At 39.5% G+C, this 1,153,433-nt stretch overlaps 8 protein-coding genes, 2 long non-coding RNA genes, 2 other non-coding genes and 4 pseudogenes across 47 annotated transcripts in view; 8 read left to right on the top strand and 8 right to left on the bottom strand.

Moving 5' to 3' along the window:
- Positions 1 to 388,816, bottom strand: part of LTBP1 (latent transforming growth factor beta binding protein 1) — a 458,896-nt gene extending 70,080 nt beyond the window's left edge. For 2 of the 15 annotated variants that reach the window (XM_064363976.1, XM_064363978.1), the window contains exons 1-24: positions 388,317 to 388,816; positions 387,169 to 387,239; positions 295,738 to 296,035; positions 204,563 to 204,732; positions 180,307 to 180,474; positions 134,458 to 134,682; positions 132,979 to 133,253; positions 108,918 to 109,020; positions 103,978 to 104,049; positions 83,873 to 83,995; positions 71,597 to 71,764; positions 68,330 to 68,557; positions 66,257 to 66,279; positions 62,145 to 62,244; positions 61,556 to 61,654; positions 52,245 to 52,370; positions 50,930 to 51,055; positions 50,428 to 50,550; positions 46,620 to 46,739; positions 34,913 to 35,035; positions 28,291 to 28,413; positions 26,716 to 26,838; positions 19,638 to 19,760; positions 13,923 to 14,048 (exon numbers count right to left, since the gene is read on the bottom strand). In XM_064363976.1, the coding sequence (XP_064220046.1) occupies positions 13,923 to 14,048; positions 19,638 to 19,760; positions 26,716 to 26,838; positions 28,291 to 28,413; positions 34,913 to 35,035; positions 46,620 to 46,739; positions 50,428 to 50,550; positions 50,930 to 51,055; positions 52,245 to 52,370; positions 61,556 to 61,654; positions 62,145 to 62,244; positions 66,257 to 66,279; positions 68,330 to 68,557; positions 71,597 to 71,764; positions 83,873 to 83,995; positions 103,978 to 104,049; positions 108,918 to 109,020; positions 132,979 to 133,253; positions 134,458 to 134,682; positions 180,307 to 180,474; positions 204,563 to 204,732; positions 295,738 to 296,035; positions 387,169 to 387,239; positions 388,317 to 388,816 (3,736 nt within the window). Of the gene's footprint in view, positions 1 to 13,922; positions 14,049 to 19,637; positions 19,761 to 26,715; positions 26,839 to 28,290; positions 28,414 to 34,912; positions 35,036 to 46,619; positions 46,740 to 50,427; positions 50,551 to 50,929; positions 51,056 to 52,244; positions 52,371 to 61,555; positions 61,655 to 62,144; positions 62,245 to 66,256; positions 66,280 to 68,329; positions 68,558 to 71,596; positions 71,765 to 83,872; positions 83,996 to 103,977; positions 104,050 to 108,917; positions 109,021 to 132,978; positions 133,254 to 134,457; positions 134,683 to 180,306; positions 180,716 to 204,562; positions 204,733 to 258,181; positions 258,339 to 275,117; positions 275,134 to 295,737; positions 296,036 to 387,168; positions 387,240 to 388,070; positions 388,117 to 388,316 lie in introns of those variants that run through there. The other 13 variants (XM_064363979.1, XM_064363981.1, XM_064363984.1 and 10 more) reach the window with 10 other exon arrangements.
- On the top strand, positions 200,811 to 210,422 carry LOC135269670 (uncharacterized). Its single transcript, XR_010337914.1, has 3 exons — positions 200,811 to 200,934; positions 206,001 to 207,107; positions 208,880 to 210,422. It is a non-coding gene; the product is annotated as an uncharacterized LOC135269670 (long non-coding RNA).
- Positions 354,451 to 357,204, top strand: LOC105733175 (coiled-coil domain-containing protein 66-like; annotated as a pseudogene).
- A 1,186-nt stretch (positions 388,817 to 390,002) lies between the features above and the next one.
- Positions 390,003 to 408,737, bottom strand: LOC105733116 (uncharacterized). Of its 4 annotated transcripts, none has more exons than XR_010337990.1 (4): positions 408,590 to 408,737; positions 407,700 to 407,794; positions 407,421 to 407,587; positions 390,003 to 390,919 (listed from the first exon to the last, which is right to left on the bottom strand). It is a non-coding gene; the product is annotated as an uncharacterized LOC105733116 (long non-coding RNA). The 4 variants fall into 4 exon arrangements; XR_001111186.2 differs by having other exon boundaries at positions 408,481 to 408,699; XR_010337989.1 differs by lacking the exon at positions 407,700 to 407,794 and having other exon boundaries at positions 408,164 to 408,737.
- Positions 408,738 to 516,014: 107,277 nt separating this feature from the next.
- TTC27 (tetratricopeptide repeat domain 27) lies at positions 516,015 to 707,194 on the bottom strand. Of its 3 annotated transcripts, none has more exons than XM_021674421.2 (20): positions 706,866 to 707,194; positions 705,260 to 705,437; positions 701,742 to 701,871; positions 697,695 to 697,835; positions 689,514 to 689,616; positions 676,654 to 676,818; positions 673,114 to 673,247; positions 669,102 to 669,214; positions 666,271 to 666,337; positions 637,511 to 637,624; positions 606,866 to 606,961; positions 603,722 to 603,844; positions 582,387 to 582,614; positions 564,758 to 564,856; positions 558,715 to 558,767; positions 554,220 to 554,385; positions 526,162 to 526,359; positions 524,776 to 524,887; positions 519,442 to 519,542; positions 516,015 to 516,250 (listed from the first exon to the last, which is right to left on the bottom strand). In XM_021674421.2, exons 1-20 carry the CDS (start codon positions 706,951 to 706,953, stop codon positions 516,128 to 516,130), a joined length of 2,532 nt encoding a protein of 843 aa, XP_021530096.2. In that variant the 5' UTR covers positions 706,954 to 707,194; the 3' UTR covers positions 516,015 to 516,127. The 3 variants fall into 3 exon arrangements, with proteins under 3 accessions (XP_021530096.2, XP_021530098.2, XP_021530097.2); XM_021674423.2 differs by having other exon boundaries at positions 707,069 to 707,128; XM_021674422.2 differs by lacking the exon at positions 603,722 to 603,844 and having other exon boundaries at positions 706,866 to 707,060.
- On the top strand, positions 575,158 to 577,093 carry LOC105733132 (single-strand selective monofunctional uracil DNA glycosylase-like; annotated as a pseudogene).
- Positions 625,970 to 626,682, top strand: LOC105733134 (adenylate kinase 2, mitochondrial-like). 2 transcript variants are annotated; one of them, XM_064364272.1, is made up of 2 exons: positions 625,970 to 626,298; positions 626,391 to 626,519. In XM_064364272.1, exons 1-2 carry the CDS (start codon positions 625,970 to 625,972, stop codon positions 626,428 to 626,430), a joined length of 369 nt encoding a protein of 122 aa, XP_064220342.1. In that variant the 3' UTR covers positions 626,431 to 626,519. The 2 variants fall into 2 exon arrangements, with proteins under 2 accessions (XP_064220342.1, XP_064220341.1); XM_064364271.1 differs by having other exon boundaries at positions 625,970 to 626,682.
- A 10,387-nt stretch (positions 707,195 to 717,581) lies between the features above and the next one.
- BIRC6 (baculoviral IAP repeat containing 6) lies at positions 717,582 to 977,436 on the bottom strand. 10 transcript variants are annotated; one of them, XM_012475391.2, is made up of 74 exons: positions 976,976 to 977,436; positions 948,048 to 948,229; positions 945,889 to 946,026; positions 936,001 to 936,194; positions 932,781 to 932,892; positions 929,705 to 929,787; positions 924,225 to 924,447; positions 923,988 to 924,148; positions 918,239 to 918,297; positions 913,063 to 914,457; positions 898,361 to 898,510; positions 896,495 to 896,720; positions 893,864 to 894,024; positions 892,043 to 892,132; positions 891,447 to 891,578; positions 888,352 to 888,530; positions 886,576 to 886,709; positions 885,808 to 885,969; positions 885,579 to 885,710; positions 884,565 to 884,662; positions 881,566 to 881,713; positions 880,557 to 880,690; positions 875,088 to 875,222; positions 864,851 to 865,038; positions 863,400 to 863,714; positions 863,014 to 863,113; positions 860,471 to 860,685; positions 860,090 to 860,298; positions 859,419 to 859,765; positions 858,617 to 858,836; positions 857,888 to 858,021; positions 857,066 to 857,176; positions 855,009 to 855,136; positions 851,706 to 851,837; positions 850,472 to 850,687; positions 849,566 to 849,749; positions 848,775 to 848,930; positions 846,628 to 846,761; positions 845,830 to 845,983; positions 841,563 to 841,679; positions 839,518 to 839,672; positions 838,616 to 838,742; positions 837,148 to 837,258; positions 835,763 to 835,896; positions 833,667 to 833,794; positions 826,882 to 827,444; positions 825,140 to 825,315; positions 824,154 to 824,250; positions 823,813 to 824,007; positions 822,235 to 822,435; positions 819,152 to 819,431; positions 818,012 to 818,268; positions 817,654 to 817,762; positions 815,128 to 815,349; positions 812,520 to 813,300; positions 810,061 to 810,204; positions 809,523 to 809,652; positions 802,914 to 803,045; positions 802,332 to 802,496; positions 798,150 to 798,323; positions 796,418 to 796,614; positions 791,257 to 791,557; positions 788,924 to 789,141; positions 786,144 to 786,308; positions 785,009 to 785,177; positions 766,262 to 766,472; positions 748,851 to 748,996; positions 747,798 to 747,908; positions 739,255 to 739,472; positions 736,535 to 736,696; positions 733,375 to 733,452; positions 728,824 to 729,012; positions 725,058 to 725,192; positions 717,582 to 718,730 (listed from the first exon to the last, which is right to left on the bottom strand). In XM_012475391.2, exons 1-74 carry the CDS (start codon positions 977,295 to 977,297, stop codon positions 718,551 to 718,553), a joined length of 14,571 nt encoding a protein of 4,856 aa, XP_012330814.2. In that variant the 5' UTR covers positions 977,298 to 977,436; the 3' UTR covers positions 717,582 to 718,550. The 10 variants fall into 10 exon arrangements, 9 of the variants coding, with proteins under 9 accessions (XP_012330814.2, XP_012330812.2, XP_012330813.2 ...); XM_012475389.3 differs by having other exon boundaries at positions 857,039 to 857,176; positions 875,076 to 875,222; positions 976,976 to 977,297; XM_012475390.3 differs by having other exon boundaries at positions 875,076 to 875,222; positions 976,976 to 977,297.
- A 7,388-nt stretch (positions 977,437 to 984,824) lies between these two features.
- On the top strand, positions 984,825 to 984,965 carry LOC135269871 (U4 spliceosomal RNA). The gene has a single exon (XR_010338110.1). It is a non-coding gene; the product is annotated as a U4 spliceosomal RNA (small nuclear RNA).
- A 36,710-nt stretch (positions 984,966 to 1,021,675) lies between these two features.
- On the bottom strand, positions 1,021,676 to 1,048,269 carry YIPF4 (Yip1 domain family member 4). Of its 2 annotated transcripts, XM_012475465.3 has the most exons (6): positions 1,048,186 to 1,048,269; positions 1,041,723 to 1,041,876; positions 1,039,741 to 1,039,912; positions 1,036,544 to 1,036,621; positions 1,031,917 to 1,032,030; positions 1,021,676 to 1,026,801 (listed from the first exon to the last, which is right to left on the bottom strand). In XM_012475465.3, the coding sequence occupies exons 1-6, from the start codon at positions 1,048,262 to 1,048,264 to the stop codon at positions 1,026,664 to 1,026,666; spliced, it is 735 nt and encodes a 244-aa protein (XP_012330888.2). In that variant the 5' UTR covers positions 1,048,265 to 1,048,269; the 3' UTR covers positions 1,021,676 to 1,026,663. The 2 variants fall into 2 exon arrangements, with proteins under 2 accessions (XP_012330888.2, XP_064220044.1); XM_064363974.1 differs by lacking the exon at positions 1,036,544 to 1,036,621.
- On the top strand, positions 1,034,888 to 1,035,877 carry LOC105733170 (ribosome biogenesis protein NSA2 homolog). Its single transcript, XM_012475464.2, has one exon. The coding sequence runs from the start codon at positions 1,034,974 to 1,034,976 to the stop codon at positions 1,035,751 to 1,035,753; it is 780 nt and encodes a 259-aa protein (XP_012330887.2). The 5' UTR covers positions 1,034,888 to 1,034,973; the 3' UTR covers positions 1,035,754 to 1,035,877.
- Positions 1,048,270 to 1,064,340: 16,071 nt separating the features above from the next.
- Positions 1,064,341 to 1,086,868, top strand: NLRC4 (NLR family CARD domain containing 4). The gene is given in 10 exon segments (XM_064363776.1): positions 1,064,341 to 1,064,362; positions 1,066,275 to 1,066,337; positions 1,066,340 to 1,066,363; positions 1,069,365 to 1,069,373; positions 1,069,376 to 1,069,473; positions 1,069,475 to 1,069,535; positions 1,070,689 to 1,070,781; positions 1,071,488 to 1,071,547; positions 1,071,550 to 1,071,654; positions 1,084,406 to 1,086,868. Coding segments are annotated over 10 exon segments (828 nt in total). The 3' UTR covers positions 1,084,699 to 1,086,868.
- On the bottom strand, positions 1,085,054 to 1,147,831 carry SLC30A6 (solute carrier family 30 member 6). Of its 6 annotated transcripts, none has more exons than XM_012475460.2 (14): positions 1,147,780 to 1,147,831; positions 1,140,766 to 1,140,852; positions 1,138,309 to 1,138,393; positions 1,136,869 to 1,136,911; positions 1,126,877 to 1,126,942; positions 1,117,802 to 1,117,882; positions 1,117,115 to 1,117,150; positions 1,116,082 to 1,116,176; positions 1,112,016 to 1,112,064; positions 1,111,507 to 1,111,626; positions 1,104,834 to 1,104,936; positions 1,102,874 to 1,102,921; positions 1,100,725 to 1,100,793; positions 1,085,054 to 1,089,252 (listed from the first exon to the last, which is right to left on the bottom strand). In XM_012475460.2, the coding sequence occupies exons 1-14, from the start codon at positions 1,147,780 to 1,147,782 to the stop codon at positions 1,088,752 to 1,088,754; spliced, it is 1,386 nt and encodes a 461-aa protein (XP_012330883.2). In that variant the 5' UTR covers positions 1,147,783 to 1,147,831; the 3' UTR covers positions 1,085,054 to 1,088,751. The 6 variants fall into 6 exon arrangements, with proteins under 6 accessions (XP_012330883.2, XP_012330884.2, XP_012330882.3 ...); XM_012475461.2 differs by lacking the exon at positions 1,147,780 to 1,147,831 and adding an exon at positions 1,147,366 to 1,147,760; XM_012475459.3 differs by lacking the exon at positions 1,147,780 to 1,147,831 and adding an exon at positions 1,144,573 to 1,144,590.
- On the top strand, positions 1,095,614 to 1,095,720 carry LOC135269758 (U6 spliceosomal RNA). The gene has a single exon (XR_010338021.1). It is a non-coding gene; the product is annotated as a U6 spliceosomal RNA (small nuclear RNA).
- On the bottom strand, positions 1,105,590 to 1,106,708 carry LOC135268089 (ATP-dependent RNA helicase DDX50-like; annotated as a pseudogene).
- Positions 1,106,947 to 1,111,437, bottom strand: LOC105733169 (ATP-dependent RNA helicase DDX50-like; annotated as a pseudogene).
- Positions 1,147,832 to 1,153,433: the final 5,602 nt, after the last annotated feature.

The following is a 1,153,433-nucleotide window of genomic DNA, read 5'->3' as shown; positions in this document are numbered from 1 at the left end:
ACATATATATATTCTATGACCCAGCAATTACACTTCTTAGTGATATCCAACTGAAACTAGTGATTATGCCCACTAAAAGACATGTTCAAGAATATTCACAGGAAGTTTATTCATAACAGCCTCAAATAGGAAGCAAGCCAAATGATCATCAATAGTAAAATGGATACATAATACAGTATACAATGAAATACTATGTAGCAATGAAAATAAATGGACTACTACCTATGACAAGACAGATGACACTTACAAATATAATGTTGAGTGAAAGAAGCCAGACACAAAGGTGTACATATTATGATTACATGTAGCTAATGTTCAAAACCAGGTGATATGGTTTGGCTGTGTCCCCATCCGAAAACATCACCTTGAATTGTAATCCCCATAATCCCCATGAGTCAAGATGGGGATGAGTCAATCCTCAGGTGGAGGCAAGTGCATCATGGGATTGATTTCCCCAATGCTGTTCTCATGATAGTGAGTCTCATGAGATCTGATGGTTTTATAAGTGCCTGGCATTTCCCCTGCTTGCACTCATTCCATCCTGCCACCCTGTGAAGAAGGTGACTGCTTCTCCTTTGCCTTCTACCATGATTGTAAGTTTCCTGAGGCCTCCCCAGCAATGAATTGTGAGTCAATTAAACCTTTTATATTTATAAATTACCCAGTCTTGGGTATTTCTTCATAGCAGTGTGAGAATGGATTAATACACCAGGCAGAATGAATCTACAGTAATGAAGTTAGGATAGTGGTAAGTATGAGTATTCCCCAATACTGAGGATAATGAGGGTGGAGAATAATCATGAGGAAGTTCAAGGGAGATTCAAGGAGCTGGTCACCAGGTATGCGCACTTTATAAATGCTTGTCAAGCAGTTACCTTACAATTTAGGCACTTTTCTACATGCATTTTAAACACCAACTTAAACATTTACTGAAAAAAAAAAAAAAGATAATCCACACTGCTGCATTTCCTGGTTAAAGACCGTCTTAGCATTTCAAAAGCTAATTTAGCTTCTCTATTTCCCATGGGTTAGAGGTATTGTGGCACATATATTAGACTGAAATATTAAGGCGCTCTGAGTAGTAATCTTGACCACCACTTCCTGTCTGCTGTAAGACATTCTAATACCTGGAACTTATTTTTTTCCAACTGCAAAATGAATAGGAATATAAGCAAAAATAAGAAACATATGTAATTTAATATATCTTTCCTTAAAAACTCAACTCCATTTGTACATGACAGAGAGTTATTTGAGTCTTCTGTCTCCAGTATTCTACTGTTCTTTAGTCTTGCAGAAGGTGATGGAGAATTATTATGGAATTTAAAAAATCATTTTCTTAGAATTATAACAGCATTGCTATGTATCCAGAACAGAATGAAATCCTAATAATAATTCTAAGATATCAGACTGTGGAATTATGAATGTTTTAAAAAATAATGAAAGATGGAAGTAGGACGTATTTCATGTACAAAAGATGGGCCATAGTTTACTGTAAAACATTCATAAGGAGACAATGGGTCTGGATCAGTCCAGGTCACCAGGTACCTCACTGAACTCATTCCTTCCCCAGAGTCTATCTGAACCACTGAGAGTGGGCTCCCAGGCCTGGTCCCTTTCCCTATTCCACATGCCCTTTCAAACACTTAAAAATAAACAGTGTTTTTTTTAATATAAGGGTAAAATATAAAATTCATTTTTAAACATTTTGATTTTTTTTTTGAACACCCAAGAGTCCTAAGAATTTTTAAAGTATTTAAATTATATCGGCCAGGTGCTATGGCTCACACCTGTAATCCCAGCACTTTAGGAGGCCAAGGTGGGCAGATCACCTGAAGTCAGGAGTTTGAGACCAGCCTAGACAACATGGTAAAGCCCTTCTTCATAAAAAAAAAATACAAAAATTAGCCAGGCATGGTAGCGCATGCTTGTAATTCCAGCTACTGGGGAGGCTGAGGCAAGAGAATTGAACACAGTGGGTGGAGGCAGCAATGAGCTGAGACTGCACCACTGCACTCCACCCTGAGTGACAGAGCGAGACTCCACCTCAAAATAAATAAATAAATAAATTACATCCCTCATTCTCATATCCAATAGGCCTTGAAGACAAAGAAGCAGGGTAAATGTATAGAAGGAGATTCTCTCTTTATTATCCTAAATAAGGTCAAGGATGAAAATCCTCATGATAGAATTCAGTTTAGATTAAGTGTTTTTTGTTAATCCAAGTATGCCAGCATTTACCTTTTGAACTATATTGACAAGCTCATTCAATGAATGACCAAGAAAATGGGGAAAGTGGTTTGTTCCAAACAGTTTTCTTCATTTAGGGAGCTCACAAAGCTCAGGTTTTGTATCTGGAAAGGGCATTAGTGTCATTAACAAGTTTGAAAACATGCGGTTTGTGCTGGGCATGCATCTTCCAACTCCATGAATGGAGAAAAGGGGTGGAGTTGAGGGGTGCTGTGTGAGGAAGCCATTGTGTGTGCCAGATGTTTGTTCAATTACAATACAACCTTGATATTATACATGAAAATTCAAAACTGGGTATCTGGGACATTTTAAAGCAATATTCTGAATTAGACTGAAAGTAGTATATATTTAACAAAACACACAACACATTTTTTTTTAACAAAAGCAAAAACCATAAACACTGTAAGTCATCTGTGATTCTTTACAGAAAAAGAGAATCAAAGTATATTTATAAATTTAAAGACATTTTATTCCTATTTCTTTCCACCATGGGCTGACAGTGTATAAAACAGAAAAAGTGTATGAGGAGGATCTGAATTTGTTATAGAAAAGAACCTCCTAAAATTTCTAAAAGAAAAAAAGAAGAAAGCCCCCAAAATCCACTTTTCTACTGCTGTAGGTAAAGAATTACAGTTTAGTATGATATAAGGAACTGTCCTAAAAAGTGGAGTGTTTTAACTCCATTATAAATAAATTCCATGATGTTCAGAAAATGTTCTTTAGATATTAAAATAAAATCTTAACTTCATTTGCAAATTTCTTCTAATTACTCACCAAAGATAAACGTGAAATATACATTTTATTTTACACTCATTCTAAGTTTTCAAAGTGCTCTATTACTTTGTCTTTACATAAATACATATAACCATTGTATTGCCTCTGAATTAACGTAATAGTTTTACATATCTATACCTGGGATTAAGAAAAATAAGTGTCTTCTAAATTTAGATCCACGCTGTGCACGTTCTCTTTTCATATAACTTTTCTCACACTAAGAGGTGCTGCCAGTGTGGACAGGGAGAAAGCCCGAAACACAGGCCAAATATATCAAACCCCAGATTCATCTTTTTGACACTTAGACCCCAGAGGCAACATAAAATCAGCCAAAAAATTCTCATTTTTTTTGCTATTCTAATTTTTCTCTTTCTATATTCAAATAGGAGGCCAAGAAACATCAGTTATAAAACCACAGAAAATAGACCATGTACCTCTAGAAATAACAGCTCCAATGCTCAAATGCAAACAAGCATCAGTGCTGGCTGTCAGCTTACTAGCACTTGATTACAGGGAATTGAAGCTGGAACTACTTCGTGGGTGAATGGGAAAGAGTCATATGAAACTCTTGAGGAAAACAAAGGGTGAAGAATTAAAGCAAATTTTGTATAAGTGAGTTACTATACTATGTTCTATGTGATTTAAAATAAATTTGGGGTTAAAAAATAGAATATGGTAATTCATCAATATCAGGACACGAACTTGGAAATATCATACAATTTCCTTCACAAATACTTATTTAATCTGCATGTCATATATATTGTAAGCACTGACAATATAAAAATAAAATAGTTGTTAAATGTTTCCCTCCTTTTAGTTGCTCACATAGTAAGGAAACCAATGACAATACACTCATTCCTTTTTATTCGTGGAGGATACATTCCAAAATCCCCAGTGCCTGGAACTGCAAATGGTACTGAACTATATATATATACTATCTTTATTTTTCCTATACATACATACATACATACCTATGATAAAGTTTAATGTATAAATTAGGCACAGGAAGAATTAATAGTAACAATAAAACAGGACAATTATAACAATATACTGTAATAAAAGTTATGTGATTGTGGTCTTTCTCAAAATACTGCAATATTTTTGGGCTGTGGTTGACCATGGGTAACTAAAGCCACATGAAGTAAAACTGCAGATAACGGAGGACTACTGTAACTAAGGTACTAGTACAAGAAGTGCTAAATAGTAACAATAGCTCACATTCATTGACTATGTTCTATGGGCTACTCCATTCTCAGCGAATACTTGCCAACACATATTGCAATTATTATTATACAGAGCGGGAACTGAATCACTCAAGGTTTAGTAACTTACCAAGTTCACACAGCTTGGAAGTGCTGGAATAGGAGTTCAAGCCCACGTAGCCAAACTCAACAGCCAAACTTCTTCACCACTATCACACCCAGTAGTTATGCAGGGTGTGCATTAGAGAATTAAGACTTTAAAATAGGGAAGGCTTCACGGAAGTGCACATCACGTTCAGTTTGGAGTAATCTTATTAAGAATGTTTCCTAGTAGTCCATGATGAGCTACAGACTCTCCCTTCCTTCCTTCATTCATTCACAATACTTACTGTGCCCCAACTAATTACAGATGGTCTCCAACTTAGGATAGTTCCACTTGGGATTTTTTGTTTGTTTGTTTGTTTTGAGATGGAGTCTTGCTCTATCACCCTGGCTGGAGTGCAGTAGTGTGACCTTGGCTCACTGTAACCTCGGCCTCCTGGGCTCATGTGATTCTCCTGACTCAGCTTCCCAAGTAGCTGGACTACAGGTGTGTGCCACCACATCTGGCTCTTTTTTTGTATTTTTAGTAGAGACGAGGTTTCACCATGTTGGTCAGGATGGTCTCGAACTCTTGACCTCAGGTGATCTGCCTGCCTCGGCCTCCCAAAGTGCTGGGATTACATGCGTGAGTCATTGTGCCTGGTCGATTTTTTTACTTTATGACAGTACAAGAGCAATACGCATTCAGTAGAAACTGTATTTCCGGTTCCCATACAACCATTCTGTTGTTCACTTTCAGTGCAATAAATTACATGAGATATTCAACACTTTATTATAAAATCAGTTTGTTTTGTACCAGATGATTTCCCCTAACTATAGGCTAGTGTTAAGTGTTCTGAGCACGTTTAAGCAGGGTAGGCTAAACTATAATGTTCGATAGGTTAGGTGTATTTGATGTATTTTTGACTTTCCACTTATGATAGGTTTATGAGGACATAACCCTTTCATAAATTGAGTAGCATCTGTATTCCCAAAGGCATACAGAACTGTAAAAAATACAGAAAACAAATTCCTGTTTCACTGGTCTTAAAGTCTAGCAGTGGAGTGTGACAAGGAATACTAAACAAGATAAAGAAGTAGAATAAGTTGGTAAAGAAAAAAAAGCAAAAAAGAGAACAGGAAGTGAATTCATTCATTCATTACAGGGTGAGTGAATCTGAGAAAAAGACAGAAACTGGTTTACTAAAGAAATAGCATTTAAATAGGGACCTATAGGAGCCAAGAGGTAACAATCTTGTACTATACTTCTCATTCGTATAATAAGTTTCCTCACTCTAAGATGTTTATTGCAGCCAAAATCGTACCAATTAATACTCAACCTACTTAAAGGTTTATTGTGAAGATTAAATGAGAAGACAGGTGCAATGCACTTAGCGTAGTGCCTGGCTTGTAATAAGAACTCAGTGAATGCTATTATACATGATTATTGCTACTGTTTTAATAAAATCATGCAATCAGATATACAGTGTATCTCCAGTCCACCAATACTGGGAGACCAAGATAGCCATTTAATATTTGATCAGATGTCTAAAAAGTAACTGTTTCTGGAATACATGTATGAAGCATTACAGTTTAGCTCTCATGTACAAGAACACTACTTATAATAACCTTCCATGATCTAAAAAGGACTGAGGTTGTTGTGACATCAAGGGAGTCACCAAAATAGATGCAGGACACTCAGTGCCCAGAGAATGAATGGGTGTCAGTATAAGGTACACAGGGTCAGCTAGCCTGGTCACAGACTTCAATTTTTGGCAGTCTTGTGCCTATTTTTTGGCTGCAAGGAAAGTGTTTACTTCTCCTTCTATGAACAGATGATTTCCATAGCTCTGGGGTTTGAAAAGGTTGGCAGTGATAAAAAAAAAAAAAAAAGGCTTAGGAAGAGCTCTCAAATTTTCTGCTACTGTTATGAATTTCTTTATACAAATGTTGATATATGGAAGACAATCAAGCAATGCATGGAAAATCTGCATTCCACGTCCAAAAGCAGCTCATTCCAGAAAAATTTCCTCAGCTCTCTCCCTAATGATTTAAACACCCATTTTCACTCACTTCTGCAGAAGTACATTCACAGGAAGAGTGAGTGTGAACAGTAGCCTTTATAGCTGGAAGCCACTTTCTTTCTTTACCTAGAATGTTGCATGATCCTTTTTCTTTTTACACATGGAAGAGAGTGGATGCTATTGTTATAATTCTCTCTACTAAGAAATATTAAAATCATAATCTCTTAGTAGATTTTTCAGTTTCAGACCTGCAAACTCCTAAAAACCTAAAAATCTTTGGGCTAAGCACACCAGATGTAATATATTACTGTTTCAGAATTCTTCAGTGTCCTGCTTGGCTAAATCATTTTCGAAAATATTTTCTCTTTGGTGATAGAAAGTTCTATACCCATGCCACAAAACCACCAACTGCCTTGGAGCACTATCAATCATGGCTTTATGCTTTCATTCTTCCTTGTTCGTAGAAAAAGTACCTAAAGTGTGAAAACAAACCTGCTCCCAATTTGTTACTTTTTTGATTTGACAATGTTGCCTTTATTGTGTTTTCTGGTTCCCAATGAATACAAAATTAGCCTGAGAGTTTGTATCTTCTCTCGGTTGTGATACACTATTCTCAGTATACTTCAACAAACTGGCAATTTTTACCAGTTTCCATTTCAGATGAATGTGTAAGCAAGGAGTGGTTTATAGTAAGTACCCGAGAGGGTTATGGGATTAGAGTCTCTATCGATGTTTAGCAATAGGACTTGACTCTTGAATACTTCGGGTAAAATACTGTGCAAGTCAAGAGTTCAGGCTAGATGTTACAAGAAGTCCCCTTCCAATCTTGCAGTGCTCAATTTTTCAATTAATAGTAGAATTGTTTTTGAAAACTAGGAGCAGAAGCTGCTGATCCCATACTCAGTCCAGGGTATTATTTTGAAAAGTGAGAAATAACATCACCATCATCATCCAAGAGAGGAAAATATAGGAGTGGAATACAGAATTATTAATAAAATGAAAGGTTTTCATTTTTCCTTTCCAATAAAAAAATGAGTAATGCCAAAAATATGTCTGAGTTTTAAAAAAGACTTTAGGAGCAGTTTTAGGTTCCCAACAAGATTACACAGAGAGTTTCCATTTATATCCTGTTTCCCTCACACCGGCCCCCAGCATTTCCCACTGTCAATCTCCTGCACCAGACAGTACGGTTGTTATGACTGACGAACCCTTACTTCATTATCATCCAAAGGCCACAGTTTACATTAAGTGTTTACAACTCTTGGTGTTGTACTTTGTCTAATTTTGTATTTTTGTCTGGACAACAGAAATCATGTTGACAGTTGGAAGAAAGTCCTCAGCTGCCATCTCGTGCCCTCTTACCTATCTATTGATGGGCTTTTATCACTTAGGCAGTAGAAGACCAGTCTGAACGTGACAAGCATTTAATATGGCTTCATTTCTTCACTGAGACAGAAATTTTTAGTATTTCTTTCACTTACAGCAGCAGAATAGCTGATTCTGACCACCCCAATTAGCATCAAAGCAGCTTCCCACTTCCTGCTCTACCCTTCAGCTCCTTCATATTGTGCTGTATCTTTTCCTTCTTTTTTTTCCCCACAGTTTAACACACTTTCTTTTTGAGATGGAGTCTTACTCTGTCACCCAGGCTGGAGTGCAGTGGCGCAATCTCGGCTCACTACAGCCTCCACCTCCCAGGTTCAAGCGATTCATGTGCCTCAGCCTCCTGAGTAGCTGGAATTACAGGCATGTACCATCACAACCAGATAATTTTTATATTTTTAGTAGAGACGGGGTTTTACCATGTTAAACAGGCTGGCCTCAAACTCCTGAACTCAAGTGATCTGCCTGCCTCAGCCTCCCAAAGTGCTGGGATACGGGGGTGAGCCACTGCGCCCGACCTTTATCACACTTTCTAACATCTTAGCTATCTATTAGTTTATTGCCTCCAAGTAAGTGGGGATCTTTCACTGTTCTTCACTGAGAAGACCCCAGTACTTAGAACAGTGGATGGCATACAGGTAGACACTTAATAAATATCCATCAAACGAAGGAATGAATGAGGATGCTTTTTCTAAAACACGTCAGGGAGTGATTTCGGCCACGGTTTGGAGGCCTACTTAGCCATGACTAACCAAGCCTGGCCAGCACTGGAGGGAAAGGTGCCCAGGTCCTATAAGCTGCTGGTGCTACCTCTGTGTGGCTGGGCTCCTTGGGATCCCTGCTAGATGAACATGGCCGCTCTATCATGTGAACTGGATGGAGTGCACAGGGAGCCTAGAGACGAGTGATATGCCGGATTCCACTGCAGTCACACAAGCCCTTGCTCAGCCTGAGCATGTGACTGGAAGAGCATGGTTGTTCCTGGCTGAGTGCAGCAAGGAAAGAGGCATGGAAAAGAAGTGACACAAAGTCAGAGACCAGGGGGTTTTTCTCCATGGGCCAGGAGACAGATGTGGTGACTCCATGGAATATGATTACCACAAGTTTCCCTAATTTTCTGCCATGGACATTCAGATGAAGAAACCAAATCTCAAGTCACTTTATGAATGCAATCATAAGGATTTTTTTTTTTAAGATGCAGTTTTACTCGTCACCCAGGCTGCAGCGCAGTGGCATGATCTCAGCTCATTGCAATCTGCTTCCTAGGTTCAAGCGATTCTCCTGCCTCAGCCTCCTGAGTAGCTGGAATTATAGGTGTCCTCCACCATGCCCAGTTAATTTTTGTATTTTTAGTAGAGATGGGGTTTCACCATGTTGGCCAGGCTGGTCTCCAACTCCTGACCTCAGGTGATCCACCTGACTTGGCTTCTCAAAGTGCTGGGATTACAGGTGTGAGCCACTGTGCCCAGCTGGATTTTTATTTTTATTTTTGGCTCTGGCTCTGTCAGCCAGGCTGGAGTGCAATGGCACAACCATAGCTCACTGTGGCCTTGAACTCCTTGGCAAGTGATCCTTCCTCCTCAGTCTCCTGAGTAGCTGGGACAACATGGCCACCATGTCCGGCTAATTTTTTTTTTTTTTTTGAGATGGAGTTTCGCTCTTGTTACCCAGGCTGGAGTGCAATGGCGCGATCTCGGCTCACTGCAACCTCTGCCTCCTGGGTTCAGGCAATTCTCCTGCCTCAGCCTCCCAAGTAGCTGGGATTACAGGCACGCGCCACCATGCCCAGCTAATTTTTTGTATTTTTAGTAGACATGGGGTTTCACCATGTTGACCAGGATGGTCTCGATCTCTTGACCTCGTGATCCACCCGCCTCGGCCTCCCAAAGTGACTTTTTTTTTTTTTTTGAGACAAAATCTCACTCTGTCACCCAGGCTGGAGTGCAGTGGTGTGATCTCTTGACTCACTGCAACCTCTGCCTTCTAGGTTCAAGTGATTCTCATGCCTCAGCCTCTCAAGTAGCTAGGAATACAGGCACCCACCACCATGCCCAGCTAATTTTGGTATTTTTAGTAGAGATGAGGTTTCACCATGCTGGCCAGGCTGGTCTCAAACTCCTGACCTCAGGTGATCCACCCACCTTGGCCTCCCAAAGTGCTGGGATTACAGGGATAAGCCACTGTGCCTGGCCCTAGCCAATTTTTTTAAAAAAATTTCGTAGAGACAGGGTCTTGCTATGTCATCCAGGCTTGATGATGAGTATTTTTCATGTGAATTAAAATTCCACAATAAAAAACGGCAAAAGTAAAAAGCCAAAAGAATTATGATTTTTTGTTAAAACAAATGGATATGGTCAAATGGAACATAAATCAATGAGCTGAGTGAAAGAAAATGTTTCCTTTGTTTTAATACACAAGATAAAAGCTTTGGCTATAGAGTGAAAAGAAGGTGGGAAGAGGAGATGAACTGTAACTGAGATAAAAGGGAAATGCAGCAGAAGACGTCAACCAAACGGGTCCTGCTCCCCTGCAATTTCCTGACATTCAAGTCTGGGATTTGAAAAACGTAACCTGTGTATTATATTATGTATGGCATGTTACATTCTGCACTTATTCATATCCATAAAGGGTAACTATGCTATGTTATAAACACTTAACGTATCCTATACATACTATTGGCTTATTTATCCCCAGTTCCCCTAGTGGAAAGTAGGCTTCATGTAGGCAAGAACTGTATGTTTTGCCCTCGGAAGAGGGCCTGGAACCAGATAGGAACTCAGTTAATATTGGTTATGTGAATGGATAAATGACAAAACAGCCGTTCACCTACCATCTACTTCTCACTTTACTTGAACTTCGAATTACACCATCTTTTATCTTACATGGGAGAACCACGGTGTTTCTCCTTCCTCCCCCAGGTATGTATTCCAGAGTACCATATGCAGATTGAGTATCCCTTACCCAAAATGCTTAGGGCTAGCAGTATTTCAGATGTGGGATTTTTTTTTTTTTTTTTTTGGTGGGGGTGGTGGTAATTTTGGAATGTGTGCATTATTCTTACCTGTTGAGCTTCCCTAATCCAAAAATCTAAAATCTGAAATGCTCAATGAGCATCTCCTTTGAGCATCACATCTGCACTCACAGCTGTAGAATTTGGAGTGCTTTAGACTTTGGATTTTCAGATTAGAAATACTCATCCTATACATGTAAGGGAAGGGAAGGAGCCAGTGGTGCCATTTTTATTTCTATAGAACCTGTCATGCTGCACTTAAGACAATTCATGTTTACAGAGTTTGCCTCTTCATTGTGGTTCATTAACTATGACCAGATGCTGACACTTCTCCAAGTCACGGGAAATCAGGGAAGGGCCCTCCTTCCTTCAGCTTCGTGGGGCTTATTTAGCCCTGCTTAGAGCAGGGCAGGTCAGCCCTAGAGTCAACACGGCTTCAGCTCCTCAAACAGGAGCTCAGAAAGAAGTCAGTAAATGGGCATAAGAGTGCCAGCCACTTCTCAGTGTTAATTCAAGTACTATGCAACACTGCTCCATTGCTAAACTTCAATAACACATCAGCCTCACTGCCGAACCCTGATCACATGAGCTGGCTTTGTCCGCAGCACAGCCAGAGGTAGAATCAGGACATAGCACGACTGCCATAAGTTTCAGACTAAGTCTAACAAAGGAAACTTTGGACCAATTTAGAATGTTGGATTAAGCCCATAAAAAATAAAATCCATGCAGAACTTATTTCAGAAAGAAAATAACATGCATAATAATTACGGAGATTTCTAGCTATACTACCATGTATAATACCAACATAATATTCTAACTTGGGTTTCATTACTTATAAAATTGTCCAGTTTCTGGAGTCAAGGAAGTATGGATCAAGTCTCAAAAAGGGTATACTCAATGAGTACAGTAATTTATAAAGCAATACAAGTTTTCTAAAATCACATTTTTAAATTCAAGTCTTTGCCAAGTAAATGACCAACACAATGAGAGCTGCAACTACATTACAGTGATTATGAAACTCTCAAGTTGCAGAAATCCATGTTAAAAAAGCACAGAATTCATTAAAAATGAGTAACTACAAAAGGCAAAATAAATGTGAACATATTTATAATTGGTATATTCTTTCGGAACAACAGCTTTGACTAGTGAGCACTTGAGGTCACTTTCATTTTTTTTTTCTGAATATAATTTTGCCTGGCACAACCATCAGCAGTTATACCAGGGACCATTTTTCAGTGGTGGCCTTTACCAGGCGTGATTTAGAGCTAAGCAACAAAGCGAATCTGCATCTTTCTGGAACTTGTGAATTCTGCAAATCTGTTTCTCAGTGACTTGGATGGGCCTGCACCTTATCCCTCAAGTGGAGGAATACTGTAATCTCTGCAGAAGAACGTATGCATTCATGGACTGTCTTTTCTAAAAGCTCTGGTCTCGAAGTTCTAAATATAAAATTAACATAAAACTTGAACCACTGAAGCATGGATTTCTTGTAAATCTCTCATCGCCCACATTATTATGATGCTTTCCTCCATTTCCCAACTTCCTATCCCTTCCAAACCCCTCAATCTGTTACGCTGAACTCACTCTCTCCCAATTCAAGTCAAATCTGGCATCCATGTTTCGTCTGCTCAGCAGGAGGGTAATTTCAACAATCTCCTCCTTTTTATAAGATCAGTTTATTCCTCCCAATATAATAATTAGTTTCAGATGAACCTGGTTGCTGGCACTCGGCTTGGTTCCATTGTGGTACTAGCAAGGAGCAGATACTTCCTGTTGCACTATTTTTTATAGCAAAGAATCTGGGCACTATCTTAGACCCAGAACAAAACTTTTGCAATTTACTTCTTTAAAATATAGCTGTGTTTCGATAACTAGATTCTCAAAAGAGATCAACTGAAATTATGCTGATGGGAATCTTTTCAGTTTACTTTAAAAATGGTTCAGTTAATTATTCCTCCATTTAGCAAGCTGTAATAGGTCATCGAGAACACAACTCTTATGAAAATACACCAGTGCTGTATCCTTGCAAACATACAGAGTTTTCGAGTAGGAAGCCAACAGCATTATCTTAACATCTTACAGCTTAATTAGCTTTTAGGAGATAATAAATATGGACAGTAAATAAATACACTGCTTTGGAAATAGGGATATTAGAGGAAGAATTCTAGAAGATCTGTTCACAGTGACACAGAAGAATCAAGTGAGACTTTTTTTTTTTGAAACAGAGTCTTGCTCTCGTCACCCAGGTTGAAGTGCAGCGGCGCGATCTCAGCTCACTGCAACCTCCGCCTCCCGGGTTCCAGTGATTCTCCTGTCTCAGCCTCCTGAGTAGTTGGGATTGTAGGCACCCGCCACCACACCCAGCTAATTTTTGTATATTTAGTAAAGACAGTTTCACCATGTTGGCCAGGCTGGTCTCGAACTCCTGGCCTCAAGTTATCCTGCTGCCTCAGCCTCCCCCAAAGTGCTAGGATTGAAGGTGTGAGCCACTGCTCCCGGCCACAAGACAGTTTTTTTTTTTTTTTTTTTGAGCAGAGTCTCACTCTGTTGCCAGGCTGGAGTGCAGTGGCATGATCTGAGCTCACTGCAACCTCTGCCTCCCAGGTTCAAGTGATTCTCCTGCCTCAGCCTCCCGAGTATCTGGGACTATAGGCACATGCCACTACGCCCTGCTAATTTTTGTATTTTTTAGTAGAGATGGGGTTTCACCATGTTGGCCAGGATAGTCTCCATCTCTTGAACTCGTGATCCGCCTGCCTCGGTCTCCCAAAGTGCTGGGATTACAGGTGTGAGCCACTGCACCTGGCCAAGACATTTTTTATAAACAGAATGATCAAGACAATCTACACGAAGCACAGTCAAAGCAGGGACAGTCTCAGGTGAAAGGGAAGTTGCCACAGTTTTCCTTCATGTCTCCCTCATGCCTCCTATCAGTCCCTGCACATTTGGACTCATTAATTTAGTACCAGTTGTGGAGCCATCTGTGAGTGTTTTTATCATCATAACCTTAGGTTATCATATTTATAAATCCCAGCAACCCCTGAGCTATGCTTTCGGGTGTGGGTTACTTTGATGCATATACATGCTTTGAGGCTGTGAATTATGGAGTACCTCTTAGTGTCTTCAAGTCTTTTTATAAGTTAAAGCAATCTCCTCTCTTCTTTATCACACAACAATATGATTTCCTATGGTTTATCTTACCTTGGCATGTACGGCCATCTGCAGAGATTGAGAAACCTTGCTGGCAGACACAGTGAAAAGAGCCCTCTGTGTTTAGGCACTCCCCTTGAGGACCACAGAGTCCTGGATGTTCGCATTCATTAATATCTGTAATTTAAAAGAGAGTCTTAAAAACCTGAAAAAAATTGGTTTTATTTTCATATACTATCAAACAGATTGTAAAGAAATTTATTATGACATGGCTGGACATTTATTTAGTGGCCCAACTATACCATTTGTCCATAGATCACAGGACAAGCTGAATTATGAGAGAGAAGCTACTTAGGTTGACCAAGGATAATAGCCAATGTTCAACCATTTTTAACCAGCAAAAAAAAGCAATTTCATAGGTTCAACCCAAAGCTACCCTTATTTTAGACATACGGGGGCTTGAGGAATATTCCATAACTCTGAGAGATGCTCTCCATTGGTGAGAACGCTGGGTCCTCCTCTGTCCTCCCCTGTCCTCCCCCATTGCCATGCACACAGCTGTTAGAGTCTGTAGTACCTTGCTACGTTCCTGCCTATTCATCCCTAGGATGTGGGCTTCTTAAGGGCAAGGCTAGACATGTCTTATTTATAGTATTTGGCTCATAAACAGCACTTTGCAAATGTCTGCTGAATATATAAATGAAATAGACTCCGACCTATAACTCACTGGAAATGGGTAATAGAAATAAAATACAAGTAAAAGAAGGCCTATTTATTTATTTTAGAGACAGGGTCTCACTGCTGCCCAGGTTGCAGTGCAGTGCATGATCCCAGCTCACCGCAGTCTCAAACTCCTGGGCACAAGTAATCCCCTCTCCTCAGCTTCTCAAGTAGCTGGGACTAAGGTATTGGTCCCATGCCTGGCTAATTTTTAAAATTTTTTTGCAGAGATCGGGTCTCACTGTGATGTCTAGGCTGGTCTCAACTCCTGGCCTCAAGTGATCCTCCTTGGCCTTCCAAAGTGCTGCAATTACAGAGATGAGCCACCATGCCTGGCCAAGAAGGCTGTTTAGACCATGGAAATTCATATTTGCATGGCTTTCCAATGATGAAATCAGCGAATGAGAGCTTAATGCAGTGCCTACCACACAACAAAGGGTCAACAAGCAGTGACTACTATTATGAAGGCTCACGAACAGATCATGCCATAAACTTGTGTTGTCCAATTTATGCTCAGCTTGTCCTCACTGTGAGTAATTGTGCTCCCCATGGCCAGGGTCATGGGGTACTTCCAAACTGATAACACATGGACTGTTTACTATAAGGAAAATGCTCTTTGAAACCAGTTCTAATTATATTGGCTAACAGTGCCCAAGATGACAATATAAGACACCTAGAGAAAGGTTCACCTATTCTCAATGGTTCTGATACGCAACTGCCTAATTGTTGGTTTACTCAGCTGTGTCCATCATGACACTGATGGCTCCCTGAGAAGCGATCTCAGTTAAAAAGCTCTGAGTTCCTGATGACTATTGAGTACATTGACAGGGTCATGTGAATGTTTGTCCCCCACAAAATTTCTCAATTATTTTCCTTCTCTACTAACTGAATGGTGACTGGTGAAGGTTCTTTTAGTTAATTAGGATCATAAAAATGATTACATGTCCTTAGCAGCAGCATTCAGGTGGCATAGCTCTACTAAAGTCCTTTTCATATCTTCCTGAAATCTCCTAGGCCCTCCCTTTACCTGTTACAAGAGAGGTCTTTCATACAAGAACCCACATGAATACTGCAAAGCTTAATAAGAACAGAGAAAAGGTACTGATGATATGTTCTTCTTATTGGCTGCTAGAACATGCTTGGCCACTGACCCAGTGGTCCTCAATAAAGTCATCTCTTTTCCTACAGCCAGAATCTCCTGAGGCTCTTCTTTTTGACTTGCTGATCTTCCTGTGCAACAGAAATTCTAACAATTATTGATTTAACCATCTTCCTTTATTAATCCTGAACTCTTTCCCCTTCTATCTGCCACATAATTCACATTATTTGGCCTGGCCATTGCTGAATCAAAATAAGAAACCAAGCAGTAATTACTCATACTTTCTTAACAATTCTCCTATTCTTGTTACTGTCACTAATTTTTAGATATTTCAAGGAAGGTCAATGAATCATTTTCTACTTACATATTTATCAATATGATTTTACTCTGTGAAATTCTTCTTTTATAAAATCTTTGATACTGTCTGTTTTCTACCTATTGATACTACCTTGGATTGGCCATCTTTTTTGAATTTTGACCTCCTTTTAGTCCTCAGATCCATTCTTTATTTCCAACCTGCTGCCCCATAAACCTCTATCTGAGGAAGAAGGCGGTATGAAGTTACACTAGCCTGGGGATCAAGCCTAGGACCTATATCCATCTTATTAAGCCCTAGCAGCTACCTGACACCCCTCTTCTTACCCTTCTTATTTTATCCTATGCCTCAGTGTGGTCCTTTAAATACTACATGCTTTGCTATTTTACCTACGGAATAATGTGCACAAAGTTTCTGCATCAATAAAGTCACTGATTAACAAATAATTGTCTAAAAAGTTTGATGACAGGAACTGAAGATGAATTGCCTGACTTTTTTTTTTCCAGGAAACTGCTAAGAAAGAACAACATGAATATTTGGAACTAGGGAAACATATGCATTCAATTTGGATTGTACTTATTGAGGCATTTCTGAACTATGCTGCTAGTAACTTCGAGCTGAAAGCCAGACTATATTTAAGTTGGGTTTCTTTCATGGGTCCGCGATTCCACAGAAATTCATAATTTGGCATGCGTAAATCAAAACATGAAACTGAACTGCATTTTGAATCTCAAATGTATCCTGCCACATTTCTAAAGAGACTATTAACATGGAATTTCCATATTGTCTGTATATAATCATTAGTTTTGTGTGGGAAAGAAAATCTTAAAAACGCTTTCAACTGAAAATGCCTTACTGAATACAGAAGTTATTTTCAGAACATTAGGTAAAGTTTAAAGTTTATCACACACTGTTATTCAAACATGTCCATGGTTATTAGCATTGCCATCAATTATATTTTCAGATTTTAAACAAACTCTGAAATCTACACCTCTCTACAGAATGCTGACATGATCAAGGGATTAGAGAAAAGTAGGCTACTAAATTCAGGCAGAGTGAAAGATCACAAAACTGCCTCTAGTGACAGAGTGAAAACAGATAATTCAAAATGACGTAAGTATATATGCCATCATATACAGCTTCTAACAGGAGGTGGTGGATGATAAAAAAGATTCACAGACACTATTCTTTAAACAGTACTAAGACCCACTTCAGAAATGCTTCTCATTTATTTAGATTTACATTTTTCAGACATATTAACTTATTCTGGGAAAGAGGAATAAATGTGACAAAGAATGAAGTCAATTTAATAATTATTGAGTCAACAAAACCCCATATGTTTGGAGTAATCATATATTTGAGAGGTGATATCAAACCACAGACACATATTTAATATACTGAGAGAATAGAATAGTGCAATTAATGAATCAGATAACTAAACTAGTTCCGTGTGATTTAACTCTAGAAGTTAAATTTATGCAATATGAAATCTCAGTCCATTTATATTAAAATTTGGTTTTGCCTGTATTTCGCCAAAAGAAATGTGATGAGAAGAATTAGAAAATATATTTTTAAGACAAAAAGCCTATAATAAAAACAAGATTCAGGGTTTGGTCTTTTCCATGTGTGTGTGTGTGTGTGTGTGTGTGTGTGTGTGTGTGTGTCTGTCTTGGCATTTTCATATAAATCAAGATTCATTTTGTTAAAAGGTAATAATCCCAAAATGGAAATATTCTCATATATATTTGTAATTCAAATGTTCCTTCTCCATTGCATTAAAGCTAAGCACATTTAATTTCTGCATTAAAAAAAATTGAAATTCACCTTATTGCATCAGGATGGTGAATAAATACATGATCTCAAATGAGAAATCTTGCAATTTTTAAAATATCTGTCATGGGTTCACATCAAGTACAGTAAGGTGTATGTTTAAATCTTGGAATCAGCAAAGGAATTGATTTTTAAAAACCTTTTGTTCAAAGGTTTATGTTTTTCCTATCTCTGACACACGGCTGGGTGTCACTGGTAATACAGATGTATAATATAATTCCAGTGCCATAACTTAGAGAGTAGACACCATCTTCTCCTACAAGAATACTGTTATTTGGCACATGTGAGAGGAGATATAATTTATGGCATTATAGAATTTTTAAAAAGCCATACATATTCAGTAATAGTGGATAAAAGGTAACTCTAACATTTTTTTTTACTTATTTGTGCTTTGGGATACACTACACAGTTCCATAATGGTAGAGAAACATTAAGAAAAAATAGTATTTGTCAGGTGTCAGAAATAAATAGATATAAAGGTAAATATAAGTGTGAATTTTCAGTGGAAAAATATAGATATGGGTTTACTAACACTAGTAAATATAGGAAAGCTTTTAGGGCAAGTCAATTTTGGGATACAGAATCTAGAGAATTTAATTTTCTTAGCCATGGTGTCGAAATGACTCAATGGGCTGCTTAACTTTACTGTCTTCTTTCTTTTGGCTATAAATGTAACAATTAAGTGGTATGGCAATGTAGAGAAGAGCAGTGGGAAAAGATCCTGAGTTCATCAACTTTACCACTCATTAGTGAGCAGCACACTCATTAACTTATTGGAGCCTCCGTTACTCATGCACAAAACGAATACAAGAAAAGCTACCTCTGAAGTTGCTGTAAGAATTCAAAGAGATACCAAGATGCCTGCGGTACTCAGCACACTGAAGAAACTCAGTTAAAGCTGTTGTGATTATTCTTGTTACTACTTGTGTCGTGTTGCTGTGTTTTTATTAGTACCCTGCGTCTACTGTACTATTTGGAAGATTAAATGTGACAGCACTTTGAAAAAATACAAAATCCCCTTCTTCATGATTTTGACCAAAGTGAGGCTTCTTAGGAAGAGAAAAAGCAATGGTGAGCGAGGCACAGTGGCTCACCTGTAATCCTAGCACATTGGGAGGCCAAAGCGGGTGGATCACAAGGTCAGGAGTTCTAGACCAGCCTGGCCAAGATGGTGAAAGCCCGTCTTTACTAAAAATACAAAAATTAACTGGGCGTGGTAGTGGGTACCTGTAATCCCAGCTACTTGGGAGGCTGAGGCAGGAGAATCACTTGAACCTGGGAGGTGAAGGTTGCAGTGAGCCGATACTAAGCCACTGCACTCCAGCCTGGGTGACAGAGCAAGACTCCATCTCAAAAAACAAACAAACAAAAACTAAAAACTAAAAAAGCAATGTGGGTACTGGATAAAAACAGAGAGTCAGAAAAAGACAGTTCAATATCACCTATGAGACAAAATAAAATATGTCCATAAAAGACATAAAAAAGCTGTAAGATAATTTTGAATCCAGTACCAAGGTTAGGGCACGGAAGGAACAGCAAAGTACAGGTGATCTCAGCATGGAAGTACTCAGAGTGAGGACATGGCTCTGACCTGTGTGAGTTTCAGCTGACACCCTGCTGGACAAAGCAACACCCTCCTGCACTTGATGCAGACCCAAGACAGGTATTTTAATAACAAAAATTGACATAGATCATTTACATATAAATCACGTGGCAAAACCACAGACTATCGTCAGGAAGCATGGCGGAATTGAAGAATTACGTAAATAATGACTGGGGATAAAAAGAAAGTGAGAAATACCTTGACATGCTTTATTGTCATCTAGCTGGAATCCATCCGGACAAGTACAATCATAGGACCCCGCAGTATTAATGCAGTCTCCTCTCTGGCAAACACTCTTGTCCTCCAAGCATTCGTTGATATCTAAAAACCAATGTAAAATTTTTAAAAGACTAAGTAAACCACATATCAGAAAGTTAGACATTTCTCTTACACGTAAAGGTGCACTACTTTACATCATTTATAATACATAATTTTAAGTACATGACAACTTTTTAAATTTTTTTAAAATAAAACATTTTGAAAGGCTTTGCACTTTGAGTAAGAAATGGAACTTTTTTTTTTTTGAGACAGAGTCTCACCCTGTCACCCACACTGGAGTGCAGTGGCACTATCTCAGGGCAATCTCTGCCTCCCTGATTCAAGCGATTCTCATGCATCAGCCTCCCAAGTAGCTGGGATTACAGGCACTCGCCACCACGTCCAGCTAATTTTTGTATTTTTAGTAGAGATATGGTTTCACCATGTTGGACAGTCTGGTCTTGAACTCCTGACCTCAGGTGATTCACCTACCTCGGCCTCCCAAAGTGTTGGGATTATAGGCGCAAGCCACTGTACCTGGCCAAGAAATGGAACTTTTAAACATCAAATGAAATTAAATGGAAGAGGAAAAGTCAAAATTCTGTAGCAAATAATAATTTACTTGATTATATTGTTGGTGATGATAAAGATTGAAAATACTTCAAAAATACTTATTAAGTATATCTTGAGCAACATTTGATCTATTTATACAAGCTCCTATATTATGCATTATAGAAAAAAATTTAAAAGATTTTAGCATGGTCTTTGCCCCCAAAGAGAAATGTTTGTTCAAAGAAACAAACTGTATTGTAAACATAAACTATTATATTGTTTTATAAGTCCAAACCAATGTAACATAAGAATTGTCACCAAATATAAGTATCTGACAAAATAATAGTATCAACTTTAGGGGTCATGTACATTTAGACAAAGAATATCATAAAGTTTAAAATAAAACTTGTGTGTAACAGAAGCATATTTGTAAATTTACTTATGGTAAATTTCACAATAGGGTAGAATATGGGGGAGTCAGAGGAAGAAGGACTTTTGAACAGAAGAACAGCAAGAGCAAAAACCTAGTTTAAATCACTTATTCAGCAGCTGTAACAAAGAGGTTTAAGGTAGCCTGGATTTTAAAAAATGTATATATTCATAGCGTATGTGCAACTAAAAGTGGTTTACATAACCAATAATGAGTTTTTAAAAAGTCTGTGAGAACGTAAGACAATTAATGACCCCCCTTCACCACATGAACGCAGGGCAGAGCTTTCTCGAGGGCTGCTGATTAACATGTTTACCCCTAGTCAAAGCTCATTATTCCTAATGCACTCCACGAGCCCCTCTTCTGCTGTGTCTGTGAGGATTGAAGTTATTAGCACTGAAGAAAGCAAAGGAACAAAACCTTCTTTGTTTTCTCAGAATTTGGCATTTTGTGGCATTTCTTGCAAATAATTATAATTGCTGCCAAAATATGAAAGATTCCAGGAAGAAGTGAATATGGAGACTGTGGCCATCTGTCTACACGCCCCGCTGTCTGGTTCAAGTACAGTGACACCACATTTCACTTTTCTCATAGAACTCAATCAACCAATTAACTGGCTTCTGTACTATTCACAGGGCAAACAAAAGAGAAATAAGAGAGTACCGTATCACTTCCTTCTATCAAATAAAAACAAGTTATTATAATGACCGTTCACCCAGAATTAAAATGTTTCTGGGGACTGACCCTAAAACACAAAACACCGGTGATGTGACTTTGCCTCAATTAAAGCAGGTTCTCACTTTTTCTTTAGTATGTTTTTCTAGCTTTACTGAAGTATAATGTCCATAAAATATATTCATCTATTTAAGAGTCAGCTCAATGAGTTTTGACAAACGTATCCACATCCTTGGGACCACCCCAGTCCAGGGATAGGCATTTCCATCCCCAGCTCCTTCCCTCTCATTCCTTTTGTGCTTGGCTTCTTCCTCTAGGCATAATAGTTTTGAGATTCACCCAAGTTGTTGTGTGTATCAGTAGTTTTCTCCTCTTTATTGCTGGGTAGGATTCCATTGGATGAATGCACCATACTTTGTTTACTCATTCTCCTTTTGATGAGCATTTTGGGGGATTTCCATTTGGGCCATTGTGAATAAGGTTTCTATAAACATCTCTATACTCAAGTCTTTGGATGAACATATGCTTTTACCTTTTTTGAGCAAATACGTAGGAAAAGGATGCCTGGGTCATGGAGTAGGGTTATATTTAACTTTTGAACAATTGTTTTCTAAAGTGACTGTAGCAATTACATTTCTACACGTAATGTAGGAGAGCTCTGATTGTTCCACATTTATTCTAATAGCTCCACAGCTATTCTAATGGGTGTAGACAATCAGTTTTTACATTAACCTTTCTTTCTATGCTTTGTAGGAAATAAAGATAATGAAGTGAGAAGAAGTATATTTGATCAGTGGCATTATATTAAAAACTCTTGATCTATTTATTCAAAAAAGATCATAGAGAAAGAATCCTAATATAAATTTCTGCAACAAGAAAAATGCTTTGTAACCTAGATGTTTCCCTCAGCAAAATGGAAGCATGTTGCTCTATTCATGCTACTGGTGTGTTTTTTTTTTTGAGACTAATTCTCAGTCTATCTCCCAGGCTGGAGTGCGGTGGTGCGATCTCGCTCACTGCAACCTTTGCCTCCCAAGTTCAAGCGATTTTCTTGCCTCAGCCTCCCCAGCAGCTGGGATTACAGGCACCTGCCACCACATCAGGTTAATTTTTGTATTTTTAGTAGAGATGGGGTTTCATCATGTTGGCCAGGCTGGTCTCAAACTCCTGACCTCAACTCCTGGCCTCCCGAAGTGCTGGGATTACAGGCGTGAGCCACCACACCCAGCCCTGTTCATGATACTTTAAAGTAATTCGATTTTCATTTATTTTCCAAAATCTAAGAAAAGTAATGAAAGTGAGGGAAAAGAGCATTATTTTAAGTGTTTATAAATAATTGTATACATTAGAAAACTGACCATATGCTAGGGTTAGGTTTAGTTTAATTTTTTTTTTTTTTTTTTGCAAGGCCTTTATCTGTCTTCAATGCAATAAAAAGTAGGTTGAACATTGAGAGAGCCCAGCATGGGATTGTTTTGTACCACCACCTGGGGTAGCGTGAAAACATCTATTTTCCTTAGAAGTTGAGTAACAGGTTTTAAGGGCAGGAACAGTGAATCGATGTCATCTTTCTACCAAGACTGAGCTTCTGAGGTCACCAACTACTTACAGCTTCCTAAAAATCCCACAGCTAACTTTTGGTCCTTCTGTTACCTCACAATAATATGACACAATTCGTCACTCCCTCCCTCCTTGAAACACTTTCTTCTCTTGGATTCTGGTTTTTCTCCTTCTTCACTTGTCACTTTTTCCTCAATCTCCTTTGCTGGTTCTTAGCCATTTCCTCACTCCTGAACATTGGAGGGACCAGGATCTCTCTCTTTTCTAACTATACTCATTCCCAATCAATTTCATGGCCTAGAACTCACCCCTAAATTCCAAATGCATAGGTCCAATTGCTTTTCAGATATCTTCCTTCGATTATTGATCTTTGGTACTGAAAATGGAAAGTACCCACTTGAAGCCCTTCATGTCTCCACACAGCCTGTTCCTCAGGCATCTACACCTGCTATTCCTTTGAAATTAATGCTCTACCCATGAATAATTACTTATTTATCATATTTTTTGTTTTCTCTCAGACTACAATGTAAGCTAAACAAGGGAAGGAATTTCTGTTTGGTTTATTGCTCTGTGCCTAGAACAGTGCCTGGCACAAGTTCCACACTAAATAAATATTTGAACGAATATGTAAGTTAATGTACGAAGGACTCTGATTTGGAAAGAAATACCATCCCACCTTTCTACTTTTTTAAAATGTTGTCCACAAATTAATGACAAAGAGCAAAGGGCCACAGAGAGTCAGTAATGAGTCATCTTCTCAGGCTTTGTAAGGGACTGCAGGGAGCAACCTTAGTGAGGGTTAGAGGAAGGTTAAGGTAGACAAGGGATTAAAGATTGTGCTTGGAGGGAACGAGTCACAGACAGAGCCTCTGAAAGCTGAGATGCTCAAGGCCCCTAAGAACCAGGACAATTGAGGCACCCTCATTATCACAGAATGAGTGGCTACCGAGCATGCTGGAGTCAGCAGCACACACAGGCAAGCACAACACTTGGGATTCTGACTCTACAAGGAGGCCAGCAGGATGACAGGACAATAGTGTAAGAAAACAGGATCTTTGCCAGAGCTATTAGGTGAAAATTACACATGTAAACATAAAAGCCAACAAGAAAGGTAGCTCTTTCTTGAACAGCTGTGAGAGGATGTGAACAGCTACAGCTTAGTTAATTATGGCTAAGTATCACTGGGGAGGGTCGGAAACATTGCTAGTTGGGAATTAGCAGGCTGAAGTGCTAACATAGTTTCAAAGGGAGCTCTGAATTAGTTAGATGGACTACAGTCCTATTTATAACCCAGTACACCAGGGAAACTAGTCCTGACTTTAAAAGAAAAGGGCCTGATTACATATTCCAAAAGAAGCTTTCTTATGGAACATAAGCATACCTTAGATACGTTAATAATGAAGAACAAGTTTGCTAAATGTTTTTGACTTTCCATGCAATGGATGTTTTTGGAATAAAAACCTTAGACTTCTATTAAGATGTTTACACATTAAAACAGACAAAGCAGAGGAACATGCCCTGGGATGAACATCCATTACTCAAGATTTAATCAATGGTGCAGTTCCTTCTTGGCTTGGCCAGGAATCAGGACAGAAGAGATGCTGATGGTCATTTAAGGTTTTCAGTGCCCTAGCACAGGGGTCTTCAGTCTCTGGGCCATGGACTGGTACAGGTCTGTGGCCTGTTAGGAACCTGGCCGCACTGCAGGAGGTGAGCAGCAGGGAGCAGCAGGGAGCAAGCATTACCGCCGAGCTCTGCCTCCTGACAGATCAGCAGCTGCATCAGATTCTCACAGGAGAGTGAACCCTCTTGTGAAGTGTGCATGTGAGGGATCTAGGTTGCATGCGCCTATGAGAATCTAACTAATGCCTCATGATCTGAGGTAGGACAGTTTCATCCTGAAACCATCTCCCCGAACACCATCCAGGGAAAAACTGTCTTCCATGAAACTGGTCCCTGGTACCAAAAAAGTTGGGACCTCTGCTGTAGCAAATCCCTTACCAGTTACTTAGTTCTAGAATAGATTCTTCCATGAATGGCTCCTTCCAACACGACCAACCCTCCCACCTTGGGATGCCACTACTTTGAATCATTACCACTTACCCATGTATTAGAAAGTTCCTAAAACACAACATTTTCATACACAGTCATATCTTATCACTTATCTGACCTATTTCTCAATAGGGGTGTGTGTGTGTGTGTGTGTGTGTGTGTGTGTGTGTGATTTTTTTTTTTGAGACAGTCTTGCTGTGTCACCCAGGCTGGTGCAGTGGTGCAATCTTGGCTCACTGCAACTTCCGCCTCCCAGGTTCAGGCCATTTTCCTGTATCAGCCTCCTGAGTCGCTGGGATTACAAGCACTAGCACCATGCCTGGCTAATTTTTGTTTTGTTTGTTTGTTTGAGATGGAGTCTTCTTGCTCTGTCACCCAGGCTGGAATACAGTGGCATGATCGCAGCTCACTACAACCTCTGCCTCCCAGATTCATGTGATTCTCCTGTCTCAGCCTCCCAAGTAGCTGGGAATATAGGTGTTTACCACCACACCCAGCTAATTTTTGTATTTTTTAGTAGAGACAGGGTTTCACCATGTTGGTGAGGCTAGTCTCAAACTCTTGACTTCAGGTGATCCGTCCACCTCAGCCTCCCAAAGAGCTGGTATTACAGGCGTAAGCCACTGCATCTGGCCTCAATGGGTATACTGATTATCACTTTTCGTAGGTGTAATTAACTCTTTGAGGAACATGATCACCTTAGGATAAAATCTTAGAAGGTGATTTACTGATAAGGCCTTTAAAACGCTGCCAAAATTGCCTTCCCAAGGGTTGTGTCATTTTACACTCCCAGCAGCAGCAGGATATGGGGACTCGCCACTTGTGACTGCTTGTGCCAAGTTCTCTGGTCAGAATTGTAGGATACTGTAAATGACAATGGATCTTTCCCAATCAACTGGACTGGGAGTGAAAAAGGATTTGGGGCTGCTGAAATGCGTGTCACGAAATCATTCACCAAAAGGCTCATCCACTTATCTCAAAGGTGCGGTTCAGACCCTCCTTCAAAAACTCTGATCCTAAATGGGAGATACAACACTGCCAAAACTGACGTTTCTGGTTTCACAACTGACAGGATGTAAATCAAATGAAGCCTCAGGTAGGCTGGGAAAAAGCTTGTTACTTAGGTGGACAATGAACAAGGTCACAAGTGACAGACTGGTAGTAAAAGTGAAAAAGAAGCCCACTGGGAGAAGACATTCCCCTCTCCATACGTAGATCTGGCTCAATCTTCCAATCACTTCAGAGAGATTCTTTGCCAAGCAAGTGGTGAAAGTGGTTAATGACTGCCTGATACTGTTACATGTGGGGTATCTTTCAGAAATGTTTTATGCAAAAAGCTAAAAACTGAATTGAAGTTTGGCTCTGAAAAACCCTCTAATTACCTGGAAAATTAAGTTGTACTTACTTATTTGGAACATTTGGAAGTTGATTCTGCATAAACAAGGTGTTACAGTTCAGAACTATGCACCCAGGATAAACCATCTATAGCTGGTAAAGTTAAACCGATTCTTTTATGCCTTTGGCTGGCGCAAGTCTAAAAGACAGCTCCAAGCAGTGCAAAGAAAATCTGGACTCTACTCCCTTATTTGAATTATTCGTGTGACCCCAGGGAAGACACTTTGCAGGGACCTAATGTACGTCTTCACTATGAAATCAAGAGATCAGGCTCAAAGACAGAGGCTGAGATGATGCCTAGATTTCCCTCTGATCAGGGCATTTTATGATTCTGAAATCAGGTGCAATTCTTACCTTCACAGTGGTCTCCAAGCCCAGAAGCTCTGTAACCCTGGTCACACACACACTGGAAAGAGCCCTCAGTGTTCCTGCACTGCCCATGAGCACAGAGATGACGGTGCTGGCATTCATCAATGTCTATGAGCAAGAGAATACAAAGAAACTGTAGAAGTGGTGTTTAAAAAACATTTTCAATCAGTTTCAACTGGATCAGTGTAAATTCTAGAAAGACAATGTTGACACAAGTAATGGCCATCATATATTTTCGCTTTTGTTAACACTATCTCAGACTTTTTTGCTTATTAAATATTCAGAGTATACATGAAGACATGGATATTGTTTCTTTTTTGTTTTTTTTTTAGACAGAGTCTTGCTCTGTCTCCCAGGCTGGAATGCAGTGGTACGTTCTCAGCTCCCTGCAACCTCTGCCTCTCATGTTCAAGCAATTCTCTGCCTCAGCCTCCTGAGTAGCTGGGATTACAGGCATCCACCACCATGCCTGGCAAATTTTTGTATTTTTAGTAGAGACAGGGTTTCACCATGTTGGCCAGGCTGGTCTTGAACTCCTGACCTCGTGATCCACTCGCCTCGGCCTCCCAAAGAACTGGGATTACAGGCTTGAGCCACTGTGCCTGACCGGATATTGTTTCTTTATCAAATAATTGACCTTATACAGTGTGGATTCTGTTCTTAAATAAGAAATGATGTTTGCTCTCAAGAACTCTGGGCACTTGTGGTTGACACAGGTGAGATAACAACATCTTCAAGTTCAGGAAGCACATACTTATTGGGAAGGGAACTATTTCTGTGTGAAATTCAATGAAATATTTCTTTAAAAAGTCTAAGGTCAATCCTAGCAAATCCAGAATCTTCACTATCACCTATAGGAACAGAACATATTTTGCAAACTTTGTCTCTAAGGGGGACATTATTACAGTGTTACTGAGAAGTTTTCTTTAGCGATTTTTTTTTTAATTCCATATATGATACTACCTATTCAATTTATTAAAAATTGTAATAAACATAATAATCAAACTAGTGCTCCAAACTTATGCTGTTCACATGGAAGACACCACAAAAGAAGACACAATATAGAGACTGCCTTGCAATAAGAAGTACAAATTCCTTCTATAGAGATGGAGAAATAAAAGGACAAATCTAGCGATTTTTTTAAAGGCAAAAATTTTTCAATGTTAAATACAAAATTAAGGTTATTAACATTCCACAGAATAAAGCAGCCCGATATAATGACTTTCTAATCACTGAAATTCAAGTACATAAAACCTTTAAATTAAGTGTTTCAATGGAAATTATCTTCTGTGGTAAAGAATTACACAGAGAGCAATAACTGTTCTTCTTAATACTAATGCCTAGTCATTGATTGCTAATGCCATAGGTTTTGAAATTAACTGTCTTCCATCTTGTTTTATTGACTTTCCTAACTGATGTTTAAATCCCTGACTTTCTGGCACTATAACACAATCATCTAGGTAATTTTTAAAAGGTACACTCACTTGATTGAATGTACATTTTTTTCAGACCAGGTGCTTTATGCCGAAGTTTCAGTAGTTCACATTACCACACTCTTACCTTCACACTGGTCTTTAGCTGCCGACAGCTGGTACCCCTGCCCACAGGTGCACCTGAAGGAGCCCTCGGTATTTTTGCACTGCCCATTTATGCAGAGATTCCCTTGCTGACATTCATCAATATCTGCAAACAAAACAATGGCATTTTTTCTGAAAAAGAGACTACCCAGGAGAATGCAGTGCTCCCTGCAATGCATTCTGGGGTTATTGCTACAAAAATAATAGTACTTCTTATGTCTGACACTACACACTTTAGTATGTATCCCTCCACCCATGCTGCTGTATGAACCCCAGTATACTGATCTAGAGAACAGAGATAACTACAAATAGACAATAAATCAATAAGCTACTTATAATAATCATACTCCTCACCATCATGTTGCAATCTCTTGAAATGCAACATGAAATATTTTAGAGTTGCGAACAGAAGGCAGAACCTGAAGCAAATACAATGGCACTCAGACAGTTTGTAGACCTGTTTAGTTGCATGAAAGAAGTTGGAAGCAAAACTCTACCAGGAATTTGAAAAACAAAACCAAAAACATATGCAGTTATGGAAGGAAACGGATAATTCTACTTTATTTAGAAGTTGAACTATAAGGCCAAACAGTTGTATAAAGAACTCTGGCTCATTTTCAAAGTAACAAAGAAAGCCAAGAGAAAAATGGCAGTATTAGGATGACTGCTGGAATACCGAAGGAGAAAGCGGTAAGTGAGGATTTTTAAATGTGCTTTGACTGAAGATAAAACCACTAACTGAGGAAGAATATAATTCTTAATAAGTGGCCTAGAAAATGTCATGTATACGAAGTTATACAACTGCAGTAAAGGACTGGCTTCATCAATAACTTAAATACTTCTGATAGGAGAGTTTTCCAGATGTTTTTGTTCGGCCATTATATTGGTCTGACCCAAGCAGATAATTCTGTCTTGCCTTGTCAGTGCAAATACAGCCTCAGAATGTTCTGCTGAATGGCTAGCCAACTTATAAGAATTTATGATTATTAAAACAAGGCGGATATAACTGATCTTCATCGCCTACATGACAGGTTTGTTGTAAAGATTACCAAAGGGAATAGATACAAAACTCATTAGCCCTATACTCAGAGGGGGAGAAAGGAGCCCTAATCTAAACAGAGTAATAAATAAAATAGGGGGATTTGCTTTTTAAAAACCATGTCCTATAGATCAATGTATGACTGTTGTTTTCTTCCAAAATCATCTCACTTAAAATGCATCTAAAAGTGTTTGCCAGGAAAACTTAATAAACTGTATAGGCCTTTCACTCAAGCATTGTTGACAATTACCTGTTTCCTCTGATCAAGTTTCATTTCTTAACCTCTAATGGGGCATTAATCTTTTAAATTTATTCAGATATAAGCAAGGTATCGGGTTATCCCTTCATGAAATAGTTGAAATTGCTATTGAAATATTGAAATGGTTTCCTGAATAGCTTATACAAAGTATTAATGTAATTAGAGTTCAAAAATTTCATATTTAATTTTTCATAGGAATTAATTTAGTTGATTAAAAACAGTGGTTTCACCAATTGTGTTACTAGTCTCTTTTATTTATAAATAATTTCTGGCTGCCAACTATTGCCTATTCATAGAGAAATTAAACAAGTTAAGTTTCATTTTAAAGATTATTTTATACCTTTCAAACACTCTAAGTCTCTTAGCTTTAGGAATGGTTGGCAGCAAAGATCAGCCTACATCACATTTTCTTTTAGCACATTCTATGAAATACTTGAGATGTCAGTTCACGAACCGAAGACCAGCAATAGCTCTTGTAGCTGGCTGGATCTCACAGAATGTCTGACAACATTTTTAGTGCTTTGGACTCTTTTTGACTTTCTCATAGATGACAACAAGTTAAGCATTCCCATGTGAAGATGTCTGCAGCAGAGATATACCCTCCATTCCAAGTACTGCCGGGGTATGCCAGACCTCTTATGTAACTTACTCATTTATGATGCTAAGAATGTCAGGAGTAATGCATGACAAGTAATCACATATACACTTGGAATAACTTGAGGCAATACAGTTATCTTGAACAAGGTGATCTTTGGGTCTTTAAAATGACCAAAGGGAACAAAGATAGATTAGAGATAAAAATATATTTTTTTCTAATGAGGGATAAAATTTCTGAGCTAAAAGAAAGCTTTCTAATAAAAGAGGCATGCCGGACAAATGTCTTCTTTCTTTTGTGCCAAGAATATCACACACACCTCACATGTGAAAGTATACCTGACATTATGTGATGACCAGAGCCTTTCACCTCTGTGTTCTTCTCCCCAAAAGCCCATGGCCCCAGTTTAATCATGAGAAAAACATCAGATGATCCAGACTGGGGACAAGTTACAGGATTCTGGGCTATACTCTTTAAGACAGATAAAGAGCTTGAAAACTAGGGAGAGATTCACTGGGGAGACAAGACAACTAAATGCAATGTCGTATCCTGGATTGGATCCTGGAACACAAAGAGGACGTGACTGGAAAAACTTGTGAAATCAAAGTAAAGTCTAGAGTTTAGTTTAAAAAGAAAGACAGTGTATCAGATCCTAGCTGTGACGTGTAGAAGCTGTGTGAGCTTTCTCATCTGCAAAAAAAGGGGAAAAATAATGCTTCCTACCAGAGCTGATATATGGATTGCATGAAATTATACAGGGACAGAGATCACATGGGAAGAGTTAATGCATCCCAGACTGTAATGGGGAGATGCCATTAGAATCAGAGTAGAGGGCAAGGTTAAATGCCAAGTGGAAGTAATAGCCCTTCTCACCTCTGAGCTTTGGCATGTGCTGTTTCCTCTGCCTGCCAAGTTTTACTCCCCTTTGTATTCAATACCTTAAGACCTAGTTCAAATAGTAACACCTTCGTGAAGCTTTTCCAGAAGCATACAAGCAGAGTTTGCCACACACTTCTTGCTTTAACAAACCTTTGTTTATGCCTGTAATTTAGCAAACACCACCGCATCATGCTCTGCCCCTGCGTTAACTCATTCTCTCCACATGATCTCTGTCCCTGTATTATTTCATGCAATCCTCATATCAGCTCTAGTAGGTACCATTATTGCTCCCTTTTATTTGCAGATGAGGAAAGTAAGGTTTACTAAAGTAAGATACCATAATTCATCCAAGCGCACACAGCTTCTACACATCAGGAATAGGATCTGATATACTGCCTTTTTTGTTTTTAATAAAAACACCTAAATACTAGACTTTAATAGATAATTTAATCCTAGATATTCTTAGTTGTCTTGGCTCCCCAATTAATCTTTCCTAGGCTCAGCTAGGATGGCAGTGGTCAAGGGCAAGACAATGGTAATGAGTCATTCATTCAACATGTGTCTACTTTGAGCATCCCGTTAGAGTCCAATCCCCTAATTTTAGGGATGACACAATGTCTGGAAACATGAGATTATTCACCCAAGGTCATATCATGAATCAGTGGAAGAGCCACATTAGGTAAGCAGCGAGGAAGAAGATGAATGTAAAAGGCAGGATAATCTTGAACAAGTACTGGGTCCAAATAAGCACAGAATCTTCACAGGGCAGTTGTGACACTGACTTGGAGGGGTCAGAGAATGCTAGCTGAAGAACGCAACTGTGACAAGTAAGTTTGGAATATGAAGGAGGGGGACAGATTGCAAGCGTTTTATCAACAAGCAGATGAAAAAAATTAGGCAGGTTAGGAAGAAAGAAGATAAAATGGCGGGATATGAAAATAAACTAGCAATCAAAGATTAGCAATGACTCCTAAGGCTTGAGATCCTCATCCACCACTGATCCAGTGTATGGGGAAGAAATAATACCTTTCAGATGCTTCTCATGTTTAATTTGGTCTGAGGAGATGGCTGGCTTAAGGAGTCAGTAGGAAACTGTGGATGTGGGCCAAAAGAGAAGGGACCAGGAGAAATGGAGGTGTGCCCACATTAGATGTTCCACTAGGAGTGGCCAAGACCCACTGTTGCTCTGTTATATTATGGGAGCAAGGCATCAAATTCAGATGCCTGCACATTCCCTACTGCCAGTGGAAGAAGCCTTAATTCTTACAGGATACCAGGGTATTCACTTACTACTTGCCTACCATAGTGAGAAATTGATTATCACTCTAGAGTCTTCACTTACATCAAGGCGCTTAAGAAAGAAGAAAATGTTTACTTATTTCCTCTTTTCCCCTTTGTTAGAACATACTTTTAGATGTAAAAGTAAGCAGAAAAGAAAAAATCCACAGATCTGACCATAAGAAAAAAATTAAAACTTAAAAAAAAATCTTAAAAAGAAAAATTAGGGAAGCCTAGGACAAATTATAACAATGTACTACCAAAAACTTATATGCAATGTATATACACATGTACATACATTTATTATTATTATTTTTTTTGAGACTCTATTTTGAGTCTTGCTCTGTCACTCAGGCAGGAATGCAGTGGCACCATCTTGGCTCACTGCAACTGCTTCTTGGGTTCAAGTGATTCTCATATCTCAGCCACCCAAGTAGCTAGGATTACAGGTGCACGCCACCAAACCAGCTAATTTTTGCATTTTTAGTAGAGACAGGGTTTCGCCATGTTGGCCAAGCTGGTCTCAAACTCCTGATCTCAGGCGATCCACCTGCCTCGGCCTCCCAAAGTGCTGTAACCCAGCCATGTGTACATACATTTATATATGTATTACATATATAAAGAGTTCATATACATTGACTTAAAAACTAAAAAACCTGATGAATGGAAAATGATATTAAGAGAAATTTTAGATATATATATATAAACATGTAATAAGTATATAAAATAAATGTTTAAAAATTAGAAGTGTTCAGAGAATCACTAAAGGGAATGAGCATATAAAATAAATATTAAACCTTTTTAGAATTAAAATAAATATACATGTGAAATGAGAATGTTCTCCTGTAAAAATAGTAAAAAGACCACGGTACAATGTATGTATCAAAACATCCCTATGTACCCCATAAACATGTACGATATCGACAACCGTACGTCAATTAAAAAAATAAAAACAAAACAAAATAGTAAAAAAAATTCAGAAAATTTTACCCAATATGAATCAGGAAGTAATTCTAAAGTTTAGACAAAAGTTTATTTTTAAAGGAGATCTGGCCAGGTGCAGTGGCTCACACCTGTAATCTCAGCACTTTGGGAGGCCGAGGTGAGTGGATCACCTGAGGTCAGGCGTTCAAGACCAGCCTACTCAACACAGTGAAACCCATCTCTACTAAAAATACAAAAATTAGCTAAATGTAGTGGCAAGTGCCTGTAATTCCAGCTACTCAGGAGGCTGAGGCAGGAGAATTGCTAGAACCCAGGAGGTGGAGGTTGCAGTGAGTTGAGATTGTGCCACCGCACTCCATCCAGCCTGGGAGAGAGAATAAGACTCTATCTCAAAAAAATCCCAAAAACTAGTTCGGTGTGGTGGTGTGCATCTGTAATCCCAGCTACTCAAGAGGTTGAGGCAGGAGAATCACTTTAACTCAGGATGTGGAGGTTGCAGTGAGCAGAGACCGCACCATTGCACTCCAGAGTGAAACCTCATCTCAAAAAAAAAAAAAAAAAAAAGAGAGAGAGACCTGCATTAGTTTTATTCACTAATGAGAAGTTGAAAATTTTTTGTTTGTTCAATACCTAAAGAAGAGCAAGAAAACTGTGATATGGCAATACACTGGAATATTATACAGCCTCTAAAAATAGCATTTGAGGCCGGGCACGGTGGCTGACGCCTGTAATCCCAGCACTTTGGGAGGCTGAGGCAGGCGGATCACAAGGTCAAGAGATCGAGACCATCCTGGCCAACATGGCGAAACCCCATCTCTACTAAAAAATACAAAAATTAGCTGGGCCGTGGTGGCACGCACCTGTAGTCCCAGCTACTTGGAAGGCTGAGGCAGGAGCACTGCTTGAACCCGGGAGGCAGAGGTTGCAGTGAGCTGAGCTCACACCACTGTACTCCAGCCTGGTGCCTGGTGACAGAGCAAGACTCTGTCTCAAAATTAAAAAAAAAAAAAATTGCATTTGAAAAAAGTTACAAATGGAATGTAAAACACTTATGGTGCTTATGATACACTATTAAGTCACAAAAAGCAAGATACAAACTTGCATATAGAATAACATCTTTATATACAATATCCATGAAATATGAATATTCATGAATGAGATTATGTGAGATTGTTACTTTTCTTTTTTATCTCTCTGCGTTTGCTAAATTTTCTAAAATGGGTGTATGTTGGTTTCTTTAATATCCATGTTACGCAGATATAATTCACATGCCATACAATTCTATTTAAAATGTACAATTCAATGGTTTTTAATATATTCACAGAGTTGTGCAACTGTGTGCTCCTTTTATAATGATAAAATATTTAAATGAATAGATGTGTGGTTTACAGACTCTCTAAAAATACACTGTTTCCCTTTATGTAAACAGATATGCTCTGTATTTAACCACAATGAGGAGCCACTTTCAGCCAAGCCAACCAATATGTGCTCTTAAGTAGCTCGGTCAAAATAAACACAGGTAGTGGGGTTCCCTTTTCTAAGGCTAATTGCTCTAATCTATGCTTAAGTGAAGTTTAAATAAAAATGGGAAACTTGATCGAAGTATTCACCTTTACAGTGCTTCTGGTCCGGAGTCCGGGTATAGCCTTTGTGGCATGAACACATGTAGGAGCCTTCAAGGTTGGAACAATCACCATTTGTGCAAACGTTTGGTTCCAGGCACTCGTCCACATCTTGAAGAATGTTGCGTAATGGAAAGAACAAAAAAAGAAGAAAAAGAAAACATGGATAAAGTTAAATTTGGTTAGAAATGGAAACAGTAGACCTTCAGAAGACCCGGCAGATTCTTCAAGATAAACTTTCAATTAGCCCGAAGGAGAAAAAGCAGCTTGTCGTGAACTGCATGGATGATGGTTCTATACTTTAACTTACCTTCTGAAAGTAACTCAGAACCAAATAAGCTCTATGAATAAATTCAAGAAATAAAGATGGCTTGTTGTAGCAGGGAGGAAGGAAGAGAGGGGAGATTTAGTGCAACATCTCTACAAGAAAGAATTTTCCAAAGAATCAAAGATGGGTAGAGGTCTATTTTGGAAATTGATGAATTCAGCAGGATGGGACAATTCACAAATGCAAAAGATATGACTCATGACCCAGAGAAATCACAGAGCAGTTTTAACAGACAGGTGAAAAAGAGTAATAAAAAACTCTAAGATGGCAGTGAATCCATGTGATGAAAACCAAGTAAGCTAGGGCACAAATACAAGCCTACTGGGCAGTTTGAAGGTAGGGTACAGGCTGCAGAAGTAGATGATGATAATAGCAGCACCTAATCTTTATCAAGCGCTTGCTACAGGTAGGCATTAAAGGCTTTACATACATCATCTCATTTAATCTGAACAAAATCCTTATAGGCCAACCATTTCATGGAGGAAGGAACTGAAACACAGAGAAGTTCGATAACCTGCCTCAAGGCCACACAGAAAATGCTGGTTCTGAGATTTGAACCCAAACCTACCCTTTTAACCTGACTGTAAGTTTCTGTCACAGGCAATGTTAAGTCTAGTGACAGAAACAGTTAAAGTGAGAGAGAATGTATGAGTTGATGTTTGTTTTTATTATTTGCTAACAGCATTTATACTGAAAATCATCTCAAATTTTATTTCATTCAAAAATACTTATTAAGTTCCTACTATATATTATTATTTTTCAAAAACAAAAATGTAAGTTCTGTGCCCCATCTGAATGGCCCTGCATAGGTCCACTGTATGTTGCAGTGACAGACACAGGTGAAGAATCAAGAAGCAAACACTTAAAGAAGAAAAGCTTAACTCCCAAAATGCTAGAACTATACATACAGCATCACAATTTAGGATTAATCTTAGCGGGTCTGTAACATAATCAAAGCATCTTAAGCATAAGGCAGACAAAAAAGGAGGAAAAGGCATGTTACAGCATTTGTTTCACTTTTCAATGCTCACTACAGCACGAAAGCAGTAAAGCTTTCTACCCTCTTAAGGCAGTCACAAGCACACTGACGATACAAATCTAATCTTCAGTAATCCAGGGTGTAGACTGCACGCATTTGCATTGTATTAAAACTGTATTCTTTCTTACAATGGAATGCAGAAGTAGAGTTATACTAAGACATGGCAAAAACGCACCTGTGAGTGTGCACATGGGTGTGTTCCCTGTGCATACTGAGAAGAGTCAAGGAAATGGCACCGCCTAGGTGCTCTGTGTTGCTTTCACAAAATATCACTAATTATGGTAAACTGACTCTAGTCCACGACAACAAAAATAGCACTTCCAGACTGAGTCATTAACCACCCTTTCTTTGGTTGTGGGAATCCACTTCTGTAAACATTGAAGGCAAACAACTTGAAAGAAGAAGCCAAGCATTGGAGCCAAAGTAAATAATGGGAATGAGCCGAGACACCAGGCATAGAAATTCCAGACAGCAACAGGAAAATGTCATGTTTAGTATCTGGTTTTGTTTCAAAAATGTTAACAAGTTCAGAAATGTATGGATTGCTCTCTTTAATTATTCATGCACCAGGGAAAATGATTTATAAGGCTGTAGAACGTAACAGCAAAATCAATCTCTAAGACCCTATTTTCTCTAGGTAAAGTAAATTAACAAGCATTACAGATTACCATTTAGGAGATACTTATACTTTTATTTTTCTAGGCTACTCATGACTGATGACGAAGCAGAATGCCTTGAAATATCTAGGGTAGCCTGATGTGTTTATTCTTTCTTTTACTTATTATAGACATAATTGCATGGAACCAGAATTCTGTCAAGCCAATCACTGTAGACAGAACAGTTTGAACTGAAAGTACATGGCTTAATGAGATTATGCTCCTGAGAAAATAGCAAGACAGTAAAACATAACTAAAGCATCTTTACAAAGAAGGAAGGTCTCCAGAGAGAAGCCACACATAAAAACACTTGGTGGATACAAATGGGGTAAAATTAATTCAGCATTGTATCGTTAGTCCAGATTTCTCTCCTAAACTGGAGAACCATGCATAAAGCTGGTCAGTCTACTGGATATCTCCTTGATGTCCCCCAGACACCTCTGAGTCTTTATGGCCAAAACTGACCCCTCCCTGTCTTTTCTTTATGTTATTTTCCATACCAATCTCTATTACCATTACCTACTGAAATGCCCAAGCCAGAAACCCGGGAGTTATACCTTCTAGAGTCCTTACTTTTATTCTCCCTCTTTCCTCACATTGTTGATTGCCCAGGCAAATCAATATGCCTTTCAAATCTCTCTTAATTCACCTACTTTCATTCTTTCTCACCTGAGTTACTGCCATAGTCTTTTAATTTGTTTTTCTAAGACTTGGCTTCTCTAATCCATTATCCAGCTTGCAGATAGAATAAACTTTTTTCTAAAATACAAATCTGATAAATGGTGTTGGCTGTTCTACTTCAAAAACCTTCAACGGTTTTCAGTGTTCTGCAGTTTAGTCAAGGACACAAACTTGTGGGGCCCTGGGTGGTAATGACAGCAGAAGGCGTGGCCCCACAGTTCAAGCTTCCAACCCTTGGGAGGATCACTCATCAATGCCATAAAAAGTGCTATGCTTTGAAAATGGTTTGTCCCAGCTAAAACTCATGTTGAGGCTTGGTTGTCAAGGTGGGAGTATGGGGAAGTGGTGCCTTGTGCCTTTAAGAGATGATTAGGTCATTAAGATGGGTTAATGTCTTTCTCTTGAGACTGGGTTAGTTCTCGTGGGAATGAAATTGTTCCCAAGAGAGTGGACTGTTATAAAGCGAGGTTGCCTCTGTGTTTGCATGCTCTCTTTGCATGTACTTGCTTTACCTCCCACTTCTCCAGCATATTAAAAAGAACACAAGGCCCTCACCATAAGTGGCCATCCGATCTTGAATCTGCCAGTCTCCAGAACCATGAGCTACATAAATAAACCTCTTTTCTTTATATATGACCTAGTCTCAAGGTGTTCTGTTACAGCAACACGAAATAGGTTATGAAGGAAGCAGGTGGTCCTCACCCACCCCACCACCCACCTGATGGCGGCCTTATCGCTATAGCAGAGGTAGATGATTATGGCTCTGGTTTTCATGGCGGAGCTTAAAATTTGTCTTACTCTAAGATATGGTCTTACAGAATATTCATATTACCCAAATTCTTCCAATGCATACACATAATGAGTTCAACAGGTCTTTGTGTTTTATCTCAGTTAGAAAACTTATCATAAAAAACAGTGTTGCTAGAAAAATTGGTTCTAGCCAGGTGTGGTGGCTCTTGCCTGTAATCCTAGCAACTCAGGAGGCTGAAGTGGGAGGAGTGCTTGAGAACAAGAGTTTGAGACCAACATAGCAGGACCCTGTCTCTACAAAAAAAAAAAAAAAAAATTTTTTAAATTAGCTAAGTGTGGTGATGCATGCCTGTTGTCCCAGCTACTTGGGAGGCTGAGGCAGGAGGATCACTGAAGCCCAGGTCAGAGGCTGCAGTGAGCTATGATCATGCCGCTGCACTCCAGCCTGGACGAGACCTTGGATTGTAAACCTCAAATAGTTTACCAATGGGCTTTTGAGACATAGCAATCTGGCATTTGCCACTCACTGAATTAATTAAACCTCCCAGAATAAGAAACTTGCCAGAGGTATCAGATCAGCCTTGGCAGGCAGATAATTCAAAGACTTATGCATCCATCTTAAAGCATGTGTCAGCCTGGGCAACAAGGGAGACCCCATTTCTTAAAAAACAACAAAAAAAAACGATTTAGCTGGGCATCGTGGTGAGTGCCTGTAGTTCAAGCTACTTAAGAGACTGAGGTGGGAAGATCACTTGAATCCAGGAGGTCAAGACTACACTGAGATGTGACTGCACCACTGTACTCCAGTCTGGGCAACAGAGCAAGACCCTGTCTCAAAAGTAAATATGTAAATAAAAGTAAAAATAAGCATTAAAAAAGATATATGCATCCATCTTACTAGCCTATCACACAGTCCAAATTGATCCTTCTCATCTACAGTGCCCAGAGAGACCGTAACAAATGCTTTGTTGAAAACTAGATGTGCCATGCCTACAGGATTTCCTGGTCTACTCATCTAATCACTGTATCAGAAAAGGCACTCAGGACAGTCTAGCATGATTTATCCTTGATGAATCCTGGCTGATTCTTATAATCATCACTTCCCTTTAAAAACGTTGCACCTCATCATTTGAATCATGCATTCTATCGTTCTTATTCAAGATTAACATGAAGTTCAGTGGTCACTAATTCCCAGACTCCACCTTCCTTGCTTTTTAGGGGGAAATGAGAATATTACTCTCTCCACATCCTCTGGTAACTGTCAGTTCTCCACAATTTCACAGAGATGATGCTCAGCTGGCCACTAATCCCACCGGCTCATTGTCTCATTGCCTCGGGGTGTAATTCATCTGGGTGAAGAACCTTTTTAAAATTTCCCTTTCTAATATCCTGGGAACATACCAGACTGTCTCAATCCCTCCCCAGTGGGCATAACCCACCATGTACAGAGGGTATTCAGTGGCTGATGTCACCCAGTCATGTTCTCCCAAGTCTGTGCTCTTTTACACTTCATGTAGCAACTGCTTGGGTTGGCTAGAATTTGTCCTGGAGCAATAATTTACCTGTATTACTTCTTGTACTTTCAATAAGATGAATATGTCAACATAGCCAATTATTTCTCTGAGGCTATCCAACCCCAATTTGTTACTTAATCACCAATATAGGCTTCAGTGAGTGAGTACCACTGAGACAGGGATAAAGCATCTGATTCTAGCACTATAGCTACATGAAAACACAGGATTACTCCCCATCCCAACTGTGTCATTACTTCAGTGATTCCTCAACTATTCTTCACACATAATCTTTTATACTAAAGAAGATGGGAGAACATACTTGGCAGAAAAGCAAGCATGGCAAAATGAGAGACAGATGCTGGTCAGGCCAGTGTGATGAAACTACCTCAATTGCACTCAGGGTATAGTAAATCCTCAGAATCTCACACCTCCTCTGTCAATTCTGATGAAGTTAAAGTATGTGGTAGCAGCAGCAGAGATGCTGACAAACATTTGTTACATAATCCTCAAAGAATCATCACTGCTTTTCACAACTGGAGAAGAACCAATGAATGCTGTGCACATCCTACATAAAGAGCCAAGGATGATCTCAGAAAAATCAAATCACTAATCCCGCCAAATTACTGGCTTCCTCCCTCACCTTTCCAAAGAAACATTTTATCTTTCAGCAAAACTCAACTGTCACTACCAGTGGTACAGACTTGCCATCTCAAACTCTACAATCCCCAAGCCATTGTTTTGTCTGTTTGTTTGTTTTGAGACAGAGTCTCACTCTGTCACCCAGGCTGGAGTGCAGTGGTGCAATCTCAGCTCACTGCAATCTCCGCCTCCTGGGTTCAAGGGATTCTCTTGCCTCAGCCTCCCAAGTAGCTGGGACTACAGGTGTTTGCCACCACACCTGGCTAATTTCTCGTATTTTTGGTAGAGACGGGATTTCACCATGTTAGCTAGGATAGTCTCCAACTCCTGACCTCATGATCTGCCTGTCTTGGCCTCCTAAAGTGCTGGATTACAGACATGAGCCACCATGCCTGGCCATCCCCGAACCAGTATTATTGCTGCTTGCAAGGGATGATTCCAGCCCATGTGGCTTTCTCCGTTCTATGCACTTTTATTTTCCTTATTGTCTTGATTATATTGTTTTGTTCTCTAGTTTTCTCATGTGTACATGAAGGGTACATGAGATACTGTACAGAACAAAACACTGGATTTAGAGAAAAAAAGATAGGGGGTCACATCCTAGTTCTGATATTCATTACCTATAGCCTTTAGTAAGCCCATTCACTTATTTGGGAATCAATTTCCACACTTGTACTACAGGGATAATTACTGTGGCGATCAAATGATACAATCATGTCAAAACCTTCATAAACTATATAATGAGAAACACTTTGTTATAATAATTAATGTTCCCACAAACCATACTCCCTGCTTTCAAACTTTTCAAAAGTTTGTTTTTATAATTGCAAATCTTCTCTGGTATATAGGAGATACATAGACAAGTGCTTAATAAATAGCTTAGTGATTGATTAGAAGCATCCTTTAGCATATAATCATTTAGGGATAACGCTAATGTCTATACATAAAAAAGGTACATGTTGTACTCAGTTGCAATCTTCTATAAAACAAATACCTGCTGTACCAAGTCTTCAATTTCAGATTCGTCTATGAATATTCATATAAGCCACTGAAGTTAATACTGAATCTTCAAATCTGAAAACAAATCCTAGTGTGAAAAGAACTTCTAGAACAATAAGCTCTCATGTTTTCTGTCCAAGTTTATTCTTCAAGTTCTCTGTGCCAGGTCTTGGTTAAGACAGTAGCTAATCAGTTGTCAAGTAGACTGAATGATACTAAATTCTTCAAACAACCAAGTCCTACACTCAGAGAGCTTAAATGGGAGTCAGAAAGTCATTCTCAACTTAATCAGAGACTAAAAAAGAAAGATTACTCTGAAAAAAATCTCAGAAATTTGTGTTACCAGATTACAAGGTCTATCAGGAACTGAACCTCAAAGCAAGACAATAAAGCAAACCCCCAAAAGGCTAGCTGCATATATCCAATGGGTGGCATATTCTGCCTTGTGAAGGTGAGCAAAGACAAGAAAGGAATGGAATGGAAACAACAGCATTATTATAGACACCTAAACATTTGTTAGGAATTACTAATGACCCTACAGAGAAGTATCATGGCTCCCAAGAAATACATTCCACCTAAGCAGAAACAATAAGAAGTTGGAAGGAGTCAATAGACAGATCATGCTGAACATGCACTATCTTGTCTGATCTTGGAAGCAAAGCAGGGTTGGGCCCGGTTAATATTTGGATGGGAGACATCGAATGGAAACCACAAAATTATTTAAATTCATAAAAGAATGCTCCAATGACATGGGAAGAATTAAAAAACTATACGACATGAGCTTCAAAAAGCCAAAGAGAATATAGTTATATAGAAGAATGTGATACACAATTTACTTTACCAAGTATCAGTTATTACTACCGCATTTCTTATGTTTGAGGACAAGAGCAGTAAAGAGGAGGGTAATAGTTGGAGGAAGAAGGGTTATAGCATGGACTGGGTCCCACCATGTGTCAGATGCCTACTAGGTGCTTCATATTGCTTATTTCATTCTGACAATAAACCTTATGCAGCAAGTATTTCAATTCCTATTTCACAGATAATAAAGCTAAGTTTCAGAGAGGTCATGCAGCCCAAACTCTGTCTAAATTCAGGGAACTAAGATCTCTACATTAGCAATATTAAATGTATCTTTAAATAATTAAATATTAGAGAGTTTCCTTGGGGGGCGGCTCTCATCGGGTTTGAATTGGGCCAGCTCTCCACAAGTCAAGAAGAACCTGTAAATTGGGTACCTGACAAGCTGGCCTCCCTTAAGAAAGGCCCTGGTTGAAAAAGCCATTTGGAACTGGCCAGAAACCAGAGTGACGAAATAGTCATTAAAGGCGGGGATGGAGAGGGCAACAACTCCAGGCTGAATGTCAGGTCCAAGGAATACAGTGCGGTATGATCAAAGTGACTCTCAAGAGAAGAATGAACTCCATGACTTGAAAGAAGAAGCCACATTAACAGAAGAGCCAACAAGAGTTGCCAAAAAGCATTAGGGATGATGTGTGTTAGGTAGAGTCTGAAATGATAGATATCGGAAGTGGATAAGAAACCATTGACGATGAGGGATTTTATGACCTGAACTAAACACCAGGGAAAAGATGTAGTCCCTCAGACAACACCTGCTAACATTTTGCCTATTTCTGCCCAAAACAATTTCTGCTCTAATTTATAAATCAAGGACAAGCATCAATCAGTACGATCCAGCTTACATGGCACGAATACAAATAGGCCATTAATGGTTTCACCGAGTTCATCATTTAGTCTGTGAAAGAGGCAGAAAGTGAAAGTGGTGTAAAATACCACTTTCAGAATATAGGGGTTGAATAGCAATGCTTAATGAAGTCATTCAACAGAAAAAGAGTCAAATTAACATGAAGATAGATGAGTTTAGAAAAAAACTATAAGCATAATGCCAAATGTAAGTAATGTTATATAAAACATTGTACATGTTTGATTATAACAATGTAAAAATATGTAGTCAGTGAGAGGAGAGTTGCAGGAAAAAAGATACTAAGATTTATGGAACAGAGCAGCCCTGTGAGATACACATTATCATCTCTACAGATGGCAACCAACAAATGCCAAATGTAGGATTTTTCACCAAAATGGTGTGGTTACAGGAAATTTTCAGTCTTTAATGTTATCACATACATTTTCAATTCAAAATTGGGGCACAAAACTCATCAATATATCCTAAGTTATCGGAACTAAAAGGATATAAAAAAAATCACAGGTAACTGTTTGTTAGAGACAAAACAAATGACTAGCAAGGAACAGCACGTTAATCACTTAGCATCTGACTATCCTGACCACCACGGGATCTCCAAAGACTCTGTATCTTCTTCTTTACCTTTCTTCATGTCATGCTTCTCATCTGACATCCCATATATTGTACTTGCTTATGCGTTTATTTGTAAGCACACTGTAAGCACTAGAGTATAACTACAATGAGAGGAGAAACTTTCTTTTATTCACTCCCTATCCCCAGTGTTCTGGAAAAATACCTGGCACATGGTAGACACTCGGTATTTGTTAAAAGAATGAATAGATGTCAAGTTATGTTAGTGATGAGCTCAACTCCAAACTAGGCTTAAGACAAGACCGCACCTTCTGAAAGGTATTTTAGGGTACCAGAAGTACAAAGATAGGGCTGGGCAGTCATTCACATGATCGGAGATTAGCAGAAAAATCCAACCCACCCATTGGTTCAATGTAAGCAGAAAGGCATGCTGCAATATCTGCTTTTTGTCACAGTCAACTTCTCGAGATTTGAAAGCTCTGCTACTATAAAAAATTAAGATGGAAAATCTATTTCAGTATAGCCTGCAAAGGCCCTCATGAGAAATTTAGAAGAGCTGCAAGTCCAATATGAACAATGGATGGAACTGCAATTAAATCTTGGGGGAGTGGCTTCATCTGTAGATTATGCAGAGCCTAAAATTTTACCCAAAGCAGAAAGATAAAGGACACTGCCTCCATTTAACAATAGGAAATACATGACCTCAGCAATGCAATAGCAAAACAAGGGGCTAAATGTGGGACTTTGGCTGAATTGAGAAACACAGTGATCTAATAATTCTGCTTATGATTCTACTCATCTGGTTGACAAAAGTAAAATTAGCTTTAAATGAGGTGCTGTGCTTCTGTCATTGAAGTTTATATATATATGCACATGTAGGTATAAGAATTCATTTAGTATTATTTATATTGAAGAGCAATCACTTGCCAATTTGGTCAGTCACATTCTACTATAAATTCATGAATCAGGGCTGTGTTTATAATACTATTATGAAAGGTAGAGCTCAGGCTCTGCTCCTGGATTATTTATCAGGAGCTGAAAATGAGAATACGCATGGAACCTTGATAGGCAACTATGAAATTTAGGCCAAATGGGCAAACTGAAAGCATATGTATTAATACTTTCTGACCAGCACCAATTACATAAACAATTGCTTATCAAATAAACAACTAATGAATAAAAATCTTTTCTTCTTTTCCGTCTAGATCTCCATCTCACAACTCCATCGGTAGAGACGCCTGGGCTGGGGATAGGCTTAGGGGCTCAGGACAGGGAGCTCCCTGCGCCAGCTACAGAGGCTGAGCTGATGCTGATTGGTGATGAGATTAAGGCTTTAAAAGTGAGAGTGCTGCAATCCTCATCAAAACACCTAGATGTCTTCCCAGAGCTATGAGAAAGAAGACCGCCAGTTTTAACAGGACTAAGAAGGCTTTAAATTATTCAGTGGTCTGTCCTCCCATCTTGCAGCAAAACTTCCCATGTTCTCTGGCCTTCAGCTACACTGGCCTTCAGCTTTCTTCTTCTTCCACAAGCCCCTGGCATATGCTGTTTACTGTGCCTGAAATGTTCTCCCTCCCACTCTCTCGCCAGTTGAACCTCAACTCGAGAATTTTCCTAAGGGCAGCCCGTTCTACCATATGCTCTCATAGTATCACAGAACCTCCTTTCTAGTGCTTGTCTCATCTGTGAGTCGGCACTGATCTGTGAGATGTTTGGGTACACGTCCGTCTCCCCCACCAGACAGTAAGTACCCAAAGGAAGGGGTCATATCAGTTTTCCCCCTCAATCTATCCCAGAACTTAGTACAACTCTGTGGATACACAGTAAGTTTTGCCTTTTGTTTCTTATTTTAGAGACAGTGTCTCACTGTCACCCAGGCTGGAGGGCAGTGGCACAATCACAGCTCACAGAAACCTCAAACTTGTGGACTCAAGCGATCCTTCCACCTCAGCCTCTCAAGTAGCTAAGATTACAGGCACACACCACCATGCCCAGCTATATTTTTAAATGTTTTGTAGAGATGGGGTCTTGCTATGCTACCCTGGCTGGTGTCAAACTCCTGGCCTCAAGTGATCCTCCTGCCTTGGCCTTCCAAAGTTCTGAGGTTACAGGCATGAGCCACCATGCATAGCCTATAGTAAATTCTTAAGCATTTGAGGAAGAAAAGAAAGAAGGAAGGAAGGAACGAAAAGTTTAACTCACATATTCAGAGTTCTGGTGTGGAATGGAAAAGAGTTCAAGTTTTAGGAAAAAAGATCACATGGTAGACACAAATGCAAACCATTAAGGGGGAGAGCTAATTACAGCACAGCTAATTAGAATCAAAGCAAATTTATCACTGTATCTTCCTCAGTGCCTAAGGCACTACTTTGCTACTCCTGTTGAAAATGTGTGTGTGTGTGTGTGTGCACGCGCGTGCAACTGTGTGTGTTTTACCTAATTCTACTTGTCTGTGGTAGATGCTTCTTATGCTGCTTCTCTCTTTTTAAGTGTTTTGCTCTTCACTTCTCTTCCTTCCTGAAGGTCTTACTATCTTACTTGGTTTTGGATATTTATCACGTTAAGAACAACAGTTTGTTTCAATCCTAATTATTTGCCCCACCTAGAATTTTACATCCTTCATGCTAAGTCATTTTCTTATTTTCTCAATGGTTAGAAGTTACTGGGAACTTTTCTTAGAATGATACAAGATTTCATTTTTTCATTTTGGAAGAGGGCTCCATTGGCATTACACCACTCTATCAGAAAATGGGGCATGCAGAAGAAACAAACCTTTGATAAGTCCACTATAGTACCTACCTAGGCACTGTCCATTCCAGCCTTGGAATCCTTCTGTGCAAGGAACACACTGGTAAGATCCAGGAGAATTCACACACTGCTCATCTGGACAAGTACTTGGATTCAAACATTCATCAATATCTGAAAAATCAAAAAGCTAGGTCGTGAACATTTTATCGTAATACCAAAGCAAAATCTTTTGTGATGAAGGGGGAGAAAAGCATGTTCTATCTACATTTCAGTGGGAAAAACAGCAACTGGGTAAGTGAGACATTGGGTCTATATTTAAATACATGGCAATAATGCATGCTCAAGCATACCTGAATTAAAATATTTGCACACATTCCAAGGAAGAACCTGGCCCCAGTTCTTCAACTAGCTGGATCTTGCTTCGCCACTCTGGGAGTTGGCAGCTCCTTTAGGGCCAATTTCTGGACATGAAACCTTTCAAGTAATAGCACAGCTTTCCAGAAAGAAATACAAGGGACTGGGATGAGGGTGAGGGAGCCATATATCCACCCAGCTAGAGGTTCTCTCTGCAGACATTGGATGCCCTAGGGAAATCCTTGCTTTGGTTTCATGGGCCCAAGAACAACCTAGGTTTAAATAATTTAAAACCTTTCATATGACAGGAATTCCTTGGAGGTGGAAAAAATACACTAGGAGCGAGTGAACTCATCACATACTTCCCAGCCTTTCCAGAAAACATGGTGATATGACCATATGGTAATATTTTCTGGTAAAAATACACCTTACTTTTCATATTCACAGCTAACTCAAGTTATTAATCATCATTCTTTCCAATTTGGGGAGAAAAAAAATCACCTAAAATATGGTTAAGTCTGTTGCAGAGATAACTACTACGACAGCTTTAGGCATTTTTAAGAATTGTTGAAACAATAAAATGAGGAAAAAGATACAGGAGAGAGTTCAACAGTTTAAAATTAGTGGTAACACTGTGGCTTCTAGCTGCATTTGAAATAAGTGTTTTGTGTGGAGGTGGATTTTGAATTTATATGAGTGGATTTAAGGTTTAAGTGGCCCAATACACAATGTATAGACAACCTTTAATTGTACTTAAAATACAAACAGATCTTCAGGACATAAACTAGAGAAAGAAAGAAACAAATATATAATGGGCCCACTAAATATCCATGGGTATTTGATGTCTACATTCTAGTAAATACTTAAAAATTATCTCCCATTGCATATCGTTAGACATGTGAAAAGATGCTTAAAGTGAAAAAGCTGAAGATGATATTAACAAAATAAGCACCAGGTCAGTGTTATAATTTTTTTTTCTATCAGTAAAAATTCTTGCCAGTAGCCAATGACACATAGTGGTTTTTTTAGGTCAGATGTTCTGGGACTTCTTGTTCTACAAAAAGATGATGCTTTCCAGTTTCGTTTTCCAAATAGCATCACATTCTCCTCTGGATGGGATATTTTCAAAAAACAGAAATACAACTGCTAAATCAGAGAATGCCATTGAGACAAGCTGGTCTAATAAATAAGGTGCAATGTTGAGCAATACAAGATAACATCCCTGAATTTCTAGCTGCTCTCACCTCTGCTTTGCCCTCTTATATAAATTAGGAACTACCTGCCTTGTAATATCTTAACAGAATAAAGTAAGGATGCATGAGATAATGTCTGTAAACTACAATAGACTCCTTGGAGACGGGTGCTATTTGAAAGCAACTTCGTTAGTGACAGCTGAGAAAATCTTCAGTGAGCCAGAAGCCTGGGGACGTTTGGTTCTAGTCCATGATGAAATTTGAAAACAGCCACGTTGCTTGGCTCCTTCTTTTCGAGCCTTTTCATGGGGATAGAATTATATATTATTTATCCTGGGAACCCCAGTTATCTTTCTGCTAAATAATTTTAATATATTGAATATTACCTAATATTCTCCTACAAGCTTTCAATTTAAATACGTAATTTTCCAATTTCTTCTCTATACCTCTTCATCCTATTACTTAAGTATCTTATCTTCCCATTCTTGATCTATCTAAGCACTTAAGAATCAGTGCTTGACTTCTTTGGTGGAGGCTGGAGGATACTGCTCTGCACATAAATGCTTGGCAAATAAACTTATCCCCTGTTTTTTTAAAGCCCTCCCCACAACTACAGAGGTACTGAGATCTATACAATCACAAAAGGAGTCAAGGATGGGTGAGATTTAAAGAAACTGTAACTTAACTAACAAAATAACAGCCATCATACAAGTTATAGCAACATGAAATTATTTCCATGAAAACCCAGAAAGTTAACTTCATGGCTCCCATTTTACAGGTGATGTACCAAGTTTCAAAGGGGCAAAGTAAGGGGCTGCGAGTCAGGCAGTTACTAAGTGTGGGGGTGGTGAGCTGATCCCACCATCCTCGCTCTTCCCCATCCCAGGCTGCCTCTCTACAGCAGAGAGTTCCCTGGAAGAGGAGAGTGGAGATAATCTATATCTGTGCTTGTTCTGAGCCTTTGATCCAAGCTGATCAGAGATCCAGCAACATAAAACACTCCCACTTATCTCTAGATTAGAACCCAAGGGGCCGAGGCAAGATGCCAGCAGGAGAGGCAAATGTAGGCTGCCAAAAAATGTCTAATTAGCTCTCCCTCCAGGCCTGGGTCATTACAGCACTGAAGAAAACCAACATGCAGATGCCAGGGGACAGCTGAGGGCTGGCTGTGCCAACCTAGTCCATCCCGCCCCAACTAATAGAGCCCAGCTCTATTAGGCTCTGCTGACTGGCAGACAGGGAACCCCAAGGAACCAGCACCATGCTCACGTGCCCTCAAAGACCCTCTCATATTTCCATGGCAGGTTTTCAGCAGAAGGTCATTATATTTCTTCACGAAAATTATTGCAAAAAAGTGCCATAGTGGGTTTTTTTGTTTTGTGTTTTGGAGACAAGGTTTTGCTCTGTCACCTAGACTGGAGTGCAGTGGCACAATCTCGGCTCGCTGCAACCTCTGCCTCCCAGGTTCAAGTGATTCTTGTTCCTCGGCCTCCCAAGTAGCTGGGATTATAGGTGTGTGCCACCACATCTGGCTAATTTTTGTATTTTTAGTAGAGAGGGAATTTCAGCATGTTGGCCAGGCTGGTCTCAAACTCCTGGCCTCAAGTGATCTGCCAGCTTCAACCTCGCAAAGCACTGGGATTACAGGCAGGAATCACAGTGCCTGGCCTTGCCACAGTGGTTTCAGAAAGAACCAAAGCAACTTTGACACAAACGTGAACAGAAATATGAAAAGGATAGTAACTGTGACCACGCTATAAATATTTTTATAACATTTCTATAATGAGAGAAAACTCATTGCTGTGCTCAATAATGAGGAAATTTTATCTAGCACAGTTGGAATCTGACCAAGAGTTGATCAGACCATGGTTCTTAGGGAGTCTGTGAGAAAGTCCCAGAACACATGTGAAAGAAAGCAGCGGAGACAAAGGAATGTAAGTAGGTGAAAAGGTCAAAACAAAAAATCAACACTGGTTACACCGGTACGATGTTCCCAGATGAATGGTCTGGACTCTGTCATTAAGTCTGGGTTTGTACTAAATATGATGCAATTAATTGTTCTACGGTGATTTTACTCCAAATACCAGAAAGGGAGATATTGAGGTGAAAAATAATGAGAGCATGAAGATGGAAAATAATCCCAACAGAGTCACCGGAAGGCGGAGGCAAAGAGACTGTGAATCCAGGAAGCAGAAAGAGCTTGGATAAACTGGCGTCATGCACTGAGTGTGGAAGGAAGCAAGAACCAGGCCAGGTGCCTACCAAGCCTACACATCATGGTCATGTGTGCTCAGCACTCTCAGCAGACTCACCCTCACAATGGCCTCTCCGGGTCATGCGGTACCCACTGTCGCAGTATTCGCACCGGAACGCCCCCACCGTATTGACACAGTGCCCTTCCCCACAGATGGCCGGCCTCAGGCACTCGTCAACATCTACGAGGAGCAGAAAGCATTGTTGAGTTTTGTTTTCCAAAATTGTTTCAAACCCTTCCCATCTCCCAGCTTAGCTCAAATATAGTAATGAAGTAACTGATTTCTACTTTCCTTTTGATTTGACACACATCAAAATCACCCAGTTTTGATTCATGCAGGGTGGTCCAAAAGTAACATTTAATGCATCTTGTCTGTGCACATATTTGACGCTCTTTCTTCAAAAATGTTAGGAAAAAAATCTATTTTTATATCACCCGGGATCTAGCAGAGTGCTGTCATGGTAAATGTTTAATAAAAATTTCTGGGTTGTCTGAATAAGCACTGAACAGATAGTCTTAGAGGATCTAAAATTTATAATCAGGAAGAACACTGCCATTACCTATGCAGTCAGTGCCCTCCTCACTGGCCATAAATCCTGCTGGGCAAATGCACAAGAAACTTCCCTCGGTGTTTTCACAGCGGCCCTGGGAGCAGAGGTGTTGGACCTGAGTACACTCATCAATATCTGTAACAAAAATACAAAAACACATATAAAAAAATTAGTTCTGTGTAGCAAGAACTTAGTTTCCCTGTTCCGTAAAATACCATTGTATTATGCCCTGGGTACCTACCACCCAACCTTTATAACTGAGGTCAATAGTAAAAGGAGACACAATCTTTCTCCTCAAATACCTGAAGGATTGTGACTGGAAGAGAGAAGCAGCCTACTGTGTATCGCTTCAAAGGCTAAAACTACAAAACCATGACACTGGTGTTTCAAAGAGACAGATTTCAGTTCAACACAGAAGGATGCTCCTGATAACAAGAGACATCTCAGCAACGGAATTTGCTGTCAGCAGGGAGTCAGAAATGCCACGAAAGAGACTATTCCTCCATGCACAATGGTAGAGTTGGATTAGGTCATCTCTGTTGACTTTTCAGCTTCATATTCTAGGTTCTAAATGTAATGCATACAATATACGCAAATGACAAGGAAATAGCCATATTACGGAGCAGGTGGCTGTCTCCTTCCCCCACCATGCACACAAACCAAACAGCAAAATTCATATTCTAAAGTAGCATTAATTAGACAGGTGCCTTTGTAATGCTTATATTGACCTTATAATTCAGTGCTGAATTTTTTTCTTAAAAAGAAGAAAAAAAATTAAATTTAGAGTTACATTAACATGATTTACTTCACTCTATTGTATATCTTTTTGAGACACATTTTTTTTTTCCCAAAAGAAGCATATATGAGATCCCTAACTTTCTAAATTGACTGACACCTTCAGGCCAGCATATATGGATTTTCAATTAAAAATCCCTTAAAAAAACCAAATCTTATGTGCGTAAATGAATGTAATTCTTCAATGCAGTATATATTAATGTTAATTTGTTTTTGCTAAATATGTGTTTTTACATAGCTGTTTCTGGAATTCATATTTTGTTTACTTTATCCAAAAAGCTTTTGGAAATTATTTCACCTTTATGTAAATGTATTACATTTGGTGAGGTAAACAAATGCTGAACAAAGAGGTAAGAGAATTCCAGTTTAGCAAACCTTTTTTTGAGCTCCCTTAGCTAAGCGATAAACATTTCAAAAAATTAAACCAGTAACATTTTCCCAAAATGGTTAAGTTGGTCTAAGAAAAAAGTGTTCTAAACGTACAAATGTTTGATATGTAATAATTTAGTTAATCAAAATTTTCTCTTACCAACACATTTCCTCTGTTGTTCACTGAACTTGTAACCCTCGTAGCATATACAGGTATATCTCACTGGTAGGTTAATGCAGTGTCCTGCTCCACAGATATCAGGGTTCACAGTACATTCATTGATTTCTTTAAAAGTAAGTAAAGTAATGTGAAAAAACCCACAGAAATGAACAGATTTCACTACTACTTGCAAAGCATTACTTTGTTTCCTGACCAACTAGCAAATTATTGCCAGCTCTGCACTTAGAAGACAAAGGTGACCTCTGACATCAAGCATAAATTCATATGATTACTTTATAATGGATTAGTTAGTCCCATCCAAGGTCATCAATAGTTCTTAGTGAAACCATTTTTAAGATGAACCAAAGTGAGTAGAAACTCAGAAAAAGGCCATATTGTAAATTGTAAGAAAATCAATTATTAATAAAACAGCTTCCAAAATGGCCTATTAATGATATTCTGTTCACCCTAGTTCATCTTAGATGATGGAGTTATAATCACCAATAGATAAGAGGGTTCTTATCTATTGATAAGAAACACATGGTAACTTTCCATTCTTTAGCAGGCCATATTTGCATTTCAACAAATACATCCAATCTCCTCCAAAATTTCTCATGAATCCCTGAAAAGACCTCCCACTTCTAAACGAAGAAAAATCACTAGGTGTATCTTACTCTTCATTTACCAATTTTGACATGATCATGTTTTATTTCTAGTAGTAAAGTAGCATCTTTTCCCAAATCTTTTCTGTTAAATTCCTCCCTTACTCCCCACTGACCCCTGTGTAAGACTGGCTTCTTCTATACAACCTGTGCAGATTAGTCCTGTTGAAGTCCCTAGTCTACTCACAGACACGCCCTACAGTGGAGGTAGGGTCTTAGGAGTCCATGGTTAGGTGGAGGCCATAAAAAAAAAAAAAACCCAAGGACTCAAAAGGGGCCTTCTGACCTTAATTACTCCCTTAAGATTTTCTACTTCCACTGACCTTTGTAAGGAGGTATAATGGCACAGTGGAGGTGGCACAGCTGGTGGTTAGAAGCACTGGCCTGGAGACAGCGCAGGCAGGCACAAATTCTGCTGCTCTTTATCTGCAGCATGGGACATGTGACCTCACCATTCTACAACTCACTTTTCTACATGTGTAAAATGGAAATAATCAAAGTTCCAACTTCAAAGTATGAGAAAGAAAGAGATAACCTAAATAATGCAAGGAGCCAATGCCTGGCACATTATATTTGCTCAGTAAAAATTACCCATTATTATTGTTCATATTAAAGTCATTTAAGAATATATTCAAAAACCAACACATTTATACCAATACTACCTTTGGCTATTATCTATCATCATATAGTAAACAAGGCTCAAAAGAGATGCAGGTGAATGAGGCCAAGGAACCCTCCAAGGTAAATAGATTGATGCCTCTGAGCCTGACAACTAAGAGCATGGCTTCGTTAGGTCTGTGGTTTGAATGAGAAGAAAAGCAGGTGGGCCATTCACGCTAATAACACACTGTCCATTCTGCCCCAAAAGGATATGGAAAACAGTGCTTTAACAAAGATTCGCTAAGGAAATGGCCTAAATTGGGGCTGAGATTGCTCTCCAAAAAGAAAACCACAAGCTTTATTTTTCATAAAGTATTCACTGTGCTGTGACTTTAAGACTACTCATGCAAGTTATCTGAAAAAGGAAGCATATGAGCTTCAGTATTTTGCACAAAGTCACCTGGTTATATGAGAAATGTATGGATACTCCACGTATTTACAAATTACTTATACCTTTTGTGAGCCTAATTATGTTAATTCACTTTCAGGAAAATAAATTTGTTTACAGTCACTATATTATCAAATTATAGGAAAAACAATTCAAAATGCTAAAAACATGGGTAATTAACATGACTGCCTAAACTTAAGTGACTGGCAATAATAACCCAAAACAATGAATTATACATACAGCATAGACTGTCATATAATCATTAACAAGATAGGAAAATGCTTATTTGTTAAAAAAAAACCAGTTGGGCACAAATTATAATATAGAATATGATCTCCATTATGCTACAATGCATACAGAAAAGAAGGCTGGAAGGAAGTAGGTCCAAGTTTTACAATTATTAAGATTAAAAATTTTCATTTTTTTGTACTTTTCAAAAATTTTACAATAAACATGTCCTGGCACTTTCACAATCTGAAAAGTCTTCCTTAAAAACATCATTTGTATGTAGCTAAAATCTGAAGGTAAAAGGACTTTCAGGTAAGAATTTTCTTCTGTTTACAAGATGTTTTTAGTGAAAAAGTATTAGATTCACAACTCTAACATCTACTCTGTATCATACGTAGAAGCTTCCTTTGCAAGTTATCCGTGTTCAGATTTCTTGGGGTTTCTGTGGTAAGCAGAAAGATATGTTGACCATATTTGCAAACAAAAAATCAGAAGGTGGATTAATATACTCAGGACAAGGGTTCAGAACAAATGAAGAGGCTGTCAATCTGGGGTTTTCATGAAAAGCCGGAGGAGTGTTCACTACCCCACTCCAACAGTACCAATTTGGTTATTACCAAGTATTTGTCATTTTGCAGGTACAGCCTTAGAATGGAACTTTTTACATAGGTGAACAAGTCTTCAAAAATATGTGATGCTTAAAATGTGATATATTCCTATGCCACATTTTGCCAACATAGTTAAAGTATTCTCAAATCAGCTCTGAGGTAGGAGAAATAGTGAAGAATTGTAACTCTTTAGTCTCAGGAATAAAATGAATAATAATGGCCTTCTGCCAATCCATTATCTTAGATAGACGCTATGAGGTTGGAATTTAATAAAAAATGTTTGTGGATTTTTAGCTGATTACCTCGTACGTAAGTATATAGCGATGTGGCTTGCAAACGCTGACTATCTATCTGGCAGGATCACGTTACATACAAGTAAATGTTAGGCTGACACCACTAGAGGGTACTAAGAGATACATCAAACGAAAGAGGGACACTTTCTGAAACATACTTGATTTCTACTTTGTCCCATTTTTACACAAGTGATTAATTAATGTAACTGTCATCAGTTTGATCTCAGAGATCCCTTCATCCTTTGCCAGACAGGATTCCATTCTTATAGGCAGACAGAAAACAGCAATCACACCTTTAAAATGCCTCTGTCTTCCTTCTATTCATTATTCATCAAAAAGTTGAACATCAGAGGCTGGGTGTGGTGGCTCAAGTCTGTAATCCCAGCACTTTGGGAGGCTGAGGAGGGAGGATCACTTGAGGTGAGGTCAGGACTTTGAGACCAGCCAGGCCAACATGGTGAAACCCTATCTTTACTAAAAACAGAAAAGATTAGCCAGGTGTGGTGGTGTATGCCTGTAGTCCCAGCTACTGGGGAGGCTGAGGCAGGAGAATCGCTTGAACCCTGAGTGACAGGATGAGACTCTGTCTCAAAAAAAAAAAGTTGAATATCAGGTAAAAAAATAAATTACTGGTACTTACACTTTAAAACATATAAAACACGTCTCCCTAGCATCTCCCCCTGTGTCTTCCCTCCTTTTCTATTAGATTTTCATGCCTAAGCACATAGACAGTACACAAGTCCTGTGAATGTTGTCTTAAGGAACAGGAATAGTTTTCTGCATTTTCTGTTTTTTCAGGGCAAAGACAAGATGCTTTATATTTTTCCTAAGTGGTCACTGACACATCAGCATGCAAACCTTTTCCCACTGAGTAGATCAGTTTATGTAGAAGCATATGATTTTTTGAGCAAACTGTGTCAATATAAACTCTGGAAACCGGGCTCTGACACACCAGAGTCAAGCCTCACACAGACAGCACTCATTTCTTGTGTCGGGGTATGCTGGTGAATGGAAATGTCTTGTCTTTTTAGCATGCTTGGCTTTCTTGGCTTTGCAGAGAGATCATCAAGGGAGTGCTCCCCACTGGATTCTCTCACACGTCCTTCATAATGCCACCTAGTTCACAGGACAGCTCTACTCTTCCCTGAAATGTGTGCTCCCTGAAAACCTCATCTTCACCAGGTCAGGGACCTTATTCTATTTCTTTTGCTGGAGTCTATCTAGAACATGGGAAAAGAGCCGTGACCGAAAGCCAGTAGAAAACCAAATACTCTATTTATACCAGCAACAAGGCCAATGGTAGATTTAACAGTGTGGTATCTTTACTCTATTTTCTAAAATTAAATGAAACAGAGAGCTTTTGGCAAAATATGAAAATGAGTGTGTTGACTTTAGCTTTTTTCTTTGTCATGTGATTCCCTGAATGAATGAATGAATGAATGAAGTCTGGAAATATTAAAGCATGATGATTTCACATGGAAATAAGAGTTCATTTTCCATCAGCATACATAGTTTATTGAGACTGTAACGACACTGGTAATATGCTTGAGGGACAAACATTTTTGGGTCAATTCTGAGTTCTGGAAAAGATCTGATGAGCAAATAGTTTTTTAAATGTCTGGGCCATGATAATTACAGAGGTTTCCACAAGGCAGTTAAGTCAGTCAAAGAATAATTTTTGGCCAGTCTGGCAGAGCCATGGAGAAAGCTTGGGAAGAGCCAGAGGAAGGCATCAAATGTTAACTCATGGAAAGGTTTACGAAAATGCCCTGGCTTCCTAACTGCCCCACAATGAGCATAGATTGTCCCACAACAATTGAAACAGATGTTTCCACTTTGTAAATATCTGCCAGAGAAATAAAGGTTTGATTTTTCCAACCTATCCTTTAGTTATTAAGACACTATGCTAAATCAAGAATTTATATGCTGAAACATACAATTCACTTGAAAACAGTATGCCAAAAATGTTGCAAGCCACCAAGTCAGCTGTTAAGAGTGGAAAATATCACACGTATTTCCTGCAAATATGTGGCTCACTTATTATCACATGTCAAAGTGTGTTTGGCTAAATCTGAAAAGGCTACTTCCAATTTCACCATCATAAAGATATAATCACTAAACAATGTGGAGCTGATGATATTTATTTTAGTCTCTTGTGTATTCTTCTATCCCTTTCTTCAACTATGGGAGAAACTAACAGGAACAAATAATGTTTACCTCCTCTGTGTTTTAGAGACAAAAGCATTATTATGCAATATTCCTGAGAGAAATGAGGAGATTGCTCCTTAAATTTGTGTTTGGGCCCCATGTGAAACCAACGGGAACATACACATTTTGATTTAAATTAAGTTTGATACAAAACAGTCTTCTTATGGCTAATACAGATCACTACGTATAGTGTAGCTCTAAAGCTGCAAACCATTTCAGTTCAAAGACTCGCTAACAGTCTCCCTATGGATTCTTTTAGAAATATTCTTTTACTACAGAAAGTGGAAGTACCTACAACTGTTGCATAAAAAAAAAAATCAGTGTCACTTGTTTCCTGGAAGGATATATTCATGCTACAAACATGTGACAGCAGATGTCAGTCCTGTATTCTGCCAAGCTCAAACTAAGCTTCTAACAAGTTGTCATTTAACAACTTCCTATAGCAAGGCTGCTTTCATTTTTTTTCAGCCAGCTCTGTAGTTCAGTTGAAGCTGAGTAACTTCAGTTTGTTACCCTTCACACAGCTGCATTTAAATGTTGAAACTGCGTTTATCTAGCTGAACTTAACCATTACAAAGCTAGTATGCAAGAGGTTTGTTCATTTAAGTCAGCCACGTCCTTTCAAAACTAGTTTTTCTTCACACTGAAAAATGGAAATGCAGTATTTCTAAAAAACTAGTGAATTACAGTGTGTCTTCCTGCATTTTTGTCTTTTTAACATTAAGATAAACAATTAGAAGATCCTTACTGTCCAAAATAGCGTATTACTTGCTTGTATGCTTTGCAGCTCAAAGCAGTCTCTTATAGGTGTGCTTAGTAAAAAGTAGATATCATACATGACCTCAGAATAGAGAATAACAATTTTAGCCATGGTCATTAAAAAAAATCACTATCATTTTTTCACAGGATCCTTGGAGTGTCACTTTGCCAGCCAGAAACCTCTGTGGCTAGTGGCGCCTTTGCCCAAGATTTGCTCCCATCTGCTGAGCTTCTTTCACCCACTCAGCCCGGTAGGCTGTGCTCAGGATCGCACACTTGCCAAGGGAAAGCCAGATGTGGAACAGTGAGGGGTGTGTGAGTGAGGGAGCATGGGGTCCAGCCACTACACATAGCCACCTTCTGTGGAAGGGTGGCAGCTCCAGGTGCTGGCTTTATGTGAGGCTCAGCTGGACCAGACACACTGCAAGTAATTTCTGCTGCAGGCACCAGCAGAAATGTTGGTGGTGCCCGAAAGCTCAGAAATGCCAGAAACCACACAGCCCCAAAGAGGCTGTTACAGCCCTGGCTTGGGGAGCCCTTTGGTTTGGGCTCCCCAGAGGGCTGCAGCTCTTCTCCCCTTCTTGTTACCCTCAAGATGGCAAGCAGGAGAGTATATTTCAGCCTCATTTGTGTTATAGCTCTTTCAGTCCCACCATTCAGTGGGTTCTGAGTTCTTGTCCCATATCCAGGAAGAATGAGGTACACAGATAACTGGAGAGTGAGCAAGGTGGAAAGGAGCTTCACTGACTGACATGACAGTTCTCAGGAGACCCATAGTGAGTAGCTTCTTTCTGTAGGCAGGTGGTCCTGAAAAGCTGAGGAGACCTGAAGTGGGTAGCTCCTTCTTGTAGCTGGTAGTCCTGACATCAGTGTGAGTCTGGCTGAGTCCAGGGTTTTTATGGGCTCACAACAGAGGAAGTGTATGCTGATTGATCCCTGGGTGGCCATGGTGGGCCTAGAAAAAGCACCATCTGACTGGCTGAATGGTCATCAATGAAGTCTTCACTCCAGGCCATGGACTTCACCTGGAACTGGCAGCCTGGTCCCCAGGCTTCAGGCCATTCCTGGCTGGAAGGTAGGGTTTCACTGGGGACCCACCCCTTTCCACCCAGGAACCTGTCTGTCTCCCTCCATCAACATGTTGTCCACATGCCCAGGCTGTTTAGGCCAAGGAGCACTTGCAAGCCCAACTCAAGCCCACACTTGAGTTGCCCATGCTCATTGGTGCCCAATGTCCAGAGGGGACCAAGGCAGCAGGGGGCTGGCACATCAGTGCCACCCCAAGCACATGCACACCTGGGTGGGTTGCAACAGCACTTGGGCTTGGCCACAACTTTGCTCCACTCTGGAGCAGGTGCTGGCAACAGGAAGGGGCCAAGGAGTGAGAGCAGGCACTTCTGAGCCTGCAGGGGAAGGGGAGCTTCCCAGAACCAAGAGATCAGGGATGCCCAGATGTGGAGCTGCAGCTAGGTGATTGCAGCTGTATCCTGAAGGACAAAGGTCCTGTCCTATTGACTCATTTAGTGGCCAAAAGCTTAACATATGAGAACATTTCTATTAGAAGGGAACCACAACATGTCTCTGAGGAGGAAATATTCTAAAGGAAGCTGCAAACTCTTCCATTTAGCTCCCACAACACACTGCCAACCTCATCCTGCAGTGGTATCATGAATTCAGTTAAAGTTGATGATGATGCCTCTTAGTGACATTTTTTTCTGACTCTAAAAATAACTGTTGAGTATATAAAATATGGAAAATAAGAAATATAAAGCAAAACACCAAAATCTCTCAGATTACACTACCAAAAATAACCACTGCTAATTTCTAATGTACTTCCTCCCAGCATTTTCTCAATGTATATATGTCTTTTAAAAAACCTGGTATAATACTCTATATCTTATTTTTATATCCTTCATCTTAAGTTTAGCAATATTGTGTGACCATTTCCTGCTAGATTTCAATAAAAGTTCTTCAAAAATACTATATGTGGTGGCAACACAATGTTCCAATGTATAGATGTAACATAATTATCTATTCCCTTGTAGTTCAATGTTCAGTTATTTCTATTTATTCTCTATTATACATTGTCTGTGACAGGTAACCACTTACATAAACTACTACCCACAGCCTTTGGGAACATTATTTCCTCAAACAAGATGTCTTAAAATGGAATCACTGAGTCAAAAGTCCTGAATAGTTTTAAAGTTTTTTATACATATTGCCAGTTTGTGCTTTCCAGTTTACACTCTGTGATGGTTAATTTAATGAGTCAACTGAACTGGGCTACGAGATGTCCAGACAGCTGATTACATATTTCTGGATGCGCCTGTGAGGGTGTTTCTGGAAGAAAGTAGCCTTTGAGTTGTTAGACTGTGTAAAGAAGATCACCCTCAGCAGCGTGGGTGGGTATCCTCCTATCTGCTGGGGGCTAAGCCCAAACACAACAAAAAGACTGAGGAAGGCAATTTGCTGGGACATCCATCTTCTCCTGCCCTCAGACACTGGCACACCAGGTATCCGGGCCTTCAGGCTCAGACTGGCACTTATGCCACCAACTTCCCTTATGCCACCAACTCCCCTTTCTCAGGCCTTTGGGTTTGCACTGGAACCACACCACCATCAATTTCCCAGGAAATTCTTAGCCTTCAGAATGGTGTGAGCCAATCCCTCACAATAAAGCTCTTTCTATCTATCTGCATTTATCCTGTTGGTAATGTCTCTCTGAAGAACCCCAACACATACTCCCTTCAGCAATGTGAGAGAGTCTCAATCTCACCCTAATAGAAGTAGTTCAGGTTTTACATACTAATTTGATAGAAATAAGGTATTACCCTATTTTAACTTGCCTTTCTTTGATTACCAGAAAATTTAAATTTTTCCATTATACATTTCTTGGTATTATTTTTTTTCCTACAAATTATCTGATTGTATTATTTTTCCATTTCTCAATTGTTAGTATTTTTCCTATTGATGTGTAAGAGCTCGATACACCTTAAGGATATGGACATTTAGAATTTTGCATTTGTTTCAAAATATAAAACATTTGTATACTATTTCACTCATGATTAAAATGTTTATAATAAAGAACTTTGAAAATAAAAGCATACTGAAGAACACAAATATTATCCATGATCCTGTATTAACTAGTTAGAACCGAACACTGATGCATTTTCTGTCTCTTTTTCTGTGTTTATAAAAATTTTAGAAGTAAAATTGTAATCATGACATTGTATTCTGCAGCTATTAACAAAGATTATGACATATTTCTTCATGACATTACTCTTTTAAAACATCACTTTAGTACTATGTGATATTCCGTAATTCGTAAGTACTATAATTTATTTACATACACTCTTTTCTAACAGTATTTAGATGATTTCCAAATATTTGCTATTACGACTAACGCTGCCATGAGCAAGCTTACACATTTGATACTGCATTGAAAATGAAGCTCTGCCCCACGTCTCCTCCGTGGGATATATAACATAACAAATACTGCACCAACCTGTCACTTGAGTAGGTGCAATCACTTGGCTGGCACTAGATGTGGAAGCTTCAGGAGCTACTTCAACGGGCACAGGAGGTGATGTTTTTTCAATCACTACTATATGAGGAAGTAGGGGATAAAAAGAAAATTAAAGCCTGTTCTGTGCACTGAGATCTCATTTCAAAATGCAAGCATAATTTAGTCTAGCAATATATCACAGCATTTCTTGGATATAAAGAACTGTTCTATGTCCTGAAAGCTCATGGTATTAATCTATAGCTCTGGGTTCAACATTTAGCAAGAATACCTGAGTGACGCAGAAGCCAAAAAAATGATTGTTTATCAAATGATAACCTTCAATAATGTTTGAATAGTATATACCACTCCTGATCACAGAAAACAGTAAAAAACAAACAAAACCACGTATCTTCCCTGCTTCAATACTTATAGTGCTGTAATTACACTAACAATGTATATTACTATGCTTAACACTGAACTTCGGTTATAAAGTCTAGTAATTTACTACACAAAATCAAAGACAAAAATTTCCCTTCTTACATTTGTATTCAGAAAACTCTGACAAACAGCACAGATCAACACAGGCTACCTGGAAGCTGTGGATTCAGATGAATCGTTGAAACGCCTGGAGACAGCTGGGGTTGACCAGGCTCAAGTTTGGTTTTCTCCTGATCCAGTGAAGATATTTCCTGGATGGTTGTATTTTAAAAGAGAACAAGAAAGAAAAAGACAATTGAAAGTGGAAATTATTTTTAGTTTCCCATGTATTACTATTTTTATTTAATATTGTTAGAAAGACAGGTATATGTCATAGGACCATACCTGTATGATTGCATGAAATCACAAAAACAATCACAAAAACATTGATGTGGTACTACTATGAGAAGCCCTAAATGCTTCCCAGCAGTGCTGATCCATGCACATACGCTCAGCCAGTTCCCTGAGGCCCGAAGTCTGACCTTGTAAGTAAATGCCTTGGCCCAGGGGTCCATATTTGGTCTGCAACAGGGCAAAACTAACCCCAAGAGATGACTAAACCTTCACTTCATTCACATGTGGCTCTGCCCCACTAAGATGATCAGCCACAGTTTGCAGATTAAATAATGGATATGGCAGATGTGCCATAACAAAGAACACATGGTAAGCTAAAATATTTTAAACCAGTCAGTCACTACGGCCTCCTTTAACCTCACGTCTGATAACTTTACAACTCCAGCTCTCTGAACAGTGGTAGTCAGGCAGAGCAACAGAAATCTGCTGGTTAGGAGAAGAATTTGGGGCTTCATCACACATCTTGATGCCCAGGCTTGTCCCATGGACCTCAAGCGGAGAAGCAGTCCAGCATTCATGGCTCAGCTTCCCATTGCAACTGTGCAGGATCACGCAGACTGAACAATTAGTCTAGTTAAGGATCTGTGACTTCACTCACACCAGAGTGGGACCAGAGAGCTCTTATCATCACTAAAGTATTCACCAAATTACTTGGTTACTCTCCTCTTCCAGAAAGCTTACTCCTCTGGCTTCTGTTAACACTCTTATCTTCTTCTCCTGCCTTCAAGTATCACCTCTCTTCTAAAATTGTCTGTCTGAGTATCTCATCACAAATCCAATTTTGTAAGTGTAAATGCTTACAGGGTAAGTCCATTTAGATATCCCACAGATACCTCAAGCCCACCCCTTCCAAAACCATCCAGGCTTTCATTCCAACTTCATTTCTGCCAATGCCACAGTCATTAATCTATCCCATCCAGGTTTAAAGTCATTTTTTAGCCCTCCCTCTTTCATTCTTCATTGCAAGTCCCGTCCATTGACACTTTTTCTTATAGCCGTTCACCCTTTTTCATATCCACAGACCCCACCACCCTAGGTTGGACTCACTCTCATTCTTGGTTTATTGTAATAACCTAACTGGCTTCCTTTTTCTTCTTGATGTGGGTAGTCCTACCAAAATTCATCTCCTACAAATATTGAGCACTTGTTAGTTTTTTCCACATTTCCTCTGTCTTCTTAAGAATATACACTAGCTTTTATTTATTTATTTATTTATTTATTTACTTATTTATTTATTTTGAGACAGAGTCTCACTCTGTTGCCACGCACCAGGCTGGAGTGCAGTGGCACAATCTCAGCTGACTGCAACCTCCACCTCCTAGGTTCAAGCAATTCTCCTGCCTCAGCCTCCCGAGTAGCAGGGACTACAGATGCACGCCACCACGCCCAGCTAATTTTTGTATTTTTAGTAGAGACGGGTTTCACCATGTTGGCCAGGATGGTGTCAATCTCTTGACCTCGTGATCTGCCTGCCTCGGCCTCCCAAAGTGCTGGGATTACAGGCGTGAGCCACCATGCCTGGCCTATATACTAGCTTTCTATTATTTACTAGAGATGACCTCAACCAGTCTCGACTGCACCCCATTCCCTGCAGCCATGGCCAATGCCAACAAGGAACAGACCACGATCAGGTGTTAATCCACTCCTACAGTTTACAGACAGAATTTCCCCCATCACTTTGAGGCAGCAGACTTCCTAATCTACACCACTTCTACATTTAATGAATAGGGTCCAGTCAAGAAGCAAAGTACTGCCGGGCACGGTGGCTCAAGCCTGTAATCCCAGCACTTTGGGAGGCCGAGGCGGGTGGATCACAAGGTCAAGAGATCGAGACCATCCTGGTCAACATGGTGAAACCCCGTCTCTACTAATACAAAAAATTAGCTGGGCATGGTGGCGTGTGCCTGTAATCCCAGCTACTCAGGAGGCTGAGGCAGGAGAATTGCCTGAACCCAGGAGGCGGAGGTTGCGGTGAGCCGAGATCGCGCCATTGCACTCCAGCCTGGGTAACAAGAGCGAAACTCCGCCTCAAAAAAAAAAAAAAAAAAAAAAAAAAAAAAAAAAAAGAAGCAAAGTACTGCTGTTGATTTCAACAGCAGTTTGGTACGCTAAGCCTTCCAAAGCAGTCCCTACTTCTGTTTCTGACCAAGTCCTTCATGACCTTTGCTGTCCCCTCCTCCACACCTTTGCACATCTCTGGGCTACCCTCTCTTTTCTTCATCCATCTCATAACATCATGAGACTTTTGTAAAGACCAAGACAGCAAAGACTATGATTGTATTTTTCATACTATCTCCTCCCCAAATAAAAGGCAGTAAAAGTATACAAGAAAACTTTTTAGGATCTCTTTTAGATGCTTAATAAGAGTTATTAAATTCAATCATAAAGAGAGAAGAACTGAGTTATGATGAGGCTGTCAGGCCACTGGCTGGTTCACCTACAAGCTGAATAATTCCTCCCATGTATCAATCAGAACTAAATTCAAATGCTAAGAGCTTCAAAAGTACACATAATGTATACATATCTGTTATACTTTTTGGGGGCTCAAAATACTCTTTCTGAATACATTCACTCTTCCTGAATGAATGCTATCACTCCAAAATCGTAAGTCTCTTTTTCTTGATTCTTTCAGCACTTATATTATGACATACATGTTACTCTATCCCATATTTATAAGCTAAAGATTTAGAACGCTATTTAAAATAATTTATGTATGTATTGTCTCATCTAAATTCTAATAATATATTCTTGTCAGCTAAAAGAATGATACATAAATGTATAAACATTTAATGATTACCTAATTTCCATGTAAGTATTATGGGGAAGTAGGAGATAAAAAGAAAATTAAAGGCTGTTCTGTGCATTGAGATCCCATTTTGAAATGCAAGCATAATTTAGTCTAGCAATATATCATAGTAGTTCTCGGACATAAGTTCATTCATTTAATGAAAATGAATGTTTTTATTAAATAAAGAAAGCAAGATTCAGAGAAGGAATAATATTACATAGATAGGACTTAGATCTAGAAAATGTTTACATTGCCTACTAAAATGTCTCACAATTCACAGACCCGTTTTATGCCCAAAAGCCAATAGACTGATTTTTTTAAAGAGCAACATTCTAGTATTTGATTGTAACTTTTAAGGGTAAGTTCTGTTCTAACTCAATTCAAACACATATGTTAAATTTTAGTCGAATTAAGAAGTACCTCACTAGCTATATATGTGCTTTAAGAATACATGAGTACAGGCCGAGGCGGGTGGATCATGAGGTCAAGAGATCGAGACCATCCTGGTCAATGTGGTGAAACCCCGTCTCTACTAAAAATACAAAAAATTAGCTGGGCATGGTGGCGCGTGCCTGTAATCCCAGCTACTCAGGAGGCTGAGGCAGGAGAATTGCCTGGACCCAGGAGGCGGAGGTTGCGGTGAGCCGAGATTGCGCCATTGCACTCCAGCCTGGGTAACAAGAGCGAAACTCCGTCTCCAAAAAAAAAGAATACATGAGTACCTAACCATGGCACAGCCTTTCTTTCACAGATGGTCTAGGCCATCAGGTGACACTGAATTCTGTTGATGTCCCTGATTCCCATTAGCTCACCATTTTCTTCTCACTAGAATTGAAGCTTCATGAAAGTAGAGAGTTGAGTCCTGTTTGTCCTCCATTGTTTTCCTAACACTGAGTATACTGCCAGTCTATAACAATGGCTCAATAAATTTTTTTGAATAACTGAATGCTATATTAACTTAAACCAAATGATGCATAATAGATATGTTCCTACATTTAAGTATAAAAAATCCATACATATTCTAATAGAAAACCATTTTGAAGGTTGAAAAGGAAAAGACTTGCAAATGATGAATAAATTACCTTTTCAGGGGGTGCAGTTGCCACTAAAAACAGAAAAGAAAAAGGGTATTAGTACGATTTAAGACAATTCAGTCTATTATAGTTCAATTTTTCAAAAGCAATGGAAGTCCAGTATCTCTGCAAAAGGATTAAGAACCAAACTTAAGCAAATGTAGAATTATGATCATCTGCCATTTTAGTGAATTTTACACATGACTAATAGAGAACTCTCAGCGCTGGTATTCCTCAGCTACAGGAGCACACAGAGATGTGAATAAGTCTTTCAAACCCTTCCAAAATTGAAATTAAACTAAAAAGCTAAAGAAGGCAATACTTTCCGGTACATCATCATTTTATGCCTTATCTCAATTATGTAAACTTTCCATATCTTAGAAAACAAACATTTTCATTAACTGGTGAAAGGGTTATCCTTATGGTGTATAATGCTTGAAATGCTTTCTGGTGTCAATGTTAAAAAAGAATGTCACTTATTTCAATAAGAGACATGAGAGTATGTGCTGCATCCTTTATGTATTCCAACCTTTAATGAAGCCCCGTGAATATTTTCAGAAAGATATGCTAACTAAATTATGAAAAAGAATCTTACAAGCCAGTAAGAGTCAATTTGAGATTAGTAGCAATATATTGAACAAATCATACATTACACAATCATAAGCATTATTGTGAGGGTGTTGGTGATGTCTTTGTATTTTTAAAGACTTGCTTTTCATTAATCAGTCCTTCGTGTTAGTTCTAAAGCCCTGGATCAACATTCACCAGGATTTTTCTCCGCAAACATTAGTTTACAGGTTGGGTAGATGCATTAACTCTTGAAAGCAATCAGGGTACCAGATAAATTAAAATCACTGCTGCAATATTCTTGGGGTTGGAGAAAGTCAATTAACCTTTTATTCTCCCTAACCCTCCACAAGGTCTTGAGGCAAAATCTGGAACTAGAGCCCATTTCCTCCTGCCTGTGCAAACAATGAACAGTTGCAAACATCTGGTCATGACACTAAGTGTCTAGGGGCAAACTGATGAATACTGTCAATTTCAGCTGAGGTTCTGCCTGTTCTGCCTAAGCAAGGAAGAAATGCAGAGAGTGAAAGTGTAGACTCAAATAAGCCAGAACACACAAACGTTCAGAGCCCAGAAAAATAGCCTGCCCTACCAAGAAGAAGGCTGTGCCAAGCTTCCAACTCAACACTAGCCTGAGCACTCTACCTCCTCAACAGCACCGAAAAATGGCCTCCTGAATTCCAACCTAAGAATCAACTGTGAAAAGCCAACAGGAGCTTTATTAAAGAAAATATGTTCATTCTATACAAATCTAAAATGTTTGTTCTTTCTGAGGTGAAAATTTTTGTAAGCAAGATATATGACATATCAGATACTGCTGGTTTATATAGAGATAGGGATGATCCTGCATCCTGAATGCCAGAGAGGGACTCAAATTCTATTGTCTTGACTCCCTCTCAAGTATAAGGCCTGAAACTATTTCCTTGGGAAAACGTGCTCCTTGGTCACAGGTCCCATTACATATTCTCTGGCAAGTCATGTCCCTTCTCTAGGTCTCAGGTTTCTCAGAGGGTAAATGGAAGAACCACACTAGGTGCTCACCAGATCTCTTCAACTGACAATCATTTAGCTTCCTTCATTTCACCCTCCATTATCCCTGACTGTCCATTAGACTTCCATGCTGTAACTTCTGGAAAGCCTGTAGATTCCACTTCATAAATATTTGTTAAATGGCCTTCTAGACAAGAAACGAATTAGGGCTATTCCCTGAAGGATCTAAATCATGTTCCAGGAACAAACGCCAAGATAAAGTAGCCCCCAAACAGCAAGAAGACATTCTGAAATTACTGTAGAATATTGTTATCTACTAGGTACGCACTATTCTAGAGCAGTGGTTAAACATATTACAATATACAGGGCAATTCCCAATCAAAGAATTCTCCACCCTAGAATATCAATAGTGCTGAGGCTGAAAAACTCTGTTCTGTTATAACCCTCTGAGGGTTATAAACAGGGAAATAAAAGCAAAGACATGCAGATAGATGTCTAGAGTCCATGATCCATCACCACTCTCACCTTCTGGCTCCGCCACTCCTGGCCCGTGTTCCCGGGAGAAGGTCAGGGCCTCCACTGGCTCTTCCTTGGCTGGGAGAGGTGGAGGATGAGTACTTTTAGCAACAGGTTGAGTGTTCTTTGGCTTGACAAATACAGGTCCTTTACCTACATGGTGATGGATTGGCCTGCGTCTATGAACGCCAGAAACCGTATAACCCATTCCACCAGGACAGATTTCCTTAAAAGCAGCTAGATTTGGGATGGGAAAATATTCCTTTTAAAAATCTAACAGTGCAAACTTATACAGAGGAAAATATCATGATGAATAGCTCTTAATAAATCATCACTAATATAGTTACATTTTAAAACTTCAAAAACAGGTGCAAAACGTAAGCAAATTGCTCAAATTTCTGATAAACTTGCATATTTACAGAAAAAAATCTGACCCTCTTTTTACTAAACATTTCTCCATCTGTTAATTCCTTATCCTACCCAATCAGAATATATATATATTATGTATAGCATATAATTAGCATATCTTTTATATATCACATTATATACATAGTCGTCCCTCAGTATCTATGAGGGATTAGTTCTAGGATACCCCCGTGGATACTAAAATCGGCAATGCTCAAGTCCCTTACAGTCCCTTACACAAAATTGCATAGTATGATCAGCCCTCCATATCTGGTTCTGCATCCATAGATTCAACCAACCAATTGGGTTGAATCCACTGATACGTAACCATGGTAACAGAGGGATTATTTTATATACATATATATATACACACATATATATATTTTTATACATATATATATATAATCAGCAACCACTTAGAAAATATTATTTATCATATTAGGTTATACATTAGGAGATATTTCATATATAGAAGACACTATATGTATTATATATATCTTATGTTGTGTGTATATGTGTTAGCAACAAAAATCAGGCTTTCTTTTTTTTCCTGCTTTGGTATAATTTCATTAGTTATTCACAAAGAGCTCAGTGACATTTATCTAAGATGAAGAGTCATAAGGTTACAAAAAAAAAATCACTATTCAGGGAAATGAGATGCTGAAATCCTCACAGTTTGTCTCTAGTTGAAGAACACAAAGGGCTCTGCCAAAATGCCATGTGTCAGCTGGTAAGATGATGTTGATTAAGGAGGACTGAAAAGGGGAAGGGTTTTTGAAGGGGAGAATCTTGGAATAGTGAGGAAGAGTCTAGAGAAGTGAGACATGCTGGAGATGATAGGTAAAAATCAAGAAAGAAGGGAAATGCCAAATCCAGATGTAGCTGTTTTCAAGTAAAGGAACAACAACTGGGAAAAGGCCTGGCCGTGACCAGCTCGTTTAATTACCCAGAGGCCAAGGAGATATTCTGTGCCCTGGAATCACTATCATTGCCAAAAAAAAGTGGTTTTGTATTCTTAAAAAAAAAAAAAAGTAGACTCAGCACATGTTATTTGCTAACCTCCACAGCATAATCCCCATGAATAAGTGAGGGGGAAAGGCAAGGGGGAGAAGCGGGTTAAAACAGTGTGTGGCCTTCAGAGGAAAAATCCACCTAATCCCTTTGGTGTTGGTGTTGGAGGCAAATTACCAAATGCAGACACCAAGGAGCTTATGGCTAACTTTTTTATTTCTACTTTTAAAATTGAAAGTAAAATAAGTCATTTCTCACTTTCACTGAACAAGAGATCTTCTATTGAATGTTTGGGACCTAAAATTAGTTCTCAATAAAAAGAAAACTAAAAATACTAAAATTATAGTATGCTACAATATTGTTTTTCTAAGGATCACACACTAAATGGTAGAACCACATTCTTATGTTTAACTACAAAATACAATTTTACTTCAAAAGATGTTTCCAGAAGAAAACATGATTTTAAAAACCAAGTTTAAAGAATCAATGAACTAAATATTTTTAATGAAAAACACCATATAACTAAAAATTAAGTGCAAAAATTTTATCTTGAATATTATTTTCAAATGTATTGACAGTATTGGAGAGGAGTATCCCTGAGCTACAGTCACCATTTCAATTTATGCTTCCGGAAAGGATTACAAAGCTATCAAAACTGAGCTTCTACTTGTACCGCTGGACTTAAAAGTTAAAAATTTAAAAACTTAAAAAAAATTAAAAACACATTATACACACGCAATAATATGCATAATAAATTCACAAACTAAAAGCTTAAAAAACTGAACTTCAAGAGACATGTGTCTATAAATTATAAACATTATTTACTTGATCATTAATTTTTAATAATGAGTGGATCAGATGGCATGAGAGGGTACTAGGACCTTTTGGAGGCCTTAAATTATCTAGTCTATCAATATACCACCAACGTTGTATTATCCTTTGCCTTAACACAGTTCTTTCTGGTTCTAACCATGAACAAAAGTGGATCATGACACTTATATTTAAATCTTGTCTGCTATCTTGTAAGTTACAGCTTTAAGACACTACATGGCCCTGTGAGAGTTAAGACACTTCCCTAAGTAGGAAGCATCTTATCAAACATGCAATTGAGTAGACTATTTTATGCCCATCCCAAGTAGTGAAATTGAGGTTATTCCTTGTTAATATCAGGTCCAATACTTTCATTTTACATTTCTTTCTCTTCCATGTAACTACTTGATCCTGCTTGAGAAATTGAGTGGTTCATTGGTAGAAGTAAGGTATTTAAAGAGATAAATTTGCCTTCTCAGGACATAGGGCAATTATGTACCAAACTGAAGGATAAAGAATAATCTACTTCTTAATACTCAACTCTCACAGTTTTTAGGAGTTTTGGCAAGATCTGCCCTTAAGTTATTAATCTTCACAGCATAAATTCAATCATGAATATAATTCCCTCCATTTCCAATTTAAGAAATTAAGCACGATACTCAATAAATGAATAAATGAGTCAACCTGCACGAAGTCTAGTTACTTTGAACTGATGAACAGCCAATCATTTGAAAAGCACATGGCCCAGCAGAGCCTTCTCAGACTCAGACAGGCTCAGAGTTTTGGAAGTTGAAGATAAAATATAATGGATTTTCTTAATATTCAAAAGAAAGTCTAATGTCACATAGAAATGGGAAAATCTCTTTGCACATAATTTTTCCAGCTGATTCAACCATGTATGTCTACAGTTTCTATAAAAGTGACAAAAATGTTTACACTGTATTATTAAAAAGTAAAGTCAGAAACCAAAAATGACCCAAGTTGCCAAAGTTGTCCTCTGTACTCATGTGGCTGGGAATGTATGTGCACATACAGCTGGGCGTGTCTTACCTGTGCCTGGAAGGGGACATTTCTCACAGTGTGGGCCCCAGGCCTTGCCCACACTACAACAGCAAAGCTGCTTGGTGAGGTGAACAGACAGAGGGTGCATACATTGTCTTCCAGAACTGACAAGTCTGAAACAGGGCCCTTTCTCTTCCGAGATCACAGGGGGATCAGCTGAAGCAGAGAGATAGAGTGTGACATTACATGAGAAACCAAAACTACATTGGCTTTCCAAATGACAGTAAAATTAATCCTAAGGTATGAATTAAAAACCATACTTCAGAATAAATCTGTCTAGATTTAGAGCATCACCTTTCTTGATGAAAAATCAGTTTACCATATGAGTCTTAGAGTCAGGGCACCAAAAGTCATGACAGTGGTTGTCCCTGTCCCTCTCTGGTCCCTTCTTCCATTTCAGCAAGCATGCAGTTAGGTATGTGTGCAAAAGTGAAGAAAAAATTTCAACAAAAATCCACCTACCCAAATAAACCTAGTCACGTGCTATCAAAATCACTACCTAGTTTTCTGTATTTAACCACAGTAGAGATAACTCTAGGCCAGCATTTAGTGAATAACCAGGCACTATGGAGAATGAGGAAGATGGTTGATGCTGCAAGCCAGCATCTGCTCTTCTCACCCCAGGGACGTGAGAACTTGCAGGGCCCATCAGGTCTCAGCCTAGGCCAGTGAACATGAATGGAAGGCAGAAAGTGGTTTCTGATTTGGAGTGCCACACACAAGGCCCCGGTTCTAGCCAGGCAGCACACCAGAAAAGGAAGAGATGATGTGATCAGTTCCTCAGAAAACATTGCAAAAGTGACTAGGCTACAGCTATCCAAAGCCTCAACTCTAATCCTAATCTTCTGCTATGCATTTAGTGGAGAAGAGTTCAAGAGTTCATCAACCTAACAGTTAGATAGTCTATTAGGCACATATGACAAATATGAAAATAAGTAAAACACAGCCCTGCCTTTAAGAAGTTCATCTTCTAATGCAAGTATGGATGGAACTGTGTTCTACAGAACCAGGTCCAGGTCAAGTCAAAGGTGCTGAATCAGACAGTTTGGTGTCTCCCTCTGCCCATTCCCCAAACCCAGCCAAAGCTCTTCTCTCTCATATCACTATCCAAATGAGGTTTTCTGACTCGCCTTTCCCTTACCCAATTCCTCTAGCATCTGGGACTACCAAAATACCTACCCTTCCTACCCTTCTTGCTCAGATACAAATGTTCATTCTTCCAACAGGACTAACATTTCCAGAATAGCTACAAGAAACAATCTGACTATATTAAGGCTTTGTGACACAGTAAAAAAGAGCAAGGGATTTAATAGCCTGGGTTCGAATTGTGGATCTACCACTTGCCAGTAGTACAGACTAGAGAAACTCAATTTAACTGATATAGTTCATTTTACATATCAACTTTGCTAGGCATTGATGTCCAAATATTTGGTCAGATACAGGTCTGGATGTTACTGTGAAGGGTTTTTTTAAAATATGAGATCAGTATTTAAATCATAAGACTTGGGTAAAGCAAATTATCCTCCATAGTGAGGGTGGACTTCATTACTATAGTACTGTAATGTATTTGAAGTCAGTCAATGAAGACCCAACAGAAAAAGTACTGATCTGTGCTGAGGAAGAGAGAATGTTGCCAGCAGACTGCCTTCAGATTCAAGCTGAAACATCAGCTCCTCCCTGGGTCTCCAGTCTGCCAGTGCACCCTGTAGATTTCAGACTTAGTATCCTTCACAACTGTGTGAGCCAAAGTGAAGAAAGTAAAAAACAGAATTAGGGAATGAGGAAAGGGGATTGCAGGGAGCACAGGAGACATTCCTGAAGCTTCAAAACTTATGCAGTATGTCTAGTAAGGGCATCCCTGCCAAGGGCCCCTAGAAAAGTGGTAAAATAGAGAAGTCTGAGTATTTTCTTCTCCCTCTCTTACTCATATTTTTAAGCCTGTGCAAGTGAGCTATAAATATCAAAAGTCACAGACCAAAAGAAAAAGAACATTTAAGAGCATGGTTATTATGCTCAAAAGGATAGTAAGTCCCTGGAATAATGGACATTCTTCAGTTATAGCATGTTGAGTGTGTCTGTAGGTTGAATAATCTTTAGAACACATACATATGTTCTAGCATAGCTCACATAGGATTTCCTGTAAAATTTCCTCTTCACATTGACCATTTGGAACTTACAACGCATATTTCTAGAGAAGCAGTATCAGGTCATCTCACAAGAACCTATCTTATGCATAGTGGGGCTTAATTATAGTATTAACTGCATCAATGCAAATTCTAAGTCCCAAGAACAAGAGATATTCAGGCCAGAACAGTTTCTTCAAATCTTTGACATTGGTGAATTGTGATGTGGGCTCCCTTAAACTTAAATCTCTATACCCACTTTCTTATATCCACACCTTAGGATATATCTAGAGTTATAGACACTATGCCTGTTATACTTACCCTGTTCCCCTACCTAAGTACTCTATTTTGAAACAATCTATCATGACTATCCTCATAATTAAACTAAGGCTCTAAATGAGCAAGTTAGTCTTTTAAAGGATTAATATGTGTGTGTGCTAATTACTGAAACAATTGCTTGTTAATTAAAGTGACTCTCTAGTTGCTGAATTCCCATGCATTGCACAAAGAAAAATATAAAATTTCAGGCATTTTATCATCTGAAGGATGAAACTATGTCTAGTGAGGCTGGGTGCAGTGGCTCACACCTGTAATCCCAGCACATTGGGAGTTCAAGCCAAGTGCATCACCTGAGGTCAGGAGTTTGAGACCAGCCTGACCAACATGGTGAAACCCTGTCTCTACTAAAAATATAAAATTAGCTGGGCATGGTGGCGGGTGCCTATAATCCCAGCTACTTCGGAGTCTGAGGCAGGAGAATCACTTGAACGCAGGAGAATAACTTGAACCCAGGAGGCAGAGGTTGCAATGAGCTGAGATCGCACATTGCACTCCAGCCTGGGCAACAAGAGTGAAAGTCCATCTCAAAGAAAAAAGAAAAAGATATGTCTAGTGAACTAATTCTTCCCAAACATCTTAGCCTAAAAGATCTTGGTTTTGTACACTTTTTTCCTCCTACTATTTCCTAACCCAAATATTCTCCATAAGTTCTGCAGTACTGGTGTTTTTTCTATGGCAGCTTCCAAAGCAGTCCAAATACAAGTCTTTAGGAATAGAAAGAGAATCACTGGCTTGCAGAGTCATTAATAAGTCAACTCTTAGCTTATCAGGGGGTGTCAGCTTATGTTCTAACTAAACATTTTGACCTGCCTGAAGTGTACATAAGAAAAAGCAACTAGCTAATAATAAATCAGCTTCTTCAAAGGTAGAAGGAGGGCAAGAAGGAAACCACTGAAAAAGTCTGGCTTACACACCTATTTTTTAAAAAATTGACATATAATTTGTACATATTTATGAGGTACATGTGATATTTTGTTACATGCATAGAATGCATGATAATCAAGTCAGGGTATTTAGGGCATCCACCACCTTGTGTATTTATCACTGCTATGTGTTGGGAACATTTCATGTCTTCACTTCTAGCTATTCTGAAACATACATTGTTGTTAACTATAGTCACCCTGTTCTGATACTGAACATCAGAACTCATTACTTTTAACTGTACGTTTGTACACACTAACCAGTCTCTCTTTACCCACGCCACCCTTAATCCACATACCCTTTCCATTTGTCATTCTGATCTCTACCTCCAAGGGATTAACTCTTTTAGCTCCCACATATGAGAACATGAGATACGTATCTTTCTGTGCCTGGGTTATTTCACTTAACAAAACGACCTTTGGTTTTATCCATGTTGCCCCAATATTATTTTTACAGCTGAGAAGTGCTCCATTTCATGTATATACCACATTTTCTTTATCCATTCATTGATGAAAACTTAGGTTGATTCCATATCTTTGCTATTGTGAAGAGTGCCACAATAAACATGGTGGTGCTGATATCTCTTTGACATGCTGATTTTTTTTCCTTTGGATAAATACCACACCCAGTAGAGGGATTGCTGGATCGTATGATAGTCCTATTTTTAATTTTTTGAGACATGGCCATATTGTTTTCTATAACAGCTATATTAATGTACATTCCTAACAATTTATAAGAATCTCCTTTTCTCTGTATCCTCCCCAGCACCTGTTTTTAAAAAAATTTTTAATAAACAATTCTAACTTGTGTAAGATGATATCTCATTATGGTTTTGATGGGCAGTTCCTTAATAATTAGTTATGTTGAGTATTTTTTCATTACCTGTTGGCTGTTTGTATGTCTTTTTTTGAGAAATGCCTGTTTATGTCCTCTGTCCATTTTTAATGAGATTATTTGATTTTTTTTCCTATTGAGTTCCTTTTATATTCTAGGTGTTAGTACCATGTCAGATTAATAACTTGCAAATATTTTTTTCCCATTCAACAGGTTGTTTCTTCGCTCTGTTGTTTGCTTTGCTGTACAGCAGCTTTTTCACTTAATACAGTCTTACCTGCCGATTTTTGTTTTTGTTGCCCCTTTGAGGTCTTAGTCATAAAATCTTTGCCTAGACCAATGCCCTAAAGTGTTTCCCCTGTCTTCTAGTATTTTACAGACTCTTCTATGTAAGTTTTTAATCTATCCTGAGTTTATTTTTTTTATACAGTGAGAGACAGAAGTTTATTTTCATTCTTCTGCATAGGGATATCCTGTTTTCTCAGTGCCATTTACCAAAAAGGGTATCTTCACCCCAATGTATATTATTGGTGTCTTTGTAAAAAATTAGTTGGCTATAAATACATGACTATATTTTGAGTTATCTAGCCTGTTCCATTGGTTTATGTGCCTGTTTTTATGCCAGGAGTATTCTGTTTTGGTTACTATCGCCTTGTAATATGTTTTGAAGTCAGGTAGTATGATGCCTCCAGATTTGTTCTTTTTGCTCAAGATTATTTTGGCTATTCTGGCTTTTTTGTGGTCCCAAACAAGTTGTGGCATTGTTTTTCTATTTCTATGAAAATCGATCTTGGTATTTTGATAGAAATTGCATTCAATCTATAGATTACTTTGGGTAGTATGGTTATTTCAATGATATTGACTCTTCTGATCCATGAACATGGGATGTCTTTCCATTCGCCTGTGTCCTCTTCAAATTTTTTCATCAGTATTTCATAGTTTTCCCTATAGAGGTAAATCTTCTTGGTTAAATTTATTCCTAGATATTTTATTTTTTTTGTGGCTATTGCAGATGGGACTGTCTTCCTGATTTCTTTCTCAGATTCTTCATTGTTGTTAAATACAAATTCTACTGATTTTTGTATGTTGCCTTTGCATCCTGCAAGTTTACTGAATGTATTTAGCAGATCTAAAAGCTTTTTTTGGAGGAGTATTTAGGTTCTTCTATATATAAGATCATGTCATCTGCAAAAATGAAAACAATTTGACTTCCTCTTTTCCAATTTAGATGCCTTTTTATTTTATTTTTTTTAACTTCTTTTGCCTGATTTCTATAGCTAGGATTTCCAGTACTAGGATGAATGTGAGTGGTGAAAGAAAGCATCCTTGTCTTGTTTCATTTCTTAGTTAGCTAAGCTTAGAAAGCTTTTAGCTTTTTCCTCATTCAGTATGATGTTAGCTGGTAGGTCTGTCATATATGACCTTTACTACATTCAGGTATGTTCCTTTTATGCCTAGTTTGTTGAGAGTCTTGTCACAAAGCAATGTTTAATTTTGTTAATTGCTTTTTCTGTGTCTACTGAGATGATCGTGTGGTTTTTGTCCTTCATTCTGTTGATGCAATGTCACATTTATTGATTTACGTATATTGAATCATCCTTGCATCCCTGGGATAAATCCCACTTGACCATGGGGTGTTAACTTTTTGCTGTGCTGTTGGATTCAGTTTGCCAGTATTTTTAGAGGATTTTTGTATCGATGTTCATCAGAAATATTGACCTATAGTTTTCTTTTTTTGTTGCACACTTGTCTAGTTTTGGTATTAGGGCAATGCTTGCTTTCGATGAGTTAGGAAGAATTTTCACCTATATAGTTTGAGGACAACTGGTGTTAATTCTTCTATGTAAGTTTGGTAGGATTTGGCACTGAAGCCATATGGTCCTGGGCATTTCTTTCTTGAGAGATGTTTCATTACTGATCCAATCTCATTACTCATTATTGGTCTGTCCAAGTTTTCCATTTCTTACTAATCCAATCTTTATAGGATGTATATGTCCAGGAATTTATCCATTTTTCTCTAGGCTTCCCAGTTTGTTAGTATATAGTTGTTCATAGTAGTCTCTGACGATATATGGTCTGTGTTATCAGTTGTGATGTCTCCACTTTCATTTTGTATTGTTTATTTAGGTCTTCTCTCTTTTCTTCTTAATTAGTCTAGCTAATAGTTGATTTATTTTGTCTTTTCAAAGGCCCAACTTTTCATTTCATTGATCCTTTGTATTTTTTCTAGTTTCTATTTCACTTAGTCCTGCTCTAACTTTTATAATTTCTTTCCTTCTACTAGTTTGGGGTTTGTTCTTATTTTTCTAGTTCCTTGAGGTACATCATTAGACTATTGTAAATTTTTCTAATTTTTAAAATGTAGCCATTTATTGCTATAAATTCCCCTCTTGGCACAGCTTTGGATGTATTCAATAGGTTTTTGGATGTTTTGTCTTGATTTTCATTTGTATAAAATTTTTTTTAATTACCCCCCACCTGCATGCTTTTTAAGAGACAGTGTCTCATTCTGTCACCCAAGCTGGAGTGCAGTGGTGTGATCAGAGCTCAACTCCTAGACTCAAGTGATCCTGCTTCAGCCTCTTGAGTAGCTATGACTCCTGGTTTACACGATCAAACTCAGCTAATTTTTTTTTGTAGAGATATGGCTCACTGTGCCCATTTTTCCCAGGCTGGTCTCAAACTCCTGGCCTCAAAGCAATTCTTCTGCTTTGGCCTCCCACAGCACCAGGATTACAGGCATGAATCACTACCCTGGCCAGATTTCCTCCTTAGTTTCTTCCTTGACCCAATGGTAATTCAGAAGTATATTGCTAATTTCCACATATTTCTACATTTTCCAAGTGCACAGTTTCCAAATTTCCTTTTGTTATCAATTTCCAGTTTATTCCATTGTAGTCTGAGAAGTCATATAATCTTGATTTTTAAAAATTTGTTGAGACTTTATTTATGAGACAGTCTCACTCTGTCACTGAGGCTGAAGTGCTGCGGCTCAATCTTGGTTGACTGCAACATCCACCTTTTTATTATTATTATACTTTAAGTTCTGGGGTACATGTGCAGAATGTGCAGGTTTCTTACACAGGTGTACACGTGCCATGGTGGTTTGCTGCACCCATCAATCCATCATCTACATTAAGTATGTCTCCTGATGCTATTACTCCCCTATCCCCTACCCCGACAGGCCCCGATGTGTGATGTTCCCCTCCCTGTGTCCATGTGTTCTCATTGTTTTACTCCCACCTATAAATGAGAACAGTGGTGTTTGGTTTTCTGTTCTTGTGTCAGTTTGCTGAGAATAATGGTTTCCAGCTACATTCATGTCCCTGAAAAAGACATGAAGGGTAATGGGTATATACCCTTTGGTTATATACCCAGTAATGGGATTGCAGGGTCAAATGGAATTTCTGGTTCTAGATCCTTAAGGAATAGCCACACTGTCTTCCACAATGGTTGAAATAATTTACACTCCCACCAACAATGTTAAAGCATTCCTATTTCCCCACATCCTCTCCAGCATCTGTTCTTTCCTGACTTTTTAATGATTGCCATTCTAACTGGTATGAGATAGTATCTCATTGTGGTTTTGATTTGCCTTTCTCTAATAACCAGTGATGATGAGCTTTTTTTCATGTTTGTTGGCTGCATGAATGTCTTCTTTTGAGAAGTGTCTGTTCATTTCGTTTGCCCACTTTCTGATGGGGTTGTTTTTTTCTCATAAATTTGTTTAAGTTCTTTGTAGATTCTGGATCTTAGCCCTTTGTCAGATGGATAGATTGCAAAATTTTTCTCCCATTCTGTAGGCTGCCTTTTCACAGTGATGATAGCTTCTTCTGCTGTGCAGAAGCTCTTCAGTTTAATTAGATCCCATCTGTGAATTTTGGCTTTTGTTGCCATTGCTTTTGGTGTTTTAGTCATGAAGTCTTTGCCCATGTCTATGTCCTGAATGGTATTGCCTAGGTTTTCTTCTAGGGTTTTTATGGTTTTAGGTCTTACATTTAAGTCTTTAATCCATCTTGAGTTAATTTTTGTATAAGGTGTAAGGAAGGGGTCCAGTTTCAGTTTTCTGCATATGGCTAGCCAGTTTTCTCAACAGCATTTATTAAATAGGGTATCCTTTCCCCATTGTTTGTTTTTGTCAGGTTTGTCAAAGATTGGATGGTTGTAGATGTCTGGTGTTATTTCTGAGGCCTCTGTTCTGTCCATTGGTCTATATGTCTGTTTTGGTACCAGTACTATGCTGTTTTGGTTACTGTAGCTTTGCAGTACAGTTTGAAGTTAGGTAGTGTGATCCTCCAGCTTCGTTCTTTTTGCTTAGAATTGTCTTGGCTATGTGGGCTCCTTTTTAGTTCCAAAGGAAATTTAAAGTAGTTTTTTCTAATTTTGTGAAGAAAGTCAATAGTAGCTTGATGGGGATAACACTGAATCTATAAACTACTTTGGGCAGTATGGCCATTTTCATGATATTGATTCTTCCTATCCATGAGCATGGAATGTTTTTCCATTTGTTTGTGTCCTCTCTTATTTCCTTGAGCAGTGGGTTGTGGTTCTCCTTGAAGAGGTCCTTCACATCCCTTGTAAGTTGTATTCCTAGGTATTTTATTCTCTTTGTAGCAATTGTGAATGAGAGTTCACTCATGATTTGGCTCTCTGTTTGTCTATTATTAGTGTTTAGGAATGCTTGTGATTTTTGCACATTGATTTTGTATCCTGAGACTCTGCTGAAGTTGCTTATCAGCTTAAGGAGATTTGGGGCTGAAATGATGGGGTTTTCTAAATATATAATCATGTAGTCTGCAAACAAAGACAATTTGACTTCCTCTTTTCCTAACTGAATACACTTTATTTCTTTCTCTTGCCTGACTGCCCTGGCCAGAACTTCAAATACTATATTGAATAGGAGTGCTGAGAGAGGGCATCCTTGTCTTGTGCCAGTTTTCAAAGGAAATGCTTTCAGATTTTGCCTATTCAGTATGATATTGGCCGTGGGGCTGTCATAAATAGCTCTTATTATTTTGAGATATGTTCCATCAGTACCTAGTTTATTTATACTTTTTAGCATGAAGGGCTGTTAAATTTTGTCGAAGGCCTTTTCTGCATCTATTGAGATAATCGTGTGGTTTTTGTCATTGGTTCTGTTTACGTGATAGATTACATCTATTGATTTGTGTATGTTGAACCAGCCCTGAATCCCAGGGATGAAGCTGACTTGATTGCAGTGGATAAGCTTTTTGATGTGCTGCTGGATTCGGTTCGCTGGTATTTTACAGAGAATTTTTGCATCAATGTTCATCAGGGATATTGGCCTGGAATTTTTTTTGTGTGTGTGTCTCTGCCAGGTTTTGGCATCAGGATGATACTGGCCTCATAGAATGAGTTAGGGAGGAGTCCCTCTTTTTCTGTTGTTTGTAATAGTTTCAGAAGGAATGGTACCAGCTCCTCTTTGTACCTCTGATAGAATTTGGCTGTGAATCCGTCTGGTCCTGGGCTTTTTTTCATTGGTAGGCTATTATTTACCACCTCAATTTCACATAATTCACCTGCAAATCAGACTGGATTGGTTTAAATCACAAATCCTAAAGGAACTCTGTATGTCTCTGTGATGTTACATGTGGTAAATTCAGAGGAAAGAGAAATAAATCTTCTCACTTAGCAATGGTAAAAAGCCCAAGTTTTTACTTCGAACTCTCAACTGGAACACTTAACTAGCAACAAATGTCTTTTAATACTTATCATTTCAGCTGTTGCAGCTGAACCACAAAATTGAATTATTTATTTTTCAAATAATAATGGATGGTTATTTAAGAAGTTCAGAATTATTTGGGCAATGAAAGGGAAAATAAATGCTAAGGAAATGTGCAAGTGTTTCAAAAATCTCATTGTCAGATTTCTACAATCTTATTAAAACCTGGATGTCTGCCCACAGTCATCAGATCTAGTCAAAGTTCCATAGAACATTTTGTGACTAGCTCTGCAAGTTTACCTAATATGTAAACTTCAATGTAAGAATTGTAACCAGACTACAAGCCAAATTATAAACGGAGGGGAAAAAGCATTCGTAACAAACTCTATATTCAAACTCTACAATCTTTATGCTTAAATGATGAAACGATTTAAAATATTCATTCATGTAATTCAAATCAGCCAAAAATGATCCCCTAAGTTATCTGGTATCATCAACAATGTGATTTTTGGCCTGAAATTTCCAAATCCTTGCATCAGTTTCAAAGGTATCTTGAGTGCAAATGTAATTTTATGGTCTAATTTTACTACCCCTTAAGAAAGCCTTATAATTAGGTGTCTGTCTGCTTCATAATCAGAACTCTCTGTAAAATAACACAGAAAAGAGAACTTACGTGTAAAACATCCTAATCTGCAGTTGACAGTTTTTAAAGGAAAAGAGTAGTAATTAGTAACAATATTTCAAAAGACTCAACAAACTCACCTAAAAGTAATAAATGAGACTGTCGTCCTTAACTTACTACATTTGTCTTTATTTTATCACCTCTACATATCTCACCTTAGGGCACAGAGTTAGAGAGATAAGCTTGGTTAAAAATGAATGACAGTATCCTCATGAAGAACATGTCAACCAAACGGGAAGTTTCAAACTAGGGACAAGAAAGATGCACCTCAGTACAGACCAAAGCTACATTAAAAAAAATAAATAAAAGTGGCGGGCACAGTGGCTCACACCTGTAATCCCAGAACTTTGGGAAGCTGAGGCAGGTGGATCACCTGAGGTCTGGAGTTTGAGACCAGCCTGACCAACATGGCGAAACCCTGTCTCTACTAATAATACAAAAATTAGCTGGGCATAGTGGCACATGCTAGTAATCCCAGCTACTTAGGAGGCTGAAGTAGGAGAACCACTTGAACCTGGGAGGCGGAGGTTGCAGTGAGTGCCATTGCACTCCAGCCTGGGCAACAAAAGTGAAACGCCATTTCAAAAATAAATAAATACATAGAAAAACCCTGCAGGAAATAAACTAATACACAATTCCTCTTAAAATTATCCTAATAGTTTTCTGCCATGCATCCATTTAAACTACATAGCCTTTAAAAATCTGCAGTGCTGCAACACCCATGATTATAGTCATGCTACTCAGCAGGCTGAAGAGAGATCACTTGAATTCAGGATGTGAGTCCAGATAGCAAGACCCCATCTCTTTAAAAAAAATCTTACAGTGCTCACCTACTTTTGTAATAATGGACATGATTACTTTAAAAATAAGGCAATCTTAAAATTAATTCTGCATTTGAGAACTTGACACCTAAAATGCATTCCTCTCTAATGGCATATGATCTGTAGTGATTACATGGATTAGTTTTCATGGAGGGAAAAATCATGGGTATCTGTTTGGTGAAACTATTTCAGAACCAATATTAGAACACGTGGTTTGATGAAGGATTTTTACCCTTATCAGAAACAAAGGAAAAGCTCAGAAACATTTTTAAGGCAAAACAGTAAAATTTAAGGTCATTTTGGTGGGTTTAAAGAACAAGACAATATCTGAAATTAGAACTGAATTAGAAAATCTAAAACAATAGGGCCTTGGTAACCGTTTTCCAGAATTTTACAACGGAGAAACTAGTGAAACTTCATTAAATCAGAGCCCAGTGACTCAGAATTTGGAATAATTAAAGGCAGATGCTAGGACACAGTTTAATTCAACCTAAAGAATGCTTAAAATACTGTATTTATGAAGGAAAAACCTACTATAATTTCTCAGGTACCAAAAAATGTTGGTATGTTCATGTTAATTCCTTCTTTTCATCAAAGTGTATTTCCTCAGCATGCTTAGTCTCTATTCTGAGTTTTAGCTATAATAATTTTATTACCACAATAAAAATGCATTTTAGAGGAGGTTCCCATATTATAGATTTATTTTACCATGTCAGGCAGGCCCCCTTCTTGTCATTTTAATTAATGAGGTTTTCCTGCATATTTACAAGAATTCAGTTGACCACTGAGTATTCCCATTCTTTTGGATAAACTCTAAAGACAATTAATCTAAAATAGGAATAAAAAGTGATTATTACTTACGAACACAACTTGAAAAGGTAGGATCCGGCCCAAATCCTATTTTGCAGGTACATCGATAGCTGCCCATGGTATTCAAACACTCACCATTAGGGCATACACCTTGTAGCTGACATTCATTAATATCTGCAGGAAAACACAATTCTTTAGAAGGAGCAGTCAAGCCCTGTTGAGCAGATTCTGGCTCCAAATTGCATTTACTTCCTCTTTCACTGTAATAATCTTTTAGTTACAGCGAAAAAAGGATGTAGCAGGTGTGAATAACCTTGAATCAAATCAATTAATATTTATTGAACATTCACATTTTATATAGCAAATACTTATTACACACCTACTATAAGCCACATGCTAAGCATTTACTAGTGAAAAAAATTGATAAAAATTCTGCCCATCACAGAGTTTTTTTAGCGTTAGTTTCTGTTAGGCAACAGGAGCATATAGGTAAGGCAAAGACTCTCACCCTGGAATCACTGACAGTCTAACTGCACATATGAATATCTGAAAAACTAAAGAAGTAAAAAGCAGTTCAAGTTATCACAAGGAAGAACTGTCATAAACTGTTAGATGTTGAATTATGAAATTGCCTATACAGTCAGTAAAAGCCACAGAAGGAAGCTGGAGGTGGGGCAGACTGTGGCACTGAGGAGGAGGTAAGACTTTAGAGTACTGATGTCTAGGCAGGAGCGGGATGGATGGGCGAGGAAGGGAAGGAATGACTTGTGTGGGAAACACTGGAGCTTGAGCACAGAGTGTGGCCCATGGAAGGAGGCTCAGGAAATGATGACTCAAACCACTGGCTGGAAAAGAAGATTCAGGAAGGTAAATAGCTGGAAACAGAGCTGGTAAAAGCCAGGCTGCATCTGGATTCAGTTTCATTGAGAATAGGGAGCTATACTAATGGTTTCTGGCTCAGGAGAAAGGCGGAGTCAAAGGTAGACTCTAGGAAGATTCACCTGGCCAACACATGGCTTGGTGAGAAAAGATTAAAAGTCTGATCACTTGGGCCAGGCAGGGTGGCTCACGCTTGTAACCCGAGCACTTTGAAGGCCGAGTTGGGCGGATTGCCTGAGCTCAGAGTTTGCGACCAACCTGGGCAACATGGTGAAACCCTGTCTCTATTAAAATACAAAATTAATCAGTGTGGTGGTGCCCGCCTGTAATCCCAGCTACTCAGGAGGCTGCGGGAGGAGAATCACTTGAACTTGGGAGGCAGAGGTTGCAGTAAGCCGAGATTGTGCCACTGCACTCCAGCCTGGGGAACAGAGCAAGACTCCATCTCAAAAAAAAAAAAAAAAAAAAAAAAAAAATCAACCAATCAATAAAAAAATAAAAATAAAAAAGGTCTGATCACTTGAAGGAGTTATGCAAGTATGAGGTTGGTAACAGCCAGGCTGGTGATAGTGAGAACAATCAGGAAGGTAAGGAATGGACAAATCTTCTCCATCTGCTTTTTTCTTTTTAATTGACAATGCATGGCACTTGATTGGACTACACACCATGAGAAAGTAAGAGAAGGGAGTCAAGGATGTCTGGGAGGCTTCGAATCCGATAAAAAAGGGAAAAAAAATCACTGCTGCTTTTGCGGAAGGAGTTCTAAGGAAGAAAGAGGGGCAGGTGAATGAAGAGTTCAGTTTTATAGTTCAAGGTCACATTGGGATACCCAAGTAGAAATACCCAGCAGCAGCAGAAGATTCAGAAATAGAGTGAAAGAGGAAATCATTGCTAGAAAGAGATGCTTAAGATACCCTGCATATGGAGATCCAGGCGAAAATCAAAGTGATTTGAAAGAGGAGGGATAAAAATGAGGTATTTTACAAAGAAAGATTATATAGTCACTTGGAAAGGTAATTAATTGAAAATCAAAAAAGAATGTGATAAGTTAAACATGAAAAATTGGCAGTCATTTGTATTTTATTCAGTGTAGCCTGTGAAGCTTAATAGTTAACAAACTGACTATTAGCACTTCCATTTCAAATAATATTTACTTCCTTCAATCATTAATTCTTCTACAAATTTTTATTGAGGGTCCCAAAATGTTAACTTTCTAAATTAAAGTTGGATACAATAGTAGCAAAACATTATTATCAGGATCATCACATTAAAAGAAAATATAGCTCTCAATCATTATTTAAGCAAATATTAACATTATTTGAACATGAATATTTCATATTCTAAGTAGACATCATGATCTATATGCACATATTTTACTCAGAACAGGCAATGTTTAAGTTAGTTTCAGTGACAAAATATGATACCTTCCATGACATTGAAATGATAAGTTAATGCATATTTGTTGTATAAATTCTATGGTGTTCCAACGTGCACATAGCTGGAAACTGGTACAGCTAGATGACATCTGGCATGGCACACAGTGTAGCACCTGACCATCTCATTCTTTATTGACGTGTGTGTTGCTCTGTAATGCACATTTATGTACAGCATGTCATTGAAAATATTCCCCCATAACTCATTCTTTTTAAGAAAACCACCATGAAGGACCAGGAAGAGTGCCAAGTCCAGTTGGAGCTTACATGGTACAAGTGAAGCCCTATTATATGTCCCAAGTAAAACCTCAAGTTCGGGTAACCAGCCAGTTGTGGTCAAGAATGCTGGACAAAATTTCCACTCTTCTGTTTCCTCTCACATCCTCACTAGGGTATGATTATTAGTATTCCTCTTCCCCTGAATGGCCTGTACTCCTATTCACTGGCTGCACTACTACACATTCCATGATAAGATCGAGGACCCAGAATTTTCCCTATAACAGCATCATCTCAGCCTTGTGGCTGGCTGCCAGGCTAAGATAGAGGATTCCCCCCAGACTCATAAATAACTGATTTACAACCAATGCCTAGTACCCTCTTCCAATGCCCCTTTGACTCTCCATACTGCTTGCTCACTGCTTTGACCAGGATGCCATGGGAATGGAGGCCAGGAATTCAGACTTAAAAAAAAAAAAAAAAAAAAAAAAGACCGAGCAAACCTAATGGGTATAGACAGGAAGAAACAGAAAAATCCACAAAGAAGAGGATTCATGTAAGACTCTTCCTGTTAAAACTGTTTTAATCAGCTTATGCCACCAGCACTGGGACCACCACTTCCCCTAATTTTGGCCCGAGGAACCCAGGAAGCATGGGCCTTCCTTTGTGACACATTCTCACAGCTTCTAGAAAAACTGTTTCCTTCAACTGCCTTGGTTCATCTGTTTGTTTGTTTTTAATATTTCCTGAACTACTACAAATTAGAGATTAGATTTAATTTATATACAACAGAGTATATCAATCTTAACTATACAACTAGGTGAATTTTTGCATATCCCCATGTGGTATAACCACCACCCAGATCGTGATTAAGAACATTTCCATCACCTCAGAAGGTTCTTTGTGCCCCTTCTCAGCCAACAAAAACTTATCCCCCATAATTTTAATGTAGGACTTCACAAATTAATAAATTAATATCTTTCTAATAAGAAACAGGAGCAACTGTCTAAGTGACTTTTTTAGACAGGGAGTCACAAGCTTTCTAAATTAAACTGAAGGATATCGGAGACTTGCAAACACGTTAAGAACAAAGCATTAGTTGAACTGAACGCACTGTATCTGGATGAGAGAAGAACATTTCAAGTGAAGACATTATCAGGCCAAAGTTTAACAAATGTATGGCATATGATGGGTGAATGGTGAACCATAATTTTATTTAGACTTAACAACTGTATAAAACATGGTGGGTGGATGGTAAGCCAATTCTATTTAGACTTCATTGCCTAAAGCTATCTTCTTTTTTTAATAGAATATAATATTTGTCATTTTACAAATAACCTATTTTTGAATAACATTAAATAACATAGCATTTCAGGAGTCTCATATTTTATTTTAATCTATTAATTTATTTGGGATGGAGTCTTACTCTTTCGTGCAGGATGGAGTGCAGTAGCATGATCTCAGGTCATTTCAATCTCCACCTCCTGGGTTCAAGTGATTCTCCTGCCTCAGCCTCCGGAGTAGCTGGGATTACCAGCACGTGCCAGCATTCTCAGCTAACTTTTTCTTTTTTTAGTAGAGACGGGGTTCACCATGTTGGCCAGGCTGGTCTTGAACTCCTGACCTCAAGTGATCTTCCCATCTTGGCCTCCCAAAGTACTCGGCCTCCCAAAGTGTGTGAGCCACTGTCTGGCTGAGTCTCATATCTTAAAGGGTCAACAAACCTTCCTTAATGGATTATGACTAAATCAAAAGTATTTTAATTATTTAGTTTGAAAAACACATGCATTTATTCCTTGTTCTCCCTCTACAGATCACCAAATTTCTCTGGAAGACTGTGGAAGTCTGCCTTTGAAGATGTGTATAAACAACTACTGCACATAGCACAACTTACTGAGTTAAAGAATGAAGGCCAAAATAAATGGCTGAAGGGGCTTGGCACCCACATACAGCCAGTCACCCATTCCCTATCCCCATCTGAGGTTTTGTGTTCAGGCAGGCAGTCTAGAAGTTTCTAGAAACAGCAACAAGGAAAGAAGTTCATACAGACCCAGGTGCTCCTCTAGAGTAGGCAAAATCCATGAAGCTACAGCTAACATGCAGAAGCTTTACATACTTTTCTACTTACTTAAAACAGTTACAAGTATCTCTGCCTGTATAGCCTACCACGTATTTCAGGCCACAGATGAAGTTCAAGAATACAAAACTGCTTTTCTTCTAAAACTGCTCTTCTTCTAAAATGGTCAAATATTGGCAATGTCCTATGGTTCAACCTAATACAACAGAAATAATTTTTCTATACCTGACATCTATTAACCAGGTATAGAAAAATACAGAGTAATCACGCCTACATGCGTAACAAGAGACTCCCTATGAACAAGCCAACATAAAACAGCCTAAGTATTTCAGTACAGAGGAAGGATACAATAAACTGACAATGAACTGAGGGCCTTCATCTTTCTTCTTCCTCATCACGATCCTTTATATTTGTATAGCATACCGTATCTCATTGAAACTTCACAACAATTCTCGATGGTGAGCAGTACAGGAATAATTATTCCATGTTATAGAGATAATTTTGTCCAAGGCCATATTCCTAAAAAGGATGAAGAGGACTGGGGAAAGTAATAGGAGGAATATTCCACTAAGACCTAGCTTTTGGTCCAACTAGGGTTTATGTTATGTTACCTAGGGCAGGTCTCTGAGTTTCTCTTGATCTCAGTGTCCTCTCCTGTAACACAGAGGGGCTGAACAATATAATCCCCAAGGTTACTTGTAGTTTAAATATTCTCCAACTTCAAAACAATCTGCCAGTTTCCAGGGCTGAAAATGCCAGGAAATAAATAAAGTATGACATTTGGTGCATAATAGATTATGAATAGCACAAGCGCCCTTATGGGAAACAAATATATTTTTATGCATCTATTCTCCTACAGGAAAGTACGTATGTTTAACAGAGTGAGTAAGAATTTACTGTCTTTTTAGTGACACAAGTTTATACAGGAAATGAGGCATGTCCAACAGGAGTCAGGACAAGGTAAGAACAGGACATGAGGATCTTTACACCACGTAAAAATATGAAGCTTTCTGGAGATTCATCTACATGGGTTCAACTTTCGCTAGTGAATAGAAATTCCATGATAGAATTATATTAGCAGTATGACTTCCACTTGAAAGCAGAAAAATACCTTGACACAAACACTTACCCCAGACAGACTATTAAATTATTTAATAAGGATCACTTACTTCAGGAAGAAGAGTTCACTCTTTAAGACAACGTATATATTTCTTAAACTTCCCAAGTACAACTTGCACTGGGTACACATACCAATGAAGGAGTATGAAGGTATTCTATAGGGTACACACAGGCTGGGATGCTTTTAAGGGAACTAATCTACAGATCTTCAGCCTTCAGATGTTGCTTTTTGAAGTGATCTGCCTAAGAATATATTTGCCAATCTTCCTTTCCTGTCTTCCCCTTTCCTCAGGGGACCAAGTCAAGGCATACCTCTTGCCCATCCAGAATCTTTCTAGGCTTTCTAAGTACAATGTCTTGAAAAGTAAAATTTTCACAGGCACAGAATAAATGACCAATTTACAAATATATCAATCCGAGGATCGAGTCATAGGAAAAGTAACGAGTCTGATTTGTTTCATCAGGAGATGTGGCTTTACCAATGAGGTTAAATGGCAGAGACTTTATCAATAGTATGAACCAACTCTGCAGCTCCAAAGTTTTGATGAAAATATTTAATATACACATACAATATAAATGTGCCAGAAATTAACCTATTGTATCCACTTGATTTTTTAATTAAAATGTAGATGTCAGCTTAAAGATACGTGAACACATAACTTTTTCAAAATTATTCTAGGAGATAACTGAACAAAAAAATACTTGAAAACCAATGTTCTAGAGCAGTTTTACCCAAGGTATTTTATACAAAACACAGACTATGTAAGACCTCTGCTAAAAGAGGGGTTCTGCAGACAAATATGTTTGAGAAATACTGCCTATTCTATACACAAGTGTATCTAAAACCTGAGGAGTCCTTTGGCAAAATCTCATTTTTCTGTGTTTAACTTGTTTTTCTGCACATTTGGCTGTGGGACCCTTTTTAACACGCAGTCTATTAACATCCCTCTGAACTGGTGGTCTCTGGAAACAGTTTGTGAAATGTTGCTCTCTGGGGCCAGCTTCAAAAACTATTGTATGAGTCTCTTCATGATTATATTTGATTCTACCTAGGCCCCACTGCTGCTAAAGACTATCCATGTCCCTGACACTGTCCCATGATTTTAAAACGATCATCCACAAGAGGATAGATTCAATCACTGAACTCACTGACAAAAGTCAAACCACTATGGGAGCAACTCCTTTCCTTCCAATTCTTCTGTCTTCGGGGTAACACGGTAAAGGAATTGTAAGAGCCCAGAGAACAGCTTGTATTTATTTCTTGATACATGTGTGCTACACATGGAAGATGCTGCCAGTAATACACACTTACTCCGTTGGTCTTGGACTCATGACTGTAGTCTACAGACACTACATTAACTTCTTGAAATATTCACAGTAACATGAATCCATCACGGGCTTTCTTCATCACTCATAATACTGTAGGCATCTTCCCATTCATTTTATAGCCACAGCGATTAAGGTCAAAGAGCTACTGAAAAATACAATGTGCTAATGACTCACTTCACCACTGTCTTTCCTGAGGAAGAGTGAATAAAATAAACAGACATTTCCTTTTTGAATCCTATCCCAGCATAGTAAGAGGACACACCAGAAATATAATTCTAAAATGCACAGGAATGGGTCCCAATTTGATTGCAAATGCCAAAATAGGATGCTCAGGTCCAGATCAAAAACTGTTTAAATTCTTACTGAAAATACTGTGCATATTTCAACTAGAAAGTGCAGCAGTAGTTCTAAGAGGACGTCCAGGACAGTTAACACTTTCAAAACAGTCAATTATCTATCAGTTCCCTCTGAGCCATTGACTATTGCAAAACATCATTTGACATCATACTAAGTACATGACAGTTTCTGAGATTAAATGAAAATACAATAGAAAATTATAATTAACCTCTGGTAGGCTAAACAAAACGAACATTAAACATTTCTAAGTGTTTTGAAGAACTGAATTGTCAAGTCCGGTTGACCACAGTCTTAGTTCTTACCTGTTGGTTTTCTACTATTATTTTCAAACCATATACCAAGAATAATAGATTCTAAGTTTCATCTTTTATTATATTAGTATACTTTTAAGTTCTGAAATACATGTACAGAACATGTAGGTTTATTACATAGGTATACACATGCCATGGTAGTTTGCTGCACCCATCAACCCATCATGTACATTAGGTATTTTTCCAAATGCTATACCTCCTCAAGTCACCCACCCCTGACAGGCCCCGGTGTGTGATGTTCCCCTCCCTATGTCCATATGATCTCATTGTTCAACTCCCACTTATGAGTGAGAACATATGGTATTTGGTTTTCTGTCCCTGTTGTTAGTTTGCTGAGAATGATGGTTTCCAGCTTCATCCATGTTCCTGCAAAGGACATAAATGCATCCTTTTTTATGGCTGCATAGTATTCCATGGTATATATGTGCCATGTTTCTTTTATCCAGTCTATGATTGATGAGCATTTGGAACAATGCCACAATAAACATACATGCACATGTGTCATTACAGTAGAATGATTTATAATCCTTTGGGTATATACCCAGTAATGGGATTGCAGGGTCAAATGGAATTTCTGGTTCTAGATCCTTGAGGAATCACCACACTGTCTTACACAATGGTTGAAATAATTTACACTTCCACCAACAATGTTAAAGCATTCCTATTTCCCCACATCCTCTCCTGCATCTGCTGTTTCCTGACTTTTTAATGATTGCCATTCTAACTGGCATGAGATAGTATCTCATTGTGGTTTTGATTTGCCTTTCTCTAATAACCAGTGATGATGAGCTTTTTTCATGTTTGTTGGCTGCATGAATGTCCTCTTTTGAGAAGTGTCTGTTCATATCGTTTGCCCACTTTTTGATGGGGTTGTTTTTTTCTTGTAAATTTGTTTAAGTTTTTTAAGATTCTGGATATTAGCCCTTTGTCAGATGGATAGATTGCAAAACTTCTCTCCCATTCTGTAGGCTGCCTTTTCACAGTGATGATAGCTTCTTCTGCTGTGCAGAAGCTCTTTAGTTTAATCAGATCCCATCTGTGAATTTTAGCTTTTGTTGCCATTGCTTTTGGTGTTTTAGTCATGAAGTCTTTGCCCATGTCTATGTCCTGAATGGTATTGCCTAGGTTTTCTTCTAGAGTTTTTATGGTTTTAGGTCTTAATTTAAGTCTTTAATCAATCTTGAGTTAATTTTTGTATAAGGTGTAAGAAAGGGGTCCAGTTTCAGTTTTCTGCATATGGCTAGCCAGTTTTCTCAACAGCATTTATTAAATAGGGAATTCTTTCCCCATTGCTTGTTTTTATCAGGTTTGGCAAAGATCAGTTGGTTGTAGATGTGTGGTGTACTTTCTGAGGCCTCTATTCTGTCCATTGATCTATATGTTGTTTTGGTACCAGTACCAAGCTGTTTTGGTTACTGTAGCCTTGTAGTGTAGTTTAAAGTCAGGTACTGTGATGCCTCCAGCTTTGTTCTTTTTTGCTTAGAATTGTCTTGGCTATACAGGCTCTTTTTTGGTTCCATATGAAATTTAAAGTAGTTTTTTCAAACTCTGTGAAGAAAGTTAATGGTAGCTTGATGGGGATAGTACTGAATCTATAAATTACTTTTATAGATAGGGCAGTATGGCCATTTTCATGATATTGATTCTTCCTATCCATGAGCGTGGAATGTTTTTCTACTTGTTTGTGTCCTCTCTTAACTCCCTCAGCAGTGGTTTATAGTTCTCCTTGAAGAGGTCCTTCACATCCCTTGTAAGTTGTACTCCTAGGTATTTTATTCTCTTTGTAGCAATTGAGAATGGGAGTTCACTCATGATTTGGCTCTCTGTTTGTCTAGTACTGGTGTATAGAAATGTTTGTGTCTATAGCCATACCACCCTGAATGCGCCCAATCTCATCTAAGTTTCATCTTTATGCTCACATCACCCTCTAATTTATTCCCAAAAACCTACTAGAAATAAATAAACATAGCAACTCACTTATGATAATGCAACTGAAGGGAACTTTAGAGACAAAGCTATAACTTTGGGGAATGGCACCTAAGCAAAGAAGTCAGAGAAGAACAAGATGGAAGAGGGGAAAAAGTATTTAAATAAAAACATCAATGGATAGTTTTACTTTAATGAGCCAGAACTCTGAATATTAAAATTGTACTGGCCATATACTATTGCATGAAGGAAGCCAGACACTAAAGAAAACATGTACTGGATGATTTGCAAGTTCATAAGATAAAATTGATCTGAAGTTAAAAGGGGAGTGATTACCTCTGGAAAAGAGAGGCCTACACACACATCCACACACAGACACACACACATCACCACTTATCTCACAAGGTTGTATCCAATGCACTTAATGTGATGGCTCCACTAAATAGCTATTCAATAAAAGTTAGCAAAATATATAAATAAATAGATTAAAAAGTTGTGTAAGGCAATCATGAACAAAAAGTAAATTTACTAATATTAGAAAAGGGAAAATTATCACATTCTTATACAAACAATATCATAAGAAAAGTTCCATGGGTCAGAAGCTACCATTACAATCAAGCTCTAGACCAACAGGCCTCAGAATCCAAGTGGAAATTTCCATAAAATTGACAGACAGAAAAAGGAAAAGGGTGGGAAGGATGAAAATAAACTTCTGATTCAAAGTGAGCTTATAAACCCAGTTAAAGATTTTAATGCTTGTTTGCTAAGAAACTAATTGACACCAATGATTTGAATATAAATATTGTCTAGATAAGAATATTTAATGAAATGGCCTCATAAAGATTCTTTAAAGATTTTTACCACGCCTTAAAACTTAAATGAATACTTAAAGAATATGAAACAAGAACAGGTAGCCATAACAATAATTTATTAGAAACCTTAGAAATGAAAAACATGTCTTAAAATTAAAAATGTAACAAATGGGATAAAGCCTAGATGGCATAGTAAAGCAGAAACTGGAAAACTGGAAAACAGAACTGAGATAACCATTCAAAATGCAGCAAAAAGGAGAATAAAAGGACAAAAATATTTTAAGAGCCATGAAAAACAGACTCCAACTTTTGTTTAATGAGAGTTTCAGCAGAAAAGTATGGTAGAAGGTGATATTTGAAGGCGTAATAGGTGAACACTTTTCAAATTTGAAGAAAGACATGAGTTTTCAGATTGACATTACACTCTGAGTAAAATAAAGATAAATCTAAATATAGACACATCATGATAAAACTACAGAAGATAAGGAATTAGGAAATTATCTCAAAGGAGAGAAAGACATCTACAAAGGAAGAGGCGTCAAAACACAGAAGTCAGAAGACATTGGTATAATGTAGTCAAGCACTATTAGAAAACAACTGTCAACCTGGAATTGTACACACTAATAGTCTCATTATAAAATGAGTGCAAAATAAAGATATTTTCAGACACACAAAGCATACACTTTAGTGACCCTCACTAAAGGATCTGTTAGAACATAACCTCAAAATACAGGTTAACCAGATAAAAATACAAGGTATCAGCGAAATTTGAATTTCAAATAAATAATTTGGGATATACTTACTTTAAAAAGTATTTATTGGCCGGGAGGCCAAGGTGGACGGATCATGAGGTCAAGAGATAGAGATCATCCTGGCCAACATGGTGAAATCCCATCTCTACTAAAAATACAAAAATTAGCTGGGCGTGGTGGCACATACCTGTAGTCCCAGCTACTTGGGAAACTGAGGTGGAAGGATCACTTGAACCCAAGAGGCTGAGGTTGCAATGAGCCAAGATTGCACCACTGTGCTCCAGCAGTTTTTTGAGACTCCATCTCAAAAAAAAAAAGTATTTATTGTTTATCTGAAATTCAAATTCAACTAGGTATTCTGGATTTTATTTGGCAAATCCCCCCAAAAGAAGAAACAAATGCAGAAAACAAGCACAGGATACAAGAAATACTAATATCAGTAAAATGACAGTAAATTCATTTAATTATTAGCTGTCTGGGGGAAAAAGTTATATTTCCATTAAGTACACCTTTGACAATACCTGTAAAATAATGACTCTAGTCTAAGCCACAAATCAATTTTCTTTCAAGTATCCAAGAGGTTGCCCTAATGACCTTTCAGTGTAGCACTGACAAAGATGCTCTCCTTGATCAAACTCTAGTCAGACTCCTCTGAACCCTCTTCTCAACTAGGGTCTGACTTCATGCATGTTTCTGTATTTGTCTCTTCATTGTCCAATTTTAGCTAGAATCATATTAAGTTAATTTAGCTCGAATCCCCCATGCTGGATATCTTATTGGGTTCCTCATCTTCCACCAAGCCCTAGGTAATATCTATTCAGGTCACCCTGATCTGCCTTCAGCAAGAATACCCTCCTAGGCCGGTTTAGCCAGAATCCCCCCTTGCTCCTGATATGTCCTCTTAGCAATTTTTCGTCCACTGATACCATACCTTCACCCCCACTCCTTGGTGATACATTTTTACTTTTCCTTATTTTCAGAGTTGAGCCCAATCTCTCTCCCCTACTCCAAAATCCCACTGCGGTAGTCCTTATACCTCTTGCAATAGTTACCTGAATAAAGTCTGCCTTACTGTTCTTTAACAAATGTTATGAATAATATCTTTTCTTTAACATCATGTTAAAAGCAGTAAAAATCCAGTAATTGTTTTCCCAGCACGTATCACAAAGCCCATAATTAATTGCGTGCAAATGGTGCACGTGATTAATTATAAGAGCTTTGCCTGAAAATTCTCCATCATTTCATCTCATCCTACGTGTCTGTTTTAATCTGGCACTAGGCTACAGGACACATTCTTTTCTCCAGCCAGGCAGGCTTTCTTGGAGGGTCTCACCTGAACTTGCCAGTCCTCATTTATCTTACGTTCTCAAAGCATTCAAAGACCAATCTTCCTTTACCCGTTCACAGTACTGCAGTTCACACTCGATATTTTTTTGGTAATCATTAAGGGGTCTGAAACTCAAGCTACAGTCCAGACAAGTGCTTTGTAACCAAAAAGTCCTTATGCAGAATATTGATCAAGACTATTGAGTTTCATTTAATAACAGATATGCCCCCTGAAAATAGGTACATTATCTTTTATTTTGTCCAAATAAAATGTGATTTCAGATGCACTCTGAGGAACTTTTTATCTAAAAGGAGTCTACAGTGAAAGTTTTGGTAATGAGTATTCTTGTGCCTCAATGTATTGGTTTCATAAATTTATTTTATTAAAGCAGAACAATGAGTATAATAAAATGATAAAGAAAGTTATGTGGCCAGCTCTTTCCTATTTCCTTTAACGGGCTCATACGGAGTCAGCTAAAATTCAGCTAGTTGGAAGAGTGCATAAAGCAAATTGCATCCTGCTGATTCAACCTGATTTCATTACACTAAATTCTAAGGGCAGGAACAACATTTTACCCATCATTCATCACATACCTTCAGTCTATAGCTAGGAGTGCCCCAACAATATTTGTGAAATACTGAGTCATTAAAAAGTCTTCGAGATGATCTATGAAGAAGGATTATACATACACCGAACTATAAAAGCGTAGATGTCTTTTAATTACATTTTAGCACGTACTGAGGTACTGTGGTATTGCCCACAATATGTGCTAAAAAATGTAGAAAATAATACTAAGTTGATTTTATCCTTGTAAACTGAAACTGGTAAGTCATTTTAGTATGTCAAAAGAGATATTTACTTTTAATAAAAGGTTTCGCTCAACAGACTGATTCCTCAAGTACTTTCAGAACCAAATTCTATTTCTGAAAGTTAGATTTATATCTAACTTTTTAAGGACTCACTTACAGCAAAATATGGAGAAGGGAGAGTACTCAGTACTTTTACTCAGGGAAAGACTGAGTATTAAAGAAAAGCAGCATAGAAGTAGGAGCTCTTAGTATCATTTCCACAAGGCATTATTTCATTTAATTCTAGTTCTACATCAAACCTTTATAGCACAATAATCAAATGACAAATGCTGCTCTAGATCCATCAGAGCATATAACTGTATTGTTTGTTATGATAAATGAAGCAAATTATAACAATTCCATAATGCTGAGGGTAGCAAGGCAGGTTTTGGAGCTCCATGTGTGTATACATAATAAATCATTCCTTTGAAAAGATAATTGCAGCACCAGTAGAGAGGAGGAAAAAAACCAACTATGAAGGTAATTATTTGAAAGCTCCTCAAATTAACGTGTACACAGTTGGTTCTTTGTTACTGAGCGCACATTAGCAAAAGTTGTTTCAGGACATTAGTTCACTTAGTTGAAGGAAATAATGTAATTCTAGTTATTAACCACTTTAATTTTAAAAGTGCTTTGTAAACTGAGAAGACATTAGACTGTAAGAACAATGTGGAAGCCACAAGCAATTAGATGCTAAATGGGCTCCTTTTGAAAAACTTTAGGAAAACAAAATCAAAAAGCTTCAAGGCTCTAGGAAAACTGAACGTACCTATGTAATATGAGCAAGTTTGATTTCATTTTACTGACCATCAGTATCACAAAGGGAGTGAATTAAGCCCTTTTCTCGATAACAATTTTAATAGATTATACCGAATGAAATCATACCATGAGTCAAACGCCTTTGTAATGTAATTTAGCAGTGCCTCCTTGAGGCCCCATGAAACAGAATTCTGTGTGTTACTTCACTCTAGAATCATTGCCAAAAAGTATAACACTGGTTTACAAATATCCTCCTGAGACCTAAGCCAGGATTTGGTGTTACTGATAGACAGACCATCAGTGAATTGACCAAGGCAGAACCATCTAATATGCTCAGTATGAACAAAGTTTGCTGAGGGTCCGTCAGCCATACCAACAGAGGAAAATGCAAAAAAACTCATGCAATTACTTGAATAATTCTCCATTCTAATTTGCAAAATAGATATCAAGTGATTAGTTGCAAATTTGCACTTCTACCACTTCTGAAGTGGTATTTTTATGAATATAAATTGTTCAAAACATTGAATCAGCCAGTAGAAGAAATATATTGTATAACTTTCTCTCTCTCCCTCCCTCCTTCCTTTCTTCTTACCTCACTTTCTTTCTTCTTTTTAGAGACAAAGTCTCACTTTGTTGCCCAGGCTTTAGTAGCAGTGGTACGATCATAGCTCACTGCAGCCTCGAACTCCTGGACTTAAGCAATCCTCCTGCCTCAGCTTCCCGAGTAGCTGGGATTACAGGTGTCACCACCACCCCCAGTAAATTTTTATTTTATTTTTTGTAGAGATAGGGTCTTGCCTTCTTGCCCAGGCTGGTCTTAAACTCCTGGTCTCAAGCAGTCCTTCTGCCTCAGCCTCCCAAAGTGCAGGGAATACCGGCATGAGCCACTGTACCTGGCTGATAACCATCATTTTAAATTAAATAAAACAAAATTAATATTAATTGCTCACAACAATTAATATTAATTGTTGTGAGACTTCTATTAAGTCTCACAACAGATGGCATATCTTCCAATTAGCTAGCATCTAAATTAGTGATACTTTTATATATATATATATACACATATACACACACACATACACAATTGGTAAAGGTGGCCATAGGTTGTATGAGAGTATAACCCTGCTTGGGCTTATTCATTTTCTGTGTAACCTTGGGAAAGTTATTTACTTTCTCTGTGTCTCAGTGTCTACTTGGGACTTATAATGCCCAAATCTCATAGGATTGTTTTGAAGATTAAACCAAATACACAGCATATGGACTAACCCATAGTAAATGATCAATAAATGTTAGTTGCCTTTCCCTAAAATAGAACATGATGGTTGACAGCATAAGTTCTGGCCTCAGTCTACTTTGGTTTCATTCCTACATGTAGCACTGATAAGCAATATGCTGTACAAATGACTTAACCTCTCTAGGTCTCAATTTCTCCCGTAAAATGGGGTATAATAGCAACTACTTTAAAAAGAAATTTTAAAGACTAATGGAGATAACTGATATAAAGTATTTATTAAACAAAGCATCTGGCACACAGTAAATTTAGTTACGAAAATCAAATTCGTTAAATTATTTAGCTATTTCCCTCTTTATAAGTTTATAACTACTGGGCTTACAAACATAGTTTATCACGAATCACTAAAAATATGTTGGTTTTATTTGTAAGTCATTGGTACTTGATCAACTAAAATGAAGCTATAATAAGCCTCTTATCTCATCAATAACAAAGGAACTCTTTCTTCATCCACATCAAATCTGTGTTTTTTTGTTTTTTTTTGAGATGGAATCTTGCTCTTCCCCCAGGCTGGAGTGCAGTGGCACTATCTTGGCTCACTGCAACCTCTGCTTCCCGGATTCAAGCGATTTCCCTGCCTTGGTCTCCTGAGTAGCTGGGACTACAGGCACACGCCATCACGCCTGACTAATTTTTTGTATTTTAGTAGAGACGGGTTTCACCATGGCCAGGATGGTCTCAATGTCCTGACCTCATGTTCTGCCCACCTCGGCCTCCCAAAATGCTGGGATTACAGGTGTGAGCCACCACGCCCGGCCCATCAAATCTATTTTTTAAAAATTGAACCTCTGGGTCCTTGATCTTTGAGGAATCATAGCGTGTCAGGAAAAGAGAAAGGTGAACAACAACATATAATGTGAATAATTCCAACACAGAGTAAGAGGAAATCCTACCACTGTCTGGAGGACTCTCACAGTGGTTTTCACTGGGGTATGGCATGGAACATTAAGTAGGAAACTGATCTTCAGGCCAAAAAGAGGTTTCTTTATTTTCTGTTTAGAGGTACTATGTTAACTTTAAATAGACTATGAGAAGTTAAACTGTTAGATTCCTGATTGCTCTAGGAATTATAATATAAATGGTCTATTAGTAACTACATATATTATAATTCCTAGAGCAATCCCTTTAAAATAATGCAACAAGGCCAGGTACAGTGGCTCATACCTGTGATCCCAGCACTTTCGGAGGCCAAGACGGGTGGATTGCTTGAGGCCAGCAATTCAAGATCAGCCTGGCCAACATGATGAAACCCCATCTCTACTAAAAATACAAAAATTAGTTGGGTGTGATGGTGTACACCTGTAATCCCAGCTACTCAGGAGGCTGAGGCAGGAGAATCATTTGAACCCAGGGGGCAGAGGTTGCAGTGAGCTGAGATCATGCCACTGCACTCCAGCCTGGGCAACAAACAAGACTCTGTCTCCAAAAAAAAAAAAGGTAAAATAATATAAAAAGGCTTTAGTAAAAACCCAATAGATAAATTAAAATGGAATTCTAAGGAAAGGGAAAGAAAAGAACAAAAATTTCCTGATCAGACAAAGATGTTTAGGTAGACCTAAATGTAACCATATCAGTAATTATAAGGTAGGAGATCAGCAGGACTTATTTTCTGAGCACTAATCATGACTCTGCTAATCAAAACAGGATGTAGCAGAAAAAAACGGCCAGAACCAGCTGATGGCCATGAAGGGAACCTCCAGTCGCCCTCACTGCTCATTAGCATAAAGACACTCCCACCAGCACTATGACAGCTTACAAATGCCATAACAGTGACACAGAAGTTATCTTACATGGTTCTGGGAACTCCCATATTTATTTTCTAGAATTTATTTAATTTATTAAGAGTAGGTATTAAATATAGCTAGCCAGCAATTTACAGGGACTGTAAATTTATTTAATTTCTTAAGAGTTGGTATTAAATATAGCTAACCAGGAATTTACAGGCACTGCTGCTCCAGATGGCTACTGTTGCTCTATGATGCTGCTGCTGCTACTACACTGGGCCACCCCACCTGTGGGATAGCCCTGATCTGTCTATGGAGCAGCCATTCTGCTGTACCTGCTACTCTAATAAACTTGCTTTTTTTCAGTGCTGGCTCAGCCTTGAATTCTTTCTTAAGTAAAGCCAAAAACCCTCTCAGGCTAGGCCCCAGTTTTGAGGTATGACTGAATCAATAACTTTAGATTATACTGCAATAAACACCCCTATTAAGAGGCAGAAATATCAGAAAGTAGAAAAGAAGCAAGACTCAACTACATGTTGTCTATAAGACACCCATTGTAAAGGTAAAAAAAAAAAATACAGACTGAAATTTGCCAGACATGAAAGAAAAAATCCATCCTATAATCATAGCAGACATTTTTAACACCTCTCTCAGCAAGTGATAGAACAAGAAAAATTTCACAAGTATTTGGATATCAAGCAATACATTTCTAAATAATCCATGGGTCAATAATAAAATCAGAATAATTTTTAAAAATTGAACTTATCGGCTGGGCGCGGTGGCTCAAGCCTGTAATCCCAGCACTTTGGGAGGCCGAGGCAGGTGGATCACGAGGTCAAGAGATCGAGACCATCCTGCTCAACATGGTGAAAACCCGTCTCTACTAAAACAAAAAATTAGCTGGGCACAGTGGCACGTGCCTGTAATCCCAGCTACTCAGGAGGCTGAGGCAGAAGAATTGCCTGAACCCAGGAGGCGGAGGTTGCAGTGAGCCAAGATCGTGCCATTGCACTCCAGCCTGGGTAACGAGCGAAACTCCGTCTCAAAAAAAAAAAAATTGACCTTATTACTGCAGCACCAGTCACAATAGTCAAGATACAGAATCAACCTAGGTGTCCAACAATAGATGAATGGATTTAAAAAATGTGTATATAAACAACAGAATACTGATCAGTCATAAAAAAGAATGCAATCCTGTCATTTGTGTAACATGGATGGAACTGGAAGACATTATGTTGAGTGAAATAAGCCAGGAACAGAAAGTTAAATACCACATATTCTCACTCATATGTGGAAGCTAAAAAAAGTAGATTTCATTGAAGTAAAAAGTAGAACAGAAGATAACTAGAGGCTGGGAAGAATAGAGGGAAGGTGAAGACAAAGAGAGATTTGTTAAAAAGATACAAAGTGACAGCTGATAGTTTGGCTGTATCCCCACCCAAACCTCATCTTGAATTCCACGTGTTGCAGGAGGGACCTGGTGGGAGGTAATGAATCATGGGGACAAGTCTTTCCCATGCTGTTCTTGTGATAGTGAATAAGTTTCACAAGATCCGATGGTTTTATAAAGAGGCGTTTCCCTGAACAAGTTCTCTTTTTCTGCCTGCTGGCATCCATGTAAGATGTGACTTGCTTCTCCTTGGCTTCCACCATGATTGTGAGACTTCCCCAGCCATGTGGAACTGTAAGTCCAATTAAACCTCTTTCTTTTTTAAAATGCCCAGTATCAGGTATGTCTATATCAGCATTGTGAAAACGGACTAATACAACAGCTAAATAGGAGGAGTAAGTTCTAGTGTTCCATAGCACTGTAGGATGACTACAGTTACCAGTAATATATTATACAGTTACCAGTAATATATTCTAGTGTTCCATAGCACTGTAGAATGACTACAGTTACCAGTAATATATTATACAATTACCAGTAATATATCCTAGTGTTCCATAGCACTGTAGGATGACTACAGTTACCAGTAATATATTATACAATTACCAGTAATATATCCTAGTGTACCCATAGCACTGTAGGATGACTACAGTTACCAGTAATATATTATACAATTAGCAGTAATATATTCTAGTGTTCCATAGCACTATAGGATGACTACAGTTACCAGTAATATATTACCAGTAATATATTATATAGTTTGAAATGGGTAGAAGGAAGATACACTGAATGCTCCAAGTATAAATGTTCAAGATGATGGATTTGCTAAATACCCTGATCTGATCACTATACATTTTATATATCAAAACATCACTACAAACTGCACAAATATGTATAATTATTATACGCTGATAAAAAAAATAAAAGGAAATAATTCTTTTACAACTTAAAGATAATAAGAATATGACACAAAATTAAGGGATGTTAAATTCAGAAATCTAGACAGATAGAAATTTACAGCCTTTTATTTATATTCCAGAAAAAGAAGAAAGGCTGACATCAACGACCTAAGTATGCATCTAAAGAAATTAGAAAACAGTAGCACTTGAACAAAAAGGTAGAGAAAAAGAAAACAAAGATCAAAAATTAGTGAAATAGACGAATGTTTTCAACAAAGCAAATAACTGACTTTTTGGAGGAAAAAACTGGTAACATTGATAAACTACTGGCAAGCCTAATCCAAGAAAAACAAATATGAAACAAACAGCAATGTAACTAAAAGGGATGGGGGTTGCTATAGAAATTAAAAAGAAAATAAGAGCATATTAGGAAAACACTTCATATTAATAAATTTGAAATTTTGGATAAAATGACACTTTCTAAGATAATACAGATTATTGAAACTGACACAAAGTAGTCAGTGGCAGTAAAGCAATTTCAATAACCATACTTTAAATTTATTTCCTTATATTTCCTTAGCCAAAAGGAGTGAACATGAGGTGGTTCACTGGGACAGGATGGGCAAATGAGCAAGTCATGGTAAACAACTCAAGTTTCGAAAAAGCCAAAACAATTATTGAGTCCACATCAATGAATTCATTAGTCTTACCTTGGCAGAAGGTGTTGTTAACCCGCTTATAACCCGGTAGGCATTCCATCATTTGGTTGTATCCATGATAAGCTGTAAGGGAAGAAATGCTTTGTTACACACGTAATTTAAATTCTTATATTTCAAGTTTCTCGGTTTCGACGTACGCTATTTCCAAGTTACTAATACTAACATCCTCATCCTTGATATACAAAGAGAACCCAGAAGCACTGTAAGTCTGTTGAGGCCTTATAAGTGATATCTAAAGTCTAAATGGAATTCAGATATTCATAGGCTTCAGATATCACTAGTAAGTCATCAGCAGACTTACTTATTCATTTATTATATAAAAAACCAATACCAATGTGTATCTCCATAATTTCTTTCCTATTCTGCTTATTTTGCAGGATATTTCTTATTTTGCAATAGATAAAGTCCCAAGAAGTTATCGGTAAATCTGTATTGTAACTGAAAGAATCCTAAGATTATTGTATATGTTCTTCCAATTAGTGATTACATATTTCTATTACAAAGGGTCTACTTCTCCCCAGTGAGGTGCTTCAGGTTTTGGATTTTCTTATCCATTGTAGGTAGGGTTACTACACGTCCTGGAAAATTCTGGGTGATGTCTGTTACTCCAACTAAGTTAATTAACAGTACTTTACTCCCCGAAGTCTCCCAGTTTAGACAATAAATTATACATTCATCCTAATTACTGGCTCAGGTATCCCAGTCATGAGATGATTCTTACTATTATGAACCTGAGAAGAATAGGCGGGTGATGAGAGGAAGTCAGGAAATTAAAAGGGCTGCACTCAGAATATGCAAACAATACAAATGTTGCGATCACCAACTTCTCAACAAAACCCTATTTCCTGAGATTCTGATACTCTAGTGTGAGACCTGAGAAGCCACCTGGCATAGTAGATGCAGCCAAAGTTTTGGGATGTGGCAGACGTGGGTTTCAAATCCTCTTCCTATCAATAGCTGTGACCTTGGGAAACAAGCCTCTTGGGTTTCACACAGAAATTCTATACAAGGAGGGCAATTCCCATCTACTGAGCAGGGAAGGGTGCTTCTGCAGTTTAGAGACAATTCATAAAAAATGTCTACCAGGACCTAAGAGTGATAAGCACTCCCAAAATGTCAAATGCCATTGCTATGTCCTGCAATAAGGAATTCTTCTATTAAGAGGAGACTGTGCAACAGAAAACAAGCTATAATCAAAATGGGATGAATGCATAGACCACTAACAAAGACTTGGAAGAGGAGTAAAAGGGGAAAGTAGAATAAAAAGGGAAACTTTCTTTTAAAAACTTAAATTATTTCAGCCTCCTTATATGCTCTACATCTGTTACCACTAAAGGAACAGGGTGAATATGTACTGGGATGTCCCTCTTCTCCTTCCATTCGTTTCTTTGCTGTTTTTCCCTCTCTTCAGATTCCCCTGAATGGCTAAAAAAGAAGATCGAAGTGAGGCATCTGGGAAAGACAAATTAAAAGAGGGGAGATGTTGGCATGTGGGAGTCTCCCATTCAGCCCCTTAGCCTCACGTCTATCTAGTTCCATAGACCTCTGGAACAGGCTTTCTGCAGAGATTGTGGGATCTCTGGCTGCAAATTCTTCAAAGACAAAAGAGATGATATTAACTTGTTTTAGAAGTTTCAACAGTCATCAACTTCAAGGCAGAGAGCCAGACCAGGCAATCTCTCACAGTCCTCAGCTTAGGATTTTACATTCATTTTCTTCTCAAAAGTTTTAAAGGACAAGTGATTTGTTCATGCTAAGCACATTTCTAATGGGTCACAAACTATTTAATGAAATCATTTGCAGATTTAAAATTAAGTTTTCACAGTAAAAATGAGCAAGAAGGAAAGGTCTTTCTGTATGTGGCTAAACAAAACCTTCAAATGCTAAATAAAAGCCACTTGAAAACTAAAGTTTGAACTAGTTTGAGTGAAAAAAAAAAAAAGAGGCGTGGAACACAAACCCATAGTGTAGAAAGCCAAGGAGAGTCTGCTTTCTTCCAAACTGAATATGATTTAGAGAGGAGTCCCAACCAAGGAGAGGAAAACTTTTTAAATGACAGAGGAAGAATGTGACCCTGAGTGTGTTTCTTGGGAGTGAGTCACTTAGGACGGCACAAACAGAATAAATGTCAAGATGTTAATAGTTTACTTCATTCATAGTCCACATTGCCCTTCCTGAAGCGAAAGCAGTCTCGTCAATTTTATACCTTAAAGGAGCCCATATATGGATTTATTTTCATCAACACTTAGTTAAAAGTGACAGCAACTTTGCACTTTCACATTCAACTAAGTCCTTATCAAGATTAAAATACGGAGCTCACAAACCATAGAAAGCAGTGAACTCATCCTAGATAAAAATGATGCAATTCTAGACAAAAATGACAAAAGGTCAAGAGTGGAAGTTAGGGATTTAAAAAAAAAGAAAGACAGTAGGAGTCTCTTTACCCTTAATGTCTATCACATTCCTGCTACTTTGGGGTTTGCACAAGAGAGAAAAGAGAAGCAGCTAAGCAGAAGACACACAAAGAATGGGGTAAATGAAAAAGAAAAACAAGAAAGACAGAAAAAGTATTTAATATTAGATAACATAAGCTTAGCCCCAAAACAAAGTTCTAAGAACCTAACTTCCCTCATCCTTAATCCTTAGGCCTAACAGTGAAAATATATCATCCTCCTCAATATTCCTATAGACAGACAGACATAGCAAATGAAGAAAAGGCAGGCTAAAAAAAATAAAGATGGTAATGCCTTTTCAATCTTTTAGGTATAGATTTCTGTTTAATGATCATATGACTCAAGAGCAAATGAAAGAGCTGGGAATTGAACTCAGGTCCACCTAACTTCAAACACTAAAATTTTTAAATCATACCTAATGTATCATAGATATCCCTTTGGTCAGTTTGCCAAAATAATTTTAAGCAAATGGATCTTCCAGTGAGAAAGAACCATCACACTCAACCTACTTCCTGGAAATCCACATTGCAAGTGATCATCGAATCAGCTTAGAATATCTACTTGGACCATTCTCTCAGTACTGAAATATCCTTATTTATGTGGCTTATTTTTGTAAATGAAGAATTCATTAATTATAAGGAACTTTAGTGATCGTTTCCACAAGTTAGTCTTCTAAAAAAAGATGAGTAGTATCAACGAAATAAATAAAATTAGCCTTTTTAGGCATTTAGAAAATCTGTATGTTTGTGAGGCAAAGAAGTCCAAATGAAAGACAATTATTTAAAATGAATTGTTACACTGGTAGAAGAACAAATAGTATTAGAAAGAGATATGGAACACTAATTTCCAGATGGCAAATTCTAGATTGAACAGAGAGGTTTAAAAGGCAGTTAAGAATATCAATCAAATCAACAGATATTTAAGAAGAGTAATCAAATATTATTCACTTAAAGCAAATGGGAAATTTCTTGCAGCATAAAGAATAAAAAACTATAGAAACTTCAATTATATGAGGTAAAGAAAGATGACTGACAAAAAATATCACTTGCTCTCTTGGAAAAAACATGATGAATAAGGGTCAGAAAGCTCAAATTAAACCAAGTAACCTCTGTCTCTAAAAAGTATTTATGGCCAGGCGCAGTAGCTCATGCCTGTAATCTAGGCATTTTGGGAGGCTGAGGCAGGTGGATCACCTGAGGTCAGGAGTTTGAGACCAGCCTGGTCAACATGGTGAAACCCTGCCTCTACTAAAAATACAAAAATTAGCTGGGCGTGTGGCAGACGCCCGTAATCCCAGCTACTTGGGAGTCTGAAGCAGAAGAATCACTTGAACCTGGGAGGCAGAGGTTGCAGTGAGTTGAGATTGTGCCATTGCACTCCAGTCTGGTCGACAAGAGTGAAACTGTATCTCAGAAAAAAAAAAAAGTATTTGGCTGGGCGAGGTGGCTCATGCCTGTAATTCCAGGACTTTGGAAGGCTGAGGCAGGTGGATCACGAGGTCAGGAGATCAACACTATCCTGGCCGACATGGTGAAAACCCGTCTCTATGAAAAATACAGAAATTAGCCAGGCGTGGCAGTGCACACCTGTAGTTCCAGCTACTCGGGAGGTTGAGGCAGGAGAATTGCCTGAACCCGGGAGGCGGAGGCTGCAGTGAGCTGAGATCATGCCACTGAACTCCACCCTGGGTAACAGAGTGAGACTGTCTTAAAAAAAAAAAAAGTATTTATTAGAAATCAGAAATCAGTTATTCAGAGTTAATACTATATTGAAAAACTAAAGATGCAAACTATTGCTGGGAAGAGAGTACTAGAAAGATGTAAACCTGATTTATTCAAATCAACATGTTCTGAAAAATACTTTAAAAACAAATCAAAGCCTGTGGGTGTTAATACAGATTAATGTTGCTGAGGTCCGTGACAGCTTAAAACCAGTGTTAGCAAAAAAAGGGAAAGGATTGTGTCCTAGTGATTATAAATTTCCCTTTCACAAACCAACAACCAATTATTTCTCCATTTTAGCTTTCCTTTTAATGAAATTTGAAAACCAATAACAAAAACTACAACGTAAGTTGTGGATATTAACAAAAATCTCATTTAAGGAATTTAAACCTAGGAAATAACAACTGCACTGACTTTTTATAGGGCTTGAAACATTTATTTACCATTTTAAAGGAGATCTTATTTTCTCTTCCCCTGAGACAAAACATCTATTTTAGCTCATTACCTCTTAAGACTTTTTTCCCCATAAGTAATTCAGCTAAAGAGGGTAATTAATCACTGTGCTGATTACAAAAGAATTGACATGAAAACTTTTTCAGACTTGCAAATTTTCTGGAAATACATATTATAGCACTACATTCTAGAATTCAGTCAGAGAGTTCTTTGAAAGTCTAATGTTGCCTCATCATTAAAGGAGTAATCATAAAGAACAGATATGCTACATTAACCTGCAAAGGAGTGAGGAAACATTACTTACATGGTTTCTTTGGGCATTTCTGGCATTTGTTAAAGCCCCAGGAGGTACCCACAGTTCCACAGCAGTCCTCTTGCTTTGAAAGGCCAGGGAGCGCTTTACCACACTGCAATGATTAGGTGTGAAATATGAAGGTTAACTGAGTGCAGGATGCCCAGCCCCAGAGCACTGCTGTACCTCACAGTCACACTATAAACCAGTTTCCTTGTTATCGACACAATTAGAAAGGAAAAAAACTATAAAACTTGGAAAGAAAATACCAGGACAGAAATCAATGCAACACGAAAATGAACAAGTACATTTCCAAATGAGAGCACCTCGGTGTTTCTAGTCCTAAGAAAATCTGTCACTGATCAAAGTACTTTATACAACTTACATTTCCAATGCCTTTTTTTCCTTAATAAGACCCTCGTAGTGTATAAGATCAATATACTTTTTAGATTTCAGTTGTAGCTGTCTGTTTAAATCTCTTGTGTGGATCATCAGCGAACAGAATTCTAAGGTTATGGCAGGTGTGTAAAATGTGAGAAGGTGGCACAAGTCCCACCTACATGAGCCTTCTGGTCTTCCTATAACCCCAAAGCCTGGGCATGGACAGGACAGAAGAAACAATTGCTGGCTGGGCCAGATCAGCTCTAGCAGAGATGAAGGCTCCAGGCAGCCAAGTGTTCTGACCCAGGGAGGTCAGCCAAGCTAGGAAAGTGCCAGCATGGTTAAGCAAGACCAGCTTGAGCAGGCAGCAAAGCAGGACTTAAAGGCTACTGGTACAATGCTGGTTGTCCAGTGTTAAGACCAGGTAAGACTCCTGGTCAATCACAGGAAGTGAGAAAAAGCTGAGAGGCAGAGCCCTGAAGTTAGACCACCTCAGTGGGGCCAAAGTGCCTAAGAAAACAGGTCCTGCTCTGTGGACCCATCCAGAAGCCAGTCTGAGAGAGGGGCACCTGACTCTCCACCCCTACTGGGCAGGCTAAGCCCACAGCCCACAGCCCACATTTTTGTCTTCTGTGCAAACGCAGAGCATCCAAAAGGCTTATTCTGCTTTCCTTGCCTCAAGCTCTACAAAAATCCTCCCAAGAGTTTCCAGAGTTGTCTTTCCAAAGACAAATCTGATCACATTACTCTATGATTAAAAACCTTCACTGGCTCTCAATGTCTGAAAACGGCACACTCTAGAATGACCTATAAGGCCCTTCCTACTCCCACCTGAAGCAATCTCTTATCCCCTTCCACCTCTATCCTTCAGACATATCAAAGGGCTCTTTATTTTCTCAACAAGCCACGTCCTTCCAAAAGGAGCATGTCTCCCTGGAACACACTCTCCTTTTTCTTTCCCAGGATAAACTTTATTCAACCCGTGAGATGTATTAATAGTGCTGAAGAACCATCCTCTATCTCCTTTATTCCAGTGAGTTCCTCCCTCCTCTTTACCCCGCAGCACTGTCTATATAGTCTACTGCCCCAGCGATGCATTTTAGTTATATACTTACGTGTCTTATGTTTATATTACAAGACACAGTACACGTTGCAAATGCTCAGGAAATGCTGAATGAATGCGTGAAGTAAGGAACAAACAATCTAGGGAACTAAGAAACAAGCTAGTTGTGGGCCATCCCAGGCGAGCAATGGCTATGTGAAAACCAATGGAAGTTTAGCATCCACACCCCTGGCTAGTGAGCAGTGTGGCGACAGAAGTTCCAAGCAAGTGGCGGTCCTCAGAAGGGTGGCAGGTCATAGACACCAGTCACCCTGGCAGGCCTTCAGGGGTAGCGTTTCCTTCCCGCCAGGTCCAAGCATGCAGCATTCTGACTGAGGCTCTAAGTGACTACATATCCAAATTATACAACAAGATCAAACCACAGAAGGCCCAGCTAAGTTTTAGTTACATCATAGCTTTGATGTTCTAAGGTTTTATTATTTTAATGATTTCAACAGGATGCTGTGTGCTCTCCAACAGCAGTATACCACAGTGATTAAAAATGTGACTCAGGAGTTAGAGAGGCCTGAGTATGAATTCCGGCTGTAGGACTTCCTACATGCATTATCTTAGTCATTTTCTTATCCATAACATAGAATACATAATAGTATCTTTCTCATAGGGTCATGAAACGTGAAAGAAAAAAGGCATGTGCAATGCTGAAGGTTATAGTTGAGCACTTACATGTCAGGTATCATTACCATTATCATTATTATTACAGATAAAGCTCCCTACTCCAGACATCCCATTTGAGACTCCTAATGTTGGATTCCCCAGGGAGTAGAAGGCGTATGAGTAGAGTAGATTGTAAATGGTCCTGTCAATCAAACAGGTTAGTCTAATTGCCCTCTTGAAAGTAGCAGATTCCCTAAGAAATGGCCCTCTGAGACAAAATGAATTTTCCTGATATAAAAGCTGGTGTTAAAGACATTCTGAGTTAAGCAAAAGTAGGTATACCAAAACAACTGCTCTTTTTTTAGATGAAACTGAAAAGACACATATTTCTGGGGAAGGCACTGTTAAAAGCCCTAGTGTTAAGTCAGTAAAGCCCAAGGCCACTGCATCTCATGAAATGGGGCAGTAACTCCTGCAGACACGTGGCACGCATTCCTTGAGAGAGATAAGGAAACACTCTCACAAAACCACCCAACTGGATAAACAATGAGTGACGCTGTGTGCCAGACACCAACGCACTGACTTGGGGAAGTCTGTTTGAAGACAGGGCTCTCAGCAAAGTGTTTTACCATGTGCAGTGAGGGAAAGGCCCCGAGGCTGGAACAGCGGCAGGGCCACAGATGAACAGTCTTAGACGTGGGGGAAGACAGGACCAAAAAAACGTGATAAAGAGGTAGGTGGGTAGGTAGTCAGAGAGACGGAGAAACAAACACGCACACGCATGTACACTCAAAGGCAGGAGAAGAGGGGGAGACAGATTCCACACGAGAACAAATGGGAAGCTGAGAGAAGACGGGCACATATTTGGGGCTGGAATCAGGTAGTTTCCATACTTCTTGAGCTTAATCACAAAAGGCGTAACCCTGAAATATGAAGGCTAGAAGGGAGGAAAGGGGAACAATGACCCAGGCCTAAGACTGGGAACAAATGATTCTGTAAAAACACAGAGGTCCCCACTGCTGCAACCTGGCTGCCAAAGCGTGCTTCGCATTTATTTCCAGTTTTATAAATCAGTTAGGTTTACGTAAGACACCAGTTCACATCATATGTAGATCATTCTTGTACCGGACCCTTTAGGTTCGTCTCCTAATCAAGCAAAACACTCAACACTTGCTGATTTTATATGCTCAAAATGTTAGTAGCAGTTAAAATCCAATTTTCACCTTGGATTCCTAGACTGTTTTATTTGGTAGGGCAAAAATAAATCATTTTTTCTCAACTGGGCTTCCAGAAAGGTACAAGGTTTTCATTACATGATTCAGGCCGCTTTATCCCATGGCTTTGTTTTTGCAGGTCCACAGCCAAAAGCAGCATAAGCCATCCAAATTGATTAAATAAATGGTAGTGTAGGTGGTACCACAACACTGTGTGTGTCTTAAAATTGGGTCTGCACAGTATAAGAATAAGCTACAAGAAATGAAGTCACAGTTATAACAAGGCTCAAAGTTCTACATATGCCCTTCAGGTATTTAACTATGAAGAGGCCAGAAACTCCATCTGAGAGATCTTTGTGGCCATACTCAGGGTTCTCACCCAAGAGACCACTGAATGCCACAGGGTCTCACCTGGATGTAGGAAATGGCTAGACAGAAAGAAGGTAGAGGAAAGATCTTCTCTCTCCCACACCAAAAGGCCGCACTGAAGAGAACCACATGGAATAGGATGAGATCAGCTTTCAGAAAATCCTTGTCTATGATTGCTAGATTTTGCTTTTTGGTGAGATGTAATCAATCACATGGACATAGACGCACGCTAACTATATTTTTATGCACAGATTGAGGTGATTTTTTACATAAAAACACAAATTGAATTCTTCCTTTGTCAATTATTCACTACATTTACATAGAAAGCCTTATCATTTCAGGATGTGTCTTACGAATTAGCAATCCTGGAGAAATGTGATAAATTTACAATCCGATATTTAGCTAAGTCAAGTCCAAAACAAAAATTCTATCTGGTCAAACAAGTTACAGTGCCTCAAAACACTCATGCAAACTTGAGCTGCAGATTAAGGGGCATTACAACCCTACAACCCCACTACGACCCTGGGCTGCGAGGATTCAGCCCATGCACAACCTAACTGAAGCCGTGCAAGCAGAGAAATGAAAGTTCTGGTGACCAGGTCTTGTGAGGATCAACTGAGGAAAGGAGGAATGGTGAGCCTGCGTGCAGACACGATGGCAGTGTTTGGATACACTGAGCAAGATGATGCCTGTTAGGTGATAAAGGTCCAGGGTGAGGATCTCTGATCCAAAATGCTTGGGACTACAGGTATTTTGGATTTCAGTTATTTTCAGATTTTAGAGTATTTGTAAATACTTACCTGTTGAGCATCCCGAATCCAAAAATGCAAAATCTACAATGTTTCAATGAGCATTTCCTTGGAGTGTCATGCTGATGCTCAAAACATTTTGGATTCTGGAGTGTTTTAGATTTCAGACTGTTGGATTTGGGATGCTTAACTTGTACTTGGGAGGACTAAAGGCTACAAATCATAGAAAGACAGGAGTCGACCTCATTAAGTAGATCTTTTCAACAAGTTAATGCTCCTAACAATGGAAGATGCTGACTTTACTAGAAGCTGACCACGGAATACCATCTCTCAAGGATGCCCAGGATGTGAAGTAGATGACCTTTACGATCTGCAAGGTCTGAGGTTCTGTGATCACTACATACTGATAGGTTACATTATTCCATCTAGGAAACACAAGTTACTACACACCACAGCAAAACTCAAGTGTTTCTACTGCTCTCACATCTGTAATAGGGCTGCACCTGGGCAGATGCCCTCCTAACCACCTCCTATTGTCTTATCTCCTCCTCTCTCATTTCCACATCTCCAGAGTTATTCACACTGCCTGGGCCTTTCACTACAGGACTTATACAAATAAGGCAAAAGAAAAATAAACAAACAAAGCTATTCCCAGTCCCAATTCACCAGTGCACTGGTCATGAATACTGAGTGCATGAAAATAACTTTTTGACCCTTCCTATGTCATATCTATATGAACACTGTGATTCAGATGGCAAAGCTATTCAAGAATCATTACGATTATTCCACAAATATCCATGTTACTGTATTTATAACACAAAATTATTGTAAGTAATAGTGAAAAAACCTTTAATTTTGAAGCCAGCTGTCAAAAATTTCAGATTGCAGGGAAATGTATGTATCTAAATCTTGGCTTGATTGGGAATACATACCTTTAGACTTCAATCTCATTTTTGAGGTAATACCATAGCACTTCCCTGATATTCAAAGTCGGGCTGTAATCACAGTCACTTTTACATCTGCCTGTCAATGTGAGAGGAAAAATAGTTCCAAACTTATCATTTGGTAAGCAAGGTTTACAATTTTTGTCAATTTAAAACTCACCACTGGAATTGCTTCAGAGATAAATGATGATTTGAAGAGACTGTGATAGATGTTGGAGTATGGTTTCATAAGGTTTTATAAGATTTAATTATCAGATATAAAAATTGCTGGTACCTATAGTGCCTACAATATACCCTCATTCCAAGAGTGTTTGCTGCACTGTGCAGAGTCCTGGGGAAGGAGGATCCAGCAGTGGGGGTAAGAAAAGAGTGCTAGACTGGAATCATTAGACTTGGATTAAAATCCCAGATACTTCTTACTAGCAGTGAGAAGTTTGGCAGATCATCCAACCTCTCTGAGCCAGTAATCCCAAACCCAAAGGATTGTGAGATTAAATGATGCTTGTCCAATCACAGATACTGTGACTCCATCAGTCCCTGTGTAGGGATTAGAAAAGGGAAGCTCTAGTATGTGACCTGCACCAGGACATAGAGTTTGATGAGCAGAGCATAGGCTGGACTCCAGGCCCCAATCATCCTCCTCAACTGGTGTCTGGTGTGGGTAAAACCTACAACCAGCATTCAAGTACTGGCCATTTGATAAACTCTCAGGACACATTCATTAAAAGATATTTAACTATGAAAAGGACCACTCCATAAAGACAGCTACGTGTCAGGGACCTATTACTTAATCTTACAATTTCAAACACTAAAAAAATGATAAACTGAAATACTCTTGTGAATGACCTACATCACATGTATATAACTCGTTTTATTATGCTATGAAGGACTATTATATAATGAGGTATAAAATATTTTAAGTTTGAGTCAAGAACATCTTTCAGAGCCAAAGGAGCAAATAAACAGAACTTGAAATGTTAAAGTGATACAGATTTCAAAAAATACTTGTAGAGATTGCACTGAGGGAAAGCATGAAATAAGATGGAAGTCTGATTCATTCTAACTCTTGCAAGAGTAAGTAGGACTGTGTTTAGGCAAGAACTGAAACAAGGAAGTGACTCAATGGCTCTACTGGGGAGAGAGATTCCAAAGAGATGGAACAGCTCTAGCTAAGCAAGAGACCAACCACCACCTGGGAGAGGAGCCAGTGGGCAATGGGGGAGGGTCAATATGAAGGACCAGGGAGTGAGTGTGCAGTCAGAGCAGAGGCAGAGCTAAACCATGGAGGGTTTTCCAAATTTCAGATTAGATGTATAGTTGGATATAAAAATCAACCAGGAAATAGGGGAAAGGAAGCATCATAGTTCCTTTTCTCAAAGCAAAAAAGTTTGTATTGTTTCCAATAAAAGAATTAGCGTCTTTGAAACAACGGTAAGTACAGAAAAGACCGATGAGGTGGAGGGAAAGGAGAAAGAGATCAGTGTTTTTAAAAAGGCAAAGTGTTCTATACCCAGTACTTCCCCTGAAATGTAAAAAAGAATTACCAGGATAAAGTATATCATTTACAGGGAGGAAAAGGAAGAAACTATATTGGAGATAAACATGATCAGGAATAATGAAAGGATGAAAAATTGAAATTAGTTGATTAGAGGCCCACTGGCTTTACTTCTTCTCAAACACACAGCAGAAAGGAGTGAAGCTTGGCATGAATAATCTCTTATCTCAATAAATGCTGTCCAGCCATAGTAAAAAGACTTCTAAACACAAAGCAAAGCCCCTGACATCTACTTGCCTTGTAGCATTAGCATATTATGAACAGAAAATGGACTTTTCTGCACAAGCACATTCCCCTTGAACTCAGTGAAAAGCAGTCTAAGGATGACCCATAACTGAGTAAATGGCAAGAGAACAGCTTCTGAAAATAGACATTCACATCCTCCCTTTATCAATTACCACCTCCATGACTATAGGCAAAACTCTCGACTTCTCTCTGCCTATTTCGTCCTCTATAAAACATAGAACTCTGGAGTGGATGGAGACAACACATGTGAGACAGACTCTACATGAGACAGCCACATAGCCAGGCCCCACTGGGCTCTCGATCAGTATTAGATCTTTTCCCTCAAGCTTCTCCTTTAAAAACCTGGGCTTAATTGACAAAAGAACGATTAATCTAATAGTTATTTGATATACAATATCCCAGATTCAACTTACAGAGATGTACAAAATAAACAAGTTAGATATAAAAATAAAAGAAAAAGATATTCTTAAGATCTTGCTAAAAATATTCAGGTTTTCTCAAAAGTGCTCTGCCTAATAAAGAAATACTCAGTGAATAAATGCTGTAGATGGCATGTAATTATGTGGATTTCATTTTAATTCTGCTCAAGAAGCACAACATGGTATCACGGAATTCTAATAATTCAACTTGTAAATATTGATGTTCAAGCGGCAGATGATTTCACTTTGGGGACATCAAGATCCTTCTTGTCATGGTGCCATGTTTTGGTGCCAGGGAACCAAGACCATGAAGCGACAGCAGTGGAGCTCACTATGCTCCCTTCCACCAAGCATTCATGGCCCAATCACAAAACACCACACAGCACACAACTCTCTAAGTCAGGTCCTAGAGAATATATCAGTCCTTTCAGGTTTAGATAGCCATGGGTTCTTGTGAATCCTCCATTCCTAGAAGAAATGGCCTAAGAGCCAGGGTGCAATAGTAGAAAGACTGGCCGGGTGCAGTGGCTCACACCTGTAATCCTAGCACTTTGGGAGACCCAGGTGGGGGGTAGCGGGGGTCACTTGAGGTCAGGAGTTTGAAACCAGCTTGGCCAACATGGTGAAACCCTGTCTCTACTAAAAATACAACTGGTAGCGGGCACTTGTAATCCCAGCTACTTGGGAGGCTGAGGCAGGATAATTGCTTGAACCTGGGAGGTGGAGGCTGCAGTGAGCTGAGATCGTGATACTGCACTCTAGCCTGGGAGAGAGAGCAAGACTCCATCTCAAAAAAAAAAAAAAAAGTAGAAACACTGGACTAGACACTAAAAAGCTTCAGTTTTAGTCCCCACCTTCCACAAACTCAACTGCAAACTGATTTACCTCTCTAGATGTTAGCTGCATCATCAATAAAATTGTAAGGACAGACTAACCGCTAACACTCATTTCAGTGTCCACATCCTATGATTTTATGAAAGCTCCAGGGCAGGGCTGAGGGCAGCCAGGGAGCTACAGCGGCAAGCTTTCCTGTGGCAGGGCAATCCTATGAAGGTCTGTGTTCCTCAGGTGCCCCCTGCCTGCCAGGTTCATACATTAGACTCCATGCTGCCACAGCCTGCCTGGTTCTATCTTCACACTCTGACCGGGACCAACCTTATCAAGGACAGCCATAATAATGGGCTGTCTTTTCCTGACCCTACCTCATGCCAGCCCTTTCCTGCTAACCTGTACACACAAAGAGCATCTCTATCTTCCTGAAAACAGTGATAGCTCTTAAATGGCTCAATTCTAGATTATAATGGGTCACCCTAATGAATTACATAATTATCAATAGGCAAGATCTCAGAAATTATTCAAGATGGTCACGGAAATGCAGATCTTGGGTGTACTGAGCTGTGACCAATACAAAGTCACATTAGAATCCATCAACCCACACTCCACAGGTATGTCCCATAAATTATTCCACCCATGCAGGTGCCATCCTCATCTCCATCCATATTCAGAAGCACACTGCTCTAACATTCAGGCACAAAGCCTTGGGGTATTCTAGTAAACAAAAGCTACACCATCAATACTATGAAGCTAGGTGAGGAACGTTAATCCTGTTTTTTTGTGAAATCTTGAACTTCTTTTCATAAGAATCAGAACGAAGTCCCCTATGGGAGAAGAACTGACTGTATGTAACAGGTTGGATCAATCCACACTTCATCTTTCCTCTTCTTTGTTCCTGTTAAACTGTCTTTTCACTATGATACAAACACATCTCCACTCTGGAAAGGTGACTCTTGCCAATGTTCTGAGCACAATGGTGTTCTTCTAGGCCCTGAATCAACTATGGGTCCAAATTAAACTAGAAAATCTCATCAACACTCTTAAGCGTCCCAGTACTAGATCATTAAATATGTTTATTTCTATGTATCAATAAGTAAAAAGTTGTAAATCTCTAACCCCTATCGCTAATGCAACTAGAGCGACATATTTGATCACCTTGTTCTAAGGGCCATTGTCATAAAGAGCACTGTACGATGCAGAACTGGCTGGGTAACAGCCATTGTCTCATAAGAAGAGGAAAATGCTTAAATACTTCCAGATTTTCTAAAAGAACTTATAAAAAAAATTTGCTTTGGCTTGAGCAGAACATTCTTTATAGGCAAGGTTTTTTTCCTTTCTTTTTTTTAAGTCCACTCAGCTTTCTTTCATTAGAGTAATTAAAACAATGTTAGGCATTTGGGGAATCTGATATAACCATAATCCTCTGATATTTCAGGCTATTGATTTTACAAAGTATCTACTGTGACTAGAGCATTAACTGCTAGAAATGTATCCACATCGATTTCTGACAGTGTATTTGTTTAAAACCTGTTGAAGCCAAACCATGGGCTTCAAGGAATTCCAGACAACTACTTTAGTTTATGAAACAGTATTTTAAAAGTTACACTAAGGCAAAAATAATTTTTAAAGTAACGTGAAGGAAAAAAAAACCTCTTAAGCATGAAACTTATGATTCTACTTGACATCTTTTCTAAAGGAGACATAGAATTTGAGCTGCCTATTTTCTCCACCTCTACAATGATGCGAACACTTCAACAGTCAAGTCTTCTTCCAGGCTGTGTGTTTTGCTCTTCTGAAGTTGCAAAAAGAACTGCAATTTCTTAAGTTGCAAATAGTATTGTCATGATTATATTCTGACATCATAATTCCTGTTAGCCTTTCCCTGGAGCAAAACAACACAAACCATCATAAATCCTAGGACTAAATGGTAGTAGATCGTATTTATTTTAAGTTTCATTACCAGGGTTGTGTCTAAAAAGAAAGACTCGTGTTGAGAAAGGGAATAAAGATGTGCATATAGGCGTGATTATTATGACCACAGCAACCTGATCATCCCCAAAATGATAACATAAATGCCTATCTTCTCCAATGCTTATTTCTACAACCATATTGAGAGCAATCTTCTATATTAAGCTTCATGTCTATAAAGAGACAATGAAAGGAACCAAAAACATTTCAAGCCTCATAGCACTATGTGAAATTGTAACGCATGCCTCATTTGGTTGAGCTTTCAGTTTTTTCTGTATCTCTTCCAAGTACACAGAACTCAAAACTAATAATTACCTGTGGTTTGGTTGCAAGTCATGTAGAAAAACTGAAAGCCACAAATAACACTAACAGGTTCATTTAGAGCCCTGGGTGCAGGGACCATGTCTGTCTTATCCACTGCCCTGACTCTTCTGGCAGAAACATCCGTTGTTCCCCAAAAAGCCACTTGTTTCCTCACATTTCCAAGCTTCAAATTATCTGTTGGACTGCCATAACAAAATACCATAGACTGGGTGGTTTAAACAATAGATTTTGTTTTGCTTTGTTTTGTTTTGTTTTGTTTTGTTGAGATGGAGTCTCGCTGTGTCACCAGGCTGGAGTGCAGTGGTGCGATCTCAGCTCACTGCAACCTCTGCCTCCTGGGTTCAAGCAATTCTCCAGCCTCAGCCTCCCAAATAGCTGGGATTATAGACATGTGCCACCCCACCCAGCTAATTTTTTTGTATTTTTAGTAGAGACAGGGTTTCACCATGTTGGCCAGGATGTTCTTAATTTCCTGACCTCATGATCTACCTGCATCAGCCTCCCAAAGTGCTGGGATTACGGGCGTGAGCCACTGCGCCTGGCCAACAATAGATTTTTTTTTTTTTTAATTTCCTCACAGTTCTGGAGGCTGGAAATCCAAGATTATGGTACCAACATGGCGAATTTTTGGTGAGGCCCTCTTCCTGGCTTGTAGGTGGCTGCCAGCTGGCTGTGTGCTCACGTGGCCTCTTCTTTGTGCAAGTATGTGGGGAAAGCAATAGAGAGATCAAGCTCACTGGTGTCGGTTCTAAAGACACTAATCCTATCTCAGCAGGGCCCTGCTCTTATGAACTCACTTAACCTTAGTTATCTCCTTTCAGACTGTGTTTCCAAATAGAGTCACACTGGGGGCTGGGGCTTCAACATACGAATTTGGGGGTGGGAGGCATAATTCCATCCATAGCACTAACGGGTATGGCCATGGGACTCATTCTGAACAGGGGGCACAGGGAAAGGTAACGAGTATCGTCCTTTGCAGAACCTCTCATTCCCTGCTGTAGGAATTAAGGAAGCCATATATTCTGGATAACATGGCAGTAACATGATGGAACCACTGTCAACCCAAGTCCCTGAAATATACAGAGCAGAGTCTTCTACTCATCTATTAGATATCTAATGCATGCAAAAAGTAAACTTATGTTAATCTGTTACTGGAGCACAACCTAGACTAATCTACTATATTTACCCACAATTCGTCTGTGCCTAGTTCTGAGATCAATTCATAAGTGAGCCTGCCTTTAGGTGATGGGGGGATGGAGGCAGCAAACTACTTTGCCATGTATGTACCTATGCAACAATCCTGCATGATCTGTACGTGTACCCCAGAACCTAAAGTACAATTTTAAAAAATGGGCAAAGGACTTGAATAAACTTGATATATGGCACTTGAAAAAAAAATAAATGCAACTGTATTGATTTCAGAAAAAAGCACAAGCTGGTGAGGAAGAGAAATAAGGCACAAAAGCAACAATAAAGATTTAAAGAACAGAGAGAAACATGGGTTGAAGAAGTACTAAAAAGCTTTTCAGAGAAACTGGTTAGAGAGGAGTCTTTCAAGTCAGCTGGATTGGAGAGACCAGTATAGTTATTCGTTCACGCTATTTGACATTGCTCTGTCCACTGGCCTGTGCATATAACAGCACCAGTGGTGTCTAAAGATTGCAGAAAACAAGAAAGATGCAGAAATCATCACAGAGGGTTGGAGGGCTAAAAGACACCTTTGTTTTTTTCTTAGCCAATCCAGTTATTTGAAAAATGAAGAAACTGAGGGCCTGAGACATGGTGAGTTTGCTAAAATGGAAAGAGAACTATCATCTTGGAAATACCACAAGCTAGTCCCAATCTCTGGGCCTCAAATTCCACATAAATAAATGGGAGACATATATATCTACTTTTCCTGTTTATCCTGATTGTTCTGAAGGTCAAATAAGCTATTGGTTTTATTAAAATGCACTGTCTTACTAAGAGGCTTGTCCCATGGCCAAGTGTGGTGGCACACACCTGTCGTCTTAGCTACCTGGGAGGCTGAGGCAGGAGGATCACTTGAGCCTGAGAGTTTGAGGTTGCAGCATGCTATGCTCCTACCACTGCACTCCAGTTTGGGTAACAGAGTGAGACTACGTCTCTCAAAAAAAAGAAAAAGAAAAAAAAAAAGAGGCCTACCTGGAAGTCACAGAACGTTAAGACCATATTCTTTAAAAACTGTGTTAGAGCTTGCACATTCAAAACCAGTCTTCTACAAAGTGGTCATCAAGGCATTGCTCTCTTTGTTTAAAATATTTAGAAATATTCAAAATATTTTGAATTTTATAATTGTCTTGAGGGCTAGAGACATACTTTAAATATTCTCAATGGTGGCAAGTCTTGTTCAGACATGTCCAAACTGTTTGCACAATGGCAGCGTCACTGGAGTAAATGCACAGTCTCAAAAAGTGACCTTGTTAAAATAGAACATTCAATTTTATATATAAACTATTTTATTTAAAAAAAAGACACAGAAGAGGAGAAAAATAATGGAAGGATGAGAAAGGAAAAAAAAGTACTATCATTGTCTTGGAGAAGGTTCAGGGCAGAACTTTGTCCTCTTCAATATACGGCAATGTTGCTTCTCTGACTACAACTTTATGGGGCAGATTTCAAATGACTGATTATTATTATTATTATTATTTTTAGTTAAACCAGTTGACTCCTCCTCATTTTAGCAAATCTCAATTCTGAGGGATAGCAGAGAGCCACATCAGACCATCAGAGTCTAGAAATACCAGCTATAAATCCTGAAACCATTTCTTATAATGTATGGCGCCAAAATCAACCATCAATTTAAGCCACTGTCTCTTAAAACTATTTCCAACATGCTCACAACTGTCATCTTCAAACACAGTGACAAAATCTTATCCCTTTGCCAATATCAGAAGTAGCTCAACATGCTTCACTCTGAGCTGCTCCATAATTATTTTCAATGCTTATTCCTATGTAGAAACAGGAGTGTAATTATTAATAGGTATATTATATTAATGAGCCCTAGAGGTATAAAATATGGTAATCTGATATTCCATGTCACGATATAGACATTTTTATTGCTAATAAAATGAAAAAAAAAGTCTGAGAGGAGGGGCTTGGGGAGAATCAATGAAGAAACACAGACTTGCTTCTCTTAAACAGGTCAGGGCAGGTGGACACTTAAAGCTGACAGCCTCTTTGGTTCCCAGAAGACATCCGTCTGGGTAAAGACTGGATATTACGCCGTAGGAAGGGTAACGTCTGGGTCACAACCCATTCTCTGAAGTTCTAAGAATCTATATTTTGATTATCCTAATGTCCTAGCCCTACATTCTCAATCCAAGTAAAACGAGCAGTTCTCCTCTCCACTGGCAGGATCCCAGTGACATGCAGACATGTTCTCTCTCACATGCGGTGTTTTTCCTCTTTGGATCTTACCCCTGTCTTTACTGATCTTTCTTGACTCCAGGCTCGAGAGCCCCTGCAGGAAAGTCAGTCTGGCAAAGGTTGCTGGAACGAGACCAGCGAACACATAGGAGTTCCAGCACCTATCACTGAGATGCATAGGACACCTTCGGTGATACCTTCAGCTGTTGACACAGGTAAGGTTTGGCAAGAATAGCCACAGACAGCAGCCATTTTAGAGCCACAAGAGACAACCAGACTCGCTAACACTCAATTAAGTATTTCTTAGATTATGCCAAAGGAGTACTTGAGTGGGACACTGAAGAAAAGCCCAGATGGCATAGGAAGTACTTGGTATTAATGACTTATTCCACCTCAAGGCAGCCAAACTTCAGTAAATGCAATCAGCATGCTCCAGCTGAGCTCTCTGCTCACCAAGAAGACAGATGTCTAGCAGCTCAGCCTCACTTTCCCCAGTCACTACCCAGCAGCTCCTCCAAAAGAAGGCAGGTCACTGCACTGGCCCAAGATCACCTGGGAGGGCCCCATCCATAAGAGCATGTGGTCTCAGGTGATAGATGGGGAGGAAGACAGGGCCACAATTCACCTCTGCCCTCTGTGGACCGAGCCTGGCTCAGTTCCCCCTCCACATAAAGGAGATGACATAAGTAAGATGTTTTATAACCATTTTTTTTCTTTAGACTTCTAATCTATTACATAGTTTATGCACTCAATTTAGGGACTAACCAGTGTGAATAGTGTTACAATAATTCTGGCATTACTTCTGTCAGGATAAAACTGGTTTATTTTTATTTTTTATCATAGATTTAGGCTTCATCCCAGTACTACTCGTGTTGCCAGGACAGGAGAGATACTGTGGAAATTCAAGGGTGGCTTTCTGAGCAGAACTCAATGTCCTAGCTCCCCTACATAAACACCATCCATTTCTCTCACCACTGAGAAAAGATTTCCAAAGTTCCCATCTCATCTGCATCTACCCAACCATCTACCCATCTTTTTTTCTGCCATGTGGAATTGGCAGGCATCACATCTATTTTCCCAACTTTTTATTGGCTTTTGCGCAGTGGAAACCAAAAAATATTTTTCTTTATTCAAAGACCTGTGACAAAAGAACTGAGACTCTTAAAAAAAAAAATGTAATTTCAGCCATGCAATTAGGATACTTTCCACCTCAATGAGCTCACATTTTCCTGTTAAAAAGAGAAGTTATGTTTTTTTTTAGACGAAAGCTAAGTATATCTATTTGGCCCTTTAGAATGGGTGTGTGTGTGTGTGTGTGTGTGTGTGTGTGTGTGTGTGTGTAAGCTTCAGAGTTTGAGGATGTTACTGAACCTATCTGCCAAAAGAGACCTATCTTCAATTAAATAATCTTTTCCTCCAATGGTCCATTCTGTTTCCATTTTTCCTGTCCAAAGAGAACTGCTGGAACAACTTCTGGCATCTCTAATAGAATCCCAAACAGTTCTTGTGTCACTTTAATCCAATTTTGCCCTAGGGCTTATTATTTATATGACCAATAATAAAAGGAAAAAGAGTTTTTCCAATGATATCAGGACTCCACATCAACTACTGGTCCTTTCCTTTCTTCCCAATCCACATAAAGTTTATTTTCTTCTGTAGAATATGTATTAAAGGCCTTAATCTTAAAGTTTGTTTCTTATGGTTTTTAAAATCTTCTCTAAGAGTTTTATAGTTGCAAACTACAAAAGTAGGTTCATGTGTTATTTGATCATCTTTATCTGTGTTGGAGTGCTGTACTCAAAACATACTCTGTTTAAATCAACTTCAGGTTTTCCATAGTCCTGGAAAACCTGCTTTTTAATTAACTCGGGTGTTTATACGTGAAAATTTCTGCTCTTTCAGCATTTTGAAATAGGAAAGTCTTGAAGCACTTGAATATGTTGTCTCCTTTTGTAACGCCTGTGTCTGATTATAAGGCAGGTTCCTGGGTTCAACAAACAGCACAGACTTATGCAACTAGGCAATGGGCAGGTTCAGCATGGACACTGGACCCTGAACTCTACATTGTGATTCTAAATGCTTCCCATACAAGGCCTTTTCATACCATCTAGCATAACTAGGTCACTAAATGTTTGTTTCCAGTAATTGGGCAATCAATAAAACATGTTTGAAACAATAAAAAAGTCAGATGCCAAATAAGCTTTGAATTAAGGTCACTGTTAAGAGAATCAATTTTAAAACAAAGGACACCCTTATACAATTGACTTTTATGTAAAAAAACACGAATACATTAAATGTCCCTATGATGCAAAAATAGATTGGAGGGGTATTTTCTGAAACTTGGCCCCTCCTCAGAGATGATAACTACATGGAAATGTTTGGGTGTTAAGCCTGTGAAAACATCAGATTATCCTCAAAGTGGCTGGTAATTGTCACCACTGGAGTTGTAATTCTAACAATCATTGAGTGAGCAAACTCTTGCACATGTTTTCAAAAACACGTAGACTACCACAATTTGCTCCAGGTAGCACAGAAACCTAACTCTGCCAAAATGAGGTCTTGCCAACAACTTCATACTTGATTTATGTTCAAGAAAACCATTCCTATCTGTCACCCTATATAGCTCTATTAGATTAATTTTTGTTCTGTGAATATAGCAGATTTAGTGATGCCTATAGAGACTGCCTGTAGAGACAGCCTGATTCACATAAAAATCAATGATTTATTTGATTGTTAAATATATTTTTGGAACTCTGAAATATTAAACATAACTTTTTAAAAAAACAAAACAACAGAAACCATTTTTTCCCCTACAAGTTGGCATTCTCTGTCAAGGTGAGAAAACATTACAGAAACTTTTAACCCCATTATTCCTACTCTTTTTTCATTATAATGCAATCCAAAGAAATGTCCTCTGTGGTCATGAATTTAACTGTCATCAGCAAATCTATTCACTGACCACTGAATTTTCTCCATTCATTCTCTATCATTGCATGTCTAAAACAGCTGGACTTTCTGACTGATAATTATCAGTAGAGTACACCCTTCTTAATATTAATCAAGGACGAGGCTGCTTATAACAAAGATGTAATTGCTCATCTTCTCACAATCCTCCCCACTATGGCTCAGGTAATCAATTCTAGTGAACATTTCTTTAGCTGATTTGTGAAGCAAGAAAATTCAGAATAGTCCATTTCTTCATGATCCTTGTCTTTACAACAGCCTGTAACGCAATCCTGATGCTTGATTCTCCACAAAATCCCCTAAGCTCTTTTATATTCAACTTTATTTCTTAGAATGGCCCTTGGTCATTTCACAAGGCCAATTTCTCTTCCCTGGCCTCCTCCTGTCACCTCACACCTACCCAGCATAGCTATTCAACAGTGAAAAACTTCACATTTGTTTCTAAAAAGTCTCTTTACATATGTTTCTAAAAAGTCTTTTAAAGCTTTTAAATTTAGCTTTAAAATATACTATTCTATATATAAGTCTAGGAAATTTTAATATTTTCCCCTTTCTTTCTAAAAAATTTTCAAATATACTGAGATGTTCAAAGGATAATACAATGATCACCTGCATATGAACCTCTCAAGAGTCAATAATTGTTAGAAGTTTGTGTTACTTATATGTAAAATACATCTGAAACTACAGACAATACCTCAGATATGTTGTGGGTTCAGGTCCTGACCACTGCAATAAAGTGAGTATCACAATAAAATGAGTCACATGAATTTTTTGGTTTCCCAGTGCAAATAAGTCATGCTTACACGATACTGTTATCTATTAAGTTTGCAGTAGTGCTATGCCTTAAAGTACATACTTTAATTTTAAAACACTTTATTGCTTTAAACCTGCTAATAATCATCTAAGCCTTCTGCGAGTCATAACCTTTTTGCTGGTGGAGGGTCTTGCCTTGATGTTGATGGCTGTCAACAAATCAGGATGGGGGTTCCTGAGGGCTGTGGCAACTTCCTAAAATAAGAAACTATGAGGTCTACAGCTTTGACTGACTCTTCCTTTTACTAAATATTTCTCTGTACCAAGTGATACTGTTTGATAGCATTTGAGCCACGGTACAACTTCTTTCAAAATGAGTCAGTCCTCTTAAACCCTGCTAATGTTTCATCAACCAAATTTATAGAGTATTCTAAATCCATTGCTGTCATTTCACAACGTCCACAGCACCTACGCCAGGAGAAGCTTTCATCTCATGAAACCACTTTCTTTGCTCATTGATAAGCAGCAGCTCCTCATCCATTCAAGTTTGAACATGAGACTGAAGCAGTTTGGTCATATCTTCGGATCTACTTCTAACTAGAGTTCTTTCACTGTTTCCACCATATCTGTAGTGACTTCCTCCACTGAAATCTTCTACCCCTCAAAGTCATCCATAAGGGTTGGATTTGACTTTTTCCAGTATATAATTTAATTATCTTTAATGTTGATATTTTGACCTCCTCCTATGTATCATGAATGTTCTTAATGGCATCTATAATGGCAAACCCTTTCCATTTTTATTTACTTCGCCCAGATCCATCAGAGGAATCATTATCTATGGCAGCGATAGCCTTAAGAATGTATTTCTTAAATAGTAAGACTTAAAAGTAAAAATGACTCCTTGACCCATGGTCTACAGAATGGATGCTGTGATTATGGGCATGAAAACAACATTCATCTTTTTGTACCTCTCCATCAGAGCTCTTGAGTGACCAGGTACATTGTCAATGAGCAGTAATATTTTGAAAGAAATCTTTTTTTTTCTGAGCAGCAGATCCCAACAGTGCCCTTAAAATCTTTAGTAAACCATGCTGCAAACACATGTCTTGGCTGTTCCCTTTATAGAGCAAAGGCAGAGTAGATTTAGCATAGTTCTTAAGGGCCCTAGAATTTTCAGAACAGCCTTCGAGCACTGGCTGCAACCTAAAGTCACCAACTGCATTAGTCCCTAACAAAAGAGCCAGCCTGTCCTCTGAAGCCAAGCATTGACTTCTCTCTAGCTATGAAAGTCCTAGATGGCATCTTCTTCCAATATAAGGCTGCTTAGTGTAGCCACCTTTATCAGTGATCTTCTGGACAACTTGCTGCGGCTTCTACATCAGTACTTACTGCTTCACCTTGTACTTTTATGGTCTGCAGATAGCTTCTTTCTTTAAACCTCATGAACCAACCACTACTTGTTAGGAGGATGGAACCTAATCAAAGGCTCCTCCCTCATGAATGGACTACTGTCATTATCTTGGGAGTGGGTTAGTTATCACCGGGGTGGGCTTGTTATAAAAGCAAGTTTAGGCCCGGCACAGTGGCTCATGCCTGTAATCCCAGCACTTTGGACAGCTGAGGTGGGTGGATCATGACGAGCTCAGGAGTTTAAGAACAGCCTGGCCAATATGGTGAAATCCTATCTCTACTAAAAATACAAAATTTAGCTGGGCATGGTGGTGCACGCCTTTAGTCCCAACTACTTGAAATCCTGAGGCAGAAGAATTGCTTGACCCCAGGAGACAGAGGTTTCAGTGAGCCGAGATCACGTCACTGCACTCCAGCCTGGGTGACAGAGAGACTCCATTTCAAAAAAAAAAAAGCAAGTTCAGCTCCCCTCACTCTCTTGTGTTTGCTTATCCTTCTGCTATGGGATGACATAGTAAGAAGGTCCTGGTCACATGCTGGCACCTTGATATTGAACTTCACAGTCTCTAAAACAGTGAGAAATAAATGTCTTTTCTTTACAGATCACCCAGTCTGTGGCATTCTGTTACAGTAACACAAAAATGAACTAAGACAGAGCTCATGTTCAAATTTCCCCAACTATTCCCAAAATATCTTTTAGATCTGGCTTTTGTTTTTTTAAATCAAGATTCAATGAAGGTGAATACATTAGACTTACTTTGTGTGTCTCTTTAGTCTCTTTCTACAAACATCATCTCACTTTCTTATTACTCTTTTTTTTTTTTTTTTTTTTTTATGAAATCAGGCAATAATGCCCTACACTGTAAATGTCTGATTGTTTTTTCTGTCTGGGTGTAATGTTTTTAACTTGTTTCTTTACCCTCAAGTATTTCCTATAAACTTGTGGTTAAGTGTAAAAATTTGATTCTATTCAGGTGAGATATTTTTGCCAAGTACACTTCAAGGGTAATTCTGCAAACTCTATACTGTCTCACAGCAGGAGGCACATAAAGTCAGACTGCTCCCACTATTAATGATGCTGAGGTTGATCACTTTGTCTAAGGGGCTTCTTGACACACTGACCTTGCCACCAAGTCATTTATACTGCACTGTGCTTCAGATTTAAGAGGCTTAATATTGATGCAATAGCCTGCCAAGAATCCCAAGCTATTTCACTTCTCTGATCTCATCTGACAACTCTTCCTTGTTCACTTTCTTGCACTGCTCTTTCCTCTGTTTAATTACTCTCCCTTTTTGCTCTGAGAGCTTGGTTTCCTCATCAATCATCCATTTTCCTCCACCATCCAAACAGTTCTGAAATTCTATTCTACAAAACTTTCCTGAATTTAAATGCATTGATCACAGTTCATCTTGGGTTTTCAATCCCAATTTTACTACCTAATTATTAGAATATGTCACAGAAACAAGGGCTATCTCTGTCAAATTTATTTTGCATATAACCTCTCACAGCAATATATAAACATAGATGTTTATTGGTAATGACTGCATTAAAAGTCTCAATGGCTGAAATTTGCAATTAATAAGAGGGCTCCACTGAGCAAAGTGATACTGAGCATTTACCCAGGGTTTTGTTTTTGTTTTTGATTTTTTGCCATTTAAAATCTACCTAGACCTCCTGGCTACAGCTACGTTTGCAAATCAACCAGAGTAAAAAGCACAAATGTTTGTGAACTCCTTTGTAGGATAGCAGAGCTTTTAAAAAAAAAACTACCGATTATTTGCCAGTAATCTATTTTTTAAATGCTCACCCTAATTGCACAAATTAATTGGGCAGTCATTGGCATCCAGCAACATTCCTCATGAACAGGAAGACCAATAATCATTCGCTGAGAATGTTTTGCAAAAAATAGGCCTTATTTTGAAGCTGTGTATTAGTGACTACACATGCAAAATGAATTAAGAATTGAGATCACTGTCTGCATCTTTTAGACCAAAAGTCAGAGATGTATGCAGATAAGACTAAAGTATTCCACTGAGTTTTAGTTACCTGGGTAACTCCATCAATTAGCCAATTCCTTTAAATTGTATACTCTAGTTTAGACTTACAAGTCAATAATTTCTTTTAATGTTTTCTTGTTAGCAATCACCTAATATTATACAAGAATAACAAGCTTGTTAGGCCTCATTTTCTTGCTTTTTATCATCTGTGTTCCAACTTGGAAATGGGGAGAAAGGTACTGGGCACACAATTTTAAAAAATCTGCTCTTCCTTTCTCCCTGACCAACCTAAGCTGGAATGACTAAACAATGCAAATGGCACCAAATTTGTCCTCCCTCTCCAAGACTAATTCAGTGCAAAGCTGTGAAGTGTATAAAGTTTATCTTCAGCCCCACTGTCATTATCAAAACCTGCCCTAGGCATAAACACTGTCTTTACTTTTAAGCTAAATTTAAATTGACAAAATGTTCCTTCTCTCAAAAGCATTTGCAAAACTGGGGAATGAAAAGTAACATTAGGTCCCCTGTAGTCACATTTCAGGTATCCACAGGCCAGTGAGGACTGCGTCTGCGAGATCAATGCTGACCCTATCTTACTGAAAGTACATGATATAAAAACGGTCATAGTAGATGGCTGCTTAAGTTTGACTCTATTTCGATAAATATTCTTTAAGCTAATATTTGCATACTTCTATAATATTTGCAAAGCAGGGCTCACATTATCTTGATTAATCTTAACAAAGTCTCATGAGCCCCACATCTCTCTACTTTGCAGATAAGGAAGCTGCTTCCCTCCTACGAAGTGCTGTACTCATGGCTCTAATCAAGGTCTTACAACTCCACATGGATGCTCTTTCCATTCTCACATCTGCCTTCCACTCAGGTCTACAATCTTCCCTCCTTCTCCTAAAAGAAAGGTGACAATCCTACCATGGACTTAGTACCTGAAAGTGTCTCCCAGTTTTCTAAAGCACTAACAATTAGCTCTATTACCTCCAAGTATTTCACATTTATACACACACACACTATATATATATATATATATTTTTAACATTCGAGAAATGGCACAGGAATAATAATAAATGTATCTCATCTAGTCTTCTCATGAGAGGTTTAAGCCATAACCAAGAGACAGGAGGGAAACCACAGAATGAAGCTTCCATCATTATCTCATTCTCTCAAAGCAAGCCGCAGCAAGTGGTTGAAGTGGAGGAACCAGCGCTTTTAGATTGTGTTCACTATGCACAATCAGTGACGAGTTTTAAAGAAAATTTTGCCATTCTCTCACTTCATGATAGAAATATAGGCCTAAAGTTACACTTCAAATAACTCATGCACTGTAACTTGCTAGTTATAAATTCCTTTTTTTTTTTTTTTGAGGCAGAGACTTGCTCTTGTCACCCAGGATGGAGTACAGTGGGTCAGCTCACTACAACCTCCGCCTCCCAGGCTGAAGTGATTCTCCTGCCTCCGCCTCCTGAGTAACTGGGATTACAGGCACCCACCACCATGCTTGGCTAATTTTTGTATTTTTAGTAGAGGTAGGGTTTTAACATGTTGGCCAGGCTGGTCTTGAACTCCTGACCTCAGGGGATCCACCTGCCTCAGCCTCCCAAAGTGCTGGGATTACAGGCATGAGCCAGTAATTACAGGCATGAGCCAGCCTGAATTTTTATAAGAAAATAAAAGAAGCGGGACATGGTGGCTCACACTTGTAATCCTAGCACTTAGGGAGGCCAAGGCAGGCAGATCACAAGGTCAGCAGATCGAGACCATCCTGGCCAACATGGTGAAACCTCGTCTCTACTAAAAATACAAAAAGAAATAGCTGGACATGGTGGTGCATGCCTGTAGTCCCAGCTACTCGGGAGGCTGAGGCAGAAGAATCACTTGAACCCAGGAGGCGGAGGTTGTAGTGAGCCAAGATTGCACCACTGTATTCCAGCCTGGTGATAGAGTGAGATTCCATCTCAAAAAAAGAAGAAAAGAAAAGATACCATGAAATATTATTTCTCGTCAAAGATGACATGAATTATTATTGCACAATGAATTCAAAACTCATGAACAAAACTACTGCAAAAGGCAAAAATATTTTCAAACATCTTAGCAGAATATACATTCTGTACCATATCTCATGCCTGACACATGTTTTACACACAGATCATCCTAACCAAAAAACAGAAACAGGTAATCATGGACTTCCAGAAACATTTCTGGAAGCCAGACACGGTAGCTCATGCCTATAATCCCAGCACTTTGTGACGACGAGGCGGGAGGATCACTTGAGGTCAGGACAAGCCTGGTCCACATGGTGAAACCCCATCTCTACTAAAATTACAAAAATTAGCCGGGTGTGGTGGTGCGTGCCTGTAATCCCAGCTACTCGGGAGGCCGAGGTAGGAGAATCACTTGAAACTGGGAGGCAGAGGTTGCAGTGAGCTGAGATCGTGCCACTGCACTCCAGCCTGGGCAGCAGAGTAAGGCTCCAAATCAATCAACCAACCAACCAACCAATGTATTCTGTACATCAGGGATTGGCAAGCTTTTTCCGTAAAAAGACACACAATAAATATTTTAGGTTCTGCAGACCATATGATCTCACTGGAACTATTTAATTCTACAGTCATAGCACGAAAATGGGCATAGATAATATGTAAATGAATGAGTGTGGCTATGAGTGTAGCAGTAAAACTTTATTTACAAAAATAGGGCCATGAGTCATAGTATGTCAAAGCCCTTTTTAAAAAAATCATTTTTATCAAGTCTGGCTTTCTTGTTAAAATGATCCCATATCTGTAACACATTACTAAAACAGGCTCAATGACCCAATGGTTCACTTACCTGTGACCCAACGGTTTCCTGGAAGCACCGGCCAAGCTGCGTCTTAGCAGCCACAGGGTAGACGTGAGGAATGACGTGCTGCTGGGAGTGTGTGGAATGTATGGTCTGGGTCTTCTGCGCAGGAAGCCCTTGGTGAGAGACTTGGGAATGGCCTGGTTGAGCTTCTTTTGTCTTCTGGCCTGTTGGGCCATCAATTCTGGAAACCTGATGTATCTGGACAGAAGCCTCAGGAGGATGTTTCACATGGATATTGACTATGTTAGGAGGAAATTTCACTAAAACAGATTGGGAGGAAAACTTGTTAGCCCTGAATAACTAACAGGCAAATCAAAAGTTTTAAAACATGAAAGTAAATTTTATCAACACACATGCAGACATATTTGTATCATGTGTAGCATTTCGCTGCATAGCCATCCAAATTCTTAAGGAAACATGCAAAATAAAAATTAAGCCCAAATTTATATTTTTTAAAAGTTGTATTATAGAGAGAAAGCAAAACTTTTAACAGTAACACATTCATGAGACTAAAATACTCTTTTCCAAAGTTATAAAGCTGTAAAATTCATGTTGCTTGTTCTAAGTAGGTAAATTTTATCCAGTGTTAATCAGAAAGACTAAGCATTTGATTATTTTTTAATTTCTCACAAAATTTCTATCATAAAAATTTTAGGATTTACATTTTTCTATTAAACGAGGAAACCCAATTTCACAAGGCACAATTCTCTTACTCTTAAAAAACACAGTACCTGTTATTTTTGTGCTTCTTGTGACACACACACACACACACACACACACACACAAAATACCAAAGTGCACTATTTTATATCTATAACAAGCTACTTTCTGTAGCTGTCAAACAAAATCTCATCTCCTAATGCAAGGATTCAGATTTTAAAGAATTAAAGCCAGTAACACTTCTATGACCCCGTTTAAAAAGTGTGCATTTATAAAAATGCCAAGTTTAAAAGAATGAATTCATCACAGAATTTTCGAGCTCCAAGTGACCTAGCTTACTTTCCTCTACAGATGAACAAATTGAAGTGCAGTGAGGATAAATGATTGTTTACAACTAAAATCAAGCATTCTTCAATTACGAAGTTCACCAGCAGTTACTGTGTGATCCACTAGCTTATTAATGCTGTAAGGAGCAGCACACTCTATCGCTCACCTTTCTATATCCCAAGCCCTGTCAGAACAGTGTCATACACATTTATTAGCTCTCGGTGGTAAGAGTCACTAGAGAAGAATGGGCTCCTTTTTATTTTCTTATTTCCTAGATACCAATTCTCTACGGCTTAAAAAGTACTGCAGCCACATATGTGGGCCCACATTCTGCCTCTACTGCCATTTCTCAGGACACAAATCATGTCCTACTTTCTGTTTCAATACCGGCCCCGGCCATCTGCAGATCCTTGACTTCTATGTGGGTTTGGCAAGTTAGTAGAGGTCTGGCAAATGGGCAGAATGAAAAAAGCTTACCTTTGACTCCTTGCTGGCTAGTCACGGTCAGAGGCAAGGTATGCGTAGAATGGATGACATGCGTCCCCAACGCCTTGCCTGGCTGCTGGGAATGCTGATAAAGTTTAGGCAAGCTGGCACCATGGACTGGGATCTGACAAAGCTTTCCTGTGAAATTTGGAGGGCACTGACATTTGTCCCTTGAACTGCACTGGCCACCATTCATACATGGAAGATGGCAAATAACTGAAAGGGAAAAGAGAAAACGTGGAGAGTTGGTTAGTCTCTCAGAGGGTAAGTAACAATCAACCAACAAAACCTGCAAAACACACAGCCCATGACCGGCATCACAGTCCCGTGAACTTTAGAAATGGCAAACAAAGGAGTAAACTCACTATCCCAAAAGTAGTCTCTGTTACTCACTACCTTTTTCTTTCCATCTTAAGTCATTCAACTCTTTAATAGCTTGTGATTATTCTCCCTCCAACAATGGAAAGGGAAGTTCATAGGAAAATAATGATTACTGTCTATCACAATGTCATTTTAAGTACCTTTTGCAATCTGTAATTATTTCATTAACTGACTCCCTAGATAATAAACTCCTCAAGAACAAGTGGTATGTATGGCCTGGTAGTATGTATGGCCTGGTAACCTTCATATCCTTGGCACCTAGAAAAATGTCTGGCATACAATGGACATTAAGTAAATATTTGCTCACCTCATACTCCATGATGTGATTATTATGCATTGCATGCCTGTATCAAAACATCCTAGGTACCCCATAAATATATATATCTACTATATACCCCCTAAAATTAAAAATTAAATATATTTGCTCAAAGGATAAACAAACAACAGTAATAAAAATAATATAGGTTGAAAATTTTCTCTATTTAAGACACTAAGCGCTACCCAGAACAAAAAAGTGGAATAGTTTGACTCATGCTTTACAGGAATTTGCAATCTCGTGTAACAAGATCTCGCTGAAGTCCAAAATTAGTTTCGAATTAACTTATTTAGAATACTGAAAGATAACAGGACACACTGGGCAAAGAATTTTAAGAGGAGTTATAACTCTGGCTATGTTAGCTTATGGTCAACCTCTTTATCACTAATGAATTCTTCCTAGCAGCCTTTAAACATCACAGATTTCCAGTAGCTTAAACAATACATAATAAAAGCCCCTGAGCTCCATTTCCTTTCAGCTTCTACCCTCTTGAAATCCTCTTCTCCATGACTAAACTTTCTAACATAACTGTTTGTTGACTTCTCAACACGCTACAATCTATCTTGGGCCAGTTCACATTTTCTCATCCCCTGCCCCTCCTCTACACAGAAACTATTCTTACTAGGGTCGTGAATGGTTTCCACATTGCTAAATCCAATGGATGGATTTAGGTCTTCCCTTGGTTTCCATGACACCTCACTCACCTATTTTGCTCCTTCCTCCTGCCTATTCCATCTTAACATTCTTTGCAGACTTGCTGTCTGTACTTCTTCTTTATATACTGATGTGTGTTAAGGTTTGGTCTTGAAGTCTTCTTCACTAACTCTACACACCCTTCCTTATGATTTCATACTATCATATGCTGATGTCATCCAAATTTTTATTTCCTGGTCAGAGCTTTCTTCTGCGCTTCAAACTGTCTGCAACTATATGTCACCATGTACATATTTCATAGGCCCCTCAAATTCAAAATGTCCAAAATTGAACTCATCATCTTCCCTCTAATACCTCCAGCCACAAGTGATCCTTAAGAAAAACCTAGGTGCTGCTCCCTCATTTTATCTACTCAAACATCTGGTCCTGGAAGTCATTCCTCCTAATCATTCACCAAAGGCATCGACTTCTTGCCCATTACAGGGATCTTCTGCAACCTCATCCTTTAGGAATCTTACTTCATTCTCTACAATACAGCTGCATAGAACTGAATTCAGTTCCTCAGTGTGCTCTCACCCTTCCAGAGCTTTATCCACACTAAGTCCTCTGCCTGGAACATTCTTTCCATTTGGCCCCCTTCAACTACCTGATTCCTACGTATCCTTCAGACTCTGCCTGAACCTTACTTCTAGAAGCATTCTCACTGCCCCTCATCTAGGCTTGACACTTATCTTCTTGCTTCCACGAATCTCATTCACTATCCGTCATTCCATGCATCTTACCGCATTACAATTGACTGACTACTTCTCTGTATGCCTCATTCAACTAGAGCTCTGTGAGGTTGGGAAGTTATTTTGTTATGCTTTACTGCTAGCACATAGCTCAATGTCTAGAAGAAGTGCTAAAAAAAAAAATACAAGAAAATGCTGAATGAGGGAAGGGACAGATTTATACCTATCACTCTGTTAAATGCCTTTCTTGGTGGTATAGAAAATTCAGTCCCTGCCCATCTAGGACTTAAATAATGCTAAACGGAGAAATTAAATAACACATAACCAAAAATACAGATCAGCAAATAAGCGATAACTGGAAAGTATGAAATATAAGTCCTTTGGAACTGCAGAGAGGAGAAAAGACATTAATAGGAAGTCAAAATAGACTTCACTGGAGAGATCATTTAGGAAAAGTTTTTGAAACTAAGCAAGATTTAGAAAACATCAACAAGTGCATTTTAGGAATCAGGTAGTTGAAGGAGGCCAAATGGAAAGAATGTTCCAGGCAGAGGACCCAGTGTGGATAAAGCTCTGGAAGGGTGAGAGCACCCTGAGGAACTGAATAAATAATGCATAGAAAGGAGTGGCGGCGGGCATATTTGGGAGATAATGAGTAAACCTATGTTGTTGAAACCCCAGGTTCTGGAGGGAAGGGAAGAGATCAGGTGATAAATTCGGAGAAGGAGGCTTGTGTTAGACAAAGTTATTACAGGCTCGATAAGGGCTTTGGATTTTATTCTGTTATCTGTAAGTTATTTTGGAGGCTTCAGCAGAGGATTAAGTAAAGCTGCAAGAGTGTTCCAGGAAGATTACTCCGGTGACGGCATGCGGGATTAGCTGGAAAGGAGAGAGTACGGTGGGAAAGTCAGTTAGGAAACTATTATAACAATTGCAATTCAAGTTGAAAAACATATAATTGGGATGACAGCAATAGAAACTGAAAGAAACATGCGGTAATATGAGGCTGGAGGGGAAATCAGTAGAACTTGATGACTGGACACAGGAGGAAAAGGACAGACCAAGGAGGAGGGGAGAAAGTAGAGGAGGAAGGAGAGAGTTGGAAAAATTACAAAGGTGACAACTCAGAAACTTTTTTCAGGGCATAGGCTGCAAATCAAGTTAAAACTCCCCATGCTGGATGGGGTCTGAAAAATACTTTCACTAGTGCCCAATCTACTCTGTGAGGTCTTGGGTAAGAGAAGAGAAAGTCAAAGCTAACTCCAAGGTTGAATCAATAACTTCAAAACTCTCAGTTCAATTCTGAATTGATTTTCTACACCACAGCTTGGCCTCACTGGATGAGCTCAATGTGTAACGGGTAAAGCAAAGGGAGCTAGGCCAAGCTTTAAATGTACTACAAATAATTTATAACTGGAATACAGGCACTCCTCACTTGGTATGGTTCCAATATGCATGAATTTCCGTTACCATAGTTTAGTTAATACCAGTTCCCCAACGATGTGGTTCAGACTTTAGTTACCACGGTATATTAGCTGAGTAACTGCATCAAATACAGACTTCACTGCTAGCACTTTGGTTCACAAATCATGATGTGAATAACAGATGTGTATCACAGCCAATGACCAATCATGTCACTTCTTTCAAAGCCTGTCTGTGATTGGTCCCTGCACATCTGGTATTCAGTTCAGGCACAAACAGCAAAGCAGGTAGTTCTGCTGTCTCCTCATCTCAGAGGGATAAAAATCACAGAACATTTTACAAAAGTGGATAATCAAAAGCCAGTACAAGTGAACAAAAAAGAAAGTACAGAAAGAAATACAAAGGGACAACACTGGACATGAAATTGGAAGGTGGGTGTAATGAACAGGATGAAGATTCCCAAAGGACTTAGCATTAGAGGAACTCTCAGATATTTCACAACTTTGGATCAGCTTCCAACATTTTGTCCAAACTCAAAAAGGAGTACGACGGTTCACAAAAGAAAAGAAATACTCTAATCCTAATTTATACAATGAAAAGCAAACGTTGAAATTATTCCCAAGTTGTACTCAAAGAAATAAAACATTTTAACTCTCAATGTTTCTAACATTTTAAATTATCAAGTACTAAATAAATATTAGCTGTACTATTTTTTTCTTCTTTCCCCATATATTGATAACCTACCTAAGTATTTTTAATGCTTTGGCAAAAATTTCTTAAGAACTCATCATTTTTTAATTGATTAAGAGGCAAAGTGAGGACTCTTTATAATCAATCTATACTAGAATATAATGGGTGTATATGCGTACACTTATACATACATACGTATATATATATAAAAAACACCATCTTTTTTTTTTAACAAAGAACCAGTAACCAATTGACTTTTACAAGATATTTACAGTATCAATAGTAGACTTTGAAATCTATCATGAACTTAATTGGTTTCATTTAAATCTACCTTTAAACCCCTGAGACAGCTTCCATACAGTTGTTTCAAGGACTGTACTAGCATGCATGGATACAGCAACAATCCCTAAACTCCAATAACACTGTGTCTCTATAGTAATAAAGGAAATGGTTTCTGCTTGACTTATTTCAACCAATAAAAGTTCAGTATTTATAACCCTTTATGAATAAGAAAAAAAATCTATTTTCCAGTTCCAGCAGTTCTAAAATCTAAATGACAATATAAAGCTCTTCGTCTCAGCTCAGTAAGTATGTGTGGAACCCTTTGTGGCAGGCAGTCTTTTCATTGTTGTTTCGAGATGCAGTTTTGCTCTTTCACCCAGGCTGGAGTGCAATGGCGTGATCTTGGCTCAGGCCAACCTCCTCCTTCCAGTTTCAAGCGATTCTCCTGCCTCAGCCTCCCAAATAGCTGGGATTACAGGTGCCTGCCATCACATCCAGCTAATTTTTGTTTTTTGGTAGAGATAGGGTTTCATCATGTTGGCCAGGCTGGTCTTGAACTCTTGACCTTGTGATCCACCTGCCTCAGCCTCCCAAAGTTCTGGGATTACAGGCATAAGCCACCTCGCCTGGCCCGGCAGGCAGTCTTTTTATACCTCTATAGTCTTTCATAACAAAGAAAACGAATTGAAAATAGACCTACAAAATTTAGAATTCAACTATGAACAGTTTCTCTTTCAAAAGTTCACGCCACTCTCAAAACATCATCTAGTGATGTATCATCTGTGCTGCTCAACTTCTATAAAACCTCAGAACATCAAGAGGAAAAGAGTAAGTTATCTTTAAGGTTGACTTGAGATGCTTGTGGTATGCTGGTTAAAAGGCTAGTTATGGCACATATACTTTAGAAAATATTACAAGAAGGTGAATATAGAATGCTGGCTGAGACATTCGATGACCTTGTTAGCTTGACATTTTGCTGGTCATCACCATAATTCACTATATCACACCATAGGGTCACCTGGGAACTACTGCAAATAAAAGAGGTATGTGGGCCTTCAGCCTGTTACTCCAGAAGGTGTAATTTTGGGACAATCATTCAAACTATCTCATGGTACAACTATAAAAGGTCAAAATGAGCAAAAGGATCCATGCTGGAAGAACAAGTTGGAAGTTTTAAATACATCAGGCGTTTCAGTTGAATTCCACCATTCACTCTGGTCTGTAAAACAACTTGCAGTACTCGAGTAACTGGGCTGACAGAATACTATTCACATTCTGTGCCACGAACTGGAACCTTGTTTAGATGAACAAATATTCATGACTTGTAGATAAATGTGGGCAAACTGAATTTTCTAAAAACTTACACCATAAAAAGGTAGCCCCTGCCTTTGTTTCCTGTTATCTTAGCTGACTATAAAAATACTTTGGCTGCTTGTTCCCAAAAGGCACTCTAAGAATGTTCTTGATGTTCCTGCAGCAGTGTCCTGGCCACTCTGCCCACTCCCTGGCTTTCTGTGCCAGCAGACAGACCATTTCAAGTTACTGTGGCAAAGGCAGAGCAGGGAAAACAAACCTCGACGTGACGGAAAACCTGTATCTGTCCTTTCGCAGAACAGACACACACGATTTTGATTTGACTTTCCCACTTGTCTCTGATTAGAATAATGTTCCCTTAAAGGCCTTCAGCATTTTTGCTGATATGCCTTGCAGGGCTGGTTGGTGATAGGGAGTAATATTTTTAGAAAGTTAAGTGACCACATTATTTCTCTCCTCATTCTGCTTTAGGATAACAAATATGTTATGTAATAATTAAATGCTGCAGCAAACCACTGCTCATTTTAAAAACCTATGCTACTTAGGTTGGGCACGGTGATGCACACTTGTAATCCCAGCACTTTGGGAGACCCAGGCAGGCAGCTCACTTGAGGCCAGGAATTCAAGACCAGCGAACAAGGCAAATCCCTGTTTCTACTTTAAAAAATACCAAAAATTAGCCAGGCATGATGGTATGCACCTGTAGTCCCAGCTACTTGGGAGGCTGAGACATGAGAATCACTTGAACCCAGGAAGAAGAGGTTGCAGTGAGCTGAGATTGCACCACTGCACTCGAGCCTAAGCAAGAGAGAGAGACCCTGTCAAAAAAGAAAAAAAGAAAGAAAAGAACCTATGCCACTCTACACAACACCAAATCTACATGCTTGCCTTTTCATTCAGTATGCGTCACCAAAGGGAAAATAAAAGGCTGGACTCCAAAAAGACAGCTACCTTCTTCTAAAGCTAGAACAGAGGAACGAGGAGCGCCTAGTCCTACACATGACCAAGAAAGAATATGGACTGGTTTCCTCCCTGCATAATACAGAGATTTACAGTTGTTGTGTTCTAAAACTGCCTATCATTAATTCTTGATTATGTGTCTGTTAACTTACACTGACTCAGACTCCATCAAAGAAAACAGTTAGGGTGGTCCAGAACAAGCTGTCCAAGGAAGTGAGATTTAAGCTGGACCTAAAGGGGGAAGAATACAGCAATGTGAAAAGTTGGCAGAAGAGTGTTCAGAGAAGAACACATAACATGAGTGAAGATCTTGAGGTGGTTTAGAGAGGCCCCAAAACTGAGAGGAAGCTGATGAGGCTGGAGTGTAGGAGACAGTGGGACAAGCTGGGTTTCAGATACAGACATGGGTCAGATTCCTGTTCCTTTCAGTAAGGATGTAAGGCAGTCTGTAAAAGTAGACAGAGTAAAACATAAAGAATATAAATGATAAAATAAGGACCCAGGCAGTTCTGAATCACAGGAGACAGAACCAGGGAAAAACAAGGACAGCTGCAGGATCTTCTATTGCATACGCATTCAATGTGCACTGTACACTTGGCTTTGAGTTCTTTAACCTTATTTTACATTTTTAGCCAGATTCCAGTTAAATTTCTTAAAGTTTTAATTTAAAACTCACTAAACACATAATCATTATGAAGGTACAGAGATTTTTTTACATGTGAGAGAAGAGACTAGTATTCTCCACAATACATGCAAAAGAGAAAACAGAGTTCCAAGGAGAAAATGCTTTTAAAAAGTTAAAGATGCATTCACCAATGAGTATCTCTTCGTTTTTTTTTTAAAGAATATATGCATTTACTTGACATCAGATGTAAAAATACATTATTGTTTCATTCTTTTATAATGAAGGTGTTTTCTATTTTATGTATCACAAGAACTAAAGGGCTTCACAAATATTCCTAGTAGCCATTAGTTTTAAACTCTAGATGAGGGGTGTCCAATCTTTGGCTTCCCTGAGCGACACTGGAAGAACTGTCTTGAGCCACACATTAAATACACTAACGCTCATGATAGCTGATGAAAGAAAATTGCAGAAAGATCTCATAATGTTTTAAGAAAGTTTGCAAATTTGTGTTGGGCTGCATTCAAAGCCATTCTGGGCCACATGCAGCCCATGGGCTGGGAGTTGGACAAGCTTGCTCTAGACAAAGAGCTGACTTATTTAAAAAAGCAAATAAAGGCATGCTGGAGGCCAGGCACAGTGGCTCACGCTTGAAATCCCAGCACTGCAGGAGGCCAAGGTGTGAGGATCACTTGAAGTCAGGAGTTTGAGACCAGCCTTGGCAACACAGTGAGACCCCATCACTAAAGAAGAAAAAGAAAAAAGGAAAACGAAGCATACCAGAAGATGTAGGAACATACTAATGAAAACCTACAAAAATGTTGGGGGTGGAGAGACATCATTACAAGGAAATTCCTCCAAAGGATCAACCCTCAGAACTCCAAGGCGATCATCGTCAACAAACAGCATGGTGGTGAGATCCCACATAAGCATCACTGACTTTAAAGACTATTTTAACCATTGGTTTAGCTCAGTCAAGCAAATAGGGCATGACTTTTTGTTACCTGCTTTGAAAATCAATAAGATCATTTTCATTCCATCCCCACCTATCGAATACTAGGTATACAGAGCTAATGTTAAAGCAAATGCACATTTCAACAAGTGCAAGATATCAACCTTAATGCAAACAACAATTTTAAAAATACCACGAATTTTTAATGCTGGCGGGCATTAGTAAATGCTTCAATACCATGTTCTGTTTATAACCCAGGAGATATGAAGCCCTATACACACACCAGATGGGATGAGGCCATTTATCATCTCAACTTTGTTTATAGCTTCCTGTACATTTATCATCAACCTCACCATTGCTGTGCGCTACTAATTTGATCTAGTTTTACACTTTGCATAACCTAAGGAGCTCCATACATTGGGCATGTCATAAAATTCAACTTCCCGTTCTTCATCATAGATGCCGTCACTGTGGCTCTCTCCTAATGATTCCTAAATCTCAAGCTCTGTCACCCTTGGGGAAAACGCAGCGACATTTGTTGGCTGTAGAAACACCAAACACCTTGAGATTGGGGCATCCTTTGGCAACAATCATCAAAAACTTCAAAGTCACTATGTAGACTACAGTGTCTCCATCTGCAAAATGAGGTGGCTGAGGGACACAATCCACAGCTTCTTCACCATCCTGTAATTCGGGGGGGCTGGGGAGCAGCCCTTGGGGATCATCAGAAACACTTGCAAGGGGTGCAGAGGGGCACAGGTAAGCAAGCAAGGGCTTTGGGCTAGCGTAATGTGATTTGATCATTACATTATCTATACCTACACATTTGCAAAGCCTAGAGCGATGTTCAGATTACAGTTTAATCACTACAGTTTACATTTGCATTCTTTTCTTACTATTTAGTCTTCATACTGGTATGTGCCATGTATTGCTACAGAGCCTTAATAATTGATTTTAGTAGCCCTGTATAATATTCCATTGGCAAATGGTAAATTATGTAGCCATTCCTCTATTGCGCTTAGCTTGTCTGCATTTCTTTCTTTCTCTTTTTTTGAGACAGGGTCTCGCTGTCACCCAGGCTGGAGCATAGTGGCGCGATCTTGGCTCACTGCAACCTCCGCCTCCCGAGTTCAAACGATTCTCCTGCCTCAGCCTCCCGAGTAGCTGGGATTACAGGCACCCACCACCACTCCCAGCAGATTTTTGTATTTTTAGTAGAGGCAGGGTTTCACCATGTTGGCCTGGCTGGTCTTGAACCCCTGACCTCAAGTTGTCTGTCCACCACAGTGCCCCCCAAAGTGCTGGGATTATAGGTGTGAGCCACCATGCCCAGCCTGGTCTGCATTTTTTTATCTGTTACAGATAGAGCTCCATAGAACATCCTCCACAAGCAAAAGGTGTTATTCTTGGTAATTATTTTCTCATGCATTCAATTAATATTTACAAATTGTTTAGTATGCAAGGCAATGTGCTAGGAGATACAGCGAACAAGAAAACATAACATGAGTGGATTACACTAATGTAAATGTCTCATCATGGGGAGAATACAGAGTATAGATATTAAGAGCAAGGGCCTGGAATCAGACCTCCAGGGGTTTGAATCTCAACTCCATTATTTCTTACTGGTAGGACCTTGGGTAAGTTAGTTAATGTTTTTCTGCTCACTTCTTCACCTGTAAAATGAGAAAAATAATTGTTTCCAGCTCATATGGCTGTTGTATGACTTGAATGAGTCCATATATTCAAAGCACACAGAACTCAGCGCATAGTAAGCACCCAACAAACATTAGCCATCTTCATCAATTTCCTAATTATTATGGCAGGGTGCAATGGGAACATATAAAAGGGAAAGCAAACCAACATATCAGCAACAAAAGGGATGTGCATATCCTTACAGCTGGTCAGGTCATGCACTATACTGTGTACATTATTTCATTCACACTTTCTCTAGAATTGAGTGCTGGGCTGTTGAATTTCTGAGTATAGCAACGGATGAATCTACCAAAAAGGATATGTCAATCAATAACATCAATAACACTATATTAATATATTAAATTAACATCTTGTCAAAATTGGACTTTATTTATTTATTTTTGAGTCGGAGTTTTGCTCTTGCTGCCCAGGCTGGAGTGCAATGGTGTGATCTCGGCTCACTGTAACCTCCGCCTCCCAGTTCTAGAGATTCTCCTGCTTCAGCCTCCCTAGTAACTGGAATTACAGGCACCCACCACCATGCCCAGCTAATTTTTTGTATTTTAGTAGAGATGGGGTTTCACTATGTTGGCCAGGCTGGTCTCCAACTCCTGACCTCAGGTGATCCACCCGCCTCAGCCTCCCAAAGTGCTGGGATTACAGGTGTGAGCTACCGCGCCTGGCTTGGATTTTATTTCTAAATATTTTCACCAATTTACTAGTTTCAAGATAACTTCTGAGATATGAACATTTTACCTGCTATCTGGTTATATTACCACAATGTTTACTTTTGCATGTCTTTACTAAAGATTTTGAACATTTCCCCACACATCTATTTACTGCTTTTATTTCTCCTTGAGCTATCTTTTTATCCACATATTTTATCTATCTCTTAGAATGTTGACGATTTTTAAATTACTCTCATGATGGTTTTTATGGATACTAAATTTTAAGATTCTATTTGTCCTACTGATGAAATATCTCTGTCAGTCTATTTCCTGTTTATTTTAATTTGTCTGGATTACATGTATTTTGTTTGCTGCTTTTCTATAATTAAGCTTATACGTGCTTTTCTCTATTATATGTTTTATGGTTTTAATTCTTAAAAAGCTATTGCCCCTCCAAGTATCTGATAAGTAATCTATTTCATGTTGGTATTTTATTTTCTTCTCTTGCTTAATTATTTAACTCATTCCATCTGGAGCTTTTACCCAGGGTATTAAGTACAGATTATAACAAATTTTACTTCAAATTGTAATCTAAATATTTTAGTATTAGTTATTCAATAAAAATTCTTTTCCTATTTTTGAAAGATAAGCAGTTATTTTGAACAGAAGGCTTCAAAGGGGGAAAAGAAAAATAAAATGTGGCAGTTTCGGGTGGAGTTAGGAATGGAAGAACAGAGGAAGAATGCAGGCTGAGGAAGGGCATGGAGACGTTCTAGGACTCACAAAAGCAGAGAAACGTTCCCCATGGGACATGAAAGAAGAAACACACTGGGCAATAAAATGAAATGGGGTCTATAAAATTCCAGCAGATGCCAAAAGGAATAAATTCTGGGTGGACAGTGTTTGGGAACCACTACTATAAACAAAAATCTGCGTGGCCTGACGACAACTCCTTTTTATTCCCACCCTCCATGGATCATTACTTTCTCATGGCTCCCCCCTAACTCTGCTGCCACAGCCAAGGCCTTTTTTCTATCCCAGTCTTTTCTTTCTTTTAAAGGGCAGGGATCCCTTTTAGTCCTCTCTTCTGAGTAGGAAACTGTCACTGACAGCATATAGGTAGGCAAGGCTGGATGCAGCACGAGGTGTCAAAATCACTACGACTTGGAAATTAACCATCCCAAAGGATCCACGATAGCCTGTGTAGCTGTGGGAGAGATGGACATTTAAGAAGCTCAGCGTCAAATCTTTCTAGATACCTCGACTGGAAAACCCTTAGGCAGGAAAACAGGCTCCTGATGTCTTTTTTTGTTTAACATGCTAAAAAGGCCAGGCGGATTGTGACCTTTAAATTGCAATGTAACACACAAACATCCAGGGAAAACTAGTTTTAGAAGCCTCCCAAGATTGGTGGATGCAAAATCCTAAATACTGATGGATTTCAAATGGCTCGTCGCGAATATCAAATACTAAAAATTGGTAAGACAACATCACAAGTTTCATTTTTATAATCTGGTAGATTAAAAATCCAGATTGCTTATTTTACACAACACCCATTTTCTTTCTCTTTTTTTTTTTTTTTTTGAGACAAAGACAGGGTCTCACTTTGTCACTTTGTCCCTCAGGCTAGAGTACAGTGGTGTCGTCACCACAGTTCACTGCAGCCTCAAACTCCTGAGCCCAAGTGATCCTCCTGCCTCAGCCTCCCGAGTAGCTAGGACTACAGACATGTGCCACTGAACCTGGCTAATTTTATTTTTTTATTTTTGTAGAGATGAGTCATGCTATGTTGCCCAGGCTGGTCTCAAATTCCTGGCCTCAAGTAATCCTCCCACCTCAGCTTCCCAAGGTGTTGAGATGGCAGGCATGAGCCACTGTGCTCAGCCTCCATTTTCTGCTCTTATGACTATGCAGAGAGTGATAGGAATGTCTAACAGGGGCTAGATGGTGACTGTTAGATATTATCATAAACTTGGACGGTAGCAAAGAGGTCCTCAAATAGTACCTTTTTTTTTTTTTTTTTTTTTTTGACAGAGTCTCACTCTATCACCAGGCTGGAGTGCAGTTGTGCAATCTCAACTCACTGCAACCTCCACCTTCTGGGTTCAACTGATTCTTCTGCCTCAGCCTCCACTACAGGCGCACGCCACCATGCCCAGCTAACTTATGTATTTGTAGTAGAGACAGGGTTTCACATGTTGGCCGGGATGGTCTTGATCTCTTGAGCTCATGATCTGCCTGCCCTGGCCTCCCAAAGTGCTGAAATTACAGGCGTGAGCCACCGCAGCTGGTCCTCAGATAGTTTCTAACTGGATCATTCCCTCTAAGATACAGATTCATTTGAGCTAATCGCGGCACCCATCAATTTCCTGCTTAACTAATTCAGAGATTCTCTATACCACCAGTGGAAGAAATCTAAACCAAGTCCTGGTAGAAGGGCTCTTCTTGATCTAGTTCTTGCAACCTCCCCAGCCTCATCTCTCCCTGCTGCTGTCATCATGTTCTTTTTAGTCTCAGTTGTCCTTAACACATGCACTCTTCTGACCACTCCACATTCCCTCACACACGTGGCTCTATACAGGCTCTTTCCTCTTCATCCCAACCCACCCCCAACCTTACTACTTCTACCCATACCTCTGCTTAAGCATGACCTCTTTTCTGAGACCATTCCTGAAAATGCCAGGGCAAAGCTGGAAGCTCCCACTCCCTGACACATGCTCTCAAAGCAAGAAAGTGCTCTGTGCAGTACAGACAGAATTCTAATTGTCTGGGTTCACATCTGACTCCTCCAAAAGCATATGAGTTACAGAAAGAAAGAAATCTTTTTTGGACCTTGCCTTTTACAGCTGCTCATCCCTAGACCTTAGCAAAATGCTTATTACATGGTAGGTACCTAATATATGTTTTTTTTTTTTTGAATGAACAAATGATCCTTTTATGAAACTTGTTTAAATTGGTAAGTCGTTTGAATGCCAAATTCTTGATTTTTATAATTTGCTTTCCAAAGTCTTAAAGCTGTCTTGCCTAACCCTAAATCAGCAGTCAGCATTGTATTAGCGATTCACTTTTATTGATTCTTTCCAAATTATTCCTCTTAATTTTCATAAAAATAATTCTTTTTTTGGCACTCATTTTTTAATCAGTTTACATAACATTTAATTACATAATGCAATTTCAGGCAGGGACAAAAGAACTGACTCTCAGTAGAAACACAACTCAGATCTGGGGGTGTCATGTGTGGGGTCAACCCAGGAGTAGCTATCAGCCAAGAGTATTCAGAACAGCATAGGCATCAGTCAGCATATTTTTAAAAGGGAGTAGAGGACATTGGTTAATTTGGAAAGTCAGTTACATGGAGGTAATTTTAGAGTTTCTACTGCACACTGCTTAAAATCACACAGCAGAGCTTTCCAGAGTCAAATGCTAAAGCTACTCAGAGGAGCGTGATTCATTACTGACTGATGAGACGAACCAAGATGTCTCCTTCCATTTAACTTAAATAACTTGATATGTCAAGTTCAAGTTTTTAAAATATGCCTATTCTTTCCTCAGGGCTCCATATATACTTCCTGAATCTGGAACATTCCATTAAATCAAGACAATATGTATCAAAACTGATTTCCTGAAGATAATTCTTTCTAATCCTCAGTATTGGCTCATGAGTATGTTTCTAATTAACTCTCTTGAGATGTAGCTCAGAATTAGACTAAGTCGACTTTTGAAACATCCATGTGTATAAGCTAATACTCAGTTACCACAATAAAACAATCGGAGGTCTAGATTCTGTACAGGATAAGAATCGGAGACATGGAAGAAAAGTCAATTAAAACTACCATCATTAATAAGGACTACAAAAATTTTCAAATCCTCCTGGCAATTATCCTAAATAAACCAAGTATCATCAGAGAAACTACTTGGGTATACAAAGAAGAATTTCAGCAACTTTTTCCTAATATTCCTCCCGTGTCTCTTTCTCCTCTCCTTTTATGGCTAGATACTGAAGTCAAGGCAACCCTATGAGGAGGTTTTAATTCAGAATTAAAATGTACCATACATTTTATATGTATCACGATTTTTTTACTGATATATAGTGAAATATTTTCACAAAATACAATCACTTATCTAATTCTTATAAATTAAAAAATTTACCAAATTGATTTTAACATAAAGTTGTGTAGTTTATAGCAGATTTGATTCAAATAAGGAAAAAAAAAACCCATACATTACTCATAGAGGGATGTGAATCTACTTTTAAAGTTAGGCCATTATGGAAGAGGTAATTTCCAAAACTGATTTAGAAACTTGAAAAGCTAATGCGGAAAGAAGGAGACATTTTACACCTTTAAGTCTACTAATAGGCTCGATACCATCAAAGCTAGGAACCTAGCAGCTTTAAAATCCGTATTTTCACAAGTCTTTTGGAGTAAAGCATTTCACCAGTTCACTTCTGAGAACTGAGAAGAGAAACTGTACTATTTCTCTTCATGGAATTGATGCATTTAAGCAAACTTTACTAGGTGATTCCATTATCTAAGTTTATTATGTTCATTAAAAGAGACTCTGCCTGCTAAAATAATGGTAATAATGATGATGATGATAAGTTCCTGGATGTAATAAAATCACCTTTTCCACAGAGAGTTTACTGTACAAGTTTAAAGTCTAGTGTATCAGAATATCCCCGTAGTGGGAGCCAAGCAATCTCAAGTCCAGTTGTAGGTCTGCGTTGCAAAGCTAAGTAACCTTGAGCAGTTCAGTTCGGCCTTCTGGAACTTGCTTTTCTAGCCAGTAAAATGAAAGGTCTAACTGATATATAATTGCTTTCTCAGTTCTAAGTTTTTATGGTCCTATAATCTATTAAATTTTAAAGAATATTCCTCATGAGTCATAAACATCGAAGCCTAGATTCTTCCTCTGTTCCGTAACTTGACGTCAATGACAGCTAAGTTCTACTGCTTCTCTCTCTTCACCGTCTCGCCTATTTCTTTCTCTCCATTCCTCAATGCCTTTGTCCAAGTTCAAGCTATTATGTCGCTCACAGACTACATCAGAGCTTTCTCAATAGTCTCTCTACCTGTTTTCCTAATCTCTCCAATATGCTCTCTTCATACCATAGCCAGGAGGAACATTCTGACATGAATACTCAGGCAATTAGTTCACTTCTCTATTGGACTTTTCTATGACTCTCCATTTAGACAATGAAACTAAATTATCTGTGATTCTGGAACATACCACACTCCCTATCTTGGATGCATACTAATGCGCATGCCATCCTTCTGGCTAGATTCTCAAAGAATTCCTCTTCCCAATCTTCCTTCTTTTGATTTTGAGATGTACCACCATTCTACACATACTTCCTTTAAGTACGTAGAATACTTTTGTACTGCTCCTTTTGACTGCTCCCTGAACGTTCAGGTGGACCTGCTTCTCAGGGCGCATTTGCACAAATATGCATCGTATGGAAATTATCTGTATGCAAACTTCAAGGGTATATATCTTCTCATCAATACCTAGAAAACTGCTGGGAATGCCCTTAGTAGATGACAAATGAATGCCAATCGTTTGCATGAAACTCAGTGGAATGAACTCTCCAGCCTCCTGACAGAGACCAAAAGACTCAAAGTTAAACTTTATCTGGGTTTATATATGGATCAATTAAGTAGAGTTCCAAGTAGAGTTCGTTGTGTCATTTTTTACTCCAAATGACATAAGTAATGATGCTTTTTTTCTGTAATCAGAAATATTTATTTGTAGATCTTGCATAACGTCAAAGCATAGACTAAAAGACTCTAAATAAGCATTAGCAAGATACACCCACATCCTAAATACATCTTAAGAAAATAATGTATACCCAACATCACTAATGCTCTTTTGGTTCCTGGTATGAGAACCAAACTTCGCATTTATTCAGTCTTCATAGTTGGGCCATTATTCTTAATCTTTTGTTTGTTTGTTTGTTTGTTTGTTTGCTTGAGAGGTCTTAAAATTAATCTGGACATAACATTAAACATGCTAAGACAATTGGAGACTGTGAAAAAGGTGGCAGAACTGTTCAATCTTTCGATAATTGCTATAATTGTCTCACTCTGACACCCAGGCTGCAATACAGTGGCACAATCTCAGCTCGCTGCAACCTCCACCTCCCAGGTTTAAGCAAATTCTTCGCCTCAGCCTCTGTAGTAGCTGGGATTACAGGTGTGCACCACCACACCCAGCCAATTTTTATATTTTTAGTAGAGATAGGGTTTCAACATGTTGGTCCAGCTAGTCTCGAACTCCTGACCTCGCGATCCGCCCACCTCAGCCTCCCAAAGTGCCAGAATTACAGGCATGAGCCACTGCACACAACCCATTATTCTTAATCTTAATGAACAAGTCAACTTAATAATCATTGCTCTTATAGTGAGTGTGTGTCCTGACTTTCTTAGACATATTGAGAGGAAAAAAAGAACAATCAATACACCTGTTTTCTCTGAGCATCTTTTCTGGACAGAGCACTCTGATAAAAAGCAGAGACATGAAATAAGCTTTTTTTCCTATAAACTTATGACTTAGTTAAGGAGATGGCCATTCTAGTTTATTTCTGAAACAATTTCTAGTCTTTACTAACTAGAAATCAATGATTTTCACATAGGTTAATTTATTTTCTTTTTCTCCCCTAAAGCTTTTATGTTTTATTTGAAAGTCCTAAAATCTAGGTGCTGCTTCTTTTATTTATACAAATGTATGAGTATATATAAAATTTTGTTACATATATATAACACACACTGATCAAGTCGACCTATTTAGGGTACCCAGCACCTAATTGTAATACATTTTTGTTAACTATAGTCACTCTACTCTATCATATATTCAGTTTATTCCTTCCACCTAGTCATTGCATGTTTGCATCCTTCAAGCCATTTTTCATCATCCTACCCCACTCACCCTTGCTTCCAGTGCTTTTTCTACCATAAGATCATGACAATTATCCAAAGATTGAACAGTTCTGCCACCTCAGTCACATTCTCCAACTGTCTTAGTACGTTTAATATTATATCCAGAATAATTTTAAGACCATATATCACACTCTTGCCATCATTTCTAGCATACTGGAATATTACCAATGTCAAGTGACAATTTAAAGCCTCTTAAGGGCCAGGTGTGGTAGCTCACACCTGTAATCCTGGCACTTTGGGAGGCCATGGCAAGCAGATCACTTGATGAGCCCAGGAGTTTGAGACCAGTCTAGGCAACATGGCAAAACCCTGTCTCTACAAATAATACAATTAGCCAGGCATGGTGGCATGCACCTGTAGTCCCAGCTACCTTGGAGGCTGATGTGAGAGGATCGCTTGAGCCCAGGGGGCAGAAGTTGCAGTAAGCTGATCAGGCCACTGCACTGTAGCCTGAGTGACAGAGTGAGGCCCTGTCTCAATCAATCAATCAATCCTCTTAAATATAGCTTCCTGTTTCTCAGATCTAAAAGGAACACTTTCTTACTCTCTTTCCCAAAGCCCTTTGCCTTTGCTTCTAACACACACCTGTGCAATGTCTGCTGGCCTGGGGTTTAATGACAATGGTTCCTATCTGTATCTAGCAGTTCTTTTCTGAACCCTTCCTACAAAATCCAATTAATTATTCACTTACACTGTTTAGTTTATTCCCTTTAACAAAAAGAACAAGAAACAACAAAAAATTATGTCATTAATCCCCTTCTTAAATATGAAGCTTCTACTATCACTGGATAAGAAAGGTTATACATGTGGATAAACTTACCAAATATTTATCATCTTCATGACTGATTTATGTTTAGAACTTCCAGCTGCTCATGAACTGATCAATAACCAGGCAGGTGAAAGACAGTGAATCTTACTTGCCAAGGATATGTGTAATCAACAGGAAAGCTTAAACTTGATTTGAGGACAAGAACAAAATTTCTGCTTTCACATTGGCATAAAAATGTTCAGAGTTTTTAGGATTAAAATGGAAAATTCTGGTTTTCATAGCCCAATACCCCATGCCCAGAGATTGAGAGGATTTCCTAAGTAATTATTAGATATACAGTCATGACATCCATTCAGAATTCCCAAAGAAACAAGAAAAATAATCATTAAGGAAGAACTAATTTTTATTTTATTTTAAATTTTATTTTCAAGTGTTGTTTGACCCCTGTGCTCATTTCTTATGTATAAACCTATTCACGTACATATGAACAAAGAAAAATCTATTAATAAACATGCAAAATTTTAAACCTTCACCCTTTATTCTGGTACCTTAAAATCAACACTTCAGCCACAAAAAGGTAGTTAAGATGATACAACTGTCTCCTTCCAAATTTACTCTTTTGAGAAAATTATTTACCTATGGCTGCCACTCAATTCTAAAACTGATGAGTGTCAGGGAAGTTCCTCAGCATGTGCTTCTCAAGCTCATGTGAAGCTATCATGAAATGCTAGTAAGCATGCCCACTTTTGGCAAGTCGCTCGGTTCCCACCTGAAAGTAACAATTCAAAAGCCATGGTGGATAAATACAGAGTTAAACGAAAACTGTATTTCTCATATATTTACTAACTAACCAAATGACTCATAATTTCTAAGACTGATCATCAATAAAAGCAATCATCTGAATGTTTAGTCCAAAATGCGGGTTCCTTAATATGCGCAACATAAACCTGTTGAAAAGTTTCCACTTTCTTTCTTTGTTAATAATTTAAAATATATTAATCATTTGCAGCTAATAATTTAGTACACAAAAGTGAAGGAAATAGCACATCTACTTTAAAATACTTTAATGCTAACATTAACAGTCGCCATTCATTCATGTGAAAACATTCTCATTTGTTTGCAGAAGGCAAACACAGCAAAGTCTCTATAAAGAAGCTTCCTATTTGACCTCCATGTAAGGGAAAGATACTAACAATAGTTGTATTTCTATTTTACAGGGTATTATAGTCATTATGTCATCTACTCCTTATAGCCAGCCTGTGAATGACATTACTTTACACCAAGTTACAGAAGAAAACTGAAATTCTAACTAACAAAAATTATTAACCTAACATAGCTCTTACTGGGCCTCAATGTTGTCTCTGAATTCTCAGCATTCTGTACCGGTCAGCAACAGATAGAGTTGGCACGTAAAATAAAATCTACCTTCCATGCCTGAGCTAAGCACCACAATGACCAGTAATAATGAGGCAGAAATAACTACAACTAATCACAAGCCCCAAATGCCTAGTTGAGAGTACTTGTCTATAATATCCAGTGACTCTCAACAGAGTTGAAAAAGCCTCTTTCTATAGTAGGTCAACCCACTGGTGCTGAATTTCTATAATGTTTAATTTATTACACTAGTCATTATTGGAAGAACAAAATAGAGAGAAGATGTGGTACCTCATCTGCAGAAGCTCAGAAGCTAGCCAGAGGAAACCAGACTTACACAGGCATTCAAGCTCCTGGAAGGGCCACCCAAGGATGCTGACACAATCAATCAAAACATTCCCTTGGAAGCAGCATTGCTCTAACCACATGAATGACCTGCTCAAAAGCGGTCCAAGGCACTTGGATTCCATTAAATTCAAGTTTTGCGATTCATCCACCAACAATCAAAAGGGGCAAGTCTCCTCAAGCCCTTAATAAATTTTCTCTGTGTGGCTACAGAAATGGAAATTGTCCATAATCATTATTTTTACAGTTGAATTCTTTCTCTGGATTGAGTATTTTATTTAAATTTGAGGCTGGGTGCAGTGGCTTACACCTGTAATCCCAGCACTTTGGGAGGCTGGGGTGGGTGGATCGCTTGAGGTTAGAAGTTCGAGACCAGCCTGGCCAACACGGTGAAACCCTGTCTCTACTAAACATACAGAAACTAGTCAGCTATGGTGGCACGTGCCTATAATCTCACCTCGTGAGGCTGAGGCAGGAAAATCACTTGAGCCCAGAAGGCAGAGGTTACAGTGAGCAGAGACTGTGCCACTGCACTCCAGCCTGGGTGACAGAGCAAGACTCTATTTCAAAAATAAATAAAATAAAATAAAAATAAATTTGATAGGCCTCAGATTTCTAATCAGTGTATGAAAATAATATACCCATTGTTCTCGGGATGAAGCAAAATAGCATGTGAACATGGCTAAAACTAAGTTGGGTACACAAAAGGTACTCAGTAAACTTTACTCTTCCTTTCCTTCCAGCTCCGAATCAAATCTTTCTTCATATTTTTAATTTCAGAATTCTTCTCTAATAATCCTAGGGATGATCACATAGGAAACTAAAGAAGCCTAAACCAGACCAGCCATAGATCTAAGTGGCAGAGTAAATAAGCAACTTCACTAGGTTTGGGGAGGGTGGAGTTTAGAAGCATAATCACCAGACTTTCTGGCTATGATTTAAAAGTATTATTTTAAGAGTTGAATAATGGCCAGCTGCGGTGGCTCACACCAGTAATCCTAGCACTTTGGGAGGCCAAGGTGGGTGGATCACCTGAGGTCGGGAGTTCGAGACCAGCCTGACCAACACAGTAAAGCCCTGTCTCTACTAAAAATACAAAAATTAGCTGGGCATGGTGGAAGTTGCCTATAATCCCAGCTATTCAGGAGACTGAGGCAGGAGAATTGCTTGATCCCGGGAGGAAGAGGTTACAGTGAGCCAAGACTGCACCACTGCACTCTAGCCTGAGCAACAAGATCAAAACTCCTCAAAAAAAAAAAAAGAGAGAGAGTTGACTCCTCAAAAAAAAAAAAAAAAAAAAAAGAGTTGAATGAATCATACACAAAGAATAAGAAATAGAAGAGATGAAGAACGGAAATTCTTTCCTGGAAGTGGAGGTAGTGATGTGTCCTTTAAAAGGTGCTGGACAGGAACAGAACTGTAGGAGGTGACAGCTTTTTGATAACTCAAACTCAAGAGCTCAGTGAAGTGGCTGCCGGACTGGCTGGGCCTTGACTTTATAAGCAAGCACTCAAGGTTCAAAGGGACTATTACTGTTAAGTCATCTGTATCACGAAGGACCCATATTTTTCATTATTTGTGATAGGACGCCCTTGAGTTGCAGAGCCACACCAGCAAGCATACTGCTCACCTAGGACAGGCAAGTAAGCAAAATGTAGCTGTCACCCACCCAGGCCACAGCTTGCTCAGCAAGTACTTTGTTCCCTCACTCACAGAAGCACACTCAGGGCTGAGATTAGGCAGCCCCCAGGGCCCCTGCATTCCCATCTCATTGTATCCTGCCTGCCCATGAGACACAGAATCATGATAGGTATTTTCATCTCACCTTAACTGAGTTCTCTGAAGAACTGTGTTTCCTATTGCATGATTATAATGTGCTAGACTGAGAATGTATCATCAGTATCACAGAAAAGAAAGAAGGTACACTCTGTGCATCACTTTGAAGGTTTTTTCATCACAGCTCCCTAACATTTATGTATACTACTATCAAGAATCAGGGTTAGGGGAAAAGGGAGAGGAGAGGAGGAGCCAGTGATGTGCAGTGTTTAAAAGTTATTGCCAAGAGACTTGAGTTTATATCTTAAATTCCAGGAAGTCGAAGTGTTCTGGGTAATACACATGAATCACTGGAAAGAAATCTTCCATTTTCTGGCTAGAAGGTGCCTCCTTCGACAACCACAATGTCAATGAATCATAGGTCCTTTATTACGCTACTTCCTTTGCATGATCCAAGAGCCTGTTATTCAGGACCCCCTCTAAGAATTAACCAGGGAAATATAAGTCACCCCTATTTGGATTCATCTGGAGTGCCCCGTCTCAATTCTTTCTCTGGATTAATTCCAAAAAGTGGCATAGAACTGTGATGTCCATCATCACCCAGGCGGTGCAGAAGCTCCGGTGGGCAGTAAGTAGCCTTCTGTGCCTGGGATGGAGGGCCTGTCAGAATATTTCTTCTACATCCCAGAATATTTCTTCTACATGACTGCTTGCATCTGAAATTCTTAATCCCTGGATATCTGGGTTTGATATTCTATCAATCTCTATCTGAAGTTTATGCAACACAATCTATTCATTCTTTTGTTGAACAAAGGTTTACAAAATAACTGAGGAATACTATGTTTTATGCATATATATTCTCATTCTCATTCTCTCTCTCTCTCTCTCTTTTGGAGATAGAGTTTTGCTCTTGTTGCCCAGGCTAGAGTGCAATGGCACGATCTTGGTTTACTGAAACCTCCGCCTCCCAGGTTCAAGCGATTCTCCTGCTTCAGCCTCCCAAGTAGCTGGGATTACAGGCGCATGCCACCATGCCTGGCTAATTTTTGTATTTTTAGTTGAGACAGGGTTTCGTCATGCTGGACTCAAACACCTGACCTCAGGTGATCTACCCACCTTGGCTTCCTAAACTCCTGGGATTACAGGCATGAGCCACTGCGCCTGGCCTATATTCTCTCTTGAGTATGGTCATTCTAGCTTTTCCCAGGAACCCAGTGATTCTCACCCTCACCTTATTTGGGTAGGAACAATTCAGTGAGAAAGAGATATTGGCATTTCAGCTGGGGCAGGATCCCTCTCCAGTGCTCCTCTCTTACACATGCAAACTGCATTAGAAATCTCCACACAGTAGCATCATCCTACAGATGGCCAATTTTAAAACACTCCAGATATAAAAATCTTACAAAAACCATCTCACTTGGAAATGCAACGGGCATTAGAAGCCTGGGTCTGCATCTGAGCATTGCTACCAACTATGACCTTGAAGTCACAGTTGTCTGGGCCTCAATTTTCTGATCTACAAAATGAAAAGAATGAATAAGATGCTCTCTAAGCTACTTTCAGCTCTAAAAGCTTCCCATTCACTTCTCAAAACCGTTCCCTCCCAATTTCTATAAAATGCTCACTCCTCCTGCACACATGATTCTTTGGTACAATTGTACACTCATCAGCTTTCAACTTTTCAGAAACACGCCAATGGCAGTCAATGAGCCACTGAGATGCCATTTTCCTTCCTTCACTGCTTGCAGCCTTCAAAGCGCTTCATCCCCACCCATGCATTAGCCACATTTCAATTCAATTTGACTAACAACATCTAAAATAATCAGAGACAGTAACAAGTCTCTAGGCTCTAAACACCTCTGATGTTTGACTTATATATTTTAAGATTAAAGTAGATACTAAATTTGCAAGGCCAAGACCTCTAGAAAGGGGGAAAATTATGTCGCTTCTCCTGCATGCCTGAAGTCCAAACAAAACCAAAACCTCTGCTCTTTAGTCACCGATGTAACAGCTGCCAACTGTGTCAAATCTGTCATTTGCAGACCTGTCAAACTGGTAAATTTCTTCATGAAAATCCCAAATGGTAAATCAAATGGAAATCAAAGTTCTTTGAATTCTTTTAGAATTCATTAAGTATATATATAGTAAGATAATCTGTTTGAATCGGATTTGAAATTAAAGCTAAATGACATAAAAATATTGAAGTACTAGGTAATGCTATCAATTTGTAATATTTTATAAGTTTAATTTTATATACACAAGAAGTTAAGTAGACACTGGTTACATGTGTTAATACCAATGTCTTATACTTTATAATATGTTAAAATATGTTCAATTGTTATAGTTTAACAAATTTGCATTTTGATGTACTCATATGTATGAAGTATGGTAAGCAAGCGATTAACAGTAACAATAATAATACCTAATATATGGACATTGTTCTGCAGATCATAAAGCCTTTTTGCACACCATGCTCTCATTTAACCCTCACAACATCCTAGGAAGCAGGTATAATCCTTCTTATTCTATAGACAAGGGGGAAATTATTCACACAGTACCATACAAAACTCAGACCAAGACCCAAGATTCAGTGAACAACCGGAATCAGACGCAATGGAAGACAGTACTCTGTGGGTCTGTCCACGTCAAAGAGAAATAAGATAGAACTCACAGCACGACAAATATGGTCTTTTCCCTGAGAATCCCCTTGAGGCTTAATGTCAACCCCAGCCCAGAGCTGGCTACGAGACAACATCATGTATAAGGTGAAAGCACAACCCTGGGATGCTGAAGGATCTGGGTTCAAAAACCCACTGTGCTAGTTGCTTGCTCTGTGGTCTTGGCCAAGTTACTTCACCTGTTCAGGCCTTAGTTTCCGTACCTATAAAATGATTATAACAGCCTGATCATGTGGGACTCTGTCTCAATGCTAAGATACAATATGTGCAAGGTAACTAACACAGTGCTGGGCATACGGAAGAGACCTGATAGTGGTGGTTGTCATTAATTTAAGATTTCTGATCCTCTCCAATCCATCTATGTGCCAGCAATCATCAACAAAATTCAGGGCTTACCCTGGTTTCCCTTGGTTTGTCATCTAGGACTGAAGGGAAGTATCACAGCTGATTAAAGGAAGAATTTGGTGCCTTTATTTTGATTAAGAAAAAATGTTATCAAAAATCCATTTGTGTATCAATTGTATGAAGTATATTGATAAATTGATAAATTGAGAAAAAGCATATTGATAAATGTGACTATATAAAAAAATATAAAATTTTTGTAGGGCCTAAAAAGAAATAAACAAGTAAACAGCAAAAACACCATAAGCAAAATTAAAACACCAAAAATGCCGTGGGAAAGAAAAACAGGCAAAGGAGAAAAACTTTTAGACCAGTGGCTCTCCATCAGGGGTGATTTTGTCTCCAGAGCTTCTTGGTCGTAGTGGGATGGGAGGCTGCTACTTGAATCAAGTGGGTAAAGGCCAAAGATGCTACAAACATCCTACGCTGTACAGGACAACCCCTCAAAACAAAGAATTATCCACCCAAATGTGAATAACACTGAGGTGGAGAAACTGTTTTAGACACATGAAAAGAAAGTTAATCTCATGCACAAGCAAAATGCAATTTAAATGCCAATCTATCAGAGAACCAGAGTTCAAAGTGTATAATAATCTGTATTAGAGGCTGGGCGTGTGGTTCATGCCTGTAATCTCAGCACTTTGGGAGGCCAAGGCGGGCAGATCATGAGGTCAGGAGTTCGAGAACAGCCTGGCCAATATGGTGAAACCCTATCTCTACTAAAAATACAAAAATTAGCCGGGCATGGTGACACATGCCTGTAGTCCCAGCTACTCGGGAGGCTGAGGCAGAAGAACCCTGGAGGCAGAGGTTGTAGTGAGCTGAGATCACACCACTGCACTCCAGCCTGGGTGACAGAGCAAGATTCCATCTCAAAAATAGTATTAATAATAATCTGAATTAGAAAGGGCATGGTGCTATAGACAATCTCATATATTGCTGGGAAAACAAATTAGTTCAACTTTTTTTTTTTTTGAGGTGGAGTCTCACTCTGTCACCCAGGCTGCAGTGCAATGGCACCATCTCGGCTCACTGCATCCTCCTCCTCCAAGGTTCAAGCGATTCTCCTGCCTCAGCCTTCCAAGTTGCTGGAATTATAGGCACCTACCACAACGCCCAGCTAACTTTTGTATTTTTAGTAGAGACAGGGTTTCCCTATGTTGGTCAGACTGGTTTCGAACTCCTGACATCAAATGATCCACCCGCCTAGGCCTCCCAAAGTGCTGGGATTATAGGCGTGAGCCACCACACCTGGCCTAGTTCAACTTATATAGTAGGCAATTTGCAAATATCTGTTTAAATTAAATAAGCACTTACTCTTTGATGCAGCAATTTTGTTTCTAAGAATTTATCCTAGATATTCACAAATGTATACTAAGACTTTCATTCTTCACTGTAGCTTGGATAACAGCAAAAGTAGCAAGGTCAACAGCCCAAGAATGTAGTCCAGTTAAATAAGTTATATTATATGTCAGGATGGAATATGCAGCCTTTAAAAAGAACAAAGCAGATTTATTTGTTCTGGTAAAGACTGCTAACTGAACAATGTATAGTACAATACAATTAAGAAAATATTCTAGCAGTTCAAGGCTATATATGCATATATGCCACGGTACATTCAGATTCTGGGAGAAGATAGAAATGGGAAAGAATATTTCTCACTAGAAAAGAGAAATAAGTGTTTAGAGTACAAAAATGGGAAGAAACCTGACTCTTCACTCTACAGTAGGTCCTCCTGTGCCTTTTAAATTTTGCACCATGTGTTACATATGCAAAAACCCAGTTACTTTTTTTAAAAGATGCCATACAAATCAACTTTTTAAAAAATCTACCTTCAGGTCTAGCTAATGTAATTTTAGTATGAGTCAAGGGATAGTCAGGAAAGAAAGGCACATTCAAGCGGGGCAAAATTTAAGACAGTTTAGTAAAGAGACTCTTGACGAAGGGACAGGCAGAGTTCTGGGAAACCCACAGCAAGAACCCTGGGGTTGCAAAAGCAAAGAACTGGCACAGAGAGGCGCCTCCTGACAGCGCCGCGGCCTGAGGTGGAGGAACATAAACCACCCCGCAGGGTTCCTGCAGAAGGGGGCTGGGGAAGTAAAACCCCAACTTCTCTCCTCCACCTTCTGGTCTCCTAAAGGAAAAGGGTGCCACTGATGCTGCCTCCGGCGACACAGAGCTGGGGGGATCCCTGGCACAAGTGCCACTCAAGGCTGTATTTTGACTGCTGAAGAATGCTCACATGTCTGGCCTTTTCTTTAATTACATGTGAAGAAAAAATTCAAGATGCTGTTAATCTAGGTAAATTCAGAATTTACTTAGAATTTACTGGGAATTGGCAAGAGATAAATGAATTAAAATATGTATTAGGAAAACTACCTCTTCATTTATTATAAAAATGATTTTCCTTAAGTTTAAAATTGGCTTTTGACTTTTTTCCCCACAGTGAGGCAATTTAAATCCTTCATGGCTCAGATTTTTAATGTGAATGATACATTTGTTATCATTTGTAGCAGGACCCCAGAACATTCTAAGGCTTGCACGCTCTCTTTTCAGTTTTCTTAAAAAAACACACACACACAACTAAACTAAACTAAAAACTTAGTCCTCGGCAACCTTATTGGCCCAACCGAACTCCATCCTCTCATCCTGCTCCAAACAAGCTGTGCTTCCTTCAGGCCACCATGGAGTCATTCTGTTTCCAGCCAAACTCTTCTAAGAACTTTGATTTTTAAAACTAAGCAAGAAAAATACAGAGCCATTTGTAAGTTTTTCAAATGTTTCAGGCCTTGAAACATTTTCTGATCAACCTTGTCAAGCTGATGACACATCACCACACAATGCATCACTGGAGTTGTACAAAATCATCCTTTGATTCAAAGTGGAAAACAGAGCCCAAAAAAGTACAAAGGGGAACATACTGTACATTCTTGGAAATCACAGTAAATATTTTCAGAGTAAAACAGCATAAAGATAGCCTCATCTCATTTACACTCTAGCATTCTCTGCATAGATAGGTTTTATATTCGGCAAAATGAGAGACTTTTAGGGCTGCAAAGGATCTTGAACTCCCTAACCTCCTCCTTTTACAGAGGAAGAAATTAAGACTTAAAAATGAGTCTTGTCCAAGTGGCAGCACCAGTATTAAAACTCAGGTCTCCCTAAGGATCCACAATCGATATCAGCTAGAGATAATGCTGTAGTTACATATTTAGCTTGCTAAGTGGAAATCTCAGGTTTTTCTTAAAAAATCAACTATGAGAAAACAATTCAAAATCGGACAAAGAACTTGAATATAGACATTTCTCCAAAGAAGATACTCAAATGGCTAATAATATTGCTCATGAAAAGGCCAACATCATCAATCACTAGAGGAATGCAAATCAAAACCATGAGACACCACTTCATCCCCACTAGTATGGCTACTACTTTATTAAAAAATGGGAAAATATCTTTTTTCGTATGATGACTTCTTTTCCTCTGGGTAGATACTCAGTAGTGGGATTGCTGGATTGAATGGTAGTTCTACTTTTAGTTCTTTAAGAAATCTCAGGCCGGGCGCGGTGGCTCATGCCTGTAATCCCAGCACTTTGGGAGGCCGAGGCGGGTGGGTCACGAGGTCAAGAGATCGAGACCATCCCGGTCAACACAGTGAAACCCCATCTCTACTAAAAATACAAAAAATTAGCTGGGCACGGTGGCGCGTGCCTGTAATCCCAGCTACTCAGGAGGCTGAGGCAGGAGAATTGCCTGAACCCAGGAGGCGGAGGTTGCGGTGAGCCGAGATCACGCCATTGCACTCCAGCCTGGGTAACAAGAGCGAAACTCCGTCTCAAAAAAAAAAAGAAGAAAAAAGAAATCACACTGTTTCCCATAGTGGCTGTACTAGTTTACATTCCCACCAGCAGTGTAGAAGTGTTCCTTGATCACCACATCTATGCCAACATCTACTGTTTTTTGATTTTTTTGATTATGACCATTCTTGCAGGAGTAAGGTGGTATTGCACTGTGGTTTTGATTTGCATTTCCCTGATCATTAGTGATGTTGAGCATTTCTTCATATGTTTGTTGGCCATTTGCATATCTTCTTTTGAGAATTGTCTACTCATGTCCTTAGCCCACTTTTTGATGGGATTGTTTGTTTTCTTCCTACTGATCTGTTTGAGTTCACTGTAGATTCTGGATATTAGTCTTTTGTCAGATGTATACACTGTGAAGATTTTTCTCCCACTCCGTGAGTTGTCTGTTTACTCTGCTGACTGTTCCTTTTGCTGTGCAAAACTTATTTAATTTAACTAAGTCCCAGCTATTTATCTTTGCTTTTATTGCATTTGCTTTTGGGTTCTTGGTCATGAAATCCTTGCCTAAGCTAATGCTTAGAAGGGCTCTTCCAACTTGCACACGCATGTTTATAGCAGCACAATTTACAACTGAAAAATTGTGGAACCAACCCAAATGCCCATCAATCAATGAATGGATAAAGAAACCGTGGTATACATATATACGATGGAAACTCCTCAGCCATTCAAAGGAATGAATTAACAATATTTGCAGCATGGATGAGACTGGAGACTCTTACCCTATGTGAAGTAACTCAGGAATGGAAAACCAAACATCGTATGTTCTCACTGATATGTGGGAGCTAAGCTGTGAGGACTCAAAAGGCATAAGAATAATACAATGGAATAATGCAAAGGTGGGAGTGGGGCAAAGGATAAAAGGGATAACCAAAAATGTTTGCTGGCATTGCCAGATGTCTCTCTTTGGGGACTTAGGCAGAAGGGTGGGAGTCGCAAGGGATAAAAGACTACAAATAAGATACAGTATATACTTCTCAGGTGATGGGTGCACCAAAATCTCACAAATCACCACTAAAGAACTTATGTAATCAAATATCATCTGTACCCCAATAACCTATGGGAAGAAATAATAAAATGAAATAAAATACAAAAAAAGGTAAACTGAAGTATAATTTTAAAAATGGGAAAATAAGCATTGTCAAAGATGTAGAGAAAGTGGAACCCTCACACGCTGCTGGTGGGAATGTAAAATGGCACAGCCTCTGTGGAAAACAGTTCGGCAGTTCCTCAAAAGGTTAAACATAGAATTACCACCTGACCCAGAAATTCCACTTCTAGGTATACGCACCAAAAAAATTCAAAGCAGGAACTCAAATACTCATATATCAGGGCTCATAGCAACATTATTTGCAATAGCAAAAAGATAGAAATAACCTAAATATATACATCAACAGATGAACGTATAAACAAATGGTAGTTTATGCAAATAACAGAACAGCATTCAGCCTTAAAAAGAAAACATGCTACAATATGGATGAACCTTAAAAACACAGTAAGTGAGGCCAGGTGTATGGCTCACGCCTGTAATCCCAGCACTTTGGGAGGCTGAGGCAGGCTGATCACTTGAGGTCAGGAGTTCGAGACCAGCCTGGCCGACATGGTGAAACCCCGTCTCTACTAAAAATATTTTTAAATATTTCTGATACTCAGGAGGCTGAGGCAAGAGAATCGCCTGAACCCAGGAGGCAGAGGCTGCAGTGAGCCGAGACCACAGGTCAGCCTGGGAAACAGAGGGAGATTACATCTCAAAAAAAAAAAAAAAAAAAAAAAGCTATTCACAAAAGGACAAAACTAAGTCTCTAAAATACTCAAATTCATAGAGACAGAAAGTAGAACAGGACTTACCAGAGGCTAGGGGAGAGAGGAATGGGGAATTTTTATTTAATGGGTATAGTTTCTATTAGGGATGATGAAAAGTTATTACATGGATAGTGATGATGACTACACAACATTGTGACTATACCCAGTATACCCAATGCCACTAAAACAGACACTGAAAATGGCTTAAATAATAAATTTTACATTATATATATTTTACAACTAAAAAAAGATGCAATTGGGGAAAAAATCAGTCATGTAAATTATGGGTTTGGGGTCTCAGGAAAATAAGCAATAAAATATAACCCCCCCACACACCGAGGGAATTAAGAACAGGATTTTCATTTAAGTAAAAAAAGCACAAAAGAAATAACTGTGAAAATTCCAAGTTTCCTGGGCAAGATGACCAAAACATAAGGGAAAACTGCTACATGAGTTTATATGCAGGTGAGGGCAATGTCTTTTACTTGCTCTCTAGGGCCATTTCTTGGTCCAAAAGTGAATGCTTTAAAAACATGATATACATCGTTGTCCAGCTGACCTAGAGTGTTTTGGCCACAAAGAGGTTTTTCTTTTTTCAACGAGTTAAATAGTATGTCAGACTTTTAATGTTTGAAATAGTTTTTTCCTTCAAACTTGGCAAAATGACCCTTCAAAATGCATGTGTAAAGATGTCTGGGTTAGAAATAACAAATCCATACCCTCCTAAGGTGTTATGTTTATTTGAACGTGTGATGATGCTCTCGTTCAAATAAACACACTCAGCATTCCCTCCTTTTCCAACAGCCATAGCTCAAACACATTGCAAATGAGCGTCCACAGTAGCAACGGTTAGTGTTGAAAAGCGGTTTCTGTTATACAGTCACCTCTGAGACGTGCAAAAAATGCCTCCTGTGCTAAATGGTTTCCCATTTGTCATTTCTTGTTTCAGTTTCTGGAGAATCTTCAGAATAAAGGCCAATTACAACCCAAACCATCTCAATCCTTGCACCCTTTGAAATCCAATGTGATCATCTCAAACAAATTATCAAATGTCAATCAAGCCTCTAGAAGCCTGGGTCCAGTTGACTGGGTTAACACGTGTACAAGGACAGCTGAAAGGCAAGCTATGGGTGTGCTCTGGCACCATCATCAAAGAAGGACATTTGTGACAAAAGGTTAGAGGTTTCATCTAGGGAAAAATCTTGAGATTAAGAGGGAGGGTTTCCCAAGGACCTGGACAAAACAGGAAAAAAGGTCTAAGATGCTGTCTGATAGGAAAGAATGGCAATGCTTAGAGCAGGGTTTCTCAACTTTGTTGCTATTGACATTTTGGGCCCAAATTATTATCTGCCATGGGAGTTCTCTTGTACATTGTAGGACATACAGCAGCATCCCTGGCCTCCATCCACTATATACCAGGAGCATCCCCTAAGTTTGGATAACCAAAAACATTTGCTGGCATTGCCAAATGTCTCTCTTAGGTGGGGTGTAAAACTGCTCCAGTTGAGAACTATTTGATAGACAGTTATCCCCCTTCACTTCTGCATTAAGAGCGTGAACCAGATATTTCAGAGTAACAGAGTAAGTTGAGTGAGCACCTAGCTAAGAATATGCCTGATGGGTACAAGTGAAGTAAGAGTACTGGAGACAGGGAATAAGAGAAAGAAACTAGGTATTAGTAGACCATGTGGGAAAGAGGAAGAGGCCAGAGTGAGGTGAAGGAAATGCAATGAGGTTTTGGTACACAGAAGGGAAAGTTGCAATTTTGTGATACCAGTGAATGAATTCATCTTCAGTCTATTTTATTTTCTATCAGTTCAACTCTGTGCTCAAAGTGCTCTCAAGTATCACGCTCATAAGTCAAAATCTGGACAATTCAGGTAGGCAAGTTCAGCATAGAGAACATATGTTATCAGAAGGGATGATGGCTGCATGAAAGGTTTAAACTAATCGGTATCATTCAATTAATTCAAGACAATTCTCTTGTCTCAAATTTAAAGATTGTATCCTCAAATATGGTCAAAACGCTTAACATCAATCGTAAGTAGGACTTGAATAAGGATGGATCTATGCAAATACATCTCCCCTTCCAACTCTCCTGGAAAGACAATGAAATATCCGTCCTATTACTAGGAAACCAAGAGTATCATCCTTGCGTATAAGACTACCACACTACTGGCAGCTAGAATGTTCTGTTGAGATACTGTGCAAACTATGGAATTGAACTTCTGTTACGGGATTTGGGCTACATCCCCAAGCTGAGGACGAAAGGCAGTATCCATTGTTTCACTTCCTGAGATGCTGGCTGCGCTGCAGAAGCCAAGTATGTTCCACTGGAGCAAAAAAGGTGAAAATTCTTTGGAAAGCTTGACCCATATCCCTTGAAATTTAGGGGACAGGAGAATGAAGACACTTTCTCACATCCCCTGAAAAATTTTGAAGATAGGAGACAGACTGGAGTTAGCTTAAATGGTAGGGTGAATTAAAAAGGCAGCCTGCCCTCCCAGCATTTAATATGGCAATGATGCATGGGTGTTCCACAGGCTTAGGCCGTCCTGGTAGGACTCTGCCTGAGAGGCTGCCTTGAAGGGTGAGGAAACCTCAGCTTTAACAGGGACAGGAACTGAAGTAGGAGATTTGAAAAACATTAACATATTTGCCGATATGGTTGAGTCTCTTTTGGCATTTATAAATCATTTCCTAATATAGTATCAGGCTCATTTAAGAGTTCGATAAATACATATAATTAATTCATGATAACATATCTTTGTGAAACCATTATTTATGGTGGATTAATAATAGTTTAGACCTTTGCAACTCACAAGGTGATCCACAGATGAGCAGCACAGCATCCTCTGAGCATGTGCTAGAAATCTAGAATCTCAGGCCCTACCCAGACCTACTGAACCAGAATCTGCATTTAACAAAATCCACAGTGACTCCTACGGACATTAAAGGATGATAAGCAGTGGTTTAGACTACTGGTTCTTCACCAAAGCTAAGTATAACATTTGCCTACATCATTTGTTTTCAAAATACACGTATCCAAAGCACATTGAGAAATCCTGACTTAGGGACCCTGGGGTGCAGGCCGGGCATCTGTACTTTTTGAGCAATCCTAGATTCTGTTGTATAATATTACCAGTACTGAGAATCTCTGATTTAGGGATTGAAGAAGGCAGGCATTTGAGGCCATGTTTCTGAGTTAGTAATTATATCCTACCCTATAAACATCTGTACACAGGTGAATCCACTTCTCCCTCCAGAGGCTTCACGAAGTCACTGATAACCTCCAGCAAATCGCACCATTAGCTACAACTTCATCTCTGTAATGATATGGTTTGGATTTGTGTTCCCACTCGAATCTCATATCAAATTATAATCCCCAGCGTTGGAGGAGGAGTCTGGTGGGAGGTGATTGGATCACGGGGGTGAACTTCTCCTTGCTGTTCTTGTGATAGTGAGTTCTCACAAGATCTGGTTGTTTAAAAGCACATGACACAACCGCCTTCACTCTCTCCTTCTGCAAACATGTAAGACATGCCTGCTTCCCCTTTGCCTCCCACCATGATCGTAAGTTTCCTGAGGCCTCCCCAGCCATGCTTCCTGTACAGCCTGCAGAACTATGATTTCATTAAACCCCTTTCCTTGTCCAGGTGCGGTGGCTCATGCCTGTAATCCCAGCACTTTGGGAGGCCGAGGCAAGCAGATCACTTGACGTCAGGAGTTCGAAACCAGCCTGACCAACATGGTCAAACCCCATCTCTACTAAAAATACAAAAATTAGCTGGGTGTGGTGGTAGGCACCTGTCATTCCAGTGACTTGGGAGGCTGAGGCAGGAGAATCACTTGAACCTGGGAGGTGGAGGATGCAATGAGCAGAGATCATGCCGTTGCACTCCAGCCTGGGTGACAGAGCAAGACTCCATCTCAAAAAACAAAACAAAACCCTTTTCTTTATAACTTACCCCATCTCAGGTAGTTATTTATAGCAAGGCAAAAACAGCCTAATACATGTGATCAATGGAATCCATTAAAAATGATTAAAAAGAATTAAAATGGCCTACGGAACAGAGACATGCAAAGCAAGACAGGTTGGAAAGACACTGGAGGCTTCCGCCCTCAACTCTGTCCATGTCCGCCTGGGCTATGTCAGCTTGACTCAATACTGACTTGTCATAGGGGCTTGTCATCTGTGAATGAAAATGAAAGGAAACATTCACAGGTCACCACCAAACTGTTAGGTTTTCATGTCTAGATTTTGTCTTGCTAGTAAGAAGAGCAGTGCCTGATTTAATCAAGCCCTAAGAACTCAGTGGCTGCTGCTGCTGCATCCACAAAGACTTAAAACTCAGCCACCACTGCAGGTCAAATTTCAAATAACCAGCCAAAATAGAGCTCAAACTCTACATCCCAACCCGATTTCTAGGATAGACTATTAGGCAAATTAGACACTATTAGTCCCCGGTGCTTTTAAGAGTTAATTTCCTTAAATGAGATCCTTCAGAAGTCTAAAATTTTCAAGTAACTGTCAGGTAAAAAGAAGAAATACTTCTTCTGGCACAAAATGGCCCATAATATGATAGACTTTGACAGAAGGGAAATGATAATTACTGTATGAACAGCAGAGTCAGTAGGCTTTTACCAAATAAGGTTATGATTTCTGCAGTGAGTTTATTTCAATAAAAGGATATTTTCAGTCTAAAGACTTTAGCTTCTTTTTGGAAAATGGTATAATACAAAGTAAATTTTGTTCAATACTAATTCATTTATTTACCAAGTATACAATTTTGGCATTAAGGTTATTCTTTTTTCTTTTCCACACAGTGTCATGGTTTTCTGGGCACACCATGGGATTCTCAGATGTTTCTAATTACCCTCTGTGTACACCCAGTAAAACAACTGGCTCAAGATGTTATTAATACCACAAGAAGATCCAGAGGACTCATAAATCACCCTTTCTTCAGAAAAGGACAATGCAGTGGCAAAAAGTGACATATTCTAATCTTGCTAAATAAGACTTTAGCTAAGAATGTTCTAGGATACTTCCTACCTTGCCAGGAAAAGGGCAGCACTCTGCTTTCCTCACTGCAGTAGACTTTAATGACAAGCTTCCCTTTTACCTCTTCTAGGGTGAATCTGATGAAAATTAGGCTGAATTTCTGCACTAGGAAAACTTATAAAGTCCCCACAATCCAGACCAGTTCTTGCTGAATCTGATGGGCATCTGAATGATGTTTGGTCTCAGAGTGAAGAAATCTCTCATTATTGCATAAAGTTTTTCTTCCCAACCAAATCTCAGGAAAAGCCAACACTCAGTCGTGCCAATTTTTCAGTAATTATTGCATGAGTCTAAATTCAAGATAATGAGGTTGAACAGTAAACCATTCCTTAGGCCCATACCCTTCAACTAAATAGAAAATCAAGTTTTAGTAAGTGTATCAATGACAGCATTGCATTAAATTGGCAATGGAAGGGCATCTGGCTCTTCTTATTATCTTTCTTTATGATATAAATTTGGAGAATGAATCTCAAACAAAATTGCTCACTTGCTTTATCCTTCTCCCTTTGGTAGTTATTTTATTTTCCTGGACTGCTCAGCATGAAGATAACTATGCAGCTGACCTCAAAAACATTTTCACATCATTTGTGATGTTAGTTTCAGGAGGCTTTTCCAACAATAGACAAATTCATTATTCTTTCTCCCCCTGGAAATATATATTTATACACACACATATACACACCTCTTAATAGTTAAAAGTTGGTACAAATATTTGACTTTTATACTACAGATGCAAAATTGAGCTCAATTCATATACCAATAAATGTTGCAGGTAGATACTGTATCATATAAATGTGATTACAAGTATCTATTTTAAGTCCAGCTTCTTAAATTGACTCTAACCTAGGAGCCCAGAGGTAAATTACACAACTGACAGCAAAGTGAATAGCACAAAGTGGATCAGATGTCATAATCATACACCGCTGGAGATGCCCCCATCTATTCAAGATGATTACTTTTCCTCCTGACCACAGCTTTTGGTTCCAAAATGTATTACACTGTTTAAATACTTCTTTTACCCTTGCCAGAAGGCTTGGCAACAAGCAAGAGCTTCCTGTGTAAGCAAGTGAACTCAAGAAGGAGTGTGATCCAGTGCAGAGGGGACATGGTGCTACAACGCTGTCTTGGCCATGTGATATTGAAGCCTGACATTATTTTGTGCAGGGCCTAACTTACCCACAGCAAGCTTAAATGTAAACAAGTACAGAGCCTTCTGTGCATTCCTACCAGAGTACTAAAGTCAAGAGGTAACACAAATGTCCTTCTACATTCTTCTCAATGCTATTGTGCTGTTAGGATCAGTAAATAAAGCAACCACTGTCTCTAGGGGACACAGGGAGCACCAAGCTCCAGGAGATGTAATCACACTCCCTCTCAATGCCTCCACCCCATAGCACAAGAGATGGAGTTTGAGAATTAGGAAAAGGACTTATCATCTTCAGAAAAAGAAAAAAGTCTTCCAATCAATCCAATAAGTCCATATGCGCCTTCAGTCTCTCATTCTTGTGAGCCTCAGAATAACCCTCCAAGGAAGGTTAGGATATTATATAATTTGTTCTACATGAAGGGGAGTCAAGAATGAGAGAGGTGAGATTACCAACCCGGGGTCTTGGAGACAGTCAGAAAACCTGAAGCTGGACAACCAAGTGTCAAATGACATAGTAATGACTAGAGGTATGATAGGAAAGAAACAAAAACAAAAACCAAACAGCACAGGCAGAACTGCTTGAAATGGAACTTCAGGTTCTTCCATAAAAGATTGCCAGTATTTACATGGATGCAGGAGCAGGGAGCAGGAACTCCGTGCAGCAGGAACAGCTGGACTAAAGGTATGGAAATCTAATTGCACTTTGCCCATGAGTAGAAAGTACATTGAAGTCAGTGTTAAAAACTGAAGACTCCATGCAAATTGCTACCAGGTTGTCCTCTTTCATGCATCTTGTGGTCAGTGGAATATCCTATTTCCTGTGCCCCTAAACTCTAACATAGTCTTCTCAGTTCACTGTTTTACTTCTGTGATTTTACTTGCCTGAGAACTAACGATGAAGCTGTATCAGGTGAAGTCTGAGCACACCTCACAACCTAGGCAGCCGCATATACAATTTATCGTCAACAAAAATGCATTCAGCATCTCCAAAGTGAGTTACTGTGCTGGCACTGGGGATGCCAAGATGAAGCAGACAAGTCTTTGTTCCCAATCAGTTTAGAGTGTACTGGAAGAAACAGCCATGTCCACAAATAAGGGAAATGAGGCTTTGTAGCAGGATCGTCACTTGGCTGAGTCTTGAAAAAGAAGTGAGGGATTGCCCAAGCAGACTGGGTGGGGAAATGTGCCCTCCAGGCAGAGAAAGCCGTGTGCACAGAGGCACAGGAGCACAAGACACCCCGGCGCACTTGGAGACCTTTGGTATCCCTGGAGGCTCAGTTTGGCAGAAGTAGAGGATTGGGGTGGGAGAAGGGGCACAGCCAAAATGAATGTCATGGAGCCAGGCGGCAGGACCCTGCACGTTACGCTAAGCAGTTTGGACTTGTCCAAAGATCACTCTGTATGCTCAAGCTGACAGCCTAGGAAGGAATACACACTTTGTGACATTGCGTTACAGATTCCAAGGAATTTTGAAAGGTTATTTATTCCAGGCTGGCCTAGCACAACCCCTTCAAGGAGCCCCATCCACTCCCACGATACAGGCCAGGCATGGCTTAAAAGGAGCAATCTATCACACGTGCCTTTCTCACAGGTCTGGCAAACCATGGAACCCTCTTTTAGCTAAGGTTAATTTTTTAAAAACTGTCCTGGCTACAGACATACGTTCTTATACAACCACTCTGCCCCCACCCGCTTCTCTGCCTCAGTCACCTTCCTCTTCAACCAAATAGGACCTTATTCTCTCCTGATTCTGGCCCATAGGGTCAACCTATTGCTCCTCTTGTTCCAGGTAACCCATGGAACCACCTTTCCACGCACCCCTTCCTCTCCCGAGGGTCCTCCTGCCCTCTTGCCCACTGCCACCATGCACCCCCTCATACCTCCACTCACAAGCAAAAACCAATTTTATTTCCCTTAATTAAACGCAAGCTCCATACCAAGCTCATATGATCTGCCCTCCATAAAAGAATGCTGAAGAAAGGTGAGGTGACACTGCTCTCTTGATAACTTTTTTTTTAATCTAAGACCTTCATTTTTTATTATAAATCACAAGACTCCTCCAAGGATTCCAGGACCATACCCTTTTTTTACCCAGAGAACAAGAGGTGGTTGCCTCTATCCTCTGTGTATAAGGCTCTTTATCTGCAGATATTAATTTGATTCCCTGACACAATGCAGATCGATGAAACCTAACCTAAGATAGCAGATAGGAAAAGTCTGGAAGAAAGAATGCTCCAAATGCCAGCCTTTTGGAGGTGCACCACGGTTTAAACAAAACAAAACAAAAAAACACATTGTATGTGATGTTCCCTCACAACACTCATCAAGGCTTCATCAGGCCCCTGCTCAAACGTTATCAGAGAGCCCCTCCTTCCCTGAGCTCTCTAAAATGGCAACCACGCCTTCCACCAACACTCCCCCTTGTCCATCCCCTTCTCTGCTTTGTTTTCCCTCAGAAGATCTATCACTTCCTGACATTAGTTCATATATCATGTTTCTTACAGTATATTTTTGGTAGTATCTATGTGACAGTAGTGTACACACATACTGTACTTTTAAAATTTATTTTTATAATTGTGGTAAAATACCTGCAACAGGTACCATCTTAAGTGTACAGTTCAGTAGCGCTTATTACATTCACATTATTGCGTATCCAATCTCCAGAACTTTTTCATTTTGCAAAACTGAAATTCTATACCCATTAAACAACTCCCCATTCCATCCCTATAATCCCTGGCAACCACCATTCTACTCTCTCTTTGAACTTGACTACTCTAGGCATCTCATATAAATGGAATCATACTGCATTTGTTTTTTGTGACCGGTTTATTTGACTTAGCACAACATCTTCGAGCTTCATACACGCCGTGGCCACACGATGTTTTTTTAACGCTAGAGGAGGGGAAGGGCTTTTATTTAGTTCACTGCTATTGCCTGAACCCACACCTGGCACATAGTATGTGCTCAATAAATGCATGTTAAATGAATGACTGTTCCTAGTACTAGCCTTTTAAAGGTGATCAATAGCTTAATTAAAATTAAAAAGAAAAGGCCAAGCGCAGTGACTCACACCTGTAATCCCAGCACTTTGGGAGGCTGAGGTGGATGGATCATCTGAAGTCAGGAGTTCGAGACTAGCCTGGCCAACATGGTAAAACTGCGTCTCTACTAAAAATAGGAAAATATTAGCCGGAATGGTGGCGGTCACCTGTAATCCCAGCTACTAGGAAGGCTGAGGCAGGAGACTCGCTTGAACCCAGGAGGCAGAGTCTGCAGTGAGCCAAGATCGTGCCACTGCACTACAGCCTGGGCAACAAGAGTGAAACTCCGTCTAAAAAAGGTAAATTAAATTAAATAATTAATAAAGTAAAAAAGAAAATGCTCTACATTATGACATTTATTCAGTATTAGAAAATAAAATTATTTGATATGACTATATGTGGAAGTAGTTTCTTTGACAAGTTCTTAGGCATTCTAAATTGCCTAAAGGAAAAGCAACCACTTTCTTAGAGTATTGTATTAAAATATCTTTTTTGTGTGTGAGATGGAGTCTTGCTTTGTTGCCAGGGTGGAGTGCCATGGCGCAATCTCGGCTCACTACAACCTCTGCCTCCCAGGTTCAAGCAATTCTCCTGCCTCAGCCTCCCCGCGTAGCTGGGACTACAGGTGCACACCACCATACCCAGCTAATTTTTGTATTTTTAGTAGAGACAGGGTTTCACCATGTTGGCCGGGCTGGTCTCAATCTCTTGACCTCGTGATCTGCCCACCTCAGCCTCCAAAATGCCGCAATTACAGGAGTGAGCCACCACTGTGCCTGGCCTGCATTGAAACACCTTTTAAAACCCAAGATATATCTGCACAATGCATTAAGGGGAAAATATATTCATCAGTTAATTAACAGGTGACACGATGAGTTCAAACAATGATGAATGGCAAAGGATGAAAAACTCAGTGACTGAACTGTTTCCAGAAAAAAATCTATATGCTTGCCCCTTTTGAGCAATTATGTCAGTTTATTTAACGCCTCAATGAGAGAAAATTTTCTTCCTTCCTTGTGAAGAGAACCTACACAGTCAGCTTAGCAGCATGAACTGCTTCTGTTCTTCATCCCAGTATCACAGTGTTAGGTTGGTTTTGTGAAATCTCCAGGTAGAACTTCAGCACAAAGCATCAGACAAGCTCCAGAACAGCTACAGGAGGCCAGAGGTTGTCATTCATTCAGAAACTTATTTAGCCTCTTAAAACACGGTTTTCCTAGCTAAAAAAAAATGAAAGCACTTCTCTCTTCTTCAAAATGACAAATATCAACTTCCTTCAGGGAACTTTAGTGAATTCTCAAAGAATAAAATCCAAATGTCTCAGCTTGAGATTCAAGGTGTGCCATAGCCTTGCACCAATCTACCTTCGCAGACCTATCATCTACCATTATGACTTTTCATGTGTCCCACATTTAAGTGAAACTATTCCCAACTCTCAGAAACCACCTCTGCCTTCCCATCTCCATGCCCAATTCTAGGGAGTAAATTCTTCCTTCCCTTGTCAACTTTGCTTCTCTCTTCCTTCTACTCCCCCATCCATCTTTATTCTGGAACATACCAACGTTTCAAGTTTCCCTTCACCCTTCAGTCCACAATCAGGGCCACGCTCATTTACCTACTCAGTCCTCACCATGAAACAACACACGTGCAGAACAGGGACAGCAAGTGAACAAAACATAAAAGCTGAATGCCATCTCTTTTCTCTCTAAGCATCCTCCCTCAGCTAGAAGTAATATTTCCCTTCTCTGGGGGCCCGCTAGCAGCTATCTACCTTAATTTAAGGTAATTTACATATGCCTTTCATCTCTTCCTCAAAGTATAAGCTCTTAGAAGGCAGCTTTATGATTTGCTTATCTTAGAGAATCTACTACCATGTTTTAGACATATCACTTAATATATGGTCATAGGAGGCAACATGGGAGAGCCAGAGGTATTGTGACTCTAGGATAAGAAAACCCGGCTTAAATAACCTTTAATCAAGCCAGCAAAACCTCAGTACTCATATTTGCAAATTATGGATACTATCATTTACCTAAGAGGCAGTTAGCATCAAATGAAATAATGTATGAGAACATGCTTTTTAAATGGTCAAATGTTTGTTGTAATTATTCAACTGGCGCTAATAGAATATGAGTCTTTTGTAACTCAGAGAAAGCAGAATCACATAAACCAAATGTGCTATTTTAACCATCATGACTACTTTTCAATGTCTCTACAAATAAGTTATACCAAGTGACAGCATTATTGCATTTGAAATATTCAAGTTGTGACAACACGAATTTATATGTTCTTCTTGTCAGAGGAACTTAAGATTTTATAACCAACTTAAAAATCCCAGAAGGTCATCTGCATTTTAGCCCTATAAAAGGTTAAGAATCCATTAAAACAACAGCAGTGAACCTGCTGGCCCACCCAACGAGGGATATGTTTCCATTTTTAAAAAGGCAGACAGGGATGCTGACCTCAAACTGCTGCAAAAAATAAAATAAAATAAAATAAAGTCATTATCATTACAAACCTGCTTCATAGGAAATACCATTTAAAGTAAATGTTCTGTTAAACTATACCAATATCACTATCCATAAAAACAAGCTCTTCTAGAATCTCAAAGTTCCCTTGGACACCATATTCATTTGGGCCTCACTTTTAGAGTCACATGAAGTGGAAGTTATACTTATTATTTCTCCCACTGAGTACTCAAGAACAGAGACTGCACGCACAATAGTCATGCGAAAATACCTGCTGCCTTTCACACCTGAAAAGCCCAGACTCACCCTCATCACAGACCAGAAGACCAACACAGAAGCAGCATGAAGGAAGGAAGGAATTATCCCAGGAAAGAGCCTGTTAAAGAACAACCTCTTCATATCTATTAGGACCCGCACTGTATGGAGGAGGTGAGCTGGGCTCAGAGAGCATACAGAGCCAATGTTATCCCAGGATTCAATCCAGGGTGTGCTGGACTCTCAGCTGCTTTCTCTCTCTGTTACCCCAGCCGGCCTTCCCACAAGACCCAACTCCATGAGGTCCTTCACCTTGTCCCCCCTATACATCATGGTCAGGCTCCAGGCAGGTAAGAAAACAGATGACACAAGGATATCTAGGTTCTAGGCATAGCTAACTGACTTGCCATGAAACTAAAGCAAGCTCACTTAATTAACACTCTGTATCTAAGTTTCCTTATTGAAAAAATGGTGATGATCATATCTGTTCTACATCCTCAAAACAAACAAACAAACAAACTGTACGTTACCGAGCAAATGCTGGAAATTATTGCTGTTGTTCTGATGATCAAAACTGATTAGCTAATTAAGGTGCCTCAACTATGAAGTCTATGTAACTTTCCCTGGATTATGTGGACTCCTTGGAGCAGGGGTCAGCAAACCATGGCACTCAAGCCAAATTCAGCCCAACAAATGTTTTTCTAACACGGCCACACCTATTCTTGTTCCTATTGTCTCTGGCTGCTTTCACACTACAATGGCAGAGTTGAGTAGCTGTAACAGAAACTGGATGGCTCACAAAGTCTAAAACCTATTTTATACTCTCTGGCCCTTTAAAAAAAACGTTTGCCAGCTCTCACCTTTAAGTACCCACAAATATTAAAGGGAGTAGCTGACAAGTGACAGGAAATTTTGAAATTTCCCCAAATGTTAAACTATTTTCCAAATATGTCTTTTTTGTCAAAAGATCTACTATACTATAAACAAATATAGAGAAGAAAAAAAAATCCGAAAATCACTTTCTGCAAATAATAAAATTGTATGAAACCAGTAAAGTCCCAAAAAGAAATATGCATATAAATTTTTAAAATTTTTCTGTATTTTCAAAGGATCACAATCTGTAAGTTCTACAAAATGACCATTCTTACACAAAGAAAGACCATAAAACTTGTCCCTCAAACTATCTAATATTTGAAATAAGATGTAGACAGGAGAGGGAAATAGCTCAGAATATAAATGAAATATAAAGCCCACAATTTCCAATGTGAAACTTTATTACTACGGACCCTTCTCACCCCCATCCTTTACTTCTTAAAAAATTAAACTGCTCTGCCAATCCGTTACGGAGAGTGGAGTTCTGCTTTTGAAATGCTTTTGTAAATAATTTTGTTTCACTTTGCATTTTGAATAGGCTATGTATATTCTGTTTCTAAACGTCTGGTGCAGTGCCAGAAAGGAAAGTGTGCGGCGTGTTTCAACAAGTACACTTCCTCTGTTTCTCAAAGCCTTCAAAATATTTAGTTTCAAAATGAATACACTGGAAGCCAAAAAATTCCCACCCATTTGATTATTTTGTAATTGCTACTGTAAAGATTTACAATAAACGCAAGGAGGGAAAGGAGCAGTGAGTAAGGAAGGCAACCGAGAAAGGCAAAGTGGGGAAAAGCCATCAGACTCATGATAATCTACTGGAACTGCCTTTTCCTTTCCCCTCCTTGTCTATACCCCTCCAAAAAAAAAAAAAAAAAAAAAAAAAAAAAAAAAAAACTCCAGAAAATAGTATTACTTATTGCTGATAAAAAGTCATAGGATCTTAGAGATGGACTAAATTTTACAGGTCATTAAATACAATCCCATTTATTTTACAAAATGAGAAAAACTGAGGCCCAGAAATATTAACTAGGATGTCCTATGGATTAGCTCGTTAGCGGCAGGACCAGGACCAGAATCCAGTTTCCTGATCATCAGTTCACTTCCCACTAGACTCGCCTCCCTGCCCAGCAAAGCATAATGTGCCATTTGGCACCTAAAAGCTAAATTCTTTTCAAAAATATGACCAGAGTACCCCTATCATAGCCAGGAAACTCATAATGCCCTTTTAAATCGTATCTATGGGCACATATTTTTTCCAAGTACTGACGATGAAAAACACTGCTTCGACCTCCTAAGGACTGGGAGTCACAATAAAGCAGCAGAATAATCAAAGAGATAATAAGAACTTCAAGCTGCCCCTTTATTTCGTCTTGATGTAAATCAGTTCGAAATAGACACCGCCTTCTCCTACCACCCCCCCAGACACACACTTCCAAGACTAAACAGCAATATTCCATAAAAAGACCAGATCTAGCCAGTGTTATTATCTGTCTGACATTTGGGTTATTCTTGTGAGTAACTCAGAAAGTAACATGGGTGTCTGCGATTATTTGAGTACACATGGCAAACCATAATTGGTCAAAAAATAATAAAAGACATTTTTCTGCAACAAAAATACCATACTGCGTGACAACATGGCAACATGACAGCATTCAGTGGACCGCAATACTTTCTCCACTTGCAAAAAAGTAAAAACCAAAAATTTAAAACACAGCAACAAGCCTTTCTTGCAGACAGCAACTACTAGTTCATATTTAAGTTAACTTAAAGGAGTGCTGAGAGTAATCTACTCATCTATCTTCCCCAAATCCACGTTATGTATCAATTCAGTCTTGTGAGACGGAGGAGAAACATGGCAAAAGATGCAACCTCTGTATCCCTTTCTCTAACCAAGTACAGGTTTTTGACAATTCTTAAGAGTTTTGTTTTAGGGCTTGGCTATTTTTGAAGTAAAAACTTCAAATTTCATCACCACTTTCCAAAGTTTATAACATAAGTCAAATCAAATGCAAATTCCACTTATCACTGGGCTGATAAAATTTGAAGTTGATCAGCACAACTCATGCCTCAGGGTCTAAATCTAAAACCTACTCTCTTCTCTTCTACTATATATATTCCCATCGCCACACGGCTGCATAAATGCTAAGCAATAAGGGAAAATATCCTAGTTGCCATTCCTCTGCGAAACCAAAAATCAGGTTAAAAATTATTCTGAAAGTAATTTAAAAGATCCCATGAAAGAAACATATTCGTACTCATAGACAGACACCCATTGAAGCAGAGAGCACTGTGAATGGAGGGGGTGTCTAAATGCTACAGTCTCATAAAACTCGACTCAGTAAGGACAGTTAGGGACCGTGGAGGAACTCACCCACTCGGAAGTTCGTGGCTGTCAGGGTGTCGGCAGCGTGACCATTCTCACTAATGAGAGTGGTGGTGTTCCCCTTCTCACAGCTGTTCTGACAGCTGCCCTTGGTGCAGGTCACTTTACAGATGCTCGGAGTAAAGACCACCTTGATGCGGCCAGTGTGGTTACTCACTAGGAGCAGAGGCAGGGAGAAAAAGAACAACAAACACAACAGCTTAGTATCCATGAACTTGCCTTGGAAGGTTTAAAAAAACAGAAAAAAAAGAAAAGAAAGGAGCAAGAGGGGGAAAGAGAGCCCACAACCCGACAGGTTTAAGGAAAGAGGGAAGGCTTCAGTGTTCGCTGCTCTGTATTCAGTGGTGTCTCTGAAACAGGAGTAGGAAGCTTAGCAAACAGAACTCTGGGATGCGCTCCAAAACCACATTTGAAGTCGAGTCACTGGAGTGGGATTACTAACCACAATGCTGCACTTTATTCACGGGCAGACAAAGAGCAATACCGAGGGCACGACAGATTAAAGAGCCAACCCTGACAAGCAGATGTAATGCAAAGGGCTTGGCCGTGCACCTAGCGGTGAATAAACGCTTGTGTCCTCAACTTGCATACTTTCCCTGTTTCTCCACTTATTAAGTCACTATTTGCAGCCCGACCCCTGGAAATGTTTTAGGCATGCGGCATGTCTGAAAACATCTGTCTCAAATCTCCTGGCACTCTCGGCTGAAGTGATCAAATCCTGTGACGCAGCTGCGGGAGCCCATGGCTTTTTCACAACTCCAGGGTGCTATTTCTCCAGAAGAATTTATGCAACGTATATTTTGTTTTCCTGTGAACAGGGCCCATCTTTAAAAAGGGTAAGCCAGGTCACAAGGATAAAGGGTTGCCTCCCTAAAAATAACACCCTCGGGTTCTCACTGTCTCTATTCATAGACCACCTGGAGCAGCCACTGGGGATGGAGCTTTCTTTCATTCACGTGGCCTTCTATCACCTGACCACACAGCCGAGGCGATATAGTATCACAAAATAAGCACTAGACTAAAAGTTCATCCTGGTTTGCAATCCCAGCTCAACCGCAGTGTGACTCTGGATATGTCATTTCACCTTTTTTCCAAAACACAAGAGAACTGAAGCTCATATTTTCTAGTCACCTTTAACTTTCAACTTCTCTATCAGCGGTCAGCAAGCTACAGTCCAGAGATCCGATCCAGCTCGCTGTATGCTTTTGTAAATAAGGTTTTACTGGAACACAGCCATCCTCATTTATTTCTGTACTGTCTATGGCTGTTTTTGTGCTATGATGGCAGAACTGCATAGAGACAGTATGGTCTCACCCAGACCTGCCCTTCACTGCCAGATCCCAACCTGAAGTCTCTGGCAAATTGCAAGACACAAACTGTTTGCATTGCTACATCTGCAATATGCCCCCAGACAGGTCCTTCCTCTATCTAGGACACTAGGCAGAAAGCAGAGATGGTAGCAGGAACTGAAGAGAGCCGGTCATCTGTGAGGCTTTAAGGCCGTCAAGAAGCGGTGCCCTTCTGACGCCTCTCCATGACTGGCGTGGTCAAAGGGGAGAGAGGCTCTGGGCCAGCCTTTCTGATACCATCTTTGCTTACCAAAAAAGCTCACCTCTCTTTATACTGCTGTGGTTTGGCTAATATTATATTTTCGGAAAATCATCCCAAGATGCCTCTATAAAACCCTCAACAAATTAAAATTGTAGTCATAATCTGAACCTGGAAATAAAGAACTTTAACCAAAGAAGCCATTCAAATTTCAAGGTTGGAATGGGGCCTCAGAGGTTTTCTAACACAACCATCTCTTATCTACTGTTTGCATTCCACGTACCAAGTGCTCATCTAACCTTTATTTGAAAATCTCTAATGATGGGGAGCTCATTACCCTCAAAAGCGCATGACAGTATGAGCAGTTCCCAGCAAGTACTATTTTTTCTTGAGCCAAAATCTGGCCTCACAGTAACTTGCACACACTGACTCGAATTTGGTTCCCCATGGCGTTACAATCTAATGCCTCTTCCACATGACAGTCCTTCAAATACTCAAAGATAACTGCCACATAATCAAGAGAAGCTACAATTAGAATGACTTGAAGCCATCAGCTGGGTTGGCCCTCTCACTTAGAAGAAGAAAAATGATTCCTCTGGAGGAGAAAGCCCTCCATTCTTTTCAAATGGTTTTCCAAGACAGTTTCTCCTTCACCAGTGGTTCTAATCCTGGAGGATCAAGACACATTGTCTGAGATGGAGAGATGTCCTAGTGGCCAAGAAGGCCTTCTAGCATCTTGCAAAATGATATCTAGTAGGAAGCTACTATTGATCAATACTTTAAATCAAGGGCCAGCAAACTTTTTCTACAAAGGGCCAAACTGTAACTATATTAGGATTGTAAGCCAAAAGGACTCTATTGCTATTCAACTCTGTGGACTCACTTAGCTGGAAAGCAGCCTGTCAAAAATAACATGCAAATGAGTGGGCATGGCTGTTTTCCAATAAAACTTAAAGAAACATGTCTGTAATCCCAGCACTTTGGGAGGCCGAGTTGGGTGCATCACCTGTGGTCAGAAGTTCAAGACCAGCCTGACCAACATGGAGAAACCCTGTCTCTACTAATTACAAAATTAGCCGGGTGTGGTGGTGCATGCCTGTAATCCTAGCTACGCAGGAGGCTGAGGCAGGAAAATCACTTGAACCCGGGAGGCGGAGGTTGCGGTGAGCCAAGATCGTGCCATTGCACTCCAGCCTGGGCAACAAAAGCAAAACTCCATCTAAAAAAAAAAAAAAAGAAAGAAAAGAAAAAAGAAAAAGAAACACTTCAGTGACTCCCTCCTTCAAGTGTTTACAGGACATCTCAAAGTTATCTGGGAGTCTACCTTAACTTAGAAATTCAAAAAAATGCAATGGAATCCTGATTCCACAATCAGACAAGATTCACCTAGTTTGATTTGTTTTTTTACAGTAGCACAAACAAATCAGCTTATAATCTAAGTTGTCAGACAACGCTTACAAATATCTTGAGGACACTTTGTGTGTTCAAGTGTGTGAAACCCAAGAAAAAAAGAGACAACATTTTCCCACTTCAAAAGAATATAAACTCCTATTTTTTCTGGCTCCTGGTACAATAATGAAATTAGAATCCATGTGCCAACTATTTTGTCTTCTCTGGCATTAACTCGTAGCGCCAGCAGCTGCCATGCAGATGCTCACATAGTCACCTAAATTATGCTCACTTAGGCAAACTGAGACATCCAAAGAAAGCAAGCACTTAAATCATTATTCCCATTTCACCTCCTAGCTACAGTAGTCACTTTATAGGCACTGGAGATTCTTCGGGCCTATTGTCTTTAAAAACTTCTCTATTTCTTTGCCAAAAAAAATTTTTTTTTGGCTTGGAATCATCTGGATTTTCAAAAGGCAGAGACAGTTTCATATGACTTAATTCTGATTTTTACAACGTACACATCTTCTTGGAAGCAGAAGCTATACTTTATTTCATATAAAAATAAAAATGTGTTTTATAAGCATTCTGCTATAAAGTAATCTAATTCTAAAATAGATACTTGTATTCTAAGCAGGTCCTCTCATCTCCATGAAGCACTTACTTTTTCATTATAATTAGCTTTAGGTTTTGATGCCAATCATCTCAAAATTGGTAGTGAAAATGCACTACTGCTTTTGACACTAGATTATCATCCAGAGCCCCAACAGGATCTCCATAAATACTGGATGGATTAGAAAACACCTTCTCCCATCTCTACTCCTTGAAAATCATTCCCACATATCTAGGGTATAGTGTAAAAAGTTAAAGTTTTAAAGTTCACAAAACAAAGATCCATGCTCTGAGCTTCAAATTTCTCATGTGGCACACTGAAGACAGTATCACGCATCTTTCAAGAATTTAGTAGGAAGTTTAGTGGACACAAACTCTCCCCCAAAGGCTGTTTGGTCTATCAGAGGCATCCTCTTTGAATGCCTTGAATAAGGTAACACTCAAGGACCCCGATGCCTTGCAGAGAATAGGCACCCAACAACTGTGGAATAAACAAAGTGACCCGAACACGTCCATGGGGCAAGGGTGACTGTAGAATCCCACAGAGATCCTAGACTCACAGGATGCTAGAGGTCATTTTGGTCCAAGGCCCCGTAGCACCAGTGAGAAGAAAAGCTCAGGGCTAAGCAGAGGGAGAAGACCATCCCGCCTGGCACCTACCGGCTGATGAGGAATTATATGTCTGAGAAGCAAAAGTTTAGGCCAGTCAGGAGTTAACAGGGAAACCGCTGGCACAGCTTCGGTGCTTGGTCTTTCAGAGGAAAAAAATGCAATTTTTAGATCCCTGTAGGTGAATCAGCCCCCAAAATCTTAAGCAAGTACTTTAAAACTTTGAGTTTTAGAGGCCTTGGCTAGAGGCACAGATTGCCTGGAGCCATGCAGCACCTCCATTGGGCCTCCTAGTCAGTCAAGACACTCAAGAGTCAACATCCTGTCTGCAGCGTCTGCCAGACCCTGTGCAAATTTATACCTCCAAGAAGAGGCACTGGCACTCGGTTTAAAACAAACCACAGATATTCAGAGTGAATGGTGAATGGGATGGAAGTGAAGCTGCTGCCCCTCCTCCAGTGATAGAAAGCTTTCATTTTTGCTTCAGGGTTGTTAACAATAGAGAAAAATACAAAAATCTGAAAATCGTTCTTGACCCACAGACTTAAGTCTAGAAAAGAGCACAGTTGCCCTTGTTCGGTCATTAGACTACGATGTGACCAAAAGCAAAGGCAGCCAAAGAAATAAATATAACAAGTTCAAGACTCACATCAGATGTCATGCACAAATACAGTCTCCTCAGCATTCATCCAGAATGCTGCGACAGCACATCAGCATGCATCCAACTTAAACAATGGGGACCAACCAGCGAAGGCAGTGTCCTCTGGGAAGAAGCAACCTCTCTGTGGTTTAAAGCCACCACCCAGTTGAAAGAAACCTACAGGCTGATTCAACACACAGGTCACGCATACACTCTTCTGGGTGTGAGAGAGACTGAGCTAACAGCTCATTCTCCCACTTGCAGTCCGTCGCTTGCCCAAAGGCCAAGAATTATTTGAAAGACAAGTCATAAAAATATTAAATAATGCTTAGAATAACAGAACTTTATTGTTCAGCTCTCCAGGCTTGCTTAACTCCTCCTGGACTATTAAAATAATGCCCATAGAGTGTTCTGTGTTCCTCAAGAAAGGTGCTATGTAAATACAAATTAATATCAAATCTATTACTTCACCAGGCTGCCCCAGTCCTGGAAAACCCTCCAAGGAGGAAACTCAGATGAGATCACTAGTACTGATGTGGGCAGTTCCACAGGTAAGAATCCAGAGTAACCTTTCAGCTCCATCTCTTGAGTTACTGAGGTAGGACTAACTAAAGAAAGAGGCAGACAGAGAAACAATTGGTACACCAGTGATAGAAATCTAAGTCTCAGATCAAGGAAAAGTATGTCATTATGGCTTGGAAACCTTGCCATCTTTACACAAGACATTCTTCCCCTAAAAAAATTACCCAAAAAATGGCCAATAACATTTTTTAAAAGTAAAACATTTTTTGATTAAATATGCTAAAAAGAATAACTGAATATGCAACAGAAAACAGCAATTTCTCAAGTGCTTTTGAAAAGAAAAACAGAAAACTATCTGCTACTAAAATTTCACAACATATTATGCAAGAATCATCTTGACACATGAGAACTTCTAACTGTGTAAAATCGGTGTAAGATATTTAACTTTTGAAAGAGACATCGTAGGACAGGCTGGTGTGGTTCTGGGGCCACTAGGACTGAGGCGTGTGCCCTGTTGCTGCCTCTGGTTAGTGGAGAACTTTCAGCAAGTGCTGTCACCTCTGTCCCTGGACTACAGACCTGAGCCTGTCCTGAACTTTTCTGGGTATTCCACATCCCTAAACCAAAGAAGTATGCCTGGACATCTGAATCCCTTCAGGGTCTGTGATGTTAAAGGAAAATATTTTACAGAAAAGGACAGATCATGAAGATGTCAAAAAGCCATGGGTTTGTTTTGCTTGTTCTCCACTTTTATTATTAACTGTTTTTTCTTTTCCCAATCACCGGCCCCAGAATCACACCAGGCTGTTCCATGGCGTCTCTTTCAAAACTACTTTTAAAACTCACTTGTCTAGATGTGTCTAGAACCCATCTGCAAATCCCTCCTCTGCTCCTAATTCTGAATATTAAGAGAACCTACCAGAGTTGCCCCATCCAGAAGGGATAGTAGTATTTGCAGTGCTGTGACTGAGAGTTGAAGAAACACATCCTCCAAGAAGAAAGGTCTTAAATCTGTTCATAAAAAGGAAGAAAGAAGAAAGAGGGGAGAGAGCTCGATGCACCTAATCTCTCAATTCCAAATTGAGAAGGTAAGCCACAGCCACAATCTAAAATCCTGACAGTCATGGGAGCCATACTTGGGGAGGGTTCAATGAGTCTGCCCTGGGTTTTTGGGAAATGGAGGGAGTGAAAGGCATCACGGTTCAAGATTGTTACTCTAAGAGTCTGTCTCCCAAGAAGGAAAGCCATTTAAAAGATAGATTTTTTTCAGAAATGAAAATTATTTACCTCCCTCAATGATTCTATGCCAGCCTTTGCACCAGCACAGCTTTAAATTCCACACGATGGCCATGTAGCTGAAGGACCCAGATGTGCAACCGACAAGAGGACGGGCTTCACTGTTCTCCGTGAAATAGAACAAGGAGCAGAGCAATCAACACTTACCTGTCTTCCATCTCTACTACGCACGCAATCTGCGTAGTTTGCATGGGCTCCTTACAACAACAGTGGGTTACATCTGCTTCACATGACTCAAATTTTCTGTCCGTTAATTTTGGAACACAGTTAGGTTTTATTTATCCCCACATTTGTTGTTTTTCAAAGAGCAAGTAAATGGAGGCATTTGACCATTTCTATAAATAACATCTATCTGTATGCAGAGAAGCAAGTTTGACTAAATGATAGATAACTACTAGGCTATTTGTTTACCAAGGAATACATTTGATGGCTTACTCATAAGCTAAACAGATGGCCATTCCTCTCAAGGGTCCCAAATTATCTCTACCACACACTTTGAATATTAGGCTCCTATATAATTGTTATGACAAATATTTCCAACAAAATCAAACTCCCTGAAAGGAAAGTAAGACCCTTTCCTACCTAGGTCCAACCTAGCCTCACCTGCCACCACATTGCCATTAGAGCCAGGACCTGAGCCAGGCCACACTGTTCACAGGTCCTCACTCATATACCTTACTCATGCACCTTCCTTTCTCTAGAAATCTTTTCCTCTTCTTCCCCACATTCCATCCTTTTGACTCAACTAAAATACTCCCTACCCCCAGGATTTTCACTGACCTCAGCACAGCCAAATGTTTCAACCCTCCATTTTCTCTTGACTCTTTGCAGAGACTTCTACGGATATTTCTCCACTTTTCCTACCTTCCTTTGGCCTCCATCAGGCCAAAGAAAATAGTCTGTATTCATATCCTCATTTTCTATCTATAACAAATGTCCCACATGGTGATTCTCTTTATGAATGGAAGAGAGAATGTGGTCAGAGGGGAGCATCATGGGAATGGAATTACAGGGTTGGAAATGAAGAAAAATGAGATGAACTGAGGCTGAGAATCCATGGGAAGACGGACAATGGGAAGGGAAAGCAACAGGAAGGGCAGACAACGGGAAGGGCAGAGAAATGACTTTTACTCAAACAGCTAATAGCTGGAAGCCACAAAACTTTAAAGGAGTTGAATGCCTCAGGCTTCCATCACCTTCATAAAGAAGGGTTGGGAATTTTCCTCTGACACCAAGGCAGACATAGAGAAGGAAATGACTTATTACACTTTGGGAAATTTAAATTCTGCTTAAATGAAAAAAACAAAAACAGTGAAAAGACAAGGCAGAGAAGAAAACCAAAACCTCCTGGGCCCTGTACACACATGCTGAGTCACTGGAGCTGCCAGGCCAGAAGTAGATGTCTTGATGTGCCTCTAAGGGATCCCAATTCGTTCATGCAGGCAATAAAAATCCAGAGCAAACAAAAATAAACTTATAACTTGAATGCATCATATTTTAAGAAGCACCAAGGAAGTCAAAGATATGAACATTTTTGCAAAGGCCAAAACAGCTCTCAAGTTTGATGGATTCAATTGAGACAAAATCTGTTGAAGCATTTAGTTATATAGAAAACTGGCATTTTAAAATCTCTAAATTAATTTAGAATAGAGCATCCAGGAATCCAAGCTTGCAGAATACTGATTCTGTCATTTACTTCATATTTTTTTTCCAGTACAAACTTCTCTCTGGCTCAGTTTTTAAATGACTGCATCCAATGGCCCCAACTACTCCCCACACGGGACAACTGCCAAACTCAATAGATCTCATCACTAGGAAAGATTTCAGCCTAAGCATCCTTTTCTCAAAATTATTGTGGCCGGGCACAGTGGCTCACGTCTGTAATCCCAGCACTTTGGGAGGCTGAGGCAGGCAGATCACCTGAGGTCGGGAGTTCGAGAGCAGCCTGACCAACATGGTAAAACCTCATCTCTACTAACAATACAAAATTAGCCAGGCGTGGTGGCACATGCCTGTAATCCCAATTACTGGAGAGGCTGAGGCCAGAGAATCACTTGAACCCAGGAGGCAAAGGTTGCAATGTGCCGAGATCACGCCATTGCACTCCAGCCTGGGCAACAAGAGCAAAATTCTGTCTCAACAACAACAACAAAAAAATCATCACACATATCTAGCTAAGCTCCAGTATAAAGAAAACTAAAAAACAATTAGTTTCCAATAAAAAAATTACTGATGTGTAATTATACACTATGTTTTCCAGCTGTCAGCTAATTCTTTTTAGGTTGCCCATTTTCAGCTTCCTCGTTTCCTTTGACTCTCATCAAGAGTGCCTCTTCTGTTGAACACTGTGATGGTTTTAAAATATGTCCACAAATTCCCTGATACTTTTCTAAGAGGTGAAATCTAAAAGTCTAATCTCCCCTTGAGCAGGGACTGGTTTTAGTGAATCTTGTCTAAGAACAAACCAGGTGTGGTGGCTCACTCCTATAATCTCTGCACTTTGGGAGGCTGAGGTGGGAGGATCGCTTGAGTTCAGGAGCTCGAGACTAACCATGGCAATATAGCAAGACCCTGTTTCAAATGAATGAAGGAATGAATGAATGAAAATGGAATGAATGAATGAAAATGGAATGGTGTTTGCATCTTCAGAGACTATATTGTAAAAGGCACCATGGCTGCTATCTTTGTCTGTCCTCTATTGGATCACTCACTCTGGGGGAAGCCAGCTCCCATGCTATGAGAACAGTCCAACAGTCTAAGGAGAGACTCACTCATGGGGCAAAGAACTAAAGTCTCCTGCCAACAGTCACATGAATGAACCATCTTGAAAGCATCTTCTAGACCCAGTCAAACCTTCAGATAACTAGAGCTCTTACTGATATCCTGTTTGCAATTTCATGAAAGAAGCTGAGCCAGAACCAACCAACTGAGGTACCTCTAAATTCCTGAACCACAGAAACTCTGAGGTAGTGTTTGTGGCTTTAAACCACTACAGTTTGGAGTAATTTTTATGCAACAACTGCTAACTAACATAAACACACACACAACATGTTCCTCTTCTGCTTTTCTTTTTGCCCAGATTCTGAGAACAACAGAAATTATGGACCTTTCTGAATGCACAACCCGATCTACATGAATGGCAGACTCGAGAAACAAGAAGTGAGTGCCTACTAGGCTACAGAGAGCAAACACACACGACAATCATGTCAGCTGCGATCATACCCATTTTGCCAACAAGGAAACCACAGAGATGTCCATCAGAAGCTTGACCATCGTCATTTGGTTAGCAAACAGTGAAGCTGGGATTTTAGTGCCAGCCCTTGTTCTTTCCTCAATATACCCCTGTGCCGCTCCTACACCTGCAATGAGCATTACCATGAAAAAATGACACTTAGGAATGTGAATGCTATATGCTTAGAAGGTTAGGACGAGGGAGAGAGAAACAAGCACAGATTGGGCCCTATGTGTTTCGCAGTATGCCAGATATCTTATATAGACTTCATCTCACTTCATTCTCACAAAAGTCCTACGGAACAAGTCTTAAGATTTTTATCTGGCAGACAAAGAAACTGGTAAGAAGTTCAAAAGGAATGAATACAATAAAACCACCCACAGGCTCTACCTTTAGGATGTTGAAATCCAGAGTGGATAAAAAGACACACAGAATAATGCCATCCAACTTATCTACCTACAAGACTGCAGCAGGGGCCATGTGAAATAACTTGTGTGGACGTCATTTATAGGCTGTAAATTTCTACACAAATGAAAGAAAAAATCCTTACATGTGGTCAGTTTTAACTGGAGCAACTGTTAGAAAAGCTCAAACCAGTAGTGACATTTCAACCATGATATACAAATCTGTAACCACTTCTGAACCTAGGAAAATTTTCATATTAGGATGTTTGCTTTCAGATCACAACTATTATTAAAGACTCTAGAATAAATCAAGATTTACTGGACTTTGATTCCACCATAATTTCCAGATACGACTTAATTGCTTGACTTTGTTTGATAGGTATCACAATGGACTTCAACCAGCTGTAGGAACCCACTGATTAGAAAGGCTTATTTTGGATTTGAATAATTTTTTTTCTGAGACTGAGTCTCGCTCTTTCACCCAGGCTGGTGTGCAGCGGCACGAGCTCAGCTCACTGCAACCTCTGCCTTCTGAGTTCAAGAGATTCTTCCGCCTCAGCCTCCCAAGTAGCTGGGATTACAGACATGCACCACCACACCCAGCTAATTTTTGTATTTTTAGCAGAGACGGGGTTTCACCATGTTGGCCAGGCTGGTCTCAAACTCCTAATCTCAAAGTGAGCTACCTGCCTCAGCCTCCCAAAGTGCTGGGATTACAGGCATGAGCTACCACACCCGGCTGCATCTGAGTAAGTTTTGTTAAGCTAAACAACTCTTGTTAGCAGCTTTATAGTCACATGACAAATTTTAAAAACATGTTACTGTGTTAAAAGTCTTACATGTAATAAAATTTTAAAATATCAGAGCTGGGTGCGCTGACTCACGCCTGTAATCCCAGCACTTTGGGAGGCTGAGGTGGACGGATCATGAGGTCAGGAGATCAAGACCATCCTGGCTAACACGGTGAAAACCCGTGTCTATTAAAAATACAAAAAATTAGCCGGGAGTGGTCGTGGGTGCCTGTAGTCCCAGCTACTTGGGAGGCTGAGACAGGAGAATCGCATGAACCCCGCCCGGGAGGCCGAGGTTGCAGTGAGACAAGATTGCACCACTGCACTCCAACCTGGGCGAAAAAGTAAGGCTCCGTCTTAAAAAAAAAAAATTTTAATATCTAAAATATAGTCAAATTTTGACTGTACTCGCCTAAAGATAACTTACACAAAGAGCTAAAGTGGCACTTTTTTCAATGAATAAGATTGATTTCTGTGATTTTTAACTCATTTTTGGTTACTAACTTAAGGAGTACATTTTAAGTAGTCAAGTAATATACAAGTATTACAACGTAACATATTTACTTGATGCATAGAAAGCGTTTAGTATGGTGTTTGGCATGCGCAGAGTGCTAAATAGAAGGAGGGTGGAACTTACCTTGTGCCTTTGTTGGGACAAAGGAGCCTATGTCCAAATTTCCTAACTACCTGATCTTCGATAACAAGAATACAACTTACAATACCTTCAGCATGCTTGTCTATATTTTCTTACTTAGAGTATATGTTCTTAAGGTATATTAAGGTGTGGTTTGGATACTGGGATCTCTGACAAGAATCACCATGAATCACTTTCTCCACTAACGGTCTTTGAAAAACCCTTTCAAAGAGAGGCATCTAATTTTGCTATATTTCCATGTTCAAGACATGGCAGAGCATGCCTGATATGTACTTACACACATACCGCACTGCGGTTGCCAGAAAACCCATCCCTCAAAAAAGATGAATGAACAGGAGGCATGATGGAATTTCAGGAATCTTACTGAAAAGGTTTCCCAATCCACACTCACTCACTGAAGCTGGACATTCTCCATTCCATGTGGGCAAGAATCCCCGAGGACTGAGAATGCTTCTGTTAAAAATTCAAATGGAAGCTTAAGTATGAATACAGCAATACCATCAAGGTCCTACTAACCCACAGCCAGGCAGAACAATTCTCCAAGTGCTGCAGGGGTCTCAGGGAACTGACGGAACTGACCTGTGCACTCCTCTTTCCATGTGTCAAGCTTGCTTAGAAGTGGGGAAATGTGGACAGGACTAAGAGCTACAAAGGGAGTGAAGAGAAGCTGAGCAGCTGGGTTTTCCCTCTCTAGAAGACAAGCTTTGGTGCTCTGCGTAATCAGGACGTGCAGCTGTTAGAGAGCAGGGTAGAAACAGAACTTGCATTAGCTCAGGTCTCTTGCCTACAAAACGACGAGAGGGTGCACATTATCTCAAGCCACAGGATGTTCAAGTACAGCTGAGTACAGCAATAAGGAGACAGAAGTCTCAAGAGAACCCAGAACCCAGAACCAGCTTGTAGCAACCCCATTATAGCTGCCCCATCCCCACCCCGCTTCAGAAATGCTGTTGAACTTCATTCTTGTACCCAACATTAATGTGGGAGAAAGCTTCTCTCTGGCTACTTCTGCTTCTTTTTGGTATTATACTTCCATTCCAGTTGCTTACTGTTCAATTCTAACTTACAAATTTCCTTAGGAGAGATTCTGAATAATCTAATCTCGTCAACATCACTCCTGTCTAGGAAAGCCCCTCTGCTAGGCCACCTTACAGGCAGCTGGCCAGACTCAGATTGGTTTTACTTGAGTCAAGTGCCTACCCGTTTTCCAGTCCACTGTGGCCAGAAGGTGTGGTCACCCATAATATTATTTTACCAAAAGGTAGTCGGTCTGATTACAATAGTTATCATCTGTTCTATTAAGACTAAGATTGTCCAGATTGTTTTAAAAAGTAAATCTGCCCTGCTGAAACGGTAATCTAGGAAAAAACAACAAATTTCAAGGGAGTTGGCATGTCAGACCATATGCATGCCTTTTTCATGGTAGAAGAAGGAAGAGAGGCAACATGCAATTCCTCTTGAAGCTCCCACTCAGAACACATAGACTCTTTCCATCCACACTCCATTGGTCAAAGCAAATCACATGGCCGAGCCCAAAGTCAAAGGGACTAGCAAAATCCACTATACCCAGAGAAAGCCATGGCAAGATGTGGGGCGGGGGTGAGGGGAGGGGAGAAAGAACTATGCATATATTATACAATCTACCATGTTTATTATTTACTCTCAGATGAATAAAATGTTACTGGAGAAAGTCAAATCGGTCAGAGAATCATTCTTAACAAAACTATATCCACCACCTTTTCTCCCTATAAAGACAAACTAAAGTGCATTTAAATATTTCTTCATTTTCATTAAATTTTTACAGTTACCAAAACAAAAACAAACTCTTTGGACCAGAAAGCACGTACCTAACTGAATCACAAAAGGTCGGTACAGTATTTTTGATTGATGAATAAAGGAAAAAATATAAATCAAAAGATTTTGTTTGGGGAAGGATTACGCTGTAACCCTCTAAAGTAAAGCAGATGCATGCTCCAGCCAGCTCCTCCATGGAATGTAAGCTGAAAGCGTGGGAGGAAGATCTCTGGTTTCTGCTGGATCTGAGTCAAGCGGTTGCACTCATAAGATGCACCTGTAGCCATTAAGGGGTGTTGGTTAAACAAGGAACCCAGCTGCCGGGTGCCTGTGCTTCCAGACCTCGTTAGGAAGAGCACTCAATCCCACACAAGAAGCCCAGAGGCCATCAACACAGGCAGGACCACCAGCCTCTCACCTGCTCTCCGGATGCTTTTCTTTCTCTCACCAAAGCTTTCTAAATCTGTTTATAGGATACAAGGACTTTTAACTAATTATGATGGTTTTCACAACCACTGCGTATTTAAAATTTTTCATTCAGTTAAAAACAAAAACAAACTAGAACCTTGGAAAAGCAAACTCGTGAAGCTTTTTTTGGAATTTATTTTTCCCCACTTGCATACCATGCTAAATATTTTAATAAAAGAAATTGCATGTAAGTCTGAGTAGTCAACCACGTACTAAAGAGGTTCTGTAGCCTTTTAACAGTATAGTACTTAATAAAAATGATGATGTTTAATTGCAAAAAATATTTACTTTAAAAAATACACATACAACACTGTTGGTGGGCATATAAATTAGTTCAGCCATTGTGGAAAGCAGTTTGGCAATTCCTCAAAGAGATAAAAGCAGAACTACCATTCTACCCAGCAGTCCCACTACTGGATATATACCCAGATGAATATAAATCATTCTACCTTAAAGACACACACACACGCAAATGAATGTTCAATGCAGCACTATTCACAATAGCAAAGACATGGAATCATCCTAAATGCTCAACAATAACAGACTGGGTAAAGAAAACGTACCATGAAATACTATGCAGCCATAGAAAAGAACGAGATCATGTCTTCTGCGGAAACATAGATAGGACTGGAGGCTATTATCCTTAGCAAACTATTTGGGAACAGAAAACCAAATACCACGTGTTCTCACTTCTAAGTGGGAGCTAAGTGACAAGAACTTATGATCACCAAGAAGAGAACAACAGGCCCTGGGGTCTACTTAAGGGGGGAGGGTAAAAGGAGAGAGAAGTGCAGAAAAGATAACTATTATACTGGGCTTAATACCTGGGTGATGAAATAATCTGTAAAACACAGCCCTGTGACACGTGTTTACCTATGTAACAAACTTCCACATGTACCCCAAACCTAAAAGTTAGAAGATATATATACTGATTGAATATACGTGTGTATTTATATACAACAGCCATCATACATATACACACGTACATATTTCTTGGTTTAAAGTTTGCTTGTCAGAAGAATTACTCTAACATAACCATATTGCAATTACCTCTTAGGAAAGAAAGTTGTTCCCCTCCAGTCATGTATTAACTTCTACCTTCTTTGCACAGGAACAAAAAGAAACTAGGGCAGCCAGGGCAGAGTTAATATTCAGGAGATATTAAAAAACAAACAATGCAGAACTAAAATCACAGAAAATAACACAAAACCCTTTTTAAGAAATGTCACATATAAAATATAAGAAAGGTATTCATGGATCCTACGTCAAAATGGGGACGGACTCACTCCAACACAGTCATTTTCAACATTAAGGGGACTCTTCTATAAGGAATCTAATTCATGAGAAAACAAAGCATTCTACTTAAAGTCCCTGGGAAACATCTCATGAGCAGCATTTTGTATGGGCCTATTTTATTTTGAATCAAAACTATCATTTCTATTCTAACAATGATTAATTCCCTCAAAACTCTTTCCCAATCCAGAAGTAAAATCAAGCAAAACCCTCAATTTCTGGCAAAGAAATCCTAAGGCTGAGGAGGCACCATCTCTTTTCTTTTTCTTTGCTTTACAGTTTCCCACATGCAAATAGTGAATTCATTTGTATGACTTTTCCCTAGGCAAAAAAAAAAAAAAAAAAAAAAAAACAGTTTGACTCTAGAATATTCTGGAGCCATACAGTATTGGTTTCTTAAAATCAGTCTCAACACCCAGAAATGTCCTTGAATTTGCTTGTTTGTTATGAACTCTTAGGCCCTTGGAATTAAAACCTTTCTCTGGCAGTGAAATCTGCTCATAGAGGAATTTAAACTACATAGTCCTTCACGCTAGAAGGTTTTTCTTCTTTGCTGTTTTCATACTGCTGGATGAGCTTCTTGGAAGTGTTTATAATCAATCCATATCTACTGTTTCACAGCTATCTTAAACTTTGTGTGGCCCATCAGAGGGCAGAGAATAATCATGTTTGTATGGCTTCCCTGAACTGGGATGTTATTGAATAGCTCTCAGATATACCATCTTCCCCTACACGCCCAACCAAGCACAACGTGCATGGCAAGACTGTTCATGAAGCTTTCTTTGCAATAGATCATATCCTGTCCTTGAATGAAATCTGGATTCCCAAGGATACCAGGTCTCCTGAGCTCTGGGGTCTACTTGAAGGGGGAGGGTAAAAGAAGGATCAAGTAGATCCCAAGGATACCAGCTCAGCAGAACACTGTTCATCTACATTCACCAGAATGCCTTCTCAGGTGTCAGTGTCTGTACATGGTTATATTGTTATTTTACTGGCTGGACTTTCTTTGTCTCTCTCTCTCTTTTTTTTTTTTTTTTTTTTTTTGAGACAGAGTCTCACTCTGTTGCCCAGGCTGTCGTACAATGGTGTGATCTCGGCTCACCGCAACCTCTGCCTCCCAGGTTCAAGCGATCCTCCTGCCTCACTCTCCTGCGTAGCTGGGATTACAGGTGCGTGCCACCACGTCCGGCTAATTTTTTTTTTTTTGCATTTTTAGTAGAGACAGGGTTTCACTATGTTGGTCAGGCTGGTCTCAAACTCCTGACTTCATGACCTGCCCGCCTCAGCTCCCCAAAGTGCTGGGATTACAGGCACGAGCCGCCATACCCAGTCACTGTCTGGGCAGTCAAACCAAAAAATTTGCCAGAAATCATTGAAAAGTAGATGACTTTCTTTCAGGGCATTTTTAGTACTAACATCCACACGGTCATACAGCTGGGGAACTGGCTCAAAGTCCCTGATTCCTACACAGAATTGTGCATGGGTGACCAAGCAGCCTAAAGAACTCATTGATTTTGCAAGGAAAAAAGGCATAAAGCTTTATCATTCCTTCTTTAAAGCAGTTTGTTTTCACACCTAACATTCCTTTTAAATGCTTAAGCAGTTTTCGTTGGTCTTCATCAGCTCTTGTAAGGTCATTTCTGGCTGGTCCAACTTCCACTGCCTTTTAGTACCCACTGGGTTAGTGGAAGCCAATCCCAAAGACATGCTTATTTGCACACAACAAGTTAAAGGTAGTCTTCACGCAGGGAAGACTTTCCATGCTGCAGGATTTATTCTCTGGAAGTCTTCTCTCCTCCAAGGACCCACCTGGTCCATCTGCAACGCTCTGCCCTAAAAGGCTCCCAATCAATCTATAAGGACCTGTCAGTGAGGATGGCTCAGAGGAGCAGAGTTGCCAACACACTAGATTTCTCCTGCTGCTGCTTCTGTCTTCACATGATGTGTGATACCATCCATATCCTAAACTTCAACATCCACATTAAGGCCACAAGGGTTCTCAGAACCAGATTCTTCCTCAATAGCAGTTTCAAATGGCTCCTCCTCTGAAGATCTCCGGATTACAATTCATCCCATGCGTAAGAATGTTGCTCCAATTCCCCTCACCTATATTTACTATATTTGCCTTTATCCAGTTGCCACCCCAAGGATTTGTCCCTCTTCTGTAGCATCTATCCCATCATGGATGCTCTCACTTATGCCAGGGACACCTCCCATGAGCATTCTGGTACTAGGAATCCAGAGCCTTTAAGCAGTGTACTTTTCCACCTCCCTGAAGTGGCTGGCATAAGCAGACCCGTCTATGTCAAACACTGCCTATCTCCTAACATTCAGCTTTGTTTTGCCAGAGCAAAAATCTTGAATGTGTCCTCTAAGTCTCTGCAAAACCACTCTGCTCTTTCACTCAGGGCAACCAGGAAGACACAGACAATCTTACTGGTAACCTCTTTGCAGTATCAGACCACAACCATAAAGAATCTTTGCCCCAGACACATGAACTTCCTTTTTCAAGGGGAGACATAACCATTTATCATCAAACCCTGAGATGTTTTCATACTTTCCATGCTTCTTGATGTCAGTCTGAACTGAAGCCTGAAGGCTAATGCCACAAGCAATACATTCAACCACAGTATTAACAAAAGTATAAAGAAGAGGCCTCATGTGTTCAAAGCGTCCATACTTTTCCTGGTGTAGAACTATTGACTGTGATCAGGCCAGAACTGGGATTCAGGAGTTCAGGCCACAAAGCTGCTACTATGAGATCAACAGACTCTGCATCTGTGTCAGACCAGAGCTCAGGAGACCTGGGGAGCTGTTCTATCTTCAAATGGAGGTGCCAGGTTTCAGTCAGCCCGTGATTGATGGCTGGGTGGGAGTCGAGCTGCCCCAGTCTGCTGCAAAGACTGGGAGAGGGCAGCACAGACCAGAACTCAGGGCTAAGATGTCTCCTGCGGTACCAGTGCAGGTGGGGATCACATTTTCTTCTGTCAGAAGTCACTTAATAGGGACCCTGTGCGTGCTTCTTCACCTCTACGGTTGCTTATTTCAGCAAAAAAAGGTTAGCTTTAACACTTTAAGTAAAATGTGGGCTTGTCCTCACTTTTCCTTTTCTTTTTTCTGTTTTTGCAATTTAATGGTACTATGTTTGCAAATGCCAGTCATTTCTCTTTCTCTACCTCATGTAAGCACGTCAGAAGACAACTAGGCAATTTTTTAAGAGCCTAAGTTATATCTGTTTAAAGACTTTTAAGAAGTTACTGTATAAAACATGGCATCTGCCTTTCCTGAAATTGTTTAACACTTTAAGTAAAAAGTGGGCATGTCCTCACTTTCCTTTTTCTTTTTTTTTTTTGCTATTTAACAATACTATGTTTTTGCAAATGCCAGGCATTTCTCTCTCTCTTTCTCCCCCATGTTAGCACATCAGGAGATAAATTCACAATTTTTTTAAGAGCCTGAGCTATATCTGTTTAAAGACCTTTAAGAAGTTACTGTATAAAACGTGACATCTGCCTTTCCTAAAATTTGAAATTTCTGCTTTGTGGAATTTAAAGAACTAAGACTTTAGATGACTTTGAAATATACGTAACCTATTTAAAATCTAAGCCCATCTTGAGAGAACAACAACTGGAATTAGCAATGAGAAATCCAATTTAGAGAAGTTCAAATTTCTAAATCATTCCAAATATTAAAGTTATGTAGTAGAAAAAGGGACTATGGAGGCAAATGCTTAAATTGGAGCTTCCCTAATCTTTTAGATCGTCTTTGCACAATCTGGAAACCAGTCGTCTAGGGAACCACGTCAGTCACACGACCCCTGCTGCTCATCCTAAAGATCTCCTTTAGAAGTAACTCTACATTATCTGAGTAAGTCCTTCGGTGTCTTATAACCCTGATGATAACCATGTCCTTCTACCATAGACTGTAATTAAAACATTATTTGCTGGCTTTAATATTATAAAGCATTCCATATCATTTTAACTACAATAGCAGCTAGTATGATGTAGACACTTATTATACCCTCAAGGACTTTTTCTAGCAGGTTGTATCAAACTAATCTCTTTTTGTGTGAGTTACTTGGGTTTGCTCCTGCACATGTGCTATTCTAATCTTGACTGAGCATTCTTATAAATGGTCTTCCAAATGTTATGTCATTTCCATTTTCTTCCTCTGGGTTAAAAAAAATACTAAACTAAACACAATAGAATTTGGTTTACATATTGAATTCTTTCCTACAAGTCACCAATGAAAACATGGTGGAAAGCAGACCCCACCCCTATCCCACACCATCCTTAGACTTCTGAGAGTTTATGAGCTCAGTTCCTTGGAGCTGATACTGAATCTCATAACCACCTACTTGGCAATAATTTTTCATAGATATTTGTTATTTTAAATTGAGATATGAGTCATATGCCACAGAATTCACCCTTAAGTGTGTAAGTCAGTTTTTTTTTTAGTATTTTCAGGTTGTGCAACCAGCATGACCACCTAATTCCACAACATTTTCATCACCCCAAAAGAAACCTCTTACCTATAAATACCTACTCCCCATTTCCACTCTCCCCAGTTCCCGGCAGCTGCTAATCTTCTTTCTGTGTCTGTGGATTTGCCTACTCTGGACATCTTATATAAAAGGACTCATCTAGCATGTAGTCTGGATTCTTTTGTGGCTGGATTCTTTCACTCAGCTTGTTTCAAAGTTCATTCGTGCTGTAGCATGTATCAATATCTTCAATATCTTACTCCTTTTTATGGCTGAGTAATACTCCCACATTGTACGGATATATATATAGCTCTCATTTTGTTTATCCATTCATCGGTGGATGGACATTTGGGGTTATTCTCACTCTCTTGGCTATTGTGAATAATGTTGCTATGAACATTCATGTACAAGTTTTTGTGTGAACACATGTTTTCAATTGTTTTGGATATATAGCTAGGTGTGGAATTGCTGGGTTATATGATAACTCTATATTTAACTTTTTTGAGGAACTCAAAAAGTTAAATATTCTTTTTCCCAGTTGCTGTGTGGCCTGTCATTCTAAAATGAAAAGAAACTGGACTTATCTAACACAAGTGGTTTCCTGGTAGTTCATGTTTTCCTGGGTGCCTTCAAATAAGTGAAAATGTATCTGAGAATTGTCATGCTGTGGAGGGGGGTTGATGGGGACACTGAGAATGAAGGACAGCTGCTATAGGCAGGGCCTCTTGGGCCACATTTGTCATGTTCCAGGCACCAATCAGTCGGGTCCAGTATCTAGATGTTTTCAGTGGATTGAGAGACTGTGAGTCTCTAGATCAAGAACTGGCAAACTACAGCCCATGAGCCAAACCCAGCCACCTGATCTTCTACAACCTGCAAGGTAAGAATGATATTTACACATTTAATTAGATACATTTAAAACAGCTATATAAATATCCCTAACATCCTCAATTTGCCTATTGGCTCCCGAAGTCTAAAGTATTCCCTAAAAGTTTGCCAATCCCTGCTCTAGAGGATACTGATGCAAATTCAATTCTTTTAAGGCCAACAAATAAAGCAAAGCACCAAGTTATTAATTTATCACTAGAGATATCCTTTACCAGCCGGGTACAGTGGATCACGCCTGTAACCCCAGCACTTTGGGAGGCCGAGGCAGGTGGATCACTTGAGATCAGGAGTTAGAGACCAGCCTGGCCAACATGGTGAAACCCTGTCTTTACTAAAAATACAAAAACTAACATGGCAGTAGTGGTGTGCACCTGTAATCCCAGCTACTTGGGAGGCTGAGGTAGGAGAAGTGCTTGAGCCCGGGAGGCAGAGGTTGCAGTGAGCCGAGATCATGCCACTGCACTCCATTATTTATAATAGCCAAGAGAGTGGGAACAACCCCAAATGTCATCAGCCGATGAATGGATAAATTAAATGAGATATAGATCGCTATACAATGTGGGAGTATTACTCAGCCATAAAAAGGAATAAGATACTGATACATGCTACAACATGGATGAACTCTGAAAACAAGCTAAGAAAAAAAAGATATCCTTTACTAATGACCATAAAACACCCAACACAGGATGTCATGTTACCTAGAAAGTGACTCAGAAGACTGGCAAATACACAGAATCAAATTAGAAAAATTAGTGTGTACACATTGGACAGGGATGGTAAATTGTTACAAAACTCTGGGAAAATCCCATAAAACACTCATCCCTCCCAAAAGAGAGCACCTCACTAGCAACTTGGTTAATTTCCCTCTATAATATTTTATCTGGAGAGTGTTACCTTTGACACATTAATGTATTTTACTTTACTAAATCCATCATCTCCATCCTCATCTCTTTCCTGCTTATTCAAAACAATTATTCTTGTTATCTTACCAAGTGTCCAGAGCAAATCCTTATTCCCTTGGGCTTAAACACTACTATCTCCTGCTATTATAAGCTAAAAGTCGCACGGTGCTTAGAGCTCAAGGTATGAGAGCTCTATTATTATTATTATTGCTCTTGTTATGTATCAATATTAAACATACTAACTGGTAATTACTGTAGACCCCCTTTTTAATTACTTTTAAAGGGAGAAGACAACACTTGTTATTGCCAACCTAAATGTCTTCTCTAGTTCTAATAGCTTCTCAAAAGCAACGGCAATGGACTATAATGACATACATCACTCCTTCAATTTCACTCCAAGATACGTCATGCTCAAATGATCTCAGTATCTTCTATTTTTCTGAAGAATCAGAATTATCAGCTTCTGTTTGACCTTCACATCTTTCAGCACAATAAGAAATTAATCGGTTTGCATTCAATCTCTTCTATAAAGATGAAAACGAAGATACTGAAAGCTTATGCTTTTCTTCAGACTTCTGTACTAACTCTTCCTTCCTTTCTGTTCCACGTAAGGCTTCCTCGGAGCCTCCTCTTTTACCTCCCACAGAACGGGAGTATGCGGAGACAGAATATGTTTAGGGCCTACCTACTACCTGTGCCTCCTTTCCAGTTTTATTCATCTTTTGTGGTTCTCACTCAATTTTGCTATTTCAGTATCCTTCATGGTCCTGCCAAATTACCTCTTTTAAAAACTTTCCAACTAACCCTCCAGCTCTTGGTAGAGCTCTGGTCTCAGCAAAAATAGCCACATCTCCCTTCTTGTCTTTCCTTAACTCAGTTTGGCATTTGCTTAACTCAGTTAATTCCTGAGCTTCTTTTTGAACAAGAGCCATCTTTGAGGGGGACGGGGTTGAGCCAAGAACACCATCACTGTGGTAATGTATTAATCTGCATTCTTCTATTAGCTCCCTACTATGTAGAAAATATGTTTAAACAGGATTAGTGGGAAAGTTATGGACAGAACAGATAAGAAACTTATCTTCACGTTCTTCTAAAATATAATTTAGAACATTATAATATAATAACAGAACACTGTTCAACCAAGATTTGAGAGTTCAAAATACATACATGCACACGATTGTGGGAATACACACGCAGTGGGAATTTTCATTCCAATAACAAATCATAGAAAACAAACCAAAACCACAGTCTAGTCTCTAGTCTTAATACCAGTGTTCTCAAACCATCTCTTCCTGATTCCTCCAGATAATTCACAATTCTCTTATCAGTATGATTATGAACTTTAAAAACTCTCTTACCATCACACTCTGATATGGGAGATCTTTTTAAAAAACCGTCATCTATATAAAACCCCAAGGAAATAAGAAGTACATCTTTTATTGAATTTTTAAAATTAGAATTAGAAAAATATTATACGTACACTCAAGAAATATTCACTTAAGAGAAACAGGCTCTTTAAGTGTCTATATTAAAGGATTTTTAAGAATCAAATAGATGCATTTATTATTTTGCAAATAACTTGGAAGTGATTTTTTCCTAATGATCTAAATGGTTTCTGTATTCTTCCCTAAGATCCCCAGGGCTCACTTTCCTCATCATCCCAATAAACCGTACCAAAACTATTGTTCTGGGGTCCAGCCACCAGTCACTGAGCAGGACCTTCTCAAAAGACAAAACGTGGATGTGCAAACCTACTGTTAGATACTCTTTTGGTTAAATGACCCATTCTGAGGGAAGAGTCAATCACTTTGGATTCAGTACAGAAATGGGAAGGTGCAGGGCTGTAGGGAACCAAAGCGACAACAAATATGGACTTCACAAGTGCCAAACAGTAGTGAAAGCTGTATCTCAACTCTTCGTACTATTCCCGGTGGTGAAAGATGGTCCTTTTCCACCTCACAACTGGCATTTTCTTTCATTACCTATGGTGCAGGCAATCAGTCAACATGTGACAGGGCAGGAAGCCGCTGCAACGAGAGCATGTGTCTAGCTCTCGCCTTTGGATGGTCTGCGCCTCACTCCAGAACGTTTTCTCCGGATGCTGCCAGCAGACACTCTGTAATACCTAAACCACAAATCATCACATTCCCCACCCTCTGAGCCAGGCCTTGTCCTTGAGCTTCTCACATAGCGAGATATTAACTAAACTGGCCACTGATACAATAGTGCTTTACAAATTCAGAGAAATCTGCCATGCCAGCTGCTTGATATACTAAAAACGAGGTGAGCCTTATAATATAAAAATATCCACCACAGGAGAACCTCAGAGAGTTATGCGGGACATTTCAGGCATTTCACGAGGCATGAGTCCTGGCTAGCTCACTAAAGAAAATATTTTATCAATGTAAACATGTCAGACATATGACTGGACCCAAAATTAGAGCAAATATGTCTTAGAAATGAAGCCATCTTGCAGAAACAGAATTACGGGCAGGTCACTTCAGATTTATTTCTAAAATCCAGGAAAAACTGCTTTTCCTCAGAAGAAGGAAACCATTCTAAATGTGTGCTGTCTGGTTGTTTTAGGAACCAATGTGGATTTTTTACTGACTCTTGAATTTTATCTACTGTGACACATTAAAGCCATCTACACTGAACAAAATGTTTCCAAACTCTGATACTGTAACTTAGGAAAATGGCTGATGAGATTATACTCACACTGAAAAGGTGTCGCAACTTGATCCTGCACGTATCTTAAAGGGAACGAAGGTTCGGTGGACTGCTCTCCTGAAATCCCCTTTTGGGCTGGAAAGTACTTGGGCTTCAGCACATATTCTTGGGTCTGGCCATGATGAATCATCATGCTCTGGGAGGAAAGGGGAGTAACTCTGGGAAGAAACAAAGTGAAGAGAAGGAATTAAATTATGGACTCTTCTTTTTGAGATGGAATCCTCCTCTTGTCGCCCAGGCTGGAGTGCAATGGCACCATCTCAGATCACTGCCGCCTCCGCTTCCCAGGTTCAAGCGATTCTTCTGACTCAACCTCCCGAGTAGCTGGGATTACAGGCACCTACTACCACAATACCACACCCGGCTAATTTTTGCATTTTTTAGTAGAGACTGGGTTTTGCCATGTTGGCCAGGCTGGTCTCGAACTCCTGACCTCATGATCCACCTGCCTTGGCCTCCCAAAGTGCTAGGATTACAGGCATGAGCCACCATGACTGGCCAAAATAATGGAATTTTAAAAGTCAACTAAGAAGGAAAGAATAAGAAATGAGTTAAATGTAGAAAGCAACATCAATTTCAAGCAAGGCTCATTTTTGTCCTTCAAATACTGTCACTGACCATTCATGACATACAAGAAGGTAAATGACAGCTTACTCTCAGAAGCATCCTTCATGAAAGGGATTCTGCCTGTCTAGTTAAGAAGCGTAATGATAAGTAGGATCATGGGTAACTTTTATCACAGGATTCAGAGCACAGCTGCCATAAGCCTTCACGCAAAAACATGGCATTTATATTTGAGAAAAAGATGGAGCCAGGCTTGATGGCGCATGACTGTAGTCCTAGCTACTCAGGAGGCTGAGATGGGAGGATCGCTTGAGCCCAGGAGTTTGAGGCTGGAATGAACTATGACTGCACCACTGCACTACAACCTGAACGACGAGAGTGAGACCCCATCTCTAAAAAGGGAAAAAAGACAAAGATGTATACACAAACAGGTAATACATATACATTAAGTGTGCAGCACTGGAAATGAGAAGGGGGGAAACAGGGAAGAAAGCACAGGAGGGGCATTATCCAAGAAATCCCCACCTTGATCGGTTAAGCAACACCGACCATGAATAATTAAAGCCTGTATGATACAGTGGGACCTTCCAACTCTGCCTAATACTAAAAGGTTAGCTGGTTAATCTCTGAGCCTCAGTTTTCTGATCTGTAGTGTAGAATCTCTGTGACACTGAGCTGAGAAAAAAATGACTGTAAAAATCTGAACAAATGTAAACTAAAAAAATAATTTTAGTTCCCTTTTGAAATATAAATTACGAGGCCACTTTAGGGAAACAATTTTTATGCTGTATCTCATAATGATATAAATTGTACTATTTGAGTTAAATGTTTTATAATTATACTCTCATTATCTTTTTAATAGCACAAGTCAAGACTTCTGGGAACTTCTGAACATGATTACTACGTTCTCACCCTCCTGGCCCAACCCTTGTTTTCTGTGAAGTTCTCTTCCACTGCATCTAATTCATATTTTAAAATAAGCCTCTGCCCAGATTCAGTTATTCCCTGAGGAACAGTAATGAAAAATGCAAAGAAGATATACCAACTAATTCCAGAATATGCAAAATGGCTACTGAAATTGTTAGAACAGTGCATTTTTGCAGCAAACTGGGCCTTTAAAAGTAAACATGCTCTCTAATGTAATCTGACCCAAAAGACTGACCCTGAGGAGGGACTATCTGAGCAAGGGGAAGAAATGATGCCATGGCAGTCAGTGCAATAGGCAAATTGCCAAGCCACCCAAAATACCACCATACAATGTCTCATACCAAAAGCAGTAAATGAAACTTGAATAGTCTCACTCTATTGGATTCATTCTCATCGGAGCTGGTGAATGAGCTATTCTGTGGGACAAGGCATTCATGAGAGATAAAGGAATAAAAGAGGCTAGAGTTAGGGTGCTTTCCTCTTAGTCAGTAATCTGGATCTACCCCCTTTAAACCTTGTGGCCTCAGGAAAGCCTAGAAAATCTATTTTGGGCCTGGATTTTCCCAGATGGATCTATCCCCTTTAAACCCTGTGGCCTCAGGAAAGACTGAAACATCTATTTTAGGGCTGGATTTTCCCAGATGCAATACCACGCAAGGGCACTCCCTTTGTCACCAGACTAATGACTAAATTACTAAAAGCCTAAGGTTTAACATTGTGAAGACTTGTTTTTGATGATGTGAGTGTTGTTTTAAACTTTAAGTGTGTTTGGTTGGGATAGAGCAGCAAGTGAAACAGCTGGACACATCTGGTAGTGACTGATAAGAACCACAAGTCTCTTCTATCAGCCTCTTGGAAAGAGGACTCCTCCGCATCTCAGAAACAACTTGCTCTCCAGCCATGCTGCTACCCTGTTGCCATGCTGCTCTGACCCACTGAGTGATGGACAGGCTAGCTCCTATTCAGGGAAGGGAAAACCCAGCCTTCTAGGAGACCTTGGGCTACTTGCATCTAATTCATGTACCCAACCACAGCCAGAAAGGTAAGAGTATGGGGTCTGCCTTTTAGTTGGGGTTGTCTCTGTCTCCCCTCTGAATCAAGGAAGCAGGGGACAACAAGATATTAGCTGAAAACATACATGTGCATGAGCCCTTCTTCCCTGAATGTAACAGAAAGGTAATAAACAAACAAGGTAAAACCAAGCTGTACTAGGTCTAGAACTTGAGTAACAGCTCTCAGCCATCACTACCTTAAGGAAATCAGTAGTTAAGTGCCACTACTCTCTACTTATTCCTCAGGTTACAAACACATTGCAAATATGGAGCGACACACAGCTGCCCCCACTTCCTTACCTTCTCCGGCTTCCCCCATGACAGGTGTGTGTGCACAGGTAACCCACAGGCTGATGCCCCTCTGCCCCACAGCGCCACAGAGTCAGAAGCAAGGCTATGGACAGGACCCCTGCTGGGGCAAGCAGAGGAAACTGTCCCATTACTCATCCTACAAACATCACGTGGAACCACCCCTCTATGCTCTCTTCTTCACTTCCTCCTTCACGGTTGGTGTCCACCTTTTCCTCTAATTTCATTATTCACAGTTATTTCCACTTCAGACCACCTTGCAGTGTTACAAATATATATCCTCTTTACTTCTTCTTCCTTTCCTTCTCTGAGTATTTCAGGAAACAGTCTCTCTCCATTTAAATTGGGATTTCCTCCTCCCTTCCCTCTTCTCAGAAAAAAAGGCTTTATTATCACCAGTGAACATCAAATTAATCATAGCAATGTAACTGTAACTTTTTTAAGTGGGGGACTTTGAAGGAGAAAATTAAAAACTACAGGGATTCGGGTTCAATGTCATTGGTGGAGGCACCCATATATTTTCCCTCCTCCAAAGATACCTTTAAAGTTACAGGTAAGACATTAAAAAGATATAAACCCAGGGTTGATATCTAGCTGTTATGCAATAGTACAGCCACACTAGTGGTTTAAAATATTTAAATACTCTGTATGGTGAAGAGCTACTGTCCTAATGCCCTAAGCTCCTCTCCACTCGTGGATCTTCCTATCCCATCCACTGGGCCCCCTAAGACATCTCCTTAATCCTATAAATAAAGAGTTAACATTTGACAGAACTGGAGAACTCAGGGTCTCTACTCCAGCATCTCTTCTGATTGATCCAGATCTGTTCTACACAGGTTAATAAATATGTTTCATATCATCCATTAAGAAACACACAAGAGACATTTCAACAAATCTGTAAGAGATTCAAAATGCACCGAGAAACACTGACTATTATAATAGGGTGGAGCAAGCTATGGCCTTAAAAAATCATTTTCTAACTTCTTTCACCTCAACCTACAGTAAAAAGTGCATTTTACATGGAGATCCAATATATATCTATAGATATGTCTGTGTTTTCGTATAACTAAAACAAATTTTACAAAACAGTGTTTACCCTTATGATGTGCAGGGCACCCTGATATTTTCTCTTCTAAGCTATTCTTTTAATATAGTCTTGAACCACTACATGTATTTCATGACTTCATGAGTTCCCTAATGGGTTATAACCCGGTAGTTCAAGTTCAATGGTCAGGAGTCACTCTGGAAGACTACAGACACAGAGGAAGCAGTAGTCACAGGGACCACAGAAAGGTTCAGAATACTTAAACCAAGTCAAGTAAAGGTTGACTTCATAGCTAGGGAGGAGAAGTCAATGCCTGACTTCAAAGCTTCAAAGGACAGGCTGACTTTTGTTGGCGGCTGATGACTTTAAGTTGAAGCCAGTGCTCATTTACCATTCCAAAAATCCTAGGACTCCTGAGAATTCTGCTAAACCTACTCTGCCTGTGCTCTACAAAGAAAACAGCAAAGCCTGGATAACAGCACATGTGTCTGCAGCATGATTTACTAAAGATTTTAACCCTACTGTTAAGACCTACTTCTCAGAAAAAAAAGATTTCCTTTCAAAATACTACTGCTCATTGACAATCTATCTGGTCACCCAAGAGCTCTGATTGAGATGTACAAAAAGGTTCATTTTTTTTTTTTTTGGTGCCTGCTAACACAACATCCATTCTGTAGCCCACGAATCAAGCAGTTATTTTGACTTTCAAGTCTTACTATTTAAGAAATGCATTACTTAAGGCTCCAGCTGCCAGACATAGTGATTCCTCTGATGGATCTGGGCAAAGTAAATTCAAAAATGTCTGGAAAGGATTCATCATTCTATACGCCATTAAGAACATTTGTGATTCATCAGAGGAGGTCCAAATATCAACATTAATAAGAATTTATAAGAAGTTGATTCCAACTCTCATGGATGACCCTAAGGTCAAAAGTTCAAGACTTCAGTAGAGGAAGTCACTGCAGATGTGGTGGAAATAGTAGGAGAAAGAAAGTTACAAGTGGAGCCTGAAGATGTGACTGAACAGCTATAATCTCATGATCAGACTTGGAGGAATGAAAAACTGCTTCTTATGGATGAGCAAAGAACATGGTTTCTTGAGATGGAATCTACTCCTGCTGAAGATGCTGTGAACATTGTTGAATGACAACCAGGGATTTACAAAATTACATAAACTTAGTTGATAAAGCAGCAGCAGGTTTTGAGAGGACTGACTTTCATTTTGGAAGCAATTTCACTGTGGGTGAAATGCTATCAAACAGCATCACATGCTACAGAGAAATCTTTCATAAAAGGAAGAGTCAGTTGACCTGATAAACTTCTTTGTTGTCTTATTTTCAAAACTGCCAAAGTCACCCCAACCTTCAGCACCCACCACCCTGATCAGTCAGCAGACACCAACATCAAGGCAAGACTCTCTACCAGCAGAAAGATTACAGGGCCAGGCATGGTGGTTCACATCTGTAATCCCAGCACTTTGGGAGGCTGAGGTGGGTGGATCACCTCAGGTCGGGAGTTCAAGATCAGCCTAGCCAACATGGTAACACCCTGTCTCTACTAAAAATACAAAAATTAGCCAGGTGTGATAGTGCACACCTGTAACCCCAGCTACTGAGGAGGCTGAGGCATGAGAATCACTTGAACCCAGGAGATGGAGGTTGCAGTGAGCCAACATCATGCCACTGCACTCCAGCCTGGGCAACAGAGACTGTCTCAAAAAAAAAAAAAAAACAACTTTCTACCAGCAAAGATCACATATGATTTGAAAGCTCATTTGATCATTAGCATTTTCGAGCATTAAAGCATTTTAAAATTTAATTTAAAAATTAATTTCCATTTTTAAACAATTAATGTAATTGTTTTTTGAACATAATGCTGTTGCACACTTAGTAGACAATGGTATATGGTAAACATAACTTTCACATGCATTAAAACCAAAACATTCACGTGACTTGCTTTATTGGGATACTCACTTTCTTGTGTTGGTCTGTATGTGAACCCCCAGCATCTCCCAGTGTACCTATAATGACTTTGGGAGGAAAGCTGGGGGACAGGGGGTGAAGTAAATAAGCTAGGTCTTCATCTACTAGAGCAAGACATTTTAGACAACAACTAAAGTGAATAAATCGAGAAGGGGCCATAGGGAGGTAACTGTAAGAAGAACTAATAGGACCTGAGGATCAAATGAGCAAAGGGGCAGGGACAGCGAGGGAAGGGGTACAGCAACACTCAGAGGTTTCAAGCCCACTGGAAGGATATTTCTGGTTCAAAGACAAGGGGAAAAGTAAGTGCAAAGAGGTGTGCCGAGTCACAGCTGCCAGAAGAAAGGGCTACTCTATCAGAGTGCAAGGATGATTACGTTCATTTAGAAACAGAAATGTGGGGTAGATCTCTAAGGAGAGGTTAGGGAAAGCCTCTGAGTTTAGGAATAGTGACATTCTGGGACAGGCCACCATCTTCAAATGCAAAAATGTTTCAGGAAAAACAACATAGAACCACACAGTCTTGGAGGATACTCACACTTAATGGCAGACACATAAAGAGAATATAGGAGGAAAGAAAAGTCAGAAGAGGAGAAAAACAAGAATCAAGTCAGTTCATAAATGGTAAGTGAAAGAAAGTTTCTAGGAGGAAGCAGGAGAGGATCACCTGCAAACTGCTGCAGGAAGCCAAAGGAATAAGAAATTAGGGGCTGGACACAGTGGCTCATGCCTGTAATCCCAGAACTCTTGAAGGCTGAGATGGGTGGATCATGGGGTCAAAAGATCGAGACCATCCTGGCCCACATGGTGAAACCCCGTCTCTACTAAAAATACAAAAATCAGCTGGGTGTGGTGGTGCACACCTGTAGTCCCAGCTACTTGGGAGGCTGAGGCAGGAGAATCACTTGAACCTGGGAGGCGGAGATTGCAATGAGCCGAGATCGCGCTATTACACTCCAGGCTGTCCACAGAGGGAGACTCTGTCTCAAAAAAGAAAAAGAAGTTAGGAAAGGCCGCTGGGTTTGGTTGAAGGTCACTATTCTAGACTAACAAGGGCCAGAGAAATCAACAGTGTGCTGTTAGGAATGGTGAGAGCCAAAATATGACTGCATATTATGTGACAGAGAGATACTAGTGACACACAGAAAAGAAAGGACAAGAGAAACAGGCCAGAGACTGGGGTATGGCTGGCCATCTGAAGACTTGAATATGCGGAAACCTCTGTATCTTTGTAAGCAGCAGGGAAACAATCGCATAAAACTGCTTTCCTTAAAAGAAAGAATTAGTCACACACTGTTTACACTGCTGCCTTCCTAGTGGCAATTTTTGGCGCATATACGGACTAAACTTTTCCATATTTCTACTAAATCCATTATTTGACCTGTGGAGAGGGTGGGAGGATCTGGCAGAACACAAGGCCTTTTCCAGTTAAGAAAAGGGCTTTGGACCTCACAGAAAGGAACCCCCAATAGGCCGTAAAAAGTTTCCCACAGAAGTCCAGTCCAACACAATCTAATCCATGCTCCCGTGTTGAGGGTCCTTAGTTTCATAATCAGGAGTAAGAAAAAGCAGAAGGGGAAACAGGGATGCAGGAGGAAGGTGCAGGTGTCACCTTCAGTCTCCCAGGGCCAGTTTTTCTCCACAAAATTCAAGTGATCGATGGCACCCTGCCTGCCTTCAAGTTGTTGAGAAGGATGTGTGAATGCTACTCAACAAGCAGGATGGGCATTCGAGTAAATTAAAGTGTCAGCTATGATTTGATGCAGAAAACCTCTTCCCCCTGGAGAGTACTCAAGGGCAATATGCACATAGGGAATGGCAAAGAATAAGCAAACCATTATGAAGATGTCACATGGCAGTATAAAACACACAGACACACACATACACACACACACACACACAAAGGGAGACAAGGATTTATGGTCCATGACCCCATCCATATGGAATTACCTACCAGACCAAAAAAGAATTAGGAGGTAACAGGCTGTTGATCAAGAGACTAAAGGCAAGCACATACAGACAATGCATACACAGTGCATACAACACAGAGACTGTGCATACAACATCCAGACTGCATCTACAACATAGAGACTGACAGTGCATATGGCATACAGCATACAGACAGTGCACACAGCATACAGACTGTGTATACAACATAGAGACTGTGCTTACAGACAGTGCACACAGAATACAGACTATGCATACAGACAGTGCATACAGCCTACAGACTATGCATACAGACGGTGCATACAGCATACAGACTGTGCATACAGACAGAGCATGCAGACTATGCATAAAGACAGTGAATACAGCATACAGACTGTGCATACAGACAGTGCATACAAACAGCATATACAGACTGCCAGTAATAGCATATGGGAGAACTACAAAACCATGAAAATGGAAGAAATGAAAATATTATACTGAAAATATACGAGAAAGACCAATAAAAATTGTCTTACACTAAATGAGATGAAAGAGACAAAAGGGATTGAGAAATTAAAATGAAAGAAGGTAGATATTTGAGGGAAAAAATGTAGAAAATAAGGTAATTTTAGTAATGGTCGTTCATAAACATTATCAACACAACCAAATCTTCCTTTACCAGTGGTTCTTAACCAGGGGCTGTATGTGCTTCTCAGAGACACTTGGCAATGTCTGGATACGTTTTTAAGTGTCAGGACTTGGAGATGGCAGACTGGCATCTAGTGGGGAAATGCCAGGGATGCCACTAAATATCCTTTAATGCACAGGACAGCCCCTACCCCTCAAAAAACTATCCAGCCCAATATGTCGATAGTGCCATGGTTAAAAAATCCTGCTCTAAGCGTGGGCCACTATCAGCAAACTATTATAACAGATATGAGTGAAGAGCCAATGGCCTGTGGCAGGTCTATAGAAATGACAGGGCCAGGCACACAGAAATTTCCACCCTGGAGAAGGAGGAGATCAAAACTGCACAACCTCTTAATATATCCTCTGGATGCCCCATTAGGCCAGAGAGGTGGCCCTATCCTCAAGCTGCCTGGACAGAGACATACCCTCTTCTCTTCTATGTTTAATTATCAAAGCTACATGCTAAAAAAGCAGATAACCTATCTGCAAAGGATGAGGTAACTCAAAAACTCTGAAAAACACAGTACACTGAAATCATCAAAACTTTGAACTAAGTTATTTAAATAAGTAGCCATTGAAAGAAATATTGTTAATAACTAAAGTCCTGAGTTCTTAAAAAAAAATGAGTTGCTACATTTGGTTACCCAGGAAAGCTTACCTAAAACCGAATTAAAAAGAAATTGCAGCCATATTCTATTTACCTAAACTAACAAGGGCCAGAGAAAACCTGACTACTATAATCCCAAAAAATTCAAAAAGGAAACAGTGTAATAATTAAGGTTCCTAGCCTATTGGGCAAATGCCAATCACACGACTTTAACTGAATTCTAAGAACCAAATCTGAGCTCTAACATTTATCATGGGAAGGAAGGGAAGAATTACCTCAACGTCCTCATAGTGACATAAGGGTAATGATACTGCCTCACAAAGTTAATGTGAAAACGATGAGAAAGTGTAATTTTTTAATGATGGGTGAAAATATCCAGCACAATACCTGATATTTGATTCTTTCACTCCTCTTCCAATAAGGACAAAAAGGAAAACAGAATTTCAACCCTCTAATGATACTAGATTTCTATTCAAAGACTAAGCATACAGTTAAGAAAAAGGCAAAGCTAACTTTTTAAAGTTTCATTAAATAAAAGCTTTACTTAAAAAATTTTTTTCAAGTTGTTTGTAAACAGTGAGTTCAGAATTTACAAAGTCCCATTCAGCAGTCCTAGGGTCAGCTGTTCACACTCTTAATACCTAATGAGTTTGTAAGAGTCAAGGAACCTAGCACTATAACCACCATGAAAAATCAGTTTGGCAGCTCTTGAAAAAGCCATTTAGCACAGAATTATCATAGCATTTGGCAATTCTTCTCCTAAGTACTGACAGCAGGGTCTCAAACATACTTATGTTCCAGTGTTCACTGTGGCGTTATTCAAAGCAGCCAAAAGGCCGAAACAACCCAATGTCCTGGGACAAATGAACAAACAAAATGTGGTTTGTCCATACAATGGAGGATTCTCTAATCCCAAAAAGAACTGAAACTCTAACACATGCTACAGCACAAATGAACCTTAAGCACATCATGCTAAGTGAAATAAGACAGACATAAAAAGACAAATATTGTGTGATTTCACTTATATGAGGTCCCTAAAAGAGGCAAATTTATAGACAGATAATAGAGTAGAAGTTATCACCAGGGGTTGGGGGAGAGAGAGAGAATTACTATTTAATAGGTACAGTTTCTTCTTGGGGTGATGAAAAGTTTTGGAAACAGAAAGTAGTGATAGTTGCATACCTGTGCAGGTATTGCCATGAACTATACATTGAAAATGGTTAAGATAGCAAGTTTTATGTTACATATACACTGACACACACACACACACACACACACACACACACGAGACAGAGAGAGAGAGAGAGAGAGAGAGAGAGGGGCAATTATACCCTAAATTCCTTTAAAAAAAAAAAAAGTCATGGACCACAGTGAATGAGAGAAAAGAAGGTGGGTTTCTTGCCCTCATGCCCTCATCTTTCATATTTCTGGATGACATAGTGTTAAGTCTTGTTCATCTCAGCCAATTTCAAACATGTCTTTATTCCCTTTTACACAACCAGTTGAGATGCCAATTCTGGAGTAGCAGCTAGGTATACACTTGTATCCCACATATTACCAACTTCATTTTTATTCCTTCTGCACTCTAGCACTCTTCACTCAGCTGTTCCACGAACCACAACATGAGATTTCAGTCTCAGTAACCGTCACACACTTTGCTCTCTTACAGCATTGTGAGGAATTAACGTCCAGTTTGCCAGATGTCGGACGTAATCTCTATCCACTTTCCTGGGAGGACTTTGCTGCCTAACTTTGCTCACTCCCCAGGTTCTTCCCCCACTGCATTGCTGTAGCTGCTGATTAACATGATTGTTTTATTCAACCCTCCACATCGATCCCTAATGGAAGCAAGAAGAGACAGCCATGGATTTTGGTTTCAGATGCTAATTTTATATATTCCCCCTTGTGACCTTTAAACCCAGAATAAAGGAAAGGGTAGTGGGAAGATGTCAGAGAAGTCGTTCTTTCACAATTTTCCCTCTTACTAGCCAGCACCTTCCTGACACTAAAGCACTATGAGAGGCACCCACAGAGTCAAGGCTGAATGCAGTGGGTAGGAGGACCCAAGCACCCACTTCTACAGGACAGGGCATCCACATGGCACATGGTGCTCAAGACAGAGGAAGAATAAACAACAGAACACTCAAATCATCCTTCTGCCCTGAATCTCTGTATGCCCCGACTCAAATGTTACCAAATTCCTCTAAGTCTCAGTCTCTTCATTTATAAAGTATAGGACGCTATGAGATATTTCCATAGTCCTCCAGCTTTCAGAGTTCAACCAGCACATCAAAAACTGTAGCTCCAAAACTGTTCTCCAGTCACATCAAAAAAATATTTCATGTGGGAAAAATTTTTAATGTAATATACATGTAGATATCTGTTCAAATTAGGAAGAGGATCTCTCAGGGTTTTATTTTCCTACCTTCAAGCTAAATAAACTAAATAAAAAGGGAAAATTCTTTCAATTTTTAAGGTGAATGCAATAAACTCTGTTTTTCCCAAATGGCCTTGTTTTTTTTCTATTACAATTGCTGCTAAACTAGGTCACCTAAGTAATAAATATTGAAAGCATTTAACCAAATTCAAACATCTGTTCCAATCCCCTTTCAGGGCTAGATCCAGCTGAAACAAAATATCTACTGCCCTACAAGACCTGCAAGAACCTCTAACACTGCTGAAAATGTTGGGAGGGTTTTTCTCCCCTAAAGCCAATATATCAGGAGAAAAAATATATATATATGGCTTATTTCAATATGTCTGGAGCACGAGTACAAAATTTATGAGAAGCTGCAAAATCTGAGCAAGTAAATCTTCTATTAGGACAGCAGGACTCACAGCCAAACTTCAGTTGGGTATGTACCCAATTTAAGCCCCAACTTGGTAAGTCTGTTCAGAGAACATGGTGAAGGTAGTGCCTCTACAGTTTCCATATGTACTAGGAGAGGCTTGCTCTGAGGCTAGTTGCCCTACTTTGCATTGGAATTTCTAAGCAAATAATTCAAGTTTGACTTTCGGAAAAATATGTTGACTTTATAAATTAAAAATCATTTGTGGGCCAGGCGCAGTGGCTCACACCTATGATCCCAGCACTTTGGGAGGCCAAGGTGGGCAGATCACCTGAGGTCAGGAGTTGGCCAGGCTAACCTGGCCAACATAGCGATGCCCCATCTCTACTAAAAATAAAAAAATACAAGATTAGCTGGGCATGGCAGCACACGCCTGTAGTCCAAGCTGCTCTGGAGGCTGAGGCAGAGGAATCACTAGAACCTGGGAGGCGGAGGCTGCAGTGAGCCAAGATCACACCACTGCACTCAAGCCTGGGTGACAGAGTAAGACTCCGTCTGAAAAAAAAAAAAATTGTGTTTAAAAAGACACCATAAAGTTAATAGCTAAATAATACATTTGAAAAAGATCTTCAATGCACACAAAAAATTAGGGCATAAGATACAGAAGTTTCCCACAAAGTAAAAACAAGACAAACTGGTGACTCAATGCAAATGAAACAAAACCCAGTAGGAAAACGGACAAAGGACATGAATAAGCAATTCACTAAATCAATCAAAACGACCATGATGTATGAAACAATGCCCACCCTCAACAGTACTGTGGAAAATGCAAACTTGAGATTACATTTGCACTCATCTTGCTAATTAATTAGCAAATAAAGTTTTTAAAAGAAATATTGCTGATGGGGATATAAAGTGGGGAGAAGTCTACTCTGGAATCCCTAGTAGAAACATGAATTGTAACAGACTTTGGAAACCAATCTATAAAAAGTTAAATTAAAAATTGACATACTCATTGACCAACTAATCACATTCTTTAAGAAATAATAGTCTAATATGTAAGGATATATATTTAACATGGTTATTGAATGACTGTTCATAACAGCAAAAAGAAAAATTACCAGAAATTAAATATTCATTAACAGAAGATTCATTCAATAAATCAGCACATTTACAAAATGAAGTACTATATAACCACTAAAAATGAATCTGGTCAATGCTATGGAGGAACTTCTATGCTGTATTCTAAGTAAGAAAATCAAGGTGTAGAAACATTAATGTACTATATCTTTCTTGTTTATTAAGCAATAAAAAAGTTAAAGATAATTATATAGATCAAAGGAAAAAAAAACAAAGATGAGTTTTTATCCCCACACTCTTAATATTAGTTATTTGTGAAGGAGAGTGGTACCATTATAAAGAGGGGAGGGAAAGCTAAAAATAAAATAAAATTGAATTTTAAAGACATCTATGATGTTTTTAAAAAGCGTATGATATTCCAATGGTGTAAAATGATACGTGTATTTCATAAGTAAATGCATAAACAGATAATCAGAAACAAAATAACTCCAATGCATCCCCCTTGTCACTGCAGTGGTCTTCAAACTAGGTGCCATACCCCAAGAGTACAAAATAAAACGCTGGGATACAAGAGAAAAATACTAGAACTTTACGTGTCAACTTTTATTTTATTGGTAGTTATGTTATTTCATCCACTTGAACTATTTTTAGGATGCTTTATAATATTAATCATGTATTGCCTCAAAAGATGCATATATAGGGTAATACTGAAACATTTTTGCTGACATACATATGCAATTTAAAAGTTTAGAGACCATGGTGGATACATTTAAGCAGAATAATTTTTAATATCAAGACTCCTTCAAGAATGTTTTGATTACCTAGTTGCCTACAGATTCTACAGAACCTATAGGCAAATATGATTCTATAGAATCTGTAGGCATATATGATTCTATAGAAACGAAGACTAGAGCCATTGCTTCTATCAGGATTGTATTTATCAGCATCTTCCTTTCCCTTTCATCCCCACTCCTTCTAACCTATCAGAGTCACCAACTTATGAGAGCAGGACTTCTCAGAGAGAAAACCACCACCACTACCATCTGCTATCACTTTCTCTTTTTTTTAAGTTTAGTTTTGTTTTAGAGAGATGAGGGCCTCACTATGTTGCCTAGGCTGGCCTTGAACTCCTGGCCTCCAGTGATCCTCCTGCCTCAGCCTCTGAGTAGCTAGAACTAAAATCATGCACCACTGTTCTCAGCTACTTTCTGTCACTCTCATATGTGATCCATCTACACCCCTTACCACCAATTCCTTTCCATTCTCTTACAATCAGATTTTCACATCATCTGCTAAATTATTTTCCCAAGTAATTCTATGAGAATGACTCTCAGAATGAACTAACATATGCTTTAAAAACTCTGAAAAATACAAAGCACCATGCAATTGCCACCAATGATCCTACTGTCATTCTTGTCAGGATAATAGGTTGACAGAACTCACAATTCTTGAGATAACAACAGCATTTGTTGTAAAATTCTTTCATTTTTACATGTATTACATCTACGTTTGTAATAAAACCCACTCCACTCTTTTACATTGAGTTCCCATCTGGTGTCATTTTCCTTAAGCCTAAAGAAATTCCTTCAGAAATTCTTGCTATAGAGATGTGCTACAACAAATTGTCTCCATTTTCATTTTTATGAAAATACCTTATTTCACCTTCATTTTTGGAGGATTTTTCTTTGGATACGGAATTCTGAGTACAGACAGCTTATTTTGTAGCACTTTAAAAATGTCATTCCACAATTTTATGACCTGCTTTGTACCTGCTGAGAAGTGATCATTTGTACTATTGTTCCAGTGTATGTAATATGTCTTATGACATACTACATACATATTTGCTGCTCTCAAATTTTGCTTTATCTTTGGTTTTCAGTTGTTTTATTATGCAGTGCCCAGGTGTGGTTTCCTTTTTATTAATCTTGCCTGGGGTTTGCTGAGCTTCTTTATCTCTAAATTTATGTTTTTCACCTAATCTGCAAGACTGTCTAATACTATCTCTTTAAACATTTTTCATGTTACATTTGCTGTCTTCTTGCCTTCTGAGACTACAGTTATATACACATTAAATTACATGACATAACTCCAACAGCACTGAGACTTTATTCATTTTTCTTTAATAATTTTTCTCTGTTTTCTAAATAATTAATATTGATCTATCTTCAAGGCCACTTACCCTTTCAAACTTCTACTTGTTTTTTAATGTTTTCTATTTTTCTATTAAAATTTCCTCCATCTTTTGTTTCATTCAGACCATATTTTAAGTCCTTGGGCATATTTATAATAGATGCTTTTAAAGTCCTTGTGTAATAATTCCAACATCATCAGTCACCTTAAGGTTATTTTCTACTGCCTGTTTTATCTCTTGACTACAAGTCAAATTGCCTTTTCTTCTCATGATTATTATTAGGTATAGGGTATTATGAACATTATGTTGTGGAGACTCTGTATCTTACTCTAAAGAATATTGAATATTTTGTTGCCCAGGCAGTTACTTGGCTAAATTCAAATTTCAAATTATCTTTCCTCTATAGTGTGCAGTAGCTGGAACTTAGTTCTTTTAACTTTCCAGCTGTTGCTTTTCACTAGTAACTTTGGAGTCTCCCCAGAATCAGCCAAGAAATTGTTTATATACAGATGTTTGGGGGCTTATACAGATGTTTGGGGGTTCCTTCTTTCTTTAGTCAACTCCCCTCCAATCTCAGTTTGCTTTTTATTTCTCTTGAATGCCTTCGAAAATAGTTCACTTTATATTTTGTTCAGAGTTTATAATTGTTATCTGTGGTGACATCAGTCTGGTAGGAAAAATTTGCCCCATCTATATTTTAAAAACACACTTCCTTTATTCAAGATCAGTATTGTTATACACTGATATATATTTTCTTTCTTTAAAAAAGCACAGAATAAAACCATTCTTTGTTAATTTTTAAGTAATTAGACTACCTAAGGGGCAGTAAAGCTCTTAGTTTTTTGTTTCATAACTACAATTTACTTACACTAGAAAAAATGTATAGCATATAAATTTGGAAATAATTCCATCTTACTATGCCTATTTATTTTTGGTGATGGAGTTATTTTTAAAGTGAGGAGAAATATGTTCTCTTTGAGGAACTGGTAAATGCAACTTTTTTTTCATTTGGAAGATGGCATTACCTTGCACATTACCTCAGAAGGCCAGTGGGTTTATAACCATGTGCAATGCAACTCATAGAAGCGGTGAGTGAACTCTTTGCCAAGGCCAAGGGGATTCATCATATTTCTGGCAACTGGGGAATCTGTAACCTCTAATACGCTGAACAATAAAATAGCATTATTATGTGGTACTCAGAGTACTGCAAGCCAATCATAATATATGGCTTTATGTAACTCCCCAGACCTTATCTGTAACTCATGTAATAATGGTCTGGCACTCTACGTTCTTCAAGGAGACCAGCTGAACTTCACTGATGAAAGTAGTGTTCAGACAGCTAAAAGGGACTTAGGATATCACCTCGTCTAATTACTTTGTTCTACAGGTGAGGAAACTGATGGCCAAAGAAATCAATAAGTAACTTATGCAACATCCAAAAATTAAATAAATGTCAACAATGGCAGAAACAAGTCTAGAGCCAACTGCTTGTTTCAATACCTTACATTAGGTCTCCTAAATGCAACAAAAAAAAAAATTAAAATTAAAAATATAAAGTGTCAAAGACAAAAGTCTTAAGGGAAGAAGAAAACTCAAACAGAAATCCCTAAATTGTTACTCTCTCACTACCTGGTATGATAGGGCATTTAACCTTCTTATGTCATTGAAGAAGAGATACAAAATTAATTTATTTCAAATGAGTTGTTTTGCAGAACTATTAATAAAAAGAATTATAGTTTGAAAATATAAAAAACTAAAAGCTTTATTGAAAGTTATATATTATTAACTTACATTACTAACTCACTACCTTATATTGCCAGAATCCATTCATCCTGTTAAAATCTTTTTCACATCTTTAAGTTTCACATTAAATTACTTATGTAGGACCCAGGAGATGCTAAGTTCTAAGTCCCATTTTGTTGAAATGTTAAAAAGAAAATAAAAAGAACTAGTGATGTCCACATTTCTAAAATATATTGCTGTCATGAGGTTTCTTATAAATGCCAAGGCAAGTTTTGAGATGATGATGATGACAGTCATCATCATTATTGTATATGACTAATAGTTCTCAGTGGAATTCAATTAGCTGGCTTCTGATAACTGTAGCTTCACAATTATGATTTCTCTTCACAAGAAACCACTGTATTTTTAAACCAAAGAAACAAAAGTACTTTCTCTTTATATATACACAAATATACAAATATACCCTTGTGTGTACATATATACATATGTTATATGCATTGCCTAGGGTCTTAAGAATGAAATCAAGAGAACAATTTGGAAACATTTACACTGGCAAATGCAGAGCCCATGAAGGTAAAACATTAAAAATGTTTTGAGCAGGCATATCCTAGCTGCCAAAAAAGAAAAAAAACAACTGCCAAGAGAATGTTTCAAAATCCTTGGATTGTTTCAACTGTGTAATTTTTTTTCAACTGTTTCTACCAGGCAGTAAATAAAATCCCATTAGAATCCTTGAACAACAGGCTATCTCACTGAATAGGAGGGAGAGCAGGGGAAACACAATATGGAGGGGAAAAGAGGGGCAAGCCAAAAACACTTGCATTTAACCATCTTAACCGCTGAAAATCAAATATTTTATTTTGCTCACTTATTTCCCTTTGAAAATACATGTAAGTGAAACAAAAGCTTGATTCAAATATACCAGGGACTGGTTAGAATGTTATGAATAAAATGCTAGTTTGTTGAAAGATATCTTTCACTTTAAAAAATGTCTGCTGGAGTTAGTGTGGGTGCCACACGGTCTTCTAATACAGTGGATGCTCTGTGGGGTGGTCTCTTACTCCCTGGGTTTCTTAACTTCTACCTGTGACAGAAATGAAAGAAATTTATGAAACTACAAGTGACTGAAAACTCCCCCTAAAAGGAAGGAGTGCAGGTCTAAGAATCAGTTCCTTGAGGACAGGTGGGATTTGTATAATAATGAACAAAATATACTGGCAGAAAATAGGTCCAGGTAGGTTGAGAGGGTGGGGAAGAGAGGTAGTGAGAAGAATTTGAGAATATAGGGTCATGGAAGGGGGGACTTTTTGGAGGCAGCGGCTGTACGCAGAGTTCGAAAGCAACGGGGAGAGAGGATTTCAAGTTCTGTGGGATCCAGGAGCTCCTCAAATACTCCTTCCATTTAAACTAAAACTGAAGATAAATTATTGATCTTTTCTCTAAGACTAAAATTCCACCTTTGAAACATCCTTCCAGTATTTATTCCTTCAAAGAGAAAACATTCATCCCATTGTCTGTATATAATTCAGATGATGAGAGCATGGGATTAAAAAGTCAGAAGGCAGGGAGTGAGGAAGAACCCAGAAGCCTTCCTGCTAGAGTTGTCAGCACCTATTTGATGGGAGGCTATATTGTAATTCTAAACCTTTCTTTTTTGCTTCAAAACCCAGGCTGAAAGGTTTGTGGGTTTTACAAGTTCTAACATAAGACGATGTTTTCAATAAACTTGGTATTTTAAAAAGAACTTCATCATGGCATGCCACAGACTGTCAAAGACAGACAGAACTCAAAAAAGAAGAGATTCTTCACATATGGGTAACTAGCAAATGGACAGGCTCTGAGTGAGCAGGGTTTCTGGGTCTCTTGAAATTCTGTGACAAAGTGTGTGGAGTGTGTGCACATGTGCGCATGTACATGTGTCTGTGTGCATGCACAGCACAAGGTGTGTTTTTGGCAGATTCCTGAAGGGGTCCATCCATTTTTATTTATATATACACATTGTTGCATTTTAGGTTCTGGGGTACATGTGAAGAATATGCAGTATTGTTACATAGGTACATACATGGCAATGTGCTTTGCTGCCTCCATCCCCATCACCTATATCTGGCATTTCTCCCCATGTTATTCCTCCCCAACTCCCTATCCCCGACTGTCCCTCCCCTAGTCCCCCACCACAGACCTCAGTGTGTGATGCTCCCCTCCCTGTGTCCATGTGTTCTCATTGTTCAACACTCGCCTGTGACTGAGAACACGCAGTGTTTAATTTTCTGTTCTTGTGTCGGTTTGCTGAGAATGATGGTTTCCAGGTTCATCCAGGTCCCTACAAAGGACATGAACTCATCATTTTTTATGGCTGCATATTATTCCATGCTGTATATGTGCCACATTTGCCTTGTCCAGTCTATCATCGATGGGCATTTGGGTTGGTTCCAGGTCTTTGCTATCGTAAATAGTACTGCAATGAACATACGTGTGCATATGTCCTTATAACAGAACAATTTATAATCCTTTGGATATATACTCAGTAATGGGATTGCTGGGTCAAATGGAATTTCAATTTCTAGGTCCTTGAGGAATCACCACACTGTCTTCCACAATGGTTGAACTAATTTACACTCCCACCAACAGTGTAAAGGTGTTCCTATTTCTCCACATCCTCTCCAGCATCTGTTGTCTCCAGATTTAATGATCGCCATTCTAACTGGCATTAGATAGTATCTCAATGTAGTTTTGATTTGCATTTCTCTAATCACCAGTGATGATGAACATTGTTTGTTTGCCTCATATATATCTTCTTTTGAAAAGTGACTGTTCATATCCCTTGCCCACTTTTGAATGGATTTGTTTTTTTCTTGTAAATTTGTTTTAGTTCTATGTAGATTTTGGATATAAGTCCTTTGTCAGATGGGTAGATTGCAATAATTTTTTCCCATTCTCTTAGTTGCTGGTTCACTGTTGTTTTGCTGTGCAGAAGTTCTGGAGTTTAATTAGATCCCATTTGTCTATTTTGGCTTTTGTTGCCAATGCTTTTGGTGTTTTAGTCATAAAGTCCTTGCCTATGCCTATGTTCTGAATGGTTTTGTCTAGGTTTTCTTCTATGGTTTTTATGGTGTTAGGTCTTATGTTTAAGTCTTTAATCCATCTGGAGTTAATTTTAGTGTAAGGTGTCAGGAATGGGTCCAGTTTCTGCTTTCTGCACATGGCTAGCCAGTTATCCCAACACCATTTATTAAACAGAGAATCCTTTCCCCATTGCTTGTTTTTGTCAGATTTGTCAAAGATCAGATGGTTGTAGATGTGTGGCGTTGCCTCTGAGGCCTCTGTTCTGTTCCATTGGTCTGTATCTCTGTTTTGGTACCAGTACCATGCTATTTTGATGACTGTAGCCTTGTAGTATAGTTTGAAGTCAGGTATTGTGATGCCTCCATCTTTTCTTTTTGCTTAGAATTGACCTGGCTATGCTGGCTCTCTTTTGGTTCCATATGAAGTTTAAGATGTTTTTTTTCCAGTTCTGTAAAGAAGGTCATTGGTAACTTGATGGGGATAGCACTGAATCTATAAATTACTTTGGGCAGTATGGCCATTTTCACAACATTGATTCTTCCTAACCATGAGCACAGAATGTTCCTCTGTCTGTTTGTGTCCTCTCTTATTTCCTTGAGCAGTGGTTTGTAGTTCTCCTTGAAGAGGTCCTTTACATCCTTTGTTAGTTGTATTCCTAGGTATTTTATGCTGTTTGTAGCAATTGTGAATGGCAGTTCATTCTTGATTTGGCTCTCTTTAAGTCTGTTATTGGTGTATAGGAATGCTTGTGATTTTTGCATGTCAATTTTGTATCCTGAGACTTTGCTGAAGTTGCTTATCAGTTTAAGGGGATTTTGGGCTGAGACGATGGGGTCTTGTAAATATACAATCATGTCATCTGCAAATAGAGACAATTTGACTTCCTCCTTTCCTAATTGAATACCCTTTATTTCTTTTTTTCTTGCCTGATTGCTCTGGCTAGAACTTCCAATACTATGTTGAATAGGAGTGGTGAGGGAGGGTATCCTTGTCTAGTGCCAGATTTCAAAGGGAATGCTTCCAGTTTTTGCCCATTCAGTATGATATTGGCTGTGGGTTTGTCATAAATAGCTTTTATTATTTTGAGATACATTCTGTCAATACCTACTTTATTGAGAGTTTTTAGCATAAAGGGCTGTTGAATTTTGTTGAAGGCCTTCTCTGCATCTATTGAGACAATCATGTGGCTTTTGTCTTTGGTTCTATTTACGTGGTGAATTACGTTTATAGACTTGCATATGTCATCCCCAAAATGAAGCCTACTTGACCGTGATGGAGAAGCTTTTTGATGTGCTGTTGCAATCGGTATGCCAGTATTTTATTGAAGATTTTTGCATCTATGTTCACCATGGATATTGGCCTGTAGTTTTCTCTTTTTGTTGAGTCTCTGCCGGGTTTTGGTATCAGGATGATGTTGGTCTCATAAAATGATTTGGGAAGGATTCCTTCTTTTTAGATTGTTTGGAATAGTTTCAGAAGGAGTGGTACCAGCTCCTCTTTGTATGTCTGGTAGAATTCAGCTGTGAACCCATCTGCACCTGGGCTTTTTTTTGATTGGTAGGCTATTAATTGCTGCCTCAACTTCAGCCCTTGTTATTGGTCTATTCAGGGTTTCGACTTCTTCCTGGTTTAGGTTTGGGAGGGTGCAAGTGTCCAGGAATTTATCCATTTCTTCCAGGTTTACTGGTTTATGTGCACAGAGTTGTTTATAGTAATCTCTGATGGTGGTTTGCATTTCTGTGGAATCTGTGGTGATATCCCCTTTATCATTTTTTATTGCATCTATTTGATTCTTCTCTCTTTTCTTTTTTATTAATCTGGCTAGCAGTCTGTCTATTTTGTTGATCTTTTCAAAGAACCAGCTCCTGGATTTATTGATTTTTTGAAGGGTTTTTTGTGTCTCTATCTCCTTCAGTTCTGCTCTGATCTTAGTTATTTCTTGTCTTCTGCTAGGTTTTGAGTTTTTTTGATCTTGCTCTTTCAATTTTGGCGATAGGGTGTCGATTTTAGATCCTTCCTCGCTTCTCATGTGGGCATTTATTGTTATAAATTTTCCTCTAGACACTGCTTTAAATGTGTCCCAGAGATTCTGGTACATTGTATCTTCGTTCTCATTGGTTTGGAAGAACATCTTTATTTCTGCCTTCATTTCATTGTTTATCCAGTCAACATTCCAGAGCCAGTTGTTCAGTTTCCATGAAGTTGTGTGGTTCTGAGTTAGTTTCTTAATCCTGAGTTCTCATTTGATTGCACTGTGGTCTGAGAGACTGTTATGATTTCCATTCTTTTGCATTTGCTGAGGAGTGATTTACTTCCAATTATGTGGTCAGTTTTAGAGTAGGTGTGATGTGGTGCTGAGAAGAATGTATATTCTGCTGATTTGGGGTGGAGAGTTCTGTAAATGTCTATTAGGTTTCCTTGGTCCAGGTCTGAGTTCAAGTCCTGGATATCCTTGTTAATTTTCTGTCTCATTGACAGTGGAGTGTTAAAGTATCCCACTATTATTGCATGGGAGTCTAAGTCTCTTTGCAGGTCATTAAGAACTTGCTTTAAGTATCTGCCTGCTCCTGTATTGGGTACGTATATATTTAGAATCATTAGCTTTTCTTGTTGTACTGATCCTTTTACCATTATGTAATGCCCTTCTTCGTCTCTTTTGATCTTTGTTTGTTTAAAGTTTATTTTATCAGAGACTAGGATTGCAACTCTTGCTTTTTTCTGCTCTCCATTTGCTTGGTAGATCTTCCTCCATCCCTTTATTTTGAGCCTATGTGTGTCCCTGCATGTGAGATGGGTTTCCTGCATACAGCACACCGATGGGTTTTGACTTTTTATCCAATTTGCCAATCTGTGTCTTTTAATTGGGGCATTTAGCCCATTTACATTTAAGGTTAATATTGTTATGTGTGAATTTGATCCTGCCATTTTGATGCTAGCTGGTTGTTTTGCCCATTAGTTGATGCAGATTCTTCATTATGTTGATGTTCTTTACCATTTAGTACATTTTTGGAGTGGCTGGTACTGGTTGTTCCTTTCTGTTTAGTGCTTCTTTCAAGAGCTCTTGTAAAGCAGGCCTGGTGGTGATGAAATCGTTGAGCAATTGCTTATTCATAAAGGGTTTTATTTCTCCTTTGCTTATGAAGCTTAGTTTGGCTGGATATGAAATTCTAGGTTGAAAGTTCTTTTCTTTAAGGATGTTGAATATTGGCCCCCACTCTCTTCTGGCTTGTAGGGTTTCTGCTCAGAGATCTGCTGTTGAATCCGATGGGCTTCCCTTTGTGGGTAACCTGACCTTTCTCTCTAGCTGCCCTTAGCATTTTTTTCCTTCATTTCAACCCTGGTGAATCTGACGATTATGTGCCTTGGGGTTACTCTTCTTGAGGAATATCTTTGTGGTATTCTCTGTATTTCCTGGACTTGAATGTTGGCCTGTCTTGCTAGGTTGGGGAAGTTCTCCTGGTTAATATTCTGAAGAGTTTTTTCCAGCTTGGATTCATTCCTCCGTCACATTCAGAAACACCTATCAAATGTAGATTAGGTCTTTTCACATAATCCCATATTTCTTGGAGGCTTTGTTCATTTCTTTTTACTCATTTTTCTCTAATCTTGTCTTCTCATTTTATTTCATTGAAGTGATCTTCAATCTCTGATATCCCTTCTTCTGCTTGGTCGATTTGGCTACTAAAACTTGTGTATGCTTTGCGAAGTTCTCGTGTTGTGTTTTTCAGCTCCATCAATTCATTTATATTCCTCTATAAGCTGTTTATTCTCGTTAGCATTTCATCAAACCTTTTTTCAAGGTTCTTAGTTGCTTTGCATTGGGTTAGAACATGATCTTTTAGCTCAGAGAAGTTTGTTATTACTCACCTTCCAAAGCCTGTTTCTGTCAATGCATCAGAATCATTCTCCAACCAGCCTTGTTCCCTTGCTGGTGAGGAGTTGTGATCCCTTGGAGGAGGAGAGGTGTTCTGGTTTTGGGTATTTTCACCCTTTTTGTGCTGGTTTCTTCCCATCTTTGTGGATTTATCTACCTGTGGTCTTTGTGGTTGGGACTTTCAGATGGGGTCTCTGAGTGGACATCCTTTTTGTTGCTGATAGAGTTGTTTCTTTCTGTTTCTTAGTTTTCCTTCTAACAGTCAGGCCCCTCTGCTGTAGGACTGCTGGAGGTCCACTCCAGACCCTGCTTGCCTGGGAATCACCTGCATTGGTTGTAGAAGAGTAACGGTTGCTGCCAGTTTCTTCTTCTGTTATCTCTGTCCCAGAAGAATACCCCCCAGATGTCAGCCTTAGCTCTCCTTTATGAGTTGTCTCTTTGGTTATATGGGGGTCGGGAGCTGCTTGAGGAGACAGTCTGTCCCTTATAGGATCTCAAGTGCTGAGCTGTGAGCTCTGTTGTTCTGTTCAGAGCTGCTGGGCAGATATGTTTAAGTCTGCTGCAGCAGAACTCATAACTGCCTTTTTTTCCGGGTGCTCTGTCCCAGGGAAGGTGGGGCTTTATTTATAAGTTCCGTCATTCTGCTGCCTTTTCTCAGAGATGCCCTGCCCAGTGAGAAGTTGCCTAGTCACAGTCTGCTAGCAGAGGTATTGCTGAGCTGCCATGGGCTCTGCCCAGCTGCTGTGTGAATTTCTATGCAGTTGTGTTTACAGGGGTATAGTTAGAACTGCCTTGGTAATGGCAGTCTGCCTCAGTAATGGCAGACTGTCTCTGTAATGGTGGACTGCCTCGGTAATGGCAGACTGCCTTGGTATTGGTGGACTGCCTCAGTAATGGTGGATGCCCTTCCCCCGACAGAGCTGGACTGTGCCACGTCCAGCTGTGCTTGCTGTGGAACTCTCAATCCAGAGCATTTCAGATTGCTGGTCTTTGTGGGGGTGGGACCAGCTAAGCCAGATCACCTGGCTCCCTGTTTTAGTCCCCTTTTTTTCAGTTGAACTGGCAACTCTGTCTCCCAGGCATTCCGGTCACCAATTGAAACAGCGCCTGGATTTGTGTGAGATTTTGTGCAGAGACGCGCTGTGCCAGCTGAAACAGCTGCACTGGAGACCTGTGGCGCTTTTCTGACCAGGAATCTCTTGGTCTGTGGGCAGTAAAAATTTGTTTGGAAATGCGGTGATCACTCACCCTCTGTGTTTTCGATGGGAACTGCAATCCAGAGCTGTTCCTATTCAGCCATCTTGGATCCTCCTCTCTCATAATTTTTTTTTAATGGCAAAGAACTATATAGAATGAGATTACCTACTACTACAAGTCCCTCACAATCTGTAAATGAAAAACTCAAGATATAAAAAGGGCACTCTCCACAGTCACACAGCTAGAGGTGCCCTATGCCTGGCCAGTGTTGTCTCTTGGAGCTGGGGGAAAGGAGAGGACCTCTCTCTCAGGGCAACAGGGGGAGGGCCCAATCAGGGAATGCCAGAATGAAAAATCATTCTGCAAGTGGAACTCCAAACAGCATCAAGAAAATTTCAGAAAGTTTTCCTGGAAGAGCTAAGGAGGCAGATTGGAAAACTGGACTAAAGACTGGGAAATCCGGACCCAAGAGACACAAATGGGACAGATGATCTGAAAACACAGAACCTCCTTCTGGTGATTAGTCAGAGTATTCGGCACCAAGTACAGGGGATTCTTGCCACCATCCTTGAGTATATTACAACTCTGCATTATACTCTGGTCAAAGCAATGCTTAATTTCCACCTGAAAGTGTTCACAAGCAGCATTCATTTAGCTAAGACTCATTGATTAATACCACGTGCCAAGGATGCAACGATATAAGAAAGAGCAGAGAGTAGTGAAGAGAGTACAGATGTTGACATTGGACAGTCCTGTGTAGGAACCTCAGCTCTTCTACTCATGGGCTGAGTATCCTCAGGCACTATTTACCCATCTTTGGCTTAGCTGCTTCATCATTAAAACAGAGAGAGCCTGGAACTCAAAGCATCTCTGTTACTACTAGTATTAACACAATATCTCTGCTTAAGCTGCTCACAGACCAGAGAAGACTAGGAACAATTAACTACTTACAGCCCCACAGGGCCAGAGACCACCAGAGCACTACCAGAAATACAGCAAGTGCCCATGGGAGGAGACTATACACTCCCCATTGCCACCAATGAGAGTCACTCAAACATACATTGCATGCACACACATACATACACACATGTGTAGACACATGTTAAGTATAGGACAAACCTCAATTCATACAGCTTTCTAGGCATGGACAGGGAAGCTCCACAAAAGTGCTGCTACCCAGAGGCATGGCAATTAGATGGTTGCTGAGTACAACTAGACCAGCCTGGGGCATGAAGAGGTCTGTGCACACTATAGAAGCCAAGCCTGACCCAAGCAGCATCCTCTGAGGTGACATGCATTATGCAAATCTGTATTTCCACATTCTGCCCCAACTGCTAGCCAAGGGGAGGGAAAACTGACTCCACAAGGTGATCCTTTTTAAACCCAACTCTACCAGCAAGTGCCTTCCCTCTCCTTGCAGAGCTATAAGAAATGGTGTTGAGTTATACTTCATTGGTATTTTATTATTGTTGGAATTTAGAGTTAAGGTCAGACTTCTCTCTGTGTGCTGTCTCACTCAAAGCACTCCCACCGCCTCAGCCCCTCGTTTGAAGACAGCAAAGATCATCAATAGGGTAACATGACTATTCTAGCCTCCATACCCCTTAGTTACACAACCATGGACAAATCACTTAACCTTTCCAAGCCTGCTTCCCTGTCTCTAAAACGGGAATCATAATAGTAGCTACCTCATGACATTGTGATGAGAATTAAATGGCTAATTCACGAATAGCATTTATACTCTGCCCAATATACACTCAGCGTTTGGTAAATGTCATCAATTTTCACCACAAGAAACTACAGTTGAGATAGCACTCAAGAGTTAAGAGCAATCTCACAAGCATGGAGGGAGATTCGGCATACCATACATCAGATCCCCATTACGAGAATATCAGTCTACCAAAGGCAACACCTGTGATCCCACCAAGTGAGTTACTGATGTGTCACGAAATGTCCAGGAAAAAGGGCCAACTTTCAAGCCAATGACAACAAACACAAAGAATATCTTCAAAGTCTCTCCCACTCCAGTTATTCAAATATGAAACATTTCACAATGTCTGAAAGACAGAGTAAATGAAACAACGGAATTACCCTAATTTTCCAACTCTCTTCTACTACAGAAATTCATTAATATTCTTAGAGGAAAAATAGAAACTCTTTTTAAATATAAAAATCTGGTAGATCTAGGTTAAGTGTATATGAAATACATAATGTCAACTAGGTTTCATTTCAATAAATATCAGCAAACTGATCAAATGTATTTTGATCAAACTATAGACAAGTTAATAGTTCCATTCTTGTGTGGCTGTTGTAACTTTATCAAGTAATAGTGCTTGCTAAGCTCAGCAATGATTCATTAGGTGTATGTTTACTGTACTGTTTGGAAAGCAAATATCTTTTTTTAAAATATATAAACATATTGATGAAAAGAGTCCCTGATATTTGCAGAAACCATCAGCTTTTTTTTTTTTTTTTGAGACGGAGTCTCACTCTGTAGCCCAGGCTGGAGTGCAATGGCGCAATCTTGGCTCACTGCAACCTCCGCCTCCCTGGTGCTGGTTCAAGCAATTCTCCTACCTCAGCCTCCCAAGTAGCTGGGATTACAGGCACGAGCCACCATGCCCAGCTAATTTTTGTATTTTTTAGTAGAGACGGGGTTTCACCATGTTGGCCAGTCTGGTCTTGAACTCCTGAGCTCGTGATCCGCCTGCCTCGGCCTCCCAAAGTGCTGGGATTACAGGCATGAGCCACTGTGCCCGGCCACCATCAGCTTTTAAAAACAAAAGTAATTTGGGTCAGGAATCAAAGCATAAAGAAATAAGAAAATTCACTTACGTGCTGCATATTAATAGACTTTCGTTAGTAATATCTGCTTCAATATGAGATATATACAATGACACACTTTTTATCTGGCTCAATATTTTAACATACCTTTGTGAGTGACTAAGACAGGGCTTCTCAACCTCAACACCATTGACACTTAGTGCCAGGTAATTCTGTTGTATGGGGCTACCTTGTGCATTGCAGGACACATTGGCAGCACTATTGCCTCTGCTCACTAGATGCCAGTAGGACCCTCCCCCAAGTCATGACAACTAACGATGTCTCCAGACATTGCCATATGTCACATGGAGGGCAAAATCACCCTATTCAAGAATCACTGACTTAAGATATGACCGCTTCCTTCTTAATTTCATCTAAAGGCACTAACGAGAACAGAAAATAAATGTTCTATATTTCTCTTATGTGACAAGGACTCTGCTAGGTATGCCATCTCCAATCTCATATTTTGTCCCCAGTATGAAAAAATCCAAGCTTTTTCCACTTGGTCATGCATTTTCTTTTTTCTTTTTCTTTTTCTTTTTTTTTTTTTGAAGACTGAGTTGTACTCTATCACCCAGGCCGTAGTGCAATGGTGCAATCTTGGCTCACTGTAACGTTTGCCACCCGGGTTCAAGTGATTCTCATGCCTCAGCCTCTTGAGTAGCTAGGATTACAGGCGCCCACCACCACTCCCAGCTGATTTTCACGTTTTTAGTAGAGATGGGGTTTCACCATGTTGGCGAGGCTGGTCTCAAACTATTGATCTCAAGTGATCAGCCCACCTCGGCTTCCCAAAATGCTGGGATCACAAGCGTCAACCATTGTGTGTGACCTGTCATGCATTTTCAACACACAATTATTTTTAAATGATATATTATTTTAAATGATATATTCTTGTCATCTTGATCATGATCAAATAGCATATAAGTCCCCAATTCTTGAATTTTAGTTTCACTCATTTGTCACTAACAAAGACCTACATTCATTTCTTGCTGCCTTTATGTACGTGTTCATTAATTCACTCAACAAAATATATTAAGTCTGCACACTGTTCTAAGCCAAGGGATCCAGTAATAAACAAGACTGACTGTTTATTACCGGTAATAAACATGACTGTTTATTACTGGTAATAAACATGACCTTACCATCATGCAGCTTATAGTCTAGGGAGACATTTCCAAACAGAATGGAACACATGCAGGCATCAGCATGCACAAATCCAGAACGTGCCCAAGCATTTTCTACTTTGAGACTCCGTCTCCAAGAATGCACTGTCCATATGTAACAAGAGACTTCTTTCTCATTATTCCATGCCATGAAAGCAATCACTTCAAATCCCTATTTGGAAAACTTTGTATTATAACATTCCATATGCCTGGTGCTTTCCAGGAATTTTACCAAAGTGAATGCCTAAAGACTGACGTTTACTATTTCAGCACCAAATTTTTAAAAATTCATTTTAACTTTATGTAACAGAATTGTTTCTATGTACCAGACAAAATCACTTCAAGTCCTAATCTTTACTCTTACACCATACACTGTATGTTTAAGTCATATCCAATTTTTGGAGGTCTTTAACTTCTTAAAATAGTAATCAGAACATTATGGTATGGCTCATTTCCATTTCTGAAAATTTGAGAAATGCACTTAACAAATAATTAAGGGAAAACAAATTCTGTTTGGATAAACTCCATTGGCACTTTATAAATGTGACTTATATTTGTGGTCAGCTTTCTGAAAGATGGTTTGAGACACAGCTATCATTCACATTTTTCCAAGCTTGAAGTTGGGGGCAGGGCAGAGGGTGGGGGTTGGTAAGTGAATTGAAATCAAGAAAATCAGAGATTTCTGGCCTTGGTCTAAGACTGATTTATTCTGTGCTACACAATAAATTCCCTCATCTTAAAGTAGAATATATAACCTGTTCCTTAAGTCTGCATGGAGAAGCATATGGAGAGGAAACCATTATTTTTGAGAGGACTTTGAAAATGGTCAAAGCGCAGGACAGGGATAAAGGTAAATAGAGCGTAAGTGAGGCCAGGCGCAGTGACTCGTGCCTGTAATCTCAACACTTTGGGAGGCAAAGGCGGAAGGGTTCCTTGAGGCCAGGAGTTCAAGATTAGCCTGGGAGACAGAGTGAGGGCCCATCTCTACAAGACATTTTTTTAAAGTATCCAGGCATTACTGTAGTCCCAGCTACACATGAGGCTGAGGTGGGAAGATCACTGGAGCCCAGGAGCCATGATGATGCCACTGCACTCCAGCCTGGGTGATGGAGAAAGACCCTGTCTCCAAGGAAAAAAAAGCATAAGTGGGACTCCCTGATGCTTTTGTGTCCAGAATCCAAAATGCTGGTAAAATTGAAGACCAAAGAAGCCTCTAAGAACAATCTCTGCGATCAGACGCCCAACCTGGGTGAATCTGTATTCAAAACCGTGGAAGCTAAAACACAATGCAAATATCCACAAGATGGGGATAGTCTTCCACCAAAAAATAATTAAATAAATAAAAAATTAAAAGACAATGTGTTAGTCTATTTTCCTTTGCCAAAAGTTAACAATACATGGCATGCGCCCCAACGAGACAAGGAAGTGAAAACGACTCTGCTGAACCAACAGAAATTACTTTAATGTTTCTTGTGAATTAAAACTTATCAATACTAAAGATAAAAATGAGTCAAAGGATTGTAACACTCAGCTTACAGCTTATAGAGAGCCTACCATGCGGTGCTGCCCAGCAGTCCTACAGCTGAACCCTGTGTTCACTAGTGGCAATGAAGAAATAAATGAGAACAAGACATGCTAGTATCAAGGACTTATTAACCGCAGGTTCAGGTCTCGTGTACGTCGTCATAACCATAAGGTCATAAGCCTGAGGAAGGCAATGGTAAGCCCCATTATTTCCTCTCCTGAGCCTGCTGCTGCTACACTCCTCAGAGCAGGCACCAAATGACTTCTGGACTTGGTGTAAGTCATGCCACGCTGACCTCTGATGAAGGGCCCCCGTTCTAGTAACTGAGCTTCTGTCTCTCTCTTGAGATGGATTCCCATCTTGCAACTCTATTAACTGGGTACCCACCTGGTAGCCTGAGCTGAGGTCTCTTTCTTGAACCTACCTGGTACCTCCATTTTCAGCCTTGTTCTTGCTGTCTCCTCACTCAGGAGCTGATCTGTACCTGAATGCCAAGCAGTTGCGCCCCATGACTCACGGCCCACACTAATGTAGTCCCTGCCTCACAGTGGGTGAATAAACATACAGCACTTAGAGCAATGCCTGACACATAGTAAGAGCTATTAATAACTGCAGCTTTGTGATTATCACTCATGTTCTAACTCCTGGATGTGCAGTCCACCTGCTGGGATCCCATTAGTCCAAGATGGACCATCCGCATGGTGCTATTTCACCAGACTCCCAACGCACTATGGATTGATTCCACATTCTACCCACCACGCTTCTTCCTGTAATTACAACTGAGTCTGTCACCTCCCAGAACCCACCACACCCAGTGGCCGGAACATGCCAAACCACGTCCATACAACACAAGACCAAAAAGTCTAGAACGTGTTTTATCTTCCCAATCCAGCATCATAGCTAAGAACACAGAGTTCGGAGTTAGAGGTTGGGTTGAATCCTGGCCCCCCTGCCTCTTATGTAAGCATATGATCTTATGCAGGTGACTTCAACACTCTAAATCTCAGTGTTCCATCCATAAAAAGAGGATAATAACAAATATGTCATAGGGTTGTTGTGAGATGAATAAGATAATGTAGGCACGGCCGGGCGCGGTGGCTCACACCTATAATCCTAGCACTTTGGGAGGCCAAGGCAGGCAGATCACCTGAGGTCAGGAGTTTGAGACCAGCCTGACCAACATGCAGAAACCCCGTCTCTACTAAAAATACAAACTTAGCCAGGCATTGTGGCGCATGCCTGTAATCCCAGCTACTCGGGAGGCTGAGACAGGAGACTTGATTGAACCTGGGAGGCAATGGTTGTAGTGAGCTGAGATCACGCCATTGCACTCCAGCCTGGGCAACAAGAGCGAAACTCTGTCTCAGAAAAAAAAATAAGATAATGTAGGCACAATGCTTGACACACAAAAAGCACTCAAAACACAGGAATTGCTACTGTTACCTGCCTTATTATTCCTAAGGCAAGGATGCATGTGATATGAAATACATCTGAGGAGGAAAATATTTCAGGACCTAGAACCAGAATTCTACTTCTGGAAGCCTGTACTGCAGGTAAACTTGAGCAGATGTGCACAGATGTGTCCAGAGAAGATATTCACTATTTTTCATAACAATAAGAGAAATGTTCATTAGACCAGAGTTAGGGCAATGTATTCATTTCCCAAGGCTGCTGTAACAAACTGTCATAAACTAGGCGGCTTAAAACAGCAGAAATGTATTCTCTCTCGGGTATGGAGACCAGAAGAAGTCTGAAATCCAGGTGCCAACAGAGCCACACTGCCCCCGGCAGCTCTAAAAGAGAATCATCCCTTGCCTCTTCCAGCTTCTAGGGGCTCCAGGCATTTCTTGGCTGTGGTTGTATTATTCCAGTCTCTGCCTCCATCCTCACAAGATCTCCCCTCCCTGTGTCTTCTCTTCTGTGTCTTACAAGGGCACTTGTCACTGGATTTAGAACCCACATGGTTACACTAGGAAGATCGCATCTTTAGATCCTTAAATTTCTAATAAGGTCTCTTTCACAGGTTTGAGGATTAAGATGTGGACATATCTTTTTGGGGAATGAGGGTTACCATTCAATCCCCCAAAGGCTGGAAACCAAAAAAAGCCCAGCCGTTTCTTATAGAAAACCAAACACTGCATGTTCTCACTCATAAGTGGGTGTTGAACAATGAGAACACATGGACACAGGGAGGGGAACATCATTCACCGGGGCCTGTTGAGGCGTGGGAGGGCTAGGGGAGGGATAGCAGGGGGTGGGGGAATTGGGGAGGGATAACATTAGAAGAAATACCTAATGTAGGTGATGGGGGGATGGAGGCAGCAAATCACCATGGCATGTATATACCTATGTAACAATCCTGGATGATATGACCATGTACCCCAGACTTAAAGTATAATTAAAAAAAAAAAAGAAAGAAAGAAAGAAACCTGGTGAAACAAACTGGATCATGGTGGGCTACCCCGCAGCTGTGGGAGGGACTGAGGGGACTGACCGTGGCAAAAGTGAACAGCAGAGTCAAGAGTGTCAGATGGTGCCATCTGAATAATGAGAACAAACAAATCACATGTGTTTAAAAGCAATGTGTGCCTGTTTGCACACAGAAGTTTTTTATAAGAATAAACAGGAAATTCTTGTCAATGGTGGTTTCCAGAGAGTGAGATGGGGAAAGGAGACGGACTGTCAGGGATGTGGCCTTGCTTTGTATGTTACACCCCTCTGAACAGTTTGATTTTTTGATCCACTTGCCGGCAGGCTATCCAACAGAGTTTCCTAAGGCCCAGGGATTGTTATCACCCAAGATTCCTAAGTGGTCCTCTGCTCGAACAGCGACAGAAGCAATGAGGATAAAGACAGAAGCCTCCAGGACGCCTCCCTCAGGCAGCGCCTTCCCAGCCCCCAGAAGTCTGTCCGCTTCATGCTCCCTTTCCCAACTTCAAAGCCTCCTTCCTCCTTGTCTCCCAGAGAAAGGGCCAATCTGAACTAATTAGGTAATCAGACGCGGCTGAAAATTTAAAAGCAAAAATGCCTATCTGGGCACACACAAAAAAATCTGATACATGTATGTGCTGTGAATGTGGACTCATCAAGTTTCACCAAGAAATTTTCCATGTTTCTTTATCCCACAAAAGCCTTCTTTGTCTGCTATTTTCTTAAGAGTCACAAAGAGAGCCTTAGAGATCTGCAGCTTACCCTTTAAATGGAATGAGAAAGTATTTCCAGACATCAGATTCCTCTACCTGTAATGCAAATTTAATTAACACTCGGCAAGATCTCCCCAAGTTAACAAACTATTACCAATGGGGGAGGCAACCTTATTAGAGTAGCTTCCTCTTTTAGAGTATCCAATGTCCTTTCAGGTCAAGAAACCCATTAGTAATTTTGGCTTCCTCAATTTGACAGTGCATCAGGTGGTCATGAAATGAAAGAATGCTCCCGCCATGAATAACCTTCTGTAACTTCCTTTTTCAGTCACTGATTGTTTCTTGACCTCTAGAGCTTCCCATTCAAATGGTGACATTCTGCAATGAGAACAGCTCTGCCTTACCGTAATATATAGATAGACAAGAGTTAGGTAATACGGTTTCCTGTTGAGAGTTCCATGAACTAAAGCCTTGGGTGAGGTCCACAGGGCACACACTGTACTAACCACTGTGCTCTGAGTTAAGGACTTGCTGGAGCAGAAGAAATCACCCCTGCAGGGACCACTCTAGGAGCCTCCCCTGGGGTCTCCCTGAATTCAGATTCTCCCCTCTCCTGTTTGCCTCCCATTGCCAGACAGGAGAAACACAACCCTCATCACATGTCACTCCCCAGCTCAGGGTCACTCAAGGCTTCCTGTTACCTTCCCAGTGACGTCTAGACTCCTCAATTTGATATCTAAGACCTGCCTCAACTGAGACCCATCCTGTGGGGGAGGAGGGGAGGACACGTTTTTTGAGAAATGATCCAACTTTTTTTCTCTTTCTGGTACATCCCCCTTCTTTCCTCCTCAATCAGGACAGGAACAGGTCCTTATGTTCATTGATCTTGTGAGAAGGATATGACCTGGAAGCAGCAAACTAGCCTACAAGGGATCCTGACTTATTCCCAAAACCTAAGCTCATAGATGGGAGGTGATTCTCACGTGTAGAGCAAGAAACCTAGTACCAGAACTACCAAGTTCTACCAGACTAGAAAGAGACCTGCAGCAGGCAAGAGGGAAAAGAGGTGGGTTTCTGGGTTCACAAGCAGAGCTGCTGGGGAAGGGAAAAGACCCCAACAAGGGAAGGGTGGTTTGTGGTGGAGCTTGGCAGGCAGCAGCCTCACAAAGCTTCCTACACAGCAGAGAGCCTGAGGGCCTGGAGGACTGGGAGGTTTTCTGTCTCAGCAGTACCTTACATGAGCCAATGATGAGGACCAGAAGCCTACCCAGTGACTGGCAAAGGCAAGATCCCAAACCAGGACACGAGGCACAGAGGAGAGGGACCTCAAAAGAATAAAGAGATGCTTCCCACAGCAATGGTCAGAAATGAGCCTGAAATAGAAACTGAGTTATGATTAAAAAGGAGTCATACTTTTTCCACAGCTAACTTTATGAACTGAGATTCATCCCCACTATGCTACCTGTCCTAGTCTGTTTGTGCTGCCCTGACAATATCACAGACTAGGTAATTTATCATAAGCAGAAATTGACTGGCTCACAATTCTAGAGGCTGAGAAGTCCAAGATCAAGGGGCTGACATGTGGTAAGGGCCATTTTGCTGCAACATCTCATGGCAGAAAAGCAAAGAGAGGGCAAGAGGAAGAAAAAGGGGGACTGAACTTGTCCTTCTATGAGGAACTCACTCCTGCAATAGCAGCATTAATCCATTCATGAGAACGAAGCCCTCATGGCCCAATCACCTCTTAAAGATCCCACCTCTTAAGACTGCTACAGTGGCAATTGTATTAGTCCGTTCTCGTGCTGCTAACAAAGACATACCCAAGACTGGATAATTTATAAAGGAGAAAAGTTTAATTGACTCACAGTTCCCACATGGCTGGGGAGGCCTCAGGAAACTTACAATCATGGCAGAAGGGGAAGCAAAAACATCCTTCTCCACATGGCAACAGGAAGAGAAGTGCCGAGCACAAAGGGGAAAAGCCCCTTATAAAACCTTCAGATCGCATGAGAACTCACTATCATGAGAACAGTATGAGGGTAACTGCTCCCATGATTCAATTACCTCCCACTGGGTCCCTCCCATGACACATGGGGACTATGGGAAATGCAATTCAAGGTGAGATTTGGGTCGGGACACAGCCAAACCACATCAGCAATTAAATTTCAACATGAGTTTGAGAGAAGACATTCAAATCATAGCACTACCTTTTCGGCCTTCTCTCTTACTACCCTTTTGTTTGGAACAAACTTGCTAACAAATCCAGGTCGTTTCAACATTACAAGACCTTCTACCACGATGGATTAAGCATGGAATTCCCTCCACAATCACTGTGCTTCTCACATTTCTACTCAATTACTCTGACCTATCCTTCAATTCCTAGATCAAATACCACTTTATACATGTGTGTGTGCATGTGTGTATGCTCAAGTGTGTGCCCATACATGTATACACATGTATGTATATGTATATCTGTGTATAGGTATTGATGGAGTTCAGGACATGCTACCCCAAAATATGGCACCTCAACATCTGAAAAAACAGCAGAAGCAGGAAGGTCATTCTCACCTTCCCTGGCCCTTCTCCCCTGAAGCAGGTCCTAAAATCTTCATTCTAGAGGCATCCTCCCTATACCCAGAGGAAAGAAACATCCTGATCCTCAAAGACACAGAGACACCAAGAAGAACTGAACAAAGGGGACTTACTAAGTCCCCCTAATATATTATTATTAGATCATAACCCCTTTGTCCAATCATACTTCCATACAAAAGTTCACTCTTCATCTAATCTAAGCATAAAAATATAAAGGTTTCTCTGTTTCTTTGGGTCTTCACTTCTGAAAGCTCCCATGTGACATGAAACTTATATTAAATAAATCTGTATGCTTTTCTCTTATTAACCTGTCTTTTATTATAGGTGCCTCAGCCATGAACCTTGTGATGGGTAAGGAAAATACATGACTTTTTCTCCTCTATAGTATGTGTATATATGTGCATGATAAATACTACACATTTATGTGTGTGTAGAGAGTGCATGAAGAAAGTGTATATGTGCATGCGACGAGTTTTATCCCAGGACAAAGTCTTTAAGTGCATCCAGTACAACTTTTTAAGCTGAGACCCCAGTACACAGTGCCTCAGTAACTATCAAGGAAACACATTTTTAAAAGTAAATACATGAACAAATTATAAAGAAAAAAACTGCTTTCAAAGATTAATTGCTATGTTAGTTATTTGAAATAGAACAGTCTTTTATAGAGATAGTGTTATCTATAAAATATATAATATAAATGCATACTTTTTTAAAGATTTGACACAAAAAATAGAAATATTAGATTCTCTTTATCTTGAACCAGATATTATAAAAAGAAGAACATTAGACTTAAGTAGGCAACAGAGAAACAGATAAAGACATGGAGGATTTTAGCAGGACTCCAGGGCCTTTTCAAGGGCTTAAAGAAATGGGGACATTGGTTCTACTTTAAAACATGTGGTCTGGGATGGACATGGTGGTGGCTCATGCCAAGGCGAGCACATCACTTGAGGTTAGGAGTTCAAGATCAGCCTGACCAACATGGTGAAACCCCATCTCTACTAAACATAGAAAAATTAGCTAGGCATGGTGACACACACCTGTAAGCCCAGCTACTCAGGAGGCTGAGGCAGGAGAATCACTTGAACCCAGGAGGCAGAGGTTACAGTGAGCCAGATCATACCACTGCACTACGACTTGGGTAACAGAGGGAGATTCTGTCTTAAAAAATAAAAAGTGGTCTCTGCCTTCTTAACACAATAATATCATTTATATTCTTTTCATTGCTGCTAGTCATAATGGAAGTTTTTTAGTCTACATTTGGAACCCAAAGAAAGAATAGCAAGTCAAAAAAAGAAGCATATGGATTAAAAAGAACATATGTACATACGAAAAAAAAAGGCAATCTGTTGTAGAATTAACTGTGTCACAAGTGTGTAAACAGAAGAAAACGAGACAGGTTTCCTAAGAAGCCAGAAAGGAGGTGACAGGATGACAGGCCCCAGGTGGCTCTATCAGTCCAGGACTGCCGGGTCACCTTTAGAGGGTGTAGGACCAGAACTGGGAGAAGTCTGCAGTCCCACAGAAAGCAGCGTGCAACTGGTTATTTAGAAATATGGGTCTTTCATAGAAGGAGAAATGGGTCCTTCTATTAATACCACAAGTTTCATAAGGTTCAGATCTTATCATATGGTAAAAATGGAAATCCCTGACCACCACTAATTTCACACACACCCTTTCTATTAACATTGGATTTCCTGATATAATATTAATTCTCCAAATTGCCTAATTTTTTAAGCTCTATGATCAGTTTGAATAAATGAATTGCTGTATCCCATCTGCTCGTGTTTTAGTGCAATCCAGCTAGAAACATTCTGAAAGCTTCCTCCTGATTATATAATATAGACTCCAGCTTAGAGATACGCTACTCTTAAAGTTCTACTTTTAAAAACAAATATGCATTCAAGAATTTCATTAAAATTAACTCAAGCTTACCTGTGGTTAAACTGTATCTATAAAATCTGATCAGATTATAAATACCACTACTGTATTATTTTTACTTGAATTAAAGATAATCATCCATATAAAGAGTGTTTATTGCTCCCCAAACTTTTTGCTGATAATTATTCCCATAATTATTCCTCTCACAGGTAATCAAGATAAGCTTGGCTTTAACATCAGTGCTTCTGGTCACATTGTTAGCATTATTAACAGCACGGCTAATTTTAGGTAAGGTCTAATTGCTCCAAAATTCACAGTTAGTTGGCACTGTGGACCTGTGCTAACTGTATGTGTGCTTCACTAAAATTCTGCCAACTCCACCCTCCAGAATATTTATTTGTGAGGTCAGAGACACGGCCTTTCTATTTCCTTAAGAGAAAATGTTGGTTGTGTTCCCAGCACTCACCATCACTTAATAATATTGGCTCTGTGATTAACACCAAGTTCATGCTCTTTCAACAGTGGTTATCACATTTCATGATTAACGAATGGTCTCCACCATCTCCAAAGGCATCCGTGACAAATAAACACCTCCAAAATGTACACATCTGGAAGTGACCTCCCAGACGTCATGCCTTTGCAACTGCATACTGTCATGTCTTCCTGAACGAACATGCTGTAAGCCACTCAACCTCGAAATCTGTTCACCCACTTCACCACTTCATTCCTGCTGGGTTCCCTCCTTCAGTGAACTGGTACCCAAGCTTCCCGCCTTTTGTTTGCCTAAACCTCAATGTTTATACCCACTATGATGTTGCAAAAGTAATCTTGTTCAAAGAAGAACACAATTTTTGTTATTATCTATACTGCAATTTCAACAGGATTATTCTTTAACAATATAATCTTCGAGAGTTTTTGGTTTTGTTTGTAAATAAAAGTAGAGTCGATGAAACCCCGACTCTACTAAAATGCAAAAATAAGCCAGGTATGGTGGCAGGCACCTGTAATCTCAGCTACTCAGTAGGCTGAGGCAGGAGAATCGCTTGAACCTGGGAGGCAGCGGTTGAGTGAGCCAAGACTGCACCACTGCACTCCAGCCTGGGTGACAGAGCAAGACTACGTCTCAAAATAAATAAATAAAATAAAATTCTAAGCACCTCACCTCACTGAACAGATGCCCTCTTGGCCAAGGGAACTCCACAGACCTCTTGGAAGTTGAATTCACAGCCATGAAGGGAAAGGAAAGAGGACATGCCTCACGACCCCTCCTCCCTCACTAACAGTCACTAGGTTTTTTTCCCTAAGGACTAAAGAGAAACCAACATTTTCAAAAGACTACTAGCTTATCTTCCCAGGTACAGAACAAAGACAAGATGAGATTAATCCTACCTTTACCTCTCCTTGAGACCTCTCCTTCCTCTTCCCTTCTCCTTCTACAAATGGTCACCTTCTCTCACATAAAATGTAAATCTAACTAGTGGCTCATGCCTGTAATCCTAGCACTTTGGGAGGCCGAGGCAGGCGGATTGCCTGAGCTCAGGAGTTCGCAACCAGCCTGGGTAACACGATGAAACCTCATCTCTACTTAAATACAAAAAATTAGCCTGGCATGGTGGCATGTGCCTGTAGCCCCAGCTACTTGGGAGGCTGAGGCAGGAGAATTGCTTGAACCTGGGAGGAAGAGGCTGCAGTGAGCCAAGATCGTGCCACTGCACTCCAGCCTGGGCAACAGAGCAAGACTCCGCCTCGAAAAAAAAAAAAGTAGATCTAACTAAAGTCTCACAAGTACGTAATCAATTGTCCCACTGCCGTACTCTACCTTCTTTTTTAAGGAAAATGTATAAATATTAAACCTCCTATGAACCTCTTTGGAAAAAACCAGTCACAGCTTCTTCTGTAAGTCATGTTTCTCCCGGGCGAGCTCTTGAGCCTGCTCAATAAACCTCAATGATTTGAGACTTATATCTCAACCACTCATTTTGGTTGTCACATACAACTCCAAACATATCCTAATATTCCTTTTTACTATTGCACATGAGCAATAATAATTTCAACAGCTCAAAGAGGCTTAATTTATTACTAAGAAATCAGAAAGTTTTAGTGTCTTCTCCTGCATGCAAATAATAGCTGAGCAACATGTATATCATAGCCTGAAAAAAGGACCTAACACCTAGAAAAATAAATAAGCACATTTACATTAATTAGGGAAAAAAACACCCTTAGAGGACTTTTTCCTGCTAAAGCATTTCACTTACAAGCACCTGGAAGTGACTTTTATCAGAATAGCATTGAGTGCTAAAAAGTGTGGATTATATCACTTGCTTAGAGTATTAAATTTAATAACACCCACTGACAAAAACATAACACCCAGTAAAGTAGGTAAATTGGTAACAGGCAGTTGGGTAACTTCAAAGTCAGATGTTGGTCCAAACACACATAAGGCCATTTTAACGGTTCAATTTTACAGCCCATCATTCTTGCATCTTGCCAAGAGAGTAGGAAGGAATTTTTTATAAACATAATTCCAGCATAACTCTCATAGCTGAATGTCAATTTCTTTGATAGGACCAACAAATAGATGTTTTTTGCCACTATCTCAAGATATTTTAAATTACAATAGGGGTAACTTTGTTGCATTTCAAAATTTGAAGTTTAAATATTGTAATGTCAAGTTAGTAATAAATCAAAATGTATACCTAAGGTTTACTTTTTAGAAAATGTTGCCCCCCCAAAAAAATATTTTAAAATCATGTATCAAATTTCAATTATCCACAGGTTACCAAAAACCTGCAATGTGAGGATCATTCACAATATTTGAATCAAAGCTAATTTTTCCTTGACATCTTAAGTCATTGTGTATAAGGTCAGCCTCCGGAAGAGATAGAATTATAGGTGTCTAAGAGAGGTTTTAGAGATGCTCAGAAGCTGGCTCTCTCCAGCCCCTGTCTATCTGTTATCTGAAATTTTACCACCACGACTTTTTTTTTCCACCCTTCTTGTTTTTGTTTGTATTTTGTTTTTGTTTAGTTTTTATTTTGTGAGATGGAGTTTCACTTTGTTGACCAGGCTGGAGTGCAGTGGTGTGATCTCAGCTCACTGCAACCTCCACCTCCCAGGTTCGAATGATTCTTCTGCCTCAACCTTCCAAGTAGCTGGGATTACAGGCACATGCCACCATGCCCAGCTAATTTTTGTATTTTTAGTAAAGATGGGGTTTTGCCATATTGGCCAGGCTGGTCTCGAACTCCTGACCTCAAGTGATCCACCTGCCTCAGCCTCCCGAAGTGCTGGGATTACAGGTGTGAGCCACGGCACCAGCCTTTTTTTGACCCTTTTTGAAGGCAGGTACTGCCAGCTCTTCCAAGATCTCCACCCTAGAACAGGGTCTAGAGAAAGCGACTGAGTCAACTGAAACTGCTAGAGGAAGGAGTGAAAAAGGCCATGACAAGAGATGGGCGACTGATGAGAAGAAAATGGTGGCAAAATAATCATCACTGCTGCACTTGGGCAGATGAGCCCAGGTCACAGCTACATCTATTCTCTATCCATTCCTAAATGTTAATGAAGTGCCAGCTTATATTTAGTTCAGGACAACATAAATATTAAGTCTACTTTTTAAAATTCTGTGAAGACAAACACAGAATAATCACATCTCAATTATCCAGTTTCAGATCATCTGCACCTCAACTTCAGACCATTAGCTCACAAAAGAAATAAAACTGCAGAATGTTACTACTTGGTCACCCAAAACTAATTGAAAAAGTGGCAAAATGACTTATCTGTATATTACCTTACAATTTGCCAAGTACTTTCACTATTCTGCTTGAATACTGAACTCAGCAAAAACTGGAAAACTTGCAGTAGGTCACATCTGCAATCCCAGCACTTTGGAAGGCCGAGGTGGGTGGGTCACCTGAGGTCAGGAGTTCTAGACCAGCCTGGCCAACATGGTGAAACCCTGTCTCTACTAAAACTACAAAAATTACCCAGGCATGGTGGCAGACACCTGTAATCCCAGCTGCTCTGGAGGCTGAGGCACAAGAATCTCTGGAACCCAGGAGGTGCAGTGCAGGTTGCAGTGAGCTGAGATTGTAACACTGCACTCCAGCTTGGGCAACAAAGCAGGACTCTGTACAAAACAAGAGGAAAGGGGAGTGGGGAGAGGGAAGGGAGACTGATGTTTCAGTGCAAATTTGGAGACGGAATAAAATTTAATAATTTCCAAACTTCCAAAACCACTTAATAGGGGAAGGAGAAAGAAAATTAAATGTATGGGAGGTTTTTTACAAAAAGTTTTGTAGTTCTCATTATACACTGACTTTGTTTGGCATAAGAGGAAAACTGTACAAAGGAGTGACTTCCTATTTAAATACAATATTGAAAGAGCACACAAGATAAACTCCCACTAGTCATTTCTGAAATTATTATGAAAGCATAGAGAGTCCTTTACAGTCAAAGAAAAATCTGTTGATATGTACATGATACATGATTAAAAAAAAAAAAAAAAACCCACTATGACACCATTCTATGATTAAATAAAAAAGAATGAGGAAAGACTGGTAATTCAAATTTCCTTCCTGCCTGATAAGAAATGTCTACAATTCTTTCCTCCCAGCTCTCCGCACCTCCTCATCTCCTATTCACTCCTCAAGCCACGCAATCAGGTTACACATCAGCTCTCTACAACTACTGAACTGGCCAAGATTAAGATTAACAATGACCACATGAGTGCCAACCCAAACACCATGGTCAGCAGTCACGTTGCCTGCTCTGTGACTGGCAGCACTACTGACTACTCCCCCCAGGGGCGTCACTGGTGCTGATCAAGTATCTCTAGTTTTCTACTCTTGGGATACATGATAGAAATATGTATCCTCACCCCCTTTAAAGTGGTGGCAGGCCATAGCTCATAATTTGGCCAATGAAATGTGAGTGGAAATAACATAGGCTGAAGTTTTAAGAGCTAATACATGCTTCTCTGTAACTTTTTCCCTTTGCCATGGCAACCAGCAATGTTTCAGACAGTACTTGCCTGATATTATGATGTATATATTAATATACTGGTTTTCATCCACAGTTCCTGGCTCTTAACTCCCAAGGTCCTTATCACCTCATGTTGGGGCACTTTCAGGCCTCAGAAAACAACTCTCTCTCTCACTGACCTTCTCCTGCCTTCCTTTCAGCTGCACCTTTTTCTCCCCAAGGAAGGCTTTAGAGACTAAAAACATACTCAAATCTCCCCCTGCCTTTCTGTCTTGAAACTGATCATGAAGAAATTCTAGGACCGGCCTTGTCTGATTGCAGGTCCTAAGGCCCCTATTTCAGGAGTGCTGCCCCAGACTCTGGAGGAAGGAATGCTGCACGGAGAGGCTGAGAAGAATCTGGACAGGCCTTGGTAGGTTTCCCCACTCCATGCTTCAATCATGCCTACCCAATGAAGTCTCCATAAAGGCCAAAGAGGACTGGGTTTAGAGAGTTTCAGATAGCTGAACCTGTGGAGGTAGGTGCCTGGAGGGTGGTGCACGCGGGAGGACATGGAAGGTCTGTGCCCATTCCCCATACCTCTCCCTAGGCACCTCTTCATCTGTATCCTTTGTAAATCCTTTATAAAAAACTGGTAAACCTGTGTTTCCATGAGTTCTGTGAGCCGCTCTAGCAAATTAATCAAACCCAAGCAGCAGATCATGGGAACCCCAACTTGAAGCTGCTTGGTCAGAAGTTCCAGAGGCTCAGACTCGCAAGTGGTATCTGCAATGGGGGGCAGTCTTGTGGGACTGGAGCCCTGACCCTGTGGGATCTGATGCTGTCTCCAGGTAGACAGTGTCAGAATCAAACTGGAGGATATTCAGTTGGTGCACACTGCAGAACTGACTGCTTGCTTGCTGGTGGGAAGAAATCCCCACACATCTGGTGTCAGATGTGCTTTGTGAGAGTACAGTGGGAGGGGCACAGTTGGAGTTTTTCCACATTCAAGCTGCTTTGTCAGCTTAGGTCCCACAGTGAAAATGACATAAAGAAGAATCCCCAAGTGACCTGTGATGAACATGTCCCACGTGTGATTATATGGCACAGAACTCATAACAACCTGTAATGAACATCTGCATGAGGAAGAAATAAATCTTTATTGTTTCAAGCCCCTCAGATTATGAGTTGTTGTTATGACATCATAACTTAGCCTATGCTTGAATTCTATCCTCCTTCCATTTGCTTGTGGACCACACCCTTCTGATGCCTTGCATGCCTTCCCCCTGTTCTGCTCCAAAATCCATTCTTCAGCCACCTCCTAAATGCTACACGAGGCAGCCTCTAAGGTGGCACCCAATGACCCCACCTCCTGGTATTCCAGATTCTTGCAGAATCCCATCCCCTTGAGCTTGAGGCAGATCAAGGAAACTGATTTCTAATGAACAGCATATGGCAAAAGTGATGGGACATCACTTTTTTCTGCTTTGCCCACATTCTCATTCATTGTGAGGAAGGCAAGATAGCTGCCCTGGAGAGGCCCAGGTAGTGAGGTATGAATGAAGCCTTCCGCCAAAAACCGTGAGGAACCAAGACCTACCCAAAACCACGTGAGTGAGCTTGGAAGTGAACTTAACTACTCACTCTTTGTTCCCATTGCTTATCTAGTCAGATGTTAAATTTACTCATAAAAGATAGGAGGGATTGCAAATAGTGGCCCTCAACCCTAGCCATAAAGAACCCTGGAAAAATCTTTACTCTGTAAGCTCCAGTCAGACTTGCTAAACCCACTACAGGGTTGTGGCTGGATCATGTGTAGTTAAAGAATAAAAAGTCCACAGGTACTTCTGATACATATCAAGAGTGAGAACCGTACTTTAGAGAATCACTCAGTCCAGCAATTGGATGATGAGGAAATGCCCCGAGAAATGAACTGACTAGGCCAAGATCTTATAGCTCGTGGCCAACATGGAGTTTTGACCCTATTCCTCTGACTACTAGACAGGTGTTACTCCCTGACACCACAGTGCCTTCTCTACTGGGGTCTCCTCTGAGCTGAACACTCTGGGAAAACATACAAGAAATGCACGGCCCTGCCTTCAAGGAGCTGCCTGCACAGAACCTACGAATTAGAAGGAAGGGAGCACATTAGAACATGCCTCTCCCCTAAGCTGGAAACAGCAGCCAAAGAATGGAATAGGGGCTCCAGTTCTTGTAACTTAGGTGTGGCCCTTAGGTTTCTGGGAAGTTTCCAATGTGGGCTGGCAAGTCCAGGCATTCTCTTGGCACAAAACCACTGAACAGTAAAGAGGTACCAACTTAGGTGAGTAACTGGGCGGACATCACTTAAGGAACTTAAAGGACTTCTTTAAGCAAATCCCAGCCACACTTGAAGTGAGGGCCTGTGGCCACCGGCCGTGGCTAGCCACCTACCACCTAACAACAGCCCAGAAGTTTCACCATCCCAGACAGGCATGCCGCCCCAGTTATTTTACCCTTCACTTAGGGCCACCGTCACCTTGCCATGGCCCTAAGCAAACTATCCTTGGCAAAGCAACAACAGCTCCAGATGGAGAAATGACACACTATTCCAACAAACTTTTCAAAGGAAAAAAAAAATAGATATTTCTGAGTTTGTTTTTGTAGGCAGCTGGAAAAGAAAATAAATCCACCAAATACCAACACCTCTCCAAAAAGTGTGTTGCCAGGACCATGATGACTGGCGTTAAGAATGCGCGTTTCCGGCAGAGAGAATGTGACACATCGCTGAGTCAAAGGCAGGCCCAGCCCTGGCTGAAAACCTTTGTCAGAACTGGGTTACGCTTTCACTGTAAGAAGTTTAAAAGGAGGGCAATGGTGAAGTCACATCCGTGAGTCACTTTCCCACATGCTAGGCTCACTTTTCAACAGGATCAACAGACCAAGTACCCACAGGGTCTCCCTCAGACTGTGAGCTGTTGAGAGCTCTTCGGAGAATAGCATCTTCCATTCTAAGTCATGAGCACTGTACCCACCCACTCCCTATAAATAACCCAGAGAAATTAAGATTGCACAGAATGGTAAAGGGAGTAAGCATCTGTGGATGAAAAGAAGGGAAGGGAGAACCCAGAGGCAAAAATCAAAACTGCATGATATCCAACTTTGTTTTGTAAGGAGACAACTGTTCTGGATGCAGATGTCTGTGTTTTATTATAAACTTCTTACCTAAGTCTATGAGGCTTGAGAATAATCTCGATCTACAACTTCCAGGCTGTGTTGCACACACACCAGGGGTTTCAAGGTCAGCAGGTAACAGTGACCTGCCCCCTGTTCACCCCAGAGATGCCTTAGCAAACAGCAAAAACTCTGGGGCAGGCAGCTCAGACTTGCTTGTTGCCTTCCTAGGAGACAACACTGTCTTCCAGATCAAACTGGATCACCAGTGGGAATAACAAGAATGGGTGCATCGTCTGCAGATGTTTGGGAACTGAGGGATGAGACATTTCCATGAACAGGAGGAAGAGGAGCAGACTAGATGGATAGGGCATGAGTATGAATGGAGTGGGGTGGGGAGGGAAGAATCAGTGCACAGAGCCAGGAGCATCTTCTTCCTCAGTCCAAGCTCTCCGAAATCTAGCTTTGAGTGGGGCCATCCTCTCAGGGTACCAGGGACACCTAACAAGTACAAAGGAAGGTCATGTATTATGCTCAACCCACTCCCAGACAACTTAACACAATTTCAGAACAAGAGTAAACTTGAAGTAAGCATAACTTCTAAGGCAAAATAACCTGAGCCCTAAATAAAATTTCCTTCACTACTTGAGGCACAAAAACATTCATTCCGTGATATAAATGGTTAGAATAATTAAACATTGATATAAATCCAGCATTAGCAAACTTTTTCAATAAAGAGCCATATCGTATATATTTTAGTTGTGGGCCCAAAGGCAATACTGAGGATATCATAGGAGGTACTTAATTATGAGAAAAAACAATTTCACACACGTTTCATTGACAAAATTCAAAACATGATATTAATAACAAAGTACAATTATTTGTATATAAGCCTCCTAATGTGAAGAATGATTCTTTAGGTGGAAGGATGATGATTTGTTTATTTGGGACTCAAAGTTAATATTCCTTATGATCAAAATCAACTGCAAATGTTATCAAAATAATAAAAAGATCAGTGGTTTCCAAGGATTAGGGGAGAAGGAGGAATGAATAATGGAGCATAGAGGATCTTTAGAGCAGTGAAAATACTGTGTAGCATGCTATATGGTGGATACTTGCCACTATTCATTTGTCCAAACCCATAGAATGTACATCAAGAGTGAGCAACATAAACTATGGACTCCAGATGATGATGATGTATCAATGTAGGTTCATCAACTATAACAAATTACCACTCTGGTGTGGGAGTGGCAACAGATAATGGAGGAAGCTGTGCACGTTTGGAAGCAGGGAATGTATGGGCTTTATATTTATTTCTCTTCATTTTGGCTATGAATCTAAAAAATGATGTTTATTTTAAAAAAAATGAAACATGCAACACATGACAGCAACTGCATTTCTGGGCATTTATTCAAGAGAAATAAAAACATATGTTTACACCCTCCTTCCCATCCCAAAACAAAGAATCACAAATTTTACTCTGTTAATGCTAATCTGTAATGAGATTTTACATATTTCATCTTTGAAAATGTCTTTTCACACACCTATTTGTGTGTGGAGAAAATATTGCTATCCAGGAGCATATGATTTTATTTAAGCATATTCATTATTTGAATGGCATTTAAGAAATTTTATTATATTATTCTCTTGATATTCTCCTTTTAGTATGTCGCTATATATCAGATTCTTCACTTGCAATTAAAGTTAAGTGGAAGCTCTTCAACTGCACAGTTAAACAGATTTTGAAATATAGAAATTTCCTTTCTACTTGCATTGTGGTCCAAAAGCACAGCTGGTACAGTTGTCCCCTAGTATCCGTGGGGGATTAGTTCCTGGACCTCTCTCAGATTCCAAAAACTGTGGCTATTCAAGTCCCTGATAAAAAATGTCATAATATTTGCTTATAATTTACATATCTTCTTGTATATTTTAAATAATCTCTAGATTACTCATAATACCTAATACAATGTAAATGCTATGCAAATAGTTGTTACACTGTATTGTTTAGAGAATAATGACCAAAAAATGTCTGTGCATGTTCAGTACAGATGCAATTTGTTTCTCCCTGATATGTTTGATTCAAGGTTGGTTAAAATCACAGATGTAGAACTCATGGATATGGAAGGTCAACCATACTTAGTTGAGCTAAGAAAATGTATCTGCTACAGACTGGTATGGAAACGAAGATCTTGTTTCTTATTTTAACTTTTGACAGCATAAGAAGTGTATAAAGCATCTTAAATATTACTAGTGAAGAAAACAATCTAAGGTGACATCTAAGTGACTTTGCTTCAATATTAAGATTCACATATAAGCACTGTTTTGCCTTATCGTTTTATGTTGAATTCGTTATCAACTCTGCAGCTAAGGCTAATTTCCAAAGCCATTTAGTGTTCACTGATAGTAGCTAAAGTCAGTTTATCCTGTTCAGAAAAAATTAAATCTTAGCCCTGAGATAGGGTCTCATTCTGTAGCCCAGGCTGGAGGACAGTGGCATGATCACAGCTCACTGCTGCCTCAACCTTCTAGGCTCAAGAAATACTCTGCCTCAGTCTCCAGAGCAGCTGGGACTACAGGCACATGTCACCATATCTGGCTATTTTCTTATTTTTTGTAGAAACAGGGTCTCTCTAGTTTTCCCAGGCTGGTCTCAAACTCCTGGACTCAAGCAATCCTCCCACCTCAGCCTCTCAAAGTGCTGGAATTACAGGTGTAAGTCACCATGCCCAGCCTAAGGCTAAGAAGAGTCTTAAATGATTTTGTTTTCTCTGAACACATTTCTTCGCTGCTGAAATCAAACATGGTTTAATTAACTCACCATCAATAAATGGCTTTCCTGGCTTGGATAACAAAGGAGTCACTTGGAAATTTCCTAAGCTCAAGGTTCCTCAACTGTGACACAAACCTACTACATGAGTAACATCTACCTGGGCTACTCTGCATTATGCCATGAAGCTTAGGGAGTGTGGAGACCCAAACTGAACATGAAGCTCATGCTGCCCGCTATGCCATGATTAATAAAGTTCTTTATCTCTTTTACCCAGTATTCTCCTGTCTTCTGTTAGCATCCATGAAACGGTGGGAGGCTAACTTGTTAGCTCGCAAGCAAGATAAAAATCTCAACGCTTTCACAGTTCTTGACAATATGAGTTTGAGGTTACCAGACTTAATGTGTAAATTTTGAAATTGTGCAGGCTGCAAGGTCACTAAATATAAATCAAATGTATTTCTATATATTAGCAGAAAACAAATGGAAAACTTGATTTAAAGTTTTATTACATTTATGTAAGCATAAAGAATATACAATACTTAGAGGCTGGGTGCAGTGGCTCACACCTGTAATCCCAGCACTTGGGGAGGCCAAGGCGAATGGATCATGAGGTCAGAAGTTCCAGACCAACCTGGCCAATATGGTGAAACCCCATCTCTACCAAAAATACAAAAATTAGCTGGACACAATGGTGGGCACCTGTAATCCCAGCTACTTGGGAGGCTGACGCAGGAGGATCACTTGAACCCGGGAGGCGGAGGTTGCAGTGAGCGGAAATCGTACCACTGCATTCTAGCCTGGGTGACAGAGTAAGACTCCATCTCAAAAAAAAAAGAATATACAATATTTAGAAATACATTTAATAAAATATGTTCAGAAATCTCTATATTGAAAATGATAAAACATAAATGTAGCGATATACCATGTTCATGGATTGAAAAATTAATATTGTTAAGGTGTCAATTTTCCAAAATTGAGCTATGGTAGCAGTTTTCAAACTCTTCATTCTTAGGACTCCTTGAAATGCTTAAAAACAACTGAGGATCCCAAAAAACTTTTAATATTTATGTGGTTAATATCTATCAAAGTTTACTAGAGAAGAAATTTAAGATTAAAACATGTTAAAATATTAACCCATTTAAAATTAACAAGCCTATTAAATGTTAAAATAATTTTTATTTTTCCTAAAATAAAATTTATTAAGCTTTGCATTGTTTTACACTTTTGCAAATATCTTTAATGTTTAGCACAAAAGAAAACAGCCAGATTTGCCTATTTGCTTCTGTATTCAATCTGCTGCAATATCACACATTATGTAGCCTCTAGAAAACACCACTGTATTCCTGAGACAATGCATGTGAAAGCAAATAATGCCTAAGTATTACTATGAAAACAGTTTTCACCAGGTGTTCCAGATTCGAGATAATGTAAACTGTAATCATATCAGGCTTAAAAAAAACTGACAAACTAATTCTATAATTTGTACAGAAATATGAAGGGCCTATAAATGTCTCAAAATGGTTTTGAAAGACCAGGCGCGGTGGCTCACGCCTGTAACCCCAGCACTTTGGGAGGTCGAGGCGGGTGGATCACGAGGTCAAAAGATCGAGACCGTCCTGGTCAACATGGTGAAACCCCATCTCTACTAAAAATATAAAAAATAGCCGGGCATGATGGCACGTGCCTGTGGTCCCAGCTACTCGGGAGGCTGAGGTGGAAGAATCACTTGAACCCAGGAGGTGGAGGTTGCAGTAAGCCGACATTGCACCACTGCACTCCAGCCTGGCAATAGAGCAAGATTCTGTCTCAAAAAAAAAAAAAAGGTCTTGAAAATACAGAACAAAATTGGAGGGCTTACACAACTGGATTTCTGGACTGACTTTTGAAGCTATAGTACTCAAGACAGTGTGAGACAGGAGTCCCCCCTTATCTGTGGTTTGCTTTCTGCTGTTTCAGTTACCCATGGTTTCAGTCTTATAATAGTAAATGGAAAATTCCAGAAATAAACAATTCAGAAGTTTAAAATTCTGGAAATAAACAATTCGCAAGTTTTAAATTCCAGAAGTAAAGAATTCAGGTTTTAAATTCTGAGTAGTGTAAAATCTGTCCTGCTGTGTCCCACCTGGGACATGAATCATGCCTTCTTCCAGCATATCCACAGTGTATATGCTACCCACACATTCGTCATGCAGTAGCTATCTTGGTGACCAGAAAGGAAAAACATACACATAGAGGATTTTGTCCTATCCACAGTTTCAGGCATCCACTGGGGGTCTTGGAACATATCCTCTCATGCATAAGGGGGGATTATTATACTAGCATAAGGATCAACAACAGATCAACAGAATAGTTGGAAACTATGAAGTAGACTCACACATACGGTCAATTGATTTTTGATAAAAGGTGCCAAAGCATTCCAATGGAGAAAAGAATCTCTTTCAAGAAATGATGCTGAACAACTGGATATCAGTATAAAGAAAGAAATGAACCATCCTGGATTCCCACCTTACACTACACACAAAAGTGAACTCAAGTTAATCCTAGACCTAAACATGGAAGCTAAAACAGAGCTCTAGAAGAAATCATAGGAAAATGTCTTTACAATTTGAGAGTAGGCAAAGATTTCTTGAGCAACACACAGAAAACAATAATCATATAAAAACAGATAAATTAGATTTCATCAAAAATAAAAACTGCTTACCAAAAGAAGCTGTTAAGAAAATTAATACATTAAAAGGAAAAAATGTGTGTGTGTGTGTGTGTGTGTGTGTGTGTGTGTGTGTGTGAGACAGAAGGATGAAAGATTGGTATCCAGGATATATATTAATAAAAAATTCCAACTCAGAAAAGAAAAAGCCAATTAATAAATGAGCAAAAGATTCAACAGACATTTCACAAGGGAGAATATACAGATGGTTAACGTGTACATTAAAAGCTATTCACTATCATTAGTCACCAGGGAAATGCAAATTAAAAACATAATGAGATACCACTACATACTCAGAAGAATGATTAACATTAAGAAGACTGACAATACTATACTGTAAGCCCAGATGTAGTGCAACCAGAACTTTCATCCACTCTTAGTAGAAAAGTAAAATGGTAAACCACTTTGGAAAAAACATCTGACAGTTTCTTATAAAACTAACCACATACCTACCTTATACATAGAAATTCTACTCCTGGGTACTTACCCAACAGAATTGAAAGCATATGTCCACAGAAAAGCTTTTACAAGAATGATCATGGTGGCTTTATTTATAAAGTCCCAAACTAGAAACAACCCAGGTATTCATCAACAGATGACTGGACAAACAAATTGCCATATATTTATACAATGGAATACTACCTAACAATAAAAAGGAATGAACCACTTATTCATATGACAGTATTAACAAATTCCAAAAATAGTATGGTAAGTAAAAAAAAGCCTTCTACAAAAGGGTACACATGGTATAATCTCACTTACATGAAGTTTCTAGAATAGTGAAAACTAATCTATGGTGAAAAAATCAAGAGTGGTTGTCTCTGGGGTAGGACTGAGAAAACTGATGAGATAACTTAGATACTGGCCAAGTCCTCTACCTTGATAGAGTTTTGGATTACACAAGTATACGTTTCTCAAAATTCAAAGGTTACATGTAAGATTTGTACATTTCGGTACACTATAAATTTTACCTTAAAAATAACACTACAAGCAAATACTGACCTCTAGTTAATGATATGCATGCTAAAGTGTTTATGGGTAAAAATATACTCATGATATATGCATCTTAGTCTGAAAGAAAATAGCATTAAGAAAACAGTGTGGATTAATGGATGGACCAGGATTATCAATCCATCTTGTAACCTGTATTTACAAGATTTTTAAAATCCACCACATTTGGTTAGAAAAATGAAGTCTTTCCTAAATATAGACTGAATTATCTTCCATAAACACTTCAATTGCCTTATCCATAATCATGTGTCAAAGTGAAAGGAATGTGTCCCACCAACTCCAGTTTCTACAATTCACTACCAGGCAAAACACCCTTGTTACTGGTCCATGATCTGATATAAATAAAGAACATGGCTACAATAAGTTTTCAGTTTTGATTTATACAATTGCTTGCAAAAGCTATTTCAGAAAAAAAGTTACGAAATATAATTTTTAATTTTCAAAAAGGCTGCCAAACAAGAAAATTTCAATCATTGTGAGTTTTTTAAAAATGTAAAACCGTGTACTTTTTTGGGTTTGAAAGCCAGTAGCCATTCTGATCCCCTCATTTTTGTTTGAATAAGAAAATAATTCATTCTCTGGTCACTTTGCTATTAAAGACCACAGTTAGCCATGATAAATGCATTTCTTTCCCCCCGACACACACAGATCTGAATTTAAAATTCAGTACAACTAATAGCATTTAAAAGTTTCCTCCCTCCCTCCCTTATCTCACCTACCCACATATATCACACACACACATCCCACACACAGACACACTCCAAGATGATTTAAGCAGAGCCCAAATTAAGATAAAAACCTAAGTGGCAAAATAATTGTACCATTTTACTTTGGGCTTAAATTGTCCTTCATAATAATCAAAAGCCACATGTTGCTAAAATCAAAAGAAACTTACCTTGAATGCAAATATTCCTACAGATAAGTCAATTATCTGTATGTATTCTAGGACTCTGGTGAGTTTTTTTAAAATAGGGGGAAATTAAAAGGAAAAGGATCCATATCACCACTGTCATCCAGCCTTTCCACATTTATTTCCTCTAAACCCACTTCTAACACAATTTTGGAATACTAAATTCTCAACCCAGCCTGCAACAGAGTGTAAACTAACTTAAATAATCCCTGGTTTTAGCACTTGAACAGTAGAGGGGTAAAATATGTGGGAGTGAAATAGAGTCTACAGTTTAAAAATAGGTCCATGTGCACAGTCCAAGGTCAGCCTGCAAGAGAGGAGCTATGAAAATATCTCTGACATTGCCTGAACCAACAACATGTAGAAGAACTTGGATCTCTTATCCAAACTTCTCTTGCCTATTTTCTTTAAGAACTGAGTAAAAGGCCAGTCTGCCTGCCAGAGGTCTAGAAACAGCCTTTCTTCCTATTTGCCATAGATGTATCTAAAGTCTAGAAGGCATTTCTCTGTTGTTTTAGGGATGTGTCTGGTTTTTTTCTCAGACATTCATGTCATTTCTCTTTGTCAGCTGAAAAGCTTTTATGCTCAAAATTTCACTTTCGAGTCAGTTTGAAAAGTCTATTATAATTATTTGCTAAATGGAAAAAAGTCTCCCTCTTAGTCATCTTATGATTCCCTCAAATGACATGTATTTTAATATTTGAATGTGTATGTATCTGTAACTGAATATACCCCCATATATTTCTACCTCTTTAGGCCCAGACTTCTTAAACATAAGCCTCTCAAATCCAAAGGCTAACACTGAGAGTGTCTGGCTCTGTTGTTTCAGTCCTATAGAGGGTCTCTGTTTTTTATCTAAATTTTTCAGATCAGCCCTTCCACCGGGCACCGTGGACATGGCAAGCCTAAACCAAAAAAGGAGTCTCTTCTTTAAGGTGTTTGAAATTAGATTCCTAGGCTCGCTTCAAGTTTCCATGTTCATTCTTTTGATTTACGGGTCTCATTACTGGGGAAGGCTGAAATATCTCTTCTTTTTCTCCCTTAGTGGCTTCAAAGCACTATACGCTTGATTACCCAAGTACATTAAAACTAATTTAAATCATCATCTTAAGCACTAGTGTGTTCAACAAACCAGAAAAAACCTTGGAATCCAAAATATATGGTCACATTTTATACTTAATAGGACACAAAGTAGCAAATCCATCAACATAATGGTATCGCTTTTTATGGGCACAGACAAAAAACACTTCTTGAATGTTGCATTGCCCAATGCTGCCTTTTAAAGGTGAAATTCACATCATCCTTTTCCTTCTGCTCCCGCAAGACAAACGTAGTTTAATGAGGATCATTTGTAAGGATAACTTCAAATGGCACTAAATGTGTATGGCCGTGAAAATAACAAGATAAATGCCCACATTTGTATAAACCCAAGCTAAAATTATAAGATAGCATCACACATTTTCCAGCCTCTCCTGCAGCACTGCCATTTCAATGCATCCATGTCATATCCAGCACTTTTTTAGCTTAAATAGCAATGCTTTTTCTCCTGCTATATTTACAGTAAGTTACCATTCTCAAAAGAAAAATAAAAGCATTGAATTAGTACCAGTGAAATAGAATTCCTGGAATCAAAAGCACAATCAAAAAACTTCAGAGAAATTGTTGATCTGTGCTGAAAGCTGTATCAAAATAGGAAATTAACCAAAGTATTTTTAACATGCTATTGACAGCAGCTATCAACTTAAAATGCAAATGTAAGAAAATAGGCAAAATTTATCTTCTTGCATATTTATGATTATATATTAGTGATTCCATATTTCAAAAATATTTCAGAATATTCATTCTTGAAAAGAAAGGTGATGGGAAAAGGCAAAACAGGAAGGCCCAACTGTTTGATTCAGTGGAATGTACTACACTTAGACATCATTAGATGAATTTTGGTCCTGGCTTCAATTAGGCAAATCACTTAAACATCGGCAGCTTTAGTTTCTCATTGTAAAACAAAGGGGGTGGGGTAGTAGACTCCTAATTTTCTTTTAGCCTATAGTCAATAGTCTTTTGCAAGAATTAGTTGAAAGAATAATGTAATTAGTAATTGAATTTTAATGCTAACATAATTCTATTAATGTTTATTACTTTTATAAATATTAATGAATTTCTATATGCTTCATTACAGATAGTTATTATTGGTCTACAAGAGTTTTAGAAGTACCATGAAATGCTTCTCATTAACTGTTAAATGGCCTGGAATGAACTGAGAAGTCCCAATTTATCCCAGGCCAAAGTAACCGGAAACCAGACAGAATCACTCCTACGTTTCTTACTTTTATGAATAGGTAGAGCACAGAGGATTTTTAGGACAGTGATAATACTTATTATAATACTATAATGATAGGTACATGTCACTATACATTTGTCCAAACCCACAGAATGCTCAAAACCCAGAGTGAACCCTAGGACTTTGGGGAATAATGATGTGTCAATGTAAGCTCATCATTTGTAGCAAATGTACCACTCAGTGGGGAAGCTGATAACGGGAGAAGCTATACCTATGGGACGGGGAGAGGGTTTGGACGGGCCCAGGGTATATAGGAAGTCTCTGTACCTTCCTCTCCAGTTTTGCTGTGAACCTAAAACTGCCCTTAAAAATTAAAGCCTTTTAGGCCAGGTGCGGTGGCTTACACCTGTAATCCCAGCACTTTGGGAGGCCAAGGTGAGCGGATCACTTGAGGTCAGGAGCTCAAGACCAGCCTGACCAACAGGGTGAAAGCCCATTTCTACTAAAAATGCAAAAATTAGCCAGGTGTGGTGGTATGTGTCTGTAATCCCAGCTACTCAGGAGGCTGAAGCAGAAGAATCACTTGAACCAGGAAGGCAGAGGTTGCAGTGAATCAAGATCATACCACTGCACTCCTGTCTCCAAAAAAAAAAAAAAGTCTTTTTTAAAAAGTATATTTTGATCATCCAGGAGTCAATCTGAAAGAGCTTCCAATGACTAAAGGTGGAACAATTTGAGCAAGAAAATAATAATATAACCTGAAGAATAAAACGAATGAGGCTAAGGTACTATAACTAAATGATTAAATAAATAAATGGGAGAAATCCCCCATACAGAAAAACTACAAATAGTATATGAAGATACATTCCCTTCCAGAGGTGGAGCTTAATTCTCCTCCAAGTGTGTGCTTAGTGACTTGCTTCCAAAGAAAGGAATATGGAAAGGAAAAACGGTAACTTGACAATGGAAAAAGCTGACCACCTTAACTATGTGGTCAAGATTAATATCACTAGTGATAAGTCATGTTGATATAATATAACCCCTGATACAATGTGATGAGAAGGGCACTCATTTTTGCAGTATTCCATCCCAAAACCCATAATCCCACTCTAATCATGAGAAAGCATCAATAAACCCAAATCGAAAGACAGTCTACAAGATACTTTCAAATGGTCAAGATCACGAAAAACAAGGAAAGACCCAGAAACTGTCACAAATTATAAGAGATGGGACAACTGAATGTGCAATGCTATCCTGGATTAGATTCTGGAACACAAAAAGGACATACTGGTGAAATCAAAATAAAATGTGTAGTTTAGTTAACAGCACTATGCCAACATTAATCTCTTAGTTTTGACAAATGTACATAATGATGCAAGAAGTTACCATCAGGAGCAACTAGGCAAAAAGTAAACAAGAACTCCCTGCATTATCTTTGCAACTTTTAATAAATCTAAGGTATTCAAATAACACTTATTAGTGTAATAACCAAATGATTTAAATATTTGATGTAAAATTTACATTGTGACTCTGAGACTGTATGTACTCATTTAAATAAAAGAGGCCAATAATCCAAGGAATTTTGACATATAAGTGACATGCACGTATTAAGGCACGGAATTTTATGTTACTGCAGCACAGCTTAGCCTATCCTAATTAAGACAGCTTGAGCTTTCTTGCTAGTGCACTGCCAAAGGTGGTTGCTCACAGATATCACCAATGGACATGTGTCTCTTACATATCCCTCCTGCCTGCCCAACCTCAAAAGATTGAAAGAGTTGAAAGAGTAGACTCCGTATCACTTCTCTCTTCCGTTCCCTCAAGCCCCAACTCTCACAGGTTACAGTTAAAAAGAAATAAGGATATTTTTCATCTGATACCAGATTGGAGTTTCAAAGGTGAAAGTCACCTGAAAAATCCTAGAATCTGACCAAGATACTGGGTTTTAAACAAAGCATGGTTATAAAACAGTGAATAGAAAAAAATAAACCTATTCTTATAAATGTCTCCTCAATAAACCAGTTCCCTCAGTATCACAATTTCTTCTTTACTTCAGTCTGTGTCTTGGCTCTACACATTCTCTGTTAGACAATAGTTTATTGCCAACAAAATACATAGTTGCCAAATAGTAAATCAAGTCCCTAGACTCATGCAACACTAGATTTTAATTATTTGAGTTTTTGTAAAAATCCATTTCTCCTAGCTCTCAATAGTGCTTTGGTTTGGTTTATATTTTCCCATTCACTAACAGGGACGATGTTTAAATATATTTAAGATATCTAATTCAATCTTAGGTATGAACAATATTAAAAGTGGTTTACCATTTTAAAAAGTAAACATTAGAGGATACCTCTTCAAAGAATCACTGCATCACTAAATATTTTTTCCAAATATCACACACCCAAGTATTTGGCAACTGGTATTTGCAAGAATTTTGGAATGAGAGAGCTAATGGGGTTTTCCCCATAGAAATGATCAAATGGCATGGCCCTCCACTGGACACCCAGAAAGCTGCCCTCATCCTGGCAAAAGTCTCACAGCTCTGGACAGGAGAGTCCATGGAAGTCCTTACCAGCCTGTCCACCCAAGGCACAGGTATGAGACCAGGCTGAACCCCTAAAAGTCAACGACTATAAAACCAGTCTGAGACATACAATGCTGACTCCCAGCTTTGCACACACATCTGTTTAAAATTCAAACGGCTTGTGCAAACCATGGGTTGGTATTCAAATAAAACTTTTAAAGAGATTGTATTCATTTAGGAAGGAAATGAAAAAATGTGCCTATGGTCTTTGGGTTCTACATTTCCTGGGGAGAGTTCACAGGCCTTCTAGGACTTAGATGGTGGTAAGCCTAGCAGATTGAGCAAGATGTGGGAGTAGACATAAAGTGGCTTTTGATGAGTCACCAACATCTCAGGGCCCTCTCCACAACACACATGAGGCCAGCTCTGCAAATACATAGCAGCTGTGCACACTTCACACAACTTGGCAACACTAGCACTGGGAACCCAAGAGCATCCTGGAGGGCAACTGAGCCATCAGAAACAAAATCCAGCTCTGAATGACACTCTGGGGCCATGCAAATATTTAACAGGCACATCTAGAGAATCCTCAATCTCAATTAGGAGAGGACCACCATAGTGAGAATGAAGGGGGCTGCCTAACTGCCTCTCAAGTCTCAGGCAATCCTCACTCAGTAATATTGCAGAAGACTATAGTTTTTTGTATTTTTTTTTCTTATTTTAGAAACAGGATCCCGATCTGAAACCCAGGTTGGAGTTACAGTGGCAAAATCATGGCTCACTGCAGCCTCAAACTCCTGGGCTCAAGTAATCCTCCCACCTCAGTCTCCCAAGCAGCTAGAACAACAGGCATACGCCACCACACCCAACTAATTTTTGTATGTTTTGTAGAAACTGGATCTGCCTATGTTGACCAGGCTGGTCTCAAATCCTTGGCTTCAAATGATTCTCTTCCTTCAGCCTCCTAAAGCACTGGGATCACAGGCACAAGCCACCACAGTGGGCGAGGACTATAGTGTTTACAGCACTTCCTTCTGCCCCAACTCAATGTAACTTCACAATCATGCTGTGAAGAATTACTATGCATGTTTTCTGGCTGAGGAAACCTCAACAAGAGTTTCAATAATTTGCCAGGATTATAAAGTCAGAATGGAATAAAGAAGAAACCTGAACCCAAATGTTCTGTTTCCAAGCCCAGGACTCTTAGACACTATTTGTAGTACATTCAGGTTACAATATGGGTTGAGATGTATCTACAGAACCAACGAGGAGAGGAACTTCTATTCTTTGAGTAGATGTCAAAAGGTGAAAAGTAGGATCTGAATCTTTCCCCATGTGGAGAAAATTCAGAGATTCCAAGAAAGAGTACACACTACTCACCTGCACATTAGACACCCAAAAAGTGCTCAAATTAATTAACTATTATGTACTCTTTAAAAACATACAGAACTCTACTTTAAAAAAAAAAAATGGGAGGAGAGGGATCCTTAAGTTTAAAGCAGAGTAATGTTTCTAAATCAACGAAGGTGACCTGGGCCAAATCACTTCATGTCTCTGGGCTTCATTTTCTCATTTGTAAAGTGAAGGAAGTGAATTCAATTTCAACTGTCTTGAAACGAAATCATTCAGAATAGTTTCTGGAAGCAACATCCTAGGGCAGGATACAGAACATATAAAGCGGAGAACGCAAAGTGGCTGGGTGGCAAGGGGCAGTCTGAAGTCCAGCCTGCTCTTCCTCCTGCACTGCTACCTGCCCCTGCATACAGAGTGCTACGGGGGCCGCACCCAGTGAAACTCTCAGGATTAGAGAATCTCTAAGACCCTTCTAGGTTTGCTGTAGCACTTCTAATGGAGTGATTTTCTGAAACTACTAATATGGTAGCCACTAGGCATAAGTGGCTAATGAGCACTGGAAACATGGCTAGTGTGATGTGTTTAAGCATAAACTACACACACTAGTTTTGAAGACTTATCAAGGAGAAATATATATATATACACACACACACACACACACACACACACACGCATAGATCTCTTAATTTTTTTTGTTGGTTATATGATGAAATAATATTTTGGATGTATAGGATTACATAAAATATATTAAACAATTCTACTTGTTTCTCTTTTTGTATTTTTGTTTTAGAGACAGAGTTTCACTCTGTCACCCAGACTGGAGTGCAGTGGCACGATCTCGGCTCACTGCAATCTCCACCTCCTGGGTTCAAGAGATTCTCCTGCTTCAGCCTCCCAAGTAGCTGGGATTACAGGCACATGTCACCATGCCTAGCTAATTTTTTGTATTTTTAGTAGAGATGGGGTTTCACCATGTTGGCCAGGCTGGTCTCGAACTCCTGTACTCAACTGATACACCCACCTCAGCCTCCCAAAATGCTGGGATTACAGGAGTATACGAGTCACTGCACCCGGCCTTGTTTCTCTTTTTACTGGTTTTTAACACAGCCACCAGAAAATATTACATACATGGCTCACATTATATTTCTACTAGACACCGCTGTTTAAAGACAGAATTCATGATCAAAACTGTTGCTACCAGAGATTGAAACCACGACAGGCCAGGCAGAGCCTCAGCAGCATTTCCTCCTTCCCTAATAGCTGCCGGCTTGCTGCCAGCAGGGCAATGGTCTGCATCCTTTAGTAAACACCCCTCTCCCATGACCCAGCCCAAGGCAATGCTACCCTCAATGCCCAGATGAGCAGGTCCACACCCAATCTACCCACACTGCCTTTTCTTCTGTCTTCATCACTGCTACTGCCATTCCAGTGTTGAAAAGCTGAAATCTTCCTCAAACCCTCAGAAACCAGGATGATTTTATTAAAAGGTTCTCAGCAGGTTTTTGTCCATAGACCAATGGACACCTATTTGGATTATCCACACCATACTGCGGGGGGAAAAAAAACTCTTATGCCTGTAATCCCAGCACTTTAGGAGGCCAAGGCAGGAAAATTGCTTGAGGCCAGGAGATCGAGACCAACCTAGTCAACAAAGCAAGATGCTGTCTCTACACAAAATTTATAAAAATTAGCTGGGCACAGTGGCCCACACCTGTAGTTCCAGCTACTCAGGAGGCTGAGGTGGGAAGATTGCTTGAGCCCAGGAGTCCCAGGCTGCGGCGAGCTGTGATCGCACCACTGCAATCCAGGCCTAGCACCAAAGTGAGACTGTCTCATTAAGGACGGGACGGGACAGGACGGGACGAGACGGGACTAGACGGAGACGGGACGAGACGGGACGAGACGGGACGAGACGGGACGAGACGGGACGGGACGGGACGGGACGAGAGAGGAAAGCCTAACCTCCAAAATACACATTTATTTACAAATTATATGCATGTTCTATATCAGGATTAGAGAATCCTAAGGTTCCTTCTAGCTTTGCTGTAATCCTTCTGATTGAATACACATTCTAAAACTACACTGTCTATATAATATGTACATCACAAAACATACTCAAAAATAGAAATCTGGAACACTGAGATAAAGATGAAATTTAAAAAATTTTAAATAGTTTTGCTTCATTAATCCTTTTTATCACTAAAAATATTGTTTAGTGACTGCAACATGATTGAATGGGGTTTCATTTTTTTTTAAAACACTTAGTGATATGGCAGTTCAGAGGTCTGATTTTAAGCCCAGTATATGTTAATATTTAGCTTTAGTGTCTGGCCTAGCTCAAAAGAGGTATGTGAAAAAGACACATTGATGCAAATGGAAGAAATGTACTTACAAAGTCATAATACTCATGTTTCAATCTCATACACTAACTACCCAAAAGCATTTCAGCTAAAATTAGTAACTTTCCATTTTCCCCAGTGTCATTTCATTGGTCTTACAAACTTATTGGAAAATGTTACATTTTGACAAATTTTTATTGGGTCTTAAACTCTCTGGAAGATTTTAGTTTGTTTCCAATATTTTTAAGTATGCAAATGAATTTTAACATGTAACACACACCTATTGTTTTTAGGAATGAAAATCATGTCACAACAGAACTATTTTCTATACGTTTATTTTACAAGTGCTCTTTCTGTAGCACCAGATCACCAGATTTTTTAAAAGGTTACTTTCTTATTCATTGTTAATGTATCACCTTTACTTTGAAAGGACAAATTATGTGTATTAACTTTTAAATTATCTTCAGGGCAACAAGACCACTCATAGCTAAAAAGCATGCAGAAGGCCAGCAATTTCAAAATGTTTGTCTTTTGTAAAAATTATTTCTATTTTTAGAAAGAAGTAATCATAAGTAAAACACCTATTCTTTTCTTCTTCTTGTAGCCTAGTGGAACATCTTATGCTCCTATGAGTGTGTGTACCTTGCTGTGGAAAGCACTGCTATTAGGCATCAATGTGCCTGGTCAACTCTAATAACCACTTCTAATCCAATCACCTGTTTTTCTCTACTATTAGAAGATAACAGGATTATTCCTCTCCAAGAGAAATTTGGAGGATTTTTACTGCACTCCCAGAATCTTCTGATGGTTCTAGTTGTCTTTCCTGCCAGTACTCAGCCAGTATTCTAAGGAATGGGTTCAGTTAAGTCACACAGCTCCTGGTACTAAGTAAGTGCTCTTCATCTCTTTCCATGAGGACCAGTCCCTGCCTGAAATCCTCCTTTGCGTCTGAATGTCTGTTTTTTTCTTATTCTTACAACAAGATCCCTGAATCAACCACTCTAAATGGTGTCAGGTAACAACACAATGCCCGCAACAACACTACGGCTCTTAATTTATTCAAGGTTCATCCCTTGTGGTTTAAAAAAAAAAAAAAAACTTCTCCATCTCACATGCAAAGAACACAGGCTCAAAATAAAGGTAGGGAGGAGGATTTACCAAGCAAATGGAATGCAAAAAAAAAAGCAGGGGTTGCAATCCTAGTCTCTGATAAAACAGACTTTAAACCAACAAAGATGATAAAAGACAAATAGGGTATTATATAATGGCAAAGGGACCAATGCAACAAGAAGAGCTAACTATCCTAAATATATATGCACCTAATACAGGAGCACCCAGATTCATAAAGCAAGTTCCTAGAGACCTACAAAGAAATTTAGACTCCGATACAATAATCTAGGGAGACTTTAATACCCTAGTGTCACTAGACAGATCAACGAGACAGAAAATTAACAAAGACATTCAGGACTTGAACTCGACTCTGGACCAAGCAGACCTAATAGACATCTACAGAACTCTCCACCCCAAATAAGCAGAATATACATTCTTCTCAGCACCACATTGCACTTACTCTAAAATTGACAACATAATTGGAAGTAAAACACTCCTCAGCAAATGCAAAAGAACAGAATTCCTAACAGTCTCTCAGGCCACAGTGCAATCAAATTAGAACTCAGGATTAAGAAACTCACTCAAAACAGCACAACCACAAGGAAACTGAACAACCTGCTCCTGAATGACTACTGGGTAAATAACGAAATTAAGGCAGAAATAAATAAGTTATTTGAACGCAAAAAGAACAAAGACACAATGTATCAGAATCTCTGGGACACAGCTAAAGTAGTGTTTAGAAGGAAATTTATCATACCAAATGTCCACAGGAGAAAGCAGGAAAGATCTCAAATCAACACCCTAACATCACAATTAAAAGAACTAGAGAAGCAAAAGCAAACAAATTCAAAAGTTAACAGAAGACAAGAAATAACTAAGATCAGAGCAGAAATGAAGGAGATAGAGACACAAAAAAAACCCTTCAAAAAAAAAATCAGTGACTCCAGGAGCTAGTTTTTTGAAAAGCTCAACAAAATACATAGACCACTAGCCACACTAATAAAGAAGAAAACAGAGAAGAATCAAATAGTCACAATGAAAAATGATAAAGGGGATAGGTATCACCACTGATTCCACAGAAATACAAACTACCATCAGAGAACACTATAAACACCTCTATGCAAATAAACTAGAAAATCTGTAACAAATCGATAAATTCCTGCACACATACACCCTCCCAAGACTGAATCAGGAAGAAGTCAAATCCCTGAATAGACCAATAACAAGTTCTGAAATAGAGGTAGTAATTAATAGCCTACCAACCAAAAAAAGCCCAGGACCAGATGGATTAACAGCCAAATTCTACCAGAGGTACAAAGAGGAGCTGGTATCATTCCTTCTGAAACTATTCCAAACAATAGAAAAAGAAGGACTCCTCCCTAACTCATTTTATGAGGCCAGCACCATCTTGATACCAAAACCTGGCAGAGACACAACAAAAAAAGAAAATTTCAGGCCAATATCCCTGATGAACAACAATGCGAAAATCCTCAATAAAATACTGGCAAACAAATCCAGCAGTACATCAAAAAGCTCATCCAACACAATCAGGTCAGTGTCATCCCTGGGATGCAAAGCTGGTTCAACATTCACAAATCAATAAACGTAATCCATCACATAAACAGAACCAATGACAAAAACCACACGATTATCTCAATACATGCAGAAAAGGCCTTCGATAAAATTCAACAGCCCTTCATGCTAAAAACTCTCAATAAACTACATATTGATGGAACGCACCTCAAAATAATAAGAGCTATTTATGACAAACCTACAGCCAGTCTCATAATGAATGGGCAAAAACTGGGAGCATTCGCTTTCAAAACCGGCACAAGACGATGATGCTCTCTCTCACCACTCCTACTCAACAAAATATTGGAAGTTCTGGACAGGGCAATCAGGCAAGCGACAGAAATAAAGGGAAGTCAAATAGTAAGAGAGGAAGTCAAATTTTATCTGATTCCAGATGACATGGCTGTACATTTAGAAGACCCCATCATCTCAGCCCAAAATCTCAAGCTGATAAGCAACTTCAGCAAAGTCTCAGGATACAAAATCAATGTGCAAAAATCACAAGCATTCCTATACACCAATAATAGACAAAGAGCCAAATCATGAGCGAACTCCCATTTACAACTGCCAAAAGGATAATAAAATACCTAGGAATACAACTTACAAGGGATGTGAAGGACTTCTTCAAGGAGAACTACAAACAACTGCTCAAGGAAATACCAGAGAACACAAACAAATGGAAAAATATTTCATGCTCATGGAGAGGAAGAAGCAATATCATGAAAATGTACATACTGCCCAAAGTAATTTATAGATTCGATGCTATTCCCATCAAGCTACCAGTGATTTTCTTCACAGAATTAGAAAAAAACTACCTTAAATTTCATATGGAACAAAAAAAGAGCCCATATAGCCAATAGAGTCCTAAGCAAAAAGAACAAAACTGGAGGCATCACACTAGACTTCAAACTATACTACAAGGCTACAGTAACCAAAACACCATGGTACTGGTACCAAAACAGAACTATAGACCAATTCAACAGAACAGAGGCCTCAGAAATAATGCCACACATCTACAACCATCTGATCTCTCACAAACCTGACAAAAACAAGCAATGGGGAAAGGATTCCCTATTTAATAAATGGTGTTGGGAAAACTGGCTAGCCATGTGCAGAAAACTGAAACTGGATCCCTTTCTTATAGAAAAAATAACTCAAGATGGATTAAAGACTTAAGTGTAAGACCTAAAACCATAAAAACTCTAGAAGACAACATAGGCAATACCATTCAGGACACAGGCATTGGCAAAGACTTCATAACTAAAACACCAAAGCAATGGCAACAAAAGCCAAAATTCACAATTGGCATCTAATTAAACCAAAGAGCTTCTGCACAGCAAAAGAAACTATCATCAGAGTGAACAGGCAACCTGCAGAATGGGAGAAAAATTGTGCAATCTATCTATCTGACAAAGGGCTAATATCCAGAATCTACAAAGAACTTAAATTTACAAGAAAAAAAAACAAAGAACCCCAGCAAAAAGTGGGTGAAGGATATGAACAGATACTTCTCAAAAAAAGATATTTATGCAGCCAACAAACAGATTTAAAAAAAAGGCTCATTATCACTGGTCATTAGAGAAATGCAAATCAAAACCACAATAAGATACCATCTCATGCCAGTTAGAATGGTGATCATTTGAAAGTCAGGAAACAACAGATGCTGGAGATAATGTGGAGAAACAGGAATGCTTTTACACTGTTTGTGGGAGTGTAAATTAGTTCAACCATTGTGGAAGACAGTGTGGCTACTCCTCAAGGATCTAGAACTAGAAATTCCATTTGACCCTGCAATCCCATTACTGGGTATATACCCAAAGGATTATAAATCATTCTACTATAAAGACACACACACATGTATGTTTACTGTGGCACTGTTCACAATAGCAAAGACTTGGAACCAACCCAAATGCCCATCAATGACGGACTGGATAAAGAAAATGTGGCATGTATATACCATTAAATACTATGCAGCCATAAAAAAGGATGAGTTCATGTCCTTTGCAGGGACATGGATGAAGCTGGAAACCATCATTCTCAGCAAACAAATAAGGAAACAGAAAACCAAATACCAAATGTTCTCACTCATAAGTGAGAGTTGAACAATGAGAACACATGGACAAAGGGAGAGAAACATCACACACTGGGGCCTGTCGGGGTATGAGGAGCTAGGGGAGGGACAGCATTAGGAGAAATACCTAATGCAGATGACGGGTTGATGGGTGCAGCAAACCACCATGGCACATGTATCCCTATGTAACAAACCTGCAGGTTCTGCACATGTATCCCAGAACTTAAAGTATGATAAAAACAAAAACCTTTTCCTTAACAACTGTATTCCATAAAAGGTCTAAATGCTTTCCTTTTGAACATTTTTAAAGCCTTAAAGAAAAAAAAATGAGCAGAAATCTATACTGTGAATATTATAGAGTCTAAGAGTCAGTGGAATCACCTGACCCTCAGCCTCCGTCTCCTTGCATAAGGCACAGCCTGCCTTCTCCACCCTCTACAAGGGCTATCCCAGCCATCCCTTTCTTTGTGCTTACACCCTCCCTCTTCATAGCTATATGACTGCATTAACTATTTAAACACTGTTTCTCATTTTAGTCTCTTCCCTTCTCTATACCTAGTCCTGCACCGCCTGGTCCTCCACCACCAGATAAATTTTCCAAAATATTATTTCACCTGTGTTGAATTCTCAACCTCACTTGTGGCTATTCTCCTGATAGGAATACTCCATGTAAAACACGCTCAGCCAAATTCCTTCTTCTATTTCCTCCTCCTCTGAGCGATTGCTTACAGATTTCCTCTCCCCTTGGTCTATCAAATACTACCTTTCCATCCACAGCTAACATTGGCCCATCCTAGCCTGAAACGCTCTCTCCCTCCACCACTCTCCTCTGGACTTCATGCTCTGTGCATGTGGTTCCTGTCTTCTCAAAAAGATCAGAGCTTACACTCTATTGTCTTCTCCAATATACAGCATGGCGAGGTGCATATATTAGACCCAGCCTATGAATTTTGATTTTTATTAAGCATAATAATATAGGGTTTTTTAATAATTACATACAGTTACATAATCAGGAACATATTATCTGAGGTAGTTCTTTTAATAAGCAAAAAAAAAAAAAAATCCTTGGCCAATTATTATAGATTCATTATGTTAGGAAGAGAATCAAAGCTGTTATACACAAGAGTTGAAAAGGCTCTGGGCTCAATCCCACAACTTTAATGTATATCTAATTTCATCTGACGCAGGACTTCCTGCCATAATGTTTTCAAGCTGAGACACGGAATATTTGCTGTGCCATCACTGTAGTGAATTTGCCAAGCTCACCCTCTAAAACAGTGGTTCATAGCCGTTTGGGGATTATAGGCCTCTGAGACTGAGAGGAGCTATGTAACCATTCCCCATAAAAATACCCATGTATACAAAGCTCTGTGGACAATGCTAGGGTACAGTTAGTCAGATGCCCAGAAGGCCTTGAACCATAGGCCTGGCTGTGTTTCCCAGTGGCACAGGGCCTGCAAGTCAGGAGACAGGAGGCAGGAAGTGTTTTAGCTTTATACAGACTCCCCAGAACAGTTTTTACATGACCAGCCAAATATTTTTTCTTTTAAGAAATACCAATTTATTAGCATAACAACATAAACATCAAAAATTACAGCCTATTGTAAATATCTAGGCATAGATCAAGGCATTCTTAACTTTCCTAAAAGTATTCAGTATCTGCTTAGATCAGTCTAGGATGACAAAATAATTGGACCTCATCTTCAGTGGTAGACACCTCCCACTGGTCTGGCCTCATCCAGTTTGGGGCTAAAAAGGATGGGCATTTTTAAGAGCCTTGCTGTGCTTCTTCTTGTTGTCATCCAATTGCTTTTCTCATCAGAGTAAACCATCCCTTTGCATGTCTAATCCTTCCAGCTTCTACTGGCAACCAAAAGAATCCCTGTTTTCCCTTTTAGACCGAAGATCAAAGTCCCTGCTGAGCTTTCTGGCTCTTATTTCTCTCCCTTTGCTCTGTCCTCCTGTTTCGAAACCACATTGAGGAAAAGCACACAAAAAACCTCATCCTCACCACTCTTGCCCCAGTCAGGATCAAAGTCCATTTTAGTTTTGCCTGGCAACCACTGCTAGAGCATCTTCTTTGAAGCATTTTATAAACTGTTTATATCAAATGCACTGGAAACCTAATTAATAAATTCCTGAAAAGAAAGTTCTGTTAAAAGTCAGTCATATCAACAAATAAGAAAATAAACAGACCAATTAAAAACATGGGCTAAAAGTCCACTTTAATAAAGATCTATGGATGGCAAGCGTGCATATGCAAAGATATTAAAAAACATGTGAAAAGACTGATCGCTAGAAAAATCCACATTAAAACCACAGTGAGCTGCCACTATACACCTATTAGAACGGCACAAAGGAAAAATTGACAATACCAAGTGCTGGTGAGGATATGGAGCAACTGGAACTCTCATATACTGCTGGTAAGAAAACAAAATGGTGTAGTCACTGTAGCCAACAGGTTGGTAGTATCCTGTAAAGGAGACACATACCATATCCCCCTCAGCTACCTCACCTCTTCAAATAAATGCAAATAGATGCATCTGGTACATATCTTTATCATTATAATTATACATGTGTGTGAGCAGGAGAGAGACAGAGGGAGAGACTGAGACTTCCAGTAAACTGTGGGTTCTTTAAGGGTGACTATCCTGCCTTTTTTATCTGTTTATGACCTGAAACAAAGCTTGGCACATAGTAGGTGTTCACTAAGAGTTTGCAGAATAAATAAAGGAATGAATGATATTTATCTTGTGCTCCATTCCAGATTAGGCACTGGGAATACAGAAAAGACACAATCTGTATTTTCAGATAGCCATCTAGCTAGAAAAAAAAAGAGGTCTAACCCAGACAAAACAGTGAGCAATACAAGACCCTACTCCATGTGAGACGTGGTATGGTGGTAAAGACCTCTTCATCATTATTTGAGGTCAGATAGACTTGTGTTCAAAGTCTAATTCTCACTTACTAGCTGTGCTTTTGACAGGTTACTTGACTTCTCTGAAACTAATTTTCCAGATCTATAAAAGGAAGGTATTAATGGTGGGGTGGTTGCGAGGCAGTCTGACAGTCAGCTCGTAGGTACCGGCACAGTGTCACCATTGTAAAACTGTCAAACCTCTTCCACAGCAAATGGTAAAGAGCTGCTCTCCTGAGTCCCTCAGGTGTCACCACCATCCCACCAAACCTTCCTCAGACCTCCCTGCCACGCAGCACAAGCACTAAGGGAATAACCTCCAGAAAAGCAGGTGACCCAGCACTGCAGCCGACTCTGTTCCAACTGCTCTATGCCTGTGCTGTCCAGTAAATACCTCAATCATTTGAATGTCTCTTCTGTTATAAATCATGCATGCAAAATACCTGACATGACAATTCAAGGGAGAATTTCACAGGCGGGAACACAAAGTGTGGAGCGGAAAAGGAGCATGAAGAGGGAGCAGCGAGGCGTGGATTGGAGAGCAGCGACATACATGGCTAAGCAGGCAGTAGATGGACGGGTATTACCAAGGGCTTTGAAATGAGTTTAGGTTCCATGGAGTAGGAAAAGGTACATCACTTTTCCTGGAACTCCCAGACTACCTGATGCAAAGCTTCTCTCGTTACCTTTGTTACAAAGAAATACTACTCCATGCATGTACACATATGCACAGAATGTAGGTATGTCTTTCACTGACCTGTGAGCTCCTTCACCACAGGGAGGAGTCTCTAATCATCATGTGTGTTGGCAGACAGTACTCTCGGGAGCTTGAGTTTCTGATACCCACTGCTCCAAGCATCTGGGTCCACACTCATCCTTGGATGCCCCGTGAATTCTCTCTGAGCAGCTCTTTCCTGCCTTCAGGCTCTCACTAACTACTGATTACTGCCTCCTATAATCAGGACCCACAATCTCAAACCCAATGTTTACCCTTCAAGTAACCCTTGCTCATTTTTCTTCCATGCCAAGGAATGAGATCTCTATGGGCCTCTGTGCCCTGCTCTATCCAGCCTTCCCCAACCACTCCCAGATTCCAAAACCTGTCCCATTCTCTCTCTTGTCTGGCCGCTCCGATTCCTCCCCTGCACTCCCAAGATTTTACACCCACTCACCTTCCTCATCTTGGTGCAGTCCCAATCTAAACCACACGTAAAACCAAGCTTCATCATCTAAAACCTCAACTTTAAGCAACTTTCAGCTTTCTCTTGCCCAGAACCTGCCTTTCCGAACCCATTATCACTCCAGTACTGACCCTGCTATAATAAACCGATGGTTATCAAATTCCAACTCAGATCCCAGAAAAAGAAATACAGGGTAAAAAAAAGTGTTTAATTTCATTCACTCCCTCAATTTAATTTAATTGCCTATGATTATGTTATCGTGCCCCCCCCCACAAACACAACATATAATTTCTCAATGATTTAGACAAGTCTGGAATTAGAACTGGTCAGCCAAAAATACAGCTGATTTTAATTTTGGTTAGAAAAGATATTTCACTTGGTCTCTCGATATATTTGGCAATGCTCTGCAGGTTACCAAGTTATAGGTGGTCACTGCAAGGCCTGAGTCTAAAGAACTGAAGATGTTAAATGTAGTACAAGAGGTAAGAAGCACACTCTAAATGGATACAATACTGTTTCCCCTTACAGCTCCCAAAGTTACCAAAATTCATTCAGGAGTATTTATAGTTTAAAAAATACATACAGGTGAGGCTTCTCTCTCTAACAACTCTCCTTTGTAAGAACAAGTATGGGTTTGTTTGTTTGTTTTTTCCTGTCAGATGCCACTGCAGTAAAAGCAACAAGTATGCATTTGCCCCTTTCCTACCCCTAAATTACTATCTCTTTCCTCTTCCCAGAATGATAATGAACAGAACTTCAATTTTCTCTCATCAAACCCTCAAAGAGTGGGATTATAACACTCAAAGCCCAATGTAACCTCTGAACACACTAATCAGTACTCCACAAGTACATGTTTGTGAGAGCTAGAGACTGCCCAAATGAAACTACTGAGCAAAATGAAGAATCAGGAGATGAGATATCAGGACTAGGCTGGAGACAAAAGGACCAAGGGCAGGAACTGGAGGCAGAGCCCTGAGCACAGGTGTCCCAGGCAGATGCAGGCATGGGAGAAGCAGCCCCAGATGATCCCACACATCTCCCAGGCTCACCGGCCACTGGTTAGACGAGGCTCTGGCAAAAAAAAAAAAAAAAAGACAGTTTTCCTAGGACTTCTCATGTCATAAATGACAAAGAAAAGAACGCCTGAATCTTTCGAAAGACTCAGAGTATAGTCATTCAACAGTGCTATGGGTCCCCTGTAGCACAAGAAACTTTATGGTCTAGCTTCCAAATATTTTCTGATTCTCAGAACTCAAACTCTTTAAAATAAATTAACTAGGATCCCTACTTGTGGCAAAACAGAGGATTAGATGTCCAGAGAAAATGTGCCAGGATAAAACAACAAAGATTGCTGGACAAAATATAAAATATGGCTGAGCTGGCAAGAAAGCAAGAGAAATCCTCAGAGGCCAGGAACAACCAGGGAGCACGAATCCAGGGAAATGAGTTGGCTCCAGAACAGGAATTTTCCCTGGAGGGGCATCTGCCATTTCTGGATGCCTAGATGACAGGTTTTAACATGCTTCGTGGGGCATGGGGAAAAAGCCTGGTGCTGCATAAGGTAAAAGATTAGATCAGAAACCCTCATGTTAAAACTTTCTGCAAGGGAACCTAAAAAACCAAAAAACCAAACCACTGCACCATGAGAGAACGTGAGGAGTCACACCTGTCTTAGTTTGGGCTTTGGGTAAACATGAAGACAAGCGACAACATAAATCTCAGGTAAGAATTCCTAACAGTAAGTTCACCTTTATGCTGGTTTGGCATTCGAATTAAAAAATATCTGAGTGTTCAAAACAATAACAATCCCAACATTTAATTAAAAGTGACCTGAATGGTAGTACCCCACTAGGGAACTTGTGAAAAGCAGACACAAGTGCCCTCCTCTGTAGGTACCCTCCTTAAAACAGGATCTTGGCCAGGCTCACGCCCTGAAATCCCAGCACCTTGGGAGGCCAAGGCAGGGGGACTGCTTGAGCTCAGGAGTTCAAGACCAACCTAGGCAACATAATGAGACCTTACCTCTATAAAAATTTTTTAAATTAGTTAGGTATGGTGGCACACACCCATAGTTCCAGCTACTTGGGTGGCTGAGATGGGAGGATTGTTTAAGCCCAGCAGGTCAAGGCTGCAGTGAGCTACAATCATGCCATAGCACTTCAGCCAGGCTGACAGAGTGAGGCCTTGTCTCAAAAAAATAAATAAAATAAAAACTGTATCTTAAGGAATTTTAGAAATAAAATTCCACTGAATACTTACAATCAGAAATCACAAAATGAACAAGGAAACAGCCAAAATCAGAGGAAAATAAAAGTGTCAAATCAGTCCAGCAATAACTGCAGATTATTAGACTGCAACTATAAGATATATAACATATATTTAATATGTATAAAGATGTCAAAAATATGACTAAGTAATAAGACAACATACTCTAGGGAAATTTGAAAAAAGAGTCAAATAGAACTTACCGATATTAAAAAATAACACTTGAAAAGATGACAGTGGGTATAACAGAACTAAATAGAGAATTAGTAAACTAGAAGAAATCAGCCAGAACCCAGCACAAGAGACACAGACGATTATTATACCTTCCAAGACTTACTACACAATTACAGCACTTTCGTAGCATGGCATTAACTTAAGACTACTCAAAAAAACAAACACATGGGATAGAGAATGGAGAAACAGACTTACACATATTTAGAAACTTGAATGAGACAAATATGATATGGTAGTTTTTGTAGTTTTTTTTTTTTGATCAGGAGTACGGGGGAGGATTAATCAACAAATAGTGCTAAGACAATAAGTTAGCCATATGGAAAAAAAAATCACAAATACTCAAAAATCATTTCCAGGTACATTACTGGAAATGTGAAAGGAAAAGCTTTTAGAAGAAAATATAGAAAAATATAACAATGAGATAGAAAAGGATCATCATTTAATAAAGAAAGCATGATCCATGTAACTACTCTGGACAAGAGGCTGTTAAGCTTTTTTTGACTAGAGTTCGCTATAAGAAAGGCATTTTACACAGCAGAGTGTGTTCCAAAAACAAAAATTACCCTTAATCTGAGGGAAGTATTTCGATTACATTCTCAAAAAAATTTTAAAGTATGCAACAGAAGACTTGTACAAAAATGCTCATCATGAGACCGGGCATGGTGTCTCACACCTGTAATCCCAGCACTTTCGGAGGATGAGGTGGGCAAATCACCTGAGGTCAGGAGTTTGAGACCAGCCTGGCCAACATGGTGAAATTCTGTCTCTACTAAAAATACAAAACTCAGCCAGGTATGGTGGTGCACACCTGTAATCCTAGCTACTTAGAAGGCTCATGCAGGACAATCACTTGAACCTGGGAGGTGGAGGTTGCACTGCGCACACTGCACACCAGCCTAGGCGACAAAGTGAGACTCCGTCTTAAATTTTAAAAATGTTCATCACAACACTGTTGTAACAGCAAAACACTAGAAACAACCCAGTGTTCATTATCAGCAGAAATGATAAATTGTGGTATATTGATATAATGGGATAAAAAGTAAAAGAATCCCCACCTGTAATCAGAGGTTCTCAAAGTGCAGTTCAGTCCGGCAGCGTTCAGCATTGGCATCGCTGCGAGTCTGTTAGCTACAAACTCTCCACCCCTCCCCAGACCCACCAAATCAGAAACTCTGAGATGGAGCCCGAGAAGCTGTGTTTTACTTAGCAAGCCCTCCACCGGTGATAGAGCCACTGTTACAGACGAGTGTCAAAAACACCTTGAGCAAGAAAAGCAAGTCTCAGAAGAATACAAACAATGTATTTGTTTAAAAGTCAAAAACTAAACAGCACAGTATCCAGAAATATCTAAAAACGTGGTAACACTAAAAAGAAAAGCAGGAAATAACTGATATCAATTATTTTCTGGGAAAAAGTGGTAAAGGAATTAAGAAGGACCATGTAAGAGCCTCTAAGATAATGACAGTGTTTTTATTTCTTCAGCCAGGTGATGGGTACAAGAGTTTGGGTTTTTTTATTACTATCATTTAAAATATGTGTGTTGTAAATTATAATTGTTATGAACGATCTCTTTTCTAAAAAGAAAAAATGCTGAACAGAAAAAAATGTTGAGAATGTAAAGTCATGAACATAGAATTATACCCTATGTGAACTCAATTCTAACAAAAAGCCTAGAAAAAATTGAGTACACAGCAGGTGTTAAATATTTATAGACTGTGAAATGTTCACAGTGATTGATATGTCTTTTCATTCTTCTCAATTCTTCAAAATTTCTTGCAATGCATAAAACAACCCAAAAAGAATTTTTTATATAGAAGGTATGAACAAAGGCCGGGCACGGTGGCTCATGCCTGTAATTCCAGCACTTAGGGAGGCCAAGGCAGGCAGATCATCTGAGGTGAGGAGTTTGAAACCAGCCTGGCCAACATGGTGAAACCCTGTCTCTAGTAAAAATACAAAAATTGGCCAGGTGTGGTGGCGTGTGCCTGTAGTCCCAGCTACTTGGGAGGCTGAGGCAGGAGAATCACTTGAACCCAGGATGTGGAGGTTGCAGTGAACCAATATCATGTCACTGCACTCCAGCCTGGGCAACAGAGTGAGACACTGTCTCAGAAAACAAAAATAGTATGAACAAATACAGCAGACTATAAAATAATTTGGTGTCCACCTCACCATCACTCCCATTTCAAGTTCAGCCTCTCTTCCAGATTTAAAATTCAAATCCTGACTAAATACAGTTTATCCTATGGAAAGATAACGGTCTTTCATTCTGGTCTCAAAATGTGTTATTCCTCTCTAATTTTTCAAAAGACTTTCATGAAACCCTATGCAGTTTTGCTTACTTCTCATCTCCATATCAAGGTATATAGCCAGTTAGAAGTAATTTTTTAAATTACAAGCAATATATGTGTCATTTAGAACTAAGTAAAACTACACAACAAAACCTCTTATAAATCGTACAAGGACTGCCTTAAGAAACTCATTTGTTTCTAATTTATTTTCTCCATTAGCAATGTGTTGCTAAAATCGCAAGAGAATGGAGCATTGCTCATATGAATTAATTCCTATCCATCGGCAACAAGGGGAACCAAGGGTCAACTACGGCATCCAAAGAAAGACAATTACGCACAATGAGCAAAGGAGGTGGTTTGAGGCTGTACTGCCAAGAAATGACATATTCCAGTGGACTCAAACCACCCTCTTCAAATTTTGGCATTCCGTGGTATAAAAATAAAACTGAAGAACATTGAAAAGCAAAGCTTGCCACCTGCTGCCCACTGGCATAATCGTAAATGTTCAAATTGCGTCCACATTTTTTTTTACTTAAACCCTTTTACTAATTGATTGGCATGGATGTTTCCATATTGCATATTTATTCATTTCCACCACAGTCTTTCTTTTGAGAGGAAATGTCAGCCCCCCCAATTTTTAACCAAATGCTATTTCAAACCCTATATATAATCAGCTATAACCAGTGCACCTCTAACCAGAAAGCAAACCCAACTTCCAAATGGTCATACATGTTGTGTACTGTATATAATAAATCCACCAAATGCAGTTGTGTTCATTATAGTATCCAGACCAGGGAAGAATTCCTTTGAAAATGTGCCAGCTCTGTCCTATGCTTCCAGGCCTGTCATCATTCTAGATGATATGGAATACAAAACCCATTTTCTGATCCTTATAGATTTTCATATCCAAACATTAATAGCTTAACTGCCTTCAGCTAGTTTATAAACAGTTTATATACATTCATACTGCAAAATTTTAAAAGTCCAGCTAAAACGACTCAAAGATCAGCTTTAAACATTTAAACTTAAATACTTTAATTATATTAATACTGACAAGTGTTTTCATGGGTTCTCAAAATGTTTTCAGTATTCTTTCTCATTTGAATTTATTCTAAAGAAGTCTGAGAAATGAATGCATTTCAGGCTTTTTTTTTTTAAGAGCAACAATCCTTCAAGATTTGTCTCATTCTTCTAACTCTGTAGATTTGTGTATCCAAGCCATCATTCCCTCAAAAACAATCCAGAACACTGTTAAGGAGAAAGTGAAACTTTGAATTAAAGAAGAAACCACCATCTGAGAGAAAGATGTCCTAACAGCCAATCGCAAACCCAATTAGGAGGGTGAATGATGCAAGGATGACTCCAGCTGCTCTCCCGTCCCCGGGTAGCTGGGGAGGGGGTTAGGGCCTCGGCCTTTTGAGAGGCTTATGGCAAACAGTCTCATCACATCACATTGATAACTCCTGAGGCCCTTTGAAACAACTTTAAAGGCTTCTGCCTGCTGAAATTGTCCATATGCAAAATAGCACCAAAGCTAGCTGAAGTTTTTTCGTTGTCTGGGAACTACTCTATAGCAGACAATAAAAAATAATTCATTTTCAAGACAGATGGCACCATAATGTTGCACTATTTTCTAGTGTGCATTTTTTCCTAAACACTAGAGGCAGCGTCTCCATACAAAACAAAGTCCATCCAGCTGCAGCCAGTTAGCTTGCAGATTGCTGTTCCTGTGGAATATCACACACATTTAAAAAGCCCCTTTTTCCCCTGTCATAGTCAGCTTAACCCTTTCTTCTAAAACTCTATAGGAGCTATTATTTCATGCATTATTATTGCTCGTGTTTCTGATGTCTTTCCCGCTTGCATCGGATTGTTCACATCTGAGAACACCTAGAAGAGGTTTGTACTCCTAAGGTTCAAGTTTAGTTAGATCTTCCCATGTGCTATGTCTGCAACTCAGAAGGGTACCTGGTGCACACAGGTAATGATACAGTAAGTTAATCCTTTAATCAACGGAATCCAGGTGCATTAACACCAGAACTGGGCTTTGACTGAACCGATAAAATATTGACTTAATATCAATAGAGGGAACAGCATTACACATTTTGTCCTATAAAAATATAGCTCTCTACTAAAAATATTTTTAAAAACACATACTAGAAATGATAGAAAAAGAAGGAAAAAATATATTCCAGTTATCAATTATTCATTGAAACTAAAAATAGTTTGGCTGCTAGCACAGTGCCTGGCACACAGTAAATATTCAATAAATGTATATGAAATTGAAAGTCCCAATCATTTCTTTTGGTTTCTTGTCAAAGACTTCCTAATGGAGCTTGATCAAATCTGGTTTTTATGAAAATCCTAAATTAGTTTGAGCATAAAGCTGAGCTTGATCAAATCCTTGTTTTTTGTGAACATCCTAAATTAATTTGAACATAAAGCTGATACGAATATGTAAGTTTTTTTAAAATAAGCATAGCATTTCCTCACTAGGTATGCAAAGCATTTCTGATTCTGTGAAAGACAATACTATTATTTTTATTAAGTAGCATGTTACTAGACTTCACAAAGCAAATCATAAAAACTTTCCTAGCAACTTTAGACCTTAATACCTATAAACAAAGTCTGAAACAAAAATTGCTTTATTTATTAATAGTATCACATAAATATGCATTTTTTGTGGCAGACTGTTACTTATTTTATATTATTTTAGTAACTAACAAGAATGCAGTCCAACTAGGAAGACATTTAGAGCCTAACAACCCATTGGTTATTATATACCTTTGTGTGATTACCCAAAGTTCCTTTCCAGTTCACTAATATAGGATAATCAGAGATGTAGGACTTCTGTCACCTAAAGGAGGAGGAATATAGGTGAATAGATCACTCCTAGTGTAGCAAGAAAAAACACTGAGAAGATACACAGAGGATAATATTGATAGGGGTAGAGATAACAAAAAGTAGTTATGGCAAAGCTATAAAGCCAACAAAGATAAAGAAAGGTAGAAAACTATTTGTTGAACATTTGAAACAGGAAAAAAAGACCTTGATTACTATACAGATCATGATATGTTAGTTTGAGCAACACAGAAGGACATCCAATCTGGTTTTGATTATGGGTGATGAATTTGAGTCTAGGGATAGAGTGGAATAAGAAACAGAAAGGCTTCAAAGACATCCCCTACTTTCCTGTTCCTAAAGAAGATAAGGTTGCATACCATTCCACTTAACATGGGTAGAGAGATAGATCAACATTAGACTACACATAATTCCTTAACCTGAATCCAAAGGAATTGTTTTCTTGACTGGTAGTGTGAATCCTTTCTGTTTTAAAGGGAATTAGATTCCCTCTCCTCTCAAGCCCCTGTGCAAGACAGGGGACTCTCTAATCTGCCCATCAGCCAGCCTCCCAGGCATTCCCTCACACTCTCTTAGCACCCACCTGACCTGGCTTTCCAGGGGTGAGCCTGACACTTCTTCAGTGACTATCAGAGCCATCTTTTTATTCCTCAGAGTCCCACACAGAGCTCCTCTGTCTGACTGTCAAGGCTTTCCACAATTGGACCTGCCCACCCAATCTCATTTCCTGCTATTCTTCAATCCCTGCAAAGACATCAATTCCCCAACAGGAGAATCAGTCCCACCCTATCATCCACCTGTTATTTATTTAAAGGCCAGACTCTCCTTCACTTTTCCAAGTCCTTCTAAATCTAGGCAATGTTCCTTTAGTCCAGTCCTCCAGCCTCTGCCAATCTCCCCCTTCCTTATTCACCATTAGAATTCATACTAGGCACCACACAGTTTAGCAGAATTTTAGGTATTATGCTATGTCAGTCACTATTTTTCAGACACATTAGCTTGATCCCTCCAACTGGAGTACCTAGAATAATACCTGGTATGCGGATGGCACTCAGTAAATATCTGCTGATGGAATGAATCAACTATTGAAAATTGGTGTTTTGGGAGCAAAGAAGATTGAGATTCTATCTTCACTATGGTGAACCAGAGATAAGGCAACCAGTTAGAAATGCACAGAGAACTATTTAGGCTTGGAAAGTTACAGACGGTTCAGTAGTATATTAAGATTTATGTCTCTGTAAGTCAATAAGCCTCTGAGAAGACCAAGGAATTCTGAAATAAATTACCCAGTCAATGAGTAACAGATTGTATTCTTGTCCTCATGGACAAGGGGGGATTTTTTACAATCCAATTTAAGAAGTTTCTTCCAAATTTGAGGATACAAACAAATTCAGAGTACTAATAATATTCTTTGCATAAAAGTACTTTCCTTTGGAGAATTCTTAAATGTTTGACCAAAAGAATCTTTAACATGAAAAGAACTCTCAGAAATTAAAAAATATATATAAGCACATGTAACAGAAAAGGGTGTGAAGATGTTAATAAATTATTCACATAAAAAATATGAATGACTTACAAAAATGTGGAAAATGTTCAACCTCATTAAATAAAAAATCTAAGAAACACAAAATTATTTCATAAGGTGATAAGATCACATTCCATAAGGCCACTAAAGCCACTGAGACTCCACAGACTGCAATTTGTTTGATTTGTCAAAGGCTTATTTGACAAAAACCACATTTAGTCTGCTTAAAATATTAAAGGGAAATAATCTAATAAACATAATGTCACAGACTAACATATTTACTTTCACATAAAAATCACTAGATTAAGACAAAACAACAGGGCAACAAAGAAATTAATCAAAGAGACTATGAAGTGTTTCAGCTTTATGTAAAGTATTCCAAACATGCACACTAAATTTTCCAACTGTTTAGACTCACAGGTCACCTTTCAAGACGTTAAGGCAATTAAGGTGTGAAATGCCTACCTCATTACATGGAAATGGGTTTTTTTGGAATTTTTTAAAACTCCTTCAAAAAGCTTCATTAAGGCAGAAGATAAATAGTAGCCACAGGAATGAAAGAGGGACAGGGAGAGAGAGAAAAGAGCTTCGCAAATGGGGCAGGAGAAAATGGTTGTTTATGCCCAGGAAATGAGGAATGGGAATTGGAGAGCGTTTCCTTTCAAATTTCTTTTCTCGGAATAAAGTGCATCCTAATCTCAAAATGTCTATGTCATCTTCCTGTCTGAGTTAAGAACATCCTTCCTAGAAATATAATTAGGAAGGATTAGCTGCTGCATAAAGAGGCTTTGAACAAATTAAGGAAGAATGATGCCTCACTTCGAATTCTGTCCATCAAATCTCCAAATACCAGCACTTGGCAAAACATCAACATCAGGCAGAGAAACAAAAGGCAGTGAGTGCTTTGAAAGCAATAAAGGTCATGCCCATGTCAAGAAAGCCGTAAAAGGAGAGGTTTTTAAAAATAAATTCTGCGTCTATGGTAGAGAGTCAAGCTAATTCTAAAGATTTCGGAACAGTTCTCTACATTGGTAACTGACCATAATGAATAGGTTGTCACATTTCCTCCACGAAACAGAAGTTTTGGGTGAATCTTTATTGTTTTGAAAATAAAGAATTTCTGGTCAAACAACAGTGATTTACTTGAGGATTCATAAAACAACTAAAATTTTTCACTCCTTTATGCCTTTTATTTGAATTTTGGGCTTCAAAAATACTGTGCGAAATATTTTTCCATTATTTTGTTAAGCAGAGTCAGACAATGACATGTAAACGATGCAACGAGAAGAACATGGAACAAAAGGTCAGGAAGCCTGGGTTCAAGGCATGGCCCTGCTACAGCCCTGCTGAGTGACTGTGAGCCAGGCATTCAGACAGACACTTGCAGTTATAAAACTTTATGGTTTATATTGGTTGAAAATTCTGGAAAGTTACCGAGGGAAGTTGTACCTAATTTTTGCTCTCTTTTTCATTATGCTCAAATAATAACTTTTGTTTGTTTGTTTTTGCTTTTTGAGATAGAGTCTCACTCTGTCGCCCATGCTGAAGTGGAATGGCACGATTTCTGCTCACCACAACCTCCACCTCCTGGGTTCAAGCGATTCTCCTGCCTCTGCTTCCAGAGTAGCTGGGAATACAAGCGCACATTACTACGCCCAACTAATTTTTGTATTTTTAGTAGAGACGGGGTTTCACCATGTTGGCCAGGCTGGTCTTGAACTCCTGACCTCAGGTGAACTGCCTGGCTTGGCCTCCCAAAGTGTTGGGATTACAGGCGTGAGCCACCGCACCCAGCCAAATAATAACTTTCAAAGAAGCAGGTGCCCAGGATAAATTCTATTCAAATATACTATTATTGATTAAATGTTTCTTCTGTGTTTTGGTGAGAACTAACTCCATTACTCACACTACTCTAGAACTGTATGACATCCAAGTGAAAAATAATTAAAGTTTGTCTGAATGTCCCTGTTTGCTTTCTACCAGCATTTGAGCCAAACTTGTGTTAAGGTTCATATCAATATTTAATTAATATTCATGAGTACTAAGAAATTTCAAGCCCATAAACTGGATTTATAGTACCAGTTCTAGTAATTTTCCCAAGAGACTGGCTGCCTGGGCTTTGCTGTCACCCTTTTCTTTATTAATATGCCTTATGTCTATCACAGGCATTCTAAGTGCAAGGAGCAAGAAGATGCAACACTGCAAGGTCAAGAACATAAGATGCAGAGAATTAAATATGCTCTGATCAATGATAAACCCTTATGACATCCACAGATATAAAAGAAGTGGGTCCTATCATTTGCTAGAAGTACCATTAAAGAATGGGATGCCATAACTGAACTACTTACAGGCCTGGGAAGGTGATTGGGATGATTAAGTAAAATTTTGCTAATTCCAATCAGTGATGTTTTGAATTGGTCTCCGGGGATACAGGGGACAGTCAGTGCCTCTCCACCCTACTCATGGGAAAGTCCACCTAACTACAATGGTTATAAACACATTCTCCAGTACACTATTTAATTCCACCTGGTCCTTCTGGTTCTTCTTGCTATGGTACATACACATATAAACATCCTGTCCAAAAATAGCAGTCCTGAAAAATGACAGACATTTTTTCCTGGATTAGCAAATCTAAGGTTTCGCTTCTTCAATAATGCTTAAGTACACATGCTTTCCACTTTAGAACTTCTTGCCTCTGAGACTATAGGATCAGCAATTTCTGCTAGATCCACTCTACTACTTTTGAGGAATAGATAAATAGGTTAAAACCTCGAGAACCTCAATGAAAACACACTAGCCCTTAGCACATTTACCATATAAGTTATTGAACTTTGCATTTTATTTCCTACCTACTATGTATTTTCTATAATTTGAGGTATACTTCTCACCTCCCTCATAGAACACTCACATCATTTAGGTTCTTTATTCTGATCCTGGGCAACACTGGGGCAGACAGCTACTATAAAAATGTAGTCTTCATATGTAGTCTACACTGTGCTCAAACATAAACAAATTACTACGCCAAGGGAAACAAGGAAAGAGGACTTAGTGCAACCCCAGAAGCACCTGTGGAGGGATTCGTGGCAATGTCTATGGAATACAAAGCATATTCAAATGTTAACATTTTATCTGAAAAAATTTTAAAGGCAATATAGTTTAGAGGTTAACTTTACAGACTGCCTACATTTGAATCTTGATACTACACTTAACAAGCTAAGTGAACTCAGGCAAATTACTTAAACCCTCTGCACCTGAGTTGCCTCTTCATGTAAAATGGGAATAACAGTATCTATCTGACACGGCTTTGAGAAGATTAAATGAGACAACACTCAAAAAGTACTCAGAGTTCTGTCTGGCACAGAATAAACAGTCAGGTACTATTAGCTATTATTATTACATAGAACCAAAACACTATCCTGATTTCTTGCAATTGTATTAGGGAGCAAACTCTATCCCAACACCTCCCCTTCTTAGATGCAAACTTTTGAGCTTCCACCAGATCCGGCAGTGTGAACAGACAGTGTGAGGCGGTGACCTCCTCTATTCTGTCCTTGTCTCTCCCACCTCCATGTCATGGTCTACTCTTCTTCCAAAGTCGGTCTCAGGAGGAAAAAATTAAGAGCTGCTTGCTTCTAGCTCAACACACTACCTCGCCTCACTATTTTCCCCACGTCTGCTTTTCTCAAACAACAAAATAGGTCTGACCAACAGCTAATGATACAATCAAACTTGACATGGTTTTCGTGGATTAGGAAGTCCTTCTCAAATTACCACACTGCTCTATCCAGTTTGGCTTGGTGACAATTTCATAAAAGGTCTTCTTCTAGAATTTTTTTTTTTTTTAAGACAAAGTCTCGCTCTGTCACCAGGCTGGAGTGCAGTGGCACAATCTCCACTCACTGCAACCTCCGCCTCCCTGGTTCAAGCAATTCTCCTGCCTCAGCCTCCTGAGTAGCTGGGATTACAGGCACATGCCACCATGCCCAGCTAATTTTTGTATTTTTAGTAGACATGGAGTTTCACCATGTTAGCCAGGATGGTCTTGATCTTTTGACCTCATGATCCACCCACCTCAGCCTCCCAAAGTGCTGGGATTACGTGAGCCAACACGCCGGGCCTTCTTGTAGAATTTTCACATATACAAACCTATACAGCAGTATTAAGAGCCAAAACATGGGCAAAGGGTACAAAATGTTAGTTATGCGGGATGAGTAAGTTACAGAGATCTAACGAAGAGCATAGTGACTGTAGTAATACTGTACTGTATACCGGTAATTCTCATCACAAACAAAAAATGGTAACCATGTGAGATGAGAGATATGTTAATTAGTTTGATTGTGGGAATCATTTTACAATGTGTACATATATTAAAATATCATGTATACTGTAAATACATTTTTTATTTGTCAATTATACCTTAATCGAGCTGGGATAAAAAGAGCCAAAAATGGGGAAAAAAATCCAAACATAGGTCAAGAGCAGAATAAATAATGAATTCTGGTATATTCATATGATGCAGTAATCATTGGTGGTATAATATAAATGAGCAAGCTATAGTCACACAACTGCATAGATGAATCTCAGGTATAATACTGAGTGAAAAAAACACACTGTATCATTTATATACAGTTCAAACACAGGCAGAACGGATCTCTGGCATTAAGTTGAGAGCCTCTCCCTCTGGTGAGGAGGAAGATGGCACAGTCTAAGTACAAGGGGCTTTGTGGTGCTAGAAATGTTCTATTTAATGTCGACGGCACTTACGTGAATATGATGTCACTTTGGGATCATCACTAGACTGTGCACTTTCGATCTTTGTACTTTTCTGTATGTAATTTCAATTTAACTTCCATTTTTTAAGTTTTGTCATGTATAACAAGATAAAATCAGTGATTGGTGGAAATTTTTAGTTCTCATCCCATCCCCAGGGTGTCATGAATTGAGCACCGAGCCCCTTGGAGTGAGTTCCTTTTGTTCAACTTTCTTTCACTGCCTTTTTTCCCCACATCATAAAGTCAAGATCAAAACCTTCACAGACTACCTCATAGACTTGCTGGGCAGACCAAATATCATAAGGAATGGAAAATACTCTGCAAAATGTTCAGGGCTTACAAAGGCAAATGCTATTATTCCAAGAGAGAAGGGTACCTCCTGTAATATAAGCATTCATGAAACAATCCACAGACAAGGATTTAGACATTATTAACACTTATTTTCTCCAGGCAAAACTCTAAATATATCTATATTAAGCAAACATTTACTGGAGCCTTTCTGTGTACCTCTGTGGACCAAGAGATGAAAGACTGTGTTGTGTCATGACAACGGTAAGTACAGGAAAGCACACGAGAGAAACCTGGGAGAGAGTTGGTGGGGTTGATGTGGGGGTTCAATATTGAGCAAGGTCCCCCCTACAGTCTGAGAGACTGTTTAAGGAAATTGTCCATTTGAGTACTGAACAATTCCTTGGATTCTTGAATAAGTTTGGACAAGGTCCCAGTAATAACTATCAGTACTGCAACAAGCTTGAACTCTCTCCCCAGTGTTTAACTATTGGCATAGCTTTATAATGGGACTTTTTTCCTTTACTCCAAATAAAGGGAATGAGCTTACATTTATTTTATTGTTACTGCTGTCAATTAGGAGGTGATATACTTCAAGGAATATCACAGAAGTTCTTTCATCCTTGGTGATATCACAGCATTAGGTTTTTGAAGACTCAGGACCATAGAAAACTTCATCTTTTTATTACTCTTTATTACAGAAAATTTCAAAAATATAAAAGGAAAGAATTTTGTAAGAAACCCCTATGTACCCATCAGCCAGCTTCAAAAATTACCACCTCAAACCAATCTTATTACCTCTATACCTCAACCCACTGGATTATTCTAAATAAAATCTCAGCTGGGCGCAGTGGCTCACACCTGTAATCCCAGCACTTTGGGTGGGATGAGGCGGGTGGATCACGAGGTCAAGAGATCGAGACCATCCTGGTCAACATGGTGAAACCCCGTCTCTACTAAAAATACAAAAAATTAGCTGGGCATGGTGGCACGTGCCTGTAATCCCAGCTACTCAGGAGGCTGAGGCAGGAGAATTGCCTGAACCCAGGAAGCGGAGGTTGCGGTGAGCCGAGATCACGCCATTGCACTCCAGCCTGGGTAACAAAAGCGAAACTCCGTCTCAAAAAAAATAAATAAAATAAAATAAAATAAAATCTCAGACATCACATCATTTCATGTTAATACTTTAATATGATTCTCATCCTTACAAACTCAACTACAGTGCCATCATCACAACTCCCAAAGTCAACAATTGTTCATTTAGATCATCAAATTTCCAATCCGTTAGCATGTTCATGATTGTTCTACAAATCATCATTGTTATCTTTTTCTTTTATTAGCAGTTTGTTTGAATCAGGATAGAAACATAGTCCAAATATTGTGATTGGTTAATGTGTTTCTTTAGCCTTTTTTAAATTACAAGTCCTCCCTCCATTACTTTTTTCTCTGTTTTATGTCTTTTTGGAATTGTTTTGTTGAAATCTTAGTCATTAGTTTGGTTTTCAAGCAACCTTTAGAGCTCTGTATTACTTTATATTACCATTAGTCTTCATCTTTATCAAGTTCTAATTAAATCATATCCTAAATATGGTCATTTTTAAATATGTCCACAAATTCCTTGATATTTCTCCATTTAAGTGGTGTAGCATACTTCTGCTCCCTCTGAGTGAGGACTAGACTTAGCAACTCAGTTCTTATGAGTAGAATAAGGTGAGCGTGAAGGTGTGACATCCTCCAAGACCACAACCATAAAGGCACTGTGGCTTTCTCCTTGTTCTCCCTCATCTAGGATCACTCACTCTGGGGGAAGCTTATCCCCATATTGTGAGGACACTCAGGCTGCTCTACAGAGAGGTCCACATGGGGAGGATGTGAAGCTTTCTGCCAACGGCCAGCGCCAGGGCTGAGACCTCCTGCCAACAGCCATGAAAGTGAGCCATCTTTGCAGTGGATTCCCCAGCCCCAGTCAAGCCTTCAGATGACTGCCGCCCCTGCTGACTGCTTGACTATAACCCCTTGATTCCTGACACAGTCAGTCAATAAATGCACGTCATTTTAGGCTGCTAAGTTTTGAGGTGATTTGTTACATAGCCAAAGAAAACTAATATGCCAAGCTACTTAGCCTCACATCATTGCCTCCCCTGGATACGCCGTTCTCCTCCAGTTGTACGCATCCGAATTCAACCATCTTTTCACAGACACCTTCTCTAAGGAGCCATCCCTGGACTCCACTGCACTAACACTCCAAAATCTGGAAACAACTGCTCTTTCCTTTGATTTCCTAAGGAACTTTATTTGTACTTGGTTCTAAGTCAAGTTGCCTAAAACCAGTTCAGCTAAAGGTAAAACCAATTCATCTAATACCCACCTGCCTAAAATGTGTGCTTTTAACACTATAATTTTACCAAACTAGCTGTTCCTCAAACACCCCAGGCACATTCCTGCCTCAAGGCCTCTGCCTCACCCTCAGGTATCTGCAGGGTTCATGCCCTCATCCAGGCCTTTGCTTAAATGCCTCTCAGCAGGGTCTTCCCTGGAAGCCTATTTAAAATCGCCACACCCCTCCCTCTTCCCCACCACACCCACCCAGCATGCCCTATCTACTACTACAGTTTTATTTTCTCCACAGCATTTATGAATATCTAATGTGTACTTTAATTATATCAATTATCAATTGTCTCCCCTTCTCTAAACTGTCAGTTCCAAGAAAACAGGCATTTTATTTAGTTGCTTAGTGTTATATATCCTTAGCTCTTAGAACAGTGCCCTCATACATAAAATATGCTCCATAAAAACCTGTTGAATAAATTATCAAAATGATAGCATTTCATGTGCCACACAATGAATGTGACACTAAACATTTTGGCATTTTAGAGGTATTTATGTCTATAGTTGAATACTTTAAGGAAGCTTAATCAATCTCCAACTTTACTGATTAAACACGAAACCTGAAACACCCTAAAATAGGTGATCTTAGAGCTAACTTAGAGATTGTAACATTTCTCAAAAGTAGACAAAATGGGCCTATCCTATGTGACTCCTTGGCCATCTGATTAGATACGACTCTGTGATTATGTAATAACCTAAATTAATTGAATGGCCAATTGTGACTTTTCTTTCATATAGCTCATTTGTCATTTCAAAATCTCCTTAAGAGCAGGACGGGGTCTTGTACATCTTAATCTTCTCTGCAGTGACCAGTGGGGTGATCTATATAGTTTATTAATACCAGGATTAATGGCACCCAAGGCCATCTATTTTCATCTCTTCTCTTTACTTAAAAGCACACCAGTAGGCACGCCCATATATACATGCCTGTAACAATGCTACCATAAAAAAGCATCTTCACTCAGCAGATGAAGTCTCCAAAGCAAACTGCCTAATGACTTTATTTTACCAAAGCGGAGTCACAGCTGAAACCTTAGCCTCCTCTTTGACTCACAACATTCTTGTCTAAATTACACTGTAGCTACCAAAAGGAAGGGGAAAAAAAATGGAGTGTTCCTTTATCTGACATCTGACATATGGTTCTTACTAACAATCCATATATACACACCATAGAGGGTCAAATTCTAACAGTGGATGGTGATATTCAAGATGAATAATGTTGCTTGTAAATTACTTTGCAGTTTATGTAAGTCATAATGCTAGAAAAAACTAATAGGCAATTCGCAGTAATCTGACTCTTGATCACCAAAGCGTAGTTCAACACAGAATTGTTTTTGTTTTTAAGATCCAAAACAATGCTGGAAGGGAGATGTCTAGCTATGATATAATCAAAGCTTTATATCATTCCAAGGGCACATAGCTATATTCATGTTCTGGCACACACACAAAAAGCACTACTATCCTTTAGAGAAAAAGTTAGCAAACTACAGCTCATGGGCCAAATCCAGTCCAGAACCTGCTTGCCCCATAAGTTAAGGATAATTTTTATGTGTGGTTTTTTTTTTTTTTTTTGAGATGGATTTTTGCTCTTGTTGCCCAGGCTGGAGTGCAGTGGCACAATCTTGGCTCACTACAACCTCTGCCTCCCAGGTTCAAGCAATTCTCCTGCCTCAGCCTCCCAAGTAGCTGGGATTACAGGCAGTGCACCACCATGCCCCGCTAAGTTTATATTTTTTAAGTAGAGACGGGGTTTCACCATGCTGGACAGGCTGGTTTCGAACTCCTGACCTCAAGTGATCCACCCGCCTCGGCCTCCCAAAGTGCTGGGATTACAGGCATGAGCCACCGCGCCCGGCCAATTTTTATGTTTTTTAATGGTTGAAAAAATTAAAAAAAGAATAATACTTCATAACCTGTGAAATTTATATGAAATTCAAATTTCAATATATATAAAATAAAGTTTTATTAGAACACAGTCACACTCATTAATTTGTACACTGTCTATGGCTATTTTTGTGCTACAATACAATGGCAGAACTGAGTAATGCAACAGAAACTGTATGTCCCACAAAGCTAAATATATTTAGTATCTGCCCCTTTACAGAAAATGTTTGCCAACTCCTTCCTTCAGGGCACAGATGCTGAAACTTCTGTTTAAATCCTAATTCTTTCACTTACTAACTGTGGGACCTTGAACAAATTACTGAACCACTCTGTACCTCAGACTTCTCATCTGTAAATGGGGTTAATAATGTTATCTTCCTTATAGGGTCCTTGTGAGTTGTAAGTGAGCAATACATATTAAGCATTTAAAAGAGTACCTGGCATACAGTAAGCCGTTACCAAGTATCAGCTATACCTACCATTACTTCTCATTGAGGGTTGCAGAATGTGTTTGCCAATAGCAAAGTAGCATTTTAAACTAGCCCTTAAATCTACTTACCATAATAGAACTGAAGTATAACGAGACAAGAAGAAATTAGAGAAAAATGAAGAAAAACAGAAAAAAAGAGGATTGAGGAGGGAGTAAGAGGAGAAAAGAAAAAGACCACACTCAGCAGAAACAGTAGGTGGCCTATTCGAAGGGGAAGTATAAATAAGGATAATTTCATCTATAGTAACAGAATGAATAACTTCTGTGGGCTGACTGGATACTAATTACCATGTGGAGGCTGTCCCTACGGAGGGAAGAAGCATTCTAAATTCCAAGCAAGTGACTTACAAATAAACTGCTGGGTCAAGCCCATTTTTAAGTTGGGAACTTCCTGTATTTTACATTCCTAGGCAAATGACAAGTGATAGTTGCAGTACATTCTGCATCTTATTATCCATATAGAATAGCTCATTAAGAGGAGACAATTTGTTTAAGGACCCGGTGCAGTTGAGTGGCTGCTTGAAATGCAACTCAGAGAACGGGAATGGGGTAATCTTTCTTCTGAGTTCTCATTTTGTTCAGAATAGCACTTACTTCCTAACACTAAGAAAAAAAACCTTGTTCCCATAAATAGAAAACAAGCTCATTCACCCAAAATGGAGCTGCATGGCAACTGGGAGATAAACATGGTGTTAACAGAAGGTACACTTAACCTGCTACTGAGGTTGAGAAACCCTCTCTCTGCAGGGACTCGCTTTCATTCAAGTAGCTTCTCTGTGCAAACCGCATTCTTACTTTTTCCAGATAACTTTAAAAATAACACTGTTTCCTTTTTTTTTAATCACTATTTCAAAACTCTATAAAGCAGCTCCCCACTCAAAAACAGAATGTTTAAACAACTTTATCACAAATAACTATCTTTATCATTCCTTTCCAATCTTGATTCCTGTAATCCTCATGGTTGCCATGGGTTGTACTTATGGTAAATTTTCCTGCAGAGGCTAAACACACATATGAAATATTTTTAAGAGACTCGATATGTAAGCCTAATGTGTAAAGCCTCAAGAAAGGAAAGAAAGTTATTATTATCCGAGTGATTTCTGCAAATTGTGCAGGAAAGGGACAGTGATTTAAAGCAATGCATCCGAGAGCGTAATTAAGGTGATCCTTAGCTAGACAGAAGTTCAAAACACTCACTGAGAATGTGTCTGCTGGGGGAGTCCTACTGAAGGCTTCGGCTTGAGGGTGAAGGTCATCTGGGCCACAGGGCTGACTCTTGGGAGAGTGTCTGCCTTCTTAGACGAAGTATGCTTTGCTGCTTGCTCAGGAGGGATCCAGGAGGAGGCATCCCCAGGACTCTGCCCTCCAAAGAGTGGTAATGAGGTGTCCTGGGCAGCTACTGTTTCACAGGCTTTGCCCTTGGTCCCCGGTTTACACACACAGAATTGAGGCCGGAGACATATCCCTCCATTCTGACATGGCGGAACACAGCTAGCTGCAGAAAGACAACAGAAGGCACAGCTTTGAAGAACAACATTGTGGACTTCCTAATTTTTCCAAAGGTTAACAGTAGCATCAGTTTGTTTGTTCTCCAATAAAAAAACCACACAAACAGTCTTGGGGGAGGAAGAGAAGGGGGAGGTGTTCGGCAGAGGAGGAGGAGAGCTAATATTCATGGCCTCCTATGTGACAGGCACTGTTCTAACATATATCGATAAATTTAATCCCCTAGCAACGTTTTTTGTAGATATTTTATTGTACCCACTTTACAGATGAAAAACAGACACAGAAATTAAGTAATTTGTAAAGATCACATAATTATTATGAAGTAGAAGAGCTGGGATTTGAACCCAAGTGAGCTAGCTCCAAAGCCATCATTCTTTACCACTTTACTCTGTCTGCCGCCCAGAAGTGCATCAGAAAATCCAAGAAAAATCTTAAGAAAATGCTCTGCCATTATTTTAAAGTTCTGTCCTGTGGCTTAAGTTTACATATACGTTTAACTTAAAATTTAAAAAATTTTAAGCCTAAATTTTTTGCCAAGACTGGGCGAAAAACAAAAGCCCTGTCCAATCACCACCCCCAAAAATTGCTCTCTTACGGACTTCATGTTGTTTAGGTTATCAGATCTTCGAGAGACTGTGTCAGGAATGTAGTCCAATCTACTCTTTGACATATGAGAAAACCAAGGGCCGAAAGCCTGAGTCACCCAAATACACCTGCTAGTTTGTATAAAAATCCGGTGTACTAGGTACCATCCCTAATTTAATAATGAAAGGCAACCAAAAAGAAACAACTTCTTCATCTCCTATTTGTGAGGATGTCTGTATCCTGAATCACCACACTCATGACCAAGCAGAGCTCTAAAGTTATCAGGCCAGGCACAGTGGCTCACACCTATAAGCCCATCACTTTGGGAAGTCACGGTGGGAGGATCACTTGAGCCCAGGAGTTTGAGATTAGCCTGGGCAGTAGTGACACCCTGTCTCTACCAAAAAAAAAAAAAAAACAACTAAGCTGGACATGCTGAGAAGGAAGGATCTCTTCAGCCCAGGAGGTCAAGGCTGCAGTGACCATGATCACGGCACTGCACTCCAGCCTGAGCAACAGAACAAAATCTAGTCTCGAAATTAAAAATTAAAAACAAAAACAAAAACCAACCAAACAAAAAAAAAAAACGTTCTCAGGCCTGTAATCCCAGCACTTTGGGAGGCTGAGGCGGGCAGATCACAAGGTCAGGAGATCAAGACCATCCTGACTAACACGGTAAAACCCTGTCTCTAGTAAAAATACAAAAAAATACAAAAAAAAAAAAAAAAACAATTAGCCAGGCATGGTGGCATGCACCTGTAGTCCCAGCTACTTGGGAGGCTGAGGCAGGAAAATCGCTTGAACCCAGGAGGTGGAGGTTGTAGTGAGCTGAGATCACGCCACTGCACTCCAGCCTGGGTGACAAAGCAAGACTCTGTCTCCAAAAAAAAAAGTTATCAGGGCTGTGGGTCACTGGTAAAGTAAGTAGGTTTTATGATAGGCAAGGTCCCTTAGAAGTTTAGATGCTACTGGCCCAGCACAGTGGCTCACATCTGTAATCCTAGAACTTTGGGATCACTTGAGGTCCGGAGTTCAAGATCAACCTGGTCACAATAGTGAACCCCATCTCGACTAAAAATACAAAAATTATCTGGGTGCGGTGGCAGGTGACTGTAATCCCAGCTACTCAGGAGGCTGAGGTAGGAGACTCGCTTGAACCCAGGAGATGGAGGTTGCAGTGAGCCGAGATGGTACCACACACTGCAGCCTGGAAAACAGGGGCAGACTCTCTCTCAAAAAAAAAAAAAAAAAAAAAAAGAAGTGTAGCTGCTACTGACTGAAGTTTTATTAGGTAATGTCATAGGCCATGGACATGATTCCTTCAGTCTCTTCTTTACTTGTTCAAATACATATATTATGCTGTCCTGTTGCTGTCAGCCCACCTTTTACATAAACTGTTGGTCCTAAGGCAGATCACACTATCAAGTCTCCCATAAAGTTCAATGCAAGCTTCAGTCCACAAAGCAATTACAAAATAGACAAGCAAAATGATCAACAGGAGGCTCAGTTATGAAGATCCAAAAGACCAAGACCGAAGAGCCCTGAAATCTATCAATTATCTGTAAATGAGAGAAGATACTTTTCCCATCTTTCTACAGTATGATTCCTATTCATTACAGCAAATAATGATTTTTCTAAAATGGCCCTTGAGTGTCAGAATACCAAGCTAACAAATTTTCCCAAAGGTGGGAAAGATTAAAAAAAAAAAAAATGGAGCCAGCTCCCTAGGTGACCTTGGAGTAAGTCACTTAACCTTGGCCTCTGCACCTGTGTGTGTTTGGAGGGTATGAGGAGGGCAGCAACGATTTGTTCTAAAATGGTCCCCACAAGATGAGAATAAAGGCTGTTCACATACCATGCTTCTAGAATTCTAACTCAAAAGCTTTATGTTTCTAGAATTCAGGATTCGAACGTATCAGAGTTTTCCTGACCAACTGCGCAAACTTTGTTGCTATATCTGAGATGCTGTCCTGGGTCCCTGCTCGGCCATGCTTATTTCTGGAATGTCACAGGAATGGGAAGGGGATCCACCCAAGAGAACAGAAGTGGCCACAGCAAGGACTGAGTTGCCCTTTCAAAGCTGTGCCTCGGCCTGAGCTCACCACCCAGGCGCCTTCATGTGTGCCCTCTCATCATGCTTTCAATTAGAAACAAGTCTGAGAATGATTTCCACTTCTCCTCCCTCCCGAGGTGCACTGCAAATATCTTTTCTACCAGGAAGGCTGTTTGGTGCAAAAGCTGGCACCTAGGTGGAGGCCGAGGACTGACATCCTCCAACGTACACCAAGAATGAGCTACAAGAATCTGTTTTAAGGAAGACATAGATGGTTAGCAATTTTTTTAACTCTTCAGATTTTTCAGGTGGTAGGGCAAGGGGGGTGGGGAGAGGGTCATAAAAGAAAAACAAATATTTTGAACTCACAAATATTTTCTACTGGAAGAAAAAGAAAGAACATGTTATATAATATTATGGCTATATATAATACCACCCTTTGTAGTAAATTATAAAAGGACAATAAAGAGAATGAAAAGACAATTTTCTCTTCTATCTGCTCTACCTAGACCCAGACAGGTGCCCCCCTACAGCATGCAGATGAGGAAGGGCTGGCTTGAACTGGAGGGGGACAGATTCCCTAACCGCCAAGAGAAGCCCCTCATCTGACATAAAAGGCAAAACTCACATCCTTCTACCACATTTTATCAAGCCCTTTTTCCTACAATATTAGGACCCATGCAGTAGTGGTTCTCATATGGCAGTAAGGATCAGTGGTTCTCGCAGTGCCCAGGCCAGCAGTATCACCCGGGAAAACTCTGAAACTACACATCCTCGGCTGCCTCGAGCCTGTTAAATCTGAAACTGGAGCCCAGCGATCAGTGACTGCTCTCCAAGTGATTTCGATGCACACTCAGGTTCGAGAATTACTGACACACAGCATTTGGAAACTGAGGTCTTCCAGCAGCAAGTTTTTGAGGACTTATGTTTTTATATTTGCAAGTTTAGTGTTTTCACGCTATCATTGCTTTTATCCTATTGAATTATCGGCTACAATAAAAGTGTTTGTCTTGCGTTTTTTATTGCAAAAAAAGGGACACATTTTCCATGTCTATACATTTCCAAAAGTCTACACATTTGTCCCCATCTACTTTATGGCCAATGCAAAAATTCATAGCATTTATGTGAAAACTTTTTTTTTTGAGTCAGAGTCTTTCTTTGTCACCCAGGCTGGAGTGCAATGGCATCATCGCTGCTCACTGCAAACTCCACCTCCTGGGTTCAAGCAATTCTCCTGTCTCAGCCTCTTGAGTAGCTAGGACTACGGGCACATGCCACCACACTCAGCTAATTTTTTTTATTTTAACAGAGATGGGTTTTCACCATGTTGCCGAGACTGGTCTCAAACTCCTGAGCTCAGGCAGTACACCCACCTCAGCCTCCCAAAGTGCTAGGATTACAGGCGTGAGCCACCACGCCCAGCCTGTGAAAACTGTTATTACAATTAAGGCATTGGACTATCTGGAATATTATAAATATTGCCACAGAAGTACTTTATATTTTATTTTACTTTATTTGAGATGGAGTCTTGCTCTGTTGCCCAGGCTGAAGTGCAATGGCACAATCTCAGCTCACTGCAACCTCCACTTCTTGGGTTCAAGCAATTCTCCTGCCTCAGCCTCCCGAGTAGCTGGGATTACAGGCATGCACGCCCAGCTAATTTTTGTATTTTTAGTAGAGACAGGGATATGCCATGTTGGTCAGGTTGGTCTCGAACTCCTGACCTCAGGTAATCTACCCTCTTAGGCCTTCCAAAGTGCTAGGATTGCAAAGCGTAAGCCACTGCCTCTGGCCGGCCAGAAGTACTTTTTAATTTTTTTTTCCCCACCAGTTGATTCTGCTTTTTCCTGGCTGGACCTTGCGCTGTGGTTCGGCTTGGTGGGTGGAGGCTACATCAAGATCTCATCAGTGAGTCAGGCAGTGGTTCTCAGCTCTGATGCACATTAGAATCACCTGGGGAGCTTTTAAATCTCCCAACACCCAGGCCTAACTCCAAACAGATTAAAGTCAGAATCTCCAGGAAAAAGGGCTCCAGGCTTCAGCACATTTTTAACCCCCCAGGTGAGTGAAATATACAGCCAAGTCTGAAAAGTAGTAGGTTAGGAGCAAAATCCTAATCCAGGCTTGTGGACAGACCAGTCTTCTAAAATGCTGCTCTTTGAATCATTTTTTTCTTTCATTCAAAAACTTTCCACACATTTTAGCTGACCATGGGAAAATGTTAAGGCAACTACATCTAACCCAAAGCCCCTTTTCCACCCCCACTTCTCACTGGCCCACCCCTGCAGAAGCTCACCTGTCCTCTGGGATTCCCACCTCTTTGTCTCTGCATAGAAGGAGCCCTATGAAGGAACACAGGCCCCTCAATGCAATGAGCACAACGAAAACCTCCAGTGCTTCAAGCCCACCCTTCCCTAAGAAGTCTCTCCCAAACGTTCACTGACGTAGTTTGGATAGGAGTCCTACCAAATCTCCCTTGAATTATAATCTCCAGGGCTGGAGGTGGGAACTGGTGGGAGGTGACTGGACCATGGGTGCAGTTCTCATGAATGGGTTAGCATCATCCCAACCATGCTGTTGTGATAGTGACTGAATGAGTGATTGTGAGATCTGGTTGTTCAAAAGTGTGTGGCACCTCACCCCTCCCCCCGCCCGCCCCCCCAACCTCCTCAGGTCATATGACGTGTTCCCCCTCTGCCTCCTGCATGATTGGAAGTTTCCTGGGGACTCCCCAGAAGCACAAGCTTCTATGCTTCCTGTACAACCTGCAGAACCATGAGCCAATTAAACCTCTTTTCTTTGTAAATTACCCAGTCTCAGGCATTTCTTTATAGCAGTGTGAGAAGTGACTAACGGATCACCCACCAAGCCCTACCATGGTCCTCGTACCATCTGGCTCTTGTTCCACTGTCATCATTCGCATTCCACATCCTACTCAACTTTTTAGAGTTCTTTCCTATTTGCCAACTAGATTATAAGCTGTAAGGTCAGTTAAAGGGCTTATGCAGAACTTTCTGTAGCCTGGGATAGGAGCCTAAACTTGGCTAACTGGCTGAAATAAACATAGAGCCACTACTTTCCAAATGATGCTGGGATTGAAGGACGTCTATAAAGGAAAGATGGCCAATGGTCTCTTAATTCATTACGTGATAACATCCACACTTCCAGACTTGGTTTGCAATTTATTCAATCAAGTAGTCTCCAATCCTTCAAAGCAGATGTTTTTCCATACAAACTAAATTCAAATAAACTCTGCAAATACACAAAATCTGTAGTGACATTTAACTTTGTTATAGTTACAGATAGAAACAGGTTCAGAAGCCAGATCCAATGTGTTGTAGAACTCTGAAGAATAGTGACAGTGAAACAAACTGGTCATGGTCAAAGAGAAGAGAACATCACAAGGGGCATAACATCTAGGAGGTTACCGTAGGCACGTAGGAGATTGAGTCCAGCCTGTGCAACATAGCAGGACCCCAACTCTAAAAAAAAAAAAAAAAAAAGTGGCCGAAACTACAACCAAGACAAAGATGAACTCAGTTTACACATACCCACACCGGGCTTGCAGGAAGCCCACTGACATCAAGATCTAGGTGAGCCGGTTAAGCAACAAAACTCTACTTCATCCTGGCTACCAGATTGGTCTTCTGAAAATATTTTCATCCTTTCAAACAGTCAAAATTGAGTTAATTCCCAATCTTTTCCCCCAATACTAAAGAGTCTCAGATGTCTTTCACATTTGAATCTACTCCAGTTTGACAAGCTGATCCTAGAGTTCTTTAAAAGACCAGTGATTGTATTTTTAGGAAGTAACCCATGCCCTGAAGCTCAGCTTCTACTACTTTTAATTCTAAAAAAGTAACCCTTAGTTATATTTAAAACTTGTCTCAGCCCACACAGTGCAAACGGTGTGACTCTCTGCCCCTTGCTTTCTCTCCAAACAAGTTGCAGCATGTCTACCGCATGTGTCCTGGAGAGAAATGTGAGTCTAACTGTGTCTTCTGTGATCAGAGACAGCAGGTGAGAATTGCTTTGCTGTGTGCGTCTTCACAGTAATTCCCAGCTGCCCTTTGAAGTTATTCAATAACACTAAGTGATATCAGATCACAAGAAATACAGCATGAGGTCACACATTTTAGTCTACTCTGCTTGCTCCTTGTACCAAACCCAAATAAATGCTGTCGTTTCGTTGTAAATGTCTCTGGGTCAGCCTCCTCCAAAATTCCTTAAGAGAAAAAAAATTAGCATAACATCCCAATGCCTTTTCTATCCAGTCTTCTGGAATAATGAAGAATTCCACGTAATGAAATTTTCTGAATACATGAACCATGCCCATCAATCACTAATACATTTAATAAATCTTTACAGGTCTTTCATCATTATGAAAATCGATTTGAAACATGTGAAGGATATGTGCTTTCATTGTTCTCTCTCCTCCCTCCGATCGGACTGTCAAGTCACACAAACATTCTTGCCACCCTATTTTCCTACCCTATTTTCCTTTCAAATCTTACAAGTAACAACTTCACCAACCAGATAGCTGAGCACAGCAAAAACTACATGGACTACAAGTCACAAAGTCTGGGTACAGAATCTCATGGTTACATTCAGGAGTTTAATGCCTTTATGTCGAGTGCACAACCCCAGAATGACCAGTTCCCCAAGAGCCATGTTCTGGAAACTTGTTCTCTAAACCTGAGCTCAGCAGGAGTGGCTGGTACCATGTGATGTTATTTAAAATAGGTGGCCAGCCAGGGCCAAACACACTCTTCCCAATGCTGTCAATAACTGTAAAAGCACTCACGGAATATAACATAATTAAATCACAATTCACGTAATACAAAACAACCGGCAGTTTTCCTGGATTCTGTTTCTGATCTTATTACTGCCATTGATGATTCTGTTAAATCACAGACATTCAATGAAAAAAAAGAAAAACTTAAAAGATCTACAGTTTAGCATACGTAAGCATTTAACATTAATTACAACAGCAAAAAAAGGGAAAAAGTCGCCCAGAAAAAAATATTTTCTGAAAATGATACTATGTAAAAAAAATTAATGAAAGTTGCCTTTAACAAAGGAAGACCAAAATCAATAAATGAAAGAACAGAAATAGACAGTTAAGACAAAGGGAAATGCAATTCGTAAATAAACCTGTAGAGTAATGTCCAAATTAACAAAGTCATCCAAAGAAATGTACACTAAGACAAGGAGATACATCATGGCTACTTAATTTTTTAGAAAATATAAATATTAGTACTAGGTGGTTGGAATATGGTGCAAGCCTTTTAGAAAGTAGTTTAACAATATGTTTCAAATATTTCAGTAGCTTCATTTTTAGAAATTTATTCTAATAATCAAAAAAGAAAATAACCTGTCATACATGTATGCAGGTATCCACAGCAGTGCTATCTGTGCCAACAAAAAATTTGAAAAAACATAAAGGTTGAATGGAATATGGTATTAACAGCCATTCAAAATTAAAACTATAAAGTGATACTACCAGCTTTTAAAGTGTTGATAATGTGAATTAAAACACAATGTTATTTCATTATTCACTGTCATTCATTCCTTAAGCACCTTCTCTAAAAATAAAATTTTACTTTGTATGCTCACGCTAATATGTATGATGAGTACACATTTTTGACAAATCTTGGGTTTTACAGACTGCAAACTATTACGCACATATATTGTTATAACTGATATCTTTAGAGTTCATTCGAAGAAAGATAAATTTCTAAATAATCTTTAAATTTGTTTTAATCCCATCCATATTATCTTTATTCATCCAATTGAGCCCCTTCTTAAATGTCAGCATTGTGCCAAGAACTGCAGATAAAAGATGGAGGCAAATTCCTTGCTCTCAAGGAGGTCAGAGTCCAACAGGAAAGACACAAGTATAGACAAAGAATCACCGTACAGCAAAGTGTCATAATAATGAAGGTGTAGAAGGAGGAACAAGTGGACCTTAATTGGACAGTCGGCAAATATTTGTGAGTTATGAAATTCAAAGAATTCTTAGAAATGATTTATTTCCTTGAGGAGCTACTACCCAGCTGAAGACAGAAAATCAAAAAAATGTGACTACGCACCTCCTTGCCCAAGCTCACCTACTGATGAGCAGCCAGGTATGAGAGGTGGCTATGCTCTGGGGTCACAGAGATTTGAGTTTGAAGGCCCCCGTCCCACCCCCGCTCTGTACCCTTGGGCAAGTTGCCAAGTTTGACCCATGCCCTATTCATTCAACAAAATACTGAGTGACAATGTTATGCTCAATTTTGCACCAGGCATACGCCCTGCGGCTAGAACTGGAAACAGGAAAACATCGTCTCTGTCCCGTGGTATTCACAACCCGGCCAGGGAGACTCCACAGGGAAGGTAATTGTAACTATTACCAGTCTTTCTGAAGAGAAGAGTAGTGTCTGACGGGGGTGATCACAGAGGGGGTCAGGGAGATAGGAAAGACCTCCCTGAGATCATGAATTTAACCAGGAGACCTGAAATCAGAGAGAAAATAATAGCACACGGACCAGGCCAAATGTCAGTGTTCAAATCTGCCACAGAGCAGCAAAAGGGAAATAGACCCCACTGATTCAGGATTTATGTTTCATAAGAGGTCAGGTTTGAGAGGATAAATTATAACATATTCTTAAATATATGTGTCTAGTGAGCAGGTCTAATGATTTAGTATAACCCAGAGACGACATCCTGTAAATCAGGAACAAAACACTGATGCCCACTGTACCAGCTTGCTAGGCTGCCATAACAAAGTACCATAGAGTCAGGGGCTTAAATAACAGACATTTATTCTTTCACAATTCTGGAAGCTAAAAGTCAAAGGTCAACACATCAGCAGAGCTGGCCTCACTCTTTGGCTTGTAGATGGCCGTCTTCTCCCTGTGACTTCACACGGTCTTCCCTCTGTCTGCCTCTGTGTCCAAATTGCCTCTTCTTATAAGAACATCAGTCATACTGGATTAAGGCCCACCCTAATGACTTCACTTTAACTTAATTACCTCTTTAAAGATTCTAATTCCAAATACAGTCACGTTCTGAGATACTGGGGATTAGGACTTCCATATAAGAATTTTGAGGAAGTAAAATTCAGCCCATAACCCCTACCATGACCTCTGTAACTTAATGCTCTTCTGGATGTTCTAGTCAATTCCATAATACATGGAGGAGAGCCGTGCAGTGAGACAAGCCCGCTCCTACAGGCCAAGGGGACTGTGCACTGGTACGGACTTTCTGTAAACGACTGGCCATACTTTTTATTAAGCCCTAAAACTAATCATCCTGTGGTGTCTTGTCATTCCTAATCTAGGAAATTTTATATGCAAATATGGCCACTGCAGTATGACAACCAATATAGTGGTAAAAGTTAGAAGCATCCCAACTGTAAAGCAAAAAGAATGGATTAAAATCATAGAATGTGACACAGTCATCAAAAACAATGTTCAAAAAAGTTTTTTTTAATTGATACATAATACTTGTATATATATACGGGGTTCATGTGACATCTTGGAGCCTTCAGAAAATGTGTGATGATCAAGTCAGTGTATTTAGGGCATCCAACACCCCGAGTATTTATCATTTCTATGCATTGGGAACATTTCAAGTCCTCTCTCCCAACCATTTTGAAATAAACAATATACATTGTTGTTAACTTTAGCCACCCTACTCTGCTACCAAACTCGGAATTTATTTCTTCTATCCCACTGTATGTTTGTGGTCATTAACCAATTCCTCTTCATCCCTCCCACACACCCATACACTCTTCCCAGCCCGTGGTTGAAAAAGATGTTTAATGACTTGGGATAATGCTTATAATGTAATGCCACTTCCTCCTGAACTCCCTTCAATCAGCCTTTTGCATCCACTTTTCCGCTTTTCCACTAAATTTGATCTTATCCAAGATATCAGTGGCCTCCAGGCTGCTACATCTGGTGGGGGTTCTTGGTCCTCTCCCTTCCTGACCAATAGCAGTGCTGGCCACAGAGGCCTGGACCCTCCTCCTCCTCCCCATTTCCTCCCATGGCTGCTGAGCCACCACTGCCTGCAAGCCTTCTCCCACTTCACTGCCATCCTCTGCTCCGTCTCCCGTCTCCTCCTTCTCTCCTCAACCTCCAAACATCAAAATTTCCCAGGGCCTGCTTGATCCTTGGACACTTCCCCTGGTGATCTCATTCGGTGCCCAATTTAGATGTCTGGCCTTGTCCTCTTATCTGAACTCCAGATTTCCACATGCCCAACGGCCTCATCGATGCCTCTGTGTGGGTATCTAATAGGCTTCTCAAACTAAGCATGTCTTGCGTCCCCTCCATCCACCCAGACTCCAAGACCTGCTCCTTCCTGGCATTCACTGCCTTAAAAGGGACTGCCATTCACGAGGTTGCTCACCAAGTGTACTGGTTTGCTAGGGCTGCCAAAACTAAGTGGCACAAAATGAATGACTTAACCAACAAAAACTTACCACCTCTCAGTTCTGGAAGCTGGAAGTCTGAAATCAGGGTTTCAGTAAGACTGATTCCTTCTGAGGACTGAAAGAGAACCTATTCCTCCATCTCTCCAAGATTCTAGCAGGCTCAGGCATTCTTTGGCTTAACAGATGTCCTTATTGCTAAATCTTCACATCTTCCCTCTCCATAGGCTTATGCTGAAATATCCCCTCTTCACAAAGGCATCAGTCCATTGGATTACACCACACATACACACTCTCTAGTATGGCCTCATCTTAATGATTACATCTGCAATGACCTTATGTCCAAAGAAGCTCACATTCTGAGGTACTGCGGGGGTTAGGACTTCAACACGTGAATAAGGGAAGGGTAATATGTCAACCCACAACACCAAGTTATCACCATATGTGACTCTTTCTCTTTTTCTCATTATACACATCCAGTCCATCTCCAAATCCTGTTGGCTCTACTTTAAAGACATCTTGAATCTGACCATTTTTCTCACCACTTCCCCCCAAACACCTCTCCCAGCCACCTTGTCCCCTGCAGTCTATTCTCAGCAGGGCAACCAGAAGTAACCCGTTAGAACCAAAGCAGATGACTTCACTCCTCCGGCCCGAACCCTCCAAAGGCTTCCACCTCACTCAATGAAATGCAAAGCCCTTATTTTCACAGCCTGCAAATCTCTGCCATCTCTCCCATGTCATTTCCCAGCTTGGGCGCCATCCTCAGTTGCTTACTGGTCCCCAGACACACCAAGCCTGCTTCCACCACAGGGCCTGGCACTGGCTGTGTCCCCACCTGTCATGTCCTTCCCCAGATAGTCACAGGCTCCCTTCCTCAAATTCCTCAGCCTTCTCTGGGGCTGCCCTTCCCAAAACGGCAGCCTCTGTGCCTCTGTTCTCCTACCCTGCCTTGTTTTTCTTCAAAGCACTTTTCCCCACCTGACATCACATTGCACATTTATCTAGTCATTGTCTGCTTCTCCCAATAAAGTACAAGCTCCACAGGGAGAAAGACTATTTTGGTTGCTACTTTTGCCCTTGTGCCTAGAAGATAATCAATAAATAATTGTGGAAGGAATAAACGCATGAATCAAGGCTGGAAGACAAATAGACTGAAATGCTAACATGAATCATCTACCTATAAGTGGTGAAAATTACACACATTGTTAATTTTTTGTTTATACCATATTATACTTTCCAGATTTTCTAAAACGGTCTGTTACTACTTTTATTGCATGGCAAAAATCAATATTTTTTTTAAAAAAAGGAACATTAATTCACTTAACGGCTAGTTTAAACATACTTAAATTTTTAAGGGCTGTAATTTCTACAATCTAAACAATATGTGAGACAGAGTACTATTCACTAGACTTTATGATAAATGTACTATGTTGGAACTTACATTATTTTTACTTTGAAACTTAACATACTATCATTGGTTCACATGACTAGCACTATTATCAACACGTATAATCTGTTTGAAAAGCTGACTTTTATTTTCATCAGCTAAAAATGTTAAACAAGAAAAGCTTTTTCGAAAACTGGGGCAATAAAAAATAAGCTTTATAAGACAGAAATGACTGCCAACTTACAAATCAAGATCTGAAACTTGGTTTAAAATAAAGGGAAAAAAAAAGACTAAGAAAACATAACTTATTTGATTAGCGAGTGTCATATAGTGGCTAAAAGCCAGAGTCCACTGAAGCCAGACAGTCAAAACCAAGCCCCAGCTCAACACTGACTAGCTGTGTGGCCTTGGGTATGTTTCTATTATCTTTTTGCATCTCAATTTTTTCACTTGTAAATGGAAATAATACAAACAGGGCCTATATGTAGATTAACTAACAAATGCAAAGCACTTAGGGACAGTTCCTGGTTCAGAGTAGCATGAGACAGATGTCAATTATTATTATCCTATGCACCAAATTCATCCCCCACACACTCCAAAATAACCTTCAAAGAAGCTCTTGAGAGGCAGGTCATATTTGTATGTGGGATAGAATTTTCCTCTACTATTGGAATTTTACATTAACCTAAGACAGCCTTTCTCACTGAATCAAGCACAATATGGTACCATTTCGTTCTTTATTTCTCACACTTAAGCATACAGCGTAAAACAGTGACAGCAGCAAAATGACCGCCAGCAGCATTAAGCTAAAATAAAATGCTACATGAGTGTTGTCATGCTCAAGACTCATACTTCCAAACTGTTCTTAACTGAGTAAAAGCTACATGAATGAGACAGTGTTTTTTTTTTTAGATGGACTTTTGCTCATTACCTAGGCTGAAGTGCAATGGCATGATCTCGGCTCACCGCAACCTCCACCTCCCAGGTTCAAGCCATTCTCCTGCGTTAGCCTCCTGAGTAGTGGGATTACAGGCACGTGCCACCACACCCAGCTATTTTTTTTGTATCTTTAGTAGAGACCAGGTTTCACCATGTGGGCCAGGATGGTCTCGATCTCCTGACCTTGTGATCCGCCCACCTTGGCCTTCCAAAGTTCTGGGATTACAGGCGTGAGCCACCGCACCCGGCTAGACATCACCATTTGATTTATTTTGACAGCATTCCTTCAGGTGAATTAGCAGCATTATGTTACTAGGGATGGAACTCCCTAAAAGAAAAGCAATCCAAGCCATGCCATAGATTTTCGATGCTAAAATAAAAACCCTTTCAAGGCTGGGCCCTGTAATCCCAGCACTTTGAGAGGCTGGGATGGGCAGATCACTTGAGGTCAGGAGTTCAAGACCAGCCTGGCCCACATGGTGAAACCCCGTCTCTACTAAAAATACAAAAATTAGCCAGGTGTGGTGGTTCACATATGTAATCCCAGCTGCTTGGGAGGCTAAGGCAGGAGAATCGCTTGAACCCAGAAGGTGGAGATTGCAGTGAGCCAAGATTGTGCCACTGCCCTCCAGTCTGGGTAACACAGTAAGACTCCATCTTAAAAAAAAAAAAAAAACCCTTTCAAATATCACTGATGCCCAATTATCTTCATAGAACACAAACATTCACAGGCTGTGGATACAGCCCCTGCAACAAAGACCACAATAATTAGACTTTGACATGCCAAAAGGAAGCAACAGTTGAAGCCTCAATGAAATCTAAGGCCATTCCTCTACACGGAAGGAAGCTGCATAGCAGATGATGCATTTGCAAACAAAACACACGATGCATCTGGCTACTAGCTCTCTCACTGTGAAAATGCGATATAACTATTTTCAGAAATTAAGCTGAAATAGAAATGTGGACTTTAAGGGTTCATCAGGGAATAGCTGAAAGGAACAAGCAAAGCTCTGTTCTCCAAGCAGTAACATATAAAATTTAAAAATTTTCAATAGGTTTTACCGGGCCAGGCATGGTGGCTCACACCTGTAATCCCAGCACTTTGGGAGGCCAAGACGGGCAGATCACTTGAAGTAAGGAGTGTGAGACCAGCTTGGCCAACACAGTGAAACCCCATCTCTACTAAAAATACAAAAATTAGCCGGGTATGGTGGCTGGATGCCTGTACTCCCAGCTACTTGGGAGGGTAAAGCAGGAGAATCACTTGAACCCAGGAGGTAGAGGCTGTAGCAAGCCAAGATTGTGCCACTGCACTCCAGCCTGGGTGATAGAGCAAGACTCTGTCTCAAAAAAAAAAAAAAAACCTTTCTTATTTCTGACATTCTGAATGGAGAAATTATTCCATTAAATAATGTGAAGCTTTCCATGTGCATTTAAACTTCTTAAATTGATCCATCTGTAAAATTCTTCCTCCTATAATCTCTGATCTGAGTGAGCTTCAGATGATGTCAGAAGTAATCAAATAATGTGTAATCACCAAACAAATATAAATTTAAATAATTACTAAGAGCAGGCCTGGTGCAGTGGCTCACACCTGTAATCCCAGCACTCTGGGAATCTAAGGCTGGCAGATTACCTGAGGTCGGGCGTTTGAGACCAAGCCATAATCTCCTAAATGTCATGTATTCCTAGCACTCATTTTAAAAATTTTTCTTAGATTTCTTCCCACTATTTGTCATCACTAGCTTACACAATGATTAGGGACAGGCTTCTGTGGAGTGAGAATGAGGAAGAAAGAGTAAAAAGACTGTTGCGGTTCTTCGTGGCAGCTAGTCTCTAAAGATGATCTCAAATGATTCCACCTCTCCCTACCACTTTATGCTGCTCCTCCCATCAAAAGGTAGAGCCGGCCGGGCACAGTAGCTCACACCTGTAATCCCAGCACTCTGGGAGGTTGAAGCAGGCAGATCACCTGAGGCCAGGAGTTCAAAACCAGCCTCGCCAACATGGTGAAACCCCATCTCTACTAAAAATACACAAATTAGCCAGGCATGTTGGCAAGCACCTGTAATTCCAGCTGTAAGGTTTGTTCTCGCCGAGTTTAAAATGAAGAAACTGAGGCCAGCACAAGAAGATCCAATGCAAAGGGTTTATTCAGGCTCCCGGGTGAGGTTCTGTGGTCCGACAGGAGGGGCCGGAGAAGTTGCACGGATTCCTCTCAGGCATGGGGTTTTATAGGGAGTGAAATAGCTCAATTGGTTTGGGAGAGCAGGGTGTGGGCAAAGAAGGACTACTATTGGGTATGGTTACAAGTCTTTGTTTGAAGGCCAGGCTGTTCGAGAAGGGGAGAAGGGAACATGCCTGAGCATGTCTGAGCTTGTCTGAGCTTGTCCGAGCTTTTGGAAAAGAGAAGCAGGGGTGGGGGGTGTGCGCCCGAGCTCCCGGTGAGGCAACCGGCCTTACACCAGCTACTCAGGAGGCTGAAGCACAAGAATTAATTGAGTCTGGGAAGCAGAGGTTGTAATGAGCTGAGATTGTGCCACTGCACTCCAGCCTGGGCGACAGAGAGGGACTGTCTCCAAAAAAAAAAAAAAAAAAGTAGAGCTTATATTCCCTCCCTGTTGAACCTTAGCTGGACTTGTCACTGTTCTGACAGTGAAATGCAGAAGCGGGCCATTCTAAGACCTGAGAGCCTATGCACTACAAAGGTCAAGCAGCAACACTTCTTCCTTCTTGGGACCTACCCATCATGTAATGGACAAGCCCAAGCAACCATGTGGAGAGGCACACCTGGAAGAAAACCGAGGTCCCCAGCCAACAATCCAGCTAAGCTCCCAACTGGCAGCCAGTGTGCCACCCGGCCAGCGACATGAGTGTCCTCCCTTGGAGGTAAATCCTCTGCCACACTGACACAGGGAGCAGAGACAAGCTGTCCCTTCTGAGCCCTGTCCAAATTGCAAAATCATGAGCAAATAAATGGTTGTGTTTGTTTTCAGGTATTTCATCATCTTGCAAGAGTAGATCACTGAATCTTCCTAAAGAGTCCCCACGCTTCATTCCAGGGCTTCTGCTAATTCCACCATGCTGAGCCTGCTGCATTCACACTCACAATTGCGGTTGTGTGAACAAGTCTACAGAATGAAAATCAGCACAGATACGGTTAATAACCTCATGAATCCTGTGATGCAGGGAGAAGACCCAGCATAGAGCTCCATATCTACACATTTTCAAGCACTAAATACAATCAAATGTAAAGCCAGCTTTCCAACGATTTCCTGGCCAAGTTACCAGGGACAGAAAAACACTCACCTCTGACAATACTAGCCACAATAAATACTATTTTACAAATTTTATTTTATATATATACAGAGAGAGACCGAGCCTTGCTCTGTTGCCCAGGATGAAGTACACTGGCATAATCCTGGCTGATTGCAACCTCCACCTCCCAGGTTCAAGTGATTCTCCTGCCTCAGCCTCCCAAGTAGCTGGGATTACAGTCACACACTATCACGCCTGGCTAATTTTTTATATTTTTAGTAGAGATGGGATTTCACCATCTCTCGACCTCAAGAGATCCGCCCACATCGGCCTCCCAAAGTGCTGAGATTACAGGCATGGCTTCGGCACCCGGCCAACGGTACCACAATTTTTAAAATAATATACAAAAACTTGAGTTATATAAGTTAAGGGAATTGTATATGTGGATTATATCTCAATAAAGCTGTTTTTTTTTTTAAAATCACCATGCCCATATAAGGGAGTGTATCAAACAGCTTATCACAAAGTCCACAGAAGTCTATGAAGACAAATACAAACAAACTGGCCAAAGTGTAGCCAAAGCTTAAGGCACAGACTGTCAGGACGGGCAGAGTCTCACTCTAGGATTAAACCTCACCTACGACCTCTCTGCACAAATCAAGTACCTCCAATAAGGATCTCTACCTGCAAACAGCCCAGTCAAGTTGGAATAGCTCCACCTTTAAAAGACTTTACCCTTGTCAAACCCAAACAACCAGAGAGGCAGACTCTCTGTTAAAAAAAAAAAAAAAAAGGTATTTGTTAAGGAATGGGCATTGCAGTGGGAATCCACATGCACGTATTCAGGGAGATAAAGGAAAACAAGTGCTTTTCAAGGAAAAATAAGGATGGCTATACAAGTTGTTTTGAGACAATTACCTTGGCTACGAGGATCAGTAACAAGGGTGGCAGCCACCCAAGGCTGGACAGACAGTTGCGGGGCAGATGTCCTTGCAGAAATATTTCTGTAAGACTGCTGTGGGCTTTGTGCAAGGTTGTGGTGACAGTTCTTATTATCAGGCATATGTACGAGAGAATCCTCTTCTAACGGCCTCTCCCAGCTCTATTTGTCATGGTTCAGACACAAGTGACATTCTGATTCTGACAACTTTCATGCTTTTTATCAAGTTAAAATGGATGCCCAGAGCTGACGTTCAGTGCCTCCCCATTCCACGATGGAAGCTCTACCACCCTGCCTGTGACTTCTTCTCTTCTGACTCAATATACCCATTCCTGCAGCTACTTCTCCTGTGAACAGTGTTTCCAGTTCTGCCATCACCCGGTTGTGTAGCTCTGAGTATACTAGAACATGCCCCAGCACTGGGACAAGCATAAGCTTTGGAGTCGGAATGTGCAGGTTTATAGATTTAAATCTGACTTCCATCATTAACCAGCTGCAAGACCTTTAGCAAGTTATTTAACCCTCTTAAGCCTCAATTGCAACATCTATAAACTGGGGGTGGTTGAAAGAAGCCTCATTTAGAGGTAGAGCAAGGCAGAGAGTGAAGTTAGTTCTTAAAACGAAAATCACTTACAGTCAAAATTACTCTTGCAAATCTACTCAGTGGGACCAACATATTGGCTCTCAAAATGTCCTTCTATATTTGAGCAGGTTGTTTTCTTTGTTTACACACAATCTCCTTACCTCTGCCAAGCATGTGTCATCATTCAAGCACATTCAATGCCTCTATGATACAACCCCATCTGAACAGCACACATCTCAATGTCAGGCAACTAGCACAAAGTCTGGAATGCGGGAAGCCTGCCAACATTGCTAGCTAGCTTTTATTATTCTATCTATTGTAAGGGAAGGACAAAATCAAATGTGGTGTTGCCGAAGTGGTCAGCCCAGGCTGGGCATGGTGGCTCACACCTGTAATCCCAGCATTTTTGGAGGCTGAGGCAGGCAGCCTGAGGTCAGGAATTCAAGACCAGCCTGGCCAGCATAATGAAACCCCATCTGCACTAAAAATATAAAAATTAGCCCGGCACGGTGGCATGCATCTGTAGTCCCAGCTACTTGGGAGGCTGAGGCAGGAGAATCGTTTGAACCAGGGAGGTGGAGGTTGCAGTGAGCCAAGATCACATCCCTGCCCTCCAGCCTGGGCGACAGAGAGAGACTGTCAAAAAGAAAGAGAGGAGGCGGATCCAAAATGGCTGAATAGGAACAGCTCTGGAGTGTAGGTCCCAATGAGAACAACACAGAGGGTGAGTGACCACCACATTTCCAATCGAGTTTTTACTGCCAACAGACCAGGAGAATCCCAGGCTGAAAAGAGCCACAAATTTCCAGCACGACTGTTTCAGCTGGCACAGCGGGTTTCCACAAAAAAACTCACACAAATTTGGGTAGCATTTAAACTGGCACCTGGAACACCTGGGAGACAGAGCTGCCCATTCAACTGAAAAAAAGGGGGCTGAAAGAGGAAGTCAAGTCATCTGACTCGGCGGGTCCCACCCCAACAAAGACCAGCAATCTGAAATGCTCTGGATTGAGAGTTTCACAACAAGTGAAGCTGGACCCAAGTCAGTCCATCCACCACCGAGTCAGTCCCATTACCGAGGCAGTCCGCCATTACCGAGGCAGTCCGCCATTACTGAGGCAGTCCGCCATTACCGAGGCACTCCGCCATTACCGAGGCAGGCCACCATTATGGAGGCAGTTCTGACTCTACCTCTATAAACAAAACTGCATGGAAGTTGAAACAGCAGCTGGGCAGAACCCACAGCAGCTCAGCAATGCCTCTACTGGCAGACTGTGACTAGGCTACCTCCTTACTCGGAAGGGCATCTCTAAAAAAAGGCAGCAGCATATCAGGAACTTATAAATAAAGCCACATCTTCCCAGGACAGAGCACCTGGGAAAAAAGGCAGTTATGAGTTCAACTGCAGCAGACTGAAACGTACCTGCCCAATAGCTCTGCATGGAACAATGGAGCTCCCAGCACAGCACTTGAGCTCCTACAAGAGACAGACTGTCTCCTCAAGCAACTCCCCAACCCCAATATACACAAAGAGACACTTTATAAAGGAGAGCTCAGGCCGACATCTGGCAGGTACCCTCCTGGGACGGGACAGCAGAGGAAGAAACCAGCGGCAACCCTTGCTGTTCTGCAGCCCCTTCAGCGATCCCTAGGCAAGTGGGGTCTAGAGTGGACCTCCAGCAGTGCTGTAGCAGAGAGGCCTCACTGTTAGAAGGAAAACTAAAAAGCAGAAAGAAATAGCTTCAAAATCAACAAAAAGGACATCCACTCAGAGACTCCATCCAAAAGTCACCAACTACAAAGACCACAGGTAGACAAATCCACAAAAATGAGAAGAAACCAGCGCAAAAAGGATGAAAACACCCAAAACCAGATCGCCTCTGCTCCTCCAAGGGATCACAACTTCTCACAAGCAAGGGAACAAAGCTGGATGGAGAACGAGACTGATGAATTGAAAGAAACAGGCTTCAGAAGGTGGGTAATAACAAAATTCTCTAAGCTAAAAGAACATGTTCTAACCCAAAGCCAAGAAACTAAGAAGATTGAAAAAAGGTTTGATGAAATGCTAACGAGAATAAACAGCTTAGAGAAGAATATAAATGAATTGATGGAGCTGAAAAACACAACACAAGAACTTGGCAAAGTATACACAAGTTTCAATAGCCGAATCGACCAAGCAGAAGAAGGGATATCAGAGATTGAAGATCAACTCAACAAAATGAAACAAGAAGGCAAGATTATAGAAAAAAGAGTGAAAAGGAATGAACAAAGCCTACAAGAAATATGGGATTATGTGAAAAGACCTAATCTACATTTGATAGGTGTACCTGAATGTCACGGAGAGAATGAATCCAAACTGGAAAACACACTTTAGGGTAATATTCAGGAGAGCTTCCCCAACCTAGCAAGGCAGGCCAATATTCAAGTCCAGGAAATACAGAGAACACCACAAAGATATTCCTCAAGAAGAGCAACCCCAAGGCACATAATCGTCAGATTCACCAGGGTTGAAATGAAGGAAAAAATGCTAAGGGCAGCCAGAGAGAAAGGCTGGGTTACCCACAAAGGAAAGTCCATCAGATTCACAGCAGATCTCTTAGTAGAAACCCTAGAAGCCAATATTGAACATCCTTAAAGAAAAGAACTTTCAACCTAGAATTTCATATCCAGCCAAACTAAGCTTCATAAGCAAAGGAGAAATAAAATCGTTTACAAAAAAGCAATTACTCAGAGATTTCATCACCACCAGGCCTGGCTTACAAGAGCTCCTGAAAGAAGCCCTAAACATAGAAAGTAACAACCACTACCAGGCACTCCAAAAACATACCAAATGGTAAAAAGCATCAACACATTGAAGAAACTGCATCACTAATGGGCAAAACAACCAGCTAGCATCAAAATGGCAGGATCAAATTCACACATAACAATATTAACCTTAAATGTAAATGGACTAAATGCTCCAATCAAAAGACACAGACTGGCAAATTGAATAAAAAGTCAAAACTCATCAGTGTGCTGTAGCCAGGAAACCCATCTCACATGCAAGGACGCACATAGGCTCAAAATAAAGGGACGGAGGAAGATTTACCAAGCAAATGGAGAGCAATAAAAAGCAGGAGTTGCAATCCTAGTCTCTGATAAAATAGACTTTAAACCAACAAAGATCAAAAGAGACAAAGAAGGGCATTACATAATGGTAAAAGGATCAAAGCAACAAGAAGACCTAACTATGCTGAATATATATGTACCCAATACAGGAGCACCCAGATACATAATGCAAGTTCTTAACGACCTACAAAGAAACTTAGACTCCCACACAATGATACTGGGAGACTTTAATACTCCACTTAGACAGATCAATGAGACAGAAAATTAACAAGGATATCCAGGACTTGAATGCAGACCTGGACCAAGTAAACCTAACAGACATCTACAGAACTCTCCACCCAAAATCAGCAGAATATACATTCTTCTCAGAACCACATCACACCTACTCTAAAATTGACCACAGAATTAGAAGTAAATCACTCCTCAGCAAATGCAAAAGAATGAAAATCATAACAAACAGTCTCTCAGATCACAGTGCAATCAAATGAGAACTCAGGATTAAGAAACTAACTCAGAACTGCACTTCATGGAAACTGAACAACTGGCTCTGGAATGTTGACTGGATAAACAATGAAATGAAGGCAAAAATAAAGCTGTTCTTCAAAACCATCGAGAATGAAGACACAACGTACCAGAATCTCTGGGACACATTTAAAGCAGTGTCTAGAGGGAAATTTATAGCAATAAATGCCCACATGAGAAGCAAGGAGAGATCTAAAATTGATACCCTATCATCAAAATTGAAAGAGCTAGGGAAGCAAGATCAAAAAAATGCAAAAGCTAACAGAATACAAGAAATAACTAAGATCAGAGCAGAACTGAAGGAGACAGAGACACAAAAAAACCTTCACAAAATCAATAAATCCAGGAGCTGATTCTCTGAAAAGATCAACAAAACAGAGAGACCACTAGCCAGGTTAATAAAAAAGAAAAAAGAGAAGAATCAAATAGATGCAATAAAAAACAATAAAGGGGATATCACCACCAACTCCACAGAAATACAAATTACCATCCGAGATTACTACAAACAACTCTATGCACATAAACCAGTAAACCTGGAAGAAATGGATAAATTCCTGGACACTTGAACTCTCCCAAGCCTAAATCTGGAAGAATTCAAAACCCTGAATAGACCAATAAGAAGGGCTGAAGTTGAGGCGGCAATTAATAGCCTACCAACTAAAAAACAGCGCAGGACCAGATGGATTCACAGCCAAATTCTACTAGACTTATAAGGAGGAGCTGGTTCCACTCCTTCTGAAACCATTCCAAACAATCCAAAAAGAAGGAATCCTTCCCAAATCATTTTATGAAACCAACATCATCCTGATACCAAAACCCGGCAGAGACTCAACAAAAAAAGAAAACTTCAGGCCAATATCCATAATGAACATAGATGCAAAAATCTTCAATAAAATACTGGCAAACCAACTGCAACAGCACATAAAAAGGCTTATCCATCACAATCAAATAGGCTTCATCCTGGGAATGCAAGGCTGGTTCAACATATGCAAGTCTATAAACGTAATCCACCACATAAACCGAACCAAAAACCACATGATCATCCCAACAGATGCAGAGAAGGCCTTCAATGAAATTCAACAGCCCTTTATGCTAAAAACTCTCAATAAACAAGGTATCGATGAAATGTATCTCAAAATAATAAAAGCTATTTACGACAAACCCACAGCCAATATCATACTGAATGGGCAAAAAGTGGAAGCATTCCCTTTGCAATCTCGCACTAGACAAGGATGCCCTCTCTCACCACTCCTATTCAACATAGTATTGAAAGTTCTAGTCAGAGCAATCAGGCAAGAAAAAGAAATAAAGGGTATTCAATCAGGAAAGGAGGAAGTCAAATTGTCTCTATTTGCAGATGACATGATTGTATATTTAGAAGACCCCATTGTCTCAACCCAAAATCTCCTTAAACTGATAAGCAACTTCAACAAAGTCTCAGGATACAAAATCAATGTGCAGAAATCACAAGCATTTCTATACACGAATAGCAGACATAAAGAGAGCCAAAACAAAAACGAACTGCCATTCACAATTGCTACAAACAGAATAAAATACCGAGGAATACAACTAACAAAGGATGTGAAGGACCTCTTCAATGAGAACTACAAACCACTCACTGCTCAACAAAATAAGAGAGGACACTAACAGATGGAAAAACATTCCATGCTCATGGTTAGGAAGAATCAATATTGTGAAAATGGCCATACTGCCCAAAGTAATTTTTTTTATTGCATTTTAGGTTTTGGGGTACATGTGAAGAACATGAAAGATTGTTGCATAGGTGCATATGCGGCAGTGTGATTTGCTGCCTTCCTCCTCTTCACCTATATGTGGCATTTCTCCCCATGCTATCTCTCCCCAACTCCCCAACCCCGCTGTCCCTCCCCTATTTCACCCCAACAGACCCCAGTGTGTAGTGTTCCCCTCCCTGTGTTCATGTGTTCTCACTGTTCAACACCCACCTATGAGTGAGAACATGCGGTGTGCCTATGAGTGAGAACATGCGGTGTTTGATTTTGTGTTCTTGTGTCAGTTTGCTGAGAATGATGGTTTCCAGGTTCATCCATGTCCCTACAAAGGACACAAACTCATCGTTTTTGATGGCTGCATAATATTCCATGGTGTATATGTGCCACATTTTCCCTGTCCAGTCTATCATCGATGGGCATTTGGGTTGGTTCCAGGTCTTTGCTATTGTAAACTGTGCTGCAATGAACATTCACGTGCATGTGTCCTTATAGTAGAACGATTTATAATCCTTTGAATATATACCCAGTAATGGGATTGCTGGGTCAAATGGAATTTCTATTTCTAGGTCCTTGAGGAATCGCCACACTGTCTTCCACAATGGTTGAACTAATTTACACTCCCACCAACAGTGTAAAAGTGTTCCTATTTCTCCATATCCTCTCCAGCATCTGTTGTCTCCAGATTTTTTAATGATCGCCATTCTAACTGGCGTGAGATGGTATCTCAATGTAGTTTTGATTTGCATTTCTCTAATGACCAGTGATGATGAGCATTTTTTCATATCCTCATGTATGTCTTCTTTTGTAAAGTATCTGTTCATATCCTTGGCCCACTTTTGAATGGGCTTGTTCGCTTTTTTCTTGTAAATCTGTTTTAGTTCTTTGTAAATTCTGGGTATCAGCCCTTTGTCAGATGGGTAAGCTGCAAAAATTTTTTCCCATTCTGTTGGTTGCTGATTCACTCTAATGACTGTTTCTTTTGCCATGCAGAAGCTGTGGAGTTTGATTAGGTCCCATTTGTCTATTTTGGCTTTTGTTGCCAATGCTTTTGGTGTTTTGGTCATGAAGTCCTTGCCTACGCCTATGTCCTGAATGGTTTTGCCTGGATTTTCTTCTATGGTTTTTATGGTCTTAGGTCTTATTTTTAAGTCTTTAATCCATCTGGAGTTAATTTTAGTGTAAGGTGTCAGGAAAGGGGCCAGTTTCTCCTTTCTGCATATGGCTAGCCAGTTTTCCCAACACCACTTATTAAACAGGGAATCCTTTCCCCATTGGTTGTTTTTGTCAGGGTTGTCAAAGATCGGATGGTTGTAGACATGTTGTGTTGCCTCCGAGGCCTCTGTTCTGTTCCATTGGTCTACATCTCTGTTTTGGTACCGGTACCATGCTGTTTTGATTACTGTAGCCTTGTAGTATAGTTCGATGTCCGGTAGTGTGATGCCTCCCGCTTTGTTCTTTTTGCTTAGAATTGACTTGGCTATGCGGGCTCTCTTTTGGTTCCATATGAAGTTTAAGGTGGTTTTTTCCAGTTCTGTGAAGAGAGTCATAGGTAGCTTGATGGGGATAGTGTTGAGTCTACAACCATCTGATCTTTGACAAACCAGACAAAAACAAGCAATGGGGAAGGATTCCCTATTTAATAAATAGTGTTGAGATAACTGGCTAGCCATGTGCAGAAAGCAGAAACTGGACCCCTTCCTGACACCTTACACTAAAATTAACTCCAGATGGATTAAAGATTTAAACATAAGACCTAACACCATAAAAACCCTAGAAGAAAGCCTAGGCAAAACCATTCAGGACATAGGCATAGGCAAGGACTTCATGACTAAAACACCAAAAGCACTGGCAACAAAAGCCAAAATAGACAAATGGGATCTAATTCAACTCCAGAGCTCCTGTACAGCAAAAGAAACAATCATTAGAGTGAATTGGCAACCAATAGAATGGGAAAAAATTTTTGCAGCTTACCCATCTGACAAAGGGCTGATACCCAGAATTTACAAAGAACTAAAACAGATTTACAAGAAAAAAGCGAACAAGCCCATTCAAAAGTGGGCCAAGGATATGAACAGATACTTTACAAAAGAAGACATACATGAGGATATGAAAAAATGCTCATCATCACTGGTCATTAGAGAAATGCAAATCAAAACTACATTGAGATACCATCTCACGCCAGTTAGAATGGCGATCATTAAAAAATCTGGAGACAACAGATGCTGGAGAGGATGTGGAGAAATAGGAACACTTTTACACTGTTGGTGGGAGTGTAAATTAGTTCAACCATTGTGGAAGACAGTATGGCACTTCCTCAAGGACCTAGAAATAGAAATTCCATTTGACCCAGCAATCCCATTACTGGGTATATATCCAAAGGATTACAAATCATTCTATTATAAGACACATGCACACATATGTTCACTGTGGCACTGTTTACAATAGCAAAGACCTGGAACCAACCCAAATGCCCATCGATGGCAGACTGGACAAGGAAAATGTGGCACATATACAGCATGGAATACTATGCAGCCATAAAAAAACGATGAGTTTGTGTCCTTTGTAGGGACATGGATGAATCTGTAAACCATCATTCTCAGCAATCTAACATAAGAACAGAAAATCAAACACTGCATGTTCTCACTCATAGGTGGGTGTTCAACAATGAGAACACATGGACACAGGGAGGGGAGCATCACACACTGGAGTCTGTAGAGGGGGGACTAGGGGAGGGACAGTGGGGGTAGGTAGGTTGGGGAGGGATAACATGGGGAGAAATGCCAAATATAGATGACAGGGGGATGGAGGCAGCAAACCACATTGCCATGTATTTACCTATGCAACAATCCTGCATGTTCTGCACATGTACCCCAGAACCTAAAGTGCAATGTATTAAAAATAAGAGAGACAAAAAGAAAGGAAGAAAGAGGATGGATGGATGGACAGATGGGATGGAGGGAGGGAAAAAGAAAGGATGAAAAAAAAAGTAGTCAGCCAAGTGCTAGGAACGTTTATTGAGGACATCACACCCAGGACCTCTTTTTAAGTTCTTGATTATCTGCTACTTCCTCCAGCAGGCAAAATAAAGAGAGCTGGAAAATTCACCCACAAGAGCACCATGGAGGAGACGCTGGGTCTGACCTTACAGGGTACTCCCAGACAGCGCCTTGCAGCATCTGTGCTCACACTCAGCTGGAAGTATTTACCCTAAAGCAGACAGCCAGCCTCATACACAGAAAAACAGAAGGTGGTTTTACCTGTCCTTACCCATCCAACATAACACACACATTTTCTTTCCACCATCTCACAGGTGCCCAGCCCATCACCTGCACAAATGTAGTCACCTTATTAGCTCGCCCCTTGCAGTTCAAGGGTAATTAGTAAAGTCACTCAGGAGTACTGTTGAAAACTGAAGTTAAATATTTTCCACCACAGAGCTGAACCATTACAGAGGTTAAAAAAACTCAAAGGCTATTTTTTTTAAATGTAACAGTAAGTATAGTCATTTGCCTGGTCAAAACATTCAACAACTCAGGGGATGCATCCAGGAGGACTTCCCAGCAGTGACTGGTGGTGTATCTGATCAAAGCTTTGAAGGCCTCTGAACCCAGACAGCAGTGACCACAAGCCTGTGTTTGCTGTTTGCTTGACCACTGACAGGACACCTCTCTGCCTTACCATCATGCCAGCTTTCTGTAAGGGACTTACTGCATGGGACTGAAAGGAGGAGAGTCTCTACAAAGATGGGAGTCTCTAAGACAATACTTTCTCCTCTTACTATTTGTTTCAGGGAAGACAAAAGATTTGCCTTTATGATAACCAATGTTGAGCAATGATTTGTCACATTCTGATCAAGCCCTGGCAATAAGAAGCTACTGTCAGATCCTTGTCACTGCTCCCCATGCTGGCAGGGACTATGTGATGGGCACCACGGGGACCATACTGTGCAATGCACTGTCCTGCAGAAACAATGTCATAAATGACTGTTAGCTGGGCAGGTGAGAGCAGCAAAACCTAATAATTGCAGGGCAGGACCGAGCCATAATCCTAGTTTACACTAATTTCTTCATTCTGGTTACTGTTGCCTCTTCAGGAAAGCCACTTCCTCTCCTCACATATTTTAATGCCAAAGGAAGGACTACCCAGTGAGAAAACATCTAACAGGATAATTGGACCCAAGCTGTATCCACCATTATTTAATCTCAAGGCAGTTGTTCAAGGTGTGGACATACAAGTTCTCGTGTCCTACCTCAGACCCATGCGAATCAGAAACTCTGGGGTTGGGGCTGAGCAATCTGTGCTTTGACAAGCTCTCCAGATGATTCTGGTCCAGGAAAATATTTGAAAGCCACAGTCATATTTGAGACTCACTGTCTTGAGGCAGTATGCTTTGTGCAAAGCACATTTCTGAGGTGACCAGCATTCTTTCAGTGATAAAGGAATTTGGTTCTTGGGGCAAAAGGCAGAGTCAGGCAATCCCATAAAGTGAATGGAGTCAGGGTCAATACCGTAATGCGAACAGAGTCAGGGTCAGGCAATCCCGTAATGCGAACGGAGTCGGGGTCAGGCAACCCCATAACGTGAACGGAGTCGGGGTCAGGCAACCCCGTAATGTGAAAGGAGTCGGGGTCAGGCAACCCCGTAACGTGAACGGAGTCGGGGTCAGGCAACCCCGTAATGTGAAAGGAGTCGGGGTCAGGCAACCCCCGTAACGCGAACGGAGTCGGGGTCAGGCAACCCCCGTAACGTGAACGGAGTCGGGGTCAGGTAACCCCGTAACGCGAACGGAGTCGGGGTCAGGCAACCCTGTAATGTGAACGGAGTAGGGGTCAGGCAATCCCGTAATGTGAATGGAGTCAGGGTCATTGCGGATGGTCAGCATAATAAGCCAGGCAGGAGGAAGCTCAGGGACTAAAGGTCAGTGTGTCAGGAAGGATGGATGGATGGTCACAAGGGCGAGAGGCTGTCCTGAACTGTAGCTCAAAAGGAGAACACTGCCAACTTTAAAGAGGCCCTGTACCAATGATCAGCTATGACTTGTTCGCAAAATTTGAAAAAAAAAAAATCCTCTTTTCAAATGCAATTTTACACGGAAGCTTAATATCTGAAGCAGATGAAGCTGGGGTGAGCGTTTGAGCCCCCTCCTATCAACAACCTTGGTTCTTCTCTTATCTCTCCCCCTTGGTGGCCTCCAATACACTTTGGTGGAATCCTAAGGGTTTCTGAGTACACAGTTTGAAAAACTCAGAGTACTTATTAAATATGTGACATGCTGAACCCCTATTAACCTCAGCAGAAGTGACAAGAAGAGATCTGGAGGCAGCAAATGAGGCATGAGGTTTTACTGGGGGCTTAAAGACAGGAGAGAGAGTCCAGTGGCGGCGGGCTGCACATGAGGACAGTCCAGTGAAAGGGGTTCAGCAAGATAACTGCAAGGCCCAGTGGCAGTGGGCTGGGCAGGAAACCCACGACTGCTTGCAAACAACATGCAGTTTTCATAGCATTTTCACTTAGCACCCTTCCCCCAACAATGTCCACCTCCATCTGGCAACCTTCATTCAACCCAAAACAAAAGCTCTCAATCCCATGCATGGCTTATGCTCCATGGGATGGGCCTGGGGCCCACATGTCCCTCACAGACCAGGAATGAATCCTGGATTCCGTAGTTCAGTACACACATTCAGGTGCATCTGCCATATAGGGTCATTCTAAAGGTAGGCTTAAGTTATTGCTTTCAGGTAAGTTTATGCTGCAACATTGATTCCTGGGCCAGTCCTACTGAATTAGAAGAGCTGGGACAAGGCCTGGAGCCCTGTACTTTTTAGTTTCTCCAAGTAATTCTGAGAATCAGTCAGATCACAGCCTTTGAGTAGTGTTTGTCTCAGAGGACGGCCCCGAACTTTTACATAAGAAGAATGTGAGGGACCAGGCACAGTGGCTCACACCTGTAATCCCAGCACTCTGGGAGGCCAAGGCAGGCAGATCACGAGGTCAGGAGATCGAGACCATCCTGGCTAACACGGTGAAACCTCGTCTCTACTAAAAAAATACAAAAAAAAAAAAATAGCCAGGCGTGGCAATTGCCTGTAGTCTCAACTACTCGGGAGGCTGAGGCAGGAGAATTGCTTGAACCTGAGAGGCAGAGGTTGCAGTGAGTCGAGACTGCACCACTGCACTCCAGCCTGGGCAACAGAGCAAGACCCTGTCTCAAAAAAAAAAAAGAAGAAGAAGAAGAATTTGAGAGAGCTTGTTAACAATGCAAATTCCTGGGTCCTTCCCAAGTCCTACTGATACTGGCTCTCTGGAGTAGAGCCCAGGAATCTGCATTGTGAAGGTGATTCTTACATACATCAGGTGTGAGAGGCACTGTGGCCTGGTGCCAGATCCTGCACTCCATCCCTCCAATACACACAACATTGCTGTCCATGCCTCCCTCTCTCTCACACACACACATACCCCTGAAAATACAAAGAGAACTTTTCCCTCTAGATCTTTTTGAGGTAGGGAGTTCTAAGCCTTCACTCCTGGAGCCTGGTTATGGGGTCACATTCTGGGATGGTGGAAGAGCAGAAAGGAGGAAGGAGAACGCAGTCTTGGGAGTCCTGACCCCTTTTCACAGTCTTATCCTTTAGGTGTGAAAACTGGGCTCCAATCTAGGCACCAACGCTTAGACCAGGGGTCCTGACACACCATTTCTAGGCCTCGCTCAACCTCACAGATTCTGCCTTAATCACCTTGGGTGGAGGTGGGGCCTGGTATCTTTTTAAGGCATCTCAGGTTAAAATGCACATCCAGGGAAGAAAACCACTATCTAGAGTGCAGCTCCTCCAACGTGCATATGTACAGATCTCACTAAAATGCAGATACTGATTCAGTCGGTTAAGGTGGGTCCAGGAACCCTGCATTTCCAACAAGCTCCCAGATGCTGCTAATAGTTATGATCCACAGCTCACTTTTCAATCACAAGGGTCTAGTGGTTCTCAAACTTTAGGAAGCAACAGTATCACAGGGAGGGCTTGTTAAAACTTTGCAGGACCCATCCCTACAGCTTCTAGTCTTCAGTAAGTCTGGGTGGGGCCTCGTAAGTTTTACTTCTAACAAGTTCTCAAGTGATGCTGATGGTCCCAGGACTACACTTTTAGAACCACTGGTCCAGACCACGGTCTTAGCCCAGGCTGCTGTAACAAAACACCATGAACTGGGTGGCTAATAAACAACAGAAATTTACTGTTCACAGATCTGGAGGCTGTGGGTGTGACAGCAGGGTGCCGGCGCAGTCAGGTTCTGGTGACGGATCTCTTCTGGGTTGCAAACTGCTAACATCTCTTTGTAACCTCACATGGGAGAGAACAGAGTGGGGAGGCAAGCTCTTGCATGACTCTCCATCAATTTCAGTCATGAGGGCTCCACCTGCAGTACCTCATCTAATGCTAATTACCTCCCAAAGGCCCACCTCCTAAAACCATCATGTGGGTAGGGTTTCAACATAGAAATTTTAAAGGGACACAAACATTCAGTTCATAACAACCATGGTTTTTTTTTTTTAAATGTTAGAGTACATTAAAATGGCTTGGGGAGCTTTCAAAGACAGATACCGCCAGGCCTGATCCATTTGATTACTAGGCCTGGGGAGGAGCCCAAGAGTTATAACTCAGTAAGCTTCTCAAGGGACTAGTATGGTCCACTAATCCAGGAACCATGCTCAAATCCAGAATTTATGTCCTGTAAATGCAATAAGCGTTTTTGGTACTGATAAGCATTACTGGAAACAGTCTGAATATCATAAACACACTTCATAAAGAAACCTAAGACACTGTCTCATAAACCACTACCAGGTCCAACATAAGGAGGAGAGAACAAGGACACCTGGAACCAGAAAAGTTCCCAGTAACTGCTGGGTTCCTGGAACGTGGTCTCTGAGGCTCCTGCTGTGGTTGAAATGTTTGTGTCCTCCACAAACTTCATTCGGGTAAAACTGGAGCAAAGCTAAGCTGGTCTGCACATCTTCTGTGTCCAGCTGTTTCCTGAGGGTGTGACAGCCTTGGGGTTTGTCCTGGCTTTTCAACCCCTGATACCCTCTGAGCACACCTGGTGACGGGGGGAATGAAGGCGCAGGATCCTGACCATCCCAAGGGCATTTAGCTTGGTTAGGCACCCCAGGGTAACCTGCTCCCCGTTTGATTCAGGAATAGCATGTGTGTGTGGTTTTGTTTTAGTTTTTAGAGACAGGGTCTCACTCTGTTGACCAGGCTGGAGTGGCACAATCATAGCTCACTATAGCCTCAAATTCTTGGGCTTAAGTGATCCTCCTGCCTCAGCCTCCTGAAAACCGGGATTACCGGTGTACCCCATCATGCCCTGCAAATTTTATTTTTTGTAGAGACATGGTCTTGTTATGTTGACCAGGCTGGTCTCAAACTCTTGACCTCAAGCAATCCTCCCACCTCAGCCTCCAAAGGCGCTGGGATTACAGGCATGAGCCACCACACCTGACCACATGAGTTTTTATTAGCATCAACATGGAGATTAAGTTCCATCCAGGCCAGGTGCAGTGGCGCGTGCCTGTAATGCCAGCACTTTGGGAGGCCAAGATGGGCAGATCACTTGAAATCAGGAGTTCAAGACCAGCCTGGGCAACAAGATGAAACCTTGTCCTACTACAAATACAAAAAGTAGCCAGGCATGGTGGTGTGCACCAGTAATTCTAGCTACTTGGGAGGCTGAGACATGAGAATCACTGAGGTGGACGCTACAGTGAGCCGAGATCATGCCACAGCACTCTAGCCTGGGTGACAGAGTGAGACTCTATCTCAAAAAAAAAAGTTCCACCCATACCACCCCTGTGCAGTGCGGGAGGCAGTGTGGCGTAGTAGGAACTGTTCTAGACTGGCCTGGGTGTACATTTCTGATCTGCCCCTTGCAAGTTAGACAGTCAACCTTGGAATACACATAAACTTCTGGAGCCTCAGCTTCCCGATCTGTATAATGTGGGTGATAATAACTCCTCACAGGTTTGTTGTGCAAGTTCCTTGAAAACTCCAAAGTGCCTTTCAGAGATTGTGAAGCTCCATGTGCCTCAAGTAGCCAAGCTGATGACAACAGTAACCACTCTTCTTTGTATACGGTAGACGTCTGCTCTTATCACCACTGAATCCCCAGCCTCTGGCACAGCTCTGAGTACACAGTAGGCATAGAAAACTATTTGTTAAATAAATGAACAGTGTTATGGGCTGAATGTTTGTGTCCACTCTCCCAAAATTCATATGTTGAAATCCTAACCCCCAATATGACAGTATTAGAAGGTGGAGCCTTTGAGTGTGATTAGACCAAAGGATGAAGCCCTTATGAACAGGGTTAGTGCCCTTCTAAAAGAGGTCCCAGAGAGACTCCTTGCCCCTTCCACCATGTGAAGTTACAAACAAAAAGACAGCCGTCTAGGAAGCAGGCCTTCACCAGACACTTTATCAGCCAGCACTTTGATCTTGGACTTCCCAGCCTCCAGAACTGTGAGAAATATTTCTTTTATATTTGCCCAGTTTATGGTAGTTTGTTATAGCATCCTGAGGTGACTAAGGGAGTTCCCAACATAATCCATGAAGTTAGAAAAGAAAGACAAGGCCATGTAAGATTTTCCTGGTAACTATATCTATATGTATGTGGGAAAGCAACATAGCACGGTGGTTAATCCCACAGGTGTAAGATGACAAAGACTCAGGTTAGGACTCGGGTTAAACTCAATAGAACTCGATTTCCTCATCTATAAAAGGGACAGTGATACTTCCTTTAGAGGCTGCTGAGAGGGCAAGAGATAATGTATGTAAGTAATGTTCTTAGGCTGACACACTGTAAAAATCATGTGTTCTTACAAGTATCATTAGAGCCACTAAATCTTGGAGTTGGATGCAACCACAATGATTAGCCTTTAACCAAGACAGAAGAGTCAAAGACCAGTAGCACAGCATCACCTGAACACTTGTGAGACATGCAGACTCTAAGCTCCACCGCAGGTTTTCTAGGTCGGAATGTGCACTTGACCCCCAGGAGATTCCCATGCACATTAGTTTAAGAAGCACTGCCCTACACCATCTCCACCAGCTGTAATGCACTTCGGTGGTTGTCAACCTTGCTATGAGTTACAATCATCTGAAGATCTGAAGGGCAATTTTTTTTTTTTTTTTTTTTTTTTTTTGGAGACAGGGTCTTACCGTGTTGGCAGGCTAGAGTGCAGTGGTATGATGACCATAGCTCACTGCAGCTTTAAACTTACCTCAAGTGACTGTCTCACCTTATCCTCCCAAGCAGCTGCGTACCACCACACCTAGTTAAGTATTTTTTAAAAGATGGGGTCTCTCTATGTTGTCCAGGTTGGTCTTGAACTCCTGACCTCAAGCAATCCTCCCCTTCCTTTTTTTTTTTGAGACGGAGTTTCGCTCTTGTTACCCAGGCTGGAGTGCAATGGCGTGATCTCGGCTCACCACAACCTCCACCTCCTGGGTTCAAGCAATTCTCCTACCTCAGCCTCCTGAGTAGCTGGGACTACAGGGCGCGCCACCATGCCCAGCTGATTTTTGTGTTTTTAGTAGAGACGGGGTTTCACCATGTTGACCAGGATGGTCTCGATCTCTTGACCTCGTGATCCACCTGCCTCGGCCTCCCAAAGTACTGGGATTATAGGCGTGAGCCACCGCACCCAGCTAGCCTTCCAAGTTACTGGGATTATAAGCATGAGCCACCAAGCCCAGGTGAAGAGCTTTAAAAAAAAATACCAACGCGAGATTTCCCCACCATGAGTTTAATTCAACTGGTTTAGGATGTAGCCTGAGAACTGTCTTTTTTTTTTTAATTTTCCCAAGAGATTCTTACATGAGGCAAGGTTAAGAACCAACGTGGCCAGGTGGGGTGGCTCACGTTTATAATTCCAGCACTTTGGGAGGCCAAGGTGAGTGGATCACCTGAAGTCAGGAGTTCAAGACCAGCCTGACCAACATGTGAAACCCGTCTCCATTAAAAATACAAAACTTAGATGGGCATGGTGGCACACCCTGTAGTCCCAGCTACTCGGGAGGCTGAGGTAGGAGAATTGCTTGAACCCAGGAGGTGGAGGTTGTGGTGAGCCGAGATCACGTCATTGCACTCCAGCCTGGGCAACAAGAATGAAATTCCACCTCAAAAGAAAAAAAAAAAAGACGACACACTAATGTTAGATAAACGTGCAGGCTCTGAGGTCAACAGATGGCATAATCTTGGTTCTACCATTTACTGGCTGTGTCGCCTTAGGCAGGTTACTTAATCCCTTGGTGCCTCAGTTTCCTGATCTGTAAAATTAGCATAATAATAGTAAGTACCTATCTCATAAAGACACTAAGAGGATGAAATGACACACATTCCCTAGAAAATACACTTGGTGCCAGGCACACACCATCAGTTCTCAGTGAATGTTAATTCTTGCTAACTTGAGTGGGTAGATATTTAGGTTCTACATAAAGACCTCTGATGACAAAGGTTTTCACCCTTCATGTCCTCTGTAGGACACTTGTTAGAAAGAACTGCTAATAAATTACAAGGGCACTACAATAATCACTCGGGTTTGACTACTCTTTCCCACAGTCAAGCTCTGTAATGAATGGTCCCTGAATAACCCCCAAAACACACACACACACACACACACACACACACACACACACACTCCTAACTGAAGTTCCCTCTTGTCTGGGCCATCCACTTGTGAATAAGCCCTGAGGTCCTGGCCTGGGAAGAAGAGGTCACTTCAAGTAGCAGGAGCGCCCAACAGCAAGCCACACGCTCTGCCTAGAATAAGCCATGTGACCCTGAGCTGGTTCCAATGGTCTGGGCCTCAGTTTCCTCATCTGTTACACAAGAGGGTCAGGCCAGGTGATCCCTGGCCCCCAGCGCTTCCCTTCTTGAGTTCCCTGGGGTCACAGTACTGGGAAAAGGCACTCACCAAAGACAGAGTCCTGTTTTCCTCACACAGCCTTCGGTAAAACAAAAGCCCACTCAATACAGCCGATGTGTGGGTTACATTTCTACAGTCTCCTAGTGACTACCCAGTAAACTAAAATTTAACAGTAGGCTTTCTCTAAAAATCTTCTAAATATAGACACAATCTCTGGGAGAGCAAGGATTTCCTGAGGGTTTTTCTGAGGAAACTAACAGGACCAAATAAGAGATGGTATTTAGATTGAAACTGTATATAGGAGAGAGAGAGGGAGTGCGTATGTGCGTGTGCGTGTGTGTGCGCATGTGCGTGTGCATGTGTGTGTATAAAAACAATGTGAAGATTGTTTTCAGTTTTTTCCAGAGAATTCTAAGATACCAGGAATCATCTGTCCGGCTGTCTTTACTAATTTTCTCTTTCCCATCCCATGTCTCTTGAATTCTTTCCTTCCTTTGCTTTTACACCAGCCCTGGTTGGGTGCTGGCTGCCTTCCTATGCACTCACGCTGGAGTGCAGGCTCCACGTGATTCAGGACCTCCCCCACTTGCTCAGGCCCCCATTCCCACACACCGCTTGGATGCTGACCCTCCTCATGCTGCGGTTTCCACCTCCCCGGCTACTCCTAAGGCCCAGCTTTGTCGCTGCCAGCGGCTGTGGGCTCTCTCTATCTGCAGGGCCCACCAGCACCTCAACACACCCTACATCAAACTCACCATTCTTGCCTAACCCTCCTTCCCCCACAAAAACTTGGGGTGACCTCTCCTCTTCCTCCTGCCCAGTACATTAAATCTGCTTCCAGTTCTGCTGACTCCAGCTTCCCCATCGATGCCAGCCCTGCTTCCCACTCCCCACCAGCAGTGCCACACACACCTTCCCTTCCCGCTGGAGGAGCATCTCTCCCAAGTCTTCCTCCAGGCACCACTCTGCACCTCTGCAGGATCTGCTCCTGCGGATCCCCTGCTTCTCTCAGCCTATCACATTGAGCGATAACAACTGCCACTGATCCCCTCTGCTGTGTACCAGGCAGGGTGCTGAATTCTTCTCTTACATGTCCTGGAATCCTTAGAATAGACACATATCTCCATTTTCAGACTAGAATCCTGAAGCTCTGGCATCCTACTTGGATCAATATTGATCCAGGTATTGGTGATCAAAGCATGGTGGCAATACTTGGATCAAAATCCAGGTCTGTCCTCCTGCAATGGAATCTTAGCACCAAAAGCCAAATAACTGAGGCAGAGGGATCACACCTGTCTGAGCTCTGGGATCAAACTAACATCTCATCCTTCACTTTCTCTGAAAGCAACCTATATGCTGAGCAAATAAAATAAGATAACCGACCCCCTTTTGGACAAAACTCATGTGTCCCATCCCTGGGCTTTGGTCCATACTGGTTTCTTCCTAGAATGTCCTTCTCCCTTGTCAACCTGCAAAAATATCCCACCTGCCTAACTCCCTTCCCTCTTGATGCTGAAGCTCTTCTAACACAGCTGAGTTTGATATCATCCCACCTCCTTTGAACCCCAATGGCACAGAGTTTCTCTCTCGTATCAATCTGTGTGCTTTTCCAACACATTTCACGTGGCAGCGTACACTTGGATGGCAGGAACCAACTCATCTTGTGTCCCTACCTCTCCCACCCAGGCACTGAGGACAGTGCCTTTCATGTAACTAATTCTCAATAAATAACTTGCTGAATTGAGAAGATATTGTAAGATCTGTCAGAGAGAAGCACACTCAGAAAACACAAATTCTGACAAAAGTCACAACTCATATGCAATAAAGAATTCCCAGCTGGGCACGGTGGCTCATTCCTGTAATCCCAGCACTTTGGGAGGCCGAGGCAAGTGGATCACGAGGTCAGGAGATCAAGACCATCCTGGCCAACATGGTGAAACCCCATCTCTACTAAAAATACAAAATTAGCCAGGCATGATGGTGTCTGCCTGTAGTCCCAGCTACTTGGGAGGCTGAGGCAGGAGAATCGCTTGAACCTGGGAGGCAGAGGTTACAGTGAGCTGAGATCAAACCACTGCACTCCAGCCTGGGCAACAGAGCAAGACTCCATCTCAAAAATAAGAATTCCTTATAAGCAGGAGGACTCTACTACAAGTAGAGACCAGTAATACTAGCAAATGAGCAGAAGTGTTAAGGAATCAATCACATTTAAGCTCAACAAAACCAGTTTTATTTTTAATAATTAAAGTTGTCTCTGAAAGAAAAGGATTGGTCATGAGGGAGTGAGTTTCTTGTCCCTGCAAAGGTTCAAGTGCAGGCTAAGCTGCCCGTGGCAGAGGTACCCAGAGGACTCCTGGGATGCAGCAGGACCGGAGGGGCTAGATTAGATGACTGACTTCCTAGGTCATTTCCAAATAGAATTCTAAAGCCATCTCTTTCTGTTTTGAGGACGCTCACTGAAGATGACTAGCATGTTCTATCACGTTACAGCAACTGAAAATATTTCACTGAAACCTTACCCATGTCACTTCACCAAGCATCAATGTACCACTTAACTCTGAAGTTTTACAAGTATACAAGTCAAAGAAGTCTATGAGTTCATCCTCTGATCTCAAACCCTGATTTTTATCATGAAAGCCTGCATGTGATTTTTAAAAACATTTTCCAAACCTGCCAAAAGCTAGCTTAATATTTAGATAGTTCAGACAGCAATTATTTTGCCAAATTTAGGAAAAAGTTAAACAACTATATTTCAAGAAAAAAATATTCAAGTTATTAGAATCATAAAAGTTTATTTACCAGTAAGAACAATAGTGTGTAATGAGCAAAAGAGTATGATTAATCCAATTCTGGACACCTAAGATCCACTTTTTAAATGTACTGGCTTGAACCCTCTGTAGTTGCAGGTATTCATGGGGGCAGATAGTTATTAAAAGAGAAAAATATGAGATCATATTTTCTGTTTAGTAACTTTTTGCAAAAAGTTATATGACGTGAGATAAAAAGCAAAATGAGCAAACGAACTCAAGCAAAGGAACACAGGCACTTTCTTCTCGAGTTATAATGTTGCCATCACACTTTCCAAAATTTGCTATAGCTCTCTCTATTAACTGTGTAATCCCACTTTGAGCCAGGAGGAGTAGCCATTATAATCTTTGAGAGTAAACTGTTTATCTGTGAGAGACGAACTGTCCACTGAGAGCCAATGTCACATACTTGTCCAGGGAAAAGACAGCATCCAACAGCCTACACAGTTAAAGAGCTGAGTAATTTCTTCATGGAAACCCTTTACATCCACCATGATGCGTCGCCACCCAAAAGCTGAGTTAATTTAAATTTTCTCCCACCAGGATGAAAATGCCGTGCAGACAGGTAGACTTATAATAACAACCTGAGTCATAAAAATTACTGATGACACATAGCTTTTCCCCACACAGCTGTTTTGCACTGCTGTGCTATGAGTCATACGAGGTAATTTGAAGATTGCTCCCCCATACACATACTCATTCATTTAACAGTTTATCAGACAGCCATCAGAAAGTGTATGAAAAGCATCCAAATTTATGAAAATGTGGTTAATCACCCAGGTAGAGGCATTCTCTGAAATTTTTCATGTAAACAACATAAGTGAATACTACAGAATAATATGACTCCAACCCAACAGTCTGGAGTTTTATGAAACTCACCCAGTGTGTTTCCAAATGCATTTTTACATGGAACTCCATTAGTACTTTGTAGAAAAGTTGATGGAACTAACATTACACTAAAAATAAATAAATAAATAAATGCCCTACGCTTTGCCTCCATGCAATTTGAGATAAACCTTCATCACTATGTTGACATTTGAAAATTAAATGTGAGCTCTAGAAGTGCTCCAGTCCTGCAGAATGCCCAGACATCATGATGATATCCAGTAGACAAGAGAGTTTATTAGCTTATTGGCCAGAGGCCCCTGTTAACTGCATATGCATAGAATATCGATAGAGTACAATAAGCAACAGATCAATAAAGCAGCTCCCAAAATGGTGAAATGCAAGACTTACACTTGGTTGCTGCTATCCTTTTTTTGTTAAAGACTGGGTCTTGCTGTCACCCAGGCTGGAGTGCAGTGGCATGACCATAGCCCACTGCAGCCTCAAACTCCTGGGCTCAAATGATCCTCCTGCCTCAGCCTCCCAAGTAACTGGAATTACAGGTGCTATTATTCTTGCTTGGAAATTAATAATAGCTAACAACTACCTAGTGCTAGGTAAATGACAGGTTCTGGTCTACTGCCTCACAGATATTACTTAGTTATCTACTACCTTTTGCCATAAGTATCATTATTATCCCCATATACCAATGAGGATACTAGGCTCAGAGAGGACATATAGGTAGTAAGCGGCAGACCCAGAATGTGAACCCAGGTTTGCTCCCTTAACCACTACACTGTTTGATCTTTCAAAAGCAAGCACACATTCCCTGATGACAGCATGTCTACAATGCAACTGGTTCCTCAGACTCTATACAACTAACAAGTAATCCCTGTACTGAGAGGAAAATGAGACTTGTTCCCCAGACACCTCTATGACAGGCACACTCCGTCCCGCGGTTTCTCCTTGTCCACATTACCATAGTGCTATTCCAAGTAGAATTTGATCCACAGGTCAGAGTAAAGCATATGCTGGAAAAACTGTAAAAGACTTTGAAACAGACTCATAAAAAGGTCTAACTCACCCTTCCAAGTCACCTCTGCCTTTCATTACCTTTGAGCAAGATACACCGTGTAAGATGTAGAAAACTGATAATTATGCAAATGATTTGACTATAAAATGCAAATTAATTGTATCTTTGGAATCCAATTTGGTTATTGCCCTGTGGGTAGACCCATTTTGTATCTATTCATAAATTCATTTCAGCATTGCTTTGAACGTGTTGAAACATCTCACTGGTTCCCACATTAATAAATAAGTTAAAATCTCACACATGTTCATTTTATATGTCTGAGTCATAATTATATCCTTATCTTAAAATTGTCTTCTAAAATGGATTTCTGAAAAGAAAATCAATCCAGAGTTCAATAAGGGACTCAGTTATAGCAATGTTCCAATGCTTTGTTGTCATCATTTCAAGGCCAAACACCACCTTTCTGGAATGATCTTATTGTCTGAATCTTGGTCCAAAATATGCTGTCATTGAAGTTTGATAGTGGCACAAAAATATTAAATTCTGTTCTGAGAAATAGAAAAACAAAGAAGTCTAAGCATTTAGGACAAATTATGCAAAACTACCCCCAAAACAAAGAGAGGATATAACTACTCAAGTGCCATTTTGCTTCTTCTTAATCCTATATGTATAATTATATTCCTATCAGGAAGGGCAGAACAATGTTAACATCACTAGAGCATTGAGTAAATTCTCAGATGAGGGTGTAGACCTCTGCTTAGTAGACCTCTGCAGCATGCGGGAGGTTGGACAGGCTGATCCTGAAGGGCGTGCACAGTTCTAAATACTCGGGAATTGAGGAAATAAGTCTCATGTTTGTTACTCATATTCAACCAAGAGTTTCCATGAACTGTGAACTATGAGAATAAATTATTGCTCTTCTAAAACTTAAAATCACCTGTGCCTCATTCAATCTAGAGGCTCCACGATGAAATACATCATCTCAGGCAGTAAATGCATCATTGGCTGATCATCTCTGAAATTAAAAAGCTGGCTCCATATAACCTGAATCCTAGGGTTCCTATGGCTCTTTAGGAGCTCAGTGTAGAAACGGCACAGACTACTGCTTGAAACAGTCTCACCTGACTCCCCAGAGTTTAAACCAGAAAACTTTAGCAGGTGCAACATCATGGTAAATAAGAGAACCAAAGCAAATAACAAAGGTCTACCTCAAAAGAGTGTACAATTTTCCTGCGGCTGTTTTAAGAAATTACGATAAACTGGTTGGCTTAAAACAACAGAGATTTATTCTCTCACAGTTCTAGAGGCTTAGAAGTCCAAAATCCATAATACTGGGATGAAATCCAGGTGCCAGCAGGGCTGCAATCCCTCTAAATATCCCTGGGGAAAAGCTGTTCCTTGCTTTTTCTAGGTACTCTACAGGTGTCTGCCAGCATTCTTTGGCTTGTGGCTGCAACACTCCAATCTTTGCCTCCATCTTTGCAATGCCTTTACCTCTATGCATGTGTCAAATCGCTATCTCTTATAAAGATGCCTTATAAAGCTACCCGGATAATCCAGGAAAATATCCCCATCTCAAGATCCTTAACTTAATCATATCTTCAAAGTATTTGTGTCATAAGGTATCATTCACAGGCTCCAGGCATTAGGATCTGGTATCTTTGAGGGAACCATTATTCTAGTTCTCCATTATAAATATGGCTAGAGGTATTCTGGAGGAGTATGTAATGTATGGATGTGGCACAGCAGTGACCTTCATTTCCTGAAAGCCCTGAAACCAGTATTAATAACAACAGTGTCCATTTCCTAAGCACCTACGTTAGACATTACACTAAGCACCTTACAAGTTCCCACTAACTATTTGGGAATTATAAGATTCTCACATTACAGATGACAAAACTGAAGCTTTGGGTAATATAATTAGCCCAATTAGTTTTGGGTAATATAATTAGCCCAAGATCACAAAGTGCGTGACAGAGAAATGACTCCAGAGCTCCTTCTACCTCCCAGAGGAAGGAAACCGAAGGAAAGCTTCCTGTGTCTCATCTCCTCACTACAAGAATTCCTAAAACCTGACCCAGGGTGACTCTAGGCTGGCCCTACTGATGGAACCCCCTCAATACATGAACAGCAAGCAAAGACAGCCACCCTAACCTACAGGCCAGAAGTTCCAAGGGTCTTCCTTTCCTTCCTCTCCATCTGCCCCCACCCTAACATATCCCCACTTCACTTTTCCTTTTTTTCTATACTCGTTCAACTATCTGCTGTCAGAAACCACATCTCCTGCAACTATACCCGCTGTCCAGTCATATACCCCCTTGCTCTCATCACAAGATGGGTGATGTGGGGCTACTTTTCTGTCTCCCACCTCCCCAGCTATAGCTGATACTGATCTAACTTTCTGTACATACAGCAAGCCTTCCTTAAGAGACCTTCCCCTCCCATTCCACAATGCACCCACACAGTCTGTAAAAGCTACATGGAGTTAGCCCTGCCTTCCCATCACACATACCCCCATCACCACAACCCTAGCCAATCAGAGCACTGCAAACCACTGGCCAGATGATTGGCTCAGGGACAGGAATATGATCCAAGCTTGGCCAATCACTCATCAGAGTTCTCTCTGGGACTTTCACTAAAGCTCTAAAGACAGGTTCAGTATTTTGCCCTACTCTGAGATCATTAGGTCTAAAGACAATAAAGGTTTGGAGTTGTTGGTGTCATTCTGATGTCACATGGAAAAAATCTGCCTGAGACTAAAAACGAATGGAGATCACCAGGGCTGAGACTTGTTCAGAGAGACAGGATCCCGATGAGGGCCAGTTTCATAAGCCTGCAATCTGTGCAGTCCCACAGGTGCTGTGCTTAGAAGGGCCCCATGCTTGATTTAACACATTGCTGTCACCATCTTGAAATTTGCTAGTTTATTTATTTATTTTTACAAGAGTTCCCACATCTTCCTTGTTCACTGAGCCCTGCAAATGATGTAGCCAGTTCAGGCTGTGGTTATCACCATTTGAACCACTGGAGCTCCAATCAGACTTAACGCCAGCATAAACCTTAGGATTCTCAGTTACCTGCCAATAAGTAAACTCTTTTCTTTAAGTCAGTGTGTGTATCATCCACTTACAACCAAAGGGTCTGTGCACCACTGCCTCTGAGTCCACTGCCTCTCCCACACATCCTGCAGACGCCATTCCCCTCGGCCCTGGGTGCCTCTGCATTCACCTCTAGTCTATCCATTTCCTCACCAACATCATCCTAGGAGTCCTGGACTGGTCCTCTGCCCTGGCTGCTGAGAGCCTGGATTTCCCAGGCTACAGATGAATCAAATGTAATCATCTATGTTTACAATACCCATCTAATTGATCCAACAGGGTCAGAAAACACAAGAGATTCATTTGTTTATTCATTCAAAAAATATTTATTGAGTAACTACCATGTACCAGGCACAGGAGAGATAAAAGAAACATTTTCGTACTTGCACTTGTTAAGGAAAAAAACCCCCTTAGAAAGCCTCAACTAAGTGATGTCCTTCCTTCAGAAACAGACAGGCACAGAAGCTTACAGGTGTGAGAAGGTAGGAAAGAAGCCAATCAGAAGCCAGATACAAAGAGGGTGAAAGAACACTCAGGTTTTCCCTGAGGTTTTTCAGAAGAAAAAGAAAGGGGTTAAAAAGGAGCAAATGTAAAACCAAGAAGTTTCCTGGAGGGTTACATAGGACCCCACCCATCACTGAGAGTGCCCACTGCCACCCCTCAACATCTTCATGTTGACATGTACCTAGTGCATGGTAGGTACTCAGTAAATATCATCTGAATGAATGAACAAATGAATCTCTCATGTCTTCCTGACCCTGTTGGATCAATTAGGTGAGTCTTGTAAAGACAAATGATTACATGTGGTTCATCAATAGTTTGGGAAATTCAGGCTCTCAGCAGCCAGGGCAGATGGCTCATTGTCCCTTGGAAACATCTCCAGACCTGGTAGCTGGGCTCCGAACTAGGGCAAGCACCATCTGTAGCCTTTGCACTGAGTTCCTCGAGGAGACAGAAGAGTACAGAGATGACGAGGAGCTGCTTTTAGGTCTGACTCCTGCTGTGAGAATTTATCCTCTCTAAACCTCAGTTTCCTCATCTATAAAATGAAGGTTACAATGATAGCGCGCCATGGGCTTGTTGTGGAGATTACCTGCAGTAATCCATGGAGAGCTGTCAGCCCAGGGCCTGGCACATCAAGAGCTCAGTAGACGGTACCATGTCACTCAGCAAAGGAAAACCGATGTTCCAACCCATCAATTTACAAAGATCTTATGGGACATCACTTGTTCAAAAGCAGGGGGTCCTCCTGTGTTCCAGGGGAAAACAGATTTGACCTTCTATGTTTTCAATACTAGTAGTTATACAAATCCTAGTTTAGCAATATTAAAATAAGATACCTTGGCCGGACGCAGTGGCTCATGCCTGTAACCCTAGCACTTTGGGAAGCTGAGGTGGGCATATCACCTGAAGCCAGGAGTTCAAGACCAGCTTGACCAACATGGTGAAATCCCTTCTCTACTAAAATACAAAAATTACCTGGGAGTGATGGTAGGTGCCTGTAATCCCAGCTACTCAAGAGGCTGAGATGGGAGAATTGCTTGAATCTGGGAGATGGTGGTTGCAGTGAGCAGGGATTGCACCCTTGCACTCCAGCATGAAGAATGAAACACTGTCTCACTCTTCTCACCCAGGCTGGAGTATAGTGGAGCAATCTTGGCTCACTGCAACTTCCGCCTCCCAGATTCAGGTGATTCTCCTGCCTCAGCCTCCCGAGTAGCTGGAATTATAGGTATGCACCATCATGCCCAGCTAATGTTTTTTGTATTTTTAGTAGAGAAGGGGTTTCACCATGTTGGCCAGGCTGGTCTTGAACTCCTGACCTCAGGTGATCTGCCCACCTCAGCCTCCCAAAGTGCTAGGATTACGGGTGTAAGCCATCACACCCGGCCCAGAATTGTTTTTAACTCTTTTTGTAGAAAAGGGCAATCACAGTCCACCAAAACTGGAAAGTTGCTTCTCTTCTTTTGAGCTTTACTTTTCTCCTCTATAAAATGGGAGGCTGACTTTTAGTTCTCTCGTCCTGACCCCACAGGTCCAGGTCAAGCTGCTGCTACAGGTGCAGCTGAGTTAAAACATGCCAGAGAGATTGCTCTCCTATTTTTGAAAAACTATCAGGAAAGGAGATTTCACAAGATCAGATGGCCCTTGAAAGCCATATGTTTATTACTAGCAAGCTGGGTGATGAGAACTATCAGAAGGAAAGATGAAAGGAGAACCTGAAATTGATTCAGATCAAAAAGAGAGACTTGGCCAAAACCACTTGTAGTATCAGGAGTAGAATGAGATGATCACTAGCAATAAAGTGGAAACAGACAGTCTTGTGCTTGTCCAAGTGGAACATATGGTGGAAGATACACACTGGTGCCTCTATTACACCTCAAACTCTAAGCCATGTGTGGAGTCACCCGACCCCTGACACCTTATCACATGGTAAGTAATTTCCAAAAAAGTCATTCTTAAAGAGGGTTCTGGGGGGACCTCCCTTGAGTGCTCCAAAAAGTTAAAAACATTACAAATATACAGTTGTCATCTTCATAATCTCAAATCCCTCTCAATGGCCAAAAAAAGGCCTTAAAACAAGTGCCTTAGATGAAAATTATGCAGTACAGTTTTAACAATCTGGTTTTATGTTCCAGTGATCTAACTTAAGACTTGAATAAAAGGGAAGGATTATCAGAGGATGCTTTAGAGAATGTATTAGTCCATTTTCATACTGCTATGAAGAAACATCCAAGACTGGGTCATTTATAAAGAGAAAGAGGTTTAATCAATTCACAGTTCCACATGGCTGGGGAGGTCTCACAATCATGGCAGAGGGCAAAGGAGGAGCAAAGGCACATCTTATATGGTGTCAGGCGTGAGAACGTGTGCAGAGGAACTGCCCTTTATAAAACCATCAGCTCTCCTGAGACTTACTCACTATCACGGGAAAAGCAAAGGAAAATCCTGCCCCTGTGATTCAATTATCTCCCACCAGGTCCCTCCTACAACACATAGGGATTATGGGAGTTATCATTCAAGATATGATTTGGGTGGGGACACAGACAAACCATATCATTCCACCCCGGCCCCTCCCAAATCTCATATCCTCACATTTCAAAAACAATCATGCCTTCCTAACAGACACCAAAGTCTTAACTCATTTCAGCATTAACTCAAAAGTCCACAGCATGAAGTTTCATCTGAGACAAGGCAAGTCCCTTCTACCTAAGAGCCTGTAAAATCAAAAGCAAATTAGTTACTTCCTAGATACAATGAGGGTACAGGCATTGGGTAACTACACCCATTTCAAATGGGAGAAATTAGCCCAAACAAAGGGGCTACAGGCTCCATGCAAGTCTGAAATCCAATAGGGTAGTCATTAAACCTTAAAGTTCCAAAAGGATCTCCTTTGACTCTATATTTCACTTCCAGGTCTCACTAAAGCAAGAGGTGCACTCCCACAGCCATGGTCAGCTCCACCCCTGTGGCTTTGCAGGATAGAGCCCCCCTTCTAGTTGCTTTCACGGGCTGGCATTGAGTGTCTGCAGCTTTTCCAGGCCCATGATGTAAGCTGTCAGTGGAGCTACCATTCTGGGGTCTGGAGGACAGTGGCCCTCTTCTCACAGCTCCACTAGGCAATGCCCCAGTCGGGACTCTGTGTGGGGGCTCCAACCCCACATTTCCCTTCTGCACTGTCCTAGCAGAGGTTCTCTATGAGGGCCCTGCCCCTGCAGCAAACTTCTTCCTGGACATCCAGGCATTTCCATATATCCTTTGAAATCTAGGCAGAGGTTCCCAAACCTAAATTCTTGACTTCTCTGCACCCACAGGCTCAACACCATGTGGAAGCTGCCAAGGTTTGGGGCTTGCACCCTCTGAAGCCATGGCCCAAGCTGTACCTTAGTCCCTTTTAGTAACGGCTGGAGCGGCTGGGGCTCAGGGTACCAAGCCCTTAGCCTGCATATGGCAGGGGAGTCCTGGATGTAGCCCAGGAAACCATTTTTCCCTCCAGGCCTGTGATGGAAGGGACTGCCCTGAGGTCTCCGACATGCCCTGGAGACATTTTCCCCACTGTCTTAGTGATTAACTTGGTGGTTAACTGTCTTGGTGATTACGCCCACTGTCTTGGGCTCCTTGATACTTACGCAAATTTCTGCAGCAGGCTTGAATTTCTCCCCCCTAGAATTGGTTTTTCTTTTCTATTTCATCAGTTGCAAATTTTCTAAACTTTTATGTTCTGCCTCCTCTTGAACACTTTGCCGCTTAGAAGATTCTTTCACCACATACCTCAAATTATCTCTCTCAAGTTGAAAAGTTCCACAGATCTCTAGGGCAAAAGCAAAATGCCACCAGTCTCATTGCTAAATAACAAGAATCACCTCTTCTGCAGTTTCCAACAAGTTCCTCATCTCCATCTGAGACCACCTCAGCCTGGACTTTATTGTCCTTATCACTATCAGCACTTTGGTCAAAGACATTCAACAAGTCTCTAAAAAGTCCCAAACTTTCCCACATCTTCCTGTCTTCTGAGCCCTCAAAGTCTCTAGGAAGTTCCAAACTTTCCCATTTTCCTGTCTTCTTCCGAGCCCTCCAAACTGTTCCAACATTTGCCTGCTACCCAATTCCAAAGTTGCTTCCACATTTTCAGGTATCTTTAGAGCAGCGCCCCACTCTACTGGTACCAATTTACTGTATTAGTTCATTTTCATACTGCTATGAAGAAATACTCAAGATTGGGTAATTTATAAAGAAAAAGAGGTTTAATGGACTCACAGTTCCAATGACTGGGGATGCAAAGGAGAAGCAAAAGAACGTCTTATATGGCATCAGGCATGAAAGCATGTGCAGGGGAACTGCCCTTTCTGAAAACATCAGATCTTGTGAGACTTATTTACTATCATGAGAACAGCACAGGAAAAATTCACCCCCATGATTCAACTACTTTCTACCAGGTCCCTTCCTAGACACATGAGAATTTGAGAGCTACAAGTCAAGATGAGATTTGGGAGGGGACACAGCCAAGCCATATCAGACAGCTTATGTTTGCAGTTTTACGGTTCTAAAAATAAAATTTGAACTTCTACTTTCCAGTCCTGCATGTAAGAAGCGTGAAAGTCATCATTCCATCTTAACAAGTAAAAAGCTGAACAAACTGAAAAATTATCAACTCTGCATAGATTCATCAGAAAAGTAAGATCACAATGCAAACTGCTGCCCCAAAATTGGACAGACAGGCAAATACAGAGAAACATAATTTACTCAAACAGAAACCCCTAAGCGGAAATCTCCATGCAAACCAATACCAAGTACAACACATATACAGCTATCAAGAAAAATTATGTTATACCAAAAGACAAAAATATCCAATTAAAGAATGAAGCACAGCTAAAAGATCTAGAAAACAGCCTCGATGGGGCAAACCTAAGAGCCACTGACCTTAAAGAGGAAGGAGAGAGAGAGACTGGGGTAGAAAGTTTACTCAAAGGAATAATAACAGAGAAATTTCCCAAACCTAGAGGAAAATATCAATATTCAAGTACAAGAAGGTTACAGAACACCAAGTAGATTTAACCCAAAGACGACCTCAAGGCATTGAATGATCAAACTCCCAAAGGTCAAGGATAAAGAAAGGATCCTAAAGCAGCAAGAGAAAAGAAACAAATAACATACAATGGAGCTCAACACATCTGGCAGCAAGCTTTTCACTGGAAACCTTACAGGCCAGGAGAGAGTGCCATGGACATATTTAAAGTGCTGAAAAAAATCACTATTACCCTAGAAGAAGTATATATGGTAAAAATATCCTTCAAACATGAAGGATAAATGAAGACTTTCCCAGAAAAACAAAAATTGATTTCATCATCACCAGACTGGTCCTACAAGAAGTGCTAAAAGAGAATTCTTCAATTTGAAAGAAAAGGACATTAGGAACAATATGAAATCATCTGAAGGGAAACTCATTAGTAATATTAAGTACATAGAATATTGTAACACTGTAATTGTGGTGTGTAAACTACTCATATTTTAAGAAGAAAAGATGAACCAGTCAAAAATAATAACTACAACTTTTCAAGACATAGCCAGTACAATCAGATATAAATAGAAACAACAAAAAGTTAAAAAGCAAGTAGATAAAATCAAAGTTACTAGTTTTCTTTTTACTTGTTTGTTGGTATAAGTTTGTTTATGCAATCAATGTTAGGTTGTCATCAGTTTAAAATAATGTTTATAAGACAGTATCTGCAAGCCTCACAGCTACCTCAAATCTAAAAACATGCAACAGATACACAAAAACTAAAAAGCAAGAAATTAAAACATACCAACAGAGAAACCAACAGAGAAAATTTCCTTCACTAAAAAGAAAACAGAAAGAAAGGAAAGAAGGAAGAGAAAGCCACAATACAACCAGAAATCAAATAACAAAATTATAAGAGTAAGTCCTTACTTAACAATAACAATACTGGATGTAAATGGACTAAACTCTCCATCAAAAGACAGTGTGGCTAAATGCATTAAAAAAAAAGATATTTTCCCTATAAGAAATACACTTCATCTATAAAGACACACACAGACTGAAAATAAAGCGATAGAAAAGATATTTCCTACCAATGGAAACAAAACAGAGCAGAAATAGTTATACTTATATAAGACAAAACAGATTTGAAGACAAATATTATAAAAAGAGAAAAGTCATTATATAATGATAAAGGAGTAAATTAAGCAACAGAATATAACAATTGTAAACATATATGCAACCAACATTGGAGCACCCAGATATATAAAGCAAGTATTAGTAGAGTTAAAGAGAGAGATATACCCTAACAAAATAATAGCTGAAAACTTCAACACCGCACTTTCAGCAACAAACACATCATCCAGACAGAAAATCAACAAAGAAATCATGGACCTTATCTACACAATAGACCAAGTGGACCTAAGAGATACTTATAGAACATTTCATCCAATGGCTGCAGAATATACCTTCTTCTTCTCAGCTCAAGGATCATTCTCAAGGATAGAGCATATCTTAGGCCACAAAACAACTTTTAAAACATTTCAAAAAACTGAAATTATATTAAGTATTTTCTCTGAACACAACAGAATAAAACTAGAAATCAATAAAAAGAGGAATTTTGAAAACTATACAAACAACTGGAAATTAAACATTAAGCTCTTAAATGATTAGAGGGTCAATAAATAAATTAAAATGTATTTTTTTATTATTGAAACAAATGATAATGGAAATACAACATACTATACCTATGAGATACAGCAAAAGCAGTACTAAAAGGAAAATTTATAGCTATGAGTACATCAAAAAAATAGAAAAACTTCAAATAAACAACCTAACGCTGCATCATAAAGAACTAGAAAAGCAAGGGCAAACTAAACCCAAAATTAGTAGAACAAAAGAAATAATAAAGATCACAGCAGAAACAAATGAAATTTAAATGAAATATATATAAAAGATCAATGAAATGAAAAGTTGATTCCTTGAAAAAATAAACAAAATCAGCAAATCTCTGGCCAAACTAAGAAAAAAAAAGAGAGGAGATCCAAATATATAAAATCAGAGATGGAAAAAAACACATTACAATTGATAGCACAAAAACCCAAAGGATTGGAGGCTAGTATGGGAAATTATATGCCAATAAATTAGAAAACCCAGGAGAAAGGGATCAACTCCCAGATAAATACAACCTACCAAGATTGAATCATGAAGAAATTCAAAACCTGAACAGACCAAGTAATGATATCAACACTGTAATAAAAAGTTTTCCAGGAAGGAAAAGCCCAGGACCCAATGGCTTCACTGCTGAATTTTACCAAACATTTAAAGAAGAACTAATACCAATCCTACTCCAATTATTCCAAAAGATAGAGGAGGAGGGAATACTTCTAAACTCATTCTACAAGGTTAGTATTACTATGATACCAAAACCAAAGATGTATCCAAAAAAAAAAACTACAGGCCAACATCCTTAATAAACATTGATGCAAAAATCCTAAACAAAATACTAGCAAACCGAATTCAATAACACACTGAAAAGATCATTCATCATAACCAAGTAGGACTTATCCCAGGGTTGCAAGGATAGTTCAACATATGCAAATCAATGTGATACATCCTATAACAGAATGAAGGACAAAAATCATGTGATCATTTCAATAGGTGCTGAAAAAACATTTGATAAAATTCAGCATCCCGTCATGAAAAAAAGCACTCAAGCAACTGGGTACAGATAAAATCTATACGTGAGTACCATAAAAGCCATGTATGAAAGACCCATACTAGTATCATACTGAATGGGGAAAGGATCTGGAGCAAGACAAGGAGACCCACTTTTATACTATTATACAATAGTACTGGGAGCCTTAGCTAGAGCAATTAGATAAGAGAGACAAATAAAGGACATCCAAACCGAAAAGGAAGAAGTCAAATTATCCTTGCTTGCAGATGATATGATCTTATTTTTGGAAAAACCTAAAAACTCTGCCAAAAAACTATTAGAACCAATAAAACAAATTCATTAAAGTTGCAGAATATAAAATCAACATACAGAAATCATCAACATTTCCATATGCCAATAGTGAACAATTTGAAAAAAATCAAGAAAGTAATCACTTACAATAGCTACAAATAAAATAAAATACCTAGCAATTAACCCAAGCAATCAGATATCTCTGCAATGAAAACTACAAAACACTGATGCAAGAATCTGAAGAGGGAGTCAAACTGAACACTGATCCTACAAGCTAATCACAAACTACACTGGGATCCATCAAGGCAGCAAGGGGACAACAGAGAGCAAAGAGGAGTGAAGCTGGGCAGGAGCCTATCTGGAGTCAACACAGAACCAGGAGAAGCTCCCCAACACGGGAGAGGTGATTAAGAGACCCTCAGGGAATTCACACTTTCCACAAGGACCCGTGCAGGCCTGGGAATGGGAGAATCCTTCTAGGCCTCTGCACACCCAACCATGCTTCTAAACTGAGGCACAGAGCCACCTGGAGGTTTTCCAGAGGCAACTCTCAAGTCCAAGAACACCTTTACAAGCCTTGGACCCCAGAACAAACTGGCACTGTTTTGCATCACATTGATTTGCATATGTTGAACTATCCTTGCCATAGCCCCCATAGAGGCCACAGTCAGAGTGCCTGGGAGCAGTCAAGATTGCTCCAGCCCCTCTCCCACCACTTGCTAGACAAGGCTCAGTGCCAACTTCCCACCCAGCGGTCCTGTTTCTGCCTGAACTCAGCCAGCAGCCACAGCCTCCTGCTGTACTGGGAAATACCCAGATGGGAGAGAAGGTAACTCCACTCTCCCACTCTGCTCATAGCCAGGCAGGCCACACCTGCTAGAGCTTCCAACCCAGTAAGTCCTTCTTCTACCTGAATTCTGCCAAGGGGCACAATATCCTGTTGCCCAGGACAACACCTGGACAGCAGGGCAGACATCTCCACCCACCTCTACCACCGGTAGGCAGATGGGCCATGCATGCTAGAGCTTCCAGCCGAGTGGTCCTGTTTCTATCTGAATTCTGCAGGCAGGCACAACCCCATGTTCCCTCAGGAAGCACCCAGACAGCAAATTAAGTGACCTCATCCACCCTCACAGCTCCTGGCCAAGCAGAGCTTGCTGGCTCGGTCAATACCCAAGCAGGGAGGAACCCTTACTCTCAGATCAGTGAGAGAAGTAAGATGCCAGGGTTCACAGGCTGGTAGAAGACTGGAGTGTGCCTCCCTCCACAGAATACAGCAAGAATTCGGCCTATGTGCCAACTGTGGGATCCTCATGAACCAGAATTCTTAACAAAAGAAATGCAAGCATATAGCCAGTGATTGGAGAGGCCTCCTCCAAGGCCCAAGAACAAACTAGTTAAGGGGGTCATCTCTCTAACTCCCAACACAGAGCACTCCTACCCACTGTGCCAAAACAAAAAAGCCTTGCAGCACAGTAACAGCTTATCTGCTGGCTAACATTCTTAAATGACGCCTACTGGATTGCAGCCCGAAATAAAACAGTAAAATATTTTGCCAGCATATAGTACCTATGAAAACTAATGCAAAGGCTCCTGCTGGTGCCCCACCCCAACCAACACATGTGCACCCTGCCGTGCCACTGCAGTTTCTGGCACACACAAGCCAGCATGAATCAGAGCTCGAAGACTGCTTCTCCAAATTAACCCCATCAGACAAAAATAAAGAAAAAGGAAACAGAGAATGAATGAAACCACCAAGAAATACGGGATTATGTAAAAGGACCAAATCTATGACTCATGGACATCCCTGAAAGAAAGAGTGGTTAAAAGCAAACACCTTGAAAAATACATTTAAGGATATCACTCACTTCACAAAAATTTCTCTAACCTCACTAGACAGACTAACATTCAAATTCAGGAAATACATAGAACCCCTGTGAGATTCTATATGAGACCATCATCCCCAAGATACACAGTCATCACATTCACCCATATCGACATGAAAGAAAAAACATTAAAGACAGCCAGAGAGAAGGGGCACGTCACCTACAAAGGGAACCCCACCAGACTAACAGCATACCTTTCAGTGAAAACTGTATCAGCCAGAACAGACTGGGAGTCAAAATATAGCATTCTTAAAGAAAAGAAACTCCAATCAAGAATTTATTATCCAGCCAAACTATACATCATCATAAGCAAAGAAGGAATAAGACCCTTTTTAGATAAGCAAATGCCAAGGGAATTTGTTACCACCAGACCAGCTTTACAAGAGGTCCTTAAGAGAGAACTAAATATAGAAATGAAAAACCATTACTGGTCACAATAAAAACACAGTTACGTACATAGACCATTGACACTATAAAGCAACTACAAAATCAAGTGTGCATAATGACCAGCTAACAACATGATGACAGGATCAAATCTGCACATGTCAATATTAACCTTGAATGTAAATGGGTTACATGTCTTAGCTAAAAGGCATAGAGTGGCAAGTTGGATAAAGAAGCAAGAACCAACTGTATACTGTCTTCAAGATATCCACCATTCACATGCAATGACATCCATAGGCTAAAAGTAAAGGGATAGAGAAAAATCTACAAAGCAAACGGAAAATAAAAAGAAGCAGAGATTGCTCTTCTAATTTTAAACAGAACAGACTTTAAACCAACAACAATCAGAAAACACAAAGAGCAATACCCTATCAGTATAGACAACCAAAGCAAAAATGGAAAAATGGGATCACATCACATTAAAAAGCTTCTACACACAAAGTAAACAATCAACAGTGAAGAGACAACCCACAGAATGGCAGAAAATATTTGTAAGCTACCCATCTGACAAGTGATTAATAACTGGACTATATAAGGAGCTCAAACAACTCTACAGAAAAAAAACTAATAATCTAATGAAAAATGGGCAAAAGACTTGAACAGACATTTCTCAAAAGTAGACATACAAATTCCAAACAGTCATATGAAAAGGTGCGCAACATCACTGATCATCAGAGAAATGCAAAACTACAATGAGATAGCATCTCACCCCAGTTAAAATGGTTTATATCCAAAAAACAGACAACAAATGCTGATAAGGATGTGGTGAAAAGGAAACCTTCATACACTGTTGATGAAATGTAAATCAGTACAACTACTATAGAGAACAGTTTGGAGGTTTCTCAAAAAACTGAAAATTGAGCTACCATATGATCCAGCAATCCCATTTCTGAGTATAAAACCAAAAGAAAGGAAATCAGTATACCAGAGAGATATCTGCACTCCTATTTTTGAAGCAGCACTATTTACAATAGCTAACATTTGGAAGAAACCTAACTGTCTATCAACAGATGAATAGATAAAGAAAATATGGTATGTATACACAATGGAGTACTATTCAGCCACAAAAAAAATTAAATCCCGTCATTTGCAACTACAAGGTTGGAACTGGAGGTCATTATGTTACATGAAATGAAATAAGCCAGGCACAAAAAGACAAATAGACACAAAAAGGCACAAAAAAGTGAGGACACTTACTTGTGGTGTCTAAAAATCAAAACAATTGAACTCATGAATATAGACAGTAGAAGGATGGTTGCCAGAGGCTGAGAAGGGTAGTGAGGGGCTGGAGGGGAAGTGGGGATGGTTCACGGGTACAAAAAAAAATAGAAAGAATAAATAAGACCCATTATTTGATAGCACAATAGGTGATTTTGGTCTATGATAACCTGCTTGTACATTTTAAAATGGCTTAAGGAGTGTAGTTAGATTGTTTGTAACTCAGATGAGGGAGTCCTTGTGGCAATATATGCCCCAATCTCCATGCTGTGCTTTCTTGCATGCGTATATCATGGATTTTAAGTGCCCTGGGAAGAGCATTACATACATAATGGACACAGAAGAGCATTACATACTGGTAAAGGGTTTAATTCAACAAGATTTAATTATACTAAGTATATATGCACCTAACGAAGGAGCACTCAGATTTCATAAAACTAGTTCTTGGAGACCTACCAAGAGACTTAGATAATGACACAATAATGGCAGGAAACTTCAACACCCACTGACAGCATTAGACAGATCCTCAGGGCAAAAAAAATAACAAAGACATTCAGAAGCTGAATATCTTTGTTACAGAAATACGTACACCTAATGTGTACCCACAAAAATTAAAAATAAAACATAAAAAGACAAGGAAGAGCATTTTCTAATGGACACAGAAGAGCATTACATACTGGTAAAGGATTTAAGCAAGACTTAATTATACTAAGTATATATGCACCTAACAAAGGAACACCCAGATTCATAAAACAAGTTCTTGGAGACCTACAAAGAGACTTAGATAACAACCCAAAAATAGCAGGAAACTTCAACATCCACTGACTATTAGACAGATCATCAGGGCAAAAAACTAACAAAGACATTCAGGAGCTGAACTCAACACTTGAACAAGCAGACCTAACAGGCATCTACAGAACTCTCAACAACAACAACAAAAAAAACAGAATACACATTCTTTTTATCTCTATATGGCACATAAACTCTAAAACTGACCAGACAATCAGTCATAAAACAATTCTCAACAAATTCAAAAAACCCAAAATAATAACAACCACTTTTGGACCCACAACACAATAAAAACAGAAATCAACACTAAGAAGATGACTGAAAACCATATGTATTAGTCTGTTCTCACACCACTATAAAGAGACTGGGTAATGTATAAACAAAGGAGGTTTCATTGACTCATAGTGGGTAGGCCTCAGGAAACTTACTAAAATTGTGGCAGAAGGTGAAGGGGAAGCAAAACACATTTTACATGGCAGCAGGAGAGAGAGTGTGCAGGGGAAAATGCCACTTTTAAAACCATTAGATCTCATGAGAACTCCCTCACTATCACAAGAACAGCATGGGAGACACCACCCCCATGATCCAGTCACCTCCCACCAGGTCCCTTCCTCTACATGTGGGATGAGATTTGGGTGACGACGCAGAGCCAAACCACATCACCATACAACTATATAAAAGTTAAATATTCTGCTCCTGAGTGACTTTTAGATAAACAATGAAATTAAGTCAAAAATCAAGAAATTATCTCAAACTAATAAAAATACGCATACAACATACCACAGTCTCTGGGGAATAGCTAAAGCAGTGTTAAGAGGAAAGTTTATAGCACTAACTGCCCACATCAAAAAATTAGAAAGATCTCAAATTAACAACCTAACATTACACCTAGAAGAACTAGAAAAACGAGAGCAAATCGACCCCAAAGCTAGCAGAATACAGGAAATAACCAAAATCAGAGCTGAACTGAATCTAACTGAGAAGCAAAAAGCATACAAAAGATCAATGAAAACAGAAGTTGGTTCTATAAAATAAATAAATTAAGATTGATAGACCACTAGCTAGACTAAGGAAAAAAAGAGAAGATCCTAATAAATACAATCAGAAATGACAAAGAAGATATTACCACTGAACCCAAAGAAATACAACAAAACCTCAGAGACTCTTACAAACACTTCTATGCACACAAACTAGAAAACCTACAATAAATAGATACATTTCTGGAAAGATACAACCTTTTAAGATTGAACTAGGAAGAAACTGGAACCCTGAACAGACGAAAAATGAGTTCTGATATTGAATCAATAATAAAAAGCCTAGAAACGAGAAAAAGTCCACAACCAGACAGATTCACACCAAATTCTACCAGACATATAAAGAAGAGGTTGTACCATTCCTACTGAAACTATTCCAACAAACTGAGAAGGAACTCCTCCCTAACTCATTCTATGAGGCCGGCATCATTCTGATCCCAATTGGCAGAGACACACACACAGAAACAAAAAAAGCTTTAGGCCAATATCCTTGATAAACACAGATATAGAAATCCTCAACAAAACACTAGCAAACTAAATTCAGCAGCACATCAAAAATCCAATCCACCATAATCAAGTAGGCTTTATCGCTGGGATGCAAGGCTGGTCTTACATTCACAAATCAATAAATGTGATATATCCATAAAAACAAAAACCACATGATTATCTCAATAGATGCAGAAAAGGCTTTTGATAACATTCAGCATCCTTCATGTTAGAAAAAAAAAACCCTCAAAAAACTAGGCATTGAATAACCTTCCTCAAAATAATAAAGGCCATCTATGACAAACCCACAGCCAACATTAATACTGAATGGGCAAGAAGTGGAAGCATATCCTTGAGAACTGGAACAACACAAGGATGCCCACTCTCTTCACTCTTATTCAATAGGTCTGGAAGTCTTAGCCAGAGAAATCAGGCAGGAGAAAAAAATAAAAGGCATTCCATAGGAAAAGGGGAAGTCAAACTATCTCTATTTGCAGACAATATGATTTCATATCTGGAACACCTCACAGTTTCTGCCTAAAAGCTCCTAGATCTAATAAATAACTTCAGCAAAGTTTCAGGACACAATATCGATGTATAACAATCAGTACCATTTCTATACACCAACAACATCCAAGCTGAGTGCCACATCGAGAATGCAATCCCATTTAAAATAGACACACATACACACACAAAATACCTAGGAATACAGCTAACCAGGGAGGAAAAGATCTCTACAACAAGAATTGAAAAACACTGCTGAAAGAAATCACAATTGACACAAACAAATGGAAAAAAAATTCCATGCTCATGGACAGGAAGAATCAATATTATTAAAATGATCATGGAGAGAGTGCGAGGTTGGGCCATGAACTTGGGAGATGGTTTAAAGCTTGAAACTGAATTACTGGATGGAAAAACCAAGCTAATATTGTCTCCATATGAACATAAATCAAAAATTTCTGTGAAGATGGGAACTAAGACCAAGATTGCAAAGTGTACTTTAAGAACAAAAACTGGACACATTCTAAAATCAACACAAGATACTTGCATTGGGAGTGCAAAACTTTTCCAAAAGAAGACAGTTGGTTCAGAAACATCACAGGCAAAAGAAAGATATTTCACCTGCAACCCCTAATATACAGAAGACTAGAAACACCGTAAATACATCTCTAGTAGCAAAACAAAAGCCTCACAAAAGACACACCACAGCTGAAAATATGAAGAGCAGTTTGGTGTGTCCAACACAAGACCAACTACAACAGATACTGAGATGACTGTAAACCAAGGAAATGGATCTCTTTCCCTGACTGAGAATGGAAAGGAGGCAAAAAGTCAATGTACCTACATTTAAACAGTATTTCTAATCAGCCAAAGGATGAGAACATTATGAGATTATTCACAAAAACCGAGATGGTTTCATCTGTCCCAGCTGAAAATATATCTATCTTAAATGAATATCAGGAGACATCTAAGCAGTAGAGAATGAATGGAAACCAGCTGATATATTCAGTACTCTGGGGAAAAGGGAATGTGATAGAAGTTTGTTGGAAGCAAAAAAAAAACCCAGTGGAGGAAAAAGCTGGTTTTTGTATATTTTTTTTAAAAAGGACATTATTTACAGATGAACAGGTTGCTTTAAAGAAGAAAGGAAAATAAGTGTCTGAAAAATGGAATGATCCTTAGAAAAAATCTGAAAGTGATGATATAGTATGGGGGAAACTTCAAATTCTTGACCAATCTAGGGAAACAGTACTGCTGGAGCACGTTTCAGTGCTGTGAAACAAGAACTACAGAGAAAATGGACTGAAGAGGTGAATAAGCAAATAGAAGGTGACGGTCAAAGAAAAATAGAGGAACGACATATATTCAAAGGGTGAGGAACATGACAGATGCGCAATGCACTTTGATTCATTAAAGAGTAATTCTGGTTCTCAATCCCAACTGTCCTCTCGGTCAACACACAAACAACCTGTGTACTTCTGTGTCTCTCCTGACACTCGGGAGCTGGCTGATGTCAGCAGTGTTTGTACACCTACAACCAGAAGCCAGGTTGAACCATCAGAGGAGCAGCATATAGCAAAACCTATTAGGGATGTGGTTCTTGGACACAGCTCAGATTGAGGAACAAGACAGACGATGACAAAAACAGTTAGAGCACCATAAAGCCATCACTGCCCAGGTAGAAGAGAAGCACAAGAAGAAGCAACTTGAAAAAGAGCAAAGAAGGAAGAACAAGAAGAGGAGCTTCGCTTAGCACGGGAACGTGAAGAGATGCAGAAACAGTATGAAGAAGACATACCTAAGCAAAAATGAAAGGAAGAAATGACTCTCAAGACAAATGAGCTGTTTCAGACAATGCAGCCAGTGCAGGAACTGGCACAGAGACTAAACAAGAACAGAGAATCCGAGAATTGGTGCAAAAGGGACACGACACTTCTAGATTGATTAAAAATCTTGGTGTTGATACAATACAAATGGAATATAATGCATCTACTAACATTTCCAGTTCAGGACATGATTCTGATGAAGTCAGTGGTAAAATGAATACATGTATGAATTCTAGGATGTCTCCTAAGAAGGATACTGGTGTGCAGACAGATAATGTAAATATAGGAATATTCACCAATGCAGAATCACACTGTGGATCGTTAACAGAGAAGGACAACACAAATTATTCATCTCCTGAGATATCGGCGGAATTTACTGGACAGCTTAGCACTAAGAAAAACAAGCAAGAACTAACTCAAGATAAAGAAGCCAACTTAGAAAAAGAAAACAATCGGTATAATGACCAGTGCAATCAGTTCACAAGAATAGAGAAAAATAAACAAAACACATGAAGAAATATCTTAAAAGGCCTGATTGGAATATAAATAAGCCCTACCTAAAAGGTATATTCCAGCATCAGAAAAGTACCCTAATCAGCTTCAAAAGCAGAGAGAAGAAAAAAAAGTGAGGCGGCAGATGGAATTGCTTCATTTGGTAGAAAAAAATAATCCTGGGCACCTCTATCAAAACAGAGGCATTTCACCAGAAATTCTTCATTCATCTCATCAAGAAACTGAGTCAAAGTTCAGGTGACATCTAGTCAAAAAGGAAGAAGAGTCTCTGAAAATTAACTCATTCAGCAAGGAAAGGTCTCAATCACCACCAGTTCCAGCAGTGAAAAAGAGAAGCCAACAAACTCAGAATACATTATACCTACCACTAAAAAACAGTAGCTATGAGAGAGAGAATTTGATCTCGGGAGGTAATCAAACAGAATTATCATCTGGGATTTCTGAATCGTCCCATTTTATTCCCTACATTCGAACAAATGAGATCTATTATCTTGATCCAGATGCACCATTGTCTAGACCTCCAACCCAGGACTCTCAGTATCAGCATTCACAAAACTGTGGCCAAGAACAACAGCTATTTGATTCTGACTGTGTCAGGGATCCACTTCTTAATTCTAACTTGGTAAAAAACAGGGATTGACAGCAAGCAATCCTTAAGGGACTTTCAGAACTGAGGGCCTTCTCCAGAAACAAAAGGAGTTGGAAAGTAATCTCCTGCCTTTAGCTGAAAACCAAGAAGAGAACTTTGGTTCTTCATTTTAAATGTAGAAAATCAAATCCTGCACATTTGATTTGTGTCTTCCAAATTATAAAATGTGCTCACTGGCTAACAGTATTTTTCAAAAATAAAATAAAATGACCATACTGCCCAAAGCAATTACAGATTCAATGCTATTCTTATCATCCATCAAGGACACTCTTCACAAAATTAGAAAAAACTATGTTAAAGTTCATATGGAACCAAAAAAAGAGCTGAAACAACCAAGGCAATCCTAATCAAAAAGAACAAAGCTGAAGGTATCATGTTACCTGACTTGAAACTATACTACAAGGCTACAGTAACCAAAACAGCATGGTACTTGTATAAAAAGACACATAGGCCAATGGACCAGAATAGAGAACCTGGACATAAGGTTGCACACCTACAACCATCTTATCTTCAACTAAGTCAACAAAAATAAGCAATGGAGAAAAGACTTCTTATTCAATAAATGGTGCTGAGGTAACTAGCTAGCCACATGCAGAAAAGTGAAACCGAACGCCTTCCTTATACCGTATACAAAAAAATCAACTCGATTCACAAGAGAGAGATCCAAGATGGCCGGATAGGAGGAGCTCAGGATTGCAGGTCCGAGTGAAAGCACAGAGGGTGAGTGGACGCCGCATTTCCAGATGGATTTTTACTGCCCACAGACCAGGAGATTCACAGGCGGAGGAGCCCCACAGGTCGCCAGCACGGCTGTTTTAGCTGGCGTGGCTGTTTGGCCTGTGCCCTGGCACAGGGGTTCCCAGTGCAGAGTAAACTAGACTGTGTCCCCTCTTAGCCAGCAAGGGGAGTTGAAACGGGGAGCCAGGCCAGGAGATTCCCAGGCAAAAAAGCGCCACGAATCTCAGAGCTGCAGTTTCAGCTGGCGCAGCGGCTCCCGGTGCAGAGTAAACGAAGCTGTGTCCCCTCTTAGCCAGCAAGGGGAGCTGAAACAGGGAGCCAGGCCAGGAGATTCCAGGGCAAAAAAGCGCCATGAATCTCAGAGCCACAGTTTCAGCCGGCGCAGCAGCTCCCGGGGCAGAGTAAACAAGACTGTGTCCCCTCTTAGCCAGCAAGGGGAGCTGAAGCAGGGAGCCAGGCCAGGAGATTCCTGGGCAAAAAAAAGCGCCATGAATCTCAGAGCCGTGGTTTCAGCCGGCGCAGCAGGTCGCGGCACGGGAAACCACACAGATCCCGGCGCCTATTCAACAGGCAACCAGGTCACCTGGTAGAGAGCCGACTGTTCAACTAAAAAACAAAAGGCTCTGAGGCAGGGAGCCAGGTGACCAGGCCCGGCTGGTCCCACCCCCACAAAAACAAAAGCAAAAACAAAAAAACAGCAATTGGAAATGCTCTGGATTGAGACTTCCATGGCAAACACAACTGAACCCAGGACGATCCAGCTCTGTGGAGGAGGGGCGTCCGCCATTACGGAGGCACCCTGCAGTTTCCGAGGCAACCTGCCGTCGCCAAGGCAACCCACCATTACAGAGAGAGTCCGTCACTACAGAGGCGGGCTAACATAGCGGAAGCAGTTCTAACTACACCCATATAAACAGGACTGCAGGGAAGTTCACACGGCAGCTGGGCAGAGCCCACAGCAGCTCAGCGAAGCCTCTGCAGGCTGAGAGTGACTAGGCTGCCTCCTTATGGACAGAGAAAATGGCAGCAGCACAGCTGAAACTCATAAAGCCCTAACTCCCTGGGACAGAACACCTGGGGGGAAAAAAAGGGGGTTTATGAGTTCTGCTGCTGCAGACTTAAACTTACCAAAATCAGAAAGTCAACAACTACAAAGTCAACAGGTGGATAAATCCACAAAGATGGGAAGAAACCAGCGCAAAAAGGATGAAAACACCCGAAACCAGAACACCTCTCCTCCTACAAGGGATCACAACTCCTCACCAGCAAGGGAACAAGACTGGATGGAGAATGAGTGTGATGAAATGACAGAATCAGCCTTCAGAAAGTGGATAATAAGAAACGTCCGTGAGCTAAAAGAACATGTTCTAATCCAATGCAAAGAAACTAAGAACCTTGAAAAAAGACTTGACAAAATGCTAATGAGAGTGGTCAACTTAGAGAGGAATATGAGTGAATTGATGGAATTGAAAAACACAACACGAGAACTTCACAAAGCATGCACAAGTTTCAACAGCCGAATTGACCAAGCAGAAGAAAGGATATCAGAGGTCGAAGATCAATCCAATGAAATAAAACGAGAAGGCAAGATTAGAGAAAACAGGGTAAAAAGGAATGAACAAAGTCAACAAGAAATATGGGACTATGTGAAAAGACCTAATCTGCGTTTGATAGGTGTACCTGAATGTGACGAACAGAATGCATCCAAGCTGGAAAATACTCTTCAGGATATTATCCAGGAAAACTTCCCCAACCTAGCAAGGCAGGCCAATATTCAAGTCCAGGAAATACAGAGAACACCACAAAGATATTCCTCTAGAAGAGCAACCCCAAGGCACATAATCATCAGATTCACCAGGGTTAAAATGAAGGAGAAAATACTAAGGGCAGCCAGAGAGAAAGGTCGGGTTACCCACAAAGGGAAGCCCATCAGAATCACAGCAGATCTCTCAGCAGAAACCCTACAAGCCAGAAGAGAGTGGGGGCTGATATTCAACATCCTTAAAGAAAAGAACTTTCAACCCAGAATTTCAAATCCAGCCAAACTAAGTTTCATAAGTGAAGGAAAAATAAAATCCTTTGTGACCAAGCAAGTACTCAAGAGATTTCATCACCACCAGACCGGCTTTACAAGAGCTCCTGAAAGAGGCACTACACATAGAAAAGAACAACCAGTACCAGCCACTCCAAAAACACACCAAATGGTAAAGAGCATCAACACAATGAAGAATCTGCATCAACCAACGGGCAAAACAGACGGCTAGCATCAAAATGGCAGGATCAAATTCACACATAACAATATTAACCCTAAACGTAAATGGACTAAATGCCCCAATCAAAAGACACAGACTGGTAAATTGGATAAAAAGCCAAAACCCATCAGTGTGCTGTATCCAGGAAACCCATCTCACATGCAAGGATACGCAAAGGCTCAAAATAAAGGGATGGAGGAAGATTTACCAAGCAAATGGAGAGCAAAAAATAGCAGGAGTTGCAATTCTCATCTCTGATAAAATAGACTTTAAAGCAACAAAGATCAAAAGAGACAAAGAAGGACATTACATAATGGTAAAAGGAACAATGCAACAAGAAGAGCTAACGATCCTAAATATATATGCACCTAATACAGGAGCACCCAGATACATAAGGCAAGTTTTCTTAAAGACTTACAAAGAGACTTAGACTCCCACACAATAATACTGGGAGACTTCAACACACCATTGTCAATATTAGACAGATCAACGAGACAGAAAATTAACAAGGATATCCAGGACTTGAACTCAGACCTGGAACAAGCAAACCTAATAGACATTTACAGAACTCTCCACCCCAAATCCACAGAATATACATTCTTCTCAGCACCACATCACACCTACTCTAAAATTGACCACATAATTGGAAGTAAATCACTCCTCAGCAAATGCAAAAGAACGGAAACCGTAACAGTCTCTCAGACCACAGTGCAATCAAGTTAGAACTCAGAATTCAGAAACCAACCCAGAACCGCACAGCTTCGTGGAAACTGAACAATTTTCTCCTGAATGTTGACTGGATAAACAATGAAATGAAGGCAGAAATAAAGATGTTCTTTGAAACCAACGAGAATGAAGACACCACATAACAGAATCTCTGGGACACATTTAAAGCAGTCTCTAGAGGAAAATATATAGCAATAAGTGCCCACATGAGAAGAAAGGAGAGATCTAAAATTGACACCCTATTGTCAAAATTGAAAGAGCTAGAGGAGCAAGATCAAAAAAACTCAAAACCTAGCAGAAGACAAGATATAAATAAGATCAAAGCAGAATTGAAGAGATAGAGACATGAAAAACCCTTCAAAAAATCAATAAATCCAGGAGCTGGTTTTTTGAAAAGATCAACAAAATAGACAGACCACTAGCCAGATTAATAAAAAAGAAAAGAGAGAATAACCAAATAGATGCAATAAAAAATGATAAAGGGGATACCACCACAGATTCCATGGAAATTCAAACCATAATCAGAGATTATTACAAACAACTCTATGCACATAAACTAGAAAACCTGGAAGAAATGGATAAATTCCTGGACAGTTGCCTCCTCCCAAGCCTAAACCAGGAAGAAGTCAAAACCCTGAATAGACCAATAACAAGGTCTGAAGGCAAGGCAGCAATTAAGAGCCTACCACCCAAAAAAAGCCCAGGCCCAGATGGTCTCACAGCCGAATTCTACCAGACATACAAAGAGGAACTGGCACCATTTCTTCTGAAACTATTCCAAATAATCCAAAAAGAGGGAATCCTTCCCAAATCATTTTAGGAGACCAACATCATCCTGATACCAAAACCCGGCAGAGACTCAACAAGAAAAGAAAACTACAGGCCAACATCCATGATGAACATAGATGCAAAAATCTTCAATAAAATACTGGCAAGCCGATTACAACAGCACATCAAAAAGCTTATCCACCATGATCAAGTAGGATTCATCCCGGGGATGCAAGGCTGGTTCAATATACTCAAGTCTATAAATGTAATTCACCACATAAACAGAACCAAAGACAAAAACCACAAGATTATCTCAATTGATGCAGAGAAGGCCTTCAACAAAATTCAACAGCCCTTTATGCTAAAAACCCTCAATAAACTAGGTATCGATGGAACGTATCTCAAAATAATAAAAGCTATTTATGACAAACCCACAGCCAATATCATACTGAATGGGCAAAAACTGGAAGCATTCCCTTTGAAATCTGGCACTAGACAAGGATGCCCTCTCTCACCACTCCTATTCAATATAGTACTGGAAGTTCTAGCCAGAGCAATCAGGCAAGAAAAAGAAATAAAGGGTATTCAACTAGGAAAGGAGGAAGTCAAATTGTCTCTATTTGGAGATGACATGATTGTATATCTAGAAGACCCCATCATCTCAGCCCAAAATCTCCTGAAACTGATAAGCAACTTCAGCAAAGTCTCAGGATACAAAATCAATGTGCAGAAATCACAAGCATTCCTATACACCAATAACAGACTTAAAGAGAGCCAAATCAAGAATGAACTGCCATTCACAATTGCTACAAAGACAATTAAAATACCTAGGAATACAACTAGCAAGGAACATAAAGGACCTCTTCAAGGAGAACTACAAACCACTGCTCAATGAAATAAGAGAGGACACAAACAGATGGAGAAACATTCCATGTTCACGGTTAGGAAGAATCAAGATCGTGAAAATGGCCATACTGCCCAAAGTAATTTACAGATTCTACGCTATCCCCATCAAGCTACCAATGACCTTCTTCACAGAACTGGAAAAAACCACCTTAAACTTCATATGGAACCAAAAGAGAGCCCGCATAGCCAAGTCACTTCTAAGCAAAAAGAACAAAGCGGGAGGCATCACACTACTGGACATCAAACTATACTACAAGGCTACAGTAATCAAAACAGCATGGTACTGGTACCAAAACAGAGATATAAACCAATGGAACAGAACAGAGGCCTCAGACGCAACACAACATATCTACGACCATCCGACCTTTGATAAACCTGATAAAAACAAGCAATGGGGAAAGGATTCCCTGTTTAATAAGTGGTGTTGGGAAAACTGGCTAGCCATATGCACAAAGCAGAAACTGGACCCCTTCCTGACACCTTACACTAAAATTAACTCCAGATGGATTAAAGACTTAAACATAAGACCTAACACCATAAAAACCCTAGAAGAAAACCTAGGCAAAACCATTCAGGACATAGGTGTAGGCAAGGACTTCATGACCAAAACACCAAAAGCATTGGCAACAAAAGCCAAAATAGACAAATGGGACTTAATCAAACTCCACAGCTTCTGCACGGCAAAAGAAACAGTCAATAGAGTGAATCGGCAACCAACAGAATGGGAAAAAATTTTTGCAGCCTACCCATCTGACAAAGGGCTGATATCCAGAATTTACAACGAACTAAAACAGATTTACAAGAAAAATCAAACAAGCCCATTCAAAAATGGGTGAAGGATATGAACAGATACTTTACAAAAGAAGACATACATGAGGCCAACAAGCATATGAAAAAATGCTCATCATCACTGGTCATTAGAGAAATACAAATCAAAACTACATTGAGATACCATCTCACGCCAGTTAGAAGGGCGATCATTAAAAAATCTGGAGACAACAGATGCTGGAGAGGATGTGGAGAAATAGGAACACTTTTACACTGTTGGTGGGAGTGTAAATTAGTCCAACCATTGTGGAAGACAGTGTGGCGATTCCTCAAGGACCTAGAAATAGAAATTCCATTTGACCCAGCAATCCCATTACTGGGTATATATCCAAAGGATTATAAATCATTCTACTATAAGGACACATGCACACGAATGTTCATTGCAGCACAGTTTACAATAGCAAAGACCTGGAACCAACCCAAACGCCCATCGATGATAGACTGGACAGGAAAAATGTGGCACATATACACCATGGAATATCATGCAGCCATCAAAAACGATGAGTTTGCATCCTTTGTAGGGACATGGATGAACCTGGAAACCATCATTCTCAGCAAACTGACACAAGAACATAAAATCAAACATCACATGTTCTCACTCATAGACGGGTGTTGAACAATGGGAACACATGGACACAGGGAGGGGAGCACTATACACTGGGGTCTATGGGGGGAGAGTGGGGGGGACAGTGTGGGGTGGGGAGTTGGGGAGAGATAGCATGGGGAGAAATGCCAGATATAGTTGAAGGGGAGGAAGGCAGCAAATCACACAGCCACATATGCACCTATGCAACAATCTTGCATGTTTTTCACATGTACCCCAAAACCTAAAATGCAATTAAAAAATTAATTAATTAATTAATTAAAAAAAATCAACTCAAGATAGATTAAAGACTTAAATGTAAAACCTCAAACAGTAAGAACCCTGGAAAATAACACAGACCCTGGGAAAGACTTCATGACAAAGATGCCAAAGATAAATGCAACAAACTAGATCCCTGTCTCTCATCATATATAAAAACCAAATCAAAATGGATTTTGAGGCTTAAATCTAAAACCTCAAACTATGAACTTACTATGAGAAAACTTTGGGGAAACTCCAGGACTTTGGACTGGGCAAAAATTGGTTGATTAATATCCTACAAGAAAACAAGAAAAAATAGACAAATAGGATCACATCAAGTTAAAAAGCCTCTATACAGCAAAGGAAACAATCAGCAAAGTGAAGAGACAACCAAGAGAGTAAGAGAAAATATTTGCAAATTATCCATCTGACAAGGGATTGATAACCAGAATATATCAGGAGCACAAACAACTGTACAGGAGGAGAAACTTGAATAACCCAATTAATAAATGAGCAAAAGATCTGAATAGAGATTTCGCAAAAGACATACAAATAGCAAACAAGTATATGAAAAGGTTTTCAATATCATTTATCATTAAAGAAATGCAAATCAAACCACAATGAGATATCATCTCACCCCAGTTAAAATGCCTTTCATGCAAAAGACAGGAAATAACAAATCCTGGCAGGGAACCCTCATACACCATTGATGGAATGTAAATTAGTACAACTGCTATGGAGAACAGTTTGGAGGTTCCTCAAAAAACTAAAAATTAGCTACCATCCAACCCAGTAATCCTACTCCTATATATACCTCAAAGAAAGGAAATCAGTATATCAAAGAAATATCTGCACTCTTATGTTTATCGAAGCATGATTCACAGTAGCCAAGATTTGAATAAAGAAAATGTGGTACACATACACGATTGAGTACTATTCAACCATAAAGAATAATGAAATTGGCTGGGTGTGGTGGCTCACGTCTGTAATCCTAGCACTTTGGGAAGCTGACACAGGTGGATCACGAGGTCAGGAGTTCAAGACCAGCCTGGTCAATATGGTGAAACTCCATCTCTATTAAAAGTACAAAAAAATTAGCTGGGTGTGGTAGCATGCGCCTGCACTATCGTCCAGCCTCAGCAACAGAGCGAGACTCCATCTCAAAAAAAAAAAAAGAAGAATGAAATCCTGTCACTTTCAACAACATGGACAGAACTGGAGGTCATTATGTGAAGTGAAATAAGGCAGGCACAGAAAGACAAACTTCTCATGTTCTCATATTTATGGAAGGCAAAATTAAAATAATTGAACTCATGGAAATAGAGAGCAGAATGATAGTTAGAGGAGCTGGGAAGGGTAGTGTGACTGTGGCGATGTGGGGATGGTTAAAGGATACAAAAATATATTTAGACAGAATAAATATGTTCTGTGTATTTGACAGCCCAACAGGGTGACTATGGTCAACACTTATTGTACATTTTAAAACAACTAAAAGAGTATAACTGGATTGTTTGTAACATAAAGGATAAATGCTTGAAATAATGGATACTCCATTTACTCTCATGTGATTATTATACATTTATATACCTGTATTAAAATATCTCATGTACCCCATAAATACATACACCTATTACGTACCCACAAAAATTAAAAATTAAAAAGTGAAAGAGAAATAAAGATGTTCTCAGACAAACAAAAGTCAAGAAAATTCGTTGCTGGTAGACCTACCTTGCAACAAATGTTAAGAGAAGTTTTCCAGAAAGAAAACAATCAATATAGGACAGATACTCAGATCTACACAAAGAAAGGAAGAGCATCAGAGAAAGAACAGTGAAGGCAAAATAAAAAACTTTAATTTTTCTAATTCTTGATTTATAAGTTTGCTCAAAATAATAATGGCAACAATATATTCAATTGTGTGTGTGTGCTTACATATAAGTGAAATGAGTGACAGCAATGATGTAAGAATTGGGAGAGAGGTATCAAGATTATTTTGTTATTATAAGATATTCACACTATCAGTGAAGTGGTATAGTGTTACTTGAAAGTGGGCTTGAATTAGTTGTAAACATATATTGCAAACTCTAGGGCAACCACTAAAAAAGCTTTTTTAAAAAAGCATTAACTGATATGCTAAGAAAGGAGAAAAACAGAATCATATAAAATGCTCAATCAAAACCATAAAAGAGGCCAGGCATGGTGGCCCATGCAATACCAGCACTTTGGGCAACCAAGGCATATGGATCACTTGAGCCCAGGAGTTGAAGCCCAGCCTGGGCAATGTAGCAAAACCTCATCTCTACAAAAAAACACATACACAAGTCTGGGCACAGTGGCTCACACCTGTAATCCCAACACTTTGGGAGGCTGAGGAAGGCAGATCATTTGAGGTCAGGAGTTCAAGACCAGCCTGGCCAACATGGCAAAACCCCGTCTCTATTAAAAATACAAAAATGAGCTGAATATGGTGGCAGGCACCTATATTCCCAGCTACTTGGGAGGCTGAGACAGGAGAATTGCTTGAGCCCGGAAGGCGGAAGTTGCAGTGAGCCAAGATTGCCCACTGCATTCCAGCCTGGGTGACAGAGCAAGACTCCACCTCAAAAAAAAAAAAAGAAAAATATACACACACACAATTAGCCAGGTATGGTGGCACACACCTATAGTCCCAGCTACTTGGGAAGCTGAGATGGAAAATCACTTGAGTTCAGGAGGTGGAGGATACAGTGAAGTCAGATTGCACCACTGCGTTCCAGCCTGGGCAACAGAGCAAGACCCTGTCTTTTAAAAAAAAAAAAAAAAAAAAAAAAGGCAGAGAAAAAGAGTAGAAGACAAAAAGAGGAACAAACAAGGGCAATGAATAGAAAACAGTAACAAATATAGTAGCTATTAATCCAACTATGTCAATAATCACTTTAAACATCAATGGTCTAAATACACCAATTAAAAGGCAGAGACTGTCAGAGTGGATCAAAAAACAAAACCCAATGATATGCTGTCTTCCAAAAGCTACTTTCAATATAAAGATCAATATAAATAAAAAGCAAAGGGATGAAAAAATATACACCGTGTTAACACCAATCAAAAGAAATAGCTACATTAATTTCACAGAGAGCTGGCTTCAGAGCAAGGAAAGTTACCAGGCATAAAGTGGAGCATTACATAATAATAGTGTAAATTCTCCAAGAACACATACCAATCCTTAATGTGTATGCACTTAACAACAGCGCACCAAATACATAAGGCAAAAACTGATAGATGGCCAGGCATGGAGACTCACGCCTGCAATCCCCACACTTTGGGAGGCCAAGGTAGGTGGATCACCTGATAAGGAGTTCAAGATCAGCCTGGTCAACATGGTTAAACCCTGTCTCTACCAAAAAATACAAAAATTAGCCAGGCATGGTGGCAGCTACTCAGTAGTTCCAGCTACTCAGAAGGCTGAGGCACAAGAATCGCTTGAACCCAGGAGGCAAAGGTTTCAGTGAGTAGAGATCGCACCACTGCACTCCAGGCCTGGGTGACAGAGTAAAACACTGTCTCAAACAAACAAAAACTGACACAAATGCAAGGAGTAATAGATGAATCCATAATTACAGTTGGAGACTTCAATACTCCTTTATCACAAAATGAACAAATCCAGCATGCAGAAAATCAGTAAGGACATAGTTGGAATTCAACGTGACCATCAACTAGTTGAATATAACTTACAACTATTTACTACTTCATCCAGCAACAGCAGAATATACATTTTACTCAAGTTTACGTAGAACATTCACCAAAACAAACCACATTCTGGGTCATAAAACACATCTTAACAAATTTAAAAGAGTAAAAATCATACAATACCCATTCTCAGGTCATAATAGAATTAAACTAGAAATTATAACAATACCTGGAAAAATCCCAAAATACTTGGAGATATGGCAACATAATTCTAAATAAACCATGGGTCAAAGAAGAAATCTCAAGAGAAATTTTAAAATATTTTAGACCTAAATGAAAATTAAAATACAACTTAATGAAATTTGCAGGATGCAGTGAAAGCAGTGTTTAGAGGGAAATTCACAACAATAAATGCATATATTAAAAAGTAAGAAAGATCAAAAACTAATAATCTAAGCTTCCACCATGGGAAACTAGAAAAAGAGCAGTATATTAAATCCAAAGTAAGCAGTGGAAAAGAAATAATGAAAATTAGGGCAGAAATCAATGAAATTGAAAATAGAAAGTAAACCAAGGAAATAAATGAGACCAAAAGATGGCTCTTGGAAATTATCAGTATAACTGATAAGCCTCTAGCCAGGCTAAGAAAAAAAGAAAGAAGACACAAGCTACTAATGTCAGAAATGAAAGCAGGGACAACATTATAGATCCTATGAATATTAAAGGAATAGTAAAGGAATGTTATGAATTATATGTCTACAAATTCAATAATCTAAATGAAATGGATCAATTCCTTGAAAGACACAATCTGCCAAAACTCGAGAAACTGAATCAGTAATAAATAACCTTTCAAAACAGAAAACAGATGAATTTACTGGTCAATTCTAGGAAACATTTCAGGAAGAAAGCATATTAATTCTCTACAATCTCTCTCAGAAGATAGAAGAAGAGGAAACACTTCCTAACTCATTCTGAGGCCAGCATAACCCTGATAACAAAATCGGACAAAGACATTATAGGAACAGAAAACTACAGACAAATGTCTCTCATGAACACAGATACAAAAATCCTCAACAAAATATTGGCAAATTTGAATGCGACAATGTGTAAAAACAATTATACATAACACCCAAGTGGGATTTATCCCAGGTATGCAAGATTGGTCCAGCATTCAAATATCGACATAATCCATCACATCAACAATCTAAAGGAGAAAAATCACATGATAGTATCAATAGATGCAGAAAAAACATTCAACAAAATCCAACACCTACTTATGATAAGAACTCTTAGCGAACCAGGAATAGAAGGGAATTTCCTTAACTTAATAAAGAACATCTACAAAAAACATACAGCTAACATCATACTTAATAGTGAGCAACTAGCTTTTCTGCTAAGATCAGGAACACCACAAGAATATTCTCTCTCATCACTCCTTTTCAGTAGTACTAGAAGTCCTAGCTAATACAATAAAACAAGAGATAACACCAAAGGCACAGTCCATGAAAAAAATAATTGATAAGCTGGACTTCATTAAAATAAAAAATTTCTGTTCTGAAAAAGACACTGTGAGAAGAATGAAAAGACACAGAGTGGAAGAAAATATTTTCAAGAGACATGTCTGATAAAGGACCATTATCCAAAATACGCAAAGAAGCTTACTCAACAATAAGAAAACAAACAACTTGATTTAAAAAAGGGCGAAAGACCTGAACAAGTACCTTACCAAAAAAGACATACAGATGAAAAATGGGCTTATAAAAAGATGTTCAACATCATATGTCATTAGGGAATTTCAAATTAAAACAACAAGATTAAAACTATTACATACCTATTAGAATGGACAAAATCCAAAACACTGGTAACAACAAATGCTGACGAGGAAGTGAAGCAACAGGAACTCTCATTTGTTGCTGGTGGGATTGCAAAATGGTATAGCCATTGTGGAAGACAGTTTCAGTTTCCACTTCTTACCATACTAAACATACTCTTACTATATAGTCCAGGAATCACACTCCTTGGTATTTAACATAAGTTGAAAACTTACGTCCACACAAAAACATGTACAAAAATGTTATAGCAGCTCTTTTCATAATTGCCAAAACTTGGAAGTGAAAAAGATGTCCTTCAGTAGATGATACATAAACAAACTATGGTACATCCAGACAATGGAATATTATTCAGCACTAAAAAGATATGAGCTATCAAGCCATGAAAAGACATGGAGGAACTTTAAGATCAGTTTACTAAGTGAAAAAAGCCAATCTAAAAAAAATATCTACAGCATGATCTCAATCATTTGACATTCTGGAAGAGGCAAAACTATGGAGACAGTAAAAGGATCAGTGGTTTGTCAGAGGTTAGACAGGAAGGAGGGATGAGTAGGCAGGGCCAGAGGATTTTTAGGGCAGTGAAATTATACTGTATGATACTATAATGGTAGATGTATGTCATTATATATTTGCCAAAACCCAAAAAATAGACAACACCAAGAGTAAACCCTAATACAAACTGTGGATATTGGGTGATAATACAGGGGTTCATCAATTGTAACAAATGTACCACTCAGGGACAGGATTTTGATGGTGGAAGAGGTTGTGTGTATGTGGGGGCAGAAGGTATATAGGAATTTTGTACTTTCTGTTCAATTTTGCTCTGAACCTAAAACTTCTCTAAAAAGTGTATTTAAATACACTATTTAATAACTCCACCATCCACTTTGGCCATGGAGCTATTGCTTTAATCTGTAACTTTGTCTTCATTATTCTCCAGTTTTCCCAACTGAAACTGAAGTAGTAAAGACTTTAGTTTTTACTCCTTCAGTTTCAGTTGGGAAAAAATTCAAAAATATTTTTTCGCATTAAAAATATATTTTTGACATAAATACTTTTTAATGTGAAAAATACTTTTTAATGTACTTAGTATTTTAGGTAATTCCTCAAATTTGAATCTTTTCAAAATTTTAACAGCATTTCCTAGGACTATGGCCTTTGTCTGATATTGAAACATTTGGATGCTTTGTCCAAAGTAACACGCAGGTATTTGGAAATAGCTACGTGCTACTAGCACTGGGAAGAAAAAACAAACTATTTACTTTAAACGAGGCATAGCTATTACAACAATAACTGATGATTTTCATAAGTTTCCAAATGCCTTTCTACTTGGAGAGAAACAAATATTTTTAAAGGTCGTCTTATTTTTATAGCATATTCAAGTGACATGTCTTTGCATTAATTTATTTCGTGGAAAGAAAAGAAAAGATGCATAATGGAGAAAACAGTCCCTATTTCAGAGGACAAGCTCCTTCTTCAGCTCCTTCTACAAAGGGTCCTAGTCTTATATTAGGCATTCCTTTCTTAAATACACATCTAATAAAAAACTGTGTCATTGCTGAAATTCTCAACTGGGCTGTTTCCAAACATATGATGCATTCCTCCAGCAACTTCCAGGATTCAGTCAGCATGACCCCAAGCAACAACTAAGCAGTACAGCCCCGGCCCCTCTGCATCTGAACTTCCTGATCTTGATATGAGGAAGCACAATCCCCGCAAATGCCAAGAGCAGGCTCTAGACAAGACCTTGTTCTTCATTTCACTTTTAAATTATTTTAGAAACAAGTAATGGCACCTACTTCTAAAATAAAATGTTGCTCCTTCATTGCTTTTATTAATTTTGCAACACCTTTCTCATCACTCTCTGCTTTTGATATCTTGTATTCCAGCATAATGTGCTTTAAACTCAGGGCCCCCAAGCTTCAGTGTGGATCAGTCAGATGGGTGTTTATGAAAATGCGGACCAAGGGGTCTGCTCCCAGGGGTTCTAATTTGGTAGATCTGTGAGAAGGCCCCACAACCAGCATGTGTTACACATCCCACAGGGGTTCTGTTATAGGAGGTCCTAGAACCACACCTTGATAAATATGGCTTTGAAGAATATGAAGAAGTGTGCTTTAGACAACTTTTACATTAAGGAACAGAATTGGGAAGACCTAAAGGTACAAAACCCATTTATATGTGCAGTCACTGGATGAAAACTGGTTTCTTTGGGCCTCCTCAGTGAGCATACAGTATAGAATGTGTATTAATGTGCATGATGGCCAGGTGCAGTGGCTCACACCTGCAATCCCAGCACTTTGGGAGGCCAAGGTTGGAGGATCACTTGAGGCCAGGAGTTCAAGACCAGCCTAGGCAACACAGCGAGACCCCATCTCTACAAAAAAGTTTTTTAAAAAACAGGTGGGCATGGTGGCATACACCTGTAGTCCTAGCTACTCGGGAGGCTGAGGCAGGAGGATCATTTGAGTTCAGGAATGCAAGATTACAATAAGCTATGATCATGCCACTACACTCCAGCCTGGGTTACAGAGTGAGATTCTGTGTCTAAATAACAATTAATAATAATAATAACATACACAGATACATCTGCTCCGATTCCAAGGTTCCCATCTGAGACTAGGGAAAATGATCTGTTCCACTGGGCTTTACACCATACAAACTCATCCTTGAGCAGAAATGAAGGGGAAAGGAGAAAAGAAGGCTGTATTCCCCAAGGCCTGGAGCCCAAAAGAGCTGATTTCCCTGTCCCCCTCATCACCCGACAAGTGATCACAGTAGGGAGGGGGGATGCGGAAAAGGAGGAGGAGACGGGTTCTGCTAAAGCAATGGTTTTCAGGCCACAGCTGTATCAGGATCCCCAGGAGGCCTGGTTAAAACACAGATGGCTGGCCCCATCCCAGAGTTCCTGGTTTAACAGCGCTGGAGAGTTGGCATTTCTAACAAGTTCCCAGAAAGAGCTGACGCCCCTATTCCCGGGTCTATACTTTGAGAGCCACTAGGCTAAGTATCTGTGAAGTGCCATTCAAACACTGTATTAAAGGAAGAAATGGGGAAATTTTGCCAGAGAAAAGAGGCTCTAACACTCGAAACAGAGCATTCCAAACTTACACAGGGACATTTGTTGTAATATTCATTCTCTTAAAACAAAAAGAACCATTTAATAACATAATCTCAGTATTCATTGATTTAAATGGATTTCAGCTGGTCTTCCACTCAGAAACAAATGTGACTTGCAATGCTTATTAATCAAGAAACCGTACTGAGGGTCTATTGTATACAGAGAACCGCTGTGCAGGCCAATCTCCCAATGGATGAAAAAGTAAAACAAAAACAGAGTCTCTGCCTTTAATTTACTATTGTCTGTAATATTTCACCTCCAATTACGATGAAATTTTGGACTAACTTAACATAACCATTTCATTATCACAAAATAAAAGAAACAGGCTCTCTTGAAAGAATTCTTGTCTTTGCACAAACTCTACTTTTAGGAAGATAAAATAAATCCCAGGGAAGGTAGAATTAAAGTGGAGATGTAGATATTTATGCTTATTTTCAAACCAACTCCCAGGAGGTGTACCAGAGGCACTGTAGGTAAACTTGATGGTCAATATAAAGATCGGAGACACCAATTCTTTACCGAAAACTCATTGAAAACAGGTACATTTTAAGCACTGAATTTTTCAAGACAAGAAATGCACCAACACATTATTTTAAAAAAGTATACAAAATGGTCATAAAAACCTTATTAATAATGTCACCTTATGTTTATATGGCCCTTCTGTGAAACACTGAAGCATTTTCTATTTTTTTTTTTTTTGAGATGGAGTTTCATTCTTATTGCCCAGGCCAGAGTGCAATGGTGCAATCTTGGCTCACTGCAACCTCCACCTCCCAGTTCAAGTGATTCCCCTGCCTTAGCCTCCCAAGTAGCTGGGTTTACAGGTACCCACTACCACGCCTAATTTTTGTATTTTTAGTAGAGACAGGGTTTCACCATGTTGGCCAGTCTGGTCTCAAACTCCTAACCTCAGGTGATCTGCCCACCTCAGCCTCCCACAGTTCTGGGATTATACAAGCATGAGCCATTCACCTGGACCGTTTGTCAAGCATTTGATGAGCCTCATTTGACTTCATCTTTACCACAAAATGGGAGGCGGAGTCAATAACTCACCCAACTGGTAAATTAGATGTTGGGGGAGGGGTGAACAAAAGCTCAGAACAGCATTCAAATATTTCTTTTTTTTTTTTTTGAGACAGAGTTTCACTCTTGTTACCCAGGCTGGAGTGCAATGGCGCGATCTCGGCTCACCACAACCTCCGCCTCCTGGGTTCAGGCAATTCTCCTGCCTCAGCCTCCTGAGTAGCTGGGATTATAGGCATGCGCCACCATGCCCAGCTAATTTTTTGTATTTTTAGTAGAGACGGGGTTTCACCATGTTGACCAGATGGTCTTGATCTCTTGACCTCGTGATCTACCCGCCTTGGCCTCCCAAAGTGCTGGGATTACAGGTGTGAGCCACTGCGCCTGGCCCCAGCATTCAAATATTTCAAAATATTTAGCTCTCACTTTAACATATCCTATCAGCTCTCTGTAGATTTTCTATGATCATCAAAATAAAATTATTTTATCATTAGTTTATAAAGGGTTGAACATTTTTTAAATTTAGTACCATGTGAAGATCCCCATTTATTTGACTTTTTTTTTTTTTTTTTTTGAGACAAAGTCTCGCTTTGTCACCCAGGCTGCAGCACAGTGGCACGATCTCAGCTCACTGCAACCTCAGTCTCCCAGGTGCAAGCGATTCTCCTGCCTCAGTCTCCCAAGTGGCTGGGACTACAGGCACGCACCACCACGCCTGGCTAATTTTTGTATTTTTAGTAGAGACAGGGTTTCACCATACTGGCCAGGCTGGTCTTGAACTCCTGACCTCGTGATCCACCCACCTCAGCCTCCCAAAGTGCTGGTATTACAGGCATCAGCCACCACACCCAGTCTAATTTGACTTTTAACATAATAGTAACCAGAGACTTTGCTTTCTTCACCCTCACACTTTCATCCTAAACTGCAGCCTCGAAGCTCCCTTTCCACCAGACCTGAGCAGAGGCCCGGGGGTCCAATCAGCAAGGGGCTGGTCTGGCACTCTGGGCACCAGGCAGGTGGTCAGGCACAACAATAATTTGTGTGTGGACTTGGGTACCTCACTGTTCCATGTACACTTTTTCTCATCAATAAAAAATAGCAATCAAAGTGATCTAATGACTTTTCTACTTCAGATATGTTTCCATGCCTAAAAAATACCAAATCCTTTATTTTCTTCAATTTCTTAGTAATAAAATCCACTTGCATGTACTCGTGTTGTACAGCACTTGTGTTGATTGTGCTTGTGTTGTACAGTCCCCTTGTTAGCTCGTCCATGGCCTCACACAGTCTACAAGACCGGACTTGGGATCCAACCCTATCTTACCATATCGCCTATTACGGCAGCCCTCACTGACAACCCAACAATAAAGGCCTGTGTTCCTACCACAAGCCAGACCTGTCCCCACTCCAGGGCCTTGGTGCTAGCTCTGCTCTTGGCCTAAAATACTCTTCTCTCAGACCCTTTCATATCACACAGGCCTCACATGTCACTTCCTACAGAGACCTCCTTTCACCCCTCTCCCCACCTCCAATTCCAGCCCCTGTCACTCTCTGGCCTCTGACCCTGTTTCAGTTTTTTCAAGTACATGGTACTTGGGGATCTAAAATTAGATGGAAAAATCATACAACATTCATTTTACTTAGTCCCAAATCCCTATCAGAGATGATATTGAGCAGAAAGATTCTAAAATGGCAGGGAGAAAGGAAAAGTCATCTTAACACTTTCTGGGTACCAGAACCTAGTATATAGGAGCTTGGTGAAAGTATATCAAATGAATCCATTCGTTCATTCCATAAAGGCGTACATGCTTACCAGGTACTAAAGATAAAAACATGGTTATAGTATACTACCCTCATAAAGCTCACATTCAAGCAGGAATGCCAGACAATACATAAACGCCCACAATGCAATGTGACAAGCATTCAGAGCAAAGAAGATTTGTGTGCCTGATATTCACAACAATGACATGAATGAAGTTGTGTGATGAGGGTACTCTCCCCATTTGAAGGTTGAGAAAAGTCTCAGAGGAGTTCATTAATCTGCTTGAAGTTTCACAGCCAATCAAGAGGCAGAAGTCTCCTCACCCTGGAATCACTGTAGAAAATATTTTATGAAGGTGAAGCAGTAAGTCTTGGCTAATTTAAACAGCTCTTACAAAATCACATTTTGAAGATGCTAAGTGTTAAATGTCTACTTGCTATGGTGTGAACATGAAATGCATATGGAAGGATGGAGACTCTACATTTCATTTAAAAACAGCAATATGGCCGGGCGAGGTGGCTCACACCTGTAATCCCAGCACTTTGGGAGGCCAAGGAGGGTGGATCACAAGATCAGAAGATCGAGACCATCCTGGTCAACATGGTGAAATCTTGTCTCTACTAAAAATATAAAAATTAGCCAGGCGTGGTGGCACGTGCCTGTAATCCCAGATACTCGGGAGACTGAAGCAGGAGAATTGCTTGAACCTGGGAGGCGGAGGTTGCAGTAAGCCGAGATCGCGCCACTGCACTCCAGCCTGGTGACAAAGTGAGACTCTGTCTCAAAAAAAAAAAAAAAAAGTAGCAATAATAGGCTGGGTGCCAGTGGCTCATACCTATAATCCCAGCATTCTGAGAGGCTGAGGCAGGCAAATCACCTGAAGTCAGGAGTTTACAACCAGCCTCGCCAATGTGATGAAACCCCATCTCTATTAAAAATATAAGAATTAGCGGGTGTAGTGGCAGGTGACTGTAATCCTAGCTACTCAAGAAGCTAAGAAAGAAGAATCGCTTGAACCTAGGAGGCAGAGGCTGCAGTGAGCCAAGATCACATCACTGCACTCCAGCCTGGGCGACAGAGCAAGACTCCATCTCAAAAAAAAAAAGAAAAAAAAAAAAATATATATATATATACACACACACACACACACACATATATAGCAATAATAAAATGAGGTTCAGGCAAGATTATAGAAGTCACATTGGAATTGTCTGATAATCCTATAAAGAAATAAAAGGAGTGTTTAAGTTTACAAAGACAAAAGACCCTTACCTTTCTATTTTCCTAACTTTATCTTACTGGTAGCATGCTGTCTCCTCTGTAAGGATTCCCTCTAACTGCATTATCCAAATCCCTCTGAAGAGTCCCCTCCAGTCACTTGGTTTTCACCCCAAATAACTGATGACATCAGTTCAATAAAGTTGGCCACATCTACTTCGGATAGCAACACCTTCCTGCAATTCAGCTTCCCATCCACTGACCAAATTCATCTTTCCTTTGGCCCAGAAGAACCAAGAGCATGTATTAAAAAACCAGCCCATCCATCTCCTCGTTTACAAAACACGACATTTTCAAACTGTTTACTTATGTCCATGCCAACAATATTACTCAAATGTGGTGGAGTAAAAAAGCCACAGGGAATAGCAGAGTTGGCCAAGAGCAGTATTTGGAGATCTAAAATTACAGGGAAAATCATATAACATTCATTTTACTTAGTCCCAAATCTCTATCAGATGATGATGTTGAACAGAAAGATTCTAAAATTGGCAGGGAGAAAGGAAAAGTCATCTCAAAGTTTGGGCCATGCCAGAGCAGCCTTACAGAGCAAAGGCAGGAACAGAATAAGGTGCTGTGTGCCCTGGAAAGAGCTGTCATAATCAGCAGTGTCTGCTGGGCAAGGGTAAGTACAGAGAGGAAAAAAAAGTTGAAATTATTGCCAAAAGGTGAGAGTAAACAAAGATTTTAGAAAGAAGAACTCTTTGTTTAGAGGGCAGCATTGGCAACACAGCAAAATCAGAGATGCTAGTTCAACTCAGTTCTATTCTATTCCTAGGTAGTATTTGTACTGTGGCACTTGTACTGTGGCAAAGCAAGGGACCTGCTTCCCAGGAGCTCAACACTGATGAGGGGAAAGATGCCTCTTCCACGTGGCTCAGCCATACCCAGAGCCAAGTAAGAGTGAAATCAGAGTGCTTGGGGAGCACCGAACAGGATCAGCCCCTGAGGATCTTAGAAGAGGAGCACGGAAGGGGCCATGGTACCCAGGAGGAAGTGGTCCTGAGCAAACAGATGAAAGGTACTGAGAGCTCATTTCTGTCAAGTACTGTGAAGGGGCCCTGCTCTCTATGCGCTTTTAATATACTATCTAATGCAGCCCCCCAGCAAGCCCCCAGATGATGACAGAGACCATCACTATTCCTATTTTGTGAATGGAGTTAACTTGGCCCTGCTCCAGGTCTCAAGCTTGACTCCCAAGGTCACACAGTGAGGAAGTATTAAGGTCAATTAGGAGCTCCGTATTCTAATTCCAAAGACTGAAGTTCCAGACACTGAGCCATACTGCCTCTCATTCAGGCAAGCCAAACTGAGACCAAGTAAGGGGAGGAAGAGGAGAAAGGCAACAAAAGCAGGTAAGGCAGAAGGGAGAGGAGGGAGTAAGCAGTGGCAATTCCTTCTTATAACCACACAGTCTTGGGTCTTGATGGCAATGTATGCACAGAATTTCACTATCCAATGGACTGTCTACATGATGTGCTAAATCCACAATAGGCAGGGAAAATTAATAGACACACATAAGTATATACATATAAAGGCATATCTCTTTTTTTTTTTTTTTTTTTTTTTTGCTTTGCTTTACTGAACTTTACAAATACTGTGTTTCCTACCAATGGAAGGTTTGTGACAACCTTGCATGCCACAAGTCTATTGGCACCATTTTTCCAACAGCGAAATGCTCACTTTCTGTCTCTGTGTCACATTCTGGAAATCCTCAAAATACGTCAAATTTTTTCATTACTAATGTATCTGTTACGGTCATATGTGACCAGTGATCTTTGATATTACTATTGCAATTGTTTTGGAGCACCACAAATCATACCCAATATAAGACAGAAAACTTAACTGAGAAATGTGTGCGTTCCGACTGCTCCAATGACCAGCTGTTCCCTCATCTCTCTCCCTTTCCCTGGGCTTCCCTATTCCCTGAGACACAACAATATTAAAATCAGGCTAACTAATAACCCTACAATGGCCTCTGAGGGCTCAAGTGAAAGCAAGACTCACAAATCTCTCACTTAAATCAAAAGCTAAGTGAGGAAGGCAAGTAGAAAGCTAAGATAGGCCAAGAGCTAGACCTCTTACATCAATTAGCCAAGCTGTGAATGCAAAGGAAAAGTTCTTGAAAAAAACTGAGGAGGAGTCAATGTCTGGTCTCAACGTTTCAAAGGATGGGCTGACACTCCTTGTAGGGGCTAACGCAGCTGGTGACTTTAAGTTGAAGCCAGTGCTAATTTACCATTCTAAAAATCTCAGGGCCCTTAAGAATTATGCTAAATCTACTTTGCCTGTGCTCTGTAAATAGAACAATGAAGACGGGATGACAGTACCTGTGTTTACAGCATGGTTTACTGAATGCCTGAACCCCACTGTTGAGACCTATTGTTCAGAAAAGGTTCCTTTCAAAATACTGCTGACTATGCACCTGGCCACCTATAAGCTGTGATGGAGATGTACACAAAGATTAATGTTATTTTCAGGCCTACTAAAACACCATCCATTCTGTAGTCCATGGGTCAAAAGTAATTTCAACATTCAAGTCTTCTTATTTGATAAATACATTTCATAAGGCTGTAGCTGTCATAGACAGTGATTCCTCTGATGGATTTACACAAAGTAAATTGAAAACCTTCTGGAAAGGATTCACCATGCTAGATGCCAGCAGTAAGAATATTCATGATTTACGGGAGGAGATGAACGTATCCACATTAACAGGAGTTTGGAAGAAGCTGATTCCAACCCTCATGGATGACCTGGAGGAGTTCAAGACTTCAATGGAGGAAGTCAATGCAGAGGTAGGGGAAATAGCAAGAGAATTAGAAGTGGAGCCTGAAGATGTAACTGAATTGCTGCAATCTCACGCTCGAACTTGAACAGATGAGGAACTGCTTCTTACGAATGAGCAAAGAAAGTGGTTTCTTGAGATGGAATCTACTCCTGCTGAAGATGCTATGAACATTGTTGAACTGACGACAAATAATTTATAATTTTATATAAACTTGGATGATAAAGCAACAGCACAGTTTGAGAAGATTGACTTCAATTTTGAAAGAAGTTCTACAGTGGTCAAATGCTATGAAACAGCACTGTATGCTACAGAGAAATCTTTCATCAAAGGATGAGTCAATTCATGCAGCAAACTTCATTACTGTCTTAAACAAAGTGCCACAGCCACCCCAACTTTCAGCAACCACTCATATTGAGGCAAGACTTTCCACTAGCAAAAAAGATGATGACTCACTCAATGCTCACATGAGCATTCAATTTTTTAGCAATAAAATATTTTCATTACAGTATACACGTCTTTTTAGACATAATGCTATTATTGCACATTTAATAGTCCACAACATAGTAAAAATATGACTTTTACATGCACTGGAAAACCAAAACATTTGTGTGACTCACTTAATTGAGATACTTTCTGCAACTGAACCCTCCATATCTGAGGTATGCTTCAAATACAGCCCTGATGTATTTTTCCATAAGTACCAAAACAACCAATTGTGTCATACCAACAAATTATGTAATATTTTCTCTCCACTAAGAAAGCAGGAAACCATTAGTAAAACATGCAGTTAGAGAAAGATAAGACCATAGTTCCTCCTTTACGTATAAATCACTGTACTTAACTACCACATCAGGGAGCTTTTAAAAACATGACCCTGATGGGCAGCTGTTAGATAAATTATTTTCTATGTTTCTGTGTACTTTAAAAATTTTGTAATTAAAAAAACATTAAGTGGAAAAAAACACCCAAGTGTTCCAAAGTGTTTAAATCTTTTTTAAAAGGCATTCTATGTAATCACTGATGCTGCAACAATTTTGCAAATTTCCAGCTCTTGAAAAAAAAAAAAATATATATATATATATATATCAAACATTCAACTAACTAAAGAAAAACTGGATGTAAAAACTGCATATGCAGCAACCTTTGACTGTATGTACATTCTTCAAATCCAAGCTATCCCAATGTTTAGAGGGCTCCTGCCTTGAGAGTTTTCTCTAAATTGTTAAGCATTGCCATTGGCCTTTAAATTTCCACATAAAGGGTCATAAATATTGCCCAGGATTGAGTTCCTTCTGGATTAGTTTCTCAAACCGTGGGCTACCTCCATCAGCATAACCTGGGATGCTTATTAAAAACCCCATAGATTTTAATTCAATTTGTTGAATTGAACAAATTTTAACATTTTAACAAACCCTTCCAGTGGTCCCACTGGACATTCAAGTGTAAGAAAAACCAATCTAGAATCTCTTTAAAAAAGGCCCAGTAAAAATGGCCAGAGGCATCACCAAAATTACCTGTGGCTCCTAACACGCCCTGGAGCAGCCAGAGCTGATGCATTAGAAAAGTAACCAAATTAGATCCACAATCACAGACTGTGTGGAAGAGGCCCAGTCAAAGCCCTGCCTATCCATCCTTGGGTCAGTTGATAAGAGTTCCCAGATGCCCCAGGAAGGAGCCAACTCTGAATAGCCCATCTCTCCAGCCTATGTGCAAGGCATTCATGGGCTTGCATCACAAGTTGAAATGTACTCCCACCACAAAAAACAAAAAGAAAAAAAATGTGTTGAAGTCCTAACCCCAAGTACCTCAGCACGTGACCACCTTTGGAGATAGGTTCTTTACAGAGGTAATCAAGTTAAAAAGAGATCAATAGGGGGGCCCTAATCCAATAGGATTGATGTCCTTGGACACAGAGACAGACACACACACAAGAGAAAGCACAAAGACACAGGGAAGAGACAGCCATCTACAGGACAAGGAGAAAGGCCTAGAACAGCCTTCGGAAGGAAGCAATCCCATCAACACCTTGACATTGGACTTCTGGACTGCAGAACTATGAGACAATACATTTCTATTGTTCTAAGTCACCCAGCTTGTGGAATGTGTTAGAGAAGCCTGAGAAAACTCACATAGCTTGGAAAATCATGATGTGAAGTCAGGCAGTGGAAGCCAATCCAGATGACTGAGGGCTGTCAGGACAGTTTTCAGACCAAGCCTCAAGAGAGAATGTCATAGCACTGGATGTCCAGGAAGCCCAGGGCAGTAGGAAGAGCCACAAGGCCTGCAGTGGCATCTGAGTGCTGCCCCACTGTTTGGAAAAGGGGCAATAAATCAATGACCCCCACAGGGTGTGAAGATCAAGAAAATGGTCTCTGTAAGCTCCACAGCACCACACAAGTTACCCCCATCCCATCACCCACTCCTCTCTGCTGGACCTGATCTCCGTCCGTATTAAAAGGGTGGTGACATAGCCCTCGCACTCCGAGTTGCCCCTGTTCATTGCTAGGAAGGACTGGAAAGCAACATCTGCATTTTAGGAAAATCTAATTTGAGCTCTCGAACATGTTTGAGTATGTCTGAAATATCCAAGACAACAAATAACAGGGTCACAAACAGCAAAACCCTGTGGTCGTCAAAGGTTCTTTCAACAAGTCAGGCTTCCTAAGGGCCAAGGGTTCACTGGGCAGCAAAAACTTTGATCAAGCGGAGCAAGCAGGGGGCAGGCGGCGTGCTCAGTTGGCCCATGGGCTGGAGGAGGGCTTCACCATGAAGGTTTAAGTACCATCACAAGGTAGAATTTACGGTTTCCAAATGTTTAACTAGTCTTGAGAACACATATTTGACCCAGTGTGAACTTGACCTCTGGGTTCCTCTCCCTTCGCCGAGGTTATCTGTGCCACATGACAAGATTTTCCAGCCGATCCTCCCAGCAGTTGCCATGGTAAACCTCCCTGCAGATCTATTGGCAAAGCAGCTGTCAATGGCCATAGCAGGCATACAAAAAAAATGTATAAGCACTCTGGGCTCGACTCCCAAGTTTGGCAAGCATGATGCCAAGCCAAAAGGGATGGGGGACAGCCTGAGAGAGTCCTCTAGGTCACCTGAACACCAGGCACATCACACCCTCCTAGATGATGCCATCCACGGATGTCTCCTTTGCATATAATTTAAGAAAAATTTCTAGAGTTGAGTTTTTTCCCCCAAAGTAGCATGGGCTGAATGCCAATGGAAAAGCCATGGAATATCGATTTTCTGTTTCTTTTTAAGGAGAGAACAAGTCATTTGATGTGCCATGAGTTAAGTGAGTAAAAACAGACCTGCACTCCCTACAGCTGGCTGTGTTTCTCCTCTATTCATAGAACCTGGCACATGGTAAAAGCTAAACAGTAAATTAAAGAACCAGCCATGCGTGTATGAAGGGCCCGCAATGTGCCAGGCACCCGCTTTGGATTCGACCTGCCATCTTTCTCTTCCCTCTCCCCATAACCCTGCCAGCCCAGCCTCACTCTCCTCTCTTTCATTCTTTTGTATTGCCTATTCCCATGTCTAATATTCTTATTAAAGCTGAGCCTACCGGCAATGTCTCTGGCCTGCACTTACCCTGAGAGGGGGGCAGAAAGATTGGAAGAACCAATGCAGGGCAAGGGAGAAGGTTCAGTTTGGACGCAGCAAAAAAAAAAAAAAAAAAAAAACCTGCAAAAATGATGGGAGGCAAAAACATAACACATCAGGGGTTTAATGCCCCACTTGGAAGACAAAGTCTCTAAGTCACAAAACCTTCCTGGAAACGTAAATTCCTTGGAAACAGCACAAATGTGGTAGATCTCTTTTGTCCAAAACAGGTAATGCTATCAATAGTCATCCAATATTAACTAAAATGACACATCCCACACTATGATTTCAACTCCTAAAGATCCACACACACAGAGTGTCTGGAAAAGCAACATTAACACGCACCCGGGCATCTCCACAGACTGACTGGGCAGCTAGATCCTGGAGGACCACTTTGGTGAACGCACATACCCACTCTTTGCCCCCGTGTGGGTCTGCCATTACTCGTTCACGTCTCCCTGATTTGCAATTTAAGGTTCACTAAATCTGTAGTCTTCAGAAGCATTTGCTCATGGCCCATTTAAATGAGGTTTCAATCGACTAAAAACAATCCAGCGTTGCTCAAAGGGATACCTTATCTTCTTCACTGGATAAGGCAAATACTGAACATGAACACCTCCAATCTCTTGCACAGAAATGTTTTTTTGCATCAACTGGACATGACCAATATAAACTCAAATTCTTCATTATCTTCAAAATATGATGACAATTTAAAGACATCCTGGTTATACATTTAAATGTACGTGTACATTTTATGATGACTAATATAAGGGGGAGCTTGATGTAAACGTATCATTGGTTTTTGTATTCTTATGTGTACTAAACCATACCCAAGTGTCACTGTTCAATCTCAACATAATAAGGAAGTGAGAGAAGAAGGAGACCACAAAGAGAAAGAAGAAAACCAAGTCATCGACAAAGGAGACTGGATTTACTTGACTTGATCCAATACTAATCTCTAATATTAACCTTTCTGGTTTCCTCAAGGCTTTCATACTCATTCCCTTTCATCTTAATACCTGCAACCATCCTACAAAGAAGGCAAGGTTTTAGCACAGTCATTTCTGAACCAGAAAACAGAGGTCCAGACAGGTCAAGTGAACCCCCTAAGGCCACACAGCTAGTGAGGGCTTCAGCATTTGAATCCAGGTCTTCTGACCCCAAAGCCAGGAGTCTTTCCCAGCATCACACTACTCAGCCATGGACAGAAGAGGTTTACAGCATCAGCGGGAATCCCAGTGGTCCCATCTGAAGGTAGAGGCTCTCTCAGCTCTCTGGATCTCCCAGACACACACAAAATAAGTCCCCTATTTTAAATATCCACCTCAGAGATACATTATTTTGGATTACACACTGACCTAACCCAGCATGCCTTTTTAAAATACAATTATTTCTGAAGAGAGCTGTGAATTAAGTTTCTAGCATTTGTACCTGAATTCATTTGTTAAACTGGGAAGGACAGGAAGGCTAATCTTCTGAATGCTAAAAAACACAGAAAAGGAAAATGATGCCACACTGCTTAGATCCTGGTGTTGTCTGAGGGCTACCTCCTAGAAGCCGGTAGGAAAACTTAAGACAAATGCTAGAAGCATTGGTTGTAGGTACCGCAAGATTCAACCAATATACCACTTTGCTCTAGAGCTCTGTAAGTAACTTCAACACTCATTTTTCTGACCAGCAGTCTTCTGTGGTCTCTCTCTCTCTCTCTCTCTCTCTCTCTCTCTCTGGATCACCAGGGGGCAAACCCAGCTCAACCTAGGCACACAAGTCTTTGCCTCTCTTGCCTGGAGAAGCAGGAAGCCATGACGTGATTCCTCAAAATCTGGAGCATCTGGGATTTTCTAGAACATCTCTAGATCCCCAGATCTCCAAGCAACCTGAAAATGGGGGCCTATCTTCTTTTCAGAGAGGGCACTCAATTGCATCATTTGCCAAGCAAACTTATTAAAGCCTTAGAGCATTCTCTCTAAGGCATCAAGGAGCATCTGCCCATCTATAAAATCCTGCTCTGAAGTTTTTGCTTTTTTTGAGACAGAGTCTCTCTGCATCTCCCAGCACAATCTCTGCTCGCTGCAATCTCCCGCTCCCAGGTACAAGCGATTCTCTTGCCTCGGACTCGTGAGTAGCTAAAATTACAGGCATGGGCCACCATGCCCGGCTAATTTTTTTTTTTTTTTTTTTCTTTTTAAGACAGAGTCATTGTCGCCCAGGCTGGAGTGCAGCGGCGCAATCTCAGATCACTGCAACCTTCACCTCCTGGTGTCAAGTGGTTCTCCTGCCTCAGTCTCCCCAGTAGCTAGGATTACAGGCACACGCCGCCACACTCAAATAATTTTTTTGTAATTTTAGTAGAGATGGGGTTTCACCATGTTGCCCAGGCTGGTCTCGAACTCCTGGCCTCAAGTGATCCACCCACCTTGGCGTCCCAAAGTGCTGGGATTAGAGGCGTGAGCCACCATGCCCAGTCTACTGGCTAATTTTTTAGTGGAGACAGGGTTTCACCATGTTGGCCAAGCTGGTCTCCAACTCCTGACCTCAAGTGATCTGCCTGCCTTGGCCTCCCAAAGTGCTGGGATTACAGGCATGAGCCACCGTGCCCAGCCCTATTCTGTATTTTTAACCTTTACACAGCAATATCCCATTGTAATGGTGCTGTGATAGATGAGTTATCTCCATGTTACAGGCAAACAATATCATAGCAGGTTATGGACAAGAATGAGTTACTGTGGGGAGGGAAGGGCATGTCATTTGGCCTGAGCAATGCTAAATTCTAAATAAATGCTAACACATTTCTGACAAGTATAATTTAAGAAGTTAAAAAATGAAAAATTACAATTTAATCTAAAATGCATAGAACACTGAGCATTTCTGATCTAATGGTTTCAGTTCAATAGTCAGAAGGCTATTCATGTCTGCCATTACCCCTTAATCAGAAGACATCATAAAACATGTGGACATTCCTTTTTACAAAAATAAGGCCATTATGCCAGAGCCCTTCTGTTTCCTTCAGGATTGAAGATATTTTTCAACAAACAAGGTCACTCAATTGACTGTATCTGAAATTTTTTTAATTCACCCACCTGTATTTTAAAATCCAAGGAGCAGAAATTTCGAACAATTCCAGTCCACATGGGAATGCCTCAATCTCTATGCAAAAAACAACTAAAAATGCTTCACTTTTTCTGAGGGGGAAGTAAGACTCCTTTATTTCCAGTGAGCACCCGATAGCATCAATTTGTCAAGAAGAGCCTCAAAATACATCTTAACTTGATCCTTAACTTCACAATGCATAGGAGAAAAAAATCTCCAGTGTTCTCAAATCTATATGCATCATTAACATATTTTTCTAAAACACTTCTGGGCGTGCATGTGAACTGGAGAAGCACTGCAGAGAACCTCACCCATCAGTTCTGAAGAGCATAGAGAAGCGCATTCTAGAAAACCATCATGCCTCAAGGATGAAAGGTTCTGGTTGCTGATTTCAGGAAGCTATAAAAACTATTGATGTTTCACTCCACAATAGGGCCCTCTACTCCCCAATCCCCTCCTGCCATCACCATAAAGAATGTCTTTAATTTGTTGGTATCATGTTTAACTTAATTATATTGGTTCTGCCATATGGCATATCCTTAAATGGAAATTTTTTTCCTAGCTCCTGATTCACAGATGTGCCAGAGTGATGCGTATCTCCACTGAGTTCAGAGAAATCTTGGCTGCACAGCACGGTTTTGTGCAATGCATTGCCACTGGCATTGACACTGACACTACCCTGACCCAGCCCTTCCTAGGTGGTAATGAAGCCTGCAAGAAACGGATGGATTGTACTTCAGACTTTAACTTCCCCAGAGCCCTTTCAAGTGGCCCTTGTGGGATGACCCCATGTGGACAGCCCCGCTTTGTCTACTGTGCAGGGTCACTGTGAACTTGGCAACTTACGTTTGGTGCACCTCTGGGAGCCAGGGGCCTTACTCCAGCCATGACAGCACCGCTCGCCACAAACATTGACCCTGAAACAAAGCAAGACCGCTGAGTCCAGCAGCAGAAAGACTCCCTTCCCAAGAACCCAAGCTTCCAGCAGGTTCCAGAAAGGCCAGCTTCCAGCTTCTGCATCCCTCTGGACGAGGGAGAGTCCTAACAGGTACCCTGATGCCCAACCCAAAGCTGCCCAAGCAGAGTGGCAAGACCCATATATCGGGGAATGGTGAGGGAACCAAAAAGCCTGCATAACCTAGAGCCATACAGGAGGGAAGAACGAGGGCCAAACAAATGGTTTTCTTACCCCCATATCACAGTAGAGTCAATTTTATTTTTTCTATTATCTGGGCCAACATTTTAAATTGAAAATCAGTTTCAGAGAGAAGTGTCCAAAAAGGAGTGAGGTCACATGGACTGGAATCACCCCTGAAGAAAACATGCCAAATAAGCAAAACAAGTTTTCCCTACACCCCAACCTGAGATGAACTGGGGGGAAGAGGGGGCCCACAAAGAGAAGAGACTATGAACACCCAATAACAGAAACAGTCCAACTAAAACTTGTATCAACACCAAGACACTCCACTCTAGGAAAGCAGACCCCACAGGTGCAGGGAAGCCCAAGCCCACGATTTCTCTGATGCTGAAAATTCCAGGCCACAGAACAGGAGCTGGATCTTTACGACTAGCCCTCCCTCGAAATATTTTTTTCATTAGCTAGACCAAAATTAAAACTCAGTTGCAAAGAATTTAATTGATGCTGAGGGATTTAACTGTAGTGACCTCATGTTTACGCCCATCTTCTAGGAACAGTTGGATTTGCGCGAGGAGGTTACGCCCCAGGCAGAAATGCCTTTTGTGTTTACCCGCAGCTCGGTAACAATGCAGTGGGAGTTCGCGTCTGTAACAGTTCCTGGGCTTCCCCGCACTCTGCTCTTCCCGCGGCGCTTAGCGAAGGGGGAGTCTGGCAGGAGAAAGCTGACCCACCGCGCGCGACCGCCCCGGCCACCGCGGGGCTCCAAGTGGCCCTGACCCCGTGGGTCCCTCCGCCCGCGGCGCACGCGAGGCGGGCGAGCGGGCGGGCTGGCGAGCGGAAGGGGGTGTGGGCTTACCCCTGCAGCTGCTGCTTCTGGTGAACCTGCAGCCTGGAGCCCCCGCCGCTCTGGGTCTCCAGCGGCACCTTGGAGCGCACGACTTCCCTGCCTTGTCTGGCGAACGGGGCGGCCGCCGGGTGGCCGCCGGGCTTGGGGTGGAGCTGCCCGCCGGGGGCCCCGGGACGCGCCGGCTCCGGCGGCGGCGGCGGCGGCGGCGGCGGTCGGAGCCCCTGCAGGGCCGCGCCGCGGGGCTTGCTTGTGCGCCGGGTCCGCTCCGAGGGGATCACGAGGGAGGCGCGGCTGGGGGCGCCGGCGGACGCCGAGCTGCGGCTGTACCTGGCGTTGAGCGCGACGTTGAAGGTCCGCGGACTCGGGGGCCCGCTCAGGGGCAATGCGCCCGCCGCCAGGCCGGGGCCCGGGCGCACCACGTAGGTGATCCTCCGCACCCGGCCGTGCGCCGACGACGCGAACAGCCCTGCCCAGAGCAGGAGCCCCCACCTGATCCAGGCCCCCGCCATTGCGGGCCCCAGCCGGCGCGACCGGCCGCGCGCGGTCTGGCTCCCTCCCCCGGCCGTGCGGCTCGCCCTTCCCCGCGCGCTCGGGCTTCCCCGAGAGCAGGCGAGAACCCGGGAAAGGCGGGAGGAGCCCAAGTCAGTGGCGAGGGAGGAAGCTCCGCGGGCGGCTGAGTGGCCCCAGACCCCGGCCGATTGCGGCGGGGAGCGGGCGGCGGGCGTGGGGGTGGGGAGCGCGGAGCCCGGGGGGCGGGGAGGGGCGAGGGATGCGGGCCGCGCAAGGTGAGGGTCCGCGCGCCTGGCCAGGGGTGCAGCGCGCGCCGCAGCGGGGCCCGGCGAGGGTGGCCGAGGGCGAGCGAGAGAGCGCGCGGGATACTCCGAGGCAGCCCCGGCGGCGAAGTCTTTTAAAAGTTTCTCTCCCGTGGCCCCGGGTGTCAGACCTGAGCAGCCAATCTCCGGCAGACGTGACGTCAGGCGGCAGAACCTAATTGGGGAAGGCGTGCGAGGAGCCCGAGAGCGCGCCGCCACCCTCCACACCCACAGGGGTTGCTCCTGTGGGTCGCCGAGGCGGAGGTCCCCACGCCCCGGTCCCGTGTCCCGGGAGAGGACAAATGGCTCAGCAAAGTTACTCAACGGTCCTGTCCTTTCCCAAGCCTCATGCGTTTGATACTGTTTGGAAGCCCCGGCACTTTCTTATCCGTGTTTGCTGGGATACTTGCTACGGGGTTGAATTCAAATACCAAATCGGGCCCCAGAAAGGGCTGTCGGGGCGCTCTGAGGTCTCCATCGGAGAGCCTTTAGGTGGCTGGCTGTGGGGCTGTAAAGTCCCAGTGACTGCTTCTCGGTCTGCATCCTCTGGTACCCCACTCCTCGCTTGGCAGGTATGGGAGTGCAGAGCGGGCAGCAGAGGGCGCCCGCGTGGACGGGGAGAACCGCCCAGGGACAACCGCAGAGACAGCCCTGTCCCTGGGCCTTTAGGTTAGGAATAGAGTTCAGGATCCCTGACAACCCTAAGCCATTTATTGTTTTTAATAAAGACGGATCCGTTCACCGGACCTTAATCCGACAGGTCACCCCGCTTGGAGGTGACCTGACCCATTAAGAGAGATGGCAGAATGTTCCAGGGATAGTCCTGGGGGTCATAGTGCTCTTTGGGGAAAACCACGAAATAATGACATATTTACTTTTAGCATTTGAATTCAAAACAATGTCACCAGTAAAATGCATGGTTTTGTTATGTGTATACGATAGAAAGCCCATGGTCATAGCAGTCTTTTTTTTTTTTTTTTTAAGTCTTTAACTTAAGAATGATGGTGTGTTTCCAAGGCTTTGGTGGTTCTTGTTCTTATTTACTTGCGGCTTACCCATTTGTTTTGTTGCCTGCTTTTGTTGGCTAGTAGACAATTGGTAGCAGGTGACAATGGTTTAAGAAAATTAATGGAAAAAATCATTTAAGCCTAAGGAAACTTAACCCATTAATTAATTTTTTTTCTGTGCATTGGAGAAAGACCTCCAATATTTGATTTGGCAGCCAGGGCCTCAGTCCAGCTGCCTGAGCACCAGTTGCCTGTGAGAACACAGTTTGGGAGGCACTGTCATGGAATAAATGGCGCTGGACTGGAGGGAAGAGCCTTCAAGTCCAGTCCTAACACTTTCATTGGTCAGCTGAAGGACCACAGGCAGCTCACCTCTCCTTCTGAACCTCCACTTCCTCCTCTGTCACAGAGGAATTGGATGAAAAGTCCCTTCCAGCCCTAGCAGTCTATGTCTCTAAGAACATCCAGGGTCCCTCTGGACAGGAGCGTTCTAGGTCAGCCTCTGAGCCAGGCCAAAGTAAACTAGCTGAGAAGATGGAGGAAGGAGATGAGTCACAAGGCTGCCTCCCAGGTTGGTTCGAAGGTAATGACTTACCTCGATTGTTCACAGTCAGTTACAGATCCAACTCCTTGTTCTACTCTTTCCCCTCTTCCTGATACTGTACTTGACTAGTCTTAAGAAAATTTCAAAAAACAAACAAGAAAAGAAGCTGTCTCTCAGCACCAGGTTCTGTATGAAGGATACAACAGAAACTAGTAAATATCCACTCAATCTCTGAAGGAGACGCCGAGGCTGTGGAAATACAAAGGATCACAAGGCATAAAGCCTTTTAAGAAACTTGCTTTCTTGTTAGGAAGAGAAGATATAAATGAAAGCTTAAGAAAGATAAACAACAACTGAATGAAGCAACACTTTAAGATCATGATAGACCTCTCACAAGGGAGAACATGATTTGTATGATACCTGTATCATAGTACAGCCCACAATTCTTTGTCATCTTCTAGAAAATTCACTAACATGTAGGGAAAATCTTTCCTACCTGCAACTCATATCAGTTCACAGAGCTCTTACCGCTCAGGTGGGGATTATGTAACAGCAGTTGAAATGGATGGAGGGTAGGAGGAGGGTGAGGAGCATAGCTACAACATTCTGCAGAACCAGGACAGGAGAAAGATGTCAGACAGGTGAAAGCTCAGGAAAGAGTAAAGCACAGCATCCCCAACAAGACCAGCCTGTACCTGTCTTCAGTGGTGGATTGGCTGTTCTGGTGGGTCACTCTCAGGCCCCAGATGGACAGATGGCAAGCATCAAAGCTGCTTTTGGGCAATCAAGTGGCAGCTACCTGTGGACGGTACAGCCTGGATGGGGACTCTGCAGGGCTGGGCTCTACCTGCTGCTTTACTTCTGTATTAGTCTGTTGTTGCCCTTCAAATACATACTCAAGACTGGGTAATTTGTAAAGGAAAGAAGTTTAATTGATTCACAGTTTCGCAGGGCTAGGAAGGCCTCAGGAAACTTACAATTATGGCAGAAGGGGAAGCAAACACATCCTTCTTCACATAGCAGCAGCAAGGAGAAGTGCCAAAGCCAAAGAGAGGAAAGCCCCTTTAAAACCATCAGATCTCCTGAGAGCTCACTATCACGAGAACAGCATGAGGGTAACCACCCCCATGATTAGATTACCTCCCACCGGGTTCCTCCCAAGACAGGTGGGGATTATAGGATTACAAGATGAGATTTGGGTGAGGACACAGCCAAACCATAGCAACGTCCCATGGAAACTTGAGCAAGTTATTTTGCCTCTCTGAACCTCAGTTTCCAGAGGTCCTGGGAATCTGCCTGAGATCCTTGTATTTGGTGAAGGGTGGGGGGGTGTGGAAATTACCTTAACCATATGGCTCTGCAGAAAAAAATGTTTTAACTATTAAAAAATATGTAATGCTATTTTCCTCTCAACCCACAGCAATGCAGGGGTGGGCATTTCACACCAATCTTCAACCCAATTACAACCTGCCTTATGACAAATTTGGATATATCACAATCAGATCATCTCTGAAACAAAACCACAGGGGAAAAAAAATATCTAGTGTGAGGCTGGGCACGGTGGCTCATGCCTGTAATCCCAGTACTTAGAGAGGCCAAGGTATGCGGATCAGTTGAGCTCAGGAGTTTGAGACCAGCCTAGGCAAAATGGTGAAACCCCATCTCTAAAAAAAAAAAAAAAAAAAAAAAAGCCAGGTGCAGTGTCTCACACCTGTAATCCCAGCACTTTGGGAGGCCAAGGAAGACAGATTACTTCAGGTGAGGAATTTGAGGCCAGCCCAGCCTGACCAACATGGTGAAACCTCATCTATACTAAAAATAGAAAAATTAGCCGAGCGTGGTGGTGTGTGCCTGTAATCCCAGCTACTCAGGAGGCTAAAGCAGGAGAATTGCTTGAAGCCTGCAGGTGGAGGTTGCAGTGAGCCAAGATTGAGCCACTGGGTGGCACAGCCTGGGTGACAAAGCGAGACTCCATCTCAAAAAAATAATAAAAATAAAAATAATTTTAAAATATATATATAAATCTCTAGTGTGAATGTCAATCCCATCCCTCTACATGTTGGTTTACGTGTGTGTACACACGATTTATATGGAAATATACACATGAGCAAACAGCCCCACTCTCCAGCAAAATCACAGTTTTCCACATAAGTCCCTTGCTATTTATGCAACTAGCAAGATAATCCTTGAAAAACGTGTTATGCACCCCACGTACTATCATCTGAGATGGTCACTTACCCAAAACACCAAACTCACTGTTATTCTGAAAGTGAAAGCCCAGTTTCTGTCAGGCATGGGGATGGTCCTTTGCCAAGTCTAGACCCAGTTTAATGCTATAGATGCTGGACTCAAACCCCCCTAAAGTTCAAAGTCCATTTATATTGGCAGTACACAACTTCCTGGTTCAAAAAACAAGTCTTCAAAGATCTCATAAAACTTCTTGGACTTCAGATGGCTTTTACAAAACAATACTCAGATGAGCTAAGTGTAAATGAATCAGAAAACAGGATTATGTTTGCCATAAAAACTCATGAGTTTGAGGATTAGGAGAAGAAAGAGGCTGGCAAATGCCAAACATTTTAAAGCTCTTTGAGACCATTAGTCAAACTCAAAATGCGGCCAGTTCCCTCATCTTTACACTTTATGAGTTTTGTAATTGAAAATCTTTTCCTACTTTTAAGATCAGCTACAAATCAAATTTAGTGGCTGCCTATGATCAGAAGCGCGTCCACCCATGTTTTCTTCCAGGCAAGGATTTCATGGAGCTCCTTTTAGTCCTCTTCGTTTCATCAAGAAATTCTTAGAAAGAAAAAGGGAAGGGAGAAGGAAAAGAAACGAGATGCCAGTAGGCTGTAGATCAAAGGAAGAGAGAGAGAGAAAAGAGCAAGAGAGAGACTGAGAGAGAGTAAGAGCGAGAGAGAGACTGAGGGAAAGGAAAGTGAAAGGAGAGGAAACAGGAGAGAGAGGGTGAGAAGGGGAAAGACAGAGAGTGAGGGCCAGAAACATGGATAGAGGCAAAGAAGGAAGAGGAATGAACAGAGTAAGAGGGAAGGAAGCAGAAAGCAATGAATGAGAAAGGGAGCAGGCAGAGAGGTAGATGGAGAAAATGAAAAAATGAAATGAGAGAATTTTAAACAGAACCTATGGCTCCATTTCCTCAGTTGGAGTCTGGCAGCCTTTCCTGAACATCACCTAGCTCTAACCTGAACATTGATTTGTGCAGATTTGGGCTAGAATTAAATCTGCAACCTTATTAGGTGTTAGCACAGTGTGGCTAGCTGCCCCACACCTCACACAAAGTGGTAGGGACAGGAAGTCTCATGTTCTCCTACACAAGCAGTAGGCCAAGAATGGAATCTTGAGCTCATGACTGCTCAAAAATGAGTACCTTATTCACTCACATAGACCTGTTTTGTATTTTTAACCATTTCATCAAAAGGTAGGGGTTGGGGGCTGGGCACAGTGGCTCACACCTGTAATCCCAGCATTTTGGGAGGTGGAAGCAGGCAGATCACTTGAGGTCAAGACTTCGAGACCAGCCTGACCAACATGGTGAAACCCCATCTCTAATTAAAATAAAATAAAATAGAAAAATTAGGCCTGGTGTTGTGGTGGGGTGTCTGTAGTCCCAGCTACTTGGGAGGCTGAGGCAGGAGAACTGCTTGAACCTGGGAGGCAGATGTTGCAGTGAGCTGAGATCTCACCAATGCACTCCAGCCTGGGTGACAGAGCAAGACTCCATCTCAAAGAAAGCAGGGGTGAGGGAGTTTAGAAGTGTGTGACCTCCTCCAACCTTCGACTCTGCTTCCATGAGAAAAAAAAACATGAAGCTTTACAAATGCACAATTAAAGCAGAGGCTCATGTGATGAAAATGTAAGTGTCCCTCTGCCAAGCTATGTGAGCAAGGTGGAAACAGGTCTGCTTTGCAGAAAAAGACGACATAGCCCCTGGAATAGAGCAAAAAGTAGAACTGAGATTTACCCCAGCAGTTCTCTTCCCTTCCCTTTAGTTTTCATATAACAAACATTTATTGAACAACTATAGGGCCCTCAGCTAGCTTCCATAGAACCTTACAGCAAATTCAGAGCAGATTTCCATTTCAGATGGAGGAGTTAGTATTAATATGTTGGATTGCAACCCAAAGTTGCCCCTAGACCAGCAAGTGCCTTTGTGCTGGCCCTCAGTGCCTGGTCATGGCAATACAGACCCTGTCCACAGGGATCACAGAGCCTCCTGGAATAAATAGATCCTGAACAAATCATCACATGTGCAGCAGGTATGAAAAAGGAACTACAGGCTGGGAAACAAGACCTATCGGAGGAAAATGGGTCAGGGGCATGGTCTGCCTTGCTACAAATTTAGAGGAGCCAATCAACAAAAAGGGAACTCACTACAAATAAAGTTTTCCTTTCCCCTCCTCACTTGCCTTACTTATAATCAAGATGAGTATCACACAGTGCAGACTGCCGAGGACAGCAGAATGGCTCTCTGCAGCTAGCCAAAATGTGTTAATTAATTTAGCTTTCACTGAGATTTGTCATGCCCATTTATTCAGAACTTTTGAACATTAAACATGAAACTACATGAAAATTAAATAGCTGTCAACACAATTTTATTTACACTTGTCATTCACACCCTCCAAACCTCATCAGGCCACTGATTGGCCTGCATTCAATGAGGCATGAAGGAAATATGTTTCTGCTCTCAAGGAGTTTGCATCTTGGAAAACACTTTGGATACACAACAAAATGAGATGCACTTCAACAGAAAAATCTATGAAACACTTGCCTCTGGATCACCAAAAGACCTCCAAATTTTATTTTACTTTGGTATCTCAGTTTTGAACACTTCTTTGACATTCTATTCAGTCATCGGAACTTTTCCAATGACTCATTTCCCTGCTTAAATTTCAGCTCAAAGATGCCCAGACACCTGCCAGGTTGTTTAAGTGCTGGATGGCAATCATGTTCTCTCCATTTGGATACAGCTACTTATAAAGTGTGATCCAGTTTTAAAGGGAACCCCCTGCTTTGCTTCAACTTCAGTGTCTTTCATGTTGTTAAGTTACTAAAATTGCTTCTTTTTTTTTTTTTTTTTTTTTGAGATGGAGTTTTGCTCTGTCTCCCAGGCTGGAGGGTAGTGGTGCGGTCTTGGCTCACTGCGACCTCCACCTCTCGGGTTCAAGTGATTCTCCTGCCTCAGCCTCCCAAGCAGCTAGGATTACAGCCATGCGCCACCATATCCAGCTAATTTTTGTATTTTTAGTAGAGATGGGGTTCCACCATGTTGGCCAGGCCGGACTCCAACTCCTGATCTCGGGTGATCCACCCACCCACCTCAGCCTCCCTAAGTGCTGGGATTACAGGCATGAGCCACTGTGCCCAGCCTAGAATTGCTTCTTTACCTAAATCTCAGGGAGTTATTAAAATCATTATATCTTTTATCTACATTTAATTTTCACCGAATTGCACTAGAACATGATGCTGCCTGAGTTTAACACTTGATCCTAATTTTTTTTCAATAACCTTTCTGCCTGCCGTCAAACTGAGGAAGACATTGTATAGTGACTACAGCAACCTAGAAACAAGAAGAAAACAAGGAGAAAAGGTCCTATTCCACCTCTACATATCAACTCCTAGCCTCGTCTGCTCTTCTGAGACCTAAGACCCTTCACAGATTGCCTCCTTCTTACTTTTCAACTTAATCTTGGGCTACATCCCCAAACAAACCTTCTGTTCCAGCTACATGTAGCTACCTATTTAGGTTGGTGCAAAACTAATTGTGGTTCTTGCCATTACCTTGCAAAATCGCAATAACTTTTGCACCAACCTAATATTTTTCTTCTTTCTCTTTGGAAGGGGAAAAAAAAAAGACCCTGATCAGTCACTAGTCTGCAGAAATAGGATACCCAAATTCCTGCCTCCAACCCTCCCTACCTATCATTCTGAAATTCTCTCACCTCCTCAACTAAGTCTTCCTTCTCCTTCAATTAGAATTCGAGATCCTTTTCGTCCATGAAGTCCTTTGAAATGCCCTAAACTTCAGTTTACTCTCTCTTCTGAACTCTTATGTATATTATCCATTCTCTTATGGCCATTGAACACACAATCCATGCTCTGTAATAGACATAGAATACTTCTGGCAGGGGAAGACTTTTTTTCTCCTTGGTCATCATGAGATAAACCAGAATTAAGGCAGGTCTTGGTTAATAATGCTTGAGGTGGTTTGGGACATTCTGACTTGTCTTTAGCTGTTTTCAGGCAGCATTCTGCTGAGCAATGGCGTTTGCTTACATTTTACCCTAACCTGAATTAAGTTGCTTTAACTGAATCAAGCAGTGGCCTTAGGGGGAGTGAGGAGAGTTTCCTAATCCTAAATTAATGGTTTGAAAAGTTCTGTAGAAACAATCCTCTTCGATTTGTGTCTGAACACTGTAATATTGATGAAATTATGTCATTAAAATAGTCAGTGCTTTTAAAACATCTCTCTTTTGTTGTCCTCTTAACTTCCCCTGTTCCTGGAGACCAGGACATACTCTGAGAATTGCAACTAGTAAAAGTCATCATAATATGCATAAACTGAGCAATATACAGAAGTCTCTCACACTGCCAAAGAAACACCAGCTATACAGGCAAGAGCTATCTTTCTAAACAGAGAGGCGAGACCAGTAAAACCAGCCCAGAGTCTGATTTCTCCAGGTTTCCTGGTTTTAAAGCCCAGGTTTAAAAAGCTACTACTGAGATGGATCGAGTTACACTTCCCAGCTGCCCAAGAACCTTACACTTAACCCTTCCCAATCCTCCACCTGGATATTGCACTTCCAATTCACTTACTAGAAAGGGGATCTTCTATCCATACATGTCTCCCTATGTTCTATTCCCTACATACAAGCAACTGGCCAAAGCCCCAGGTGAAGCTTCCTGTGCCCACACTAAGTTCCATGCTTCAGCATCATCTCCAGAGGCCGGCCTGTGCTGAGGGCAGAGAGAACTTGCATGTCATATCCTCAGTGCCTATCACGGTGTGCAATTCATAGCGAAGGCTCAGTGTTTGTTAAATAAATTCATAGTGAAGGCTCAGTGTTTGTTAAACTCTGTTTAAAGTGTTTGTGACTTCTGATGCCTAAGTCAGCAATAAGAAACCTGCTATCTTCTTTTTGTTTGTTTATCATGAGCATAAAACTTGCCCAAGATCCTTAAGTTGTCAAGGGTCTGGAGATTGATTAATTGATTAATTCTTTCATTGACTCATTCTTTCATTTGTGCACCATTCCCTAGCCATGTTTGAGGGCCAGCTGTTTTTTAATGAACCAAAAATGAGGATGAGAAATTACGTAATAGGTATAACATATACTATTCAGGTGATGGCCACACTGAAAACTCAGACTTCACCACTACCCAATACACCCATGTAACAAAACTGCAGTTTTGCCCCTTAAATTTATACCACTAAAAAACAGCCTGGGCACAGTTGTTCATGTCTGTAATCCCAGCACTTTGGGATGCCAAGGCAGGTGGCTTGCTTGAGCTCAGGTGTTCAAGACCAGCCTGGGAAACATGGTGAAACCCCATCTCTACCAAAAACACAAAAAATTAGCCAAGTGTACTGGGAGGCTAAGGTGATCACTTGATCCTGGGAGGTCGAGGCTGCAGTGAGCTGTGATCGCACCACCACTCCAGCCTGGGTGACAGAGTGAGACCCTGTGTCAAAAACAACAACGAAGAATGGGGAAAAGATTTTAGACATTTTTATTTAGGGATCTAATACTCCTGACTAAATCCAAGGATTCTCTCTGAAAGTCAGGGACAGTCTCTTTAGAAGGCATGGTATACAGAGATGGCTAGGTAGAACCTCTTCCTATAATCTTCTTGCTGCTAATTGCCAGACAGTTTACATGAGCACAGATAATGGTATCTGTAGAAAGTAAATACATGATCCTGGATATTAGTGTACCAGTAGGGAGTGAAATGCACAGTGAAGAGCACAAATTTTGGTATCAAAAAATGGAGCTCAGTTCCCAGTTCTGCTTCTAAGTATGGGAGTGAATTTAGGGGCATAAGGCCCATGTTCTGGAAGAATCTAGGAAGCAGCTGGATGGGCATTACAGAATTAAACTCTTGAATCCCCTTGAATAATCACTTTAAGAGGGAATGCTTTTGAGTTACTCAGTGCTGTCCTGGGAGCCGCTTCTCAGCTGGAAGCATTGGAAACAGGTAATCTCAGCCTTAGATTCTAAGGGATCTGTTAAGGCTGCCATTTTATGTTATCACTTTAAGGTTCAGCATGTGGAATAATTTCTCAGCCATCATGAAGTGTTTCCTGGTAGCCAACTCAGGCTCTACAGATTTACCACCCTAACTCTTCCAGTAAAAGCCATTTCGGAAAAACAGAACTTCCTCCAGAGGTTTTATAGTCAAAGGTACCAAAAATGGATGCATCTCTTGTGTTTTTCACTTGGTAGAAAGAGGCCACACGATTGCAATGTCAGATACTCTTGTCGCTAGAAAACAGAACTTGTCTGGGAGGGGATTTAGAGCAAAGATGGAAGATAAGGCATCGAGTTTACAAAGAAGGATGGTGGGAAGAAGAGAAGGGAAGAAAATCATAATCATTCACTGAGCACTTACAAAGGCCATCAATGGCATGGTGCGGGGGTGGGGGCCTGCACCTGCATCACAGAAGGGGCCTGCTCTTTAAATGTTTGTCTTCATGACTGCTGACAAAAAGAATGAAATTGTGAAGCAGTGGAAGAGATTTATTCTGAGCCAAATATTAGGACCATGACCCATGACACAGCCCCAGTGTGCCAAAGGTAGTGGAGATGCAGCCTGGTTTTGTACATTTTAGGGAGACATAAGCTATCAATCAATACAGTTAAGGTGTAGAATGGGTTCAATCTGGAAAGGTGAGACAATACAAAACGGGGTGGGGCAGGGGTTTTTCAGGTCATAGGTAGATTCAAAGATTTTCTGATACAGATGAAGCCTCCAGGTAGCTGGCTTCAGAGAAAAGAGATTGTAAATGTTTCTTACTAGACTTAAAAAGATCCTAAACTCAGCTAATGATCTCCTAGATCAAGGAAACACCTGGAAAGGGAAGGAGATTCTCTACAGAATGAAGATTTTCTCTACAAGAGACAGCTTTGCAGGGCCTTTTCAGAAAATGTAAAAAAATATATATACTTCAGTTTCTTTCAGGGTCTGCTGTCATGTTGGTATCTTATTGCTGCAAAGAGTCTGTTTTGTCAGTTTCAAGCCTCTGTTTTAATGATTTTTTGGGGGGGTTTTGCTTTTGTTTTCTGTTTGTTTGTTTGAGACAGTTTCACTCTTGTTGCCCAAGCTGGAATGCAATGGTGCAATCTTGGCTCACTGCAACTTCTGCCTCCCAGGTTCAAGTGATTCTCCTGCCTCAGCCTCCCAAAGAGCTGGGATTACAGGCGTTCACCGCCTGGCTAATTTTGAATTTTTAATAAAGACGGGGTTTTGCCATGTTGGTCAGGCTGGTTTTGAACTCCTGACCTCAAGTGATCTGCCTGCCTTGGCCTCCCAAAGTGCTGGGATTGCAGGCATGAGCCACCACTCTTGGCCTGTTTTAATGTTGACTCTGGTCAGTTGTGCCTGAATTCCTAAGGAAGGAGGGCATAATGAGGCCTGTCTGACGGCCCTCTTCCCATCATGGCCTGAACTAGTTTTTCAAGTTAACTTTGAAATGCCCTTGGCTGGGGGAAGGAGTTCGTTCAGTTGGTTGGGGTACTTAGAATTTTATCTTTGATCTACATGACAAAAATTGATGTTCTGTGATTTAATAAACCACATACTTCTGCAAGCTTCAATTTTGCTATCTATAAAATGAAAATATTACCCAAAACAGGATTCAGCAAGCTTTTTCTGGAAAGGACTAGATGGTAAATATTTTCAACTTTGTGGGTCATGCAGTGTCTGTCACAACAACTCAACTCTGCACTTACAGCATGAAAGTAGCCACAGACAATACATAAAGGCACAAGTGTGGGCAGATTTGGTCTGCAGGCCATAGCTTGTCATTCCCTAGCCTAATCCCTAATTTTAATACATAGGGTGTTGTGAAGATTAAGTGAGCAAATCCAAGTAACAGATTTTAGTGCAGCATGCGGCAGGTGAGTCTCAATAAATATTAGCTATTATCATGGTTGTGATCTTAGTCTCTCCCATCTGTAAGGGCTACCCGTGTTCACTTTAGTGAGTGAGGTAGTCCTTGGTGTTCCTCAGGAGATATTTCCAGCCTTCCTTCTCTTGGGCACATGGTGAATGTCACAGATTGAGTTTTTAGAGAAGAACCCTGAGAAGAAATTTAGTATACAGGATGCTTATTAAGGAGTATCCTTGGGAAGAACCCCTGTGGAAAGGAGAAGGGCAAGCAGGATTGGGCAGAGGTAGAAGCCAGGTGGCCCAACAACAGACTGAGTCAAATTCCAGAGATTTCCAGATCTAAAATGGCCATCAAAATTGTCCCACATTGGGTTGAAAGGGATGGGCCTTTCTACCCACACAGGAAGCATTCCCTGGATGTGGGCTGCCCTGGGAAGCTTATGGCCTTGGGTTAGAAGCTCTGCACTTCTAGGCACTCTTTGCAAAGGCCAACAGATGAAGCTTGTCTGTGACAACACACCCAGCAACCCAAGCAATAAGCTAGTGGGAGAGAAAGATGATGTAACCAACTCTGACTGTGAACTGTACAGAGAAATAACACATCACTTGCAGACCAAGCATTTCATTGTTGTTTAAAGATCCTCCAAAGCTCTTTCCTCTGTAGTGACCAGTGATTTCAAGATGGTGGAACACTCAAACTCAATCGGCCTGGGCCCCAGAGGAATGACAGTGAGGAGAACCCCTCATCGACCTGTGATGGAATGTAGTATGAGCAAAACTTAAATCCGAGTTCTTTAAAGCCACTGAGATTTGGGGGTCATTAGTTACTGCAGTATTGTTAGCTAGCTATTGCGTGTCATCAGCAGCAGCATAGGAAGCTACATTGGATGTATTTAAATGATTTGAAGGCAAGACACCTTATGATCTTAAAAAATCAAGAAACTGGTTTCAAATCATCATCATCACTTCCAGCAGCAACATCATAGCTAACACTACCACTTACATGAATTTGTTACTGGAAAGGGGTCCTGATCCAGACCTGAAGAGAGTGTTCTGGGACCTTGAGCGAGAAAGAACTCAGGGTGAATCCATAAAGTGAAAGCAAGTTTTTTAGAGAAATAAACAAAAGAATGGCTACCCTACAGGCAGAGAAGTGTCATGGGCTCCTTGACTAAATGTAGTTATTTCTAGACTATGTGCTAAACAAGGGGTGGATTATTCATGAGCTTTCTGGGGAAAGGGGTGGAGATTTCCTGGAACTAAGAGTCCCTTCCCTTTTTAGACTATGTAGGGTAACGTCCAAACGTTTCCATGGCATTTGTAAACTGGCACGGTGCTGGTGGGAGTGTCTTTTAGTATGCTAATACATTATAATTTGCATATAATGAGCAGTAAGGATGACTAGAGGTCACTTTCATCACCATCTTGGTTTTGGTGGTTTTGGGCAGGCTTTCTTATGACGTCCTGTTTTATCAGCAGGGCTTTTGCGACCTGCATCTTGTGCAGAGCTCCTATCTCATCTGTTAACTAAGAATGCCTAGTCTTCTGGGAATGCCGCCCAGCAGGTCTCTCATTTTACTCCTATTTAAGATGGACTTGCTACGGTTCAAATGCCTCTGACAAATTCACGAATTTAATGCTCGAACAACCTATGGATGACACAGGTATTATTATTTTTTCCCTTTTAGAGATGAAACAACTGATGCTTAAAGAAATGTGTTAACTCGTACAAGGCCGGGGTGTGCAATCTATAGAGTGAAGTTCAAATCCAGCTAAGGGCCTCCTTTTGTAAATAAAGGTTTTTGGAACACAGCCATGCCCATTCGTTACATATTATGTAATTATGGCTGTTTTCATGATAAAGTGGCTGAGTTGAGTAGTTGCATATGGCTTGCAAAGCTCAAAATACAGTCAGCCCTCCATATGTGAGGGCTCCACATCCATGGATTCAACCAACCAAGGATCAAAAATATTTGAAAAATGAAAAAAAATACAATAAAAATAATATAAATTAAAAACAATACAACACAATTCTTTACACAGCATTTACATTGTATTAGATATTGTCAGTAATCTAGAGATGATTTAAAGTATACGAGAGGATGTACATAGGTTATATGAAAATACTATCCCATTTTATATCAGGGACTTGAGCATCCATGGATTTTGTTGTCCATGGGGTATCCCGGAAGTAATCCCCTATGCATATTAAGGGACAACTGTACTTACCATCCGGCCCTTTACAGAAAAAGTTTGCCCACTCTCACCCCTAGCAGTAGTAAACGGCAGGGCCCCGTAACTCAGATATAAATAAACACTAGGTAGGCTTGGAATCCTGTTGGAGTGTTATGAAACTTTTCTATTTCCATTTTCCTAATTGTGTGTTTTTTTCATTTAAAAATTTCTGATGTTTACTTCCAGCAATATGACAGACTCTATATCCTGAAAATTCTCCCCCAAAAAGCACCTTTAAAATGCTGGACAAAATGAGTAGCTAACTTGGCAAGAAATGAAAGTATCTTAATCCCCAGAGGCCAAAAATGAAGTTGGAAGCCAGAATTCAGAATGAGCATGGTAAATGTTCACTGGAGCAGGCATCAGACCCTGAGGGCATTTGCCAACATTTTGTAAATTAGAGCTTTTAGTTTTTATATCCATGTCGGGGGAAGGGGGACAGGGGAGGCAGGCGACAAAGCCGTGTAGTGTCCTGCATGGAGACTTTGGAATGAGTCCCCAAAAGCCCACATTCCCAATAAAATAGTGAACTAGAAAATATTTGCCATGCAAAGGAAATAGCAAAGAAAATTTTGCATCTTAGCCTTGATTTTGGTTGGAAGGAAAAATAAAAGTCCCTACCCGCTATCAGAAGTTATAAATAATCACCAGTCAGGCCTCAAGCCTGGGTTCAGATTCACTCTGTGTACCTATTCTGAAACTATTTTAAACAAACAAACCAAAAAAATTAATTTAAAATGACCAGGCACTTGGCAAAGGTAAACACAAATAGAAGGAATATTCTCCAATTCAAGCCTCATAAAATTCTCACAGCTAATGCCTCAACAAAAATGAGCTCACAATTTTTTTACAAATCACAAGACCACCCATGGAGTAAGACATCATCAGACAGGGTTAGAAACATCAAACAGTAGAATCAGACATTCAGGCTCTGGGTTGGAATTATCACATACAGCAAGGTTGGCAAACTTTTCTCTAAAAGGCCAGATAGTATACGTTTTAGGCTTTGCAAGCCATGCGGTCTCTGTCAAAAAGACTCAGCCTTGCTATTCTAGTAGAAAAGCAGCCATGGACAGAATGTAAATGAATGGGTTTGCCTGTGTTTTAATAAAACTGTATTTACAAAATCGGAGAGTGTGCCAGACAGCTATAGCTTATAAATAAATATGTCTTCAATATTTAATAAAAACTTTAAAAACATGAGCAAAGAACAACATACTGTTATAAGCATCAAAGAAGATTCTCAACTTCTGGAAGTAAAATAGTTGAATTTTTAAATTCAACATGACTTGACTAATGAATTAGAAATGAAATCCATAATTAATAAATTGAAAGGTGAGTAAGCCAAAACTACTTAGAATATAGTACAGAGAGAAAAAGAGAAGGATATCATGATATAGACATGAAAATTTAAGTGAGAAGTTCTAACATTTATCTAATAAAAGTTCCAGAAACAGTGACTAGAGAAAATGAGATGGAAACAATATTCAATAATTTCTGTGGATCCTTATATTAAGGAAGTACAAAAAAATTCTAAAACATATTCACACCCAGACTTATCCTGGTGAAATGAAAGAACATTAAAGACAAATTGAATAGCTTAAAAATAAGACAGCTTTCTGTTTTACATCTAACTTCTTATCAATATAAGCAGAAACCAAAAGACGATGTCTTCAAATACTGGGGAAAATGTTTCCGTTTGTAAATGGATACCTAGTAAAACTTACCTTTCATGGGAATGCAATAGAATATATTTAGGTGAACAAAAGCCAGGATAATTTACTATGGACAGATCTTTAGTAAAGGAACTTCTTGAGGATATGTATACTTTGGAAAGAAGAAAAAGGACCCCGAAGGGAGATGTGAGCTGTAAGTTGAAAGAAAGATAACCATGTGATCAAAGACATTTGTAGTTACATGGATACATCTTAATAAATATCAACACTAATAAATCTAATTTGTAAAGTTATAAAAATCAGAGGTTGGGGGAGATGAGCTTCTAAAGCAGAGGTCATAGCCTATTTTTTAAAATGGTAAATATATGAGTGTACGTATGTGTGTATAAACACACATACATGTTGTAAACTCTTCTATATATGATACATTTCACAAGACTTTTTTTTTTTTTCCGAGACAGAGTCTCGCTCTGTTGCCAGGCTGGAGTGCAGTGGCACGACCTCGGATCACTGCAATCTCCACCTCCTGGATTCAAGTGATTCTCCTGCCTCAGCCTCCTGAGTAGCTGGGACTACAGGTGCACACCACCACTCCCTGATAATTTTTGTGTTTGTAGTAGAGACAGGGTATCACCATGTTGGCCAGGATGGTCTCAATCTCTTGACCTCATGATCTACCCACCTCAGCCTCCCAAAGCGCTGGGATTACAGGCATGAACCACTGCACCAGGCCCACAAGGCTTTTTAATAGAAATAAAATACTGGACAATACTAGTTTATAAGCTGAGAAAGAGTTAAAATATTCTAAGTGTTAAGAGGGTGAATATAATTAATAACGTTAACCATTAAAAAATTAGAATCTATACATTCCAAAATATTAGAGGAGAAAAATGGAGTAGGAATTTTACAGGACAAATAGTGTAAGAAGATAGTAAAAACAAATCCAAATATATCAATGATCATAATTAAATAAAAATGAATTATACTTGTCAGTTAAAAGAGAGTTACTTAAAAGTCCAACCATCGTCTTCTGATAAGAAGCACAGGTAAAACAGAAGTACACCAAATGTTTGAGAGTAAAATAATGGGAAAAGCTACATAAGGCAAGTGAATTTTTCCAACAAGCAAAAAATAACTTCCTGTTTGCTATCTGGTGTAACCACTGAATCCTCATACAAAGGATATGTTAGTTTCATATATCATAATGAAACTAAGAAAAGAAATAAATGTACAAAGAGAAATCAGGGAAAAAACTTAGGTTAAGGATTAAGATTCTCTGACAAATTTAAAGATCTGGAAAAGCAGATTTTTAAATTAGCAGTTCCACCAGTGCTAAACCCATGGAATTCCAGCAAGCACTGATGGAAACCTAGGGCTGAACGACATGAGTCAAGACTAAATGTATCATTTCTCAACTTTGGGTCAAATTTCTTAATAATGGAATTTACAAAATAAAATCAGATCACATTTCAAAATAACTTGCATTTGGAGACAAAAGATGCTGTGATCACTTTCAATTGTATTAATAGTGCTCTTTGAAATATATGAGACATTAATTTAAACACAAAGATTCTAAGAAAAAAATACAAAAATTATTTTGAAGTGTGAATAAATTTGACTATTTTTAAGATTCAGGAACAACAATTTATGTATAAAGGTGGACAATTTGCTGCATTAAAATAGAAGAAGAGCTAAAATGTGAAGTTTATGTATAACAAAATGATTTTATAGTTATTTTAGTGACATGGGGAAATGTCCATGATGTAATTAGTTAGCAAACAAAACTATATATGAAACTGTATATAAACAATAAAAATATATTTAAATTCCATAAAATGTGGCTAGAAACAGGATTGGGAAGAAAAACAATGGAATACTAAGAGTGGTGGGAAAATGAGTGATTTGTATTTTCTGCTTTATATTGTATTTTCCAAGGCTTTTTTTTTTTAAACAATTGCCACTTTTATAATCAGATAATAGAATAATTTTATTTCAATCTTTAGTATTTTTTGTGTTTACATATATTATGGTCCAGAATCCCAGTGAATAAAGAGGTGAAAAATAAATTCTCGAAAGAGAAAACATGGCAAGGCTTTAAAAGAATGCTTTAAAAAAGAAATCACTAGCCTAATTGGTAGGTAACTTGATATAAAGTAACTTCTTCACTTCTGGTCTCAAGAATGCGCAGCAAAGCGAGTCCCAGAGGTTGCTATGGCAATGGAGGCAAACCTGATTAAGTCAGCACTTACTCTGCTTTCTAAGGTAAGGCCAGGGGAAAGAACTCGGGATTCTTTCTTCTTTTATTTTTGAAATGGAGTCCCTCTCTGTCACCCAGGCTGGAGTGCAGTGGGGCAATCTCAAATCACTGCAACCTCTACCTCCTGGGTTCAAGTGATTCTCCTGCCTCAGCTTCCCAAGTAGCTGGGTCTACAGGCACCTGCCACCATGCCCAGCGAATTTTATATTTTTAGTAGAGACAGGGTTTCACCATGTTGGCCAGGCTGGTCTCAAACTCCTGACCTCAGGCGATCCACCCGCCTCGGCCTCCCAAAGTGCTGGGCTACAGGCATAAGCCACCGAGGCCAGCCTAGGATTCTTGAATCAGAAATTCCCACTCGGTGCCTCTGTCCTCTCTCCTCTCCCTTCTCTTCTCCCTCATTTGTCCCTCTTGCCTCCCCAGTTCTCCCCTTTCCCCATCTTCTCCTCCCCACCTCTTAGCCTCCACTGCACTTGACACCATCAGACTGTGTTCTTCCTCACTGCCCTTTCAGGGACCCCTTAGGGCGCTGCATTTTCCTGAGTGCCTTCCTCACTGGAAGTTCTGGAGGGCATCATTTCTGGACTCATCATTTCTGAGTGTACCGTTGGTGCTCAAAATCTGTCTGTGGGCGGTGCCAAAAAGTATTTGTTGACCAAATGAATGCCTGCATGAATGAGTGAATGAAGACAGTCCCTCAATCTCTTCTATGGGCTCCTCTTCATCTGCTCACCCTTAAATGAGGACATTATTCTCCAAGATTTCATGCTTGGTTGCTTTTTCTTTTCATTCTGTACTTTTGTCCTGGATGACCTCTCTTCCCTTCACCTTAGGTAACATTCAGGTGAAAATGAGCCCCAACTTTTCAATGCGACCGCATTTATTTTTCACATCTGTATTTCCACTGCTTTCAGTTGGACCTATGCTCACCCCATATTCAACTTGTCAAAAACCTCATCCTTTTCTTCCCCGTTGTTCTTCTTCCTAAGAGCTCCAACTCTATTGACAGTGCCACCATCTCCTCGACATCTGGATTTAGGCTCAGAGGAGCCTTTTACTCTCCTCCTGCCCTCCCTGATTCCTGTCTACTGAGCGCGGCCACACTCTGGAAGTTCATCCTTTCTTTCAGTTTCATTCCCACCACCCCTGTGCCACTTCTCACCAAGATCATCAGCAAACCCTGGGAAGTTTCCTTACTTTGAATCTGCACTTCACGTGGCTGCTGGGTTTCCTACACCACAGAACTCCTCATTGTCCTATCATGCTCAAAAACCCTTTCTGTTTCCCATTGCCTCCAAAATAAAGCCCAGGCACACAGGCTCCTCTCAGTCTCGTTTGATCTGTCTTTCTTTCCTGCCTCATCACACTTCCCCATAGCCCCCCTCTGCCATCTTCAGTCTGTCTGTCTCTATCATCTCCATCTCCATCCCCGTCTCCCTCTCCATCTCTCTCTAAGAGCCTCGTCAGGTTTGTGCAGCCAACACTCCCTTCACGCTGCCTCCGTGACCACTGACATTTCTCTCCTGCCTGGATGCCATCTCTCACTGCTCTCTTCTCAAATTGCTCCTCCTCCTCCAGGGCCCGTATCAAGTATCACCTCTTCTGAGAAGCTTTTTCCCAAACCTTCAGTCAGGATGAAGGGCGCTCTCCCGGTGGTCTGATAGCATTTGATGGTGCCTCCATGAGGGCACAGCCCATGGTAGTCAGGTGCAGGTGGGTGGGCGGCGGGAGACAATGAGGTGCTCCTGAAGAACCAGAGCACAGAGATAGACGGTTTCTTCCCTAGAGTGAGCTCATAAAACAATGTGTCATGGAAAAGAACAAAGTGCCTGCTAGCTCAAAAGAACAATGCCTTTTACTAGCAACAGCTGTATCCTCTAGCCAGTGACGTTAAGGAAGCTGCAGAAAGTCTGTGTGAACAGAAGCAGGGCTGTTAGAGGAGGGCCAGAGTCAAAGAAGCACATTCTTGCATTTTCCAGTCTTTTCCAGGGGAGGACTATTCAGATTAGGGTGGGGAGGTTGGATTTCAGGCACTGGAGTGGTGGCATCCAGCAAGAGACAGGGCTAGATTCTCCCCTCTTCTCACCTTAACCTGAACAAACTATTCTAGGGCCCCCTGCTGTCTAGTCGTGCTCATCAGAAAGTCTCGGTGTAAGTAGTCACACTTGAATGTGTGCTGTATTCTGTAGAAAGGGTGGCTCTCTAGCAATTACTCTAGTCCTTGAAAGGGCTATTCCACGCAACATGTTCATTTCTAGCCTGTAAGTCAGTCTGTGGTTTGGGCATCTGTCAGTCCATCACAAACTCTGTGGTCATTTCCAACTCTAGTTTCTGGGCCTGCAAGTCGTGGAAATGCCCCTGGGAGGCAGCCGGCCAGCTGTCCCCTTCAGCACCCATGGATCGCCACCCTATTCAAGACGCTACAGCCAAGAATTAGAGTTAACTGTGCACAGCAGTGTCCTCCCGCAAGACCAGAAGTTGGCAGCCTTTTCTGTTGAGGGCTATCCAGTCAAACATTACAGGTTTTGTGGGTGATAAGGTCTCTGTCACAACTACTTAACTTTGCCCTTATGGTGGGTGCTCAGCAGCCATAGACAATATGTAAACAAACAGGTGTGTCTGGATTCCAGTAAAACATTATTTACAGAAATAGCCAGATTGGCCCACAAGCCATACTTTGCCAACCCCTGCAGCAGGTCATGAGTTCCTGACAGTAGTAACTGTGTATTTCCTCTTTGGTATATTACTCATAACACCTAGGGCATATCACATGCTCACTGTGTCTATAGAATTGGACTGAATGCTTTTCTCCTAAATGGCCCACAGGCCTTTGCATAGTAGTGATCACAGTGAACAGAGAACCAACCCATCTGAAGGAACCTTAGAGGTACCCTCCTTGTCAGCAAAGAGATCCTTCTATAATATTCTTGACTCGTGACATCTAGTTAGCATCCTTCTGCAATGCCTCTGCCTCTGCATAATCATCCATATACTCACCTGATAGCTGTTGGGGACTGTTAGCATGTCCAACCCACGTGTGATGACCTGGAAGAATGATGCATCCCTCTTGTGTTGACTGCCTTCCAAGAGCTACTCAGTACATTCTTGCCATACAACTGATTATACTAGCAAACTAATGTTGTGAGCCAATTTTGGCAGAAGCTGTTTGTTTTCTGCAGAAATTTTAAGTAAGCAAAATAAGGATCTGAAGCAGAGAAGACTAAAAGCATATCGTGGGCCCTGCAGTGGCGGTAAACTCAGCTGTGATGCCACCTGCTTTCTGCTGGCTGGGATGCAGGCTGCAGCTTTGCCCAAGAGTCAGTGGGCAAATGGTGCTCCTCCCAGCTTGGCTACTCAAACCTGGGATCTCACGGAACTGCCAACCCTGGCAGCTCTCAGGGGGCTGTTTGGGTTCTTTCCAGTGCACACATCACACTGGAGCAAGCCTCAGCATGTGGATCTGGGAGACAGACTCCCTTTGGACAGTGAGCTCCTGAAGAACAGAGAATGAGAATTAATTATCTTTGAATCCTAAGCAGATAGAAAAATTCTGAGGATACGGCAGGTGCTCAATGAAATTCCCATGTGTTGCTTTGAGGAGCATTTTTTTTAAGGAGACGGAGTCTCACTCACTCTATTGCCCAGGCTGGAGTGTAGTGGCACGATCTCAGCTCACTACAACCTCCACCTCCTGGGTTCAAAGGATTCTTCTGCTTCAGCCTCCTGAGTAGCTGGGACTACAGGCGCCCACCACCATGCCCAGCTAATTTTTGTATTTTTAGTAGAAGCAGGCTTTCACTGTGTTGGCCAGGCTGGTCTTGAACTCCTGACCTCAAGTGATCCATCCACCTTGGCCTCCCAAAGTGCTGGGATTACAGGCGTGTGCCACTGTCCTCAGCCTTTGGGGAGCATTTCGGAATCCCCGTTACCTGATGCCTCTCACCTGAGTCTGGCCTTGGCAGAGCCACCCTAACAGGAGCTGCGCTTGATGTGTCTTCTTCACAATACCAATTCTGCACTTTTCTATAAAATTTTAAAATTTGCAAAGTGCTTTCACATAGCCTTTCTTTTTTGAGACAGAGTCTCGCTCTGTCACCTAGGCTGGAGTGCAGTGGCACAATCTCAGCTCACTGCAACCTCTGCCTCCCAGGTTCAAGCAATTCTCCTACCTCAGCCTCCCGAGTAGCTGAAATTACAGGTGTACCACCATGCCTAGGTAATTTTTTGTATTTTTAGTAGAGACGGGGTTTCGCCATGTTGACCAGGCTGGTCTCGAACTCCTGATGTCATGACCCACCCTCCTTGGCCTCCTAAAGTGCTGGAATTACAGGCATGAGCCACTGTGCCTGGCCTCTCTTTTTTAATTCACAGGGAAATCCTATCTAGAACAAGTATTTCACATGTCCCCAGGCCTCACCAACTTGTGAGGTCCCATTACAATGAAGCCTCCATCTGTAGAATTACAAGCCCTCAATAGCCCTGATCCCCGCCACCCCCCCATCCTCATCACTTGAAGTTGCCCCTATTGCCTTTTAGGCATCCCAGAAACTGTCTCAGGTTGGCTCATGAATAAGTACACACATGCCTCTACTCTCTGGGTCCTCAAAGTTGCTCACTCACGGCCTTCAAGCCATCTGAGAGCAGCACTTTGCTGCTGGTGTTTGCCCTGAGCCCTTAGGGTGCAACAGCTTTTTGGTGGAATGAGCAACAGTGGCTCTGTTCCATCTTCAGGTGAGACTTTTGTCACTTAGGCTTTTTTTTTCTGAGACGAAGTTTTGCTCTTGTTGCACAGGCTAGAATGCAATGGAACAATCTTGGCTCACGACAACCTCTGCCTCCTGGGTTCAAGCAGTTCTCCTGCCTCAACCTCCCAAGTAGCTGGGATTACAGGCATGCGCCACCATGCCTGGCTAATTTTGTATTTTTAGTAGAGACAGGGTTTCTCCATGTTGGTCAGGCTGGTCTTGAACTTCCAACCTCAGGTGATCTGACTGCCTCAGCCTCCCAAAGTGCAGGGATTACCAGGCATGAGCCATCACACCCGGCCACCTAGGCTTTAAGGCTATGCTGTCCTTCAAACCCCACTCAATTAGGCCAGAGGTGGGGGGAGTCTGGAAAAGGGAAACTTAGGCCCAGGATGAGGGACAAGGCATGGGACACAGTTGTCATACCACCCTTCCATTTTCCTCCTGCCATCTCTTAGATCCCCACATTCAAAGACACCTGTTATAGAAACTCCCCTTTCATAAAAGAAAAATCCTCATCCATTATTATCACATTTGCACAAATGGCTTGAGAGACAGGTCACTTGTGGCCACATCTAATTTCTGCTAAGCTTCAGCCAGCTCTGATATCTAGGCATTATCTTCCCATTTTATGGCTAACAAAATTGAGATTTACAGTTCATATAAATAACTGAAGAGGAGAAATGGGGCTTGACCCTCTTGAAGCCCTCCTCCTTTCAGTCTACTACAACTAAGCAAATTATCGTCAGCCTCATCTCCTCATTGAACGAGATGTGGTCCATCTTCTATGTTTTAAAATGCCAAAGTGAAACTCTGGCCCGTTCCTGATTCCTCCTTCCTCCTCCCATGCATGGTTATTTGGCAGAGCCAAGAAGTAGGATGATAGTTCATCCATTTCAAGAAAAAGTCACTGCCATAGGCCATTAATGCAACAGGGTATTTTCTTTCTAAAAGTGATTTTGGCAGAAGCTGGTTGTTTGCTGTAGAAATATTAAGCAACTGAAATAAGGACCCTGATTGCATTTCCAAACAAGTAAAAGCTGCCTCTGTTTAGCTCATGCTTCTCTCTAGAAAGTGGAAATTTTTATAACCAAAGTAAGTCTGCATTGTTCCATCCTCTTCTCAATGCAACCCTTGCCGTTTGGAGCCTCCACCTAGTGCCAGAGGGTAGACCACTAAATAGGAAAAATAAATGTAAACCACTGGAAATAAAAAGTTCATCATACAAAGCATGACATTCAGCCCATCGTCTCGAATGTTTGGAGTAACTCTCGTTTTTAGTTTAGGAAAGAAAATCTGAAACAGAACAATTACATCACAAATGGAACATTTATATAGTTACTGCGATAGAAAAGTATTCAGTGAAGAGAAAGGCTGCATGATTTCAATGAGATCCAGGTGGAAGGGTCCTTTCAGCAAATGTCTGCACACCAGCCCATAAAAGTGATGGAAAAGGCATAAGACAAGAATAAAAGCAATAAAGTGCCATGTGCTTATCCCCACTAAACCCACATCCTCTCTGAACTTGTCCTTTTCAACTGCTCCTGCCTTCCACTTTCCTCTCTCCAAAGGGCTGAATTTCGTGCTTTCTGGGTTCTTTTGCTCATTGTCCTCTCTCCTGTCCCACCAGGCACCAGAAGTGACTCCTGGTCCAGAGCTAGGGAGGGCAGCAGGGAGAATGAAATAACCAATACAAATAGTAATAGTAACAGCAGCAACTTGTGACGCCCTCACTGAGCGCCAAGCCCAGGACTGGATGCTGTCTGTGTGTTACTGTGTTTCATTAGAACAGTTCTATAGTGTGGGTTCTATAATTGTCGCCGATACGGTTTGGCTGATTTGGTTCCCCCCACGAATCTCATCTGAATTCCCATGTGTTGTGGGAGGTACCCGGTAGGAGGTAATTGAATCATGGGGGCAGGTCCTTCCTGTGCTGTTCTTGGGATAGTGAATAAGTCTCACAAGATCTGAGGGTTTTAAAAAGAGGAGTTTCCCTGCACAAGTTCTCTCTCTTGCCGCTGCCACGTGAGACGTGCCTTTCACCTTCCACCATAATTGTGAGGCCTCCCCAGCCACATAGAACTGTAAGTCCAATAAACCTCTTTCTTCCGTAAATTGCCCAGTCTCAGATATGTCTTTATCAGCAGCATGAAAACGGTCTAATACCGTTGCTATTTTATAGTTGGGGAAAATGAGACCTGAAAGGTTAATTATCTTGCCCATCATGCAGCTAGTTAGTGGCAGAACTAGCTCTCAAACTTATTCTGACTCTAAAGTTAATCACCCTAGCCAGTAGCCCACACACCTCCCCACAATACCTATTAATTCCAGATGCAAATTATTGTACTTATTTTTCCTCATTTATCTTTCCTCAAAATAAACAGTAAAAGTAGATGCCATTTGGCCAGGCACAGTGGCTCATGCCTGTAATCCCAGCACTTTGGGAGGCCGAGGCAGGCAGATTGTTTGCGGCCAGGAGTTCAAGACAAGCCTGGCAAAAGTGGTGAAACCTCATCTCTACTAAAAATGTAAAAATTAGCCAGGTGTGGTAGCACATGCCTATAACCCCAGCTTCTTGGGAGGCTGAGGCATGAGAATTGCTTGAGCCTGGTGGTAGAGGTTGCACTGAGCCGAGATCATGCCACTGTACTCCAAGCTGGGCAGCAGAGCAAGACTGTCTCAAAACAACAACAACAACAACAACAACAACAAAAAATGACTTGGCACTGTGGCTCATGCCTATAATCCCAGCACTTTGGACTTTGGGAGGCCAAGGCAAGAGTTTGAGACCAGCCTGGCCAACGTGGTGAAACCCAGTCTCTACTAAAAATACAAAAATTAGCTGGGCATGGTGGCGGGCACCAGTACTCCCAGCTACTCAGGAGACTGAGGCAGGAAAATGGCTTGAACCCCGAAGGCAGAGGTTGCAGTGAGGCGAGACCACTGCACTCCAGCCTGGGCAACAAGAGCAAAACTCTGTTGCAAAAAAAAAGGTAGATGCCACTTTATCCATTTCATAGATGGGGAAACACTGACACATCAGTTGAACGTATACACCAGGAAATGTGTGTGTGAATGTTTGTGTGCATGCGTGTGTGTGCAAACACCTGTGTGCATTACTAGGATTACTATCCATATTTTATACATGGTGACCTTGAAATTCAAAATGATTAAATAACTCGGTTGGCAGGTAGCAAAATTTGGATTTAAACCCAAATCTGCCTGTGTCTAGTTTTGACTGCTCATACCATACTGCCTATAAACGAGCCTTTGAATAAGCCTTAAACCAGAGCCCAGGAGTACATGCCACTCCCAGATCTGCATCCTCAGGTACAGTGTCTGGGACAAGGTGGAGCAGCCACGAATGCCAGAGACAACTCCTGGGGCAGCAAAGGAGCTGGGGTGGGAGTGGTGGGGTAGGGTCACAGGCCTGGGTGACTTGGAGATGAAGCCACCTGCTTCCCTGAGGTCCTGGGAGAAGCCACCAGGGCAGGCAGCCCAGGAAATGAGAAGTGTTTAGGTGGGACACAATCCTGCAGGAAGAGGAGGCAGTGATAGAGAACGATGGCGAGGGACTTCCTCCTAGTCCTATGGGAGCCAGAGGGACAGAATGGTTCATCTGATGGAAAGAAGGGTAGGGAAGGCCAAATCCTGTAGACCTCTCCCCTCCCCAAAGCCCACTCTCCCTCTTCCAATCCCACCTCCTTCCAAGAACCTCCTCCTCCCTTGCTCAAAGCCTTTCCCCCTACTCCAAGGAAAAAAGCAACACTTCTTTTTGTACCACAAAGGGGGTTACTTTGCAATCTGCATAGGGCCACTTCTACAAGTTGTGTTCCTGTATCTGTGCTTCTCATATGGTTCTTCATCAGAATCACACAGTCAGCTAAATTGAGATTTAGAAATCGTTTTCCTGCCAGTTTGTGCAGGGTATCTTCTATATCGGTTCCCAGGGTGACCACCAGTTACTGTGATGAATAGCTAGCAGAGGAGCAGGCAAAGTCCAAGAGAAATGCCTTTCCATACACAAGAGTATTTGCCCAATCAAAAAATTAAGGGCCGAGTGCAGTGGCTCACACCTGTAATCCCAGCACTATGGGAGGCTGAGGCGGGTGGATCACCTGAGGTCAGGAGTTCGAGACCAGCCTGGCCAACATGGTGAAATCCTGTCTCTACCAAAAAAAAAAAAAGATACAAAAATTAGTCAGGGGTGGTGGCGCATGCCTGTAATCCCAGCTACTTGGGAGACTGAGGCAGGAGAATCACTTGAACCCAGGAGGTGGAGGTTACAGTGAGACGAGATTGTGCCACTTCACTCCAGCCTGGGTGACAGAGCGAGACTGCCTAAAAAACAAAAAACAAACAAACAAACAACAACAAAAAAAAACTAAGGAAGACTTTTAAAGGGATGGAACACTAGAAAATTAGAGGGAAAAATTTCAGGGGATGATGGAGAATGAGAGTGAAATGTGAGAAGAATGTGAGAAGAAGGATACCAGGGAAACTGTTGGAGTCTTGTAGATGGTACTCATACATCAGTGTTTGTTAAAACTGAGAGAAACTCATCCCAAAAAAATCCCTTAAGCACGAAAATATCTCTGACACTGATTCACAGAGGATGCCATGCAAAGAAAGATAACTTAACTTATGTTAACATGAGAAGCACAGCCATTGTCGCATAGATGTGATGGGACTCCTGCCGGAAATACAGCAATAGAAAGAGTCGTTGTTTTGAGAGAAACAGGAATAGGTAGCCTTATATGTGAAAAGGGGATGCAAAAAGATGGCCCATTTCTGTACAGAAAGTCACTCAGTAAGAACGGAAGCAGTTGGGAATTACAGGCAAAACATAAACAAGAGTCCTTACAGGGAGAAGACTTAGATGGGGTGCCCCGGCATGGAGGAGGCTTCCTGAAAGCAGACCACAGAACTACAAGCAAGCAGCCATAGGGATAGGAACTTGAACTATCTTTATGTCTGTTGGAGGTCATATTTTGCTAAAATAGAGCAGCTTATAAAAATTTTGAGACATTCCTAGCTAACAATTTCGGCTCTCAGATCAAAGGAGAAACTGGTATTCTGCATGTAATTTTAACCAATGAGAAAGAACTGGTTTCTATATGGAAATTATAGAGACCTCAGGAGAATGTGACCATGTCTTTTGGGAGTCCGTAATAGCAAGGAAAGAGCATTACATAAATTCCAAGGCAATGTAATAACGAACAATCCTGTGAAAAGAGAAAGGATAAGTAAACTTATAAGCCTGTGTGGCCACTCAGAAAACTTTCTCATGAACTCATTTTTTAAAAGGACATGTTCACAAGCAATAATAAGGGACCCATATCCAAGTACCAATACCATAAAAAAGAAAGAAAGAAAGAGAGAACGCTTTTTAGGAAGTCTAAAGCCTTAGCTAGTAGGAAATCTCAGAAACAGTGAGATTAAAAAGGTGTTCCATGATAGATTCAGTTCAGAGAGAATGGGGTGGAAGAGAAGGAAGGAAGGAGGGAAGGAGGGAAGGAAAGAAGGAAGGAGGGAAGGAAGGAGGCAGGGAGGGAGGGGGGAGGGAGGGGAGAACAAAAGAAGAAAGATTAAAGAAGGGAAGAAGGAGGAAGAGGATAAGGAAGAGAAAAGGAAGAAGGAAGTGACAGGTACAAGAAGATGGTGAAATGTTAACAGGTGGCAAAAAGTACAAACTACCAAATACTCAAATTCCATCTTCTGGAGCGAGGAGAAGGGATTCTGACTTCTAAATGTGCAGCAAAGGAGATGATGAAAAGGGAAAAATGGAACCTACAGTCAGAGAATAAGGAAAAATCTAGACATATTTTAAAATAAAATATATACAATCTAGGCAAGAATCTAGGCATGACTTTAAATCTCTGGGTCCAAACAAATTATATTCCAGAGTACAAAAGGAATTTGCAGATAGAATCGCAGAGCCACAGCGGTATGTTTGAGAAATCATGAAGAATAGGAAAAGTGCCAAGGGAATGTTCTATTTTGCAATATATTGGGGAAAAAACCAATAGATCCTGGAAACTACAGACCATAAGTTTGATGGGATTCTCATGAAGGAGAATGAGTGCTATTAGACCTTGCAGTGGTCAAAACACATTTTGTTTTTTTTTGTTTTTTTTGTTTTAGTGAGGGAAGTCATCAAACTAAAGTCTTCTAACAGAGAGTGATTACTACAATGAGAAAGTCAGAAGCCACGCCATACAAAGGAAGGTTGAGAGGTGTAAATAGCACAGAGGTAAGATGCCTAAGAAGGGTATCAAAGATCTGACTTGGCATGGTGGCTCCTGCCTATACTCCCAACACTTTGGAAGGCCAAGGTGGGTGGGTCAACTGAGGTCAGGAGTTCAAAACCAGTCTGGCCAACATGGTGAAATCCCATATCTACTAAAAACATAAAAAATTAGCCAAATGTGGCAGTGCATGCATTTAATCCCAGCAGCTACTTGGGAGACTGAGGCAGGAGAATCGCTTGAACCTTGGAGGTGGAGGTTGCAGTGAGCTAAGATCGAACCATTGTACTCCAGCCTGAGCAACAAGAGCAAAATTCCATATCAAAAAAAAAAAAAAAGACAGAGAAGGGTATCAAAGATCTGAAATGTGATCATGTATATGACGCTGCAGAATTATTGTGTGTTGCCTTAGAATTAGAATCAATAATAGAAACAGAATTAGAACCAATAGTAGAAATTTTAAGTGGGCAGATTTTTCCTCAATATTTGAAAGGATTTTCTGTTCGTTCGTTCATTCAACAAATTTATTGAGGACTTTCTTTGTGCCAAACACTGCACTAGGCACTGAGGGTGCATGACAGGTTTCCTACTTTCATGGGATTTACAGTTTTATGGGGGAAAACAAATAATAAACAAGTAAATAAGAAACATAATCACAGATGATAGCAGAAACCAGGAAGGAGAGAATGGGAAATGGATAGAGAATAGCAGGAAGTGTCTACTTTTAAAATGGTGAGGGACAGCTGGGTGTGGTGGCTCACACCTGTAATCCCAGCACTTTGGGAGGCTGAGGTGGGCAGATCACCTGAGGTCAGGAGTTCGAGACCAACCTGGCCAATATGGTGAGACCTTGTCTCTACTAAAAATTCAAACATTAGCCAGGAATGATAGTGCATGCCTGTAATCCCAGTTACTTGGGAGGCTGACTTGGGAGAATCACTTGAACCCAGGAGGCAGAGATTGCAATCAGCCAAGATTGCACCATTGCACTCCAGCCTGGGCAAAAAGAGTAAAACTTCGTCTCAAAAAATAGAAATAAAATAAAGTGGTGAGGGAAAACCTCTCTGAGGAGGTGACATTTGTGCCAAAACCTACGTGACAACAAGGTTGGGGTTATGTGAACACTTTGGGTAGAGAGAACAACAGATGCAAAGGCCCTGAGACTGGAAAGAGCTTAACTTGTTCCAGAATCAAAAGGAACCTGCATGAGAGAAGTGGTGAGCAAGAAAGGGGGAAGGTGAGATTATGAGACAAGGTTGAAGAGAGATACAGGAACCAGAAAATAAGATGTGGCCATCCTAAGGAATTTAGGATGTATTCCAAGAGATGTGGGAAGCCGTCCAAAGTTTTGAGAAAGAAAGTCATATGATCTAATGTGTGTGTTTTGATGATCACTCCAGCTGCTCTGTGATCAAGGATCAGTGAGGGGCCAGAGGGGTAGCAGGAAGCATATTTAGGAGGCTACTGTAGTTTCCAGATGAGAGATGGAAGTACAGGTGATCCCCAACTTACAATGGGTCAACTTCCAATTTTTCAACTCTGTGGTGGTACAAAAGCAATACACATTCAGTAGAAACCATACTTCAAGTACCTGTACAACCATCCTGTTTTTCACTTTCAGTATAGTATTCAATAAATTACATGAGCTATTTGACACCTTATTATAAAATAGGCTTTGTATTCGATGATTTTGCCCAATTATAGGCTAATGTAAGGCAGACTAAGCTAACCTATGATGTTTGGTAGGTTAGAAGTATCGAATGTATTTTCAACTTAAGATATTTTCAATTTGTGATGAGTTTATTAGGAGATAATCCCATCACAAATCGAGGAGCATCTGTAGTGAAAATTAAGGGTGTGGAGTTGAGTTAGAGAGAAGTTCATTGAAAATGCTTTTGAGATGGCAGAGAAAGAATTTACTGATGAGTTGAATATGGAGTTTGAGGGATAAGAAGAAAAATGACTAAAGGATCCAAAACTGGACTTGGATGACAGGCATTGCATGGCCTCCTGAGAGGACACTGCAAAATGGAACCTGGGACTAGGCTGACAGAATGGGCTGAAAAGACTAAGGTTGCATTTGATTCAGTGATGACGACGGAACTCCTGAAAATATGTGTCAAGCACCTACTTTGCGCTGCAGATTTACAAAACCTCCAAAGAACAGGCTTTTGATATTGCTGCTTTTTATTTGAGACAGAGTCTCACTCTGTTGCCCAGGCTGGAGTTCTGTGGCACGATCTTGGCTCACTGCAATCTCCACCTCCCAGGTTCGAGCAGTTCTCCTGCCTCAGCCTCCTGAGTAGCTGGGATTATAGGCATGTGCCACCACACCCAGCTGATTTTTGTATTTTTAGTAGAGACAGGGGGTCTCACCATACCATGTTGGCCAGCCTGGTCTTGAACTCCTGACCTCAGGTGATCTGCCTGCCTTGGCCTCCCAAAGTGCTGGGATTACAGGTGCAAGCCACCACACCTGGCCAATTTGGCACAATTCTTAAGCTGTAAGTGGTTGTAGAAACTTACAGTGCTCCCAGTGGCAAAGTTGTATATATACTTTACTATATATAAATAAAGATAGATAGATGATTGATAGATAGATGGATAGATAGATAGATCATACACACACAGCCTATAAAATTGTGGACCTTTTCTCATTGCTTAAAATATAGAAGGCACCCATAATTGCAATGCACATAATATACATTAATACCCAACAGACACAAATACCACACATTTTACTCAAGACAGCACAACATCCTCATCTCACTGTATCATCAGAAGAAAACTATCCCTTGAAAAAACAAGTTTTTGAAATTCAATAACCTTAAGACTTTTTCATGTCAGAATGGATTTCAAAAATGAATTTCTACCACTCCCAATAATATCACCTTCCATTATGGAAAAATTCCTGCCTTCAAGTATTATAAATATTGAGTCCTAATAGCAGAACACATGAGAATTTAACCATGGCAAGAATTTTTGTTAGAATATATTGATCTTAAACATATAACCAGGCCCAAACCACAGACAACCGTTAAGACTAACTCTGCTGTGTTGTCAGCCATTGTATGCTATATGAGACTGGCAATAATTAAACATAAGGATTTAAATTCCAAATCACAAACAGCTTACACTCGGCTGTACCACTCAAGCTATAGGTAGGCCACACAAAACATCACTGACTCAATTAAGTGTACGTGGGAACCTCACCCTGGGTCCTTTGCTCAATATGAAATTGATTTTACATTTAATTTTCTTTGTGGCAAAGAAAAAAAAAAAGAAGAGCAAAACACAAGCAGCAATGTTGGCCGGCAGGTGTGATTTTGCATATTTCTTGTTCCGAAACCTAGACTCCGGTTTCAGCTCTGACGGGGTGTTTTGTCTAACTGTCTGGGCTGCAACGTGTGTTGTCCCACAAACAATTTGTCACACCACAAGAGTCGCATATTTGGGGACAGAGATAGCACATACCATATGGCAAAATGTGCTAACCTTGCCAATCAAAATTTTTGGCCATAGGTAATTTCTTAAACTGAATGTCATGAACTCGTCAGAATTTTGGTGCCCATTGAGGAATGGGTGATAACCTCTACCAGCCAGAGTCAGCCTGGAAGACACGCTTGTTAAAACCCACAATATATAAATGGCTAGAGAGCTTTCCTACGGTGGCAGCCTTGGAGTGATTCTTTGGAGAAAAACAATGTCTGAAAAAGAAAGATTTGACTACCAGATGCGGGTTTCGGCGGAAAAAAAGCCTTAATGATGTTAGGATGTCTTAAGAATATCTACTTTTGATTTTTTCCCATTCAACATTTGTTTGATGCAGCTGTGCTGGTGAAATGTCTTCAGAGAAAATCGCACAGTTTACAGGATAATGGATTCAGCCAGTTTAACCGAGCCTTGCAGACAATGCTGGATCGATGATTGATTCAGCATGCTCTCATCAGAATGATTCCATGCGGTCAGGATAGGCATTTGGGGAGCTTCTCTTTTTAAAAATCATACTACTGGCATTCTGCTTATTTTTATCCACAAGAGAAAAGTAATCATGAGCTTTTCAGTAAATAGGAGAGAGAAGCCACACAAAAGTGTGGGCCTGCCAACACAGAGAAGCAATGGAGAAGAGACCCACGGGAGATCAGTGTTGGGGCCAGAAAGGAAAGGCTAGAGATGTGCAAGGACAAGCCAGAAAACCTTCCAAAATAATTTTTTAAAATATATTCAGGCCGGACACAGTGGCTTATACCTGTAATCCCATCACTTTGGGAGGCCGAGGTGGGTGGATCACTTGAAGTCAGGAATTTGAGACCAGCCTGGCCAACATGTGAAACCCTGTCTCCTCTAAAAATACAAAAATTAGCCGGACATGGTGGTGCATGCCTGTAATCCCAGCAACTTGGGAGGCTGAGGTAGGAGAATTGCTTGAACCCGGGAGGCAAAGGCTGTAGTGAGCCAAAATCATGCCTCTGCACTCCAGCTGGGGTGACAGAGCGAGACTCCGTCTCAAAAAAAAAGGAGACATTCAGAGTATGGTAAAGGGAGGATGGAAGGAAAACCACCTGGGCCCCTCTGGGAACTCTTTTTTCCTGAGTCCTAAAACCCTTCTGGTTTTCCCTTCTCTGGAACCACTGTCTACAATCTAGAAACAATGTGTCCTTTTTTCCAGTTTTGGAAAAGTAACCATGAAAACAATGTTAGGGTAGTTTCAATACAAAACAGAGGATATTTTCATTACAGCAAATTAATCCGGATGAAGAAATGCCGAATGCTAAGGTGGTGGGGAACCAGCAGTGACAGTTGTGTCCCCAAAAGTACTACTCCTTGTTTTTGGTCCCAGTGCCTGCACACGTGCTTTGGTCTTCCATAGGAGTGGTTACGAATAGGTTTGCTTTAGATTTCACTCAATGGAAGAAATACATATTGCATATTTACTGTGGCCTTCCTGCAGATTTAGAAATGTGGCGTGGGCAGATTTTCTAAGGCAGCACCAGCACTTTGATCTTCCAGGGGCTCTGGCATCTGTTCTTGTCATCTGTGCATTCATATGCACGTAGCAAGGCAAAGAGCAAGACCAAGCAACAGCCATCTGAAGCTTCAATGAGTTGTATGACTTTTCTAGGCTAACAGAGTTGAGATTTATGCTTATTGTGATGACAGCATCTTGCTAATGCAAGCCAAGAGGCAATCAAGTCATTTGGATTATATATAATAGTCTATATGCTGCTAAACAGAGAATACTGTTTTCGAGATGAATCTTGAACTTCGTAGGCTTGCTGGCCCTTGTTTGTATTGTTATGGTCTGAATTATGATGGCTCTCAGCCCCGACATGGAACATTCACCTCCATCTCCTCAAAGGTCCTCCCCAGTTAACAAAAGGGGCCAGGGTATTGCATCTGCTGATGCTCAGGAACAAGCCCACCCTTCCTCTCCTGCTCAAGTTTCGTGCCACTGTGCTGGTGGCCACTATGAGGGCTTTGCGCTGCAATGCCTGGCTTTCCTCTGTAGTGGCATCGCTGAGATTTCAGAATGCCAGCACTATTCCATGGATCAGGGAGGCTAGCATGGCCCACATGCCAAATCTTGCAGCCTGGGCTCAAAAGCCGCTCGCTCAACCCCAAGCCCCCAAGATGTTTCATGAACACAGATCCTGCGGCTTGTGTCCTGAGCTCTTTTGTGGGGGGCATGAGCTTTCCAGCTTGCCAGTCTGCCCAATCCACTCTGTTTCATCACCCTCTGGCCCCCATAGGCCATTCATTTGTGAGCCCTCCATTCAACCAGTGGATTGGCTGCCAGTGGAATTGCAAATACTGTAGCAAGTTATGGAGAAGGGGAATGGTTTGGGGGAGGTAGGGGAGGTCTACTACCCACTCAGGTCCCACTCTGGGAAGTAATCTTCACCATGGAAACATTCCCCTCCCAGACTCTGGAAAGACTGATGGTTCACTCTGGGTAAAACTCATGGGGTTAAAGATGATGTCCGTCTAGATGAGAAGGTGATGTAGGTTGGGAGATCATTGTTCTGTGTCTGTCTCCATCCCTCCTGGCTGTCTTACCAGTAGTGGTCACCCCACCTCTCTAGGCCTTGTCAACAGAATCAGGGTCTCACTCAGAAGGCATCTTAGTGCCTTTTGACCCCTCAATGTTTTAAGGATGTGATGCTGTGATAAAAAAGAAAAAATGGAGTCAGTTTGGCAGGCCGTGCTGGCTCATACCTGTAATCACAGCACTTTGGGAGGCCGAGGCGGGTGGATCACAAGGTCAGGAGTTCAAGACCAGACTGGCCAACATGGTGAAACCCTGTTTCTACTAAAAAATACCAATATTAGCTGGGCATGGTGGCTCATGCCTATAATCCCAGCTACTTGGGAGGCTGAGGTAGGAGAATTGCTTGAGCCAGGACCAGGGAGGTGGAGGTTGCAGTGAGCCAAGATGGTGCCACTGCACTCCAGCCTGGGCTACAGAGCAAGACTCCATCTCAAAAAAAAAAATGGAGTCAGTTTTCTATCTTTTGATGAGAAAGCTTTATACTTGTTAATAAAGGACTCATTATTATAGAAATCAGGAAAGTTTTTACAGCCTTTAAAATATATACAGAAACCCAAGAGAAGTGAAAACATGACCACACAAAAAATTGTTCACAAATGCTTATAATGGCATTCTTCATAAGAGCCCCAAACATGGAAACAACCCCAAATGTCCATCAGTTGATGAATGGGGGAAGAAACTGTGGTATAATCATACCATGAAATATATATATTTTTTCCTTTAAGTTAGACTTGCTTTAAACAATATAGTATTATTTGGCAATAAAAAGGAATGAAGTATTGGCACATACTACAACATGTATGAATCTTGAAAACAGTAGGCTAACAAAAGAAGCCAGATACAAAGACACACACACACACACACACAAAGCCAGACACAAAAGGCCACATACTGTATGATTCTATTTATATGAAATGTCCAGAATCGGCAAATCCATAGAGACAGAAAGCAGATTCGTGGTTGCCAAGGGCTGTGGGGAGTGGTAAAGAAGGAGCGGCTGCTAATGTATAAGAGGTTTTCTGGGCTGGGTGCAGAGGCCACATCTGTAATCCCAGCACTTTGGGAGGATGAGAGAGGTAGGTCTGGGCAACATGGGGAAACCCTGTCTCTGTAAAAAATACAAAACTTAGCTAGGTGTAGTGGTGGTGTACACTGATAATCCCAGCTACCAGCTGGGGAAGCGAGGGCTGTGGGGGTGGTAGAAGGATAGCTTGAGTCCAGGAGGCCGAGGCTGCAATGAGCCACGACCACGCCACTGCCCTCCAGCCTGGGTGACAGAGAGAGATCCTGATCCTGCCTCAAAAAAAAAAAAAACAAAAAAAAAAACCTTTCTTTTATTTGTCTAGTATGCATATGTCATATTGTGATTCTCAATCATCAGTTGATGGACATTTGGGTTGTTTTGGGTTTTGGGTTATTAATAATGCTGCTATGACCATTCATGGACAAGTTTTTGTATAAACATGTGTCTTCAATTTTCTTGGGTATGTGCCTAGGAGTGGAGCTGGGTCATATGGTAACTAACTTTTTGAGATACTGCAAAACTGTTTTCCAAAGTGGCTGTACAATTTTATATTCCCACTAGCAATATATGAGGGTTCCAGTCTCCACAGCCATGCCAATGCTTGTTATTCTATATTTAAAAGAAATTTATTATAGCATCTTAGTGAGTGTGAAGTGGTATCTAATGAGGTTTTGGTTTTTACTTCCCTGATGGCTAATTATGTAGAGCATCTTTTCATGTGCGTACTGGCCATTCATATAGGAGAGAAATGCCTATTCACATGTTTTGCCCACTTTTAAATTGAGCTATTTGTCTCTTTATTGTTGAATTGTAAGAGTACTTCATGTATGTTAGATACTAGACCCTTATCAAATATGATTTGCATATATTTTCTCCCATTCCATAGGGTTTTTTTTTTTACTTTCTTGATAGTCTCCTTCGACACACAAAAATGTTTAATTTTGATGAAGTCTGATTTCTCTCTCTTTTTTTAGTTGTTTGTGCTTTTAGTGCCATAACTAAGAAATGACTGCTGACTGGGCACGGTGGCTCACACCTATAATCCCAGCACTTTGGGAAGCCAAGGTAGGCGGATTACTTGAGGTCAGGAGTTCAAGACCAGCATGGCTAACATGGTGAAACCCCATCTCTACTAAAAATACGAAAATTGGCCAGGTGTGGTGGCCCACACCTGTGGTCCCAGTCACTCAGAAGGCTGAGGTAGGAGAATCTCGTGAACCCAGGAGGCAGAGGTTGCAGTGAGCTGAGATCACACCACTGTACTCTAGCCTGGGTGACAGAGCAAGACTCTATCTCAAACAAAGCAAAACCAAACCACTGTCAAATCCAAGATCACAAACATATATACCTATGTTTTCTTCTAAGGGTTTTATACTTTTAGCTTTTACACTTGGGTCTTTTGATCCATTTTAATTCTTGTGTATGGTGTGAAGTAGGGTTCCAGATTCATTTGTTTGCCTGTGGAAAAGCAGCTGGAACAGCACCATTTGTTGAAAAGAAACATTCTTATCCTATTGAATGGGCTTGACATTCTATTTGAAAATCAATTACCATATAGACGTATGGGTTTATTTTTGGAAGCTCAATTCTGATCCATTGGTCTCTATGCCTAGTCTATGCCAGCACTACAATGTCTTGATTACTTAAGCTTTGTAGTAAGTTTTAAAATCAGGAAGTATGAATTTTCAATTTTGTTCTTTTTCAAGATTGTTTTGGTTATTCTGGGTTAAAATTTTTGAATCCACCTTCCATCCACTTTGAGAAACTGTGTTCTCTCTCTGAGATGCCCAATAAAGAAATAAAAACTATGTTCTCTCTCTGAGATGCCCAATAAAGAAATAAAAAGAACAAACAATAATGACATTATTCCAGATTATTCTGTACTTGCCTTTATACTCCTGTTTCTCTGACTTGGGTATACTGCTCAGTCTGAAAGTACAAAATAATCTCTCTCTCTCTCTCTTTCTCTCTCTCTCTCTCTCTCTCTCTCTCTCTCTCCCCCGCCCCTTTCTCCCTCTCCATTTCACTACATATCCCCATGGACTCATACAATATTTCCCTATCTGTAAAACCCAGAATCCATGTCCATATAAAAATGGTAAAAGGCACCTATGTTCCCTTTCTGCCAATGTCATGCTTCCTGTACACATTCTGTGATAATTCTAAAAAGGCTAAAATCCCTTGGAGTCTTGTATTTCTCATAAAGAACAAGTTTAGGCCTTGGGCCAACTATTTCCGCTTGGGTTTAATGTCTATGAGAAGTTTAACTCTTTCTAGAGAATCAAAATAGCACACAGCAGTTACAAAGTGAAAGCAAGAAGAAAATCAGGTGCTTTCTAATTTAAGAATCAGAGATGATGTACATTTCTGAAAATAAATTGGTTGTTTCTTTATTTCCATATTTAATCAAATGGAAATAAAAGTCTTAAACTATCTGTCCTTCACAGATAAAATGCTGTATGGTCATGACCCTGGGAATAATCCTATCTGACTTGGGTGCTTTGCAGAATCTAACAAATAGAATTGTATGGTTCTCTCTGTGAGTTGATCCTGGAGTCAGTACGTCAGCCCTTTTTGTTCTGATCAATACATTTCACTAAACTAGATATAACAAGGGTTCTCAAAAATCTTACAGGAAAGCCTAAGGCAGCATGAACAATCTGGCACTGTCAGGGGCACAAAAAGCACCCAGCTGCTCTCTCAAAGTTGAACAGCTACACTGGGGGCAATCGACTTGGTTCTAAGGGCCTTTTCTGCTTTAATTGGCTTTCCTAGAACATGCCTGAAGGTCCCTGTAACAGCAGCCACACAAGAGAAAAGCATGAGCCCAGGCGAACCTGCTGCTTCAACTCTCCCTCAATCCTGCCCTCTTCCATTGAGGAGCTGCCCTCCACTAAAGGAAGACTTCAAGTCCTGGAGGCAAGGAAGGCCTGTATTGAAGGAGGTGCTGACTAGGCAGCTGTGATTCCTCTGTCCCTTTATCCTCTATAACAGAACAGCACTTGAGAAATTCTCTGAGATGAAAATAACCTCAGCTGAGGAACTTCAATTTGGAGAGACTGGATGTGTTCAGTTCAGGACAGAAAATGTCATGAGATCCCACAAATCTATGATCCCGTAACTGGCTTGCATGGGGTAAAAAGTAGCATGCTTCAACTTCTAAATATATTCTTCAAATACCAGGCCAAGTTCAAATAGAGACTAACATGAGAAGGGGAATTTAATATTATTACCTAATCCCGGAAAGTAAAATGAAATAGATAACAATGTTACAGTGGCAACCCTAGTTGTAAGATTAGTACTGATTTAAAGGGAAATATATATATATTTTTAGATTCTGTTTCACAGGATATCCAATAATATGGCAAACATTGGGATCAGATTTGATGACAAATCATGCTGGCCATGAGAAGCAGCAGGTGGTGTGATGCTAAACATATTTTGGGTGTGTCTCATTAAAATATTCTAGAATAGCAAAGAGAGGTCAATGGAGGTGCCAATCCTGTGCTGGTTCCCAGTAGCTGCGAAAGTCCTAGAGTTTGCTGTTCTGTATCCATTTTAACTTTTCTGCCTAAGTAAGTTTCCTTTCTTCCTTCCTTCCTTCCTTCCTTCCTTCCTTCCTCCCTCCCTCCTTCCCTCTTTCCTTCCTGCCTTCCTTCCTTTCCTTCTCTCTCTTTTTTCTTTCTTTTCTCTTTTTTTTTTTCCTGAGTCTTTCTCTGTCATCCAGGCTGGAGTACAGTGGCACGATCTCCACTTACTGCAACTTCTGCCTCCCAGGTTCAAGCAATTCTCCTGCCTCAGCCTCTCAAGTAGCTGGGATTACAGGTGCACGCTACCATGCCCAGCTAATTTTTGTATTTTTAGTAGAGACCGGGTTTCACCATGTTGGCCAGGCTGGTCTTGAACTCCTGACCTCGTGATCCACCCACCTCAGCCTCCCAAAGTGCTGGATTACAGGTGTGAGGCACTGTGCCTGGCCCTAAGTTTCTTCAAAAGATCTCCTTTCTTCCTGTCCACTTTGACCGTCCCACAATGCCTCCTGAGGTGTGGGAGTGGGTCTCCCTCAGAGATGGCAACCCCTTCATCCTTTGGTCCTCTTCCCTCCTCGACTTCAGCCTGGGCTTTCCCAGCAAAATTTTTCTTCAGGAGTTTGCCTTTCTCTATCCCGTTGAAAATCACACTCCTGGAGAAAAGATCAGAGGAGCACAACCCTGTAAAAATCGGTCTGCTTGGGAGTGACTTTTGACTCTGGGCAGGGATCATGACAGGATCCAAAATAGCAGATTATTCCTTTCTCCAGGGGAAATACAGCCTGACATGGTCTAACAGCAGACAAAGGGTTTAACTCAAATACAAACCAAGAGCAGCCTGACAACCACAGATCTGTGATAATGTTACAAAGAGAAGGTTCTAGAACCTCCAAACCACTGACACTTTGTGATGGGACCTATACAGTTTAAATACAGGTCTGTTAAAACACATGGATTTTTAAGGTTAAACAAGCAAACAATGGAAGTGGAATTTTAATTGAATTAATTTTTTTAAAAACACACAAAGGAAGGCTTAGAGCTGTGTTTGTTATCCAGCACCGTAGCCACTAGCTGAACACTTGAAATGTAGCCAGTGTGACTGAGGAACTGAGTTTTAAATGTTACTTAATATCAATAAATTTAAACGTAAATTTAAAAATGGAAGCAGTGTAAAATATTTTTTACAACTTCTTTGTAGATACAACTTCATTGTAGATACAACTTCTTTGTAGATACAACTTCATTGCTCTGGTAGGCCCACACTTGATTTTAACTGTGGTATCAGGTAAGAGATTAGTGTTGTGGTGCACACGTTAGCACATGTGCTAGTTCCAGTATTCATGACTAACTGAAAATATTGATTACATGTTGAAATACAATATTTTGCATATATTGGGTTAGTTAAGGATATTGTTAAAATTAATTTCACCCATTTTTTTTTTTTTCTTTTTTGAGATGGGCTCTTACTATGTTGTTCAAGCTGAACTCAAACTCCTGGGCTCAAGCAATCCTCCTGCCTCAGCCTCCCTAGTAGCTGGGACTACAGGTGAACTTTAGAATATGACAAATCTAAATTCAAATCCTGACCGCAAGCATTACTAGCTGTGTGACCTGGAGCAAGTTTCTTAACACCAGCTTCAGTGACCTCATCTCTAGAACGGGGTGATAACTGTACTGTCCTCATAGAGATATTGGGAGGATAATAAGAGAAAGCTGTGAAAAGGTGATCCACACAATTCAGCTATTAGGCTCCCAAGCCTCCCTTCTTACTGGCCTTATATCACATGTCTGTGGTTTTATGCTGATGCCAAGGTTTCTTCTGGTCTCTGTGTTAGTGTAGCAGCTAAGAACCCAGCCTCTGAAGTCACAGTACTATGGTTCGAATTCCAGTTTTACCTCTTATTAGCTGTGCAGTCCAAGACAAGTTGTTTAACCTTTGAAGTCACTGTTTTCCCAACGGTTGAGAGAGAGAGAGGGGGAGAAAATGAAAGACTCTCTTTCCCAGGATGGTTGTGGGGATGACGGGACAGATTCAGAGGCTGAGCTTATGAACGCTTTTAGGCACTGCTAACCTGCATATAAATGCAGGTAAAAATTAAGAAAGATGTTTAATAAAATTGCAACAAAATCATGATCTTTTTCAGCCTCTCTCGCTACCTCTACCCTACCCCACCCTGAGGGAATCTCCTAGGACCCCAAAGCCCTCACAACTTTTGTGAATGCCCAAGGGCGTCTTATGGGTCCCTCCACTACCTCCCGAGAATCCTCTCCTGGTCACTGGAAGTTCTGCTTAGGTCTCCTGGGCTGCCTGTTCCCTGGTCCACTCTGACAGCCCTCTGGGCCTTGCTGTGGTGAAGCGTCTTTCTCTCATGTCACAGTCATGCTGAACTGGAGGAAACACCCTCCACACGCCAGCACTCTGGTCTGTAACTTGACCACAGACTAGCTGCTGAGCCTCAATTTTCTCCCTTGTAAAATGGGGCAATAACTGAGTCATCAAACACAGGTCTGTTGATAAAACACATGGACTTTAAGGTTGAACAAGCAAACATTGGAAATGGAATTTTAATTGAAGTGATTTTTTTTTTTTTTTTTTTTTGAGACGGAGTTTCGCTCTTGTTACCCAGGCTGGAGTGCAATGGCGCGATCTCGGCTCACCGCAACCTCCGCCTCCTGGGTTCAGGCAATTCTCCTGCCTCAGCCTCCTGAGTAGCTGGGATTACAGGCACGCGCCACCACGCCCAGCTAATTTTTTTTGTATTAGTAGAGACGGGGTTTCACCTTGTTGACCAGGATGGTCTCGGTCTCTTGACCTCGTGATCCACCAGCCTCGGCCTCCCAAAGTGCTGGGATTACAGGCTTGAGCCACCGCGCCCGGCCTGAACTGAATTTTTTAAAAAACACCCAAGGAAGGCTTAGAGCCATGCTTGTTATCCAGCACCGTAGCCACTAGCCATATGCGGCTGTCACGCACTTGACATGTAGCCAGTCCCCACAGACACATTGGGAGGATTCATTAGATAAAGCTGCAAACAGGTGACCACGTGGGCCTGGCCCTTCCTGTCCTTTCATTGACAGCCTCTTGCTTCACTCTGATCTCACACTTTCCAAATGCTCCCCACCCTTGCCCTGCTGGGGACCACAGTCCCAAGGTCAGGGCCGCTTGGCCATACTCCTCACCAGCTTTGAACGAGGGATTGTAGGGGAGGGGATGATGTCTGGAGCAGTCATCGACCCCATCTGTTCATCTTCTCATCTCCTGTGAGGTTCTCTGGGCACTGGGCAGAGAGTCCCAGAGACGGGTTCCAGCCCTACTCAAAGACCCTTGCAGACTGTGACTTCTCCCTCAACCCTCATCCCCATCTAGCTCCCATGGCCTCCCAAGTCCCTTTGTAACTGTTTTCTAACTCATTCTTCTCTTCCCACTGCACAGCCTCAGTTCGGACCCTCAACATCTCTCCTCTGAATGAAGTTCTGCTTGTGGCTGGTCCCTGCTTTCAGTTTTGCCCTGATCTAATCCATCCTCCCATCTACCATCCATACAACTGCACATCTGCCATCGTTCCCCTGCTCGAACCCCTTCGGTTCCCACCCCACCCCTGAGCTCCTTAACACGGCTTGCAAGCCCCTCTGGGCTCTGCTTGTCACTTCCCTGTCTCTTTCCTCTTGCAGGGAGCTTTGCCTGGTGAGATGACACACACAGCAAGCTGTTTCCCACCTCCGCACCTCAGCTCACCCTGTCCTGCTGCCTGGAAGGCCCGTCCCTTGTCCCCACTGCCTTTCTTTGCTGGACCTGCTCTAATTCCCCTTTGCTTTACAACAAACCTGTTTGTGTCCATTTCTTTTTCTTAGCCATGAATTCCCTTAGGTAGAGCATTGCATTCTATTCATATTTGTATTTCATAACACAGTTGCTGCCAGAAGGTAAATGTTTGTTGAATGAATCGGGGGCAGGCCGCATATGATAACTTTAAATAAGCGTGACAGGGTGGGATTTTCTTCCCCTCTCACCCTCCTGTGCCCTGCATCCCCACCCTTTGCTGGGAAAATATCTTTTGCACAGTGAAGCAGAGGCAGCTGTTAGCGTAATAATTCATGGATGCAGTGCTATGAAAAGTGGTTAATATTTGCAGGATAAATGTGTGATTTGGGCTGCGGGGAGTTTCTCTGGGAAGAACCTAAAGAATCTACTGCTGCTTCTGACTGAAAGCCATTAGCTGAGAACCCGGGGTCCTGGGAAAAGTGGGTCCAAGGGGCAGAGAGGACTGGGGTTGATGGGACACAGAGAGAGAAGGAAAATTCATTAGCTGCCAGAGTGGGCTCTAATATGAACTGGTAGTGACGTGGCAGAAAAGGAAGCAAGTATCTGGCCCTGTCCTCACGCTCAGCAAAATCATCTCACATAAATAAGAGAGTAGGAGGATCACTTGAGCCCGGGAGGAGGAGATTGCATCAGCTGAGATGGCGCCACTGCACTCCAGCCTGGGCAACAGCATAAGACTTTGTATCAGGCCTGTAATCCTAGCACTTTGAGAGGCCAAGGCGGGCTAATCACCTGAAGTCAGGAGTTCGAGACCATCCTGGCCAACATGGTAAAACCCTGTCCCTACTAAAAATAAAAAAATTAGCTAGGTGTGGTGGTGTGTAGCTATAGTACACAGGTACCTCCCAGCTACTTGGGAGGCTGAGGCAGGAGAATTGCTTGAACCCGGGAGACAGAGGTTGCAGTGAGCCGAGATCATGCCACTGCACTCCAGTACTCCAGCCTGGGTGACAGAGTGAGACTCTCTCTCAAAAAATTTAACAACATTGCCCCCTAACAAAACCATAGTTGATGTTTGTAGTTCAGAATGACAGAACTATCTTCTGGAGTTATATAGAAAATAAAGGTTTTCTTGCTGCTGATCCATCCAAGAGACTGCAGTTACAGTCCTACTCACACCATTAACCCCCAGGTCAAAACTCAGATGCCCAAGTCCCAGTCTCCCCACTTACAAAAATAACAAGGCTTATAACTTCACCATAGGTCCACTCAATGAATGAAAGCACCATGGCATACTGGCGAGGACCACAGAGTAAGAAACAGGTTCTAATGTGAACTCTGCCAATAATCTGCAATGTGAACTTTTTCTAAGTTAAAACTTTCCCAGATATCAGGGTTTTTTTATATGTTCAATGGAGCTATTACTACTTGTTATATTGAGTTCAGGGGGATGTTGAAGAGACAAAATGAGGCACTAGATTCAAAAGCCCATCAAAATGGTTAGGCACTGTGCATATTCAAGATACTGGTTTTTTATTATTATTATTATACTTTTAGTTCTGGGATACATGTGCACAGCATGCAGGTTTGTTACATAGGTATACACATGCCATGGTGGTTTGCTGCATCCATCACCCCGTCATCTACATTAGGTATTTCTCCTAATTCTATCCCTCCCCTATCCCCCCACCCCCTGCTCTCTCTCCCCTATCCCCCCACCCCTGCTCTCTCTCCCCTATCCCCCCACCCCTGCTCTCTCCCCTATCCCCCACCCCTGCTCTCTCTCCCCTATCCCCCCACCCCCTGCTCTCTCTCCCCATCCCTCCACCCCCTGCTCTCTCTCCCCTATCCCCCACCCCCTGCTCTCTCTCCCCTATCACCCCACCCCCTGCTGTCTCTCTCCTATCACCCCACCCTCTGACAGGCTCTGGTGTGTGATGTTCCCCCTCCCTGTGTCCATGTGTTCTCATTGTTCAACACCCACTTATGAGTGAGAACATGCGGTGTTTGGTTTTCTGTTCTTGTGTCAGTTTGCTGAGAATGATGGTTTCCAGCTTTATCCATGTCCCTGCAAAGGACATGAACTCATCCTTTTTTATGGCTACATAGTATTTATTTAACCCATTGATTAAGTAACTAATGTTTGAAAGCTGTATTTGTTCCATGGGCTGTACCACAAGTGCCTGACTGAGACAGGTACCTGTGTTTCAGTAGAGGGACAGAGGGCAGGTGGCATGGGGAAGGAGGAGGAGGAGGGAATGTGGAAATGAGAAAGATGCATCCTCCATCACGAGAGAGATGAAAGCACATACAGCAGTCAGTCTCATGCAGAAGGTGCTAAGCACCAAAGAAAACAGGCAAAGTATTTCTAGAGGAGGGATTACTTCTCATCACCGAGATCACTGTCATTCGCAACTGGCCACACTAAGCTCTCAGGGAGTTAGTGGAGGTGCATGGATTTGGGGTAGTCAGCTCTATTCTCTATAGGTTTTATTCTGATGTCAATCAGATCCAAAATTAGATTAATTGAGTGAGATGGTGTTACGGCTGTTCAGAGAACACTGTGGCCAAAAGGTCTGATTCCATAAGAAATAAACCCATCTGTCAAGAAGAAAGACAGCAACAGCAAGCTCATCACGAGACACCGTCCAAGTGACTTTCAGTGATCTATTCCAGCCTGAGCTTAAACATACACCTGCATAGAGAGGAAAATGGAGAATGAGTTCAAGGGCTCGGAGCTGAAGGGAACAAAGGAAGGCCATTTGGCAAAGTGCAGCAGCTGTTTTCAAAACCGCCTGAGCTTTTTCTCTGCGCCCAAGGGAATAAGGTACAGAAAGCGAGTCTCTTCTGCTACTTGGTGTTCACTCAGCCTCCGCAGCATCCACAGTTTTTTGGGACTAACCTAGGGCTTATGTGGAGATGAGACGTGGTTTCCCAATAATCCCACCACAAATACTTCCTGGGACCCCAGCGGGCTCCCGCGGTAATTCCAGCTACGGGGCTTCTCACCATTTCTTTGTGATCAAGAGCTTACTCCAGGCTTTGACATTTTGGTCAGGAACATTTGTCCCCTAAATTTCTCCCTGAGTTTTCCTTTGCTCCTTTTCTTTCCTTTATACCTAGTCTCTGAAGGTTGCATTAAAAATGCTCCCTCTTGAGCGTGCTTGGGACAATTTATGGGTCCTACACATCCTTTGATTGTCTGTCAGTCTAGCTATTAACGGGGACTGACACATTATAAATGTCAACTGTGGGAATAAAGCTGAACACATCTACAGCCCCTTTTGGTGTTCCTTCGCAGTTATTTTGAGGAAACACTCTTATTCTAAAGTGCTGTGTCATCTGGGATCTGGCCTTCCACGTGGCTTTTGAAACATGCCCTTTGGGTCTGTATTACTCTCTTCCATTCTCACTTATATCGTCTGTTTCACAATACCTTGTCTCTAGAAGAGTATCTAGGAAATTGGTAGTGGTTGCACACACACCAAAATCCCAGACTTTTAATTCAGGTTTTAAAAATAGTCTCAATTTTTGCTATGTGTATTAGTTTCCTTTGCCTTCTGTGACAAATTACCACAAACTTGGTGGCTTCAAATAACACACTTTTATTCTCCAATAGTTCTGGGGGTCAGAATGTAAAATCAGTTTCACTGGGCCAAGATCATGGTGTCGGTAGGGCTGCACTCCTTCTGGAGGCTTTTGGGGAGAACCCTTTGTCTTGTCTTTTGAGCTTCTAGAGTTATACTCCTTGCATTCCTTGGATTGTGGCCCCTTCCTCCATCTTCAAAGCCAATAGCTCAGCCTCTTGCCTCAACGTCCTATTTCCTTATTTGGTGTCAAGTCTCCCTCTGCCTCTCCCTTATAAAGTCACTTGTGATTGCATTTAGGTCCCACCCCGTAAATCTAGGATAACCTCTCCATCAAAACTCCCTTCACTTAATCACATCTACAAAGCCTCTTTTGACACTTAAGTTAGCATTCACAGGTGTTAGGGATTAGGACCTAGATCTCTTTGGCGGCCACTGTTCAGTCTACTACACTGTGGCAAATGCACAGTAATTTACAGCATTTACCTTCTGCTGGGGATCTGAAACACTGCTCAGGAAATGTTCTATGCCCTTGGTTCTTGCTGGCATAGTATGGATTTAGGATAACCCACTGTCTTAGTCTGTTTTGTGCTGCTATAACAGAATACCTGAGACTAGGTAATTTATAATAAACAGAAATTGACTGGCTCACAATTCTGGAAGCTGGGAAGTCCAAGAGGAGTCAGCATCTGGAGAGGGGCTTCTTGCTGTGCCATCCCAAGGTGGAAGGTGGAAGGGCAAAAGAGAGAGAGACAAAAGGGGCCCAAATCTGTCCTTTTAAAACAAACCCATTTCCATGATAACAGTTAACCCATTTATGCCTGAGGTTGCAATTTTTTTAATTTTTGCAATCAGATCTTGGTGATGATCTTGAGCAGTAAGATATAAATAAGTCCCTCATGCTTAGTGTTCCAGTAATGGAACACTAGGCATAAATGAGTCTTAATCCATTTACTTCCTCCTTATGTGCCAATCACCTCTCATTAGGCCCCAATTCCCAATACTGCTGCATGAGGATTAAGTTTCCAACATGCGGTTTTAGGGGATGCATTCAAAGCATAGCACCTACCATCATGCAGTTAGGGAAAAATGGGTTTAAAAAATCTAAGCATCCTTAGTGCAGAAAACCTTTTTGTGTTAATTATGGTGGGGCATCACTAAAAAAACAAAACAAAACAAAACAAAACCCCTTACACTTAAGCAGCTCAAGATTCTAGGTTTGCAATCTCTGGGAGAAGCAGTTGGAATGTTCTAGGAGCAAAGGCCGCTCTCCAGGCTCACTCTTAACATTTGCAAGGCCAGAGCAAGAGAACAAATGAAGGCTGACATAGCATACGTCTAGAATGTTTACAAACATAAGCCAAGCTAGCATAATATTAAATAAAATATGTTCTCTCCTTCTACCTTGGCCAGTAGACCTTCACAATGACCTGAAAGCTGTATTTGGACTTAAAATTTTGAGCTTTCCCATGTTTTAGTAGGGAATTTTGAGGTTACAAGTGAACAGCTATCCACAGCCTCTGGCCCCTGGTTATTCCTCTCTTCTCTTCCCATCTCTCTATCTAGCACTTTCAGCGGCTCATATTCATGTGTGAACATGTCAACTCACACATCCGGAGCTCCATCCTCAACCCCCATAAAGAGCTGATTCTTGGCCAGTCATCAGGGCTAGGGGTTAGTTTAGCAGCAGCATGGTCTGCCCTTAGACAGGCAGACCAAAGAAAGAGGACTGAGCAGGCCCTTGAAGAGCTGATTCATTCCTCTTTCAGGGCCAATTGGGCAGAGAATTCAGAATTCTAAGAAGGCAGATCATGAACTAGAACAATACTTCTCTGGTGAAAAATGATTTTTTAAAAAATGTTCACTCTACTGTGGATCCACATTTTTGTAAAATACAATTAAAATGTCTCAGCAGTGTTAAATTGCCATAGAAAGTACCAAACATTTAGTCTCACTTTCTATACTTAGCTCATCCTGGATCAGTAGGAAACAGACCACACTTTGTGTGCCATTGGACTAGAAGATGAGGCATGGGTGAATTCGTGTTCTATGCTGCATCTCAAATCACCTCCAATTTAATGGCTTACCACAACACATGTTCATTATCTCATGATTTTCTTGGATCAAGAGTCCGAATGTGGCTTAACTGGGTCCTCTGCTCAGAGTCTCTCTGGACTGCAGTCAGGGTGTCACCCAGGGCTGCAATTTCATCTGAGGTTCAGATTCCTCTTACAAGCTCATGTGGTCACTGGCAGAATTTATTTCCTTGTGGCTTTAGAACGAATGGCAGCTTGATTCTTCAAGACCAGCAGTAGAATCTCTCTTTTCGTGAAGGGTTCACTCCTCTTTAAAGGATTTCACCTTACTAAGTAAGATCCACCCAGAACAATCTTTATTAACTTACAGTTAACTTATGAGAAACAATAATTATATCTTCAAACCTCCCACTTTTGCCATACAATGTAACATAATCATGGGAGTGACATCCACTATATTTATAGGTCACATCCACACTCAGAGACAGGGAAGTTATAGAGTGTGTGAATCTTGGGTGCCATCTTAGAATTCCTTCTACCACAGTGGGCTTAAGGTGGGCACATCCCTTTAGCCTATGGACTCCTCTTCTCATAGAGAGAAAAAGGCTACAGTATGACCCTCTAAAGCTCAGGCAAAGGGCAGAGATCCCTCAGGACACAGTCTCAGAGAGATACCTCACCCTCCATAACAGTTTAGGGTTGGAACTGTGTCAACATCTCTCTCCTTCAAGTAGCCCAGGTTCAGTGCTGAAATATACTCCTTTCAAGGACTGCTTGCTGCATTTCTTCTAATATTTCTTAACTTTGCCTAACCATAGTAGGCACTTTTGAACAAACAGGATTTTCTTTTCTTTCCTTTTTTTTTTTTTTTTCAATTTTTTGAGACGGGATCTCACTCTGTCACCAAAGCTGGAGTGCAGTGGTGCAAACATGGCTCACTGCAGGTTCAACCTCCTGGGTTCAAGCAATACTCCTATCTCAGCCTCCCAAGCAGCTGGGACCACAGGCACGTGCCACAACGACCGGCTAATTTTTAAATTTTTTGTAGAGACAAGGTCTCACTATGTTGCCCAGGCTGGTCTTGAACTCCTAGGCTCAAGCAATCTTTCCACGTTGGCCTCCCAAAGTGTTTTACAGGCTTGAGCCACTGTGCCTGGCCTAAACAGAAAGAATTTTCACAACTGTATTAAATCTATATTTTATAATTCTGGGGTTACAGTTTGCTTGGAGATTAATCACTCATATTCCTCTGGAGATCTTCTAAAGAGTTATACAAGCCTACCTATATACATCACTGAAGACATTCTTGTTATGTTATCAGTAAGCACCAGAAAGCTCCAATTCCCTCTCTGTCAGAGGCTGAGAGTTCATCTGGGCTACCCTGCTTACAGGGATTCTTAGGGATTACTGCAGGATCAGTCTGTGACCATCATTCTGATTCAAAACATGGTAACCCTGTATACATGCCATGAGATTCTAATGCAAAATGACTGATTAATTAAACAAGCTAACAGAAGGTTACATATTCAAGTGAGTTTTGGCCTTCAACATAGCTCCCTTGGGAGACCATACTCTTACACTAATGAGGCTGCAATTGCATAAATCATTTTTAGAATTCCTCTTTGGGAAGAATCTTCAAAAGCCTGTGGCATACACTTTTTAATAACCCAGTGGTAACAAATTTTCATCCACTAATAGTGAATTCAATTTTTGGAAACAATGACATCATTTAAATCCAAAGTTCATGATCAATTTGTAGGTGATCTAGCTGAATTATCAAAACAACGTGTAATATGATTCCATGGAGAAACAGAACAAATAGAATAATCATGGATACATCAAAGGAGATGTACTACGGGAATTGGCTCACACAATTATGAAAGCCAAGAAGTCCCATGATGCTGGTTCTCCAGTTTGCAAATGGCATACCGTGGGACTTTCTGGCCTCCATAATTACATGAGTCACTTCCTATGGGTTCAGTCCAAATCCAAAGGCCTGAGAACCATGGGAACCAATGATGTAACTCCCAAGTCTGAGGCAAAAGGGCTACAGGTATAAGTCCTAGAATCCAAAGGCACAAGAACCAGGAGCTCTAATGTCTGGGGGCCGGAGAAGATGGACATTCAGCTCAAGAAGGAGAGAATTTGCCCCTCCTCTGCCTTTTTGTTCTATTTGGGCCCTCAATGGATTGGATGATGCCCGCCCACATTGGTAAAAGGTAATCTTCTTTACTCAGTCTACTGATTCAAATGCTAATATCTTCTGAAAATACCCTTCCAGACACACCCAGAAATAGTGTTCTGTCCATTTTCTGGGTATCCCTTAACACAGCCAAATTGACACATAAAATTAGCCATCACAGGGACATGTAAAAATGCTTCTCCCAAATTGCTCAAACTATTTATAAATGTACTCCCAAAGAATGTACAATGACTAAATTGTTGTGAATAAGATCACAGCCTACCAAAGGGATTTCCTTGAAGAATAACTTGCTATTAGTACACTGTAGGTTTCAAAGGGGATATCACATGTATATCTATGAAATAGAAAGTAGAAATTTTTAATGATCAATTACCATTAAATAAATCGAGATTCAGAGAATGTGTTTTCACAAGATCTCACAGTTAGTAGATGGCAGAGCCCAATTTATGCTCAAGTCTTCAAACCCATTAATTACCATTAACCCAGGAAAGGCAGTTATGTACCACTTCTGTTGCCATGGGCCCTAGCCATGTTCACAGCAGATCATGCTCATAGATTACTCTTTCCTGATGAGCTAGATTCTATCTTAGAATCCCCAATGCAACTCTCTAGGGAGTGAAACCAATGAAGCAAGGTTGATACTCAACTTCCTTTTGCATGTTGAAGAAATCAGCACTCATTTGGGTGCATAATTTATGGTATATTTGTTCAACAATTAGAGTCCTTTCTTGATAGCCACGTAATATCCCAGTTAATGTCTTTATCTCTTGGTATTTGTTCCAGGCCATGGAACCTTAGGATCAATTGGTAAACAGCAAATCTAGGTGTTCTCAATCATTCATATTCCTCTTTAGAGATCTTTCAAGAGTTATACAAGCCTGCCCATAGACATCACTGAAGACATTCTTGTCTCCCAAAACTGCTTAATTGTAACTTTAGTTGGCTTACTGGGGAGCCACAGGCCAGCATAAAATCAAGAATAAATGAAATGGAGTAACTACCTGGCTTTTGGAAATTACAGGTCATGTCTGTTTCCATATGCACCAGTTTATTTAAATTAAATTGTCCCTCTGCCAGCTCTTTCGACATATATTTGACAAAGAAAAGTTCTATATGTTTGTGGTATACAACATGATAATCTTACATATACACTGTGAAATGATTATATCCAGCTAATTAACATATCTATCACCTCACATACTTAACTTTTTTTTGTGGTGGGAACATTTAAGATCTATCCTCTTAGCAATTTCCAAGTATACAAAACATTATCATTAACTATCGTCACTATGGTATACAATAAGTCTCCAAAACTTATTTATTCTGTCTGATTGAAACTTTTTGCCCTTTGACTAACATCCACTCCCACTCTACCACGCCACCACTCCCTAGCCCCTAGCTTCTATGAGTTCAACTTTTGTAGATTCCACATATAAATGAGATCGTGTAGTATTTATCTTTCTGTGCCCGGCTTACTTTACTTAGCATAATGTCTTCCAGTTTAATCCATGTTGTCACAGATGACAGGATTTCCTTCTATTCAAAGGCTGAATAGTATTCCACTGGCCTATACTACATTTTCTTTATTTATTCATTCATCAACGGACACTTAGAATGATTTCATATCTTGGCTATTGTGAATAATGCTGCAATGAACATGAGAGCTTAGATACCTCTTCAAGATGCTGATTTCAGTTCCTTTCGCCATATACCCAGAAGGATGCTCATAGGTGAAGGTACTAATCTCGATCATGTGGTTATTATATTTTTAATGTTTTGAGGAACCTCCACATTGGTTTTCATAATGGCTATGAGTTTTTTAAAGTTGAATTTAGTAAAGCAATCTGACAGCTTTGTTGATGGTCTTCCTGAGGCCTCAGTTTAAACTGATTTGCATTTTTTGACGGCTAACTACTTATTTGACTTCAGCTTTTAACAACAAATTAGTGTTTCTCTAAGGGTGTGTGAGGACTCCTGCATTAGAATCGCCTAGGAAATTTTTTTAATATCCTAGATATTGTCTGATGTCTGGTAGTTTTCTCAGTAATACTACATGTTTAGCATGTTCTTTGTATGATATAAGATGGCTTAAGAACCACTCAAGATTCTATTTCCAATTAAAGTGTAGACAGTTGTAAAAGACTGTTACTCATGCCAAGAAAAAAAATATCTCTCTGTCTACTTTTTAAAACCAGTGAATAATGAAGAGGAGGACACGTGAACTAAATTCCTAAGAATAATGGACATAAGGGGAAAAGTGATTGAAAAATTTAAAGACAAGTCAATAGAAATTATCTTAACAGAAGCACAGAGAAGAAAAAGATTAAAAATTAAAATATTAACAATTTGAGGGGACAATAGTAAATGGTCTAATATATATGGAATTGGAGTCCCAGAAAACAAGGACAAAAAAAATGGATAAAAGAAATATTTAAAAGTGCATAATCCCAGAACTTTGGGAGGATGAGGTGAGCAGATCACTTACATTCAGGAGTTTGAGACCAGCCTGGGCAACGTAGTGAAACCTTGTCTCTACAAAAAATAAAAAGTTAGCCAGGCATGGTGGTGTGTGGTCTTAGCTACTCAGGAGGCTGAGACAAGAGGATTACTTGAGCCTAGAAGGTCAAGGCTACAATAAGCTGTGTTTGTGCCATGCATTCCAGCCTGGATGACAGAGCTGAGGCCTGTCTCCAAAAAAAAAAAAAGTCAAAGAAAAAAATACACTTGGGGGACTTCCGCCAAGATGGCCAAACGGGAACAGCTCTGGTCTGCAGTTCCCAGCGAAAGCACGCCGGAAGATGAGTGATCTCTGCATTTCCAGCTGAGGTATCAGGTTCATCTCCTTGGGACTGGTTAGACAGTGGGAACAGCCCAAGGTGGGCAAGCTGAAGCAGGGTGGGGTACTGCCTCACCTGGGTGGTGCAAGAGGAGGCAGAACTCACTCTCCCATCCAAGGGAAGCCATTAGGGACCTCTCCAGACACTCTGGCACTCCAGCTCAGATACTGCACTTCTCCCACAGTCTACACAACCTACAGATCAGCAGACTCCCTCCAGGGCCTACAACGTCAAGCCAAAATCCACTGGCTTGAAATTCTCAAAGCTAGTACAGCAGCCTGAGCTCGACCTGGGACAATCGAGCTTGGTGAGGGGAGGGGTGCCCACCATTGCTGAGCTCTGGTAGGTGTTTTCAACATTGCCTGTGTAAACAAAGCCACTGGGAAGTTTACCCAGCAGCTGGGCAGAGCCCAGCATGGCAGCTCAGCGAGGTCTCTGCAGGCAAATGGTCAAGTAGATTCCCTTCTTGCTGGGCAGGGCATCTCAGAAAAAAAAGATAGCAGACTGTCAGGGACATACAAAGGCCTCAAATTCCTGGGACAGAGCACCTGGGAAAAGGGGTGGTTGTGGGTTCCACTTCAGCAGACTTAAAGGTCCCTGCCTGGCAGTCCTGAAGGGAGTGACAGATCCCCCAGCACAGTGCTTGAGCTCCCTTAAGGGACAGGCTGCCTCCTCAAGTGGCTACCCGACCCCCCGTGTATCCTAACCGGGAGACACATTATACAGGAGATATCTGGCTGACATCTGGCAGGTACTGTTTTGTGATGAGGCTACCAAAGGAAAGAGCAGGCAGCAATCTTTGCTGTTCTGCAGCCCCCTTGCCCCCATGGGTGATTCCCAGGCAAGCAGGGTCTGGAGTGGACCTCCAGCAAACTCCAGCAGACCTGCAGCAGAGGGGCCTGTTTGTTAGAAGAAAAACTAACAAACAGAAAGAAATATCTTCAACATCAACAGAAAGGACATCCACTCTGAAACCCAACCCAAAAGTCACCAATTTCAAAGACCAAAGGCAGATAAATCCACGAAGATGGGAAGGAACCAGCACAAAAAGGCTGAAATTGCTAAAAGCCAAAACGCCTCTTCTCCTCCAAGGGATCACAACCCCTCACCAGTAAGGGAACAAAACTGGATGGAGAATGGGTATGATGAATTGACAGAAGCAGGCTTCAGAAGGTGGGTAAAAAACTCCTCCAAGCTAAAGGAGCATGTTCTAACCCAATGCAAGGAAAGTAAGAACCTTGAAATAAGGTGAGACAAAATGCCAATGAGAATAACCAGAGTGGAGAAGAACATGAATGACATGATGGAGCTGAAAAACACAGCACGAGAACTTCATGAAGCACATACAAGTTTCAATAGCCTAATCAATCAAGCAGAAGAAAGGATTTCAGAGATTGAAGATCAACTCAATGAAATAACGTGAGAAGGCAAGATTAGAGAAAAAAGCAAAAATAAATGAACAAAGCCTCCAAGAAATATGGGATTATGTGAAAAGACCAAATCTACATTTGATCGGTGTACTTGACTGTGATGGAAAGAATGAATCCAAGCTAGAAAACACTCTTCAGGATATTATCCAGGAGAACTTCCCTAACATAGCATGGAAGGTCAATATTCAAATACAGGAAATACAGAGAACACCACAAAGTTATCCCTTGAGAAGAGCAACCCCAATGCACATAATTGTCAGATTCACCAGGGTTGAAATGAAGGGAAAAATGCTAAGCGCAGTCAGGGAGAAAGGTTGGGTTACCCACAAAGGGAAGCCCATCAGACTCACAGCGAATCTCTCGGCAGAAGCCCTACAAGCCAGAAAAAAGTGGGGGCCAATATTCAACATCCTTAAAGAAAAGAATTTTCAACCCAGAATTTCATATCCAGCCAAACTAAGCTTCATAAGTAAAGGAGAAATCAAATCCTTTACAGACAAGCAACTACTGAGAGATTTTGTTACCACCAGGCCTGCCCTACAAGAGCTCCTGAAGGAAGCACTAAACATGGAAAGGAACAACCAGTACCAGCCACTGCAAAAACATACCAAAGTGTAAAGGCCATCGACACTATGAAGAAACTGTATCAATTAATGAACAAAACAATCAGCTAGCATCAAAATGGTAGGATCAAATTCATACATAATAATACTAACCTTAAACATAAAGGGGGTAAATGCCCCAGTCAAAAGACACAGACTGGCAAATTGGATAAAAACTCAAGACCCATCAGTGTGCTGTATTCAGGAAACCCATCTCACATGCAAAAACACATATAGGCTCAAAATAAAGGGATGGAGGAAGATTTACCAAGCAAATGGAGAGAAAAAAAAAAAAGGAGGGGTTGCAATCCTAGTCTCTGATAAAACAGACTTTAAACCAACAAAGATCAAAAGAGACAAAGAAGGGCATTACACAATGGTATAGGGATTAATGCAACAAGAAGAGCTAACTATCCTAAATATATATGCACCCAATACAGGAGCACCCAGATACATAAAGCAAATTCTTAATGACCTACAAAGAGACTTAGACTCCCACACAATAATAGTGGGAGACTTTAACACCCCACTGTCAATACTAGACAGATCAATGAGACAGAAAATTAACAAAGATATCCAAAACATGAATTCAGATCTGGACCAAGTAGACCTAATAGACATCTATAGAACCCTACACCCCGAAACCACAGAATATCCATTCTTTTCAGCACCACATCACACTTATTCTAAAATTGACCACATAATTGGAAGTAAAACACTCCTCAGCAAATGCAAAAGAATCGAAATTGTAATAGTCTCTCAGACCACAGTGCAATCAAATGAGAACTCAGGATTAAGAAACATACTTAAAACTGCACAACTACATATAAACTAAACAATCTGCTCCTGAATGACTACTGGATAAATAATGAAATGAAGGCAGAAATAAAGATGCTGTTCAAAACCAATGAGAACGAAGACACAATGTACCAGAATCTCTGGGACACATTTAAAGCAGTGTCTAGAGGGAAATTTATAGCACCAAATGCCCAACAGAGAAGCAAGGAAAGATATAAAATTGACACCCTAACATCACGATTAAAAGAACTAGAGGAGCAGGATCAAACAAACTCATAAGCCAGCAGAAGGCAAGAAATATCTAAGATCAACACAGAACTGAAGGAGATAGAGACGTGAAAAACCCTACAAAAAAATCAATAAATCCAGGAGCTGGTTTTTTGAAAAGATCAACAAAATAGATAGACTGCTAGCCAGAATAATGAAAAAGAAAAGAGAGAAGATTCAAATAGATGCAATAAAAAAATGATAAAGGTGATATCTCCACTGACCCAACAGAAATACAAACTATCAGAGATTACTACAAATACCTCTATGCAAATAAACCAGTAAATCTAGAAGAAATGGATAAATTCCTGGACACTTATACCCTCCCAAGACTAAACCAGGAATAGACCAATAACAATGTCAGAAGTTGAGGCAGCAATTAATAGCTTACCAACCAAAAAAAGTCCAGGTGGTCCTGGACTTTTGGGTTCATAATCCAGGATTCACAGTCGAATTCTACCAGAGGTACAAAGAGGAGCTGGTACCATTCCTTGTGAAACTATTCCAAACAATACAAAAAGAGGGACTCCTCCCTAAGTCATTTTACGAGACCAATGTCATCCTGATACCAAAACCTGGCAGAGACACAACTAAAAAAGAAAAAAAAATTCAGGTCAATATCCATGATTAACATTGATGCAAAAATCTTTAATAAAATACTGGCAAACCGAATCCAACAGCACATCAAAAAGCTTATCCATCACAATCAAGTCGGCTTCATCCCAGGATGCAAGGCTGGTTCAACATCCACAAATCTATAAACATAATCCATCACATAAACAGAACCAAAGACAAAAACCACATGATTATCTCAATAGATGCAGAGAGGGCCTTCGACAAAATTCTACAGCCCTTTATGCCAAAAACTCTCAATAAACTAGGTATTGATGGATATCTCAAAATAATAAGAGCAATTTATGACAAACCCACAGTCAATATCATACTTAAGAAGAGCTACTTATGACAAACCCACAGCCAATATCACACTTAATGGGCAAAAACTGGAAACCTTCCCTTTGAAAACTGGCACAAGACAAGGATGCCCTCTTTCACCACTCCTATTCAACATAGTACTGGAAGTTCTGGCTAGGGCCATCAGGCAAGAGAAAAAAATAAAGAGTATTCGAATAGAAAGTGAGGAGGTCAAATTGTCTCTATTTGCTGATGACATGATTGTATATTTAGAAGACCCCATCGTCTCAGTCCAAAATCTCCTTAAGCTGATAAGCAACTTTAGCAAAGTCTCAGGATACAAAATCAATGTGCAAAAATCACAAGCATTCCTAAACACTAATAACAGACAGAGAGCCAAGTCATGAGTGAACTCCCATTCACAATTGCTACAAAGAGAATAAAATACCTAGTTACATTCACATTTGTTTGATAAAACTGAAACATATATACTGAGTTACAAATTTATTAACTTGAATTACAGGCATTTGAAGCCACTATTCTAAGTTTGAAGGTGTTAAGTTTCTTAAGCCATTATTTTATTTATTTTTATTAGTGAGAATATATATACTGTTACTGCCTTTATATTTCTAAAACAATCATCATGTGCCTCCATCTTTAATAATTCAGTCAGTTGCACAATTACATATTTCTTTAGTAGTCGGAAGATTTTTCTCTTATGGCTGATGAGTCTGATTAAATACAATTGCCTTCCCTCTATAGACAGTGTCTATTACTTCTGGTAGCATCTTGAGACTTCCCCTTTTTCATGATGCTCTGCAGTTTTACTTTGATAGCTGACTTAATTTCATTATTCTCAACACTTACATCTAATTTCCCATCTAGAGACATTTCTTTCTTCATTTCTAGTAAACGCTGTGTAATTATCACTTTGAGTGCTATTTTTCTACGGTCTTTCTCTTCTTGGCCATCTGTCAACATTTATTAGCTAAAATCTTATTAAATCTTTTAGTTTATCCTCCAAGTTTCACAAGTGTTCTCATGTTTTTTGTATCTTACTGTCTCTAACTTATTAATTTCTTCTTAATTAGCATCATATTTATGCATTCTCACTTTCACTAGTCCAATATAATTTTTATTTTATCAATTGAGATTTCTTAATTTTAATTATACTGACTATATTTGCCATTTCCAAGATATTTGTTTTAATTTTAATGAACTTTTTTCTTACAAATGTAATTTTGGCTTCTTGGATGTCCCTATTTCTTATTCTTTTCATAGTTTTTTTTTTCTTTGCCTCTTTGATAAACCCCAAATAAACATTCTTTAGATTCTTCCATCATTTTCATTTTCATTCATCTTCTGCTTGGTGGGGTTTTTTAAGCTGCCTTTTTTTTTTTTTTTTTTTTTTTTTGAGACAGAGTTTCACTCTTGTTACCCAGGCTGGAGTGCAATGGCGCGATCTCGGCTCACCGCAACCTCCGCCTCCTGGGTTCAGGCAATTCTCCTGCCTCAGCCTCCTGAGTAGCTGGGATTACAGGCACGCGCCACCATGCCCAGCTAATTTTTTTTTGTATTTTTACTAGAGACAGGGTTTCACCATGTTGACCAGGACGGTCTCGATCTCTTGACCTTGTGATCCACCCGCCTCGGCCTCCCAAAGTGCTGGGATTACAGGCGTGAGCCACCACGACCGGCGTTAAGCTGCCTTTTTAAAGAATCCATGTGTTGTGTAAATTGAATGTGCCTATTTTAAGGGGTTATTTTTTAACCTCTCTTTCAGTATTCACTTCTCTCTGCTGGGTGTTTTTCTAGTGGACTTCCTTCAACCTCTATGCCTTAAACTGCAGACTTCTCTTTCATAATTCATTTGAGTTTTTCTTTCACAGAGCATATGAGAGCTTTCAGAGTCAATAACTTGCAAGGGACTCACTCAGAGCTGGTCATAAGGCTGTGGTCTCCAAGCTTTTAGGGTTAGTCACTTCCTACAAGTCATTGGCCTACGAGTAGATGGCACAGCTTTAATTCAGCCTTGCTTCCCTGTGGGGCGGCCTTCCCCAGTCCTTGGTTTAAGTAAGTTCTTTTTAGACCCTGTCTCTCTGTAGCATCTTTGTAGCCTGGAATCTCAGAATTCTGTTTTAGTCATTTTCTCTGCTTTTTATTTCTGTTCTGTTTATCACTCAAAGAAAAATCTATGTTGGTTTTTTTTTTGAGATTATCTATCTCTATTTAATTTTCATTTTAAAATATATTTTATAAATCATTACTGTGATTTTAAAGTCAGAGATGGCCTCAAAGTATAGAGTTTTAACAGTGTCTTGGCCAGGGATCTTGACTCTTCATAGGAAAAATGAACTATTGCATTTTCCTCTTTTCATACTATGAATTTCCAAAGGCTAGAAGGAAGACATTTTCACCTCATTCACCCATACCTAATAATCTATGGCATACTATAAGCACTTAATAAATATTGAATTGTATTTAATGGCTCTTGTCATCTTTTAAACCTGAGGGCAAAAAGTTCATTCTATGTGAACTGCGAAGTTAAAGAAGAAAGACTTTACCCCATCCATTTTGTATATTCAGCTATGTGAAGGATCAAAGCCTGAATTTGATTGTGAAGTTTAGAACTCTCTGATATTTTTAATACTTAAATTTCCATGAATCTAATTTTGGGTAACTAGTTAGAGATGTAACAAAAGGACTTATCGTTTTTCAGATTTAATGAAATGGAATACCAAGACGGAAACAGATTTTACATCTTATATTTATTTATATATGCCAATAACCGGGTTTTTTCAGGGTTTTTGTTTTGTTTCATTTCATTTTATCTGTTTTCTTTTTTTTTGGTCTAGCAAGTTAAACTACACATCCACCTAAAAAACTTTCAAGAGGATTGTAATGGCTAAACAAATGGCAACCTCTTGGCAGGACGTGGGGTGTGGGAGGGAGGATATTCAGAAAAGTTCATATAAATTATCAATACAGACTAATCTTAATTTTTAAGTTTTAGTCAAACCTCAATGCACTACTTTATATCTATAATTATTGTGATTGGTCCTGATTGTTTACCCTAATTCATGTGCTAAAAATAATTTAAGACAAAGATCATTATCCTCAATCGGGCTACAAACCCCTGGGCCACAGACCAGTACTCATCTGTGGCCTGTTAGGAACCAGGAGGCACAGCAGGAGGTGAGTAGCAGGTGACTCAGCATCATCACCTGAGCTACACCTCCTGTCCGATCAGCAATAGCATTAGTCTCACAGGAGCATGAACCCTACTGCAAACTGTGCTTATGAGGGATCTAGGCTGTGTGCTTTTGAGAATCTAACTAATGCTTCATGATCTGAGTGGAACAGTTTTATCCTGAAACCATTCCCTGCCTTCATCCATGAAAAAATTATCTTCTATCAAACCTGTCCTTGTTGTTCAAAAGGTTGAGGATCGCTCTCCTAAATGATCCACAAATGTGTCACAAATACAGTAGTATAATTTTGTATTAAAATCATGCTTATTTATATATTCTTTAGATAAGCTTTCTCATAAAATTTTCACAAAAAATGTATGGGTTGATTTTTCATTTTGTAGGTGAGGAAATAAACATTTAATAGCACAGAGGAAACAACAGCAAACCGTGATCTGAACCCCAGGTTGACCGATGTTTCACACTCCTGGCCATCACGGTTCACTTCCCTACATGTGTTTCAACACTTCCTATAGTCAGTAAAGTGTTACTGATTCTACTGGCTTTGAATTTGAATAAGAGGATTAGAGTGACGTGTTGTGTATATAATTTAATTTAAATATTTTCAGTTTAATTTACTACAGTTGAAATAGGATCTAAAATATGACAAAACCTCCTAGGGCATCTTTGCCTTCAGACACGGCCCTTGCAAACCTAACATTTCATCAAACCTAAACATAACACAGAGTGATCTTCATGAAACATAAATCCTACTTTTCATACTCTATTAAAATATATATATATACACACATATATATATATGCATTTTAACACTCTTGTTTTTCTTTCATCATCTTATCTTGGATATTTATACACCAATTTTCATTGCAGCATTATTCATAATAGCCACAGTGTGGAAACAACCCAAGTATGCATAAACAGATACCTGGATAAGCAAAATGTGATATGTATGTACAGTGAAGTATTATTCAGCCATAAAAAGAAGTTCCAATACAAGCTATAGCATGAATGCACCTTGAAAACACTACACAAAATTAAATAAGCCAGGCATAAAGGACAAATACATGATGCTTATATGAAATATCTAGAATTAGCAAATCATAGAGACAGAAAATATCCATTACCAAGGGCCAGGGAAAGGGAAATGGGGAGTTAGTGCCTTAAACAGAGTTTCTATTTGAAGTGATGAAAAAGTTTCAGAAATATAGTGTTGATGGCTGCAAAATACTGGGAATGTAATAAAAGTCACAGCATTGTACACCTAAGAGTAGGTAAAACCTCAAATGTTGTTTTATATATGTGGATATACATGTATATTTATCCCAATTTTAAAAATTATAATGTAATATATCAAAAAGATTGAGTGTACACTTTTTGGTGTATTGTATGATGTATGAACTATACCTGAATCAAATTGCTTTTCAAAAAATTTTTTTAAAATACACTTTATATTTGGGAAGAAAAGGGGGTTTGGAATGTGGGAGGAGAGACATGGATGACAACTGACTTCTCATCAGAAATAATAGAATCCAGAAGATAATGGAATAATATCATTGAAGTGTTTAAAAATATATATAACAATTGTCAACCTAGAATTCTACATCCTGTGAAAATAAGCTTCAGAATGAGGGGAAAATAAAGAAACATTTAATGAAGAAAAAAAAAAAAGCTCAGAAGAGAATGTGTTACCAACAGACCCAAACTACAAGAAATAGGCCATTTTGTTTATATGATTATATCACTAAAATCTCTACAAGTTTTTTCAGCTAAAGGGAAGTTATCCCAGATGGAAGCCAGATTCCAGATGGAATCTATAGGAAGGAATGAAAAGCACTAAAAAAGGTAATTATGTGGGTAAATATAAAAGACTAGTTTTTTTTTTTTTTATTTTGGAAAGATGTTTGAATGTTTAGATAAAAATAATAGCAAGTGTTGTGGGGTTTATAACATATGTAGAAGTACAACACATAACAAAATAACACAAAGGGATAAAGGCTGTAAATGGAATTATAGTGTTTTAAGTCATTTTTCTGTCCATTAAGTGCTATAATATTTATTCAGTGTAGACAATAAATTAAGGTTGCATATTGAAATCACTAGAGCCATCATTATTAAAAAAAAAAACTAAAGAAACATAGCTAAGAAGCAATAAAGTAGATTAAAATAATATGAAAAGAATCTAAGAGAAGGCAGTAAAGAAGGAACAAAGAAACAAAGAATGTATGGAAAACAAAGCAAGATGATTCATAAACTCAAACCATCAGAAATTACATCAATCAAATATAAGAGACTAAACACTAAAATTAAAAAGTGTAGGTTTTTAGACTGGATTAAAAAGTGACAGCCATCTCTATGCTATGTAAAAGACATGTAATTTATTCTGATGTTTTGGGGAGGAATTTATTCAAGTCTTTGTCTTCACTTATTCTGTATTCTTATTTTCTCTTTTCTACTTGTTCTATCATTACTGAGAGAAGAGTATTGAAATCTCCAACTAAAACTCTTACTCTATTCTCCTTTCAGTTCTATCAGTTTTTGTTTTGTATATTTCAAAGCTCTGTTATTAGGTACATACACAATAAGGATTGTTATGTCTTCTTAATAACACCTTTATTATCATGAAATGTCTCCTTTATCTACGATAATATTCTTTGTTATGAATTCTACTTTGTATCTACTCCAGTTTTCTCTTGATTATTGCTTGATTGGTATATGTGTCACTATCTTTTGTTTTAATCTATCTATATCTTTAAAGTGGTTTCTTGTATAGAGGGCATACACTGAATACTGGATGTGGCTTTTTGTGGAGTCTTTGTCTCTTGTCCAGGTTGGAGTGCAATGGTGTGATCCTGGCTCACTGCAGCCTCCACCTTCCATGTTCAAGAGATTCTCCTGCTTCAGCCTCCTGAGTAGCTAGGATTACAGGTGCATGCCCTACCATGCCCAGATAATTTTTGTATTTTTAGTAGAGATGGGGGTTCCACCATGTTGGCCAGGCTGATCTCAAACTCCTGACCTCAAGTGATCTGCCCGCCCACCTCGGCCTCCCAAAGTGCTGGGATTACAGGAATAAGCCACTCCAGCCAACCTGGATATTACATTTTTAAAATTCTATCTCACAACATCTGGCTTTTAATTGGAGTGTTTAGACCATTTACAGTGAGCATATTTATATGGTTGGGTATACATTCATCTTGCTGTTTGTTTTCTACTTTCCCATCTGCTTTTTGTTTTCCATTTCTTTGTTGTTGTTGCTGTCCTAGTAGTCTGATTAATTTTTGACAAACTTTAAATTTCAGAATCGTTTTAGATTTACAGAAAAGAAAATATAGTATGGAAAGTTTCTGAATATTCCATTCTTGGGTTCTCTTTAACATCTCATATTCATATAGTATATGTATCAAAACTAAAAAACAAATATTGATGCATTATTAATTATAGTCCTTAGTTAATTCAAATTTCCTTAGTTTTAACCTAGCATCTCTTTTCTGTCCTAGGATCTCATCCAGGATACCATGTTATATTTAGTTGTCATGTCTACTTAAGCTCCTCTTGGTTGTGACAACTTCTCAGAATTTCCTTATTTTTGATGACCTTAATAGTTGTTTTGAGAAATACTGTTCAGGTGTCAGGTATTTTATAGAATATTCTTCACTTTGGTTTGTGTGATGTTTTTCTCATAGCTAGATAGGGCTTATGGGTTTTTGGAAGGAAGACCACTGAGATAAAGTACCATTCTCATGGCATCACCTGAAGTGTACCTACTATCAAATTGACTTATCACTATTGATATTAATCTTATCTTCTGATTGAGATAGTGTTTATCAGACTTCTCTACTGTAAAGTTACTCTTTTCTCCCTTCTTTCCATCCTGGACTCTTTGAAAAGAAGTCATTATATGTAGCCCCCACTTAAGGGGTAAGGAATTATCTTCCACCTCCTTGATGGAGGAGTATCTACATAAATTATTTGGAATCCTTCTGCAAGGAGATTTGTCTCTTCTCCCCCATTTACTTATTTATACAATAATTTATTTTTATTAGATGGATTAACATTTATTTTATACCTTGGGTTATTAGCCAGTAATACATTATTTACTTTATTGCTCAAATTGTTCAAACTTTGGCCATTGGGAACCTTTTCAGTTGGCTCCTGTAATCCTTTGACATATCTCTATCTTTTTCTGCAGCACTTCCTTGCTTTCTGGCACTATAGTCTCCTTTTGTATGTTATCAGTCCAACCCTAGAATCACTCATTTCTCCAGTGATTCCTGTTTTGTTTTTTGCTTTTTTTAACTGGAGAATGGTATTAGAAACCAAGATTTGAGTGCTGGAGGTGCTCATTACAACTGGGGTATTGTGGTTTCTAGTCCTTTTTAGCTGACAGAGCAATAAAATGTATGTATCTATACATACTTGCCCATAAATCCATACATATCTGCAAATATCTATTTGTAACCATCTGTAGCTATATTAAGCCAAATTCATGAGTTTATTCTAATGTCTCTAACTCTAATCCAGTACCACATGGATCATTCTAACCTTCCTCCCATAGAGCACGTCTTGTGAAATGTTATTTCCTTTCCTGGTCACTTCCTTTCTCTTTCCCCTACATCATCCCACCTAGAAATAGTCTTTATAAGACCTCCATTTCTGATCCAATATTGTACACTTGCTCAATAAAGTCACTCTCCAGCAGTGAAGTCTCTGCTTAAATTGTTAATAATGTGGAAGATCTGCAGTGAGAAGCATCGGATGACTGCTGTGTTGACTTCTGGCTCTACCATCAGCCTGTGAAGTGAGTCTTAACTGGCATTTAGCTGCTCTGTGCATCAGTTTCTCCACCTGTAGAAGGGGCATATATTCGACCTGTTCTCCCACTAAGTTTTTGCAGGAATCAAATATATTATGGGAATAAAAATAACTTTGTAAATAAAAAGCACTGAGAATAGATAAGGAATTATAGTGACCTTTGGCTAAGTTATTCCTAACCCCATGCCTGTGGTTGTAAGGAAAGAATAAACAATGTCTCATTTCATCCTCAAAATGAGGTATCTTTTGTTATTCACATTGATGAGTGAGGAAACTGAGGCTTATAGAAGTAAAAACTTAGTAAGTGGTAGTAATGATAATAAACCATTAATACTTCCTGAGGGCTTACTATGGGCCTAGCACTCTTCTAAGCACTTTACATATATTGATTCATTTAATTCTCACAACAACATGATGAAGCAGGTTTCTATTACCCCCATTTTACAGAAGAGGAAATGAGGCACAACAAGAATTCTACAGGCCAGGAATGGTGGCTCATGCCTATAATCCCAACACTTTGGGAGGCTGAGGCAGGTTGACCACTTGAGCCTAGGACTTTGAGACCGGCCTGGGCAATGTGGCAAAACCCTATCTCTACAAAAAATACAGAAAATTAGCCGAGCGTGATGGTGTATGTCTGTAGTCCCAGCTACTTGGGAGGCTGAGGTGGGAGAATCACCTGAGTCTGGGTGGTTGATGTTGCAATGAGCTGAGATCATGCCACTGCACTCCAGCCAGGGTGACAGAGACCCTGTCTCAAAAAAAAAGAAAAAGGATTATACAGCTAGTAAATGATAGAGTTGGCATTGGAACCCAGGTCTCACTCTCTCTCTCTCTCTTACCAGATCTTTCTTAACTATTAAACTGTCCCCACCATTACTAATTCATCTGGCAGATATTTATTGAGAATGTGCTGTGTGTTATTCCTTGGTCTAATCACTGCAGATCCAGTAGTGAATAAGAAAAAACATCCTGCTGTCATGATGCTTATATTAACTAATATAAAAGTAGGGCATGATGGCATGCACCTGTAATACCAGCTACTGAGGAGGCTGAAGTGGGAGGATCCCATGAGGCCAGGAGTTGGAGACTGTAGTGAGCTATAATTGTGCTACTGCTCTCCAGTCTGGGCAACAGAGTGAGACCCCATATTAAAAAAATTAAAATAAAAAGCCTGGGCATAGTAGTCCACACCTATAAGTCCAGCACTTTGGAGAGGCAGGAGGATTGCTTGAGGCCAGGAGTTCAAGAGTAGCCTGGGCAACGTGGCAAGACCCCACTGTGGTCCCAGCTACTTGGGAGGCTGAGGCAGGAGGATTGCTTGAGCCCAGAAGGTTAAGGCTGCTGTGAGTTGAAATGGTTCTACTGCACTCCAACCTGGTCAACAGAGCAAGACTTTGTCTCAAGGAAAAAATAAAATCAACCAACCAAACAAAAACAAATATAAGGCAATAATGCTAATGCTCTTGTCTTAACTTGGAAAACATCCATCTCTGCTTGGAGTAGCCTCTTTCATTTAAGATCACTTAAGATTTTTTTTTTCCCTTAAGGGGTTATGCCAGCAGCAATCTATGGAGTGCAATATTGCTCTCACTTGATTTGCTGGTGTTTTATCCCAGATGTCAGAACTAAGTTGACTGACGGTAGGCATGTCCTCCTCAAGAATTGTGTATTCACAATGATCCATTCCTTTCTTACTTTTCTAGTATCTCTGTCTTTTCAATCTCTGCTGTCCTCACTGGCAGCTGATTCCAGCACCTCCTCATTGAGAAGAGTCAGAACTCACTAATGAACATACATGTGTCCAGGCAAGGCTGGGGCCAAACAGACCACAAGACTCTGTTGTGAATGGATATGATGCTTACAGCTGCTGTAGGATGAAGCCCACAAAGAGAAAAGGACAAATTCAGAAGCCACAGGGAAGTGGAACCAGCAGCCTGGTATGCCTTGGGTGGAGCACAGCAACTGAAGCATTTGTTACACAAGATAATCAGTCTCCTCTTGGCTTAAACCAATGCTGAGTTGGATCTGCGGTTACTTGCAGCTAAAAGCATCCTCACTATTACAGCATCCCAAAGGCCCCTTTGTTCTTAAGAACACATGTGCCTGGGAATCTTTGCTACAAACTATCACATTTCCCAGAAGGATTCTTCTACAAGCCAATGAAATTCTCAGTCTTTGTGGTCAAATGCCCTCTGTCTGCCCTCTTCTTTTTCTTAGCTTTATTTCCTTAAAGAACTACTCAAAGACACTGGTACACTGAAATCACTCTAGCACTACCAAAAGCATTTAGTAAAGCTATGTGATGCTGACTGGAGACACTTGAAGAGAAAACAATGCTTTGAATTAAAGCATGTTTTTCAGTGTCAATGAATAATACATAAATAGGACCCACTTAGCCATCTATCCCCCTGTTATTTATCATCCAGGGGCTGTGGTGGGTGCCAAAATGCTTCTGGGAGCTTTCTGAGCACTTCTTTCCTTTCCATTCCCTTCCATGATTACATTCAAAAGATCTAAAAACAAGCATGTTAATTACTAAGGGTTATTCATTATTTTGTTCAAAGCCTCGAAGCTCTAAAGAATCAGCACAATTTATTTTCTGAATTCACTCACCACAGTTTCAAACCAGCCAATGTGGAGACAATCTTCAGTACTTGCTGAAAATGCGCTTTCACTGTAAGCTTCAGTGCCCTGGAGCTGTGCTGTGACATCGTCCTGTGGGCTCTAGGCAGCAATTAAGTCTATTTTAAAAGATGTGCAGGTAAGATTGCTCAGGAGTAGGAAGTCCAGTAACTCCAGAAATAATAAAATGTTGAAATTTTCCTTGCCTACCCAGGAGGAAAATGTCCTCTGCTTTGTTCAATTCTATACATTACATTTCTTCATTTTTGTCACGGTAGGTCCAGAAAGTATAGAGAATGCTAAAAACAATACCCATATAGTAGCCATAATGATTTAACAAATGCTAACGTTTGGCCATATTTGCATCACATATAATCAATGATGGATATCACTATATGACTAATGAAATAAATGGTTACATTTTAAACCACTAGTCCCCTTTCCATTTTTCTCTTTATCTATTTATTTTTGAGATGAAATCTTGCTTTGTTGCCAAGCTGGAGTGCAGTCACACCATCTCCGCTCACTGCAACCTCTGCTGCCTGGGTTCAAAGGATTCCCCTGCCTCAGCCTCCCCAGTAGCTGGGACTACAGGCCTGTGCCACCCTGCCCAGTTAATTTTTTTTTTTTTTTTTTTTTTTTTTTTTTTTTTGCCTACCTGCAACTGTCTTGATTGAGTTATAATTTTTTTTTTTAGTAGAGTCAGGGTTTTAGCATGTTGGCCAGGATGGTCTCGATCTCCTGACCTCGTGATCTGTCCTCCTGGGCCTCCCAAAGTGCTGGGATTACAGGCATGACTGTGCCCAGCCCCATTTTTCTCTTTAAGGGACATTTATAATTAAACCTTTGAATTCTGTGCCTTTTGCAACCATGATTTCAGAATAGAAGAGTGGGAGCCAGAAATAGACCATAAATGCTCCAAACAGGACTTCAGCAAGCCTTCATTGCTACCTGGAGTTGGATCATGGCTGGTGAGAGTCTATGTAAGACATTTACATGGGACAATTAGAAAATATAAATGTTCTGTAAGCACCCAAGTGGTTAGATCTGAACATCTTGAGCTTTGTGGAGATTAAAATTCTAAAGTTACTCAGGTCTGTGTTTTGTTGATTTCATTCAATGCATACATATTCTGACATTTCATTTTATAATGATCTTCATTTTATTTTGATTTTTTATTATTTTACAAACTGACATCAACTATTTATTTTTTTAAAAAAACCTTTTTTTAATAACAAAAAAGGTAAGTTTTTTCCATAATAAAAAGTTGGAATATTGGCCAGGCACTGTAGCTCACACCTATAATCCCAGCACTTTGGGAGGCCAAGGCGGGCGGATCACATGAGATCAGGATTTCAAGACCAGCCTGGCCATCATGGCAAAACCCCGGCTCTCCTAAAAAAAGAAATATAAAAATTAGCCAGGTATGGTGAGACATGCCTGTAGTCCCAGCTACTCGGGAGGCTGAGGCAAGAGAATTGCTTGAACCTGGGAGGCAGAGGTTATAGTGAGCTGAGATTGCACCACTGCCCTTCAGCCTGGCCGACAGAGCAAGAATCCCATCTCAAAAAAAAAAAAAAAAAAGTTGGAATATATAATGGGTGAGGCTATCCAAAACCTGCCCCATAAAGTAAGAAAAATTTCAACAATTAACAAAGACTTGTTTTTCAAGGGCCTATTAATCACAGATTAAACAATTATTGCTTAAAAGGTATCTACAGAATTTTCACCTCAATATTTTCTTGCAAAAACAGTGGAAATCTGTAGTCCAGAGACCTACTTTAATAATCAGCCACTGATAAACACAATATACATATAACTCATACCACATTTCTTTCACGTTATAAATTTTTTTCAAGCATTATACAATAATGAATTTGCAACAGGCTTTCCATATTACTTACATTTACAGGAATTCATTCCAGCAGGAGTTTTCACATGACTTTGAAAGCAATTGTTACAATTGAGAACTCTTCTGTATTTTCCATACTACTCGGGATCCAATCAGGGGTGATTCTCCTGTTATAGGGTCCATCTCCAATGTGCGTGATCATGTGTCTACGAAAAGATGTGGGAAAAATAAAGGGATTCCCACATTTCATACATTCATAGAGGTTTTCTCCAGAGTGAGATATTTTAAGTCATCAAATGCAACTAAAAGAACTAAATGGGCCGGGAACGGTGGCCCATGCCTGAAATCACAGCACTTTGGGAGGCCGAGGCAGGTGGATCACCCGAGGTCAGAAGTTTGAGACCAGCCTGACCAATATGGTGAAACCCCATCTCTATTAAAAATATAAAAATTAGCTGGGCATGGTGGCATGTGCCAGTAGTCCCAGCTACTTGGGAGGCTGAGACAAAAGAACAGCTTGAACCCAGGAGGTGGGGGTTGCAGTGAGCCAAGATCCTGCCATTGCATTCCAGCCTGGGTGACAGAGCCGAGACTCTGTCTCAAAAAAACAAAGACGAAAAACAAACAAAAAACCTAAATGCTTGACCACATTTCTCATACTCATAAGGTTTTTCTTCAGTGTAAGTCCTTTCACTTTTGCAAATCACATTTCTTTCAGCTTTAGGTTTTCTTTCTCCAGTTCGATTGCTTTCATATCTTTGAAGAAAACTGGGAAAATTAAATATTTTACCACATTTCTTATATTTATAGTTTTTCTCCACTAAGAGTTCTTTCATGTTTTCAATAGTAACTGGAACAGCCTAAAGTTTTATCACATTTTTTATATTCATTGTATTTTTCTCCAAGATGACCTGGATCTTCATTTTACATGATATTTATACACAATCTGAATTGCAGAAGTTAAAAACTAAACTATCTGCTCTCCTACATAACCCACACAGTCACATCTAACCATTGCAGGGCTTAAACGACTTTTTCCAAATACGAACATAATAAAGTCCCCACAGCTCCCACGCCAGCCATATAGTCCTGTTGAAAACTTTTTTAGAGCATTTATAGATTTTTGTAACTTTTCCCTGGTTTACAATCATCCTAGAATAAAAGCAAAGTTCAAAAAGGGTGAAGTACAACATGTTGACAGATACCGGCATTCCTAACAAGAGCTGGCCTCCGTAATAGTCTACATGCCTAGCCAGAAGAAAGCAAACAAACAATTGGGTATTGATCCCAGCAAAATCATGCATCTTTCTCTCTTTAGGCACACATGTTCTATCTTGGAGAAGCTCAGAAAATCAGAAATCAAGTTCCGGAAATAGATAATGGTGATGGTTAAACAACAGCATGAAAGTGCTTACTGCCAGTGAGTTGTACAGTTAAAAATGGTGAAAACTGTAAATGTTAGCTTTATGCATATTTTACCACAATAAAAAATTCTTTAGATTAGAAATTATAAAATATTTAAAGAATAGTTGAATAGTAGGTCAAGTGAAATTTTAAAAAACTAATCACTTATTATGGCTTTTGGGCAAACAGCACTCTCGGAGTTGACAAGGTAAAGTTTCCAAGTACCATGGGTAATTCTATTTCTCAGACACTCTGAGGATTGAAGCTGGCTTGTGCTTTTTGCTTTCTCCACCAGGAAAAGAGCAAGATATTTGATGATTAAGACAGCAAGTGATTTCAAATTTACAATATGGTTTTACTCTGCCTCTGGACGGGACCCTCTCTATCTTCCCCTGTCTGGTCATCTCCAGTCACTCATCTGGTCACCCAAGTCCACATGGCATTATTTGATATTAAGAAATACAATTTTAGTCTGTGTTAATTCATCCTTGTTTACTTTGAAATGCTTTTTCCTACTGGCATACTGTGTAGATTGGGTAACTGTGGAAAAGCCTGTATGTGGATTTTGGTAAACATTTAGCATCTGCTTCCCAAAATCCACTAGTGAAGGACTCAGAAAAGCTAATCCGGTGACCAGTTCATTTTATGACTGAGTCCTGTCACCTAGGAACCATGTGCCGTATGTGCCCCAGAAATACCTGACTCTAACCAAATAGAAAAATAAGCTATCCGAATTTCTCCTTACCATGGCCTTGGTTTACAACTAGCCAGTATATGATGAAAGTTTATGCTCCTTTTCCACATAAGTTATTTTTCCAACTAAAAATTGTTCCCAGCTGTTCTGACCCAGATGTGTTGGCAGCCCATGCTGTGAGGGCCTTTTTACAGGTGATGAAGTCCTCAGACAATAAAGCTTACATGACTTGTATACAGCTGGTCTCCAACACAACTGTGGACTTACAACACCCCTTTCCCCCACCAGAAAAATCAGTGGTTTCCTGACACTTCACTCGGGGCACAGTTCAAAGGGGATTTCAGTGCTCTAGACCCAAGCTTATACAGGCCCTGGACTTATGAAGCAAGAGTAAGATAAACTACCCAGTTTTCCTCTTCCCCTGGAGAATTCAGCCTGCTGTAACTGAAAATAGCTCCAGTAAGAAAATGACCAGAAATTGTCCCTGGGATTTGGCTTCCAGGAGAGGTAAGCGGTGATATCTGAATACACCCACTGACTTGCCATTCATCTTTTAGCTTCACATTGTTTCATTTTTGACTCCAGCCTCACCCTTTCCTTTACATTTAAATGAAGGTCATTTTTATTATGTAGAAGTTGTTTATAAAATTAGTGCAATATGATGTTTCATCAGGAAGTCGCAGGATAAGCCGTGCAATGGATGACAATTGGGGTGACTGTATATCCGGGTTTTCTCAGGATAGTCCCAGGCAGTTGATGTTTATCAGGCGCCTCATTTTTAGAAAAACATTATTAATAACACTGGAATTCAACAAGCTGGGATGGATTTAGTAGTCCTCTCCCTGGCGTTCTCAGTTGCCAGCAGGCTTGAACAACAGTGATGAGACCTGTACAGTAAACTGAGTTCTCACTTTAACTCCTGGTAAAATCTAAGGATGACCAGCAATACCCTTCTCTCTTTTCTCAACCATTCCCTGATAAGGTGCAATTAACACTCTCTGTCTGAAAGACAGCTGGATAAATTATCATGTGCCCAGTCACAAGTTTCCAGGGACTCATGGCATTGGGAGATGTACTCACCCTGCTGCCAGCCATCTCTCACTAGTGCCTGCTGTAGCCTGGGAGGTCCGTGAAGCTATCCGGCCACATGTCAGCAGGGTCAGCGGGAAATGTGAGAAAGTATAGTTCAGGTGAAATGAAATATGTGCAGGAAATGGAGGCTGAGCAGCCCATCACAGAACACACAGACTGTAGTTTGAATGTTCTTGTGTACGGTGGTTTTGTCACTTACTTTACAGTTTATCTACATCTATTCTTTATTGCATTGTTTGGTAACATACATTTCTTTTACAATAAACCCCGTGGCAGCAATCAATCAGCTTGAAAAGGTCAACACACATTTTAGTGAAAAATTAAAATATCAAGGTTGGAGACAAACGTGTAACTTGCATAAACATTTGTTGATATCTAGCATCCACTGCAGGGATGTCATAATAATATCACTGGCCGCCTGAAAACCAGAAAACAAGCTTTCTGAAGAAGCATCAGAATTTACCTCAAAAGTCAGTAGTTACCCTAAGTAGATCATGCCCGAAGATGATTATAACACACGCGGCTGCATGAGGTGTATTTTTATATTCTGTGAAGCCTAATTTTTCACTTAGATGCCATAACTGTTCTAAAGTCATTTCATTTATTTTCTACTCCCAATTTTCTGGTGCATGCCTGAAAAATTAAGTATTAGCTGCAAATGAGTCTCCTTTAGCGGAATGAGAATCATGTAAACAGTGACATGACACCAGTTTATTTATTTCAATTTGATTGAATACATGTTATAAATATATAACATAATATTTTGAAGTGATATATGGTGAAGTGATTACTACAGTCAGGCCAATTAATATATCTATCATCTCACAGTTATCCTTCTTTGTGTGTATGGTAAGAGCATGTAAAATCTGCTCATAGAAAACTTCCAGTATGTAATCCACTATTATCTATAGTCATTATGATGTACTTTCGACGTCTTGATTTATTCATCTTATTAACATATGACTGCAACTTTGTGCCCTTTGATCTCCAGCTCTCCGTTCTGCACCCCTTGCCCCTCTTTGCCTCTGGTAACTGTCATTCTACTCTCTGTTTCTATGTATTCAACTTTAAAAAAAAATGTTCCATGTATAAAAGAGATTATGCACATTTTTCTTTCTGTGTCTGCCTTATTTCACTTAGCATCCGTCACTCTCAGCTCATCCATGCTGTCATTAATGGAAAGATCTTCTTTCTAAAAGCCAAATAATATTGTACTGTATTGCTCTATATAGAGAAATATAGATACCACAATTTCCTTATACATTCCTCCATTGGATAGACATTTGGGTTGATTCTTTATCTTGGCTATTGTGAATAATGCTGCAATGAGTAAGGGAGCGCAGATATCTCTATGAGGTGTTGACTTCATCTCTTTGATTTTTGTGGGGTGGGTTGTTTTTTGTTTTGTTTTGTGTGAGGTGGAGTCTCACTCTGTCACCCAGGCTGGAGTCCAGTGGCACAATCTCAGCTCACTGCAACCTCCTTCTCCTAGGTTTAAGTGATTCTCCTGCCTTAGCCTCTTGAGTAGCTGGGATTACAGGCGTGCACCACCATGCCCAGCTAGTTTTTGTATTTTTAGTAGAGATGGGGTTTCACCATGTCGGCCAGGCTGGCCTGGAATCTCCTGACCTCAGATGATCTGCCCTCCTCAGTCTCCCAAAGTGCTGGGATTACAGGCATGAGCCACTGCACCGGGGCTGACTTGATCTCTTTGGATAAATACCTGGCAGAGGGATTGCTGGGCCATATGATAGTTTTATTTTTAATTGTTTGCAGAACCTCCATGCTGTTTTCAGTAACAACTGTACTAATTTATATTCTCACCAACAGTGTACAAGGGTTCCCTTTCCTCCACACCCTCACCAACACACATTATCTCATCTTTTTTATAATAGCCATCCTAACAGGTATGACACCAGTTTTATATCAGGGACATCAGCTGCTTCCAATGAGAAATAAGTCCATTGTAATAGTTCTTTTTTTAAAAAAAATGAACTTATTATATAAAATTAAAGCCTTGGAAAGGTCATTCTGCCAAAGGTAAAATATCTGTCCTCATTCTGATTGCCATTATAAATCCAGTTTCAGAGTTTCACCATTGAAGAGAAAGTCTGCTTTAGAGGTAGTAAGTTTTGGTGGCTGGAATTTTGGGGGAAACAATATTCTTACTAAATCAAGAGCCTGTGGAGCAGAAATGTGCTTGGACTGTATTGGAATGTGTATAATTAGTACATTGTACAAACAAGAGGTGGTGACCTGTCAATGGAAATGAAAGTTGAATTGTCAGATTTTACACACACACACACACACACACACACACACCTGGATCACACAATTCTCCCTGCTGCCTACCCATTGACTTAGAAACAGCAAAGCCTTTATGATAAACTACTTGGTTAAAATCACCATTAAGTGTCCTACAGTGCTCCTAAGTTTGCTTGTGTGTGGTTCAAACTAATTTGGAAGTTCTTAACCGTTTCCCCGTTTGCCCCGAGAACACTTGCTGGCAGTGTTTGCAGCTGCAGTGTTTACCCTGAGATTTTTGCCACGAAATATCTTGCTTTTATTATTACTTTCTCATTGCTTGAGTACATTGACTTCGGAAACAAAAGATATTATTTTATCTACAGCATTCCGTTTTTAGTAGTGGTATTTCCATTTACAAAAGGTAGTAATTCTCAATCACTGAAAATGTCAAATCTCAGAAAATGTAGCACTCCTATGCCTGAAACATCACTCTCCAACAGTAATTGGCCAAAGAGTCATTTGATGAATCCGATTTTTCTGAGATAGACAATTCTGATGTGAGTTCTGTTTAGAAGTAACTCCAAGAACCAGTTTTTGTATTTTATTTTCACATGGAAAATCAGTCAGATTTGCTTTATCCTCAAAGAGTGTGTTTATGTAAAATTAAATGAGCACTGGCAGCAAGCTTTACTTTTTATTTTTATTTTTCTAAACAAGAATTAATGTATTAAGCAAATGGATTCTTTTTAAACCTTCAGCTTTGGAGCTTGAAAATTTTATAGAATTGCAATTACTGAAAACCAGACTGGCAGATAGGCAGAATCAGCTACATAGTTGGCAGGACCCAGAGTAAAACTGAAATCGTAGGATCCCTCGGTCAAAAATGAAGAACTGGCTGGTGTGGCGGCTCACATCTGTAATCCCAGCACTTTGGGAGGCCGTGGCAGGTATATCACCTGAGGTCAGGAGTTTGAGAACGGTCTGGCCAGTATGATGAAACCCTGTCTCTGCTAAAAATACAAAAATTAGCCAGGTGTTGGGGCAGGCACCCGTAATCTCAGCTACTTGGGAGGCTGAGGCAGGAGAATCACTTGCACCCTGGAGGCATTGCAGCGAGCTGAAACCATGCCACTGCACTCCAGCCTGGGCAGACGAGAGAGAGACCCTGTCTCCTAAATAAATAAATAAAATTAAGAATTTCAAGATGGTGGCAGCAGAGCATGAAACCCAGTTTGGGGTCTGCGCTATTCATAAGCCCATGAAACCAGCTCTGCAAAGGAAGACACTGAAATGTATCCTCAGAGCTAACAGGGGAGGGGGTTGATGAGAGCACCAATAAAGTACAAATTTGGAAATGCTATAATTGTGCACTGGACTATCTCAACTAGTGAGAAGCATATTTTGGTGGAGCCTCTATTTTTATTTGGATTTAGATTCTGTCCCAGAATAGAATGTAATTGAGAAGGTTTATCATTTTGAACCACCTAATTTGGTAAACCATTCAAACGAATCATAAATAGAGACAACCTATTTGACAAGTTGTATCAATGAAAGGCTCTCAGAATAGACGCCATTTATTTAGCAGAATGGTTTTCAACTTACAAGGTACCATCACGCCTATAGAGAAAGTAATTTTTTTAATTAAATATGTGGTGGTTTATATATAAAAAAGAATCAATTGCAAGTATCCATTTCAAACTTTTTAAGCCCAAAATGCAGATAATTTTACAAAAAAGAAGTTAGAAATAGTAAGACTACTAAAAAATATGCTCTGCAGAAAAATACCATGACAGATCAAGAAATTAAAATATGTAAAAATGTATCATTATTCTAACTTTTTAAATTTTCAGATAACATAAATTTTCAAATTTGCTTTAATGAACACAAATATATGCCATTTTCCCTCTAAAAAATGATTTTGGCCAGGTGTGGTGGCCCATGTCTGTATTCCTAGCACTCTGGGAGGTTGAGGTGGGAGGATCACCTGAGGTCAGGAGTTCAAGACCAATCTGGCCAACATAGTAAAACCCTGTTTCTACTAAAAAAACAAAAATCAGCTGGGTGTGGTGGTGCAGGCCTGTAATCCCAGCTACTCGGGGGGCTGAGGCAGGAGAATCACTTGAACCTGGGAGGTGGAGGTTGAAGTGAGCCAAGATTGTACCACTGCATACCAGTCTGGGTGACAGAGTGAGACTCCATCTCAAAAAATAAATAACTAATTTCAACTTCTATTGTAGATTAAGGATTACATGTGAAGGTTTGTTAAAGTGATATACTGTGTGACACTGAGGTCTGGGGTACAAATTATCCTGTCACCCATGTAGTGAGTGTAGTGCCCAATAGGTAGTTTTTCAGCCCTTTCCCCCTCCCCATCTCTCTCCTCTGAAAGTCTCCAGTATCTATTTTTTCCATCTTCATGTCTATATGTACCCAATACTTAGCTCCCACTTGCAGCTGAGAATGTGCAGTATTTGGTTTTCTGTTCCTGCATTAATTCACTCAAGATGTTGGTGTCCAGCTTCATCTATGTTGCTGCAAAGGACATGATTTCATTCTTTTTTGTGGCTAGGTAGTATTCCATGGTATATAGGGACATTTTCTTTATCCACCCATGGTGGATGGGCATGTAGGTTGATTCCATGCCTTTGCTATTGTGAATACTGCTGTGATTAACATATGAGTATATGTGTCTTTTTTTGTGGAATAATTTATTTTCCTTTGGATATATACCCAGTAGTGGGATTGCTGGGTTGAATGGTAGTTCTGTTTTCAGTTCTTTGAGAAATTCCAAACTGTTTTCCATGGTACCTGAACTACTTTACATTCCCACCAACAGTATAAGCATTTTCTTTTCCTAGCAGCCTCGCCAGTATCTGTTATTTTTTGTCTTTTTATTTTATTCATTATTTTTTGGGGCAGAGTTTTGCTCTTGTCATCCAGGCTGGAGTGCAATGATGCAATCGTGGCTCACTGCAACCTCCGCCTCCTGGGTTCAAGCAATTCTCCTGCCTCAGCCTCCTGAGTAGCTGGGATTACAGGCACCCGCCACCACACCCAGTTAATTTTTGTATTTTTAATAGAGACAGGGTTTCACCATGTTGGCCAGGCTGGTCTTGAACTCCTGACCTCAGGTGATCCACCCACCTTGACCTCCCAAAGTGCTGGGATTACAACATGAGCCACTGCACCCAGCCCTATTTTTCATCTTTTTAATAAAAGCCATTCTGACTGGTGTGAGATGGTGTCTTATTGTGGTTTTGATTTGCATTTCTCTAATGATCAGTGATGGTGAACATTTTTTATTTGTTTGTTGGTCATTTGTCTGTCTTATTTTGAGAAGTGTCTGTTCATGTCCTTTGCCTACTTTTTTAATGGGATTATTAGATTTTTGCTTCAAGTTCCTTATAAATTCTGGATATTTGATCTTTGTTGGATACATAGTTGGCAAATATTTTCTCCAATTCTGTGGGTTGTCTGTTTACCCTGTTGATAGTTTCTTTTGTTGCACGAAACCTCTTTCATTTAATTAGGTTCCTCTTGTCAATTTTTGTTTTAGTTGCAATTGTTTTTGAGGACTTAATCATAAATTCTTTGTCATGGCCAATGTCCAGAATGACATTTCCTGGGTTTTCTTCTAAAGTTTTTATAGTTTGAGGTCTTACGTTTACATCTTTAATCCATTTTAAGTTAATTTTTGTGCATGGTGAAAGGTAGGGGTCCAGTTTCATTCTTCTGCATATAGCTAGCTAGTTATCCCAGCACCACTTATTACACAGAGAGTCCTTTCCCCATCGCTTATTTTTGTCAGCTTTGTCAAAGATCAGACAGTTGTAGGTCTGCAGCTTTATTTCTGAGCTCTCTAATCTGTTCCATTGGTTCATGTGTCTGTTTTTCTACAAGTACCATGCTGTTTCAGTTCTTGTAGTCTGATAGCATAGTTTGAAGTCAGGTAATGTGATACTTCTGGCTTTGTTCTTTTTGCTTAGGATTATCTTGGCTATTTAGGTTCTTTTTTGGTTCCATATGAATTTTAGAATAGCTTTTTCTAATTCTGTGAAAAGTGATATTGGTAGTTTGATAGGAATAATGTTAAATGTGTAGATTGCTTTGGGCAGTATGCCCATTTTAACAATATTAATTCTTCCTATTCACAAGCATGGAATGTTTCACCATTTGTTTGTGTCATTTCTGATTTCTTTCAGCAGCGTTTTGTAGTTCTCCTTGCAGAGAACTTTCATTTCCTTGGTTAGATATATTCCTAGGTACTGTATCTGTTTTTGTGGGATTGGGTTCTTGATTTGGCTCTCAGCTTGAACATTATTTGTGTCTAGAAGTGCTGCTGATTTTTGTATGTTGATTTTGTACCCTGAAACATTACCGAAGTCATTTATCAGGTCTAGGAGACTTTCGGCAGAGTCTTTAGGGTTTTCTAGATAAAGAATCATATTGTCAGTGAAGAAAGACAATTTATCTTCTTCTTCTCCTATTTGGATGCCTTTTATTTCTTTCTTTTGCCTGATTACTCTAGCTAGGACTTCCTGCTATTTTATTTCTTCAAAAGTATTTTATCTTTGAAAATAGTTTTTGAATAGAATCATTTTATAGGTCCATTAATATAAACCAATTTATTGGTCAAGAAGCAAACCTTTTAGAAAACTTAACATTCTAACTTTTATGCCCTCCTTACCTGTCAAAGTATCTTGATTTGGATAACATATGTTTGCCCTAACAATGATAATAATAGCCACCATTTATTAAGCATTTGTTGTGAGCCCAACACTTTGCAGGTATCAGCTCAGCTGACTCATAAAACAATCCCATGAGGGCAGTAACGTTAGTGTCAGCCAACTCAACTGACGAGGAAACTGTACCTTTAGGTGGTTTGGTCACTCTTCTAAGGTCATGTGGCTTCAAAAGCCTCTGAACCCGGCCTTGTGTGACTCTCAGGGCATTTTAACTGATCCATTAGATAAGTTCACCATAGGTTATGATTTAAAAAGGAAAACTGCCCAGTGATATTTACAGGAGTGAGCCCAGATCTCTGATATAACCATCGAAAACCTGCTGCCTCTAAACATGACTAATTTGTGGTACTCGCCACGGCTGATGAGCTATCTTCACATTCCAGCACTGCTAACAAGGAGTCACAGAAAAGTCTGTTCAGTCTCCAATAGTTGTTAGTCACCAATTCTATCTGTACAAGTCCCTGTAGGGTTACAAAGGGACAATAGATCTTGCTCTTGCTCCCCAGACTTTTCCTTGAGTTAGGAGGCAAGTGGTGACATGTGCCACTTAAGTCTCCCCAGGACAATGTGACCTTCCTGCATCTTGCAGGGGCTCTCCTCTGGCTGAGAAACAGAGAGAAATGCAGACAGAGGGAGAGAGGTGGACAGTGACCTGCAGAGTGAGATCTTATGTCTTTGTCACAGATGCGACACTATGTGCTAATGAAGACATCTACCCTATAATACCCAGCATGAATGTTAAAGACAAAAAGTGTTTATCAGGCCTTCTGGAAGAAAAATCCACGGGCTCCACCCCCCTCCCCCCGAGAGAGTGTCTTGCTCTGTCACCTCTGCTAGCGTGCAGTGGTATGATCATAGCTGACTACAGCCTCAAACTCCTGGACTCAAGTGATCCTCCTGCCTCAGCCTCTCAAGTACCTGGGACTATAGGTGTATGCCCCGATGCCCAGCTAAGTTTTTAATTTTTTGTAGAGATGAGGTCTCATTATGTTGCCCAGGCTGGTTTCAAATTCTTGGTCAAATGCTCCTTCCGTTGCAGCCTCCCAAAGTCCTGGGATTACAGGCGTGAGCCACTGTGGCCGGCTAAAAATTCTTGGATGCTATCATCTCACCATGAGTATATGCTGTGGGCTGTATTTTATAAACAAATAAAGGCACATAGTTGCTTGGATAGCTGGCTAAAGGAATTTGCTCCAGAGAGACTAACAAATCAGGAAAACTCATGAAAACTTATTCCATTCCAAAACTCATGATGTTGCACAGAAGAGATGAGCTTTACCCTAGCACGTATGCTCTTTCCCTTATAAAAGGGATCGTGATATCATGATGTCTATAAATTACACAAAATCAAATCTAAATATGAACCATAAGTATCATAATCAGTCCATAGGTACAATACATCTACTATGTACTCAAAACCATATTATGATACTTAGTTTGGTGCTTTCAAAATTCCCTCATTTACTCTAGATGTATTCCTAGGTATTTTATCCTTTTTTGTGCAGTTATGTTCTTGATTTGGCTCTCAGCTTGAACGTTATTTGTGTATAGAAGTGCTGCTGATTTTTGTACGTTGATTTTGTATCCTGAAACATTACTGAAGTTATTTATCAGGTCTAGGAGCCTTTTGGTGGAGACTTTAGGGTTCTTAGCAATTCCACAGAGTGGCCATGTATTGAGTGAAGGCACAAAATGGAACCTTCTGGTTGGAGGATCAGCCTCTCTTCTTTGGTATCCCCCAGTGGCCTTAGCCCGGAGCCTTCTGGTAGATGTCCAACTATTACTAAATAAACATAATTACTGCATATTTCTGATACCAACTCGTCCTTGGCAGTCTAAGTAGGGATTTCTTGAAAAGTCATTAAAAGTCTGACTCTAAACCTCACTTCAAGGCAATCCTTATATAGGACAGGATTGCACATGATGGGGTTCTTTTATAGAGCTGGCAAAGAGAAATTTAGGAAATTCTCAGCAGCTATAAAGAAGAGTGAGACCCATCGCTTTTTTCCTCCCTTCTCCAAAATAGCTCTTCCTAAAGATGTAAACAGATCCCTTCTAATGCCCTAAAACAGAAAAAGAAACAGCTTTTTGTGGAGTTATCAAGCCATTCACAGCTGCCTGGGTTTAATGTGGCTGACATGGGGTGGGAGGATGAAAAATCTATGATCCATTGTCTCCCCATTTGATGTCCCCCTTCCTCAAAGCCACCATGGTAATAATGAGTGAGTAGTTGCTGTGACTCGCTCCTAAGTTCCTGTTCAGTACTAAGGCATCCAGCCTTCAGCTGCTGGGAGCATTAGATGCTGAAGGCTCATAGCCCTCTGTCTTCAGGTCTTGCACTCAGCTGAAGGGAGCCAACCTGCTCAAGGTTTCATCCCTCCCCAGGAGCAACACACGATACAACAGCTGGGTGGTGCCGGGGGATAAAGGCCTGCACAATTTTGGAGGGCCATCCCAGCTCCCTGGAGCATCTTCAGAGGCCTTGTGTGGCAACTGCCTCATAGTTCAACTTCGCCCTCTGCCCAGTCCTGTGTCCCTCCCAGCTTACAGGTGTCGATCCTGTAAGCACTCTCCAAACAAACCACTTGAATGCAGCTCTTTATCTCAGAGTCTGCTCCCTGGGCAAACTGGCTTAAGACATTGAACATGAACAGAAAGCCTGGGACATCCCAGGTACTTCATATGCTTCATATCTAACCTGTGCAGCATCTCTACAAAGTGGGTTCATTAACTGTGCTTTACAGGTGATAAAACTGAAGCTCAGAGAGGTTGCGTTCCTTGCCTGATCATAAAAAGTTTAAAACCTAAAATCACACAGCCCGTGAGGTGTCCCGGCAACATTTGCAGAAGGCTTTTCTAGTTCTTCAGCCTTAAATTCCACACAAGTTGCTACATGCACTACGCTAGGCTCCATTGATTCTAATCATATATACTTCATATAAAGTATAACTTTCCTAAACTTTATTTCTAAACTTTATAAACTTTATTTCCTAAATTTTCATAAACTTTATTTTCCTAACTTTAATTCCTAAAATAAGTAAAAACAATATTTAAAGACTAATGGGCGGAGCGCAGTGGCTCACACCTGTAATCCCAGTACTTTGGGCGACAGGCAGGTAGATCACCTGAGGCCAGGAGTTCCAGACCAACCTGGCCAACATGGTGAAACCTCGTCTCTACTAAAAATACAAAAATTAACCAGGCGTGGTGATGTGTGCCTGTAATTCCAGCTACTCGGGAGGCTGAGGCAGGAGAATTGGCCTCAGCCTCCCAAGTAGCTGGAATCATGCCGGTGAGCTGAGAGCATGCAGTGAGCTGAAATCATGCCATTGCACTCCACCCTGGGTGACAGAGCGAGACTCTGTCTCAAAAAAAATAAATAAATAAAGACTAAAGGAGCACAACTATGAAGGGGTAGCAGAAGGGAATTTTTTGTGGTAATAGTATTGTACTAATGTCAGTTTCCTGGTTTGGATAATGTACTATGATCATGTAAGACATTATCACTGGGGAAATTGGGTGACAGATATAAAGGAAATTACTCATTGTACGATTTTTGCACCTTCTTTTGAGTGTGAATTTATATTTCAAAATAATGTGTTAAAAAGTTTAAAACAAAAAAGGAATAATACATAAGAGATCCTGATGTCTTAAGAAAAATAATCTTCAAAAGGGAATTTAAAATGAACTTCCCAATAATTGCCAGCAAGCAATATTAGTTAGCTATCATTAAGTACTTAATATCAATGCTTTTCTATGATTACTGAAGGTTAAGAGAGTCTTTTTCCCTCTAGACTAAAGATGTGAGACTTTGGTGATCCTGAAGTTTCCTTCCTACTTGCAGTTTCAGATAAAGACATGCTGGACAATAACCCTGCCATCTCCTTAAAAAGTGGAAGAGAATGCATCAGTTACGCCTCCTCCTTTCACAGCTGCTTCCCAACATGGACTTCTAAGCAGAAGCAGGGTGTGAATACAAGGGCCTGTTGCCCCGTTTTCTCCCGTCAGCCTCCAGGGCACTAGCCTTTCCCCACTGGGCTGGCTTTCACCTCCCATTGTTGGAATTAAAATCCCTCCTGAACCCCCAAGCAAAGGGGCTGACCAAAGAGCAAGTGTCATCTCCCGAAGGCTACGGTCCAGGGGCTGCTATCCTGGAAGTCAGCCTAGCTCCTCTCCAGGTAAATTCATCTGTCAATCATAGCGGCACACTATGTCTGAGGGGTGAAGTGTAGAACAGTAATTGGAGGCGAGGAAGATGGTGGATGGGATGGCAGTGGTATCAGGAGGAGGACTGCCACAACCTGGAGAGGGGAAGGTATGTACAAAGAGTGGGACAAAACTGGGTAACGATTTTTTAGATATGACAACAGAAGCACAGGCAACAAAAGCAAAAACAGACAAATAGGATTGCATCAAGCTAAAAAGTCCTCTGCACGGTGAAGGAAACAGTTAAGACTGAAGAGGCAATCTATGGATTTGGAGAAAATATTTGCAAACCATACATCTGATAAGAGGCTAATATCCAAAAAGGAACTCAGGGGTTAGGTGCAGTAACAGTGGCTCACACCTGTAATCCCAGCACTTTGGGAGGCTGAGGAGGAGGATTACTTGAGGCCAAGAGTGCAAGACCAGCCTGAGTAACACAGCAAGACTCTGTCTATACAAAAAAAAATTTTTAAAACTCAGCTGCCTGTGGTGGTAAATACCTGTGGTCCCAGCTATTAGGGAGGCTGAGACAAGACGATTGCTTGAGCCCAGGAGGTCAAGGCTGCAGTGAGCTATGATCGCATCACTGCACTCCAGCCTGGGTGATACAGTGAGTACATGGCTCTTAGAAAAATGGAACAAACCACCCAAAAATATATAAGGAACTCAAATCAATAGTAAGAACATTTAAAAATCAACTTAAAAAATGGGCAAAGAATCAGAATTGACATTTCTCAAAAGAAGATATACAAATGGCCAACAGATAAGCAACAATAACAAAAATGTTCAACGTGTCTAATCATCAGGGAAATGCAAATTAAAATCACAATTTTATCTTACACCTGTTTAAATGGTTATTAACAAAAAGAAAAAAGTAAGTGTTGGCCAGGTTATAGAGAAAAGGGAACCCTGGGATACTGTTGGTAAGAATATAAATCAGGATGGCCATTTTGGTTATCTATCCATCTATCCATCTGTTTATAGAGATGGGGGTCTCACTATGTTGCCCAGGCTAGATTTGAATTCCTGGCCTCAAGCAATCCTCTCCCCTCAGCCTCCCAACTAGCTGGGGTTACAGGCATGAGCTACCAGCTGGTGTAGCCATTTTAGAGAACAGTATGGAATTTCCTTAAAAAACTAAAAGTAGAACTACTAAATGATCCAGCAATCTCACTCTGGGTACATACCCAAAGGAACTGAAAGCAGTATGTCAAAAGACATATATACACCCTCATGTTCATTTCAGCATCATTCACAATAGCAAAGATATGAAAACAACCTGTCTATCAACAGATAAATGGATGAAGAAAACTGACATATACACACAATGGAATACCATACACCTTAAAAAGGATGAAATTCTGTCGTTCATGATAACATAGATAAACTGGAGACCACTATAGTATGCAAAATGAGCCAGACACAAAAAGATAAATACCGAATCATCTCACTTATCCGTGGAGTCTAAACGAGCTATTCGAAACAGAAAGTAGAATGGTGGTTACCTGAGGCGGGGCAGGGTTGAGGAAAGGGGAGATGTTAGTGAAAGGATACAAAGTTTCAGTTAGATGGGAAGAATAAGTTAGTTCTCATCTTGCGCAGCCTGGTGACCATAATCCCTAATACAGTGTATATTTCAAAATGGCTAAAGGAGTAGATTTTAAACATTCTCACCACAAAAGAATAAGTAGGTGAGGTGATGGCTGTTAATTAGGTTAATCTTTCTACCATGTAGAAATGTACATATCAAAACCACATCGTATCCCATAAATATATACCATTATTATTTGTCTCATTAATTATTTTAAAGAGTGCAGCGTAAGAGTCTGGCTCAGTCCCATTCATGAATATCTCCACGTGTCTCACCAGAAAAGTCTGTAAGTACCGGGACACTTTTAAACTCATGGTAGCATTTATGTGTTTTCCAAAATTTTAATTTATACTTGAAAGTTCAACTTTTAGCTTTGGCACCAAGTATTGACAATTATTTTTCTTGGTGTGACAGGCTCTCTTTATTCATTTTTGAGAAAATCTCGGCCAGATATCCAAGTCTGAATAACTATAGTCTGTCACTTCTTCCTCCAAGTAAAAATGGTGTCCCATAGAAAAGGCAGCTAATTCTGCTTGTAAGTTACCCACACAGGTGTTTTTACCTGAGGCAGGCGTCCCACTTCAGTACACAGAAGTGCTTCATGCATACTTCCTATTTCATTACACAGAATATTCAAAAATACATGGACATGTACTCAAGGGTCAAAATTTAACCGTTTTTACTGCCTCATCAAAGACATTCTTAAATGAAACTGGCTTTTCTTTTTCCTTTCTTTACAATGAGTACATGATGATGAAGAATCCAATGACTAGTAGTACAGTTTGGTGCCACTTGATTTTTTTTTTTTTTTTTTTTTTGAGATGGAATCTCACGCTGTCATCCAGGCTGGAGTGCACTGGTGCAATCTCAGTTCACTGTAACCTCTGCCTCCCGGGTTCAAGCAATTCTCCTGCCTCAGCCTCCTAAGTAGCTGGGATTATGGATGTCTGCCACCATGCCTGGCTAATTTTTGTATTTTTAATAGAGATGAGGTTTTACCATGTTGGTCAGACTGGTCTTGAAGTCCTGACCTCAGGTGATCCACCCTGCCTTGGCCTCCCAAAGTGCTGGGATTACAGGCGTGAGCCACCACATCCTGCCAGGTGTCACTTGATTTACGCGAATGCAGTTACATTCATTCAGCAATGCTTTTGCATCATCAGTGCAAATGTCAATACAGTGAACAAAGCAAATCACCTCTTAGGGTTGTCCTCACTCTGCCGGGGGTGGTAGTGATAATGTTCTGCTTCATGATTGGTCGAATTCACTTTGTAACAATTCAAAAAGCAATACACTTGTGTACTTTTCAACAGTATACATGTTACTTTTAACTTCTAAATTTTTATTTAAAATTTTATTTTAAAAGGAGCCTGTGGACCATACTTTGAAAACTGCTGTGGCACAATCACGAAAGCAGGGATGGGGACGGCATTTGCTTGGGAGAATGTGGGAAGGATGCCCACAGGACTGGTCTATCCCTTTGAACTGAGACAGGAAAGAGGGATGGAGATTTTCTGTGGGAATAAAAGGGATGCTGATAAGCTGGGCAGAGGGAACAGCATGTGCGAAGGCTTAGAGGCACAACAGACACAGTGTGCATGGGGAACCTCAGGAAATCAACGTTCTTACGGCAAGCAGCTCAGTGGCCACCACAGCCAAACCTCGCGCCTTCACAGTTCACCATCCAGGAATAAAAACCCACTTATCAGCACTTAATTTGTACCTGGCGCAATTCTACGCACTCATTTAATCTTTGAAATCACCCTATGGAGTAGATGGTGTTGTTACCTCCTTTTACAGAAGAGGAAATTAACACAGGAAGCAGAGAGGTGTAATAACTCATACCACATTCCACACCTAAGTCAGTGACACAGCCAGGATGGGACACAGACGGCCTGACTCCAATCTGCTGTGATATACCCCTTCTCCTAAGGAAGAGAGATACCTATCCAATTTCCCTTCCAATTTGGGAAATCCCAATGGGCTGACCGAGGTCATATGGCAATCCCCGGGACCAATCCTGTCAGGAGACACACGCCCACCTCTACTGGGGACATCCCCAGCCATGAAGGACCACACCATGGACACTATACCCCAACAAGAATGAAGGATCTAGAGCAACACCCAGCAACATGGATGATGTGTGTCCCTAACATCGTACATCCTTATAACATAGTACCTCCTGTGGGATTCCATTTACATAAAGCTCAAAACCAAGCAAAACGATTCAGTGTTGTTCCACGCCAGGACTGTGCTCACCCTCTGGGGATGACAGTGGTAACGCTCTGCTTTGTGATTGGTCAAATTCACGTTGCAACAATTCAAAAAGCCATATACCTGTGCACTCTCCTGCAAGTATATTTTTTGTGCGCTCTCTGCACAAGTTTATTTTTTCACTTTTGTTAACTTTTACAATTTTATTAAGCCTGTAGTGTAAAAAGAATTAGAAGTGTGAATAAAAGATTCGTGAAGGAGTTGTATTTAGCCAGGCTGGCAAATGGGCTTCTCAGGATGAATAAAGGATGTATGCCCCACATTCTAAGGGATAAGTGGAAGGATAATGAAAACCCAAGGATAAACAGGCATCAGTTTTTAAAGAACATTTGTTCAAGTCTCACTCATTTGCACTATAAACGAAAACGAAATGGCCAGAACACAAAAGTGCCAGCTTTTTCCAATTAGGCAGCTTGCTGGGCAGTGTGGGCTCCACCACCCCCTGCCACGCCGGGGATAGGTGGGCGCAGGGCAGAGCAGGCAGAAGGTGCTGAGCCCGAAGCCTCCCTGTACCTGTCGCATTCCTGGGGCTTTGCTGTGCTTTGTAGGTTATAGATGATTTCTCATCCTTTTTAACCTATGTTCCCTTCTTTAGCAGCTGTAAATACCTCACACTTTAATGTTACTTGAAATTTCAAAATTAAATATTATGACAAAAAGCAAAGCCAGGCCCCAGGACAAAGTGCCGCTTTGTTTTCGAGCTGCCTGCGAGGCCCCCGCCGAGGCCCCAGAGCCTGTGCTTGCCCTCTGCTCTCCTCCCCTGGCCCCCATGAGAAGCCTTGGTTTATAAATTACAAGCCTTTTCATTTCCTCCAGGTTTTTGATGAGAGATTTGGGGATGCGGCCACCAGGTGGACGCCATGCTAAGCATTTATGGCTTGTGATCTGGCTTCCCAGAGGGACGGGGGACTAAGAAGCAGATGTACCTACTTTGTTTCTAATAAAACCCACAACTCTTTACCTATTAACTAAGTATCATTTCACGGTAATAGCTACTATTTATTGGGTGCTTCCCCTGAGCCACACACAGTGTGAGATGCTTCACACCCATTCCGTAACTCAACTCTTACCACAACCCTATGAGGGAGAGAGTGTCATTATCTCTGCTTTATGGCCGAGGAAACCAACACTCAAGAGTGATCATGTGACCTGCCCAAGGTCTCACAAGGAGAAGGCAAGGATTTAGAATAGAGATCCCGGTTAGGCTGGCCCCAAAGTGCAGGTCCTTGAGAAGCAGGCCAGGTAACTATTTGGCAGAGCCAGGATTTGAACCCTTGCTGTTCATGTCCAGAACCCCCACATATTACACCACACCTCTAATGATTAGAACCACTGATGATTTTGTGGGCATGGGTTCTGCACGGGAGCCTTGAGCCTCACTGTCCGTGGCAGTGCCCGGTCCTCCAGGCTTACTGGGTCCAGCTGGAAATCTGTCTTCAGAGGTGAGGTTAGAAGGGACCAGGGCCAAATTATGCAAATAAGCAACCTGGCATGGCTATCCCAGGAGGGGAAAACAGGATGACTCCAAAATGGTCCAAGTAGATTAAGAGAAACATGGCTTAAGATGATGAAGAGGGATAAATGGTTATCCTATAAGTAGATGACTCAAAATATACTCACGGGCATGCACACCCCTTATCCAGCTCAAGAGGAGACGCTCAAAGCCAGCCCTCCTGCCTCACACAAAGACCAGGGGCCTCTGCTCCAGGACCGCTGATGTGAAGCTGCAGCTGGTCTCCCAGAAATAAAGGGCCCCATAGAGTAACAGGGAACAAGCCAGCGAGACTTTTTGGAGCTGCGAAGATTAGTTCTAGAGGCAGGGGGCCATCAGCCTGCGAGTGCCCGCCCCAAATGCTGCATCCTGCTTTCCTGCTACCATTTTGGTCACCAGCCTCCCACCATAGACTATTACCTCGAGGTAATCCCCAGCCTCTTCCAGGCTGCAAACTGTTCCAGGCTGCAAACTGACTCCAGACACTGGGTCAGGATGGGCTAGAGGATCTATCGCTTCTGGACAAGTATTCTTCCTTGACTTCTGCCGGGTCCCGAAGCTGCTCCTATACGGAAGGGAGGCTTCTGGGACAATGGAGGGGTCTCTTTCCCCTTTGGGGCATCCTCCCCCTCCCTCATACACAGGGAAGCAGATTGTCCTCAGGGGTTGCTTACAACTTCTACACTTAGAAAGGCTGTTCACACACACACTCCTGGGGAGAGGACCACCGTTTCCATGGGTCAAATTAACATCTAAGAAACAAATGCAATTAATCATGTGCCAGCTTTCTGCCACATTTAGAGTGAGATTTAAAGAAATAATAACACTTAGATGCAACTGGGTCACTTTCTCAGAGATCTTCCAGCTGTCATAAATCACTGCCTAACATTAGCAAACGTGAGTAGCTCTAGCTCCTTGCTGCTCAAAGGGTGGTCACTGGACCGGCAGCATGAGCTTCACCTGGGAGCTTATTGAAGTGTGTACACTCTCTCAGGCCCCACCTAGACCTACAGATGCAGAATCCACATTTTTACAAAATCCCCAAGTAGTTTGTGCATACGTTAACGTTTGAGAGGCACTGCTCTCACTCACCTAGCATCCCTTGTTTCTGGCCAGACTGACACGAAACACTTTGTGAGATGCCAGAAGCCTCTGTGGCCACAGACTTCCATCAACAGTCCTCTTCCTTGTGCACGGGGGCCTGACCATTTCCTGTACACTGTGGAAGGTCCCATTTGCCTTCCCAGGCCCCTGCATTCCTCTTGTCCTCCCTGTATCTCCCGTCTCCCCCGATTCTACTCAAGACCTTGGTATTAGCTTCTCCCATCGTGCCCTGCCCCCGACTCCCAACCTTAATAACTTACAGGTTTACCCTCCCCCCACTGCTTGCTAAACGATGTCCAGGCTCGCTAGCCTGAGATGTATTGATCAATTTGTCACTTCCTCTTCATCTCACCGTACTGCTCTCCCATGACCTGGACTGCACTACCCTTCTTGGCAGATGTTTGCCCACACATTTTGCCTGCCTTCAACACCCGACCACACACCGCTGCTGTTGCAAAGTGATCGAGTCCTTCAACACTGGCTAAAATGCTTCCTCTAAGTGGCCTTTCCGGCAGACGGTAAGGTCCTTCTCTGCGGTGCCCCGTGTCTCCTCCTTGTGACACGCGTCCCTTTCCATCTCCTGTTAAAACTATTGGTATATACACCTCCTGTCTCTGCTACGGTGAACACATTTAAAGCAAGAATCATCGCTTGTTCATCTTTGCTTGTAACCGAGATACTCACATACAGCAAGTCAAATCCCAAACTTAGAGCTCATCATCGAACCTCTCCCCCTTGTTTTCCTAATTCGTTTTTCTTTTGTTTTGTTTTGAGATGGAGTCTCGCTCTGTCACCCAGGCTGGAGTGCAGTAGTGCGATCTCAATTCACTGCAATCTCCGCCTCTTGGGTTCAAGAGATTCTCCTGACTCAGTCTCCTGAGTAGCTGGGACTACAGGCGCATGCCACCACGCCTGGCTAATTCTTGTATTTTTAGTAGAGACAGGGTTTCACCGTGTTGGTCAAGCTGATCTCGAACTCCTGACCTTGTGATCCGCCTGCCTTGGCCTCCCAAAGTCCTGGGATTACAGGTATGAGCCACTGCGCTAGGCCAATCTGAGTATTTATAAAAGAGTTATTCTTCCTGTAAACAGTCAGATATTACAGACTACCTTAATTCTGCCTCTCTTTTCAGAGATATAAACATAGTCACATGTGTGTTCTTTCTGCACGAAGTGGCTGTTTCCAAACAAGGGGCAGCTTTCAAAACTAGAAACAAGCTACCTGTGAAAATGCTTTGCCAAGTCCTGTTCCATATCACGGACTGGAACGGTGTTTTTATTCACCAGGAACGCTTCCCTCCTAGGAAAGGTGTAACAGTACATTTTCAAAAGGGCATTTCTTGTCTTAAGACTCAGTTTGGCTCTGTTTATGAATTCTGTCATTCAGTTGTCATAAGGATTTTCTCTGAATCATGATGCTACACCTCAAGTGTTAAGATCATATTTACTATATAGTTAATAAATTGCTTTCATGTAAAATATCAAAATTATTTTATTTTATTGGAGATGGAGTCTCACTCTGTCACCCAGGCTGCAGTACGGTGGCGCTATCTCAGCCCACTGCAACCTCCGCCGCCTGGGTTCAAGCGATTCTCCTGCCTCAGCCTCCTGAGTAGCTGGGATTAACAGGTGTGCACCGCCACGCCTGGCTAATTTTTTGTATTTTAGTAGAGATGGGGTTTCACCGTGTTGCCCAGGCTGGTCTGCAACTCCTGAGCTCAGGCAATTCACCTGCCTCGGCCTCCCAAAGCGTTAGGATTACAGGCATGAGCCACCCCACCCAGCCTCAACATTTCATTAAACAAAGCTATCTTGGAAAATCTAGACTATCTAATGGCTGAACAGACATTCATAAATGGTTGCTGAATAATGAGCGAATGAGAACAAGTTATTTCCCTCAGTGCTGTGACGTGTTAGCCCTTAGGTCTTCACTGCATGTAAGCTAAACACTGAATTTTGAGATGAGACAAGGAGGTAGTTTAAGACGAATGGCAGGATGAAAGCAGGAATTAAGAAGAGAGGTTGCTGGCCCAAGGAGACCACGTGAGGAGGTGACTGTGCAGTAATGAGGTGGTTTCCCCACGTGGCCAGTGGAATCCCTTTTGCTGCTGTGTAGTCACACACATCCCCATCAGGCCTCAGTGGCGAACGTGCTGACTGAAGACTCTGCTTCCCAGACTGATGAAAGCCTGGCCAACATCTAAGCTGCCACTGAAAACTCAGACAATTTAGAAGCAGTGGAGTGTGTCCTTGGCGGGGAAGGAGGAGGACCTGCTGGACTCAGCTGCAGGGGAGTGGTGGATGGTGCAGGTGGGAGAAATGCAATCAGAGTGCTCTTATTTGGCCAAATTTCCCAAACCTAATTTGCAGCTTAAAATTGATAGTCTTCGGCCAGGCTCAGTGGCTGTAATCCTAACACTTTGGGAGGCTGAGGTGGGCGGATCACTTGAGGTCAGGAGTTTGAGACCAGCCTGGTCAACATGGCGAAACCCTGTCTCACTAAAAATACAAAAATTAGCCGGGTGTAATAGTGGATGTCTGTAATCCCACCTACTCGGGAGGCTGAGGCAGGAGAATCGCTTGAACCCAGGAGGTGGAGATTGCAGTGAGCCAAGATCGCACCATTGCACTCCAGCCTGGGAGTCAGCAAGACGCTGTCTTAAAAAATAAAAATAATTTTTAAAAAGACAGTCTTTTTTTACCACGATCCCTTTGAGGAAACTTTTGCTTTGGGGCTGTGTAGCATAGAGTTACCTGTGCAAGAAGGAAAGAGACCTGAGAACTACCTGAAGCAGGAATCATTGGTGCTCACGTCTGTTCCTGCAGAACTGGGCTGAGCCCCATTCCTGGCCTTGGAAAACGACTAAGTAAGCAGGACCATTCGCTGCCTTGTACAGATTTCAGAACATGGGGGTGCCTCATCAGCTTGAACAGTCCTGTGGAAAGCTTAGAAAAACCACAGCTAGTTCACAAGAGTTAGCAGACAAAAATATCAGATTTTCAAAATCACTGAAGTCTTCATAAAATAACGAAGTGGAAAGTATTTGCTTTATCTTTTTTAAAGAAGATTCTTACAGTGCTAACTTCTCTTTTTAAACACTGTTGTAAAGCTTTAGATATTATCTTAGCAGCAGTTCTCCTGGGAAGAGCCAATAAACAAAACGCCTGTGATATTTTGTCATTGGAAATTCAACTAGAAAAACAAAACTCAAGCAGTTTTAGTGTTTGGTCACCGAACAGACTCTGGCTTTAATTATAAACACCAGCAGTTTCAAAGCTCTGTCTTTAGATGCCAAATGTATCCAGAGCTGGGGCCGGGCACCCTTGCAAGAGTTTACCTTAAGAAGCCTGGACAAGTGAAACACCCATGTCCTACCTGTAACCAACGACTGTACTATCAAGTGGAAGTTCTGGCTAATTAGTTTGGAATTGTTTCCCTTAGAGCCTTGATGGAATGAAAATCAGCTAAATTAATAGCTAGAGAAACAGTCACAACTAAATTACTTCCCACTGTTTCCAATTAAGTTGGAAACCTTGGGTGTAGTAACCACCAACATCACAAATTACGAATCTTTGCCAGAGATGAATGCCTTCAGTTTTTCTTAGACTCATCAACAGCCTTTGCTAATAGAATGAGGTAACTGAATGTTTGCAAAAAAATGGAGTAAAGCAAGCCATTTAAAAGCATTAATTGGCCGGCGCGGTGGCTCACACTGGTAATCCCAGCACCTTGGGAGGCCAAGGCGGAAAGATCATCTGAGGTCAGGAGTTCGAGACCAGCCTGCCCAACATGGCAAAACCCCTGATCTACTAAAAATACAAAAAAATTAGCTGGTTGTGGTGGCAGGCACCTGTAATCCCAACTACTTGGGAGGCTGAAGCAGGAGAATTGCTTGAACCCAGGAGACGGGGGTTGCAGTGAGCTGAGATCAAGCCACTGCACTCCAGCCTGGGCAACAAGAGTGAAACTGTCTCCAAAAAAAGCATTAGTTGATTCAATGACACATTTCATGCCAAAGGCTAGGTGCAGGTAAGACTTGAAATACGGAGCTCAAATGACAGACCTTCACATGGGAAGAAAGCAGTGACTCTTGTTTATAATTTCCATTCCAAGCACACTTGAGGAATCATTGCCTTATGAAATTAAAGAGAAAAACAATCAGACTGGCCTGTCATGCTGAACCCTTTGGCTCTTCTGCCATTGTTGCTAGCTTTGGGTTACTGAGGTCAAACTATGATATCAATATTTATAAAGGAGTTTCCAAAAACCTCTTTACAAATTAGGATTGTTCTCCAATCCCTAAGAGAGGCATGATCTTAAAGAAAAAGGACAGAATCTTTGTTCTAGTAAACATATCTTGATGTCCATTAAAAGGCTACCAACAGACTGCAGAGTTAGTTTGTAATTTTGGTGGCTCTAGAAAGGCTCTAATGCCCCCAAACCCATTCCCTCCCGATTTTGGGACCTGTCCACAATTGTGCTCTTGTAGCTGCGCAGCATTGGACTCAGGCTGAGATTCCTATTAAAGACGCCCTGGAGGAGAGACGCTTGGCTGTCACCACCTATGAAGGACCTAAGCAGGCCTGGCACTATGGAAACCATAAAAGTGAGTGAGGTAGGTTTCGGAATCTGATCTTGCCATCCAGCCTGTCCCACCCATCTTTCAGTAAAGCTCCTTCATTCCCATCTTGAGTCCCAGGGCTTTGATGTATATCCTTCCTTTATCACATCATTGAAGATCTTTGGTTTTACAAAGATGTAAGTGACTGATATAAGTTTGGCATGTTAGTCCTCCAAAGGACTTTTATGGTTACCAAGATCCAAAGCCTGAATGTGGAAAACGAAAGGAGTTTCAGGGAGCAGCTAGCTGCATGCCCAAAACTGTTTGCTTTTTGTCTGTAAGTAGATTTTGCCCAGGTAGACTTCGGTAGCTGATCCCCAGCAATGATCCCCCTCCCCCGACCAGTGAACACCTGGTATTCTCACTCTTGTGTAGCCCTGTGGAGAATACACTTTGTATGATTTCAGTTCTTTTAAACTTACTGAGGGCTGTTTTATGATCTAGTGTATGATTTATCCTGAAGAATGTTCCATGTATACTTGAGAACAATATATTCTGCTAAGTGTTCTATAGATGTATGTTAAATCTAACAGATTACAGTGTAGTTCAAGTCTTGTATTTCCTCACTGGTTTTCTGTATAGTTGTTCTGGCCCATGATTTGATGTAATCAATAGAAGATGTGAAGACCTGACTAGAACGAAAAGGCCGAGTAAGAGGGAACTCCTTCTGCCCGAGTGTTGCAGCTGGGATATTGGTGTTTTCCCGCGGTGGAGTTTGAACTGAAACACTGGCTCTTGGGTCTCAAGCCTGATGACTTTCAGATTGTAACTTATGTAATTGACCCTCTTGGATCTCAGGCCTTTGGGCTCAACCTGGACCTATGGCACTGTCTCTCCTGGGTCTCCAGCTTGCTGACAGCACATCTTGGAACTTTTCAGCTTCCATAATTATGTGAGCCAATTCCTTACCACCCCCCACCCCCCCACACACACTCTATTGGTCCTGTTTCTCTTGAGAACCAAAATTCAGAAGGTGTTAGAGTGAACAAACATTAAGATGGCATGGCACACAACAGGAAGCTGCATATCATTGCATGACAGTGACTAGTGCACTTTTAGGAGTCCTGAGTGGCCATACCAGAAGTCTAGCTAGCCTGCTGACGAGATCACAAGGGGAAGAAGAGACCCCAACACTGCCTGGAGAGGGAAAAAGACCCAGATATGCTGGTGTTCCAGTCGAGCCTCCAGATGCCACTGGCTATAGCTAATGTCCCCTGGATCCAGATGTGCATGAAAGTCTCCCCCAGGACACTGTAGGTTTATGAACCTTCCCCACCAACCGTATGTATAAGTAGCTATGCCTGTGCTTTCCTTAAGCAAGTCTTATTTGGCTTTCTTGGAACTTACAAGCAAGAGTCTTGCTCCTAATAGGATAATTAAAGGACTCAAGTTATTTTGGAATTACTCTGGTTGAATATACTGTATTTTATTTAATTCTGGCTTAACTCTAAGACTGAACTATGTAGATCATGGCTTTTAAATCATTGCAATGAGCATTTGCTTAATACATGCATTGACTTTAATCCTGGTAGAAAAAATCCTACAGGGTAAATGTAGGATTTACCTGTTTTAGATCCTGAGATGGACATTTGCATGTAGGAAGTTTATTTGGAAAGCTCTCTAAAGCAACACTAAAAAAAAAAAAAAAAAAAAGCAGGATGGGGCAGAGAGAGAGGCTGAACACCTGTGCAGTCACAACAAAGGCCACAGCAGATCCCACAGAAGCTCTAGAGCTGGGATAACTTCAGAATTGCCCTGAACTGAGATGAGATTGTTGAGCCTTTGAACCCTTGAATCAGCTCAGGCACTCTGGGGACATATGTGTAATCTTGGGTGAAGTAGGTCCCTCAGCCACGGCAACACCCAGGAAATGCCTCAGTTTCAAACCATCACCAGTCAATACCCTCAACAGCTAGGGCAATGCATACTGTGATCAGGAAGGGGGATCTGGGTTGTGTGCCCCATCCTCCAGAACAGTCCTTATCCATTTTACAGCCTGGATCCAAACCCTAGTCTGTCTGGCTCCAAAGTCCTGATCATCTCCACTGCATGTCCTTGTCACCCCTGTCAGGCTGGTGACCCATTCTGGGAAAGCTAAGGGGTTCTGTTCACCTTCAACTGCGAATATGCTTCTGTATTAGTCTGTTCTCACACTGCTAATAAAGACATAGCCGAGACTGGGTAACTTATAAAGAAAAGAGGTTGAATGGACTCAGTTCCACATGGCTGGGGAGGCCTCATCATGGTGGAAGGCAAAAAAGAAGCAAAGGCACGGCCTACATGGCAACAGGCAAGACTGTGTGCAGGGGAGCTGCCTTTTATAAAAGCATCAGATCTTGTGAGACTTATTCATGATCATGAGAACAGCATGGGAAAGACCTGTCCCCCATGATTCCATTACCTCCTACCAGGTCCCTCCCAGACACATGGAATTATGGGAGCTACAGTTCAAGATGAGATTTGGGTGGGGACACAGTCAAACCACATCAGCTTCCATCACACTCACAGCTGGAGTTCATAGCTGGAAGGCAGATTCCACCAAGTAGAAAGATGTAGCTACTACTGACAAATACCAGTACCTCGTACAGTTCCCAAGTAGCCTATTGAGAAACAACTTATGTTGAGTAGAAATTTACAAACAAAATGATGAGGGGGAAAAAAAACACAACTTCATAGGAATCTTTCCAGCTATACCAAGCACAAATAAACAGAAAATGTTATTTCACTTTGCCAGCTAGCTCAGGCAGAATTTAAGGAGGAAAAGTTACCAGTTAAGGTTGAGAGGAAACTGGCAAGAAATGTATATGGCCTGAGACATCTTTGTTCAAGAGCAGAACTGAATGTCCTTTCAATTCACTTGCTTATGCCACAGGATGACCTGTCTCCCAACCCTACTCTACCCCTACTCTCAAGATGTTTCTCTTCTTTTCTCCCCCAGCTCCATGACCCACCCCACACATACATAGAATTTGGCATCCTGTGCAGTGCCATGCTGGACACTGTGACTGTGTCTGCTCAGTCCTTGCTGGGATCTGCTTCTCTGTCTGCTCTAGCCACATGGTTCCAGTGAGGGCCCTGGCCACCTGCCCTCAGAGGTGCACACTCGACCCAGCCTGTGATGGTTAATACTGAGTGTCAACTTGATTGGATTGAGGCAGTGTGCACACTGCCCAATACAAAATATTAACCCTGGGTGTGTCTGTGTGGGTGTTGCCAAAGGAGATTAACTTCCCCTGCACCTAGTCAGTGGGCTGGGGAAGGCAGATCCACCCTTAATCTGGGGGGCACAATCTAATCAGCTTCCATCAAATATGAAGCAGGCAGAAAAATGTGAAAAGGAGAGATGGGCCTAGCCTCCCAGCCTACATCTTTCTCTCATGCTGGATGCTTCCTGCCTTTGAACACTGGACTCCCAAGTTCTTCAGTTTTGGGACTTGGACTGGCTCTCCTTGCTCCTTAGCTAACAGACAGCCTATTGTGGGACCTTGTGATTGTGTAAGTTAATCCTTAATAAACTCCCTTTCAATTCGCTTGCTTAAACTCTTATATATATATATATGATATATAAATAATATAGAATATATATTTATAATAATATATAATATATTCTATTTTGTGTCTATATTATATATACATTTATATTTATAATATAAATATATGGCCTATATTATATATATATAATTTCCTATTAGTTCTGTCCCTCTAAGAGAATTCTGACTAAAACGCAGACCTTCTCTTGAATGTTTTGGCATGAAACTAAGGAAAGAGAGGCAGCTCCTCTTTGATAGTGAAGATTGAGACATAAAGGCAGTATGTGAAAAATAAGAACAAAAATCTGAAGCCAACGTGTAGAGAAAGGGAGAGGTCAGACAGAGTGCTGGTGGCACACCACTCCTTGGTTCTAGATGTCCCCAGATCAACCACACCCCAGCCCTTGGAGATTGGTTATGTGACCCTCAAACATTTCCTCCTTTGCCAAAGCTAGCCAGAGTTGGATTTCTGTCCTCAGAGCTCCATTACACTATAGACACCTAAAAATAAGTGGAGCCATTTGTCCCCAGGCAAGAGGATTCTTAAACAAGGAAGGTGGATATCATTCTTAAGATCCCCCAAGAAAACCGCACTCTTTCTTTCATAGCCTTTATTCAATATTCAATATTTAAGCATATTAGTCCATTTTCACACTGCTGATGAAGACATACCTGAGACTGGGCAATTGACAAAGGAAAGAGGCTTAATGGACTTATAGTTCATATGACTGGGGAGGACTCACAATCATGGCAGAAGGCAAGGAGAAGCAACTCACGTCTTACATGGATAGTAGCAGACGAGGAGAGAGAGGTTGTGTAGGGGAACTCCTCTTTTTAAAACCATCAGATGTCATGAGACTTATTCACTGTTATGAGAACGGCATGGTAAATACTTGCCCCATGATTTAATTACCTCCCACCAGGTCCCTCCCACAACATGTGGGAATTCAAGATGAGATTTGGGTGAGGACACAGACAAACCATATCATTCCACCCCTGGCCCATCCCAAATCTCATGTCCTCACACTTCAAAACCAATCACGCCTTCCCAACAGTCCCCAAAGTCTTGACTCATTTCAGCATTAACTCAAAAGTCCACAAAGTCTCATCTGAGAAAAGGCAAGTCCCTTCCTCCTATGAATCTGTAAAATCAAAACTGAGTTAGTTACTTCCTAGATACAGTGTGGATACAGGAATTGGGTGAATACAGCCATTCCAAATGGGAGAAATTGGCCAAAACAAAGGAGCTAAGGCCCCATGCAAGTCCAAAATCCAGCAGGGCAGTCAAATCTTACAGCTCCCAAATGATCTCCTTTGACTCCATGTCTCACATCCAGGTCGTGCCAATGCAAGAGGTGGGTTCCCATGGTCTTGGGCAGCTCCACCTTGGTGGCTTTGCGGGGTACAACTTCCCTCCTGGCTGCTTTCACGGGCTGGCAACAAGTGACTGCAGCTTTTCCAGGAGAACAGTGCAAGCTGTTGGTGGATCTACCATTCTGGGGTCTGGAGGATGGTAGCCTTCTTCTCACAGCCCCAGTAGGGACTCTTTGTGGGGCTCTGACCCCACATTTCCCTTCCACACTGCCCAAGCAGACATTTTCCATGAGGGTCCCACCCCTGCAGCAAACTTCTGCCCAGGCATCCAGGCATTTCCATACATCTTCTGAAATCTAGGTGGAGGTTTCCAAACCCCAATTCTTGACTTTTGTGCACCTGCAGGCTCAACACCACATGGAAGTTGCCAGGTTTGGGGATTACAGCCTCTGAAGCCATGGGCCGAGCTCTATGTTGGCCCCTTTCAGCCATGGCTGGAGCAGCTGGGACTTAGGGCACTGAGTCCTTAGGCTGCACACAGTACAGGGATGCTGGGCCCGGCCCATAAAACCACTTTTTCCTCCTAGGCTTCTGGACCTCTGATGGGAGGTGCTGCGGTGAAAACCTCTGACACCCTGGAGACATTTTCCCCATTGTCTTGGGGATTAACATTCGGCTTCTCATTACTTATGAAAATTTATGCAGCCAGCATGAATTTCTCCTCAGAAAATGGGATTTTTTTTGTCTATCGCATTGTCAGGCTGCACATTTTCTCAACTTTTATGCTCTGATTCCCTTTTAAAACTGAATGGCTTTAATGGCACCCAAGTCATCTCTTGAATGCTTTGCTGCTTAGAAATTTCTTCCACCAGATACTCTCAAGTTCAAAGTTGCACAAATCTCTAGGGCAGGAGCAAAATGCCACCAGTCTCTTTGCTAAAACACAACAAGAGTCACCTTTGCTCCAGTTCCCAACAAGTTCCTCCTCTCCTTCTGAGACCACCTCAGCCTGGATTTCATTATATCATTATCAGCATTTTGGTCAAAGCCATTCAGCAATTCTCTAGGGAGTTCCAAACTTTTCCACATTTTCCTGTCTTCTGAGCCCTCCAAACTGTTCCAAACTCCGCCTGTTACCCAGTTCCAAAGTCATTTCCACATCTTTGGGTATCTTTTCAGCAATGCCCCACTCTGCTGGTACCAATTTACTGTATTAGTCTGTTTTCATGCTGCTGATAAAGACATACCTGAGACTGGGCAATTTACAAAAGAAAGAGGTTTAATGGACTTTCAGTGCCACATGGCTGGGGAGGTCTCACAATCATAGTAGAAGGCAAGGAGAAACATGTCACTTCTTACATGAATGGCAGCAGGCAAAGAGAGAAAGCTTGTGCAAAGAAACTCCTCTTTATGAAACTATCAGATCTCATGAGACTTATTCACTATCACAAGAACAGCAGGGAAAAGACTTGCCCATGATTCAATTACTCCCACTGGGTCCCCCCAACAACACATGGGAATTTGAGATGAGATTAGGGTGGGGACACAGCCAAACCCTACCATTAAGTAACCTGGAGATGATGTATTTCCTTGTTTTTCTCTTAGCCAACATGTCTTTCAAGCTTCCTCTCTAGAATGGAACCCTGATTCTCCACCACGTGTTGTCACTGGGTAGGCTTAGAAAGTACCACTGATACCTGAGAGGCCCTTGTTTTTTCCAGGAGCCATGGAGATAACTCTGTCCCTCAGCGTCACTCCCCTGAACTGAACTCTCTGAGCCTTCTTCCCTTAGAAGATTCTCTGATTCAATGCCTGCACTGCCCATGATAGAAACTCAGGGGAGAGTAGCAATAAAATCATTGAATTCACTGATAATAGAAAACAGATCAGCACTCTTCAGATAACCAGTCTCCTTTTACTTAAACACAGAGATTTTATCATCCTGTGGCTTTTTCTTCACAAGCTTAGGAATCACACCATATTTAGCATTCTGCATTGGTTTTATTTTTATTTTTTCCAATGGATCACAAGAGCTTTGAATGCATAGGCTTAATCTTCATCCTTTCTTATTTATTTATTTTTTTGAGAGGGAGTCTTGCTGTCACCAGGCTGGAGTGCAGTGGTATGATCTCAGCTCACTGCAACCTCCACCTCCTGCCTTAGGGTTCAAGTGATTCTCCTGCCTTAGCCTCCTGAGTAGCTGGAACTACAGGCACGCACCACCATGCCCAGCTAAGTTTTGTACTTTTTTTAGTAGAGACGGGGTTTCACCATGTTGGCCAGGATGGTCTCAATCTCTTGACATTGTGATCTGCCCAGCTCAGCCTCCCAAAGTGCTGAGATTATAGGTGTGAGCCACCGTACCCGGCCCATTCTTTCTTTTTTATACCATAGTTTTCCGTCTTCTTAGGCTCTCTTTGGATACTTCAGTCTATCTCAAAATGTAGAGCCCAAACTTCAAACTGATACATGGGCGAAGCCTTGAGCTGTGACAAGTGGAGTGGGAGGTATTTCTCAACTCTTGTATTCCAGGTCATGAATACATCCAAGTATCAAGTTTGAGTTTAAAATAACCTGGTGACCTTTCTCTCTACTCTTCTAGGACTTTCTGAGTCAAAACACGTGCCCAGGGCTCCTTGGTGGTCTCTCTGGACATGAGCGCTGCTTCCTCTGTTCATGAAATGAAGGGAGAGGGTGGTCGAGAGGGACTTGCTCATACCCAACATGATGCCTTTGTCTCTGATGCTCTGACAGGGTTATCTGCCCAGGACCAAAACTCCTGCCTTGCTCTGGAGGCCTGTGGAAGGTCCAGGGTTTCTCTGAACTCTTTGAAGATTTTTGAGGTGATCCATCATTCTCTGGGGGCTCACCAGCGTTAGAATAGTTAGAATGGACCTGTTAGGGCAGCTGTGATCCCAGTGGCCACATTCACTCGTAATCCCCATTTGGTTGGGCACTTCTGATATGTCTTTGAGTATCTTTTCTGTGCTAGAACTAGGTCCTTCCTTGCTTCAAGGAACAATGGTGTGGGGAGCATTAAGAAGATGCCGGTTTTGGCCGGGCGCAGTGGCTCATGCCTGTAATCCCAGCACTTTGCGAGGCCGATGCGGGCAGATCACAAGGTCAAGAGATTGAGACCATCCTAGCCAACATGGTGAAACCCCGTCTCTACTAAAAATACAAAAATTAGTGGGATGTGGTGGTGCATGCCTGTAGTCCCAGCTACTCAGGAGGCTGAGGCAGAAGAATCGCTTGAACCTGGGAGGTAGAGGTTGCAGTGTGCTGAGATTGCACCACTGTCACCAGCCTGGGTGACAGAGCGAAACTCTATCTCAAAAAAAAAAAAAAAGAAGAAGAAGAAGATGCAGGTTTCTACAACTCCCCGATTTTCTGCACTCCTACTAGTTTCCTCCACCCACAGGGATGAGGAGAAGCACAGCTGCCAAGAAGTTAAAGACGGTTTGCAGGGAAGGCTGCAGGGGAGGGGGGCTTGGGCTTTGGCAGCAACCTGACAAATATAGGACTCAATCTCGGTAAATGCAGTCAGCAGAGAATCAGGGCTGGTCTCAGTGTGTTGGGTTAAATAGGCAGAGGTTAAAAATGTCTGAGGCATGTGTTTGACAACCATTAACAAACCTAAAACAACAAACCCCTTTAGAGACACAAGAGAAAGGAACAATGTGACCAGTGGCATTCTGGGAGAAATGCAGTCTATTTTAGGGGCTTTGTCAGTGACATTAAAAAAAAACAGTAATACATTTGATATTTTACTTTAATTATTTGGAGCCCCTGGGTAGGTGCAGATACAGAACCACTGGTTGCACGGTAGCTCAGAAGACAGTGTGGGCTGCGGGGCCCTGGGAGCTGGGAATTCCTTCTCCTTCCTTGTTCTGACCCCTGCAACTGCTGCCAGCGAGGTTTATGAGCCCTCATCATTTATTATGTGAGTTTTCTATATTCGGAAACATTTTGGGGGGAAATTTTCCACACTTAGAAAGTCATTACCCGAGTCTCCAGTACATACATTTTTCCACGCCCTTCTTTACACATGGAAAGGTTTATTATTGAGAATGTTCATCTTAAATGCAGTTGAACCAGAAACACACAGAGACAATTCCCCCTCCCCAGAGGATCTGGTCCCTAGCAAGTGCCCACTCTGCCCTTCCTAGGGGTCATTCTTGGTGTCTTCTTGGCTGGATGGAGGTGGGGTGTGGGCAGCTTTTTCAGAGATGGAGTAAGTGTCCTCTGTGCTTCTATGAGGAGGAGGTTGGCTCAGGCTCTGAAAGGTTTTTATCCTTCCCTCCCTCACGCTGGATATGAGCAAGTCACAGGAACAAGTCAGAAAGGGTATATTAGTACCTTTTCACACTGCTGGATAACACTGGGAGAAACGCCTGATGTAGGTGACGGGGGCAGGGGGAGGGATGGAGACAGCAAACCGCCGTGGCATGTATGTACCTATGCAACAATCCTTCAGGATGTGCATATGCACACCAGAGCCCAAAATACAATAAAAAAAAAAAACTGCCTGAGACTGGGTAATTTACAAAGGAAAGAGGCTTAATTGACTCAGTTCAGCATGGCTGGGGAAGCCTCAGGATAATTACAATCACATTGGAAGGCGAAGGAAGGAGAACTGAGGCACCTTCTTCACGAAGCAGCAGGAAGGAGAAGGAATGCAGGAGGAACTACCAAACACTTACAAAACGATCGAATCTCCTGAGAACTCACTATCACAAGAACAGCATGGGGGAACCACCCCCATGATTCAATTACCTCCACCTGGTCTCTCCCGTGACACGTGGGGATTATGAGAATTACGGGGATTATAATTGAAGATGAGATTTAGGTGGGAACACAAGGCCTAAGTATATCAAGGGGCTTTTAAAAAGTACAATTATTTCCTCTCAATTGTGACAAAAGCAGAACATGTTGATTTCAGGAATATACAGGTAAGAAAAGGCAAAGGCACCTAAAATTCCATCACCTTAGGAAAAATCACTATTACCACCCACCTTTCATCTACGCATGTATAATAACGAAAGTAGCCACTTACTCAGGGCCCAGCACAGGTCAGGAGCTGGGCTGTGTGGTTTATATCCACCATTCCACCTAGCCCACACAACCAATCTGCTAGTCACTCCACTGGGTCCCAGCATGGTGTGTGGATGGAGGGTGGCTCCAGAGCCAGACTGCCCAGTTCCCAGCCCCACTCTGACGCTCATGAATGTGTGATCTCCAGCAAGCTGGTTAGCATCTGTGCCTGAGGTCCTCGCCTGTCAAATGGGGTAATAATATCACAGATGTCACATGGTTTGGCAGGAGGATTCAGTGAGTACAAGGTGTAAGACACTTACCGCTTGGTACCCACGAGTGCCCAACTTAGCAGTCACCTACTGTTTCCTTTGTAGAAAGAGAATTCAGTGACTTGGTTGAGATCCCACAAGTATTGACTGACAAAGCCAGGTTTGAAACTCAAATCTCAGCTCACGCCTATAATCCCAGCACTTTGGGAGGCCGAGGCGGGCGGATCACGAGGTCAGGAGATTGAGACCATCCTGGCCAACATGGTGAAACCCTGTCTCTACTAAAAAATACTAAAGTTAGCTGGGCGTGGTGGCAGGCACCTGTAGTTCCAGCAACTCAGGAGGCTGAGGCAGGAGAATTGCTTGAACCCCAGAGGTAGAGGTTGCAGTGAGCCAAGATTGTGCCACTGCACTCCAGCCTGGCACCTGGCGACAGAGCAGGACTCTGTCTCAAAATAAAACTCTTCTGAGTCCAGATCCTTTATGATATAATACGAGAGAGAGAGAGAGAGAGAAATCAGCGTTCCCCCGCTCTGTAACACTATGTCTTTAAGTTGCAAACGTCTTTTGCTCAAAGGCTCGGCTTTGTTTAGGGCACTGCAGTCAAGCACGGGAACCCCTGGGCCTCTCACTGACAGGCAGATTCATTTCTAACAAATCCCCAAGTGAGTTGATGCTGCCTGTCTGGGAACCATACTGCAGAGGCTTTTGAAAATTCTGGCCAGTGGGTCTGCTTTTGCTGTCACCTTCCTGCTGCAGCCTCTTTGGTTTACACAGTTGCCTTGTGTCCCGAGTCTGGAACTCAGAGTCCATTGGCACCGTGCATCACAACCTCCAAGCTCCAGAGGCGGGTTCCTCGGCTGGAGACCAGCTGGACTCACCTGGGGCCGACTCACCTGGGTCCCACCCACCTGGGGGTGCCACATCCCAGGTCCCAGTCACCAGTCTCAGATCTGGGGGTTCTGCACAAAAGCTGCTAGGGTTGCTGCTGATCCCCCCTGTCTGAAACATTTCAGGGGACATGTGTTTAGGATTCAAAAGGAAAGAAAGATTCACTCTGGGGTCAAGCAAGTGCTGGAGGTGGTCCAGAGCATGGGAGGGTGTGAGGCCACAGCTTGGTAAGGGATCATCCAGCAGGCCCAGGGCGTTGAGGCCTTCCATTCTAAAACCTCTGGGGCCCTCAGCAATACAAACCACTATTCCCATCTAGTGCCCTCTGGAAGCCCATCCCTTAGATAGGACATCCTTCAGAATGTAAGGGAGGTGATGTGCCTTTGACACCCTTTGTGGAAATTCCAGGTAGTGGCGATTGAGTATGAGAGATAAACTAAGAATTCTGAGTTCAGGAATCAGAGTGAGCATTCCTGTGGGTGGAATAGCCCCAGCTGCCCAAACCCCTGACATGAAAGAAAATTCTGTCTTCAAAAGGTCTTTCACTGTGATTTTTCCATGACGTGACTAGCTTTTCACTCAGTTGTCTATTCCATCAGATACCAGTAGGTCCTGACAAAACCCAGAGTGTGGGGAGAGAGACCCTGGGAATTAGGAATTCCTTCTTGCCTTCTTCCTCAGGACACTGTTTCCACAGCTGGCAATATCTGTGGGAGCTGGTTGGGTTTGCTGCTATTTTCGCCATTTTAGAATGAGTTTCCCTCACTTCTGGGGATTTTCCATGGGGACATAAATCTCTAAGCTTCGTTCTAGCAAAGTGTACTCATTGCTACCTCAATTGGGACAAGGGAAATATTTGGAAATTCCCATGGCCTTGGCCAAGACCTTGAAGGGGCGGGTTTTAAAAAGTTCTAGATTCCCTTCTTTCCATGCCAGCCAAGGGCACATTTCCCTGGCACAGCATATACCCCTGGAAAAAGCAAACCCCAGATTGGAGACCTCTGGAAGCCTGCCTATGTAGGCCCAATCGTAGCATGAGAATGCTCAATGTACACAAATAAGCAGAACGGGAAACTCATTTGTTAAGCTAAGCCTCCCAGTGTTGGGGGAAACTTCCTGTTACAAGACATCTGAGAACGGGGTCAGGCCTGGTCCCTCCAGCCCTTGTGACCAGGACCCTGGCTCAGAACCAGAAATCTGCCTGCTGGGGCTGCCATAGCAGGAAAAGGACTGATAGGAGGCAAGCTTGGCCTTTAATGTCCGGTCTGTCTCTTCCTGGCTGTGTGACCTCTTGGAGCCAATGTTTCTTTAAAATGGGGACAATGATACCTCATGAGGTATTGCAAGAGTAGGGCAGCGTATTTAAAAGTGACATGAAAGCTGTCAAGTGTTAGTACATGCATAATATCTGGGTTTATTATGAAGATTACACTAAATAAGAAACATACATACACACACAGTGGTGTTCTGGTAAATGTTTAACAACTGGCTTTCTAGATGGAAAAATGCCCCAGTGTTTATTATTTGTCAATTTCCATGCTGTACTATTCCCACCAGGGATGATTTCAAAGTACCAGTGTGATGCCACTGAACGTCAAGTTGAGAAGAAAGGCACAGGGTTGGCCCCTCTGGGCTGGTATGAGCCAGCCGAAGCACACCACTGTTCCTACATTTCTCCTCCTCTTATAAAGCATTTAGCACAGTGCCTGGAAAACAGGGGTGTTGATCTCCTCATCCTTCTCTTTCTATTTTCATTAGCTTGAGGTTCACCAGCAGATGGGGAAAGGGCAGCCCCACCCTGTCCTGTTGAATCGGAATCTCCGGATGGTGTGTGTTTTAAAACCTCCCCGGGGTGATTCTGCTCCATAGCCCTGACAGGAATCACAGCAGGACGCAGCGGGCTCCCTGGGAGCAGTGATGGGGTCCTGCTTGTGTTCGCATCCCCAGTCCCAAAGCAGGGCCTGCCCCATTTGGTGCTTTCCTAAATGAAGTGATGGAAACTTATTATCTAGAGCTAAAATGAAAGGGGTCAGACCTGCAGAGAAGAGTGAGGAGAGCAGGCCCCACGGACGGCCATGCACCTGCTGGGTTCTCTACACTCTTCCACAAGTCAGCTCCAGCGGCCTGGGCTGCCCCGTCACCACCGGCCAGGCTGGTTCTGCTGCCACCCCCTCAGTCCCCTCTCCACAGGTCATCCTGTGGGGCCTGCATCCACTCACACCACCTCTCTGAGTTATCCCCTTTTATCCTTGGAGCCCAGGGCCCTTTCCTGCCCCCTTTCTCTTCTTACCACATCTGTGGGGCTCCTCAAGAGCCAGCTGGGACAGATGTGTCAGACACAGACAAGGCTGGGGGCTGTGAGCACATGTGTGCCTCTCCCAGCAATTTCCTCCTGCCCCTGCGGCCTCTTCCTGGGAGCTCGGCCCCTAGCCCAGTGTGCGTCCCTACGAACCTTCAGTATATGTTCTTTGAATAAAGAAAAACAAGCTACTGGGAGGGGACTACAGGAAGGGAGGAGAGGAAGGCATTATAGGTGAATTAATTACTCCAGGAAAGTCCTGAAGTAATTGGTGTTTCCTTGGTCTGAGTATAATAGCAAAGGAAAATTGATTTTTAAGCCAAAAGTGTTCACATCTCCATGTATCACTGCATATACGTATGTCCCACCCATTTTTACGTTCTCTCTCAATCCTGCATGCCAATATAAACACCAATTCCTTGTCTTCCTCAAGGTAACCCAGAGAAAATGAGAAGATACATCCAAAGAGTGGAAAAAAATCCTTTAGCCATCTGTGTTGAGTACAAATACAATGACACAATTTTCCCAACTACTAAGTATAACAATTCCACTTCGGAGGAGAAGGGAAGAGCTCACGTGCAAATGGACTAGCATAGAAAAATCCAGCTTTACACGGTCCTGATGGCAGCAAGACTGAGCTGAAATATACCCTCAAAACAAGGGTGACTTCTCTGATTTAAAGAAAAAGAGGAGGGGGATTAGCATTTATTAAGCACCTAAAATAGCCTTTTGGACAGTGTGCTCAGTGCGTAAGCACTAATCCGCACACAACCCTGTGAATATCTTTTTACCCCATCTTCAAGATGAGGCAAACACACACAGAGCCTTAGTTAACTAGTTAACACGCCAGGCATACACAATCAACGAATAGCAGAGACAAAACTACCACGGGTCTCCGAACGGCAGAGCCTGTGGCTCTTTCAGCCATGGACATAGTTTCCAGGCGTGGCTACTGCCGTCGCTTTACCGCAAGTCCTCCAGAACAGATCTAGGATCAGAGCTGCTACGAGCACACAGGGAGGCAAGCACTTTTCCTTTTCCTTTCTTCTAATGCCCTCCTTCGTGGAAGTGAAGCAAAAGCAGAGAGAGAGGGAGGAACAGTGTTTCCAGCAGGGAAAGGATGACCAGGTGTCAGAAATTCTTCAATACACAGCTATTGAGTCTACAGGCTCAAGATACCCAGAGGAATGATGCTGGCTCTTAAAAAAATAAAGCTTAGAGGCAAGAAATGATTAAATTAAAATTAGAAGTATTACCTGTACTTGGAATTCATCACGTTGCCTTTGGACTCTGTCTCCGTTAATCTGTTCCGATGAGCCTCACCCGACCTCTGCCCCAATCACCCTCAGCTGAAGTCCTAGAAGGGAGGGGGTGGGCCTTATTCATCTTAGAACCCTTAGAACCTTGCAGAAAGAGTTGCTGGCAGAGAGTATGTTAAAAAAAAAAAAGTTAAATTAGATTTTCTTTCTTCTACCTTTATTCTCAGGGTAACTTTTCTGCATCTCTCAACTAACTCTCATCCCAGGTTTCCCTTTTCCTCTCGGCTAAGTGCCTTCAGCTGGTGCCTACCCAGCTCTTGCTTCTATGCAGGTGTGTTGCGATAAAGAAATACCCGAGGCTGGGTGATTTATAAGGAAAAGGAGTGTATTTGCCTCTGCAGTTCTGCAGGCTGCACAGGAAGCACGGCACTGGTGTAATCATCTGGTGAGGACTTCAGGCGGCTTCTACTCATGATGGAAAGCAAAGGGGGATGGGCACGGTGGCTCACGCCTGTAATCCCAGCACTTTGGGAGGCTGAGATGGGTGAATTACTTGAGCCCAGGAATAATTTCACACAATGTGACACACAGTGAAAGCATATCTGTTTAATTACTTTGTCAGTCTCTTATCTTTAAAATAATAAAATATATCCAGAAATAGATTTTGTAATAATTAGTGACTATTAAGTGAAATCTACTGCATTAGTTTTACTGCTTTATAACCCACTGCTAAGATACAGAGAGGAAGTTTCAACACTAGCAGAATTACATTAAAATAATATGTTATGCTCTGAGTCAGACTAGACATTCTTTAGGGCAGGAACAGTTTATTATTACGTTTTGTACCCTAAGCATCTAGCATAGTGCTTGACACATGGGAAAGGCTTATTTAATATCCATTAAATAGAATTAAATCTGGCAAAGACTGGTGAAAAAGTGAGTGTCTAATATCTGAAATCTTTAGTCACTGCATTCTTGAGCAAAAAGTCCCTTGAGGACAGGGGTCATCATGTCAAACTAGTTATCAAATGTGTTTCTAAATGCAGTAGAAGTGGCTTAGTTCCTAACAGCAGGACTTGTGTATTTTTAGGAGTTGAGTATCTGTTCAAAGCATCTTCAGTTGAAACCACCGTGGAATCACCTGTGACTGAACAAGGGCAATGGGCATAGACTATAAAGTGTGATAAACTCACAGCCTTACTGAGGGGAAAAAACAAAACAAAGCGTCTAGCATCCACTCCGAGCTGAGCTCTAAATGGCAGAAATCCTGTAGAGAGGTAACTAGGCAGCTTCCGCCCCTTCTGCCCAAATCACAGCATTACAGAAAGCCACAGCTGAATGCTGGGTTCTGCCTGTTTCTTTACTGCAGGGATTCTTAGAGACTTCAATCATCTCATACCCATGGTGGCTCTTTATGGAGGGTGTCTTAGTCCATTGTGTGTTTTCATAAAGAAATACCCGAGGCTGGGTGATTTATAAGGAAAAGGAGCGTATTTGCCTCTGTAGTTCTGCAGGCTGCACAGGAAGCACGGCACCGGCGTATGCATCTGGTGAGATCTTCAGGCTCCTTCTACTTATGATGGAAAGCAAAGGGGGATGGGCACGGTGGCTCACGCCTGTAATCCTAGCACTTTGGGAGGCTGAGGTGGGTGAATTACTTGAGCCTCGGAATTCGAAACCAGCCTGGGCAACAAAGTGAAACCCCATCTGTTAAAAAAAAAAAGAGAGAGAAAAGAAAGAAAAGGGGAGCCTGTGTGTACAGAGAACACGTGGTGAGGGAGGAAGCAGAAGAGAGAGGGGGAGGTGCCAGGCTCTTTCTAACCACCAGCTCTCTTGGGAACCAACAGAGTGAGAACTCACTCACCCTGAGAGGCCGTTAATCTATTCATGAGAGATCTGCTGCCATGACCCAATCACCTCCCATTAGGTTCCACCTCCAACAATGGGATCTAATTTCAACGTGAGATTTGGAGACGACAATTATCCAAACCATAGCAAAGGGACAGAGCGCACTTGGTTTCCCACGCTACTTTAGCCATAGAATCTCCTGTTGGTAGAACTTCCATTAACACCATCTGGGTAATGCTGCACTACATCGCCCTTCATGAAATTAAATTCTGCAAACACTGTGTGACCACGTCTTCACTACGCCAAAGGTGATGCGCTAGGTGTAGGCAGGGCCACCAAGAATGAGGGACAGTTTCATGGAGCTTTTGGTCTCACATGGGAAATCAGAGGAGGCCAAATCACAGACGGGACAGACAGCAAACCAGGATGAAGGGCAGAGTATGACAAATACCCTAAGCAAGGCCAAAAGTGGTGTTGGAGTGTAAGGGAGGAGACAGAGTACCTGGCTCAGAGGTGGATGTGGGACGTGTAAGAAATCGCATGGAGGGGCGGTCTGAGGAGGTGGGCTTTCCACAGCAGGCATGAGGTGGAGAAAGGCAGGGAGAGCACCAGAAGGGCAGCAGGAGAAAAGACAGATAGGGAGGGCAGGCTGCATGTGGGAAGGCAGGTCAGGAACCACCCCTTGGGCATAAGGTACCAGCAAGGAGTGGTGTGATGGGCAGGAATCTTGGGAAGGTGGTTTGGAGTCACATTATGAATGTCACAGCAAAGAGTCTGCACTTCATGCAGAACTCCAGAAGGTCTTTAATCAGAGGAGTGACATTTTAGACCGCAGAGGCTTCTTAATGCCTGCCCTTATATGACCTGTTAGTTTACAAATAATTCTCTAAGGAGATGACTTATTTTGAAACAATGTGATATACAGTGGAAGCATATCAGGTTTAACTATTTTGTCAGTCTATTATCTTTGAAATAATAAAATATACCCAGAAATATATTTTGTAATAGTGACTATTAAGTAAAATCTGCTGTATTAGTTCTACTGCTTTATAACACGTTGCTAAGATATAGTTAGCAACTTAAAAACCACACACATTTATCTCATGGTTTCCAAGGGACAGGAATCCAGGCACAGATGAGCCAGGACTAACTTCAGGGTCTCTCACAGAGCTGCAGTCAAGATGTCAGCCTGGGCTGGGGTCTCATCTGAAGGCCTAACTGGGTTTGCCTCCAAGCTCGAGTGTTTGTTGGCAGGATTTGGTTCCTTGAGGGTTGCTGGGCCATCTGACTTCCTCAGCTCCTTGCTTCCTTCAGGGCTATGGGGACAGTTGGCACAAGGCCACCCCTAGTTCCTGACCACATGGGCCTCTCCAGCATGGTGGCTTGCTTTATCAAAGGCAGCCAAGGAGTGTTTCTGCTAGCAAGATAGAAGTCACTATCTTACGTAACCTACCATAGAAATGACATCCTCTCAATGTTGTCAATATTTTATGTAGACACAAGGCACTCCAGGGATGGGGATTCCACAAGGCTGAGAACACCAGGAGCCAGAAATCACTGGGGGCCATCTTTCAGACTGCCTGCCACACTGATACTTCACAACATTCCCAGTTCAGAGTAAACTCATGAAAAACTCATAACATTTTAAAATAATTATGTCCCAACTGTACCTATAGAACTTGAGATCAACATGGTGAAACCCCAACTCTACTAAAAATACAAAATTAGTTGAGCATGGTGGCACATGCCTATAATCCCAGCTACTTGAGAGGCTGATGCAGGAGAATCGCTTGAATCCAGGAGGCAGAGGTTGCAGAGAGCGAAATCACCCCTTTGCACTCCAGCCAGGGCAACAAGAGCAAGACTCTGTTTCAAAAAAAAAAAAAAAAGAAAGAAAGAGAAAAAGAAAGAAAGAAAGAAGAGAAGAGAAGAGAAGAGAAGAGAAGAGAAAAGAATGAACGAACGAACGTGGGATCAGTGTGGGGAAGCAATCAAGGATAAATAACCCTGTCAGTCATTGCTCCCCTTAGCAAGACAGGACTCCATTATAAGAACAATCACGGAGCAAGGAAAGTCACCTCCCGGACCCCAGAGAACCCCTCTTCCCTGCCAGCCATGCATTCATCCTCAGGACTAAGCTCAGCCAGTCTGCTTTCATTCAAGTCTTTAGACTCATGCAGGCATTGGGAAAGGAAAGACACTCTTTTGTTCTGTTCAGATGAAATAAGATACTCTTCATTCAGTCTGGTTCATACCCCTTCCTGGGATTGCCTCTTTCACATAAAGAATGTACCAGCTACATTCCTTAAGATGAGAAACCAAATGCTGTCAGGGCTGATTTGTGATTCTCAGAGAAAGAAAGTAAAGAGACAGGGGAGGGTTTATCTGAATGCATGTAACAGTTAGGGAAGGACAGTCAGATTGGCTGGGTCAGGAGATGGCTAATAAAATACGGTGTCTTTGATCTTCAGGTCACCAGTCTATTTAGGGTTGCCCTGAGACATTCCCTTGAAATATGCATTTTTGGAATTCTTCCAGACAAACTTCAAACCTTAGGTTTATCTTTTTCTTTTTTGTAGTGTACTGGATTTTGATTTATCATTCCCTATGAAGTTGTGAGTGAGATTTCACCTTTATTGGTCCAAAACCATCCAGGCACACATAAGTGTTCTCCCTATAACCGGTGGTGTGTGGATTCTGCCAGGATTATGACTATCGGTATTTCTACTGCAACTTGGTGAGAAATCACCACCCTATCCAGAGCTGTGAAGTGGAGGGTCTCAAGACTGTGCTATTCAACTTGGCCACCAGACATTAACAGGGATTTTTTCCATCAGACTATAGAGCCCAGAGGAAATGCCATAGGATATTAAACATGTCAGCACCATGCTTTTCAAGAAGAAATGTGAGAAGCTGGCTTTGGTCACCAAGATGACCATGCTCAATCACTGCCTAAAGGCTGGCCCGGGTTGCCTTAGATTAGTACCCCCCTGTTTATCCAGACAGCATAGGATCTTAGCTGTATTAGACAAAAGAAATAAAGAATTTAGAGTGTAATGTCAAATTATCCACATTTTTGCCTTAGGGTAAAACCACCTTATAGTTGTAAAATGTTGTTATATTTTGTTTAAGGAGGTGTTTGGTAGTGGGGGTGGGTGGGGAGTTAAAGTTACATGGAGTTAAGTGTGGGTTTGTGTTGCCAAGTTTCACCTCAAAAAGCAGCATGCTTTTTCAAAAGTCAATTTATGAGTTGCGAGAAAAGTTACTTGAGGAAAGAGGTCAGGTCTCCTCAAAAAGAAGGAAGAGACAAAGAGGTAGAAAAGTGCAAAACCTGGAGAGGAGAAAGCAGACACATTCAGGTTCACATTAAGAGTTGCCTGCACTGTTCCTAATATTTTAAAGCTTTTTACTGTGAAATACAACACACATTTGCAAAGAATGCACAAAACAAAAATGTGCAACTTGATGATTTGGCAGAAGAACCATATTAGCCACGAGCCAAGTTAATAACTATGATATTGCCAGCTCTCCGGAAGCCCTTTAGTACCATCCATCCGTCACCCATTTGTACCCACAAGAGTAGCAACCAGCATCTTTTGTGGTGATCACTTCCTTGCTTTCCTTTATAGTTTTGATACCAAGCATGCATCATTAAATAACATAGTTTAATTTCATCTGCTTTTTGAACTTATTATGTATGTGGAAATATGCAGCATGCACTTTTAAAATTATTATTTTTTAAACATCTGGCTTCCTTCCCTGAACGTAGTGTTTGAGAGGTTCACTCACGTTATTGTCGTGGTGTGGCTAGAACATTCACTCTCACTGATGCAGACCATTGCATGACTACCCCACCATTTATGCATCTATTTTACTCTTGGTAAATATTTAGATTGTTACAGTTTGGGGCTACTAATGCTGCTGTAAACATTCTTGTACGAGTTTTGGTGCCTGCATTTGTGCTTGGGTATGTGTGTGCACCTCAAGAGTAAAATTGTTTGGCCATAGAGTACGCATATGTTTAAAGTTAGCAGATATTGCCCAACTGTTTTCCCTGTTTTCCAGAGTGTTTCTATCAATTGATGCTCCCATTAGCATTGCTAAGAGTTACTCCTGTCCTGCTCCACGTCCTAACACTTGGTATGCAGAGTCATTTTAATGTTAGCCATTCTTTTAAGTATGTGGTCATATCTCTTTGTTATTTTAATTTGCATTTTTCTTATGACTGAGTCTATTTTCGTATTTTTCTTTGGTGATTCTCTTTTGTAAAATACTTGTTTTTTTCCCCCTCACTGGACTCTTTTCTTATTGATTTATAGTTTTTACATTTTTAAACTTTTAGGTTCAGGAGTATATGTGCAGGTTTGTTATATACGTAACCTTGTGTGATGGGGGATTGGTTATTCAGATTATTTCATCACCCAGGTACTAAGCCTAGTTCCCAATAGTTATTTTTTCTGCTCCTCTTTCTCCTCCCAGCCTTCATCCTCAAGTAGGCCCCAGTGCATGTTGTTCCCTTCTTTGTGTCCATGAGTTCTCATCATTTAGCTCCCACTGATAAATGAGAATATGTGACACTTGGTTTTCTGTTCCTGCATTAGTTTGCTAAGGATAGTGACCTTCAGTTCCATCCATGTTCCCACAAAAGATATGATCTCGTTCTTTCTTGCAGCTGCATAGTACTCCATGCTGTATATGTACCACATTCTCTTTATCCAGTCTGTCATTGATGGGCATTTAGGTTGATTCCTTGTCTTTGACATTTGAATAGTGCTGCAATGAACATTCACGTGCATGTGTCTTCATGGTAGAATGATTTATATTCCTCTGGGTATATACCTAGTAATAGGATTGCTGGGTTGAATGGATTTTGTCTTTAGCTCTTTAAGGAAATCACCATACTGCTTTCCACAATGATTGAACGAGTTTATACTGCCACCAGCAGTGTATAAGTGCCCTTTTCTCTGCGATCTCACCAGCATCTTATTTTTTGACTTTTTAATAATAGCCATTCTGGGTTTGAGATGGCATCTCAATGTGTTGATTTGCATTTCTCTATGACCACTGATATTGAGCTTCTTTTCATACGCTTATTGGCTGCACGTATGTCTTCTTTAGAAAAGTGTCTGTTCATGTCCTTTGTCCATTTCTTAATGTTTTTTTTTCTTGTAAATTTGTTTAAGTTCCTTATAGCTGCTGGATGTTAGACTTTTGTCAGGTGCATAGTTTGCAAAAATTTTCTCCCATTCTGTAGGTTTTCTGTTTACTCTGTTCATAGTTTTTTTGCTGTGCAGAAGTCCTTAATTAGGTCCCATTTGTCAATTTTTCCTTTTGTTAAGATTGCTTTTGGTGTCTTCATCATGAAATCTTTGCCTGTTCTTATGTCCAGGATGGTATAGCCTAGGTTGTCCTCCAGGGTTTTTATAGTTTTGGGGTTTACATTTAAATCTTTAATCCATCTTGAGTTGATTTTTTTATATGGTATAAGGAAGAGGTCCAGTTTCAATCTTCTGCATACGGCTAACCAGTTATCCCAGCACCATTCATTGAATAGGGATTCCTTTACCCGTTGCATGTTTTTGTCAGCTTTGTTGAAGATCAGATGGTTGTAGGTGTGCAGCCTTATTTCTGGGCTCTCTGTTCTGTTCCATTGGTCTATGTGTCTGTTTTTATACAAATATCGTGCTGTTTTGGTTACTGTAGCCCTGCAGTATAGTTTGAAGTTGAGTAACATGATGCCTCCTGCTTTGTTCTTTTTGCTTAGGATTGCCTTGGCTATTTGGGCTTTTTGGTTCCACATACATTTTAAATGTTTTTTCTAGTTTTTGAAGAATGTCACTGGTAGTTTAATAGAAATAGCATTGAATTTACAAATTGCTTTGGGCCGTATAGCCATTTTAATGACGTTGATTCTTCCTATCCATGAACATGGAATGTTTTTCCATTTGTTCATGTCATCTTTGATTTTGTTAAGCAGTGTTTTGTATTCTCATTGCAGAGGTCTTTCACATCCCTGGTTAGCTGTATTCCTTAGTATTTTATTCTTTCTGTGGCAGCTGTGAGTGGGACTGTGTTTCAGACTTGGTTCTCAGCTTGGCTGTTGTTGGTATATAGGAATGCTACTGATTTTTCTACATTAATTTTGTATGCTGAAACTTTGCTGAAGTCGTTTATCAGCTGAAGGAAGGACTATAGGGTTTTCAAGATACAGAATTTGGGATGCTCAACCTGTATGTTTTAGAATCATATTTTTAATTTCCACAAAAAAGTAGACTGGAATTTTTATTAACATGATATTGAATTTATAGATCAATTTGAGGAGAAATAACATCTTTTCTATATGGAGTTTACCAATTTATCGGCATAGTATTTCCCATCATTTTTAAACTTAGGACTTTTTAAAAGTTATTTTTTTAATTGACATATAATAACTGTAGCTATTTATGGGCTATAGTGATGTTTCAACACATATAATGTCTAGTCTACCTGAAAATGTATTTTCCTGCTGATATATTTGCCTTTGTCAATCTTTAAAAATATTTATTGCAAAGTATCTAAATTTTTCATGCTATTATAATTGGTATAATTTAAAACTTTTTCCTTTTAAAAGTCCTGTAGGCTATGTGTATGTGTAAATTGAGAGGTGATTTTAAAGTCTATGTGGATATTCTGAATTTGAGAATAATTTTCATCAATTCTGAAGAATTGTCAGCCATTAACTCTTCAAATATTTCTTCCCCATTCTCTTTCATATCCTTCTGAAGTTCTGATTAGACATATTTTTCTGGAAATCTGTCCTCTGTGTCTCCTTTTTATTTATCTCCCTGTCTGATGTGAATGTGCTGAGTTATCTCTAGAGCTGTTCTTCCTTCACTAGTTCTCTCCTCATCTGTCTAATCTGTTGTTTAACCTACTGGTTCTCAAAAGAGGACAATCTTGTCCCCAGGAGACACTTGGCAATGTGTGGAAATATTTTTGGTTGTCACAACTGGGAGAAGTGTGCTGTTGATATCTAGTGAGTAGAGCCAGAGACACTGGTAGACATCCTATAATTCACAGGACAGCCCCCAACAGCAAAGAATTATCCAGCCCAAATGTCAATAGTGTCAAGGTTGACAGACCTTGGTTTTACCTATGTTGAGAGAGACACAGAAAGACACACACACACAGACAGACAGAGAGAGAGAAAGAGAGAGAGAGACAGAGAGACAGAGAGAGTGAGACAGAGAGACAGAGAGACAGAGACAGTTGATTTGTCTAGTTCCTTAGTTCCTTAAGTCGCTCCCTCTCCCTTGGAATAAATATGGAGTAGAGAGAGGCTCCTATTCTTTTCCTTCCTACCATGTGGAAAAGAAATTTTCTCTCTTCTAAGGAATATTAAGGAGAGAGGAATAGGTGTTCTTCCCAACAACTTCTATTTCTGACACCATTTTCTCATCAGTACCACCCTTAATGGGGCTTTCTGTTTCTGTCCCTCCTCCAGACACGTTTTGCTCATGCCTAGAGCCTGTATTAGCCCCATCTTCTAGACCATGCTCAGTAACTGGGACCCCAAGAGTTCCCTGCCCACAGGCCCAAAGCCTGCATCCAGAGGCTGCATGTGTCTCTCTTCTGTGCCCATATTCCTGCAGGCATTCCTAGGTCTGAGTGGTAGCCATGCAGAGCTGTCTGTGGGTGGTGAAGACATACCTGAGACCTGCAGCCAGTGTGTGCACATGTGTACCTGGGACCTTGCAAAGCAGGATGGAGGAAGGGAGCTGACTCTCTCTGCACCTGCTTTTGGTTGAGTTCTAAGATGTTTGAGAACTCCAAATTAAAATATGGCCTTCCAAGTCATCATAAAGGAATATCTGTCAAGATGAAAGCATAAAACAAATTTTATTTAACCATTTCTTTGCTTGATTTTTAACTTTGACATATTTAGATATACAGTAAGCAGGCCTCTATATGTACTCTGGCCTGGAGCTCCACACATGTTAATGAAGGGCTTGCTTCCATGTGTTTTACTGAAAAGCTTAATTAAGTAAAAACAAACAAAAAGTCAGTATCTCTCTCAGATATATGTGTATTTATATAAGAAATAGTCTGGACGGATATACAAAAAAGTTAACAGGGTTATCTTCCACAGGGGTGAGATTTTGGATTTTTTTTTACTTCTTGCTTATTTGTATTTTCTAATTTTTTGGAGATAAACATGGAACACTTCTGTAATTTATTAAAGAAGGAGGGTGAACATTAATCAGGGCACACCTACCTGAAGAAATCACCCTATGTCCTACTGATAATGGTCAGGAGAATCAACTTAATATGTGAAGCACATTCTATGCTGTGTGTGTGTGCGAGAGAGAGAGAGAGAAGGAAAGAGACAGACAGACAGACAGAAGGAACTGTTATGCCATTAAGCATGTCTTCTGGCCAGACAGCTATAAAAATACCAAGACAGCTTTTATCAACCCTGGCACCAGATATCCTCTAGGCCAAATTGATTCAGTAAATAGAGTAATGAAGGGCAAGACTGAAAGATATTCTGCAGCATTGTTTCTCAAACCCCAGGTTACGACCCCCATGGGATTATAGAAACTGGAGCCAAGTTGCTGCATGCTCCTATCCAGGGACTCCACCAACCCCTGGGAACTGACAGACCATCCACAATGCCCCTTTCTCTTGATCATAACAATAACTAATTGTACACAGTTGCTCACAAAATACTTCACATATATATATCATCTGATAAATTCAGTCTGGTCTGTAGGGTGAGTATTTGCATTTTCATAGCTGAGGAAATCGGGGCTGAGAGGTTCAGGAGCTCAGGTGTGGTCACAGATAGGAGGTGGTAAAGCTGGGACTTCAATCCAGGTCTTCTAATCCTCTGACTTCATCCTAGGTAGCCATTTCCCCATTTCATCAGGTTTTTGGTTTTGCTTTTGCCTTCTCCTCTCCATATTCTTTTTCTTTCCTTTTCCTAGCACCAATCTGTGAAATCCTAATGACGGGGAAGTTGGTTCTTTCTCCTTTACTTCATAAAAAATCCATCATATTATCTTCTTTATCCCTTCCTTTATCACCACTTGCTGCCCTAAAATGGGGAAAAGCTTGCTACAGAATGAAAATGCTAATAAACATTTTGGTATTTGGCCCAGCAGTACTGAATGTCATCTGGCTCCTGAGAGGGGCACAGAATAGGTTGTCAGTGTTAATAATCAAATGGTTTCTAAGACACTCTTGCTTTGCATCGTTTCTATATAAAGCACTTTATACATATCTTCTCAATTGGTCTTGTATATAAAACCCCTGTACAATATGGGTCACTAACAAGCTACAAATAAGGGAACTGAGGCTCAGAATTAAGAAACTTCTTCGAGGCCGGGTGTGGTGGTTCACGCCTGTAATCTCAGCACTTTGGGAGGCCAAGGTGGGTGACTCACAAGGTCAGGAGTTCGAGACCAGCCTAGCCAAGATGGTGAAACCCCGCCTCTATTAAAAATACAAAAATTAGCCGGGCGTGGTGGTGGGCGCCTAATCAGGAGGCTGAGACAGGAGAATCGCTTGAACCCGGAAGGCAGAGGTTGCAGTGAGCCGAGATTGCCCCACTGCACTCCAGCCTGGGCGACAGAGCAAGACTCCATCTCAAAAAAAAAAAAAAAGAAACTTCTTTGAGTCTCACAGTAATAGAGTCTTCAAGAAGCACGTCTGTCTGTGAGCAGTGCTGTGCAATAATTTGTGTGCCTACAGATACTGATGTGCATTTGAGCCCTCAATCTGGAAAAAGTTAGCAATGCATGGGTTAGATCCTTAACATTACATGATTTACCTCCCCCTACCCCTTTCTGGCAATAACATCACAAAAGATTAGAAAATGGCTGATACTTACCATTCAGAAGACCACTTTAATAATATCAGTTTTCCGCCCCGTAGCCCTTGGCAGGACTCTCTTTACACAGATCACAATGTTGGCACAGGGCCAAGAGATGGTGAAGTTGACTCAGAGGTCACTGCAGTTTATAAGAAGTCAGAATAATAAAAAGAAAGGCAGAACTGACATTACTGGCAAGGGAAAAATTTTGGTGTTGTGCTAAGCAAACAAATTACAGCTAGCTCCGAATAACAGGGGAGGAGTAAAGAGTTATTGAACAAAGCCAAGCCAAGGGGAAAAAAGTCCATGTAAAAAAGGTAAACCACTACAGTAAGAGCTTGCAAATGCTCTCAGAATTGACCATTAACTTGTTATTTATCCTATCGTCAGAGAACAAAACAGAATCTGCTCAAGTGAACACTATTAACCAAGGTGAAAGAGAGAAGTGCTTTATGTTAAAGTATTGAGAAAACATACACACAAATTGATTTTTTGAATTGGCTTTGCTGCAAGCCACATATTTAGAATAAGCACTTCTTTCTTCACTAAGCTACTACAATTAAAAAAATAAGAATAGAAAAACTCCAAGATAAGCTCAGCTTTTAACCCATTTATGCTTAGTGTTCCATTATTGGAACACTAAGCATGTGAGAGTTATTTATATTCTACTGCTCAAGGTCATCACCAAGGTTTGATTGCAAAAATTTAAGAAATTGCAACCTCCGGCATAAATGGGTTAAGTTCACTTGGTGAAAACCAAATACAGTCACAAGTATTACTAGGCCTTGGTGTGTGAAGGACTGTAAGAGTTAAAAGCAAACCAGCACTACCTTCAGCCCATAAGGGATTACTCTTTTATTAGTATAGTCTTGGGATTAGTAGAAATGTCTGTGTAATGAATGCAGCTACTATATTTGAGCACATGCCTGAATAAGCTACTTGTTGATTGAAACGTATCTATTTATAAGCACTTCTGTGTGTTGTGAAAAATCCATCTGTATTACCACAGCATGGCACCCGCCATTTGAATAAAGGCTCTTTGCCATTTCACTATAGGGCCTGTTGAATGAACAGGGAGAAAGGAAGTGTGTTGCATCCACTTAACAGATTTTATTCCTCACTCTTGCCCAATAAAGTGAAGTTACCTTATCTAAACAGCAATTTAGATTGATGTGGATGTTACAAAAACAGCGATGGGAAAAAAACAAATACTTTTCATCAGACTCACTCAGGGTTTTTACCTAGTAGATCTACTGTAATTTGGACAAATATTCACAAAGCCTAAACTAACCAGACCTCTGCTTATGTCACAATCTTTGAACTAAGTCTGGAAAGTAGGTGGATTTTGCTACACATGCTTCTTGTCATTTCTTCTTTACATTTCTGCTTACAAATACCACACTAATGGCATGCCCGACAGAAACAAGTACAGCATAACAATAGTATTGATACACAGTCAAGTAAGTTGATGCTTTCAATGGCTGCGATCCTCATTTGTGCTAAGGCTCCATTCAAGGTAAGTCCAAGCCTTCCAACCCTAAATGGGGACCTCAATGTCCACTCTGGGATTCTGAGTCCTGAGTCCCACCCTGCCTTCCAGTCTAAGTACCAGCTCTGCAAGCTTCGAGTTTGCTTTTAGGTATTCCACTGGAGTTTATCTTCTCTCTTTCGCAGTTAGGGGCCCCATTTACTATGCATATTATGCTACCTCTGGGGAAAAGCTGATGAGGAATTTACTAAAACTTTATTTAGAGTAAATTATATATATATAATCATATATATATATATATATATTTTTTTTTTTTTTTGAGAGTTTTGCTCTTGTTGCCCAGGCTGGAGTGCGGTGGCACAATCTCAGCTCACTGCAACCTCCACCTCCACCTCCCGGGTTCAAGCGATTCTCCTGCCTCAGCCTCCTGAGTAGCTGGGCTTACAGGCACCCACCACCATGCACAGCTAATTTTTCTGTATTTTTAGTAGAGGGGTTTGACCATGTTGGCCAGGCTGGTCTCGAACTCCTGACCTCAGGTGATCTACCCACCTCTGCCTCCCAAAGTGCTGGGACTACAGGCATGAGCCACCATGCCCAGCCAAGAGTAAATAATCTTAAACTACAGGCTATTATTAACAGAGACCTCACAGAATTTCTCTTTATAAATGATGCTGGGCAATATGTCCAGTTCCCATTGTTAGAAAGAGAAGACCGAAATCAGCAGTCAACCGGAAGCTTCAGCACAGCAAGAAGAAACAATGCTGGCTTTAGCAGTCTTCTAATCCTGGCTCTTCCTTTTTCTAGAGTTTGTGACCCTTAGTTTTCTAGTGATATCACAAACAGACCTAGCAGGGCTCTTGTGATGGTCAAAGATGATGCTATGTAAAATGCCTGGCACATAGTGAGAACTCAATAACTTGTAGCTATTATAATTATTATTCACACTTTGGGAAGGCAGCAAAATTAGAGGATCACATCTTTTCTATTTTTCTAATAGAAAAAGCAAAAGAAGAATTCTGAAAGCAAAAGTGTTAATATTAAGAAGCCAAAGTGAAACTTATAAAACATAAGCAATTTGGAAACACAAGTATTTAACCATAATATAACAACACAAAGCACCAAAGATCGTACAATAAATAATAGAGCATTGTTTTAAGGGTTTTTTTTTTTTTTTTTGAGACAGAGTCTTGCTCTGTCACCCAGGCTGCAGTGCAGTGGCATGATCTCGGCTCACTGCAACCTCTGCCTCCCAGGTTCAAGTCATTCTCCTGTTTCAGCCTCCTGAGTAACTGGGATTACAGGCATGCACCACCATGCCTGGCTAATTTTTGTACTTTTAGTAAAGACAGGGTTTCACCATGTTGGTAAGGCTAGTCTTGAATTCCTGACCTCGTGATCTGCCTGCCTTGGCCTCCCAAAGTGCTAGGATTACAAGAGTGAGCCACCATACCTGGCCTGCTTTTTGTTTTTTGAAACAGGATCTTGCTCTGTCACCCAGGCTGGAGTTCCTACAGATTCTGTATTACTATCTCTGAGGCTGGGTGAAAGTGTTTTAAGAGATAGGAACAACTTGATGGAAAGTACTGTTATCACCACACTCATTTGTCAGATGAAAAAACCAAGTAGCTAAATTAAATATTAAATGTTAGCAGGTGGTAGAGATGAGGCTTTAATTAGAAAACCCCAAGTTTTCCCTACTTTACCTCCCCATACTTTTCTTCAATTATCCTAAACACTCACATAAGTAAGATTTAAAAAACAAAAACAAAAAACTAATAGATCTATGCCTTTTAAAAAAAGAAAACATCTAGTAGCTCTTGCTTTTGTGAGATCACTCCAAGATAAAAGAGGGTACAGCCTTTGTCCAGCACAGCACTGGGGAACACAACTGCAAGGAGACAGCTCTTCTGTGACTTGGTTTGTGACTTCTCACAATTATTGATACCTTTCTACCTTCAACCCTAAGGAAAGCAAACTGAAGATCAAAAACTTCTACAACTTTGAAGCTCTACTTCAGTCTTCTACTTGATTGCTGAAATGACTGTCCTTCTCAGTATTTATTTTCTGTCCATTTTCTATCAGAGTTCACAGCTTGATACTAATAAAAATTAATCTTAAAACCTTGTCCCATCCATCCATTCAAGTATCCACCCATCAATCATCCATCATCCATTCACCCATCTATTCCTCAATGGCTTCTATAAAAGGTTTAAGTAGGCCCTTAATGTTAACTCATTTTATTGGTCTTTCTCACAGGTATTGTCTCTGCTATAATAGAAACTGCTCTGGGGCATACACCAACTTCTTTTTAAGGATAATATGTTAATAGAAAAGAGAAGTAGGTGGTTAAGAAATGAGAGTATTTAGCACTGGTAAGCATTCATAAAAAAATTCATTAATGAAAGTTTTTTAAAGACTGTTTTTAAATGTTCAGAATACTTTGTGTTTTATGAATTTTTAAGTTTCGAAAAGCAGCTGAAACTCACAGAGAAACTAGGAGTAGAAATTATTTACATCTTATATGTAAGAACATGGGGAAAAAGGGGCCAAATGATTTATACATGGGACCCAAAATTTAGCAACCCAAGCCAGGACTTAGAATTCCTCACTATGACTTTTGTACTAAGATGATTAAGCTCAGCTGCTGCCTTCAATATTTGGTTCCATCAACATTGAAAGCATTTTACTTTGGCATTTCTGTAATATGGCACCATTAATAGCTGTCTTTACCCATAACACCCTAATTAAACAACCATCTTTGGGGCTGGCAGTATACATAATGAAGGGGCAACAGCCTAGTTCCCAGTAGCTAAATAAAAATTTAGGTTATGCCATTTTTTTCTTACATTTTCTTGATTTAGAAGTTAAACCATGCTCACATTCAATTTACCCAAGTCTGTATCTTTCTGACACAAACACAAATCTCGAGAAGTATAAATGTTTCTACCTCCAAATCCACTCTTTCATCACCTTTGAACAATAAAGCAGTCAATCTAATGATTTCACAATACTGTAAGTTTGTGATTTTTCACCTTAGACTAAGATTTTCCAAAGTATGATCCAATTAATGTTAGGCTGAAAGAGAATAAACCCTATATTAAAAACAAAATGAATTTATTTGCCCTTTGTGCCAAAATACCTCAAGAATAATAAGAATACTGAATTCAACTGTAATTAGACCTAAAGAGATAGGGAGTTTAAAAAATTTAATGTACTTCAGAAAGCATATAAAATTGAGATCACAAAACCAAGAATGTTAAGTCATAAAAAAAATTTATTTTAAAAATCAATAGCTTGCATTTCAGATACACAGATATATCTTTTACCAGAAGGCGAAAGCACCTTTTCCAGAATCTGCTTCCAGCAGAGTCAATACTGATTTCTAAACTGGTTGCTTAGGTCTTGGAGCTCTATCACTAAGGTGTCCATAGCTGTTATGTCATCAGCTAATTCCCTGGAAATTTCTCCAGATGCCACATCTGTAAAAAGTTGCTGTAATATAAAAATCACAGCAGAAATATTAAAACAATGAAGATTTATTTGAAGTAAAATAGAGTATACAGTTAAAAAACCTTTTGCATAATAATACTATACAATTGTAATAGCAATGGTAGGATTTTTTTCTGTTCACTAGCCTAGAAATGTACAAGCTACAATAATTAAATGAATCAAAACAACAGGCCTCAACTTATAAATTCAAATGAGCTCTGGCTCTTCAAAGCAGTTGTCTAAATACTGGTTATTCATTTCAATGTTATAGGATAGTTTTGGGATGAACGGACATAATTCAACCAAACAAAATGAGTTTATCTATTGTGTATACAGGCAAAACAAATATATTCTATATTCAAATGCATATAAATCATACCCTTTATGCTACTTATTTGGAAATTAATTTGGCTTAGGCCTCAGAGACCACAAAGATTATCCTAGCAAAAAAGTCCAGCGAAATAAAAATAACTGTGTCCTCTCCCTGAAGAAGGAATTGCCTTGGGAAGTTTATTGCAACACATTTCAATAATGCTACCACAGCTGAAAACATTTTGAAATGCCTCTCCGGGAACTGCCTCCTGAGCCAACATAGACACCCAAGAAAATCAGCTTCAGGATTTTATGACCCCATTGTATGTGTGTGTGTGCACGTGTGACTGTGTGTATGTTTTATTCAGAAATATAATTTACATAGCTTGCCATATATCTGTTTCATTGGATTTGACTATATGATTTGTATAGCATTTCATGACAAAATGAAGTAGGAACTGCTCCAGTGTCATCTGTAAACACCTCTTAGGAAAATAATCTAGCCTCACATAGTATTTTTGTTTTCTTTTTCTTGTTTTTGTATGTGTTTTTTTAAACTAAGAATGACAGTGCTTGCAAGTCATAATCAATCTGCATCACTTCCCTGTGGGGTAAGGAGGAAGCACAGAGAAACTGAGGCTTAGAAAAGAATGAATAATTTGCTGACAGGCTCTCCAGCACTCTCACCAACAGCCCCCTCATGCCACTCTTGGCAGCAAACCTGTACAAGGACAGGGTGCAAGTGGGCAGGGGAGTCACTGTGTCCTGGGGGAGCACGGACTGGATGATTTGTTAGGTGAGTCTCTAGGTACTAGGAGCTTATTTCCATGAAGTCCCTGGCCTGGCAAGAAAAGACCCGAGATTCATTCAATTATGCCCATTTAACATAGGCTGTAAGCAATTTAACATAGTTATCCTCATTCATTTTCAATCTTAATTCATTTTCACTTTCTAAAGTGTTCTAAAAAAGTGACTTTTTTGGAATGCAATTCAGTTTGACAAACCCAATTCATTAAATAGAAAAGGTATATGATCTACAAAACCTGAGACTCCCACATATATGTAAAACACGCTTCAGAGGAGGCACTGGGAGGTAATTTTTCCCATCTTTGGATAACCCAGTTGGCATCTAATGAGAACGAAAATCTAAACACAGATGATGTTCTGAGGCCACATTTTCATTATTGGGCAATCTACCATAATATGGAAAGATGTGTAGTACCTGCACAGACAACACTTTTCAAGTCATGTAAGTCTAGATTTATATAAAAATAGTAATTTATAAGAAAAAGCTTCGCACAGACAAAAGGAAACCACAGTATATCCTGAAGAAGTAAACTATTGTGGATGGGTTAGTGATCTAATCAAAAGTAGGAAACAAAGTTCCAACTTTGGGAAGGAAAGTCACAGGAAAAAACCCTGCTGCTCTGACTTTGAGGGAGCTCTTGTAGATTTTTGAGAGACACGATTCTGAAGTTGTACTGCCAAGCTAGGAGGAAATACAGTTCTCCTAGGTCATGCAGATAAATAGGAAAAGTAAAGTAAGTTAATTATCTAAAGAGGCAAAAATGATGCCTTGATCTGAAAAGATCAAACCATTAGTAAGAAAAAAAATACTCTGGAAAGACTGTTTCAGAGTAAAAAGGTATTCAGAAGTGGCCTCCATGTGCCTGAGACTCACTCTCAGAAGTCAGTCAAAATTACTTTGCAACCCAAGAGTCCCATAATGAAAGCAAGTCAAGATTAGAAAAGTAAGTACTAAATTGTGCTAGAAGTTATATTTGTCTAAATTTTCTTCCAGATGTATACTCCAAACCTGGCTGCACAGTAAAATCACCTAGGAAATTTAACACATTTCCTGGATTCCATCCCATTCCTGAATCTACATCGGTCACAGATAGAGCCCCAGAATCCCATCTTCAGTAAAGCTCCCTGAGTGATTCTTAGGCATCTCTGGCCCAGCACTGGTCCAAAAGTTAGTCTTTGTGAACTAAAGGCATATTTCAGTTGTCAAACCTGAATTGCTATCTACCTTAACAATTTTGGTCAAATCCATATACCACCTACTTAAAATTTTTATCTAAGTCAATTTTTTTTGTACTTACTTAAGAGTCTTTTTAAAAGGAAACATTACATCACTATTGTAAATACAAAATAAGCAATAATATTCACGAAATTATAGGTTTGATGTGCTAGTCTACGTTTTTCTAATATGTACTGAAATAAATATATATTTAAACCAAAAGTTTACCAGTGGCATATATGCCACACTTTGGGGAAAATGACAATAAATACAAGAGCCTTGTTTTAACTTAATTTAAAGAAAGCATTAAGGGTTGAATTGTAAACATTAATTTCAAAGAATTTTTTTTTTTTTTTTTTTGGAGACAGTGTCTCTCACTCTGTCACCCAGGCTGAAGTGCAATGGCACAATTTCAGCTCACTGCAATCTCTGCCTCCCAGGTTCAAGCAATTCTACTGCCTCAGCCTCCTGAGTAGCGGGGATTACAGGCACTCACCACCACGACCTGCCAATTTTTATATTTTTTAGTAGAGATAGGGTTTCACCATGTTGGCCAGGCTGATGTCAAACTCCAGACCTCAAGTGATCTGCCCACCTCAGCTTCCCAAAGTGCTGGGATTGCAGGCATGAGCCACAACACCCGGCCAATTTCAAAGACTCTTAAGTCACATACATTTAGAGTGGTCTAGCCATTGGGCCAACAGGATCCTTACTAACACAATCAACCACAAGGGCGCTACAAAATAAAATATAACATGCACCTAAAATTATCACTGATGTAAAAATTTAACAGCAATAAGTTGATACTAATGACCTTTTTCTATATGATCATTGCAACTAATTCACATGTCATTCTCACCTTTGCTTTAGATAACAAGCCCCGTAAATTGAGTCGAACTGAAGAAAGCATTTGTACAGCTTCTTGGGGACTGGATTTGTTTTTACTGCATTTTATGGCCACTGGAAGATAAACATGGAAAGAAACATCCATTAAAAAGTGGTAATGATAATTCACAGGTTCAAAAGCCAATTACTTAATTAGAATTTTATAGATGCTGGAGAGGATGTGGAGAAATAGGAACACTTTTACACTGTTGGTGGGAGTGTAAATTAGTTCAACCACTGTGGAAAACAGTGTGGCGATTCCTCAAGGACCTAGAAATAGAAATTCCATTTGACCCAGCAATCCCATTACTGGGCATATATCCAAAGGATTATAAATTGTTCTACTATAAGGACACATGCACACGAATGTTCATTGCAGCACAGTTTACAATAGCAAAGACCTGGAACCAACCCAAATGCCCATCGATGATAGACTGGACAGGAAAAATGTGGCACATATACACCATGGAATATTATGCAGCCATTAAAAATGAGGAGTTCGCGTCCTTTGTAGGGACATGGATGAACCTGGAAACCATCATTCTCAGCAAACTGACACAAGAACACAAAACCAAACACCACATGTTCTCACTCATAGGAGGGTGTTGAACAAGGAGAACACATGGACACAGGGAGGGGAGCACTATACACGGGGGTCTGTTGCGGGGGAGTGGGGGGGACAGCGGCGGGGGAGTTGGGGAGGGATAGCATGGGGAGAAATGCCAGATATGGGTGAGGGGGAGGGAGGCAGCAAATCACACTGCCACGTATGCACCTATGCAACAACTTTGCATGTTTTTCACATGTACCCCAAAACCTAAAATGCAATTAAAAAAAAAAAAAAAAAAAGAATTTTATAGTAACAGACTTTAGAAATACTTCCTGGAAAGTTTTTATGTTTGAAAAAGAATAATAATTATGTACATAACTTTTCCCTTTATCCTTCTTTTTTTTTTTTTAAGACACAGGGTTTCACCCTGTCGCTCAGGCTGGAGTTATGGCATGCAGCCTTGAATTCCTGGCTTCAAGTGATCCTCCTGCCGCAGCCTCCCAAAGCACTGAGATAACAGGTGTGAGCCTTTGCATCTGGCTTTTCTATATTCTTCTTTAAGAATGATAATTTACTGTTCCAGGAAATTTTGAAAAAAAAAAAAAAAAACAGGTGATTTTTGGTGAGTTATGGATCACTGGGAAGAGACCCTAAATACCTATACATGCATGCATCAAAGCACACACATGCACACATGTGCATAGACAAAATTAGGCGAGGAGACAAAATGTTATTGAAAATGAAGTACCCAAACAGACATAAACAAATGCAGTACATCTTTGTGTGGCTTTCCAGGCTACCAAGTCCCCTATGGCAGCTTCACAATAGCTGATGACACAAGCCCAAGGATGTGACGTGACAGATATGTATGGCTCAGTTCTTACTACATTCTCATTCTCAGGGTTTAAAGCACCATTCCAGAAGAACTGACAACAATCCATGTGTCTTCATTTAGAGAATGTGACCACAACCAGGTTCTCAAATTCCTGAGCAATGCTTGGCATCAGCAGAGAATGGGGAAGAGTGAATCACAACTCCGCTACTAGCTTTCCGGGGAACCCATTCTCCTAAAACCTGAAATTATTAAGACGGCATGCTCCTTCCTGGTAGAAGGCCTGGCTATTAATGCTTTATGAGAACAAGTGAAGAGCTTTGTACAAACATAATACCCAATATTTCCCCACTGACTTGTTCTTGGTTTTCTTCCCTAAATTATGCTCATGAAATTCAAACAGACCAATAACCAGATACCATTTGAAAATGACACTAAACAGTGCAAGGATTAAAGTCTACTCCATACTCTAGATTGTAGACCAAGGATAGAAAATAGTTTTTTTTTGTTTTGTTTTTGAGACAGGGTCTCACTCTGTCACTAGGCTAAAGTGCAATGACACAATTATGGCTCACTGCAGCCTCAACCTCCAGGATTCAAGTGATCCTCCTACCTCAGCCTCTCGAGTAGCTGGGACCACAAGTGCATGCCAACGCAACCAGCTAATGTTTTAATTTTTTGGTAGAGATGGGGTCTCACTATGTTGCTCAGGCTGATCTTGAACTCCTGGGCTCAAGTGGTCCACCCATCTCAACCTCCCAATTACAGTCATGAGCCACCATACCCAGCTCAATAGATTTCTTTTTGCATGCAAATACTAATCAGTCAGTAGAGGCTGCCTGTGCCTGGCAAAACAGAGTTCTGTCATTAATTAATAATATCTTCCATGGCCAGCAAGAACTACATTTGACATTCCTATTTTAGAGTAAAAATGAGGAGTAAGAATTAGACTTTGACATTTCTCATTAAAGGATAAAAGGATGCATAGTAATTTTAAGCCAATTTTCAAAGGGCAGAGTTAGCCCAGAGAGAGTGAGGATTATTAGTCTGTCTCTCTTAGTAGAGGAAAGCTGTAACCACCATGGCAGCGGTATTTGAGCTGTTTAGTACCTAGCAGTCTAGATCAGAAACTGTTGTAATTCCCTTTTTAATCTTTTATTTTCATTCTGACAAAAACAACAGTAAAGCAAAAAGACACATACTCTGTTAGTTTTCCTACTCAATCCCATTTCCAAAAGGCATTACAGACTGAGATAGAGACAAACAGCTATAGAGAGAGGAATGACTTGCTGTTTCAAATCGTCAGAAAAGCCGAGGCAGCAGTGCCTCCTCCATGTAGCCTCCTCCATGTAGACTACAGCTAAAATGCATAACTATTATTTTAAAAACTCCTGGATGGCAAAGAGCTAACACACTTGAGCCCACCCTTTCCCAGAAAATAAAATAGCAGAAACTGTTTAAGTGTAAACTTTCCAGACAATACAAATGAGCACCCAATGACGACATTGTTACAGGGAGGCCTCAAATACTATGTCAATATTGTAATATCTTATCAAGCTTTCTAAAGTACATGGTTACCTTAACAATAGCAACACAAGGAGTAAACCATGTGGAGATTTTTTTAAACGTTATACAGTCATGCATCTCTTAATGATGGGGATACATTATGAGAAACGTATGGTTAGGCCATTTTGTCGTTGTGAGAACATCATAGGGTGTACTTACACAAACCTAGATGGTATAGCTTACTATGCACCTAGGCTACATGGTATATAGCCTACTACTCCTAGGCTGCAACCCTGTACAGCATGTGACTGTACTAAACACTGCAAGCAATCAGAACACGATGGTAAGTATTTGTCTATCTAAATATTGGAAAGGTACAATAAAAATATGGTTTTATAATATTATGGGGCCACTGTCACATATGTGGTCCACTGGTGACCAAAATGTTGCTATGGGATGCTTGACTGTATTTCCTTTTCATAACTGGGTAGGGTGGAGGAACAGTGTTTTGAAGAGACTCACACACAGAGAAATCCAGCTCATTCTTTGAGCACTGATGTAAAAAAGTAACAAGGAAACAAGATTTATCTTTATAAATCTAAAATATCATTAGAAATTAAAGCTAGGCATCCACTCAAATATGCTTAAAATGTTCTAGGAGCATGAACACATAATTCAATGATGTCAAAAAAGAACTTAAAATAATGGACACTTGCTTTTCTCCAAGTATGCCCTGATGAAAAAAAAAGATACCGATAATAGTTTAAACCCAACTTTAAGATGCAAAATAAAGATTTTTTCCTAGAATTTCTCTTTAACCTGCATTTACTCTTTGACAGGTTTAATACCATCACTTGGTGAGTACAGAAAATATCGTGGCTTTGACTGTTACAGACCAGCAGTTCATAGAAATATTTAGAGTTGGCAAGTTAAAGTAGATAAGATAAATTTTTCAAAGCATATCCTACCCTGCTAATTATGTACCTAATACATCAGTGTGGGTTTCCCCAAATATCATACTATATCCATAAAGACCAAAAGCATAAGGACTGGATCCCCCATCTGAGCCCACCCACCATGAGGTCAGCAGAAGCCACATGAATTCTAACCACACCAAAAACATCCTTCTGCGGGTCTATCAGCAATTACTCCAAACTTTTCTACACTGACTTTCAGCTATATAGAGCTCAGCACTTCTACCTTACCTGCCAAAAGGTAGGTGACCCAGGAAATTGAATATTTATATCCTTTAGGTCAAACATATCAAAGGTCAAAAGTAGAATTGTTAACTATCAATCTAATTTCTAAATTGTTTGAATGTTCTGTGACTTCTTTATAAGCAAGAAAAACTTTATCCTTGTTCTTCCTTTTTCCTCTTTTTAGTTTTGAGTCCCTTATTATCTATAGCTTAAGCCCTCTGGAAGGAAGAGGGTGGTGGTGAGAGGGTAAGATATTAACATCTAAGACATGTGTGAAATACTGCTAAGTGTCTGAACGTTTCCATTTATTCTTCATGGGTAGGTATTATCCTATTTTACTGATAAGGAAAAGTAGGCTCAGAGAAGTTAAATTATGTACCCAAAGTTAACTAGCAAGCATGTGGTAGAGCCGGTCCTGGAGCTTAGGTCTCCCTGATTCTAAAGCTCTGCCCTTTGCATTCTTCCTTGTTGGCTCCCTATTTGTTATAATTATTAGTAGCAGGAAGGAGGTTAGGCAAAGAAGTAGGAGGAGAACTTTAGGATTGGTTCATGGTCCTTGTGATTCAGTTCTTAACATTGGGGGCGTCATTATTTTATTGGAACTGCATCAGATACTCATATTCAAATATAAATATAAATAAGCATTATTAAATTTAACTGGCATTTTTTGAAAATTAATAATTAAAAGCAATCCTTATGTGGACTGTCTTTACCCAACAGGTATATAATTTTATATGAAGGTTAAACCTTTCCTCAAACAATATCCTCTACCATTTCCCAAAGATAAGGTTCATATTTTATATTTATTTTGTATATGCTATAGCTCTTTGCATATTGCTATGTACTCCAGAGATCTATATGTAAGTCAAGTTAAAGTCAACAGGTTTCCTTAATGCTACATAATCAACACAAAGAGACTCTGTGTGGAATGAAGGTTATGCAAAGTTGTACAGGTGCTTCACACCTCTAAAAAACTTTCTAATTTCTGTTACTTATTCAAACAGAATATAAGCCTCTATCCTGTTTTTTATTATTGTTCCAAAATGCCTATTACATAGTAGGTGGTCTATGAATATTTGCTGAATTAAATTCAGCAATGTCAATATAACAAAACAATTCGATATTATTTATAATGAAATTTTACTTTTGACCAACACTCTTTTTTTGTCAGTAGATAATAAGTCAAAACATTCCATGGATATCAAATGTTACATCAAATACCATGTGCAAGTCCTAAGGCTCTTTGAACAACTTCCTTAAATGATGTAATATCTTTCTCCCAACAACTGGACTGGGTGTCACACTTGTATGCCTTTGAGAGGCACTGGAATGCCTGAGGAGAGAGAAAGAACAACATTCAGAATAACAAGTAGAATTCACATTTCAAACTCTGTTTCCTGGAAATCATATGGAACTAATTCCAATGTGAAAAGCAGCATGTGTGTTGTACAGCACATCGTCTATTACTCTCATCAAAGAAGGGGCAGAAATGCACACCCAGTAGCAATAAACAGTGACAAGAAATCAAATGGATGCACCTGGATTGAGACATTTCCCTGTAACCAGAAAAATATAAAGGCCAGGTTTGGAAATCTGTAAGTATAGATTTTCTCAGCATTTGTAGCCATCAGTTTAAGAAACCTGTTTAGGGAATGAGGCATGAACTTGGTTAAAACAACGAACTTGCTGGTAGATATGTAATCTCACAGATGTTTAAAGTACCCTCTTTCAAATACTTGAGGGAGAAGTGACAGATCAGAGAATTCTGTGTACTCTTAATTCCATATATGCAAGAAAGTCCATAATTCAAGGAGAAATGGAAGGACATGAAAGTAGGAGTGTGCATGTGTGCAGGTGATATGTGTTCTCTGCTGACAAGGCCATGGTGGAAGCCAGCTGTGTGGACTGAGGGAGGAGAGAATGGCAAAGAATCCAGATTAGCTGTGATGGCTAATTCCAAACCCACGCAAGGAGTACATTTGATTTGTTGTGGATGTTTTGAAAAGAAACATAAAACAATTATTCCAACCTTGGAAACTCTGCAGGCTCCTTTAAGTTCTAAGATAAGAGGCTAAAGGCATAACTTGAGTGGAACTGGTGTTCTGTTGCACTTGTGAGAAAGGCCAGGGCAACCTTCGTGAAAGTATTACATGTTTTGACTTAAAAGTTCTCTTCCAATATCCTTATCCTGTTCCCTTTTCTCTTTTTCTTTCCTAGTCTCCATCTCAGATCTAAGCACTCCCTCTGTCCTTGTACCTATCTACTGTAGTCTTTAGCAATGTGCCTGCAGAAAGGGGTGTAGAATAAATAACAAAAGCCAACTCTTTGCTGCAGATTTAGTAGGGGTGGCAATTTCAAGAGGCCCTTTTGCAGCAAACAGAGAAGAACTATGTAAGAAAACCATGGAAAATAAAAACATGAATGTTACAAGTCTTAACCAGCCTACAATTCAAAGTACGTAGGTTAAAGACTGAATCAGAACTGAACTCGAGCATAGTAATCCTCTTTTTCAAATTGTTAAACTCTTCCTCCACCCATCAAAAAAGTAGATCTGATACATACATGTTCAAACGAAAGGCAAGGGCTCAGGAGGAATGAAGGACTTACCTTTTCATTTTCATCAGGCTTTTCACTCTGCCCATTTCCATATACGTGGGCATACAGCCTCCAGATTTCTCCATCATTTGTCACTCTTGAAGTCACTCTGCCAAATAACTCCTGCAGCTTTCCTTTGAGGCCAGTTGCAACATCTCCACTTCGATCAGTCATCCCATCGATCACTGCCCTGACTAGAATTTTAAGGACCTTAAAAATGCACAGGAGAAACTGGTAAGCTAGAAACCAACAAACAATAACAAAAACAAAGAGCTACTTCACCATCATCAGAGACAATGACAATGAAAAACCTTGTGAAACTTGTTAAGAGTATCCTTTAAGCTTTTAAAAAATAAAATAAAATTCAATCCTGGAGCACTCTCTAGGATCTCATGCTGACCACCTCTCTGGATGTCCCTTCTCAAGCTTCTGGGGAGGGTTCTCCTTTCATACAAAGAGCCCCACGTTCAGTGCTTGGCTCTTCTTACCTAGAGCATTCTCTCTGAATGATCAGACCTACACCTATAGCTTCATATATATTGCTGAGTTGGCTTCGCTAGTGTCTGTGCAGCTCCAGTCAGATTCCCCTCTAGAGCTCCAGGACTGTGCACCTCAATATCTACCAGACAGGTCACACCAACATCTCACACTCCATCTATCCAAGAGTGAAACATAGATCTCAAGTCGCTCTTCTTCTTGTAATCTCTAGATGAGCCTATCCACACAGTTCCCAATAATCTGATCATCAGCCTAGATTCTCTCCGACTTCTGCCACAACTACTGATTTTGATTTTCAACATTCCTAATGAATCCTAAATACAGCCTTTCCTACCTTAGTTTAGGCCTCATTAACTTCACCTGGGATGCTATAACAACCTTCTAACTCCACTTAAAGAGGTCCTAGCCTCTCCTAATTACTAAATGATAAACTGCTAATGCATTTGCATTAGGCATGCGAAGTATCTAGCAAGTATCTCTTTTCTTTCCAACTACCCCAGGTTGGCTCCCCATTTAGCAACTTCTTGGCTATCTTATTATCAGTTAGTCTTTACACATTCTATCCCAGATGCTTTGAATACTGACAGATGGCTTAAACTGCAGCCCACAGCAGGTTATATTATAAAAAAGCACATCTGTCATATCTACATTAAGCTGTGTATCTGAAGCCAGCTCCTTAGAGGCACAGAAAACACAACCTCAATCTTTCACTCCTTTAATGGTGGGACAGCAAAAGAACTAACTTGAAAAAAGTACTCTAAAACTGTCCTAGTCAGTGCAGTCCATGGACCGACATCACTGGCATCAGAGCTTGTTAGAAATGCAGAATCCTGGATAGAGATGCTGATCCATCTTGGACTAAGATTCTGCATTTCCAACAAGGTCCCGGGTGATGCTGACGTTGACAGTCTGTAGACCACGCTTCGAGAAGCAAGGGTCCAAGAGACAGCTGCCCATATCTTCATTTTTATGGTGAACTGCAGGGAGAGGATGATATTTTATCATTTTGTATCACCAGTATTTAATATAGTGCCTGGCATACTGCACTGACTCAATAAATACTTGTGCCTGAAAGACTGAATGAATATGCCTCTTTTGGACAGTGTAGCTAAGAGAAATGAAACCAGTATGAGATCTTGCTGTCTCCTCATAGAACATTCTGATGCATGCATGAGATGTGGCTGAGGAGTAGGGGCACTTCTGGAACATGAATACTTTTAGGAATGTGAACTCAGACTCATGGTTCTAATTACATACAGTGATAAAAGAAGACAGAAAATTCAGTTGTGCTTTTTCTTTCTTGTTTGGACAAGGTACATCATCTCTGTCTGTAAATTTACATTGCAACCCCACATGTGTACTTTTGAATCTGAAAGTAATGAAATTCATATTACAATCCCACTGGTGTCCTTAAATCTGAAAGTAACAATGCAGAAGAAACAGTCTGAATGTGTACTGCTTGTTTCTAGTGATCATTCTATAAGCATTTCAGGTATTAACATGTTTTGAAAAAGATGATTTATTAAGATAGTGACTAATGTACAAACGAAACATACTAATAAGTGATACTTTGCTTCTTCTGGAATTCTATAGTTGACTCAACATCCCATCCCTTAACATTAGCCTGCTGGGGAGACGATGTGTGGAGAGAAAGCTTTTCGTGTGCTTGCCAATAAAAATGAAGAGCTGTAGTGCTGGCGTTAAAGAGGGAAAAAGTTGGTCAAGTGTGTGTGTGCCTCCTCTGTGTGCCTGTGTTTATAGGGGCATGATGGGAACTGCAGAAGGGCAGGGAGGTGATGCAGCTGTCTGTTGTGGGAGTAGGGAGGGAATAGAACTATACGTAGGGCAGATACTGAATGCCTCTGCCATGGAACTGTATGTAGGGCAGATACTGAATGTCTCTGCCCAATTCATATGCAGATACCACCAGAAGAGAGAGGAGAGGGGTAATAACCAATTTGTTTCATGCTCCCCATCTGCATGTTCAATGACCAGTGAAATAGCTGGGCCTGGAGCTTAGCAAACAGTTCCACATTGAAAGAACAGATAACAAGAATCATTCACCGTCATGGCAGATATTGCCTCAAGAGACTACATTGGCAAGAATAAGGCTGAGGACAGAATCTTAAAGAACATAACATTTAAGATGAGGGCAAGTAGGCTGGGCATAATGGCTCAGGTCTGTAATCCCAGCACTTTGGGAGGCAGAGGTGGGTGGATCACCTGAGGTCAAGAGTTTGAGACCAGCCTGGCCAACATGGTGAAACCCTGTCTCCACTAAAAATACAAAAATAATTAGCTGGGTGTGGTGGCGGGTGCCTATAATCCAGCTACTTCGAAGGCTGAGGCAAGAGAATTGCTTGAACCCAGGAGGCAGAGACTGCAAGTAAACCAAGATCGTGCCATTGCACTCCAGCCTGGACAACAAGAGTGAAAATCTATCTGAGATGGTTGAATAGGAATAGCTCTGGAGTGTAGCTCCCAGTGAGAACAACGCAGAGGGTGAGTGATCACCGCATTTCCAAATGACTTTTACTACCCACAGACCAGGAGATTGACCGGCTGAAAAGCTCCATGAGTTTCCAGCACGGCTGTTTCAGTTGCTGCTGCGGGTCTCTGCACAAAAACTCATACAAATCTGGGCAGCTGTTTCAACTGGTGCCTGGAATGCCTCGGAGACAGAGCCACCCATTCAACTGAATAAAAAGGGGGCTGAAACAGGGAGCCTGGTGATCTGGCTCAGTGGGTCCCACCCCCACAAAATCCAGCAATGAGAAACGCTCTGGATTGAGATTCGCAGTAAGCACAGGTGGACCCCGCACGGTACAGCTCGGTGGGGGAAGGATGTCAGCCATTACCGAGGCAGTCCGCCATTACTGAGGGAGACCGTCATTACCTAGGCAGTTCTAACTGTACCTCTGTAAACAAAACTGCAAGGAAGTTCACACAGCAGCTGGGCAGAGCTGACAGCAGCTCAGCAACAGCTCTGCTGGCAGACTGTGACTAGACTACCTCCTTGCTGGGCAGAGCATCTGTGAAAAAACACAGCAGCACGTCAGGAACTTATAAATAAAGCTCCACCTTCCCAGGACAGAGCACCTGGGAAAAAAAATGCAGTTCTGAGTTCCGCTGCAGCACACTTAAACTTACCTTCCCAGCAGCTCTGAACGGAACACCAAAGCTCACAGATCAGCACTTGAACTCCTATAAGGGACAGACTGTCTCCTCAAACAGCTCCCTGATCCTCATATATCCAAAAAGACACCTCATATAGGACAGCTCAGGCTGACAACTAACGGATACCCTTCCAGGATGAAGATAACAGAAGAAACTGGCAGCAACTCTTAATGTTCTGCAACCACCATAGGTGATCCACAGGCAAGCAGGGTCTGGAGACCTCCAGCAGTCCTATAGCAGAGGAGCCTGATGGTTAGAAGGAAAACTAAAAAACAGTAAGAAATAACTTCATCATCAACGAAAAGGACATCCACTCAGAGACCCCATCCAAAAGTCACCAATTACAAAGACCATAGGTAGATAAATCCACAAAGATGGGAAGAAACTGTGCAAAAAGGATGAAAACACCTAAAACTAGAAATCCTCTGCTCCTCCAAGAGATTGTAACTCCTCACCAGCAAGGGAACAAAGCTGGATGGAGAATGAGCCTGAGGAATTGACAAACACAGGCTTTAGAAGGTGGGTAATAACAAACTTCTCTGAGCTAAAAGAACATGTTCTAACCCAATGCAAAGAAAAGAAGAACCCTGAAAAAGGTTAGATGAAATACTAAGGAGAACGAACACCTTAAAGAAGAAGAAATGACTTGATGGAACTGAAAAACACAACATGAGAACTGCGCGAAGCATACACAAGTTTCAATAGCCGAATAGACCAAGCATAAGAAAGGATATCAGAGATTGAAGATCAACTTAATGAAATAAAATGAAGGCAAGATTAGAGAAAAACAAGTGAAAAGAAATGAACAAAGCCTACAAGAAATATGGGATTATGTGAAAAGACCTAATCTACGTTTGATAGGTGTACCTGAATGTGATGGCCAGAATGCATCCAAGCTGGAAAACACTCCTCAAGATAGTATCCAGGAGAACTTCCCCAACCTAGCAAGCCAGGCCAATATTCAAGTCCAGGAAATACAGAGAACACCACAAAGATATTCCTCAAGAAGATAACCCCAAGGCACATAATCGTCAGATTCACCAGGGTTGAAATGAAGGAAAAAATGCTAAGGGCAGCCAGAGAGAAAGGTCAGATTACCCACAAAGGGAAGTCCATCAGACTCACAGCAGATCTCTGAGCAGAAACCCTACAAGCCAGAAGAGAGTAGGGGCCAATATTCAACATCCTTAAAGAAAAGAACTTTCAACCTAGAATTTCATATTCAGCCAAACTAAGCTTCATAAGCGAAGGAGAAATAAAATCCTTTACAAACAAGCAATTGCTCAGAGATTTCGTCACCACCAGGCCTGGCTTACAAGAGCTCCTGAAAGAAGCACTAAACATAGAAAGGAACAACCAGTACCAGCCACTCCAAAAATGTACCAAATGGTAAAGACCATCGACACAATGAAGGAACTGCATCAACTAACAGGCAAGACAGCCAGCTAGCATCAAAATGGCAGGATCAAATTCACACATAACAATATTAACCTTAAATGTAAATGGGCTAAATGCCCCAATGAAAAGACACAGACTGGCAAATTGGATAAAAAGTCAAAACCCATTGGTGTACTGTATTCAGAAAACCCATCTCACATGCAAGGATACACATAGGCTCAAAATAAAGGGATGGAGGAAGATTTACCAAGCAAATGGAGAGCAAAATAAAAGGAGTTACAATCCTAGTCTCTAATAAAATAGACTTTAAACCAACAAAGATCAAAAGAGACAAAGAAGGGCATTACATAAGGGTAAAAGGATCAATGCAACAAGAAGAGCTAACGATCCTAAATATATACGTACCCAATACAGGAGCACCCAGATACATAAAGCAAGTTCTTAATGACCTACAAAGTAACTTAGACTCCCACACAATAATAGTGGGAGAATTTAACACTCCACTGTAAATATTAGACAGATCAACGAGACAGAAAATTAACAAGGATATCCAGAATTGAACTCAGATCTGGACCAGGCAAACCTAATTGACATCTACAGAACTCTCCACCCCAAATCCACAGAATATACATTCTTCTCAGCACCACATCGCACCTACTCTAAAATTGACCACATAATTGGAAGTAAATCACTCCTCAGCAAATGCAAAAGAATGGAAGTCATAACAAACAGTCTCTCAGACCACAATGCAATCAAATTAGAACTCAAGATTAAGAAACTAACTCAGAACCGCACAACATCATGGAAACTGAACAACTGGCTCTTGAATGTTGACTGGATTAACAATGAAATGAAGGCAGAAATGAAGACATTCTTCAAAACCAATGAGAATGAAGACACAATGTACCAGAATCTCTGGGAAACATTTAAAGTGGTGTCGAGAGAGAAATTTATAGCAATAAATGCCCACATGAGAATCAAGGAAAGATCTAAAATCGACACCCTATCGTCAAAATTGAAAGAGCTAGGGGAGCAAGATCAAAAAGTCTCAAAAGCTAGTGGAAGACAAGAAATAACTAAGATCAGACAGAACTGAAGGAGACAGAGACACAAAAAAACCTTCAAAAAAAATCAATAAATCCAGGAGCTGGTTTTTTGAAAAGATCAACAAAATAGACCACTAGCCAGATTAATAAAAAAGAAGAGAGAGAAGAATCAAATAGATGCAATAAAAAACAATAAAGGGGACATCACCACTGATTCCACAGAAATACAAACTACCATCAGAGATTACTACAAACAACTCTATGCACATAAACCAGTAAACCTGGAAGAAATGGATAAAGTCCTGGACACTTGCACCCTCCCAAGCCTAAACAAAGAAGGAACTAAAACCCTGAATAGACCAATAACAAGGGCTGCAGTTGAGGCAGCAATGAATAGCCTACCACCCAAAAAAAGCCCAGGTCCAGAGGATTTCACAGCAGAATTCTACCAGTTGTACAAAGAGGAACTCAGAGACTAAATCAAAAAAGAAAACTTCAGGCCAACATCCATGATGAATGTAGACGCAAAAATCTTCAATAAAATACTGGCAACCTGACTGCAACAGCACATCAAGAAGCTTATCCATCATGATCAAGTAGGCTTCATCCCAGGGATGCAAGCTGGTTCAACTTATGCAAGTCTATAAATGTAATCCACCACATAAACAGAACCAAAGACAAAAACCACATGATTATCTCAATTGATGCAGAGAAGGCCTTCGACAAAATTCAGCAGCCGTTTATGCTAAAAACTCTCAATAAACTAGGTATCGATGGAATGTATCTCAAAATAGTAAAATCTATTTATGACAAACCCACAGCCAATATCATATTGAATGGGCAAAAACTGGAAGTATTCCCTTTGAAATCTGGCACAAGACAGGGTGCCCTCTCTCACCACTCCCATTCAATATAGAATTGAAAGTTGTAGCCAGAGCAATCAGGCAAGGAAAAGAAATAAAAAGTATTCAATTAGGAAAGGAGGAAGTCAAATTGTATCTATTTGCAGATGACATGATTATATATTTAGAAGACCCCATCCTCTCAGCCCCAAATCTTCTTAAACTGATAAGCAACTTCAGCAAAGTCTCAAGATACAAAATCAGTGTGCAGAAATCACAAGCATTCCTATACACCAATAACAGAATTAAAGGGAGCCAAATCAAGAATGAACTGCCATTTACAATCGCTACAAAGAGAAGAAAATACCTAGGAATATAACTATCAAAGATGTAAAGGACCTCTTCAACAAGAACTACAAACCACTGCTCAAGGAAATAAGAGAGGACACAAACAGATGGAAAAACATTCCATGCCCATGGTTAGGAAGAATCAATATTGTGAAAATGGCCATAAGTAATTTACAGATTCAATGCTATCCTCATCAAGCAACCTATGACCCTCTTCACAGAACTGGAAAAAACCACCTTAAACTTCATATGGAACCAAAAGAGAGCCCGCACAGCCAAGACAATCCTAAGAAAAAAGAAAAAAGCTACAGGCATCATGCTACCTGACTTCAAACTATACTACAATGCTACAGTAATCAAAACAGCATGGTACTGTACCAAAACAGAGATATAGACCAATGGAACAGAACAGAGGCCTTGGAGGCAACGCAACACATCTACAACCATCTGATCTTTGACAAACCAGACGAAAACAAGCAATAGGGAAAGGATTCCCTGTTTAATAAATGGTGTTGGGAAAACTGGCTAGCCACGTGCAGAAAGCAGAAACTGGACCCCTTCCTGACACCTTACACTAAAATTAACTCCAGATAGATTAAAGACTTAAACATAAGACCTAGCACCATAAAAACTCTAGAAGAAAGCCTAGGCAAAACCATTCAGGACACAGGCATAGGCAAGGACTTCATGACTAAAACACCAAAAACATTGGCAATGAAAGCCAAAATAGACAAATGGGATCTAATTAAACTCTAGAGCTTCTGTGCAGCAAAAGAAACAATCATTAGAGTGAACCAGCAACCAACAGAATGGGAAAAAAATTTTGCAATCTACCCATCCGACAAAGGGCTAATATCCAGAATCTACAAAGAACTAAAACAAATTTACAAGAAAAAAACAAACCCATTCAAAAGTGGGCAAAGGACATGAACAGACACTTTTCAAAAGAAACACATATAAGGCCAACGAACATATGAAAAAATGCTCATCATCACTGGTCATTAGAGAAACGCAAATGAAAACTACATTGAGATACCATCTCACGCCAGTTAGAATGGTGATCATTAAAAAATCTGGAGACATCAGATGCTGGAGAGTATGTGGAGAAATAGAAACACTTTTACACTGTTGGTGGGAGTGTAAATTAGTTCAACCATTGTGGAAGACAGTGTGGCGATTCCTCAAGGACCTAGAAATAGAAATTCCATTTGACCCAGCAATCTCATTACTGGGTATGTACCCAAAGGATTATAAATCATTCTATTATAAAGACACATGCACATGTATGTTCATTGCAGTACTGTTTACAATAGCAAAGACCTGGAACCAACCCAAATGCCCACTGATGATAGATTGGACAAGGAAAATGTGGCACATATACACCATGGAATACTATGCAGCCATAAAAAACGATGAGTTTGTGTCCTTTGCAGGGACATGGATGAAGCTGGAAACCATCATTCTCAGCAAACTGACACAAGATCAGAAAATCAAACACAGCATGTTCTGACTCATAGGTGGGTGTTGAACAATGAGAACACATGGACACAGGGAGGGGAGCATCACACACTGGGGTCTGTTGGGAGGGACTAGGAGTGGGATAGCAGCGGGAGAGAGGTTGGGGAGGGATAACATGGGGAGAAATGCCAGATATAGGTGACGGGGGGATGGAGGCAGCAAAACACATTGCCATGTATGTACCTATACAACAATCCTGCATGTTCTGCACATGTACCCCAAAACCTAACATACAATTAAAAACACGTATATATATATATATATATAAAGAAGAGGGCAAGTAGAGAACTCACTCATCAAACTAAAATAGAGTGTCCAGAAAGGTAAGAAAGGGATGTCGTGGAAACAAAGGAAGAAGAAAGTTACAAGTACATCTACAAAGGATCATGAATGGAAGGTTCCACTGGATTTGACAATGATAAAGGCGGGTGACCATAATCCAGAACCAAAGCCAGAACAAGGAAGGCAGGTGAGATCATGATTTCAGACAAGAGGCTTAAAAAGAAAGAGAAAAACATAAAAACCAAGATGATTATTAACATCACAAAAAATGAAGAGAAACCCCCCCATAGTCATAGTATCCTATAATACTCATTTTGAATATCATTTGCATAGGCATTTAGTGTATTTGTTTAACCAAAATGTTAATATAAATATATTAGGAAGATAAGAAAGGAAGTGCTGGTATAACAGTTCTCATTTACTATAAGAAGTCAACAGAGGAGGCTGAGGCAGGAGAATTGCCTGAACCCAGGAGGCGGAGGTTGCGGTGAGCCGAGATCGCTCCATTGCACTCCAGCCTGGGTAATAAGCAAAACTCCGTCTCAAAAAAAGAAAAAAAAAAAAAAAAAAGAAGTCAACAGATAATGCCTCATTGTTTAATAAAAAATAGCAGTAATACATAACTATTAAAATAAAAAATGGAAATGTACGAAGAGCAGAAGAGACACTAAAGGGTTTCTCCTTTTTTGGAGAAAGGTCTTGAAGAGTAAGGAAGGGTAAAAAGGAAATTGCTAGATTTTGTAATGAGCCTTTTACTATTACTTGACCCATAAAACTATATGCCTGTTATTTTAATAATAATTTAAAAATAGAGAAAAAGCAGACATGAATACATTCAAAGATTGGCAAAGAAGAAACAAATGATGACACACGTGAACATTTATTAGACTTGCCTCTAATGTCCCATAGTGGTGATTACCTTGCGGGTATTTGGGTGTAGTAGGGACTAAAAGAAGGAATGGAGGGTTTGGGGAATTTGGGGAGTGCTGGTAATGCTCTGTCTTACCTGGTTACACAGGTGTTTTCTCTTCATGAAAATTCTTACGTGTATTTATGATTTGTATACTTTTCTGTGTGTACATTATATTTCAATTTAAAAATATTCCCTGTACTTAAGAAAACCTCATAAAGTGAAGGAAAAATATGTAGTGTTACTTAAATACATTAACAAATGAAGTTAATATTCAATCTTAAAAAGTGGTTCTAGAGTGGTTAACAATTATTTCTAAAAACCATTACAGTAATTTTATAACTTACTGGCTAATATTATCATTTTTATTCCCACTAAGTCAGAAAAATCAAATTCTGGTTATCCAGACTGACTGCAAAAGCAATAACTTTTAATATAACATAGATATAACTGATCTTTAGAAAACAGGTATTTGAGATTAAAAGGACCAGAGTGTTATGATAGAATTTATTTGATTAAATGAATCACCCATGAGTACAGTTTCCTCTTGGGCAGTCTTCAAGTTTACCAGCACTACACCCCTTTGCCTCATCAAAAATGAAAAAAAAAAAAATTTAAATAGGTAAATATTTATATCCACTGTTACATGTAAATTGTTAAGATTATTTAACCTATCAGCAACAAGTCAAAACAATAAATTACTACATATGTAATAAATGACTCAAGAGTAGAAAATTGAAGTTTAAGATTTTAGAGGTGGAATAACTCTTGGGGAAACAGGACCCAAGATACGGCCACAGGGATGGGCTGTCACTGAAGTAAAGGCCTCTGTTACGTCCAAAGTACTGCAGATACTATCTACCTAAACACCAAGTATCAAGATCAGCCAGATCTAGAATGGAGCGGAAGATACATAGTTGATGAAGTAGGTCATGAACATGGGGAAGTGACTAGCAGTAATGAGCACAGGCTTTCTGTCCACTACATTACAGAACTGTTCTATTAAAGGAGCCAACATACACCTAAGAGGTTTGAAAAGTGTGAAGCAATATAAAAGATAAACTATTACGATTTTCATTGATCCTCAACTACCTTACTCTGTTGGAAGTGGACAGTAATGCCCACATTGCTGGCTCAATCACTGTACTGCCCTGCCTGTTAGCTCACTTCTATGTTTCCTTATGGTTCAAAATAGAACTCAAGAAAAACAGAATTCACCACCACGGTGTCAGCCCTTGATACCTCCCTACTACTTCTGCCATGAGCTCTCACTATCTGATTTCACTAAGTTCTCACAATAACCCTAGGAAGCAGGTACTTTATTACCCCTACTTTACAAATAAAAAGATTGAGGTGGCTGGGTGTGGTGGCTCATGTCTATAATCCCAGTACTTTGGGAGGCCAATGTGGGTGGATCATGAGGTCAGGGGTTCAAGACCAGTCTGGTCAAGATGGTGAAATCCTGTCTCTAGTAAAAATACAAAAAATAGCCAGGTGTGGTGGTGGGCGCCTGTAATCCCAGCTACTCAGGGGGCTGAGGTAGAGAATTACTTGAACCTGGGAGGCAGAGGTTGCCGTGAGCCAAGATCACTCCATTGCACTGCAGCCCGAGCAACAGAGCAAGATGCTGTCTCAAAAAGAAAAAAAAAAAAAATTGAGGCTTAAAGAGCTAAAACAAACTTTCTTATGGTCACACAGCACAGTGAGTCATGAAGCTGGATTCTGATCACCAGTGACATGTGACTCCTGAGCTTTGATAAGGATGAAGCAATGAAACAATCAGGTAGATAACACCTCTTACATATATAGCACTTCCTGTGTGCCACATGCTCTATGAACACATGTAACCCACCCAACTACCCTATGAGGAAGATGTATTGTTATGTGCATTCTGCAGATGAACATACTGGAGCACAGAGGAGCTGAATAACCTCTCCCAGGTCACATCTAGGGAAAGCAGGCTTCAGGCTTGAATCTGAACTCAGTCTGAGTCCTGGATCCCGTCAGCAAGCATTTGCTGTATTAATTTACAAAACACAGCTTCCCACTCCTCTTTCTTCCTTTCTATTAAGTTCTTTAAATTGGAAAGGTTTCTCTTTTATGAAATTTGTATGCTAGTAACTTTTACCATTTCATTGTCATTTCTCTGCTACATCTTTTGTTGCCGTTGTTGTTGTTGTTGTTGCTGTTGTTGTTGTTTAGATGGAGTCCTGCTCTATCGCCCAGGCTAGATTGCAGTGGCGCTATCTCAGCTAACTACAACCTCCACCTCCTGGGTTCAAGCGATTCCCCTGCCTCAGCCTCCCAAAGTGCTGGGATTACAGGTGTGAGCCACCACGCCTGGCTTCTTTGCTAAATCTTGAATCAACCAAAACAAGAATGGCTTTCATTTTTGTAAATTTTTAAAATTAGAATTTCTCCCAAGTCAGAGCTAATACAAAATTAAAAAAAGAAAATTCCTATTGGGTCCATTGGCCAATCACAAACACTACTAACATTAGAATAAATTTTTTCTAATCTTTTTATTATGTGTAAGTTTTATGGTATAATACTACATAAACTGTTATAGCTTTTTTACTGTAACATTATGCTATAGAATTTTTTTCATGTTTTCCACATTCCCTTTAAGTATATTATTTTGATAGATTCAAGATATGGTTGATAGACCATAATCTATTTAGCAATTCCCCTGTGCTTAGATCATTAGGCTGTTTCCATGTGCTGCCACTGTTATCAGTAGTAGTATAAATAAAACACTTTAGTGCATATCTTTGTGCCTAAAGACTTTTTTCATACTGAAACTTTCCTTAGGTTAGAATTCCAGGAACAGAATTATAGAGTTAAGAGAATAAATATTTTAAGACTCTAGAGATAAACGAGGTATTCTCTAAAAGGGCTAAATCAAATTAGGTGCCAATGAATAGTACTGTGTATAAAAACATCATTTAATTGCATATTACCAGCACTGGGTATATAAATATTTTTTAATCTTTGATATTTTATTCTACAAAATGTATATGCAGCTATTATTCTGAACTATGTTTCTTTCATTATTAGTGAAGTTAAACTTTTCTATTTCCTTAAACATTTCCAAATGTTTGTGGACTAAATATATTTCCTTTCTAAGAAATTAATGTTTTCTTTCTTTTTTTTTTTTTTTTTTTAAGTTGAGACCGAGTCTCACTCTGTCACCCAGGCTGGAGTGCAGTGACACAATCTCGGCTCACCGCAACCTCTACAGCCAGGGTTCGAGTGATTCTCGTACCTCAGCCTCCAGAGTGGCTGGGACTACAGATGCACACAACCATGCCCAGCTAATTTTTTTGTATTTTTAGTGGAGATGGGGTTTCGCCATCTTGGCTGGTCATTTCTGACCTCAGGTGATCCACCAATCTCGGCCTCCCAAAGTGCTGAGCCACCGTACCTGGCCTACATTTTTTTTCTTAAGTTGTACTGAACTCATTTTTCCCCATTGTGAAGTTTTACTGTTAATCTTCATGATAAACTAACACATGTTGCCCACTCCCGAATCCTAACCTCGCACAACATCAACCTTGCTTGAAAAAAGAGAGTTGATGATCTGAAAAAGTACAGTAAACATGTGAGGAACCCTGGAGAGACGAGCGGGTTGGATCCTGATATGGTGGAGAACATAGCTCAGGTGGAAAAGTGCTAGGTGCGAAGGTTCATAGATGGGCTGAGAAAAGTGTTTATCTGTCCCTTTTTCTTTCACATCCTACTATCCATGACATTTACCATCAGCATGGAGGGACTGAAACAGCAATGCAAGGCAGGGACCATGTGTACACATCAGGGCAGAAGGCCTAGCCAGGGTAGAGAGCAGACAGCAAAGGCTTGGGCAGCCTGACTGGCCCCTAAGAGTACCCTCCTACTTTGCCTCCACTCACGGAGGTTAGATAACTACTCAGGAAGATGGGCAAAGGAAAAGAGCAATGCCTGGTGAAGGTAAGGGAGGTTTCCTGAGAAGCCTTGGTGGCGGTGGGAGGTGGCAGTGGTAAAGTGTATCCAATGGGTTCCCCCTATGGCCCAGCCTCACCAGGAAGTTCATAAGTTAGGTCCTGGGCTTTAGCCCCTCCCATCAAACATATATTACCAGTTGAATAGCCAATACCTCAGGGAAGTATGAGCCAACAGGGAAAAAATTGTGCAACCATGATAAAATAAACAAATTGAATAGCCTGTGTGAAAAAGAGTTAAAGGGTCATGTGTAGAAAATCTTGCAACTTGTTTTCATAATATGTATTCTCAGGAAGATGAGAGAGAAAACCAAGGGAATCGATGAGCCCCCTTGAGAAGTAGTATATATGGGAAGAAACATAATGTGAGGGCTGAACTTGGGGTCGTTCTCACAGAGACAGAAAGATAACGATGAGTCGGCAAAGAAGATTAGGATGCAGCAGCCGGTGTGGTAAGAAGTGAAATTCTGGAAGCCAACTGAGAATAAAGGAGAGAGCAATGGTGTTTAATATTGCTAGAAACCTGAGGACCAGCTCTGCCCACTAGATGTGGCAAGCCGGAACTTAATAACAGCACTTTAAGTGGACTAGGGGAGATAAAACTGCAATGGCGTAAGTTCCAAAGAGGATGAGGAGAGGACGCGGAAATAATGTGGAGAGATGCCTGTCTTGAGAGACTGACTATAAAGAGCAGCAGAGAAATGGAGTGATGGCAGGGGAAAAGTAAGTTTTAAAAATTATTTATACAAAGTTTAAAACATTGATAACTTTTAAAAACTAGGGCACCAAATAAATGCATTTAGTGATATTTTCCTGTTTGTACTGTAACAAATTATAAATGGAAATTTTAATCCATGATTATAAGGAAGGGCCCACTCGCCTTTTTATCTGAAATTAATCTAACAGTCTATTCCAAAGATAATTCTTTAATCTCCGTTTTTTTTTTTTCCCTTAGGGTTCTGGACACCCTTGTGGATCTAGTGAGAGTTTTTCATCCTCTTCCTAGTATGCACATATCTGTATACACAAATTCTTTCATAGTATGTCAGGGAATGTCACAATCTGCTGAAGACTAATAACAGAAACTTCTCAGAAATCCTAATTCGTCTAACATAACTTGGGATTCCAGGCTTATCTCCCAATATTGTATATGACTAAGTTTGTGTCTCTTTTGAAAAGTTTTATTAGTTTTCCATCAACTCCCTTCCTAGTCTCATCAGTTCTTTTGTCACTTCCAGATGTTCAAACCTCTGGTGGTGTTCACTAAAGGCAAGACTTTCATAGGAATGGTTGAGGTTTTTCTGGTCTTCCCTGGGTGGGCCTCTGTGCCTGTCACCTCTGCTACCACTAACAGCTCCCAGTGAGGTATCAGATCTACTTCCCTATCTTTATGAACACCACTATTCTCAATGCTACTGTTACAACTGTTTTCTCCCTGAAATAGGAACAAAAGTTGTGGTAGGCTGAATAACATTCCCCCAAAATTCATGTGCACCTAGAACCTCAGAATGTAACGTGAAATAGGGTCTTTGCAATGTAACTAGTTAAGGGGAGCTGTGATTCTGGACTAGGGCTGGCCTAATTCCAATGACTTCTTCCTCGGAAGAAGAGAACACACAGAGGAGAGGAGGTGAAAATGGAGGCAGTGACTGGAGTTAGGCTGCCATAGCTGAGGAACGCCAAGATCCTGAAGAGGCACAGAAAGACTTCCCTAGCATCTGCAGAAGAACATGGCCAAGTCAACAACTTGATTAAAACTTGACTTCTGTTCTCTAGAACTCAGTGGGGAGAACAAACTTCTGTTGTTTTAAGGCAGCAAGTATGTGGTAATTTGTTATTGTAGCCCTAGAAAACTAACATTGCATTTTTAAGCAGAAAGACTAAGACAGTTAAAACACTAAGAAAAACTCTTCCTAGGGCACTCTCCTGGCTTCTCGAAATCATTTTATGGTTTTAGTTCAGAAAGCAATAAACATGAATGTCACTGTCACAGCCTACCCTTACTATGGCTGGTGACCTACAATACCACATTCACTGATCAGAAGTCCTTATTTTTGCATGTGCATAAGTTTTAAATATCAAATCCCTTGATCTTTTCCTTAATGAAGTATGGCTTTTCGTCACTATAAAAAATATTTTCTTCATCACCAAGCCGATACAAATATTTGCCATACTTTTAGTGATTTTATGGTTTTGCTTTTTCAATGATAATGACAATGATGATGAGAGCAGCTACATTTAACAGTGCTTGTGGCCAGATGCTGTGGCTCACGCCTGTAATCCCAGCACTTTGGGAGGCCAAGGCAGTTGGGTCACTTGAGATCAGAAGTTTGAGACCATCCTGGCCAAAATGGTGAAACCCCGTCTCTACTAAAAAAAATACAAAAATTAGCCAGGTGTAGTGGCGCATGCCTGTAATCCCAGCTACTTGGAAGGCTGAGGCAGGAGAATTGCTTAAACCCAGGTGGCGAAGGTTGCAGTCAGCTGAGATTGAGCTACTGCATTCCAGTCTGGGTGACAGAGTGAGGCTCCATCTCAAAAAAATAATAAAGAATAAAAATAAAGAGCCGGGTACAGTGGCTCACGCCTGTAATCCCAGCACTTTGGGAGACTGAGGCGGGCAGATCATGAGGTCAGGAGTTCAAGACCAGCCTGGCCAACATGGTGAAACCCCATCTCTACTAAAGATACAAAAAATTAGCCAGGCCTGGTGGTTTGCACCTGTAATCCCAGCTACTTGGGAGGCTGAGGCAGGAGAATCACTTGAACCAGGGAGGCGGAGGTTGCAGCAAGTTGAGATCATGCCATTGCACTCCAGTCTGGGTGACAGGACAAAACTCCGTCTCAAGAAAACAAAAAAACAAACAAACAGCACTTGTATCTGCTGGGAACTGTTCCCAGCCCTTTGCATATGTTAACTCACTCACTCCTCTTAATAGTCTATTAACTCATTTAATCCTCACAAGAATCCTACTAGGCAGGTATTGCTATCATCCCCATTTTATGAAACTGAGGCACAAAATGGTTAAGTAATTTGCCCAAGGTGACGAGGTGACACAGCCAGTTACTGGCAGAAATGGGCTGCCTAACTCCAGAGTATGTGTTCTGCCCTAAAACACATTCTACTTCTCAAGAAATTCCAATTTAAATATTTTATTTAAGTAAATTTACATTGGTTTCAAGCTTTGGGTCCTAAACATTTGGCCAGCTATTTCAATACATATTACATATCCTATTTTTATCCCACAGATTTAAAATGCCATCATTATTATGTACTAAATTCTCATTCCTGCTTGAATCTGTTTCTGAATTCTCTTTTCTGTTCCATTTCATTCTTGCAGCAGATGTTAACTCTTTATATAATAAAGATATTATTAGCTTTTTTATCTTTCCTATTTGTTACAAATATCTTGTCAAATATTTTTTTAATGTGGTCATAAAAATTCCTTCCAGCTTTCTTTTACTGCTTCAGAGCTCAAGAACTTTCATGAGTATCTACTTCTAGTCCCTATTCCTAATTTTTCTATGAGATTAAAAAATATTTAGCATAGATTTAGTCTATCTGGAGTTTGTTTGGTGTATCATAAACTAATCTGAATAAAATTTTTAGACCTTGATGCTTAAGAGAGATTTTTTCTTCTACTCTTTCTCATTTTCATAAAATACACATAACATACAATTTAGAATCTTAATCATTTTTAAATGTACAGTTCATCAGTATTAAATACATTTATAATGTTGTACAACCATCACCAGCATCCATCTCCATAACTATTTTTACCTCGTAAAACTGAAACTCTACCCCATTAAACAATAACTCCTCATTCTTCCTCTCCTCAGCCCCAATGACCATTCTATTTTCTGTGCCTATGATTTTGACTACTCTAAGTACTTTATATAAGTGGAATCATACAGTACTTGCCTTTTTGTTAATAGTTTACTTCACTTAACATCGATGTCCTCCAGGTTCATCCATTTTGTAGCATATGTCATAATTTCACTCCTTTTTAAGACTGAGTAAATTCCATTGTATGTATATACCACATTTTGTGTATCCATTCACCTACAGATGGAAATTTGGGTTGCTTCCACATTTTAGCTATTGTGAATAATGCTGCTATGAAAGTATACACATTTCTCTTTGAGATCCTGCTTTAAATTATTTGGGGTATATACTCAGAAGTAAAAGTGCTGGACCACAAGGTAATTCCATTTTTGATTTTTTAAGGAACTACCATACTGTTTTCCACAGCAGCTGTACTGTTTTACATTCCCACCAACAGCGCACAAGGATTCCAATTTCTCCATATCCTTATCAACACTTACTATTTTATTTTTTTAATATTTGCTAGTAGCCATCCTAGTGGGTGTAAGGGGGTATCTCATTTGATTTGCATTTCCTTAATGATTAGTGGTGTTGAGCATCTTTTCATGTGCTTATTGTTCATCTGTTTATCTTCTCTTGAGAAATGTCTATTCAAGTCCTTTGCACATTTTTTAAATTTGGGGCTGTTTGGTGGGGGATTTTGTTGGTTGTTCAATTTTAGGAGTCCTCTATATATTCTGGATATTATTCCCTTATCAGATATACTACTTGCAAATATTTTCTTCCATTATGTGAGTTGCCTTTTTACTCCATTGACACTGTTTTTGGTGCACAAAATTTTAAAATTTTCACAAAGTCCAATTTGTCTATTTTTTCTTTTATTGCTTGTGCTTCTGGTGTCATATCCAAGAAATCTTTGCCAACTCCACTGTTATAAAGATTTTGCCTATGTTTTCTTCTAAGAGTTTTATAGTTGCAGCTCTTAAATTTAAGTCTTTGATTCATTTTGAGTTAGCATTTGTATACAGTATTAGATAAGGATCCAACTTTATTCTTTTGCATGTGGATATGCAGTTTTCCCAGGACAATTTGTTGAAAGACTGTCCTTTCCCCACTGAATGGTCTTGGCACCCTTGTCAAAAATTATTTGAATCAGGTGCAGAAGCTCATGCCTGCAATTCCAGCACTTTGGGAGGCACGGGTAGGCAGGCTGCTTGAGCCCAGAGGTTGGAGACCAACCCTGACAACACAGCAAGAGATTGTCTTTACAGAAAAAAAAACAGAAACAGAAACAAAACTAGTTAGATGTGGTGGCATGCTCCTGTGGTCCTAGTTACCTAGGAAGCTGAGGCAGGAGGACTGCTTGAGCCCAGGAGTTCAAAGTTGCATAGCTTAGCTATGATCATGCCACTGCACTCCAGCCTGTTCAAGAGAGTGAGATACTGTCTTTTTTTTTCCCCCCAAGACAGAGTCTCACTCTGCCCCCTAGGACAGTGTGCAGTGGCACAATCTCAGCTCACTGCAACCTCTGCCTCCCAGATTCAAGTGATCCTCCTGCCTCCGCCTCCCCAGCAGCTGGGACTACAGGCATGCACCATCATGCCAAGCTAATTTTTTTAATTTTTTGTAGAGACAGGGTTTTATCACACTGGCCAGGCTGGTCTCGAACTCCTGACCTCAGGTGATCTGCCCACCTCATCCTCCCAAAGTGCTGGGATTACAGCTGTGGGCTACAGTGCCTGGCCAAGACACTGTCTCTTAAAAAAATAATCATTTGACCATATATGCAAAGATTTCTGGGTTCTTCATTCAATTCCATTGGTTTATACATCTGTCTTTATGCTAGTATCACACTGTTTTGACTATTGCAGTTTTGTGGTAAGTTTTGAAATCAGGAAGTGTGAGTCCCCTAGTTTTGTCATTCTTTTTAAAAGTTGTTTGGGTCATCCAGGGTCTCTTGAGGTGCCATATGAATTTTAAGATAGGTTTTTCCATTTTTTGCAAAAAACCAATCTATTCAGATTTCCTATTTCTTCATGATTTAGTCTTGGTAGGTTTTGTGTTTCTAGGAATTTGTCTATTTCATCTAGACTATCCACTTTGCTGGCATACATTTGTTCACAATATTCTCATAGTCTTTTTATTTCTGTAGAATCAGTAGTAATATTTCATTTCCGATTTCGGTAATCTGAGTCTTTTCTTTTTTTTCTTAGTCCATCTATCTAAAAGTTTGTCCATTTTGTTAATCTTTTCAAAGACCTAATTTTTGGTTTCATTGCTTTTTCTCTATTATTTTTCTACTGTCTATTTCATTTATCTTCATTCTAATCCTTATTCTTATTTTCTTCCTTCTGCTAGCCTTGGGTTTAGTTTGTTCTTTAAGTTGTAAAGTTAAGTTACTGACTTGAAATATTTCTTGTGCTTTAATGTAAGCATTTAGAGTTATAAATTTCTTCCTTAGCAATGCTTTTGCTATATCCTACAAGTTTTGGTATGTTGTATTTTCATTTTCATTCATCTCTAAGTATTTTCTAATTTCTCTTGTGATTTCTTTTTTGATTAAGAATTATGTTTATTTTCCATAATTTTGAGAACTTTCTAGTTTTACTTCTGTTGATTTGTAATTTTCATCCTGGGGTAGTCAAAAAAGATACTTTGTATGATGTCTATCTTTTTAAATCTACTGAGACTTAATTCATGATCTGTCATACTGTCTCTCCTAGATAATGTCCCATGTGCACTTGAGAAGATATGTACGCTGTTGTTGGGTAGGATGTTCTATACATGTCTACTATAAAATTCATTAACATACAAAATTTCTGCTTCTCTAACAGAGCTATACTTACCCCTTTTGGTTGTTGATGTCACAAAATTCCATCTTTATAAATGGTGTACCCCAAAACATACACTAGTATGTTTAATGCACTAGTCTCTTAAATTACACAGAAAACAAAATATGGAGCTACAAACCAAAGTTACAATGCTACTGGCTTTTAGATTAATAACTATTTTAAAAAAATGTATTAGTCTCTTAAATAATGTGGAAAACTAAGAGTACAGTTTAAAAAACTTTGTAACAGGCTGGGTACAGTGGCTCATGCTTATAATCTCAGAACTTTGGGAGGCCAAGGTGGGTGGATCACCTGAGGTCAGGAGTTGAAGAGTAGCCTGACCAACATGGTGAAAACCCATCTGTACTAAAAATACAAAAAATTAGCCAGGCATGGTGGCAGGTGCCTATAATCCCAGCTACTTGGGAGGCTGAGGCAGGAGAATCTCTTGAACCTAGGAGGCAGAGGTTGCAGTAAGCCGAAATCCCGCCATTGCACTCCAGCCTGGGCAACACAGACAGACTCCATCTCAAACAACAACAAAAACCAAAAACACTGTTACAATAATATTAGCTTTTATAACTGTTCTTGTACTTATCTTTATTGAGATTTTTATTTCTTCATATGGGTTTGCGTTATTGTCTCGTGTCTTTTCACCCTGTAGGACTCCCTTGAGCACGTCTTGCAGGGTGGTTCTAGTGGTAATGAACTTCCTTAACTTTTGTTTATCTGGGAATGTCTTAATTTCTCCCTCACTTTTGAAGGGCAGTTTTGCCAGATAAAGGATTCTTGACTGACAGGTTTTTTTTTTTTTTTTTTTTTTTTTTAGCACTTGGAATACAACAGCCTACTGCCTTCTGGTCCCCGAAGTTTATGATGATACATCTGCTGATAATCTTATTGAGGAATTCTTTGTATGTGACAGATCTCATTTTAATCAGTAAAAACAGCTCTATAGTCCTTCACATCCCTCCCAAACCAATACCATGCCACTGAGTTCATGTAATGGCCTTTAAATCCCTTATTCACTTCTCTATTTCATTTAGGTAACAGAAGAACTTTTGTTTCATCCCATCCCTATTTCTCACCTCCATCAGGAACCACACTTAGGGAATGCAGCAAGCAGAGAATGACTGGGAAACTAACACTGGCCTGGGAAGAAAGATGAAGGCCTCTCATATAGAGGAGTGGCAATTCCAACATAAATGTAGAAGAATCTCTACAAAGAGAAATGTATTAACTATTCTCCACCCCCAACACTAACCTTGACTTCCTTGGACTAGTCTCATCAAAGTCTGACCTAAAGCGCAAGGCACTGGCCCTTCTGACTCCTGGAGGTCCTCATAGCAGGAAGGAATAGGACTGCCTTAGGACCCATTACAAAAACTTCCAGGAGGGCTCCAGGCCAGGAATGAAGTAATTTCCCACCTCCCCTGCTTGGCTAACTCCCTGCTCCACTTGGAGCTCTCTAAGTACTTGTTCTGTTTCCTGGTCTGATAACCCTGACCCTTGGCTTCCCCAAACCTCAGTTATCGGAGAAAGATAGGCAGTTTAGCATTGTCTTTTTTAGTTCTTCAGAAAAAAACCAAAAAGCAAAAATAACAGTTCTTGGATTGTGGAAAGGGGTTTAGATTAAATAGGCCAGATGTCAAGCGTTAGCTTTATTGCTTGCTAGCTATAAGAAATCAACCTTATTAATTCACTTTGCTAAGCCTCAGATACAGCAACAGATAAACGGAGAGAATACCTATTTTCCAAAGCTATAATTTGTGCAACATATATCCATTCCCTCCTCCTCTCTTTACTTTCAGGTAATGCACAGACAGCAAGTGTCCCAGGACATCAGTTTCATTGGCAACTTGCCCCCCTGCACATCAACACCATCTTCTCCTGCCCCAAAGAAAGCATCAAATAAAAATACACACAAAGGACAACCTCAATATGCAAGAATATATATTGTATGATTCTAGCTATATGGTTTTCAAAAAAAAGCAAGCCGAAATGTGGAGACAGAAATCAGAAAGTAGTTGCCTCATGAGGGGAAGAGGTGGCATTTCAACTGACTGGAAACACATGTAAGAGAATTTTCTGTAATAATGAAAATGGTCCATAATTGTTTGGGGTGGTGATTACATAAGAATACATAATAGAAGCCAGGCGCGGTCCCAGCACTTTGGGAGGCCGAGGCGGGTGGATCACGAGGTCAAGAGATCAAGACCATCCTGGTCAACATAGTGAAACCCCGTCTCTACTAAAAATACAAAAAAAATTAGCTGGGCATGGTGGCGCACACCTGTAGTCCCAGCTACTCAGGAGGCTGAGGCAGGAGAATTGCTTGAACCCAGGAGGCGGAGGTTGCAGTAAGCCGAGATCGCGCCATTGCACTCCAGCCTGGGTAACAAGAGCAAAACTCTGTCTCAAAAAAAAAAAAGAAGAAGAAGAAGAAGAATATATAGTAGTTAAAATTATCTGCAAATTATTTTTCATTTTCTTATTTTATTTCATATTCTTTTGAGATGGGGTCTTGCTCTGTTGCCCAGGCTGCAGTGTGGTGACACGATCATAGCTCACTGAAACTTTGAACTCCTGGGCTTAAGTAATCCTCCTGTTGTAGCCTCCTAAGTAGCTGGGACTGTAGACACATGCCACAATGCCTGGGTTATTATTGCAAATCATGTCTCAATTTTTAAAAACCTTTATTAGATATCATTCACAGGCACATTAACATGATAGGAAAATCATGTTAATTTGACATAAATCTTCCCAACAGAATTCAAGGCATGCATAAAGAAAAAAATAAGATATGCCTACCTGTGATTTCTATCCTCAGTTCCTACTAGCCAAATGACTGCTCAAGTTATATACACTCTCTGGGTCTCAACTATAAAATGAAGAATATTTAGTATTGACTTCACATACTGTATGCCCAATAAAAGATAAGCTGTGGTAAGTGGCAGAAACATAGTAAGCACTAAATATATGTTAATCCCCTTTCCTTCCTCTTCCACATATAAACAGCAAATGAATGTCAATAATGCAATACTTAAATCATTTTCCCAAAATGTTGCTCAAGGTATCCAGAAAAAGAAAAAAGTAAGAAAAGGAAAAATTTCCTAACAAATCAGCAGTAGAATTTACCTTGAGGAAAGAAGTATGGCTATCTATGAGGATTTGTTTGCAAGGATATTCATGACATTATTTATAATACTCAAAAACTGGAAAACTGAACAGCAGCTAATTATGTAGAAACATGAAAATCAGTTTTTCTTTTGGAAAATCAGTTTTATGATAGATGAATAAAAATATGTATAATCTAGAAATGAATACAAATAAGTGCTACTATAGAAAAGCATTCCTGGGTTTTACCAATCTATATATTAGTCAAAATTAGGACAAAGGTTTTTTTCAACATAGTACTAGAAGTCCTAGACAGAGCAATTAGGCAAGAAAAAGAAATAAGAGATATTCTAATAGGCAAAGACTAGGCGAAACTGTCTCTATTTGCTGACAATATGATCTTAGAGAAAACCTTAAAGAGTCCACGTAAAAACTATTAGAACTGATTAAATAAATTTAGATACAAAATCAACATACAAAAATCAGTAGCATATCTATAATACTAATAAAAACTATACAGAAAGGAATGATGGTTACCAGAGTCAGGGTAGGGTGGAAGTAGGGTGGGGAGGGAATGGGGAATTGTTGGGCAAAGGATACAAAGTTTCAGACAGAGGATTAAGTTTGAGATCTTCTGCACAGCACAGTGACTGCAGGCAACAATAACGTATTGTACATTTCAAAATACCTTAATAAAATGTCAAATATTTCACCATAAAAAGACAGGTAAACAAGGTGATGGGTATGTTAATTAGCCTGATCTAATCATTCCACCTTGTGTGTGTGTGTGTGTGTGTGTATACACAAAAATGTCACATTGTACTCCATAAATGTATACAATTAGAGTCTGTCAATTAAAATATTAATTAAATTATAAAATGGACAAAAAAGAAAATGATAAAGGTAGTATATTCACTCATTCTTTAATTACAAATAGTGAGGAAAAAACAGAAAAATTTGAGGCTAATTTACCCATGTTTATTAAAATAAGCATGAGTTTACACACACACACACACACACACACACACGAAAAAATTTTAATGGCAATAATCCATATCCATAAAGTAGAAAAAACAGGTACAGGATTACAACATGTTAAATTGGAATGAGAACTTAATTTTGCTATATTGAAAATTCCCCATGATTAGAGAAGAAGCTAAGACTATGACCACTAAAATATGTTTGAAAAATCTATTTAAGATTAAACTTAAATCATGGTATCTGAATTCATACTAGGAAAATATATATATATATATTTATATTTTTTTCCTTTTCTGAAAAATGCTCAAATGCATTTCTTTGTATTTTGGGTCCTCTTATTCTTTCTTAGGGAAGGCTGCTGAAAGACTTCTTTTTTTTTTTTTTTTTTTGAGACAGGGTCTTGCTCTGTCACACAGGCTGGAATATAGTGGTGTGATCATGGCTCACTGCAGCTTCAACCTCTCCAGGCTCAAGAGATCCTCCCATCTCAGCTCCCAAATAGCTACAAGTACATACCGCCAAGCCCAGCTAAATTTTTTTGTATTTTTTGTAGAGAAAGGGTTTTGCAATGTTGCCCAGGCTGGTCTCAAACCTGGGCTGAGCTCAAGCAATCTTCCTGCCTTGGCCTCCCAAAATGCTGGGATTACAGGTATGAGCAAGCCACTGCGCCCAGCTGGCTGAAAGATTTCTAAGTAAATGTTCTTAAAATTCCAATGATTTTGATTTGGCATCCAACGTGGCAAATCACAACTCAAAGTTTTATGAGAATCAACTATCTATATACTCAGGTTATTTTTACCAAAATTATGTCCTTTAGTATCTATAATACCACTGTTGCTACCAATAGATTATTGTAAATATCACCTCTCTTCTCATGCATTTACAGATATTCAAATACAGAAGTATTATCTAAACGTTAGCAAGAATGTTTTTCATCCTGAGAGAGGATGAGACTCCTAATCTGGGGGTGGTGGGGATGGTAAGAAAAAAGAAATTTAAATAAAACAATACCTTTTCAGCTATTGTAACCACTTCTGCTTCATTTTTTCTTGCCTTTCTTTTAGAATTCATAAGTTAGCAAGATTTGCCATACTTAATTCATCTAAGTCAACTAAAATCAGCATTATCCTGATGACTTTATAACTCTTAATGATATACAAGTAACAGCTTTACCAAACAATCTTTGAACAGTTATTCTGTCTAATATTATTAGTTTCCTTAAAACAAGTGGGTGGGGAGATCCATCCATCCATCCATCTATCTGTCCATCCATCCATCCAGGGTCAGATATAGCTTATGATGATAGTATAAACCTATCCCCACAGCTGTGGTAAGAAGTAAATGAGCTAATACATGTGAAGTTCTTAGGATAGTTTCAGACACACAGCAAGTCCTCAGTAAATATTAATTATTGTTATTTTACCACACACCACTTTGGCCTGTTCTATGTGCCTTGGGAAGTGAAGGAGAATAAAAGAGCAAATAGAAAAGCCCTTTGCTTTCATGAGTACATATCATAAGTCTGCCTCTTATTGGAAGAGAGAGGCCTAGACCCATCTGGGTACCTTATATAAAACAACTCCTACTGGTGTCAAGCATGAAAGGATGATCAGGATTTTCTCAGGATCCAAAAAGTCAACCTGGTGAGCCAGTTGTTACTAATCCTTAGCAGACATGAAGGAGATTACTGTGGTTAAAGTATAGATTTAGAGAGGAAATCTCACTCACAACAGAAAGAAAAGATCAGTTAGGAAATAGAGGCAGATGACAGAAGATTAATGGGATCAGACTGACCAAGGAAGCCAATTCTAAGACAATTAAGGAAGAGATGACATAGTGAAGCAATACCAAGAGGATAGAAAAACAGACTGACAGCTTGAAGAACCCCCCCGTCTAGCTTACCAGGAAGGAGGGGAGTTTCACACTCTTTTCTGACTTGGTGTGTAAACTTACTCAGCCTAGCCGTAGAGGACCGCTAAGGTCCCTTTTTGCTCTGAAAGTGTGTGATTCTAAAGAATGCTGGAATTGAGCCAGCAGCAATGTCTAAATGAGGAGTGTTCGATTTAAATGTTTCATGTACATTTTTTTTTAACATGAAAGAAAACAACAGAATTTCTTTCAAGTGTAAGATGGAATATACTATCAATATAAATGATTTACATTCTCCTTGAGATTTTAGGAACAGGTTTCAGAAATCTTTCCCAGTAAAGAAAGAACTTAAAAATCACAGTTGCAGTAAACAAGAGATATACACTATCTTCAGTGGTCACAACATACTGAGATCTGTTCAGAGTCTCATCAGTGCCCTTGCCAAGGCACTAAGTGTAGAAGAGGAAGAACTGTCTCAATGGAAGATTTCAGTACAACTGTTGACTGTCAGGAGACTGTGCAAACAGATTCACTAGAGCCCCTACCCTTTCTAGGATGTAAAACTGCTATCCCTCCATTCACTTGGCTATCATTCCATTCAGTTTTGTTTGTTTATTTTGAGATAAAGTTTCACTGTGTCACCCATTTATTTATTCAATTTGAGACAGAGTTTCACTCTGTCACCCAGGCTGGGGTGCAGTGGCACGATCTCTGCTCACTGCAACCTCCATCTCCCAGGTTCAAGCAATTCTCGTGCCTCAGCCTCCCAAGTAGCTGGGATTACAGGTGCCTGCCACCATGCCTGGCTAGATTTGGACTTTTAGTAGAGATGGGGTTTCACCATGCTGGCCAGGCTGGTCTCAAACTCCTGACCTCAAGTGATCTGCTTGCCTCGGCTTCCCAAAGTGCTGGGATTACAGGCTTGAGCCACCACACCCAGACTTCATTCAGTTTTAAGTGATATTTACGCTGTAAAATTCAAGTCCCTTCTTTCTATAATGGATGTATAATGTACGATATTTAAAAAGGACTTCCCCTCCCAAAAAAAAGAAAGAAAGAAAACCATATATACATGCAGGAGCTATATTAACTCAAGGAGTTACTCCAGCTACCACAAGTCAGAGAATACACTGAGATACCCAAAGTGATAAGTAACACAGTGTTCTATTTAGTTTCTGCTAAGTGACTATACATATGTAACCCACATATCTATCAGATTTTCATAACTGAGTCACAGTAATATTCAGTTTATGACTATACAAACAAATTTGACATTAGAATTCCAGAATTCGACATATAATGAAGAATATTTGACTAGAAAAAAATACCCTTTTCATATGTTACATGTATTTAACAAAATTTTCCTGTGCATATTCAAGGAAATAATTTGTACCATATCATCAAGGATTAATACAACACAAACTGAAGTAACAAAATATTAATATCCTACCTGAACATCTTTGTACTTGTCACGTAAGTCCAAGAGCCGGTGATAAGCTTTAATGGCTTCTGAAAATTCCCCAACATCAGTGCTGGTGAGGATGTAGTTTTCCCAAATTTGCCAGTGTTCATAGTTACACTTGAGAGCTTCTTGTAAAGTTCTAAAAGCTTTTACTCTATTGAAGGTCAAATTTTAAAGAGATCAATAATGAACTCCTTTTTATTAGAATAAAGCATAGCTAAATGTACAAAATGCTAATGTAGACTACCAGTCCTTATTCGTTCACATTAAGAAAAAGAATTAGAGATCCAAACAACACAAAACCACCTCAAATTTCCCTACAAAATTCAATGACTGACCCTATGGTATATGTAGCATACATACAGAGATACTCCTTTCCTATTTACTGGAAACAAGAACATTATTTTATAACTAGGTATCAATCGCAGTATCACCTCAAGAGAAGGCACACTCAAGTTCCAAACCTGGAGTCAGAATGGCCAAGAAAGTACAATTGTAAACCTGCAAGACAAAAGGTGCAGACAGTAGCACAGGGAGCAGAGGCAAGGAGGTCAAAACAAAATAACACGCTCCTCATGAATCTGCAACCAAAATGCTGCAAACCAAAATTCTACACCGTGTGGGAAAAAAACCTATAGTCAGCAAAACTAACAACAGGACATACATTTACTAAAGATAAAATTTTAAGGGGGCCAGGTATGGTGGCTCACACCTACAATCCCAGCACTATTTGAGTGGCTAAGGTGGGTGGATCACCTGAGGTCAGAAGTTTGAGATCAGCCTTGCCAATACAGTGTAACCCCATCTCTACTAAAAAATACAAAAAAAAAAAAATGCCGGGAGCAGTGGCTCACGCCTGTAATCCTAGCACTTTGGGAGGCCGAGGCGGGAGGATCATGAGGTCAAGAGATCGAGACCATCCTGGTCAACATGGTGAAACCCCATCTCTACTAAAAATACAAAAAATTAGCTAGGCATGGTGGTGCGTGCCTGTAATCCCAGCTACTCAGGAGGCTGAGGCAGGAGAATTGCCTGAACCCAGGAGGCGGAGGTTGCAGTGAGCCGAAATCGCGCCATTGCACTCCAGCCTGGGTAACAAAAGCGAAACTCTGTCTCAAAAAAAAAAAAAAATTAGCTGGGTGTGGTGGCACGTGCCTGTAATCCCAGCTACTCGGATGCGTGTTGACACACAAGAATCACTTGAATCTGGTAGGCAGAGGTTGCAGTGGGCCAAGATCATGACCCTGCACTCCAGCTTAGGTGGCAGAGCAAGACTCCATCAAATAAATAAATAAATAAATAAATAAATAAATAAATAAATAAATATTTTGAGGAGGAGAGGGAGGAGTGAAAAAAAATTTTTTTTAATTGTTTAAAGAACAATTGAAACAATCTATCAAGTCTTTAAATAAATTTGTTTAGAATACTGAGACAAAGAAATAATTTATATTGAAAAGGAGCAGAAAATTGTGAAACAAAAACAGGAAGAAATTATAAAAGAACAAGGAGATGTGAATAAAAACTAACTGGAAATGTCAGTATTGAAAGAGGCATTAAAACAACAAAAAAACCTCAATAGCTAACAAAAACTAGACTGCACATAGTCAAGGAGAAACTGATGAACTGGAATATAATACTGAGGAGTTCATACAGAATTTGAATTAAAAAATAAAAGAGCTGGGAAGAGACAGAGGAAAGAATAAGAGGTAAGACTTATACATCTGATAGATATTCTACAGTAAACAAATGCAGAGCATGGCAGGATTCTTTGTATCAAAAAGCTGAGAATTCTCCAGAAATGAATAGAGATCCAAATTCTATTATCAAAAGTATATTTCACATACTGAGCATTATAAAGACAAACCAATATCTAGAAATACTGTGTGAAATTTAGGAAAGATATTCCTAGTATCTACAAAGAAATGACAACAGATATTTACTTCATCAGCAGTAAGACGACAGAAGACAACAGAATATTACTTTTAAAGTGCTGAGTGAAAATAACTGTCAGCCAAAATTTTATAATCAGCTAAACTTACCACTCAAGAATAAATGCAAAACGAAACATTTTTAGATATACAAAGGTTAAGAGTGTTTACCATCTATTGATGCTAAGAGATCTAAGGGATTCCTTTCTTGCAAAAATACAAGGGAACTCAATAAGAAAGAAAGGAAACAGGTCTTCAATTTCAGTCATACACTGTTTCCTTAGAATATTTTTTTCTTTTTTTCCTTTCTCTACTCTACCCCATCACCACCTCCATCTAACAACAACTGCCTCCAACATTGTTGGACCAAGACTCCTCAGTTCTCCTGTCCACAGGGGTTGGAGGAGAAGTTATCCTACTGGAAAATAACTCAACAAGTAGAAATCTATACCATAAGGATTATCTTTCTTATATGTCCTCCCATCCTCTAAACATAATTTCCTAGCCTCAAAATTGCTCAATGAATTCTTTTTTCCTTTTTGGTAAATATAGCTTCTTTGTAAGGTGCTTCATTTCAGGATTCACTTATCAAAATCCCTCTATAGTAGAGATATTACACATGAAAGTTATATCTGAAGATGAGACATTTTTCTATGGGACTGACAGGAACATGATACCGAGGGGAATGAGATGAAACAGCAAAGAGAGCACTTTAATGAAGAATCTTGTGACCACCAAGGGATAAATGAAATAGTTTAATGGGCCGTTTTAAGGCATGAATAGATTCTTCTGAGAGGAGCATTAATAATTACCTCAGAAATAACAATCCCATTAGCTTTGTCTGGAGCCTTAGCAAAGAAAGAAAAGAGTAAACAGGAAAGAATAAAGAAATGATTGACCTCTGACCTTACAACTCCACTTTTGCACAAAAACCTATTTGTGGAGCTACAAGAAGCTAAGAAAGTTGAGAAACAATATACAAGAACCCCTAGGAGAGAAAGCAGAATTCCTAACATGATTGGGCTGGAAGACAAGGTATCAAGAGCCTCACTACGTACAAACTTATCTGGGTTGCCAGAAAAACTCACTGAGATCATTCTACAACTATGACAGGGACTTCCCCAGCCTGTTGCTTTAAACCAAAAAGGTCTCCAGAGTTTTAACATAATCAGTTGCAATCAAGAACATAATATTATCTTCTGAAGAGAATGGTCGAACAGACAGTACTTTATGTACACTGCCATCCAAGATCAGAGGCAGCATTTCATGATCTCAACATAATATGGATTCAATGATATCTTCAGAAATTATCTTGTGATTCCACCAAGAAAAATTAAATTAAGTTTGAAAATAAGGCCAAATAAAAATGAAAATATATCCATCCTTTAATTAATTGATTAGAACTCTGGCAACAGCAGTCCTTCTCTCTTCCCTTTCCTTCACTTTTCGTAGCCCGTCAATAAGCCCAGTTAGTTGGTTGTCTCCTTTATAAACGGTTTGGCATCTGCCCCTTCTTTTTCCACTCTAGTTATCTCACGCCTGAATTGTTACAACAGCTGTGTCCTAACTGGTTTCCCAGTCTCCAGTTTCCTCTCTAGTCTGCTCACATACTGCCACCAGATAAATCTTCTCCAAAAGCTTCTTTCTTCATGAAATTACCACACTGAAATCTCTGGCTTCCTATTCTCAACAGGACAGTCTCAACTCATTAGTCAAATAATCAGAAAATACTGCAATTTTACTTCAAACTACCTTTCTAACCTTATCTCTCACTGAATATTTCAAATTACTCTATAGCTGGACTATTTTGCTTCCTATCTCCTAAAATACTACATTCATTCCTGTCATTCTGCATTTGGTCACATCATTTCCCTTGCCTAAGAGGCTTTCCTCTGCCCCTTCTATCCATCCTTCAAATTACTGCTTGAGTCCAACATTCTCTCAGAAGCATTTCTGATCCAGATCACACACCTTCTCTCTTCTTTGATCCTATGGGACTAAATGAGTGGCTGGCACATAATAAGTGTGCTACAAATATCATGTATGATTATTTTTGCCCTCTTTATATTCTCACTTGATATTTGCCACAAATAGCTTATATACTAATCAATTTTTAAAATAAGATGGCATAGTATTTTATTTTTTAAAACTACATTCCCTGAAGACATTGGCTCATATTCATTCACATTTCTCAATAATGTCTAATACAAAGCAAGCAATTAATACAAATAACTGTCAACTCAGTTGACCAACTAAACATATGTTTGCTTTTATCACGTAATGAAATGTAGAATGTAAAACTTCAGTACTAAGTAAAGATATCAAGCAACACTTCTTATTTTATTACCTATAAAATGTTTTCAAGAAATAAACTGCATATTTAGAATTCAAGTTAATTTAGTTTGAATTAGGTTATTCTACTTAAGTTATTCTATTTCATATACATGGGTGAGAAAGGTACAATAAGGAGAAACGCTGAAATAATGTTCAGTTGTAGAAAATCTCATTCATTTATTTTGGAAGCAAAGTTCTTCATATTTGTCTGATGAACTTACTTTTGTTTTAATCGGATATAGGAGGTTGATAAATTGTTCCATGCTTCAGCATTCTGAAATGATAGAGAATTCAGTTAATTAACTATTCTCATTTAGGTAAAATTATTGTTGAAACCAAAAGTACAACACACTTTCGTAGTCCAATATATACTCTTTAAAACCACAATTTTCAAGAAGGTATGTTTAAAGGTATATGGCAAAATTAAATTAAAATGGACTTTTATAATTTAGAAAAAGGTTAAAAAATCAACCAAGCAATTTAACTATTATTGTACTAATTAGCAATTCAGTTAAGATTTTATTTTCAAATTTGGATGTACAAAATAGTTAAGATAATTTACAACATACTCTATATAGTACTACATAGATTTATTACAAAAAAAGGCAATGCATACTCTTTCCTATCTTAAAAGATTTTGCCATTATACCAACATCCTTCTTCACTGGATAGGGGGAAAAAAAAAGAATCTGTTCTCCAGTGTTACCACCTAGTATTTCATCCATCAAATACATTTCTCTACCTATTCCTATACCCAATGACAAAAATAAAACTGTTATATAAATTTTTTTAAATCAGTTTAATTGGGTTGAATTTATATAAATGTTGATTCTAACAAGAATGATATAAATTATATAATTCGCTTTGTTCCACTTTTCATCTAATATAGTAAATATAGTTCTCAAGTCCCACACATATGATTCAAAAATTAAATGGCAGTGAACCTCCACTTACACACATGGCAAAATTAGTAACTTCTTGAAGTCTGGCAAAGAACAACTACTAGAGAGCTATGAGCTGAATGGAGATTTTGGAGGTCACACTGTGCTAGGAGCTATTCAAGTTCCAAACCAGCCAAAGTCAAGAGTTCTTGTTGATTGCCCATAGCATTAAGTTCAATCCTAGAGAGGTTATACCTTAAGAAAAGGTTATTAGAAGGCTGGGTGCAGTAGTTCACGTCTATAATCCCAGCACTTTGGGAGGCTAAGATGGGAGGATCACTTGAGGCCAGAGGTTTGAGACTAGCCTGGTAAAAAGAGTGAAGCCCCATCTCTCTCTCTATATATATATTTTTTAAAAAGGGTTATAAGAAAATAACAACTTCAGACCCACTTTAACAAAGATTAAAAACAAGCTGATTTATGAGTGATTTATCTGAATACCAAAATAAAACTTAATCCTCCTTAAGAGAACAGAATAAAACCAAGAAACCCAACAACATAGTATTCACAGTGTGTAGAATACAATTTTTTTAAAAAATGTGGACATGGAAAGAAGCAGAAAAATTTCCTCCATAACCAAAGGAAAAAAATCGGTTAATAGAAACAGTACTAGAAATGAAAGAGATGTTGAAATAAGCGTAGGATTTCAAAGTAGTTATCATAAACATGTTCAAAGATTTAAAGGAAAACATGAACATGAGAGAATGTTTGGGGAATCTTAGTAGAGACATTAAAGCTGTAAAAGAATAAAATGAAAGCAGCCTGACTGCTGGAACTGCTTGCTGTAACCTGAAACCAGTTTTATCTGCAGTTTCTGAGATAATTTGCTGAATCCCTGGAGCTAATTTTGCCCTCCACCATCCCTTATCAATGGAAGCTTGCCAGCTCCCCAAACCCTTACTGTAAATGCCAATGAACTTCTCAAAGAGCAATTTGTAACATTTCTCCTTTTTATAAAACTTCTAACCTTCTCTTTGTGGTTCAGACATATCAAAGACTAGCTGGCAAGCATATATATGCCCCAAATTGTAATTCTTTCTTCTCAAATAAAACATTAAATTTAGATCTTTTATATAGAAAATTTTAAGGAGTCCAAAAAAAAAAACAACCCACAAAAAACTACTAGAAGTAATAAATGAGCTCAGCAAGGTTGCAGAATATAATTAATATATAAAAATCAATTGTGTTTCTATAAACTAACAATAGACAATCCAAAAATAAAATTAAGACCAGGCACAGTGGCTCACATCTGTAATCCCATCACTTTGGAAGGCTGATGGGGGCAGATCACCTGAGGTCAGGAATTCAAGATCAGGCTGGTCAACATGGTAAAACTTCATCTCTATTAAAAATATAAAAATTAGTTAGGCATGGTGCTGCACACTGTAATCGCAGTTACTCAGGAGGCTGAGGCAGGAGAATTGCTTGGACCTGGGAGAGGGAGGTTGCAGTAAGTCGAGATTACACCACTGCACACCAGCCTGCGCAACAGAGCAAGACTCTGTCTCAAAAAAATAAAAGATAAAGTTAAGAAAATAATTCCATTTATAATAGCATGAGAAAGGATAACTTAACAAAAGAGGTGTAGAACTTATACTCTGAAAACTAAAAATATTAAACGATATATAGAAAAATAGAAAGACATTCCACACTCATGGATCAAAAGACTTAATATCATTAAGATGACAGTACTCCCCTTATTCACCTGCAGATTAAATATAAGGCCTTTTGGGATGCCAAAAAAGGCATACCAACTGCTTTTTTGGTAGAAATTTACAAAGCTAAAATCCCATAGGAAAATTCAAGCAATACTGAATAGCCAAAACTATCTTGAAAAGGAAGAATAAAGTTGGAATACTCACACCATTTTCAAAACTTACTATAAAGCTTTCGTAAACAAGAGAGTGGCATATGCACAGACATATAGTCAATGAAATGTAATTGATGGTCCATAAATATATCCTTACATCAACAGTCAATTGATTTTAACTATTTTCATTTACAGTAAATTGATTTTTGACCATTTATATGAAATGCTGAGAATAGGTGAATCTATAGAGACAAAATGCACATTAGTGTTTGCCTAAGGCTGAAGGGGAGGGTGTTTGGAGAGAAATAGAGAATAGAGAATGACAACTAATCAAGTGACAAGACTATTTATAGGAAAAGAGTCTTTTCAACAAAGTTTTGAGACAACTAGATATCGACATGTAAAAGAATGAAGTTGACCCCTTCCTTATATCATAAATAAAATTAACTTAAAATGGTCCCTAGACCTCAATGTAAGAGCTAAAACTATAAAACTCTTAGCAGAAAAGACAGGAGTACATCTTTGTGACCTTGAATTTGGCAATGGATTCTTAGATATTGTACCGAAAGTAAGAGCAAAAAAAGAGAAAACAGGTAAGTTGGACCTTATCAAGATTAGACTTCTGTGCTTCAAAGAGCACTATCAATAGAAAAAAAAAAAAGTAACATAATGGGAGAAAATATTTGCAAATCATATATATCTGATAAAGGACTTGTACCTAGAATATAGAAAGACTCTTACAACTCAACGATAAAAAGATACACGACCCAATTTTACAAACAGGTAAAGGATGTGAATTCCCCCAAAGAGGATACACAAATGGCCAAGAAGCACGTGGAAAGATGCTCAACATCATTAGCCATCCAATACGCGCAAATCAAATCACAATGAGATGCCACTCACTAGGACAGCTATAATAAAAAAGACACTCTTGCTCTGTCACCCAGGCTGGAGTGCAGTGGTGTGCTCTCTGCTCACTGCGACCTCCGCCTCCCAGGTTCAAGTGATTCTCCTGCCTAAGCCTCCTGAGTAGCTGGGACTCCAGGTGTGCACCATCACACCCAGCTAATTTTTGTAATTTTAGTAGAGATGGGGTTTCACCATGTTGGCCAGGCTGGTCTCGAACTCCTGACCTCAAGTGATGGCCTCCCAGAGTGTGGGGATTACAGGCGTGAGCCAACACACCCGGCCTAAAATGATACTTTGGAAAACAGTCTGAAGATCCTCAAAATTCTGAACATGGAGCTACCATACGATCCAGCAACTCAACTATTGGGTACATAACCAAGAAAAATGGAAACATATTGTTAGTCCCAAACTTATAAGCAAATGTTTATAATAGTGATATTTATAATAGCCAAAATGTGAAAACAATCCAAATGTCTACCAAATGATGAATGGATAAATAATAAATGATAAACCTACACAATGGAATATTATTTGGTCATAAAAAGGAACAAAGTACTGAAGCATGCTACAACATGAATGAATTCTGAAAACATTAATCTAAGAAAGAAGCCAGTCACAAAAGCCCACATAATGTATGAATCCATTTATATGAAATGCTGAGAATAGGTGAATCTATAGAGACAAAATGCACATTAGTGTCTGCCTAAGGCTGAAGAAGAGGGTGTTTGGAGAGAAATAGAGAATGACAACTAATGGGTACAGTGCTTTCTTTTTTTTTTTTTTGAGATGAAGTCTCGCTCTGTTGCACAGGCTGGAGTGCAGTGGTGCAATCTCAGCTCACTAAAACCTCCACCTCCTGGGTTTAAGGGATTCTCTTGCCTCAGTCTCCGGAGTAGCTTGAATTACAGGCATCTGCCACCATGCCCAGCTAATTTTTGTATTTTTAGTAGAGACGGGGTTTCACAATGTTGGCCAGCTGGCTCCTGATCTCCAGACCTCAAGTGATCCACCCACCTCAGCCTTCCAAAGTGCTGGGATTACAGGCATGAGCCACCACACACAGCCATAGGGGTTTCTTTTCAGGGTAATAAAAATGATCTAAAGCGAATTGTAGTAAGTGGTTGCACAATTCCAAATATATTAAAATCACTGAATTGTACATATTAAATAGGTGAATTATATGGTATGTGAATTATCTCACAAAGCTATCAAATATAAAGACTTCATGACTAAAACACCAAAAGCAATGGCAACAAAATCCAGAATAGACAAATGGGATCTAATTAAACTTAAGAGCTTCTGCACAGCAAAAGAAACAATCATTAGAGTGAATCGGCAACCAACAGAATGCAAAAAAATTTTTGCAAGCTACCCATCTGACAAAGGACTAATATCCAGAATCTACAAAGAACAAAAACAAATATACAAGGAAAAGACAAACAACCCCATCAAAAAGTGGGCAAAAGGCGCAAAAGATATGAACAGACACTTTTCAAAAGAAGATATTTATGTGGCCAACAAACATATGAAAAAATGCTCATCATCACTAGTCATTAGAGAAATGCAAATCAAAACCACATTGAGATACCATCTCACGCCAGTTAGAATGGCAATCATTAAAAAATCTGGAGATAACAGATGCTGGTGGGGATGTGGAGAAATAGGAACACTTTTACACTGTTAGTGGGAGTGTAAATTAGTTCAACCATTGTGAAGACAGTGTGGTGGCTCCTCAAGGATCTAGAAATAGAAATACCATTTGATCTAACAATCCCATTAATGAGTATATACCTAAAGGATTATAAATCAATCGATTATAAAGACACATGCACACATATGTTCACTGTGGCACTGTTTACAATAGCAAAGACCTGGAACCAACCCAAATGTCCATCAAAGATAGACTGGATAAAGAAAATGTGGTACATATACACCATGGAATACCATGCAGCCATAAAAAAGGATGAGTTCATGTCCTTTGCAGGGACATGGATGAATATCCATCATTCTCAGCAAACTGACACAAGAACAGAAAACCAAACACTGCAAGTTCTCACTCATAAGTGGGTGTTGAACAATGAGAACACATGGACACAGAGAGGGGAACATCACACACTGGGGTCTGTTGAGGGGTGGGAGCCTAGAAGAAGGATAGCAAGGGGTGGGGAGATTGGGGAGGGATAACATTAGGAGAAATACCTAATGTAGGTGACTGGGGGATGGAGGCAGCAAACCACCATGGCATATGTATACCTATGTAACAATCCTGCAAGATCTGCACATGTACCCCAGAACTTAAAGTTAAAAAAAAAAAAGAATAAAAAATAAAAAGACTCCACCCTAAAATAACTTTCTACTAATGCAATTAACATAGGCAGGACAGATTAGTGAATGATAAATATACATGATACTTTGCTATATATTCAGTGAAATATATTCTTAACAAGAAAATTATTTTATCAAAATTATTTCCTAAATGAATCCAAGAAGAATGTACACTGTCCTCCAATACAAAAGGAATTGCTGTTCTGATCCATACAGTACAATTGCAATAACTTAGAGAGTAAAGAGCCATAGTAAGGACAGAAGATCAAACAAACTTACATCAGGTTCTAGAGTCACACAGCGCTGAAATGCCTTTGCTGAACCTCGATAGTCTTCCAAGGCCAAATAGGCACAGCCGAGAGAAAACCATACCCCGAGCTGCAAAGACCAAAAGTCAAAGTCATTCAAACACATAGAAACATTTACAGAATGTAACCCGGAATTTATTAAGATACTATCAACAAACACTCCTAGAAAGAATGCAGAGCTATATAATAAATATTTGCCTTATATTTAGTTTAAATGTAGAATATTTAGCAACGGAGGTAAATTTTTCCATATAATTTTCAATGCTAACGCTGAAAGCATGTGCAATATTATTGCATATGTTTCTCTGAGAAAATCCAAACTTTGTGTTAACCAAACTCCTTACTAGGCATGCTGGCCTTCTTTATCTGTGGGTTCCACAACTGAGGGTTCAATTGGCTGCAGAGTAAAAATGTTGGAGGGAAAAAAACTGGATGGTTGTGTCTCTACTGAACAAGTATAAACATTTTTTCTTGTCATTATTCCCTAAACAATACAAATTACATAGAGTTTGCACTATGTTAGGTACCATAAGTAATCAAGAGATGACTGAAAGTATACAGGAGGATGTATGTAAGTTATATGCAAATACTACAGCATTTTATACAAGAGACTTGAGCATCATGGATTTTGGTATCTATGGGGAGAGGAGGGAGCCTGGAAGCAATCCCCCATGCATTCTGAGGGACGACCATATACAAAGTATCAGCAGATTCACAACTGATGCATATATTACAAACTCAGAAGAAGAAATTTCTGTTTTCATCTACAAATGAGACCACAAGAACTTCTGCAGCTTAACCAAGAGCCAAACTGCCCTAGCATATATCTGCTTAGGCATCCCTGAAAATGATTTAGAAAAAGGAGGCTCAGAATCTGGATCAAATAGTTACTCAAAATGTAAAGCATGACTTAAGCCAATTAGATTTGTAAACATCGAGATTCAGAAGACAGATAAATTAGGAGGTAGCTATTCAAATTACAAAAAAATATATAAAAACCTGTACATGATAGGGTTTCCTTAAAATTCAATAGCATGTCAAAAGGGAGATAAAACTAACAAAAATTCAGCCGGGCATGGCGACTCACACCTGTAATCCCAGCACTTTGGGAGGCCAAAGTGAGCAGATCACTTGAGATCAGGAGTTCAAAGTCAGCCTGACAAACATGGTGAAACCCCATCTCAACTAAAAATATAAAAATTAGCTGGATGTGGTGGTGTGCGCTGTGCCTATAATCCCATCTATTTGGGAGGCTGAGGCAGGAAAATCCCTTCAACCTGGGAGGTGGAGGTTGCAGTAAGCTGAGACTGAGCCACTGCACTTCAGCCTGGGCAAAAGAATGAAACTCCATCTCAAAAACAAAAACAAAAACAAAAACAAAAAACCCCTAACAAAAATTCAATGGAATTAGTCAGAAATGCAGCTATTATGAGTTGTTTTCCTCTCAGACAGTCAGCAAAGCCCACTTCATAAGAAGACTGAAGTCTCGTTTCTTACTAACTTCCAGAAAGGCACAGAGCCAGCTGTCAGATTTGCTTGAACAGTTTAGGGTAGGAAAGAAAACGAGGTGCTCTGTTATCTGTCCACAGCCTTCCATAGAGGCAGAGCAGAAGGCTGCCTCTACATCACTCCTCCTTCAGCCATTCCCACAAAACTTGTTCCATATGGCTAGCAGAGGCCTGAAAGTTCTTTAAGCAGATGAAGATTTTTAGCCAGTAATTAGAGATAAGGCTCAGAAGCAAACGGCCTTGGGCCATTTAACACTTTGCCATGAATTCACAAGAGGCTATAAATAACTGCTATCAGGAACCTTTATGGAGAACAGATTCTGTTAGAGGGACAGGTATTGCCTGAGAAGAGGATGGATATATGTCTGGTAGTGGGGGGAGAAGCAGAGGTACTAGGTTGAAACTAAGAGTTAGAAGCTCACTTTTCTGAATCATGGGATTTTCAACAACTTAAAACTGACCTCATCACTTTGCTTTCATCTGGTTTTTTATAGAATTAAATGAAAAGAGCTTCAATGCACCAAACCACACTTGCTAAACATGATACATTGAGAGAACCTAAAGTCTGATGCTAACATATAAAACAAGCTCTCTAAACCAAGTAGAAAGTTTCAAAATCTGTGTATTACATTTCATCAATGTTAAGATACACTTTTTCCCCCCAGCATTTAACATTTCTGAAATAGAGATGCATCTTAAAAACCAATAGCTTGTCAGAGTTTTATCTGCAACATTTTTTTTTCTATACAAAGTGGTACTTAAAGGTACTTCTGACAACTGATGGTGTCTTAGATACAATGAATTATGGCAGCAAGTTTACTTGGAATAAAGGATTCCTATTTTGAGACTACATCACGAACAATGAGAACTGATCTCAAGGTCCTCAAAATGCATGTGCCCTGCTTGTTTTCTGTATCAGCAAAGAACAAATACTATTTCCCATGTGTTGTTATAAAAACTACATGTTAAATTCAAAATCTAAATAAAGACTTCATTTTTCAGTCCATCTGAGAAGATTTACAAAGGCTGCAAATGTACAAAATTAGCAATTACCTTCTAGCTCTAAAACAGACTGGTGATGAGATTATCATTTATTTTTAATTTTTAAAACTACCAAATGTTTTGTAACCACTGTCTTTAAAACCATAACAAATTTAATGAAAATCAGAAGACGACTTAAGTTAACATAAAGTATTATGGTTCTCTTTTCTTTTTACTCTTGCCTATTTTTGCAGTGTTTTAATAACCTGCATTTGAAGGGAAAATCCTAGACTCGTTAGCTGCTAGGTTTTATCTATTGATAACATGAAGGCAGATGAGCTTTGCACATGGTGGTGTTCTTTGAAATCGTCAATGGCTTTTTTTTTTTTTTGAGGTCTTCAGAATTTGGGCGACTACAGAGAATATTTGGTGCCTCTTTTACTTTTTTTTTTTTTTTTAACTATTACTTAAACTGCTATTACCAATAGCGATTGGCATCTCAGTTCAGAATGGTCATACTCTTAAGAACAGAACATCATAAAAGAAAACAAAATCAAAAGAAGCCTCAAAAAACCTATCCTGATTCCTCAGAAGAGAGTTGTGTATATTTGGGTACAAAAATCTCTAACTTCTAGTTCAATGCTATCAGATAAAAATATCATACTAGTAGCCTTATTATATTTTTTAGTAGTTACATTTCAAAAAGTAAAAAGAAGGTGGCTCACACCTGTAATCCCTGCACTTTGGGAGGCTGAGGTGGGAAGATCACCTGAGGTCAGGAGTTCAAGACCAGTCTGGCCAAAATGGTGAAACTCTGTCTCTACTAAAAATACAAAAAAAATTAGCCAGATGTGTTGGCATGAATCTGTAATCCCAGCTACTCAGGAGGCTGAGGCAGGAGAATCACTTGAACTGGGAGGCAGAGGTTGCAGTGAGCCTTAATAGCACCACTGTACTCTGGCCTGGGCTACAAAGTGAGACTCCAGCTCAAAGGAAGGGTGCAATTTAATTTAATAACATTTTATTTAACTCTACATATTCAATATGCGATTACTTCAATATGTTATTACTATACAAAGTTATTGAGATATTTTATATCCACTTTTTCACACCAAGTCTTTGAAATTTGATGTGAATTCTACACTTATAGCATGGATCAATTTCGACTAGTCACATTTCAAGTGTCCATTGTCACACATGGCTAGTGGCTACTATATTAAGACAGTTACACTCTTTCTCTGAAACACTGACAGAAGCCCTGGAATACCTTGCATCCTTCCCTTTTTTCTCCAATAAAAAACTAGCTCCTCTGGCTCCCTTGAGTTTCTTTCATATACTATACTTACTCCTGTTCCTCTCTTTACAATAACAACCAAAATAATTAGCTCTTAATGAGCAGCTGCTATGTGTGCCAAGCACTAATATAATGAGCTTTCCACACATTACTCATGCGTTCCTCACACCCACCCGGCAAGGTGGTTAATCTTACTCTCCTAAGACAGACGACCAAGAATCAAAGTCAGTCACAGACAGTGGAGAGGTTCGACCCAGTCAGTGTGACTCCAAAGACCCTGTCCTCTCTGTGTGACCACACTGCCTCCCACAACACCATTCTGCCCATACATAAGCCATGATTTATGGCAATACCATCCTTCTCACCAATAAATAGAGAGGGGGAAAATAGGGCAGTTAACACGCACTGGGAAAACCCAGAAGACAATTCTTTAAGAACCAGGAGCATATCTCTTTCCCCAAAAGGCTCTCTTGATTGGGCTAGTCAGGTGCACAAAAGAAGACATAGAAAAATGGGTGACCAAAGGACAGGGCAAGAATGAAGTGAGATAATCACCTGAGAGAGAGGCGGTAGTTGAGATTTCTGCAGTGCGAACTGTGAAGGCAAGCTGGCTATAGGCAGGCAATGACCTTTATAAGCTGACTGTCTAGTGTTTATCTCTCAGGGAGCCAATATAGAAACACAAAAGCAGGCCAACTTTTTATTTTGAATATGATGATACCTGTACTTAAAAAAAGATTTTAAATTATTTTTAAAATAATTAACAAAGAACTCAAAGGGTTGAGAGCATGATTTCTCTGAACTTCCCTCACAAAGCCCCTTAGAGTGTGATAGAGGAGAAAGATGACTGGGATTCAAGTGGCTCTGAGTAACTGTTACCACCCTGGCTATGTCACTTAACCTCCAAGTCTCAGTTCCCCAAGTGTGAAATAAGCAGGGGTGGACTAGCCTAAAATTCCTGAGTTCTTCAGAGGCCCAGATTCTGGAAACACAGAGGGGACAGGGTTTGAAGGTATACTATTGCCATCTAGTGGCATAATAAGGACATTAACAATAGACTGGAATACAGAAGCGCTTCAATTTATGCTAGGGTTATATCCTGATAAATCCGTCTTAAATTGAAAATATTGTTAAGTCAAAAATGCATTAAATTCACTTGATCTGCTGAACCTAATACCTTCACCTAACATACCTTAAACATGCTCAGAACACTTACATCAGACAACAGATGGACAAAATCATCTAGCAGAAAGCCTATTTTATTTTTAAAAAGTGTGAAATATCTCACGGAATTTATTGACTACTATACTGGAAGTTATCAACGGAATCGATGTATGGGTACTCTAAGCATAGTTTCTACTGAAAGTGTATCATTTTTGCACCATCATAAAGTCAAAAAGTTATTAAGCGGAACTATCATAAGTTGGGGATTGTCTGGTATTTAGAACTAGCAGTGTTGAAGAAACAGAAGGAAATCAATTCAATTCAAGACCTTAGAAATCAATTCAAAAGAGACCTAGAGGAAAATGAGGCCTACAAAGGAAATAACTGGCTTAAAGCCACACAATGGTTCCTCAATCCAAGTGTGAAATATGTGTGCTGAAGAGAGTGACTGCAATACTCATTAAACCTTAATAATTAAAATAAAAATTAAAGTTTGCTACCCTGAGGGCTAGCAAAGACTAAGCACGACTAGACAATGGACACAGATAACTTTCAAACCTAAAAAGTTAATTTTTACAAAAGTATTTAAGGCACATCTGCAATAGGTACCACTTATGAGCCTACTACTCAAACTCCCTCCTGAAAGTTTCCACATATTCAATAATCAGTGTGAATACACTTTTATTCAAGAAGTGTGAATACACTTTTTGCTGATTTCCCTCAGAGGATCAACTGTTTTGAATTTTTCTGTCACATATAATAAAGGTTAATGTAGAACAATCTAATCCTAAAGCCACATCACACTCTCCATTCTTTCTGTACCCCTGCCTCATTTCTATGACCCCAAAAGCAGATGAGTTGTTGAATGTGGTATCATTAAACAGGAAACGATCGAAGCAAAATCCAGGAGTGACATCAACAATGTCTGATAGTAGCTTTTCCCAGAGTGATGCCTGATGCTCATTTTTTTCCTAATGTGCACTGCCAACTCTTTAATAACCAAGTTTCTCATTTACTAAATTCTAGGTTCTCCTTCCATGAGGAAATACAAGTTTTAACCTGCCAGCTTCCTGATCTCTCCAAAGAGATTTCTTTTATTTCTTCTATTTCAGTGTCATCCCTTAAACTAAAGGATCAACTAAATTTTTGTTTGTTTGTTTGTTTGTTTAGACAGAGTCTCTCTCTGTAGCCCAGGCTGGAGTGCAGTGGCATGATCTCAGCTCACTACAACCTCCGCCTCCTGGGTTCTGGTTCAAGCAATTCTCCTGCCTCAGCCTCCCGAGTAGCTGGGATTACACGCTCAGATAATTTTTGTATTTTTAGTAGAGACAGGGTTTCACCATGTTTAACAGGATGGTCTCGATCTCCTGACCTCATAATCTGCCCGCCTTGGCCTCCCAAAGTGCTGGAATTACAGGCGTGAGCTGCTATGCCCAGCCAGATCAGCTAAATTTTATACATATTTTTTATTTTACTATAGGCTATTAATTATTGAATACCCTTCTCTTAATTCTTGGTCTAGATTTGGCTACCACTGGTCTTTATATTTGCCCAGTCTTTTCAAGTAATTCACAATGCAAGGTAACATAGGTGTTTATATGTTATCTGCATGTGAGATTCTCCTGTTAGATATAGCTCCCTAATTTTAGGCTACAGATAATGGGGCAACAATGGTTTTCTACAGTGCAAAAGGCAGAAAAGAAAAGAACCACTATGTAACATCTATTACTGTGAACTTACTATGGGCCAGGAAATATGTTAGACACCTAACAAATATTGGCTCTGATTTTCCCAACAGCAAATCCAGGTAGAGATTATACACTCCATTATTTAAAAGCTCAGAAAGATGAAGAAACTTGTCTTTGTTATCTTCTTTGGGATTACCAGAATTCGGAATCAGGTCTATGGTAGCAAAGTTTTCAGCCTCCTCACTATGCATCAGTCACAGCTACAGCCCAGATGTTACCACAGTGCTCACATTTCTTAGCAGTTATGCAAGTCACACCTTAAGAGTTTCCTTCTGTACTGCTTACCAATATGAGAAAGGAAGAATAAATAGGAAAGAATGTCTTTTTTCTGTACATATTATTTTCACATGTTAATCCTGTCCTCTCTACTGGAATGTGAGTTCCAACCTTGAGTCTTCCCACCACAAATAACGTAAGTTCAAAACAGAAACTATATAAATCCATTTCAAATAAAAATATTTTATCCTTTCAAAAGCTAAAATGAATGAAAAAGTTAAATCATCCTGGTACAAACCACCAGGATGATTAAAATGCCAGAGTACTCGATCATAAGAAGTCTGGTCTAATACATATCAATGGCCTTGGAAAGTTTGGCTCAGTTAAATCCCTTTTCTCAAAAAGAGTCACTCACTAACATGTGCTAGATGGTCCCAAATCATCAATCTTATAACCTCACTTTGCTTCTGATGAAAGCCCCGATGGCTCTTCATTAAAGGATGAAAAAAGTTCAAACCTGACAGCCTGGTATTCAGGGCTTTTTATAACTTGACCTCAATAAAATCTGCCATTACTTCCTAGCATACGATGATATCCTCGAGAGGCAAAATCATGACGAGGTTAAGAGCGAGAGTTCTGAGCGAGATCAGAAAGCTCAGGTTGAAATCCCAACCCCACCCCTCATAAACTGTAAAATCTAGTACAAATTACTTAACCCTCTATTTCTTCATTTATGAAAGTAAGGTAAAAACAATAAGTACTTCATTGACTGCAGAGAATTAAAAATATATGGAAAATGCTTCTAGAGCAGTACCTGGCACTAAGTAAATACTCAACATTAGTTGCTATTATCATTATTATAACTGAATAAAACATAAACCATCAAAATCGATAGTTACCAAGAAACTGCTCTCTGTGAGGTTTTTACATCTGATAGTCTCCTTCTTTGAAACATATTTTCCAGTTTTTTCTACCTATCCAAATCCCAACCATTCCTTGTACTTCATACGAACATTCACTTCCATCAGGCTTTTTCTGACCTTTCACATCCTTATGCGTAAGGCCACCCAAAAGCATCGCCAGGCAACCAAAGCATGTTGCCTATTCACTCAACTCCTTGGTTACAGACAAGGCTATTCATGCCTCCTCTCTCCATTTAACCCATATAAACCATGGAGGGCAGGAGTCTGTGTCTTAACACAATTCTCCTGTATCCCCCCCAATACCTCAATGGTTTACAAAGAGTTCATACTTACATAACAGCTTAGAATATAGAGGCTTAATGAATAGAAATAGCTATTATAATGTTAATGTTCTCATTTTCCAGTCTCATTTTTAATCGTATTCCTTATTTCCAAAGCTAATACCTTCATCTTTTCTGATTCCACTTTCCTCTAGAATGATATTCCCTATTTATCTCCCCTTTCTCTTTAAAACATTCAATCTCTCCTTTATCCACTGGAGTCTTTCATTCCTGCCTTCCTCCATGTAAGGGTCTCCAGTATCTTGAAATGTTTTACCTGACATTTCTGCCCCTCTGAGTACAACACTCTACATTTGACTCTTATCTCTCTGATGTGCTCCTAACATGAACACTCTATAGATGTTATCACCATTTCTTCATCTGTCACTCACCCTTTACTCTCCTGAATCTGTTTTTGAACAGTGAGCTCCAAATCCAATGACCTCTTCGTAGCCCTCTGGATTTTTATCACTACGTGTGACATGACATCTGCTCTTCTTTTAGTTGCCATGAACCCCTTCCTGGGGTTTCCTTCTATCCCTTTGACCAAGACTCTGGTGTACTCTGATTCCTATTTCACTGGTACCATTTCTCCTGTCTTCTTCCAACTGCAGGAGATGTCCAAAGCTCAGGACACTGCCTGTTATTCTTTTCCAACACAGTTTTCTGTGAAGAACTCACTTTCATGGCTTCAATTAACTTCCAGAGAAAAGCCACATCTGAATGCTTAGTTCTGACCTCACCATTGGGCTTCACTCGGGGTTTTATCTCCAATGGACTAGCAACCATCTCTGCTACAATATAGCACCATCTCCTCATATTCAACATCCAAAACCACATCACCTTGCTGGCAAAAGATGCTTTCCCTTCCTCCTAAATTCCCTAAAGCTATCAATAGAGACATTCTCCTTTTTAATCAGACAATTGAGAAAACTGGCCTCCTCTCTGATTCCAAAGTCTCCCTCAATACTGCCAGCCCAATGAGTAAGTCCCAGAAAATTTCCTTTGTAATGAGGCTTTGGTCATTCTATCTTTCCCATGCTTACCACGAAAGCCACTGATAACTCACCCATGATACTCATTCCTTATTTAAACTTCCCATAGTACCACTTTTGTCGTATCACTTATTAATTCAAAACCACAATAGGCTCCCACATCCACAGGGTTAGATAATCCTGATACAGGGCATTTAAGGCCCTTTGAAAACTAGTTCTATGCATTATCATTTCCCAGTGGAAACTCTGTTCTCTGCTGATAGGTTGACATAGCACAATTCATGACAACATCCATATCTGATATACAAGTACTTGATAATGCTTAGTTAGGCAACCACATAATATAATGTCCAAACTGCAACACTTTTGAAAATGAACCAGAGCATTAAAAAAAAAAAATTAGTTAAATTACACAGTTTTAAAAAAACTGTTTATTGACCAACAAACTGTTAATCAATAAATTTTTTACTCCATCGGGGGACTTATAAGATGATTCTATTCAAAAATTATGTTTAAAAATAAAATTATTTATTGAAAAATAAAACTATATTAAACTAAAAAATGTTTAATGCTGATTATGTGAACATTTAAAAATAATGGAGCATTAATCAGCTGTACAATTATAATTTTGTACATTTCCATAATCTATTACAAAATTAAAATTAATTCTTCTGAGCAGACATTCATATATTTTAATCAGTGTTTTAGTCATATTTGATGTTAATACGATGTCACTGACATTTTACTAATAAATATATTTTTTCAATATGACCTTAGTGTCTTTAATTTTTTCATAAGATTACCTGCTAATTCAAAGTTGTTTTTTATTGTTAATTGTCAAATTCATTGTTTATACATTTAAAACTGTTGAAAGCTTTTAATGACTCTTTTCTAGGGGACATAATAATTTTAATTGAAAATATTCTTTCTAAGTATACTGATATACCTGGTAAGCTCAGAGCAACATCTGCTAAATAGAACATATTCTTAATTTTAGCTTTGTTAATATTAAAACATAAATACTTAGTATCTTTTGGCTTGATTTAGGGTATTTTTCGTCAACAAATATTTTTAACAAGACAAAATTTATCAAATATCTTGTCTCTATTTATGATTCTTTGTAATGTTTCACCAAACTTAGATCCTGCTAAATCATAGGCCTCTATTACATTCCATTCTAGTAAAGAATATAAATTTATTCGATTGAAAGGAACCAGAAACAGGATGGGGAGCTGGACCAGGTGACAGTGGCATGGCCATATGCCCCACGCTTTCCTGCTGGGGTCCACCCATGAGCCTGTAGGTGCCCTGATGGAGCTCCAGCCCAGCCCTGGAAGCTTGGCTGACAGCTTCCTGGAGGAGGAGCTTCGGCTCAATGCTGAGCTGAGTCAACTGCAGTTTTCGGAGCCTGTGGGCATCATCTACAATCCTGTGGAGTATGCATGAGAGCCACATCGCAACTACGTGACTTGCTACTGCCGGGGCCCCAAGGAAGTGCTCTTCCTGGGCATGAACCCTGGACCTTTTGGCATGGCCCAGACTGGGGTGCCCTTTGGGGAAGTGAGCATGGTCTGGGACTGGTTGGGCATTGGGGGGATTGTGCTGACCCCTCCCCAAGAGCACCCTAAGCGACCAGTGCTGGGACTGGAGTGCCCACAGTCAGAAGTAAGTGGTGCCCGATTCTGTGGCTTTTTCCGGAACTTCTATGGACAGCCTGACGTCTTCTTCCATCACTGCTTTGTCCACAATCTATGCCCTCTGCTTTTCCTGGCTCCCAGTGGGCACAATGTCACCCCTGCTGAGCTGCCTGCCAAGCAGCGAGAACAGCTTCTTGGGATCTGTGATGCAGCCCTCTGCCAGCAGGTGCAGCTGCTGGGGGTGCGTCTGGTGGTGGGAGTTGGGCGACTGACAGAGCAGCAGGCACGACGGGCTCTGGCAGGCCTGATGCCAGAGGTCCAGGTGGAAGGGCTCCTGCATCCCTCTCCCCGTAACCTACAGGCCAACAAGGGCTGGGAGGCAGTGGCCAAGGAAAGACTGAATGAGTTGGGGCTGCTGCCACTGCTGTCGAAATGAGTGCCCCTGGGGCATGGCATGGGACACATTCAAGACCTCGAAGTCATTCTTGGGCAAGCAGATAACAACACATCTTCTGGACTGGAGCAAAAGGTCCTCCTGTGCTCCCTGGTCGCTGGGAAACGTATTCTTTGATATGTTGAACTGTCTTCCAACCTACCGTGGCAGTTTTGACACTACTCTGGTTTGCCCTCCTGATTCCTGCTTTCTTTTTTTGAGACAGAGTTTTGCTCTGTCACCCAGGCTGGAGTGCAGTGGCTCGATCTCGGCTCACTGCAACCTCCACCTCCCAGGTTCAAGCAATTCTCCTGCTTCAGCCTCCTGAGTAGTTGGGATTACAGGCGCCAGCCACAACGCCCCACTAATTTTTGTATTGTTAGTAGAGATGGGGTTTCACCATCATGACCAGGCTGGTCTTGAACTTTTAACCTTGTGATCCACCCACCTTGGCCTCCCAAAGTGCTGGGATTACAGGTGTGAGCCACTGCGCCCAGCTGATTCCTGCTTTCTTTACCTTTGAACATTGTCCCTTTCATGGGACCCCACTTTGTAGAAAATCTACAGAAGGTGTATGTTTGCACTTGCAGACTGCTCTACCTCATTGTTTCCTTGGGAGACTATTCAGCTGAGAGTGCCCTAGACAGTAATTTCTAAGGTCACATTTACTATTTTAGAGGAAATATCTTGCCAAGATACCTACCCATCCTTATAGAATAGCTGGCTTCGGCTGACCCCTTTCCTCACAGGGACAAAGACAAAGCATGGGACACGAAATTAAGAGGGAACTTCTCATGGGAGGCTGCACCTGGATCAGAGGAAAAGTCCGGTGTGGCAGAGTGAAAGTCAGAAGACCTGCATTTTCATACCAGCTCCGAGACTTGTACTTTTTGATGGACAAATTGAGAAACCTCTCCATGCCTCAGGCTCCTCATCTGTAAAATGGGGATGTCTACCTTTTGGGGTTGGTGTGAGGATTAATTGAGATAACATTTGAAAGTGCCTTGCATGGGCCTGGCTTGTGGGTGCTCATTACAGTACTCTTCTTTCTTGCCTCTGGGTTGGGGATTCACTGCACTGCACTACAATGGTAGCCCCTCTCTATTCTGGATACCTTGCTAGGGGAGAGTCTGGGCTTCCACCTGTGGCCAGGGTGAGGGGAAAATTCTCACCTTGTCAGAGATGGATCAATGACTATGAAAAACCTAGCCTGTGTTTTTTTCACTCTAAGCATTAAAAGCTCCTAAAGCCTTTAAAAAAAATTTTATTCAATTAAAATAGAAACTCAATCAAAAGTGTCTTACGAACTATTACTGATGTTTTAAGTGTAACAATATTACAGTTTTTAAAAATTCCCTATTTCTTAGAAAAATATACTCAAAAATTTTTTTAATGAAATGATTTGATGTATGGGATTTGCTTTAAAATGATATGAGCCTGGGCAGGGTGACTCATGCCTGTAATCCCAATTTGACTTCAGAAATTTATTAAGATGCGCAAAAGCCATTCAAATGCCACTTCTGGTTTGCCTAAATTTTGTTATTTAACCTAATTCTCTGGATATGTCTAAAAAAGAGGATAGAATTTCTGTAAATTCCATTTTTCTATTTGTCTTTATTGCAGGTCTTAAAGGAGAACACCTATATGTGTTCTCCCTCCAGACAGTTCAAACTTGGTTCACAAGTTAAAATGAGTTTATGGTGTTCAAGTTTGCATCTTGTAGTAGTTCTGTACAATTGTAGCATCTAATGCCTGCATATTTTGGCGTGGTTTACTGCGTGCCTGAATTGGATTCATATGACAAGCTGCAAAATATTCTCATATAACATCTGTTTATACTGTGACTCTGCTTTGAGCAAATGTCATTTCTTTGTCTATGTAAATAATTAATTCTAAATTATATAATGAGACCAGCAAGCCCTGTCAAGTCCTCCCTTGTGACTTCCCTCACTTCATCCCTTCCTTCCTATTGCCCCTCCCACACTAAGAATTGTCATGACTAAAAACTAGACTACTGCTACAGTCTCTTAACTTAGCCCCCATCTAGAATCTCCCACAGCCAGTGTTGCCAAAACAATATTCCTGAATTACCTCTTTACATATCACATTCCCACATGTAAAACAAAGCTCCAAACAAATCAACCCTTCAATGGCTGTCAATAAAAAACCCAATGGTTTAGCCTCACACTGAAGGCGTTTCATAACCTAGCTCCAGTCTAGCATTCCCAATGTAACTGTCCCACTTCCTTTGACCCTAAAAAACTAACCTCTTCGCCAAACCTCTATTCCCCCAACACACACACACACACCCTTCTGTGTTTCCAGAGCTTTGTTCATACTCTTCACCTGTCTAGAATGCCCCTACCACTGCCCTTCCTTTGCCTATTCAAGTCCTAACTGTCTTTCAAAGCCAACTCCAACATCTTCTCTTCATTGTCCACCAAAGGTAGAAAGGGTCTCTTTGGCCTCTATATAATAGTGCTTTACATATAAAGCACTGGCATGATACAAATGGGACTATCTGCTGACCTGCTGCTACGTCTTCATTCTTTGGCTCAGTGCTATGTACAGGCACATTAGTATATATTTAGCTGAAAAAAAGTAGCTGAAGATACTATTTATTCACCCATTCAACAAATATTTATTGAATACCTAATATGTACAAGGCACTTTTATAGGCACTAGGAAAATATAACCAAACTATAGAGACGAAAATTACCATCTTCATGGGACTTGCATTCTAGTGAAAACAAAACGAAACTTTTTTTAAAAAAAGTAAACTATACATAAGTGCTATGGAAAAAAAAATAAAGCAGGAAAGGAAAATTAGGAGTATAAGGTGGGGGTACGATGTTAAATAGAATGATCATGGAAGGCCCTTCTGAGAAAGTGACCTTCAAGTAGACCTGAATGAGAGTGGGAGCCAGGTATGCGGATATCTGGAAGAAGGACATTCCAGGCAGAGGAAGAGCAAGAGGAAGATCCTGAGGCAGGAAGTTACCTGGCATATTCAGAGAACGAAGAGGGCAATGTGGGGTAAGAAAAGGCAGAATTGGAGGAAGGAGGGAGAAAAAGTGCCAGGAACTTCTTCTGGGGAAAGACTTGAGAGCCATTAAGAGACAGTATTGTGACATCTGACCCGAGTTTGAAAGATAAATTTGGATGTCCTTTGAGAATAGGCAGATGGGTAAGGAGAAAGGCAGGAAGACCAATAAGGAAGTAACATAATTAACCAGGTGCAAGACAATGGGGATTTGAACCAGGATGGCAGGAGCTGGTAAGAAGGAGTCTGATTCTGGACATATTTTGAAGGCAGATCTGCTAGGACTTGCTGATCAATTAGATGTGGGGTATATGGGAAAGAGGAATTAAGCATTACTCCAAGGTTGGATGGGGTTGCTATTATAGGGATAGGGATAAGCCTGGGAGGAAGAGGGATTAGGAGTGGGGAGAACACTTCAGATGCTGGAAATGTAAAGTTGGAGTGAGGAATGAGGAGATCAAGTAAACAGTTAAGTACCAGCATCAAGTTCAGGAGAGAAGACAGGAGTGAAAATAAAATTGGAAAGTTGTCAGTGTACACTGCAACTTAAAGTTCTAGCACTAGATGAAATCAAGAAAGTGCAGACAAAGACAAGGTCCAAGAACTAAGCCTTTAGGGCATCCCTAGGAACCAGCAAGGGAGCCTGAGGAGCTGCCAGTGAGGCAGAAGGAAAAGGATAATGCTAACGTGCTGAGAACAGACTGTGCCTGCAGAGAACAATTCATGTCTGTGAGGTTCCTGACACTGATTTAACTGAGACTATGGCAAGCTAAGGGTGGGAACTCACTTACCCAACTCATAAGGGAGTTGCAGTTAGGGTAAACTTTAGGTAGAAGCTTCTAAGATATGCAAGGATATAATACAGTTTTCCAGAAAAGTAAAATTTTAAAAACAACATTGAGTTAGTTCTCCCTTCTACCTAAAACCAGAAATTTAAAAAATAGAGTGATAATCAAATTAGAGGAAGGTTTCTCAACTATGGCAATGGTGAAATGATAGGCCAGATAATTTTTATTGTAGGGGCTGTGCTGTGTATTATGGGACGTTTAGCAGCATCCCTGGTCTCTACCCACTAGATGTCAGTAACATATCCCCACACATCCCCATTGTCAAAACCAAAAATGACTCGGTAAGTTGCCAAGTGTCCTCTGGGGAACAAAAATCATCCCCAGTTGATAGCCAATGAGTTACAGCAAACTGTCAACAAAAACCAATTCCTAATTATACTCTAAGTATCCTTGCTATCAAATACATTAGTTTCTGCTGATATTCTGTACTTAGATCTGTCCTATTCTCTTTCCTAGCTTTTTACCTGATTTAGAAAGTTCTAATTATATTCACCATCCAGAGTAAGCAAAGTAAGCAATTAGCTCAATCTGTGATAAAAAAAAAAAACACACTTCTGATGTTTTCAATGTAAAAGGCATTCCCTCAGTTATCCAGTTCAAAAATGACAATTTCTGCACAGCCATGTTCACAGCACCACTATTCACAACAGTCAAGAGGTGGAAGCAAGCCGAGTGTCCATCGACAGATGAATGGGTAAACAAAATGAAGTCTGTACACAGAATGGAATATTATTCAGCCTTAAAAAGGCAGGAGGTTCTGACACATGCTACAACATAAATGATCCTTCAGGACGTTCAGCTAAGTGAAATAAGTCGGTCACAAAAGGACAAATATTGTATGATTCCACTTTTACAAGTTAGTTACCTGGAGTAGTTAAAATCATAAGACAGAAAGTAAATGGTGGTTGTGGGTGCCAGGGTGGGGAATGAAGGGGAAGTAGGGAATTGCTTAATGAGTATAGAGTTTTGGTTTTACAGGATGAAAAAGTTCTGGAAACTGGTTGCCCAACAATGTGAATGTACTTAACACTACTGAACTGTACTTTCATTTTTATTTATTTATTTATTATTCATTCATTTATTTATTTATTTCAGAGACGAGGTCTCACTATGTTGCCCAGGCTGGTCTCAAACTCCTGAGCTCAAGTGATCCCTCTGACTCAGCCTCCCAAAGTTCTGGGATTATAGGCATGAGCCCTATGCCCAGCCCTGAACTGTACTTTTTAAAATGGTTAAGATGGTAATTTTTCTATGTTTTTCACTATAATTAAAGAAAAAAAGACAGCATAGGCTCAAGAGTCAGACCATCCGGGTTCGAATATTGGCAAAATGCCTAATAAGTTACCTGGATCATAGTAAGTGCTTGGTGAACATTTGTCACTAATTATAAGTTAGTATTTTAACTGGTGATTACAGCAAGTCAGTGTGCATGTTTTTCAAGAGCCATGATTGACAATTAGTTTATGCGCCTTTGATTGGTGAAATGGGAAGGCAGTCTGATAGAAAATTAAATAAAGTTTGGAAGAAAAAAATGATCATTTCTAATAATAAAATCATTCTGATAATATTTAATATCATTAAATACAAAATAAGGTTAATCTCTTTTCGCTCAAAATTAGATCCGCTCCTGTGGATTTATCATGTCGCTTAGTTTAAAGATGCAGACCCTTTTGTACTATTTTTTCAAACCTTTAAGAAAACTTTTAAACATTTAAATTTATGTGTGTATATAAATACACATTTTTCTTAAAATGATCAAGAATTCATTCTCTATGTTATCTTATTTATACAAAGGCTTTTCTTTCATTACTGATTTCAGCAAATACTTGCAAAGTCCTAAGCTGTCTGCAATTTGATCTCATATTCATTTTCTTCCTAATGTATCTGTTCAAAATTGTACCTAATTTTAATAGCTGTATGTCAGTTAAGGACAGATAAGGAAAAAAAATATAACAAAATGAAACAGAAAGTTAAAGTGATAGAAAGTTAATTTAAACAAACCTTACCTGTCTGATTTTTGCAACAAGTAAGTTTGCAACAAGCAAGAAGTCTATTAGAGACTAAGTTCTTAGCTGTCAAAAACAATCTCACCAGTTATCAGGTTAGAAAATGGATACTCATGGCCGGGCGTGGTGGCTCATGCCTGTAATCCCAGTACTTTGGGAGGCCCAGGCAGACGGATCACAAGGTCAAGGGATTGAGACCATCCTGGCCAACATGGTGAAACCTCATGTCTACTAAAAATACAAAAATTAGCTAGGTGTGGTGGCGCACCTGTAATCCCAGCTACTCAGGAAACTGAGGCAGGGAATCGCTTGAAGCCAGGAGGCAGAGGTTGCCGTGACTGAGATCGAGCCACTGTACTCCAGCCTGGGGACAGAGCAAGATTCCATCTCAAAAAAAAAAAAGAAAATGGGTACTCTTTCTGTAAGATCAAACCCAAAGAACAGCACAGTGTTGAGAGCAGTAGGGGGTTATGAATTGTCTAACCTGCATGGGATTAATGTTGACCGAGCGTTTGAAGCACTCTATGCACTCTTGAAACTCCTTGTTCCGAAGATGAAGGAGGGCTTTGGAACGCTGAGCACGAGCACTGCGGTACTGGGACAACTCCCAGGCCTTGTCATAGCAAGAATGGTCTCCAAGGACATCTCCAAGCAAGCAGTATAAACTTGGCATTTCTTTTTTCTCCAGCTCTTGTCTAAGGATTTCTTCTGCCTAGAAACAATGAAATTGCTTCAGAGTGATTAATTGCTACTTTTTTTTAGCACATGCACATCTTAAATCTCACACAATCCAAATTTTTATTTTCAACGTTTGCGATTTCTTATTTCATACATCAAGGACACAGGCTGAGTAAGAGGACCAACACAAAATAAATATAGGCATACCTCAGAGATATTGTGGGTTTGATTCCAGACCATGGCAATAAAGTGAATATTGCAAAAAGGCAAGTCACAAAGTTTTTGGTTTCCAGAGTATATAAAAGTTGTTTTTGGCCAGGCATGGTGGCTCATGCCTGTAATCCCAGCACTTTGGGAAGCTGAGGTGGGTGGATCACCTGAGGTGAGGAGTTTGAGACCAGCCTGGCCAATATGGTGAAACCCCATCTCTACTAAAAATACAAAAATTAGTCGGGTGTGGTGGTGGTTGCCTGTAATCCCAGCTTCTTGGGAGGCTGAGGCAGGAGAATCACTTGAACTCAGGAGACAGAGGTTACAGTGAGCCAAGATTGGGCCACTGCACTCCAGCCTGGGTGACAAAAGTGAAACTCTTAAAAAAAAAAAAAAAGAGTTGTTTTTACACTATACAGTAGTCTATTAAGTATGCAACAGCATTATGTCTAAAAAAAAAATGGTACACAGATTAATTGCTAAAAAATGCTGACATGGACATGAAGTAAGCATGTGTGGTTGGAAAAATGGTGCCGACAGACTTTTTCAACATACGGTTGTCACAAACCTTCCATTTGTAAAAGGCTAAGTATTTGTGAGGTGCAATAAACTGAAATGCAATAAAAAGAGGTATGCCTCTGAGGTGAAAGTAAAAGAAAGGAATGAGGAATAAAAGAACACTGCTTTACTGGCCCTCTGGAGTCCTCAAGGAAAGGCATGGAAGAGAGGTTTACTTCATGATATCAGGTGGACCCATTACCTGCTCCAGGTGTCACTACTGTGATCATTTTTTAGATCAGTACCTTTCATTCACCTCTACCCAATGACAATGAAAAGCATGTTTTTCCTTTTTCGAAATGGTAAGGTTGGGGAGCCTGGGATTGCTGAGGAATTTATAAAGGAGGGGTTTTTAGCAATGCCTATTAAGTTTTATGTAAGTTTATATACAACTTAATAGGCATTGCTTAAAACCTACCTCTTAACCAAACTACACCCTACCTCACAGATAAAACTTGCCCATACTAGACCTATCTGATTCTAGACAGCCCATTCACTTTAGAAATTTAAAAATCATCCTCAATACATTGCACAAGGTTAGGCATTATTCTCATATGTCCACAATCTGAAGCTACTTCATCATGAAGGCTAATTGTGTACTTGTTGCCACCACTCCTCAACTCCCTCCCACCACCATGTCCACCGCCCCATTTCTGATAAATTTCAACATAAAGCAAGAAGCATAGTAGTAGCTCTACTTTTGCATCCTCACACACGCACCTTCAAGTAAACAGCAGTGGTGCTGCCAAGGATGCTAAGATAGCCATTGCCAAAATGGACATATATACCCAGGAAAGCCATCCTTTAGTAGCTAAAATGAGACTTTAAAGTCCCTAACGTATGTTAGTTGGCAATCTGAAAGTCTGTATATTTGATTTTCTTTAGATGGGCATACCTATACTCCTTAGCAGTCTAATATTTGTGAAATCTTTTAAAAGAGGACTGTGCTTCTAAAAGTGTCTTTGGATGTTGGCTCCTCTGCATTTCTGATACACAATGGGTTATATATGCTTTTAGACCTAGTCTGAAAGTGAAACTGGAATTAACAAAACAGTTTCTAAGAAAAAATACTTTTAAGTTCCAAATAGAGTCAAAATAAACATAAAGTTTAGAATATAATCCATGTAATTCCTCTCTTCATACACAAATACAATAGCTATTAAAATATCTAACGATAACTCTAGTCACCTATAAAGAGATGTATTCAACCACAGACTGTAGCCACAGCAGAATTTTTGCTGAAAACATCTTACCATGTGGTTGAAGGCATTTTTCTTGACAGCCTGGCATGGATGGTATGGTACCCACATCACCCCAGATATTCTGAAGGCCAATTCACCTAATAAATTCCTTTCTGCTTTAGCCAGTAACAGTGTTCTATAGTAGTCTGTAATTAAACAATGACTATTATAGTGACTGGGTATAGAAATGATTGCAGGCAATGTACTCCTGGGAAAAATGGAAATGTGTGATGGATATCTGATCTGGGTAGGCTGGAAGACAGACAGGCTGCAGTGATCATGAGGAGGTGAAACACTGGTAGTCCACAATATCCCATGATGAAAGAATTACTTCAATTATCATGTGTGGTAACAGAACTAAGACACTTACCTAATGCATGGCTTTGTATACTGAGTGATAGGAGATTATGAGGGATACAACAACTGTGAGGTAAGTTGGCTGTTTCCAAGTTCACTAGACAGCTCAAAGAAAGCAAATGACATTCAGTGTTTTAAATCCCCCAGGTCAGAGAACCAGAGAATTTTTACAATTATCTAAAAGAATTTATTTTTCCCTGTAGCTACCAACTGGGTACAGCCAAAATCAAAGGTAGGTAGGATACTCCTGTAGGATAATTACAATGTAGAATGAATTCAGTTTCACTAGCTTTTTTATTTATTTTTTTTATTGAGATGGAGTCTTGCTCTGTCGCCCAGTCTGCAGTGCAGTGGGGCGATCTCAGATCATTGCAACCTCTGCCTCCCAGGTTCAAGCAATTCTCCAGCCTCAGCCTCCTGAGTAGCTGGGATTATAGGCATGTGTCACCATGGCCAGCTAATTTTTGTATTTTGTAGTAGAGATGGGGTTTCACCATGTTGGCCAGGCTGGTCTAGAACTCCTGACCTCAGGTGATCTGCCCACCTCGGCCTCCCAGAGTGTTGGGATTACAGGTGTGAGCCACTGTGCCTGGCCCAGTTTCACTAGTTCGATGTGAATGTTAGGGCATTTGGACTGGGCGTGGTGGCTCACGCCTGTGATCTCAACATTTTGGGAGGCCAACACGGGCAGATCACTTGAGGCCAGGAGTTTGAGACCACCCTGGCCAACATAGTGAAACCCCGTCTCTACTAAAGAAACAAAAATTAGCCTGGTGTGATGGCCCACGCCTGTAATCCCAGCTACTTGGGAAGCTGAGGCAGGAGAATCGCTTGAGCCTCAGAGGCGGAGGTTGCAGTAAGCTGTGATCAAGCCACTGCACTCAAGCCTGGGCTACAGAGTGAGACTCCATCTCCAAAAAAACAAAAAAAAATGGTTAGGGCATTTGATTTGATTAATCAAGTATGCTTTAGTCTTCCATTTTATTTTTTCTATTGGCTTTCAGTTATATATCATTTATTATTCTTTAGCGATTGCTTAGGACTACGGTAAAAGTAACACTATGTGACTTTCAAAGCTGGGCAATAACAGGCCAATCAGCCTCTGGGTGGTTCTCTTAGAATCCTCGCTTGGAGTCCTGATCTGCCAGGTTAAGTAGTCCTGTGAAGAAGCCCAAGCCTATTCGTGTGGAGAAATCCCATTGAGAGGCCCTGAGATTAGATGAGGAGAGTTGCCCAGCCAGTCCCCAAGTGTCCAAGTCCCACCACCATCTGATTGCAACTACACGATTGATGCCAGACCACTGCTCTGTCAAACCCTTCCTAAATTCCTGTTCTACAGAAACCATGAAAGAGAAACAAATGATTGCTGTTGTTTTAGTTCTGAGTAGGTTTGCCACACAGCAATAGGAACTGCAACCATTGTTTCAAGAAAGAGGGTAAGTCTAGTACCAGTTACTTCATCCTGGCCAGGAGCTGAAAAGGGCACTGATTACGAAAGAGGAATATCCGAGAATTTCAATAGAGACATTTGGGATGATTTAAATAAAAGAAATTCCCCAAATCTACTAAGTTTCCTATACCAGCAGAGTATATCTGATAAGACTAATGATATTTTGCTTAAAGACACCATAATGATTGCTCCCTTCCATCCCTCATTGCCCCCAGACATAAAAATAATCTAACATGCAAGAAGAACAGCAAGATTTTGTTAATTTACAGAGGAAAAACCTTTGGACCACATGGTAAAAGAGATTCTAAGCATGCTAGACCAGAGAGAAAAAGGATCATAATTCAAATCAGGCTGAATTAAGATATTCATCAGAAATTTTTGAGTCACAGTGCTAACTCAAGCAGCTGGGGATGGTTCTAAATTATCTGCTCAACTGCTTGACTAAAATCTGGACTCAAATGTGGCCAAAACTAAACAAAGTTGAGATGCCAGAAATTCCTTTGTGCTAATGTAGAGGAAGGCATCCAACAACTTAGAACAAAAAGGCTGTTGTTAATTTATCACTTGCAACCTGCTCATCCACCCCTATGTCCCCAATAGGGCCCAGGCGATATTCCTTTTACATTTTAAATGGGAAAACCAGGATTTTTGAAAAGTGCTATGGTAGATGTTCTGTGTAAGCTGGGGAAAAGCTTGGAGGTCCTTTTGTTGAAATGGGCTTCCTGATTTTAGAGCTGCCTGAGGTGGTAAATAACAGTTGGGGCAAACAAATGCAAAGAAACAAGAAAATATGTTTATACAGGGAAAAAGCAATCAATAGAAACTATCCCTAAAGATGCCCAGATATTGACTTACTAGACAAAGACTTAAAATCAACTATTTTAAGTAATCCCCAGTACAAGCATTAAGAATATAACTTGGGTTGGGCGCAGTGGCTCACGTCTGTAATCCCAGCACTTTGGGAGGCTGAGGTGGGCAGATCACCTGAGGTCAGGAGTTCGAGACCCACCTGGCCAACAGGGTGAAACTTCATCTGTACTAAAAATACAAAAATTAGCTCGGCATGGTGGTGTGCACCTATAATCCCAGCTACCCAGGAGACTGAGGTAGGAGAATCGCTGGAAACCCAGGAGGCAGAGGCTGCAGTGAGCCAAGATTGCACCACTACACTCCAGCCTGGGCAACAGAGCAAGCCTCCACCTCAAAAGAAAAAGAATTGTTAGAACAAAAGGAAATTTTTATGATAAAAAAATCACTCCATCAAGAAAGATGTAACAATCACAAACATATGTGCAGCTAAAAGAACTCCAAATTGGATGAAGCAAAAACTGAAAGAACTAAAGAGAAAAACAGATAATATTTGGAGATGTTAATACCTAATTTTTAAAAATGGACAGAATAACTACATAAAAGATGTAAGTAGAAGATTTGAATAATGCTATAAACCGAGTAGATCTAACAGAGATTTAAAGAAAACTCCAGCCAAGAGCAGAATGACAGGCCACAAAACAAGTCTCAACAAATATGAAAAACTGAAGTCATATAAAGTATGTTCTCCAACCACAATTGGATAAAATTCAAAATCAATAACAAAGGAAATTTTGTGGACATTAAACAATACCCTTAAATAATCAATGAAACGAAGAAATTACAATAAAATTAAAAACACTTTGAGATCAATAAAAACAAAATCAAAATATGCTGAAACTTATGGAATGTAGCAAAATCCTGATTCAATGGAAATTTATACCTATAAATACTTATATTGAAAAAGAAGATCTCAAATCAATAATCTAACCTTCCAACAAAAGTAACTAGAAAAAGAACAACAAACTAAATTCAAAGCAAGAAGAAGAAAGGAAAAAAAATTATGGTATAAATTTAAAAAAAGAGGATTGAGGCAGGGCGTGGTGGCTCATGCCTGTAATCCTAGCACTTTGGGAGGCCAAGATAGGTGGATCACTGAGGTCAGGAGTTCAAGACCAGCCTGGTCAACATGGCAAAACCCCCATCTTACTAAAATACAAATAAATAAATAAATAGGATCGAAAAATAATAGAGAAAATCAACAAACCCAAAGTTAAATTTTTAGAATCAAAGTACTAAAATTAGAAAGAAGAAACATTACTACCAATCTTACAGAAATTACAGACATTACTACCAATCTTACAGAAAAAGGATTACAGGGAAATACTACACTCCCCAAGTATCCTACACTAAAAATAGGATCCACAGCTCAGACATGAAATCATACTCTCAAAGAATCTGCTTGGTTAAAAACACCATTCTACAAATATTTATTCTACTTCAAATAATACTATATAATAGATTGTGAAGATTTACCAGAGTCCAATACCCGGTATTCTGCAACCATTGTAAAGAAGACAAAATAAATATTAACAATTCCCAACTTAAGATTGTCTGACATACAATTTTTTAAATTTACAATGGTACAAAAGCAATGCACATTCAGCAGAAACTGTATGCCAAGTACCCAGGTAATCATTCTGCTTTTCACTTTAAACTGCACAAGATACACAACACTTTACTACAAAATAGGTTTTGTATTACATTACTCTGCTCAACTTTAAGCTAATGTGTTTTGAGCACATTTAAGGTAGGCTAGGCTAAACTATGATGTTCAGTAAATTAGGCATATTAAATGCAGTTTAGATTTACAATTAATTTCAACTCACAATGGGTTTGTTGGGAGGTAACCCCATTTTAAGTCAAGAAGCATCTGTATATAAATGAAAAATTAAATCATAATCAGGAAAATCTTCACATTTGGAAATGCTAGGGTACTCAAGATTTCATATATTTTCTCCACCAACTCCCACCTACCACAGCTCTCTTAAGAATGAGGAACATAGTGGATGGTGTGTAACTTGTTGCTACGCAACAATATCAGTTCTTTCTGGACATCATATGCACTGCAAGCTGGGTCTGAATGGCCAGAGGGTATAACTTTCCAGAGAAGGTGAGAAACACTAGAGCAGTCACCCTGCTTGGTCTGAACTGACCTCTTTCCTCAAATTCTATCCCACATTTTTGCGTTAGATAAGTTAATTTTTTCTCCTTGAGATCTTATACCTCTTCTTTCTGCCAACAAAATTATCTTTCCCGAGGGCAATGCTTGCAGTATTTCCTTTCTTCAGCTAGTTATATCGCATTCCTCAGTCTTCTTCACTCTTTCCAAAATGTTGTTTTCTCTGTCTTCCTCCACTTATCCACTCAATTTACATAATTTATTACTACAAAAGATGTGCCCAGTGAACATAAACAAAGGATCAGGGTCTACGTAACATCACTTCTGCAACATCAAAATGTGAATGGCCAGATATCTTCACAGAATGCAAAAGCTTTAGAGTTTCCAGCTATGGGTTACTATTTTCCCGTGGGAATATATAGATGTGCATTCTTATAGGATGTAAGAAACTTTCCATCTAAATGTCTATTAAAAAGGATAAAAATACATTCTCCAAACAACAAAAACATATTTAAATGGGCAACTGGTTGCAATGAACCTGCAGAGCTTGCAAGAATCTTGTCAGATGCAAACCCCAAAGACCATTACCCTGCCCTACGAACATACAGATCTGTTTCAACAATCATTTTATTTTGTAATTCCACACAACTAATTGTTAATTTTCATACAATTTTTTGGCGATGACTATGCATAAGTAGTAAATCTCAGCATAAAACTAAGTCAGCCAAGACTCAAGCAGAACCTATAATTACAGCCAGAATAACCCATTGTTTACTTGACCAGGGAAACCTGCACTGTTTAGAGCAAGGGTCATACGCTCAAATACCCAGAGATTCTTGCCAATTCTTGAGAATGAGTATAGTCGGCTGGTAGGTGAGCATCCAAAGGAAAGAGCCACTGCTCAACTCCAGCCAGTTAGGACACCAGTGTGGGACTCTGGCTGCCCAGTGTTTCTACATCTTTCAATTCCTTAAGAGAGGCCAAGAAATCTAGATTTTTTTTAGATGAAATATCCTAAAAATATTTGCTTTTTTTTTTCTTTTATCAAAACACTGTGTAAAGCAAACAAACTGCCTCTCTGGCCTATATTCACCCATGAGCTGCCAGCTTGCAATTTCAGATTTAGGTCATTAAACTCCCATCCCACAGTGGACATCACAGTTCCTTTTTTTCCCGCTCAGCATCCCTTCCCTGATCTTCTGATAACTGAACTCCTCTTCCCTGGGGAAAACCCACTCTATGTATGGTCCAGGTAGTTCCTATCAGATGAGAGGGAAGAAGGCACATAACTCAAGCCCTTCAGTCTTCCACTGAATCTTTCTGTTAGAGATTTGGAATTGACTATATTTTTCCACTAAGATTACTAAACTTGAGCTTCCTGTGGCCACCATGTCTGCCTCATAGAGAGAGCCACAAAGTCCTGATGATATCATCTGAGCCCCTGCATGAGCTCTCATGCAAGGTCTACTAGAATTTTCAGTTGCATGAACCAATAACATTTCCTTTTTTACCTAAGCTAGTTTGTGTTAATTATTTTACAACCAAAAGAGTTTTAACACATCCCTAAAAAATTGTGTTGCATATTATATAGACTTCCAACTATAAGAAGATCTGTGAGATGTATGTGCTTTTTTTTTTTTTTTTTTTTGAGACAGAGTCCCACTCTGTCACCCAGGTTGGCAGGCTGGAATGCATTGGCATGATCTCAGCTCACTGCAACCACCACCTCCCAGGTTCAAACAATTCTCCTGCCTTAGCATCCTGAGTAGCTGGGATTACAGGCACCCACCACCATGCCAGGCTAATTTTTGTATTTTTAGTAGAGATGGGGTTTCACCATGTTAGTCAGGATGGTCTCGAACTCCTAGCGCCATGTGGATTACAGGCGGGACCCACCACACCTGGCTATGGATGTATGTGTTTTTAATCAGAGAGTTCAAACGCCAAATCCACTTACAAAATGTTTGACTCTGAACAAACTAAACTAACATTCTCAGAGTTTGTTCTTCATTTTTGGCTTACCTACCTCAGAGAGGTTGAAAGAAGCAGATGAAAAATGTACACAGCATTTTCCCAGGCACACAGTAAGCCCTAAACTGCTTGTCTTCTTCCTCAACTCCTTCCATTAGAAAACCAGACTGGAAAGCAAGACATTTGAGGTTGCCCTACCTCTAGGAAGAGGGGACTTGAAAGAGCTTCTAGGAATATTAATATTTTCCATAAATAATCACACTGGTCAACTGTGTACTTTCTCCAAAAACAGAAAAATTGCTATTGTCAACTGTTAAGTAGACGATTACAGAACTTAGCCAAGAAGAACCAAGAAAGTGAGGTCAAAGAGAAAAAAATTACTGATAGTAGAAGATTGAAACTAACTTTTTTCACATAAAGCTAATTTCAACCAAACATCAGATTTATATAAAAGTGTGGAAAATCACAGGAGTCCTAGAAGTCTCAGAAGGAATCTATGCAAGATACAAACCAAGGGGACAATTGTTTCAGAACAGGACAGCAGAGAAGAAATATGTAGCTGTAAATATGAGAGCCACACAGAATTTGAAATCTGTACATACTTTTATCTTAGCACTGTCATACTAAAATATTTGCTCATGTGTATCTATTGTATTGGACGATAACTGTGTTGGGAGGAAGCTTTTCTATTAGTCATCTTTGGAATATCCTTAACCAGCAAATGGTAGGTATAGTAGGTAGTCTATAAACGTTGGATGAACTCAACTGGGACTAATACTAAAGTCACAAAGGGCTAATGGTATTTTCTAAGGTCTTTTAGATTCTAAACAGAAACATAAAAGATCCTTCCCATTTGGGAATGAGGGAAGAACTCCTTTAGGTGACACACTCTAGCTGAAATCAATATTGAATATCATTATATGACTAAATTAGGACAGACCTAACAAAAATTTATCCTAGTGAATAGAGAGGTCACATAGCAGAATCTAAATTTCGCATGCCCTTCTAACCATATAATGATAACTAGGAAACAATTCTTCTTAGGACTATAAACAATGAGGAGCAAAACTGATGGCCTGAAAGGGGATTTTGGCTATTTGAGGTATTCGCCATTCTGGTGGTGTATTTTTTTTTTTTTTTGGTGGTGTATTTTTTGATCAAATGGCTCAGTGTTGAGAAGTAACTGAGAAGAATTTCAGATATGTGCAAGCAAAGGAACTAATATATTGAAAACATGATATATTGGGGCTCATTTATATTTATGATGATATGGTTTTTCTGCAAGTTGTTATATGGGAAATTTGAGATTTGAGAGAGGGAAGATCCTACCATAAGCACTACTAGGATTCCAGGAAGTACCCTGTCAGGGATGAAGCCTTGGGTCTGGGGTAAAGAATATGGGTGAAAAATTAAGTTGAGCCTTCAGTGAAAACGTAGACAAAATATTTCAGGAAAATTATTCATACTTGAGTGAGAAGTAATTATCAAAACAAACTACCCTTTTTGCTGTGAACTGTGCCTTAATTTTGTGAATTAGCAGAAAGATTAAAATTCTAATGTGTGTTAAGAGTGGTTCTTATCAGACCTTGCATCTGGTCAGTATATTAGGAAGGGAAATTGGCAGACCAAGAACTATAGGAAGCCCTCCACATAAAAAATGAAGGGGAAAAAATAAGCGTAGACTAGAGATGATACCTAGTATGCAGAGTATCTTTGAGGACTACCTGAAGAACAAAATTAGGCTTAATAAATAAATACAAGTTTGCTCCAAGGGAATGGAGAAAAGGCAGGCTAAGAATTTAAGGTTCCCTGATTAGCCAGATTTGGCCTACTGACAATAGCTCTAGGATTTTTTGAAAAAGTGTGCACACACACACATGGAACTTACAAAACACTGGCCATAGTCTAATTTTAGCCTTCTACTTTGAAGCAGGGTGCAAAAATGGATTCTGGGCCGGGCGCGGTGGCTCAAGCCTGTAATCCCAGCACTTTGGGAGGCCGAAGCGGGTGGATCACGAGGTCAAGAGATCGAGACCATCCTGGTCAACATTGTGAAACCCCGTCTCTACTAATACAAAAAAAATTAGCTGGGCATGGTGGCGCGTGCCTGTAATCCCAGCTACTCAGGAAGCTGAGGCAGGAGAATTGCCTGAACCCAGGAGGCGGAGGTTGCGGTGAGCCGAGATCGCGCCATTGCACTCCAGCCTGGGTAACGAGAGCGAAACTCCGTCTCTAAAAAAAAAAAAAAAAAAAAAAAAAAAAAAAAAATGGATTCTGATTTTACCGTAGAGGCTGGTTCTCAAAGACAGGGAGACTGACCACTGAAAGGTGCTCTGTGTCCTCAATACAGTACATAAAGGTGACAGGGCACAGCTGACAGAACGCCAAAGCACGTTTCACTCTCACCAAGAACAACTCTTTTAGCAGAATGGCAATTTGCTCCTAGTCTAAATTCTTATTCTATGAGCAGCAACTGAGAGGTAAAAAATGCAAAACACTATGCCCTACCCATCAGACACTCCCAGCTAGACTTCTGTGTGGCGGTGTCTACTCCAACTTACTCTCTCATGGAGTCAAATGTTCACTGCTTGCTTTTTACAGTTATATGTGGGACAACACCATGCTCTGGCTTGATTTTTTTAAGGTTACTTGCCAATGTAAATACTCCAGGTCCAAGATAAAACAGAATAATTAAAAACAGGCCTTGTTATCCAATTAGTTGATCATCTCTTATTTGCATTACCAATTTATAGAGTATTTTCAATTATTTTGCCTATTTTTCTCAGTCAAGTGAGCACAACAGGTATTAATTTACAAAGCTAATATCTAATTTTTAAGGGATTAACAATAACCATTATGGGAGGCAGGTGTGGAGAAAGGGGTGCTGGATGTAAAGGAAAGAAAGGTCTGAGCTCATATTCCAAAACTGCCACTTAGTAATGCTAATCAGTAAAGTGACAAAAACAATCCATATTTTGTGGGTTATTATGAATAGTATATGACAATTATAAAATAAATAATGCAGTACATATGAGGCACTCAAAAAACAGCATTACATCATAATATGCTCACACTGTCTTTAGCATTTACTGAGCAAGAATCAAAATTCTTGAAGGTTTGTTCCTACTTCTACTTCCAAAGTTAAAAAGCTCAGATGGGAACAGGGGATCTAATAATTTGTTTCTGGAGAGAAAAGAGTAAGGCAGCCATTGGAGGAGTATCTTCTGCCACATGGAGTCATCCATAAGGAGTGTCTTACATGGAGATTTGCTTCAATGAGGTAATTATTCAGTGATCACTTACGAGTTACTCATCCAGCAAATATGACTGATTTCTTGCTACGTGCCAGAACTGTGCTAGGTTCCGGGGGCAACAGCTGTTAATAATATATAAACAGGTCTGGTTCTTAAGCAGCTTACATTTAGTAGATCAGATGAGCCAGCAAATGGGGCACCAGAGAGGTTTGGGTGCTATAGGAGTACACAGGTGGACAGCACTACCAAATGTGGGAGGAAAGTATCTGGGAAGGCTCTCTGTAGAAACCAACCTCCTGAAGAATAAGTAGCAGTTAGCTAAAGGAAGACAAACATTCTAGACAGACAATTACAAAGGTCTGAGGTAAGACAGAGCTGCAAAATAAACAACTTACAAGTAGTTTAATTCAAATTATTAAAGTTCTGCTGGAACTTCAGGTGCAACCTGGATGACAGAGTAGGTATGAAGGTGGGGTAAAAGAAAAAGGAGAAAATGCAATTGGCAATGGAAACAGGAGCCAGATCATAAAGTGAGGCTGGGTGTGGTGTCTCGAGTCTGTAATCTTAGCACTTTGGGAGGCTGAGGTGGGCAGATCACCTGAGGTCAGGAGTTCGAGACCAGCCTAGCCAACATAGTGAACTCTTACCTTTACTAAAAATACAAAAGTTAGCCAGGCATGGTGCTGTGCACCTATAATCCCAGGTACTCAGGAGGCTGAGGCAAGAGAATCACTTGAACCCAGGAGGCAGAGACTGCAGTGACCTAAGATCATGCCGCTGCACTCCAGCCTGGACAAGAGCGAAACTCCATTGATAGACAGATAGACTGACTGACAGACAGACAGACAGACAGACAGATAGACAGATAGACAGATCTGAAAGCCACTCATTCTAAACAGCTCAGACTTAACCCTGGAAACAGAGAGAAGTTACTGAGAATGACATGGCAGATCTGTCTTTAGGTAAACTATTCTGGCTATAAAATGGGGAAAGAACTTGTGGGAAAATCTTTTAAACTGTATAAAGAATCTCTATGTTAGAAAAGAAAGGCCCCAGAACAAGAAATCCAAACCAACTGCTAAAAAAGTCTCAGCTGTTTTAGAAAAGTCTCAGCTATTTTAGAAATTTAGAAATACAACATTAACTTGTAATTTAAATGAAAACTTTTTAAGACTCCATGATTACAATGATCTGCAAATGTAGCAAAAGATACAACCAGGTAATTTCAAGGAAGCCTTGCTTCCTAGAAACAGAGACAGCAAGAGAGGTCCCAACCCGTATCTACCCCACCCCACCGCACAAGCAGCTTATGCCAGCTCAGTCTTTGTCTCTCATTAGGAATCAAATTTGCTCAACAAAATAAGAATACATCCATCAGCTAGGGGAAATTGCTTTATATAAGTGGGTCAGATAACCTTTAAAAACTAAATGAGATGAGAACCAGTTCTGATCCCAAGGTCAAGCAAAATTAATCTTAGCTATTTTGCCTATGGTCATTAAATAACAAGAATGTAGGCAGGTAGTTTCCAAGCTAGGATTTCTGAGACCCTGCAACAGCAGGGTGTAAACATGAGCACCAGAACACAATAATTAGAATTAAACATTTCTCCAAATTTGCCTTTTAAAAATAAATTATGCCAATTAAGCATAAAATGCAAGGATTAAAATTTCACAGACTTCTAGTTAAATCAAAATGTGGTGACAACTACTGGCAAATGACCAAATACCAAAAGAATCTCGGCTGTTTTAGAAATAAAACATTTGCTTCTAACTTGCAGCAAAACTTTTTAGGGTCTATGGTTTTAAAAAATCTGCAAATGTAGCATAAGAAAAACAGGTAAAGGAGCTGTTGTTTTTTTTTTTTGGAGACAGAGTCTTGCTCTGTAGCCAGGCGCCAGGCTGGAGTGCAGTGGCGCAATCTTGGCTCACTGCAACAAAGGAAGTCTTTTATGTGTTACATGAAATACATAAAATCAACTTTTAAAATCAATATTTTGAGGGGTGTTTGGCTAAAACTCACAAAAAACTTAAAGTAAATGACTACACATTTCTAAAATTTTAAATATGCACATTTTCTAGAGGATTTAGAAACACAGGCATTTGTGATTATTACAGATAATTTCTTACAAGGTCATGTGCACATTTAAAAAAATAATAATCATCACAACTACTTAGGTGTACATAGTCAAATCCCTTCACTGAAGGGGATGGATTCATTATTTTTTTCTCCTGCAATTAAGGAAAGTCTCATCTTTCAATACTTTCTAAAAATAATATTCTAAAATATGCTTTGAGTATGTGATTTACCAACTTGCTTATTTCAAAAGTTACTATTTCAAAACTACCTCTCTTTTCGTTTTGTTTTGTTTTGTTTTTTGTTTTTGAGAAAAAGTCTTGCTATTTTCCCCAAGGCTGAAGTACAATGGCAAGATCTCGGCTCACTGCAACCTCTGCCTCCCCAGTTCAAGTGATTCTCCTGCCTCAGCCTCCCAACTAGCTGGGATTACAGGCACCTGCCACCATACTCGGCTAATTTTTGTATTTTTAGTAGAGATGGGGTTTCACCATGTTGGCCAGGCTGGTCTCGAACTCCTGACCTCAGGTGATCTGCCCACCTTGGCCTCCCAAAGTGCTGGGATTACAGGCGTGAGCCACTGCGCCCGGCAAACACTACCATATTTTTATGTACAGTTATTATTTATTTATTTCTTGGCCAATGTAAAAATACTAGCACAGTAAAGAATGATGCAGTGGGAACTACATCAGAATAGAAGTCAAGATATTCATTCATCCATTGATTCCTTTGTTAAACATCTGAGTACTACTTTAGTGTCAGACAATTGTCACTAAAAAGATTTAAGTCTCTGAAGACATGTAACACTATATTTCATCAAATTTGAGATGCTGTCAGTTGTAAGACAAACTCTGTTAAAGAAAGAAAAAATGCTTTTAATTATAACCTAATGTTTCTTGTTTGCTTTGATATTTTTCAATCTATTCAGAAAAAATGTGGCAATTCTTCCTGGCTTCAATATATTGCTTGACATTTTAAATGACAGGCTTTCTTTATACATCTCAGCACAAAAGAAAGTTTCATCTACTTTTGGGTATCTTTGTTTCTTGGCTCCCATAAGGCACTTGGTTGCTGCTTTTAAAGAAAAGGAAATGGAATTGTGATAATTTATCCAATGGCAAATGTTTATTTCAGTAATACCAAATTTTCATTTCTCTACTTTGGTCCTGTCTTTTTCTTTGTATTCAATAACTTTTTGTTTCAGTGTCAAATCATAATGAAATCCTTTTGAAGACATTTTAAATGGCAAATTACACGAAATATGTAGTGCTGACACTGTGTCCACAACTCAACTGAAATGGTGACCTAAATATAGCTATAAGTAACTTTCTTTTTTTTTTTTTTTTTTTTTTTGAGACGGAGTTTCGCTCTTGATACCCAGGCTGGAATGCAATGGCGCGATCTCGGCTCACCGCAATCTCCGCCTCCTGGGTTCAGGCAATTCTCCTGCCTCAGCCTCCTGAGTAGCTGGGATTACAGGCACGCGCCACCGTGCCCAGCTAATTTTTTGTATTAGTAGAGACGGGGTTTCACCATGTTGACCAGGATGGTCTCGATCTCTTGACCTCGTGATCCACCCGCCTCGGCCTCCCAAAGTGCTGGGATTACAGGCTTGAGCCACCGCGCCCGGCCGCTATAAGTAACTTTCACATGCACAGGTATTGACAACCTGATGGGACAGCCCCACCTGACTTAGAGCAAATGGAAGATGCCATCAACTGTTAAATACATTCCAATCTTAGAGATATTAAAATATGAAGAAAAAACATCTCATAGAATCACAGCAAGTAATGGCAGCAAACACTCATGTCACATTATGAGGTAAGCACCACTGCAGGTACTTTACGTATCTTTATCTTACAAAAACCTGTAAGGCAAATAGATTAAGTGTTTCCAGATGAGGAAACTAAGACAAGGAAGATTAAAGCAACTTGCCCAATGTCACAAAGCTAGCAGGGGGCAAGGCTGGCATTTGAGTACAGGCAGCCAGAGACCAGAGGCTATGCTTTTAGCCACCATGCCATACTGCCTCCCAAATAAATAGTAAATAACCAGCTTGTGATCTGAGGCAAATCATAAGGGAAACCTTATCTTATTTACAAAAGGAGGGAGCTAGAATGGAGGTTTACGGGGTTCTTTCCCAGAATCAAAATATTTTAATTCTATAATATTTTTTGTCATCCAAGCTGCAGTGCAGTGGCGTGATCACAACTCACTGCAGCCTTAACTTCCCAGGCTCAAGTGATAATCCTGCTTCAGTCTCTCAAGTAGCTGGGACTACAGGCATGCACCACCACACTCGGCTAATTTTTTATTTTTTAATTTTGCTTTTTTATAGAGATGGGGTCTCACTTGGTTGCCCAGCCTGATCTTGAACTCCAGGGCTCAAGCGATCCTCCAACCTCAACTTCTCAAGGTGTTAGGATTACAAGTGACCCACCATGCCCAGTCTATAATCTTCCACATTAAAATTTCATTCTTATTCTGATTTCTCCTTAAGTCACTACAATTCAAAGACCTTCACTGCCATTAATTGATTAGTGAAAGAAAAGTAACTTTTACTATTAATCTAAAATAGACATACTTAGGAAAGTATTTAAGAAAAACACATGCAACTGAGTGTGATGGCTCACGCTTGTAATCCCAGCACTTTGGGAAGCTGAGGTGGGCGGATCATGAGGTCAGGTGTTCAAGACCAGCCTGGACAACATGGTGAAACCCTGTCTGTACTAAAAATACAAATATTAGCTGGGTGTAGTGGCGGGTGCCTGTAATCCCAGCTACTCAGGAGGCTGAGGCAGGAGAACCGCTTGACCCTGGGAGGTGGAGGTTGCAGTGAGCCAAGATCACACCACTGCACTCCAGCCTGGGCAACAGAGCTACACCCCATCTCACCAAAAAAATAAAAGAAAATGTTGACTGGATAAACAATGAAATGAAGGCAGAAATAAAGATGTTCTTCGAAACCAACGAGAACGAAGACACCACATACCAGAATCTCTGGGACACATGTAAAGCAGTCTCTAGAGGAAAATATATAGCAATAAGTGCACACATGAGAAGAAAGGAGAGATCTAAAATTGACACCCTATCATCGAAATTGAAAGAGCTAGAGGAGCAAGATCAAAAGAACTCAAAACCTAGCAGAAGACAAGAAATAACTAAGATCAGAGCAGAACTGAAGGAGATAGAGACATGAAAAACCCTTCAAAAAATCAATAAATCCAGGAGCTGGTTTTTTGAAAAGATCAATAAAATAGACAGACCATTAGCCAGATTAATAAAAAAGAAAAGAGAGAATAACCAAATAGATGCAATAAAAAATGATAAAGGGGGTATCACCACAGATTTCACAGAAATTCAAACCATCATCAGAGATTACTACAAACAACTCTATGCACATAAACTAGAAAACCTGGAAGAAATGGATAAATTCCTGGACAGTTGCCTCCTCCCAAACCTAAACCAGGAAGAAGTCGAAACCCTGAATAGACCAATAACAAGGTCTGAAGGCGAGGCAGCAATTAAGAGCCTACCACCCAAAAAAAGCCCAGGTCCAGATGGGTTCACAGCCAAATTCTACCAGACATACAAAGAGGAACTGGTACCATTTCTTCTGAAACTATTCCAAATAATCCAAAAAGAGGGAATCCTTCCCAAATCATTTTATGAGACCAACATCATCCTGATACCAAAACCGGGCAGAGACTCAACAAGAAAAGAAAACTACAGGCCAATATCCATGATGAACATAGATGCAAAAATCTTCAATAGAATACTGGCAAGCTGATTGCAACAGCACATCAAAAAGTTTATCCACCATGATCAAGTAGGATTCATCCCAGGGATGCAAGGCTGGTTCAACATACACAAGTCTATAAATGTAATTCACCATATAAACAGAACCAAAGACAAAAACCACATGATTATCTCAATTGATGCAGAGAAGGCCTTTGACAAAATTCAACAGCTCTTTATGCTAAAAACCCTCAATAAACTAGGTATCGATGGAACATATCTCAAAATAATAAAAGCTATTTACGACAAACAAACAGCCAATATCATACTGAATGGGCAAAAACTGGAAGCATTCCCTTTGAAATCTGGCACTAGACAAGGATGCCCTCTCTCACCACTCCTATTCAATATAGTACTAGAAGTTCTAGCCAGAGCAATCAGGCAAGAAAAAGAAATAAAGGGTATTCAATTAGGGAAAGAGGAAGTCAAACTGTCTCTATTTGCAGATGACATGATTGTATATCTAGAAGACCCCATCGTCTCAGCCCAAAATCTCCTGAAACTGATAAGCAACTTCAGCAAAGTCTCAGGATACAAAATCAATGTGCAAAAACCACAAGCATTCCTATACACCAATAACAGACTTAAAGAGAGCCAAATCAAGAACGAACTGCCATTCACAATTGCTACAAAGAGAATAAAATACTTAGGAATACAACTAACAAGGAACGTAAAGGACCTCTTCAAGGAGAACTACAAACCACTGTTCAACGAAATAAGAGAGGACACAAACAGATGGAGAAACATTCCATGTTCATGGTTAGGAAGAATCAATATCGTGAAAATGGCCATACTGCCCGAAGTAATTTACAGATTCAACGCTATCCCCATCAAGCTATCAATGACCTTCGTCACAGAACTGGAAAAAACCACCTTAAACTTCATATGGAACCAAAAGAGAGCCCGCATAGCCAAGTCAATCCTAAGCAAAAAGAACAAGGCAGGAGGCATCACACTACCGGACATCAAACTATACTACAAGGCTACAGTAATCAAAACAGCATGGTACTGGTACCAAAACAGAGATATAGACCAATGGAACAGAACAGAGGCCTTGGAGGCAACACAACATATCTACAACCATCTGATCTTTGACAAACCTGACAAAAACAAGCAATGGGGAAAGGATTCCCTGTTTAATAAGTGGTGTTGGGAAAACTGGCTAGCCATATGCAGAAAGCAGAAACTGGACCCCTTCCTTACACCTTACACTAAAATTAACTCCAGATGGATTAAAGACTTAAACATAAGACATAACACCATAAAAACCTTAGAAGAAAACCTAGGGAAAACCATTCACAGGACATAGGCGCAGGCAAGGACTTCATGACCAAAACACCAAAAGCATTGGCAACAAAAGCCAAAATAGACAAATGGGACCTAATCAAACTCCACAGCTTCTGCATGGCAAAAGAAACAGTCATTAGAGTGAATCAGCAACCAACAGAATGGGAAAAATTTTTGCAGCTTACCCATTTGACAAAGGGCTGATATCCAGAATTTACAATGAACTAAAACAGATTTACAAGAAAAAAACAAACAAGCCCATTCAAAAGTGGGCGAAGGATATGAACAGATACTTTACAAAAGAAGACATACATGAGGCCAACAAGCATATGAAAAAATGCTCAACATCACTGGTCATTAGAGAAATGCAAATCAAAACTACATTGAGATACCATCTCACGCCAGTTAGAATGGCGATCATTAAAAAATCTGGAGACAACAGATGCTGGAGAGGATGTGGAGAAATAGGAACACTTTTACACTATTGGTGGGAGTGTACATTAGTTCAACCATTGTGGAAGACAGTGTGGCGATTCCTCAAGGACCTAGAAATAGAAATTTCATTTGACCTAGCAATCCCATTACTGGGTATATATCCAAAGGATTATAAATTGTTCTACTATAAGGACACATGCACACGAATGTTTACTGCAGCACAGTTTACAATAGCAAAGACCTGGAACCAACCCAAATGCCCATCGATGATAGACTGGACAGGGAAAATGTGGCACATATACACCATGGAATATTATGCAGCCATCAAAAACGATGAGTTCACGTCCTTTGTAGGGACATGGATGAACCTGGAAACCATCATTCTCAGCTAACTGACACAAGAACACAAAATCAAACACCACATGTTCTCACTCATAGACGGGTGTTGAACAATGGGAAAAGATGGACACAGGGAGGGGAGCACTATACATTGGGGTCTGTTAGTGGGGAGTGGGGGGGGACAGTGGGGGGTGGGGAGTTGGGGAGAGATAGCATGGGGAGAAATGCCACATATAGGTGAAGGGGAGGAAGGCAGCAAATCACACTGTCACATATGCTCCTATGCAACAATCTTGCATGTTTTTCACATGTACCCCAAAACCTAAAAGCAATAAAAATAAATAAATAAATAAATAAATAATAAAAGAAAAAAGAAAGAAAAACACATGCTTGAATCACTATTGCTCTTTTTTAGGGTGATGGCAAAAGGTTGACTGTAGGTATAAATTATCCAATTTGTGGGCTTTACTCTGCTTACTTGTGTACTCAATTTAGTCTTTTAAAATTTTAATCCAAAATTTAACATATGAGTTCAATGTGTCAGTTTTTAAAGTGACCGACAATACAGAGCCCCTTATTCTTCTTAAAATTCTGTACATGTGTGACGGGAAAAAAAACCACAGATTAATAACAGATGCAAATATTGCAACATTTTCCCTCCTGACTCAATTTAAGGGTAGAATTAAATGTGCATTACACACTTGACAATTCTTCTGCCTCAAGAGGGGTCACCACACACTTTGGATTTTCTTTTACAAACCAAGGCAGCTCTTACTCTCTCTCCAGGTAACCTCCCTTGAGGCCCACAGCATCTGATCATCAGGCAACTCACTAATAATTAAAATAATTCAAATTATTTCACTTTGAAGTCATCCTACCGGAGAAGGTGAGTAAAAGAACTCAAAATGTCACGTCTTCAAAGCTTTTGTTTGTCTTTCTTAAATGTGAAATCCCAATCTCAGGCCACTTTCCTCTTCTATATACACATACCCATGCATACACATAAAGTAATCTGCCCCAATGCAAATCAGAGAAAACATTTAGAAGTTTTCTGGAAAAATGTCAAAAAAGGAATATAAGTGAATACTGGCAAAAGTGGGCTTGAAAAACAAAACAAGTGAGAAGATGCTCCCAGAAGGAAAGCTCTCACCAGTCCATCAGATTTGACAGTTACGTACCTTTCCACGCTGCCCTGCTCTTTCATAACAAATGACAACATCTTCCCACATTTCTAGCTTTTCAAATATCTGAAGAGCTGAACTGGTACATCCCAACTCAAAGAGCAAACTTGCAAGTTGGCGCTAGAAAAATCAAGTTAAAGTAATTAACACTTCTTGATGTAAAGAGAGATTCCTGTTTCTCTTGCAGGTATACATAATCTGCCTTTTTAGGGCTCTACTTATCATAATAAATGTATAATTTCTACAATCTCTACTACTTAGAAGTTTGTAATAATTCAATACATACCTTTACTTTAGAAAACAAGCCTCTTTATAGGGTAGAAGGAATTAAAAAACAACATAGAAACTGTTGAAAAATACTAAATATATCCAATGGTTTCTAAGAACTTAAAAAGCAAAAATCAATATTTATTTTTTACCTAGACAGTCTATATACAACAATCTTTAATTTATAAGGCTGAGATCCAATAAATTAATTTTTAAAACTCTGAGCAGTCAACAGAGATGACATAAAATCTATGCATTAGCCCTTCTGAATTTTATTCATAAGGGCATATCTAGCTCTTTCTCACTGAAAGCTACTTAGATTTATTTTAAGCACATTCTAACAAACTTAGCTACCTAATTTCCCAGTCCCTGGCAGATAAAAAAGAGCAAACTGAGTTAAAGTCAGTGAAGGTTAAACATATTTAAAAACAAATATACCGTGGTTTGTAAGTGTTAACACCTGCACAAATAGAAAAAAAATTAAAAAGGTTTAAAAAATTAGGTAAGGTTCAAATAAGGTGTAGTTTCATATTAGTGAGAGCTGTATTGTTTTCTCTTAAGTATACTTTTACTACTCTGAAAATTCAATATATTTAAGAGTTAAGTCCAGAAAGTCCAGGATTGACAATATCAGAAAGTAAATAAAATACACCTAAAAAGTATAAGCTACATATTTTCAAAATAAATACTGAGAATGCTCCAATACATCAGTAACCCATGAAAATATAATAGGAGAATTTGGCTATTTTAGAGAATATAATTGGACATTTTCAAAAACTCAACATAGCATGAGAGCTGGAATAAATCTTAGTGCTCATGCAGTGAGCAGTACAATATCTTCATTTAACAGATGAAGAAAGTTGATGACATCCAAGATGATATGGCTAGTTAGTGGTAGAGACTAATTATCTCTTTATAATAAACTGTTCTGTTATTTCTCAATCTTTAAAATAATATATAAAGATATCATTATTCCCTATGATGCAAGAAAAAGTAATCAACTTCTTAAAGAAAAAGGATCCTTCTCTGACTACCTGAAGATCCTGAAATCCACAGCCTCCTAGGCAGATAAGCATTTGGCCTAAATTCAGTGTGAAAAGTATTTAAGTTTCCTAATGTTTCTGTTCAAGAAAAGGTAAAGAGCAATACCCTCAATAGACACATTCTATCCTAATAGCTCAGTCTGGAATGTTTATCCACCAAGCCACATATATAAAGCACCTAACAAATTTCAGAGTCAAAAACACACTAAAAAATTCCAGCTGTTGACACATTCTTATGAAGAAGCGATTCCTTTTGAGACACCATAAAGCTTTTTCACTTGTGTATGTTTTATTGAGATTCCTTCAATATATAAAATGAACTCCAACGCGTAATAAACCTCCTAGTTCACCCTGTGTTTAAGAACGTATAACCTACTCTTAAGAAGTCTTATAATGGAGACTGAATAATTGGATGGTGGATTAGCATTTGTGATTCTAACTCTCTATCTATGTGTATGATCCACGAAAGAGAGGACAGAGAGCTGATTAAAATGACAATAGCAGATAAATCATCTGTAATCCCCTGGCGGGCACCAACTGACTCCACTTAACCTCTCTGTGACTTAGCTTCCTCACGTGTAAAACAGGTATTTTAAAAAATTGTTGCAATAAAAGAATATGTGTGGAATGTAGAATAAAATGTATGCATCATACTAAGTATGCAGTAAAAGTTGGTTGTTATTAGCTGGTATAATCACAACCCAATGAAAAGCAAAGGAAAGGAGGTAAAGTAGACTAAGTGAGGAAGCTAGAAACCTAGTTCATGTACACTTGCATGATCAACACTGGAAAGGCTAAGTTATTTTCAGTGCTAAAATTTTACAAAATAGGGAAATACACCTATAATATAGGAGAACCATGTGTACAAGAGGCTAGAATCCCCACCCCACCATGTGGCATTACGAGCTACAGTAGGTATTCTCATACCCTCAGGAAGAGGAGAGAAGTCATAGATATCTCACAACATAAAGAATATCAAATAAATGCTTTTGTTTGCTTTTTGTAAACAACTAGGTTAAAAGGTTCATTCTTTGGCAGAAAATCCTCAAAATAATTTTAATATAAGAAATTATTTCAGGGGCCGGGCACAGTGGCTCACGCCTGTAATCCCAGCACTTTGGGAGGCTGAGGTGGGTGGATCACGAGGTCAAGAGATCGAGACCATCCTGGTCAACATAGTGAAACCTCATCTCTACTAAAAATATAAAAAATTAGCTGGGCATGGCGGCACGTGCCTGTAATCCCAGCTACTCAGGAGGCTGAGGCAGGAGAATCGCCTGAACCCAGGAGGCGGAGGTTGCAGTGAGCCGAGATCACGCCATTGCACTCCAGCCTGGGTAACAAGAGCGAAACTCTGTCTCAAAAAAAAAAAAAAGAAATTAGTTCAAAGCCAGGCATGGTGGTACACATTTGTAGTGCAAGCTGCTTAGGAGGGTGAGGCAGGTATGATTGCTTAAGCCCAGGGGTTCATGGCTATAATGCACAATCATCACACCTGTGAATAGCCACTGCACTCCAACCTGGACAATAAAGCAAGACCTCATCCCTTAAAGTTACTTTGAAAATGCAAGCATTTATGATTCTCCTATTATTTAATTTCTAGAATTCTATTTCATATAGTTTTCAATTCTTTTAAAAATGTTTTATGAGTCTAATATCACTTTAATCAAAAAAGTAATTTGAAGTAGTTAGCAATGGCCAGGTAGATGCATTTATTATCTTCAACAAAATATCTGAAAATTCAAACATAAATTGACATCATCATTTTATAATGCATTTACCTTTCTAATGCCAAGAATTTTCCATACCCAATGACAAACAACAAAAATACCTGAATGGCCCAGTGAGGTGGTACTTGACAGCAATAGAAAATCTTTAGGCGTTCCAATACAGATGTAGTTTTATCTTCAAATTGGTCTGCAAGAGCCTTAAAGAACATATATCACAATCAGAATCTATATGTATAACTTTTAATATAAATAAGTCCTGATTATAATAGTTATACAAATGTACATATAAACAATAAAGAACTTAGGTCATTGTGATATGGTGATAGGATATGTGAATTTTTTCTTGAATTTCTTAAAATGTTGAAAAAACTTAAAAGCTAATCCACATTTACATAAACATGTACATTAAAAACTTAACAGGAAAAATTTTAAAATGAAGATTTCCTATAATAGTTCTTTTAAAGAACTAGCCTTATTGATAAGCCTTTTTACTTCTGTTCTTTAGTTTCTTCTGATCTTTAGAAGAACTGTTCTTTAGCATATCTATTTCACAACATAATGCCACTTTGACAATGGCATTTTATAATATAAATCAAAGAAAAATTATATGAAGAACTCTATTTAGGATTATTTGCTCAGGAATAAAATGAAAGGAAAAGGTAACCTATTTGATCACAGAGAGCAAGTTCTCTCATTCTTCAGCAAGAGAGCAATAAGGCTGGACATTTATTCACATGAGACCATCTTAAATACTGCAGTGGGCAGCTGCAACCCACCTACATGAAAGAATCCTTTTGATGTACTGAAATTTCTACAATGGTACTGAATTACTAAACTCTCAGAAGCTACATCAAGAAGCAGATCAACAAGACCAAAATAGCTGACTTTGAGAAAAGGTACCAGGGCCAGCTGCAAAGTCAAAGGCTGGTGCTATCCAGTGGTCAAGTGATCCATCACAGAAGAGCTCATGTATTCAGCATCAAAGTGAATGAAGACACACTGTGGAACTGCTAGAGAAACACATGGACAGCAGCCCCATTTTCATGATCATTTTCTCCTGCCTCTTCATCTGCCATTCAGTTTACATTAAGTGTACATATTTTTCTGTACACTTCTCTCAACTGAGAATTATCATGACCTTTTTTTCTACAATGCAGTACTCAGATTTTCTTTTTTTGTCAGTTGACTAGTTTTCACAGATCTCTCTTATGAGGATTAAGTGGTAGTAAGAAGTCAATGCTAATTTTCTGATTTTATTATACATGCTGGGTTATACAGGAGAATTTCCTTGTCATATTTCAGGATGATGAAGCACCATGTTGGCCACTTACTCTCCAAAACTTTGGGATGAAAAAAAAGTTGTACTGTTCTTGCACCTTTTCGGTGTTGGAAACTGTTTCAAATTTTTACAAAATTAATTTTTTTTAATGGAAAACTTCAAAAACTAGTAAAAGAGGGAGCAAGTCCAAACTTGCTCAGAAGGTAAAAACAGACAGGAATCTACCATGTCCTGGTAAAAATCTAAGATAGGGAGACCAGTTTCTGAGTAGGGAGACTTCTCCTAAATTGAGAGTTCTCTATTTTACACTGGGTGGGAGATACATTTATTAGCCTATGAATATCTTGTAGTATGAGCTCAAGTGTGAGCAAACATGCATTACACAACACTTCTTTGAAAATCCAAGATGTTATTCAGTCAAGCCAGTCAGAACAAATTGAGACATAACCAGACTCCTAAACTATCTTGGTCAAAATATGTTTAAAGCTTTCTGGCCTTACTTCACAGAAACTTAACAGCAAAAAAACTGCACGCTGCTGCCCAAAGCTGTTTAGCTATGGGAGGGAGGGTAGAGAAGAATAACTTCTGGCTGCATACATATGGTTACAATACATAAATAAAGAGATCACTGAATTACTTCATAAAAGGAGAACAAATTACTTCATAAAGAAGGGACACTTTTTTTTTTAATCAATACAGTTTTTTGGGGGAAAGAAAACAGTAACGAATGCTATCTATTAATAATAAAAACCAAAGCAACATTATAAAATTTACTTTTACTAACACCTAATAAAACTCATGTTGTTTGCTGTACTTACTGCAACTAGCTAAAGCATATTAAGTACTCAGTAAATATTTCATTTACTCATTTATTAATAAACAGATTTATTACATATTTCAGATACTTTTGGATGATCTCAGAGTATCTAAGTGTCTCTTACAATTCTCGGATATTCTCCAAAATGGCAAAGACCACTGAAGATAGTGCAGAGAACCAATACTCATTTGAGCTGGATACCATGAGTAAGCCCCTATACAAAAACCTGATTAAGCTACATGCATGATAAAGATTAAAAACAGAACTCTAGGTTGGGTGCCACCCCAAGCACTTTGGGAGGCCACAGTAGGAGGATTATTCGAGCCCTGGAGTTCAAGACCAGCCTGGGCAACACGGTAAGACCACATCTCCACAAAAAATTTTTTAGAAGTAGCCAGGGTTGGTGGCATGGGTTCATGGGCCCAGCTACTCAGGAGTCCGAAGCAGAAGGATCACTTGAGCCCAGGGAAGTCAAGGCTGCAGTGAGCTGTTTGTACCACTGCACTCCTGCCTGGGTGACAGAGGAAGATCCTGTCTCGGAATAAAAAAAGGGGGCCAGGCACAGTGGCTTATGCCTGTAATCCCAGCACTCTGGGAGGCTGAGGCAGGTGGATCAGGAGTTCAAGATCAACCTGGCCAACATGGTGAAACCCCATGTCTACTAAAAAATACGAAAATTAGCCGGGCATGGTGGTGCATGCCTGTAATCCCAGCTGAGACTGAGGCACTAGAATCACTTGAGGCCAGGAGGTGGAGGCTGCAGTGAGCCGTGATTATGCCAATGCACTGCAACCTATGCAACAGAGTGAGACTCTTTCTCGAAAAACAAAGAAACAAAAACGCAAAAAACCCCCACACATAAACACCAAACGGAACTCTAGCCTATTTTCACTCCCACACAGAAAATATTTCTTCCTACCTTAGGCATGACAAGCATCTACATAAAATTTAACTATCAGTGAAAACTAAGAACATTTAATTAATATACAAAAGTAAGGTTTGGCTCATGCCTATAACCCCAGAGCTTTGGGAGGCTGAGTTAGGCAGATCACTGGAGGTCAGGAGCTTGAGACCAACCTGGCCAACATGGTGAAACCCCATCTCTACTAAATATACAAAAATCAGCCGGGTGTGGCGGCGCAGGCTTGTAATCCCAGCTACTTGGGAGGCCGAGGCAAGAGAATCGCTTGAACCCAGGAGGCGGAGGTTGCAGTGAGCCAAGATCATGCCACTGCACTCCAGCCTGGCAACAGAGCGAGACTCAGTCACAAAAAAAAAAAAAAAAAGGTAAGAAGGCTTGATGGGTGTACTGTTTATTTGCCTATTTTCTCTACTGGATCCAAAGTACTCTTTTTTTATTTGCTAATTCACTAAAAACACGGGGACATTGTTACAGTACATCTCTAGGTTTTTCAGAGCAGGATCATTTCTAGCAACTTGGTCTGAAATAATTCCATCATATTCAATTGAACTGGAGTCCTTTACAAGTACAATAAATGGGAAAAATCAGTGGTGGCAAGTGAAGCCACTTGGATTATGTCCTTGTTCTATCCCCAGCAAACAAGTAGTTTAACTACAATGGCATTTATCTATGAAATGATTTTTTAAGCGATACTTGTATTTCCAACATTCTAGGAGTATGGCTTTCTCAAAAGAGTATTTTGTTTTACTTCAAGCATTTCAGAAGGTCTGTTGATTAATTTTAAGCACGATTAGCTGAACACAAGTATTATGTTCATTGAGTAGAGGCAAACATGTGCCCAAATAGTCTGGAAGAAGACAATAGAAGAATGTCAAGTACTGTGAGAATGGAACTGAAGGCAAGTGAAGCCTCACTACTACTGAGGTATTTATGTGCAGGAACGGGAACATAAACAATGTGCTCCATGAGAAAGCAGTACCTCGAAAGCTTTCACACATGCCCAGAAATTTACGTATATGGTCTCCAAAGCAGTGTGTCCTACCCTTTCACTTACCCATTTTCTCTTTCCAGTTTCTAAATTTCATTATTTTTACACCTCAAAGTCATAGGACTTCGTCATAAACAAAAACTGGTATGAGGAGGTGGTCTTTAAGGAAAGATGATAATGTCAAAAAAGGAGAGAGAGGGAGAAGCAGCAAATATACCCTAAACCAATCATTAAGGGAGGTTTGAAGCAAGACAGAGTCTACTCTAGGCGTCTGACTGAAGAGATGTGAATAAATGGAAAGATAACAAGCAGAGAGTGAGGAGCTCCCTGGCCCTCAATAATTTATAAGGGTTTAAAGGGGTCTTGGAACTAAAGGGTTGAACTGCTGACCCAAGGTGTGACTGATTAAGGGGATGGCTGCATGGTAACCATCTGGGCCTCCTGAGAGGACTGTCTCATAATGTTCATCTCTTCAGCCTGTAATCACATAAAGGGGATCTAGGTTCTTCCATCTCCCATTAGTAGACACAGTTCCTACCAGCCAACCCCCTAAAGTCTGTCATTTCTGAGGCAGAAGCAATAACTCTCCCTACCAGTGCAGAGGTAGGGGCTGGTTATACCAGAGATGACTTCATGTTGCGTAGACTACTGTGACAGGAGACTCTTTTCGAATTTTAAGACTCCCTTTTAATGCCATTTTCTCCCAAACTCCACGTAAAGGCATTTATACTTTCAGTGCCCTTTGAGAATATGTATTTGTGCATAAAGACCCCCTAACCCCATGCAATAACAATTCCCAAATCTTCCAGGAGCCACAGTATCATAGGTCAAGGGAGATCTCTATGGAATGGGGAATAAAACCCAAGAAAGCACCGATGTGCCCTCACCTTTCAATGCTCTGTTTTCAACAGAGAAGGAATTTCCCAGAAAAACTAGAGAAGATCAAAACTACATTTTAAAAATAGCACATGGAGAATGATTTAGTATAAAAGAATAATTCTGAACAATATCTGGTATGATTTAGACTTATTTATGTGTTCTCATCTAAAAGTATGGTACATGTCTTCAAGAGGAGAGACAGTCTCAAAGGACCTACCCTTTTCCTGAAAGCTATTCATTCTCACTAGCAAGACATCTACGTGTTCATTGGCTTTCTGAAGAGTCAGGTAGAAATTAGCTGATAATCTAAAAGTTATGACTGATCATATGCCAAATCACTTTATACTGGCTTTTCTGTGCAATCTTTGTACTTGGTTGTGTTTGTGTGTGTGTGTAGGAAGATGGAATTTATTATAAAAATATGTACATAATCCAACAGTTGAGCTGAACAGCTTTCTCTAACAAGAGTCTGCAGTCAATTCAGCTGTGATTTACGAATAGACTAGTCAAGCTCACTGCCATCTCAAACCTCCGAGCCCAAGAAAATTGCCAATGGGAACAGGGAGAATAACAAAACTGTTAACACACCTAGTATCAACACCATGAGTAAACTTATTGTGAACCCAGTCATTCCTGATACATAGAACACTGTTGCTCTGAGAGATAAAAATGACGTGCCCAAAGTCATAAGGGCATGAAATAGGTGAGCCCGTTAGACTCCAAAGACCACAGTTGGCCACTTCATTAAAACTTTCTATTACAACTACGTGATCAATGTCAGATCTGTTAAAATTGAAAGCAGTGTCTCATTGGAAAAATACTGAGAACTCTATTTAACTGTCTTATTTACACATAAATCCAGTAATATGGGAGACAGGGTGTGGCCTGATCAAGGAAATGCTCAGTTATTGCTTCTGCCTCAGAAATGACAGACTTTAGGGGGTGGGCTGGTAGGAACTGTGTCTACTAATGGGAGATGGAAGAACCTAGATCCCCTTTATGTGATTACAGGCTGAAGAGATGAATATTATGAGGCAGTCCTCTCAGGAGGCCCAGATGGTTACCATGCAGCCATACCCTTAATCAGTCACACCTTGGGTCAGCAGTTCAACCCTCTAGCTCCAAGACCCCTTTAAACCCTTATAAATTATTGAGAGACTCAAAGCTTTTCTTTCTGTGAGTTACAATCTATCAATATTTATCATATTAGAAATAAAAACAGAAAAAATTAAAAGTTCATTAATTCATTTAAAAAGAAAATAAATCTATGACATTAACAAAAATAGCATGCTTTTATGAAAAATAACTACCTTTTCCAAAACAAAACAAAAAAAAGTCTTGAAAAGAGTGACACTGCCTTACAATTTTGCAAATCTTTTTTAATGTATGGATTAATAGATGACAGCTGGATTCTCAGATCTGCTTCTGCAGTCAATCTGTTGCAATACATTTTGTTTGAAGTTTATGGAGAAAATCTGTCCTCACACAGATATGTAATTGAAAAAGGAAAGAGTATGTTAGTAGCTTTTTCAGTTAATTGTAAATATTTATTATTTGATACTACACCAAAATTCAACATATGGTGGTTTCTTAAAGGTTATTTGTAATGTGGAATTTGAAATCCTATTAATGAACTTTCTTTGTTACATTAAATACTCTGTTACACTAAAATCCATTGGTCTAAAAACAAACAAAAAAGTACTCACTGGTCAATCCTGACTTTGAATACTGATTGAGTAACATCATGCACTACTGGTCCTTTGGAAAAAGAGCTGACCTTCCCAATGTTGACACATTTCACAAAAATTTTTAAAATTGCATGCATTAATATCACCACCAATCTCATCAGAAAAGTCTTGTCTCAATAGTTTATATTAGGAAGCTATGAAGTTTATAGTTGCAGATACAGGTTTTCCAAAACTCATTTTTTTCTTGTAAGTTCAAAATGTCATCATTGGTAACTGATATGGTTTGGCTGTGTCCCCACCCAAATCTCATCTTGAATTCCCAAATATTATGGGAGGGACCCAGTGGGAGGTAATTGAATCACAGGGGCAATTTTTTCCTGTGCTATTCTCATGATAGTGCATAAACCTCACCAGATCTGATGGTTTTATAAAAAGGTGATCCCCTGTACAAGCTCTATTTCTTTGCCTGCTGCCATCCATGTAAGATGTGACTTACTCCTCCTTGCCTTCCACCACGATTGTGAGGCCTCCTCAGCCACATGAAACTGTAAGTCCATTAAACCCCTTCTTCCTATGTAAATTATCCAGTCTTGGGTATATCTTTATCAGCAGTGTGAAACAGACTAATTACAGTAAATTGGTACCAGTAGAGGTGGGTGCTGTTGAATTTTTAGATACCTAAAAATTTGGAAGCGACTTTGGAACTAGGCAACTGGCAAAGGTTGTAACAGTTTGGATGGCTCAGAAAAAGACAGGAAAATGTGGAAAAGTTTGGAACTCCCTAGAGACTTGTTGAATGGCTTTGACCAAAATGCTGATAATGATATAATGAAATCCAGGCTGAGGTGGTCTCAGACGAAGATGAGGAACTTGTTGGGAACTGTAGCAAAGTTCCAAAGTTATGTTTTAGCACAGAGACTGGAGGCATTTTGCCCCTGGCCTAGATATGCAGAATTTGAACTTGAGAGAGATGATTTAGGGTATCTGGTGGAATAAATCTCTAAGCAGCAAAGCATTCAAGAGGTGACCTGGGTGCTGTTAAAGGCGTTCAGTTTTATAAGGGAAGCAAAGCATAAAAGTTCAGAAAATTTGCAGCCTGACAATGCAATAGAAGAGAAAGTCCCATTTTCTGAGGAGAAATTCAAGCCAACTGCAGAAATTTTGCATAAATAACCAGGAGCTGAATGGTAATCCCCAAGACAATGGGGAAATGTCTCCAGGGTGTCAGCGGTCTTCACAGCAGCGCCTCCCATAACATGGCCAGAGGCCTAGGAGGAAAAAGTAGTTTTGTGGACTGGGATCAGGGTCCCTGTGCTGTGTGCAACCTAGGGACTTGGTGCCCTATACCCCAGCCCCTCCAGCCATGACTGAAAGAGGCCAATGTAGAGCTTGAGCCATGGCCTCAGAGGGTGTAAACCTCAAGCCGTGGCAGCTTCTATTGGTGTTAAGCCTGCTAGTGCACAGAAGTCAAGAAACTGGGGTTTGGGACCCTCCATATAGATTTCAGAGGATGTGTGGAAATGCCTGTATGTCCAGGCAGAAGTTTGCTGCAGGGGTGGGGCTCTCATAAAGAACCTCGGCTAGGGCAATGCAGAAAAGAAATGTGGGGTCAGAGCCACCACACAGAGTCCTCACTGGGGCACTGCCTAGTGGAGCTGTGAGAAGAAGGCCACCATCCTTCAGACCCCAGAATGGTAGATCCACTGACAACTTACACTGTGTGTCTGGAAAAGCTGCAGACTCTCAATGCCAGCCCATGAAAGCAGCCAGGAGGGAAGCTGTACCCTCCAAAGCCAAAGGGGCAGAGCTGTCCAAGATCATGGGAACCCATCTCTTGCATTAGCATGACCACATGTGTCATGGAGTTAAAGGAGATCATTTTGGAGCTTTAAGATCTGACTGCCCTCCTGGATTTCAGACTTGCATGGGAACTGTAGTTCCTTTGTTTGGGCCAATTTCTCCCATTTGTAATGGCTGTATTTGCCCAATGCCTGTATCCCCATTGTATCTAGGAAGTAACTAACTTGCTTTTGATTTTACAGGCTCATAGGTGGAAGGGACTTGCCTTGTCTTGGATGAGACTTCAGACTGTGGACTTCTGAGTTAATGCTGAAATGAGTTAAGACTTTGGGAGACTGTTGGGAAGACATGATTGATTTTGAAATGTGAGGACATGAGATTTGGAGGGACCAGGGGCAAAATAATATGGTTTGTCTGTGTCTCCACCCAAGTCTCATCTTGAATGCCCACATGTTGTGGGAGGGACCCAATGGGAGGTAATTGAATCATGGGGGCAAGTCTTTCCCATGCTGTTCTCATGACAGTGAATAAGTATCACAAGATCTGATGGTTTTATAAAGAGGCGATTCCCTGCACAAGCTCTCTGTCTGCAGCCATTCACGTAAGATGTGACTTGCTCCTCCTTGCCTTCCACCATGATTGTGAGGCCTCCTTGGCCACATGGAACTGTAAGTCCATTAAACCCTTTTTTCTGTATAAATTACCCAGTCTTGGGTATGTCTTTACCAGCAGCATGAAAACAGACTAATACCGTAACAAACATTGTCAATTATTTTCCTTGAAGTGATGCACTTACTTCATTTATTTTTTTTGGAAATTTCCACCAAATACCCAAGTCTGAATAACCAGTTTATCTGTCAATAGTCCTTTCAAGTAAAAATAATGTTCCATGGGAAAAAGTTTCTTCCTGAGACAGCCATTATAGTTTAGCAAATGGCACAAGTATTTTGTACTTTCCATTTTGTCACATAGAATTTTTAAAAGGCATGTTCTTGAGGGTAAAGATGACAAAATAATATTTACTACTTCATCAAAGAGATTTGTAAACACAACTGTCTTTAAAAAAAAAAAAAAGAAAGAAAAACTGTGTGGTGATGAAGCATTCAGTGACTACTAGCACAGTCTGATGCCACTACCGTGATTTGGACAAAGGGGCCAGGAGTTTGACTCCCCTGCCTTCCAACTGCTTCTGCACCAATATGCAAGTATCAACACAGTGAAAAGGCAAACAATATCTCAGTCCCTTGTTATGAAGATGTTTTTGACCTATGGACACTCTGAAATGGTTTGAGGACTCCCAGGGATCCACAGCTGTATTTCGTAACTGCTGCCTTAGGATTAGTAAAAGTACAAACTCTTATGCCTTCCCTACAGTCCATCCACCTCCAATTTTCTCCCAAAACTTCTCCAGGGGACCTTGCTTGGTGTCTTAAGACATTAGTGTCTTAATGAGAGCACAAGTCGACCTGTTTACAATCTGCAAACTTTATGAGTGCAAAGAATAACAAATATTTATTGATTATTAAAACCCGAGTGAATGTTTTAAACTCTTAGTATTAACCTTTCTAAAAAAAAAAGTTTATGTATGCCAGCTGGTAGCTCGTGCCTTTAATCTTAATATTTTGGGAGGCCAAGGCAGAAGGATTGCTTGGTGCCAGGAGGTTGAGGCTGCAGTGAGCTATGATTATGCCACTGCACTCCAGCCTGAGTGACAGAGCAAGACCCTATCGAAAGAGAGAAAGAGAGAGACAGAGAAAGAAGAAAGAAAGAAAGAAAGAAAGAAAGAAAGAAAGAAAGAAAGAAAGAAAAGCAAGCAAGCAAGCTGAATCTAATTATAGGCCATAAGCGATTCTAAGTTAAGAACAAAGGCTGCAGTGAGCTATGATTATGCCACGTACTTCAGCCTGAGTAATAGAGCAACACCCTACCTGAAAGAAAGAGAGAGAGAGAGAGAGAGAAAGTAGCTGAGTCTAATTGTAGGCCTTAAGCAATTCTAAGTTAAGAACCTATTCTAAGCAAGCTCAATTTCAATTGGTCCCAGATAGTTGGCCCTCAATAACACCTTAAAGGTTCCTGCTGGCATTCAGCCCATTAAATCATAGCACTGTACCCCAGAGCTTGGTATATACCCATTTAGCCTCTGTTCTATGTGTACATGGGGAGAGAGAAAAACATCTGGAGATGCTAAGGAACAACAGGCTACCTCTCCCTACGGTTAGCATTTCCCAAACATGCCCAAAATCACCACCAACACTCTGACTCTGAATCTCTGGGGGCTAGGCTGAAGATCTATATTTTAACAAGCACCCCAGGAGCTGGTACATATGTTCAGCAAGTTTGGAAAATGCTGTGTAAGGATGTTAAGATGTATGCAGAGTGTTATCTCAGGGAAAATAAAGCATGAATTCAATCAACATAATTGGACCTTGTCCAAAGCACTTAAGTTTGTTCCTCCTTGGAATCTGACTAAAGTTATTATTTAGTGCCTTCAAACGTGCGCTTTAAGAGAGTATATTTTATTTCATCCCATTAATACATTCTTTTATTATTACCTACTTTTCACTTTTCTGTAACTATCTGGGGCTTTTATTTTTTAGTATTGCTATAGTAAAGGTTACTTTATGTTGTGTGTTACTTGTCACACTCTTATCCCACTTATCTATAAACTAGTCATTGCACATTTTTTACCCCTCTACTTCCTTCCTGAGAAGGAAGCTCATAACCTGGATTCAGCCCACCAGTGTCCCTCTGGGCAGCCCCCTTTCTTGGCCTTATCAGAAGCCAATTTCATTTATGCATTTTCATGTTCTTTTCCCACACAGGACTATATCCTGAGATTGTGTGCACTCCATTTCCCTCCCCTTCCACTTTAATTGTAGGGCTTAAGACACTGAGTTCTGCAACCTAAACCTTTCTCACAAAAGCCTCTATTCACTTCTTCCTGCTTGTGTCCATTCCACTCCTTTCCTCCAGATGATGCCAAGTCTTCTACTGATACCATGTTTTTTTTGTAAGCCAGTTCTCATAGCTTCCTTAGAAAGTAGGGCACAGTGGATAAAAGCATGGACTTCTAAATCAGAGAGGGAGAGAGAGAGAGAGGAGAAGAAAAGAAAAGAAAGAGAGAAAGAAAAGTAAAACACGCATGAGGTGAGGAAGCTTAACAATCTTGGCCATAGCAGTTGTGATTTCTCTTCCTCTTGAATCATGAACTCTATGGATAATGAAATCTGATGCTATTGTGACAACCACCTTCTTAATACTGAAAAGGGTGAAGAAAAGCAAAGATATGAGAATGAGGATGGGAAAAGAGAGAAAAAGAAAGGCCTGATGGTCTTTTTGAACCCCTGAATCCAGCTATCTCCGAGACTGGAGTATCCCTAGAACTCTCAGTTATAATAGCCAATTTATTTCCTTTTCTATGGCTAGTTTGAATTGAGTTTCTGTACCTTACAACTAAATGACTCCTCACTGAGACCTGTTTTTAAAAATTCTTAAGTTTTACTGAGACAGAAGATAAAGAGTCATGAAAAGCCCTAAACTTCAATCTGTCCATTATAAGCACCTTACATTTAGGTGGATTTAAAATAAGCATGAAAATAAGCACATAAAATAAGCATGAAAATCAAATGCAATGCTTCAAATTTTGAAGCCATACCCACTCATTAGGCAAACTAAATACAGCCAAGGTCGGCTAAAATGACTAGATCATGTGCTCCACTCCACTTCCCAGTCCTTCTTTAATGACTCCATACTGGCAGCTAGAGATTCTCTACTCACACAAATAGTTACACATCAAGGCCAATACCAAGTCTGCCAAGTATAATGCATGTGGATGTACTTCTGTGAAGAAGATAAATGAAACTACAATAGAGCACATGAATATACTGAGACACTAACACATGAGAGAGACGTCTTTAATACAGACTAAATGACCAGCTCATAATATAAAGGAAAGCTTTGTCTTCTGATATGCTAAAAAATACAGTGAACAAATTCCCAGTAAATTAAGGAGTTAATTCATGAACTCCAGGCTCTTATTACTTTTTAGGAACACACGGGGTAGTGATTTATACATCAATTCACAATTTTTTTAGGAAATCCAATAAGAAAAACTGTTATGGCTTCATCTCTTTTCCCTTCCCTTGAACAAACAGAACCAATCAGACTGAATTAATACCCTATGTTAACCTCAGTGTAATCATAGTGACTATTCTGTTCCTGTTAGCTTTGGCATTGGGGCTTGTTACTATACTAAAAATTTGGACTGGAATGATATCAGAAAGGCTGGTCTCTACAGCTCTCAAATTATTGGGAGTGCCAGATGAAAATATAGTCTTTAATTTAGCTAACATTCAATTAGTCCTGCTAATAAGTAAGTAACTCAAAATTCTAGTTTTCTAATTCATCATTTAGCAAACATCCATTGAGTGCTCATTTTGAGAATGCAAAAATCAGTAAAATATAGAAATTGATCCCTCAAGAAGCTCATATTCCAGCTGTCATTAAAGAAAGGTTTCCAAATAGAGCATAATAGAATTAATAAATGCTAAAACATGGCTATGACAACACAGGGTCCAAAAATAAACCATACACATATGGTCAGTTGATTTTTCAATGACAGTGCCAAAAGAATGGGGAGAGGACAGTCAGCAGTAAAGAGAGAAAGTAAGGAGTGTTGGAGCAGTCTACCTGAGAAGTGAAGATCCTAAAGTAGCATAACTCACATATTATGTACTATTATTGGCTATAGGATACAACTAGACTTCTGAAAGCCTTCTCTCATAAAAACTTAGAATGGAGCTAAGACAGATCAGAAGCCTGGGCTGCTGAGAGAGAGACTTACCCTCATGATCATTATTTGGCTGGGGATGGGAGGTGGCAGGTGGGCGTAAACCATCTTTTACCCCTGTGAGAATACCAAGGGGAGCTTCTGGTACTGTGCCTCCACAGGGAGGCGTCCTCTATCCCTGGATGTCTGCATGGGAAACTCTGGGGTACTGGGGTACTGGGTACTGCATCTGAGATCATGTTGTATTGTCTCCAACTTAGAGTAAATAAATATTACCTCCTGTTGTTGTGTCTGTTAGCTTCTTTCTTGCAATCATAACCTCACCACTTTGAGAGAACCACACACTTACTTACATAATTATTCTCAAATTGAGATGATCTTCATAACCTAGCTCTCTGCCCCAATCTACTGCATTCCTGCCCAATGTTCTTCTTTATGACCACATGCAGAGGGCAATTCTGATGAGCTGCTTTGACCTGAAGTCTTGCTCTTGTCTAGGGGCATAAAAGGAGGTCCTGTGTTAATATATTTGATGCAGAGCTAATATAAGTTTCCCATACAGTCAACCTCAATACCTGTTATCTGGGTTCTTGCATCTCTTTCTGACCCTGCAATTCCATCCTTTAAACATTCTGACCTTTTTTCTTGATGACTAGGTGCCTCTCCTAACCACTGCAAAGCCTCTTGTATCTTTTGTAGCCTCCCTGAGTTGATGATCTAAGAATATCTCATACATTGTTTAGTTCAGTGCTCTATGCATAGCTTCGTCTGTCAGATGCCACTCTGGTGAGGATGACCCAGTATTCCAGACTATGACTTCTATAGCTCAGAACCACTGGCCAATGCTTCAGACGCCATACTGAGAGGAGGTTCTCCTCACTGGGTCTCTATCCTTTGTTCGTGGCTCTTCACTTGGGATCTTGATCCTGCTACCAGCTCCTCTGGATGCCTCCTCTGCCTCCTAGGCTCAGTCAAGCACACTGCCTTCTTGTACCACTTAGGAGATACTTACCTCAGACCTCACATGTCTTGTCAGAAGGAAAAGAATGAGGGAATGAAGCAACAGGATGCATGAGGCTTATTTAAAAAGAGAAGCATCTTTGTTATAACAGCAAGAGTACCCAGTTGCCTAAGATTCCCGGTTCAGAGCCTTAGGGGAAGATTTAGAGAGAAGACCCATGCCAACCCTACAGGAGCCTGCTAGTTAGCCACACTCTGGTCACAGTACAGAGTCTGCAGTCAGCCCTGCCTTCAGTGGAAATGCATCTAAGACAATGAGACCCACACCACTGCAGAGGGGACTTGTGCTAACTACCAACACAATCAGCTTTGGCAATCATCAGCCATTTGAGAAAAAGGAATACACATGAAAAAGAAAGGCTGAGAGGAACATATAAGACAGTTCACACCTGAGGACAGATAACTCACAGGAATAATTTTTTTAATTCTAATAAATAATGTGCAAATAAATTTAAATGAGATATTGTACCTATAAAACACAAAAGACTATTATGCAAAAGGACAATTGAAAAATACATACTGGAAATTAAAAATAATTACCAAAATAAAAAATTTTATGAATGTACTAAATATTAGGAATTGGGTTTATGGTCAAAATTAGTAACACAGGAGAAAAGGTGGAAGAAATCTCCTATAACATCAATCAAAAAGACAAAAAGCTTAGAAGAGGCACAGAAGATATATCTGGAAGGTCTCCACATAGTTCTACTAAATTTCCAAAATACAGAACTGAATTGGATAAAGAAGATTTTTAAAGAAGAAAAAAGTATAATTATTAAAGTATAATTAAATTGTTTCATCTATAGAGCCATAATTGCTTATATTTAAATAATCCAATATATACTCCAGCAAGAGAAATAATAATTATGGCAACTAACATTTATTTTATTGTTATTATTATTATTATTTTTTTGAAACGGAGTCTTACTCTATCACCAGGCTGCAGTGCAGTGGTGCAATCTCGGCTCACTGCAAACTTTGCCTCCCGGGTTCAAGCGATTCTGCCTCAGCCTCCCGAGTAGCTGGGACTACAGGTGCACACCACCATGCCCAGTTAATTTTTGTATTTTTAGTAGAGACAGGGTTTCACCATGTTGGCCAAGATAGTCTTGATCTCTTGACCTCGTGATCCACCCATCTTAGCCTTCCAAAGTGCTGGGATTACAGGCGTGAGCCATCGTGCCCAGCTCCACAACTCAACATTTATTAAGCAATTGCCACCTGAAATGCTGATTAAATATTAACTCATATAATGCTCATAAAAACTCCATTTATTCCATTATATATGTGAGGCAGCTGAGGCACAGAGGGGTTCAGTAGCTTGTCCAAGGTATAAGCAAGTATATTGTATGGCAGCGCTGCGATCAGAAACCAAGCAGTATGACTCCAGAGCCCATGGTCAAATTTAGATGCATCCAGAATTCCAAAAATAAAGAGAAAATTCTTAAAAATTTCAAAACAAGAAGAAAAGAAAGAACTTAAAACAGAACAAGAATCAGACTACCATACTTATTAGCAAACTTGGATGACAGAAGATATTAAGGTAATGAGTTCATTTAAAGTCCTGAAAAAAACGATTTTGCAACTATAATTCTATACACCCAAACTACTGAATTATGATGGAACACACTTTTCACAAAGCATTTTCTACTCACACAAATAGTTACACATCAAAGATCAATACCAAGATCAATACCAAGAACATGACCATGACCTACAGCAAAGAAGGCAAAAAAAAAAAATCAGTGGAGAATCCCCTGGACCTTCATTCTTGTGACAGCTTCCTTCAAGTAGCAAATGCTTAGACACAGAACACTGCCCTTCCTTCTCCATAAGTCCAATCGCACCATTTGGTGTATAATCAAGAATCAATACACTCACAAAATCATAATTATAATGCTTTAAGATTGGAATGAAATTTTTTTTAAAAAATCAACATAGAGGCTAGACACAGTAGCTCACACCTGTAATCCCAGCACTTTGGGAGGCTGAGGTGGGTGTATCACTTGAGGTCAGAAGTTTGAGATCAGCCTGGGCAATGTAGTAGGACCCTGTCTCAACAAAAAAATTAAAAATTAGTTGTACATGGGGGGCTGAAGCAGGAGGATCACTTGAGCCCAAGAGCTCAAGGTTGCAGTGAGCTGTGATCATGCCACTGCACTACAGCCTGGGTGACAGAGTAAGACTCTGTCCCCCAAAAAAAAAAATCTGGGCCAGGCGTAGTGGCTCACACCTCTAATCCCAACACTTTGGGAGGTCAAGGCTAGAGGATTGCTTGAGCCTAGAAATCTGAGTCCAGCTTGGGCTACATGACAAGACCCTGACTCTACAAAAAACTTAAACATTAGCCTGGCATGGTGGTAGGTATCTATGGTCCTAGCTAGTGAGGAGGCTGAGGTGGGAGGATCACTTGAGTCCAAAAGGTCAAGGCTGCACAGTGAGCCATGTTTGTACCACTGCACTCCAGCCTGGAAAACAGAGCAATACCCTGTCTCCAAAAGAAACAAAAAGCATACAGACAAAACATACATGACAAAAATTACACAACAGAATATAGAGTAACAATCCCCAACAATTGAAAAACAACATAAAAATGGAAGAAGAGATGAGAGGTACGCTGAGTTCTTCCTCAGTCATAGTGTGGAATCAACAGATTCTATCTAAAAAGTTGGCAAATCAAGAGATAGACATATTAAAAAAGTGTAAATATTTAAGGTTATAAGGGAAACCAATAGAATAATAACTAAAAAATAAATAGCTAAAAATGAACTGAGAATTGAGGAAGAATTTATATCTTTCATTTAAAATCCTTCTGAGTAAACTGAATTTTTTTATTATATGCAGTACTAAAATTTTTAATATGCAGTTTAAAAATAAAATATTAATTAAAGGACACTTTCAAAAATAGAAGATTGGTTAAATAAGTTGTAGCACTTCTATTTAAAAGAATGACATATGGCTGTTGGAATGAATGAGCTAGATTCACAAATATTGGCATGCAGAGTTGATCAAGCTGTTATGCTTAGAGGGAAAAACGTATAAAGCAATGAAGACTGGATCATCCCACTTATGTCAAAGTATATTTATGTTTACGCATAGAAAGAGGTTTAGAAGGTACAAATTGTTGAAACTGGAAGGCAAGCAAGAGGAAAAGAAAGCAGTTGTTTTTTACTTTCCACTTCTTTATTACTTATATTTTTATAACAAGTAGTATTATATGTATAATTAAAACAATTAGGAACCGTGACATAGTTTTAAAAAGCAAAACACATTTTGCTACTACTGACCATGGACTTGGTCCAGGTGTTACATCTAATTCCTGCAGAGTATGGTAATTCCACCAATATTTAAAACAAACATAAAGGACCTCTTTCTAAAATTATTCAAACACCAGTACAAGCCTCAGTGTAACAAAATACTGACAGTATATTACTGTGACTAATATTCCTCCAATCAACGGTTTCATTATGACATGCCCTTAATCAGTAATAGACATTAATGAGATAGATCATGAGGGCCATATAAAGAAAGGACTACCAACTTTAAAGAGAAATGTTTCAGCTCACACAGGAACAGTAATCTCTACAATGGTAACAATTATGGTATTTTGGGTCTTGCTCCCTCCATAATTAACCATGATAAAAATCCCCATTCCTTCAAAGCATACATACAACTACAGTATCAAGAACAGATGTTCTAAACCTGAAGGAACCGCATTATCATACTTCAAACTATACTACAAGGCCACAGAAACCAAAACAGCATGCTACTGGTACAAAAACAGACACACAGACCAATGGAACAGAATAGAGAGCCTAGGTCACACACCTACAACCATCCGATGGGAAAAGGACTTATTAAATAAACGGTGCTGGGAAAACTGGCTAACCACATGCAAAAGACTCAACCTGGACCCTTTTCTTACCGCATATACAAAAATCAACCCGAGATGGATTAAAGACTTAAATGTAAAACCAAAAACTATAAAATACCTGGAAGATAACCTAGAAAACACCATTCTGGATATAGGGAATGGCAAAGATTCCATGATAAAGATGCCAAAAGCAATTGCAATGAAAACAAAAATTGACAAATGGGACCAAATTAAATGAAACAGTTTTTCCACCACAAAACAATCAATAGAGTAAACAGACAACCTATAGAATGAGAAAATATTTGCAAATGCATCTGACAAAGGTTTGATATCCAGAATCCATAAGGAACTTAAACAAAAAACAACCCCATTAAAAAGGAGGCAAAGGATATGAACAGTCACTATTCAAAAGAAGACATATGCACAGCCAACATGCATATAAAAAATGCTTAACATCACTAATCATTAGAGAAATACAAATCAAAACCACAATGAGATACCATCTCACAACAGTCAGAATGGGTATTAAAAAAGTCACAAAATAACATACTAGAGGTTGTGGGAAAAAGGGAATACTTATATACTGCTGGTAGGAATGTAAATTAGTTCAGACATTGCAGAAAGCAGCTTGGCAATTTCTCAAAGAACTTAAATCAGAACTACGATTAGACTCAGCAATCCCATTACTATGTATATACCCAAAGGATTATAAATCATTCTACCATAAAGACACGTGTGTATGTGTTCATTACGGCACTATTCACAATAGCAAAGGCATGAACTCAACCCAAATTCCCATCAACAGTAGATTAAATAAATAAAATAGGGCAGGCCAGGCGCAGTGGCTCATGCCTGTAATCCCAACACTTTGGGAGGCTGAGGCAGGTGAATTACCTGAGGTCAGGAGTTCAAGACCAGCCTGGCCAACATGGTAAAACGCTGTCTTTACTAAAAATACAAATATTAGCCAGGCATGGTGGTATGTGCCTGTAGTCCCAGCTACTAGGGAGGCTGAGGCAGGAGAATCGCTTGAACCTGAGAGGCAGAGGTTGCAGTGAGCTGAGACTGTGCCATCACACTCCAGCCTGGGTGACAGAGAGAGACTCTGTCTTAAAAAAAAAAAAAAAAAAAGGAGAGACTTCCGTGGACATGGCTCCCAGCAGGCCAGCAGCAGAACCCGAGTACCCTAAAGGCATCTGGGCCGTGGTGCTGGGGCCTCCCAGGGCTGGTAAAGGCAACCAGGCACCCAAATTGGCCGAAAACTTCTGTGTCTGCCATTTGGCTACTGGGGACATGCTGAGGGCCATGGTGGCTTCTGGCTCAGAGCTGGGAAAAAAGCTGAAGGCAACTATGGATGCTGGGAAACTGATAAGTGATGAAATGGTAGTGGAGCTCATTGAGAAGAATTTGGAGACCGCTTCATGCAAAAATGGTTTTCTTCTGGATGGCTTCCCTCGGACTGTGAGGCAGGCAGAAATGCTTGATGACCTCATGGAGAAGAGGAAAGAGAGGCTTGATTCTATGACTGAATTCAGCATCCCAGACAATCTGCTGATCCAAAGAATCACAGGAAGGCTGATTCACCCCAAGAGTGGCCGTTCTTATCATGAGGAGTTCAACCCCCCAAAGGAGCCCATGAAAGATGACATCACTGGGGAAGCCTTGATTCATCGATCAGATGATAATGAGAAGGGCTTGAAAATCCACCTGCAAGCCTACCACACTCAAACCACCCCACTCATAGAGTGCTATAGGAAACAGGGGATCCACTCTGCCACCGATGCATCCCAGACTCCTGATGTCGTGTTCGCGTGCATCCTAGCAGCCTTCTCCAAAGCCACATCCTAGCATCAGAAGGCCAGGTGAGACTGCACCACTGCTCATCACCCTGTGGCATGATCCCTGCTCTTAGGTGCTGGGCAGAAGGGAAGGGTGGTCAGGGAGGGCGGGTGAGGGGCTCAAAAGGAATACTTGGAAGAACAGCGGTGTTACCGTAGTGAGACAGTTTCTTTTATACATAAGTAGGAGTTGTTAAAGTGTAAGGGAAAAATTAATTTTTTAAAAAACACCATGCTTGGAGGGTGGGGGTAGAAATAGAGAGATACAGTATTATTTCTAAGGAATTGGGTTCTCATTTACTCTGGACTGGTGACAATATTTTATAAAGCCAGTGCTCTAAGACCCCAGCTTTTATCTCAGAACCCTATGGGTTCCAGACCAAGAGTACAGGAAATCAAATCATTGTCCGGTCTGTCCTATAGCTTGGAACAGGGAGGCTTTGACTACTGACCCGTGACATAGTTTTAAAAAGCAAAACACATTTAAAAATGAATGCTGACCCTGGTTTCACACACTGTAAGATCAAAAAACCACCTCCACATTTGAAAGAGATATAAAGTGTCTTCATAGTGATGGTGGATCAACAAATCAAGCTTACTGGAATCAAGGGGAGGGGGAAGAGAACGGAATGGAATGGAAAGGGAGGCTGACTCCCTTCCCCTGACCTACCACTGATTCACCAGGCTACCTACTCTCATGAGTAACCTCTCCCTGCTACCCAGTACAGGCCACAATCCTATGCTCTTGCCTTCTTTTATCTGCAGTGTGTGAAGGGACCCTTTTAAATAAATGAGCAAATGTCCCAAGCTATATCATCCAAAGATTGTCCTTTCCATTCTCAAATCCTGTGACTGGGATCACTCAACAGCACTGTGATATATTATTTTCAGTGAGGTGCCTTTCTTAACTGATCAAATGCTGCCTTGTTTGGCCCTAAGTCAATAAAATATGTTAAAATTTGTAAAAAAAAAAAAAAAAAAAAAGAAAGAAAGAAAGAAAGAAAAAGAAAATGGAGTGCATATACACCATGGAATACTATACAATCATAAAAATGAACAAGAACATGTTCTTTGCAGCAACACAGTTGGAGCCAGAGGCCATTAACTTAAGCCAACTAAAACTGCAGAAAACCACATAGTGCATACTCTCACTTATAACTGGGAGCTAAATGTTGGGTACATATGGACACAAAGAAGGGAAAAACAGACACTGGGGCCTACTTGAGGGTGGAGGGTGGGGGGAGTATAAGGACTGAAAAATTACCTATTGGGTACTATGCTTATTACCTCAGTGATGAAATAATCTGTACATCAAAACCCTGAGACACACAATTTACCCACATAACAAACTTGTGCATGTACCTCCGAGCCTAAGATAAAAGTCAAAAAAAGAACAAATACTCTAAGAAGAAAAAAGTCATTTAAAAATTGTGAAATCTGACTTAAATACCACAGTTAAGAAAGTCAAACTGCAGAATAAACAGACTCCAGTGACAGAAAACTGCAGTAATCTCAAATTTCAATTCAATGCGATGTCCTCCCAGAAATTCAAGGAGGAAGCAAAATACTCCTGTTGGGCAAACATCTTCAGAGGCACAACTGCTTAGACAGAAACAGACCTTCACAACTTAAATTAACAGGTATAAGAGATAATCAAGTAATTAAAATTCATTATCAAGATTATTTCAGCAATAAACATAGAACAATCTAACATTGACCTCCAAAGACTGAAATGAGTTTGTCTAACACCAAGTGAAAGGGGCTTAATATGAAAGAAGACAATGGCAAATCTCGTTTGCACAATTTTTTTTCAAAAATGTTTTGGTTTGGACATAAATAAGATGGTCCCTTTGAATGTATGTAGTTTCCATTAATTTGCTTCACATTCAGATTATAAAATGTTTTAGCCCCTTTGTGTTGCTGTAACAGAATATTAGGATTGGGTTACCTATAATGAGCACAGATTTTATTTCTTTTTTTTTTTTTGAGACGGAGTTTCGCTCTTGTTACCCAGGCTGGAGTGCAATGGCACGATCTTGGCTCACCGCAACCTCCACCTCCTGGGTTCAGGCAATTCTCCTGCCTCAGCCTCCTGAGTAGCTGGGATTACAGGCACGCACCACCATGCCCAGCTAATTTTTGTATTTTTAGTAGAGACGGAGTTTCACCATGTTGACCAGGATGGTCTCGATCTCTTGACCTCGTGATCCACCCGCCTCGGCCTCCCAAAGTGCTGGGATTACAGGCGTGAGCCACTGCGCCCGGCCAGATTTTATTTCTTATAGTTCTGGAGATGGGGAAGTCTAAGATGGAAGGGGTTGCATCTGGAAAAGGCCTTCTTACTGCATCATCCCACGGCAGAAGCACAAGAGGCCGAGGGAGAGCAAGAGAGACAGAGGGAAGGAAGCCAAACTCACTCTTTTATCAGGAACCCAGTCCTGAAACACTGGCATTAATCCATTAATGAGGACAGAGTCCTCATGACCTAATCACCTCTTAAAGATGCCATTTCTCAATACTGTTGCATTGGGGATTAAATTCCCCACACATCAACTTTGGGGGACGCACATACCACAGTATATAAAAGAAAAGGATGTGATTTTATGATAAAATGTTGACTATAAGAATTTGAGGCTGGGCGTGGTGTCTCATGCCTGTAATCCCAACACTGTGGGAGGTGAAGGAAGGTGGATAGCTTAAGCCCAGGAGCTCTGGACCAGCCTGGGTAACGTGGTGAAACCTTCTCTCTATGAAAAATACAAAAATCAGACAGACGTGGTGGTGCACACCTGTAGCTGCAGTTATTTGGGAGGCTAAACAGGAGAATTATGTGAGCCTGGGAGGCAGAGGATGCAGTCCTGAGATCATGCTATTGCACTCCAGCCTGGGTGACAAAGTAAGACTCTGTCTCATGAAAAATAAAACTTAGGTCAGATAGGGAAGGAAAGGCTGAATAACGATAGAGAACACTATTTTATACTCCACTGGTAGAAAAGCAGGGTACAAATGATAACTGAAAAATATAATCTTATTTGATTTCAAGCAGCTTCTGAATCATAGACATTAAAATAGTTTCCATAAACATTACTTTCTTCATTGTCACTAACATCACCACTGCCTTGAACACACAATTAAAAAAAAACAAAAAACAAAAAACTCCAGCCTAAAATAATATCAGAAGACAGGATGTTTTTAACAGACTGTCCACAACTTGGAGTTTCTTCTTCTGTGGATCTTATAATCATGATTTATTTACCTTTAGGTGTAATGAAACATTTTCTTTTCAAGTTTGGTACGTTTCACTTAGAGATCCCTTCCAAATCTGCCATTCCTTAGGACTTGCCGTTGAAGCCTTCAGTGTAACTGCCTACAACTGTGTAAGTCTGTGTAATTCAGACTGTCACTAACTAGCCAAACAAACTGGGGCAAGTCACCTGACTTCATCACACCTGCATTTCCTTAACACATACTAGAACAAGATTAAACTTTTCCCTAAGGGTCCTTTCTAGCTTATTTTTCCTCAAGTCTTTTTTTTTTTTTTTTTTTTTTGAGATAGAGTCTCACTCTGTCACCTAGGCTGGAGTGCAGTGACACAATCTTGGCTCACTACAACCTCTGCCTCCTGGGTTCAAGCGATTCTCCTGCCTCAGCCTCCTGAGTAGCTGGGATAACAGGTGCCCGCCATCATGCCCCGCTAATTTTTGTATTTTTAGAAGAGACGAGGTTTCACGATGTTGGCCAGGCTGGTCTCAAACTCCTGACCTCAGGTGATTCACCCATCTCCGCACCCCAAAGTGCAGGGATTACAGGCGTGAGGCACTGTGCCCAGCCTTTTCCTCAAGTTTTAACCGTTTATCATTTTATCACTTTATACTGCCATAGAAGGGAACAGATTTTCATAGAAACTAAACAGAATTTTAAAAAAACACAACATTGTCTTAATATATACACGTAATTTTAAAATCATTTTCCTCTTATTCTTCAGGGATGCAGTAACTTCAACAAACAAAGTTATATCAAATTCTGAATCAGAGGAATTGGCAGAAGTTCAGATTATGAGCTAAATGCCTCAACATTGACAGAAACTTAGACAAATTGTACATTCATGCTGTCACATGGTCTGACTAATTTCCAAAATTTCTTGGTTGGAGAAGTAAAGAGAATTTTCTACAGTACCACCCTGTGGAGGCAGAAATAACAACTCTCCAATTCTGTTCTACAGGTAGTGAGCTATGCAACTCTCTTGATAAAGGAGCATTTGAATGGCAAAATGAACGGACCCCAAATATAGTAAGGCCGATGCAAAGGTAAAATGCCAGAGCACAGCAATTTGACTCTTCTTTTTTGTGAGACAGAGTCTCACTCTGTTGCCCAGGAGGCTGGAGTGCAGTGGCACAATCTTGGCTCATTGCAACCTCAGCCTCACAGGTTCAAGCGATTCTCCTGCCTCAGCCTCTTGAGTAGCTGAGATTATAGGTGCCCGCCACCACACCTGGCTAATCGTTTTGTATTTTTACTAGAGACAGGGTTTCACCATGTTGGCCAGTCTGGTTTCGAACTCCTGACCTCAAGTGATCCACGTGCCCCGGCCTCCCAAAGTGATAGGGTTATAGGCATCAGCCACTGTGCCTCACCTTGACTCTTCTTTTAAATTTATGTTTTCCACTCAAAACGCATGCCGTTTATTTGATATCTGAAAACATAATCTTCACAAATGCAGATTTGGGATAGAAAAGATACATACAGGCCAGGCATGGTGGCTCATGCCTGTAATCCAAGCATGGGAGGCAGATCACTTGAGGTCAGGAGTTCAAGACCAGCCTGGCCAACATGGTGAAACCCGTCTCTACTAAAAATACCAAAATTAGCTGGGTGTGGTGGCATGTGCCTGTAATCCCAACTACTCAGGAGGCTAAAGTAGGAGAATCACTTGAACCTGAGAGGCAGAGGTTGCAGTGAGTCAAGAACACACCACTGCCTTCCAGCCTGGGTGACAAAGTGAGACTGTCTCAAAAAAAAAGAAAAAGAAAAAGAAAAAGAAAAACTACATATGTATAAACACATAAAAGATTTACTTTTATACTTTTTTAGTTTAATGTGCTGCTATAAAAGAAAAATGAATGCTGACTTAGTTATTTTATATGCCAAAATTACTGAAAGAGATGGATAAAAGGCAAATTATTTCTAAGTCAACATGTCCTTCATCAGAAAGTGAATGTAGTCCAGCACTATTTCTATTAAGAAGGCCAAAACTAGCCTCGCCAACATGGTGAAACCCCAACTCTACTAAAAATATAAAAAAATAAGCCAGTGCTGTATGCCTGTTGTCCCAGTTACTTGGGAGGCTGAGATGTGAGAATCACCTGAACTCGGGAGGTAGAGGTTTCAGTGAGCCGAAATCATACCAGTGCACTCTAGTGTGGATGAGAGAGTGAGACCCCCATCTCAAAAACAAACAAAAAAAGAAGGCTGAGCTTTAACAACAACAGACACTTAAACTGCTTTCCATAATGTAAAAAAATGTATTATGTGTATTTCCTTAAATAAAGGTCTTCCTCATTATTGTCTTAACATTGAGAAGGCTGAGGAGGAGGAGCAAAAGGAGGAATTGGTCTTGCTGTCTCATGGATGGCAGAGGCAGAAGAAAACCCATATATAAGCGAACCCGTACAGTTCAAAGCAGTGTTGTTCAAGTGTCAACTGTACTATTTAATTTATTAATTGTTCTAGCTGTGACCAGTGGGCTCTCTTTAGATTAGCTTCTGTGTCCTTTTGACATGCCTTATTTCTTTTTTCTTTTCTTTCTTTCTTTTCTCTTTTGTTGAATACTACCTTACTTTCTGGCCCTACAAGATGTTCCAGGCTCATCATTTTCCCTGCTCCAGCTGCCCCAATCCTAAAACCAGGCATCTATCCAAGGAGCTCTGCTTCCTATTATTGAAGAATGATATTTAAAAAACAAAATCTGGTATTAGACATGCTTGTTGCTACTGAGGTGTAAATACTTCTAGGTCCTCTCAGTGGACAGAGCTATGGAATATATAAAACCTAAGGAATAATATCTGTATTTCCAAGAAACATCAATAGAGTGCCCTAAACTTAGTGAGGTGGCATCAGAAATATTCTTAGTTTTTGAAATTAATAAAATGTTCCTCATTCGTTTTTTTTAAACTTTGGAATAAGGGTATATTAATTAGGATATAGGCTAAACTGCTGTAACAAAGAGATCAAAAAGTACACGAGCAAGACAGAATTTTGTTTCTGCTTCATTTATGAATTCAACAGTGCTTTAGTTTGAATGTGTCCTCTAAAGGTTTATATGCTGGCAACTTGGTGCCTGATGCAACAGTGGTGGGAGGCGGGGGCTCTACACTCAGCAATGGATTAATGCTGCTACCATGGGAGTGGGTTAATTACCGTGGAAATGGCTTTGTCAAAGCAAGCTCTCTCTCGTGCATGTACTTGCTTTTGCCTTCTACCTTTCTGCCAAGGGATGACCCTCACCACATGCTGGCACCATGCTCTTGGGTTTCCCAGTCTCCATAACTATAAGAATTAAATTTCTTTTCTTTATAAATTACCCAGTCTGTGGCATCTTGTTATCACTGCAGAAAATAGACTAAAACAATGAGTGGCTCAGAACTGCTTTAAAAGGGCTTGGCCACCTTCAAAACACCTATGGTCTAAGCTGGCAGCCCAGTTTTCCTGATTTCCCAGCCAACAGGAAGGGACAAAGTGCCAGAAGAGCACACATTCCTTTTTTAGGGTATGACCCAGAGGTGGTACGTATCACTTCATCCACATCCTACTGTTCACAACTTAGTCATCTGGTCTCTCCTATCTGCAAAAGAGGACAGGAAGTCATATGCCTGGATAAAATTTAGGAGGTTCTATTACAAAAATAAAGAAGGGGGCCAGGTATAGTGGCTCACGCCTGTAATCCCAGCACTTTCGGAAGCCAAGGCAGGTGGATCACCTGAAGTCAGGAGTTCAAGACCAGCCTGGCCAATATGGCGAAACCCTATCTCTACTAAAAATACAAAATTAGCTGGGCATGGTGGCGCACATCTGTAATCCTAGCTACTCAGGAGGCTGAGACGTGAGAATTACTTGAATCAGGGAGGCAGAGGTTGCAGTGAGCCAAGATTGCACCTCTGCACTTCAGCTTGGGTGACAAGAGTGAAACTCCATCTCAAAAAAAAAGGTCGCGGGGGCTGGAGAATGAATATTGAGGTTCTAAAATTAGCATTCTCTGACAGAGAAAACCCACTTCTGCTTTTATCACAGTATTCTGTCTGTGGATTTATTTTTAATACAGTAACAAATATGCTTAATACTTATTCAAATGGGCTAAAATTTTGTCACAATAAGAAATTAAGAGTAAAGTAGGTTGGGCACAGTGACTCACACCTGTAATCCCAGAATTTTGGGAGGCCGAGGTAGGCAGATCACTTGAGGTCAGGAGTTCGAGACCAGCCTGGCCAACATGGCGAAACCCTGTCTCTACTAAAACTATAAAAATTAGCCAGGAGTGGTGGCATGCACCTATAATCCCAACTGCTTGGGAAGCTGAGGCAGGAGAATCGCTTGAACCCAGGAAGCAGAGGTTGTGGTGAGCGGAGATTGCATCACAGCACTCCAGCCTGGGTGGGTGACAGAGCAAGACTCTGTCTCAAAAAAAAAAAAAGGGTAAGGTAAATAAGTAATGATAACATAAGATTGCACCCCATCAAATAAAATAGGAATCTGTAAGTCCACAATCAAATAAATACATGGAAAAATAAATGAGAAGAGCAAGCTCTTCCTTACAGTAGAATACCAACCTGAAAATTATTAAATAATCATGAAATTAGAAAATTACCACTTGGCAATACACAATGCTAACTTACACAGAGAAGATACATCAATAAATGATAAAATCAGGCTGGGCACAGTGGCTCCCGCCTATACTCCCAGCACTTTGGGAGGCCAAGGCAGGAGAACTGCTGGAGGTCAGGAGTTCGAGACCAGCCTGGACAACATAAGTAGTCCCCCCACCCATCTCACAAATTTAAAAACTATCCAGGCACAGCGGCATGCACCTGTAACCCTAACTAGTGGTAAGTCTGAGGGCTGAGACAGGAGATGAAGGCTGCAGAGAGCAATGATCGCACCACTGCACTCCAACCTGGGCAACAGAGTAAGACTCTGCTCTAAGAAGAAATAAATGAATAAATACATACATTTTTTAAAATGCTAAAACCTCCTCAATAGTATAGTAGAAAGTAAAAAAATAAATAAAAATGTAAAAACAAAAGAATAAATGGTAAAACCAGTGGGTGAAAGTTGGATGACAAACAGGATGGTTTCAAAGTAACTCCCTGTGTTAGTCTGCGTTGTATTGCTATAAAGGAATAGTAATATTCCTGAGGCTTGGTAATTTATAAAGAAAAGATGTTAATTTGGCTCATGGTCATTCAGTCTGTACAAGCATGGTAGTTTGGCTTCTGATGAGGCCTTAGGAAGCTTCTTTTAATCATGGCAGAAGGGAAGGGAAGCAAGTGGATCACATGGCAAGAAAGGAAGCAAAAGAGAAGCCAGGCTCTCTCAGACAAGCTCTCACATAAACTAACAGAGGGAGAAGTCACTTATTACTGTGGGGAGGGCACTAGAACATTCATGAGCAGTCTGCTCCCTATGACCCCAACACCTCCCACCAGACCCCATCTCCAACAATGGGAATCACATTTCAACAAGATATTTGGAGGGGACAAATACTCAAACTATATCACTCCCTGAAAATGTATTAATTACACCGGGAAAAGGGTCACTTTACTTGGGGAGAAATCTCATGAGCTTATTGAATGATCAAATAATATCCCCAGTGACAGGATAAGTGAACATCATGTGCCACCTGAGGGGAGAAGAGTACATTTCTGTAATATTACCGCCAAAATTGTATGACCTGAATTAAATCATGAGGAAACATCAGACAAACTCAAACTGAAGGGCAGTTTCCAAAGCAACTAGCCAATAATCTTCAAAAACATCAAACCCATCAAGGTCAAAAAAGACTAGGAATTGTTCTGGAATAAAGGAGCCTGAAAGGACACGACAGTGAAATGCTATGCTCGGATCCCTGTGCTACAAAGGATGCTATGAGGACAGGTTGATAAAGCCTAAACGGGATCTCATAGAGAAGGATATATGAGAATTCTTTGTGCTGTTCTTATGACTTTTACATAGGTTTGAAATTTTTATTAAAAAAAAAATAAACTTTTGGCCAGGCACGGCAGCTCATGCCTGTAATCCTAGCACTTTGGGAGGCAGAGGCAGGCAGATCACTGGAGGCCAGGAGTTCGAGACGAGCCTGGCCAACATGGTGAAACCCTGGTCTCTACTAAAAATACAAAAATTAGCTGGGCATGGTGGCGCACGCCTGTAATGCCGGCTACTTGGAAGGCTGAGGCATAATAATTGCTTGAACGTGGGAGACAGAGATTGCAGTGAACCAAGACTGTGCCACTGCACTCCACCCTGGGCAACAAAGCAAGACCCTGTGTCAAAAAAAGAGTTAAAAATCACTTTCATTAACTGTAGTCTGAATGTGTCCTCCAAAATATGTATGTTGAAACTTAATGGCCAATGTGAAAGTACTAGGAGGTAGGATGTTTAGGAAATAAAATCAAGTCCTGAGGGAAGAGCCCTCACAAGCAGGACTAGGGCCCTTATAAAATAGTGCAAAGGGATGGGTTCACTCTCTTCCACTCTTCCGTCATATGAGAACACCTAGACAGTGGATCACATGGTGAGAAATAATAAACAAATTATTTGAGTAGACAGTGCCATCCATGAGCAACGAGGCTTTATCAGACACCGAGCCTGCCAGCACCTTCATCTTAGACTTTCCAGCCTTCAGAACTGTGAGAAAATATTTCAATTCTTTATAAATTACCTAGTCTCAGGTATCTTGTTGTAGCAGCACAGACTAAGACACTGATGTTATCAAATCCTACATCTATTGCAAGATTTTCCATTTTTCTTGGTAATAAATTTGCATCACGGATAGTTTATGAGAAAATGTATAAAAGAGACTAAATGTTATTGACTCATTGGATAGGAATAAACTTTAGCATTAAATGAAGAATAGTACCTGAATATGGATTAATCTTACATGTGGTTAGCTCATTAGTGAATATTTTTGCATCAGGATGAATTTTATTTCTTTATACAACCCATACCTATGAGGCTGCATATCTTTATTTATTAATTATATTGTCTCTGTTAATGCTCACCATAAACCTATAAGTGCTATTATTATTATTACTTTGAGACGGAGTCTTGCTCTTGTCACCAAGGCTGGAGTGCAGTGGCACGATCTCAGCTCACTGCAACCTATGCCTCCTGGGTTCAAGCGATTCTCCTGCCTCAGCCTCCTGAGTAGCTGGGATTACAAGTGCCCGCCACCATGCCCAGCTAATTTTTGTATTTTTAGTAGAGATGGGGTTTCGCCATATTGGCCAGGCTGGTCTCAAATTTCAGACCTCGTGATCCACCCACCTCGGCCTCCCAAAGTGCTGGGATAATAGGAGTGAGCCACTGTGCCGGCCTAAGCGCTATTATTATTAACCTATCTTACAGGTGATGAAAATGAGGTTTGGAGAGGTTAAATACTGAGTTCACAGAGCTGCTAAGTCACAGAGCTCAGCTTTGGAACCAATAAATTAAATTATAGAACTTATTCTCTAAACATTAACAAATTATTTGAGTAAAATGTAAGCCATCTCATTCTTTTATTCATAACAAACATGTATGCTTATTGATAGCACTAAAGAGTTGGAAGAAACAAACAAATTCCCATGCTAATTCCTACCTGTGTCTGCCTCATTGCCCGTTCCACTCGACGCGTACTTCCTCTCTCAAGTTTTGTCCGGAGGATTAAGGCTGATGTCTGAATGGCCCAGAACTTTGGTTGTGAAAGCAAACACTGACAGAAGGGGGGGAAAAAAAAAACAGAGAAAAGAGATAAGCCAGGTGATCCCATTCTGAATAGGACAAAACTAATTCTTCCAAAAATATCGGGTACACTTAAACACAGATTTGAAAATCTTCCCAGTGCAAAGACTAAAAGTTTTCTTTTTCTCAATTTGTATTACAGAAATCATTCTAAAACATATGAGAATGCTTTCTGGCATTCGTTAGGGTAGGAAGTCTCCAATTTTAATGAAAATGCATTCCTAGAGGGGGCCTCTTAACAAAGACTGGCCTATATCAAAACCAAATATGCACATATCGAAATATACTGAAACTGGCGGCCAGGCGCGGTGGCTCATGCCTGTAATCCTAGCACTTTGGGAAGCCAAGGTGGGTGGATCACCTGAGGTCAGGAGTTCAAGACCAGCCTGGCCATCAAGGTGAAACCCCATCTTAAAAAAAAAATATATATATATATATATACTGAAACTTAACCCCAGAAAAAGCTGTGACCACCATCACTCAGAGAATATAGTAGAAACCATCCAATATGATCACAAATGTAGTGGGAAACAAAGTGAAAGTACTGGATAAGTGAAAACAAGGACAAAATGTACTATGATAAACAGGGACTGCTTGGTATAATCAGCACAATTTAAACTCTCTTTGATGACAACATGGAATTTGATATTGTCTCTGGGTGATACTTCACAACAATTACTTTCAGTAAAGATTACTATAAATAAAGGAGAAAGACCTGCTTATTTACCTGGAAGTTGATGCCATCCTTGGTCCTTCTCTTCTTTCAAAACGTCAGATGGAAAACATCTTAGAGTACAATTAATCACTGAAAAATCTCACTACTCATTAGAGGCACCTGGGAAGCTTGATTTTCAAAGGTACATCAGATCTCTGAGAGCAGGATCTGGGCGTCAGCTTTGGTGGCTGTTTTATTTTTGAGACAGAGTCTCACTCTGCCACTGAGCCTCGAGTGCAGTGGCACGATCACAGCAAGCTACAGCTTTGACTTCCGGGGCTCATGCAATCCTCCCACCTCAGCTACCAGAGTAGCTTGGACCACAGGCCTGCACCACCATGCCTGGCTAATTTATTTTATTTTTTGTAGAGGCAGGATCTCCCTATGTTGCCCAGGCTGGCATCAGTGTTTTTTAAAATACCCCCCAGGTAATTCTCAAGTGTAGCCAACTTTAAGAATTATTAGGCTAAGATAAAATAGTATTTGTCTTTTATCAAACTCATCCATAACTCCAAACTCTCATTAAAGGTTAGCAAGAAGTCCTTCGGCCTATAACTCCTTACAGTTCAGTTCACTCATTTGTATTACCTGCCTGACTCCTACAGGCATTTGAATGTTTAACCTCTAATCTAGACCAACCTCCTTACAATTGAGAGGAAAATGAAGCACCAACAGGTTAAATTACCTGCTCAATGTCACACCTTTATTAATGGCAAAAGCTGGTACTAACACTTAGCATCCTAAGCCTCAGAACACCTTTCTGTTATTTTATAACATTTTATCCAAATAAACTTGTGCTCATTTAAATAGCTAAATTAAGATATGATTACTTCCTGGACATGGATAATACTACCAAGGAAACATCAGAAAGTAGAGTAATATAAAAAGAGGACTCAGTAAAGAGCCTTGGAGATGGCAAAGGAAGAGGAATAGGCAAAGAATACATGAATAAGAGAGGAGATTCAAAAGAATGGAACCAGCTGGGCACAGTGGTTCACGCCTGTAATCTCAGCACTTTGGGAGGCTAAGGCGGGTGGACCACAAGGTCAAGAGATCAAGACCATTCTGGCCAACATGGTGAAACCCCATCTCTACTAAAAATACAAAAATTAGCTGGGCATTGTGGCACGCGTCTGTAGTCCCAGCCACTTGGGAGGCTGAGACAGAAGAACTGGTTGAACCCGGGAGCAGAGATTGCAGTGAGCTGAGATCGTGCCACTGCACTCCAGCCTGGTGCCTGGCAATAGAGCTGTCTGATTCTGTCTCAAAAAAAAAAAAGAAGAAGAATGGAACCTTAGTGAAATTTGTTTATTAATTCACTTGAGCACCTACTCCCTACATGGCAGTGTGTACTAGGCCCTAAGGACAGAATAACAAAATAGACAGGGTCCCTGCCCCCAGAAAACATACATTCTAATCTTATTATTCTATAACTGACTTTGCAAATTAAAATATTTGTATCCCCTTGAAATATAGTTTATAAGATTAATGTATAACCTTATCTTGTTGGCCTCCATTAACTCAAATCTACAAAAAGAATGAATTTACCAACATAAATAGGTGCATATGGCCCTATAAAACTATGAATGACAAAAGAGAAGACATTAAAAAACTAATTCTTTAAAATGTTTAACACTACTTGTCAGATTTTATTATAAAATGTGATCTCAAGAATTTTCAGGCAAGGCGTGGTGGCTCAGGCCTGTAATCCAGCAGTTTGGGAGGCTGAGGCAGGTGGATCATCTGAGGTCAGGTGTTCAAGACCAGCCTGGCCAACGGGATGAAACCGAATCTGTACTAAAAATACACAAAATTAGCCGGGCATGGTTGCAGGCGCCTGTAATCCCAATTACTCAGGAGGCTGAGGCAGGAGAACTGCTTGAGTCTGGGAGGTGGGGGTTGCAGTGAACCAAGATCGCACCACTGCAATCCAGTCTGGGGAACAAGAGCGAAACTCCATCTCAAAAAAATAATAATAATTTTCAAAGCAAAGAACTTTTCTCGTTAGGTAAATGTGCAAAACTGATTCCACTATCCACAATGGGTCGCATCACTGCCTTCTTTTTCTTTTCACCTTATTAAAGGAATTATCATCTGTCATCCCATGATAACAGAATGGGTAAGTATTGAGGAAAGGGCTCCGTAAAACAGTGAGAAAAGTCTGTGGAGTCAAAGATAAAGAGGCATCCCAGCCCCACGAAGTGATCTGGGAAAGTTACTTGACCTCCCTGGTGTCTCACTTTCCTCCTCTCTAAAATTAGAGTAGCAATTCCCGTCTCTCACAGAGTTGTGAACACTGAGTAAGTATAAATAAGTAAAGCTTAATAACGCCTATGAGAGTACCCACTGAAGAGCACATCTGGCCCCCTCCAGGAGATCTCCTCCTCCAGTGTTTACACTCACCCTTGATCTGGCATGGGCATGGGCAACAGTGCTCACCTTCCAACCACGCTGATCATTCTGCCAGCAACAATGGTGTGGTGCACAGACCAGCTGAGCCCATGGGTGTGTTAGAGTTAAAACCCACCTTTAAAAAGGTTGTCCCAAAGGCTTGCACAGCAGCTTGCACAGCAAAGGGATGAAATATCTTCCTCAGATAAATGACAAAGTTCACTGTTTTCTATACTGGTATGAGAACACAAGCCTTGCCTAAGATTTCTATTTGAAGGTCAACCAAAACATTCTCACTAAACACTCAAAGTAAGATAAAATCTGACAGATACTTCAAAAGCTTTAAAGAAGGACCTAACTGGATAATGGCATCACTAGCATCACTGAAGAATGTAATGATGTCTATTTGGCTGGGAGACATAGACTGGAGAAAGTTTTTCTGAGAGGAATTGCATATAGGCTATATTTAATATATTTTATAAAACACTGCTGCCCATGAGGTTAGAAATCATCACAATATGGGACACTGGGTAAATAAGAAGAAAACTAAACAGGAAATATGTTGATTTATGGAGCTCTATTGACTTACAAGAAAATGGCGTTTTAAAAAAATTTCAGCAATCAAATGCAATGGAGAGAACAGCAATCTAACCTACCTAAGCAGCAGGCCAACCCCAGCTAGTGAGAGCTCAAGCCATAATCTACACACACATCTGGACAGAGTTAATTCATAGTCCTTACCATGCCCCCAAATAATAGGGAGCTACTGCTCTTAATTCCATTCCATTTAGAACTTGAGAAGTGATCATCCCAATACCTACATGGCTGGCTCTGTCTTATTTAGGTCTTGGCCTAAATGCCACTTTGTCAGGGAGCCTTCTCAACCACTGCATCTAAGTGACTCCATCTCTATTCACTTTGTCAGGGAGACTTCTCTACCACCACATCTAAGTGACTCCATCTCTACCCAGTGATTCTCTATCACTGCATCTAGTTTGGTTCCTCCAGGGCAGAAGTTCCAGCTATTTGATTCCCGGTACCTTACATACTGTCTGGTAGACTGCAAGAAAGGGATAAAAAGAGGGACAAGGAAAGAGACTTTTTCTTTTTCTTCTTTTACCTAGGGACAGGGGTGTACAAAGCTGGTTCTTCTGAAACAGAAAGTAAACTAACAGTGGCTGGTGCTTATGAAAATCCACCTGATAGATTCTTTTTTTGGGCATTCCCTAGATAGAATTGGGAACATAATCTCCCAAGGACACAACATTGTAAATATAACTATCATGACATCAAAATTTTATTACTATGACCTAGGCAATCTGTGGTTTATGTAGGCTTTTGCAAGGCAGCTCAGAAACTTAAATATTATTTAAAATATTTTTTCTTTAAGATAATATGTTCCAAATGCTAAATAAAGTAACTTTATGGTTGAGTGAGACGGCTCAACTATAGTCACAGCACTTTGGGAGGCTGAAGAGGGAGAATCACTTGAGACCAGGAGTTTGAAATCAGTCTGGGCAGCATAGCAAGCCCCTATCTCTACAAAAAAATTATAAAATTTGCTGGGTGTGGTGGCATATGCAAGTAGTTCCAACTACTCAGGAGGCTGAAGTAGGAGGATCACTTGAATCTGGTCAAGGCTGCAATGAGCCATGATCACACCATTGCACTCCAGCCTGGACGACAGAGTGAGACCCTGTATCAAAAATAATAATATTCCATTTGCTTCACAGCAAGTAATAATACAGTAAGGTGTTAACATAATGTGTTATCATGCTTTGCAAAAATCTATAAATTAAGATTATTACTGGCCCAGTGCAGTGGCCACTTTTGGGGCTGAAGCAGGTGGATCACCTGAGGTCAGGAGGTCAAGACCAGCCTAGCCAACACGGTGAAACCCCATCTCTATTAAATACAACAAAAATTAGCTGGGCATGGTAGTGTGCACCTACAATTCCAGCTACTCAGGAGGCTGAGGCACAAGACTCGCTTAAACCCAGGAGGCAGAGGTCGCAGTATGCCAAGATCATTCCACTGCACTCCAGCCTGGGTGATGGAGTGAGTGAGACTCTGTCTCCAAAAAAACAAAAATTAATTTTTTCCTAAACTAGTTTGAATTCCTCTACCTTCTCAGCTGTTATCTATGTGCCCTTGAATAAGCAGATTAAGCTCTGTGGGACTAAGGATGTCTTATCCATAAAGAGAAAAAAGTAGACTAAAAGTTGACCAACCACCTCCAAAATTCTGTAATAATGAAGGGAAAATAAGGTCACAAATCCCTATGTTTTTCCTTGTTGAATTCTGGTTATTTTCTATTTTAAATTAACATTAAGCTAAATGCAATTATTACAGACTTCATATTGACTGAAATATCTTACAAATACATTTCTTTACTGTTTAGTAAAAGTGTAAGAAAAGTACTTGAGAACAGCTAAACTGCTCAGATGCCAAAAATTGGTAAAGATAAAAGATGTTGAAAACACCAAATTGTAACTCATCAGATTAGGAATGGTGTCTTACATATTAAGAGTTTAAATAGCACAGTTTCAGCCATGATAATAAGAGGCAATTGACTTAATATATAGACCTAAATATAAGCTGATATAATGTTATTACCATAGAATTCTAGCTACCCACTATTTCTTTTTGTTTGTTTATATTTTATTTTTTGGAGATAGGGTCTCACTCTGTCGCCCAAGCTGGAATGCAGTGGTGCAATCTTGGCTCACTGCAACCTCTGCCTCCCAAGCTCAAGTGATTCTCCTGCCTCAGCCTCGTAGGTAGGTGGGACTACAGAAACTTGCCACCACACCTGGCTAATTTTTTAAATTTTCTATAGAGACAGGGTTTCGCCCAGACTGGTCTCGAACTCCTGGGCTCAAGCAGTGAGCCTACCTTGGCCTCCCAAAGTGCTAGGATTACAGGTGTGAGCCACCATGCCCAACTGCTACCCCCTATTTCTGTGAGTGGAAAACAAAATACATCAGAGAATAACAGGAACTGTAAAATTTTTAGTGACTGCTCTATATTCTATAGAAGATACTTTATGCTATCTTTGTATAAAAAAAGTAAATCTAGGCATTAGTAAAAATCCTCTCCAAACTAAATATAGTATTACCACATGATTCAGCAATTCCATTTCTGGGCCATGCCTGAAAGAATTGAAGTCAGATATTTGCACACCAATATTCATGGCAGCATTATACACATAGCCGAAAGAAAAAACAAATGTTTCTTAAGAAATGGATGCTAAATAGTGCTATAGGCTAGCCAGATGTGGTGGCTCACACCTATAATCTTAGCACTTTGGGAGGCCGAGGTGGGTGGATCATGTGAGGTCAGGAGTTCGAGACCAGCCAGGCCAACATGGTGAAATCCTGTCTCCACTAAAAATATAAAAATCAGCTGGGCGTGGTAGTGCACACCTGTAATAACAGCTACTCAGGAGGCTGGGGCAGGAGAATTGCTTGAAATTGGGAGGTGGAGGTTGCAGTGAGCCGAAATAGTGCCACTGCACTCTAGCCTGGGCAACAGAGTAAGACTCCATCTCCAAAAAAAATAATAATCCTAACACTTTGGGAGGCAGAGGAGGGCGGAACACTTGAGGTCAGTAGTTTGAAACCAGCCTCGAAAACATGGCAAAAGCCCCGTCTCTACTAAAAACACACACAAAAAATTAGCTGGGCATGGTGGTGGGTGTCTGCAATCCCAGCAACTCATGAGACTGAGACAGGAGAATTGCTTGAACCTGGGAGGCAGAGATTGCAGTGAGCTGAGATTGCTCCACTGCACTCCAGTCTGGGCAACAGAGTAAGGTTCCATCTCAAAGAATAAAAATTAAATAAAAATTTTAAAAACACAAAAATGTGGTATAGAAACAACAGAGTATCATTCTGCTTTAAAAAGGAATAGCATTCTGATACACATAACACAGAGGAACCTTGAGGACACCATGCTGAGTGAAGCCCGTCAGTCACAAAAGAACCCTTTTTTTTTTTTGAGGTGGAGTCTCACTCTGTTGCCCAGCCTGGAGTGCAATGGCACAATTAGAGCTCACTGCAACCTCTGACTCCCAGGTTCAAGGAATTATCCTGCCTCACCCTCCCAAGTAGCTGGGATTACAGGTGCATGCAACCACGCCCAGATAATTGTCGTATTTTATTTATTTATTTATATTTTATCTTATTTTTTGAATTTTGCTCTTGTTGCCCAGGCTGGAGTGCAATGGCACCATCTTGACTCACTGCAACCTCTGCCTCCCAGGTTCAAGTGATTCTCCTGACTCAGCCTCCCGAGTAGCGGGGACTACAGGTGCCCACCACCATGCCAGCTAATTTTTTGTATTTTTAGTAGAGATAGGGTTTCACCATGTTAGCCATGCTGGTCTCAAACTCTTGACCTCAGGTGATCCACCTGCCTCAGCCTCCCAAGTGCTGAGATTATAGGCGTGAGCCACCTTGCCTGGCCTAAAAAAGAACAAATATTTTATGATCCCCCTTAAATAAGGTACCTAGAGTAGTCAAACTCATAGAGATAGAAAGTAAAATGGCAGTTGCAAGGGCTAAAGGGAGGGGAGATAGGGAGTTACTGTTTAATGGGTACAGAGTTTGGGAAGCCGAAAAAGTTCTGCAAATGGATAATACTGATGGTTACACAACACTGTGAATGTACATAATGCCACTGAACTGTATCCTTAAAAATGGCTAAGACGGTACATTTTGTGTTATGTATGTAAAAAAGCATGTATTTTACAAAACTATTACTGTTAAAATCCTTAAAAAGACAAAGCAGGCTGGGCCTAGTAGCTCACACTTGTAATCCCAGCACTTTGGGAGGCCAAGACAGGAGGATTGCTTGAGCCCAGGAGTTTGAGATCAGCCTAAGCAACACAGCAAGACTCTGTCTCTAGAAAAAATAAAAAATAAATAAAAAATTAACCAGGCATGGCAGTGCATGCCTCTGGTACTAGCTACTTGACAGGCTGAGGCAGGAAGACTGCTTGAGACCTGGAGGTCCAGGCTGCAGTGAGCCATGTTCAGACCACTGCACTTCAGCTTGGGCAACAGAGCAAGACTCTGTCTCAAAAAAAAAAAAAAAATTTATATATATATATATATACATACACACACACACACACACACATACACATACAGAGAGAGAGAGCAATCTTACATTCAAATTTAGTACTGCTAAAAATATAAACAGAACATATAAAGACAGAAATATAATTACACCCAAACTAATATTTCATTACTAATAATTTTATTTGAATAGAGACGGATCTTACAATGGTACCCATGTTGGTCTCAAACTCCTAGCCTCAAGTGATCCTCCTGTCTTGGCCCCCCAAAGTGCTGGGATTACAGGAATGAGCCATCAGGCCTGGCTACTAATAATATTTCGTATGAAGCATCCAGTATGCACATATAGAATGCTGCCAAATTTCAGAATTTTTTTTCCCAAAAGCTGGGTTATTTTAGCACACGAAAAGGCTCTGATATGTTTCTATATAGTTAATTATAGTAAACACTTTATTTTTAATTATTTATTTCTCCAAAAGGACACATTTTTTTTTAATTTTTTATTGCATTTTAGGTTTTGGGGTACATGTGAAGAACATGCAAGATTGTTGCATAGGTGCATATGTAGCAGTGTGATTTGCTACCTTCCTCCCCTTCACCTATATGTAGCATTTCTCCCCATGTTATCTCTCCCTAACTCCCCACCCCCCGCTGTCCCTCCCCTATTTCCCCCCAACAGACCCCAGTGTGTAATGCTCCCCTCCCTGTGTCCATGTGTTCTCATTGTTCAATGCCCGCCTATGAGTGAGAACATGCGGTGTTTGATTTTCTGTTCCTGTGTCAGTTTGCTGAGAATGATGGTTTCCAGGTTCATCCATGTCCCTACAAAGGACACAAACTCATCGTTTTTGATGGCTGCATAATATTCCATGGTGTATATGTGCCACATTTTCCCTGTCCAGTCTATCATCGATGGGCATTTGGGTTGGTTCCAGGTCTTTGCTGTTGTAAACTGTGCTGCAATAAACATTCGTGTGCATGTGTCCTTATAGTAGAACGATTTATAATCCTTTGGATATATACCCAGTAATGGGATTGCTGGGTCAAATGGAATTTCTATTTCTAGGTCCTTGAGGAATCGCCATACTGTCTTCCACAATGGTTGAACTAACTTACACTCCCACCAACAGTGTAAAAGTGTTCCTATTTCTCCACATTCTCTCCAGCATCTGTTGTCTCCAGATTTTTTAATGATCGCCATTCTAACTGGCGTGACATGGTATCTCAATGTAGTTTTGATTTGCATTTCTCTAATGACCTAATGACCAGTGATGATGAGCATTTTTTCATATGTTTGTTGGCCTCACGTATGTCTTCTTTTGTAAAGTATCTGTTCATATCCTTGGCCCACTTTTGAATGGGCTTGTTTGTTTTTTTCTTGTAAATCTGTTTTAGTTCATTGTAAATTCTGGATATCAGCCCTTTGTCAGATGGGTAAGCTGCAAAAATTTTTTCCCATTCTGTTGGCTGCCGATTCACTCTAATGACTGTTTCTTTTGCCGTGCAGAAGCTGTGGAGTTTGATCAGGTCCCATTTGTCTATTTTGGCTTTTGTTGCCAATGCTTTTGGTGTTTTGGTCATAAAGTCCTTGCCTACACCTATGTCCTGAATGGTTTTGCCTAGATTTTCTTCTAAGGTTTTTATGGTGTTAGGTCTTATGTTTAAGTCTTTAATCCATCTGGAGTTAATTTTAGTGTAAGGTGTCAGGAAGGGGTCCAGTTTCTGCTTTCTGCATATGGCTAGCCAGTTTTCCCAACACCACTTATTAAACAGGGAATCCTTTCCCCATTGCTTGTTTTTATCAGGTTTGTCAAAGATCGGATGGTCGTAGATATGTTGTGTTGCCTCCGAGGCCTCTGTTCTGTTCCATTGGTCTATATCTCTGTTTTGGTACCAGTATCATGCTGTTTTGATTACTGTAGCCTTGTAGTATAGTTTGATATCCGGTAGTGTGATGCCTCCCGCTTTGTTCTTTTTGCCTAGAATTGACTAGGCTATGCGGGCTCTCTTTTGGTTCCATATGAAGTTTAAGGTGGTTTTTTCCAGTTCTGTGAAGAAGGTCATTGGTAGCTTGATGGGGATAGCATTGAATCTGTAAATTACTTTGGGCAGTATGGCCATTTTCACGATATTGATTCTTCCTAACCACGAACATGGACTGTTTCTCCATCTGTTTGTGCCAAAGGACACATTTTTATGAAGATATAAAATACTACGTGTTGCCAATTCTTATAATTCATATTTTTATTCCAATAATTCACACTCATTTGTCAGAAATGCTATGAAAATTTCTTAACAGTTTGCTCTAAAACTGGTCCTAAATAACAGAGATTACCAAACAGCTGATGCAGAGTGTTAGTGTCTTGTTCTGAGGGAAATGCAGTAACTACTCAACTGCAAAAGCCTCTACAACAGTGGTTCTAACCAGAATTTTATTTGTTCTAGATACAAGTTTCCTGGTTTTGCTTTTTTGTTATTTATTTTTATTTAATAAACACTTACATAACACATTCTATGTGCTGGTCAGGCACTGGTCCAAGTGCTTTACAACAGTAATGGTATCTTTTCATAAAAAGCAGTACTAACTATGGCCCAGCGTGTCATTTTTTTGTTTTGTTAGAGCTTTACGGTCCTGTTTCAAAGTCCCGAGGCCTCAAAGATGTTCTCCTACATTCATCCTCTAAGAGCTTTATAGTTTTGCTTTTCACTTTTAGATATTTTGATCTATTTGGAATTGTGTTTTATATACAGTATGATATAGAGGTAAGACGCCCATTTTTCCTATAGATATATAAATTATCTAGTAGTATTTACTGAAAAGCCTATCCTTTCTCACTGTATTGCAACTCCACCTTTGCCATAACGCAGATGAACTGTATACGTATGGATCTGTTTCTGGACTATTGGTTGATTTATATTTCCTTGTGTCAAAATTTCTTAATTCTGTGTTTTCTTAATTATGTGTTTTAAAGAGCATAAAAATAACCTAAAGAGCTTGTTAAAACATTGAGTTCTTGGCTCCAACCTCAAAGGTTCTGATTGAATAGGGTTTAGGGTGGAGCCAGAGAAATTCCATTTGGAACAAGCTCCCAGGTGACACTGATGCTGCTAGTCCAAGGCCTCCAATTTGATGAGCACTATCTTAAAACACTGTTGAGGATGCTGAGTGTATGACTGCTGAGAAATGCTGAATGTAAGATAAAATATATTGTTTGCTAAGAAGAATGATAGCAAGGAAAACCTAGCTGCCCCCCGTCCCCCGCCAAGTGGAAAACTACTTGGGGCATTCTAAAGTAGCAAGACAGTATATCATACACCAGTTAAAACAATTCTTTAAAGCACGGGATATGTGACCCTGCCCCTGTGGCTCCCTCGTGGAGAATACTTTTTAGTTTGTCTGTGATCAGTGGTAAGCAGGCACCAGCTGCCTACCTAGTTTATTTTTGTTCTATGAGAAAACACTGAACAGCTGTTTGTTAATAATAATCACCTGTTCAGAGAGAATAACTACGTGAGTCAGCTTCTGCTTGAGGCCTTCAGCCCAGAATGCTGTCAGCCCCTGGGGCTCTCAGCTCGGAAAGCTGTTGGCCCCGGATAGTCCCACTTTGCTGTTCTATCTGGGAGTCTGCTTCTCAATGCCTTCAGTGCCACCTGGGTGGGGGTCTCTATGGCCGAGCTGGTCTCAGTAAAATAGGTATTGCTGTCTTGTCATAGAAGTCCTCCCTTCCAGCTCTGTTCTTCAAGACTGCCTGAGCTATATCCTTAGTCCTCTGCATTTCCATATGAATTTCAAAGTCAGCTTTAGTTCCACGAAAAAACAATAGAAACAATAAAAACAACAAATTCAAATGGCTGGGACTTTGTTATGGATTGCATTATTATGTAGATTAATTTGGAAAGACTTGAAATTTTAAAACATGAGGTCCTCCATGAACAAGACATATCCCTCTATTTATTTACATCTTTATTAATATCTCTTAATTATGTTTTACAGATTTTTTTTTTTGAGACAGGCTGTTATCCAGGCTGGAATACAGTGGCGCGATCTCAGCTCACTGCAACCTCCGCCTCCTGGGTTCAGGTGATTCTCAGCCTCCCAAGTAGATGGGATTACAAGCGTGCACCACACACCTGGCTAATTTTTTATTTTTTATTTTTTTTATTTTTAGTAGAGACGGGGTTTTACCACATTGGCCAGACTGGTCTTGAATTCCTGACCTCAAGTGACACGCCCACTTCAGCCTCCCAAAGTGCTGGGATTACAGGCGTGAGCCACTGTGCCCAACCAGACTTTTAGTATAGAGATCTTATAAATCTTTTGATAGGTTTATTCTTAGGAATTTGATGTTTTTTTGATACTATTACAAATGCTTCTTTTCTCTTTTCAATTTTTAAAAATTGTGGTAAAATACATATAACAAAATGTACCATCTTAACAATTTTTAAACACATAATAATGTTAATTAAGTACATTCACATTGTTGTACAACCAGTCTCCAGAACTCTTTTCATCTTGCAGCTGAAACTCTATACTCATTAAACAACTCCCAATCCCCCTTCCCCCAACGCCTGGCAACCTGTTCTGCTTTTTGGCTCTATGAATTTTGACTACTCTAGGTACTTCATGTGGAATTACATAGCTGTAAATGCTGTCTTATTTTTAACCATGGATTCTATAAACTGTGGTAACTGATGAAATTTCAGCTCACTAAATTATAAGTATTTGGCTAAAAATCCAAATGGGGTTTGAAAAAGAACCCTAAGAAAGTTAGTGTACTCAGAAATCCCCCGCTTCATGGCTGGGTGCGGTGGCTCACACTTGTAATCCCAGGACTGTGGGAGGCCGAGGTGGGCAGATCACTTGAGCCCAGGAGTTCAAGACCAGCCTGAACAACATGGGGAGACCCGTCTCCACAAAAAAATAAATTAAAAAATTAAAAAAGAAAATCCCCACTTTCAGAATTAGGACACTGCTGAAGAACCTCATGCCATTTGCACCCTTGTACTTACCCATGAGATGGAATTTCCACTACTTTTACACATCAAAACAAAGGCCAGAAACGACTTACGAGTGGTAACATTTATATGTCTATCTTAAGAAAAGTTCTTTCATTACTTACCCCTCATTGACCAAAATCCATAAAAGGTGACCCACTGAGCCAGTAAACTTTTACAAGTATATAATTTTTTCATATGCTTTTAATATTTTTCTGATTTGTGAATACTGAAATAAACTCAGTAATTTTTATTTACAGTTATAATGTTTTATAAATTAAAGAATCAATTCACTTCAGCAATTGTTGATAAGCTGTGTAAGAGGATATTTTGAGAACAAAGGGAGGCATTCATTAAAGATTAAGAGATGCTGCTCTGCAAAGGTTAGTGGTAACTTAGCACTTAAAGATATATCACTTGAGCTAATGCTCAGACTCATACTAACATCTGAGGAAACTCGGCTGGCTGCCTGAAATGTAAAGGTCAGTGAATACCACTTCAATTCACACTAAAAAGTAAATTTTTGGTGGTTGCAGTGGCTCACATCTGTAACCTCAGCACTTTGGGAGGTTGAGGTAAGGTAGGTGGATCACTTGAGGTCAGGAGTTCAAGACCTGCCTGACCAACGGGGTGAACACACATCTCTATTAAAAATACAAAATTAGCTGGGCATGGTGGCGCACACCTGCAATCCGAGCTAACTGAGTGGCTGAGGCAGAAGAATCACTTGAACCCAGGAGGTGGAGATTGCAGTGAGCCAAGATCACACCATTGCACTCCAGCCTGGGCAATAAGAGCAAAACTCTGTCTTAAAAAAAAAAAGTGGGGTCGGGCATGGTGGCTCATGCCTGTAATCCCAGACCTTTGGGAGGCCGAGGGAGGTGGATCACCTGAGGTCAGGAGTTCAAGATCAGCCTGGGCAACATGGTGAAATCTGATCTCTACTAAAAACACAAAAATTAGCTGAGTGCGGTAGTGCATGCCCATAATCCCAGCTATTCGAGAGGCTGAGGCAGGAGAATCACTTGAGCCCAGGAAGCGGAGGTTGTAGTGAGCTGAGATTGTGCCATTGCATTCCAGCCTGGGCAACAGAATGAGACTCTCAAAAAAGAAAAAAAGTATTCATATGATGACAAGTTATATATGTACATGAGAGAGATTTACTATTTTATTCAGCTAGCAATTTCCCACTGTTATGCACATTTCCCTCATCCCCCAGAAAAATAGCAAAGAAAAATCTGTACCACCATTAAAGAGGATCTAGAGTGTTGTTTCTGTTCAAAACAAATTTCCTTTTCATTCTTAACATTGCACATTTCAAATAATAACGTTCTTCCAGAGGTCACTACGATCCCTTCAAATGACAAACAATCAGGCTACTCCTTTAAACATGAAGGTGCTTTCAGACAGCTGCTTTTTCCATATATAAATCAAAAGCAGCTCAGAGCTCTCCTTGTGCATGACTGTTTGGCTACAATAAAGCCAAATCGGATGATGCCCACCCAGGTCATGCTGACCTTCCAAAGCAAGGAACAAAGAAATACTATAAAAAGAAGAACTTATCAACAATGGCTGCTTGTTAGAAATTGTTGCAATAAAATAAAAAGCCTGAAAAAAAAAAAAGAAGAACTATGCCCGCTTTTTAATGATCTACTTAAAAGAGCATTCATTTCTGAAATCAGTACCAAATGACAGTAAGTTTAAAATTCCAAGTTTAATCTATAAATAGTTCCCAGTAGAAGTGGAACAGCAGCCCAAATCCACTATCCTCGCTTGGTAGGTCATTTAAAAATTTTCTCGCCGGGCGCGGTGGCTCACGCCTATAATCCCAGCACTTTGGGAGGCCGAGGCGGGTGGATCACGAGGTCAAGAGATCAAGACCATACTGGTCAACATGGTGAAACCCTGTCTCTACTAAAAATACAAAAAAATTAGCTGGGTGTGGTGGTGCATGCCTGTAGTCCCAGCTACTTGGGAGGCTGAGGCAGGAGAATTGCTTGAACCCAGGAGGTGGAGGTTGCGGTGAGCCGAGATCGCGCCATTGCATTCCAGCCTGGGTAATAAGAGCGAAACTCCGTCTCAAAAAAAACAAAAAACAAAAAAAAAATTTCTCAAATCTATTTTCCCTAAGTCTTACTCTAAACAAATGGACCCAGATACAACTTACATTCTCCCACATCCTTGCCTTTGCTTATGCTATATCACTCCATCTAAACATTATCTGCTGTTCAAGCTACAGCTCAAGTCCTCCCTTAGTGAACAAAGCCTACTTTGACTGCTCAGTCCTGAATATTTTCTTCCTTTCTAAGCAACTAGGCGATATCTTTATCTGTGCTATCAATTTGTAGTTTAAACTGTCTAGTATTCCTAAGTACAGTTTCACAAATTTATCTGATCTGGGTTAAATTAAAAATTCCATGAAGGCAAGTCCTATGCTTTATGCCTTTATTTTTTCCACAATATCTAGTAGCATGCTTGACAAATTTTAAGACTCTGGATCTTCTGCCATTAAGCTTTTAAACTCTCTCTGCTATGCAAATTTTCATACAGCAAAGACACCAGAGATCAATCTGTTGGTAACTTGGCTTCCTCAAAAAAGAAAAACCTTCTGCATTCAGGAGACTTTAAGCCAAATGTTCTATAACAAAACCATGTTTTTTTCCTCACGATCATTAAAGCAAGCACTGTTACTGGAGGACCTGCTGTACACTGTCTCAATTCAAGCCACTTTCCAAAAACCTATTACTGTATATCCTTCACCCAAATTCCCCACATTTTAACATTTTGCCACATGACCAATAGTTTACTTTCCACACCAGATATAGATTCTACTTAAAACAGCATTTACAGACTTAAATTCTATTAATTAGCTACTTTTATATCGATTAACACAAGTTGCTTGAAATCATATATTAATACCTCACTTTATTTCAATTACCTATGCTATTCTATATACAAGTGTCATGTGCTAAGAAATCTTAAGATTTTATATTCATCCTAGCTATCTTTCTATTTGTTGTTTTTGTTGACTCTCAATCACAAAGGGGAAAAAATTCAATTCAACAAATATTTTTTCAGTATCAATAATCTGTGTTAAATGCAAAGGGTCAAAAGTGCCCCCAGTTCAAGCTCTAAACAGTATATTCCTCCCATTAAATTTGAGGTTTCTTTTGCATGCAGGTTTCAAAAAATATTTGGGGAAAACTAGCTTGATTTTGCCTCAAGAAAGTAGTAAACCTCATAATGAATATGAACACTTATTGAGAAACATTAAGTTTACCCTGCCCCCATGGCTCCTTTGTGGAGGATACCTTGTAGTTTGTAATTAGTGGTAGGCAGGTTACAGCTGCCTACTTGGTATATTCCTGAGTTATGTGTATATGTAAAACACCTGTGTATTAATAAGAATCACCTGTTAAAGAGCAAATAAATACGTGGACGAATCTCTGCTCAGGGCCTTCAGTCCTGGAGAGCTGCAAGCCCCAGAGGCTCTCAGGCTGTTGGTTCCCCAGCATAGATCCACTCTGCTGGCCATCTGGGTCTGCCTCTCACTGCCTTGTAATACCTTCAGCCTGCCTGGGTGGGAATCTCCCAGCCAACACTAAGCAATTTGGTTCTTGGTAAACATTAAGCAATTTCCTACTGTGAATTTGTTCTCCTACATTTTTTCCACTTAATAATTAGGTAAGTTGAATAGTTTGTGGGTTGTCCTTCTGAAAACGGTGGCATAGTATAATCAATATTGAAACCCAAATCTATATTAATAATCTTAAATAGTATAGCTCTAAATAACACATGTGCATCCTTCCCTTTAGTGAAGTATATGTCAGACAAATAAAATCCATACTCAGTATTGTGACCTGTTTTGACAAATGTATACACCTATATAACTACTATTAAATCAAATTTCCCATCATCCTAAAATGTTTCCTTGCAACATTTTGTAATCAATCTGTGATCTACCTTCTGTCATTATAATGTAGTTTTGCTATTCTAGAATTTCCATTAAATAAAATCTTTTTTTTTTTTGAGGCAGAGTATAACTCTGTCACCCAGGCTGGAGTGCAGTGGCACAATCTTGGGTCACTGCAACTCTGCCTCCCGGGTTCAAGTGATTCTCCTGCCTCAGACTCCCAAGTAGCTGGGACTACAGGCACACGCCACCACGCCCGGCTAATTTTTGTATTTTTTGGTAGAGATGGGGTTTCACCATATTGGCCAGACTGGTCTTGAACTCATGACCTTGTGATCCTCCCACCTCAGCCTCCCAAAGTGCTGGGATTACAGGTGAGAGTCACCGCCCAGGAAATAGCCTGGCTTCTCTGACTTATAATAATGTGTCTGAAATTCATCCATGCTGTTGCATTTATCTGTATTTCATAACTTTTTATTGTTGAGTGTTATTTCTTTTTTTGTTGTTTTTAATTTTTTTTTTTGGTTTTTTTGTTTTTTATGTTGAGTATTATTTAATCAAAGGGATACACAGCAGTTTATCATTCACTGATGGACATTTGGGTTATTTCCAGTTTTAAGCTATTATGGATAAAACAGCCATGAGTATTTGTGTACAACTCTTTGTAAGGACATATACTTTGATTTCTCATAGCTAAATACCTAGAGATGTAATTGATGATTAATTTTATGAGAAAATGCCAATCTGTGTTCCAAAGTGGTTGTGCCATTTTACATTACCACCAGAATAGTATGAGTTCCAACTACCCTACACGGTGTTATGTAAGTCTTTTCAGTAATGTATAGTGGTATCTTGTTGTGGTTTTAATTTGCATTTCTCTGATGACTAATGATATCACACATCTTTGAAGCACTTCTTGGCCTCGTATATATCTTTGTTCAAGTGTCTGTTCAAATATTTTGTCCATATTTAATTGGTTGGTTTCTACTATTGAGTTGAAAAGGGTCTTTATCCTAAGTAAAAGTCTTTTGTGAGATATGTGCAGTATAAATATTTTCTCCTAGTCTACGGCTGGTGTTTCATTTTCTTAATGTCTTCAAAGAGCAGAAAGTTCTAATGTTAATAAAGTCCAATTTATCACTCTTTTTCTTTTATGGGTCATGCACTTAGTGTCCTAGCTAAAATTTCTTCACTACTCAATGTTACTACAATTCTGCTTGAAGAAAACATAGAAGAAAAATTCTGTGACATTGTGATCAACGATTTAACTTCACAACTGACCTTCACATATAAATTTCTTCTGTGTTTTCTTCTTTGGTCCATGGATAAAATATGCAGTTTAATTGTTTGGTTTACAAACATCTGGGGGTTTTCTAGATATCCAATAGTAACTTATGTCATTTAATTCAATTGTGGAAAAAACTAGGTACTATATGTCATCAAATTCTTAATTTATACATTCATTCTTTCATTTATGGAGATTTGTTTTATGTCTCAGTATATGGTCTTGCTGCACTCACCATATGCATTTGAAAAGACCATGTATTTCAAGTGTACTCCATAAACATCAATTAAGTCAAAATGGCTGATGATGTTTATCCAATTTATCTATTTACTTACTTGCTGTTTGCCAAGCTGTTCTAACAATTGCTGACAGAGGTGTTAAAATATTCAACCATGATTGTGACATTGCCTATTTTTCAATTTAGTTTTGTTCATTTTTGTTTCATACACTGTGTAGCCATTATTAGATACATACACATTTATAATTATCATGTCTTCCTGGTAAATATTCCTTTTATTATATTTTTTTAAACATTCCTTTTATTATAAAGTGGTCCTCCCTGTCTCTGGAAATATTCTTTGTAATGAAATCTATTTTACTTTACATTAATTTGGCAAATCTAGCCTTTTTATATTTAGTGTTTTCATGGGATAATAGTTTCCATCCATTTATTGTCAACCCAACTAAGTCTTTACATTTAAAGTACATCTCTTCTTGGAAGCATTTAGTTGTGTCTTGCTTTTTAATTCCGTTACCAACATTTGACTTTTATTTGGAGTATTTATCCATAAGCATTTAATATAATTACTGATATGGCTGGGTTTAGATATGCCATTTTACCCTTTTTTGTTGTTGTTCCATTATGCTGCTTTTCTTGCCTTCTTTTTAGATAATCTGAATATATTTTAGGTTGCCACTTTGACTTCTTACTGGATTTTTAGCCAGATGCCTTTGCATTTTTAAGTGGTTGCTCTAGAATAACAATATCTTTAATTTTCCACAGCCTATAATAGTGGAAAATTAGGCTGAGCACACGGTGGATCACGCCTGTAATCCCAGCACTTTGGGAGGCTGAGGAAAGTGGATCACAAGGTCAGGAGATCGAGACCATCCTGGCTAACATGGTGAAATTCTATCTCTACTAAAAATACAAAAAAATTAGTCAGGTGTGGTGGCATGCGCCTGTAGTCCCAGCTACTCGGGAGGCTGAGGCAGAAGAATTGCTTGAACCTGGGAGGCGGAGGTTGCAGTGAGCTGAGATCTCGCCACAGCACTCCAGCCTAGGCAACAGAGGGGAACTCCGTCTCAAAAAAAAGATGTTCCACTACCTCTGCCCTTCATAGTTTTGGATGAGAAGTTAAAGGCATTTGCAGTGGTCTTTCCCCTTGTATAATGTGTCCTTTTTCTCTACAAATTCCTTTATTTTGGACCATTATAAGCATTTTTCCTTTATACCACTAAGCATAGTTTTCCGTTACGCCACTAAGCTTTTTTAAAAAATTGTCTGCTAATTCTAACATCCAGGTCATCTTAACGTCAGACTCCATAGACTCTTTTCTCTTGTGAATAGTGCACATTTTCTTCATTCTTTATTTGCTGAGCAACTCTGGAGGGTATCCTATAAATTGTGAATGTTATGTTCTGCAAACTGAATTTAATTATATTGTTCTAAAGTATTAGCCTCTTTAAAAACACACATAGCCAGACATGGTGTCAAATGCCTGTAGTCCCAGTTACTCAGGAGGCTGAAATGGAAGGATCACTCAAGCCCACAAGTTCAAGACCAGCCTGAGCAACATTACAAAACCCTGTCTCTACAAACTAGCCAGACTGTAATGGTACATGCCTGTAGTCCCAACTACTTGGGAAGCTGAGACAGGAGAATCACTTTCAACCCAGGAATTCAAGGCTGCAGTGAGTATGATCATGCCCCTGCACTCCAGCTGCAGTAACAGAGAGAAACCCTGTCTCAAAACAAAACAAAAAACCCCACAAAATTTGGTTTGACTGAACCTGCACACATAGTCTCTTAGGTAACTGCTCAAATCTCATCTGACTTTGTTTATCCTTAGCTGAATTGTTTAGAGTATGCCCTACACATATTTGCATGGCTTAAGGGAGAGCCAGGACAATGTTTATATACAGAATGTAAGAGTCCTTATCCATTACTCTCTCCTTTATGAGATGCCCTCCCTCACATTCCAGCAGCCACAGTAACCCTAATATACTTACAAAGACAGCTTAACTGCTATGCAAGTTTTAATTACCCTGCATGTAACAAACTGGGATCTAGTCACAGGATAGAATCATGAAAATAAGAAAATCATCCAATGTCACTAGGTGACACACTGCATGTAACACACTGAGATCTAGTTACAGGATAGAAATATGAAAACAAGGCAGGGCATGGTGGCTCACACCTGTAATCCCATCACTTGGAGGCCGAGGCAGGCAGATCATTTTGAGGTCAGGAGTTTGAGATCAGCCTGGCCAACATGGTGAAACACCGTCTCTACTAAAAATAGAAAAACTAGTCAAGTGTGGTGGTGCATGCCTGTAATCCCAGCTACTTGGGAGGCTGAGGCACAGGAATCACTTGAATCCAGAAAGCAGAGGTTGCAGTGAGCCGAGATTGTGCCATTGCACTCCAGCCTGAGCAACAGAGTGAGACTCCATCTCTCACACACAAAAAAGAAATCTGAAAATAAAATCACCCAATGTCATTCCCTTCTTCCTAGCAAAAAAAGTCATCTCCAGAATCTTTCTACCTTTAATCATTCCCCAGTATCACCAGGTAGTTGGGTTTTTTGTTGTTTTATTTTGCCCACAGTTGGTCATTTTTTTCTGCAGAAGGATAGTTTCCAATCAGAACCACTATAGAAGCAGCCAGGCGTGGTGGCTCACGCCTATAATCCCAGCACTTTGGGAGGCCGAGGCAGGCAGATCACTTGAGCCCAGGAGTTCAAGACCACCCTGAGTAATATGGTGAAACTCCGTCTCTACCAAAAATACAAAAAATTAGCCAGGCATGGTGCTGTGCACCTGTAGTCCCAGCTGCTCAGTAGGCTGAGGTAGAATAATCACTTGAGCCCAGGAGACAGAGGTTGCAGTAAACTGAGATTGTGCCATGGGCAACAGAGTGAGACTATGTCTCAAAAAAAAAAAAAAAAAAAAAGAGGAACCACTACAGAAGCAGAAGTCCTTCAAATGAATTTTAGAATCAGCATGCCAATTTCTGCAAAGAAAAAAAATGCCTACTGGGATTCTGACTTCTATGGATTTAATTTGAAGCTCAATTTTACAGGAATTGTGAATTCAACATATTGAGCCTTCCAATCCATGGATATGGTAAATCCATTTATTTAGATAATTTTTAATTTCTCTCAATATTCTTTGTCATTTTCAGATAGAGGTCTTGCACTTTAGTTGTAATTATTTGTAAATATTTGATTTATTTAAAACTATTGCAAATGATTTTTAAATTCTTTTCCCAATTATTCATTGACAGTAAATACAAGCGTAATTGAGTTTTTTATGTTGACCTTGTATTCTAAGAACTTGCTTATTAGTTCTAGTAGCTTTCATGTTCATTCTTAAGAGTTTTTCTATAATATAAACATGTCATCTATGCATAAAGGTAGTTTATATTCTAATTTCTAATCGGTGTACCTTTTATTTCTTCATATCTTCTTTTTATCTATAGCACTACTGGGATTTCTAATTCAATGAGAAGAGAAGTGAAGAAAGCAGACAATTCTCCCTTTTTAATGAACTTAGGGAGGAAAGACTACTTTTCACCAATAATTTTAGCGTGATACACTTCATCAGGTTGATATTCTCTTCTATTATTAGTTTACTAAGAGTTTTTATAATGAAAAGGTATTGAATTTTGCCAAAGGCTTTTCTGTTTCTATTAATATAATTATTTGGTTTTTCCCTTTTGCTCTATTAATAAGGTGAATTGTGTTGTTTCATATTAAACCAATTTTGTATTCCTGGGGTAAACACTATTTGGTCATGACATATTAGCCTTTTTACATATTACTGTTTCATATATTTTATCCAGTTTTATAGTTGTTGACAATGGGAATTCAAGTCCAGTAACAGTTGGCTGGAAGGGAAATTCTAATAAGCATAAACCTCAAGACACAGCTAACTGTGGAGGGCAAAAAAAAAGCCATCCGGTCCCAGATTATTTGTAATTTGAAAGAGAACTCAAGGAAAAGGCAGGCTGGGCACAGTGGCTCATACCTGTAATCCCAGCACTTTGGGAGGCCAAGAAGTGCAGATCACCTGAGGTCAGGAGTTTGAGACCAGCCTGGCCAACATGGTGAAACCCTGACACTACTAAAAATACAAAAATTAGCTAGGAGTGGTGGTATGTGCCTGTAATCCCAGCTACTTGGGAGGCTGAGGCAGGAGAATCACTTGAACTGTGAGGCAGAGGTTGCAGTGAGCCAAGACTGTGCCACCACACTCCACCCTGGGGCACAGAACAAGACTCTGTCTCAAAAAAAAAAAAAAGGAAAAGGCAGAGAGCAGAGAAATTAGTTTCCAATGAGAAGGTGAAGGTATTTACAGTTGTTGTTCCCTCTTATTTAATGTGGGATTTTTTTTTTTGGTTGCTGTCAAGACATTCTCTTTATGTTTTATTTTCACCTGGTTGACTATGACATGTGTAAGTATGGTTTTGTTTTATTTTGCTTAAATCTCACTGTGCTTGTTCCCCTATACTGTGAGGTAATTCTGAAGTAAGTAACTCTAGTAATAAACTATCAGAAGTACAACCACTAACAGTTACATTTTCTATCTTAATAAATTACAATTAAGAAATGAGTATTCACTATAAGAAAAATAGGTATTTTAATCTGTAAAACAGATTAGCAAACTACGTTATGTTCATAAATAAGTATTTATTAAATAGCTTTAAAGTCAATAGCAGAAAAAGAAAATACATAAAATAAAATGTGTAACTTCCAAAGATCTTTTACCTTCTTTCATTTACAGAGACCTTGGGGCTTCAGGCAGAGTCAGAAAGCAAGATGCCATTATCAATTCACAGTTAAACAAAGCTTTCCTCCACGGCCCCCCCGCCCCGCAATTCCAAGTCTCACTCTTTCACCCAGGCTGGAGTGCACTGGCTCAATCTCGGCTCACTGCATCCTCCACCTCCCCGGTTCAAGCTATTCTCCTGCCTCAGCCCCCTGAGTAGCTGGGATTACAGGTGTGCGCGACCACGCTCGGCTAATTTTTGTGTTTTTAGTAGAGATGGGGTTTCACCATGCTGGTAAGGCTGGTCTCAAACTCCTGACCTCATGATCTGCCTGCCTAGACCTCCCAAAGTGCTGGGTTTACAGCCGTGAGCCACCATGCCCAACCTAAACAAACCTTTTGCCAAGGAAAACTAAAACACCTGTATGAATTAACTAAATTGTTCCCATTTTCAACAATGAAAGGAAATTAAAAACTTTACTGAATGTCACACACTTGGCTTATCTGAAGGGAAATAATGTAGATAACACCGCTAATTTTAAATTATCAACCCGATACAACATAAATGGCTCTCTAAAACAATATCGGGTATTTTTACTATGATTCAGCTTCCCTGAAACATGCAGATATAATATCTCAGACTGTACTACCTAATAGCAATCTTAAACAAGTAAAGCTATTCCTCCTAGGACAAGTTTCTGACTTTGCTGAATTAAAACATTTTCCCAGCATATTTCATATATATTTCAACATACTTCACCAAAATGAAAACACTGGCAAAAATTTCTCCAAAAAAGGTATTTCACCATCATTCCAGTAAACTTTGGGACAGTTCACCAAAACTGAACAAAATTCAGGACCAAGAGCCATTCATTTGCTCATTCAATAAATATTTACCAAACACCAAATAACCACTGTCCCTATCTCTCCAAGTGCTTGTAAGCTTCTGGCAGGAGTATTAAGACTTCTACTGGCCGGATGCAGTGGTTCATGCCTGTAATCCACCACTTTGGGAGGCTGGGTGGGTGGATCACCTGAGCTCAGGAGTTCAAGACCAGCCTGGCCGATATGGTGAAACCCCATCTCTACTAAAAATATAAAAATTAGCCAGGTGTGGTGGCCCATGCCTGTAGTCCCAGCTACTTTGGAGGCTGAGGCAGAATTGCTTAAACCCAGGAGATAAAGGCTGCAGTGAGTTGAGATCATGCCATTGCACTCCAGCAAAACTCCATTTCAAAAAAAAGACTTCTATTATACTTGCTCTTCTATCAACAGAGGAAGACATCTTGTAGCCTCAATAGTTCACAACCCTATTCCCAGGCCACCAAGCAGCAGCCAGAGCAGGGAAAGCGTTGCCCAGCAAGAAAAACTATGTTGTTTCTTTCCTCTCTCTTCCCTTCTCTTCAACATCTATGACCAACTCCAAGCAGGTCTTATCTATTTAGCCTGCTTGAAAATAGGAATTCTCTACTACAAACGAGCATCACTCAATGCTATGAGTGTACCAGCCTCTACCTACTCTGGAGTACTTTCATAGATGTTCTGCAATATGATCCTCAAATAAAGTCTTCTGTGTTGGGATAGGGGCATTTTACTCTTTACCCCATTTTACAGAAGAGAAAGATGAAACAGATGGTTATTCCTAATATCATGTAGTACTACCTAAATTAAGGAACTAAGTGAAGTGATGCAGCTCTTGAATAGAAAGCAATCCTATTCCAGGGTGAAGGACATATATTTCATTCATTTTCTCATTCTACATACATTTATTGGCAACAACTGTAAGTAAAGCACTGAAGCACGGTCACAGGCCTTGTAGAGAGCATAGAAAAGAACAGAGCCTAGTCTCTCAAACTCAGAGTTTATAGTCCTGTAAGGAAAAGACATATATATGTAAATAATTATAATATAAGCAAAAATATGAACCTTGCAAAAAGAGAGGCACAAACAAAAGAGTTCAGAAGTGGGGTAGCAACTAAAAGTTGTCCCTCTTGTTTCAAATACAGATGCTCCTCAACATATGATGGAGTTACATTCTGATAAATCCATCATGAGTTGGAAATGTCCTAAGTCAAAACACATTTAATAACACCTGTCCTACCAAACATCATCGCTTAACCTAGCCTGCCTTAAATGTGTGCAGAACACTTACGTTAGCCTACAGTTGGACAACATCATCTAACACAGAGCCTATTTTATAAAAAACTGCTGAACATCTTATGTAATTTACTGACTACTGTACTGAAAGTGAAAAACAGAATGGTTGTATGGGTATTCAAAGTATGATTTTTACTTGAATATCATTTGCACACCAATGCAAATTCAAAAAATTGTCAAACTATTGTACGTTGAGGGCTGTTTGTACTCTTTCGGAGTTACATAGATTTAAATAAAGTTTCTTTCTTCATTGAAACCAGGGAGCACTTTTAATTCATCTTATCTACTTGGTATCAGGCACAAAGAAGGGACAGGAGGAAGGACTGATAGATGAAAGGAAGAGTTGACAAGGGCTGACAGGTTTTTCTAGCATATTTTGTAAGTTTCATTTGGATTAAAAAAAGGTCGGGGCGGGGGGGATAGTGCAAAGCCCAAAGTATGTGTGGGGCTCTTAAAATCCCTCCTCACATACAAGTTTCTTGCCCTACTTCTCATCAATTAAAGATTTACTTGGTATTAACTCATCTTTTCAGAAGAGTTAGGCCTAGCACTGTGAGTCACTGTAATCAAACAGTTTTCCTCCAAAGAAACATAAATCCTCTGGACAGTTCTGACTTGGAAGAGGTGGGAGGACGCAGAAAAATTACACAGCATAAAGCCCTGAGGGGAAAAGTATAAAACCTGAATTTACGACCTTCATTGCAAGCTAGGAGTGATGAGTTATACCCACCATCAGAAGTTACTAGAGTTAATTACTTCACAGGTACCTCACAGTACAAAGGAATGAGACTGGGTTAAAGAAAGGCAAAGTTTTAAAGAAAGGACCCCCCCATACACACACACACAAGAAATGCTAAAAAATTAACTTTGAATGTAAAAAGAGTGTGTTAGTGTCTTTTCAGGATAACTGTGTTAATATATATGCTGCAATAAACTGTTTATGAGACCAATCCCAAGAAACTGTTTCTACTGGCCAGCAGGAACATTTCCTGTCATATGCCATGTCCTATTTACTTCCATCATCAGAGAAACCCAAGCATCCAGGTCACCATTTATCACCTAGACACTTGTCCCCATCCAGTCCCTACCCTGACTCAAGCTCATGGACATTCCAGACCTTCCCTACCCTTTCCCCTATCCCTTGTTTCACACAGATCTACGTTCAATGTCATCTTTCCACTGAGACCTTCGCTAACCACCTTGTCTAAAACAGCTGCGCCCATTCTATTCTTAGTTTCTTTTTTTTTTTTTTTGAGACACAGTCTCGCTCTATCGCCAGGCTGGTGTGTAGTGGCGCAATCCCAGTTCACTGCAACTTCCGTTTTCTGATTTCAAGCAATTCTCCTGTCTCAGCCTCCCGAGTAGCTGGGACTACAGGCACACACCACCACGCCCGGCTAATTTTTTGTACTTTTAGTAGAGACGGGGTTTCACCATGTTGGCCAGGATGCTCTCGATCTCTTGACCTCGTGATCCGCCCGCCTCGGCCTCCCAAAGTGCTGGGATTACAGGCGTGAGCCACCACGCCCAGCCCATTCTTAGTTTCTTAACCTGCTTTATATTTCTCCTCAGCACTTCTGTGAAATAGCTGGTTCTCTCTTTGTCTATTCTGTATTTGATGTAAACTCCAGAAGAGACAAGGCTTTGTTTACTCTGCTATATCCCCCAATGACTGGTACAATGCCCATATATATTATTTAATAGATATATATTAGCTAAATGAATAAATGAAAAGTCCATGCTTTCATATGCCCTTTAAAATGTTTAACACTTTGCCAATTCCTTGATAGCACATGCAATGAATAATGAGGAGCATTTCCACAGTTATCTACAACATACATAATATGATGATACACACCAAAGATTTCTGAGAATACTGAAGTGGGAGAATAAAACACACAACCAGAGGACTCAAACGACTAACACCTAACCAGTTCCAAGAGGGTGTGTAGGAAATAGTAATGTGAAAAATTCATGTTACAGTACAAAATAAGCTAGCTGTTTTGTTTTGTTTTGTTTGTTTTTGAGGCGGAGTCTCGCTTTCTGTCACCCAGGCTGAAGTGCAGTGGTGGCTCACTGCAACCTCCACCTTCAGGGTTGAGGCAGTTCTTCTCAGCCTCCAGAGTAGCTGAGGTTACAGGCACATGCCACCACACCCAGCTAATTTTTGTATTTTTGGTAAAGACAGGGTTTCACCATGTTGGCCAGGCTGGTCCAAACTCCTGACCTCAAGTGATTTACCCACCTTGGCCTCCCAAAGTGCTGGGATTACAGGCATGAGCCACCTCACCCAGCCACAATCTAGATTTTCTTTCTACCCAGTAAAAGTATTTTCTTTTGCCTTATCTGAAAAATAACAAAGGAAGAAAACATCAGAATTCTAACTGGATTCCCAACTGGGATAATAAAAATGCCTTTGAAAAAATGATGTATCTTAAGCAGCTTGTATTCATTAAAGAACATATGTATCTTCCTTTATCCATAAAGGCAAAATACTGACTGACCCCTTCGTCTGTGACTTTTCTCTTCTTAAAAGCCCTTCTTGATCTAAAATCCTCAAATATCTATTACTTCATCTTTCCTTTTCACTGCCATTCTTCTCCAACTGTGGTCTCTATCTATTAACTTTATTTCCTTACACCATATTCCCCCTGAATTCTCTGTAATGAGGTAACTGTCCAGATAGTCCACTGAAACTGTCCTAGAAGTAAGCAATGCACTCCTAATTATCCACTCCAATGGTCTCTTCTCTGTCCAAATTTCTTTCCTGACTGCTCTATACTGTTGAATACTGATGAGCACACCATGCTCCTGACACCTCTCTAACCCAAGGTCTCCTGGTCCTGCTCCCAGCTCTCTTTTTCACGATGACCACATGTAGGCATAGCCCTCAGTTTTAGGCATAAGAGTTGTAGACTCTATCAGCAGCAAGATACACATGACTTAGAAACTAAACCGATAAGATTTTTCTCCCCTTTATTTCCTTAGGTGGCAGTGTTTCAACATAAGCAATCTAAGGCAAGACCATACCAGAGGAAATAATTTACAAGGAAAAAAATGAAATGTAAGAGAATAAGACATAACTCACTGATGTAAATGCCAGAAGCTCCTCTTCAGTTAATTTATGCACTGGGTTATTCTTTTGAAAATTCGTGCTTTAAATTAAGAAAAAAGGTAAGTTAATTATAAGATGTATGTTGTAGCTAATGAAATATAATTTTTAAAAAGCAAAGTAAACTGCTATATTTTACATATTTGAAAGCAGATATTTAATTATGGTATTATATATAAATGTAGAGTTTGTCAAAGATAAGTACAAAAATAAAACGCTCGGCCGGGTGCGGTGGCTCACACCTGTAATCCCAACACTTTGGGAGGCCGAGGCGGGCAGATCACCTGAGGTCAGGAGTTCAAGATCAACCTGACCAACATGGAGAAACCCCGTGTCTACTAAAAATACAAGAAAATTAGTTGGGTGTGGTGGCGTATGCCTGTGATCTGAGCTACTTTGGATGCTGAGGCAGGAGAATCGCTTAACCCTGGGAGGCGGAGGTTGCAGTGAACCCAGATCATGCCATTGAACTCCAGTCTGGGCAACGAGAGCTAAACTGTCAAAAAAAAAAAAATAAAATAAAATGCTGGCAAATAAAATGTGGTTGGTGTACTAAATGTCAACATAATTTATCTTTTTCTTTTTTTTTTAGACAGAGCTCACTCTGTCACCCAGGCTGGAGTGCAGTGGCACCATCTTGGCTCATTGCAACCTCCACCTCCTAAGTTCAAGGAATCCTCCCAGCTCAGCCTCCTGAGTAACTGGGACTACAGGTGTATGCCACCATTTCCAGCTAATTTTTGTATTTTTTGTAGAGATGGAGTTTCACTATGTTGCCCAGGCTGGTCTTGAACTCCTGGGCTCAAGTGATTGCCTGCCTCAGCCTCCCAAAGTGTTGGGATTACAGGCATGTGCCACTGTGCAGCCAACATAATTTATCCTCCCAGGCAAAAAGAAATTCGATATGTGTCACTTACAAAGAAAATGAAAAGAATTATTATGACATCAAGTTTTATTATTAAACTCATGCAAAAAAATGAAAATATTTGTATAACAGCTGTAAAGGAATCAGAACAATAGACATTCTTAGATCTTGCTGATCCAGGATCAAGTATATAACTGGTATTCATTTTAGAAAACAATTTGGCACTATCTTTTTGAACACTGATATATTCTCAACTCAGTACTTCCATCCTAGATATAGAGCCCGGAGGAATTCTTGAACAGATATATCAAGAATGAGATACATAAATATCCATAGTAATATTGTGTATAATAGAAAAAATCTGGAAACAATCCAAATGTCCAAAAGGAAAATGACAAATTGTGGTATATTCAACCAACAGAATGCTATACTGCAAAGTAAATTGCAGCTACATATAACAACATGAATCACAGGACTACAATAATGAGAGAAAACAAGCAAATCACAGAGGAGTATATATTTATTATAAGATATCACTTTTATAAAGTTCAAAAACAAGCAAATTGAAGCAACTGACTTATAAGCATACAAAACATGAAATTAAAAAAAATTTTTTAAAGGCAAGAAAATGACAAACATGAGATTCAGGATAACAGTTATCTTTTGAGGAGAGGCAGAAGGATGATATGCAGAGGAAGCACACAGGCCGGGCTAATGCTATTTGTCATCTTCTAGTTCTTAAATTGGGTGGTGCGTTCACCAGAGTTCATTTTATTATTATACTACATAACTTACATTTATATATTACATAAATTCTCTTGTATATTACATATGGAATATTAAATATTTTAATATATGGAATATGGTAAATATTCCACATATAATTATAATATATGGAATATTTATGGACATATAATATATATGGAATATAATTCTAAATATTCCCCATATTAACAAATTTTTTTAGCCTATGTGTATAAATATTCCATATATTAAGAATAAAAAGAAAACACTGCCTTATAAAATAGTAACATGTCCTTACAATTTTCAATAGAATTTAAGGATTTTATAACGACCATAAAATGTTTATGTAAGAATTTTTAAATAAACCAATTTTTATTGTTGGAAAAGAAAAAACAATCAATGAATGGAGGAGGAAAGAAGTATGAAACAATTTTATTTAAAACACATACAAGACACACACACATGAATGGATACAAGCAGTTAAGTAGAATGAGATATAAGAGAAGTGGGGCAAGTTCCAGCGCTTGGCCTTCAGGTAAAAATCCAACTCAAGCAGGAGGCCAGTGAACAGCAAGAGTGTAGGGAAGGAGCCTGAAGCTAACCCCACTGTTGTGCCAATCTACAATCTATAAGAATTCACCTCCTCAGGCTAGACAGGTGGCTCATGCCTGTAATCCCAGCACTTTGGGAGGCCGAGAAGGGCAGATCACGAGGTCAAGAGATCGAGAGCATCCTGGACAACATGGTGAAACCCTATCTCTACTAAAAATACAAAAATTAGCTAGGCGTCGTGGTGCGCACCTGTAGTCCCAGCTACTCAGGAGGCTGAGCAGGAGAATTGCTTGAACCTGAGAGGTGGAGGTTACAGTGAGTGAAGATCGCACCACTGCACTCCAGCCTAGGCGACAGAGCGAGACTCTGTCTCAAAAAAAAAAAAGAATCTATTCTTAGCTAACACTAACCAAAGAAATTGTGCTTATAAAGGAAACAGAAGAATACATATACCAACTCACAGGAGATTCGTAATCTCTAACCCTTTAATTGGCTCTCCAAGTATTTTCTCTCGAATCTTCTTCATAGGCACTACAAAATTACTTGTTCATCCAGAACTCTTGAACCTCCTTGAATGAAGGTTCTCCACAGATAAGAGAATCAATATGCAAGGTGTTCAAAGTAGCCAAGTCAGTCATCAACTTACCAGATTCCAAGGATGATAGCGAGCTCTTCAGCACACAGATCGGGCATCTGAAACTGTTCACAATCTGCTAACTTTATCTCATTCAGAACGGTGTCATCATTGAGCTCAAGATTCTAGTGGAATACAAAAGAAAATTCTTAGATCAAATATTAAATTTTATTCATTTAAAAGAATGGCATGTAATAAATTGCTAGAGAGGATAAAGTTAACTGACCTTGTTTACATATGGCCAATAGGCTGTTTCTTGTGAAACACATATTTGGAAACAATTTACCTTGCAGAAATGGAAGATGTACCATCTATACCTCAAGAATACACTAACAATGACAATAATAGGGATTAACAGCTATTGTTGACTGAGCCAAGTACAGAAAAACCCCTCTGCAGATAATTTGACAATTTTCAAATTCATCCATCCTCACAATAATCATAGACAATAGGCATTTCTATCCCCATTTACTGATGAAAAAACAAAGAATCAGATACTTAAAGCTCATCCAAGATCACATACAACATATGTGACAGCATCAGGATTTAAAACTGGATTTGGGAGGCTGAGGCAAGTGGCTGGCTTGAGCCTAGAAGTTCGAGACCAGCCTGGGCAACATGGTGAAACACCATCTCTACCAAAAATACAAAATTTAGCCAGTCTCATAACCTGGTCTTTAAATAGATAAATAGGTAAAAATTTTAAAATAAAATAAAAGAGGCCAGGCACAGTGGCTCATGCCTGTAATCCCAACACTTTGGGAGGCCAAGGTGAGCGGATCATGAGGTCAGGAGTTCAAGACCAGTCTGACCAATATGGTGAAACCCCACCTCTACTAAAAATATAAAAATTAGCCCAGCCTGGTGGCACATGTCTGTAGTCTCACCTACCAGGGAGGCTGAGACAGGAGAATCACTTGAAACTGGGAGGCAAGGTTGCAGTGAGCCAAGATTGCACCACTACACTCCAGCCTGGGTGATAGAGCAAGACTCCATCTCAAAAAATAAAAATAAATAAAATAAAATAATTCTGAAGAATTTTCTAATAGTCACATGTGAAATGTTAACCATATTAATCCTGTAACATGTGCTACATGTTTAATCCCAGCACTTTGGGAGGCCGAGGCGGGTGGATCACGAGGGCAAGAGATCGAGACCATCCTGGTCAACATGGTGAAACCCCGTCTCTACTAATACAAAAAATTAGCTGGGCACGGTGGCGCGTGCCTGTAATCCCAGCTACTCAGGAGGCTGAGGCAGGAGAATTGCCTGAACCCAGGAGGCGGAGATTGCGGTGAGCCGAGATCGCGCCATTGCGCTCCAGCCTGGGTATCAAGAGCGAAACTCCGTCTCAAAAAAAAAAAAAAAAAAAAAAAGAAAAAGAAAAAAGGAAAGAAAGAAAAACAAAACAAGCAAGCAAAAAAAGATTAAATTCTGTATTAAATTGTACATCATTTTCATATATTTCTCATAATAGTCATCCTATCCTATTTATCACCAGGAGATAATTTTTTTACTTTTTTTAGAAATGGGAGTTTCGCTCTTGTTGCCCAGGCTGCAGTGCAATGGTGCGATAGCTCACTGCAACCTCTACCTTCCAAGTTCAAGTGATTCTCCTCCCTCAGCCTCCCAGGTAGCTGGGAGTATAGGCACATGCCATGATGCCTAGCTAATTTTGTATTTTTAGTAGAGACAGGGTTTCACCATGTTGGTCAGGCTAGTATCAAACTCCTGACCTCAAGGATCTACACACCTCAGCCTCCCAAAGTGGTGGTATTACAGACATGACCATGCCAAGCCAATCATTGAGAGATAATTTTCTCTAGGAGAACTCCACATTAAAAAACAACAAACACACTGGTCATGGTGGCTCACGCCTGTAATCCCAGCACTTTGGGAGGTCAAGGTGGGCAGATCACTTGAGGTCAGGAGTCTGAGACCAGCCTGGCCAAGGTGATAAAATTCCATATCTACTAAAAAAAATACATAATTTAGCGTGTAATCCCAGATACTTGGGAGGCTGAGGCAGAAGAATCTCTTGAATCTGGGAGGCGGAGGTTGCAGTGAGTGAGAGCGTGCCACTGCACTCCAGCCTGGGTGACAGAGTGAGACTCTGTCTCAACAATAAATTAAAAATAATAATAAATAAAAATAAATAAAAAACAACAAACAGGCCAAGCGTGGTGGCTCATGCCTGTAATTCCAGCATTTTGAGAGACCAAGGCGGGCAGATCACTTGAAGTCAGGAGTTCGAGACCAGCCTGGCCAGCATAGTGAAACCCCGTCTCTACTAAAAATATAAAAATTGGCTGAGCATGGTAGTGCATGCCTGTAATCCCAGCTACTTGGGAGGCTGAGGCAGGCGAATAGCTCTAAAACTATGAGGCGAAGGTTGCAGTGGGCCGAGATTGTGCCACTACACTCCAGCCTAAGCAAAAAGAGTAAGACTCTGACTCAAATAATAATAATAATAATAATAATAATAGATTACTGAATAAAGTGCTTGGATTGTACAATTAAATATCTTTCCATAGATGCTGTGTTATGGCCTAAAAATCCAGCTTATGACAGCTAATCTAAGGCTTAGAGAGAGGCTTAGGTGATATCAAAAAGCTTAAGGAGGAGAGTCTAGTACATATAAGTAGGAAATGAGGGAGAGAGCACAGTTTCCTCACCAGCATCAACCCTAGCAGTACACATACTGGTTCAGGCATGGCTCTATGTACTTCAGGTGGTATAGAGTGCACTCTGCACAGTCTTTTCCCTGAGTTTTGGCCTCTCTCCCTTCCTTTCTTCATTCTCCTTTTAGAATCAACAGCTGCTCTTCACTAAAGTTATCACAAAAGGAAACAACAGGGTACTTGGAGCAGTCCCAGGAATAGGCAATATCTCATCTAAGGCCTTCCCTAGGATTAACAATTGCTGCCACACTTCTTACCCATCTCTAGTCCCTTCCCTTGGCATTATTCTTAGCACAGAAGAAAATTTTAGTGTTTAGCATACCCAAGGTAAATTTGCTTACAGGCTCTGAAATGAGGACATAGGCTTTAAAGACAGCAAAATCAACCAAAGGACAATAAAAAATGTAGTTGACAGGCTGGGCATAGTGGCTCATGCCTGTAATCTCAGCACTTTGGGAGGCCGAGGCAAGTGGATCAACTGAGTTCAGGAGTTCAAGACCAGGCAGGCAAAAACAGCAAAATCCCGTCTCTACTAAAAATATAAAAATTAGCCAGGCATGATGGCGTGCTTCTATAGTCCCAGCTATTCAGGAGGCTGAGGCAAGGGAATTGCTTGAACCCAGGAGGCAAGGTTGCAGTGAGCTGAGACTGGGCCACTGCACTCCAGCCTGGGTGGCAGAGGGAGACACCATCTCAAAAAAAAAAAAAAAAAGTAGTTGGGGATTTCTGGGACCAGAAAATACATGCATAAATACTAAAGGCCTTCATGGAAGCAGCTGGAGTGGACGATAATTAGGTAAACTGACCAAGAGTCATAATTCAAACTAAAGAAAAGAATTCATTAGACATGTCAAATAAAAATACTAAGGCAACCACCACCCACTAATGACAGAGCAACAAAAGGGAGATCACAAAATTGGTGAAAAGGAATTCTGATCATCTGTTTATATATTTAGAAAAAGCCTAAGAGATTCCAAGTCTCTGAATGTTCAAAAATAGCCAGAGAAGACAAGCATAAGGAGACAAATATGATAGCAGCTAGAAAAATCGGTCTCTACCCAGTCTGCCTTTTGTATTTCTTCAAGAGGGGTAATACATAACTAACTGCATTATTAATTCATAGTTATTGAATCATAGAAGAGAAGCACTATTTATCTCTATATACAGGTCAGGAAAAAAAAGGTTTAAACACCAGTTCTCCCTGCCCCAGCCACCCTGAAAAGGCTCAAGAAAGGATAAAATGAAGAATCTCCCCAACCCACTCAGTGTTTTTATGGTACTCACCTACTGAAATTGTTAGACTGAGGTGTTAATTGAATTTAATAACTTATAATCCTACTTGCCTTGGTTAAATGTTCCTGAGGAGTGGGTGCTGGAGTGAATTCACAATTTGAAAGGACATCCCCTTCTCTTCTTACATCTAGAATCAGTTGTGCCACATAATTTTCCTGGAACCGTGTTCTTTTTCCTAAAGCACCTGAAAAAACAATAAAATTATATCTACTGACTTCCCAATCAGACCTACTGTACAATTATGAAGAGTAATATTTTCAGAGTGCTTTAGAGTTAAAAAGTATTTTCTCCATTTCACATAAGAAAATCCTGCGGCCCAGCCTCAGGTTTTAAATGACTTATAAAATTAGAAAGCCAATAAGCTCTGGTGCCAGGACTCAAACCCAGGATTTCTGTCACTAGATTCCACATATTAATTTTTGCATCAAACCACCACTCTTAAAACACACACACACACACACGCACACGCACACGCACACACCCCTTGAGTGTTTAGGTAGAACTATTATTATCTCTTTTTCACAGATGACAAAAACAAAGGTTCTAAGGAATACAGTCATGTGTTCACAATCACAGGTCTTCTCATCCAAACCAGAGCTTAAAGTCAGGGTCTTCTGGTTCTAAATCAACTGTTTATTACACTATCTAACTTCCTGTTAGACCGAAATTTTTTCATTATGTCTCTGAAATAACTCGCTACAGAATAGCTGGTTTCAAACCACTTTAAAAGAAGGAAAAGTTCCAACATCCATTCTCTGGACAGAGTCAGATTACAAAGACCTTTGATTGCAGAGACCAGTCTAGGAAGTCTGGATTTCATCCTGTGATAAGTCTAGCTGGCTCTAAGTTATATATTAACCTTTTAAACATGTTGTGCTAAAGATAGCCACTGAAATTGTTCAACACAACTTACTCTTTTTTTCTTTTTCTTTTTTTGATATGTAGTCCTGCTCTGTCACCAGGCTGAAGTGCAGCGGCACAATCTCAGCTCAATGCAACCTCTGACTCCCTGGTTCAAGTGATTCTCCTGCCTCAGAGTCCTAGTAGCTGGGATTACAGGCACACGCAACCACGCCCAGCTAATCTTTGTATTTTGGTCTCCATCTCCTGACTTCGTGATCTGCCCACCTCCACCTCCCAAAATGCTGGGATTACAGGCGTGAGCCACCACGCCCAGCCACAGCTTACTTTTTATAGTAAGGCTACAGATGAGTGGAAAAAAAAAAGAAACCTGATTCTCATATTTGTGAACGTCACATTTGTATTTCTAAGTTCTTCACCCCTAACTTGGAAAACAAAGTATGAAGAACTACCTAGTAAATATACCAACAATTAAGTACTATGACATTAATAGTCCCAAAAAAGCCTCAAAGGATCAAAATATTTAAAAACATAACTTCTGAAACTAACCTCACAAGTTATATTACATATATTTTTGTATACAGACCGCTTATACATGGCCGCTGTTCCAAGTCATACATGGCCGTTGTTCCAAAGGTTATAAGCTGGATATTAAACAACTTTACCCCTACACACACAATGTAACAAAAGCTGGCTAAGATTCCAGACCAGCCCACAAAATCACATTTATTCATAATATATCTCAAGGATTTTACTGATAGAATTAGTTCAACAAGAAGCACAGAATGTGGGGGCTCAGAACAGGTCTTAGAGATAATCTAGGCCTAGCCTAGGGAGGACGCACAGGTTCAATCAATTCAACACCTAAAAACAGGTAATCATATCCTGGAATGTTCAACCCAGGTTTAACAGGTATAAATGGTGTGATCAATTGATGATATCTGATTTCCATTAATTTACTCAATATTTAACGTAAATTATATTGTGAGGCATTAGGGATACAGCAATACATACAAAGAAAGCAATGCGTCCTATCTGATATTCAGAAGAAACACAGAGGTCTAAGGAGAAATTCTGTAGTTCATTCATCTGTTCACACACATTGATTGAGTGCCTACCATATGTTCTAATGTTCTAATGCATTGAAGAAACATCAATTAAGGCACTGAAGAAACATCAAGTAAACAAAATAGTCAAAAGTTTTTGCTTGTAAAGAATACAAAATGATGGTCAGGTGCAGGGGCTCACACCTGTAATTCCAGCACTTTGGAAGGCCGAGGTGGGGGGATCATGAGGTCAGGGGTTTGAGACCAGCCTGGCCAACATGGTGAAACTCCGTCTCCACTAAAAATACATTAGCCAGGTGTGGTGATACACATCTATAATCCTAGCTACTCAGGAGACTGAGGGAGGAGAATCGCTTGAACCCAGGAGGCGGAGGTTGCAGTGAGCTGAGATCGCGTCACTGCACTCCAGCCTGAGAGAGAGAGCAAGACTTTGTATCAAAAAAAAAAAAAAACACACACAAAATAATATATATAAAAAAAAATCCAAGATGGGCCAGGAATGATGGCTCAGGCCTATAATTCCAACACTTTAGGAGGCCAAGGCAGGTGGATCACCTGAGGTCAGGAGTTCAAGACTAGGGCGGCCAGCATGGTGAAACCCGTCTCTACTAAAAATACAAAAAAATTAGCTGGGCACGGTGGCGCGTGCCTGTAATCCCAGCTACTCAGGAGGCTGAGGCAGGAGAATTGCCTGAACCCGGGAGGCGGAGATTGCGGTGAGCCGAGATCGCGCCATTGCGCTCCAGCCTGGGTATCAAGAGCGAAACTCCGTCTCAAAAAAAAAAAAAAAAAAAAAAAATTAGCTGGGCATGGTGGCAGGCATCTGTAATCCCAGCTACTCAGGAGGCTGAGGCAGGAGAATCGCTTGAAACCAGGAGGCAGAGGTTTCAGTGAGCCAATGTCATGCCATTGCACACCAAACTGGGCAACAAGAGCAAAACTCCCTTCCCCCACCCTCCACCCTCAAAAAAAAAGGCAGCTGGGCGAGGTGGCTCATGCCTGTAATCCTAGCATTTTGGAATGGAGGCAGGCGGATCACCTGAGGTCAGGAGTTCAAACCTAGCCTGGTCAGCATGGTGAAACCCCATCTCTACTAAAAATAAAAATAAAAAAAAATTTAGCCAAGTATGGTGGCAGGCACCTGCAATCTCAGCTATTCAAGAGGCTGAGGCAGGAGAATCACTCAATCACTCAAACCTGGGAGGCCGAGGTTGCAGTGAGCCGAGATCATGCCATGGCTTTGAGCCTGGGTGACAGATCTAGACTCCAACTCAAAAAAAAAAAAAAAAAAAATCAAGATGGGAACAACAGGTGGGTATTTACAAGAAAGGGCAATGCAGAGAGGCCAAACTTGGTCAGGAAAGGCTTCTATGCACCCATCCCCAAAGGCTCAAAAGTGTATTTGTATACTGCCTGGCTGCTAACTATTACTAACACGTTTAACTAGATGAGCACAATAAATGGGAACCTCTAGGAGTGAGGACAATATATCATTTCAAATGTATTCTAAACTATAAATTTGTAAATAAAAGCTTTAAAGTTTATTTTTGTAAAGCAAATAGAATATAGAAAATTAAATACCAGCACACAATTCAAACTGCCAATGTATATAGTTTTATCATAAAAATAAAATCAATTATCCACAAAAAATAAAAGTCTTACCCGTCAAATCAATTTGTAATTGGCTGATGTCCTTAGCAATATTCAACTGATCTTTTGCTTTTCTGTACTCATAATAATATAAAAACACATATGCACATTCCAGATGGAACTGAATAGCCAAATATCGACCTGAATCATCTACAAACAGATTCTGTAGTTTCATCACTGCAAGACAAAAGATAAAACATTAAAAATTACAGTGAGAATGTGTAAAATATTGAGTCTATAATATATAAAGGATATAATACATAGTCTCCGTTCTTAAATAATTTTAAACATAGGGCGTGAGGAACACAGGAACACTAATAGTTACCAGCTAGCATTCTCTGAACACTTACATGCTCCAGACATGAGCTAAGGACATTATGTACGTTATCTCCTTTCTTCCACACAATCCTGGGAGATATGATTCATAACCCTGCTCTTTCTCAGAGGGTTTATCTTAACCATGCCATAAAAAAAAATGGTAGGGGGTGGCTGGCAAGATGGCTGAAGAGCAACAGCTTCGGCCTCCAGCTCTCAGCGATCAACGCAAAAGATGATGATTTCTCCATTTCCAACTGAGGTACCTGGCTCATCTCATTGGGAATGGTCACACAGTGGGTGCAGCCCACGAAGAGAGAGCAGAAGCAGGGTGGGGCATCAGCTTACCTGGTAAGCCCAAGGGGTAGGGGAACTCCCTCCCCTAGCCGAGGGAAGCCATGAAGGAGTCTGCTCTAAGGAACTGTGCATTCTGGCCTAGATACTACGCTTTTCCCACAGTCTTTGCAACCCACAGACCAGGAGATTCCCTCTGGTGCCTACACCACCAGGGCCCTGAGTTTCAAGCACAAAACTGGGCAGCCATTTGGGCAAATACCAAGCTAGCTACAGGAGTTCCTTTTCCTACCCCAGTGGCACCTGGAACACCAGCAAGACAGAACCATTCACTTCACTGGAAAGGGGCTGAAGCCAGGAAGCCAAGTGGTCCAGCTCAGCAGATCCCACTCCATGGAGCCCAGCAAGCTAAGATCCACTGGCTTGAAATTCTCACTGCCAGCACAGCAGTCTGAAGTTGACCTGGGATGCTTGAGCTTGCTGGGGGGAGGCACATTCACCATTACTGAGGCTTGAGTAGGTAATTTTCCCCTCACAGTATAAACAAAGCCACAGGGAAGTTCGAACTAGGCAGAGCCCACTGCAGCTCAGCAAAGCCGCTGTAGCCAGACTGCCTCTCTAGATTCCTCCTCTCTGGGCAGGGCATCTTTAAAAGAGAGGCAGCAGCCCCAGTCAGGGCTTATAGATCAAACTCCCATCTCCCTGGGACAGAGCAGCCGGGGGAAGGGGTGGCTGTGGGTGCAGCTTTAGCAGACTAAATATTCCTGCCTTCCAGCTCTGAAGAGAGCAGCAGATCTCCCAGCACAGTGCTTGAGCTCTGCTAAGAGACAGACTGCCTCCTCAAGTGGGTCCCTGACCCCCGTGCCTCCTGAGAGACACCTCCCAGCAGGAGTCAACAGACACCTCACACAGGAGAGCTCCAGCTGGTATCTGGCAGGTGCCCCTCTGGGATGAAGCTTCCAGAGGAAGGAACAGGCAGCAATCTTTGCTGTTATGCAGACCCCGCTGGTGATACCCAGGCAAGCAGGGTCTGGAGTGGACCTCTAGCAAATTCCAGCAGACCTGCTGGAAGGAAATCTAACAAACAGAAAGGAATAGCATCAACATCAACAAAAAGGTGATCCACACAGAAACCCCATCTGAAGGTCACCAACATCATAGATAAAAAGGTAGATAAATCCACAAAGATGAGGAAAAACCAACACAAAAAGGCTGAAAATTCCAAAAACCAGAACACCTCTTCTCCTCTTCTCACAACTCTTCACCAGCAAGGGAACAAAACTAGAAAGAGAATGAGTTTGACAAAATGACAGAAGCAGGCTTCAGAATGTGGATAATAACAAACTCTTCCAAACTAAAAGAGCATGTTCTAACCCAATGCAAGGAAGCTAAGAACCGTGAAATAAGGTTAGAGAAATACTTAACTAGAATAAACAGTTTAGAGAACATAAATGACCTGATGGAGCTGAAAAACACAGCATAAGAACTTCATGAAGCATACACAAGTATCAATAGCCGAATCGATCAATCAGAAGAAAAAAAATAACAGAGATTCAAGATCAACTTAATGAAATAAAGTGTGAAGACAAGATTAGAGAAAAAAGAATGAAAAGGAATGAACAAAGCCTACAAGAAATACGGGACTATGTGAAAAGACCAAACCTACGTTTAATTGGTGTACCTGAAAGTGACAGGGAGAATGAAACCAGGTTGGAAAACACTCTTCAGGATATTCAGCAAATGCAGAAGAACGGAAATCATAACAACAGTCTCTCAGACCAGAGGGCAATCTAATTAGAACTCGGGATTAAGAAACTCACTCAAAACCACACAACTACATGGAAGCTGAACAACCTGCTCCTGAATGACTACTGAGTAAATAATGAAATTAAGGCAGAAATAAATAAGTTCTTTGAAACCAATGAGAACAAAGACACAATGTACCAGAATCTCTGGGACACAGCTAAAGCAGTGTTTAGAGGGAAATTTATAGCACTAAATACCCACAAGAGAAAGCAGGAAAAATCTAAAATTGACAACCTAATATCACAATTAAAAGAACTAGGGAAGCAAAAGCAAGCAAATTCAAAAGCTAGCAAAAAACAAGAAATAACTATAAGGCTGGTTGCCTTGCCGGGAGCATGGACACAGACCGCCCCCCTTCTTTTCAAAAGCTCAGACAAGCCCAGGCAAGCTCAGGCAAGCTCAGACATGCTCAGGCTTTTTCCCTTCTCCCATGCTCACACAGCCTGACCCTCCCTTAAAAGAGCCCAGTATGCAAACAAGGTGTGGTAACCCTAGCGTCTTAACAACCAATAGCAGCCAAGTCTTAATAACCAATAGCAGCCGAGTCTTAACAACCAATAGCAGCCAAGTCCTAACAACCAATAGCAGCCGAGTAATTCCAACCAACAACAAGCCAAGTCCTAGGTAAAGGCTTGTAACTTACCCAAAAGCAGACCTGCTCTCCCACAACCAATTGAGCTGTTTCACTCCCTATAAAACCCCCTGTCTGAGAGGAGTCCATGCGACTTCTCCAGTCCCTCCTGTCAGACTGCAGAACCTCGTCCGGGAGGCTGAATAAATTCCTTCGCATCAGATCTTCTTGTGCTGGCCTCAGTTTCTTCACTTTAAACTCGGCAAGAACAGACCTTACAATAACTAAGATCAGAGTAGAACTGAAGGAGACGGACACAAAAAAACCTTTCAAAAAAAAATCAACGAATCCAGGGCTGGTTTTTTTGAAAAGATTAACAAAATAGATAAACTGCTAGCCAGATTAATAAAGAAGAAAACAGAGAAGAATCAAATAGACACAATAAAAAATGACAAAGGAGGTATTACCACTGACCCCACAAAAATACAAACTACCATCAGAGAATACTATGAACACTTCTATGCAAATAAACTAGAAAATCTAGAAGAAATGGATAAATTTCTGGACACATACACCCTCCCAAGACTAAACCAGGAAGAAGTTGAATCCCTGAATAAATAGACCAATAACAAGTTCTGAAACTAAGGAGGTAATTAATAGCATACAACTAAAAAAGGCCCAGGACCAGATGGATTCACAACCGAATTCTACCAGAGATACAAAAAGAAGCTTGTACTATTTCTTCTGAAACTATTCCAAACAATAAAAAAAGAAGAACTCCTCCCTAACTCATTTTATGAGGTCAGTATCATCCTGATGCCAAAACCTGGCAGAGACACAACAAAAAGAGAAAATTTCAAGCCAATATCCTTGATGAACATCAATGCAAAAATCCTCAATAAAATACTGGCAAGCAAATCCAGTAGCATATCAAAAAGTTTATCCACCAGGATCAAGTAGGCTTCATCTCTGGGATGCAAGGCTGATTCAACATACACAAATCAATAAATGTAATCCATGACATAAACAGAACCAATGACAAAAACCACATGATTATCTCAATAGATGCCAAAAAGACCTTCGATAAAATTCAACATCCCTTCACGCTAACAACTCTCAATAAACTAGGTGTTGATGGAACATCTCAAAATAATAAGAGCTATTTATGACAAACCCACAGCCAATATCATACTGAATGGGCAAAAACTGGAAGCATTCCCTTTGAAAACCAGCACAAGACAAGAATGTCCTCTCACATCACACCTATTCAAAACAGTATTGGAAGTTCTGGCCAGGGTAATCAGGTAAGAGAAAGAAATAAAGGGTATTCAAACAGGAAGAAAGGAAGTCAAATTATCTCTGTTTATAGATGACATGATTGCATATTTAGAAACTCCATCGTCTCAGCCCAAAATCTCCTTAAGCTGATAAGCAACTTGAGCAAAGTCTCAGGATACAAAATCAACGTGCAGAAATCACAAGCATTCCTATACACCAATAAGAGCCAAACAGAGAGCCAAATAATGAGTGAACCCCCATTTACAATTGCTACAAAGAGAATAAAATACCTAGGAATACAACTTATAAGGGATGTGAAGGACCTCTTCAAGGACTACAAACCACAGCTCAAGGAAATAAGAGAGGACACAAACAAATGGAAAAACATTCCATGCTCACAAATAGGAAGAATCAATATTGTGAAAAAGGCCATACTACCCAAAGTAATTTATAGATTCAATGCTCTCCCCATCAAGGCAACATTGACTTTCTTCCCAGAATTTGAAAAAACTACTTTAAAATTCATATGGAACCAAAAAAAAAGCCCATATAGCCAAGACAATCCTAAGCAAAAAGCACAAAGCTGGAGGCATACTGCTACCTGACTACATCATGCTGGTTACTACAAGGCTACAAGAACCAAAACAGCATGGTGCTGGTACCAAAGCAGATCTATAGACCAATGGAACAGAACAGAGGCTTCAGAAATAACACCACACATCTACAACCATCTGATCTTTGACAAACGACAAAAACAAGCAATGGGGAAAGGATTCCCTATTTAGTAAACGATGTTGGGAAAACTGGCTAGCCATATGCAGAAAACTGAAACTTGACCCCTTCCTTACACCTTATACAAAAATTAACTCAAGATGGCTTAAAGACTACTAAAAATACAAAATTAGCTGGGCATGGTGGCACACACCTGTAATGCCATCTACTTGGGAGGCTGAGGCAGAACTACTTGAACCTGGAAGGTGGACGTTACAGTGAGCCGAAATAGCCCCATTGCACTCCAGACTGAACAAAAGAAGAGTGAAACTCCGTCTCAAAAAAAAATTCTTATTTAAATTAAAAAAAAAACTTAGCTCAGCTTACTGATTAGTCATCTTATTAAGTGGCAATGCCAGGATGTAAACGCAAGCTTGTAGGGGACAGGGATACAAAGAAGTTGTCAGGAGAAGGATAAAGGTGCAGAGCTGATGCTACAAAAGCCCAATCTACTTTACCACCTATAATCTGGCAGAAACACCCACAGCTAAGAAACAGATATCCCTTTGTCTTTATGTGAACTAAAATGTAAATGGGTCTGAAAAAGAAAGATAGTGTTTTTCTACAGTCTATATAAGAGAGTCTCTGGACTCAGAGAGTAAGTCAAGATGTACATGTCTCACCTGAGAAGGCACACAGGCATCCTAACATGAACTTCACTGTGAAAACCCCTGAGTAGATTTCATCCATGCAAATCAAACTCAGGAAAAGCTGGATCTAATAATACATAATACTCTTGATGAAGGCTTCTTTTTTTTTAATGTTCTTCTCCTTTTGTCTGCCCATTATTCCTGAGTGTCTAGTCATTACTCTCAGAACGATAATAACCTTCTATGACCTTAGTACAATTCACAAATGACACAATTTTGCTTCATTACCCATGACAGTAATCTTCCCAAAACGTTCTGGATGCAAAAATCAAGGGACATAAGGATTGCCCAAGGTTTTTAAAAATCCTCTCTCAAGTTTCACGGAAAGGACATTTGCTGTATTTAAGAAGCCTTACTAAGTTGTGATAGCTCAGGTAGGTCTACTATCAAATTTAGACTGTACTAAGAATACATAAAGAAGTCACACAAATGCCCAAAGTTGATTATATGTATCTATCTTCCCTTCTATCTACCTATCAACTTTTCTGCCCATCAATCTATATATATGTATATATGTATGTACTATCAGTAAAACTGGCTTTGATCTTGTACTTCTGCGCTTTCTCTGCATTATCGTCTATGTTCAGGGATCAAATGTTGGATAAATAAAGTAGGAGAGCTCGGGCGTGGTGGCTTAGGCCTGTAATTCTAGCACTCTGAAAGGCCAATGCAGGCGGGTCAGCTGAGCTCAGGAGTTTGAGACCAGCTTGACCAACATGGTGAAACCCCGTTTCTACTACAAATGCAAAAATTAGCTGGGCATGGTGGTGTGTGCCTGTAGTCTGAGCTACTCAGGAGGCTGAGGTGGGAGAATTACTTGAGACTGGGAGGTAGAGGTTGCAGTGAGCCAAGATCACACCACTGCACTCCAGCCTGGGTGACAGAGCCACAACCTGTCTCAAAAGAAAACAAAACAAAAAAAGGCAAAGAATCCATACCTAGTTCATAGTCTAACTAAAGAACCACAAATACAAAGTAAAGCTCTTAAGAACAGCAAAAGAAAATAGGTGGACTAGTCACACAGGAAGAGCAATTGGAGAAATACTGATTTCTCAACACTAACAACGGAAACTAAAAGAAAATAGGCTGGGCATGGTGGCTCACACCTGAGGGCGGGAATTCAAGACCAGCCTGGCCAACCTGGTGAAACCCCGTCTCTACAAAAAACACAAAAATTAGCTGGGTGTGATGGTGCATGCCTATAATCCAAGCTACAAGGGAGGCTGAGGTGGGAGAATTGCTTGAACCCAGGAGGTGGAGGTTGCAGGGAGTGGAGATCGTGCCACTCTACTCCCACTCCAGCCTGGGTGACAAGAGTGAGACTGTCTCAAAAAAAAAAGAAAGAAAAAAGAAAAGAGTATCTTCATGGTGCTGCCTAGAATCTTTTAATCAACAGTTCAAGGAGAGAAACAAGAACATCTCCAAGCAAACAGAAACAGAGTTTATCACCATAACTTTTGAGTTTCACCTGTCCTAAGTGGAAAGAATCATCAGAAAACATAGCCCAAAGGCAGATGAGAGAAGAGCCAAAGGCTATACAACCTGACACAGCAGTTTCAAACTTGAAAAAAACAGTACATCTTTAAAATTTGGAAAGTGAGAAGGCCCAATCTCTGTAAGGACAAGTTTTTTTTTTTTAGACAGAGTCTCACTCCGTCACCAGGCTGGAGTGCAGTGGCACGACCTCGGCTCACTGCAACCTCTGCCTCCTGGGTTCAAGCAATTCTCCTGCCTCAGCCTCCCGAGTAGCTGGGACTACAGGCGCGCGCCACCACGTCCAGCTAATTTTTTTTGTATTTTTAGTAGAGACGGGGTTTCACCATGTTGGCCAGGATGGTCTCGATCTCTTGACCTCGTGATTTGCCCGCCTTGGCCTCCCAAAGTGCTGGGATTACAGGCGTGACCCACCGCGCCCAGCCAGGATAAGTTTTAAAAGGATTGAGGCTTTTATCTAGTTTTAACCTTCCCATATAGAGTAAAAATTGAAAGCCATCAGAAGTTTTCAGCAGAAAAACTTTCCAATGTAATTAAGCTACTGATGAAGACATATAGAACTATGAGGAAAAAGAGCAATGAAGATAGAGAATTGCTGTTTCCAGCCAGGCGCGGTGGCTCACGCCTGTAATCCCAGCACTGGGAGGCTGAGGCAGGTGGATCATGAGGTCAAGAGATCAAGACCAGCCTGGCCAACATGGTGAAACCCTGTCTCTACTAAAAATACAAAAATTAGCTGGGTGTGGTGGTGCATGCCTGTAATCCCAGCTACTTGGGAGGCTGAGGCAGGAGAATTGCTTGAACCCCGGAGGCGGAGCTTTCGGTGAGCCAAGATCATGCCATTGCACTCCAGCCTGGGTAACAAGAGCAAAACTCTATTTCAAAACGAAAAAGAAAAAGAGAGAAAGAATTGCTGTTTCCCCAAGAGCAATACAGGCATCCAAGCAACCACATTCTCCTGAGAAGCTGAATCTCATAAATATTAGTCAAGCATGAAGAAAAACAAATAATGTCTTGAGATAATGCCTGCATAGAGACACAGATTCAGAAATAACAGTAATATGAAAGATGATGGTTTGAAATATACCTGAACCTAGACTGGGCGCAGTGGCTCACGCCTGTAATCCCAGCACTTTGGGAGGCCGAGGGGGCAGATCACTTGAGGTCTGGAGTTTCAGACCAGCCTTGCCAACATGGTGAAACCCCATCTCTACTAAAAATACAAAAATTAGCCGGCCATGGTGGTGGACACCAGTGATCCCAACTACTCAGGAGACTGAGGCAGGAGAATCTCATGAACCTGGGAGGTAGAGGGTGCAGTGAGCCAAGATCATGCCATTGCACTCCAGCCTGGGCGACAGAGTGAGACTCCGTCTCAAAAAAAAAAAAAAAATTAGCCATGTGTGGTAGCACACACCTTTAGTCCCACCTATTCAGAAGGGTAAGGCAGGAGGATAACTTGAGCCTGGGAGTTCAAAGTTGCAATGAGCCAAGATCGCACCACTGCACTCCAACCCAGATGATAAGAGCAGGACCCTGTCTCAAAAAAACAATAATAATGTGAAATGCTATACCCTGTTAATCATCTTAATTGTGATGATTTCACAGGTGTATACATATACAAAATGTGACAATTTGTATACCGTAAATATGAGACCTTATTGTAGGTTAATCAAACTTTTGAAAAGCTATTTTTAAAAGGCATACTATATCCACTACTATTCCATCTTCAGCTCTACCTCATAGTTGTGAGGAATAAGCTAATTAATGTAACTAAAGACTTCAAAGAGTGCTTGATACGGTATATATGCTATAGAAATTTCAGTCGCATTATCGTTATTAGTTACTAGAATTCTGCCTTACTGACCCAGCTTGGAAACGGCAAGGGAAAGTGTCAGCAGGACTTGGAGTCAAAAACTCCAGATAATTGTGCTGGTTCTTGGGCAACTTCTCTAAGTCTCAATTCTTTGCAAAACGGTTTAGCTAGACAAGATTATCTCTAAAGGGCTCTTCCAAACTAAAGTTTTCAGATTAGGATAAAAGCTGTAGATATGGAAAAGAGGATAAATATGAGACCCTTGGGGAAGAACTGGTAAGATTTAAGAACTGGCTAGAAATGCAGAATGGTGGAAAACAATGACTCAACGATGAAAGCAAAATTTTGAGCTTTGATGATAGATAACTCAGGTTTCAATTTAATAAGGAGCATGTTGACCCAATAGGCATATATTATTATTATTTTAATAAATCAGGAGGTTCTCCCTGCAAATGAATATTTGTGACCTTCTGGATCAAAATGTCACCCACACTTAAAATGTATGCTAAAACCAAAATCCCTTCTTATGAGATTATTTAAATGCTATGCTAAAATGAAATCCTTAATGGACAATTATAAATACAATGATATTTAGTATATTCAATAACATTTATTCCAAAGTATCAAATTTATGAAAAGAAATCAATGTATGCATCAGTTGCCAAGAGACTATCTTTTTTTTTTTTTCTGAGACGGAGTCTCACTCTGTCATCCAGGCTGAAGCACAGTGGTGTGATCTTGGCTCACTGTAACCTCCACCTCCAGTTTCAAGTGATTCTCCTACCTCAGCCTCCCCAGTAGCTGGGATTATAGGTGCCCGCCACCACGCCCAGCTAATTTTTTGTTTTAGTAGAGATGGGGTTTCACTATGTTGGCCAGGCTGGTCTCAAACTCCTGACCTCAAGCAATCCACCCACCCCTGCCTTTCAGAGTGCTGGAATTACAGGCATGAGCCACCACACTGGAGCTCTCCTACTGGTTTCTCTTAGTGACTTTATGAGGTCATTTTCAAATAGCTAAAGTGCAATATTACATCTCATGCACTATACATAACTTGTTTTCAGCACTGGATCCCACGATCAATTGTTGTATGCCCTGAAGTAGTCTTTAGAGAATCATGGTTTCATTTAGTGTGACATCCAAAAGAATGCCTTAGGTTGTACTGAGGAATGTATTTTTCAAGATTCTGACCTACTCTTATCATAGATGTAATCAGTCCAGCAAAGTATGCTGACATTATGATAGGCTCCATTCCACTATATTGTACTGGTAAAACATGTCTGGACAAAAACCTAAATATCACAGTTGTTCATAAAATTCTTTGCTTATATTTCATAGACTGAAAAAAAGAATCCTGCCAACTTTCTAATGATTTTTTAAGGGCAACATTTCAAATACAACATCCTTCTCTGGACACTGAATAGTATTTCAGTTATAGCTGACTGTTTGGTCAACATTTGGATCAAATCCCAGAACAAAACATTCTAAAAATGAAATTCTACATGAAATGTTATAATTCAGTACTACCTACAAACCTATTTAGAGATAGCCAAAATGGACCATTTTATGACTAGATAAACTGAAAAGTGCCATTGATTAGCCTAGAACAGCAACATAAAAAATTCCTAGTTGCAAGGCAAAGCAAATGACATGCTAAAATATAATACAGAAAAGAACTGAGACCTCTTGAGGAATGAGTCACTTAAGAGTCACATTTCCCAGCTATCTTAATTAACCCATTCTGGTTTGGAACTTAATATTAATTCTTAAAATAAAATCCTCTCCAGAACATACCATACGGCTCCTACCTTTTAAAAAGATACATAAGGAAAGTATCCAAGGATGTTGGTATGAGAGGGTCAGGGTCCAGAACCAATCCCCCCACGATACCAAGGGATGACTTACAACTTTTTTTCTTTTTTTTTTTTTTTTGAGACAGAGTTTCGCTCATTACCCAGGCTGGAGTGCAATGGCACAATCTCGGCTGACCGCAACCTCTGCCTCCTGGGTTCAAGCAATTCTCCTGCCTCAGCCTCCCAAGTAGCTGGGACTACAGGTGCGTGGCACCATGCCCAGCTAGCTAATTTTTGTATTTTTAGTAGAGACAGGGTTTCACCATGTTGACCAGGATGGTGTCGATCTCTTGACCTCGTGATCCACCTGCCTCGGCCTCCCAAAGTGCTGGGATTATAGGCGTGAGCCACCACGCCCGGCCATGAATCAATTATTATACTGATTGAATGATACTTTCATTGTTACCTCTTTTTGAATTATGTATAGATGGTAATTTTATCTAAGATTAGCCTATGTTTATATATTTCTGTCCTAGAATAAAATAAAAACTGAGAAATTAGTTTCAAACACTCATCTGGCTTAGTAATATTTATGACTAAACAAGCTATAGTCCTCTCCACTGTATTCTGGTCTATAGTATGTTACTATAAAAACTCCTGAAGGAAACAGATCCCCAAAAGGTACAGCAGCCTCTTACGTTATACATGCACACACATGAGAATTATGTTATGCCTTCATGAATGTGCTACCTCCATCAAGTACAGATCACTTTTCTCCACACAGAGTGATGCTAACTACCACTCCCCATGTCCCTTGGACACACACACATACATATTCATTTCATACTCTTTGGATGTAAAAGGAGTCTAGGCTTTGGAACCAGACACAGCTAAAGTCCAATCCAATCTCTGTAACTCGAAAACTCATGATCAAGTCCAAGTTCATTTACATTCACGTATTCCTTCAGCACAAGAGAATCTGTTTTTGTTTTTGTTTTGTGTTGCAACTTTTGCCAAGAAAAATCATCCCAAAAGCCAGTAAGACTGAAAATCAAGTATCAAGGCACCTAAGAGTCTCCTCCTTTTCAAAGTATTTCCCTAGGATACAGGAGGGCTATCTGCAACAAAGGCAGCAGGAGGCATGTACATGGATGTTTGGTTTATAATTATCTGCCAAATTTTTCATTTATGTCTTAGGTACTTTTCCGCGTATATATTACATGTTACAAAAAATACTAATAAAATGAAATGCAAAATAGACTCTCTACCCATCATTACCTTCAGTGAAACTTATTTTCTATTAAATGCTTAAAAACTGACACTTTCCTTGATGTACTCAATAGAACAGAGGATAATTTCTTATTCTGTGTGTAATTTAACATAATTTACTCTAGATTAAGTTAGTTAAGAATTTTAAGGAAAAAAAAGACGAGAGTACATTTGTTTCCAATGAGGCTTCTTAAAGAACAGAGAAAATAGTAAAATATCTTTAAACAATTTGTGATAAAATCATGGTGACCTACATACACCAAATCACCCTTTCAAAGTAGGTAAAGAAAATGAAAGTGGTTATTTTTTTTTAAACTCAAAAGACCAAAGCAACTCTGTAATCTGAAAACATAACAACTTGTGATATTCTACATACAAAACAGAAAAAAAGCTCTGAACAAAAAGGCACTACTACCAGTCAAAAAATAAACTAGGCTGGGTGCTGTGGCTCAAGCCTATAATCCCAGCACTTTGGGAGGCTGAGGCAGGTGAATCACGAGGTTGGGAATTCGAGAGCAGCCTGGCCAACATAGTAAAACCCTGTCTCTACTAAAAATAGAAAAAATTAGCTGGGCATAGTGGTAGGTGCCTGTAATCCCAGCTACTGGGGAGGCTGAGGTGGGAGAATCACTTGAACCAGGGAGGCAGAGGTTGCAGTGAGCCGAGATCATGCCACTGCACTCCAGCCCGGGCAACAGAGTAAGACTCCGACTCAAAAAAAACAAAAACAAACAAAAACAACTAACAAGGAGTATCTCAGCCAAGTAATTGGAACAGAGCTACGAGCCCATATCAAACAAAAATCTGCTACATACCTTGATCAATACAGTTTTCAGCAAGAGCGAAAAGCAAAGGTGAGCGTTCCTCAAGCAAATGCTGGTGAATATTCACACATCTCAAAGTCCACCACGGCAAGCTCTAGGAAAAAAACACCATGTAAGCTGAAATAAAAGAATACTTTAGAAAACTCTTTTTGCATTAACTAAGATTAATTTTTAGAATTTTTTTTACATTCATAAAATTAAATTTATTCCTCAATAAAATTACCCATCCACTGCTGTCTTCAGTAATAATACCAAAACCCACATCTATGTCTTCCATAACACCTCACCTCCATCCTCTCAAAGCCTGTATTTATTTTAGCCACTTGGACTTCCTGATGCCATTTTGAACTTACCATCTCCTCCTTTAAAATATATGTTGTATTCATCCTGCTCTGTGGCACTCTGTCACCACTTTAATCCAAGTACCAATTCCTTCAGAGGCCTCCTGCAAGAACCCCCTGTAGAGTGATTTTTTCATCACCTGAACTTCCAGCACATTATTTGTAATTCCCTTGCAAACACATTCCACTGTATTTATGTATGCTATCCCAGGTTCCAATGTTGTTCACTGTCTACTACCCAACAAGTTAAGAAATCATGTCTTACTCATTGCTATATCCTCCTCGAAGCAATGTATTTTACACAATCAACACAGTAAGAAATACCTTAGATTCAGATATTCTCCCAAACTGACAAGATCAATCACTTCTACACCAGTATGAAACCTCTTCCTTACAGTCTTCTATCAGTGTGGCGCATACTGATCTTTCACTTCTTTGAACTTCTACACTGTTCCTTGAAGTTGACACCATATTGGACAGCACTTGTTTTTCAGGTTTGTAACTCTATCTGAGACCTTTCTGAGGACAGAAACTATATATATATATTTTTTGAGATAAGGTCTCATTCTGTCACCCAGGCTGGAGTGCAGTGGCATGATCACAGCTCACTGAAGCCTGTACCTCCCCAGGCTCAGGTGATCTCCCACTGCAGCTTCCTGAGTTGCTGGGACTACTGGCCCATGTCACCATGCCCTGCAAATTTTCGTATTTTTTGGCAGAGATGGGGTTTTGCCATGTTGCCCACGCTGGTCTCCAACTCCTGGGCTCAAGTGATCACCCACCTTGGCCTCCCATTGTGCTGGGATTACAGGCATGAGGTACTCCACCCAGTCAGAAACTGGATTTTATACAATGTCTTGACTAATGCACAAACTGAGTATATAGCTTTTTCTTTCATTCGCTGATGCTTTTTCTTACTTGATCAACATATATTTACTTTAAAAAAAAAGAATAAAAACAAGAAACAACAAGCCAATGTAAAGGTATGGTCGGATGTGGTAGCTCATACCTGTAATCCCAGCTACTCAGGAGGCTGAAATGAGAAGATTGCTCAAGGCTAGGAATTTGAGACCAACTGGGCAACACTGTAAGACCACGTCTCTTAAAAGAAAAAAAGTATATACTGTGAAGAGTGAAAATCTCTCTTTCACTGCCCCAATATCATCCTCCTCCCACAGAAAAATCTGACAAAGGTTTATATTCCTCCAGAGCTTCCTCTGTGTATGTGCATGTGTGTATATGTACATGTGTGCAAGTTATGATAGGTACTTTTGATAAGCGCATTATAAATTATTTATAATTATATTATATTATATTACATGAAAGTCTAAGAATTAGTTTTCCTTTTAGTTACCTACAAATATGAGATGACAGTTACCAAAAAGCTTTTTGAAATGGGGTCTCACTACACTGCCAGGATGGAGTGCAGTGGCTATTTACAGGTGCCATCATCACACATCACAACTTCAAACTCCTGGACTCAAGCCATTCTCCTGCCTCAGACTTCTATGTACCTGGGATGACAGCTGTGGGCCACAGCACCTGGCTCAAAAGCACTTTTCTGCTTGAACTTAATTTCCTCATTTGACAAAGAGGTTCCCTTCTAAACTGCTACACACCACAGCCAGGTTAGCTTCTGAAGTATTATATACCACAACTACTACACCCATGATGCAACCACAAATGAATTTTGACTCTATGACAAAATACTTCTGAATTAATACTATTTCCTCAGTCCATATATGGAAATATAAAATTATCTAATAGCAAGGACATTTCAGATCGTTTTTCACTGAATTCCCTGAGGTGTTGCCTTATTTTCATTCTTTTCCTATCACTATGGATAATGAAGTCAGTTTACATTTCAATTATCTGTCCCTTATCTGCTGTCAGCAATAAGTGAGTCAGGTCTGGCAACTTATGCTTTACTTCTAGACATGGGAATTTACATACATCCAGTCAAAAAGATTTCCCTTTTAAGAAGATATATAATACAAGGCCAGGCACAGTGGCTCACACTTGTAATCCCAGCACTTTGGGAAGCAGGAAGCTCCCTTGAGGCCAGAAATTCAAGACCAGCCTGGGCAACACAGTGAGATCCCCATCTCTACAAAAAAAAATGTTTAAATAGCTGAGTGCAGTGGTACACATCTGTAATCCTGGCTACTCAGGAGACTGAGAGGAAAGGACTGCTTGAGCCCTGTCAAGTGTTTAAGATTACAGTCAGCTGTGATCACACCACTAACCTCCAGCTTGAGCAACAGAGAAGGGATTCTGGCCCTTAAAAAAAAAAATATATATATATACACACACACACACACACATATATATATGTAAAATATTATGCAGAACTCTTAAAAATCAGATCTACATCAGCTGAAAATTCTTATGCTAAAGTGGGAAAAAAAAAAATACAGATCTATAGGCCGGGCTATGTGGCTCTTGCCTGTAATCCCAGCACTTTGGGAGGCCGAGGCTGGCAGTTTGCCTGAGCTCAGAAGTTCGAGATTAGCCTGGGCAACACAGTGAAACCCCATCTCCTAAAAAAAAAAAAAAATCAGATCTATAAATTAACTCTCAAACCTAAATTCTCATATAGGGGAGGGCAGAATGAAACAAATACAGAAAGCATAGCCTATTTTTCTACTAGTAAGTGTAATAGACCTTTTCAGTTTATCAAGAATTGCTTAATATAAAAATTGAGGGCTGGCACAGTAGCTCATGCCTGTAATCTCAGCACTTTGGGAAACCAAGGTAGGAAGATCACTTGAAGCCAGGAGTTTGAGACAAGCCTGGGCAACAGAGTGAGATCCCATCTCTGCAAAAGTAAAAATTGAACAATTGGAAATTGAGGCTGGGCGCAGTGGCTCACGCCTATAATCCCAGCACTTTGGGAGGCCAAAGCAGGCAGATCATTTGAGGTCAGGAGTTCAAGACCAGCCTGACCAACATGGTAAAACACCGTCTCCACTAAAAATACAAAAAAATTAGCTGGGCGTGGTGGTGCACGCCTGTAGTCCCAGCTATTTGGGAAGCTGAGGCAGAAGAACTGCTTGAACCCGGGAGGCAGAGGCTGCAGTCAGCCAAGATCAAGCCACTGCACTCAAGCCTCAGTGACAGAGTGAGACTCTGTCTCAAAAAAAAAAAAAAGAAAGAAAATTGAGGCATTAATTAAAAAGGGAACTTAGAAAGTCTTGCTTAGGTAACTTTTAGATTTTATCTCCTGATTATAACACTTATAACAGAATGGTCTAATTGAGAAGTCATACTAGTCAAGAACCTCCCAGATAGCAGGGAGCAGTAGCATACTCATAAGGCAACAAACAAATATTTGCCAGTTTATCCCATTTTATAAATGGACACTGATATTCAGATAAGTTAACTAGCATTAGGTCCCATATCTGTTAATTTCAATGCCAAGACTCTTTCTACTCAACCACTTACATAGTACTAATTCTAGTCTATATACTTCACAAATTAAGGGTTGTGGGAAAATCTGCTTCTTTTATAATTTCACAAAAATAATATCATCATAAGCAACTTGATACATTTCTTAGAAGTCAGGTTACTCAAAAATTAATTTAAAAGGTTAAAATTAATTTTCTTTACCATTTTATCTTAATTTGCCAAATAAACCACTTTTAATAACACCATTAAGAGAATGATATAAGCCAGGTGCCTGTAGTCTCAGCTGCTCAGGAGGCTGGAACAGGAGGATCACTTAAGCTCACAAGTTGAAGGCCAGCCTGGACAACATAGCAAGACAACATCTCCAAACAAAAGAAAAGAAAAGATATAATAAATACACACAGGAAAAATCTCTAACAGAAAGAACAATGTTTCAATTGAATGACAAGAGGAGCCAGGCAGGCTGGTGTGCTCCTGAAGTTCCAGCTACTCAGGAGGCTGAGGTGGGAGGATTACTTGGGGCCAGGAGTTCAAGATCAGCCTGGGCAACACAGTGAGACCCTGTCTCTCACCACAAAAAAAAAAGAAGAAGAAAGAAAAGAAAGGCAAGATTGCAGCACAGAATGATGTATACATAGTGATATACTATAGGAAAATGTGTTTTTAAGCAGAAGTCAAGAGTTGCTTACATCTGCCAAGAAATTAAGGGAACTTCCCTCTCTAACAGTACAAGAATGACTTCTACAACCAGTAGTCCACATATTTATTAATTCTCCTAAGTTGTTGACAGTATATAAATTATTTTTCAAATGATGCTTAACATACTTTTTTTTTTTTGAGACAGAGTCTTGTTGTGTAGCTCAGGCTGGAGTGCAGTGGTGTGAGATCTTGGTTCACTGCAAACTCTGCCTCCTGGGTTCAAGTGATTTTCCTGCCTCAGCCTCCCAAGGAGCTGGGATTATAGGCACCCATCATCACACCTGGCTTATTTTTGTATTTTTAGTAGAGATGAGGTTTCACTGTGTCGGCCATTTTGGTCTCAAACTCCTGACCTCATGATATCCGCCTGCCTTGGCCTCCTAAAGTACTGGAATTACAGATGTGAGCCATCATGCCCGACCATGCCTGGCCAATTTTTGTATTTTTAGTAGAGACAGGGTTTCACCATGTTGGTGAGGCTGGTCTCAACCTCCTGACCTCAGGTGATCTGCTGGCTTTGGCCTCCCAAAGTGCTGGGATTACAGGCATGAGCCACCACAAACAGCCAATGCTTAATATACCCGATGATGAAAATTTCTGACCAACTTAAAAACCATCTCACTCATTCATTAGTGACCATAAGTTCTCACTACAAAAAAAAAAAATAATGCCTTGTTCCTTCATCTGCTAGGAAAAAAATAAATAAATAAATAAATAATGCCATTTGTCGGCCTCAGGCCTTGGTGATACTTTATTTAAAGTGGCCAGGTATGGTGGCTCATGCCTATAATCCCAGAACTTTGGAAGGCCAAGGCGTGGGGATCACCTGAGGTCAGGAGTTCAAGACCAGCTGGCCAACTCGGTGAAACCCTGTTTCTACTAAAAGTACAAAAAAATTAGCTGGGCATGGTTGCAAGAGTCTGTAATCCCAGCTATCAGGGAGGCTGAGGCAGGAGAACTGCTTGAACCCAGGAGGTGGAGATTGCAGTGAGCCGAGATAGTGCCATTGCACTCCAACCTGGGCAACAGAGCGAAACTCTGATCCAAAAAATAAGTAAATAAATAAATAAAACAATAGAGTAAATTAATAGTCAGTCTACAAGACCATCTAACTCAGATCAACTCGGGAAAAATTTTTTACTCAAGCTACTATCACTAAGAGCTCAAAAGATAAAGTCTCATATCTGCTAAGACATGCTGAAATCTGCGTATTAAAAACACTTCAATTAGTCAGGCATGGTGGTGCACACCTGTAGTCCCAGCTACCTGAGAGGCTGAGGCAGAAGAATCACTTGAACCTGGGAGGTGTAGGTTGCAGTGAGCCAAGATCGCACCACAGCACTCCAGCCTGAGCGACAGAGGGAGACTGTCTCAAAAACAAAAACCCTTCTAGGCCTAGCATGGTGGCTTATGCCTGTAATTTCAGCACTTAGGAAAGGTTGAGGCAGGTGGATCGCTTGAGCTCAGAAGTTCAAGACCAGCCTGCGCAACATGGCAAAACCCTATCTCTACAAAAAATACAAAAATTAGCCAGGTGCGACGGTGCATGCTTGTAGTCCCAGTTACTTAGGATGCTGAGGTGGGAGGATGGCTTGACCCCAGGGGGCAGAGGTTGCAGTGAGCTGAGATCATGCCACTGCACTCCAGCCTGGGGGGCAAGAGAGCCAGACCCTGTCTCAAAAAAAAAAAAAAAAAAACCCTCTAGTACAATGGATTCCAAATCCTCTGGCTCTTATGAAAGTTGCAAATAGAGGCATCACTTCCCTTCTTACCTCTTCTTTAAAACAAATTTAGGCCAGGCGTGGTGGCTCATGCCTGTGATCCCAGCACTTTGGGAGGCTGAGGCAGGCAGATTACTTGAGGCTAGGAGTTTGAGTCCAATGTGGACAACATGGTGAAACCCCATCTCTACTAAAAATGCAAAAAATTAGGCAAGCATAGTGGTGGACGCCTGTAAGCCCAGCTACTCAGGAGGCTGAGGCATGAGAATCGCTTGAACCTGAAAGATGGAGGTTGCAGTGAGCTGAGATCGTGCCACTATACTCTAGCCTGGGCGAAAGAGTGAGACTTCGTCTCAAAAAAAAAAATTTAGTGTGTAAACTTAAATGCTTAGGAAAGTAAGCCCTTACATAGCACAGACTAAGTCTACATTCACCTACAGAAGTACTGTGTTTCCTGGGCCAGGCGTGGTGGCTCACCCCTGTAATCCCAGCACATTGGGAGGCTGAGGCAGGTAAATCACCTGAGGTCAGGAGTTCCAGACCATCCTGACCAACATGGAGAAATCCGTCTCTACTAAAAATACAAAATTAGCCAGACGTGGTAGCACATGCCTGTAATCCCAGCTACTTGGGAGGCTGAGGCAGGAGAATCTCTTGAACCCAAGAGGCAGAGGTTACGGTGAGCTGAGATTGCGCCATTGCACTCCAGCCTGGGCAACAAGAGTGAAATTTTACCTCAAAAAAAAAAAAAAGAAAAGAAAGAAATATTGTGTTTCTTAAAATTGTTCAGCCAAAATTGAGAGATTTCACATAATATTTAAATTCCCTATTTCTGACACGATGGAGTCTGCAGCACACTAAGCTGCAACAATCGATGGAGCAGGGGGTCAGCCAGGCACAGCCTGTGGGCAATTCCAGCCCACCACTTGTTTCTGTATAGCCCAAAAACTGAAAATAGTTTCTACATTTTTATATCACTGAAAAAAAGAATAATATTTTGTGAACGTGAGAAGTACACGAAATGTAAGTTTCAGTGTCCACAAATAAAACTTTATTGGAAGACAGTCACACCCATTTGCTGACACATTGTCTACAGCTGCTTTCACACTACAATGCAGCAGAGTTGAACAGCAGCAACACAGACTGCACACTGCATGGCTGACAACCGCCACTAAACCTCCAAAGACAGTCTCTTCTTTCTGCATATTAGTTTTCTGTGTGTATAGTTGTCCTCACTAGTTTATATGACGGAACCATATGACAGATATTTAACAAATGCTTTACTAAATCCAACCCAAATAATGACATAACATAGAATGTGAGCCAGGAAACAGGGATTAAGATCCATTAAATTTTGGTCACTGCTCATTATCCTATGTGAAATTCATAAAAGACTGTAAGGTATGTTTTTTAGTTTGTTTTTTATTTTTTGTTTGAGATAGAGTCTCGCTCTGTTGCCCAGGTTGGAATGCAATGGCTTGATCTCGGCTCACTGCAACCTCTGCCTCCCGGGTTCAAGTGATGCTCCTCCCTGAGCCTCCCGAGTAGCTGGGATTACAGGCGCCCACCACACCCAGCTAATTTCATATTTTTAGTAGAGACAGGGATTCACCATGTTGGCCAGACTAGTCCCTAACTCCTGACCTCAGGTGATCTGCCCACCTCAGCCTTCCAAAGTGCTGATATTACAGGAGTACGCCACTGTGCCCGGCCTGAGGTATGTTTTTAAATCTATATTTAAGATTTCTACAAATGAACATTTATACCTACACAGTACACAGACAAATCCTATTAAGGAGGTGCAACATAATCTCATTCTAAGCTGGATCAATCTCATGAGTGAAGAAAAGTTTTTGCCTATTTTCATCAAGTTTTTCAATTACATACCTAGAAGACTTAGAAAACAAAATAGACGCAGGCGTTGTCAGCAACACATCTACAGTCTGGTGTCAATAGGCACAAAAGTCACACCAGGGTATGAATCTCATGGATCCTTTCCTTACCTGAATAGCTGTCAGTTTATGTCTTACATTCACTAGGATAATGCGTGCTAATAACAGCAGTATAGGTTTCAAGGTCAGGCTGTAGATTGATTCACCATCTAGAGTGAGCAGGCTCAGAACAAATGTATCCAGTCCTTTAACCTGAAAAAAGGATTATAAACTAAGATGTATAATTTAACAAAATATCAATCTTTTTATGTCTTATAATAATACAAAGATTTTCCAGCCAACTCAGCTTTGAAACAAAGGCATTAATATATTACACAGCAATTGGCACTGGACAGAATTATAACACTGCAAATGCCCTTAGAGATCAACAAATCCAGCCCACCCTGACGGATGGCCACCCATCTGACCAAACTTTATTTTTTTATTGGGGTGTGTGTGTGTGTGTGTGTGTGTGTGTGTGTGTGTTTTAGGCAGAGTCTCACTCTATTGCCCAAGCTGGAGTACAGTGGCACAATCTCGGTTCACTGCAACCTCTGCTTCCTGGGCTCAAGTGATCCTCCTTCCAGGGCAAACAGCTGGGACTTCAGGCATGCACCACCACATCTGGCTAAGTTTCTGTATTTTCAGTAAAGAAGCGGTTTCACCATGTTGGCCAGGCTGGTCTCAAACTCCTGACCTTAAGTGATCTCCCTCCCCGGCCTCCCAAAGTACTGGGATCACAGGCGTAAGCCACCGCACCTGCACTTCATAAATTTACTTACGACAAAATATTCTCTCAACAGAAAGCATCCCCATGTTAAAGTATTTATACTAAATAGTGTATTTGATATTTATACTAAACACCTACAATTCACTTAAGTTTCAATACCTGGGAAAATGTTGTTATCAAGTAAATCTCTACTCCATAATTTCTATCAAGCCAAACAACCAGCAAAGTCTCATACATCAAATGCTGAATGGGCATACAACCACAAACCAGAGTAAGCAGAAGGCTGCCAAAAAAAAAGGATGCCTTTGAAAAATGCACTCTCCTGTTGTACAGAGATGTTTTACAATGGACAAGGTTGTTAAAATTTAGATTACAGAATTTTAACAGCTGCCATAAAATAGCGAGCAAGAATCCTCACCCATCAGGAACATGGGTTCCAATATCACATGCACAGGAGACTGTCTTTTCTCTGCTGCTCATTAGTTTGTGGGCACATGTAAATTTTTCTCACAATTTTTTTTCCTGATGAAGCCTCAATTTCATCAATTATAAAATGAAATAACTGAACCTATACCTCAGAGGGTTCTTGTAAGAATTAAACTAAACAATCCAAATAATGCCAGTACCTGGCTCAATACTGAATATTTTGAATACTGAATATTTTGAATATTGTTTAAAGTATTCAATAGAAGAAAGAAGAAGAGCTGGGCACAATGGCTTACACCTCTAATCCCAGAACTTTAGAAGACCAAGGCAGGCGGATCATGAAGTCAGGAGTTTGAGACCAGCCTGGCCAACATGGTGAAACCCCATTTCTACTAAAACTACAAAAATTAGCTGAACATGGTGGCACATGCCTGTAATCCTAGCTACTCAGGAGGCTGAGGCAGGAGAACTGCTTGAACCCAATAGGCAGAGGTAGCAGTGAGCCAAGATTGCGCCACCGCACTCCAGCCTGGATGACAGAGCAAGAGGAAAGAAGAAAGAAGAAAGAAGAAGGAAGGAAGGGAGGGAGGGAGGGAGGGAGGAAGGGAAAGAAGGAAGGAAAGAAGGAAAGGAAGAAAAAAAGGAAGAAAAGAGAGAAAAGAAAAAAGGAAGGAAGGAGGGAAAGAAGGAAGGAAGGAGGGAGGGAGGGAGGGAAGGAAGGAAGGAAGGGAGGAAGGAAGGAAAAGAAAAGAAAATCAAATCCTGGCTGGGCGTGGTGGGTGGCTCATGCCTATAATTCCAGCACTTTGGGAGTTCAAGGCAGGCATATCACCTGAAGTCAGGAGCTCGTGAACAGCCTTGCCAACACGGTAAAACTCCATCTCTACTAAAAATACAAAAATTAGCCAGACGTGGTGGCAAGCGCCTGTAGTCCCAGCTGCTTGGGAGGCTGAGGCAAGAGAATGGCTTGAACCCAGGAGGCGGAGGGTGCAGTGAGCCGAGATGGCGCCACTGCACTCCAGCCTGGGTGACAGAGTGAGATTCCGTCTCAAAAAAAAGAAAAAAAAATGTGAATTGAGCACCATTCAAACCACATTATTAGTGCTCAGGAAATATTTATGGCTTTGACAGTTTGGTGGATTTCTAACCTATACTATAGGACCATAGAAGCCAGAAACTGATTCATACATAATAAGAGAAGGAATAAAATAAGTACATTTCTAGATAACTGAAGCTTATCTCTTTAAGTGCTACAATCATTGGGGTCTAAGGTTCTTTTCCCCATTTTGGACAAAAACCTTCGTAGAATATAAATTATAAATTCCCTTCTTAGACACAGATACAGAAGATCTTTTAATCTTTCAATTATAATTAGGGTCAGCATTATGAATTAAAATTACTCTACTGAAGTATATAGTGACTCACTAAGCTGATTTATATAGAGTTAATTATTGTGGTTTTCACATTATGCTTATTTTTGCACTTCTTCTCTTTCCAATCCCCATCAAATTATTAACACATATCTCTAATAACTCTATTCCACGTTTACTTGCTACACCTAATTCTGAGAAACCAGGTAACACAAGGTCCATTTTGCTGCATAATCTCTGGATGCACTTTGGTGATTTTGAACACAGCTATCAATCACTCAGCTTCTTGCAGTTTGAGTGGTTGATAGCTATATTCAAAATCACCTAAGTGACTGGACAAATTAAAGTTCTTACTTTGATTTAAACCATACTTCTTTTGTAGATCATCTCATACTGGCCAGACCCTCTACATAGGGGCTCAAAAATTCCTGAGGAACTCAAACTGCAAGCTCAATTGATGACACACTGGTACAGATCAATAATATTATCTTCACAATGGATAATAATCACCATCAAGCAATGCTGTGCCAGGCACTTTAATAAAGTATTTCTAATTTAAAGGAAACCACCCCGGGTAGCAAACCACTACTGGGAATCATTCTTAAGCACAGTATCAAAACTTATCTGCAAGCCAGAAACGGTGAATCACATCTGTAAACCTAGCACTTTGGGAGGCTGAGGCAGGCGGATCACTTGAGGTCAGGAGTTCGAGACCAGCCTGGCCAACATGGTGAAACACCATCTCTACTAAAAATATAAAAATTAGCCAGGTGTGGTAGTACACACCTGCAATCCCAGCTACTAGGGAGGCTGAGGCAGGAGAATTGCTTGGACCCAGGGGCAGAGGTTGCAGTGAGCTGAGATCACACCACTGCACTCCAGCCTGGGTGACAGAGCAAGACTCTGTTTCAAAAAAAAAAAAAAAATTAAAAAAACTAAACGTACCTGAAATAAAATTAAACAGATTTCCAGATTTGCTGCTTTGCCATTAAAGATCTTTATGTACAGCACTCACACCTGTAATCCTAGCGCACTTTGGGAGGTCGAGGCAGGCAGATCGCTTGAGCCCAGGAGTTTGAGACCAGCCTGGGCAACTTGGCAAAACTCCATCTCTACAAAAAAATTACCTGGGCATGGTGACATGTGACTGTAGTCCCAGCGCTTGGTAGCCTGAGGTGGGAGGATCACCTGAGCCTGAGTAGGTTGAGGGTAATCTAGCTGTAATCTAGCCACTGTATACCAACCTGGATGACTGAGTGAGATACCATCTCAAAAAAACAAAAGAAATTTATATAACTAAGGTGATACAAGCAAGTAAACACCTGTTAAAGCTGTCTGTACTTTAATTAAAAAACACAGCTAACATGGCTTCATAAAATGGAGTGTGTGTGTTAAAAGGAATTTGAGATTGACAATGGAACTTCCGGAAATATGTGAAAATCTCATCAGTGAACAAGCATTCTTAGTAGTTTTGTACAAACCATAAAGTCATGTTTCTTTCCTAACTACTATTAATTCCAGTTCATAAAGACCTGCTTGTAAAAAAATAAATAACACCATAATAATTACATACAACACTTTCAAGAAGCATACCTCACTGAATTGCTGGAACAAAACAGATGGCAAAAAATCCTGAGGGTGTAAATCAACAGGGGGCCCCGTCCAGTTGCTCTGAACAAAAAGTTGCAAACTGCTCACACCAAGTAGAAATATCAGCTGTTGTCTGCATAGAAGAATGGTTAAAGAAATAAATATGAACTACTATCACTGTACAATCTCAAACACACTATTCCAATGCAGTTTTATTAAGAAAACAATATCTAGAAAACAAAAAAAATAAAAAATAAAAAAATTTAAAAAAAAAGAAAATAATATCTATCAACATTTATTGAGACCATCCAAGACTACTGACAAAAAAAAAATTTTTTTCTGAAACTTAAAACAATTTAGGTCAGCCAGGCACAGTGGCTCATGCCTGTACTTCTAGCACTTGGAAGGCCATGGTAGAAGGATTGTTTGAACCCAGGAGTTCAGAACCAGCTTGAGAAACATAGTGACACCCTGTCTGTACAAAAAATTAAAAAGGTAGCCAGGCATGGTGGTATATCCCAGCTACTCCAGAGGCTGATGCATGAGGATTGCTTGCAGCCCAAGAGTTCGAGGCTCTACTAAGCTTTGATCATACCACTGTACTTCAGCCTGGATAATAAAGCGAGACCCTGTCTCTCTTTAAAAAAAAAAGTAGGTCTACAACATCCAATATTATAACCATAAGTCACATATGGATTAAATTTACATTCGTTAAAATTAAATACAATTTAAAATTCAGTTTCATAGTCATATTTTCCATATTTCAAGTACTCAATAGTTTAGTGTGGCTAGTGGCTACCATCTGGGCAATGAAGATAGAGAACACTTCTATCTCCACAGAAATTATCTTGAACAGTGTTGATTTAGGTTCTTATTAGGCATCTATGTTTTTCTGGCATTCTCTTTAACAGTTCTGACATTGCAACAAGATGTATAGAAAACTGACTTTATACAAAAGAAAAGTGATGATATAAAGTTGTTGCTAACCTTTTACTGATCCCATGCCACCAAATGCTAGAACAACAACAAAAACGCAGAAGTTTGAGTGAAACCTCTATTTGTCAGTCTTACTGTGATTTAAGACAGAGATAGGCAAACTTCTTCTAAAGGGACAGACAGGAAATATTTTAGGCTTTGCATATCATGTTTTGTTTTTTCCAACCGTTTAAAAATATAAAAACCAGCCGGGCACGGTGGCTCATGCCTGTAATCCCAGCACTTTGGGAGGCCTTGGCAGGCGGATCATGAGGTCAGGAGATCGAGACCATCCTAGCCAACATGGTGAAACCCCATGTCTACTAAAAATACAAAAAAATCAGTTGGGCATGACGGCACACGCCTGTAGTCCCAGCTACTCGAGAGGCTGAGGCAGGAGAATTGCTTGAATCCAGGAGGCAGAGATTGCAGTGAGCTGAGATGGCGACACTGCACTACAACCTGGGCAATAGTGTAAGACTCCCACTCAAAAGAAAAAAAAATACCCCATTCATTCTTAGCCACTTAGTTAGCCTGCCAGCCATAATGTGCCAAACCCTAAATTAGGACTAAATAGGTACAGATTCAACTCTAGCAAATAATAGCCAGGGAATCCTGGAGTTGCATTCTGAAGAGAAAGTATTAGCAGTCACTTTTTTCCCTGCAGCCCCTAGGCCCTCCCTTAAAAGGGAGGTTGTTTAAGAAAAAGAAAAAAAAAATCAAACATACAAGCCTATGGTAGCAAAAATATAAAACTCAGGATGCAATGCAAAGAATAAGCAGCATTAGAGAAAAAAAGATAACAAAACAGCTGGTTTGGAATCAGAAGTTTGGAAATTTGGAGAAAACAGCCTTAATAAACTGTCCTAATCAAAAAACAAAATCCATAAGGTGAAGTGATATTACACTTTAACTTTCAAATGTCTGAAAATGAGTCAACTGAAAGTCTCTTTTTAGCTTTATGTGGCAAGATAGAAATCTGATCTATCTTGTGATAATGCATGTGTGTTAACGTGTTGCTTTAATCGGCACCACAAGGCTAGTTGCTATGAGAGTGCACACATATCAGAGGGCAATAAGAATTTGGCAAGGCGGAGTGGCTCATGCCTATAATCCCCACAGTTAGTGAGGCAGAGGTGAGAGGATTGCTTGAGCCCAGGAGTTCGAGACCAGGCTACGCAACATATCAAGACAAGATCTCTAAAAAAAGGAAGAAAAAAAAAGAATGACACCAAAGAAACATAACTACCAGTAAACTAAAATGAAAAGGAGGTGGGGCGCGATGGATGATGCCTGTAATCCCAGCACTTTGGAAGGCTCAGGTGGGTGAATCACCTGAGGTCAGACCAGCCCGGCCAACATGGTGAAACCCTATCTCTACTAAAAATACAAAAAAAAAAAAAACTGTATTTTTTTTGTGTGCGGTGGTGCGGGCCTGTAATCCCAGCTACATGGGAAGCCGAGGGAGGAGAATCAGTTGAACTCAGGAGGCAGAGGCTGCAGTGAGCCAAGATCATGCCACTGTACTCCAGCCTGGGAAATAGAGTGAGACTCCATAAAAAAGAAAAGAAAAGAAATAATATTAATTTGAAAACTAACATTAAAAGCCTATAGTAGCATTCTTTTGCAAACTCCTTATGAATATGGGTTATGCTTTATTCATCTTCACAACCTCCACACCTAGTACAATAGTTTATTTGTTGAAGAACTAAATGAAGCCATTTCCTAGAAATACTAGTAAAATAAAATTGCATGCTAATTTACAAGATAATTAAAGATTGACATGGTTGCAAAGATAGCAGAGGAAAGACAGAGGTATCCAATTTATACTAGTAAAATTTAAGCCACTGAAAAGCTTAGGTTTCCCTGCCGTGTAACTATCTGCTATATTTAACCCTATAAAATTACACAAATTTAATGGAAGAAGGTAAACCAAGGGCTCTGAAATAAAAACATTAAGTTCTCTGAGCTCTACACAGATAATAATCTAAAACATAATAAATCATTACAAATTAGTATTCAGCTATGCAGAAATAACAAGATTGAAGGTATGGGGGGGCGGGTTTTGTTGGTTTACTTTTTGAGACAGAGTCTAGCTCCGTCGCCCACGCTGGAGTGCAATGGCATGATCTCGGCTCACCGCAAACTCCACCTCAGCCTCCCAAGCAGCTGGGACTACAGGTGCACACCATCATGCCCAGCCTGAAAGCATGTTTTTAAGATAAAAGAAAATAAGGCGTTAAGTCTTGCGGTGGATAAAGCCTACCAGACCTAAGCACTGGGAGCTCATGAGAGTGGGTTAGCAGGTAACACCCAAATACGTGCCAGTCTCATATACGAAACCATTTTATCCTGCACCACTTTACTTTTTCATTCCGGATGGTCTTCTGGACAAGAGTTCTTACATGGATTACTCAGTACATCACGAGTCTTGAGTAAATGGAAAGCAAGGTTTCTTAACTGCTAAAATCAGTGCCTTACACTGTCTAGGTGCTATTAAATATATTCAGTCTGTTCCTCTATGAAATTTTCAAATAAAATTCTACCTTTCCGTTGTGTCCAAATCTGTTGAGTCATCCAGGAATGTTACTACCTGCTTCTCCAGGTAGCTATCAATCTTTTCTTCAGAGGTTGTTGTTGAATTAAAAATATTTTGAGTCATTGAATTTAAGAATATGGCTTCATAGTTCCCTTCCAGCAGCAACTGTAGGAAAGATCCACTCTCTGTAACATAAAAAATTAGTGCAGTAATCCAAAAAAAATTTTTTTCATACCATAAAGGATAACAGTGTTAGGTAAATCTACCATTTTAGTGTGCAAAAACAATGTCTAGACTTAGAATTTTTGCTGTATGCAAATCACAAGGCACTTAGCAAATCTCCATCATTCTACATTCTCTCTCCTACAATTAGCAGCTAACCCACGCTGACTATGAGCTCCAAAATGGAAGTCAGCCCCAGAAATAATATTCCTTATTAGTAGATATTTACTCTTTTGCTGGGAAATTCACAAAGATTCCTACTGACAACAGAAAAGTTTCCTTAGTCAAGGTTCTAGGACTTTTCACAATCTGGCTCCTTCTACCCCCATTAATTTCTCTTCATGAAGTCACTCCAAGAACGCTGGTTTACTCATGGTTTCCCTAATGTCCCATGTATATTCCTGCCTCCACACTTTCCACTTGTGATTTTGCCTTTTGAACTCTTCTCCACTTGTTAGTCTTACCCTTTAATCCAAAATCAGCTCAAGTCTCACGAGAAAAGTTTTCTAGACCACCAGACTTCAGACTTCCTGCCACTGGAAGCACCTATTGTGTCACACGCGTGCCCACACACACAGACACATACACAGAGTACTGACACACTGTTCATTCTCTTCTAGATCCAGCCTAAATCCCACAACCAGATGTGCCAGTAAATGTGCCTTTTAACTCTTTATCTCTCTGGTAAACGTTCACTGCTCACAAGAATTAATCTTTGCTGCCTAGGAAGGCTGTGGTGGTTCAAGCCTGTAATCCCAGCACTTTGGGAGGCCCAGGTGGGCAGATAACTTCAGGTCAGGAGTTGGAGACCAGCCTGACCAACATGGTGAACCCCCGACTCTACTAAAAATACAAAATTAGCCGGGTGTGGTGGCGCATGCTTGCAATCCCAGCTACTCGGGAGGCTGAGGCAGGAAAATCGCTTGAGCCCAGGTGGCGGAGTTGCAGTGAGCTGAGGTCGCCTTATTTGCACTCCAGCCTGGGCAAAAAGCTAAACTCCATCTCAAACAAATAAATATAGAAAAATACAATAAAAAAAAATACTTAACCAAAGTGTATTTACAGGTCTTCACCGCAAAGTGGGATTAAAAATGGTATCTACCTTAAGTGTCTACAATAAGCATTAAACGACTGGGTACATCCTGAGGGCTTAGGAAAATAACTGACATTGCCATTGCTATTATTACTGAACCTGGGCGGTAAGACGTTTTGGGTAGAGAGTGAGTGAGCACCACGCCCACTATGTCGGGGACTCAACAACCCAAAGCCTCAAGGAATCAGCTAGATTTTGTTAGTGAAAAACCAAGGGAGGGATGAGAATCAGTCGCTGCCATCTCTTACTTACAGTTCCCACGATAGACTAAGTCGACCCTGACAGATGCGCCTCTCACCTGAACCGGCGACCCCCTCCTGTATCCATTGCTGCCGCTCAGCCTCGGTGGGGAATCCCCTCAGAACTGCCAGCTCCGGGGTCCACATCACCCCAGACACCGCTGCAGACAAAACAAGCTCCCACGAGGGCCACACGGGAGTCAACAAAAGAAAATGAAGAGAGGAGAGAACAAAGACGCGGAAATCTAGGGGCGACAGTTACCGTAAATACACCCACGGTCCTAGAACAACTTGTGGGGATACCAGCACAAGGAGGCGGCCATAACTGCAGCGCGGGGCACCCTGGGAAAAACGCGCACGCTCTCTGGCCCGGCTTCCGCCTTGGAGACTGACCAGAGCTTGGCTACTGAGCCTGCCGGGTGGGTGTGCCCCATCCCGGGGCGGGCAATGGGCGGAGTTGAGGGCGCGATCGCGCTCAGCTCCGCCCCAATGGGAACCGCTTCCGCGAGCTGTGATTGTGGAAATGAGTGTGCTATCGAGGGCTTGGGTTCAAATGCAACTCAAAACGGACGTCTTGGCCAAAGCAGTTTGATTGGAAGGGCGAGAGCTCTGATTCTTAAACCTTTGTGGGTCAGAACGCTCTCGACAACCTGATGAAAACCACAGTCCTTCACGCAGAGTGCACGTGGGCCATTGCTCTCAGCGTATGGGCACCCTCTCACGGAATCACAGACCCTCTGACGTGGGGTCGGTGAAGACCACGATGGAACCCCGTCAGCATACCATGGGTCTTTGGGTGAATTCGCGTGTAAGGAAAGGATCTGATTTTGAAACTGCCACTACATGAATCATGGCCGGGTGGGAAATCTGGCCCTGCCGCTGGTGCAGGGAAGTTTTTGGAACAGTCTGAACCCTGCAGAAGACTGGTCCCAGGGGTGGTCACAAGAAATTGCAAGCGGACAAACCAGCCTCCCCTTCCTTGCTGCTGAGCACAGAGCTGGTGGCTTATGTGCACTTCTTTCAATCTTCCTAGCAGCATTCCTAAGAAACAGCTAGAGGCTGAGCTCCCTGGCTCACATCTGTAATCCCAGCCCTGTGGGAGGCCGAGGCGGGTATATCACCTGAGGTCGGGAGTTCGACACTAGCCTGGCCAACATGATCAAACTTTGTCTCTAATAAAAATACGAAAATTAGCGGGACACAGTAGCGCACGCCTGTATTCCCAACTACTCCGGAGGCTGAGGCAGAAGAATTGCTTGAACCTGGGAGGCAGAGGTTTCAGTGAGCCAAGATGGTGTCACTGCACTCCAGCCTGGGCAATAGAATGAGACTCCAACTCAAAAAAAAGAAAGCAAGAAGGAAAAGGGAGGGAGGGAGGGAAGGAAAGAAGAGCTAGGACAAGGAAAGAATGAAGGAAGGAAGGGAGGGAAGGGAGGGAGGGAAAGGAAGGAAGATCTAGGACTAGCCAGGAAGAAAGGAAGGAAGGTAGGGAAAGAGAGAGAAGGGAAGGAAAAGGAAGGAAGAGCTAGGACTAGCCAGGGTGTGGCTTTGTCCCAGTCGCTTGACACCTATACTGGGATATGTCATGTAAGAGCCAGGGGAAAACTGCAGGGTAACTCTGACCACAAGAGCAACAGCTCTCTGAAAAGAGGCTGGCCCAGTACCCAGCTCCAAGGAGGAAGCTAAATAATTGTTAATTCACTTTCCTACTCAGTAAGGAGCCACTCCAGAATGTGGAGGGAGAGGAACTCGCTCAGCTCCTTTCAGCCACTGCCAGCAGATACCAAAGGAAGCCAGACCTGGCTGTGACTGGAGAAGAGTGAATGCCCCAGAATGTCCTCTCATTGAGAAGTAATTAAAAACTATTTTTCTAGAACATGATACTAGACCAGGATGTCTCTTCATTTCTTTAAACACAAAAGCCATGATTTCTTCCCAAAGGAGAAAAAATAGGAAGAAGCAGCATGGCTGGAGATGGAAATTCAACAAATGTTGCAAGAGGCTAGGAGATTGGAGAAAATCATGGCGCTATGGGAGCTTCAGAGGGTTCAAGGGGGGACCCAGATCTGTTTGGTCTCACTGACTAGATGGAACCACAGGGCAAGGACTGGCTCACACTCTGAGGGAAAGTGGTGGTTGTGGGGCCATTGTTCCGAGGGACACGAGGTTTGGAAAGAGCAGGAGACCAGCGGTGTCACGAGAAGAAAGAATTGTCATGTCAGGAGAAGACTTCTGGAGAATATTGGTCTTGGGAGACCAGATTTTAAGCTTCAGACAAGACAATGTTTTAAAAAGCATTACTCAGGGATAATTGGTATAAAATGCACATATTTTGCCTGTACAATTTGTTAGGTTTTAATACAGGTATGTACCCATCAACCATCACCACAATCAAGATGGTGAACATGTCCATCACTCCCCAAAGTTTCCTTGTTCCTCTTTATAATCGTGCACTCTTGCCCTCCTCATCCTCCACACCCCAAAGAACCACTGATCTGCTGTCACTATAGATCAGTTTGCATTTCCTAGATTTATATAATAGAATCATACAGTATACACTCTTTTTTCTGGCTTCTTTGACTTAGCATAATTATTTTGATATTCATAGATATTGTATATCTCAATGTTCATTTTTAAAAAATACAACTGAACAGTATCCATTGTATGAATGTATCACAATATGTTTATCCTGCGGATGGATGTTGAAGTTGTTTCCAGTTTTTGTTTACTTCAAATAAAGCTGCCATGAACATTTGCAAACACTTTTAAAATTATTATTACTAAATGTGAGCTCTGTTCATGAATATGAAATGAGTGGTGGGCGCAGTGGCTCATGCCTATAATCCCAGCACTTTGGAAGGCCAACGTGGGCAGATCGCCTGAGGTCACAAGTTCGACACCAGCCTGACCAACATGGAGAAACCCCGTCTCTACTAAAAATACAAAATTAGCCGGGCGTGGTGGTGCATACCTGGAATCCCAGCTACTCGGGAGGCTGAGGCAGAAGAATCGCTTGAACATGGGAGGCAGAAGTTGCAGTGAGTCAAGATCATGCCCTCCAGCCTGGGCAACAAGAGTGAAACTCTGTCTCAAAAAAAAAAAAAGAAAGAAAGAAAGGAGATGGAAGAGTCATGAAATGTTATTTGCAATCCTGACATCCTTATGCTTGAGCTAATGACAGATCCAGTCACCCTTTGACCACTTAAAAAGATTGGAGACAGAATGTGTTCAAACACATGGCTGGGCACCATGGCTCACGTCTGTAATCCCAGCACTTTGCAAGGCCAAAACAGGTGGATCACCTGAGGTCAGGAGCTTGAGACCAGCGAGGCCAAGATGGTGAAACCCTCTCTCTACTAAAAATACAAAAATTAGCTGCGCATGATGGCTCATGCCTGTAGTCCCAGCTACCAGGGAGGCTGAGGTGGTAGGATCACTGGAACCCAGGAGGTGGAGGTTGAAGTGAACCAAGATCGCACCACTGCATTCCAACCTGGATGACTAAGCAAGACCTGTCTCAAAAAAAAAATCAGCCAGGTGTGGTGGTGCCCACCTATAATCCCAGCTACTCGGGAGGCTTAGGCATGAGAATCGCTTGAACCTGGGAGGCCAAGGTTGCAGTGAGCCGAAATCATGCCACTGCACTCCAGCATGGGTGACAGAGCCGAGACTCTGTCTCAGAAAAAAAAAAAAAGTTTTGTGTCTTCAGTCCCACAGATGCTAATAGATACTAACAGAAGAGGGGAACTATCGTTCAAGAGTCTACTGAGTGGTTTCAGTATAATTCCAGCAATAAGATCCAGTTGTGGCTGACCATGCCCCAAGCGTATAACAGTATTAGCAATGTGTTAGTGCTCTTCATCCTTATGTCACTGTAATCCTAAGAGGCAGCTAGCAGTATTATCTCATTTTACAAGGAAAGTAAGACTTTTGGCAAATAAGTGAATAAATGATAGTGTTGGAAACCAAACAAGTCAGTAAGACACCAAAGCCTTTGTTCTGTCCTCTATACCAAGGTTTGTCTGGTGGGGTGCAGTGACTCATGCCTATAATCCCAGCACTTTGGAAGGCCAAATCGGGTGGACCATCTAAGGTCAGGAGTTGATCAGCCCGGCCAACATGGTGAAACGCCATCTCTACTAAAAATACAAAAACTAGCCGGGCATGGTGATGTGTCCCTGTAATTTCAGCTACTTGGGAGGCTGAGATAGGAGAATCGTTTAAAGCTGGGAGGCGGAGGTTGCAGTGAGCCAAGATCATGCCACTGCACTTTAGCCTGGGTGACAGAGTGAGACTCCATCTCAAAAAAATAAAAAATAAAAAGGTTACTATAATATCAATTCAGTTAATACCAGAATCTGACCAAAGTTTGAAAGATAATTAGGATGTCAGTGTTATTCAACAAAGACTTCTGCTTTTAGAAATTTTATTTTACCTTCCCATTTTATACAAATTGATCAAATTTCCCAAGTATGTTGAAATCAGCTGTAAAAATAATTGGGGTCAGGCAAAAACAGTAAGTTCCCTGACATATGAATATCCAGACATTTATGTAGTTTGCGTAATTTTCCTATCTAGGATTGAACTCATGAGTGTTTGGCCAGAGACACTGAAATAAGATTGAGCTCCATTAAAACTAACTTAAAGCTAAGCTATTTGAGGAAAAAAGGATAATTAGCTAATCAGTATGTATATCCATGTAAAGAAATACATTTTAAGGGTGGCTTGCCACCCCAAAGTCATGGAGTTTCCTCTGAAAGTTCTCAAGATTGGCTGGACGCAGTGACTCACGCTTGTAATCCTAGCACTTTGGGAAGCTGAAGTGGGTTGATCACTTGAGGTCAGGAGTTCAAGACCAGCCTGGCCAACAGGTGAAACCTCATCTCTACTAAAAATACAAAAGTTAGGCAGGCGTGGTGGCACATGCTTATAAGCCCAGCTACTCGGGTGGCTGAGGCAGTAGAATCGCTTGACTTCAGGAGGGGAGGTTGCAGTAAGCCAAGATCCGGCCACTGCACTCCAGCCTGAGTGACAGAGCCACTCTGTCTGAACAAAAAAAAATGAAAAAGTTAAAAGAAAAAGATAAAGGTTAGTGTGAGTAGGTTTGGAATGATCTAGACTGGATGATTTTAAAGGCTCAGTATTATGTGATTTTTTTTCCCCCATGGAAGTTTACGATTTATTATTAGAAAAGTTCCAAACCATTGTCTGATTTAGGTAGAGAAAAAGATACACTGATATCTCTCAAGTTATAAATTTCTAAACATTGATGATTGCACAAGAACGTTATTAGAGGTGTCCGGATTGCTAGCAAACAAACTGTGTAGCCCTGGTGTTATACAATTCCAGGCTCTCTGTTGTCTATGTTCTGATATTAGAGGGTCTCCAGACCTCCTAACCACTTCCTCGACATCCAGCAGTTCCTTGAGGCAGAATTGACTAATTTCGTTTGAGTGTAAAGCTTTAGCTGCCTTAGTAGATGCAAAAGAAACACAGTTCGGAAATGAGTATAATCCTTACTCTTGGACAGCTCCTCAGAAACTAGTGCTTAGAAAGAGGCTTTGTGGATGGGCACGATGGCTCACACCTGTAATCCCAACGCTTTGGGAGGCAGAAGTGGGCGGATCACCTGAGGTTGGGAGTTCGAGACCAGCCTAACCAACATGGAGAAATCTGGTCTTTACTAAAAATACAAAATTACACAGGCATGATGGCACATGCCTGTAATCCCAGCTACTCAGGAGGCTGAGGCAGGAGAATCACCTGAACCCGGGAGGCGGAGGTTGAGTCAGCCGAGATCGAGCCACTGCACTCCAGCCTGGGCGACAATGTGAGACTTAAAAAAAAAAAAAGGCTTTGAACTCAGAGAGGAAAAACAGATACTAAAAATTAAAAAGATAATGATCTCAGCACCTAGTTAAAGTCAAGGAAGTACTGATTAATCCTAATTGCCTACAGCGCAAGATAGGGTGAAATGGAGTTACCTGCTAGAAGCAAGGGCAGGCTGACTGAAGGGAGGGGTAGTTGGTTTGCTTTTTCCCTACCAGTTGGCAAATTGAGATCAACTGATGAGAATTAAGTTATCAAGTAGAAAGCATAGGGTCTAGGACATAGATACCAAAAGATGTTAGCAATTATTAGCTAAGTATTAAGAATTCCACCTTTAGCCAGGCGTGGTGGCGCATGCCTGTAATCCAAGCACTTTGGAGGCCAAGGTGGGTGGATCACCTGAGGTTGGGAGTTCAAGAGCAGCCTGACCACCACAGTGAAACTCCGTCTTAAAAAAAAAAAAAGAAAAAGAAAAAAAGAGTTCCACCTTTGAGGCCAAGGAGGTTATAGTTTTCTCATTGTGAAATCAGAAGCCAGATTATTGACGAGTATAAGCTTTTCCTAGAGCTGCATGAAGTATTCTCAGGGATCTGTCCTGATTCACCTTGGCTCACAATCCAAGGTGATCTCCAGCTCAGAGACTGAAACTGCTAGTAACTGGAAGACTCCCAAAATACAATTGAAATGATGAATTTTATTGGTCACTATTCTTTCATTAGACTGAGAGTTTCCTGGGGGGTAAGGCCAGTCTCTTATGTGACATTTTATCTCAAGAATCCAGCACATGGCAGAGCAGGTACAAAGTACTCAGGACAAGTTAAGGCACTATCTTTCCTTGGTAAAAAGGTATTTACAAATCACACCTAAGGGTAAGTGAGCTTCAAGCCTTTCTGAGCTCTCCCTTGCTAAACTCCTTTGGGAGATTAACTTGGCCCTTTGGGTCAAAGGAAATACTTAACCTTCTTGCTTCAGGAAGTAACTTCTGCCTCTGGGGTATGGAGACAACTGGGGGAAGATTTTTATTTAATTTATTTTTAACAAAAACTACCATATGAGTGATTTGGACTCGAAAAATATTTTTTTCTCATTTGTGAACTTGTGTCAAAAAAAATTCTGACGAAGTCTTATATAAAGAGGAAAGGGAAAAAAACCCAACAGGAATATATTTTAAAATTGGCCAGGCTTGGGAAATCTCGTACTTATCTGGCAAGAGGAGCGATAACAAAAATAGCAGCTCCCAGGAAAGAGGCACAGACAGGTTTTAAAGGAGCTCTAGCTGGTTCCTCTAAAGATGGGAAAAGCTCCAGAGATGGAAGGCACTCTATGGATGTGTTTGCTGACTTTGCAGACAGCAAGGTGAAAAGGGAAGGAGTAAACCAAAGAATAAAACCTATAGAAAGGCTGGGGGAAAGCAACAGCAAGGAACAGAAGTGGTAGGAGTAAGAACGAGGGAATTGCATGTCTACCTAGGGACCCAGAGGAGTCCAGGGAGGTGGGGAGCAGCAGTATCCTGGAGACCCCAGCAGGTAGAACTGTATAACCTGAGGCTGTAGGTCTCTCAGCGGCCCAGCGCGGCCTGCTGCTGACATGATTGGACTGGGTATTCCCTCCCTGGAGAAATGAGATGTGAATAAAACGGAAGACGAATAAAATGGTGGTCTGCTGCAGTCTCTTCCTGCATAGGAAAACAGCTGGTGCAACCTGAAGAGGGACACGTATGAAGGAAGGAAAGGAAAGGAGGCTTTGTTGGTGCTCATGGGAGCACTACGGGATCACATCCAGGTGCTAAGGGAGAAAGGCCAGAGAATGCCTCTTCTATACAGGAAATGTATAGGCTCACTGGGCTCTTTAGAGCTTAAAGCATCAGGAGACTAGAAGCTGAAAGAAAGGAGGCTGGACTGCTGCTACAAACTGAACAGATTTTGAAGAGGAAAGAGAAAGCAGGTTGGAGCTTCCTTTCAACGTGGCTTGTCCAACATGTGGACTCTGGCTTGTTACCACTATGCCTGCCTCTGCAGGGGTGGGAGATGGGAAGCAGCTCAAGCCTGTTGCAATTCAGTTGCAGCCAAGCCTACAACAATACCAAAAATCAATCTTAGAAAAGATACAGACTTTTGTCTTTGCATAGAGAATCTCTTCAAAGTAACATGCAATTAAAATCAGAAAGGAACAGATCAAGAGATGATTTCACAATGTAAAACTTCTATGAGAAAAATTAAAAATTAAAAGGCCATCTGAACAAATACATAGAAATTTGACAAAAATTAATATTCTACTACACAAGTGGCTGATACATACTAACAGACTCTAAGACAATACACAAAATAGGGAAGAGCTATAAACTGGTAACTGACAAAAGTAGAAATTCAAATGGGTAATAAATTTAAACAATGTTGAATGCAGATTCAAACACGTTTGATGATAAATATCAGATCAAAAAATTATAATCCTCAATGCTGGCCAACACATGGCAACACTAAATGATTTTCCTTTTTTTAATTTAAATTTAAAAAACTGGGAGCTCTCCTGTATGAAACACTAAATGATTTTCCAAGTGTGAATCAGTAATTCTCAGGAAAGCAGTCATTATATGTCAAAAACTTTGACCTAGGAATTCTAGTTCTAGGGTTTATCATAAGAAAACAAAGACCATGCTCATCAAAGGATTAGTTATAATCAGAAAAGCAGACACAAAAGCAATCCCAAACTGTCCAACAGTAAGAGATGGCTTAAGTACATTCATTAATTTTCTTTTAAAGACAAAGTCTTGCTGTTGCCCAGGCTGGAGTGCAGTCATGGGATCTAGGCTCACTACAGCCTTGACGTCCTGGGCCCTCGAGCAATCCTGCCACCTCAGCCTTCCAAGTAGCTGGGATTACAGGATGTGCCACCAGGCCCAGCTAATTTTGGTATTTTTTGTAGACAGGGTTTTGCCATGTTGCCCAGGCTGGTCTCAAACTCCTGAGTTCAAGCAATCCTCTCACCTCGGCCTCCCAAAGTGCTGGGATTACAGGTGTGAGCCACCACACCCAACCTACAGTACATTTTACATTTTTCTGACTTTGGAGATTATTTTCTTAATGCTAGGAAGGTATTTAAGCAGCTTTACTTTTTTACTTTTCATTAAGATAATTCACTTTACTGATTTTCACATCTCTTCAAGTTCTCTGCATGTGTTCTTGCATTCAGGTCATTTAGGCTTTGCTCCATCCTTCCCCAAGGACTTCTCCCCTGGCTCCCCAGCCTGAAACATGCTGAAGTTACTCTCATACCAAAATATATGTATTTCCCAAAGTCCTGTCAGTTGCCTCCTCCTCTCCACACTTTGTGTGCCCTGGTTTATGACCTATTGCCTGGATTTTAGAGTAGCCTTATAACTGATCTCCTTGCTTCCCAACAGCTTGCAGAATGATCTTCCTGAAATAGTCTAATCAGGTTGCTTCCTTAATTAGAGCTACTTCAGAGTTCTCCTTCACCCACAGGACGTCAAAGCTCCTTAATAGGGAAAGTAAAGGCCTGGGATGAACTGACCCCTTTTTCCAAAACCACTGCCTCCCATCCCATTTGACTATCCTCACCTTGCCTGTTAAAACTCCTGCAACATCTAACATGATGCCATCTATCTGAGCTCTCCTGTGTCTGGATTATTTTGTTTTTGCCTGGCTAACTTCTTTATCCTCATCCTTCAAGACTCAGAATATCCGCATTTAGGAAGCCTTTTCCGACCATTATCACCTCAGTGCCAACCAAACATTATGCTGAGATAAGGGTTTTCTCCTTTGTGCTCCCAGTATTACCCTGTAAATAACTCTACCAGAGAACTTAACAGATTGCACTGACATGTTTTCATGTCTGTCATTCACTCCTTAAGTGCAGGAACTTGCAACTAGTAAAAAATAAGTGCTAAGTGCTCAAATGTTTGTTGACATAAAGTCTGGATCTCAGATGGAACATTTTAATATAATTGGTTCCAATTTAGGTGTTTAGACTTTGGTTTTAAAAAAATATGAACTGGACCTTATAGTACTGGTATTGCTACTTTCATTTTATCTTGAAGGCAAACAATACACTTGATAACTTGTATCATCTAGCACTCACATTCCAAAAACAAACAAAAACAAACAACAAAAAATAGCCTAGAGAATTACTGTCCTTTATTATTGCTGATAATTTTATAGATTTTAGCTAGCATGTCTGTGGCTGACATGTAACTTTTTTCCTTCTCATAAACTACTACTTGTTTGTCATTATCAGTGTAGCTCACTACCTACCAGACCTAACACTATGTGTTTTGGAACCTTTGATTTCCTGTCCAAATACTATTCATTCCCCTTTTATCCACGCTGAAGGAGCTTTATACTTTGTACATAAGAGAGTATCATTTCCTCAAAAGCCCCTTTTTCTTGAAACTCGCCTTTCAGAATACAGCTTCTCCTGGTCAGCTCCAGATTCAGGATTCCCACATGCCACTTTTTTTTTTTTTTTTTTCAAACGAAGTTTCAAAAACTTTGCCCAGGCTGGAGTGCAATGGCACGATCTCAGCTCACTGCAACCTCCGCCTCCCAGGTTCAAGCAATTCTCCTGCCTGAGCCTCCTGAGTAGCTGGGATTACAGGTACCCACCACCATGCGGGGCTAATTTTTGTATTGTTAGTGGAGACGGTGTTTCACCACATTGGCCAGGTTTGTCTTGAACTCCTAACCTCAGGTGTTCCGCCTGCTTCGGTCTCCCAAAGTGCTGGGATTACAGGCGTGAGCCTCCATGCATGGCTGCCACTTTTATTTTATAAAAATACTGTCAAGAATCACCTTAGTCTTTCCCCTATGGAAACTGGTCTTGGAAAAACATCCTTTGTCCTTCCATGCTTATGTCTTGAAAGTGTTCAATTCTTTGTAAAAATAGCATTTCACACCATGGCAAAGTGGTTTAGAAACAAGACATACTAATTCACCTAAGTCTTTATTTATTTGGCTCTAGGAAGAATTTTCATGAAAATGAGCCTGTATGGCAGGTACAGAATGTACTGTAACAGCACCAGAGAGGTACATCCTCTCTCCTCTACAGAGCCTCAATGTTTAATACATACATGTGACTTTAGTCATAAAACCACACAGTCCAGGAAAAAAGGAGCCCTTTAGAAAAAAAAACTCAGTTTAGAATGACTTTCAAATTGACCATTCCTTTTCATATACTTAAATTCAAATAACAGATACATTCAGAGGCCCAAATGTTGGCATAGAATAAAATCATGTTCATTTATTTTTTCTGCATCTTAGAATTAGAAGGCATAAAATTAAATATGTTGAATGTAATAAATTCATCCATACAAGTGCAAGTCTCCAGATATAATGCATTTTATGGCAGATTTATTATTTAAAAAATGTACCAGTAAATCAAAAAAGAGGGAGTATGTCCATTTAACTTTTATTGAAGTGTATGTAGGAGGTCTTCAGAAATCAAATGTGAGCATGAAGATATGGCCAAACATAAAATCTATCAAATTCAGTGAAAAGTTGCTGACTTTAAATAGTAGTTGTAAGAATGACCAATATATATTCTTTGTTAACAACCCCTCACTCTACAGTAAAAAATAAAATAAAATAAACATTCAGTAAACATTCTTTCCTAAGGTAGTTTCCCTTATATAGCAGTGATTTATCCATTTCTTTGTATACACAAATTTGTTGAACATACCAATCAGTGGTTCTCACAATTGAAAAATAAAAGCACAAAAAAGTTTACACTCCTGTACAGGTAAATAAAAGATCACCTTGAATTAAACTGGATCTCCGTAAGAGCATAGTATAGTTTCAGTTTCATTACCTATTACATAATTAGTTTCTTACATACAAATATTGACATATTTGGCTTGTGCTTCAAAGCCTTTGTGTCTATGAAGTCCATGTCAACGCAGCTCATAACTGGAAGTCACTGGGGAGTTCTTTGCTGCTGCTGGGTTTAACCTGATCGTGCATTAGAGTCTCCTCAGCACCTGTTGTGGCCCTGCACACCTCTGGGGCATCGTCAGTGTCAGGGTCCAAGCCTTCAGGGCAGGGAAGTTTTAGCAACTCTTCACGAAGCTGAGCAGTGTGACGCTATGCAGGAGAAAAGGACTTATGTTAGAACTTTAAACCCTCTAGCACAACATCATTTGAGGCAGGAATTGGATTTTAACGAAGCCCAAAGCATTAAGCCCACAGATATTTACTGAGCCCCTCCTTGTGCAAGCCACTGTTATAGACACTTGATATAGCAGGTAGTAAGCAAAACTGACAAGATACCTTCAGGTCATCTCTAAAAATAAAAAAAAACAAACAAACAAATAACAACAACAACAACAACAACTGACAAGAATCCCTAACCGCAGAATAACTGAATGTTGCTGAAAAGACCTCAGTAACATAGCAGTAGATACTACTCGTGCTCCCCAGCTGTCACAAGAATAGCACTACTGAAGACTGATAGGACATTATTAGTTAAATACATATATTCTTCTCTTTTTTTCAATTTTTGAGATGGAGTCTTGCTCTGTTGCCAGGCTGGAGTGAAATGGTGTGATCTTGGCTCATTGCAGTCTCCGCCTCCAGGGTCCAAGCGATTGTCCTGCCTCAGCCTCCTGAGTAGCTGAGACTACAGGACTGTGCCATCACACCCAGTTAATTTTTGTATTTTTAGTAAAGACAGTTTCACCATATTGGCCAGGATGGTCTCGAACTCTTGCCCTCGTGATCTGCTCGCCTTGGCCTCCCAAAGTGCTGGGATTACAGGTGTGAGCCACCGCACCTGCCCTAGACACATATACTCTTTTATTTTGAGATAGCCTTGCTCTGTCATCCAGGCTGGAGAGCAGTGGCACAATCCAAGCTCATGCAGACTCACACAATCCTCCCACCTCAGCCTCCCAAGTAGTTGGGACTACAGGCATGAATCACAATGCCTACCTAATTTTTTATTTTTTGTACAGATGGGGTTTCACCATTTTGCTCAGGCTGGTTTCAACCTCCTGGGCTCAAGCAATCCACCCGCCTTGGCCTCCCAAACAGCTGGGATTGCAGGTGTGAGCCACTGTGCCTGGTCTATAAACTCTTTAAAATTAAACACTGTAATCCCTTGACTTCTCATATATGCTGACTCTGGCTAAATGTTTTCGAGAGAAAAGTACATAAATTAAAATCAACCCATTGATACTTTAGCAAATGAAAACAAGTATTTATCAGGTAGTAGGCCATACATAAAATATCTGCAGATGTTCACACTAATTTTCTCACTTAATGCTCCAAATAAACCTTAGAAATAATTTTATCATTACAATTTTTTTTGCTTTTGTTTTTGTGAGACAAGGTCTCATTGTGCCACCCATGCTAGAGTGCAGTGGCGCGATCTCAGCTCACTGCAACCTCCACCTCCCAGGCACAAGCAATTCTTGTGCCTCAGCCTCCTGAGTAGCTGGTATTACAGGTGTGTACCACCATGCCCGGCTAATTTTTTTGTGTTTTTTATAGGGATGGGGTTTCGCCTTGTTAACCAGGCTGGTCTCGAACTCCTGACCTCAATCAATCCACCTGCTGGCCTCTCACAGTGCTGGGATTACAGGTGTGAACCACTGTGCCCAGCCTATCATTAGAATTTTCTTAAAAATTAAGTTAAAAAGAAGATCTACAGGTTGTCTACAAATGTAAAGATTTGATTCATAATTTTCTGGAAAGAAATGATCTTAAATAATCAACAAAGGGCTTTTAAAATTAATTATGTCAATAACTGACTTTGAAAATTAGCTAACCAACATTTACAGAACAATTTTATGTATGAGGCAAGGTGTTAAATACCAACAACATAAAGGCAATAAGTAGAATGAGGATAATAAAATCTTTAAGCTTACAGAGTCGAAAATTCTGGCTGAAATTATAAGACACATAAATAGAAAAAAACAACTATATCCTTGCAGCTACTTGCAAAGTTTCAAAGTACATTTACATGCTGGTAAGTGAAAATTTCCCTTGCCTTGATTTCCCTTCCACTGTGGACAATTGGTGAAAACACTAACCAGGGAAGGAGAAAGAAAAATCTGACAAGAATGAGGATCCAGTTAAGGTCGGGGATTGATCTAGTTTGGATATATGTCCCTGCCCAAATATCATATTGAAGTTGTAATCCCCATGTTGGAGGTGAGAAAAATGGGGATCATAGGGACAATTTCCTCATGGATTGGTGCTATCCTGAGATAGTTAATTATCACGAGATCTGGATGTTGTAAAGTGTGGCACCTCCCACGTCCCTACTCCTTCTTGCTCCTGCTTCATCTTCTGCCATGAGTAAAAGGTCCTTGAGGCCTCTTCAGAAGTGGAGTAAATGCCAGCTCCATGCTTCCTGTACAGCCTACAGAACCATGAGCCCATTGAATGTCTTTTCGTTATAAATCACCGTCTCAAGGATTTCGTATAGCAATGCAAGAAAGTCTAATACAGGGATACTATGATTTTACTGGGGAGTCAAGCTAAACAACTACATATTTTTCTTCTTTTTTTTGAGATGGAATTTTACACTCTTGTTGCCTAGGCTGGAGAGCAATGGCGCGATCTCGGCTCACTGCAACCTCCTCCTCCCAGGTTCAGGGGAGGCCTCAGCCTCCCCAGCAGTTGGTACTACAGGCATGAGCCACCACACTCAACTAATTTTTATATTTTTATTTATTTATTTATTTATTTTGAGATGGAGTCTCACTCTGTCGCCAGGCTGGAGTGCAGTGGCGCAATCTCAGCTCATTGCAACCTCTGCCTCCCGGATTCAAGTGATTCTCCTGCCTCAGCCTCCCAAGTAGCTGGGACTACAGATGCGTGCCACCACGCCCAGCTATTTTTGTATTTTTAGTAGAGTTGGGGTTTTACCATCTTGGCCATGCTGGTCTTGAACTCCTGGCCTCAAGTGATCTGCCTGCCTTGGCCTCCCAAAGTATTGGGATTATAGGAATGAGTCACTGTGCCCAGCCAATTATATACTTTTCTTGTGCAGCACTCAACAGCAAATGTATAGTTAAAATGATAGACTGTTGAATTAATTCAGAGATCGAAAATTCTAGGTGACAGTGATACAGAAGAAATATAGTAAAAGGCTGTGGGATATAAGGAAGACACTGAATGAAAATAAGCTGGACTTGAGTCACTAAAGTCTTGTATTAGTGAAAAACATACCTAAAGACACATTTGGGGAGGATCAGTCTGGTAATGCACTAAAGAAGGAACTGAAAAGGGGGAGAACCTGGTATAAGGAAGCTGGTCAAACAGACAAAGCTGTGGGAACTCAACAGAAATCATGGGTTGGGGAGGAGGGCAATCCCATCATGAAGCAACACTGACAGGACCTAGTACTGACCAGGGGTGCTGGATGAAGGATGAGATACCTAATACCTGAAGATTCTAAGACAGAGAAAAATGGTTTAAAATCAAGTAAAATTAAGTAAATAGAAGGCTAGAAAACTTGATTTGAGGAAAATCTCCTTTAAGGAAATGATGACAGGGCATCTAAGTAAAAAAAGTCAATAATACAATTCAAGAGAAAACTAAGAGCTGACAGCAGTCTAAAGAGTCACTTTTAGAGAGTAAATGGCCAAAGTCAGGATTACAGAAACAATGAAGGAAAAACAGAAAGAAAGAAAAAAATAGTTCCGAAGGCCAAAAAGTAAGTCTTTAGATAAACAATCGCTCAGAAAAAAAGGAAAACACACAGAAAGAATTAAGAAGAGTTTGTAAGCAGAAAAGTCAAGATAGTCTACAGATGAAAAGTATAGTACAAAAGACAAGCATTAGACAAATGTTATGAGTGTTTTAACCAGTAGGCACAAGGGCTTAGAAATGCTTATACTGAAATGACGTAATATAGTCTATCAGTCAGGTGGGATGTGGCGGCTCACTCCTGTAATCCTAGCACTTTGAGGGGCTGAGGCAGGCAGATCATTAGAGGTCAGGAATTCGAGACCAGCCTGGCCAACATGGTGAAACTCTGTCTCTACTAAAAATGCAAAAATTAGCTGGGCATAGTGGCGGGCGACAGAGCAAAATTCCATCTCAAAAAAAAAACAAAACAGTAACAAAAATAAAAATACAAAAATTAGCCAGGTGTAGTAGCAGATGCCTGTAATCTTGGCTATTCAGGAGGCTGAGGCAGGTGAATCACTTGAACCCAGGAGGTGGAAATTGCTGTGAGCCAAGATCGTGCCACTGCGCTCCAGCCTGTGTGACAGAGAGAGACTGCATCTCAAAAAAAACAAAACAGGGTTCCATGAAGTGAAATTTAAGCTGAAAAATGAATGGAGGTGAGCAAGTAGAAGAACTGAAAAGTAGGGGAAAATGGAAACCAGGTGTAAAGGCCCGTAGGAGGGAGAGCAGACGAAGTGAACAGAGAAGTGAGCAGGAGTCACTGGCTTTGAGAAATGAAGACAGCGTAACTTTGGTAAAATGGAAGTCAAACTGCAAAAGGTTGATTAGTAAGACAACAGTTAAAAATGGAGGCAAGAAGTGTCCATTGCTGTAGTCTGATGATGAAAGAAGACAACCTGTTTTACAATAATAGTGGCAAAATAGAACTAGTTCAGAGAAATTTTCTGCAAGTGTTTTTCTCTTCTTAAAAACATTTTTATAGTGAAAAAACTCAAAGATATACAGAAGTGGGCAGAAGAGTACAATGAACTCCCATGAATCCCTCACACAGCTTCAACCATTATCAACTCATGGCCCATCTTCTTTCATCTCTTTATTTTGAAGTAAATCCCAGACATCATACACTTTGTCATTCACAAATATTTCTGTACATATCCTAAAAAGACAGGGATCCTTTAAAAAAATCACACCTAAAGAACTAACAATTCCTTATCATCATCTAGTTGTTTGAAGACAGCTTTAAAATTAGAAGGAGCCAGTAGAAATAGAAAAACCTGAAGATAGAGAAAGGGAGGATACTGGTGGAGTATGAAGAGCAGAGATGAGTAAAGACATTCAGATGCAGGATAAAAGGAAAGCTGTTATAAAGAAAGATCTCCATCGCAGACAAAAAAAAAAACATCTTCCAGACCATCATGTTTTATATTTATATTCTGTGAATGTCCAAATTGAAAACAACTGATTGTCTGCCCTAACACAGCCACTGCCACCATCAGCTGTGGGAGAATCTGCAACTCACATCTCTCTCATTACTCAAAGTAATAAAATTCTGCAAGGCAAGAGGCCTAGAGAAAGACTAGGGAATAAAAGAAATCATTCAACTCTGGCACGGTTGCTCATGCCTATAATCCCAGTGATTTGGTTGGCTGAGGTGGGAGAAGCACTTGAGCCCAGTCTAAGAAACAGGGTAAGACTCCATCTCTACAAAATTTAAAATAAAAAAATTTAGCTGGGCATCATGGCACCTGGCTGTAGTCCCAGTTACATGGGAAGCAGAGGTGGGAGAACTGCTTTAGCCCAGGAGTTCAAGGTTACAGAGTTATGATGCCGCCACTGCACTCTAGGCCAGTACAACAGAGTGAAACCTGGTCTCAAAAGAAAGGAGAAAAAGAAAAAAAAAAGGCATTCATGGATCATATCTTGTTGTCATTATTTTCAAGGAAGTTTACAAAAACTCTTGTTGACTCAGTCCTTATACCCACTTTTTATTTTAGGAACTGTCAATCTACTGTCAAAAAAAGTAATTTGCCAGGCTCGGTGGCTCACACCTGTGATCTTAGCACTTTGGGAGGCTGAGGCATGTGGATCACAAGGTCAGGATATCGAGACCATCCTGTCCAACATGGTGAAACCCTGTCTCTACTAAAAATACAAAAATTAGCTGGGCATCGTGGTGCATGCCTGTAATCCCAGCTACTTGGTAGGCTGAGGCAGGAGAATAGCTTGAACCAGAGAGTCAGAGGTTGCAGTGAGCCGAGATAGAGCCACTGCACTCCAGTCTGGTGACAGAGTGAGACTCCATCTATTAAAAAAAAAATCTTCTCAAGCCTGTAATCCCAGCACTTTGGGAGGCCGAGGCGGGTGGATCACTAGGTCAAGAGATTGAGACCATCCTGGTCAACATGGTGAAACCCCGTCTCTACTAATACAAAAAATTAGCTGGGCGTGGTGGCGCGTGCCTGTAATCCCAGCTACTCAGGAGGCTGAGGCAGGAGAATCGCCTGAACCCGGGAGGCGGAGGTTGCAGTGAGCCGAGATCGCGCCATTGCACTCCAGCCTGGGTAACGAGAGCGAAACTCCGTCTCAAAAAAAAAAAAAAAAAAAAATCTTTTCTATAGACTTTTGAGTAACAATTTATTCCTCTGAACTTAAAATAAATTTTATGTTTATTTAATTCCCTCCCTTCTGTTATCTTCTGGTACACATCGTTCTGTCAATAATTACACAATTCTTAAAGCAACAAGGCTCGTCTTAGAAAGGCTTACTCACCTTGAGAGCTGCTGCATGGTGAGACATAGTCCTGCCTACTCGCTTATCGCTGCTGTACTGCTGAATGTCCGCAATCCACTCCTCACATTGGGCCATTATCTCAACTCTTTTCAAGTAAAAATGTTTGTATATAACCTTGAGAAAAAGTAAGCAGGAGAACAAGCAGTGTTTACAGTCAGAATTTAAAAAGACACAGTATATGACATTACAAAGAAATGAAATGTATTATAAATATATTTAAATTATAAGTATATTTATATATTATAAATATATTTAAATATTTAGAATATTTTAACAAATATATTTAAATAAAGAAATATACAGAAACTGCAATGTTTTTCTGTCCATAAAACTCAATTTAGTCAACTCTACATCATTAGCAGGGAAAAATCAAGCTCATTATTTGAGATGACATTTGTTGAAATACATATATATGAAATTTACAGCAGAAAAGAATGTAAAATCCCGGTCAGACGCTTGGAAAATTAATCTTATCCAGAGACCACAAGACACATATGATACAATATATTCAGAAGGCAAATGCAAATAAATAAGTAACCAGGAAAAAAGGATTTTAAAAGTATTGACAACAGAGAAATTTCTGCCTTTAAAAGATAACTCAAAGAACACCTAGATAAGTATATTCTAAATGCCAAAGGCATTCACACAGAAATCTGAAGGGATACCCAGAAATGGCACTATACTCACTTGCTTAATTTTATCTTCTGGTTAATTTATAGACAGGATTTTATTTTAGGAAGTTAAATTTCCTTATTACTGTGGTTCACATTTGCAATTAAAAAAAATTCTCTCTTTGAAAAACTCCGTAAAATTTCTACTAACGTATAGTAGTTAGTAAGATTCTATTTCTAACAAATTTAAATAAGAAAGCAGTTATCAATTTGGAAATATTACTCTGTATTCTCGTTGAGGATTGCCCAGGAAGCATATCTTCCCTAAAGAACAATCAATCAAATCTACAAAGGAAAAATCACTAGAAAACTCTGGGAATGAATGTCAAACACCAATACGATCCTCACCATATTTAACAGTTATTGGGTTTGAAGCCTCTGGGATACAAAAGTTAAGTACGACTCGGCTGCCTTTAAATGAAGAACCATGATAACAACAGAATTTGATGGGAAGTGAGTGTACCAGAAAAAGATACTTTTAAAGAACAACAATAAACAAAAACAAAAAGCCCAGGGAATTCAGAGTAGTGAGTGGCATTTGATTAGGAAAACTGAGAAAGCACACATGGACAGGGAGTGGCTCCTTTACTGCAAGGTAGTTTCTAAAGAATAAGAAGGATGATTGTTTGAAATTATACATATTTGCTTTTTGTAAAAGTCATCCCCTTCTCTGAGTTCCCTGTGTTTATCCTTGTTGAAAAAAATAATATGCATAAACCAATAAACTACTTTTTTTTTTTTTTGAGACTGAGTCTCACTCTGCCGCCCAGACTGGAGTGCAGTGGCACAATCTTTGCAAAAATAAAGTATCCAACTTTGTCATTCAAAGGACACTGGCATATAAATTTACTTAATAAAAGCAAAAGTCAAAGAAAAAGAAATATTAATCAATGCTATCTGATGAAGAGGAAGACTTCATAGTATTCATGCAGAATATTTGCATAGTTATATTAAATATCAATTTTATGTCAGGTAAATATACCATTTTTCTCCTCTAAAATGTTAACTTTCCAGCACAACTTTAAAAATTCATAATCAAGTGAAATAAGAAAGAAAAGTGTTTCTGGACACAATTACAGCCGGTTGTGGTGCTAAAGTAATTTGATATGGCAGATGAAAAGTATAATTGCATTTTGGCATACTATGGGGAGACAACTAATCATAGGCAAAGAGCTACACACACACACACACACACACACACACACACACATACACACACAGAGTCACAGTCATACTTCAGGATGAAGTGAAAAAAAAAAAAACACTTCAATATATTAAGACAGGTTTTGCAAAGTCGTATTTTTTTTTCCCTAAAGAAAAGGAAATGTGGCTGGGCACAGTGGCTCACACCTATAATTCCAACACTCTGGGAGGCCAAGGCGGGCAGATCACCTGAGGTCAGGAGTTCGAGACCAGCCTGGCTAACATGGTAAAACCTGGTCTCTACTAAAAAATAAAAAAAATTAGCCAGTTACGGTGGTGTACACCTATTAGTCCTGGCTACTCAGGAGGCTGAGGCAAGAGAATCACTTGAAACAGGGAGGTGGAGGTTGCACTCCAGCCTGAGCGACAGAACAAGGCCCTGTCTCAAAACAAAACAAAACAAAAGTCATTTTCCTTTTCTCATACACACACACACAGAGACACATACACGTAAGGGCAAAATTTCTATTTGCAAAACAAATTTAGAAATCATCTTCATTCTTCTCTCTTCCTCTAAAATAAAAAAAAAAAATAAAAAAACAAGAAAGCATCTCCAATAAAAACGTTTTCTGAGAAATATTTTAGGAGCATATTTAGAGAGTTGGATAGTAGAATGGTAACTAATAAAGAAAAGTTCGGGCACGGTAACTCACGCCTGTAATCCCAGCGCTTTGAAAGGCCAAGGTGGGTGGATCACCTGAGGTCAGGAGTTTGAGATCAACGTGGCCAACATGGTGAAACCTTGTCTCTACTAACAATACAAAAATTAGGCGGGTGTGGCAGTGCACTCCTGTAGTCCTAGCTACTGGGGAAGCTGAGGCAGGAGAATTGCTTGAACCCAGGAGGTGGAGGTTGCAGTGAGTTGAGATCGTGCCACTGCACTCCAGCCTGGTGACACAGTGACTCTGTCTCAAAAAATAAAATAAAATAAAATAAAATAAAAATAAAAATAAAAAAAAGAAAATAAATAAATAAATAAATAAAAAACAAAGGATATCTGACTAAATTTTGGAAAAATTTTGTTCTTATTTATTTATTTAGGATATGGAGTATTGCTCTTGTATTTTTAGTAGGGACGTAGTTTCACCATGTTGGCTAGGATGGTCTTTATCTCCTGACCTCGTGATCTGCCTGCCTCGGCCTCCTCAAGTGTTAGGATTACAAGCGTGAGCCACCGTGCCTGGCCATCTTTTAGAATGTAGATGGTTTTATACTTCACCTGTACTACCTACTACCAATTTTTTTTCTCTTAAGACTGTCACCCATGCTGGAGTGCAGTGGTGTGAACACAGCTTACTGCAGCCTCAAACTCCTGGGCTCAGGCAAACTTCCTACCTTAGCCTGCTGGGTATCTAGGACTACAGGTGCCAGCTAAATTTTTAAACATTTTGCAGAGATGGGGTCTTGCTATATTGTCCAGGCTTATTAATGATCTTTTGGGATTAACTCTAAAACCTAAAGTTTCATATATTAGATACATATAAAGACAAGTATAATACTAACAAACTATATTATAAAAAAAAATTTTTTTTTTTTTTTTGAGATGAAGTCTTGCTCTGCTGTAGCCCAGGCTAGAGTGCAGTGGTGCAACCTCAGCTCACTGCAATCTCCGCATCCCAGGTTCACCCTCGTCTCCCAAGTAGCTGAGATTACAGGCGCGTGCCACCACATCTAATTTTTCTATTTTTTTTTTTTAGTAGAGTCTGGGTTTCGCCATATTGGCCAGGCTGGTCTCAAACTCCTGACCTCAAGTGATCCACCTGCCTCGACCTCCCAAAGTGCTGAGATTACAGGTATGAGCCACCACACCTGGTCGGTCTATACTGTAAAATGTCTTAAACAAAGTATTTCATTAATTTTGTTGAACATACCTCTTTAAAACATGGTGAAGGGTTTCTGATTTGTTCTAGCATTGCCCACTTAACTGTTGCTTGTCGAATGTTTCCATCATATTCTCGAGAACTCTGTGTGCCACTGGGTGTGCCTCTAGACCGTTCGTATCCCGGTTCATTAAAATACGGCTCAGCTACTAAGATAAGGGACTGGACAGACACCAACACCTAAAGAATAAAGGAAAAGAACAGCTGTGATGGGATATTTTTACTATGGGTGAACTGATATCCTGCTTTATCCAAAGACTCTTCTTTAATATGTGTTTCCACAAATTTCTATCACAATAAAATCGATGTTTATAACAATAGTTTATTATAAAAGCAAAATAAAATTAGGCACAATTCATAAGTAATATTTATATATCTGGTTTTACTCTTGAATTCTTGAATATTAATAGATATGAAGAACCTATTTCCAAAAAATGCTAAAAAAAATTTTGTTTGTAAACAACTCATATCATACCAACATTCTGCTCAAATTGTTCTTACTCTTAGAGGGCATAAAGCTAGCCATGCATTTAATGGCACAATCTTGGCTCCCTGCAATCTCTGCCTCCTGGATTCAAGCAATTCTCCTGTCTTAGACTCCTAAGAGTAGCTGGGATTACAGGTGCCTGCCACCATACCCGATTAATTTTTGTATTTTTAGTAGAGATGGGGATTCATCACATTAGCCAGGTTGGTTTTGAACTTCTCACCTGAGGTGATCTGTCCACCTCGGCCTCCCAAAGTGCTGGGATTACAGGCATGAACCACTGTACCTAGCCTAGCCATGCACTCTTAACAATACTCACTTACAAAAAAACTATGCCTGAGATCATTTAAAATTTTTATTCAAAGGAAAATTAACTGCCATAGTATTATAAACACCTTATTAGACATTCTTATTTGTTTTTGAGACGGAATCTTGCTCTGACACCCAGGCTGCAGTGCAGTGGTATGGTCATGGCTCACCACAATCTCCGTCTCCTGGGTTCAAGAGATTCTCCCTCCTCAGCCTCCCAAGTAGCTGAGACTAGAGGCATGCAACCCCAAGCCTGGCTAATTTTTTTGTAATTTTAGAGAGATGGGGTTTCGCCATATTGGCCAGGTGGGTCTCGAACTCCTGACCTCACGTGATCTGCCTGGGCGCCTCAGCCTCCCAAAGTGCTGAGATTATAGGCGTGAGCCACCGCACCCGACCAGAAACTCTGATTGACAAGATGGTCTTATGGTTCTAAGACCACTTCCAACCCACCACTTATTTACCAGAAAGCTTTTTTCTTCAGATGTAACATATATTAAGAAAGGTGACTTATAGTGAATATAGTATTTCCAGTTAATATCCCTATAGAAGTCACTAATATAACATCTTTGAAGCCAGGAAAACATCAGATATTATCTACCCAATTCATAAATGAAAAAGAACAGCAATTACACATTTGTTAGGTACAATGATTAAACAATCCCATGGATATGCATAAGTCAAAGTTTTAAAAAACTTTAAAAATGAATACTCGAAAGTAACATATTTGACCCAAAATAGAAAGGGTTAAATATGCCCTGAAGAGACCATTATGGGAAAAATTTTACTTCATATTATTTCTGAGACAAAGAGCTCATATTTTTTATTTTAATTATTATTATTTTTTTTTTGGTGACAGTGTCTTGCCCTGTTGCCCAGGCTGGAGTACAGTGGTACAATCTTAGTTCACTGCAACCTCTGCCTCCCAGGTTCAAGTGACTTTCCTGTCTCAGCCTCCTGAGTAGCTGGGATGCCCGTGATCCCATCTCACTAACTTTTGTATTTTTAGTAGAGATAGGGTTTCTCCATATTGGCCAGTCTGTTCTTGAACTCCAGACCTCAAGTGATCTGCCAGCCTCCCAAACTGCTGAAATTACAGGCAGAAGCCACCTCACCCAGCCAGAGATCTCACACTTTTAAAGCTTTCTGGAACTACATGCATCATTGAAGGAAAGTGGTTTTCCTCAGGATGTCTACTTTCCCTTAATTAAAAACTGACACTTTTGTAATCCCTTTCCAAGGCATAATTATTAGTTACTGTCCTTTTCCCTTTTAAATAATTGTCCCCTTCTGTTAATGTAAGTAGGGTATAATTGCATTTTTGTACAAAAGCACAGAAAAAATTTAAATATTCATTACAAATTTATAAAAAAAGGACTCATTTATTTATTTAACTTCATCTCCTTTGAGACAAAATATGGTTTTATAGATCTCAGGCAGTTAATAATAATTTTAAAATGTCTTTAGATTCACAGCCTATTTTGTTTAAAACAGCAATACAAAGTCCACTAAAGGAAGCATAAAGTGTTTTGCAGACACTGGGGCCTATTTGATGGTGAAAGCTGAAAGGAGGAAAAAAATCAGAAAAAAGTAACTACTGGCTGGGTGTGCAGGCTTACACCTGTAATCCTAACACTTTGGTTGGCAGGCAGATCACTTGAGATCAGGGGCTGGAGACCATCCTGGTCAACATGGTGAAACCCTGTCTCTACTAAAACCACAAAAATTAGCCAGGTATGGTGATGCATGTCTGTGGTCTTAGCTACTCAGGAGGCTGAGGTGGGAGGATCACTTGAACAGGCAGAGGTTGCAGTGAGCCAAGATCGTGCCCAGCCTAGGCCACAGAGTGAGACTCTGTCTCAAAAAAAAACAAAAAAAAAAAAAAAGAAAAGAAAAGAAAAGAAAGAAAAGAGAAAGAAAGAAAGAAAGAAAGAAAGAAAGAGAAAAAGGTAACTATCGAATACTAGACTAAGTACCTGGGTGACAAAATAATCTGCACAGCAAATTCCTGTGACATGAGTTTACCTATATAACAAACCTGCAGTGGAACCCCTGAACCTAAAAGTTACACCAAAAAGAATGAGTGTTTTGTGTACCAGCAAAAAAAGAAAAAAATTTACGTTTGAGAAATAAATGTGGGTATAATTTATTATCTGCTAAGAGAGAAAAACATATTATAAAGTTTGTATTTGATAAGAATAAAAAAAGATTCATTATCAGAGACCAATACTTTCTGGAATTAAATTCAAAGAATACTTTATGCCATGGGTTATCTTACCACTGGGTGGCCCAGCAGGCATTACACCTTTTTGGAAGAGTATAAATGCCACTTTATTTTTTAATAGTGAACTTAGCGGTCTAATAGTGATAATACATATTTTAGGGAATTTCTGGACCCCTGGATTGTCTGAACTGGACAGTCATTTTAATGCACACTACACCTTACTGTACTACTCACAACACTAGGCAGGAAATAAGCAGAGAAACAGTAAATCTTTGGGATGAAGGATTTTCCTCTTTTAAAAAAATCTGATTTTCAGTATTATAAAATAAAACAAAACTTGAGGCGTGAGAAACAGTGTATAATATTTGAAGTTATAGGGATCACAGTAGAGTTATCTATACCTTTAGAACCTGTATTTTCATCATCTGTAAAATGGGCATAAGATCTACTTGTGTTGCAGGATGACTGAGAGAATTAAATAAACTTTAAAATACAGAACAAAATCAATTCTACACTGAAAATTATTTCTACAAATATAATAGAGGCATGCAAAAAAAAGTAGCCAGCATGAATTGTTTGATCAATAGAACTTCATTTAAAAAGCTATTTGGATCAAACCAAAAATAGTATTTATTTTACTTATAACAAGCTAAAGTGTTTTCTTAGAATCTGAGTTGAAAATCAATTGATAATTAACATACACACAGTATATCATATTATATATACACATATATTTACACTGATATAATAACAAACAGTATATACTTTCAATCCATAATGTACGCTCACTGATTTGAGTCAATTTGTTGCTATTTTCAGAGTCAAGAGTTAAAGACTTTTATTCATAGGCCAAACTTACTGCTCCTCTCCTTTTTTTCATTTTTTAAAATTTTTTAGATCAGAGTCTCACTCTGTCGCCTAGGCTGGAGTGCGTGGCGTGATCTTAGCTCACTACAACCTCCTCCTCCCGGTTTCCAGCGATTCTTCTGCCTCAGTCTCCTAGTAGCTGGCATTACAGGCATGCACCTCTTTGCCTGGCTAATTGTATTTTGTACTTTTAGTAGAGATGGGAGTCTCACTATGTTAACTAAGCTGGTCTCAAGCTCCTGACTTCAAATGATTCACCCACCTCAGCCTCCCAAGTGCTGAGCCACTGCACCTGGCCCCCTCTCCTTTTTAGCTTCATATTACAATCTGCACAATGGTACGAGGCTCTCATAATCTGTTCAGGAACTGAAATCAAGGAACACAGAACACGGTGGCCACTGTGCCCAGCCTGGAATTATTTTTGAAGGAAGTTTTGGATAAACTCAATTTTTGTTTTATGCCCCAACTTGAGATTTTAGATTACACATGAGACTCCACTACGCTAACCTCTCACCTATAAGCTATTTAATATGTATTTCCTAGTAATCTATCTTTTGGGGGGTTTACTATATTTATTTTTGGTCACTAAAATTTTTTTTAAATACTACACAGTTCTTTATTTCGTAAGTGAAAATGTCAGAGAAATTCTGTTTACTTGCAAAAAGCTTGAGGTCTGAGGATTCCACTTCTCTTCTGGTCTTCCATGCCACGTGTTTAAGATGCTTAAACAAACCTGACGAAAGAAGAAAGCATAAACAGAATTGACAAAAGAGTGCTTAAAAACTGTCATAACGAGAAGTATAAATAAAATGCTATCATGTCAAAATATTTCAGTTTTGTGTGTCCCCAGACAAAACCCTAAGGCTTGGTCTGTTAAAACAATTTGGCTTCTTCAGATGTGATTCAAATTTGTGTGGCATTATAATTTCTTCATAATGCAAAGTTGACCAGCATCTATTATATGTCAACATAAATAACATTTTAATGAAAAATAAATTATTTTAAAAACAAACTATTTTAAATTAGCACATAATTGCACATATTTATGGGGTACAGTGTGATATTTCAATATATGTATACAATGTGTATTGATCAAAATAAGGCAATTACTGTATCCATCACCTCAAACCTTTGAGTTTTGGTAACATTTAATGTCCTCCCTTCTAGCTATTTGAAAAAATACAATTTTTATTTACTATAGTCACCCTACTGTGCTATACAACACCAAAACCTATTTCTCCTATCTAGCTGTAATTGTGTATCCATTAACCAAACTTTACCTATTCCCTTCTCTTCCTCTTTCCCTCCCACCTTTAGTACTACTATTCTACTTTCCATTTTGTCTGAGATCAATGTTTTTAGCTTCTATAACAGTGAGAAAACGCAGCATTTATCTTTCAGTACTTCATTTATTTCACTTAACCTAATGTCCTGCCAGGCTCATCTATGTTGCTATGAAAGGCAGGATCTCATTCTTTTCATGGCTGAATATACTCCACTGTGTATAAATAAACTATGTTTTCTTTATCACTTCACCTGTTGATGGCTACTTAAGTTGATTCTGTATCTTGGCTATTCTGTACAGCACTGCAATAAACAGCAGTGCAAATATCTCTTCAAGATTCTGATTTCTTTCCCTTGGGTATATATTCACTAGCGGGACTGACAGATCATATGCTAGTTCTATTTTTACTAAAATAACTATTTTTAGTAAGGAGAAGTGGTATTATTTTACATTTTTATGCATTTCTTTCGAAATTCTGAAAATGCAAAATGGCTTAACAGAATAGAGCTTGATTTCATATCTATGTCTACAATCAGCTAGTTGCAATATACTGCTTTGATTCAAGTATATGGATCCAATCTGGCCTCACACAAACAGACCCCCTAAAACAGTATTCAGAATTCTGAGGGTTCCCCAAAATATACTTGAAGATAACATTAGATACTTAGCAGGGAAAGAGAGAACTGGGGACACTTAATCTATACCTGTAACTAGTCTTGCAATAAAAATAAAACTGGGGCATATCACATATGTTCTTCTGGCATATGTTCTGAAAATACAAAATATACTCAATAGATTTTATAAACTTTTAATGGCAAATTTATAATTTTATATAATGGCTAACAGATTTGGAAAATAGGTGGTTCTTTTTGTTGTTGAGATGGAGTTTAGCTCTTGTTGCCCAGGCTGGAGTGCAATGATGCAATCTCAGCTCACTACAACCTCCACCTCCTGGATTCAAGAGCTTCTCCTGCCTCAACCTCCAGAGTAGCTGGGCTTACAGGCATGTGCCACCACACCCAGCTGATTTTGTATTTTTAGTAGAGACAGGGTTTCTCCATGTTGGTCAGGCTGGTCTCAAACTCCCAGCCTCAGGTGATCCGCCTGCCTCAGCCTCCCAAAGTGCTGCGATTACAGGCATGAGACAACCCGCCTGGCATAGGTGATTCTTATAAATGCAGAGAGGTCTGCCTCCTCACTACTCTTACAATGCTCTGAAAGCAAGAACACAAAATACGTTAATTCATTCAGCGGGTAGTTGATTAATAATTTAAAAAGAGTTGTATCTATAAAGTCTTGTATATTATTCAAAGTACTGTCATACATTTAACATTTGACCTTCAGTGCAAGCTTGTCCAACCTGCAGCCCACATGTAGCCAAAAAAAGTTTTTTTAAAACATTGTGAGTTTTTTTGCTATTTTTTTTTTAAAGTTCATTAGCTATACTGTTTGTGTTGGTGTATTTTATGTGTGGCCCAAGACAATTATTCTTCTTCCAACGTGCCCCAGGGAAGCCACAACTTTGGACACCCCTGCTTTAGAGCATTCTTGGGATTAACAATGGCAAATATGTATCCTCATATCTATCTATAGATATAAGACGTAAGATTAAATGCTAACAGTGTGTTTAACTTTAAAAATAAGTCCACAATTGTGTGTATCACCAAACACATAGGTAAGTATGAGGGTAAAAGACTATTAATTTAGGACTCCCAAGCCTTTATTCTGTTATCTGTGCAATGAATCCTTGATAAATTATTTTCTTAAATACAATTTAGTATTTTACACTTAAACTCTATTCAAATTCCAGTGTCTCAAGTAAAATCAAGACCATTGCTATTTCCTCTTCCCTACTCAGTTACAGAAAACCTGTTCCCTGCTCTTCCAAAGAAAGTTCTGCCTCAGGTCAAGTCTTTTGTAACAAACCCAAAAAACTAATTCTAGTTTTATGATTTGAGCTAATGATAATTTGCAACCACATATCTGAGGCAGGCTGTACTTTTTGAAATTCTTCTCTTCTAGTAACTTTAAAACATTGAATACTCAGCACAAAATTTACCACTGAAATTCTATCAAAGTATCCAAAATACCTCTGTAAAACAGATTACTCTATTAAATCTAATTTAAAAAGCTTTATGGTCATATGAGATTATTTTTATTACATCTTTTGGTCAGCTTTTTTGTAAGTGAGAATGTATCTTCCTACTTTTAATACAAGGAAATGTAAAAAAACTTTACTATAAAGTATACTTTAAAATAAGTTCATAATGGCGTGTATCATAGAACTTTATGTTAAGCCCCTCAGTAACTTCTTACTGTAAGTGCTTCTTAACATTGTACTGTTTCTCTGCTCTTTTCAGTTCCTTCTCTTTTATTCCTTAAACTAATCTGTGGATGTAGGGAAGAGAAGTACAAAGAAACCCATGTCCTCTTAGAAAGCAGATAACTAAAACAAAATTTTTCTTCAAATCACAAAGAACCTTTGTATATAACTGTTAGCATTTGAAACAAAAGATTACAATTAAATTACCTTGCCATCATTATAAAGGTTTGGATTGAATCTCACGCTATGACCACCAGTTGTCTCTAGATTCACAAGAGGGGGTGAACTGGGATAATCTTGAGGAAAATATACATCAAACTCAAAGCAGCCATTTGCGTAAGGGGTGTCCGCTGGACCAGTTATTAGAACCTGGATATATGTAAACATACAAAAGCCTATGTTAATATTCCTAAACATGGATACTCAGAAAAATACAATCCAACATGAAATAAGAACAACCCTCTTTTTTGGAGATGGAGTCTCACTCTGTCACCCAGACTCAAGTGCAATGGCAAAATATCAGCTCACTGCAACCTCCACTTCCGGAGTTCAAGCAATTCTCCTGCCTTGGCCTCCCAAGTAGCTGGGATCACAGGCACCTGCTGGCATATCGGTTAATTTTCATATTTTCAGTAGAGATGGGGTTTCACCATGTTATCCAGGCTGGTCTCGAATTCGTACTCTCAAGTGCCACCCGCCTCAGCCTCCCTAATTGCTGGGATTACAGATTTGAGCCACCATGCCCAGGCACAATAACTTTTTTTTTTTTCTTTTTGAGACAGAGTCTCACTCTGTGGCCCAGGCAGGAGTGCAATGGTGTGATCTCGGCTCATTGCAACCTCTGCCTCCCAGGTTCAAGCAATTCTCCTGCCTCAGTCTCCCAAGTAGCTGGGTTACAAGCATGCACTACCACGCCTGGCTAATTTTTCTATTTTTAGTAGAGACAAGGTTTCACTATATCAGCCAGGCTGGTCTCAAACTCCTGACTACAACTGATCCACTCGCCTTGGCCTCCCAAAGTGCCAGATTACAGGAATGAGCCACTGTACCCAGCCTCTTTTTGTTGTTGTTGAGATGGAGTCTCGCTCTATCGCCCAGGCTGGAGTGCAATGGCATGATCTCAGCTCACTGCAACCTCCACCTCCGAGGTTCAAGTGATTCTCCAGCTTCAGCCCGCTGAATACTGGGATAACAGGTGCCTGCCACCACAGCCAGCTAATTTTTGTATTTTTAGTAGAGATGGGGTTTCACCATGTTGGCCAGGCTAGTCTGGAACTCCTGACCTTAAGTGATCCGCACACCTCGGCCTCCCAAAGTGCTGGGATTACAGGCATAAGCCTATCCAAAAACTCAAAAGGAGTAAGCAAACAAATAAAACCTTCTACAAGTCAATGGGTCAATAGTTTTAACTGTGTATCTAAGGAAGACAGATTATTTAACCTATCAATTAAATCATAAATATAAAAAAAGTATTCTTTTCCAGGTTAAACCTTTAACATTTTCTTGATGCAACAGACACTTGGAATTTAAGGCCAGATTATCATGTATTAAACATAAAAGTACAGATTATATATTATTGCATTATCCATAACTAATAGATTTTAGGGATTTAAGGAAGCATAAATTTCCTAGAAAAGAAAAATATGACTAAGTTTTGAAAAGTGACACTACAAAACACGAGAGAAGTATCTTGGACAACAAAGTGGAAATCCTGTAACTTTCTTTTTTAAGACAGAGTTTCGCTCTGTAGCCCAGGCTGGAGTGTAGTGGCTGGATTTCAGCACACTGCAACCTCCGCCTCCTGGGTTCAAGCGATTCTCCTGCCTCAGCCTCCTGAGTAGCTGGAATTGTAGGTGTGTGCCACCATGCCCAGCTAATTTTTGTATTTTTAGGAGAGATGGGGTTTCACCACATTGGTCAGGCTGGTCTCGAACTCCTGACCTTGTGATCTGCCCACCTCGGTCTCCCAAAGTGCTGGGATTACAGGCATAAGCCACCACGCCTGGCCTCCTGTAACATTTTTTAACTAATCGGCATTAAATCCTTTGATACTGTAACCAGCTTCACACAGCCTTTGCTCGAGGATGATGGCTCTTTGGATATTTTCTAAATTTTTTATTTTCAACAGCAGTGTGATCCACACACTCTTAACTAACATTAGAAAAGGGCTCCTTGTGGAGGCTGCACTGAGCTGTGATCATGTTTGTGGGAAGTAGAAAAGTTCCTTTTTAACATTTCCTTTCTTTTTAAAGAATAAGTGTGCTAATAATTTTGTTAAGCCCTATTTTATGTAGCTGTTAGATATGCTGTGCTTACAGGCACATAGTACATTCTATGTCCTTGTACTTTCACCAAGATATCTGTGCTGGATGTGTTCACAGGCATGTCCCAGCTCTCCACTGCTTTTACTTGTTTAGAAAAGTTTTAAGTTGTTAGACAATCAAGTTTTAGTTTAGATTGTGAGGTCTGGCTCCAGCTAACAGAGATCAGCCACAGCAGCAAGGATGACCCCAAATGCATAAGGAATAAATCTGTGTGTATTATCTTTGTTTTTTGGTACTCTCACGGAAAGACGGCTAGTGACAGTACCCTTCCTACAGCCTAGGAGGTAAAAATTGCGTTGCTGAAAGATCCTTTGTCTCAGTGCTGATTTTTCTTTGTGGCACCGATCATCTATTTCCAACAACGTGACTATCAACTTGCGCAACAAAGTGAAACCCTGTCGCAAAAAAAAAAAAAAAAAAGAAAGAAAGAAAGAAAGAAAGAAAGAAAAGGGCTCTGTTTACTGCAGTCTAAAACGGTCAACAAAATTTCTAGCGTTTTGTATAATTTATTTTTATAGTATTTCTAGTTTTGTATAAATATTTGAGTAGTTAGATAAGCCAGGGAGCTAAGGGAAACAGTGCTTTATTACTGTTATTTTTTACCTTCATGATGTCAAGTCGTTCTTCATCACAGCGTACGAACACACTAGAGGATGAAGACAGAGGCAGTGAGGTTGAAAGTGTCACAGCTTCCTGGGCAAGGCGGCGGGCTCTGGCAGCACTGTTCGCATCATTAGCATTTTTCACCTGAGACATGTAGTGGTAATTTACTTTAAATCCCAATTTCCCATCTTCATCTTCAGAAACCATTTCAAATGTATCTAAAAGGAGAAGAAAAAATAAAACACTGAAAACAAACCCAGAACTGGAAAAAATTGTTATAATGACAAAAATCACAAATAATCACTAGTCCTTCTCCCACTCAACTGGAGAGAACTTCCAACTATGAAGAATAGCAAACTGTAAATGCTTATATAAAAGCTGTGTATTAGCACTGCCAAATGGATGGAGTATGAATTAGAAGGAAAAACAAGCAATGATTTTTAACCCACAGTATGGACACACTGGTAGATTATATAAAGTAGCTAAATAACAATGCAAAGTAGTAGATAATCTATTATTACAATGGTAGTATGTAATATTTTGTCAAAATAACACAGAATATAAAATTACAAGAAGTATTCTCAGTATATTTCATTTGCAAAAAACAGAGTAAGTCTTTATAAACTTGTATTAATTTGGAATTAAGAATAGAAATTCCAGGCTAAAATTTACTTTTACATTATTTCAGGAATTTATGTTAACAGAATAAAAGATTACTAAGGTAACGTTTAACTGATTCAGGAGAAAGACAACTACCATGTACTTTGACATAATTGATGAGCTAATTTTAAACCATTTATTTAGGCAGATTTGGAATGACATAATGTTATTCTTTAATTATAAGTTAGGTACACAACAGAAAGAAAAAAGTGGATTTCAATTATATCACCAATTCAGATTAACCAGATCCCCTCCAATGTATAAAGCAAAGATATTTAAATAAATTATAACACTAAATTAAAGCCACCACTTAGGGCAAATAGGTAATAACTGTAATTATAGGTAATAACTGTTGACCTTATGTTCTATATAACTCTGAATATATGGCAAAAATATTGATCTATATTATAATTAGCATTAATTCAGTAAATTTTACCAAGATCATAGTAAGTGCAAGGTACTGGGATAGGCTCTTGGGGTTTAATAATACAGAAGAAACTATATCTGCCTTCAAGGAGTTTATAAACTAGAAAAGAGAAAAGACCTATAAATCATGTCACAGGTTCATGAACCAGTCTTTATTTGGACCAAGCGCAGTGGCTCAGGTCTGTAATCACATCATTTTGGGAGGTTGAGGTTGGTGGATCACTCAAGGCCACGAATTCAAGACAAGCCTGGCCAATATAGCAAAACCCTATCTCTACTAAAAATACAAAACACACACATACACACACACACACAATTAGCTGGGCGTGGTGGTGCAAGCGTGTAATGCCAGCTACTCGGGAGGCTGAGGCATGAGAATCTCTTAAACCCAAGAGGCAGAGGTTGCAGTGAGCTGAGATTGTGCAACTGCACTCTACCTGGGTAACAGAGCAAGACTCTGTCTCAAAAAAAGTTAATTAAATAAAATAAAAAGAAGTGTTACAATCTTTATTTAACAAATCTTTTAAAGAGAAAAAAACTGATTCATTTCTTGTAGAACTGAACACCAAAAGTAGAATTTATGTAAAAGTAAAATCTAATTGTAAGTATTAACAGAATCACTGACTATCAATTATGTATAAGTGGAAACTAATAAGCAATGTTGAAAGCTTATTTTTTATCGCATGGTACATATAACTATTATTAATTAAATGTATGACAAATGGAGTTATTTCATCTGCCCAACACTGCTGTCTTTCACATGCTACAGGGATAAATTTTCTTTAACTTTTGTAAAAAAACAATCTACCAGATGAAAGAAATGGGGCCATTAGTATGCCTAGGGGGAAAATTTTATATCATATAGAGAATAGGGTCTATTAACACCAAAATTGTATTAAATGGTTCAATCAATGGCTAAAATATGCACATCCTGTTTTAATCAACAATTCCTCTTCTGTTTAATTTGTCCTATGGAATTAATCCTGGATATGCACAAATATTTACATGTAATGACAGCCATTGAGATGCTGCATATGTTATTTAAAAACTAGAAACAGGGGAGATCCAAGATGGCCGGTTAGGAGGAACTCGGGATTGCAGGTCCGAGAGAAAGCGCAGAGGGTGAGTGGACGCCGCATTTCCAGACAGATTTTTACTGCCCACAGACCAGGAGATTCACAGGCGGAGGAGCCCCATGGGTCGCCAGCGCCGCTGATTTGACCGGCGCGGCCGCTTGGCCTGCGCCCTGGCCGAGCGGCTCCCTGTGCAGGGTGAGCGAGACTGAGTCCCCTCTAAGCCAGCAAGGGGAGCTGAAACGGGGAGCCAGGCCAGGAAATTCCCGGGCAAAAAAAGCGTCACGGATCTCAGAGCCGCGGTTTCAGCCGACGCAGCAGCTCCTGAGGCAGAGCAGACGAGAAGGTGTCCCCTCTTAGCCAGCAAGGGGAGCTGAAACAGGGAGCCAAGCCAGGAGATTCCTGGGCAAAAAAAGCGCCACGGCAAATACAACTGAACCCGGGAGGGTCCAGCTCTGTGGAGGAGGGGCATCCTCCATTACAGAGGCACCCTGCAGTTCCCAGGGCAATCTGCCGTAACCAAGGCAACCCGCCACTACAGAGACTCCGTCACTACAGGGGTGGGACAACATAGTGGAAGTAGTTCTAACTACACTCATATAAACAGGACTGCAGGGAAGTTCATACGGAAGCTGGGCAGAGCCCACAGTAGCTCAGCGAAGCCTCTGCAGGCTGAGTGTGACTAGGCTGCCACCTTGTGGGCAGGGAAAACGGCAGCAGCACAGCGGAAAATCATAAAGCCCTAACTCCCTGGGACAGAACACCTGGGGGGAAGAAAAGGGGGTTTATGAGTTCTGCTGCTGCAGACTTAAAATTACCAAAATGAGAAAGACAGCAACTACAAAGTTAATAGGCGGATAAATCCACAAAGATGGGAAGAAACCAGCGCAAAAAGGATGAAAACACCCAAAACCAGAACACCTCTCCTCCTACAAGGGATCACAACTCCTCACCAGCAAGGGAACAAGACTGGACGGAGAATGAGTGTGATGAAATAACAGAATCAGCTTTCAGAAAGTGGATAATAAGAAACTTAGGTGAGCTAAAAGAACATATTCTAACCCAATGCAAAGAAACTAAGAACCTTGAAAAAAGACTTGACGAAATGCTAATGAGAATGGACAACTTAGAGAGGAATATGAGTGAATTGATGGAGCTGAAAAACACAACACGAGAACTTCATGAAGCATGCACAAGTTTCAACAGCCGAATTGACCAAGCAGAAGAAAGGATATCAGAGGTCGAAGATCAATCCAATGAAATAAAACGAGAAGGCAAGATTAGAGAAAACAGGGTAAAAAGGAATGAACAGAGTCAACAAGAAATATGGGACTATGTGAAAAGACCTAATCTACATTTGATAGGTGTACCCGAATGTGAGGAAGAGAATGCATCCAAGCTGGAAAATACTCTTCAGGATATTATCCAGGAAAACTTCCCCAACCTAGCAAGACAGGCCAATATTCAAGTTCAGGAAATACAGAGAACACCACAAAGATATTCCTCTAGAAGAGCAACCCCAAGGCACGTAATCGTCAGATTCACCAGGGTTGAAATGAAGGAGAAAATACTAAGGGCAGTCAGAGAGAAAGGTCAGGTTACCCACAAAGGGAAGTCCATCAGACTCACAGCAGATCTCTCAGCAGAAACCCTACAAGCCAGAAGAGAGTGGGGGCCGATATTCAACATCCTTAAAGAAAAGAACTTTCAACCCAGAATTTCATATCCAGCCAATCTAAGCTTCATAAGTGAAGGAAAAATAAAATCCTTTGTGAACAAGCAAGTACTCAGAGATTTCATCACCACCAGACCAGCTTTACAAGAGCTCCTGAAGGAGGCACTACACATAGAAAAGAACAACCAGTACCAGCCACTCCGAAAACACACCAAATGGTAAAGAGCATCAACATAATGAAGAATCTGCAGCAACCAATGGGAAAAACAGCCAGCTAGCATCAAAATGACAGGATCGAATTCACACTTAACAATATTAACCTTAAATGTAAACGGACTAAATGCCCCAATCAAAAGACACAGACTGGCAAATTGGATAAAAAGCCAAAACCCATCAGTGTGCTGTATCCAGGAAACCCACCTCACATGCAAGGATACACAAAGGCTCAAAATAAAGGGATGGAGGAAGATTTACCAAGCAAATGGAGAGCAAAAAAAAGCAGCAGTTGCAATTCTCATCTCTGATAAAATAGACTTTAAAGCAACAAAGATCAAAAGAGACAAAGAAGGACATTACATAATGGTAAAAGGATCAATGCAACAAGAAGAGCTAACGATCCTAAATATATATGCAACTAATACAGGAGCACCCAGATACATAAGGCATGTTCTTAAAGACTTACAAAGAGACTTAGACTACCACACAATAATAGTGGGAGACTTCAACACCCCATTGTCAATATTAGAAAGATCAAAGAGACAGAAAATTAACAAGGATATCCAGGACTTGAACTCAGACCTGGAACAAGCAAACCTAATAGACATTTACAGAACTCTCCACCCCAAATCCACAGAATATACATTCTTCTCAGCACCACATCACACCTACTCTAAAATTGACCACATAATTGGAAGTAAATCACTCCTCAGCAAATGCAAAAGAACGGAAACCATAACAAACAGTCTCTCAGACCACAGTGCAATTAAGTTAGAACTCAGAATTCAGAAACCAACCCAGAACCGCACAGCTTCATGGAAAATGAACAACTTTTTCCTGAATGTTGACTGGATAGACAATGAAATGAAGGCAGAAATAAAGATGTTCTTTGAAACCAACGAGAACGAAGACACCACATACCAGAATCTCTGGGACACATTTAAAGCAGTCTCTAGAGGAAAATATATAGCAATAAGTGCCCACATGAGAAGCAAGGAGAGATCTAAAATTGACACCCTATCATCAAAATTGATAGAACTACAGGAGCAAGATCAAAAAAACTCAAAACCTAGCAGAAGACAAGAAATAACTAAGATCAAAGCAGAATTGAAGGAGATAGAGACACAAAAAACCCTACAAAAAAATCAATAAATCCAGGAGCTGGTTTTTTGAAAAGATCAACAAAATAGACAGACCACTAGCCAGACTAATAAAAAAGAAAAGAGAGAATAACCAAATAGAAGCAATAAAAAATGATAAAGGGGATATCACCACAGATTCCATAGAAATTCAAACCATCATCAGAGATTATTACAAACAACTCTATGCACGTAAACTAGAAAACCTGGAAGAAATGGATAAATTCCTGGACAGTTGCCTCCTCCCAAACCTAAACCAGGAAGAAGTCAAAACCCTGAATAGACCAATAACAAGGTCTGAAGGCGAGGCAGCAATTAAGAGCCTACCACCCAAAAAAAGCCCAGGTCCAGATGGGTTCACAGCCAAACTCTACCAGACATACAAAGAGGAACTGGTACCATTCCTTCTGAAACTATTCCAAATAATCCAAAAAGAGAGAATCCTTCCCAAATCCTTTTATGAGACCAACATCATCCTGATACCAAAACCTGAGACTCAACAAGAAAAGATATAGACCAATGGAACAGAACAGAGGCTTCGGAGGCAACACAACATATCTACGACCATCCGATCTTTGACAAACCTGATAAAAACAAGCAATGGGGAAAGGATTCCCTGTTTAATAAGTGGTGTTGGGAAAACTGGCTAGCCATATGCACAAAGCAGAAACTCGACCCCTTCCTGACACCTTACACTAAAATTGACTCCAGATGGTTTAAAGACTTAAACATAAGACCTAACACCATAAAAACCCTAGAAGGAAACCTAGGCAAAACCATTCAGGACATAGGTGTAGGCGAGGACTTTATGACCAAAACACCAAAAACATTGGCAACAAAAGCCAAAATAGACAAATGGGACCTAATCAAACTCCACAGCTTCTGCACCACGAAAGAAACAGTCAATAGAGTGAATCGGCAACCAACAGAATGGGAAAAAATTTTTGCAGCCTACCCATCTGACAAAGGGCTGATATCCAGAATTTACAACAACCTAAAACAGATTTACAAGAAACAAACAAACAAACCCATTCAAAAATGGGCGAAGGATATGAAGAGATACTTTACAAAAGAAGATATACATGAGGTCAACAAGCATATGAAAAAATGCTCATCATCACTGGTCATTAGAGAAATGCAAATCAAAACTACATTGAGATACCATCTCACACCAGTTAGAATGGCGATCATTAAAAAATCTGGAGACAACAGATGCTGCAGAGGATGTGGAGAAATAGGAACACTTTTACACTGTTGGTGGGAGTGTAAATTAGTTCAACCATTGTGGAAGACAGTGTGGCGATTCCTCAAGGACCTAGAAATAGAAATTCCATTTGACCCAGCAATCCCATTACTGGGTATATATCCAAAGGATTATAAATCGTTCTACTATAAGGACACATGCACACGAATGTTCATTGCAGCACAGTTTACAATAGCAAAGACCTGGAACCAACCCAAATGCCCATCGATGATAGACTGGACAGGAAAAATGTGGCACATATACACCATGGAATATTATGCAGCCATCAAAAACGAGGAGTTCGCGTCCTTTGCAGGGACATGGATGAACCTGGAAACCATGATTCTCAGCAAACTGACACAAGAACACAAAATCAAACATCGCATGTTCTCACTCATAGGCGGGTGTTGAACAATGTGAACACATGGACACAGGGAGGGGAGCACTATACACTGGGGTCTGTTGGGGGGAATGGGGGGGACAGCAGGGGGTGGGGAGTTGGGGAGAGATAGCATGGGGAGAAATGCCAGATATAGGTGAAGGGGAGGAAGGCAGCAAATCACACTGACACATATGCACCTATGCAACAACCCTGCATGTTTTTCACATGTACCCCAAAACCTAAAATGCAATTTAAAAAAAAAAAAAAAAACTAGAAACAACCTAAAGTTCCACTTACTGGTTAAACAAATGACAGCCCATCATATTACGGAATATTAGGCAGTTAGTAAGTATCAAGTTGTAAAAGAGGCATGATACTAGAAAATGTTTGATACATATGGTTGAAAATGCAGTTGATTATAAAAGCATCAACTGAAAACTATTACGTTTTCAGACTTATTTTGAAAGCCAATGGGTAACAAACTTGATTACATTTAAAGTCACATATTTGGAGATTTTATGATTTTATGTAGTATGAGAAAACACTTCTAGCTAGCTAACATTAATGAAGGGCTCTGGACATATGAATTTCTGACAGGTAATAACTTTAAACCACACATCTCACACATAAGGATCCATGAACACATTTGTATTCATGAAATGAAACTTTCTGGATTGAAAGAACTAGTTAAAGAATTTGTAGATATGAAATGTGGCTAAACGCCTTCAAGTACAAGAACACTGCCATTAACAGACTTATTTTTGATGACCCAGGAAGTGGAATGAAATCTAAAGTCCAATAAAATATTTATGTCCAGCAGAAACACACATACACATTTCTGGAAACTCTTCTCTCACATTCTCCCCCTCTCCTTGAGTGTGGGCTAGACTTAGGGAGTGATGGCATATACTTTCTAAGACAAGGTCATAACAGGCACTATGGCTTTTTCTGAATTCCTGACCCATGTAAACAGCGAGATAATAAAGGTAAGTTTTTTAAAGCAACTGTTATGGGGTAATTTATGTGGCAATATACAATACAGAACAATTTGATAAAATACCAAATAAGCCATAAAACACCTTAGTAATTGTTAATTACATTCATATAAACTAAATAAATTATTTAATATCATTAGATACTGACCAAAACTCTAACAAAAGTATAAATCACTTTCATATATATTATCTCTTGTGCTCTTTATGGCAAACCTGAAAGGTAAGTAGAGCAAAAGCTAAACAGTTTATACTGAGGTTTCAAAGACAATATGACAAAATTTTGTTTTCTGAATCCTACTTTAGCATTCTTATTTGTCAAGAGTTTTAGAATGGGAAAAGTTAGAACTGAACTATGTGTAACTACATTTTCTAAAGGTGAATTACAAGAAAATCTAAAATGGCAAGAGTAACAGACTTAGTTCAAAGTCCCGCGTCTTGGCTTCCTCAGGCCAGGAATGGAGAGGTAAATAAGAAAAAACATTTTCTGCCTGTTTTGCAGACACTTAAACTTTGATTTTATTTTTTCTAGGCTCCTACAGGCCTTCTATTGAAGTCACAGTTTAGAATTAAAAATATAGACATAAATTCAAGAGCCAAAGATGATATTTTTATATGTATATGTAAAGAAAATTCATGTTATAAGCAATTTTAAAAATCTTTATTAAAACACATTTCAATAGCACTTTTAAACAATGAAAAGTGAGCTCTCAAGCAAATCAAAAATTTCATCTTACCAAACTGTAATTTCTTCATAACAGCCACATATTTTTCTTCAAGTGACTTTAATACTGACAAAGGTTTGGGTTTCATAGCAGCCTTCTTGGAGTATTCACCTAATTTTTTTTCTGTTATTTAATATTTCAAGATAAACAACGTAAGTATACATGTAAAAAAAAAACCAAAAACAATTCAATTTTAGAGTTCAACTTTCGAATTCCAAAACACTGTCAAATTCTTCACAATTATCTTATTACAACCACTTTGAGAATAAAAACTTTCTACTTCATAAACATAACAATAAAGCAAAAAATATAATCATCTTTACAGAAAGCAGAAGTGAAACAATAGATAATTCAGATCACTTTCTTCTGCTAACATAGGAAAATATCTATCTATCTATTTATTTATTTATTTATTTATTTATTTATTTATTTATTTATTTATTTTGAGACAGTCTTACTCTGTCTCCCAGGCTTGGAGTGCAGTGGTGCAATCACACAGCTCACTGTAGCCTCCACTTCCCAGGCTCAAGTGATTCTCCCACCACAGCCTTCCAGGTAGCCAGGACTACAGGCACATGCCATTATGCCCAGCTAATTTTTCGTATATTTCGTAGAGAGGGGTTTCACCATGTTGCCCAGGCTGAGCTTGAACTCCTAAGCTCAAGTGATCTACCCACTTAGTACTCCCAAAGTGCTGGGATTAAAGGCATGAGTCACTGTTTTGGCCAGAAATATCAATTTAAACTAAATTATCACCCATAGTCTTAATGTACTATTTTCTATCTGATACAAAGGCCTTTTTCAGTTTCATGAATTTCAGTTGGAAGAAATGTTTATGATGTATGTTCTCAGCCTACCAAATTTAGCAATCACATACAGTAGAAATATTTTAAAATTAGACTATACATGATTGAAATCAGATAAAGAACAAAATCTGACAGAGAACAAAATTAGGTAAATGAACTTGCTTTAAAATCATTAACATAAAGCAAAAAGAGGTAGTTTTCAGTAAGTAACACATCTTTAAATCAAATGAAAAGTGGCATAAAAGGAAAAGTTTTGTACCTTGATTTGCTTGCCGCAAACTGGTGGTGGCTGCATAAACTATCTCAGCAGTCTTTTGGATGTCTGGTACCAAAAGAGTAAGTCCTTCTGGTTCTTGATCAGATGCATCTGGTTTCACTCCTGTTTTAACATTTTCCCTTTTAGATCTGAATTTTTTAATATGGAAAGAAATGCAAGGAAAATTAAGATTTTAGGACTAAAACACCTCCCTAAGTCAGTAATAGTGGCAAACTATACAAATGAGAGTGTGCATTTCATTTGTCACACACATGATCTATATTAACTTGCTTTTGAAGTCATAGGCTAATAAAGTTATGGGTAGGTTTTCCCTTCTAATAGAAAATCAGACAAAAGACAGGCATTATACAAATGTCATACTGTAAAAGAGTCAGATACCTGATGTCCTTAGAGACCCACTTTTGAAAACACACCTAATTATAAATACTCAAGAGAGAGAGATATCACTTCTATACCTAAAAGATTTGAGAATCAAAGGACCACAAGCAGCTTTTAAATTTTAATACTATTTGTATTTCACTCAGAATTAAATTTCCAAGAAAAAAAATAATATTTTAGAGTAAAATGTAGGTTCATTACAGGGTGTTTGTATTCAATGTGTTTCTATACATTGGATGTTTTAATTAAACACTAAGTTTTAGGGCATATTCATTTTAAAGATATTATTCTTTTATTACCCATCAGGATCTAAAAGGTACCCAATTTCATTTCACATTGTTATCACAATAGGATATATTACAGCAAGGTTTCAGTGTATAGGACATTAAATTTTTATTTAAATTTTCTAGATAAATGTACTAGTTTAATACAAGAGTCACTGAAAACACAACTAAACATCATTTCCTTTTCTCTTCACCAACTCTCAGCACATTATTCAAATAAACATCTTTACTGCTTAAAATTTTTAAAATCTACATCTTTATAATTCCTTAAATAGATCATTTGAAACAAACTGAAATCACATATAAATAAAAGCGTTTAGAATATTTATGCTAAGGTAAGATCTAAACTATACATCACTTATTTTTTTAGTTGTATACCTACCAAAAAAGGGAGTTGGTCATTATATTAAAATACTACCTACAAAGTGGTCATGGAGCCTTAGAGAACTATAAAAAGAGTAACAGACAGTAGAAGAATCCTTAACAAATAAGACTATGTCATCTACATACAAATGAACCTTTCCTTATCACAAAAACAAAAATCTGCTCAGAAGCAATTCAATGCTTAACTCAAGGTAGATAAGCAGTAAACTAACAAGCCACTCAAGTGGGTAGGAAGAATAATGAAAATGGTAACATGCATGTGTTCTGAATTTAGTTCCTACAGTCTGTAAACAAAAACTAGTTTCTACAGATATGTTTACCTGGAAAATAAAAACTTATGTGACCTGACTTAACTGAAGAGGTATATGTCACTGAATGACTGCCTTTTCTCCTATGCTCTCTTCTTATCTTCCCTGAGCAGTAAGCAGTCACAGAGAACACGTGGCCTCTTTCCTTTACCACTCAGGAAATGACTTGGCAGGTGTTATACTGTGTACCATTTAATTGTCAACTGTCGTCTGTGTATGTGTATCTGAATACATGTTTTTGCATATATAAGGAGAGTATAGTGTATGTCTGAAGACTGAAATATCAGAGAATTTTACTGCTAGAGTCAACTACTACACTGTTTTTTATAGCTATGAAATAAAAGTGAGACTGTAGTTTAATAGGGAGACATTTTTTAATAAAGATATGATTCTGGGAGAGTAACCCAAACAGATTACCAACTTCTGCATTTGTCAATAGCTATTAACAATCAGTGTCAAACACTGAGAATGAAGAGAAGTGCATAAGCTGCTTAACAGTATTCTCTTTGAATTTACAAGGACTCTTCCTCCCCAGTTGTAAATGATTCTCTTTCTATTACCAGGTCTTGAAAACATTATTAAGTAACAGGGCCACTGAATTATAATAAGAAAACAACAGTAAGTTGTTTCAGAAAACAGTTCTGATTATAGCCATAAAATATAGTTTCCTAAGCCTATAATCAATGAGTTAATCCACTGTACTCTCAATAAAGATTTCACTTAAAGAAACATATCTTGTAGAGAAGGAAGATATGAAAGTGAAGCTCGTTTTTCCGGAAAGGTTCTTTTCTCCTTGAAGAAACAAGAATCTCTAGAACTGCATTCATCCAATTTAGGTCTTTATTGTATTTACCACCCCTGTGTGTAGGTTACCCTTGGAAAACTACTGACTCTAAATCTCAAGCTCTATTCATGAGTGCCAATTTCCTAATTCCACTTTTAAAAAGATTAGTAGGAGATTATTAAAATAGTGCACATGGTTAGGATGATAAATTTTATTTTATTTTTTACTGTAGTTAAGGAAAAGTAAAAGAAAAATAACTGTGCAAGAATCCTCAGAAGTTTTAAAAACTTCTTTACACCAAATGTGTAAAAGAAATGATACATACTTCATATCAAAGACAATGGTTGAATCATAAAGCAGATATATATTAGGCCTTTGCACCACCATTGAATGAGAAATTTTTACTTGAATAGTCTCTTTGACAAAACCATACAGGAAAAAAGGGATAATCTCTAAAAGGTGAGAATACTTTGAATATATGAAGAACACACACTACCTGCCTATCAATGATTCTAACTCGTCATTGTCTGACATTAACTATAGCCAGTAGTCTCTTTTCTATAAAAGTTGCAGGTTACTGTCAACCCATATGTAGGCCCAGCTCATGAAAAAAGGCCATACCTTAGCTCACATCCTGAAGTCTGTGTGAAAAGCTATTTGAGTTCAAGGCACCTAGCTGGAAGTAGGTCTTTGAGACTGACAATGGATCCAACATGGTAAAAGCAATCAGCGACGGCCGCTACCATGGTATCCGCTGCTTTGTGCATACGTTGAATCTGGTTGTGATCACTGCCCTGAAGAAATACGAGGAAGCAACTGAAGTTTCCACTATTGCATAGAATTATCTGCAAACATTTTCCACTATGCTGTGAATTCCAACTAAACAACTAATTAGTTAAGCAAATTTTGGCTCTGTGACACAATCTGAAGTAGGATGTGAGCAAAATGGGCAACTCTTTCTCCTGAAAACAAAAGAAAAAAACAAACCCATACCTCAACATTCAGTTATATTGAACTGTCTCTACCAGTATCTACCACCCAAATAAAGTTGAATATTAGCAAGACTAAATACATCATGTGAGAATTATGTTCTTTCATAATCCATAAACTGAAAACAGCTTAATATAGCTATTTCCTTGATAAAACAAGACCCCTTTAACCCTCTGCACTCCTAATCTAGGCTAAAAGTACCGCAAATTTGAAATAAACATTTTAAGAATGAGAGCCATTTGAAGACGTTATCTGGAGAGTACATGCTGAAATGTGCAGATTCAGAACTACCAAGAATTAGCACTGCAGAAGAAGATTCTAAAACTGTAAAAGAATTGAAACTTCTACATTTACCAAAAAACACTGATCACATTGTGCTCCTCAGTTCTAAAGTTTTGTCACAGTAATTATAGTTTAGATTAGAGGTAAACTGAAAGATTAAATAAAAATATACTATGGAAAACTGCTTCTAATATCTCCAGGATGCATAAAAATAATTCTTGAAATGCACTGGTAAATGGGCAAAGATCTCCACACAATAAATGTTTTCTGTGATTAATTTAAAGCTTAGTTTTTAACCCTATGATTACCTTTTGTTTTTATTTAATCTCTAAGTGTAAGTACCAGTTAAATTTTTAATGATTTAAATGAATGTTGAAAGAAAAATATTCCTTGTCTTGGTAAGCATAAGTGAGCATGAGAGAAGGGAATACTTAAAACAGTTACAAGAAGCTTTTAAAAATAAAACCTTGATTTCTATATTAGGCACAAATATACTAATTTTCAGGCCAAATTACACATCACCAGACATACAGGAGTTACTGCATGCTAATATGCTTCAGCAGTTTACCAAGGGACAACCCAACTGAGCCAGTCAAAGAAAAGCTATTACAATAAATGTTTGCCTATCTGTCTGTAAAAGACTGATGAACAACTGAACTTGTTTATGACAACAAAAAAACAGAAACTTTTAAAGAAATATATGGGGATAACAAATGCTATCTGGCTAAGAAATCAGAGCTTTTTCATTTTGTAGGTATGAGAAGCAGAGGTAAAAGAGAACCTAGGAAGTGTTTTTTCAACAGAAATCAAAGTAGGAAGGCTGGAACAGAAATTCTTTCTTAACTAAAGCCCTGGAAGATCCATCTTATAGGGGTTAAAATAAGAGAATCTGGTAGAAAATAGGCCTTGTAAGATGTAAGTCAAGTAATATCTCATTGCTTAGGTATATAAAAAGGAAGTGGGGTACTTCTACAAGTGACTTCAGTTGTTTAAAAGTATGATGAACAACTTTCCATTAGGAAGAAACTTGGAGATAGCTAAGAAAAAGAGCAATAAAAGATGCTTGCTTCAATACTGTTCAAAGAGAAGTCAAACGTTCAGAACACCTTACACTGAACAGAGTCATTTGTGTCATGTCCTGATAGTAAATAAGACTTTTTGATTCACAATAAGTTTCTCTCTCAAATTTTTGATGTAAGTATCAAATACCAACTATAATAAATACGAATATTTGCTTATTGGAGTACAGCAGAAAATGTCTGCACAGAAGACCAGGTATTAAAAAATTGCCTTTGTTCCTGCTTGAAGGAAGCTATGAAGTATGACATTTATTCAGAAGTAAAACTACTATGGCTATATTTTAATTTTAAAATATAAAAGTACCGCTTCATGAACCTTTTAATCATCTCTTCTTGACAAAGGAGCTAAAGATATTAGAAATGTAGAGTACATTAAAGCAGTAATAAAATGCAGGAAATGGAAAACAATACTGTGTTTGTGTGTAGGAGAAATGGGCTTCTTTTGACAACATAATTTTATCACCAACACATTGTCTATGTTGGCCACGCTGGTCTTGAACTCCTGACCTCAGGTGATCCATCCGCCTTGGCCTTATTAATTCTTATTCAATTAAGAGAGCAAGAAAAACATCAGATGGATAAAGCTGATGTACTCTTCATGTAAGTGATTATAAAGTTGCTACCTGCTCATACTAGATAGACAACCAAACACAATGAAACTCAGTTTACTTTGGTAATACAGTAATTAGGCATAACTAGAATACTATGGATACTTAGTGAAATATGCTGCCTTTTAATATCCTATCATAGGATGTTACACACTCTTGAGGGGAGTATAAACATGAGTAAAAGGAAAACAGCAGAAAAATTCTGTAAAATCCACATTATTCTATTTTTTTTTCTTTTTTTGAGACAGAGTCTTGCTCTTTGGCCCAGGCTAGAGTGCAGTGGTACACTTTCAGTTCACTGCAACCTCCGCTGGGATTACAAACATGAACCACTACACCTAGCCTGAATGCAGATTTTTTTTCAATAAAAAATATTTTACTGGCTGGGAGAGGTGGCTCATGCCTGTAATCCCAGAATTTTGGGAGGCTGAGGCAGGCAGATCACGAGGTCAGGAGTTCGAGACCAGCCTGACCAACATGAAGAAACCCCATCTCTACTAAAAATACAAAAATTAGCCAGGCATGGTGGTGCCTGCCTGTAATCCCAGCTACTCAGGAGGCTGAGGAAGGAGAATCACTTGAACTTGGGAGGCGGAGGTTGCAGTGAGCCAAGATCGTGCCACTGCACTCCAGCCTGGGCGACAGAGTGAGACTCCATCTCGAAAAACAAACAAAAAAATTACTTCATTGCCATCATTTAAAAATAATTTTTAAATATCCTAAATATCAGAGCCAGCTCAGAAGCAAGTCCACATTCTGATTTTTAATTAATCATTTATGCACAAACCTAATTATTATTTGGGAGTTAAGTTTAATTTACAGATAAATGTATTTGATTGAGACATTAGGAGATAAGAGTTTTTATCAGTCACTAACCATCACAGAACCTAGAACAAATAACTGTCTGAACTTCGTTTTGTCATTTATAAAAAGGTGGAATCTGAACTACCTGAACTCTAAAATCCATAGATAATATGGACAAGTTACTAATTGTAATGTGCCCAGAAAGACTTGATATGAAATAAATTTTACTTAGCAATAGACTTCAAATTCAGCAATTGAGACTGGATGAGATTTTAGCCAGGTGTGGTGGCTCACACCTGTAATCCAGGTACTTTGGGAGGCTGAGGCAGGTGGATCACTTGAGGCTCAGGAGTTCAAGAAGAGCCTGGGCAGCAAGGTGAAATTCCATCTCTACCATAAATAAAAAACTTAGCCGGGTGTGGTGGTGCACGCCTGTAGTCCCAGCTCTTTGAGGGGGCCAAGGCGGGAGGATTGCTTGAGCCTGGAAGGTGTATGTTGCAGTAAGCCTAGATAGTGCCACTTAGCCTAGGTGACAGAGTGCAATCCTGTCTCAAAGAAAAAAAAAAAAAAAAAATGCTGCTTGAGATTTTGTCTGAGATAATACAGTGGAAACTGTTCTGAAATATAAAGCTTATATAATGCAATTTGATAAAGAATAACATGATCATTTTAATACTAATATGTTTCTGAGGTTGAAATACTGTCAATTTATGATTTTTTTAAAGTCTTTTTTTTTTTTTTTTTGAATCACTTAAGTAACAGAGTAAGTTTTATTTTGGCATTTAATCAGTGTTTTCCAACAACCAACTAAGGCTCAAGTTTAGTCATTATACAAACAAGCGTGAATCCTAATGATCAATGAACTATTTGGGTAGTAGGCAGTAGTGGTATATAATAATAGAAGTAACTAGACTATGGCTCAATCAACCTATCTTTCTTCATCAGTACTGTTTTCCATGATGAATGTCAACAGTATCAGGAGGCTTAGAAGCTAAATCTCAGCTTTATTACCTATTGCTAAGTTTCTAACCTTACATTCTAAGCAACAGATTCATTCTCTGTCAAATAAGGATAGTACATGCTTTCCTGTCTATTACATAGAGCCGAAAAATCAATATACACCAAAGCAATTCAGAAACTATAACTCCTAAATAAAAGTGAGGGCTGTACTATTACCTCCTTATATTTTTATATAACTATATGCAACTATATATTTATTACAATGTATGCTCGATTTAAGGCAGATAGGCTTATTTTCAAGAAATAAGAAATCAATAAAAGCAAAGAAGCTGGAAAAGAAATACTGTACTAATCAAAATTTAATTGGTATAAAAAAGGAACGCAGGAAGTAATCTTGTTTTCTATTCGCCTAAGTTGTCAATCAGAACATTCTGAAAACTGATTTTCACCATATTTTGAGCCCTCACAACTGGTATGGATTTAGGCTTTGAGTCTGTGCATCAATAAACATTTTATCATAGGTTGTCTTTGGCACCGATATATATCCTTTGTCTGCTCCTTTAAGTCTCCTTTTCTGTCTTTGTCATTAGGAAACTATTTCCTCCCACCATTTATAGGCCTAAACCTCAAAAATAGTACACACAAAAATGACTAAATTATAAAGCTAAAGAAGTAAGCCATAAACTAAAGCTTTAGGGATAAAATTAATGAGAATCTGGTACATTTTTTCTGCCAGAAAGAAAGGGGTCTCAATCACAAAGTGATTGAATATTGCCAGTCTAAGGGCATCTAAAAAATTAAACGTTTATGGTAATAGGAGTTTTCTAACATTAGCCCAGACAATGAATCTCACTTAGAATGCAAGTCCTTGATGGGTGGACACCAGATTTTTTTTGTTCTGCCTAACATGGTAGTAGGGAAGTAGAGGTAAGGTTCTTAAACAATTTCTCTGAAATCAAGTAAATAAAGAACTACTTAACATTATCCAGGCAATTAAATTTAATAGAATCAATAGTTAGGCTTTAATCAACCATTTTCATTCAAACTATTATTAAAAATAATTTTAATTGAACAAGAAAAATATGTAATACCTAATATGCTCCACTTTAGGTTTAAAAAAAAAATCACTCTTATTGCCCAGGCTGGAGTGCGGTGGAGCAATCTTGGCTCACCACAACCTCCACCTTCCGGGTTCAAGCGATTCTCCTGCCTCAACCTCCTGGGTAGCTGGGATTACAGGCATGTGCCACCACACCCGGCTAATTTTATATTTTTAGTAGAGACAGGGTTCTTCATGTTAGTCAGGCTGGTCTCGAACTCCCGACCTCAGGTGATCTGCCTGCCTCGGCTTCCCAAAGTGCTGGGCATACATGTGTGCACTACTGTGCCCATTCACAAAAAAAAAAAAAAATTTTTTTTGAGACAGTCTCACTCTGTAACCCACGCTGGAGTGCAGTGATGCTATCTTGGCTCACTACAATCTCTGCCTTCCGGGTTCAAGCGATTCTTCTGCCTCGGTCTCCCCAAGTAGCTGGGATTATAGGCACCCACCATCACACCTAGCTAATTTCTGTATTTTTAGTAGAGATAGGGTTTTACCATGTTGGCCAGGCTAGTCTCGTACTACTAACCTCAGCCACTGCACCTGGCCTATTCTTCAGGTTTTAAGTGATAGATGATGAAAAGAAACAAAAAAAGAAAAAAAAAGTGATAGATGATGGTAGAAAAATGGTCTAAGTAAAAAATTACAGTTTGGGCACGGTGGCTCATGCCTGTAATCCCAGCACATTGGGAGGCCAAGACGGGTGGATCACTCGAGGTCAGGAGTTCATGAACAGCCTGGCCAACAAGTCGAAGCCCCATCTCTCCTAAAAACACAATAAAATTAGCCGGGCGTGGTAACACATGCTTGTGGTCCCAGCTACTTGGGAAGCTGAGGCAGGAGCATTGCCTGAACCCAGGACGCAAAGGTTGAAGTGAGCTGAGACTGTGCCATTGCACATAAGCCTGGGCAAGAGAGCGAGACTCCATCTCGGGGGGAAAGGGGGAGAATTACTTTTTAGCATTATAGGCATAGGTAAGGTAGATATTCAAAATGCTATTTAAAAAATGTATGAAATGTCACATATTTTTTCCTTAAAAAAAGGGAAAAATCCTGAGAATATTGATCTCTAACCTTGTCTTTTAGTCAAAAAATGTAAAGTGTTGAATGTAAAATTCTCTATTTGGAAATAACATACTTCCCTAATCTTTTGTTCCTGCAGAAGGAATGTTTTCCCAAAAATTGTCTTAATTCAAATTCTGGTTATTAGTAAACCAGTCAACATCAATATTAAACAGTTTGTCTATGTTAACTTTCATACTTAATACCATGCAGTTATTACAAATTGTGAATCTTGAAAGGGAGTATTAGGAAAGATTTAGTAAATTGTAGAAAAACAGAACCCTGAACCAAAAAAATATTAAAACATTGTTTTTATGAAGCTCTTAAAGCAATCTGTACAGTAAATGCCCAACAACTGCCTAAGAAATTGTCAACTTATTTATTTATTTATTTTTTATTTTTTGAGATGGAGTCTCGCTCTATAGCCCAGGCTGGAGTGCAGTGGCACGATCTTGGCTCAGGGCAACCTCTGCCTCCCAGGTCCTGGTTCAAGCAGGAACTTTTTTTTGTCAACTTTTAAAAGACACACTAAATCACAATAAAACACCCCTAGCTGTCACCTTGCAGTGTCAACAGGTTACTTTAACAGATAAGTCAGAAAAGATGAAATTAACTAAAAGTACATTCATTCCTTTAGCGTAAAGCACTATGCTGCTTTACACTAAATTATCAATCCCATTAGAGTACTGTAATTATCACTAACCAAACTGTAAGAGATTAATTACTTAGTATTAAGGTATAATTGAGGACAATTTAAAACATGGCTTAAAGTCTACTATTTCAAAAATAAAAATTCAGAAGCCACCTTCCAGATATACGTATGTACATACATTGATAGATATAAACATTACATATAATGATGTACCTGATATATTACTATATATAATAGTGAAAACTCTATAATAAGAGAACTACAGGACAAAAAAGAAAATCCCATGTTGTTAATCCGAGTTCCTTCTTTAAGCAGTCATTGTGTTCGAGACAGAGTCTTGCTCTATCCCCCAGACTAGAGTGCACTGGTGGGATCTTGGCTCACTGCAACCTCCAGCTCCTGGGTTCAAGCAATTCTCCTGCCTCAGCCTCCTGGGATTACAGGTGCATGCCACAACACATGGCTAATTTTTTTGTATTTTTACTAGAGACGGGGTTTCACTATGTTGACCAGGCTGGTCTTGAACTCTTGATCTCAGGTGATTCACCTGCCTTGGCCTCTCAAAGTGCTGGGATTACAGGCATGAGCCAACATGCCTGGATAAGCAACTGTTCTTACCAAAGCCTTTGGATGAACAGAAAATTCAGTGATGTGCCTGCAATATTGATTCTACCCACTCTACTCCCCAGTAGACCACCTAAAAGGATGACAGTGTACAAGGCAACCCAACTAATATATCAGGGTTTTACCATGTTGCCCACGCTGGTCTTGAACTCCTGGTTCAAGCAATCATCCTTGGCCTCCTAAAGTGCTGATATTATGCACATGAGCCACCATATTGAGCCCAGCTTCCTTTTCAAAATTCAATGGTATGTCCACAAACTGGCTGTTTTAACATCTAAATATACATCAGACTTGGCATGGTGGCTCACGCCTGGAATAATCCCAACAATTCGGGAGGCAGAGGTGGGCGGACCACTTGAGTTCAGGAGTTCGAGACCAGCTTGGCCAACATGGTGAAATGCCCTCTCAACTAAAAATACAAAAATTAGCCAAGTGTGGTAGCAAGCACCTTTAATCCCAGCTACTGGGGAGGCTGAGGCAGGAGAATTGCTTGAACCTGGGAGGTGGAGGTTGCAATGTGGCAAGTTTGCGCCACTGCACTCCAGCCTGGGTGACGGAGCAAGACTCAATCTCAGAAAAACCATAAAATAAACTGTAGATCACTTTTATTTTCCGCTGTTGTACAATTTTACATGTATGAATATTCTATGGTATGGTTAAACAATCCTGCTTTGACAGACATGCATTTTATTTTTCTAGTGTTTTATTTTACAAACAAAATGAGAATGATTATTCCTGTGTCTCTTAGCACACATGGTCTAATATATTTTAAGTATTAATAAGTAAACACTTTTATTCAAGGTAAATGGTTCATTCATGTTTAAACTATCTTCTATTTATGGCAAATGATAATGGTTCATCTGCTATGGTGGTAAAATTTCCTCTTAAAGCCTGAGAAAAGTTTGTTTTAAGTTGATCTAAAGAAAAATTCTAAGTAGAAAAAAAAAGATAAAGGAAATTTTAAGTAAACAGTAGCGTAAGTGGTATAACATCTAAATGTTCTTCCTTACAAATGCCAAGGTTCTGCAGTTTGACAAAGAATTTCTACCAAGAAAATTTCCTTCAGTTTTCAATAATGAAAACTGTTTGACTTATTTAATAAAATTAATAAAATCTCATTATCATATGAGTTGTCTTTTAGATTTAGGTACATCCCAAAATAATACAGACAATAGGACTTAAAACTTACTGTCATATAAGTGTTCCATGTCTGCAACTTTAGCTGGGCGTCAGCTTTAAGCAAACAGGAGAGGAACAGGAACACATGAACATTTATGTAGTCTAACCCTGTCATTCCAGGGCCTTAATACAAAAGATTTAAGATTCTTTTTGACTTAACGACTTAGCATCCATCAATTGACGGATCATAGCTTTCTACATGAGTCAGTCAAAACACCAGGTAGTAGGATTAGTTTTGGAAAAATTTTGCCTAGCATTGTAGATGTCGTATACGAGAACATAGGAAGCCATGTTTCCAGATGCATTTATGCTACAGCTCTTGTACTCTACTGAAGGAGATCCCTATAGAGAGATCTGCAGTTGCCAATATGAACGCACAGAATAATGCAATTTGTAAGTGACTTAAAGTATGAGTTACATGATTGCTTTTTAAGTCAAATATCTGGAGCATGGAATATATTTCTACCTAGGAATTAACTTTCTATTAAGTCCATAATATGAGAGCAAGAGTGCTGGTGAGTACCGAAATCTCAGTCTCCCAAAACAGTAGGACAGGGAGAAGACATCTGTTGAGATGAAACAGATGAAAATCTCTTCCATTATAGTTCAGTCTTGTTTCAACTTTCACTCCAACCATTCAACTATACCTGGAAGACCATCTTCCTATAATGCAAACCTGAAAGACCATCTTTCTATAATGCAAACCTGAAGAGAGTTGCTGACAACTGTTCAGTGGCTCAACATCACTTTTAAAGGTCAGTAACTCTGTGATATGTTCCTCTTTATCTTCTAGTCCATGATTTTCTCTCCATCCTCATCTCCCACCACCACCTTCCAGCTACACTATACCCAGATACACCAAACTTCTTGAAGTCCCCTGAGTATGCAATGCTTTCTTTCACTACTAACATTGTTTCCATACCCCTGGGACACCAATCCCTTGCCCCTCTTCATTTGGTTAACTCCTATGTATCCTTTAGGTCTCCAAACCTGGATTAGTTTTCCTGTAGTGTCTTGACCTCTTCTAATGTGTCAGATACTATGTTGTTAAAACTGCCTGGTTATTGTTTCCCCCATTTATATGTCAGCCCCTTAGAAGAACAATTTTTTTTTTTTTTTGAGACAGAGTCTTGCTCTGTCGCCCAGGATGGAATGTAAAGGCACGATCTTGGGTCACTGCAACCTCCACCTCCCAGCTTCAAGCGATTCTCCTGCCTCAGCCTCCCAAGTAGCTAGGACTATAGGTGCAAGCCATCATGCCCGGCTAATTTTTGTATTTTTGTAGAAATGGGGTTTCACCATGTTGGCCAGGCTGGTCTCAAACTCCTGACCTCAGGTGATCCGCCCTCCTTGCCTTCCCAAAGTGCTGGGATTACAGGTATGAGCCAGAAAACCAATTCTCTAGTTATGTGCCCATAAACATTAAAAAAAAATCTGTTAAGTGAATGCATCGTTTAATGATTTTGTGACGAGGCCAGACCTCACCTATCAATATTAATCATAAATTTCTTATAATCATGAATAAGTTATAAATTAGATAAATATAAGACAAATGATCAGTCTTTCCAGCTTTCTTTTTTCTTTGTTTTTGTTTTTACATATTCAGATTGGGTCTCACTCTGTTGCTCAGGCTGAGTACAGTGGTAAAATCATAGCTCACTGTAACTTCAAAATCCTAGTCTCAAGCGATCCTCCCACCTCAGCCTCCTGAGCAGCCCATAATGCTGACTAATTTATTTTTATTTTTTGTAGAAATAGGGTCTCTATGTTGCCCAGGCTGGTCTTGAAATCAAGACCTCAAGTGATCCTCCCATCTAAGCCTCCCAAAGTGCTGGCGCTGGGATCCAGCTTCTTAATGATATCTTTCTATCTCCTCTTGTAAAAGTTTTGGGCTTGGGGGCACACAAACCTATAAATCTCTTTCACTCTTTGAATTATCAGATCAAAATTAATTGGGTTTAGGCAGTGGCCTCAGGATAGACTTTAAAATAGATAGGATATTCTCAGCAGCAATAGTAAACATCTTCGTTACACTTGACGTTTTCCTTTAATTTCTCTCATCCCCCAAAAAAGGTAAAAATTCTATTATAAATACAACATAAACATCATTTCAATGAAAATCATTATATGCAACCACAGTCATTACCCAGAGATCTGCAGAATACACAGTGAATCTATATTCTTTATCTAAAATGATCAGAGTTAAATACAATTTTATTTGAAGAAATTTGCATGTCTTGTGTACACTTGTTTTAAAAAAAGACAAAAGAGAAATGAAAATCAAAAAGGCAATGTATTAGGTATATAAACATAGTTAGTACACTATTACTTCTCTTAAAAAAAGAACTATATCTAATACATGTACTTTATTCAACCTTGGATTTCACAGTAATAGAGACAAAAATACTGTAAAACGTTTCTGAGTGTGTGACATGTAATATTTAAAAAAATTTTTTTTTGAGACAGAGTTTCCTTCTGTCGCCCAGGCTGGAGTGTCATGGTATGATCTTGGCTCACTGCAACCTCCGCCTCCCAGACTCAAGTCACTCTCATGCCTCAGCCTCCCAAGTAGCTGGGAGGCATGCGCCACCATACTCGGCTAAATTTTTGTATCTTCACTAGAGATGGCTTTCACCATGTTGGCCATGCTGGTCTAGAATTCCTGGCCTCAAGTGATCAGCCAATGTCAGCCTCCCAAAGTGCTGGGATTACAGGTGTGAGCAAATGCACCCGGCCATGATACATAGTATTTTTAAAGTTATAGCTCCAAACCCTTAAAAAGCACTAAAAAAGATTCTGAAAGTGATACATTAACAGAACATATTTTCCTGAATCATTCTCTTCTCAGAATATTCTAGGGTTTTTGTGAAACACAGTCGGGAATGAGACAGACGTGGGACGCGGAGCTTTGAACTCTGAATCAGTGTTAAAATTAAACTAAGGCCACTTTCTGTGGGTATACATTCTAAGGGAAATTGGATTATTTTTTGAATTCTGTTAGGAAAAAGGAAATACATCTTAAGTCGTGACAACTGGAAAAGAATAGATTTTACTCTCTCTGTGAAGGTGAAAATGAATTCTCTATATGCTAAGCCTTGAAAGGAAAGTAGAGAGGTAATAACATTATTAGTCTTTACTAGTTTCTTCTTCTAACAGAGGCTGCACAGTTTAACAAAGATCATGAGGGTTTCAACTAAAAAGTATATTCGAGTCTTAATACAAAATATACCAATGTTTCTTTATCAGTAAAAATAATTACTAAAAATATGTACTGCACAGGGTCATTGTAAAGATAAAATAATCTAATGAAATGAGCTTTATGAACAGTCATTATATCTTTACATGCATATTTTGTTGGTATATAATTTGTAAGTCTGAAGTATGTTCTCCAGCTGAAGATGAAAAGAATTTAAATGGAATAATTTCATCCAGTTAATCAAACAGAAAAATAAAAAGCTCCAGTTAATTGAAACTCAGTTATCCTCTAACTGAAATTAAATTTTCATAATAAATTAATTGGTACTTTTTTTTTTTTTTTTTAAGAGGGAGTCTTGCTCTGTCACCCAGGCTGGAGTGCAGCAGCTTGATCTCTGCTTGTTGCAACCTCCACCTCCCAGATTCAAGCAATTCTCCTGCTTCAACCTCCTGAGTAGGTGGGATTAATTTTTGTATTATTAGTAGAGACGGAATTTAGTAGAGATGCACCCAGCTAATTTTTGTATTTTTAGTAGAGACGGAATTTCACCATATTGGCCAGGCTGGTCTTGAACTTCTGACCTGGTGATCTACCCACCTTGGCCTCTCAAAGTGCTGGGATTATAGGCATGAGCCACTGTGCCCAGCCATAATTGGTACATTTTTATACAGAAGATCCCTAACTCAAAAAATTATACAGTGTGTTATGTGAACAGAAAATAGATTAAGCTAAGAAAAGCAAATAGACTAAAGAGGCACTATAGGTGTCCAAATTTCTTGAAATAAGAATCTTTTATAATTATCTTAGAATTCAATATGCTATAACTCCATTTTTGCAGGATCTAATAGAAATTATAGCATAAGGACATATACAGCTTAAAGAAGGGTATTATTTACTGGTTTTATTTTCACTTTACAACACTATAAATTTGTGATACTGTTTTTAATCAAGGCTAAACTTATAACACTCCAAATCATTAGACAATTTTTCATCTAAAAGACAAAACGTATCTGGGTAAAAAAACCATTCAAGGTTTTATAAATTTTCAATGTTAGTTATAAGCTAACAGAGTCATCTCAAAACACAGAAATATAAGGTACAGAAATACATGGCAAGATTTCCCTAAAAAGACATGATGACAGCTTCAAAGTTTGGTATATATTATACTAATTAATTTACTGATAACTATGTTTATTTTACAAGAATAAGTGACACAGATGGCCAGGGCAGGGAATAAGACGTTTTAGTAGGTATTTCTCAAGGAGGCATTACCTCAATGAGACAATCAGATGTTCAGTTCAATTATGATACCACACTGTCGTTATATTATTACACTGGCTTCCCTGGTTACCAGCGAGAAAGATTCTTGGGGGGGAGGTCACAGGATAGGAGGGGACCAAATACAACACTATTCTCTTCTCTACAACAGAAAAAATATCATACTATCAAAGAAAATATACCTTTACATTTTCCTTTACTAGTAACAGAGTTGTATGACTCTACAGCTTTTTATCTCTACCAACTAGCTCTTCTTTTAAACTTTTCTCTAACTTATGATTCTCACTGCCTAGAAATGAGCCATCCCTACTATATAATTCACCCATGTAAACAATAACCACTTGTATGCCCAAAGCTATTAAAATATATACATATAGAACATTAAAATAAGTAAACGAATAAAGTGATAATGACAACACATTAAGCCAACAAGTCAGGATTATCTCATAAGGTGATTTTTCCCTCATAGGTAAAGACTGACAAGAACTATTCTTCCAGTGATCAATTCTCTATGATCTTTTGACCTGTACTACTTCTTAAGTCATAGGTTCTTAAAAAGTGAGAAAAATCAAAGTAAATAGAGCACAAAAACGATAAAGAAACAAGAACAAAGGAGTAAACTTCCATTAAAAGTATAAATGCTTTAAAATCCAGAATTAGGCCAACTTTGAGGAGTAAACTGACAATCACTGAACAGATTCTGCCATGAGAAAGAAAAAGCTCACTGAACAGATTTTGCCAAGGGAAAGGAAAAATTTTCCTAGTTATTTAAAAAGAGTTTTTGATAGAATTCATCCTTTGAATCTACTAAGGTATAAACAAACTAAAAATAACAATTCAATTTTCCATAAACATTAAGGCTTATTTGAATTCTATCAAATACTGAATTGTTTGACTTCTAAAATAAAACAGAAGTAATCCATAAACCCAACAATTATACTTCTAAGATTCTACCTGCAGAGATTTCTACAAGCCCCAAAAGATGTATGTATCAGGTTATTATGAACTGAAAATAACCTAAAATCCACTAATAAATAGTTAAGTAACATATAGCATCTTAATACAATGGTTAATTTGAAGTATTTAGAACAATGTCAGTGATATGTATTTACTGACATTGAAAGATGTCTCTTGACATCAACATTGCGTGAGAAACTGGCATCTATTTGTCTAATAGGTACAGTGGGACAGCATTTAAGAAAAACTTGACATCTATAGCTACAAGATCATACAGGGAGATATAGAATAAATAATTGTGAATAAATGTTTCTAGGTGTAGAATTTGGGTGAATACTTTTTCTTTGTATTTTATATTGCTTGTGTATGAGGGTGTGTATGTTTTTAAAAAGCATGTATCATTGAAAAACAAAAACACACATGGAGTTATTTAAGAAACATTGTTAGAGGCAAACTCAAGAGAAATGAACATAGTATAGTACCTTAAACGGTTGGTGTAGGTATCAACACAGGTCTTCATTTTGGCTAATAATGTACCAACAGAAGTTTGACATTCTGACTGTTCTTCTTCCTCTTCACCATTCTCTGTAGAAAGGGGCAACAATAGGGGTACCATGGCAGTACAAGAAGCAATGGCCCGGAGCAATTCCAGCAGCGCCCGATAGAGTGGCACATGTCTTGCCATGTCCAGAACTATAAGGAGGAGAGGAAGAAGCAGAAAATGAGAAAATGTGCAATATAAAAGTAGGTCCACAGCAATATAGCTTTTACCTAGATCTTATGATTACAGCTGACCTGGCCGGGCACAGTGGCTCATGCCTGTAATTCCACTACTCTGGGAGGCCAAGGCAGGCGGATCACCTGAGGTCAGGAGTTTAAGACCAGTCTGACCGACATGGAGAAACCCTATCTCTACTAAAAATACAAAATAAGCCGAGTGTGGTGGCACATGCCTGTAATCCCAGCTACTCAGGAGGCTGAGGCAGGAAAATACCTTGAACCCAGAAGGTGGAGGTTGCAGTGAGCCAAGATTGCACCACTGCACTCCAGCCTAGGCAAAAGAGCAAGACTCCCCCTAAAAAACAAAAAAAGTTGACCCTTGAACAATACAGGTTTGAACTGCCCTAGTCCATTTATATACAGATTTTCTGCCATCCCTGAGACAGGAAGACCAACCCCATCACTTCTACTTCCTTAGGCTACTCAACATGAAGACTCTGAGTATGAAGACTTTTATGATAATCCACTTCCATTTAATGAACAGTAAAAATATTCTCTATGATTTTTTCTTAATATTTTCTTTTTCTTAGCTTACAGTATATAATACATACAACATTCAAAATATGAATTAATTGATTGTATGCTATCAGTAAGGCTTCTGGGCAACAGGAGGCGATTAGGAGCTAAGTTCTGGAGGAGTCAGGAGTTATACTTGGGGCTGGACACTGTAATTCACACCCATAATCCCAGACCTTTGGGAGGCCAAGGTGGGAGGATCACTTGAGCCTGGAGTTTGAGATCAGCCTGAGCCACATAGTGAAACTCCCATCTGCACAAAAAGATACAAAAAATTAGCTGGCCTGGTTTCACACACCTGTAGACTCAGCGACAAGGAGGACTAGATTGTGCCACTGCACTCCAGCTGGGGTGATAGACCAAGATGCTGCCTTTAAAAAAAAAAATTGTTATACTTGGATTTTCAAATATGTAGGGTGTTGTTGGTGCCCTTAATACCTGTATTGTTCAAGGGTAAACTTAACTGGTTAGTTGCTAAGGGGAAGAATGTAGCAGATACTTATGAAGCACCAATGTACCAATTATAATAATAGGCACTTTTGGAAACAACAAAAAAAGAGCAAAGTATCACATTTAGGAGAGAACAAGAAATGTAACTAAATATCTAGTTATGTTACATGTAGAAATGATTAAATACTCCAGATAATATGTTATGGCTGGAAATGTATTTATTAGTATGAGGTGGAAATGTTTTTAAAATTAAATTGAAATGAAGTTATTATATCTTTTGTAAAAAAAAAAAGAATGACAGAATTGCAGTTTATCCAAAGTCTATTTCAATAAATCAACTTTTTTTTTAGTAAAAAAGAAAATGTTGCCTACATTAACTTTCAATTACTAGCTATAAGTCAAATGAATTTTGTATTAGAATCATGTGCATCTAAGAGTGAATTCCTTACTCTAGGAACATACCTTCTAAGGCTTTTATAAGTTGTTTTGTTGGTTTTTGTGTTGTATACCAACTGGAATTTACTTTTGTAAATAATGTGAGATAAGGATCTAACACCTTTTTCCCAAAGACAGTTACTGAACAGCATTCCATGAACATTTACTAGCAGGGTGCGGTGACTCAGGCCTGTAATTTCACCACTTTGGGAGGCTGAAGCTGATGGATCACCTGAGGTCAGTAGTTCAAGGCCAGCCTGGCCAACATGGTGAAACCCTGTCTCTACTAAATACAAAAATTAGCTGGGTGTGGTGGCGCAGGCCTGTAATCCCAGCTGCTTGGGAGACTGAGGCAGGAGAATTGCTTGAACCTAGGAGGCGGAAGTTGCAGTGAGCTGAGATGACACCACTGCACTCCGGCCTGAGTGACAGAGAGATACTGTCTCAAAAATAAACAAACAAAGAAACCGTTTACTGAAAACCTGTTGCTGGACAGGCTGGGAATAAGCAGTAAAGAAAACAAACAAAAATCTCTACCATCACGTATCTAACATTCTAAGTGAAGGACAAATGAGTAACAATGTTTTCAGAAGCTGGTACATATTCTGAATGCTATACAGAAAATTAAAGCAGGGGAGGAGAATTGTAGGAGTCCAACTAGAGGCAGGAATTGCCTCAGTGTCACAAAGCTACATGGGGATTGAGTTGTAACAGGGTGAGGCATCACCTAGCATCCTGTACTTTCTATGGCAACTGATGCAAAAGAGATCTCTACAACTGATGTAAAAGAGAGACTATCAGAGCTTAATGACAGTGAGGCTATTTGGAGTGACGTTCAAACTGACGGAAGAGAAGGTCATTTTACATCTTCCAGTGATGATGCAGAGGACAGGGCTGTATGACTGCCACTCTTTCCTTGTTTCCACATATACTTGGGTATGTTTAAAGCCCATTTTCCAACCCATGAACAATGTCATATCTTCTTACTATAATTTTATAGTATTATGGGACACTATGCTACTCAGGAAAATTCAAATTATATCCCAAAGTTACTAATCAATAGGCATAAAACACAATGTCAGTTTTTGGAAGGACATGGAAAAGCTAGACTTACAGGTTCAGGTAAAAGTGCAAATGGGCATAGCCAATTGGCATTATCTATTAAAATTTTAAATGCCTATATCTATGACTCAATCATACCACTTGTTACTGTCTAGCCTATAAAGAAATGCTCAACACAATAGCGTTTTCAATACTGAAAGCTGGAAATGATCTAACAATAATAATACCATAATCAAACAATAACATTCACAGCAATACAATATTAGTGGGAGACTTCAACACCCAACTCACACAGCACTAGACAGATCATCAAGACAGAAAATTAACAAAGAGAACACTGGACTTAAATTGGACTTTACAGACATAGACTTAACAGATGTAGGACAGTCAACTCAACAACTACAGGATATACCTTCTTTTCACCAACATATGAAAACATTCTTCTAGACAGATCACATGTTAGGCCACAAAAGGGGTCTTAACAAATTTTAAAAAGTCAAAATCGTATCAAATATCTTCTCAGACCACAGAGGAATAAAGCTAGAAAATACCAACAGAAACGTCAGAAACAGTACAAACACATGGAAATTAAACAGCATGATCCTGAATAACCACTGAGTCAACAAAGAAATGAAGGCAAATTTAAAACAATTTTGAAATGGATGAAAATGAAACACAACATCAGAAAACCTGTGAGATACAGCAAAAGCAGTGCAGAGAGAGAGAAGTGTATAGCCTTAAAAGCCTGCATCAGAAAAGTAGAGAGGTAACAAATTAACCTTACATGTACCTCAAGGAACTAGAGAAACAAGAACAAACCAAGTCCAAAGTTAGAATAAAAGAAATAACACAGAACTAAATGAAAATAAAGTTCCTCCCCCCAAAAAAATACAAAGCGTCAACAAACCGAAAAGTTGGTTTTTGAAAAGATAAACAAAACTGATTAACTATTAGCTAGACTACCCAAGAAGAGAGAAGATCCAAATAAACTTAATCAGAAATGAAAAAGGAATACAACTGATACTACAGAAATACAAAAGACCAGGAAGTATTATGATCAACTATACACTCACAACCTAGAAGAGGAAATGGGTAAATACCTGGAAACATACAACCTCCTGAGATTGAACTAGAAAGAAACTGAACTTCTGAACAAACTAATAACAAGTAGTAAGATTCAATCACAATCTCTCTCCTCCACCTCTGAAAAAAAAAAAGAAAAGAAAAGCCCAGGACCACATGAATTCACAGCTAAATTCTAGCAAATATAAAAAGAACATACTAATACAAGTCTTCCAGAAAATATTTTTAAAAAGTGAGGAGGACATAATTCTCCCAGTTCATTTTACGATGCCAGTATCATGCTGATACCCAAACCAGGCAAAGATATAACAAAAGAAGAAAACTATAGACCAATATCCCTAATAAAGACAGACACAAAAATCGAAAACCAAAAACAAGCAAATCAAATCCAACAGCACATCAAAAAGATAATACCATGACTGGGCATGGTGGTTCACGCCTGTAATCACAACATTCTGTGAGGCTGAGGTAGGAGGATCACTTCAGACCAAGAGATCGAGACAAGCAAGGTCAACAGAGCAAGAACCTGTCTTACAAATTTTTTTCAATTAACCAGACGTGATGGCAAAAACCTGTATTCCCAGCTACGTGGGAGGCTGAGGTGGAAGGAATGCTTGAGTCCAGGAGTTTGAGGCTAAAGTGGGTTACAATCATACTGCTGCACTACAGCCTGACAGAGCAAGACCCGATCCCTTAAAAATAAATAAACAGGCTGACTGTGATGGCTCATTCTTGTAACTCCAGCACTTTCGAGAGGCCAAGGTGGGAGGATAACCTGAGGTCAGGAGTTTGAGACCAGCCTGGCCAATATGGTGAAATCCCGTCTCTATGAAAAATACAAAAATTAGCCAAGTGTGGTGGCGCAGGGTCTGTAGTCCCAGCTACTTGCGGGGGCCGAGGCAGGAGAATTGCTTGAACCCAAGAAGCAGAGGGTGCAGTGAGCCACGATCACACCACTGCACTGCAGCCTGGGCAGCAGAACGAGACTCCATCTCAAAATAAACAAAAACAAATAAATGGCTAGGCACTGTAGCTCACACCTGTAATCTCAATACTTTGGGAGGCCAAGGTGGGTGAACTGCTTGAGGCCAGGAGTTCAAGACCAGCCTAATCAATACAGAGGAACCCTGTCTCTACCCAAAATACAAAAATCAGCCAGTCTCATAAGCTGATCTGAAAATACATATATAAAACACTTTTAAAAAATAAACAAATAAAAAGGGAATACACTATGATCAAGTATGATTATCCCAGGAATGCAAGGATGGTTCAACATACCCAAATCCATAAATGTGATATATCACATCAACAGAATAAAGGGCAAAAACTCTATGATCATCTCAATAAATGCAGAAAAAGCATGAGATAAAATTGATAAAAATCCCCAATAAACTGAGCATAGAAGGAACACACAACATAATAAAGGCCATATATGAAAACTCACAGCTAACACCGCACTTGATGGGGAAAAGCTGAAAGCATTTTCCTAAGAACTGGAAGAAGACAATGGTTCTCACTTTTACCACTCTTTTTTTTTTTTTTTTTGAGACAGTTTCGCTCTTGTTACCCAGGCTGGAGTGCAATGGCGTGATCTCGGCTCACCGCAACCTCCGCCTCCTGGGTTCAGGCAATTCTCCTGCCTCAGCCTCCTGAGTAGCTGGGATTACAGGCACGCGCCACCATGCCCAGCTAATTTTTTGCATTTTTAGTAGAGACGGGGTTTCACCATGTTGACCAGGATGGTCTCGATCTCTTGACCTCGTGATCCACCTGCCTCGGCCTCCCAAAGTGCTGGGATTACAGGCGTGAGCCACCGTGCCCGGCCCCTCACTTTTACCACTCTTATTCAACATTGTATTAGACATCCTTGCCAGAGCAATCAGGCAAGGAAAAAAAAAAAAAAGGCATTCAAACTGGAAAAAACAGGAAGTCAACTTTTTCCCTGTTTGCTGATTATATGACGTAGAAAACCCTAAAGATTCCACCAAAAAAAATCTTGGATTTGATACATGAATTCAGAAAGTTTCAAGATACAAAATTAATATACAAAAACCTTAATGTTTCTAAACATCAATAATGATCTAGCCAAGAATTAAATCAAAAAAGCAATCTCACTTATAATAGCTACAGAAAAAAAAAAAAGACCTGGTGTGGTGGCTCATGCCTGAAATGACGGCACTTTGGGAGATCCAGGCTAGAAGACTGCTCAAGTTCAAGGGTTCAAGACCAGCCTGAATAACATAGTGAGACCTTATCACTACAAAAACCAAAAAGGAAATTAGTCAGGTGTGGTGGCTCATGCCTGTAGTCCCAGCTACCTGGGAGGCTGAGGCAGGAGAATTGCTTGCATTGTGCATTTGTCAAAACCTACACAACTGTAGAACGTAATGAGCAAACTCAAATTTAAACTATGAATTTAGTTAAAAATAACATACCACTATTGGTTCATCAATTGTGTGTACTACATTAATGCAAAATGTGAATACTAAGGAAACTAAGTAGGAACTTCATATATGGAAACTCTGTACTATTTGATCAATTTTGTGTAAACCTAAAAATATTTAATAGTAATTTAGATAAAATTATACAAGAATACAATATAAGATATGTTGATGTTTTAAAAATTAAATTGTTATGAAGGTATCAACAAGCAAAACCACAAAATGAAAATCTTCTTCTTCATGACATGGAAAATCAGACAATCTAGCATGCTAAAATTCAATAAGGAAAAGAAGGGGAAAAAAGATACCATAAATTTGCAAGCACACATATAATTGATAATTCCAATTTTTAAAATCTAACTTTATATACATATCTGATTAATGCACTATTTCTTCAATATAAACACAAAAGATAATCCCACAAACTTTAAAACAACTTTTAGTTCCAAAAAAAAAAAACCTTGAATATAATTTACAACGGGAAAAACACAAAATTAAATTAAACTATTTCAAATTTCATAATTAATATGAATTAGAAAGCACATCACTCATGGCCAGGCAGGGTGGCTCATGCCTATAATTCCAGCTATTTGAGAGGCTGAGGCGGGCAGATCATTTGAGGTCAGAAGTTCGAGACCAGCCTGGCCTGCCTGGTGAAACCCCACCTCTACTAAAAACACAAAAATTAACTAGGCATAGTGACACATGCCTGTAGTCTCAGCTACTCAGGAGGTTGAGGTAGGAGAATACCTTGAGCCTGGGAGGTGGGGGGTTGCAGTAAATCAAGATCATGCCACTGTACTCCAGCCTGGCTAACGAAGCTAGACTCTATCTCAAAAAAACAAACAAACAAACAAAAAGTAAAAAATAGTATGTCACTCGCAAGTCAATTTATAAAGCATGAGGTGTTATACTTTAAAAAGTGAACTTGGGTGCAAGTGGCTTATATATGTGACCCCAGTGACTCAGGAGGCTGAGACAAGAGGGCTGCTTGAGGCTAGGTGTTTTGAAACTAGCCTGGGCAACATAATGAGAACCCATTTCTACAAAAAATTTAAAAACTTAGCTTGGTACAGTGGCAGGTGCCTGTAGTCCCACCTAATCAGGAGGATGTTTGAGCCTAAGAGTTGAAGGCTAAAGTGACCTATGAGCACCCCACTGCACTCCAGCCTGGGTGACAGAGAAGACTAAGACTCAAGAAGAAAAAAGAGGCCAGGTGAGGTGGCTCACGCCTGTAATCCCAGCACTTTGGGAGGCCGAGGCGGGTGGATCACGAGGTCAAGAGATCGAGACCATCCTGGTCAACATGGTGAAACCCCGTCTCTACTAAAAATACAAAAAATTAGCTGGGCATGGTGGCGAGTGCCTGTAATCCCAGCTACTCAGGAGGCTGAGGCAGGAGAATTGCCTGAACCCAGGAGGTGGAGGTTGTGGTGAGCTGAGATAGCGCCATTGCACTTCAGCCTGGGTAACAAGAGTCAAACTCCGTCTCAAAAAAAAAAAAAAAAGAAGAAAAAAGAGAAAAAAATATAGTTACATTCTATTTACATATAAGAGCATAGAGAAAACAAGACAGCTATTTTGAAATAAATGAAACATGCTATTTCCTTTTATTTTACTGATATCTATTTTATTCTATTGAGTTGGCATTATAAGAGGCCAACTGGGAAGCTTACATTATGTAAACAGAAGAAGATATTCTCTACATTTCAAGGAGTATGAAGGCAAAAGCTAGGGAAACAAGGTACAATAAGCACTGGCTAACAAGAGTGGGAATAGTCCAAACATATGAGAGATAAAACTGTGTTTTTATAAAGTTAAAGACTTTACAAAAGTCTTTAACATTTCAAAAAGAACTTTGAATTCCATTACTGTACTTTAAAAAATATCTCAAGATATCAAGTTTCTTCATTTTAAACTAAAAATATTAAGTTTTATATTTCTGTATTTTTCTTGACAATCATTAGTTTTATAAGAATGCTTATCTTTTATTCTTTTTTTCCTAAAAGAGACAGAGGAGAATGAGCTATTCTCCTCTGTCTATTCTATGAGCTATTTATTAATGCGTATGACAATCTATGCTTATGTCTGGAACCTGGCATGTGTTATTGTTATCTGATTTTAGATTATTAGTGTTATTTTTGTTTAAAAGATTTTGAAAACCCCCCAAGAGGAGAACTTGGAAAACTAATGGAGAGCTAGCTGATTTATGCTCTTCTTTTAAGACATGCACTTTTATTATAAATTAATGTGTACTGGTGGTCAGCAAACAACAATAAGAACGAATAAAGATAATAAACCCTTAATAAAAACCTGCCTGTTAAAACACAAAACAACACACCAACTATTTCAATCTTGAATTCTTTAATTCTATTTTTGCCATGAACAGCTTCATCAGAAAACCCTTAGGTGTCTTTAAATTTAGCTCCTTTACACACAGTTCATTGTTATTACAGGATTCAATGTGCTGCCTATCTGACAAAGAAAGAACAGAGGCACAACATGCTATTATGCAAAGTTGTGTCTCCAAATGCAGCTTGCATCTCCTTTACTCAGCAAGCACCAAGTGCACATTTAATCAGTGTTACAGCTTACAACCAGGAAAGTAAAGTCACTATCTTTCCACTCCTAAAAAGGGCCTATTTGCTGAATTATGCATAGCATGAAGACTATCTTGGAATTATCATCAACAGCTACAGATGCAGGTGTGTGATATTACTAAGGCTAATAAACAATTTTTTTCATTTTTATAGTAGTAACTAGTAGTAGGTAGAGGAATAAAATCCTCACTTTCTGCATTTGGAACTACAACATTTCAATGGGGAAAAGTGTCTTCAAATGGCTGAAAAGAAACAGAACAGTGTAAAGATTCATCAGACAGAAAATTCAAGAAAAATAACCATAAACATTAGCATTTTGGAGGAAATACGTGATTCAGTATATACAAAAACCTAAAAATACTAAAGCAAAAACAGAACCTATTTACAGTGTGACTTACTACTTGCAGAGGCTAGCAATTTACACCAAACAGTTACAGTGAAATTTACCACGGATTACTAACAGAGAAGATCCATCCCTTCAGGGTACACTGAAAACATTTGCCATATTTGATATGAAGCTTGTCCAGGTTTTGTTAGGAAGCCCTCCATGAAGAGAAAAAATTCATTCATCACTATTGTGGACTAAAGCAACATATCCGATAACACTTTATTCCTGATGCAATGTAGGGTAAGGAGCTCTTCTCTTTTAATTATTTTAAAACTTGGCAGGGCGCGGTGGCTCAAGCCTGTAATCCCAGCACTTTGGGAGGCCGAGGCGGGTGGATCACGAGGTCAAGAGATCGAGACCATCCTGGCCAACATGGCGAAACCCCATCTCTACTAAAAATACAAAAATTAGCTGGGTGTGGTGGCGTGCACCCGTAGTCCCAGCTACTCGGGAGGCTGAGGCAGGAGAATTGCTTGAACCTGGGAGGCAGAGGTTGCAGTGAGCCGAGATTGTGCCACTGCATTCCAGCTTGGCGCCTGGCGACAGAGTAAGACTCGGTCTCAAAAAAAAAAAAGCAAACTCTGACATTTAATAACTCCATTATTTTAAGCTAAAACATGTGATGTGTTTAATCTGTGGAAATTAAGAAGAGATAAACTCAGCTAGTAGTTGCTTTTTCAAAATGTTAGTAAAATGGAATTAATTTCAATACTAGAATATTAAAAAATTAATGACACAATGACCCCAAATCTTCAAAGGAAAAAATTACTTTAAATCCCTACTCTGCTCAACTGCCCCCCAAAAGAGTTGCTTTAAAAAGGAGTCAATGTTCTAAACTTATTAAATTGTATACATTAAGTATGTGCAGCTTTTTGCCTGTAGTTCACATTAAATACATCGACCTAGTTAGATATGTAAAAATTTTAAATATCTTTGTAGCTACTAAATACAGAATATGTAAATGGGAGAATCTAACTTCATTTTCACTATATTTTCGGTTCCTCAGCCCAACATTAAAATAACAGATTTTAAATTCTATTAAAATACACTAATTTACTATCATTTTCCAACACTTTAATAGACTAATGTAGGACTGCACACTGAAAAACCATGCAAGAAATGAAACAAGTATAATAAACACATTTGCTAGCTCTCTATATAACTCAGAGCTAATTTTCCTAGCAATTGTTTCACAATCATTCTCTTTTTCTCTAGATGAAGACACTTCCTGGGAAAATGGGCACTTCCGTCATCACTACAGCAGAAGATGTAAAAAAGCAGGAAGATAAAGAAAAAGAAGAATCTATCTTGACCATGTTAGGTATAGCTGGAACAGTACTTAACCTCCTGGTGATTGTTTTTGTCTGTATCTATACCACACTCTGAAGGTCTCTTTCAAGGGACTGCATTCAGGGCAAAACCTGGCTCTAACAAGAAAGATTTAGAAGACTATCCTTTAAAAGCACACCTCCAGAATATTATGACATACATTCCAGAGTAAGTCCCTTGCTGTAAGAGCAATGACTATATGATGCTTCCAGCTTGGGGAATAAAATTAAAGCAAACAGGCAAATTTTAACTTTTCACAGAGGGGAAAAAAAAAAAAAAAAGAGGGAGGACAAAGCAATGAATATGGATATTGATGTTCTACTCCAAAACATACAAGATTTAGTAATGTATACAAGACATAAAAGCAAAAATGCCACAACCATTTTTCTAAGAGTACATAGGAAATATATATTAATTAAAATCAAATTGCATTTAGGTTTATGTTTTCCTTAAGCCGCTGGTAATCTACTGAATACAGGAAAGGGAAATTTAGTCAGTATGGAAAAGAAGACTATAAAAATGTTTAGAAGGAGGCTGAGGCAGGAGAATTGCCTGAACCCAGGAGGCGGAGGTTGCGGTGAGCCGAGATCGCGCCATTGCACTCCAGCCTGGGTAACAAGAGTGAAACTCCGTCTCAAAAAAAAAAAAAAAAGTTTAGAAAAAGGAAGTTTTAGCATTAATGAACACTGAATAATTTTAAAACTGTCTGGAAATTATATTTTAATATCTCCAAAGAAATGAGACTTATCGTGACTTCTGGTAGTAAACAATTGTAAAGATAAGACCACATACAAAAATAAAGACTAATAGAAAAGAAACTTTGTTTCAATTAAGTATTGATGCTATTTTTCTGAATAAATATAATAAAAAATACAATTGCCGCTGTTAACATTTTAATATATTCCCTAAGTAAACTGGAGTAATTATTTCTTTTCTTTTTCTTTTTTTTTTTTTGAGATGGAGTCTTGCTCTGCCACTCAGGTTGGAGTGCAGTGGCTCAATCTCGGCTCACTGCAACCTCTGCCTCCTAGGTTCAAGCAATTCTCATGCCTCAGCCTCACAAGTAGCTGGGACTACAGGTATGCGCCACCACACCCAGCTAATTTTTGTATTTTTAGTAGAGATGAGGCTTCATCATATTGACCAGGCTAGGCTCGAACTCCTTACCTCAGGTGATCCACCTGCCTCAGCCTCCCAAAGTGCTGGGATTACAGGCTTGAGCCACTGCACCTGGCCTATAGAACTTTCTTTTTTTTTAGGCATTTCATTATTTACCACAAAAACATCTAGTTTGTATAATAATTATGTAATGGAAATACAACTGGCATAAACAAACCTGAAAATAAACACAACTCACTCTTACCTGGGATGTTTGATAGAAGAAATTGAGAGCTATGGCTAATCTGGTAGGTAGTTATGTGGAAATCTGATTACGAAAGTATATACTTTAAGAGCTCGACTATACTGTGAAAGGTGACAATATAAGCATTTGGTATGGGGGCAGCTCACAGGAAACAAAGGACTACTCTGGGTAATCAAGAACGGTAAGCCTGAAGTGTTTGAGACGTTAACTAATATTTTATCCTTACAAATCTGTACAAACCAAAGCAATCCAAAACCCATCTAAATTTTAATTTAAGCAACCTCTCCTCCCCTTATAAAACTTACCAATCATAATTATTTAACACACAGAATGATACATTCTGTACCAAAGTTATTTCCACACAGGATGCCCTTGACAAAAATAAAAACTCTAAATAAACATTTGTTAATAAGCACTTATGTTATAGATGCTCTGAGTGGCCATCAACATGTCTTGTTCGTGACTACAGAAATAAATACATTAAACATGGGCAAGTATTTTAATTTTTATTTGTACTGCTCAGCTAATTATCACAAAAACTAGAGTTATATTAAAACACTATTAAAATATACCTTGGGCTAAAAATAAAGTGGCATGTTACTCTACTTTTTTTGAGATAGGGTCTCACTCTGACACCCAGGCTGGAGTGAACTGCCATGATCTTGGCTCACTGCAGCCTCACCCTCCTGGGCTCCCACCTCCTAAGTAGCTGACACTATAGGTGTGTGCTGATTTTTCGTTTTTTGTAGAGACAGGGTCTAAGTTGCCCAGACTGGTGATCCTCACACTTCAGCCTCCCAAAGTTCTGGGACTGTAGGTGTGAGCCACACGCCTAGCCTGCTACTCTACTTAGTAGAATAATCTGATAGATTCTTTATTTTCTTTTTTTCTTTTGTGACAGATTCTTGCTCTGTCACCCAGGCTGGAGTGCAGTGGCATACTCTCAGCTCACTGTAACCACCACCTCCCAGGTTCAAGCGATACTCCTGCCTCAGCCTCTTGAGTAGCTGGGATTACAGGTGCATGCCACCAGGCCTGACTAATTTTTGTAGTTTTAGTAGAGATGGGGTTTCACCATGTTGGTCAGGCTGGTCTTGGTATCCTTACCTCGTGATCTGCCCACTTTGGCCTCCCAAAGTGCTGGGATTACAGGTGTGAACCACCGTGTCTGGCCTATTTTATTTTTTAACAGAGATGAAGTCTCACTATATTGCCCATGCTGATCTCAAACTCCTGAGCTCAAGCAATCTTCCCACCCCGGCCTCCCAAAGCGGTGGAATTACAAGCATGAACCACCACCACAGCCCCAGACTCTTTACTAAAACAGTACAAAGAAATGGCCTAATTTGACAGTTTCAAATGAACTATTACCATGAAAACTATAAATAAGGATACACAGTTAAGTATCATGTGTTATAACAGCTCGATAATTTTTAATTATTTTTCAGGCAGTGTATATCAACAAAATAAAACATTTTTTATAAGCAATAAAAATTATATATTTTCTATTGGTATCAAACATATCTTTTCATGTAAGAGTGCTAATACAATTTCTACGTCTTTTTTAATTTGGAGCCCTGAGACCTAGCAAGATGGCTAGGTTTCCAACTGGACATTTACTTTGAAGTAACTATTCAGTAATTTGAATTTAATAAATATGGTCATATTTAAATTAAGACATTTGTCATAACAACAAAATTAACCTTATTTTTAAACAGTATACTCATGAAATTAAACTTAAATACTGACTCTCTTAGAAACATTTAAAGGTAACATAAAATAATAAGAGCTTTAAAGACACAAAATACACTGTGAGAAAAATCAGATGGTTTATCAAAATGCAGTAATGGGTTTTGACACATTATAGTTTGTTATGACACTGTCAAACCAATATTAGGAAAATAAAAGTATTTTAATCCTAGTATATACCATCATTTAACTAAGATAACCAGCCAAATCAGTAGATACTTCACAATTTTCCCAGTGAAGTCCTGTGCCTGGCTCTCTCATATATACCTTACTCTAACATATCATTTCTCATTTCATACTGACGAAATCCATTTATGTCTTGCCTTTACATCTGAAAATAAGTGAGTTTAATAATCACCATGTTACTGCTAACTAGTTAAACCTGAGCAACTGAATAAATTTCTCTAGATTTCATTTGTTCTTTCTCAAGCTGTGAATTGTCAGATTAGCTAGGACACAGCAATTTCCCTTTATTCTGAAAGAATATTCACCCCCATACAGTAAGACCAGTATTAAAAAAGTAAAGATCTGATTTCATTAGAAATTTATAGCATCCCTACAAAGTTAATGACAAGTAATTTAACGTGTGCTGAGACAATACGCTGTTTTCTAAAAAAAGGAATATCTCATTTTCTAAAATAGAAGGTGAGGAACACATTCTGCCTGTTAACATTAACATGCAATTATTACCAAATACTTCTAACAATGAAACAGGATCTCCATCTAGTGGCCAGTGAGAAAACTCCAGGCTTACTTTACAGTGGCTAGAGAAATGATCCTGGCCTACAAAATTGCAACTTTCAGAATACCATTTGTTATGAAAAGTGGAAGTGAAAACGTTGGGAAAGAAATTAAAATGAACAAATAATATATTTTCCTATCTAGAACACTAAACAGATGTCTTTATTTTAGTTAGCATTAAAGGACATATTATTAAAGCATCAAACTTACTGTGTTAAGTAACTGGAACCATGATGCTAACTTTTGATAAATCTGATTAATTTAGCCTAAATATGAAGATTTATATTGCTGCTGTAATGCTACCAAACACTGTTTTAAAAGTCTCCATTCATTTACAGGCTGGGCGTGGTGGTTCATGCCTGTCTGTAAACCCTGCACTTTGGGAGGCCAAGGCGGGTGGATCACTTGAGGTCAGGAGTTCAAGAGTGGCCTGACCAACATGGTGAAACCCTGTCTCTACTAGAAATACAAAAAAAATTAGTCGGGCAGGTGATGGGCGCCTGTAGTCCCAGCTACTCAGGTGGCTGAGGCATGAGAATCGCTTGAATGGGAGGTGGAGGTTGCAGTGAGCCAAGATCACATCACTGCACGCCAGCCTGGGCGACAGAATGAGATTCCATCTCAAAAATAAAATAAAATAAAAATTTTCCATTCATTTACATATCTAAAGACCTAAAGAGAGGTCAAAATAGTAGGAAAACTACCATAAAGTCATAAAAATTTTATGCTAGAAACATAGTGAATTCAAACAGATGAAATGTCAGGAATTTATCTTAAGAATATTAAATGTATAAAGCTCTAGATACATAAATGTTCCCAACAGCATCTAATAATTTTAAATTTTACAAATTAAAGTAACAATCTAAAAGTATATTGGTTAAATAATGGCATAGCCCACCGGGCACGGTAGCTCACGCTGGTAATCCCAGCACTTTGGGAGGCTAAGGCAGGTGGATCACGAGGTCAGGGGTTCGAGACCAGCCTGACCAACATGGTGAAACCCCGACTCTATTTAAAAATACAAAAATTTGCTGGATGTGGTGGCGCACACCCGTAATCCCAGCTACTCGGGAGGCTGAGGCAGGAGAATCTCTTGAACCTGGGAGGCAGAGGTTGTGGTGAGCTGAGAGCAGGCCATTGCACTCAAGCCTGGGCAACACAGCGAGACTCTGTCTCAAAAAAGAAAAGGCATAGCCATTATTATACAAGTAAAAAGTTCTTAGAAAATGATTTAGTGGCTAAATATAATATACTTAATGATTAAATTACTAAATACAATGAGTGTCTACCTTTGGAGAACAGCATCTGTGTCTCAGTTATAGAATTGTTAGAAGTCAGTAATGGAAAAAAGGTTGTCCTTTCTCCTAAGAAGCTTGTATGCTCCCTTTCTTCTGGTAATAATTTTACAACTAATAATATTCTCTTTTTACCTCTGATGCAAAGATGTTCAAAACTAAAATTGAAGATCAATTTTATATGCAATTATTATTGATTTTTATGGCCAGCTTAGTATTATCATTTAAAATGTTCAGGCCAATTTTTAAACTTCTATTGAAATAAAATAGACTTAGCTAACCAGCTACATAGTAAGCTCATTAATATGAGAACGTGAAGGTTTTATTAAAATGAGGAGCAGACTCTGGTATTCATCTCAATCTTTAACAGCCATTAAACACAAAAGTTTAAAGATTACAAAGTATCTAACTTATACTTGTAGCCAAAAAGAAGGGGAAAAAAGGTGTGGGATAGTAGTAGGAAATCACACTTGATATTTAAAATTAACGGGAGATAAAACCCTGCACTGAAAGTGGGGTACAAACTAGTACATTCCTCTATTTTCTTCTCTTGCTCACCAATCATTTAAAAACATGTTTAGAAAGAAAATGTGCATTATTTTACTAGAGTACTCAGAAGAGGCTGTTACATTAGGTCTGTGTTTTTGTATATCATCTGCTAGCAATGTAAGCAAATCATCCCTTGAATACAGTGTCTCAGGCAAAATTATGAGGACTACTCTCACCCTTATAAACCAATCTGTAGAATATTCTACAAAATAAATGGTTATACTCTGTAAAAAATATCAGTATTCTGAAAGACAAAGATAGGCTAGGAACTCGTCCAGATTACAGGAGAAGAAAGCAAGATGGTAACTAAATGAAGTAAAAGATTGTGGAGTGGCTACTGTCACATACCTCAACCCAGACATTGCCAAAAATACTACTACATACACAAATGAAAAAATTGGAGAAGAAACTTTAGACTAATTTTCCAAAATAGAAATTTTACTATATCTAAGGAAGACTCTGGCTAATTTGTTCAGTTTTTAAAAAGCCACTTAAGGCAGGGTGCGTTGGCTCACATCTGTAGGCCAAGGTGGGCAGATCACATGGGGCCAGGAGTTCGAGACCAGCCTGGCTAACATGGTGAAACCCTAACTCTATTAAAAATACAAAAATTAACTGGGCATGCTGGTGCATGTCTGTAATCCCACCTATTCAGGAGGCGAGGCAGGAGAATTGTTTGAGTCTGAGAGGTGCAGACTGCAGTGAGCCAAGATCACACCACTGCATTCCAGCCTGGGTGACAGAGAGAGATCCTGTCTCAAATAAATAATAGCCACTTAAAAAATTAATTATTACTATTGTAACTAAAATTGATAACTAATTTTATAAATGACTTAAATTTATTTATATTAAGCTGTGTTTCCTGAACAATCCATATTTAATATCATTTGGAAGGCTTGCTACTGTTTAACCTACTGAAAACATGTTAAATAATTTTATCTTAATATAAAGTATTATAACAAAATAAAATATGTTACCACATCCAAATATAAATATACCAATTAAAATTAACCACTGGACAAGGTACCAAATTCAAGAATAACTAAAGCCTGATGAAAGAAATTTCTTTTTTCTAGGAAAATAATAAATTATACAAGAAAGGTCAAACTTTGATCCATCACATTAAATTTCTAAAATAGTTCCAAGATATAATGTCTAAGTCTTGCAATTCCATACAGTTACCAAACATCAGTTTGTTAACATACACACCTTCCCAGCAAGTGCACTTACATGAACAGCAATTATTTTAAATATTACGTAAAAAATCCTGGATTTCCATTTTGACAATGAACCATAAAGATAAGAGCTCAGTGTTACTAAGACAGTCAACTTCAGACCACGACAGAAATTTAATATTTTTGTTAGGTCATGTCTTCAAAGTATAAGGATTAAGAAAATACTACTTTAACTAATGATAGTGAAGTAAGAAAAAGAGAAACCTATCTCATTCTATTCAATTGTTCTACAAAATCTAAGGGAAATGGCATGTTTTTAAAGGACAACAATCTTTCTGATACTGGGGAATATGAGTAACAATCCCTTCAAATACAAATACTTTCACTAACCATCCATCCAACTGTGCCACTTAGCTGCTACCAATCACAAAATAGACTACTAAGATTCATTCCCAATGTTTTCCTTATCTATTCTTCCTTAATAAATTAATGATATGCATAAATGTTTATTTTCATGAGTACAAATATAAAGACAGAGATAAGAATATGAGAATAGAGTTGAAATAATAAAAAATAAAGGTCTTGGCTGAAAGAAGTAGATGTTAACTGCTTGATTCTCTTGGTAGTATCTACACATTTCTGAATCTCTAATGAAAACACGTAACTTTCTATTCTAGGAAAAGAGCACATTTCTCAATAATAATTCCAAAGGAAATAATAAACTATATTATTCGATCAATAATCAGTTGTAGACTGGCAAAGTAAGCAGCTACAGTACTTTTATTATTGAATTTTTAAAAATTAATTATCGAGGGCAGGAGAAAAATAAAAAATAAAAATAAATAAATAAATCATCTTCTCATCAAGTATCTATGGACTTGAGTGATTTATGTAACTGCCTTTCTTCAAAAATACCTGTTGTCAGTAATAGTGTTTGACAGAAATATTAAAAGTCCACAGAAGTGCAATCATATTCAGATCAGAATGATGTCATGAAGTTGTTAGCCTCTGTCCTATCGTTACAGATAATTAAAAGGGAAAAAAATGTACTTTCACAGGTAAAAACAGAGGAATAATAAAACTTGTATTCTGTGTTCTAGGGTAAGTGATGACACAATATCAAATCAAGGGCACCAAAAACCAACTAAATATTTTCAGAATACTTTTTAGGAAATAAATCCATCAACTATTTTAATTGAAGCTTACTATTAGACAATGATAAAATAAGTAAACAAATTTACTCATCCACAAAGACATTTAAGGGATTATTTACCTGAATCATTTCGTAGATAAGATGACATGGCTGGGATGAGGCAGGACTGACTGAGAAGCTCGAGAAGTACAGAAGGAAGGGCATTACTGTTCTGCCCTCTAGTCTCATGAGATGACTGAGGCTCTCCATTTACCACACTACTCACAGGATTTATGTAACTGGCAAGAACCTAAAAATTGTTAAAATTAATTTGGAGTTCAGCTCTACATACTTCAAAAGTTTTTATTTTAGGTTAGAAATTCAATCTGAATACTAAGAGTACATATTTTATACTTAATCAGTATCTTACACTGCATTTTGAACCGATTATTTGTTTAAATTTTCAAGAGAAGGATCTGTTTTGTCTGAGAATGTTGCTTCCAAAGGATAGTAATGACTAGACATATAAAAGCAATAAAACTACGAACATAAAAACGTAGTAGCAATTCTGCATTATTTATAATATTTTATTTAATAGACTCAATTCACAGTTTGAGGGTAACAAAATCTTAGAACTTTATACTAGAAGGAGCATTCTAGAGTTGCAGAAGACAAATTCAAAGACTTGACCAACTTCAATTAGTTGATGCAGGAAGTAGAGCTAATCTTTTCATTAAGTATTTCTCCTGTACATTTCCGTGGTATAAGACTTTCTATTCTAGTTCAACTTGCCTGAAAGTAGAAAAGCTATTTTAAAAAATTAAGAAACCATGAACCTGGGAGGCGGAGGCTGCAGTTAGCTGAGATCATGCCACTGCACTCCAGTCTGGGCCACAGAGTGAACTCCATCTCAAAAAAAATGGAGTAAGCAGCCAAAATGTATATGAATAAATGACACTTTTTTAAAAAAGAGTCCAGATACAACACATTAAACAACAACAACAAAATGCCTGTAGGAAGATGCATCTTCCAGCTACTTGATAATTTCATCCCTATCACTTTCCTCTCAGTGAAGAAGCTAGTTGAGAGAGAAGAAATAAGGAGTTACAAGTAAGCAAGAGCAATCTTTACCCAGTGGCATCTTAAAATGCATTGGGAAGAAGGACCACAAGTGGACATAAACATAGCTGAGGATAGCTGAATTAGTTATCAATATTTTAAAGTTATAAACACAAAAAATAACATTATCATGAACAATATCAAGTTACAAATATACCTGCAGAAGGCAGGTAACATGTTCCTCTTCCAGCCGTTGCTTAGTTAAGGCTTGTTCCACATCCCACCCAGAAGCTGTAGAGCCTGTTCCAAAGCCAGTTCCTTTGGCCCAATATAACTGTTGTTCTTCTGTTGATGTAGGGTTATGAGAGCTTGACACCTGTGGCTTAAAAAAACAAAAAAATGAAAATCCATTACAACTTGTTTTTACTTATCTTCAACAATATTTACCATTGGGAAAGTAAAATGATGAAGTTACTTTAGAAAACAGTCTGGTGGCTGCTCAAAAAACTGAACACAGAATTTCTGTATAACCCAGCAATTCCACTTCTAGTACTAAAACAGATAAAAACTGGTGCTGAAATAGATAAACACACACGTTTACAGCAATATCATTCAAAGCAAAAGATGAAAATAGCCCAGATGCTAATTGATAGATGAAGTGATCAACAAATAAAACGGGATACTTATTCAGCTATAAGAAGAAATGAAATACTGATATATGCTACATGAATGAACCTAGAAAGCATTATACTAAATGAAAGAAGACAGACGCGAGGAATAACACATTACATTATTCAATTTATGTGCAACATCCAGAATAGGTAAATACATGGAGACAGAATTCCCCCCTGGGGCTAGCGGAAGGGGTAAATGGAGAGAAATTTCTTATATTTAATAAATAAATACATATTTTAAAATATTTATCAAGAAAAGAAGGGGTAAACCAGCCTAGGGCCTAAAAAGTCAATGACTCAGAACTGAATTGAGAAAACAGTGAAAGCAATATAAATATAAGCCAGATCTTTTTAGGATGAATATAGTAAAGGGTATGTCAACTATTCCTGACTCTTTGCATGTTTATATATATTTTATAATTGGCTTGTCAACCTCCTCCAAAATAAACCTGGAATTGTATTAAATTTAAGGTTTGATCCGGGAAGAAACAACATTATCACACTATCATATCTAACCCATTGAAGATATACATGGGCACAGACTGATTCTCCTGCCTCAGCCTCCCAAGTAGCCAGGACTATAGGTGTGAGCCATCAGGCCCAGCTAATTTTTGTAATTTTAATAGAGATGGAGTTTCACCATGCTGGCCAGGGTGGTGTCAAAATCCTGACCTCAAGTGATCTGCCTGCCTTGGCCTCCTGAAGTGCTGGGATTACAGACATGAGCCACCATGTCCGGCCAAAATTTCATAAAGAGGTATTATACATATTTTTCAGATTTATTCATAGATATTTTCTACTTTTGGTGCTATTCTAAAATATATCTTTGTAAAACTCATTTTATGTTTGGTACTAGTGTGTAGAAATCAACTAATTTTTATGTAATGACCCCATATTTTATCATTAATAAACTCACTTATGCCATTAATTATTTTGGTACTTTTTTCTTTTCTTTTTTTTTTTTAAGACGGAGTTTAGCTCTTGTTACCCAGTCTGGAGTGCAACGGTGCAATCTCAGCTCACTGCAACCTCCGCCTCCCGGGTTCAAGCGTTTCTCCCACCTCAGCCTCTCGAGTAGCTAGGATTACAGGCACCTGCCACCACGCCCAACTAGTTTTTGTATTTTTAGTAGAGATGGAGGTTTTCCATGTTAGCCAGGCTGGTCTTGAACTCCTGACCTTAGGTGATCCACCCACCTTGGCCTCCCAAAGTGCTGGGATTACAGGCGTGAGTCACTCTGCCTGGCCTATTTTGGTATTTTCTTTAAGACAATTAAATCATATTGAACTAATGAGGAATTAGGAGGGCATGGTGGCTCAGGTCTATAATACCAGCACTTTGGGAGGCCAAGACAGGTGGATCACCTGAGGTCAGGAATTCGAGACCAGCCTGACCAACATGGAGAAACCCCATCTCTACTATAAACATAAAATTAGCTGGGTGTGGTGGTGCACGCCTGTAATCCCAGCTACTTGGGAGGCTGAAGCAAGAGAATCACTTGAACCTGGGTGGTGGAGGTTGCGATGAGCCGAGATCATGCCATTGTACTCCACCCTGGGCAACAAGAGTAAAATTCCATCTCTTAAAAAAAAAAAAAAAAAGGAAATAACGAGGAATTTTTTTCTTTCTTTATTGTATTTCCTATCTTATGGCACTGGCTAGACACCAACCCACAACCCCCATTCCATAGTACTCCTTTTTTTTTTTTTTTTGAGACAGAGTCCCGTGCTGTCATCTAGGCTGGAGTACAGTGGTACGATCTTGGCTCACTGCAACCTCCACCTCCCGCATTCAAGCAGTTCTCCTGCCTCAGCCTCCCGAGTAGGTGGAATTACAAGTATCTGCCACTGTGCCCCGGCTAATTTTTTGTATTTTTAGTAGAGATGGGATTTCACCATGTTGGTTAGGCTGGTGGTCTTGAACTCCTGATCTCATGATCCACCCACTTTGGTCTCTCAAAGTGCTGGGATTACAGGCATAAGCCACCACACCCAGCCTCCATAGTATTCTTCTTAAAAGATCAAAAAGGAAAGGAAGAAGGATCACAGTATTAAATTTAGCATATCTTGGTAAATGAGAAAGCTTATTAAACACTAAAATATTTTGTTTTTCAAGTAGATAGGTTTCTTTTTGGTTTACTAAAGGATACTAATAGAGAAGTCAATTAATTTATAGTTTCTCTTTCAAATATCCTTTGTTTTATATGTGAAAATGGAACACTCAAGTCTCTGAAAGATTACTTCAGAAAAGACTTTATTTTGTAATGCCTAAATTAAATCTAGTTTTTCTTTTTAATAACGGAAAGAATTAATATTGAACCTACCTCAGTTTGATTCACACTAGAGTTTGGAACTCGTGGGGCATGGTGGCTCAGGGCAGAGAGACAGACAAGAATGAGGTGTAAGGCTCCAATTTCCAATGCCATCCGCCTTAGAAGTACACCATCATCAGTTGTCAAAGGTGTAGTGCTAAACAAGCTACGAAGGACGTGAAAAGGAAGGGTTGGAAGCACATTGGCTGATGGAGATTGAAGAATATGACCTAGATTGAAAATCAAGAACTCAAGATTAAAAAGATAAAAACACAGTAAGAAGTTACATACAGGGTCATAAATTAATAATGACACTGTAATACAAAATTATATCACTGAATTTATTATTAAAAAACTCAAACACCACAAATAGAACAGGAATATCTTAAAATTTAATCACAAGTAAGTGTCAGGAAAAGCTGTTAGACACAGTATACACAAACTTCAAAAGAAAACTGAAACATACGTATGATAAATTAATAGCTATAAACTATGCCTTTTAATAAAAATTCATTGTATGTGCACTAAAAATAGTCTGAAATTACATAAAGTCTTTTTTTTCCCCCTTTTCTGTTTAGGGTTACACCTACTTTAACACTCTGTATTGTAACAGAGTGTTAAAATACCATGGTTCTTATTATACAGTCTATGTCTATATCAAAATATCATATGTATGAACATATGTACAACTGTTATGTATCAATTAAAAAATAAAATGGTTCTTACCCCTCTATATACTTAAAAAAAAAAGCAACCAGATCAAGTAACTAGAAATTCCTGACCTTTGAAAACAAATACAGTTGACCCCTGAACAATACAGGTTTATACCACACAGGCCCACTTATATGCATTTTTTTTTCAACCAAACATGGATTGAAAACACACTATTTGTGGGATGCAGAACCTGCCTGTATGGAGGGCTGCCTATTTATATATATGCAGGTACCACACAGCTGACTGTAGAACCTGAGAATGTAAGGATTTCAGCATGGGCTAAGGTGGAGTTGGGGTGTGTCCTGAAACTAATCCCCCATGTATACCAACGGATGGCTGTATACACAATTTATGTATGTATCAACCAACCAAGAATATTTGGTATAGAGAAAGATGTAATTTTATAACAATTATTACAAAAACATTTAAAACAATGCCAACATTTATGAGAGATTTTGTTGTAAGGAAAACATAAAAGAAAAAAATATTTAGTTTGAATATTTGATAGCTTCAGAGTTTTGAAATCTACAAATAAATTCATATAGTTTTGTTAAATTAAATATATTTTGTGGTATAGGACTTAACAGTTTATTCTTTCTAAATGGCTTATGAAAAATCAACTCTAATCAAAACCATGTGATTTTAAAATAACATAAGGAAATATTAATTTTCTTATAAATATTAATAGAATAAATAGTAAGTGAAAATGTAGAGGTAACCCAAATGAAAATCTACTTGTGAAGGTATGCAGTAATTCTTCAGTTTTTCTTTCTATTAAATAACACTGCCAACCCAATGGAAACAGTTATCAGTTTTATTATTCTAGATTATCATTAATACATTTATGGTATTATTTACCTAATTCTGTTCTCTATAATCTAAGTATTGCTACCAGATTCATTTTCTTAAAAAACTATATTCAACACATCACTAATTTTCTTAGCACATTTTAATAAATCTTTATTGCTATTCAAAATAAAATTTAAAGTTCTGAGTATGTCTTTTCCATGATCTGTTACCAATATTAGCTTTCAAAATGTGCACAATACTGCTTTTTGTGCAAATTTTCATTAGCTAACTTATCCCCCTCATAGATTTTAACCTCAAAACACTGCTCATTCCATTCCTTTTCTTTCTGAGTTAAGGCATCAAAACCTAAATCTAATCTGTCCTTAAAGGCCCCACTAAAAACTACCATGCCACTTCATTTACATTGCTGAGTAGTAAATAAATAATCTCACACGTGTGATTCTCCATAATACTGCACTCAAGAGTGCCCAAGGCATTTTATAACTTGCTCTAAGTCTATATGTTTATATACATCTCTTGTTACTATTACTGGAGAACATTAGCTAACTGGGGATAGCTCTAAATAACTTCTTCATGTTTAAATCCCTCCAGTGATGTCCAACAGTTTTGTCAGCAAAGAGAAAATAATTTTTGAATGAACAGAGAGATGAAAATGAAGATTCTTTAGGATTTATTATGTATATGCTGGAAGTGAGCCACCACTTAGAACAAATCATCATACAGCTTAACTGTATAAGATATAAATGATGAATAATTGGCAATGATCTGGATAACTTTACACAACCTATTATGTGTTGATAAATTTAATACTAAACACTTACTTCCTTCTCCATCATCTGTCACTCCCAATACCAATCGAAGAAGGCATTGGGCATGTTTTCTCTCTTTCAGTAGGACTTCAGCATAGCCCGGAAGACGAAGAAATAATCCAAAAGCAGCCAAAGAATGGGCAGGTATGGGAGACATGGTCTGTACTGCTGACTTGATAGGTGGAGGTTCAGCCGCGATAGTTTCTGGTGCTTCATAAACTAACTCCCCTGACTGTTCAATGGTTACCCATTCAAACTGATCACTATCCTTTGGCTTTTCCTGAGTGGTAGATGTTACAACTGGAGCACTCACCTAAAGAAAAAGAGAAGTGTTTGCTTGGCTATTCACATTTTCAACATCAGATTCAAATTAAAGACTTAACTTCAAATGATCTCTTTAAAATATAGGAATGTAAGGATTAATAAAGCTACTTGCTTTAAAAAACAAGCTTCCAGCTGGGCACAGTGATCATGCCTGTAATCCCAGCACTTTGGGAGGCCAAGGCAGGCAGATCACTTGAGGCCAGGAATTTGAGACCAGCCTGGCCCACACGGTGAAACTCCATCTCTACTAAAAATACAGAAATTAGGTGGGTGTGGTGCTGTGCACCTGTAGTCTCAGCTACTCAGGACTTTGAGGCAGGAGAAACACCTAAACCCAGGAGGTAGAAGTTGCAGTCAGCCAAGATCACACCATCACACTCCAGCCTGAGCAACAAAGCAATCTCAAAAAATAAATAAAAATAAAAACAAGCTTCCAAACTTCAAGAAGCACATGACATCAGAAGAATGGCAGTGTCTGCTAAGTGTCTCCATATTAGTTATTATTTCCACATTTATAATTAGTTAAGTATCTGTATGTGGATTCTTGAGGCTATTTAAATGTCTTATTTCTCACTAAACTTTTGATTGGTTAGTCATAGCATTTTTATAATTGTGCCTGAAACAATTATTACTACAGTGGTTGTCAAAAGGAGACTTTCTATCATTCTTTCTACATATATTAGTTGGCACCAGGACATAAAGAAAAACATTCTCTTCTTATCCATCTATTAATTTTTACCAGTATGGATTCTAATTTTATTACATAGGTTATACAGTTACTATCATTATAAATTTTGATGCCCAAGGGGAATAAGATTTGGTCTCTGAAACCCCATTAAAGCAGGATCCTGCTTCCTTTTAACTTGTCCCCAAAGTTCTTTAAGCATTTCCTTGCTTTCTAGCACAGCAAAACATTCTAGTCTCATCTTCAACATACCCTTCCTCAATCCTAGAATTTCTCCAAGGAGCTCTGATTTCTTTTAGTGGAAAATCACATTTTAAAATGACAAAATGGAAGATAGATATGCATATATCACTCGGGGAGTCTGCTTCTGGGCCCTATCAGCAAACTTTTCTAGAAAATACATGTATGTATATATGTGTAAGTACATATACAGACATAATTTCAAGCATGTATTCTTCAAAACTGTCAAGGTTATTGAGGCATGAAAGATAAATAAAGACAGGAGAATTGTTACAGATTGAAGAGACTACAAGACAAGACAACAAAATGCAATGTATGAACCTGAACTGAATCCTGAACCACTACTGCCCTCAAACTATGCAAAAGAAAACTGATTTCTTTTTCTTTGGGCCTAAAGAACATTAGGACGACAACTGGCAAAAGATGAATAAGACTTGGAGTTTACAGTACAGGGTCAATGTGAAATTCTGATGTGTACAATTATATTGTGGTTATGAAAGAGAAATTTTCTACACTTATGGGTGAAGGAGCATCATGTCTATAATTTAATCTTTATAATTAAAAAAAAAAAAAAAAACAACTCCTCCAATTCTGAGCCAAAACACCGAACTCCACAATGGTGACCCTACAAACTTCTAATTTCATTTAGAAATATTCTATTTATCTTGCTTGGCCATGAATAATGCACTACACTAAATACTAGTGTGAAGTTCCAAACTCAAACATGTAACTAAATAGTGAGCTAATCACAAAGATATCTCACTATCTCACTATTCACTTAAAACATTAGGATCATTCCTAAGCTTTCTGTATGACTTTAGTAGACTGATAGGTAACTCTGTAGGGTCATTTTTAAATGAATGGTGAGGTAACTCAGTGATTAATTCATTATTTTTTCTTCCTTCTTTTACACATATATGTAAAAGTCTTAAGCTGATCTACAGCTATACTACATCCACCTGTATACTGAATAAAACAGTTGGAATTTTGATGCCAGCCTATTTTGACTACTGAAGCTTAGGTCAGAATGACAATATAAAATCGCCTAACTGTAAGAACAAGGGAATTCAAGGCACTTTTCACTTCTAAACCATTTCGAAACCTTTTACAGGGGATTTTTAAAAAATAGCTCTATATTTATTATTTTACACTGCACACAAGATAGTTCCATACAAAAGTGCCTAAATGATAAGAGAACATTGTTACAGAAGCAGAACTTTACCTCCTTGTCATAATTCAGTTTTCTTAAAAGATTATTTCTCAAATGATGCCACAAAACAAAACAAATAAATTGCAAGCAAAAAGAAAGCAAAACCAGACCTCTTGATTTATAGCATTCAAATTCTCAAACAAGTAAAACACCCTCAACTTCATGAAAATCAGAAGAGCAAATTAAAATCACTGTCATATATCGTTTCCCATTCACCCATTATACAGGTAAAAATTTTTAAGTCTCATAATAGAGATGGATACCATTCTTTACAACTTTTTAAACTATAGCTAACAACTGGAAACAATAAAAATGCTCATCAACATTAAGACTGATACATGCAATAAGGTATAGTTATATATACAGAAAGTATATTAGAGCTGTACAGGTGAGACCACCACAGGTTTAGGCATCAATGAAGATTAATTTCACAATACAGGTTCAGCAAAAGCAGCAAACAGTAGAATAATATAAACTGATGTTTATATAAATGTCAAAAGTATAACTACTCAAACATTACATAATTATATAATTATATATTATATTGATAATATATAGCTTAATTTTTTAAGCTATATATTATATTCACTTGTATCTATTAGTTCATGTTTGGAAAGTCAAAACTGAAAAGTATATAAAAACGTACTTTTGTTCAATTAACAACAAAGATTTATATTTCTGATATACTAGGATTAAATGGCTCAATTTCCCAAAGACTTTATTAAGAACATGCTCACTTTGAATAATGTCTAAAACACAAATATATTATTTTAAATTCAGTGAACAGGATATGATTTATATCACAGACTTTTAGGAATTCCAATATTCCAACCATGTGATGTCTTTAATTCTGATACTCATTATATGTCATAGCAAATGAGGAGACATGATATTTTCTAAAGTAGCCAAATGCTCTTATTTAAGAACAAAAAATTAGTTTTAGTTTAAGTTGGAGAAACATGGGGTTAATGTGATTTCAAAATCATAGCTGTGGTACTTAAAAATGAAAAGAGACTAAAAATTTCATATGTTTGATTACAATTCTGTATGAATGCATACATATAAACGTACACATACACTTCTTGTGTTGATTTTGGTTGTGTTTTTCAAGGAATTTATCCATTATATCTAAATTATCAAATATGCTGGCATAAAGTTGGTTATAATAGTACCTTATTTTATTCTATAGAAATTATAGTAATGTGCTTGCTATCATTTGTGGTATGTCCAATTTGTGTGATTTTCCCTTTTTCTTGAAAAAAAAATTTTTTTTTTTTTTGAGGCGGAGTTTCGCTGTTGTTACCCAGACTGGAGTGCAATGGCATGATCTCGGCTCACCGCAACCTCCGCCTCCTGGGTTCAAGCAATTCTCCTGTCTCAGCCTCCCGAGTAGCTGGGATTACAGGCGTGCACAACCATGCCCAGCTAATTTTTGTATTTTTTAGTAGAGATGGGGTTTCACCTTGTTGACCAGGATGGTCTCAATCTCTTTAACTCGTGATCCACCCGCCTCAGCCTCCCAAAGTGCTGGGATTATAGGCGTGAGCCACCGCGCCTGGCCCTCTTGAAAATTTTTGATAGTTTATCAATTTTACTAAAAGTCTCAAAAGAAAAAATGTATGGCTTTCTTGTTTCTCTTTGATTTTTGTTTTGTATTTAATTGATTCTGGCTCTTACTTGTAACAGTTCCTTACTTCAGATTTTTGGTTAATTGTACTCATTTTTCTAGTTCCCTGAGGTAGAAGTGTACATCACTGATAAATCTCTTCTTTTAATTATAAGCATTTAAAGCTATAAAATCTGTCCATAGACTGTTGTAGCTATATCCCATGTCATGCTGGCACTATCATTTTGAAATATATTGTAGTATCTTTTGTAATTTCTTCTTTCATAGATCTGTTATTTAAAACTATACTGCTTAGGTTACACATATTTGAGGTTTTCTAGATCTTATTGCTACTGATTTCTAATTTAATTTTGATATGCTCACAAAACATACTGGGTATGATTTTAATGTTTTTAAATTTACTGAGACTTTGCGTATATGCCAGCATACTGTCTATGTTGGTGAAGTTCTATACCCATTTGGAAAGAAGTACATCCTGTAGCTGGTAAATGTGTTCTATAAATGCTGGTTAGGTCCATCTAGAAGTTTTTGGTGTTTTCCCCCAAAATCTCCTACATCCTCACTCATGTTTGTTTCATTTACTGAGAGATAAATGTTATAATCTATTACTGAAATGTACAAAAGCATGGAAAGCACATACATTGACAAACACATTAATGAACACATTACGTTTTTAAACCACCAAAAATGGAAATGGCACTTGAAACAGGAATAAAAGTTAAACAAAAAGACATACTTTGGTAGTATATACTACTATTTTACTCTTCTATTTCCAATAATATGTCTAATAAATATCACACTTAAAGCAGTATAGAAAAGAGAATGCTAGTATGACAACCATGAAATCAAGATAAATGCCACAATGTAGTAAGTCCACTAAAAGTGCTTGATTTTCAACATTTCTTCCATACCTACTAAAGCTCATGAAGCTCTGTACAGACCGACCGTTGAAAGAGTAATATAATGTTCAAAAAATATAAACAAAGGGTATTTCTACAAAGTTTATCCAACTAAGTTAAAAAACAAATGCAAGAAATGAAGAGCTTAGCTATGGAATGATATACTCCATTAGGAAATCTTATCTTACCTGTTGAATTACTTCTGGATACAGCATGGGTAGTCTTTCAGCAATAAGAGCCAGTCCACCCATTCCTGCAAAAACTTGTAATGGTGACTGAATGGGACAAGTTTCAAGCAAAGATTCATCCAATATCCCATCCATGCATTCATCACCAGGAGTGAGAGCCTCATCTTCTGGACAGTTAGCAAGCAAGTCTCCATGATCTAGACAATAAATTACAAATAACTGAATAGGTAAGAAAGGGTATATTCTTATAATATTCTTTCATTTACAAAAGCAGGTATTACTGCTTTCTTGCTACTCAAAAAAGAGCACAAAACATCATTTATTTAGATATATCTGTATTAAGGCTAGATGCTACAATGACCTTTAAATGACTTGATACTGCCTTCTTTAGTTTTACTATCGGGAGAATGGTTCATGGACTAGTAGCACAGGCATCAGCTGCAAGCTTGTTTGAAATGAAGAATCTGGATTTTAACACTACTACGCAGGTAACTTGTAAACATACTGAAGTTTGAGAAGCACCGTCCTTTAGGGCATACTTGTACTTAGATCCTATGTTAAAATAAGTTCTCAAAATACTCAGAGCAAAGAATATGCTCCAAAGTATCCTATTAAGAAAAATTGAATAATGACAAATACTTCTCTTACTGAAAACAAAAAATTAAAGCATATTGGCTTAACTTTGAATTACTCACTAAAGAAAACCAAAGGTCACATAACCATACCCTTTAAACATAAAAACAAAAGAGAGAAATAATCCTGCTGAAAAACTGGGCAAAGGAAATGTACCAAAATTTGCTGAAGAATATGAAAGACCAATAACTAAAGATTGAACTTTAATCATGAGAAAGATGGAAAGTTTAAATAAGTTCATACCACACTCACTATGAAAATTACTTATACAGCATTTATAGGAGTAAAAAATTGGGAACAACCACAATGTTTCAACGATTGGGGAACAGGTAAATTTTCTTACATCCATATGAAAAAAAACAGCCAATTCAAAAACGAACATTCAAAAATATTTAATGAAATATAAGGGCTGGGTGCAGTGGCTCATGCCTGTATCCCAGCACTCTGGGAGCCCAAGGTGGGCAGATCACTTGAGGTCAGGAGTTCAAGACCAGCCTGGCCAACATGGTGAAACCATGTCTCTATGAAAAATACAGAAATTAGTCAGGCATGGTGGCAGGTGCCTGTAATCCCAGCTACTCAGGAGGCTGAAGCAGGAAAATCCAGGTTGAACCCAGGAGACGGAGGCTGCAGTGAGCTGAGATCACACCTCTGCACTCCAGCCTGGGTGACAGAATGAGACTCTGTCTTTAAAATAAAAATTAATGGAATATATAAGTAAAAAACAAAAATATATGCTCCCAATTATATGAGAAAACAAGTTTATGTGCATGAAATGCCACTCAATATAAATTATAACTAAGTTGTAAGTTGAGGTTCTCACTTTTATTATAAAACAAGAATTCACATAGCTTTCACAGAAATACTCGAAATTAAAGTACATCCATTCATAAACCAAGTGATGTTAGAAGAATAAGTAATGCAACTTAATTTCCAACTGAAATCATGGCCATTTTTTATATTTATAAAAATTCAGTTTTAAAAAATTTTATCTTACATTGATAAAATAAAAATACAAGTCAATCAGGCCATCAGCTATAGAAATCTCTGCCTCTTCGTACGACAGCCTATAATTTTAAAAGTAGTATTATGCACATACCTTTTTCAGGGTGTAGTCTTTTATAAGAATCTGTTTTTGATAGACTTGGGTCTGTTATAACTCTTGATCCCAATTTAACAGTCAGATCTATTGAGCGGTAACCTTGAGGAAGTTTTCGGTCATATAGGAGAGTTAAAAGCTGGGCAAGTGTCATTTCAGCTGGCAATGGCTGGCCTAAAATGATATAACTAAGTTAAATCTGGAAACCAAGAAAGAAATATTTACGTGGCTTAATTATTAACTGCTTTTACTAAATTACAGGCAAGAGTTTCATTCTGAGACCAATTTCAAAACAATTAAAAAATTCAACAGTCATTGGAAAGTTTACAAAACTGAATTTATTTCTGACATATAATAATGAACAACAATGTCTGTAGAAGGTGTTAAAGTCACGGGCAAAAGAAAAACAAAGGAACAGACATTCCCATAGATCTGATACGGGCCATTTTTTCCCATAAAGGGCCCCCTAATAAATATGTTAAGGTATGGGGGCCATATAGTCTCTGTTACAACTGCTAATCTACATTGCAGCAGAGAAGCAGCTATGGACAATACACTAGTGAATGAGGATAGCTGTATTCCAACAAAACTTTATTCCAAGCAGAAGGGGAGACTTACATCACCTAGATAATGGGCCATAGATATGTCAAAAGGACCTCTCTGGACAGAGGTATCCAACTCACCAGCCATTAGTTTGTTGACCTCCACCATGAATCAACAATGTAAAGTTAAGAAGAAAAATTCTTTGAATTGAGTTGGCAATTTAATTGTAATACAGCATGAAAATGGTGATAAAACAGATAAAGATAAAGGTATCACTCATCCAAAATGCTTGAGACTAGAACTATTTCAGATTTCAGATTTTTTTTTGCATTTTTGAATATTTGGATGTACAAAATGAGTTATCTTAGGGAGGAGATCCAAGTGGAAACATAAAATTTATATTTGTGTGTACACATACATACATACACACACACACCTCTTATATACATAGCCTGAAGGTAATTTTATACAGTATTTTTGATAATTTTGTGCCTGTAACAAAGTTTGTGTACACTGAAACTTCAGAAAGCAAAGGTGTCACTATCTCAGCCACCCATGTCAACAATGTGTGACTGTTTGGCATCACCATCATTCCTCTTAATTTACATGCTATCAATAGGCAATTGTTTTCTTACATTTATTCACACATAAGTACTTAACAGTAAAAATATGACACACCATTAACACAGTGAAAAAAATAATGTGTCAGAGTAAGTAAGCAGCATAGTAGCATCACCAGGATACCTGTTTCAGCTATTAAACAAAAGCAACCACAAACAACAGCAGGCTTTCGGCCTTCACCTATAATGCTGTGTTTTTATTAAAAGGTTACTATAAACTGTTTTCTAGGTAAGAAACATCAGAAGCAGCTGAGGACCAAGAAATTGATCCTATGAGGATGAAGAGATATTCTGCTGGAAGGCTTTTAAAAAAGCTTCTTGCAAAGTCATATGCCTCATTAACATGGTTTTTAGCTCAGAAGTATCTCTTTAATTTTAAAAACTGACATGGTTTGTCATTCTGCTATGAATGCACGCTGTCCTAATCCTTCAATATGCCCACCGAACATTTTCACCATGTCTTCCTCTATAAGCACTTTTTCTGTGGTGTTACTTTGATCTTCTTCGTCACTATCATCACCATGATTCAAAACCCTTTTGCGGCTAATTCACCACCAGTTAACGAATGAATAACTGAAGCATTATCAAAGTTGAAACCTTCTTTGACATCTACTTCTTCCAGCTTACTGCCAAACTCTGAAGATATATTTTTTACATATTATTGTAAGGAGGTCAGATGTTATTTTTCACTTGACATAAAGAATCCTTCAAAGTCACATGCAGTTCATCATTATCGCTAAACATAGTTGCAGGCCAAAGGTTGTACCAGGCATGTACAACTGTGTCTTTGTCAATGTTTTCCAAGCATTGGCAATAGCACATATGGCATTCTTCATACTAAACTCCTGAAAATTTCTGCACCCATGCCTCTGTTCACTGCTGCCAGCATGCTGTTCAAGAAAGTGGATTTATATTTTCTGTTCATTGATCTAAAGATACCCTAGAAACATGGCTGAATTAATCTGGGAGAGAGTACTTGGCATAAACATTAGTTTTGAGAATTTTAGATGGAGGATGAACTGGGAGATATCAAGAAATAACAAATTTCTACATTGTCCAGTCCACCTTACGGGCAGTACATACAAGCCACTGGTACAAAATGTTTGTGAAACCAATCAGAAAAGATGTCCATGGTGATCCACACCTTTGTGTCAGTGTAACCATGGACTGGTAAGAAATTCACTCCTTGAAAACAGCAAGTGTGAAACGTTTTGCCCATCAGAGCATGTCTGTACTTATGCATGCCAGTTGCATTAGCATATCCCAGGACAGTTATTCTGTCCTTGGTATTCTTAATTCCTGGAGGGACTGTCTCATCAATTGTAGTCCAGTTTCTTTTTGGAAGAATACCAAAATAGTGATATTTCAGCTGCATTATAAACTGTTCTGGCATCAGATTTTCCTCAGCAGTGACTTTAGCAAATTTATCAACAAACTTCTCCACTGCTTCATGGTCAGCAGATGCTTGATCACTACAAACCTTTAAAAATTTAATGTCATATCTTTTCTTAAATTTCTGCAACCAGTGTGTTCAATATTCACAGTTCCTTTCAATGTTCAGGTCATCTCGATAAATCGTTGTTTCATGATCAGCATACCATTAAGTGGCACATGTCCACTGCCAACACTGATGGATTCACCATTTCAATACACAATCAAGATCTTCATTTTTTAGCTTTATGCACTGTTTTTTGTTTTTGTTTTTTTGAGATGGAGTCTTGCTCTGTTACCCTGCCTGGAGTTACAGAGTGCAGTGGCACGATCTTGGCTCACTGCAACCTCTGCCTCCCAGGTTCAAGCAATTCTCCTGCCTCAGCCTCCCAAGGAGCTGAGACTACAGGCACACCCCATCATGCCCAGCTAATTTTTGTATTTTTAGTACAGACAGGGTTTCACCATGTTGGCCAGGATAGTCTCCATCTCCTGACCTCATGATCCCCCCGCCTCAGCCTCGCAAAGTGTTGGGATTAAAGCCTTAAGCTACCGTGCCTGACCTTTTCTATTTTTCATTAACCTCTGTTCACCACTTGCAGCACAGAACATCAATGGTTTATCTTTCTGTTTGTTCAGTCATATATGGTGGTTATTCCAACACCATATTCTCTTGGAAGACATTTCACAATTACATTGCTGTCCAGTTTCTCCAACAGTTTGACTTTCTGTGCTAAAAATAAACATAAATCCTTCCTCTTTTTATTATTACTGTTACCCATAGAGGTATCTGCAGGCCTTTTTGAAATTATCAACACTACAGAGCAAAAAAAAACCACAGCAATGCACATATGTCTTGGCACCATGTGGGGCATTGTGGGAAACCTGGTGTTGGAACATCTGGCATGCACATGTGCAATTTTATTACTCACTGTGGATATGTAGGGGGAAATCGGGCATGCTCAAAAAATATCTGAAGGGGGCTGTAAGGGTCTTTTTCCTTTTGTGGATGCCAAATAAACTGTGCATTGTGTGCCTGTGTTTAGACTGCAACCGTCATATGAGGTCAGATGTGGACTGTTCCACTACTGTCTGTGAGAACTCAAAAAGTATCAGATACTGAATTTTTGGATTAGGGATGCTCAACCTGTTATCACCTTGAACAACAGACAAGATAGCGCTCAATAAATTTGTTTTACTGGGAAGAACATATTTCTTAACTACCAGTGGTGTAAGAGTTTTACTGTTTGAACTAGTCCTAGAAATTTGCCCCACGATGTTTCCTAAATAACTTGTCATGAACTCTCTATTTATTTCATCAATCATTTTATGGCACACTGACAGAAAAACTTACAAAATCAGTCAAGTCAAAATATATAACTTGATAGTGTTAAAAAGGACATGTAATAGATTGCTCCTTCTTTGCTATAACTTCTCTTGGAAGGAACTGCAAGGAAGAAGTCTGACTAACTCATTGATCTCATCAATGGCACCCGATTAAATATGATTTTGGTGATTGTGCCTCTGATTTACATAGTTTTAAGACTACTAAAATTTCTTTGATGTTTATTAATTGTGGAGTTATTACCTGCCAAGAGTTTGTGAAACAGGTGAAACACTGGGACAGTAATTATTTTGTTGGCAGCCTCGGCTCCTGAAGTACTTCCTATTTTATCAGGTATTGTCCTCCCTCTCCTGGATGGTGGACGAGGTGGTGTAGCTGACACAGCACGTTTAGATTGAGACTTCAGCCCTGAAAGAAAAGGATCAGTAAATACATCAATATGAAGGAAAATGGTGTTTCTAAAATATTTTAATGAGGTATGCATTCCCATCTAATGTCAAATATAGAAATGTTTCTTCTAATCCAATATCTAATCTTCTAATTCTATTTGTCCTTCATGACAATATTTAAATAGTTTTGGCATTACATCTGTTATTATTTTCCAAGAAAGTAAAAACTATAGCTAGCTGCTATAATCTCTGAAATATTGATGACAATCCATTTAGTAGAAAGTAGGACAAAAAGATAAAAATCTAGTATTAAAACATCATTACGACTCGGCTTTGTACATTAGTACATTGTATTACATGAATTTCCTGCAACTAACATTGTAATATTTTATAGAAACCCAAACAAAATCAAGATTGTAAAAAATAGAAAGCATACCAGAGGCAACAACAACACTGTAATTGTCTTGAAATCCATTTTCCGCTTTAACTTTTTCTTTCTCCTCATGGTTTTTCTTTTCTTTGTCATCTTTTTGTTCACTAATTAGTTTAGCTGTGATACTTGGAGTATCTGTAAGAAGATATTATCTAAAATACACTGCTTTTCCAAATCATTAAGAAAGGAAACAATGTATTTCAGAGGAAGATTATGCAAGATAATATTATCCTTAATACTAAGGCAATATAAAGGAATTTAGGAGAAATGGCATGAGGTAAAGGCCTGATATCCAATCTTTTCTGACACTGATGAAGAAGACTCACAACTGTATTTAAGCCAGGATATTTAAGTTCCACTCTTTATAAAGTATTATATACAGTATTTTAATAGTACTACCTCCAGAAACAATGAAAAACCTGTAGCATGGAAACTTGCTTTATTGTAGCCATAGTTCAATGTCCTTGACACCTGCATCTAATTCAATCCTCATAACATAGAAATCAAGAAAGAATACTATTTTCAAAATGAATAAAAGCCTTAAAAAGGCTACTGATCTAATCTGTATATGGAAAATATGGGACTCAATCTCAAGACTCAGTCTATAGCATTAAACTAGACTTCTGCTTATACTACAAATCAAAGTATATTTCTGTAACAGAGATTTCCCATTCTGTTAATTTTTATTTAGGACAAAAACAGGAATCTTAGACAACAAAGTAATGTGTTTTAAAATGTAATGTATTTTACTTTAAAAAATGAATATTAACGGCTTTCACAGATAGTTACTATTCTCCAAATATTTCTTTCAGTACTGTGGCATACAGCACACCATTAAAAATTATAAAATAAACGGGTAATTATATAATGTGATTCTGTGATTAAGAAATTTAAAGGCTGAATAAACTTTAGATATTAGAATTCTTTTTGCTATATGAATATAACTTATCAATTCTCCAATTCTCTCTCTCTTTTTTTGTAGACAAGGTCTCACTGTGTCACCTAGGCTGCAGTGTAGTGGTGTGATCACAGTTCACTGCAGCCCCAACATCCCAGGCTCAAGTGATCCTCCCACCTCAGCCTCACAAGTAACTGAAACCACAGGCACATGCTATGAATTTCTGTATTTTCAGTAGAGAGGAGGTTTCGGCTGGGCGCGGTGGCTCACACCTGTAATCCTAGCACCTTGGGAGGCCGAGGTAGGTGGATCACCTGAGGTCAGGAGTTCAAGACCAGCCTGGACATCATGGTGAAACCCCATCTTTAAAAAAAAAAAAAGAGAGGAGGTTTCACCATGTTGTGCAGACTGTTGTTGAACTCCTGGGCTCAAGCCATCTGCCCGTCTCAGTCTACCAAAGTGCTGGAATTACAGGCATGAGCCACTGCATCCAGCTCAATTCTCTTTTTACTTCCCTAATTTAACATAATTATGACCCAGTCTTTTATGTTAAAAAGAATGAGACAATAAAACAATAAACATCTTTTGTAATAACTCCCATTTTATAGTTTTTAGTATATGAAAGTGATTTCAATCTATACAGCTTCTTAATACCAACTGCTAATTGCCTATAGACAGTTTGTTTTGTGAGATAAAAAATTTTATATACATTATAAATGCATGCTGCAACAATACATTTTACTAAAAAAAAACCAAGCAACCAAAAATGGTAAACATATTGACACAGTCATAGTGAAACATTTAAATAATAAGAAATTCACAAAGTTAATTCATAGCATAATCAGGTAAGAATAATACATAAAGAATATTAGGTAATAATTTACTTAGTGCAATTAGAAGTTCAGCTAATTTTCATTTATTACCCTTATCTCAAAAGTAAATATAAAGAATAAACACCATTCAAACACTAAAAGGTATCAGTATGAAAAATTTTTTCAATCTCCTTTTAAAACTGCTCTGGTTTCTAATATTAATTTACTTTTTAATTTTTTAATACAAATTTCTATTTTTTTCTCTGTACTTGAATAGACAAAAAAAAGTGCTCTGTTTTAGAATTCCACTTCTGGCCAAGATAGAATAACAAGGTTCATTCTCCCACCTGAAATGACCATTAACTAGAAATATATACTAACAATACTTTCTAGACACTGAGCATCAGGCAAGGCAGGGCAGGGCAGTGATGCCTGGATAAGGTGAGCCCTAGAATTGTGTGAGCTGTCTGGAAAAAGAATTCCTAGGCCACAGCTCAGCACAACCTAGATGTCTCCTAGACTAAGGATACAAGAGCTGGGAATCCAGGATACAGAGCCAGGAATCCAGGAAGAAGAGATTTGCATCTATAAATCTAGAGATCCCTAGCTCTCCAGAGATCTAAAGAGGGTCTTAAAGACTTCAACATGTACTGATGAGCACATGTGAGCAAACTACTGAAGGACAGAAAAGGTGCGACCCAAAAGTAGTAGGGCAAACAACCCCAGGATTTTAGGGAATGAAATGCTTTGTGTTCTTGACATCTAGTGAATTCCTATCAGAGTACTCATAAGGACAGAGCCTTAGTAATGGGGTCAAATGGGATTTAGAACTGCATTTTCAAATCTGGTACCCTAATTCTATTCTAATGTAGTACCTATTTAAAGGTAAAATTCATTAAAATTAAAAATTAAATTAAAAAATTTGGTTTTTTAGTCTCATTTCATGTGCTTAACAGTTACCAAACTAGACAACATTGGTTTATAAAAAATTCCTATAATTATAGAAGTCTTGCCTTAGATTAGAAGCTGCTCTGATCCTATTTACAAAGATAAAAAGCAAGTCTAAAAGCAACAGTTTTCAAATATTATCATTACATTTCATGAAAAAATAAAATATACATATTAGAATACAAAATATTTAGCACCCCAAAAAGTAAAATTTACATTGTCTGGTATCCAAGAAAATTTTCCAGGCAAATAAAGCAGGAAGAACATACAATCCATAAGGAAGAGAAAAATAATACAAACGAGATTACTATGTTCAAGAAAGTTGAAGAAAGCCTATACATTTTAAGTAAGGACAAGAAGATATAAAACTTCTAACAAATTAGACACAGGAAATTATCCAAAATTTAAAAATAGAGAAGAAAATGATTGGAGGAGAAAGGAAACATAGATTTGGGGAGGTATCAAACAACTTAACATAGCCTAGTAAGTGAATAACTGTAATTATAAAAAAGGTGGGGCAGGTCGGGCGCAGTGGCTCATGCTTGTAATCCCAGCACTTTGGAAAGCCGATGCAGGCTGAGGCAGGCGGATCATGAGGTCAGGAGTTCGAGACCAGCCTGGCCAACACAGCAAAATATCATCTCTACTAAAAATACAAAAATTAGCTGGGTATGGTGGCAAGCATCTTTAATCCCAGCTACTCGGGAAACTGAGGCAGGAGAATCACTTGAACCCGGGAGGCGGAGGTTGCAGTGAGCCAAGACTGCACCACTGCACTCTGCACTCCAGCCTGGGCAACAGAGCTAGATTCTGTCTCAAAAAAAAAAGGGGTGAGGGGGAGGCAAAACATTTGAAGAAATAATTGGCAAAATATTTCCAAATTTTGTGAAATCTATAAACACACAGATTCAAAGAAGTCAACAAATTCTAATCATAAGAAACGTGAAGAAAAAATTCTAAGGCACATAATCATACTGCTTAAAACCAGTAACAAAAATTTGTAAAAGCAAACAGACTGACACATATGAAGGTATTTATCTGAAAGTAATATTGTCAGCCTGGTGCGGTGGCTCACACCTGTAATTTTGAAGAACAGGACAGGAAAGGAAAGATGAAAAAGGAAAAAGGAAAGGTCACTTCCTTTTTGGCTGGTTGTAACATTCTCGTCTTTGCTTTTTTTTTCTTTTTTCTTTTTTTTTGAGATGAGGTCTTGCTGTTGCCGAGGTGGTGTGGAACTCATGGGCTCAACTAATGCAGAGTGAGACTACATCTCAAACGAAAAAAAAGAAAAAAGAAAGTAATATTCTGAAAAGCTATAGATAGTAGGTATATTTACTGAGGCAATACTTCTCAATTACTTGTTCTTTTTTTTTTTTTCTTAAGATAAGTCTTGCTCTGTTGCCAGGCTGGAGTGCAGTGGTGCAATCTCAGCTCACTGAAGCTTCTGCCTCCTGGATTCAAGCAATTCCCCTGCCTCAGCCTCCCGATTAGCTGGGACTATGGGTGCATGCCTCTACACCCAGGTAATTTTTGTATTTTTAGTAGAGATGGGGTTTCACCATGTTGTCCAGGATGGTTTCGATCTCCTGACCTTGTGATCCGCCTGCCTCAGCCTCCCAGAGTGTTGGGATTACAGGCGTGAGCCACCGCGCCCTGCCCAAATTACTTGTTCTTGTACATGTTGATATGATATAAACATATAAGTAAATATATCATAAAATATGGCTAAAGATCATCAAGCCACTTTAAAGAACCAAAAAAATTGGCAAATAGAGGTTACATCCAGACATATAAGTTATAAGGTAGTATACTTCTAAAGCAATTAGCTTTCTTTTATTTTTGTGTAACACAGAAAACTATTTTGTAAAATATTTTGAATGATAGAATGTTTTAGAATAGCATTCTTCCACAGTAAAGACTGATTAAAATGTTCAATTTTCAGTTATTTTGTATTAAAATGTCTACTTTTGCACTTCAAGTTAAACATATGAAATATCAGTATCAATAATTGAGCTTTGGTGCTCTTCCCCACTTCATTTGTTTCATTTTCCATTGTTTTTTGAAATAGTCTTGTTCTGTTGCCCAGGCTGGAGTGCAGTGGCACAATCTCAGCTCACTGTAATTTCTGCCTCTAGGGTTCAAGTGATTCTCCTTCCTCAGCCTCTGAGTAGCTGGGACTACAGGTGTGCGTCATCATGCCAAGCTAATTTTTGTATTTTTAGTAGAGATGGGTTTCACCATGTTGGCGGGACTGGTCTTGAACCCCTGACCTCAGGTGATCCACCTGCCTTGGCCTCGCAAAGTGCTGGGATTACAGGTGTGAACCACCGTGCCTGGCCCATTAATTTAATTTTTAATTTTCATTTTTCTTCCTCATGTAGAATGGACAATTTCAAGACACTGATATAAAATAGCCTCTAACATCAAATTTTCAAAAAAGTTTCTCTGTAAGAGATAAGGCAGCCATTTTCAAGTAAACTTTTAAAAATATTTATAATAGTATACTAACAACCTACTGTATAACTTGTGAAAAGGTAGGAAAGAATTATGATTTTATGCATATTTATGTTAGACACACTGACTGTGAAGCAGAAAACAATCTTTCCTACCTACAATCATATCCCTTCACATAGTCTCACTTACCATCTATGTACGGTAACAACTCCCAAATCTCTTCAACTCTTTTACTCTGGGCTTTAGATTTGTATTTTTAACTGATAAATAGACATTTCCAACTTTTTTCTTAGATACTCCTATTTGTCCTTCAGTTTACAGCTTCCATTAAAAACTTAGGTCTCCTCTTATGTATACAGATAGAAATATACACATATTTGTTATAACGCAAACAGACATTTCTAGCTTATTTCAGAAGCTGACAACAGATATAAGATCACAACAATCTTGTGGGGCGGAATGTGTGTCTTGCTCATGTTTATAATCTTAGGACAAATTATAGTGCTTACATTTTGCAGATGCTCAGTAAATTCACTCACTGATTAACTAGAATTTCTGAGAGGCGCTCCAAGTATTTAAAGTTGATATGGGCCAGGTGCAGTGGTTCACACCTATAATCCTAGTATTCTGGGAGGCCAAGGTGGGCAGATCACATGAGGTCAGGAGTTTGAGACCAGCCTGGCCAACATGGTGAAACTCAGTCTCTACTAAAAATACAGAAAAAAAATAGCTGGGCATGGTGGTACACAACTGTAATCCCAGCTACTTGGGATGCTGAGGCAGGAGAATTGCTTGACACCAGGAGGCAGAGGTTGTGTTAAGTTGAGATTGTTCTACTGTACTCCAGCCTGGGTGACAGAGTAAGACTCTCTCAAACAAATAAATAAATAAATAAATAGTTTATATGTCTTTGCCATCAAAAACTGCTTTTTAAAAAAGTATCCCATATGTTGTTTGACGGTATCACCCTGTAAAATACAGGCAAGAACCTAGGGAAAAATGTTCTCTCTGCTTTCCTCACTGACTACAATAAACAATAAGGTAACCAGTCAATTCTACCTACTCCATTTATGTCACCGATCACTATCTTCAATTTAGTAAATGTTTATTAATTTGAATCTTGCTATTAACCTAAATATCCCACAATTTATCTAGTATAAAATAACCAGATCGTTTATTGTGAGAACATGCCATCAATGGTTTGTCTATATTTCTACCTGCCCATTTGTCACTGTGGCACATTAAACCAAAAGAATTAAGGGTGCCTACATATATTTCCCATTTTGTCCATTTGATTGACTTACTTATGCTTCAAACTATAAAGATGTTTGGTATGTATGGTAACAACAACTCCCAAATCTCTTCAACTCTTTTATTCTTTTATTTTTCTAGTCATTAATGGTTGCCAAATGGATGCAGAAAATAAAGTTACAAAAACAATAAACTCCATATACATCAAACATAAAGTTAAAGAAAAACTAATACTTAAATCTGACTTGCCTGACACTCTGTCAAGAACATCTGATAATGTCGTTGAGACTGGTAAATGAAGAGTACGGAATTTGTGGCCTGCTCCATACATTGGATGCTGGATGACGTGGCTAGTAGCATTAATTCTACCTTTGTATAGCTGAAAATCAAGAAATCAAGGAAATCAAGAGTAACTTTTTGGAATACATATTGTTATAAAATAATCTCAAAAGCATGTAAGAAAAAAATACTCAAATCCTATAATTTATTTTAGATATAGCATGTTTGCCATGGTTTGTTGGTCAACTTTTGCATTATCAATCTGTACCTAATATTTTTCTTTTTTTCCCACAAATCAAACTATACTACTCAGGTAAAATTATGTTATTTCTAGGCATGAGGAAGAGTGCTATCCTTAAAGTGTCAAGTTCTGTCATTAGGTATAAAGGCTGTGCTAGTTTCAGTTTGTTATATTAGAAGTTAGAACATAGGTGATAACTTCAGGCTCTGATAGAAAATTATAAAATATTATACATACACAGCCAATGATTAAGTGTTAAATACTCACTGGACATGGAGACTGAAGAAACATTGTCACTTTCTCATCTTCCAGCATCAACTGTAAAAACAATCTTCGTATAAACCCTGAAATGTTCCCAGATGTTGGAAGGTTCCCTCTTTGAGGAGATGTCTGAAATAGTTCACAAAGAACCTGGCAAGACAAAATACTTAAAAAGTTAAATGCAAGATATATGCAGCTTTCTATTTTGAGAGATAAAAAGAAAATAGAAAGTATGAATTAACAAGTTTATTTTAACGTATCAAATCAGCAACTAAAGAACAAATGTCTCGGAGGGGTCTAGTGGTTATGTTTTTTTGTTAAAAGAGGAAAGAAATGATTTTATCTTAAAATATATGAATACTGAAGGAGATAAAGTTAAAAGTTTAAGAAATGTATCCAGGGTTTAAAAAAATTACTACTAACGAATTTTCACATAATGAATGTCTCACATAACAAACTTCTGTTACCTTTAGTCAATATTGATATGGTTATGATAAAAATTATTTTTAAGAGTATATTAAAAATATAGAACAAGGCCAAACATGGTGGGTCACACCAGTAATCTCAGAACTTTGGGAAGCTGACAGAATTCCTTGAGCCCAGGAATTCCAGACTAGCCTAGGCAACATGGTGAAACTCCATCTCTAACCACACACCTTTCCCCCAAAAAATCAGCTGGGCGTGGTGGCATGTGCCAGTAGTCCCAGCTACTCGGGAGACTGGGCCAGGAAGATTGCTTGAGCCCAAAAGCTTCAGTGAGCCGTGACTGCACAACTGTACTCCAGGCCTGGGCAACAGAGAGAGATCCTGTCCCACCTCACCACCACCCCCAAAATATATATAAAGCCTTAATAAGAAACTAAAAGAGAAATCAATGGGACACAAAGAGTTCATGCTACCCAGAAGCACAAACCAAAATTTCGAATACCTATAATCATGCCCTTGGGTGAAGTTGGTAATTTAAGCACTTTCTTTTAATATGCATGTTTAGCAGAGATATTTTCCCAGTAATTAATTACTACAGGCAGTAAAATATCTTGCTCTCCTTCTTCTCTTTTGTTTTGGTTTTTGTTTTGGCGACACAGTCTTGCTCTGTTGCCCAGGATGGAGGGCAGTGGTGTGATCTCAGCTCACTGCAGTCTCAACTTCCTGGGCTCAAGTGATCCTCCCACCTCAAGCATCCTGAGTAGCTGGGATGAAAGGCGCATACCACCATGCCCAGCTAATTGTTATTATTATTTCTTTTTTTGTTAGACAGGGGGTTTTGCCAAGTTGTCCAAGCTGGTCTCGAACTTCTGAGCTCAAGTGTTCCACATGCCTTGGCTTCCCAAAGTACTGGAATTATAGGTATCAGTCACTGTGCCTGGCCTGCTCTTCTTCTTAGTAAAGTTAACTCCTTCAGTATTTTATAAAAATTATAATACCTATCTTTCTAGGTACTAAGAAAGTTTGACTTGAATAAGCACTATTAAATAACAAGGGGAAAAATTATTTACTAGTGTCTACCATATCTCATATAGCCTCTATGCTAGGTACGATATACAAATTAAAATATTTAACAGTCTCAAAAATTCCTTGAGGCAGGTATTGCCAGCCCCATTTTATAAGATTAAACAATATGCCCAAGGTCACAAAAGGTAGCCAATAGCAAAATTTTGCAAAAAGCCAACTAGAATTACTCTTGAAATAATTCTACCTTTAGGATTTTGGGCCAAGAGACATCATATTATAAATTATCTTCCACATTTTTTTTTTTTAAGATGGAGTCTCACTCTGTTGCTCTTGACTCACTGTAACCTCCACCTCCCTGGTTCAAGCAATTCCCCTGCCTAAGCCTCCTGAGTATCTAGGATTACAGGCGCACACCACCACACCCTGCTAATTGTTTTTGTATTTTTAGTAGAGACCGGGTTTCACCATGTTGGCCAGATTGGTCTAGAACTCCTGACCTTGGCCTCCCAAAATGCTGGAATTACAGGTGTGAGCCACCATGCCGGACCTTTCACATTTTTTCTGTGTCTTATCTGGAGTCTCCTATCTGAAATCTAATCTAATGCCTGTTTAAAGAGCACCAAACTATCAGTATGGTAATCTGGTTACTCAAAAATACAACGCCTCAACACACATCAGTATCCAGTGAGCAGTGTTAATACTGTTCCAGCAGCTGAAATGTTCTTTCGGGTCTTTTCTTTTTGTTTGTGGAAATTTTTTTAAAATGAGGATTGTATGATCTAGCTAGGATCCCAATGAATTTGCCAATCATCTTATTATAAAGAACAAGCAAATTCAAGTGACAGCATATTGTGAGGGGGAGAAAGGAGATAACAGTACTTTAGTTATAGTTTACATTCAGATCCTTAAAGGCACTTACCCCCTCCCAACAAAATTTATTATCACCTGGCCTTCATACATGGCCCTTTCTTATACAATAAAACAACTAAAACATAAGTTAGTTTTTCTCTTACCTGTGCCATCAGCTTTTGATTATTAGGATGGCATGAAATGCACTGCAGAAAGAATGCAACAGTTGCATTCTCAATTGCCGTGCGCTGTTGAGTAGTCAATCCTGTTGCAGCAGCTGAAGAAAGAGAAGCTGATCTTGTACTGGTCTGTTGTGCACCTAAATTATGGCTTCCAGAAGTGGACCCGGAGTGACACAATAAAAACAGAAGTGCTGTCCATAGCGGATTGACTTCAGAACCACCAAGCCAATCTTTCATAATATGGCTATTGCCAACTTCTGTCAAAAACCTAAGAACAGGAGCAACTAGGTCTGCTGTGATAGGCATCTTATTACATTGTTGTGGAACATGATGGCGCCTGAGTTTGTCCTGGGAAGTATCTACTGATTGAGCAATGCTTTCTGAGTTAGAAATGTGGCTAAAGCAGAAACTAGCCAGACTCCTCACAAGAAGAGAAGGCAAACCTGAGTCTAGTAATTGTTTAATAGCTTCTGGAGATTGAGAAGAGGAAGCAAGGGTAGCCAAATGTGATTCAGTTAATGCAAGAGGTGCTTGTGCATTTTTAGAGTCATCTGTTAAAGATGAACTGAGATCCTGCTTTTTGCTATCATCTGTCATGGACAGTCTATGGTGACACTGCACTGGAGGAGGGGTAATTCCCATCCAGCCCATGAGCAAAGAAAAATAGTTTGGGTGTATGTGACACATTGAGCAAAGCAGACTGTCAACAGCTTTCTTCAAAACCATATTGCAGGGAAGAGACATGGACCAATTAAAAAGTAACCTAGAAAAATAAAAGATATCATATTAATGATACAAGTTTTTTTTAGAAGCAACTCACTGTTTCAAATATTTCTATTATAGTTCAATTTATACTCTGACAAAAATTACATACACTGTACTGTAATATTTAACACTGCATACATATATATTTAAAATTTAAGAATTTAGGTACATTGGAAGTTTACACTTATAAATGAGTACAGAAAATCAAGTAAACTATTTTAAAATGGTTCTATCATTTTTTGTGTGACCTAAAAGTCACATAGAGAAACAAAAAAAACATGCCAAAGAAATGTTTACGTTAAACTCCACATGACTAATGGCTTAAATTTATGTTTACAAATAAAAAACTATCAATGAGGCTTACAAATTAAGTCAAGGATTTGATATTTGCCAACTGCTAAGGCCAAATATGAAGATGACCTACCAGAAGACAACAGGCCTATTTTTAATATGTCATAGGAACTCTTCAAAAATAAATATATTCTGCTGCAGACTTAACAGTTACCTATCAGTAAGTTCAGCAAAGACTTAGCTAAATATGGTGAAGAAACGTGGGTAAATAAAAACATGTCAAAAGGACAATCTACAAAAGTCTCAAATTTTCTAGCTTTACATTTTTGTTCTTTTTTGAGATGACATCTTGCTCTGTTTCCCTGAATGGAGTGCCACTGGTGCCATCATAGGAAAATGCAGCCTCTAACTCCAGGGTTCAAGTGATCCTCCCGCCTCAACCTCCCAAGTAGCTAGGGCTAGAGGAACATGCCACCAAGCCTGGCTAATTTTTAAATTTTTTGTAGAGACTTGGTCTTGCTATTTTAGCCAGTCTGGCCTGAAACTCCTAGTTTCAAGTGATCCTCCCATCTCAACTTCTCAAAGTTCTTTTTTTTGAGACACAAGTCTCCCTCTGTTGCCCACGCTGGAGTGCAGTGGTGTGAGCTCAGCTCACTGCAACATCCACCACCTAGACTCAAACAACTCTTGTACCTCAGCCACCCAAGTAGCTGGGACCACAGGTCCATGTCACCCTGGCTGACTTCTATGAGGTGTTTTTGTTTTTGTTTATTTTTGAGACAAACACTTGCTCTTGTCACCCAGGATGGAGTACAATGGCATGATCTCGGCTCACTGCAACCTCTGCCTCCCAGGTTCAAGCAATTCTCCTGCCTTAGCCAGCTGAGTAGCTGGGATTACAGATGCACACCATTACATAGGGCTAATTTTTGTATTTTTAGTAGAGACAGGGTTTTACCATGTTGGCCAGGCTGGTCTCAAACTCCTGACCTCGTGATCTGCCCTCCTTGAACTCCCAAAGTGCTGGGATTACAGGTAGGAGCCACTGTGCCCTGCCTTCTGACTTTTGTATTTTTGTAGAGACAAGGTTTTGCTATGTTGCCCAAGCTGGTCTTGAACTCCTGACTCAAGTGATCTTCCCGCCTCAGCCTCCAAAGTATTGGGATTACAGGTGTGAGTCACCACACCGGGCCCAAAGTTCTCTAGCTGTACTTTCCTGCCACAGTTGTACATTAAAGATAATATAATCTGGTGAGAAAATCTGCAATTAAGAATAAACACTATGAACCACAGGAACATCTACATCAAGTATTCTAATTTTAGGTTAAAAAAAAGAAGGCAACTGCTAACATATCTTCTTAAAACACGAAGATAAATTACAGTTGTTTGACAATTCATTTCAAAAGATTATATTTACTACTTTCAAAACATTATGTTTCTCCAAATCAACATGTAAAATACTCTGTTTTATCAAGTGAACATTAAGTGATCTAGTACTGGGGGGCGGGGAAAGAATTTCATAAATCATACTTACTCAAAGAGCTCTTGGTCCAAGAGTGCCGGTAAATCATACTCTACAAGCAACTCATAACTATGCCACAGAATGGCTGCTACACAGTGCAAATGGGAAGGAGATGGCATCAGAAGACCATACTCTATTGTTGAGGAGTTAGGGCACATGTAGTTCATCTTGCTACTTCTCTTCATAGCAGCCACTTTTGCAGAATCACTAACCCATTTTAACAAGGCTTGAATTCTTAAATGAAGAAAATGAATTCATATAACCAACTATAGCATAACTGGTATTTAATATAAATACCATCTCTGCATGATAATAGGATAATTATGAGAATAATATACTAATTGTTCTTGATTATTTTAATCTAAAATAGGAAAAAAAAGGAATCTAATAGCAACAAAGACACAGTAGTTCCAGCTCCAGTTTTCCAATAACTTTACCAATTTTAACCAACCAAAAGTTTTGAGATAACACACTAGTACAGTGATCTGGTGCTAATTTTTCATTGTGTTAAGTCTCATGAAATATAGCATGTTTCATATCCCTGGACCCTAGCATTAAATACTAGTAATAGCCACTTACCTTCCTTCATTCTGACAACAGAATATACCCTCAACATTTATGTATATTTTTTAAGTATAATTTTTATACGAGGGAAATTAACCTTAATTTATTTTCTCTGTATAGTACTTTTAAAAACAGAGGTATCTGTTATTTAGAAGTAACAAGGTTATTGGTCAAGTATCACACTAATCCCAATCCCCTGGAGCTGAGAACCAGTAAAACACACCCAATTTTGAACCACTACCTGAGAGCAAAAGACTTTTTAAAGCAATAATACTATAGAGTTTGTAGAAAAAACAAAACATGGGATAAGATCTGTGAAGTTCTTAAAACACTGTGTTTACATTTGGTTTATTTTCCTTCAAATTTCTATTTTAGAATATTAGATTCTGGCTTCACAGTAAAGAAATGGGGATAGGAAGATATGTAATACTAATTCTGAAAGATAAGACTTAAACTTTCAATTTCACATGATGGGTAATAAAAACAATTCAGAAGACAAGGAAGACAATTTTCTCAGTCCAACAATCTTGTCATTAATGTCAGTTTTATACGACAAACATTCATGTTTTAAAAAGTACTATGCAGAGAAAATGAATTAAGCTTGATTTTCCTCTCATAAAAAAAGCCATAATATTATTTAAAAATCAAATAATCCTAAGAGATTTCAAGCAACCTGTTCTGGAAAAATATTTAACACTGATATTTTAAATATTTTAACCACTACCAACCATTATGATTCAAATTTGGCACAAATTATTACTTTATCAAAAAGAACTGCTGCTGGGCATGGTGGCTCATGCCTGTAATTCTAGTACTTTGGGAGGTCAAGGTGGGCAGATCACCTGAGGTCAGGAGCTCAAGACCAGTCTGACCCACATGGAGAAACCCCATCTCTACTAAAAATACAAAATTAGCGGGCCGTGGTGGCACATGCCTGTAATCCCAGCTACTTGGGAGACTGAGGCAGGAGAATCCCTTGAACCCGGGAGACAGGGGTTGTGGTGAGCCGAGATCGCACCACTGCATTTCAGTCTGGGCAATAAGAGCGAAACTCCATCTCAAAATAAATAAATAAATAAGTAAATAAAGCAATACATGTTCAAATGTTATTCGTAATTTTGATAACTTATTAAAGAAATTAATAAAACATCAAATGACTTCATTTTAAACATAATCCAAATATTAAAAAGTAACATAAATCAGGAAGTAATCTCTCTATAAATGTGTTTTTCTAATATGAATGCTATACATAAAAACAAAAAATGCCAAATATTTGCTCAAAAATTTATCAACAAAAATATGTTTCAAAAGTACTTCAAGTTAGTATCAATTTGGAAGTAAAAGATATCAAGGTAAAAGGACATTAGGACAACTCATCAAAATTAACTAAATGTTAAAAAAAAAGAAATCACTAAATATTTAGCCAAAGTGTTGAAATATCATTCACATGGTATGATATTGTTTCATTCTGTGGTAAGTAGCAGGAAAGAGTGCAGAGAGTAACGAACATACATCAATGAATATGATAATCAATAATAAACATTTAGAACAACCGTTATCGACAGTCGAAGTACCAATTATAGACACAATACTCCTACATTCATATACACGTATTAAGTACTACCTAAGATAGTATGACTCTGATACTATCACTTTACAAGGGTCCTTTCACAACACAGCCAACTTAAAAATATAGGTCTTGTTCCATTCCATTCCTCAAAAGCAGTATTAACTAAGAATTCTATTTAAGTTCAAATTTGCTTAAAGTATGTTCAAATATATATAAATGTATATCTAATGTTCATGAACACTTGCAGAAGTTACATCGTGTGAGGCATATGGTAAACATACAATATATAACAGTACTGTCCTAACTTTTATGAGATCATCTAAAGAAAAACTATGTAAGTAACATTCACCACAGCACGATTGTGTGCATTTGTGTGCTTAATTAAATGAAAAATAAAATCATACCTGTCTTTTGTACCAGGATCCTGAGTTGTTCCAAGCTGGTAAAGAATATCTATCGTAGAGTCAGAAGAGAGTCCATTTAGTCTTCCAAAAAGTAAAGGGCTATTCAAATCTTGCAACAAAGAATCCAAAAAAAAAGTTTGCTAAATAAGCAAGTTAACGATGGGAAGATTTGCTTAATTTAATTTATTCATTGAAAATGAGTCTTTCATAAATTCCAACAACAAAGAACAAAGTCTAAAAATAATAAAACTAAAAGGAAAAATAATTTCCCCAACAGAGTTAAGCACAAAGATCACATAGTTCAACTGCTGTTACTTTACAGACATGTAAACATTTAAATATCAAAGTTAATTATCACCTGTAGGATCACTGCCTGATGCTGCACAATTTCTCAGGAGAATGTCTATGAGCTTCAGGCCAATTCTAGTAGACTGCAGTCCTATCTTTACAAGCACAACCTCGATGTTGGGAGAATGCATTCCACAGTAAGGTGACATCAGTAAGGCAGCACAAGTCTGCAGCAGATTAGCAGTAGGTGCAGCTGCACTTGCCATCATTCCTTCTAGATCACTTATGTGAGTAAGGCAATGATGCAATAATCGTAACCATCCAATACTGAAATATACAATACAAAATGATTTGTCTGATCAATGTAAGTAGCTCAAACCATTTCAGGGTAGAACATAACTTTTTAAAGATCAGCATGCTGTGTTTCATAAATAGTATTAACCAATTTAAGAAATGTTTTTTAGAATGCTGCAAGTTCAGTAAACAGAAAGTTTGCACTATAAATCACATATAAAAGGACTTGTATCCATGGCATTTAAAAACCATGTGTTTGCTTTAAGAAATCAGCCAGAAACCTGTTTTCACATGCAATTATATATGTTGATACAAACGATTTACTATTATAGACTTCTAAAACTAAGTCTTAGCACCTTGAGAATAGAAATCCTAAATTTATTTTAATCAGGCAAAACTTTCGATAAAATCCATCTATAAAATTTTCAGCTGTCAAAAACTATCAGAAAAATGTTGACTAAAAAATATATTTGGGTCCTTGTTTGTTTGGTTCAGATATAATCCTTCTGTTAACTAACACTCAGGAATTACCATATTAAGACTAAGTCCCTGTTTCTAAGAGCAGTTGGTATGGTTCAGATGTAATCCTGGTCATAGGCATTTGCACATCCCCGTAACAGAATATGATACAAAAAATTACAAGCCAGAAAATTAGAATCTACACCTATATGTAGGATATGGATCATCTCAAAGACTAAACATACATACACCTCAATTTTAATCAGTCTCAGCATTCTGTTTCCATAAAACTGTCTATATTACACCTAATAAAACTGTATTACATAGATTCCTATGGAACAAAGACCTAAGACCTAAAAAAGAAAAACCCACAGAATAAGTAAGTCCCCTATCCCCCAACCCTGCCAATAAAACAAAAAAGAACAGAAATTTTTTTTAAAAAAGAAACAAAACATACCTTGTTTTGGATACCTGATCTTCAGAAGGAAGGAATGGATTATTAACTGTTGCTGAAGAGGTAGTACCAAAAGCAGTGAGCCCCAATAATTTAATCTGTGAAAGGCCTAATGTGCTGGCATCTCGTGGACGATGTAGTCTAAGGCAGACAGCAGAAGCTACTTCAGCTTTTACAAGCTGAATTTTTATGTAGGTGAGACCACTTGTGACAACAGGAGTGGACAAAGGTAGCATATTTACTCCATCTGCACTTACTTCAACAGACACTGAGGATGGGCAGGCTATTGAAAGAGAAAATCGAATCATCACAAAAGGCAAAGTAAACTAGATTGGACAGTTTAATAAAAATCCCAGTAAAATAGTAGCTTTCAGTTGTATTCATCATGAACTTATAAAAAGAAAATTTATACAACAAATTATACGTTGACAATGACTTTCACCATAATTTTGAAGCTACTTTTCTACACAAAATATTTGATCTACAATATAATAAAAATTATACTTAAACATTCCAACATTCACCTTAAAAAAAGAGGAATCAAAGATGTGTGATGCACATGTACTTGATGCTCCCTCTGAATAAAACTGGCCAAATAGGTAATTATATTATCATTTCTTCTCTATTCAAAATTATCACAAGTAATATGAAACTATATTTGATTAATATGCTATGGTTTACTGTTTTAAATAATTTGGAAAAGAAAATATAAAACTTGTTTTTCTACCAATTATTTTATTACTACTAGATTGTGACATTTTTAAACATTGAGTTTAACCTTACAGCTGAGCTTAGAAATCGCTTTTCTTTTTTTTTTTTTAGACAGAGTCTCACTCTGTTGCCCAGGCTGGAGTGAGTGCAGTGGCGCAATCTTGGCTCACTGCAACCTACCCCTCCTGGGCTCAAGTGATTTTCCTGCCTCAGCCTCCCAAGCATCTGGAACTACAGGCAGGTGCCACCAAGTCCAGGTAATTTTTTTTATTTTTAGTAGAGACAGGGTTTTGCCATGTTAGCCAGGCTGGTCTCAAACTCCTGGCCTCATGTGTTTCACCTGCCTTGGCCTCCCAAACTGTTAGAATTACAGGTGTGAGCCACTGTGCCTGGCCTCCTTTTCAAATTAAACCAAATATCCACAAGAATTTTTAAAAAATCAATTCTTGCTCAAATTTAAGGAGTCCCCAGTGAACAAACAACTGGTAGCTACTACAGGAAAATTATTTCTTTCTAGCTTAACATGGAACCCTATATAATAAATACATGTCAACTAAAACCTTTGAAATTTCATTTTATTTTTAATTTCAGTGGTAAAATAAGGAATTACATGCCAGGTTTATACTGATAACTAGACAGTCAAATTAATTTTTAAATTTACTCTTCAAAACCTTTTGAGGAAAGTATTACTTACATTTTACATAAGCAGACATAGTAAAAGAGATTAAGTAATCCACACTCCAAGAACAAATGACACATCTTTGATTCAAGTTCATGTCTGATCCTAAAGACTGTTATTTCCACTATATCAAAACATATTTTCAACTTCTGCTTTAATCCATTAATAAAACCAAATTTCTTAATCAAGTACACTTAAGCAGGGAATACTCAAACCAATTAATTTTTCATAGGAGTTCCCCCTTTGTAATATGCTTCCTGTTTCAATCCCCATGTGCAAAATCCAGCTGAACTTCAAATGCCACCACTTATGACCGACCCCTCTGCCTTCCAAATAAAAGCAATCTCTTCCAAATTTTAGAGGCAGCCTAAGTCTTAAATTGACATATATTTTGCCTTTTAATATAGTTATTGTTGACCTCCTAAAACACTGTGTATTAGCATATTTTCCTTTTACCTTTTTATGATCTGTTTTCATCTAAGTGGTGTGGATGCCACAAGTAATTAAGATATATCAGTCTAATCTTGCAAATATGTAGAAAAAAACTATTTTCTCCAAAGATGCCAGGAATCTACAAAATTTCCCATAGCTCCTCATCCAATTATTGAGTGATATTTGATAGCAATGAGAATCAATCAATAAACGGAAGTATGTGTATTAATTTAAGCAATTCCAGGAATATCATAATTATATTGAAAGAATTTGGGAATCACAAAAAATACATAATGGGCTGAGTGCAGTTGCTCACACCTGTAATTTCAGCACTCTGGGAGGCCAAGGTGAGTAGATTGCTTGAGTCCAGGAGTTTGAAAGCAGCCTAGGCATCATAACAAAACCCTGTCTCTACAAAAAATACAAAAATTTAGCCAGGAGTAGTGGCACACACCTGTGGTCCCGGCTACACATGAGGCTGCGTGGGGGATCATTTGTGTCTAAGAGGTCAAGGCTGCATTGATCTGAGATATCTAAACTGTACTCCAGCCTGGGCAATAGAGTGAAACCCTGCCTCAAAAAAAAAAAAAAAAAAAAAAAAAACACAAATGAGTATTTCATATTCTTTATAAATACTTGAACGAGTTAGGGCTCTTAAGATAATTTATTAATATTTTGTAAAAATTATTTTGAATTGTCTTATAAAGTTCAATAAAATGTATTCAGTGAACATGCATCAAATGAATGATACAATATTACAAGGATACTGAAATATTACAATAAACACAGTATGAATGTTAAAATCACATTGAAGTCATCAAAATATTATAATAAAATATTACTCAAAAAGGTAGTTATCTTCTAAAGAAGCTGGAGGGCAAACACACAAATCTATGCTAATTTCACACTGCAAGGCTAGGACTAAGGTCTAGGCTAAAAAAACTAACATGGTAAAAAAAATGGATATGTAATGAATTCATTTCAGCTTAACACTAAAGCTTGGTAAATTTCAGAGAAAAGAAAATGCAAAATAATATATAACAAAAATATCTGTTTACATTTCATCACACATTCTTTTTGTCTGAGGTTAACAGTCATTTCACAGGAAATGACTTGGTAGTATTAATTATTTCACTAAAAATTGTTCAGAAGTTACACACTCTGGTAATCACAACTAAATGTATTTCTGCTTACTATTTTTATTTTCAAATGTTTCTAAATTAAAGTTTGTTCTTATGATACTTCTTTATAACATACTACTCACTTGCAAGAGATGCAAGATGAGGTTGGATATGTATCTCCTTAAGCAGCACTGCTGCAGGAAGGTGAATGGTAAGGTCACACCAAGCTTCCTCTGGAAGAAAGATGTAGGACCAAGCAGCAGAGCGAGCTCTTCTATGAGGAGGTGTGGCCTGCAATAGCACTTCAGCTGGTTGGGCTGTAGGACTACTAGATGTGATTGTACCTAGAGAAGACATTTTACATAAAATAAGAACTTGCAAAAGAAACGTAATAAAGCCTTAAGATCTATTCAAATAAAATTAAACCAGAAAAATTAACTGAAAACATGAACAACTGATTCTCTTAATGTATTTAGTATCCTATGACTGTAAAAATATTCACAAAACATTAGGAAATCATGTCAACTAACAAGGTGACAAGTTCATTATTAACTGCTATCTAATTTCTTTATACTCATGTGATACATGAAAACTAAAGATAACAGCAATAAATTTAGCTCAAAATTTTTTAAACCATTTAAGTAAAAAACAATGTCCAATATATCCTGTACCTTTAAAATAATCTTTATTATAAGATGTCAATGTCTATGATTTAGAAATATGAAAAGAAAAATTAAAAAGAAACTACGTGAACTAGATAAAAAAGTAAATACCTAAATTCAAAACTTTTAAAAAAGACAGTACCACTTTAAGGCCAGGCACAGTGGCTCATGCCTGTAGTCCTAACACTTTGGGAATCCGAGGCAGGGATCACTTCAGGCCAGGAGTTCAAGACTAGCCTGGAAAACATGGTGGAAACCCATCTCTACTAAAAATACAAAACAAAAAACAAACAAACAAAAAAAACAAATAGCCAGTGTGGTGGCACACACCTATAATCCCAGCTACTCAGGAGGTTCACCACAAAATCACATGAACCCAGGAGGCAGAGGTTGCAGTAGCCAAGATCACATCATTGCACTCCAGCCGAGGTGACAGAGTGAGACTCTCAAAACAAAAGACAGTACCACTTAAGAAGGAAAATAAGATTTCAAATCGATGAACATTTAAGGGAAACTTACTGAAGAATCTCTATTTAGTTTCTTAAATTGTGCTTCTATTTAAACTCACAAATAAAAAGAAATTTTACTGCTAAAGAACTGTTAAAACATTCCCTCTAGGGAGGCCGAGGCAGGTGCATCACGAGGTCGAGATCGAGACCACCCTGACCAACGTGGTGAAACCCCGTCTCTACTAAAAAAAAAAAAATTAGCTGGGCGTGGTGGCCCATGCCTATAGTCCCAGCTACTTGGGAAGCTGAGGCAGGAGAATTGCTTGAACTCAGCAGGCGGAGACTGCAGTGAGCCGAGATTGTGCCACTGTACTCTAGTCTGGCACCTGGTGACAGGGCAAGACTCTGTCTCCAAAAAAAAAAAAAAAAAAAAAAAAAATCCCTCTCATAAGTAGAATGTTGAGATACCTACCACCTTTAAAATAAAATGTTCGTAATTAGTGATAGTATAATATATAATATCATGAACCTACTTCAACTAATTTTGCTTCATACCAGCTAATAAACTGAATAAATTCATACAATTAAGATTTAATAACACTTTTCTTACCGAGGGGTGCAAAGTTATGAATCCCTTCAGCATTGTCAGGCTCAGAAGCTAGTATTCTTGTTTTCAACGTGCTGTCAACAGCTTTGTTAGGACCAGAATCAAGAAATTTCATAATAGTTGACACCATACTTCTTGCAGTGTTCACAATAGCCCTTGTACTAGTAACCATATTATTGCATATGAGCTGAACACCACCTAAATTTACAAAGAATATGAAATGAAATCGATCTCAGGACACGTAGTTCAACATTGAAAGTAAACTTCCACAAAAGACTACAAAAATGAAAATGTAACATATTATCACATAATTACACTTAAATGACAGTGAAAGTTTATCTTACCCATATCATGAAATGCTTTCAAGGCATCACTAGTATCCAATACTCTCAAAATGAACCACAATAATGGCTCAGATAACTGACAAGTAGCAAGAGAGCCCTAAAAAATGAAATACGCATTATGACTTTAACTTTATGTGTTACTGTGAATAAAAACAACTAAACTTCTCAATGCATGTCCTATTCCTTCCTAGTTAATTTTTGTAAACTGACAGCCTTAAATACACTACATACAAAATGTCTGCCAAAATACATAAGAAATATTACCTGAATAAAAAAAAAAACTCCCTGAACTCAGAGAATGTTTTAAAGCATCTATCTTCATCCATTATTATTTACTCCCTTAATGAGAATTTAGACACCAATTTCATTTAAAATTTGAACCTCTGTATTTTCTAAGAGAGAAATATATACATTCAACAAATGTTTAAGAAAATGACAATTATACACTGCTATATAAGACATAAGAAATTATTCTAATATCTGTATTTCAAAATGGGAAATGGACAAGAAGTGAAATAATCTGATCCCTATAATTTCATTTGTAAAAATAAACAGAAAAAGGAAAAATTTTGTAACCTATTTTTTTAAATTAGCCTAATCCCTTTTAATGGTAAGAAAACTAAATACACAATGTAAATTTCATATTACATCTTCTTACATAACATCTATGGAGAATACCTCAGTATTACACTATGCTAGTTTTAGGAAAAACAGAACAACAACTTCTTGGAACTATACTAAAAGCTCTAAAACTTAAGAATATATTAAATGCCTTATTATTGTATCACTGTGGTCATCTTTGAAAATACCACTTCAAGGAAACTTTATTCTCCAACCTTTATTAACAATCCATAGCCCTCTTGCACTGATGCTTTTCATCGTCCAATATATAATAAGTATACTTATTTGTCTCTGTCCTATAATTTTCCACTTACATAGCCAGAAATTCATTTGAATCACGGCAACTGTTGTTGGCTTGAACTTACTTGTCTGCCCATATATCCACAGGCCATGTAGGTTAAAATTGGCTGCAGCATCATGTGGACTGTAGACGCTTTTTTACTAAGGGTTGTCAGTATGGTAAATAATCCATCCCCAACTGATATGGCATCCAACCCACCATGAAAGTTTTCATGTTTAGTGAGATGTAATCCACTTGCTCCTAGGAAAAATAAAAGATTCCACATTAAAAATATATACATCTGGCCAAGTGCACTGGCTCATGCCTGTAATCTCAGCACTTTGGGAGGCTGAGGCAGGTGGATCACCTGAGTTCAGGAGTTTGAAACCAGCCAGGCCAACATGGTGAAATATGTAACAATTAAAACAGAGAAGCTGAAAAGCCACGTTTTCCAAAACTGCTGAAGAATATATAATAGCTGTCTATACCTCCTACACATACCCCAAACTGACTCCTAGTGATTAAAATATAAATGATAATATTCAGTAGTCTAGTTTACAGCTATCTTCTTACATGAGATACCTCTATGATCACCAACAATAAAAATAAGTTATTCTGTTATGTGATTGAGAGAACATCACTCTACATACTAGCTATACATCAAGAAGAGAGGACATGAATAGAAAAATAAGTGTAACTATACTTTTTAATCTAATCAAAAGGAAGATATGGCTGTTTCCCATATACTGACAAAGAAAAAAATACCAATAGGCAAAAATATATTAGAAATAGATTTTGCCACAGTATATACATGTTCAATTATTTAAAAAATTTAATGTACTAACATTCAAAAAGGTAGAAAAGCTAAGCAACAGTATATAAATTTAACACTGATAAGTGTCATAGTAAATGTTACAGTGTGGATAAAATTTTACATTTTATTTTTAAAGCAAATGTGAACAAGTAATTCTGGTCTTTAACACAAAATGATGTGAAATAAGACCATCCTGGCCAACATGGTGAAACCCCGTCTCTACTAAAAAATATACATATATATAAATTGGCTGGGTGCAGTGGCTTACACCTGTAATCCTAGCACTTTGGGAGGCCAAGGCAGGTGGATCACCTGAGGTCAGGAGTTCAAGACCAGCCTGCCCAACATGGCAAAACACCATCTCTACTAAAAATACAAAAACTGAACAGGTGTTATGGCACACACCTGTAATCCCAGCTACTCGGGAGGCTGAGGTACAACAATTCCTTGAACCTAAGAGGCGGAGGTTGCAGTGAACCGAGATCACGCCACTGTACTTCAGCCTGGGCAACACGGCAAGACTCTGTCTCCAAAAAAAAAAAAACAGGGTTGTGGTGGTGGGCACCTGTAATCCCAGCTACTCGGTAGGCTGAGGCATGAGAATCACTTGAATCTGGGAGGCAGAGGTTGCAGTGAGCCAAGAACACACCATTGCACTTCAGCCTGGGAGTAAGATTCCATCTGGCAGGGTGGAGGGGGAATCAGCCAGGTGTGATGGCAGGCACCTATGGTCCCAGAAACTTGGGAGGCTGAGACATGAGAATGACTTGAACCTCAGAAGCGTTAACAATAAAAAGAAAAAAACAACTCAAACTGACAACATTTTTCAATATTTCACTTTCATTCATTAATTGAAGCCCCTATACAAAAGTTCTCACAAATAAAACTCAGTCATGAAAAACTTAAAGCAGTTTTACACTATAAAGTAAAAAGAAAATGAATCCATATATTGCTTTAAAAAAGACAGTTATAGTACCAGAGACAACAGTAAGATTAATATTCTCAATACATACCAATTATCATTGCCATGGCACTGCTATTACACAGGCCCAGAGCAGACAAAATCTGGCTCATAATCTGTTGGTTGGCTAAGACTAAGTCAGCAACATATGCAGGTGATCCTTGAATACTGGTACTACTTCCATTGCCATCTTTGCCTCCTGAGGCTTTTTCTTCATCTGAAACACTATCTGTTGTATTTGCGGTCACAGACACTCTTGCACTGTATTCCCTATTGCCTGAAAGAGGCAGCTGCACTAAAATGTTAACAAGTTTTAACAAATCAAACATGAGTTGATCTCTTGTCATTTCGCCACAAACTGCTTTTGCATCACCTGGACGAATAAGGTTGGCAAACAGTCCACCAAAGCATGCTCGAGCACCCACGGAGCTATCTGATCCACTTCTTGACATTACTTTGTCTGAGCAAGTGATATAGTGGTGAACTAAAAATGTAACAGATTCTATCACAGCAGAAATAGTACTAACTGAAACAACTTCAAAATTCTGCTCCAGAGTGAATTCTAAGAGCTTCACTTGGGCATCCAGAGGTCCTTGGCCTGTCTGGAAAGCACCCCTGCAGAGAGAGAGAGAGAGATACAAGAGAGAGGATTAAAAACTAAACCATTTTAAGTAGCTTTGAAAGCAGTAACTTAACACAATACAAGAAAGTTAAACAAATTATTGGCATTCATTATTTTGTGAGATAGCTGATAGTTTTAATCTCTGGTTGAATTCTTGTTCTTACCTCTATTTTACACAAACTCAAAAACAACTTCCCTTCCAAATACAAAAGTAAGGGAACAAGTATATCCAAAAGTGATTTTGAAGCTAGACTAAAATACTTCAAAATCACAAGGCACTTCTTATAATGAAATGAGTTCTAATTTTTTACATTCTCAAATAATGCTACTGTAAACATTCCCTACTGATAATGATACATAAAAATTAAGATTCAACCAAATCATTCTTATGTATCAAAATTGAATGCTCTTCAAATTCTGTTTATGCCTAAGATAAAGAATGTTGAAAACAGCATCACCCTCAATCTAACAGCAAGAAAAAGACAAATTAGGCCAAGTGCAGTGGCTCATGCCTATAATCTGATCACTTTGGGAGGCCAAGGCGGGCAGATCACTTGAGGTAAGAAGTTCGAGACCAGCCTGGCCAACATGGTGAAACCTCATCACTACTAAAAACACAAAAATTAGCCGGGCATGGTGGCATGTGCCTGTAATCCCAGCTACTAGGAAGGTTGAGGCAGGAGAATTGCTTGGACCCAGGAGGCGGAGACTGCAGTGAGCTGAGATCACGCCACTGCATTCCAGCCTGGGTGACAGAGCCAAACTCTGTTTCAAAAACAAACAAAAAACAACAAAAAAAGACCGTCTAAAGTAAAAAAACAAACAAATAAACAAAGGTTGCACAGTACTGTGTGTTTACAGCATATGTAACAGTAAAAACATGACAACTACGTCACAAAAGATGGAAGAAAAAAATTGAAACTACACTGTTAAGTTCTGACATTATATATGAGTGGAATAATATTTGAAAGTAGAATGTGACATAAAGTACAAGCTTTCCTTGTAAAGCCAGGAAAACCAGTATTAAAAACTTCTGGTTATAAGCCGGGCACAGTGGCTCAAACCTACAATGCCAGTGACGAGGGTGGATTGCTTGAGTTTAGGAGTTAGAGACTACCCTGGCCAACATGGTGAAACCCTGTCTCTAAAAAATATATAAAAGTTAGCCACATGTGGTAGCAGTTGCCTGTAATCCCAGCTACTCGGAAGCTGAGGCACAAAAATCACTTGAATCCAGAAGACACAGGTTGCAGTGACCCAAGATGGCGCCACAACACTCCAACCTCGGCAACAGAGCAAACACTATGTCAAAAATAAATAAATAAGAAATTCCTTTATAAATAATAAGAGTTGAAACAAAATTATTTTAAAAGTTGTTTAACTCAAAAGTCAACAGAAAAAGAGTCTTTAAAAGGAACCAAAAATAGATGAAATAAATAGAAAACTGGCCAAATGATCAATTTTAATCCAGCATCTCAGTAATTACATTAAATGTAAGTAGTCTATATAGACCAATTCTGACATTGTCAAAAGCTTGTATTAGAAAAGAAGAAAGGTCTAAAATGAAGATCAAATTAAATTCAAAGAAAGTAGAAAGGAAGAAATAATCTAAAGCTGATTTTTTTTTGAAAATAATAGTATTGATGAATTCTAGCCAGAATGGTCCCAAAAAAAGAAAAATTACCAACATCAGAAATGAAAGAAGGAAACGCACTATAGATCTTATAGACACTAATAAACACACATTTCAACAAACAAATTCAACAAAGTAAAGAAATAACTTCCTTCATAAAACTACCAAGACTCACTCAAGAAGAGAAAACCTGAATAATCCAAAACCTAGAAAATAAGTTGAAAATTTTTTGGGCAAAGAAAACTGTAGCCACAAAATGCTTCAATGGCAAATGCTACAAAATATTTAAGTAAGTGACAGTACACATATTACACAACCTCTTTCAGAGAATAAATTCAGCAAGTTACAATTGATATGTTATGACCAAGGTGGTCTGAGAATGCACACTGACTGACACTTAAAAAAAAAAAAAAATCCAGAGCAACAATACGAAGTCATAACACAGAAAAATAAATAAATAAATAAAATTAAAAAATCAAACTTGGTGTAGTGGCATATGCCTATTGGCCCAGCTACGAACAGAATGAGACTGAAAGCTTGCTTGAACCCAGGAGTTCAAGGCCAGCCTGTGCAACATGGTGAGATCCCAACTCTTTAGAAAACATCAATATAATTTACCATATAAACAGATGAAAGAAGAAACAATCTATGATCATTTCAACAGATGCAGAGAAACATCTAACAAAATCCAAAAGACATTTATAATTTTTTTAATGTCTTAGCAAGTCATAACTGGAACTTCCTCAACTTACCATCAAGTATCTAAAACAGAACTCCAGCTAGTAACGTATCTAATTATGAAAGACAATGTTTCATAGATCTTAAGATTGAGAAAAAGAAGGAAGAACAACTTTTACCATTTCTACTAAAAAGCATACTGGAAGTCCTCACAAGTACAAATGGGGCGGTGAGACATATGCATAAGAAAGGAAGAAATAAAACTAACTGTATTCTCTGACAACATGGCTGTACACAAACAAAACCCCAAATAAGCAATAAATTTGCCCAAAACGATCTACAGAGTGATACAATCTCACTCAAAATCCAGCAAGATTTTTTTCTGGCAAATCAATCTGACTGTGAAATTTATAAGGAAAAGGAATGGAATTAAAACAGCCAAAACAACTCTGAAAATAAAGAACAACGGTGGAGAACCTACACTATTAGATTTCAAAAAATGCTATAAGGAAACAAAGACAGTGAGGTAATGCATAAAAAATAGACAAAAACACCAATTCTATATAATACACTGTATGAACAAATGAGGCTGGGTGTGGTGGCTCATGCCTGTAAACCCAGCAATTTGGGAGACAGAGGTGGGTGGATCTCTTGTGGCCAGGAGTTTGAGACCAGCCGGGCCAACATGGTGAAACCCTGTCTCTACTGAAAATACAAAAATTAGCCAGGTTTGGTGACATGCCTGTAATCCCAGCTACTGAGGAGGCTGAAGCATGAGAATTGCACGAACCCAGGAGGCAGAGGTTGCAGTGATCAAAGACCACATCACAGTACTCCATCCTGGGCAAAAGAGAAAAGCTTTCTCAAAAAAAAAAAAAAGTTTATCAATAGATCAAAACAAATATCGTTGACTGATATTTGAAAAATTAAAAAGGAAATCCAATGAAAACAGAAAAGTATTTTCAAAAAATGGTATAGGAACAATTTAACATCCACATACAAAAAAAAAGAACTTTATCCTGAAAGCAAAAAATAACAAATCTAAATGTAAAACATTTAGAAAACTGTAAAATTTCTAGAAGAAAACGGGATATTGTATGTGACTCTCGGTGAGGAAGGCATTTAAGAAACAACAATAACAAAAAATACATAGAAGGTGACAATTTAGATTATATCTAGAATTTTAAAACTTCTGTTTTTTGAAGGATACTTAATAAAGTGAAAACAGAGTCCAAAGGCCAATAGATAGTTGTGTGCAAAACCCTCATCTAGTAAAACTGAATGCCTTCTTTATATTATTTCCTTCAGTTTATATTTTGATACCATTAATCTAACTAAAGAGCTGCTGGATCTTTAACAGGATACCAGAGCCTTTATTAAAAACATACATAACAAACAGAAACTAACATTCTTCTTGGGTCACAGCTACGAAATAAACTATGCCATGAAAATATACAGGGTATATGTTGGAGGAAGTGAAGTGGAGAAAATTCCTAAACAGTTTTTGTGGCATATAAACCTCAAAACATCTCTGCTTAGGCCAGGCGAGGTAGCTCACGCCTGTAATCCCAGCTCTTTGGGAGGCAGAGGCAGGCAGATCACGAGGTCAGGAGATCGAGACAATCCTGGCTAACACGGTGAAATCCCGTCTCTACTAAAAATGCAAAAAAATTAGCCAGGTGTGGTGGCATGAACCTGTAGTCTCAGCTACTCGGGAGGCTGAGGGGGGAGAATCGCTTGAACCCGGGAGGTGGAGGTTGCAATGAGCCAAGATTGCGCCACTGCACTCCAGCCAGGGCACAAGAGCGAGACTCTGTCAAAAAAAAAAAAAAAAAAAATAGTCCTTAGAAAATGTTAGAGCAAATGTATTCAAGTTTAGTATGAAAGTATTCATTATTGTGAACTCTGTGAATCGGACTATGCTAAAGACTGCAGAGTTAAAATTAAAAAGCCTAGTAGTTAAATAAAAATAAAATGAATGGTGACTAGTCTTTACTCCTCAGGTGATTTTATTTATGTCATTCAAAATTTCACAAGATCCTCACAAAGTATATGTAAATATTATTTTTACATAAACATTGACGTTTTCCAAATGTATGTATTTAAGTCACAACAGAATGCCACTGTTATTGTGTTAAATTTTATAAACTACATATTCTTCCTGTGATTTCTAATATCTTCATTTTTAAAAAGTCATAATATACAAATGATTTTACTCATTTTCAATATGTACTGTTTTTTAAAAAACTTTTGATGCACTGGCATTTCCAAAATAAAATTAGATGAAAGAAGTGGCAATACCCACTATTGACTTATTCCTGATTATTAATTCGAGACACAGTATTGTTCTGTCGTCCAGGTTAGAGTACAGTGGCACAATCAGGGCTCACTGCAACCTTCACCTCCTGGGCTCATGGGTTCAATCAATCCCCCTGCTTCAGCCTCCACAGTAGCTGGGATTACAGGTATACACCCCACATCTGGCTTTTTTTTTTTTTTTTTTTTGTAGAGACGGAGTACCTCCATGTGGCCCAGATGGCTCTGAAACTCCTGGGCTCAAGCGATCTCCCCACCTCAGTCTCCCAAAGTGCTGGGATTACAGACATGAGCCACTAAACCCAACTTTATTCCTTATGTTAATGGAGATTTTTTGAAATAGTCAAGCATGCCAGATGTTTTATTAATTATGTAATTTGTCCATCACATAGTTTTATTGTAACTTCAAAAATAAGATAACACTTTATAACTCATTAAAAGTTTTCAATAGGGTGCAGTGGCTCATGCCTGTAATCCCAACGCTTTGGGAGGCTAAGGTGAGTGGATCACAAAGTCAGGAGATTGAGACCATCTTGGCCAACATGGTGAAATCCCATCTCTACTAAAATTACAAAAATTAGCTGAGTGTGGTGGCGTGTGCCTGTAATCCCAGCTACTGGGGAGGCTGAGGCATGAGAATCACTTGAACCTGGGAGGCAGAAGTTGTAGTGAGCCAAGGTAGCACCACTGCACTCCAGCCTGGCGAAAGAGCAAGACTCCGTCTCAAAAAAAAAGTTTTCATCAGAAAGTAATATTGGTAATCCCAGCACTTTGGGAGGCCGAGGCGGGTGGATCACAAGGTCAAGAGATCGAGACCATCCTGTTCAACATGGTGAAACCCCGTCTCTACTAATACAAAAAAAATTAGCTGGGCATGGTGGCGCGTGCCTGTAATCCCAGCTACTCAGGAGGCTGAGGCAGGAGAATTGCCTGAACCCAGGAGGCGGAGGTTGCAGTGAGCCGAGATCGCGCCATTGCACTCCAGCCTGGGTAAAAAAAGCGAAACTCCGTCTCAAAAAAAAAAAAAAAGAAAAAAAAGAAAGTAATATTGGATTTTAAGAAATGTAAAATACAGAAAATTACATTAACAAGATATTGAAGCACTGAAGCATTACAAGAATCAACCCATTATGGTCACAATTTCTTCTTATAATGTAGAGTCTGATTTTGTTAATACATTTATTTAGAATTTCTACACAAGACTGGTATATAATTTTCTTTTATGACCTCTATTTTTCAGTTTCTTATATATACAATCACTGGTAGTAGCTTTAGGTTTAAACAGCTTCAAAATAAATTTCACCTTTTAAAAGGTTTATAATAACTAACCTATAAAATCATTAAAAGCAAGTCAACTGTATTCCTTTCATATTACAGAGAGTAGAGGTAGAAGGACTTGGGAGAACCATAATGAAATGAAATGCAAACAATCAGGAAACACGCCAATAAATCCTTCCCCCGTAATTCCTACTATCATCCGGCTTATTTCTTCACAGATAAATTCCCAACAAACATTAAAGAAAAAAGTATATTTGGAGAGTTACATGTTACTTCTATATCAGGAACAAATTAGTACACAAAAATTTACCTTTCAGTTGAAAGTATATGAATTAGCTTGAGCAAAAATTCACTGAATATCTGAGGACATGTTGAAGAAAGATGCACTTGTAATCGGGTAAGAAATTCTTGCATAGCTTGTGTAGCTGTTGGACCAACCTGAAGAGAAATGTATATTCACTAAAAACTGCCTGCTGATACCATTTACAGAATCATTCATTTTTAAATTATCAAGTATAAAGCCAATAGCTATACACTGTAACTTTTCATACGAGGAAAACAAAAGTATTAACAATGATAGGAGAAAATCAATTTTTTAGGTCTCAATGTATTTATTTTAAATTGCAAATAAAAGATTCTACTATCGATATTTTTTCATCATGGTTTATACAGAACAACTCTATCAGGTTTACTGAACTCAATACTGAAAAAAATTCACCTGAATTACACAATAAATACTTTTATAATGCTTTCCAGAGGATAAAAAACTTCAACACAGATTTTCACAAATAACATTCTTTATTATATCCCATTTCAAAATCAAAGAACTCAGGAGCAGAGAGGTAAAATGATCCACAAAAGGTCACATTTCTAAAAACTAGCAGAGCAATTACTAAGCTAAGTGACAAAACAAAAACTAACTAAATAAAACTAAATGAAAATAAATTTATACCAAGTCTAAAAAAAAAACCCTGCTTTCCCAAACTTCTAATTCATCAATGAAAGAAATGACAGTGAACAGCCCACTGAGTAACCTGGGGCACATTTTGGAGTATGCTATAACACTTCTATGTATTGTTTTACTTGATCCTAATTTGGCTTGATGAATAACTCATAAAATCCTGGAGGAGTTCTGGAAAATAAAATACAATATAACCCTCCAAATTATTTTAGAGTTAAATAAATTTAATTTCTGACACTGAGCATACAAATCACAGCTTTCTTATCAGAACTTCCTACATAAAACCAAGATAACAAAAGGAAAGTTCGATCTTCAATAGGTTAAAAACTTTTAGAAAGTTATTTCCTCCTGCCTTTTACTAAAAAAACAGAAAGAAAATAGTACTTTTTGCAATGCCTTGCACACTGACACCTAGCTATACCGATAACTAGTTGTGTAATTTGGGGCAATGTAGCTGATGCATGTTTTCTTACATGTAAAATAATGAAGTCAGAATTGGTGATCCCGAGGAGTTTTCCTGTTTCAGCTTCAATCGATCTTAAATACAATAATCACGTGATAACATATCTCTGCCCCTACCAAAACACTGTCCTAATCTAACTACAAGTTAGTTTCTTCTCTCTTACTCTCTCCTTGTCTCATTTATTTTATTATTATCTATAAAATTAAAATATATTAAATATTAGAGTACTGACTAAACTTAAGCACAATGAAGGCAGGCATTTGATCTTGGTAAATACTACATCTCTAGTACCTACAAGAAGCATATAGAAGCCTCTTAAACATTGAATAAATGAATTAATAAGAGAAACTGGGCTGTTGAATACCACTAAATTAGAACTTATCTAATGGCAAATCCAGGTAAGAATTTTAAAATGATAAACTTGCAAGATAATCTTGATCTAGCTTGATTTTAAAAGATGGCATAAATACTAAATATATTTTTACATTAAAAGAAATATAATGAAGTAGAAATATTTATACAGAAGCAGTGCACCATAACAAGAAATTAAATTGATATAAAGGAAAATTTATAGCAAGACAGAAAATGTTTATAAGCCCTGAGCAATACTGTTATTTTTTGTTAAGCAAAATCATTATCATAAAACAATTAATGTAAACTGATAATCCTGATAGACGTCATCAAATATGATATATTAAAATTTATTTTAATTCCAACATTTTTGAAATGCTTCTCTACCTTTGCAATATTTACTGAGAATGTTTCCAGTTATCCAAAATTAATGCCAAAAAGATGTATCTACATGAAAACCTAGTATCACTGTTCTAAGAACTTACCACCTGCTATTATTTAGTGTCAGTATAGCTATTATTACAAATATAAAAGGCTATTATTTAATACTTCAGAAATAAAAAATTACATAGCTTTATATTACGAATTTATTGAGTAGTCTGGGTGTATTCCAGGCTAAACATCATATTACCTGTGGACTGTGCTGATTTGTTCCATGTGGACTGGTGCCAGAAAGAAATTTCACTAATACATGAATAAGGTTTGGATCTGAAACCAACAAATGAGCAGTACTCTCCTGAGTTCCAATGGCACTGCTGGAACCAGCTATAAAACATTTTTTTAAAAACTTCTTAAGAAATGGACCATGAAATAATGGAAATGCAGTATTTAAAAACATCTTTTAGTTCCAAGGAAAATTCATATATTCCTAGTAATTACAGTTTATTAAAGAGGTTTCAGTCTCTACTATACTGATTAAGCAGGACTTCACTCTCTATTGTATCTACCATCTATCTCCTCTGCCCCTCCTCTGTGAAAACACCTTGAGTTGTACATCTTATTTAGTACAATCAAACAGAAAAGATGTAACCAGGTCCTGACTCTTACTTGGAAAGCCTATTCTTACTAACTCCTCCTTCCAGAAACAGTCAGAGATCTACTTTTCAGGTAAATTTTAACCGAATTTTCTTAAATAAGTTGTGACAAAATTATTCCTTTTTACATGTTAGTTGTATACAGGTTAACTATGATCTAACATACAGGTTTTCTGAGCTGAATAAAATATCCTTTGCATCAAATCCATCTTCAGTATCATAGTGATGCTTTTGCTCTCATTTGTGGAAAACATATTCCAAATGGAAAAAGCATTTTGAAGGTAAGTAATGATTTAAATTATTAAACAAAACCCAGGAATCTAGTTACACATGCTTATGAATCAATAATGAATAAATCATTTTAAAGTACAAAGGTATCTTTAAAAAATAACATAAAAACTTAGACTAAATGTAAAAACCTGCCTTTGTACTCTAAAAGCAATCAATTCTCTTTTAATAAATAAGTTTTTAAAAGTAAAAGTATGATTTGAATATCTAAAGAGGAATATGAGACTATATTATCAAAGTAAACAAGCAAAAAGGATATATAAGAACTAATTCAGAAGAGACATGCTAAAATAAAAAACTGAATCACTTTTTTGTTGAGACAGTCTCTCACTCTGTCGCCAAGGATGGAATGCAGTGGCTATCTTAGCTCACTGCAAACTTCGCCTTCCAGGTTCAAGTCAGCCTCCCAAGTAGATGGGACTAAAGGCTGCCACCACACTTGGCTAATTTTTGTATTTTTAGTAGAGACAGGGTTTCATCGTGTTGGCCAAGCTGCTCTCAAACTCCTGACCTCAAGTGATCCACCCAACTTGGCCTCCTGAAGTGCTGGGATTACAGGGGTGAGCCACCAAGCCCTGCCAACTCAATCACTTTAACAAGTATATCACTCCTTGGAAAACTGTGTTTTAAGAATCCAACAGCAGAAAACTAAAGTACATGTCAGAGATTTAAATGAATAAATTTATGAACTTACAATTAAGCTGCATGTTTGTCATGAGTGTTAGGCTATGAAGCACAAGGCACCATGTCCGGAGCAAAGTATTGGGATACCAAGCTAACACTGTGAGAAAGCTAGTTATTGATGCTATGCAGAAAAGAGAAAGGGAAAATATTTTTCAGAAAAACAATGTTTATAAAGAATTAAAAACCAAAAGAATGAATTAAAAAACAAGACACTATTTATTTAAATCAGCTCTTTAACTAGTATCTTCAAAACATGCAAATAAAAAGAATTCTCAATTAAATACAACTAAAGCATTAAGAATCAGTAACATTGTAGGATAAGGTTTAAAGCTCAGCCCACTGTACCTGAAATGACAAGTTATTACTATCAGTCTGTTATACTATTCAAACTATAGGCATTTCTACTTCAATATAACTTTTGTGTTACTAAAAATCCTCACATTCTACAAAACCAGCAGCCAAAAACAGTAATGCATATTGGAAAAACTGGCATTATAGGTGTGCATCAACACAGCCAGCTAATTCTTGTATTTTTTTTCTAAAGAGAGGGTTGCACCACGTTGGCCAGGCTGGTCTAAAACTCCTGCCCTCAAGGGATCTGCTCACCTCAGCCTCTCAAAAGTACTGGGATTACAGGCATGAGCCATTGTGCCCAGCCAGGAATAACTACTTTTTACTCTTCTATTTTATATATATAAAATATTTTTTATAATAAAATTAAAAAGAGATGAAAACAGATTTCATAATATTAATAATAATATAGTAGAAGACATGGAAATCTATCAATTAAAGAAGAGCTGGCTGGTGCTAAGTCAGTGTAGATTTAAGTAGAACCCGTGACCCAGTAAGGTTGGCACTGACGTTAGAAGACCCACCATGTAAAAGCCAGGCAAACTACAGAATGTACCCACTCTAGGGATAAAACACCAGGAACAGATTCTCATTTATATTTTACTTAAAACATAACTAAAAGAGATTCCTGTAGCTAGAGCTGAAGGCTAGTTCTTTTCCTCTTGAATGATATAATTTACTACCACCATTCCCACATTCTTATATTTGCCAAGAAACAAACACAACTTCTACAGGAAACTGACAACCTTCTCCAGCTGACTAATTCCTTCGAAGGCTAATTCATAGTTTCTAAAAATGAAAAAATTTTTAAAAATTAAAAACCGACCTGCTTTTATAGATGAGACAAAACTTCAAGAAAATATAAAGAGTAATAGAACATCGTAAATTTTAGTTGCATACAGGCATATCACAGAACAGAGAGTAAGAGTTTTCGGTTCTTAACAAGGTCTCCCTATATCTTTGCTGCTAATCAATAAGTTAGTGCATCTTTTTCAAAAGGTATTATGTTTATTCCCCACTAGAATGTTATAAACCCTAATGACAAAGATCAGGTATATTTTCACCTAATGATCACCTTGTAAGTTTCTTCTTTAGACTATAATCATTTTTCTCCTAATAAATCTTACCTTGATTTAATGAAATGACAGGTATTCTATTAGCATTATATAAAAATATGTCTGCTCCACTTTCTTTGTTTCCAGATGAACTAGAATTCAGGCTCAGTGTGAGCCACAATTGGAGAAGTGACTCCAACTGAAAAACAATGAAAATCAACAGGCGAAAAATGTACCTATTATGAAATACAATTTAAATAATAATCTTATGTTTAAATTCTTGTCATGAGTGAATAACCTTTTCTATTAAACACTTCATGACACTTAGAAACATCTTCTGGTTAATGAAATTAGTTGATAAACAAACACATCTTAAAATTCTTAAAGAACAAAATTTACTTGAATTAAAACTTATAAATTACCTCATAAAAAGATTCTTCTAAATTAAAATAGGTGATTCAGGTCTTTTTTTTGACACAAGGTATAGCTATATCTTGAACTCCTGGGTTCCAGCAATCCTCCCACCTCAGCCTCCTGAGTAGTAGGGACTGTAGACATGTGCTATTGCATCTAGTTAATTTTTTCATTTTATAAGAGACAGGATCTAGTGTTATGTTGCCCAAGCTGGTCTCAAACTCTTGGCCTCAAGCAATCTTCCTGCCTCAGTCTCCTAAGTAGCTAGGACTACACACTCAAGCCACCAAGCCCTATGATTCAAGTCTCTAAATCACAGGTTTGTGCATGTGTGTGTAGCAGGAATTAAAGTACTGAAGCTTAAAATCATTAAAATTATCAGTGGTCCATCACTGAGAAACTGTGATTACTTTGGCTATCAAAGTATTTCTAATATCTTTCTAACTGAATATATTAAGAAATAATCTCTGACAGGTCTAGAATGAACTTCCCAGTTAGTTTCATCTTTTACTAGGCTAACAATAATATGCAAAAATACACCATTTCACCTGAAGTCATACCTGAACATGATGGACTTGAAGCATGGAAAAAAGTTTGTTGAAACAAACATTTAACATTGGGACAGATGATAACTGTATAATAAGCTGGCTGGTTGGGTTTGATGCTTGTAAACCCCCTAGAAGTGAATCATCTGCTCCAGTGGGAGACTGTGATACTGAAAATTAAACACAAGTATAATTTTATACATAAAGTATCAGGATATATGTTAACTAGTTATTCATATGTATAAATAGGTTAATTTGTTTTTAAAAATTAAAACTGCATTCTTTAGAATGGTTCAAAATGATATTTAGTATTTGAAAAATGTGTTTTTAAAACATTACTTGAAAGTAAAAAGACAATGACCAAAGAGAGAAGTTCCCAAATTCATAGGACTCAACCAGTAAAAAAAGGTAATTTTCTCTAGCAATTTTTATTTGCAATAATTTTTCTAATTAATAAAGGAGGGAAAGTAAAGGGAAAGAAATAAGACCCCTGAGTAATTATTGATAAGGCAGTTTTACAGTAACCTAGGTTCTAGTTCATTCATCTTTAACTTTGACCGTAGATCAGAATCATCCGGGAAGCTTTCAGTTCTGATGCCCAGGTTACACACCAAACTAATAAAATGAGAATATATTGACGGGAACCAGAGAAATACAGGGACACTAACAGCTTTATCATATATTTAGAGCCTTATTTCATTATTATACTAAAAAGAGAGACAGCTGTGTGCAGGATAATCAAAAGATAAAGAGAAGCAGACACCAATTTCAAAAGGATTTTTTATGTTCTCTTTTTCAAATATCCTTTAGTAGAATTACAGAAAGATATTAGAGTAAGTGGTATTAAATAAGAAATGTCTTAACAAAGAAAAGGGCTACTCTGGGCAGTACTGAGTTATCTCTAATTATGCAGACACTGGACCCTACAAAAGGGATCTCCATATTGCTTAGGAGAGAAGATACAAGAATATTTGTGTACCAAGACTAAGATTATAAAACACTAGACTATTTCTTCTGTTTTTTTTTCCCCTTCTTTTGATACCCTCTAAAGCAAGAAAAAAAAATGAAGATTGCAGACTGAAAAGAATTCAGTTTAACATAAGAAAGATCTAAAAACTCAAATTTCTCTCTATTGAAATGGGTTGTGAACGCTCCATAAGAGAACCATCTGTAATTTCCTTGGGTTCTGCCTACTATCGCTACCCCTTCCTCACTCTGCCCTAAAGAAAGTGAAGTGATATGCAGGTCTAAGAAAATAAAACAAGCACCCTCTTCTCAGCACAGCTCCCCAATCTGTCCTTGAAAAACACAGTGCTATTTCAACTGTACTCCCCTGACATGAGGTCTACCCAAGTCTAGAACTGGGTAGGCCTTATCAAGGACAGCAAACCACAATGTGATGGCCAGCTCTGACAAGATACCTGTTTCTTGTAACACAGCCATGCCCGTTCATTTACATATTGTCTATGGCTGTTTTCCTGCAACCAAGTCAGAGTAGAGTAGTTTCAATATACACCATATGGCAAGCAAAGCCTAAAATATTTACTATTAGTCCTTTATGAAAAAGTTGGCCTTTCTTTTCTGGAGCTTATTAGGTAGTAAATCCTCTCAATTCTGGCATTAACAGATCTATTTGGTTGTCATCCTACCATGTGTCCTCTATCCTAGTCTTTAAGGACGATAAAGGTGTTACTACAAAAATCTACTTCATCATAAATTTGGATATAGTGCAATGAACTCACAGGCAGGTATGCAGGCTTCCGAAGGAATTTTATTAACCTCACAACAATATAGTATACAAAACACAATGGAGGTTTCTGCACTGAACTGAGATCACTACATGGAGGTATTCTGCTTGATCGTCCCTGCATTTGTTAATGCGGTTAATCCTTGGTCTTGGTTTCAACTTGCTACTAACTTGGAGCTGGGAAAGTGCTACATACTAAGTCCCCGCAGACTCACATCATGGTATTTAAAAATCTGTCCTTGATGAATGCACTGAAAATGATAAAGTGCTAAATCATTCACTGCAGTACTCTAAAAATGGTAATTTTACTTACATGTAGGAGAAGTATTTGTTAATGCCTGTAAAATGGAATCTGCTTCCAGGGTAGACATCATTTTCAACATGAGTTCTGCTTGCTGTTCAAGTCCAACTTCAAGGCGAGCATCCAGGGCTACAAAAAGCAATTAAAAGGAAAAGAACATATTTGACAATTCTTACTCATGTCCTATCTCCTACAATAAAATGTTGACATCTGAACCCAAGAGAGGATGAGGAGTGTGTCCTTACAGAACAACCACCTAGCATGCAGTATCAGAGCCAGACCAGGGGAAGAATATCTGTGGAAAGGTGGGTACAGACAGGTGATTGGTTATATGGAGACAGAAATATTAAATAAGTGAAGTAACGATAATGGAAACAAAGACATTAAGGATCATGAGCACCAGGTTTCTCATTGTTAGAATAAAGTGCTACAACTATAGAAAGGAAGAAAGCTCAAACAAACCCTATGAAGTTAGGTTAAATTCAGATATACTGATGTGAACTCATCATATTCAAGACAGATATACCGACAAAGATAAATGCATACCGACATAGAAATATAAATGCAAGTGTGTGTATACGCCCCAGCTCTGTTCACCACAGGGAATGGAAACAGTCCCAAAATAGCAACACATATACCTATGACCCAAATCATGGTTTGTTAAAGACATTTCTCCTTTAAAAGGTTTTGAAATACCATACTCCTTTAAGAAGTGACTAATTCCCAGGGTGGGACAGATTAAAGCAAAAGATGAGCCTGGGCTATCATGTTTTTCCAGAGAACTAGGAATTGCTAAAATAATGATGAGAAAATCTCAAGGGAAATCCTACCCGTCAAATGAGACAAATTGAACAGCAAAAAACAATGACAATACTATCAATATACTCATTGAGAGTGAACTATATACACACAAAAAATGGTCAAAATAATAAATACACCAGGTGTGGTAGAGCATGATGTAATCTCAGATACTTGGAAGGCTGAGGTTTAAGGGCTGGGCTCACCCAGGAGTTCGAGATCAGCCTGGGAGACATAGTGAGACCCTATCTCAACAAATCAAAAAGAAAAATTTTATGTTATTCTAATTTTTCCACAATAAAAAAAAGATAATAAGACATAACTTACTGAATAAAAAAGGAAACTGAGTCCATTCAAAACTAAATGAATAAACCATTACAGTAATTTTTCTTTTTTGATACGGAGTCTCGCTCTGTTGCCAGGCTGGAGTGCAACGGCATGAACTTGGCTCACTGCAACCTCCACTCCCAGAGTTCTAGCAATTCTCCTAACTCACCCTCCCGGGCAGCTGGGATTACAGGCGCCCACCACCATGCACAGCTAATTTTCTTTTGTGGTAGAGATGGGGTTTCGCCATGTTGGCCAGGCTGGTCTTAAAACTCTTGACCTCAGCTGATCCACCCACTTTGGCCTCCCAAAGTGCTGGGATTATAAGCATGAGTCACCACATTTGGTCAGTAATTTTTTCAAAAAGAAATTTTGTGAGGAACAGGATATGTATAGTTTCCAAGAACCATTCTGCTTCCCAGCCCCTAAACAACTTTTTATAGAAGCCAGGCATTATGGCTCACACCTTTAATCCCAGCATTTTAGGAGGCCGAGGAGGGTGGACTGCTTGAGCTTGGGAGCTTGAGACCAGCCTAGGCAATCCTGTGTCTACAAAAATTAGCCAGACATGGTGGCACACATCTGTAGTCCCAGCTACTTGAGAGACTCAGGAGAACTGCTTGACCCAGGAGGCAGAGGCTATAGGGAGCTGAGATCACACCACTATACTTCAGCCTGGGCGACAGAGCAAGACCATGTGTCCCCACTAAAAACCCAATGACAACAAAACATTTTTGCAAAGGGAAAAAGACTAACTTTGCAAGGTAGAAGCCCAGCAGACAACTCATTCATCAAGTAGTTAAGCTTAACATCACCAATAGTGAGAGAGATCAAAACCAGGGGCTACCTAATTGAATGAAATGAGGGTTGGTGGGGGAGGACAGAGGGAAACATTATTTGTGGGATATTCCTGCCAAGATGCATTAACTCAATCTAATCACAAGGAAATAGCTCAATCTAATCACAAGGAAATAGCACAAACACAAACTGAGGACCATTCTACAAAATAACTGGACTGCTATCTTTAAAAGCATGAATGTTATGAAGGTCAGCTATGAAGAACTACTGCAGACTGAATGAGACTGAAGAGACATTACAATTAAATGCAATGCATGATTTTTCACTGGGCCCTTGTGCATAAAGAACATTATCTAGATAACCACTAATTTTTTTTTTTTTTTCCTGAGACGGAGTTTCGCTCTTGTTACCCAGGCTGGAGTGCAATGGCGCGATCTCGGCTCACCGCAACCTCCGCCTCCTGGGTTCAGGCAATTCTCCTGCCTCAGCCTCCTGAGTAGCTGGGATTACAGGCATGCACCACCATGCCCAGCTAATTTTTTGTATTTTTAGTAGAGACGGGGTTTCACCATGTTGACCAGGATGGTCTCGATCTCTTGACCTCGTGATCCACCCGCCTTGGCCTCCCAAAGTGCTGGGATTACAAGCGTGAGCCACTGCGCCTGGCCCCACAACCACTAAAATTTGAATGGGCTCTCAGTCTTTGATAGCAGTAATGTTAATTTCCTGATTTTGATGGAATATGCTTCTTGATGTGTATATGTGGAAGAATGTCCTGATTTGTAAAACAAAACAAAACAAATATTACATCAAATTACTCTCAAATGGTTATGGAGAATAAACATTCTCTGCATTAAACTTGAAACATTTTGATAAATGTGTTTCAATTCTTTATTTTATTTTATTATTATTATACTTTAAGTTCTGGGATACATGTGCAGAACATACAGGTTTGTTACGTAGGTAGCCACGTGCTATGGTGGTTTGCTGCACCTAGCAGCCTATCATCTACATTAGGTATTTCTCTTAATGCTATCCCTCCTCTATCCTCCCACTCCCCAACAGGTCCTGGTATGTGATGTTCCCCTTCCTGTGTCCATGTATTTTCATTATTCAACTCCCACTTATGAGTGAGAACATGCGGTGTTTGGTTTTCTGTTCTTGTGTTAGTTTGCTGAGAAAGATGGTTTTCAGCTTTATCCATGTCCCTGCAAAGGACATGAACTCATCCATTTTATGGCTGCATAGTATTATTCCATGGTGTATATGTGCCACATTTTCTTTATCCAGTCTATCAATGATGGGCATTTGGGTTGGTTTCAAGTCTCTGCTATTGTGAACGGTGCTGCAATAAACATACGTGTGCATGTGTCTTTACAGTAGAATTATTTATAATCCTTTGGGTATATACGAAGTAAAGGCATATACCCAAATGGGACTGTTGGGGGTATTTCCGGTTCTAGATCCATGAGGAATTGCCACACTGTCTTCCACAGTGGTTGAATTCACTTACACTCCCGCCAACAGAGTAAATGCGTTCCTATTTCTCCACATCCTCTCCAACATCTGTTGTTTCCTGACTTCTTAATGATCGCCAAATTTTTAAAAAATATTTTATAACAGAGGAAGCAGGGTTGAAAAGGGAAAAATATATTTAAAAGTTAATACATCTGATACATTCTACATGACTAGAAAAGTAAAAAGTAAGACCGGGCATGGTGTCTCATTCCTGTAATCCAAGCACATTGGGAGGCAGAGGCGGGCAGATCACTTGAGGTCAGGAGTTCAAGACCAGCCTGGCTAACATGGTGAAACCCTGTCTCTACTAAAAATAAAAAAAATAAAAAAAATTTAAAAAAAAAAAGCTGGGTGTGGTGGCGGGCACTTGTAATCCCAGCTACTCAGGAGGCTGAAGCAGGAGAATTGCTTGGACTGGGAGATGGCAGTTGCAGTGACATGGAATCACACCACTGTACCCTAGCCTGGGCAAGAGAGTAAGAATCCATCTCAAAAAAAAAAAAAAAGGAAACTGCAAAAACAATATTTAATTATTTAATGTAGCTTCATTCTGTTTATAAATAAAATACAAGTTTACTATTAAAATCAAGAATTAAAGCACAATTAATTAAAATCATTGCCTTCACACACAACACATGCTAGGTGTTATTCTGATAGAGAACCAAAAAGATGGAAGTTCCACCAAACTGACTACAAAGAAACAGCTCTGAATGGTACTCATGGCACACTAAACCCACTGGCATACCCCCGGGCTCAATTTCTCAAAGAACAAAATATACATACATTTGAGACTTGTTTTAAGAAGAACATATGCCTTAAAATTTAAACATACACTTACCCTGAGAGACTGAAACACTAACTGTCTGTGATCCGTTCTTCTCTGTGTTTGCTGGTGGCTTTGCTACAGGAATTCCCAGACCTCCAATGTAAGGGTTGTAATTGTAGGTCCCATAATCAGCACCCCAATAATCATACCATGTACTGCTTATTGGCTTAAAATAATGGGAAAAAAAGTATAGTTTACTTTTTCCTCTTGGCTGAATGACACATTATTTACATTATCTAAACACAAACAGAACTACAAAATAAATATTCTATTTACCATTTAAATTTCCCAAATGCACTTATAATATTAATGAATTTTTAGAATGGTCCAATAATTTTCTTTCTGCCAAAATCTAAACATATCCTGTATGTTTAGAAACTGAAAGATAAGTAGCATCCTTAATAAAATCTCTTACACACCAAAGAACATAAAGTACCACCATGAAGTATTACAAGTGATTCTTCTTTAAAAAAACAAAGTAGGCTCCAAACAAAAAAAAAACAGAAGTAGAATCTACAATGAACTCAACTCGAATGAGGTTTAAATGGCTGTCTGAAATGCTGGTGATCTATAACTATACTTCTGATACTTACTAATAGGCATATTAATAAAAATGTATACTATTCCATTGTAGGTTTTAAAAAACTACAATAGAAGTACCTACAGCAATTTAGTGCATTGTGAATATGCTGAATAATAAATAAGTTGCATTAGTGATAAGTATGTATATTTTCCTTTTTTAAGTAATTACTAAGCCAAAAGTATGAGACAAAAGACTTTCCTTTCAAAGAAAATTCTAATGTATCATACCTTAAAAACCTTGGCTGCAAGAGGGTCCTTTTCCAAATCAATATCTAAAGGATCAATGTCAACTTCCATTAGATCTTGAAGTAACTCAAGGTCAATTTCTTTATCTTTTTCCAAAGAGGACAGAGGAGGTGCACCTTCAAATAATTAAAAGTGATCTTATTAGTGGAGTATATCACATAAAATTTAGGTGACATAATGCTTTTGGTTACAAAAAGTTATTTTACTTGCATGTTACATAAGCCTAATAAAAAACTCTACAAATGCAAACATATCGCTCCATAATACATAATAAAAATAAAGATGCATTGATATTTGCTTTCCTAGGGAAAAGACCATAGTATTAGCTCTTGCTCAAGTAAGTTGCATAAACTTTGCTATTAAAAATAATTACTAACATTACTAAGTAGTATACATTCTTTTACATCTAACAGGTAATTCACTACATTACATTCATTATTACAGGTAATGTTACCCAGTATTAAAGAGAAAAGCAAAGAGGACTGAAGTTATAAGAACATCATTTACGGCCGGGCGCAGTGGCTCACGCCTGAAATCCCAGCACTTTGGGAGGCTGAGGTGGGAAGATCATGAGGTCAAGAGATCAAGACCATCCTGGCCACCATGGTGAAATCCTGTCTCTACTAAAAAATACAAAAAACAAAACAAAACAAAAGCTGGGCATGGTGGCATACACCTGTAGTCCCAGCTACTCAGGAGGCTGAGGCAGGAGAACTGCTTTAACCCAGGAGGCGGAGATTGCAGTGAGCCAAGATCGTGCCACTGCACTACAGCCTGGGCAATAATGTGAGACTCTGTCTAAAAAAAAAAAAAGAATGCTATTTACTGGCTGGGCACAGTGGCTCACGCCTATAATCCCAGCACTTTGGGAGGCCAAGGTGGGCAAATAATGAGATCAGGAGTTCAAGACCAGTCTGGCCAACAAGACGAAACCCCATCTCTACTAAAAATACAAAAATTAGTCAGGTGTGGTTGGCAGGCACCTGTAATCCCAGCTACTCAGGAGGCTGAGGCATGAGAATTGCTTGAACCTGGGAGGCGGAGGTTGCAGTGAGATCATGCCATTGCATTCCAGCCTGGGCAACAAGAGCAAGACTCTGTCTCAAAAAAAAAAAAAAAAAGGAACCATTTACCTTATTTTTCAGTTATGAATTAGAAATTATTCTCTCTCAACGTCTCCAAATTTTTAAGTAGCTTTCTTACAACTCATATAAGTACCCATTATAAGTCTTACTTTTCCAGCATTCCCATTGTCTTATTCAACATAACTTTATAGAATGCCCAGTAAATGCCAGCCTGTATGAGGGTTTAAGTATAAGTAAATGAAGATTAATAAAACTCTCCAATCCAATAAATTAAGAGAGATTCAGAGGTGAGGGTACACTATAATTAAAACTGACAACAACATGTTACGTGTTAGCAGAGATATTTGAGAGTACAAGGGACATACAAATGGCAAAGTCCCCAACTCTGCCGGGAGTGACAGAAAAAGGCTCTTAAAAGAAAGGCATGCTTTATCTGAACCTTGGATAAGGAAGTGTGCATCATACACACAGGAAATCTATTCCAGATAAAGAGAATGTCAAGTAAGCAACAGAAAATTATGAGCAAACGTAAGATTAAGGAATGACAAATGGTTGAAAATGACTGCAGCATCTGACATATATAGGGTAAGTAACCAAAACAGATTTTTGAAAATTAAGGGGTATGGAGATGATAAAGGATTATGCATGCTAATTTACAAAGGTACTTTTTAAAAAGAAAAGAAAAAGAAAAAAATACACCAAAAAATCACATGCTGGATCTTAAAGAGAGCTTTTAAAATTGCTGTCTTCGTCACTTTGTATCTTTACATATTTTCTACATAGCATTTTCTTCATCAAAGCGAAATCACACTATATCAACATAATTAGGACATTATGAAATAATAGCACTTTGTTGTAATGAGCATTCATTCAGAGAACCAAGATAAAATTTATTTACCAGGAAAATAATGGATCTAGTTTATAATGCCAAACAACTAATAGAAAAATATAAAAATCAACTTTATGTTTCTCTAACATTTTTATTTTGAAACGTTTCATTTAATAGAATTAAACTAAAGAAGAAAACATAACATAAAAATTTACCTGTTATATCATGTGTCAAAGGTTCATCTATAGTTTCCAGCAACTGAACTGAGGACTGCTGAAGGGAGTCATCAGAGTCACCAGCTGTCGCACCTACATCATCACCTACTGTTCCTTCCTCCATGGCTTCTGCAGCTACTGGAGCCAGTAATTCTCCTGTATGTAAAGGGATAGTCCTGTTTTAATAATTTATACAGATTTTGGAAATATATTAAAACATATATTTTCCTCTAGTTCAGAGAATGACAGAATAAATGCTCTACTAACTATAAAAGAATCTGAGGCAAATGAGTTCCCACCCACCTAAGGAATGCTAGCACTCACTGTATTACCTCCAAATGCTGGAGACAAGTATCCAGTAGTAGAAAATACTGAACACATAACATGTACAAAGAGTTATTTTAATTACTTTACATACATTAATTCACTTATTCATAAAAACAACCTTATAGAAAGATTATTCTTATTATCCTTATGTTATATATGAAGAAACTGAAGCAAAATTATTTCCTCACCCAGTAAGCAGCACACCACTGCTATCAATAATAAAGCAGACTAGCTCAAATATTCATGCACTTTAATAACCTAACACCTTTCTAAGGCTTGAATTTATCATGAATATCAACGTACTTAAATACAAAAGTAATTCTGAATGGTTGCTACTGCTATAACATTAAACCAGTTAAACAGACCTTTTATTCTTTTAAGGGGTTATAGATCCCTTTCAAGATTCTTAGTTGAGCAATGACAAGGTAATTTTGACATACTCTATGAAAAAAATCCTAACACACCTGCTAAAATATCCTGTAGCATACAAGTTAAGGAATACTGAGCCCAAGCACCACCCCAAGATATATCTCCTCTATTGAAGTCAGTTCCAACCAAAAGTAATAGCAGTCTTTCCAGTTGGGGTTCATTCACTATCTCACACAGATGAATAGTTGGCCGTGTGGCATTTGCAATGCGGGCAAGAACCTGTAATACATTTTATAAAATCATACACTTAAAAAGCAATTACATGTTTTTCAAACAATAACAGAAGTCTACCAATACTTCAGTACAGAACTAATAGGTTTCAATAATGATGTATGAGTCTGGTATCAAAAAAATGCTTGAGATGGAATGCAAAAGAATGTAATTACATGAATCAAATATTAAAATCTGCTTTAAAATCTAATTGTATAGTTAAAGAATTAAATGTCTACAAAGAGTGAATATGCCACAGGAAAGCAATCACGACATTAAAAGTCCTACTTTAATATAATTTGACACTTATTTGTGTATTTCCTATTTTAATTAAGAAAGGCAGGTTGGAGATAAACACACCCACATTATTTACATTTCAAACCCTCAACTTTTAACTAAATTAAAATATAAATCAGGTTTGAAAAAACTTTTTAAATGTTTTATGACACAATAAAAAAATTAATGGCAAAAAAGCAAATCCAAAAGAAGCATCATTATTTCTCTTAATCAAAATTGATTAAAAACATCCTTTCCTAGTTTTTAATTACTTTATAAGTCTATACTTTTTTTTTTTTTTTTTGGTAGAGACGAGGTTTTGCCCTGTTGCCCACACTGGTCTCGAATTCCTGGACTCAAACAATCCACCCACTTCAGTCCCCAAAGTGCTGGGACTGCAGGCATGAGGACCTCACCCAGCCAACCCTAGAAGTCTATACTTACAGTTTACATACCTTACAAACAAATAATAAGAGATCTGCATGACATGTAAAATCCATGGAGAGAAGAAACAGAACAAGTTTCTGGACTACTGAGATACAACGTTCATGGGCCAGAGTAAATGGAAGTGGTTCTATCTCAGGACTTTCTTTTGTTGTTGTGACTTCTGTGTCTAAATTAGAACGGGACCATTCTGCTGTCCGACGTAAACGAATTAAATCCTTAAAGTGCTGGACACAAAAATTTATAGTATTTAAATCAATGTTTACTTAATGAAAATTTGTTCAGTGGATTTAGATTTATGTAATGAAAATATTCACTCCATATTATAACTCCTAAAGAACAAAATGTTTAGATTTACCCTAAGTTTCACAAAGTAAGAATATTAAAAGCTAAACTGATCCATATACTTTACTTTCTATTAGTAGTAAAGTATCACATGTAACAGAATTTCAGAAAAGTGAAACTTTACAGATGTTCATTGCACATAATACATTGTTGGTCGAATCTAACAACAAATAAACATTACCATAACAACTTAAACATAATCTGTAAAAGTTTGAAGGTAAGGAAAACTAATATAACATCAAGTACAAAATATTCGAGTTATTTCAAAATCTGGTGAAATAATTATAATTTCACATTATAGAAAGAATACAAACTTGTTTGGTACATATATGGTATCCCTCCAAATTTCAAAAAGTAAACATCAAGGTTTTAAAAATTTTATTTATAAAACAGTTGAACTTCACTTTCACTTAGAAAAGATATACTACGTTTGAGCCTTGTGAGCACCACTGGACCCAAAATAAGTTTCAATTGTAAATTCAGCCACCAACATATTCCAATAACAATACTAAGGAGAAAGAGAATGTCACATTTTTCATTTTACATATAAATTTTATTTGTGGGGCTGATACATGGTATTTGCAATCATCTTGTATAATTTTGTATTATAAAATGGAAAAAACAGCTTTATCAATGCCACATTAGCAAAACTACATATTCCACTGCCTTTTATCTTCAATTTACTGGAACTCAGTCCATTTTGAGGGTAATACATTAGAACTATACTTAAAGTCTACATTTATCATACATTTCCTTGAATTAAGCTATCCCACCATAAAAAATCCAGAGTATATTGGCTTCTCTGTTGATAAGCAGAATAATATATATTTAAGTTTCTTGATAATTAGAGATCATATATGACTTTACTGAGATAACTATATTGAGAAGTACAGATCATACCTTTGAAGTGGCCTGCTTTAGTTTTGCTTGTTCTACCAGGAGTTTATATGATGATCCTTTATTACTTTGTATTTTTTCTTTTTCCATTTGTTCTACCAATGCCTTCTGCTTTGCTTTTAGTAGGTTGAGTTGCTTTATAAAACAAATAAACAATGTCTTTAACAATGTTAAAAACAAACAAAAATAAATAATTATTCTCACAATTCATACATCAAACTAATGGAATGTGTAATGTCTTGAAAGATTTAGTATAACAGTATTTTAACTGTGCTGCTAATTTTTAAAAAATCATTTCAAATCCTGACTTTGGGAATCTCTCTCTGTTATCATTAAGATCTCTCTTACCCATAGGAATAAGAAGTACCTGGAAGACTTTCTTATATAAGCCACTAATGTAATTGAGTGATACATTTTTTTTTTTTAAATAAAGGGAAAAGAAGTTTATGTTTAATTAAATATATGGGAAAATACTTTTATTGCTTAATATTTCTTAGCTTTGTTTTTATGAAATCTCAGAAGTAGTACATATTTTGGTATGCCTGTATTTTTTATTCATTAAAATTTGAATTGAGATCATTGTAGTTACTTGCTACAATGCAGCTTAAGAAATAACTAAGCCATATATAAATAAATTAAGAAATAATACAGAAATCTCTTGTACATTTTACCCTTTTCCCTAATGATGACATTTCACAAAAGCTACAGGATAATATCACAAGGTACCGACATTGATAGAATTCACCAATCTTATTCAGATTTCTCCAATTTTAGTTGCACTCATTTGTGTGTGTGTGTGTCTGTGTATTTAGTTGGATACGCTTCTACATGTGTTGGTTCATGTATCTACCACAACGGTCAATAACAAACAAATCCACCACAAGGTCCCCTCATGTACTTTTATAATTATATCCACAGTTTCCTCCTACCCTATCTCCCTGATCCCTAAACGATGGCAATCAGTAGTCTATAGCAATAAACAGACCAAGGGAGAGAAAAAACTGTTTGTAAAGACCTTACAATCTGTTGAATGTGTTCTCCACACAGCAATGTACACAGTGTATGTACACAGAAAGTTACTTTAAATAGAAAGTACTAGAAAAGTACAGCCACAATTATAAATGAATAACAATTTAGTTAACAATTTAATAAGCCTTCCTTCCAAGAGAACACTTCCTAAATTTCTACTATTGACACTATCCTACTATTGACTTTTTTTTTTTTTTTGGCTGGGGGGGACGACAGAGTCTTGCTGTGTCACCCAAGCTGGACTGCAGTGGTGTGATCTCGACTCACTGCAACATCTGCCTTGCCAGGTAAAAGCGATTCTCCTGCCTCAGCCTCCTGAGTAGCTGGGACTACAGGCACATGCCACCACATCAGCTAATTTTTTGTATTTTCAGTAGAGACAGGGTTTCACTATGTTGGTCAGGCCGGTCTTGAACTTCTGGCCCCAGTTGATCCACCTGCCTTGGCCTCCCAAAGTGCTAGGATTACAGGTATGACCACTGCCTGACACCTATTTTTGGTATCAGGAAAAAAATATTACTAATATTATTTTTTAAATTCCACTTGGCTGTTATCACCATAGATGAAAAAAACTCTATCCTAAATTAAAACTAGCACGTACACATAATTTTAAAAATGTTAACTGAGAAGTTATATATTTATAACTGAGAAGTTAACGTTTTTAAAATCATGAATTACTACAAATCAGTATTTTCAGAAAATAGTTTCCAAAGTTCTATAATTAACATAAGCAAGAAGTATAACCAAGAAAAAAATCATTTTTAATCTATTCTGAAATAGCCAGTTTTAATTATTGTACAAATACAACTGGTTTTCACTAAGTCATTTGGCAGTAAATTAGTAACCTGATGACCAATCAGCCCTGATTACTTTCACGTATAATTTCTAGAAATAAAGCCTTCTACAAATCACAGTCACAACCATCAAAATCAGAGAAGCAATACCTATGCCTGACCACCAAATGTTCCTCAAAGTCACCTTTTAAGTTTTGCCAATTGTCCCAATACTGTCATTCATAATGAAGAATCAAATAGTAATATTTCATAGACAAATATTCACTGGGTTACACAATAGGTTTTGTTTCCCATCCTAATTAAACGCACAGAGCATAAAGGTTAAAAGATACAAATTAATACTACCTAAAACTTGTTAAAGGTCTCAAAAAGAAGAGGTAGTTGAGGAAGACACTTCTCATTTTTCCAGCAAAGGACTGAGCTAGCTCATAGTTGAAAAACTTAGAAGTGAAAAATAAACAACTTATTGCCAAGCCTACTTTAAAAAAAGCCCCATAAATCAAAATTTTTTAAAAGATAAAAAATAAAACAGTAAAATAAATTTGAAAAGTCCAAAGCTTTCCTAACATGCCAAAGCTCAAGATTTTCATATAGAATCTTCTTACATCTTAAAGCAGTAATAAAAATAATTTGTGGCCAGACACAGTGGCTCAGACCTATAATCCCAACACTTTCGGAGGCCAAAACAGAAGGATCACCAGAGCCAGGAGTGCAAGAGTGGCCTGGGCAACAAAGCAAAACCCCGTCTCCACAAGAAACAGTGTACAAATTAGCTTGGCATGGTGGCACACAGGTGTAATCCCAGCTACTCGGAAGGCTGAGGCACAAGGATTGCTTGAGTCCAGGAATTTGGAGACTGCAGTGAACTATGATCCTTTACTGCACTCCAGCCTAGGTAACAAGTCTCCAGACTCAAAAAATAAAAATTAAAAAAAAAGTGTGTGTGTGTGTGTATAAATGACTGAAAGAAAAAAATGGAAAAAGAAACCAAAATTTAAAAAGTGTGTGTGTGTGTAAATGACTAAAAGAAAAAAATGGAAAAAGAAACCAAAATTAAAACCTGAAAGCTAGATAGAGGGGCAGATGATGACTACCCTGAAGCCATGTTAAAGAGTTTCACCCTCATCCAAAGGTCAACTGAAAGCTACTAAGAATTAAATGAAGGAAAATGGATTGGGTTAAAGCAAAACAAAAGAAGGGAGATTTTCTGACTAGGCAAAAGATAAAGACAACCTCATTTACCATGGTAGTAACAGAGATGGATGACAGTAAAAAGTTAAAGGAGTACCAACAAAGTCTGTAAACTATATATTGTTGTCATTTTAACCATTAAGGAAACTAAAGTCTCCCAAGTGTTAGATAATTTTCCTAAACTAAGGAGCTCATTAAACATCATACCTAGTATCTGATGGCAATCTATCTCATGCAACCCCCAAAACAATATTCTCAAACATTAAAAATTTTTACATGTATTGACAATTACCTGTTTATGATGAACAAGCTGCTTTCTGATTTTTCTGGAATATAATCTATCAAGGCTACTGCTGCCTTTAGAAGATCTATTTAAGCTCTGTGTGTGTAGACTATTGTTAATAAAACTCCACTGATTACCTACAGGGGAAGGAAAACTTGAATTAATAATTCTGTTAAATGTGATTTTAAAGTACCTTTCCTACCAAGAAAACAAAAAACAAAGTTATACATGTGCCAATCATGAAAAGCAGTTTTAATAAGGAAAACACTGTAAAGAAATTGCTAGAAGAACTGACTCTATAAAGATTGGATAACGATCAATTCTCTAATGTAGACCCCAATTCAAGACCACAGTTCCCTCTGTCTCCAGTCTTTCCTTTACATAATAGCTATCTTCCTCCACACTTAAGATTAATCTCTATACAAGACAATTTTAATAATGTCATTCAATTCTAACAACAAATACCACTATTGCCTATTTCAAATACACATGCTCTTAATTAGGGACCAAAAAAGAATAACGCAATAATTTAACAACTGCCAAAATAAGGTTAAATAATTCAGAATGCATACTATCTACCTACACTTATTCTCATTTTTTGTACTATGTCCAGACTACTCTGTTTCATTGAATTCAGGCCCAATACCACATTTTACCCATCTCCAATTGTAAAACATCTTTTCCTTATCTAAAATTTTTTCTCTCTTCTTTACTACCTATTTATCAAGTCTTAGTTCTAATTCTTCAAACCCTAAAAAAAACTCTCCCACCAATGTTTCCATAGTATCTAAATGTATAAATACTATCTGTTACATTCCAAGATTATATTACAGTTTATTTTGTATTTTTCTTTTTTCAAGACTGTTTCTCAGCCAGGCGCAGTAGCTCACACCTGTAAACCCAGAACTTTGGGAGGTCGAGACGGGTGGGTGACTTGAGGTCAGGAGTTTGAGACCAACCTGGCCAACATGATGAAACCTCATCTCTACTAAAAATACAAAAAAATTAGCCAGGCGTGGTGGTACACACCTATAATCCCAGCTACTCAGGAGGCTGAAACAGGAGAATCCTTTGAACCTGGGAGGTGGAAGTTGCAGTGAGCTGAGATCATGCCACTGCACTCCAGCCTGGGCGACAGACGATATAGACTTTCTCAATATGAATGCAGTTTTATTTATGTTAACTATATTTCTTACCTCTATATCCTACAACTGAGTAAACTAACCCATATACATTATTTTTTAAAAAATCAATATAAAACAAATTCCTTATATATATAAATTTCCCATTATCTTCCTAAACATAATATGCACTATAAACAACTGATTCTACTATAACATCTCAAGACAACTTTTAAAAATACTGAGCTCCTGACAATGTACAGTATTCCAAATGTTATGGGTCTCAATGGCTTACATATTAGATGTAATGGTTTACATACTGGATTTAGCTATCTCAAATCCTTTATTTAAAAAGCCTTGTTTTCAGAACAAGAATCTCTGAGGAAAAATAATAAATAAAAATAAAAAGTCTTGTTAAGTGGGAAGAGGGAAAGAAGATAATTTTACAGGTTAATTTTTAAATTTTTCTGTGCTTCGAACCTATAAACCAAGCTTACAACTCAAAATCTGGGAATTTCTATATTTTTAAAAAAGACCATTTGTAGTTAATTAGTAGACATCAATAATTCTAAATGAAATTACACATTATACAAAGAAAAAAACGCTAAGAACACTTTACAGATTTCCCTTTCATAACTCACTTATATGCATGCTAATATAAAGTGTTTAAATGAGCCTGAGGGAAGACACTTTGTCAAAGTCATATCGGTATTTAGAAACTAAAAGTCATGTCTAGACAAAGAAGCTTGTCTATAGAGTCCAAGTATAAATTTTATCTTTAAACAGAGTTATAGTAAAGTTAATTCATATTTTCCATAAATTACATACAGCTGGTATCTCCAGGCCAATAGCCAGTTCTGGAACAACTGCGAAGTCACTCAAAATCCCCACCAACGTATTATTATAAACTTCTGATACCTGTCAGAAACCTCTCCCTGTCTTTACCATTCAAAGGTTTCTTTGCAGCTGCTGCTTCATCTTCAACAGTTGCCACATAATCCAGCAACCTGGACACCAGCATAACAACCCAACTGATCATGGGAATATCTAGTACTCCTAGAGAGAGATGAGAGTAAAGGAAAAACATACAGATGACTTTAGGATTCCTAATTAGGTCTGATAAAATAAGTGAGATAAAATATTTTATAAGTCGAAAACACATCATATCATTACTAACACTAACATTTATATGTAATAAGACTAAAAATTAGACACCTATAGCCAGGAACTGAGTAGAACATCAAATCTAATGAAAGACAAAGACTTCAAGGTATAAGAACAGATTAAGTATAGGATGAATCCAAAATGTAATATAGAAACTAGAAAGCAAGATATAAGATACAATTCTCAGACTCACAGAAACAGAAACAAAAATTCTAACTCTCAACTTATAATTCATATAGCACTAAACTATGTTCTAATGTTTTTATTCCTATAAAAAAGTCTGCCCAAATGAAACTCATTATTGTTGATCAGAACAACAACTGTGCCTTACAGCTTCAACTTATATAAGGGAGTTTGATTTTAGTTATAATAGTATAGAAAAAACATACTATACTAAGTTCAAATAATGAAAATGTAATAAATTTTAAAAGTAGTAACTACATGGCAGTCAATCACATGAAGGTTACTCATTTTTAAGAGCTAACATCATAAGAATATTAAGTGTGCTGAAATTAGCATTAAAGTATTTCAGAGAAGACATTTTATAAAAGCAATATTTACAGGAATATTGATTTACTAAAGAACACTGCTTTCTATTAATACCTTCTGTCCTCCTATGCATGGGTAACTGTGGCTGAAGAGGTGATAATAAATTATCCAAGAGATTAAGTAAGCTTTCTAATACTCCACTATTACTAAGTGATCTTTGACCAATGCAGGAAAGTAACATGAAGACCCTAGAGGGAAAAAAATTAAAATTAAAATTAAAAAAAGGAAATACTCAGTAAGAATCAATTTAATTGTTCAATTTTTTAAATAATTTACACAGAAACTTAATAGAGTAATGACAGAATGTTTACTTCTTAAAGCATACCATATTTCAGATTGGGAAAGCAAGATTTGTATCTGGAGGCATGAAGTTAAAATTAGTTATTTTTCTAACTACTTGTTATATTTTCTAATGTTATTAACAAGAAATCAAGGACTTAGTGAATGAAAGAACTTTATTAGCCACAAACAAACACATTTAGCACATAAAGTAACAATCTAATAGAAATATAAAGTTACATAATCTAATAGAAACACTTATGAACACAGATCTACAAAGTCCACAGGTTCAATCAGAAAACTAAAGAGTAAAATCTAATTATCATCACTTACTATGTCCTTCAATACACAGTGCTGGAGCCTTCACTGGTCATTTCCCAAACCCTGAGATCTGCCTCATATTCACAACTTAGTATCTACATTTCAAAGACTTCAAAAGCTGACCAATAACTGTGAGAAATAGAAATTATTGATAACAAACATCTCCAACATTTTCTGACCTACCTATCCTGTGGAAAGATGAGAAGCTGCTCTGAATTGTACAATTCCTGAAGAACGTTAGAAAGAAACTGACCCCACCATCTTTCACCACCACACAGTTGAACAAGCAGAAGACCAGTATGTAACCGTATCTTTGGGGTTCCACTGATGCACAAATGTTTAAAGAGCTCTTCACAGGCCTGGGCATGAAATGTGTTCTGCAAAACTGCAGGAACAGAGTGTCCTATTACAAGAAAGAAAATAGTAAACTTTCCTATTTAAATGTATGGTATAGTAATAAAATAAGCATGCCTAAATATGCTTTCCTCTTTTCTAGTAATCAGTAATTATATACTATTTATTTTCTGACGTATTTACTCCTTGTATGTAGAAATCTGTTAGATACTTGGAGAGGAAAGTAGCACTGAAGTAAATTACATTTCTTTCCTATGGAGCTGGATGTATCAGATGGCTATTTGAGTGAATGTGTGTGTGTAATGATCAAAAATAGCTCCTGGCTAGAAAATGATAGCTCTATATTAGGTTAGCAGCATATGAAAAGCTTCACTGTCGAACTTCTATGCAATACTTACTACTTTGCCAGTAGCACAATGGTGTGCATGTCAATAGCAGAAAACCAAAATAAACACACAAAAATTCATTTAAGAAATATTTAAAATAACGGGGAGAAATGGATTAACCTAGAGACATTTCATAAATACTGACATTTTTTAAAATACAAAAATTTACAATAGAAAATACTGACACAGATGAAACCACATCAAGTATATTCCCAGCCTTTAAAATATGTAAGCCAAATACAAACCATTAGAAGCATGAAGCAGGCTGAGCAAAGTGTCCAATAAATATCTGATGATAGTACGTAACTGCTCTGTGGAAGATGCCTGAATTAAATCTTCTGGATTTGATGTTTCACTCAACATCTTGCGACTTGCACCTAGTGCCACTTTGAGCCTCTGCACTGCATTATGAGCCAAATTTAGTTGAAGCTGTAGCTGAATACAATCTTGATAAGCAGAAAAAACCCTACTGTCTTCCTCGACTGCCTTATCTGGTTTTCGTAAAAAGTACTGTGCATTGTTAGCACTATTTAGAGGAGGAAGATCAATACTTTGCAGAAGAGTTTCCAGACGATGACAAGCCAAGTTATACCTAAAAGTAAAAAATGATTGATTAAAATAATTCTTGTAATGTTCTTTTTATGTACATATACAAATACTAAGAATTAAATCTCTCAAACCTGTTAACACACAACCATTAAAAAGAACTACCCACTTGATAGGTACTAATAAATTGAGCCTATTATTTAATCACAACATTTTCATGCATTAAGGGTTATTGTAATGTGCTACTGTCCTTCCTCCTTTTGCTTTTAACTGTACACCTATGAAAAGATATTTCTTGAGAGAATTATAAGCAAGACATTATATAAAATACAGAGTTTCAATAAGATTAAAATTTGGACTCTGTACTAACCTGCACTGTATATCCTCCTGCAGAGCAACCATCATTGCTAAATGCTGGTCAATTTCTGGCTGGTTTGCAGATTCTCCCTCTCCCTTTAGAGGATCATGCATTAACTTCAGTTCACTTTCCCATGGCAAGATGTAGGTATGACCATAGTAAAATCCTAATGGGATTTTGGCTCTCGCATTTGTACTTCCGTAACGTCCAATGACAGTGATCTGAAATGAAAAATTACAAATATACATATATATGTGTAATTGTGACATCTGTCACAATAAAAATCTGAGCAATGTATTTTAAAATATACTTATACTTTTTAATTAGGTTTATTTTTCGTAACTTGTCAGAAACATAGAAAGCATATCAATTTACTTTCTTAAAATTCTTTACCTTCATGAATCTGCACACCGGAGGTGGTATTAAGTCATGAAGAATTAGTGAATGGGTGCTTATATCAGTTGCCACTACCAATCGCCTTCCATCCACCTCTTCTCCTAATGTCCAAATGTCAATTGATAAAGAGGCCAAGTCTCCACAAGTGGGAATCAATACATCCGTCAACAATATAGGCCTCCCAAAATCCAAGGTCACAAATCTCCTTGCTCCTATGAGAGAAAGAAGAAACAGTTGACCAAAAATATATCAATTAACCAAATGATACACTCAAAAACAGTTTGGAGCACTCATCTTAAAATATGAAATCAACTCACTAAACTACAAATAAGAGGAAAAGTAAGTAAAAATGGCCTTGTCAAATCTGATTCAAAAATTTTCTGAAATCCCAGTCTGTGTTAGTTATGAATCCGAAGACTTAGGTAGAAAATTAAGAGTAGCTGGACACAGGAGCAGGTCCTCTAGTCTCAGCTACTGGGGACCTGAAACAGGAGAACTGCTTGAGCCGAGTAGTTCCAAGCTGCAGTACACTAGACTGCTATTGCTCCTGTGAATAGCCACTGTACTCCCCACTGGGCAATACAGTGAGACCCATCTCTTTAAAAAACAAAACAAAAAAACAAGAGTAAGACCGTTACTGTTACAGTTAAGGCAATCAACCACAATACAAACAAGCTTCTTTAAAATATTAGAGTTTTAAAAAATTAAATCAAGGCCGGGCACAGTGGCTCACGCCTGTAATCCTAGCACTTTGGGAGGAGGAGGCGGGTAGACTGCCTGGGCTCAGGAGTTTGAGACCAGCCTGGGGAACATGGTGAAACCCCTTCTCTACTAAAAATACAAAAAATTAGCCAGGCATGGCAGCGTGCGCCTGTAATCCCAGCTACTCAGGATGCTGAGACAGGAGAATCACTTGAACCCGGGAGGCAGAGGTTGCAGTGAGCTGAAATCACACCATTGCACTCCAGCCTGGGTGACAGAGTGAGACTTCATCTCAAAAAAAAAAAAAAAAACAACCTTAAATCAGCAAATGCAGTGTATTAGTTAATATCGTAAAGGATGAATCTGCTCTTCTTTCAGCCACTGGCAATTTTTTTGCTTAATTTCACAACTAGATGCATTAAAATATCAAACAGTATTATTTGATTTAGCTTCCTTAACCCCTACTTAACTTCTTGTGAAGTTGCATATTGCATTCATTTGGGTTTAGATGGAAAGCGAAAGCACGACTACAATCATATACAATCAAACTACCACTGAAAAAGGCCTTGGGAAGGTCCTCCATTGGATCTCAAACAATGTTTTTCCCCAGTATAGCCGTATCCCAGTCTCTTCAGGTCAATGCCAGATGAAATGGGTGAAGAAAAAGCAGATTTACATCCTTCATTTCACACACATTACAAGGATAAGTTCAACTAGTAAAACAGAATGCAGATCATTAATAATATCATAATTCTTTTTCTTCTTTATTGTGATAGGGTGGGGTCAGCTAGTAACCTTACCAGCTATATTTTATAGTGTAGGAAAACAACTAAATTAAACTTCAAGGGATAGTGGTATTCTCAACGGAGCTAGTTTAAAAGAAAACAAGGCAGTTACTAATACTTCCCTAAACAGAAAGATTACTGAACAACAAACAAAGAATATAGTTCTCCTCCTCAGGAGGCTTATGTACTATAGTTATTGCTATGTTAAAAAAAAAAAAACAAACTATAGTGTAAACAATTGCTCATCTCCCGTAAGACTGCAGAATAACAAATTTCCACTATAAATGTTATCAACACTAATGTTGTTATCAATGAATGATTCATTGGGCAGAAACTGCCATAAGACTTTTATTTTACCTTTCAAACTCCCTCTGACAAACAGGAAATGACTGCATTGCAAGAACGCAAATATTATTTAATTCTTATATGATACATGCTACAGTGTATACTATAACCATGTTACATCCCTGGGGATTTTGTGGAATTCTACTGTTGTTAAAGCACAACAATGTTGGTGGTAGTTAAAACCAACGGTTGTAAGGGAAAAATTGCCTACAGTTTATCTGCAAACATGTTATAATTGAAAGCATCTATCTCAATCTCAGTTCTCTAGCATATAAGCAGAAGACAAGACCCTAGGAAATGTTATTACTCTTACCGGTTATTATAGTAAGCAGTAGTTCTGTTTGCTCTTCTCAAGAAAGAGTTCCACTATAAGTAGGCTAGTTTTAGGAATATTTTGAGTGTAATTTCTAGTGTAATGGTAATTTGGCCAACTACAATGAATTATTTATGTCAATAATGTATCAGCAGGCAAGATTCATATAGAGATCAAATTCACTACTCAACAGCACTCTTTATGCAATTTGGCAAGCACAAAGCTTGAACATGTAAGTGCTTATTCTTGATAAAATGTACTTACCCAAGAGCAAATGTGACTTGCAAAAAAAAAAAAAATCAAACTGAAGAATAGTGAGCCTTAAAAAGGCTAGCAAACTAAGCAAAAAAAAATATATGTATGTATATATATATTTTAAGAAAGTCAAAGATTACCTGAATGCATTCGCTCTATAATAATGGACTGGTGAGGTGGAGGTTGAAGAAAATGTGAAGCATGAGAAATTGCAAGGGCAAGACCAGAACCAAGTGGATTCTAGAGGGGAAAAAAAAAAAAGTCTAACTTTATATTGATATTAGTCTTGTTCTATAAAAACTACTAACCATAATATCAAATTAGTAAGTTTCTTCTCTTAATGTATGTACTGTAATATTTTATAAAGGAAAATAATCTAATTTGATACATCAAATTAATAATCCGATTATTAAATTATACATCAAATTAGATTATTTGTATTAAAAATTTTGCCTTCTAAAGTTAAGAGTATATTTCAAAATATTTTTACATGTCTAAGCCAACATCTATTTAAAACATAATTTACCATTCTGGACTTGCTGGAATTTTTGTTATGTGCAGCAAGATTGACTGCTGGGGGATCAATGACTGAGCCTGGGAAAAGTTGTGCAAGTTCGGCATTAATCACAACGGAAACTGCTTCATTGGGTGGAGTGAGTGGTGGAGTCATAAAAAGAGGTGTTGTTTTTGGAGTGGGTGGAATAACATCAGATGGATGAATGAAGAATCCAGGGGCAGCCACTGGGTTGGAAGGCACAGAGTTGTGAACAGGACCTACTGCTGAGGCTGCTGCAGCTGCTGCAGCTGTTGTCTGATGTAACTTGGCTTCCAGCTTTGCTTTCTGCAAAAGAAGTAAAAGCAACATATATAGACTAATCCTGCCTACCTAAATTGTGGCGGAATACCACATGGGCATATATTATGAAGATAAACGTGATTAAACTGATCATACTTAAAGATGAAATTAAATTAAAATTGGACTCCATATAAATAGATCATTGCTTTGCTATATACACTTCTTTAAATATTTAACACAAAATTTCCTGTGCATTTGGGAACTAGGACTCTTTCAAAGTAGTGGTGAAAAGGAAGCAGAACAATTAAATGTAAATAAGGAAACAAAATTCTGCTCAAAACAAAATATTATCAGGAGGTGAGCTCTCATATTGACTAATGTTATACAATTTGTCACCTGGAATTGCCACACATTTCATTTAAAACAGCAGTCCTCAATCTTTTTTACACCATGGACCAGTTTCATGGAAGACAATTTTTCCACGGATGCAGGGAGATGTGGCAGGGGTGCAGGGGACTGGTTTCCGGATGAAAATGCTTCACCTCAGATCATCAGGCATTAGACTCTCAAAAGCAGCGTGCCACCTAGATACCTCACATGCACTGTTCACAATAAGGTTCACGCTCCTATGAGAATCAAATGCCTTTGCTGATGTAAAAGGAGATGGAGATCAGGTGGTAATGGTCACTTGCCAGTGGCTCACAGCCTGCTGCGCAGCCCAGTTCCTAAAAGGCCACTGACTGGTACTGATCTGTGGCCCAGCGACTGGGGACTCCGAATTTGGGCCACAATGAAATTTATAAAACATCTGTCATTATTAGTGAATTTTAAGTCACAGTATAATTGTTCTTTAAAATGTTGTTTTAGGTACTATACTCCATGTAAATAGTAACTAGTAACTGTACATATTCTTTGACCGAGTGTTCAGAAAATGGATTTACTTCAAGATTGTACCAAAAATATCAATCATAATCCCTCAAATATGTACCAAATAAGATGTATTCATACAATTTTAACAAATTTAAATATAACAAAGACTGTACCTCAATTTTTGTTGAAAATGATTAGCTCAGATTGGTCAACCTACTTTTCTTTATGAAAAGAACAGTCATTTTTTAAAGTACTTTTTCAGCTTTTGAAGTTTAGAGACAGCATGAACAAAGAGCCAAATAGTCTCCAACCTGTTGCTGAAGCTTCAAAAGCTGCTGCTGTTTCTCTTGCAGCACCTGCAGCTGTTGCTCGGCTGAAGCCATTGCATGAGAGAGAGACTGCAAAGCTACCTGGGCTGCTGAACTCAGGGCTGTAGAGGCTTCCCCAACTGTCCCAGATGATAGTCCACCTACTGCAGGAGTAACCCCGAAAGAACTCACTGGCATAAGACAAGGGGAAAAAACAAAACAAAAAACACCAGGATGAAGAAAAAGTTAAAGAGAAAACATGTACAAATATTTTGACACTAAAACTATAGTTAATTTTCCTTCTAAAAAAGAAATCTGGAAAGTATAAATAAAGAAACATTAATGGTAAAATAAAGTACATTGATAATACTAGTAGGAAATCCAGGAATGACTTTTTTTTTTTTTTTTTTGGAGACAGGGTCTCACTCTGTTGCTCGGGCTGGAGACAAGGTCTCACTCTGTTGATCGGGCTGGAGTGCAGTGGCAACCTCCACCTCTGGGTTCAAGAGATTCTCGTGCCTCAGCCTCCTGGGTAGCTGGGATTACAGGTGTGTACCACCATGCTTTGCTAATTTTTGTTTAGTAGAGCTGGAGTATCGTCATATTGGCCAGGCTGCTCTGGAACTCCTGGCCTCAAGTGATCCACTAGCCTCAGTCTCTGAAAGTACTGTGATTACAGGTGTGAACCACCACGCCCAGCCCAGCAATGAGGAATGACTTCTTAAAGCAAAGAAAAATCAGAGACAGTATACTTTTGATTTTGCAAATATTTTTGTTATAGTAAAGGGATCATTAAAAATGAGAGTAATCTTATTACACAATTTGAGCATAAGAAATAACAACACACCCTACTTCACCCACCAAAAAGCACTCAAAAAACCCTTCAAATATAAGATCTTCATTTTAAAAGAGATGAAGATGATACTTCCTCATTGTATAGCATAACCTAAACAGAGACAAGGCCTGCACAGAATACAAAAAGCAGTGTTTCCCGCTATAAGCCACCCAAAACACCAAAATGGAGAGAGGCATATCCCACACACAGTAAAACTAGCACACATTTCTTACCCATCAACATTTTCAGTAATAGTCTCTATGAAACCCTACAAGAGATTTCTTTGATTTTCCATTTCAATGTTATTCAAACATTATAAATCATTCTTTCTGCATTATTTTCCAAATTTATGGGAAATATCTCAGAAAAGCTGAGATTAAAACTTCATTTCCCAACTTAATCCAATATGTCAGCACAAAAGAAAAGTTAGGGGCCAAGTTAATAACAACATAAATATTTATAACAGACCTTTACTACAAAATTATACATTGGGGAAAAATACAACTGCTGTAAGAATAGCAAATATTTAGTATGTGTGGCACTGTTTTAAAGAATAATTACAATTCACTTTATGATCAACTATATGGGCCAGGCATCATGATTCCCTTTTTTTGGTGATTAAGTATGGAAGACTCAGAGAAATTACCCTGTAAACTCACAGTAATAGAACTAGGATCAGAACCAAAGCGTATGTGAAGCCAAAGCCAACACAGGGCACAGTGTTAAGCATGGAAGTTACATCAACTTATTTAATCTCGGCAAGAGCAAAGTATTTAGTACTAACTAGGCAAAGCTTTTGTTGCCATTATTATATGTATGAGGTACTAAAATAATCTCATTTTCTACATAACGAAACTAAAGCTGAGGGAAGTAATTTTCTCATAGGTAGTGGATAAAGGGGAAAATCCAGGCAATCTAACAATCTTTTTAAAATCAAACAAAGGCTATATTCTGCCAGAATTCTAATAACAAAAGTTGAGTTAAAATAAACAACATACCAATAACAAAAACTGTACATATACTCTTATGATTAAATTTCCGTATGTAAAAAACACCACCACCACTCACTACAGTGCAGTTGTACTGTGCCCTTTATTTAACCTATACACCAATCCAACATTACAAGCTGAAGCTTGGTCAAAGAAAGAGCAATTGGCTGGGCACAGTGGCTTATGCCAGTAATCCCAGCACTTTGGGAGGCCGAGGTGGGCAGATCACTTGAGGTCAGGAGTTCTAGACCAGCCTGGTAAACATGGCGAGATGCCATCTGTACTGAAGACACACACAAATTAGCTAGGCATGCTGGCACATGCCTGTCAGCCCAGACAGGAGGCTGCAGATACTCAGAAGGCTGAGGCATGAGAAGCACTTGAACTCAGGAGGTGGAGGTTGCAGTGAGTCGTGACCCTTCACTGCATTCCAGTCTGGGTGATGAAGTGAGACTGTCTCCACAAAAAAAGGGGAGAGGCGGGGAGGGGAGGGGCAATCACACCTCATAGAACATGTGTAGTCCCAAAATAAAAATTCATCTGCTCCTTCAAGTGTTCCACACCCAACAACTATTAATTCTAATAGTCAAGGGAAAATTGTTAGACTTTAGCACTAAATCATTCATATCATGCTTGTATTTTGGGGTAATATATGAGGTTTTTAATACTGTGAATATTTACGCTTAACTGATTTTAAAATCTAATACCCAAATAATACAGGGAAAACTAACTGAATCACTACAAACAGAAGAGGTAAACAATCCAAGGAAAAATAAGCCATCCTGATACTACAGACCTTATCAGAAATCTTTTGCGCAATCCGAGTTTTCAGTATCCTTTTCTATATTTATACTACAAATGGCCTCAAAAACTCTAGTCATAAAAAAATACAGGGCCGGGTCAGGTACATTGGCTCATACCTGTAATCCCAGCACTTTGGGAGGCCGAGGCAAGCGGATCACCTGAAGTCAGGAGTTCAAGATCAGCTTGGCCAACATGGCAAAACCCCATCTCTACTAAAAATACAAAAGTCAGTCAGGTGTGGTAGTCGGCTCCTGTAATCCCAGCTACTTGGGAGGCTGAGGCAGGAAAATCGCTTGAACTCGGGAGGTGGAGGTTGCAGTGAGCCGAGATTGCGCCACTGCACTACAGCTTGGGCAACAAGAGTGATACTCCATCTCAAAAATAAATAAATATAAAGATATAGGTCTACAGATAGGTATATAGATATAGATATAGATGTGAGAACAAGACAAAGATGACTACTATTACCATTTCTATTCGACAACATATAGGAAGACCCAGGAAGCACAAAATAACACAAGGAAAAAACAACAATATAATTAGAAAGAAAAAAGTAAAGCTATCAATAGATGACATTGCAACACATTAAAAATTCTCTAAGAATCTACAAACTATCTACAAACTACTTTTTTAATAATATAGCACTGTCACTAGATGTGACAGTAATACATACAAATCAGTTATAGTTTTATACACAGATAACAAGTGAATGGAATGTAAGATTCAGAGGAAGATCACTTATAACAACATAACAACTAAATATATAGGTAAAAAAATGTAAAACTATGCTGAAAACTGCAAAGCATAATGAAATCAAAAACTTAAATATACTATAGAATATATACCTCAGTGTGTATTCTGCATTTGAGAACACACACACACACACACACACACACACACAAGCGCACGCGCGTTAATGCATTTAAAAGCTCAATATTAAGATGCCAATTCTCCTAAACTGACTTACATACAGGCCCTAACTTTTAAAAACAATCATTTTGTACAGAAATTGACAAACTAAATCTAAAATTCAAACAGAAATACAAAAGACCTAGAATAGCGAAGACAATCTTTAAGAAAAAGAATATTCACAGGCTGTACTCACAGGTAGGTACACACCCAAGAGAACTGAAAACATACACTGACCAAAAAAAAAAAAAAAAATTATACAAAAATGTTCACAGCAGCATTAGACGTAATAGTCAAAAAGAAAAAATCAACTAAAATGTTCACCCACAGATGAATGCCTCAACATAATGGAATATTTTGCCAGAAAAAGTACTAGTACTGACACAGGCTAAATGAATGAACTTGAAAGTATTATGCTAAGTAGTCACACAAAAAAGGACATATTCTATGAGTCCATTTATATGCAATATCCATGGTAGGCAAATACAGATACAGAAAGCTGACTACTGGTTGCCAGGAGATTTGATGGGTTGGGGAAGAAGTGGAGAAAACACTAGTAGATGAGGAGTTTGTTTCTGTAGTGATGGAAATGTTCTAGAATTAGACAATGGTGATAACTGCATAACACTGTGAATTTTTTTTATTTTTAAATAATTTAGAAAATCAATTTTTAAAATCTACCTAAAAAGAACATTGGTAGATTTTTACTATCAGATACAAACACTTAACATAAAGTTACACTAAGACAATAGAAGATGGGCACAGTGGTTCATGCCTGTAACCCCAGCACTTTGGGAGGCCAAGGCCAGCACATCACTTGAGCTGAGGAGTTTGAGACCAGCTGAGACAACATGCCAAAACCCATCTCTACTAAAAATACAAAAATTATTTGGGAATGGTTGCACACATCTGTAATCTCAACTACTCGGGAGGCTGAGGCTGGAGAATCACTTGAGCCCAATAAGTGAGGCTGTAGTGAGCCAAGACTGCACCACTGCACTTCATCCTGGGCTACAGAGCAAGATTCTACATCAAAAAAAAAAAAAAAAAAGATAATAGAGTATTAATAAAAGGCCAAATAAATGGCCAATGAAACAGAAACAGACCTATACATATATGAGATGCTTACTAGAGGCAACACTGCAATAAAGTGGGAGAAGGGTAGTTTTCCCATAAATGATTAGATACCAGAAGACAGAATATTTAAAAAGATGGATTAGAAGAAAATATTCATAATTAAAACAACTGAAAATTCTATCAGTTATGATCATGAGGGATATAATGTATATAAAAATGAAGAGTCAAAAAGAGAGGAAAGGCTGGGCGAAGAGGTTCACATCTGTAATCCCAGCACTTTGGGAGGCCAAGGCAGACAGATCACCTGAGAGGTCAGGGGTTTGAGACCAGTCTGACCAACATGGTGAAACCCCGTCTCTACCAAAAATACAAAAATTGGAAGGGCACGGTGGCTCATGCCTGCAATCCCAGCACTCTGAGAAGCCAAGGTGAGCAGATCACGAAGTCATGAGATCAAGACCATCCTGGCCAACATGGTGAAACCCCATCTCTACTAAAAATACAAAAATTAGCTGGGTGTAGTGGCACACACCTGTAGTCCCAGCTACTCAGGAGGCTGAGGCAGGAAAATTAGTTGAACCTGGAAGGCCAAGGTCACGGTGAGCTGAGAGCGCACCATTGCACTCCAGTACTTCAGGCTGGGCGACAGAGTAAGACTCTGTCTCCAAAAAGTAAATAAATAAATAAATAAATAAATAAATAAATAAAAATACAAAAATTAGCTGGGCGTGGGCGCATGTCTGTAATCCCAGCTACTCAGGAGGCTGGCAGGATAATCCCAGCTACTGGGGAGGCGCAGGTTGCAGTGACCCAAGATCGCACCACTGCACTCCAGCCTGGGAAACATATCAAGACTCTGCCAAAGAAAAAGGAAAAAAAAAAGAGAGAGAGAGAGAGAGAGAGAGGAGATAAAATAGAGCAGAAACAATATTTAAAGAGGTAACTGGCTATTTCTCTAAAGCTTTGGAAGGTACCAGCTAAAACTTCAGGGAGATATCAACTAAAGATTCAAGAAGAACTATCAATTTGAAGCAGAATAAACACAAATGAAACCACATGTAGGAACATACACAAAAATTCTTAAAGCAAAAAAAGAGGAGAAGGGCAACCTCAGAAAGTTTGAGAAATGATCTTTCAAAAGCAGTAAGACTGACAGATGACTTCTAACAAATACCATGTAAGCTGAAAGATAAGGAAAGATTACCTTTAAATCACAAGTAAAAATAACTAATAACTTAGAATCCCTATCAAATTCTCCATTATATTAAGTTTAATCATATATTGAAAATCAGATGACACCACAAAACTGACTGTTAATTTAATTGACTACAACACTGTTTTCACAATAAATTAGAATTAATTTAGGTGAGTATGGTAAAAATGGCATGTTATTAGATCTGCTTTGAAGTATTTTGGCAAAGAAAAAAAACAAATGTGAAAAAATAATAATGATATTGGAATTCAGATAATGGCTATCCTGCTTGTTCATTAGATTATTCATAAAACTTCGAACTTTTTCTCAAAAAACGAAAATGAATGTGTCATCAGTACCTAAGAGTAAAAAGAGATCTTAAGAGTATTTTTCAGACCTAAGAAAAAGCATACCAGATAAAAGCTCAACGAGAAAGGAATAAAAAGCAATGAACATGGAATTATGAGGTAAATCCAAGTGAATACTGAATATAAAAAATTATACTAATGTATTATGGGAATTAATATATACTTCTGGAATCAAGAGTATATATTGTGATCTCAATAATATAATTACTAAAAGAAGGGTTCAGAAAAAAATGGAAAAATTGAGCAATAAAAAATATAATCAATCCTAAAAACAGAAAATGAGGAAAAAGAAATATGTAACCAACCATCAGGACAATGAGAAATTGAACAGTACATATAAAAAATCATGGTAGACTTAAACAGGAATATATCAATAATTACATTAAATGTAACTGAACTAAATTCTCCCACTGAAAGACAAAAATACCAGGCTGAATTTTTAGTAAATTCAACTACATGCCACTTACAAAAAGTATATCTAAACCATAAGGAAAACTGAAAAGTTGAGAGTAAAAAGATGGGAAAACATACCATACAACAGCAGCCAAAGAAGGCTAGTGTTAGCTAAGTAAACGTGAGACAAGGTAAATACTAGGAGAAAGAGCAAACTTAAGATAAAAAGGTAACTCAAACCAGGTGCAGTGGTGTATGCCTGCAATCCCAGTTACTTGCAAGACAGGGGCAGGAGGATCACTTGAGCCCAAGCAGCCTGGGCCACATAGCAAAACCCCATCTCAAAAAATAATAATAAAAAATAATTCATCATGATCAAAGAATTCCCAAGAAAGACACAACCATTCTAAATTTACGTGATGGTCTCGAAATGTATAAAAATTGATGACAAAAAATATCTACAGTTTTTTAACACAGTGGCCTCATTAACTAAAACAAACAAACAGGTAAAATAACCAATAAAGATAGAGAATTTGAAGAACACAGTTAGCAAACTTGACCAAAAGGATATATAGAGAACACTTCACCAACAAGTGCAGAGTTAACATTATTAAGTATGCACGGAATATTTATAGAATTTGACCCTCTACAATCCTCAAAAAATTTTGCAAGATCAATAATCTGCGTATTTGACTCCACAGCAATTTAAATAGAAACCAATAGCAGAAAGATTACTCACTTACTGAAGCTGAATATATGAATACCCTATGAAGCAGTGAATCAACTTCCACATTAATATTCAAGACAAAAGTATGTCCATCAGTTCTATTATGTCCACAATGAAACAACTCAAATGTCTATCACAGGTATAAAAACCAATAGTGGGTATACAAAGTTTGTTTTATTTGGACAACAGAATCCTAAACACCAATGAAAAAGAACCAGCTGTCTATATGCAATGATACAGATTAATATCATAATTGTAGGATTCAAAAGAGGGCAGACCAAATATACATACATGTGTAATTCTATGTTATACAGACCATACTTAACTACTGTTCAGAATTGCATCATTAAGTGGTTATTCAAGAAATACACAAAAACCAAGAAGCAATTACTATAAAAGGATGATGTTTACCTTTTGGAGAAAATGAAGAATAAATGGAAGTGGTCACGAAGACACCTTTTGAAGTGCTGGAAATGTTCTTTATTTACTTATCGGTCGTCACACAAACAATGTGTATCATGATAAACTACTGAGCTATGCAATTATTTTCTGCACTTTTCTGCATAGGCATTTTATTTCATAATATTAATATGTTTCAAAAAATTAAACAGGAAGATGAAAGACTATAATCATCTTTCATCTCCTATTATAATCACTAGTCAGCACTTTGCCCTAACATTTAATAGAAATCTCTCTGTCGGTAGTAGTTTCATTTTGGGTGAAACAGAGAAATGATGGCATGTATATAGACAGACTGTAAGGACAAGAAACTGATTCCACTGCTTGCTTCGCATGGGGGGAAATGGGTAGGGAGTGTGAAGAAATACTTTTTCAAACCTAACCTTTTATCTTTTAAAAATTACATGCCTTGGGCCAGGTTCAGTGGCTCAAGCCTGTAATCCCAACACTTTGGGAGACTGAGGCAGGTAGATCACCAGGTCAGGAGTTTAAGACCAGCCTGGCCAAGAAGGTGAAACACCGTCTCTACTAAAAATATAAGAAATTAGGGCAACTGGTGGGAGCCTGTAATTCCAGCTACTCAGGAGACTGAGGCAGAGAATTGCTTCAACCCAGGAGGCGGAGGTTGCAGTGAGCCGAGATTGTGCCATTGCACTCCGTCTGGGTGACAGAGTAAGGCTCCATCTCAAAAAAAAATAAATAAATAAAATTATGTGCCTTCTGGGTAGGGCACAGTGGCTCATGCCTATAATCCCAGCACTTTGAGAGGCCAAGGCGGGCGGATCACAAGGTTAGGAGTTCGAGACCAGTCTGACCAACATGGGAAAACCCCATCTCTACTAAAAATACAAAAATAAATTAGCCAGGCATGGTGGCAAGTGCCTGTAATCCCAGCTACTTGGGAGGCTGAGGCAGGAGAATCACTTGAACTTTGGAGGTAGAGGTTGCAGTGAGCCAATATCGCACCAGTACACAACAAGAGCAAAACTCCATCTCGGGAAAAAAAAAAAAAAATTATGTGCCTTCTAAAAGCATTACTTATTCAAAAACATTAATTTTCTTAAAATAAAATAAAAGTCCAGGATACGTAATTTCTTTCTTTTTTTTTTTTAATTTGAGAAGGAGTCTCACTCTGTGACCCAGGCTAGAGTGCAGTGGCACAATCTCCACTCACTACAGTCTCCACCTCCTGGATTCAAGCAATTCTCCTGCCTCAGCCTCCCGAGTAGCTAGGACTACAGGTTCCCGTCACTACACCCAGCTATAATTTTTGTATTTTTAGTAGAGATGGGGTTTCGTCATGTTGACCAGGCTTGTCTCAAACCAGGATACTTAATTTCAAGACAGTTCCATGAAAGGGCCTGATTTATAATCAAATAATTTTCTGAAAGATCAAATTTTTTGTCATGGCATGTTTCTATTCTAGCATAAATGTAAAAGTTTCTACAAAATGACTATAGTTGTCCAAGAAAACAAATACAAATTAATTTTGAACTTCCTAGAATCTCCATATGAAAGAAATATTAGGTTTTTATTTAAAAAGCTCATATTTAACTACATAAAATATGAATTTCGCTTTAGTAGTTACTTCCACAATTGGATATATAAGGCAATTCCTAAAGACACTAAAATAAAGAACTGATAATTTCCTTTTAAAACTTCTTGCTATTCTGGAATCAGGTGCTAAGATTAAATTTTTCATGACTTCTCTAGCAAACCGTTTTTGCTTTTTGTTAAAATGTTAAAGAGACTAAGGTGGTACCCAATTCCACAAAACCACCAACAGAAGAATCACATCAAGACAATATTCAAACCCTTTAATGACTAATATAGACAGAAAATCATAAACCAATCTTCTTAATTGAAATACTTCAATTATTTCTGCTGCAATAGAAGTAACTGTAAATAAACACCAATCTTCCTACATGAGGAGGAAAAAAAAATCACAGAAAACAAGAAAGAAAATAAACAAGCTTCCACTGACTGATGGTCAAAAACTTAATTTTTAAGTCAAGGTATTTATTTAACACACCAAGAACATCACATATTCAAAAAACCCAAATACTGCCTCAAATATTCAAAGTTGTTTTAAACTAGTTGGAAAAAAAGTATTCCCTCTTTACTCATTTCAACCTTCTCAAAAACATCATTCAGTAGTAGAAACATGTAGTATATTTTTACTCTTCCTTTTATTTCCATCATACTTGATATTTTTCAAATTAAAACAATTTCTGAAAGTGCATACACATAAAAACAAAATGATTTAAAACAGTGTTCTAAGTGGGTACAGGGGAAGAAAACCTATGAATTGACTTGGAAAAGAAAATAAACGATTTGTATTTCCCCAAAATGTCCCTCCCATATATAAATTTCCACTTAATAGCAATGAAACTTACATAATTATAACTGATGTTTAAATACTTAAATACCACACTTTATTACTGCAAAAAGTATATAATAAAAGAAGGTATATACCAGTAAACGTACTTGCATCATCCCTTTCTATTCTGGTTCCATCACTAGTTGACACACAAGTGAAGTGCAGGGGTTCAACTTCCAAAAGTCCAGTGAGAGATGTGAAACTACCCTCCGCAGCTGTGCAACTACTGACCTTTCCATTTCCTAATGGCAAAAGACAAGTTTTATAATATGTGAAGATAATTTTTAAAAAGCAATAGTAATAACAATAATTATAGCTGCAATTTCAATTTTAATTAGAACATACAAATGCATAACTCTTACACAGTGTTTGAATCATGGGCATGGTATTAAGAAAGCTGACAAAACAGCAGACATGAGTTTCCCTGCTACAAAAGCATAAAAGCATCAAAGCAACTTAGTGGCCCTTCATATTAATAGAAACATGAGTGGTAGTTTCCTATTGACATGAAACCTATATTCAGTAACAAGTGATTTGAATCTCAAATGGAGGAAAAAAGTAGTAAATCAGCTACACACATTAGCTATCACCTTATCTGTTGGGTATATGTAAAATCAGATTACGTCAACTGCATAAACAAAAGACACAAAACAAAGAACGAACATTTAAAAATATTAACAAGATCTATCTATACATAGTCCCTTGTATTTTGTTCATATTATCAATTTTATACAATGAAGCACACTACTTCATCATCGTAAAAATAGTTTAAGCTAGCATAAGTAGTTTTTAAAACAAAAAGCTATGTAGCCACTACTATATGACAAATAAAACCACAGCAAGAAGACTGGAGGGGAGAACACAAATGAATTTACAGTGACTGTGTATGTAGTTTGGGAGGGCAAGGATTATATTCATTACTTTCCCATTTTTTTGGAATTAGCACTCATTTAAACATAATTCTTTGAAAGACAAAGCAAAACAGAATTCACAGATAAAAAAGAATGGTGAGATTTAAAAACTGTCATTAACAGCTGAAGGACTATCAAATACAAGCATAAACTGTCATAACCTTGTTTTCCAATGTCTCATTGGGGGTCAGCATAGGGCCTGACACATGTTCAAAAAAATGTTTATCACACATTTAATACAAGCATTAGGAGACAGAAGAGTAAAAGGATAGGTTTCAGTCCTCATGAAGATTATATTGTATGTTAGTGGTTATTAGGAATTAAACGATGCAACTTTGTTTTTAAGCTGCAAGGTTTTACTGAAGAGAAATTTAAAGGACTAATAAGTCAAGGGGCAATCAATTCTAAGTTATGGGGTAATAAAATGCTTCCCTGATGAAATGAGGAGATTCATGGGAAGAATAAGAGTTCTATACATTTGTTTCCTTGAAGTGGGAGAAAAGACATGCAGAAAGAACATGAGTGAAATCCCCACAGTGAAGAAACATGGCACATTTAAGGAACTGAAAGAACAATATGGCTAGAGGAACAGTTCTCAATTCTAAGATCCCTCTACATATTTTTAAAATATTAAGAACCCTGAAGAACTTTTGTTTCCATTGTTTTACTGGTATTTACCATAGTAGGTATTTCAAGATGTTTAATTTAAAAATTAATTCATTTAATAATAAACCCATGAAATGTTAAAATGGCATAATTTTATGAAAAGTAACTGTTTTCTAAAGCAAAAATAATTTAATTTTTTTTTTTTTTTTTTGAAACGGAGTTTCGCTCATTACCCAGGCTGGAGTGCAATGGCACGATCTTGGCTCACCGCAACCTCCGCCTCCTGGATTCAGGCAATTCTCCTGCCTCAGCCTCCCGAGTAGCTGGGATTACAGGCACGCGCCACCATGCCCAGCTAATTTTTGTATTTTTAGTAGAGACGGAGTTTCACCATGTTGACCAGGATGGTCTCGATCTTTTGACCTCGTGATCCACCCGCCTAGGCCTCCCAAAGTGCTGGGATTACAGGCGTGAGCCACCGCGCCCAGCCTAAAAATAATTTAATTTAAAAAGCGACGTTTTACCTATTTAAAAATCTCTTTAAAATGTGGAGTATCAGAGGATGGCTGGATTCTCCTACCTGACTCTGCATTCAATGTGTTCCAGTATGTTGTTTTAGGTGAAAAAATCTGGCCCAAATAATATGTAGTTGGAAAAAGAATATTTTAACATACTTGCATATTCAAAAACTTGACAAGTGGTAATTTTTTTTTTTTCTTTTTTTGAGACAGAGTCTCACTCTGTCTCCATGCTGGAGTGCAGTGGTGCAATCTCGGCTCACTGCAACCTCCGCCTCCCGGGTTCAAGTGATTCTTCTGCCTGAGCCTCCTGAGTAACTGGGACTACAGGCGTGCCACCACACCCAGCTAATTTTTCTATTTTTAGTAGAGACAGGGTTTCACCATGTTGGCCAGGATGGTCTCCATCTTTTGACCTTGTGATCTGCCTGCCTTGGCTTTCCAAAGAGCTGGGATTACAGGTGTGCGTCACCATGCCCAGGGACAAGTGATAATTTCTTAAAGGTTACAATGTGGTATCTGAAATCTTATCAGTGAACTTCTCAAACTCTGTTATATTAAGATCAACTGATATATCTTTTAAGGAATTTTACCCATGCATAATGGTGAAACATCATGCATTTATCATTCAGAAAATATTGGTTCACCACTATATACAAATATTCCAAATACTGATACATTTCATTATCCAATATTGGAAAATTACACTCTCTAATGACAGATCCCATCAGAAAAGTCTACATATCTGGAAGCTATCAAGCTCACTATGGAAAAGATGTTTCTCATTCATTTCTCAAAAAAACAACTGCCAAATAATACAGTGTAAATGAGCATAGTTTGTCTGCCAGCCATTACTGCAAATAAAAATGGCATTCCAAGAAACAAGCAACTAGTTCAGCTTGTAACTCAACTCACATTTTCATGAAACAAGCATGGTACTTTGTCATGCCACAGAAGTACTCTATGCATATTTCTCATTCATCTCAGAATAGAAGATGTGTATTCATGGGTTAAAAATTTAATAATTTTTACTGCATCAAGGACATTTTAAAATGACATTGACATTTTATTTCAAGTGCACAGTAAATAACATCATGCTTTTTCACAATCAACACAAATGTCAATGAAGTCAAAAAGACAAATAACATCATTCTACTATCATGAAAATAGTTATGGCCATATATGTCCCCTTAATGATATCAGTAACTGTTTGGCAGTCTATTGAACACACTTTGAGAATCGCAGGGCCAAATAAGACTAAACGAGACAATGACACAAGATAAAATGGCAAGGAAAAGAGAGCCAAATCATATAGGATTTTATATCCTGTATTAGAAACTGCAAACTTCAAAAAATGGGAAGAAATGTAAAGTATTCTAAGGAGAAAGGTAAAGTATTTGAAAGATCACACACAACGCAATGTGAAGAAAGTACTGAAGTGAGACAAAAACAGAGGTAGGAAGACCAGTGTGAAAGCTACTATTGTAGTCTGGGTTCAAGATGACTGTAACTTACACTGTAATCTTGTGATGATGGGAGGTAAGAAAGTGAGCAAACTTGAAATACAGTCAGCTCTCTGTATCTGTGGGTTTGGCATCCATGGATTCAACTAACTACAGACAGAAGATATTCAGAGGGAAAAATGAATGGCTGTGTCTATACTGAACACGTACAGCCTTTTTTTCTTGTCATTATTCCCTAAACAATATAGTATAACAACTACTCACATAGCATTAACATTGCATTAGGTATTATAAGTGATGTAAGAAATGCACTATACTTTTTTTTTTTTAAGGGACTTGAGCATTTACAGACTTTGTTTTCTGCAAGGAGTCCTGGCACCAATTCCCCATGGATAGAGAGGAACAAATGTATACACTGATGAAAAAATAGGTGCCATATGGTGATACTCTCAATGTGGGTAATAAGAAAGATACAGGTATCAAGGATGACATTCACATTTCTGTCTTGTGCCACTGACGCCATTAACCACCAACCCCCTCAAAAAAAAAAAAAAGTGCTGTAGAGGGACTAATAATGAGGAATAACATGAGGAGACATTAATGTGGAGACATATCATGATTTCTAAATCCCTTATTCTGAGTCTTTTTACTCAGTTGCAAACTTGACTACCTCAGAGCTTAGAATGAAACTTACAGAGTTTCCCTTACACTTTCACCCTAACAAATTTAACTGCTTCTTTTGGTATACTGAAGACATCTGTATCTCTAGTTCTAGCCTCTCCTCTTAGTTCCAAAAATGAACTGCAATGGCCTAATTGATGTATCACTTGAATAGAAAAGACAGAAAATGGTAGGATGAGCATAAGGCAATCAGAGCCTAAGTCATCAAATAGAGCAATAACAAATATATTCAAAGCAGCATAAGCAATTAAAAAGCAAGTGACAGACCAGTACATGTAGTATGATCTTTCATTAGAAACTGTATTATCGAACATGGGCCACAAACAAGTTTAAACAGCTAAACATCCAGTTAACAATAGTAACCTAAGAGTGTAAACATCCAGTTAACAATAGTAACCTAAGAGTGTAGAAAGGTTAGGGTTGAGGCATTTTACAGTTCATTTATATTTCTGTATTTGATTTTTTTATTTTACTTTTTTCCACACCTCCTAAGTTACTTTTCAACAAAACTGAATTTCTCTCTCAAAGTTTACTGAAATGTTATTACCTTAATCTGTTTGCAATTTTCTAACGTTTTGGTTTCCTAACACTTGGAACACGTGCAATTAGATGGAAGAAAAAAATTAAATGGTCACTATTTTATCTAACAAAAATAAACAGCAAATTTTAGCACTTAAAAAGATTACACATCTTACTGAGGACAGTACCCATTAAAAAAAAAAGAAAGAAAAAGATTATGCAAATAGTATTATGCATACATCCAAAAAACATTCTTCAGAAAGTACAGAAGGATATATGTAATGTATACAAAGTTTACCTCAAAGTGATAGATGCAGAAAATTATCTTTTGTTTGTGCATCCTTACTTACTACAATAAGTAAGAAACTCTTATTACAGTAAGAAACAAATACTATTTGTTATTGCAAATTATTTATTACAATAAGAATTTCTTACTTATTACAATAAGAAATTCTTATTACAATAAATAAGAAACAAATATTGTTACTAATTTATTTTAGAAATAAGAAATGTTTTTTAACTTTACAGACACAGCAAAGGTACATCAAATAAAACTGAAAAGGCTACAACAAATACATAAAATTTTAAAGAGTCTCTTATAAGCATTAAAATCACACAAATGAAATGAATAATAAAAACAAAAAATAAAAGTCACAACCCTTTCAAATATGACATTAATATACTGGAATTTTCTGGAGGGGGAAAGACGAAGTTAAAACCTTCCAGCAAACATTTTAACGATTCAGATGTTAAGTTCTAAGGAATTTAGTTTTCTAAATACATACAAATACATAAATGACTACAATCTATTAAGTCAAATGGCAACTTAAATCCAAGATACAACATTCAGAATTTCCTTTAATAAAAGAAATCACTACCTGAAAGGACATCTGATAAATCAATTTCATCTGACTGGACACCAATGCTGCTGTTATAAACATTTTTACAAGAAGAGCCACTCATCTCCAAATCAAAGAGGACTGGATCAAATGGTGAGCTATATAATCCATATCTGAAAAATAAAATAACGCGCTAACAATTTTCCTTTCAGCCATCTAATTAACAAATTACCTATTTACTTAGTTTTAAAAGCAGTCTGACTAACAGGTCAGAGGGAGATGCTGACTAGATCTGACCCATCAAATTCAGTGAATGCCAACTATGTTCCCAGAAATCTATACTCTAAGACACTGTCCAGAGACTCAATAAATGTGATTCCAATAAACTAGCAACTAAGGTACTAAGACTGCCACCTGCAGACTGAAGCCAGGGGCATTAGGCACCATTCTCTCCCCTCAATCATTTTGACATAGCATAAAGTACAAAGGCTATGAGTAAAATGTCATCAAAATCAAAACATCTAATCTAGAAAATTATAAAATCACTGCTCTAAATGGAGGAAATCCCTACTTCAAACATACACAATCAGTCAAGAACTGAAATCTAACCTTTTACTATTGCTTAATTCATCATGTTAAAAGTTTTGAAATGTAAGTAGTAGATAGAATAATACTAGTAATGGGACAATAAGTGATTCATGTAATTACACCTATAAAATGCAAAGAGAAACAGACACATCACATTCTTTTTCCATTAGCAGAGAATATGACTTTTCAGTATTAAATAAAATTAGCACTGTGGATAACCATCATAAGGATTTATCAAACTGTTAAAGACACCTCATAGTAATTTCTCAGAGTAATTTCTGAAAAAACAGAAGAAAATAAAACCTCATGCTATTACAATGTGGAAAAAGGTAAAAGTATAAACTAAACATTTTTGTAAGAAAAATACCGTTTTCAGCATATATATTAAATAACAGTTCTCTGCAAAGGTGTGATCATACTCAGAGACGAGTATTATTAGTCATTAGATACACTAAAATACCTTGTCTGAAGTAAAGCCTCCATTGGTGTGAGCCTGTCCTGTAACTGTCTGGACACTGCAGTAAGCAAAGATGCACAAGCTGTACTGCAGCCAGCCAGATCTTCATCTTTCACATAATTCAGTAAGACAAAATACCAATAGACAGAACCTGGAAAAAACAACAAAAATGTTTCTTTTTCCTCCTTTAACTCTAACCATGAGAAATTAAGATTACCTATTTATCAGCATACTTCCTTTTGCTAGAAATACACTCCTTTTTCTGGAAAAAAAATCTTACAGGTAATTTACAAAGACCAACTCCTGGGAGGGATCAAAGAGAAACTTAAAATATAAACAACACCCTGAGGCAGTCTTGCACTAAGAATTTCAAATATTTCTGGAGAGTTTTATCAAGCCAACATAGGCATTTAGGTGTACAGTAATGTGAGATGACTCTCAGGGACACTTTGAAATAGCTGAAAAAGTGAGAAGACTGCAGGTCCTACAAATCATCCTTCACAAAATACTGTTTCTCTGTACTAAAATTTTTAAAAATAGTGGATAGCAGTGAGCTTCAAGCAGCCCACTTAAGTGAATGAATGGGAATACAATTATTCTATAATGCGTTAGATACAGATCAACATGGCTTAAAAGATGATCATGACAGTGTATTTTTACATTTTTTAATAAAACTTGAGATGTTTAACTGCTAAGTACATGCCACAATTTAAGCATCTTATCTTTAAAACTATCCTTAAGAAACTTTTAAACATTAGAGAGTACCATAATGAGCAACTGAGTCAAAATGTCCTAGTTCATAGTTAATAGTTGTAGCCAAAATATATTCAATGTAAATATAAACACTCTTTATCTAAATTAGGAAAATGATATAACTTTTAATAACTCTGAACAAGCATTTTTTTTTTTTGTTTAACACAAAGATGAAATCTTTATGAAATACGTAACTCACTGAGGTAACCTGTTGAATGGGTTTTTTTTTTTTTTTAATCCTGGACTCAAGCAATCCTCCCTCCATGGCCTCTCAAAATGCTGGGATTACAGGTGTGAGCCACTGTGCCCAGCTTGAATGGTTTTTTAATAAAACAGATTGTGCCGGGCATGGTGGCTCATGCCTGTAATCCCAGCACTTTGGGAGGCCGAGGCAGGCGGATTACCTGAGGTTAGGAGTTCAAGACCAGCCTGAACAATATGGTGAAACACCATCTCTAAAAACAAAAACAAAAACAAACAAACAACAACAACAACAAAAAAACAGATTGTGAGAAATGTCTATCAATAAATAAAATTTGGCTTAAGAGGCCAAATTAGTAGCCCTTCATAGTAACACCATATACTAGAAAAAACAGTAAGAATCTTTAAAAATCTTTATTTTCTTACATATGTGCTATTTTAGAGAATTGCTTTATGAATTCCTACTTGATAACTACATTCATTCTTTTTTGATAAATAATAATTGCACATATATAGGGAGTACATGTGATGTTTTGATATATGCATGCCATGTATAATGATCAATCACGGTATTTAGGATACCTGTCATCTCTTCGCATTGGGAACATTTCAAATGTTTTCTTTTAGCTATTCTGAAATATACCACAAACTACAGTCACCCCACTGTGCTAACAAACACTAGAACTTATTTCCTTTAACCATATTTTCATACTAATTTATCAACCTCTCTTCAAACCCCGCTCACCTACCCAGACTCTGGTAGCCATCATTCTACTCTCTACCACCAATTATATTCATTCTTTTTTTTATTTTTTGAGACAGAGTCTCGCTCTGTCACCCAGGTTGGAGTGCAATGGCGCAATCTCAGCTCACTGCAACCTTCGCCTGCCAGGTTCAAGCGATTCTCCTGCCTCAGCCACCTGAGTAGCTGGGATTACAGGAGCGTGTCACCATGCCCAGCTAATTTTTGTATTTTTAGTAGAGATGGGGTTTCACCATATTGGTCAGGCGGGTCTCGAATTCTTGACCTCGTGATCCGCCCGCCTCAGCCTCCCAAAGTGTTGGGATTACAGGCATGAGCCACCGCACTCGGCCCCATTCATTCTGAAAGCATTTCAACAAGATCCTCAGGTGCTTAAAAAAAAAAAACAAAAAACTGGTCCCTTTTAGGAAATTCCAGTTTGTCACAGTCCCCACCAATTAAGGGACTGTGTGCTCTTTCTGGGTCCACAAGGGGGCATAGTTTTAAGGGCAAAAACTTCCCAGTGACATGCCCCTCTCACATCTATCTCCATCCGGGAGATTTAACAGTTTATGTTTGAATTTCACAGGCACAGGAAGAAACTAAGTGTCAATGACCCCAGCGGAAGTTTAAAGGAACTCTTTTCATTGGTCGGGGGGAGGGGCGCACTTAGAGAAGGAGGGAATTCCTCCCATGTTAAAAGTCCTTGTCCCCACACCCGGCCGGATTCCCCTTCCACACTCTTGATGGAAGTTCTTCTCTCTTCTCCTGCTTTTTTCGCCCTCTTTTCTCTACCTAAATAAAATCACCTTTCTGTAACACCTCTTGGGTTCGGTATTTACTTTACAAGCTTACAGCGCACCTGCTGTAATCCTCTTTCATTCCTGAGGCCAAAACCAAAAACCTACAACATTCTCTCAGGCGAGCTGTGACTCACCAGCACCCAAAAAACCCAGTTACATAATCATATATAATATATGCAAGTGAAATGACATCTAGACTGTTTTACTTATTTATATTACATCCCAGTCAGTAAACAACCAAACAACTCAATGATTGTAATGAAGTACTGAAAAATAGTTATGAAGTAAGATGACTTGATATTTACATAACTGTCCCATGAACCTTTTCTTTGGAGTATTGTTGACAGCGTATATGCCCACCCAGTCACAATTTATTGATCCCTTCAAAAACTACAGATAAGCTATAGGAAAGTGAACTTTCATAGAAAAAAAATAGTTACGAAATAATCCTAAGTATACATGTGAGATGTTCCATATGACTATAACTATATAATTTTACATACCACCAGTTGCTGCTGCAGGTAAAAATGACATATTATCAAGTAAAGCCTTCAACAGAACAGATCCAAATCCTGGTTGACATGGGTCACATTTGCCATTACTGAAAAATTTTTAAAAAGAAAAATTGTAAAGACATTACTCAAGGTCTAAATTCAACCCTAAACTTGGTGTGGTACTTAAAAATCTTTAAAATGTATTCTATACTGATTAAAAGAAAAACCTACCTTAAAGCTCTATAAAACACCGAAAGATAATAGGGACTGATTATACTAAAGATCTCTGTAAATATTTTCTTATGCATTAAACCATTATCTTTACAACAGTCAATACTGACCATCAGCTCTTAGACACTTCCTAGATACAGTAGCAAGTAGGAACCTTAAATATTAGGAACTCTTATATGTAGTTTCAACTTCTACAGTTTCAATTATACATGGTCAAGTGTAGTCCAAACACAGGTGAGTACAGTACAATAAGATATTTTAAGAGAGACCACAGGAAAAAACAATAATATATATATGGTTCAGTACTATCTACAGTTTCAGGTATCCACTGGGTTGGGGGACGGGGCGGGCGACAGTTCTTGGAACACATTCCCTGGGAATCAGGGGAGACTGTTCTAATTTGTTTCAGGGTTTAGAAAAAAGGATCTGCACAATGCTACAAAAAATGTCGGTAAGATTTTTATGTAACAGAGAAAATACTTTGGGGCAAGAAAAGACAATAAAGGAAAGGGGTGAAGAGTTCCCTTGCCAAATTCTTCAAACTGCTACTAACAGGCAGAGAAGCTCAGTAGATTTCTTTTCTTATAAGTTAAATAGACTTATTTAATGTAATACTTTGCCCTTAGAACCCAAAATTCTTGCTAAGATTATCAACAATCCTCATAAAGTTTTGAAATTCTCTTAAATTACAGATACATTAAACTAGGATCACATTACACTACAAACAAGGTATTACCCACTAAATAGCAAGTGTACCTAGAAAGTATGCTTTCAACTTAAAAACACACCAACCTAATGCACAAGGCTAGAAATCGGGCACACTTATGGGCTATACTTCGTCCTGCCTCAAAGAAGCAAACACGTACGATGTCTGAAAGACATTTCCGTGTTTTTGAAAGTAGGCTCTCATTTCCTTCCTTTGAGCTGCAAAACAATAGCAGACATTTAGACTCATCTTGAGCTTTAAATCATAACATCCAAAGGGCAATCAACAGTGGTAAGCAAAATTTTAATTATTAACCTTCCAGGTCCATTTGAATGAACTCCAGCTAACCAACAGAGAGTATCCAAGACAAGACTCTGGGCATGTTCTGTGATCTGGCCATCATCTGCTTTTCTGCAAAGAGTGTTAAGAAGCTTCTCATGAAATTCTGAAAACTGTAACATGGCACATCGTTGCACTCTACAAAAAAAGAAATATAAACACATTACCAACCAAAACAGAACAACTAAAGCTATCACAACCTAGATGGTCATGCAATGTTCCATTTTAAATCATGAACATCACAAGTACCTTTAAAAATAAAATTAATAGCTATATGTTGAGTATTTCATTTGTAGAAAAATTTTAAAGAAATCACATTTATAATAATGTGCTATCATGTAACAAGGAATATGTGTAATTTCTTTCTGTTTTTTTTTTCTCCAGAGATTGGATGTCCCTCTGTTGTCCAGGCAAGACTCAAACTCTTGGGTTCAAGAGATCCTCCTACCCCCACCTCTTCAGTAGATGGGACTATAGGTACATGCTCCCTTGCCTGACGAGTATATGTCAAATTATTATCTTTCATCCATTCCTACTATATAACAAGCATTGTGTAGACACCAGAAATAAACCAATGAAATATAAAGACAACTCATACTCTCATCAAGATTACAATTATTTAAGAAAAATGGAGAACAAAAATTTTTAAGTAAAAGATTTTTAATTTGTGCGTATATGTGTGTATGCTGGTATGTTTTGTACTTTTATTACTGTAAGAATAGCAAGAGAATGCAATGCAATTACCTTTCCTTAGAAATTGAAGTTTTCTTAAATCTCCGAATGGTGACTGAGACCTCTTGAAGTAAATCACAGCCCCGGAGGTTTTCAGATTTACGGGTACCACTTGCATTTTCATTCTTAACATTAGACGATTTTTCCTAAACATTAAAAATAATAAATTTAAAAAAATAAACTAAACTAAAAATTCTTTGCTATTAAAGTTATAAAATAAAGAAAAATAATTGAATTATGGCTATCAAAACATAAATCTCAAATTAAAATGATAGCTTTTACTCTCATATTCAGTACATGATTTTCTCCAGAATTATAATAGGGGAAAAAAGTAAGACACAGCCATTATTTTAAAGGCAATAACCCAATAATTACAGATGATAAAACCAAAGTCCTGACCCAACTCCCCATTACTGCATTTAAAATAATTACGTGAGGCTGGGTGTGGTGGCTCAGGCCTACTAATTCCAGAGGCCAAGGCAGATGGATCACTTGACCTCAGGAGTTTGAGACGAACCTGGCCAACACAGCGAAACCCCATCTCTACCAAAACATTACAAAAATTAGCCGAGCATGGTGGCAGGGACCTTTAATCCCAGCTACTCAGGAGGCTGAGGCAAGAGAATCACTTGAACTCAGAGAGTGGAGGCTGCAGTGAGCCAAGATCACATCACTGCACTACAGCCTGGGCAACAGAGGAAGACTCCATCTCAAAATATATAATAAATAAATAAATAAATATTTGAGATATGTCAGACTCCCCAATCACTAAAGTTCACTCACTTTTAATATTTAAAAAATGGAGATAACAGAACCTGCTGTGCCTACCTCAGAGTTATACTGAGGATAACATCAGATAAAGTACACAAAAGTCCCCGAAAAACTGGAAGACATATATATATATATATATATATATGTAAGATGACTGGTGTTACTGATAAGTATCAGTATGATTCCTCATGAACAATGATGATAAACAAAACCTCCTTCCTGAGTTCCTAAAAATCCAAGATAAGTCAAATTATAAAGAGCTGCGCAGTTCACAGCTACTTTCAGAAAATCAACCATGAAGATTAGAACCTGCCATAAAATTATTTCCCAACTTCTCTTTCTGTATGCTACCAAATATTCACCAAAAACAAGGTTATGAGTTGCCAACAGAGGGCATACGAAGAAACTCTCATACCAAAAGAAATAAATATTATGGTCTAAAATAATTATAAAGGGAAATATCTGCTAACAATTACTCCGTGCTCAGTATACATTATAAAAGCTAGGTAATTTGCCTAAAGTTAATTCAGGCTGGGTGTGGTGGCTCACCCCGGTAATCCCAGCACTTTGGGAGGCCAAGGTGGGCAGATCACTTGAGGCTAGGAGTTAGAAACCAGCCTGGCCAACATGGTGAAACCCTGTCTCTTCTGAAAATACAATAATTAGCTGGGCGTGGTGATGCATGCCTTGATCCCAGCTACTAGGGAGACTGATGTGGGAGAATGGCTTAAACCTGGGAGGCAGAGGTTGCAGTGAGCCGAGATTGCACCACTGCACTACAGCCTGGGGGAAAGAATAAGACTCCATCTCAAAAATGTAAAATAAATATAATAAAATAAAGTTAATTCAAAACACTTTTCTTCTTAAATACGTTTAAGTCACTCCAAAGAAAAAACACAAACAAACCAAGTTATAGCAAAACATCACTGAAGAGTCATACTACTTCTAACAGTATGTTAAATCTGAACCACAATGTTTAAAATAGTATTGTTATTGTTCAAAATGACAGTTTTATACCTTGCCTGCTGCAACTTTTGCCAAAAGTGAAGCAAGTGAGTAACCCTTGTTACTTTGGTGTTTTAGAGATGGAAGCCTTACTACAGGACGTATACCACCATTACAAATCTCTTCTGTTCCTCTTTCATTCACTGCCTTGACATGGATTAAAAATGAACGGTATTTTCCTCCTGCCATACCTAGAGAAGTGGAAGAGAATGGGGAAAATAACTGAATCACCAACGAATTCCACTGTTTTTCATCTTCATAGAACAAGATCAACAGCTAACTCCACAAAAAGTATAGTAGACCAGAACTTTCAAATTATACTGCTTGAGCACAAGAAAGTTAATCCACCTTTATATGCTTGCAGCAAAAAACAACAAACACAACAGTATAAAACCATTATAATATTATTCATTTAAATGGTAAAAATGTTGTAAACTACACATACACAACAAAACTATCATTAAGCTATCATCCAGATAATTACAGAATGTATATCCATCCAATCTTCTTACGCATACATGTACACACGTCTACATTATGTGTGCACATATACACATAGTGTTATAGTATTGACAGTTAAAAATGTGGCATGCAGGCTTTGGAGTCACTACCTGGATTTGAATAATGATGGTTCTTAGGCATGTGACAAATTATCCTCTCTGTGGCTCAGTTTCCTCAAATGTAAAATGAGACTAATAGTGCCTACCTCAGAGTTAACTAAACCACTGTTAACTGTGCTTGGCACAAAGAAAGCACTCAAATAATTACCATCACTAGTATGTGTTTTATATTGTTTTAACTAAATTGGGATCATACTATATCATTTATATATAAAATACATTTCTCAATTATCATCAAATTACTATATCTGCCAGCAAACTATCAGTCTATTGTTGCATAAGCAGGTATTACATCTTTTCATGATTAAAAAACGCTATCATTCTACTCAGCTACCTGCCTGCTGTGCTAGGACTACACTGTTACATTTTTCTTAACACTACTGTACAATTCTCTGTGTTGTAGTATCTGACATTCTGTTTCAAAATTATTTGGCCAGTGTTACCCCTTTACTCTTCCATAAAAACTTAGCACTCATCTTGTTCAGTTTCAAAGATATTGGGGATAATTTTATGAAAAAAAAAATCTTAGTATATTCTATAAAAATTCATACTTTAACAGTATCGAAGCTTTCCAAACATATGCCATGTAATTCCATACTCCATTTTGTCAAAATCAGTATTTTTGGCCAGGCATGATGGCTCACACCTGTAATCCTAGCACTTTGGGAGGCCAAGGCAGGAGAATCTCTTGAGCTCAGGAGCTGGAGACTAGCCTGGGCAACGAAGGGAGAATGTGCCTCTAAATAATAAAAAAAATTTTTAAACACCAATATTTTTATTTCCACATAAAAATGTAAGATTCACACTCTCATTGAACAAAACTAATTTATAATCTAAACAATTTGAGGTTTTATTAGTTTTTGTTAAGTACTGTATCCCAGCATGAAACCTAACACATAATATATCAAAAACTAATGACAATAAGAAAGCACAAAACTTCCATAAATACAGACTGAATATCCCTAATCTGAACATCCAAAATGCAAAACTCTTTGAAAGCCAATATGATGCTCAAAGGAAATGCTCCTTGGAACATTTCACATTTTAGATTTTTGGGTTAGGAATACCAAACTAATTGAGTATACCACAAATATTCCAGAACCAGAAAATAACCTGAATTCTGAAACACTTCTGGTCCCAAGCATTGCAGATAAGGGATACTTTATCTCTACTATGTCTGCAATTAAACGTATATGTGTGAATGTGGACAAAAGTTAGGAAGGAAATGTACAGAAATTAAAATAGTGGATATGTAGCTATTTTCTTGGGTTGGAGAAGGATCTCTACATCCCACCCCACATCCAAATTTCTTCAACAATCCAACTAGTCATTTTGTGTTGGTATTTTTTAATTCACCTGCAGGATACAAAAGCTGAAAACATCCTACTGCTGATATATCTATTATGTACATGATAGCTCATTATTTTAAAACATTCGTTATAATTTGCATTTGTTTATGACACTCAAATCATTTTATATGATACTGTCGAAGCTATTCTAATAAAAACCCGCTTTTGGCCTAGAGTGGTGGCTCACGCCTGTAATCCTAACACTTTCTGGGGCCGAAGCAAGCAGAATGCCTGAGCTCAGGAGTTTGAGACCAGCCTGGGCAACACGGTGAAATCTCACCCCTACGAATAATACAAAAAATTAGTCAGGTGTTGTGGCATACGCCTGTAGTCCCAGCTACTCAGGAGGCTGAAGCACAAGAACTGCTTGATCCTGGGAGGCAGGTGTTATAGAGAGCTGACACTGCAGTACTGCACTCCAACCTGGGAGACAGAGCAAGACTGTCTCAAAAAAACAAAACAAAAACCTCTTTTGGCCAGGTGCAATGGCTCACATCTGTAATCCCAACACTCTTGGAGGTCAAAGTGACAGATGATTTCAGGTGAGGAGTTCCAGATCAGCCTGACCAACATGGTGAAACCCCATCTCCACTAAAGATACAAAAATGAGCTCAGCATAATCCCAGCTACTTGGGATGCTGGGGCAGGAGAATCACTTGAACCTGGGAGGTGGAGGTTGCAGTAAACAGAGATCATGCCACTACAATCCAGCCTGCGTGACGATTGAGACTGTTACAAAAAAACAAAAACAAAACAAACCCTCTTTTAGGAGAAGAAACTGTAATGATATATAATAAAACTCTGAAGAGATACAACTCTGATGTGATGGGAAGGGTAAAAATTGCAGAACATAATGTCTGCTTACTCAAAAGAGCTCTGGTATGTCACACTAAGTCATCCTGTAGTCATTTCTTCAATGTTTTTTTTAAAAAGCACTGAGACTCTAAGACACAAAAAGTAGGATCAGATAACTATACAGTTACTTATGAGAAGAAATTACCTCAGCTACCAGAAAACTGATCAAATTTCTAATCAAAGTCCCAAAGAAAACAATCATTTTTTTAAAGATCAATTTGTTTTTCATCTTTTTACAACTGTGGTATTATTAATTCTGCTTTTGTAAAATATATTACTTCACCTTTAACAAGTTTGGGGCTTGTTAACGTCAACATTCCAGCATGCCCTGATAGATCAAGGCCACTAGCAAGCCATACTGGCCCACACAGAATGTCTTCTTTATGATCCTCCAAAAATGGACATAATCTAAGACCTAAAAAGAAAAATACATATTTTTCATTTAAATTATTTAAAATATAATATTTAATAACCAAATATCATCCCATTTACATATAATACCACCACACATACTTAGAATGTGTTAAAATAAGAATTCATTGTCATGCTAAGAAACTATAATCAATTATCTTATTTATTATGTTGCTTTCCATTCCCATATTTACAATTCACCTTTATTTTCAAAAAAATTATAAAACCATGATTTGATTTCAAATCCCAAGCTTTTAAAAACCAATAATGCAAGTATTAGCGCAGCTGTGTTCACAAAAGATGAGCTGAAAGTTAAAGCATATTGCCAAAGCAGAATTATAGGTTATTTTTTAATCATGTTCTTGAAACCAAGTTTTTGCAAGCCATAAGGAAATCTTGCCCGATATGTTGCATTCAGATCACTACTCCTTTTACTGTCATGGACAACAGCTCTGTAATTTAACTCACACTGTGATTCCTCTACATCCATGTGCTGCATTTCTTCATTCAAATCAACCAGGGACGGTTTCCCATTTTGTTCCACTTCAATGTTAAGAGCTGGAGACAAAGGAAAGGTGATCTGCCTATCTACTGCTGTTTCTAGAGGATAAAAATATTAGTAAACTTAATTTTGCTTAATATCAATGATTTATGTGCCTAAAAATCTAAAATTTCCTGTTAACTTGGGAACTTGTGTGATTTTTAACACAGATGCCATAAAATGGTTGAAGGAAAATTTTGATTCAATTGTTTTTTACACACTCTTCTGTTTTTAAATGGTAACAAAATATTTGCCTAAAGAAACAATTTGCTAGCAACTAAACTAAAAGGTCTTACCCTAAGCTGCACAGTACAAGCACCTGCAGAGCTTTAAAACTACCAAATCCTGAGTCCTCTATCCAATTAATTCAAAATCTGTCAAAAGATTTCATACATACGAACATATCCATATATACACAAACTCACATAAATACACAGACACACATACAGTCATCCATCCCTCGGTAACTGCGGGGGATTAGTTCAAGGACTCCCACAGATACCAAAATCCACAGATATTCAAATCCCTTATATGAAGTGGCATAGTATTTGTATATAACCTCAGTCACATCCTCCCATATACTTTTAATGATCTTTAGTTTACTAATAAAACCTAATACAATGTAAATGCCATGCAAATACTATTTATTTACTTACTTACTTATTTCAGAGTCTCACTCTGTTACCTAGGCGGGAGTGCAGTGGTACAGTCATAGCTCACTGTAACCTCCAAATCCTAGGCTCAAGTGATCCTTCTGTCTCAGCCTCATGAGTACTGCCACCTGAGTAGCACCACAGGTGTGCACCACTGCACCAAGCTAATTTAAAAAAAAATTTTTTTTGGAGACCTGTGGTCTTGTTACACTGCCCAGGCTGATCTCAAATTCCTGGACTAAAGTGATCTTCCTGCCTTGGCCTCTCAAAGTGCTGGGATTATAGGTGTGAGCCACCACATGTGGTCTCAAAGTGCTGGGATTATAGGCATGAGCCATCACATTTTTTTTTATTTGTATATTTTCTTATTGTTATATTGGTTTTTATTGTTTTTTTTCCCCTCAAATATTTTCAATTTATGATTGGCTGTATGTAAGGTTTGTTGACTCCTGGGATGTGAAACCCACAGACACAGAGTACCAGATGTATAAGTAATTTTTCAAAAAGGAAAATTTTCAAATTTCAATGTTTGAAACAGGAGTTAAGTTGCCATTTTACTGTGAAATTATCCCCAGCCTGTTAAGCTAACTTATTAAGGAGAAAACACTGAGAAGTTAACACCTAGTTTCTAACCATGCTAAATGTGTATAATCTACTTTAATAACTCAGTACATCAAATTCTGAAATTGTAAGAAAAACAAAATGAGTGTATTTTCTGCATTACATGAAAGGTTGGTTTCACTAATAACCTTAATAATTTCCATTAACAGTTCTATTCACAATCAAGTCTTCTCCTAGGAAAAGAAATACATAAAGGTAGTAATGCTAAAAGTCAAACTAATTTACAAAGGAACTAAACCCACTTCCAAAAGAGCATAATTATATTATTCAAGTTTATGCAATTCTGACCATTACTGGGTTACTGCAGTTTTGAAATGTTCTCTGAATTACTTTTCTAAATAAAATCACAAAAAGTAGAGTAGGCAAATGGCAATAAGGACAGAAAGGGACATGAAACTTAGCCAAGTGAAAAATTTGTTTTTAAACATCAACCACAAAAGAAAATCTTCAACGATAAATTTGATCCATTCTTACCATTCACTTTCCCTAATCCTGGAGCTTTATTTTTCAGCAGTGTCACTTGTATCTGTGGAATATTGGTGATGTTTGAGTTCAAAACGAATTTGAAGTCCACATGTCCAACCATACAAGCTTTAGGTAGTACTAATTCAAATACATGTTCATCCCAGCTGTTGCTGCCAAATAAGGGGAAAAATGCTGAATAAAGCAAAAATATTTTTTCAGCTATAACCATGTTATCATTAAAAGCACCTCTGCTACTTTTTGTTTTGTAACTTCCAACAAAATTTAGTGTTTCTCAATGGGATCAAGAGAGAAAATAACTGTCAATAGAGAAGGTTAAACTTAGGGCAATGAATGATCTTACCTCAGAAATCTATACCTGCCTTGAGACTTGCACATACCAATAAACTCTTGTTCTTTAAAGTGTGACCGATTTAATGTGAATTGCCTACAAATTCCTGGTACACACGCTAGATCTATGAGTAGCGTCCCAGAATCTTCATTTTAAAACAAGAACTTCTTGCATTTCTTATATATATTTATTCTTGCGTTTTAAATGCTACATATATATGCTGGAAAATAAAAATCTCCAAACTCCTCCACTAAATTTAAGGCTCATATCCAAATGTCTACTAGACATCCCAAACTCATTATGAGAAAACACTCCCAAATTTCAGTAAACAGAAACTTCATTTCTCAATAAACTCAAGCCAAAACCTAAAAGCCATCCTTTATTCTTCTCACACACAATATGTTTAATATATCAACAAATTCTATTCCTTGTACCTCCAATTATATCCAGAATTCAACCACTCTTTTCACTACCTCCATCACTATCACAATGGTCCAAGCTACCATCAGCATTCCTGAATTAGCACAACAGCAACCAAACTAGAACCCTTGATTCTATCACTGCCCTCCACCACCACAACCACCATTCTAAATACAGAAGTCAAAGTAATCTTTGTAAAATATAAATCATACCACATCAACCCTGTATTGAAAACCTGCTAACACTGTCCCATCTCATTCAGCATGAAAGTTCCTTTGTTTTTTGAGATGGGGTCTCACTCTGTTACCCAGGCCAGAGTGCAGTGGCGCAATCAAGTTCACTACAGCCTTAACTGCCTGGGCTCAAGTGATTCTTCCACCTCAGTTTTTCAAGTATCTGGGACCATAGGCACATACCACCATGTCCGGCTGATTTCTTTTTATTATTTGTAGAAATGAGATCTCCCTATATTGCCCAGGTTGGTCTTAAACCCCTGGGCTCAAGTGATCCTCCTGCATCAGTCTCTCAAAAGGCTACGATTACAGATGTGAGCCACCACGCCTGACCAAAAGTCTTTCTTTTCATAAAAACATTCGTGATCCAGTTCCCAGCTACCTCTACCTGTTTTTTTCTTTTTGAAATGGAGTCTCACTCTGCAGCTCAGTCTGGAGTGCGGTGGCATGCAATCTTGGTTCACTGCAACCACCCCCTACCAGGTTCAAGCGAATATTTGCCTCAGCCTCCACAGTAGTTGGGATTACAGGTGTGCCACCATGCCCAACTAATTTTTCTATTTTTAGCAGAGATGGGGTTTCACCATGTTGGCCAGGGTGGTCTCAAACTCCTTGTCTCAAGTGATCCACTTGCCTTGGCTTCCCAAAGTGCTGGGATTACAGGCATGAGCGAACATGCCCAGCCCCCAGATACCTCTTCGGATCTCCTTCCCTAGCACTCCCCACTATATTCACAGCACTTCAACAACAATGGTCTTCTTTCTCTTCCTAGAACTCATAAAAAAAACTCCTCAGGATTCCGTATTGCTATTGCCATAGAAGTCTTTCTTAGACCTCTTATATTGAAAATAAAATACATATTTTATCTCTCTTTCTTTCAATCTCTCACACTTACATGCTATTACCTACCCAACAACTAACTGCTCTATTGCCATACTCTGTTTTAACATTCTTCATAGCTGTTATGCCCATATGGCATGGTATGTATCTGTTTACTTTCTATTGCCATTAGGATGTAAATTCCATGAGACTTATATTACTAGTGACTATAAGAGTGCCTGCTTTTATTAAATACAAAACAAGCATTTGAGTATTTGTTAAATAAATCTGTGGACTAAATGATCAAACAAACTGCAGTTGTAGATTACTCTCATTATTTTATCCTAAAATTAAGAATATAACAATTTCCAAAATCAATATGACAAATGGAACAATGTCATCACCATGCAAAAATTAGCTTATATAACTGTTAGAGACAACGTAGAAGTCCTACGTATATTACTGTTTATCTTTTAGACAGTTTAAAAGATAAACAGGCCAAATGCAACAGCACTTTGGGAGGCCGAGGAGGGCAGATCACCTGAGATCAGGAGTTCAAGACCAGCCTGGCCAACATAGTGAAACCCCATCTCTACCAAAAATACAAAAATAAGCTGGGTGTGGTGGTGTGCGCCTATAATCCCAGCTGCTTGAGAGGCTGAGGCAGGAGACTCACTTGAACCCAGGAGGTGACAGAGTGAGACTCTGTCTAAAAAAAAAAAAAGATAAACAGTAATATACCTAGGAATTCTACACTGTCTCTAACAAATATTTAAGATAGATGGACTTAAAATTAGATATCTTGGGAAAACATTTTACCTGTCAGTCTGTAGTTTCCAAGTTCGAGTATGCTGAGCAGCATCACCATGGTGTTGCTGATGCAGATGCTGAGGATGCCTCCTTTGCTGCTGTTCTTGCTGAACTTCCACCCAGCATGGAGGAACAGTCGCTGAAAACCTTGGAGTCAAAGTCTCAAAGCGGGTTAGCTCCACTAGAGATGTCAAGATTTCAAGGGTGAATGGCTGGTCCACCAATAAATCAACTCCTTAACATTAGTGATAGTAGTATTTGAAACAGTTTAAAAAAAAAGAAGACAATGAAGTTTTAATTCACGGATATGTTTTCAGCTGTAATACTTGCCAAATATTCTGAAAGTTAATAAAGTGGGCTCAGGTATCTGTATATAACTAAGATAACTAACTCTGGCTAAAGAATAGCAAAGAAGAAAATTCTAACTTGAATATTTAAAATTAGAGAGAATACTCACTCGTGAAGAAACCCAAACCCAACCTGTTAGAAAAGGTCTTACTGAGCTTTAACTAGCCCTAATAAGGGCAAGAAAAGTAGTGGTACTAAAATGCAAGCCAATGTACATCAAACCAATAATTAACTTTTAGACCTTGTTATTTACAAAATAAAGTGCTATATATCAGCAAGTACATACATAAGCCCTTTTATAATGAATAAAAACTAAAACAATCAAAAGCCATATGGTAAATACTTACAAACTGAAAAATTAAACTGTGTTTTTTCTGCTTCTGTGGTAGTTAAGAATATCTTGTATACATACTAGTATTATAAGAGTAATAAAATGCTTCATACTGATCAGGTTTATTTACAAATACAGTACATGTATTCACATCAGTGAAATATATAACATTAAACAAAGCTGAGAAGCTGTTGTTCTCATTTTAAAAAATTGATGAAATACGAAAATATAAAATCTGGTGAGTTTAGAATATTTTCACAATGAAAAAATGACAGCAAGTTCTATAAAGTTATTAAAGTTTAATTAAAATTACATCTTTTTCTCAAAGTCTAGACCTTTATAAATCTGATTAGTTTGTAAATATTAACAGCATGTCAATCTCCTTTCTTTACATTTTATTTCTTCATTACAAAATTCACCTTTCCACTACTAAAAAGTATTTTTCTGTACTTTATATAAAAATTCTTCTCCATTCAACCAATAATCTATAAAATATGAGAATATTCAGTATTTTAGTTTTTTATACCAAGTTAAAATATAAATTCAGTATTTTTTTTTCAGCTTTTCAATTCCAATAGTAGTATTAATAATATGAGCCTGTCTACTAATTTTACACTTGCTTAACTTTTTATATACCAAGTTAATCTCAAGTAACTGGAGATTGAAAAGCATGCTACAATAATTTCATAAAAGTCTACAAGGCAAATAATGATTTTTTGGCAGGGAGTAACATGCTAGCAAAACTTCTTTTGAAAAACTAGCTCTGGAGGGCAGCGTGAAACATGGATGGGGAAAAAAGGCAAAAACAACAAACAAACACAAACAAACACTATCTGGAGGTTCAGGATGGGGCAAGGTAGGTGTGAATACATCACCTAAATATATACTCAGTGGAAGTATTTTTTTCAGCTTTTCAATTCCAATAGCAATATTAATAATATGAGCCTGTCTACTAATTTTATACTTACTTAACAAATTCTCTTATGATTTTTTTCCCTCCCCTAATTAGACTAAAACTCATTAATGGTTGAAATGTTTGTTTTAACCTCTTAGATGATGTCACAAATATTGACTAACACACCACACAGGTTGAGAATCATTTCTTACTTTAATATGTTTACATCCTCCAAAAACTAGAAAATGATAAATAATATCTAATGATTTTTAAATCATTTAAATTAAATTTAATATCATACCTGAAATGCTGGGACTTGAAGGATTTGATAAAGGCTTGGAACCTTCTGAAGATGGTTCTATTCCTTTAGAAAGAGATCCATCCACTAGTATATCAGCTTCGTCAATATCATCACAGGTTCCTCCAATTTGGAGAAAATGAAGCTCACCACCTACAGGGTAGTAAATTTCATAGATACATGAAAAATGGGTAAACATTCAAATATTCAAATATACTACTACTTAGGAAACAATTTATTTTAATATCACTTCATAGGCAGATAACGAAAGCTACCAATGTGATATATTTCCAAGAGTTTAGAAATTTAATTGCCAAGGAATTGCAAATTGAAATCGAATGTTTATGAAGAAAATAACAAATACATAAACACTATGAAAACAGGTATTTATCTGTTAACATAGTACTTACTATGTATGGACAGTGTTCAAAATGCTTTTATTAATTCATTTACTTTTTGCCAAAAACCCTTGTGGTAGGACTATTACTGTGGCCATTTTACAGATGAGGCACTAGCTATACTGGAATCCACAGCCAAATTTCTTAATCTCAACAGTAATAAAACCAAATAAATATTCTTATTTTTTAAAGCACTCACAATGAAATGAAAGCAACTCAAATTTCTAGTTTAATATCTCTGTCACAGGAAAAAACTGACAGCAAATTTAGCATTAATTAAGACAAAAAAATAAACAGGTAATAGTATATTCTAACATTCTAACCTGGAGATTCACTTCCAGCATGGCAGAAAAAGGAAGATGATAAACCCCTTACTGAAAGGCAACTAATAAAGCTAGACAAAACTGTAATTTAACTAGGGTGAGGCAAGCAGTGAAAACCAGCAAATTCACTGCTATCTCCAGATGGGGCTCACTTGATTGATGGAGAGCTTCCAGTTTAAAGTGGTGATTTCAATGAGAAACAAACAAGGAGGTCTGCTATTTGAGGTCAATTTGGGAAAGCAAAGCACTAGAAACAACAGGGATTTAACATGGAATTATGTGTAGTGAGAGAAGCACGGGGGCTTGGTAAACTTTCCACAAATCCCACCTTGATCAGAGTCTGTGTATGTGTCCAGCAAAGACCAGAGAAAGCCCAAGCCATCACTACATCCTCAGTTAACTAAGCCTCTATGCCTATGCAAAAGAGACCTGAGACAGCACAACAGAGAACAAAAACCAGGGCACACTTGAGCAGAGCCTTATTGGCTAAAGGTATTTGGACAATACAACCTATCAATCTTTGGCTGAACACTAAGCTATGCTGACACAGAAGAAACAAAATAAGAAACAAGGCTTAAAAATTAAAACTAGGCAGAAAAAAATTACAGGAATCAGCAGCTGCACAATACAAAAGAGAGTTCACAGATTCAGCCAGGTGAATTACAAAACAAAGCAACAAGCACCTGCAAAAGGTAGGGAAATCCAAAACCAGATGTCTATAGTGTTGTTTTAAATGTCCAGTAACTAAGCAAAATATTACAAGACATGGAAAGAAAAAGGGACCCATATTCAAGATGTAAAACACACACACACACCTGAAAATGTCTTCTCGGACTTCGGCTTTAGCAAGGCTTCAAAGATCTACTGTAAATATTTTTATAGAATAAGAGGAAACTAGGGGTATAGAGAATTACAGGAAATAATGGTTTGAATGGCTTAACAAAGAAATATAAATTACTTTCTAAAAAGTACCAAAGGTAAATGTGGCAGTTGAAAAGTAAAATAACAAAAAAGTTCCTTTGAGAAGCACAAAGCAAATTTCAGATGGCAATAAAAGGAAACAGTGAAATAACAACAGATTAACAGAAATTCATCAATCTAAATAACAGAAGGAAAATATTTTTTAAAAAATTAAAACAACCTTGGAGACTTAAGGGACAGATAAAATATAAGAACATACATGTAACGGGAATTCCCTTAAGAAGAGAATTCCACCTGAAGAAATAATGGGCAAAAACTTACCAAATATGACAGAAAATATTACACCATAAATTCACTCAAGTTCAATGACCCTCAAATAGGATAAACACGAAGAAATAACACACATATGTGTAAACTCTTGAGAGTCAAAGGCAAAGGACATTATGAAGACAGTAAGAGAAAAATTACTCATCAGACATGAAAACAACAGCATAAATTAACAGATGACTTATGAGAAACAATGGAGACCAGAGGCAATGGAATGACATTTAAAGTAAAGAAAGAAACTGTGAACAGATTCTCTATGTGGCGTTAATCCTCAAAAATGAATGTGAAATTGGCCGGGCGTGGTGGCCCACGCCTGTAATCCCAGCACTTTGGGAGGCAGAGGCAGGGGGATCACCTGAGGTCAGGAGTTCGAAACCAGCCTGACCAACAAGGTGAAACCCCGTAACTATTTAAAAAGTAAATAAAAAATAAAACAAATGTGAAATGAAGACATTTCCAGAAAACTGAGAGAACTTTATGCTATTAAGCTGCCTTATGATAAGTAACAAAGAAAGCCCTTCAAGATGAAGGAAAGCAACATCAAATTCACTGGAAAAAATAAAGAACAGAAACGATAAGTAGGTGAATATAAAAAATAAATGTTTTTCTCATTTCTTTGCAACTTTTTTTTTTTTTGAGATGGAGTTTCACTCTTGTTGCCCAGGCTCCCAGACTGGAGTTCAATGGCATGATCTTGGCTCACCGCAACTTGCCTCGGTCTCCAGAGTACCTGGGAACACAGGTACTCAGTCTGAGTACCTCAGTCACAGGTACTCACACCTCAGTCTCCCTGTCTCAGTCTCCAGAGTACCTGGGATCACAGGGACCCACCACCACACCTAGCTAATTTTTGCATTTTTAGTAGAGACAGGGGTTTTACCATGTTGGCCAGGCTGGTCTTGAACTCCTGACCTCAGGTGATCAGCTGCCTTGGCCTCCCAAAATGCTGGGATTATAGGCGTGAGCCACTGCGCCCATCTGTTTTGTTGGGTTTACAACATACTTAAATGCTGTGTATGGGGTGGGGGGGCAGATAAAAGCAAAGTTCCTATATATTTTACTAGAATAGATTATTATTCTGAAGTAGATTATTAATTAAACCACCAAAATACCACTCAAAAAAAAGTAGTATCAGGAAAAGAAACCAGAATCAACATGGGGACCAGTGATTTCATGCCAAATGGCAGAGTAGGAAGCTCTACGGATCAGTCCCTCCACCAAGACAAGCACTGAACTAGAAAGTGTGATTGGAATCAACTACTTCAGAATTCTGCGACCTAACAGGATATTTACAACAGAGGAGACTGATCTCTGGTAAGAGAGTGACCTGCAAGAAGTAGGTACAATCCTCCACCCCATCCTCAGCCCTGACAGCTATGGAGAAAAGAGGCCCATGTGCTGGAAGCAGCAGGCTGGTGCTAGGGCAGACAGCAGGGACCTTCTCTTTCCAAAATACAGGGTTGTGCATTTTGGTTGGTCTAGCAGGTCCCTAAAGGGACCAGAATAGACACTTGCCTTGGTTTCATCCTTCTGAGACTGCAGCTGCTTTCCCAAGCAGCAGCCACGGGAAGATTTAAAGGGACAGAGCCGAAACAGGATCTACAGGAAGATTTAAAGAGACAGAATTCTTTTTTGGAAGTATAAGAGAGGGGAGAAGGTTCTATAGCCTTTGTACAAAGAAAAACTAAAGAAAACCAGGAAAATGATGTATGAACATAAGATTATCAACAAAAAGATAAACTGGACTTTTTCAAAAGGCCAATGTTTTGGGTATCAAAGGACAGTATCAAGAAAGTAAAAAGAACCCAAAGAATGTGAGAAAGTACTTGCAAATCATATCTATTAAGAATTTACTATCCTGAACTTCTAAAAAGTTCTTACAATTCAACCAAAAAAAAAAATCAAAAGTGGACAAGTACATGAAAAGACATTTTTACATGTATTACAGAAATACAAATGACCAGTAAGCACATGAAGAAATGCTCAACATCACTAATCATAAGGAAGGTGCAAACAAAAACCACAATACAAAGTGCAAACCAAAACCACCTCACAACCACTAGGCTATTATCAAAAAGACAAAAAATAACAAATGCTGGCCAGGATGTAGAAAAACTGGGACCCCTCTAAACTGCTTGTGGAAATGTAAAATGGTGCAGACTCTGTGGAAAACAACTTGGTGATTTCCTCTAAAGGTTGAACATAGGCCAGTTGCAGTGGCTCACACCTGGAGTTCCAGCACTTTGGGAGGCTGAGACGGGAGGATCACCTGAGGTCAGGAGTTCAAGACCAGCCTGGTCAACATGGTGAAACCCCGTCTCTACTAAAAATACAGAAAATAGCATGGCATGTGCCTGTAATCCCAGCTACTTGGGAGGCTGAGGCAGGAGAATTGTTTGAGCCCAGGAGGCAGAGGTTGCAGGGAGCCGAGATCATACCATTGCACTCCAGCCTGGGCAACAAGAGCGAAACTGTCTCAAAAAAAAACCAAAAAGGTTGAACATAGAATTACAATATGACCCAGCAATTCCACTCCTAGGTATATACCCAAAAGAACTAAAAACAGGGACTCAAATATTTGTATGCCAATGTTTATAGGTGCATTATTCACCATAGCCAAAAAGTGGAAATAACCAAAATGTTGAGTTACAATAGTCACCCCTCACAGTAGTCACAGTCCCAAGACCTCGCAGTGAGGACTGAAACTGTGGATAGTATCAAACCCTGTGTGTGTGTGTATATGTGTGTGTATGTATTGTTTTTTCATACACACACACAAATATACACATGAGATAAATTTAATATATAAATTAGGCACAGGAAGAGATAAATAACAAATAATAAAACAGAACAATGATAGCAATATACTATTCACAATTTCACAAATAGAAGATTTGTTCTTACCATAAATCTTAGGAATCTGCACATAAAAATTTTCTTTCCTTTTTACAAAAACTTTCACCTTTTCAACATAAAGAAGAAACTTCAAAACAGCTTCACTTTGGGATATCTGATAGCCAGCATCACTATTCTTGAGCTTTAGGGCCATTCTTAAATAAAATGGTTATTTGAACACAAGCACTGCGATACCAGTGACAGATGATCTGATAACCAAGACAGCTAGCTACTAAGTGACTAACAAACAGGAAGTATATACAGCATGGAGACGCCGGACAAAATGATGATTCTCGTCCTGGGTGGGGCATCAACGGATTTTATTACACTACTCAAAACAGTGAGTAATTTAATAATTATCAATTGTTGATTTCTGAAATTTTCCATTTAATATTTTCAGACTATAGCTGATCACAGGAAACTGAAAGCATAGATGGGGGGGGCCTAATGTAATGGGATATTATTCGGTCATCAAAAGGAACAAAAGATGTAATACAAACTACATGGGTGAACATTAAAAATATGCTGAGTGAAAGAAACCAGGCAAAAAAGGACAAACATGCAATTCCATTTATATGAGGTATCTACAATAGGCAAAGTCATATAGAAGTGCGATTGAGGTTACCAGCAGCTGAGAGTACAATGAACAGGAAGTTACTGCTTAACGGTTACAGAGTTTTTGTTTAGGATGATGGGAAAGTTCTGGAAATAAGTACTGGTGGTTATACAACACTGTGAATGTATTATAGTCACTATACTGTACACTGTAAATAGTTAAAATGGTAAACTTCATTATGTATATTTAACACAATTTATTTAAAAAAAAAAAAAATTATAACCCATGACCCAACAATTCTTCTCTTTTTTTTTTTTTTTTGAGACGGAGTTTCGCTCTTGTTACCCAGGCTGGAGTGCAATGGCGCAATCTCGGCTCACCGCAACCTCCGCCTCCTGGGTTCAGGCGATTCTCCTGCCTCAGCCTCCTGAGTAGCTGGGATTACAGGCATGCGCCACCATGCCCAGCTAAGTTTTTGTATTTTTAGTAGAGACGGGGTTTCACCATGTTGACCAGGATGGTCTCGATCTCTTGACCTCGTGATCCACCCGCCTCGGCCTCCCAAAGTGCTGGGATTACAGGTTTGAGCCACCGCGCCCGGCCCTTAACTTTTTTTTTTGAGACAGAATCTTGCTCTGTTACCCAGGCTGGAATGCAGCGGCATGATCTCGGCTCATCTCAGCAACCTCCATCTCCTGGGTTCAAGTGATTCTTGTGCCTCAGTCTCCAGAGTAGCTGGTATTACAGGTGTATGCCACCACACCTGGCGAATTTTTTAGTAGAGATGGGGTTTCACCATGTGGACTAGGCTGGTCTCAAACTCCTGGCCTTAAGTGAGTGACTGCCTGCAGAGTGGAGACCATCTTGGTTTCAAAATACAGATTAAAAGTAGGCTTGTGGGCCGGGCGCGGTGACTCACGCCTGTAATCCCAGCACTTTGGGAGGCCGAGGCGGGTGGTTCACGAGGTCAAGAGATCGAGACCATCCTGGTCAACATGGTGAAACCTCGTCTCTACTAAAAATACAAAAACTTAGCTGGGCATGGTGGCGCGTGCCTGTAATCCCAGCTACTCAGGAGGCTGAGGCAGGAGAATCGCCTGAACCCAGGAGGCGGAGGTTGCGGTGAGCCGAGATTGCGCCATTGCACTCCAGCCTGGGTAACAAGAGCGAAACTCCGTCTCAAAAAAAAAAAAAAAAAAAAAAAAAAAAAAAAAAAAGAACAGAGAGCTTCAGGTCGGGTGCAGTGGGTCACGCCTGTAATCCCATCACTTTGGGAGGCCACAGCAGCGGAGCACTTGAGTTTAGGAGTTCGAGACCAGCCTGGCCAACATGAGGAAACCCTGTCTGTTTTGTAAAACACAAAAATAACTCAGGCATGGCTGTGGGCACCTGTAATCCCAGCTACCTGGGAGGCTGAGGCAGCAGTATCACTTGAACCCACTATTGCACTCAGGCCTGGGTGATAGAGTGAGACTCTGTCTCAAAAAAAAAAAAAGAATAGAAAGCCCCCTATATATGTGTACCAAGGAACTTACACAAGATGTTTACAGCAGAAAAACCAGAAATAAACACAATGTCCACTGACAGGGAAATAGATAAATTATTTGTGGGTTTTTGCACAATGTATAAGTGAAAATTAAATTATCTACAAGGCATGCAACAAAACAGGTAAGCTTAAAACATAAGAGAGGAAAACCAAGTCCCCCAAAACTACTTAGAGTTTAGTGTATATTTTTATAAAGTGCAAAAACAAGCAAAACTCAATAAAACATGTTGTTGAAATAGTCGCATATGAAGCACAAAACCAGTTTTTTTTAAAAAAAGAAAGACATAAAAATTACTGAGTAACAGTTATCTCTAAAAAAAGGGCAGAGTTTGAGAGAGGGGATAAGGGACACATTCGCAGACGCAAGATATCTGTACTGCTTTAGTTCTTGGTTTGACAGTAGGTCTCTGGATGTTCCTAATAAATTATTCTTTACCAGTGTAATATAAATGTTTTTTTCTTAAAAGAAAAAAATCAACAGAGGGATTAAAATGGTAGACTAAAAATATTTATTCAGCAAGAAAGAATGCAGTGAAGGAGTAACAAAGGAATGTAAAAACATTTTTTAAAAAATGGTAGACATAAATGCAACCATAGCAATAATTATATTAAGTGTAAAGTCATTCAAATTTAAAAGACGTTATCCAACTGTATAAAAAAGCAAGACGTGGCCGGGAGCAGTGACTCACGCCTGTAATCCCAGCACTTTGGGAGGTCAAGGCAGGCAGATCACAAGGTCAGAAGTTCAAAACCAGCCTGATCAACATGATGAAACTCCATCTCTACTAAAAATGTAAAAAAAAATCAGCTGGGCGTGGGGGTACGCGCCTATAATTCCAGCTACTCAGGAGGCTGAGGCAGGGGAATTGCTTGAACCAGGGAGGTGGAAGGTTGCAGTGAGCCGAGATCACGCCACTGCACTCCAGCCTGGGTGACAGGGACTCCATCTCAAAAAACAAAACAAAAAAAATTTAAAAACCAAGACCTAATTATACGAGTCTAAGAGACGTACTTTAGATTCAAAATCAGGAGTTAGTTGAAAATAAGATCATGGAAAAGATACATAATGCAAACTGTAACCATAAGAGAGCAGGAGTGATTTTATTAGTACGACACAAAATAGAGAAAAAGAGGAATATTTCATAATGACAATAGGGCGAATACATCAGAAAGATGTAACAATTATGAAGCAGTCCGACAAAAGAGCCTAAAGATAAAGTGAAACAAAAACACTTAAAAGTAAACAATTCAACAACAACATAGTTGGGGATTTCAATATTTCCTCTCAAAATTGATAGAAGAACTCGATATAAAACCAGGAAGACTTTAACAACTCAAAAACATACACTTAGGTGAAATTTATATAATACTCTACCCCACAGGTGCACAATACACATTCTTGTCAAGTGCACACAGAACATTCTCCAGGACAGATCAGAAGCTGGGTCATGAAAAAGTCTCAATAAATTTCAAAACACTAACCTCATAAAAATTATGTTCTCTGACAGCAATGGAAATAAGTTAGAGATCCAGAATAGAAAGAAATCTGGAGAAACTTCAAGTATTTTGAGGCTAGACAAAACACTTTAAAATGACCTCTAGGTCAAACAAGAAATCACAAGGGAAATCAGAACATATTTTGAGCCAAATGAAAAAAGAAAAACAATGTATCAAAATTTAGGGGGTATCACTAAAGCAGTGCTTCCAAAAAAATTTATGACTTTAAAATTCCTCTATCAGAAAAGATTTCAAACCAATAACCTAAGCTTCTAAGAAACTAAAGAAGGCCAGGCACAGTGGCTCACGTCTGTAATCCCAGCACTTTGGGAGGCCGAAGCAGGCAGAACACAAGGTCAAGAGTTTGAGACCATCCTGGCCAACATGGTGAAACCCCATCTCTACTAAAAATACAAAAATTAGCTGGGCGTGGTGGCACGTGCCTGTAGTCCCAGCTACTTGGGAGGCTGAGGTAGGAAAACTGCTTCAACCCAGGATCCAGAGGTTGCAGTGAGCCAAGATCACACCACTGTACTCCAACCTGCGACAGAGCAAGACTCGATCTCAAAACAGTAAGAAACTAGAGGAGAGAAAAATAAACCTAAATCAAGCAGAAGGAAGGAAATGATAACATTAAAATGGAAATCCAGTAAAAGGGAAAACAGAAAAACAAAGAAAAAAATGTCATTTAAATCAGGAACTGGTTGTTTTGAAGAAAGAAAAAAACCAACAAAACAAATAAACCTCTAGACAGACTGATGAGGAAAAACAAAAAGAGACGATGGTGGTGCACCTGTAGTCCCAACTACTTGGGAGACTGAGGCGAGAGAATCACTTGAACCCAGAAGGCAGAGGTTGCAGTGAGCTAAAATAGCGCCACTGCACTCCAGCCTGGGTGACAGAGACTCTTGTCTCAAAACAAAATTTAAAAAAATAATAATAAAATAAAATAAAACAAAATGATGGTGGAGAATATTATTAAATTATTTATACTAAAATTTGATAACTTAAAAATTGACAAAAAGACTATCAGAGTTCAATAAAGAATTTAAAAAAAAATCTCAGTAATTCTCTATAAACATAACTGAATTTGTATATTCAAAATCTTCCTACTAAAAAAATTCTCTAGGCCCTAAAGACTTCACTGGCAAATTCTACCAAACACTTAAGGAAAAATAAAACCAATTCTACACAAACTTCACCCCAAAATTGAAGAGAGAATACTTCCCAACTCATTCTATCAGGCAAGCATTACTCTGATATCAAAATGAGATAAAGATTACAAAAAGCAAAAACTAAGAAAGATTACAAGGAACATGTAATGTCCCTGATGAACAATATGCAAAAGTTATGAACAAAATTTTAGCAAATTGTATCCAACAACATATAAGATAATGCATTATAACCAAGTGGGTTTTATCCCAGGAATGCAGTTGATTTAATATCCAAAAGTCAGTAAATATATTTCACCATATTGAACCATAAAAAACAACCAAATGATCTCCATGGATACAAACAAGTATTTGATAAAATGTAACACACATTCCTATTGGAAACTCTTAGAAAACCAGGAACAGAAGACTAAAGGAATGCTTTCCACACAAAACAAGTACCAAAACAAGGATGTGACCGTACAGTCCAATAACCCCAAGCAGTGAGATTATTAAAGACTTTCAAATCAATTATGCCTCAACTTATTATTATCCTGCTCTGAATATCAGTACAGGTATATAGGCTTTATGTTGTTGGGGTCGAATTTATATTCAGTATTGTTATATTTCATGTATGTTCCCGATTAACTGCAGCCTTTTAAAAAACTTATTTTTTAAGCATTAACATATTTGTCAGGTATCATACTGTATCCTTATTCCACTAATGCATCTTAGTCTTATTTTCTCATTTAAGTCTTTCCTATTGATTTTAAATGCATTTGTGCCAAGCAGAATACTAATTTATCTTTCACTTTAAACTCTAGACTTTTATAAAGAAATTCATACTTTATTTTATGCCTTTTACAAAATTTCATATATGTAGTGTGTATATATTCTATTCCTGAATTATCAGATAGCTTAACGAATCTACATTTAATATATTATTAATCCTATATAAAATTAACTTAAAACGTATATTAACTATAGATTTATTTTTATGAAAAGACTTGATTCTCCATAAGAAAAACAGTTCTATGTTATCTGAATATACTCAGAAGACAGGGTCATGTCTATTTGATTCAGTCTTGAGATGCTTTTTAAAAACATACATGTACCTACATTTTAAGACATCAACTTTTCTTTCCCCTTTGTTACTATCTTTTCAAATGCACCTTCATCAATCAATCCCTGAAGAACTGGGAGATCATTTTGAATACAAGTAACTTCTCAGGTTTTTCTTGTCTTTCATCTGGATAAATTCCCTATCACATGAGATCATGTCCTAGGAATTTCAGACTGTACAAACTCCAAGAAAACAACTATCTATTTTAAATACTTTTTTTTTTTTTTGAGACAAAGTCTTGCTCTGTTGCCCAGGCTGGAGTAAAGTGGCACAATCTCAGCTCACTGCAACCTTCTCCTCCTGGGTTCAAGCAATTCTCCTGTCTTAGCCTCCCGAGTAGCTGAGTAGCCTCCCGAGTAGGCATGCACCACCAGGCCTGGCTATCGCACTTGGCCAATACTTTTATTTAAATGCTTAAAGTATTAATACTTAAATATTTAAGGCATAAATACTATTTCTTTTCTGAGTTACCTAAGGCATATCTCATCAAATAATTTAAAGCATTAAAAACCTTATGGCATTTCTGGAAAAGTAGTAGTGTCTTATAAAGATGTGCCCTGGGAGGCCACAGCACCTAGGTTCCAAGTCCAGCTCCACTTTGGATGATCTACGGCAAGTTAAATGATTTTCAATTTTTTTGGCCAGGCGTGGTGGCTTACGCCTGTAATCTCAGCACTTTGGGAGGCCAAGGTGGGTGAATCATGAAGTCGGGAGATCGAGACCACCGTAGCCAACATGGTGAAACCCTGTCTCTACTAAAAATACAAAAATTAAAGCCGGGCGCGGTGGCTCACGCCTGTAATCCCAGCACTTTGGGAGGCCGAGGCAGGTGGATCACGAGGTCAAGAGATCGAGACCATCCTGGTCAACATGGTGAAACCCCTTCTCTACTAAAAATACAAAAAGATTAGCTGGGCATGGTGGCACGTGCCTATAATCCCAGCTACTCAGGAGGCTGAGGCAGGAGAATCGCCTGAACCCAGGAGGCGGAGGTTGCGGTGAGCCGAGATTGCGCCATTGCACTCCAGCCAGGATAACAAGAGCGAAACTCCGTCTCAAAAAAAAAAAAATTTTTTTTTCAATTTTTAAATCTTTCAGATTAAAAGAATGCAAAGAATTCAGTGTAAGATTCTTCATCTTTTGTTATGGCAGTATAATGCTGTTTAAAGTGTTGAAAGACTCCCAGGTTTGAATGCTGGCTTTGCCATTTATCAACAATGTGACTAAGACAAGTTACTTAACTTCTCTTTCCTTCAGTATCTTTATCTGCAAAATGGTGACAATAATAGTACATTAAAGTTGGTGTGATGACTAAATGAATACAGATAAAGTCCTTACAACAATGAACTGGCACATAGAAGAAAAATTAAAATTATCTCTGATACCACATAGAATTTTAACGGTTGATCTAAAATTCTCAACTATATTCAATAATTCAAAGTTTTATTAGTCTAAAGTTATTAGACTAAACTGCTCTTTTTTTTTTTTTGAGACAGAGTCTCACTCTGTCACCAGGGGCTAAGCTGGAGTGCAGTGGCACAATCTTGGCTCACTGCAACCTCCGCCTCTCGGGTTCAAGCAATTCTCCTGCCTCAGCCTCCCGAGTAGCTGGGACTACAGACACACGCCACCACGCCCAGCTAATTTTTGTATTTTTGGTAGAGACGGGGTTTCACCATGTTGGCCAGGATGGTCTCGATCTCTTGACTTCGTGATCTACCCTCTTCAGCCTCCCAAAGTGCTGGGCTTACAGGCTTGAGCCACCGCGCCCGGCCTCATTTTTTTAATTAGTTGGATTTTTATGATATTTGAAGATTTTTTCCATTATAATTTCACTAGATATTGGCCAAGGGTAGTAGCTCACACCTGTAATCCCATCACTCTGGGCCAAGGCAGGCGGATCGCTTCAGGTCAGCAGTTCGAGACCAGACTGGCCAACATGGTAAAACTTTATCTCTACTAAAAATACAAAAATGAGCCAAATGTGGTGGCCCACACCTGTGGTCCCAGCTATTCAGGAGGCAAAGGCAGGAGAATCACTTGAACCTGGGAGGCAGAGGCTACAGTGAACCAAGATTGTGCCACTGCACTCCAGCCTGGGTGATAGGGAGAGACTCTGTCTCGAAAAAAATAAAAATAAAAATAAATTTCACTACATGTAGTCCAAAGAAGGCAATCTAACCACTACGTTAGCCATTATCTTCCTTGGCTAAACTCTTGAAATCTATTTAAAGAGAGGAAAAACAGTCTAATTACTATCAGAACCACAGATGAGATGTATGCATAACTCTGCTCAAATCCTTATTCTTCTGCCATACCTTGGTTATAGTCACTTAGGCTTCAACTATCTCCTAGTCCTAAATTCCTACTAGACAATCAATAGAACTATTCATTTTGCCTGATATTGGTAGTAATCCTTTTCAAACACTGCTTTAACTCCCTAACTTAAAATGTATATAAAGAAAAAAATAGGCCAGGCAAAATGGCACATGTCTGTAATCCCAACACTTTGGGAGGCCGAAGTAAGCAGATCACTTAAACTCAGGAGTTTGAGACCAGCCTGAGCAACAAGGGCAAAACCCCATTTCTACAAAAAAAATACATATATGTAAAAATTAGCTGAAGGTGACAGTGCATGTCTATAGTCCCAGCCATTCAAGAGGCTGAGGTGAGAGGACCACTTGAGCCTGGGAGGCTAAGACTACAGTGAACTGAGATCACACCACTGCACTCCAGCCTGGGCAACACAGTGAGATCCCGAGAAAGAGAAGAAAAGAAAGAGCCGGGTGCGGTGGCTCGTACCTGTAATGCTAGCACTTTAGGAGGCTGAAGTGAGTGAATCACCTGAGGTCAGGAGTTTGAGACCAGCCTGGTTAACATGGTGAAACCCCGTTTCTACTAAAAATACAAAAAATTGGGCCAGGCACAGTAGCTCACCCCTGTAATCCCAGCACTTTGGGAGGCCAAAGTGGGCAGATCACGAGGTCAAGAGATCGAGACCATCCTGGCCAATATGGTAAAATCCTGTCTCTACTAAAAATACAAAAATTAGCTGGGCATAGTGGCGCATGCCTGTAGTCCCAGCTACTCGAGAGGCTAAGGCAGAAGAATCACTTGAACCCAGGAGGCAGAGGTTGCAGTGAGCAGAGATCACGCCATTGCACTGCAGCTTGGGCAACAAGAGCGAAACGCCATCTCAAAAGAAAAAGAAAAAAGGGGAAGGAAAAGGGAAGGGAAAGGAAGAAAAAAGGAGGGAAGGGAAGAGGCGAGGAGGGGAGGGAAGGGAAGGGGAGGGAAGAAAGTGGAAAGGAGAGGAAAGAAAGGGGGAGAAAAGGGAAGAAAAGGGAAAGGGAAGGCAAAGCGGAAAGGGAAAGGGAAGGGAAAAAAATAATTGCACACTATCTTATTCTATACAGTGCTTCAAGGTTTGTGAAACTGACTCACCATGAGCCAAAGATGAGAAATACATCAGACCATAAAAAGTATTTGGCAAAACTAAAAATTGTTTGCTAAATATTTGTATTTCAGAAGGAAATAAGGACCAATAACTGTGCCAGAAACTTTACATACATTATTTCATTCTAATAACCCTAGGAAATAGACTTTCTTATCCTACTTTATAAAGAAATAAACAAAGGTTTAATGAATTTAACGTAACTTGCCCAAGGTCATCAATTTGAGCAGATGCAGAGTCAGGGACTCACTGAAATAAAAGCACATTATTTTCTTGAGGCTAAATAAGACGATACTTGCTAAGAGACTTATTAACTTATTCACAGTCAGAATCCTTACCTAGGGCAGTAGAAAAAGTTTTAAGGACAGTTTAAACAGAAGGATTTACCACTTAATTATAAAAAAATTAATTTTTCTCCATCTATTTTAATCTAAAATTCCTATTAGGTATGCACATAAACAAATGCCATATATACATGATTTGATAAGATTTGTAGAATAATCAAACAACTTACCTTTGGTGCATGCACACAGCCTGTCTGTGCCAGAGCAGTAAATCACAGAAACAAATGTGTCCTGTTCCTCAGTGCCCTCCTTTTTGGGAGGCTCCACTTTGGCCAAAATTTCAAAGTTTGAAAGATCTAGTATTTTTACATATCCTCCCTGAGTGGTTATTACCAGGTGTCCAAGAGTAGAAATGTCAGATGTTTTTTCTCTCTCAAAGCCATTCTTTGAGGTTAACTGCATGTCCTCAATAGGTTCCTCACAGTCATCCTCTCGATTATCCAATATATCTGGTGGAAGCAAAATGAGCGAGGTAATTGTGTCCTGTGGATCTTTGATATGTTGTATTTTTATTGGCTCCTCTTCTAAAGTCACTATCCGAGTGGCATAATTCATTTTATAAAGTACTAAATATCCACCACTAACATTCCTCTGCTCAGGCTGAATTATCAAAGGAGTCTGTACATCTGCTGGTGATTCATGCTGGATTACACTAATATTTGCACCATTCACTACAGCAAGATTTGATTCCAGCTCACCTTTCCGTCTATTACATAGTGCAGAGTTTAATTTATTTAAATTATTCAAGGCCTCTACTTGATTTATTGCACTCAAGGATTCAACAGGGCATGTCCGCAGCCCTACCAACAAATGAATTCCATCAGCACAAGGAGTTATTGAGTCTATACAAAGATTCTCCTCCTCTGCAAACTTTGGCAGCCTCAAGCACTGAACCAAAGTCCCAGGTTTGGGAAACACAGAGTTCCACTTCTCAGAATCCGGAGAGGTAAGGTTGGCTGCTGCATCTGCAAATTGCTGTATGTAAGTCACAGGAGGATCCTGCAATAACAACTGCTCCTGACTATCCAGCTCCATTTCAATAATCTGTGGAACTGTAAAACCATCATCATGCAAACTTTTACTCATAATATTATTCATCTGTGAAAAGATCTTTCCTGCTTTCTCATCAGATTCCTTGATGCTATAAAGCAGCAAAACCGGTAAAGTCCTCCTTACCAAAGGAGAATTTAGTTCTGAATTAGTGCAGGATTCATTGTCAGTTGACCCTTGTTCTGATATACTTTCACCCTGAGTTCTGCTTAAACCATCCAGTGACCTGTGAGAATTACTACTAATGGGTGAGGTAGCAGGAGATTTATATGTTAATAAACCTCCAGCTAATAAACACGGAAAAGGAATGTTGTGTTGTTCCTGGTGCTTTTCCTTTGTCTTTTCACTCTTAGAGTTTGTTAAACAAGGATTTGCCCCAAGTTCTTCAAGATCCTTAACAGTATCTTCAAGCACATTTGCAACAATCTCCCACTGAAGTTTTTCTGGCTGTTGGAGAATGCTGAGTGCTGTTATATCAAGGCTTACTTCCATGGCTTCCTTCTGTGATGTATGCCCTTTAAAAAGGAACAATATTCATTAGATATAACCTTATAAATATAAATAAAAACCTGTGGTTTAATGTTTTCATTAATTTTTTTCTTCTCATCCGTCAGTACATTATGAATATTTAAGTTAAAAATTTTATTCATTTATTTATTTTTGAGACAGAGACTTGCCCAATCACCTAGATTATAGTGCAGTGGTACAATTTTGGCTCACCACAATCTCCATATCCCAGGTTCAAGCGATTCTAGTGCCTTAGCCTCCCAAGCAGCTGGGATTACAGGCACACGCCACCACGCCCAGCTAATTTTTATATTTTTAGTAGAGTCGTGGTTTCACCATGTTGTCCAGGCTGGTCTCAAACTCCTGACCTCAAGTGATCCACTCACCTCAGCCTCCTAAAGTGCTGGGATTACAGGCATGAGCCACCACACCCGGCCTAAAAGAATTTAAAGTACAGTCAGAGTCAGCCCTCCATATTCACAGGTTCGACATCTTTGGATTCAACTAACTGCAGATGGAAAACATTTTTGTTTTTTTAATGGATGGGTGCAGCTGGGCTCGGTGGCTCACGCCTGTAATCCTAGCACTTTGGGAGGCTGAGGCAGGTGGATCACGAGGTCAGGAGATGGAGATCATCCTGGCCAACATGATGAAACCCCGTCTCTACTGAAAATACAAAAAAAAAGTAGCTGGGCGTGGTGGTGCACACTGTAGTCCCAGTTACCTGGGAGGCTGAGGCAGGAGAATTGCTTGAATCCAAGAGGTGGAGATTGCAGTAAGCCGAGATCGCGCCACTGCACTACAGCCTGGGCGACTGTTCAAGACTCCGTCTCGAAAAAAAAAGGTTGGTGCTTCTCTACTGAACATGTACAAACTTTTTTGTCATTAAACAACAGAGTATAATGACTTTTTACTCAATATTTACATTGTATTAGGTATAATAAGTAATCTAGAAATCATCTAAAGTATACAGGAAGATGGAGATGTGCATAAGTTATAAGCAAAAACTACACCATTTTATACAAGGGAAGTGAGCATACCTGGATTTTGGTATCTAGAGAGGGTCCGAGAACCAATTCCCCATAGATACGAAGCTGTTTTTTTCTTTCCTTTTTTTTTTTTTTTAAACATAATCAAATCTAAGATGAACCTACTAACAAAGGACTCAAAATTATTTTTAACTCAAGTTAAGCACGGTGGCTCACTTTGGAAGGTTGTAATCGTAGCATTTTGGGAGGTTGGGGAGGGCAGATTACCCGAGCTCAGGAGTTCAAGACCAGCCTCAGCAACATGGCAAAACCTGTCTCTACTAAAAATACAAAAAATTAGAGGCAGGGCACAGTGGCTCACGCCTGTAATCCCAGCACTTTGGGAGGCTGAGGCAGGCAGATCACCTGAGGTCAGGAGTTTGAGAACAGCCTGACCAACATGGAGAAACCCTGTCTTTACTAAAAATACAAAACTAGCCAGGTGTGGTGGCACATGCCTGTAATCTCAGCTACTCGGGAAGCTGAGGCAGGAGAATCGCTTGAACCTGGGATGTGGAGGTTGCAGTGAGCCGAGACTGTGCCACTGCACTCCAGCCTGGGCAACAAGAGCAAAACTCCATCTCAAAAAAAAAAAAAAATCAGGCAGGGTGGCACTCAAAAAAAAAAAAAAATTAGCCAGGTGTGGTGGCATGTGCTTATAGTCCCAGCTACTCGAGAGGTTGAGGATGAGAATTACTTGAACCTGAGAGACAGAGGTTGCAGTGAACTGGTATCACCTCTAGCCTGGGCAACAGAGTAAGACTGTCTCAAAAAAAAAAAAAGTATTTTCAATTCAAAATACATTATCTTGACAATTACTGAGCAAAACCTTTTTTCAAAGAAGGCAATTAAAGAGTTAAAGAAATATTATTTATTCATAACTTTAAGTTAATATGAGGCCGGGCGCAGTGGCTCACGCCTGTAATCCAAGCACTTTGGAGGTCAAGGCGGGCGGATCACCTGAGGTCAGGAGTTCAAGACCAGCCTGACCAACATGGTGAAACCCCGACTTAAAAAAATAAATAAAATAAAAATAAAAAATAAAAAGTTAATATGAAAGTAATAGAATTTCTGCACTTGAATTCTAAACCAAAGAGAGAATATAACTTATGCATCTGTCATTTATGCACTATGCAGAATATCCATTAAAAAATGACTGTAATCTCCATTTCCTTTCTTTCACCACTCTGAAGGAGTTATAAGCACCACTTCCTCTCTCTCACCCTATCTGCTTTATTATCAGTGGAATGTCAGAGAATATAATTCTAACTTGAGTTTAGAAAAAAATAACTAGGAACAGAAATATCCAAAATTGTATCATTAAGTGTCTTCTGTATTATCTGCCAATTTTTAGTTCATTGAAAGTCACACAACTACATTATCTCTTATTGACCTTTTTTCTACTGTGCCCTCTTTAAACTATTCCTTAAAAACAGTACAGTCTCAGAAATCAGTATATACACTGAAACACAATACAGTTTTTCAGTCTCAACCTTTTAACCTGTGATATAATCACAAAGCTGGGCATTGTGGTGCACGCCTGTAATCCCAGCTATTTGGGAAGCTGAGGTGGAAGGATCCTTGGAGCTCGGGAATTCAAGACCAGCCTCAGCAACATAGTAAAACCCCGTTTCCAGAAAACAGAAAAAAAGGAAAGAAAATCTTAAAACTGATGTCAGTAAACTCCCTAATCAAGTATAATCTCTTGACACTGCATTGAAAATTCTTTCAACTGACCTCTTTCTCAATGGCACAAACTTCTTTCAGTCAGGCAACAACATCATTAGCAACAATAACATAAAGAACACTATATTTTAGGTCAGACGTGGTGGCAGTGGCTCATGCCTGTACTCTCAGCACTTTGGCAGGTCAAGGCAGGTGGATCACCTGAGGTCAGGAGTTCGAGACCAGCCTGGCCAACATGGTGAAACCCCGTCTCCATTAAAAATACAAAATTAGCCAGGCGTGGTGGCATGTGCCTGTAATCCCAGCTACTGGGGAGGCTGAGGCAGGAGAATCACTTGAACCCAGGAGGCAGAGGTTGCAGCGAGCCACAATCACACCATTGTACTCTAGCCTGGGCAAAAAAGCAAAACTCCATCTCAAAAAAAAAAAAATGAACTCAAGGTGATTCCATGAAGGTTTGAAAGCTGCCCAAGTAGAGCAATAAGCAACTGAGATTCACGAAAAATTAAACACTTAAGGTATACTCAAAGCTCTGTTTAGACCATTTTACACCATTTCACTCATGATCTCTTCTACATGCTCACTGGCAGATTTATCTAGAATTTCCCATAATCTAGGGATGATGTCACTTCACATAACATGACTACTACCCTCTAAAACTGAAGTATTTTCTAGCTACAGCAGACAAAAATTTTCATTATAAACATGTTTTAATAACTGTATTAATGAAGCTGTTCACTTATACAAATAAAGAGCTTTAATTTAAACACTATCCTTAGTTAACAGAATATATTATACAAATAAAAACATTTAATTCTCTGACATATGTGACAAAGATTTAATGTAACTATCCACTTTAATTCCTCTGTCTCAAATAGATATCATTTAAATTTTAAATATGGAACGCTATGTACATACTACTAATTTGAGATCTCTGACACTTCAGTCTTCTGTGTATACTAAGAAAAATTTAGAGTTAGCATTAACTAAGAAATTCAGAATTAAGTGGTAGTTAGCTGTATATGCAACTGTATAAAGAATTTTTTAAATAAATTATCTAATACTTTTTACATACCTGTCACAGAATCTGATCTGGAATGCTCTTCACTGTCTGAATCCTCCAGTAAATCATCACTTAAATCAAAAGACAAAATAAACAATTTGAATTTCAAAAAGAATATATATCATATGAGAAAGCAAAGAAAAAAGTACAGTTGGCTTTTGTTTTTTGTTTTTTTTTTTTTTTCAAACAAGGTCTTGCTCTGTCACCCAGGCTGGAGTACAGTGGCAGGAACACAGCTTACTGCAGCGCTGACCTCCTCCTGGCCTCAAACAATCCTTCCACCTCAGCCTCCCATGTAGGTGGGACCACAGTCATACGCCACACCGTGCCCAGCTACTTTTTTTGAATTTTTGCAGAGACAGGGTCTCACTATGTTGCCCAGGCTGGTCTTGAACCTCTGGGCTCAAGCAATCTTCCTGCCACTACCTCTCAAAGCGCTGGGATTACAGGCATGAGCCACTATGCGTGGGCTGAAAGTACAGTGTTAAAATCACTACTATATATCTCAAACATATAAAACAATTAAAATTGGCTTAAATGAGATATAAAGAATAGTTTTATATCATAACTGATTAACAACACTGACAATACATCTTCTTAAATCATTAAATAAATGTCTAACTGAAATAGGGTGTGGAAACCTCTAAGAATCCATAACATTTGCAGGGATTTGAAGACTACTGTGTGACTAAGGACAGTTTGGGCAAACAAAAAGATAAAAGACAGAAGCAGCTAATAAAATCAAGCACCAGCTTGCAGTAGTAAAACTTTAAGAACTATTCTATTACTGAATTCAGGAAGGCCTAAAACCAAACATAATAGTTGTATAAGTATGTGTGTATGTTTGTGTACTCAACATGCACATGCAATTCTATTTTTGTTTTGTATTTTATTTATTTTGGAGAGGCTGTTAAGAACTCCTTTACATACAGGAAAACTGACAACTCAGAAGATAGGAGGTCACCAAGACAAGGCATAGTCTCCCCTTTGGTCTTCACTAAGATGGCCAAGAAATTGACAACTTCCTTTCAAACAGGGTAATAGTCCTGTTTGCTGCCATCTTTATCCTCACTCTCTCCACTGTTAGCCCACCAAAAATAAAGTTGTAATTAGAAACCATTCTAACACAATAATTAGGCTCTCTCTGTACTCTATTAATCAGCACATCTACAGTAGTTTCTAAAATTCTGAAAACCTCATTATAAAAATAAAGATGCATTCTGCAAAAAAAAAAAAAAAAAGAAAGGCAATTATCCCCTTTAAAAACAATATATTGCACTTACATCCTAAACAGACAAGTATCCACAATGTTTTTCTGTTTTTTTGTATTTGTTTTTTTGAGATGGAGTTTTGCTGTCACTAGGCTGTAGTACAATGGTACGCTCTCGGCTTACTGCAACCTCCGCCTCCTGGGTTCACGCAGTTCTCCTGCCTCAGCCTCCTGAGTAGCTGAGATTACAGGCATGAGCAACACCCCCCAGCTGCTTTTTGTATTTTTAGTAGAGACAGAGTTTTATCATGTTGGCCAGGATGATCTCGATCTCCTGGCCTCGTAATCCACCTGCCTCGGCCTCTCAAAGTGTTGGGATCACAAGTGTGAGCCACCTCGCCCGGCCTACAATGTTATTTTATGCATAATATAAATTGGTATTCTGCATTGAAAATGCTTAAGGATATTACTACACTCCAAGGCAATGTTTGAAATATTTTGGGGTGGGTAGGGGGAAATTCACTTGTATATTTTTGACAAAGTTTCTCTGTTTTAGTTTGTTCAAGTGATAACAGCTGCCCATCAACCAATTTAGTGCTGTAACTTACAACAGAAAAAAATGCAAAAAAAAATTAAAATCAGCTGCTAATTAATTAGCCTAATTGGCTGGTTTCAGAGAAATAAAGTGGAAAAACAAATCCCAAGAAGAAATATTAATAATTGGGAATTATTAAGAATGAAGACGTCCAAACCAAGAAAACACAATAGGTTTTAAGTTTAGAATGGCTGTTACATTAAGAAAAATAAACAACCAAGTATTAACCTGCTGTACTAAGATGAACAATAAAATCAAGTAGTAGTATATTTTAAAGGAATTCGGGTGTCTTGATATTTCAAAGACGGTTGCCTTATAAAAGACTTAGATTAGCAAAGAATGTTTTATTCTGAAGGTCTTCAAAAATATGATCAGGGCCAGGCGCAGTGACTCACACCTGTAATCCCAGCACTCTGGGAGGGCAAGGTGGGAGGACTGTTTGAGCCTAGGAGTTTGAGACCAGCCTGGGAAACATAGTGAGACTCCCATCTCCACAACAAAAAAAAAACTAGCTGGGCATGGTGGCACATGCCTTTAGTCCCAGCTACTTAGAAAGCTGAGGTGGAAGAATGACTTGAGCCCAGGAGGTAAAGGCTGCAATAAGCCGTGATCACACCACTAGACCCCAGCCCAGGTGACAGAGCAAGACCTTGTTTCAAAAAAAGAAAAAAGAAAGAAAAAAAATTTTATACATACATATATATATATATATATATATATATATTTGTAAAACCACATTCTTCTAAAATATTTTGTGAGAAAAATATTCTCAAATGATTACATCATAAATTATAAGGGTAAGGCCAGGCGCAGTGACTCACACCTATAATGCCAGCACTTTGGGAGGCTGAGGTGGACAGATCACGTGATGCCAGGAGTTTGAGACCAGCCTGGCCAACACAGTGAAACCCTCATCTCTACTAAAAATACAAAATTTACCCAGGCATGGTGGCGCACGCCTGTAGTCCCAACTACTTGGGAGACTGAGGCACGAGAATCACTTCAACCTGGGAGGCAGAGGATATAGTGAGCGGGATCACACAACTGCACTCCAACATGGGTGACAGAGTGAGATGCTCTCCCAAAAAAATGATATATATATTACTACATATACATATATATATATATGGGTAAAATAACTAAATTGTACACTTACACAATTTTTATGGTTTGAAAATTACACTTCAATAAACTTTTTTAAAAAATCACATGTCGCCGGGCGTAGTGGCTCACACCTATAATCCCAGCACTTTGGAAGGCCAAGGTGGGTGGATCATCAGGTTAGGAGTTCAAGACCAGCCTGGCCAAAATGGTGAAGCCCCATCTCTAGTAAAAATACAAAAAATAGCTAGGCAGAGAGGCGGGCACCTGTAGTCCCAGCTACTCAGTAGGCTGAGTCAGGAGAATCACTTGAACCAGGAGGCTAAGGTTGCAGTGAGCCAAGATCACACCATTGCAGCCTAGCCTAGGCAATAGGGTAAGACTTTGCCTCAGGAAAAAAAAAAAACTATATGCATTTTAAAAAGAAACTAGAATACACATGTTATTTTAATTTCGTAGTATAATTATGACTACTCTATATTTCATCAATTTTCATTCCTGCATTTTCCCATTTTCCTGTAATAAGCATGCACTATTTATGTAATAGGCACTATATTTACTAAAGCCTTCTACATTTTGCAAAACCTTTTGCAAAGCAATAAACAGACAAAATAAATATTATGGTTAAAGTAAAAATGTTGGCGGGGCACAGTGGCTCACACCTGCAATCCCAGCACTCTGGGAAGCCGAGACAGGCGGATGACGAAGTCAGGAGTTTGAGACCAGCCTGACCAACGTGGTGAAACCCCGTCTTCATTTAAAAAAAAAAAAAAGTTTTTTAAAAAGTAAAAATGTTTAGTTTGGATGTGTTTCTGAAAACTAGACATATAAATATTAGTACCTTGGTTTACAGCAATCCTATAAACAATTTCAGTTACATTCAAGAAATTTTTACCAATTTGACCTGATATACAAATGACAAGTAAATCATCTAGAATCTTAATTCATTAAAATTAAATATATTATCAAATCTTCTTCCTTAATTCAGAAGACAAATACTGTCTTCTAAGAAAAAATTGGTCAAAAACAAGTCCTTAGTCCTTCAATGTAAATAAGAAAAACAAATTGAAAAAAAACTATTCTAAGCAAACTATATTGCTAATTACTTCACACTTCTTGGATAAGCTTAGTTTTTCCAATTAATGTACTATTCTTCAAGCTAATGAAACCCACATAGAGTATTTTATAACCAATATATTTAATCTTGTGCTACATGAAGTCAGAGGTAGTATGGCTCATTATATTCACTATCAATTCCAACACGGCTGACTGCTCTTACTTCTTGGGGAGAGGAAGGGCAGAGAGGGGGCTTAAGGTTAAGGATGAATTTTCACCTCTTTAGCTTCCTCCTACCACACCAACTTAATGTTTTTGTATCATTTGTTTGAGACTTTCTTCAGAGAAAACAGTGCTTCTACCATAGATTGTAAATTTCTTAAAAGTAGCGATTATCTTAATTCGAGCACATTACCCACATAATATTGTATTTCCACTAGAAATGCTGAACACATTTTCATCTAAAATGCACATTTTACCTGGGAGGAAGTGACTGTATGTGTATGGGTATTTGTAATCCTAGAAGTATATTTTGATTCAGTTTTTAATCCCCAAATTACAAAATTTCAAGACAAAGTTCTAATTAAATTATGTCTAGAAGGACACATGAAAACTTTCATTACCTTCTATTACTTTTCCACTACTTCTAGGAAATCACAGAAATCAAGTATGCTTACAATCTAGTCCCATTGGCAAAATATGGTCAGAAACTCGGATAACAATAGTTAAGCTGCTTTCCCATTAAGCTTTCACAGAGATTTATATTAACAGAACACCTACAAGGCTTTAATCAACATGTTATTAACAAGAAGAACTAGACAGAGGTAACACATGTGTTGTAAATTTTCCACTAATTCCATTAATTAAATAATTTCCATTAATAAAATTTTACATTACTCCTTAATCAAAGTACATCCCACCAAAGGAGTTGTGAAGTAAACTGATAAATCACTGACTACAGTGTAACACCCATCACATATCAGTGACATAAGAAGCCCTTGGAAGTGAAATGGCAGATATTCTCAGTCTATCAGGACATCTGATCGCAGTTAAATAGGCTCCATTTCACATGGCTGCCTACAGAATCTTTTTTTTTCCCCTACAGAATCTTACTAGCCCAGTTCAGAGTCAAAACCACAGTGGTTCTTAGGAAACAAGTGGGTGAAGGAGGGTGATACTTTGACTCTCCCACCCCACCTACATCAGATGAAGCCACAAAAATCAGGAATCTCTCAGAGAAGTTGAGTGAAGGAGAATCCAGAACAACAATTTTAACAAAATATTTCTATAGCAATAATCATGGTACCTCAACTCACTGCTGACTACTGGTACACTGTTTTAAACAATTAGATCCTCTTGCCTCACCTCAGGTCATTCCATTATTATTATTCATTAGCACTGCCATAATTTGAGGTGCTAATTAAAAAAAGAGAAATTGAAATCATCTAGTTCAACTGCTCTATGAAAAGATTTAGTAGAAGGTGAAACTACAAATCTAATAGAATTTCATTATTTAGACATTTCAATGTGACTTATCATCTACTGTACAATGTGGCAATTATTTCCAATTGACATAGATTGTGATAGAAAATTAAGTTTATTTTATAAACTACGGTGTTTCTGAATGAAGATTTTTCTTCAAGAATCACAGGTTTCAGATTTCTAACCAAACATTTACTCTCTGATCTCTTAACTGCATAACTTTCTTTTTCTCCTCTTTAATTATTAGAACTATGATAATATAAAATTTAGGAAAACATGTAACATCTATTAAATACTACTAAAACAAACTCACATACCTATCTCCTTCCAATTTTGGTATATCTGAGCAACTAGAGGAGTCCTCCAGCCACGCCAAAGTTGGTCTCCTTGAATCAACTCCTGAGCTTGGGTCTCCTGATAGAATAAGCTGTTGTACAATTGCTGGATCATAGGCATTAATTTCAAACTTTAAGTGCACCTAAACAAATGAAAAGCCTAAGTTTACAACTGATTTTTTTCAATTACTAATTTGTTACTTCAAAATTCAAACATACCTTCATAAGTTTGGAAACATCCCATATGCAGATCTTTCCTCGTTTAGTTGCAGCAGCTAGAAAATGAGGGCAGCTCCCCGACCCAAAGCAAGATATTCTGTCAGTTCCATCTGTACAAGGAAACTGTGCAGGACTTGTTGCAAGAGTGACTGACAATGGCACATTCTGTGTGTGCTCACCTTTCACAAATGGGCAGTTTGGGGAATGTCTTTCGTGTTCAGACCTTTACACAGATTAAAAAAAAAAGTTTACTAAAAATAAAGCAATACCGTTTGTACATTAAAACAGAACTCCAGGATCATCTTTTTTTAACTAAACAAAGCATTCATCATTGAAGATTTAATATAACCAAATCATTCAATTTTATTAAGATCACTCTAACATGTTCGACCATTTACAATATTCACACATTCAACATTCCAAACATTCAACAATACCAGTTGTTACTCACTTTAACTGATTATACAGTCAATCTCAGACAAAACCGAGAAACTAATACTATAGTATAATTAATGCTATATTGTACACTACAAAATTGTTTAAACTCCTGGTATTTCCTCACACTGGTTTCCTGTAGTTTTGAATGACTAACTACTACACTTCAATTTAAAATTCTCCATAACTATCAGGGGACACAACTATAAATGACATACAGTTGAAACTCAATAAATGCCACCCATAATGTAAAAAGTTTTTTAGTAAAAATCTGAAAGCAAAGAGATCTCTAGTATGAATAAAATAACATATATTAAGAACATAGAAATATACCTTACATATTCACTATAGAACCAAATCAGACAAATAATATGTAAATAAAATTTATTTCCTAAGAACCTTAGAAATGTAAAGTTCATAAATTATACACTACTTCTTTCAAATAAATGCTTACTAAACAAAAAGAAATGTAAAATTCATTTTCTAGAAAACCGTAACAAGTTTAAGAAATATAAAATACAGGCTGGGCACAGTGGCTCACTGTATAATCTCAGCATTTTGGGTGGCCATGGTGGTTGGATCCTTGAGGCCAGGAGATTGAGACCAGCCTAGGCAACAGTGAGAACTTATCACTATAAAAAATAAAAATATAAGTAATTAGTTGGGTGTGGTAGCATGTGCCCGTAGTTGAACACAGGTAGGAGGATCCCTCGAGCCTAGGAGTTCAAGGTTGCAGTGAGCTATGATCGTGCCACTGCACTCCAGCCTGGGTGACAGAGCAAAACCCTGTCTCTAAAAAATAAAAAATTTAAAAATTTAAATTAAAATATAAAAATAAAATGCCAGGACCTCAGATCAAGACTGGTATAATGACCTTAAGAATTATCTCAAATATTGAAAGCAGGATCAACTTAGCACCTATCTGCTCAACTTTATGATTCCTTTATATTTCTTTCTGGTTATTCCTTATTTTTATTTCTGTTAGCTATAATCATAAGGCATTTAGAAATGTCAGGATCCTGCTACCAAAAAAAGAACCCATGAGCCAGGCATGATGGCAAAAGCATATAGTCTCAGTTACTCAAGAGGCTGAGGCAGGATGACTGCTTGAGCCCAGGAATTTGAGGCTGCAGTCAGCTATGATCACACTTGTGTATGGCCACTGAACTTCAGCCTGGACAACATAGCAAGACCCCATATGTAAAAAAAAAAAAAAAAAAAAAATAGGCTGGGTGCAGTGACTCATACCTGTAATACCAACACCTTGGGAGGGCACATCAATTGAGGTCAGGAATTCCAGACCAGCCTGGCCAACATGGGGAAACCCCATCTCTACTAAAAATACAAAATTTAGCTGGGCATAGTAGCACATGCCTATAGTCCCAGCCACTCAGGAGGCTAAGGCACAAGAATCTCTTGAACCAAGGAGGCAGGGGTTGCAGTGAACCAAGATCGGGCTACTACACTCCAGTCTGGGCAAGAGAATAAGACTGCGTCCCCCAAAAAATAAATAAATGAAGAATAAAATAAAATTTAAAAAGAAATGTTTCTTAAAGAAACATTGTTTTTAACTGTTTTATTTCCATGGCTACACATAAAACATGCTACTCCATAAAAATGAATGTATTTCTTTTTACAATGCACCTACAACTTACATATGTAAATTCACAGCAATTTTTAATGCAGATGTCTTTCCTAAATCCTTTTACAGTGCATCCCCAAGCAAATGACATTTGGGCCAGGTTCCCTCACAACTAAATCTAGCATAGTGTACCCCTTTTCATGTAAGTTTTAACTTTATCAATAAATTTTATTTATGTAAGTTACACATGGCTACAAAAAATAAAGCTGAAGACCCATGTCAATTTTAAAATCTAATCCCTGTAATCGCCAATCCCACCTCCAGGAAACTGCCATTATAAATTTAAGTGATAAATTTCTAAAATATTTTTATGTTTACATACATAAATGTAATATAGAAAATATATGATGTGGAAGTGTGTGAAAAAAAATTTTTTAAAGAAAATACAGGGTCTTAAATATTTGGTATCACTGTGCATGACATATATACATTTTATCACATATTTAATCATCAATCATTCTATTAATACAAAAGATTTCTTGATACAATGACATACTTAAAAGTTACTGAGGGTGATTAATAGAGATCTTACTGTTCATTCCCTTTCACTGCTGGACCACAGTCTATTACATGAACATATCACATTCTACTTGGCTTTTCCCCTCCTGATGGGCATTTAAGAGGATTCCGATTTTTAACTGCAGTGACCACCCATTTTATGCTTCTGTGCATACAAGAGCAATTAACTCCCTAGAGTAGGTAAACAGAAGTGGAATTGCCAGGTACTAGGGTATGGTCCTTTTTTTTTTTTTTTAATAAGAACTGAGGCTTTGCTTCAGCAAAGTAGCTTTTTTTTTCTTTAATAATTGCTTACAGATTCTCTCTTTTTTTTTTAAATATATATTTTATTGTGTTTTAGGTTTTGGGGTACATGTGAAGAACATGCAAGATTGTTGCATAGGTACATACATGGCAATGTGGTTTGCTGCCTTCCTCCCCATCACCTATATCTGACATTTCTCCCCATGTTATCCCTCCCCAACTCCCCACCCCCCGTTGTCCCTCCCCTAGTTTCCCCCCACACACACCAGTTTGTGATGCTCCCCTCCCCGTGTCCATGTGTTCTCATTGTTCAACACCCACCTATGAGTGAGAACATTCGGTGTTTGATTTTCTGTTCTTGTGGTCCATTTTTTTATGTTTTTAACTTTAACCTCCCTCCAAAGTAACTCTATCAACTTGCACAGTCAAAATATGAGTCCAATTCGCCCTTTCAAATTTTTCCTTTCCCCCTTTAGAATTCAGAAGGTGCCTGGGCTAACTAGCCTCCATCAATTCTCTTCCCCTCCTACCCATTTGGAGGACTGGCCCAAGGCATTCAGAGACCCCATCAACTTCCTGAGTGTTTGAGGAATCCCAAATGCTGGTGCAGAGAAGAGGTAAAACCCCTGAATAAATATATTTATTAAAATGGTGTATATATATATACATATATATAGACATATATAAAGATGGGCTTCTATGGGGAAAGACAATTCCAAACAGAAACTCAAATTAGATTGAAAATTGCTCATACAATAGGTCCTCCTCTTATCCACAGCATCAGTCTTTTTTTTTGAAACAGAGTTTCACTTTTTTAAATTTTATATATATATATATATTTTTTTTTTTAGACAAGGTTTCACCATGTTGGTCAGACTGGTCTTGAACTCCTGAGGTAATCCACCGCCTCAGCCTCCCAAAGTGCTAGGATTACAGGCGTGAGCCACCAAGCCTGGCCAGAACTCTTGTTGCCCAAGCTGGAGTACAATGGCGCAATCTTGGCTCACTGCAATCTTTGCCTCCCAGATTCAAGCGATTCTCCTGCCTCAGCCTCTCGAGTGGCTGAGATTACAGGCGCAGACCACCACGCCCAGCTAATTTTTTCTACTTTTAGTAGAGATGGAGTTTCACCATATTGGCCAGGCTAGTCTTGAGCTCCTGACTTCAGGTGATCCACCTGCCTCAGCCTCCCAAAGTGCTGGTATTACAGGCGTGAGCCACTGTGCCCAGCCCACAGCTTCACTCTCTATGGTTTCAGTTACTCATGGTCAACTATGGTCCCAAATTAGGTAAGTACAGTACTGTAAGATATTTTGAGAGAGAAAAACATAAGACAGATCGACCACAGTCACAGAACTTTTATTACAGTATATTGTTAAAATTGTTCAATTTTATTAGTAGTTATTGTTATTAATCTCTTTTGGTGCTTTATTTATAAATTATACTTTATCATAGGTTATGGATGTATAGGGAAAAAATATAGTGTGTATATATATACATACACACATATATAGTATAGTGTATATATGTGTATGTATGTATATATACATACACTATATTTTACATATATATGTATGTATGTGTGTGTGTGTGTGTGTGTGTGTGTGTGTGTGTGTGTGTGTGGTTCAGTACTAGCTGCTGTTCAGGTATCCAGTTGAGTCCTGGAATGTATGCCCTGTGAATAAGGAGGACTACTATATTCAACTCTCTGCCTACAGATAGATGCAACTTGAATTTTTCACACAGTATTTTTCAATCTGAACTCCATAGGTACACTGCAATACATTTTAGCAAGTTTACCCCATGTACATCAGCTGATTTAACAGAGACTTCAAAATAATTTTAATACAAAATAAGCAACATATCCTAAAACCAAAACTTGGTTCTATCACTTACTAGTCATATGTCCTTCAGCAAATTTCAGTTCTTCATTTTAAAATGGGATAGTAATTCCTATCTCATAGAGTGACTGTAAGATTAAACTGGAGAATATTCAGTTCCCTCCTATACAATGGAGGTTACACAGTACCTACTTCACAGGGAAACATGAGAATTAAATGAGTCAAAAATATATAAAGTGTTCAGAATGGTACCTGGTATACCATCTTATATAAATATTTGCCATAATAATACACTATTATGTATATTAATAAAGCTTCAGAATAGTTACTTGTAAAATTGAAGTTTCAATACATGATCTTCACAGGTTCTAAATTTTTATGCACTAATAGATTCAGAGACATCAGAGAGTCCCAATTTAAAATTACTTCAAAATTAGAAAGGTATACTATAAGGCTCTCCTCCATGGATTCCCTATTGACAATTTGCTCTCAATAGACCAAGATTCAACTGTTAAAGCTCATGTTGCAGTTCACTTTACCATAGCTTTCTGGTTTTCAGTTAGAGCATGATTCTATTGTTTGGTACTTCTCACGTGTACAAATTTTAGGAAGTCAAACTTAGAGACACTATATGTCAAGTGGTATGACAGAGTATAAACAGGACTATCTCATTCTCAGGACAATGACAAAAATATAGGTGGCAAAAAGGCAAAAAATTATTCTTAAGCAGAAAAGTACAATTTAGAAGCATATTTACATGACCGGCTTAGCCTATTATGCCCAGAAATATCAAGACTCACCAAGGTTCATCAGTAGGTTCCCAACAAACAAGGCATACACTACAAGTAAAACACATGGCTCTATCATCTCCAGATGAGGCAGGCTGCAAAATCATAAAGAAAAGACACAGAAAGGGTAAATCGTTATTAAAATAGCTTTATAATAAAAGTTTTATTTTTAAAAGTTCATAATTTTAAGTAAAATTATATACTGAAAATCAGAAAATTAGCCTATATTAGGTACCAACAATACACTGAAACCTCCAAATATTTATGAATTGCCTGCATTATTTGAAAATTCAGAAAATGACCACTAAATCAAAGAAAGATACACATATATGCAATCACTCATCTAGTACTTTTCTAATTGCTATACTAAAGTATCTGAAATATAAGACGACAAAGAGTCTAACTGGGTGTTTGTTTTGTTTTTTAAAAAGACAGAGTCTCACTCTGTCACTCAGGCTAGAGTGCAATGGCACAATCATAGCTCACTACACCCCTGAACTCCTGGACACAAGCGATCCTCCAACCTCAGCCTCCCAAGCAGCTGGGACTACAAGGATGTTCTAATGACACCCAGCAAATTCTGCTATTTTTTGTAGAGACAGGGTCTCACTACAGTACCCAGGCTGGTCTTAAACTCCTGGGCTTAAGTGCTCCTCCCACCTTGGCCTCCCTAATTGCTGGGATTACAAATGTGAGCAAGCCACTGCACGAGCCAATGGGTTAATTATTAATACTAAATCCCATACAACTATACAAGAAGGGCAAGTAAAAAGGGAAAGCAAACTAGTCAATCTAATTCACGTAATCTACAATCTAATTCATATAACATGGGGCAAAATGCTACATATTTTTCAATTCAAGGGCCAGGCACAATTTATATATGTGTATACACACACACACACACACACACACACAAAATTTGCAAAACCTGAACAGAACTATACCTGAAAAATAATATTAATATTTGTGAACATTTATAGATGCAAAATTATTATGCATTTTAGAAGATTACAAATAATCAGCCCCTAACATTTCCTAGAATCACAGGATTTTAGGGAAGCTATTACTTGATCTCTTTGCAAAGACAAGAGTATCATGAACAGTAACTCAACAGAAAAAACTATTACTTAACAGAGACTCTTAGAAAATTACACCAAATTAAAAGAAACATGATAAATTGCTAGAAAAATGGTCCACATTCAATCCTTAATTTAGGGAAATGATTTCTGTGATTCTAATATTAACCAGTCTCCAAACTTACCTATCTGGAAATCTGACAAACATTGAATAAAATATTCACATATGTATGGTTTTCTGGTTTAATTTTAGTTCAGGTATTCAGAATACTTGGAGATAACGAAGGAATAATCAATCTTCAGAGTCTAAATGACAGTTACTCTAAATGTACTTCAAAATTTACTTGAATTATTAATTTAGGCCAGGTGCGGTGGCTTACACTTGTAATCACAGTACATTAGAAGGTTAAGGCAGGCAAACTGCCTGAGCCCAGAAGTTTGAAATCAGCTTAGGCAACATAGTGAAATCTCATCTCTACAGAATTAACTGGGCATGGGGGCACATGCCTGTAATCCCAGCTACTTGAGGGGCTGAGGTAGGACGATCACTTGGGCCGGGAGGCTGAGGCTGCAGTGAGCTGTAATCATGTCACTGCATTAAACCTTGGGTAACAAAGCAAGACCCTATCCCAAATAAATGAATAAAGTTAAATAAGCATGCTTTATTTAAATTGACATATAAGTATTAGATTTCTTAGATTCTTTTAGCAGTGGCAAAACAACGGTAATAGAAGTTTCCTATTAAATAACATATTACATCTAGCTAAAATCATTTTTCTTAACTTCCCTCTAGTTCAGCAAAGTTTTTTATAATGTCCCATTCTCATGCCTCTGTATCATGTTAATCCTTATACTTTGTACCCTCCTCTTTTCCTCTATAAAACTATGACTATTTTTCTTGACTAATTCTTCCTCTACCTATGCAACTTAATCAGTTCTTCAATATGCAGATATTGAAGTTTCAATGTACTACCTGTAACACTGCTTCTGTAGTTATCCAGTATATGGGTAATTTGTATCCCAACTAAAATGAGAATTTTGAAACTGTAAAACTGCTTTTATTCCATTGCCCTAAGCATCTACTAACTGTGTTATGAATGCAGACCTCAAACACTGGAAATAAACATGCATCAAAAGAGAAGACTTGTCAAAAGCCAAATCTGAAGATTTGTTGATTTTATAAAAAAAATTATGACGTGGCATGGTGGTTCACACTTATAATCCCAACACTTTGGGAGGTTGAGGAGTGTGGATCTCTTGAGCCCAGGAGTTTGAAACCAGTCTGGGCAACACCGGAAACCCTGTCTCTACAAAAAAAAAAAAAAAAAAAAAAAAAAAAATTAGGTTGATGCAAAAGTTAGCCAGGTCCAGTGGCACACACCTGTAGTCTCCGCTACTCAGGGAGGCTGAGGCGGACGAATTACCTGTGCCTGGGGAGGTGAGGCTGCACTGAGTGGTGATAGTGCTGCTGTACTCCAGGGTGGGCAACAGAGTGAGACCCTGTCTCAAAAACAAAAACAAAAAATAATTTTCTAAAAAAAGTTGTATCTAATGTGAAAGAAAATACTCAGTTGTTAATTACTTAAAAAAACTTTTTCCTGGCCAGGCACAGTGGCTTATGCCTGTAATCCCAGTACTTTGGGAGGCCAAGGCAGGCAAGTCACCTGAGGTCAGGAGTTTGAGACCAGCATGGCCAACATATTGAAACCCCATCTCTATTAAAAATACAAAAATTAGCCAGGCGTGATGGTACACACCTGTAATCCCAACTACTAAGGAGGCTAAGGCAGGAGAACTGCTTGAACGTGAGACGCAGAGGTTGCAGTGAGCTGACATCGTGGCACTGCACTCCAGTTCGGGCGAATAAAACAGGCATACATGCATACAAGCAACCATGCAACCAAGTTGCATAAAATAAATTTCTGAAAAAGTAAAAAAAATGCTGATAATTTTGCTGAAGGCTACAAAGGCATACTGAAAAAAGGTTTTTTTTTATTATATTCTTTTTTTACCTGATGATAAAATCCAGCTTGAGCCATGGGATCTGGTTGTGCCCACCTGTAGCCTACATGAGGCCATGAGGTAAATGTCTCCCGTCTGTTAGCTTCACTGTACATCAATGATCTAAAAGTAAACATACTTTATGTAATTGAAGTTAGGCATCAAATCACACTGAAACTTCTATTTAACAATGCAGAAAAAAAAATTTACTGGGTTATCAACAAAAACTGGAAATGGTCTGATGATCAAGTTCAATTATTTAAACTAAAAATGGTAAGTTTTAGGAATTTCCCTTAAACAGAAAGGGAAAGAGAAAACCTGATTGGTGGCTGCAGTTGATAAACAATTCCAGGGGTAGATTACATATGATTTCATATTAAAATATATCAGCTCACTAAGAGTCAAACTATAACAGAAAGTACCAAAGTAATTTTTTAAAGGACCATAGTAAACTTAAGAAAAGTCCAAAAGATTTTAAGAAAGGATGGATAAGCAAAGCTTATTTATCCTAACACAAGTTGCAACTGATAATAGAAAAAGAGAAAGTGGTAAGGTCATGACTAACAGGAAAATACTCTTCTAAATTCTTCCCTTAAATTAGCACATGATTTCCTATAAAATTGCTAGTTAACATTAGGTTTACTCATAGTTGTATTCAGATTTTTAAACAAATAGTTGCTGGGTTAGAAAAGCAACTATTATATAAAATTTTATAAAATTTTCAGGCTGGCTACGGTGGCTCACCCCTGTAATCCCAACACTTTGGGAGGCTGAGATGGGCAAATCACGAGGTCAGAAGATCAAGACCATCATCCTGGCTAACACGGTGAAACCCCATCTCTACTAAAAAAAAATACAAAAAATTAGCCAGGCGGGTGTCATGCACCTGTAGTCCCAGCTACTCAGGAGGCTGAGGCAGGAGAATCCCTTGAACCCGGGAGGCAGAGGTTGCAGTGAGCAGAGATCGTACCATTGCACTCCAGCCTGGTCGACAGAGCAAGACTCCGTCTCAAAAAGAAAGCATTCTCAGTTCCACATTATATATATCTTAGGATCTGTCTTAGAACAGAAGACCTATCTCTTTTCGTTATATTACCCAACAAAACAGCAGTAGCATCCAATAGACCCTAACTCAAACCTTTAACAGACCTAAATTCATCAAAGCCCGCCTAGGCTCCTAGATTCAGTTTTAATAAAACAAACACCACTGACTATATCGAAATTAGTATTTTGGGACATTTGAACACTTCTAAAAATACTGAATATCCTATCTAATAGCTGCATTTCCTAAAATATAACATTTACCATAGCTTCCACTGATTTCTTTAGAAACACTGAAACTGTTTGCAAAGAAAATAGCTCTGCAGAGCTGACTCTTTTATAATCTCAAAATAGGCACAGATCTCAGATAAGAAGCACTTTTTCTAATTACATATTTTTCTTTTTTTCCCATCTCAGACATATCCTAAAGAATATTTTAATGACAGCCATAGCACATATCACCAGATAATATGATTAAAAATGATAGTCTGCATTTTGCCCAAAAGATAGAGATTACTACTATAGAATATAAAAATTCTTCCCAATTGTTAATACAACTAACAAAAGTTATATACATAACAACAAAATCAGTTAACTAAGAAAAACAGGGCAAGTGATTAAGCAAAAATCAGTTTACCAAAAGATAAATTAATAAATATTGCTACTGGACTAGAAGAGCCATACTAAAATAATATACTTTTAAAATGAATTCATTCAGCAGTGCCTTTGATAACATCAGCACATACTATTTATAAATGTACTTCAGAAAGATGCTTCGGAAGTTACAAGTCACATCCAATGAAAATGTAAAAATATAAATATACAGCTAGGCATGGTGGTTCACACCTGTAATCCCGGCACTCTGGGAGACCAAGGCAGGTAAATCATCTGAGGTCGGGAGTTTCAGACCATCCTGGCCAACATGGTGAAACCCTATCTCTACTAAAAATACAAAAAATTAGCCATGCATGGTGGTGGACACCTGTAATTCCAGCTACTCGAGATGCTGAGGCAGAAGAATCTCCTGAGCCTGGGAGGCAGAGGTTGCAGTGAGCTGAGATTGCACCACAACACTCTAGCCTGGGCAACAAGAACGAAACTCTGTCTCAAAAAAAAAAACACTGCATGAGAAGGCAAACAAAAATCTAATCAAAACTGCTGGGTATTATTTCAATATAGCATTTCTAAACCTTGGTACTTTTAATAAGAATTTCATTAATGTCATTTCAAACAGCAAATCATTTAAGTTTTTAAATCAATGTGTTACTGGCTTTTTAATTAGTTGTACACAAAACAGGCATTCAAAAACTCTACTGGGCGGGGCACAGTGGCTCACGTCTGTAATCCTAGCACTTTGGGAGGCTGAGGCGGGTGGATCACGAGGTCAAGAGATCGAGACCATCCTGGTCAACATGGTGAAACCCCATCTATACTAAAAATACAAAAAATCAGCTGGGCGTGGTGGCGCGTGCCTGTAATCCCAGCTACTCAGGAGGCTGAGGCAGGAGAATTGCTTGAACCCAGGAGGCGGAGGTTGCGGTGAGCCGAGATCGCGCCATTGCACTCCAGCCTGGGTAACAAGAGCGAAACTCCGTCTCAAAAAAAACTACAAACAAAAACAAAAACTCTACTGAAGAAAACGATGGTTAAGGTATGATTTTTGTAATACTGTTTTAATCCATCGCGAGGAGCATAAAAACATGTTAACTCAAAATTACTCCAATTTTTTTTAAACTCTTCTTTTTCCTTAATTGTAAAACAATAGACAGCGCTTTCCTTATACTCACATTTGGGCATGGTTTTTAAGTTAGGCAAAATCTATCTCAAAGGTCACAAAATGTCTTCAATGGAAAAATAGTTATTATTCACTGAATATAATAATTTTAATTTGACTAAAATATTTACTAACCAAGTTCTCAGCTGGAATTTTCAAAATGTGGCTTTATAATCCCTTCAAATATCTTTAGCGTACTAAAAAATAGTGTTTAAAAATAGCAATTCGAGTAGTAGTTTACTTTAAATCTGGTTTTTAGATTCTAATTCATATTGAACTTTTTTTAATTTCAAAATCAGGCTAGAAATTTTGAAATTTTTAAAAATCATAACCGGATTTTCTAGTTATTTTTGTTTAATGCAAAAACTAATCAATTCTATCTCACTGTTACCTTTCTTTGTAAGCAAGGTTCGTACCTGTCTACAGAACGGCCTGGCCCCACTCCAAGTTCTGGACGTGCACTAGGTAAGAGGTAAGACAATCTGTCCATCACTGAGGACGCCACAGGTAAGGCAGCAACATTTTGATTTATTTTCTTGAGTTCATTTACAATGGCACTGGCAATGGACTTCAACACATGATGAGGAAGATGAAATGTAACTGTGGCCCACTGAAAGAAAATGGGAGTATAAGCAAATGTACTCAACAGTTTTAACCAAAATCATAACTTAACCATTATCAAATAAAGAACTACTCATCAGTTTCAAGTCAGTTTTCTCCATTAATTTATCATCTAAAGCAGAAACTTGCAATCAGTTATAAAAAAATAATAAAATCTCTTACAAGAGCCAAGATACGGAAACAACCTAAGTATCCATCAATGGGTGACTGGGTAAAGAAAATGTGCAGTAAAGGCTACGTGCGGTGGCTCACACCTATAATCCCAACACTTTGGGAGGCCAAGATGGATGAACAGCTTGAGACCAGGAGTTCAAGACCAACCTGGGCAACATAACAAGATCCTGTCTGCAGAAAAAATATAAAAATTAGCTGGGCATGGTGATATGCACCTGTGGTCCTAGCTACCAGGGACAATGAGGCAGGAGAATCACTTAAGCCTGGGAGGTTGAAGCTACAGTGAGCCATGACAGTGCCACTGCACTTCAGCCTGGGCAACAAAGCAAGACCCTATTTTAGGAAAAAAAAAAAAAGGAGATGTGGACTATCATATGGACTTTTAAAAGGAAATTCTGACGTTTGCAACATGGATTAACCTAAAGGACATTTTGCTCAGCAATACAAACCAGGCACAGAAAGACAAATACTACGTCATCTCGCTTATATGTAAAATCTAAAAAAGTTGAACTCGCCAGGCTCAGTGGCTCACACCTGTAATCCCAGCACTTTGAGAGGCCAAGGCAGGTGAATCACCTGAGGTCAGGAGTTCAAGACCAGCCTGGCCAAAATGGCGAAACTCCGAATGGCGAAACTCCATCTCTACTAAAAATACAAAAATCAGCCAGGTGTAGTGGCGGGCGCCTGTAATCCTTGTTACTCAGGAGGTGAGGCAGGAGAAGCACTTGAACCCAGGAGGTGGAGGTTGCAGTGAGCTGAGATCATGCCACTGCACTCCGGCCTGGGAGACAGAGCGAGTCTTGGTCTCAAAAAATAAAAAAGAAAAAGAAAAAGAAAAAGTTGAATGAACTCATGATGAAGCAGAGCAGAATGGTGATTACCAGAGGCTACAGGGTGGGAAGGAGATTAGGAAAGGGGAGCTGTTAGTCACAGAGTACAAAGCTTCACTTAGGAGGAATTAGTTTTAGTGATCTGGTGACTACAGTTACTAATCATGTATTGTGTATCTCAAAATCGCTAAAAGAATACATTTTAAACATGCTCAACACAAATGGTAAGTAGGTGAGTTGACAGATATGTTAATTAGCTTAATTTAATCTTTCTATAATGCATACATAAATTACAACATCATATGTACCCCATAAATATATACAATTATTTGTCAACGAAAATTTAAAATAAATTTTTTTTAAATGAAACTTCAACTACCCTGGAAAAGATAGTTCAGAACCAGACAGTAACACACATTTTTACATATATCACCACAAATTAAGGACAACTAAAATCATCTGTCATTTTTCCTATTCATCCAGCACAATGCTAAGCACAAAGCAGGCACTCAAGTACCTCCATTCATAAGAATACAGACAATTACCATTACTGGGGTATATGAGGATTTAGTTCAGCTTAGCAGATGCATGTTTTTGTTGCTGTTGTCACCATAATCCAGCAATAGCAAATAAAAACATAGGCCTTATAGTCACAGATCTGGATTCTGAACCCAGCTTCACCATCAACAATATTCAATAAATGTTAGCCATGATTAATGTAATATTATAAAAATTATCGAAGTTAGACCGAAAAAATACTAAGTAATATTCTCCCAGAGAAATAAGTCTATAACGTAATTTCATCTTTATATCCTGTCCCCAATTCACCCATGAATGGTTTCTACACTCTAGGCAGCCTAGCAGATTATGATTTATCTATATAATATTGGAAAAACTTGTGGCCAAACACGTCTTGATTTGCTAAAAAAAAAAAAAGAAAAGAAAAGAAAAGAAAATCAAAAAAAAAAAGAGAGAATAAAAACTTCTAGACTTAATTAATCTATTCATAGATCAGAGCTTTGTATTGAAAGGGAGGATGACTCCCCTTGAGAAAGGATCCTATAATGCCCCGACTATATACAGGACTATAAATCATACTCCAAACCTTCCCTCAAAAAGACCTATGGGCATTCACTACAGTGACTGTGCATGGGGTAAAAGATCTTTCAGACATTACAAAAAAATGGCACTTAACTGACCTAAAACATCACCGTGGTCCATGAAAGAAGGCAACTAGGATGGTCAAGCGATTAACAGAGTTTTGGCTCAAAGCTGTCTCAGAGAGTTCTATGGGTCTGCAAGTCCTTTTTGTATAATAGTTACTTCCCCAAGTTCCTGACTGAATAATGTAAAATGAGCAACTAAAAAAAATCCCCAGATTAACTCTCCGCTCTCTCTGTGGACCAGAAATACAGAAAACGCCAAGTATAAGCCCCTAGAACTTTCCTTCTCTAAAAAGATATTAAACCAAAGTAATGCTACATTCCTGAAGAAATTTTTTAGATTAATGCCACTGTAAAAGATTTGACGCTGGGCACAGTGCCTCACAGCTATAATCCTAGCACTTTGTGAAGCTAAGAATGGAGGTTCGTTTGAGCTTATAAGTTTGAGACTATCCTGGTCAACATAGCAAGACCTCATCTCTACTAAAAAACAATAGACAGGTGTGATGGCATGCACCCGTCATCCCAGCTACTCAGGAGGCTGAGGTGGGAAAATCACTTGAGGCCAGGAGGGCAAGTCTACAGTGAGCTGAAATCACACCACTGTACTCCAGCTTGAGTGAAAGAGCAAGACCCTGTCTCAAAAAAAAAAAAAAAAAAAAAAAGGAAAAAGAGAGAAAGAGAGAGAGAAACTTAAAAGATACAGAGGTAATCAAATGACATCATCCCCTTTACTGTCCTGTTGTAAATGGATCTCAAAGAATGACTGTGGATGGCAAACTATCAGGTGATGACTTCAGTTGCAGGTGCTCTTCCAGACGAGGTATCTTTATTAAAGCAAATCAACAAATCCCCTGATATCTGGTAGGTAGTTACAGTTCTGTCCAATATTTTTCTATCCTTACTTAGTTTTAAGGACTATCCAAAAAGTCAATTTTTATCTGGCAGGAACAAATAATAAACCTTCACAATCTTTCCCTAAGACCACATCTCACGTTCTGGAGATCCTGATCATCCTAACATCCTACAGATCAACACACTGGTCCACCGCATCACTGGAGATCCTGATCATCCTAACATCCTACAGATCAACACACTGGTCCATTGCATCACAACATCCCGCTGATTGGTCCAAATGAAGAGGAAACAGCAAGGAAATTAAATGCCTTAGTAAGGTGCAAACCATAGATCAAGAGTCCCCAGAAAAACTCAAGATTCTGCAACCTTGGTTAAGTTTCAGAGGTCCAGAGGTCTGGTTATGTCAGGATATTCCCTCCAAAGTGAAAGACAAGTTGCTCCAACTTGTAACACCAATCACAGAAAAAAAAAGCCACAATACCTAGTGGGTCTAGTTGGATTTTGGAGCCAATATTTAGCATACTTGAATGTGTGTTCTAACCCAATTATCAAGAAATATATAAGGTTGCCAATTTTGAGTAAGGTGCAGAACAAGAAACTGCAACAAGTCCAGACTGTACTGCAAGATGCTCTGCCACTTTTACCTCAAGAGCACTTTCAATGACACTGATACTAGAGTGTCCACGGCAAATAATGATGCTGTAAGGAGCCTGTGACAGCCTATTTGGGACAATCACACAGCAGAATGCTAGGATCCTGGAGCAAAGCCACACCCTCTCATGCAAATGACCATTCTCTTTTTGCAAATAGTTCCTAGTTTCTTACTAGTCCCAGAGATTAATATACCTATTCATAAAACTAACGTCTACAAATTCAGAGCTGTCCAGATGTTATGTGACACACCAACTATAATACTGAGCACAAGTAACAAGTATCCTTCATCAAGTGTTTTATAAAGAGACCAATCTTGACAAAGTTCAAAAGGCAAAAACTGAATAAACAAATGGCTCAGAATTCAATATCTACTCCCACTATAATGTCTCCTCCTTGTTCCACATTAATAGCTTCATGGGGAACTTCTTATGATGAAATAATTTAAGGGGAAACTACTCTTGGCCCTAATTTACAGACAGTTCTTCATAATATGCTGGTACTACCCCGAAGTGGATGGCTGCAGAATTACAGCCCCAATCACAAGTGAAGGTAAATCTTCTCGGTAGGTAGAACTTCAATCAGTACATTTGATTGTTCTCGTATGGATTGAGAGTTGACCAGAAGTAAAGATCCTCACTAATTAATGAAGAGTTGCTAATTTGTTAGCTAGAGAGTCAGGTACCGGAAAGAAACAGGATCAGAAAACTAGAAGCAAGGAGGTCAAAAACAAAGGTCTATGAATAAAACTCTCAAACCAATGGTAAAAATATTTACAAAATATGTGAAGGCACACCAAAAAGCATCCATTCCAGAGGAAATGGAGAAATTATACACATTATATACATGACAGCCTCTCTCCACAGCCACTCCAGTGCTTGCTCAATGGACCTGTGTGCAAAATACCATGGCAACAGATATGGAGGCTATGCACAGGACCAAAAATGTAAACTTCCATTTACAAAGACTAACCAGGCTACAGCCATTGCTAACTGCCTAATCTGCCAATAACAGTTACCAAAGGTGGGCTGCCAATATGATGCCATTTCCCAGAGGGAATAGCCAGCTATCTGATGCTAGGTTGATTATACGACTTATGGACTAGGCAGCAATTAGTTTTCAACCTAACATACATTCTAGGTATGCTATATGTGAATGTACTATACACGAATAAACAAGTATAGTACTATGTATTATTCATGGGGACTAGCAGTAATGCATTCTATCCACAGGCTTCTGCAATAATATTATACAGCACATTGCCTACGGACTAGCAGAATGTCATGATATTGTAGACAACTTTGCTTCTGACCAAGAAAAGTATTTCAAAGCAAAAAAAAAAAAAAAAAAAAACTTTTTTTTCCACTGGTCTTACTGTTTATCATCCTGATGAAGCTGACCTAGCAGTGAAGCTCAATGGCCTTCTAAAGACTCATTTTCTATACCAACTGCAAGAATCACACTGGAAGGTTAGAGTTCTACCTTACCAGATGAAGCATATGCTTTGAATCAACTAAAAATGTATGATACAGTTTCTCTCAGCATGGCCACTATTAAATTTAATAAACCCATTCACAAAATTTTTTTTTTTAAGCTTTAAGCTCTACAGGTCTTACTCCCTAGAAAGAAATGTTCCAGCAGGGGTACAACAACACTTCCATTGAAGTGGGTGTTGAGATTGCTACCCAGCAACTTTGAGCTCCTCTTCCCACTGAATAAACAGACAAAGAAGTAGGTTATTCTACTAGTTTATATGACTGGAACTGACAAGGGGAAAACTGGATTGATGCTGAATAACAGGGGCAAGGAGAACTTATGCAGAACCGAGTAGATTCTCAAGGATGCCCCGCAGTACTTCCAAGTCCAATATTAAAAGTGAAGTAAGAATTACAACTTAAAAAACAGCACCAGTCTGGCACAATAGCTAATGTCTGTAATCCCAGCACTTTGGGAGGCCAAGACGGGTGGATCACCTGAGGTCAGAAGTTCAAGACCAGCCTGGCCAACATGGTGAAACCCTGTTTCTACTAAAAATACAAAAAATTAGCAAGGCGTGGTGGCCCATGCCTGTAGTCCCAGCTACTGGGGAGGCAAAAGTTGCAGTGAGCCAAGATCATGCCACTGCACTCCAGCCTGGTTGACAAAGTTAGACTCCATCTCAAAAAATAAAATGAAATAAAAACACAGTACCACTGAGAATTCAGATTCTTCAAGAATGAACATGGGTTGCTCCACTATGTAAAGAATGCTGACTAGCTGAGGTGTTGGATGATGACAGAGGTAATGTCAAACAGGTAATAGAAAAAAAAAAATTATATATCTTCTTGACCATTATATATCCTCTTGACCAATATATTCTCTTGACTATTATAAACTGAGTTTGGGAGGCAAAGACAGGCAGATCACCTGAGGTCAGGAAATCGAGACCAGCCTGGCCAACACGGTGAAACCTCGTCTCTACTAATAATACAAAAATTAGCCAGGCATGATGGTGCATGCCTGTAATCCCAGCTACTCAGGAGTCTGAGGCAGGAGAATCACTTGAACCCAGGAGGTAGAGGTTGCAATGAGCTAAGATCGCACCACTGTACTCCAGCCTGGACAACAAGAGTGAAACTCTGTCTCCAAAAATAAATAAACAAACAAACTGAGGACTAGGCCGGATGCAGTGGCTCACACATGTAATCCCAGCACTTTGGGAGGCCGAGGTGGGCAGATCACGAGTCAGGAGTTTGAGACCCACCTAACCAACCTTGTGAAATGCCGTCTCTACTAAAAGTACAAAAATTAGCAGGGCATGGTGGCGCGCCTGTAATCCCAGCTACTCAGAAGGCTGAGGCAGGAGAATTGCTTGAACCCGGGAGGCAGAGGTTGCAGTCAGCTGAGATCACACCACTACATTCCAGCCTGGTCAACAGAGCAAGACCCTGTCTCCAAAAATAATAATAAATTTTTTAAAAAGCATAATAGTTTTGTTACATGAAAGTTCAAATATGTAAAGTACAAGTGGAGATGCTGAGTAGAAAAAGGGGTAGACTGTGCCAGTTATTAAATTGTTGTGTCTCAACTCCAAATCTACTCAAATTCTCTGCTCTATCAAGTTGGTGTTTGGACTCTGCATACTATATTTCCTCTTTTCAACCAGTCTCCTGGCTCTTAGGTTCTCCCAAAAGAAGCATAGGAAGGAAACCAGAAAGCAAGATGAAAGAAAGACTTGCTCCTTCTAATTTACTGGCCATTGCTGTCAGCACTGTTTAAGGGAAAGACCTCGTGGCAGTAGTTGATTCTTCTGTTCTTTAGCATTTTGTTTTTTTTTTTTAGCATTCCTAGATCCAGCTTCATAGAGTTCCCTGAGGTACTATCATCAGCCAAGTAGGATCTCTCTTCAGAGATGAGTCCCAGTTTTGCAAGGCCCTCATCCAAGCTTCTCAGCCACCAACTGGGTAGCAGCTCCTAGTCCTAGGTCCATGGGACCTATTCTCTAAGTTTCTAGGTTCTGATAACCCCTAATCTCTATTCTTTGTTCCTCCAGACTTAGATGAAAACTGCTTCCTATAGTTATCTCTGCGTTACCTCATGATTTCCTTTTCACTTTTTCAGTTTTCAAACACCAGTTAATGTCTTATAATAAATTATCTCTGTTGAAATTCATAGTACAGTTTGTTTTCCTGAATAAAATGTCCCATCAATAGAGTAAGGTATAAAAAAAATCATGATAAATCTATGAAGAAAATTCAATGCAAATATTAAGAAGAATGTAGATGATCTCTGAGGACATGAGAAGATATCCAAGAAACTCTTGAGTGAAAAAAAGCAACGTGACCAGGCGCGGTGGCTCATGCCTGTAATTCTGGCACTTTGGGAGGCGGGCAGATCACGAGGTCAGGAATTTGAGACAAGCCTGGCCAACAAAGTGGAACCTGTCTCCACTAAAAATACAAAAATTAGCCAGGTGTGGTGGCATGCCAAGTAGTCCAAGCTACTCGGGAGGCTGAGGGAGGAGAATCATTTGAACCCAGGAGGTGGAGGCTGCAGTGAGCTGAGATCATGCTACCGCACTCCAGCCTGGGCAATAGAGTGAGACTCCGTCTCAAAAGAAAGGAGGAGGGAGGGAGGGAGGGAGGGAGGGAAAAGAAAAACAGCAAGGTATATCACAACACAGTATTAGTATATTTTAGTATAGTTATAATTGTACTTGAGGAAAATCTTTGTAAAATGCCCAAGTTACTTTTAGGAAAGTGGCTTTTACCTTCTACCTTATAGCGTTCAATATGGAAGTTTTATATGTAGCATAGCTTTCAAAAGGTCTTAAAAGAAAAATACGGAGGAAATCAATAAAAATACATCCAAGGATTTAATTGAAAGCACCCTCTCCCACATACATCCCAGTATGCCAAAAAATTTCAAAGGAAGCACAAAATGGCTCAATTTCAAAAGACATACTCCATTCTTATTCAAGCATCCAAGCTCACAATCTAACAAAGAAGCCTCTTTTTTTTTTTTTTTTTTGAGGTGAGTTTCACTCTTGTCACCCAGGCTGGAGTGCATCTCACTGCTACCTCCGCCTCCAGGTTCAAGCAATTTTTCTGCCTCAGCCTCCCAGGTAGCTGGGATTACAAGCGCCCACCACCATGCCCAGCTAATTTTTGTACTTTTAGTAGAGAACGGGTTTCACCATGTTGGTCAGGCTGGTCTCGAACCCCTGGACTCAAGTAATCCACCTGCCTTGGCCTCTCAAAGTGTTGGGATTACAAGCATGAGCTATCGCACCTTGCCCGAAGCCTCTTTCATCAGCCTCTTGACCAATCCAGGTCCATCAGGCTTTTTTTTTTTTTTTTTGAGAGAGTCTCACTCCCTCACCAGGCGCCAGGCTGGAGTGCAATGGCGCGACCTCGGCTCACTGCAACCTCCACCTCCCGGGTTCAAGCAATTCTCCTGCCTCAGCCTCCCAAGTAGCTGGGACTACAGGCGCGCACCACCACGCCCAGCTAATTTTTTTGTATTTTTAGTACAGACGGGGTTTCACCATGTTGGCCAGGATGGTCTTGATCTCTTGACCTCATGATCCACCCACCTCGGGCTCCCAAAGTGCTGGGATTACAGGCATGAGCCACCGCACCTGGCCCTCCATCAGGCATTAAGGAAGATTTAAGGAAGCATTAGAAAACACAATAAGCAGCACAGCACTGTGATCCCAGCATTTTGGAAGGCCAAGCCGGGTGGATCACCTGAGGTTGGGAGTTTGAGACCAGTCTGACATCAATATGGAGAAACCCCATCTCTACTAAAAACACAAAATTAGTCAGGCATGGTGGCACATGACCGTAATTCCAGCTACTCGGGAAGCTGAGGCAGGAGAATCACTTGAACCTGGGAGGTGGAGGTTGTGGTGAGCTGAGACTGTGCCACTGTACTCGAGACTGGGCAACAAGAGCAAAACTCCATCTCAAAAAAAAAAAAAGAAAGAAAGAACCCAACAATAAGCAAAATAGTTCCCACAAACCGAAGTTACTGAAGTTAAACTTCAATTAAAAAATTTTCAACTTTTTTTTTTTTTTTTTTTGGAGACAGAGTCTCACTCTATCCCCCAGGCTGGATGGAGTGCAGTGGCACGATCCTGGCTCACTGCAACTTTCGCCTCCCGGGTTCAAGTGACTTTCATGCCTCAGCCTCCCGAGTAGCTGGGATTACTGGTACCTGCAATCACGCCCGGCTAATTTTTGTATTTTTAGCAGAGATGGGGTTTTGCCATGTTGGCCAGGCTGGTCTCAAACACCCAACATCAGGTGATCCGCCTGCCTCAGCCTCCCAAAGTGCTGGGATTATAGGCGTGAGCCACCACCGGCCAGTTCCAACTTTAAGATGACTTATTAGCACATTCTGCTTTTTAAAAGAAAAAATCTAGAATTAGAACATTTCCAAAAAGAGAAGGGGAAAAAAAAAAGCAAAAGATTGGAGGTATCCGTTGTAATATAACCCCAAACAAGGTAGTTTACCAATTTCTTACCTTAGCAACTTTGTGGTTTGCTGCAGTCTCATGAGATGTACTTTTTAAACCATCTTTGAGCTGTGTGATGAACAAATCATAACCCTCCGTACTAGAAATATCTACCTTTTCTAAACATGCTGATAAGAGCTGCTGTGCCTAAAAAAAACACACACACAAAATTTAACACAACAACAAAAAATTAAATTCAGATCCTCATTCAGATATTTTAATATGCAATGATTGTGACAGGTACTATACTAAACTTATCTTTTAACAAATCTAATTAATAAAATAATAATTTAAAGGTCTGTTATAAAATTAAATGAGATAAGGCAATGTATTCAATGTAGCAATACTACATGGTAAAGTTCAAATACAAAGTTATTATAAACCAAATCAAGATAGAAAAATGGACAAGCTGAAACCATAGCAAAAATAACACAGGAAAAATTCTTAAGAGACAAACTTAAAGTCCTCCAATGAGCTTCAAATATTTAGGCTATACAAAATCTTAAGAGAGGACACTAAGTCAGCAAGTAATATGAAAAAACCCTTTGCATTATTATCCACATATTTAATATGAACTATTGTTAAAAAAAAATACATGTTAATATAAGGAAAAGAATATATCTACACTGAGCAAATCAAACCTAAGACCCCCATACTGTAGGGAAGACAGTGATAAACTAGTATGATGCAGTAAAGGAAGCCTGGAATGCTAAAAGATCTACAAACAATATTATCTAAACAACAGTTACAGCTGTGATTAAAGTAAAAAGAGAAAAAAAAACAGAAGCAGATGTAACAGCAAACAAGGTGGAGGAAGGGATAGAAGCTAAACACTTAGCATTTCACTGTAGTAGGAAAAGCACTGACTTAAGAGTTAATATGTGTTCAAGTATTTTATTGTGATTCTTTAGTTCTTTGTTAAAGCTGAGCATAGTCTGAAAGCGTTTTTCACTGTTGATTATATGTCCTGATGTCAGCTGGTTTATATTTCTTCAATTAGGAGGGGAAAATGTTCAATTTTTTCAAATGGTTTTTCAAATTTTCTACTTGTTCAAATCAAATAGAACTAATTAATTCTCTGTCCAAAGATTTTAGACATGACTCCAGACCCAAATACTCTGATGCGAAAAAGATACCTTCTCTGTTTTTGGAACTCAAACTTCCAGGAACATGCTTTCAATATTAACATATAAGAGACTACTCTTATATGACACTAAACGTAAAATCTAAGTGGATATACTTTATTGGACATATTTTTTTGATAATTTTCATAACCTCACATGAACACAGAAATAATATCTCTATTAGGGAACACAATATAATCTTTTACATTCTATTGAAGATGATAGGTTGGGCTAGACTTAAAAATTAAGTAATGAAAATTTAACACTACAGAAAAGTATATATGGCTAAAATTTAAAACTCGAGTTACTGAAAGACATGCAGAACAACCAGCAAAAATTACTGGTTGTTTACCAATGTGTATTCCTCTCTCGTTTTATAATATTTAAAAAAACAAACAAATAACCACCTCTTTCCCAGTCTCCCTTTCAGCATAAAATGACCATTTGACTAAATTCTGCCTAATGGGGTAAATATGAGGTTATATCAGAGAGTATTTGAGTTGTGAAAGGCAGAAAGAGAATAAGAACAAATGAGTAGGAGGGGGCCAAGGGGTGAAGGGACAGGGAAAGGGAAGGAGAGGAGAGAAGAGAAGAGAAAGATGCCAGCCTCTTGCCCTCTAGCCTCTTGCCCTCTCTTTCCCTGTAACTGGGAAATAATAATGAGACCTAGAGCAGCTGTCTTAACATCCCAAGCTAACCTAAGTGTTGAGGCTGGCAATGCTGGTCATGTACTTAGCCCTGGACTGTTATTGGAAACAAACTATCTTGTTTAAACCACTGTTTTGGGGGTCTCTGTTACAGCTGTTTAACCTGTGCTGATGCACAATTCACACCTAAAAACACCACTTCAACAAGAATCAATTAATTATGCAGAGGAAAGATGAGTATTAACATTTAAGCAGAGTTATGGTCAGTAAGTAAATTCTCCGTTTTTATAAGGAGATATATAAAAATGCCATTAAAGGATGATTTAATTTCATTTAACATGCAATATGTCAAGATTACATTAAGTAGAGGACCACATTGATACTTATTTCAACTTACCTCTGTAACGGGTAATTCAAGTTGAACCACATCATCCTGCTTTGAAACGGGGGTTTGCAGAGCAGTGTCTAACAACAAGATTCCATTAAGGTCCTTCCTACACCCTACTGCATAATCATCCACAAATATAACTTTATCCACAGCAGAAATATACTGACATTTCACCTGTCCACCTGGTTTAGCTGTTAAAAGAAGAAAAATTCAACACTTAAGAGTTTCAGGCCAATAGTCTATTAAAAATCAATGTTTACATGAAGACTAAACATCATATATTATCCTGAATTGGATCTTAAACTGGAAAAAAAAAACTGCTCTAAAGAACATCATTGTAGGGCTAACTGGATTAAATTCAAATATGTACCATAAATTAAAGTATCAATGTGAAAGTATCAAAATTTTACAACTAAATTGCTATTATAAAAGACAACATCACTGTTCTGAGAAATAAACACAGAAACAGTATAGAGAAAATGAGCATGATATATGCAACCAACTCTCAAGTAGAATAAAAGTATGTATGTAAATATAAGGGGATGATAAGCAAATGTACTAAAATGTTTAAAACTAGTAGAACTGAGTAAAGGGTATATAGGGAAGTTCTTTGTAACATACTACTACTGCAATTTTTCTGTAAGTGCAAAATTAAAGTGTTCAAAACAAAACTTTTAAAAAATGATTTTATGTCTTTTTTTTGCATAACTCAATAACCACAAAGACAACATGAACAATTATTAGATACAGTAGTGCCCCTCCTTATCTGCAGTTTCACTTTGAGTAGTTTCAGTTACCCAGTCAACAGAAGTCTAAAAACAGGTAAGTATAGTACAATAAGATATTCTGAGAGAGAAAGAAACCACATTCACATAACTTTTATTATAAATGTTCTATTTTATTATTAGTTGTTAATCTCGTACTATGTCTACATTATAAACTTTATTACAGGTATGCATAAGAAAAAACACAGCTGACCCTTGAACCACACAAGTTTGAACAGCATGAAACCACTTATACATGAACTTTTTTCCATATTTATTGGAAAAAAAATTTTCAGAAATTTGTGACAATTTAAAAAACATGCAGACAAAACACATAGCCTAGAAATAGTGAAAAAATTAAGAAATCGGTACGTCACTGATGCATAAAACATATGTAGATGTTAGTCTAATGTATCATTTACTGGCATAAAATATACACAAATTGGCCAGGTGCAGTGGCTCACACCTGTAATCCCAGCACTTTGGGAGGCCAAGGCAGGCGGATCACAAGGTCAAGACTATCCTGGCCCACATGGTGAAACCCCATCTCTACTAAAAATACAAAAATTAGCTGGGCATGGTGGTGTGCGCCTGTAGTCCCAACTACTCAGGAGGCTGAGGCAGGAGAATTGCTTGAACCTGGGAGGATGAGGTTGCAGTGAGCCGAGATGGCACCATTGCACTTCAGCCTGGCACCTGGTGACAGAGCAAGATTCTGTCTCCAAAAAAAAAAAAAAAAAATACACAAATCTACTATAAAGTTAAAATTATCAAAATTAGGCACACGGATAGTATATAGTGCCATTCAGTGAAGAGAAATGTAAACAAATGTAAAAAAATACAGCATTAAATCATAACCACATAAAACTGTAGTATATATTACACAACTGTGATAATTGTGTTCCTATTGCAGTGATTTCAAGTGTTATGAGTATCCACCATGTGACCCTAATCATATCCAGGTGAGGAGTTCACCTCTCAAATGTAAATTTGTAATTGCAGTAAAAAAGCGATCTCTCTTGATTCTCATCTATTTTCATCGTGCTTAGCGCAATACCATAAACCCTGAATAACACTATGAGTCCCATACAAGGTGCCACTAGTAATGATGGAAGTGTTCCCAAAAGGCAGAAAAAAGTCATGTGATTACAAGAAAAAGCAGAATTGCTTCACATGTACCATAAACTGAGGCCTCTAGCTGTGGTTGCATGCCATTTCAGACACAGGATTCATTTTGTAAACAGATAACATATATATTTACAGTATTGATACAAACAGTACAGTGCTGCAAACTTTTTTTTTTTGAGACAGAGTCTAGCTCTGTTGCCCAGACTGCAGTGCAGTGACACAATCTCGGCTCACTGCAATCTCTGCCTCCCAGGTTCTAACGATTATCCTGCCTCAGCCTCCCAAGTAGCTGAGATTACAGGCACCCGCCACCTCGCCCAGCTAATTTTTCTATTTTTAGTAGAGATGGGGTTTCACCATGTTGGCCAGACTGGTCTTGAACTCCTGACCTGGTGATCCACTTGCCTCAGCCTCCCAAAGTGCTGGGATTACAAGCATGAGCCAACACACCCGGCCTATAAATGTATTTTCTCTTATGATTTTCTTAATAACATTTTACCTTCTCTAGTTTACTTTATTGTAAGAATACAGTATATAATACATACAACACACAAAATATCTGTTAATCAAATATTCATGTTATTAGTAAGGCTTCCAGTCAACAGTAAGCTATTTAATAACAATAGTTAACTTTGGGGAAGTCAAAAGTTACATATGAATTTGCCACTGCACAGGGGGTCAACAGCCCTAATTCCATGATGTTCAAGGATCAACGGTAGATACACAGGGTTCAGAACTATCAGTAGTTTCAGGCATTCACTGGGGGTCTTGGCATTTACTCCTCAAAGATAAGCAGGGGACTAATATAATTATTCTCAAAAGTTCCTGAGGGCTTTATATCTGGATAAAATTATAGAAAATATTTGGATAACCTGTGTTATGAGAACTAACAAAGCCTCTAGTCCAACCACCACTGAGAAGGCATAGTCAACTGCTGAAGATCAATGTTCCCTAATGTTTCTGCTGAGTCCGTCAGAAAGGTACTTCAATGGAGAGCCAATGAACACACTGATCATAAAATTTCTCAGCATGAAATTTTTTTTTTTTGAGATGGGAGTCTTGCTTTGTCGCTCAGCGCAGTGGCACAATCTCGGCTCACTGCAACCTCTGCCTCCTGGGATCAAGCAATTCTCCTGTCTTAGCCTCCCGAATAGCTGGGATTACAGGCGCCTGCCATCATGCCCAGCTTATTGTATTTTAGTAGAGACGGGTTTCACCATGTTGCCCAGGCTGGTCTCAAACTCCAGACCTCGTGATCCGCCCACCTCGGCCTCCCAAAGTGCTGGGATTACAGGCGAGATCCACTGCATCCGGCCAGCATGAGAATTTCTAGAAGTTTAACTAATAGGCAGAAGCTTTATATAATAGCCCCCCCAAAAAAGTATTAAAAAGATAACATCCATTTCCACATTTAAATTTGTAGAGATTTATAAGGAGATCAATGTTAAGTGTTTCTTCCATAAACACAGAGTTTCTGTAAAAAGACAAATCAGCCACAAAATTTTATTGCATTACACAGAAGGAACTTTTCTATGAGCAACCAATCCTGCTGCCAGTATACCTCTATTAAACTCCCACTACAACTCTACAGAACACTCCTGTTATTAGTATTGCTACAACCTAATGATACAAAAGCAGAAAAAGATCAGGAGTTCGAGACCAGCCTGGCCAACATGGTGAAACTCTGTCTCTACTAAAAAAAGTACAAAAATTAGCTGGGCATGGTGACGCACGCCTGTAATCCCAGCTACTCAGGAGGCTGAGGCCGGAGAATCGCTTGAACCAGGGAGGCAGAAGTTGCAGTGAACCAAGATTGCGCCACTCTAGACTGGGCAACAAGAGCAAAATTCTGTCTCAAAAAAAAAAAAAAAAGGAAAATTATATTTTCAGACATTTAAAACTCAAAAGGCGAAAAGGCAGCCGGGCGCAGTGGCTCATGCCTGTAATCCCAGCACTTTGGGAGGCCGAGGTGGGCGGATAACAGGATTACATGCCTGTAATCCTCAGCTACTTGGGAGGCTGAGGCAGGAGAATCGCTTGAATCCAGGAGGTGGAGGTTGCAGTGAGAGCGGAGACTGCGCCACTGCACTCCAGCCTGGCGACAGAGTGAGACTACATCTCAAAAAAAAAAAAAAACCTCAAAAGGCAAACAAACAAAATACATTTCTGTTAAATAACTGGTTGGTGCCAAAATGGGATTTAATTTTTTCTAAGATATGATTAGGAAATTTGATTTAAATATAGGTTGTAGGTTGAGTTTGATTAATGTTATTCCTAACACTGAAATTTATTGACATTGTTGAATCCTAAGCCCACTAAAACCATGAGTCAAAGCAAGAAGAGTAAAAGTGTAAACTAAGATACCATATTATAGGAGCCCAAAAAGACATTTTCTTATTGATGATATAATCAGGTCCCAACACTGATCTCTTGGTTTCTTGATCTCTTCTGTGGACATTTATGTGCTTAAAATTGTTACTCTTGTAACTAAAAATAAGCATTGAAATTTACCTCTTATTGTAGAATTTGTGCTTGTTTTTTTGCTCTGTAAATATCCCGTTCAGTTTCCCAAGTAGCTGGGACTACAGGAATGCATCACCATGCCCAGCTAATTTTTTTTTTTTTTAATGTAGAGATGGGGTCTCACTACGTTGCCAGGCTAGTTTCAAACTCCTGGTCTCTAGCAAAACTCTCACTTTGGCCTCCCAATGTGCTAGGATTACAGGGATGAGCCACCACGACTGGACTGAAAGTACATTTCTTAAAGAAAGATAAGCTATGCTTGGTTAACATTTGTTATGTTTCCAAGAAAATTTGGCTAAAAAGTCATTTTTGGTGTTTAAATGGAGAAAAATATTCTTGCACATACCCCAAAACACACAATGCTCCCTGTTAGAATTTTGTATAGAAAATATTTGTAAAAAGACTTTTAGGCTGGGCACAGTGGCTCACACCTGTAATCCCAGCACTCTGGGAGGCTGAGGTGGGCGGATCACAAGGTCAAGAGATCTAGACCATCCTGGCCAACACAGAGAAACCCTGTCTCTACTAAAAATACAAAAATTAGCCGGGCATGGTGGCGCATGCCTGTAGTCCCAGCTACTCAGGAGGTTGAGGCAGGAGACTTGCTTGAACCCAGGAGGCAGAGGGTAGTGAGCTGAGATCATGCCACTGCACTCCAGCCTAGTGACAAAGCGAGACTCCGTCACACACACACACACACACACACACACACACACACACACACACACAATTTTAAACCTACATGGATAGTTTATAAAATTCAAACAGAAAATTTTAATGGAGGAAAAATTGATACTTTAACTATATCACAGATCAGCTCAATTCTTTTGAAAAGGGTCAGATAATTTTAGGCTTCACAAATATGGCCTCTCACAACTACTGCAGCACAAAAGCAGCCATGGACAATATGTAAATAAATGGGTGTGGACATATTCTAATAACGCTTTATTTACAAAATCAGGGGGCAGCCTGAGAGCCATAGCAGTTGCGGGCTAGGATATTAAGATATATATGTTGGTTTCTGTCCATGGTTCCTGGCTCATAAGTCCCACAAGCCCGTGTTAGTCTTTTGTTATAATGCTGGGGCACCTTAGGCCTCAAAAGCTGGCCTCAGAAAACAGGAATCTCTCTCTCTGACCTGAAGCTATCTCCAGGTAGACAGAACTGTCACTGTGTCAGAATTGGAGGCTGTCCAGCTGGTGCCTGCTGCTGGGTTGACTGCTTGCTTATTAGGGGTTAGAAATCCCCACACATTTGGTCACAGAAGTCTTCTGTGTTGCTTATTATTCTTGTGTGAGAGAATAGAAAAAGCAGTTCGAGGGCTGGGCGCGGTGGCTCACGCCTGTAATCCCAGCACTTTGGGAGGCCGAGGCGGGTGGATCACGAGGTCAAGAGATCGAGACCACCCTGGTCAACATGGTGAAACCCCGTCTCTACTAATACAAAACATTAGCTGGGCATGGTGGCGCGTGCCTGTAATCCCAGCTACTCAGGAGGCTGAGGCAGGAGAATTGCCTGAACCCAGGAGGCGGAGGTTGCGGTGAGCCGAGATTGCGCCATTGCACTCCAGCCTGGGTAACAAGAGCAAAACTCCGTCTCAAAAAAAAAAAAGAAAAAGCAGTTCGAGTGAGTGTGTTTTGCCACTCACTGGCTATAGTTTGCAGACCCCTGATTTATACGAATGACTTGAGTAACTGCAGATTTCTTTCTAGGGAAAGGGAAATCTCACAAATATGGTAGATTAAAAATTTACAGCCGATACAATAAACTGCTGAAAATTCAACAAAGATAAATCTTGAAAGCAACCAGAAAAGAATGATACATTACTTATAGAAAGGCCATGATTACAATAAAAGCATATTTACCATTAAAAAACAAAGGGTTGAGGTGGGTGCAGTGGCTCACACCTGTAATCCCAGCACTTTGGGAGGCTAAGGTGGGTGGATCATTTGAGGTCAGGAGTTTGAGACTAGCCTGATCAACATGGTGAAACCCCTTCTCTACTAAAAATACAAAAAAATCAGCCAGGCATGGTGGCTCACGCCTGTAATCCCAGCTACTCAGGAGACTGAGGCAGGAGAATCACTTGAACCCGGGAGGCAGAGGCTGTAGTGAGCCGAGATGGCACCACTGCACTCCAGCCTGGGCAATAGAGCAAGACTCCAACTCAAAAAAAAAAGCAGGGGGGGGTTCATTAGGAAGTTGGAAAAAAAAACATTCTCAGATAAAGTAATATTAAGAATTTTGCCAGTAAAGCGCCTCAAAAAGTACTACAAAAAGTTCACTCAACAGAAAGAAGGTCAAGAATGAGAGAAGAAACAGAAATGTGGGTAAATACAACCAACAATTCTTCACCTCAGTTCTTTAAAATATACTTGCAAGCTCAAAGCAAAAGTTATTACATTGTCTGAAGGGGTTTTCAATGCATGTAGACACAATAAGTCGTAGGTGTATATATTTTGGGGATACAGGAAATGTTCTGATACAGGCTTGTACCTTCTTTATTGACTCTGAATGATGTTTGCATATAGTACCTTTTAACAGGCTATTTTAAGCATTAAAGTCTGATTATATCTCAGTGGAAATGGAGTTTTACAGTGTGTTGTCAATTTGAAAAGATAATGCATTTCTTGCAACATATTTGCAAGTTTTTTAGGGTTGAACACTATTTCCTAAAGAATTAGAATTGGTAACTAATTTAAAAAAAAAATCATTTCCTTTGAAATTTTCAATTTTACCATCCTGGGCAACATGGCAAAACCTCATTATTAAAAAGAAAAAAATCAATATGAGAAAAAAAAAATGGTTCCTTGAAATCAGTGAAATGGATAAACCTCTAGCAAAACTGGCAAAGGAAAAAAATACAAATTATCAATATGAGGAATCAAAGAGATACACTACAGATCCTGAAGATATTTAAAAAAATAAGAGAATACTATGAACAACTCTATGCACACAAACTTGACAACTTACGTTGACAAAATAAATATATTTGGTACCACAAATATTAAAAAAGATAATTAGGGAATATGAATAAATCTACACCATGAACTGGACAACACAGATGAAATGTACCAATTTCTTGAAAACAACAAACTACCAAAACTTATCCAAGATGAAACAAATCATGTGAATACTCCTATGACTAGTAAGGATATCAAATTTAGAGTTTCAATGAAACCTCTCGCCCCACGTGGTTTCACTGGAGAATTCTACCAAACATTTAAGAAGCAATACAAACTCTACACAATCTTTTCCAGGAAACAGACAAGGAAACACTTCCAAGCTCATTTTATGAGGCTAGCATTAACCTGATACCAAAACTAGAAAAAGTACAAGAAAACGACATACCATTAACCCACATAAAGATTGATGTCAAAAACAACAAAATAAAAGCAAATCAAATTTAGCAATATATAATATAAAAAGAACAGTACAGCAGGACCAAGTAAGATTATCCCAGGCATGCAAACTGGTTCAATATGCAAAAATCCATCAATGTAATCCACCCTATTAATCGTCTAAAGGAAAACTACATCATCAAGTCAGCAGATGAATTAGGCAAAAATCAATATCCTTTCATAATAAAAGCTCTCAAGAAATTAAAAATAAATGGAAAATTCCTCAATCTGATAAAGGATATAAATCTTACAGTTGTCAATTTTTTTTTTTTCTTTTTGAGAGACAGGGTCTCAATCTGTCACCCAGGCTGGAGTGTAGTGGTACACAGCTCACTGCAGGCTCGAACCCCCCAGCTCAAGTGATTCTCTCGCCTCAACCTCCCAAGTAGCTGGAACTACAGGTATGCACCACCATGCCCAGTTCATTTTTTTTAATTTTTATTTTTTTAGTAGAGACAGGGTCTTGATATGTTGCCAGGGTGGTCTAAACTCCTGGGCTCAAGTGATCCTCCCACCTCAGCCTCCCACAGTGTTGAGACCACAAATGTGAGCCACTGCACCTAGCCAACATGCTTTTATTTATTTTTTTTTTTGAGAGAGAGAGAGAGTCTTGCTCTGTTTCCCAGGCTGGAGTGCAGTGGCACAATCTCAGCTCACTGCAAATTCCACCTCCTGGGTTCAGGCAATTCTCCTGCCTTAGCCTCCCAAGTAGCTGGGATTAAAGGTACGCGCCACCACACCTGGCTAAATTTTATATTTTTAGTAGAGACAGGGTTTCACCAGGTTGGTCAGGCTGGTCTTGAATTCCTGACCTCAGGTGATCCACCCACCTCGGCCTCCCAAAATGCCGAGAGTATAGGCATGAGCCACTTCACCTGGCCTCATACTTTTTAAATAATAGTTTTGGCCGGGCGCAGTGGCTCACGCCTGTAATCCCAGCACTTTGGGAGGCCGAGGCGGGTGGATCATGAGGTCAAGAGATCGAGACCATCCTGGTCAACCTGGTGAAACCTCGTCTCTACTAAAAATACAAAAAATTAGCTGGGCATGGTGGCGCGTGCCTGTAATCCCAGCTACTCAGGAGACTGAGGCAGGAGAATTGCCTGAACCCAGGAGGCAGAGGTTGCGGTGAGCCAAGATCGCTCCATTGCACTCCAGCCTGGGTAACGAGCAAAACTCCGTCTCGAAAAAGAAAAAAAAATAGTTTTTTGGTGCTGTTTTTTTAAGAGACAGGGTCTCTCTATGTTTCCCAGGGGAACTCAAACTCCTGGGGCTCAAGCAATCCTCCTGAGTGGCTAGGACTACAGGAGCACACTGCTGTGCCTGGCATGTCAACATACTTAATGGTAAAAGACTGAATACTTTACCCGTCAGATCAGGAACAAGTCGGATGTATGCTCTTAAAATTCCTATTCAATACTATACTAAAAGATCTAGTCACTGCAATAAAAAACGAGGCAATAAAAGGCAAACAGATCAAAAAGAAACTATCCCTATTTACAGAAATATGATTACCTATGTAGATAAAAATCAATCATACTTTTCTATACTAGCACTGATCAATCTAAAACCAAAAATTTGTTTTTTAAAATACCAGTTTACAATAGTTTTAAAATACACTTAGACATATACATACACAAAAGGTATACAAGACATGTATGCCAAAAGGTACAGAAGGCTGATTACACAAATCAAAAGCCTAAATAATACCAAGTTCATGGACTGAACAAGTCAATCTAGTAAAAACATCAACACTCCCCAAAGGGATCTACAGATTTAACAGAATTTCAATCAAAAATCCCAGATGGGGTCAGCATGGCGGCTCACACCTGTAATACAACACTTTGGGAGGCCAAGGCTTGAGCAAGGAGTTTGAGGCCAGCCTGAGTGAGACCCCATCTCTATTTTAAAAAATTTTTAGGCCGGGCGCGGTGGCTCACGCCTGTAATCCCAGCACTTTGGGAGGCGGAGGCGGGTGGATCACGAGGTCAAGAGATTGAGACCATCCTGGTCAACATGGTGAAACCCCGTCTCTACTAAAAATACAAAAAATTAGCTGGGCATGGTGGCACATGCCTGTAATCCCAGCTACTCAGGAGGCTGAGGCAGGAAAATTGCCTGAACCTAGGAGGTGGAGGTTGCGGTGAGCCGAGATCGAGCCATTGCACTCCAGCCTGGGTAACAAGAGCGAAACTCCGTCTCAAAAAAAAAAAAAAAAAAAAAAAAAATTAAATTAGCCAGGTGCGGTGGCTCATGCCTGTAATCCCAGCACTTTGGGATGCTAAGGCAGTCGGATTACTAGGTCAGGAGTTCGAGACCAGCCTGGCCAATATGGTGAAACCCCCGTCTCTACTAAAAATACAAAAATTAGCCAGGCACGGTGGCATGTGCCTGTAGTCTCAGCTACTCAGGAGGCTGAGGCAAGAAGAACTGATTGAACCCGGGAGGCGGAGGTTGCAGTAAGCTGAGATTGCTCCACTGTACTCCAGCCTGAGTGACAGAGCAAGACTTCATCTCAAAAAAAAAAAAAAAATTTAGCCAGGCATAGTGGCACACACCTGTAATTCTAACTATTCACACACTGAGGCGGGAGGATCACTTGAGGAAAGGAGTTCAAGGCTACAGTGAGCTATGATTGCACCACTGCACTCCACCCTGAGACAAAGCAAGATCCTATTGCTTAAAAAATAAAATAAAATCCCAGCTAGATTTTATTTACATATAAATAAACTGACTGAAATGTATTTGAAAAGGAAGTACCACAAGAAATTGTGGTACTGGCAAAGGACAGACACACAGTTCAATAAAACAAAATAGAATCCAGAGATATAACTATATATAAAAATGGACATTTAATTTTTAATTAGTTTTTTAATTGTGGTAAAATACACATAAAATTTACCATTTTACCATTTAAGTTTATAGTTGAGTGGTATTAAATACATTCATGCTGTTGTTTATCCATCATCACCAGAAGACATTTCATCTCACAAAACTGAAATTCTGTACCTTTTAAACACTAACTGACTTTTATCCCCTCTCCCCAAAGCCTGGCAACCACTTTGCTCCTTTCTGTCTTCATGAATTTAACTAAGTATCTCACATGAATGGAATCATACAGTATTTTTCCTTCTGTGACTGGCTTATTTTCCATAGCATAATGTCCTAATGGTTCCTCCATATCAGAGTCTGTGTCAGAATTTCCTTCCTTTTATCCATTCAACTTATCAATGGACAGACACTTAGGTTGCTCCTGCCTTTTGGCTATTTCGAATAGCACTGCTACGAACGGGTGTACAAATATCCCCTTGATTCCCTGTTTTCAATTCTTTGCGGTACACAGGCAGAAACAGAACAGCGATCGTACGGAATTCTATTTTTTCCTCAATTTTCTGAGGAACCTCCACCATTTCCCATAAAGGCTGCACCATTTTATATTCCCACCAGCAGTGCACAAGAGTTCCAATTTCTCCACATCCTCACCAACACTTACTCTCTGTTGTTGTATTTTGTATATGGTGTTAGATAAAATCTAACTTCATAGTTTTTGCATGTGATTATCCGTCTTCCCAGCATCATTTGTTGAAAAGATTGTCCTTTCCCCTAATGAATGGTCTTGGCCTCCTTGTTGAAAATCATATGACCATATATGGAATAGCTTATTTCTGGCTCTCTATTCTATCAGTGTATGTCCGTCTTTATGCTGGGACCTTACTATTTTGAATATTGTAGCTTCGTACTAAATTTTGAAATCAGAAAGTGTTAATCTTCCAACTCTGTTCTTTGTCAAGATTGTGTTGACTATTTAGGATCCCTTAAGATTCTATATGAATTTTAGAAAAAAATTTCTTGGGATTTTGATAGGAATTGCAATGAGTCTGCAAATTGTTTGGGGCAGTATAGATTATCTTAACAATATAAAGACAGCATGAAGTTCTGGCAAGGATGCAGAACAACTGGAACTCTCACACATTTCTAAAGGAAATACAAATGGTGCAGCCACAATGGTTTGTTAGTTTCTTATAAAGTTAAACATACACTTACCAAATGGCCCTGTAGTCCCACTTCTGTGTATTTATTCTGGAGACATAAAAGCTTATGTTCACACAACTATCTGTACTCAGAAGTTTACAGCAGCTCTATTTATAATCATCAAACACTGAAGACACCCAAACATTTTTTTATTTTTCTTTTTTTTGAGACAAGGTCTCACTGTGTCACTCAGGCTGAAGTATAGTGGCAAAATCACTGCTCACCACAGCTTTGACCTCCAAGGCTCAGGTAATCCTCCCATCTTAGCCTCCCAAGTAGCTGGGACTACAGGTGCACACCACCATGTCTGGTTAATTTTTTGTATTTTTTGTAGATACAGGGTTTTGCATGTTGCCCAACCTGGTCTCAAACTCCTGGACTTAGTGATCTGCCCACCTCAGCCTCCCTAAGTGCTGAGATTACAAAAGTAATAAGCCACATCTAGCCTCAAACATGTTTCAAAGGGTGACCAGCTAAACAAATGATACATCAATACGATAAAAAACTATTCAGTAATAAAAAAGGAATGAACTATTAATACATGCAAGAACTTGAGAGAATCTCAAAGGCATCATGCAAACTGCAAGCAGCTAGTATCAATAGGTTACATACTGTATGATTACATTTCAGTAATAATGTAGAAAAGACAAATCTCCATAGTATGGAGAACAGATCAGTGGTCCCAAAAGATTAGGGGTATAGGCAAGATGTGACTACAAAGGGATACCACAGAGGAATTATTATTATTATTATTATTATTTTTTTTTTTTTTTTGAGATGGAGTTTTGCTCTTGTTGCCCAGACTGGAGTGCAATGGCATAATCTCTGCTCACTACAACCTCCGCCTCCCAGGTTCAAGCAATTCTCCTGCCTCAGCCTCCCAAAAGTAGCTGGGATTACAGGTGCCTGCCACCATACCCAGCTAATTTTTTTGTATTTTTAGTAGAGACGGGGTTTTGTCATGTTGGCCAAGGTGGTCTAAAATTCCTGACCTCAGGTGATCTACCCGCCTTGGCCTCCCAAAGTGCTGGGATTACAGGCGTGAGCCACAGTGCCCAGCCAGCAAATTTTTTCAGGTGTTGAAACTGCTCTGTATCCTGACCATGATGGTGCGTTATATCCATCTGTACCTGTATTGCTAGTACACACACACACACACACACACACACACACAAAAATAGGCAATTTTACTTTATATTCTATAAAAAATACAAATTTTTAAATGATATTATAAAAGAATAAACACGCCCAGGCACAGTGGCTTCATATCTGTAATTCCAGCATTTTGGGAGGCCAAGGCTGGTGGATCGCTTGAGGTCAGAAGTTCGAGACCAGCTTGGCCAACGTTGTGAAACTCCATCTCTACTAAAAATACAAAAATTAGCCAGGTCTGGTAGCATGTGCCTGTGATCCCAGCTACTCAGGAAGCTGAGGTGGAAGAATCGCCTGAACCCAGGAAGCAGAGGTTGCAGTGAGCAGAGATCTCAACGACACACTCAAGTCTGAGTGACAGAGTAAGACACTATCAAAAAAAAAAACAAAAACCAACCAGGTGGTGCACAGTGGCTTATGCCTGTAATCCCAGTACTTTGGGAGGCAGAGACAGGTGGATCACCTGAGGTCAGGAGTTCAAGACCAGCCTGGCCAACCTGGTGAAACCTCATCTCTACTGAAAATACAAAATTTAGCTAGGCGTGGTAGCAGGCACCTGTAATCCCAGCTACTTGGGAGGCTGAGGCAGGAGAATCACTTGAACCCAGGAGACAGAAGTTGCAGCCGAGATCACCACCACTGCACTCCAACCTGGGCAACTGAGCAAAACTGCGTCTCAAAAAAAAAAAGAATAAACACATGAGGCAATATCCACAATATGCTATTAACTAAAGAGGGAGAAGTTCATAACACATCATTATGACCCAAATTCTATAAAAAATATATTAAACAATAGAAGTAAACAGAAATACCAAAATGTTAACAATGTCCATCTCCAGGTAATGAAATTATATGTGAATTTTTTTCCTTAATCTACATAACATGCTATAATAAGATATGTCACTTTTAAAATAAAAAATTTCTTTGTTTTTTTCTTGAGACAGGGTCTCACTCTGTTGCCCGGGCTGGAGTGCAGTGGCATAATCTCAGCTCACTGCAACCTCTGTCTTCTAGGCTCAAGCAATCCTTCCACCTCAGCCTCCCAAGTAGTTGGGATTACAGGTGTGTGACACCACACCCGGCTAATTTTTGTATTTTTTGTAGAGACAGGGTTTTGCCATGTTGCCCAGGGTGGTAAAATTGAAAATTTCAAAAGAAAGAAATTTTTTTAAATTAGTTACCAATTCTAATATTTTAGGAAACAGTGTACAACCCTAAAATACTTGCAAAAATGTTACAAGAAATATATTATCTTTTCAAACTAACAACACACTGTAAAACTCCATTTCCACTGAAATATCATCAGATTTCAATGCTTAAAATAGCCTATTAAAGGTCGGGCACTGTGGCTCATGCCTGTAATCCCAGCACTTTGGGAGGCCAAGGTGGGTGGATCACAAAGTCAAGAGATCGAGACCATCCTAGCCAAAATAATGAAACTCCGTCTCTACTAAAATACAAAAATTAGCTGGGTACGGTGGCGCGCACCTGTAGTCCCAGCTACTCAGGAGGCTGAGCCAGGAGAATTGTTTGAACCTGGGAGGCAGAAGTTGCAGTGAGCCGAGATCGCGCCACTGCACTCCAGCCTGGTGCCTGGCAACAGAGCAAGACTCTGTCTCAAATTAAAAAAAAAAAATAGCCTATTAAAATGTACTATATGCAAACATCATTCAAAGTCAATAAAGATGGTATAATCCTGTATCAGAACATCTCCTATACCCCAAAAGTATATATACCTACTACATAGCCACAAGAATTTAAAATTTTTTTAAAAGGTACAAAGTTAATGTAAGATTCTCACAAAGCTTTTGATATATAATTAACCAAAAATAAAGTAATTTAATAAGAGAAAAAATGTTAGTAAAACTTTAGTTTTTTTCTTTTCTTTTTTTTTTTTTAGATGGAGTTTCGCTCTTGTTGCCTAGGCCGGAGTGCAGTGGCGCAATCTCAGCTCACCGTATCCTCCGTCTCCCAAGTTCAAGTGATTCTCCTGCCTCAGCCTCCTGAGTAGCTGGGATTACAGATGCCCGCCACCACGCCCAGCTAACACTTTAGTATTAAAAGCCAAAATGAGTATTCCTGTAAAGCAGAAGTAGCTGCAAAACGATATAAGTTTGGGAGAGGTCAGTGGCTGTGCCATGAAGAAAGGGTCATAAATGATAAAACACAATGAAGGGACAGTGTTGTTTCAGGCAAGAGAACCAACATCTACTTAAGCTCAGAAGAGGTTCTCCAAAAGATACAAAATTACTGGAATTGAGTTCCAAGTTACCATTCTCTTCATTCACTTTAACCAAAAGTGTCATCAGACACTCTTATTTTGCTATCTGACATCATTTGTTTTGAAAACGTAATCCATGATAAAACTTATCATGGATAGGGCTCAATATCTAAAGACCTAGTACTCCCTGTAAGATACTTGCTGTGGGGTCTTCTTCATATACATTGTTCTATTTGTCATAGTTAACTCTCAACATCTTGGGACACATAAGTTATATTATTCCTTTAGGATGAGGACCTGGTTGGAGTTTTTTCTTTTAAGAGACAAGGGTCTCACTATGTTGCCCAGGCTGATCTTGAACTCCTGGTCTCAAGCAATCTTCTCACCTCAGTCTCCAAAGTAGCTAAGGCTACAGGTATGCAAGCTGGCTAACCTGGCAATAGTTGAGTAAAATTTGAAGACTAACTTCCCTATGTGATGTTGCGCAGGGGAACCCTTAACCATCTGTAAATCAATTGCACCAGGCATGGTTTTATAATCCTAGCACTTTGGGAGGCAGAGGCAGAGGCCGAGGGAGGTGGATCACCAGGTCAGGTGTTCAAGACCAGCCTGGCCAATATGGTGAAACCCCATCTCTATTAAAAATACAAAAATTAGCTGGATGTGGTGGTGCCCACCTGTAGTCTCAGCTGCTTGGGAGGTAGAGGTAGAAGAATCAATTGAACCCAGGAGGCAGAGGTTGCAGTGAGCCAAAATTGCACCACTGCACTCCAGCCTGGGCAACAGAGTGAAACTCCGTCTCAAAAAAAAAAAACCTCAATTGCTACTGCTGCACAAGGTGCCAATGTGAGAAGCAACTCAGCTACTCTCAGCTACTAATCAATACAATAATTCTATGATTTCAAATGTGTACCTTTTTGAATTTCTATTTAGAGTTCATATTTGAAATTACTGTTTTCTGTTTAACATAGATGCCAGATATTTCCTGAAGGGTAGTTCCGCAGACATCTTCATCTCTCCTCATAGAACCTATATTTTAAGTCAGCCCAACTCAATTTCCATCCAAATATGATGAAAATCTATCTATCTGTTTTTTTCTATTACATTAACAGATAGAAATGTCCCCTGGACATGTGCACTGATGCTATCTTGCATCATGCAGATCTTTACTCAAATACTACCTCAAAGAGGCCCTCCCAACACCACCTAAAAGCACAAATTTAATATACCACCATCCTCATATCAGCTCTAATTTTCCTTATGGCATTAATTACTATGGTATGTCAAGAGGTAATGAATGCCATAAGGTGGCACAGTGGCTCATGCCTGTAATCTCAGCACTTTGCAGGGCTAAGGTGGGCAGATCACTTTAAGTCAGGAGTTCCAGAGCAGCCTAGCCAACATGGTAAAACCTTGTCTCTATTAAAAATACTAAAATTAGCTGGGCATGGTGGTGCATGCCTGTAATCCCAGCTGCTAGGGAGGCTAAGGAAGAAGAATCTCTTGAACCCAGGAGGTAGAGGTTGAAGTTAGCCAAGATAACACCACTGCACTCCAGCCTGGGCGACAGAGTGAGACTCCGTCTCAAAAGAAGAGGGGGAAAAAAAAACCAAAAACTTGTGGCAATGCCATCATTAAAAAAAAAAAAAAAAAGCTCTCATTTATCCCAGATACACCAAATAAACTTCTCTAAGGTCTAGGGAGTTTAAACTCCTTTTTTGGGGGGGAGGGTAGGGGCAGAGTCTCACCCCACTAGGCTGGAGTGCAATGGCATGATCTCAGCTAACTGTAACCTCCGCCTCCTGGATTCAAGCAATTCTCCTGCCTCAGCCTCCTGAGTAGCTGGGATTACAGGCACCCACCACCACGCCAGGCTAATTTGGCGTACTTTTAGTAGAGAAGGGGTTTCACCATGTTGGCCAGGCTGGTCTCGAACTCCTGACCTCGTGATCTGCCCTCCTCCGCCTTTCAAAGTGCTGGGATTACAAGCGTGAGCCACCATGCTCAGTCAGGGAGTTTTAACTCCTAAACCTAGCTGCACATTAGAACCAGCTGGCATACTTCTAAGAAGAAGAAAAAAAGTATGCCTGGGCTGCACTCCAGACCATTTAAGTCAGAATACTGGGACCCAAGCAAGGTATTTTCTTAAAAGCTCCCCTGATGATTCTAATGAACAACAAAGTTTGAGAACCACTGCCCTGTGCCATCTCCCTGGTCTTCTGTCTCTCCTACTTCATAAATCAAAGTAAAAGTACATAAGCAAATCATGAAGATTTAAATTCCTGGTGCCCACAATAAATCTTGAAGAAGACATTCCCATCTTCCCCACTCAAAAATTTATATCATTTCCTCTAAAAAGCAAACATAGTATTTACCTCCTCTGGATACATCCCTGATTTAACATACTCAAACTTGATTATAATTACTTTTTTGGGGGAAAAGGGGAAGCGGGGAGACAGAGTCTCACTCTGTCGCCCAGACTGGAGCGGAGTGGTGCGATCTCAATTGACTGCAACTTCCATCTCCCGGGTTCAAGCAATTCTCCTACTTCAGCCTCCTGAGTAGTTGGAATTACAAGTGTGCACCACCATGCCCAGCTAATGTTCGTATTTTTAGTAGAAATGGGGTTTCACCATGTTGGCCAGGCTGATCTCAAACTCCTGACCTCAACTAATCCACCCGTCCTAACCTCCCAAAGTGCTGGGATTAAAGGGGAGAGCCCACCGTGCCCTGCCTGATAATTGCTTTTTTTTAACAGCACTGTCCCAGTCACAGACTGTTTTTTTTTAAGATGGAGTTTCGCTCTTCTTGACCAGGTTGGAGTACAACGGCGCAATCTTGGCTCACTGCAACCTCCACCTCCCGGGTTCAAGTGATTCTCCAGCCTCAGCCTCTCAAGTAGCTGGGATTACAGGCATGTACCACCACGCCCAGCTAACTCTGTATTTTTAGGAGAGGTGGAGTTTCAATATGTTGCCCAGGCTGGTCTTGAACTCCTGGCCTCAGTCAATCCTCCCATCTAGGCTTCCTAAAGTGCTGGGATTACAGGCCATTAGCCCATTTTAAAGTTGGTATCTCAGAGAAGTGTCTTGCCAAAGGCACCCTGTTTTCATGAAGGCATCGGCAATACAACACACATATCGGCGAGGTACCTCTTGTTTGTATCCCCACTTTTACATACTACATTACAGAAATCTATTATTTTTTAAGTTCTATATACAGTTATAGCCACCATTCCTAAGAACAGAGTACTAAATGTTTAACAATTTAAGTATAGTTACAACTAGAGATTTCCAGTTTAAAAAGTATATAATACATTCACATTTACCTCTGCTGCCTCCCATGATCCCACTGAAAAGACAGTAAAGAAATAAAGAAGGTACTGAACAAACCCAAAAAGACAAAAAGAACAAGAGAAAATAGCAACAAAATTTACAAAGTTGGAGGGCAAACAGAAGAGCATTAACTAACTTGTTTCCTCTGCTCCCCAAAAATCTTAAAGCTAAACCAGCAGGGAAAGAAAGTCCAAAACATTTATGTTGTATTCTTTTTCAATTACGTAGGTAAAAGAGGTCTAATAATTAAAATTGCTGGTTGGGCACAGTGGCTCCTGCCTGTAATCCCAGCACTTTGGGATATCGAGCCAGGCAGATCACCTGTGGTCAGAAGTCCCAGACCAGCCTGGCCCTGTCTCTAGTAACAATACAAAAATTAGCCAGGCGTGGTAGCACACGCCTATAATCCCAGCTACGTGGGAGTCTGAGGCAGAAGAATCACTTGAACCCAGGAGGCAGAAGTTGCAGTGAGCCAAGATCATATCACTGCACTCCAGCCCGGGCAACAGAGTAAGACTCCATCTCAAAAATAATTAAATTTAAATTTAAATTTAAAGTGCTTAAAAGCAGTTGCTTTTTACAATATTTTCTCAATTAATACTGCAACCAAGCTCCAATCATAATAGGGCTCTAATTTTTTACCTTAAACTGGGAGTTCTTGTACTTTAAAATATAGGAACCATGGCCTAGGAGGACCAAGTCCAAGATCCTCAGGCTATCTCATCACTCCTTTCCCTCAGACTTTACATGCCCTCTAAAACCAAAATGCTTGTAACAAATACAATCTGCTCCATTTCATGCCTCTACTCATGCTCATGCTGTTCCTTCTACTTGGCTAACTCCTTATCCTTCAAGTCTCAGCTGGGCTATCACTTCTTTTAGAAAGCTTTCCAAATTGAAGTGGAAGTCTGGGGAGGTGGTTCAAATTCACCTTGTTATCTACATAAGGCAGACAAACACTTGTCGAACTGAACTACATAATTTAAGACACCAAAACAAAAAGTAACATTTATTGACTGTTATGGTGAGTCAAGCAGTCTTGCATATGTATCAGTTTATTTAATCTTTACAATAACTCAGTGAGTTAGGTACTAATTACGAAGCACAGAGAGGTTAAGCTGTTTGCATAAGGTCACATCTGGAACTCAAATGGTCTAGCTCCAGAGCCAACATTCTATTCTTTCTTAATATCACTAAAGTCAGTCAACAGAAACAAAGTCAAAGTACATATTCGTAGCCCAAAAAGAGATTCTACTAAATTAAATTTTTATAATGAACTCAGATGCATTCATAAGACAACTATCTTCTAGGGCTATTGAGATCCCAATTCTGTATCATGTTTATTATCTCTCAAAGAATACTTGAGAGAAGGAATGCTGCATGTACCAAAGTTAGTCAGGAATTAGAAATTGGTTTGAATCATTTACAATTTCTATCACTGGGAAATTGCACATTTTATCCAAAAAAATTCATTTCTTGATGACTATGAAGGCACTATGACTTCTCAGAGCAGGTAGCTCTGGGCTTGAAGTTTGATCAAGAAGCTCTTACATCAGGAAAGAAAAAAACAAATACCCAGTCTAAACCTCACTGAAGATGCAGTAGAGTATAAAGATATTCCTCTTATTTATGACCACTACACAGATTTCTGAAATCAAAGTCATTATCTATCTATATATATACACATTTTTTTTTTTTACAATTTTTTTTTTTTTTTAAGATGGGGTTTCACCATGATGGCAGGCTGGTCTTGAACTCCTGACCTCAGGTGATCCACCCACCTCGGCCTCCCAAAGTGCTAGGATTACAGGCGTGAGCCACCGCGCCCAGCCCGTCATTATCTATATTACTGAGGGACTGACTCTAAAAACTTAGTGAAAAAAAAAAGTCAGCTGGGCGCAGTGGCTCACGCCTGTAATCCCAGCACTTTGGGAGGCCAAGGCGGGCGCATCACGCGGTCGGGAGTTCAAGACCAGCCTGACCAACATGGTGAAACCCCGTCTCTACTACAAATACAAAAAATTAGCCAGGTGTGGTGGCGCACACCTGTAATCCCAGCTACTCAGGAGGCTGAAACAGGAGAATCGCTTGAACCTGAGAGGCGGAGTTGAGATCGCACCACTGCACCCCAACCTGGGCAACAGAGCAAGACTCCATCTCAAAAAAAAAAAAAAAAAAGTCAGTATCTATAAAGGGAAAAGAAAAAAAAGATATGAAGAAATGTAAAACTGGAGTGTTTGCCTAAAAACACTGAGCAGGGCTGGGCACACTGGCTCACACCTATAATCCCAACACTTTGGGAGGCCGAGGTGGGCAGATCATGAGGTCAGGAGTTCGAGATCAGCCTGACCAACATGGTGAAACCCCATCTCTACTAAAAATTCCAAAAAAAAATGAGCCAAGTGTAGTGGCATGCACCTGTAATCCCAGCTATTAAGGAGGCTGAGGCAGAATTGCGCCACTGCACTCCAGTCTGGGCGACAAAGCAAGACACCGTCTCGAAAAAAAAAAACTAATAAATAAATAAAATAAAATAAATTAAAAACACTGAGCAGGTTTTTTTTCTTTTACACTGCAACACAGATCTGGAATTCACTTCAGAAACTGAAGAGACATGACTTCCTCCTACACATATACTGCCATATCCATTAATACCCACACACATATACCTGCACTTACTTAAGTATGTATACAACACGAACAATTTGTATACACACAGAACTAGTAAAACAACTTCATTCTGACATTTAGCCACACCAATACACTCAAAGATATTTACCCAAATATAGATTACTGTATATTTGTTAAAAATAATTATATTTCCATCTACATTTGAATGTTATCTGCCTATCTTCTGTGTGTAAACATTTAGTGAACATTTTTTAAAGTAATCGTGAGGATGGTGGCAATACCAAGCAGCCAAGAGACTCAAGAGAATTAGCATTCTACTTTACATTTGTCATGCACTGTCAAGCACTTTTTTTTTGTTTTTTTTTTGAGACAGAGTCTCGCTCTGGAGTACAGTGGCATGATCTCGGCTCACTACAACCTCCAACCTCCCTGGTTCAAGCAATTAAGCAATTCCCTGACCCAGCTTCCTGAGTAGCTGGGATTATAGGTGCATGCCACCACACCTGGCTAATTTTTTTTTTTTTTTTGCATTTTTAGTAGAGACAAGGTTTCACCATGTTGGTCAGGCTGGACTGGAACTCCTGACCTCATGATCCGCCCGCCTCAGCCTCCCAAAGTGCTGGGATTACAGGCGTGACTGAGCCACTGCGCCCGGCCTTTTAGGCACTTTTAACATGTTTGACCACTTAATCTTCCCCATCATCCTATTAAACATTAATCTTAATTTACAGATGAGGAAGCTGAGGTTCAGGAGTTTTAAGTAGTGAGTGCATAAATGAGCTAAAATTCAAAATTCAGGACTACATAACATAAAGTGCATGCTCTCTCTACATAATCTCAAAAAAGCTTATAAAAGCCGGGCGCGGTGGCTCACGCCTGTAATTTCAGCACTTTGGGAGGCCGAGGCGGGTGAATCATGAGGTCAAGAGATCCAGACCATCCTGGTCAACATGGTGAAACCCCGTCTCTACTAAAAATACAAAAAATTAGCTGGGCATGTTGGCGCGTGCCCGTAATCCCAGCTACTCAGGAGGCTGAGGCAGGAGAATTGCCTGAACCTAGGAGGCAGAGGTTGCGGTGAGCCGAGATCGTGCCATTGCACTCCAGCCTGGGTAACAAGAGTGAAACTCCATCTCAAAAAAAAGCTTATAAAAAAGACAAACAGTATAAAATGTGCTACACTAGGGAGGGGCACTATTTCAGGAAGTAAGAGAAACCATCACCCCCAGTAATTAAGAAAACATCTTAACAATATCTTTACTCTTAAAAAAAAAAGCGAAAACTAGATGGGTTCTGCAGGATGGTGAAAAGTGGTAAATCAGAAAAAAATTTCAGGAAGTTCAAAGTTCAGTTTAAGTTCAAACACTGAACATAAAAAAGCTTTAAGTAAAAAAGAAAAAAGGAAGGTTGTGTTGTTTTTCTTTTGGTTTGTTTTTTTTTTTTTTGAAACAGAGTCTTGCTCTGCCGTCCAGGCTGGAGTGTAGTGGCACAATCACAGCTCACTGCAGCCTCAAGCTCCCGGGTTGAAGCAGGTGTGTGCCACCATGCCCAGCACATTTTTAAATTTTTTCTAGAGATGAGGTGTCACTGTGTTGCCTAGGCTGGTCTCCAACTACTAGGCTCAAGCAATCCTCCTGCCTCAGCCTCCCAAGGTGCTGGGACCCCAGGCATGAGCCAAGCACCGGACCAAAAGCAAGGTATTTACAGGGAATTAAAGTAGGTAAGACAAACATTTTGGGGGCATTTTTCTGGTAAGTACATGGTTATAAACATTTTACATGCATTAACAAGCCTCACAATTAGTACAATTATCATCTCTTTTGCAAATAAGGAAACTGGAACAGAAATATTAAATAATTTAGTCAAGGTTATACATGTTTTTAAAACTTATAATAAATCTGTGTAATGAGAATTTAAAAAACAAATTTTTAAGACACTGGGATCTTAACCCAAGATCTTAACCCATTTGTGTCGAGAACCAAGCTCCTTCCTATTATGCTAAGGTGCATTTTAAAAAAGGAGATACTACACAACTACTAAAATGGCCAAAATATAAAACCCCCAAATGCTGGTAAGGAAGTGGAACATTCATTGCTAATGGGAATACAAAATTAATTGTACACAGCCACTAAGAGTGTGTCGGTTTCTTACAAAAGTAAAGATTCTTTCACATCTGATACAGCAATCGAGCTCCTTAGTATTTACCGAAACGATCCAAAAATTTATGTCTACACAAAAACCTGCATACAAATGTTTACAGCAGGTTTATTCATAATTGCCAAAACGTGGAAGCCAGCAAGATGTCCTTCAGTATGTGAATGGATAATCTGTGCTACATCCAGACAATGGAATATTATTTAGCACCAAAAAGGAATGAACTATCAAGCCATGAAAAGACACAGAACTGTAAATGCATATAAATAAAGAAGTCAATCTGAAAAGTCTGCAAACTGTATAAATACAACTATGACATTCCGAATAAGGCAAAACTATGAAGACAGTAAAAGGATCAGTGGTTGTCAGCAGGGAGAGGGGAGGGAGCAATTGGAAAAAGGAAGAGAAGGATGAACAGTCAGAGCAGGGGATTTTTAGGGTAGTGAAACTATTCTTTATGATAGCGCAATGGTAGGTACACGTCACTATACATTATCCAAACCCACAGACTGTACGACACCAAGAGTAAACCCTAATGTAAACTACAGACTTTGGGTGATGATGATTGTTAGTGCTAAGTTCATGGATGGTACCACTCTGGTGCAGAAAACTGATGGGTGGGAGGCTGTGTGAGCATGGAAACAGCAGGTAAATGGGAACTATCTGTACTTTCTGCTCAGTTTGTTGTGAACCTAAAACTGCTCTAAAAAAGAAAAGTATATTACTTTCTTAAAAAGTCAAAGAATGTGTTTATTTAGCAATTAGTATATAAGGAAGTGCTAATACATTCATTGTTATATATATTCAAGTTTGTACATATTAGGGCTGGGCGTGGCAGCTCACGCCTGTAATCCCAACACTTTGGGAGGCCAAGGTGGGCAGATCACTTGAGATCAGGAGTTAGAGACCAGTCTGGCCAACATGGTGAAACCCTGTCATTACTAAAACAAAAATAAGGCCAGGTACAGTGGCTCAGGCCTGTAATCCCAGCACTTTGGGAGGCCGAAGCAGGGGGACCACTTGAGCCCTGGAGTTCGAGACCAGCCTGAGCAACATGGTGAAACCCTGTCTCTACTAAAAACACAAAAACTAGCCAGGTGTGGTGGCTGGCAGGCGCCTGTAATCCTAGCTACTCAGGAGGCTAGGGCACGAGAATCGCTTGAACCCAGGAGGCGGAGGTGTGGAGGCTGCAATGAGCCAAGATCATACCACTGCACTCCAGCCTGGATGACAGAGTGAGACTCCATCTTAAAAAAATAAATAAATAAATAAATAAATAAATAAAATTAGCCAGGTGTAATGGTGTGCACCTGTAATCCCAACTATTCGAGAGGGTGAGACAGGAGGATTTCTTGAACCCAGGAAGCGAGGTTACAGTGAGCTGAGATTGCATCACTGCACTCCAGCCTTGGCCACAGAGACTCCGTGAAAAAAAGGAAATACACACACACACGCACACGAACACAAACACACTGTATACTAGGCATCCTGGGGAGGGGATATATAAACAAGTAAACAAACTACCTCCCTACAAGGAGCTTAAAATATTATGAGGCAGACCTCATATATTTACAAAAAGCTAAATAAAATGGAGTTTAAATAGTTCAAGATGGCTGAAAAAATACCACAAAAGACTAAGCTGCTAAACTAAAATGGACACTAATTGGACAATATGTGCTTAGGGCTTCAGTCATTTCTGGCTAAAGGGATCAGGAAGTTAAGATATGCTCTAGGTCTTGAAAAATGACTAAGATTTAGCTAAATGACTGGAGTGAATTGGTGCATTCCAAGAAAGAACAAAACTACTGTAGTTAGCAAAGAGAATTAAATGGACCATTTCCCGAAACCTATAAATAAGGAGACAAGACTAGACAGATTAGTTAAGACCAGATCATGCAGCTCAGCGACTCAGAAATTTTCACTCTTAAATACTGACAGGGAGCAAATACTTGCCTAACCTGTGTATATACTGATAGCTCTTAATCCAGTGCAAGTGTATTTATAAGCATTTTATATCACATACAGATAATATAAAGACATATACTATTGTCATAGCTAAAAATTCACTGTCTTTGCCACCCAATACATATACATACAAGTCCTGTTCCCATTCTTCAACTTCCAATCTTTGTTACAGGCAACCCATAACACTATAAACTGAACCCCAGGCATCCATAAGACATATTACTCTATCACTTAGTAAAACTCTATGTGGTTATTCCCATGCTTTATCTCCTCAGACACAGATGTCTTTCCTCTGTGGTAGAAAAGAAAGTGACCCATTGCCCATAAATGGGAAAGAGGGATTATGTTAGGACCATGATCACTACTGGCATCTTCTCTCTACTCTATTTATAGGACTGTCGCCCTCTATTAATCATTAAAAGCAAACTTACTAAATATCTGCAGATTCCAAGTAATGCATAAAATGCAGCATTCCCTCCTCAATCACCTGAATTGGGGCAAACAGGACCCTATACAACCTCTGATCATTATTATTAATAATTAACTTCAAGGTGGGCACAATGGTTCACACCTGTAATCCCAACACTTCGGGAGGCCAAAGCAGGCAGATCACCTGAGGTCGGGAGTTAAAAACCAGCCTGACCAACATGGAGAAACCCCATCTCTACTAAAAATACAAAATTTGCCAGATGTGGTAGTGCATGCCTGTAATCCCAGCTATTCAGGAGGCTGAGGCTGGAGAATCGTTTCAACCCGGGAGGCGGAGGTTGCAGTGAGCCGAGATCATGCCATTACATTCCAGCCTGGGCAACAAGAGTAGATACTCCATTTCAAAATAATGATAATAATAAAACAAAACAAAAAACAAAAAATAATAATAATAATGATAATAAAGTGGAAACTCCATCTCAAAATAATAATAATAATAAATGTCAGTCTAGGTGAGACAGCTCATACCTATAATCCCAGCACTTTGGGAGGCTGTGGGAGGATCACTTGAGGCCAGGAGTCCAAGATTAGCCTGGGCAACATAGCAAAACCTCATCTCTACAAACACAAATAAATTTTTAAAATAATAAGTTTCAGTTCTCATATATGAAAATGTTTCAGAATGCATACATTGTTACTTTCAAATTTTTTCTGTAATCATTCTATTCATTATAAACTCTTCTATATACATTTTTTTTGAGACGGAATTTTGGAATTTCGTTGTCTTGTCCAGGCTGGAGTGCAGTGGCTCGATCACGGCTCACCACAACCTCCACCTCCTGGGTTCAAGCAATTCTTCTGCCTCAGCCTCCCAAGTAGCTGGGACTACGTGTGTGCGCCACCACGCCCAGCTAATTTTTTTATTTTTAGCAGAGACAGGGTTTCACCATATTGGTCAGGCTGGTCTAGAACTCCTGACCTCATGATCCGCCCGCCTCAGCAGCCCAAAGTACTGGGATTACAGATATGAGCCACCATGCCTGGCCTCTCTTCTACACTCTCTTCTACATAGTTTAATTCACATACTCAATCTTCATGCTTGGGGACCTGCAATTGTATCCAATCCCAAACTCTTCTACTTAACAAATGCCCCAACAAAACCTGTTATCCCAAATCAGTGCTACGTTTTACTTATGTACCTACACCTTCACGTTATGCACCTAAAACCCTCCTCTTTAGTAATCTACCACTTAAACGAGCATTGTCTTCCCTTCCATGTACAGGCACCTAAATATATGTCCAATTTCCCCAACCAATAAACCCTGACACACATTATTCTTCTCAAACATGATCTCCAGACACAAAATGCACTCCATGAAACTCCTCTGTCTATCCAAAACACTTCAATACTTTTGTTAATGACTTTCTTTAGAAATCGTAGTACCTATGATACCACTTATCCCAAGTTAAAAATAACAAAAATACTCCATCTTCAAGATAGAAACATACACTAAAATGTACAGACATGTATGAAAAGGATAAAATCAAATTAAAGATAGCATTTATGAGGAAGGAGGGTTGGAGAAATGCAATCTAGGAGAGATTCAGCTGAGATTCTAATCTTATTTGTAATATTTTATATCTTAAGCTGACTTGGGGATGCATGGTGTTCACTGTAATTACTCTTCATATCTTTTCATACTTGAAATATTTTTAAATGACTTAAAAAAAAAAAGCCAATTACTAATGAGCATCTCCCTCTTATACACAGTGACAAACCATTATGTTCAAGTTGCAGTAACCTTCACTACTACATCTGGGCCACCCCTATAATTTACCTAAATCAAGAAAAGAAAAAATTACAAACCTACCTCCCAAAACTTTCTCTTATATTCCAGGCTTACATTCTAGAACTATACATAATCCAATTCCTTCACAGCTCTCACATCAACAATAATTAACATGTCTAATTTCACGTTTGCCTCCCTAAATTGCCGTTTACTCTTACAAATCCCTTATTACTCACATAGTAAACTTTTCCTTGTTTGTCTACGTTCAAATACAAGTGAATTGGCTGACCACATAACTACTTCCACTTGGCTAAACACAGACAGTTGTATATATTATATCTCTATGCAGGAGTCCAACTCACTCATATACTAACTTTTCAATCTTAACCTACAACATCCAAATTAAGCCACTCATCATTTAACTACAAATGTCATCTCAGCCAAATGTAACTCAGCCAGAGCTATTCCAAAACCACTCCAGTCCGTCCACTGAGCATACACCTCACGCATCTAAAAGTGCCATCCCTGGACCAATGTTTACGCTACCCAGAAGTGCTCTCCTCCAATGGTGAGACTCAGAGACACCTTCAAATCCCAATTTTCGGCTCGCTGTGGGAAAACAAATAGAGACCGCCTGAAGTTACAAACCCAAAGGAATCTATTTCATACACCGCAGGTCCTGACTTTCTCTTCACTGAGGCGTAGAAGTTGGAAGCCCCGGGCAAGGGGACCAGGTCTACTTGTCTTTGGCGTCTGTAGAGTCCCACAGTCGTCGACCAAGCAGTTCAGGCAGCTGGCCCGCCTACTTCCCTCCCCACCCCCAACCCGGCCCACCCCACCCCCACCCTATCCCCACCCCCACCCAGGGCGCACAGCCCGCGGTCTGTCCCCGCACCTGCGGGACCTGAGAACAGCAGACTGCCGGCTCTTCTCCCACAAGGGAGGGCTTGGGTGCTGACTCGGACGCTCCCCGCCTCTCGCCTCCGGCCACCAGCCTCACCGGCCGGGGTCAACCCTTCCAGCCTTCCGCTCTCATCTAACCGGCCGCAGGACCGACAGCCTCTCCAGGGCCTACCCGGGCCTGGCTTCCTCCGGTGTCAAGCTCCGAGACTCCTCACCTCTCGCAGAGGACCAAGCCAGACCGGACGCTCCAGGCCCAAAAGGCAACTCCCCTTCCACCACTCCCTGACTCGCCGGCCTTTCCTCCCAGCTGCAGCCGCTGAAAAAGCCAAGTCCTAAGGTTCCCACTCCATCAGCTTCCGGGCCTCCCTTCACGGCCGGGCCCAAGCCCCCAACCCTGCCCTCCCGCCACCTCGCTTCCCACAAGTCGCGAGGCCGAGCCCCGGGGCTGGGCGGCTTCCTTCCCCGGCTTCGCGCCGGCCCGGCCCCCGCCCGGCGTGCGGTACACTCACCACTGAGCGCCGAGGCCTGCAGTGTGGCCCCCGAGGTGCCGTCGATGACTTTGATGGTCCCGCGGCTAGTGACGGCCAGGATGGCGTTGAGCGCCGGGTGGTAGGACAGGCTGTGCAGCCCGTCGGCGTCGCAGTGCATGCAGCCGTCCCGCAGCACCAGCCACTCCGAGACCCCGGCCGCCCCCGTCCCGGCCGCCGCCGAGGAACAGCCGGGGCCCGAGGCCGCCGCAGCCGCCATCTTCCGGCCTGCGCTCAGCACAATCACACTGGGAAGCGGCTCAGTGACAGTCCCGGGAGGTGCAGCACCACCGCCAGTCACCATCCGGGGCCAGGGGGCAAGCGGAGCGCGTTAGCCGGAAGTGAAGTCAGGCGCCCGCACGCACGCGGAACGTCGGGCGCCCGGCCGGAGGGGCCAAACTCAGAGGGAGGCTGACGGGAGACAGGGAGAAGCAGGGAGGGAGGCGGGGCCCCAGGCGCGGGCGGGAGGCCGACGGGTGGAGCATGCGCGGGAGGGCTCGCGCGTGCCACGCGCCGCGGGTCTGGCCAGCTCCGCGTCCGCAACGTCCCAGTTTCTTCCTGTGAGCCTGGGGAGTGGTGGCTCCTGGAGTTCGCCCCGCTCCTCGCGGGGGCAGGGGGAGGGGTTGGCCTCGGTGTATTCCGCTAGGTGGGGACCCCCGCCCTTGCGACCTGTCTGGCACGCCGGGAGGCCCTATGAAGCGGTTCCAGCTGCGCCCTGACCGTTCCCGGTGCGCGCGGTGCAGCTGTTTGGCCGTGGCCGGAAGCGGACCTCTGGGTCTGGGCTACGGCTCTAGTCTAAGAATAAACACTCTGAAAAGCCTCCCGTTTGGATTGGAAGGAACCAAACGACCTTCCCAAACCTGAGCCTTTTCACGCCTGCCCTCCCCATCCCCAAGGCTTTCTGTTGAACAGAAGTGCCAGACGAGGTGCTGGAAGCGCGTAGTTAAGCTTAGTTTCTCTATCCACATTGCAAACAACTCGAGTTATGGGACTTGTAAATAGGGGTGTGGATGTGTTGGAGGGCCGGAAAGGACTCGTCAATTTACTAATCACCCCCCTTTGGATAATTTTATTTTTATTTTTATTTTGAAATAATTAGATTCATAGTTGAAAATATACTAGATAGTTGAAAATACATACCACCTCTGTGGTCTCCTCTCCAAAAGCCATAATCCCTATCTAGCTATGAGAAAAACACTGGATAAACCCAAACTGTAGGACATTATTTTTATTAAATACCTAAACACTACTTAAAGATGGTACAGAGAGATCCAATTTACTCTTTACCCAATTCCCCCCAATGGTTGCATATTACATAATTTTAGTACAATCTCAAAAGGGGGGATTTGACAGTTGTATGATGTGTGTATAGTTCAATGTCATTTTATCATGTAGATCTACACGCTGTAGTCAAGATGCAGAGCTGTATGTTATGTATGTTTTGTGATCATTACGTTATTTTGGAAAGGCCTAGTTTTCCTTAAAAAACCTAATCAAAGAGCTGTTGTAAGGATTAAGAATATGTAAAATGTGTAGAAGAACATCTGGCAAGTATGTACTAGGTGCTCAATAAAAATTATAAAAGTTAATTGCCATCTCAAATTCATGAGGTCTTCTTTCAGTAAATCTTCATGGATTACCTCAACTACATCTTAAATCATTAGCCATCAGGCTGTATCTGAAACACTTGGAGATTTGGATGGATTCCTCTCTTCTTCAGGTCCCCAAGATATGCTGAAGTTCCTGGGCCTGCCAGAAAGTGACATCCCTTACTCACCTGTAAGTCTGGGAACCCTCAGGCCAGTTTTTCTAAGGAAGACTTCATTAGTTCTGTAAAATCAGTCATACCTTGTTAAAACCATCTGGCTATATCTGAAAATACAACATTCCAGTCAAAACCTGGGTAATATAACCAGTGCCTCCAATTATGTCTTGTTACAAGGAGAACACATTTTTATAGAAATTATACAAATAACTACATTGCCGTAAAAATAAGAATACTTTCCCAGCACTTTGGGAGGCGGAGGTGGGTGGATTACCAAGTCAAGAGATCAAGACCATCCTGGCCAACATGGTGAAACTCGGTCTCTACTAAAAATACAAAAAGTAGCCAGGCATGGTGGTGTGCACCTGTAGTCCCAGCTACCGAGGAGGCTGAGGCGGGAGAATTGCTTGCACCAAAGAGGTGGAGGTTGCAGTGAGCTGAGATCGGGCCACTGCACTCCAGCCTGGCAACAGAGGGAGACTCTCTCAAAAAAATAAAAATAAGAATACTCATAGTTTCCAAATTGTGGAGGGATCAGGGAAGAAAAAGTAAATGTTTCCATTTTTGTTCACAAAAGTATGCTTTATCAAATTGCTGTAACATATAGACAGCTTAAGAAAAAACGGTTTCCTTAAATCTGAGGAAAAAAAGAACTGAAAATGTTTCAAACAAAAATTCCTTTAAAATTATTCTCATCGGTTCATTTAGTCCCAGTAATTAATTATTGTTCTGCTTGATTGATCTTCCTTAGCAATTTCATGAATCCATCAGTTTCATCAGAGGTCTCAAAATTCTTATCCAGCCCAATGGTATGATCTTAAAGTTATCAGAAACTTGTATTTCAGGGTACTTGTAGAGTGCCTGTTTTATTATCTTGAAGAACAATTTCGTACTATAGCTGACTGCAAATGCTTTTAGAAAAGAAAGTAAAATAATGACTGTCTATGGGTGACAAACACTCAAAAGGCCATAATTTAAAACCTAGGCCTGGCATTACATCCTAACTGTAATGCCAGCACTTTGGGAGGCTGAGGTGGGTGGATAGCTTGAGCCCAGGAGACCAGCATAGGCAACAAGACGAGACTCCATCTCTCCAAAAATACAAAAATTACCCAGGCATGGTGGCACACACCTGTAGTTACAACTACTTGGGAGGCTGAGGTGGGAGGATCACCTGAGACCGAGAAGGTTGATGCTGCAGTGAGCCAGGATCCAACCACTGCATTTCAGCCTGGGCAACACAATAAAACCCTGTCTGAAAAGAATCTGGAGACTTTATTTTAGTAGTGATGCAATTGCCAAGGAAATTTGGTTTTTCATGTGGTATACAACATTTTAACATAACCAAAGTTATAACTGACAACAGATTTGTAGGAATTTCATACAATTTTTGAAACAATATAAATAACACACAAATAAATATAACTTAAAGAAGATTTTCATTACTTATTTGACAATGCTTCCCATATAATTTAACATATCAAATTAGGCTAATTTGGCTGGGCACAGTTGCTCATGCCTGTAATCCCAGCACTTTGGGAAGCCAACACGGGAAGATTACTTGAGGCCACGAGTTCGAGACTAGCCTGGCCAACAAGTGAAACTTCATCTCTATGAAAATATAAAAATTAGCTGGGCATGGTGGTATGTGCCTCTAATCCCAGTTACTCAAAAAGCTGAGGCACAAGGCTTACTTGAACCCAGGAGACGGAGGTTGCAGTGAGCTGAGATCACACCACTGCACTCCAGCCTGGATGACAGAGTAAGACTCAATCTAAAAAAAAACAAAACTAATTTTTAATAAAACCTTATAAATAAATCTATCCAATCTCAGTCAGCTTTGAATAAAAAAGATAAAATTTTCACCCTTTTACAACCTTTTTTTTCACTTCCTTCACTTCCACTTTTTAAAATTACATGCATCATTCAATTAAGCTATTCATGTTTACTGTGCATTCTGCTCTTAGATTGAGTTTACAGGTTTATGTCCTTAATAATCTATCAGAGATGGCTGGGCGCAGTGGCTCACGCCTGTAATCCCAGCACTTTGGGAGGCTGAGGCAGGCAGATCATAAGGTCAAGAGATCAAGACCATCCTAGCCAACATGGTGAAACCCCATCTCTACCAAGTACAAAACTAGCTGGGCGTGGTGGCACCCGCCTGTAGTCCCAGCTACTTGGGAGGCTGAGGCAGGAGAATTGCTTGAACCCAAGAGGTGGAGGTTACAGTGAGCCAAGATCATGCCACTGCACTCCAGCCTAGCGCCTGGTGACAGAGCAAGACTCTGTCTCAGAAAAATAAATAAATAAAAAGAAAATGGGACAAGTTCAGTTTATGTACTTATTAAGGGCTAAATCTTTTTACCAATATTTATCAAAAATTATTTTTACAGGTTTTCTTATTTGCCCTGTTTCAAAACAGTCTAATTTTTTTCTCTTTTCAGCCTCAAGTGATTGATTTGGAGGGGACTCTCAGTCCCTTCAGAGCCCCCAGTGGAGGGTAGGGGGCCTAAAGTTCAAGTGAGTGAGGGGCTGGAGTGGGAAGGAAAAGGATCTGGCAGTGGTGGACAAAGTTGGCAAAGGATATAGTCAGTAGGGGTTGAGAAGATGGGTTTCAGATGACAGAATTTCCCATGGGAGAAGCGGATCTAATAGAGAGAATACAGAGGCTTCACAGAGAGCCAGAAAGAACTTCCAGCCCAGAAGGTACCTTTCAGAAGAAGCCTGGGACTCTATCATAGTTTCAGAAAGTATACTCTTCCCCCCGCAACCCCCTTATTTTAATAGACAGAGTCTGGCTGTGTCACCCAGGCGAGAGTCAGTGGCATGATCTTAGCTCACTGCAGCCTCAAAATCCTGGGCTTAAGCGATCTTCCTTCTTCAGTCTCCTAAGTAGCTGGAATTATAGGTGCAAGCCCAACCAGTGTATACTGATACCTTAAGAATCAACATCTGTTCTTACCAGCTTTGGCAGACATTTGTCTTGAGTAATGGTTCAGGAATCTGATTCACCAAGGAGCAATGTGTGTATGTGTTGGGGGTGGGGGTCAGCAGATGGAAAATTATGAAGAGGAAACCTCAGGGGTAAGCGAGACTCTGGCTAAATCAGTCAAAAAGGATTCTTGCTGAAGAAAGCCCACAGTGATCAGACATCACCTGGGAGATGGTGGAGGATGTGGAGCCTGATCAGATATGGAGGAAGAGGGGTTTTTGCTAAACTAACTTAGTGCAGTTTTCTAATAAAACTGGACTTTACAAGGAAGTACGCAGATGGACCTAGCAGAAGATTCAGAAGTCTGACTAAAGTTTGGCCAAAGAATCCTTGTCAGAGTAAAGTATGGATGAATATCTGATTTTAATAACTACAGCATCATTGATCACCTCTATGAACTTGGGCTAGTCATACATTTTGAGAATATTTCACCAAGTGTCAAATGGAAATGATAAAATTTCTTGCCCTAGTCATTTAGGTTTGTTCTAAGTACTTCTGAAAGTACTTGTAAAGAGTTAAAAATTGAGGCCAGGCACAGTGGCTCATGCCTGTAATCTCAGCACGTTGGGAGGCCGAGGCAGACAGATTGCCTGAGGTCAGGAGTTCCAGACCCCAGCCTGGTCAACACAGTGAAACCTTGTCTCTACTAAAAATACAAAAAAAAACTGGCTAGGCATAGTGGTGTGCACCTGTAATCCCAGCTACTTGGGAGGCTGAGACAGGGGAATTGCTTGAACCAGGGAGGTAGGGGTTGCAGTGAGCCGAGATCTTGCCACTGCGCTCTACCCTGGGTGAAAAGTGAGACTCCATCTCAAAAAAAAAAAAAAAGAAAAAAATTGAAACACAGGGCCAGGCATAGTGGCTCATGCCTGTAATCGCAGCACTTTGGGAGGTTGGGGTGGGCGGGTTACTTGAGGTCAGGAGTTCAAGACCAGCCTGGCAAAATGGTGAAACGCTGTCTCTACTGAAAATACAAAAAAATTAGCCAGGAAGCCAGGAATGGTGGCAGGTGCCTGTAAATCCCAGCTACTGGGGAGGCTGAGACAGGAGAATCACTTGAACCCAGGAGGTGGAGGTTGAAATGAGCCAAGATTACGCCACTGCACTCAAGCCTTGGCAACAGAGACAGACTCCATCTCAAATAAATAAATATTGAAAGACTGAGAGGTTAAATGGCTTGTCTATGGTCTCACAGTTTGTGGGGCTGCCTGGATTTTGAACTCCAGCAGTTTGATTCCAGATCTTGTACTCCTAACTTAACCCTCTTGTCCAAAACTTCAGTGCCTTGAGGTGAAGGACTGCAAATAATCAAATCTAAATATAAGTGGGGTGTCCTTCTAAAACATTTTTTAAAATCTTTAGGATAGGCCGAGTGCAGTAGCTCACGCCTATAATCTCAGCACTTTGGGAGGCCGAGGCGGGCAGAGCATGAGGTCAAGAGATCAAGATCATCCTGGTCAACATGGTGAAACCCCATCTCTACTAAAAATACAAAAATTAGCTGGGCATGGTGGTGCACTCCTGTAGTCCCAGCTACTCGGGAGGCTGAGGAAGGAGAATCGCTTGAACCCTGGAGGCGGAGGTTGCAGTGAGCTGAGATTGCGCCACTGCATCTGGAGACAGAGCAAGACTCCGTTTCAAAAACAATAATAATCAAAAATCATCACCCTAATACCCAAATTAATTAACCTCTTTGCTGAAGTTTACAGATGGACTTGCTTTGTCTCAAAGCAAAATATGATAAAGTTCTAATGATTTATAACAGAAAGATTGATATCTTTGGGAATTCCTTCTCTCTGGCTTGATATTGACAGCCAGTACATGTATCATTAAAATTCACTAAGGACAAAGCCACAATGAGATACCATCTCATACCCATTAGAATGGCTACTACTGGAAAAAAACAAAACAAAAAACAGAAAATAGTAATGTGGGCCAGACGCAGTGGCTCATGCCTGTAATCCTAGCACTTTGGGAGGCCAAGGTGGGCAGATCTCTTGAGGTGAGGAGTTTGAGACCAGCCTGGCCAACATGGTGAAACCCCGTCTCTACAAAAACACAAAAATATACCTGGCATGATGGTGGGTGTCTGTAATCCCAGCTATTTAGGAGGCGGAGGCAGGAGAATCATTTGAACCCAGGAGGCAGAGGTTCCAGTGAGCTGAGATTGCACCACTGCACTCCAGCCTCGGTGACAGAGCAAGACTCTGTCTCAAAAAAGAAAAGAAAAGAAAATAATAATGTGGAAAATTGGAACCCTTGTACACTATTGGAGGCAATGTAAAATGGTATAGTCACTATGGAAAACAGGAAAAAGAACTGTTAAGTTCTTCCAAAAACTAAAAATAGAATTACTGTATGATCTAATGATTTCATCTCTGAATATATATTTTAAAAATGAGCAGGACAGTGGCCATGGAAGTCGAAATCCACTAAGGAGTGTGTAACAACTCACCTGCCGGAAAAAAAAGAAAATAAACTTCAGGAGATATCTGTATACCAATGTTCATGGGTCAGGAGATCAAGACCATCCTGGCCAACAGGGTGAAACCCCATCTCTTAAAAAAAAAAAAAAAGACACCATGTAGAATGTAGTAAGGGTGGGGGGAAATGGGGAACTGTTTAATAGGTATAAGAGTTCTGGTTTTACAAAATGAAAAAAGTTCTGTGGATAGATGATGGTGAGGATAGCCAAACAATGTGAATGTACTTAATGCCACTGAACCATGGACTTAAAAATGGTTAAGATGGTACCTCTACACACCACTAAGAATGGCTAAAGTCCAAAAACCTGACAATTCCAAACACTGTAAAGGATGTGGAACAATAAGAACTCTCATTCATTCCTGGTAAGAATGCAAAATGGTAAGACTACTTTGGAAGACAGTTTGGCAGTATTTTACAAAGCTAAACATAGTCTTATGAAATGATTCAGCAATCACACTCCTAGGTATTTTCTCAATTGAGTTGAAAACTTATGTCTACACAGAACCTGCACATGAATATTTATAGCAGCTTTATTCATAATTGTCCCAAACTGGAAGACTAAGATGCCCTTTAATAGATGAATGGATAGCTTTGCGCACTGGCAGTATCGTACCCAATGAGGTTTATCTGAGGCATGATTATTGCTAATTGAAAACTTTTCCCAATACCCTGCCATGATGACTTGAAATACAGTTGGCATTGGCAATTTTTGACAGTCTCTATGGAGACTGAATTATATTTTTAAAAAATAGATGAATGGATAAACAAACCGTGGTACATCCAATGGAAGTGTCAGTGATAAAAATAAATGGAGGTGGGGCACAGTGGCTCGTGCCTGTAATCCCAGCACTTTGGGAGGCCAAAGCAGGCAGATGGCCTGAGCCCAGGAGTTTGAGACCAGCCCGAGCAACATAGTGAAACCCCATCTCTACAAAATAATACAAAAATTAGCCAGGTGTGGGGATGCACATCTGTAGTCCCAGCTACCTGGGAGGCTGAGGAGGGAGGATTACTGAGCCTGGAAGGTCAAGGCTATAGTGAGCTATGATCATGCCACTGCACTCTAGACTGTGTGACATAGTGAGACCCTGCTTCAAAAATAAAATTCCCAGGACTTTGGGAAACTGAGGCAGATGGGTCACCTGAGGTCAGGAGTTCAAGACCAGACTGGTCAACATGATGAAACCTTATCTCTACTAAAAATACAAAAAATTAGCTGGGTGTGGTGGTGTGCGCCTGTAATCCCAGCTACTTGGGAGGTTGAGGCAGGAAAATTGCTTGAACTCAGAAGATGGAGGTTGCAGGAAGCCAAGGTCCTACCACTGTGCTCCAGCCTGGGTAACAAAGCAAGACTCTGTCTCAAAAAATAAAAAGAAAAGGAAAAGAAAATAAAAGAAATGGGCTAAGAAACTACAAAAGACATGGAGGAACCCGAAACATGTATTCCCTAATGAAAGAAGCCAATCTGAAAAGGCTATATACTGTATTATTCCAACTATATGCAATTTTAGAAAAGACAAAACTGGCCAGGCATGGTGGCTCATGCCTGTAATCCCAGCACTTTGGGAGGCCAAGGCGGGCAGATCACCTGAGGTTGGGAGTTCGAGACCAGCCTGACCAACATGGAGAAATCCTGTCTCTATTAAAAATACAAAATTAGCCAGGCATTGTGGCAGGCGCCTGTAACCTCAGCTACACAGGAGGTTGAGGCAGGCGAGTCGCTTGAACTCAGGAGGCAGAGGTTGCAGTGAACTGAAATCATGCCATTGCACTCCAGCCTGGACAAGAGTGAGACTTCGTCTCAAAGAAAAAAGAAAAGATGAAACTATGGAGTCTGTAAAAAGATCAGTGGTTGCCAACTGTTTGGGGTTACTAGAGAGGGATGAATATGTGAAACACAGTATTTTTAGGGCTGAAACTATTCTGTGTGATACTGTAATGGTGATTACATAACATTTATACGTTTGTGGAAACCAGTAGAATTTTACAAGACAAAAAGGGAATCTTCATGTAAACTATCAGACTTTAGTTAGTTATTTGTATCAGTCTTGTTTCATTTATTATAACAAATATACCACATTCATGCAAAATGTTAATAGGAGAAAAGTGCAAGGGAAGGGGGATATGGAAATTCTACTATCTGATTTTCTGCCAGTCTAAGACTGTTTTAAAAATGAACTATTGGGGACGGGCGCGGTGGCTCAAGCCTGTAATCCCAGCACTTTGAGAGGCCAAGGCGGGTGGATCACGAGGTCAAGAAATTGAGACCATCCCGGTCAACATGGTGAAACCCCGTCTCTACTAAAAATACAAAAAATTAGCTGGGCATGTTGGCGCGTGCCTGTAATCCCAGCTACTCAGGAGGCTGAGGCAGAATTGCCTGAACCCAGGAGGCGGAGGTTGCGGTGAGCCGAGATCGTGCCATTGCACTCCAGCCTGGGTAACAAGAGTGAAACTCCGTCTCAAAAAAAAAAAAATGAACTATTATTTATTTTATTTTGTTTTATTTTATTTTTTTGAGAGAGGGTCTTACTCTGTCACCCATGCTAGAATGCAGTGGTGCAATCTTGGCTCACTGCAACTTCTACCTCTTGGGCTCAATCGATCCTCCCACCTCAGCCTCCTGAGTAGCTGAGACCACAGGTGCATGTCACCACACCCAGCTAATTTTTTGGGTTTTTGTACGGATGGGGCCTTGAAATGTTGCCCAGGCTGGTCTTGAACTCTTGGGCTCAATCGATCCCTCTGCCTCAGCCTCCTAAAGTACTGGAATTGCAGGCGTGAGCCATTGCACCTGGCCAGTCTGTTAAGTTGTTTATTTGTTTGTTTGTTTGTTTTTAAAGATGGGGTTTCACCATGTTGGTCAGGCTGGTCTTGAACTACTGACCTCAGGTGATCTGCCCGCCTTGGCCTCCAAAGTGCTTGGATTACAGGCGTGAGCCAGTACGCCCAGCCCTTTTTTTAATTTTTTTTTTTTTCAGTCTGTTAAGTTTTTTAAAGGTTAAAATAATACATTTTATGTTGTGTTTTTCACCCCAATTTTTTTTTTTTTTAAAAAAAGACTTAAAAAAATTCACAGGAGAAAACAGGTGCACAGTCCATATTTGCTTGTCATCGCTGGAAAGGGAATAGAGTTGTCCAAATTTTTCCAGATATGGTTTTGATTCACATTAGTGGTATCCTGGTGTCCTGGAAAGAGGCCAGAGCTAGGGCTGTCACAGGATATGTATGTGTGGGATGTGAATATAATGATTTATAGAAGGGAAATGCTGCCAGGGGAACAATAACATGTTAGTTCCAAAATTACATCTAGTGCCAAAAATCAGACTTCATGAAGTTTAGATCTAAAAGGTACTGTTTTTAAAAACTACCCTCTGTAGTAATTTGCATAAATTTACTAGATTTGTGTAAGGTTTTTTGTACTTCAGAAATTGAAGTGACTCATTTTTAAATACGCCAGTGTTTCTTGCTCTTCCTTCTTTTACATGTTTTTACTGACCTTCTCATTTCTTTAATTTTATTTATTTATTTTTATTTATTTATTTATTTTGAGATGGAGTTTCACTCTGTCACCCAGGCTGGAGTACAGTGGCTTGATCTCGGCTCACTGGAATCTCCATCTCCCAGGTTCAAGCGATTCTCCTACCTCAGCCTCCCAAGTAGCTGGGATTACAGGCACCCACCACCACATCCGGCTAATTTTTGTTTTTGTTTTGCTTTTTCTTCTTTTTTTTTTTCATTTTTTGTGTATTTTTTGTTTTCTTTTTTCCTTTTTTCCCTCTCTCTCTTTTTTTTTTTGAGATGGAGTCTCACTCTGTTGCCAGGGTGGAGTGCAGTGGCACGATCTCAGTTCACTGCAACCTCCATCTCTGGGTTCAAGTGATTCTCCTGCCTCAGCTTCCCAAATAGCTGGGACTACAAGCACGTGCCGCCACACCCAGCTAATTTTTGTATTTTTAGTAGAGATGGGGTTTCACTATGTTAGCCAGGATGGTCTCAATCTCTTGACCTGGTGATCTGTCAGCCTTGGCTTCCCAAAGTGCTGGGATTACAGATGTGAGCCACCTCGCCCAGCCTATTTTTTTTTTTAATTAAAAAAAAAAAATAGAGATGGGGGGTTCTCACAGACACATACAAAAATCAACAGTTTCCAAATGTCATTTTAGTTGTTGGAAGCACCAGAGTCATTCTGGAGCCCCACCATAGACCTATAAAATTACAATTTCCTGGGAGGGGTAACACAAAAATTTTTATTTTACACAAGCACCTCGTGAAGTTTTCATACTAGTCAGGTTTGGAAATGCCTGGACTACAGTCTTTTTCCATTCTGCCCAAGAACACATGCTCTTAAATTTTTCAAGCACTAGGATCTTGTAAAAATTTAGATTCTGGGAGTAGAATCCTCATATTCTGCCTTTGACAAGTTCTCAGCTCTGAGGCTGATGTTGCTGATGGCCAGACCATACTCTGAGAAGCAAAGAGCTAGAAAATAAGAAGCAAAAGCAAGGGACCCCACGATTCTTTCATGGGCTTAGTTCTTCCTGCCTGGCCAAATCACATTCATAGGAAGTAATGCATGTTAAATTATCTTCCATTTTCTGAATTTCACATAGAAGAATTACAAGAAAAAGCCTAATGCCCTTTTGGTGTAAGCAGCCATTATTTATGGAGAAAAGCTTCAATATGATGTTTAGTTGAAAGGCTTGGATACCTGATTCACTTACCTTTTTTTTTATTCTGAGGCAGAGTCTTGATCTGCTGCCCAGGCTGGAATGCAGTGGCGTGATCTCTGCTTACTACAACCTCCACCTTCCAGGTTCAAGTGATTCTCCTGCCTCAGCCTCCCAAGTGGCTGGGACTACAGGCACCCTCCACCATGCCCAACTAATTTTTGCATTTTTAGTAGGGATGGGGTTTCACCATATTAGCCAGGCTGGTGTCGAACTCCTGACCTCAAGTGATCCACCTGTCTCGGCCTCCCAAAGTGAAGGCATTACAAGCATGACCCACTGTGCCCAGCTGATTCACTTACCTTTGATGCTTTCAGGCAATCAGAAGAAAAACTCACCAGGTCACTTTGGATTAAAAATAGACACCTTAATCAGAATCAGAAGTTAGAGCTATGATAAGGGTTGCAGCCTGAGATTAAAGAAAAAGTAATGGACTAAAACAAAAAACAGGTGACTAATTGGAATTCCAATTAGTGGTGACTAATTGGAAGTTCAATAAAATGCTTGGGAAGTTCATTTGCTTTCCTCCTTGCTTTCATATGCTACCTCATTTACCTTTCTAATCACACTTTTGCAAACTTTTTTTTTTTTTTAAGATGGAGTCTCACTCTGTTGCTCAGGCTGGAGTGCAGTGGCATGATCTCAGCTCACTGCAACCTCCACTTACCAGGTTCAAGCAATTCTCCTGCCTCTGCCTCCTGAATAGCTGGGACTACAGGTGCGTGCCACCATGCCCAACTAATTTTTTGTATTTTTAGTAGAGATGAGGTTTCACCATATTAGCCAGGATGGTCTCAATCTCCTGACCTCATGATCTACCCACCTCGGCTTCCCAAAGTGCTGGGATACAGGCATGAGCCACCGCTCCTGACCTCAGTTTTACAAACATTTATGGGAATGCAGTGGCTCATACCTGTAATCCCAACACTTTGGGAGGCCAAGGCTGGCAGATCACTTGAGGTCAGAAGTTCGAGACCATCTTGGCCAACATGGTGAAACCCCATCTCTACCAAAAATATTAAAATTTAGTCTGGTGCAGCTGGGCGCAATGGCTCACGCCTGTAATCCCAGCAATTTGGGAAGTTGAGATGGGTGGATTGCCTGAGGTCAGACGTTCGAGACCAACCTGGCCAATGTAGTGAAATGCCATCTCTACTAAAAATATGAAAAATTAGCTGGGCATGGTAGCGGGCACCTGTAATCCCAGTTACCTGGGAGGCTGAGGCAGGAGAATCGCTTCAACTTGGGAGGCGGAGGTTGCAGTGAGCCTAGATGGCACCATTGCACTCCAGCCTGGGCAACAAGAGAGAAACTCTGTCTGAAAAAAAAAAAATTAGCCAGGTGTTATGGCAGGTGCCTGTCTATAATCCCAACTACTCAGGAGACTGAGGCAGGAGAATCGCTTGAACCTGGACAGTGGAAGTTGCAGTGAGCCAATATCATGCTACTCCAGCCTGAGTGACAGAGCAAGATTCTGTTTCAAAAAGAAAAAAGGAGCTGGGCGCGGTGGCTCACGCCTGTAATCCTAGCACTTTGGGAGGCTGAGGTGGGTGGATCACCTGAGGTCAGGAGTTCAAGACCAGCCTGGCCATCATGGTGAAACCCCATCTTTAAAAATAATAATAATAAAAGAAATTAAAAAAAAAAAAAAAAGAAAATAGCAGTTGAAGAGGAAAGCATTTGGGGATATGTTAGAAAAGAGACTATCCTAGGCAGAGAATATTCTGTATGAAAGTCCTGGGGCATTTGTTTGGCTTATTCCAGCTAGCGTGGATGGAGTTCAGCAGGCAGTGGGAAGAATGGCACAAGATGAGGTTCAGGAGGAGGGCAGGAGCCAGCTCATGTGGGAACTGAGAGGTGTGGGCCACTAGGAATTTTCGACTTTATATTAAGTGCAAAGGAAAGTCATTTAATAATAGAGTGACATTATCTGATTTAACTTCAAAGAGCTTGCTCTGTCTGCTGAGCAAATAGTAAATTTAAAGGCAACAAGTAGGGCCAGGACTAGGGAGGGTTGAGTAAGGTACTCACCTCAGATGCAAACTTTAAAGGGCTGTAAAAATATTCCATAATCCAGGTAAATTATAGTTTAATGCAATATTTTATTTTTATTTTATTTTTGAGATAGGGTCTCACTCTGTCACCCACGCTGGAGTGCGGTGGTGCAATCTCGGCTCACTGCAACCTCCAACTCCTGGGTTCAAGCGATTCTCCTGCCTTAACCTCCCAAGTAGCTGGGATTACAGGTGCCCACCACTATGCCCGGCTAATTTTTTTGTATTTTTAGTAAAGATAAGGTTTCTTGATGTTGGCCAGGCTGGTCTTGACCTCAGATGATCTGCCTACCTCAGCCTCCCAAAGTGCTGTGATTACTGGCATCAGCCACTGCACCCCGCCAATTTATTTATTTTTAAAATAACAGAGATGAGGTTTCGCCATTGACCAGGCTGGTCTTGAACTCCTGACCTCAGGTGATCCGCCCACCTCAGCTTCCCAAAGTGCAGACATGAGCTACTGCACCCTGCCACGACACAGAATTTGAGAAGACTAAAGGAAGAACATTGTCTTAGATATACTTTACAATAACTCTAAGGTATAAATTGTTATTCTTCCTGTGTGATGCTTGATGCCCTGAAGTCCTAAGGGGTTAAGGAAGTTAAACAAAAGGTTAAAGGGGCAAGGAAAGTCAGACATTAGTAAGTGGAGGAGTCAGGGTTTGAACTTTTATCTCCTATCTGAATCTGACTTCATAGTGACTTGTAGCCACTACACTGACCTTCCCCTCACAGGTATAATTTTATTCATTTGGTACTAATGTTCAGAGGGAACATGGTATAGTAAGAGGAAGGCTCAGGTCTGAGGACCCAGGTTCCAATTCTGTCTTTTCCTGGTATCCCTCTAACAGCAGAGCAGCAGTTCTCAATTGCAGAAGCCCCAAGGGAACTTCCTTGTCACACAACAAATATACTGAGTTGGAATTGTTACCATATGCGAAGGCAGGTCCAGTATAAATTGATCTGATTCTTTTAAGCAAAGCTGTCATAAAATCTCCAAATTTTTTAAATGTTGGCAAGGAATTCTCAACTGTTTAAAAAATAAACTTTGTGTAGACAAATAAATTATATCCTTAGCCCTAACTGTCTATAGAATCTTTATTCTAAAGAGAATATACTTTGTCTAAAAACACAACTTGGCAGGGCATGGTGGCTCGGACCTGTAATCCCAGCACTTTGGGAGGCCGAAGGAGGAGGATGGCTTGAGGCCAGGAGTTTGAAACCACCCTATGCAACATAGCAAGACCCCATCTCTAATTTTAAAATAAAATAAAAATATACTTTAATAAACATTTTTAAAAATTTCAGTGAGCACATGAAGTAAACCTAAAATTGAATATAAATTACAAGAAGTAAACCTAACTGTTACATAGGTCAGGTGCAGTGGCTCATGCCTGTAAACCCAGCACTTTGGGATGTTGAGGCAGGCGGATTGCTTGAGCCCAAGAGTCTGAGATCACTGGGGGCAACATAGTGAGACTCCATCTCTAAATTTTTTTTTGAGACAGATTCTTGCTCTGTCACCCACACTGGAGTGCAGTGGCCCAATGCATCCTCTTCCATTTATCCCAGAGTACTACAGAAATATCCTTTTTTTTTTTTTTTTTTGAGACAGGGTGTCACTCTGTTGCCCAGGGTAGAGTGCAGTACTGCAATCTTTGCCTCCCGGGTTGAAGTGATTCTCCTGCCTCAACCTCCTGAGTAGCTGGGATTACAGGCACCCACCACCGTGCCCAGCTAATTTTTGTATTTTTAATAGAGACGGGGTTTCACCATGTTGGCCAGGCTGGTCTCGAACTCCTGACCTCGTGATCCACCCGCCTCAGCCTCCAAAAGTGCTGGGATTACAGGCATGAGCCACCATGCCCAGCCTCCTCTAGCTATTTTTACACAATTGAAAGTATACCATACGTACTTAATTGTACATTGCTTCTTTTGCTAAGTGTTCCTACATCTTTCCATATCAGTCGATGAAGTTCTTCATTCTTTTTTTTTTAGACAGAATCTCACTCTGTCACCCAGGCTGGAGTGCAATGGCACAATCTTGGCTCACTGCAACCTCCACCTCCCAGGTTCAAGTGATTCTCCTGCTTCAGCCTCCTGAGTAGCTGGGACTACAGGCGTGTGCCACCATGCCCAGCTAAGTTTCTTAATTTTAGTAGGGAGGTGGTTTCTCCATCTTGGCCAGGGTGGTCTGGAATTCGTGACCTCAAGTGATTCACCTTCCTCAGCCTTCCAAAGTGCTGGGATTAGAGGTGTTAGCCACCTCACCTGGCCTCTTCATTGTTTTTTTTTCGTTGTTGTTGTTGAGACAGAGTCTTGCCCCGTCACCAGGCTGGAGTGCAGTGGCATGATCTCGGCTCACTGCAACCTCCACCTCCTGAGTTCAAGTGATTCTCATGCCTCAGCCTCCTGAGTAACTGGGATTACAGGCAGACACCACCACACCCAGATAATTTTTTGTATTTTTAGTAGGGACAGTATTTTTAGTATTTTGTATTTTAGGTTTTACCATGTTGGCCAGGATGATCTTGATCTCCTGACCTCGTGATTCATCCCCCTCAGCCTCCCAAAGTGCTAGGATTACAGGTGTGAGCCACTATGCCTGGCCCCATAATTGTTTTTAATAAGACCCTGTTGCTGGATATTAATGCTGATTCTAGTGGAACCACTGGGCAAAGTGTACTTGGCTTACTCATTTTGATAGATATTGCTAAACTGTCCTATGGAGGAGGATATTACTTCAGTTTCAAAGGATAAATCAATACAAGTAAATTGAAGCCTTAAGGGGCAAGCAGGCAAGTGAAATCTGCTTTACACAAAGTCTTAATGAAGATCCTAGAGGACTCACCATAGGGTGACCCAAATCTAAGCACATAAGGGTAACTTTCCTTTGAAGAACTATTTTGAAGTCAGCGGGTCTTCCTTATCATTTCTAGTTCATGTTCTTTTTAAAATTTTTTGAGGGATGAGGCAGGGTCTCACTCTTCACTCAGTCTGTAGTGCAATGGCACAAGCGTAGTTCATTGCAACCTCAAACTCCTGGACTCAAGTTGCTCTCCCACCTCAGCCTCCCAAGCAGCCTAAACTACAGGAGTTTACCAGCACCACTAGCTATTATTATTATTATTATTATTATTATTTTGTTGGCCTCAAGTGATTTTTCCACCTAGGCCTCCCAAAGTGGTGGGTTATAGGCATGAGCCATCTTTCCTGGCCATGTTCTCTTTTAAACAATGAAAACACCAGCAATTCTACTTCTAGAACTATTCTATGAATATACCTAAAGACTTGTGAAATGGCATATGTAGGCCGGGCACAGTCACTAACACCTGTGATCCCAGCATTTTGAGAGGCTGAGAAAGGTAGATCACCTGAGCCCAGGAGTTGGAGACCAGCCTGGGCAACATGGCAAAACCCCATCTCTACAAAAAATACAAAAAAAATTAGCTGGGCATGGTGGCATGTACCTATAGTCTCAGCTACTTGGGAGGCTGAGGTGGGAGGATCACCTGAGCCTGGGAGGTCAAGGCTGTAGTGAGCGAAGAGCATGCCACTGCACTCCAGCCTGGGCAACAGAGTGAGACCTTGTCCCCACCCCCCCAGAAAAAAGTCTTGCATACAAGATTATTCCTTGATGCATGATTTGTAACAGCAGAAGAAGAGCCATCTAAATGTTCATCAGTAGTGGCCTGCTTAAATAAATTATGGTATATAGTCATGCAATGGAATACTAGGTGTCCATAAATAAGAATGGGGAGGTTCTTTTTGTAGTAATATGGAGTAATCTCCAAGCTCTGTTAGAAAAAAATAAAGAACAGCAACAGGCCAGGCACAGTGGCTCATGCCTGTAATCCTAGCCCGTTGGGAGGCTAAGGTGGGTGGATCACCTGAGGTCAGGAGTACAGGACCAGCCTGGCCATCATGGTGAAATCCCATCTTTAAAAAAAACACAAAAAAACAGCGACGATGCACATAGAAGGATGCCATTGCATAAAAAGAAAGGGGAGAATATTACACACATGTATGCTTGTGTATGCATAAAATATCTCTGGAGGACACATATAAAAATATATGATTGTTTACTTCTAGGGAGAGTAACTGAGTAGCTGAGGGACAGTGACTGTAAAGCCTTCTGAACCTTTCAAATTTTGAACCACCTAAGTGTCTTATCTAGTCACAAAATAAAATTGTTCAATAAGTCTTTTAAACACAGAGAGGATTGACCAATAAGGTACTGACTTTTTTTTTTTTTTTTTTGAGACAGGGTCTGGCTCTGTCACCCAGGCTGGAGTGCAATGGCACAATCTTGGCTTACTGTAACCTCTGCCTCCTGGGCTGTTTGTGCCTCAGCCTCCCTAGTAGCTGGGATTACAGGTGCGCACCACCACGCCCGGCTAATTTTTGTATTTTTAGTAGAAACGGGGTTTCACCATGTTGGCCAGGTTGCTCTCGAACTTCTTTTTTTTTTTTTTTTTTTTAACTAATGTTTTCAGTACTTTTTTCTAAATCTTACTGTAGCAAACAGTGATAAGTGTACAATCCACATCATTATGACTGCCAGTGAGTAAACGTTCCTGCCTGGGAAGTCTGGCTGAGTTTTGTGCGAGCGTGCGCCGTGAAACAGAGGCTCACTCAAGCTGCTTATGGCCCTTACTGCCTCTCCATTTTCTCTAATCATCCCTGCTCCACTGGCTCCTTTGTTTCTGCCTTCAAACAGCACCAGGTCTCCCAAATCTGCAACTAAAAAAGTTTCAAACCATCCACAAGGCCCTAACATGTTTTATAACTACATTCTACTCCCAACAGACACCAAAAGGGAAAGCTGGCATAAAGGACGGTACAGTTAAATGAGCTCTAGAGTCTGGACATTCTTTGCTTGTTGCTAACAAGCTATGTGACCTTAAGAAATTTATTTTTAAGCAATATGCCTCCATTTACCAGTCAGTAACAAAAAAAAAAATGGCTAATACAGTCTGAAAGGTCCATTCAATTATTTTAGCCAACAAAAAAACGTGTATCTGGAGAAGGTACTTGGACTTTGCTACAACATAGCTTAGACGCAAGTATATCATAACCAGTTAAATCATAATGGTCTTTACTTAACAAAGATCACTTCACTTAATAGACTGTATTTTTAAAATACAGGCTGGGCACAGTAGCTCATGCCTGTAATCTCAATGCTTTTTGGAGGCTGAGGCAGGAGAATCACTTGAGGCCAGGAATTTGAGAACAGCCTGGGCAGCATAGCAAGACCCGGTCTCTACCAAAAAAAAAAAATTTAATTAGCGGGCACGGTGGTGCTTGCCTGTGGTCCCAGTTACTTGGGAGGCTGAGGTAGGACAATCACTTAAGCCCAGGAGTTGCAAGCTGTAGAGAACTCTAATTGCGCAACTGCATCCCAGCCTGAGCAACAGAGTGAGATCCTGTCTCTCTAAAAACAAACAAACAAACAAAAATTAACAATACAATACTACTGTACATAGGGAGGCAGTCACTATGAGAACAGAGGCAAAAGGAACAACTTTAATGGAAATTATTATTATTATTTTTTTTTAAGAAAGAAAGAAAGAAAAAGAATAAAGAAGAGGAGGAAAAAGGAAGAGAAAGAGAGAGAGAGAATGAAAGTATTGCTTTCTTGCCCAGGCTAGAATGCAGTTTAGTAATGGGTATTGAAAACCTCTTTTATACCAATAATTATACTTGATGTAAACAGGAAGGAATAAGGGAAGAAAATAACAAACGAACAGCCAACCAATATTTCATTTAAACCTATGAAATGCTATGCGATTACTGAGGGGTGATTTACTTCCAATTATGTAGTCACTTATGGAATAGGTGTGAGGTGGTAATGTATGTTTTATGTATTTGAAGTGGAGAGTTCTATACATGTTTATTAAGTTTACTTGTTCCGGGTCTGAGTTCAAGTCCTGGATGTCCTTGTTAATTTTCTGCCTCGTTGATCTATAAAATCATTAGCTCTTCTTGTTACATTGATCCTTTTGCCATTATGTAATGTCCTTCTTTGCCTCTTTTGTTCTTTGTTACTTTAAAGTCTACTTTATCAGAGGAGAGAATTGCATCTCCTGCTTTTTATTTGTTTATTTTTACTCTCTGATTGGTTGATAAATCTTCCTCCTTCTCTTTGTTTTGAGTCTTTGTGTATCGTTGCATGTGAGATGGGTCTGGATGCAGCATAGCCATGGGTTTTGGCTTTTTATCCAATTAGAATATATATAACTTTAATACTAGCATTTGATGCTAGCTGGCTGTTTTGCCCATTAGTTAGTGTAAATTTTTCGTTGTGTTAATATTCTTTTCTTTTTGATATATTTTTGGAAAGGCTGATATTGGTTGTTCCTTTATATGTATAGTGCTTCTTTCAGAAGCTCTTGTAAAGCAGGCCTGGTGGTGGTGAAGTCTCTAAGTACTTGTTTGTTCGCAAAGGATTTAATTTTTCCTTCGATTATAAAGCTTAGTTTGGCTGGATATGAAATTCTGGGTTGAAAGTTCTTTTCTTTAAGGATGTTAAATATTGGTCCCCACTCTTTTCTGGCTTGTAGGGTTTCTGCTGAGAGATCTGCTGTAAGTCTGATAGGTTTCCCTTTATGGGTAACCCGACCTTTCTCTCTGGCTGCCCTTAGTATTTTCTCCTTCATTTCAACCCTAATAAATCTGGCAATTATGTGCCTGGGGTTTGGTCTTCTTGAAGAATATCTTTGTGGTGTTCTCTGTATTACCTGGAGTTGAATATTACCCTGCCTTGCCAGGTTGGGAAAATTTTCCTGAATGATATCCTGAAGAGTATTTTCCAACTTGGATTCATTCTCTTCATCACATTCAGGTACACCTATCAAACGTAAATTAGGTCTTTTCACATAGTCCCATATTTCCTGGAGACTTTGCTCATTCCTTTTCATCCTTTTTTCTCCAATCTTGTCTTCTCGTTTCATTTCACTGAGCTGGTTCTCAACTTCTGATGTCCTTTCTTCTACTTGATCAATTCGACTGTTTAAACTTGTGCATGCTTCGCGAAGTTCTCGTGTTGTGTTTTTCAGCTCCATCAATTCACTTATATTCCTCTCTAAATTGTCCATTCTCGTTAACATTTCGTCAAACCTTTTTTCAAGGTTCTTAGTTTCTTTGCATTGGGTTAGAACAAGTTCTTTTAATTCACAGAAGTTTCTTACCACCCACGTTTTGAAGCCTGCTTCTGTTATTGGAACACACTCGTAATCTATTAAGCCTTGTTCCGTTACTGATGAGGAATTGCGATTCCCTCTAGAGGGAGAGGCATTCTGATTTTGAGTATTCTCTGCCTTTTTACGCTGATTTCTTCCCTTCATTATATATTTATCTATCTGTTGTCTTTGTAATTACCGACTTTCTAACTAGGTCTCTGAGCAGACGTCCAACTTGTTAATTCCCAGCGCCGAAATCTGAGCAGTCTACTGCGCCAGCCAAAACCGCGGTGTTAAGATTGATGGTGCTTTTCTGCCCGGGAATATCCGGACTCTGCACCAAAAACTGGTGCGCTAAGGCACCAGCAAAACCGCCGCGCCGGCCACAAAAGTCGCCCTGGCGACACGTGGGGCTTCTCTGCTGGGAATCTCCTGGTCCGTGAGCAACAAATATTCATCTGAAAGTGTGGCGTCCTCTCGTTCTCTGCGCTTTCACTGGGAGCTAGGAGCCTGAGCTGCTAGTGATCAGCCATCTTGGATCTCTCTCGCTCTCGAACTTCTGACCTCAAGTGATCCACCTGCTTTGGCCTCCAAAAGTGCTGGGATTACAGGTGAGAGCCACCGGAGCGAGGCCTGGTATCGTACTGACTATTAAAAGCAACTCATCTGGCCGGGCACGGTGACTTATGTCTGTAATCCCAGGATTTGGGGAGGCCAAGGCGGGCAGATCATGAGTTCAGGAGTTCGAGATCATCCTGGCCAACAGAGTGAAACCCCATCTCTACCAAAAATACAAAAATTAGCTGGGTGTGGTGGTGCATGCCTGTAATCCTAGCTACTCAGGAGGCTGAGGCAGGAGAATCACTTGAACCCAAGAGGTGGAAGTTGCAGTGAGCTGAGATCACACCACTGCACTCCAGCCAGGGTGACAGAGCAAGATGTTGTCTCAAAAAAAAAGAAGAAAAAAAAAAAGCAACTCAAGAGCACAGTGATTATAAATACCCTAGAAAAATGTCTGATTGTGAATTCAACACCCTGCACAGCATCTGGCCTCTAGCAGATACCTTCAGTGGTCCTTCCTGTTCCCACTCAGTGTATTTTTTTGCACTTTAAATTTGTATGTTATTTTAGTGGATAATATGAATTGGTTCCCTCAACCTGCATTCTACCCTCCTCCAGGATATCTTCCTGTACTGCAGAAGTCAAACACTAAAATCCACAGTTCTGGCTCCTTTGCAGGTACAGTTTGAGATGTGAATTGCTTCCACCAATTAGACACATTGGGGTGAGATTTGGAAGACACAAGTGAGGCGGAAGCTATTTTCCTTTGCTTATTTTTCCGCTGCAGGTGAGGTTGTGGAAATGTGAGGTTTTGTTTTTATAGCATCTCCTTCAAATGTTCCTTTTCCAGCTTCCTGAGGGTTGGGGTGCAGTTGCTGTGGCAACAGGACCGAACCCTGGAATGCATCCATGGTATTGTGATCTTGAACTCATTCACTCTAAGTAGTGGCCTCAGAGACAGCTCCTTTGGTGAGTCAGTTCAGTGTTGTTCTAGGAGTCACTCCCAAAGGCCCTGCCTAGAATCTCCTCCTTTGGCCCTTTCAAAGATTGTCTAAGTACATAAATCTCTACAATAAATTCCTTCATGCTTAAAATATTTCCAGTGGTTTCTGTTTCTTGCACCAACCTGTGGCTGGTACGATCAGTAAGATTTCAGAGAAAAATTATATATGTAGTGAAATGTTCTACCTAGGCCTTATATTCTAATTGAGGTTATTCTAATAACCTCCCACGCCTACCCCCCACCCCCCAGTGATCCTGGTCTGCCCTTCACTCTGATCCCAACCTTGGCCCCAGGCTGATAAGATATGCAGAGCTCTAATTCAGGAGCCTTCTGGCTTTGCTGCTTGTCCTGACTTGACCTTTGTTCTAAGTTTCTCAGCATCTGGCTTGACCTCCCTTTTGAAACTGAGTTTCTTCTCTAGTGACTCAATTTCTTTCTTTCTTTAAATCTTCCCCCCACCCCCCCCCCCCCGGCTCTATTTTATTTTTATAGAGACAAGATCTCCCTATGTTTACCAGGCTGGTCTTTAACTCCTGAGTTCAAGTGATCCTTCCGCCTGGGCCTCCCAAAGTGCTAGGATTATAGGTGTGAGCCACTACACCTGGCTGTGACTGTTTCTAAAGAATGGATTTTTAGCCGGGCACGGTGGCTCATGCCTGTAATCCCAGCACTTTGGGAGGCTGAGGTGGGCGGATCACCTGAGGTCAGGAGTTCGAGACCAGCCTGACCAAGATGGAGAAACCCTGTCTCTACTAAAAATACAAAATTAGCCGGGGCGTGGTGGCACATGCCTGTAATCCCAGCTACTCAGGAGGCTGAGGCAGGAGAATTGCTTGAATCTGGGAGGCAGAGATTGCACTGGGGCCAGGCACGGTGGGTCATGCCTGTAATCCCAGCACTTTGGGAGGCTGAGGTGGGTGGATCATCTGAGGGCAGGAGTTCGAGACCAGCCTGGCCAATATGGTGTAACCCCGTTTCTAATAAAAATGCAAAAATTTGCCGGTCGTGGTGGTGCACCCCTGTGATCCTAGATACTCAGGAGGCTGAGGCACAAGAATTACTTGAACCTGGGAGGTGGAGGTTGCAGTAAGCCGAGATCATGCCACTGCATGCCAGGCTGGGCAACAGAGAGAGATTCTATCTCAAAAAAGAAAAAAAATTACCTGGGTCTCTGATCCCTGCAAGTGCTCTAGGCTGAAGACAAACTCAGAGAGCCAGGACACACCAGTATAGCTGTGTAAGTGTTTTAAAAACTGAAACAGATATTATCCTGGACACCCCAGTGTTCCTTCACACTAAACCTCCAACCTGGGGGCCACCTAGACTCTCCGTATGATGCAACCACTAAATATTAATGCCCAGCCCAACAGGGACCTCTAGGTCCTGGATCCAGAGCCATAGTCAGCCTCAGTTCTGATTAGCTCTTGACTGTCCCCTGGTTGTTAAATGCTTTGAAAATCACATCTGCATATAAACCTGCAGTGTCTTTGTTGACTAGGCAATCCCCTTTACCTGTACTATTTATTTATTTGCAGCTGGGGAACTTGCCTTCCATTTATTCTTCAAATCTTCACTCTCCAGCAGTGGGCACTAATACTATCCAACTCTTGGTTTTAGATTCTAGTTTCCCACTGATACCCAGGACTTTTCTCTTTTTAAAATATCCTCTGGGCTGGGCGCGGTGGCTCACACCTGTAATCCCAGCACTTTGGGAGGCCGAGGCAGGTGGATCACCTGAGGTCAGGAGTTCGAGACCAGCCCAACCAAGATGGAGAAACCCTGTCTCTACTAAAAATACAAAATTAGCCAGGTGTAGTGGTGCATGCCTGTAATCTCAGCTTCTTGGGAGGCTAAGGCAGGAGAATCACTTAAACCCAGGAGGTGGAGGTTGTGGTGAACCAAGATTTCACCATTGCACTCCAGACTGAGCAACAAAGCGAGACTCAATCTCAAAAAAAAAGAAAGAAAATGGCCGGGCATGGTAACTCATGCCTGAAATCCCAGCACTTTGGGAGGCCAAGGCAGGTGGATTACCTGAACTCAGGCATTTGAGACCAGCCTGACCAACATGGTAAAACTCCATCTCTACTAAAAATTGAAAAAAAAAAAATTAGCTGGGCGTGGTGGTGGGTGCCTGTAATCCTGTAATCTCAGCTCCTTGGAAGGCTGAGGCAAGAGAATCTCTTGAACCTGGGAGGTGGAGGTTGTGGTGAGCTGAGATCATACCACTGCACTCCAGCCTGGGCAACAGAGCAAGGCTCTGTCTCTTAAAAAAAAAAAAAGAAAAGAATTAATATATGCCTATCTTTTATTTTTATTTTTGAGACAGAGACTCACTCTGCTGCCCAGGCTGGAGTGCAGTGGTGTGATCTCAGCTCCCTGCAACCTCTGTCTCCCAGTTCAAGCGATTCTCTTGCTCCCAGCCTCCTGAGTAGCTGGGACTACAGGTGTATGCTGCCATGCTTGGCTAGTTCTTGCATTTTTAGTAGAAATAGGGTTTCACCATCTTGGCCAGGCTGGCCTTGAACAACTGATTTCAAGTGATCCTCTTGCCCTGGCCTCCCAAAGTGCTAGGATTACAGGCATGAGCCACAGTGCCCACCCATGCCTACCCTTTAAAGAAGAATATTGGTGCTTCTCTTGTAAGAAATCTAGGAAGGAAGTTGGAAGATAAATTCACAAGGGAGAACATTCAAAATAGAAGAAATACACATGGGTGGATATCACATAATTTTTTTTCAGAAAAGAGAATCAAGGACATATTCTAAAATAGAAAACAAGAAATCCTTGTAAAAACATGTTGATGGATTCAAGCAAAAATCAGGAAAGATGAAGACATGGGATTCAAGAAACATGGCAACCAACCAAGAATGCAGTGAAGAAGAATGTCAAGATGTGGCAGAGCTGGAAAGCGATCTGTGTGCATAGATTGTCAATGGACTTCAAGGAGCATGTAATCAAGAATTCTCATTCTACATGCATTTCATGTCGTAGATGGATAAAAGAGGCACATCTTTCTTCTTTTCAGCAGGGAAAAGAAAAGCAAATAACATTTATAGGAAAAGCCAAAAAATTCACAAGAATACCACAGTCCAGATATGAATCAAGCTAAGATCTAGCTTTACTTTGTTTTTTTTTTTTTTGAGACAGTCTCACTCTCGCCTAGGGTTGAGTGCAGTGGCGCTATCTCAGCTCACTGAAACTTCTGTTTTCTGGGTTCATGTGATTCTCGTGCCTTCAGCCTCCCGAGTAGCTAGGACCACAGGTGTGCACTATCACACTCAGGTAATTTTTGTATTTTTTGGTAGAGACAGGGTTTCAACATGTTGGCCAGGCTGGTCTCAAACTTGTGACCTCAGGTGATCCGCCCTCCTTGGTCTCCCAAAATGGTGGGATTACAGGCATGAGCCTCCACGCCTGGCCCTGGCCTCATTTTTTTAAATTAACATTGATAGAATTTAAGGAAAGATATATTCTCCTTTAGGTGACAGAAGTGTCAAAAAGTGGACCATGAAGGAGAAAATGTCCTGGTGTGCCTCCTATGTCTGCACTGAGTAATATTTACATAGTGATAACAAAGCAAATGTTGCTTACTGCTGTTCAAAGTTTAGAATCAGTTATAGACAAAACACCGAATATTTATTTTTAGTTACAGAACACTGTGTAGCTGTCATTAACCTTGATGTTATAAAACTAAAAGCCAGAAAGCAAAAATGAAGCTGACAGAGGTTGGGTGGAAAAAGAGGAGGAGAGAATGGAAGGAGGATGTGATAATGGGTTTATCCTACATACTGGACAGACAAGAGCTGCTGTAAAGTTGATGAGCAAGAAGCAGGAGTTTAAGTATCTTATCTTAAGTCATAAAAATTTTCATTATTATAGGCCGGGCATAGTGGCCCATAATCCCAGCACTTCGGGAGGCTGAGGTGGGTGGAGCACGAGGTCAGGAGTTCAAGACCAGCCTGGCCAACATGGTGAAACCCCATCACTACTAAAGACACAAAAAATTAGCCAGGTGTGGTGACAAATGCCTGTAATCCCAGCTAATTGGGAGGCTGAAGCAGGAGAATCACTTGAACCCAGGAGGCGGAAGTTGCAGTGAACCAAGATCACGCCATTGCACTGCAGCCTGGGCGACAGGGCAAGACTCCATCTCAAAAAAAAAAGAAAAAAAAAAAATCATTAATTATAAATAAAGATGCCAGGTGCGGTGGCTCACACCTGTAATCCAATCCCAGCACTTTGGGAGGCCGAGGCAGGTGGATCACGAGGTCAAGAGATCGAGACCATCCTGGCCAACACGGTGAAACCCGTCTCTACTAAAAATACAAAAAAAATTAGCCGGGCATGGTGGCAAGCGCCTGTGGTCCGAGCTACTTGAGAGGCTGAGGCGGAAGGATCGCTTGAACCCAGGAGGCAGAGGTTACAGTGAGCCGAGATTGCGCCACTGCACTCCAGCCTGGTGACAGAGCAAAACTCCGTCTCACACAAAAAAAAAAAAAAAAAAAAATTATAACTAAAGATAATATAACTATTAAAAATGGGGAGGACAGAGAGTAGCCTAAGTAGTAAATCCTTGCCTTCCAATGGTAGGAGTAAATACATGTCTAAAATAGATGCATGGAGAAATACTAACATAGGAGGCAGCTGGGCATGGTGGACTCATACCTGTAATCCTAGCACTTTGAGACCTGAGGTGGGCAGATCACTTGGGGTCAGGAGTTCAAGACCAGCCTGGCCAACATGCTGAAACCCTCTCTCTACTAAAAAATACAAAAATTAGCTGGGCATAGTTGCAGGCACCTTTAATCCCAGTTATTCCGGAGGCTGAGGCAGGAGAATCACTTGAACCATGGAGGCGGAGCAAACCAAGATCCTGCGGGTGACAGAGCAAGACTCTCAAAACAAAGCCAAAAACAAACAAATAAAAAAACATAGGAAGCTGGGTGTAGTGGCTCACATTTATAATCCCAGTGCTTTGGGAGGCTGAGCTAGGAGGATGACTGAAGGTCAAGAGTTTGAAACCAGCCTGGGCAACAGAGTAAGATTCTGTTTCTACAAATAAAAAAAACTAACTTTTTTAAAAATTAGCTTGGCATGGTAGCACACATCTGTAGTCCTAGCTACTGGGGAGGCTGAGGTGGGAGGATCTCTTGAGCCCAGGAGTTCAAGGCTTCAATGAGCCATGATCACACCACTGCAACAGAGTGAAGAGTGAGAGCCTGTCTCCAAAACAAAACAAATTAACTTGGAAATATTACTCAGAGTTTTAAAGTGACTACCTGAAAACAAAAATAAAACGACTTGCCACAAAGCAGCATTAGGGTGAGGAGTGGGGAAAGAATGAAGTGGGGGCTGTACCATTTCATTGTCTTTCTAGACAGGCTAATTTTTTACTATGTGTGAATATTAACCTCTTAAAATATCTAATAAAAATTAAAGGATCAAGTTGATTGAAAATAGATATAATAAACCGGGCGTGGTGGATCACTTGAGCAAGGGGGATGGAGGTTGCAGTCAGCCAAGATCACACCACTGCACTCCAGCCTGGATAACAGAGTGAGAATCAATCTCAAAAAAAAAAAAAAAAGAAAAGAAAAGAAAAAGAAAAAGAGAATATATATAATAGGCCAGGTGTAGAGGCTGAGGCATGAGAATTGCTTGAACCCAGGAGGCGAGGTTGCAGTGAGCCAAGATTGTGCCACTGGACTCCAGCTTGGGTGACAGAACAAACTCCGTCTCAAAAAAAAGAAAGAAAGAAAATAGAGGCCAGGCACAGTGGCTCACACCTGTAATCCCAGCACTTTGAGAAGCCAAGCTGGGCGGATCACCTGAGGTCAGGAGTTTGAGACCAGCCTGACCAATATGATGAAATCCCGTCTCTACTAAAAATACAAAAATTAGCTGGGCATGGTGGCATGTGCCTGTAATCCCAGCTTTTTGGCTACTTGGGAGGCTCTGGCAGGAGGATGACTTGAACCCAGAAGGCGGAGGTTGCAGTGAGCTGAGATTGTGCCATTGCACTCTGACCTGGGGGCAACAAGAACAAAACCCTTTCAGGAGAGAGAGAGAGAGAGAGAGAGAGAGAGAGAGGGAGGAAGGAAGGAAGGAAGGGAGGGAAGGAGGAAGGAAGGAAAGAGGGAGGGAGGAAGGAAGGAAGGAAAGAGGGAGGGAGGAAGGAAGGAAGTAGGTAAGTTGAGAGGGAAGGAGGGAGGGAGTGAAGGAAGGAAGGAAGGAAAAGAAAAGAAAATAGATCTAATTGTGTGATGATGCATGCCTGTAATCCCCGTTACTCTGGCCTGTATTTTCTTATTTAAAATTATATAAAAATCTATCTCTAGGTCCTTCTCTTGCCATATTTTGAGACAAAGGTAGCAGGTAGCAGGTTCTGGTACAGTTTTAGGGCACATATAAATGAAGGGAAAAACATAAAAAAACTCATAGAATAAGAGTAGCATTAATTTTTTTTTTTTTTTTAAACAGAATCTTGCTTTGTTGCCCAGGCTGGAGTGCAGTGGCATGATGTGGGCTCACTGCAACCTCCACCTCCTGGGTTCAAGTGATTCTGCTGTCTCAGCCTCCTGAGTAGCTGGAATTACAGGCGTGTGCCACCATGCCCAGCTAACTTTTGTATTTTTTAGTAGAGACAGGGTTTCGTCATGTCGGCCAGGCTGGTCTCAAACTCCTGGTCTCAAATGATCCTCCTGCCTTGGCCTCCCAAAGTGCTGGGATTACAGGCTTGAGCTACCGTGCTCAGCCTAAGAGTAGCATTAATTCTTCATTCATTCATTAAATGAGTATAAATTAAATAGATACCATATATCAGGCACTAGGCTAGATGGTAATAGTCTGTATAAAGACAGACCTAAAAGCATTATTCCATCCCTAGTAGTATTTTCACTGCTTGGAATTTTAGAAGATATGTTCATTTAGTGTTCTTTGATGTAGGGGGGCTGTCCTGGGCATTGTAGGATATTTAGCAGCATTCTCGGTTTCTATCACTAGATGCCAGTAACCTCCCCTCGCTTCTTACCTCCCCTCCCCAGTTGGGACAATGTCTCCAGACATTTTGAAATATCCCAAGGATAAAACTGTCCCTGGTTGAGAATCATTGTGATCATACTTTAATTAATTAATTATTTATTTAGAGAGAGAGTTTTGCTTGTTTCCCAGACTGGAGTGCAATGGCACGATCTCGGCTCACCGCAACCTCTGCCTCCCGGGTTCAAGTGATTCTCCTGCCTCAGCCTCCCTAGTAGCTGGGGTTACAGGTATGCGCCACGACGCCCAGCGGATTTTTTTTTTTTTTTAAGTAGAGACGGGATTTCTCCATGTTGGTCAGGCTGGTCTTGAACTACCCACCTCAGGTGATCTGCCTGCTTCAACCTCCCAAAGTGCTGAGATTACAGGAGGGAGCCACCATGCCCAGCCAACGCGATCATATTTTTAAAGAACTAAAGTTTATTTAATTTTAGAGATAATACTACTATGCCAACCTTGCCTTTTTTTTTTTTTTTTTTTTTTTTGAGACGGAGTTTCGCTCTTGCTACCCAGGCTGGAGTGCAATGGCGCGATCTCGGCTCACCGCAACCTCCGCCTCCTGGGTTCAGGCGATTCTCCTGCCTCAGCCTCCTGAGTAGCTGGGATTACAGGCATGCGCCACCATGCCCAGCTAATTTTTTGTATTTTTAGTAGAGACAGGGTTTCACCATGTTGTCCAGGATGGTCTCGATCTCTTGACCTTGTGATCCACCCGCCTCGGCCTCCCAAAGTGCTGGGATTACAGGCGTGAGCCACCGCGCCCGGCCAACCTTGCCTATTTTTTATGTGATGAATTGTCTTATATGTCATTGAATATTTGAACCTGAGAAATAGAAACCACAATGAAGTCTGATTCTCAGATAACTGGGATTTTGAGTGGCATTTCCAAATAACTTATGAATTGCAGAACAAATACAGTTCTGTATTTTTATGTTATGGAATTTATCTTAAATCATAAATAGCTAATAAAAATATGAAATCTAAGCTTGTGGCTGGGGGCAGTGGTTCATGTTTGTAATTCTAGCACTTTGGGAGGCCGAGGCAGGCAGATCACTTGAGGTCAGTAGTTCGAGACCAGCTTGGCCAACATGGTGAAATTCTGTCTCTGCTAAAAATACAAAAATTAGCTGGGTGTGGTGGTGCACAGCTGTAATCCCAGCTACTCAGGAGGCTGAGGCACAAGAATCACTTAAACCTGGGAGGTGGAGGTTGCAGTGAGCCAAGATTGTGCCACTGCACTCCGTCATGGGGGCCAAGAGTGAAACTCCGTCTCAAAAAAAAAAAAGGAACCTAAGCTCTTAGGGATTTCTCTTGAGTTAACTAGATGGTATGCTTGTATCTGTCCACAAAATATTTCCATTCTTTTCAAATAAAACGCTATTTTTTACTTTCCACTTTAAGATCATATGCTTTTAGATTCTTTCAAAATAAAAATACCTAGGCTACATCAGGCACTAAACTATTACAAGTCCTGAGACTTGTGATAAATTTAAGGAAAATGTCACTTACCTTCATTTCTTTTTTTTTTTTTTTTTTGAGACAGAGTTTCGCTCTTGTTACCCAGGCTGGAGTGCAATGGCGCGATCTTAGCTCACCGCAACCTCCGCCTCCTGGGTTCAGGCAATTCTGCCTCAGCCTCCTGAGTAGCTGGGATTACAGGCATGTGCCACCATGCCCAGCTAATTTTTTGTATTTTTAGTAGAGACGGGGTTTCACCATGTTGTCCAGGATGGTCTCGATCTCTTGACCTTGTGATCCACCTGCCTCGGCCTCCCAAAGTGCTGGGATTACAGGTGTGAGCCACCACGCCCGGCAGCTCACTTACCTTCATTTCTTTACCCTCACCTAACCTAGGCTTCCAACCTACCATTGGTTGGAAGTTACCCATATAGTAACAGCAAACACACATATACTCCTTATTATGTGCCAGGCAACATTGTAAGCTCTTTTATATATATTTTAAATTTTTGAATGTTTTATTTTGACTTAATTTCAGACAGAAAAGTTGCAGGAATAGTACAAAGAGCTCCTGGATACTTTTCACCCAGGTTCATCAATTGCTACCATTTTACTACATTTGCTACCCCTAAATCTCCTATAGCTCACTCTCATGCACTCTGTCTGTCTGTCTATCCATCCATCCATCCATCCATCTCACTGGGGTCTTGTTCTTTATTCAACAGGATATATTCATTTGCCTTCATTTTTTGTTTTGATATTCAAATGGTCCCAGATTTGGCCAATGAGGGGCTCTTCAAACAGGCTTTTGTGACCTATGCCATGGCACAAAGTGATATTCCAGGCTCGTCTTGTATTTTTTCTGCTCCCGTCTAGGAACCAAGCATTTCTTCAAGGAATCTTGGTTTTTTTGTCAAAGGAATACTGACTAGAGTTGTGGTTATTTTTAAGGGAGAAGGTATTTAGAAGTCAAGATAAGGATGTTACGTGTTCTCATTGCTACTGGGCCCTATGAATGGAGAGAACTGAGAAATAAATGTATTTGTACACTTTTATACCTAATACATAAGTGCAGACACATATGCATGCATACACATACATTAACATTTAGTCTTCATTACAACCCTATTAATAATTACTTTTATTGTTCTCATGCTCTCAGTTTTGAGTCTTAGAAGAAGTTAAATAACTTGGCAAAGGTCTCCTGGTTAAGTGGTAAGGCTAAGATTGGAAGATGGGCTGTCTAGCTCCAGGCCTCCCCTGTTAGCATAAATATTTGAAGATAAAAGGGTTGAGAAGGATGTTGATCCTACCTGACCTAAGATTCCTATTGAGTTCTTTAGCTTAATGTCTTATTCTGCGGTCTACCTGGAGAGAAGAGGGGGTTGAGAGTGTACTGCTGGCCTGGATATCAAATCTAAGTAACATACTTCACACAGAATTGCTTTTCCCTTTGTAAGACTAAAGGTTTGCAACTGCATCAGACTTGGCATGCCTGGCTCTATTACCTGAGGATGAGTTTAGTCCTATAAGGACTTTTAGTCTATTTTCAGGAAATAGGCTTCTGGTGGGTTGGCCTTGCAATCCACTGGATGTGCTTATTGTTCACCTCAGGCTAAGCTAAGGCTCCACCTCCTGCTGCTTACTCAAATTTCAATCTACTCATGCAAAGCAAGGGAACTGCTATATTATTTTAAGTAGAAGATAAACAGGATCATGCATTTTTAGATAAGGCCAAGGAAAATGTATTACTTTAAAATTAATTAAATACTTCACAGTAAAATATTGAGACATTTTAAATACCATCTGTACAGAAAGCACTTGCCTTGCTCAAGACTATATTGATCTGATACCAGTGTGAATTTATCTTTGGAAGATTTTGTAATAGCAGAAAGAAGTAGCTGAACACAAACAAGACATAATTTTTTGCATTTTTAGTAGAGATGGGGTTTCACCATGTTGGCTAGGCTGGTCTCAAACTCCTGACCTCAAGTGATCCGCTGGCCTCATCTTCCCAAGGTACTGGGATTACAGGTGTGAGCCACCACTCCTGGCCTGAGACATATTTTCTTTTTCTTTTTTTTTTTGAGATTAAGTTTTGCTCTTGTTGTCCAGGCTAGAGTGCAATGGCAAGATCTCAGCTCACCGCAACCTCTGCCTCCCAGTTTCAAGCAATTTTCCTGCCTTAGCCTCCCAAATAGCTGGAATTACAGGCATGTACCACCACTCCCAGCTAATTTTGTATTTTTAGTAGAGACGGGGTTTCTCCATGTTGGTCGGACTGGTCTCGAACTCACCTCAGGTGATCTGCCCGCCTTGGTCTCCCAAAGTGCTGGGATTACAGGCGTAAGCCACTGCGCCTGGCCTGAGACACATATTCTTAACTTTAGGAATGATATCGTGAAAATGAAAAAAATTCATGTGGCCAGGCATGGTGGCTCTTGCCCGTAATCCTAGCACTTTGGAAGGCTGAGGCAGGAGGATGCTTTGAGACCAGCATTAGAGACCAGCCTGAGCAACATAGTGAGACCCTGTCTCTGCAAAAAATAAAAAAATAAAAAAATTAGCTGGGCATGGTGGCATGAGTCTATAGCCCCAGCTACTTGGGAGGCTGAGGTGGGACGACTGCCTGAGTCCATAGTGCAGTGAGCTATGATCAGGCTGTCTTGTTGGACCCCTATTGACTCCAGTAGGGATGATACCAGGTTCAAGAGGCTGAAGAAGAGACCTAGAGCCAGCAAAGGAGACACAGGGTTTAACCAGGGGGAACATTCACATAGAGACAGTGCAGTGGCACTGGGCTGCGCAGGAGAATTGCCACTGCTTGTAAAAAGCACGCAGTTTACATAGAACCTTCGCTTAGCACTCTCCACCCCAGCAACCTCCACATTGCAACCCTGGTTTCCTAGGTTGTTATTGCTGCCAGGCGCATCTGCCATACAGGGTCATTCTCAGGCTATGCTTCAGTTAAGCTGTTGCTGTCAGGTGTGTCAGGTGTATACACACCACTAGCCTCCAGCTTGGGCAACGAAAAGAGCTGGTCTCAAAAAAAATTTCTTTTCGTAATAATTTTTAAAAAGATGCTCCAATGTATTGGTAATTGAGGACATCAAAACCACATGAGATACCATTAGATTGGCGAAAGTTAAGAATCCTGAGGATGCCAAGCATTGTCATTGAATTGGTGAATCAAAAAAAATGTTCTAGTAAGAGGGATTTTGGTGTATTCACTTTGGAGAGCAATTTGGCAACTGATATTGACGTGCATGCCTAGGACCCAGCAATTCTACTCCTAGGTACATTTTTTCTTTCTTTCTTTCTTTCTTTTTGTGATGGAGTCTCACTCTGTGGCCAGGATGGAGTGCAGTGGCGAGATCTTGGCTCACTGCAACCTCTGCCTCCCTTGTTAAAGCAATTCTCCTGCCTCAGCCTCCCAAGTAGCTGGGACTACAGACACATACCACCATGCCTAGCTAATTTTTGTATTTTTAATAGAGACGGGATTTCGCCATGTTGGCCAGGATGGTCTTGATTTCTTGACCTTGTGATCCGCCTGCCTTGGCCTCCCAAAGTGCTGGGATTACAGGCGTGAGCCACCGTGCATGGCCAAAAGAGATTTATTATAAGGAATTGGTTCACATGAATATAGATGCTGACAAGTCCCAGGATCTTCAAGGTGAATCTGAAGACCAACAGGTCCAAAATCCAGGAAGAGCTAATGTTTCAGTTTGAGTCCGAAGGCAGGAAAAAAAAATCAACTCAAAGTCAATCAGGCAGGACATATTCTGTCTTACTCATGGAGGAAAATTAGCTTACTTTTTTTTCCCTAAGCCTTCAACTGATTAGATTAGGGTCATCCACATTAGGGAGACCAGTCTACTCTCTACCAATTTGAATGTTAATCTCATCCAACAATGCCCTCACAGACATACCTAGAATAATGTTTGACCATACATCTGGGCAATCTGTGGCCCAGTTAAGTTTACACATAAAATTAGCTATCACAGAAAGGAAATATATAAAAATGTTAATATACACTTTATTAGATAATAACTTCTTTAGAGTTGGCTCTATATTCTATTTCAAATACCATATTGTACTTCCTTAAATAATTATTGCTTTTTTCATGCTTTTAGTTTTATATGTTCAATCGCTTTTAGCTTTTGTCAAACTCATTTATGAATAAAACATATCCTCTTGAAAACCTAAACAAAGAATTGACATTTTGCTAAAATAATTTTCCTAAGGCTAAATTTCTAAAAATATTTTTAGCCACATGAGGTGGCTCATGCCTGTAGCACTTTGGGAGGCTAGTCACTATTCCAAATTCTTTTTTTTTTTTTTTTTTTTTTTGAGATGAAGTCTCACTCTGTGTCCCAGGCTAGAGTGCAGTGGCACGATCTTGGCTCACTGTAACCTCCACCTCCCAGGTTCAGGCAATTCTCCTGCCTCAGCCTCCTGAGTAGCTGGGATTACAGGCGTGTGCTACCATGCCCAGTTAATTTTTAAATTTTTAGTAGAGACGAGGTTTCACCATGTTGGTCAGGCTGGTCTTGAACTCCTGACTTCGTGATCGACCTGCCTTGACCTCCCAAAGTGCTGGGATTACAGGCGTGAGCCACCATGCCCGGCCCACTATTTCAAATTCTTTACTGCTGAAACATTTATATATCCTCTTAATTTTCTCACTGATGATTGCCAAGTCTTTGTTTAAAGCATGAGTTTTAAATGAACACGATTGCTTTCTGGATGAAAAATGCATTTAACACTTTCAACACTGGGGCTGGGTGCGGTGGCTCATGCCTGTAATCCCAGCAATTTGGGAGGCTGAGGTAGGCAGATCATGAGGTCAGGAGTTCGAGACCAGCCTGGCCAATATGGTGAAACACTGTCTCTACTAAAAATACAAAAAATTAGTGGAGAATGGTGGTGCACGCCTGTAGTCTCAGCTACTCAGGAGGCTGAGGCAGGAGAACTGCTTGAATCCAGGAGGCAGAGGTTAGAGTGAGCCAAGAACGCGCCACTGCATTCCAGCCTGGGCAACAGAGCAAGACTCCCATCTCAAAAAAAAAAGGCCAGGCGCGGTGGCTCACGCCTGTAATCCTAGCACTTTGAGAGGCCGAGGTGGGTGGATCACCTAGGTCAGGAGTTCAAGACCAGCCTGGCCATCATGGTGAAACCCCATCTTTAAAAAAAAAGAAAAAAAAAAAACCCAACATTTTCAACACAATTTTTGATAACTACTAGCATTTAACATTCACTTTACTTGCAATGTCATGTTTTTCATTTCAGAGATGAAAATCATGTTTTATTTGTATTAATTCTTGCACAGTATCAAAAGACGTTTCAGGATGTTTCAAGACATGAGCCAAGCTATGGTTCATTATTATGTTCTTCCATAGTATAAAAATATGAACATTTACAACATTTAAAACAATGCTAAACTTATCAACACTGCTGACACTTCATTCTGTGTTTCCAACTTACAACTTTTTTTTTTGAGACGCAGTATCCAACTTACAACTTTTAATGCAAGCATAATATCCATTCAGAAAGGTGTACATTTTATAAGTCTACAGCTTGACAGATTTTTAACAGGCTAACTGCACCCATGTAATTAGCACTCAGATTAAGAAACAGAACATGCTAGGCCAGGCGCAGTGGCTCACGCCTATAATCCCACCACTTTGGGAGGCCGAGGCGGGTGGATCACGAGGTCAAGAGATCGAGACCATCCTGGTCAACATGGTGAAACCCCGTCTCTACTAAAAATACAAAAATTAGCTGGGCATGGTGGCACGCGCCTGTAGTCCCAGCTACTCGGGAGGCTGAGGCAGGCGAATTGCTTGAACCCAGGAGGCGGAGGTTGCGGTGAGCCGAGATCACGCCATTGCACTCCAGTCTGGGTAACAAGAGCAAAAAACTCTGTCTCAAAAAAAAAAAGAAAAAAAAGGAAGAAATAAAACATGCTAACATCTTAGAAGCCCAAATCTCTGTACCCTCCTTCAGTGACTTCCTTCCCACTCAAGCTAACATTGTTTTTGTACTTTACATAAATAGAATCATAAAGTATATGCTTTTGTGTCTTCCTCTGTTCAATATTATGTTTTTGAGATTCATCCATATTCTTTTCTTTTTTTTGAGACAGGGTCTTACTCTGTGGCCCAGGCTGGAGTGCAGTGGTGCAATCGCAGCTTACTGCAGCCTCGACCTTCTGGGCTCAGGTGATCCTCACACATCAGCCTCTTGAGTAGTTGGGACTGCAGATGCACATGCCACCACCTGGCTAATTTTTTGTACTTGTAGAGACGGGGTTTTGCCATGTTACCAAGGCTGGTCTCAAAACTCCTGGGCTCAAGCAATCTGCCCACCTTTGCCTCCCAAAGTGCTGAGATTACAGGCGTGAGCCACCATGCCAGGGCGAGATTCATTCATATTCTTATGTGCAGTTATACATCTTTCACATATTGTATTATGTGAATACACCATAATTTGTCTATGTTCGTTTCCAGTTTTGGGTATGAATGGTTATAATTATGAACGATGCTGCAGTGAACACTCTCTGCTGTCAATACAGTAGCCATAAGCCACATGTGGATCTTTAAGCAAAACTAAATTGAAAATCAGTACCTCAGTTGGATTAGCCACATTTCAAGTGCTCATGTAGCTAGTGGCTTTATGAACAGCATAGAATATAGAATATTTCCATTAATGCAGAAAATTCCATTACACACCACTGTATATGTGACTTGGTAAACATATGAGTTGCTGGGCTATAGGGTGTGTATATATATTCAGCATTCACAGAAAATAGTGTCAAATAGTTTGGGGTGTTCATTTTCAAATATTTGTTATCAATTCCTCAATTTTAAAATATGAAAATACCTTTTTGTTTTTGAGACCGAGTTTCCCTCTTTCGCTAGGCTGTAGTACAGTGTAGTGTGATCTCAGCTAACTACAATCTCTGCCTCCAGGGTTCGAGGGATTCCCCTGCCTCAGATTCCCAAATAGCTAGGACTACAGGTGCTCACCACCACGCCCAGCTAATTTTTTTGTATTTTAGTAGAGATGGGGTTTCACCATGTTGGCCAGGACTGTCTCAATCTCCTGACCTGGTGATCCGCCCACCTCAGACTCCCAAAGTGCTAGGATTACAGGTGTGAGCCACTGCACACAGCCACTTTACTTACTTTTAACCTAAGAATTACAATGCATTAACAGCAAAACCAAATAAAAAACAAGATTAAAAATATTTAGAAGCAGTAGCAACTGTTAAGAGCAAGGAATGCTTCATAGGGAATACGCAAGGCAGCTACATTATTTAACATGATGCAGGCCAGGCTAGCAGATGTTGCAAATGCTTCTTAGATGTCATTACAACAAAAAGGTTATCAATAGTTGTCACAAAAAATGAATCCATATTTACATAATTTATTTAGTGCTGCTGTACTTACAATACTATTTACCATTGACACAGATGCATTTCAATATTTTAACAAATGAGACAGTCATGCTGGTCTCTATTAGTGAAATATCATATCTGCTTATAATCCCAACCAATACTGGATATTATTAATCTTTTAGAGTTTTGGCAATCCGAGAGGCCAATGTTGTTAATTCACATTTAATCATGAACGAATTTGTGCATCTCTACATATATTAGTTGGCCTTTTTCCCTCTCCTTGAATTGCTGATTTATATCCCTAGCCCGTTTTATTGATTTATAAATATTAATATTACATACATTATATGATTGCCCATGTATTTCCTTTGTCCATTTATAGTTACTGATTTATAAATGTTTTTATTTAGAAAATTAGTCCTTTGTCTACATAGGTTCTACAAATATTTTTCCCCAATTTGTTGTCTATCTTTTTCCTGTAGAATCATTTAAAATGATAGGTCTTTAAGTGTCTTGATCGCTTTTCCTTTGGCTTCTGTGTTTTAGCTAATGGTTTGAAAGCCCCATTTTTTCAAAGATTGTATGAGAAGCTTATTCTAGTTTTTAAAATATTTGATATATCACGTATTGGCAAAGTACTCTGGTATAAGGAGTAAGGTATACATCCAGTTTTATATTTTTCAGACTGGCCTATCATGTCTTTGTCAGACGTTGCTATTTACTTACCTGGCATCCATTATTCCTTAGTAACAGATCCCTGACTTCACTCAGGGCTGGAATGTCCCAGCGTAAAATACTTACCCCACCAGGCACTGTGGCTCAAGCCTGTAATCCCAGCACATTGGAAAGCTGAGGTGGGAAGATCACGAGGTCAGGAGTTAGAGACCAACCTGATCAACATGGTGAAATCCTGTCTCTACTAAAAATACAAAAATTTGCCAGGTGTGGTGGCGAGCACCTGTAATCCCAGCTACTTGGGAGGCTGAGTCAGGAAAATTGCTTGAACCCAGGACGGGGAGGTTGCAGTGAGCTGAGATCACGCCACTGCACTCCAGCCTGGGCGACAGAGAGAGACTCCATCTCAAAAAAAAAAAAAAAAGAACTTTCCCCAACTCTCTTGCAGCAAGTGGTGGCCATGTGATTCAGTTCTGTCCCATGAGACACGGATGAAAGCCACTAAGTGGGGCTTCCAGAGATTTTAAACAGGGACACCTTTAACTGACATGCTCAATTTGGTCTCTTAAGCTTCATCTTTTTCCTGCTTGAAATGTAGATGTAATACTTAGAGGTGAAATAACTTTTCTGAGACAATGAGGATAAAGCCACTCACCAAAGATAGCAGAATAAAGAGAGAAATGGAACTTGAGTTCTTAATAACACTGTTAAACTATCGTATCAGTTATGGATTATGTACCCTTGGATTTATTATTTGAAAAAATAAACTCACAGTGAAGCTACTGATCATAGGATTTTTGTTTCTTGCAACCAAATATGTTCCTATCTGATACAGTATCCCCACTTATTTAATATTCCATCTTTTTATACCAATTTGACATCACCTTCATCATGTATAATTAATTGAGTATAATTCTGGAAACTCTCCTGTTTCATTGATCTAAATGACTTCAGTATTTAATAGCTAATATAATAAGAGCCAATGTTTACTGAATGTCAAAACTATTCTATGTTCTTTATATTAATTAACTAGTTCATTTAACCCTCACAACAGCCCTTGGAGCCTTAACTATTTAATATTAATGTGTAGCAATTACAAGTCTAAAACAAATAGTGAATTAAAGTAAAACAGAATTTAAAAGGCTGGGCACCATGGCTCACACCTGTAAACCCAACGCTTTGGGAGGCCTAGGCAGGAGGATAGCTTGAGGTTAGGAATTCAAGATCAGCCTGGACAACATGGTAAAATCCCATCACTAAATAAAATACAAAAAATTAGCTAGGTGTGGTGATGCGTGCCTGTAGTTTCAGTTACTCAGAAGGCTGAAGCGAGAGGACCACTTGAGCCTAAGAGGTGAAGGTTGCAGTGAGCCATGATCATGCCACTGCACTCCAGCCTAGGTAGCAGAGTGAGACGTTGTCTCAAAACAAAAACAAAAGACAAACCAAAAAATCCACAAAAAAATTAAAAAGAAGGAAAGATATTTCAATTATCCATTATCCATATGAAGGATTATGGTGGAATGTTGCTATCCAAGTGGCATGAATGCTGTTCCATGTAGTAGTGGAAAGAACACTAAACTTGGGGTTTGAAGACTTAAGCCCTTATTCCAACTTTGTAGCTCAGTAATTTTACTATTGAGTTTTAGGCCTTAGTTTCTGCATCTGTATAATGAGGTATAATTACCTTCAGTAAATGATCTTTAAAAGTTTTGCCTAACTTTAACATTCTATGAAAGCCTAATAATTGGCCGGGCGCGGTGGCTCACGCTTATAATCCCAGCACTTTGGGAGGCTGAGGCGGGTGGATCACAAGGTCAAGAGATCGAGACCATCCTGGTCAACAAGGTGAAACCCCGTCTCTACTAAAAATACAAAAATTAGCTGGGCATGGTGGCGCGCGCCTGTAGTCCCAGCTACTCGGGAGGCTGAGGCAGGAGAATTGCTTGAATCCAGGAGGCGGAGATTGCGGTGAGCCGAGATCACGCCATCGCACTCTAGCCTGGGTAACAAGAGCTTAACTCCGTCTCAAAAAAAAAAAAAAAAAAAAAGAAAGCTGAATAATTAAGACTACAGGTTTCGATATCCACTGGACCTGGGTTTGAATTCAGGATTGAATAACCAGATTCACATATTAATTCAACAAAAGTACTGTGGCTACACTGATCAACATGTCAGAAAGTGTCCCTGCCCTAACAGAGTTTGCATTATAGTGAAAGAATTAAAAAAAAATTACACAGAGTATTAAGTTCTATGAATGAAATAAGCAGTGGTGTAACAGAGATTAGCTGGGGCACATGGTTGAATTAAATTTTCGAAGATTTCTCTGAAGAGATGGTTGTGAGTTTGTATAACATGAAAAGAAGGCTATGACACAATGATAAACAAAAAATTAACATGTAAATTGGTAATTCACTGTTAAATGTGTAGCCTGGCTAAAATAATTTTTAAAAACACTTAAAATGATAGACTGTATAGGAAAGTATATAAAGTATATAAAACAAACACACAGCTTAGTGAATTATTAAAAATGAAACACCCATGAAAGAAGTCCTCATGGTCATTTCCAAACACAGCCCTTCTGCCTTCCCATTAAGTGTAACTACTAAGCTTTTACAGTGGGCACTTCCTTGCTTTTTATGAAAATTACTTTGCCAACTGATTGTGGAGAGTTGTACAGCTATGCAAATTTACTAAAAATCAAACTGCATTTACAATGAATTTTCTTTTTCTCTATTTTTTTTAACATTAGTCAAGTGCAGTAGAGAGGAGGAGGGAAAAGAGTAGAACAAGGAGTTTGATCTGTAACTGACTGTGAACAATCAATTGAGGTAACTCACTACCTTCGGACCAGCATTTTTTTTTTTTTTTTTTTTTGAGACGGAATCTCGCACTGTTGCCAGGCTGGAGTGCAGTGGTGCGATCTCGGCTCACTGCAACCTCTGCCTCCCGGGTTCAAACAATTCTCCTGCCTCAACCACCCAAGTAGCTGAGACTACAGGCATGAACCACCACGACCAGCTAATTTTTGTATTTTTAGTAGAGACAGGGTTTCACAATGTTGGCCAGGATGGTCTCAAGCTTTTGATCTTGGGATCTGCCTGCCTCTGCATCCCAAAGTGCTGGGATTACAGGTGAGCCACCGTGCTAGGCCTGCGATGAATTTTATGGTGCGTAAATTATACATTGCTAAAGCTGTTTTAAAAGACTTTGCATTGGCCGGGCGCGGTCTCTCACGTCTACAATCCCAGCACTTTGGGAGGCTGAGGTGGGTGGATCACGAGGTCAAGAGATCGAGACCATCCTGGTCAACAAGGTGAAACCCCATCTCTACTAAAAAAAATACAGAAAAAATTAGCTGGGCATGGTGGCGCGTGCCTGTAATCCCAGCTACTCAGGAGGCTGAGGCAGGAGAATTGCCTGAACCCAGGAGGCGGAGGTCGCGGTGAGCCGAGATCGCGCCATTGCACTCCAGCCTGGGTAACAAGAGCGAAACTCTGTCTCAAAAAAAAAAAAAAAAAAAGACTTTGCATTTCAGTATGCATCCCTAAACACTATAGCTTAATTTTGCCTGTTCGAACGTCATATAATACAGTACAAATTTTTTTATGTCTGTCTCTTTCACTCAACTTAATAGTGAAATTCTTCATGTTCTTGTACGTGGCTTTAGTTCACTTATTTTTCTTTTTTTTGAAATGGAGTGTCACTCTGTCACCCAGGCTGGAGTGCAGTGTTGTGTTCCTGCCTCACTGCAACCTCTGCCTCTCGGGTTCAAGCAATTCCCTGCCTCAGCCTCCCGAATAGTTGGGATTACAGGCACCCGACACCACACCTGGCTGATTTTTCTATTTTTAGTAGAGACGAGGTTTCATCACCCTAGCCAGGCTGGTCTTGAACTCTTGACCTCATAATCCACCCACCTTGGCCTCCCAAAGTGCTGGGATTACAGGCGTAAGCCACTGTGCCTGACCAGTTCATTTATTTTCATTGCTGTATAAGATTCCATTGTATAATTATACAAGTTATTTGTCCATTCTATGTTGACGGACATGTTTCTATTTTTGGCTATTTGAATAATGTAACTGTGCACATTCTTGTACATGTCTCTTGTGGTATATGTACACATATTTCTGTTGAATATATGTCAAAAGTATAATTGCATATCTTGGCCTTTAGTATTAAAAGCACTTGTTTCTGGCAGGGCACAGTGGCTTATGCCTGTAATCCCAGAGCTTTGGGAGGCTGAGGCAGGCGGATCACCCGAGGTCAAGAGTTCGAGACCTGCCTAGCCAACATGGTGAAAAGCTCATCTCTACTAAAAATACAAAAATTAGCCAGGCGTGGAGGTGGGCACCTGTAATCCCAGCTACTCAGGAGGCTGAGGCAAGAGAATTGCTTAAACCTAGGAAGCAGGCAAAGGTTGCAGTGAGCCGAGATCGCACCACTGCACTCCAGCCTGGTGACAAAGCGAGATCCCCCCATCCAAAAAAAAAAGCATGTTTCTGATACCATATTTCTACTCAAAAGCTCTGACAGGCCAGGTGTGGTGGCTCACACCTGTAATCCCAGTACTTTGGGAGGCTGAGACGGGTGGATCACTTGAAGTTGGGAGTTCAAGACCAGCCTGGCCAACAAGGTGAAACCGTCTTTACTAAAAATATAAAAATTAGCCAGGTGTGGTGATGGGCAGCTGTAATCCCAGCTACTTGGGAGGCTGAGGCAGGAGAATTGCTTAAATCTGGGAGGCAGAGGTTGCAATGAGCCGAGATTGCACCACTGTACTCCAGTCTGGGTGACTACAGCAAGACTCCATCTCAAAGAAAAAAAAAAAAAAACGGCTCTGACAAAGAAAGAAGAATGGCCTAGAATGTCAGGTATGGTGCTGACTTATCTGTTTAATTTCATTAACTACTAAATTTCAGCCAAAGTGGCTTTCTTTTTATATAGTTTTATTTTTCCCAAGTGCACTCACAAACTGCAATTCCTTCTATCTGGAATAGTCTTCCTTACCTTCTTTGCTTAGTTAACTTTTATTTTTCCCTAAAATTTCAGTTTACACATCATTGCTTCAAGGAAGGCTTCTTTTATTCACTTGCTTACCATCACAGACTCTTTTTCTCATTTGTTTCAACAGTTTTACAATTTGTGAAATTAATTGGCTGAGTTCCCAGCAAAATAAGCTCATTAAAGTCAGGGTGTGTGTATATGGAGGGTCTTTTTTGCATATCATTGTATCCCTACACTCAGCATAGTACATGGCTCATACAGGAAAGGGTTAATAAATACTTGATTAATATCTATTGTCCCTTCACATTCAGAGTGCCAAATTCAAATGCTGTTTCTTCTCAATGTTTTATTATTCAGGCCACCACTAGCACCATACTTTGAAAATATATTTTTATAAGGTAAAAGATTTTATTAAGTACCATTTGGTAAAAAAAGACTGAGAAATTTAGTATCTAGGCCCATCATCATAAACATGAGTATTTTTACTGTTTTCCATGAAGAGACTGTAATGACCATAGGAGGTAATTCTCCATTAAGATTACAAAACATATAAGTTGTTTTATTATCAAATGGTGCTTACTATTTAAAAGATACTTTACATAGACAACTAGTTCCACCAAAGTGAGTAGGTATAAAATAGAGCAAAAATATGGAACTTAGTCATTTATTCTTCAACAGGTGCTTATTATGTGAATAGCAGCAATCTGCTTTTACAATATCTTTTCCCCTTTATCACCATGAGAAATTTCTCCCCATTATCATTTTGTGTAATTTCACTTGTTCTTGTGTAAATACTTTTGTTTGGTTTTTAATAAAAATTGCTCAGTGGCAACTATTACAGAAAAACCAAGGTTTTTATTCTTGATAAACTTAATTTACTTATTATTTTAGTTTTAACAAAATTATTATGGGTGAGAATGCTTCCTTTTTTCATAAGTATTAACAACTTGTATATACATTAATTACAACTTCAAAATATTTACACAAATATTCTACTTTTTCATATTCGTATCTAACTTATCTTAGTAACAACATTAGTATAGCATGGACTACTATAAACCAAATATCTTCAGAGTAAAAGCCTGCAAGTATCTTGCTGAAAATAGAAAAGTTGAAACCAGGGTACTGCCAATATAAAATGTAAAGTAGGGAAACATTTTACCACTGCCATCTTAATCTTCTCTACATTCTTTCTCTAACGTAACCTCCAAACTACAACCTCAGTATATCAAAAGAATTTTCAAGGAGAAAACTAATCCTAAGTTTCATGTTTAATAACATATGCTTTGTATAGGGAACATTCTCTTAACCATTTCTTTCTGTATCACTGTAACCATAAAGACATGGTTGGGTCTAAAATTTTCATCAGTTTGTTGTAAATAAAATATATTTATTCATAAGTAAAACTTACACTTCAGAATGTATTTTTTTTTTTAAAGAGATGAGGTCTTACTGTGTTGCCCATGCTGGAGTGCCATGGTTATTCACAGACACGATTCCATAACAAATCAGCATGGGAGTTTTGATGTATTATGTTTTGCAGTGCAAAAATGTAAGAATGTCTAGCCTTTCTGATGTCAAAGTTATAATTTAGGGATTTACTTGAAGAGTATCAACAGATTCTTAAACATACAAAATTCTGCTAGGAAATTACAGTTGAACCTTGAACACCACAAATTTGAATACTGTGGGTCAACTTACATGCAATTAAATTTTTTTTTTTCTTTTTTGAGACAGGGTCTCACTCTGTGGCCCAGGATGGCATGCAGTGGTATGATCACAGCTTACTGCAGAGCCTCAACCTCCCAGGCTCAAGCAATCCTCTTGCCTCAGCCTCCTAAGTAACTGGGACCACAGGCAAGTGCCACCATGCCCAACTAATTTTTCTTTTGTAGAGATGGGATCTCACTATGTTGACCAGGTTGGTTTTGAACTCCTGGCCTCCAAACAATCCTCCTGCCTCAGCCTCCTAAAGTGCTGAGATTACAGGTGTGAGACACTGTACTCAGGCATACATGCAATTTTTTTTTTTTTGAAATAACCTAAGGCCAGGCGCGGTGGCTCACGCCTGTAATTCCAGCACTTTGGGAGGCCGAGGTGGGTGGATCACGAGGTCAAGAGATCGAGACCATCTTGGTCAACATGATAAAACCCTGTCTCTACTATAAATACAAAAATGAGCTGGGCATGGTGGCGCACGCCTGTAGTCCCAGCTACTCGGGAGGCTGAGGCAGGAGAATTGCTTGAACCCAGGAAGCAGAGGTTGCAGTGAGATTGCGCCACTGTACTCCCTCCAGCATGGGCGAAAGAGCAAGACTCCATCGCCAAAAAAAAAAAAAAGAACAAGTGTTACAGTTCCCTAAAGCCTAAAATGTGCACTAGCAAAAATGAATATTTAAAAATATTCAACTAGTTTTCTTGACTATAAAAAATATCTTTATTAAGTTGTAGAAGCTTTATTCACTGTTTTGTTACATCAAAAATTTTAAAAATGACTAAATTTTAAACAATACTTAAACAAAAATATTTACTTTGTATTTTAAGTCAATGCAAATTTTCACTAATTTAGAAGTCTATATATATTAATACAGGTTGAATGTACCTTACACAAAATGCTTGGGACCAGAGTTTCTCAGGTTTCAGATTTTTTCAGATTTGCAGAAATATACAGTGGTTGAGCTTTCCTAATCAAAAATTTGAAATCCAAAATGCTCCAATGAACATTTCCTTTGAAGTGTCACATCGGCACTAAAAAATGTTCTTATCTGGAGTACTGAATTTTGGATTGGGGTGCTCAATGGCTATATGAGTATTTGGGGAATTCCTGCAAATGGACACATTACTATATACAAAATTGTCTGACAGACCTTAGAAATAAGGTTTCAAATTGTTCATAAACTTTACAAATCTTCGTAAACTTTTTAAAACTATGCTTAATTATATATAGACTTTGATTTTTAATCAAACTTTCAATTATTTTACAGTCAACTTGAAAAAGAAGCAAGCATGTCTCCTACTTATTTTTTGGAGGATTATCATTCATCAGGAGTACTACAACAGATAACACTTAAAAGACACATATTTACTCACACGCAACTAGAAGAGACATCAGATACACAGATTATCTGGCCAGTTCTGTTTTAAAAATTCTAATGAACTAATAATTACGTTTGAAATCATGATTTTAAAAATCAGTATGACTCAGAAAATATATAAAAAATTCAAGGAGAGGACATTGTTATGGTCATCTTACCATTATTAGCCATAGCAGTACTGTGTCTTGCACACATCTACAAATCATGTTTTTAAACTGACAATCTGTTCTAATTACTTTGCTCATTAGCACACGAAGATGATATTTGTTGAGTTTGAAACAATGTAATTTGTATTTATAGATACCCTAAAATAAGATAGTTCCCAAGATTAAATGCTATTTTAAAATACCTTTTTAGAACAAAAATACCTCATTTTATATCATTAGGAGTAAACATGATCCATATAAGCGATTTTTAAAATTCATACCTTAAAGCAGTAACAGTTTAAAAAAAAATTTTTTAATAGAGGTGATCCTAAAATACCTTCATTTAATGGCTTATAAAATTCTACCTCCTGGTCCTGACCCCCAAGCTTTTTGTGAAAGATTCCAGGGTCAACACTATGAACATCAAATATAATTCTCCATTATAACAAAGTACTAACCTCTGCAATTTCTGAAGTGTAACAAATGTTTATCTTACATTTGCTGCTTCTGTAGGCATAGATCTTTCCTGATTACTTCATGTTATTCTAACTTCTAGAAGTCCTATCCCTTTGGTGATTCTCATCTGTTTTGAAAAAAAAAAATCAGTACGTGTAATTTTCTACATTTTTCTAGCTCAAAGGTGCTCTACACTTTTTCTGCAGCTTAAAATAAGTTTTTCTTTCTTTCTTTCCTTTTGGGATCAGGGAAAGGAAGAGGGGTGGGCTTGATAACATGTTCATTTGTAGGCTTGCTTCAGAGGTGCTGGATATTTCCTGATGGATAAGTTTGCTAAAGAAATACATACCAAGAGGTCGCCATGTTATCACATGGAGGACAGCAGCAAACTCTCCCAGATGAGACCAGAAAGGATAATACAATAATTTGCTAATAGTTAACAGACATTTGCTATTTTATGGACATAAATAAAATGTTTAAAAGATTTTACAAAGTAATATTAACTAAAGGCATATCTAAAAACCTATGAAATTATTTGCAACCAAAATTTCACTGATAAAATTATTTCTTACTATTTCCTTTAGCAAAAACTGTACATTTGTTAGAGAGTACCTGATACTTGTTAAAATATCAAGTAATACAGGGCATGGTCCTATTAAAAAAAACACACAAGTGGGAAGTATTTTATTTTTTTCTACTCCATATAACATTGTTCAAGACCACAAGATTTTAAAGGTCTCTTTCTGCAACTTTTATGATTTAGAAGCACCACTTAAAAATATTTACTGATGCTGCAAATATTACTGTTTTTGTACAGAATAATGATTTCAATGAATGCCATATCCATTATACCTTTTGCTCCTTTGAACAGAAAGATAAACAAAAACTTTAAATCAGATGTTTGGACATTCAAAAATGGTTTTATAAAGTACACCCAAATAAACCAAATATATATCAGCAACTATTAAAATCAGTTTTAGTAGTTATTAAGAATTCTTAACAAGGAAGTATTGAAGCATGTGTGAGATTTTAAAAATTATATACAATTTTAAAAACAAATTTAAATTTTTAAACAAAAAAAGATTAATGGCCAAATGAAAAAAGTTTAAGCATCAGATTTAATATACTAATGTTTAAGCTATTCAGAAATATATTTTGTGAATAATTATTTCATAAATATATATGTATAAATATAAATATATATCTGCGGGATCTGTGATGCTGGAGAAAACATCTTAAAGAAAAAAATTGCACTTTAGATTTTCAGGACATTGTCAAATTTACCCTTCAAGTGAAATGTAATTACCAAGCCAGGTGCTTTTGGCACAAGTTTTTAGGTGAATATTGACACAATCTTAAAAACACAATGCTTTTGTATTTTATTCGCTGGAATATGGAGAATCAAACAGAATTTAAAATTCCAACCCAAAAATCCTAGGTAACTGCAATTGCTTAATTAAATAAAAAAAAATTGTTTTAAAAAGCACTTAAACTTCCCTTTCCATCTGGAACATGTAAAATTTTACCACCAACAGGTTTTCACCAATTCCTTCAGCAAGAATTCCCAGCCTACACACAAATGTAACACCATCTTTTTCTATTCGTATATAACTTGGATCACACACCAGTATATAAAGACAAAAAATAAATGTATAATAAAAAGATTGGATAAATCAGAAGAGGCTTTTTGGTCTTGAATTCTTCGCCCACTAACAATGAAGCAGCACTGTAGGCAGCCCAAAACACACCAAACAGCTTTAAAAAAAAAAAAAGGAAAAAAGACAAAAGGTAGTATATTAGCAAGTCAATTAACTTTTTGGATATCATAGAGTAAAAACAGTGTTTACAATATTTAAACAAAATCAACCACCAATTTTGGTAAATAGTAAAACTTGTTACAAATGTTAAAAACAATTTAAAAAGAATGTTCATCTTCGCTTTACTCCTTGACTTCTATAAATGTAGTCTTTTCTTTTGTAAATGCGGTCTTATCAAACTAATAATAAGAATCACTTGGGGTGCCTAATAAAGATTAGAGACTTGGGGGACTCTACTTCTGATGAATTATAACTTATTATTTTTTTCTTTTTCTTTGAATTATAATTTCTAATGGAAGGATCTAGTTATCAGTCTTTTAAATAAGTTCCCTGGTGATTATGATTAGGCAACTTCTGAAAAAACTACTATTACACCAAATTACTGAGCAAAAACTAATTCCTACAAAGTAGGAAATTTTCCTTTTCTTCCTTCTAAGTAAGAAAATCGATTAAGTGAAAATTTTATACAGTATTTATTAAGTCTCAATATTTATTAAGTTTTCTCCTCAGGAAAGGGTAGAAATACAGGGTTGAATAAAAAGGAGAAAAAAAAGATCATGGCCGGGCGCGGTGGCTCAAGCCTGTAATCCCAGCACTTTGGGAGGCCGAGGCTGACGGATCACGAGGTCAAGAGATCGAGACCATCCTGGCCAACATAGTGAAACCCCATCTCTACTAAAAATACAAAAATTAGCTGGGCATGGTGGCGTGCGCCTGTAGTCCCAGCTACTCGGGAGGCTGAGGCAGGAGAATTGCTTTAACCTGGGAGGCGGAGGTTGCAGTGAGCCAAGATTGTGCTACTGCACTCCAGCCTGGCGCCTGGCAACAGAGTGAGACTCTGTCTCAAAACAAAACAAACAAAAAAAAGATCACATTTTGGTCAAGAGTTTAAATAAAGTATACCATAAGTTTTTGGATTATACACATATGTACTTCTACATTATTTCTACTGGAAATTTATGTAGTACTTATTGATGTAGTCACCTAACATATTTTACAGCATAAAATTAAGGGAAAACTTCAAGAGAAATCAAGGAAACTACAATAGGAACGGACTTCGCACAAAGCAGAGTTTCTAAACCTTGCAATATCGACATTTTAGGCTGCATAAACGTCTTGGCTGTGGGGAGCTATCCTGTGCATTGCAGGATGTTCAGCAGCATCCCTGTCCTCTATGCACTATATGCTAGTAACATTCCTCCTCAAAAATGCCTCCAGATGTTGACAAATGTCCCCTGGGGGACAAAATCGACCTCAGTTGAGAATCACTGGTACATAGGTAAAAAACAAATACTGGCAAACTTATTTAAAATGTATTTGGTGTGGTTCAGCTTTCCACTGGGTTTGTTAAACTTGAAAAACAAAAGTAACCCTACAAAATAATTCAAACATACACAAAAGTACAGGGAAATATATAAAAAGAAATTTGATCAAACTGCATTTTATTTCATGATTAGATTTTTTTCATTATAAATGGTTAAAGAATGATAAGTATTACGGAGATTTAATGTTAAATAAAATTAGTGCACTTAAACTATATACCCTGATGCCAGTTAACTGATGAATTTTGCAACATATTTCTCAACAAACCTCAAACTGAAATACGAAACACGCGTAATAGCTCTACCCACAGAAGATTAAGTGATCAGGAAAAAATTTTGGTAAAAATAGTCTGAAGTTTAAAAGCGATTTTACTCTAAATTTTTAATGATATAAAATAGATTTTTCCATTGTATAATACATTTATATGTTGTGTAAAGAATATTAAGGTCCAACTTTCAGTTGAATTATATGATTAAAAATGACAAGAGGAGGGTTTTAACCATTTTGGAAGTAGTCTCAGAAACAAGCTTAGTCCAAGTGAAAAAACATACAGCGGAAGGGATTGTAAATGAGTGTATGTTCACTAAGGCTAGAATAATTAAATGTCAGCATGAGGCTAGCTGCTTCAGTGTTAAGACTTTTAAACTAAGTTCTATTAATGTCAATAAAAAAAAATATTTTAGGGTTGAAATAAAGAGGAAAGCAAGGTCTCTTTAGTCTCTAAAGTGTTTAAACAGTTTAAACACAAAGATGATCCTTAAATATTATAATTTGGGTTTTTATTAAGACAAGGTCTCACTCTGTCACCTACACTGGAGTACAGTGGTATGATCATGGCTCACTGCAGCCTCGACCTCCTGGACTCAGGCATCCTCCCATCTTAGCCTTCTGAGTAGCTGGGATTACAGGAGCATGCCACCATGTTTGGCTAATTTTTGTACCTTTGGAGAGACAGTTGAGTCTTGAACTCCTGGGCTCAACTGATCACCCACCTCAGCCTGCCAAAGTGCTGGGATTGACGAGAGTGAGCCACCATACCTGGCCTATTTTATAATATTTGTAAAAACAACAGCTTGAGTGCCTACTCTGTGCCAAGCACTGTACTAGGCATTATATATACTTTATTTATTTATTTATTTATTTTTTTGAGACAGGGTCTCACTCTGACAACCCAGGCTGGAGTGCAGCAGTGTGATCACAGCTCACTACAGCCATGGCCTCATGGGCCCAAGCAATCCTCCCACCTCAGCCTCCCAAGGAACTGGGACCACAGGTACCTGCCACCACACCTGGCTAATTTTTTTAATTAATTTTTAATTTTTTTAATTTTTATTTTTTTCCCTGATGTCCTACAAATGAAAGAGGAGGATGTCCTTACACCTGGTTAATTTTTTTGTAGAGATTGTGATAACCTGCTTTTTGCCAGCTGAAACTCTTTCTCAGACTAAAAGCTGTTCAGGCTTTATGTTAGTTTCTTGAGCTGGACAGACTCCATCTTGGCTTCTTCATTTTAGTTATTCTCTCACCATTAAGTATATAACTACTGTATGTAACTGGGGCAGGCTGACACTGGGCACCTAGGAATGCATTTGTTGATAAGAGGCTGAGTTAAGTGTAAGTGGTACCAGCAGAACCTGGGAATGCAGGTGCAGTTGAGCGCCCAGAGCCCCCATTATCTGTAAGTTGTATGTCTTTTATGACAGCTTTGTCCCTCGCACCTGGAGTGTTTTATTTCTCATGTATCAGTTTATCTTTTAACTTTTTGCTTACTCTGCTTTTGTGAAAAATTTGCTTCAGCTAGGTTCCCCCACCCTTTTAAAACTAGGGTATAAAAGACCACCTAACTTTTTATTCAAGGCCAATAGAATTTTGGGCATTAGCCCCTCTTGGTCGCCGGCTTAATAAAGGACTCATAATTAAATCTCAGAGTGCAGCACATTCCTTGACTCTCTCGGGTACAACAAGATGGAGTTTCACCATGTTGCCCAGGCTGATCTCAAAGTCCTGGGCTCAAGTAATCCACCCACCTCAGCCTCCCAAAGTGCTGGGATTATAGCCGTGAGCCACCATGCCTAGTCAGCACTATATATACTTTAAACTCGTTGTAACTAACCCTAAAATACAGTTGCTAAGTTTATCATTGCTAAGAACAAACTGAGAGTAAGTTAAGATACCTTGGAAGACCAGGCAGCAAGTAAGTGGCAGACCAGGATTTGAATTTAGAACTGATTAGTTCCAAAAACCACACTCTTTGAATACCCAATGCTTATTATCAGTATCAGCTTATAGTTTCCAAATTATTTTTTTGCTTTTTCTGTTTTGTTTTGTGTTTTTGAGACAGAGTCTCACTCTGTTGCCAGGCTGGAGTGCAGTGGCACAATCTCGGCTCACTGCAATCTCCGCCTCCTGGGTTCAAGCAATTCCCGTTCCTCAGCTTCCCAAGTAGCTGGGACTACAGGTGCATGCCACCACACCCAGCTAATTTTTATATTTTTTAGTAGAGATGGGGTTTCACCATGTTGGCCAGGATGGTCTTGATATTTTGATCTCGTGATCTGCCCGCCTCAGCCTCCCAAAGTGCTGCGATTACAGGCGTGAGCCAACACGCCTGACCTTTTTTTAAATTTTTAATACAGACAGAGTTTCACCACGTTGGCCAGGATGGTCTTGATCTCTTGACTTCATGATCCACCCATCTCAGCCTCCCAAAGTGCTGGGATTACAGGCATAAGCCACCGTGCCTGACCTAGTTTCCAAATTCTAACAGGAATTATTATTTATTTTATATTGAAATTAGTAATAATTTCAAGTGGCTCAGCTACTTAAGACCAAATACTTTCATGTGGAGGCTACATAACAGCAGCTCTGAAAGTCACAGTCTTTAACAGTTCTGTTTTCCATAAAGAAAAAAATTATATTCACTGTGTAATACACATATATGTGTCAAAGCAGTCATTTATTTCCCAAAGTTGTTCAACATTAATAAATTCCAATTTTTAAGTTATATAACTATTTATTAATACTTAATATTATCAATAAATGTTTAAATGTGTGTACATATGTTAATTTAACATAAATAACACAAAGAAGTCCTGCTTTGCATTACGGAAAATCCATTGTGCCACTGCACTCCAGCCTGGGCAACAGGGTGAGACTCCGTCTCAAAAAAATAAAATAATAAAATAAAATAAGTAAATAAAAAATGCTGATCAGGCCAGGTGTGGTGGCTCATGCCTGTAATCCCAGAACTTCAGGAGACTGAGGTAGACAGATCACCTGAGGTCAGGAGTTCAAGACCAGCCTGGCCAACATGGTGAAATCCTATCTCTACTAAAAACAAAAAGTTAGCCAGGCATGGAGGCACATGCCTATAGTTCCAGCTACTAGGGAGACTGAGGCAGGAGAATCACATGAACCTGCGAGGCACTCCAGCCTTGGTGACAGATCAAGACTCCATCTCAAAAAAAAAAAAAAGTCTGACTGTTATATACTGAAACCTGATTTACTCTTTATTTTTCCCTCCAGACAAATGGGAATACCTGATGATAAAAAGGAAAAAATAAATAAAAGAAATGTAATTGGCAAAATCAGTAAGGAAGATAACTTCCCAAATACTACCAACTGTTTGATAAACAGCTTTATATTACAACATTCCTAGCTAGAGGCCTCGTATACTTTTGACATTGGAAAACAGTAAACTACTTTATGTAATACATAATCCTTAACTTACTTTTATAAGTGTAGACACCACTTCAAATGATCCAACCACCAAAAGTATAGGTGCTATTACAATGAGAGGAAGTAATGAATATCCTATAACTCCAAGGACTTGGCCATATGCAACCTGTGAATTTTGAAAATTTCAAATAAATGTCATAGAAATCAAGATACTCATTTTAATCACAACTGAACACCATATATTCCTTGCTGTATTTAAATAAATGTGAGAATAAGAAATAATAAACTATTATACTTATTATTTCAAATTATCATATAGCCTCCCATGTTCCTGGACAGTCTCACCAACCAACATAGTTACAATTATCATAAATTTGCTGATAATACCCAAATCTACATTTACAGCATTTCTCTCTCTCTTGAGTTTCATACTACCTTCAGTATATCTCTACAATACATTTTGTCACTATTTCCCTTAAATTGTAGAATTACTTAAAGGCAACCATCCCATTCAGATGAAAAATCCAAGGTCTAGAGAACATGGATGTTCCAAATGAAGAACAGAAGGAAAGGAAGGTGATCAGGAGAGACTGAAGAGAAAAATATTTTTTAGTGACTATGCCAAGCTCTGTAATAGGGCTTCACATGCTGTGGAAATCAAATGAAATAACAACCCTATGAATAGACATTATTGTACCTATTGTGAATAAACTGATTAAGCAAAGCTAGTAAAGTGTCAGAATTCAAATTAAAATCTAGGCCTCTAAACTCCTACATCAAGTCTTGAATTAACAAAATACATAATTTTCATGTAAATATTATACTAGGTTTTGTCTAGGACATAAGAAATAATATATAAACAAATACAATTTTAAGTGTTTATTAGAATTATTTTAAATTTCCATATGCAGAGTATGAAAGTTTCACAGATGTTACTCTAAATTTATTCAAGAGTTTTGTTAAGATGCTAGATTGAGCATATATAGCTAATATTCACTTCTGAAATTAGAAATAGAAGGGAAAAAAGAAACTCATTTTTAAAAACAAAACAAAAAAACAACTACTCCTAGACTCAAGTGATCCTCTGTGATCCTCCCACCTCAGTCTCCCTAGCTGGGACTACAGACGTAGCTCAAAACTCCTTATTTATTTATTTTTGAGACAAGATCTCACTGTCGGCCAGGCTAGAGTGTAGTGGCATGAACACAGCTCACCACAGCCATAACCCCCTGGGCTCAGGTAGGCCTCCTGCCTCAGTCCCTGGTAGCTGGGACCACAGGCACACACCATCATGCCTGGCTAATTTTTAAATTATTTATAGAGACAGGGTCTCCCTGTGTTGTCCAGGCTGGTCTTGGAACTCCTGGGCTCAAACAATCCTCCTGTGTCAGCCTCCAAAAGTGCTGGGACTACAGGTATGAGCCACAGTGACCAGCCCCCTTGAGTTTTGGTGTAATATCAGAGAATATTCACAATCATTGGGAAAGGTTATTAAAATACTCTCCCTTTCCAATTGTATACCTCTATAAGGCCTTATTTTCTTCAGATACTTTAGCAAAAACAATGTATCTTAACAGATTGAATGGAAAAAGCACATATTAGAATCCAATTTCCATTAAGCCAGACATTAAAGCTACTTACAAAAAGGTAACACAAGGCTACTCTTCTCTTTTGTTTTAAAAAATATAGTTATTTTTCTTTAAATGTATTTAAAGAAAAATACATTTAAAATGTAATTGGTTTATTGTTACAAATCTCTTTGACAATCTGAGATCAAAAAGTTTGAGAATTTCTGTAAGAATAAATTCCGGCTGGATGCAGTGCTTCACGCCTGTAATCCTAGCATTTTTGGGAGGCTGAGGCAGATAACCTGATGTCAGGAGTTCAAGACAAGCCTGACCAACATGGTGAAATCCTGTCTCTACTAAAAATACAAAAATTAGTCAGGCAGGGTGGTGCGTGCTTGTAATCCCAGCTACTCAGAAGGCTGAGGCAGGAGAATCACTTGAACCTGAGAGGTGGAAGTTGCAGTGAGCCGAGAGTGTGCCACTACACTCTAGCCTGGGTGACAAAGCGAGACTCTATCTCAAAAAAAAATAAATAAGACTGGGTGTAGTGGTTCACACCTGTAATCCCAGCACATTGGGAGGCTGAGGCAGGCAGATCACAAGGTCAGGAGTTCAACACCAGCCTGCCAAGATGATTGAAACTGTGTCTCTATTAAAAATACAAAAATTAGGCTGGGTACTGTGGCTTACGCCTGTAATCTCAACACTTCGGGAGGCCAAGGTGGGTGGATCACGAGATCAGGAGACTGAGACCATCCTGGCCAACATGATGAAACTCTATTTCTACTAAAATACAAAAAATTGGACAGGTGTGGTGCTGTGCACCTGTAGTCTCAGCTACTTGGGAGGCTGAGGCAGGAGAACTGCTTGAACCCGGGAGGTGGAGACTGTAGTAAGCCGAGATCGTGCCACTGCACTCTAGCTTGCAGACAGAGCGAGACACTATTTCAAAAAAAAAAAAAATTAGCTGGGTGAGGTGATGGGCTCCTGTAATCCCAGTCACTTGGGAGGCTGAGGCAGGAGAATCGCTTAAACCCAGGAGGCAGAGGGTACAGTGAGCTGAGATCTTGCCACTGCACTCTAGCCTGTGCGACAGAGCAAGACTTCATCTCAAAAATAAATAAATAAATAGGCCAGGCGCAGTGGCTTATCCCTGTAATCCCAGTACTTTGGGAGGCCAAGGCAGGCAGATCACCTGAGGTTGGGAGTTCGAGACCAGCCTGACCAACATCGAGAAACCCCATCACTACTAAAAATGCAAAATTAGCCGGGCGTGGCGGTGCATGCCTGTGATCCCAGCTACTCAGGAAGGAGGCTGAGGCAGGAGAATTGCTTGAACCCGGGAGGCGGAGGTTGCAATGAGCCAAGATTGTGCCATTACACTCCAGCCAGGGCAACAAGAGCAAAACTTCATCTTAAAAAAATTAAATACCTTTCCTGTCGCGGCCTGCGTGGTGTCGGCTCGTGGGTCTCGGAGACCCGAAAATTAAGAGCATTTTTACACCCCAGGGGCCCCTCGTGGCGGCTCTGCGGCCATCACCATGCCACAGAACGAATATATTGAATTACATCGTAAAAGCTATGGATACCGTTTGGATTACCATGAGAAAAAGAGAAAGAAGGAAAGTCGAGAGGCTCATGAACGTTCAAAGAAGGCAAAGAAAATGACTGGTCTGAAAGCTAAGCTTTACCATAAACAGCGCCACGCTGAGAAAATACAAATGAAAAAGACTATCAAGATGCATGAAAAAAGAAACACCAAACAAAAGAATGATGAGAAGACTCCCCAGGAAGCAGTACCTGCCTATCTGCTGGACAGAGAAGGACAATCTCGAGCTAAAGTACTTTCCAATATGATTAAACAGAAACGAAAAGAGAAGGCGGGAAAATGGGAAGTCCCTCTGCCTAAAGTCCATGCCCAGGGAGAAACAGAAGTATTAAAAGTTATTCAAACAGGAAAGAGAAAGAAGGCATGGAAGAGGATGGTTACTAAAGTATGCTTTGTTGGAGATGGCTTTACAAGAAAACCACCTAAATATCAAAGATTCATAAGGCCAATGGGCTTGCGTTTCAAGAAAGCCCATGTGACACATCCTGAACTGAAAGCCACCTTTTGCCTACCAATACTTGGTGTAAAGAAGAATCCCTCATCCCCACTGTATACAACTTTGGGTGTTATTACCAAAGGTACTGTCATTGAGGTAAATGTGAGCGAACTGGGCCTTGTGACGCAAGGAGGCAAAGTTATTTGGGGAAACTATGCCCAGGTTACAAACTATCCTGAAAATGATGGATGCATAAATGCAGTCTTACTGGTTTGACAGCAATTTAATATATAATTAGAGGACTACACACCAATTGGAAAAACTGCCATTACTGTAATGTTTCTGAATACTACTGAACAGCCATACATGTCTGCAATCAAGAGATTTATTGTAAACATTAAAATGGTCCCACTGTATAAATGGTCTTTATTTTGACATCTACTTAGACCCCCATGTTAATAAAACTGATTGATTGAAAAAAAGCAAAAAAAGAAAAAAAAAAAATTAAATAAAAATAAATATATAAATAAAATAAATAAATAAATTTTGGCTGGGCATGGTGGCTCACTCCTGTAATCCCAGCACTTTGGGAGGCCAAGGTGGGCAGATTGCTTGAGGTTGGGAGTTTGAGTAGAGGGGTTTCACCATCTCTACTAAAAATACAAAAATTAGCCAATGCACATGTATAATCCCAGCTACTTGGGAGGCTGAAGCAGGAGAATCGCTGGAACCTGGGAGGCAGAGGTCGCAGTGAGCCAAGATTACCCCATTGCACTCCAGCTTGGGTGACAAAGCAAGACTCCATCTAAAAATAAAAAATTCATAAATAAAAAATAGGCTGCATTTACTTCATAAATGGGAGGGGATATTTTCTTTTTCCTCATTTCGTGTACCATTGATTGAGTGAGCACAATAATAATATGTTGATCATCTTAAAGGAACTAGCATAAAGCAATTCTGGAACAAGAAACAATTATTTCCTTGTATAGTTAATGATGATATATACAGTATCAAAAATTAAACTCACCATAAAAAAGGAAGGTTATTTTCAAAATTAACTACTTACTTCTCCACCAAGAACTCTGGCCAGTAAGAAAATTGTTAGTGAACCAAATATCCAAATGGTTATAATCCATGAGACCACCTTAGAGGGAAAAATCATACAATTAATATTTTCATATAAAATAAGCTGATAATTTTCCAGGAACTCAATTCTCTGCCATAAATGACAGTTTAGCACACTCAAGTTCAGGTCATAGAGAGGTTATGTGAGCTCTCAGGTATCATTCCAAAACTTAGTAAGAATACGATGTGTATAAGGCCGGGCGCAGTGGCTCATGCCTGTAATCCCAGCACTTTGGGAGGCCGAGGCAGGCAGATCACGAGGTCAAGAGATCCAGACAATCCTGGCCAACATAGTGAAACCCCGTCTCTACTAAAACATAAAAATTAGCTGGGTGTGGTGGCGCAAGTGTGTAGTCCCAGCTACTCGGGAGGCTGAGGCAGAAGAATGCTTGAACCTGGGAGGCGAATACAATATGTAATACAATTTTACATCCAAATTAAAATTCTAGCAATTACTAACTGCCTAAAGAAACCTCAGTATTTAAACATCTATGATAAAAGATTATTGAAAAAAACAATGTTTACTACCAACCTCCTGACTTACAGCATCCTGCAAGAAAAATTTATTTCTGAAGCAAGTTACCAATCTTCTCTGGAAGTCTTTAAAATTTACATTACGTATTTATTCAAGTAACAGAAATATGGAAGCCATTTCAGACAATCTTAACTACTCAAACTCAGTGTAATGATACATACATATATTTATATTTTCAAGATTTGTCTGCTAGGATGGTCAAGAAATAACACCCCAGTAGCCACATAAGCACATTTATTGCCCAGATACTGGTTTCTTTTATTATTTATTAATTTAATTATGATTTTATTTAATAGAGACAAGGTCTTGCTATGTTGTTTGTTTATTTACTTATTTAATAGAGACCAGGTCTCACTATGTTGCCCAGGCTGGTCTCAAACTCCTGAGCTCAAGTGATCCTCCCACCTCAGCCTCCCAAAGTGCTGGGATTACAGGAGTGCACCACCATGTCCAGCCCCAGAAACTGGTTTCTAAATATTATTTCTTAATCAAAGAAAGAGGACTCCTTAAAGAAATGGTTGATTCCAAGGTTGGGGCAGGCAAAATACGAGATTAGCCCAGAACACCGTGTGAAGTAAGAAGGAAAGAAGTACTCAAAAAAGGAATGGGATATGTTGAAAGGAGACTGAAGGCAACTTGAAGGAGCTCCCAATGGTTAAAGCTGGAAAAATCTGAGTAATAAAATAAATGATGACAGTGCTGGATTCTAACTCAAAGAGTAAAATGAATGAGGGAAACAGAAGACTCATGATTCTATAAACATTATAGTAATAATTACTGCATGCAAGATCCACCAATGGATGCTAAAATTAGTAGGCTAAAGTTAGATAAGAAACAGGGTATTTGCCTAGTTGCAAAGCACCTCCATAAGATATTTATTAATTACAAAGAGAAAAATAGTAACTTTATACTGTATAAATTGAAGATACTACTCCATCACCTAACCAAGTGATCAAGGTTAACATCACCAGTAATAAGACATATCAGTATCACATACTCCCTGTTAGTATACAGAGAGGGGCACAATGTCACTTCTGTGATATTCTTGCCAAAAATGCATAATCAGAATTCAATCATGAGAAAACATCAAGCAAATCCAAATTGAGTGACATCCTATAACGGTATAGTAACCTTCTGTTTTTAACCTTAGAACCCTTTGTTAAATGAAAGATTATATAAAACATAAAATTAGAGATGTTCTAGATGAAGAACCGGTAATAGGCAGGAGACCAGAGTCCCCATTCACCTTCTTCAATGGTCTTTACAACACTTTAACAGACTATCTGATATAAACTACTAATCTAGGGTAAATATTAATAAGAATAGTATAGTAATGCATCAAGTATCTTGTGATGGAGAGATTATTCTGGATTACCTTGGTGGGCCCTAAATGTAATAACAATTGTCCTTAAAAGATGGCAACTGAGACTGGGTGCTGTGGCTCATGCCTGTAATTCCAGGACTTTGGGAGGTCAAGGCAGGGTGATCACCTGAGGTTGTTCGAGACCAGCCAGACCAACATGTTGAAACCCCATCTCTACTAAAAATTACAAAATTAGCTGGGGATGGTGGTGCATGCCTGTAATCCCTACTAATTGGGAGACTAGGGCAGTAGAATTGCTTGAACCTGGGAGGTGTAGGGTGCAGTGAGCCGAGATCGTGCCGTTGTACTCCAACCTGGGCAACAAGAGTGAAGTTCCATCTCAAAAAAAAAAAAAAAAAGATGGAAACTGAGGGAGATTTAAGTACAATAGAGGAGAAGGCAATGTGACCACGGAAAGATAGATCATAGTGATATAGCCAGAAGCCAAGGATTGCTGACAGCCTCTGGAAATTAAAGAAACAAGCAATAGATTCTGCCCTGAAGCCCCAGCCCTATAGACATTTTGATCTCAGTCCTTTAAGACTTATTTTGGACTTCTGACATTCAGAACTGTAAAACAATAAATCTGTGTTGTTTAAAGCCACTAATCTTGTGGCAATTTATTAGAGCAGCCACCAGAAACTCATTCATTTCCAAATCCCTGTGGTGAACAGTAACTTTCCTGACCTCAAAGCCTTAAACTTGGCATGAGGGAGTGATGCAAATATGTTGTGTTTCGGTGATAAAGTATCTGAAAGTAGGACACAGTGATTAAAATACCAGTAGTAGTATAAAAACAAATACTGATAGAATCCTTCTCATAATTCATTTAAAGTAATGGTCATTTTAAGAACAGAATTATGAATGAATAAAAGGTAGAAATATGAATATGAGTATTACATTTCAAACTCTTCATCTCTTGGGAAAACCAGAAGGGGCATGAGCAGCCCTTCTGGTGACTTCTGGTCAGCTGGGAGTGGTTCTATCCATTTTACCCCAGTGTGTCATACAAATATTAATACTTTCTATGTCAATCATGACATGGAAAAGTTTGAAAACATTAATCTAAGGTACTCCTCACTTATTATAGAACAGTTTTAGGAATGAACAAGCAAAAAATAATGGGTAAAGGTAAAGCATTTCTCAAATATAGTACAGTATATTATAGAGTTAATATTTTATATTTAATTTTTGCAACTCTCAAAATATTTAGAATTTGTATAAAATAAGATATACTTACCCTAAACTGTCCATATAATGATATCATGGAAAAGAAAAGAACAACAGCCAGAGGACCCCAAAAGTCAGGATTGTCTCTCACCACTTGTCTATTAAAACCAAGTGATGGCATTGGCATCAAAACACATCGGATTTTGTAGTAAATATCCTTTAGATCGATGTCCAATTCTTCCCTATAATTTTAAAATAAAAATTCTCAAAAGGCAGACATTTCTGAATACTAAAACAGTTGCAAAAAACATTAAGAAAACTTTAAATAAGACTGTATGATCTCCATAGGTCAACAAAACATTTGCATCTGAAGTACCACATTTCACTAATTCCAAGGTGTACATTTTTAAAATTCCAACATCTCTAAATGTGGGATGTATCTCAATCACTGGTGTCTTACAATCGTAAGCCTGGAGTGACACCAAGTGTTTCTAATATTTACCTTTCCTTTTGCCAGTCTCCTAGAGGCAATATCAATTTAAGAAAACTTTAAGTAAAATTTTCTGCTTGAGACTTTTTGGGCCCAATTCAGATTGGAAACCTCTATGAAAAGCATTGTGGGTTTTGCGTTCTCTGGGAAAATTCCTTCTTTCAACATCTTATCCATTGCCAAAATGAAGTAAACTTCCTTGCTATCTCTTTCTTTGTTGTGGGTTATTTCTCATTTATCCTCACACTAATGAGGAGATAGCCCTTTGATGTCCCAGCTTTATGCTGTCTTATGTACTTTTCTGTTTAATTAATATGTAAAATAACCTCATCTTATAATCAATAGTGTCTTAGAGTTGATGATATATGCATTATTTATTTATTTAGAGACAGAGTCTTGCTCTCTCGCCCAGGCTGGCGTGTGGTGGCGCGATTCCGGCTCACTGCAACCTCTGTCTCCCTGGTTCAAGCAATTCTCATGCCTCAGCTTCCCCAGCAGCTTGGACTACAGGCCTGCACCACCATGCCCTGCTAATTTTTCTGTATTTTTAGTAGAGATGGGGTTTCACCATGTTGGCCAGACTCAGCTTGAACTCCTGACCTCAAGTGATCCAACCATCTCAGCCTCTCAAAGTGCTGTAATTACTGATGTGAGCCACTGCGCCTGGCCGATATATGGTATATTAACATTAAGAAATATAGGATGTTTCAGCACTTACTCTACTGATAATTAATACAAAGAAGAACTTAGAAATGCCTCAATTTTGCAAAGCTATAGGTTCTTCTTTTCAAAACTATTCATTTCTTTACTTTTATCTCCAGATAATCACAAAATTTCAGGTATTATAAAGAATGTGAAAACCTCTTTATACATAGCTCTCCTCCCAGTGGTAGCTCTAGAATTTCTATATTGAAGAGATTTTGGAGAGGTAATCTTTTTGGAAATCTTAATTTGTCTGAAACTTAATTTCAACAGCAAGTACCTAAGAGCCTTGCTTTTTAAAATTGTATGATTACTTCAGATAGCTGACAGACCCAGGTAAGCTGGAGTAGGGGTGTGTGTGTGTGTGTGTGTGTTAGTTACAGGATTACCATTCTTGCGATTCTTCTGCCTCAGCCCCCCAAGTAGATGAGATTACAGGCATGTGCCACCATGCCCGAATAATTTTTTGTATTTTTTTCTTTTTCTTTTTATTTAAAAGCTCTTTAGATTCAATTTTTTGTATTTTTAGTAGAGACGGGGTTTCTCCAAGTTGATCAGGCTGGTCTTGAACTCCTGACCTCAGGTGATCCACTCGCCTCGGTCTCCCAAAGTGCTGGGATTACAGGTGTGAGCCACCACACCCGGCTGAGGATTACCATTCTTTTAATTTTTGTCTTTTAACTTGTTAAAAAATATTCTCTCATTATTTTAGTTTGTTAAATTACTAGCAAAATTGACAACTCCTATAGCTTTTGACCAAAAAGGTTAATGTTTTCTCACTAAATAACAAGAAAGAATATAATCATCCCACAGATTAGCTCTAAAAAAACCAAAAAATACATATTATTATTTTTACATACAAGAGTGGCTTGTTATCTTCAGGATCATCATCTTCAACTTCCAGAAGCCAGCCATACCCTCTTTGTCTCAGAAATGTAGTAGCTGTAGATTCTTTGATAAAATCTCCACCAAGATTTAATTTGACATCTGGGGATGCTATTGAACCACTGAGATCTTAGGAGAAAAGAGGACAAAACTATATGAACTAGGTACAATGTGTGAATCTTAACCAAAGTGAGCATATATTCAACTAAAATAATTATCATTTGAAGATGTCCATGAACATCTGCTATTGCATATAATCTTCAAATTTTATAGTTGATAGATATCTAAAAACCATCATTTACTTTATAAGAATAAAATGAAAGACAAAATAAGTGAAAAGACATACAAAAAAATTCACAGCTAATTAGCCAGACTGGTACCAGAATCTGGACTTAAACAGTAATTCTTTAAGATTTCCATGGAAAATACATGCAAAATTTATTACATGACATCATTTATATTCCTTCATTCTTATATACACCTCAGAACAAAGTAACTGAATAAATTCTTTTCAGAGGCATTACATATGTATATATGCAAACTGTTAGACAATTTACTTACTAAAAAAAAATCTGTAGATATTTTTCTCTACTTCTTCGTGTATTTATTCACACATTCTTTCATTTAAATCATCACTTATCTATGCTAAGTGTTTCATATATTAATGCTTAGTTCCAGACAAATCTGATGAGTAAGAGTCCCCTGTCATTTCAGCCAATATTTCCCTTTCTTCATATAATTACATCATACATTTTTAGTTTTGGCAAAAATAAATAAAGGGCTATGTTTTGTTTTTGTTTTTATTTTTAGGTTGGCGATAACAAGACATAAAGAGATTTAGTTATCCACATTAAAAAAATAAATTCCATTTAGAGGCTGCACAGCATCTTAGAGATTACATATAATCATGGTAGTACTAATGCCACATTTTCTAGTTGAAAAAAATGGAAATACTTAAGGATTTGCTTGAGGTCATACAGGGATTAAAAAGAAAAAGCACATTTGTAGGAACAGACAATATACATTAATAAACAACCACCAACATTGTTAGTGCAAGTCACATGATTACAGTAGTATTTCAGAAAAATATTTTTGGAAACAGCAAACCAGAACACTCCAGACAGATACTTCTCTGGAGATCATGTCCAACCAATACCAAAGTTAGCTTCCTTAAAAAAACAAAAAACTGCCAGGTGCAGTGGCTCATGCCTGTAATCCCAGCACTTTGGGAGACCAAGGTGGGTGGATCACCTGAGGTCAGGAGTTCAAGATCAGCCTGGCCAACAGGGTGGAAACCCCATCTCTACTAAAAATATAAAAATTAGCCAAGCATGATGGGGCACACCTGTAATCCCAGCTATGTGGGAGGCTGAGGGAGGAGAATCACTCAAACCCAGGAGGTAGAGGTTGCAGTGAGCTGAGATCCTGCCACTGCACTCTAGCCTGGGTGGTAGAGTGAGACTCTATTGGTGGGGGCGGAACCCTATGTTTTTCATATACAGTACAAAGAGCTTAATTTGCACAATACTCTATGAGTCACATCCTGGTCTGCTTGTGACAACTCCTGAAATTAATTCTGACAAACGTTTACATTCTGAAGCCAAGTCCCAGCTCAGCTACTAATTAATACAGCAAATCATTCATGTCTTCTGGGCCCCAGTTTCCTATTCAAAGTTCTTTCCAGGTTAAACATTATATGATTCTAAAAAGATTTTTATAAAGGAGCTTACTCAGAGATAAAATACAAGTATATTTGAATTCATTACCTAAAATTTAAAAATAATATCTGTAGATGTTATCACATAATTGTGTAGCTAAAATATTCTCTTAAAAATACTTGGCTACTTCTTTGTCTTAATCTAAGTTGAAATGAGAGAGGTGGAATTTAACTAAAAGTCTATTTCTAATAGCTACAAAGTGGTTTTTTTCTTTTCTTGTTTTTTTTTGAGATGGAGTCTCACTCTGTTGCCAGGCTGGAGTGCAGTGGCGTGATCTCAACTCACTGCAACCTCCACCTCCTGGGTTCAAGTGATTCTCCTGCCCCAGACTCCTAAATTGGGATTACAGGCGCACACCACCATGCCCAGCATTCATTCATTCATTCATTTATTCATTCATTCATTTATTGAGACAGAGTCTTGCTCTGTCTCCCAGGCTAGAGTGAAGTGGCACAATCTCAGCTCACTGCAACCTCTACCTCCTAGGTTCAAGCGACTCTCCTGCCTCAGCCTCCTGAGTAGATGAGATTACTGGCACGTGCCAGCATGCCCAATTTTTGTATTTACAAAAATTTTTGTATTTTAGTATTTTGCCGTGTTGGCCAGGCTGGTGTCGAGCTCCTGACCTCAGGTAATCCACCCACCTTGGCCTCCCAAAGTGTTGGGATTACAGGCGTGAGCCACAGCATCAGGCCAAGAGAGTTATGTATATATATATTTATGTATAAAAAACAGTAACATTACATTCTTGCTTTTATACACATGCATTTCACTATTGCTTTTAGATGTAGTTTTATAGACTTGAATATTCACTCTTCATTTATTTATTCATTTACGCCCTCATTCACTCTGCATTTATTCATTCATTTACGCCCTCATTCACACACAGTTCATGTCCTTTTATTTATCATTTTTTTTTAAGAGATAAGAGTTTTACTGTGTCGCCCAATCTGGATTCATATGCCTGGGCTCAAGCCCCTCCTCAGGCTCAATCTCCCAAGTAGCTGAGACTACAGGCCTGTGCCACCATATCTGACTTCACATCCTTTTAATTGTACTTAATGAATTTTACTTTTTATACATATTACCTTAAATAATTCTAACAAAATTTCTTATGAATGTGTTTCTCATTTTACAGGGGACAAAATGGAAGCTTATAAAAGCTATGTAACTTGCTCAATACCACATAGCTACTTTAAGAGGCCAATCTGGCCTAAATCCAGTAATTTTTCTGGTTATACCATCTAAAGTGGTGCTAAGTTTGAAGTCCTATCTATTAAAGACATACTGGCCAACATGGTGAAACCCCATCTCTACTAAAAATACAAAAATTAGCCAGGTGTGGTGGTGCGAGCCTATAGTCCCAGCTACTAGGGAGGCTGAGGCAGGAGAATTGCTTGAACCTAGGAGGTGGAGGCTGCAGTGTGTCAAGATTGCGCCACTGCACCTGCACTCCAGCCTGGGCAACAGAGCAAAACTCCTGTCAAAAAAAAAAAAAAAAAAGACACATGAGATAAATGAAGGCAAAAGTAATTTATTCAAGAAATAATTCTGTGATATTTATACTACAGGTTCTATGATAGGTCCTGGGGTGCAGAAAATATTAGGAAGTTTCTGTTTCTGAAGGACAGCTGAAATGAGTCTTACTAAGGAAAGAGCATTTGAGCTCAGTCTAAGGTTTTAACTTGAGGCTAGGAGGAGAAAGACATTCTAAGCATGAAAATCAGAATCACATGGAGAAAAAAACACCAAAGCACATTTTAGAACAAAGGGTATGTGTGGACAAATAGGAAGGATAGGTATCAGTAAGAATGAAGGACTTGGAGAGATTCCAGAAGGAAGGATATACACAGAAAACATCTATAAGCTGAAAATATTCATGGTTAGAAAAACAGCATAAAAATGGGAGAAGCAAGAATTTATATGACTTGTAGAAACCAGGCAAAAGACTTGGAGTTGTACAGTAAAATGTTCATATTGGAAAACAATACAAAAGTAAGTGTGGGGTCAGTTGACACTGAAACCCAAGCAGCAACATCATTACTCACATATGTTCAACACTCAACTCTGCCAGATATAGTAGTAAATGCTTTACATTTGCAAAATATTTGGGCACTTGGGTATTCTTATTTCCAATTTGTACATGAGGAAAAGGGTAACTTGTAACTCACCCAAGATCACAATGGATAGTAATTGGTAAAGCCAGATGCAAATCTAGGACTCTTCTGTACTTCAGATACACAATTTAATTTAGAAAAATATAAGAGGCAGCAGAAAGAAACTTGAGGAGACAGCAGACTAGCTCTTTTGTTTTTTTTGAGATGAGGTCTCACTATGTTCCCCTGGGTGGCCTCAAACTTCTGGGCTCAAGTGATCATCCTGCTTTCAGCCTGCTGAGTAGCTGGGATTACAGGCACATGCTACCACATCTGGCTGTGGACTAGCTCTTAATTCTAGATCTATCATGTGGAAGTTGCTAAACCTCTCTAAGCTTCAGTTTCTTTTCTTTTTCTTTTTTTCAGTCAGGGTCTTGCTTTGTTGCCTAGGCTGGAGCATAGTGCCACAATCACAGCTTACTGTAGCCTAGACCTCCAGAGCTCAAGTGATCCTCAGAATAGCTGATTCCAGGGTAACTGGGACTACAGGTGTGCACCACCACGGATGGCTAATTTTTTGTATTTTTTGTAGAGATAGGGTTTTGCCATGTTGCCCAGGCTGGTCTCAAGCTTCGGAGCTCAAGCCATCCGCCCACCTCAACCCAAAGTGCTGGGATTACAGGTGTAAGCCACCACGCCCAGCTAGCCTCAGGAATAATAAAGTTCACTGGGAGTCTTATAAAGAACAAACAGCAAAGACCTGGAACCAATCCAAATGCCCATCAATGATAGACCGTCAAAGAAAATGTGGTACGTATACACCATGGAATACTATGCAGCCATAAAAAACGATGAGTTTGTGTCCTTTGTAAGGACTTGGATGAATCCAGAAACCATCATTCTCAGCAAACTGACCCAAGAACAGAAAGCCAAGCACCATATGTTCTCACTCATAGGTGGGTGTTGAACAATGAGAACACGTGGACTCGGAGAGGAGCATCACACGCAGGGGACAGTTGGGGGGTAGGGGAGAGACAATGGGGGGTGGGGAGGGAGGGGAGGGTGGGGAGGGATAACATGAGGAGAAATGCCAGATATAGTATGCACCTAAAGTAAAATAAATAAATTATAAAAAAATAAAAGAACAAACAAGGCTGGGCATGGTGGCTCACCCCTGTAATCCCAACACTTTGGGAGGCCAAGGTAGGTGGACTGCTTGAGCCCAGGAGTTCGAGACCAGCCTGTGCAACATGGCAAAACCCTGTCTCTACAAAAAATACAAAAATTAACCAGGCATGGTGGTGTACACCTGTAGTCCCAGCTACTCAGGAGGCTGAGGTGGGAGAATCGACTTCAGCCCAAGAGGTGGGGGACTGCAGTGAGCCAAGATCAAGTCACTGCACTCAAGCCTGAGCAAGGGGAGTGAAACTCTGAGGTTACAGTGAGCTATGATCAAGCCACTGGCACTCCAGCCTGGGCAACAGAGTGAGACCCTATCTCAAAAAAACAAAAACAAAACAAATAAAAGAAAGAAAAAGAAAAAAATAAATGTATCAGCTATGTTCCCTTTGATAGACAAAAATTTTATTGTACGTTTTAAATTATGACCAGTACTATTTTTTAAAAGCAATGCCACTCAAACAGCACAACAGGAAAAACAAAACAAAAGGGAAAATAAACTATACTGATACACCATAAAATTTCTTAGGAAAATCTAGGTTCTTTTTCAGACTGAAATTTCTGTAAATATAATTTACTTTTTCATAGCAGGCAGTAAGTCTGGTCACTGGAAAAAATTAGGCACAAAGTCTAATAAAATTAAAATTTGAAAATGTCTAGCAGAATAAGATCCAGATTATGAGTTGGGTAGGGAACTGAGAAAAGGAGGAAAACATTCTCCTATGCTGTAGAAAAATATCTCTAGCACAATCGCTTCCTCAGAATCGTACAAAGAAATCTGTAGGGGCTACTGGGAACACCGTTGGACTACGCGAAGTTTCCAATATACCTTGGTCAATTTCTTTGATTACCTAGGTGAAACATTACAAAATGGGAGGAAAACGGGGACTCGGGCAACACATCAAACTCCGTAAAAACCACTTAGTTTGTATTTGCAGTGCCGAATCTGATACCAGATCCCTCCAAAAAGTTATCTCCCCTTATTTGCAGTGGAGAATCTGATCCCAGACATCCCCAAAAAGTTATCTATAGATACACAACAGAAGAAAACAGCCCTCCTTCCTTTTTCTCAAATTCTTTGAGATCTCCCTTGGCCAATCTGTCCTTTTTCTGAGTAACGGCGAGTTAATTCCAGAAACAAAATCTTAGGGTTCCGTGGGTCCACTTGAAGAGAATAAGGCACCCAGAGAAACCAGCCACCAGACGGTGTGGGCAAAGCTAGGGGTAGACCGAGTAACTTGATGCTTTTTAAAGACAGCTCCCTACACCCCTCCCTCCATCCTTTGGGGCCTCTCGGACGGCCCGACAGACGCAGTGAGCAGCAGTCACCAGTCAGCTTCCTGCCAGTCCCCACCCGGCCACGACCGCCTCGGCACCAGAAAGACCCCACGGCATCGGGCCCTGGCGTCCTCCGGGTGACGGGCCTTCCTGGGGCTCAGCCTCACCTTCCGCGTCAGCTGAGGAGACAAAGGTGAAGTCCCCGTTAGTAGGGGCGTAGGCCGGGGGCGGGCCCGGAGGCTGCATCTCGCGGCCCCTCCGAGCCGGCCGCGGTAGAGGAAGCAGCGGCTGAGCTCAGATCCCAAGGCGGCCGCGGGGCCGACCCGCACGCTCGCCCTACGGTGCGGCTTGCGAGCCCGGATGTGCAAGCTGGGAGCGAGGCCACAGACGGGCACAATTAGCCGGTGAGCTGTCCTGAGACTGCCCCACCAAAGTCCTCTCGGTGGCGACCACCCAAGCACCACGACGCCGGCGCCCTGACAGGACCATAACAGTGACAGCGTCGCTGGGATTGGTTCTTTGTAATGTGCTCTCCCATTGGCTCTCGGGGGAAGATTCTGATTGGGCCTTCCTGTTGTTGATTCCGGAAGTTTACTAGGACAGGAAATTCGCTTGTAATTCGTGGAAGTCTCGGGACTTCTCCACCTTGGGTGTTTTTGTTCCTTTAAGTCCCATCTTTTCTGGCGTTTTCTTTACCCATTTCCTCCGTTTTTGTTAAGTGGGTGGGTTAAATAATTTTAGAACTAGGCAGGTTTTGCTGGGCGAGGTGGCTCACGCCTGTAATTCAAGCACTTTGGAGGCCAAGGCAGGCGGATCACCTGAGGTCGGGAGTTCAAGACCAGCCTGACCAACATGGTGAAACCCTGTCTTTAAAAAAAAAAAAAAGAACTAGGTAGGTTTTTATAGGTTAGCCACCGTCCGGGTTCTCAAGATTCCGTTGCCATTAGTCATTGATTAATTGTATAGGATCTTGACTAAGTTATATATAATGTCTGAGTGTCAGTTTCCTCACCTGTAAGATGAAGGGGAATGGATCGGAGAATGAAAAAAAAAAGGCAAACAAGCCGTAAATAGCCACTCAGAGACTAGGGTTGAAGCTACATTCCTTTATGAGGGAGGAAACTGAGGCCAAAGAAAGTAAGGTAGAAACAGATTTAGGATGACACCTAAATCTCCTAACTTATAGTCAAGTGCTCTTTCCGCTGGAAGGTCCTGTCCATTGATAAGCTTGCCGAAGTTTACAAACTCACCTGATCTTAAATTTTTACATACATAACTTTAATATTCAAGCTACATAAATGTAGCTTCCAACTTGAAGAAAGAGGGGTTAGGGTATATTCGGAGGCTGACTTGGAGATTAACACATTTGATCAACAATAGAGCAATGGAGAGACATGGCCATTAGTGTGTTAAATGGTATTTCTGGAAAATTTTCTCACAGGCGGCAACATGTTGGTACTTAAAGGTTGAGTAAATGTAGTGTTTGTTTGTTTTTGTTTGTTTGCTTGCTTTAGAGACAAGGTCGCTCTTTTACCCAGGCTGGAGTGCAGTGATGGCTCCTTATAACCTCACACTCCTGGGCTCTGGCAATCCTCCCAACTCAGCCATCCACAGGCCTCTGCCACCATGCTTGGCTAATTTTCTTTTCTTTTCTTTTTTAAGATGGAGTCTTGCTTTGTCGCCAGGCTGGAGTGCAGTGTCACGATCTCGGCTCACTGCAACCTCCACCTCCCTGGTTCAAGCGGTTCCCCTGCCTCAGCCTCACGAGTAGCTGGGATACAGGCACGCGCCACCACGCCTGGCTAATTTTTTTTATTTTAGCAGAGACAGGGTTTCACCATATTGTCCAGGATGGTCTTGATTTCTTGGCCTCGTGAGCCACCTGCCTCGGCCTCCTAAAGTGCTAGGATTACAGACATGAGCCACCGCGCCTGGCCGCTTAGCTAATTCTCTAAAACATTTTTTGAAAGACAAGAAGTCTTCCTGTGTTGCCCAGACTGGTCTTTGAATTCCTGGCCTTAAGCGATCCTCCTGCCTTGGCCTCCCCAAGTTCTGGGATTACAGGCCTTGGGCTATGAGTAAAAATTTGAAAGCAAAGAGATATGACTGCTGGCAACCTGGGTCATAACATTACAGAGATCATTTAGTGGACTTGAGCAACTGGAAGTCATTCAGTTTACTTGGAGCTTAGGTTTCATGGGAAAGAATGGCTACAGATAAGCCTGCCACAGATAGGTAAAGAAGAGATTGTGAAATATCTCATATGCTATTCTATGGAATTTACTTTTTCTGGAAATGATGGGAGAACCATTAAAGGAATTACTATAGAACAAAGGAATGGCATAGTCATATAGACCTCTTAGAATGATTACTGAAAATATACTGTGGATATTTTGACTTGCAGAGCAGAGACTTGTATGAAGACTTTTGCAGATATACAAGTAAGCCTTGGGCCGGGAAGGTGGCTCAGGCCTGTAATCCTCGCACTTTGGGAGACCGAGGTGGGCAGATCACCTGAAGATAGGAGTTTGAGACCAGCCTGACCAACATAGTGAAACCCTGTCTCTACTAAAAATACAAAAATTAGCCTGGCGTGGTGGTATGCACCTGTAGTCCCAGCTACTCAGGAGGTTGCAGCAGGAGAATCACTTGAACCCAGGAGGTGGAGGTTGCAGTGAGCCAAGATTGTGCCACTGCACTTCAGTCTGGGCAAAAGAGTGAGACTCCATCTTAAAAAATTTTTTTAAAAAGTAAGCCTTGGACTAGAGTTGTAGCACTGGGGCTGGGAAAGAGGAAACTGATATTATAGGTATTAAGGTTAAAAATCCCAGGACTTAGTAATTAGTTGGAAGGGATTGAGAGTGAAGAATCTGAAAAGGAGGCTAAGGTGACTTCATGTTTTTTTTACTTTGGTGGTGGAAAGTGCTATTAATCAAGTGAAGAAATAGAAGAAGAGGCACTACTCTGGTGGGAGGGAAAAGTTTTGAGCATCATAAGTTTAAGAATATGTAGTTTAAGGCCGGGCGCAGTGGCTCAAGCCTGTAATCCCAGCACTTTGGGAGGCCAAGGCGGGTGGATCACGAGGTCAAGAGATCGAGACCATCCTGGTCAACACGGTGAAACCCCGTCTCTACTAAAAATACAAAAAATTAGCTGGGCATGGTGGCGTGTGCCTGTAATCCCAGCTACTCAGGAGGCTGAGGCAGGAGAATTGCCTGAACCCAGGAGGCGGAGGTTGCAGTGAGCCAAGATTGCGCCATTGCACTTCAGCCTGGGTAACAAGAGCGAAACTCCATCTCAAAAAAAAAAGAATATGTAGCTTAAGCTATCTAGTTATTTTTTGCCTTATAAAGACCCAGTGCTCAAGGTAGGGTTCTGAGCTATCATAGCATGATAGTCATCAGTGCATGGTTGGTAATTACCTCTGTCAGTATGTGTGAGATTGCCCAGGAAGAGTGTGCTGAGTGAGAGAAAAGTGCCAACAATGAAACTCTCAGGAACACCAACATTTAAGGGACAATCTAGGAAGTATTGGCCAGCAAGGAGAAGGCATGAATTGCAATTTTAAATAGAATGATTAGGAAAAGGAGAACATCTTTCCCATCTGCCCATCTTTTTATGTTAACCTTTCCATATCCTTACAGTCTAGATGTTGTTTTGTAAAGAGCATTTTATTGTTTTTTTTTTCTTTTTCTAATCTTTTTTTTTTTTTTGAGACAGAGGCTCACTCTGTTGCCCAGGCTGGAGTGCAGTGGTGTGATCTCAGCTCATTGCAACCTCTGCCTCCTGGGTTCGAGGTATTCTCCTGTCTCAGCCTCCTGAGTAGTTTGGACCACGGGCACTCACCACCACACCAAGCTAATTTTTGTATATTTAGTAGAGTCAGGGTTTCACTGTTAGCCACAATAGTTTCAATCTCTTGACCTTGTGATCCACCCACCTCTGTCTACCAAAGTGCTGGGATTACAGGCATGAGCCACCACACCCAGCTTGTTCTGCCTTTTAAATTAAATTTTGTTTTGTTTTCTTATTTACATCAGTTATTTTTTCTCATTTTATTTTTTCCTTTTACTAGTTTGGAAGTTATACCCTCTATTTTTATTTTCTTATCAGTTATAATGAACTTTTTTATTTTTTTGAGACAGAGTCTCACTCTGTCTCACAGTGGCTCGACCTCAGCTCACTGCAACCTCTGCCTCTGGGGTTCAAGCTGTTCTTGAGCCTTAGCCTCCTGAATAGCTGAGATTACAAGTTCTTGCCACCATGTCTGACTAATTTTTGTATTTTTAGTAGAGACAGGATTTTGGCATGTTGGCCAGGCTGGTCTTGAACTCCTGTCCTCAAGTGATCCTCCCAAAGTGTTGAGATTATAGGTGTGAGCCATTGCGCCCAGTCTTCTTTGGTTACTTTTAATATGTCTTTGCCTCTCTATGTGCCAGGTGTGGTACTAACATAAGTATGGAATGATTTTATTTTTGTTTGTACTGCTTCAAATTAGTTGGGTAACCTGAACCTCAAGGTGGTTGTCTTTCTTTCGTTCTTTAAATTTTTAATTATTATCTCTTCTAACCTTTCTGCTACTCTATCTTCTGTCTCCCCTCTTTCTGAAACTCCAATTAGATATATAAGATTAATAGTAACACTTACACATGCTTACAGCTAATACTTACATGGCACTTACTATGTGCCAGGCATTGTGGTAAATGGTTAACATTAATTGATTTAATCCTCATGAAAACTTGATGAGGTGGGTACTGTTATTTTCCCACTTTACAAATAAGGAACATGAAGCAGAAAAAAAAGTCACTTGCCAAAGATACAGGAGATAATAAGTGGTAGAACCAGCACATGAAGCCCAGTAATCTGATTCCAGAGTCTCAACCACAATGCTATAAAACCTCACTGTCTTTTTGCTACTCTTCAGAGTTCATTATTCCCCTCTTTAAGGCCTAATGTTGTTTTGCTTTGTTTTGTGGGTTGTTTTTTATTTGTTTGCCTCTGCACAAGTTAATGGGTCACTTTATACAGCTCTGGTTATCAACTGAATTTGACATCTTAGCAATTAACTTGCAGTAGTCACAAGAAAAAGTCAAAGAGCAGTTTTGTTTTGTTTTGTTTTTGAGACGGAGTCTCCCTGTCACCTAGGCTGAAACGTAGTGGCATAATCTCAGTTCAGTGCAACCTCTGCCTCCCAGGTACAAGCGATTCTCCTGCCTCAGCCTCCCAAGTAGCTGGGATGATAGGCGTGTGCCACCATGCCCAGCTAATTTTTGTATTTTTAGTAGAGACGGGTTTCACCATGTTGGCCAGGCTGGTGTCGAACTTCTGACCTTAGGTGATCTGCTACCTCAGCCTCCCAAAGTGCTAGATTACAGGCTTGAGCCACCGCATCGAGCCAAAAGAGCAGTTTTTGATGTACTTATGCTGGTGCTGCTTCATTCTCATTAACCATTCTGTTACTGAGAATATATCCTCATTTTAGGTCTCCATTTTTTCAGTCCAGACTTTGGGAAGCTCAGAATATTTTCAGATCATGAGTCTTGTTTCTGGAATCTTGTTTCAGGAATTCATGTCCTGTTCGGTTCTTTAAATAATGGGTTTGTTGATTTTCAAGGAGTGGTACATATGCTATATTTATTTTGCCAATCTCACTTTCATGTTGTAAATATTGTTTAAGTGGGCTAGTTTACTCATACTAAGCAACTTTAACTATGATCATTGAAATGGCTCAAACCTAAGTGGGAAACCCACTGCTTGTTTTGTTTTTATGTTTATAACTTTTTCTTTTTTTCTTTCTTTTTTATTTTTTGAGATGGAGTTTCACTCTGGTTGTCCAGGCTGGAGCGCAATGACACGATCTCAGCTCACCGGAACCTCTGCCTCCCAGGTTCAAATTATTCTCCTGCCTCAGCCTCTCGAGTAGCTGGGATTACTGGCACTCGCCACCATGCCCGGCTAATTTTATATTTTTAGTAGAGACGGGGTTTCACCATGTTGGCCAGGCTGGTCTTGAACTGCTGACCTCAGGTGATCTTCTCACCTCAGCCTCCCAAAGTGCTGGGATTACAGGCGTGAGCCACCACTCCTGGCCTATAACTTTTTCTTATCTTAGAATTGATACATACTTATTGTAAAAAAAAAAAATCACCCTATTATATTACCTATAGAATTAACCACTGTTACCATCTTGGTATAAATCCTTACAATCCATTTTCTAAGCATTTTATACATAAAATATATTCTTTCATTGACATTGTTTTATAACATTAACATTTTCTTCCCCCTGCCCCCAGATGGAGTCTAGTTCTGTTGCCCAGGCTGGAGTGCAGTGGCACAACCTCGGCTCACTGTAACCTCTGCCTCGCAGATTCAAGCAATTCTCCTGCCTCAGCCTCCTGAGTAGCTGGGATTACAGGCGCATGCCACAATGTGCAGCTAATTTCTGTATGTTTAGTAGAGATGAGGTTTCACTATGTTAAACATGCTGGTCTCAAACTCCTGACCTCAAATGATCCACCCACCTTGGCCTCCCAAAGTGCTAGGATTACAAGCGTGAGCCACTGTGCCTGGCAACATTAGCATTTTCTAATGTCACCATATATTTTTCTTCTCTTTAACAGACTCTTGAGATCAACATCACATATTTTTCTACCACATTTTGAATGTTCCCTTTTGTTTAATTTAATGGATTATATTATAGTTTTTATAAAAGCAAACTCTTTATCTTTAGACATTTTCTTTCTAAATTTTCATAATCATAGAGAGTACCATGATGAACAGCCTTGTTGCTGTACCTTTTAAAACAGTCACATGTATTTTCTTAGGATAAAAATTTTAAAGAGGAATAACTGAGGAATAAATGTGTCAGGCTTTTAAATACATATTGCTAACTTGTTCTGCAAGAGGTAGCAACAAGTTATGCCTCCACTGGCCAAATATAGGAGTATCTCTTTCCCTACTCTCATCCCCCTTACAAACACTGACTAATTTAATGGGTGATACATATTTTATTGTTTTAAGTTTCATGTTATTTGTTTTAACTAAATGATCATACTTCTAAGTACTAGAAAAATGGACAGAATCTTGAGTGAGTGGAAGAGACACTGGATGTGAATGAAAGGAAGTGTCTTCAATTTTGAATTAATACTAGTAAGAGAAGAATATAATGTAACAAATTGTAGTTTGAAGGTAAATAAACTCCATTTAATTAACATGTTTATAGCCAGGAACCTGATGTTGTGCACACTTAGATGAAAGGGCAGTAACTACAGAAAAACTGAATTGAAAGCTTCAAGGATTTATTTAAGCATATTGTTGAGTCGGTACATAAGGATTTGTATGCCAATTCATTCTTAATTTGTTGGTTCTGTATCTTGGTAAATGGCATCCTCCTTCACCTCGTCCTTAAAGCCAGAAACTTGAATTACATTGCTGACTCCTCCCTTTCACTCATCTCTTAAGTCCCCTTCCTTTGGTCTTGCTTGTTCTGCCTCTCAAAAAGAACTTGAAAGCACTTCTCTTCATCTTTATACTATTATCTCACCTAAATAGCAGTCACTTCTTTTTTTTTTTTTTTTGAGACGGAGTTTCGCTCTTGTTACCCAGGCTGGAGTGCAATGGCGCGATCTCGGCTCACCGCAACCTCCGCCTCCTGGGTTCAGGCAATTCTCCTGCCTCAGCCTCCTGAGTAGCTGGGATTACAGGCATGCGCCACCATGCCCAGCTAATTTTTTGTATTTTTAGTAGAGACAGGGTTTCATCTTGTTGACCAGGATGGTCTTGATCTCTTGACCTCGTGATCCACCCGCCTCGGCCTCCCAAAGTGCTGGGATTACAGGCGTGAGCCACCGCGCCCGGCCTAGCAGTCACTTCTTAACTGGTTTTACAGTGTAGCTGCTAACGTGATTCTTTAAAACTCCAGCACCATCATTCCTCTCTCAGTGTAGAAACTTTCAGTGGCTTTCTACTGCTTTTAGAGTGAAATCTAAACTTCTTTCTCCTGCCAACCGCCCCAGCCTCATCTCATGCCACTCTTCTGTTTATAATCAATCATCCTGGCTCTTTCTCAGTTCTTAGAATGAGCTAGGCTCTTTTATTTTTATTTTTATTTTTATTTGAGATGGAGTCTTGCTCTGTCGCCCAGGCTGGAGTGCAGTGGTGCGATCTGGGCTCACTGCAACTCTACCTCCCGGGTTCAAGCAATTCTCCTGCCTCAGCCTCCTGAGTAGGCGGGATTACAGGCATGCACCACCACACCCGGCTAATTTTTGTATTTTTAGTAGAGATGGGGTTTCACCATGTTGGTCAGGCTGGTCTCAAACTCCTGACCTCGTGATCCACCTGCCTAGGCCTCCCAAAGTGCTAGGATTACAGGTGTGAGTCACTGTGCCTGGCCAAGCTAAACTCTTTCTCCCTCAAGGCCTCTGTGCTTGCTCTTGTCTGACTAGAACACTGTTCCTTTGTGCTTTCAGGGATGGTTCCATTCATCCATGAGATCTGAGCTTAAATGTCCCTTTCCTAGCTTCCTTGACCACCATATTAGTCTCTATGATAGTACCCTAGTAATTTATTTCCTAGCACGCATCACAAACATGCCATTATGCTATTTATCTGCGCACTTATTTTTTAAAGGAGTGAATAAACACAAGAATAAATAAATTGAAAACCATGTCACATCCACTAGGATGGCTGTAATTTTTAAAAGACAGAAGTAAGTGTTGGTAAGGATGTGAAGAAACTGGAACCCTTGGCCAGGCGCAGTGGTTCACACCTGTAATCCCAGCACTTTGGGAGGCCAAAGAGGGCGGATCACAAGGTCAGGATTTGGAGACCAGCCTGGCCAATATGGTGAAACCCCATATCTACTAAAATTAACAAAAATTTGGCCAGGTGCAGTGGCTCACGCTTGTAATCCTAGCACTTTGGGAGGCCAAGGTGGGTGGATCATGAGGTCAAGAGATAGAGACTATCCTGGTCAACATGGTGAAACACTTTTTCTACTAAAAATACAAAAATTAGCTGGGCATGGTGGTGCATGCCTGTAGTTACAGCTACTCTGGAGGCTGAGGCAGGAGAGTTGCTGGAACCCGGGAGGTGGAGGTTGCGGTGAGCCGAGATTGCGCCATTGCACTCCAGCCTGGGCAACAAGAGTGAAACTGCATCTCAAAAAAAAAAAAAATTAGTCAGGCATGGTGGCCCATTCCTGTAGTCCCAGCTACTCAGGGGGCTGAGGCAGTAGAATCACTTGAACCTGGGAGGCGGAGGTTGCAGTGAGTTAAGATGGCACCACTGCACTCTGGCCTGGGCAACAGTAGGAGACTCCATCAAAAAAAAAAAAAGAAATTGGTACCCTTATACACTGCTCTTTGTGATACAAAATGTAGCTGCTGCTTTAGAAAACTGTCTGGCAGCCGGGCGCGGTGGCTCACGCCTGTAATCCCAGCACTTTGGGAGGCTGAGGCGGGTGAATCACGAGGTCAAGAGATCGAGACCATCCAGGTCAACATGGTGAAACCCTGTCTCTACTAAAAAATACAAAAAATTAGCTGGGCATGGTGGCGCGTGCCTGTAATCCCAGCTACTCAGGAGGCTGAGGCAGGAGAATTGCCTGAACCCAGGAGGCAGAGGTTGCGGTGAGCCGAGATCGCGCCATTGCACTCCAGCCTGGGTAACAAGAGCAAAACTCCGTCTCAAAAAAAAAAAAAAAAAAAGAAAAAAGAAAACTGTCTGGCAGTTGCACAAATGGTTAAACATAGATGTACTGTATGATCGAGCAATTGCGCTCCTAGAGAAATGAAAACATGGCCATACAAAAACTTGTATGGACACAAGCATACTAATGTTCATAGTGGCAATATTCATAACAGACAAAAAGTGGAAGCCACTCAAAGGTTTATCAATTGATAAGTGAATAATTTAAATTGGTATATCCATGCAATGTCATATTATTTGGCAATAAAAATGAATGAAGTACTGATATATGCTAAAATATAGATGAATCCTGAAAACATTATGCTGAGTGAAAGAAGCCAGTCACAAAGGACCACATATTATTATTCCATTTATATAAAATGTCCAGAATAGAAAAGTCCATAAAGACAGAAAGTAGATTAAGGCTACAGCTAAGGGGGACAGGTTTTCTTTGGGGTCTAACAAAAAATGTTCTAAAAAAAATTTTTGAGACAGGGTCTTACTCTGTCATCCAGGCTGGAGTGCAGTGGCTCAATCCTGGCTCACCTCAGCCTCAACTTCCACGGGCTCAGGTGATCTACCTCAGGCTCCCAAGTGGCTGGGACTTCCAGGTGTGTGCCATTATGCCTGCCTAATTTTTTTTGTATTTTTTGTAGAGATGGGGTTTTGCCACATTGCCCAGACTGGTCTTGAACTCCTGGGCTAAAGCGATTCTCCCACCTCGGCCTCCCAAAATGTTGGGATTACAGGCATATTGTGCTCTAAAATTGATTGTAGTGATGGATGCACAACACTGTGAATACATTATAAGCCACTGAATTGTACACTTTAAGTAGATGAGTTGTAAGGTATGTGAATTATATCTCAACAAAGCTGTTAAAAAACAAGTAAATGACCTTATGCAGAAAGTGAATAGCATTCAATCTGCAGTATATTTTAACAACAGTTACTAAAAGCTTAAGCTTTGGTTTTAACATATTTCTGTTCAAATCTTATTTTTCACTTTGTTATATTACTGTAGGCAAGTTAATTTTTTAAGCCTCAGTTACTCCTCTGTAAAGTGGGCGATGGTAATTATCTCATAGATGCAGGTTAAATGACATGTGTAAAACAGAGTGGTTGGCATGTAGTAAACAATACGTGTCATGACAGAAACACTCAGCAAATTACAAATACGAGTTTCTTATTCTAACAAAGGGTATATGTGATAAGCAGAAAAACGGCTCCCAGAAATGTCTATATCCTAAAATACAGAATCCATGTGTCTTAGTCTGTTTAGGCTGCTATAATATAATACCATAGACTAGGTGGCTTGTAAGCAACAGAAATTTTTTTCTCACACTTATGGAGGCTGCGATGTCTAAGATCAAGGTGCTGGCAAATTTGGTGGCTCATTTCCTTGTTCATAATTGCCCATCTTGTCACTATATCCTCACATGGTGAAAGGGATGAGGAGGCTCTCTTGGGTCTTTTTTCTTTTTTTTTTTCCAATCAGGGTGTCTCGCTCTGTTGGTCAGGCTGGTCCTCTGACCTCAGCCTCTTGATTAGCTGGGACTATAGATGCATGATACCACACTTGGCTAATTTTAAAAAGTTTTTTGTAGAGATGGGGTCTTGTTATGTTTTCCAAGCTCATCAGGCCTCTTTTTTTTTTCTTAAAAAAAAAAGTATTCCATTTTAATTTTTAATTTTCTTTTGTTTTTTGAGACTAAGTCTTGCTCTGTTGCCCAAGCTGGTGTGCAGTGGCACGATCTTGGCTCACTGTATGTGTTCTTGCCACCTTTGCCGAAAATGAGTTCATTATAGGTGTGTAGATTTGTTTCTGGATTATCTATTCTGTTCCATTGATCTTTGTGTCTGTTTTTATGCCAGTACCATGCTGTTTTGGTTATTATAGCTCTGTAGTCTAATTTGAAATCAGGTAATGTGATTCCTCCAATTTTGTTCTTTTTTTTTTTTGAGATGGAGTCTCACTCTGTCACCCAGCCTGGAGTGCAGTGGCATAATCTTGGCTCACTGCAACCTCCACGTCCTGGGTTCAAGCAATTTTCCTGCTTCAGCCTCCTGAGTAGCTGGGATTATAGTCACGCACCACCATGGTCAGCTAATTTTTGTATTTTTAGTAGACATAGGATTTCACCATGTTGGCCAGGCTGGTCTCGAACTCATGACCTTGTGATCTGCCACTGCAGCCTCCCAAAGTGCTGAGATTACAGGTGTGAGCCACGGAGCCTAGCCCAGTTTTTTTTTTTTTTCAGGATAGCTTTGGCTATTCTGGATCTTTTGTGGTTTCATATAATTTTTAGAATTATTTTTTCTATTTTTGTGAAGAATGCCATTGGTTTTTGTTTTGTTTTTTTGAGATGGAGTCTCACTCTTTTACCCAGGCTAAAGTGCAATGGCGTGATCTTGGATTTTTGCAACATCCGCCTCCCGGATTCAAGGGATTTTCCTGTCTCAGCCTCCTGACTAGCTGGGATTATAGGCATACACCACCATGCCCAGCTAATTTTTGTATTTTTAGTAGAGACAGGGTTTCTCTATGTTGGTGAGGCTGGTCTCAAACTCCTGACCTCAGGTGATTCACCTGCCTCAGCCTCCCAAAGTGCTGAGATTATGGGTGTGAGCCACTGTGCTCAGCCGACATTGGTATTTTGATAGGGATTACATTGAATCTGTAGATTGCTTTGAGTAGTATGAACTCTTTTTTTTTTTTTTTTTTAAGTCTTGCTTTGTTGCCCAGGTTGGATTGCAGTGACTTGATCACAGCTCACTGCAGCTTTGACCTCTTGGACTCAAGTGATCCTCCTGCCTCAGCCACCCAAATAGCTGGGACTACAGGTACACGCCACCTTGCATGGCTAATTTTTTGTATTTTTCATAGAGACGGGGTCTCCCTATGTTGCCCAGGCTGGTCCCAAACTCCTGACCTCAAGTGCTACACCTGCCTGGGTCTCCCAAAGTGCTGGGATTACAGGAGTGCACCACTGCGCCCAGCCTGAACATTTTAGCAACATTGATTCTTGCAATCCATGAACGTGGAATATTTTTCCCTTTTTTTGTGGAATCAATTTTCTTCTATTTCTTTCATCAGTGTTTTCTTTTTTTTTTTTTTTTTTTAAAAAGAGAGAGAATAGGAAGGAGAAAAAAGGAAGAGAAAGAGAGAGAGAGAATGGGGAGGAGGGAGAAGGAAAAGAAAGAGAGAATGGGAGAGAGAGAGAATGGGAGTATTGCTTTCTTGCCCAGGCTAGAATGCAATTTAGTAATGGGTATTGAAAACCTCTTTTATACTGATAATTATACTTAATGATGTAGTCAGGAAGGAATAAGGGAAGAAGATAACAAACAAACAGCCAACCAATATTTAATTTAAACCTATGAAATGCTATGCGATTACTGAGGAGTGATTTACTTCCAATTATATAGTCACCTTTGGAATAGGTGTGAGGTGGTAATGTATGTTTTGTGTATTTGAAGTGGAGAGTTCTATAAATGTTTATTAAGTTTACTTGTTCCGGGTCTGAGTTCAAGTTCTGAATATCCTTGTTAATTTTCTATCTCGTTGATCTATAGAATCGTTAGCTCTTCTTGTTGCATTGATCCTTTTGCCATTATGTAATGTCATTCCTCGCCTCTTTTGATCTTTGTTGCTTTAAAGTCTACTTTATCAGAGGCGAGAATTGCATCTCCTGCTTTTTGTTTATTAGTTTATTTTTACTCTCTGTTTGATTGGTAAATCTTCCTCCTTCTCTCTGAGTCTTTGTGTATTGTTGCATGTAAGATGGGCCCGGATGCAGCATACCGATGGGTTTTGGCTTTTAATCCAATTAAAATATATTTAAGTTTAATACCGGCATTTGATGCTAGCTGGCTGTTTTGCCCATTAGTTGATGTAAATTTTTTATTGTATTAAAGTTCTTTGCTTTTTGATATATTTTTGGAAAGGCTGATATTGGTTGTTCCTTTATATGTATAGTGCTTCTTTCAGAAGCTCTTGTAAAGCAGGCCTGGTGGTGGTGAACTCTCTGAGTACTTGTTTGTTCGCAAAAGATTTAATTTTTCCTTCGCTCATAAAGCTTAGTTTGGCTGGATAGGAAATTCTGGGTTGAAAGTTCTTTTCTTTAAGGATGTTAAATATTGGTCCCCACTCTTTTCTGGCTTGTAGGGTTTCTGCTGAGAGATCTGCTGTAAGTCTGATAGGTTTCCCTTTATGGGTAACCTGACCTTTCTCTCTGGCTGCCCTTAGCATTTTCTCCTTCATTTCAACCCTAATAAATCTGGCGATTATGTGCCTTGGGGTTGGTCTTCTTGAAGAATATCTTTGTGGTGTTCTCTGTATTACCTGGAGTTGAATATTACCCTGCCTTGCCAGGTTGGGAAAATTTTCCTGAATGATATCCTGAAGAGTATTTTCCAACTTGGATTCATTCTCTTCATCACATTCAGGTACACCTATCAAACGTAAATTAGGTCTTTTCACATAGTCCCATATTTCCTGGAGACTTTGCTCATTCCTTTTCATCCTTTTTTCTGCATTCGTGTCTTCTCGTTTCATTTCACTGAGCTGGGCCTCGACTTCTGATATCCTTCCTTCTGTTTGATCAATTCGACTGTTTAAACTTGTGCATGCTTCGCGAAGTTCTCGTGTTGTGTTTTTCAGCTCCATCAATTCACTTATATTCTTCTCTAAATTGTCCATTCTCGTTAACATTTCGTCAAACCTTTTTTCAAGGTTCTTAGTTTCTTTGCATTGGGTTAGAACAAGTTCTTTTAATTCACAGAAGTTTCTTATCACCCACGTTTTGAAACCTGCTTCTGTTATTGGAACACACGTGTAATCTATTAAGCCTTGTTCCGTTACTGATGAGGAATTGCGATCCCCTGTAGAGGGAGAGGCATTCTGATTTTGAGTATTCTCTACCTTTTTACGCTGGTTTCTTCCCTTCATTATATATTTGTCCGTCTGTTGTCTTTATAATTACCGACTTTCTAACTGGGTCTCTGACGTCCAACTTGTTGATTCCCTGCGCCGAAATCTGAGCAATCCACTGAGCCGGCCACAACAGCGGTGTTAAGATTGATGGTGCTTTTCTGCCCGGGAATCTCCGGACTCTGTACCAAGAACTGGCGTGCTAAGGCACCAGCAAAACCGCCACGCCGGCCACAAGAGTCGCCCTGGCGACCCGTGGAGCTCCTCCACTGGGAATCTCGTGGTCCGTGAGCAACTAATATTCGTCTGAAAGTGTGGCGTCCTCTCGTTCTTTGTGCTTTCACTGGGAGGTACGTGCCCGAGCTGCTAATCATCAGCCATCTTGGATCTCTCTCCTCATCAGTGTTTTCATTGCAGTTTTTTCATACAGTTTTCGTTGCAGAGATCTTTCACTTCTTTGGTTAATTCCTATGTGTTTAATTTTATTTGTAGCTATTGTAAATGGGATTCCTTTTTTTTTCTTTTTGAGACAGTCTTGCTCTGTCACCCAGGCTGGAGCGCAATGGCACGATCTCGGCTCACTGCAACCTCTACGTCCTGGGTTCAAGCAATTTTCCTGCCTCAGCTTCACGAGTAGCTGGGACTATACGCGCATGCCACCACACCCAGCTAATTTTTTCATTTTTAGTAGAGAGGGGGTTTCACCATGTTGGACCAGGCTGGTCTCTAATGGCCTCAGGTGATCTGCCCACCTCGGCCTCCCAAAGTGCTGGGATTACAAGTGTGAGCCACTGTACCTGGTCCAAGTTTCTTCTTTTTCAAAATTGTTTTTTATATTCTAACTCCCTTGCCTTTCCATGCAAATTCTAGAATTTGTTTATATCTTCAAAAGCTTCTCCTCAGCCTCCTGAGTAGCTGGGACCATTACCATGTGCCACCACATCTCACTACTTTTTTCTCTTCCCCTTCCCCTTCCCCTTCCCCTTGCCCTTGCCCTTGACCTTCCCCTTCCCCTTGCCCTTGCCCTTCCCCTTCCCCTTCCCCTTCTCCTTCCCCTTGCCCTTGACCTTCTCCTTCCCCTTGCCCTTCCCCTTCCCCTTGCCCTTGACCTTCCCCTTCCCCTTGCCCTTGACCTTCCCCTTCCCCTTGCCCTTACCCTTCTTCTCTTCTCTCTTCTCCCTTCTCTTCTCCTCCTCCTCCTTTTCCTCCTCCCCTTTCTCCTTCTTGTCTATGTTGCCCAGGCTAGTCTTGAACTCCTGGGCTCAAGGGCTCTCCCCTTCAGCCTCCCAAAGTGCTGAGGTTATAGGTATGAGCCACTACACCAGCCAGTTTTAGGATAATTTTTTTTGTGTGGTGTTTGCAGCTGGAGTGTTGTAGATTCCTTGTCATAGACGATCACCTTATCTTCAAACAGAATGATTTTAATTTCTTCCTTTCCAATCTGTATTCCTTTATTTATTTATTTATTTTGCCTTATTGCACTGTCTAGGACTTGTAGTATAATGTTGAATAGGAGTGATATGAATGAACATCCTGCCTTGTTACTGACCTTAGAGGAGAAAGCATTCAGACTTTCACCATTAAGTATAATGTTAACTGTAGCTTTCTTGTAGCTGTCTTGTCTCAAGTTACTGAGAACTTTTTTATCATGAATGGATGTTGGATTGTGTTAAAGGGGTTTTCTGCATCCATTTATATGATCATGTCATTTTTCATGAATGGATGTTGGATTTTTTAAAAATTATTTTAAAATTATTTTTGAGGCAGGGTCTTGTTCTGTCACCCAGGCTGGAGTGCAGTAGCATCATCATAGCTCACTGTAGCCTCAACTTCCCGGGCTCAACTGATCTTCCTGCCTACATGAAATTGGGCAATTTCATATATGCTGTCAAATTTATGTGCATAGATTTGTTTATATTATTCTCTAACTGTTCTTCTTTTATATATATATATATATATATATATATATATATATATATATATAAACTGTTCTTTTAATATCTGCAGTGTCTGTAGTGATATCCCCTCTTTTGTTTCTTTCTTTTTTTTTGTTTTTTTGAGATAGAGTCTCACTCTGTCGCCCAGGCTGGATTGCAGTGGTGTAATCTTGGCTCACTGCAACCTCAGCCTCCCTGGTTCAAGCGATTCTCCTGCTTCAGCCTTCTGAGTAGCTGGGATTACAGGTGCGTCCCACCATGCCCGGCTAATTTTTTGTATTTTTAGTAGAGACGGGGTTTCACTGTGTTGATCAGGATGATCTCGATCTTCTGACCTCGTAGTCTACCCGCCTCGGCCTCCCAAAGTGCTGGGATTACAGGCCTGAGCCACTGTGTCTGGCCCCCTCTTTTGTTTCTGATACCGGTAATTTGTGTCTTCTCTTTGTCAGTCTTGCTAGAAATTTATCAATTTTATTGCTCTTTTCAAAGATCCAAATTTTAGCTTCATTGATTTTTTTACTATTGTTTACCTGTTTATAATTTTGAATTCTGGGCTGGGCATGGTGTCTTATGCCTGTAATCCTAGCGCTTTGGGAGGCTGAGGCCAGAGGATCACTTGTGCTCAGGAGTTTCGGGCCAGCGTGGGCAACATAGTGAGACCTAGTCTTGATTTCTACCCTTATCTTTATTATTTCCTTTCTTCTTTCCTTTATTTTGCTCTCTTTTCTATAATTTCTATTTTTTTGAGATGGGGTCTTGCTCTGTTGCCCAGGATGGAGTGTAGTGGCACAATCTCAGCTCACTGCAACCTCCACCTTCGGATTTCAAGTGATTCTCCTGTCTCGGCCTCCTGAGTAGCTGGGATTACAGTCACCCGTCACCACACCTAGCTAATTTTTTTTTTGTATTTTTAGTAGAGACGGGGTTTCACCATGTTGGCCAGGATGGTCTTGAACTCCTGACCTCAGGTGATCTGCCTGCCTCAGCCTCCTGAAGTGCTGGGATTACAGGCATGAGCCACTGCACCTGGCCTCTTTTCTGTAATTTCTTTCTTTTTTTTTTTTTTGAGGCGGAGTTTCGCTGTTGTTATCCAGACTGGAGTGCAATGGCGCGATCTCGGCTCACCGCAACCTCCGTCTCCTGGGTTCAAGCAATTCTCCTGCCTCAGCCTCCCGAGTAGCTGGGATTACAGGCACGCACCACCATGCCCAGCTAATTTTTTTGTATTTTTAGTAGGGACGGGGTTTCACCATGTTGACCGGGATGGTCTTGACTCTTGACCTTGTGATCCACCCGCCTCGGCCTCCCAAAGTGCTGGGATTACAGGCGTGAGCCACCGTGCCCGGCCCGAGCTGCAGATTTTGATGTTTTCTTTTTATTTTTATATTTTTCAAAATATTGTCAAATTTCCCTTGAGACGTCTTTGATGCATGATTATTTGAAAGTGTGTTGTTTAATTTCCAGGGGTTTAGAAATTTCCCTGTTATCTGGGAAATTAGTATCTAGTCTATTATTTGGAAAACATGCTTACGGCAAAGTACAATGCCCATCTCTTATCAAAAATACATTTTTATGTCTATTTCATGAGCATTTTTTGCTCATGGTGATCACTAAAGTCTTTTGATTGGTAACAAAAGTGACACTAATAGTAAATAGCAAATACCAGCTGAACAGAGTCCAGTCTTTTTTCTTTTGACAGGTGGTCTTACTGACAGCTTGGGTAATTTGAAGAAACTTACAAAACTCATCATGAATAACATTAAGATGAAGAAGATGCTATAAAACTAGGTCAGATTTCTGTTCTCATATTTTTATTAATGTAAGTTTTATAATAAGAATAGTTAACTTCAGACTCTTTGACACTGACTGTGTCTGTACAAGGCAAGGATGTTTTTATGTACCTGTGACTACACTAGTTTCCCTAGACATTTTCCCCACTCCCATTACAATCCTTCAGCAACATTTCATTCAAATTATACAACACTAGACTGTAAGCCTTTTGGGAACAGAGGCCACGACATGTTTTTAACTTCCCTTTCCCTGGCTCATGGTCTATGTTTTTATTTAATGCATAGAAACAATAATTTAAAGTTTATACTGTGGTTTCATAATTAAGTAAAACTTCAAAATGAAGTGGGACACAGGAAACAATGTGAATCAAGAAAACACTGGGGGAAGCATGCTTTCATTCTACACTGGACGTTGTGTTTCCCCAATCAAAAAAATATAAAGGAAAACTTCCAGAACACATGGCTTACCACAGGGAATCAGGCCCTCCAGGCCAGGGAGGGTTCCTGTTAAAGCTGCTTTCCTATGCGGTCCCTGATGTCCCTATTTTTTGTGTGTGTTTTGGGTTTCTTTTTCTTTCTTTTTTTTTCCCTACTTGAGTCCTCACTAAAATGCTCCTCTCTTCCCTTCACCTTGTTTTTTGTTTTTTTTTTTTGAGACGGAGTTTCGCTCTTATTACCCAGGCTGGAGTGCAATGGCGTGATCTTGGCTCACCGCAACCTCCGCCTCCTGTTCAAGCAGTTTTCCTGCCTCAGCCTCCCGAGTAGCTGGGACTACAGGGGTGCGCCACCATGCCCAGCTAATTTTTGTATTTTGAGTAGAAACGGGGTTTCACCATGTTGACTAGGATGGTCTCGATCTCTTGACCTTGTGATCCACCCGCCTCGGCCTTATAGGCATGAGCCACCGCACCCGGCCACCTTGTTCTTTCTTATCCTGCTTCTTGCCAAAAGACAACTCTATCCTATAATCATAACATGGCTGAAGGCTGGGCATGGTGACTCACACCTGTAATTCCAGCACTCTGGGAGGCCAAGGTGGGCAGATCACCTGAGGTCAGGAGTTCGAGACCAGCCTGGCTAACATGGTGAAACCCCATCTCTACTAAAAATACAAAAATTATCAGGCATGGTGGAACACACCTGTAATCCCAGCTACTCGGGAGGCTGAGGCAGGAGAATCACTTGAACCCAGGAGGAAGAGTTTGCAGTGAGCCAAGATTGCTCTACTGCACTCCAGCCTAGGTGACAGAGAGACACTCCATCTCGAAACAAAAACAAAAACAAAAATGAAACATGGTGGCTGACTTCTTTTTCCTTACATGGCCTACGTGAGAATACTCAGATTAATTCAGTGTTCAATAAACATTTATTGCATGTGTATAAATTACACAGAAAATCAGAGCTGGAAGGGGCTTGAGAGCATCTAATTCAACTCATTCATTTCACAGAAAACTTCACTGGAACCTAAAATGGCTTATTAACTTGCTCAAGATCTCACCAACTGGTAGAAAGAGGTCAAAACGTACCTCTCTAGGACAGTCTGGTTTTGCTATTAAGGAATCAAAATGTGAACTTGACTAAATCAGTCTAATTATATTAGTAATAATTTACTCTTTATTAAAGAGTTACTGTGCAATAGATTAGACACTAGCCTAGGCAGTTTTATAAACCTCATTCCATTGAATCCCTACCACAGTCCTAGTACATAGGTATAATGATCCCTAAAGCTTCAGCTAAAAGATTGAATAACTTGCCCAAGTTTGTAATTATTAAGTGGGGGATTCAGGAACTGACTGCAAAGTTCATGCTCATAACCTCTAACCTGTATGTACTCCCATGACAACAATGAACATTTATTGAGTACTTACTATGTGCCAAGTACCACATTAAATATGTTACATTATCTGCAAACTTCCCAAAAGCTCTGCGAGATTGACATTATTAAAATCATATTTTTTTTTTGAGACAGAATCTCACTCTGTCACCTAGGCTGGAGTACAGTGATGTGATCTTGGCTCACTGCAACCTCTGCCTCCTGGGTTCAGGTGATTCTAATGCAGCCTCTCAAGTATCTGAGATTACAGGTACGTGCCACCACACCCAGCTAATGTTTGTATTTTTACTAGAGATGGGGTTTCGCCATGTTGGCCAGGCTGGTCTCAAACTCCTGACCTAAGGTGATCTGCCTGCCTTGGCCTCTTAAAGTGCTGAGATTACATGTATTAACCACGGTGCTTGGCCATTAAAATCATATATTTCTTTCCTGTAGGCTGGAGTACCATAAAGATAAGGCAATATATTTTTTTAAATTTTTAAATTCTTTCTCAACCCTGTGAGATAAGGCAATATTTTAATGACACAAAGTGAGGCCTAACCAATCCTAAACTCCACATTAGCTTTAGACCTAAGAATGAGGGATATCTTAGAATGTTTCCAATTGTACTGTTGATATAAGGTAAATCTTTCTTCTGGTTAAACATGCTGCAGTGGATGTAGTCTTCATTCTAAAGCATCAGGCAGGCCCGATGTCATGAGTCCCAGGCAAGACTTTTGAGGCTGTAAACAGTGGCACTAGAATCACTCCAAGGAACCAAATCTCCAGCTACCCCTCTGAACTCAGCCTCACACTGTTTAAGATTTTTGAGAAGATTGAAAGGAGAGTGCTCCTAGAAGCCTTCATCCATGAAAAGAATTAGGATAAGAGTATACACTGATGCCCATTAAAAAAGACTACAAATTTACTATAGTTTTTCTCACACTAAGAGAATAACCTCCATATAAGTGATTTTTGTGTGGTCCAAGAGACTGGGAAGTGAGAGTTGAAAGAAAAACAGTTCTCTTTGTAAGTTAAGTTAACTGCAGGAAATGACCTTAACTTACAGGAAGAACATGGGAATGTCTCTGCACAATTATTCTTTGCTTTCTTTTCAGTTCATTGATCTATGCTTAAATCAAATTAACTTGGTATTCTAATGCATTCCTTTCTATCTTTTTTTCAGCTGAAGGTCTGACAACCTGAAGAAGATGAATTTATTTTGTTTGACCCACTTGTCTGACTTTGGAGAGTGAATGGATTACATAGTTAAGTCTCTGTCAAGTGAACCCTGGCAACCTTGAAGAAATCCAATTAGTCTCCTGCTGCTTGTCTGCAAATGCAGTGAAAATCCTAGGTAACTTGTTTTCACTAACTGAATAAGGACAGTATAACAGAACATGTGATACTATTATACTAATTCTCACTAAATGTCTCAAATGGAAATTTAATTTTAAGGAAAATTGGAAAAGATTATAAAAACTTCTAGATAATAGGCTGATTGTTTTTTAATAAATTTTCCCATATTAGAATTAAAATCAACTACTGATGGATAATAGGAGAGAATTTCAGAATAACTGAAGACGTTGTAACTTTTAGAGAAAGTGAAGAGGAAGAAAATAATAGGTGCTTGAAACTTGCCACACAACCTGTCATAGAATTTACTGCCTAATAAATATTTAAATGAATGAATAAATAAATGATTGAGAAGTGAGAGAGAAAGATTTTCTTGAATGTTCTTAGGCCTCTAATTCCTACCCACTGCCCTGTTAAGAGAAAGTTAACGTGCATTAATATGACAGTTGAGTCTTCTGAGTTCCCAAAGGGATGCATATCGAGTATGGGGAAGCTTACTGCATATTTCTGGATAAACTGTACATGTGTAATTCAGCCATATTTTAAAATTTAGATTTGGAAAAGGGTGGTATAACCCTTTTAAAGTCAAACTATAAAAGTGCTGGGAGTCTGTAAAGATAAGGAAGCCATTTGTATACTAATACAATATTCTTTTATTATTAACATTGCAACTATTATGTCAATAAAATCATCTAAGTTGAGGTACACAAAACCAGCTCATTTCATTTATTTTTTTGTTGTTGTTCCTCTGTTTCTCCCACATGATTAAGGGCATTTCATAATTGGAACTTTACATTTTATCTGGTTCAACTACCTCATTCTATAGAGGAAGACACTGAGGCTTAGAGAGACCAAGTGACTTTTCCATGATGACATAACAACTACACTCCATGCTGCTTTAGGCTCTATGTGACCTACAATTTAGTAATCAGAACCTAGGACCAATGACTGTTTGCACATTTGGTCATAACCATGGGAGTTGGGGGTTACACCTATGCCAGTACCTTTGGAAATAATTAAAATAACCAAGGCAAGTTATGGTTTGCATTACCATTAGCAGAAAAGATAAGGACTCAGAATTACTCTAAGGATACTTCAAAATACATTTATATTTACCTGAAAATCTTTTTATTTTGGATTATTTTTTTTTCCAGCTCAGAATCTTCACAATTTGGTCAAACCAAGCATTCTTGATTTATCAGAAAATAACCTGGGAAAAGATGAAAATGAAGCTCTACATGAACTGAGTAAGAATGACAACTCAGCCAAAATCAGACACTTGAATACGTGTACTGGGCAGTCGGAATATATAGCCTGGGCCCTGAGGTCTTTTATCCCCATGAGTGTTTTACTATACGCACCTTCCTTAGGAAAATCATTTAGGCCTTTTTTAAACTGCCCTCAAGGAACAACAGGCCCATGTCTTTTAAGTCATCAGTTTACACATGCTCACTGCACTTGAGACGGGATCCCACCTGCTTTCCTCCTTTGAGGAGGCAACTATCAGAGTAGCTGATGTGCAAGACAAATTTGCTTAAGGAATTGGTGATACGATTTTTTAGGTGTGATAGTGATATGTGATTATGGTAAAAAAAAAAAAAAAAGAAAAAAGAAAAGAACTGATTCATACTGTCCATGATTTGCTTTAGAATAATACAGGAAGAATTGGGTCAGGATTAAGCAAGATTGCCCATGATTTAATGTTTTAAAAGTTGGCTTGTTAGTATATACGGTTTCATTATACTATTCTGCATGTTTGTATATGCTTGAATACTTTCCATAAAAACACCAAAGATCAAGTAGATTCTCATTGCAGATTGAGTAGGCTGCAGAGCCCCCAAACATAAAGATCATTCCTTCCTCAACATCCCTTGATTCTTCCTCAACATCCCTTGATTCTTCCTCAGTTTTGAGATCACCCAGTCCCTGAACTGTGCTCTTTGTTTCTTCCAGTTGACAGGCTGAACATGCTAGAACAGCTCACTGCACTGATGCTGCCCTGGGGCTGTGATGTGCAGGCAACCTGACCAGCCTGTTGAGACATTTGGAGGAGGTCCCATAACTCATCAAGCTTGAGTTGAAAAACTGGAGACTCACAGATACAGAGATTAGAATTTTAGGTAGGTACACAAATACAGAGCCAAGAAAAAAGGATTTGGCCCTTAAAAAGTTCTTGGCCTAGCGCGGTGGCTCACGGCTATAATTCCAGCACTTTGGGAGGCTGAGGCAGGCAGATCACAAGGTCAGGAGATCAAGACCATCCTGGCCAACATGGTGAAACCCTGTCTCTACTAAAATACTAGCTAGGCGTGGTGGCTGGTACCTGTAGTCCCAGCTACTCAGGAGGCTGAGGCAGAAGAATTGTTTGAACCTGGGAGGCAGAGGTTGCAGTGAGCTGAGATCGCGCCACTGCACTCTAGCCTGGCACCTGGCGACAGAGCGAGATTCTGTCTCAAAAAAGTTCTTAAGTTGGCTTCGTGTATTTTGTCCCCTTATTTTATTTTGCTTCCTTTTTTTTTTAAAAAAAGACGGGGTTTCACCATGTTGGTCAGGCTGGTCTTGAACTCCCGACCTCAGGTGATCCGCCCACCTTGGCCTCCAAAGTGCTTGGATTACAGGCATGAGCCACCACGCCCAGCCAGCTTCCTCTTTTTTTTTTTTTTAAATATAAATATGTTTAAGGAGTTCATTCATGTTAAAGAAGACTTAAAACACTGGAACACTGGCCTTCCTTCAGGTTTTAAGCACTTTACCTACAGAATTAAATGAAAAGCATTCACAGTATCCAACAAGATGTATTTGTTTTGTTTTGTTTTGAGACAGAGTCTTGCTCTGTCACCTAGGCTGGAGTTCAGTGGCACGGTCTTGGCTCACTGCAACCTCCACCTCCCGGGTTCAAGTGATTCTTCTGCTTCCGACTCCTGAGTAGCTGGGCCTACAGGAGCATGCCCCCACGCCTGGCTCATTTTTTGTATTTTTAGTAGAGACAAGGTTCTCTATATTGGCCAGGCTGGTCTCAAACTCCTGACCTCGTGATCTGCCCAACTTGGCCTCCCAAAGTGCTGGGATTACAGGCATGAGCCACCGCAACCGGTCAAGATGTATTCTATTAGTCATAGTTCTTACCAGTCTTAACTTTCTGAAATTCAGCAAGGCCCGCCCCCATATCAGGAAATATTTTTTTTTTTTTTTTTTTTTTGAGACGGAGTTTCGCTCTTGTTACCCAGGCTGGAGTGCAATGGCGCGATCTGGGCTCACCGCAATCTCCGCCTCCTGGGTTCAGGCAATTCTCCTGCCTCAGCCTCCTGAGTAGCTGGGATTACAGGCATGCGCCACCATGCCCGGCTAATTTTTTGTATTTTTAGTAGAGACGGGGTTTCACCACGTTGACCAGGATGGTCTCGATCTCTTGACCTCGTGATCCACCCGCCTCGGCCTCCCAAAGTGCTGGGATTACAGGCGTGAGCCACCACGCCCGGCAGGAAATATTTTCAAGTTACTTATTGGGTATTCAAAATATATAAAGGTGAATGCAGCTGTATCTAAATGGAGCCACAAAATATCTTTAAGTAGCTGTATATTATCCAGAAACACATAGATCTATATAAATGACTGAAGACACCACCAACCTCAGGCAGATGATGAAAGAAGCCCTCATACTATCTGTATTAGTTTTCAATTTCTATATAACATACAGCCTGAAAACATAATGGCTTAAAATAATAACAATTATCTCACAGTTTCTGTGATTTCAGGAATTTGGGAGAGGTTTAGCAGATTAGCTCTGGCTTGGGCTCTCTCATGAGAGGGGCTGCTGGAGGATCTCCTTCCAAGGTAGCTTCTCACATGGTTGGCAAGTTAACACTGCTGTTGGCTGGAGGCCTCAGTTCCTCATCACTGGACCGCCTCATAGGCTGTGAGTGTCCTCACAACATGGCAGCCCACTTCCCCTAGAGCAACAGATCCAAGCAGTTGGAAGCTGGAATGTCTTCTATGATCTAGCCTTGGAAGGTCATTTCTGGTCATTTCTGACATATCCCACTGGTTGCTCAAGTTATTCCAATCCAGTGTATTGAAACATGAATACAAGGAGGTCAGTCTCATCAAGGTCAACTTGGAGGCTATCATACTAAAGTCAAGGACTTGTGAAAACAGCCTCAGCTGCCTTTATTTCCCTTACAATTAGTTTACTTAACATAAACTAATTATGTTATTATTTAATAACATAAAATTTATTAAACTGTTTTAAGTATAAAAGCTTTGTGGTATTAAGTCCATTCATATTACTGTGCCACCATCACAACATCCATCTCCAGAGCTTCTTTCCCCAACTAAAATTCTGTACCCTTAAACATTAACTCCTATCTGCTGCCCTTTTTAGAACCTTCTTTCCTGGAGATGCTTACTTGAGTCCTTAGGCTGCCCAAGGGTTTGCCTTCCCTAATGGTGCTTCAAGTTCTGGATCTTTCCTTCCTTTAATTCTTAACTTCTCTTTCATCCTCTCCCTCAACCCATTAACTCATATCATCCTGGTGTCATTCTTTCAGACCCTTTTTTAGGTTATATTAGAGTCAGGTGGCTTCTGTGACAGACTAATTAGCTAGCTGATAAATAATCCCTCTTAGGTAACCTCATACCTTAAGTGAGTTGGAAAGGATGTCTCTTTTCAAAGAGGTCCTTGGAGAATATCTAGATTTAGAATTCAAGTGGGGGAGGCATTTTTAGGTTGAGGTCTTTTAGTATCCTTTAAATCTTTCTTTCTTTCTTTCTTTTTTTTTTGAGACGGAGTTTCGCTTTTGTTACCCAGGCTGAAGTGCAATGGCGCGATCTTGGCTCACTGCAACCTCCGCCTCCTGGGTTCAGGCAATTCTCCTGCCTCAGCCTCCTGAGTAGCTGGGATTACAGGCACGCACCACCATGCCCAGCTAATTTTTTGTATTTTTAGTAGAGACGGGGTTTCACCATGTTGACCAGGATGGTCTCGATCTCTTGACCTCGTGATCCACCCGCCTCGGCCTCCCAAAGTGCTGGGATTACAGGCGTGAGCCACCGCGCCTGGCCTCCTTTAAATCTTTAAGTAGGTAGCTGCCTACGTTGTCCACTCCCAAGGCTGGCCATTGAGACCAGAGAAAGAGATGATATGCTTAATGAAGTAAAAACTGAGTTGGGCAATAATTTGCAATTTGACTTTATTTTTATTTATTTTTTTGAGACAAAGTCTCGCTCTGTTTCCCAGGTTGGAGTGCAGTGGCATGATCTTGGCTCATTGCAACCTCTGCCTTCCGGGTTCAAGTGATTCTCCTGTCTCTGCCTTAGCCTCAGCCAAGTAGCTGGGATTACAGGCATGCTCCACCACTTGGCTGATTTTTGTATTTTTAGTAGAGAAGGGGTTTTGCCATGTTGGCAAAATTCTTTTTTTTAAAAAAAGAATTTGTGAACCGGGCACATTGGCTTACACCTATAATCCCTGTGTTTTGGAAGGCTGGGGTGGGAGGATTGCTTGAGGCCAGGGGCTCAAGAACAGCCTGAGCAACATAGGCAGATTCCATCTTTATAAAAAGCTTTAAAAAAAAATTAGCTGGGCATATTGCCACATGCCTGTAGTCCTAGCAATTTAGGAGGCTGAGGAGGGAGAGAAACCCTTAAGCCTAGGAGGTTGAGGTTGTTGTGAGCTATGCTTGTGCCACTGCACTCCAGCCTGGGAGACAGAGTAAGACCCTGTCTCTTAAAAAAAAAGTCAATTCAGCAAGAGGATGTAATCATTATATATAAATATATATATATATATATACACACACACACATACACACAGGTATATATACACATATATACACATATATATGATACACACACATACACACACACACATATATGCCCCCAACACTGGAGAACCTTTGTTAGAGCTAAAGAGAGAGATAGAACCCAATATAACAATAGCTGGAGACTCGACACCCCATTTACAGCATTGTACAGATTTTCCAGACAAAGAATTAACAAACATCAGACTTAATCTGCACTATACACTAAATGGACCTATGAGATATTTATAGAGCATTTCATCCAACAGCTGCAGAATACACATTCTTCTCCTCAGCATATGGATTATTTTCAAGGATAGACCACATGTTAGGTCATAAAATAAGTCTTAAAAATAATCCAAAAAAATTGAAATCTGATTCAAGTATCTGACCACAATAGAATAAAACTAGAAATCAATAACAAGAGGAACTCTGGAAACTAGATAGACATATGGAAATTAAACAGTATGCTCTGGAATGACAAGTCTGCCAATGAAGAAATTCGGAAGGAAATTGAAACAGGCTGGGTGTGGTGGCTCATGACTAGAATCCCAGTATTTTAAGAGGCTAAGGCGGGAGGACTGCTTGAGCCCAGGAGTTTGAAACCAGCCTGGGCAATATGGTAACATGTCGCCTCTACAATTAAAAAAATATATGTGTGTGTGTGTGTATATATATATATATATATTTTTTTTTTTTTTTTGAGACGGAGTTTCGCTATTGTTACCCAGGCTGGAGTGCAATGGCGCGATCTCGGCTCACTGCAACCTCCGCCTCCTGGTTTCAGGCAATTCTCCTGCCTCAGCCTCCTGAGTAGCTGGGATTACAGGCACGCGCCACCATGCCCAGCTAATTTTTTGTATTTTTAGTAGAGACGGGGTTTCACCATGTTGACCAGGATGGTCTCGATCTCTTGACCTCGTGATCCACCCGCCTCGGCCTCCCAAAGTGCTGGTATTACAGGCATGAGCCACCGCGCCCGGCCCATATGTATATATTTTTTAAATTTCTTGAGACAAATGAAAATGGAAACACAACATACCAAAACCTGTGGGATATAGAGAAAGCAGTATATGTGTATATATACACACATCCTTCCTTCCTTTCTTCCTCCCCCACGCCTCTCTTACTCTCTCTCTTTCGAGACAGGGTCTTCCTGTTGCCCAGGCTGGAGTGCAGAGATGTGATCACAGCTCACCAGCCTTGAACTCCTGGGCTCAAGGGATCCTCCTTCCTCAGCCACCTGAGTAGCTGGGACTAGAGGCTACTATGCTCAGCTAATGGACTTTCCTCTTCAATGACCTTCCCTCCCACTCTCCTTCGTCCATTCATTCTATGAGCAGGCAATGAACAGATTATGATAATTCACTTAAAACTGTTCTACTTGCAAAATAATCAGTGCAGATATCCCATTCTCAAACTACAACTGCCCATCTTTCCATCTTACTTAATGACTCCTAATCACCAGTTCTTTTACTTCATTGGGACTTCTAGTCCATTGATCCCACTACCTTCTACCTATTTTTTAGGCCCCTTCTGTTTTGATTTGCCTTCCTACCTAGTTTCAACTTCATCTTCCATCCAGCAAACACTCTTAACAGCTGAAATTCTCATGGCCCACAGTATCATGAGTCAATTCAGGCAATGACTTTGAGTGATGGATATGTGTGATACATGCAATAGTAAAATGAAGAGCGTAATAAGAGATGGAGTCTCTAATTAAAGAAAGACTATCTAATGAGATGCAGGGAGAAAATGAGATGTGGAATGTGAGGTATGAAATGAAATGCAGTAGATGGGGTGTGCTTTCCTGACAAAACTCCAGGCCTGGATTGTCCTTACATTTCCCTTTTTAAAATTTTGTCACTACACTCAGGATGCTGGGGAAAAACTGCAAAATTTAGGAGATTGATACAAGTTCACACTGAAAATTCTCAATGAAAATATTTAGAACTAAATGGTAAGAAAACACTGCATATCAAAACTTGTGGCATGCAACAAAAGGGAGCAAAAAAGAGTAACTTTATGGTGGAGAAAGCCGTTAACACTGCCTCGGTCAGGTGATCAAGGTCAACATTAACAGCAGTAATTCATGTTGATAGTATGTACCTAGATATGACATGACAAAAATAGTACTTTACCTCTATAATCTTCCTCCCCAAAGATCTATATCCCCCATCTAATGATGAGAAAAACACCAAACAATCCTAATTGAGGGGCTTCTACAAAAACCTGACCAGTACTCCTTGACACTGTCCAGGAAATAAAAAACAAGATGATTGTGAGAAATTGTCACAAGCATGAGGAGCCTAAAGAGACATGATGATGAAATGTAATGTGCTATCCTGGACGAGTTCCTGCAACAGAAAAAAGACATTTGGTCAAAACTAAGGAAATCTGGCCTGGTGCGGTGGCTCATGCCTGTAATCCCAGCACTCTGGAGGCTGAGGCAGGATCACGAGGTCAGAGTTTGAGACCAGCCTGTGCAACATGGTGAAACCCTGTCTCACTAAAAATACAACAATTAGCTGGGCATGGTGGCACATGTCTATAATCCCAGCTACTCAGGAGGCTGAGGAAGGAGAATGGCTTGAACCCAGGAGGCGGAGGTGCAGTGAGCCGAGATCACACCACTGCACTCAGCCTGGACGATAGAGCAAGACTCCGTCTCAAAAACAAAACAAAACAAAAACTAAGAAAATCTTAATAAAGTGAGAACTTAAGTTAATAATAATGTATTGGCTGGTCACGGTGGCTCACGCGAATAATCCCAGCACTTTGGGAGGCCAAGGTGGGCAGATTGCTTGAGCCCAGGAATCCAGGACCAGTCTGGACAACACAGCAAAACAATCTCTCTCAAAAAATTAGCTGGGCATGGCAGCATACAGCTGTAGCCCCAGCTACCTGGGAGGCTGAGATGGAAGGATGGCTTGAGCCTAGGAGTGCTTGAGCCTAGGAGTTTGAGGCTGCAGTGAGCTGTGATCATGTCACTGCATTCCAACCCAGGTAATAGAGTGAAACCCAGTCTCAAAAAAAATAAATAAATAAAATCAGAAAGAAAAGAAAGAAAGAGAGAAAGCAAGAAGGAAGGAAGGAAGGAGGGAGGAAAGAGGGAGGGAGGGAGAGAGGGAGGGAAAGACAGACAAAATACAACTTATAGAATGTGAAAAAAATTTGCAAATCACATTATCTGATAAAGGACTTCCATCCTGAAAGAATACATATATATGTAAAAACTCCTACAACTCACTGATAAAAAAGGCAAATAACCTAATTTGTAAAATGGGCAAGAATCTGAATAGACATTTCTTCAGGGAAGATATTTAAATCACAAAATAAATACCAGAAAACGTAGTATCATTGGCCATCAGGGTAATAATGCAAAACAAAACTACAGTAAGATACCACCTGAGACCCACTAGGGATGGTTATTATTTTTTATTAAAAAACATATAATAACAAATGTTGGCAAGGATATGGAGAAACTGCTGGTAGCTGGAATGTAAAATGATGCAGCTTCTGAGGAAAACATTCCGGCAAGTTGTACAAATGTTAAACATAGAGTTGTCATATGACCCAGCAACTCTGTTCCTAGGTCCTCAAGAGAAATGAAAACCAACGTCCATGCAAAAACTTGTACATTAATGTTTATAGTAGGATGCTTAATAGCTCAAAAGTGGAAACAAACCAAATGTCCATCAAATAATGAATGTATTAAAATATGTAGTATTAAAAAATTAGCCATGTGTGGTGGCATATGCCTATATAATCCCAGCTACTCGGGTGGCTGAGGCAGGAGACTCTCTTGAACCCAGGAGGCTGAGGTTGCAGTGAGCTGAGATTGCACCACTGCACTCTAGCCTGGGTGAGGGAGTGGGACTCTATCTCAAGAAAAAAAAAAAAAACCGGAGGCTGGGCATGGTGACTCACGCCTGTAATCCCAGTACTTTGGGAGGCCACGGCAGGTGGATCACCTGAGGTCAGGAGTTTGAGACCAGCCTGGCCAACATGATGAAACCCTGTCTCTACTAAAAATACAAAAATTAGCTGAGCATGGTGGTGGACGCCTGTAATCCCAGCTACTCGGGAGGCTGAGGAGGGAGAAGTGCTTAAATCTGGGAATCGGACGTTGCAGTGAGCCAAGATCACACCACCGCACTCCAGCCTGGGAGATGGAGTGAAACTCTGTCTCAAAACAAACAGACAAACAAAAAAACAATGAATAAACATAATCTCTCTCAACATTTCCTGGGAGTCTTACTGTGCTTCTATATTCAATGCTCTCTGTAAATTATTACACACCTTTTTCTCCTCAGTCCTCTGCATCTCTTATTTCACAGAGGATGTAATTGTTATTTTTTATCCTCTTCTCCTGTAGGGCTTATAAGCAGGTCCCTCTTCTCCTACCTAAGCACAGTCTCTTTAGCAGTGCTTGAGGTGCCAGTCTCACCCTCACTCCAGTTCAGGGACATCATTTTATTGATTGTGCCTCTTGTTATTAGCTCCCTCATGTCAGTTTTTAAAGTTGCTCAAATCTCTTCCATTTTAAATAAAACTCTCCCTGAGTCCGATCTTCCTCCTTTGGTTATCACTCTATCTCTCCTCTCCTTCAAGGTAAAAGCTCTAAAACAAATGTTATGTACCCTTATGACATCTCTACTTCCTGACCAGCTGCTGCTTCCTACTCATTGCATTTGACTCTCCACACCCCTGCATGTGGCTGAATTTCAATAGACACTTTCAGAAGTGTGATTTATTTGATTCCTCTGTAGGAGTCGACACGGAGCACTCCCTTCTTTTCAAAACATTCTCTTGACCTCCATGTCACCTTGTCTACTTCTTCTTCTTTTTTTTTTTTTTGAGACGGAGTTTTGCTGTTGTTTCCCACACTGGAGTGCAATGGCATGATCTCGGCTCATCGCAACCTCCACCTCCTGGGTTCAAGCAATTCTCCTGCCTCAGCCTCCTGAGTAGCTGAGATTACAGGCGTGTGCCACCATGCCCAGCTAATTTTTGTATTTTTAGTAGAGATGGGGTTTCACCATGTTGGCCAGGCTGGTCTCCAACTCTTGACCTCAAGTGATCTACCCACTTTGGCCTCCCAAAATGCTGAACTCCATTATCCAGCCTGTTCTCAAAAAGAGAGCTCATGCCTGTAATCTCAGCCCTTTGGGAGGCTGAGGTGGGTGGATCACTTGAGGTCAGGAGTTCAAATCCAGTCTGGCCAACATGGTGAAAGCCCATCTCTACTAAAAATATGAAAATTAGCTGGGCATAGTGCACATACTTATAATCCTAGCTACATGGGAGGCTGAGTTGGGAGGATCACTTGAGCCAGTGGGGTGGAGGATGCAGTGAGCTGAGATCACACCACTGCACTCCACCCTTGGTGACAGAGCCAGCCTCTGTCACACACAAAAAAAAAAAAGCCATCACAGATCCTATTCATGTTCTAGAAGCTCTGTGTTAAATCCTGGACCCAATCTTTCTCCTGTATAGATACTGCTATCTTATTTTTATTTTCCAAAACTTCATAGCATCTTATTGTTGTTGAGTAGATGCAGTCTATTGAAAAACTTAGGATCTCTGGAAAACTTAGAAGTTTGGTTTTTCTTGTTTTCTATGGTGCCTCATTTCTTTGGGAGTTGTTTGGCTTTTAGTCTCTGTCCTCCTTGTTGGAGGCTGTTCTCAAATGACTGGTAATCCTGTACTGTCGTCTTCACATTTGAGAGTCAGACACAAGATGTTAGGAAGTTCTGTGTATCTGAAGGAGGGGGTGACTTTTTGACAGGCTAACATTACTAGGGGGTGATTAGGCATGCAAAATGGCCCCTTCTTTGTAGGGCTTTCTCCTGGGGGCAGTTCCATTTCTCCTAAGAAGAATCCTCTAGTCTTCTTCCTTAAGCACATAAGCCCCACTGCAGTGTTCTGGGAACAAAGTGGAGTGGGAAAGCCTATTGCTTTTGTGTGCTTCCAGGGTACCTTGACCTACCCATAGCACCCACCACCCATTTAATTACTTGATAACGTATGTCTTCACACTATTTCATAAGCCCAATGAGACAGGGACCACATCTGTCATTTGCACATATCCCCAGCACCCAGCATAATCCGCAGCACATAGTAGCACTAAGAAATGTTGCTGAACAAATAAATGGTGAGAGCTCTGGTGCTGGTTCAGGTGAACTACAGGACAATACAAACAAGAGTTGTGTTTGGGATACAGGAACCCCCAAGAATCAGAACTCTTCTGCCCAGAGCATTTGAGATTTTTCTTAGAATTCCAATCAAGGCATTTGCACTCTCCACAGCTCACATACAGCCTATGGCTCTATAAATGTCATGGATTCCATTTCTTTCAGGTCTAGTCTGCTCCTCATAAGCACTGCAGATTAAATGAACAAAAGGCATGCCCTTAGGTTATGACAAATGTTGTCTGTTCTTGGTTCCTGCACTTGCACACATTCTAATAATTATCTAAGAAACTCTCTTCAATTGATGATGTTAAGATTATGCCTTAGTAGATAACCAGTATAAACTGCTCACTCTCTGACGGTGAAATAGGCTTTAAATTCTCCTTTTAGGTGGTGAAAATATGTTCTGCTAGCTGAGGAGAAACAAATTTGATCTTTGGGGAAGGAGCCTTAAATAGACACACAACTGGCAACTAGCATTTTGACTGAGTGCATATCATGCTGGGAAGCATATGGAGAAGGGGCAAAGGCAGAAAGGAAACAAACATAGATGTAAGAGGGCAGGGAGAAAGCCACCCCTTCAAGGAACAGAAGAGTAGGAAGGGAAGGAATGCAAGGACCTATGTACTAGTTGGGCTGGGCACAGGCTAAGCTGTAATAACAGAGACCCAACTATACCGTGGCTTACAGAAGGTAGAACTTGATTCTCTGTTATGTAACAGTCCAGAAATGAGCAATCCAGGAAGGTGGGGTGGCTTTGCTCTGTGCAGTCTTTCAGACCCAGACATCTACTTTTTTTTTTACTTCTCTATTCCTTAGAGTATTATTTTTGACTTCATGGACATAGGTAGGTCACTGCCCTGTGAGCATTTCAACCTAGTAGAAGCGGGGGAATTGGAAAAGTGATGTGGAAGTTGCACACATCACTTCTGCCTATACTTCCTTGGCAAAAATTTAGCCCCACCTAATAGCAAGGGAGGCTGGGATATGAGTGGCCATATGCCCAAATAAAACTCTATAACTATAGAATAAGGGGAGACAGGTTTGGGAACAAATAGCAGTCTGTCTCACTTTTCAAATAAATAAAAGCCAGAAAAGAAGGCCCAAAGATGGTGTCAGCGACACTGACCATGGGTACAAGACATGAAGGCAGAACACAGTGAATCATTTCCTTACCTGGTTTTGCCCACTTCAGCTGCTAGCATCTTGACCAGTCAGGCAGGGTCAATCATTTCAGGTATCTGTAAAGAAGAACCTGAAGAGCTTTCAAACTCAAGACCTTATGATAGTGATGAAAGCATTGGCTGACACTGACTAAAGACACACTCTAGAATGTACTTAGTTGCACTGAACAAACTACACAAGGCCATGCAGTGACATCAGACACCAAACTCACAGACCTCCTCACTAGGTAGCTGGTAAACACCCTTACTAAAAGGGGTAAGGATACAGTTTCAGTGCATAACTAGGTTGACCTCACCCATGAAAGCTGGTCAGACAAGATTGTCCATTTCTGTCATCGAGCCCTCATTACTGTTAGCAGATAGCTTTTAATCTTTGCTTGTTAACATTAAGATTGTACAGCACTGAACCTTTCTTTCTTTAACAAACTCTTTAGTGGTCTTCTCCCTGAGACAATGGAAAGGGACTTTTAAAACTTCTTTTCCTACTTGGAATCAAACTGAATCATGGATCCTCATTGCCATAAGGGTCAGTTTCTAGAACATTATCTAATATTATACATCTCCCAAGAAACGCAAGTTTAATATAAAACAAATTAAACCTCCAAAGTTGGGTGAGGTACACTGAAACTAAGATGAGCTCAGATGAGCTGAGTAATGTGGATTGATAAGCCAGGCTTACATCTTCTGCAATTTGTGTGTGATACTCTGGAGTATAAACATGTAAGTAATAGAGTTCCCTTGTCCAGTCTGCCTGACTGTCCACTCTGTACTTCAAGGTGAACTTAGTCATCCAGAAAAGGCCAGGAAGGTGGGTAGGGCTAACGCTTTGCACAGTTTAATATGCATAATTAACATGGAGCTAGCTTTGTGAAATCCTAATGTTGTATACTGGCCAATCTGAATGATGGTACATGACCTGAAAGGTATTTTTTCTTATTGCAAGACTCACTTGAGTTCCAGTACCACCTAAACTGGTAACATGGGACAAAGAATGAACACTAAATTATTTGTGTGTATACACACACACACACACACAAACATATATATGTGTGTGTATACATTCTCTGTATATCAGAAAGACAGGATATCCACCTACCCTCTGTAGGAAATACTTTAGGTGCCCTATTCTGTAAGGAATGGAGGAACTTCCTGAAGAGGTTAGGGAGGGTTATAAACAAATAGATAAACAAAAACACCCAAATCTTTAGATACTGAAGGAGGCTCACTTACTCAAGTTTACAGTTAGGAACATACCCAAAGAAACAACAGTTAGGCAGCGTTTACTTCTTCAGAAGAGGAAACGACCTCGTATTGCCAAAGATTGACTCGAGTTTCGAAAACAAGTACCTAATATTTAACAGCATCTCTCACACATCAATTTTAAAGCAAGCTTCCGTTTCCTAGGAATCAGGAAAAGGGAAAAAATGGAATTCATGTACATATTATTGCTACTTCACTACGAATCACTTTATCAGATTCCCTTATACTCTAGGAAAAATACCTGTAAATATAATAGACCATATTCATAATCACTGCCCTAGCTATAGAGGATTAATAATTTCTTTCTGAGGCAAAGCACTGGTTCAAACATGGCCATGTCAAAGTGAAAAAAAGTATGTAAAATAAATGTAGAAACTATTCCTCTTTTTTTAAAAAAGTTTTTCTTCCAACTAATATTCTTATTTCTTTACCCAGGTGCATTTTTTGAATAGAACCCTCTGAAAAACTTCCAGCAGTTGAACTTGGCAGGAAATTGTGTGAGCAGTGATGGATGGCTTTCCTTTATGAGTGTATTTGAGAATCTTAAGCAATTAGTGTTTTTTGACTTCAGTACTAAAGAATTTCTACCTGATGCAGCATTAGTCAGAAAACTTAGCCATGTGTTATCCAAGTTAACTTTTCTGCAAGAAGCTAGGCTTGTTGGGTGGCAATTTGATGATGATGATCTCAGTCTTATTAAAGGTGCTTTTAAACTAGTAACTGCTTAACTAAAGTGTACCCAAAGCCATTAAGTGCTCTGGGACCCCATTACTTTAAGCCTGGTAGTTAAAAAAAATCTTGCAAAAGGATGCCAAAGACGGAAGTGGAAAGAAATTTAATTAGATGATACATGCAATAGTTTTGTGTCTTAGCTCTCCTGCTAGGGTTATCAGCTCCTTGAAGGAACTCTTGTTCATCTTTGGGTTACTTTTGGTCTGGGTTACACCAACTGGTATACTGAATGCATATTAACTTAGTATAGTGCCTGGCATGTAACAGATTCTCAACAAATATTTGCTGAATATGAGATAATAAATAGCTACTGAATAAAAAAACAAGGATTATTTAAAATCAGAGCGAAAATTCCATATATGTTCTTTAATCCAAACAGTTTAATTCAAACAATCTGGAATGTAAAAAGCACTTTCTCATATTAGAAGATCAGACTCCCAAAAAAGATCAGCATTCTTTAGTCAAGCAAAAATTGGCAGTTAACAAACAGCTAAATCAGAGGCTTAAAATTCAGGTCCTCTCCAGTATCTGCTAAGTTATGTGTAATTCCAAACATGACATTAGAGATTAAAGAAGAAAAGGAAAATGTTTCCCATTCTTTTGTACTTTATATAAATTAAGGGTACCCTGCCCTAATCTTTTTTCTAACACTTCCCCAAATAACCCTTCCCTACAAAGAAAGAAGTCTAAGAAAACTCTCTAAACATATTTAAGTAGAGGCAAGCCTGAAAAAAAACGCAAAAACCTAAATGGTGTTAGCCTGTGGTTCACCTATTTTCATGGCACCTCAAATTAATGGCTTGGGTGTTGGTGTAGGGAACACTTGGCCTGTATATTGAGGTAGTCGCTAGAAAAAATTCTGGGCACAACATCTGTTTAGCAATTGGGGACATATAAATATGTTATCCATAATGTTTTGGAGCTGATATTTTACAGATCAACTAATTATTCCTCTCCCTAACTTTACAGATGAGCAAGCGCAAATGATTTGCCCATGGGTTACAAAACGACTTCCTTACACAGTGGCAGCATCAGAACTGAAATTCAGGTCTTTTGCCTCCTAGTGCAGTGTTTTTCCCATTACAATACAGCGACTTTGTAAAGCAGGGTTAATTATACTTCACGGAGTTTACATCTTAATCACAAGCTATGGGCCAAATACTTAAATTGAACTTCTTTCTTTGTCTAGCTATAAGTGATTCGGTGGGAAGATTTACTAGTGAGGCTGCTGCCTATAGGCCTATGCTGGGTTAGTTCCTTATTTTTATATCCAGAAGTTAGTCAGAGCTTGGCAAGTAAGACTTCTGTATATAATAATGCACGGGCCAATGTCTCCTGTAACATCTTACTCACATTCAGGAAGCAGGGCCAATTCTTTCATAACCCACAGGTAACTGTCCTTTCTCAAACAGTGTAGGTGGGTATTAAAGCACCTTTGGTGGGATAGCTGCACAGGTGTTGCTTCTGAATTGGTGTTGAGGAAGTAGGCATAAAACCTCATACAGAACTGCGTTTGGTACCTGAACACTTTAAAATCCCATGGGGAAGACATGCATGGGATGGCAGCACATACCTCTTAACCATAACTCAGGACATGGCAGTTCAGATTTCATGCATGACCCTAATTCACACTTAGATGAGACCAATGAAGGAAGAATCATCCTGTAATAGTAGACCAATAACAGATACGGTAATAGTTAGAGAACATAAGACAAAGGACAAGGAATAGGTTGCCTTATTACATTTTACAAAGTATCATTTTCCCCAGTAGTCAAGGTAGCATGGGCTGTATTTCTTCAGCAGGTCACATGCCTGAACAGGGTTGCAGATGTCAAAGACAGTGACCAAATCCTCACTAAGAAAAAGGTATTTAGGATATGGACACTTATACCACAGATGACAATTCTGCTTGACAGAGATGGCTTCTTGGATGTTTTTAATCCACGGTGAAGAAAAGTGTTGCTCCTATTTGAAAGTGGATGAGTTGACTGAAGAAACTGTTGCAGATTATAGAAAAACAAAAATCTTCTCTAGATAGCTGGCTGATGGCTGGGAAAGTCAAAAATCTGCAGGAGCACTGGATTTCAGGAAAGTTGAGTCCATTCTTAAAATCCCTTTTTAAAACTGTTATAGAATGCATAATAAAATAAAACAATAACAAAAAACCCTCATAGGTCATGTGTGACTGCTGCTTGTTCTACTTTTTGGAAGTAATACTAGCCACATTAGAAAGTCCTTAAACTCTGCATTTGGGGCTGAGCATGGTGGCTCACGCCTGTGATCCCAGCACTTTGGGAGGCTGAGGCGGGTGGATCACCTGAGGTCAGGAGTTCAAGACCAGCCTGACCAACATGGAGAAACTCCGTCTCTACTAAAAATACAAAAATTTAGCTGGATGTGGTGGTGCATGCCTGTAATCCCAGCTACTTGGAGGCTTAGGCAGAAGAATCACTTGAACCTATGAGGCAGAGGTTGCGATGAGCCGAGATCACGCCATTGCACTCCAGCCTGGGCAATAAGAGCGAAATTCCATCTCCAAAAACAAACAAAAAAAACCACAAAAAAACGAAAAAACCCATAAAACTCTGCATTTGGAAAACCACTAAAAAAAAACATAATCTACATAATTCTCGTACTTCATCACAGTTAACAATTTCCTATTTTTGACAAAGCAAAACAAAAGCTATAAACTGCCCACTGCAGACCTAACAATGCTATATTCTATAATCTAAGGTCCATTATGCTTTGATAAAATTATACTGTGTAAACTCAAATTCTTTGTGTAACTTGAAAAGACATCGAATTCCATAATATATATGGAACTCCATGTGTTTTGGTAATATATTTGATATATTTTGTTAATAAAATAAATTTAAAAGTCAACCAATGAAAATGTGGCAGAAAAGACAAATTCATATGTCAGTATTTGATTAAATGTAATACAGAAAATTGGGATTCTTTCACTGCATATCACCAAAAATTGGGTGTCATTTAATTAAAATAAAACACTGAGAGCCATGGACTATTTACAAATGTACTGAAATTTTTAAATGAGAGAAACTTTAACAAAAACCTTGATGATTTAAAAATCAAATTGTGATACATAGACTGTATTCCAAAATTGCTGCTAAAAAATTTGCTTTTAGTTTACAAGACATAATTCAGGAGAACCTCAAAGAAAAATGTAGCAATTAAGTTTGGAAAAGCTGTAAAAGAGACTTTTACATTTTGAATAGACATTTTTCCCTTTTCTAAAATGTGTATTAGTCAAGAAGCATGTTTATAAATTTCACTAAAGAAAATAGCCAGGTGTGGTGGGCTCACACCCAATCCCAGCACTTTGGGAGGCCAAGGCGGGTGGATCACAAGGTCAAGAATTTGAGACCAGCTTAGCCAACATGGTAAAACCCCCCATCTCTACTAAAAATACAAAAATTAGCCAGGCATGGTGGCAGGCACCTGTAATCACAGCTACTTGGGAAGCCGAGGCAGGAGAATCGCATGAACCTGGAAGGCGGAGGGTGCAGTGAGCCCAGATGGCACCACTGCACTCCAGCCTGGGTGACAGAGTGAGACTCCATCTCAAAAAACTAAACAAAAACTAAGGAAACCTTAATAAACTATTGCCTTAAATTAATAATAATGGATTGGCTGGGCACAATGCAGAGCAAGACTCGTCTCAGGAAAAAAAAAAGAAAAAGAGATATCATATTCTTAGTAATGTGACAGATCCACTCCATCAAGTGGCTTTTATAAAGGTAAGGTCATATCACACTGCAGTCAACTACAAAACCAAAGATACCAAAATCCAAATTTAAAGAAACACATTTCTAAAGGAAGCCCATTTAAAGACTTTAACATTTACGAGGATTTCACTGTCACAAGTACATTTTACAAAAATATAGTTTCATAGGTTTCATGAAATGTGAACAAGCTTACTGTTATCTAACATCTAGAGTAAATGATTAAACAGTCAATGCAAAGTTGGATTACTAAATAAATTGGAAGCCACAGAGTCAATATTCCTCATAAAAATAATTTAGAGTCCATCATGGTCTTGGTTGTCCAAATCTATTATTAGTTCCATATCTACTTGGTATATTTGTAAAACCAGTCCTCAATCCTTGAGTTGCTCCAATTCCTGGAACTCCAAGTCCTTGATTAAGCATGCTGCTATAAGGTGTGTGCCCATGATTAAGACCAAAACCATAAGGCCTTGTTTGTGTGTTTAGAAGAATAACTGGGTTCACATTTTTCCCAGGAGTGTCAAATGAAAATTCTGGAGGTGGACTACTAGGTTTAGCAGGAGTTGATGTAACTGGGTTCAAATCATCAGTACCCTTTAAAAGAGGCATTGGGATTATGTGATGATCTGAAAAATTGAGGACATTGGCTGCAACAGGCCCAGACAATAAGGCAGGCCTAATCCAGTCATCCTTGAAAATTTGAACAGTCAGAGTAGACACCAGAGTGTACAGTCTGTTGGTCACATGAGCAAGAACCATTTGTTCATTTGCATCTCGTCGAATTCTTACATGCACTGATCCAGCCTAAAAGGGGCAAAATCATAAGAAAGAGATTGCTTAGAATTGTAAGGAAAATTCCATTAGAAACAAATATTTCATTTATGATTTGGTAAGTTCTTGGTATTTTATCTGAAAGAAAAAGCTTAATGTTATTTCTTAAAGACTACTTGCTGGTGATTATCATTGCAATGAGTTAAAGAAATAATTGTGACCTTTAAAATACAAAAAAGGAAAATCCATGTAAAATCAAGATAGCATGTTATAATACAAGGAAGAATATAAATGAAGCATACGAAAAATACAGTGGAAGAGCCGAAAAGGTAGGTATTTCAAAAAGTGGAGACAGGCATTCCACACTGAGGGAAAAGCAATTAAAATATATGGCATACTTGGTAAGAATAAGCAATAATACTAATATATAAAGAAGTCCTGGCCGGGCTCAGTGGCTCACATCTGTAATCGCAGCACTTTGGGAGGCTGAGGTGGGCAGATCACCGAGGGCAGGAGTTTGAGACCAGCCCGGCCAACATGTTGAAACCATGTCTCCACTAAAAATACAAAAAATTAGCCAGGCATAGTGATGCATGCCTGTAATCCCAGATATTCGGGAGGCTGAGGCAGGAGAACTGCTTGAACCCGGGAGGCGGAGGTTGCAGTGAGCCGAGATCACACCACTGCACTCCAGCCTGAGTGACAGAGTGAGATCCTGTTTTGAATTAAAAAAAAAAAGAAAAAAAAAAAAAAGAAGTCCAAGTATTTCAGGGGGCAGAAGAAGAAGAGAAAAGAGGGAGAGAAGAAAGAGAGGAAGGGAAAAAAAGAGGGAGAAACAGAGGAAGGGAAGAAGGAAGAAGAAAAATGATAGGTAGGTAATAAGGTTAAAAAGAAGCTACCAGAGGACTCTAAAGTGATAAGGAGTTTTTATTTAACAGCAGCAACCAAACAGAAATAAAATAATCAGAGTTCAGAAAAACTGTAGGTATGGATGACTAGTAATCAGGTAGGAAAAAACTGAAACAATCTAGATTAGAAATGAGGAGAGCTGCCAGGTGCAGTGGCTCATGTCTGTAATTCCAGCAATTTGGGAGACCAAGGCAGGTGGATCACCTGAGGTCAGGAGTTCGAGACCAGCCTGGCCAACATGGTGAAACCCCATCTCTACTAAAAATACAAAAATTAGCTGGGCATGGTGGCACATGCCTGTAATCCCAACTACTCGAGAGGCTGAGGCAGGAGAATCGCTTGAACCCGGGAAGTGGACATTGCAGTGAGCAGAGATCATGCCACTGCACTCCAGTCTGGGTGACAGAGCAAGACTTTGTCTCAAAAAACAAAAGAAAACAAAACAAAAGAAATGAGGAGAGCTGAACTAGGACAATAGTGGAATCAGAGAGGGACAAATAGATACACCATATTCCAGGGGCAGAAATGGAAGGACTTGATACCCAACTGGAAATAAAGGATGAGGGAGATTGACTCATCAAAGATGATCTCAGGGTTTCTAAGGGATAGAGAGCACCAGGCATTACAATGAGGGTTAGAAGTACATTTGTTAACTTGAAAAAGTGTTCACCATAAATTATGGGTTTTTTTTTAGTTAAGTTTTTTTGTTTTCTTTGTAAAGATGAGCTCTCACCATGTTGCTCAGGCTGGTCTTGAACTCCCAGGTTCAAGCGATCCGCTTGCCTCAGGCTCCCACAGGGCTGGGATTACAGGTGTAAGCCACCATGCCTGGCCCATAAACTATGTTTTTAAAGTTTTGGTACACACACACACCCCCCGCCCCGACCCCACAATCCCGCAGCCTGAGCAACACGGTGAAACCCCATCTCAACCAAAAAAAAAAAAAAAAAAAGTTGGATATGGTGGCACATGTCTGTAGTCCCAGCTACTCAGCTACACAGGAGGCTGAAGTGGGAGAACTGATTGAACCTGAGAGGTTGAGGCTGCAGTGGCTGCACCACTGCACTCCAGCCTGGGTGACAAAGAGAGAGACCCTGTATCAAGGAAAAAAAAAAAAGAATTCAATCCCATTTACAACATCCACAAAAGAAATAAAATACCTAGAAATACATCTAACCAAGGAGGTGAAAGATCTCTACAAGGAGAACTGTGAAACACTGCTCAAAGAAATCACAAATGGTATAAACAAATGGAAAAACATTCCATGCTCATGGATTGGAAGATCAGTATCATTAAAATGGCCACACTGTCCAAAGCAATCTACGGATTCAATGCTATTCTTATCAAACTACCAATGTCATTTTTCACAGGACTAGGAAAAACTATTCTAAAATACATATGGAACCAAAAGAGAGCCCAAATAGTTAAAGCAATTCTATGCAGAAAGAATGAAGTTGGAAGCATCACATTACCTGAATTCAAACTATAAAGCTAACATAGCCAAAACAGCATGGTACTGGTAAAAAAAAAACACACAGAGACCAGTGTAACAGAATAGAGAACCCAGAAATAAAGCCACATACCTACAGGCATCTGATATTCGACAAAGTCCACAAAAATAGGCAGTGGGGAAAGGACTCCCTGTTCAACAAATGGTACTAGGATAGCTGGCTAGCCGTATGCAGAAGAATGAACCTGGACCTTTACTTTTTTGTTTGTTTTTTTTGAGATGGCATTTCACTCTGTCACCCAGGCTGGCGTGCAGTGGCACAATCTCAGCTCACTGCAACCTCCTGGGTTCAAGCGATTCTCCTGCCTCAGCCTCCCAAGTAGCTGAGATTACAGGTGTGCTCCACCATGCCTGGCTAATTTTTGTATTTTTAGTAGTGACAGGGTTTCAGCATGTTGGTCAGACTGGTCTCGAACTCCTGAGCTCAGATGATCCGCCGGCCTCACCCTCCCAAAGTGCTAGGATTACAGGCATGAACCACCATGCCCGGCTGTGGACCTTTACTTTTCACCATATAAAAACATTAACTGAAGATGGATTAAAGATTTCAGTTTAAGACCCTGTCTGGGCACTGTGGCTCATGCCTATAATCCCAGCACTTTGGGATCACCTGAGGTTAGGAGTTCAAGACCAGCCTGACCAACATGGTGAAACCCTGTATCTACAAAAAGAAAAAAAAAAAAAAAAAAAAAAAAAAATTAGGCGTGGTGGCAAATGCCTGTAGTCCTAGTTACTTGGGAGGCTGAGGTGGAAGAATCACTTGAACTCAAGGGGCAGAGGTTGCAGTGAGCCGAGATCACGCCACTACACTCCTGCCTGGGAGACAGAACTAGATTTCATCTCAAAAAAAGTAAATGTGGCCAGGCGAGATGGCTCATTCCTGTAATCCCAGCACTTTGGGAGGCCAAGACAGTGGATCACGAGGTCAGGGGATTGACACCATCCTGACTCACACAGTGAAACCCCATCTCTACTAAAAATACAAAAAATCAGCCGGGCATGGTGATGCGCGCCTGTGGTCCCAGATACTTGGGAGGCTGAGGTGGGAGAATCACTTGAACCCGGGAAGCGGAGGTTGCAGTGAGCCGAGATAATGCCAGTGCACTCCAGCCTGGGTGACAGAGTGAGACTCCATCTCAAAATAAATAAATAAAATAAAATAAATAAACAAATGTAAGACCTCAAACTATAAGAATCCTGCAAGACAACCAAGAAACACCTACAGAATGGGAGAAAATATTTGCAAATTATGCGTGAGACAATGGTCTGATATCAGAATCTATACAGAACTTAATTGAACAAGCAAAAAACAACCCCATTAAAAAATGAGAAAAAAGGCCAGGTGCAGTGGCTCATGCCTGGAATCCCAGCACTTTGGGAGGCCGAGGTGGGCGGATCATGAGGTTAGGAGATCGAGACCATGTTGGCCAACATGGTGAAACCGTGTCTCTACTAAAAATACAAAAAAATTAGCTGGGCATGGTGGCACACGCCTGTAGTCTCAGCTACTCGGGAGGCTGAGGCAGGAGAATTGCTTGAACCCAGGAGGTGGAGATGGCACCACTGCACTACAGCCTGGGTGACAGTGTGAGACTCCATCTCAAAAAAAAAAAAACGAACAGATGCTTCTCAAAAGAAGTCATGCAAGTGGCCAAGAAATATAAAAAAAGTGCTCATCATCACTAATCAGCAGAGAAATGCAAATCAAAACCACAATGAGATACTATCCCACACCAGTCAGAATGGTTATTATTATTATTATTAATTTATTTATTTTTTGAGACACAGTCTTGCTCTATTGCCCAGGATGGAGTGCAGTGGTGCAATCTTAGCTCACTGCAACCTCCACCTCCCCAGTTCAAGCAATTCTCCTGCCTCAGCCTCCCAAGTAGCTGGGATTATAGGCCCGTGCCACCACACCTGGCTAATTTTTATATTTTTAGTAGAGACGGGGTTTTGCCATGTTGGTCAGGCTGGTCTCGAACTCCTGACCTCAGGTGGTCCACCTGCCTCCACTCCCAAAGTACTGGGATTACAGTATAGGCATGAGCCACCATGCCCAGTCAGAATGATTATTATTAAAAAGTCAAAAAAACCAATAGGTGCTGGTGAGTCTGCAGAGAAAAGGGAATGTAACAGTGGGGATGTAAATTAGTTCAGCCACTCTGAAAAGCAGTTTGAAGATTTCTCAAAGAACTTAAAACAGAACTACCATTTGACCCAGCAATCCCATAACTGGGTATATATCCAAAAGACAAAAAATCTTTCTACCAAAAAGACACATGTACTTGCACATTCATCACAGCACTATTCACTATAGCAAAGACATGGCATCAACTTAGGTGCCCTAGCTATTGGAAGTCCCAGCTACGGGGAAGGCTGAGACAAGAAAACTGCTTGGGCCTAGAGGGTTGAGGCTGCAGTGAGCCACGACTGTGCCCCTGCACTCTAGGCTGGGTGACAGAGCAAGACCCTGTCTCAATAAATAAAAAATAAAATAAAACATAAAGAAACAGAGGGAGAGAGAGTAGTATCAAGGATGACAGTACTTATCTCTAGATGGCAGAATTATTTAGGATATTTAATCTCTGTTTTATGACTTAGTTACAAGTTCTTATTTTTTTTAACAGTTGGGTACTATTTGCCTAATAAAAACTTTATGTGTGTGTGTATGTCACAGATGGCCAGGCATGGTAGCTTATGCCTGTAATCCTAGCACTTTGGGAGGATGAGGCAGATGGACCACTTGAGCTCAGGAGTTTGAGACCAGCCTGGACAACATGGTGAAACCTGATCTCTACAAAAAATACCAAAACTAGCTGGGTGTGGTGGTGCACACCTATAGTCACAGCTACTTGGGAGGCTAAGGTGTGAGGATGCTTGAGTCCATGAAGCAGAGGTTGCAGTGAGCCACGATCATGCCACTGCACTCCAGGCTGGGCAACAGAGCCAGACCCAGTCTCAAAAAAATAGAGTAAATAAAATTAAATAAAATGTCCAGCAGACACTCCATGTTGGTTTCTAAATAAACACAGATTTTCAAAAAAGAAAAAAAAAATTCTTCCAAACATAAACTGCACATAAATTAGCCAAATTGTTTAGTTACGATGTATCTGAACCTATGACTTGAAATACTAAATACAGAACGATAATGAGAGTCACTGTCAATCATGAGATAGAAAAAATATCTATATTCCTTAAATTTGACTTCTAGTTTATTACTCTTTAAAAAATTTTTCTTTTGTCTTTTTTTCTTTGGCACAATTTGAAATTTCATTGTTATCCAATAGTTTGTTACTTTTAGCTAAGACAAGCCACGTCTAGAAATCAAGTCATCTTTGATTTCTCCCTTTTCTTTGCCACTACCATTCACAGTTGTCACTATATAACTATTAAAGATGCCATATCCTCTTTCAGTCTGACATGGAAATCAAAGTAATTAAAATAAGGAAACTCTATTTTCTGAGTATGAACTGGAAAAGTCTCCTATAATCACAGTGCATGTGTTAATTTATAGCTTTCATGACATTAATTTTTAGCAGCTCAAAAGCTTGTTTTATTAAGTTTCTGGGTCTTAATCAGGGACTTCACAGGGTGTGGTCTAGAGGCCAAGTTCTGAATTGATGACTGTATTTTTTGTGTTTATAAGTCATCCAATGTCACTAGTACAATTAAAAGAATAATTAGGCTGGGCATGGTAATCTCAGCACTTTGGGAGGCCAAGGCAGGTGATCATGAGGTCAGGAGTTCGAGACCAGCCTGGCCAAGATGGTGAAACCCTGTCTCTACTAAAAATACAAAAATTAGCCGGGCGCAGTGGCAGGTGCCTGTAATCCCAGCTAATCAGGAGGCTGAGGCAGGAGAATAGCTTGAACCCAGGAGGCAGAGGGTGCAGTGAGCCAAGATCACGCCACTGCACTCTAGCCTGGGCAACAGAGCAAGACTAGGTCTCAAAAAAAAAAAAAGAATAATTAAGTGGTCACTTTGGCAGCACATATACTAAAACTGGAACAATACAGAGAAGATTTGCATGGCCTCTGTGCAAGAACGACACGGAAATTCATGAAGCGTTCCATATTTTTAAAAACTGATTAATTTAAAAAAATAAAGAAAATAAAGGAAAGAATGATTAAAAAATGAACTGTAAGACTGAAGTATATAGTTCTAAAAGGCATTCTAGAAGGCAATTTGGGAATTTGCATCAAAAGCCATAAGAAATGAATATTTTCTGAATTACAAAAACGTATAAAAATTAGTCTTAAGAAATAATCACAAATATTTAAAAAGTTTATCCCTAAAAATGTTTATCCCAGGCCAGGTGCAGTGGCTCATGCCTGTAATCCCAGCACTTTGGGAGGCTGAGGCGGGCAGATCAGGAGGTCAGGAGATCAACACCATCCTGGCTAACATGGTGAAACCTCGTCTCTACTAAAAATACAAAAAATTAGCTGGGCGTGGTGGCACGTGCCTGTAGTCCTAGCTACTTGAAAGGCTTAGACAGGAGAATTGCTTGAACCCAGGAGGCGGAGGTTGCGGTGAGCCGAGATCACGCCATTGCACTCCAGCCTGGGCAACAGTGCGAGACTTCATCTCAAAAACAAAAACAAAAACAAAAACAAAAAAGTTTATCCCAGACCTGTTAATATAGGAAAAATAGAAGAGAATTCTAAATATTCATTAAGGGACTGATGAAAGAAATTATGGCACATTTATATAACGTAAAACTAAGAAAACAAGCTATAAGACCTTCAAGGTAACATAATCTATGCAGCAGGAAGCAACAGCACATCTGACTGACCTAAAAACCCCAAAGCAGCTAACAAGACTTACTGGAAATCTAGGATAGCCAATATGAGAAAGGCAGCTGAAACTGAGAGGAGTTTTGCACATTTCAACAGTGGGCAAATATACTGGGTCTGCAATAAGGGCTGGAATAGTCTGAGCCCTCTGAGTTCCTGAAAGTAACTAAGCAAAGCTCCCCTCTAGAAAAAAGCCCCATATCAAGAAGAAACAATGGGAAGAAAATCCAAACTGAGTAGTACAGTTGAGACAAGGGATAGAAGAAGTTCAGATAAAAATGTAAGGCAGGGCCAGGCACAGTGGCTCGGGTCTGGAATCCCAACGCTTTGGGAGGACAAAGCGGTAAAATTGCTTAAGGCCAGGAGTTCAAGACCAGCCTGGGCAACACAGCAAGACTCAGTTTCTACAAGAAAAATAAAAAACATCAGCTGGGCATGGTGGCGTGTACCTGTAATCCCAGCTACTGGGAAGGTTGAGGTAGGAGGATCACTTGAGCCCAGAAGTCTGAGACTACAGTGAGCTATATCTATACCATTCACTCAAGCCTGGGTGAGAGGGCAGAACTCTGTCTCTTAAAAACAACAACAACAACAGTGATGATAGGCCGGGCACAGTGGCTCACACCTGTAATCCCAGCACTTTGGAAGGCTGAGACAAGTGATCACCTCAGTTCAGAAGTTTGAGACCGGCCTGGCCAACATGTTGAAACCCCAGCTCTACCAAAAAAAATACAAAAATTAGCCAGGCATGGTGGCATGCACCTGTAGTCCCAGCTTCTGGAGAGGCTGAGGTGAAAGGATCACTTGAACCCGGGAGGTGGAGGTTACAGCGAGCTGAGATCACACCACTGCACTCACTCCAGCCTGGGCGACAGAGACCCTGTCTCAAAAAAAAAAAAAAAAAAAAGTGAAAATGGCAGAGAGGAACAGAGCCAGAATAAAAAACTTTCTTCTTTTACAAAATCATCAGAAGGTGGAGCTCTAGATTCATACACACTACCCTAAACCACTCCTAATTTTAAAGTTCAGAAAAACTAATTTCACATAAAAATGAGCAACAGAAAAGGACAGAGGGTCAAATCCCACACAAAGTTATGTAAAAAAAAAAAGAGACTATAAAACCGATTACAAAAGATCACAAGACAGATAAAACTACATGTGAGATAAAAACTATAACCTACTTCTTCAAAACCAGTAAAAAGATATAAAACAAGAACATAAATCAGAATTAGAAAACCTTAGAAATGAGATGACAATTATAATACAAGAAAAAACATCACTTTAGAAATGAAGACAGCCATAATAAATAAAAACATAAGTAAATATACAGGTATACTTTAAGAGACATAAAAGTTTTAAAAAAAATCAAAAGGAAATTAAGAGGAGATAAGAATTTGAGAGAAAATAACAACAAAAAAGAAAGGCAAAGATCCAACATGGACATAACAGAAGTTTCCAAAAAAGAAAACCAGGCCGGGCATGGTGGCTCATGCCTGTAATCCCAAGCACGTTGGGAGGCCAAGGCAGGTAGATCACCTGAGGTCAGGAGATCGAGACCAGCCTAGCCAACAAGGTGAAACCCTCTCTACTAAAAATACAAAAATTAGCCAGGCATGGTGGTACATGCTTGTAATACCAGTTACTCAGGAGGCCGAGTCAGGAGAATTGCTTGAACCCAGGGGGCGGAGGTTGCAGTGAGCCGAGATTGCGCCACTGCACTCCAGCTTAGTCGACAAGAGTGGAACTCCATCTCGGGGAAAAAAAAAAAACCACAAAGAAAAGAACAAATGTTATAAACTATAATTAGATGTTTTAAAAAATTATTTTTGAAACACCATTATTGAAAGGGTGTACTGTGGGCCGGGCGCGATGGCTCACGCCTGTAATCCCAGCACTTTGGGGGATTAAGGTGGGCAGATCACTTGAGGTCAGGAGTTCAAGACCAGCTTGGCCAACATGGTAAAACCCCCATCTCTACTAAAAATCACAAAAATTAGCTGGGCATGGTGGTGTGCACCTGTAATCCTAGCTACTTAGGAGGCTGAGGCAGGAAAATTGCTTGAACCCGGGGTGGGGGTAGAGGTTGCAGAGAGTCAAGATTGCACCTCCTGCCTGTACAACAGAGCAAGAGTCCATTTCAAAAAACAAAAAACCAAAAAGAAGAAGAAGAAAGAAGACGAAAGAAGAAAGAAGAAAGAAGAAGAAGAAGAAGAAATGGTGCACTGCATACCTGAAACAACTGAGGCAGAATGACCAATGCCAAGACATATTCTAGTAAAGGTACTGAACTTTTAAAAAAAAAAGGCTTTGGGCATCCAAGTAAAAAGATCAAGTCACATATGAAGGAAAAAAAATAATTAGACTATCATTAGGCATTGTCTCAGCAATGCTTCATGACAGAAATAAAAGGGATAGTATATTTTTAAGAAACTTGAAACAAAATGTGTACTAAAGATTTTATATCCAGTCAAACAAATTTTTAATTATAATGTCCACAAGCTGCTTTCAACATTCAAGAATTTAGAGAATATTGTTCCCAACGGCCCCTTCTAAAGAATTTACTAGAGAAGTGTAGTGTGGTGGGTCCCCCACCATCAGGTTATTCAAGGGTGTATGCCCGCTGCCTGAACTCTGAAGGCCAGGCACTGAGCCAAAGCCATGGTGCCCAGCTGAGGAGCAAGCGTCCCTGAGAACCAAAGATTTTAGAGAGCATCTGAGACCCTACCAAGGAAAACAGTCTCATCACATGCATATAGTAGGCAAAGAGCGAGAAAACTAGCTTAAAAGCAGCTTAGAAATGGGAGGTGGGTAGATCCCTAAATCTGTCCTGCTGCTGCCCAGGAGTGCTCCGTAGGTAGGTTCTAATAAATTCACCTGGCCATGCTGGACCTATCCAAGTCATCTTTGGTCTCTTGGCACTTTGGTCACTTGGCACCCTCCCAGTAAGGTGGGAGGGGATGTTACAGTCTCAAGTTTTTCTTGTAATAAGAATAGGTCTTAGACAGCCAAAATAATGAGAGAGGGGAAGAGTTGGAAAAGGTGGAGGTGAAGCAACCATTTTCCCACTATGAAAGTGTAGCCTGAAACTAAAGACTGCAAAGTAGATAACATCATTGAACTGCTGGACCAGCTTTGATCCGCCTATCTATGAAATTTGTGTTACATTAGAAAAATCAAACCCTATTTGGCTTTTTGAAAATGATACTGTGGAAGAGTATTTAATGACATAGAATACTGTTCATGATAAATTAACTAAATAAAAAGAGCAAATTATAAAACAACATGATCTCATTTTCTTTTTTTTGGAGACAGAGTCTCACTCTGTTACCCAGGCTGGAGTGCAATGGTGTGATCTTGGCTCACTGCAACTTCGCCTCCCAGGTTGAAGTGATTCTCCTGCCTCAGCCTCCTGAGTAGCTGGGATTACAGGTATGTGCCATACCACCACACGCAGCTAATTTTGTATTTTTAGTAGAGACATGGTTTCACCATGTTAGCCAGGCTGGTCTTAAACTGCTGACCTCAGGTGATCTGCCTGCCTCGGCCTCCCAAACGTGCTGGGATTACAGGTGTGAGCCACTGCACCCAGCCCATGATCTCATTTTCTAAGGGGAATAAATGTATAAACACCAAAATATCAACAGCAGTTTTCTTTAGATGATGATTAAAGTGATTTACATTTTCTGTATTTTCCTCATCATTCCTGATGTATATGAGTAAAACCATGTCATAATAAAGTCTCTCTGGTATTGAGGTTCAAACTGAATTAGAAAATATGGAATTTTACGCTGAAGCAAGTTGTGTTATTGTAGTTCTTCAAAATATTCAGTAAAATATCTAAAATTAGAACTGCAGTTAAAAAAGAAAGTAATTGCATTTTTTAAAACTTTTTCTTATTTGGGAATTACACTGACTACAAATTTGTCTTATCTGGACACTCTTGTATTATGATAATTAATATGTTTGAAGGAAAAAAATTAAAACATTCCTCGGCCAGGTGCTGTGGCTCATGTCTGTAATCCCAACACTTTGGGAGGTCAAAGTGGGAGGACTGCTTGAGGTCAGGAGTTTGAGACCAGCCTGGTCAACAAAGTGAGACCCTGTCCCTAAATAACAACAAAAAATCCCTCAATTAGGAATTGAATCCATGTACATTTTACACTCTTCTTAACATAACTAGGAATCAAAGACTCTATGAAAATTTTAAGGAAATACTTTTTTTTTCAGTTTTAAAAATGAAAGACTATATTTTAAATTATAACTAAAGTCATATGTAAAAGAACATACCAATGAGCCAAAACCTAGGGTCCAAAAATGTTCATTTCGGACTTCTAAAACTCCATCCAAGGTAGATACCTAACCAAAAACAGAAATAGGTGATCAGAGTTGTCTGTACTTAACATATCCAATGCAGTTTAATCATATTATGGACTTGGTTTAACTTAAGAATGACACAGCCAAATCCTGCCGAAGGACACTTATTAGCTAAGAGAAGTCAGATGATTCAAGATACCATTCCTGTTTGTTCCATATTGACCCAAGACCTTGCTTTCCCAGTTTCTTGTTTGCCCCAATTCTTTTAGAATCAGGTCCCCACTGCTCAGTTTTAAATCCCAACCCCACCAATTTTTCAACAGTGTATAGTTTTCATTTTATAAATATGAAATATATATCTAGCACTTTATGGTATCAGATTTTTTTACTTAATGTTTTTGTCTTCTCAATCACTTCTTTCTCTGGATTCCCTTACAACAAATCTCTACACAACACAGGATGCTGTTTGGCTGTGAGCCTACAAGAAATTCCAAGGCCAGATATATAGTGTGTGGCCCACTGGTACACTGGGACAGGATATATACCCAAGGCCAGGCTTCACTAGTTGAGAGAAGTAGTCAGTTATATTGGTAAAAGTGGCCTCTGTGACACTGACAATCAAAGGTTTAAAATAGTTTCAACATCAAAATAGTTCATTATTTTATTTCTTCATTAGTTAGTAGGTGGAAATATGAAACAGCTTAAAAGGAAGTCTAGGCTGGGCACGGTGGCTCACATCTGTAATCCCAGCACTTTGGGAGGCTGAGATGGGCAGATCACTTGTGGCTAGGAGTTCGAGACCAGCAAGGCCAACATGGCAAAACCCCATCTCTACTTAAAAAGTACAACAATTAGCCAGGTGTGGAGCAGAGATCACGCCACTGCACTCTAGACTGGGCAATAGGGCAAGATACTGCCTCCAAAAAAAAAAAAAAAAAAAAAAATCACAGCATTTGGCCAGGAGTGGCTCACACCTGTAATGCCAGCACTTTGGAAGGCCAAGATGGGAGGGTGGCTTGATGCCAGGAGTTCAAGACCAGCCTGGTCAACATAGTGAGACCCCATCTTTTTATATATATTTTTTAAAGTAACAAAAGGCTGGGCACGGTGGCTTATGCTTGTAATCCCAGTACTTTGGGAGGCTGAGGCCGGTGGATTACCAGGTCAAGAAATCGAGACCATCCTGGCCAAGATGGTGAAACCCCCTCTCTACTAAAAATACAAAAATTAGCCGGGCGATTGGCATGCGCCTGTAGTCCTAGCTACTCTGGAGGTTGAGGCGGAAGAATCGCTTAAACCCGGGAGGCAGAGATTGCAGTGAGCTGAGACTGCGCCACTGTGCTCCAGCCCAGCGACAGAGCAAGACTCAGTCTAAAAAAAAAAAAAAAAATTTAGCCAGCCATGGTGGTGGGTGCCTGTAATCCCAGCTACTCAGGAGGCTGAGGCAGAAGAATTGCTTGAACCCAGGAGGCAGAGGTTGCAGTGAGCCAAGATTGTGCCACTGTACTTCAGCCTAGGTTATAGAGCAAGACTAAAGGCCGGGCGCGGTGGCTCATGTCTGTAATCCCAGCACTTTGGGAGGCCGAGGCGGGTGGATCACGAGGTCAAGAGATCAAGACCAGCCTGGCCAACATGGTGAAACCCCGCCTTTACTAAAAATACAAAAATTAGCTGAGCGTGGTGGGGAGCGCCTGTAGTCCCAGCTACTCAGGAGGCTGAGGCAGGAGAATCGCTTGAGGCTGGGAGGCAGAGGTTGTAGTGAGCCGAAGGTTGTAGTGAGCTAAGATCCCACCACTGCACTCCAGCCTGGGCGACAGAGCGAGACACTGTCTCAAAAAATAAAAAAATAAAAAATAAAAAAATAAAAATCACAGCATTTATAATAGGGTAGTCTTTAGACCATTACCTTCCACTTTACTTCAAGTGGATTTGATCTCCAAACTGAACAATGCCTCATATTTTTCTGTTTGCCACTATATTATGGCTCCTAGTATGTTATTGTGAAGAACACAAACTCCCAAAAAATCAAATTCTAGGTAGAGTTGAATAAAGTATTACAAGTACTCACCTTTTCAATTCCCTGATATAAATTAAAATGATTTCATTTACTATTCCATCTTACCTCTCTGATAAGTTTGTCCAACTGACCAATAACATGGGGTGGTGTTGTCTGGGGGAAAAAATAATAAAATATGAGTAACGGGGGAAGGAAAAAAAGTTTGCCAACGATGGTCCTGAATCCCCTCCCCAAAAGGATTTTAAGCCAGCCTTTGCTTTGACATGTGCCCTATCATGATTTAGAGAAGTTTCAACTGGCCCCACTAGTGGAGCAATATCATCAACTGGTTCATACCCGTTTTTTTATCTTGAAGATAAGAAGATAATAACACTTAAACAACCAACCAATCAACCAACAAAAAGTCATTGGGAAATGGTTAGAAAGGTAAGATTGTGCATAGGGCATAACACTATGCAACTATTATCTCATTGTTTGTATTATTTCTGGAGATGGAGCTATTGCCCCTAAGTTTTGGAAAAGGCATGAGGGTAAGACAGAAGGAACCACAGTGGTTACATGCACATCTATCCCTGGGAAACTGCCTTTCTATTCAGGGTGTTCCTATCGTTTCAGTAAGTAGCAATGTGTCATTTACAATTTTAAGTTTGAACTTTTTGAAGTCTCACTGATTAAATGGCAGGAAATAATAAAATAGTCATAACCAAATTACACAACAGCCAAAGCACATTTACTGACGGAAAATAAATATCTAAAAAAAATTCAGGCCAGGTGCAGTGGCTCACACCTGTAATCCTAAGCACTTTGGGAGGTTCAAGGCAGGTGGCTCACCTAAGGTGAGGAGTTTGAGACCAGCCTGGCCAACACAGTGAAACCCCAGCTCTACTAAAAATAAAAATTAGCCAGGTGTGGTGGCATGTGCCTGTAGTTCCAGCTACTCAGGAGGCTGAGGTAGGAGAATTGCTTGAACCCGGGAGGCAGAGGTTGCAGTGACCCGAGATCACGCCACTACACTCCAGCCTGGACAACAGAGACAGACTCCGTCTCAAAAAAAAAAAAAAAAAAAGAAAAGAAAAAAAAATTTAAGTAACACTGTTTTCACTTGAAACATAATAATTTTAAGTTTATGATTTTGTCACATTATAAATATAGGAGGATTTGTGCCTATTTTACGGGTTAATGGACTTTCATCTGGTTTTTACTATATGAATTTCAGAGATTAGTGTTTGACTTCATTTCTAGCCGGGGCTTCTAGTAACTAAACATTTCATAATCTGCACTGTTAAAGGGAGGGCATTAAAAAACTTTGTTTTGTTTTGTTTCTTTGAGATGGAGTCTTGCTCTGTCACCCAGGCTGGAGTGCAGTGGCACGATCTTGGCTCACTGCAACCTCCGCCTCCCGGGTTCAAGCAATTCTCCTGTCTCAGCCTCCAGAGGAGCTGGGATTATAGGTGCGTGCCACCATGCCCAGCTAATTTTTGCATTTTTTTTGTTTTTAGTAGAGACGTGGTTTCACCATGTTGGCTAGGCTGGTCTCTAACTCCTGACCTTATGATTGGACCGCCTTGGCCTCCCAAAGTGCTGGGATTACAGGTGTGAGTCACGAAACCCCAGCCAAAAACTTTTTGTAATTAAAAAATATGGCCACACACAATGGCTCACACCCATAATCCCAACACGTTGGGAGGCCAGGGCAAGAGCATCATTTGAACTCAGGAGTTTGAGACCAGCTTGGGCAACATAGTGAGAGCCCATGTCTACAAACATTTAAAAAAAATTAGCTGGGTGTGGTGGTGTGTGTCTGTAGTCCTAGCTACTCTGGTGACTGAGGTGGGCAGGTCCTTTGAGCCTGGGAGGTCAAGGCTGCAGTGAGCTGAGATCTCACCACTGCATTTCAGTCTAGGTGACAGAGCAAGACCCTGCCTCTAAAAGAAAAAAATAATAAATTAAAATTTAAAAACAAAAATAAAAATTTCATAATCTGGTAGAAGAACACATACAACTTTTTAATCCGGTAGAAGGACATGGCTAATATTAAGCACGTGCATTGGAAGAAGAACCTTACCTGGAGTAAGACTTTCCCACTGTACACACTCATGGGATACATAGTGCCAAACGTCATCAAGGCAATGGCTATTGCAGAGGCAGTGTCTACAGCAAAATAATTACTAAAAGGAAGAAACAATTCTAAATCTTAAATTTGTATCTCACTGGGCATATTACAATTAAATCTCCTGAACATTAACTATATAAAGCAATAGGATTGAGCAACAGGACAAAATTTTATCACAAGTGGCCACTACTCACACAGACACATTTCAAAGAAAAAACTGCAGTTTTTAGAATTCTTTCCTGTCAAAGTTTAGTAGAAAAATAACTAATAATTATGTTCATTAGTAGGTAGAGGTATGATAAAAAAAAAAGTGGGCATTTCCCCATCAGGCATTTTTTCTGTCAAACTACTTGTCAACTAGAAAGATCTGAAATATATTCTTTTGCTTGAGACAAACAAAAAACTTCAACTCATAATTTTTTTTTGAAAAGAGACAATAAAAGGTTTTTTTATTCAAAGGTATAACTGGATAAGTAGATTTGTTTACAACGATTCTTGTGAAATACTTTTTAAAAAAATATAACCAACTTCTTTGCATATAGCAGACACATACCTCAACTATGATGACCTAATTTTTGGTGGATAATGTATATGATTAAGCAGAAATAAGCAAACTCACACTGGTAGATTATCAAATACTCAGTCAAAACTCCATTTGTAGCCCCCACTTCTTGATTGATTTCTGTTTCCACTTCATCTACCATCTTGTCAACTTCCTGAGCAACTCCCTTGTCGACTCTTGACTCTTGTTTTCCTGACTGGCCACCAGATCAACCCCCTGACTGGCATGACCGGCCCGACCAGCCACTTGACCAGCCAATTCTGTCTGGAATTAGAAGATGTGTTTCCATCATAAGATTCTTCAATTTCAGGTAACTTGGCTGGCACTGAGTGTATCCAGTCGGAATCATGACACTCTGCCTCTAGCCTTTCTTCTGACTCACTTGTAAGAACATCAAAGCAAACACCCATATTTCCTTTCAGGAGGCAGATTCTGATAATCTGAGACTGTTATTTCCAAGCACAGCTGACATCCTATATTTCCTCTAAGCTTTCCAGAGTCATGGTCACAAACCCCCTATCAGAGGTGATCAAAGATCGTGGTTCAAAGCTTGATGCACCAGAAATGTGGGCTAAAGTTGCAGCCAGTGCATCCACTGCCCCTTTCTCTTCTATCAGTCTCTAAGCTGATGGTCGGAAAAAATCAACAGCAATATAAGAAATGGAAGCCAGAGACCTGATGGTATCTGTGCTTTTAGATTTAACTAAATCCACTGCAGAAGGAACACCTAAACGTTTAAAAGGAATTCCTGCTTTTTGTTCCACATCTTAGTTGATCTCTTTCTCTTGGTTGATCTCTTTTCCTTGGTTGATAAAACATATACAAATCCCTGTCCGTCCAGCTCTCCCTGTGCATCCAAAACAATGGATATAGGACTCAACATCCTGAGGAGGAGAACTTTGAATCATCAGGTCAATTTCAGCAATGTACAAATCACAGGCAGCCACATTGGTTGCCACCAAAACTTTAAAACTACCTTCTCTGAAGCCTTTTTGTGTAATTTCTCTTTATGACTATGCAATGTCCCCATGTAAACACTAGGTATTTTGTTTTATGTGTTGATTCATGGCCATTTCAGTTACATTCTTTTTGGTCTCTCAGAAAATAACAGCTCACCCTTCAGACCCACTGTAGACTTGAAAGACATCTCCAATAACTGCTGGCCTCTGAGACCAATGACACTGGATGGCCAAGGGTTCCACAGTAGTTGCAGACTTTTGAGTCATTTTTCCAACAAGGTAAACCTGATAATATCTGGATTTCATGTATTTTTTTTTTTTTTTGAGACGGAGTTTTGCTCGTTACCCAGGCTGGAGTGCAGTGGCACGATCTCGGCTCACTGCAACCTCCGTCTGCTGGGTTCAAGCAATTCTCCTGCCTCAGCCTCCCGAGTAGCTGGGACTACAGGCGTGCGCCACCATGCCCAGCTAATTTTTGTATTTTTAGTAGAGACGGGGTTTCACCATATTGACCAGGATGGTCTTGATCTCTTCACCTCATGATCTACCTGTCTCGGCCTCCCAAAGTGCTGGGATTATAGGCGTGAGCCACCACACCCGGCCTCATGTATTTTTTTGCAACTTTGTGTACCCACTGTGGGCAAGTTGCAGTAAAAAGTAAAGTCTGAGGATTGTCTTCAGAATTAGTTTTGTAGGATTTGTCAATAATATCTTCAAGTTGTTCAGCAAAACCTAAATCTAACATTTGATCCACTTCATCATGCACAACATAGTGCAGTTTAGAAAGATTCAATTGGCCACTCTGCAGATGGTCTTTGATATGACCAGTGTTCCAACAAAGATGTTAATACCATTTCAAATATGATTAATTTGGCTTTGAAATGATGTTCCATCATAAAAACATGCCACGCTGAGTTTCCTAGTAATATCTTTGAAGTCTTTTGCTACTTGGTTTGCCAGTTCCCTTGCTGGAGCCAAAATAAGTACCTTTGGTGAGCGGCTTTTTAAAATTGTTTCTTGATTTCTTTGGAGTCTTTCAATCAAGGGATGGCAAAAGAGAATGTCTTTCCTGTTCCTGTCCGTGCTTGAGCTATTAAATCTTTTCCTTCACATACAGGACCAAAGGTCTTAACTTGAATAGGAAAGAGACATGTTACCCTTCGACCTTTCAGAAGCTTTATAGTCTCTTCAGAAATAGGGAAATTGGAGAAGGCTCCTTCTTTCTGTTTATGTGTTAAGGCCTTCTCTCGTTTATTATCACTTATGTGTAGAACTATCTAGGTATGACACTTGGTTTGATTTTTTTTCCATATTCATCAATATCTCCATTTGGTAGATCTTTTCTTCTTGACTTATAAGATTTACAGAATTCATCTGAAAGTCTATTAAATCCTTCTTCAGTGTGTCCATTTAGCTTCTCTTTCATTTTAGCTTTTTTGGCCTTGGGAGCATCCAGGTCATCTGTAACACCATTTTCTCTTGTTTCTGATTTCTCATCCGAGTCATAATAGTGCCTTAATTTCCTTTTGTCACTCCAGCATTATGTAATATGTTTTCAGCTTATCTTGTTTAAATCTTCATAACAACCCTCTAAGGGAGGTACAGGTCCATAATCCCTTATCTGAAATTGCGATATCCATAAAGCTCTTTTGCCTTTTCTTCTGGCTCTCAGACTCCTCCAAGGGTGCTTCTAGCTGCATATGTTCCCCTAGAGGAGTTTCCCAGATATTACTGGCTACCACCGCCTCCCTCTGGGTGCAGTGGCCACAACCACCTATGGGCAGCAACAGCGAGAAAGGAAGTGGGGACAGGGCGACTGCCCAGCCTTGACCGTGTGTCACTTGACTAGTAATTTTTGATACAGAAAGACTAATGGAATCTATCAGTAATTATATCCATTTTCCAGTGAGTGATAATTATTTCCAATAAAACTTCAAATTCCCCAGGAATTTCCCCAGGTAAGATTCTCTAGGAATTTTTTATGGTAACATGATAGCTGACATCAACAGTTCAAACTGTCTGAAGTTCTACCAACAATACAGACCAAAATGCCAATAATTACAAGTTGATTGTGCATTCTTTTCTACTTTTCCCCACATGCTGGGAATAGAAATGTGAATGAGACACAATCCTTGCCCTAGAAATAACAGGAGATACACATGTGAAAAACATGAAGCACTTTAGGCACTAAGGCAGAAATGTCTACAGAGTACCATGGCTGTACAAAAGACTGAGTGACAAGGCTACTGGGGTGGGGATAATCCAGAAAGGCTAAATATAAAAAGAGAAGGTGAGATTTGGGCAGAACCTTCAAAGATGAGCAAGTGAAAACAGCATGTATAGGGGCATGAAAACCCTGACCCAGCAATAAAACCACAAAAGTGGTCAGGAGTATATAGAGGGATGGTTAGTAAGGTTGGTAGGGGCCTGATTACACAGGACTCTGTGCCCAACTTCAGTTTTTGCAACTATGCAAAGGGGAGGGTTTTGAAACAGGAAGATATTATGTCCAAACTAGCAAATTTGAATAATCACATTAGTGGCAAAATAAAAGATAACTAGCAATGGATGAGAATGAAAACTAGAAGACCAGAGGCTATTCTAATTAGACCAAAGAAATGATGATAAAGGTCTTAACTGGGACAGCAGCAATAAGAATGGGAAAGAGGAGACAGCCTGTCACCCAGGCTGGAGTGCAGTGGCGCAATCTCAGCTCACTGCAACCTCTGCCTCCTGGGTTCAAGCAATTCTCAGGCTTCAGTCTGCCAGGTAGCTGGGATTACAGATGTGTGTTACCACATCCAGCAAATTTTTGTGTTTTTAGCAGAGATTTTTGTATTTTAAATAGAGACGGAGTATTGCCATGTTGGCCAGGCTGGTCTTGAACTCCTGACCTCAGGTGATCTGCCCACCTTGGCCTCCCAAAGTGCTGGGACTACTGGCACGAGCCACTGCACCCAGCCAAATAAATAAGTATTAATAAACAATTATACAAGGCTTAGAGATGAATTAGAGATGGCTTGGGGAGTGGTGAGAGGAGAGGAAGGAGGAAAAGTAGATATTTAAGGATGCATTGCAGTTCTTAAAAAAATTAAAATATTGGGGGAATGTGAGGGGATGGTTAACAGATATAAAAATACAGTTAGAATGAATAAAATCTAGTATTTGATAGCAAAACAAGGTTATTACACTCAACAATAATTTATTGTACATTTTAAAATAAACAAGAGCATAATTAGATTGTAACACAAATAAAAAATAAATCCTTGAGGTGATGGATACTCCATTTACCCTGATGTAATTATTACATACTGTATGCCTGTATCAAAATATCTCATGTACTTCACAAATATATATACCTGCCGGGCACGGTGGCTCATGCCTGTAATCCCAGCACTTTGGGAGGCCGAGGTGGGCGGATCACCTGAGGTCAGGAGTTCGAGACCAGCCTGGCCAACATGGAGAAACCCCATCTCTATTAACAACAACAACAACAAAATATATATCTACTATGTACCCACAAAAGTAAAAAATTAAATAAATTAGATAAATACAGAATTATCATATGACTCAATAATTTCACTTCTGGGTATAGACCCCCAAGAATTGAAAAGAAGGACTCAGATATTTGTACACTCATGTTCATAGTGGCATTATTCACAATAGCCAAAAAGTGGAACCAATTCAAATATCCACTGATGGATAAATGGGTAAACAAAATGTGGTATGTACATGGAATGGAATGTGATTCAGCCTTAAAAAAGAAGGAAATTCTGCACATATTACAACATGGATTAACTTTGAGGACATTATGCTAAGTGAAATAAACAGGCACAAAAGAACAAATAATATATGATTTCATTTCTATGAAGTACTTAGAGAAGTCAAATTCATAGAGACAGAAAGTAGAATGGTGATTTCCAGGGGCTGTGAGGAGGAGGAAAAGGAAAGCTGTTTAATGAGTTTCAGGAAGGAACGAGGAAAAAGGTTCTGGAGATGGATGATGTAATGGTTGCATATAATGTCACTAAATTGTACACTCAACATAAATTAAAAAACTCTATGTTGGGATTACAGGCATGAGCCACTGAGGCGGGCATATCACCTGAGGTCAGGAGCTCAAGACCAGCCTGGCTAACACTGCAAAACCCCATCTCTACTAAAAATACAAAAATTAGCCAAGCGTGGTGGCGGGCACCTGTAATCCCAGCTACTCAGGAGGCTGAAGCAGGAGAATCACTTGAACCCAGGAGGTACAGGTTGCAGTGAGCTGAGATTGCACCACTGCACTCCAGCTGGGCAACAAGAAAGAAACTCTGTCTCAAAAAAAAAAACAATCCCAACTCTATGTTATGTATATTTTAATGCAATTTAAAATAAGAATGCATTGGTCTAAATGACAGTATTTTTCTTGTATCTCCCATTCACTGAGATGGGAAATATAAGAAAAAACAGTTTCAGTGTTAAGGGAAAATAGGTTCAGATTAAGTAGACACAAATAGAAGTTAGGAAGATACACCTTTTGGAATTCAATAGAAATGTGGGCTAGAAATAAAAATTAGGGAATCCCACAGAAGTATCAAACAAAAACAAATACTTGCATGTGATTTTTAAGGAAAACACACAAAACAGCAAGAAGAATAAGGACAAATTCTAGTAAAGACTAGTATTTAAACAGTGGGTAGCCAAAGAATCATATGCCATAACATGTTAAGCTTAAAGCAGCTGTAAAGCCTATTTCCTAAAAGGCTTTAGTTTTTAAAAATTGCTTCACACCTACGTCATCTTCTCCTCCCTCTCTCAGCAATAGTGGCTGTGGTTCAGATTTCTTTCTTACTGTTCTCTTTTCTGTTTCACTCATCAGGTCAGCAGTAGGGAATTTAAATTGTTTTCCAGTCTGCATTATAGATTGTGGTAAGAAATACTTATTGAACCCAATCCCCTTGATTTTTCAGATGAAGACACCTGAGGAAAAGACGTGATCTAAGTTACACAGGTCATAAGCAAAACTGCTAGAAGCCTGACCACTATCCATACTGCTGATGCCCTTAAAAGTGAGGCCCCAGAAATCAAAACATACTTGACAATAATAAAAAATACTCACTTAATTTCAATGAGCATATAAGTAATACAAAGAGCAAATGCTCCAGCAAGATCAATCAAAACAAATGGATTCATTCGGGGAAGGAAGATACTGCTAAGTCCTGGAATAATTCCACACAAGCTAAAAAAAAAAAACAAAAAAAAACAGAAAGAGTATCCATTAGCAGAACTCATAAAACTGGTGACAACCTTGTAAAAAATAACTTGTATTTTGGTACCACATAGTGTACTTCTTCTTTTTTTTTTTTTTTTTTAATCACAAACTCATTGCTCAGTATCACAGAACATAGCGTACTTCTTAAAGAAAGCAAAGAGGATTTGCAAACAAAGCTCTTTCACTCATAAAGTTCTTTTTTGTATCATCAATTAAAAAGTAAAAGGAGAATAACAATCTGATCTGTGTGATTCAGGTAGTAACCTCAGCAATGAATAACTTAAGTTCCCATGACAGACACATTTCTTGTGTATTCCTTTAAATTATGCATATCATGAAACTCCATAATATCTTACCTTCGACTAAGATCTGCAACATGCTCTTGAAGCCAGCTCGTACTAGCAGCTTTAAGAAGAAAATACTTAAATTACCTATCTAGAAGAAAAAAACCACTACTCAAAATATTTATTTAATTTAAAAAAACAAATTTGGCAGTGACTAAATAACATTACACAAGAACATGCTACTCCTCAAATCTAGAAATTTTTCCTCTTTTATACCCTTATGCCGCTAAGTCAAAAGCAGTTTCAACTATTATACAATATACAGTTGACTTGAAGGAATTAGTGAACTTAGATATGTCATTGTTATTATTGATTTGAGGTTTTAAAGGTTATTTATACTTTTTGTTGAGATGGAGTTTCACTCTTTTCGCCCAGGCTGGAGTGCCCAAAGGCATGATCTCAGCTCACTGCAACATCCACCTCCCAGGTTCAAGTGATTCTCCTGCCTCAGCCTCCCATGTAGCTGGGATTACAGGAGAGTGCCACCACACCTGGCTAATTTTGTACTTTTAGCAGAGATGGGGTTTCACCATATTGGTCAGGCTATTCTTGAACTCCTGACCTCAGGTGATCCACCTGCCTCGACCTCCTAAAGTGCTGGGATTACAGGTGTGAGCCACCGCGCCCGGAAGTTCTTTATACTTTTAAGCAGGAGCTTCCAAACCTGAGTGCTGAGAATGGGCTATAGGTATAGGCTGAGTATCCCAAATCTGAAAATCAAAAATCCAAAACTTTAAGCACCAAGATGATACTCAGAGGAAATGCTCATGAGAGTATTTTGACTTTTGAATTTTCAGGTTTGGGATGCTCAACCCATACATATAATTCAAACACTCCAAAATCTAAAAAAACCTAAAATGTGAAACACTCCTGGCCCCAAGTATTTCAGATAAGGGATGCTCAAACCACATACAAATGATTAATTCCCTCAGCTCTCAAAAAAGCCAGGTGAGGACCTGGATACCTACAAAGACACTCCCAGTTACTATTCTTGGAAATTCTTGGATAAGTAGCCTGTGTCTAGGCTCAAGAATCCTCTTCCATTCATCTCAGAGTCCTACAGAAATACCAATTTTTAAAATGTGTACCGTGATGTAAAAAACATTGGCAAGACTTATGCAAATGAAAAATAGTTGAGCGTTAAGTAAGATGTCTGAATATCTGGCTTCAAATCGTAGCTCTGCCAGTAACTAGATGTGCAGCACTGGGTGAGTGATTTAATCTCTCAATGCCTTAGTGTAAAATGGGCATAATAAAAGTATTTACTTCATATGGCTAGAATTAAATTGGTTATTCTATGTAAAGTATTTAGCAGTGTTTGGCATAAAGAAAGTGCTTAATATTATTTGCCACTCAAATTTCAAGTAATTTCACAAATCTTTTTTCTTTTCTTTTTTTTTTTGAGATGGAGTTTCGCTTTTGTTGCCCAGGCAACAAAAGAAGTGCAATGACGTGATCTCAGCTTACTGCAACCTCTGCCTCCTGGGTTCAAGGGATTCTCCTGCCTCAGCCTCCCGAGTAGCTGGGATCACAGGCGCCTGCCACCATGTCTGGCTAATTTTTGTAACTTTTTAGTAGAGATGGGGTTTCGCCATGTTGGCCAGGCTGGTCTTGAACTGCTGATCTTGTGATCTGCCTGTCTTGGTCTCCCAAACTGCTGGGATTACAGGCATGAGCCACTGCACCTAGTCTTTTTTTTTTTTTTTTTTTAAGCCAGAGTCTTGCTATGTTCCCCAGGCTGGACTCAAACTTCTGAGCTCAAGCAATATTCCCACCTCAGCCTCCCGAGCAGCCGGGACTATAGTCACGTGCTACCATGCCCAGCTAATGTCACAAATCTTGATGTTTCTAGGAACCTTCATTTCCAGCTAATGAAAATATAAACTAGGCTGGGAGCAGTGGCTCAGGCCTGCAGTCTCAGCACTGTGGGAGGCTGATGTGAGAGGATTGTTCGAGCTCAGGAGTTTGAGACTAGCCTGGTTAAACGAAGGGAGACTTCGTCTCTCTAAAAAATAAAAAATAACAAAAATATAAACTATATAACTTTTCTGGAAATAAATTTGGCAATATACATCAAAGCTTTTAAAAAATACTCTTTTTCTGAGCTGAAGTAGAGTTACAAAGAGAAAAAAAAAGAAAGAAAATAAAAATAAAAAATACTCTATTTTAAATGCAGTAAGTAATTCCTTCTCTGGAAATTTATCCTACAGAAAGAATAAAAAACGCAGACAAAGTTGATTTAAAGAGGCTGATTATAGAATTATTCATAAAAGGAAAAGTTGAGGCCGGGTGCGGTGGCTCACACCTGTAATCCCAGCACTTTGGGAGGCTGAGGCGGGCGGATCATGAGGTCAGAAGATGGAGATCATCCTAGCTAATACTGTAAAACCCTGTCTCTACTAAAAATAGAAAAAATTATCTGGGCATGGTGGCATGCGCCTGTAGTCCAGCTACTCGGGAGGCTGAGGCAGGAGAATCGCTTAAACCCAGGAGGCAGAGGTTGCAGTGAGCCAGGATTGTGTCACTGCACTCCAGCCTGGGCAACAGAGTGAGATTCCAATCAAAAAGAAAAAAAAAAAAAGGAAAAGTTGGAAATGTGTAAAAGAATATTTTAAAATATTCATAACAGAATAGTATGTAAGCATTCAAAAATCATTTGCATTCAAAGAGTATTTAATGAGAAGCAATACTCAAGACATAATGCTAATGAAAAAGCCACACATGGCCGGACACAGTGGCTCACACCTGTAATCCCAGCACTTTGGAAGGCCGAGGTGGGCAGATCATCTGAGGTCAGTAGTTCGAGACCAGCCTGGTCAACATGGGGAAACCACGTCTCTACTAAAAATACAAAAATTTGCCAGGTGTGGTGTCGCATGCCTGTAACCCCTTGAACCAAGGAGTCAGAGGTTGCAGTGAGCCAAGATCATGCCGCTGCACTCCAGCCTGGGCAACAGAGTGAGATTCCATCCCATTCCCCCTCCCCCCAAAAAAGCAGACATAAATTGTAAAATATACAATTCTAAGTACATAAAATGATATGTACATGTACATATAAAAAAGTGAGATGAATAACATGGAAATGTTAACATATTATCTGTGGGTCATAAGATTATCAACAGTCTTATTTCCTTCTTGTATCTTCCTGATCTTTACAGAGAAATAGTGTTTCTAAATGTTTGTGCCATCTTAAAAATTTCTAGAGTAAGTGTTATAGTATTTTTATAAATTATGAAAAGTTTTTTCAAGAAATTCTGGTGATCATAAGTACCATTATTTAATTTTCTAATTCATGCAATAATTCTTTAACTCATACAAATATCTTCATAACATTCATGAAGTTGTTTACACTTGAATGGGCATTTAAGAAAACTTTCTTCTCTTGACTGTCCTAGTGTGAGATCTAAAAAGACCCTCACCTATCTGTGCTTCTCTATACTTCAAAGTGTAGGTCTGTGCACATATCCCACTTATGTTTTTCACCTCACTTCTCCATCTATTAGTGGCTAACTTTTTTGTGGGTTAGTGGGATTCCAAAACCTGAAATTATAGAAAGATGACAATAATGTAGGCTGCTAACATGAAAAACCAGTCTGAAGTTGTAAACACTTCAAAAATAATATTTCAAAAAAAATTAAGTTTTGCTACTTGCAAATATATATGCCCATCCACCACTACCAAAGAGAAGTTCCTGGAAACTTGTTTTATTAACAGAATACAATTATTTTCAATTAGCCTATCAACTATTCTAAGTATACTGATACTTCTAAAATGCTTACAATAGACTTTTCTTAGATTACGCATTTAAAATCTCACATTATTTGGCAAATGTAATTTTTCATCACACATGGTTTAATTTATAGGTCACTCCTGCCTGTCTTAAAATAATGTGTTATTCTAAAGCTTGAACTAATGAGATTTTGTTTTATAATTTTCCACTTAAAACTTAAGAACATTTGAGCTAGTTCTCTCTTCTCTTTGGAATATACTTCCTCATTAATTTGAGTTAATGAAACAAAAGACTTGTTTTTATGAGAGATTAATGGATTTTTAAATTAATAGTAAATAAAAAACATACCTTCTGAGACATAAGCAAAAGGTTTATTCCGAATAGAAAGCATCGTGAACAGGTTGAAAGAAAGGGCCACAAAAGTACCAACTAGTAATCTTCCCCTAAAAAGAGCAATGATAACATTCACCTTTAATTTGTTCTTGGTATTATCACTATGTAATTTCAACACAGAGGGACTAAGAGATGGAAGGTAAAGTGGTCTGCTTTAATGATTTGGTGTTTCCAGATGTAGAATCTGAACTTGGTTTCTAGCCCCATCATCCATGTCCCATCTGCTGTTGCTCCATCTTACAAAGGATAAGAAAGGACTTTTAGCATTAACAATATCTGCCTATAGGTAAACGCTGTTATAAATTTGTATAAATGTTAAGGGTATTTGGTTTACAATATATTGGACAAGTCAGACTTTTTGGAATCAAACTAATAAGAATAGATAAGATCCAGATAGTTGGCAACTATGTGGCTGAGAAATACAATTGTTTTTTCATATATATGATACATACAATTCTCTTTTCATATATATATATATAAACCACATAGTTGCAATATATATGAAACATATGTACATTTCTTTTTTCTTGGAGACAAGGTCTCATTCTGTTATCCAGGTTGGTCTTGAACTCCTGGGCTCAAGCTATCCTCCTGCCTTAGCCTCTTAAAGCACTGGGACTACAGGTGTGAGCCCCTGAGCCTGGTCCAATTCTCTTTTCTATAGGTGCTATGAAAAGATTTTGAAGGTCAAATTTGAAATTACAGAAGAATAGGGGAGCTGGCTTAGTGTGTTTCCTAGGTCTGGAAATAATAAGAAGCCTGAAGCCAAGATAGAAAGACCTTCCTGTATCGTACAAAAGTATTTAGGACTTGGAAACTGTTAAGGATTAAAAAATGGAGTCTTGGGATTTGGGAATTTTGTTTGTGGAATACCAGCAAAAACATATGTTGCCACAGTCTGAACTCTGACACTGGCCAACTGTTTAATAATACATCAATTAATTACTAAGAATCAATAGTAAATTATGTATCAAAAATAAAATCTCACGTGTGTATCTCAGGCTGCTCCAAAAAGCGTTCTGCACTAAAAGAAAGAAAAATGTATTTAAAAAGTCCTACAAATTATAAAGTTAAAAAGCTTTATCAAATATATCATTAACCCACCTTAAAGTTCACAAAATCTTTTAATATTATAACCAACTATTGACTATTAGCAGTGATGAGGCAAGGAGACTCAAATAATTATCCTTTTTAATTTTTTTTTTTTCCACAAATTAACCTTAATATGTAACGTGAATCTTATTTATTTATTTATTAAAAGACAGGGTTTCTCCATGTTGATCAGGTTGGTCTCGAACTCATGATCTCAGGTGATCCACCCGCCTCGGCCTCCCAAAGTGCTGGAATTACAGGCACGAGCCACTGCGCCTGGCCATAATGTCAATCTTTCTCTGTCAAGTCTATTTCAATGAGTTGGTAATAAGCATCAAACATGCCTGACTGAATCTCTGTTCATTCATAACCACTTCTGATTCAATTTAGTATCATTAAGGAAGGAAGTAAAAAAAGTGAAATAGGGGAAAAAGTTTGAAACATACGAAACTATACTATCAAAACTCTAGCCCTGCTCATCTAAATTTGCATACCCTCAAAACCAAATGTGTCTGACAGGTTTGTTTCATGTTCCCAAAGGTGTCATAGGTGGGATTTAGAATAGTATCATATACGAATGTACCTTTCTTTTAATATAAAGAGAGCTCCCAACTGTGCCAAGACTGTAGAGGCAAACACAGCTAGGACTTCTAATCTTTCAAACCTGAAACCAAAACATTAATTAGATCATCACAATTCTTTCAATTCACAAACCAGTCTCTAGAACACATTTACATTCATCTACTGGCTCTCTTAATATACACATGTGCTGTCTACTATGAGCCAAACACTGTTAGAGCACATTATAGCTTCTAGAAGAATAGTAAACAATGAAAATCACAAATTCCAAAGAGTACCTATTTATACAATTCCCAGGACCCAGAAGAGAGAGCACCTTCAGCTCCTGCCAGAGGCTTTCTCTTCTCAGAAAAACTTTAAAATGATCGGGAAAAAAAAAAAAAAAAAAAAAAAAAAGACAATCCCCAAGACCCACTTAATAGTTCTTACTTTTCTAGAAATAATCACAATTATAATAACATTAATTGACTCACTGTGCATTAGACACCAGTCAAAGTACTTAACATATTACCTCATCTAAACCTCTGAACCTCTTATTAGAATTACTTTATCCACTTTTCTCTTTTTTGTCGAAGAGATGGGGTTCTCACTATATTGCCTAGGCTGGACCCTGAACTCCCTGGCTCAAGTAATCCTTCCAGCTCAGCCTCCTGAGTAGCTGGGACTATAGGCATGCGCCACCACACTTGGCTCACTTTTTTTTTTCAGAGAAGAAATTTAGGACATAAAGAGGACAGGTAACTGTTTAGAGCCACATAGCTAGCAAGTAGAAGAGTAAGGTTTTCAAACTCAAACACTCTCACTCTGGAGTTCATATTTTAACCACTCATTATACTGCCTCTCATTTCTACACATAATTACAGCAAATTATGAGTATGTTTTATAATCCCCATCCCTAGACTAAAAGCCAGAGGCCAGGAACTGTTGTCTTAGTTTTTCCTGTAACACATGGTCTAATGGCATTCAATATTATGATAAGTATAAATGCTTAAAATTTCTCAAGAAAATAATCATGAAGGCACAGAAAAGATAAAAAATTAATTAAGGCTGTACATCACATTGTTATTTGTGAAGGAAAAATGCTGGCATCAACAATAGAACATTATATGTTATTAAACAAAGAAATGTATTCACATGGAAAAAGGTAAGTGAAAAAAGCAGGTTATAAAGGAATATGAACTAAGTGTTTTTTCCAGCTACTAAAAAAAATGAAAAAGAACAGAAAAAAACAGTATGCAAATGCATTGATGTTATTTGTGGAAGTTAATAAGTTGATATTAAAATGCATATGGGCCATGGCGTGGTGGCTCCCAACTGTAATCCCAGCACTTTGGGAGGCTGACGTGGCCATGGATCATGAGGTCAGGAGATCAAGGCCATCCCTAACATGGTGAAACTCCGTCTCTACTAAAAATACAAAAAATCAGCTGGGCATGGTGGCACATGCCTGTAGTCCCAGCTACTTGGGAGGCTGAGGCAGGACAATCATTTGAACTCGGGAGGCAGAGGTTGCAGTGAGCCAAAATCATGCCACTGCACTCCAGCCCAGGTGACAGAGTGAGACTCCGTCTCAATAAATAAATAAATAAATAAAGTAAAATAAAATGCATATGGAACTGCAAAATGTGAAGGAAAGCAAAGATAATCTTGAAGAAGAACGAAGCTGGAAGTGTTACACTACCAGATATCAATAGGTATTTCAAAGCTGTAATAATGAACATAGTATAGTACTAATGCAAGTATAGACAAATTAACTAAACTATACAGGAAAGAGAATCTAGAAACAGACCCACACATATATAGTCATCTAATTTGTGAAAAAGAAAACGTGGCACATAAAAGCAGTAAAGAAGGGCTGGGTGCAGTGGCTTACACATGCAATCCCAGCACTTTGTGAGGCTGAAGCCGGCAGATTACTCAAGGCCAGGAGTTCAAGACCAGACTGGCCAACATGGCAAAACCCTGTCTCTACTAAAAATACAAAAATATTAGCTGGGCGTGGTGGTGCATGCCTATAATCTCAGCTGCTTAGGAGGCTGAGGCATGAGAATTGCTTGAATCCAGGAAATGAAGGTTGCAGTGAGCCAAATTGCGCAACTGCACTCCACCCTGGGCGACAGAATGAGACTCTGTAAGCAGTAAAGAAGGGTAATTTTTTCTCCAATAAATGTTATATCAATTGAATATCTATATGGAAACAAATGTTTTTACTCCTGCTTCACACCATAACAAAAAATCTATCCCAACTGGATTGTAGGATTAAATATGAAAGATCAAACAGTAAGACTTCTAGGTGATAATAGAGCAAAGTATCTCTATGACCTGGGGGTAGGCCAAGATTTCTTAACAAGTACACAAAAGGCCCAACCCCAAAGGATAAATTAAATAAACCACTAAAATTTAAAACTTTTGTCTTCTTTTTTTTTGAGAGGAATGCAGGCAGGAATGCACTACACGATCTCTGCTCATTGCAACCTCCACTTCCCAGGCTCAAGCAAGTCTCCTGCCTCAGCTTCCCAAATAGCTGGGATTACAAACACCCACCACCATACCTGGCTAATTTTTGTATTTTTAGTAAAGATGGGGTTTCACCATGTTGCCCAGGCTGGTTTCGAACTCCTGACCTCAAATGATCTGTCTACCTCAGCTTCCCAAAGCGCTGGGATTATATGCATGAGCCACCGTGCCTGGCCATAAAATTTAAAACTTTTATTTATGGGAAGATATCATTTAAAGAAAGAAGGGCAACTAGGAGAAGAAGATACTTACATACAAAGAACTGTTACAGATTAATAAAGAAAAAGGAAAAATAGTTAAAAGATTTTAACAAGCATTTAAAAAAAGGTGATCTGAATGGTTAATCAACATATGCAAAGGTGGTGAATTAGTCATAAGGAAAATAACTTTAAACCTCAATGAAATACCACTGCATACTCTAGAATGGTCTTTATAAAAAAGACAGTAATAGCTGGGCACAGTGACTCCACACCTGTAATTTCAGCTACTTGGGGTGTGGGAGGATCCCTTGAAGCCAGTTCAAGACCAGCCTGGGCAATATGGTGAGACCCTCGACTCCAAAAATATTTTAAAAATTAGCCAGGCATGGCGGGATATGTCTTTAGTCCTAGCAACTCAAGAGGCTGAGGCAGGAGAGTCACTTGAGCCCAGGTGTTGAAGGCTGCAGTAAGCTATGATCATGCCACTGTACTCCAACATGGGTGACAGAGTGAGACCCTGTCTCAAAAAAAAAAAAAAAAAAAAGGCAAGGTACAGTGGCTCATGCCTGTAATCCCAGGACTTTGGGAGGCCAAGACAGGTGGATCACTTGAGGTCAGGAGTTTGAGACCAGCCTGGCCACTGGCCAACATGATGGAACCCTGTCTCTACTAAAAACACCAAAAAAAAAAAAAAAAAAAAAAAGAGTCAGGCATGGTGGCTCAGGCATGGTGGCACATGCCTGTAGTCCCAGGTACTCGGGAGCCTAAGGCACAAGAATGGCTTGCACCTGGGAGGCAGGGGTTGCAGTGAGCCAAGGTTTCGCCACTGCACTCTAGCCTGTGTGACTGAGCAAGACTCTGCATTAAAAAAAAGACAAAAAAGACAATACTAACTGTTGGCAAGGACACAAAGCAACTGCAACTCTCAAACACTATAAATGGGAATATAAATTGGTAAAACTGCTCTGGAAAACAGTTTAGTATCTTATCTTGTAATAATGAACATGCAAATCCAAACTAATTCCACTCAAAGATACAAACTCAACATAAATGGGTACACATGTACACTAAAAGATATATACAAGAATGTTCAGAAGTAGTTTTATTTATAATAGCTTAATAAGTGAAAGTCATCTAAATGTCCTTAACAATTAAGCAATTTATGATATAGTCATATAATGGTATATGAGAACAATGAACAAGAATGAACTGCTACAAGATAGTACCTACTATATTCCATCTATAGGATATTCAGAAACCAGGCAAAACTAACATGCAATGTTAGATGTTAGAATACTGGTTACTTTTGGTAGGGTCTGAAAGGGAGGTTTTGAGGGACTTGTAATGTTTTACTTTTTTTTTTCTTTTTTCCTAATAACTTCTCTGAGCTAAGTAATGTTTTATATCATGATCCAGACAGTAGTTATACAAATGTATTCTTTCTTAAAATTCATCAAATTGCACAAATATATTACAGAAAATAAGACAGGATCCCTACTTCCATGAAATTTACCTTTTTTTTTTGAGATGGAGGATGGAGTGCAGTGGTGCAATCTTGGTTCATTGCAGCCTCTGCCTCCCAGTCTCAAGTGATTCTCCTCCTGCCTTAGCCTCATAAGTAGGTGGGACTACAGGTTCGCACCATCATGTCCAGCTAATTTTTGTATTTTTAGTAGAGATGGGGTTTCACCATGTTGGCCAGACTGGTCTTGAACTCCTAACCTCAGGTAATCCTCCCACCTTGGCCTCCCAAAGTGCTGGGATTACAGGCATAAGCCTGAAATTTACATTTTAAAGGGTAGTAACAGAAAAACAAATACCTTGTTTGGTAAATTCTGTACAGAGAATTATAGTAATCTGATTCGACAAGAGATTAACCAGATGACTATTTTAGATTGGGCCATTCAGTCACTTAACGGCAATTAGCATTTAGTGATATTAAGCTATGAATAACATGATAAAGCCAGCTTTGCAAAGATCAGGTGAAGAGCATTTCAGGCAGAGCTTATACAAAGGCCCTAAAATGGAAATGAGTTAGGTGCGTTCAAACAACAGAAAGAAAGTCAGTTTCCTATAGAGGGCATGAGAGGAGTAAGTTGAAGAAAAGTAGGCAGGATCCTGATCATATAAAGACTTTGTAAATTAGAAAAAGGAGTTAGGATTTTATTCTAAGTATTATGGGAAACAACTGGATGGTTTTGAGGGGAGAGTGATAATACAATATAGATATAAAAAGAAAAATACTGGCTGCAAATGAAAGTAGCTTGGTCTCGGATGGCAGTAGTGGAGATAGAAATGGGATTGCGGGTTAATTCTGGATGTGTCTGTAGGTTACCTTGACATAATTAATCTGCTGATAGATTAGATGTGGGTGATGAGAGATAGTAATCAAAAGAAATTACCAGAATGTTCTGTTTGAGCAACAGAGTGCTGATGGTATTTACTGAGATGGGGAAAACTACAAAGGAACAGGTTTTTAGGGGAAGAAACCAAGAATTTCTTCCTAAGTTTAAGACACCAATTAGACATCCACATGAAGCTGTCAAGAAGGCAGTCTGAAATCTGAGAACTGGATCTTGAAGTCTCTAGATATATGTGATACTTCGGCTATGTGACTGATTGCAATTATGTTTGAGTGTTTCTTTTTTTTTTTTTTAATAGAGACAGGGTTTCACCATGTTGGTCAGGCTGCTCTCGAACTCCCGACCTCAGGTGATCTACCTGCCTCAGTGTCCCAAAATGCTGGGATTACAGGCGTGAGCCACCGTGCCTGGCCTTCTTTTTTTTTATTTTTATTTTACTTTAGGTGCATACTATATCTGCCATTTCTCCCCATGTTATCTCTCCCCACCCTCCCCTCCCAAGTGTTTATTTCTTAACTGTTCCTTCCTTTCCTGTTCACTCTAAGCAAGTGAGCCAAAATGGGAGCTGTCATGTAACCTTACCTCCTGCCCACAGCAACTGATCTATAAAGAGTGATGTCTGTTCCAAGCTGGACCAAGCAACAGTTCTTTCTCATAATTTTCCAAACTAGGCAGTATTTATTTTCCAATACTCTAGTTAGCTCTCTATTGCCTACTATAAGTATTATTTTAACAGTCATAATTTATTATTTCCTCTCTGGGATGAAGGTGAGAAGGTGTGAATTAAGGTCTTGCTAGGAGTTATCATTCTAGGTTGGTGGAGAAAAGTGGTCTGAGAGACTGAACATGACATGAAGTGAAAAGCAGTCCTGGGATGTAAAAAAATGACAATGTCCTCAGTGGTCTAGTGCCTGCGTCAGTCACTGTCTTCCCACAGTAGTTTGGTTACATAAATTGTAAAAGTCCTCCCATTTTCTCCCAAACTCACTTTTCTTTTCTTTTTTGAGACAGGGTCTGGCTCTGTTGTCCAGGCAAGAGTGTAGTGGCGCCATCTCAGCACACTGCAACCTCTGCCTCCCAGGTTCAAGCCATCTTCCCAGTTCAGTCTCCTGAGTAGCTGGGAATGCAGGCATGCCCCACCATACCCAGCTAATTTTTGTATTTTTTTGTAGAAACGATGTCTCGCTCTTTGCTTAGGATAGTCTCAAACCACTGAGCTCAAGTAATTGCCCACCTGGGCCCCTCAAAGTGCTGGGATTACAGGCCAGGTGTGAGCCACTGCACATAACTCCCCAGACCAACTTCTTTTTTGGGGGAGGACAGAGTTTTGCTCCATTGCCTAGGCTGGAGTGCAATGGCATGATCTTGGCCCACTGCAACCTGTGCCTCCCGAGTTCAAATGATTCTCCTACCTCAGCCTCCCAAGTAGCTGGGATTACAGGTGCCCACCACCAGGCCCAGCTAATTTCTTTTTTTTTTGTATTTTTAGTAGAGATGGGATTTCGCCATGTTGACCAGCCTGGTCTCAAACTCCTGACCTAAGGTGATTCACCTGTCTTGGTCTCCCAAAACGCTGGAATTACAGGCATGAGCCACTGCACCAGGCCCCAAACTAATTTGTTAGATTTCTGTCACCTGCAGTGACTGATTTCCTTATATGGATATATCTATCTATACCTTACAATGGATTATCATTGTGATAATGCAACTCTTATAAATTTCAGTGACACAGGTCAGGCCCACCACTTTGAGGCCAGGAGCTGGAGACTAGCTTGGCCAACGTGGCGAAATCCCATCTCTACTAAAAATATAAAAATTAGCTGAGTGTGGTGGTACACACCTGTAATCTCAGCTATTCTGGAGGCTGAAGCATGAGAATCACCTGAACTCGGTAGGCAGAGATTGCAGTGAGCCAAGGTCACACGACTGCACTTCAGCCTTGACAACACAGCAAAACTCTACGAAGAAAAAAAAAAAAATGGCTGGGTGTGGTGGCTTACACCTGTAATCCCAGCATTTTGGGAGGCTGAGGTGGGCAGATCATTTGAGGTCAAGAGTTGAAGACCAGCCTGGCCAACATGGTGAAACCCCGTCTCTACTAAAAATATAAAAAGAAACTTGGCCAGGCGTGGTGGCACGTGCCTGTAATCCCAACTACTTGGGAGGCTGAGGCAGAAGAATCACTGGAGCCCAGGAAGTGGAGCCTGCAGTAAGCCCAGATCATACCACTGCACTCCAGCTTGGGTGACAAAGTAAGACTCTATCTCAAAAGATAAATAAATAAAATAAAAAATAACTTCTAAAAATTCATTTTGATGTATGATTTGATTTATAAAAAATCCTTATTTTGCATTAAAATTTTAGGTTTATTTATTTCCATTGTTTAAGTAAATAAAACCTAATTTTGTTCAAAAGAATATAGTCCCAATGAATGGTATGGTAGAAAAGAAGAGTAAGTTTGGTCCAAAAGTTTCTTTACTAAAATAAACATCCTTGGTTGATAAGCCTCTTCAGGTAAAAAATAATAATAACAAAGTAAAATTCTTTCAAGTTGTTTCCTAGAATCTAAAAGGAAGTCATGTTTAAATAAATTTTTAAACCGTTAATAAAAAAGAGTATTTCCTAGGGCCGGGCACGGTGGCTCACGCCTGTAATCCCAGCACTTTGGGAGGCCGAGGCGGGTGGATCACGAGGTCAAGAGATCGAGACCATCCTGGTCAACATGGTGAAACCCCGTCTCTACTAAAAATACAAAAAATTAGCTGGGCATGTAATCCCAGCTACTCAGGAGGCTGAGGCAGGAGAATTGCCTGAACTCAGGAGGTGGAGGTTGCGGTGAGCCTAGATAGCGCCATTGCACTCCAGCCTGGGTAACAAGAGCGAAACTCTGTCTCAAAAAAATAAAAAGAGTATTTCCTTTAAACTTTCACTAATTTTTTTTTGAGACAGGGTTTTACTCTTGTCACCTGTAATGCAGTGATGCAATTAGAGCTCACTGCAGCCTCAAACTCCTGGGCTTTAGCAACCCTCCTTCCTCAGCCTCCCAAGCAGCTGGGACCACAGGTGTGCACCACCATGTCTACCTAATTTTTAAAAATTTTTTGTAGCAACAGGTCTCACTATGTTGTCCAGGCTGGTCTCTAACTCAAACAATCCTCCCGCCTTGGCCTACCATGGTGCTAGGATTATAGGCATGAGCCATGCCTGGCCTCAGTAATTTTTTAAATTATGGAAATGAATCTCAAATTATTTGCTAATCCATTGCTATCACAAATCCAAAGTTTTAGATAAAAATCCATCTTTATCAGTGCCTAGTATTAAACTACATTTATTTAACATCTAGAAGATATACTAACATGAAAATCCTTTGTACTTGCTCTAGCTAAAATAAATACCCAAATAAATTCTGAAAATATTAAAGAACTTAATGTGAACCTTTTTAAAATATTTGCTTTATAAAATACAAAAAACCTAATGTGAAAATTTAATTTAATATGATTAATACTTTAAATATTTATGTTTCTTGGAAGATGCTTTTCTATTTTTTTTTCTTTTTTTCTTTTTTGAGATGGAGTCTTGCTCTGTCGCCCAGGCTCGAGTGCAGTGCATGATCCTGCATGATTACTGCATGATTACTGCAACCTCCATCTCCAGGGTTCAAGTGATTCTCCTGCCTCAGACTCCCAAGTAGCTGGGATTACAGGTGCGTACCACCACACCTGGCTATTTTTTGTATTTTTAGTAGAGATGGGGTTTTGCCATGATGAGCAGGCTGGTCTCGAACTCCTAACTTCGGGTGATCTGCCTGCCTTGGCCTCCCAAAATGCTGGATTACAGGCGTGAGCCACTGGGCCCAGTCTATCTATTTTCACTATCTGATCATCATTTCACTAAGTAGGCAACATTTACTTTCCAAAAAACTCTAGCTAGCTCTTTATTGTCTACTATAAATATTTTAGCAGTCATAAGTTAGTAGAAAATAAAATAATTTGAACTTACCCAAATGAATAGACAGGGCTAGGTTTCCTCATTGTTACCCAGTAACTTATTAAACATGTCATTAAACTAAGTAAAAAGAAAAATAAATTTAGCATTAGAACTAGAAGAGAACATATGAAAAGAAATTAAGTTTTCAGAATTTCTAAGTGGTTGAAAGTTATCTGTGTCTGAACAGACTAAATTAATAATAAATTATTCTAATAATGCATTAAGATAAATAAATAATTCTCGTAATTTACCATTAATGACAGTGAGCATCTGAACATGTGATATACTTGGAAGATTTTAACAAATGAAGGAACAGAATGAAGTTATAATACATCATTAAGTCAGTTAAGTAGAATCTAAACTCATACTTCCATTACACAATGTTACCTACCCTAAATGGTTTCTGTAACTGAAAATGCTAAAAAATGATACATGATAAATTTTAACTTTGATATGTTTCATTTCATCTTTTTAAAAAGTTAAACTAAATATTAATAATACCTTGACAACCTTCTGAATGAGATAAAATTATGTTCATTTTCCAAGTCTAGTACAGATTCACTCTAAAACAAGTTACTAGAGTATGAAATTAGGTAACAACTATCTATGTTAGACTCAATTAAATATGTTAGTCACCTGATTAATGAAATAAATCCTTTTTTTTTTTTTTTTTGAGACAGAGTCTCTCCACCCTATTGCCCAGGGTGGAGTGCAGTGGTACCATCTCAGCTCACTGCAATCTCTGCCTCCTAGGTTCAAGTGATTCTCCTGCCTCAGCCTCCTGAGTGGCTGGGATTACAGATGTGAGCTACCACACCCAGCTAGTTTTTGTATGTTTTTTAGTAGAGATGGGCTTTTTGCCATGTTGGCCAAGCTGATCGCGAACTCCTGGCCTTGAGTGATCCACCTGCCTTGGCCACCCAAAGTGCTGGAATTACAGGCGTGAGCCACCATGCCTGGCCGAAAAGACATCCTTACAATACACTCCTATCTCATGGATCTTGAAGACATTAAAGTATTTTCTAATCCTTATATGGAAATATGAAAGACTTCAGGAAACAAGGAGTCAAGAGTCTGTCTCCCTAGCTCACAATTCCTCAATTCTCAGTTATTAACTATCCTTCATTTCTTTCTCCATATATACACTTACAGAGGGAACTGGTATGTTCTTAACATGACTATATGGTCATGTTAAGGGTCCTTGACCACAGCTGACTCATCCTCAGATAGGTACCTGAATCTAGGTTGGCTGTGAATGGATGGATAATTTTTTTTTTTTTTTGAGACGGAGTTTTGCTCTTGTTACCCAGGATGGAGTGCAATGGCGCGATCTCGGCTCACCGCAACCTCCGCTTCCTGGGTTCAGGCAATTCTCCTGCCTTAGCCTCTTGAGTAGCTGGGATTACAGGCACGCGCCACCATGCCTAGCTAATTTTTTGTATTTTTAGTAGAGACGGGGTTTCACCATGTTGACCAGGATGGTCTCGATCTCTTGACCTCGTGATCCACCCGCCTCGGCCTTCCAAAGTGCTGGGATTACAGGCTTGAGCCACCGCGCCCGGCCCTGGATGGATAATTTTTGAAATTGCGTCAGATAAAGCCAGTCAAATGAGTTTCTGCAGTCAGAAATATACAATTAGGCTGGTGGTGGTGGCTCATGCCTGTAATCCTAGCACTTTGGGAGGTCACGGCAGGCAGATCACTTGAGAGCCCAGGAATTCAAGACCAGCTCCAAGCAACATGTCGAGACTCTGTCATCACAAAAATGTACAAAAATTAGCCCGGTGTGGTGGTGAGTGACTGTAGTCTCTGCTACCCCGGAGGATGAGGTAGGAGGATCGCCTGAGCCCAGGAGATTGCAGTTGCAGTGAGCCGTGACTGCATCACTGCATTCTTAGCCTGGGTAACAGAATGATACCTTGTCTCAAAAAAAAAAAAAAAAAAAAAAAATCTCTGAAACTTTTACTATAGTTCATCACTTTTAAGAAGTACATATTTTCGCCGGGCATGGTGTCTCACACCTGTAATCCAAGCACTTTGGAGGCCAAGGCAGGCAGATCACCTGAGATCAGGAGTTCAAGACCAGCCTGACCAACATGGTGAAACCCTGTCTTAAAAAAAAAAAAAAAAAGTACATATTTTCATATCTTAATAATCCTAAAATCAGGGTAGTCTCACAACTTACAGTGCATCACAGCTGAATTAGCAACATTTTTCTTGGGGACGGATAAAATAAATATTTGTCTTATAACTGTTGTTATCTAATGTTTGATGCAATATGGTATACTGATCAAATTTACTTCCCATTACTATGTAAATCTAAAAAACAGCATCCATTTATTAATAAATCATTTAATATGTTTTATTTTATTTATAGGTATAAATCATTTTAATTTCCATAGTGTAATAATTCTACTTTGTTACTAATGTTCTCCATTAAAATATATTTCTATACCTCTTTGTAAAACAGTAGCATTTTTAACACTTAATACTCTACAATCAGATATCCACTTTATTCTGTTTGTATACTAGTGAAGCTGTAAATGACCCTAAATCACACCTTTCTTCTGAAACGTTATACATCGATAGCTAACTTATATGGCAGATTATAAGCCTCTAAAGAAAGAAACTTCTTCAAATTAAGTGGAAAGATTTTACTTATGAACCTTAAGACATTAGGGAAACAGTATTATTTTATTTTTAAAATTGTACTATTTTTATTACTATTAGTTTGTTATTATCAAATATGGTTGATAACATTAATAACTTTCCCCAAATTTTAAACGTATGTGTGGGCCGAGCACAGTGGCTCACGCCTGTAATCCCAGAGCTTTGGGAGGCCAAGGCGGGTGGACCACCTGAGGTCAGGAGTTCGAGACCAGCCTGGCCAACATAGTGAAACCCCATCTTTACCAAAAATACAAAAATTAGCCAGGCGTGGTGGTGGGCGCCTGTAATCCCAGCTACTCAGGAGGCAAAGACAAAAGAATCACTTGAGCCCCGGAGGTGGAGGCTGCATGCAGTGAGCTGAGATCATGCCACTGCACTCCAGCTTAGATGATAAAGCAAGACCCTATCTCAAAAATAAATAAAATAAAATGTATGTATATATATCTATTTATTTTTGAAACAGGATCTCTCCTTTCATTTTTATTTATTTATTACATTTGAGACAGGGTATCAGTCTGTCACCAAGACCCAAGACTGGAGTACAGTGGTGCAATCATAGATCACCACAGCCTTGACTTCTTGGACTCAAGTGATCCTACTGCCCCAGCCTCCTGAGTAGCTGGAATTACATGTTTGGCTAATTTTTAAAAATTTTTTGTAGAGAAGAGGTAGGTTTCATAGTATTGCCGAGGCTGGTCTTGAACTCCTGGGTTCAAGCGTTCTGTTCACCTTGGCCTCTCAAAGTGCTGACAGGCATGAACCACTGTGCCTAGTCTGTAGGGTCTCTCTCTGTCACTAAGGCTGGAATACAGTGGCAAGATCATAGCTCACTGCAGCCTCAGAATCCTGGGCTCAAATGTCCTCCTGCCTTAGTCTCCTAAAGCACTGGGATTATAGGCATGAGTCACTACTCTTAGTTATAACATATTTTAAACTGCTTTTATTTTTAAATTGGCATTTTATTTATATAATTAAAATATAAAAAGTACAAAGAAGATATATAGTGTAAAGATTCTAAACTTAGAAAAAAAAGATTCTAAACTTGTCTCCCTGCCAGTCTTCCTCCTCAAAGACACCTATTATTATCAGTTTCTTGTTTATCTTTCCTATGTATATTTACGCAAATACAAGCAAATGAGTAGTGTATAGATGTGTATAGATGTGTGTATTCCTATTCTTTCCTCCTTTTTAATACAAATTGTAGCATACTATATACACTGTTGAATATCTTGCTTTTTCCCCTCATGAAGACCTCTAAACCATAAAATGCTTTGACTTAATGTTTAAGGCTACATAATATTTAATTACATAGATAACTGGGTTCCCTATACCCAGCAGGATCAGTTTCATCTGTTGCTAGAAATGTAAATTCTTGGGTCCTACCCTAGGCCTCCTGTATCAGAAACTCTGGAACTGAAGCAATATGTATTTTAACAAGACCTTCCAAGTAATTCTGATGTATGGTCAAGTTTGAGAATTCTATGGCATATATGTACCATAAATATGAGGTATACATGCCCCATAATTTATTTCATCATTCACATACTGATTTCCAATCTTTTGTACTGAATAACCTCATACACAACTCATTTTTAACCACAAAAATATATCTATACTATAAGTTACAAGAAAAGGAACTGCTATGTTTAAGGTTATGAGCATTTACAAATTTAATCGATATTGCCAAACTGACCTCAAGATGCTGCACCAATTTATATTCCCACCAGCAATGTATAAAAGTGCCTGTTTCCGTCTGGGCCTCATATCTCTAATCCCAGCACTTTGGGAGGCCGAGGTGGGCAGATCATGAGGTCAAGAGATTGAGACCATCCTGGCCAACATGGTGAATCCCTGTCTCTACTAAAAACAGAAAAATTAGCCAGGCGTGGTGGTGCATGCCTGTAGTCCCAGTTACTCAGGAGGCTGAGGCAGGAGAATCGCGTGAACCCAGGAAACGGAGGTTGCAGTGGGCTGAGATTGCACCACTGCACTCCAGCCCGGCGACAGAGCAAGACTCCAGCTCAAAAAAAAAAAAGTGCCTATTTCCCGCTGGTAGAGGTAGCTCACGCTTGTAATTCCAACACTTTGGGAGGCCAAAGCAGGATAACTTGAGCCCAGAAATTTGAGACCCACCTGGGCAACATAGGAAGACCGCATTTTTACAAAATATCAAAAAATTAGGCAATTGTGGTGGCACATGCCTGTGGTACCACCTACTCAGGAGGCTGAGATGGGAGGATTATTTGAGCTCAGAAAGTAAAGGCTGAGGCTGCAGTGAGCCAGGTCAAGCCACTGCACTCCAGCCTAAAAAAAATGCCTGTTTAGCCAAAACAATTTTGAAAAAGAACAAAGATAGAATATTCATACTTTCCAATTTCAAAACTTACTACAGAGTTGCAGTAATCAAGACTGATGGTACTGGCATAAAGGACCGACATACAGATCAATGGGACAGACCAAGAATAAACGTTCACATTTACAGTGAACTCATGCCTTTTTGTTGTTTTGTTTTTTGAGATGGAATCTTGCTCTGTTGCCCAGGCTGGAGCGCAGTAGCACAATCTCAGCTCACTGCAACCTCTGCCTCTTGGGTTCAAGCGATTCCCCTGCCCTGTCAGCCTCCTGGGTAGCTGGGACTAAAGGTTATGTCACCATGCCCGGCTAATTTTTGTATTTTAGTAGAGATGGGGTTTTGTCACATTAGTCAGGCTGGTCTCAAAATCTTGACCTCAGGTGATCCGCCAGCCTTGGCCTCCCACAGTGTGGGATTACAGGCATGAGCCACCACACTTGGCTCGTGAACTGGTTTTTGACAAAGGTATCAGGAAAATTCAATGGGGAAAGTAGTCTTTCAACAAATGATAATGGGGGTTATCTACATGCAAAAGAATGAATCTGAACCCCCGATCTCACATCATATACAAAAATTAACACAAAATGGATCAAAAGGCACAGTGGCTCAAGCCCATAATCCCAGCACTTTAGGCAGCTGAGGCAGGAGAATCGCTTGAACCCAGGAGGTAGAGGCTGCTGTGAGCCAAGATCATGCCAATGCATTCCAGCCTGGGCAACAGAGCAAGACTCCATCTTAAGAAAAAAAAAAAATCAAAGACCTAATTATAAGAGGAAAAACTATAAAACTCTTAGAAGAAAACATACCTATTGGTCAGGCACAGTAGCTCACGCCTGTTATCCCAACACTTTGGGAGGCCAAGGCAGGTGGACCACTTGAGGTCAGGAGTTTGAGACCAGCCTGGCCAACATGGTGAAACCCTGTCTCTAATAAAAATACAAAAAATTAGCCATGCATGGTGGTGCATGCTTGTAATCCTAGCTACTTGGGAGGCTGAGGCAGGAGAATGACTTAGACCCAAGAGGCAGAGCTTACAGTGAGTTGAGATCATACCATTGCACTCCAGCCTGGGTAACACAGCAAGACTTTGTCTCAAAAAAAAAAAAAATAAAGAAAGAAAATTTAACCACAAATTTTCATGATCTTAGATTAGGTCATGGTTTCCTAGACAAAACATTCAAAGCATAACCATCAAAGAAAAAGAGATAAACTGGACTTCTTCAAAATTGAAAACTTAAAAAAAAAATTGAAAACTTTTGGGCTTCAAAGGACTCCATCAAGTGAAAAGACAACCCACAGAACGTGAGAAAATTTCTGCAAAGCATGTATCTGATTTGTATCTAGAATATAAGAAACTCAACAATGAAAAGACAACTCAACTAAAAAATGGGCAAATTATATGAACAGGCAAGTCTCCAAAAAAGATATACAAATAATCAAGAAATACATGAAAAGATGTTTAACCTCACTCTTCATTAAGGAAATGCAAATCAAATGCAGGAAAACACCACTTCACACCTACTAGGATGACTATAATAAAATGATAATAATGAGAGTTGGTGAGGATATGGAGAAATTGGAATCCTTATACACTACCGGTAGAAATGAAAAATGCTGCATTCATTTGGAAAACAGTCTGACAGTTCCCCTCAGATGATTAAAGAGAGTTATATGATCCTGCAATTCTACTTCCAGGTATTTACTCAAGAGAAATGAAAATCTATGTCTAAACAAAAACATATACAAATGTTCACAGCAGCCGTACTCATAATGGCCAAAAAGTAGAAACAATCCTAAATGTCCATCAACTAAAGAACAAATAAAATGTGGTAGTGAATAAATAAATAAACAATAAAATGTGGTATGGCCATACAATTCAGCAATAAAAAGAAAGAGCATGAAACGCATCTCTACCAAAAATATAAAAAAGGCTAGCCAGGCATGGTGGCATGTATCTGTGGTCCCAGCTACTTGGGAGGCTGAGGCGGGAGGACTGCTTGAGACCAGGAGGCAGAGGTTTCAGTGGGTCAAGATTGTACCGCAGCACTCCAGCCTGGGTGACAGAGTAAGATCCCAACTCAAAAAAAAAAAAAAAAAAGAGTAACTATTGATATATGCTACAACAAAACAGAAAAGCATTATGCTAAGAAGACAGTCATAAAGGACTGTATATTGTATGATTCCACTTATATGAAATGTCCAGAGTAGGCAAACCTTTCAAGAGAAAAAAGAGTAGTAGTTGCCTAGGTTGGAGAAGAGAATGGAATGACTGGGAGAATGGAATGACTGCAGAGTAATAGCTAAGGGGAGTGGTTTTATTTTGAGGTAATGAAAATATTGTAGGATGGATATGGTGACTCACGCCTGTAATCCCAACACTTTGGGAGGCCAAGGTAGGCCAATCACTTGAGGTCAGGAGTTCAAGACCAGCCTAGCCAACACGGTGATACCTGATCTCTACTAAAACTACAAAAATTAGCTGGGCGTGGTAGTGCACATCTGTATTCCCAGCTACTTGGGAGTCTGAAGCAGGAGAATGGCTTGAACCTGGAAGGTGGAGGTTGCAGTGAGCTGAGATAGCGCCACTGTACCCCAACCTGGGTGACAGAGTGAGACTCTGTCTCAAAAAAAAAAAAGGAAAAGAAAATATTATAAAGTTGATTATGGTGATGAATACACAACTCTATGTATGAAGATACTAAAAGTTATTTTAAGGCATATGAATTATAATATCTCAATAAATTCATTTTTTTTTTTGAGACAGAGTCTTCCTCTGTTGCCCAGGCTGGAGTGCAGTGGTGCAATCTCAGCTCACTGCAACCTCCGACTCCTTGTTTCAAGCAATTCTCCTGCCTCAGCCTCCAGAGTAGGTGAGACTACAGGCGCCTGCCACCACGCCCAGTTAATTTTTGTATTTTTAGTAGAGACGGGGTTTCACCATATTGGCCATGCTGGTCTTGAACTTCTGACCTTGCACTCTACCTGCCTCGGCCTCCCAAGGTGCTGGGATTACAGGCATAAGCCACCTCACCTGGCCCAGTAAAGCCATTTTTTTAAAAAACAAAAGAGCACATGTTTCCCTAGCACACTCAATGACACAAGCATTCTCAAATATTTTAATCTTTCCCAATGTGATAGGCAAACCAGCATCTCAGAATAATTTTAATTTGCATTTCTCTTAGTGAAAATGAGCAACTTTTCATATCATTTATATTTCCTTTTCTGTAAACTCTGTATGAATTATAAATTTTTTCTTCCTTTTTTATTTTGTCTTTGTGTTATTAAATATTAGCAAAATTAGCCCTTTGATATATGAATTACAAATATCTTCTCAGGTTATTTTCTGTTTACAGTGACATTTGCTACCTAGAGTTTTTAACTTTAATATAATTAAATTTATAAATATTTTCTGTTTTGTTTTTCAGAAGAAGTTTCGCTCTTGTTGCCCAGGCTGGAGTATGGTGGCATGATCTCGGATCTCAGCTCACTGCAACCTCCACCTCCTGGGTCCAAGCGATTCTTGTGCTTCAGCCTCTGAAATACCTGGGACTACAGGCAAACACCACCACGCCTGGCAAATTTTGTATTTTTAGTAGAGACCGGGTTTTACCATGTTGGCCAGGCTGGTCTCAAACTCCTGACCTCAAGTGATCCACTCGCCTTGGCCTCCCAAAGTGCTGGGATTACAGGCATAAGCCACTGTGCTTGGCCTTGTTTTCTGTTTTTTCTTTTTTTAGAGACAGGGTCTCATTCTCTTGCCCAGGCTGGAGTACAGCAGCATGATCATGGCTGCAGCCTAGAACACCAGGGTTCAAGTAATCCTCCCACCTCAGCCTCCTGACTCCTGAACAGCTAGGATCACAGGCCCACTCCATCACATCTGACTATTTTTATTTTTTGTAGACATGAGATCTTGCTGTGTTGCCCAGGCTGGTCTTGAACTTCTGGCCTTAAGTGATCTTCCCACATCGGCCTCTCAAATTGCTGGGATTACAGGTATGAGCTGTGGCACTTGGCCCAATACTTTATTCTAAGTAATTTAAGTCTGTCACACAGCCTTTTATTCATTTTTTTGACATAAATTTTAGAATAAGCTTGAACTTCTGGCCTTAAGTCTAGTTTGATTAACTTAAGAGAGAATTGACTTTTTAAAAAAATGATTTGAAGTGTTCCTCTCTAAGTACATGATTTACCTTTTTTTTTTTAAGGTCTTTTTTGTCTTTCAGAATCATTTTGAAGTTATTTTCATAAATATCTTGTTTGTACACATCTTGTTAAGTTTATGCCTGGACATTTATCTTTTCTGTTTTTATGTAAATAAAAGGTTTTCTGTCTCTAATTACTGTTTTTTGTTGTTGTTTGTTTGTTTTTTGAGACAGAGTTTTGCTCTATCGCCCAGGCTGGAGTGCAGTGGCACGATCTCGGCTCACTGCAACTTCTGCCTCCTGGGTTCAAGCGATTCTCCTGCCTCAGCCCCCTGAGTAGCTGGAACTATAGGTGCATGCCACCAGGCCTGGTTAATTTTTGTATTTTTAGTAGAGATGAGGTTTCACCATGTTGGCCAGGTTGGTTATAAACCCCTGACCTCCAGTGATCCACCCGCTTCAGCTTCCCAAAGTGCTGAGATTACAGGCATGAGCCACCCCACCCAGCCTCTAATTACTGTTACATCTCTAATTACTGCTATTTGTGTGTTTGTTCTATATTGATAATTTTACTTATTTAGTATTTTCCTTTAAGCAAAGAAAACTTCTTCATAATCTACTTTTTCTCTCCATAGACATGGCTATTCCGGACATTTCACATAAATAAAATCATACAATATGTGGTTCTTTATGACTGTCTTCATAGTATAATGTTTTCATTGTTTTCTTGTAAGATATCAGCAGTTGTTCTTTTTATTGCTGAATTGTATGACTATACCACATTTCTACCAAATTCCTGATTGGCTCCAAAACATTAAGATTTCCTAAAAACTTACCTAAAAAGATCAAAAATGGTCAGATAAGTATAGGCAGTTAAAGCTGCAAAACAAAACAACAAAATGATTAAAATATTATTGAACCCTTTAAAAAAATACAGCAAGTCACCAAAATTATTTCTACCAGAGGTAACCATTACCAAAAGAACTTTTGAGTCACTGGCCAACCTCATATATTGGCAGTTATCTAACACATTTGATAAATACATGTAGCCAAAGTTGGTTAGTAGAAAAGCTTACTTTCCAACCTGATTTTTCCATTAGGAAAAGTGAAGCAATGAATGTTCAAAAGCCCTGTCACCATTTTTCTGCCTGCTTCTGTAATCTCAGCACTATTTCAAATGTATTGTTTGAATAACAGAACAAAAGAACAATGCATTAAAAAACATAAGACACAAGAAAAAATTACAGAATTCCCATTTTAAGGAAAAGTCAACAAACCTCAAAATCCAACTTATAAACTGCATAAAGTTCTAATCTATTACATTAAAAGCCCTGTCATCATTTGTCGGCCTGCTTCTGTAATCTCGGCACTATTTCAAATGTATTGTTTGAATAACAGAATAAAAGAACAATGCATTAAAAAATATAAGACATAAGAAAAAATTACAGAATTTCCATTTTAAGGAAAAGCCAACAAACCTCAAAATCTAACATATAAACTGCATAAAGTTCTAATCAATTACATTAAAAACAAATCTCTGGCCAGGTGTGATGGCTCATGCCTGTAATCCCAGCACTTTGGGAGGCCGAGGCGGGTAGATCACGAGGTGAGGAGTTAAAGACCAGCCTGGCCAACATAGTGAAACTGGGTCTCTACTAAAAATACAAAACAAAAAGAATTAGCCGGGCATGGTGACATGCACCTATAATCTCAGCTACTTGGGAGGCTGAGGCAGGATAATCACTTGAACCCAGGAGGCAGAGTGAGCCGTGAGCCAAGATCACATGACCACACTCCAGCCTGGGCAACAGAGCAAGACCCTGTCTTCAAAAAAAAAAAAAAAAACAAGAAACCAAAAAACCATAAATCTTCAAATAGATTTAACAATTTTTTTTTTAAATAACAGCTTATTTAAAATGATAATGGCTGGGCATGGTGGGTCACGCCTGTAATCCCAGAACTTTCCGAGGCTGAGGTGGGTGATCACTTGAGCTCAGGAGTTTGAGACCAGCCTGGGCAACATGGCAAGACCCCATTTCTATCTTAAAATGTATTTTAAAAAGAAAAAAACTTAAAAAAAAAAGATACTATCCTACCAAATGAACAAAATCTTATAGTTTACAGGGATGTTTTAAATATACTCCCTCATTGAAATCATTTGAGTTATATGCATTCCAGAATAATATATTCTTTGTAAAGGAAGATAAAGCTTTATTTCCAATGAGAAAAATAAAAGTGAAAATAATAAATCCATAAAAATACAAATGGTGACATACCTATACTATTAGTAGAACTGCACCACATAAGCAGGAAGCCAGTACACACCAAGTTTATTACACCAAAGAGCAGTATCTTCCAGGACTGTGAAAATAAAAATCACTCTTACGTGTACAGTAGTGATAAACTTCACAGGGTCTGTTTAAGTTGCTATAATTTATACTCTGATATTCTAAGGAATAAACATAACTTCCTACAAAAAGCCTGTCACACTTTCTGCAACTACCAAAATTATCATCAGCTAAGTTATTATAGTATACAAGAGTAAAAGAATAATTCCAGAAGGAGAGTTGTTCAAGAGAAAATAAATTCTGATATAGAAATTCTCAAATAGTTGAGAAAAATATACATGCATACGCATATCATTTTGTCTCTATACATACATACTATAGAAACTATGATGAAGCAAATGGGGCCAAATGTAAGCAATTGGTGAATCGGAATAAAGGGCATAATGATGTTCCTAAAAGTTACTAATCTTGGCCTGGTGCAATGGCTCACACCTGTAAGCTCAGCACTTTGAAAGGCCGAGGCAGGTGGATCACTTGGGGTCAGGAGTTTGAGACCGGCCTGGACAACATGGTGAAATCCCATCTCTACTAAAATAAAAAATTAGCCAGACATGGTGGCAGGTGCCTGTAATCCCAGCTACTTGGGAAGCTGAGGCAGAAGAATCACTTGAACCAGGGAGGTGAAGGTTGCAATGAGCTGAGATCGTGCCATTGCACTCCAGCCTGGATGACAGAACGAGACTCTAACTCCAAAAAAAAAAAAAAGTACTGACCTTGGTTGTTCAACATCAATCAAGTAAGGTGAGAAATAAGGACAGATCCTGATTTTGACAACACAGAGGTTACTGTTACCTTGTAAAAGCTGTTTATATGAATTAGTGGGGACTAGTGCCAAACCGGTCTGTGTTTAATAGACATGGGGAGAAGAGAAGGCAAATACAGAGAACTGACAATTCTTTTATGTTTGCTACAAAAGTAAGCTGAGAAATGAAGCAGCCCTGAGAGCAGAACTTATAACATGTAATTACGATGCAAGAAAGAGGAGAATGATGCAAGAAAAACAGTAATACAAGAAACAGAACAATTTAGGGACATCATCTTTCAGTAGGCAACAAGTGGAAGGATTGGCCTTATAGAGGAGAACTGAAAGCTTGTCCAGAGAAATAGGAGGGAAGGCAGAGTGGTGGCTGATGTGCTAATGATAGGATATAGAAGTTTTCTTCTGATTACTTCTTTTCCCTGGGTGAAACAGAAAGCAAGATCATTGAGTTAGGGTGAGGATGAAGAAGGTGTTAGAAGCTTGAGGATAGAAATGAAAGAACATGGTATGAAACAGCCATTAGGAAACTGGAAAATTGAATGAAAGAAGGAAATATAGAATGAAAGAAATATAGGTAGCACTAATGGTCTGTTTGATCATGAATTCAAAGTGAGACCAGTCAGCATGGTTTTGTTTCTCTCAGGTTATATTCAGTTGCTTTCATGCAAGTACAGAGTAGAAAGAAAGTGAACTTAATGAAAGTTAGGGATTTTCCAGGAATTATGACAGAGGGAAGGGGAGCACAAAAGAGTTAAGAGCACATAAAAGAAAATGATACTAGCTGTGAGTGGTGGTGGACCCCTGTAATCCCAGCTACTCAAGAGACTGAGGCAGGAGGATCCCTTGAGCCCAGGAGTTCAAGACCAGCCTGGATAATACAGCAAGATTCTATCTAAAAAAAAAAAGGAGGGAAATGATAATGATGAAGCATAGAATCTAAGTTTGATAAGGAAGCAAATGAGGATAAGGGAGTTGAAAAGTAGTAAAAAATGAGGATAAGGGAGTTGAAAAGTAGTAAAAATATGGCAGAGTTTCAACTGGAGTGCTCACTGGTACTGCTTATTATTGTTTCATTGAAGCTAGCTTTACTTAAAAGTCATCAAATATTTACTGGGTGCTTATATTGTACTTCTATAAAAGGGTGAGCAAAATAGAGATAGTCACGTCCCTCAGAGAGTTTATAATTTAGACAATTAGAAGCATGAAACACAATAACTAGAAGGTTTACACTGGTGGTCTAAAAGGATGGCAATTACATCTTTCTATTTAGAGTCTCAAAGCATGACATATTTTTCTTGCCTACATTAAAAATGAGAAAACATGGCTTTAGACTGGCTCCATTTATTTTTTTGAAATCTTAATAACAAAAAGCAATCACGAAACCATTTTTCTATAAAACACTTCAGAATTAGAATCAAAACTTTAACAGAAGCTTCCTACCAAAGCAAAACAATTCAACACCAAATGACTGCAATTTTACACTAAAAAAATACTTTTCTAACATAGAAAAATGAAAACAGTGTGGTGGGATCAAGAGTGATTTCTATTGCCTTAAAAATTATCTTTCTTTAATGTTATAATGTTGTTTGTGCAATAATTAAAATTGGGATTAAGGAATAACTTACCCTTCGGTCAGCTGCTACAAGTCTAAATTCCCGTAACAACTTGCCAAAAAAGGATCTTTGTGGTTTTCGAAAGAGATGAATTGTCCCCTTTCAAACAAACAAACAATATACAAATCACCATTTAAGTATTTAATCGTCTTCAGAGTTCCTATGATATAGTGGTTCCTACAATATGGTATGATATAGTGGTAATAATAACCAATATTTACTAAGTACTCAATATATGCCAAATACTTTTTCTAGACATGTTATGTATATTTATGGATTTAATATTCACAATAAACCTATGTGGTGGAGACAACTTTTAGTAAGTCATCCAAAGTCACAGAGCTAGTAAATGGCTGAGAAGAAATTCAAACCCAGGCTTTTTAGCTCCAGACCACACTCTTTATTTTTAAATGGAAAAGGCAATTTGAACTGAAAAAAATATTGTTTGCCAAATAGCTCTACTGGAAATTTCTACTGAAAATCCACCTAATTAAAGCTATATATATGGCTGTGTTTGGGGCTCCTGCCTGTAATCACAGCACTTTGGGAGGCCGAGGCAGAGGGATCACTTGAGGCCAAGAGTTCGAGACCAGCCTGGTCAACATGGCGAAACCCCGTCTCTACGAAGAATGTAAAAATTATATTCCAGATCTCTCCTGAAAAAAATAAAACTAAAAAAAAATTAGCTGGGTGTGGGGGTGCACGCCTATAATACTAGTCACTCAGGAGGCTGAGACAGGCCTCAGAATCTCTTGAGCCTGGAAGGTGGAGGTTGCAGTGAGCCAAGATCATGCCACTGCACTTTAGCCTGGACAACAGAATAAGACTCTGTCTCAAAAAGAAAAAAAAAAGCTATATATTTGAAAGTTCAGGCAACTATTACAGTAAAACCCCTGAGATTCTCTCTTAGGCATTCAATCAAAGTATCTGACATCCTGGCTAGTCTCCCTGGCCCCTGCTAGTATATAGTTTGGGGATAGTAAAGATAAGGCTCACCAATGAGAAAGGAGACCAAGTGGCAACTAGAGGGTATTTACCACCCATTTTGGGAAACCCAAACTTGGGAAACCATACGGAAAAGCCTTAGCAGAAAGGAGAGTTCAAACACATTTGAGAAATTAACCTACAACAAAGGCAGTATCCAATATCAGTGGGAGAAAATATGAGCTAGTCAATAACTGCTATTTTGATCAAGGTAATGCTGCACCCTTACCATACTCCTTACTCTAATTTATTATTTTTAAAATTGAATTACAGAATACTTGAAGAAAGTATGGCTGTATTATTTTATAACCTGGGAGTTGGAGAAGCCTTCCTTCATAGGACATAAAAGCCAAGAAGCTAAGCCAGGCGCAGTGGCTCACACCTGTAATCCCAGCACTTTGGGAGGCTGAGGTGGATGGATCACGAGGTCAGGAGTTCAAGACCAGCCTAGGCAACATGGCGAAACCCTGTCTCTACTAAAAATACAAAAATTAGCCAGGCATGATGGCACACACCTGTAATCCCAGCTACTTGGGAGCCTGAGGCAGGAGAATCACTTGAACCCAGGAGGTGGAGGCTGCAGTGAACTGAGATCGCGCCATTGCACTCTAGCCTGGGCAACAAGAGTGAAACTCCGTCTCAGAACAAAGAAGCTCTTAAAGGAAAAAAACTGATTAATTTTACTATATAATTTCATGGGTGAATATAATACCCTAAAGTGGGCAAAAAGCTTTAAGAAAGTCAAACTGTGAAAAAAAATTGTAATTCATTACAGACAACAGGCCAGTTTACTCTATACACAATGAGCTTCTACAAATTATTTTTAGAAAGATAAATAACCCAGTTTTAAAAGTTACACATTTATATAGCTGGCTAAATCAATACCTGCTCATTATTCACATTTGCTTTTGTGACTTTGTATTGTTAATGTGAAATCATGATTTCTGTTGACACTTTAAAAATAAAAATGGTATGCCTCTCCCTATAAAACAGTCACATCTACCTCTTGAACTTCAGTTCCAGCTGCTTTGGAGGAGGACAGTCTGATTTTAAATACAGGCTATACAGCAGACAGGATAGTCACTCTACTGCAGCCCCATCCTGCAGTGAAGGAGTGAATATCCTGTCTGCCGTATAGCCTGTATTTAAAATCAGACTGTCCCAAATTTGGTGAAAACCATTCCAGTCATTTTCCTATGATGTAGTATAGATAATGAGGCAGAAACTTCTGTCTGTGAAGAAAGCCAAAAAGGGTACTTTAAGTGTGTGGTATAATGAATCGAATTTGTGATGTTTACTGGTAAGAATGGGAATAGGCCAGGCTTGGTGGCTCATGCCTGTAATCTCAGCACTTTGGAAGGCCGAGGTGGGTGGACTATGAGGTCAAGAGGTCAAGACCATCCTGGCCAATATGGTGAAACCTCATCTCTACTAAAAATACAAAAATTAGCCGGGCATAGTGGCGCACGCCTGTGGTCCCAGCTACTTGGGATGCTGAGGCGAAGAATCACTTGAACCCAGGAAGCGGAGGTTGCAGTGAGCCAGGATTGCGCCACTGCACTCCAGCCTGGCAACAGAGCAAGACTCCGTATCAAAAAAAAAAAAAAAAAGAATGGGAATAATGCCAAAAGACTTGTGATCAATAATTGTTTCAGTTATCATTCACAAATAGCCTTTCATATGCTGAAAATTTGTCATGGCCCTGTTAATTTTTCTGGCATAAGTTTTTAAAAGCAAAACGCTATAGTTACTTTTAAAGAGAATATTTTGTCATTCCAAAGGAAAGTAACTGTCATTCCAGGGTGGAAAAATTCTTCACAATTTTCAATGGCCCATACACAGTAATTTGACTGCTAAGTGCCACATACTTAAAGTTTTGGATTTTAATTTTAACCAAATACTTTCCTAGATGGTAAAAGCCACAATCACTATACCAACCTTACTACATTTCTAACTCACTAAAGTTAGTCAATTTGACTCAAACACTGAAGCCCCAGAAAGCAGTGGAACTGAGGTATTAACAATTATAAATGTAAAAAACTTTTAGATCCAATGCAAGCATGGTTTTCCAACATAGTTAGCACCTAGAGAGCATTTAAGTGGTTATAAGAAGAGATAACTCATTTCTTCAAAGCTTAGACATATTAGTTGCATTAGGTTGAAACTCAGGAAAAGCAGGAAAAAAGGCCAAGCACTAGATATTTGGCATAAAAAAACAACAGCAGAGTGTTGATAATTGTTGATGCCAGGCGACAGGTACAAGGGGGCTCATATTATGGTCTCTCAACTTCTGTGTATGTATGAACATTTTCATAATATAAAGGTAATAAGATGACAAGGTAAAAAATACTTTAAAAAGTAAATAAAGCACCAGAAAAATATTACAATTTTATATTCAAATAAAGACCAGTATGTATATACAACCCTATGGCTCTACTAAGCTAATCCAGTTAAAAAAAAATATGCTATTTCTACTTTAGATGTTAATAAATGTTAATGTTAATAAATTTTTTTCTTGGTTGGCTATGGTGGCTCATGCCTGTAATCCCACCACTTTGGGAGGCTAAGGCAGGAGGATCACTTGAGCTCAGGAGTTCAAGACCAGCCTAGGCAATATACTGAGACTCTGTCTCTACAAAAAATTGAAAAGAAAAAAATTAGCCAGGCATGGTGGTTCACGCCTGTAGTCCCAGCTACTCAGGATGCCAAGGGGGGAGGATTTTGCATGAGCCTGGGAAGTCAAAGCTGTAGTGAGCCAGGACCACACCACTTTATTCCAGCCTGGGCGACAGTGTGAGACCCTATCTCAAAATAAAGAAATAAATATATACGTACATAGGTATAAATATTATACATGTATAAGATTTAAAAAATTCTGCTTAATACTGTTATTTTTGGACATCTGTTTAACTTCAGCCAACTTTAAGTTTCAGGTTAAGATAATCAACAAGGTTTCCAAGGGGCAGACAGTCACTTCTGACACCATCTTCATACTGAAAACAAAACAAAAATCCTAATGTTTGTATCACTCTTCCCAAAATTATATTGGTTCTCCACTGCTATCAAAATAAACTCCAAATTTTACAACCTGAATTTCCAGGTTTACAACTTAGCCTGTTTCTTTCCAGTGTTCTCTCTTACTCCAGATAGAAACCCTCAACTTCAGTCAAACTGGTCTACTCTTGTCTCATCATCATACCACTTTTGAGTGAAATGGCCAGATCTGTCTAACCCAAGCTCTTACTCATATAGTGACAAACAAGTATTAGATTAAGAGTAGGGCACAAAGTACTCAGTTTCATGTTTCACTTTTGACATGAAGTCTTCCTAGATCATTCCAAATATAGTGTTTGTTATGTGACTTATTTTGCATTAACCAAAGTATAGCCTTCACCTTGTTATCTTGCTTTGTAATATCTTAGTAACTTCACTAACGATAAGGGCTATTTTTCTTTATATTTTCTAAGAAAGCACTGTTTTCACATAGCATGTTCTTACTTTTTTCTCAATAGCCTTTAATATAAACCTTAAATACTGTTTCCCTGCATGACTAATACTAATGTTTCAAGCATAAAGATGTAGTGCCATAGGTTTTCAGTGTTTTATAAAACAGATGTTTATTGAAAACTTCCTCTGGGCCAGGCACTGTACAAGGTTCTAGGAATACCAGAGTGAAACATACAGGTCCTGCTCTCAATGAGCTTACAGTCTACAAAGTGAGAAAGACAAATAAATATACAATTTTTAACATAGTCTGCAAGGATTACAGATGTTACTGGTAAAAAGCAGAAGAGATCCAAGTTTAACTTTATTAAATTAGGGCTGTGAGTTAATGAAGGTGTATAATCTGAAAGACCTCTGAATTTTAATAACCTCTTATCCCTTTACCTTCAAATCCCTTCAAATCATCAGTATTACAGGCAAATTAAGTTTCCATTATATGTATTCACTTCATGCAGCTTTATGTAACAAAACTGGTGTGTGCATGTAAAAGCCCAAGGTACCACCAAAGCATAAAGGAGAAGCAACTAACAGGATACTGGAACATAGGGGAAAGGCTCATGAAAAACAATGAAGGATATATAAGGGTTATACTGATAAGGACAGCCAGTAGAGGACAGAAAAATTCAGGCAGATGGAAGGGCATATGCCAATTAGGTACAGAAGTCAATTCATACAGCATGATTTGCAATTTGTTCATGGTGGCCGAAATATGGATATTGCATACATGTATTCATTTAAAAAAAAAACAAAACCGGGTACGGTGGCTCATGCCTGCAATCCCAGCACTATGGGAGGCCAAGGTGGGTGGATCACGAGGTCAAGAGATCGAGACCATCCTGGCCAACATGGAGAAACTCCATCTCTACTAAAAATAAAAAATTAGCACACGCCTGTAATCCCAGCTAGTAGGGAGGCTGTGGCAGGAGAATCGCTTGAACCCAGGAGGTGGAGGTTGCAGTAAAGATCGCACCATTGCACTCCAGCGTGGGCAACAAGAGTGAAACTCCGTCTCAAAATAAAAAATAAAAAAAAAAAAAAAAAAAAAGGAGAGAAAAAAGAAGCTGTAAAGGTAAGAAGCTTGATAATGGATGGCTTGATGGCTTTGTATACCAAGCTAAACAGGACTTCATCTTGAGTGCTACAGAACAACAAAAAGAACATTCGAGCAAGGGAGTGATGTGGTCAAATTTTAGAAATATAACTCCGAGTACACGCTACACAATGATGACTGTTATTTATTTATTTATTTTGAGATGGAGTCTTGCCCTTTTGCCCAGGCTGGAGTGCAATCACACGATCTCGGCTCACTGCAACCTCTGCCTCCTGGGTTCAAGCAATTCTCTGGACTCAGCATCCCAAGTAGCTGGGATTACAGGCGCCCGCCACCATGCACAGCTAATTTATTGTATCTTTAGTAGAGATGGGGTTTCACCATGTTAGCCAGGCTGGTCTCGAAATTCTGACCTCGTGATCCGCCAGCCTCGGTCTCCCAAAGTGCTGGGATTACAGGCGTGAGCCACCGCGCCCGGCCAATGGTGAAAGTTTTGAAGAGTGTAACTGGCGGCTGTTTGATCATTAGCCAAAAAAGGGTAAACTTTTACCCATTTTCTTTGTGCAAAAGGACTACAGGAAACTTACAAAATATAAAGTGTGTGAATAAGACATTTTCCCGACCATATCCACTTAAGTAAAAAACTTAGTACAGTGACAAAAGTTTAGGCACAGAAATGTGGTCTCTTTCTCATACATAAGTTATGAATACGTACTCCAGGAATTTTTCTAATAAATCCATTTTCAAAAGGTACACCCCACTTTGACACTCGAAATCCCAACCAACTGCTTATCGTTAAAGTTCAGAGTTATATATTTGAGCTCTAAAGGCAAAGAATGACTAATTATAACAAATTTGAGAGAAAACACCATATCCCAACAACCAAACGTCCTATTGTGTCTTCCTCTAGTTTCTACAAACGCAGAAATAAAGCAGCAATAAGATGTTCTATCAACACCTTGACTTTCTGTAGTTACTGCGATTATCAAAGTTGATACTGTAATCAGGCTACTTAATATTTAGTAAAGCCAAGTTGCAGAGTGAGGCGTCTGCCTTAAAACCCTATTACTAACCTTCTTTGTCTTCCGCTGGCGTTACCGCCACTGCTCTAAGAATCACGATTACAGTTCTTGCTGTGGACTTGTTTTCAGATTTTTTGTTGGTGGTCTAGTTGCTGACGCTGGCAAAAACTTTTATTACATTAAAGAAATCTCAGCAGAAAGAAGTCAGAAACTCGCCAGGAGCTGAAAGCTCAGCCTGCAGCGGGGCTGGGATCCTGAGCACTCACGGAACAAGGTGAGGGGCCGAGAGGGACCAGAACTCTGAGGGGAATATTTTGGGAGACAGACGCTCCTGCCAAGGGACCCGACTTCAACTCCAATGACCCCCTCCTCTCGGTGGTTGATGGATTTCAAGGCCGCTTCGGGAACAGATAAGATAAGCCGAATCACCTACAGCCGAAACCCTCACCCCGCCAGCCAACTCACCATGATAAGGAGCTGCACAGCTCCCGCCGGAAGTCGTTCTAGGTGCTCGTGTTTTCCCAGAACGGAAGGGGTGGGGCACCAGAGGGCGATTGGCTGTAAAGAAGGCGTGGAAGGAAGTGCGTGCCCTGGCCTCCGGGTCCTGCCCCCTTCCCGGCTTCCCCTGCACTCCTTGGCGGTAGGCGGCTAGAGTGGCTCTCTCTGAGCCCTCTGAACCCTCTGAGCGATTGGTCGGGACTTCAAGCGTTGAGGCCAAGGGCAAAGCAAGGAGCAATGAGGAGTTTTTCGTTATGTTAGAAAAATTTCGTTGAGTGCTGAGACGCTTTTACATTGTTGTATGATTTAGCCTTAAGAAAACAGTATTCCAGTTTTACAAGTGAGGAAAGAAGAAGATTAAGAAATTTGTCTCGGCTGGGCGCGGTGGCTCACTCCTGTTAATCCCAGTACTTTCGGTGGCGAGGCAGGCGGATCACTTGAGGTCAGGAATTCGAGACCAGCCTGGCCAACATGGCGAAACCGCGGCTCTACTAAAAATACAAAAATTAGCCGGACGTGGTGGCAGGGCGCCTGTAGTCCCAGCTACTCGGGAGGCTGAGGCAGGAGGATCGCTTTAACTCAGGAGGCGGAGGTTGCAGTGAGCCGAGATCGCGCCACGGCACTCCAGCCTGGGCGACAGAGCGAGACTCCATCTCAAAAAAAAAGAAACGTTACTTGATTCATACATCTAGTTTGCTGTAGTAGCAGAATTTGAACTCGGGCTAATGGTCTACTTATTAAAATACTATTTGAATTCTCTAAAATTAATACTATTACAGAAGTAATGTTAATTAGAAAACTTGGAAAATAAACATTAAATTCATTCGATAAAGATTGAATCAGTAGCATGTGTGTTTGTCAGGTACTGGCCTTGTGGAAATTATATTCTGGTAAGAAGAGACAGAAGTAGGGATAAATAATTTTTTTTTTTTTAAGACGGGGTTTCACCATGTTGGTGAGGCTAGTCTTGAACTCCCGACCTCAGGTGATCCGCCCGCCTTGGCCTCCAAAGTGCTTGGATTACAGGCGTGAGCCACCACGCCCAGTCCAGGTAAATAAAATTATTTAAGATGTTTCATATACTCCTTATGCACATAGCCTCAGGGTAATTTTATGCAATTTTAAAAAGCGTGTGTGTATCGAACAAAATTTTGACTACAATTTTTTTTTTTTTGAAGCAGAGTCTCGCAGTGTCGCCAGGCTCCAGGCTGGAGTGCAGTGGCGCGATCTTGGTTCACGGCAACCTCCACCTCCCGCGTTCAAGCAATTCTGCCTCAGCCTCCCGAGTAGCTGGGACTACAGGCGCCCTGCCACCACGTCCGGCTAATTTTTGTATTTTTTAGTAGAGACAGGGTTTCACCATGTTGGCCAGGATGGTCTCGATTTCTTGACCTCGTGATCCCCCCGCCTCCGCCTCCCAAGGTGCTGGGATTACAGGCGTGAGCCACTGTGCCCGGCGAACTACAACTTTTCACATGTGGTCAGGTGTGGAATTTTCCACTGTGGCATCATGTTAATGATCAGAAAGTTAGATTTTTGGAGCGTTTTAATTTCAGATGGTTGGATTAGGGATGCTAAACATGTATTGCTGTACAGAACAACTGGGTGGGTGTAGTGCTCACACCTGTAATCCCAGCACTTTGGTAGGTCAAGGGGGAAAATCCCTTGAGGTCAGGAGTTGGAGATCACGCTGGGCAATATAGGAAGATCCTGTCTCTACAAAAATAATCTAAAAAGAAACAGCAACTGGGTAGCCAATTTAGGATGGTGGTCAGAGAAAACTCCTCTAAGGAGATGACATTTAATATCTGAATGACGAAAGTCTTTTTGTGAAGATTTTTCCAGGCAGAATGAACAGCTAGTGTGAATACTGTAAGTCAAATTGTACAGGGTATTTTAAGATCTTAAAGAAGCCAGTAACCCGGGCGCGGTGGCTCACGCCTGTAATCCCAGCACTTTGGAAGGCCGAGGCTGGTGGATCACGAGGTCAAGAGATCGAGACCATCCTGGTCAACATGGTGAAACCCCGTCTCTACTAAAAATACAAAAAATTAGCTGGGCATGGTGGCACGTGCCTGTAATCCCAGCTACTCAGGAGGCTGGGGCAGGAGAATTGCCTGAACCCAGGAGGCGGAGGTTGCGGTGAGCCGAGATCGCGCCATTGCACTCCATCCTGGGTAACAAGAGAGCGAAACTCCGTCTCAAAAAAAAAAAAAAGAAGCCAGTAAGTCTGGAGTTTTGTGCTTGAGAGGAAAAAATGAAGACATCTAAGTGCTAGACAGGCCAGATCAAGCAAGCAGGAATTTCTAAATTAGTGGTAAAGTGCTTTTTTTCTTTTTCTTTTTTTTCCTCTCTAAGAGAGAAAAAAAGCCAGAGAATGGCTTTAACAAGGAGTGATTTTTACATTTTAAAAAAGATTACTGTGGACTGAGCATGGTGACTCATGCCCAGTCTTTGAAAAGATTAACTAAATCCAAAGCAAGCTAAAGGAAGAAAATCATAATTGGAGAGGAAAGAAAGAGAAAATCAACAAAACCCGAAGTTAGTTCTTTGAAAAGATTAACAAAATTGACAAAACTTTAGCTAGACTCACCAAGAAAATGAGAAGACAAAATTACTAAAACCAGGAAAAATAGAAATTACTACTGATCTTTCGGAAATAAGGATTATAAGAGAATACTATAAACAATTGTATGCCAATAAATTAGATAATGAGATAAAATGGACAATTTTTTTTTTTTTTTTTTTTTTTTTGAGATCGAGCCTCCCTCTGTCACCCAGGCTGGAGTGCAGTGGCACAATCTTGGTTTACTGCTACCTCTGCCTCCTGTGTTCAAGCGATTAAATCTCCTGCCTCACTCAGCCTCTTGAGTAGCTGAGACTACAGGCGCCTGCCACCACACCCAGCTAATTTTTTATTTTTAGTAGAGCCAGGGTTTTACCATGTTGGCCAAGCTGGTCTCAAACTCCTGACCTCAGATGATCTACCCGCCTTGGCCTCCCAAAATGCTGGAATTATAGGTGTGAGCTACTGCACCTGGCCTGGAGAGGTACCTTTAAACCACATAAATATCACATTTCTCATTATGCTTGTAATTTGTTTATGTATATATTCATATATTTACATGAACTCATGGTTTATTTCATCTGATGGGTTATATATAATTACTACAATTATTTATTTTGACACTCACATTTGTCCAGTGGGAACCCTTTTAATCTGTGTGTCATTTCAATGATTCATCCTTATCATTCTTTTGGCACTTCTTTTCTGGCACAAGATTTTCCAAGCTCATGTATTTTCTCTACCCCAGCCCTGAATTTAGCCATTTTATCAAGGAGCCTTGGTTCCTTTTTTTATTTTTTATTTTCCCCATTTTTTAAGGCACTTGGAACTCTAGATGGCAAGTTGGTTCCTTTAGTTGATGTTATGGACTGAATGTTCGTGTCCCTCAAATTCATATGTTGAAGCTTTCACCAGCAATGTGATGGTGTTTGGCAATTCGGCCTTTGGGAAATACTTAAGGTTAGATGAGATAATGAGGATGGTACCTTCAGGATGGGATTGTGACTTATAACAGGGGACACCAGAGAGCTTGTGCTCTCTGCCATATGAGGACATGGTGAGAAGGTGGCCATCTGCAAGCCAGGAAGAAAGCTCTCACCAGAAACCAAATTGGCTGGTACTTTAATCTTGGACTTCCAAGCTTCTAAAACTGTGAGGATAAATTTCTGTTGTTTAAGCTGCCCAGTCTATGGTATTTTGTAATGCAGCCCAAGCAGACTAAGACAGTGAACTATTTGGAAGGCAAGATATGGGTACTATATGTGCTCATTACTACTGATAGTAATAACTGCTCCAAGTCCACCTTGGTGGACAGACTAGGGAATATATATATTTAGACACATATACGCGTGTGTATATTTATATGTTTATGTCTATATTTCCTCTATATATATTATTTATTTCGAAAGAGGATCTTGCTCTGTCGCCTGGGCTGGATGTAGTGGCATTATCTTGGCTCACTGCAACCTCTGCCTCCCAGGTTCAACTGATTCTCATGCCTCAGCCTCCCAAGTAGGTGGGACTACAGGTGTGCACCACCACACTTGGCTAATTTTTGTATTTTTAATAGAAATGGGGTTTTGCAGTATTGGCTAGGCTGGTCTCAAACTCCTGACCTCAAGCGACCTGCCTGCCTCAGCCTCCCAAAGTGTTGGGATTACAGGTGTGAGCCACTGCGCCCGGCCAATATTTCATCTATTTTTATAGATTTTAAACCATGAATTCACACTTAAACACAATTCAAGCTGAACTCCAGGTTTCATTCTAGTTTCCCCCTTTCTTCCTTCTTTTTCTTTTCTTCCTTTCCTTTCTCTTTTTCTTTTTTTCTTTTTTTTTTTTTTTTTTTTGAGGTAGAGTCTTGCTCTGTCACCTAGGCTGGAGTGCAGTAGTACAATCTAGGCTCACTGCAACCTCCACCTCCCAGGTTCAAGCGATTCCCCTGCCTCAGCCTCCTGATTAGCTGGGACTACAGGCGCATGCCACCATGCCCAGCTAATTTTTTGTATTTCAGTAGAGATGGGGTTTCACCATGTTGGCCAGGATGGTCTCGATCTCCTGACCTCATGATCCACCCACCTCGGCCTCCTTAAGTGCTGGGATTAGAGGCGTGAGCCAACGAGCCTGGCCACCACCCCTTTCTATAATTACCTTCTCTGATGGTGAGAAACCTGGCTTCCACTATGGTTACTATGTTCACTTTATTCAATCGTCTTTGGTATGCAACCAATCTACCATCTCTGCTGACACTCTTACCCCATACAGACACTCCTCTCTGTGCTTGAGCTTATTCCTTATTCCAGGTTGCCCCATCCACCATGTAAATAACTGCCTCACTCTGTCCCTGACATCTCATACCTACCTGTCCATCATTGTAGACACTGTCTTCACTCTATTAGGTCTCTGACACCCAAATTTAGGCTTCCATAGGTCCCCCTCTACCCAATGTAAGCACTTTGATCTGAATCATTGTGCAGAAGAGTGCCTGAGGCTGCTATCCCTAGAAAGGCCTGCTGGCAACGTTGGCCCTTGACAGGTATCTGGGAACTTGAAGTTGAGAAGAGATTCCTTCTATTCTCTAACAAGCTTATTATCCCTAACAGTGAGGCATAACAGTTTCACATGCTGTCACTTGTTGCTGGAGTGACATCCTGTGTAACTTGACTAGGAGAGAACTCTTAGAAGCTGGTACTTGGTTTCCTCTGAACTTCACTTAATTCCCTTTTTTCCCTTTGCTGAATTTGCTTCATATCTTTTTGCTCTAATAAATCATTGTTGGGAGTAAGACTCTATGCTGAGTCCTGTGAGTGCTCCTAATAAATCATCAAACTTCCACATAGTCTTGAGGGCTCAGCGACCTAATGCATTTAAAACAATAGTTTGGGCAGGGTGCAGTGGCTCATGCCTGTAATCCCAGCACTTTGGGAGGCTGAGACAGGAGGATCACTTGAGCCCAGGAGTTTGAGACTACAGGGAGGTATGATTGCACCACTGCTATCCAGCCTGGGGTGACAGAGACTCTGTCTCTAAAAAAAAAAACCCCTGACCCCCTGAAAAA

The sequence above is a fragment of the Aotus nancymaae genome, unplaced genomic scaffold (assembly GCF_030222135.1).
Source record: "Aotus nancymaae isolate 86718 unplaced genomic scaffold, 86718_ANA_hifiasm-v0.15.2.pri h1tg000057l, whole genome shotgun sequence".
NCBI classification, from domain to species: domain Eukaryota; kingdom Metazoa; phylum Chordata; class Mammalia; order Primates; family Aotidae; genus Aotus; species Aotus nancymaae.
This window is presented reverse-complemented; position numbering and strand designations above follow the sequence as displayed.

Excerpts from the sequence above, each read along its gene's own strand:
- LOC105733134 (XM_064364271.1), top strand. The coding sequence starts at position 625,970 with ATGGCTCCCAGCAGGCCAGCAGCAGAACCCGAGTACCCTAAAGGCATC.
- TTC27 (XM_021674421.2), bottom strand. The coding sequence starts at position 706,953 with ATGTGGACCCCGGAGCTGGCAGTTCTGAGGGGATTCCCCACCGAGGCT. Across the intron at positions 701,872-705,259 it reads GATTTGGACACAACGGAAAG|ACAACAGCTGATATTTCTAC; the intron begins GTAGAATTTTAT and ends TCTTCTATGCAG. Across the intron at positions 637,625-666,270 it reads AGCTTCTGGCATTTACATCA|TGTTTGCTTTCACAACCAAA; the intron begins GTGAGTTATGTC and ends CCCTTCTGTCAG.
- BIRC6 (XM_012475389.3), bottom strand. The coding sequence starts at position 977,297 with ATGGTGACTGGCGGTGGTGCTGCACCTCCCGGGACTGTCACTGAGCCG. Across the intron at positions 918,298-923,987 it reads CCAAAATTGGAAGGAGATAG|TGATGATTTACTGGAGGATT; the intron begins GTATGTGAGTTT and ends TTTTGATTTAAG. Across the intron at positions 885,970-886,575 it reads ACTTCAATTTCTAAGGAAAG|AGTGCAACGATGTGCCATGT; the intron begins GTAATTGCATTG and ends CTTTTTTTGTAG.
- LOC105733170 (XM_012475464.2), top strand. The coding sequence starts at position 1,034,974 with ATGCCACAGAACGAATATATTGAATTACATCGTAAAAGCTATGGATAC.
- YIPF4 (XM_012475465.3), bottom strand. The coding sequence starts at position 1,048,264 with ATGCAGCCTCCGGGCCCGCCCCCGGCCTACGCCCCTACTAACGGGGAC. Across the intron at positions 1,032,031-1,036,543 it reads CCAGAGTTCTTGGTGGAGAA|GTTGCATATGGCCAAGTCCT; the intron begins GTAAGTAGTTAA and ends CAAAATTCACAG. Across the intron at positions 1,026,802-1,031,916 it reads TGGTGTCTACACTTATAAAA|CTGTTTGGTGTGTTTTGGGC; the intron begins GTAAGTTAAGGA and ends TTTTTTTTAAAG.
- SLC30A6 (XM_012475460.2), bottom strand. Across the intron at positions 1,136,912-1,138,308 it reads CAGTTCTACTAATAGTATAG|CTTTAACTGCCTATACTTAT; the intron begins GTATGTCACCAT and ends TTTGTTTTGCAG. Across the intron at positions 1,117,151-1,117,801 it reads CTCTTTATATTAAAAGAAAG|TGCAGAACGCTTTTTGGAGC; the intron begins GTACATTCGTAT and ends TCTTTCTTTTAG.